Consider the following 1,095,534-nt stretch of genomic DNA (forward strand, 5'->3'; position numbering starts at 1 on the left):
GGTTAATTCCATTGTGGTCAGAAAATATATGTCTTGTATGATTTCAATGCCCCTTAAGTTTAATGAGACTTGTAAGAAGCAGGTGTACCTTTTCCTTGCTCACTTTCCTCTTCTGCTGGTTGGATACAGATAGCAAGGCCCTGGGTGATGATATAGCCACAAGATGGAAAAAGTCTTAGACTTGAATCACTACATGGAAGAAAGAAGCCACTTACCTGGAACACTCAACTTGGTCTATACATGAGCACGAAATAACCTATTTTTTGAACCATTACAGGTTTGGTTCTGTTTGTTATATCAGTTTAGCTTACCCTGATTAAAATGCTGCCTATTTTTTGAAGGCTGCCCTCTACCTCCCACTTCCCTGAGTTTTTCACAAAACACATAATCTATATTTCAGTTCATACTATCTAAAGCATACCCATCACATCTACTCAATATTTTCATGTCTTCCATTAACAAACAAAACCTTCACATAAATAAAAATAAATATATAGGAAGTTTACTGCACCAGCCAACTTTCTTTTTTTTAAATAAATTTTTATTGAAGTATAGCATGTACACAGAACTGTGTGCCAAGAAATATACTACCTATATATACATTATATATAATTCATATACCTGCAGAAATTTATAAAGCTGTCTACAACTGGGGCATTTTCTTCCATTCTAATATCCTCTTTCTTACTTGCTATTTTTGGAGCCCTAGTAATCAAAAAAGTCAAGAAAAACAAGTGAAAAAAAAGGTGGCCAGAGTGTATCACAGAGAGGCTCTTCCAAGAAGTCTGAACTCAAGGCTAGAAAGCCAAAGTTGGTCCTTTACAATCACCTATATGCTCCTCAGTTCCTCTGCCACACTCCTACAGTGCTACCTTTTCCCATTTTTTTTAATGGAAAGAGGATATAATATAGGTAGGGAAGAATGTAAAGAGAGAAGCTACATCATCTCCTTTCCTAGAATAAATACCAGGCTCCAGTGCTGCTGCTGGCCCATGTGGCATCCTTGATAAATTAAAAAAAAAAAAAACTCTCTAAAAAGGACTCCTTTCTCAAGTCACCTTACTTCCCACCTGACAGATATTTGTTGTAATATAACTATATTAATTTTATTCGTAAGAACACCTTCCTGCCACTTGCTAGGAAGTTGTATAGAAGAGCACCCAATGTCTGTGATGTGAATAGCATCTTCTGGACGTGGCACTGTTCTTTTCTGTCCAGTCCACATGCTACACTTGGCCTCAGGCTGTAGGCCAAGTTTGTAGATTTGATTTTTTTTTTTTAAGTGCATCAGGGTTATTTTTTTAAATACTTTTTAAATTGAAGAATCATATACATAAGAATTAAAAGAGAGGTGTACCTAAAAGAAGTAAAACAACAAAACAAAAACAAGAACCACAAGTTTACACAGGAAGAAATGTAACAAGTTCAGAATCTCAAAAACTCATAAATGATACAAGAAACACCGTAAAAATAAACACCTAAATTTGCATGGGCCTACAGGAATAGGGTCAAAATGAAAATTCCAAATAAGTTGAATTACACACAAGTGATAGGGCCAATAAGAACTCGATTTCCTATTTTATGCTAATGGAAAACAAGGAAACGATACTGAAAATCTGGGAATATTTCTGGGTGGCCCACTGTAGTTATACAGAAGTGTGGAGTGGGTGTTGGCCACAATATCAGAAAGGGTAAATGCCGTTCCAAGTTTTGGAAGAGGTAAAAAATGGGGACAACTTCTAGGGCCAGGAAAGGCCCTAGAATAGATCCTTATTTATAATGATAATGTTTTTTAAGCCTTTTGGAAGAGAACATTGTTCACTACGTACCAACAGGTTTGACTTAACTTCATGAACTTTTGGGGGCAGTTACTTGACTAACATTTGGGAAATGCAGGACTTCAGCAAGGAATGTAAGATCCCATGATATTCTTATAGACAAACTTGGAGAGAAACGGGCTGATAGATGAATCAGTAAATTGCTGAAATTCTTACCTAATGGGTGCTGATTAATAGACTGGGCAATTTGTATCACATCAAAGAGAAGTTTCTCAGGCCACTGTCCTCAGATTTGTTTCATTCAATATTGAGTGTTTACCTATCAAACTTTGGAGTGACCAAAAAGAATAAGATAGCATATATATCTTAGATGAATTCAAAAATATTTCAAAAGGTTAATAAATCTAACACAAGAAAACTTAGAATAAATGAAGGTCCTGCAAAGCAGGTTAAACAAAACACCAACTGCACAAGTGTAGGATGGGGAAAGACTATTAACATCAGTAAAAATAATTAACCTCAGAGACTGAAACAGTTTCATGTGGGTGTCAGAAAAGCTAGTTCAGTATTTGAATGTTAAATAGAAGAACAGAAGAGCATTAATTAGAACAAAAGATAACAGTTCTACTACCTATAAATGTTCAGTTCTGGGTTGTATACTTTAAGATACAGAAAACTAGAGCCTTTGCAGAATTGGGGTTTGAATGGTAAAGGCAATTGAAGCCGCAATGTATCAGTGAAGTAACTGGTGACAGAAAAGAGAAGATACTGGGAGTCATCATAACAGCCATGGTTAAATGCTTGGCCCCAAGGGGTTCATAAGACAAATGATAGGAAGAAACAGAACCAACCAGGACAGGCAGAGTTGCCCCCAAAATGGAGGTAGATTCTGGTCCCCGGAGAATTGGATCAGCGGCCCATTTGGTACTCAGGGATTTTCCAACTTTGAGATTTCATAAATATGTATTTAAAGATCTGTCCAGTTATAAAATTACTCTCTTTGAAGAATACACAAATGACAATTCTTCAGAACTACTATGTTAAAACTTTTGAGGATGTAAAACTACAAAACATTCAGAGTTTGTTTTATGGGCCACAATTTCTCTCTCAAATTGACAAACATTTGTGAGTGTGTTGCTTTCTGATAGTGAAATTTTCCCAAGTGTTAAAGCAGCCAGCATTGACGTGTAAACTTTTGATTGTGAAAGACATTTGACTAGCGTACTGTATACGCTGTTATACTATAATAGGGAACACTGTCTTAACTGCCAGATTCATGTGTGTCCCACCCTGAAAAAGCCAAGAGCCCTAAAAAATATTATATAAATATATACAAACATGGGTTCTTAGAAGGGAACTGCTTCCTTTTCAAAGATAATTTTACATAGCCAATCTTCCAGCTGTATTTAACTTATGGCTTTATCTATATAATTTAGATTACCCATAACTATTTGAAAATATGTGGCATGAACCTAATTCTAACTGATTTCAACTTGTCTTCGTTAAAGGTATGTCTTGGTACACTACACAAAAGCTCTAGGCATAATTACTGCATAGCTGAGATTCCCTTAAGACCATTTCAACATTCATTCTCAGAGATCACACAAAACATGAATAAATCCATGTAATACATGAAAGAAATTTGCTGTTCCACATAACTATATCCTAGAATCATCAGGGATTTAAAAAGGAAACTTTTTCATGATTTACCCTAAAAGAAATTATTTACTGTCTGTCAACATTTTTTCTATATTACCTCCTAGAATATTTACATCAATTTTCTTTGGAAAAGCAAGAATTAACCTTGGCATATCATTCTGCATAAGGACCGAACCTGTTCTTTTTGTTCTTATACTTTTTCGTACCTTTCAATCTCAGAGTGGAAATAAAATCTCTCAGAAAGGGAATGTATATAGTTACTGTTCAGTCAGTCAATTACTACTCCCTGATTATACCAAGAAGGTATGAATTAAAAATATATTGGAAGAAAAACAGTTCATTCATAACACAATAAGAAATATAAAATAAGTAAATTAGCAAATGGAATTGTAATAAAAGGTACAAAAGGGGAGCTTACCTAGATGATGTATTGTTGTCCAAAAGGACTCTCTTTTGGCCACTGGAAAAAGCATCTATGAGAAAATACTTGAGCCAATTCCTTGCCTGATCAAGAAATTCACTACCTTCTATATTCCTAAAGGCAGGTCTTTGAAGTCATCAAAGTTAAGCTAAAAAGTGTCTAATTTAGGGAGGTTATTAAGATTTGTATTCATGTAGAATAAGCCACTTACAAACCTATTTCCCTTTACATTAACTATAAACACTGTACCTCATATTTCAGATGAGATCTGGGCGCCATAAAATCAGTCACAAGATGCTCTTACATAAACATTTAGAAATCCAGTAACTTCTGATTTAAATGGTGCTTTTAGAAGGGAAACAATAATGACTTTTATTAAAGCCTGCCCTTAACCATGAAAGTCCCTGGAATAAAAGCAAAAGTACTGCCAAGAAGCCACAGGTAATTAACACGTGGACAGAGCAAGATATGATTTTGAAGGGTGCAGCGATGTTCTTCTCTGCCTCCATTAATGAATGGGCTGTAAGATTAAAGGTTAACAGCAGTATAAATACTATAATTACATAATGTTGGGTTCGTTTGTCTTTCATGTTTACAAAAAACCTTTTTGTTCCTGTAATTTTAAGGCCTTGTAAGGTCTGCCAGCCACTGCCTTTCTTGTCACCAAAGTTCTCAACAGGTTTACAAGTGGATGTGCCCAAGACTGCCATCTGGTGGAAATGATAGAAATTGAAATGGTTTTTGTAAGTGATTAAGTCAGCTGTCTACTAAGAAGGTATGAATTAAAAATATATTCTAAGAACCTTTTAAACATTTTTTTAGATTCCATATATATCTGTCAGCATACGGTATTTGTTTCTCTCTTTCTGACTTACTTCACTCTGTATGACAGTGGCATGGACATATATACACTACCAAATGTAAAATAGCTAGCTAGTGGGAAGCAGCCGCATAGCACAGGGAGATCAGCTTGGTTCTGTGTGTCCACCTAAAGGGGTGGGACAGGGAGGGTGGGAGGGAGACGCAAGAGGGAGGAGATATGGGGATATATGTATATGTATAGCTGATTCACTTTGTTATACAGCAGAAACTAACACACCATTGTAAAGGAATTATACTCCAATAAAGATGTTAAAAAAAAAAAAAAAAGAAGTCATGAGGATGTAATGTACAGGAGGGTGATTATAGTTAATAATACTGTATTGTCTATTTGAAAGTTGCAAAGAGTAAATTTTAAAAGTCCTTATCGTTAGAAAAAATTGTAATTATATATGCAGACAGATGTTAACTAGAGTTATTTTGGTGATCATTTTGCAATATATACAAATATTGAATCATTATGTTGTACACCTGAAACTAATATAATGTTATATGTCAATCATACCTCAATAAAAAAACTGTAAAAACTAAAAAAAAAAAAGAGACAATCGGAAAACAAACAAAAAAGACTGGGTTATGTATTAGCTACTGAGGGAATAATGGAAAATATTACATTAGGTTTTTGCACTATAGTAATACTCCAAGTAAGTTCTATTTGTATTATATATTTACAATAAAAAGGTCAAAATCGTAAAAGAAAATATATGTAAATACTTACTCAGAAGGTGAAAAGGCTGTCTAAGTATACAACTGAAGGTTCAAACTGTTAAAGAAAATGATACAATTCTAACACTATTCAATGTAAAAATCAAGAGACACTTCTCAAAACTCATCAAATTGAACATCTTTGCAGTTTACTTCATGTAAATTTTCCTTCAATTTTTTTTAAAAGGTAAAACAAAAAATACACCCCACTCTATTCTTAAAACAGCATATGGAGAATAAAAGATAATTATTTTTGACCAAGGAGAACTATCCAGTACTCTTCAGATGACAGCATCTTAGCTCTCTCTAGTGACTCTCCAATCATAGTGATTAGAAAGCCTTTATTCTGCCTACAGGAAAAGCTGGCATAGGAACAAAAAGTTATTGTGTAAGAAAAAGCACAGACACAGAGTAGCATGATATAAGATTTTCTGGGGAAAAATCCTGTCATTGAGCTTGTAGCTTTTCAGGAATTAGGAGGTTTCAGTATCAGTTAGATGTGTTTTGTTTGGTCCCATCCATGCCTTGACATCCTTATTTAAACAAACAAACACACAAACAAACAAACAGTACTGAAAGGCAACTGGTGAACTCAGGAAAATAATTTGTGACATATGTAACAATAATGGCTAATTTCCTAAATACATAAAGAGCTCTCACAAATCAATAAAAAATGATCAATGTGTTAATAGAAAATAAGCAACTTATGTGAACAAGCTTTGATAAAAGACATACAATTACCAAAAAAATGAGAAAAAAATTCAATCTCACTAGTAATCAAATAATTGAGAATTAAATCAAGAAAATCACAAATAATAATATTTTACCCACAAGATTGGCAATGTGCAATACTGGCAAGAAAGCATAAAACATGAGCATCATTGTTGTATACTGTTGGGATTATAAATTGGTGCCTGCTTCCTGGAAGGCAACCCAGAACAACTGAATTCATTTAGTTTCTGTATTTTACTTTTTAATTCAAAATTTTATTAAAAATTCAAACATACAGAAAATTACATAAAAGAATGTAAGAGACCCTTACTTACTACTCAGATTTAACAGATGTTAACATTTTTATAACTTTATTTTTGAGGGAGGAGAAAATAAAACTCTCACACTTCCCAATGCTTCTGAAGTAACTACTGTCCTGAATTAATGTGTATTTTTCCCATGCATGTTTTATACATATTATGTGTCTATAAATTATGTACCATACTTCATCAACTTTATGATTTCATTATTTTACACACCATTCCTTTATGTAAAACTAAGAAAAAATGTTGCCAATTAAACCATGAAACAATGCTTTAATAACACTTAGGATTATTTTATACTTATTGTAACAGAGGTTTTTAAGACTTAGACTTTGACAAAACCTAATTATGAAATTAAAATATGAAGTTATGACAAGTTGGTGCAACTATGCCATGAGAGCTCCCTAGCCAATGGCAATTGTAAGATGCCATTGACTTAAGACACTTCTCAATTTCAAAGATACTAAAATATTAAAAAAAAAAGTTCACTTAGAAATATATTTTGGAGATTTAAGCTTTTCCATAAATGACATCCTTTTGGAACTTGCTATTTCCCTCAGCATTACGTTTTCAAACTATAAGAAGATGGCTCACCGCCTAAGGAAGCAAAGTCAGTAGCAACTAGCCACTTCTAGAGCACAGGATTCTATTCTTATACCAGCCTTTCCCTCATTTCTCTAAGTGCCGCAAAAAAAAAAAATTGATCTATGCTAAAGAGGACTAGTAGGGAGAGTTATTCCTCTGTGGTAATGTCTGCCTTTAAACAGGAAAACTGTCTAGAGACAGTCACTTCAAAGGCCCAAGAATTAACATGTTTATCAGTTGGGGCTAAGGTGATACAAGTGAGGCACTTGCCTTGAAGACAAAATATAAGAGGTGCCTAAATTCGGTAATCAAGATAAATATTTTAATGCCAACAGTTACAAGAATCAAAATGAATGCAAAAACCATGACACACGAAATATCAAAAAATTTAAAGTGACAATTATTACTTAATTTTCCTTTTGCCTTAAGCTCCAACAGAGCATGCCAGGGCACTTTTACTGGTCCAACCTTATTGGACGAAGGAAGGAGGTCAGAGTGATGCATGTGATACCAGTCTACAGTTTAAAATGTAAATATGCGGGACTTCCCTGGTGGTGCAGTGGTTAAGAATCCACCTGCCAATGCAGGGGACATGGGTTCGATCCATGGTCTGGGAAGATCCCGCATGCCGTGGAGCAACTAAGCCCGTGTGCCACTACTACTGAGCCTGCGCTCTAGAGCCTACAAGCCACAACTACTGAGCCTGCGTGCCTAGAGCCCGTGCTCCACAACAAGAGAAGCCACTGCAATGAGAAGCCTGCGCACCACAACGAAGAGTAGCTCCCGCTTGCTGCAACTAGAGAAAGCCCGTGCGTAGCAACGAAGACCCGACACAGCCAATAATTAATTAATTAATTTTAAAAAAGAAAATAAGGGAGAGAAGATACCATTGCCAGGAAAGCCAGCAAGAAGCGAGAATCAGTAGTGATGCGGCCTGAAAAGCAACTTACTCTGTATTAGTAGCTACACTGTTTTACTTCCAATTACAATGTAACATCCATAAGTCACCAAAACACTGGGCAAAAATAAACGCTTATCATTTTCATTAAGGTTTACAGAATAATCCCCAAAGTTGAATAGAAAAAAAAAAATCTTACACAGCAATTGAGCATAAAAAAATGACAATGCATAGGAATTCCCTGGCAGTCCAGTGGTTAGGACTTGGTGCTTTCACTGCTATGGGCCCAGGTTCAATCCCTGGTCAGGGAACTGAGATCTTGTAAACCACATGGTGTGGCCATAAAAAACAAAAACAAAAAGACAATGCAAATTGTTATAATGTGAACCTAATAATTTATTTGCAAAAGCAAGTAACTCTCAGGATTGCTTTGAAATAACTTAAATTCTAGTCTTAATGATTATACTAGCTTTTGACTATCTTACAGATTTTACGCACATTGTGCATTGTTTTTTTGTTTGTTTTCTTTTGCGGTACGCGGGCCTCTCACTGCTGTGGCCTCTCCCGTTGCAGAGCACAGCCTCCGATGCCCAGTCTCAGCGGCCATGGCTCACGGGCCCACATATGGGACCCTCCCGGACCAGGGCACGAACCCGTGTCCTCTGCATCGGCAGGCGGACTCTCCACCACTGCGCTACCAGGGAAGCCCTGTGCATTGTTTTAATATGTGAAAATCACATGGTATTTTTTCAATAATACTATTTAGCTACCCAAAACAGAATGTGTCCTAAAATCTTTATCAAATGCTTTCCCTTATCAAACCAGACTAATTTCAAAATACAAATAAAGGCAATTTGGAAGAAGAAATATAAATACGAGATGTCATTTAAAAATGCAATCTAAATTCTGGAGAAGGATAAGATTTGGCTAGCAAAAGAAATACAGTGGACATCTTCAGGTTAACTTCAATGACTGAAGTTGAATAAAAACTCAGTTTAACTCAAGCAACATAAATTGCTTGACAGACCATGAAAAGACAAGACCCGACTGAATCCTACACATCTGAGAATAAACCTGGCTTAGGGAGAAAAGAGAGTTGCAGTCATTCTTCGCTATCCAAACACACTTAAAACCAAAAAGTCAAGTAATAAGTATCTTAAGTAAATATTATAATTACCATGCCTCATAACTGGGCAAGAAATGTGTAACAGAAATTGAGTGCTTTTTCTTTTTTGTCCGCCCTAACCAGGGATCAAACCCATGCCCCCTGAAGTGGAAGTGCAGAGTCTTAACCACTGGACCCCCAGGAAATTCCCAAGAGTGCTTTTAAAAAAAAACACTTCCATGGTTAACTTTCCCCAACCTTGTTGAATGTTCAGAAAATTTTTAAATCTAACAACAAAAAAAATTCAGCATAAAACCCTGACCCACTTAATCACCATTAAAAAAGAAAAGTCCTGTCTTTATCTGGCCCACCTGAAATGACATCTCAGTCATGGTGAAATGATTTTATTTAAAATATGAATTTAAAAATTCAATATTGAAGTGAGACCTTCTCAAAGAAATAACATAAATCTACAATAATTGAAGACCTTTTAAAAGATTTAAATAATTCAAATATAAGCCATACAAAAACCAAACTCTACTGTTAAACAATCTTAAGTCATAAATTTTCCAAGTTGAAACCCATCATAGGAATTTTCTGGGAGAAAAAAAAACAACATAATATTAAAGCCTCCACCTTGTTTATCTTGCTAAGTATCAGTGTAACAGTAAACATATAAACACCACCTCTCTCCCCCAAGTAAATTTTATGTCAGATCTGTATGTCTTAAGATTCACTTACTATGACACTAATATTTGGAATAAATGACATTGTCAAGTTGTCCAAAAGGATGAGGCAGCAACTCTGAAGGTCTGGGGGTCCCAGAGAACCTTTCAAGGAGGTCCAAGAAATCAAAACTATTTTAATAATACTAATACTTATTCTTTTTCAAAGTACTGATATTTGCACTGACTGTGCAAAAAAAAACTATAGGCACCCCAGCATGAACCAAAAAAGTAGCATCAAACTAGTCAATTCCAGTTAACAATGTTCTTTAGCAGTAAAAATTTCATTACACCTCTACCCTTGAGTACACATCTTTTTAATATCCTATATGATGAAATGAGAAGTACTGGCTATATAGCATGCTGAAGTGTGATGGCTGTCTCTTATGTGATTATTTGAGATGTGTGCTGAACTAGTAGCCACTTTTCATGAAAACTGTTTTTACTTAAAAGAATGACTCACAGACTATGGTTGTTCAGCAGACATTTTCTCTGAAATGAATGAAGAAAGCCCTGTCACTTAAGGAAAACAACTGACAATATTTGTTGCCAATGATAAAATTTCCCCTTTCAAATGAAAGTTAGAATTTTGAAAAATCTGTATCCATCACTGTGAGCTTGACAGCTTTCTAATACTTAAAAGATTTTTCTGATGAGATCAGTTATATTAACATTATAAACACAGCATAATAAGATGTCAATGTTCTAAAGAACTGCATAATTCAATGAACCAGTATTTTCCAAATGACCAATGCATGATATTATAAAATCACGCAAAAGTCAAAGATCTACTATTCACACTGCAAGACAGATCAAATGGATTTTAATGTAACAGAGAACAAAACTGATTGATAAAGTTTCAGATTTCACACTGCAACTAACCTTCAAGAAACTACCCATTCCGAAGTTTTGATAATGTATCAAAGAGGAATATCCACAATTATCTGAAGCTATTAAAATACTCTCTTTCAATACATATTTGTGTGAGGCCAGATTTCTTCATATACTTCGAACACAGTGCCACACTGCAACAAATTGAATGCAGAAGCAGATAGGAGAATCCAGTACAACATTAAAGGATTTACAAAAATGAAAACCAGTGCTACTTTTCACACTGTTTACAAAATAATTATTTTCATAAAACAATGCTATTTATGTTAACAGGTAATGTAAAATTTCTTGGTTTTAACTTCTAATACGATAAATATCAACAGATATAACCCACAAAAGCAAAAGTTCTTTGGGATCTTGAATTTTTAGAAATATAAATGGGTCCTGATACCAAAATGGTTGAGAACAGCTAGACTAGGGAATTCAGATTAATAAGTATTGAATATGGGCTTTTCTTTTGCTAACTCACACATTATTTATATTTCCAGGGCCACCAAACCCCCTAAGAAAGATTTTTTAAAGTAGTATAAAAAATGTTTTTGGAGTGGATAAGGGGTTACTTAGTATTGTCCTTTAGAGTTTGGTTAATTCTTACTTAGAATTATAATTCACCTACATGGTTCTGTATGAAATTTTTCACAATAAATATTCTAACTATATAAAATGTTTAAAATAACATTCAAAACTGGACTTTTATTTTTAAGTATCATATGAAATAGTAATATGTCACACTGTTTTTATCAATTCTTTATTTAGGTAACAAGTTGGTTATGTTCACTGCATTGTATGAAACATCACAATATCATACTGGAAAGGTACTATCAGTACAGGGTTGGATCAGAGTGGACAGTTTGAACAACAAACCATTTTGCATTCTTCATTCCCTAGCTTTTAACAACCCCCCAAACCCAGTCAAGGGACAAACAGCTTTTAACATTATCATGTAAAGCACTTCAACTTACAAGGCTAAAATCTAAAGAATAAATAAAATATGTTGTGGCAATAATTCCTTTTTAGACCAAAAATCAGGTGCACAATAAATCAAATGATCAAGAAAGCTGTATTCAAATGTGTGGCTCTCCAGAAACAGCTTCAGGAAAATGTTACAGAAAATACCATGAATTCCATTTCACACAGGACCAGATGATGACTCATTTTAACTACACACAAGGGCAATTACATCCTGCTGAAACACAATTTAAACAGATAGAAAATGTTTACAAAGCATCCACAACATGTAAACCATGTACAAATGGATACATTCATTGCTTCTCCTACCCCAATAGCTTCTTTTAGATAAATATTTCACTCTTCATGTTCAGCATTAACTGGCTACATGCAAAACTCAAAAGAATTCAAGGATTCAAGGTTATTGTAAAAATAGAATTAAACTAATAATCTTCAAGTACCTTATGTGACAGCCACTCCGTACCGTGCCCAATGTTATAAAATGAAAGGTTACTGAACCCATGAAAATATCTCTGTAATATTTCCTTAGATCTAAAATAGATAATTTTAAATGTATTTATAGTCATTTCAGTGATATTCTGAGCTTTTAAAATAACGTAAACAATTAAAAATTATACCAAATTACACAAAACTTGTTGTATCTTAAAAGCTGAAAAATTAAAACTATAGAAACCCACATGTAAAACAAAAATCACAATTTACATTATAAAGGCAAATCTCATTTAAAAAAATTTGCAGCAGTGAGATGTCAAAGCAAATTATAAATAGCCATAAATTAATCCATTTGGTTTCAAGAGGTTTTTCTAGTGAGAGTTGAAGGATGTGGTAGGTACATGCATAAAATTTGTAAAGGTTTATAATATTATTGCCAAATACACTTTATCTTGAAGCAGGCAACATTACAATTTGGACATTATTGGAGAACCCAGTTTGGTAATACAGGTAAAATTGGAAAAAAATTAAATAACAATTAATAATAAATATAAATCCTATAGTAAATTGCTCAAATGAAATTTTAAGTCACAGAGCTGCAAAAGGCTTCCAACTTGGTGAACTGAAAAAAGGAACATCTCATACAATTCTTTACTCTTACATGCTTATATGTTGTGTGTCTTGTTTAAAAAAAAAAAAAAAAACACATAATGTATCTTCAGAGTACAGCTAACTATATTCCCATGCACCTCAGGCATATTCGTTATTTGTGGTGAAATAACTCCATTGGTTTCTAGGGTCAAAAGTTCAATATAGATGTAACCAGTATGCCTGAGGTTGGCAAAAAATACTGTAGTACAGGCAATGCTACAAGTGGCAATTACCAGAAAACACAAATATGAACAAATGATGGGAAATGCTAATGATTTTCTGCTCATATCACAAAACGCTGGGAATCCACAAGAATATTTTTTCCCTTGTACTGAAGAAAATTGTGATTAAAAGTTTTTTTCCCCCAATTTTCAGAATCAAAAGCATTTTAGAAGGCTTATAAGGCTACCATGGGTCTTCTAGATCTCCAGCACCCTACAGGAAGAGAAAAGGAAGAATATTATTATTATTTACCTACACCACTTCCAGGTTGGATTGAACTTCAAAAGAAAACAAAATTAGATGAACAAGTTACCTTCCTTTCTTTGTTTGAAAAGGTAATTTTTACATAGAGGTGTGTGTACTGTTTATTGTGTGTATACACACATGGATCTACCTAACATAGATAGATAACTGGTTGGGTTTTTTTCTCCCCTTTCCACCAAATGCCTTCCTCTTTCTCAAACCACTTAAAAATATTCTGGCATTGGAAAAATAGATCAAAAAAACAACAGCTACATCCGAAGATTCCAAAGTTTCAACTGTACCTTAAGCAACTTTAGACACATGATAAATATAAAACATGAAAAAGATAAGTTAAAATGTTCTACATACACAAAATAATTGTTTTTAAAAATACTTTCCCATGTGACTGAGTCATCTGTATTTTAAAAATTCATTTTAGCAAAAGTGAAACTCATATGTGCCACTATTTAAAATATCTTATAATTCTTGCATTTATATCTGATGAATACTTATAGCAAAACTCACAGTCTTACAATCTTTAAAAAGCTCATCACGGCAATTTTCTGACATGTCTACATGTGTCCATACTGTCCAAAGATTAATATTTTGTATCACAAAAAGGGGATAAAAAACAGAATAGATTTACTTTGAGTAAGCAAGACTTCTCAAAAATTTTTTCCTTTTAATTAATGAAAACCACACCTAGCCAAAGTTTTCTAAATTTTATATACATACAAATGAAATTCGAATGAGTATTTTTCCAATATACCAAACCTGGTTGTTTTCAAAAAATTAATTTAAAAATAAGTACAACATGCATAGGTTATTCCACATCACATGCTTTATTTGGACTTAAACACTTATAATTTCATTCTAAACACTTGGTTGACATACATTTTGATGTATGTAGTTAGGCTATACAGAATATACAAACCAAAGCTGTATGAATAATACATAGGTTTTTCAAAAATTATGTCTCATAAAGAATACAGAGAAAGGAAAAATAACCACACATCCAGTACCTCAGAACTACTAAAAAATAAAACTACAGAGATGTAAAATATAAACAAGTCAAAGAACACACAAATTATCATCCTTGAAAAAAGAAATTACAGGCCAGCATCTGCCATTCTTTGAAGAACTAAAATTACTAAAGAAAACATAAATTTATTACAAAGCTAACTATGAGTGTACTAATACGTGAAGCAGTATAATTCTACATTAACAAGTTCTTCCACAACGTAAAGTAATCTTGCTAATTGGTAATCTCTAATCCTATCAAGTATGAATTTAACTACTGACTTTAATAACTGGTAGCCTCATTTCTGGCATACAATATGAAATGACATATAATTTTATTAAATTCAAAGTACTCTAAATAGCCAATTTTAAACTATCTGATAAAGATGTATGCAAAGGCCTTCTTAAAAAACAAGGCTATATGACTATAATAAAACTAGTTTACCAAGATTCAAATAACAAAATGGTTATATAAATGCATACATTATACTTCCTAAGTAAAAACCATCAAATCAAAGATCACAAAAATATTACCACAAAGTAAAGTCATAGATTTTCACCACTCATCTTTGTCCCTGCATCTTCAGTACAGCTGTCTAATTCAGCAAGATCACTTTTTGATTCGGTATGGCTTTCCTGCATTGTCACTGGGTTTCCAGCATCACTGTTCGAAGAAGTAGCTGTAGCAGCTTGTTCAGCAGGGTTTTCTTCTCCCTCTACTTTAGCTAGCCTGTAACTAGTCAGCATCTCCTCCAGAAGTTGTCGGTAGTTTCCCCTATGATTAATTCTCATTTGCCTGAGAGCTTCCACCAATTTCCCCTGTGATCCACTTTCCTCTGCTTCATCGGAGGCCTTTTTTTAAGATTCAAGACCCCAGTGTCAGTAGACAAACTAGGATATCACATGTATTTCATAACATATCACAGCAAAACACTCATTTCTCTACCATGAGTAATATAGTCTAAGAACGAGAACATTTCGTTAAATAAGTATCAAGTGTTACTTGTGTCAATTAACAAAATTTCCAATTGAAATATCTCAAGTAATTTTTAGCAAATGATCACGAACTAGTTTATGTTTTATTTCACATCGATATTTGAAGCTTAATCTGAAATTTACTTGGCTATTAAAATTCAACACCAACACAAGCATCTCCTAAAACTGACTTACTTAATTAAAAAAACAATAATTGGATATAATTATTTAGTACAAAAGGAAATTAGTGTTTAAAGCAATAGGAAAGGACAGAAAAGCAAGCCATTAGATTCTTCATTTCTGCTAAATGACAGGAAGGAGAGGAGATACAAAATGTAAAATTATATAAATTTAAACTAGATTTTGCGGGAATTGTAAAGCTTCTGTGGATAAAATTTCTATTTACTTTTTGTCTTTAAATATTTTACTAAAAACATCTCTAGATTAAAACAGACAGTCATTTTAATCATTATAATAAGATATGAATAGTAAACTACTCAATTCTTTTATATTTTATTGAATTTTGTAAAACCTACAGGTTTCTACAATAGTAGCTACTTAATCTTGTTTACAGAACAAGCTCTAATATCCAAGCTGATCATACTGATATGCTGACAGACTAAAAGCAAGTCAACCTTGTAATATGTGACTCCTGATGTGATGCGTTAGGGAGTACAAAGTTATGTCCTGTGTTCTTGCCGAAAATGTTTAATATGACTCTAATAAAGCTAAGTCCCAATTTACAGGAAAACAGGGAATAAAGAATCACGTGAAAGGGCACCACAAGGAAACAATCATATGATCCAGAATGTAGGACATCCTATAAAAAGCTGGCTTAGACTCTTCATGTTCAGTGTTAATGGTAAAAAAAATTGGGAGCTTCATTAAAGGCTTGCTTAATGTGCTTGATTGGTAACAACTGGACTAGACCATGTAACAATTATAACAGTCATTCTATGGGCAACTGGGAAAATTTGGACTCAATATTAGATAATATTAAATTTAATATCAATTTTCTTAGGTATAATAATAATGTTATGGTTATGTATACAGAAAAATGTCCTCATTCTCAAGAGCTGCATGCCAAAATATTTACAGCTAAAATATTATATCTGCAATTTGCTGTCAAAGGTTCAGTCCCAAAAAAAAAAAGTCATCTACGTATACATAGAGAGAGAGAAAGCAAATACGGTAAAATGTTAAAACATGAGTCTAGGTAGAAGGTGTACAGGTGTTCACTTTATTATTTCAATTTTTCTATATGTTTGGAAGTTTTCATCATAAAGTGTTGGGAAAATAAAATACAAAAAGGTTACTGATACAGATGATCTGTTACAAACTCTTAACCATCTTTGGAGGCTGTTACTCTATAATTCTACAACAAAGATAATACTACTATAACCACATAATAAATGGCAATGTTTATTAGAAAAATCAGAGCACTGGAATTTTTTTTTTAAATCGCCCCTGTGGCAAAAAGCAAGAGGTGATACTGTGTATAACATATGTTTTATGTGTAGGTATATGTGTGTTCTGTCCATATTTTTTAGGATATTATTATGTAAAATGTCTGGGAAGAAAGGAAATACAGCAATATAAAAATGATAATAATGGGTAGTGAAGTTTCAGAAGCTTTATTTTTCTTTGAATTCTCCAATTTTCTACATCAAGCATATTAACTATCAAAATAACTTTTTTTAATTTGCAAAATTTATTGTGTGGAGAGAACATAATAAAGTGTGCTCTCTGTTAAGATTTTTCTCTTTTTTCCCCCCTTACCTTTCCTTCTGTACTAAATAAATGTTATTTCCCTAAATAAAGTTTCTCATTTGAATCTACTCAGGAAAGGTTAAGATGGAACAATGAGATAAATGCTTGCTAGTCGTAAACCTTATCAGTCTTTAATCAGGTCTACCAAAAGGAAATTTTCTATTTGAGAGTATATCACAAAGAACTTTTAATGAAGGGCATAAGACTCCTCTCTGCTCTCCAAATAAAAACCCCTCAAACCAACAACTCCCTTTGACAACTCCCTAGGACACAAAAAAAATCTGCTTCAAGTGGACAGTTACACATAGAGAGCTCAACCTTGGTTTTACATCAGAATCACCTGTAGAATTTTCAAAATTATACAGATGCCAAAGCTCCATCCCATGATATTCATATTCAGTGGGTTGGGGTGATTTTCTTAAAGCCTGATAGGTGATTCTGATACACGGCAAAGGTTGAGAACCACTGATAAACTGTCTTACTTCTTTGAGCTTATTGATACGGTTGGATCAAAGGTTGTTGTATTTGGATGTATCTCACTCTCCATCTGACACATTTATTATTACAGTAATCATCTGTTTCTGTGAATTGCTGTAATAGTGGTAGTTGGGGAGAGAAAAGTAGTTGCTTTATAAAAAACACATTAAAACCCAAACTGTAAATTAAGTAGGGATGGATTTACAATGGCCAATTGAAAAGAATTTGAGTTAATGACCACATTTAAGTCATTTTATATTATAGCAAATTACAGTTTCTTATTGTGCTAGATAGACAATGGATGGGTGAAACCTCTTCCCCAGCCATTTCATTTGATTCCTCAAAATAATGTTATACAACTCTCTCATGGATTCTCATTAATATCAGAAAAGGAATCTATTGTTTAGCTGCACCTTCTTTACCTGAATTCACACACAAAGCACATCACGTTTATAGATTTACCACAGCAATTAATTCCACCTTGCAACTGTTCACAAGTCTCTCCAAATCTCTGTAAAATCTCTGAGATAAAGATAATTTCGATTCCTTTCTGTATCCTCCCTACCACCTAGAAAAGGAAAATTAATGCCTGTGGCTAAGAACTTTATATACATAATCTCATTTAATCCTTACAGGTACCCTACGTAATAGATACTGCAACTCTAGTTTTTATAAGTGAAGAAACTAAGGCTCAGAAAGATTTAAGTTATTTGTCAGGGTAACAATGCTAGTAAGTGACAGAACTCAGATTTCTGTACAGGTGTAATTAACATCAATGTCCCTCTGAATGTTCTTTTGAATACACTATGGTAACAGTTGTTGCATACTAAGTGCCTCATATAAATAGACACTTACTAAATAAATATTGGTTAAAATTATTGTAGAACTGGACCACAAATTATTTCATATTGAAGTCTATAATGCATTTCCTTGTCACAGAAAAATTAATAAAATTATAGGACAAAAAAATCATATTAGATGGGATGGTTTAAATTATTCTCCAAAATAAATTTAAGGCAATTACAGAAATGGGAATTTAGGACTTTTCCCTCAGATTTTGTTTTTAAGGTTTTACTGTCATCTAGACTTACACAGCTTGAGAATCAAATTTCTCATTATGAAAACACTGCCTTACACCAAAGAAGACACAGGAATATGGATACATCAAGCAGAGGGCAAAGAGAAGGGGGGAAAAATTTTTTTAAATGGAATTTAACTAGCTAATATTTATTTGCAGCAATTTTTAAAAAATAGTTGTCATTAGTGAAATTCTTCAAATGATTAGCTAAAACAGTGGAGAGAAAGTGAAGAATGCTAGTATATTTACTATGTTTTTTGGAGTCCCATGCCCTGCTTATCAGGTTAAAAATAATTTTTAGAAGATTCTCAAATATGACTTCATGAGATACAATTAACAGTGACTAATAAAGAATCTAATAAATTATGTTATCTTCAAGGATCATGTAAACTTCAATCAATCTGAAATAATTTTAAAAAGTCACTTAAATGGTCAAGACCACATAGCTACAAGAAGTGGTATGTCAAATGACACCTTAAAAAATAGTGACTAGGGCTTCCCTGGTGGCGCAGTGGTTGAGAGTCCGCCTGCCGATGCAGGGGACACAGGTTCGTGCCCCGGTCCGGGAAGATCCCACATGCCACGGAGCGGCTGGGCCCGTGAGCCATGGCTGCTGAGCCTGCGCCTCCGGAGCCTGTGCTCCGCAACGGGAGAGGCCACAACAGTGAGAGGCCCGCGTACCGCAAAAAAAAAAAAAAAAAAAAAAAAAAAGAATAAAAAAAAAATAGTGACTAAAATTAGTGCATTTTCAAACAGTGTAGGTAGGTCTTCTCCATAAAAATGCTTTGACAAGTGAAAAAGTAAACAAGAAACAATTTACAAAAAACCTAGTATTCACAAAATCCTAAAACTGTGATATAAAAATATAATTGATCTATTTGAAATAAAATTTAAAAGAAAACTGTATATAAAACTTAATAATGTGAAAACAGAACAGGGAGATTTTGGGGGGCTTTTGTCCTGTCTTCCCTCCCCTTCTCAAAATCCAAATGCCTTAAAATGTTTTTTTAGTTAGAATAAAAATGAGTATTTAAATGAAAAATAACTAATAAGACACTGGGCTTCACTACTTAGTCTCAACAAGTTTATAAAATATTCCTCATCAAAAAACAGAGTATTTTAAGACTATTAAACATGAGATTCACTAAAGAATGGGAAATGATTTTTCTTGCACAACAGAGGTGGGGGTACAGACACATATGTAATCTCTAAATATCTTAGAAAGGCTGCATGGAAAGGTGTAAAGGGAATAGTTTTTGGAGTCATTCTGAGTTAGATTCAAATTCTGGCTACTCGATTTATCTAGCTTTGCAACCTGGGCAAGCTACTCTGCACCAATTCTTAGTCTTCTCTGTAAGAGAAGGGTGTTGAGGAGATTACCTATAACTAATATTTAGATATAGATATATAGATATGACTTAGCACAAGTAGGAGTTGGGTAAATACAAGTTCCCCCTTTATCATTGGAAAATCATCAACTTACATAGCTACCTGATCAGTGGTATACTGATTCAAAAGCATCTTAAGTCTCCATTGAGGGAAGAAGTGAACCTTTTGGCATGGAAAATATAAAGCTCAAAAAATAAACTTTCCTTCTAATTAGTAACCTCATATTATTTTTTAAAATACATGACTTAAAGATAGTCTTAGCCATATATACACTACCAAATGTAAAATAGATAGCTAGTGGGAAGCAGTTGCATAGCACAGGGACATCAGCTAGGTGCTTTGTGACCACCTAGAGGGGTGGAATAGGGAGAGTGGGAGGGAGGCTCAAGAAGGAGGGGATACAGGGATATATGGGTACATACAGGTGATTCACTTTGTTATACAGAGGAAGCTACCACAATACTGTAAAGTAATTACATTCCAATAAAGATGTAAAAAAAAAAAAAAGATAGTCTTGCAAACTACTAGAAAGAAAGAAACAGAAATATTTCTAACTTAACCAGTATTTATTGAGCTCTCAGTGTATGCCAGGTGAGAGAGCTCAGCACTGCTGTAGGTGCTGTGATATAGCCATAAACAAATCAGATGAAGTCCCAGATCCCAAAGAATTTAAATTCTAGTAATAAAACCAGACTAGCATTTTTTTAGATAAACAAGGACTTACTGTATAGCATAGGGAACTATATTCAATATCTTATAATACCCTATAACGGAAAAGAATCTGAAAAAGAATATATATATGTAAATACATAAACAAAACAGAAAACTGTGTATCACTTTGCTGTACACCTAAAACTAACCCAACACTGTAAATCAACTATTCTTCAATTAAAAACAAGCTAACTAGCATTTTAAAAGAAGGGCAGTCGGGGGAGGGGGGATTCCAGAGCCCTACCTTATATAACAACTTAAAGCAAAATGCAGTTTTACTTTTTCTGATCCTCTGGGTGATTATTCTTTTGGGAGTCACAGACTCCTCTGAGGAACTAATGAAAACCACAGACTTACTCTAAATCATTAAATAATGTGTATGCACACACATAAATACATTTGCAAAAACTTTTGGGGGATTCACGAACCCCTTTATTAAGAATTCATGCTTAACTCTTTTCTACAGATTTTGATTTTAAAGCTGGGAAAATATCAGTATTGCTTATATTAAGAAGACTGAACATATTCCAGAAAGTTGAACTAAAAAACAAAAATTTAGTAAAGCAACTTAAGAAGAGTCCCCTAAATAATGAACTTTCTGAATATATTTTAAATGATTTACTTTGACTTATATCCAACTGAGCTTTTAAAAATACTTTTATTAATCAAAAGATTTTTTTAATATAAGAAAAATGAATAAATCCCTATTTCTAATGGTACTACTTATAGGCATTCACAGCAGAACAATTCTATCTTGGAATAGATTATCTAAATAATCTCTGATTTACTCTGATGAGCATTCAGTTTTTTAAAAATATCTGAATAAAAAATTATTTTTGTTATTTAAAAAAATAACACCTCCCAACTCTCTCCTCCTCTGTATTTCTACCATACCTCTGTCTTTCCCATTCTGCAAGTTAACTACATCAGCCCCTGCCACTGTGTACTTCCTGGCAGCATCTTCCGCATGGCACGGATCTAACCAAGCTGAGAAGCATTTATGGAGCACTTCTGTGTCTAACTCACTGCTATCGTAGGTAAAGTTAAGAGCTAAGAATTTAATCAAACCTCTATAAGTTCTTCAGTTTTCTGTTTCTTTTGTACTTTTTAGTACATTTCTTCTACTTGTGATTATGGTTCAACATTTTTCTAAGATTGTGATTATTCTGAAAGGGTAAAGTAATGTTTCCCAAAATAGGATTCTGGGCTGCAAAAGTGAGTTTTTACAGTAAACAAGGAAGTTTCTCTAATCCACACATCTATCTACTAATGATGAGTTTATACTTATCATCTCTGTGATCATTTCACAACTACTTGACTTCCAGCATCTCTTTAATCTAATATTGCATATGTTTCTAACAGATTAAAATACCAGATACTCCTTTGAGTCTGTCATTCTTATGCTGCAAACACAGGGTGGCTCTACACTCTAAAATACAAAGTTCAAAAGGTGTGTCCAGTCTCTTCACAAATACTTCTGGCATCCTGAATTCTTATTTTTCACCATAGCAATTCTCTGCTCTAGCCAAAACGATGTCCTCTCTTTCAAAGATAGCTTAAACTTTGTTCTTGCCTTGACCATCCATGTGAACTATCATCATCCTCCTTTACTTTCTGCCATTCAAACCATTCTTCAAAACCAATCTTTTCTCTGAAAATCTGACTTCCCAAGCAATCACTGTACAATTCACATGGCAATTAATCACATTCTATATTTTGTCATTTCTTTTTATCCTTTAGTAAATGATGTGAAACCCTTTTATTAATTAATTTGTATGTTTATATCTACACTGCCAGGTGCATTGAGAGTAGGGATGGGGGACCATGCCTTGTTTCATAGTCTCCTCCCATATCAATTCATTACACGGTGGATTGTCAGTGTTTAGTCTTAGAAAGCTTATATATAAAGGTGATTAACTACACATCCCCTTAATTTATAGTCATATAATAATGGTCTTTAAGGCCAGTTTTATATCCTGAGCATCTCTTCTGAGTTTCATGGTTCTGTTGCCTATTTATTCACTGTTTATATAGCTACTATGTACAATAAGTATTTTCTATTTTTTAAAAAAGTTTAAAATTCATCCTTGGTAGATGTTAAACAGAAATTCTGGGTTACAAACTTTTTTTTTTGGAGTAAAAGCTGCCAACGTTCTTGAGAGACCAAGAAATCCAGCAAGTATATTATGAAATAATTTTTTCAGATTACACACTGGGGTTGCATTTTCAAACACATGAGGGAACAGGAGTACTTACATGGCTAATAATGAATCAATAACTATTTGAGGTCTCATTTCCTCCAAACCTGGTGATGGGTGCTGTGTGGAACCTATAATCTAGCTGAAGAGGTAAGACTCTCTTTACTCTACCTCCCAATTACTACCATCTTTTTAGTTGTATCAACATCTTATCCTCACTTGTTTGGTTTAGGGTTCTTCAAATGCATCACATGACATATCTTTATTTTTAATTTCCACATCTTTGTATACAATTCTTAATACTTTAAGGGACGTGCCACAAAAGAGTCTCAGAATCACTGCTCCAGGCCAAGGTATAAATTCTGTTATTAGCAATATATAGTATCATTTATTCAACTAACTAAAATGCATTAATTATAAAAATTACCCTTTTTATCAGTATAACTTTTATTGTTAAGAAAAAAGAAATTATATGATATTGCTGTACAATAATGAACCCTGGAAAACAATGCAATTGAGATGATACATAATTTCTACCAGTGGCTGATGTCTCTCTCAAGACCTCCCAAGAGGAGCTAGAGACTTGGAGGGTGAGTCTATTTCTTCTCAACAAGTTTCATTACTATGTTTGGCTCCCTTAAATCTCTGAAGCATACATGTTAAAATTAAGTTGTTCATTTTTAGATGCCCAAAAACTTGAAAACTCATAATCTGTCTCTGATTGAAAACTCATAACTTGTCTATGAGAAGACAGTTAGTTGAATTACTGACTTTGAAATTTAGGGCAGTTTTTTTAAAAAGGACACTGTTTTGCCTGCTTGTACTAGTATTAAAATAAAACAAAAAACTTACACAGGAGCAGCTGATCAGTATTTCTAAGGAAGGTAAAGGGACAAAGAGTTTTGCTCTGATGAAGCACAGCAGGATACAACAAAATGGTTATCCCAGTTCAACAGATATACCCACAGCACAACAAGAATGTTAAAAATGAATTATCCTCAGGTGTTCAACTGGGCACAAAGGGGCACTGAAAGGTAAAGGTCTACTCTTTAAAATAATAACATCACTATTGCTAACTTCCAGTGATGCTAACAGCCTGCTGGAGGAGAAATTGACATATTTAAAAGCACATTCTTTGTTTGCCTCAAAATTAATATTTAAGGGAGAAAGAGAAGGAAAGGCAGACATACAGGGAAGAAGTAAGTACAGCCCACACAAAAAGGTATTTGATGCCCATTAAATGAAAACAAACCTATCTACAAAACAGAACTTTATCTCTACCTTCCACTTCAATATATTTCCTTTAATTTTAACTGACTCCTTAAAACGAAAAGCAGTCATAATTTCCAGTATTTGTATTATAAAATTATTTAAAATACTTAAGAAATAAAATAAAGCTTACCCCATCACTTTCTCTATGTGGATTCAGCCTACTATAAACAGCTTCAATAACATTGCGCCTAAAAAGAAATATGCTTTAGTTTTATTAAATTACATACAGTTGTTAAGCTTCTGAGTATTTTAAATACTACTTCGTATCTTAACTACACTCAAAAATTAATTGCTTCATTAAATACCTGCCAAGAACATAATATCTGCATTTCACTCAGAACTTGATCCTGCACAATCCATTTGTTCTCATTTACCAAGGAAAGAAGGACCTTCATCCTCAAACAGTATAATAAATAATGCCTTGAAAAGAAAATCTCTTCTCGATGAAATTTTAGAGTTCTTCTCTAGTATAAGAACTATCAACCCATTTCATCTTTAGATAATTGATGTACTTCTTACCAAAAATTATTTAATTACTAACTATAAATGAAGTCAAAATTTGTTCTTTTTCTTCTACTTACTTGCCGGCAAGACCTCCCCCAGGAGGCAAATTCGGGATATTTTCTGCAGACAAGATGCGCATGACATGGGCAAGATCAGGCATTCCTTCCTCACCAGACTTCTCCATAATTTCTGTAGGTTTTTAAAAAGAGTTCCTAAATTAATGTGATAACTCAGAATTCACACAGTGAAACAAGAGGTACTATTTGGTAGTACCTATTTTAAAATATAAAATGCAAATATTACCTTACTATCACAACACAAGGAACAAAAAAAGTAAGATAAAAAGTTATTTGCATATATATACTCATTTTAGCATTATTCATAAAAGCAGAAACTGGAACAAATTAAATGTCCAATAAAAGGACAGTTAAGAAAATTTTGGTATAGCCACTGAGTGAAAAGGTTTATAATCAGTAAAAATGATCCCTATGAGCACAGCACAGCCACATGGAAAAACACTTTTGATCTATTATTTTATGTAAAAATGTAAAAGTTATTAATGCTATAATTACAGGAAAACAAAAGCAATGGAAAGATAAGGACTATAAGAAGGGAAAAATTAAAAACTGTTTTATAGGTTTTTTGATACTTAGTTGTGTTCCACAATTTATTTAAAACAGAAAAGGAAAATAAATCTCAGAACTTGCTAATACTTAGAACAAAATAAAACATTTCCATGTTTCACTTATATTTACAATTTATGGAAAACAGATTTTTAAAGCATGATCATTTGGCCAGTATTAAGACATAAAATCCTCAAAAATCAGACAACAGCAAACTTACTTTTAAGACAACAAAAAAGCAGAGTCCTAAGCAGCCCTCAAGATGCAAACTCCAAACTTTTTCCCATGTGTCCCTCACAGGGACTTCACTGTGACCTTGATTTTCACTGCTCCCATTCAACTCTGCTCCGACTCCTACCTGTATCTCCAAAGGTGCTATTCAAAGAAACCTTCTAGATTTTCACATATACTTCCTCCCTTGGTTTGCAACACTTTTTACATCAATCCAACCAGCCTCTTTGTATGGTTAAAGTGTATTTATACTTCAGGTTTCAACTTTATGTGTCACTTTCTCAAATTCTTCTCTGACCCACACCTGGCATAGGTGTATTGCTAGATACTCCAACTGTACATGATATTTACTAGATCACGGACCGCAAGCTTCATGAAGGCAGGACTGTAATTTTTCTATGTTACACTTGTATCTCTACAGTGCAGCGTTTCTCAGCCTCAGCACTACTGATGTTTTTGACAATTTTTTGTGAAGGCTGTCCTATGCATTGCAGAATGTTAAGCAATATCCTGGCCTCACTCACTGGACGCTAGTGGTACCCTCTCAGTCTGAGACCAAAAGTGTCTCCAGACATTGCCACATGTCTCATGAGGGACAAAATCCATCCTCCTCCCCACACCGGCCACTGAGAACCACTGCAGTCTAGCACTTCACCAGCCAATTTTCACAACCCACTGGTGCCCCTGCAGTCCAGTCCTCCACCATCATCTGCCACCTGCTTTAATGCATGATTCCTAATTGGTCTCTTGGCTTCCTCTCTTGTCCACTCTTTACAATCTCTTCTTCACATGGCAACTGAGAGAGATCCTTCTAAAAGTCAGATCAAGGGACTTCCCTGGTGGCACCGTGGTTAAGAATCAGCCTGCCAATGCAGGGGACACGGGTTCGACCCCTGGTCTGGGAAGATCCCACATGCTGGGAAGCACCTATGCCCATGCGCCACAACTACTGAGCCTGCGCTCTAGAGCCCGCGAGCCACAACTACTGAGCCCGCATGCCACAACTACTGAAGCCTGCGCACCTAGAGCCCGTGCTCTGCCCCAAGAGAAGCCACTGCAATGAGAAGCACATGCACTGCAAAGAAGAACAGACCCCGCATTCCACTAGAGAAAGCCTGCACACAGCAACGAAGACCCAATGCAGCCAAAAATAAATAAATAAATAAAATAAATTTATATAAAAAAAAGGTCAGATCACGTCACTCTCACACTCTTCCAGTGACTTCCCAGCACCATTTGAATGAAGTCCAAAGACCTCATTTTAGTCTGCAGAGCCCTACATGATCTGCTTCTTAGCAATCTCTCTTCATCTTCCACTTTTCCACCAGCTCATTCTCATCTAGCCACACACTCTAAGCATATTCCCTCCTCAGTCCTTGTTGCTCCCTTTGCTGGAATGTTCCTCCCCAGATAGCCACTCTCTTCCATATATAGGTATCTGCTCAAATGTTTTTCCTCAGAGAACTGCCTAACCAATATTCCTTGTTACTGTCTGCTTACTGTTATTTTTCTTCTATTAAAAAAAAAAAGGTCTCTACTACGTTATAAACTCCATGAGATCAAGAATGTATTTGTTTTGTTTTCTGCTGCATTCCCAGTAACACACATGCTCAGGGACAGCTGAAGAAATGAATACATGTAGAAGGTATTCACCAAATATCTAATCAATTTAGGTTAAAGGCTATTCCCTGTTTAACATTATACCTCCCCTCTGCATTCCCAATAAAAACACATACAAAGACTTGCCAATACACAGAATGATTTCACCTCAAAATTTTAATGTCAGATTACATGATCTAAAACCCTAATAGAAATATAATGCTCTTGAACAACACTACCTTATAAAAAAGAAGTTAGGTACCAAGGCATATTGATTTGTAGTGGCTGCTTTTTCAATGATTTTTAAGTGTTTTTTGATTGAATGATTAATAATCAAGTATCTACCATAGCCCCCAAGACCATATCATATTATTACATATCTGTCATCTTTGCCATATAACATATATTTTGGAAACTTTAGAACTATACAGAAGAAAATTAATATTAAATGTTAACCCACATTGAGCTGAACTGACCACACATTTAAGAAATTAAAATTTAGGGGGCTTCCCTGGTGACACATTGGTTAAGAATCCACCTGCCAATGCAGGGGACATGGGTTCGAGCCCTGGTCCGGAAAGATCCCACATGCCGCGGAGCAAGTGAGCCCGTGCGCCACAACTACTGAGCTGCGCTCTAGAGCCCGCATGCCACAACTATTGAAGCCTGCGCACCTAGAGCCCATGCTCTGCAACAAGAGAAACCACTGCAATGAGAAGCTTGCGTGCTGCAACAAAGACCCAATGCATCCATAAATGAATGAATGAATGAATAAACAAACAAATAAACAGAAGAAATTAAAATTTAGCTGTTATAGAAGAGTTTATAAAACCTACAGTTTGCTGAGGACTTAGGCACCGTACCAGGTACTTAAAGTTATCTCATTTATTATTAAAACAAACTGTATGGTTGGTGTTTTTACCTTTAGTTCACAATAAAGAAACTGGAGCCTTAAGAGATTAGGCAAGTTGGTTGAGTCATATAACTAGTAATTGACCAAATTTTAGAGTTCTTCCCCAAATGAAAACTATTTAGTTTCTTCTTTGTGAATGAAGAAATAGGACAATAAGAAAATTCAATAGATAGCTAGTGGGAAGCAGCTGCATAGCACAGGGAGATCAGCTAGGTGCTTTGTGACCACCTAGAGGGGTGGGATAGGGAGGGTGGGAGGGAGGGAGATGCAAGAGGGAAGAAATATGTGAACATATGTATATGTATAACTGATTCACTTTGTTATAAAGCAGAAACTAACACACCATTGTAAAACACTTATACTCCAATAAAGATGTTTAAAAAAAAAAAAAGAAAGAAAATTCTTCTTGCTTTCTGGTAAAGTTGAGCCAGCAATCCCCCACCCAAATACACTAGACCTTTTAGAAAACGTGTATTATTAAAAACTCCTATAAACAGCTCCTCTTAATAATTATGATATTATCAACAGGAATAAGAGTGCCTCTGACATTGTCTTCAAAGTGTTCCCACATTTCTTATCTTTCCATTACCCTGAAAACAGAACTCACTGACAATTCAGAGCTGAAGAAATTGCAGACCAACAAAAACAAAACCTTTATGCACCTTTGTTTATGGTGTGTGGCTAGATAGCTGTAAAGCTAGAAAAGATACATCTGTCCCCGCTCTCTAAATCTGCAAGAGAAGGTAGTTTTCCTTTGGTAATTACACATTTGAAATTGCAAATTTTTGCATTTCAAAACTATTACCAATTACTATAGCTACTGTTCATCTAAAACATGACTCGTAATAGGACAAATCTGACAAGCTGACTACAACATAATCATTAATTATATCATTCAAGTGTACTATTAAAAAATAATAATAATCAAGCCATAACGGTGTTAGGAAAAAATATAGGTCAATATGTAACACTGAACTCTGCTCAATATTATGTAACAACCTAAATGGGAAAAGAATTTGAAAAAGAATAGATACATGCACATGTGTAACTGAATCACTTTGCTGTAAACCTGAAACTATCACAACATTGTTAATCAACTATACTCCAATATAAAATAAAAAGTTAAAAATATATAAAACAAAATTTTACATTTTGTTCCAAAAAAAAAATTTAACCCTGAATTGAGGAAAGAACTTTGTTAAGAATGATATCAAGGCAAAATAAATAAATAAAACTGACATAATATAACTTCATAAAAAGTAATTTTATATCTAAAAAGCAGCACATATAAAATCAAAATGAAGTATTAAGTTGGAGATCCTGTCACAGACTCTAACATGTATTCTCTATCAGGGTAACCACTAAATGAATATTTAAAAGGATGTATAACTGATAAGCAAATGCAGGGATGAAATGGAATGGAAAATACTGATTAACCCAAAAGGGACGGAAGGAGAAAAAGGGAAAAAGAACAGATGGAACATATGTAAACAAGTAAGATAACAGATTTAAACCCAAACAAATTAGCAAATTATGTTGAAGATAAAGAGACTAGGTTTTCCTCTCCCTCATTCCTGAATAATAATTTATTTTTAGTCCAAAAGCTGCAGGAAATTTTAAAAGAACTATTTGATAAACAAGGAATAATAATCTTCCTTTCCTTCTAAATAATAAAAAAAAAAAAGCATCTGTCTTACCTTCCACCCGTGATTCCAAGTACTTATCCAACTCTGAGTCTTTTCTCATTGCTTCATCTGAGACCTTGGGGGCATTTGAAAAGCAAACTAGTACAATACTCATGTTATCTCGACTTCCCTGTATATTAAAAAAAAGAAAAAGAAAAATTATACTTCAATAGTCTACCAACTTTCTATTATTTACTTCAAAACAGATTTAATTACAATAAGCAATTACTTATTTAATCATCTAGAATGTACACCTTCAACACATTCATTTTCATTCCAAAGAACTATTTGAAGCACACCCTGAAGAAACAAGGACTCCAGGTATGCATAGATCATAATTATTTTATGACTTTTGATTCCGTGTACCTTTTCTTATCCACCACCATTCCACAACCTGAGAAATGAAGATATCTTCACATATATTAAATCTTCTAAAAACTTTGTTTCCCACTCAAGATTGCATATTCCCAAAGTGACTTAAGCCCCAAATGCATCCTCCCAAAGAAATATACATTATTTTCCTAGCTAATTAACCTGCATCAGAGCAGTGCTACTGAAACTCTATTGAACTGACTTGGCTGAAAATTGTTGATCATTAGGATACCCAAGACACTAAAATGAACAAGCAGAGAAGAAAAGTTAAACTGGAAACTCTTCTGAGGGTACACTATCAAACAATCAAACTGAGATACACTGTAGTCAGATGTAATAACTTTTGAAGAAATGACATCAGACTGTTACACAGAATTACAGTGTAAGGATTTGTAGAGAGTAGCTAAAACTGCTAATTTAAGGACAAATTTTACTGCTGCCTTTTTAATCACACCATCACAAAAGGAAAAGGAAACAATATATAGTACTCTATTACCGTGAGACTATAAGCAGTAAATTTAAAACATTTTCTCACTAGTTTTCTTATAGGTATATTACTTTTATTGAGTTTTTTTTTTAGAACAAAATGAAACTGTTCTTGGAATAGTGATTTTTTTAACTCCTTTTTTTTTTTTGCGGTACGTGGGCCTCTCACTGCTGGGGCCTCTCCCGTTGTGGAGCACAGGCTCCGGACGCAGGCTCAGCGGCCATGACTCATGGGCCCAGCCGCTCTGTGGCATGTGGGATCTTCCTGGACTGGGGCACGAACCCGTGTCCCCTGCATCGGCAGGCAGACTCTCAACCACTGTGCCACCAGGGAAGCCCATTAACTCCCTTTTTAAAATTTTATTCACCACTCTAAGAAACTAAGTCAATGGCGGTGGGATTTGCCAACCCAAGTGAAAAGAGCCAAGGTCACACCCATGCTAGTCTAGTCTTTTCAGTCATCATGGCCAGAATCTAGGCAGGCATTGTTTGGTTAAGACTTGCCACCTTTTTGGGACCCACATGACATAGCCAAAGATAGGCAGGTCTTGAAAAACTTCTGCCACAATCTCCTAAAACTCAGTGGAGCAAAGTTTGAAGGCACTAAAGGCTGGGTCTTAAGAAGGCTTCAAAAAGAATAACCCTCTGCACAGAATTCTGATGCTTTAGTAGAAAGAATCATGATGAGTATATAACCCAGTTCTCAATATCTGGAAAAAGAATTAGGATTTCCAAATTGGCCCAAAAGAATTTTACTCCTTAATGAAACCCACCAAAACTTGCATAATGACTTAATATTAGAAGTACTACACTGGCTATATGAAAAAAAAAAAAAATATATATATATATATATATGAAGATATACACACACATATCCCACATATAAACCCTATGGTTTCAAACAGCAATACATTCCACAGGAATCAGGATTTACCATATAAATTCAGGTCAGGCAAAATCTTTATACCACAGATATTCAAGAATCAAGCATCACTTGAATACCAATGATTATTTTTTAAAGCAATTTCATGAATAAACAGAATTCACACCTTACATTTTTAGAAATCCAGTTTCTTCTAACCATTCTCTATTTTGTTAACAACAGCATGATTGTTTAGCCATTCCTAATCAATCTATCTATCTATATAGTTTCCATTAGATTTTTATAAGTTATAAAACATACATCTTATCATTTGGAAAATTAACTAAAAGATAGTTTCAAGAAGTTTAAAAGATATTTAAAGGAAATAATTTAGTACCCAAAGTATATTTGAAGTACCCAAAGATATTTAAAGGAAATAATTTAGATGTTAGGTGTTAACCTTGGCACGTGTGATTTCAATGATGGTGTTTCTATTTCTACATAAAGAGGATTTTCCCCTAAACACAAAGTATGAGTGTGTTTCAGTAATTTTTATACAGCAATTGAAAAAGATACTTCCCTTTATGCCTCTTCAGTTTTCTAGAGATAAATCATCCTTGCATATTCAGTATAAATTTTCTGCAAATTCCAGAATTGAAATGTGATTCAAAAAAAAAAATCAAGTTGAACAACTAAGGCAATTAGCCAGATGTTTAAAACTAATTATTTCAGCCCCTTTCCATTTTTTAATTTTGACAATAGCACAGCAGTAGTACTCTAAGGAATGAGAGCTTTAATAGACAGTTATAGATCAAAGTAGCCAGTGCCCCTGCTATAAGTAAGGGTATCTAAAATTAATCATTAAATAATTTGATGCTGTTAGCTTTAAAGATGAATGCTGCATGGTCACAAAGAAGTGTTCTGGATCAAGTCTTTACACAGCATATGAAATAGGTTGTGAACAGAATCTCTAACACTACCGAAGTTAGTAAGTGAGTATCTGATAAGTGAACCATAAATATTCCTCATTTTTTAAATCAAATTTTTTAACCTGCAGCTCACTGCAGTTATCTCATTTACACAGAGCTCAAAAACCAGCCAAACTTAAGGAATAGCCCAAATTTTCAGCCATCCATGAAAGATGCATCCTATCATCACTTCCTTTCAAGAATACTCAATTCTCCCACCATTTCTTTATTGCTTGAACCTCTATTTCCCTTCATACAAATCTACCTCCGTTTCATAACCATCATCAATAGAACTAAAATTTATTGAGGACTGTAAACCAGATACTGTTCATGCACTTGCCAAAAGCTTTACTCTCAGCAACTCCATGAAGAAGATATTATTACCTCTATTTTATAAGATGAACAAACCCAGGCTTTGCACTAAGTGGCAGAGCATAATTCAAATCCCAGCTGTCTGGTTCTAATACCAAACCCGTGGTTCTAAACAGTGTGCCAAGAAGCCCCGGGATGCCACAGTGCACTCAGAGATATTTTAAATGCAGGGGGGGGAAGGGGACGACACAGTGATACTCAACATCTGTGGACACCTCACAAACTAGCTCAAGGTAGTTCACACTTTTAACATTAGACAGCACTATATTCCTCTCAATGACATCCTATTTTTCCAAAGCTGGGGTTCTGGGAGTTACTGTGATTAAAAAGCAAGTCCTCATAAAAGTCAATGTGATACAGGAAACAAGTGTGACAGTGCCTAATGATTCCAAGGTTTGAGAAGTTGTGCATTGTCCAACAGGTGCACACATGTCATCAGTATGTAACTGTAGTTTTTAAAAGAATGAAATAAAACATTTTTTCAATGTATGAGTATTATTTGTTAATTATTTTGTATACTCATTAAGTTTGGCTCTAACTACTTAATACTCATAACTATTAGGTATTAATACGGCTAAGTAGCACTGTAAAAAAACTTACTGAGATACTCAAGACACCATCAACAAAGAAAGTTGGGGGATTTCTACACTACATATACTGTATTTTTACATCCTTCTCTTCCATACTTCAAAAAACCCAGCCACACCCCACTCTAATATTATCTATGTCTACTTTTAAAGTAGCATTATTTATGATCATATTTTCTGAAAACTATAATGGAAAAACTCCTGAGTTCAGGGCTAAACAATTATTTTGGGGGTATACAATTTAAGTACATTTTCCATGTTTTATCAATAATTTGGATTGATATTGCCTTCGGAAAATGTTATTAATTTCCCCTAACTTAATCCAACTATCAGGTATTATATCTCATGTTTCAAAATAAATAAGCTTCTAATAGGTGATATATAAATTGAATTAAGGGAAATCAAATTGTTATTTTTAAAAAATAACTTAAAGGAATATTGACTTTTATGATTTAAGAAAAACAAAGCAGGTGGCAAAGTAACATGCATAACATGATCCATTTCTGTAAAAAGCAAAAAACAAAAAAGGAAAGAAGAGGCCCTGAACCAAGATGGCGGAGTAGAAGGACGTGCTCTCACTCCTTCTTGCGAGAACACCAGAATCACAACTAGCTGCTGGACAATCATCAACAGGAAGATACTGGAACTCACCAAAAAAGATACCCCACATCCAAAGACAAAGGAAAAGCCACAGTGAGATGGTAGGAAGGGCGCAACACAGTAAAATCAAATCCCACAACCGCTGGGTGGGTGACTCACAGACTGGAGAACACTTATACCACAGAAGTCCACCCACTGGAGTGAAGGTTCTGAGCCCCACGTCAGGCTTTCCAACCTGGGGGTCTGGCAACAGGAAGAGGAATTCCTAGAGAATCAGACTTCGAAGGCTAGTGGGATTTGATTGCAGGACATCAACAGGACCGGGGGAAACAGAGACTCCACTCTTGGAGGGCACACACAAAGTAGTTTGTGCATCGAGACCCAGTGGAAGGAGCAGTGACCCCAGGGGAGACTGAACCAGACCTACCTGCTAGTGTTGGTGGGTCTCCTGCAGAGGCGGGGGTGGCTGTGGCTCACTGTGGGGACAAGGACACTGCCAGCAGAAGTTCTGGGAAGTACTCCTGGATGTGAGCCCTCCCAGAGTCAGTCATTAGCCCCACCAAAGAGCCCAGGTAGGCTCCAGTGTTGGGTTGCCTCCGGCCAAACAACCAACATGGAGGCAACCCAGCTCCACCCAACAGCAGTCAAACAGATGAAAGTTTTACTGAGCTCTGCCCACCAGAGCAACAGTCAGCTCTACCCACCACCAGTCCCTCCCATCAGGAAACATGTACAAGCCTCTTAGATAGCCTCATCCACCAGAGGGCAGACAGCAGAAGCAAGAAGAACTACAATCCTGCAGCGTGTGGAACAAAAACCACATTCACAGAAAGATAGACAAGATGAAAAGACAGAGGGCTAAGTACCAGATGAAGGAACAAGATAAAACCCCAGAAAAACAACTAAATGAAGTGGAGATAGGCAACCTTCCAGAAAAAGAATTCAGAAAAATGATAGTGAAGATGATCCAGGACCTCAGAAAAAGAATGCAGGCAAAGATTGAGAAGATGCAAGAAATGTTTAACAAAGACCTAGAAGAATTAAAGAACAAACAAACAGAGATGAAGAATACCATAACTGAAATGAAAACTACACTAGAAGGAATCAATAGCCGAATAACTGAGGCAGAAGAACGGATAAGTGACCTGGAAGACAGAATGGTGGAATTCACTGCTGCAGAACAGAATAAAAGAAAAAAGAATGAAAAGAAATGAAGACAGCCTAAGAGACCACTGGAACAACATTAAACGCAACAACATTTGCATTATAGGGGTCCCAGAAGGAGAAGAGAGAGAGAGAAAGGACCAGAGAAAATATTTGAAGGGATTATAATCGAAAACTTCCCTAACATGGGAAAGGAAATAGCCACGCAAGTCCACGAAACGCAGAGAGTCCCATACAGGATAAATCCAAGGAGAAACATGCCGACATAGTAATCAAACTGGCAAAAATTAAAGGCAAAGAAAAATTATTGAAAGCAGCAAGGGAAAAAGGACAAATAACATACAAGGGAACTCCCATAAGGTTAACAGCTGATTTCTCAGCAGAAACTCTACAAGCCAGAAGGAAGTGGCATGGTATACCTAGATGAAAGGGAAGAACCTATAACCAAGATTACTCTACTTGGCAAGGATCTCATTCAGATTTGATGGAGAAATCAAAAGCTTTACAGACAAAAGCTAAGAGAATTCAGCACCACCAAACCAGCTCTACAGCAAATGTAAAGGAACTTCTCTAACTGGGAAACACAAGAGAAGAAAAGGACCTACAAAAACAAACCCAAAACAATTAAGAAAATGGTCATAGGAACATACGTATCGATAATTACCTTAAACGTGAATGGATTAAATGCTCCAACCAAAAGACACAGGCTTGCTGAATGGATACAAATACAAGACCCATATATATGCTGTCTACAAGAGACCCACTTCAGACTGAGGGGATGGAAAAAGATATTCCATGCAAATGGAAATCAAAAGAAAGCTGGAGTAGCAATACTCATATCAGATAAAATAGACTTTAAAATAAAGAATGTTACAAGAGACAAGGAAGGATACTACATAATGATCAAGGGATCAATCCAAGAAGAAGATATAACAATTATATATGCACCCAGCACAGGAGCAAGTCAATACATAAGGCAACTGCTAACAGCTATAAAACAGGAAATCGTCAGTAACACAATAATAGCGGGGGACTTTAACACCTCACTTACACCAATGGACAGATCATCCAAAATGAAAATAAATAAGGAAACAGAAGCTTTAAATGACACAATAGACCTGATAGATTTAATTGATATTTATAGGACATTCCATCCAAAAACAGCAGATTACACTTTCTTCTCAAGTGCGCACAGAACATCCTCCAGGATAGATCACATCTTGGGTCACAAATCAAGCCTCAGTAAATTTAAGAAAACTGAAATCATATCAAGCATCTTTTCCGACCACAACGCTATGATATTAGAAATGAATTACAGGGAAAAAAATGTAAAAAACACAAACACATGGAGGCTAAACAATACATTACTAAGTAACCAAGAGATCACGGAAGAAATCAAAGAGGAAATCAAAAAATACCTAGAGACAAATGAAAATGAAAACAAGACGATCCAAAACCTATGGGAAGCAGCAAAAGCAGTTCTAAGAGGGAAGTTTATAGCTATACAAGCTTACATCAAGAAACAAGACAAATCTCAAACAATCTAACCTTACACCTAAAGGAACTAGAGAAAGAACAAACAAAACCCAAAGTTAGCAGAAGGAAAGAAATCATAAAGATCAGAGCAGAAATAAATGAAATAGAAACAAAGAAAACAATAGCAAAGATCAATAGAACTAAAAGCTGGTTCTTGGAAAAGATAAACAAAATTGATAAACCATTAGCCAGACTCATCAAGAAAAAGAGGGAGAGGACTCAAATCAATAAAATTAGAAATAAAAAAGGAGAAGTTACAACAGACACCACAGAAATACAAAGTATCCTAAAAGACTACTACAAGCAACTCTATGCCAGTAAAATGGACAACCTGGAAAAAATGGACAAATTATTACAAACGTATAACCTTCCAAGACTGAAACAGGAAGAAATAGAAAATATGAACAGACCAATCACAAGTAATGAAATTGAAACTGTGATTAAAAATCTTTCAACAAACAGCCCAGGACCAGATGGTTTCACAGGTGAATTCTATCAAACATTTAGAGAAGTGCTAACACCCACCCTTCTCAAACTCTTCCAAAAAATTGCAGAGGAAGGAACACTCCCAAACTCATTCTATGAGGCCACCATCACCCTGATACCAAAACCAGACAAAGATACTACAAAAAAAGAAAATTACAGACCAACATCACTGATGAATATAGATGCAAAAAGCAAACAGAATCCAACAACACATTAAAAGGATCATACACCATGATCAAGTGGGATTTTTCCCAGGGATGCAAGGATTCTTCAATATAAGCAAATCAATCAATGTGATACACCATATTAATAAACTGAAGAAGAAAAATCATATGATGATCTCAATAGATGGAGAAAAAGCTTTTGACAAAATTCAACACCCACTTATGATAAAAACTCCCCAGAAAGTGGGCACAGAAGGAACCTACCTCAACAAAATAGACGCCATATATGAAAAACCCACAGCAAACATCATTCTCAATGGTGAAAAACTGAAAGCATTTCCTCTAAGATCAGGAACAAAACAAGGATGTCCACTCTCACCACTATTATTCAACATAGTTTTGGAAGTCCTGGCCACAGCAATCAGAGAAGAAAAAGAAATAAAAGGAATACAAATTGGAAAAGAAGTAAAATGGTCACTGTTTGCAGATGACATGACACTATATATAGAGAATCCTAAAGATGCCACCAAAAAACTACTAATCAATGAATTTGGTAACGTTGCAGGATACAAAATTAATGCACAGAAATCTCTTGCATTCCTATACACTAATGATGAAAAATCTGAAAGAGAAATTAAGGAAACACTCCCACTTACCATTGCAATAAAAAGAATAAAATACCTAGGAATAAACCTACCTAGGGAGACAAAAGACCTGTATGCAGAAAACTATAAGACACTGATGAAAGAAATTAAAGATGATACCAACAGATGGAGAGATATACCATGTTCTTGGATTGGAAGAATCAATATTGTGAAAATGACTATACTACCCAAAGCAATCTACAGATTCAATGCAATCCCTATCAAATTACCAACAGCACTTTTTTTTTTTTTTTGGTACGCGGGCCTCTCACTGTTGTGGCCTCTCCCGTTGCGGAGCACAGGCTCCGGACACACAGGCTCAGCGGCCACGGCTCACGGGCCCAGCCACTCCGTGGTATATGGGATCTTCCCAGACCGGAAGCTGCATTGGCAGGCGGCTGCATTGGCAGGCAGCCTCTCAACCACTGCGCCACCAGGGAAGCCCCAATGGCATTTTCTATGGAACTAGAACAAAAAATCTTAAAATTTGTATGGAGACACAAAAGACTCTGAATAGCCAAAGCAGTCTGAGGGAAAAAAACGGAGCTGGAGGAATCAGACTCCCTGACTTCAGACTATACTACAAAGCTACAGTAATCAGACAATATGGTACTGGCACAAAAACAGAAACACAGATCAATGGAACAAGATAGAAAGCCCAGAGATAAACCCACACACCTATGGTCAACTAATCTATGACAAAGGAGGCAAGGTTATACAATGGAGAAAAGACAGTCTCTTCAATAAGTGGTGCTGGGAAAACTGGACAGCCACATGTAAAGAAATGAAATTAGAACACTCCCTAACACCATACACAAAAATAAACTTAAAATGGATTAAAGACCTAAATGTAAGACCGGACACTATAAAACTCTGAGAGGAAAACATAGGAAGAACACTCTTTGACATAAATCACAGCAAGATCTCTTTTGATCCACCTCCTGGAGTAATGGAAATAAAAACAAAAATAAACAAATGGGACCTAATGAAACTTCAAAGCTTTCTCACAGCAAAGGAAACCATAAACGAGATGAAAAGACAACCCTCAGAATGGAACAAAGTATTTGCAAACGAATCAATGGACAAAGGATTAACCTCCAAAATATATAAATAGGTCATGCAACTCAATATTAAAAAAAACAAACAACCCAATCCTAAAGTGGGCAGAAGACCTAAATAGACATTTTTCCAAAGAAGACATACAGGTGGCCAAGAAGCATATGAAAAGCTGCTCAACGTCACTAATTATTAGAGAAATGCAAATCAAAACTACAGTGAGGTATCACCTCACACTAGGTACAATGGGCATCATCAGAAAATCTACAAACAACAAATGCTGGAGAGGGTGTGGAGAAAAGGGAACCCTCTTGCACTGTTGGTGGGAATGTAAATTGATACAGCCACTATGGAGAACAGTATGGAGTTTCCTTAAAAAAACTAAAAAAAGAATTACCATATGACCCAGCAATCCCACTACTGGGCCTATACCCAGAGAAAACCATAATTCAGGTGTCTACAGGCACCCCAGTGTTCACTGCAGCTCTATTTACAATAGCCAGGTCATGGAAGCAACCTAAATGCCCATCGACAGATGAATGGATAAAGCAGATGTGGTACATATATACAATGGAATATTACTGAGCCATAAAAAGGAACGAAATTGGGTCATTTGTTGAGATGTGGATGGATGTAGAGACTGTCATACAGAGTGAAGTAAGTAAGAAAGAGAAAAACAAATATCGTATATTAACGCATATATGTGGAACCTAGAAAAATGGTACAGATGAACCGGTTTGCAGGGCAGAAATTGAGACACAGATGCAGAGAACAAACGTATGGACACCAAGGGGGGAAAGCGGCGGGGGAGTGGGGGGTCGTGGTGTGATGAATTGGGCGATTGGGATTGACATGTATACACTGATGTGTATAAAACTGATGACTAATAAGGACCTGCTGAATAAAAAAATAAATAAAATATAAAAAAATTTTTTTAAAAAGGAAAGAAAACCTTGTTTTTATACTTCTATTTGTATGAATAAACACAGAGAATTATTTGGAAGGATATATAGCAAACTGTAAACAGTGGTTACCTAAGGGGAATGAGACTGACAAGGAGGGACATAAAGATTAATAACTTTACTTCAAACATCACTGCATTTGTTTAAAAATTCTTTAATCTTGTAATTATTGAAAAAAGAAAAGGAAAGTCTTAATGTTTCCCTTAGGAAAAAATTTTTCATCAAATCCTCTGGGAAAGTTTGGCGACATATATACAAAACTTAAGTCAGAAAACTTGGATTCTAGACTCTGCTTCAAAACTCACCAAATATCTGACTTACAGCTTTTCTTTCTTCCTTTTCTTTATTTTTCTTAAAGTCTTTTAATGACAAACCTCCATTTCCTTACTTGCAAATTGGAAATTAAAATTTTAATTTTTTTCACCTGAGAAGGTTACTATGAGGATAAATGAGTGTGATCTATAAGTTATGAAAGGCTATGCAAACAGCTGTCACATATTCTATGTGACCTGATATTAGTTAGCATAAACACCACAAATGCTAGCAGCAGTGGCAGTAAAATGGGGAAGCTGCTTTCTTGGGGACCATTCTTCCCTAGAGTTAATCATCTAAATAGGGTAATACCTGACCAGAGTCATCCAACACTTGTAGCTTCATATTGTTAAATAGCAACTCTGAAAAATGACTATCTTTAACAATAATAATGCTAACTACCTTTTATGGTTGTTGTGAAAAATAAATTAAAGTATGTGTAAAGTGCTTAGAGTATACTGCATTTGGCTCATAAAAAGCAATTTTTTTATACTATTGTGATTTTGATGGTTATCATAATCTCCCAAGAGTTCATGAGTTAACATATAAAAGTCCCTGTAAACTATTAGGGAATGACAAACGTTAGAAGTGCTAGAAAAATTTTAACACTTAATTCATTTATTTATTTTTTATTTTACTTTATTTATTTATTTCTTGGTTGCGCCATGCAGCTTGCGTGATCTTAGTTCCCTGACTAGGGATCGAACTGGGGCCTGGCAGTTAAAGTGCCAAGTCATAACCACTGGACCGCCAGGGAATTCCCAACACTTAATTTAAATCTATTATCAGGAAAATATCTTTAAAAAACCTACTTAAAAACCGGATCTACTCTATCTTTTCTCTTAAAGCAGCTAACACCTGGACCTAGAGATTGTCATACTAAGTGAAGTGAGTCAGACAGAGAAAGACAGATATCATATGATAGCACTTATATGTGGTATCTTAATAAATGGTACAAATGAACCTATTTACAAAACAGAAATTGAGTCCCAGATGTAGAAAACAAACTTACGGTTACCAAGGGAGAAAGGTGGAGTGGAGGGATAAATTGGGAGATTGGGACTGACATATATACACTATTATATATAAAATAGATAACTAATAAGGACCTACTGTATAGCACAGGGAACTCTTCTTAATACTCTATAATGATCTATAGGGGAAAAGAATCTAAAAAAGAGTGGATATATATAACTGATTCACTTTGCTGTACATCAGAAACTAACAACACTGTAAATCAACTATACTCCAATAAAAAAATTAAAATTTTTTTTTAAAAATAAATTTATTCCACCATTAAAAAAAAAAGGCAGCTAACACCTACTGAGCAATTGCTAACGGCTAGCACTGGCCTACCTGCTTTCCATGGATTTTAAAATTTAAATTCAATCTTTCAGACTAAATTCAAAGCAATCATATGTTCTATTTTAATCCTATTGTTTTATAATATTGCTAACCCTTGGTTTTACAATACAAACAAGTGGAATGACAAGATTATGGAGTCAGAAAAACAGGAATGGATAAGAAGCTTATCTAATTCCATAAGTAGCATGTGGCAGTTCAAAAAATTCGTATGTCTGCTGTGTTTCAACACAAAACAGCTAACTAAGCTTCTCAAAACTGATTTCAATTTAAATGCAACTTCATTCAAAGGGAACTACGATGGCCAACTTCATTCAACTAAGTTAAATGAAGAGGCTGGTGTTCCAACCCCTTGTCCCTCTATGACTATCATTTATCATTTCTGAGATTCTGGGATTCTGCCTAGAATCTTTTAACACCATCAACAAAAAAAAATAATCAATTTAAACTGATGAAACCTATCAAATGAAGATATACCACCAGAATCATTCAAACCCCATTCAGAAGGGTTGGGTCAAAATTCCTGAAAACTAACATCCTTTCAATGGAAGGCAGAGTGCAGTTTATCCACAATATAAACTTCTTTCTTTACTCCAAATTACAGATCTAATAGATTTCTGGCTATTCCCTCAAAACTACATGACACTCCACTATGCAACCATGAAATATGATTTTGATAGATACATACAGACATGGAGATCTTTCTACAATATATTGTTGAATGAAAAAGCAGACTACAGAATAACAAATATAATGATCTCATTTTTATAAAAATATACACATTCAGAGGCAGGCAAAAAACTGAAAAAATAAATACTGCAATTATGAAGACAGCCCACTTAGGTGGGTGGCAAAATTTTTGAGTGTTTCTTTACATATTCTGTATTATATAAATTTTAAAAACATATATATTCTGTATTATCTGGCTTGCTTTTCAATAACTTTTTTTTTTTTTAATAATCGGGAAAAATGTTGTTTTCACTTCCTAGTTAGGCAAAAACATATGCTTGCTTTTGTCTCAAAAAGCTGCAGGTCAGACGCTCTCCATATAGAGTGCAAGGAGATAGACATCTTTAGAACCACGTACTATTCCAGCACTGACAACCATCAATATTTCTGTGTTTAATTCATCTAGAGAAGCAAAAAGGATACAATACAAAAACAAATAAACAAAAAACAGAAGAGCTAGAGATACCATCATTAAAATCCTTTCAGAAAAAAGCTGGAAACACCAGCCCTTACATTTTCTCTTTTTGAAGTTGTCTCTTCCCATTCTATGGAAAAGAAGTAGATACTTCAACAAAACCTGGGCATTTCCATAGACTCAGAGATCCTTTGAAAAACTTTTTGGCTATGCCTGTATCTTCCCCAGCATTTTACATGGTGAGGAAATAGAGTGGCTCTAATCTAGACAGAATAAGTAAGGCAAAACCTTTGTATCACATAACCAAAGGTTGGTTTTGTCTTGATAGCCTTTCAGAGTCACAGAATACTTATATATTTTAGGCACTGGCCAGATAACTAAAATTTTAATTGACTGCTATGTAGACGCTGTCAAAAACCCAGTTGAAACTACTGAACATTTTAAAAACATCCAAGGAAACTGCTAATTATCTGTATTTTCTTCCCTATTATTGTATCAAGTTAAGATTCATAAAATATTGCAAATGTAAATTAAACTTTTGTGTTCCAAAGGAATTCTTAACAAGATTGCACTTTATATTAGTCTTTGGTTTTTTAATCAGTAATGATAAAAACATCTGTATGAAAAGAATTCTGATTATCTCCTCTAAAAATATTATCTACCATGTCATATATTATTTATATACAGTCACATGTAAATTCCTTTTAGATTTTATGCTAGGAAAAAGCTTCTTTTACTACAGAATAAGAAATATACAACTCTTACTTCAGTTTTTGTCTTAGCTGCTAGTGAGCTCAGAACTAAATTACAAAACTTTACTTAGTCTAGGCTTCTGGTGTATCTTCCAATACTATGTGGCTCTTGATCTTTTGTATATCTAATATAGAATCATACCCTCTCTACATGTTTTTTTATGAAACTGCTGCATAGACAGCTATTGCCAGGAGTTCCCTGGTGGCCTAGTGGTTAGGATTCTGGGCTTTCACTACTGGGGCCTGGGTTCAATTCTTGGTCGGGGAACTGAGATCCCACAAGCCACACAGTGCGGCCCCCCGCTGCAAAAAAAAAAAAAACAAGACGGCTACTACCAATGTTGAGAATTTTAATCAAAAGTCACAAATGTGTATAGATGCCTCTGCCACAACAAAAAGCCATAAATTATTTAAATGACAACAAATGCCACAAATTTATTAAACTTAATTTGCAAATTAGAAGATTAAGACAAATGAGGACGACAACCAAAAAAAAAGGTTTCATTTCTGGTGAAGAAAATAATTTTTAAATATATAGGTCTTCCCTAATGAAAATATTAAAAGCCTTAAAACTAAGTTTGCTTAATTTTACTTACCGTGTCTTTTCAAAATTAATAGGGCATTTTAATTATAACAAAAAAGACTTACATACCTTATGCAAACAAGTGTCCACTACCCAATTGCACACATTTTCCAGGTCATCAGATACCTCAAGCCTAGATTTAACAAATTCACAGAGCTCCTCATTACTCATAACATCCCAGATCCCATCACAAGCCAAGATGATAAATTCATCCTCTTCTGCTCTTAAAATTTCATAAACCTCAGGCTCTGGAGAAACAAGTTGTTCTGTTGGGCCCTTGCCATCAACACACTTGTAATCATAGTCCCCCAGAGCACGAGACACTGCTAATGAACCATTAACACGCTGTATCATTACGCTGCCTCCTGCATTTTGGATTCGCTCTTTCTCCCTTGGGTTGCAAGGTTTGTGATCTTGGGTAGAAAAGCAGACTTGTCCATTCCTATACAGAACAGCCCGTGAATCACCACAGTTGATGAAGTAAATATGCTTAGGTGAAATCATAACTCCCACTGCAGTTGAACCGCTCCTGTCCATGCCATTTCTGAGATCTGAAAAGTTACGCATGTATTCATCAATTTTCAAAAAGCCAGTTCTGATACCATTCTTGACGTTTTCCACTGAAGGCTCAAGAGCAGATCCTGATTTTCCAGCTGCCCTAAAGTCTTCATTATTAGTGATGTGTTCTAATAAGTGTGTTGAGCAGTAATTTGCTACTCTGGATCCAGCGTGACCATCATAAACTGCAAAAAACGACCAGTCTTCCAAGCCGTGAGGAATACCTACGACAGCTGTGTGTGCATCTTCCATCTCCACTCTCCATCCTTGCATGCTACTCAGGCCATAACGTAAACCATTCCCAGCACCATGAGCATTATGTTTCTCAGTTTTGGGTTTATCCAAAAATGCACCCATGTTTAGTAATGAATCTGAAAGGAAAAAAAAATTGTAGGTGTTACATGTTTAAATTTGATAGAGCATTTATATACAATATTTTATCTATTTTCTAGTAACTCCTGATCAAGTATATTTTTCAGTATTATCAAAATTTACTGGAACAACAACAAAAAAGAAACCAAGAAAATGTCCCCGTATACCCTTCTTTTAGAATAGTAGTTTCTCAATCCTAGCACATTAGAGTCTCTGGGGATGGGACCCAGATATCAATATCTTTTTAAAAATGCCTCCCTGGTGATTTGTCCATAGAGCAAGTTGAGAACCACCATTCTAGGAGAAAGAAACAAAACCTGGTTAAGTTTTTTTTTTTTTAATTCAATTTATAACTCTAGGGTTCAATATATAAGCCGCAGGAGTGAGAATATTCAGAACGATGCAACATCTTGTTCAATCTACTAAGGTAGAAAAGCATGCTAATATATTTTAGAAAGACTTCCAAAAGCAAGTGTTGTAATCAAGTATTTTCCCCCCAGTAATCCTGAAGACAACCCCCCAAATTAATTAAAACATAAAATCTCAGTTTTACAAACATGTGATTTTACTTAGGTTTTACCGCACATCAAATAAAAAACTTTACTTGGATTGACTGAAGCCCATTAACCCATAAAAACAAATATAACTTTAATGATGTGCTGAAGAACATACTACTTAATATTGCGTGTTTCACAATCCATGAAGTAACATTAGGACAGCTTTTACTCAGTGCTGGCTGACAAAGACTTAAAGCCCACAGAGAGAACTGTAAAGTACCACTATGCATCACCCTCCCTCTCAGCTTTACTATTACTTTAGAATAAAGCTTTTCCAATTTCAAATGACTTGGACTGGAACAGTGGGGATGAGAATGCCTGGTACGTTTTCCACATACAATCCTGGCCCTAACACTTGCTAGCTGTGTGATCTTGAGTTTCCTAGTCACTGGTACCTCAAATTCCTTCTCTGTCAAATGGGAATAATAACAATAGTACCTACACCTGACAGGGTTGCAGTGAAGAATGAGTTAACATATAGTGCTTAGAACAGTTCCTGAGACACAGTAAACACCATAAAATGTTTGCTGTTATTATTTGCTCAAAATGCAAATTCCATGGCCCTATCCCCACACCCTCAATTTTTTTTTTTTCCAGTAGATCTCGGATGGGATCTTCAAAAAAGCCTGCTGGTGACTAAAGAATCACATTTTGAGACACACTAGTCTAGATCAACTGACTTTCATTTGGATCTAGGTATCTTTGTGAGATATCTTTTTCAGCTGTAACCATTACCTAGCTTTACAATAAAACTAAATATTCCTATTCCTAAAAACCCAATGAACCACCATATATAATATTTATAAATTACAGCAATTTTATAAATTTTCATGAGTTATATATAATACTGTACTAATAAATTACAAACACAGATATTTATAAAAAGGAATTTTGGAAGGACAAGATTTTACTCAGACCTAAAAATTAATTTCATTCAAGTATGATAAAAAAATTGTATTTTGTATTGAGAACAATGTAATAGAATATGCTTATTTGTTAGCACATTGGTTTGATATTTTGATAAAATGATTTGAAAGCCTAGTTCTAAGCACATTTTAATTTAGTTTGTTTTTAATGCTTATTTCACCGGAAAAAAAAAAACACCCTTATAAAGATAGCTAAACGCAAATGAAACTGAATTGTTGACTGTATTTATCACCCACTCTTCAATCCCAACTACCAATTATAAAAAAAAAATTTGTTATCATTTCCCTTATCTTGATGTTCTTCGAATTAAGGTTCTGCTGTTTCACATTTCAAGAAATGGGCTCAAAATTCACAAGAGTTCCTCATTTAGAAGAGTTTTTAAAATAGTTTGGAAATTTCTATTTCCAAATTTGTTTTTAATTTAGGGATAAAGAGAGAAGGAAGGAGGGGTCTTCAATAGAAAGCTATTGGAGACCCTAAGAATCAAAGGGAGCCTGGAACGCCAGCTTGGAAAACCATCAGGAAACAAAGGAGCCCTGAGGCTGGGCAGCCAAACACTGTGAAAGTTACGCCAAGAACAGCCTTGCCTGCTGCTGCAGTGATCTTCTACGTTCCGTCTAATTTCTTTCTGAAAGTCACTTTCTCAAGATTCAAAGTTTGGGAAACAGGTATCTAAGTATCTAATTGACTGAGCTTCGGTCACCAGCACACCTGTTGGCTGTAACTGCGACTGCATTCTTTCACAAATCAGTAAAATTTTTTTTACGTTCAATATTGATCTCATTTTAAAGTTACGGTTGTCCCATAATGATTTAATTCTTTAAACATCATGAAATATCATACATATTTTATATAATGTACACACACAGCTAAAGAGTACTAAAACTACCATACAGTTTAAGAAATAGAACATTATCAAGACCACTGAAGCCTCCTATTATCCTGAATTTTATAATTAGTATTTATTCTAGTTTAACCATATTCATGTGTGGTTGTTTAGTTTTATATGTTTGACACCTTACACTGATGTAAAATACAGTATGTTTTACTCTAGTACTTTTTTTTTCCAGCTCAACACTGTATTTCATTTACATTGATGTATAGAGCTGTAGTTCATTCACTATATGCCACTGTATGTTTGTACCACAATTTTTATCCATTCCACTATCAATATGAGTTATTTCTCATTTTTTTAAAGTATAAAACAGAGCTGTTTTGAACAATCGTGGTGCACATATGTATTTTCCTAGAACATATACCTAAATTCCCAAGTGCTTAAAGTTTATATAGATCTTTTTTCCCCCAACAAAAATCACAAAACAAACCATCTCCAAACATTTGTTTCTCAACCGTTCTTTCACTAACACTACTTTCTTTAAGACAATTACTTTCTTAGTAAGTAAGCTTCATCTTGAATGGCATGATTAAGAGTGTATTTTCTTTTATCCAAAAATATCTGCATAGGAATTAGCAATTACTATTTTAAGTTCTCTAACTCTTCAAAAGCAAAAAACTTTGCTATGAGATAATCATCAAAACTCTATGTGGCAGACTGTACCTTCTTGGTCATTTCTCATTTCATTCACAGTAAGCCCTCAGTATCAGCTGGTTCCACACCCTCAGATTCAACCAACCACAAGCTGAAAATACTCAGGGAAAAAAAATTCCAGAAAGTTCCAAAAAGCAAAACTTGACTTTGCCTTGCACCAGCAACTTGTACATGGGATTTATATTGTATTAGGTAATCTAGAGATAATTTAAAGTACATGGGGAGGTTGTGCATAGGTTGTATACAAATACCACACCATTTTATATAGGGGGCTTGAGCGTCTGCATATTTTGGCATCACCACTGTAAATAGCTCACTGAATCTTAAAGTTAAAGGTCTTGTTTTTATAAAATTAACTACACTGATGACACCCTAATAGCTCTGAACTCCTGGTTCAATTTCTTTGCTGCAGTAATTTTCCTATGAATGTTGCAGTGAACAATTTTCACCTTAAGTGACTATGATTTTTCTTCCAAAAAAGGTTATCTTTATTAAAGAAGCATTTACTGTTGAGAATATACATCTATCTAGCATCTCTTTGCTTTTACTCTTCACTCCCCCCAAAAAAACAGACTTTATTACTGAAACAAAATTTAGCAAATACTAAGAGGAACGTATGTTACAAACACCTATATTTTAGTCAATCTTAAATCTCCCATGTGTAATAGTTCTCACACTGGTTTCTTCAACTTGGCAATGATTACTACATGTTTCAAAGGCATGTGATGACAAAGGAATGTATTTTAATTTGGGGCCACATATTCTACGTATTATTTCAGTCATTTTGACCAAGGCAGGAAAAACTAGTGTTTCCCCAGTGGTATGCTTTGTCTTTTACTACTCAGCAAGAAACCTCAAAGGGCCTTGTAAACATTTATAATTAAATTTAGTGAAACTTTGTAGTTACTGTATTGAATATTATATGGCTCTATCAAACACCTCTGGGGGGGGAAAACTCATAAAGGTTAGTTTTTACCCTCCGAATGCAATTTTTAAAATGTCTTGCTAATTTGCTATGATTTTATACTATGATTTAGCCATACGTCAAGCACACTATACACTTAGGCAAGCTATGGTTTCAACAACAGTAAATAGAGATCCACATTTCAAATAATCTTTGACAATCTCAAATTTTGAGAGGTTGATATTTGAGATCTGATTATATTATAGGTTTTACCCCATAATAAGAGCCCATACTGGGATTAGGAGTTCTAACATTTTTTACACTGTGTGCTTGTATGTGCTCTATTATAATTAAAATCAATGTAATGTTTTGATAGGAATCTTTTACAGTCACTTGCTCATTTTTTGAAGACTGTTTAGTTAAAACTAGATCACACGGAGGGACTTTCCTGGTGGCTCAGTGGTTGGGAGTCCACCTGCCAACGCAGGGGACACAGGTTCGAGCCCTGGTCCGGGAAGATCCCACATGCTGCGGAGCAGCTAAGCCCGTGTGCCACAACTACTGAGCCTGCACTCTAGAGCCCACGAGCCACAACTACTGAGCCTGCGCTCTAGAACACGTGAGCCACAACTACTGAGCCCGGATGCTGCAACTACTGAAGCCTGCGCCCCTGGAACCTGTGCTCCACAACAAGAGAAGCCACCACAATGAGAAGCCCGCACACCGCAACAAAGAGTAGCTCCATCGCAACTAGAGTAGCTCGCCGCAACTAGAGAAAGCCTGTGCGCAGCAACAAAGACCCAATGCAGCCAAAGACAAATTAAAAAAACAAAACCAAAACAAGAACAACAATAACAAAAAACTAGATCACATGGAAAATCAATGTAATCACATGTAAACTTTAATGTGATACAGCAATGAATACAAGTGAGGAAGTAAAAATTCTACCGTTCCTTAGGATCTCTCACCAGCCCATTTGACATACTAACAGTGTGGGGAAGCCAGTGTCAATCACTATATTAAATGTAATTTGCCTTTTTCAAGATGAAAGACAATTGATGGATGGTCCTGCATACTCCCTGTAGAGACCACTTGGTCTATACAATTCTGCGGGCCTAAGAGGTTTTACAAGACTGAGAGAGAATATATGCATAGCAAGCACTGTCTAAAGACTGAATGAGCAATATTCTCTGCACATGTCTTTTTCCATTGCCTTCTTTGAGATAATTACATTACTGAACTCACAGCAGCATAATGTTATTATTTACTTGCTTAATCAATGGAACACAGTAATTGTACTATAAAGTAAGCACCTGAGAAATGGTATTTTAAAAGGAGTTATACACGGAAGACTGGGGACTACTGGCTGTCTTTTTTATTTAAGTAGTTTGCTATAATCACCTTAAGTAATCACATTTTTAATAATCACTTAAAAGGTTTCACATGTGTGTATATAGTATATAGCATTCAATTCTGGGCTGATTCTAAAATTTTTCATTCAGAATCAGTACGTAAAATACAGCAATAAATCATACCTACTTGTATTTGCCACAGGAATACCTTAAACGTACTTTAACAACAGTACATTAGACACTCACTCAAGCATTTTCTGACTGCCTACTACCTGCCAGGCACTGTATTAAGTACTAGGAATAAGATGCCCCCCATCCCTAAAGGAATGTATAGTCTGGTGGAAGACAAAGACCAGTGCACAGGTTTTGAAGGCACACTGTGATACAGGGGCTATAATGGGATAAATACAGGTATGCCAAGAAGAGGTATCAAAAAAGTCTTATGTAGTTATAATTTTTCCAAAGGAAGAAGCCTAAGCTGAGACCTAAAAGGTGCAAGTGGGAGAAGGAAATAGCCAGCATATACAAAGACCAGAAGAAGAGTAAGAGCACAATTAATTTGGTATGGTTGTGTGTGTGTGTGTGTGTGTGTGTGTACATGAGCATTTCAAGGAGCAAAGCAGAAGCACTGAAATTCTAAGAATAACATTATTTCCTACTGAGATGTCCACTGTCTACTTATCTTAGAATCACAGATTTGGGAACTCAAAGATGTGTCATGCCCTTCTTGCCTAAGCAAGTAGCAAACCAAACTGATAATAACTGCTTTTCATTGAGAAGAACAAATCTGGGAAAAAAATTCTAGAGGCCCTAAAATTTAGATAGGTAGATTTGGAGTTGACATTTTTTTTCTGGAATAAGCCTCCACATTAAAAGACTCTGATACCTTTGAGCTTGCTTACAAACCAACTCTGAAAGGGGTGAGGGAAGAGGGTGGGCAATCTTTACACATAACAAGCCAAAATTAGGTTAAACGAAACTTAAAGGGCTGTTTAAATACTCAAATTGAAATATTACTATAATGTTCAAAATAAGGTCAAATACATGCAAAAGCACATACTAAGATACTAACACTACTCATCACCAGATGAAACACTTTCAAAACTGAGTATTAGGTTCCCGTTTTCTAAACCCCTCTTTAGCTCACTCAAAGTCATCTCTACTCCTTAAGTCAAATGATCCATATAACAGAGGCTTTTTTCTCCCTTTCCCCCTAAACATATCTAGGGAATAGAACTTCATCTAAAGAAGTGGATTCATAGTTGCTGGAGAAGAACAAAAGCTAATCTCGACTTACAAAACACCCGATTCCCTGGATAAAACTCTCTACTATTCCTAAAAACAATAAACATAGTGCACTTGGCTAATCATTTATTTTGATGATAAACTCTGACAAAGAACAAGAAAAATTATCTGAAGCATTGTGTTTTAAAAATTCTTTTGAATTTAAAGTTCTAGTTCCCTTGCCTTTGCTGGCAGACTGGCTGATTTGTTCTCATCAATCAAGTAAGAGGGACCAACTTACTTCAAAGCTGTCCTCAGCTTACAATCTAGCCCACCTATATTACATATTTATAAACAAAATTGACAGCACAGTAGGAAACAATAGGTCCTCAAAGAATATAGCTTCATTTTTTCAAATAACAAGTAACTTAGAAATATAAAGGTGAAGGAAAAAACACTTATCGTACTGAACATTTGTACTAACTGATTCTAATATAGTCTAAAATCAAAAGCAGGACTGTTGGGACTTCCCTGGTGGTCCAGTGGCTAAGACTCTGTGCTCCCAATGCAGGGCGCTCGGGTTCGATCCCTGGCCAGGGAACTAGATCCCGCATGCCTCGACTAAAAGATCCCGCACACGGCAATGAAGATCCCGCGTGCCGCAGCTAAGACCCAGCACAGCCAAATAAATAAATAAATACTAAAAAAAAAAAAAAAAAGCAGGAGTATTTCGTCTACCATAATTTAGACAATGAATTATTTTTAAAATTGTGCCCTCCCCTTCCTTAACTTCCTCCCATCCTTGCACAGTTACATCCTTCCTGAAATGTCAGATTTGGGTCCTATCTTTCCCAGAAATCCTTTCCCCCAAGGTGCTCTACTAAACTTCATTAACAGTTCTTTACCATCCACTTAGCACTTAGCACATGCTACTCTGCATAATTAACGGTCCTTCTGTGTATACCTATTTCCCAAAATAGTAATTTGTTTCTTTATCTTCCTGCCAAAACAAATACTAAATAATTGTTGGAAGATTTTTTTTAATTAGTTTGACAGAAGTGGTTTAACAAAGCAACATTTCCATCCCTAATAAATGTGATAAATTTCTTATGTGGCCTTTACCCTTAGTCCATACACCCCCTAGAACTGGAGTAGATTCCATAAAGAAAATAGACATTTCTTACATACCGAAAAGAGAAAGGACTCAAGCCAAAAAAAAAAAAAAAAAAAAAATCCCTGAACTCATCACTCCTGTGTTATAGAAGACCCTCATTCTCTCAAAGGAAGACTTCCAGGGAGGACAGCATCCAGGAGTGGAATCTGGAATAATGGATGCTTAAATGGTGTCCACTACATGAAGGCAATCCAAGAATTATACCATATGAATGAAGCTGTACACAGGCTAGGCACAGACTAGATTATGTATTTGGCTATTGTGCTCTACGTTTATTTCCCCTTGGAGTTCCTCTACCTTTAATAAAGTTTAAAAGTTCTTATCTCAATTAACTCATGTCAAATTAAGTAGGAAAAGTCTCATGTCCATGTTCTAGAGAGGGCACTGAAGGTAAATTGAATGCTCTCTGCCTCAGTCAATACTGAGGGGCAATAGTAAAAAGGGACAGAGTCTCCCAAAGGAGAGAAAAATTTTGGCTTAAGAAAAAGAGCTGGGAATGAGAGGACTGACCTCTACCTGCTTGGACCTGGATTTTTTTTTTTTTTTTAAGAAGTAACAGTTTACTCTCACATACTCATAAAGTCATTTTAACAGTTATGACATTTAACAGTTTCCCTTCATAGAATCACCTATAAGGTTTGGCCATGAAAACTTCCTCATATGAATTACAAAAGTATCTATTAGAAGAGATTATTAGGACCAAGTGCCATATTTTACTGAAATGATCTGGGAAACCTTCATGCAACAGAAATCCTAGAAAACTATGCATTTGAGTACCCACATCTATCTAGACTTCAAAAGAACCAAGAAACCCATAGCGCCTAAAAAATTAAATATTTTCTGATAATAAATAAGAGTACCAACTTGTACCCCAAATACATACACATACAATAAACATATAATCTCAAGACAGTGAACTGTAGGAAACAAGAAAAAGAATGCCTAAACATTGGGTTTGATTCCTTGCTCTACCAAGTATCTGTTTTCTTAGAAAAAAAGCTATACACAACAATACTGAACATCTACTGTTCTGAAATTCTATGTTTTGGGAGTCTGATTAGTAAGTGAATTACCAGCTACCAACAGGTAAAAGATTATATATGACACTGTAAGACCAAAATACAACCCATAATAGATAGAACAGTACCACTGGCCAAGTTCATATCTCATATGCAATACCTGATTAATGTAAAAAAAGAATAAAAAAGGATTTAGGAACTTGAACCAGATTTCTCAATTTCTAAATGAAAGTTAAAAGTTATGTGGGCTTGTTCCCCAAAGCTTCCAAAATGATAGCAACCATATCCTCTACTCCAACTTAAAAAAAAATAAAACAAAACCTCCAAGTCAAGCACATCCTCTTATATGAAATTTTATAAAACACTCCAATCAGAAGTATTTATCATCCTTCTGAACTCTTGGAAGTAGCGTCTCTCACACACAAGGCAATTAACTATATACTGTTTTATGATAAGCCTTATATTAAATATTAACATTTACACCACTCTAAATGTGCTCATGTCATGTGGAACCAAGTTTCAATGTCAACATTTTATTCAAACCAAAAGCAGTCTTCTTGCTGAAATTTACCTTTTCACAGAATTATACTTGCTTGTTATTATATTTTTCTTATTTACCCAATTTGGATTTGCTTTTTCTTTTTTTTTAAAGGAGTCACTGGTTTGGCACGGCTATCTTTGGTGGAATCTTAGTTTTACCTTCTACATAAAGGAAGTCAATCCTTCTCCATGTTGCTGAGCACTGTTTGACAAAAGGGACTAACATTTCAGTAGAGAATACCCCTAACTGATAGAATGTAAATTCTAAAAAATAAAATGTATACAAAATACTGTGTATTTATTTTAATTATTTTTTCTCAGAGGAAGTTCGAAACATTCATCAGATTCTCAAAGAACTTTCTGATAGCACAAACAGATGAAAAACAACAGCCACAAAAAAGCTGAGACATTTAGCTTTACCTGATCCAAGCTTATCTCTGAATGAGCTAAAATATTTAATGACTCACGTAAAGGACTTCCAGTTAAAGATGAAGGACTGAACATAAACATTTGTTTCTCTTCTAAAATTCTGCTACACTTCATAAGGGACCTTTTATATCCATAAAGATAAAGTTAATGGGAGTGGAGACAGCAACAAGTACACGTGAAGCCTGGGAAGCAGAAGAACCAAGACCCTTAGTGGAATGCTAAGTTACAAACTAAGCCAGCTGCGAGGAAAGAAAAAAGCAAACTAGCTTAAACTCCTCTGGAAGTGGAAGTGAAGCTTGGGCTACAAACTGGAGCACTGACTGAAAGTGTACTGAAGAAGTAGTTGGACTCCCCAGAATTCTCCTCTCCCGTTCAGTGTAGCAGAATGAATGAATACAACGCTCACTCCCCAAAGAGAAGGCTTATTTCTGAAGAACGTAAAACAGGACTTTGGGAACTGAAGAATACCAGGCAGAGATGAGGGCTGGAAGCTACACTTAAAAAACATAAGTGAAAGTTTGTACTTATTATTTGACATACTAACCTTTTTCAGACACTCGATTTTTCAAAATGATGGCAATCAAATGTATACCCTTGTTTTTCTACTCTTCAGAATCTCACTAGCCCAAAAGGGAGATCAAAAGGTGCTAACATTGGAGGTTACTCAAATATTTCAGCCAAATCACCCTACAGTGAAACCCACAGCCAACAAATCCCACGGACAAGCACAGAGCTTCCAATCAGCTACTTTAAAATATAAGCAGACAGTCCATGGACAAACATAGAAGAAGTTCCCTAGAAGAAGAGAGGGGGGCCAAAACAAGCAGAAAAGGGCAATTTGGAAGAGAAAGGGATGAGGTTAGGAAAAGAAAATTTGAGGAAAGAAGGGAGGAAAGAAGCAAGTGAGCAAACTCCTTTCAGAAAGATAAGATTTTGAATTCATGAAATAACAGGATGTTATTAAAAGGAAAAACAGAACATTCAGAGGAACAAAAGAGCTCCTGTAAAGTAAAAACATAATCATAGAAGAGAAAGCTGGGAAGATAAAAATTGAAGGAAACTCCCAGAAATTAGAGCACAAGGCAGACATGGTAAAACAGTAGAGGATCAGTCCAGGAGGTTCAAGAGCCAAATAACAGGAGTAAGAGACACAGAAAATTGAAGAGAAGAAGTAATTTTTTTTTTCATGTTAACATCTTTATTGGAGTATAATTGCTTTACAATGGTATGTTAGTTTCAGCTTCACAACAAAATGAATCAGTTGTATATATATATATATATATATGTTCCCATATCTCTTCCCGCTTGCGTCTCCCTCCCTCCCACCCTCCCTATCCCACCCCTCCAGGCGGTCACAAAGCACCCAGCTGATCTCCCTGTGCTATGCGGCTGCTTCCCACTAGCTATCTACCTTACGTTTGGTAGTGTATATATGTCCATGCCTCTCTCTCGCTTTGTCAGAGAGAAGTAATTTTTTTAAATAATCTAAAAACATTTCCAAACTGAAGGGCATCAATTTCAAGACTGAGAGGGCCCACTCTGTGCCAAGCACAATGGATGAAAACAGATACTTACAAAGGCACATTATCAAAAATTTCAGAACACTGGAGGTAGGCAGAGCCTATATGCTTTCAGAGAGAAAGAAAAAAGTTTCATACAAAAGCTCAAGAATCAGAATGGCACTGATCTCAACTGGGGAAAAACTGGGGGTTAAATTAATGATTAGCACACCAAACAAAACTTATTAACTCCAAGGAAAACAAGAAATTGTGCAGGAAATAAAAAGTAATCCTATCTGGAAAACATGAGGAAGAACGGGGGGGGGTCGGGGGGGGGGCGAGAAGGGTATGTGGAGTATATGTGTGTGTGTGTGTGTTTGGGGTAATGGAGTGATTAAATCTCACCTTCCATAATGGGATAGATAATTCCTAGAACTAAAAAAAAATCAAGAAGCACAGTTGTTTAGAAATCTGAAGATAAATTCCAAAGGAATCAGCGGCAAGAGTTCGAAATGGTTCTGGGGAATCTTCTCCAAGAAGAGGAGCTTATAGAACTATTTGGTTCTTTAAACTGTGTAAATGTTTATTTTAATTAAAAAAGAAAACACACTAAATTAAGGAAGCATAAAGTAAAACAAAAGCACACTACGTGAATAAGAAATAAAGAACCGTATTGCATATCATGAGCTCATTTCCCTAATATAAAAAAGGTCCCATAAATTAGTAAGAAAATGACCAACATGATAGAAAAATGGACCAAAAAAACCCACAAATGGATCTTAAACTGCACCCAACACTCAAAAAAGAAATGAAAATTAAGACTACACTAAGGTAACATTTTTCATGTGTCAGATTATCAAAGGTTTGGTAATCATTCTCTTGACGAGATGATGCAGAAACATACACTGCTGGCACCAACAGACTGGTACAATCTCAGTGGAAATCAATTTAATAAAGTCTACCAGAAATTACAGCTGCACATAATCTTCAGCCAAATTCTAAAAATTTACTTACAGGTTCACTCCTACGTGTACAAAATGATAATGTAGGCAGAAGTAAAACACACAAAAAAATCTTAGTATCACTCATTTGGGAACTGATAATTTTATTTAATAGGGATGAATTATGATACATACTAAATGATAAATCATAACACCCTACAGTTTTTTAAAAAAGAATATATACACGTGTGTGCACATGTATAGCTGTATATATTCATGCATCAATGTATGTATTCATTTTCTGGAAGCATACAAAGAACTGATACCTTTGGGAAAGAAAAATCAAGAGGCTGGAAGACAGTAATGAAAGATGTACTCTCCATTATACACTATGTTGTACCTTTTCCATTTTAAACCATGTAAATGTAATAAAAATTAAATAACAAATTTAATGACATTTAATGAATGTTATTTCAACTAGGAAAATTCCTTTATAGTGAATCCTTCTTTAGCAATCAAAAGCTATAATCTATAAAAATGTAAACCATTAAAAATATCAATATATTGATACCCAAAGGTTATTTTTTCCCTGCAAACAAATCAAAGAAACAATCACTCATACTGACATGGTGAGTGAGCCATTAACACCTAGCATATACATCCTGTTCATTTTAATATACTGTCATTTCCCTGAAGTAGTAAACCCACTGGTTAATCCTGCTATTAAAAAGCATGAATTCTACACTCAATGCAAGATAAAAACTGAGATGTAACTAATGGTCTCTATAAGTTAGCATCAAACTAGGGCAAAGCATATCATAAATTCATACAGAGATGTATATACCACTAACAGACAGAAAAGCCCCTTTCTGAAAAGAATTTAGAACAAGACTAAATATTTAGTACTGCTATGATATAAATAAAAGTATCAAATTCTACTTAAATGAACTGCACTTCTGTAAGAGACAAGGTGAAAACAAAATTCTCATGGTGTACTTTATAATTTTACAGAAATAGGATTAACAGATACTTCTCTAAACAGGAATATAAAATCTGTATTACGAGGCATGTTAGCAAAAACCCAATATTTCTGGTACCTCTTGCAAGACATTTCTTCAGTGTAAGATACTGTAGTATAAGCACACTCTGAAAGAGACTTGGTACAAATGCAGTATTAAGCAGATTTTAGCTAGCAACACAGAGCTACAGGAAAACAAAAAATAATTTTTTCATATTTTCACAATGGCAGTAAACAAAAAATTACAGATGTCCCTGAGGAAAGACAAAAAATACGAAGTTCCAATTAAACAGAACTGTATCTTACATAGGGATCGGTGTATAAAGTCAGCATATGGCTAACATTATGTCGACTCAAATTTACCCTTGCAAAATCCTTTAAAATAATAAAAGTTAACATTTACATAGGCTCTTTAATATTAGCAGCCACTGAAGCCTAATACACCTATATCAATCAACTCATTTAATCTTTGCAACAACCTTATAAGGTAGATATTATTATTGTCCTCATTTTATAGATGAGGGCGCTGAGCCAAAGAATGGCTGAGTAACTTGTCCAAGGTAGGCAGAAGAGCTATTGTAACCAAGCTAACCAAGCTGTCTGGCTCCAGAGTCCATTCTCTTAACCATCAACAACACACACCATAGTAAATATTTAAAATATGCCAGTGGGGCTTCCCTGGTGGCGCAGTGGTTGAGAGTCCGCCTGCCAATGCAGGGGACATGGGTTCGTGCCCCGGTCCGGGAGGATCCCACATGCCGCGGAGCAGCTGGGCCCGTGAGCCATGGCCGCTGAGCCTGCGCGTCCGGAGCCTGTGCTCCACAACAGGAGAGGCCACAACAGTGAGAGGCCCGCGTACCGCAAAAAAAAATAATAATAATAAATAAAATAAAATATGCCAGGTTTCTTCCTCCAGAGTTGAAACAAATCTGTTTCCTCACATGAACAAAAATATCTGTATGTCAGAACATTGACTCTGCATTCTCTCAAACACACCATTTATTTCATTAGCAAATCCTATCAGTTATATCTGCAAATATATCCAGAATCAGAATCAGTCCACATCTCTCATCTGTAGCTGCACCATCCCAAAGTGATCATCGTCTCTTGCCTAGAATACTACTGTAACTAGTGGTTCTGCTTCCACTTCTGCATCTCTGTAATTCATTCACCAGAGTGATCTTTCTTCAAAATGTAATGAAATCATGTCACTCTTGACTTCCCATTGAATTTAAAAGAAAACCCAAACTTACTACAGCCCTCTATGATCTGACCCCTGTTTAGGTCTTCAACCTTACACTCTCTAGCCACTGTGGACTTTTCTATTCACTCAACATGTCAAGCTTGTTCCCTTATCTCTGGACTCCTGTTTTTACTGTTTTCTCTTCTTGGAATCGCCCTTACCTCTCCACCCCCATACCTGCATGGCTGGCTCCTTCTTGACATTTAGATCTCAGCCCAGCTGTCAACTCGAAGAGACCTTTCCTGACTACCCAATCTAAAGTATTCCCCTAATAACATCACAGCTCATTTTCCAGTTTTCTTTTACTCATAGCTTCCTGAAACAGTTTCTCATTAAATTCTTTACTTTTCTGATACCAACCAGAATGTGAGCTCCAAGAGAAGAGAAACATCTGTCTTGCTCACTGACAATATGATTAAAACTACGCATGACACATGGTAAGCACTCCATAAATATTTATGGAATGATTGAATGAGCAAGTGAGCACCAAATGAAGTAGCTGGCTTACTAGAAATAATCTGCATTTGACAATGCTCACATTATGGGAGGCTGAACCATGGTTCCCAAGTCAAGCTCATTAAAGCTATAAGGTTCAGTACTCTGACTTACCAAAGATATAAAACAACACATTCTGTTCTGAAGCACCACATTTTAAGAGGAACATTGACAAAATTAAAATATATCCCAAGCAGAAGAATGAGAACAGCAGGCAGCTCAAAAAACACATCATATAACAAACATCTGAAGAACCTGGGACTGCTTAGACTAGAGAGGAGGTAATAAGTCCCCGTGTCCTTGTAAAAGAAGAAATGGCATATTCATTTATTCCAGAGGGCAGATCTAGCAGGTGTCTGGTTAACATTAAGACATTTCTTAAAAGATTGCTATTTATTAGGGATGCTGAAAGGATGCTATTAAGTTAAAAACTGGAGTACAGTTGTCCTTCAATCATTTAACTTTTAAAAATTTACACGCACTCCTCACCTACTCCCACCAAAGATTAAAGAGAAAAAGACACCTCTACATTAGAAGATGTCTATTGTTTATAAATACATAGAAACCAATATGCATCATCTTGGCATCTACTGCAACATAAAAATATGAGTGCCCTTTCTAAGCTAAAGTCAAAATAGAATATGGAAAGAGGAGCTAATAAAAGAAGGGGGAGTTCGGGGGCATAAAATAAAAATTGTGATCCCCACTAAAATGATTATTGCTAATACTACTTAGAAAGAAACATAATACAAAAATTGTACTCATGTAATAATGTAAAATTTGTACATATAAAGGAAAATATACAAAAAATGAATATGATTGCTGTTAGACTGATGATGTTATGAGAGTTCACAGCAATTTAAAAATACTATCTTTAATTGGCTCTATGTTAATAACTGTTGAAGTAGGGTGATAGGTACATGGGGGCTCAATTTACATTGTTATTTCAACATTTAGGTACGCCTGAAATTTTCCATAACCAAAATGTTTCAAAACTAATTTAATGCTGTCTCTCTAGGTTCTACCAAAATTAAGACCACTTATTCCTGAGCAACCACACTTAGATACTTTTAATTGTAATGATATTTAAATTGCAAGTCATGTAGAGAAAAAAAAAATGCCTGAAGCACTTCATTCTGCCTTTATTCCCTCATAATTACAAATGCCAGATAGTTCTCACACTTTTATCAGGCTCTTGGCCAAAGGTAAGAATCTTTTGCTGTCTCAACAGCATGAGGGGGCGGACTGCAGAGAGTTTTGGTCAGAAACCAAACCCTTTCAAGGACAACCAGGTGACTAATCTGAGAGGGTTAATGGTCCTCTCACCTCTTATTTCAGTTAATTTTTGCTCCAGAGGCTCATTATAACAAGTAATCATAATATGCTTTTATTTTATTTGAGGCACTGAAGAATAAGTAAATACTTCCACAACACTCATTCTGTGGCAGGCACTGTTTTAAATGCTTCACAAACATTAACTCATTTAAATTCTACCCTTTAAAAAAACAAATATCAAAAAAGCAAAGAATTCTCAAAGAAACCTTTAACCAAAAATCTTTAAACAAAGCAAATCATAAAATTTCAACAAAGGACATTCAGATACTGCAAAATTCCCCCTCTCCTTTCTACATTTGGCACACTATTTCTTAGAGGGGGCACATGGACATTGGCAAGCCCTGCACAAGAATAACACAATCTGTCAATCCCATCTGCTTCCTATCAAACAGAAGAGGTAGTGTCAGGGATGCCTCAGGCCCGTGGACAAGATTTTCCCCAAGGGTTTCTAAAGATTAGTATGTTGTTCTTTTGACTAAAAAACTAATATAAACAGCAATAATAAAAATGCTTAGTCTTTTTGTTAGCTCTTCACGCCAGGCTTTACATTAAGAGACTGATGTGCACTATATCATTTAAATCGAATAACAACTTAGTAAAGTTAGCACTATTAATATTATTATTTTACAACTGAGAAAAGTGAGATACCCAGTGTATCCAGACAATACAACTTAGGTGGCATGTCAGGATTCAGACCAAAGCAGACTAGCCTAGAATTCATCTTCTTAAACTCAAGGCTTAAGTATTTGATGCATTACAAACTTTTCCTTCTTTTTTAAAAATCAAAGATAGTTATACCAATGTATGGGGACCTAAAAGGCAAGGGTACTAAATATAATGTGGTACCCAGATTGAATCCTGGCCCAGAAAAAGGGAATTACCAGAAAAACTGGTGAAATCCAGATAAAGTCTGGAGTCCAGTTAATAGAATAGTACTAATGTTGGTTTTTTAGTTTAGACAAATACACCACAGTAATGTAAGAAGTTGACACTGACCAAAGTGGTTAAAGGATATGCAGGAACTCTCTCTACTATCTTTGTAACTTTTCTGTAAATCTAAAATTATTTCAAAATTTAAAGTGTGGATAAAACAAGGATTATAAATTGGCTATGGAAAAATCTTTCTACCTGTGACTTTGCCCATCATGCTAGGGTGGCTTAGAAATGCATCCTAAAAATACCAAGATTATAAAATTGGAAACTCTGACTCAGTGGTTCCGTTTCTCAGAAGTTACCTAAAGAAACAACCCCAATTGTACATAAATATTGTTATTATTTTAAAATATTAAAAATACTAGCAAATAGAATCTATCAGCATGTGAAAAAATCCTCTATAATAGGAATAGAAAAATAGTTGTATATTTGGAAATTAATGTAATTCACCATTAATAACAGATCAAAAGAGAAAAATCTTTGTGTATAATGATGTTCATTACAGTGTTATTTATACTGAATATAAAAATAACTTGCATTTCTAACAACAGAGGAATGGAATATATCTATAGCAGTGGTTCTCAACCAGGAGAGATTCTGGCCCCCAGAATACATCTGGCAATGTCTACAGACATTTTTGATTGTCACAACTGATGTGGGGAGGGAATATCAGTAGCATCTAGTTAATAAGAGTCCAGGAAGGCTGTAAAACATCCTACCCTGCAAAGGACAGGCCTGCAGCAAAGAACAGTTCAAATGTCAACAGTGCTGAGGCTAATAAACCCTCATCTACAGGATGAAATATCATACAGCCACGTCTACAAAGGATGTGGGGGAAACATATTTACAATTTAAGGAAAAACTAGCCGCTATATTTAAGCTATTTGATTTTAAAGGCAATTAAAGAATGCCATGAGAATTCAATTCCTCACTCTCCCACACCCTTCTAAATAAAGCCACTTAAAGCAGGAGAGGAAAAGATAAATCAGGCTAGTTTTCAGTCTTCCAAAGTGCTATGCACAGGGAAGTGGCACAGTGTCAGACTTCAAGGAAGCAAAGCATGACAGAGTGTTTTATCTCTAACTCAACTGTTGTTCTTTCAAACATGTGAAGGGATGCAAATTATCTCCCAGTGGCATAAAAATTATTTCAAGACATCTGAAAATCAATAGATGCAGAAAGAGGCTTTATCTAAACCCCACTCCCCTTATCTACCTAAAAAGCAGAGTCTTCCAAAAGAATTTAACTAGACAAAAATGCCACTTTCAAGGGAGGTTTCCAATAATAGAGGACATTGACTCCTATCACCTGAGATGAGAAATCAAACACTGTCAAAGACTATCGTAACTCCCATCTACTTTCCTAAAGACCTATTTGTCTTTCCTAAAAGTCTTCTGTTTTTCCATAAGTGGAATAACACTACACCAAAATACATAAGTAAAAACTACCAGTAACACAAGGGTAAAGAACCAGAAATAACAGAACAGAATTAATTCACCACTCCTGGCCTATGGTAGATCAAACAAAAAAAAATTTTTTTTGTACAAAGCTAGAATAATCTGAGCAACAAAATAAAGTAGTATTGGATTATAACCCAAAGTATAAATATCAATGAGTCCATACTGATAAAAATAAATGGTTGAATAAATGAATAAATAAGAGAACACACAAATCTCCAGTGTGGACAAATGCCAGGTAATCTATGTAGATACTCCACACTCAAACAGATGGACTATTTAACGTCCCACCCTTTAAGTGTAGATTGGGCTTGGGGACTTCCTTTTCAAAGAGCACAAAAGGAAAAGGGGGGCAAAAAGAGTAATTACAGTGGAGAAATCTGACACACTATTTCAGCCAGGTGATCAAGGTCAACATCAACAGTCATAATCATGTTCACTGTATGTTCTCTTGATACAATGCGATGAAGATAGCACTTAATCTCTGTGGTCTTCTTCCCCAAACCCCATTACTCCAGTCTAATCATGAGAAAGCATTAGACAAATCTCAGTAGAGACATTCTACAAAATACCTGACCAGTACTCCTCAAAATTGTCAAGGTCAAAAAAAACAAGAAAAGTCTGAGCAACTCACATAGCCAAGAGGGACCTAAGGAGATATGACGATTAAATGTAATGTGGTATATCTTAAATGGGACCCTGAATAAGTATGAGCTTTAGTTATTCTTATAACCAATACTGGCTCATTAATTGTAAGGGCTCAATTGAGCAGTTCTCACTTGGGGTTTCTCATATTATTGCACACAGATAATGGCTGGGGAGACACAGGCAGTCCCCCATGTCCACAGGTTCTGGATCTGTGGATTCAACCAACTGCAGATTGAAAATAATTGGGGGAAAAAATTCCAGAAGGTTCCAAAAAGCAAAACTTCAATTTGCCATGCTCTGGCAGCTATTTACATTGTAGTGGGTATTTTAAGTAATCTAGAGATGATTTAAAATATACGGGAGGATGTGCATAGGTTATATGCCAATACTTCACCATTTTTTGGTTAACTGTCAGCAGTCCTGGAAACAATTCCGACACCCACCCCCCAATACCAAGGGATGACGGTAGTCACCTGAAATCTCATTTAATGATTAGCAGCTGCTAGAAGCTCTTGGCTAGGAATTCAGGTAGGACTCGTCCCCAGGAGTGCTTGTAAGTGGTCTCTCCAGTTTGACTAGGTTAGGGTAGTCAGACTTCTTACATGGCACCTGGCTTTCCCCAGAGGGAATGTCCCAAGAGAACCAAGCAGAAGCTGCATGGCCTCTTCTGAGTGTCACCAGAGCTACGTGCTGTAGGTTACAAGCAAGTTACTAAGGCCAGTGCAGAGGGACACGGACACACCTCTTACATAGGAGGATTAAAAAACAATTTGCAGACATGTATTAAGACTACTACACATGGGGGACTTCCCTGGTGGTCCAGTGGCTAAGACTCCATGCTCCCAATGCAGGGAACCAGGTTCGATCCCTGGTCAGGGAACTAGACCCTGCATACTGCAACTAAAGATAGCACACGCCACAACTAAGAGCTGGCACGGCCAAATAAATATTAAAAAAAAAAAAAAAACTACTACACACAGGAAAAGACTGGAGGTTTACTTTGAAAAGGCTGAACTACAAAGGCTCTGGATTCAGAGACAGATTGAGTTGAGAGTCAGAGTAAAAAAGTCTTAGTGAAACCCTCAGCCTTCTTTCTCAACTCGACTTCCAGAAATGTTATAAACCTCAGGCAGGCAACAGCTCTACTGCTCTCTGAGGAAAATTCAGTAAAATCCCTTACAGATTACTTACAGGAGCACTCTACAAAATCGTCAGGTCACCCTACAGGGAGGCCTGCCAGATGACAGTCTCCATCCATTCACATAAGGCTTCCAAATTCAAATATGAATAGGCATCCAAAGATTACCAGACATAGAAGGAAAACATACAACACGAAAAACAGAATCAAAGAAACAAAAAGGAATCAGAGAGAAAAGAGAGTAGAAAAATAAAATCATCAGGAGAAATAAGAGTATTGTACTCATGAAACAAGAATGAGATGTTATAAAAAAATTTTTTCAGAGAAAAATAAAGTACTCTTAGGAACTAAAATGAGGACAGACGTTTCTCAATAAAAGGTCACAAAATCAAGTTGGAAAAACAACCCCAAAAAGATTCTCTGCACCTTACCCCCACACCCAGCCAAAAACAACAACAGAGAGACTTAAAATAGGAGAGAATGAAACTAAGAAAATTTTCAGATCAGTCCAACTAAAAGAAAGAACAAGAAAAACAAAGAGAAGAACTTTATCAAAGAAATGATTCAGAAAAGTTTCCCAGCACTAAAAAGTATAAATGTCAAGACTGAAAGTGCCTAGTAACTGATGAAAGTACAACCACAAGAACAACAAAAAAGGTAACCGAAATTTCAAAACACTGGTGACATAAAAACCCTGAAAATTCCCAGAGGGAAAAGAACAGGTCACACATAGAGAATCAGGAACCAGACAGCATCAGAAATCTCAGAGTAATATCTGGTAGAGTTCAGATGCACATAACTTCCCATGGAATTGTTGGTTTACAGACTATTCACCCTAGAGAAATTCTCATCTCTATGCAAGGAGAAGCAGCCAGTGATGCTGATGCAATGTAACATATACAGAAGTTAAAAGTATGGGTTTCATGCACATGTATCACCATGAATAAATCTCAAAAACAAAGCTAGCTGGAAAAAAAATGCATACAGTGTGACGCTATTTATGTAAAATTATAAAACTTACAAACCAATAAATAGATTAGATGTGCGAATAAACAGCAAAGGTATTAAAAACATGCTTAAGCAGTATAAAAACTAAAACTACTATCAAGACCCACTTGATAATAGTTAACTTCTAGGAAAGAGGAGATGGGGTGAGATAATACTCAGATAAAGCTGGTAACATTTTCATTCTTTATGAGAGCAGTCTGATGCAAACAGTAAAATTTAATGTCCATTAAATCTTGATGATGGGCACATAAATCCTTATGTCAAGAATCAATTTAAATTTGCACGCTGCAAGAAAATTTTCATGCTGTTCAAAAAGCTGCACACCCCTATAAAATTTCAACAGAATAATTCTGCAACAATTTCTCTTATTATTGAATGGTCATCTATACCCATTTCCTTGACAAATGTTACAGTAAAATTCAGTCAACCCACTTGCTCTGTTCAATTTATGGAGTGTGAAAATGCTATGTAAACACATATGTAGAACAGAAACTGTTTAGCCAAAATAAATGTCACTTCTGTTTTAACAGACGCCTGGTCTAACACTTATAAATAAGAGATTAACTCATTTAACTTCATCAGCCTACTAAATTTTGAGAGTTCTTTAAAATTATTTTCAAAAGAAAAGAAAAAATCTTTCAAAAAATGGGAACAAGTAAATGGGAGAAAAGCTTCAAAAGTGCTATAGGAAAGAAGACATGAGACTTAAAAGTTTCAGTATTTTCTCAAAATCCAGTATTTTTAAATTTCTCTATACTCCTATTTTCAAATAATGATCTGTGCACAAACAAATGCCCTATGGTAGCTTAATCTTTAGTGAAATATTTTTGTAACGAAAATAATGATTCATACTGATATATTAACCCAAGTGATAAACGATTTTCTAGTTCAAGACATGGAATGCAGCCATTTTCTCCAATCCCTCCCAATACACCATTCAAAATGATAGTAAAAGAATTTTTTAAAGTAGAAAAAACAATGACAACTTAGGAGGCAGGAGAGGGAAGTAAGAGGTGCACCATCCATGGGAAGAGATATTAAAAAGCTTTGCAAGGTATAAAGCAGATGGAAGCATGGTGATTAACAAAACAGAATGGAAGGACTGGCAGTTAGAATATGCCAGTAACAAATTAGAAGTGGGGAGAGACTCCTGGACAGAACTCAGACACAGCCTGCACGGGGACACAGTAAAATGGGAGACTGTACATGAATGAAAATAGGGGGAGCTAGTGAAAGTTATAGAGAACCATTAACCTCACCCTCTGTTCACACCTAGTCCATATGCAGAAAAGCTTCTGTCAGACTTTTACCCCCAAACAAAAATCAGAAACTTAAGATGAATTTTCTGCTCATATTTAAGAGTAAGAATGAACAGACAGCCAAGGATAATTAGACATATAAGGAAACCTAGCAGCATGAAATGCAAAGACCATGATAAACAGTAGGGGAGGGGACAAAGACACCACTGTAAAGGGAATTTCAACAACAAAAGGGGATTTTTAAAAAATCAAAAGTCAGAATCCTTAGAAACTGAATAAGATATTGGTTCTTGTTTCCATAAAACAAGAACAGGATGCTATGAAAATGGAACACAGGATGAGAAATAGATCTTCAGATTTAAATATATGATTACCTCTACCACTCCCACCCCCACAACAAAAAAACCCTCGCTGGAGAGTGTTTGGGAGTTTAAATAAGTCAAAGCAACCTCCCAGATTGTATGACAAATACAAAAAAAAAAAAAAAGTGCACATCATAGTGGTTCAATCTAGGAAGTACAACAACAGATGAAATAAGTATTCCAGAAACAGAACAAGAGAACTAATTAACAAAGAAGGAATACAAGAAAAACAATTTCTCAAAGCTGAGGGAAGACACAAATACTCAAAGATTATTGCTTAGAGAAGTCACAGAGGTGGGAGTCTGCGCAGGCAGAACCCAGGGCACGCAGATCCAATACTGCCTGGTTCTGGTTCTTCTCCCTAAGAATGGCGGCTTCCACAGTGTCCTCCTGGGTTTTACCAGACTCATCTCGAGAAGACTTCCGCACATCCTAGAAAAGGGCACGGCCGCAGCACTGGTTTTGCATTTTCAAGAGACGTTGGGCGCCCTCACACTTCTCCTCAGCCAATTGGTGAAAAAAGTGGTCTACACTGTCCAGAGTCACGTTGTTGCTGTCAAAATAGAAGCCCAGAGAGAGCCGTGTGGCTGACAGGGTCTTGGTGCTGCGGCCAGGTGTCAGGCCTGTGCCTCTGAGGTGGAAGAGTAGAGTTCAGGACACTGGTCCATCAGAGACCTCCCAGCTCCATGTAATATCAAACAGCAAAAGCTCTCCCAGAGATCTCCATCTCAACGCTAAGACCCAGCTCCACTCAACGACCAGCAAGCTACAGTGCTGGACACCCTATGCCAAACAACTAGCAAGACAGGAACACAACCCCACCCATTTAGCTGACTAAAATCATAATAAGGTCACAGACACCACAAAACACACCACTGAACGTGGTCCTGCCCACCAGAAAGACAAGATCCAGCCTCATCCACCAGAACACAGGCGCTAGTCCCCTCCACCAGGAAGCCTCCACAACCCACTGAACCAACCTTAGCCACTGCAGGCAGACACCAAAAACAATGGGAACTACGAACCTGCAGCCTGCGAAAAGGAGACCCCAAAACACAGTAAGTTAAGCAAAATGAGAAGACAGAGAAACACACAGAAGAAGGAGCAAGGTAAAAACCCACCAAACCAAACAAATGAAGAGGAAATAGGCAGTCTACCTGAAAAAGAATTCAGAGTAATGATAGTAAAGATGATCCAAAGTCTTGGAAATAGAACGGAGAATATACAAGAAACATTTAACAAGGACCTAGAAGAACTAAAGAGCAAACAAACAATGATGAACACAATAAATGAAATTAAAAATTCTCTAGTAGGAATCAATAGCAGAATAACAGGCAAAAGAATGGAAAAGTGACCTGAAAGATAAAATAGTGCAAATAACTACTGCGGAGCAGAAAAAAGAATGAAAAGAATTAAGGACAGTCTCAGAGACTTCTGGGACAGCATTAAACGCACCAACATTCAACTTACAGGGGTCCCAGAAGAAGAAGAGAAAAAGAGAGGGACTGAGAAAATATTTGAAGAAATTATAGTTGTAAACTTCCCTAATATGGGAAAAGAAATAGTTAATCAAGTTGAAGAAGCGCTGAGAGTCCCATACAGGATAAATCCAAGAAGAAACACACCAAGACACATATTAATCAAACTATCAAAAATTAAATAAAGAAAAAATATTAAAAGCAGCGAGGGAAAAACAACAAATAACATACAAGGGAATCCCCACAAGGTTAACAGCTGATCTTTCAACAGAAACTCTGCAAGCCAGAAGGGAGTGGCAGGACATATTTAAAGTGATGAAAGGGGAAAACCTACAACCAAGATTACTCTACCAAGAAAGGATCTCATTCAGATTCGACAGACAAATTAAAACCTTCAGAGACAAGTAAAAGCTAAGAGAATTCAGCACCACCAAACTAGCTTTGGAACAAATGCTAAAGGAACTTCTCTAGGCAGGAAACACAAGAGAAGGAAAAGACCTACAATAACAAACCCAAAACAATTCAGAAAATGGTAATAGGAACATACATATCGATAATTACCTTAAATATAAATGGATTAAATGCTCCCACCGAAAGACACAGACTGGCTGAATGGATACAAAAACAAGACCCGTATATATGCTGTCTACAAGACAGCCACTTCAGACCTAGGGACACATACACACTGAAAGTGAGGGGATGGAAAAAGATATTCCACGCAAATGGAAATCAAAAGAAAGCTGGAGTAGCAATTCTCAGATCAGACAAAATAGACTTTAAAATAAAGACTATTAAAAAATAAATAAATAAATAAAGACTATTACAAGAGACAAAGAAGGATACTACATAATGATAAAGGGATCAATCCAAGAAGATATAACAATTGTAAATATTTATGCACCCAACAAAGGAGCACCTCAATACATAAGGCAAATGCTAACAGCCATAAAAGGGGAAATCCACAGTAATACAATCATAGTAGGGGACTTTAACACCGCACTTTCACTAATGGACAGATCATCCAAAATGAAACAAGGAAACACATGCTTTAAATGACACATTAAACAAGATGGACTTAATTGATATTTAAGGTACTTAAATTGATACTTAATTGATACTTAATTGATATTAAGATGGACTTAATTGATAGGACATTCCATCCAAAAACAACACAATACACCTTCTTCTCAAGTGCACATTAAACATTCTCCAGGACAGACCATATCTTGGGCCACAAATCAAACTCTGGTAAATTTAAGAAAACTGAAATCATATCAAGTATCCTTTCTGACCACAATGCTGTAAGACTAGATATCAATTAAAGGAAAAACATCTGTAAAAAAAAAACAACAAACAAACACGCGGAAGCTAAACAATACACTACTTAATAACCAAGAGATCACTGAAGAAATCAAAGAGGAAATCAAAAAATACCTAGAAACAAATGACAATGAAAACACGACCACCCAAAACCTACGAGATGCAGCAAAAGTAGTTCTAAGAGGGAAGTTTATAGCAATACTGTCCTACCTCAAGAAACAAGAAACATCTCAAGAAAACAACCTAAACTTACACCTAAAGCAATTAGAGAAAGAAAAAACACTCCCAAAGTTAGCAGAAGGAAAGAAATCATAAAGATCAGATCAGAAATAAATGAAAAAGAAATGAAGGAAACGACAGCAAAGATCAATAAAAGTAAAAGCTGGTTCTTTAAGAAGATAAACAAAATTGATAAACCATTAGCCCAACTCATCAAGGAAAAAAGGGAGAAGACTCAAATCAGTAATTAGAAATGAAAAAGAAGAAGTAACAACTGACACTGCAGAAATACAAAGGATCATGAGAGATTATTACAAGCAACTCTATGCCAATAAAATGGACAACCTGGAAGAAATGGACAAATTCTTAGAAAAGCACAACCTTCCGAGACTGAACCAGGAAGAAATAGAAAATATAAACAGACCAATCACAAGCACTGAAATTGAAACTGTGATTAAAAATCTTTCAACAGGGCTTCCCTGGTGGCGCAGTGGTTGAGAGTCCGCCTGCCGATGCAGGGAACACGGGTTCGTGCCCCGGTCCGGGATGATCCCACATGCCGTGGAGCGGCTGGGCCCGTGAGCCATGGCCACTGAGCCTGCGCGTCCGGAGCCTGGGCTCCACAACGGGAGAGGCCACAGCAGTGAGAGGCCCGTGTAGTGCAAAAAAAAAAAAAAAAAAAATCTTTCAACAAACAAAAGCCCAGGACCAGATGGGTTCACAGGCAGATTCTATCAAACATTTAGAGAAGAGCTAACACTTACCCTTCTCAACCTCTTCCAAAATATAGCAGAAGGAGGAATACTCCCAAACTCATTCTACAATGCCACCATCACCCTGATACCAAAACCAGACAAATATGTCACAAAGAAAGAAAACTACAGGCTAATATCACTGATGAACACAGATGCAAAAACCCTCAACAAAATACTAGCAAACAAAATCCAACAACACATTAAAAGGATCATACACCATGAACAAGTGGGATTTATCCCAGGGATGCAAGGATTCTTCAATATACGCAAATCAATCAATGTGATACACCATATTAACAAACTGAAGAAGAAAAACCATATGATCATCTCAATAGATGGAGAAAAAGCTTTTAACAAAATTCAACACCCATTTATGATAAAAACCCTCCAGAAGGCAGGCATAGAGGGAACTTACCTCAACATAATAAAGGCCATATATGACAAACCCACAGCCAACATCCTTCTCAATGGTGAACAACTGAAACGATTTCACTAAGATCAGGAACAAGACAAGGTTGTCTCCTCTCACCACTATTATTCAACATAGTTTTGGAAGTTTTAGCCACGGCAATCAGAGAAGAAAAAGAAATAAAAGGAATCCAAATCAGAAAAGAAGAAGTAAAGCTGTCACTGTTTGCAGATGACATGATACTATACATAGAGAATCCTAAAGATGCTACCAGAAAACTACTAGAGCTAATCAACAAATCTGGTAAAGTAGCTGGATACAAAATTAACGCACAGAAATCTCTGACATTCTTATACACTAATGATGAAAAATCTGAAAGTGAAATTAAGAAAACACTGCCATTTACCACTGCAACAAAAAGAATAAAATACCTAACAATAAACCTACCTAAGGAGAGAAAAGACCTGTATGCAGAAAACTATAAGACACTGATGAAAGAAATTAAAGATGATACAAACAGATGGAGAGATATACCATGTTCTTGGATTGCAAGAATCAACACTGTGAAAATGACTCTACTACCCAAAGCAATCTACAGATTCAATACAATCCTTATCAAACTACCGATGGCGTTATTCACAGAACTAGAAAAATGGCACAATTTGTATTGAATTTGTATTGAATTGTATATTCAATTTGTATTGAAACACAAAAGACCCCGAATAGCCAAAGCAATCTTGAGAAAGAAAAACGGAGCAGATGCTCAACATCAATAATTATTAGAGAAATGCAAATCAAAACTACAATGAGGTATCACCTCACACCAGTCAGAATGGACATCATCAAAAAATCTACAAACAATAAATGCTGGAGAGAGTGTGGAGAAAAGGGAACTCTCTTGTACTGCTGGTGGGAGTGTAAATTGATACAGCCACTATGGAGAACAGTATGGAGGTTCCTTAAAAAACTAAAAATAGAACTACCATATGACCCAGCAACCCCATACCGGGCATATACCCTGAGAAAACAGTAACTCAAAAAGAGTCATGTACCGCAATGTTCACTGCAGCTCTATTTACAATAGCCAGGACATGGAAGCAACCTAAGTGTCCATCGACAGATGAATGGATAAAGAAGATGTGGCACATATATACAATGGAATATTACTCAGCCATGAAAAGAAATGAAATTGAGTTATTTGTAGTGAGGTGGATGGACTTAGAGTCTGTCATACAGAGTGAAGTATGTCAGAAAGAGAAAAACAAATGCCGTATGCTAACACACAAATATCGAATCTAAAAAAAAAAAAGGTTATGAAGAACCTAGGGGCAGGACAGGAATAAAGATGCAGATGTAGAAAATGGACTTGAGGAGATGGGGAGGGGGAAGGGTAAGCTGGGATGAAGTGAGAGAGTGGCATGGACTTATATATACTACCAAATGTAAAATAGATAGCTAGTGGGAAGCAGCCGCATAGCACAGGGAGATCAGCTCGGTGTTTTGTGACCACCTAGAGGGGTGGAATAGGGAGGCTGGGAGGGAGACACAAGAGGGAGGGGATATGGGGATATATCTGTATAGCTATAGATAGATAGACAGATAGATAGATAGATATGTATAGCTGATTCACTTTGTTATAAAGCAGAAACTAACACACCATTGTAACGCAATTATACTTCAATAAAGATGTTAAAAAAATAAAAATAAAAAACCCCCACAAAGCTTATTGCTTGGGACTTGTGAGTCACACAGTATTAATACCAATCCAGAGCCTTAAAGAACATATTCTTTCACAAATATCTGCATCAAATCCTAAACACTAGTCTCTGAATAAGAAGCAAAGGAAGAATACTTTTCCCTCTCACTAAACACAACATTTGGCCCTCATCCTTCCTTCCAATTCTTAATGCTTTCAGAATTAAATCAAAAGTTCTCTCTGCCTCCAAATCAACTCTGGTGAATTCTTATATGAGTGGCATTTGTTTAAGATTTTTGAAATAATAGTAGATATGGAAAGTTCAAAAGGGTCTGAATAATTGTTAAATTGATAGTTTTAACAGTTTTCATTATAGTTGGGTAACTAGGCATTGACTACACCCAGCTCCAGTAATAAAGAGATGTTACTGATGAAAATATGCTGCGTAGTGTTAAGAATCTCCCCAAATTTGGAAACTATAGCTCTAGATTAGATTATGAAAACAACTCAGTAAGTCAGATTTTGTGAAATGAATTTATAAGTGAAGTTCACCACATACGAGAATAACTTAGATTTCTTGTTCTAACTCAAAAGCATAGCTAAAAATTTCAAATTTGGGGTAACAGTACCAGTTCTTAATCCCTCCCATAGTCCTTCAGTAAGGAAAAAGTAGGTCATAAAATGGAAACAGCTTTGTTGACAGTGGCATTTCGTTTTAGCTGCCAATTTAATGAGAAAACAAAAACATATCACTGCTTGGATATGTACAGTGTACTCTAAAAATTAGACTACATGCATATCTGAACTGTGAAGAATATGAATTCAGGCTTTGTCAGATTTTCATCAAACTGACAGCAATGCTCTATGCCAGAAAACAATGATACTTTAAGATATGCAAAGAAAGAAATGTTTCTCATAGATTTTACATACAGCAAAACTGATTTTCAAGTACAAGAGCATAAACAAACTCTTATGAACATGAAAGAACTCAGGAAATATTGTTCCCATGAGGCCTTCCAGGGGAACCTGATTTGAGACAATGACATAAGCACGTGAGGATGAGGAAGCGAAAGAGGAGAAAGGGTCTCCTGAAGGCACAGAGCCAGAATGTTGCGTGAAAGACCTTAGGAATGACAGAAACCTCATTCCCAACGGCCATCATGACCAGATCCATGAAGCACTGCCTGTCATCATGAGGTATCAAAAGCTAGGAATGTCAGATTCTTTGGTACCAAAGGTACACTTATTATGAGTCACAGGATCTGCAGAAACCCCAAGTCATGCCCTCTCTTTTAAATTACCACTCCCCCCCCCAAGACTTCTTTTTTACATTAAAAAAAATAAAAACAAAAAGGTATGGGCGTTAAAACGAAGTAAACTTGAATTCAAATGCCAGCTCAACCACTTACTGTGTCACCCTGACCTAATTATTTAATTTCCTCAAAGCCATGATGTATTCATCTAAGAGATAGGAGTAATAAAAGCATCTATATCACAGAGCAGTTGTAGTAACTGAAAAAGACAGTGCAGGCTAACTGCATAGGTCAGTGTCCAGCATAAAGTGCTTTACAAGTATTACCTATTATTATCATTATAATCCACAAATCATACCTTAGTCTATCATAAGCAACATAATACATAAAAATCAGATATGTTCAAATAGCAAAAAAAAGTACACTTTATGTCCCAGATCAACTATTCATATATAAACTGACATTAGAAAATATCTGATGTTTAAGAGAATGACTGTCCTATGGATAATGTATTGAACTCTGAAGTTTTTCCAACTAGGCAAAACTATACTATTTAAATATTCTTTAAAAGCTTTTTTCATTTCTGAAATCCTTTCAATGACTTCTGAAACCAGCAAACCAAAAAAAAGTTTTAAATAAACTAGATATTATCAGACCATTTTAGTTGATTTTATATATATACATGTTTACTTATATTCCCAATATAGTAAAACCACTGCATTTGTCTGAATTACCTTCTCATATGTATAACTCCCTATTAGGACACATGAAGAGGTAACACCAGTGTTAGATAGCTTTACTGTCAAAAAACAGGTCACTTCACTACGAAAACCTCGGATTAGAGTCCAATCCATAAAGTTCCATTCTGCTGCCCAACTTGTCCTTGTTGCTGAAGACCCCGGCTGCTGTTGTTTTACGTATGATAAAACGTACCCATTTTACATATACAATTTGACGAGCTATGACAAACATATACACTTGTGTAACCACCACCACCACAATATACAGAACATTTCTATCACTCCAAAAAGTTCCTCTGTGCCCCTTTGAGGATAATCTCCCCATCACCTCTAGACTTAGGCAAACGCTCATCTGCTGTCAGAGTAGTTTTGCCTTTTCTAAAATTTCATGTACACAGAATCATACAGTATGTACTCCTTTGTGTCTGGCTTTTTTCACTTAGCATAATGTTTCAGAGATCCATCCATGTTGTGTTTATCATTAGCTTGTTCCTTTTTGTTGCTTCCATGGCTCTTGAAAATTTTGGGCCCTCAGATTTGGAAGAAGGCTGAGGAAAGCCCAAAGAAAGTAGTTTAGGCTGGTATAAAGAACACATCACCAGCTACCTGCATGTGTCCATTAAAAGCTTGATATTATAAGGTTAAAGCATTTTCCCCCTTGACCCTAACACTGTCTTTTTCAGCTCAAGCTGCTGAAATCAGAGGGAGTTCATGTCCTACCTGTATGTGACTACCTGGATGATGAAACAAGGGCTAAAGGTAGCTTGGACTTTGTCATGATTTTATGCTTGTTCATTTTACTACAAGACTGACTTCATACATATTGACAGAAATGACCTTTCTTAACTTCAGCAAAGCAGCTCACGAATAAAATAACTGCTCTTCCTAATCCCAATAGTTTTTCAATTAGCAATGACAAAAAATAAGTTCAGGGCTACATGATTTTACTTCTGGTTGTTCTTTGTCCTCTTCTCCATCCTAAATAAATGACTCCAGATTACAAAAAGTAAAAATAAATAAATAAATAAAAATCAGAGAGCAAAGGTTTCATGAAGCTTTTGGAGAAAATTTTATTTGCAGGTTTGATTATCTAATCATTTTAGTGCTATGTTTATAAGAAATTAGTGAAGTAGAACAGAACATGACTCTAAAGTACAATCATAATCCTAATATTCACCAAAGTGAATTTACTTTCCCCAGGAACATGGTCATAGTATGAACAACTTATCTAGAATGTTTCATACAGAGAATATTTTCTCAAGATATATAACCATTATCAGGGCTTCCCTGGTGACGCAGTGGTTAAGAATCCTCCTGCCAATGCAGGGGACACGGGTTCGAGCTCTGGTCCAGGAAGATCCCACATGCCGCAGACCAACTAAGCCCACGTGCCACAGCTACTGAGCCTGAGCTCTAAAGCCCACATGCCACAACTACTGAGCCCGCGTGCCTTAGAGCCCATGCTCCGCAACAAGAGAAGCCACTGCAACAAACAGTAGCCTCCGCTCGCCGCAACTAGAGAAAGTCCACACGCAGCAACAAAGACCCAACGCAGACAAAAATAATAAAGTAAATAAATTTATAAGAAAAAGATACGATATATAACCATATCAGTACAAAAGTCCCCAATATTCCTGGCAAAACAACTCAAACACTGATGCTTTGCTTGGTAGAATAGGCTCCTGCTCAAAAAAATTAGCTCATATATCAGTCTGGTCCTAAAAAGGAGGCTTCTCAAGACAAGGTACTTTGTGGCACTTCACACTACTGATAATTCCTCCCTTCCTGAAACTCTTGACACTTCTGCTGACTTTCAAAACACTCGAATTCAAAACACAATCATTCATGTTCATAATTTTTCCTTCAGCCTCCTAAATTCAAGAGGGAAGTGGGCCCCCCAAAACAGTAATTAGCCTTCAACCCAAAACATAGTATCTGCCCTCTGATCCAATCTCATTGCTTCAACCATCACTTCTAGATTGACTTCTCAGATGAATTTTAGTCTGGATTTTAATGATTAAGCTTGGTTGCTGTACACAGCTCTTTAAACGTAACATAACCAAAATCTTCATCTCTGCCCCCAAACCACCTTCATATCCCAATCTAACTACTATTTGTATTAACTACCTGTTAATCTACCTATTCGTAATCTCTCTTTTATTAACTTGGGCTACAAACCATAAATCTTTTATATAAATCCAGTCACTACACACCATGTCCCAACACATCTTCCATTTAAGTATCTCACTTGTCCTCCATCATAATCTTGAGCCTTATGACCTATTCTCTGGATTATCTAACAGCCTCCTAATTGGTCTCCCTGACTTCAATCTCCCCTTCCTTCAATCCACCTTACAGATTACCACCAACTTGATTTCCCTAAAACATACCTTACCTGTTCCCAAAAGATAAAGTTGCTTCCCACTCCCCAACTAAAATTGAGTACAAAATATCCAGTCTGGAACCTTCTCTAACCTGCCCAGCCAAGGACTTACACAGGCCACGTACATCATGCTTATTCCCACCTCACAATTTGCCCTATCTCTTTAAGCTAACCAAATCATTCAACACGCCCATGAAATAACATCTCCTCCTTGATGCCTTCTTCAACCTTTCACCCCACCCTCTCACCATTCCTATAAAATCATTCATATTCCTTTTAACATTTTCACCTTCCTTATCCCCTCACATCCTAATCTGTGACCTTGGCACCTAGCAAGTATTGAGTAAAATACACAGTAAGGTAAAAAATACTTCTTCAAGAAAAGATATCCTGTCAGCCATTCCAACATTCACAAAAATATTATATTGGAAGACTGATTAACCCCTATCATCCACTGTAACATTTATTAAGTACAGGCAGTTCTGGATTTCCAGGAATTTTACTTTTTGCGTTTCACACTTAAAGCACCCAGACAACTACATCCACTTAACTGCAGACATAGGACACACTAATGAATTTGTCACCTGGTTTGTTTCCAGATGCAGCATAAAGCATCCCCAACTCCCTACCTCAGTGGAGCCCTACAGCCCTTTTTGAAAGCATCTTTGGCTCTAGGCCAGAATCCACTCCGCCTACCTCTTCCTACGGGTCCTTGAGATTAGAGTCAAGGAAAGAAGCAGCAAGACTAAGCCCCGAGCAAAGGGAAGGAAAACAAATATACACAAAGGATTGTTAAGTATAAAGCAATCACTGTGTCCCCCTTCTCTCCCTCATATAACCATTCAAGCATTATTCTTCCAAGGATTCACTTCAATCCAAATACTTTTCGAGTCATTTTAAAACTGGCTTTAGGTTAAAATGTTTAATGTGTCATTTTATAGAGATACTGTCTAATTAATCCGTAAAAACTCTTAAACACGATTAACAAAAACACCAGCATTCTAATGGCAAAGTAAATCCATATCTATGCCTGTAAGATTTTGTCATTAAGAAAAAAACAGGGACTTCCCTGGTGGTCCAGTGGTAAAGAATCCGCCTTACAATGCAGGGGACACCGGTTCTATCGCTGGTCAGCAAACTAAGATCCCACATGCCGCGGGGCAACTAAGCCCACGCGGTGCCTCAACTCCACAGCCCACACGCCCTGGAGGCTGCGCACCACCACTAGAGAAGAGAAAACCCGCCGGCAACAAACAATCCCGCCTGCTTCAACGAAGAACCCGAGTGCCCTGACACAGCCAAAAATAAACAAATAAAATTTTTAAAAAAGAAAAAAACAAACAAGAAAATAGAAAATAGGGGAAATGATAATAGCAAATACACAAAAGGGGAAATTTAAATGGCCAATAAACATATGAGAATGTTCATCCTCACAGTAATAGGAAAATGCAAAATTAAGGTCACAATGAAACATAATTTCTCTCTCATTACATTGAGGGGGAGAAAGATTCTCAGTACCAAATGGAGACAAGGATATAGAGCTGTGCTGTCTGATACAGTAGCTACTAGCCACTTGTGACTAGTAAGAATCTGAAATGTGGCTAATGCAAATTGAGACTTGCTGTTAAACATAAAATACATGATGTAACTACAAGAAAATTTTAAGTTACATGTATGACCAACATTATATTTATATAGGACAGCACTGATATTGACATAGAGCAACAGGCACTTTTATATACCACTGGCCAGAGTATAAACTGGTACAGCCATTTTGGAGAGAATTTCAAAATATTTAGGTGGGTTGTAGGATAAGAATAACCTAAGTTCAGCAGTTATACTCCTAACTTTGTGCTCTAGAGAAACTCTCACACATATATACAAAAAGATGTAAATTATGTTTCAGCACAATTGTATATAAATACAAAAATAATCCAAATGTTCATCCAGAAACTCTAGACAAAATGTGTTATGATCACACAATGGGATACTATGCAATACTATTTAAAAAGAGGAATAGATCAACAAGGAAAAACTTTGCAGAAATGTTAAGTAAAAAAAGCTAATTTTATTTAAAAAATTCCATATACAATCATGCTCAGCAACTATAAACTATCTTAAAACAGTCTTATACGCTATTTTCACATAGATACACATGGAGATTGTATATGTGAGGGCAGGCACAAAATTCAAGACAGTGGGAAAGAAACGATGGTATCCAGGAAGATTACAGAAGGGCTTCAACTATACCGATAGTGTTCCATACCCTAAAATAAGCTGGGTAGTGGGTACTTTATGTTCTTTATTCTTTTTATGCCTGAAATATTTGTTTTAATATATGATTTTGTATACCATGTATAGCACTATAACTGGGTATACTTTATGGTTTGGGGGACATAAGCAAAAACTTCACAATTTTACAACCTTTATACCTTGAATAACATCAGGATGCAGGAGAGGCAACACTTAAACACCAATTATATAAAACACCAATTTTATACCACTACCAGCAACATAATGAGAAAAACAGAAGAATACAAATCAGGGGTCAGCAAACTTATTCTTTAAAGAACCAAATAGTAAATATTCGGGGCTTTGCAGAGCCATATGGTTTCTGTCACAGCTACTCAACCCTGCCATAGTAGTGGGAAAGCAGCCAGACAGTATGCAAACAAATGAGCATGGCTGTGTTCCAATAAAACTTTATTTACAAAAACAGGCAGCATACCAAATTTGGCCAGTGAGCTACGGTTTGATAACCCCTGTCAAGATCCATCTTTAAAAAAGAAATCAAGGGCTTCCCTGGTGGCGCAGTGGTTAAGGATCCGCCTGCCAATGCAGGGGACACAGGTTCAAGCCCTGGTCCGGGAAAATCCCACATGCCGCAGAGCAACTAAGCCTGTGCACCACAACTACTGAGCCTGCGTGCCTGGAGCCTGTGCTCCACAACAAGAGAAGCCACCGCAATGAAGAGTAGCCCCCACTCGCCACAACTAGAGAAAGCCCACACGCAGCAAGAAGACCCAACACAGACAAAAAATAAAATAAAATAAAAATAAAATAAAATAAATATAATTTTTTTAAAAAATCAATAAATCCATTAAGTCAAAGTCTGAAGGAGAAATGGATTTCTATAGTAACAAAGTATGCCATGAATTACCCGGTAATCATAAAAGAGAAAATGTTTCTTGTCCATGGAGACATCTAGCAATCACCACCTTAACCCAGCAATCAAACTTAGTACCACAAATAGTGCGACGCAATCATTTTGTACCTCCTGATGTGATGTAATACGAAGCAGCATCACCTATGAAGTATCCCAGCCAAATGTTTAACCTGAATTCAACGCAGTCTTTAGTTAAGTTTTAAACAAGTTTAAAAAAAACAGACAAATTCTGAATACAGGACGTTTTACAAAATAATTGGTCTCTTGAGAAAGTCATTTTTTAAAACTGGTGTTTAAATTTAAAAGTGAATTGAGACACAACAGCAAATGCAATGTAATACAAGATCCTCACTGGACCTTGGTATGGAGGGGAAAAAACTATATACATCTGGATTGGGGATTACATGACTTCTGGGGATTAGATAATTGTGTTACGTACAATAAAAATATTTTAAGTATTGAGGAAAATGTCATTTTTTGGAGATTCATACTTAAGTATTTAGGGGTGAAGTACATGATGTCTATAGTTTATTTTTAAATGGTTCGGCAAGATTATGGATGAAGCAAATAGGGCAAAAATATAAAATACCATCGAATTTAGGTGGTGGCATATATGAACTCAATGTACTGTTACAATATTCCATAGGATTAAAAATTTTCATAATAAAAACACCAGAATGCAATGAGATTATATACTTATTAAATTTTTTTCATCAATCTCCTCCACAAATATTAGTCTTAAGTTTCCCTAAAAGCTCTCAAGGTCCTAAACTTTCCTAAAGTTCACAACCCTGATGTTTTTCCTTTTAAGCATCTGATTTCTAAAAGTGAGAACAAGGCAATTACAAGGTAAGACAATCTAATTATACTGCCATTTGACTTTTATACATTTTATAAAGATTCTTAATATATAAAACATACTGATAATTCCTTTATAGCATTTTTACTTTTCACTTTGTATAATAATTCATATACACGTTTACTCCTTTCCTCATACCACACATGGCAGACTCAGATAATCTTTGTCCCCCAAAGTATCTAACACTAGCAGACAATATTTACTTACTAAATAAAAATTGAATAGCAGGAAATTTGTGTTCATACCTTTAACACGTTAAGCATCAAATCTTTGAGAAGGAATGCAAACCTCCCTCCCCTCTTCTTACTCTCTATTCTCCTCCCCCTGAAAGATACTGTTTTTATGGGAAAATCTATTCAGCAACTATTTATAGAATATAATATAGATACATGGATAAATCTGCACACAAAACTAACACAGTTGTTGTCCCTGTGTTGCTTACACTTTGGTAGAAAATGACAATCTTAAAACAGAACTCTTTTTTTTTTTTTTTTCGCGGTACGCGGGCCTCTCACTGTTGTGGTCTCTCCCGCTGCGGAGCACAGGCTCCGGACGCGCAGGCTCAGCGGCCATGGCTCACGGGCCCAACCACTCCGAGGCATGTGGGATCTTCCCGGACCGGGGCACGAACCCGTGTCCCCTGCATCGGCAGGCGGACTCTCAACCACTGCGCCACCAGGGAAGCCCAGAACTCTTAATTTAAGAGTCAAAAGAACCTCAAGACATCAGATGGTCCAACCCTCTGCCTTAACGCAAAAATATTACATTACAGATTAAAGCCACTAAATTGGAGAAAGAATAAGTAACTCACAAAGTCACAGGATCATTAAAAGGTTCAGTGGGAACCTCAAACAGGGTCTTCTGCCTCCTGGTTTACCATATATCATTTAGTATAGCAATAAGAGAAAGCACTCAAATGTTCCAAGGCTCTATGGTAATGACTACCTGGAATACCCCAACCCAACAATTTTATGAAATATTCTCACTTAACAAACAAGAACACTGAGGCTTAGAAACATTAAGTAACTTGCTTTAAATTACCCATCTACAGAGTGGTGGAAGAGGGATTCAAATCCAGGTGGTCTGACTTTAGAGTCTATGCTTCCAATCACCTTCCTCCTTTTGGAACTTTTTCCAAAAACATAGCCCACTCCTAGTACAAAGCTTTCTTACACTTAATATACACATACAAACATATGCAACAAAACGGTGCCAAGCATCCTACAGCATTACCTAAAAGCATAGAGTAGCAAAGATTCAGAAATATGTATCTAAATCTTTGGAAAAGACGCCTCATGCGCATTTGTGAAACAGTTAATTCTCACCTAGGTCTGTGGATGTAGACCAGTTTTCATTCTTAGATGACTAAGAAGATAACAGATTTAAGGCCTAAAAACATACTCTTTTAATGTCATCACTGTTTGGCCAGCACCTCTGACCATCGTTCAAGTATAATCCTGAAGCTACTGCCATCTAGCATCTCCCAAACTTTGTTAGACAAAATATCACACAACCAGTTAACCATCACACTTATTTTTACCTTGTTAGATCGTTTTCAGTCCTCTTAAAACCCAGGGTCAGTGTTATTCCAGACAGCTCTCTATAATTAACTATGCATTTCTACTCCTTTATATTCAAAATATACCTTATACCTGACTCCGTAACTTGGCCATGTAATATATATCCGAACCAAAACAAAAGACCCACCTACATGAATTCTACTTTGTAGGATGGTCATAAAGTCTGAAAACATAAATATTATTTTAACATATTCTATAACATCAATAAACCATTTATTGTGTATGCATCTGTGTTTCCAGACCTGGTAGCCACCCTGTACTTAAATAAAAATCAAGTAAGCAAAGACAGAGGCAGAAAAAGCAACACAAATCAAAAGTACAACAGCAAATAACCTGAACTAAAATACAAACCTATCTCTGAGAAAAAGACTCAAGATGTAAGATAAGAGCAATAACATTCTAAATCATCACTTAATCCTTATAAGCCTCTACTTCCCTTATGAACTAGAGTTAGATTTTATAAAACAAAAACAAAATGAAAGTATAACTTAACTCTATTATGTACTGAGCTAAAAGTTACCATTTCACTTTCACATTTTGATTCAAAACACTCCAGAAGAGCTGAACATAAAGAAGTTAAACTCAGTTTCCTTACATTTAGGACCTAGAACCACCAAAGCTTTAATTAAATTCTGAATCATATAAACAAACCCAATTATAAGAGATAATTTAAGAAATCAAGTAAGGTTGTTTTTGTCTTGTTTTTCCATCTAAAATACAGGCACTCAAAGATGTCCAAATGTTGAACAGCTTCATGAACCTGGTCTGAATTACAGTACTAAATTTAATATATTCAAAAGTACAAGTTCTTTTGCACATCAATTTTGATAAAAGTGATAAACACATTAAAAGTGAAACTAGAAATTTGAAGGCTTATTTGAGTGCTATAAAGGAGGTATCTTAGGTCATGAATGGAACTAGTGTTCATTTTTACATTGGGGCACTGAAATAAACACAAGTTGATTTGCTTTAAAATAAAAAAATCGATCTCAATTCACTGCAGCAAGCAAGATCACATGAAACTCTAACTCAATGACTCACTAATGAAAGCAAAAGACCATTATGCATTAAAACAAAAACAAACATCAAAGATCTCTCATGCTTATAAGTGTGCAATGTTTGCGTAAACTCAAGAAGAGCCATCTTTACCAAACTGGATCATCACTAGTAAAGTTAAAGAACAGAAGTAGAAAACTAAGCACCTACTTCATCATAAGTGCAAGAGGACATCCTCATCCAGAAACTTACAATGCAGGAAGACAAAGACACAACTTCAAGTAATATACCACAACTACGGAATTAAGGGACGCAGTGGCTATATACAGATCAATATGAGCACAATAAACCTAAGAGACAGATTGACTCCATCAGCTATCTTCAAGAGAACGGTCTTATAACTAGAGACAGAACAGCAGTCACAAATCAGTGACAGTATTTCAGACACTACTGGCCAACCATTAATCTTTCAGCTATATTCGCAAAAGAAGAGAAACAACAGGGTCTTTTCTAAACACAAATAATAACATATATTTTATAGGTACATCCCAAGTTATTTAAACCAGACTTGTTAAAAGACCTGTTTACCCTCCTCCCATTTTCCCATCTTTTCTCCCATTCTCCTGTCCAAGAACCCCTCTATCCAAAGTTGGACAGTACATGGTGTTTCCCCCAGCTTCCCTCATGCCTAATGTAGGGATTTCTTTTTTTATCTTTGGCTCACATTTTAATCTTAGGTACAACAATATTTCCCCCTTCCTACTTCCTCTTTTCATATTCCAGTTTTTGTCCAGTTACAGAAAAACTCTTCTTCCCTCTCTCTTGTCAAAAATAGTAAAGCTCTAATCATAGCTTCTCAGCAAAGTGTAGAAAACACCATACATGCCAAATCCCACTCATAATTAAATCATCCACAAAGGAAGCAGAGTTGTAATGTAAATTAAGGAAGAGTTTGTTATCGGAACAGAAGATCTCCGAGGGCAGGGATTGTGTCTATTTTGTTGGGCCTCCTGCCTGGAATGGAACCTTGCATATTAGAAGGCACTCTGAATGCAAGAATAATTGGGGCGTAAGAGGAGGGTAGCCCACAGACTAAATACTATTAAGCTCTACTGAATTTTTTTACTTCTCAATGGGTTGGTAGCCTAGAGAAGTAAAAGTAACAAGAAGCCTCTCATATCTAAACTTGATCTCCCACACATTCTATCATTTAGAGTTGCTTTGAGTTTAATTATTTGCTCTTTGTAAGAGACTAGGAAGGGCCACCTGTGTTCAATAGATAGCACCAGTTCCTTAACTCAGAGTTGATTGCTTTAATCAGAAAAGGGAAAAAGAAAAACTCTTTGCCAAAATAGCTTAAGCACCCATGAGTAATATGGACACTCCTAGATTCTCCTATTCATAAGAACATCTATTAACCATCCCTTTTCAAGGTTAGGAGCGCACTTATACATACCTACACCAAGAAAATGCAATTATACTTAAGAATCAGTGACGTTACCCTCAAGCTTTTAAAAGTTCTTTGAAATCCCTCAGAACTTCACAAATTTATCAAACCTACTTCTCAGGTATGTACTACCTATCAAACAAACTCTATACACTTGGCTTTTTTCTTATATAACAAACTTGATTATACCTAATAACATAACCACATTTGACAACAGTTTTCCCTGAAAGAAAAGGTTTTTCATATTTCTTTCATACAAATGCACTTTTCATTCACAGCCTATTTTGAAATGGAGATCATTCTACATAGACAAAAAGCACCAGCAATACCAGACACAGGTCTTACCCTCCCTATATCACTACCAGTAATTGGTCCCATCTCTAAAAGTAAAACAAGTTCCTTAATATTAAATACAAGTCTTGCAATGTTTCTCTCTCATCTAAACTTCAGACCATGTTTTAGTAGATCTTCTTTTATTCAAAAGGATGCAAAACAAGTTTTCCAACTAGCATTATGTTTCTTAACTTTAAGATCTTTAATTTTCAAGAAATAAATCAATTTAAAGCCAATAAATATAATCTTGATATTTTAACATACTCCAAAAGAAAACTATGAATCCATTTTTAGCAAGTTACTATTAAACTACTTATTAAGTCATAAAAGCATGAAATTGGCAAACTATGCTTTAAATGTTACAAATCATGTTAAATGTCTAAATATATGAACAAGCTAAAACTACAATTGATTGTTAAACTACTGGGTTCTTCAGTAAGTTATTACGAAGGGTATCATGTTAAGATATTGCAGATGTGGTCAGAAGTTAGCTGTAGTAAAAGAAAAAAAAATTTACTTGAGAAATTCTGTGTCATGGCTTACCATAATTCAGAGCAAAATGTTTATGTCTGTCATTAACATTAAACTTAAGAGGAGAAATAAAACACTTGAAAACTTAAAAAAAAAAGGTATGAGCTACCACATGGTATTTGTTTCCTAGGTTGCTAGATGATACTAAAAACTAAATCTCAAAATCTTCATAACACCTGAGAAATGAAACTACAGTAGACAGACTACACTTGTGGAAAGCTTTATACCTTTATCAAGAATTCAGTGAAGACTTATTTTTATAACACTGATTCAACTATCTAATCAAATCACTCTAGTCTAAATGGTGGTGGTCTGGTCTGGGGACAAACCAGAGAGACAGAATGCTGAAAAGTGTAACTCAAGTCAAATCTAAACAAGGAGGTTAAATCACCTTAGAAATGTTTCATTTGAAAAGAAGATTCAAAAATGGCTAATCAGAGATATAAGCATACTTAAATTAGTTGGAAAGATCAAAAGTTATTTTATTTTAAATCAATGTTTTGATGTAAAGAAGTATCACCAACAAAGACAAGAATAAAAAACAGATTATGAACCCCATGTATCTTTTTTTTTTTTTTTTTTGCGGTACGCGGGCCTCCCACTACCGTGGCCTCTCCCGTTGCAGAGCACAGGCTGCGGAGGCGCAGGCTCAGCGGCCATGGCTCACGGGCCCAGCCGCTCCACGGCATGTGGGATCTTCCCGGACCGGGACACGAACCTGTGTTCCCTGCATCGGCAGGCGGACTCTCAACGACTGCGCAACCAGGGAAGCCCCCATGTATCTTTTTCTTCACCTGTACTTGTTAGATCAGCTGCTAGAAGCTGATGACAAGCTCTGTTACTTTATAAATTTTATGACAGTCAAGCAAAAACTATAAAAATCAATACTCCCCAAATCGACACTATTTTACCTTCACCGTTCAGTTTGAGTACAGGATAGTGAGACGGGTAGTAATCCAGATTACACTTTTGTAGTTTTCTCAATTTCTAGGAATCTTATTCATATCCCCAATTACTCAATCCTCCTAATCCACACAGTGTGAAAAATCATCAAAAATCCATATTCCCCAAAATTCTCTTACCACTCATTGTAATTTTAACCTAAGTATTACTTAAATAAATTTTCCTATTAGAATTTTGGAACTTAAAAAAATTTTAACTCTTAGAACTCTGATACTTCAGTTGTTTCCCTACTAATTTTTCCTTAAATCAGTGAACTGTGAAAGGCATATTTCACAAAAAAGTAAAATGCCATGTATATTTTAATAAGTGAATTTTATTCACCTTATTAATATCTTATGAAGGACTACTGTAGAGTTCTATTTTATTTACCTTCTATGCTAGATAATGTCAAAAAATACTTTTAAATAATTACGTATAATATACAAATATTCATATAATGTAGATAATACATGTAACTACCACCACTGAGTATGGGGGGGAACATTCACTCCCAGTATCACGTGCAATAAATGTTTACCAATCCATCTACAAGGACATGTTTGCAATCTTTCCACTACTGGCTCAGCCAGTTTTCAATGAAACTCCACAATCGCTAAACAATACTATGGCAAATTCTACTCTTCCACGAATGCCAAGAGATAGTGTATCAGCGTCACATTTTAATTCAAAAAACTCCATTAAAAAAATGTACGTTATAAGAAAATAAACTTTCAACGACAGCCACTTTTTCTGACCTCGTCAACTTGTGAATGAGGCGTTCTTAGAAGCACAGATATTTTAGACACTATATTATTCCTTCAAATGCTGTAATCTTAAGGGATTTGGTAATTACATGTGAATTACTAACATAAGCTAATATTTACTGACCTATCAGACAAACTGAAAAGGCTTTCACCTGTTCCTGGAGTCTTTATAGAAATCACCCAGTATAAGAAAACAGGTGTTGAAAGCTCTGATGGTCACATCACAGAGAATAATCACAACATGAACAAATCCAAAGGGTAATGTCCAAGAAACTGGGGAAATCTTAACTAACGGGTATGAAAGATCAAATAAAAATACTATTCCATGCTGACAGTGCAACATAAACACTGCAGAAACTGTAGTAAGACTTTTTATGAGAGCAAAAATAAATGAAGAGGAAAAAAGACAAACAACCATTTAAAAAAAAAAAGATAAAGAAGACACTGAGAGAAGGTAAGAAGCACAGTAAAAATCAGGATTATCCCTGAAAGAAAATCTGTTGACTAACAAAATCTGTTCTAAATACTAAATAAAAGTTCTATTGAAACAACCCCTTGTCCATTCAAGAAGCCTACAATATTATTCCTTTAAGAAATTACCATTTCAGGGCTTCCCTAGTGGCAGAGTGGTTAAGAATCCACCTGCCAATGCAGGGGACATGGGTTCGAGCCCTGGTCTGGGAGGATCCCACATGCCGCGGAGCAACTAAGCCCATGTGCCACAACTACTGAGCCTGAGCTCTAGAGCCCGCGAGCCACAACTACTGAGCCCATGAGCCACAACTACTAAAGCCCACATGCCTAGAGCCCCTGCTCGCAACGAGAAGTCCCGCACCGCAACGAAGAGTAGCCCCCACTCGCCACAACTAGAGAAAGCCCGTGGGCAGCAACAAAGACCCAATGCAGCCAAAAATAAATAAATTAAATAAATAAATTTTTTTAAAAAAGAAATTACCATTTTAATAGTAAAACTGCAACTGTATCTTTTTAAAAGGCTATACACTTGGAAAAGACTACTATAATAATTAGAACAACTTGCCTCACCATTTATTTAGAAATGCTCTATTTAAAAGCAGGCCAACAATAGGAACTTTGCTATTGCACAACAGAGAAAGTAAATGAAATAATGTCTATTAACATTCAGTGTTGATAACATGTTTCTGCATCTCCTAGAACATACTGATCTACGCTAATCTGAACAATTTACCACTTCCACATCCATGCAGTAGCTCAAATAAAATGAGTTCCTGTGTTAATCCCACAGTAAACCTCGGTAATTCTCACATCACAGGAGTTGTAAACGTTTGTTAACAGAAAAAGAATGTTTTTCCCAAAATAGCTACATAACTCTTAAGACTACTCAAATTCCTAAATAATCCTTTTTACAAGACTCCCACCAACTTTATTTTGATACATTAAACATGTGGAGCCTATTTTAAAAGGTATTTAACAGTGACTTCATCAAAACAGCTTCCTAGCTGTTCTCATGTCTTTTTTCTAAAGTTTTCAAATTGTTTTTAAGCCAACTTGAATAGTGATGAATGTGAGCCGCTATCAAAACGCTTAAGAAGCATTCTGCCAAACAAGATGGGCAAAAATGTTCTAGATCTGCTCAATCTGACATTAGAGGTCATGCAACTTGAAAAATGAAATAACTATTTCCAACACTCATTGAGCCCTTCATTTTAAACATAACTTCAGGGCTATTTCCACACTCTACATTTAATAATACAATTTTTTAAAAAGGATGTTAGGCTCGGTGAAATCAGAAACTGATCTGCCACTTAAAGCTGGTGAGTCTATTCTTAATGGGCCTCTGGTAGATTTGGGATACTGACGATAGCAGTTTCATTTAAGAACTTCACTAGTAAAAAGAATGACACCCGAAAAGGATTGCTGGGGAAGACAGGGAAGAGAAGACCGGAGTCTCCTGAGAAGAAAAAGAGAAACGATTTAAATAAAGTCGCTAAGGAGGAAGGAGGTGGTGAGACGCGCAGACAGAAGAGCGAGAAAGAAAATTTAACGAGGAAGTGAAATGGAGAGCAGAGGAAGGCAGAAGCTAATGAGGAAACAAATGGGAAAAGGTAGTGTTTTCAAACAGGCATGCACCAGGAAGGGACGAGTTACGGCCTGGAGTAGCCCCAGTGCTTTCAGGTGAAAGAGATGCTCGCAGAGAACAGGGACAAGCAGTTTACTTCCAGGCTTTTGAGCAAACTAAAATTCCCTGCCCCGAACCTCTCCCAGCCTCGGCCGAGCGCGGAGGCGGCGGCTGGGGAAGGGGCCTAGCCAGGAGCCAGGCCCGGCGTTCCGCTCCTCTGGGCTCCGCGGCCGAGGGCAAGAGGCGAGGATTAAGCGGGGAGAGGTCCCGGCCGCAGCTCGGCGGCACCCCGAAAACGGTCCGGGGCCTCGGCGGTGCCCGCGAGCCGTTCCCCCTGCGGCGGGGCGCCCAGCGGCCTTACCTGGGGCGAGGGAGGGAGGCGAGGTCTAGGGCGTCCGCTCGCGCCCGCCGCAGAACCCCTCTGCTGCACTCAGCCCAGGCTTCCAACGGAGGCGCGACCCTGGCTCAGCCGCCGCTTCCCCCTCGGGGTCTTGGCCACCGCCTCCGCCGCCTCCGGGGCTGTTTACACCGTTGGGCCCCGCACGCCGCCGCCGCCGCCGCCGCTGCCGCCTTCTCTCCACCCTAGCGCCGTTGCCGATTCGGCCGCCGCCACCTCCTCCGCCGCAGCCTCGTCTCTCTGGAGCATCTTCCAGCCACCGAACCCTGAGAAACAGAGACTCCAGCCGCGCCGGCAGGAAACTCCCCCGCAACTGCTAGGGGGACGAAGCGGTCAGAACACCGGCGGCTTTTCCGCCATTGAGCAGCAGCCGCTCGGCTCCTTCTGCAACCCCCCTCCCCGCACCCTCTCCTTCCCCGCCCCTCGGAGAGCCCCACCCCCAGCTCCCACCCATTGGCACGCCGCGCGGTATCTCGCTGTACCCGGTTTGCTGGACGGCCCGTCAATCACCGCCCTCCCTCCCAGTCCCGCAGCCCCTGTGCCGCCGTCCTTAGTTTTCCCCGCCCACAATGCCCCTCCTCTGTGTTCCTAATTTCCCATTGGGCATCAGTGACCACCTTCAATTGGCAAGGTCAACTATCCATCAAACACCGCCCACTGAGTGAGACCCAACCCTTCATTACCCTTTACTTCATTCAGCCCCGCCTCTGCTATACCTCCGGACGTCAGGGACCAACCCACCCTAACAGCCATACGTAGAGACCGTCGTCAATCAAATAACGCCCACCTGCGCTCCGCCTCTCAAAGCCCGAGTCCTAGCGATAGTCTTTTCTTATTGGTATAAAGGGTGGCCCGAACTCTAAATCATTGGCTTTCTCTACATGTCCGTCACGGAACCAATTTCCAAGTCCGTCACACCGGCTTTTTTTAAATGAACGCGCAAAAGGCGGGGAAGTATTCGAAAAGCGATTGGCTAGTCTTCGGAAACGGTCAAACCCAGAGTCTTTGCGGAGGCTTCTCGTTCTGTGAGGACCATGTCCCTTTATTTTTGACCTCCAAGCCTCGCGTAAAACAAACGCCATAAAGGAGCCAGCGGGCTGTCCAATTATAGGTGTGGAGGCCTAGTCCCACCCGGAATTGCAGGGGGTTGGCTGCTGATTGGCAAACAAAGTCCTACTAGGCCCCCATTGGAGGATATAAACGCCTCTCTTAGACGTCGAGACGGGAAGGGAAGGCGCAGGCGAGGACAAGAAGCGATCTAGGGAGAGGCGGTTGTTTTGCTTTAGCCAGCGGGTGGGGCGCACGCGGGAGAGGGAACCTCGGGAGGCAGGGCTCTGGAGGGGGTGTTGCGGGGAGGGGAAAGGCCCGGATGCTCCCTAACAATGAAATCATCGCCGACCAATCAGAGCAGCTGAACTGGGATACCTGCCTAACCTGTCCCCAGAAGCGAAGAAAATGAGTTAGAGAGCGGGAAATTGGGGTGTCAGGAGAGGACAAAAAGCGACGTGAGAAAATGAGACAGGCGATCCCTTCAGGAGGATTCTGTGCTGTTAGGGGTTATTTTTATTCCTTCTCGGCCCGCACTGCCTGGCATTCAGCCCTTGACATTTCCGTGTTTTGTTTCTTAGTCAACGTTGATTTTAGAAACTCTTGGCCTAGTCTTTGACATTCGTTCGCTCCACAGTTATTGAACGCCTGCTATTTGCCAGGCACTGTTCGGAGAGCTGAAGTACAAAAATTAGGTATAAGATGATGGGTGCTATAACTGAAACGTGGTGACGGTGAAGTAAAGGATCTCCTGTGAGTAAGTTTACGGAGGAAGGCTTCACAAAGATACAGGATTAGTCTAGAATGAATGACTCAATAGGAGGGTGAGGGAAGTGGACTTAATTCTTCCAGCAACTGAATTAGACTAAAAGGTACTGCCAGGTTAATCTGCCCCTCCTCCACCCCCAACAAAAGAATGATAACTAGAGTGTAATGAAGGCATTCTAGTACCTTAAGACACTTTTTTTTTTTTAATGAAAATTCCCTGAAAAAGAATTTAAACCTTATTCATACTTCGGTGTAAATTGGTTTGGGTAGACAATTTAAGGTAAGATCCAACAGAGTGCTGTTCAGCTTAAGGGCTGTCAGTGTTTGCGGGAGAAGGGCAAATTTAAGAATAGGGCAGTTGTCCTAGCCATGGTGAGGATGGCAGAAATAAAGACTTGATTGCAATTCAGATGTCTTGATCTACTCAAGTTTGTGTAAGGATAGTGTTTCTTACAGCATGGTGGCTAGACCACCAGCATCAGAATCACCTGGGGTGCAGATTCCTGGGTCCACTCACATCTATAATATCAGGGACTCTGGGGACAAGACTTAGTTGAATTTTTAAACGATTCCCCAAGGTGGTTTTTATGAACACCAAAAATTAAGACCTTCTAGCATAGGTAATGAAGACACCATAAACTAAAATTCAGTTTCCCTACTTCTGCACCTTGGGAAGACAAATAATAAGAAAAAGAAGTAGACCCATTTAGATTTTGCCTCTCCCTTGTCCCCTTTATTATCAGTATGGGATCATACAGTCCTCAGGAAATATTTCTTCAATGACTTATAAAATCTGTTTCTTTAAATCATACTCCTTTGCCTGACACACCTTATATAGGGGTAAGGGAATCTAGGATCCCAGCTTCCAAAACAGGAATCATGCTAAAGATCATAAAAATGGAGACATCTAGGGACCCTTGTCTTGAGAATCCAAGCAACCGCAAAGGGCATCAGAGAATTTTCTTGGTCTGCTTGATGTCCTTCTCACTTTCCCTTGGTTGACCTCAAAATTAATACAAAGCACAATCATTTAGGTGGGCTCATCATGCATTCTTTCAATCACTAAAAATAAGGATGTTTTGAATACTGTTCTAGGTGCTGAGAATATAACAGGGATCAAAAAGATTTTAGGTTAACTTTGTTATATACTTTATCTAATTAAAACACTGAACCAATAGAGAAGGTCCAAGAAGATTCACAAAATTGATGTGTACCATTATAACATATATAATGTGTCAGAAACATTGAATACCATCATAGTGGGCTCTTCTACAAACTAGCTATGTGGCTTCAGCTAGTAACTAAGCTATCTTCAGCTAGTCAACAAGCCTTGGTTTGCCCTTCTGTAAAATAGCAATCATAACATCTTCCAAAGTCAGATGAAGAGCTTTAGACACTCTCAGTAATAATACAAAGCACTCCCCAATACATAATTTAAAATGGAAATAATACTAAACGTAATGTAGAAAAGGTTCTAATTTTTCCAATGTTGACTATAGTATTCTCAAGTTCTTTTTTAAATAAGACATCAGATATCAATTTTTTCCAAATTTGGGTGCCCCAGTTTTGCTGGGGCACTAAGCCCACACTTGGTAATCCAGTGCTGCCTACTTCACGTGACTATTTTAAAGATTAAATGAGATATGGTATATAATAGCACCAAATACAGTGCCTGTCACAGTTGAATCAGAATATATGTCATAGAGAAGAAATTTCATTTATTCATTCAGCATATTTACGTGCCTGTTATATGCAGATGTTATATGCAGTCTGTTATATGCAGACTATATTCTCTATATTCTCTGACAAGGAGCTTCAGAATCAAACTTCAAGTAGTCTGATTTGAGCAGAATGATCCTCTCCCTTCTTAACCACTGGAAATGTTCCACTAATAAACCTGTTTTCTTAAAAAAATTTCACCAGCTCCACTCTACAAATATGTATTAAGCGTTCACTGTGAATCAGGTACTATGGTAGGTGATAGGCATTGCTGCCTGTGGAATTAATTAACTGATATTGTGGTATAATAAGAAATATATATTTGGTCTTCATCCAAACATAGTTTTGCAGCCATGTTTCTGTTTTATGTATGCACGCACAGATGAAAGTAAAATCAAGCAGAGGCAAAACCAAGAAATCTTTGCAGATACCAGTAGGTCCTCAACGCACCTAGCTCTTTCATTCCCAAGCCATTAAAGACCTTAGGCTCTGAGACACCAGGGCTTCACAGCTTTCTAACTTCCATAAGGTTAAGTGGATCTGGCGCCATGGATGATACTTTAACTGAAGTTTATCCCTAAGGTCATGTAACTCTCAAAGCTTGCATGAATCAGAGTTGGGCAAGAAACAGTTGGTGCAACCAAATTAGGAATTTTGAGGAGAGTGTAATAAAGGGACTATTTTCAAAGATGCAGGCAGGGTAGAGATAAATCATAAAGTCTAATCCCCTCAGGCTAGTAATAGGGAAGCATGGTATCACCTCTGTTCCTGAAGGGATGAGAGTAGGAAGGGCTTCCAGAAACCTGTACCTGGAGAGCGTTGTATGCAGAGGGTTCCGTGACAAGAACTCTGACCTGTGGTGAAGGACAAAGTAAGCCCTCTTCAAGTAGGGGATAAATACCCCAGCCTCACTCTCCTCCCTCCCTTTGATCTCCCACAGGTGCTACCCATTGGCCAAACCCAACTGGAGCCTGTTGATGCTATCCATATAGGTCACAGAACAAGATGGAGAAATGGAGGGACACCCGGATGTCTAGAGGGACACCAAGAGATATCCAACACACATATATTTGAAGACAACAAGCACACACATATCATGTATTTCTAGTTATAGAATTCGTCTTTTTCCGTAGTTGAAGAAAATTCAAGTCATAAAACAAAGAAGAAAAATGTTCGAAGAAATCCCTAAATCAAAGATCTCAAAGTCTGAGGACCCCTGAGGGTCTACAAGGTCAAAACTATTTTCACAATGATATTAAGACATTATTTGCCTGTTTCACTCCTGTTCTTTCACAAGAATACAGTGGAGCTTTCCAGGGGCTATGTAACAGTATGTTGCTTTTGCAACATGCTGAATGCAAAAGCAAATACAGATTCCAACTGTCTTTTTTTGGTTTTTTAACTAGGATTTTTTTTTTTTTTTTTTGGCTGTGTTGGGTCTTTGTTGCTGCATGTGGGCTTTCTCTAGTTGCAGCGAGTGCGGGCTACTCTTTGTTGTGGTGCATGAGCTTCTCGTTGCAGTGGCTTCTCTTGTTGCGGAGCATGGGCTCTAGGCAGGCGGACTTCAGTAGTTGTGGCTCACGGGCTCTAGAGTGCAGGCTCAGTAGTTGTGGCGCATGGGCTTAGTAGCTCCGCAGCATGTGGGATCTTCCCGGACCAGGGATCGAACCTGTGTCCCCTGCATTGGCAGGCCGATTCTTATCCACGGTGCCACCAGGGAAGCCCCTCCAACTGTCTTTTATTAAGCCAGAGTTTAAAGAGATTTGCAAAAATATAAGACAATGTCTCTTTCCTCACTAATATTTTTGTTATTACAGAAAATAGTGATGTGTCACCAAAAAATGCTATTTATGTAACATATACTATAAATTGATAAATATTTTTAAATTTCTCAATTTTAATTTATAGTATAATAAATATTTATAGATATAACCCACACAGACAAAAGCTCTTTGGATACTCAATAATTTATAAGAGTGCAAAGGGATACTGACATCAGACTGTTTGAGAACTGCTCTAAATCATACTCCACCTAGGGCCAGCTCCAAAAGTAAGCCAGTGGTAGTTTAATGAGCTGAGGAGTAGGAGGATGGGAAGAAAAGGATGACCCAGAAGCTAATATACCTGCCTCCCTTCTCTCCACTCTCTTTTCTTCCCCTTTACCTATTTTTAAGCCTTTTCAGATTTCCTCTCCCTATTGAATCCCTGTAGCACTTTGCTGCTGCAATCCTACCGCACTTACCCTATTCTACCTCATATTTTAATTATTTAGGTAATTTATAATTCCAACATGCTACCCCGTCTGAAGGACACGTGTATGAGCACATGTGCACACACACACACACACACCCCCAATGAGAAGTTCTTAACCTGAGGTCCACAGAGTCCAAGGGGATTGAATTCACAAGTTTATGAATTTGGAGGGGAAAAAAGTTACACATTTATTTTTATTAACCTCTAACTGAAATTTAGCCTTTCTTTCTTATGAATGTAGACAACATACCACAGTAGCAGTAACTGTACTGTGACTTTATCATCATCATAGATTACTGATCTCTTTATATCACATTAGAGTTGTTACAGAGCTCTCGAAATATTTACAATCAACACTATTTTGAAATTACAGGAATTATTAGACTCACCATTAGATCTTTTTATTCATGAAGAAACATATATACCACTGTATCACAAATTTGCTTCTTTAATAAGTTTGATGACTATTTCAATATAATTGGTTTCCTTTGAAATCTTATGAACTTTATTTTATGTATTTTAAAACATTATCCTGGGAAGGGATCCACAGGATTCACCAAAGGACCCCTTTGCAAAAAAGAAAAAAAGAAAAGAAAAGGTAAACTCTGAGGAGTAATAATCCTGGTGAGACAGTAATCTCCAGTTCAGCAAAGACGTTATTTCTTTTGTTGTACATCGTACACAGTGGCTGCTCAATAATCACTTATTGAATTGAATTCGGGGGATCTCGAGTGGTTCACTGGATGATTTCCCCTTCCTCAACACCACTCTGCCAAGGCTGGGCAGGCCCTGCCCTGCTTCCTCTGAAGACAGGAAGTTGATCAAGCTCTCGCCATCCTGCATGCAATCCCCACAGCCTTGGAGGCCAAAGCTGGCTGCCTCAGAGCTAGATGCGCCTCTGTGTTTTAAGGTGAGTGTCATGCATAAGAGATCATTGAGATTATGGTTACAACACGGGGGTGTTATCAGAAACACTTTTTACTTGGAGCCCAGCGATATAAATTCTGCAAAACTACAAAATGTTTAAACATGCTTGGCTGTATAAAACTACCATCAGGCATTTATGTTGAGCATTTATGCCCAAACTCATTTACATTATTCATTTGCTTTGTTATATTTTGTTTTCTTTTTACAGTAAACTACATTTCTGCCAACTTTTCGTCTTTTGCTTCTTGGTAGCACTTCCATTTGCTTATGCAATCTGGTAGTTTGCTCATGTTTCAGAAACCTAAAGGAAAACATTGGGCTACTTTTCCCTTATTTTTCTTCCACACCTGCAAGTACTCCTTTCCTGTTTACCTTGTCTGAAAGCTCTTTACCTCCTGCTATTAAAGCTGGATACGAGTGCTGATCTTGAGAATCTAAGCAGACTGTCAGGATGAAGCAGTCATCACGGTGATGAGCACAGGAGTAAAGTCACAGGTTGGTTATATTAGCGACAAGTATGGAGGGATATAGTTGTAAGAAAACTCTCAAATGAAAAATTCATGATGAAAGGGACATGCCGGACTTGAATGCTATTAGTTTAAAATGTTTCATAATAAGGCCCACATTTAATGTCCTTTAGATAAAGGCCTTATGTTTCTGGAAAATAGCAGAGACCCCAGCAGTTAGATAACTAGTCCAGAGAAAGGTATCTTATCAGGACCTGGCCACAGAAAGATTGAAGATCAGGGTTGAGAAATTCAGGCTCTGAGGCCAAGTAGAAATGGCGACAGGAGAGGAAGCCAGAGAATCCGAGAACAGCCAGGGGAGATCAGCAGCAGAAATGAATGGAAACCGAACCAGTGAGAGGCCAAACTAGGGTTTCTTATGTTTTCCCTGCCTGGGACCAGAACTTGTCTCAAAGTCCCAGAGTGGGTTCAAACCTTAGACAAGGGTTACGGAAGGTACAAGGCCGCAGAGGGGTTGGGGAAGCAAGGACAGGAAGTCCCTTCCAAGTGAGAGTTTCCAGAGTCTCCAACTTGATAGGCCAGATACTGTTCTAAACACTTTACATATATTAATTCCTTTGTTCCTTACAACAACAACGCCATGAATTGTTTCTGTCATTCTATTTTACAGATAAGAAAATTGAGGTGTGGAAGTTATGTAACTTGTTCAGAGTTACCTAAATAGTGAGTGGCATCACTGAGATACAACTGCAGGCAGTCTGGCTCCAACAAAAGAGCATACCTTTTTCATGTTCCCTTATAAGGGTAAGGACAACTCTTTAGAACCTCCCATTTCCTGCCTCTTGCCCCTCAAGTGTCACTAGCTAGCCTGATTTGCATCACATGCACATTCCTAAACCAAATCACCCTAAGGGGAATGAAATTATCATAGATAGTTTAGACTAACCAAGAGTAATCTCTGGGGCTGGAGGGTAACTAAACCTCCCCCTATACATCAACTAAGTGAGGTTCTTCAAAGGAAGGGGCTTGTGCTCCACATTTGAGGCTCAGATTCACTGAGGCAGTACCGGGAGTCACAAGAATGGGACAAATTTCTGAGGAAGATGGTATAGAAATCAGAGGACTAAAAACTGAAACTTAAAGACATTCAGGGGAAGGATGGTTGAAGCAATATAGTCCAAATGTTGAGAACTGTTTAAGCTATGTGGTAGGTACATGGGGTTCGTTATGTAATATCACTGTCTATTTTTGTGTGTGTCTGAAAATTTCCCTAATGAAAATTTTTGATCCCTGGTGGCACAGTGGTTAAGAATCTGCCTGCCGGGCTTCCCTGGTGGCGCAGTGCTTGAGAGTCTGCCTGCCAATGCAGAGGACACGGGTTCGTGCCCCGGTCCGGGAAGATCCCACATGCGGCGGAGCGCCTGGGCCCGTGAGCCATGGCCGCTGAGCCTGCGCATCCGGAGCCTGTGCTCTGCAACGGGAGAGGCCGCAACAGTGAGAGGCCCGTGTACCGCAAAAAAAAAAAAAAAAAAAAAAAGAATCTGCCTGCCAATGCAGGAGACATGGGTTCGAGCCCTGGTCCAGGATGATCCCACATGCCGTGGAGTAACTAAGCCTGTGCACCACAACTCCTGAGCCTGCGCTCTAGAGCCCGCGAGCCACAACTACTGAAGCCTGTGTGCCTAGAGCCCATGCTCCACAACAAGAGAAGCCAACACAATGAGAAGCCCGCACACAGCAACGAAAGAGGAGCCCCCACTCACCGCAATTAGAGAAAGCCAGCGTGCAGCAACAAAGACCCAATGCAGCCAAATAAATAAATACATAAATAAATAAAAGTATGAAGTAAATTTTAGCTATTATTATTATTTTATAAGGATGTGATGCTTGGAGCTGTGGCAGCCATTTGTGACTATGGAGGGGCAAGCTTGAGGAGAAAGACCAGCTCACTGCGCATGAGAGGAAATGTAGAAAGGACCTTAATCACTGATGTCAAGTTACTGAATTAAACAACCTTGGAATCATTCTATCCCTGAATTTCTCAGTAAGGGAGAGAATAATTTTCCTTATTATATGTGTCTCTTTGGTTGAATTTTCTATTATTCATAGCCCAAAACATCCTAATTGATACATATGCCCCAAATAAGATTTCTTTTCCCCAAAGCTTGCTCAAGTTTATTGCCTCTTTCAAGGCACTGCGATTTCCCCATTCAGTCTTCTATATAATTCCCCATAACAAGCCAGTTTTGTCAATGTTTTTATAGTGTTTTTTTGTTTTTTTATAAATTTATTTATTTATTTTTGGCTGTGTTGGGTCTTTGGTGCTGTGCACAGGCTTTCTCTAGTTGTGGCGAGCGGGGGCTACTCTTTGTTGTGGTGTGGGGGCTTCTCATGGCAGTGGCTTCTCTTGTTGCAGAGCCCAGGCTCTAGGTGCGCAGGCTTCAGTAGTTGTGGCACGCGGGCTCAGTAGTTGTGGCTTGCGGGCTCTAGAGCACAGGCTCAGTAGTTGTGGCGCACAGGCTTAGCTGCTCTGCGGCATGTGGGATCTTCCCAGGCCAGGGCTTGAACCCGTGTCCCTTGCATTGGCAGGCAGATTCTTAACCACTGCACCACCAGGGAAGCCCTTGTCAATGTTTCTTTCCAACTTTTTCTTACTCTCCATTAACAAAGTTACTCTTACTGGCAAAACAAAAAATAGTGCAGTTAATGCCTTCATGAGAAGTGAGGGGCTCATATAATGTAAAAATATTGGTCATGGCCATCTCTGTCTTCTTCACAGAGTCTAGCACATAGTGGGTATTCAATATCTATTTGTTGAATGAATGAATGGAGGGATGGATGAGGCATTTTCCAAGTGAAGATTTTTCAGTGAATAATTTTTCAGAGAAAGAAATCTTCCTCTGCCAAATAAGTTTGTTTATTTGATTAACCATTAAATAAAGTTGCTCCAGGACTTCTCAGAGCCTTCTCTACGCTTCTATGCATTAAGAATCAAGAGGAGACACTACTGTTCAGTGCTTCCCTAAATTAATTGACTAGAGAGGCATTTGTTTTCCAGTCACCATTTTCTGGAGTTCCACAGAACATAACTGGAAAAATGTTTAAGGCAGTGTATTTTTAATGAACACGGTAACATTAGCTAACAAATGAAATTATACTTGAATAGAAATCAACTGCAGTTGGATTTTCCTTAAAAATACAGGGGCAGCATTCTGAAATTGGGACCCGCCTCCCACTTTTATATGGGACTGAGCCTACATGATAATACAGTAGGTGAAATTCCATAAATATCCCAAGGTCTCTGTAAGTTAACTCAGATATCCTATACTCAAATGCCTACAGAGGCCAAGCAGTAACTGAGTGAAGCACGTGAGTATAAGAAAACATACAGCACTAGCATGATATTAAATGGCAGTTGGTCCTCAGTATCCGTGTCAGGGAATAACAAGTATCCAGCTAATGGGCCAGCTAATTCACCACTCTGGCTAAGTAGTGAATAAAGGCCCAGTGGCAAAAGCATTCCTCTTCTTTATTTTTTTCCCAAGAGAAACCTCACATCTGGACTTTTATGTAAATTTCCCAGTTTTTCAATATTAAGAATTAATTCAATTCCTTTTTAAAAATTGCCTGGGCCAAACACACCTCTGTCAGTTTTAGACCAGTCAGCCTATCAACGGCATCTTTTATGGTCCATCCTCATAACTGAAAGACACCCGTAAACTCAGATTACACAGAACAGTGAGCAATCACTCATGCTAAATTTCTGTGGCTTAATCTTTAACAGAGCAAAGAATTTTCTGGAGTTTAGGTATCCTAAAGTGCATGATGAAAGAAAAAAAAAGAGACATTTTACCATTCTATCTATTATAAGCTTAATAGTTAATATTCATATACATTTTATATATTCATGTAACATATGTACAGATATAAAATTTCAATTTAACACTTTGAAACAGTAGTTTCTCAGACAAATTAAGCCATCATTTATATCCTAAGTAGATCATGCTGTCACTTCTAACTACTACTACAGCAAATAATTCTTACATCACTTCATTGGGTTGATTTTTAACGGTTGACCATTAAAACAATCCTTTTAGAAAAGTTCTGTTGTCTGAATGCCATCAGTGTCTTGCTTCTCAGATTAGCAATTTTATACTCTAGAGAAGAAATGTAAACAGATGGATATTTTAATATTAATAGATCATAGTATTTGTCAAATTTACCCTGTATAATTTAGATTGCTGTTTTGTTCATAAAAAGAGAAAGCCCTGGCATTTATTAATAGCAGGTAATAGGAACAGAACTGTTGGTCTCAAACAGTTTTTGCCAATGACAGCTTTAGGCAGTAGAGAAAACTCTAGAAAAATCTACACCCTATACTTGCTTTCCTATATACTCATTCTCATTTCCCAATGGAAAAAGAGTTGCAGATAACAATGAAGTACCACTCAATGGGAAAGTTGGGGGAGATTATGTATGCATCTATTTCTGCAATTCTAGTATGACTTATTTATTATTTAAACAATGTGTACATATTCTGAAGTCTAAATATTGTAAAATTCCATGCTAAAACACTATTGATGCAAACATATAGTACTGCATGTTGTTAGTTAATCAAAACCCCTATTGAAGCTTAATTGAGCATGGAATGGAAGAACAGCAACTTTGGAAAACCATAACCAACCTAAAAGAATACTGATGAAGCAATGATAACAAAAGTGTCCTTCCTGAAAATTGTGGGAATTTCCGCCAACCATTTATGTGCATATGCTATAGCTTTGCATGCACCCTATCTTCCTAGAAAAACACTGCATTAGTCCTCACTAAATTCTAACAAATCACTAATTTTAGCTTATGAATATCAGAACCTCATAACCCTCGATAACTCAGCAGGTTTCAAGTAGGCCTTAGTTTTATGTGAAAAAGAACGTCATTAAAATTGGCTAAGATAATGCTTATAAGAACCAGGGACGGGCTTCCCTGGTGTCGCAGTGGTTGAGAGCCCGCCTGCCGATGCAGGGGACGCGGGTTTGTGCCCCGGTCCGGGAGGATCCCACATGCCGCGGAGCGGCTGGGCCCGTGAGCCATGGCCGCTGAGCCTGCGCGTCCGGAGCCTGTGCTCTGCAACGGGAAAGGCCACAGCAGTGAGAGGCCCGCGTACCACAAAAAAAAAAAAAAAAAAAAAAAGAACCAGGGACCATACTTCTGAGAACGACTTCATGGCCTGCCTAACTCCGTACAATGTGCAGAGAGATCATCTGTTCATCTCCCTTATATGTTGGAGGCCCTCGTGGAGGGGCCCAGATTAGCTTTTACATGAGGCCTATTTTACCAGCTGCCACTAGTTACTGGCTACCGTATTAGCCCAGACCAACATCTCCTCACACCTAAAGAACCTAATAGCTACTGGCAATGAAAGTTACCAGCCCCTGCATTAGTAGCTAGCACCTCTAATGGTGTGCAAAATTAATCAAAGGAACCTAAGAGCTCACAGTTCAGGCATACAAAAAAGCATTGGGCAGCCATTCAGGATCTAGTCTTAGACACATCTCTGCACCATCTCTGAGGCCTTGAACTTTCTTTGAATTGTACCAGACTCAAGGACACCACCTGCCATATTCAGAATAGCACCTGCCAACCGCAACCTTATGGGTCTCAGAGTTTCCCCTTGTAACTCTGCAACCATTTTGGACCCCAACTAATCTTTATGTAACAAGCACCTGTACTTCTTGCCAGCTCCAATTATAATTCTTGATAAACAATTCATGTAATTAATGTACCGTTGCTGTTTTCGCCTTTAAAAGCCTCCTCCGCTCTGTATAATAGTTCAAGTGCTTTTTGAATCTGTGTCTCCTGGGCTGCAGTCCTAACAAACCCCAAATACAAAGTGGGGGGGCTTATAAAGGCCCCAAATAAGCACCTTTTCATTTCAATTAAGTCTCCATTTCTGAAATTTTGGTTAACATAGCTATTTTCAAATTTCAAAAAACCTAAAGGAAATCATGCATTTACTTGTAATATTGTGGCATTGACCACATTTCTTACTTTTAGTCTGGAATTATGCCAACTCAGTGAAGAAGTACCAGTATTCTCCAAGAGATCTGAAGTTTAGAATGACAGTTTTATATCTTTGATTTATGAAACATGTAAACTCCTCCTCACTTCCATGTCTTTGCTCATTTTGATTCACTCAACTGTAATCTTTTAATTCTTCCTTTTCAAATCCTCCCCATTTTTAAAGGATAGGCTCAAGATCCCACTAGTGCAGTCCTCAGAGATCTCCCATTACTCTTAAACTCTCCAACTCTCGTTATTATCCTAATTTCTTAACATGTGCTAATCCTAATCCCAAACGCTGTATTCTTGTCTTCTCCATCACTTTTGAATCAGCATTGCATGAATGCAATGTTATCAACTGAGTAGATACTCAACAAATGAATAAAACTCACTTTTTGAATGAAACTGATTTGAATTTGTAGGACAGTTGACTGAAGTTCACCTATTTAATTTACATAATTTGTGGTGTCCTTAAAAAAAAAACTGAGGTTAAGCAGAAGTTTACACACTTGATTTTTATCTCTCTAACCTTTTTATTATGAACTTATTCATACATGGAGACAAATTTAAGAAAATTACAATGAATATCTGTATACTCTCCACCCAGATCAAACAATTTTTATGATTTTACCATATTTATTTCATCACTCACCAATGAACTATCTATACATATTTTATACTGTCGCTGAATCATTTAAAAATAAATTGCAGGTATCATAACACTTACCTCTTAAATATTGGGTTGGCCAAAAAATTCATTCGGGTTTTTCCGTAAGATGTTACCCAATGTAAATTAATAATTAATTCACTTATGTCATTCAATATCCAGTTCTTATTCAATTTTCCCCCATTGTCCCAAGAATATCTCTTCTATTTGTTTTTTTCCTAAACGGGATCCAATAAAGTTGTATGCATTGCATTTGTTTGTTATATCTTGTAGAGGAGGAAATGGTTTTCCATGTTTTGGGGTAGTGTGCCCTGGGTCCCGTCAATCTCTTTACATGCTTTTATTTATTTATTTATGTATTTTGCGGTACATGGGCCTCTCACTGTTGTGGCCTCTCCAGTTGCGGAGCACAGGCTCTGGACGCGCAGGCTCAGCGGTCATGGCTCACGGGCCCAGCCACTCCGTGGCATGTGGGGTCTTCCCGGACTGGGGCACAAACCCGCATCCCCTGCATCAGCAGGTGGACGCTCAACCACTGCGCCACCAGGGAAGCCCTCTTTATATGCTTTTAATCTAAAAGAGTCCTCCCTCTTTCTTTCTTTTTTTTTAACATCTTTATTGGAGTATAATTGCTTTACAATGTTGTGTTAGTCTCTGCTGTATAACAAAGTGAATCAGCTATACGCCGTACGTATATCCCCATATCCCCACACTCTTGAGTCTCCCTCCTACACTCCTTATCCCACCCCTCTAGGTGGTCGCAAAGCATCAAGCAGATTTCCCTGTGCTATGCAGCTGCTTCCCACTAACTACCTATTTTACATTTGGTAGTGTATATACGTCAGTGTTACTCTCTCACTTCGTGCCAGCTTACCCTTCCCCCTCCCCATGTCCTCAAGTCCATTCCCTACGTCTGTGTCTTTACTCCTGTCCTGCCACTAGGTTCATCAGAACCTTTTTTCTTTTTTTTTAGATTCCATATATATGTGTTAGCACACAGTATTTTCTTTGTCTTTCTGACTTACTTCACTGTGTATGACAGTCTCTAGGTCCATCCACCTGACTACAAAAAACTAAATTTCGTTTCTTTTTATGGCTGAGTAATATTCCATTGTATATATGTGCCACATCTTCTTTATCCATTCATCTGTTGATGGACACTTAGGTTACTTCCATGCCCTGGCTATTGTAAACAGAGCTGCAATGAATATTGTGCTATATGGGTATATGCCCAATGGTGGGATTGCTGGGTCGTATGGTAGTTCTATTTTTAGTTTTTTGAGGAACCTCTGTACTGTTCTCCATAGTGGCTGTATCAATTTACATTCCCACCAACAGTGCAAGAGGGTTCCCTTTTCTTCACTCCCTCTCCAGCATTTATTGTTTGTAGATTTTTTTGATGATGGCCATTCTGACTGGTGTGAGGTGATACCTCATTGTAGTTTGATTTGCATTTCTCTAATGATTAGTGATGTTGAGCATCCTTTCATGTGTTTGTGGGCAATCTGTATATCTTATTTGGAGAAATGTCTATTTAGGTCTTCTGCCAGTCTTCTGCCTATGTTGTCCTCTAAGAGTTTTATAGTATCTGGCCTTACATGTAGGTGTTTAATCCATTCTGAATTTATTTTTGTATGTGGTGTTAGGGAGTGATCTAATCTCATACTTTTACATATAGCTGTCCAGTTTTCCCAGCACCACTTATTGAAGAGGCTGTCTTTTCTCCATTGTATATCCTTGCCTCCTTTGTCATAGATTAGTTGACCATATGTGCGTGGGTTTATCTCTGGGCTTTCTATCCTGTTCCATTGATCCATATTTCTGCTTTTGTGCCAGTACCATACTGTCTTGATTACTGTAGCTTTGTAGTAGAGTCTGAAGTCCAGGAGCCTGATTCCTCCAGCTCCGTGTTTCTTTCTCAAGATTGCTTTGGCTATTCAGGGTCTTTTCTGTTTCCATACAAATTGTGCAATTTTTTGTTCTAGTTCTGTGAAAAATGCCATTGGTAGTTTGATAGGGATTGCATTGAATCTGTAGATTGCTTTGGGTAGTACAGTCATTTTTACAATATTGATTCTTCCAATCCAAGAACATGGTATATCTCTCCATTTGTGTGTATCATCTTTAATTTCTTTCATCAGTGTCTTATAGTTTTCTGCATACAGGTCTTTTCTCTCCTTAGGTAGGTTTTTTATTCTTTTTGTTGCAAGGGTAAATGGGAGTGTTCCCTTAATTTCGCTTTCAGATTTTTCATCATTAGTGTATAGGAATGCAAGAGATTTCTGTGCATTAACTTTGTATCCTGTTACTTTACCAGATTCATTGATTAGCTCTAGTAGTTTTCTAGTGGCATCTTTAGGATTCTCTACATATAGTATCATGTCATCTGCAAACAGTGACAGTTTTACTTCTTCTTTTCCAATTTGTATTCCTTTTATTTCTTTTTCTTCTCTGATTGTCGTGGCTAGGACTTCGAAAACTACGTTAAATAATAGCGGTAGGAGTGGACATACTTATCTTGTTCCTGATCTTACAGGAAATGCTTTCAGTTTTTCACCATTGAGAATGATGTTTGCTGTGGGTTTGTTATATATGGCCTTTATTATGTTGAGGTAGGTTCCCTCTGCCCACTTTCTGGAGAGTTTTTTATCATAAATGGGTGTTGAATTTTGTCAAAAGCTTTTACTGCATCTATCTAAATGATCATATGGTTTTTATTCTTCAATTTGTTAATATGGTGTATCACATTGATTGATTTGCATATTAAAGAATCCTTGCATCCCTGGGATAAATCCCACTTGTTCATGGTGTATGATCCTTTTAATGTGTTGTTTGATGGTTTGTTAGTATTTTGTTGAGGACTTTTGCATCTATGTTCATCAGTGATATTGGTCTGTAATTTTCTTTTTTGTAGTATCTTTGCCTGGTTTTGGTATCAGGGTGATTGTGGCCTCGTAGAATGAGTTTGGGAGTGTCCCTTCCTCTGCAATTTTTTGGAAGAGTTTGAGAAGCATGGGTGTTAGCTCTTCTCTAAATGTTTGACAGAATTCACCTGTGCAGCCATCTGGTCCTGGACTTTTGTTCGTTGCAAGATTTTTAATCACAGTTTCAATTTCATTACTTGTGATTGGTCTGTTCATACTTTCTATTTCTTCCTGGTTCAGTCTCGGAAGGTTATACCTTTCTAAGAATTTGTCCATTTCTTTCAGGTTGTCCATTTTATTGGCATACAGTTGCTTGTAGTAGTCTCTTAGGATGAGTTTTTTTGTGTGTGTTGTCTGTTGTAACTTTTCATTTCTAATTTTATTGATTTGAGTTGTCTCCGTCTTTTTCTTTTTTTTTTTTCTTTTTTTTATTTTTGCGGTACGCGGGCCTCTCACTGTTGTGGCCTCTTCCGTTGCGGAGCACAGGCTCCGGATGTGCAGGCCCAGTGGCCATGGCTCACAGGTCCAGCTGCTCCGCGGCATGTGGATCTTCCCAGACCAGGGCACGAACCCGTGTCCCCTGCATCAACAGGCAGACTCTCAACAACTGCGCCACCAGGGAAGCCCTCCCTCTTTTTCTTGATGAGTCTGGCTAATGGTTTATCAATTTTGTTCTCAAAGAAACAGCTTTTAGTTTTATTGATCTTTGCTATTGTTTTCTTTGTTTCTATTTCATTTATTTCTGCTCTGGTCTTTATAATTTCTTTCCTTCTGCTAACTTTGGGTTTTGTTTGTTCTTCTTTCTCTAGTTCCTTTAGCTGTAAGGTTAGATTGTTATTTGAGATTTTTTCTTGTTTCTTGAGGTAGGCTTGTATAGCTATGAACTTCCCTCTTAGAACTGCTTTTGCTGCATACCATAGGTTTTGGGTTGTTGTGTTTTCATTGTCATTTGACTCTAGGTATTTTTTGATTTCCTCTTTGATTTGTTCAGTGATCTCTTGGCTATTTAGTAGCATATTGTTTAGCCTCCATGTGTTTGTATTTTTTACAGTTTTTTTCCTATAATTGATACCGAGTCTCATAGTATTGTGGTCAGAAAAGATACTTGATATGATTTTAATTTTCTTAAATTCACCGAGGCTTGATTTGTGACCCAAGATATGATCAATCCTGGAGAATGTTCCATGTTCACTTGAGAAGAAAGTGTATTCTGTTGTTTCTGGATGGAATGCCCTATAAATATCAATTAAGTCCATCTTGTTTAATGTGTCATTTAAAGCTTCTGTTTCCTTATTTATTTTCATTTTGGATGATCTGTCCATTGGTGAAAGTGGGGTGTTGAAGTCCCCTACTATGATTGTGTTATTGTCGATTTCCCCTTTTATGGCTGTTAGCATTTGCCTTATGTATTGAGGTGCTCCTATGTTGGGTGCATAAATATTTACAATCGTTATATCTTCTTCTTGGATTTATCCCTTGATCATTATGTAGTGTCCTTCTTTGTCTCTTGTAACAGTCTTTATTTTAAAGTCTACTTTGTCTGATATGAGGATTGCTACTCCAGCTTTCTTTTGATTTTCATTTGCATGGTGTATCTTTTTCCATCCCCTCACTTTCAGTCTGTATGTGTCCATAGGTGTGAAGTGGGTCTCTTGTAGACAGCATATGTACGGGTCTTGTTTTTGTATCCATTCAACCAGTCTATGTCTTTTGGTGGGAGCATTTAATCCATTTACATTTAAGGTAATTATCGATATGTATGTTCCTATGACCATTTTCTTAATTGTTTTGGGTTTGTTATTGTAGGTCTTTTCCTTCTCTTGTGTTTCCTGCCTAGAAGAGTTCCTTTAGCATTTGTTGTAAAGCTGGTTTGGTGGTGCTTTAACTTTTGCTTACCTGTAAAGGTTTTAATTTCTCCATTGAATCTGAATGAGATCCTTGCTGGGTAGAGTAATCTTGGTTGTAGGTTTTTCTCTTTCATCACTTGAAATATGTCCTGCCACTCCTTTCTGGCTTGCAGAGTTTCTGCTGAAAAATCAGCTGTTAACCTTACGGGGATTCCCTTGTATGTTATTTGTTGCTTTTCCCTTGCTGCTTTTAATATTTTTTCTTTTTATTTAATTTTCGATAGTTGGAATAATATGTGTCTTGGCGTGTTTCTCTTTGGGTTTTTCCAGTATGGTACTTTCTGTGCTTCCTGGACTTGACTGACTATTTCCTTTCCCATGTTAGGGAAGTTTTCAACTATAATCTCTTCAAATATTTTCCCAGACGCTTTTTCTCTTCTTCTTCTGGGACCCTTATAATTTGAATGTTGGTGTGTTTAATGCTGTCCCAGAGGTCTCTGAGACTGTCCTCAATTCTTGTCATTCTTTTTTCTTTATTCTGCTCCCTGGCAGCTATTTCCACCATTTTATCTTCCGGCTCACTTATCCATTCTTCTGTCTCAGTTATTCTGCTATTCATTCCTTCTAGAGTATTTTTAGTTTCAGTAATGGTGTTGTTCGTCACTGGTTGTTTACTCCTTAGTTCTTCTAGATCCTTGTTAAATGTTTCTTGTATTTTCTCCATACTGTGTTCAAGATTTTGGATCATCTTTACTATCATTACTCTGAATTCTTTTTCAGGTAGGTTGCCTATTGCATCTTCATTTATTTGGTCTTGTAGGTTTTTACCTTGCTCCTTCATCTGTAACATATTTTTTTGTCATTTCTTTTTTTTTTTTTCTTTTTTTTGATGGGTGGTACTGTATTCCTGTCTTACTGGTTGTTTGGCTTAAGACGTCTAGCCCTGGAGTTTGCAGGCAGTTGGACAGAGCTGAGTCTTGGTGCTGAGATGAGGACCTCCAGGATGCCTCAGTCCAATTAATATTCCCTGGGGTCTGAAGTTCTCTGTTAGTCCAGCGCTTTGGACTCAGAGCTCCCACCACAGGAGCTCAGGCCCAGCCTCCACCCTGGGAACCAAGAACTCACAAGCTTTGTGGCGCAGTAAAAAAGAAAGAAAGAAAGAAAAAAGGAACAGTAAAATATCAAAGAATAAAAAAGGAAATAAAATTAGAAAGATAAAGAATATATTAGTAAGAGTAAAACTATAATGGAAACAACCAGTTGCTGGGGGTTCTTCCCGTCCCCTTAGGTGTTTGTGGTCCCCCACAGTGCCTGGTAGGTGCCTTAGTTGTGAGGAGATGCGAATTCTGCGTCCTCCTAGTATGCCATCTTGACTCCCTCCCTCTTTCTTTATTTCATCGACTTTTAAAAGAGATAGGGAGTTGTAGAAACAGTTTTAACAATGTTAAATAGTTCTGTAAGAGAGACATTTTTCAGTTTCATATGATTACAGAAAAAGAAATTCCTGTTCTGAGATTCTGAGATTTTGAAATTTAACCTGATCATTGGTTGACACAGTTTCAAATAAAATAGCTACTGAAGGGAAAAGAGAAAACTGTGAATTTACAAGATAATAATTGGGTTCCAGCAATCACCAGTCAGGACTCCTTGAGGAAGTTATTTAGCTGCTATGAGGTTCATTTTCTACTACATAAGAAGGAGATCGTATCTACTTTGTAAAGTAAGGATTACTATGAGATAATTATGCAAATGCCTAGCATAGCATAGAAGCTTAATAAATGCCGGTTCCTTTCCCCTAAGTCCCTATTTTTTGTCTAAGAATGGGGTATTTCAAGATTGGTAAACTTCTTATGTATGATTCTTTCTTTGAATATTTTGTTGCCAAGTGAATTGCAAAAGAAAGTCCAGACTGGAGTTTTACACTACATTTTACCTTGCTTTGCTTCTGAGTTATATTTTGAAAGTAATATCTGTGAACCCTCGTTTTGAGTTTCTTATGTAAAATGATTTCTAAAAAGTACTTCTAAAAACAATTTAAGACAAAAGCGTTACTATTCTAAATTAACATTTTAATCTAAATATGTTTTAAATTTTGTTTAGATAGTATTTATGCCTGAATTATAAATTTAAAATATGACATTTAAAAAATAACAAATTATGGGACTTCCTTGGCTGCACAGTGGTTAAGAATCCGCCTGCTGGGCTTCCCTGGTGGAGCAGTGGTTGAGAGCCCACCTGCCGATGCAGGGGACACGGGTTCGTGCCCCGGTCCGGGAAGATCCCACATGCCGCGGAGCGGCTGGGCCCGTGAGCCATGGCCGCTGAGCCTGCGTGTCCGGAGCCTGTGCTCCGCAACGGGAGAGGCCACCACGGTGAGAGGCCCACGTACCGCAAAAAATATATATATATATGTACATTCTTTTATGACATTATTATGAAACTATTATTAGAATTCCAGAATTGACCTGTAAAATTAATGAACAATGACCTTTATTTGGTGTTAACCTTGCCAGCGGCCATGGCTCACAGGCCCAGCCTCTCCGCGGCATGTGGGATCCTCCCAGATGTACTTACTGTAGGGTGATTATTTTATAAAGCAAAACACTTTGTGAATTTTAATTGCTACATGAATATTCACATGTTTGTTCATATTTAGATGACTGTATTTGGTTTATTTGTGATTAATCATCATCATACAGGACAACATACAATAAAGAAAGTGAGATTTTTAGACACAATTGTTAATGTATTTTACAAAATACTTCATTGAGTAGGACAAACAGCTGATTGGCCTCAGGAAATTTAATCTCCTTATATTAAGCTGAAGTGAGTGAAAGCAGACCGAGCATTGAAAATGCTATGAGATTACAGAGAAGAACAACATCAATTAAAGCAATGTGCTTTCATAATTTCCCAACATTACAAGAGAACTCTCCACCAACTAGAAGCTAGTAATCAGAAATAAGAGAACTATTCTTAAGCAAATTTCCTACCAATTAGCCATGGGAACCCTCTTCTCCAGTCCTGCTGGTTTGCTCACTGTGGAACCCTTCCCCCTCCTCTCTCAGCTCTGCCCATTCAAGCCACAAGGATCTTGATCTGTCTCTTGTATGATAGTAATGTTTCTGTGTCCTGAAATTTAACACTTAATTATATACTGGTTTTTTCTAGTCTCTAATTGTTTTAGGTGTGTTTTGTATTCTCTTCTCAACTAGATTGTAGCCCCTGAGGCTACAACCACGTGTCTTATTTCTTTGTTAATGCTTTTTATGCTAAACATGGTAGGCATGAAATAATGTCTTGCTGGAAAATCTAAAAAGAGCCATTGATTTTGTACAACTGTGGCCAGAGCTCAAAGCAAAAAAACTTCATGTCTGTGTGGGGTAGAAAGGACACTCGCTGGGCCCTGATGTTTTCAAATTCATTCAGATTGCCCTGGTTACAGTAAACATAAATCTACTCAAGTTGACTGAGCTAGTTTGGTATCTGCAATAAACAGACAAGATGATTTCATGGAACCCAACTGCACACTGGTGATTAAGACTGCACGAGACTGAACCTGGGAATTGGAAGGTCAGAAACCAGTCAGTGTCTTTTTCTTAAAACCAGCATGGTCTTTCTTCCATTTCTCCAGTCAGCTGCTTCTATCTCACTGTGTATCTGTAGGTCAGTTTCCCTTGCCTGAATGTGCCTTAGCATGGCTACTCCAATATCAACCTTCCATGGTTTTACAAGTCCAGGACCCATGAGTAACTGACCCAGCCTTCACATCCCATTTCCAAATTTCAGACAGAAAAACTATGATTGGCCTGTAATGTGTCAGATATTAAACCCTGGCCCAGTCAGCTGTCACCTGGATAGCAAGAGTCAAGTGGTTTGATATCCATTCTCAGCAGGGTTGTGGGAACAACTCTCAAAGAAGAGGAAAGGTAGAAAGCAGGCAACTACTACAGTTAAAATCTGTAGGAAATTGCAACAAAAGCTTTTATGGATGTCTTCCCAGCTCATAACTCCCTTTTACTGAAAACTTACGTCTTGCCCACTGGAGTAGTCCCCTAGTGGACTATTTGCACTGAACACATTTGTACTAAATGACCCTGTACTTCTGGCCAGTTGACCAACCCAGAGTGATCATTCTTCCCAAGCCAGGCTAAACTGATTTTCTCCCAGGAAATTTTCTTTGAGGCCAAGAAATTGCCCATCAGGCTAGGCTGGTCTTTTGAGAGGAAAGGCTGTCAGCTCAGAACTGTTTTAGGACCATCCTTCCCCATTCTGTGCACAGGGAAGGAAAGAGAACCAGTCTGTTGTGAGGGAAGAATGAAGCAGACAACCTTAAAGAGGCGCGGCTGAGACAGGAGAGCAAGTTCTGCCACGTTCTTCAAGGCTGAATAGTTTCTGATTCCAGAAGCCCAACTGCTTTACTACCCTTGAGTTCTTTGAGACACCTCCACATTCTTTTTTGCTTAAGTTAGCTTGAGTTGGTTTCTGTTATTTGCAACCAAATAGTTGAGATATCGAGATTAAGAGTCTTTCCTACACTTGTCCACCGAGACAAGTCAGTTGTGTTAAGATGCCAATATTTTGTTACCGTGAAAAGCTTCTAAATTTATCTTGTAGACTCACATATCTATGTGGCCATATAGTACATCTGTTTGTGACTCATGAGGATTAAATAGTATGGGAGGGCTCCGTTACCTGATTCTCAGTTGGGTGTTATATGATTTTTTGAAAGAGAACAATTTGTGAAGAAAAATTGGCCTTGAAATTTTTATCATTTATATATATCTGCTATTGTAACTGATGCTTGTTACAGTTTTCAAAGCACATTTATATATATCCTGTCGTTTGACATTTACAACAATCCTCTGGGGAAGGATTAATTACATCATTCCTATTTCATAAATGAAGAAACTGAGCCTCACAGAGATCAGTTCGTTGTCATTAATCTAGGAAGGAAACAACACAGACTCAAAATCAGTGTTTATTAATATTTCTGACCCACATTTGATCTTTGTCTTCTTATAGAATGTTCTTCCCCCCTTAAAAAACTTGCTTTTCTATTGAAGTATAAAATGGGTACAGAAAAGTGCACAAATCATACGGGTACAGTTCAATGAGAAATCACAAAGCAAACACACCATGTAATACCAATAGGGCATGAAATTGGATATGACATTTCTGTCCTCTCCCAATCACTATTCCCTCCTTCTTCCCAAAAGGAAATCACACTTCTGACTTTCAATACCATACATTTGCCTGTTTTCAAACTTTATATAAATGAAATTGTGCAGTATGAATACTTTTGTGTTCTACTTCCTTTACATAAATGAGATTCATCTATTTTACTGTAACAGTAGTTCATTCATTTCTATTCCTGTATGGTATTCCATTGTATGAATATACCACAATTTATGTATCCATTCTATTATCTATAGATACTTGAATTGTTTTCAGTTTGGTGCTGTCATGAATGATGCTGATAGAAGCATTCATGAGAACATCTTTTAGAGCACAACATGCATGCTCTATTGAGTAAATACCCAAGGAATAAAACTGCTGGGTCAAAAGTTCAGATTTAATAGCTACTGCTAGGCATTTTTGCAGTGTGGGTGTATTAATTTACACCCTCACCCCACTGGTGTAGGAAAAATTTAGCTGCTCCTTATTCTCATCAATACTTGGTATTTTCCGTTTTTTATTTTAACTCTTCTGGTGAGTGCATGATGGTGTGTGTGTGTGTGTGTGTGTGTGTGTGTCTCATTGTTTTAAATTTGCTTTTCCTTGATAACTCCTGAGCTTGAGCACATTTTTCTGTTCACTTGGATATCCTCTTTTTTGAAGGGCCTGTTCAAGTTTTCGTCCATTTTTCTATCTCTTTGTAAGAATTCTTTATGTAGTCTGAATAATATGCATTAACTTTTGTAATATGCATTGCAAATATCTTCTGCCCTTATGTGGTTTGCATTTTCAGTCTTGAATTTTATTTTTTATAAATTTATTTATTTTATTTTATTATTTATTTTTGGCTGCGGTGGGTCTTCGTTGCTGCATGCAGGCTTTCCCTAGCTGTGGCGAGCGGGGTCTACTCTTCGTTGTGGTGCACGGCCTTAGCTGCTCCGCAGCATGTGGAATCTTCCCGGACCAGCGCTCGAACCCACGTCCCCTGCATTGGCAGGCGGATTCTCAACCACTGCGCCACCAGGGAAGCCCTCAGTCTTGAATTTTTGACATCAAAGAAATTATAGCATCTTATTTGCATTTTTTTGCTTCAGTAAAAAAATGTAATTATTTTAATTATTTGGGATAAAATCCAATGAAACAAGATATTCAAATGGCACTTCTCTCTTCATTTTTGGCCAGGCTCCCAAAGCTGAAATCAACACAATGGGTAACCAGTACTCCCAAGTCACTCTGGACCTGCTAAGTGTGTAAATACTCTGTCTTTCATGAACTCACCATTGACCTTGACAGTATAAGGAGATTGAGGTAGAGAAGATGGGAAGGTGAGCATTTCTTTGGAAAGGGCTTTCTCTTCCCCCCACCTTCACACGGGGTCAGGGAGAAGTGTGCTCCCGCCTCACTTCAAGCCAAATGAGAAGTACCTCAAGGAGACCTCCCAGAACTTGTCTCCAGGAGTCTCAGGAAGAAGGACTTGGGTCTGATCCTTGCCAATGTGAAGGCTGCAGACACAGCTGAAGCTTCACTTGTTTGCAGGGCCATACTGGGTGTAAAATGGCCTTTCACATACAGGAGGCAAAGGGTAGTATGTTTCAGGGAATAAAGTGGAATCCACAAAAAGCACTGGCCTGTGATCATCTGAAAAGGAATCTTGTCTTCTTGCTCCCCAATTGGGAAAGAAACCACCAGAAGTCCAGATCTGAGGGAGTTATCAAAAGCTGACAGCCAGAGAAGTGCTGTCTGCAACAAGGAGCTATAGTCAGAATATGTGGAAGCAGACGGTGTACTTCTGGGAAAAAATTTGGAGAGAAAGTGTCATCTTTGGAGAAAAAGTGTCGTCTTTGGATAGTCTTCATACCCAGAGGGCACTGACACCAGATGACACAGTACCAGGCATACAAAACTGTTTCCCTTTCCCCCTAATCACTTTTTCCCCTGGCGCAGGGTGGCAGAGGTCAGAAACAGCCCACAGAAGTGGGGGAGGTATTTTCGGAGGAAAGAAGCAGCTGACAAGGCCATCTCCCCGACCTCAGGCTCTGAGGCCTGAAGCAGGCCTGCGCTAGAGAAGCAAAGAAGATTCAGCTTTGAACAAATCTGGAATTTTGAAATTGCCCTCAACGGAACTGAAGTTACAAGATTAAAAGCTTGAACTGGACTCTTCTACAAATTCTCTTCTCAGCTGTTTCTACTCTGAAGCTTAATTCGTCTACTGAGTTTTCAACTTATTTTTTTTTATTTTTTATTTTTTTTTCCGGTACGCGGGCCTCTCACTGTTGTGGCCTCTCCCGTTGTGGAGCACAGGCTCCGGACGCGCAGGCTCAGCGGCCATGGCTCACGGGCCCAGCCGCTCTGCAGCATATGGGATCCTCCCGGACCGAGGCACGAACCCGTGTCCCCTGCATCGGCAGGCAGACTCTCAACCACTGCACCACCAGAGAAGCCCTATTTTTTAAAATTTTTATTCAATTTATTTAAACTAAAAAAAAAGTTCACCCATTTCTTCCACTCCCTACCCTTCACCTCTTGCAACCACCAATCTGTTCTCAGTAGTTATGAGCCTGCCTTGTTTTTTGATTCCACATATAAGAGAGATTATGCAGTATTTGTCTTTCTCTGTCTGACATATTTCACTTAGCATAATGCCCTTGAGATCCATCCATGTTATCAAAAATGGCATTCTTTTTATGGCTGAGTAATATTCCATTGCATATGTGTACCCAATTTCTTGACCCATTCATCCACCAATGGACACTTAGGTTGTTTCCATATCTTGGCTATTGTATATAATGCTGCAATGAAAATGGATGTGTATATATCTTTTTGAATTAGTGTTTTTGTTTTTCTCAGACAAATATATAGAAATGGAATTGTTGGATAATATGGTAGTTCTAGTTTTAATTTTTTGAGGAACTTCCATACTGTTTTCCACAGTGGTTGCACCAATTTACATTCCTATCAATGGTGCATGAGGTTTCCCTTTGCGCCACATCTGTGCCAACATTTGTTATTTCTTGTCTTTTTGATAATAGCCATTCTAACAGGTGTGATATCTCATTGTGGTTTTTAACTGCATTTCCCTGATGATTAATGTTGTTGAACATTTTTTCATGTACCTGTTGGCCATCTGTAGGTCTTCTTTGGAAAAATGTCTATTCAGATGTTCTGCCCATTTTTAAAGTAGATTGTTTGGTTTTTTGCTATTGATTTGTATGAGTTCTTTGTGTATTTTTGATATTAGCCCCTTATCATATATATGATTTACAAATATTTTCTCCCATTTAGTAGGTTGCCTTTTCATTTTTCTGTTGGTTTATTTGCTGTGCAAAAGCTTTTTGGTTTAATGTAGTCCCAACTTGTTTATTTTTGCTTTTATTGCTTTTGCTTTGGGTGTTAGATTTTAAAAATCATTGCCAAGACCTATGTCAAGGAGTTTGCTACCTATGTTTTCTCCTAGGAGTTTTATGGCTTCAGGCTCTTACTTTCAAATTTTTAATCTATTTTCATTTAGTTTTGGGGTATAGTGTAAGATAGTGGTTCAGTTTCATTCTTTTGCATTTGGCTGTCCAATTTTCCCCATACCATTTGTTGAAGACACTATCCTTTCACTATTGTATATTCTTGGCTCATTTGTTGTAAATTAATTGACCACAAATGTGTGGGTTTAATTCTGGGGTCTCCATTCTGTTCCACTGATCTGTGTGTCTGTTTTTATGCCGATGCCATACTGCTTTAATGCCTATAGTTTTGTAATATAGTTTGAAATCAGGGTCCATGATGCCTCCAGCTTTGTCATTCTTTCTCAAGATTGCTTTGGCTATTCAGGGTCTTTTGCAGTTCTGTACAAATTTTAGGATTGTTCTATCTCTGTGAAAAATGCCACTGGAATTCTGTTAGAGGTTGTCTTGAATCTGCATATTGCTTTGAGTAGTAATGGACATTTTAACAATATTAATTCTTCTAATCCATGAGCATGGAATATCTTTCTGTTTGTGTCTTCTTCAATTCCTTTCATTAATGTCTTGCAGTTTTAAAATACACATTTTTCACCTCCTTGGGTAAACTTATTCCAAGGTATTGTATTATTTTGATGCAATTGTAAATGAGATTGTTTTCTTAATTCCTTCTGATAGTTTGTTATTAGTGTAAAGAAACACAACAGATTTTTGTGTATCAATTTTGTATCCTGGGACTTCCCTGGTGGCACAGTGGTTAAGAACCCGCCTGCCAACACAGGGGACATGGGTTCGGTCCCTGGTCCGTGAATATCCCACATGCTGTGGAGCAAATAAACCCATGTGCCACAATTACTGAGCCCACGTGCCACAACTACTGAAGCCCGCATACTCTAGGGCCCATGTGCCGCAGCTACTGAGCCTGCATGCTGCAACTACTGAAGTCTGCACAACTAGAGCCTGTGCTCCACAACAAGGGAAGCCACCACAATGAGAAGCCCGCACACCACAACGAAGAGTAGCCTCCACTTGCTGCAACTAGAGAAAGCCCACGTGCCGCAAGGAAGACCCAACGCAGCCAAAAAAAAAATCTGTATCCTGTAACTTTACCTAAGTTATTAGTTATAACAGTTTTTCGATGGAGTCTAGGTCTATATAGTCTTTCTATATATAACATCATGTCATCTGCAAATAGTGAAAGTTTTACTTCTTCCTTTCCAATTTGGATGCTTTTTATTTCTTTTTCTCACCTAATTGCTCTGGCTAGGGCTTACTATGTTGAATAAAATCATAGAGAGTGGATATCCTTGTCTTGTTCCTGATCTTAGAGGAAATGCTTTCAGCCTTTCACCATTGAGTATAATGTCAACTGTCAACTCTCTGATCTTGGACTTTTGTTTGCTGGAAGGTTTTTGATTATTGATTCAAGCTCCTTGCTAGTAATTGATCTGTTCAGATTTTATATTTCATAATGATTCCTTCTTGGTAGATTGTATATTTCTAGAAATTTATACATTTCTTCTAGGTTGTTATATATGGCCATTATTTTGTTGCAGTAAATTCCCTCTATATGCACTTTGTTGAGAGTTTTTTGGGGGGGGGGAGTTTTTAATCATAAATGGATGTTAAATTTTGTCAACTGCTTCTTCTGCATCTATTGAGATGATGACATGATTTTTATTTTTCATTGTGCTAATGAGGTATATCACATGGACTGATTGCGGATGTTGAACCATCCTAGCAATCCCTGGAATAAATCCCACTGGATCATGGTGTATTACCCTTTTAATGTATTGTTTAATTTGGTTTGCTAATATTTTGTTGAGGATTTTTACATCTGTGTTCACCAGAGATATTGGCCTGTAATTTTCTTTTTTAATAGTATCCTTGTCTGGCTTTGGTATCAGGGGAATGCTGGCCTCATAAAATGTGTTTGGAGGATTTTCCCCCTCTTCTAGTTTTTGGAGGAGTTTGAGAAGAATTTGTATTAATCCTTCTTTGAATCTTTGGTAGAATTCACCAGTGAAGCTCTCTGGTCATGGACTTTTGTTTGCTGGAAGGCTTTTGATTACTGATTCAAGCTCCTTGCTAGTAATTGATCTGTTCAGATTTTATATTTCATAATGATTCCTTCTTGGTAGACTGTATGTTTCTAGAAATTTACACATTTCTTCTAGGTTGTCCAATTTGTTGGCATGTACTTTTTAATAGTATTTTATTATGATCCTTTATATTTCTGTGTTATCTGTTGTAATATCTCTTCTTTCATTTCTGATTTTATTTATTTGAATCCTCTCTCTTTTTTTTTTCTTGGTGAGTCAACCTGAAGGTTTAGCAATTTTGTTTATCATTTCAAAGAACCAGCTCGTAGTTTCATTGATCTCTTTGTCTTTTTAGTTTCTGCTTCATTTATTTCTGCTCTAATCTTTATGTCTCTCCTTCTACTAACTTTTGGCTTCATTTGTTCTTGTTTTTCTAGTTCCTTGAGGTGTGAAGTTATGTTGTTTACTTGAGGCTTTTCTTATTTCTTGAGGTATGCACTTATCACTAAGAACTTCTCTCTTAAAAGTGCTTTTGCTGCATTCCATACATTTTGGTATGTTACATTTCCATTTTCAGTTGTCTCAAGGTATTTTTAAAATGTTTCTCTTCTTTGACCAATTAGCAATTCAGTAGCATGTTGTTTAACCTACACACATTTGTGAATTTTCCAGTTTTCTTTGTGTAATTAATTTCTAGTTTCATACCATTGTTGGAAAAGATTCTTGATATCATTTCAATTCTCTTATAAAGCCTTGTTTTGTGACCTAATACATGGTCTATCTTGGAAAATATTCCATATTGCACTTGAGAATAACGTGTATTCTGTTGCTTTTGGATGGAATGTTTTGTAAATATTTGTTGTCACTCTGTTCTACCATGTTTCTTAAGGTCGATGCTTCCTTATTGACTTTCTGTCTAGGTGATCTGTCCATTGATGTAAGTGGTATATTAAAGTCCCCTACTATTATTGTATTGCTGTCTATTTCTCCATTTAGGCCTGTTAATATTTACTTTAATATTTAGGTACGCCTATGTTGGGTGCATAAACATTTACAAATGTTATATCCTCTTGATGGATTAACCCCTTTATTATTATGTCATTATGTAATACCCTTTTCTTGGTCTCTTATTACAGTTTTTGTTTTAAAGTCTACTTTGCCTGATACATGGGTAGCTACTCCAGCTTTCTTCTGGTTTTCATTTGCATGGAATATCTTTTTTCATGCCTTCACTTTCAGTCTGTATGTGTCCTTACATCTAAAGTGTGTCTCTTGTAGGCAGAATACAGATGGATCTTGTTTTTTTTTAATCCATTCAGCCACTTTGTCTTTTGATTGGAGAATTTAGTCCACTTAAATTTAAAGTAACTATTGATAGCTATGTGCTTATTGCCATACTGTTATTATTTTCTAGCTCTCTTTGTAGTTCCTCTCTGTTCCTTTCTTCTTCTTTTGTTCTCTTCCTTTGTGGTTTGATGACTTTCTTTGGCGGTATGCTTATATTCTTTTCTTTTTATCTTTGTGTACTTACTACAGGTTTTTGCTTTGTGGTTACCATCAGGGTTACATATAACAGCTTATGTCTATAACAGTCTATTTTAAGTTGATAACAACTTAAGGTTGATCCCATTCTATAGCTCAACACTTTTATTCTTTCCCCACCCATGTTTTATGTTTTTGATGTCACATTTTACATCTTTTTATCTTGTATATCCCTTAACTGTTGTTATGGTTGTTTTTACTACTTTTGTCTTTTAACCTTTATATTAGCTTTTTAAGTAATTAACACACTACCTTGATTATATATTTACTTTTCCAATGAGATTTCCTCTTTCATATGTGTTCTTATTTCTAATTAGCACCCTTTCTTTTCATCTTAAAGAAGACCCTTTAACATTTCTTGTTAGACCAGTTTAGTGGTGATAAACTCCTTTAGCTCTTGCTTATCTGGAGAACTCTTTATCTCTCCTTCAGTTCTGATGATAACTTTGCTGGGTAGTGTATTCTGATGCTTAATTTGTCCACTGAGTTTTCAACTTTAATTATTAAAATTTTCATCTCCAGAAATTCTGTTTGGCTCTTTATCATATCTGCTTAACCTTTTTTATAGTCTTTTGTTCCTTGCTTGTATTTTCAAGCCACTCTTATTTCTTTAAACACATTAAACACAGTACTTTTATGTTGGGCCTGACAATTGCAATTTCTGAAGTCTTTGCAGATCTGATTCTTCTGTTTTGTTTCTGCTAGTTCTAGCTTTGAGTGCCTTATTTCCTCGCATTGTTAAATTTTTTTTTTTTTTTTTTTACTGAGAGCTGAATCATTGGCCTTGGCATTTCATCTGTGGAATTTCTTTGAGGTCCAGGTTGAAATTGCAGTCCTCCTGCCTGTTGCCTGGGGGAACTACCAACCTGAGACCACTTCAAGTTCAATGATCATTTGAGGTTTTCAAACCTCACAGGGGGCAGGCTTTTGGAATGAAAATCCACTTGGAGATCAGCTTGTGTTATAAATGCTCAGGGGAAATTTTTCTGTCTCATTTTTCTATCTCATTGTCTTCAACTAGGATCAAGTTCAAGATGCAAGTTTCTTGCTGTCTACTCCTGAGTGATAAGTTCATTTTTCCTTGGGATTTTTGGGGTCCTGGTTTTATGCAGATCTCCTAGTAGACGCTCTACCTGAATAGGCCCTAACCTTTATCTCCTGTCCCCCAAACTTTGTGCAGCCATCAGAGTGGAATCTCAAGGTCACCAGAGTTCTTCAGAAACTTTAGGGCTAATCCAACTTTGGTGCTCACTTTACCTCTTTGAATTCCTGCTTTAACTTCATTTTAGGCCTTAATAGTTCTCCTTGCACCATGCCCGTCAGCAACACATTTTCAATATTTTTTTCAATAACTTATTCCAGGTAAAACCACAAGTGAGGGTTTACCAAACCTCTTACAGACTTTTGGCTGCTCACCAAAACTGTGTCACTTTTCTCCTGGACATACATACTTCTGGAAATCTGGACAAGACCCCCTCATGTTTGAAAGAGATGAAAGGACTTGTTATCTGGGGAGTAACTGGATATAAGTCTGAGTTTTCACCCGGGCAGGGACGTTTAACTAAAACGGGTGGTGATGAATAGGGTCACTTTCATACTTGTACACTGCTGAGCTCAGCTTCTATCTAAAACTTATCATACACTCTTTACAATTAGGTGACTAGCTAGAGATGCCTTTAACATTTCTAAAGAAACATTAAGAAAGTAGTGGGAGTGCTTCTCAGCTATTGAAGTAATCCTGCAGAGGAGTAAGTTTGAGACCTCAGTGAAATGTAGCACTCATTGACATATATTTAATACAAGTAAAAGTTTGCAGCAGTGAGGCCAAACCAGCCAAAAACAACAGAGACCATCAGGCTTGGAGTGTTTGGTGACTGCAACTTCTCTAGCATTCACAGTCCCTCTCAGCTTCACAGGTAACCACGAGGTGGAGGTTTGCCAAAACTCCTACAGCCTCTGTGGGAGAGAATGACTGGCTCTTTTCAAAGCTGTTATCACTTTGCTCCTAGACCCTGTTTCCTAGCCTCCTTTACAGATGGGTGTGGTCTGAGTTTTGGCTGACAGAATGTCAATGTGGGCAGAAGTGATATGCAGCACTTTCAGCCTGGCCCATGAAACCCTCCTGCATAGTTGCCGGTGAGCAATAGCTTTTGGCCGGGTGTATTTGCCCCTGCTTTTCCCCAGTGGAAGTAGCCTGTGTCGGTGCTTTCCATATGCTGAAACTCTTTGCTCGACCACTTGTGAACACTGCATAACATAGAATTCCAGTGATCCGTCCACCCTACTGGTACCTTATTTTAACTCTGGTTATTTATCTCATTTTCTTTCTTGTTCTATGTTTAAAATTGATTGTATAAACCATGTACTTCTAAAACCAAAATCAAAAACCTACGTGACCCTTCTCTTCTGCCACTGGAAGCAAAGGACCAGAAGATGGCAGATCATGAGATGGAAGATATCAAAGAGTCTGAGTTCTTATGTGGAAGATCATTCACCAAACACCAATTGGACATTGACTGAGAGAGGAATTAAGTTTCTATTGAATTGTCATTGAGATTTTAGTTTTCCTATTACTACGACTATTATATTAACAAATACAACCCATGTCACCCTGAAATCCCAGCAAAATTACCTAATATGGTTGTAAAATCTGCCTTTAGCAAGCCAGGTCATCTGTATCTAGCAACTGGGATTTGGATATAATGTCTGTCACTAGTTTCATCATGCTACATTGTCCACAGAGTTATGACAATGACTAAGCATCACAAACAGCACAGTCTCATTGCAGCTAGGTAACAATGATCAGTCCATGGGCTTGTGTATCATTTATCTGAGGCATAGGAGGGCTCACCAGTTACACATCCTGATAGAAAATGTTTTTCTACATGTATCCTGAAAAATCTGGAGGTCCTGTAGGCATGGGCCTTTGTGTGGTATCACAGTCATATTTGAAACCCTGAAGATAATGTTGATCTTTACCCCAGTGAGGTAGGAATTTTATACAATGTTTTCTCATATTGTAGGAATCGGTATTTGGTGGAAAATAACAGAAGCCAATTCTAGCTAACTCAAGCAAAAAATAAAACAAAACAAATTATATAGGATACTTCACATACTTAAAAAAAAAAGGGATACTATACATACTAAAAAAAAAAAAAGTTTTCTGGTGAACCATACTTAATAAACTGGCAAAAACTACTAAGAAGGTTAGGCCAGATGAGAACTCCAAGACCACAATATAGGCTAGTTACATGTCTTAAAATATCACCCTATGGATTACTTATTAACTAAAATAGGGAAAAGCCACTTTTACAAAGGAGGGATCTGAAAGACTTAATTTAGTGACCTAACTTAATATTGCTAATAATGGGACAAACTGATATGACGTGTCTCCTGAAGTGATACAATGAGAGGATACATTATATCCTCTGTGTAGTATACTGTGTAGTATACTTATAAAAATATTTAACCCAAAACTAATCAGGGGGAAACAATCAGACAATTCCAGATTGTGGGATTACTTGCTTGTAATCTTCAAAATGATTAGTGTCACAAAAGACCAAAGAATGTAGACGACTTTTCTAAATTAAAGCAGACTAGAAAAACATGAACCTTGACCAAATCCTACCTTGAAAAAAAAAAAAAAAAAACTGTTTCACAGGGCATTTGGGGAACAATTTTAAAATCTGTATATATATTGGATAGTACACTGTATCAATGTTAAATTTCTAGAGTGAGATAATAATATTGTGGTTTTATAGCTGAATGTCCATGTTCTTAGGATATGTATACTAAGTATTTAGGGATACAGTTTCATGATATCTATAACTTACTTTCAAGTCATTTAGCAAAAAATAAATATAAGTAGGTAGATAGATAGACAAAGACAGAGAGAACAACCAAATGTCACAAAAGTTAATGATAGATGAATCTAGGCGAAGGGTATATGGCTGCTCATTGCACTATTTTTTCAACCTTTTGTAGGTTTGCTATTTTTCAAAATAAAAACTTTGGAAAGTTTTAAAAAATCTGTAATGCCTCTGAATTGTGCCTAGGAATTTACAGTAAAGGTTTGGGTAATATTATACTGGGATGGGTCTGTGGGCAACTACCACATTAAATGTTTATGTTAGTCTCTGACAAAACTCATGTACCTTTTTGTAGATATAATTAAATTTTCTAAATGAGAGAGAGAAAGAATATTACCAAAGATCACATAGCTCACTCATGGCAAAGCTGGGATATAAACTCATGCTCACACTCTTTTCCTCTATGGACAGCAAATAAGCCAGAGGCTTGTTATGGTCTGAAATCAAATAACATACTTCTCAATTTTGCAGAAGGCCAGTCTTGAAAATAATTTCTAAATAATTCTTAAATGCTAAAGATAGTCACAGAATAAAAGGAAAAGAACGCTTTAAAAATGCTGTTCTACTGAGCCAAGCTTGAGAATATGTTTGGGATTTATAAGAGGATTTGAGGAATTTAATAAAACTATTATTTAAAAACAAGAGAACAAGAGGTTCTTTGATATGGATTTAAGAAGAGTTTAGGAACAGTTAGGAATGACCCACTTCCAGGTAGTCTAATTAATATGTTGGATTTGTGGGAGGAAATTAATTGCTAAAGTAGAGCAATATTCTGAAAAATAAGATGATTTTATAAACATCACTGTCTTATAGTAATATGACCTTTGTGTTTTCTCCCAAGCTTTCAAAATTCTGTTCTCAGACCACATCTCCTCTTTGCCCCTTTTCAGTACTCTTACCTGCTCACCTTCCTTTAACCAATAACTCACTGCAAGTGTCTCCTAAAATCTATATCTTTGGTCTTAGCCTCTTTCTAGGCTCCACAAGTACATTTTTAGCTGCCTCTGGAATTATGCTAAGGTATCCAGTTAAATCGCAAACTCAAAACAAATTCATCATTCCCCCTTAAAATCTGGCCCTCCTTCTGACTTCTCTATTCCTGTTCCTGACATCATCTTCCCAGATACCTGCTTTAAACCTTGGAATGTTTTATGTTGTTGTTGTTTGTTTGCTTCTAATTCTGCCTTCTCCTCTGCTCTATAGACACAGTCGTTTTCAAAAGTCTATGTATTCCCCTTCCACAGTGCCACTCATGTCTGCCGCATCTGTTCTCTTCTTGTTATGCATTCTAATTATCTCTAACCCAGAGTTTCTCAAGTGGGATACTACTGACATTCTGGACAGGATAACTCTTTGCTGTGCAGGATAACACTTTGCTGATGTTAAGCAGCATCCCTGGCCTTCAACCACTAGATGCCAATAGCACCCCCTCACTTATGAGTACCAAATATGTCTCCAGACGTTTCCAAATGTCCCCTGAGAGGCAAAATCACTCCCAATTGAGAACCACTGCTCTAACCTGAATGATTGCCTTCTGTTTGAAACATCTTCTATTAGAAACATCTTCCCATCTACTAGGAGTCCTACCACCCATTCATTCTAGATGTTGCTACTGGTTTACTCTTCTTAAGCTTTAGCTCTGATCGTATTATTTCCCTGCCCATAAACTTTTAGTGGTTCCCTACCGCCTACATAGTGCATGAATACCTCAGCTTAGCATTTAAGCCTCCCTACTATATGGTCTTAACCTACATTTTAATTGTATTTCCCACTGTTACTCTCTGTAGTCCTTGTTTCAGCTTTGTGACCCCTAAAACTTTGCTTATGGGAGTTACTCATTCATTGTTTATTCATTAAAATAACAACTATTAAGTATTAGGTATTACATTGGGCACTGAAGCTATAAAGTGAGACACAGCCCCATCCCTCACAGAGTTAGCACGGAGAGGCAGATTAACAGTGGTCTGCACAGCGGTTGCTGTGGGCTGCCTAGCCTTCCCTTCTACTTCTGCCAGCCACAGAGCCTCTCTTTGTTGTGGGGGGATGCTCTCCATGAGGTTCAGGCAGGGCTGATTTGTCATTCACAACTTTAGAGATGAGGAAACTGAGGCTTTAAAAAGTTGATGAGGAAATTTAGACTTGGGGGAAGTTCGATGTGATTTCCAATTGACTGGTACAAGGTCACACTGCTGGTGAGTCACTGAGCCAGGATTTGAAGGCAAGTGTTTTAACTCCAGAGTTCACATCCTTGACCACCACGCTACACTGATTCTCCATTACTTAAAGAAAACAGAATTAATGTCATGATTGAAATCTACCAAACATCAATATCTCAGCTGCCAGAAAGCTCAGCCCATGTTTGTGTTAGGGAAATATAATCAAAACAAATCTTTCTTCAATTCAAAAGCTCTCCACAAGGGTAGAAAAAAAAAAGGGAAAATTTTTTTTTTGAATAAGATTAAACCAGAACGTGATATGCCACACAGGTAACCTGCTAAAGGGATTACAAAGACAGAAGGGAATCTCCCTCTTTTATACAGCTAAGTGGACACAAATCATTCAATACTTAGGTAGCTTTTACAATTTACAGTCAGGTGACAAATTAGACCCATGTTTTCCCAAAAAACCCATCTTCCAGGAGATTGGAATTATTTTCCTTGATGATTACACTTCAAAGAGATGGCTCCCAGGTCCTTGAGGAAACATCCCTGAGTTGTGAGACTAGCCAGAGGCTTATGTAGCCATTACAAAGATTCACATACATTTGACAAGGACAGAGAAAGAAATTCAGAAAGTAAATGGAGAAAGGGAAAATCTCTCTGCTTATTTTCAGAGGGGGAGAAAATCTGTATTTGCCCTTATACTTATTCCAGCACTTAAGATCAGTCAGTATTCTCAGAGATTAACTCTATACACTATATTTTCACTCCATTTATTTATATTCAATTTTATATTGCCTTGTACATTTTTTGAAGTCATTTTCTTAGACCGATATATAAACTCACAGTTAAATATTATATATTCTCTTTATATAAACTCACAATTCCTCTGCCAAGAAGAAGATTCAGTAAATCTTGTGAAATGATTGACAGCTTTCAGCTTCAAGCACCTGGGAGCAACTGTGAAGCTGCTGCAGTTCAATCCACTGATCCCCAGACCAGTGTCAGGCAGGAGCCATGTGCTGGGGACCAAAGACAATAGATGAGTCTCTGCCCTCTTGGAGGTTATGAACAATCATGTTCCAAGAAATATGTGAGTAGAGGATATATTCAAGTCTGCCTTATTACTGGCTCCCAAGCAAGATCGATGAACCTTGAAATAATGCTTAGAAAATTATCAATCCACCTATCTATTCATCTCTCTCTCTCTCTCTCTCTCTCTCTCTCTATCTATCTATTTTTACAGTCAGGTCTACTCTTAAAGGAAGTATAAATATTTTTTACTGCTCTCATTGGGATTCATATTTGACAACAAAAATAGCATTCACTCTGAACAAATGAATGGAAAGCCATTTACAAGGGTAACTAACACAATGAAAATAAGTAAAACTATGAGGTCGAGGACAGAGACTTGAGATACCGAGTAAGATTAATCTTTGTTAAAAAATAAACTGAGGCATATTGAACATTTTAAGAGCTTATTTGAGCAAAAGTCTATTCCAATTGGGCAGCCCCAAACCAGAAGTTGTTAGAAGCATCCCACCCACAGGAGCTGGTCGGGGGGTGGGGGGTGAGGGTGAGCCTTTTATAGAGAAAAGGTGGAAGCAAAGTAAGGAAATTACTGATTGGCTATAGCTAAAGCCTAGATGGCAGTTTGTGATTGGTTGTCCTAACTTTTCAGCATTTGCATGCTTAGATTTTGGTTTGCTTCTGTAGGCGGCCAGTACATCAGAGCCACCTCAGTCTAATGGCCTCCCTGCTGAATTAATGTAATACCTTTTAAGTTAACCTTATAGGATGGCATTAGATTGGAGTTTAGTGGTCTGGTTTGAACAGTCTTAAGAGCTTCCCAGACTCCTGTGTAAAAAAGCAAACATTACTAGCAGGGATCTCACTTGAAGCCTTTATCAATGAAGTCTTCCTTAACTTTTTGCTCTCAGTCAGTAGCTTTAGAACAGGTCTCCACATGGGAGTGTGGGGAGGGGGAGGTAACTCTGGTGATCCTGGAGGAAAAACAGCCACCCAAACGGAAAACACACTGCCTGCCAACCAAACTGAAGCTACCTCTGTTTTGCTGAGGGCCTGACCTAGGAGAGGAATGGGCTGCACTAGGCAGTGTTTCCAAGGTGAGCCTTAATGATGACCTAGATGGGTGGGATGGAAGCGGGGGAGAGGGAGGCCCAAGAGGGAGGGGATATATGTATATGTTTAGCTGATTCACTTTGTTGTACAGCAGAAACTAACACACCATGGTAAAGCAATTATACTCCAATAAAAAAATGAATTAATGAGAATGAAACTTGTTTTCTGCACTTCTCAGAGCCTCTACATTGATTTTTCCTTCCCTTCAAAGCCCCTACAAGCCTTCACGCCATTCCTTCTCCCTGGCCTGCTACCTTGGCTGACTCTCCAGTACAGGGCCCTGCAAGATCTGACTCTCCCACCTTCCTGCTTTTCTTTTTCCTCACATTGTAACTTACCTATCTATTTACTCAGGGGTCTAATAAATCAGGAGTTAAAAGGAGCCCTTAGAGGGTCAAGATCTGGTTTTATTCATCTACGTTACTCTGGCACCTAATATCTGGAGGCTGTAAAAGGATGATTATCAAGTAGTTGCTGGATATATTAATATATGTTAATGGAAGATACTAGCTTAAAGTGTTTCCCTATGGATAGCCAATAATTTGGAGGGAGATATTTTTGAGGAAGGTAGGCCTTCTATTCCTGTCTCCTTTCAGGAGAAATACCAACTCCATTTGTTAGACCATCCCTGAATATTCTGGGACTGGAGGTGACTTGGCCACTGCCTGAATGCGAGTAAGAAAAAAGGAAAACATTAAAGGCCCCCCTGAGGTTTCCCATATGGCAGGGGGAGGGGAAATCAGTTAGGAAGCCTCATGGAACAATGAAACAGGCACTGCTCTAAAATCCAAGCACAATCAAGTGCTCTCTGTAACCTGATTCCACAGTTCACTTTCAATTTAGCCACATTATTATAAATTTCTTAAAAGGAACTTAAATCTTTGAATATATGCTTACTTATACTTAACCAGAATTTGACCCATAATACTCTCAGTGCTGTTGTATCTCACAGAATGTCCTAGATATACTGTGATCTTATTTCTAATAGCTGAATAAGCTAATCCCCATAAAGCCACATGAGTACTTCACTGTGATGTAGTACAAGGAAGAATTAGGATGTTCTTAGTAGGCAACTGCAATAAGCTACCTGCTGAGTCATTGAGCTGATCTATTTTTTTTTTTTTTTTTTGAGCTGATCTATTTTTAATCCAATGAGCAAAACTCCTATTTGATGTGACCTTATCTGAATGCTATCCTCTGTGGAGCTTGTAAAAACTATACCACTCCAAAAAAATGGAGGAAATATTCATTTTCATTATTCCCTGACAAGATAATCATTCTGTTAATTCGGTTGGACAAAAATCTTTTATTTTAACTAGAAATCAAATAAGTATTACCTTAATGAAGACAGACAGGCAGCCAAGTTGTAAAAACAAAACAAAATGAAAAAAGTTCAGTACAACTAAATGTCTGTTTTGCTTTGAGAATTTACCTTAGTAATAATTACTGGAAATGCATTAGTCATGGTGAAAATTATATTCTTATTTACATATACTTCTCTACTGGCACAGAAAAATGAAACTGGCTACAGTCACCACATGATACTGCTTTTGATAGTCCCAAATTAGACGAGTCCCTGGTTTTGTTATTGGCAGAAAATGTCCCATCATGATTGTGAAACTCCTGCTGAAAAAAAGAACCAATAGTGTTTGTAAAACCACTGCAAAACAGAAATACTAAATAGAAAAAAAAATCTTACAATTTGGTACCATTTGTTAATGATTTTCTCTTCAATTTCCACAAGAAAAGAAATAATTTGATGCTAATTGTTTGAAAAGGTTGAGTCCAGTGTTAGTTAATTGTCTCTTGGTAAGAAAATCACTTTAGATAAGGGAGAAAACCTCATTGTAAAATTGTGTTGGATGAGAGGACAATTGTTCTATCAGGTTTAAGAGGTTTTGGCCTACGGAGATAGGATTCACTATTGCTATTTTAGATGAATTTCTTTTAATAGACTTCAGTAAGTTAACATAATCAATATGCATCTTATAGCAAGAGACACACTTTCCTTGCTATAGTCTTTGGGGCATGGCTCTAGGGACCCCATTTCCATTTTTGAGTCAAACTACCAGCAGTCTCTTTAGCTTTCACCACTAATTTGCTAGAGTTAAGGCTATCCTTAAATCTATGGGTGATAATTTCTCAGGAAGGTAGAGGACCCTAAGACTAGTTAAGACTAACAATGGGAAATTCTACTTTTTGAGTTTCTTTCACCTTTCAAATTCACCATGCATATTTGTGTGGTCAAAATAAAATTCAAAATAGTCACTGAAAATTACTTTTACCTTTCATTGTAGATATCGCATGTTGCCTATCCTATGTCTACACTTCTCTCCTTCATTCCTAGTGAAAATCAAATTTTTTCAGAGTGGCAGAGTACCCAATTAAAAATATTCACTTCCCTGGTCATCTTTGCGGCTAGCAGTGGCCAGGCAACCCAGTTCTGGCGGATAAAATATAAGTAAAGTCTACAAGATGGAGTTTCCAGAGAAGCTACTGTTTTCCTGTTTCAAAGGATCAGACTCAGTTGGTTTAGGACTACTGTATTCTCCATTTTTGTTTCCCCCAATCTTCCTGCCTAGAACATGGAGTTGATGCCTGGAGGTACAGTATCCAATCTTACAACCATGAGGACAAAAGCCACAAAGAAAGGATAGTAGAGTAGGATGCTAGAAGGAACTTGCTGACATCCTTGAGCAGCTGCACCAGCCCTAAACAGCTTGCATCTATGAATGCCAAATAAAATGCATGTGGCCCAGTTACATTTGTCCCATGGGACACTTATACTAAAAAATTGTTTATCTGAAATTCAAATGTAACTAGATGCCCTGTATGTTTATTTGTTAAAGCTGGCAACACTACCTGCTTCTAGACTTCCTGCTATTTGAAAATTAAATTCCTATTTGGTTAAGCTACTACTGTAGTCAAGTTTCTCTTCTATACATCTGAAGTCAACCCCTGATTTTTTTAAAATAATTAATTGTTATAAATTATTTTAGACTTTTCCTTAAAGCCCTAATTTTTAGATTAACTATTTGGAATTATGAGCTACATAATATTTTCTTTCTTAGAAAATGCAATCCAGATATAGCAATTGTTAAATTAATTAAAAAGGAGGTCATTAAACTGAGATGGTTCTAATGTGTTAGTGGCATTACATAAGCAAACCAAACCCAATCCTGTAAATTTCTCAAGGTTAAGAAATTAAAATCTAAGGACAACCGATCACAAACAGCCAGTAAGGTTTTCCCAAGTAAACTGAATGCTTAAGCTATAGCCCATCAAATAATCTCCTTGCTTTGCTTCCTTCTTCTCTGTAAAATCTTTCCCCTAGCTCCTGTTGGTGGAGCACTTTCCAGTTTGGTGATTTGATTTAACTTTGGTGATTTGATTTAAACTGAGTTTTGCTCAGATAAACTCTTAAAATTAATATGCCTCAATTTATCTTTTAACAGTTCAAATGATTGGGTATTTGTTCTACCAGAAGTTAGCACTTGAAACTTAATAGCATTAATAAACAGAATTCAAATTTGTTTTCCATATGATTCAGCAAAAGAAGCAAAAAGATTTAAGGCAATAATCCCAACATCAAAACACAACATAGGGACTTCCCTGGTGGCACACTGGTTAAGAATCCGCCTGCCAACGCAGGGGACACGGGTTGGGTCCCTGGTCTGGGAAGATCCCACGTGCTGCAGAGCAACTAAGCCCGTGCGCCACAACTACTGACCCCGCGTGCCACAGCTACTGAAGCCTGCGCGCCTAGAGCCCGTGCTCTGCAACCAGAAGCCACCACAATGAGAAGCCCACGAAATGCAACGAAGAGTAGCCCCCACTTGCTGCAACTAGAGAAAGCCCGCGCGCAGCAATGAACACCCAACACAGAAAATAAAAAAACCCAAAAACATACATAGGTCACTTCAAAAAGGGCTTGTGGGACCAAAACCAGGAGCTCTTAAATGCTGCAACCAAAGACTGAAGTTCTCCAAAGGTTGTGATCACTCAATTGTGCTGTGTTTTCCTGAGGAGATAGAAGCCTTAGCCACTCATATCCATGATTGGTGATGTGGGGAAGTAAATAAAGTCTCCCAAGTTTAACCAAAACTAACAATCAAACAAACAAAAAATTATATACATGAAATGTAAGTAACTTAGTAAATTCAAAGGGAACTATTATTCATGGAATAACTGATATATTTGTAGATTTACTTACATTCTTTACTGTACCTATAATACCAAACGACTCAAATTATTGAAGATAAACTAATTCAATTGAATTATTGACTACTGTACTTATCACTATGCATAAGAAAGTGTAGAGCATAAAGAAGTAGAAAATAACATGGTTTTTATCCTCAAAAAGTTACCATATTTTGAAGAAGATAAAACTTAACAGGGGTCAAATACTTAAAGATGAAACATGGAAGAATAATATAAAAAGATAAATTATAGTTAAAATGGAGGGGAAACGGGAGGAAATGCATCCAAAGGCTATGGTGGTTATCTCTAAGGGATGAAGATTATGGATGTTAATTATTATTTACTTTATGATTTTATGTATTCCTAATTGTCTGAAATGAACATGTATCAATTGTAAGATTAGAAAGAAAACAATGTGTCTTTAAAAATGAAAAAATAAATAAAATGAAATGAAATATAAAGAAATGCCAAAATATACAATGCATATAATGGACTGCTAGGACAGAATATTGGGGCAGATTTCTTGGAGGAGGTGGAATTTGTGATGGACCTTGAGATTTGCCTGACTCATGTCTGTGATATCTACATAGCATGTCTAATTTAGGAATCTGATTTAATTCCACGGGACACCTACCACTAATGTCTAATGCTATGGGGATGGTGTCACCTCCATATGAATGGTGTCCCCTAAAGCTGTGCAAGGAGGCAGCACTGTCAATCATTCTACAGCATATCAGGGCTTGCAAGTTCAGGGTCTGGTCAGTTTAAAAGTAGTTTATGGAAGTCATAAATATAAAGCACCAATAAATTTGTCATTTCCACGAGTATCCCTGCTGTACACTGTTCCCTTGTTCTCCAGTTTTAAATAGTTCCCAAATTTTCATGTATCAGCTACAAGTTTAAGTTCTCTCTTGCAGCTATTTATATCATACCGCTTGTGTAAAATAAGACTCCTCATTCATAAAATGAGGATGATAACAAAACCTTGTCCTACTTACCTAAAAATAGTTTCCTATCTGCAAAATGGTGCTAATAATACCTACCCTATTGATTTCACAGGGCTGTTGCAAGCATCAGAAGGGATACTATGTAAAAGCAGGTTGAAACTCAAAGTGTTACACATATCAGAGGCATCCCTATAGCTCTGCCTAGCACTGGAACAAAATCATTTGTGAGACAAGCACCAAGCTGTCCACTACAATGTGTTCGACCATGAAGGGGTATGATATTTACTAGTCTGTGGACCTACAAAAACGTTTGTGCTACATTTTGTGTTTACTGTTTTTATGAATAGCTATTTTTAAAGGAGTTGGCAAAAGCCTGTGCAACTAGTGTGACTACTTACAAGCCTGCCCATAAATGGCCTAGTGTTTAAAGCAAGAAGGTGAATTCTATTTCTCCTCTCTTATTCTGCTCATTTTCCCATTTCTTTCCACAAAGGGTGACCTTTTTCAGAGCAGAATTGTAGATAGAGTACTTTTCTAGTAGATACTTTCTTTTTACCTCTTAGGCTAACTCCAGTTTGAATGCATTTGGTATGATCATTGGAATTTTCTTCCCAGAAGTGAAAGGGGTATTGTAATACTATTCTGGGGGATGAAATGCATTCTATTACAGGAACAAGAAACCTGGGTTCTAGTCCCAGCTTTTGAGTGAGTTTAGGTCAATCACCCCTCTCTCTGGGGCTTTAGTCTCCCCTCTATAAAATTATCTAAAAATTTTTCATACAGTTAATTTTTTTCTATAATGTAGTTGATTTGGGGGGGCAGAGAACAGCTTTATTGACATATAATTTACATACCGTACAATTCACCCATTTAAAGTGTATAGTTCAATGGTTTTTAGGATATTCACAGATATGTGTAGTCATCACCACAGTCAATTTTAGAACATTTTCATCTCAAGGAGAAACCCCTATCACTCATCTACCCCTGCAAACTCCTCACCCCTACACCCCAAGTAACCACTAATCAACTTTCCATCTCCACAGATTTCCTATTCTGAACTTTCATATAAGTGGAATCATATAATATGTAGTCTTTTGTGATTGGTTTCTTTCAGGTAGCATAATATTTTCAAGATTCATCCATATTGTTGAATATATCAGTGCTTCATTCCTTTTTTATGGCCAAATAATATTCCACTGTGTGGATATATCACATTTGTTTATTCATTTGTCTCTTGATGGACATTTGGGTTGTTTTCACTTTTTGGCTATTATAAATAATGCTGCTATGAACTTATATACAAATTTCTGTGTAGGCATGTTTTTGTTTCTCTTGGTGAAATTCTACGTTTAATTGTTTGAGGAACTCCCAGACTGTTTTCCAAAGTAGATGGACCATTTTACATTCTCATAAGCAGTATATGAGGGTTCCACTTTCTCATCATCCTCACCAATACTTGTTAGTATCTGGCTTTTTTATTTCTAGCCATCTTAGTGTGTGTGAAGTGGTATCTCATTGTGATTTTGATCTGTATATCCTTGATAACTAATGATGTTGAGTATCTTTTCATATTCTTATTGGCTATTTGTGTATCTTCTTTGGAGAAATGCCTTTTCAGATACTTTCCCATTAATGTAATTATTTTTTAGAGAATAAGTAACAGGAGAGAGAAAACTATCTCATTGACAGATCTTTTAATGCTTGAAAACAAAAATATAATTAGCTAAGCTAACTTTAAAGTCTTTAAACTTTTGACCCGAAGTTTGTTTTTAAGCATATTAGAAAATCTAAATTAGTCCTAAATCATATTGTTTTCCCATTATGTGATTTTTATAGTAGTTGCCCCATTAAAAAGGCATATATCATAATCAGTGTTCTACTCCAGCATTCTGTTTCAGATGTCAAAGGTTCTTTGTGAGGAAATATGGTTATTTTCTGTGATGGTGGTTCTCAAACTGTGGTCTGCCTACCCCTTGGGGTCACCAAAACCGTTTCATGAGGTCCACAAGGTCAAAACTATTTTCCTAATAACATCAACTATTATTTGCCTTTTTCATTATGTTGACATTTGCACTGATGCTACAAAAGCAATGGTGGGTAAAACTCCTGGTGCCTTAACATAAGTGAAAGCATTTGTACCAAACTGTAATAATAGCCATTATATTGTTCTCTGCCAAGCACTAGCAGTAAACAAACAAAAAAATAAATTAAATTTCAGATGCCATTTTCACTTAAGAATGTTCTTGATGAAACAATTACACATCTCAATTTTATTCAGTCTTTATCCCTGAGTACATGTCTTTTTAACATCTGTGATGAAATGGGAAGTACACATAAAGCCCTTGTGCGGCATACTGAAATAGGGGGCTATGAGGAAAAGCACTTGTTCCCTGAGTTACAAGCTGAAATAACTGCTTTTTTCATGGAACACCATTTTGACTTAAAAGAATGACTGGTAAACAAATTATAGCTATTTAAACTTGGGTATTTGGTAGACATTTTCTCAAAAATGAATGAAGTAGGTCTGTCACTTCAAGGAAGACAATTGACGGTATTTGTAGCCAGTGATAAATTTGAGCTTTCAAGCTTTAGGAACCTTGTATCTGACACTGTGAACTTGACAGCTTCCCAGTGTTTAAAGACCTTGCCAATGAGGTCAGTGGTAATATTAAAGAATGTGATTTTTGTTTGTTTGTATAATATGTGTCAACATTTGGAAGATCTGCATAACTTCACAGAAGTTATCATTCAATGTCTTCTGAATGATAATGCATGATGTTATAAAATCATGCATAGGTAAAATGTCCAAAGTGTGAGACAGATAAATTGATTTTAATATAACAGCATATGAAAAGGTCAGCTTTTAGATTCCAACTAACCTTTAAGAAACTACAACTTGTCAAGTTTTGGTGTAATATCAAAGACTGTCCATAATCATCTGAAAAGACTGTTAAAAATTCTCCTCCTTTCCCGACTACCTGTGTGAGGTTAGATTTTTTTCCGTGTGTTTCAACCCAAACAACATATGTCAACAAACTGAATGCAAATATGAGAAGCAAATACGAGAATCTGGTTTTTATTAAGCATGACATTATGGAACTCAGCCAAACAAAAAAACAAATCAAATGTCACTTTTCTCACTGGATTTTTTGTTTTTGGAAATAATTGTTTTTCATAAAATATATTTTGTTAACATATAATGGGTTTATTACATTTTAAATGAATGAATAAATATTTTTAAATTCTCCATTTTAATTTCTTAGGTCTCCTTAGTAGCTCAGTGGACATCTAAACGACCATGGCCCTTAACTTTTTCTTCAGTAACACATTTGAGGAAAATACCATAAACCCCTCTGTAACGGTGACTATTATGCAAGGAACAGTGTCATCTCAGTCTTTACTGTGTTCCATGCACACAGCACAAAGCCTAGCACATGGCAGTTACTCAACAAATACTTTGCTGAATTGAATTGATTGGAATTATGGCATTGATCTTCAGCTTACACTGTGCTTACTCATGTCTTGGAGTACATCGTTTTTCAGAGCAAGGATTTAATTTTGTTATAAAGCAAAATAACCACACTTCAAAGGCATCAAAGAGGTAAACTTGACTCAATCACTGCCTGTTAGACATAAGGGGAGAAAAAAGGAAATTCCAAAATTCAACTATGAAATTCATTCACTAATTTTTTTTTTTTTTGCTTGAAATTGTCAACGGCTATAAGTGCTGCGCCAGAAAGACTAGAGACAGGCTGCCTAGGTTCAAATTCTGGCTCTACTTTTTACCATCTTTGTAAATGGGCAAGTCTTTAACCCACCTGTGCCTCAGTCTCCTCATCTGTAAAATGGGATATCAATAGTTTTGTAAAGTTATTTTGTAGGGTTATTTTGAGAATATAATGAGTCAATATATATAACTCATTTAGAGTTTTATGTATTAGAATAGTGAATTTAGAACAGTGCTTGGCACTTAGGTTATCAATAAATTTTCTCTATATTCCATAAAATAGGGGACATTCATAAAATATTTATGTTGACATGGTATATAATTATTCATAGTGTGTAAAAGTACTTTGGAATTTTTAAAAAACCATTATGTACATAGAAGATAATATTTGTATGATACACTCGGTGTACAGAGGGGGCTGCTCATGACCTAAGTTGAGTAGTCTAGAGATTCCCACCTCCCAGGACCTACCTACCTATCTCAAGGATGAATGAATGATATCTTGGTATCACATAACTCATTCACAGGTTATAACGTTCTGCACAGCACATATACACATACCCACACCTACGCCAACACACATCCTCATATATAAACATAAATTTGTATGTTCAAAACAAACACATCTTCATTCCTGTTCCCAGGAAAACTGTTTTGATCACAATAAGCTATTCCATGCTGTGATGACAAAGTAAATCCCAAAACTGCAGTGACTGTTAGAGGCTGAATTGTGTCCTCCTCCTAAATTCATATTTGAAGTTCCAACCTACAGTATTTGGAGATAAGTATTTAAAGATAAGTAATTAAGTTAATATGGGGCTTTTAGGATGGGCCCTAATCCAATATGACTAGTGTCCTTAGAAGAAGAAGGGACAGCAGGGATGTGCCCACACAGACACAAGGTCATGTGAGAACTCAGCAAGAAGATGGCCATCTGCAAGCTAGGGAGAGAGGACTCAGAAGCCACCAAACCTGCCAGGTACCTTAGCTTAGACTTCTATGCTCCAGAACTATGAAAAAATAAATTTCTATAGTATAAACCACCCAGTCTGTGGTGTTTTGTTATGGCAGCCCTGAATTAGAAGGTATATGCACTCTCTATTTTTTGCATTCCTCTTCCCTCCCCAATATCTAATAAAATACTTGACATACAATAGAAACTCAGAAACAATCTAGGTTTTTTTCTTACTATAAAGACAATAATAATTTTTTTCACTACCTAGCATGTCTTACACACTTTATTTCATTTTATCCCATTTTCCCTCTATGAGAACATGTATTATTCCCTCTGGGCATACATAGAAAGTCTTCTCTGACGTACATAATAAGGAAGGAGACTCAGAGAAAAACAATTTGCCTGAAGTTATACAGCTAGTATTTGGCAGGACTGTCCAACTCCCAGATTCATCTACGCTTTCTATAGCACAGTGCATCCAAACTCAGAACATCATCAGGAAGAAATAAACAGTTCAGGGCTTCCCTGGTGGCGCAGTGGTTGAGAGTCCGCCTGCCGATGCAGGGGACACGGGTTCGTGCCCCGGTTCGGGAAGATCCCACATGCCGCGGAGCGGCTGGGCCCGTGAGCCATGGCTGCTGAGCCTGCGCGTCCGGAGCCTGTGTTCCGCAACGGGAGAGGCCACAACAGTGAGAGGCCCGCGTACCACAAAAAAAAAATAAAATAAAAAAAGAAATAAACAGTTCAGAGAAGCAGGAATTTTTATCTCTAACAGGGCAATCTATCAGTGATAGCTATTGGAATCACTGATGCTATGAGTCACAACCAATGACCATCTAAAAGAGAAAAGCAAAATTCCTTGAGTTTGAAAAGCTCTTTTAATTTTTTCCTCTATATCAGATTATGTTTTCTTTCTTTGTCTTTTTTTAATCAATTTTCTCAGACATGATCGTCTGGATTAATCATACTCCCAGGTTTTTAAAATTTTTATCTTTTTTATGGTAATTATGTTTTCTTAATAAGATCTTAAAATTGTGCATTTATTTATTCACACATTCACAAATACTTATTAGGGACCACTAACTACATTCTCAGGACTCTGACTCTGGGGACACAGGTGAAAGAAACAGCACTTATTTGTAAACAGCTCACCTGGCAGTGAAATAGATGCGTAACCAGCAGCAACAATAACAAATTGCACTTGTATGCCTTAAGGGCAATACAGAGGTTAACTCTTCAGCCAGCCTAGGGGAGTCAAGGAAGGTTTGCCATAGGTGACTCTTAAGGAAGATTTAGAACTAATTTAGAAGCAGAGTCCAAACTCAGCCAGGCAAAAAAAACCGTGTGTGTGTGTGTGTGTGTGTGTGTGTGTGCGCGCGCGCGTGTGTGCGTGTGTGTGTGTCACACAGCACAAGGTAAAGGCATGTAGAGGAGAGAATGTGGGACATTGAACAAGTAGTTGGCAAATGCTCCTGGCAGTTACCGAATTCTTCATGTTGCCTGAGAATCAACCCAGAGTTTAACAATGCGTATTTCTGGCCCCGTACCTCACAGTTTCTGATTCTATAGACCTCAGACAGGACTCAGGATTTTTTTTGGTCGCACCATGCAGCTTGCAGGATCTTAGTTCCCCTAGCAAGGATGGAACCCTCGCCCTCAGCAGTGAAAGTGCGGAGTCCTATCCACTGGACCACCAGGGAATTCCCAATAAGTGGTGATTTTCTTGGGGATGGTGCAAGGACAGCATTTTGAGAAACACTGAAGAAGTAAAGGATGTGGGTGATGGGAGGAGGTAAGGCTAGTAAAGCAGGCAAAGATACAACCCGTCTGGCTCAGGAGTTTGAAGTATACTCTGGCGGCGGGACAGAACATTTTAGGCAAAACAGTGAATGACGTGACTAGATTGTTGTTTTAGAAAAATAATTCCAGGTCTAGTTTTCAGGAAAGACCGTCTGGGAGACTGGGGACCTTAACCAATGCAGTGAGGATAAAGATGGAGAAATGAGAATGTTTTTGAAAGATATTTTGGAGGTAGAACATCATGGATTTGAACTTGAATGTGGTGGGGGGGAAGGGTGACTGAGTAGGCGGAGTTTAGGATACTTTCTGAATTACTGCAAAACTGGAAAATGAGTAGACAGATCAGTCTAAAAATAAAAAGACAATTACAGCATGAGGCTGAGAAAGTCCAGTAAAAATATTGGTAGTAAATTTAAAAATCTTTTTTATCTGAAAAAAAATTTAAATCTGTGTTTGATTTAGTTTCTGAAACTTAACAAATAAAATCACCATTGAATGTCATGACAGTTTCCTAAAACCAGGCATTATAACCTCAGGTTAAACACTAGTCCCAAGCAAAACTCTTCGATTTCAGGCATTGTCCGATCACTCCTTCTGGCACTATAGAGCACCTCAAAAGAGGATCATTCTTCCTTTGCTACCTATGGGGGGATGAAGGAGAAATTAATTCCCTGTCCTGGAGCAGACATTTTCTTCCTGAACTATGTAAGAACGCTGCTAACTCGTTACAGAATCAGTCTACAGGTGTATAAAATGTGCTGGGTGCTTTTAAAATTTGTTATTTACACTAGTGGGTCACACATAGAGGTATTGATAAAAGGATAAAATCCACTCATATTAGGATTACATATGCATGAGAGAGTTTCTCAGAAATAAAGGATATTGCTGGGCTTCCCTGGTGGCTCAGTGGTTAAGAATCCGCCTGCCAGTGCAGGGGACACAGGTTCGAGCCCTGGTCTGGGAAGATCCCACATGCCACGGAGCAGTTAAGCCCGTGCACCACAACTAATGAACCTGTGCTCTAGAGCCCACGTGCCACAACTACTGAAGCCCACGTGTCCAGAGCCCATGCTCTGCAGCAAGAGAAGACACGGCAATGAGAAGCCTGCACACCACAACGAAGAGTAGCACCCCCTCGCCGCAACTAGAGAAAGCCCGCGTGCAGCAATGAAGACCCAACACAGCCAAAAATAAATAAAGTTATAGGGAAAAAAAAAAAGGATATTGCTCCTGGAAGCTGGTAAGACTGTCTTCATGTGATTACCTAAGAAAAGAATGTTGTATCAATAATTTTCAAGTCAGGGCTTACCACCCTGCCATGGTCACAGCCTCAGCAGCTGACAGGGACTGGATGAAGCAATGTTTATGGAGTAATAACTGGCACTAAGAATAAAACAGACTCATAACTAGAAGGGTCTCAATTATACCTTTATGAGTCAGACTAGTCATTCTGGTTTGCCCATTATGTAGCGATAGGACCTGGTCAGGCTGGCAGTTACAGGAGATCCGTAACCTTGATCCTAGCAGCTGAATGTTGTCTCAGCTTCTTACTTATTGAGAGAAAACGATAGCTACTTGCTCTGTCTCAAGAACATTTCATTTGCTTTTGTTCGTAGAAAATTCTTGAAAATCAGACTTGCCTACCACCTCCTCCTATGCTCCAATACTCTTAGAAGCAGAACCATAAAGACTGGATTCCTTGCCATCAAGGAGCTTACCATCTGGGGACATAAAAAGGTCATGTACACAAAGTACCAGGCAATACTGTGATATCTAACTCCGAAATGATAAAAACAAAGTCTTTTAGGACTAAAGAGGAGAAAAGGATCACTCTGGGGTGATCAGGAAAGTTTTCACAGAGGATTGGAGCTGAGTCTTGAAGTGTACAACCTCTGCTTAACTGAATTCAGGTATCTGTTTATATTAGTTTTCTATTGTTATGTAACAAATAGCTGTAAATTTAGCAGCTCAAAACAATATTTATTTACTAGCTCTTAGTTCTGTAGGACAAAAGACTGGGCAGGCTCAACTGGGCTCTCAGCTTAGAGTATCACAAGGTCAAAATCAAAGTGTTGGCCAGGTGGGGCTCTTTTCTGGAGGCTTTTGGAAACAATCTGCTTCCAACTTCATTTGGCTTGTTGGTAGAATCTAGTGTCTGGCAGCTGGTTGTCATCCAGGGGCCACTGTCTGCTCTTAGAGACTACCCACCTTCCTTCTCACATGGCCTCCTCCAACTTCAAAGTCAGCCATGGTACACTGAGTCCTTACACTTCCAATCTCTGCTGCTTCTGCTACCGACCAGAGAAAAAGCTCTGCTTTTAAAGGGCTCTCTGTGTCTTAAGGGCAACTAATTTGGGACCATAATTATAGCTGCTTCACACCACTACTTATATTAGTTTTGACTGAATAATCAGGGACAGGAATCTTGAGGGATACCTTTAGAATTCTGCCTATCCCATGTTATTCTGTAAACCTACCTTAAGGTGTCTATCAATTCAATAATCAACTGGCCACTTATTAAGCACACTGTACCAGTTACAGTTATACTAAGTGGAATCTTAATTTTTGTTTGAAAGATTTTTCAGGTGCTTCAAAACTTGAAGTCTACTCCAGGTTTAAACAAAAGCAAAATATTTTCAATAAACGAATATAACATATTTAAATAGTATTTCAAAATGTTTCAGTGAAGATGTATAAGAGCATTACTTAGGGAGCTGTTAAAGCAACACACACAACTTTCTGCCTCATTTCTGTTCCATAGGGAGAAGACTGCTTCCTATTTTGCCCATCCTCACCCCATTCATAGAGAATCACCACCATAATGACTCAACGTCATCCATTTCTTTATCCACAATCTTCTCTCTGTTCTCTTTTATTTCTGGAACTTTCACATACATAATGCCTTCCTATCCATTACACCTGTGAACATTTCACATACACTTCGAGACTTTGCCCAAATCCTGCTTTCTCCATGCTTCTGACCATACCTACATTTTTCTTCTGTACAATCCATTTGGCAATCAGTAGTGTCATTGGGCTATACCACTTCTATTTCAATCTTCATTTATACATACATATACACACACATATATTTTTTAAATTTTCAAATGACAACGCCTTTTTTTATATTACTCTAAAGTGTTCAGTGCAGGAAAGGCATTGGAAAATATTTGTAGTATTACTAAATTGCTCTGACTGGAAAAATCTGACAGTTGCTCATGATTTACTGCTGTTGATATTATCTACCTAGTTGTTAGATTCCTTAATTATTTTTAAACTAATCAGCGTTTTAACCAACAAGCCATCACCTGGTTGTGGCTGCGGCCCTGTGTTTTCCATTTATGAAGAGGCTTTTTTTCTGACACTTGTAAGAAAGCAGGCAGGTGTCACCGGCAAAGCCCATTAACAATACTCAGGAAATAAAAATATAATCTGGGTAATAAAGTCTAACCTTTTTTTTTCCTTTCCTTTGTGCTTAGTCTGGTTTCACTTGCTCACGGGGTGTTGTGTGCAGAGGCCCTGCCCCCGGCACCTCAGACCAGAGATCCCGGTGCAACGTGGCTGCACCCGACACTTCAGCTTCGAGACCGTGCGCAGAAGCTGCAAACTACACCCAATTCAAGATGGCGGTGGCAGGCCGTGTGCAGAGATGCTGCACCGGCACCGCGCCCGGCTCCGCCAACCGCTCCGCCCACTCCCTGCGGGAACTCCACTCCCTTCCGTTCCCCTACTGCCAAGTTCCCTATGAAGCAGCCCCGCCCACGCCCACGGCCTGTCCTGAGAGCCTGTGCTCTAGCGCGCAAGGCTGCACCTCTCCATTCTTTGATTAAAGGATAGAACTTTGCTTTGAACCAAACTTGGTCTCGTTCGATTGGCTCCAATGACACTGGGCAGGAGGACCCTTGTTGGGGATCCACTTGAAAGGGTTGATAAATCCTTTGATATTACCAAGCGAATGACTATAAAATGCTCTGGAGCTAAGAAGCATGCTTTTCTTCTTTCCCAGCTCTATTGAGGTATAATTGACATATAACCTTGAGTAACTTTAAGGTGTACCACTTGCTGATTTGTGAGAGCCATTCTTTTTTTTTTTTTTAAAGGTCTTACCAGGGCAGGGAGCCTCATCTTCATTCAGGGCTCTGCAGTGGCTCCACACCCTTTTATTTAAAAAAATTATTTATTTATTTGGCTGCGCCGGGTCTTAGTTGCGGCATGCGGGATCTTCGTTGCTGCGTGTGGTATCTTCGCTGCCGTGTGTAGGATCTTCTAATTGCAGCATGCGGGATCTTTTAGTTGTGGCATGTGGGACCTTGTGCCCTGGCCAGGGATTGAACCCGGGCCCCCTGCATTGGGAGCGTGAAGTCTTAACCTCTGGACCACCAGGGAAGTCCCTGTGAGAGCCATTTTTATTAATAACTTTCTAGCTTAGATTTTCTGTGATTATCCATTTTCTTTCTCTCAGTTTATACGATGAAAGCAGTAGCTGCCCATCAAAATCTTCTTCTTCCTTATCAGCGGCTGTGCTTGAAATCAGCTGCTCAGTCTGGAAACACATTTCCTAGCAGATCCTGCAACCGCATGTGGCCATGTGACTAATTTTTGCCAATAAAATACAAGAAAAAATGATATGTGCTGTCATGGGTGTAGCCCTCTCAGAAAGTGTTTACTCATTATTTCCCCATCCTCTAACTGAACATAGACATCAAGGCCCCAGGGAAGCAGAATCTCAGATGGAGGAGCTTGGGGCTACAATTCTCCGTGTGGAAGAGAGCTGCTGCTGACTTGGAATACTCTCCAATTTATTAGTGATAAACTTTTGCTGGATTTCAGCCACTGTATTTTAGGGTCCATTTGTTTCAACAATTTAGCCTTCCCTAACTAGTACACTTCAGTTTTGTATTTCCTCAAGTACCCAATAGATACGTAGCGCGGCTCCCACAGCATACGCTTATTTAGAAATCATCCAAAGGAGATGAGACCCAGGTGATCACTGAGGAAAGTGATTCTGAAGAATAGCTGTTTTCATCTTTGTAAAAAGAAACTATTTATAGTAATTGAAAGCAGAACTTCTAGTTAGCAATATCCCTGAGGCAATGTGGTTAGGGTTTTGATCAGTTTGTGGCTTATGGTCAAGGAGGCTTGCTGGATAGCTCATCTCTGCCTCACCAGAAAAAGGTAGAAAAAAACCTAAATTCTCTTCTATTTAAGGCCAGAACAATGTCCTCCCATGACAGTTTCCCCTAATTGAAATTCTTCTCAGGTGTTACATCTTCTGGGAAGGGTTTCCTGACCACCATCCTCTCCCCACTAATACCAGGATGAGATGTCTCTTCTCAAAGTATCCCCAGGACTCTTTGTAAATCTCTATCATTGCTCTCACCACACTAATGCCTATGCCTCCTCACCTCCCACTCCAGTTAGTCAGCCCCTTGAGTGCAGGGACATTCATCTTTGTGGTCCTTCTGCCTAGTACAGTGCCTGACAAACAGTAGATGTTTCATAAATGATGGTTGAATGAACAAATGAATTTAAGGGCCTCACTGGATGGTATTTATCTGCTTATTCCCATAGGAGACAACAACATAATAGTTATCACTGACATCATTTCCAAGCCCCCTTTGAAATCTTCTCTTCTCATTTTTGTTACCATGCCTAATTACTTTCTTTTTTTTTTTTTTTTTTTGCAGTACGCGGGCCTCTCACTGTTGTGGCCTCTCCCATTGCGGACCACAGGCTCTGGACGCGCAGGCTCAGCGGCCATGGCTCACGGGCCCAGCTGCTCCGCAGCATGTGGGATCTTCCCAGACCGGGGCACGAACCCGTGTCCCCTGCATCGGCAGGCGGACTCTCAACCACTGCGCCACCAGGGAAGCCCCTAATTACTTTCTACTTGTTGAGTCCTTCACTGCCTTTGCTTAGATCAGCCAGATGTATGTGTGTTCTTAAGAAATTCCCTTGAAAAAGCCTCTCTTTTTTTTTTTGAAAAAGCCTCTCTTGATTATAATTTTTCATATTCTCAATTCTTTACCATATTGGACACATCGTGTCAAGAGTTAGCCCTGAGGAGTAAAGAGAGACCTGCACAGAAGTCAGGAAATCTTGAGTCTCTTTATCTCTTAATGCCCCACCAAAAGGCCACTGTAAAATAACAGTGAGTGAATTAGAAAAGAGTAAGTCTTAGACAAAATCCTACTTAGAAATCATAATAAATTTTAAAACAGATAAAAGCATAGCTCAGTACGGGACCTCTGAGAAGCTGAGTTTGAACAACACAGCCTAGATCATCTCAAAGTTCCCTTTCACCTGTAAAAGCCTGAAATTCTACGTAAATTAATTGTTCTGCACTTTTTGTATGCAAATGATGTGGTCCTTGGTACCTTCAAATCTGTCAAATAATAAATGGTTCCGTGTATTAGCTGTATCTAATAAAATTATCTTCTGTTGACAAAGCATTTTACAGGGATATTTATAGAGGCAGTGGTGCACTGTGGTTACCAGCATAGACTTTAGAGTAAGACAGAACTAAATTCAAATCCTAACACCTAAAGGAACTAGCACTGTGACTTGGGCAGGCTACTTAATCTCTCTAAACCTCAGTTTCCTCACCTGTAAAAGGGGGATGAGAACGCCTGCATGACTGGCTGTTGGAAGGATGAAATGGGATGTTGTACACAGAACATTTAGCAGCACAGCACCTGTCATAAGCTACAATCTCTATAAAAATTAGCTGTGGTTAATTCACATTCATTATTTAATTTAATCCTCACAACGTTAGTGTTATTACTATTCTTATTTACAGAAAAAGTTGAGACTCCAAGAAGTGAAATGACTCACCAAAATTCACCCAGGGAGGGCTCTTTCAACTACCCCACTCAGGAAAGAACTAAAACAAAAAAAAGGGAAGAGTTCTGGCTGGGGGCCACAAAAGCAATACCTGTCAACCACACAGCAATGACCCCAGACAAGGTAGGGGTAGAGAGGAGGATTCCAGAGACAAATTTTACCAACTTATGATAGTGTGTGAGACTGAGACATTGTCTAAGCAGGGCCCAAGCCAGGATGTCACAGTGAGCTCTCCACCCAGGCAACTCCACATTCCATGATGGGGGTGGGGTTTCTCCTCCGCCCCGCTCAGGCTTCTGCACATAGCAGGTGCTCATTGAACATTTGCTAAGTGGCCTGGGTAATAAGACTTCTTTTTTATCTCTCCCCCACCCCCATAATTTGGAAGAATTTCCTTGCCCTTAAAATCATGAGGTAAAAGGACTTTGCCTCTTCCTCAATAAAAAAGAGTTGCGGGGGGGCGTGGAGAATCTTCCCTGACAATTCAATTTTGTATAAAGTACCTGATGGATCCTGGCAATTATTCCATTAACTGTACTTTAAACAGCAGCTCTGGCCTCCCTTCCTTTCTCCTCCTCCTTCTTCCTACACTGAGGTCATGGTTCCTAATTTAGTCCATCATAATTTCTACCCACAGCAAGCTGATATCATCGCAAGCAAACACAGCCCCAGACTTACTCTAAGGCAGAGAGACAGAGACCCAAGAAAGAAAATGAAGGCTTATATTCATTCCTCCCTCCCTCCCCTGCCCAGTCACTTACTTCTTGTCCTAATGTGTCCTGGAGCCTGCTCTTTTATAAAAAAATCAGAAGGACATTGCAGAGACACAGACTGAAATTCCCTTATTTTGACAGTATATTTTAATATATATATTTAAAATACAAGAGGAAGTGCAGATATTTCTGTCTTGTTCGCTCTAAGAGATTCATATATTTGAGTTGTTTTCATTTTAAAGAAAATATGAAAAACAAAAGACCGGAAAGGTTAAGTAATCATAGAACGGCCTGTCCCCATTAGTTGTGTGAAATCCCCACTGCATCACAGGGACAGCATGTTAAATCAATAGACTTGAGCTGTTAATTTCCAGAAAGGAAGAGATGCTTGAACTAAAATAGTCTATGTCGAGTCTCATGTCGAGTCTCTGCCCATAGGGAACGGAAGCCCCTTTAATTTCAGGTCTTTCTACAATGAGGTAAGTTCCAGGAAGGTAATGAACCGCTTTACAAAATTTCATGCTCTTTTGTGGGGGAAGGAGGGAATACTTTGTTGACACAAAAGCTTTAGTTTTGTACAGCACTGAAATTACAATAAGGTGATAAGAGGTATAGGTGTACATACAGGTGTATATAGGTGAAGGGTGATGAGGGTGGGGTGGGACTAGGGAGATGGGAGCACATCAAGGTCAGGAACAGGTAAACTTCTTGCCCTTTGTTACTTTTTATTCCATCTGCTCTCCTTCCCTGGGCTATGCCGCTGCACTCAATGTCAAGGAGAAGAGATGCCACTTTTACTTCTAACTGATCCATGGCCATCTTTTTTTTTCATTCCCTTCCAGGAAGAAGCTGAGAAAGAGACTGCTTACATTGCATAGACTCACGATCAATAACTTGAAAAAAAAGTTTTATTGAAATATTGTTGATTTACAATGTTGTGTTAGTTTCAGATGTACAGCAAAATGATTCAGTTATACACACATATATATTCTTTATATATATATGAATATATATATATATTCTTTCTTCATGATCAATAACTTTTGATCGGGTTTGCATGATGAAATATTTGCAGGGTCTAGTGAGGACCAGGGTGATAAAATAAAGGGCAGCTTTTACTAGAAGTCACTTCATGATACCACTTCTTGGTGGGTCTATTCCTTGTGAACTGTAATAGGTGTCATCATCCTGATTACCTTTTACACATACAGATTGTGGCAATCCACAGAGTGGAGAACTAGGCAGTTTCCAAACAAATGTCAGCAGATCTAATTTTTCATGAGTTCCTCCCTTCCTTTTTTCTCATCCTTGTTTATGACCTCTTCAAGCTAAGAGGGTTCTGCAGCTGGCTGGGGACTTACTTCTTATCTAAAAAAAAATTCCTTACATTCTTAGAATGACCATGAGTTCTAAGCTTCCATCACTGAGTTTTTCCCCCCCCCCCGGAGAAGCGAACAGCAGCTCCCCGCTGGTTTCCCCTGTGCCATCAGAGTGGATATGAAGGAAGAGAAGGTGTTCCTCCAACCCGTCACTTCCCAAAGGACCTCCCTCTCCCAAAGAGCAACTGGTCTCCTCTGGGGAGGGGCTGGAGAGGCAGGCTGGGATTTTGAGGTCAGAAAGACTATGTCCATCAGCCTCATTTTTTTCTACCCTTGTGTCTCCCTGCTCCCTGCCACTTGGTCTGTGGATGGGCCCACTCTGGTACTGAGCCAGTCCTCACCAGGGCAGGCAAGGGAGCAGCAGCCACCTCCCACCTCCCACCCCCTCAGTGATGCTCAGCGGAACAGTCTGGGGCTATAGGAGCAAACTCGGTCCTTATCTGGCCTATGAGGTATAGCACCTCCTCTGTTCTACAGTGTGATTCTCAGCCTTCCCTGCCTTAGAATTCTCTGAAGAGTTTTTAAAATGCTCAGCCCTGGGTCTACTTTAGAGCACTTGAAACCAGATCTCTGGAGGTGGGGACCAGGCAAGTGTGTTTTTAAAGCTCCCGAGTCAGAGAGGAGGATGTGCTTCCTACTGTCCAATGCCAGCTTCAGGCACTTGTCAAGCTTGCCCCTTGGAGCTGGGCCTGGAGTGACGGCCCTGTCATAGCCAAGTGATGCAGGCAATCTCACCGAGACCTCCCACGTTCACTTCTAGTCTTCCTTGTCTTGCTCTCCACCGGCCCTGGATGTCACCTTCCTCCTGCTCAGTTAGCACCTCCTCTAGAGACAGAGTCTGGCCTTAACTCCACTCAGCTCTGCCTCATCTCTGCCAGGATGGCCAAGGCCATGGTGACCCACAAAGGCTCTCTCACAGCTCACCACAAGCTCTGTTTGGAGCTTCTCTTCCTGCACTTTCTTCATCCAACATTTACTGAGCAACCATGATGTGTCAGACTCAGTGCCAGCTGCTTTGTATTATTACCACATTGAATCCTTATGACAGCTTATGAGGAAGTACTGTTTTTGCAGCTAATGAGACAGAGATCCTGAGATGATAAAAATCTTGCCCAGGGTGTCTTACTCCAGGTTTGGCTTTCAAATACAAGTCTGGCTGACTCCAAAGCCCGTGGTCTCACACTGCTGTGCTGCTCCTCATTGACAGAGACCTGGTTTCTGCCTGGAAGTGTTCACAGTCTAGTCTGGAAGACACACAGTGGCGACAAGCATGAGGGAAGGAGGAGATTTGGGCTGTGGGAGGTGCACCTACCCAGAGAAGGAGTCCTCAAGAAGATAATACCTCGAACTGAACCCTAAAAGATGAGTCAGATTTACTCAGATGAAGAGAGTGAGAACCCCTCATACACAGCTGAGGACGCCGGAGAAATCAAGGCTTCCTCAGGGACCTGCAAGAAATTCAATACGGTGGGAGGATGATGTGGAGGAAAGGGGAAGAGATGAAGATGGACAGGCAGGCAGGGCAGGTCATGAGCCTTTAAGTCATGCTAGTAAATTTTGCACTTTATTCTCAGGACAATGGGTACCAATGAAGGATTTTAAGCAAAAGAGAGATAAAAATCAAAGCTGTATTTAGGGGGAAGGATTGGCATAGGACATGCATGACTAGAGGCAGGGAGAACAGTTAAGAGATTATAGTGCAGATTCTCGTGAGAGGTGATGGTGACCGGAACTAAGACATTAACAGTGAAATGGCAAGGAGTGAAGAAAATTAGGAGCTATTTAGAAGGCAGGTGCAACTGGGCTGATGAAAGACTAAATATGGTGGATGAGAAGAAGGAAGAGTCAAGAACGAGCCCCTTCCTTGAGATAAAGAACATAGGAAGAGGAGTAGGTTGGGAAAAGCTGGTGAGGTTTTTTTGAACATGTAAGTGGAGGGGTCCAATGGGCAGCTGAATATGAAGGTCTGGAGTCCAGGTAAGGTGTCTAGACTGGAGATCTAAAAGTCAGCAAGGTGGTCACTGACTCCAAAGATATAATTAGGTGTCCAGAGACAGTGGGTGGGGTGAGGAGGGCTGCATCAGCAATGACCACTAGAAGAGACCCCACCTTCCATCTAGAACTTGAGCCTTATTATTTTCGTGTGTGTGTGTGGTACGCAGGTCTCTCACTGTTGTGGCCTCTCCCGTTGTGGAGCACGGGCTCCGGACACGCAGGCTCAGCGGCCATGGCTCAGGGGCCCAGCCGCTCCACGGCATGTGGGATCTTCCCGGACCAGGGCACGAACCCGTGTCCCCTGCATCGGCAGGCAGACTCTCAACCACTGCGCCACCAGGAAAGCCCTTGAGCCTTATTTTGATCCCTAGACTGCTTATTCAAGGCCCCGATACCCTGCCTTCTGGCCAATTTCTTTCCCTGAAGGAAAACACACTCCTCTTGGTGGCCACATCCATTTGCTGATACCCTCCGTGAACATTCAGCTCCTCCAGAACTACATCTCTGCTGGATCTAATTCCTGCATGATTGCTGCTGCCTGGAATCTCTCCATGTTACATACCATCCAAATAGGACACTACAGTACCACTATTTGCCCAAGCTTTCTTTTCCCTTTGGCCACTGTGTCTTGAATAGACCAAGCACTCTTGTGGGGCCAGCCTCTGGAATCAGGTTAGTTCCTTCCAGCCCAAATCCCATACCCGAAGTGGGGTTTACTCTCCTTCCCTTTTGGCCCAGGGCTGTGGCCTGATCCAGCATGCCTAACTTCACAGCCCATGGAACAGGAATGCAGGCTCCTGAAGATTCTAAGACTGAGGCTGAAGCTGATGGAAGAAGCCTGGGGTGGGGGTGGGGCTCCTCAGTCTATCCAGCTGCATGGAGCATGGGAAGAGGAAACACAGCAGAGGTGAACAGAATGGAAAAGTGGCACACCACTCTGCTCCCAAAGGAAACTTGCTGTCGAATACCTTAAATTAGAAGTCTCAGAAAAACGTGTTAGGGATCCCTGTTGCCCTGGCTGGCTTTGGGTGCGGTTCTTTCCAATAGAGGATGATTGGTGGAGGTTTTCAAGCCCTATAATTCTCCTTGTGATAAGGTAGAATTAAAGCTGAAATGTGAGTTCATAAATTGCCTAGTTGGTGAATAATAGAGTCTAAATCTCCTCCAAAAAAGTTAAATACGAAATTATATTAAAATTCATAGCCATCTGCCAACAATGATCTAATTTGAAAATTGAATACATTAATTTTTAATCTTAGGTCAACTTTCCCACTGCCACCTGTCCCTCTCCTCACCACTTCCCCCATCAGACAGTCAATGTGTGCTTGGAGAACTCGAGACCGTTTTAAATATTAACTGGACCCACACATACCTAGGAAGATGAATCCATACACACGCCTTCTCTTCTTCCACCTATTATTACTAGTATAGTTGGTCATGTATTTCTAAATGTAGTTCTGTTAAAAATAAATACAGAAGTAGAAAGCCAAGGCTGCATTTGAGGAAAAGATACAGTGCCACTGTTTCAGCATCTGTGAGAGCATCTTTCTGTTAAAAGTAGTGGTCACTCATATATACACTACCAAACGTAAGGTAGATAGCTAGTGGGAAGCAGCCGCATAGCACAGGGAGATCAGCTCGGTGCTTTGTGACCGCCTGGAGGGGTGGGATAGGGAGGGTGGGAGGGAGGGAGACACAAGAGGGAAGAGATATGGGAACGTATGTATATGTATAACTGATTCACTTTGTTATAAAGCAGAAACTAACACACCATTGTAAAGAATTATACGCCAATAAAGATGTTAAAAAAAAAAAATTAGTGGTCACTGAGTTTGGGGAGAGATCCAGATGCTTCAAGGTTTTGTAGTATGTACTGTTTGACTTCCCTCCACACTGCTCAGTTTGGGATGTAAAGAAAGTCTATAAGACAGGGTATAGGAATAGACACAGGCATGATAGACTCAGCCCAGTTATCGCCAGGAAGCTGACGTGATCAAGCATCCTCCAAGAGCAGGCAGACCAGGGCTGAATCAGCTAAGTCAGGAAGCTGCTATCAGCATTTTGAGAGGCCAGCATACTTCAGGAAAGGAGCTCTTCTGATGGAGACCCTCTGCTGAATGAGCTCTTTTCTGGATGAATTGAACCATGAATATGTTTTAGTGAGGTTTGCTCTCCTCAACATTGGTGTTCTCATCTTCTACGGCAAACCCACTCATGCTTGGGGACAGGTATACCAGGGTTCCATGTACTGGCAACAGCATAGACCCTTATAGAGAGGACTAGGGACAGGGCAATGGATCCTGGCGATATGATAGACCATGTTCAGTGAAAGCAGAAGCCAAAAGATAGTTGCTACTTGTTCCACGCCATTCTAAATAGACACCTGGATGGTTCACAGTCCAGGCATCCTAAAGGTCCTGGATCCAAAGGGCAGCTAGCAATAGCATAAAGCCAAGAAGGAGAAAACAGGTCCTAGAGGCCACCATCTGTAAATGCTGCCCACCAGTAGTTTTAAAAGCTACTGAATTTGTGTTCACCTGTGTTGGAACCAGTAATGCCCCTGGGACCTTCTGAAGAAACCAGTGTTGGCTGTTTAATAAGGTGTGATATGTGACTCAGGAAACCATAGTGATGACGGTTCAAATATTTACTTTTACGTGGCTCCTAGCAAGAAGCCATAAAAAATGAGTTGGAGCTAGGTTCTTAAATGGAGATAAAAACCTCTGATGGAAGAATGACCTGTTTTGGAAGAATAAAGCTGGTGGTGGGAAACGGGCTATGCCTGTAGGCTGGAGTCTCCTTCTAGTAAGTCATGAGGTCGAGGGCATTCCAGGGCTGAAAACTCAGAATGTCAGCTAAATTTGGCCCCTGCAAAGAGAAATTAGGTCATAAGTGCGACACTTTGGACCAAAGGCACTGTAAAAGAGGAAATTTAAAGTAGTCACTAGTAAAAAAATAAAAAAATTTTAAAAACCATTATTAACATCAGGAAAAACAAAAAGTAATAATGAAAAATAATAGTATACTACAATGCTCTGCTCTCCTTGCATGTGTACGATGTAGAAGCCAAATACTAATTTAACCAAAAATTATAATATATAATATGTAGGGAGAACTAGGGAGGTAAAACAGAGGGGATAGCTGGAAAGAGTGCTAAATCCTTATTTACCAAAACAGGAAGTTAATACATTTAAATTTGTTGAACCAGGGACTTCCCTGGTGGTCCAGTGGCTAAGAATCAGTGCTCCCAATGCATGGGGCCTGGGTTCGATCTCTGGTCAGGGAGCTAGATCCCACAGGCCGCAACCAGAGATCCCACACGTGACAACAAAGATCCTGCGTGCCACAACTAAGACCCTGCACAGCCAAATAGATAAATAAATAAAATAAAATAAAATTGTTGAACCAAAAGAGAATAGCACATGCATATTATTTTAAATACAGTAATGTGTGAATGCCAGAAGAAATAAGACTAGGAGGGGTGGAAAGGAATGAGGAAAGAAACTGCTGAATTTCATTAGTCATTTAAGGGTATTTGATTTTTTAAATTATGTGGATGTGCTCTTTAAAACAATTTTTAAGTGGTCTTTCTCCAAAGGACAAGACGGAACAGAACATCTTTGCAGTCAAAAGTATGTTGAAAAGCAAATTACTTCAAGCTCCAAATGCAGTTGATAAAACAGGAAAGAGTTAGTAAGTGAGAGTAAGGCCTATGGCACTCTTCACAGTTTGATAACAGTTAAGTTTAATAATAAGAGGACTTAATTTGTACCTAGATCTTACATGATTTTAAACCTTGTTATTGCTTATCTATTATAATATTTATGATAGAATTTTTTTTCTTTTTTTGGCTGCTTTGGGTCTTCGGTGCTGCACATGGGCTTCCTCTAGTTGTGGTGAGTGGGAGCTAATCTTCCTTGTGGTGCACGGGCTTCTCATTGTGGTGGCTTCTCTTGTTGCAGAGCATGGGCTCTAGGCACGCAGGCTTCAGTAGTTGCAGCACACAGGCTCAGTAGTTGCGGCACACAGGCTCAATAGTTGTTACTTGCAGGCTCTAGAGTGCAGACTCAGTAGTTGTGGCACACGAGCTTAGTTGCTCTGCGGCATGTGGGATCTTCCCGGACCAGGGATCGAACCTGTGTCCCCGGCGTTGGCAGGTGGATTCTTAACAACTGTGCCACCACGGAAGTCCTATGATAGAATTAATTAAAACTTCCTTTAAAAAGAGGTAGTTTGGGGACAGGAACATACTGAGTGGATCATGTTCTGTATACCTACTTCTTTATCCACACAGGAAGAACTCCTAACTAGTGGGTCTGCACATCCATAAACATCATTGTTATTCATCAAGTACCAGCTACCTGAAGAGCAAGCATATTGACTAGGAGGAATTAATCACCTTCTGCAAGACTTGAGACTATGACTGTCATGGATTTAAGCTGTTTCTTTATTCCTAGCACTATTTCAGAAATGCTAACTGTAAAGGAATCTGCCCAAATATATCTTGGTGGCAGGTAACACCACTGAAGTAAAAATGCTGTCGAATGGATAACCAGTGTTGAGTGAACCTTCACCCTTTAACACAGGGTGTCAACCTCAGTACTATTAACATTTTGGGTCAGATAGTTCTTTGTCGTAGGGGTCTAAACTGTGCACTGCAGGATGTTTAGCAGCATCCCTGGCCTCACACACTAGATGCCAGCAGCATCCCTCCTCCCCAGTTGTGACAACCAAAAAGCGTCTCCTGTAGCTCATCAAAGATTTAGGCTTAGTCTATATTATTAACTCTGCAGCAAAGAACATCTAAACAGTGATTAAAATTTATTATACCACTCTGCATCTGATAACTGAGACATGTGAAGTGAGAAGAGGTTCTCCCTAAAGTATAATTAGGTTATGTAAATTACCTAGGTATTTTTAAATCTGGAATAAAACTGAAAATGAAAAGAATCCCATCATGACATCCTGACACACTGGTTAGATCTTTCTCCAGGGAGGGGAATCTTTCTCCCAACATCTTCATAATCTCTGTTTCAATTGAGTTTGCTTCAGCTTTCAAAAAACCTGGGGCAGAACCCATCAGGGTTTTCAGTGAGCAAAAGGCACTCCAGTGAGGATTCCCTGGCCAGAATGAGGAGGACTGGATCTGGGACATAAATAGCTGCTTCATCATCAAAGCCTCCTGCCCAAGAGAAGGCTTTCATGAGAACTCGGGCTCATTGTGTGAAAATTCAGATGACTGAACTATAATTAGCTTGATTAGTCAACATTTTAATTCATAGGTTTCTGGCTTTGATGTGCTCCTTTCTCACAGAATTAAAGCTAATAATTCTGCAATCGTAATTGGGAGCTGAGTGCCAGCTTGAAGCTTGGGGAGCTCCCTTGCTTCCTTGGCAAGCCCTGCTTCCAAGACTGCTGCTTCTTGGCCATGAATGAACCTGACCCAGGCACCTCTGCCTTGCTTCAGAGGACATTCCCTGAACACCTCTTCTCTGTGTGTGAAGATCTCTAGCATTTAGGTTCTACATTTGCAGTGGTTGACATTAAACCGTCATGTCAGTGCCTCCAAAGCCTCCACACATAATAGGAAGATGACTTTTTTGGGATGTTGCTAAACAAACAATGGAGCAGAGGACTGGCTGGTTGTCTAGACAATAACCATCCTTCCTGCTTCAGGAATAAAATCTGACTGAAACAACCAACTGTGGTGATTGTCTTCTTCTTGGTCAAACATAAGCACATAAGATCATTCTGGTCAATGAGATATGATGATAAGTCTGCTGAGGGAATTCTCAGAAAGATTTCCTTGCATAAAAAGGCATATGAAGAGACAGTCCTCTTCTGCTATTGGATGCTGTTGTGTTTCCATGTGACACCTAGAACTGTGCCCACCATCTTAAAATCATGAGGAAGACTGTTTGCCGACAAGGCAGACAGGCTGGGGCTTCAGAACAGAGAAATGGAAGAATGTGTGGCCTCTCTGACATTGTTGAGCTATGGACCAGCCATCCCTGAAGCTACCTCTGGATTTCTTAAGTAGATGATAAATCTTCCTTATTGGTGCTAATCTCTTGGGACTAAGCTCTGGTCCCACGTCCAATCCAGTTTGCTCAAGAGAGGACTGATTCTGGTAAAGGTTTGGAAAGTGTTGTAGACTGGATTTAATTTTCTGGAGACACTGCAGGACATGGATGGGGAAGGGTGGGGGTTTCTTCTGCCCAGGATCCTATCCGGGCACTGCCTCTCCTTATATGTCCATGTCCAAGAAGATGAATAGGGCTTCCCTGGTGGCGCAGTGGTTGAGAGTCCGCCTGCCAATGCAGGGAACACGGGTTCGTGCCCCGGTTCGGGAAGATCCCACATGCCACAGAGCGGCTGGGCCCGTGAGCCATGGCCGCTGAGCCTCCGCGCCTGGAGCCTGTGCTCCACAACGGGAGAGGCCACAACAGTGAGAGGCCCGCGTACCGCAAAAAAAAAAAAACATGAATAAATCCCATTCCTTCCTTCCCTTGTAAAACAGGAATAAGAAGGGCCAGTGGACCATACAAATGCAGAGACGAATGTCAGCATCTGACTGCTGGGAGCTCCCAGGGCTGCGAGGTCAGACAGACTAGAGGTCATTCTTGCACTGACTCCAGTGTTTCCCCTTGGCTCCCCATCTTTTCTCCAACTCCCATCAGCCTCGTGCATCTAATGGTTACTGAAGACGGAAGTTTCTTCACATTTCCTGAGGCACTGTGAAGAACCGATAAATGAGCTAATCTCTGCACACCATACACCCCGAGAGCTCTTGGGTAGCAAGCTTGCTGCCACTGCACGCTGACAAACTTGGAGTGGAAGGCGGAGATCCAGGAGAGACCCACGGAAGCCGAGGCAGGAAGATATGTCGGCATGAAGAGCGTCATCCCACGGGGCCAAATGCGGCTGAGAGCCAAGGACGATGGTAAGCTGACCATTAGCTGAAGCAATGTGGAGCTTACTGGATGACCATGGGAAGAGAGGTTTGGGGGAGCGGTAGGGAGTGCAATGCCAATGGATTGTGCCGAAGAGAGAATAGGAGGGGAAGAAGTATCTACAGACAGCTCTTTGAACTTTTGCTGTGAATGGAATCAGAGAAATGGAATCGGATATGAAATCAGAGGAGAGTTTCAGATAGGAGATATTAGAGCATCTATATACCTATGGGAACAGTCCTTTAGAGACAGAGAAATTGACAGTGCAGGAGAGCGAAGTGATATTTACAGAAGGGAAGCTTTTGGGAAGGGGAGAAGAAGAAGGTTCTTCATTCTCTTAGTGTGAGATCTTTCTAGTAACTTTATTTGCTCTGGTCTTCTGATGGACATCTGCTCTGTGTGCTCTTAAGTAGCAGTCTTATCCAGGACAGAGCCAAGAGGTACTGATTGGAAGGGTTCCATGCTCTGAGTCTCCTTTGGGATTCCATACTTCTCCCAGGATCCCAGCTATGGCAATCTGCTTCACACAGTTCGCTTCCTGATTTCCCACTGCATCATTCCCAAGGGCTGGGGAAGATGAATCTGACCTGAATTTCTCAAAGGTCGAAAAATTCATTCCTGAGCTCCCTCAACAATATAACCTTTAATGTGGGCCAGACATTACATTTATCGAGTAATTTACCGTTACGAACACACCTTATAGATGGGGAAACTGAGGCATGGAAATGTTAAATGACCTGCCAGAGGTCATACACGTGGTAAGGGGAGGAGCTGGGACTTGAACCCAGGCAGTACAGCAATGGGAGCCCCTCTCCTTATCTTCCCCACACATTCTGCTTCCTCCCTTTAGCTCTTCTGCCAGAAGGCCTAGTATTCCTTAAACCAACAGAACTGCTTATGGTCTGTCTTGACTCAGGAAGCCCATAGTTTTGGGGGTAATCTCCCTCTGCAGGGCCACACACACACACACACACACACACACACAAACATTCTGAAGCCTTTCAAATGACAGGTCTTGATTCACCTGCAACTGTCCTATACCCATGAGGAATGCTGCCCACAAAGGGACAGGGGCCTCTGAGCTGCTGCTTTCCTGACTTCCTATTTATATCAGGCCAGACCTGGGCAGGAAACAGATGGCAACTCAAATTGGGTAATTTGAGGAGAGTGTTGAATAAAGGGGCTATTTACAAAGGTGTGGGCAGGATGTAGGGAAACCACAGAGGTAGCACAATAAGTAACAGCTACTTGACCACCCCTAGGCCTGAAGTGGGGAGCGGAGATGCGGTCACCAGAACCTGGAGAGAGTGCCCTGTGTGCTTAGAGCCACCTGATAAGAGCTCTGGCCATGCGTCAAGGGACACAGCCCTCCTACAGGTGCTTCCCCCTCCCTCTGCCCTCCTGCCTGAGATACCCACTGGTAAACCCAACTAGAAGCCTAAGGGTAAGGGAGCCCATTGATATGGTTTGCAGCACAGAGCAGGGTGGAGAATGGTGGAGAGTGACCTAAGAGGGCAAACAGAAGTTTCTAGCATACTATGTAGAGAGATGGTAAAGAGAATGGCTCTGGAGCCAGGCTGCGTGGGTTCAAGTGCCAGCTGCCTGTTACTTACCGTGTGACCGTGAGCAAGTTACTTCACCTCTCCAGGCATCAGTATCCTCAACCGTAAAGGGGGGATAACACCAGCCTCACAGACTTGTAGTGAGGGTTAACGCTTAGTTCATCTCTTTTAGAGGTAACATAGGTAAAGCACTTAGCATACAGTAGGCACTCACTAAATGCTGGTTTCTTTCTTCTCTCACCTCCTTCAGGTAAATGTGTGGGGATGCGATCCTATACTTGGTATGTGGCATTATTATATACACTCCATAAATATTGCTTGATTGATGATGGAAGGGCCCTTTTCTTCCTTGGAGGTCTCAGAACATCCTGCAAGTGACACGTCCACTTGTTCCTTGGAAGCTGCAGCAGTTACCGTAGCTTACAAAGTTCTTGCTTCCTATATGGGAAAGGAATCTGAAAAAGAATGGATATATGTATATTTATAACTGAATCATTTTGCTGTATACCTGAAACTAACACAACATTGTAAATCCACTATACTCCAATGTAAAATACACATTAAAATAAATTAATTAAAATGCATACAAAATCTTAAAAACAAAAGTTCTTCCTGACATGATTCTGTCTCCATTCCTGAATTGTTAGAAGGTTACTAGGGCATTTGCCCTATAATGTATTAAGTTGTACGTTTGTTTTATGCTGTTGTCTGTATTTGTTTTATACACAAAAAGTTTTTAAAAATCTTTTAACATTTTTATATAACTGTAAAAAATTTAAAATTTTCATTGTTTGCTTCCTCTTCATTTGCTCCTCCCTGTGATTAAGATGGATCTGAATTATCACCAAATTCTTAACAAAAGGCATTTAAAAAGGTGATTTTACTTGTGATAAGTGGACCTGGGGCCACTTATGTCTTCCCAGTCACAGATTTCTTCCTATCCACAAGTGTGAGAAACTGAAGCTGGATCTAAATGCTTGCCCTGGATGTATACCGGGAGGTTTACGTGATTCTTGTTGACTGGCTCCAAATCCCTGACCTTAGATGCCCTGTTTGACCCTGAGCAAGCAGCTTCCCGCTTCTCCCTCTCTCGGCCTCCTTAGAACCTCCAAGTGGCTGGAGTGGGGGGCTCCCGTTCTCCACCGAGCATCTCTGCCTTTGTTGCCAGGCCCTGTCCCCAGCACCACCCGCAAGCAGACGCCAAAGCGGAGGAATGTTTTTCCAAGCCATTTACCTGGCATTCTCCCTTTCTATTGTTCTGTCTCTTTCAACTCTTCTTTCATTATGCGCTTTCAAACCGGAACAAAAAACTCCCTATGACTATAAACTCTACTAGACTTGAAGTTCCACAGTGGCAGGAACCATGTTTTTTCATGTCTTTATAACCTATATAGCCTGTCTGAGTAGTTGACACAGATTAGGAGCTCAAGAAATGGTTGTTGAATGGAACCGAATTGAATTTTCCTTCCCTTCCTGGCTGCATGAAAACTATCTATTTCTCCAGGCCAGCGTGATTACTCTGCTGGATTGCACACTGCTTGAGGGAGAGGGACTTTGCCCTCTCTGGTAGTTGGTTTTCATGCGGCAGCAGCAGCAGCAGGAGTGTGTAAAAGGATGAGTGAGATAGGAGGTGGTTGGGGAAAACAGGTACTTAAGAAACTTGGAGGCCCGTTTATTTTTTACATTACTCTATAGATTTTCTTTCTTTCCCTTAGCATAAGATGCATCTACTCTCTTCTTGTAAGAGATTAAGGAATTCTATTCATTTATTTTACCTCTTGTACAGTCACAGACAAACTCCCAGCTCCTTCCGTCCCCTACCCACCAAAGCTGGTACGGAAAGAGCAGAGATCCCAGGGCTTCTGAAGGTCTTACTTTTGCAAAACATACACAGAACTTGGACATGAGCTAGGCCATTCAGCTCCTCTGTGCCTCACCATTCCTCACCAGTAGCTGGGTAGCGTAGAAGTAATAAATAAGGAGTAATAAGTGATGCTTCTTGTTGTTAGGATGAAAAGCTCCAGCCCATGAAACTTGTGATTTATAACAATGAGATATTCAGATCCAATTTCTGGGTGAAGGCAACTGAAATAGGAGCCTCCCAGTCCCTGAGCTTCAAGGCGTCTCCCCACAATGTATCAGGACACAAATTGACCAAATCAGCCGTTTTCCTTATTTCTCCAAGTTCCAAAGTCCAAATGCTTTCCTGCTGAGTAGTTATTTTACAAGGAGGAAGGGGAAGTAAAAAGGCAGACTCTGCCTGAGGGCTCTCAGCTGGCTTTGGCGATGACTCCCCTCTGTCCCTAGTTAACGCCACCCTGGTTCGGCTCCAAAACTACAGTGACCCCAAAACAAGTCCATACCACAGACCAACGTGCTGCTTTCCCATCTCCTAAGGATGAAATTCCAAATTTTTGCAAATAAATACTCCCCGCAGCAAAATCTCACTGTCAAGAAGGACATCATCCTTGTCCCGACGCCCACAAGAAGGGCCTTTTGCCAAAATGAATGGGAAATCATTGGCCCAATTAACATCCTGTGATCTTAGATCTAAAAATGACCCGGAGCCGGGTAAACAAGGTGACGTAAGCGGCTGGGCAGGGAGTAGCTCTCTACTGCCACCTGGAGGACAGCGTCCTCAATGGCGCGGAGGCTCCGTGCTGCGGGAAAGTGGTCCTCAGCCGGTGGAAGGAACCGGTGAAAACGGGAGCGAGCTGTAGAGACGCGGGCAGGGGAAGGAAAACACAGAGGGGCCTAAAAAGATAGGAAAGAAGCTGCACCGTGACCTCAGCTAGAGGAAAACGAGGTCTGTGTAATCCAGGCCATAAGACATTGTGGCGTTGACCCTGCTGGCTTCCTCTTGGGAACATTCCTTTTATAAAAGGACTCGGGCATCATGAACTCTCGCTAGAAAAAATTATGGTTAGAACTACGTGGGGATGGGATCTCCAACGCCGGAGACCCTTGATAAAAGCAATCCCCAGTTTCTGAAAGGAGAAACAGTGGCGTGGATATTCTAAAAACAAAGGGTCACTGGATTTTCTGTTTTATTTTGAGCGTCACCGTGACTTGAGTGGGGGAGGGAGTGAGGAGTGTAACAGTCCTAATTTACTTTCTCGTCAGGCTAATGTGAGAATGAGGCTGCGGAGCTTTCGCATTATGCAACCGGCATGCTGGGAGATGCCCTAGAAATGTGCTGGGGGCTAGGAAAAGGTCAGCCGCGTCCTTATTACTTTCTTCCTGTAGTTGATCCACAAAAGGAAAACAAAGAGTTGATTTTTAATTTGATGAAAACAAAAACCGCCTTACTTTTGGACTAGTTGGTTTTTGCTGCGTTGTAAAACCACCTCAAAATCTCAGTAGCTGAGGACAACGTACATTTATTTTTCTTGTGAATAGGTCTGCAAGGCAGCCTTCGTCTGATCCCAACTGGGCTCACCTGGGCTGGCTGAGCTAGGCTAGACTCCAGGCTTATGGTCTGACACAGGTCTGCTCCTCTTATTTCCATTTCCAGACCCAGGATGGAAGGCGAATGGCTATCTGAGGCATGCTCTTCTCCTGGCATAGGGTGGTCAGTTCAAGAGGCCAAGTCAGAATAGACAAACACGTTTGAGCCTCTGTTTGTGTCCTGTCAGCTAATATTCCATTGGGTAAGGCAAGTCCAACATCACCTGTGGGAGGAGGGGAGGGGGATAAACTCTACTCTCCTAAACTGATCCACACCAGAATTTAACCAGTGAGTCATTGTCTGCTCACTGGAGACACCTGCTTCTTGTGAGAGAACTGCAAAGTGAGGATGGCCAAGATAATCCTTATGCAGTATTGGTGGTTTCCAACATGAATTCAATATTGCCTAATAGACACTTCAATTCCTTTTTATTCACTTCTATCCCTATCTCCTTTTATGCCTTACACTATGACATTCAGTGTTCATAATGCACAAGGGACACAGTACCCTTGTGCGTGTCTTGTCTACTTGTGACATTATGTTGTTCTGCCTCATGACAGGCTTTCCTTAAAACTCCCTGTGCCAGAACGGCAAGGACTTACCCATGCAAGTATCACCTGTGGAATGAAAACAACAAGGAGAGGTTCTTGGAGGAGGAAGCATAATAGGTCGAGAAGAACCTGGGTTTCTAGTCCTGATTTTGCCAGTATTGTGATTTGGAAGGTCAGCAGGAGCCACCAACCAGGTGCCTTTAAATTAGCCTTACTGAGTAGCTTGGACTTTTAATCCTGCACGCTGGCACAACAGGGTTAGATCAGAGTTTTTGAAAAACCTTTTTGGCAGCAGTGTGGAGGGTGGATTGAAGGAGAAAAATTGGATTGGAGGGAAGGAGATAAGTTAGGATATAGTCCAGGTGAAAGGTGATGAGGACATTGACCAGGAATAACGCACTGAAGATGGGAAAAGGGGATGAAGAAAGAGCCTTTAGAAGCAGAACTGACAGGAAGGACTTCAAGGCAATTAAACATAAAGAGAAAGGGAAAGAGAAAGGAAATGGGAGTCTAAGATGAATCTAGGGTCCAGAGTCTATCGCACAAATAGAGTTAAATATCATGTCTCAAAATCTTTGTTACAGCTGCATAAATGGATGTATGTATAGGTTGGCAGTCTTTGTAAAATGTATTTCTTTCCAGGGCTGGTAAAAAAAAATTATTAAAAATGGAGTATATCAGTGTTTCTCAAACTTAAGTCATTTACATATCACATTCAGAATTTCTGCCATATTCAAATAATACCTGCACCATTAATTGCTTACTATTGTTCTGAAGTCACTTTTTTACACAAATATTTACTGCAGGCTCATCCTTAAAAAACATAAAATGAAATCATGATTGTGATTTTCCAGTTATGTTTTTTATACATACATTTGTTTCAATAACAAATACAAGGCCATTAGAAAAGTTTAATCTATCGGTATACTACCTATTTCCCTTATAATACTTATTTCCCATGCCTTCAGTTGTGGGCAGGCTAGACTGAGGGAACCCTTGGCCTGGGTGAGAACGGAAGCCACTAGGCTTGTACATAGTTTGCTTTCTTTGCCCTCCTCTTGGTTCCCATTCAGATTGTATCATCGTCCACTCCTGGATGGCAGGTCTGATCTTTGCATCCATTGTTGGCAAGGCCTGGCCCTGCAGGCAGTGACCTTTAACGGATCTGGGCTGGAGGTTGTCATCCAAACAAATGGGGGCTGACCTGGAATGTCTTTTTAACTCAGTGCCTCACTTCCCAAGCTTCTGAAGGCTGCTGTAAGAGCAGCCAAACTAGGTGAGCTGGGTCCCTGGAATTCTGCAGCCAAGAGTGCAAATGGAGCCTTGGGATGTCCCTTTGCTTCTCCAGTGCTCTCGGTGATGATTTCCCAGGGGCCACACATGCAGGTCTGAATGGGGAGGGCCGCAATTTGATCTTCTTTTGTTTACATTTGATGTATAAAGACCTCTATAGATGGTTGTCAAGGTAAAGTGGAATTAATTCTGTACTAACGGGTTGGATGACATGAGGCATGTCACTGAACCTCTCTGAGCCTGTTCCCTCCTGTGTAAAATGGGGCATTGGGCTGGTGACCTCGAAAGTGTCTTCGTCTAGCATCTTACTGTGCTCAACAGTTCGGGGACAGTTGTGTTCAAGTCCTTGCCCATTTTTTTTTAAATAGGACTATTTGTTCTAATACATAAAACATTACAGTCACTGTACGTAAATGCTGTATGTGTATTTCATCTTATTGTTTCATCCTTGTTTCTGTGGAATAAAGAGACTTTTTCTCCCCTGTGGGGATATTTTGACTTAAAAAAAGCCCCAACTGACAATCTTTTCCTGAGGGTTTCTATTTAAAAAGATCTTCCTTACTCCAAGATTATAAAAATACACACTCAGTTTATCTTTTGGAATTTTAATGGATTCCTTTATTTTATTTCTAATTGTAGATCTTTTAAAATGTATTTTATATAAGAGGTGAGATGGAGATTCACCTTTATTTTCTTTTCAAATAGGTACCTCATTTATTGAATAATCTATCCTTTTCACACAGATTTGAAATACATCATCTTTATGAAATTTTTTTTAAATTTCAAGTATATATACTATATACTTATAGTAGTAAAAGCTATTGCCAATTCTTCTATGGCATATTTTAACTCTTGTAACTAATGGAATTATTATTTTTATTTATTTATATTTTAAAACTATAGTAACAATATTTACTCCCAACCTCACTGCAGCCATTTTAAAGCATTTAAAAACTTAACCAGAAATGGTCACTCTAATGAGTGTCAATATATAAAAGCTCTCAAAGGAGCAGACTTCCCTTTTCTGTCATGGTAATTAGTAGTGGTAATCATAGCAATTAGTAGAAATAAAATAGGAATCGTAATTGTAAGGAACTAAGTTTGTATGATTTTGGAGAAAGTAGGACTAGGACCTAGGGAGGTTATTCCAGAGACCAGGGTTTCTGTGCAAAACTAGAAAGTTAGAGACATTTTCCCCCCAGGGTGCCCCCTCCCCACTCCAAGTACCCACTGTTCTCTGCTCCTCTCTACCTCACTTCATCTCTTAGAATCTCCTCTCAGATCTTCATTCACACTGAGGTGTTGATGACTGGTTCCTAGCCAACACAGCTATTCCCACTAGAGTGTGAGGTATGTGGAAATTAACTTGTGACCAATAATAGAATGCTGAAGTTTGAGGCACTTTACTAATAATTCTAAGTTGGCTCAATGTTCCCACGGAAATGAGTGCACCTGATCTTATTTGCATACTTCTTTTGTGAGAGAGAAGAAGTTGTGTTGGTAATTGTCTGGACCTCTTTGTCACAGTCCGTGGGGATATGATGATGTACCATTAATAGCTGAGGCCACTTCAAGTTGCTGTATGAGGTGAGTTCAGCTTATACGGCTGCTTTCATTTTCTTTTTAATGTCATCCAGGGATAAACTTTTAATAAGTTCACCAAATCTCTATTGCAAGGGAGGAAGTACGATACTGGAAACATACTTGTTACTAAAGTTACAAAAATTATCATTACTTAATGAAAGACATAAAGCAATGACACAAATGAAATGCATGCTACTATTATTCACACTGGTTCTCAGTAAATACTGTTGAATGAATGAATATTTTAAACCTACTAAAATCTGTGTTTATTTGGCTAATAAATGAAATAGGGCTTGTTGATCCTTTTCTGAAATATTTACTCACTTTTAATCAAATCTGTGGTATAAAAACGGTACTTTCAGAAAATGTTTTTCGAAATAGAGTTTAAGATTATTTTAAGTTATTTTAATATATTTTTCGTCATAAAAATATCGATTTTTAGGAGCAGAACAAAAGTCCTGATTGATGAAATGAGACACAGAGAACAAGAGCATGGTAACGTTCTAGGGCATAAAGAAGTGGCAACAGTCTTCTAAATATTGTATAGGATCCCTGGCCTCAGGAATATCTTACCTTACTATGTAAAATACTGCTATGAATGCCTTATCTACTTGAGACAGATTTTCAGTAGTGTTGGCCTTATTTCTTTGCCTACTCCCCGGAAGTTATTTTGTTTGTTAAATAAAACAAAACTGGGTTCTCTGATAGAAGTAAGTTTTTGTCATCCAAAGTGAGGAAAATGTGTGAGAAACAAAAATTTGAGAATTGGGATTCTTAAGCTAATGTTCCCACTGATACACACACACACACACACACACACACACACACACACACACACACACACACACGCACACAAGATTCAGAGCCTTAAACTAGAGGAAGGAGGCCCCAAGAGTAAAACTGAGGCAATAGCCAACAGGCTGAACCTCTGAAACCACACCCTGTAGGCAGCAACCCCCCCTCGTCCACTTGCAGTCAGCCCTGCTGCTCTGTGTTTTATGTTCCACGTGTCATTCCTGATGGCTGGAAGGAAAGTGGAGTTGGGACCATTATTGGGAGCCAGTGACCAGACGGGCTGCTTTTGCCAATTGAATAGAATATAGACAACACCCCCTCCTCAGCCTGCCATCAAAGAGGAGGATAATTGAGGTCTCCCTGGCCCATGGGAGACATCTAGTATTCACCTCAGCGTCCCTTCCAGGGGGTTCATTGACTTGGGATTTCAGTTCCTACCCCCCAAACAGTTTTCCAGGCAACAAAAGGTTTTTCAGTCCTTTTAAATTCATCTCAGGATGCAAACTATGCAGAGCAGTCAGGATAGAAACCACGTGAGCAACAAATAACAAAGCACTGATTGCATCTAGTGGGCATAGGGTTTCAGTGACTTCATGTTGGCTGACTATAGGCAAACACTTGGTGTGCTGTGTGTGCCAGGGAGAACCATGATGCAATCACCCCTCCCCTTGATGTAAGGGGGAGGACCAGGGTCAGAAGGGGTGTGTGTGGGTGTGTGTGTGTTTACTAAGAGATCAGACTACAGAAATTTCAGTCAATGGTAAAGCCGAAGGGTCTAGTTTTGCACTCCTAACTCAGGCAGAGCTTTTGTTGGTCAGTGATTAACTGTGGCATTTTCCCCAATGTGAGTGGACTTTCTTTTTTCCCTTTCTGCAGATGAATTTTGAGATGTTCTTCTCTCCTAGGCCTGACAGCAGTTGCTGCATGACAAGGAAGTCTGATTTCAGGAACGATCTATTTCTCCTCCACCCTCATTCAACTTGTCTTGCTGCCCTAAAGGAAGAAAGCTTCACAGCCCACCAGGGGAAGCACAGTGTAGGCCCAGAATGAGAAGAGTCTTTAGGGGCAACTTGAAGCCGTGGCTCCTTGCTCCTTGCTCTCCCAAAGCTGGGAACACATTTTACCTATGAGGGCAGAAAACAATCATAATTCTCTGTAGAGGGACAGCAACACACACTCTCCAATCAACAAGGAATCTATGAGCATCTGAATTTTCTTTGAGTCTGATGAAATGAGTTTGATGGGGTTCAGGACACACTACCCCAAAACATGGTAAGGGGCATTTTTATATCCAAAGACAGAGGGACACAGAGAAAAATCTAAATGAACAGGACTTGCTAAGTTTCCCATAGTTTACTACTCTTAGCTCACACCCTTTTGTCCCATCACATTTTTCCACAACTTTCCACTTTTCATCAGACCTAGCCTAAAAATGCTCAGGTTTCACCATTCTTTGGGTCTTTTTTTCCTTATGAAAACTCTTATGTCATGTAAATTTATATTAAATAAATGTCTATGCTTTTATCTTGTTAAAATGTCTTTTGTTTCAGAGCCCCAGCCAAGAACCTAGAAGGGTAGGATGAAAAAAAATTTTTTTCATCCCTTACAAGTTGTTAGAGCAATAAGCACTGCTGATTTTATATAGATACTTGAGTGACAAACTACTGTGATTTCCAAGGTATATTCCCAGCAAAATTACCAAAAATAAGATAAACATAAACCTCTAGACAATGAGAAAAGCCTTAGATGATGGCTTGGCATTACTGGGTGGAGGAATACAAAAATATCCAGCAGGCAACAAGGTAAAATTCACAATGTCTAGGACCCAATCAAAGATTTCCAGGCACACAGAGAAGCCAAAAAACATGACTCATAAAAAGGAAAATAATCAATCAAAACTGATCCAGACTGACGCAGATATTAGAGTTAGCAGTGAAGGACCTTGAAACAGTTACTGTAATTGTATTCCACATATTCAAAAAATTAAGGGAAGAAACAGAAGATATTTTTAAAAATCCAAATCAAACTTCTAGCTGTGCCATCTGTTATGAAAAATAAACTGGATGGGAATAACAGCAGATTATTAGACATTACAGAAGAAATATTACTGAACTTGAAGATATAGTCAAAAAATGAAAAATATATATAGAAATATATAGAGAAAAAAATAAAAATAAATACATAAAAAGAGCATCAGTGAACCTTGGGACAACTTTGAGCAGCCTAATATATGTATAATTGCAGTCCCTGAAAGGGGGGAGGACGAAAAACCTACTTGAAGGAATGATGGCTGAAAATTTTCCAATTTGATAAAAACTACAAGCCCACCAGTCCAAGAAACCCAGTAAATCCCAAATACAAGAAAAATGAAAACTACACTCAGAACCTTTAAGGATTGAGTGAATATACATTTATTTACTCTATATATGTAAAACGGGACATGAATTTAAAATAAAATAAAATGAAATAATCTGTCCTCTACTAGCAGAGAAATCCTTAGAGGCCCCTGACTATCTTCATGGGTATTGTGGAGGAGTCAAGAAAGTGCAAAACTGTTCCTGTCCTCAAGTTGGTTTTAAGCTACCTGGGCATACTAATGTAGGATACACTACACAATATCCATCCTCCCTTCTTCCATTGCTGGCAGAACCCCAGTTGTGTCCAAATATCCACCTCTTTTCCGTATGAGTCCAGAAGGAAAGACTCTATCCTTGATCCAGGAATAAATCTTGATTGATTTAACTCAGTCATGAGGTTCTCATTCCCCTTGACAGTAATTGACATGAGGGTAACTATCTGACCCAGTTCTGACCAAGAGATATGGGGGTAAATGTGCTGGAGGATTTCAGAGAAAGATTCTTTGCTTCCAAAAGAGACAAAAAGAAGAGACAAACTCTTCTTCCTTTGGACATTGATGTGCCTGATGCCTGGAACTTCTGTACTCAATTTTTGACTACGCAAGGACCAGCCTGATGTCAGAGCCAATACCCTGAGGATGACAGGACAGTGAAAAGAATTTGGATCTTTGATGATATTGTTGAGCTGCTGAATTAACCAGTCCTGAAGCTCCCATACCAGTGAATTTTTTCTTGTATGAAGTAATACATTTCCTTATTGTTTAAACTAATTTGAATTCAGTTTTTTGTTCTTTGCAGCCCAAAATATTCTACCAGCAATAATTAAATATGTACCTAACTAATTCTATCACCATGGGCAGATAACTGTTCTCTAGACCTCACTTTTCTCCCATGGAAAGTAAAGAATATGGACAAAACAAATTCTACAGTCCCTTTTAGCCCTAACCAATTTACCTTATATGTAACCGATTATTCCAGGCAGTCAGTAATAATCATGTGTGTGATTCGGAAAAGAAGCTCTATGATTCAGCAATTTATCTTCTAGGGATATAACCAAGAGAAATTAGTGTATATGTCCACCAAAAGACATATATAAGAATATGCATATATATTATGAATACATAATCTCCAAAATCTGGAAACAACCCTGTATTAGCCAGAGTTCTCCAGAGAAACAACCAATAGGACATATACATACATATATTAAGAAATTTATTTCAAGAAATTGGATAATGCAACTGTGGAGGCTGACATGTCCGAAATCTGTAGGGCAGGTCAGCAGGTTGGAAACTCAGGCAGGAGTCAACACTGCAGTCTTTTTTTTTGGCTGAGGCACGCACCAGGGAATTCCCAACACTGCAGTCTTTAGGCAGAACTTTTTTTCTGGGAAACTTCAGTTTTTGCTCTTTAGGGCTTCAGCTGATTGGGTAAGGCCTTTCCCACATTATCAAGGGCAATCTCCTTTACTTAAATCAACTGATTGTAGATGTTACGACATGCGCACATTACCTTTACAGTAACACCTAGATTAGTGTTTGATTAAATAACTGCGTACTATAGCCTAGCCAAGTTCACACATAAAACTAACCATCGCAAACCCAACATTCATCCACAGGAAAATGGATAAATAAATTGTGGTACGTTCATACAAAGGAATACTACATTGCAATAAAAATAATAAAATGCTGTTAAATGACAACATAGATGAGTATCATAGACAAATATCACAGGGCGAAGAAGCCAGATACAAAACTACATACTGTATTATCCATTTATATAAATTTTAAGAACAGACAAATTAACAGATGGTAATAGAAGTCTAATGAGGATTGTGGACTGGTAAAAGGCACAAGGGAATCTTCTGAGTGTCAGAAACCTTTGATATCTTGATCTGATGGCCATACAGGTAATACACAAAAATTTATTGAACTGTACAGTAAAATTTATTATAGTTTAACACTTAAAATATAATCTATCAAAGAAACTAAAGAAAGAGTGCCACAGGAATCTAGAGGTGGGAGGGACCATTCTGATCTAAAATGACAATGGGAAGGCGTCACGGAGACTGTGGGCTTGAGCTGGCCTTTGAGGGGTGAGTGGAATCTGAGAGACAAAGAGGAGAATCAAACAAAGTTATGGCAGAGGAAATGTATAAGGCATGGCCAAGGGATGATTTCTTTTTCCCATTTAGGATGTCACGTTTACCCAGGAAACATAATGAAATAAATACAGTACATCAGAAGCAATGTAGAGTAGCAGTTATGAGCATAGCCTTTGGGGTCAGAGATTTGTGGATTTGAATCCTGGCTCTGATGCTTTCTGGTTTGAATGAGTGTCTTGGACTGGCTTTCTCACCTGTGAAGTACGTACTTGTGGAGAGATTTAAACACAAAAATATGTGTGATGTGCTTAGCACAGTGCTTGCACACAGAGTAAGCCCTCAATAAATAGAAGTCATTACTACTACTAGTACTTCTATAACTGCCAGTCTGGGCCATCTGGTCACCTTCACTTGAGAGTGGTACTGTCCAAGGGAAGAGGAATGGCCAAATGATCTCTTTGGGTCCTTTCAAGCCCTCAAATCTATAGAAACTAACAAAACCCAAATGACCAAATCAGAGCAGACAAATGACTGAGGTTGTATTCTTTCAAGCCATATTGATATCATTTCCCCTTCATAGTCTAGTCCTTGGTCATTGCTAACTATACTCCTTGACCATGCCAGCATACACCTCTGTCCTGGATAGGAAGACGTAGGATAGCCTAGGCTCTAAATGATCTTACATGTTGGTGGTCACACACACATTCACACAGAATCCTGAAGAATGTATAAAAGTCCTTTACTTTGGGTGTTCACCATACATCATCTCTTTCGAGACCACAAGGAAAGTTAGCGATGTAGGAGCATTCACCTGTTTTTCTCAGTAATAACCTTCAACCTTCCCACGCTCTGCCACCTAATTGGTTTTTTTTTTTAAGTTGAGGCAAAATTTACATGACATAAAATTAGTCATTTTAAAGTGCAAAATTGGGCTTCCCTGGTGGCACAGTGGTTAAGAATCTGCCTGCCAATACAGGGGACATGGGTTCGAACCCTGGTCCGGGGAAGATGCCACATGCTGCAGAGCAACTAAGCCTGGGTGCCACAACTACTGAGCCTGCGCTATAGAGCCCGTGAGCCATGACTACTGAGCCTGTGAGACACAACTACTGGAACCTGCGCACCTAGAGCCCATGCTCTGCAGCAAGAGAAGACACTGCAATGAGAAGCCCACGCACCGCAATGAAGAGTAGCCCCCGCTCGCCGCAACTAGAGAAAGCCCGCGCACAGCAATGAAGACCCAATGCAGCCAAAAAATAAATAAATTCTGAAAAAATAAAATAAAAATAGTAAAGTGCAAAATTCAGTGGTACCCAGTACTACATGCTGCTGTGCCACCGCCACCTCTGTCTTGTTCCAAAGCATTTCATGGCCCTAAGGAAAACTCTGTACCCATTAAGCAGTCACTCCCTATTCCCTCCTCCTTCCAGCCTCTGACAACCACTAATTTACTTTTTGACTCTATGAATTTACCAATTCTGAACATTTCATATAAACGAAATCATACATACGTGACCTGCCACTTAGTTTTTTTGCACTGGTTTTCTTAGTGCTGTTTAAAAGTCTGCTCCCTCGTGATTGGCAGAGGAAACTTTTTCACGCTTGAACTGCTTACATCTTCTTCCTCCTCAACAGCCCATGAGTCTTTTTACCTCTTTGCTCTCATGTCCGGGGTCTTAGTTCTTGTTAGGCTATCTACCCTTCAATCCATACAGATTCACGCTAGAGCTGTGCTGTCCAATGCTAGCCACACACCACATGGGACTATTTAGATTATTAATTAAAATTAAATAATATTAAAAATTCAGTTCCTCAGTCACACTAGCAACATTTCAAACGTTCGTTAGGCACATATGGTTAGTGACCTCTGTATGGGCCAACGCAGATAAAGAACAGCATCAGAAAGTTCTATTGAATAGATCCACTCTAGAGGGTACTGGATCCTGGACCCCGGCAAGTAGAGAAAGAGGGCTTCATAGTGGTCTGTCAGGGAATGGAATCTCTAAAATTATTTGACCTTCTGCACTGCCCGGGACTCCTCCTGTAGGGTCACCCACTGTCTATGTGAATGGCTCTCCCTCAAATTGGGCCGTGAGCAGCCTGTACCCAATCGTGCTAGAAAAGGGTCTCTCATCCTCTGTCAGCCCACCCTGCTAGGCACCCAAATCCAAGAACAAAAGGAAAGGAGAAAAAAATGCCTTCCCATCACATCTGTTTGCTATCTTAGTTTTTAAACTCTCCAGTTAGACTATAAACCCCTTGAAGACCGTCCATACGAGGATCTCTTTACCCAAGTTCCTGACACAAAAACGTCAAGCATGCAGTTGTGCACACAGAAGACACACAGCCAAGATTTGCAGATAAAGCAACTGATGGAGGGAATTCCCTCGTGGTCCAGTGGTTAGGACACGGCGCTCTCACTGCTATGGGCCTGGTCGGGGAACTAAGATCCCGTAAACTGTGCGGTGTGGCCAAAAAAAACAAAACCAAAAAACAACAGCAAAAAAGCAATTGATGGAAACATGTAGCCCAGGCTTTGTCACCGAGCTTGAGGGTACTAGTACTCCCAGGTCCCCCTGGAGTGGGTATTCTCTCCATATTGACCCCTGCTCTGCTCTCCAGTGAGGGGCTCAGGACAGAGAGAGGCAGTGGGCGTTGCCACTGCACTTTGAAATGTTTATTACATCCTCTCCTCTAAGCAACTATGGCACCTGCTCATTCCCTTACGAAAACAATTATCACCTGCATTAAATGTTACCTGTATGTGTCTGCCTTTCCCAGCAGAGTGTGAAAACTTGATGCAACACTTAGCACATTAAAAGGCACTCAACAATTTAGGGTAAAAAACAAACATAAACAAATATGTTAATGAAAGAGATCCTTTTTAAGTAGGAGGTAGAAACGGCAGCTAGGGAAATAAAGACAGCCAGAATGGGTATGCTTCAAAGCAGTGCAGGGCAGAAGGAGGCAGAGGCTGGGGCCGGGGCCCTGGTTTCCCTGTGTTCCATTTCCCATGGGACGGACCCTCTCTAATCTAGCTAGACCTGATCCAACTCCAGGTAGGGAAAAGAATATGTTTCTGCTTGCAAATTAACTTGCCTCAGGAGGCAAAACAAAATGATAGCCAAACCTACACAGCAGTGAGCTGTCTGTGTTGGAAAACATTAAACCCTTTCGTTCTTTAGATTTTGATCCACAATAAAACTTTCCAATAGAAACCAGCATTGACTTCTCACCACCTACAGGTCAATAGAACTTAATGAATCTTGATGTCACCTCCTCTTTCCCCACTCTTTTCACTCAACACTGCCCACCATACCCATGCATCTGCAGTCACATTCAGCCCTTTGTAGCTGATTGGTTAGACTACTCTCTTCCTGTCCTTTGAAACACAGATGGTAGCACTCAGCTGTCTTATGGGTAGCACCCATGCTGTTCATATGATAATGGTAATGTCTGGTTTGGCAGCTCTAGGGGCGCTCAGCAGTTCCAGGTAGATCGTATGCTTTGCTTAAGGCAGCTTCCAGCCACTGGGTAATGGGGATGGGAGGAAGCCTCTAGGCTTGGACCCTCCAGCCTGGAAGAAGTTGCAATGCACTGCTTTCACGCTCCCCTCCTCCTGGAGATGGATTTCTCTCACATTATTACCTAGTAATTAGCACTCAATCATGCTGGAGATGCCAAGCACTGCATCCTTTACCTGCATTACCTCATTCATTCATCTTGACATCTACTACAACAATCCCCATGACCAACAAGAAAGTAAGCCTTGGAGAGGGTAATTAATTTACCCAAATCCATATAAATAGTAGCTTGCTGAGTGTGAGCTGAAACCAGTTCTCTCTGACCCCTAAATCCTTGCTCTTAACCTCGGTAGCGTAGGGCTTATGCCATGTTGCTCCTCACGTTAGTTGAGTTCTTATTAGTGTTAAAGATGAGGAAAACTGAGACTCACAAAATGTAAGTAATTTATCCAGCTTCACCCAGTTTATAAGAGGTGACGCTAGGGTTCAAACTCCGGTCCAGCTGACTGCAGAACCTAGCTGTGGTTGGCTGGGATTGCCTTTTCTGCCCATGCCTTTGCTGATCCTGGTCCCGCTCTCAGCTCTTAGCAAAACCCATGCCACCTTCCCATCCTTGACTCCCATCTTCTCTGCCTGGGTAATACTCTCTGGCCCTCCTCAAGTCCTATCTCCTCCAGGAAACTGTCCAGAAGAGAGCTCCAAAGCTCTAATTGTCTCAGCCACCCACTGGTCAGGCCTCAGTACCACTGTGCGCCGCCACGTGCACTTACACTGCGTGCGGTGAGCACCGACAGTGGAGACGTCTGAGTTGCTGGGCTGGACCACGTGCTCGTTGCCCCCTCACTGTACTCTGTGCCTGGCACTCAGGCAGGGTGAACATCTGAGGATGCTTAGTGGAAATGGTGTCAGCAAGTTAAGCAGTTATTTATTTAATGTCCACTATGTGCTGTTTGCTGTTTGAGGCCCTGTCACAGAGGTCACCTCACTAAGTCTATTTAAACTGCTCCTGTGTGCTCACTGGCTTCTCTCCTCACACTGTGCACAGGATTAAGGCTTATGTGTCCTCATGGGGCAAAAATTGGTCCACCTGATTCTTATGAAAAACAGAAACAAAAGAACTTGTTCCCTGAGTTTAGAAGCAAGCAGTTACTTACAAGTTGCAGCTTGAAGAGGATTTAGGCAGGGTTCCTCACTTCCAAGCTGTCCATCCCACTGGCTGTCATTCTTTCAGACAAAATTTTTTATTCCTCCTCTGAGGTCTCTTCTAAAATGCAGCCCCTTTCTCCACCTTTCCCATGGGTATCAGGCCTTATCAGCAAACATCATACCTGGGAATCAGGAGGAATGGGACATGGGATAAGTGCTTGGGGGCAGGAAACACAGTCCAGCTCCTTAACAAGACTCAGAATACCAGTCAGGATCTGGCCCCTACCTGCCTCCCCAGCTTTATCTCTCTTCACTCTTGCCTTTGTAAGGCTATAATCCTGTGGCACCCAACTTCATACCCTTCATCATGCCCTGCTCTCTTTTGCTTTCTGGCCTTAAGACATACTGTGTTCACTTCTTTGGCTGTCTTAACTCCTATTCACCCTTCAAATTTCAGTTCAGACATTGGTTCCTTAAGGAAGCCTTCCCTACTCATCTCAGGGTGGGTTTGATGCCCCTGCCATGCATCCCCATAGCTCCTCGTGCTTCCCGAATCGTAGCACATAATGCACTGTATAATATGATCATTTATCACCCGTATCCCCAGCTGACTGTGAGCGCCAAGGGCACAGGTTCTATGTTGGATTTGGCACCATCCCAGCACCAGACACTGCCTGGTACATAGTAGTCATTCAAAGAATATTCGTTGAATGAATCAAAAATTCATCGATTGGACAGATGAGTGTACTGGGGACAGACTTCACCTCCTTCACATCAAGGAATTGCCTTGCTTGAGCCCCACGTAGTTTTCCTAACTCCAGACAAGCCTCTGCTAAAAAGTGTACTGTAGACCAATCACAAAGGACTGAGAATGTGCATAATTCCATGCAACCCATTCCCAAGCCTAGATGGACAACCTGGAGCACACGTCATTTTCTTTTTTTTTTTTTTGCAGTACGCGGGCCTCTCACGGTTGTGGCCTCTCCCGTTGCGGAGCACAGCCTCCGGACGCGCAGGCTCAGTGGCCATGGCTCACGGGCCTAGCCGCTCCGCGGCATGTGGGATCTTCCTGGACCGGGGCATGAACCCGTGTCCCCTGTATCCGCAGGCAGACTCTCAACCACTGCGCCACCAGGGAAGCCCCGTCATTTTCTTTTGATGGGAGACAATGTGCCACTGTGCCTGGGAGTTTATGTGCCCACCTCAGAAGTTTAGACATCGCTGCAGACCACCAACACCCTATTAGCATGAGTGGGGCTTCCAAGATCCTGGGAAAAGTTATAAAGGCCACCTTGGAGCCAATGGTCAGATTTCCATTGTATTGATACAAAGGTGGGAGGACAGAGACCTTCCTTTAATCCCTGAGACATGTGCTTGAGAGAGGCCAAGAACTTTGTCTGATGCAGGAGAGTAATGCAGGGCATTACTATGCTTAATAGCTATGCTTAATAGCTTCCAGGAGGCACAGTCCAGGTCTCTGGGGAGAGGAACCTGAAAGAGCAGAGCTACTTTGAAAGAATCAAAAGAGTTAATCACAAGAAGCCAAGCCTTGCAAGGTTAGCTGAAACATGAATCATGGTAATGGTCACAGCTGGCCGTTATTGAGAGCTTACAATGTGTCCACCCCTGCTCTCAGTGCTTTACAAGTATTAACCATATAATCCTCACCACGCATGGTGACGAGGTAGGTCCTATTCTTACCCTCATTTCATAGATGAGGACACTGAGGCACGGATCTGTCAGGTGACTAGCCCAGGATCACACCGTAAGTATAAAAAATGAATTTGAGGGCTTCCCTGGTGGCGCAGTGGTTGAGAGTCCGCCTGCCGATGCAGGGGACACGGGTTCGTGCCCCGGTCCGGGAGGATCCCACGTGCCGCGGAGCGGCTGGGCCCGTGGGCCATGGCTGCTGGGCCTGCGTGTCCGGGGCCTGTGCTCCGCGACGGGAGAGACCACAGCAGTGAGAGGCCTGCGTACCGCAAAAAAAAAAAAAAAGAATTTGAACCCACACACTCTGGCTTCAGAGCCTCCAAGCTTAGCTGAGATCCTTCGCAGGAGTGGAGGGGACTGGTCATCAGTGCAAATGACTGGAATGATGATCCAGTGGGGCTAAGGCTGGTTGTTGGTGGTGACCACACTGCATTCTCCTATGTAATACTCACTAAGCATTTTCTCTGCTGCGTATCCAGCAATGGTCAGGCACTGGGCACAGACGGGTAGGTAGAATCCAGCCCCTGGCCTTGAGAGGCTCTCAGTCTCAACTGTGGACCATCCTGTGGTCAGGGCTGTGGTGGCTGAGATGTGGGAGTCACGATGGGGGAGCCCTGCCCCCTGCCTGGGGAGGGTTTACGGAGTAGGGAGGCATTCACCTGAGTCTGGAAAATGAGAGCTGTGATTCAGGCTTTATCTCTTTGCTTCCTGCTTCTGTTCAGGAAATATCTGAAGGCCAAGGACTGTGTTTTACTTATCTTTGTCTCCCCAAGTGCCCGCACAATGGAATGGCACATAATAGGTGTTCAATAAATGTATATGGACTAAATGAATGAGTAAACTGATTAAACAGAATTGATTGTAAGGAACTCCTTTTTGGGAGCAGAAGCAGACAAAACAAACTTTTAGGAGATCCAGGTAGAAATAAAAACCAGAGTGAGTGATGCAGAATAGGAAAAAACCCTTTGCTGAGATTGAGCAGGTCTGCTGGAAGTCTCTGCTCCCTGTTCTGGCCTTCTCTGCTGTCTGGAAGGACTGAGGGCAGAGAGTGGTTGTTCCCTGTAGGGGCCCCAGCGATGCTGCCATTGTGTCTGGAACTTGGACAGAAAGGCAGCTTCCCAGAGAAAGTTAGCAGTGCCTGCAGTCAGATAATACACACACATCACTCCAGAAAGCTCTCCAAACACTAGATTTCATAACGACCAGCAGCTTCCTGCAACTCCAGCTTCCAGTCCCCAGAGTGGGACCTGCATGATTTTATCACCCACCCCAGGTCACCTTTGGGCCTCCTCAGATTATTCTCAAGGTGGGGAGGGAGTGATGAAACCCTAGGGTCAAGCTCTCTACTTTTAATATCACCCTTGCTACCAGCACCACCAAAGGGACAATGAAAGACTTTACAAAAAAAACAACTCATTGGACACCATGATCTCAAAATTTAAAATCTGGACTAAAAAGAAAAAGAAAAACCTAAATATCTAAAAAACAAAGATTGGTTAAATAAATTATGGTATGCCCATGCAATGAGATGTTTAGCAGCCATTTAAAAAGATGGTGTAGGGACTTCCCTGGTGGTACAGTGGTTAAGAATCTGCCTGCCAATGAAGGGGACATGGGTTCAAGCCCTGGTCTGGGAAGATCCCACATGCTGCAGAGCAACTAAGCCCATGTGCCACAACTACTGAGCCTGCAAGTCGTAACTGCTGAACCCACATGCCACAACTACTGAAGCCTGCACACCTAGAGCCTGTGTTCTGCAACGAGAAGCCACCGCAATGAGAAGCCCACACACCACAATGAAAAGTAGCCCCCGCTCACCGCAATTAGAGAAAGCCCGCTTGCAGCAACGAAGACGCAACGCTGCCAAAAATAAAAATAAATAAATAAATTTACAAAAAGATGGTGTAGATTTTCATTGACATGAAATGATATTTGACATATTAATAAGTGAAAAAATAAGTTATAAAACAGCTCGTAGATATATATAGATATAGCGACATACAGAAGGGAAAAAAAGCCTGGGAAGATACACATCAAATGTTAAATGTTGGTTATTTCCAGGTTGTATCCTCATGGATAATTTTTATTTTGTTTTTTATCTCTATTCTTAACTTGCATACCATGAGCAATCAATGAGTAATCATAAAAGGTCTGTCTGAGTGAGACTCTTGGATGATTTTAAAAGCATACAACCTGACCCTGGGGTTTCATCAACCCCTCCCTACCTTGAGAATAATCTGAGTGGCTCAGAGGTGGCCTGGAATGGGTGATAAGATCACTCTGGGTCACACGTTGCTGATTGGAAGTTGGAGTGGCAGGAAACTGCCAACTGCAGTAAAATCTTCTGTGTTGAGGAGGTCTTTTTGGATAACAATATATAGTTCTGATTGCAGGCATTGCTAATCTCCTTTCTACCCTAGTTTCCAGAGTCAATGGCGGCACCATCAGGTGATTGTACCTAGGGCTGGGAGCAGAGAGCCCTTCCAGGCAGCAGAGATGGTCCAAATCAGCTCTGATGAGCTTCCCCCACCTGCCAGTTTTGTTTCCTCTCCTCCAGTTTAGCCTCAACTCAATCAGGGGTGAGCCTGGGCTGGGAGCAGATCACTTTACTCACCATTATTTTATTGTCTGCATTTACCTCCTGCCCAAGAGGCCAGCTCACTTTTCCAAGGTAAATTATTTATATACAAAAACTCAGAAAAAAGATCCTCGATCTTCTCCCAATTTCTCCAGGGTCTTGCCTCCAGCATTTTAACCCTCTCCCTCTGTTGTCTTCCTGGACATCTTCCCTAGCTCTGAGTCTGTCTTTCAACCACATTCAGGGCTCGAGTTTGGGGGAATTGGGGAACTGAGTCGAGGGTATCAGTTCCTGAAGGACCAGACCCTTAGGCTATTTAGCAAAATAAGGCTCCTCTTCCTGGCCAGGATTGGAGTGGTTTCCATGGTCGTGCCAAGCCGCTCCGTCAAAACGAAGGATGGGGCGCTCTTCCGCACCCAGCCCTTTTCTCATACAGGCCAACAATGCCCCATACACAGACTGTACACAGACAAATATACCGTGCCATGCGTGCAGTCGTGCATACATGCAAGCTCCAGCTATGCGCCCTCAGACATATATAGACAGATACCAGCATGCGTTCTCTTGGGCATCCAGACCTATAAGCACATACACATAGATAACACACAGGCACTCCCACAGGTGTTGGAAAGCACACAACAACATGCAGACACCCACAGACAACTGTGCATTCTCACACCCGCATATGTGGATACTTGCACACACACTTAATCCCACAGACGCTAGCACACATAAATCTACTACAGGTGAAGAAGGTGGCTGATGGGTTACCTATCCCTAGACAGGGACCATTACCTCCACCCTGACACTGGGCTTGCTTTGTTTCATAGGAAGTTTTTGTAGAAGGTTGGCCGCCCTTTGACAGTGGGGTCAGCCCTCCTCTGCCTCCCGCTCCACTGCCAGCTTTCTCCTCCCTGTTCCCTTGTAGCCCCGTTTTTACATCTGGAGGTATGCCTGGTCGAGGGAATGCTAATCACCATGACAGAACTGTTTCCACCTGTTTACATCCCTGCTCACCTCCCCTAATGCCATTTCAGAGCTTGCCAAGCAGCGGGAGGAGGCCTGCTGTGCTGCTGTGGTGAGAGGGGGAAGGAATGAGCGAGAGGACAGTTGGAGTGTGAAAAGGACCCTGGCTAAGTGACTTCCCATTCCAGCAGACACACACAAGATGCACGTAATTGCTTTTAGCACAGTGGGATGGATAGAGATACAAAAGGTCAAATCAAGGATTTGTCCCATAATATCTTTGCTAAGCAGTGTCAGACATTGGAAAAGCATATTCATGAATTGAGTTGTCAGAGTGTGGGGCAGGCTTTTTCAGAGGCAGCTGTGTGTTCCCTCTTTGAGGTGCGGTGATTGGATTCATACGGAGCAAGTGACTTCTCAATGCTCAACAAAGCTCTGCCTGTGAATTGGACTAAATAGTCTACTTGGCAGGCAGCTAGATAACTATGCTAAGTGAATTTCATAGTCGCTCTCACTCACCATCTGCCCAAGCCTACTGGAAAAATGCAGGATAAGGACCAAACTCCTGAGTGCGGCATTCAAGGCCCTCTACCAGCTGACGCAGATTAACCTTTCCAGGCACTCCCTAACATGAATGTTGGATGTCTACCCCCCTGGGCCCTTCTCCAATCTCTGAATGCATCAGGAGACTGGCTGCTTTAAGGACATTGCCTGTGGCATTCCCCAGAGTGCACTGTCCCCCCTTACCCATTCAAATCCTCCTTGTTACTCAGGCTCGACTCAGGTCCTAATTCCCCCAATCCTTTCCTTGTCCCCCTATCTAGAAGTGACCATGCCCTTCTTGGAAGGAGGAGGACAGCAGGATAATAGAGAAAGAACCCAAGTCTGGATCCTGGGATCTGATTTAATGTTAACAAGCTCACAGGGGCTAGTGTGTTGAGAGCAGTCGCTGAGTTGGGGGAGGGGAGCAGAAGCAGCAAGTGGTTTGGAGGTTGTTGAAATCACCCAGGGGAGGGAGGCAGATGATTTGAACTGGGGTGCGGGGGGACAGCAGTGGAGGTGGTGAGCAAAGGTTATATTCTGTTATATTTTGAAGGTAGATTGGGAAGGAATTGCCCAGGGACTGGTTGTGGGATATTAAAAAGAGTTAAAGATGATTACAAGATTTTTGGCCTAAGCGTTAACTGATACGCATGAGGAAAGAACAAATTTCAGTGGTAGGTATTAAGAGTCTAGTTTTGGACATATTTAAGGTGAAAAACCAGGAGAGGGTGGTTTCCTGGAAGAAATTATTTTAAGGAGAAAAGCATGATCCGTCATGTTGAAAACAGCCAATAGGCCCAGTGAGAGGAGGGCTAGGAGCTGACCATTGTGTTGAGTTATGGGGAGGCCTTTGGTGACAAGTGGCAAGTGTGGTTTTATTAAGTAGTGGAGGCAAAAGCCCGAAGTGTAGTGGTTTCAAGAGGGACTAGTGAACTTTTAAGAAGTTTTGCAATAAAGGGAAGCAGATCAATCAGGTGGAGTAGAGGGATCAAAAAAGAATGTTTTCACAGGAAAAAAAAATGTCTTCAAAACACACTTGAGACTTCCCTGGTGGCGCAGTGGTTAAGAATCCGCCTGCCAATGCAGTGGACACGGGTTCGAGCCCTGGTCCAGGAAGATCCCACGTGCCGTGGAGCAACTAAGCCTGTGTGCCACAACTACTGAGCCTGCACTCTAGAGCCCACGAGCCACAACTACTGAAGTCCGCGCACCTAGAGCCTGTGCCCCACAGCAAGAGAAGCCACTGCAATGAGAAGCCCGTGCACCACAACAAAGAGTAGCCCCTGCTCGCCGCAACTAGAGAAAGCCCGTGCACAGCAATGAAGACCCGACGCAGCCAAAAATAAATAAATAAAATAAATTTATTAAAAACACTTGCCCTCACCCTCTACTCCCTTCTATTCCTCCCACCCAGAGATGGAGAAAGTTTCCAGATTGACCAAAATAATGTCCACAGTTCAGCTCTCAGTGATTGCAGGAATCCCCATCCCAAGTTTCTCTGGAAACCAGGATAACTCTTTCTTATTTTAAACCCAGTCCTGTGACTCTGGCCACATCAACCTTTCTCCTCCCCAACATCATGACCAATTTATCATTCTTCTTCCCAAATTTCTCTTCTAAAACAAAGAAGGAAGGGGGATTTTTTTCAGGAGAGTCATATGTTCTCTAGGAAGTTGTACTGCCAAATCAGAGAGGTTTTCCTGGCAACTTAAAAAGATATAACAAATAATTTTAAAATGTAATGTTCTTCTCTATAGGAAAAAAAAATCTCTGGCATATCAACTGCAGAGATGTTAAGTGCATTTTCAGTTTTCAGAAAATACACTGTGTGTCAGGTACGTAATTTCATTAGCCTGTTGTGTGGAGCAAGCTATTGTGAGGTGGTCTGTCATGTCTCCATTATTCCCAACCCCCCCTGGAGTTTAATCACATTCAGGGCTATTTGCAACTATGGTTTCCCATTTCAAATCACATTAGGCTAAAATTAAGCCTATAACTTATACTTTGGGATGTAAACATGCAACATTTTCCATCAGCATATTCCACTGGTAAGTTGCTTCTGTGCGATGTCAAAGAAAAAGAACAGAAAGATATCCAACTTGGTGTGAAAACTTGAGAACCCCTGACTTTGTAATTTTCCCGAAGGTCATCTCCCATAGGGAGATAACCGGGGGCCGCTCATCTTTCACTGGCTGTGTGGTTGGAATCCTGTCAATCTCATACCGATGTTTGTGAAAAGGTCAGCTGCCCCTCTCAAGGTGACAGGTCTTTTTGAAATGGCAATTTGGGCATGGCTCCTGGGTTCCTTGTGGTCTCGGACTTCACAGAGAGCTGCCAGTCAGAGTTGCACAGGTTGTGAATGACGCCTTCAGCAGTTGTAGTGTACCTACACAACTATACGCTGCAGCTCTGCTGCAGAGAGCTTACATGGGTGGAAGAAGAGAACGACAGAGTGCAAATACTTGGAGTCTCTTATACAACAATGGTCCTGCCTTTACTGCCACTGCGTCCCTCTCTGCTCCATTCCAGTGGAGAGGACTGAGGGCCCTCAATGTGCCACTGTCATCATGCTGTTCAAAAATATCCCACGTGTGATGTCGACTGTGGGTTTGCAATCATCATGTACAAAGGAAACCACAACACAACTGTGGGCTTGCTCCACTCCCGTGTGCTCAGAAAAATGGCTCCCAGGTCCCCACACAGGAAGCACCAGAACCTCGTGATAGCCAGAGAGCCCCGTGTCCTGCCTACCCCCAGCCAAGGCCGAATTGCCAGATACCATTGCTTGAGAAGTACCACAACACCCAGCATTCAGGAGCCCCTTCTCTCTCCTCTCTTCTCCTCCCCCACGGCCTCCTTGGATTTTTCCTATAGTTTTGCCTTCTCTGCAGAATGCTGGCTGCATCATGGAGAGTACTCAGTTCCTTGAGGTCCCTGAGGAGGTTTTTGTCTCTCAGAGGGAAACGGCTACAAGGTAATAGCCCTTCTCTTGTTAATATCAATTATGTCTGACCAAAGACCCTTGTCATGGACTGAATGTGCGTGTGTGTCTCTCCCAAATTCATACGTTGAAACCCTAATCCCCAATATGATGGTATTTGGAAGTGGGGCCTTTGGGAGGTAATTATGGTTAGATGAGGTCATGAGGGTGGGATCTTGATGGGATTAATGCCCTTACAAAAAGAGGAAGAGACACGAGATCCATCTCTCTCTCCCTGCCACGTGAGGATACAGGGAGAAGGCAGCTGTCTATAAACCAGGAAGTAGGCTTTTACCAAGAACCTGACCATGCTGGCACCCTGACCTCAGACTTCCAGCCTCCAGAACTCTGAGAAATAAATGTTTGTTGTTTAAGCCACCTAGCCTATGGTATTTTGTTATAGGAGCCCAAGCTAAGACAACGCTTTCCCAAGAGGACTGAGGAGAAAGAAATATCCCATTCTAGCCTGGAAAGTTCTTTCTTCTCTTGACCTAAATCTGACTTCTAGCAGGATTAGGTCCTAATTTTGCCCTAAGGAACAATACATATGTGACTTCTGCCCTTCCCACCTTCATCCTTCATGATTGAAGCTCACTGTCATGGTTCTCTTTAGTATTTTCTTCTGCAGGTTGAGTTTCCCTAGTTCCCCCTCTGAATGGCCTGGTTCTCAGATGTTTCACCACCAGAGTCAGCCTGTCCCTCATCTACCATGTTGATGTGTCTTACAGAACCCAGGACCCAGAAGTGACCACTCTCCCAGATGTGGTTTCACGGGAGCAGTCTCCATCTGTTTTCATGTGCATCTATTTTCATGTTAGAATTTTATTTGACATAAAGTGGTTGGGGGGATAATATAGTGCTTCAAGGACTGACTTTTTAAAAATAGACTGGATTGGTACATAGGCAGAAAAAAAGACTGGAATTGAGCTATTACTCTATGGGATGTGTTTTTTAATGACTCACATGGCTTTGGCATATGTCTCTGGTAACGTCTATTAGAAGATTTGATCAGCCCTATGTGACCTTCAGCAGATCCTTTCCCCATTTTTCGTCTCAACAACCTCATCAGAAAAATGGGGGTGTTTATCTGATGATACCATCATCTATTTGATGATGATATCTTCATGATTGGTTCTTTCTTCAGGGCCCAGTGTTACCCAATACTGAAGTGCACCCACCCAGCTCTGTGACCCACCGACACATAGTTGGAGCTGCAGGACCAGCTACCTGGAGGGAGGAATGTGGTGAGACAGAGGGGTGGGCAGAGGGAAGAGGGAGGCTAATCCTTGGAGTCCAGGACCAAGAGGCCAAGGGCACTAACAGAGGAAGGACCAAGGTCCAGTCTTAGTTCCCATATCGGAGCCAGGCTAAGTTGGAAATTAGGGACAGAGGAAAAAGGTCGTTTCCCCACTTCCCTTCTTGCATGTCTGTGCCAAGGCAGGAGAAACCCTTTACGGATGATGATCTTCCTTCTATGTGTGCTCCTGCTGGTGTGTCTCTCTCCTCTCCAGTGGTATCTACTCACAGTGGCATTTCTGAGAGGAGAGAGAGGGTCTCCATCAGCATAAGGAAGGTGGGTTGACACGCCCCAGAGACGTCCTAGTGGCCACGCCCCAGAAGAGCTGAGTCTCAGTTTTAGCTTCCTCCATCCATCCTGGCCCCTCCCCCTTAGCTTGACCCAGAGCTTCCACTTTAGAGAGAGTAAGTTACCCTCAGTCACTTTTCTCAAGACCAAATCCTACCACTTAAACGTGACTCTGGAAGGAGACAGCACTGCCTTGTTTTTCACAGCTTCACTGCAGTGATCTCTGACCCTGGGCTGTTCCCTGTTCACTGAGCTGATTCTTGCTTCAGAGTCTCTGCTGCGTCCTCAGCCAGCCCTGTGCCCTCCCTCCTGCCCTCCCAAGTCCTCCATCCTCAAGATGTGGAGCCGTTATGAAATCTTCTCTGATCTAATCTAATCTCCAACAAGCAGCCTCTTTTGTTGCTTTTTCTCTCTGACAAACCTGATTTATCTTGATGTGTCGAACTTTGGGCCACTGAGGCCACGCTGACCTCTTTGGGGAGCTCGGCTTTTGTGATGCTTGGGAAGCCCCTCTCCTGAGGACTGTATCAGCCTATTCTGCATCACATTTGAGCCCATTTTTTCTAAAAAGGACCTGGGAAGGCAGCCCATGCTGTGAACATCTCTCCTTTTTTAGGGTGTCTTTCAGCCCTCCTGCCTGCCAGGTAAGAGCCAGGGGCCAGAGGTAGGGTGAAAACCTCACCTACCTGATGTTATATCGAACAGCAGTTAGATGAGTCATTTAGACACTGGACATGCTGACAAAAGGGGCAAAACATGATGTATCATGTGTTTTGTTACATTATAACCATATATCACATATCATATCATATCATATCATATCACTTTATATTAGTTTGCTAGGGCTGCCATAACAAAATACCCTAGACTGGGTGACTTACACAACAGATATTTATTTGCTCACCATTTTGAAGGCAGGAAGTCCAAGATCAAGGTGTCAGCATGTTAGGTTTCCTCTGAGGCCTCTCTGCTCGGTGTGCACACAACCAGCTGCCCTTTTGCTGCCTCTTCCTGCAGCCTTTACTCTGTGCATGCACCCCTGGTGTCTCTGTGTGTGTCCAGATCTCCTCCTCTTGTAAGGACACCAGTCAGATTGGATTAGGGCCCATCCTAACAATTTCATTTTACTGTAATCACCTTTTTAAAGGCCTTATCTCCAAATACAGCCACATTCTGAGGTTCTGGGGGCTAGACCTTCAACATATGAATTCTGGGGGGGACAGAATTCAGCCCATAAAAATATTACTCCCCAATCCCATAATCAACTTGCACTGAGGTCACAGCAAAAAGAACTGTCTCAAGTTGCAGCGTGAGAGATTTCAGCTAGATGTAAGAAAGGTTCAGGCATATCCCAAGTTCAGATCCTGGGGTGGAATCTCAATAGGCAATCTAGAAAATATAATACATTTCCATTCATTTGGGACCCTTTTCAGAATTAGGAGGTTAAACTAAATGATTATTCAGTTTCAACATTAATTCATTTGATCAACCATTCATTTAAAAAACATTCACTGAGCCCTCACCTTGTGCCAGACACAAGGAATCCAGAAGTAAACCAGTGAAGGTTCTTGTCCTCAAGCAGGACTTATAATGATGTCTAAACCCTGGGTTTAGGGTTAGGTTGGATGGGAGGAAAGCAGGAGCAACCAAAAGAAGGCGTGTTAAGAATGCTATGAGGCAACTGAAGGAGATTAAGAGGCACAAACTTCCAGTTATAAAATAAATATATAAACTAATGGTACCTAATTAAACTCACAAGCTTTTGCACAGCAAAAGAAACCAAAAGCAAAATGAAAAGACAAACTACGGACTGGGAGAAAACATTTGCGGTGCAACCAACAAGGGACTGATTTCCAAAATACACAAACAGCTCATACAGCTCAATAACAAAAAACCACACAATCCAATCAAAAACTGGGCAGAAGACCTAAACAGACATTTCTCCAGAGAAGACATACAGGTGGCCAACAGGCAACGAAAAGATGATCAACATTGCTAATTATTAGAGAAATACAAATCAAAACTACAATGAGGTATCACCTCACACAGGTCAGAATGGCCATCATCAAGAAGTCTACAAATAGGGCTTCCCTGGTGGCGCAGTGGTTGAGAGTCCGCCTGCCGATGCAGGGGACACGGGTTCGTGCCCCGGTCTGGGAAGATCCCACATGCCGCGGAGCGGCTGGGCCCGTGAGCCATGGCTGCTGAGCCTGCGCATCCGGAGCCTGTGCTCCGCAACGGCAGAGGCCACAACAGTGAGAGGCCTACGTACTGCAAAAAGACAAACAACAAAAAAAAAAAAAGAAAGAAAAAAGTCTACAAATAATAAATGCTGGAGAGGGTGTGGAGAAAAGGGAACCCTCCTACACAGTTGGGGGGAATGTAAATTGGTGCAGCCACTATGGAGAACAGTATGGAGGTTCCTTAAAAAACTAAAAATAGAACTACCATATGATCCAGCAATCCCACTCCTGGGCATATATCCAGAAAAGATAAAAACTCTAATTCAAAAAGATACATGCACCCCAATGTTCATAGTGGCATTATTTACAATAGCCAACACATGGAAGCAACCTAAGTGTCCATCAACAGAGGAATGGATAAAGAAGATGTGGCATGTATATACAATGGAATATTACTCAACCATAAAAAAGAATGAAATAATGTCATTTGCAGCAACATGGATGGACCTAGATTATCATACTAAGTGAAGTAAGTCAGACAGAGAAAGACAAATATTATATGATATCACTTATATGTGGAATCTAAAAAATAGTACAAATAAACTTACTTACAAAACAGAAACAGACTCACGGACATAGAAAACAAACTTATGGTTACCAAAGGGGAAGGCGGGTGGAATAAATTGGGAGTAGAGGATTAACAGATGCACACTACCATATACAAAATAAATAAATAACAAGGATTTACTGTACAGCACAGAGAACTATATTCAATATCTTATAATCGACTATAGTGGAAAAGAATTGAAAAAATATATATATATACATATATGTGTGTATATATATGTATAACCAAATCACTTTGCTATACACCTGAAACTAACACAATATTGTAAATCAACTATACTTCAATAAAAATAAATAAGTAAATAAGTAAGTCACAGGGATGTAATGTACGCATAGGAACTATAGTTAATAATACTGTAATAACTTTGTATGGTGACAGATGGTAACTAAACTTATCTAGAAAATTAAAAGTAATAACAAAAAAAGAATGCCATGAGTCTTGAATGTTAGTGAAACCACAGACCTCGCCCAGGGTCAGCACAGGCTTGTACATTTCCTTCCTGGCCCTCAGCAGTCCTTACACTCAGCAGGGGCTTCTGTTTGATAAAAGCCTGCATAAAGTATAACCTCCCAGGTTTGGGACATCTGAAAGACCTTGCACCTTCAGCCAAACCGAGGGAAGCTGGAGACATTTCTAAGTCCCACACCTGGGACAAACAGGTGTGAGGAGGGCCCGGTTGGCACCCCAGGGGTGTCACAATGGCCACAAACCATGAGTTTTGGGATCCTGTGGGCCCCGACATTGATTCCATTGCAACTGCAGACAGGCAGGCAAGAGTTCCCAAATCAGACACCTCTTCCCCTCACCTCACACCAAGGCTTGGTCACACCTTCCCTGGGGAGCCCACTAAATGCCTGTGGGATCTGTCCCAAGGGTGCGGCTGCCAGAAGCAGAGGCAGGGCTGCCAGGGCCATTTACTTCCATCTAGAAGGTAAGCCTGCCATCTAGTGTCCAAGTATGGGTAGCTCAGGGGCAAACGCTTTCCTCGCTCTGGGGGCTGCATTCAGCCTGCAGCATATTCTTTGGCCGCCCTCCATGAAGGCAAACCACTGTGCTTTCAGAGTGGATTTGATTTTTTAGAAACAGCTTAAAGTCACGCAAAGCCAAATGGTTATTGGTGGGAATTTGAAGAATAACACAGGTTTTCCTCTGTGGTTTGTAACCATTTAAAGGCAGGTGACTATTTTGAAGAATATACATATATATTTTTTAAAGTTAGCGTCTTGAGGGGACTAAAAGTCTCATTTCTTAAAACCCAACAATGTGTACCGTGAACTCTTACTATGGTACATTTTTATACAGAATTTAAAATACATCTCCCCCAGAAATGAATGTTGGTGCCATTTTTCCCATAGAGGCTCACCTTCTAAGGAAAGAATGGTCTGTATGATTTACTCACCTGCTGAGTAGGGAGCTGTCTATACAACCTGATGGATCCCAGTCTCCCCTCACATCCTGGTCCCTAAGAGCTGAGTATTAATCCCAGAATTGGCTTCTGCCTGCAGGACCATTCATCCTGGGGCTTTCTTCAAGAGACTTCTGATGGGGGAAAGGGCTAATGGAGGTACACGAGGCAGGAGATCAGCTCTGTTTCTATTTCTCAAAGAAGGTGTGGAGCCCAGTGTCCAAACCAGGGGAGAAAAGGGCCCAGAGTCCATCTGAGGACACAGAGGAAGCACCAGAAAATTAAAGCACCAGAGACTCAGACATTTGGTCCCTAGGGCCAGTGGTTGAATGGCTGCTGCTTCCTTGAAAAGCAGGAGAGCCAGGGCCCCCAGACTGAGCCTGACTCGGGTGGGAGAGGCTAAAGAGAGCCCTCTCCAAACCAGCAAAGCCAGTCTCTGGTGGTCAGGCCTCAGGTTCTGAGAGGCCTTCAGCTCCTGGTGTCTTAGGAAGAGGCCCCCCTGCAACTCCTAGAGCCCCCTTTTCCTGGAGCACAAGGTGGACCCATCTCTAGGATACTTGCTGACTTCAACATTATCTGAACACAAAGGGTCACTTCAGTTGAAATGAGCCTGGAATTCAGGCCTGACCACCAGTGTAGTTAGGAGAGTTAACTGATCTTTTTAACTATGGAACAAGGCCAGGAAAACAGGACACTCACTTGACCCTGAGCCCCTGGCACTTACATTATTGCCTTTATCAGCAATATTCTGGAACTAGAAGAGTGCCAGCTAATAAGTGCAGAAGGAATAAAAGAATTTTTAGGGACTTCCCTGGTGATCCAGTGGTTGAGACTTCACCTTCCAATGCAGGGGGTGTGGGTTCAATCCCTGGTCGGGGAGCTAAGATCTCACATGGCTTGTGGCCAAAAAACCAAAACATAAAACAGAAGCAATATTGTAACAAAATCAATAAAGACTTTAAATGGTCCACATCAAAAAAAGTCTTAAAAAAGAGGCATTTTAATAAAAAAGAATTTAAAAAAATCACTAATACTCCAAATGAAATAATGGGTCTAGGTAAAAATCATCAATAGATGCTAAGATCATCAGGTGAAAGGTTAGTGGGAACTTTGTGGGCTGACACTACTTAAACCCAGTGATCAATCTTGGCATCATTAAAAGTGAAACAACCAGATACTATATGCCTCATAGTAATAGCACCACACTACGAAGTACGGGTGCCAAAATATTGATCTTGAATCTAATCAAGACCCTGGAGATAACTACCAGTTTATAGGAAATATGGAGGATAGAGGAACATATTACTTGATATCACTTGGTATTACATTGATATTACATACTTGATTCCACAGGAACGCAATCAGATGAATACAGAACACAAGATATTATACAGAACAAATTACCTGGTTCCTCCTCAAATCAATGGTGAGGGTGGACTGCTTTAAAATAAAAGAGACCAAAAAGACATGACTATATGCAATACATGGATTTTGAAAAAAACCAACTCTAAAAAGATGTCTGAGATAATCAAGAAATTTGAACACAGATTGGGTTTAGATGAGATTGAGAACTGTTGTTAATTTTGTTAGGTAATAATGACACTGTGGAATGGAAAAAGTCGTATCAATTGGAGATACAAACTGAATGAAATGTACAAACTGAAATGTTTCAGCTATCTAATATTTGCTTTAAAGCACACTAGCAGGAAAAAAGGGAGGGATAGATGAAACAAGATTGTCAAAATGTTGATAATAATTGAAGCTGGGTCATGGGTACATGGAGGTTCTTTTTATTCTAATTTTGAGTATGTTTAGAAATTTCCAAAATACACACACACACACACACACACACACACACACACTGTGGTGTCCTTAACCCCTGTGCAGATCTCAGTTCATATGATATTATGTAAAACTCAGCATCAGTTTGGGGTTTGAGAAGAATAGGTAGACTTACACAGAAGCGGCAAGGAATAACCATGGAGAATTTTGTGAGACTCTTCCTTCAAACATTTTGGATTTGAAAAGACAATTTAAAACAATGAGAGAGTAGTACATACCTATTAGAATGGCCAAAACCCAAGGCACTGACATCATCAAATGCTGGTGAGGATGTGGAGCAACAGAAACACTCATTCCTTGCTTGTGGGAATGCAAAATGGTTCAGCCATACTGTATGATACTATAATGATGGATACAAGTTATTATGCATTTGCCCAAACCCACAGAATGTACAATACCAAGACTGAACCTTAATGTAAACTATGGACTTGGGGTGATAATGATGTGCCAATGTAGATTAATCAATTGCAACAAATATAACACTCTGGTGGGGGATGTTGATAACGGGGGACCTTATGCATGTGTGAGAGCAGGGGATACATGGGAGATGACTGTACTTTCCATTCAATTTTGCTATGAACCTAAAACTGCTCTAAAAGATAAAGTCTATTTTTTTAAAAAGGCAATTGAAATGATCTTTTAAAAAAATATTCTACAGTCTCCAAAATGGACAAAAGACTTCCATGTGAGAAGAATCTAAAACGCTATATCTTGGCAGTGCTGGGGACTGGCTACTAACTTAGCCAATATAACCAGCACCTCCCACAGACAACAAGCAAAGATGTCTTTAGGGCATATCAACAAGCGAGAACACAGAGGAACACATGACCACGTGTGCTGACACATCCAAGGCACAAACTACACACATGTATACTGACCCTACCACAGACACTAGCACAGCCACCAGGACGTGTGTTAAGTGTCCAAATACTCACAGAACATGATAACTTACCCCTTCCCAGACAGTGCTGAAATATAAATCCAAATACAAACAAATTCAGTAGTACTGAATATTAATGCATGGCTAGATAGAGTGGAAAAGCTTTGGAAATGAAAACAAAATTCTCAAACATCCATGCTAGTAATCCTGGAAGATCTCTATTAACTTGAGGGTAAATTTAAAGTCGTGTCTCCAAAAAACAACACGTCAAAAGAAAAAAGATAGCATTTGACTTTCTTGTGCTTAGTTCTTCTCACACCACACTTTTCCTCTAGGAAATCTAACCCAAAGCCTCATTCAGTGCCTGTGTACTAATCACTCCCAATTCTCCCTCCCTAGCGCACACCTCTCTCTAAGCTGCAGGCCTGTATTTCCAGCTGCTCATTGAACATTTCCTCTTGGTAATTAAGGTGGAGGCTACGTTTATTTCTCTCTCATATGGTAGATGGCCCAGGGCAAGTTAGATGGCTCTGCCATCCTCAACATATGCTTTTCATCTCGGAGTCCAAGGTGGCTATTTCAGTTTTGGTTATCTTTCAGCCAGAGGAAAGGAGAAGAGTCCAGAGAATTCATGCCCAATCCTTCTGAGACACGCATCACTTCTTGGACTTCCCTGGTGGCGCAGTGGTTAAGAATCTGCCTGCCAATGCAGGGGACATGGGTTTGAGCCCTGGTCCGGGAAGATCCCACATGCTGTGGAGCAACTAAGCTTAGGCGCCACAGCTACTGAGCCTGTGCTCCAGAGCCCGTGAGCCACAACTACTGAGCCCACGTGCCACAACTACTGAAGCCCACGCACCTAGAGTCCTTGCTCTGCAACAAAGAGAAGCTACCACAATAAGAAGCCCACTCACTGCAATGAAGAATAGGCCCCACTCGCTGCAACTAGAGAAAGCCCGCATGCAGCAACGAAGAGCCAACACAGCCAAAAATAAATAAATAAATTTATTTAAAAAATAAAATAAAAAAGAATGGATATATGTATAACTGATTCACTTTGCTGTACAGCAGAAACTAACACGACATTGTAAATCAACTATACTCCAATAAAAATTAATTTTAAAAATAAAATAAAATTACAAATTATATGCATTATCTTAAAAAAAAGGCACACATCACTTCTTCTCACATCCTATTGGCCAGAGTGTGGTCACATGGACGATTTCTGCAAGGGAAGATGGGAAGTAAAGTCTTTAGCTGAGTGGCCATGTGCCAGCTAACACTATCCTTGCAGAAGAAGGGCAGAAAGGTATTGGGGGTTAATCAGAAGTCAGATATATCCCTTGGATATCTGAAACTCAATATAAATAGAAGTAAACTCCTCACCTTCTTGGCCCCCTCTCCCATGTCTATGTCTCCTCCTCTAATCCCCAGCTTGATAAATGACCCAACATTTATCCAGTCACCTAAGTAGGTTTGCCAGATTAAAGAAAGGATTCCCAGTTAAATTTACATTTCAGTTAAACAAGGAATCATTTGGGAATTCCGTGGTGGTCCAGTGGTTAGGACTCCAAGCTTTCACTGCTGAGGGTGCAGGTTCAATCCCTGGTTGGAGAACTAAGATCCCACAAGCCTTGTGGTACAGCCAAAAAAAAAAAAAATAAACAAGGAGTTATTTTTTTGGTATCAATATGTCCCAATATTGCATGCATTTTTATTTGATGAATCTAGCAACCCTAAACCCAAGCCAGAAGCCTTGAAGCCATCCTGAATACCTCTCTCTTTTCCCATTTTGAATTGTCTTCCAAATACTGCTGATTCTTTTCTACAGTATTTCTCAATCTGTCCCCTCCCCCTCCACTGCGCTTTCCCTGGTGTGGGCCATCACCCCCTCTCTCAGATACTTCTGTATGGCTTCCTTCATGGCCTTCCTATTTCCAGCCTTACCCCTTCTAATACGTGCTGTGCACAACAGGTAAACTAGTCTTTCTAAAAGGTAAACCTGACCACACCACTCCCCTGCTTAAAATTCTTTCATTCCATTGCTCCCCATGGCTTTCAGGATAAACTTATTAGCCAGGCTGACAAAAGTCCTTGATCTTTCGGCTTCTCTCTCCCCCTCTCTAGTCCCATCTCTCTCAGCATCTACTCTGTTAGTCCTGAGAGATGATCCAGGCACATCGAGCCTCTGGGAGCCCTATAAGACTATCACTCTGATCCTTTTGATCATGTGTCTCCTCCATACAGCAAGAGCTTCTCACTCCTACTGCCATCCCCACACACCCTATTCTCCTTTGCCTGGCAAAACCTTACTTATTCTGAAAAACCCAGCTTAAATGTCACCTTCTCCTTACTTATTGTTTCAGGCACATATTTTTGCTCTCATAGCCCTTGACACACGCTGTATTGTAATAGTTGACTTATCTGCATGTCTCCCCAACTACATTTTAAGTTCCTCCAGAGCAAGGACTATGTCTTATTTATTTATTTATTTATTTATTTATTTATTTATTTATTTTTGTCAGAGTTTGGAGCAGAGAAAGGTTTATTGCAGGGCCAAGCAAGAAGAACAGGGTGGCTCGTGCTCAAAAACCCGTGAACTCCATGTCTTATTTCTTTTGATATATTCAGCAACTGATACAGTAATTAGCACTAGTAAACAAACATTTATTGGCTGAATGATAGTCTTTTGGCTTAAAATGTTTCTGCTCCCATCCCTGACTGGTCCAGCCGCTCTCAGTTGGACAGTTTCCTCCATTTTCAGATGTGAAATTTTCTGCATCAGTCCTAAGCCTGTTGTATCTCTATCCTCACTGAAACTCTGGGCTTTGTTTTCCATGGCTCATCCGTGATGAAAAAGCTTCTTGTCCACTCCATTACGCTCCTACCTAACGGATGTTGGAATAAAGAAATGACACCTTACCGAATGAGGCCCTGGCCAGTTCCCCTCCCAAGCTGAGTTTCAGATCATGATTCCAGCTGACATCAGGCAGCTGTTAGATGAGAGATTTTCTCTTGCCCTCCCAACCCCCATGATTTGCCCCCAGCCCTCCCTCATCCCTGGGGAAATCACTTCTCTTTTTTTTGTTTTGGGCCACATCAGCATTTCGCAGGAGCAGGCAGCCATGCCTTGTTTGAGTTGTGATCTAACACCAGCTGACAGGTGGGTTTCAGGGGTGTCTCTGGGGCCGTGGCCTGCTTAGTGGATTTACCACTCTAAACTCAATTACAGGAGACTTTCAGGCTCCACAGGCAATTCCAGTCCCTTTTTGATAAAAACTCTGGTGAGTAAATAAGTCATGATGATGATAGGGTCCTGTCATTTAATATTCATTGAAGTACACAAGTTTGGAAATTGGAAGCAGAGTTTAATCCATTTTCATATTTATATCAACATGCAGCTTTAAAAAGGATCCCTCCTTTTCTCCAGCAATCTTGTCGATTTCTCTTTTGGAACGATAAAGATAAACTGGCCACAAATTTTGTTGTTCTAAAAAATTAGAAATATCTGAAGTTATAATTATGAAAGTGTGAGCTTCGAATCTGTTCATCTTCAACTCAGAACTAATTCCTGCTTTTCATTTGAACTCCTGGGAGAGGTAGGTAACAGATAAATCTAAGTTGTTGCCGTTTCCGGCAGCTAGATTTTTGGATTTAACTTTGCTATTGGAGCTCAGGGATTATAGCCAGCCTAAGTAATGCAAAAACACCCCCACTTTATGTAAAGGTAACAGTCACAAAATCACACTGTTCATGCTCACCAATAAAAGTTACAGGACTGTTCAAAGAGGGAGACTTGAAACCTGGGGAGAAAGAGTTAACAGTGAAGAGTGTGGGGAATTGTGGTGCTGCCTGCCTCATTCCTGCTTCTTTTTTTTTTTTTTTTTTAATGTGGATGAATGTTTAAGTATGGTGCTGTAGTTGAAGGCATCTCTTTTAATAATGCAACACACAGCTTCCTGAGGGGACAGCAGTTGATTTGGAAACTGAATATGGTGCACTCTAAATTCTCCTCCCCGAGGAAAGTTGACTAACTGATAAGTGCCATGAGCTAGCATGGGGACTCATTCTGTCAAATCAACTTGCTGGAAAGGCACTATGCAGAATCTTCTCCAGTCTCCGGGAGCTAATGTGAGCAGACACTTGTGACATTAGACAGTGCAGCAGGCCTGGCATAAAGGAAAAGTTCACCATCCGCCAACAAGGTGGTCTTTAGATGACAAGGATAAATAAATCAGTGCAAATTTGTTAATGTAACAACTTGGAAAAGTGTGCTTCAAAAAAAAAAAAAAAGCCACCCTATGGGGAGAGAGGATCAAAAGAAAAAGAAGGCAAGAACAGTACTTGGAAGCTTTCTTCGGGCTTTCTGCACCTTTAGGGCCATTGCCTTTTCTCCTCGGCCTTCTTCTAGGCTGGGGTAACTTCAGTTAAGTGAGTGAGTCCAAAACTTTGTCATTCCATAAGCCATTGCTCCACCTGAAACCAAATAAAGTAAAAGAGAAGTAAGGAAAGGAAAAGCAAAGAAGAGAAAAGAGAATTCTTGTGCCTTTGCCATTCTGGAGTAAATAACAGCTTTCCTATTTGAGATGGGTGATCACCTCACTTTCTCTAACTGAGAATTCTTTTTTTTTTAAAGGCGATCATATATTTAATTTAGTTATTCATTTATTTTTGGCTGTGTTGGGTCTTCGTTGCTGCGCGTGGGCTTTCTCTAGTTGTGGCTCGCGGGCTCTAGAGGGCAGGCTCAGTAGTTGTGGCGCCCGGGGTTAGTTGCTCCGCGGTATGTGGGATCTTCCCGGACCAGGGCTCGAACCCATGTCCACTGCATTGGCAGGCAGATTCTTAACCACTGTGCCACCAGGGAAGTCCCTAAGTGAGAATTCTTACTTGTCTGATCTTGGCATACTAGTCCTGGAGGAAACCTGAAGTGATTATTACCTGGCAAGAGATATGGTGATAAGAGGATGTTACCTCTGTGTCTGTCACAAAATATAAGCAGATGCCCAAAACTGGATCAAGTATTTTAAGAATGAAACAGCACTATAGGGGAAAAAATGTAGTTATCAATAACATATAGACAAATTTGATTGTGTTGAGTGTCTGATTCACAGAGGTGGTTTTGCCAGGTTTTTCCTCCTTGGTTGAGTCAATTTAATCAAAATGGAAATTTGATATAGCATACTTATTCCATATTTAAATTAGAAAAACATGACATGCTTTTGAGTATGACCTGCTACATCAGCTCTTCCATGGCAGCTGTGAGAGCACAGGTTCTAGAGAAAAACACCCTGAGTTCAGATCCTGCCTCTGCCACTTAATAGTTTGTGATCTTGGGAAAATTGTTTAAGAAAAACATTTACCTCATAAGGTTATTCTGAAAACACCTGCTTCATAAGAGCATTATAGGGCTTCCCTGGTGGCACAGTGGTTGAGAGTCCGCCTGCTGATGCAGGGGACATGGGTTCGTGCCCCGGTCTGGGAAGATCCCACATGCCGCGGAGCGGCTGGGCCCGTGAGCCATGGCCGCTGAGCCTGTGCGTCCGGAGCCTGTGCTCCGCAACGGGAGAGGCCACAACAGTGAGAGGCCTGCGTAACGCAAAAAAAAAAAAAGAGTATTATAACATCAGTGAATACATGGGACTTCCCTGTTGGTCCAGTGGTTAAGACTCCACGCTCCCAATGCAGGGGGCCTGGGTTCGATCCCTGGTCAGGGAACTAGATCCTGCATGCTGCAACTAAGAGCCCACATGCCGCAACGAAGATCCCATGTGCCACAACTAAGACCCAGCGCAGCCAAATAAATAAATATTTAAAAAAAGATAACATCAGTGAAAACATGTGAAGTTCTGAGATCAGTGTCTGGGTACTCTATACTAAGTATACAAAGTACTCTATAAGTATACTAAGTACTCTATAAATTTTGCCCATGATTATTATGTAAATGAATATAAATGGGTTCCCATAAGTTCTCAATGATTATAACTAAAAAGAAGAGTTCTATGGTCAGATAAGCTTATGAATCAGGTTTAACACAATTAAACAATTTTTTTAAAACCATAGTATTTCTCAGAGCCTTCCCCATGCAAATGTGTATTATAAATATCCAAGGAAGAATTTACTTCCTAATTTTTTTCACAGCCAGTGCCATTCCCCAAGTGAAGGAACAACAGTATTCACAACCTCTGGTTCAGAAGTTAAGAAAATTGTTGAGTCGTGGTTGCCTGAACCACTAGGATGGAAATTTAAAGCATACTGATTAATTACCATATAGACCAGGTAGGTCTTACTTAAAACTTTCCCTTTTTAAAACGGCATCTTATAAAGTGGGATTGGCAGGAGGCAGAATTGTATATGGTTAAAACACAGACACTAGAGTTGGACAGACCTGGGTTTAAATCTGTCAAACAAGTTATTTAATATCTCTAAGCTTCAGTGTCTTCACCTGTAAAATGGGGGCAATAATGATATTTACCTGCTAGCCTTGCTATATGAATTAAATGAGGTAATTCCTGGCTCTATTAGCTATTATTGATGCATATATCCCACAGAGGGGCTAATATTTGTCAACAAATAATGAGTTAGTTATTCTGTTCTCAACTACTCTACTCATTCAGAGACCTTGATGCCTCCAAGGTGGCAGTAGGAAAAGCACTGCAATGGGACTCAGCATCTGTGGGCTTTAGGGCAACCTTTTTGCTTGATTGAGTAGTTAGTTGATGGACATATATCATGTGTTTACTGACATCATCATGCCTCCCTATGCCGTTTCCTCTTCTGTGAAAAACAACAACAGTAGCACACCTTTCCTACCTGTCTCTGGGTTATTGTGAGATCAGATCCCTGATTCTCATCTTTATATGGTTTTCTTAAAGTATAAAGGCTTATAGCTTTTTCAAAAATAATTTAATGAATGCTTACTATATTCTAGGTGGTGTGCTGGGTCTTACATGTAATACCTCATTTTAATCCTCACTATCAGGTGGGTATTATCATACCTACTTTAGAGATGAGGAAACTGAAGGCTGGGAGGCCAGATACTGCTCATTTTCCCCAAGGTCTCATAGCTAATAAGTGATAGAGCCAAGAATCAACTCCAAAGGTCTTAGAACCACTGTGCTTTAAACAATAATACCATTAAAATACATTGTAAGTTTGAGATCAGTATTGGCCACATACAATTCATCTCTCTACCAGGTTCTACAGACATCTTTCTAATGTTGTAAAATCCTTAACTTGGAAAGCACACAGCAGTTAAATGAATGAAGATGAAGCGTTGGGTAGAAAATAGAATGATCAACACAGGATCCACTCCCTTAACTGGATGATTATTTATGGACACTGGCTAGTTAATTAACATTCCCTGTGACCGATGTATATTTGCTATGATTATTACTACGATTAACGTATGTTTGAGGACACCAACTGGAGAAAATCCAGTCACCTGTGTTAATTGATCTCTACCTCCTGGTAGTTCCTGAATGGCAAACTGACATGCACAGCAAGCAGCTTCATGGACTGAAGTTGAGCAAGGTCTGTCAGAGAGGGAAAATCCATATTAATGATATGCTATAAAACACTTTTTGTTAGTTACATATATTCCTTTACTTTCATTTCCCAAGAATAGCTCAGCTGTCAAAGCATTTCCAAGATTTCCATAGATTCGGCAAATACTGTGCGATTGAATTATTGCTCTGAGAGAAGCTGCAATTAAAACACATTAATCATTGTAACAAAGGATCCTTATTGAGGCTGACAAAGGTGGTGAAATCTGATGAGTAATTAGTCTGGTTAATCTTTTAAAAGTGAATTAAACCGCTAACAAGTTAAATCACTGTGATTTTCAAAATAAGCCTCCAGGGTGAGCAGAGAATGGGAATATTATCATCATTTTTAAAAGATATTTTCTTCCTCTTTCTCATCTCTGGGCTTGCATTGGAGGCCCTGGGTTAGAATAGTAGGACCCAGAGGAGCAGCTAGGGAGAATGAGGCTGGTCAAGCTTTTTCCCACAATGATTTCTCAATATATCTAAGAAAGTCTTATAGTGGATGGAGGAGGAACCATGCATCGTGACCTTTAAATCTGATTCAGAACTAATATGGTACCTGCTTACCAGCCATTCTCAATGACCTCTGGCGGATATATCATGCCATTCTGATTTCTTTCCCACCAACCATGACAACAGGGTCACTCTTGTATAACTTTGCTTTTTGCCCTTCCCTCTAGTCAGATGGCTTATTCTTCCAGACAACACCTCTCCTCTTTGCATGTCAATTACTGTGAAAAATCTGCTATACCCTGAAATGAACTGAGATGGGCAAATGTGAACTAATAAATCATGGGAACTGGAACAACAGGATAATCCTTTGAGCTAAAGTCTTCACTTTGGCTGAGCCTCCACAACTTTTGGGAGGTTTAGTGGATGTTGTGATGCATGGTCCAGATGCCCTTCAGGTAGGAAGGACTTATTTTTCCAGCTGCTGGGAGTGCTGCTGGCATTTGGCCCTCAGCTGTTAGCCTTGAGTGAAGGAAACTGCCCCTCCAAGGTCATGCTTCCTTCCAGGGGCAGCTGGCACCCACTTACTGATCAATGTGGCGGTATAAAGACTGGCCTGACTTGGAACAACTCCAAGGGGGTCATTCTGATTCTGGAGTTCCCTGGGGGGTTGGCTAAGGCCTTTGCTGGGAGAGTATCGCAGCCTAATTTCTCCCTTATCCAAGCTTAATTTCTTCTCCTCCCTATAGGTATTAATCACAAGAGGACTCCCTAACAAATAAACTGACTGCTAAACTCCTTCTCGGAATCTGTTTACGGGGACTTCCCTGGTGGCACAGTGGTTAAGAATCCGCCTGCCACTGCAGGGGACACGGGTTCAAGCCTTGGTCCTGGAAGATCCCACATGCCGTGGAGCAACTAAGCCCGTGCGCCACAGCTACTGACCCTGCGCTCTAGAGCCCGTGCTCCACAACAAGAGAAGCCACCATGATGAGAAGCCCACACACCACAACGGAGAGTAGCCCCTGCTCACCGCAACTAGAGAAAGCCTGCGCACAGCAACGAAGACCCAATGTAGCCAAAAGTAAAATAAAATTTTAAAAAATGATGGTGAGAAAGAACAACCATTAAAAAAAAAAAAATCTGCTTCCTGGAGGCCCCAACCTATAACAGAAGATGTCTCACTTGTGAAATGGAGGTCTCTAATGACTATTGATCCAATAACAGCAGATGGGAAAAATGAATCGGCCAAGCTCCCAACTCAGCTACCTCCCAGCTCTACATTACTCCTACAGCAAGAGTATTCCTACCAACAGATGCTCTAGGAGATGTCAAGGATCATTCCAAAAGAGAGATCATTGCTATCACAGATGAGAGGCTTATAGCTTTGAAAAGCAGGTGGATCTCAAATTATTTAAGCCTAGTTACTTAAATTTCTGTTTTTTTTCATCTGCACAGTGAGCAGGTACAATCAGCCTCACAAGTTTATTGGTTAAGTGAGATGATATATGGCAGTTGCCCGATCCCAAATCCTACCAAGGGTTTATTTCTCTTTTATACATCCTCCATCCCCCTCACCCTGCTTTCCAGATTCCAGGAAAATCACTGCTTTTCTTTTTTTCTGACTGAGTTCATCTAATCCACGGGTATCTTGGAGATTCCATTTCAGGTGTTCATTCACCCATCTTCAGACCATGAAGTCTCTCTTGAGACAGCTGGTCTCATCAATTAGATGTCCATACCTGTTAGTTCTAATGCGGGTGAGGGCACCTCATTGTAATTCCCTGGGAACTGACAACACTTTGCATTCGGAAAATACAGGGGACAGCTCAACATTGTTGAAGAGTGATTATTTTCAGTTTAAATCTGGGCTCTGTTCCTGGTTTCGTGTATGGCAGCCACTTCTCCCCACTAAACTGTAAGTTCTATGAGGGCAAGTAGCATATCATCTCTTGTCACCCACCAGATCTAGCCTGGAGGGAGTGTTCTTTGCCAAATTACTTGGGGATGTTGACAAAGAAACTGATAAGAGAATAAGCAATACCCGTAAAAATTACATGTCCTGGGATCTCCCCAATCACTCTGTGGCAATTTCCAAGCCTCTTTAAATATTCTTTAATCTCCTGGTAATGCTGCTGTCATAGGTAATTGTGAATGAAAGCCAAATTTACAATGTTTTTGTCATGAATCAGACTCCTGTCTCTATTGCAGCAAATCTAAAAAAAACTGTAAAAGTATCAAGGGAAAGTTTGGGAATCTGGCTAAAATTGGACCTCAGAGAAAAGTGAAATAGAATTGAGATTTTTGGCACAGGATAAGGGAAGTTCTACTAACTCCCTTCCCATGAAAAAGTCTATTGTGAGGAAACTGTTCAAGTCTTCCTTGACTTCCCATAGGAACAAACAAGATTGAAGCAGAAAGGACTTTGGCTAGGATTACTGAAGAATACTGAAATCTTTAGAGATTAAATCAGACTACCGTGTGTGTGTGTGTGTGTGTGTGTGTGTGTGTGTGTGTGTGTGTGTTTTACTTTCAGGATTGCTTTTTAAATATTTTGTTTTATAGCTATGTAACATACTAACATGGTTTCAAAGTCAAATCTACAAAACAATGTATGTTCAAAGAATTCTAACTATCCCTGATCCTCCTATTCTATTCTCTCCCTCTCCCCTAAGAAACATGTTTATGTTTTTAGTTTGTTTTCGCCTATATCCCTTTTAAAATCTCTTTTTTCCTTTTTACTCTCTATTACCCTTCAGTCACTCATTTATCTATTGAGCTTATTATTCTCTTTTGTGTTTTCCTAATTTAGTCTTCATTTCTGAAATAAAATTTTCCCTTTATTTCGAATTCTTTCCTGGGTTTATCACTTCATTTCCAAAATTTTCAGCTTCCACATTGTCATTCTTTTATATCTTCTATCAGTTTAAAAAGTTTCTTTTAGCTTGTCTGAAATATTAGGACCTTCTTTTCATCCGTTTCATGAACACCTTTTTCTAAGTGGCTTTTAGTGTGGGGGTGAAAATATTTCCTTGATGCTCCAGCCTCAGTGCCCTTCATCTTCACTCCTCTCTACACACCTCCACCCAGGACCCTTCCCAGGAACTGACTCAGAGATTCTACCCTCCCCACTCCTCCAGGGTCTTGATACCCCCAATTTCTGTCACTTCTCTTTATCTGTACTTTTAACCCCTCCCTCTCTACTGGAACTTTTCCTTCAGCATATAAACACGTTTGTATCTATCCTATCTTTAAAAATTAATACAAACTGCCCCCTTTCCCATCTTATATCCCCCTTTAGCCATCTCCTTCTCTTATTCTTCTCTCAGCCAACCTTTTGCAAGGTCTGTCTGCATTACTTCATTTTCCACTCCCTTGTCAACCCGTGTCAGTTAGCCGATGCCTACACCCCTCTGCTGAAACTCTTGCTGAGGTCGCAAGTGACTTCCTGGTTGTTAAATCCAATGACCTTTTTTCAGTTTTTATCTTATGTGACCTGTTTCTACTCTCAGACACCACTGACTACCTCCTCTTTCCTGAAATGCTCTCCTTTGCTAGCTCTCTTTCTTTGATTTCTCCTTCCTCAGCCAACCACATAAATTTGCTATTCTGGGGGTTTCATCCTTGGCCCTGGTCTCTCCTCTTATCGTCTGCCCTCCCTGGGTGATCTCATTCACTGCCTCAATTTCCACTACCACTCCAATGTTAATCATTTCCTATTTACTACTTATTTATTTATACCCCTCCTTATTAAAAAATTAACTTAAGACCTTTTAGTAAGATATACAGTGAAAAAATTAACGGAGAAAATCTAGGCAAAGGGTGGTGGTGGGGGTCTACAAATAAGGTAGAACACAAAAATGTGGTTCTAAGATTTCTTGTAGCCAGTGCAAAAAGGAAAACAGAATAACGCATACATTTCACTATTTGCTCAATAGAAGTACAGAATTCACGGTTTTGAGACACAAGCTTTTGGTCCCATAAAGTCCGCATAAAGGGGACATTGCACTGTGTTATGGTGTGTTCTCAAAATATATTAGTATAGTAAATACAATGATGTTTTTCTACAAGCTGTTTTTTTTTTTAATAATGCCTCCCAATATTGATGAATTTGATTTTTTTTAAAGTAAATATATGGAGGGCCAAAACAATGTAGTCCAGGTACTCTGGTCTTTGACAACCAAGCCCGTATTTTCAAACATTTTAACAGCAGACTTCTTTGTTAAAAAGGAAATCTCATGCGGAGTACTAACACTTAAAACCAATTCAGTTGGAACAGTTCTGATTGAAAGGGAAAGCAGAGCCCTTGTCCTTCCATCTCCTGTCCATCCCCACCTGCCCGAGAACCTCTGAGGTTCAGCAGAACAACTTCTGGAAGCCACCATCCCGACTTAGATTCAAGGGTAAATTCAGAGAATCACATCTTGAATGAAATGCTTTAGACAATTCTCCGTAATTATACCCCGAAGCTGAACTTTGGATCAGTATTGACTAAGGACATGGGGCAACAATTATTCAGCAACACACTAAGCAAATTAGCACAACTATTTTGGAAGACAATTTGGCAATAACTTTAAAAAGTAGCAATAAGTGGTAGTGAGTTCAAGGACATATTTCCAAATACGTGTAAGTATTCTAAGTTGCCATGTAAGTACAGATCCACATGATGAAATGACTGGCCAAGTTGCAGATAGGATCAGGACTCTCACAGGCAATGGTTCTCAAACTTAAGCTAGCATCAGAGTCACCTGGAGACTTGTTAAAACATAGATTGGTACACTGCACCTGCAGAATTTCTGATTCAGTAGGTCTGAGAAGGAGCCTGAAAATTTGCATATCTCACAAATTCCTGGGTGATGCTGATGCTGCTAGTCTGGGGACAACACTTTGAGAACCACTGTTCTTAAAGAAACTTAGGGAAACATAAGGTGGCTACCTCACCTACCCAGAGTATCCAATTGCAGGTATGTAATATTCCTCAAAATATAATTTTGAATACAATCTAACTCAGATGTACAGAGCAATCAAGGCATTAAATTGCTATGATTTAAAATGGCAACAATAAATGTTAAAACAAGAAAAATCTTAAAACATTGTTGTCATCTTGGTCTTTAAAAATATACTATTAGTAAAGATGCCTAAATGTTTGATTGAGTGATACAACTTTCTGGTGGGCAAAAAACAAAAACAAAAAAATAAAACAGAACCCCAAACCCTAGTTAACTTCTTTAATTCAGAGTGAGATTTCACATTTTTATTTCTTTTTCTGTGAACTATCTTTTGACGCTATCCTTTCACCATTCTAACAGAACTGTTTATCTTTTTCTTAACAACTTAACACAACTTGGGTCTGCCATTGGGTTGCAAGTATTTTCCAAGTTTGTCTTAACCTTGTGGTTATTTTTTAATATACATATTTTGAAATTTGTCACATTCAAGCATACATGTCAGTCTTTTCCTTAATATCTTATGGTTTTGTATTTTGAAATTTAGAAAGTTCAAAATCTCTACTGAAGATTATATTTTAAAAATTCACCTATACTTTCCCTATCAATTTTTATGGACTTACACTCTTTTTAAAAATTAATTAACTAATTAATTAATTAATTTTTAGCTGCGTTGGGTCTTTGTTGCTGCATGCAAGTTTTCTCTAGTTGCGGCAAGTGGGGGCTACTCTTCAATGCGGTGCGCGGGCTTCTCATTGTGGTGGCTTCTCTTGTTGCGGAGCATGGGCTCTAGGTGCATGGGCTTCAGTAGTTGTGGCACACTGGCTCAGTAGTTATGGCTCGCAGACTCTAGAGCGCAGGCTCAGTAGTTGTGGCACACGGGCTTTGTTGCTCCGCGGCACGTGGGATCTTCCTGGACCAGAGCTCAAACCCGTGTCGCCTGCATTGGCAGGCAGATTCTTTTTTTTTTTTTTTTTTTGGCAGGCAGATTCTTAACTACTGCACCACCAGGGAAGTCCTGGACTTATGTTTTTATGTTTAAATCATAGACTCATCCAAATTTTATCTTGATGTATCAGCTGTATTCCTTCCTCCAAACACTAGCCAGGTACTCTTAAGCTTTATTAAATTATCTAATATAAAGCTTCCCTTTTAAGGAAAAGGAAGACATCAATATTTATTTCCCAGAATTCCCTGGTGGCAAGAATCCCCTAAGGCACATATTAAAATATAAGTTCCCAGGCCCCTACCCAGGAGACTGATTAATGTGGCAGGGGTGTGTGCAGGAATTTATATATTTTAATAAGTACCCCCAGGTGATTCTTATCCAGGAAGTTTGGCAAACACTGGAGCAGACTCTGCTCTGGATCTAAATAGACAGGACCATGCCATCAGAGACTGGATCTTGACATTTCTTGAGAGGTCTGGGAATTTGTATTTCTTAGACCTGCTTCCTTAGACGTTCCACCAAATTACCCAACCACAGCTCAAATCCAAACAAAATAGGTTCTTTCTAGCACCCTCTTACTGAGACATCCCATGGTTCCCCAGGGTGTGCGCTCCCTCACTGCAACAATAAACCCAATTTGTTCAACTACATTATGGGTGTGTCCCTGGTTGTGTTTGGCTGAAGGGCATTGATAAAATACAAAAGCCTCTTTGGTAGTTCTAACATCTAAACAATTGCTGTAGTATCTGTTGATTTTTAATAAAACATACACTACCTTCAAATTAGGCCATTTTTATTACTTTTAATAAACACTGTATTCTTTGTGAAAGTTAATTTGGGACACTCAGTTATACAGTTGTGTCCCATGCATATGAATTCAGCTATGTGCATTTATCTCAAGAGTAAGTTTCTAACGGTTTGGTATGGTTCTTGCTCTTACGTCTCCAGCCCCTATGATACTACATATTCCTGTGGATGTGTATTCTACTGCATATTCTAGTGGAAGGAGAGATCATCCAAGTCCACAAAGCACAAACATCACTTAACAGTAGATTAAAAATAACAATAACAGTATACAAAACAGTGATTGTAAAGAAACACAATTTTAAACACAAATACAAGCTCCAAATGGAAATATCTAAAAGTCTCTAGAGTCAGTCCTGAAGAAACAAAGACAAGAATACTGCAGTCTCATATATACACTAATGTGTATAAAATAGATAACTAGTAAGAACCTGCTGTATAAAAATAAAATTAAATTAAAAAAAAGAATATTGCAGTCTCTGGAATTTATTGTGAAATGGAATTTTTATGAATCTCTACCAAACTTTTCCTAATTATTTGCATATTTGTTGCCTCATGTGAAAGAAACTTATCAAAATTACAATTAAATAAAAATGTTTTTGATCAACTATGAGTGAAGACATGTTGACAAATCTGGCTATACTGACTACTGAATGGGAATGTGCAAAGAAAAGCAGTTTTGATATAGTCAATGACAAAGATGCAGAAGCTATATTTCAAAACCAGAAACTATAATGTTAGTATTTGTTCAGCTACAGACCAATAAGTAGGTATAAGTTTTTTCCCCTTTTTCAAAAAAAAAAAATTATTAAATTTAATGTGTCATTTTATTACCTTTTTCTTTTTTGTATAATAATATCTTTTTGTTTTATTTGAAGTTTTACAGGCATGATTATACACATGATATTCAGCAAAAGATTTTTCACTATCTGCATTTTTCACTGGCCATTATTCTTGTGTGTGTGCTTATTGAGGTATAATTAACATTATAACTAATGTTAATTATAAACTAATTAACATTAGTTTCATGAGTACATGATTCCATATTCATATATATTGCTAAGCAATCACCACAATAACTCTAGTTAACATCTGTCCCCATACACAGTCACAAAAAATTTTTTTCTCGTGATGACTTTCATTATTCCTTTGTTTCATCTATGATTATTACTGAATAATTGTGTTGAATAGCGAGGGAGTATTTAACAAGAATCTGCTCTGAGTATCCAACATATGAGGTGCATCACTGCAGACCAGGCTCTCTCTGCCTTGGGACCTCAGCCTGGAATGCACTTTCTCTTTCTCCTGCCAGGTCATCTTTACTCATGCTCAGGCCTTAGTTAAAGTGATACTTCTGGGAAACCACCTTTAAACCTTCTGCAGTCCAGAGCTCCTGTATATTTCCCTCCGGACCTATATTTCCTTTTTTCATATTGTCCATGCTTGTTTAACTGTTTATTACTTCAGCTAGCTTGTGAGCAGCATAAGGAAAGGGCTTGTATTTCTCCTGCTTGCTCAATAAGTGTTTGCTGAGTGCATTGAATAATGAATCCCCACCCCAGACACTTAAGGTAACAGATCAAATAAGTAATTGGCCTGAGCTACAGAGCAAGTCTTTTGGTAGAATTCTCAAAGCAGGAAATTTCTAAATAGAAAGTTTTCTAGGAGGTATTCCCACAACAAACTTGTGAGAATCAAAAGAACCAACTTCAATTTTACTTTCCCTCTATTCTTCCAGTCCCTGCCTCTCTCTGCGCTTTAATATCACAGAAGTGCCCCAGGAAAATTCAATGTAAAGATAAAGAAGGTAAAAAACCACTAGAGATGTCTAAAAACAAATAGAATATCAAGAGGAATAGGACTTGAGGAAAAAGAGAAGAGCAGGAATGTCCTCCACCCAGAATAGAACTGTGAGGGGCAAGCACTTCCCCCCTTAACCCCTGACCTTGACAGGTACAAAGTTCTCAGAATTAGGAGGAGTGAAGGGGCAACAAACTTGGGTCTCCAAGGCTGAGGCAAACCCAGAGGAAAGAAAACAAGACTGGTTCCTGGGGAGGGGATCAGAGAGCCTCCTGTTTTCCTGAGGATCCATTGCTAGTCCAGGTCAGCAGATAACAGGAGGCCAGGCATCCTGGATGAGCAATGCCTTGAGTTCTCCCTTGTCTTTAGCATTTTAACATGAGGATTCAGGGTGATAAACACTCACAAGTGACTCATGTTCCCAAGAGCCCTTGTATCACTTGTGTTCAGGGTTGACACCCAATCCACAGGATGGCTCGCAGGGAACCCTGAGCAGTGCCGCAGCCTTGACCATCAGAGTTGCCCCAGATATGATATGAATATCCAGTGCTGATATGAATGTCCAGTGTGGGTAATTGAGTCTGCTTGCGCAGCAGAGAAACCCAGTATTCCACATACAGAACTGCTGTACTGATTAAAATGTATGTTTTGAGGCAGAAAAAGATTCCCTACATTATAGTGGGACTGAGAAACTTGCATGTCAGGGTGAAGCCTGATAGAAATTAAACAAATGGGTAACAAACCCTTCTGGAGAGGAGCTTATAATGGAAACACTGACGGGATATAATTATGATCTGGATTTTGATCACTACGTTCTATTGAAGACACCTCCGGTATACAGTAGTTATGTAAAATCCTGTACACTGTTGTCAAGTGGCATTTTAAAAAAGCATTAAAGTTAATTTTTAAGAGCCTCAAAAACCACAGTAATGATTAAATGAGGAAGCCAACACTGCATTCTCTTTGCTACAAAGGAATTCAAGAGAGGCAAGAAGAGGAGGTGACTGGTGGCAATCCACTTAAGTCCTGTCTGTTTTTCCTTCACTTCTAAGAGATTCTCAGCCTTCATAGTCTATTTTGAAGGTCTAATTGAAGGACTGGTACACAAATGTAGCCAGATAGCATTTTTCCAAATAATTAAATTCAACCAATACTTATGGATTGCTTGTGGTACACATAACATAAATCACAATTATTGCTCTCAAGGAATTTACAATCTAGTGGAAGAGAGATAATCCAAAGGCACAAACTACCAATATGCAAAGCTATGCATTATAGATACCATGGGGCCTTAAGGCTCCTTATTTAGTTGGGAGACAAGGAAAAGCCTCTGAATATTCAGGGCTTAAACAATAGGCAAAATCTTCAGGAATAGACAAAGGTGAGGAGTGTTTAGGGCATGGCAGGCAGAGCGAACAGTAAGAACTATGGTGTGGAGGCCCTTAAGGTCTGAATTGGGCAAAGCACTAGACAAGAGAAGTAGAACTTTCCAATGGGTGATAGTCATTAGTTTGAGGTCAGCCTGGAGTGAAAGAGTGGAAGAAGACCCCATGAATGGCATGCTGACGACTTAGAACAATAAGAATGCTTTATGCACTGAAGATTTGTTATCAGGAAGAAGTCCCATCAGAGTCATGTTAACATCTCTAAGCAAGAACAAACCTGATAATGCCCCTTAGTGACAGAATTGTCCCTTAAAAAAAAAAAATAGATGTGCTTCAGATGCTTTTAATAGGTTCTAAATCCTTTTACACTTATCTTTCCTTCCTTTTTTTTTCTCTCTTAATCAAAGAATACTAGGTTGGCTCCAGCCCTCAGATGTCAAACCTCAAGCTAAGCCTGATTGAGAAGTTTGCAGATGAGAATTAAGAAACCAGAAAAAAAAAAAAAAAGACAACCTCAGATTATACTCTTAGAATTAGACCACCCAGCTTCTGCAGCTTTCTTGTCCTTTTCTATCCTGGGCCTCAGCAGGAAGCAAGCTGGGGGCCTCAGACTAGGGAGGATTGGCTGGTCTTAGGATGCTATTATAGACAACAGAGTTCCATGTCTTGGTAGTAAGGGAAAGTTGAGTTCAGAAGGGTAAAAATGCCACTACTCATTTTCTTCTTCCAGGGTCCTTAATCTTTGTAAAAACAATTAGTTTTAATTTTCTGAAAGCTTTGAGTTTTCTGTACATCTGTACATGAAGTCTCTAAAGAGAGCACATCTGGGGCTCTCCTCCCCCTGGTGGGAGTCCAAAGAAAGGGAAGCTTGGTAGAAAGATTCATCTTTGAAATTCCTGAAAGATTCCATTCCACTGGTTTGGTACTATCAGATCTACTTCACCAAGTCTAAATTCCTCTGCCTGGAGTTGCAGCGTGCCGCCACAGCATCGCTGTCCATGGTGCTGACAACCACTGTTCCGCTAAGCAGACATGGTTGTTTCTCTTATTTCTGAGACACTGTTGATGGTGAATTGAAGGTCCTTGTGTGCACTATGTCAAAATGGTCATAGTTGTATGTATTTTATCTTCTATCTGAAGAGTAACTTTATTTTTTACTATATTGCATAACAAAATTATGGTTTACATTTTCCAGTGTAGGTAGAGGATTCACATACACTGAGAGTTCTACCATGTTTCCGTTGATGATAAAATATCTCCCTCTGGAAGGCACATGGGCTATCCACTCTTCCCCATATCTCTCTACTTATAACTCTACCTGGCTTTGAAAGTACTCTCCAATCTGAGCATAATACCTGTATATCCCTATCTCCTGCTTTCAGCACACATTCTCAGCAGCAGAGAGCAATTGCCTTTTCACCCCTCACATGCTACTATCAATCCCCTCTATTTCTTGACTCATTCTGGCTCCCAGACTGTAATTCCCCTCTATGACTTTCCTTCTTTCTCATAAAAACTCTACCCAGATTTCAATGTTCAGCTCCTACCCTGCCTCCTCCATGTAACCTTCTTTGATAATCCAATTACTTCATTCTTCCTCTTCTCCAAATTCTTTCAGAATTTGTTATTTGGAAAATCTGGCATTGCATCTGGGATCATAGCACATTTGGAAGGGAACCTCAACTTTAGTTCCATGCCTGTGCCAAAACAGTGCAGTGGAAAGTGCATATGTTTTAGTATCAGACAATTTTGGTTTTTTTTTTTTTTAGTATCAGACAATTCTTAATTTCAGTTCTAACTCCTCCATTCCCTAGCTTGAGTTGAGGTACTTAACCTTTTAAAGCCTCCTTTCTTCTCTAATCATGAAGAAAAATGTTTAACCTATATATCATCAAATTATATATGCATTATAAATTATTTGGCATACAATAGGCCCTCAGTAAATGAGTTTTTGCTCTCTTCTTCCTCCCCACTGTAGCCTTCATACTACCTAGCACAATGTTGAACATATGGTAAATGTGACTTTACTGAAATGCACAGAAAATTCAGTTTGACTACTCAGCTTTTCTGTGAAATCCACCTGCAAGGAACTGGCCGTCTCTCATCAAGCACATTTTGGGCAGAGAAGTGTCCACAAGGCCTGAGAGAGCAAACTTAAGAGAGACCATTAGAGTAGATGTTAAACTACTTGGCTCTTGAAATGGTTATAGTGATGGTTAATTTTATGTGTCAACTTGACTGGGCTAAAGGAATGCCCAGAGAGTTGGTTAGACATAATTTCTGGGTGTGTCTGTGAGTATTTCTGGATGAGATTAGCATTTGAATGGGTAGACTCAGTAAAGAAAGTGACCTCATCAATGTAGGTGGGAATGATCCAATCCACTGAGGGCCTGAATAGAACAAAAAAGTGGAGGAAGGGCAAATTTGCTCTCTACCTGAGCTGGGACATCTACCTTCTCCAGTCCTTGGACATCAGCACTCCTCGTTCTCAAGCCTTCAGAGTTAGACTGAATTATACCACCAGTTTTCCCAGTTCTCCACCTTGTGGATGGCAGATTTGGGGAATTCTTGCCTTCCATAATCCTGTGAGCCAATTCCTATAATATTAACTCCTTTTATATATCTCTCTATATATCCTATTGGTTCTTTCTTTGGAGAGCCCTAACACAGTCATGTTCTCAGTCAAGGTCCGATGACCAAGTACAAAACTCATGGATGTGGGGACTGGCGAAGGATACACGTAGCTGTGAAAATCTGACTCCTGCACAACCTGTGCCCAAAACTCTTTAAAATTCAAAGTGCAGTGTTGGAGGAAATTTTTACTCTCTACACTTGCCAAATTTTGACATTTCCCCCCTGACATTTTTATTTTCTATTATCAGAATTTCTTCTGAAAAAGAGAAGAAAAAGAAGATACATAGAATATTGGTTTTAAGTGTTATTTTTGTTCTTGAAAAGGTTTCTCATAGACTTTAAAAGAAAGCTTTTTTCCTTCAGAGATTTATTTTGATAGAATTATCTGAGCCTTGTCAGGAAGAACAAAATTTTTGTGAGCCTACCGTACCAGTAAAATGCCAAATTATATGCTGTAAGTTTTTTGTTTTATCTCTGGGTCCAGTCAAAGAGAGAAAAGATTTTGAATCCAGAACTATTAGCATTTGGAGACAAAAAAGAGCCTTCACTGCAGCTGATACCCTGGGGCTTGTTCCCCAGCCCTACAGGCTCCATCACTCAGGTGGGAAGATGCTATATCCCTCACACACACACACACACACACACACACACACACACACACACACACTTCTGGAAATCTAAGGAGTTTACAAACAAGATCAATTTCCTCAGTAACCTCTTTAAAAAGCATTAAGTCAACTTTATAATGAGCACCAGGAGATGAGTGCACGCACACATGCACACACACACACACCACACCCCCACCAAAAAAGTAACATTTTACTGAGGGCATTAAGTCTGCACTGGTATATCCTGATCACAAAGAAGTAACAGAGTGCAGTGGGAAGAGTTTAGACTTTAAAACCAGACACATCTGGATGTGAATCCCAGTTCTACCACTGTCTGGCTCTGCTACTTTGGGCAAATTACCTAACCTCTCTGAGTCTCAGTTTCTTCATTTGTAAAGAGGAGATAATAGTAATATCTGTGTTGAGGAGCCATGGTTAGAATTAAAAATTATATAGGTAAAAATGCCTTATGTATTGGCTTGCCTGCAGTAGGAGCTCCCTAAATGGTATACTGTTACTATAAATGAAACCTGGGACTATGACACCTGAGAGATAAACTTCACGTGTTGGAGATGCCACAGGCAGGCTAGTGTGAGTGGAAAGAGGCACCAACAAGTCAGTGAGGCTGCAGAAATGAGCAGGGGCCACATCAGGTAGGAACTCATGCAACCACAGTAAGGACTTTGGAATTTTGTTCTCCGTGTGATGGGAAAGCCATAAAGAGTTTTGATTAGGGGAATAAAATTTTTCGATTATGTTTTGAAAATATTTCTTCGGTTGCTATGCAGGAAACAGACTGTGGTTGAGTGATTAGGAGGTTATTTTTGGAGTCCAGGTGAGAACTGATAATGGTGGGAGATGATGATGCAAATGGCAAGAAGTGTTTTGAAGTGCAGTATGACTTGATGGTAGAGTTGACAGAACTTGCTGATAGACTGGGTGCATCGTATGAGAGAGAGGGGAGGAAAAATATGATTTTTAGGGTTTTGCACTGAGGAATTAGGAGAATGGAATAGCCATGAAACAGGGAAGACTGTGGGAGAAGCAGTTTGGGTCAGAGAGAGCAGGGAATGAAGAGTTCTGCTTTGGGCATGGGAGGTCTGCAATACCTATTAAACACCCAAGTAGGAACTGGAGACTGGACCTCAGAGGAGAAGTGAGATAGGAATTTGGATGTCATCATCCTAAAGATGGTATATGGAGCCACGAGAAGAGGAGATTGCCAAGGTAGAGACAGAAGGAATCTGAGGCCCAGGGCACTGCAACATTTAGAGGCTGGCAAAGGAGGAAGTCCAGTAAAATAGACTTAGGAGGACTATTCACCCCTGGATTTAGCTACACAAACATGTTGGTAAGTGGAAGAGTGGGGACAAAAGCCTGATGTGAATAAGTTCCAGAATGAATGGAAACTGATGGAGGAAAAAAAAAAAACCAGTATAGGCAACTCTTTTCAGGGATTTTATTGTAAGGGGAAAAAAAGAGAGAATAGCTGGAAGGAGAAGTAGAGTCTTGAGAGTTTTTTTTAAAGATTGAAAACATATTAGAATGCATGCTGATGAGAATGATTTAATAGAGAGGGGAAATTAATGGTGCAGGAAAAAGAAGTGAAAATATCAGGAGTGAAGTCCTTGAGTAGGCCAGAGGAGGTGAGATCTGAAGAAAGTGGGAGGGTTGGTCTTACACACAGTGAATTGTAAGAGGAAAGAAAACCAAGTTTATGAGCAGAGATTCAGGAGGCTGGTAGAATAATTGCCTCACATATTCTAGAACAAGGCCTAGGCCAAAGCACATTACTGGAGAGTACCCTGTATTGGAGATGGGGGCATTCTACAGTATGATATTTCACCACACAACATAGGGAAAGGTAATTTTGTTTTTCTCCTGGTTCCCTGCCATCGACCCCTCCTGCAGCCTCTGCGGCTTTTCTCTCCAGACTCCAGCATGGACACTGCATGCTAATGAGACAACACTTGGTCCAATCCCAGACACTTGTTTCTGAATAATCTGGCATTTTATCAGCACCTACAGCCTTGGTTTTCCTGATGAAATAAAAGGCCAACGCTCTTAACAACCGTCAACTAGCTCTTTGGTGTGGTTTGGCTCCATGTCATATTAACCCACTGGGAAGTCTGGAACAATTTGATGAAAGGGGCACACCCTCCCCCTTCTGGGTCCTCCCCCAAACCATAGCTCAGACAGCAGGGGTTCAGCTTAGTCTTTCTGGGAAGATGGAGGAGGATAGGATGTCCTGACAATTTCAACTCCACACACCCATTTTGAACATCACCAGGGCCCTCTGGCTTTCCTGAGTCCCTTCCAACCATTCAAAGGCCTTGTTTTTGTTTGCTCTCTGGCAATTCTCATGTCTCCCTCCTCTCCGTCTGCTAGTCTTCTATTTCTCCTGAATGTGATCAAAGTCAGCTTAAGTATGACTCAAGCCCTAAATTCAAAATAAAGGAAAGTCTCCTTCCTATTGAGAATTAAAAAAAAAAAAAAAACCCAAACAAGAACAGGTTTCTCTCAGTTCAAATTTGAAAATGCCAGGCAGAAGCTACACCTTTTAAATAAGCTTTGAGATTTCTTTGAAGATGGCAGAAAGATGGAAGAGAAAGAGGATCGGGTAGCAACTGGCTTCTGTGAAGTCCAGCTGGCACTGTAGAGCTTCCTGAATTCACAAGGGTCATCAGAGGCACTGAGATAGCAGAGATCGTTGTGGCAGAAGCAACTGGAAAATGTCCTGGGACTGAAACACAGACAGATTAACATCACCCCGGTGGACACTAATGACTTGCACTTTGAAATGCCAGAGGCTCATACTGCCAGTTAAGACAAGGGAAAAACACATTTCTAGTCTCCAAAGACTTAGATCTTTCCAAACTCTGCAGGCGAACGCAGCCGTCATGAATTTCTGCAGCGGGGCAGCCCCTTCGCGCCAGTAGGGGAATCACTGCCAGAGTTGCTATGGGCAGCGTAGTCAGCAAAGCTGAATAAAACAATCCCTGAAAACCTCTCAGATGTTAGTAATGATTCAATTTATAATTCAACACAATCAAGCCTACAGCATCTCCAAATACCAAGCTTATTTTAGTGATACCACGTAAAACATTTTTTCCTCTGAAGGTTCACAGGCTAGACAAAAGGGTTTCCAAAAAAGTTTTATGATTTACCATCAACAGATAATTAGAATGTCTTTTCAATCACTGGCATCTGGATAAAGTAATTTTGCCCCAGCACGGGCATTTCTAGGAAGCAAACAAAAGTCAAAGAGTAGGGCGGAGTCAGATGGCGTACTAGGGGGACGCAGAATTCACGTCTCCTCACAACTAGGGCACCTACCAGGCACCGGTGGGGTACCGCAGACACCTCAGGCGACGGGAGGAACCCCCAGCGACCAGGCAGGATGTGGGGCATTGGGGGAGTGAAGGGGGAGGAGAAGTGGAGGCGGGACGGGACTGGCTCCCCTGAGGGGCATTTGGGGGAGGGGAAGGGATCCCACCCCGTAAGGGGTAAATTGGGGGACCACTGGGAGGGCAGAGGATCAAAAGGGAGTGTGACCAGGTTTCCCCTAACCACTTGGGCCCCCAGGAGCCTGCTGAGATCCCGGGCCTCATCCTCTGCCCCCCGAGGCCCCCTCCAGCCACGCAGGTCCTGAGGGAGTGGGAGGGAGGGAAGGGGGAGTAAAAGTAAAGGCCGGACCTCCAGGACAGGCACCCCTGAGGGGTGGCTGGGGGAGGGGAGTTCCTACAGCCAGCGGGACCCACCCGCGGTTAGGGGTCCAGCGGTGACGGGGGACACCCTGGGGGAGATGGTGGGGGAAGGGCACGAAGGAATGGAAGGGAATGCGGCCAGTGCCTTCCCTGTCCACTTAGGCACCAGGGAGCCTGTTGGGCTCAGGCCTAATCCTCTGCCCTTGGAGGCTCCCCCCTGCCTCTCAGAACCCCAGCCCCGCCCTTACACCCCCGCCCAGGGCCCTACCTCTACACTCGGAGACCCCCTCTGAGACCCCCTCCAACGAGCTGGGCCTAAACCCCACCCACACACCCTCACCCAGGGCCCTACCTCCAAACTCGGGAACTCCACACTCCAGAGACCCTCCCTTCCACATGCTGCCTCTCCCCACCTGCACAGGTCCTAAGCATAAGCCCTGCCCGACGCTTTAAGGTCTCCCCGCACCCTCCTAGGTCCTGCCCCACCCTAAACCCCGCCCCTACCTAAGTTCCACCACACCCCCCACACCCCCGCCTAAACTCCGCCCCCATAGCCAAGGCTTTTTTTTTTCTTCTTTTAGATTGGGGTTCTGTTTTACCTTGTTGATTCATTGCTGTTGACACTTGTAAATTTTTATTTTTCCTAATAAATCTTTTATTTTTCTAATTTTATTTTATTCTTTATACTTTGTTATTGTTCTCTCCTTTTGGCTTGTCCCCCCCCCCCCCCCCCGCCACACACAACCTTCCTTTTTCCTTTTTTCTGTTGTGGTCTTATTTTACCTTGTTGTAGTTGTTTCAATTACAGTTTTATTTTTCCTAATATATTTTTTATCTTTCTAATTTTATTTTGTTTTTTATTCTTTGATATTGTACTGCTCCTTTTTTTTTTCTTTCTTTCTTTTCATTTTTTTAACCATGCCACGAGGCTTGCGAGTTCTTGGTTCCCAGGCCAGAGGTCAGGCCCAAGCTCCTGAGGTGGGAGCTCCGAGTCCAAACCACTGGACTAACAGAGAACCTCAGACCCCAGGGAATATTAATCAGAGTGAGGCCTCCCGGAGGTCCTTATCTCAGCACCAAGACCAGGCTCTATCCAACTGCCTGCAAACTCCAGTGCTGGACGTCTCAGGCCAAACAACCAGTAAGACAGGAATACAGTACCACCCATCAAAAAGAGAGAAAAAAAAAGAAACGACAAAAAAATATGTTACAGATGAAGGAGCAAGGTAAAAACTTACAAGACCAAATAAATGAAGATGAAATAGGCAAACTACCTGCAAGAGAATTCAGAGTAATGACAGTAAAGATGATCCAAAATCTCGGAAACAGAATGGAGAAAATACAAGAAACATTTAACAAGGACCTAGAAGAACTAAAGGTCAAACAAACAGTGATGAACAACACAATTACTGAAATTAAAAGTACTCTAGAAGGAATGAATAGCAGAATGACTGAGGCAGAAAAACAGATAAGTGAGCTGGAAGATTAAATGGTGGAAATAACTGCCAAGGAGCAGAATAAAACAAAAATAATGAAAAGAATTGAGGACAGTCTCAGAGACCTCTGGGACAACATTAAATGCACCAACATTCGAATTATAGGGGTCCCAGAAGAAGAGAAAAAGAAAAGGTCTGAGAAAATATTTGAAGAGATTATAGTCGAAAACTTCCCTAACATGGGAAAGGAAATAGTCAAGTCCAGGAAGCACAGAGAGCACCATACAGGATAAACCCAAAGAGAAACACACTGAGACACATACTAATGCAACTATCAAAAATTAAATACAAAGAAAAATATTAAAAGCAGCAAGGGAAAAGCAACAAATTACAAGGGAATCCCCATAAGGTTAACAGCTGACTTCTCAGCAGAAACACTGCAAGCCAGAAGGGAGTGGCAGGACATACTTCAAGTGATGAAAGGGAAAAACCTACAACCAAGCAAGGATCTCATTCAAATTCGATGGAGAAATTATAACCTTTACAGATAAGCAAAAGTTAAGAGAATTCAGCACCACCAAACCAGCTTTACAGCAAATGCTAAAGGAACTTCTCTAGGCAGGAAACACAAGAGAAGGAAAAGACCTACAAAAACAAACCCAAAACAATTAAGAAAATGGTAATAGGAACATATCAATAATTACCTTAAATGAAAATGGATTAAATGCTCCAACCAAAAGACATAGACTGGCTGAATGGATACAAAAACAAGACCCATACATATGCTGTCTACAAGAGATCCACTTCAGACCTATGGACACATACAGACTGAAAGTGAGGGGATGGAAAAAGATATTCCATGCAATTGGAAATCAAAAGAAAGCTGGGGTAGCAATCCCCATATCAGACAAAATAGACTTTAAACAAAGACTATTACAAGAGACAAAGAAGGACACTACAGGGCTTCCATGGTGGCGCAGTGGTTGAGAGTCCGCCTGCCAATGCAGGGGACATGGGTTCGTGCCCCGGTCTGGGAAGATCCCACGTGCCGCGGAGCGGCCGGGCCCGTGGGCCATGGCCGCTGAGCCTGCGCGTCCGGAGCCTGTGCTCTGCAACGGGAGAGGCCACAACAGTGAGAGGCCCACATACCACAAAAAAAAAAAAAAAAAAAAGAAGGACACTACATAATGATCAAGGGATCAATCCAAGAAGAAGATATAACAATTGTAAATATTTTTACACCCAACATAGGAGCACCTCAATACATAAGGCAAATGCTAACAGCCATAAAAGGAGAAACCAACAGTAACACAATCAGAGTAGGGGACTTTAACACCCCACTTTCACTGATGGACAGATTATGCAAAATGAAAATAAATAAGGAAACACAAGCTTTAAATGACACATTAAACAAGATGGACTTAATTGATATTTATAGGACATTCCATCCAAAAACAACAGAATACACTTTCTTCTCAGGTGCACATGGAATATTCTCCAGGACAGATCATATCTTGCGTCACAAATCAAGCCTTGGTAAATTTAAGAAAATTGAAATCGTATCAAGTATCTTTTCTGACCAAAACGCTATGAGACTAGATATCAATGACAGGAAAAAAAACTGTAAAAAATACAAACACATGGAGGCTAAACAGTGGGCTACTAAATAGCCAAGAGATCACTGAAGAAATCAAAGAGGAAATCAGAAAATACCTAGAAACAAATGACAATGAAAACACGACGACCCAAAACCTATGGGATGCAGCAAAAGCAGTTCAAAAGGGAAGCTGATAGCAATACAATCCTACCTCAAGAAACAAGAAACTCTCAAATAAACAACCTAACCTTACAACTAAAGCAATTAGAGAAAGAAGAACAAAAAAAACCCCAAAGTTACCAGAAGGAAAGAAATCATAAAGATCAGATCAGAAATAAATGAAAAAGAAATGAAGGAAACAATAGCAAAGATCAATAAAACTAAAAGCTGGTTCTTTGAGAAGATAAACAAAATTGATAAACCATTAGCCAGACTCATCAAGAAAAAAAGGGAGAAGACTCAGATGAACAGAATTAGAAATGAAAAAGGAGAAGTAACAACTGACACTGCAGAATACAAAGGATCATGTGAGATTACTACAAGCAACTCTATGCCAATAAAATGGACGACCTGGAAGAAATGGACAAATTCTTAGAAAAGCACAACCTTCTGAGACTGAACCAGGAAGAAATAGAAAATATGAACAGACCGATCACAAGCACTGAAATTGAAACTGTGATTTAAAATCTTCCAACAAACAAAAGCCCAGGACCAGATGCCTTCACAGGCGAATTCTATCAAACATTTAGAGAGGGGCTAACACCTATCCTTCTCAAACTCTTCCAAAATATAGCAGAGGGAGGAACACTCCCAAACTCATTCTACGAGGCCACCGTCACCTGATACCAAAACCAGATAAGGATGTCCCATGAATGAAAACTACAGTCCAATATCACTGATGAACATAGATGCAAAAATCCTCAACAAAATACTAGCAAACAGAATCCAACAGCACATTAAAAGGATCATACACCATGATCAAGTGGGGTTTATCCCAGGAATGCAAGGATTCTTCAATATACACAAATCAATCAATGTGATACACCATATTAACAAAATGAAGGATAAAAACCATATGATCATCTCAATAGATGCAGAAAAAGCTTTTGACAGAATTCAACACCCATTTATGATGAAAACCCTCCAGAAAGTAGGCATAGAGGGAACCTACCTCAACATAATAGAGGCCATATATGACAAACTCACAGCCAACATCATTCTCAATGGTGAAAAACTGAAACCATTTCCTCTAAGATCAGGAACAAGACAAGGTTGCCCACTCTCACCACTGTTATTCAACATAGTTTTGGAAGTTATAGCCACACCAATCAGAGAAGAAAAAGAAATAAAAGGAATCCAAATCAGAAAAGAAGTAAAACTGTCACTGTTTACAGATGACATGATACTATACATAGATAATCCTAAAGATGCTACTAGAAAACTACTAGAGCAAATCAATGAATTTGGTAGAGTAGCAGGATACAAAATTAATGCGTAGAAATCTCTTGTATTCCTATACACTAATGATGATAAATCTGAAAGAAAAATTAAGGAAACACTCCCATTTACCATTGCAACAAAAAGAATAAAATACCTAGGAACAAACCTACCTAAGGAGACAAAAGACCTATATGCAGAAAACTGTAAGACAGTGATGAAAGAAATTAAAGATGACACAAACAGATGGAGAGATATACCATGTTCTTTGGTTGGAAGACTCAACATTGTGAAAATGACTATACTACCCAAAGCAATCTACCAATTCGATACAATCCGTATCAAACTACGAATGGCATTTTTCACAGAACTAGAACAAAAAATTTCACAATTTGTATGGAAACACAAAAGATCCCGAATGGCCAAAGCAATCTTGAGAAAGAAAAACGGAGCTGGAGGAATCAGGCTCCCCGACTTCAGAATATACTACAATGCTACAGTAATCAAGACAGTATGGTACTGGAACAAAAACAGAAATACAGATCAATGGAATAGGATAGAAAGCCCAGAGATAAACCCATGCATATATGGTCACCTTATCTTTGATAAAGGAGGCAAGGGTATACAATGGATGAAAGACTGCCTCTTCAATAAGTGGTTCTGGGAAAACGGGACAGTTCCATGTAAAAGAATGAAATTAGAACACTCCCTAACACCATACACAAAAATAAACTCAAAATGGATTAAAGACCTAAATGTAAGGGCAGACACTATTAAACTCCTAGAGGAAAACATAGGCAGAACACTCTATGACATAAATCACAGCAAGATCCTTTATGACCTACCTCCTAGAGAAATGGAAATAAAAATAAACAAATGGGACCTAATGAAACTTAAAAGCTTTTGCACAGCAAAGGAAAACATAAACAAGATGAAAAGACAACCCTCAGAATGGGAGAAAATATTTACAAACGAAACAACTGACAAAGATTAATCTCCAAAATATACAACAGCTCATGCAGCTCAATATCAAAAAAACAAACAACCCAATCCAAAATAGGCAGAAGACCTAAATAGACATTTCTCCAAAGAAGATATACAGATTGCCAACAAACACATGAAAAGATGCTCAACATCACTGATCATCAGAGAAATACAAATCAAAACTACAATGAGGTATCACCTCACACCAGTCAGAATGTCCATCATCAAAAAAATCTACAAACAATAAATGCTGGAGAGGGTGTGGAGAAAAGGGAACCCTCTTGCACTGTTGGTGGGAATGTAAATTGATACAGCCACTATGGAGAACAGTATGGAGGTTCCTTAACAAACTAAAAATAGAACTACCATATGACCCAGCAACCCCACTACTGGGCATATACCCTGAGAAAACCATAATTCAAACACAGTCATGTACCACAGTGTTCATTGCAGCACTATTTACAATAGCCAGGACACGAAAGCAACCTAAGTGTCCACTGACATATGAATGGATAAAGAAGATGTGGCACATATACACAATGGAATATTACTCAGCCATAAAAAGAAACGAAATTGAATTATTTGTAGTCAGGTGGATGGACCTAGAGTCTGTCATACAGAGTGAAGTAAGTCAGAAAGAGAAAAACAAATACCGTATGCTAACACATATATATGGAATCTAAAAATAAAAAAAATGGTTCTGGTGAACCTAGGGGCAGGACGGGAATAAACACACAGACGTAGAGAATGGACTTGAGGACACGGGGAGGGGGAAGGGGAAGCTCGGATGAAGTGAGAGAGTAATACTGACATATATACACTACCAAATGTAAAATAGATAGCTAGTGGGAAGCAGCTGCATAGCACAGGGAGATCAGCTCAGTGCTGTGACCACCTAGAGGGGTGGGATAAGGAGGGTGGGAGGGGGACACAAGAGGGAGGGAACATTATGGGGCTATACATATGCATATAGCCAATTCACTTTGTTATACAGCAGAAACTAACACAACATTGTAAAGCAATTATACTCCAATAAAGATGTTAAAGGAAAAAAGAAAAAAAAAGTCAAAGAGGAAAGAGCTTGCTGGAAACTTTCTCCAAAGGAAAATCTTTCACGAACCACTCTCAGCTGCAGGAAGGGAACGTTCCCATACCAATTTGATCAGCAAAATAAATGGGGGCTTTGAGCAGTGCGGATCAACAAAAGAATATCTGGTGTGACTGAAGGAAGGAAATCTCTGGTTAAATATCTAAAACTGCAAATGGGTAGGAACTGATTAAATGTAATGTCAATCTCATGAAATCAGTTCTAAATGAATCTAAAATTCACACGTCACAGGTTTCTAAAGTCAATTTAGCGCTTACAAATCTGGTCGACAAATAACTTTCTGATGCCCTGCACCAGGTGCTACAAGCAAGGGGAGAAGTAAAACTGGACCTGAGTTCTCAATTTCTCATCCAGTTGAGAAGGCCAAACTAACAGAATGAAAGGGGCATAATTAAATGCCAAATTGTGCAATACTGATTTTAAGTTGAATATAAATTCAGAAATGAGAGAAATCAGTGTTGGTTGGGGTGGAAGAGTTCCTGGGAGGCAGAGTAGCAAAAGACCCCCAATGAACGAAGACATATTCCTCTACAGGCCTGCCTGCAATTGTCACCATCACTGCTGTGCCTTTGCATTGTGGTTATTATTTGAAAACAGTGTAGGATAGTGGTTAGATACACACTGGCTTTGGAACCCGCCTGCCTGGGTTTCAAACCTGGCTCAATCACTTATTAGCTGTGTGATTTGGAGCAAATTAGCCTTTCTGTGCCTCAGTTTTCTCATTTATAAAATGTAGTTACTAACAGATCCCACCTTATAGAACCGTTCGGAACATTAAATTAGTTAACGTATGTAATTCACTCAATGAGTTTATAATTTGGTGTGCATCAGAATCACCTGGGGAGTTATGTAAAATATGGGGTCTGTAGAAGTTAAAGAAACTAAGCTCCCTAGTGCAGCTAATTACATTTGGGGAGATGGTGGTAGAATATAGTGTGGAGACTTTTTTCTCTTTTTTTTTTTGCGGTAACACGGGCCTCTCACTGTTGTGGCCTCTCCCATTGCGGACCACAGGCTCCGGACGCGCAGGCTCAGCGGCCATGGCTCACGGGCCCAGCCGCTCCGTGGAATGTGGGATCTTCCCGGACCGGGGCACGAACCCGCGTCCCCTGCATCGGCAGGCGGACTCCCAACCACTGCACCACCAGGGAAGCCCCAAGACTTTTTTCTTTGAGTGTCTTATTTCCAAGCCACTTGGTCAGCAGACCATTTCACCTTTGTTCTAGGGTGTTTCTCCTCAACCTCCTTGCACAATTTTGCTTTGGAATATTTTTGGTGTGTTAGTTTCAATTTGGAGTATATCTGATTTTTTAAAAAATTCATTTATTCTTGACTTGTTCCCTTTTGTTGAAACTTTGGAGTATAGCTTGTTTATATTTTAATCTTTCAACATTTCAGTGTGTTATCTTTTTTTAATGTAATGAAGTTATAATCAACAAAATGATAAAGCAGTGAGAACACAGAGAATGAATTAAAACACTAAAAATAATTTAAAAATCAACTTACTGATGTTTAGAGGAAGCATGCTGTTAAAGAATTAAACCTAAAACTATGGAGAATAATGGTACTACCCAAAGTCAGTATGTATTAAGTTGGGCCTTTTTCTAGTGCAACAGCAAAAGCTCTCTGAAACCAGCTTAAGTACAAAGGTGATTTATTGGCTCATGTACCTGGTAATTAAGTCCAGGGGTAAATCTGTCTTCAAGCACAACTGGATACGGAAACACCAATAAAGTCATAAGCCTTCTCTCCAGACCTTGGCTCTGCTTCTCTGTGTTGTTCTCATTCTCTCCTACTACATACAGGTGTCTTGGTGGGGCAGGGAGAATGCCACCAGCAATTACTGATTCACGTTTTCATAGCTGATAACTCTACAATAAGGTGTCTTTCCTACCAGCTGCAGTTAAAAATTCTATGAATTATGCCATTTGCTTTATTTTGGGTCCCTATTACTCTAGCCAAAAGGATGGGATTCTCTCATAGGCTAGGCCTGGCTCATGTGCTGATCCCTTGACCACTAGTGGGGTGTAATATTGGAAATTAGAAGAAGCATGAATGTAGGGGAAACATTGTGGAACAATGACAAAAAAATGCTGACAGTCTCCTTCTAACATGCAGTGATAAACACGTATCTTTCTTGCCATATATAATTCAAAAAAGTGCTTTAATCTAATATAATTCAACTGTCCCACACTCAACGAAAACACACCACTCACTTTCCAGTGGGAGACAACCCCAAGACACACATTGGTTCTACATCCTGCTTGCTGTGCCACACTTGCAGGTGATTTGCATTCCTCCCAGTCGGGCCTGGAAAGCAAGATGGGCAGCCAAGAACAATAGCCATATCAATGTCTTTGCAACTTAATGCAATGAAAAATCCATATATTCTTTACTAAGCACAAGTAAAGTCTATTAGTTTCCCTCTCCAGCTTAAACTGAAATTATCAGAAGGTAAATTGCATAAAAGTATCCAACTTGTAAAAGAAATTACTTTCCAACCCTTGGAGAGACACAAGCTAAAACAAAATTTCGTATTACCTATTGCTCTTAGAAAATTAAATATATTTTCTAGTTCCTTAAAAACAACAACAACAACAAAAACTTCAGTTAAACAGGAAATTTAAGAGACCCATGTCACATTTTAGGAATTAACAATGACTGTTAATAAAGACTTCCTAAAGTTTATGTTCAGCTATTACAAGGATGATAACTGTTTTCTGTCTTGAAGGGATTTAGTTGTATAGTACATTGAAATGCCAATTACGTTTGACTACTATTCTATATTGATTTATCCGGACACTATCCGCCCTGTGGGAAACACATAAACTTTCAGCCTTCACACATGGTAACACTGGGAAAATATCAGCAATAACCCCTTGTTGCCAATGCTGGTTACTTTCTTACAGTAAATGACCCTGCACCTGTCTTCCTGGTTTGTGCACTTACGAAAGAATTATTGTTTGATGGAAGTGTTGCTGAAGGGTGTAACAATGACAAATTGGACCTCCACTTATAATGAGAATCTCGGGGCTGTCTGCAAATAAAGGTCTGAGCAGAATATTTTTTGAATAATTGGGAATTACATACATGTAAAAATTTGGATATGAAAAATGTAGTCACAGATGGAAGAAGCCCTTGATTCATCAGACAAGTTGCCTTAAGGAAAAATACAATCATAACTAAACATTAAATCTGCTGCTTAAAATATGTTAAGGCTTTTAAGCAAACCAGGCTTTTAAACTCAAGGCAATCACTTGGTTCTTTGCTCACAGTAGTTTGGATGTATTTGTGTGAAAATCGGAGGAGACTCCAAAAAGGCCAACAAACAATTATGAATGATCAGCTCTAGTTTTTGATTCTTTGCGATTCCTCATAAATTATATGAGGCCAAGAAAAGGTTAATTTGACCTAAGTGAGATTAATGTCCACGGCCTTGTAAATTTCCCATTCAGGGCGTTGAGTACCATACTTTCAGCTAAGAATTTTGAAGTTAAATCTTTTTTTTTTTTAAACTTTGGTCTTAAATGAAAATCTTTCTCTTAGATTGTATTAGCTACAATCTCAGATATTTCATGTTTTATGTAAAATGACTTAGCAACAACAGCAAGTTTTAACGTGTGAGCAACTATTTGCTGGAGAAGTCAATCAACAATGTTGTTCCCATGAACACGTCTCCAGTTCGAAGAGGTACAGTCTGATACATTTATCTGCCTGTTTCTGTTTACCCTGCACTTATATTGACATGACTGAGTACAGTGTTTTTCAAACTCCAAGTCATGCTGTATTAATGAATAGTGAAATCAAAATACAACCAGCATTTAAGATCTTTTTCTTTATGAACACTTAAAACCATATATAAAGTAGAGAGAATAGTAAAATGAACTCCTATACACCCACCCAGATTTTAAATATAGCAGGGTATTCACACTTGCTTCTTATGTCCTTTTGTTCTAACTTTTATTCCTTGGGGAGGTTTCTTCAAGAAAATTCCACACAGCATGTTAATTTACTTCTACATATGCCAGCATGTATCTCTAAAAATATACAAGTATTTTCTTACACAGCAACAGAGCCCATTATTACACTAAAAAAGCAATAATTCTTGTATTGTGCATTATACTCGTGTCTAAAAAAGTCTTCTTATAGCTGGTTTGTTTGAATTAGGATCAATCAGCATTTTAAAAAATGAAATAGAAAATAGATAAGTAAATATCTAATGGCATCACGTGTAGCAAGGCTCATTACTGTTTTATAAAAGTTTTTGGTATGTGTGTATTTGTGTCACTTATAAAACGTATTTTCTTACCATTGGTCATAGCCACGGAAGCGTGAACACCACTGGTTTAGAGATCCTCTCCTTTACTCGATAGGCTCTGGGCAAACTTCTGTGTCCAAAAACACTTTCTGCAGTTTAAGATGTATATACAGAAAGGAGAGCTCTGTATCTTTACTTTTACTGTTCCCTCTGACTAGAAGTCCTCTCGCCATGATGTCTACTACTTAACATCTTCCCCAGCCTATGAGGGCTGAAATATCATTCCCACTATGAAACCTTCTTCTGTTCTCCTGCCTGGCTATCATTTGGCTTGTCTCTTCTTCATTCTACTCATCACACTGCCTAATGTAATGGTTATCTATATACAATATGTGTTTTATCCTGTCGTATAAATTAAGCTCATCAAATGTAGTATGAATAATTTCTTTGCCCTGAGATGTAACTTGTCCCGTGCTTTGCTTACATTAAGCATTTAACAACTGAAAAACTAAGTTAGGAATTTGGGACACTGGCCATAGATTAATAGGCAGAAAAGATGTTGGGGTCAAAAACTGGACCCCAGGGAGAGACTGGAGAAGAACCCAAATTCATGAGGTTTAGACTCGATTATGAAAAGCAACAACAATATTGATGGTAGTAACATTATTTTTCACAGTTTCCTATGCGCCTGTAAGTACGTCACTAATATTCCCAAATAATCCTGGGAGGAAAGGGTAGATATCACCAGTTTTACACATCAAAAAAAAAAAAGCAGTTAAGTACTTCTGCAAAGTCTGGCTTCTAAACTGTTAAAATTCTGTTCAGAGGCTATTCTATTTACTGGGATGGGGACCCCTAATTTTCTAACCAACAGTTGAACGCATTTCATAGTTCAGAATAACTTGAGGGAGAAACCAAGGATGCTCAACCTGGGCTCCTCTTCCACTTTGTCACATCTTCTGGAGACTAAAGAAATCTGAGAACAACTTGGTTACGTCTGGACTGAAAAACAGGCAAAACCACTCTTTCTCTCTTACACACACACAGCACATACCTTGCATGTGTTAACAGCTAGTCATCCTTCAGACCTCAACTTAAAGATCCCTTCCCTGGAAACGTTTTTTGATTCCCAGGTGAGGCATACTCGCTCAAGGAAACATGTCTCTTTCCTTCAGAACCCCTGTTTCAGTGTTTAATTCATTTAGTGTGATTATTTGATTAATATCTGCCTTGTCCCTTAGAAGGTAACTTCCGTAACAGTAAGGACCATGCCTGCTTTTGCCCATCATATTTTTTTCTACACTTAACTTGCTGCCTGGCAGAACTTAGGGGTTTAATAGTGAATACATTCATGATTGAATAAATGAATGCCTAGACAAATTTCATCAGTATTGCCTCATACTTCAAGAGGAAGCCTGGTACAAGAACAGAGAGAATCTTGGTTGTGGATTAAGGGTTTCAGAGCTAGAAGCAAGTAGAAAAGAATATGCATTCATTCTCACTACTGCCTCTACCAGCCTCATTGATTCTGCAACCACATGCCTTGTCCTTCCTTCCATGACATTGGTTGGACTGTCTGGATTCTTACCTAGTCAATCCCTTCACTTTTGTACTGGATCCCATCCCGTCTTGCATATTCAATGTACTCTTTCTCCGTCTTATGCTGCATTATCAATTTTTCACCCCTTACTGCAGCACTGTCCAGTAGAATTTTCTATGATGATGAAAATGTTCTCTGTGCTGTCCAATACAGTAGCTACTAGCTATATGTGGTTGAATGTGGTTAATTACTAAGGAACTGAATTTTAAAATTTATTTAAATTTAAATCTCCACTTCCCCTTCTTTCATGTACTCTTAAACTTGCTTCGCTCAATCATTTAGCTCAGCATGTCACCAAAATGGCTCTTCTAAGCATCACCAGGGACCTCTGAGTTGAGAAATCCTATGGTCAATGTTGAGTGCTCATTTTACCAGAACAGCAGCATTTTACATGGTTGATAATTCCCATGGTTGAAAGGTTTCTCTCCGTTATTTGTGAACTCACTACTCTCTCTTGGTTCTCCCCCTACCTCTCTGGCTATTCTTTCTCAGTTTCTTGTGCTGGATTTTCATCTTCGCATCCTCTAAATACTGAAGTGTCATAAATCTCAGTCCTTCGACCTCATCTTTTGTCTATCCATATTTTCCTCCTAGGTGCTTTCGTCCATTTCTCATTCATTTCTATGGCTTCAAATAATAGATACAGACTATAAACTCCCAAGTGTATCTTTAGCTCTGAACTCCAGACTTGTATATCATACAGCCAACCCCCTACTCAAACTTGACATTTGGATGTCTAACAGGCACTTCAAGTTTAATATTGCAGATTACTTTTGATTTCACCTTTTAAATCTGCTTTTCCCTCAGTCTTTCCCTTCTTAATCAGTGCCATCTCTATCTTTCTAATTGCTCAGGTCAAAAATTTTGGAGTCATTTTTGACTTACATCCCATAGCCAATCCATCAGTAAATCCTCTTGGTTCTATTTAAGTAGAGTGAGGATCTGACCCTTTTTCATTCTCTCACCTGCCACCCCCCTTCTCCAAGCCACTACCATCTGTATGTACTCTGGATTATTGCAAAAGCCTCCTCACTGGTCTCCCTACTTTTATTTATCCTATTCCCTTAAAATCACCTTTTCAAACAGCAGCCAGTGTAATCCTTTAAAAATGCAAATGGATTCATATCACAACATACTAAACTTTCCAGTGGTTTCCCATCTCATTCTGAATAAAAATCAAAGTCCTTACTACAACACTCTGCATGATGAGGCCCAACGCCCACGGTCCCCGCCACCCCCTTTGCTCTTTCTTCTCATCCACACCGTCCTCATTGTTCTCCGAGGGGGTTAAGCATACCACCCTCAATTCCTTTCCCCTTATTTATTTTACATCACAGTTCTCATCTGTCTTCCCAAACTAAACTTTGGAGCCAATCGAATCAAAATCCAGACTTGGTCTCTTTTGTTCTCTGCTGTATCCGCATCTCAAATAGTGCCTGGCACTATTTGAGAACACTATTTATATGTGTTCAATAAATCAGTGTTGAATGAGTGAATAAATTATATCCTAGTGCCTAGTAGTATTACCCAGAGTAAATCATTTAACCTTTTTTTGGATCTCATTTTTCTCATCTCTCAAAGGAGAAATGAGCTGGATAACCTCCAAACACATTTATTCAGTAATTATTTAATGCAACCTACCGTGTGCTTGGCACTGGGTAGGTGCTTCCGCTACAGGAAAAGGTCGCACGGTTCCTGCTTTCAAGGAGCTCCTTGTCGGGCTTCCGGAAAAAACTTCTGAGCTTTCACCTGGGAATGCTTAGAATACAGCTAGGTGAAGAGGGCGCTGGAGAGTTGTCTGTACTTTTGAAGCCTGTTCTCGGCTTCCCACATAACTCCGATTGCCCCAACAGATACTGAACCGGCAAAACTTTGCTGAGAAAGCTGCTCTGAATTGTGTTTGAAAATACATACATAACTTGACTGTCAATTAGTGTTTTTACAAACTGAGATGGCATATTACAGTACTGTTTTAAAAGTTATGTTTATGAATCGAAACCTTTGGGTAACTTGGGAACTTGTAACCCAAATTTACATATATAATATGCAAAAAATCTTTTAAGTTGATTTACATGCACAGGGTACCCTTCCAGGTCGTAAGGCTGGGGGCCTCCTATTTTATCCCCAGATTTGGCTCAGGACTTTTTTTTTTCAGGACTCTTAATTATACTGTTATCTTGCTGGTGCATTTACTGAAGGAATGGGTGGGGTGGGAGTTGGGGAATATAATGCGTTCACCGCCAGCTTTAAAACTATACGACCTTCGTTATAATCCATCCATTTCGTAAAGCAAGGCACTGCTCATGGACTTAAAAGTTGTACCTCCGTATACCTTTACACTGTCCCCTCGCCCCAAGCACACAAATCACATCACATTTAACCTTGGAGGCCCCTAGCACAGTGCAAAGGTCCTTAACGTTCTTCCTGTCCCACACTTCTGACTATAGTACGTTCCTCTCAGTAGGCGCGGCATCTTCGGCTTGGAGCGGGAACCGCGTAACGTTGGCTACAACTCCCGCACTCTGCAGAGAAAAGTCCCACACTCCGGGTTCTTCAGAGTCGGCTCTTCTCGAGAGTTCCCGGGTGTTCTCGCTAGTTGGCCCCCCGCAAGCCCTTGCGCGAACCTGGGAGGAGTCGACCTCTTCCGACTCTACCAACTGAAAAGTGAAGGGGTGGAGAGACTGAACATGCTGACGTGAAGGAAAGAGAACGGAAAGAGACGCTCCCTGGAATGATATATCAAGCTACCTTGTAATGCACATATCTCGTGGGGATCATATGTCCTGGGAGAAACAGGTTTTTCAATCTTCCAAGTTATAACAACACGTGTCTCCCCCTACGTCTGGCGCGCCCGGCCTTTGGTCTCTCCCGCGCCGGACGACCCCGCGGTCACGTGCTCCCCCATCCTTGCCCAGCGTGCAGCCTACGGTGGGGACGGCGGAGCAATGGCGGCCTTGCTGAGACCGGCCCGCTGGCTCCTCCGCGCTGGGGCGGCCCCGCACCTCCCGCTCTCCCTGCGCCTTCTAGCGGGCGGCCCGAGGCGGCCGCACGCCGCCTTCTGTCCTCACGCCGCTCGCGCCGGGCGCGTTGCCGGGTGAGTGTCCGGCCGCTTTGTCAGCCCGCCTGCAGCGCGGCAGTTCCTCGGGGTCGTGGACGTGGGCGAGGGCCGGGTCCCACTTGTGCTCTTTCCACACCCTCCTCGCTGCTCCAGGGCCAGGCGTCCCCGGGCCTCGTATCACGCTCCTCACCGGGGGGTTTAGGGTGACAGGGTTGGTCGCCTTCGAAGGTTACGGCCACGGACGTGGCTTGCTTCCGTCATGGATCCTGCCATCGCCGCCTCGGACTCGGTCACCCTGCCCTCGGGTTATCGACGTCCTAAGAAGCTGAGAGGGGCTTTGAAGGCTGCTGCAGGGGGTCAAGTGTTACTCTTCTATGATTGACCGGCTCGGGTGTTGTCCCACGTGCAAGCGTTATTGGTGCTTAGTAACCAACTACGATTTAAGTTTCGAGAGCTTTCTTTTTGGAGGGAGGATAGGTTGGGAATTTTGGGTGAGCAAAGGGTAATTTAAAGGTGGAAGTTTAATTATCATCAGTGTGGGCTTTTGCCTCCGTTTTCTTCAGTGGAGTTTACCTCAGTATTTACGAAGATGTGCAGTGGGTTGGGAGTCGGGACAGTAGACTCTGTAAATGTCAGTGAATGTGTAAGTGGACACATTCTAGGCACTCTGTGAGAACTGGGGGTGCAAAGGCAAATTAAGTTCTCAGTGGGTGTCAAATATGTGAATAAATGCTCTCATGGATTGAGGTTTATCAGGGGGTAAGTTTGGTATAGACTTTGCCAAGGAGAGGATAAGGAAGCTTGATGAAGGTGTTAATTTGAGTAGTATTTTTTTTTTTTACATCTTTATTGGAGTATAATTGCTCTACAATGGTGTGTCAGTTTCTGCTTTGTAACAAAGTGAATCAGCCATACACACACACTTTCCCATATCTCTTCCCTCTTGCGTCTCCCTCCCACCCTCCCTATCCCACCCCTCTAGGTGGGCACAAAGCACCGAGCTGATCTCCCTGTGCTATGCGGCTGCTTCCCACTAGCTATCTGTTTTACGTTTGAGTAGTATTCTGATCGCCTGAGAAGGGTAGATGGGCACTGAGGTTTTAGAGTTGAAGAAAAACTGATTTTGAAAGACGAGTGTTTATAAATAGAGGTACTTTGGGAGACAGCATAAGGACTAAGAGCTGAGGATCTGGAATAGACCAGGGCTGGACTGTGGGCTTCTCTATTTGCATTATGCCACTGGACAAGTTACGTAACGTTGACAGGCCTCAGTTTCTTTAGTTATAAGATGGGAGTAGTAATAGTGTTGGTGACATTGCATGAGGTTATCTATATAAAGCTCTTAACATAGGGCCTGGTTCCTCGTAAATGCTGTATTAGTTACTATAATAGTAACAGTAATAGCTGTGATTGCGTGGATTTTTTGTGGTCCTGCTTGGAAACCTACTTTATGTGTAGAATTACATGGAGGAAATGTTTTATGACTTCTTAGCAACTTAGTTATACATTTTTGGAATGTAGTCTGCTTATGACTTGGAGCCTACCTGAATTTTCTCATTAGGCCTGAACAGTTAACCTTTAGAAGTTGTGCCTCTGCTTTCACAGATCTACACTTCTTGGCTTTCAGAGAGGTTCTTTTGAGAAAGTTGTGCCAATGATTTATATTTTTCTAGTCCTTAACATCCCTGTGAGGCCAGGGGAGGGTCGATGTTACAGTTCATCTTCGCTGTTGCATTTGAGGAAAACAGTAGGGGGAACACAATCTAGTAGAGAGGGTGTTGGTCTGCTCATCAGACCTGGGTTCCATTTACTTGCTGCATAACCTTACCTAGCCTTTTTGATCCTCAGTTCGTTGTCTGTGAAGTAGAGGTAACAAGGCCTTTCCCTCTTCTTTTAAAGCTCATTTCTTGTCATTCAGGACTCAACTTAAATGCTATCTCTTCAGAGAGGCCTAACCTCAACACTCAGTGCAAACCCTATTTTAGTTGTATCACAGCATGGCTCACTTGTCTGATATTATTTATCTGCCCGCTGCTTGTTTCCTTAGAACTTAGTCTTGTTCACCATTGTGTGCTCAGCTCATAGCAGGCAGTAAAGAAGTGTTTGTTTTCTTGTTCTCCTGGACTCTGAACATTTTCTATACAGTTTCCTACCCACAGCCTGTAAGCATGCTCACATCTTTCCCACCTGAAAAACAAAACCTTTCCTGAAACTGGACTTAACTCCACATGCTCCCCAGTCTCTTCTTCCTGTCTGTACTCCTGTCTCCTTCATTTCTTCACTTCGAATTTGCTCTTTGACCCACTGCAGTCACACCACTGGGAATAGCCATCATTGTTTTATTTATTAGCTTTTTATTATGTATTTTTAAATTTTAGAACTTATGTGCCTTCAGGAACAATTGCAAAATATTGGGGGGGAAAGCAATAAACTAAAAATCACTCTTAATTCTATCACCCACAGAGAGCCATTGAGATGTGTGTATATATATATACAGAGAGAGAGAGAGGGTGCTTTTAAAATTAGGCATGTGTGAGATGTAAGTTTATTTCATTTAATTTTTTAAGGGACTTCTTAACCAGATCCACTCTTGGTTTTTTTTATATAAATTTTTTTATTTTTGGCTGCGTTGGGTCATTGTTGCTGTGCGCAGGCTTTCTCTGGTTGCGGCGAGTGGGGGCTATTCTTCGTCACAGTGTGCGGGCTTCTCATTGCAGTGGCTTCTCTTGTTGCGGAGCACAGGCTCTAGGTGCGCGGGCTTCAGTAGTTGTGGCACGCGGACTCAGTAGCTGTGGCTCGTGAGCTCTAGAGGGCAGGCTCAGTAGTTGTGGCACATGGACTTAGTTGCTCCGCGGCATGTGGGATCTTCCCGGACCAGGGCTCCAACCCGTGCCCCCTGCATTGGCAGGCAGATTCTTAATCACTGCGCCACCAGGGAAGCCCCCAGATCCACTCTTTAGGCCTTGACCTCTGACATTACTGTCTCCCATTTCCCCCTTAATGAAACCCTTTTATTGGCATTGAAGATGACACCACTCTTTCTTGATTTTATTCTCTTTAGAATTTTTCTCATTTTGTTGCATCCTTTTTCCTCTGTTCATCTCCTAAATGCTGATATCTTTGGGGGGTGGCGGTGGTTGTCCTTAGTCCTTTTGTTTTCTCATTTTTTTTCATTCCCTTTGGGTGACCTCTTCCATTTTTAGGGCATCAGCTGATACCTGCCTATCTGATGATGGCAATATTTTCCCTCCTGGAGGTGCCTGCCTGCTACTAGGCACCTCCACTTGTTGACCTATAGGTACTTCAAACCCATACTTCTCAAACTGGATTCATCACTTTGCTGTACACCAGAAACTAACACAACATTGTAAGTCAACTATACTTCAATTTTTTTTTTTTTTTTTTTTTTGTGGTACGCGGGCTTCTCACTGTTGTGGCCTCTCCCGTTGCGGAGCACAGGCTCCGGACGCGCAGGCCCAGTGGCCATGGCTCACGGGCCCAGCCACTCCGCGGCATGTGGGATCTTCCCGGACCGGGGCGCGAACCCGTGTCCCCTGCATTGGCAGGCGGACTCTCAACCACTGCGCCACCAGGAAGCCCTATACTTCAATTTTAAAAATAAAAAAAAAAAGAAAATATCAAACTGGATTCATCTTTCCTCCCAAGTCTGTTCCTCGTGCGTCCCCTGTTTTAGTGAATGTTGCTATTTCTGTCAGCTTTATAGAAATTTTTCATTCATATTTCTTTGACACTTCCCTGTTCCCATCCTCCCTCCTATGTATTGATTGCACAAATGATTAAGTTCTGTTAGAGCTACTTCATCTGGAATGATTTCCCTCTTCTTCCAACCCCTACTTTATTCTGTAGTTACCCTGGTAATTTGATCTTGTCATTTTCCTACTTAAGAATTAGACACTGTGGTGGCTCCATTTGTTCCAGGATAAGGTGCTTCATGATCTGGAGATGCCTCTGGAGCCTCACTTCTTGTGAGTTCATTCCCATGGTGTCCTCTGTGCTAGCCATCTCAAACTACTTCAGAGTCCTCCACAGCAGGGCTTCTGAAACCGTAATGAGCATAAGAATTCCCTGGGGATCCTCTGAAAATGAGGATTCTGACTTTGTAGGTATAGGTAGGGGACTGAGATTCTGCATTTTTAACAAGCCCTCAGATGATAAAGGTGCTGCTGGTCTGTGAACCAGCAAGGCTTTGATGGAGCACGTTGCACATCTCTTTACCTTTGACTGTGATGTTCATTGTTGGGATGTGTCTCCTCTTCTCTGTTTAATCTCTGTTGCTGGCTTCTCCCTTTGACCACTCCCTTCTTGTGCTTTCTCTCAGATCCGGAATCACTAAAGCACCCATTAACACTATTGCATGTGTACCCACCAGCACTCCAGACCTGGTTGAAGGTTCCTTGAAGGCAGGGACTTTGTCTTACTCTTTTTGCCTCCCCTGGTGTCTGACTTTGTGGCACATAGTAGATGTCAAATGTTTGTTGAGTAAATCAATGAAAATCTTAGATATTGAGGGAGGAGTATTTGTGGGATGCAAAGGAGTTTGAAGGGGTACTTAACCCATTCATGTAGTGCAGTGGATCTCCACAAATTCACCCTGATCTTGATTTCCAGGAATGTCTGAGAAGGACAGATGAGTATTATTGAGTGAAATTATTAGAATTTATTAATACTTAGGTGCTTCAGAGGAAAGGTAAGCTTTGAGTTAAATCAGTTTGGAAGCGGATCTGGATTGATGATTATCTTAAAGGTGAAGAGCACATATTGCCCTATGACAGAATGATGTGACTTCTAAAATTGAAAGGAGAGAAAACTTTACCTTGTTTACCTCTCATTAAAAAAACGTTCTCAGCACATCTTAAAAGTCTGTCTGGGTCCTTTGGAGTTGCGATTCAGCCTCTGCTCCCTGTGGGTTTAAGTTTATCAATTACAGAGGACTATGATAGGCACATGTACAACATGTTATATTTGTGCTATCCATAGAGAGGAATATAATACTGTGGCATTTCAGAGAGAAGAAGGAAAGAAACATTTGTTTTGTGGTAGGGGATTGCTCAAGTTTAAGAGGCCATGTGGTAATGAGCAGTCAGAATGTTCCAGGGGAAGAAAGAGGTGGAAGAAACTTGGAGGCCATACTTTTATCCTGTGTGTCTACGTGGGGTGGGATGTAGTGGAAGTTGATACTGCAAAAGTCAATCAATTTCTTTTTTTAAAAAAATAATTTATTTTTGGCTGCGTTGGGTCTTTGTTGCTGCACGTGGGCTTTCTCTAGTTGCAGCGAGCAGTGGCTACTCTTGGTTGCGGGTACGCAGGCTTCTCATTGCGGTGGCTTCTCTTGTTGTGGAGCACAGGCTGTAGGCACGCGGGCTTCAGGAGTTGTGGCACACAGGCTTAGTTGCTCCATGGCATGTGGGATCTTCCCGGACCAGGGCTCGACCCTGTGTCCCCTGCATTGGTAGGCGGATTCTTAACCACTACACCACCAGGGAAGTCCCCAATCAGTTTCTTAAAGCTACCAGCGTTGATTAGAAAGTTGGTCGGAAGCCGTTGGAGGCTTTTGAGAAGTACAGTTCTTGACAAAGTTTACAAAGACCCTAGGAGAAATAGGGACTGGGGATAGATAGACCAGTGAGGAACAACATTGATACATACTGCAGATTAGGCTTAATAGGGCCACAACTAGGTGGTGCAGAACTGAAGAAAAGATACTTCCTTTTCTGAAGGAAAGAGAACAGGAGCTTGGAGAGAATGTTAGAATTAGGAAGAATTGATTTGGAGATTAGGATAAATAATAGTACCTTTGGGGTAGATCTTTACCATTGTCGAACTGTGTTTGTATGAATTTATCACACACACGTTTCATCTTCTGTGGGTTGATATTACAAGTTAGGAAACTGAGGTTTAGAAGGGTGAAGTAATTTATCCGGAATCTCCAGTTGGGATTCAACTGCAGATGCTGTGATTCTCAGTTCCCAAGTGCTTTGAATATGTTGTGTTTTAGGTGCTAAAGGGATTACTTATGGACATAAAAACATTTTTTAAAAAAGGCAATACATAATACAGTATAAATTGAGGAATTAGAGACTATCACAAGTAAGTAAGCACATGATAAGATCTCAGAATGTAAACTCTGGAGGGCATCTCTAGAATAATCTAGTCTATCCCACTCTTGCTTTATATTGATAGATTCTACAGAATATCTTGCTCCACGTGACATCTAAGGTCCCAGCCTGGGTAACTGACTCTTGTTAGTTCCTGTCATGGCTGAGACAAAGGAGACATCCCTTTGGACTGGAGGAGCCTGAGATGGAGGGGACATCTGGATAGGTGGAAAGGAATGGCATTGGTGTTTCAAGTCAGAAGACTGTTACCAAGTGTAGAAGGGTTGCAAGTGACTTTTTTACTCTGAAGTTCTGTGACTTACCGTAGAGCATAAAGCAGTGTTTGGGGGACAGCTTAGCTGGGCAAGAGTTTTCGGAGAACTGAGGTCTTGGAAAATTCAGGGAGAATTTTTCAGGGAGAAAGTTCATTGTGACAGCTTTACAAAAGATTTTTTAAAAGATCAAACAGCAGATATTTATTGAGTACCTTCTATAATAAGAACTATTTATTGAGCACTCTTTTGTTAGGAATCTTATTTTTTATGTGATCTTTACAAGGTAGGTACTTTTTCTCACTTGAGGGAACTGATGCTTAAACCAAATACCTTTCCCAGAGTCACGTACCTGTTAAACAGCATAGCTTGGATTTCAGTAGGCCTTTTAAAATAAGTCTTGTACTTTCTGCTAATACATTTTTAAAAGAAGAAATGATGTAGTTAATATTTATTATGCTTAATTTGCTGGGTCCTTTATGTATACTTTTCTCAGTGTTGCCCAGACCTTGGGCATTTGTGTACTGCCTTCACTTTTTTTTGCCAAATCTAGTACTACCTAAACTATTATTTATGTTTAGCATTTTTCTTTTCATTGGGTTTAGGTTTAAACTGACATTTTATAACTTAATTTTGTTTTAAGCAAGAATTCTAGGAAGATAAAGAGCTAGATGCAATAGTTATTTTAAACTATTTATTGAAGTAAATAAAACTACAGAAATAGAAAGTCTTTTTTCTACATGCTATCTAAAACCATTTTCCTGGCAGAAGTGCAATATTTTGGGAAACACTGCATTATCTCAGTCTTTGTGATATTCCTGTGCGGTGAATACTATTATCTCTGAGATTTTACAGGCTTAGAGAGAGTTGTGGTAACTTGCCCAAAGTTACATATCTTAGAAATGGCAGAGCCTGAAATCAGGACAGTCTGTTTGTTTTTTTTTTCCCCTTCCAATGAGAATGTCTTGAATGGCCTAAATTTTGCATAATGGCTAACCGTTTATCCTTTTTTTTTTTCATATAATTAGAGACTTTTGGCTTACAATTAGTGATAGTTCCCAGGAAACATGGCAACAGATATAAAAAGAATATGTTAGACATTTCTTATTGGAATCTAGGTTTCTATTGAGTCTGGTGTCAGCAAATTTGGAATACTAGACTTCTCAGTACAAGCTCTTCTGTTCTTAAGCTTCTTTCTTTTCTCCTTATAATATAGACTTTACAGTTAGGGGCCATGTTGGAAATTCTTAATTTTTTTAAACACATAAAATATTCCTGTTAAATTTGACTCTAAACAAGAATTTTAAGGACAAAAATTAGGAGTAATTGCCAAAATTTCCCCTCCTTATCCCAATAACCATTTTACATTTTTACATTCAAGCCCACACTCTGAAAGCTGGTGTGTTTCCACTATGCCATGGAGCCTTCTGTTTTTGTCTCTAAGATTGTGCTTATCAAGTGTTATGAAAATGATACATAATACGTTAAGATGTATACAGAGGATTAATCGAGACTCTGTAGGGCTCTTTTACATGAATTTTTCTCTATTACATGGAAGTGAGAATTAACAAATTGTACTGGCAAGACTTGTTGCCTGGAATTTGCAGTTAAATCAGGTGGGAGCCTTGGTGATTCTCATCTCCGCGCCCACCCTCTAAGCTTCAGTCTCTCACTTGGACTGCTGCAACAGCTTCCTAAATGGTATCTCTATTAAATTCTTGCTGCTGTCTAATTTTTGGTCCACCCTGCAGCTAGACTGATCTTTTCTAAACAGAAATATATCATACCACAACCCCTGCTTACAAAACCTTCAGTAGGGTTATATACAGTTTTGTACTTGGAATGAAATCTGTATCCAGAATAAAATCCAGACTCCTTACCTTCGCAATCCTCCATGATCTAGCCCAGCCGTCCTCTCCAATCTCATACCATCTGTTGCTCACGCACTTGGTCTACTGACTGTTCTACTTGGCCTAGAATACTCATCCTCTGATATCTGTATGGCTGCTGCCTTTCATCCTTAGTTAAAAATTTTGAGTGTCATCATCTTTGTACATTTAATACAAAGTAGAACCCTACTGTTGTTTCATTGGAGTCATAGAACTTAATACAACTCGTGGGTTTTGTTGTTTTGTTTAAGTTTAACTAATTGATTATCAGGTTTACTTACTAGATAAGTAGAAAGGCTGATCCTAGCACAGTGCTTTATACATAGAAGGTGCTTGATAAATCTTCTTTGAATCAATAAATGAAAGAATTTAGGTGTTGTGATAAAAGTAAAAAAAACAGTTATAGGATCCTAAAGAGGCAGTGGCATGAGACGGTTTTGGGGGAGATTGATCTGGCAGTTGTATGAAGAAAAGCTGAAGCCTGAGAAACTAATATGAGTTTTGTTGCAAAAATCCATGTGTTCTGGATTGAACAAGGAACTCAGAAATAAAGAGGTATCTGAGGGCTCAACAGATGCGCTGTGGAGGATGAGGGGGATTGAGCAATTATCCTAAGATTTTGAGCTTGAGGGAAAAATGTAAAGGTGGTGTAGTCAGTAGCAGTGAAGAAATTTGAAAGGAATACCAACCACTTTTAGGAGGAGTCATTGTTTTTTGAATTTTTAACATGTTAAAACTTAATTGGAATCAGTATATACATAAAATGTATAAAATAATTATATACTGCAACCAAGTTGGGTTTATTCCAGGTGTGCAAGCCTGGTTCAAGGTTTGAATAGTCAATTGATGTAATCAACCATACCAACAGACTAAATAAAGAAAACTCAAGTAGAATAGTTAAAATAAGGGATTGGTGAGAACATAAGAGAAATTTGGATACCTATTGCCTACAGAATAGTTCAGCAAAATATGCTTCTGTGAGAGCAGCATTGTGAAAATCAGTCTTGTATTTTATAAGCATGTCATAAAATCCAAATCCTGTCGTTATCAGCCATTGTAGACTTCCCCTTATCTCGTCTCACATTCCCTGCCTAGGTTTAATTTTTACCACTTTCCAGTGTGAACTGCCTGTTGCAGCCAGATTAGTTTCCTTGATGCCCTTCCGCCATGTTGAGCTCATTTCAGAATGAAATTACCCATGTACAGGTACAGGTCCTGTCATTTAACTAGCTTTTACTGTGACTTTGGGCAAGTTACTTTACTTTTCTTATCTGTAAAGTCAAGATTATAGTCCTAATTTTCTATTACCTTGCATGTCTTAAATGCGTAATAAACATTAGCTACTGACTATACCTATTCTATCGCTGTATCTTTAAACTCTGATAGCTCTAGAGTGATGCCCAATTGGCTCATAATAGCAGTGAAAAAGGAAGAAGAGAATAGGGAAGGGAGAGTTTTAAAAATGTATGTGATTAGTTTGATGTATATTCAGAGTTTAAAAGGAATGAATAACAGTTCAATAAAAAGTTTACTTGAAAGAAATAAACACTGAGACTATCCAAAACATACAAAGAACTCTTAAAACTCAACAATGAGAAAACTTAATGACCTAGTTGAGAAATTAGCACATCTGAACAGTTCACCAAAGAAATACTGAAGGCAAATAAGCATATGAAAAGATGCTCATATCATATGTCATTAGGGAATTGCAAATTAAAACAACAGTTAGATACCACTACATGCATGTTAGAATGGCTAAAACACCTATGGCATCTGTGGTGAGATGTGGGGCAATAGGAACTCTCATTTATTGCTAGTGGGGATGCAAAATGGTACAGGCATTTTGGAAGATAGTTTGACGGTTTCTTACAAAGATAAATAAACATAAGCTTACCATATGATCCAGCAGTCACACTCCTAGATATTTACCCAAATGAGTTGAAGATTTCTGTCCACACAAAAACCTGCACATACATGTTTACAGTAGCTTTATTCATAATTGCCCAAAATTGGAAGCGACTAGTATGTCCTTCAGTAGGTGAACTGATAAGCAAATTGTGGTACATCCAATACAGTGGAATGTTACTCAGCACTAAAAAAAATGAACTATCAAGCCATGAAAAGCCACAGGGGAACCTTAAATGTGTATTGCTAGGTGAAAGAAGCCAATCTGAAAAAGATTACGTCCTGTATGATTCAACTATATGACATTCTGGAAAAGGCAACACAAGACAAGTAAAAAGTGGTTGCTAGGGGTTCAGGAGGAGGGGGAAGGGATGAGTTAGGTGGAACATAGGGCATTTTGAGGGCAGTGAAATATTCTGTGGTTCTGTAGTGCATGTCATGTATTTGTCAAAGCCCATAGATATGTACACACAGAGCGTGAACATTTTTGTATACTATAGACCTTAGCTAATAAAAATGTATCAATATTGGTCATCATTTGTAACGAATGTACCACACTAATACAGAATGTTAATAGAGGAAATTAGGTGGACGGGGAAGAGGGTCTAATACATGGGAACTCCGTACTTTCTGGACAGTTTTTCTGTAAACTTAAAAATGCCTTGAAAAAGTAAGGCATTGATTTTTAAAAGTGACAGGCTTAATAGGGGAGCCTGTTAATTAGGGAACCCATGGAAGCCTGTTTATAATAATCTAGTCCTTGTACCTTTTTGAAATATGGACGCTCAACTATAAAATCATTATTTTTTTCACTAAAGAGTCAAAAAACACTAGCACCCATTATAAAAAAACAACAAAACCTGAGAAAAATAACTTTTTAAATGCCAGATTTTGCCAGAGAAAATTCATGGGTAACCTGGAAGTTGGTTGTGAGTGCTGGAGTCTCAGGAGGGAACCTGAGAAATTTAACTCAAAAATATAAAGGAGCCATTTATGACACTTGGGTGAAATGATAAAATAATTTTCCCTTATGTGTTTACATCACTTGGTCATCAGGTTTTGGAGGCAGTGCATTCCAGCTTGTTCAGGCCTGATGGTTAGGTTCCTACCTTGCATGGACCCACCTTAACCCCTGCACTTGTTCTTTCCTTTCTTTTCTATCACAACATACCTATCGTTCTAGGCTGTGAACACACCCTTTTTCCTTCAGGGTGTGTTCAAGTGAATTTAAAAATAAATTCTGTGTCAAATAAGAAATGTAGAAAGCGCTGCCATGTGAGGAAGCACTGGAGAATCTTTTTTTTTTTTTTTTTGTGGTACGCGGGCCTCTCACTGTTGTGGCCTCCCCCATTGCGGAGCACAGGCTCCAGACGCGCAGGCTCAGCGGCCACGGCTCACGGGCCCAGCCGCTCCGTGGCATGTGGGATCTTCCCGGACCGGGGTACGAACCTGTGTCCCTGCATCGGCAGGCGGACTCTCAACCACTGCGCCACCAGGGAAGCCCTGGAGAATCCTTTTGAAGAGTGAAGAATCCTTTGACTTAAATATGTAACTCTTCCCCTCCCCAGTTTATTTTATAGTAGATTCGTGTTTTGACTTAACTAATTAAAGCCAAACACACGTGAAGGAGACTTAGCAGCATTAAAGATTTATTTTGTGAGAAAAATTAGCTTTAGAATGTTCAGCATGCAGTGCTGGTTTGTTAACGTCTCTGTTTTCTGCCTGGATTTTATTTGTGTTTGTTTGAACTTACATTTTATTTTATTTTTTAATATTTATTTATTTATTTTGGCTGCACAGGGTCTTGGTTGTGGCATGTGGACTCTTAGTTGCGGCATGCATGCGGGATCTAGTTCCCTGACCAGGGATCGAACTCGGGCCCCCTGCATTGGGAGCGCAGAGTTTTACCCACTGGACTACCAGGGAAGTCCCTGATCTTACATTTTAAAACTGCATTTTAAACAGAGGTTTTATTTTTATGCCCCTTCACAGTTTATCAGATTTGGGTTGTGTAAAAAACATTGACAAATACACTTCACTACAATTTTGAAATCTCTTATGTTATTAGCTTTCATTGTTGAACAATATTATTGCACACTCTCCTGAACCTGACACATTGTTCTGGGTGATTTAAAATAATATTTTGTGTTTGCCTGACTAACAAGGGCATAGGTTAGTAACAGCCAGACAAACAGCCAGAGAAAACTTTTGAAAATAAGGGATAAGTATATGTAGGCATGTATCTTCTGTGGTTTATAGGTAAAAATCTAGCATTTAATTAATTCAGTTCATTTCACTAACTTTAATCAATTAGCCATCTGCAAGTGCTGATCATTAGGCTTCTTAACTAAACAAGATAAGACATTGTCTTGTTTAGTTACTATTTTGATTTTTTCCATTGTTTTCCAGTCTACTGATTTACATAGGTGGAATCATTGATGGCCAGAGTGATTTGTCCCAGGTCACAGTGGTAGAATTTCTAGTGGAGTATCAGTTACTGCCTCTGTGTTTTACATAACCTTGTTGTGAAACTACTGGTGTAGCTTTCTTTAATGTAACATCAGGTACTTAATCATTCAGTTTTGTGACTGGTTTTCCAGGTTAATAACATAGGATAGGAAGTCAACAATTTTATTTTTAAACTCACTAGTATGTAAATATTTATTTTGGTAATTGTGGTAAAAAATGTGCACATGCTAGAAAAATGTGATTGTCATCCTAAACGCATTCTCAAATTAGTAAGTAGAGTGTTTTTACATTATACTTAGTTACTATATACTTAGTATTATTTAGTTATACTTACTGGCTACTTCTGAAAAGTCTAAGATATTTGGAGGTAAAGATGTAAATCTCTGAGAATTAGATAATTTTGTGTGAGATTTGAATGCACAGAAAGAGTTTAAATTCAATTCAAAGATTTATGACAGGGTTTCCTTCACACATAAGGATTATTTCTAAGTTTGATGTTTGTAAATCAGGTAGAGCCTATTTCTACAGCGTAGAATACCTCTGATTTCACGTTTTGGAGCGTTTGGTCTGCATGCTAGACCTCTTTTATTAAAATGTTGAATGGTTTAAAGGTTGTTTGCTTTTTATACATATGTACTAGTCTGACCTTAATTTTTTTTCCTTTTGACTTTCCCCAAATTAATGATGTTTAACAGCAGAAATCTAGTTTTATATTTGTTGGTTACAGTTGTTAAAATGATTAGAAAAGTATACAGTTAGCATTTTGACATATGAATTGAGAGTTGAAACATCACTGTAAAATGTTTCAGATTTATTTAGAAAGATGGGAAATTCTTTCGTTGTTAATGATCCTTTAAAATGTATAATTTTAACTTGGAAATTGGTCTTCTTAATAATTCATAATAAGCAACACCTGGAAAGCATTTGAAGACTGCTTTAGAATTTTTCAGAATTTAGATATATTTTATATCTCTTGTCTCATTTGCAGAGGTGAGAAGAGCTTTGTAGCATAATCTTCATTTTCCTTCACTGACTTGGTTTTGGTTAAGGGAGATTTAAAAACACTTAAAACATACTGTATTATTGTCTTAGTTTGAGTTGATTCCATGTGAAAAGTTATCCAGATATTGTCAAACAGTTATTCAAGAGGTTAATTTGCATGCAATTTATGTGCATGTGACTTCATTTAAAGCAAAGGTCAAAACTTTCTTCCCTACCAATTTATACTTCCCTGTGCATTTTTGCTATTGTGCTATGAATTTAGGTATTTAGTAACTAATAAGAAAGCTTTGTATAAATTTTACTCACAAAGATGACCTATGTGGTTAGTAGTTGACATAGTTTATTTCTAATTGTCTTTCATTTTGTAGAGAGCTACTGAGCCAAGCCAGGCTGTATGCCATTGCTGCTGGAAAAAAGAATTATCTTCAAGAAGAGGCCACTTCTTCTCATAGAAGGAATACCAGTCAGTTTGATTGGGCTCTAATGAGGCTAGATAATTCTGTCCGAAGAACTGGCCGCATCCCTAAGACTCTTCTACAAAAAGTCTTTGATAACACCTGCCACTCAGGTATTTCAAGATTTTCTGTTAAAAAAGTTGAACTTAAGTAGTGGTTTGGTGGTAAGCTCATTATAGAGCACATTACTTGATACTTCAAAGTTTGTTATTTCTATTCATGATTTTATGTTATGATTGTGATCTGTTTTTCCAACTCATCAGAGCAAAGTTTTGAGTAAAACATTTTGTTTTGCATGTTTATTTCAAAATTAGCAAATAAAAATGGTCTTCTCCCACAGTTTATGAAGGAATCACTTTGAGTGGTAAATTTTCTTGGAAGATATTAGTTTTTCTTCTGTTGTATAGTGTCTGCTTTCCCTAAGATAATCACATATGACAAATTCCCAGAAAGACTGATAATCACTCTTTCCCTTTCATTTTCACTTAGCTATTAAAATTTATTTGAGTCACTTATGCAACTTTGATAATCTGATAGAAACTTGCCCTCAACACCCCCCCCAAAAAAAAAACCCTAACCACACATGCTCACACAAAAGCCCACGTGCAAGCCACACACATAATTTTGTATATAGTTTGAGAGCATTCACCAGCTTCCCAAAGCCCATCCATGATTTCAGTCACATTAAGCTGTAGAATCTAATGATGAGGGATACTAAAGAAGTATCAGTAATAACTTGCATTTAAAGACAGTTTTTATCATTTTCTCTCTTTGATTCATTGAGTTGTACGGCTATCACCGCAGTCAATTTTAGAACATTTTTATCACCCCCAAAAGAAACCTCCATACTCCTAAACATCAGTCCCCAGACCTCCATCCCTTCCAGCCCTAGGCAACCACTAGTGTACTTCCTTGTAGATTTGCTTATCCTGGATACTTTATATAAATGGAATCATGCAATAAGTGGTTTATTTTTGTTTTTGTTTTAAAGTCAGCTTTCAGAGACATGTGGATAAAGGGAGAAGGAAGTTAATATTTTGTAGAGGATTATAAACCTAAGTTGGATATTCTTGGGTTTTAATTGTACTGCTTTGTACTATTTTCATAAGATACTGAGAAGTTCAGCCTTTCTATTGCAGTAAGCACTAGGTTCTTTGTAGTTTTGCAGATTGTATAGATTTATAACCTTAGCTTCCGTAAGAAAACAGATCAGTTTTAAAAACTTGTAGTAACATTGTAAATGATACTTGTTGATTGGGATAGGATTTTTCTGATTTATGAGTATTCTTTTAATATTATCTTTAGTGAGGCAGGAGATTTTAAAATATTTACAGATTTCAGCTTAAGTTTTGATATTTATCTGCATGGTATTGTTACTATGTTAAATATTATACGTTAACCTGTTTTCATAGGTAGCCGAGGTGGTAATCAAGCCTTGCTTCTGCTGCGCAGCTGTGGTTCTCTCTTGCCTGAACTAAAGCTCTCAGAGAGAACAGAATTTGCTCATAGGATATGGGACAAACTTCAGAAATTGGGTATGATTGTATGAATATATGATGTGTATGAAGGGTGTAGATACTTTCTCTTTTAGTAAAAAAGAATTTCTTTTCATAAATGCTGTAGTTCAGTTTTATGGAAGGGTTTTACTTGATTCATATTTTTTTGTGATATGACTTATTTGGTGAGTTATAGTGACATCTAGGGGCATTAAGAATAAAATAATTTTTCATAACAAGTATTACTTTTAGGGTAAGTTAAAAAGAACGAAGTAGAAAGACATTTAGTCTGTCAAAGTTATAAGTGCACATACTATTTGACCAAGCATTTCTATTTGTTAGAATTTATTAACATATCAAGCATTTCAGTGTTTTAATATGTTTATACTTAAAAAAATTCCTTTTGACGTACAGTTGATTTACAATATTATATTAACTTGAGGTGTACAACATAGTCTGTTTGTTAGAGTTTAGATAGATATACTCACATGTGCAAAAGGATATTCTTCATTGTAGCTTGTTTGCAAAAGTAAAAATTGGAACCAACTCTAATGTCCCTCACTAGAGGTTTGGTTAAATAAATTATGGAGTGTCTGTAAAATGGAATACGGTGCAACCATTAAAAGAATGGAGTTCTTCATATACTAATGTGGGGTTTTCTCCAAAATATAATTAAAAATTAAGATGCAGAACAGAGTGTATAGTTTGATACCATTCTGAAGAAAAATGTTTATATGTGTATGTGCATATGATATTAAAATATTTCTGGAAGGATGATAAACACTAGATACAATTTTTACTGTATACTTTTTAAAAAAATTATAGTTGATTACCCTATACTCTTTTATACTTTTTCATTTTGGGGCTATGAATAGTACCTATTCAAAAAATAAAATAGTTTAAAAGATCATTTGATAAAATTCAGTGTTCATTCCTGATTTAAGAAGATCTTAACAAAGCAAACTAGAAATATCTATATGTCAGTAAGTCACATAATTTAAAAACACATGTTGAACTGGGAGAAATATTTGTGAGAATGGTTATATTCTAAAATAGAAAAGAGCCCTTACATAGTAGTCATAACATTAATACCTCAATAGAAAGATAGACACGCATTACTTTCTATTATAATTGTTCACAAACATGTCTTTTCTCTATACTGTATATCCTTTGTGAGAGTAGAATTCATAACATCTTTGTTTTTCTCTTTGCCGGTAGAATAATGCTTTGAACTTACTACACTTGTTAACTAGTTGTTGAATTAATATTGTTAGAAACCTGGTAGATGGCCACCGTGACTCTTGTTCACAGACTTTTTTTAAGCTGCAAGAGATTTTTTTAGCTTAGGTAATATGTCCAAAGTTACAGAATGAGCTGTGACAGATCCGAGACTGGAACTGAGTTTTCCAGACTAAAGGGGATTCTTTAGTCCCCTTTAGTCTGGAAATGATAGGCTCTCATTTCAATGTTGCCATATGCTAAATTTTTTTTTTTTTTTTTTGCGATACGTGGGCCTCTCACTGTTGTGGCCTCTCCTGTTGCAGAGCACAGGCTCTGGACACGCAGGCTCAGCGGCCATGGCTCATGGGCCTGGCCGCTCCGCGGCATGTGGGATCTTCCCGGACCGGGGCACGATCCCGTGTCCCCTGCATCGGCAGGCGGACTCTAAACCATTGTGCCACCAGGGAAGCCCTAAATTTTTAAAAATAGAATTACTTCTGGTGTACTTCTTGGCCACATCATGATAATATATGTCTCCTTAAGTTTTGTTATTCAGGTTATTTATCTTTTCTGGAGTGTTCTTTTGTTTCTTACTCTTTAAGTCAATCCATTTTTCAAGCTATAATTTAAATCCCTCCTTTCTAGAGTTTTACCTCCAGTCCCAATTAGTGTCTCATCAGTTTCCTGCATTAGAATTGTGAGTTTGTCTTTTTTTTCTTTGGCTGCATTGGGTCTTCATTGCTGCACGCGGGCTTTCTCTAGTTGCAGTGAGTGGCAGCTACTCTGTATTGTGGTGTGTGGACTTCTCATTGTGGTGGGTTTTCTTGTTGCGGAGCACGGGCTCTAGGCATGTGGGTTTCAGTAGTTAGGGCACGCGGTCTCAGCAGTTGTGGCACACGAGCTTAGTTGCTCCGCGGCATGTGGGATCTTCCTGGACCAGGGATTGAACCTGTGTCCCCTGTACTGGCAAGTGGACTCTTAACCACTGCGCCACCAGGGAAGTCCCTGAATTTGTCTTTTTAATAGATATTCTTCTCTTGGAGGCTGACGATCTTATCTTATTCATATTTAGATCTTTGTCATGAACCTTCCAGTGTTTTGCACATCTTGGGTACTAAAGTAGTAATAGTTGAAATTGTAGAAAATGTTCAAGCAAATTTAACTTCACTTCAAAAAAATTCAAATTCTACTTCATTAAATAGTAAATCTGTTAATATTAACATGGTTCAAATGCAAAAGGTTCAATAAAGTTTATAGTGAAAGGCTTTGACCTATGTTCCCCAGACACCCAGTTCCACTCTTGGGGCCAGTCAGTCAAATCTAACTTAAAAAAAATTCTCTAAGAAAATAATCACATTTTGGAAAAAGATAGATGTAATTTTTTTAGAAAACTATTTCTTACAAAGGCTGTTAATCTATTTGGGATTGCAAAAAACCTTGATCATTAGAACTCTGGTTTAGAGACAGGTGGGGGGGATAAAAACTACTCTGAACAAAAAAGTGCAAACATGTTTTTAAGTATTGGTATTAAGGACAGGTCCACATTTAATATATTTATATAATCTTAATGAAGGGGACTATATAATGACATCTTAAAGTTTTCAGATGACACATATTTTTCTTGAACAGTAAAATGCCAAGCTAATTAACATAACTACACATAAAAAGCCCTGTGAGATGACACAAAAGTGACAGGTAACTTTTACTGTGGGCAAGCACAAGGTAATACATGGAAGAGAGAATAATTATCCGAAATACACCAATGGATGAGCACTAATCTAGCAAGAAACCTGGCTTTTATCTAAAATAGTAATATTTTAGGATATTCTTTCAGGTTTGAACAAAATAAGTATAAGATAAATGTAAGTGGATGACAATTTACAAAATTATTACATAACGAGATTGAACAAGAACATAATATTAAAACATTAAAAGTAATGGATAGCAGAGCCAGAGCCATGAGATAGTGTTAGAGGTATAAGGGTATATGGTAAGGTACATAAGGAAATGCTATTATATAGCTTTTGATTATTAAAGTAAGATATTTTAGGATTATGTCCCTAAACTTTGAGTTTTTAATTTAAATTTTAAAGATTTTAATTTACTCTATGAAAGATACACTATGTATTTTTAAAAAATTATTCTTCAAGAAATGACCCATGAAATTAACTAGACATAATAGTAAATAGGGGGATAAAATTTTTACTGAAGTTCACAGAAACGTTTTTGTCATCTGTAGAACCATGTCAATGTGGCAGAAATAAAGAAATGAAACCCAGTTATGTTAACATTGATCTTGACTAAAATCTGTATGAAAATCCAGAGTAGATGTTACTTATCTGGATTTTCAGCAGTTTCCTCAGCTTTTCCAGCACACTAGAGTAAATACCTTTATAAAATTATAGAATATAACTTCCTCAGCCTTAGAGCTGTAGCCAACCATTGTTAAGAGTTCAGCTTGAGTTGATGGTTTTTTGAAAGTTCTCAGACACTACATGGTAACCCTGTTGCATAATTATATTACAGATGTGGACTTGCATATGGTTTCCTATAAGGCCCTGTATAAAGTATTACAATGGTTAAGAGATTGGGCTCTCAAGGCAGACTACCTACATTCAAATTTATGGTCACATACTAGCCTTGTGGCCTTGGGTAAATGGAAGAGTCAGTTTTCCTAATCTGTAAGATGGGGATGATAACAGTACCTTCCTGAAAGCTGTTGTGAAGAGTAATTCAACCTTTGTATGCAGAGCACTTAGTACAGTGCCTGAAACATAGTAAATACACTACATGTCTAAGGTTAAACACAAGTTTTAATTTAATAGAACAGGACTCTACTGCTTTGAATGTCAAACTGACACCACAGGCCTGTGTAGCCACAGGCAGTTGAATAAAGATATAAAATTTAATTCCTGACAATTTAGTAAAACATGTTAGCACTGTATTGATATGGTAACCCTGATGTCATGTTGTGCGTTGGTATGGTAAGGCTGAGTGGTAACCTTAATTGATATGGCCTTAGGCAAGATAAACATAGAAAGAGGGCTTCCCTGGTGGCGCAGTGGTTGAGAGTCCGCCTGCCGATGCGGGGGACACGGGTTCGTGCCCCGGTCCGGGGGGATCCCACATGCCACGGAGTGGCTGGGCCCGTGAGCCATGGCCGCTGAGCCTGCGCGTCCGGAGCCTGTGCTCCGCGACGGGAGAGGCCACAGCAGTGAGAGGCCTGCATACAGCAAAGAAAAACAAAAACAAAAAACATAGAAAGAAAACAAAGGGCATTGGAATACAGGTAATTAACAATAGCAGACTAGAAATGGTGTTCAGCAACTAGAAATGGAGTGGAAATGGAGCCTTCAAACACTGAGTAGCCTGGTTAGTAAATAAGCAAAATTGTTAGCACAGTCCTACCTGTATATAACAACTGCAGTCACAATTCATCCATCTCAGGGTATCTGTAATGTGGCAAGGACTGCTTTATAAGGAAAAATCTTTCAGCCACTTTAAATGTAGGGGTCTTACTATTATAAAACTCTTAGAGGAAAACATAGGCAGAACACTCTGACATAAATCACAGCAAGATCCATTTTGACCCACCTCCTAGAGAAATGGAAATCAAAACAAAAATAAACAAATGGGACCTAATGAAACTTCAAAGCTTTTGCACAGCAAAGGAAACCATAAACAAGACCAAAAGACAACCCTCAGAATGGGAGAAAATATTTGCAAATGAAGCAACTGACAAAGGATTAATCTCCAAAATTTATAAGCAGCTCATGCAGCTCAATATCAAAAAAACAAACAACCCAATCCAAAAATGGGCAAAAGACCTAACTAGACATTTCTCCAAAGAAGATATACAAATTGCCAACAAACTCATGAAAAGATGCTCAACATCACTAATCATTAGAGAAATGCAAATCAAAAATACATTGAGGTATCACCCCACACCAGAATGGCCATCATCAAAAAATCTACAAACAGTAAATGCTGGAGAGGGTGTGGAGAAAAGGGAACCCTCTTGCACTGTTGGTGGGAATGTAAACTGATATAGCCACTATGGAGAACAGTATGGAGGTTCCTTAAACAACTAAAAATAGAATTAATTACCATATGACCCAGCAATCCCACTACTGAGCATGTACCCTGAGAAAACCATAATTCAAAAAGAGTCATGTACCACAGTGTTCATTGCAGCACTATTTACAATAGCCAGGACATGGAAGCAACCTAAGTGTCCATTGACAGATGAATGGATAAAGATGTGGCACATATGTACAATGGAATATTAGCCATAAAAAGAAATGAAATTGAGTTATTTGTAGTGAGGTGGATGGACCTAGAGACTGTCATACACAGTGAAGTAAGTCAGAAAGAGAAAAAGAAATACCGTATGCTAACACATATATATGGAATCTAAAAAAATAAAATAAAAAATGGTTCTGAAGAACCTAGGGGCAGGACAGGAATAAAGACACAGATGTAGAGAATGGACTTGAGGACACGGGGAGGGGGAAGGGTAAGCTGGGAAGAAGTGAGAGATTGGCATGGACTTATATATACTACCAAATGTAAAATAGATAGTGGGAAGCAGCCGCATAGCACAGTGAGATGAGCTTGATGCTTTGTGACCACCTAGAGGGGTGGGATAGGGAGGGTGGGAGGGAGACTCAAGAGGGAGGAGATATGGGGATATATGTATATGTATAGCTGATTCACTTTGTTATAAAGCAGAAACTAACACAGCATTGTAAAGCAATTATACTCCAATAAATATGTTAAAAAAAATACAGGGGTCTTGTCAGCATTTTCTAACAGGAAGGGAATACTGTGCTTCATAAGTAAGAGAACTTTTAATCCTTGAATAGGCAGTTACTTGTAACTGTCCATTAATTCAGTAATTATTCTCTTGTATACTTAGTTTCCTTTGTTCTGGCAGAATTTCTATATAGGTGGGTCTAAATATGGGGTATAATGCTGAAGTGATCATTTTACCCTCCTTGTTTGTTACATTTAAGTGCACATATTTCAGTTGTGTTAAAGGGTATGACTTTAAGTGCTCTTCCAAAAATTTGATTTAAATTTCATTTGTAGGTACTGTGTATGATGTAAGTCACTATAATGCTTTGCTTAAAGTCTACCTTCAAAATGAGTATAAATTTTCACCAACTGACTTCTTGGAAAAAATGGAGAAAGCAAACATTCAACCAAATCGAGTAAGTAGTTGTTATTATAAATGTTTATTGGTCATATCCACTTTTATTTTTACCCAGAAAAAAAAATTTTTTAGGCAGTATTAACTGGCCCATTTCATTGACAGGTGACATACCAAAGGTTGATTGCTGCTTATTGTAATATGGGAGATATTGAAGGTGCCAGGTATGTAGTTCTATGAATGTATGTTTAAGCCAACAACTTTGTAAGTCTTGTAAACCTAGAATATTTTCATTCTTTTTTTTTTTTTAAGTTTCTACTTAGTAAGAAAATTATTTCAGAAGTATTTTAACCTAGCAAATTTGGTCATATGACTTAGATAAAATAGAAAATTTTGTAAAAGGGGAAATGTAATTGAAAATTGCTATTTTAATTAAAAATTTCATTTACTGGAGCAGAAGTTTAAAATTGTTGAGGTACATAGCTGACTTTACTTTTTTTTTAATTGCTGTTTCCAAAAGTAAATGTTCTTAACCATTTGCACTGTATTCATTTATAAAACTGATAATATTCTCTTTTTTCAGTGATTTGTATAAAATTAGTTATGACATTTCTCTGCTCATGTAAAATTTATTAATACTTTTGGATGGAGGGTTTAGGAAATAAGAAATAAATTGAAATGTACAATCTCATTTTTAATGAAATGAATCACTAAACTTTATGCTTTTTAAAGGTTAATTAGTACAGAAGAAACAATCAGATTTTTAAAACTTACCTAGTGTTTTTAACAAGAGTACTTCAAGACTATTGATAGAACTTCAAGGAGTGGAATTTTGTGTGCACATGTTGTAAAAGGTGTTTTTCATGTGTATTTCCAAGAAGTATTTTTATTTCTCTTTTGTTGCAGCAAGATTCTTGGATTTATGAAAACTAAGGATCTTCCAGTCACAGAGGCAGTATTCAGTGCTCTTGTTACAGGGCATGCAAGAGCTGGGTAATGTTCCACCTAAGGTTTTATTCTCAAGTGAGATTTAAATTACAGAAAATTATTGTGGAAAATTCTTAAACTATGTTTATCTACCTCTCAAAAAAAATCTTGAGTGTGTGTGGTAGAACATGCACATCTTAAAATAAATTATTCTTAAATTTATCTGTTTCATCAAACTTTTATTTGAAGATTTCAGTTTTAAAAATTGGACTTGATCCAAAGTAACTGACTTTGTAAAGTTTATTAACTACTCTGCTAGTGACCTGGAAAATATTTTTATTTTTGAAGAATAATTTACTAAATGTTATTCTTTCCTAAAAAGGTAAATTTAAGTCACAACATACCAAGTGAAAGAGGGCACGTTATTTAATATCTATGTAATTATTATTTAATTTGGTTTCTCTTTTGGAAAAGTTACCTATAAAAATTTGAGATGTTTATGATCTTTATTATTTCAGAAATCTGTTACCAGTTTAATATGTATTTATTCTTTTCTGATGTTAACGATTCTAAATGGTACTTAAGAATTTTAATTTTAATAAGCGTAAGTAATACTTTCTAGATTAAATGATATGACATTTGGCAGTATTATGGTAATCTATTTTATTTTCTTTGAATTAACTTACAGAGATATGGAGAATGCAGAAAATATTCTCACAGTGATGAAAGAGGCTGGAATTGAGCCTGGTCCAGACACATACCTAGCACTGTTGAATGCATATGCCGAGAAGGGTGACATTGACCATGTTAAACAGGTGTGACTTATATAAATAAACATACTTTAAAATCATTTGTATAAACTGTGCTACATTTTGCAGGATGCAGAAAAGTGTAGTTTATATGTTTTTAAAGATATCTCTTGTAGACAGTCTTGAAGGAGAATTCTTACTATAGTTCAGTACTTTGGTGTTGATGTAACAGTTATTGTTGGAATAGAATGTTTTTCTGTTTCATAAAAGAAGTCTTAAACCTTTAGATGGTATGTGTTTCTAATTTTTTAAAATCTTGGTATTTTAATTTATTTAGCTTTAATAAAAAAAACAAACTTGTGCCTAACTTGTTCTTCTAATTTCTGGAACTGTCTATAGACCCTGGAGAAAGTGGAGAAGTCTGATCTTTACCTTATGGATCGTGATATATTGCAAATTATCTTTAGCTTCAGTAAAGCTGGATATCCTCAATATGTCTCAGAAATTTTGGAAAAAATTACATATGAAAGAAGATATATTCCAGGTAGTTTTACAGTTTTTACTTTCATGATTTTTCTAAAAATAAGAATTACTATTTCTATATGATGGAAAGGGCATTCTTTAACAATAGGGTATTGTGGTAGATGAACATAGGATTCTTTTAAAGTCAGCTTAATAAACTGAAAAACTTGAGTGAATGAATACGTGGGAATGTTTTGATTTGGAAGTGTTTCACTATTATGTAGGCAGATAAATCCTTTTCGTATTTGTAGTTCATAAGTTTGTCTTTCATATTGGTAGCAGTGTAGAAATATTGTTCAAATCGGTAACAAAAGATGTCTTTGTTTTCTTTCCAGATACAATGAACCTCATTTTGCTTTTAGTCACAGAAAAATTGGAAGATACAGCATTGCAGATTTTATTAGCATGTCCTATATCAAGGGAAGACAGTCTGAGTGACTTTGGCAGTTTCTTTTTACGACACTGTGTGACTATGAATACGGTATTTACATAGTCCATTTTTTCTTTGTAGACAATGTAATTGGCAGTGAAATAATATTCTTTAAAATAAGAGAACGTATTATGAGATTAGACCAACTATAAATATTAAGAGAAGTTTGTTTTTGTGTTGGAAGATTATTGGATAGAAAGAGGGTGAGAAGTTCAAATTTTTTATCTCAAAAGTGGTAGAATATTTGCAGAAGGTCAAATGGTAGGATATTTGCAGATTCAGCTGATGTGGTGCCTTTCTTTTCTAGCCTGCAGAGAAGCTTAAAGACTACTGTAAGAAGTTAAAGGAAGCCCAGATGCACACATCTCCTTTCCAGTTCACACTCCACTGTGCTTTACTAGCCAAAAAAATGGGTACTATATTCTCGTAATTGAAACCCACATAAGTAAGTTTTGCTGAGGTAGCTTTGTAATATTTTATGGTGTCTCTTTCAGATTTGGCAAAAGCTCTAATGAAGGCTCTGAAGGAAGAAGGTTTTCCTATCAGAACTCATTATTTCTGGCCATTACTAGTTGGACATAAGAAGGAGAAAAATGTTCAAGGTTAGGTTTTACCTTTTACAGATTTAATAGTGGTTTAGATATCCAGTATAACAGTTTCTACACACATTTAATTATTTGGGAAAACATGCTTGTTAGATCTTATGAGAAAATAGAATTAAGTCGTAGTAAAGTATTAGGTAAACGTTTAAAAAACAAACATAATGGATTTCTTTCATCTTAATTTCATTTTTTTTTTTTTTTTTTTTGCGGTACACGGGCCTCTCACTGTTGTGGCCTCTCCCGTTGCAGAGCATAGGCTCCGGATGCGCAGGCTCAGTGGCCATAGCTCACAGGCCCAGCCGCTCCGCGGCCTGTGGGATCTTCCTGGACCAGGGCACGAACCCGTGTCCCCTGTGTCGACAGGCGGACTCCCAACCACTGCGCCACCAGGGAAGCCCTTAATTTCATTTCTTAATTCATCTCTGATCTTGATATTCAGACTTGTGATTGTGGTTTTAAATAGTTCATTGTTTTTAAGTTTTTCAAAAAACTGTTTAGTTCTTGATTTTACATACATACAGTGTTTGAAATTAGTTTAGCCTTATTAAAGATAAAATATATACAATCAGACCATTTTCTTTGTGGACCAGTCTATTTCTTCTTAACTGAGCTGAGTTAAAATAATAGGAAAGGCAGGAAAACTTTTATTGCAAAATGAATGCTCATGACCTGACAGCCAACTGATTGAAGGACAGAAATGTTCAATCTTTCAGGTTCTTAAGTACGTTTAAGCATTTAGCATACTTTTACCTGTACACATGGGATGTCTATAGGATATGAATAAGAATTGAACAAATATTAAATTTTAGAGTACAGTATCTAATTCTTTGGTTTGCATTATTGGTAATTCAGAAAGAGTAGTCTCATAAAAAGATGCTTTTAACAGAAGTACTTCCCCCTTGGGGAAACAAAAAATGGTCTTTTTCATTTTATCTCGCCGTATAATGTGCTTTAGAATGAGATGCAGAGTTGTTAGTATGACATTGGGTGACAAACAAAATGCACAAACAACAAAAAAAAGTGCTTTTAGCAGACTTTCATATTGCAATTTTATTTAAATATATAGCCGTCTTCTGGTTTAAAGGAAATAGTGAAACAAGTATTCCCTAATTGTTTCTGGCTGTAAAAGTCTCTAAATCCTTTTTAGAAAAATTTTTGTGAAAACAACATGCTAGTTGATTAACTCTTTGCATATCCTCCAGTTCTGAAAACTCTAAGAGTTAACCTTTAACCCTAGTATTTTTGAACCACAGAAAGTTTACATCATTCCATGAAAATCTTTGGCCATGTTAGTATTGTCCACAATACACAGATATGAAAATACTTTTGGTACTCCTGTTGAAATGTTTGTTTATTCATCAGGTAAATTTCCTTTTCTCAGCCTATCATGGTATCTAGACTTGAACTGGTTACTACATTTTTACTACTTAGTAAACATGAAAGAATTCAGGTAATTCTTTCCATAGTTGTAGCTCAAACTAGTAGAAAAGTGGACTTTATCTTGAAGCCATTTTTTTCTTAGAATCATAGAATCAAAGGTGCCTTGTTGAAAGCTCACATTATATTAATGAAGGAACTGAGAGCCCAGAGAGATTCAGTGGCTGATCTTAGGTTCCACATCTAGTTGTCAGAAGTGCTGGGATTAGAACTAGGATTTCTGTCCTCCTGTTGTAAATACTTATTTTTAATACCGTAACACCTCCATATTAGACACTTGTAAATATGCCGTACTTGTTTTATAAAAATTCTTAGCTATTGGTTAAAAATTAGGTATCGATTTTGGCATTAAGGACATATTTTAAAAGTGGTACCAAGTTTTTTAATCAGTGAAGGTTTTAACTGGAAAAATAGGAAAGCTGGAAAGTTAACTTGAGAGTACAAGAGATTGTCAGCTGTTTTACAGTTTTTAAAAAGTACTTTCTCCTTTGCAGGAAGTCCTGAAATAGAGTAAAGTATGTATTCTATAGTCTTTTCTTCATGTAACAGGGAAATGGCTGTATATATTCTATATAGTTTCTTTAGTGTAAGATAAGAAAGTAAGATTCTTTTTAGTGCAGTGAATTTGTTTTTTGTCTGGGGAAAGTCATTATAAACTGGTAGAAATAAATAATTAACAGAAGAAAATAATGGCTACAGAGATGGAGGATGTAGAGGAGTGTTTCATAAGGAATAAATAAAACCCTTCAGGAAATCAAAGAAAGGTATGTAGAGGTCAGATCAGACTGAACCAAGTGTTCAACAATAGGATGATCAAACTTTCATTGAATTCTAGAATTTTCCTGGCTGCAAATTTGGCTAACCCTTAAAAAAGATTCTTATAATGACTTCCTCATGGCTTATCTTGCTAGTATTTTTCTCTGTTGTGCAAATGGAAAAGTCCTCTCTTAGAATTTTAGCAAATTGGCCCAAGTGAGAGGAAATAATGCAGAGTGATTGAGGGATTATCTACATCCCTTGGTATATTTAGGAAACATGAAAATAAGAATATAAAACAGGTAAAATATAAAAGGAAGGGCTGGTATGAAAACCTAAATGCCAGTTGAGTGAATGGTTGAGTAGATGATACTTTTTAAAAAGTAAGAAATTGCCTCCTCGTAAAGTGAGCGCTCTGGGCAGAGTCTAAAATTATGTGGAGTAAAGAGTCCTAGTTGGTGGAATTTGTTCAGGAAAACCATATATCTTTCCCAATAGTTTGAACTACTTTAATTCTTATAAAACTTTTTGAATGGAGACTTTCCTTTAGATTCATAAACTTTCTTGTGCCTACATTTGATATATTTTTACTAGATTGTTTAGATTTTCTAAGTTCACAGAGGTTTGGGATCCTCGTTTATCTAAGTTAATATATGATTATTTTAATCTTTTATTTTAAAAAGAAATATGAATTGTATTTTTGAGGATATTTGTAGGTATGTCAGATCAATCACCTTTCTTTCTCCTTATTGAGAAGTGTTTCCCTCTTCCTGTCCAACTATAGTTACTGAAGGGAATATCCTTGTGTGCTTCCTCAGAGTGCTTGAGGGAGTGATTGAACTTGGCTGAGCAATGGTGTGAACCCAGGTTTTCTTAAACCTGCTTTAGTTTCAGTTGGAAAGATACATGAGTTACAAATGCTACCAACCCAGGTCATCTAAATGAGCAGAATGCACTCCCCTCCCTGAAAAACATTATTGGAAAAATAAATTAAGAGAATAAAATATATTTGAGGCATAGATGATGAGGGGAAGTGTTTGTATAGGAATAGGAATCTTCTATCTGCAATCAATTTGTTGGCCTGTTTTCAAACATTAGAAAATGAAATAGAGTTACCTTATGCTAAATTTTAGAAATTATTAGAGTATTTTAAGACAGCTAAAAAAATTAAATCACTGTTACTGTTAACATTTGTTTAGTATTTTTAGGGTTTCACACTTTTTTTTTTTTTTTTTTAGTTTTAATGACCATCCTGAGAAGTAAATAGGCAGCTGTATTATCATTCCTGTATGCAAAATGACTTGATCCCACATCCTTCTGATTGGAGGGAAAAGTGTAGGTTTTTGCAGTTTTGTAGTGTTACAAGCACCTGCCAGCAATTAGGAGACAAGGTTTCTTTTTCAAGACACGTCTCTGATCTTGAAGAAATCGCTTACTTTAACACTTTTGTTAAAATACAGATTATTGGACTTCTAAAGGCATTTCCGGCTTTATTTAAATAGAGAAGTATACACCCCCCTTCTCCCTGCCCACCCAGTAGGCTGAAATGAAAGCCTTGTTAGTATGAACCTGATATATTGATCTAAACTTAGTTGTAATACTGCGGTTCTTTTTGTTCAGTATGTTCTGTTTTTTCTATTGTCTTCCATCTTCCTGTAGGCCTAGACCACAGAATTTCTTCCATACCTGTGGGTAATATTTACAATTTTTGAATCTTATAGGTCAGAAAATTGTTCTATTTATTGAGTGCCTTGACTCGTATTGCCTTGCTTAATCCATGGATGGTGGGTAGAAGGATCAAGCCAAAAGGTACATGTTAAAGTGTCTAGAAGGCACGGTTCTGGCATATTGCCATTTCTAGTGTGTAAGCTAAGAAAATGGCTCAGAAAAGTGGAGTTACTTGCTCAGATTTACACTGCCATTAAGTGGAAGAACCCGGGTTGAAAGGTAGGTCTCTTTAAATTGCAAAACCTGTTTTTGTTTTGTCACTTCTCTGTAGTGTCTTATCAGACAAAGCAGTCAATACTGGCCAGAAGGGACATTGAGGACATTAGATTAGCACAAGACTATTACAAGTAATTGAAAAGCAGCTAAAAAGAAAAGAAAAGCAGCTATGTCCTCCTGTCAGGTGCTCAGTAATCTTTGCATATGAAGAAGAGCACAGGGCTTCCCTGGTGGCACAGTGGTTGAGAGTCCGCCTGCCGATGCAGGGGACACGGGTTCGTGTCCCGGTCTGGGAGGATCCCACATGCCGTGGAGCGGCTGGGCCCGTGAGCCATGGCCGCTGAGCCTGCGCATCCGGAGCCTGTGCTCTGCAGCAGGAGAGGCCACAACAGTGAGATGCCCGCGTACTGCAAAAAAAAAAAACAACACTTTTGTCTTGGAAAGATTTCCTCTCACCCCATTCCTCTAATCTCTTCTCTCTGCAGTATTTAGTCATGTCAAGTTTTATTTTGTAGATCCATATTGCTCTGTGATAGCAGTGGTGTTTTATGATCTCTGTTCAATTGGGATACTGGAAATTACTAAGCATCTTGCTTGTTTTCATTTTTCTTTTAATTTCTAGGGTATTTCCTTAGCACTTTCTCCTGAATTAATAGGGAGAGATGAAGGAAGGAGCAATAAAATTTTTTCATTTATCATCTTATTATCCAGTTCTGTTGTTCTTTCTCTTTCAGATAAACAAAATGCTGAGTACTTTTCCTACATTATAATTCAGAAAGTAAATGAACTGAACTTTTTGATTTTTTTGTTAATTTATTCCAAGTTCCTCATCTTTGTGCTTCTAAATTTGATTTTACAGGTATAGTTGAAGTCCTCAAAGAAATGCATGAAATAGGAGTAACTCCTGATCAGGAGACATACATAAATTACGTGTTTCCATGCTTTGATAGTGTAAAGTCAGTTCGTGCTATTTTGCAGGTGAGTGCAAGTGTGGTTTTAATTTCATAATTGAAGAACATTTTTCCTCCCTAATGTTTTGTGGTAATCAAAGAAAAAAAAAAGTCACTGAGCTGAGACTAAAATGGTTATGTTGGTATATAATTTTCTGAAGCTTTGTAAAAATATTGGTTAGTGTAACAGCTGTAGTTTTTTTTTTTTAATATTTATTTATTTATTTTGGCTGCACCAGGTCTTAGTTGTGGCATGTGGGATCTTTAGTTGTGACATTCAGGCTTCTTAGTTGTGGCATGTGAACTCTTAGTTGCAGCATGCGTACGGGATCTAGTTCTCCTACCAGGGATCGAACCTGGGCCCCCTGCATTGGGAGTATGGAATCTTACCCACGGGACCACCAGGGAAGTCTAGCATCTGTAGCTACTAAACTTAAAAGTCTTATAAAGGTGAAGTAGTATTTTTCTTGTGTGTTGAAAAGACAGTATGTCAATATCAGACAAAATTTAAATGAAATAGTTTCACTCTTTAATCCCACTCTACAGTGCAACTGCACCTTTCATTTTTGAATATTACTTTTCACCTCTATATGAATTTTCATAATAAACTCTTAGTATATTTACTATTCTGTTTTTTTTTTTTTTTTGTAAGTAATCTTTTGTTTGACCCCAGAGCATTGTTTTCCTGCCAGATAATTCCTCTGCCCACCAGAATAAGTAAGGCATTTATAAAGGGGCATATGAAAAATTGACCCAGTGCACTGGGGCAGCAATGGTTACACTTTCCATTTTCAGAATAAAGTGCTATGCAATTAGGAACAAAATGGCGGAGTATCACACATTTTAGTAAGAAATATTTTGTTCAGAAGACCTGTTTCCTAGGTGGTTATTCACATAACGCCTTTATTTTTCTAATATTGTGTTAGAGTGTTCTTTTCTTTCCTTGAAATGATTTCATAATTCCAGTCCTCTTCAAGGGAGAGTTTATGTCTTGAGTGTCTTTACCTTTCTTCCCTGAGTATTTAACAGTGTATTTTGACACTGTACTATACATATTTTACTGTTAAAAAAGTAATTTTCCCACATGTTCTTTTTCCCCAAAGCCTACTTTTTTCACGGCACCTTTACATTATAGTGTGTAATTCCACAAATAATTGTTTATGTTTGTATGATGTTTTGTTGTGTGGATATACTGTAATTTATCTTTATTCATTTCTTATTATTGATTAGTTAATTTTCAATATTGTGCTATTATTATAAAGTGGTTCAGTAAACATGTTTGGCTAAATTTCAGCCCATATACTTAAATTATTAAATACGATGTTGAGATAAGTCATTAGCCATTTGAAGTTAAATAAAAATAAATTTGATCTTTACCTCATTATATGTCTTAAAATATCATTTTAGATCAGTGCATTCAATTTTCATTTTGTTGTTAATTAGAGAATTGTTCTAATGTCTTCAATAGTAAACTCTTCCTAGAAGGAAGACACTCTAAGGGTAACAGATTATATGAATTTGAAGATAAGCATTTAATTTGGGATGTTGGAACTGTATCTCATAGCTTTTGCTGAAGTTTGGTTATTCAGTTTATTTGCATTATTTTAGAAAACGGTCTTTTTTAAATGAAGGATTATCAGAATACGGTCATATAAAGAAATGGGAAAACAGGAAGTTTGAATGACATATCAAAATATTTTTAGCTGAGGTGTATTATCATTGAAATATGCTTTATCCCTAGGAAAATGGATGTCTACATGAAGATAGTATATTTTCTCAAGCTGAATTGAGAATTGAAGCAGTAAATGGAAACTTAGACTATATTTTATCATTTTGTAAGTATGCAGCATTAGAAGAAAGCTTGACAGGTGTTAATTTCAGTTACTTTTGAGGGCATACAGGGTGGTTCATGCCCTCACTGCCTGCCTCAGGTAGTTGAAAGTATTTTCCTCAAAAGCAAGGAAGTTTTTATATGTTTTATTTAAGTTAGTCTTATAAGATAGTTTATGAGTTTAACTTGTAGATAATTTGGAAGTAACTTTAAAGTTAATAGGACCTTGGAGATAACATGGTGTTAGGTTGGACTGGGGACCCAGAGGACTTGGGTCCATGTTTATAATTTAGCTGCTGATTATAGTACCTGAAACAAATACCCGTATTGTTCTTTCAGTTTTATGAAATGGGATAGTATTGCCTATCTGTCTACCTTGTGGGAGTTGTGAGAACCATATGAGATCTTGCTTTTGAAAGTGTTTTCTAAACTAATGCTTATTATGGCCCTAAGTGACACGAAGCCATCTCCCAGTCCTCATTATTAAAAACACAGTAAATGTTTCCAAACACTTATAAATGATAGGGTGCTTTACAACGTTCATCACATGTTAATAAACTTCCTCCATTGATAGATGAAGAAAGGCAGAGAGATGTTAAATGATTTGCCCAAAGTTAGTGATTGAGTCAGAACCAAGATCATCTAATCTTATGAACTTATTTTTCCACTATACTATGTTTTAATTTAATAAATTAGACATTTTTTAATTTTAATTTTTAACATATCTATGGCATTATCTTGACAGTGTTTCATATCTTGTGAAAGAGATATCATTTAAAAATAAATATACAAACATCAATTTCTAGCACACTGAAATGTTAAAAGTTAAGATTTTATTAACGTATATTCAAATTGTGTAAGTGGAAGCTTTGTTAAAACCAGATTACTGGTATATATTATCTGTGTTTGAGATATTTAAAATAGTTTATTGTATTATTATAAAGGGGAAGGCGAAGTGTTCAGTATGAAAGCGTTGACTGTTAGAGGTGTAGTTATTTGAGTGTAAGGTTGAGTATTAATGCTGGCTGCTATCCGAGAGTATTGATTTTGCCTTCTACTCTGTATAATATATAGATTTTCCATACTGACAAGATGAAAACAGAAGCATTAGCTGAGGAATCTAGGTGCATAAGGTGGATACATGAGAGCTGCCTTTTCCCTTTATCATACCATCCATTCCACTTCATTGTCAATCTCTTGAAATTTTTCACACTTGTTTGTTGCTAAGGAAACTAGATGCTTTTTGTCAGCAGCCTTCCAGCTTGCTGAGATGTTTCTGGTCACCTTTTTTTTTTTTTTTTTTGGTCACCTTTTTAATGAATAAAAACTTGATAATATTCTGTAAAATACTAATTTGAATAGTTTAGAAATAAGTTTCCAAGAGGTTGTTTATTAAATGTGAAGAAGAAAAATGCCATGAACTTAAAGACTAAAGAAGATTTCAGCTTCCTCACCCTTTGAATTACAGATCTTTGAAGAGCAGTTAGTTCTATAATTGCTGGTATTCCCTGTAGGCTGCTTATAGATAGGCACTTTTGGTTACTACAAGGAATGGCAGGTAGTAGAGAAAAGTAAATGGCTTGTCTTTTTTTTTTTTTTTTTTTTTGCGGTGGGGTGGTTACGCCGGCCTCTCACTGTTGTGGCCTCTCCCGTTGCGGAGCACAGGCTCCGGACGCGCAGGCCCAGCGGCCATGGCCCACGGGCCTAGCCGCTCCGCGGCATGTGGGATCTTCCCGTACCGGGGCACAAACCCGCGTCCCCTGCATCGGCAGGCGGACTCTCAACCACTGCGCCACCAGGGAAGCCCTTGTCTTTTTTTTTTAAATTGAGGTATAATTGATATACAATATTATATTAGTTTCAGGTGTACAACATAATGATTCAATATTTGTGTATATTGCAAAGTGGTCACGACAGTAAGTCTGGTTAACATTCGTCCACATACGTGGTTACAAAAATTTTTTTTTCTTGTGATGAGGATTTCAAAGATCTACTCTCTCAACAACTTTCACATATGAAATATAGCATTATTAACTGTAGTCACCATGCTGTACATTCCATCCCCCTGACTTATTAAATGGCTTATTTTGATCAAGTTTGTGGAGTAGTAAGAAACATTTTCCCACTTGATTTTATAGGCATGGAAATTAATTTGATCAAGCAAAATTAAAGGTTACCGAAAAGCATGTGGTGTATCCACTTTAAAATTCCTGAGTGACTAAATACAGCTCATTTCAGAGACGATTTTTAGAGTTTTAAATGCCACATGAAACCACTGAGAAACTTATGCTTCCTGTTCAAGGGATCTAACAGTCAGTCTAAAGTATTTCTCCTTGTGTGTGCGGGTTAAATTTTTATTCATATTTAGGGAGATGAGCAAATATTAAAACCTACTGTGATTTTTCCCATGAGTTTTTTTTTAAGTTAACCAGCTATCTTAATCTTTACCTAAACTGTATTTATTAATTCTGTCTTCAGAATTTGCCTCCACTATGAGTTCCTATCTAATTCCATCCCTCTTGAATCATTCAGCAGCTGCTTTGCATATATACTGAAAAGATTAAAACAATTACTTATAACATGGCACTATTTTAATATAGTGACAGGGAAAAATAAATTCAGGATATGCCTACTGTGATTCTGTCCCAAGATAATTATGGCAAGGGTTATGTGGAGAACCAGGTCTTATGCATTAAGGCCTGATTCTTATACTAAGGCAAATCAGGCTTAGAATGTCAGCATTGAAACATACAAGGCTGTATAAATACCAAAATGAATAGTAGAGCAAACAAATCATCAGAAAAGTGAAAGATCAGTATAAATCAGTTACATAACAGAGGTAAAGAGGTTATTATGACTTTAGGTTGTCACTCTTGCATGAATGCAGGTCATAGATCATGTGGAAAATAGAATGAGGAAGTGTGAGTGGTTCAACAGAATCCAACAACACTCTCAGAAAAGAACTTTCCCCCTCATCTTCTGTCTTTAAAGGGTAGTTAAAGTCTCTCCCTTCATAGTGCCATGTTGTCCAGTAACATACAGTCTTGGTATGTGTACCAGACTGACTTTGAGTATGCTGGTAGATTAGTTAATTGCCATTTATAGAAAAGAATATTTATAAATTCATTAGTTGTATAGATTTATGTAAATGAAGTAAAGTGTTTTAAAAGGATAGCTTATATTGCCAGTATATATTTCTGCAATTTCTAATTAACTTTGTATGCAAACTTTAACATTTTAAAAATAATATTTCCCAGATGAAAATTGAAAGGTGTTGGTATAAATGTGCTTTCAAATAAATTGATAATTTAAGTTTTTGGTTTTGGTCTGGGGTTTTATGATGATTATTTTCTTTTGCAGTGGAATCAAATACATTGCCTCTCTCATTTGCTTCATTGAGAGGCAGCCTAATTCTAGGCTTTAGGAGGTAAGATGATCACCTTATATAATCTTTGCCTGAATATAGACTGATTTCTCCTTTTTGACGTACTGTGTGAGGAAAGAAACAGATATTCTTATCTTCCAGTATACTAGTTACCTGAAATAACCTTATCTATTTTATTCTTCCTACTAAGTAGTTGTGAGTTTAGGCTGCCTTTTTTTATCATCTATTCCAAGAAATTCATACTGATTTGGTAGAGGTCTTGTTTCAAAAAAAGAAAGCACTCTTTGAATATGGCAGGTTGGAGTTATAGACAGATTTGCATGTATATTTGATTTATACTTTGAGCATTTAATTACAAGAGGAATTTTATTCAGTGTAATACTACTCTCCTCCTCGGTGTGCTCAGGGAATGTTAATGACCTTTTTTCCCAATTTTGTTGTTTTGAAAATATTCAAACATAAAGACAAGTTGAGTGGTAAAGGAAATACTCACATACCCTTTATGTAGATCACCAATTGTTGATATTTTGCCATATTGACTTGCTTTCTCTCTCATACACTTTTTCTATAATATATACATATGGACATATACATATATACACTTTTTCTCCTTTTTTGCTGAACTCCTTGAAGTTGTAGACATCATGATACTGGATCCTTCAATATATCTCTCTTAAGAATAAGGTCATCATCTATGTAATCACAATACCAGTATCACTCCTAAAAATTAACAATACTATAATATCAGCTAATATACATTGTGTTAAGATTGTCCCAGCTGTTCTAAAATTCTTTTACAGCTGTTTTACTTTTTGAGGATTCAGTTAAGTTCATGCATGGTATTTGATTGCTATCTCTTTATTCTCTTAAAAACAATTCCCTACTTTTTTGGTGGTGGTGGGGAAAGAGTCAAGGCTTCTTTCTCTATAGAATGTCCCTCTCATATTTTGTGTTTACCTAATTTTTCCCTCACGATCAGACTCAGATTGAACATTTTTAGCAAGTATATTTCATAGGTGATTGGCAGTTCTTAAGGAATATAATGTCAGGTGTCTAACTTTGGTGCCATCAGCTAATTTTGATCATTTGCTTACATTGGTGGCCCCCACTTCTCTTCCTTGCAAAGGAATCTCATCTCCTTTGTAATTAGTAAGGCGTCTGTGGGGTGATACTTTGAGATAGTGCGTCTACCCTGTTTCCTAGCACCTTTCACTCAGTGGTGATAGTAGCCATTGGTAGTCCTTGTTGAATCAGGTGTTAGCAGAGGTGGTTGCAAAAGGGTAAGTTTCTAATATTGTCATTCTTTCTTTGTTTGTAATGTTAATGACTTCTGATATTGATCCCAGTAATTTTTAGACTGTTTGTTGATGGAAGCACTAGGTTTTCTGTTGACATCTCCGGAACCTCCATTGCAGGCAAGAAGAGATAGAACAAGTAGGAGGGATTCTTGTTGCCATTCTTTATTTAGCCAGTGCAGTTCCACTCCTCTCGTACACCTACATACATTTAAATAATTGCCGTTTTCCTGAAGTTAAGAAAAAAAAAAAACCAAGGTCTGTGCCTATAAAGTTTGAAAATACAGAACACATAATCAAGTAGATAAAAATGCTAGTAGAGCCAGATTTTAAAACAAGAACCCATAATGCATTATGAAGTGAAATATAGTGACTTTTCATATAATTGTCCTTGACAAAAGACTTGAAAAAAAGTTTTTCATATAAACTTCCAGATGATGGGTATTTCCTTCTTTACCTTTATTATTTTTCGTAGTCAGTTTGAAAGGCAGTTGTTATATTTCACAAATCCGACACTTCTTTTTTTTTTTTTTTTGCGGTACGCGGACCTCTCACTGCCGCGGCCTCTCCCGCTGTGGAGCACAGGCTCCGGACGCGGAAGCCCAGTGGCCATGGCACACGGGCCCAGCCGCTCCGCGGCATGTGGGATCTTCCCAGACTGGGGCACGAACCTGCGTCCCCTGCATCGGCAGGCAGGCTTCCAACCACTTCGCCACCAGGGAAGTCCTAGAGCAGCTTTTAGTCTAGGATTATTCCCACTAAAGTAGTCAAGCCCTACTATTAAGGTAGTATCCTCCTGATACTGATAATTCTATCTGCTAGCCCATGTATTTTGAGATTATTAGGAATGTGAACTATTCCAATTCCATGTGTGGGTTCTGGGCATTGTCTTTTTTTGAGCTTCTGGAAAGTTCTCAGGTAGTTTCCTGGACTTCAGATTGTTTCTTCACTCGAACATGCTTATCAGTACTTAGCTGAAGCCTGAGGACAACCCTCTGCAGTTCTCCAGGGCTCTGTATTTGTCAAGGTCTCTCTGCTCTGATAGTCTGCCCTATAAAAACAAGTTTTAATTAGTCCCTTCCAGAGAAATATTTTAAATCTGTAGGTTCTAAAACTATATTATGTTGATGAATTTCTTATTGTAGATACCGAAAAGTTTCAGGTTGTGGTAATTTGGCATTAATCATAAGAATGTGCAAAATTTGAAGTATTTGACCAGAGGTAATTTCTTTCTTTTCCTCCCACCCCCAAAACTATTAAAAATTCAAAACATAGTCATTACAGTCCATTATCTTGGCATTAATGTAGCCTTCTATTCTTTCATTTGATGCTGAGCCAAATAGTATATGTATTTTCAAATCCCTTTGTCAGTACATTCAGTACAGCTTTTGAAACAGTCACCTATCACATGCTTCTCAGGGTCCTGTTGTACTCTTCTGGCAACTTTAGAATTGGCTGAGTGACTGAAAGCTGTTCTGAAAACCAAACTGATTGGTATTGCCAGTAGACTCCTGCAGCTCCTATAAGGATTAGCCCGTAAGAGATTCACTTAAAGTTACCAGAAAAAATTATTCATAGTTATCAGAAATAAGTTATAAAACATTAAATGAGATAGCATAGTCACTTCAGCTAATTCTAAGGGAAACTTGGATGTGCATTTCGGTATTGGAATGCAATTTTTGTAAGAGTTATCTGCCTTTAGTATTACCTGCCTAATAGTGGTAGATCCATGGTCCAAGAGGCAGTAGTTCCTCCCATGTGTTCTGTAACCTATTTGGGCCCAGATTAATTTTTTATGCTATCCCACAATATTTTTGAAAGACCAACACTATTTTCTTCATATATTTTGAGAGTGGTGTTTAAGTGGCAAGCTAGTATTTCTGTAAATTGATAAGCTCAGGAGATGGTCATTGAATACCAATTAAGTGTCATGCCTTCCCGAAGTTTCCCAGTGTATAAACCAAACTGGTAGCCTAAAGAGGCGAAGTCACCTATATAAAATATTTAAAATTCAGTATTGCTATTAGTTAGGATGAGATTATTCAAGGTTATTAGGGAATTTTTACTTTAAAATTTTTTTAAAAAAATAAAGCTATTTTAAAGTATTTGAAAGGGCATTTACTCTGGTAAAGTTAGTGAATTCTTCTGTCAAATCCAGGGCAAGAATATGTTTAGTATGAATAAGACTTTCTTTCCTCTTAACAATAGTTCCAGCTGAAAAATGTTCAAATGAGAAGGAAGGCAGTGTACATTTTGTATATTAGTGAAAACTCCACCCCAGAAATATTGTCACTTCTAAGAGACAAAATGTCGCTGAAGATAGTTCAAAAATTTGGTTGGCAAATACCAAAAAGAGAAATGTTTGAGAATTGGCTTGGAGGCACTTAAGTCTTCGTAGTCCATAGATAAAGAGTTCTGTGTGATATAAGGAGAGATTTTTCTGACCCAATGGCAAGAGTTTGAACTTGACAAGTGGGAATCTGTACCATTGGAGCAGAGCTGCCTTTCACATGTTGAAAAAAATCAAGTTTCTGACACTCGCCCTGTCACAGTCAACCAAGTTAAGTGCCAGGTGTTAAGTTCCTCTTTTCAGTCAGCCAGTGAGGCTCCCACTCATGACATTTTTACAAGGAGAAGGGAAGTACTTCATGAAGTACAGTTTGTGAGTACTCAGGAAATATTAGCTCTTAGCGTGTGTTAAGGGCTGGGACTGTGAGGTAGTAGGTAATTCAGGAATGAAAAGGAATCTTCTTGCCCCCAACTTGTTAACTAGGTACCAGAAAATAGGAAAGCAACTGCAAACTTATCTTGGTAATTATGAATATATAGAGGAGAAGATACTATCTGAATGGATAAAGAAGATGTGGTGTGTACACATGCACACACACACACACACACACACACACACACAATGGAATACTATTCAGCCCTAAAAAGAATGAAACAATGCCATTTGCTGCAACATGGAGAGACCTAGAGATTATCATGCTAAGTGAAGTAAGTCAGAAAGACAAATGTCATATATCACTTTTATGTGGAATCTAAAATATGATACGAGTGAACTTATTTACAAAACAGAAACACTCACAGCCACAGAACACAAACTTACGGTTACCAAAGGTGAAATGGGTGGAGGAATAAATTAGGAGTTTAGGATTAGCAGATGCAAACTACTATATATAAAAGAGATAAACAACAGGTCCTACTGTATAGCACAGGGAACTATATTCAATATCCTGTAATAAACCATAATGAAAAAGAATATATATATATATGTATATATAACTGAATCACTGTCTCTTTCTGCCAAGGTTAGGGGAGGAATGGGTCAGGGCAAGATGTGTAGAGAAGGTGCTGAAGGATGAATAAGCATTTGCCCAGGGGAAGGAAGGGCATTCCAGGCAAAGGCATTGAAGCTGAGGGAACAGTGCATTTGGGAACCTGATGATAGATTGACATAATGGTTGCCCATGAAATAATGGCAAGAAATAAAGCCAAAGTGGTAGCCTGGGGCTCTTCACAATTGCTCTCATTCTAAGTTATGAAGTTTAGACCTTGAGTCATGGCTTTCAGCCGCTGAAAGATTGACATAATGAAGGTTAAGACTAACAGTGGATATTTGAAGCGGGGAGAAAAGGGTACTGGTAAGGGTAGGTGGGGGAATAGGACAACAGCAAGAGATAATCAACAATTCGTGGGATCCTTTTAGGTGCCTGTGGAACTTCCGGTGAAGATAATTCTAAACTTAGCCTTTCTGAGTCTGTTTCTTCTTCTGTGAAACAGGGAATTTAAATGCCTGCTTGCAGGATTGTCTTAAAAATTAAAAAATAAAATGCACTTGGAACCTAGTACAGAGGATTGTTTTTAAGGAGCACCTAGGGAAGGAGAATTTCTGAAACAGATTGAGTAGCATCACTGGAAGACTGGCAGGGAATGATCAACAACACAAATCTCAAAACTTAGTCAAAGGGGACCAGAAGTTGTTAGTTGAATTTTGAATTGAGATGAGTGGTAATAGTAAGAGTACTTTCAGTGGAGGCTTGGGGCCAGAAGCCAGATTGCACGGATTGAGTGTGTGATGAAGAAGTGTTAACTATCCTTCACACAGCTTAGTTGAAAAGATTCTGTGTGGGGTTTTTTAGTTTGTTTTTTCTGGACCTGTGCCATCTGTCATGAAGCTTCACATTCAAGGTAGTGCTTTTAGTCATTTTCAGTTACTTTAGATGTATGTACAATTTTGAAAGTTTGCCTCTGTGCCTTCCCTAGGTACTTCATGCCAGGTTTGATGGCAATTTACTATCTTAGGGATACTTTTTGTTCTACATTAAGTTGATGTTTGATGAAAGATATGATTAAAGTAGCTTTTCTTAAAAAGAAAGCCCAGTTTATTAATGCTGAGAGTTAGAATAGAGATGTAAAATTTAGACCAGAGATGGTATGTGTTTATTTTTCATTATGGAGCTTTCAATCATTCACGAAAGTAGAACTCCAAAGTAGCCACTGCCCAGCTTCAACAGTTAAGATTTGGGCAGTCTTGTTTCATTTATTCCTTCCCCACCCCCACCCCCTTTTTTCCCCTAGACTGTTTAAAATTATGGACCTCTTGTCATTCTGTCTCTTATATACCTCAGAACTTACTTTAAATAAAACAACCACTGTAATGTTATCACACCTGACAAAACTAACAGTAATTGAGAAAACGAATTCACCGAAGTCCCAAAGGGGTCCATGGTACAGGACAGATGACAAACCACTGCAAATCTTGCCACTTAATATTGTGCAATTTTTGGCATTGGCTTCTCAAGTCCTTGCAAGCTGATTTCCCTACTCCCCTTATTCCCACCTTCCTCCCCAGCACCACCACCCCCGACCCCAGTTCCTTAGGTGTGGTAAGCATCTATCTACAGGTTCAGATTTCTTGGAATTAAAGCAGATTCTAGCCTAACCAAAAAAGATGACTGATTTTTTTATCAATATAGATTTTTAGTGTATCTTATTCTTCACTGCACAGCATTTTATCTTCTTTTTTTTTAACTAATTAATTTATTTTGGCTGCGCCAGGCCTTAGTTGCAGCACGCAGGATCTTCTTTGAGGCATGAGGGATCTTTAGTTGCGGCGTGCAGACTTCTTAGTTGCGGCATGCGGGCTTCTTAGTAGTGGCATGTGGGCTTCTTAGTAGTGGCATGCATGTGGTATCTAGTTCCCTGACCAGGGATCGAACCCGGGCCCCCTGCACTGGGAGCGTGGAGTCTTACCTGCTGGACTGCCAGGGAAGTCCATATCTTCATATTTTGAGTGCTCACTCTTTTTCACTTACTATTTGGCCCCAAAAAAAAAAATTTTTTTTTTAACATATGGAAGTGTCAGGTAGTCAGAGGAGGCTGCTCTGTAATCAGTGGATGGATGAGATGAAAAACTTTCTTGTAACAGTTGAGAGATTGTCTTCCAGTTCAGCCTAGAGATACAATTTTTAGGTCAGTTTATCATGTCTTCTGCTAACTGATTACTCAAAGAGTTTTTTCCAAAACTGGAAGAAACACTATTAAATGCAGGGCTTCGTAAACATTTTTTTCCCCCACTTACGAATAAGATTTAATCTTTTTCAAAACTTTTTCTTAATGTGCTTTAGTAGGAGGGATGGTTTTTATCATAAGGCAGAGGATTCTAGAGGGGCATGGAACATGTTTTTATTTTTTGTTTTGAAGTACTTATGGAGTCATGGAAGTTGCAAAGATAGGACACAAAGGGCCTGTATACTCTCCATCCATTTTCCCCCAATGGTTACATCTCATTTTATCACACGTATGGATTTGCGTAACCATTACTGCAGTGAAGATACAGAACTATGCCATCACTACAAATTACCCCCTGCCCCCAGTACCTCTTTATCTCCCATCCACCATCCCTAACCTATGGCAGCCACTAATTTGTTCTCAATTTTTATAATTTTAGTTTGCAAAGGTTATATAACTGGACTCATAGAGTATATCATATTTTGAGATTGGCCTTTTTTCACTCAGCGTAATGTCCCTGAAATCCATCCAAGTAGTCATGTGTGTCAGTAGTTCATTCTGAATGTTTTTAAAGTTGAAATAAGTGCCTTATTAACTCACTATACCAAAACAGTCCACCCTAAACTACCCAACCTCAAGTTTAAAGAGGGCTATGAATTTTTAAAAAGGCCTGTAAGTTTTGTGGGTATTTTACAATGTTAAGTATAATATACATAATTATAATAAATATATAAATCATATTCGCATTGTAAAATTATCATTAAAATGTAACTAGTCTCTTTAAAGTAGATTCTGTGTTTGACTTAAATATACAAAGCTTATAGACATTAAGTTTACAAAGCTTAAATAGTATAAGACTAGGATTCATTGGTTACCCAGTTTTGTAAATGATTTTTCATTTAAACAGTAAGAATTTGGGTGAGCCGTTCTTTTTGCTTTCCTGAAATAATTTCACATTTATAGAAAATTACAAGAGTAGTACAGAGAACTTTTATATATCCCATTTATTTAACTTTTAGCATTTTTGACATTATCATTATACATTCTTTCCATCTATTTATACATGCATGTATATATAAATTTTAATTTTTTGGAACTATTTGGGCTTAGGTTGCATATGTCATGACCCTTTATCCTTAAATATGTCAGTATATAATTCTACAGAACAAGGATGTTCCCTTAACACAACTCCATCACAGTTGACAAATTCAGGAAATTTAACGTTGATGGAATATTTTTATCTAATATAGCTCATATACCAGTTTTATCAATTATTTTCTCTTTCTCGCTCTTCTTTTTTTTTTCCTCCAGAACAGAACAGAATCCAGTTCAGGGATGGATGTTAGTTGTCTTTTCTCTTTAATTTTCTCTGATCTGGAACAGTTCTTCAGGCTTTGTCGTTTATGACATTAGTAGTTTTGGAGAATACAGGCTGGTTATTTTCTAGAATGTTCCTCATGGTTCCCCATAATTAGTTTCATGTTACATCCCTGATTGGAATACCGCAGGAGTGATGTTCTGTCCTTCTCAGGGAATTAAATCTAAAATGTGTCCATCAGGGCTTCCCTGGTGGTGCAGTGGTTGAGAGTCTGCCTGCCGATGCAGGGGACACGGGTTCGTGCCCCGGTCCGGGAAGATCCCACATGCCGCGGAGCGGCTGGGCCCGTGAGCCATGGCCGCTAAGCCTGCGCGTCCGGAGCGTGTGCTCCGCAACGGGAGAGGCCACAACAGTGAGAGGCCCACGTACCGCAAAAAAAAAAAACAAAATTAAAAATAAAATGTGTCCATCAGCATTTCATTAGTGGTATTAATTTTGCTCACTCAGTGAAGATATTGGTTCGATTTCTCCATTATGTGGTTACTGTCTTTACCATTACAAGTAATAAGCAGTCTTGGGTAGACACTTTGAGACCATGCAAATATCCTGCTCCATCAAACTGGGACCCCAAGATTTATTGATTCTTGTTCTTGAATCAGAGCAAGAGCAAGAATCAGTAAATCTTATTTTGAGGGTTCGAAGTAAATGAGAGTCAATCTTTCTAAATTACCTTGGCTTGAAAATTCACCTTGATTTTGGAAACACTTATTTACTTACATTTTTTAGGACTTTGATCTGTATGCATTGCATATAATAATTGCTAGTGTCTTTTAACTTAAAAATGTTTCTTAAACTTTTGGGTTTATTTTTAATCCTTTGCTGCCCCCTGCAGGTCTATGAATATAAATCTTTGGAGCAAGGTAAGTATTCCTAATATTGCAAATCATAACATGGTATATAAAAAGCAAAAGTTATAATAGCTTCATATATTTGTCATGTATCATTATAAATTAAGTGAATTTAGAATCTTCAAGTTGGTCATTTTAGTTTTAAAACTAATTTCCTGGAGCATGAAATTTATTATTGAGGTGATCCTTTACTTTGTCCTAAATTCTTCATAAGGTTTTCAACTTTTCCAAAAAACAACTGTTAACGTTATTGCAGTAACCATACAGATTTAATAATTATTTTTAAAAATATATGCATGTGTGTATATGTTTGTGTATCTACATGTATATCTATATATGAATGATATACAAATAAATTTTAAACTGTTATCTTTTTAAGAAGTTAACTGCTTTTATGCAGGAAGTACAATGATCCTTATGCTGAATTACAAGAATATTTGTAGCTTAATAAAATCAGAATGCACATTATTGATTGGAATTCCCAATTTAAATAATTTTTAAAATCTTATTTTCATTCAGTTCTGTTTTTAGTATTACTTAAACTGCCATTCAAACTATATAGTCAGTTATAATATATGGTTGAGATATTTATATTTAGAACTAATTTTTTGACTAGGAAGATTTTTCATTGGTTTATTAAATGTGTCTTTGTTCAAAATGTGTTAAATTTGGCTGTCATGTCTGATGTATGGCTACAGCTTCTGGTAGAATTTATTGTCTACCTTCTACGCATGTCTGTGTTGGTTAAAAAACAGTTTGTAGGTAAGGATTGTTTTGCTTTGCTTTTGAACAGTTTCTACCTTAACCTTTGAATTGCTATTAACTGTAGCATGATTTTATGGTGGAGTGAAGTGGGGTATGGTCAGTTTTGCCTTATTTTCCATATTAGAAAATAAATAGTTGAAGAAGCTGCTGTAGTTTGAGTTGTTAATACTTATGGTATGTGCTGGGCACTATTTAAAGAACAAATAAGTTCAATCGTAGTATACACATGAGGTAATTCAGAATTCCTAACTCATATCACTTCAGAAAACTATGTTCCTTTCTTATTATCTTCTGCCCGTGGATATATAGTCAAGTACTGTGATCAAAAGTTAGATGTCAGTACTGTATGTAGGTTTTGTAATCGTTTTCATCATAAAATATATATTTGAATTTTTTAAATTGAAATTTTGTGGGCAGAATTAATGTTGATGAGTAAGTCTTTAGTTTTTGTGTATTCGGTTGATAAGAATCAATGAGAACAAACATGTTAGAACTTTCAACCCCCTTTTGTTTTAATGCCATTAAAATGACTTAAAAAAAAAGTTATTTAGTGGTTCAGGGAATTTTACTTTCTTATTTCTGTAAAACTACACTTAAAAGGAGGAAACTGGACCAATTTCAACAAGACCAAAAACAATACAATGACAAATAACATTGGTTGATAATTTCTATAAGATATTTCCTGTTATAACAGTTTATTTAAAACAGTATATAAAAGATCAGTTTAGAGGCTTTCTTAGTGACATTTCATGAAACATTGCAGTTTTTCTTCAACATGGATTTGTTTTGTTTTTGTTTTTAAAAGACAAGCCTATTATTTAAAAATGAAACAATCTCCTTGGCAGGTGGGGATGGTGTTGAATTACTATGATACAGAATAACACCTTACTGGGGAGAGGCTTTATTATTTCAAGAATTCAATTTCAGATTGTATTTGTTCTTGTTTGCTTCTCTTGCTGCAATGCACGCATTTCCTGTCTTACCAGATAACAGAACTGTTGTACAAGGATGGACGTTATTGCCAGGAGCCTCCAGGACCAACGGGTAGCGTTTCAATTTCGATGATTGTAACTTATCCACAAATCCATTCTTCTGTGTAATGATGGACTAGAAGGATTACAGCAGTAAACATTTTCTTTTTGAAAGTGAAATTTGAAAACATTTGGTTATAAATCTTTATATTGATAACCACAACATTTTGAGATCTGTGAGGTGTTTGGTTTTATCATAATTGTTTTTTTAAAGGGAGGGTTGGGAGGGCTTTTTTTTTTAGATATTGAGGAAATGCTTCTTATAGAATCAATCAAAATAGGCTTAAAAATTAGTAATCCTTAGTGTTTATGTGATTTTAATGTTTTGCCAGTATAATCAAACATATAAAATAGTAAAGCGGTCTTGTAGATTTTTCCACTTAAATATAATTTATTACCTAAAATATATTATTTGACATTTAATGATTTTTGTTTTCACATAATAAAGCCTAGAATATATGGGTTTCTGTAAGAAGGTACCCTTCTTGAAAGTTCGTATTTTTCTATCCTAGGTATTAACACATGGCCCTATACATTTTATGCTTGAATGCATAGGAAAATTACTGTTGTTACAAAGCATCTTTGATAATCTCGGTTTTTCATTGGCAAATAGGCAGCTCTTCACAGGATTACTGTATCTGCTTATTAAAATTATTTAACTTTCTATACTCAACATTTAACAGTCCTCTCTAATTTTATGTTTCCCTACTAAGTATTGCCCACCAAAAAATTAGTATAGAAATGTGTACAAGGCATTTATTTATTCTCACTATTTGTGATTTGGACAGGAAAGGGGTAAGGCCTTGGGCAGGACAACTTCTGTCACAGAGTGGTGGAAAAAAATAGATTGAAGTAAGATTCAGTACTGAAAAGCTGTCACTCGGTCTGAAAATAATTAATATTCCTTTCACTCACCAGTTAGATATGTGCTCCCAAACCACATAATCTCTATGCCTCAGTGATCATTGTTGCCATTTCAGAGCCTCTCATCAGGGTGACATCTCACACCAAAATGATTTCTTATAAATTAATCTTGATAACATGACAGTCTCAGTAATTTTAGTGGAATGCTTTCTCTTGTTTTTTTTCCGCAGAAGCTGTTGGCTATTTTCTTTATAACTTGATTGACAGCATGAGTGACTCAGAGGTACAGGCCAAGGAGGAGCATTTGAGACAATACTTCCATCAGCTGATGGAGATGGTACCATTTCATTTTTTGCTATAGAATGCCTGTCCTGCCTGACATGTATCTATTAGATTTGAAATTGCTGCTTTTAAGTACAACCAGACCACTTCTCAATGACATAGACGAGTTGGAGACTTAAATTATGTCTGAGATAATTTCTGTTAGACAAATCTCAGTTTGGTTGTCTAAAACTCAGTTGTTTTTTCTCCTCCCTTCCCTTTGCACAGAATGTAAAAATTCCTGAAAATATCTACAGAGGCATTCGTAATCTGCTGGATAGCTACCATGTTCCTGAATTGATTAAGGTGTGTGTGAAACAGTAATCAACTTTTTAAAATGCTTAATTTATATATAAAAGCATGTTAAAATTTTATTTAAATATGTTGCTTTTGGCCAAAAGTTTATTTAAATGACAACCTTTAAAACAAGGCTTTTCATTGATTGTTAGTAAATGCTGTTTATATATTGGAGAACGTGTTTAAAGTATTTATTACAGTGGTTATAAAGCATGAACAGAATTTCTGCAAAATTTTGGAAGATGGAAAAATAACAGTGAAATGAAATGAAATTTCCAAAATTTGCTTTTGACATTTGCTAATCTATTTTACACATGTTTTCTGATTCTAATTTAAATCCCAATTTTAGGATGTTAATATGTTGGTTGAAAGAGAGAAGACAGACTCTCGAAAAGTAAGTAGGCTTTTTGAGTAGATTCTACATGCTATAGTAACCACATTTAATGAGAGTTCTAGACTGTGTCCTTATAAAACCAGTGGTTCCTAACATTTTTGTCATCAGTGTACCTCTAAGAAGTTGGTAAAAGCTATTTCAGAAAAATCAGCATATCTCAAAAAAATCGGCATATCTGAGAAATTTGCATATAATCTCAGGAGCTTTATAAACCCCTGGAGTCCATCCCCAGATCCCCAGATTAATATCCATGATAGCATTTATGACATTTAGGAAAGGTCAGTTTAAAGGGAAGAGTGACAAAGGGTGCATTTTCTTTGTAGGAAATTTCTTTCCTTCTTTTTTCTTTCCATTTCTGTAGACTACGCAGCCTACATCATCTGATTTGGAGTCTAAACTTGAAAAACTAAAAGCTGAAAATCAACCTATAGGAGATGTCCTGAAGCAACTCATATTAATGCTGTGTTCAGAAGAGGTAACTTATAACTATTTCAAATACGCTATTAAGGTAAAAAATTCTTTATAGATAAAAGTAAGCAAAGCCAAATATAATATTTATGATTTTTACAATTAATTATTATACATCATGTCTGTGAAGAATGCAATTAAATGAAAGGTTAGCTAATTTCAGCTACACCTTGAATGGCATGTTTTCCGGTTACTGTAGTTTGTTTACAATAACCTGCAAAGTGAATGATAGTAACAGCCATGATAGGTTTATCATACATGCCAAATGTCCTTTCAAGCCATGGCTCCGGTCTCTTATATCTAGATTGTCAAGCAACTGATACATGCAGTCGTCATTTGCAAGTCAAATATTACTGGGTTGTTAATGCAGGGATTGAAATTCCATTTTCCTGCTGGAAAAAAGTCTTTCTGAGATAAAGGGTCTCTTGCCTTTTTTCAGCAGGCGTCCAGCTGTACTTTGTGTTCATTTTAGTGTGCGTCTGCAATTTGTGGTATATCACTAGACTTTTTCGGTTTTTAGTTCAGTATCATTTGGTCTTATGCCTGTGTTTCTAGGGGAACAGAAATAACAGCTGACTTTAAGGTTATAACATGGTACTATTAAATTCTAAAATATTTCCTTACATTACTTGGATATTGACTAGACTGTGAGGAACGTTGCAGTGATAGACATTTCTGTGCTTGGAAATTGGACGGTGAGTAAGGGCTCACTTGGTACATATTTAATCTGGAAGTCTTTTTTTTATAATACAGTACCCAAACCTTAAAACATCAAATTTGGCATAGTGGCCTGTTTTGCAGTGTAGATAACAAATCTTTTAAACCCCACATATATATATCTTTTCCTGCTTTTTAAAAGGCAAATAAAAATACCAGGGAGCAAGGTGAAGTTAATACCATGAATCCATTTCTTTTCAGGGAGCAAGGTGAAGTTAATAACATGAATCCATTTATTTTAAAAGTACTATTAACTTTTTTTACACTCTGAACATTGAAACTAGAAATTTTATTTTATTTTTATATTAATTTCTTATTTCTTTTTCACTTCCATCCTTTATTTTAGAACATGCATAAAGCTCTTGAATTGAAAGCAAAATATGAATCAGATATGGTTATCGGTGGCTATGCCTCTTTAATAAATTTGTGCTGTCGACATGATAATGCAGAAGAGGCATTGAACCTGAAACGAGAATTGTGAGTACCCTGGCACTGAAACAAATCATCAGCATGTATGCTGATATACAGTCCTTGATGGATCATGTAGATTGACTACTACTCTCATACAATGTGAATTTAAAAAATTCTCTTTTGTGTTTTTGAAATTTCATACTATAAGACTCTTTGATTAATTATGGCTTGTTTTCAGCAAGGAGTCTTTGTTTAAGTATGATAAGACGTTCTATTCCTTAAAGCCAAAGTTTTTTTCCTCTTGATTATACAACTGCATATGACGACAGTGGTGATGGTAACTATTTTATAAAGCTTGTTAAATATTCCACTTTCTGTACTGTAGGGTAAACAAAATTCTGTCCATTTCTAAGGTATCTTTGGTTTCCCATCCTGATACATTTGCCAAATAAAAATATGTCTTTCAGGGGTATTTCAGTATTCATGACAAAGTTAGAATCACCTTAAGTGCCATGAAGCAAAAGAGTTCCTTATTAGTGTCATTTGCAGATGGAAAGATGCAATATATATGTAGTGTTAGATTTTTACTTCGTCACTTTGAATATAATTACATGTGGATTTGTATATGACTTCAAAAATAAACCTTAACTAAATTGTAGAGGCCAATGTTAATAACAGTTCAGATTCTGATGAGTTTTTGAAAAGTGATCAAGTAGATATTGCAGTCCTTTTAACAGTTAAACAACTTCTAACATAATATAAATATGGTTTTAATTTTTAGTGACCGTTTAGATTCTTCTGCTGTCCTTGATACCAGCAAGTATGTAAGACTTGTAAAAGTATTGGGAAAACATGGCAAGCTCCAAGGTAAGCGTCAGCACATAAAGGAAACATGTGATGCAAGTATCTTGCCACTGGAATAACATGTGAATTGATATTAATGGTATATCATGTCTTGCAAAGTGCTTGAACACTTTGCAGAATTTGCATGTGAATCCAGCCAGAGCTGCATGGACAGTGTAGGCCATTAGTTTTAATGGATTGGCAAGCTTGTCATTTACATTTGCACAGCTCAGTGCTTTTTGCATTTCTGCAGCTAGTTTTTATTAGCATTGCTGTTTGGATTGAGTTTGAAGATCATGACTTATGGCACAATTTGCCTATATGCCTGCACTAATGGCTTTGTTTTCGCTTAAGAACATTAGAAGGCTGAACATAAAACCTATAAATATAACCTTTATTCAAGAATATGAATTTTGCAGGAGTCTTTGTCTTCACTTTTAATAACATTAACAAAATGTGTACTTTAATAAGGTTTTACATAGAAGTTTGTGGGGAGAGCCTAGCCGATTATATTGTTGATGTATATACTCTAATTTTCTCGTAGTTGAGATAATGCTAAACGTAATATAATTACACTTGATAATTTATTCTTACTGTTTGCTTGTTTCTTTCTCATTGGGCTTTATTTTGAAACTCTTTTTTTAACCTCCCTCTCTTTTATTCCTAGAGAAGATTTTTTTAAAAATCTTTATAGTCAAAAATGTGGAGAAAATATTTGATTTGAACATTGACTTTTTTCCTAGGAAGCCTTTCTAACACAAAATTCTTTATGAAGATTAGACTGCTTTTTAAAAATCATTTTCTGTAAAGCGGTCAAAACATTTTTTCTGTGCAATAATTAAGAACAACATTATAAAAATGAACTTATTCCATATCCTAAAATGTTTGTTTCTGCCTTCCTAATGAAGCTTAATGAATCTAATGTATTAACATGCAGTCTTTTGGAAAGCTTTCATTGGCTCTGCTTGGCTAATTAGTATCGACATAGCAAACAGGCCCTATCGGTATCAGACCATTAGTCTGGCTGTATATACAGTGTAAACACATCTTTATTATCTGGCCTCCTGACAAGCCATCTGCTGAAGAAACAATGGTGTGATTTAGCAGATGTTAGCTCTGAACGATAAAAGCATCCATTTAGGAGGATCTTACAGCTATAGGGCAGACAGTACAGGGTTATGTGGTGCAGAGTGGGCACACAGTCCCTATCTATAATTTGTAGTCAAAGTTGCAGGGAAATGATAAAACCATGCTATTGTGGATTTATAATTGTAGTCTCGTTTAGAAATGCAAGTAGTAATTAACTTGAAATCGGCATTATACACTAGAATTTACATTCCTGCTGGGCTTGAAATGCTGTTTTAATAGCAGTTTGTTTTCCCTACATGAAATTACCTAAGGGTCTTTTGTGCTACTTCATTGTAGATGCTATTAACATTCTAAAGGAGATGAAAGAGAAGGATGTTCTTATCAAAGATGCAACAGTCTTGTCCTTTTTCCACATCCTAAATGGTGCAGCTTTAAGAGGTGAAACTGAAACAGTAAAACAGTTGCATGAAGCCATCGTGACTCTAGGGTTAGCGAAACCATCTACTACCTTAAGTTCCCCATTGGTCACCCTATATCTGGAAAAGTAAGTTAATTGAATTTTCAATTTTAAATGTTGGCATTGAAAGAATGAATCTAATCATTTGGGGATTATACTTCGTAAATTCTCTGTAGTGCTGTGGAAGCCTTGGAGGTTATTCACCACAGAATAAGAGGACTTCTGTGGAGTAGGTGACCTATAAAATCACCAGCCGCCCTGTGGTCCTGTGGATTACTTCTCAATGGAATGATCTATGGTGATTTTTTTTTGTATGGGGCATGTGATGATGTTACATGAAGCCAAATCTAGTTTTTCCCAGTTTTGAGCCTTATAAGTGTTAATTATTAATAAATATAAGAAAGAAGGATTCTCTGGGGCTTTTGATTATGCTTCATGACTGTTATTCAGGTAATGATGTGGCAGCGTCTCTTCATTGGTCCTTTCCTCCATGTAGTATTTTAATTGCATGTACCAATACAGTAGTTACTCTGGCTTCGATAAATACTGTAGAAGATGTCTCTGTGTCTTGTGGGAAGAAGATGAATTTTGTTACTAGGGTGAGATTTACTGAATTTGAAAATTTTTACATTTGGAATGTTTATGTTGGTGCCCAATTTAAGGTATTTTTTCCAGTGCAAATCATAAAGTCAACCTACTCTCTTGTAATGAGTGAAACATTTTAGTAAGATGATAAAGTATCCTTTATTCTTTTCCTTTTGTGTTTGTTTTTCTTTTCCATTTTAAAAAATTTCTCAGATCTTACCTCTTTGTCATCTCTTCCATGGCTTAATGCAATTTTTAATCTGCTTATTTTGTGATTGTGATTTTCTAATTTTAGTTTGGATGTTGCCATATCAGTGTCAGGAGAAAAGTAAAAGATAAATCTTAACGGTTCTCATATTCTTCCCACATTTCTGGTAGTTTTTCTTTATTTATTAGGGGGTATAATTAATTGAATATAATGAATGATTTAGTATTGAATTTAAAATGTGGAATAAAAACATCTCTTTTAACTAACTCTTTTTAGGAAATATGTGTACACACACATATATATATGCACACACATACATGCACATAAATGTTTTATGAAATAATTTCTTTGCCATCAATCAAAAAATAGTTTATCAGCTTAATATGATTTGGCTAAATCTTAACCTCCACAATCTCAGCATTACATCTTTTTAAAGAAATAGTGATTCAAACAATTATTGTGTTATTGAGTTCTCATGTTCACAGCCTACTTTATATAGAAATCCTATAATTAATATGCTTCCTCCTAGAATTTTTTTGATTGTTTAAAAGACCCGTCTCTGCAAATTGCATGTGGAGCTCTGCATAGGGATTTGAAAGAAATGGGCCCAGTGCCCAGAAGAATTAGGCCCTCCTCCACCACTGGGCAAAAATAAAATAATTAACGATGAAAATGAGGCCATGGTAGAAAAAGTATCTTACAAATAGAAATACTTTGAAGACAGAGGAGATACAAAAGTTTTCCAGAAGAAGTCTGCAGATGGGGCTCATGAACCAAGGAGAACTTCCCCCAAGGGAAAATGGAAATAGCATGGGATTCAGATGTTAATGTGGAGCATACTCTGTGCTTCAGATTCTACTGTACAGTCAGAGATTTGTGTGTCTCAGTAAAATCTGACTGTCCCTGTTAATTGGGCTAGAGAAATCTAAATTAGTTTCTTTTATGATTTTTTTTTTTTTTTTTACTACTTTCAGATACAAAGAGAAATTACCTTCTATTTTTATTTGCCTGAATTTGTTTTTGTTTTTTGCTATCTTTGCTTTGCAGAGGCAGTTTCCATGACAAGATCTTCAGTTTCATCTGTCATGATAAAAAGGTTTTGTTGACTCTTTTAGAGTCAGGAGAATAATTAAAAGGAGATAAAGGAAATTTCATGTTTAGCAGAAAACAGTAGTAGCACTCCTGGTGGGGGCTAAGTTGGAGGAAAACGTTGACTTTGCAACTTATTTTCAATTGTGTTTTCCCAACTGATGGAAGATAGCTAATTAATTCAGAATCATGACAAGTGCAGTACTAGGATTAACTATGCTAGCCTGCCCAAAAGTCTACATGTATTTGATTTGATTAAATATGTTTAATCTTCAATAATATCAGGTAATTGGCCTCAGCAGGTATGAACTCATCTGGAGAATGAGGCTTTTATTCAAACTTGAGGTCGAATTATGAGAAACATTTCAGAACACTTTACAAAATCTTCATCCTTTCAAAGGCAAGCATCTTTTTGGAAAGTCATTGCAAAGACTCTGAAGAAGGCTGTCACTTACAAATTGTAATTCTAGAACAAATTTGCGAGGTTGAGTTCCTTAGAAAGATGATCTTTAAGATTCAATAGATATTAATTTTGGACTGACTTTTCCAGCATTGGATAAAACACAGGAGAAATTTAATATTGTATCAGTTTGTTACTTGGATATTGTTTTAAAAGTTTTACAGTTATGAAAAATAATACATTTTGTTTTTATTCATTTGCCAAAGGAAATCCAAAATAACAGGTTTGCAAAATTTTGAAGAACTTGTTAAACTAATCTGATTTGTATTATCAAAATAATACTTGCACTGAAAAGAAGTTTGCTGATTTGAACAAAATTTTCATGTGTTTCATTTACACTGGGACTGTTCTGTAAGACACATGTCTACATGTAGTCCACATGAATGTTAAACATTTTCCTTTGTAACTACTTAAAAATTTTTTTTTAATTGAAATCATGCCTGATCCAGAAAGATGACCTGGATCCTCCATATTAAGGAAGAAAGAAATGCTTTAAAATAGGTTAAAAGAGCTTTTGATTAGTCTTTATGCTATGATAAAGGAAATAAAATTAATGAAATTTGGGCCATTAGTTTTTAAAGCATAAAAATTTGTATGATGCAGTTTCAGATTCACTTGTATAGCTGATCCATTTTGGTTTCATTTCATATGAAAAATATCTGAAGCTGTTTAACTGGATTATTTAGTGCAAATGATCAAAGAATCTTTAATTTCTGCTTTCCATTTAGGATTTTTCTGTGCTGATTTGTGCTATAATCTGTATATACCCACATGCATTTCATTTAAGTGAATCATGGACTTTGTCCATATAATCCTCCCAGAACTCTTGCTAAATTAATCTGGAGTTCTTCATAAAGGTCACAATTTCTGTAAGATGAACCTATACCAATACGTTTTAAAACTTACTGTAACACTTCAATATGTTGCAGAAGTGGGAAATACACTTTTTATAATGCTGGTTATTCTGTCATATATACTCCCCTTTAATTTTGGCATCTTCATTTGTACTGGATACTTTTATTATTTGTGGGAATGCTCGCCTTCTAGAGTAAAACTCTTTATGTGCTGAAAGGAAATTAAGGAGGTTTGGCTCTTTTACTCCATTATTGCAATTAAGAATTTAGCATCATCAGTGCCAAAGGACAAAAGTGGTTCATTTGCCCTAGGGGGACAGGACAGTGATAAGATGATTTTTCGTCAAGGATCATTGGGTCGTAATTAAGTTACATTCATGGCTATTGCTTTTTGAAGGATGATTGGTAAATGACAGGCTTCATGTGCTTAGTACGGACAGTGTTCAGTAGGGTTTTTTCTCCCTCTGTCAGAAAATCCTGTTGAGCCTGATAATGTAAATGTGGCATTTTATTCTGAACAAAAGAGCAGGGAAATGAGCTATCTTGTCTAATCATTCAGTTGTTTAACACTGACTTCCAGTTTAGACTCAATTGGCTGGAAAGCACTTGACATGTGAAGTTAGTGCTGTTCCGAAAGCATGTTTGAGTAAATTTGAAAGTAAGTGACAGCTAAATTGTACCTAGGGAAATTACAAAGCCTTCAACACAGTTAATTTTTTTGGGAGGATTAGTTGTAATTGCAACACTAGTCTCCTTGAAGATTCCGCATTTATAGATGATGAACAGAAAAAGAAACATTTAGCTCTTTCAAGGGCTGGTTCTCTTCACAGAATAATTTTTGTGAAGTCGATGGTTTCTCCTGAATTGATTTCTTTCCACACTGAACATCTGCTTAAGATTTATAGAATAGTCAGTTTTTAGAGTGTTAAGGTGTTTTTTGTTTCCCCCTCCCTTGTTTTGAACTTTTTTCTCCCCTAAAGCCCCTCTTTTCTCCAGTGATTTCAGATTTTGAGAGCTTTTCAGTCAGTAAACTCTTTAGGTAAATCGCCACTTCACTAACACTTTATGCATAATGTTGAAGCACTTTATTCCAATTAAAAAATTAATATTTGTCATTTAAAATTTTGATTAAATTGGAAGTTATTTGCTATAGGTAAGGAGACTAAGTTTAAAGCTACCAGTAGGTAGATAGTTGTCACTGGTTGTTCTTGTTCAAGATTGTATGAAACACATTTGTGATTTTTACAGTTATATATAAAGGAATTTGAGTTAGGAGGACTTTGTTTTCTGGTACCTTTAAGTAGATAGTTTTATGATCAGCCTCATATAAATGTTATGTCCAGGGTTTGTTTTTCTGTCAATGACATAAAGCATACTTTCATTTCATAATAAGGACTAACACAAGAGGTAACATCAGATTTGCCATGTTCTTATTGGACTCAGTCTATTATATATATGTGTGTTCTTAAAATTTAGAATTATAGAATCTTCCTTTCCACTGTTCTGTTTTTATTTCATAGGCTCCCAGAATTTTGATAAAGGCTATGTTGAGTTAATTTACATCAATCAAAAATATTTTAAAATGATTGATTACTTTTTATTAGCATGTATAGTTTTATTTATGAAAATCACTTTATGTATATCATTGAAATACTTTGGGAGGGTGTCTAGTTGTTGAAAATATCACAGTGGATTTTTCTTAGAGATAATAGTATGTTATAGAGTTGATTTTCACTTAGTATTATTTGAGGTTTGTGAAAGCAGTGGCTAAATTTTTATCAGGATTGGACTTTTAAAAATTTGTTACCCGTTTGTATATAAAGCTTTAGGAATTATGCGTGTGTGTATACTGAAATAAGCATGGAGTAAGTTTTGAATCCAGAATTAATGTTTTCAACAAGATTTCTTCAAAAGATTATTATTTTAGAGTAGAGTTTTAAATCAGTTCTAGTGTTTTAAAGTGTACAAAGGAAATCACAGAATCATTTTAGGTCACAGAAACTAGAATTACACTGATTGATAAAGTCTTCCCCCACATTTTGGGTATAAGGCAGTTTCCACCTTTTCCCATTTGATATTTTACTGCACTTACTGATTTCATCCAGCCTAATAAAAGTGGTATTTTCATGTGATGATTTTTTCTGCTGGTGTGAAACATTTGAGATGATGAACCTAACAAGTTCAAGTTCATAGAACCTCGCGTTAGAGTATTAGAACTGGGAGGGAACCCAAAGGTCCTTGAGTTCAACTCTTGTGATAATCTGCTTTCATCACCACTTCTAGAAATGTGTCACACTGCTGTAGCCAAGCTGCATGTAGTACTTATCAATTGGGATTGAAATTCAAAAGTCCTATGCGTATACAACTATTTTCACAGTAATGTGAATTTTATATACTTTCTCATATTTTTCATTTCCCTCACCCAAAGTTTTCAAGCTTTAATAGGAAAGATTAATGATGACATCAAATCATACGAGGCGTGGACATTTTTATCTCTTTAAAGTGACGTGATCCAACCAAACACAAGTCAGAATGTAGATAATAAGGACTGAAAAGAAAGGACTAGACCTTAGTTCATTTCTATCATCAGTAAGCACACTTTGTACAAAATGTTTCACTATAGATTTCTAATTCATTTTGTTGGCAACCTGGGGTCAGTGACATTGTTACTTAAAATTACTAACAAATATATATGAATTATTTCCATTTTGCTATACTTGTCTTTTCTGTTGTTGTTCTGAGCATGTATAATCTTCAGAAGCATATATTTGGAGACCAAAGACTATTAACATGTCTCTTTGATTGACAGAACAATTATTCACTCATTTATTGATAGCTTTGACCTAGTGTAGGGAAAATACAATTGAGACAATATTATCCTAGTTTGGAAATTGATCTGAAAAAGCAAATTATACTGCTTTTTAAAAATCAGTGTGTGTTAGTTTTTCTCTTAAATATTTTGGTAGTTTTCCATTAAATGGAATTGTAAAAAGGTAATAACTTGTATCTGAAGCAAGGGAAAATACTGATTATATAAAGCTTTATATCATATGTGGTAGCATTTCTCTTGTATGACAGTAATCTAGCCTGCAACATCTACTTGCAGTTTTGAAATTAACCTGTAATTTAGTCTTCACCCCAAATGACAAAAATTCAAATGACTCTGTGGGGTGCCGGAAGATGCACTGTAAACAGGGCTTAGTAAGGGGATAAGGTAGAGTTCCGTCAGGATAGGCTCATTTTCACTGTGTCAGTATTGTAGTAAAATTAATGCTTCTTCATGATATTTTACTTTTTAGTACAGTTTAAAACCTTAATCTAGATAAAATGGTAATTCAGTCTAGGGCAACATAACATTTGTATAATGAACCAAAATGTTAGGGCTTCAATGGAAAATTTTAAAAGGCTTTCTTCCTTTTGAAAACTGTTGCACATGTGAGAGAAATGTGTTTTCTCCACAAAGATTGTCACTGTTATCGCTACTTGTACTTTGGTCCATGTCTCTAACCATGCTTCTTTTTTTAATACATTTCATACTTTCTTTTCAAAAATCTTTAATTTCTTATTCCATATTACACCACCTTATTAGGTTAAACAAACAACATTGCTTTTAATAGAGCATAATGTATAATTAGATGTACTCAACTGAAACGGGGGAGAGTCCAGGGACCTGATGACAGTGCCTTTCTCTGTTTACCTGGTGGCCTTAGGCTAATCAGTCAATCTCTAGATGCCTTAATTTCCTCATCTATTTAAAAATAAAGGAAGGTGGCAAGTAGAATTGGATCACATAATCTCTACAGCTTTTTCAAGGTCTTAATAATTTCTCATACTGTCATTTTCCAAGGGAAATAGTAGGTTTTGAGGACACAAAAGAATGTGTTTCCACACTCTTATTTAATAAACTGACTTAATGAAAATATCTTTTTATTTTAATTAATTAACCACATAAGAGAAGCTTCGATTTTATAATTGGAAATAATTTTTAAAAGTTTACCCTCTGATGAAAAGCTTTTAAAGAGTTCTAGAATTCACCAACCCTAAGAATATCCTAGGTTTAGCAACAGTAAGTTTCTATATGTATGAATCCTAAAGTTACTTCTTCCTGGGATTTCCTTGTGGCACATGGTTAGGAATCCGCCTGCTAATGCAGGGGACATGGGTTTGAGCCCTGGTCCGGGAAGCTCCCACATACCGCGGAGCACCTAAGCCCGTGCGCCACAACTACTGAAGCCCGAGTGCCTAGAGCCTGTGCTCCGCAACAAGAGAAGCCACAGCAATGAGAAGCCCACGCACTGCAACGAAGAGTAGCCCCTGCTCACCACAACTAGAGAAAGCCCACGTGCAACGACAAAGACCCAACGCAGCCAAAAGTAAATTAAAAAAAAAAAAGTTAGTTCCTCCTTATCTGGAGAGGCAGCAGTATGAAACATATGAGAAAGGTGAAAGTGCTTGAAAAGTTCTTGATGACTGTTGATGGACATTTAATAAAGTTTCCCAAATCTGGAATTATTGAGGACCATAAACACAAAGTAGTTGGAAAAAATATTTGACAGTAGTCCTTGTTTTTAGAATAATGCATTCTTATAGCAATTTATATATAATCTGAGAGAATGCCTTCATCTTTTGGACTTTTTAATAAGTACCATTTAGCAAGCAAAATAATAAAAGTTGAAGCAGGGAAAACAGGGAACCACTAATGATGTCTGTACTCTGAACATTGATTTTTATATAAGGATTGTTTCTTGTATTTTTTTTTTCCAATTTGGCTTCGTGGTATTCTACCTTAAATAAAACTCACTCGTGTACCTTTTGACTGGTCATTGTATAGCTCTCAAATTAATTAGATATATTTTATTCATTGTTAATATTTTGATGTTTCCAAGGGATGACTTACCTACTGCTCTTGAAGTCACGATTGACTGCTATAAAAAGTATAAAATACTACCAAGGATTCATGATGTCCTATGTAAACTGATAGAGAAAGGCGAGACTGATCTAATTCAGAAAGGTTAGTCACCTTCTAATTCGTTAGTGTTGTTAGTTTTCTTTTTTCCCCCTCTTGCTTATTTAATCTTAATGTGTTGCTGTGAAGAGAGAATTTAACAGGAAGGCAAGCACATCCAGAGAAACTTTGTTACACTTTTGAGTTGAAAAATATCAGGTATATTTTTAACATTATAAATGTACTTGATTTTAGTAACTTCATTTTGAAAAGTCACCCCTCTTGTTTTTTGTGTGTGTGTGTGTCTGGTACACGGGCCTCTCACTGTTGTGGCCTCTCCCGTTGCGGAGCACAGGCTCCGGACACGCAGGCTCAGTGGCCATGGCTCACGGGCCTAGCCGCTCCGTGGCATGTGGGATCTTCCCGGACTGGGGCATGAACCCATGTCCCCTGCACCGGCAGGTGGACTCTCAACCACTGCGCCACCAGGGAAGCCCCTCTCTGTTATTTTTTGGTCCGCTTCTTGATGATCTGCCTTTGTGAGATTTTCAGCCTTATCCTCACCAGTTCTCTTTGAAGCTAGTCACAGGTACTTAATGTCATAAATGTATGCTGTTACATAAGGAATGTGACAGAAAATTGGTTGATTTAGCTATAACCTTTAAGTTATTCTAAATATTTGTTTTAAAGTTTTCTTGTATTTGTTCAGAACTCTTCAAGTGATATAGTGTTAGTCTATATTTTGTCTTCTAATATATTTTCTTCTTTCCTCTCTAGCAATGGACTTTGTGAGCCAAGAACAAGGTGAAATGACTATGCTGTATGATCTCTTCTTTGCCTTCCTACAAACAGGAAATTACAAAGAGGCCAAGAAGATCATTGAGGTATGATTTTAACTCCAGTATTCTAATTGTACAGCTATTTAGACTCTTAATTAGAATATGTTTACAAATTTTAACCTTTAATTACACATGTTCTGATTCATGTTAATATAATTCAGTCTCAATAATGTGGGGTGAGAGGGAGAGACTCGGCCAGCTTCTTTATTGTATATAATTACAGTTCAGAAAAGGCAGCCTGGTTGTATATTGAATTTGTTTCTTCACTTTGTTAAATTCACTGTTATATATCAAAATGATATTTGCATATTAAATCTTGGATTGTGGAACAATTAAATTAAACTGGCATTCCTGTGTGTAAAGTTGCTAATCCTCTTTGCCAAGGAATTCTTTGTTCTTAAAAGCAGTGGAATTTAATTTGCTGCAGACCATGCTCAGATTTATTTGTAATGCTTGTCTATAAGTTAATCAGCCAAACAAGTGCTGTCTGCAGGTGTTTGGCATTTAATTCAAAATTTCTTCTTTTTTTTCACTATGGTAAGCAGCTTACGGGAAATGGTAGGTGACAAACCTGGGCTATTTAGGATTAGTATATTTTATCTAGGCTTGATTGAAATTTTGCTTACTGAAATTGATAAGTCAAAGGGCAACGATAAAATCTGTCCAAATTGTGATTAATTTCACTATTAAACAATTCTGTATCTCCTAAAAAAATCATTTCAGAGAAGATGGACCCATCGCCTTAAGAAATATTACTTTTAGTATGAGTAAAATAAACTTGTGAATACATCAGTAATCATTTTTCTCTCAGATATACTTTACTGTTACTCCATGTCTTTTCCCAAAAGTGCCGATGGTGGACGAGACATAAAGGTGGTGTTTGGCCTCCTTGTTTTTATGTTGATGACTGCTTATAATGGATTTGAAAATAGAGGCACACATCCCAGAAAATTATTAGTTTCTCTTGACATTTTTCAAAGAAAAGTCTAGTATGAAAAAGGACTGTGAAATTAATTCAGAACTTTCTTATATTTCTATCTGTCTTTAACTCAATCTGTCCTCCTGTCGGAGGGAAGTGTGGAGTATGCTGTCTTGGACAGGTGCTTCTATAGCTCGAGTAGTTCATTTGTATTTTCTAGAAAATGTTATAAATTCTCTCATCGAAGGTGCACAGTGTATGTATCTGAAAATGAGAGAAGCTGTCTGCCTGTTGAGTTCTGTACTCTGTATGCATGTTATCAGTATTAGTAAGGCACTGATCAGAGCAGAAATAAAGCTCAGGTATTCAGATAATAGTGATTAGAGGTTCTACAGCAGGAAATCATGCGGCTCTCTTTGTGTAATAAGCAAGACATAATAGGAAGCACAAAAGGCATGAGTGGGTTCTCCTTCTGTCATCTACTTGCTAGTGTGATAATAAATAAGTTACTAAACCTTTCTAAGCTTCCTCATCTCTAAAAGGGAATATAGTATCTTTCTTTAAGATTCAATCACATAATGTATGTAAAGCAGCTTGCATGTTTCCTGGATTATGGTAGTAATCAATATTATTAATTCTCTTTGCCCCTTAAAGGTAGAGATTGTGTTTTCTTCATTCCACATAACTCACAGTATGATGCTTAGCATAAGGTGCATGTTTGTCACATGAATAGGCGAGAGGAGGCTGCATCTTAATTACTTTAAAGCTTTGCCAATGTACAACATCATTGAGTGTAATCATTTAGGAATGGCTGTCTACTGATGACACAGTTTTTATAGTGAATGTGTACAGAATTGCTTAAAGGATACAGAATAGCTTTACAGAATCCCTCTGCAGTACCCTAGGGTAGGACAGCAGGGTGTGCAATATATGGAAATATACTGAAGCACGTTTTTAGGGGGTTTTGTTTTTTTTAATGGTTAGTTGGAATTGAATTAAAGTGGGAACTTGATTTTTTTACTATTAAAATTCAAGACCTGGAGTTCTCTCTTGTGGTTTTCTGAGGATTATTGGAAATATTAAAAGTAATGAAAATTAATAAACTAGGACTGTATCACCATATGAAAGAATATTATAAATACTGAGGAACATTTTTATTATTCCCCCAAACACAATAGTGTCTTATCAATGGGTAGATTCACTAGAGTTGAATTTCCAAAGCAAAATATACAATAAAGCTTCTTTGTATTTGAAACACTGTGGGAGATAAGATAAACCAAGTCATACAAATGGTCTCATTAAGTAAAGAAAGAGACAAGATTCAGTGTATAATATGACCTGTGCTTTTAAAATGAGTTGGTATACATACATATATATAATACGTTTTAACATAGTTTTATATTTTAATTCTACCCATGGATTATTGCAGGAGGGTGGAATTATAGCTGGCATTTTGCTATATACTTTTTTGTATTTTCTGAGTTTTCAGTAATGAGCATATGTATTCTTATTGTATATATACTCAGAAAGAGTGTTATTTTCTAGTAAAAGAGAGAGAAAAGTAAATAAGACTTACATCCACCCTCAAGGAGCTAATGTGAGATTAATATGTGAAGACAATGTCTATATAAGACTGAGAAGTGTTGACTGCTGTAAGAAAAATACAAATAGTTCTGAGAGTTCAAGAGAGAAAGTTATTCCCAGTGTAGGAAATTAGGTAAGACTTTATTGAGAAAATGGGATTTAGGGTGTGGCTTGATGGATGTGGTAAGTCCTGTTCACGTTTGGGAGTTTGATAGGGTTGGGCAATGTATTAAAGGTATTAGAGGGAGAACAAAGAAGTAGAAAAGGGAAGTCTCTAAGTAGTTCCTGTTTTTTCTCCAGCTTCATTGAGATACAAGTGATATTTAACATTGTATAAGTTTAAGGTGTACAACCTGTTGGTTTGATATACTTATATATTGCAAAATGATTACCACTGTAGTGTTAGTTAACACCTCCATTACCTCATGTAATTACCATTTCTTTTTTGTGGTGAGAACATTTAAGATCTACTCTTAGCATCTTTCAAGTATATGAGTGTGTGTGTGTGTGTGTGTGTGTGTGTGTGTACGTGCACGCTGTATTGTTAAGTATAACTGCCATGTTGTACGTTAGATCCCCAGTACCTGTTCGTCTTAGAAGTGGAAGTTTGTACCATTTGACCAACATCTCCCGTTTCTCCCCACCCCAAGACGCTGGCAACCACCATTCTATGCACTGTTTTTAGGAGTTCAGCTTTTTTAGATTTCACATGTAAGGGATATCATACAGTCTTTCCATGTCTCTGTCTGACTTATTTTCCTTAGCATAATGCTTTCATGGTATATCTTCATTGTTGCAAATGGCAGAATTTCTTTCTTTCTCATGGCTGAATAGTGTGTGTGGTGTGTGTGTGCGCGTGTGTGTATGACTTGCAAATATTTTCTCTCATTTCTTGGGTTGCCTTTTAATTTTGTTGATTGTTTCTCTTGCTGTACAGAAGCTTTTTAGTTTGATGTAGTCCCACTTACTTATTTTTGCTTTTTTCACTTATGCTTTTGTGTCTTATCCAAAAAATTGTTGCCAAGACCAGTATCAGGGAGCTTTTCCCCTGTGTTTTGTTCTGGGAGATTTATGATTTCAGGCTTTATGTTAAAGTCTTTAATCCATTGCAAGTTAATTTTTGTAAGTGGTGAAAGATAGGGGTTTAATTTTCTTCTACTGCATGTGATTATCTAGTTTTCCCAATACCATTTATTAAAGAGACTATCCTTTTCCTGTTGAGTATTCTTGGCTCCCTTGTCAAATATTAGTTGACTATATATGTGAAGGTTTATTTCTGATTCTGTTCCATTGGTCTTTGCTTCTGTTTTTATTCCAGTACCATTCTGTTTGATTATTATAGCTTTGTAGTGTAGTTTTAGGAAGTGTGATGCCTCCAGCTTTGTTCTTTTTCAGGGCTGCTTTGGCTATTTGTGATCTTTTGTGGTTCCATACAAATTTTAGGATTGTTTTTTCTATTTCTGTGAAAAATGCCATTCAGAATTTTGATAGGGATTTCACTGACTCTATAGATAGCTTTGGATAGTATAGACATTTTAACAATATTAATTCTTCTGATCCATGAACACGGGGTATTTTTTCATTTATTTATGTCTTCAGTTTCTTTCATCAAAGTCTTACAGTTTTCAGTGTACAGATCTTTCACAACCTTGGTTAAATTTATTCCTAGGTTGTTTTTTTTTTTAATCATTTTGCTCATCTTGTGAATGGTATTTTATTTTTTTCAGATATTCTGCTAGTGGATAGAAATGAAACTGACTTCTATATGTTGATTTTGTATCCTGCAGCTTTACTGAATCCGTTGATTAGTTCTAATAGTTTTTTGGTGGAGTCTTTAGGATTTTCTGCATATAATATCTTGTCATCTGCAAACAGAGTTTTATTTCTTTCTGATTTCTTAAATAGTTCTTTCATCCTGGGGTATAGGATTTATAGGAAGTATTTTGTAAGGGTAGATTGTTCCCAGAGACCCTTCAATATCAGAATAAGCAGGCTTGAGTTCATGCAGAAGACAGTGAACTCTCAGCAGTGTTAGAAAGAAATTTATACTAGCAGAAGAATGTGTGATAGATGAAAGGGGGTTGGGGACAGTGAGATTAATAGTATCTGAATTAGGATAGTGGTTGTAGGGGTTTTGTTGTTGTTTGCGGTACGCGGCCCTCTCACTGTTGTGGCCTCTCCTGTTGCGGAGCACAGGCTCCAGACGCGCAGGCTCAGCGGCCATGGCTCACGGGCCTAGCCGCTCTGCGGCATGTGGGATCTTCCCGGACCAGGGCACGAGCCTGCGTCCCCTGCATCGGCAGGCGGACTCTCAACCACTGCGCCACCAGGGAAGCCCTGTTGTAGGGATTTTTAAGATACTTTACTCAGTCATCTCAAATGATATCTAATAATTGAAGGATAGTGACCTTAGCAGAAGGTATGGTGAATTAACAGAGGCATAATATCATCTAAGCTCTGACTTGAGAGAAACTAAGCTCTAACTTAGATCTGATACAGCGTCTCCCATCATGAACCCTTATAAGTTGGCATTGGCAGATTTCGTCACCTAAAACTTCCTGGATGAAGTCCTTTAACTAAGGTGGTTGATAATATTTGAGTGGCTTCCCAGTTTGACCAATTTCCCCTCCTTCCATCCCTCCCTCCTGCCCTTCAATAAATAATTATGGCTCACATCTTACAGTCTTGTTCTAAAGATAGACCTTAAAAAGATGAATCCATAAAATGCAATAATTGCTGTAACGGAAAGTGCTGTAGAAAGCATCTGTTTCAGACTAGATCTTTCTGAGGAAGTGATGTTTGGGATGAGAACTAAAGGATGAACTGGGAGCCAGCCACATAAAGAGTGGGAGCAAAAGCATTTCACTTAGAGGGCACTGTCTGTGCAAAGGCCTGAGAAATTTTGTTATGTTTTTATAGATGGTACCTCTTTTATGGTTCATAGTAGCAAAGATTTGGACTAAAACTCAGGCCTCCTGAGTTCTAGTCCCATGCTTTTTTGCTAGAAATTATGATAAAATAGAGTGGTATTTCTTTGTTTTAAAAAAAAAATGACTTCATTCTTTCGGCCAAGTGTCTTTTAAGGTACTTCATTCACCTCCCAGGAAGGAGGTGTTGCAGGTCATTTAAATAAATTAACAGTTTAGATCATTCATTTTGTGTATTAAGACTGGAGATTAAGTCCAGGGAGAGATGATAAAAACAAGTACAAAAAGTTAAATAATGACATGAAATGTTAAGTAACCCTATTAAAGGTTTCTATAAAGCATTATATTATTTAATTTTATTCTTAATCCTTTGAGCAGTTCAGTAATCACTTACTGATTGCCTGCCATGTGCCAGGCACTAAGTTCTCAGGATACAAACACAAAGATGAGTAAGAGTCTGCTTTAAACTTATTTAGCATTTCTTTTTCTAACCTCATCCCTTGAGGTTCAAACCTAGGTTACAAGTTAACCAATATTGGTAACATTTTTATACTTCTCAAATGATTTTCATGTACATCTTCACGTGAGCCTCACATAACAACTAATTAGGGCAATGAAACTTCATTCAGTTCAGGGTGTGAGTGTGGAGCTTATTTAGTTAGTAGTAGTCATGGAATTTGAAATCACGTCCTGATTTCACATTTTCTGTTGGTTCCCTTACACCATTTCTACCTCCATGATCTCTCTCTTTTAAAAATTGAGATAGGATATAACATTTCATAAGTTTAAGGTGTAGGACGTGTTTATTTGATATATTTATGTATTTCAATACAACCTCCATGATCTCTCGACCCTTAATATCTGAACCACCAAAACAACTTATCGTTTCTCCAAACTTACTCTTTCTTGACTTTTCCCTCTCGTCTTGTCTGCTATTACCCTTCCATCACACTTCAGCCAGAGTAAATTTTCTGTCTTCTCAGGGGGCAAACCTCTTCTTTTTATGTCTTTGCCTTTAGGACCAAAAGTTTGGATTACAGCAATCTCCCAACCTTTGTTCCTCTTCCCTTTGTTCTTTAATAGATCAGATTCAGGGTTTTATCCTAATTTGCCTTCCTTAATAAGCCAGAATGGATCTTATATATAAAGAAGGGATTTTAGAGGTAGTTTCCCCCTCCAGCCCTAGAATTTCAAGAGATGTCAGTTCTCATGCAAATTCATACCCCCTCCCATGAGTTAGTTTACTTAGTATTTTCTGTAACACCTGGATCATATTTAGTTAATGATAGTTAAACTGTTAGTTTGACTTGCTCAGACATATTTTCCTCCTTACTAGACCATGGTCCTTAAGTCTGTCTCTGGAGATTTGACAGAAGAGGACAATTATTGAAAGGTTTAATAATTCCATGATACCCCTTTTTCTCCTTGCTCTCCTGGCTGTGGGGATAAGTAGTTGCGTTCTTGCTGTTTTTGTTTGTCCCATACACCTCGTGCGCTTGATTTTCCTCCTACTACTCCAGCTAAAGGACATGAAGCCAGAGTAGTTGTTTGTTTTCTATTTTCCATTTCTAGCAGTAATGGTAAGAAAACTCAGAGCAGGTAAAAATCACTATTTTAGTTAAATTTAAAATGATTGCCTTTGAGATAGAGTTTGAAGTAGAAGAATCTTCATCTGTTTTCACTTTAAAGGTAATAATTACTTGATACCTATTTTCACTAGTGTACATTGAAGCCTATTATGATAACAACAAATTTACATCAAGGTAATGTAATGAAATTAATGAAAATTATTTTTTTATTTTGGATTACTTTTTTTCTTATACAAGTGAACCTAGTACTGAATTGGAACTGCACAAAGAGTGTTTTGAAGCGCAGTAACCCAGGTGGAAACAAACATGCTGTATTTTGGTTTTGGTGTTTTTTTCATTTGTTTGTTTGTTTGTATTTTTGCCTGCATTGGGTCTTCGTTGCTGCGTGTGGGCTTTCTCTAGCTGTGGCAAGTGGTGGCTACTCTTCATTGCAGTGCGCGCAGGCTTCTCATTGCGGTGGCTTCTCTTGTTGCAGAGCACGGGCTCTAGGCGCATGGGCTCAGGAGTTGCGGCGCACGGGCTCTAGGGCACACGGGCTTCAGTAGTTGTGGCGCATGGGCTTAGTTGCTCCGTGGCATGTGGCATCTTCCCGGATCAGGCATCAAACCCATGTCCCCTCCATTGGCAGGTGGATTCTTAACCACTGCGCCATCAGGGAAGTCCCTTTTTTTTTTTTTTTTATTACAGTAATTACTTTATCGTCACTGTCTGTCAAATAGATTGTATGTAACAAAAACAGGAAAAATTAAGAGTTGAGTTCATTGTTTTAATTAAGCAGTAACTGGTTTTGGATAAGTTACATTTAGCATCCCAATTAAAATTCTATTCTTCTCCATGTTTTATTACATTTTTCATTTTTACTTTAAATTTGCAATGTTTAAAATTCAATAAGATGTTAAGAGATAAGCCAGAAATGTAGACTATTACAGAAGCCTAGGAGATTTAGTTAATCTGACCTAGATGTTGTTTTGATGATTGAGATTTATTTTTGAAAATAGTTCTCAATTTCAGAATGAAGCACACAGCTGCCGTATAAGTCAGTTGTCCTGCCAGTGACAGGCAGATTAATCAGCCACAAAAAGGAAGAGTTTGCCATAAAAGTTGTGCTAGTCAGATCATTGGCATTTGGATGAGACATAATATTGAAAGTTATAAGTGAATGTAGCTCTTGCATTTTGCCATGTTCTAAAGAGGATTATCTAGTATTTTTTCAAGGGCTTTTTGTATACATTTGATGTTGGCTTCATTTTCAATGTAATGCATGTGAAACAAAACAGATAATGTGAGAAAATCCTTGAGTAGAAATTGGGTACAAATGTAAATATTAATGATGTTTGAGAATATATATCAACAATTAATTTATTCAGCATTTATTTCGTGTATCGCAAAATGTGGGTACTTGCACAGTTAGAATGAGAACACTTATACAACTTCTTCTGTACCAATTTTTCTGTCATTCTACCAAAGCTCTGAGATGTTAGTTCTTGTGTCAGTTTTTAATTTAACATTGTACAATACTATTTTTTAAAATTTATTTATTTAATTTATTTTTGACTGCATTGGGTCTTCGTTGCTGTGCACAAGCTTTCTCTAGTTGCAGCGAGTGGGGGCTATTCTTCGTTGTGGTGCGCGGGCTTCTCATTGCGGTGGCTTCTCTTGTTGCGGAGCACGGGCTCTAGGTGCATAGGCTTCAGTAGTTATAGCACGCGGGCTCAGTAGTTGTGGTGTGCGGGCTCTAGAGCGCAGCCTCAGTAGTTGTGGTGCACGGGCCTAGTTGCTCCGCGGCATGTGGGATCTTCCCGGACCAGGGCTCAAACCCATGTCCCGTGCATTAGCAGGCGGATTCTTAACCACTGCACCACCAGGGAAGTCCCTACAATACTATTTTTAAGAAATAAAAAGTAATGAGGGGGCTTCCCTGGTGGCACAGTGGTTGAGAGTCCGCCTGCCGATGCAGGGGACACGGGTTCGTGCTCCAGTCCGGGAAGATCCCACATGCCGCGGAGCGGCTGGGCCTGCGAGCCATGGCCGCTGAGCCTGCGCGTCCGGAGCCCGTGCTCCGCAACGGGAGAGGCCACAACAGTGAGAGGCCCGCGTACCACCAAAAAAAAAAAAAAGTAATGAGGTAATGAGGACTTATAAATAAGAGATCAGATGTGAGGGTTGCCTGGTGTCGTCCACAAAACTGAGTGGAGAAAGCAGTAAATGTACGTCCTCTGGACTGGAGCAGCCAGGGTAATGAGTATGTTGTTTTCTTATCATAATGCTGGGAAATGTAGTATTTAATAGGGAAGCCCTATTACAGATGATGAAAATACTGGAAGTAGAGTGACAGATCCTTGGAATTATATGTGAAGTGTTTGTCTTTTATTTCAGTATCCAAAATTGTAAAGTAATTGTTTTGAAGCCAGAGTTATTGACTAAACCTTAGTAATTCCTAATTGAGGCTATAACACACATCTCAATTACTGAAATAAACTAAGACTATGAACTAATTTTAAGTACTTAGCTTGTTTTTAGTACTTAGCTCTTTAAACGTTTAGTTTTAGATACTAGGCAAATGTGTGGTAATCAGAATACTTTTATCACTGATTTTTACAAAGCATGTTTCTTTAAAAGCCATTGGTTTTATCATTGTGACAATTGTTAATAAGTCAACATAACATATTAATAGTTTTTGCTTCCTGAATCTATTGGGATCTCTGAAGTTGTGTGTGTGTGTTTAATTTGACATATTTTGGAGTTTTTTAGTCCATCATTTCAAGGTTTCTTTTTGAGCTACAGAAAGCTTAGCCATTTTTAATAATTAAAGATTTATGGAATGAAAATTGACCTACAAAGTAACGTTTTGAAATAACCCGAATCTTCTAGACACTGGTTAAGTATAGGTTGTTCTAATCCTAAAGGTCTTTGATAACTGTGGGATTAAGTTATAGGTTTCTTTTAGTATATACATTTGGCAGGGAGGAAGCAGGGTCATTAGAAGGAAAACTATTTGTCTTTGAGGGAAAATTAACATTTAGCTAAAGCCTTACCTGTGTGCTGTATGATTATTTTATTTTACAGACTCCAGGCATTAGAGCTCGGCCCACAAGACTTCAGTGGTTTTGTGATAGATGTATTGCAAGTAATCAGGTTTGTGTTTAATTTCTGGTCTCACTCACCTAAAACTGTGAGTAGAAAGCAAGTGTCCTACATGTCCTGTGAGCGTTTGGGGAGTTCAGGTGATGCAGCATTGCTTATCTTGGTTGTTTTCCAAATAAGCAATAGCTTAATTCTGGTTTCTGAGGTCCAGTGGAATCCCTAAAAATTTTAACTTTGGCTCTGAAGATTTTAGCTTGCTTCATTCTACTTGTTGGTTTGAGCAAGCTAATGTTGTTTCTTTGGCAATTTAAATCTGCTTCAGTCGTTAGTGACCAGAGGAGTCACTTGATGGGAGCCCATTGGAGTTTCTACTTTACCTCTACTCCAGCACAGATATCTGTTCACATCCTGCCAAGAAAAAGCCACAGGGAAAGAGGAGTTTAAAGCTTGCGTGGAGGAATATTCCTATGAACAAATACAGATATACTCACTGAGTCCTCCACCCTAAATATCTTTGAATTCTACAGAATACTCCTTTGTGGAGGTTCCCTCAACTAGATAATTATTCATGTGTGTTATTGACTCCAAAGTGTCCTTTAGCTCTTTAACTTAACATTTAAAAAAAATTATGATAAAATACATATAACATCAAGTTTATCATTTTAGCTATTTTTAAGTGTACAGTTTAGTGGCATTAAGTACATTTACGAAGTTGTGCTTAGTCCTTTAACTTTTGAAGTGAAGTTAATCTGCCCTTTGGGTAAAGTTAATTTGAAGGATTATTCAACTGTGATTTGTCAACTATAAAATGTCCTTTACACAATCTAGATCCATCTGTTAATCTTATTTTTAAGGTTGAAACTCTAGAGAAATTAGTGGAGCTGACACAGAAGCTATTTGAGTGTGATAGAGACCAGCTATACTACAGTCTACTAAAACTATACAGTAAGTAAGCTGACTATTCCTCGTGTTTTCATTTTGAGACATTTATTCTATGGAAGGCAGTGGCCAGAAAGGAATATCAGGCTGTGAGGAAGCTCTAGGGGTTGTCAAATGTGGAGTCTTAAACAGAGGCTCACGTAGAGGCCAGATTGAATTTTCTCACAAAATGTTATATTGTATCACTAGACACCCTACAATCTTCATAATTTCTGACGTTCTTGCTGCAATAATGAGAAGGTGAGAAAAATCTTCATCAGAGACACAGAATTTAATAGGAGCTTTTGAGGAGAGACTATTCTTTGTTTTCTTTTAATTTAATTTCTTTAGTAGATTTATTAGTCACTTCTATGAATAAGTAATCATTGACATGTTCACGTATATAGATCTTTTTCCAGAAAAATGCATATTGATGTACAAACTCATTGCTGAACAATTACTTTTTAAAATGTGATTGTATTATAATATAGTTTTGACTCAGTTCTATATTAAAAATGTTTTTCTACATTTTTTCACCTACAAATGGCTACATTGAAGAGATATACTAGAATTTACTTAGCCAGTCTCCTACTGCTAGACAAGTGAATAGATTTCAGTTTTCCATATTATAAAATAACACTGCATTAGTCATCTTTGCATCTAATCTTCGTTAACACCCTTAATTGTTTCCCTAGGCTGAATTTGTGTTTTTATTAAGGGTTAAAAGTGATGAACTTTTCTGAAACGTTTGACCTCTATTGTCAAACAGTACCTACTCTAGGACTGTGCAGTCTCTTAGGGTATTTGGGTAGAGAGGAACAATACTTAGAATAGTCAGTGACCTTTCTTCCTTCCTTTCCTTCCTTCTTTTTCTTCATAGATATTTGATCTAGATTTCTTCTTCTCTTTTTCTTTTGGGAAGTTTTCCTTCACCAAACACAGACAGCAATGAATAAGGTGATTTTATTTGTCTTTTTGAACTTGGGTTTATTGTCATTGGAAGCTTTGTCTTACATCTTGATGGTGTATGTAAAATAAGACTTGCTGTAAAATTTACATTTCATTTGTTGGTTGCATTGACATACCACAACGTAATTCTTAAAACTTTGGCTTGAATATGATCAGATTCTGGCCCACAATGCTCAGGCTGTTGTTGAATGTATAGAATTTAAAAACTTAGGTTTTAGGTATTTAGTCCTTAATTAGTGGATTATAACCTGTATTTGAGTGCTGATTCTCCCTCCTTCCCCTGCTTTTTCTTACTTTTGAAGAACTGTTTCTTGCTTAAATTCTAATTTTATGCAAACTAAAAAAAAATACTAAACTTATATGTCCAGATGAATCTCAGCCTTTAAAATCATCCCCATAAGAAGACTATATAAACTTTCGTTCAGAAATACTCTGAAGCCCTTACTGTGCTAGCCGTTGAGGTAGGCACTGCAGATAGAAAGGTAGTGCTCTTCAGAAGAGTTAGACCTGAACCAACACTGAGAATACCTTGGGGTGAAAGAACAGCTGTAAGGATGCATGAGGTACAGCGGTAGTCCAGGGAAGGATGAGAGGCAGCCAGCCTTACGGACTTCCTTCTCCTCTGCAGATGACCTTTTGCTGTTGCTTTTTTAAAAAGAAAGAAAAGAAAAAACAACTTTGAAGTTCATCTTAAAATTTCCTTTAGGGATAAGCAGGAACTCTTATAAATAAACTCTGAGGTTTATTACCCTTTTCTTTTCTTTAATCCCCTCTATCTGTTCTGATGGACACCCTGCTTCCAGCTCTGTATTTGAGCCAATAGTCTGAGGCGCTCTCCTCTCCTTAGCTGAGGAGCCTCTGAGGCTGAGGTAACATGAGGGTGGCCTCTCATGGAACTGGAAGCTGGAGGAATCATTATAGGGAAGTATACTTTTTAACCCAGTTTGTTTACTTCCCAACTTCTATACGGCTATAAATCAATAATGTGGTTGTGATAACCCTGATCCTTCCCTTTCTGAAGAAAAAGCAAGGTTTCTCCTCCTGAGACCTGGCCCCCTCTGTGTTGCCCTCTGACTTGGACCACTACTTAAATATGTTAAATAAAGCACTGTGGACTCAATTTATTTGAAAAGGAACATACAGTATGGAATGACATATGAAATGTGGCCCTGTAACACATGAAAAAAATCCATGTTTTAGATTGTGGATTTCTGAGAAAATGATTTGTTTCACCTATTGGAATTTTTTATGAGCTCATTCTTTTTCATGATGTAATTTTCACCCTTGAAAGGAGTTCATTTAATTATTTGGGTTTATTTGTTAAAGAGCAGTTTTGCTTGTTTATTTTAAAACAGTACCTTTCGCACAGGTATACACACTTATTTTGTTGTGAGTTACAACATACTACAGAAACATGCACAAGACAAAGATACATTGCTCCATGGTTTATGACAGCAGCATCCATATGACTATAATCTAGATTAAGGAATAGTAAATGTAACTCTTTTCATCCCTTTAAATACTAGCTGACCTAAACCTGTTTTCATTTTCTACTTGTTCCATATAATATGATGTTCATAGGTGGTCTGTTACAAGAATCAGCCGTAATTCAAACTTCAGTTCTATCCTTTCTAATACATTTTGACCTTTCATTGTGATAGTCTTGTAAAATTAGTTCCTAAACATTACATGAATGAAACAACTCCCTCACCTGCATATGTACTATTATTTCTAAATGACAATACTATAAGGAATATTTTATTTCTAAATGACAGTATTTTCACCTTCTTAACCATTTTCTTATATTTGAAACACTTCAGTTTCTTTACATATACAAAGTAAAGATAGTTTATTCTTTGTATACATACAGTACTCTAGCCAAAACTAAAGCTGTCTTACATTCATAATTTTGTAATAAAAATTCTTTGAATCTGTTTTTAAAACCCCAACGTTTAAAACCTGAGCATTTATCCTAAGAAGTTATTTATGTGCTATTTTCTTCAGGTACTTATGACCACTGACATTTCTTTTTACACTGTGTGGTCTTTTCCCCCCCTCCAGTATTATACAAATACAACATGAATATATTCTAAATTACTGAAGATTCAAGCAGTACAGTAGTGTACAGAGCAAAATTTGGAAATGTCATTGTGCGTCCACACCTTAGAGTTCACTTGTCAGTGTCCATCCTTCCAATTAATTCTCTCTACATTTCTATCCATGTATTTTTTTTACATATACACCTATTATTTTGATTGTTTAATGCTCTACATGTTTCATGCTCTGTGGCTTTTTAAAAATTATTATGAAATAAATTCACAGGAAAAGATATATACTTGCTTTTTCTCCTCTTTTTTCTTTTAATTAATTTATTTATTGATGACTGTGTTGGGTCTTTGCTGTGCGCGGGCTTTTCTCTAGTTGTGGCGAGCGGGGGCTACTCTTCGTTGCAGTGTGTGGGCTTCTCATTGCGGTGGCTCCTCTTGTTGTGGAGCACGGACTCTAGGCGCACGGGCTCTCTAGAGTGCAGGCTCAGTAGTTGTGGCGCACGGGCTTAGTTGCTCGGTGGCACGTGGGATCTTCCTGGACCAGGTCTCGAACCCGTGTCACCTGCATTGGCAGGCGGATTCTCAACCACTGCGCTACTGAGAAGCCCTGCCTTTTCTCCCTTTAATTACCAGCTTCAAGTGCTGGTGTCCCTGGAACCTCCTAAGTTGATCATTAAAATTTTTTTTAATGAGTTTATTAATTTTTTTTTGTATATTTGTTTTTCAGTTTGTCGCAGCCATTATTCTTTTGGGTGCTCAAATTGTCCCATCTTTGGCCACTGGGAACCCCGTCGCATCAGCTCCTGTGTCATTTGACACACCTCATTAGTTTGTTGTGTTTTTTTTCCTGAAATACCTTTTTTTTTTTTTTTTGCGGTAGGCGGGCCTCTCACTGTTGTGGCCTCTCCCGTTGCGGAGCACAGGCTCCTGACACACAGGCTCAGCGGCCATGGCTCACGGGCCCAGCCGCTCCGCGGCATGTGGGATCTTCCTGGACCAGGGCACGAACCTGTGTCCCCTGCATCAGCAGGCGGACTCTCAACCACTGCGCCACCAGGGAAGCCCGAAATACCTTTTTTAAAAAAAAAATTTTTTTTTAACATCTTTATTGGAGTATAATTGCTTTACTTTGTTGTGTTAGCTGTATAACAAAGTGAATCAGCTATACGTATACATATATCCCCATATCCCCTCCCTCTTGCGTCTCCCTCCCACCCTCCCTATCCCAACCCTTCTAGGTGGTCACAAAGCACAGAGCTGATCTCCCTGTGCTATGCAGCTGCTTCCCACTAGCTATCTATTTTACATCTGGTAGTGTATATATGTCACTGCCACTCTCTCATTTTGTCCCAGCTTACCCTTCCCCCTCCCCATCTCCTCAAGTCCATTCTCTACGTCTGCGTCTTTATTCCTGTCCTGCCCCTAGGTTCTTCAGAACCTTTTTTTTTTAATTTTTTTTTTTAGATTCCATATATATCTGTTAGCATGCAGTATTTGTTTTTCTCTTTCTGATTTACTTCACTCTGTATGACCGACTCTAGGTCCATCCACCTCACTATAAATAACTCCATTTCGTTTCTTTTTATGGCTGAGTAATATTCCATTGTATATATGTGCCCCATCTTCTTTATCCATTCATCTGTCGATGGACACTTAAGTTCCTTCCATATCCTGGCTATTGTAAATAGTGCTTCAATGAACATTGTGGTGCATGACTCTTTTTGAATTATGGTTTTCTCAGGGTATATGCCGAGTAGTGGGATTGCTGGGTCATAACCCCATTAGTCTTTGAGAGGTCCTTATTTTCAGGCCAAACAAGACCATCCAGGCTTACGTGGCATAATTCCTGTCCCAAACCTGGAGTCCTTATTTTAGAGGGGAATGATATTTAGAGACCGTTATCAGGTGATTGACACATGGGGAATTTAGAAATTGCCCCATCCTATCAGTAATATGTAAAAATTTATCAGCTTTGTAATTAAAATCCTGATCTCTAGAAATCTTCATCTCTTAGTTTAAATACCATAGAAACCCCATGTGAAGTGCCAGCTGTTGTTACACACTGGTCAGATAGCCATAAATGAAGCCCCATAACTGTGTGTGTTCCTGTAAAATTCACTGATAGTGTCAAAAATCTTTGGTTTTATAGCTTAAGAGTTCTCAAATCATTTAGTAGTCAGCGCTCTTGTTCTTTAAAGAGGACACGGTGAGTTCCAGGAAAGTGATGGAATTATTGAGGGAGTGTCCATTCCCTGGTCACAGCCCAGGTTTGTGGCTGTTTGATTCTTCAAATAACAAGTATGATTGTTGTTGTCTTGGTTGAAGGAATTTTAAGCCCCAGAGGGATACTGTGAAAGAAAGGCATGGCCCTTCTGTGCCTTCGTGAGAGCACGGCTGCAGATTTTGGCACTGACTAGTTCGATTGCCTCAAATTTTTGTTATGTATTCTGTGATCCAGGTACATTTCCAAGATTTTTTTTTCAAAAAAAAAAAAAGTGTCTATATCTCAGTTGTTTTATGCTGCATGCACTGTCTAGTTCTCACCTGTATTTTGAAAAAATTTTCTTGTTACAAGCTGCTAGTCCATTTGAATAGGTGCATCTCTGTTATATCTTGTCCTCCCAAAGTAGAAGCTTTTCATATAGTTTGTGCTTTTTTAAAAAGAATTACCTTCCCAGAGTTCTTTCAGTCTGAAGGCAGAGTTGTACCTCATCCACCTCTTCACATAACATAATAGTTATGTTAGCTTAAAAATTAATCTCTTTAAAAAACACCTTAGCAGGGCTGTTCCGAGCGCTTGGAAATCTTCCCTGTGTCCCCCACAGTCCATAGTACTCTTTGGCACAGAACAAAAGTGGTTCCCCTTTCCCCTTCTACAGAATTACAGATTTGGGGGCTTGGGTTTTTGTTTTTAATTTATTTAATCAAATAAACTAAAGTGTATTTGATAACCTTTATGTATAAAGTTTTATACATTAACGTACTTGAAAAATTACTCTTGAATTTTACATTACATGAGAACATTTTAATGAAGGAAAAGCATAATTATCTTATGAGAGTCTTGCTTTGAAAATTGATTGTAAATTTAATAAGGGTTTTATATTAGGCTGATTTTTATTGTCAGAGTATGTATAAAATCACTCTGAACTTTAGGTTAATTTCTACTGTTTGGGCCACCTTTCAGCATATTCCTTATGAAAGTTTGGGCTGCAATCTTTGTATGACCCCTGGGAAATACTCTGCTTGTTATCTTTTTCTTTATTGCAGGTTTCTGATGGAGTGTGAATGTGTTTTGTTTTTGTTCTTTGAGTTTTTTACTGCCAGGAGTCAGTTATCAAAAAGCTTAGCTTTTCAGTTTTAGGGTGGGAGGGAAATCTAGGAAAATTCCATGTGTTTTAGTATTTTGGTATTTTTGAGAAACAAATCTACTCATGTTTTCTGGAACATTTGTGTCCTGAAACACACCCTCTTCCTGGAGCTGACCATACACCATTAAGATATTCCTTATTCATATTAGCAAATTTTTTTAAAAAGGCCACATTTAAAACAGTACTTCTTTGTGCCTAATAGGTATATTGAATTTATTGTCATAAGACATTTTTCGTATTTTGCTCTAGTTTTTCACAAGCAGAAATGGCTTGATCTTTTCTTTTTTCAAAACCCGTTAGAATGTTTAAAAATAAGTTCTTGATTCTTAAGTCTTTGCTATTTGTGAAGACTAGGTTACCACATAGAAGGAACTAGATATTTCATTATGAAGGAAGCTGCCTATTTCTTTCCAGTAAACTTCCTGTGATCTTACTTAGTCTGAGGGCATTATCAGAAATCTATTACACACTGACATAGAAATTCTTCAAGTTGACAGAAGAGACAGAATTCTCCCTACTTAACTAAGGGAAAAAGGTTTGTTGATTTGTCACTTTTGACAAAAATCATACATTTGCACACTTTCAATCATTTTAGACCTTCAGCTGTGTACTGTACTGTATATGTGTATCCCATCGTCTTTCCAAAGTCTACTGGTCATAGTTGAATTGTTACCTGTTTCTGATTTTGATTTTAACAGTGGGCAATTTCTCAGTTACTTTAAAAAGGTAAACTTTGTGTCAACATGACTTTCAAAGTTCTTAATAAAGTGTGGATTTTTTTTCTATTTTTTAATAGGTAAGTAATTTCTATGGTTTAAAATTCAAAAGATACAAAAAGGTATACAGAAAGAAGTCTTCTTACCTTTGGTCCACAATCACCCTGGTCCTTTCCCTGGAGGCAATGTTTGGAATACTTCCTTCAGCATCAAATAAAAATAGTTCTAAATATTGTCATGAATTCTATTGAGTACGTTCATTAATTTCTGCTTATTTTTACAGAAGTGAATGGTGACTGGCAAAGAGCTGATGCTGTCTGGAATAAAATGCAAGAAGAAAATATTATTCCTCGTGGAAGGACATTAAGGTTATTAGCGGAAATCCTTAGGAACAGTAACCAAGAGGTTCCATTTGACGTACCTGAGGTAATTTGTTTTTAACTGTAAGCATAACAGATTTTGTTGTTTGTCTATAACTTTAGGTTATAGATTAGCCCAGCTTTACAATGAAAAGGTCACTGTTGTGTTTACCACTTTTTGTTTAATTGAATAATTTTATTTTTAAGTTGTGGTATGAGGATGAAAAACATTCCCTGACTTCATCACCCTCACCTGTAGAAGTTAGTCTCCAGAAAGAGCTATTGAATGCCTGCCACAGGAAGAAAGACAAAGGTAAACGTGTACACTGGGGTCTTCTTTCTGATAGCAACATGGGATCTAAGCCCAGCAAATCATTAGTGATCTCGGGTAGAGATGGAACTTAAATTGTATATATTAATTATTTTCTTTCATTTTTTAAGTTAACAAAGACATTTTGGGACAATTGGGAAAATTTAAATATCGACTGAGTAGTGGGTCATTAAGGAATCACTCATTTTATTAGATACGATAACAGCATTATGATTTATAGGAAAATGTCCTTAAATTTTGAGATCTATAATGAAGTATTGAGAAATGGGGAAAAAAATCAAGATTTCTGTAATTTATTTTAAAGTACTTAAGCCATAAAAAAATGGTTAAACAAATCTGGCAAAATGTTAATTATTAGGTGTAGGTGATGGGTACGTGGAGGGGGTTATTATACTATTCTTTATATTTTTCTGTACATTTGAAATTTTTCATAATAAAAACTAAAATAGTGCATTTTTCAAAAATTACACTTTGAAAATAGCATTATCATTAATTTTTTGGCAAGTGTATTTGTTACATATTTTTACGTGAAAGCAAAAAATGATTAGGGCATTAACCATCATACTAGTGTGTGTTAAGCTGTATCTTGAGGTTGAAGGCAGGTCATGAGCCCTGTTTCTTGCGTTTCTTCCCTTTCTTCAGCAGTAAACTTACCTGAAGGTATGCCTACCTCTATTGTGACTACTTTAAAATTTCTTTGACCATCTTGAGCCCTCTGATACAAGCTTGCCTATCACATTCTAGATGTTTTCATTTAGACTTCGTTGTACTCTCCCCAGATCATATATTACTTTTGTTTCCTTCATTTTTGTTAATTTTTCTTCATAGAATGCTACTGTTACCTTTAACTCCTCCAGTTTTTGTGTACATTTTCAAGTATGCTTTATGATAATTTAACCATTATGCAGCAGATTTTCTTTTCATTTTAGTATTGACAGTTTTGAGCTCCCTTCAGTAGGAAGTCATCAATTTAGAAATTTATAGAACCTTTTAATTTCTTTTTTTTAATATTGTACTTTTAATTTAATTTTATTTATTTATTTTTGGCTGCGCTGGGTCTTCTCTGGTGCGCACTGGCTTTTCTCTAGTTGCGGCAAGCGGGGGCTACTCTTTGTTGTGGCACGCGGGCTTCTCGTTGCGGTGGCTTCTCTTGTTGCAGAGCACGGGCTCTAGGTGTGTGAGCTTCAGTAGTTGTGGCACGTGGGCTCAGTAGTTGTGGCTCGCCAGCTCTAGAGCGCAGGCTCAGTAGTTGTGGCACACGGGCTTAGTTGCTCTGTGGCATATGGGATTTTCCTGGACCAGGGATCGAACCCGTGTCCCCTGCATTGGCAGGCAGATTCTTAACCACTGCGCCACCAGGGAAGTCCGAACCCTTTAATTTCTTAACTAGAAATTTTGTGACACTGACATAAAGTGTCTGAAGGAGGAATTAAGTTAAGCTCTTAAGCTTGCTTAATACTGCAGAGTAACTTTATTCTTTCTGAGTCATTTTCCTTTGTTGCATATTCAGTCTATATATCCTTGAGTCTTTCACCATGTATCTCTTAAACCTAAATATAAAGTTCATTATTATCAATGCTATTTAAATATTCTAATGGAATTTTGATTTGATTGAAATGAATGTAAGGTTAGTGTATACTTCCTGTTTAAAGATTCCAAAGCTCCATATATTGCCTTTTTTTAATTGTTGTTTTTATTTAAGTAAAAACATTTTAACCAGCTAACTAAATGTAATGCAGTGTATATTATAAATGTAAAGATATACCCCTATTCTAGTTTTTTTTTAATTTTTAAAAAAAATAAATTTATTTAATTTATTTTTTTGGCTGTGTTGGGTCTTCATTGCTGCACGCTGGTTTTATTTGCGGCGAGCGGGGACTACTCTTTGTCGCGGTGCACAGGCTTCTCATTGCAGTGGCTTCTCTTCTTGCAAGAGCATGGGCTCTAGGCACACGGGCTTCAGTAGTTGTGGCTCGTGGGCTCTAGAGCTCAGGCTCAGTAGTGGTGCACAGGCTTAGTTGCTCTGTGGCATGTGGGATCTTCCTGGAACAGGGCTCGAACCCATGTCCCCTGCCTTGGCAGGCGGATTGTTAACCACTGTGCCACCAGGGAAGTCCCCTCTTCTAGTTTCAATATACAATTTACATTTATCTAGTTGGTTTCATTCTGTTAATTCTGCAGAGGTTTGAGTTACTTTTGTGTATATCTCAGAATTGAATGCTTGGCAAAATATGAATATTTTGAAAATTGAATTCAAGACTACAGTTTTAGAAAACCACTAGTAAGCTTTTCTAGATTATTTTGTTACCTTAAATATTCAAATTGTACTTACTGTGTATTTTCATTCAGCAAAGTAGTGAACTATTATATACGCTTGTTGGGATGTAGCCAATAGTTGCAGTACATCATAACGTCTAAGCTCTATTAAAAGGAAAATATATGCATTATGTACTGAATGATAGATTCTGTCTTTTCTTAGTTAACATACAAATATTAAGATCATAACCTTTTTCTCTTGTTTCTCTGAATTTAGCTTGAAAGTTAACTAAGTTTTTGATATTGTCACTTCAGTTTAATTGAAGGGCTAATTCAAACTCCCCTAACTTGTAATGTAAACACAAGCATAATTTCTGCTTGTTTAGAAACCTCCAAAGTAGCTCAGAATGTTCTTCTGAGCGTTAATATCATGTTCATTCCTATTTGTGTGTTCTGTATTTCTTTACATGGAGCTTTATATCCATAAAAGTTCTTATGTGATAGTTCAGTTATGCCCCTTCTTTATTGTGATGTGTTTGTACACACCAGAGTGTGGATTGTAGTTTCAGTTGGATGTTTATAGCCAGGCAATTTTATTTCAGAAAAGTAAGTGACTGAAAAGTGTAGTTACTTCTCTTTTGGTAACATCTTTTCATTCACTGACAGTTATTGTGAACAAGTGAAATAAAACTGTTAATCAGTCAAACAAATGTTGCTTAGTTTACTTGTTAGATATCTGTATATTTGAAAATTGTATGTTTTTGTGTAAGTCCTGTCGTAGCCAAATAATTTGATCTCCTAATTTTAGCATTACAGGCTATACTCACTGTAATGCTGTTGTGTTGGAATCTTAACCGCAGGAACCACCCACTTACAGATTCAAGATCGCTTTAAAGTGAATCTTTTGCTCCCCTCAATCTAAATTATACCCCTGGTTTATTTGGACTTTAACACACATTTTGCAATTTATTTTGAAACTGGAAACTGGGATCATCTTTTGATAAACAAATTCAGAAGAGCTCTTTTTCGTTTTTATTGGCATGAAATAATTTATTGACTTTAGAGAGCTAGTATGAAAAATAATTTTAAAACGAAGCCCTTTCTGGTACCATCCATTTGGATTAAGTAGTAGTTTTCATAACTGTCACTTTGTTTTTTAAAGATTAGAAGAGTGATAACATCTGCTTGCTTGGTCAGTGTGTGTGTCTCTGTAGAGTGGTATAGTGAGTGAGTATTAAAAGAAGCAGAAATATGGGGGTTTCGGGCTTTGTTTTAGGGCTTTTCTCCCTCCTTTTTTGCCATTTCAGAATAATGTCATCTCATTTTTTGTTGTTTTTTTCCTTCATAGATGCATTTAATATTTTCCTGAAAGCAAAAAAGCAAAACGTTGTGTTCAATAGTGAGACTTATGCCAGTCTTATAAACTTACTGTTGATGAAGGATAATCCTACACAAGCAGTGCAAGTGAAAGATTTGTAAGTATTAGTTCATCTATTAAACCTCACACTTAAAAACAAATATCAACTATCATTAGGATTTTTCTGATATATTGTAGTAGCAGTTGCTTAATTGTCTTCAACTAGTCACAAAAATTATATGAAATGTTTTTCTAATTTTATGGGGGTTTTTAACCTACAAAAAATATAACTTTTATTAGCCCTGCACACTGCAGTATATTTTATTTTACCTTATGTAACGTCACAACTCATGTATTCTATTCATATATAGAAAAGTAGTTTTTTAAATCATATTCTGTTTCTTGTTCAGCAACTCGATCTGTGTACCTTTTATGGTGGAAGCAGCCTGATACATGAAGACATCAAGGGCTTTGAACTTAGGCAAGGGTTTGAATCTTACTTGAAAGCTCGTGGGAAAATTTCCTCCTATCTCTGAGCCTCAGTTTTTCTTCTGTATAATGAGTAGATGATAATAAGTCTTACATTAATGATTTCTTCTAGCTATTGAAGGAGATAGAGTGAAGTAGAGAAAATATGTGGTACTCAACACATTTTAAATACCTTTTCTCTTTCCCCTTCTTGTTTTGTAATCTGTTTAGTGGTATTGGTGTTAGTGGCGGTAGTGGTTTTGTCTCTGGCTAGTTCCCTAGAGTAAAATACTTTGTTAATCAGAACGAGAATACAGTTTTCTTCCCTGGTGTTGTGTCAGTTAACTGACTCTGTTGTCTTATCCCCAAGGAGTTACCTTCAAAGTTAAGTAATTAATCAGAAAGGGCCTAGAAAGGAGAAGATCAAGGTCACCTGCTCTGGAAGGTACACCTGTCCTGTTGATGAGTCAATAGCTTTATTTTCAATGGCAAAGGTCAACCTTTTCCTAGTATATCGTAAGTTTTGAAATAATCTCTCCTGGCTAACTTTTGGCCTTCAAAATTTTTAAGTCGCAGCACTTTTGGAATATTAGAATCCTGAATAGAAAATGGATGTTTGCCATTCTTGGAATTCACTGGAAAACCTGGCGTTAATATTAGTGTTATGTTAAAGTTATGCACCATAGGGCCGTGTTTACTGTTTATGTTTCAGTACATTTTGAAAAATACGTTGTGTATGACTGTACTTGTCTGTGGAAATATATCTGTATCTGTTGACATATACACACACACAGAGTATATATAATTCATATATATACATATAAGTACTATATATGTATGGATACACACATATACCATATATATCTATGATCTTGAATCACTTCTATGTCTTGATATAGGATGGTCACACTGAGACTTTTAAGTTCAGGTTTTTAATGCATTGTGTCTCATTTGTGTTTTTACTCAGTTGCTAATTAAATTATCTCTCTCTGGAATACTCAGTACATCCTCAATTAGTGACTTGGAAAATGTGACATTGAACAGCATCCTGTCATCTATAACCATTGAAGTCATCCAAGAGGTGCAGGTTTTTTCCTGCAGTTACTTTTCTTGGAAAATTATTATCTAAACACTGTCCACAATTATCAAAGGTGTTTTGAAACAACACTGATTTGGGAGGAAAGGGTGGCAGAAAAAAGAGAGGAACATTTTGTGTTGAGAATTGGGTATGATTAACTGAGGAGATGGAAGCAAAGAAGGAAATCTTTTTCAAGTCTTTTAGTCCTGAGGTTGGTCACAGAGACCTCTGAAATACTTCCCAAAAGTACAAATTATAATTCTTTCATTTTAATTGGGCTTGTTTTAGAATGGTGAGCCTCACATTCTGGTAGCATAAACAGATAACCCACCACCCACCCCAAAGGTTCTGACTCACCTGATCTGGTGTGGGGCCCAGGAATCTGCATTTTACTAAACACCCCAGGTGAGTCAAGGATCACGTCTTAAACATTTTGATCACATTACGATTATCAGTGAGCTGTACTACTGTAAGTATATGATATGTAAGTATATTATAGAGCATACTCCAAAAATAGCAGTTTTTTGGAGAATAAGATTTAAAAATAGAAACTTAAACATTTTCTTGTCTCACCCTAGAGCATTCACACAGTGTGCATACCTCTTGCTGGAGACCCCTGATCTAGAGTAGTTTTTCAAATTGCATTTATAACCTGTTAGTGGATCATGGACTCTCTTTAGTGGGGCAGAATCAACATCTTTTTTAGTTAAATAGAATAGAAAATATCAAAGCATTCCATGTAGTAGAGATATTTTGTGAACATTTGCTTTCAGTTATATGTGCATCTGTATATCAGTGCACTGGTATGTACCATAAAACATCGTTTCTTACTATGTCTGACTGAGAATCTTGATCAAACAAGTGTGAAAGCTGTTGACCTAGAAGATGGTTATAAGCACAGCCCTTCTATTTACACTTATGTCCACAACCTGTAAAATGTAGGTTTATCTTCTTTTCTTCCCTCCCTCTCTAGATGTTCATGAAACCTTTCTGTACTCCTGAGGTTACTTTTATCTTCCCCTGTGTTATCTTCCAGGAGTATTTTGTAGCTGCCTTCCCCATGTAGTTGTGTGGGCCCAAAGAGATTCCTAGATTCCAAGCTTTAGAATGCCCAGAGGCACTTAATCTGGGGATCTGTGCACATCCTTTTCTTTGAACCAATAAAACGTTATATCTGACTATGAAGAATCGTATCTTGGGTTAGATCTACATTGGGTACTTTTGAAAATAACTCTGGACTGGGAATTCAGAAGCGGAAGTTAGAGTTCCAATTCTCTGTTACTGGAGGAATGTCGTATAACTTCTCTGGATTTGTTTCCTGGTTCCAGCGTTGCCAGTGTTCCACTAGGTCATCTCTTCCCCTTCTGGCTCTGCATCAGTGATCAGAATGAAAAATAATTGTTGCTTTTTTTTTTTAGAGGCATCTTTATTGTAATATGGTGTGACCAAATGAGCTACTGTAGCAAGTGGTGGTACCCCCAGTATTATTCTGGCACTACTACTCTATTATTACGCTATAAATATACTCTATAAATAGCAGTCTGTTACAGTTACCTACATGATGCCACCTGTTCAATCTTAAGAGCAGTTGTTTTCTCTGTGAACTAATGCAGTCTTTGCTTTTGCTGTACCTTTGCTGTCTCTAATGTATTGCGGATTCACATGACTACTAGTGAGATTTCTGCAGTTTAAGATTACTTAACCTTCCCAACAAGTAATGGAACCTCAAAAGTAACACATGCCTTTAAAATTTTTGAAAGAAAAAAAGAATGACTTTCTTTCATTTTTAGTTAGAATTCAACATTTCCTTGTGTTTCAAAATAAAAATTTAGGTATAGTGAATTCTTTCAATGGAGGGGAACTGCTTATTCATAGAGCAGTAATGGTTACGAATTGTTATTTTAAATCTCTGTTAACACTGAACTCTATTCTTAGGAAATTTGAGAATCATGTGGTGATTAGCTCTGCTTTATCTTTCAAGAATAGCACTTCATTTTCTCTTGTTCCTACTAGCTTCTTATTTTATTCTGTCTAAAAATAATGCTAAATTAATAACTGATGGTTTTTACTGGATTGGCCAGTTTTTGTTTTCCAAAGTAAGATAAATTCTAATCACTGCCTAATGTCCTATGTGCGTGTTATATAAGTACAATCCATAGACCAGTCATAGCTCTGAAATCTCTAATATGAACCTTTCCATGTGATACTATCTTCTTTGGTTAAGACAGAGTAATTTTTGCAGTTGATTGTAAGTTAAAAGATTGATACCCCTTCACTCTGCAATTTTTTTTTCCTTTATTTTAGCAGTTCTAAAAAAGAAAAGAAAATGTCTGGAATTCTGTGCTGTCCAGTCCAGTAGCCACTAGCCATAAGTGCCCACTTAAATTTAAATTATTAAAATTAAATATAATTAAGGTTTCCATTCCTCCATCACAGTAGCCAGGTAGCCACATGTAGCTGGTGGCTACCCTATTGGACAACATGGGTAAAGAATATTCTCATTATCACAAGGAAGTTTGATTTGGCATCTCTGTACTAGATTTTTTTCCAAAAGGAAAGATCAAAATTATGATTCAGAAGTAAACTGCTCTTATTTTATTGTATGAATGAGTACACTGCAGAATCACCAGTACCTTCTGTAGTTTTTCTCCCTTTACCAGTTTGGAATATATTTTGGTTGTGATTGGTCAGTTTCTACATGTGTAATATATGTTCAGCATGTAATAGAACTGGGGAGAGTTTTCTTCCTATTTATCCTCACTTTCAAATATATATTGAATACACACCTTGAGATAGCAAGAGATTATTAAAAGAAAAATGTTCTGTGTTTTGAGATTTTCAAAAGGTTTGACAATCAAGTGTGATGTCAGAAGTTTTGTTACCTTATGGTTTTAATGAATTTTAGGTAATATTTTCAAGTAAATATGGTATAATACATGTAATAATGTTGGCATAAGAAATGAGCTTAATTTTAATAGTGTCTGCTTGTTTATTTAATCATGCTAAAGATTGAGAAAGTAAATCCTTTATTTTCTGCAGTTTATAGTCTCATGTATGAGTTTTTGACTTAAGAGCTTTGACAGATGGGATAAAGGAAAAAAGTCAAACTGAGCAGTGGGTGCTTTGGTGGGATTAAGAGGATCGTTGGGGGGATAAAAAAATCCTTCCCCCAGGAACAGTAGGGGGGAACCTCAGAGGCTGAAAGTGACTGAGAGGATGGGCACATCATGGTGTCTTTGGAGGATTTTCTTGGGATTGACGAGAGTAATTTAGCAGTGACCCTGCTTTTCTCGCAATCTGCTCAGCTTAGATGTTCATGTCGGTAGGCCGAGGTTGTTGGCAGCAAGATCATCACTGAGCTTGATAAGGCAAATGGCAGCAATTGCTTTTGCTCCTTTTGACCTGTGGAGATTTCCTAATTGGGAGATAAAGCCTAGGGGCATTAAGGATGCTGAAATTTCATCACAGGAGATATGCAAACAATGTAGCAAACAAATCATCTCTGGCTAGGGTTCTTCTTCTTCTTTCTTTCTTTCTTTTTTTTTTTTTTTTAAATTATGTAGGTTTTAGTCGTAAGAAAAGCGAGTTTTTGCTCTTGAGTTTTAAAAAATTGGGGGGGGGTTGGGCTTCCCTGGTAGCGCAGTGGTTGAGAGTCTGCCTGCCGATGCAGGGGACACGGGTTTGTGCCCGGTCCGGGAAGATCCCACATGCCGTAGAGCAGCTGGGCCCGTGAGCCATGGCCGCTGAGCCTGCGCGTCCGGAGCCTGTGGTCCGCTACGGGAGAGGCCACAACAGTGAGAGGCCCACGTACCGGGGAAAAAAAAAAAAGTTGGGTTTCAAATTTAAGGCTGGGACAAGATTGTGTGAAATTTTACATTTTAATGTAGTAGTGGTTTTAGTTCTGCAGTATGTTCACCTTTAAAAATTGTATGTATCTAGATGACAGAAATTTGAAAATTAATCAGCCAAATGATATGGTGTTAGTAATATGCTTTAGTTTATATTTAAAATATAAAGTGCTGAAAATAAATGCTCATTTTTGTTGCCGAAAGAATAGTTTTACATTTTATAATTATGGTGAGTGTAGAAAAAAGAGGAAAAAGTATCCAGCTTAGGATACAGCAGAACAATGCAGGGCATGCAGTTATTTTAGTCATCTAATATGTCAGCATTCAAGAATCTGAACCGATTGTTTAAAAAAAATCTTGTACTTTGTTTCTTTTGTTGCTCATTTCCAACTTTGTCATCTGTCAGAATGCAAAAAAAAATTATCCTTCTATAACCATTGACAGGATAACACAAAAGCTGTCTCCAGGTCGATATTTTGCAGCAATATTTTTAACATATGAACAGTAGTTTTTATAATTTCACCTTGGTGCTCAACCATTTATTATCGTATCAGAAGCATGTCAGTAATTCCTTTCTAAATGTCTGCTTCTTTTAGCGCTGAGACCCACATCAAGGGCTTCACACTGAACGATGCTGCCAACAGCCGCCTCATCATAACGCAAGTTAGGCGGGATTATTTGAAAGGTATGTCACAATGCTTGACCTTTACGTCACATTAATGCCTCTGCAGATTTTTCTTGTAACGCCCTTCGAATACTTGGATAAAGGAGTCCATTTAGCAAATTACCTGCTTATCAAGAGCCTTTTGTGGTAGCTGAGAGACGTAAATTACTGTACATGCATTTATAATACAGCTTGAATATGAATGTACTTGTCATTTGACCACTTAGTCCAGTTTCCATTCCATTTAACACAAGATGGGTTTTCTTAAGATGAATCACAGCTCTTCAGACATGCAAAATTTGTGTTGCAGAAGGAGAGAAAGTACAGGCTTTCAAGTGCGTTAAAATTCACAGCACAAGTCATTTTGCTCTGGAAATTAACATACTTTAGAGCATCTGAAACAATTCCCAGCAGTTGTTTCTTGCATATTGTGTTGGTTGTATGTGAGTTAGCAAATGAGTTAAATTGAGTGTTAAATGTGTGGGATTGTGCACCAAGTGATTATAATATTGATTTTTAAAACTTAATCTAATACTTCTTTAATAGTTCGTAATGCCAACAGCAGTAAGATACAGTGTTTGTTTGGAGTTTCGAGTTTCGAGCTTTTGAATTAAGAGGATAACATCAGAAAAATGTGGAGATGACTTTGGGGAGGGTTGGGATGAGGCCATTTGTTTGGTAGAGGCTGTTTATGGGTTTGCAGAGGAATGGATTTGGATCGGATAGTCTTATGAATGAGCTCCCAAGGGGAAAAATGATGAATCTCTTAAATTTAGATAAGCATCTTTTCACATTTAATTTTACATTTGAATTTTAGTTGATACAGTAACACCATGGTTTTGCCGATACAACAAAAGACACTTAGGAACTCTTTAAGGAAGGTTGAAACAGCTCTTTAACCGTTAAATGTGTTGCCTAGTTTTTTCCTCACTCTGTATATACTCCTCACTTGCATGCTTATAAAATAATATCACATCTCTGAAAGTTGCTGTCTAATTGTGCAGCTTTAATGTTGCCTGTAATGCCTAGAGGTATTGGTCTTTGGATGTCTTCCTAACTGGTTAGGACTGAGTATGTAAGTGATCATTTCTGCCTATGCAGAATTGCTGCCTCAGTATTCTACAGGCAGGACCAGCCTGTTAGAGACAGCTTCAGTCATAATTGAGTGTTGTAGGGCTTGCTATTAAAACTTTAAAAGCTTTCATTTTCTTTGCAATAGAAGAGGCTTTTTGGCAAGTAGATATTTAAAAACAATTTTTTTCTACTTTTTGAAATTTTATTTTTTGGCCACGACACGCAGCATGTGGGATCTTAGTTCCCTGACCAGGGATCGAACCTGCGCCCCCTGCAGTGGAAGTGCAGAGTCTTAACCATTGGACCTCCAAGGAAGTCCCTGATAAACAATTTTAAAACATTGAAAAATTAAACTTGCTCCCATATAAATAAGTTCATTTTTATAAATGACATTTTGTAGACATGGAGATCAGAATAAAACACTTTTTTAATTTCAAGGAGTTAATTTTTGAGCTGAATCTAATCAGTGTTTAACTTGACTGCTATCCCACTTGTATGTTAGGTACCCTGTGAAGACAACAAGAAACTATGATATAATTTCACATCTGTTTTCAGCTGTTCACCTGGAGGTTGGTTGAGAGTAGAAGCTATGAACCCACCTCCCAGTGCCTCGCCACGGACTAACCTACTGTGGTCATTGTCAAGGACGGGAATGCTGTTGGCACTATCCACATCTCCTTATTTTGTTCCATGGCTGACTAGAGCTCCCAATTAAAAAATTCAGCTTGCTTTTTCTCAATTCCATCTAAAGCAGGAAGAAAAATAAAGCCAGTTCAAATGCTGTTCTGGAATATTAATAGCTGATACATCACACTGTTGCAGTATAATCAATATTACTAGTAAATTAGGTGACAGTGTGATAAGGACTCGGGGAGGGGTGTGGATGGATACTGCTTTTGGTGTCCCAAAGCAGTAAATCATGAACTGTCCAGAAGTCCAGCCCTGTATGGGAATATGATTTCGGTTCCAAGGTCCCATGCTCCCTTTGGATAGACATAAAATGATCTCTTCTCCTCTATCCTCCACTCTTTCACACACACATGCACCCATAGATGAAGGCTCTGGGGTGGTTAGATTCTTGGGTTGGTGTCTTAACAGTATGACCTTGGGGAAATTATTTAAATTATCTGTGCCTCAGTTTCCCACATATAAATTTGTTACTTACCTCAGAGGGTAGTTGTGAGTGTGACTGCTTAATACTGTGTCTGGCATGTAGTAAGTGCTCAACAAATGTAGTAAAAGCTCAGTAAATGCGCGTTACTATCATCACCATTGTTATCTTATTTTTGTTGCTATTTGATCCACTGGTGTGGGAAGATCCTCCTGGCTGACAATATTCTTGGCTAATAAAAATATTCCATATTATCTGTGTATGACCACCAGTTAAGATTTTATCAAGTTTATTTTCTATAGATAATATTATTAAAGTAGTATAAATAACATTTTTTGTTTCCTGTATGTTCGTGTGTATTTATAAAATTTTATTGAATATGCCTTCTAAACTGCCTATTTTCCCTTTTCCCCATTTGAGAATCACTGGTTTAGAATGTAGATTTGGAGTAATAATAAATTGTTTATTCAGTAATAAATACTTAAATTCATGATGTCTTTTACTGTATCACTTTTAATAGAGTGTTTATTACCCTTTCCCCATTCTTCTGTTAAAGATAGACTGTTATTTGGAAAGCTGCTTTGAGGGTCTTAGTTTTGTGTAGGTTACACTGCTTTAATTTCTATAGAGCCATGAAGTTTTCTTTGGTAGCAGTGATTGTTGTGCTAAGTATTGCAATTTCCCTGCAGTCCATCATTTTATTTAATATAATGATTTTGCTACCCTGGCACTTAAATCAGTAAATCAGAAGGATATTCCATATTTATCCATAATCACATACTTGTAAGTATGATACTTCAAAAAAAAAAAAAAGAAAGAAACTCCTGAGGGGTTTCTCCCTAGGAATCTGGTGAGCTTTATTTTCTCCGAAAAATCAGTGTAAGAAAATATCTGCAAGATATGTAATCGTGTAAAATAAATTTGTTAGTGTGTAAGTTGAGTGTTCCAGTTTGGCTGCTCTTCTTGTATGATCAGTCCTTTTTGGATTAGAAAGCGACATTGTTTTCAAGAAAGAATCTTTGCGGTATTAGAAGATTTTGATAATCATGAATCTTTTGAGTGTAGTAAAATCTGGGAAAGTATGAATGTGGGTAGAGGTTACATATTTTTGGAAGGCCTTTAATTTTTAAAATTTTTCCTTATTTATATTTCTCTGAACTTGTCAACTTCTTTGAAATTAGTCACTAAATGTTATCCCTGAATGGAATCCACATTCTGTCAGTAACATCTGCATTTTCTCTGTAACTTAAAGAAGAAATTTCTCTGGTCTCTGATATCTTACAGTCAAATAAATCTTTATTTTTTTTTTAGGTTTCTCATAAAGTATTAATATTTTCTGTAATATAGAATAAATTATTCATAGCTTTTTGTGTATAGTCATTTTGTGCTCATATTTAAAAGCTAGTTTTCAAAACACATTAAAGTCAGTACGGTTCATATAAAAAAAGCTCTGTCACCTGCTCTTCTATTGTAGACGCTCTAACAACACTAAAAACAGCCTTGGATCTGGAGCAGATTCCTTCTAGGATAGCAGTGACCCGCCTTATTCAGGCATGTGCCTTGAAGGGTGATACAGAAAGCATACAAGACATTCAGAAGTTGGTAAATGGACTCGAAGATTCAATTGGACTTTCCCGTATGGTTTTCATCAATAACATTGCTTTGGCACAAATAAAGAAGTGAGTATTTTCGAGCCTTCTTTTTCTCCATTGGATACTGGAAGGAATGTTATCTCAAATCCCACCTTTTGTAAAACTAGGGTATTAGAAGCCGTATCAACTACAGAGGAAGTATCGATGCCAGTTGCTGATTATTCTGTAGCTATCAGGGAATAATTATATGTTAACAAAATATGTTTTAGCTTTAAATTAAATCTTAAATCAACATTTATCAAAATTTTCAAATTCATAAAACTTGCTTCACGGTTGGTAACTTTTCTCATTCATACATTCCAGGCCCTTATTGAAACACTTGGTTGCAAAAGTGAAAAATAAGTTCATTTGAATGTTAGCAACACTTGAAGGTGACACTCTACCAGTACATAGTGAAATGGAAGGCCTAGCAAGCTTGTTAAAAATACACATTTCCATCTTCTACCCATCCACCTGTGTCAACACACATCCACACAAAGGGAGGTATTTAGAGATGATTCTCATACCACCATTTCTAGATTCCTTGTTGAGGATCACTACTGTAGAAGTAAATAAGAACTTGATTTTTATTAACCTCACTAGCAAAGTTAAAGATTCATGGGGGTAATAATGGAATTGACATTTTTCATGCTTTTAGGAAAAAATGTTCTTTAGCAGTTAATCCTACATACATTTAATGGGTTGTGATACGAAAATGTCATGTTGGTTTTTACAGGGCTTTTTGTTCCTCTTTCTTTGGGCAGAGAAGAGGTTTTGTTTTGTTTTTCACCCTTTTAAAACTATTTCCCCAAATAGAACTTTAAACTTTTCCTTTAATAAGAAAATGTGATTATTTTAAGTTAGAAGATCCAAAAAATTATCCAAGTCTTTGTTGCTGCACACGGGCTTTCTCTAGTGTGGCAAGCAGGGGCTACTTAGTTGCGGTGCGCAGGCTTCTCATTGCGGTGGCTTCTCTTGTTGCAGAGCATGGGCTCTAGGCGCACGGGCTTCAGTAGTTGTGGCACGTGGGCTTCAGTAGTTGTGGCTCACAGGCTGTAGAGCACAGGCTTAGTAGTTGTGGCGAACGGGCTTAGTTGCTCGGCGGCATGTGGGATCTTCCCGGCCCAGGGCTCGAACCCATGTCCCCTGCATTGGCAGGCAGATTCTTAACCACTGCGCCACCAGGAAGCCCCTGGATGAAATTTTAAATGTTACCATATAAACAGAGTTTTATATGAGGCCGAGAATATGTTTTTATTCACTATTAAATAATTCTCTAACTAAAACCCATAAGAAAACTTTATTGTAATGGTGTACTCATTTTTAGAGAATTCTTGTTTCAGGTAATAATTCCAACATAAAATTGATTATTTGGATTTCGAGTGCCATATCATAACTGTAAAGTATCAATTAAAGAGCATCTTAACCAAAAAGATAGTCATAAAGATAATTTTTTATCATAACTTGCTACATAAGGCCATGTAATTAATTTTTTAAAATAAAAAGTGTGAAGATACTTTTTTCTGAGAATTTTAGTATAAATTGAATATTTTTCAAATGTTATGTATTACCTGACAAAAACAAATTGTAGTGACTGTGGGTTGAGAGACATGAAAAGACATCATCAGCATTTTTAAGAATCCTAAGATGTAATACATTATCTTTACTTCATGCACTAGTGACCAGTTGCAGATTATAATGCCAGAGTTATATAGCATTTAAACAAGTTTTCATTTTACATTCCAAACAGCTGCAGAATCAAGTCTTTGAGATACAATAATTTTTTAAGTTATTGTCTTTAATTCTTCTCTATATAGTTGTTTGATCTTGTCTCTAGAGCAGTTTTTTAAAATAAGCAGCTACTTCAGTTACTGTAGCATAAAGCACCGAGTGATTGCTTGTGCCACCTAAATGTGATTGGGTTCAACTTGCATAGTGTTTTTTATCTGGTTAATTGTAAATATATTTCCTTTTTTTCCTAAAGTGCTTGCATGTGTGAATCCCAAAGTACTCATACTGAAACTGCCTGCAATATTAATACTAAAAGCAAATATTTCCTTATAATTTATTTTACTTTCTTTTACAGTAGTAACATAGATGGTGCAATAGAAAACATTGAAAATATGCTTACTTCAGGGAGCCAAACCATGGAACTTCAGTACTTTGGCTTGGCATACTTATTCCGAAAAGTCATAGAGGAACGGTTGGAACCAGCACTTGAAAAGAGTAAGTTAGCTGTTCTAGCCAAAGAACACAGAAGCACTTTTTCTCTCTAGTGAGTCTGGACTGACTTTCTTTGGTGGATGAGTTAGTTATACCACTGTTTAAATGAAAGATTTTTCTTACCTGTCATTTTTTTCAGTAAGCATCATGGCGGAGAGATTGGCCAATCAGTTTGCAATTTACAAACCTGTCACCGATCTTTTCCTTCAGCTTGTGGATGCAGGCAAGGTGGATGATGCCAGAGCTCTCCTACAGGTAATGACCCACCACACATGGAGCAGTGGGGCTTGTGGCTTGTGAGAAGTCAGTTAAGAAATTACTAGACTTAGGTGTGTGGTAGAATACCGGAAATGAAGTGTGGTGCTGCCTGCACATTTAAATTTGAACGTGAATCAAGGTTACATGACAGGGACTGTATTGTAAGTTACAGGTTGCTGGTTTTAAAGATGCCAAATCAGACTAGAAATGTCTTTAGATTTAAGTGGGGGTGGGGGAAGACATGTTTTGCCAAAATGATTTAAAGACAAATGTTTCTGTGCAGATAGGTAATGCAAAACAATTCCTTTGATTTCCTAGTTTAATTTCTCTAACGCTGCTCTATAAATACTGTGCATCACCATGGCAACACAGTTTGCAAACAAAAAGTAGGAAATGTTTGCTTTTCAAGTACAGCTTCTCTTGAATACTCAAACATTCTCAGTGCCTTATTCAAGATTTATTAAGAATTTGCTTTCTATTCACTTGTGTGTCACAGACACATTAAATGACAAATGCAGGTCTCTGTGGCCTGCACTCTCTGTTAAATTAGCAATCTTCAGGGAAGGAGACAACTGCATTCATGCCATTTTAACAGCACTAAATATAAAGTAGCGCGCCACCAGTGGGTGATCGTAGCTGCCACTGTTAATGTACACAAACAGGCACCGCCGGGGAGCCCCTTCCCAGCAGGTGGCAGTCAAACAGTCACCGTGATCCCGCCAACGGCTGTGTTTGTATAGACTCCCTGTGTCAAATTGAGGCCTGGGACCAATTTCTGGTAGTAAATAGTATTATATTCACTTAACGTTTTTGCAAGCTGCAGCACCTCTTAAGTAGTAGATAGGGAAGGTAAAACTGTACTCATTTGCTGGAACTCTGCTTTTGATCCTTAAAGTTCATCTAGTTTGACAGTAGAATCCAAGTCATTTTTAAAAGGAATTCCTGAAAAATTTCTCTGCGTTAACATTTTTGTAAAACGTGTAAATTGGCACTGCCTCTAAGGCTTTTTTACTTTTGTTCCTGGAGAGAGAGAAATGCTAGTTAGTTGAGAATTTTCTTGATTGGTTTGGTATGTTTACCTTTTTTTTTCCTTAAAAAAAATTTTTGTTTTAAACAGAAAAGGCAATTTATGGTAGGGATTTCAGGAATCTTTTCATTGTTTTGTTGCCTTTAGTATTACAAGTTTTATCTTGAAAAGAATAAATTCTAATGCTTTATGTTTGTGTGTACATACCTAAGTGTACCCACTCAGGGTATATGCATGTCTAGCTGGACATGTGATAGTATTCATTCAGCTTTAACACATCATTGTGATAGCTCCTTAGGAAGTCACACTTGATATTTCATTTACCAGCTTGTTGATCAAGGCTCTTCCTAGCGAGCAGTCCAGAGTGGGAGACAGTGGGGATGTGGCAGCCGCCTTCAGAGCTGCATGTACCCACAGTGGCCTGTCTAGGGCTCTTGGCAACAGCCGAGCGTTGCTGCAACAGCTGTCTTTTCATTTTTATCCCTTCAGTAGACTGAGGTTTCAGATGATAAACCCTTTACCCATTCTTTACCTGCTTGTCAAACAGTAAAAGATTATTCTTGCTGTAGTGAAGAATACTTTATTCACAGATGTCGAAAGCATCAGTTTATAGTGTAAATGTTCTGTGTGTCCCCAAAAGTTCTTTTTATACTAGTCATTTTAGTATTGACAGTGTTTTAAAGCTTTGAAAGAGCAATGTGCTTTTAGAAACTTAAGAGAATGACATCTGTGATGAGTGTAAACTAAAATAATGTCTTGCCATATTTGATTTTACTATAGCATCTAAGATGGGATAGACACTTGATTTATCTGGTCTGTCATATAAACTTTTTTTTTTTTTTTGAGTTTAACTTTTGTCTCTTTCTCAAGCACTGGCTGTCTATCGCAATGAAAGCCTTTTATAAAATAGAGAGATTGAAATCAGTCCTTTTGTATGCGTAAGTGTAGGTAATTATACTTTAAAGAGAACTTGCTTTGTACATTTTAATTTTTATAAAGAAACGAGCAGTTATCTCCCTGACACCTTATTAAATGTATAATTAACCTTATGATCCCTAGCTCACTTGTGAATGCTTGGCAGTATAATTGGAGGGGAATAGTGTTTCTTTTTTCCCTCTTTCTTTGCAGTCCTAAACCTCATTCTGTGGTTGTGGAAGCGTTGGTTGAATTTTTCCCTTTGCTTTTTAAACAGACCTTATACTTGCAGCGCCAAGGACAACATGCATGAAAGCCTGGCCTAGCTTGCACTTGGTTTTCTTTTTTCTTGCCTTAAAAAACATTGGTCGACTGTTAGACCTTCCTGTTGGTAATGATACATTACTGTATTATTGTGAACTTTCTTAACTGGAAATATTCACCTTGGTCTGCTTGTTTATCAAAAACCTTCACTTACCAAATAATGTTTCAATTTTTAGAGATGTGGTGCAATTGCTGAACAAACCCCAATTTTCTTGGTGTACTGTATTAGGAATTCTCGGAGATCGGGAAAGGTACGGTGCTGTTGTACTTGCTGACAAATCAATAATGCTATGAGCTAGTCTTGTTCAGAGGTATTGAATATCATGTAAGAGCTTGTCAGTTCAGGATGTTTTCTAAAAATACTATAGAGATTGAACACTTGCTGGCCTGTACTTGTTTACTTCTTTAGATGTTGATGCAGAGTCAGTTCTGGCTCCTTGGTTGTATTGGAAATGCAGAACAAGTTCATACAGTGAATTCTCTATCCTTGTAGTTATGCATTGAGCCCCAAGAAAGGGCCCTTAGAAATGTAAGAAACAAATCCCGTTGCTTGGGTCACTGGGTAAGTTTCACAGTGCAGAAGCACTGCTGAGGGAGACACCTACTGCAGAGTGTCTCCTGTCAGGTGGCTCAGGTAGAAACCATGAGGTAGATGAACCCGTTAGCTTTAAAACTGGTATGTGCCACGGATTCATGTTCTCAGTTTGTACAGTTACCTTATTTACACTAAAAGGTATGTGTGTATGTGTGAAACAGAACCAAGTCTTATTTTTGATGTTTAAAAAAAAAAGAATAAAAGCATATTTCAAAATTTTTTTTTTTTTAGATTTGATTTTTCATGGTGAGTGGGCACCAGAAACGCTGTTCTTAGTTTATTTGGGCATATTATGAAGTTTTAAACTGAGCACCAATTGTAATGTTTGTTTTATGTGAAACATTTAGGTTGTTTACAACTCTGGGAGGTCTAGTTTTCCTTAATTTTCACATACTTCCCCCATACATACACACACTTTAAAAAATAATTTACCTAATTGCACTTTTTATCTCTGACTCATGTATTTATTTACAACAAACATCATTTAGAAAATATTTAGTTGTCCTTTTTTTTCCTTTCAAAGAGACTGTATAAAATGGTGTAGTATTTGCAGATAACCTACCACACATCACCTGTATACTGTAAATAATCTCTAGATTACTTATAATACCCAATACAATGTGAATGCTATTTAAGTATTTGCTGGTACACAGCAAATTCAATGTTTACTTTTTTGGGCTTTCTGGATTTTTTTTTTTTTTTGGTCCGTGGTTGGTTGAATCTACAGATTCAGAACCCACTGGATACAGGGGGCCGAGTGTACTAAGATATACAAAAGGGAAAATAGTCCATTAAATTGAATAGGCAGTTCTGTTGCTGTTGTCAGGTTTTTTTGGTATAATGTCCATATATCAGTGTTTTATTTCACTGTTCTTTTGAGTCATGGTAATGTTACCTATATTTAATTTTCTAGGCACCAACTGTGAAGTCTTTGTTAGAATTGATTCCTGAATTAACTGAAAAGGAAGAAGCATACACTTCCATCATGAAAAGCTATGGTAATAAGTTTAATCTGACTTCATTATTTAAGTGATTTAAATATTTGTAGTATAGTCAACTAAGTCTTCAGCTCAAAGGCAGTAATCCTAAATATCAGATAATTGCTTATGGTACAAAATTTATTTAGCCTTAGGATATGTTTTAAAATTGTATTTAAGAAAAATATGAAATTATTCATGTAGTGTTAACGTAAAGTATCTCTGAGCATCTTTTGAGGGGCCCTGATTTGTTGAGTAAGATCCCAGGTTCCTGGAAGGACTTAGAAGTCCACTTGGCTGTACACATTGGGAACCAATCCAGTCTCTCTAAGATGTTACGGAAAAACCTGAATGAACTTTTTGGCCAACCTAATACAATGTAAAATGGGTACATATTTGAGACTGCCACTTGACTTGCCTGTTTACTCCTTCAGTGGTCTACCTACTCCTTTGAAATAACAATCACCTTAATTGAAAAGTGAGCCCCAAGGTTTTACCTGCAGTCACAACTGAAATTCTAGTCTTTTAAGCAGTTTCCTCCCTGATCGCCAGGCAATCACACATGAAAGGGAACCAGTCTAAAGTTTCCTCAATAATCAAGATAAATGTTAGCATTTGTAAATTATGATCACCTGTCCATCTGACACCCACTGATTTGCTCACTTTTTAATGGGTAAGTAAAGAGTTGCTTTGTCGATTTTATTGTTGGCAGGACACCAGACTGAGCAATCAGAATTCTCCATTTTTCTACCCTTATGAGTGGAACATGATATATTTCAAAATAGTGCTATAATCATAAAGTTTCGTTTGAGGAATTGGCAGACATTGAGTAATAACTAAGATGAAGTAGTGTAAAACAGCATAAAATTACTATTAAATTGTGTAATCCCACTTGGGAATTGGGAGGGAGAAGAGCAGGGAGATCAGGAAGTTTTAGTAAAAGGGAAGATATTAAAATTTTTGCAAATCAGCCACAAGTAGAAAGCCAGCTGAAGTTAGCTCCTAGGCTACTTCATCATCCAGTTAAGTGAAGTATTAGTGTAACTTGTATAGATGTATGTAGATTTTTTAATGTATATTAATAATGTATATAAAATTTTTTTTGGTCATTGCAGCTAACTGTATTCCTCATTTGCTTATTTTAGGATAGGAGAGTATATTGAAAGTCTTTTTTTTTTAACATCTTTATTGGAGTATAACTGCTTTACAACGGTGTGTTACTTTCTGCTTTATAACAAAGTGAATCAGTTATACATATACATATGTTCCCATATCTCTTCCCTCTTGCGTGTCCCTCCCTCCCACCCTCCCTTATTGAAAGTCTTTTGGTGGTGTTTAGCTGCTGATCTTGATGTTGATGTAGATACAGACTTCCACATAATTTATTTTACACACTCCTCACCACAGAAGTCCCTGGATTAGCTTAATTTCAAAGTGTGGTTTTAAGCAGAAGATTGAATGGTGTATGCTTACTTTATGATTGAAGACTTCAGTTTGTGGTCACTTTAACTAGCATGGGTCTTTAAAATAGCTATTTGTCATTTTCCTTCTCTTTCATAGCGGGTGATGCTGAATGAGAGGTGTGGGGAAGGAAGGGCGGAGCTTGTAGATTATGAATGCTGAAGGTAGTTAAGTATTCCTTTGCTTTGGGATAAAGGGATCCAGGAGTCCCTGAATGGCTAAGTGTTTTGGGAAAAGAAGAAGATAAATTGGCTTTATCTGTGATTAATATCTTTTTCTCTAGTCTTGGACAGTGATGTTGCATCTGCTAAAGCACTATATGAAAATTTGACTGCGAAGGATGTAAAATTGAATGATCTGTTTCTAAAGCGTTATGCAGTTTTGCTGAAGAATGCTGGAGAGTCTGTCCCTTTCACTGAACCCCCTGTGAGTATTTCTTAATTAAGAGGGGAAAAAAATACCTCTAAAGATTTGTGTGTGCTTCATAATAATGCGTAAAGAATAAGTTGAATACTTAATTACATGAGGATTAGATCTCTGTGAAGGATCCTCCAGAGAGGGCTTTGGGAACTGAACAGTCATGCCATGGGTTTGGCTGCAGGAGAACATAGCCCTCTGGGGCTGAGGTTTAAAATACAAGGTCAGTCTGAGACCTTCAACTGTAGGTATGAATTTATCAAATGTCCTTGGGGCAGTTCCCTCTTCATTTCAACTTGAAATAGGGTTTAATGGCCTGTATTTCAATAGCTAAGCATATTATGTCACTGTTAATTACTTGTTCATTTCCATTTTAAGTAAGTTGGGTTTTCTCTCTTTATCTAGGATTTTTTTAAATTGAAATATAATTGACAACATTATATTAGTTACAGCTATACAACATAATAACTCAATATTTGTATATATAGCAGAATGATCACCACAATAAGCCCAGTTAACATCTGCCACCATACATAGTCACAAAAGAAAAATTTTTTTCTTGTGATGAAAACTTTCAAGATCTGCTCTCCCAGCTGTTTTCAAATATGCAATCCAGTATTAACCATAGTCACTGTGCTGTACATTGTATCCCCTTGAGTTACCCATTGTATAACTGGAAATTTGTGCTGTTTGAACCTCTTTACCCATCTTCCTCCTCCTCAAACCTGCCTCCACCAGCCTCAGGCAACCACTGATCTGTTCTCTGTATCCATGAGCTCGGTTCTGTTTGTGTTTTTCAGATTCCAGATATAAGTGAAATCATACAGTGTTTATCTTTTTCTGTCTGACATATTTCACTTAGCATAATACCATCAAGGTCCATCCATGTTGCACATGACAAGATTTCATTCTTTTTACGGCTGGATAATATTCGTGTGTGTGTGTGTGTGTGTGTGTGTGTGTGTCATTTTCTTTATCCTTCATCCATTGATGGACACTTAGATTGTTTCCATGTCTTGGCTATTGTAAATGCTGCAGTGAACCTGAGGGAGCATATATCTTTTTTGAATTAGTGTTTGCATTTTCTTTGGATGAATACCCAAAAGTGGAATTGCTAGATCATATGTTAGTTTTATTTTTAATTTTTCGAGGAACCTCCATACTGTTCTCTGTAGTGGCTGCACCATTTACATTCCCACCAACAGTGCACAAGGGCTCCTTTTTCTCCAAATCTTCGCTAACATTTATTATTCCTAGTCTTTTTGATAATAGGTATTCTAACAGGTGTGAAGTGATATCTCACTGTGTTTTTTAATTGTATTTCCCTGATTATCAGTGATGTTGAGCAACTTTTCGTGTACCAGTTGGCCATCTGTAGTTCTTCTTTGGCCACATGTCTGTTCAGTTCCCCTGTTGCTATTGAGTTATATAAATTCTTTGTATATTTTGACTATTAACCCCATATCAGCTATATATGTTTACAAATATTTTCTCCCATTCAGTAGGTTGCCTAGGAAATTTTGTTTTATTTACTTTGCTTTGTTTAATAAGAGAAATCATGAGTGCAAAATTCCTTTTTATTGTTTCATTGAACTGAAAGTCACCTAAAACATGTTTATTTCAAACCCCTCAACCTTCCATACCCAGGTGTAAATACCTGCATGCACTTGCCCATGCACACACACAGCAGAGGCTCCTGGTGCCTTAATTCTCAGTTGGGGGCCCTGAACTGGTGATTTCATGAAATAGAGAAGAGTGCTGAAGCTTGAGGAGACTGCAGCCGCTGTGGGCCCAGCAGTCTTTGCTACCAGTTTGCAGTACTTTATGTTTTTAAGTTTTGTACCATCACCTCTTGCTGGTAACTTTTTTTTTTTTTTTTTTTTGCGGTACGCGGGCCTCTCATTGCTGTGGCCTCTCCCGTAGCAGAGCACAGGCTCCGGACACGCAGGCCATGGCCCACGGGCCCAGCCGCTCTGCGGCATGTGGGATCCTCCCGGACTGGGGCACAAACCCGTGTCCCCTGCATCGGCAGGCGGACTCTCAACCACTGCACCACCAGGGGAGCCCCGCTGGTAACTTTTATCTGTAACTTTCCTCCCTTTTTTTTTCCTCTACAGGAAAGCTTTGAATTTTATGCAAAGCAGCTAAAAGAGTCAAAGGAAAACCCTTTGTGAAGCAAGCCGGCACTACTTTGTTTTGTGTGTATTTGTGATTCTGTGTCTAAAATGTTACTTTTTAAATGTATTTGAGAGGACAAAATAAACAAATGAAAAGTTACTTTGTTTATGTACTTTTATTTATTCGTAATCTATGATAATATTTAACATCTTATTGACAATAACTGTGTATACTAAGGTACTAGACTTCTTTGGGTTTTGCCTACAATGTAAATCAATGGCATTTTCCTTGAGGCTCCTGGTGTAAGAAGCCATAGTTTTTCAGGGTTCTTCTCCCATTTGACTTTTCAGATTCCCGGCTCTATTTCATTTATTATTTTCATAAAAAGATTGTTCCTTTAGTTAAGACTTGCTTGTCAATATTGTTTATCTGAAAAATTTTGGAGCTAGACAAAATGATGCTTAGTGGGCTTTCTAATGCTTAATATTCTATGAAGTAACAATTCTTTATTAGTGTAAAGCCCTGCGTACTTTTCCAGTTTTGTAAAATGTTGGCGCCAGAAGGCATCTCAGGAGTCATCAAATCCAGCACTCTTCATTTCCCAGTGAGAAGCTAAGACCCAAAGAGACTTGTTTGGTCAGGGTGCTCCCTCCATGCCTTCCCTTCTACCACGGAGGCTCCCACAAACCTCTGTTCACTGAAGTCTCCAAAACTGCATCTGAGTGTGAGTTTGATCATGAAGTAAGAGCAATGCATTTCCTTCATCTTGGTTTCAGGTCTTCATCAGCACAAGCTACACCCTACACTGGACTTGTTACTTCATACCTATCAATGAATATGTGAGTAAGTATATGAAGGAGTGAAACATCTGTTTGTATTCAGTTTTATCAAAGTTATCCTCAAATTGGCCTTCATGCCTGTTAATATCTATACTGTAAATAGTTACTATAAAAGAATTTAAGATAGGTAGTCAAGACAGTTTACCATCTTAATATAATGTTAATCTATTTGGGGATTATATTATTTAAAAAGTTGAAAATGCTTTGTGTGAGAGTTATCCCCACTTTGGTGTATCCCTTGTTCATTTGAAATCGGTGATTAGCTACTGTTTTGGTTTCAGTGAGGTTACTTGGTTCCCACCATTTACGTGAAGGGAGACCTTGCCTTGGGGAGTAAGCCAGCCTCACACTGTTCATGCTGCTAACCTGTGTCTTGTGGGATCAACCATTCTGCATCTACAGCCTGCAGATGGCGTGAGAGGGAGGGTAGATGGAGGGAAGCCAAAAAATAAATGTCATCGTGGCATCAACCATGCTTCATCTCTTGTTTTGTAGAGTTAGACCTAAGGAATCGGGCTCGGCCAGTGCCGAGTCCCAGCCTAGAGGACTTAGTAAAGCTTTCCTCTGTGTACTCCTCAGGTGCAGGACCTGTACGTGTTGTTTTGACACTACTGATTTGCCATGAGCCTCACTCTATTAGGGATTCCACTGAAGCAGGTTTATATTTTGTAGTTATGCCAACCATAAGATAGTTGAGCTAAATTTTATTGATAGTCATTGAATTAGGTCTCTAAGATGAGGAACGACCTTGGGGCATAATCTGGACCTCCCAGTTATCTTTAGGGAAGCTCAGAGTACAATCTCATTTGCATGAAGTGACTCCAAGCCAGCCTTGTATATGGACTCTGGTAAAATGTGGGTCTAGTGCAGAGGAAATAGTTATAAATCCCTCGATGAGCTTTCTACTGCTTAATAACATTTCTAGCATTCTGAACAGCAGGCTGGACCATTCAATATATTACATACATTAAAGAACTATCAAGTCATGCATCTGTAGCACTGTATTGGCTTCCTGTTTTGAATGTAAATATTTAACATGTAATCATTGTATATTCTAGGTGAGCTTATGAATGCTTTCTAAATATCTAATAGCAAAATTGAAATAAATAGAAATATAAACACAATTATAGCAGCACTCAATGGTACCTTTTAGATTCAAATTATAAGCAAACAGCTAATTCTAAAAAGTAAATGTCATAAACTTTGGGAAAGTATAGTGTTTTATGTGTAATTGTATGTTCGTGTATTTAAACCTAATATAATTTTAATGTGAAATGCTTTGAATAAATTGTATTCCAGCAACCTGTGGGCTTCTTCATTTTTATCTTATTATGTTTTTATATAACCACTTTAAGCCATTTCAAGGACTTGAGTCTTAAAATTTTTAATTAAAAATTGTGTGGTGGCCTCTGTTGTGGCCGGAATTTCCTTGTTTTAAATGGTGTACAGGTTGTGAGTGGGGAACCAGGGAAGTCACTGCTTATCTGCTTTAAGGACAAACAGGTAATTCAGTCTGAGATCTCTGAGGTACAAAGTTGGCGAGAATTAGAGTTGGGTGTGTGGTGAATGACACTTACAACAGAGGGGCTTTATCTTGCTCTAAGTGTCAGACAGAGGGAGCATTTTACAGCTGCACGGATGACTGGGCTCCACTCCACCAGGGCTGTCTTCAGCACACTCCCCTCTTCCTCCTGTTCCTCACTTGTGAATGCCCACTGAGGCTGCTTCAGTGTCCCCTCTCCCACCAGGAATATTAATTCTCTCTCCAGGGCCCCCTGAAGCCACTTGAAAACGCAGCAGGTACCGACCACACAGGTTGTAAACTCACTGAGGATCAGTTCTTTGTCTCCTGTCTGTGTGTCCCCAGCTTAGCACATTCATGAGTTATCAGTGGTCAGTTCTGTGGGTTCTACCGTGTGTCAGGTGCCCCTCTTGCCTGATGTTCACAGTGAGGAAACTTAGGGAAGTTAATTTGCACAGAATCACAGCGATAATATCACATGGCCAGGACTTTGAGAGTCATGTACTTACTCTGAGGTTACAAAAAACCCGATGGAATCCAGCCTAAACTCAGTTAAAAATCCAGTTAATCAAATTGGAATCTCTAAACTATAGGAATATTTTTTAAAAACCTTTCACATTAATACAAGTGTTTGCAGTCTCTGGACAGCTAGCACTGTATTTTCTACCAGTTAATCAAAATACCCAGTGCCTGGCATAATCACTGAGTTTTCAAGTTCCAATAAATTATTAAGCGAGCTTTATATTGCAAATTGTGCTTCCCGGTACAATTTATTTCTCCAGTCTGTCTGCAGTGTGTGTGCTGTGCACATTTTTCCTCATGTCTTCGAGCAAACAATATTCATTTAGTATTTGCCTTTTTGAAAAACCAATATTTGTAGAGTTTCTGTAAGTGAAAGCAACATTCCTGAAGTATGGTCGAAATAGTAGCTGTAGGGGGTACAAAATCATGGTAACTTATCGCTTTGCTGTTGGACCTCATGAGCTTGAGTTTCCAACAGAAACGTATCCTTTCAGGCTTGTGGACTCTACAAAGCCCACGTTATGCAGCCTTGGTACAAATAAGATAGCTGCATTAGCAAATTCAAAATAGGCACTTTTTTTTTTTTTTTTGCATGAAATAAACATCATCAGGTCCAGGTAGAGCAAAAAACACTTAACCAACTTAAGATCTGCCACCTCTGCACATTCATTTGGACAACGGTTGGCTCTTGGGATCCATGTTTCAAGAGTTCACTAGAGAATAGATCTCACCAACCCTGCCCCCTGTGTGCACTTGCTGAGATTCTCTTAATTATTTACTTCTTTTTGTAGTTTCCTCCCCCAAGAACTTGAGCTCTCCCAGTGCTCTGCAGCCCCACCAGTTAGAACAGCCTGGCACTGGTAGGTGCCCAATAAGCATCACTGATTGAATCAGTGGGCACATCACCTGTCCCCCTTTCCAAGGCATGTTGTTTCTGAGACGTATGGTTTGTGTGCATTGGGGGGTTTCTTCCTCACACAAATTATAGGAGATAGAGGTGCCACTTTTTACCTCAGATCTAGGATACTGGGGTTGAGAGTTGAGAAGTCTTTCAAACCCTGTGTGCCCACATGTTAGCATTTCTGGATTTGCTGCCAGGAGGAAGAGGGCTCTCAAATGTGGGATGAAATCAGACAACTCAAGCTGAGTACAAGTACAGTGCAAGAGTGGAATCAACAAAAACAAAGCTTTGTTTTTAACATGGGGCCATAGAGCTTTTTAGAGTTTGGGGGAAAAAGGAACACCTCCAATTTCACGAAAAGACAAGACCACCGCACGAACGGTAACTGTGAGGACTATTACATGAAAAGCTGCGAAGTGTTATCCATCCTTTGAATTGGTGTATTAAAATCTTAACCCACCGCTTAAAACATCATTGTTTTAACTGTTAAGCTGCTAACACCACATGCATGGCTGTTCCCGGGCCGCCACCAGAAAATGGGCTGTGCTCCATCTGCCTACCTCCACCCAGGCTGTCTCAGGCAGACCATGGAATAAAGACAGGATATTGCTCTATCGCCTGGCCACTTTAGAAGAACCAATCATTTTATCAAAAACAAATGACAGATGAGATTTGAATTACCTAGTTTAGACTATTTGCAAATAAGGATGCCTTCTTTCAGGCACGAGCATGGGATGTATTTTCCAAATAAGCACAGATCCACCAGTAAGATGCTTCCTCACTCCTGCATCCTAGCATCCCATTCCCTCGCTCTCTTCCTCGGAGTCTGCTCGGTGCTCCAGATCCATGACTGGACCCAAAGGAGAGTGGCTCAGGGCAGCTGTGCTAAACTCTGCCAAGTGACTAATGTGCATCTCAGTAGAAACCCCTATAGCCCAGGTCTGTAGTTAACACTTGGATTGGTGTAGCTTTAAATAGCACTGCTGCTAGCTGTTTCATCTGGGATCAAAACAAGAGAGTGGAAGAAAAGAAGAAAACAAATGCAAGATCTACTTCTGTGAGCCTGACCAGGGAGATCAGCTTGACCAAGGGCATGATTGTGTCTTAAATAATCTTTATAGGAACGGAAGCCGTTTAAAAAAATCACCTCAGGAAATATTTGAGTTAATATAGGTAATTATTTTCTGCTTAATTAAAATTTCCCCGTCAGCACAACTTGCAATTGGAGGGCTTAAAATGCCAATTTCAAAACCTTTACCTGTTGACCAAGGGCCTGCAAACTACAGCCTCGGGCCAAGTCCAGCATGCTCCCTGTTTTCATAAATAATGTTTCACTGGGACACAGCCACCCCACCCATACTTCAGAGTTGTGTGTGGCGCCTTCACACTACGACAGGCAACTTGGGTATTTGCGACAGACTATATGGCCTGCAAAGGAAATATTTACTGTCTCACCCTTAATGGGAAAAACTTGCAACTCCTGCTTTTTTTTTTAAATTGAAATATAGTTGATTTACAATATTGTGTTAGTTTTTGGTGTACAGCAAAGTGATTCATTTATATATTTTAAGGTTATTTTCCGTCATAGGTTATTACAAGATATTGCATATAGTTTTCTGTGCTATATTAGTAAATCCTTGTTGCTTATCTATTTTATGTGTAGTAGTTTGTATCTGCTAATCCCGTACTCCTCATTTATACCCCCTCCCCCTCCCCTTTGGTAACCGTAAGTTTTTCTATGTCTATGAGTCTTTCTGTTTTGTATATAGGTTCATTTGTATTATTTTTTAGATTCCACCTGTAAGTGATATCATGTAATGTTTGTCTGTCTGACTTACTTGGCTCAGTATGATATTCTCTAGGTCCATCTGGGCTGCTGCAAATGTTACCAGAGTGGGACCCCCTGCTGAGGCCCGAGAGTGTGCTCTCGTATAACACTAGGAAGTGAATTGTCAGAGGAGACACACGGACTGACAAAGCAAAAGACTTTATTGAGAAGGGCCGCCTGGGTGAAGAACAGCAGGGTAAGGAAACCCAGGAGAACTGCTCTGCCATGTGACTTGCAGTCTCAGGTTTTATGGTAATGGGGTTAGTTTCTGGGTTGTTTCTAGCCAATCATCTTCCTCGTGCCCATATGTGGTCTGGCTCAAGGTCCTTCCTGGTGGCATGTGCATCTCTCAGCCAAGATGGATTCCATTGTGAGGGTTTCTAGGAATTTGGCAGGACATATTATGGACTGGCATCTCCTCCCTCCTATTGGCCCCTCCTGAATTCTCCTGGTTAGTTTTTGGTGGCAGCACCGAGTTCTTTATCAGGACCTCCTGTTGTGAGACAACTCATAGAGCAGTTATTTTTGTGCCTGGCCAAGGTGGGTGGTTTCAGTCAACAGTTTCCTAACACAAATGGCAATATTTCATTCTTTTTTATGGCTGAGTAGTATTCTGTTGTGTATACATATACACCACATATTCTTAAACCAATCGTCTGTTGATGGGCACTTGGGTTATTTCCATGTCTTGACTATTGTAAATAGTGCTGCTATGAATGTTGGAGTGGATGTATCTTTTCAAATTAGAGTTTTTATCTTTTCTGGGTATATGCCCAGGAGTGGGATTGCTGGATCAAAATAAGCTCTATTTTTAGTTTTTTGAGAAACCTCCATACTGTTTTCCATAGTGGCTGCACTGACTTACATCCCCACCAACAGTGCAGGAGGGTTCCCTTTTCTGCACATCCACTTCAGCATTTATTATTTGTAGACTTTTTGATAATAGCCATTCTGACTGGTGTGAGGTGCTGCCTCATTGTAGTTTTGCTATGAATTTTTCTAAAAATTAGCGACGTTGAGCATATTTTCATGTGCCTGTTGACCAAGGGTCTGAAAACTACAGCCTCAGGCCAAATCCAGCATGCTCCCTGTTTTCGTAAATAATGTCCATTATTTACGAAATAAATAACTATTCTGCCCATTTTTTTGATTGGGTTTCTTGTTGTCGTTGAGTTGTATGAGCTGATTGTATATTTTGGATATTAACACATTGTCAGTTGCATCATTTGCAAATATTCTCTCCCATTCTGTAGGTTGTCTTTTCATTCTATTGATGGTTTCCTTTGTTGTGCAAAAGATTGGGTCCCATTGGTTTATTTTTCTTTTTATTTCTTTTGCCTTGAGAGACTGATCTAAGAAAATACTGCTATGATTTATGTCCAAGGATGTTTTTCCTATGTTCTCTTCACAACCCCTGTTTGTGGTAATTACACAGAAGCAGATCTCTACCCTTCTAATGCAGGGAGGGCTCACTGAACTGTGTGCACGCCTCTAGAACAGTGGTTCTTCTCCTTGGCCTCACATGCCCTGAGGAGCATTTTTTTTTAAAACAGACCAGTGGAACCAATCTCTGGGGGTGGGTCCATATTGGCATCTGTTAAAGCTCCAAGGTAGAGAACCACTGCTCTAGGGAAAAAAGAGAGGGAGGGAGGGAGAGAGGGAGAGACAAAGAAAGAAAGGAAGAAAAGACTGAATGGTTCTAACACTCATGACGTCACATGATGTACCTCAGTGGCTGTCAACCCTCACTTCACTCTGAAATCACTGGAGAGTTAAAGAAAAAACCCAGTCTTCTTCCTCCTTCTCCATTCTCCATTCAGGCCTAAAGCCACTAGCTGACCACACTGTGGTTGGGAGTGGCTGTGGGGTGTGAGTTGGGGTGGGAGAACTGTGGTGGGCCAGAGTAGGGTGAGAAGGACACCTCTGCAGACTTAGGGACAACTTGATTTGGGAGTTAGGGCCTTAGCAAGGTGTCCACACAGGGGAAGACATGCAGTGGAGTTGGGAGATTGGTTATGTATTGGAGGTTAATTAAATGAGTGAAAATATTAAGGCTAGTGGAAGCCAGGTTTCTTACAATTGGAGGAGGGAGTTATAATTGCAAAAAGGGACAAAAACTAGACTCAGCTCTGTGGTGGTAGATTGGAATTGGATGTATCAATGTGGGGAAAAAATATATATATAAAAATTTGGACAGATGTGTCTGTGTGTATGTCTGTACACACATACATACACATGTATACACATAAACATATATATGCATACATATAGTCCCTAGCTTTGTCCACTGAGAGGGCCTGGGAACAGTAATGCCCCAGTACCAATGAGCATACTTATCACTCAGATCTTGGCTTCTAAATACCATTTTCCACTGAAAAGAACCAAGATTCTTTAGAGAAATGTCTGCTTCCATGACTAGGGGTTGGGAAAGTACATGATGAGCCTGAAACACTTTGTTGTGAAAGTGTTCAGAGAATGATGGGGACCTGTCAAAGGAGGCAGAAGCCAGCTTGAATGGGCTCCCATTGCCACATCAGGGACAATCTGAACATCCAAGTTAATAATGATGGTAAAAGATTACAACCACTGAATAAACCAGGAAACCACAAGTTGATATTGATATAAATTTAAAAATGAATTAATGGAAAGTGATGAAGAATAGGCCATTTACACAGTTTCTAAATACCTGCCTACAAATGCTTATTAATTACAAAAGGAGGGGAAAGGGTTGACTGTGGTGAAGCCTGGCAACTACTCCTTTGATCAAGTGATCAAAGTGAACAACATCAGTTTGGGACAAATCGAAATCATGCGCCACTGATAGGATGTAATGAGAAAAGCACATCTCTTCTGTGATATTCCTGCCAAAGGTGCGTGACCTGAATTTAATCATGAAAATATATCAGACAAACCAAATCTAGATATATTCTACAAAATCTTCATGTGACAAGGTCATGGGAGTTAAGGAAAGCTGATGATTATTCTGAACTAAAAGAGACCAAAGAGAATTGAGGACTAGATCCAATGCTTGATCCTGATCTGGATCCTTTTGCTATGAAGGACATTGTCAGAACAGTGAGTCTTTTTTTTTTTTTAATACATCTTGATTGGAGTATAATTGCTTCACAATACTGTGTTAGTTTCTGTTGTACAACAAAGTGAATCAGCCGTATGCATACATATATCCCCATATCCCCTCCCCCTTGAGCCTCCCTCTCACCCTCCCTCTCCCACCCCTCTAGGTCATTGCAAAGCACTGAGCTGATGTCCCTGTGCTGTTGCTGCTTCCCACTAGCCATTTTACATTTGGTAGTGTATATATGTCGATGCTATTCTCACTTTGCTCCAGCTTCCCCCTCCCCACCATGTCCTCAACTCTGTTCTCTATGTCTGTGTCTTTATTCCTGCCCTGCCACTAGGCTCATCAGTACCTTTTTAATTTTTTTTAGATTCCATATATATGTGTTAGCATACAGTTATTTGTTTTCCTCTTTCTGACTTACTTCACTCTGTATGACAGACTCTAGGTCCATCCACCTCACTACAAATAACTCCATTTCGTTTCTTTTTATGGCTAATAGTCCATTGTATATATGTGCCACATCTTCTTTATCCATTCATCTGTTGGTGGACACTTAGGTTGCTTCCATGTCCTGGCTATTATAAACAGTGTTGCAATGAACATTGTGGTACATGTCTCTTTTTGAATTATGGTTTTCTTAGGGTATACGCCCAGTAGTGGGATTGCTGGATCATATGGTAGTTCTATTTTTAGTTTTTTAAGGAACTTCCATACTGTTCTCCATAGTGGCTCTATCAATTTACATTCCCACCAACAGTGCAAAAGGGTTCCCTTTTCTCCACACCCTCTCCAGGTGTGTGTTTGTAGATTTTTTGATGGTGGCCATTCTGACTGGTGTGAGGTAATACCTCACTGTAATTTTTTTTTTTTTTTTTTGTGGTACGCGGGCCTCTCACCGTCGCGGCATCTCCCGCTGCGGAACACAGGCTCCGGACGCGCAGGCTCAGCGGCCATGGCTCACGGGCCCAACCGCTCCGCGGCACGCGGGATCCTCCCGGACCGGGGCACAAACCCGCGTCCCCTGCATTGGCAGGCGGACTCTCAACCACTGCGCCACCAGGGAAGCCCCCCTCACTGTAGTTTTGATTTGCATTTCTCTAAGAATTCATGATGTTGAGCATCTTTCGATGTGCTTCTTGGCCATCTGTATGTCTTCTTTGGTGAGATGTCTATTTAGGTCTTCAGCCCATTTTTTAACTGGGTTGTTTATTTTTTTGATATTGAGCTCCATGAGCTGTTTGTATATTTTGGAGATTAATCCTTTGTCTGTTGTTTCATTTGCAAATATTTTCTCCCATTCTGAGGGTTGTCTTTTTGTCTCATTTATGGTTTCCTTTGCTGTGCAAAAGCTTTTACGTTTCATTAGGTCCCATTTGTTTATTTTTGTTTTTATTTTCATTACTCTAGGAGGTGGGTCAAAAAAGATCTTGCTGTGGTTTATGTCAAGGAGTGTTTTTCCTATGTTTTCCTCTAAGAGTTTTACAGTGTCTGATCTTACATTTAGGTCTTTCATCCATTTGGAGTTTATTTTTGTGTATGCTGTTAGGGAGTGTTCTAATTTCATTCTTTTACATGTAGCTGTCCAGTTTTCCCAGCACCACTTACTGAAGAGGCTGTCTTTTTTCCATTGTATGTTCTTGCCCTCCTTTGTCATAAATTAGGTGACTATATATGTGTGCGTTTATCTCTGGGCTTTCTATCCTGAACCATTGATCTATATTTCTGTTTTTGTGCCAGTACTATACTGTCTTGATTACTGTAGCTTTGTAGTATAGTTTGAAGTCAGGGAGCCTGATTCCTCCAGCTCTGTTTTTCTTTTTCAAGATTGCTTTGGCACTGTAACACGGCACATGTGTCACTTTTACATCACCACCATCCAAAGGGCAGACATCATTCAAGACTCACAATAGCCAAAATAGCCAAAGTAAGTGAGTCTTGAATGATGTCTGCCCTTTGGATGGTGGCGATATAAAAGTGACACATGTGCAGTGTTACAGTTTCACCACATGAATATCCCAAGTTTGATGGTTGTATTGTATAAGGGAAGTGTGCTAGCACTGCTCTTCAAGTCTGAATGTATATTCAAATCTCCTGGGGATCTTTTTAAAATGCAGATTCTGATTCAGTGGGTCTCAGTGGGGCCTGAGATTCTGTCAGTCTAACTAGCTCCCAGGCGACACCCATGCTGCTGGCCCAGCGACCGCACTCAAAGTAGCAAGGGCCTAGGAAACCCATGGAGAACATTCACTCTTTGCCTCTTAAACATCCACCTTCCCCCTTCTTTTGGTTCCAGACTCTGGTTTTCCTTTGGGGATCATTCCCTGCCTGCTTTCTGTGCACCTGTTTTGGGTCAGCCTGTCCTCAAGGCTCAGGCATGAAGCATGTGACCTGGGCCTGCTCCATCCCATACTGAGCCACTGTGGAAGGTTCCAGGTTGGTTCTGAGACTCAGCCAGGGCCGGTGAGATGCAACTGTAAGAGTCCTGGCTGAGCTGGCACAGTGTCTATAAACCTCTTCATCTTCTGGAGCCTTCCTTGGCTTCCAAGCCTCACAGTGGCTCAGACCTGCCTTCTGCCCACTAACTCCTAAAGGCCTCGAAGGCCTTTCTGACCCCACATGACTCCACCACATAGTAGCCCTGTGACCTTACTTAGCAGACAATTACTCTGTGCCTCTCTTTCTTCATCTATAAAACAGGATACTGTCCACCACAAAGGGTTGTTTTAACAGAGAAATTAATGACGTGATCCAAATAAATAAAGTGTTTTGCCCTGAACCTGGTGTGGAGCAATTGCTCAGTAAATATTTAATTGTTCAGTTTGGCTTTTGGAGCCCATTACCTCACCCAGAAAGAAGGGATGGTACCTCGCTGGTATGTTTTAGGTCCTTTTCTGTACTGAGAATGGCTCAACAGAGTTTGAGGACCCTGGAAGATGAAGCCAAATATTCCACTAACTATTATGTTGTTGTTTCCACATAGCCTAACTACTCGATTCATACCTAATTTGCTCCTGTCTTGTATTAGTTGCCTATGCAAATACATATCAAAAGGAAATAAATTAACGACACTGTAGGTGTCCCCAAGTATGGTTTTCACATTCCCAGTAAATCGCAAGCTCTGGCCGGGGATCAGAAATATCTTTCGACTGTCTTTATTCTACTGCCATCCTGTGGCCAGCCTGTGCCACTGCAGCACTGTGGACAGGATGTAGCTGAGCTTTGTGTTCTCACGGTCCTCTTTGTGCCTGGGAAGGGTCTCATTGGGAGGAAGTGCAGTGGAAGGGCCTTCTCGAGTCCCCCACCGGCGGGCAGGAGTCTGGGCGTGAATCACCAGTCCTGACTTGACTTCTGTTTGATGAACTTTAAGGACATATAGTACAGGACCATGAAGCCACCACTGATGCCTATGATGAAGAGGTAGATGGCGTAGAGAGGGTATGAGCCCAGGCCCATGGCGTTGAGGATCTGGGGACAGAGACATCAGTGAGCTCATTAAGAACATGCTCAGACGGCTGCCATCTCTTTAGCGTCCAAAGCCTTGGCTCCTTACCATGTCTCCCGGGATAGGGATGGTGATGTTGCCAGCTGCCAGGTGATACGTGTGCCCACCAAACTGGATCTGCATCAGCCCTTCAAAACACCATCGGAGGAAGGACATCTTGGAAATCCACGCGGGCACTGGAGGCGGTGAGAGTCACATTACTCACACAGTCTAATCATCTGCTCCCTGGGAAGTAAGCCTGGAGAGTGGCCATGGTGGCTCTGACCCAAGGACAGCAAGTCCCCTGAGGGAGCAAGGAGGGGTGGGGGTGAGAACAAAAGGGTGAACGGGCAGAGGGGAAGCTCGGGACACCGACTGGGGCAGAGGGACCTAGTGGCTGCAGGATCACCGCACGTTTGACCCATAATAACCCCAGAGAGTAATTTCATCAGGTGTCCAGCGTGTGCTCAGCTTCACATCGCTTACGGACTGGGGAGACTCAGCAGCCCCAAGCCAGAGATTACTGAGTCTGTACCCTGACCCTGCGGAGGCATCACGGTTCAGGGAGGAGGAGGAAGGAACGAACCCTGATCGCACAGGACAGGAAAGGCCTGTGGATGGTGGCGGGTGGCGTTCCTATAGAGAAGGGATGCACAGACTCCATCGTGAGAGCATGGAGTGTCCTGGGGGCTTCAGAAGAGCTGGGTGAGGCAGCAGGGAATGAGCAGCCCCAGGAACACTCGGGGAAAGCAGTGGCTGGATCTGCACCTTAGGAAGCTCGCGCTGCATGGATGAGGGTTGAGAGGGGACATGGAGGAACCAGGGTCACAGATACCGGCCTATCACAGTGGCCCACGATGGGCTGATGGGGGCCAGGGTGGGGGGGTAAGGCAAGAGGACACTTCAGAAAGACACAGGAGGCAGAACTGACTTGGCTCACTGGTGACGTGGAGGGTGAGGGAAGAGTCAAGGGTGGGCCCTGGGTGTCAGCCGGGCTGTATGAGAAGGTGTCATCTGCATCCACGCCCCACTCCCCCTGTGTAGAGCCACTCCCTTGGCACCTGCTCCCAGAAGTCGGACCTAAGGGTTGAGCTCTCATCTCCAGGGGAAAGCAGGCCAATCCAGCCACAGAAGGCCTCAAAACCTTGACCAGGTGAGGGGAGCAGGCCTCACCTGTCCACAGGTTGTCCAAGCTTATCATGAAGCCCCCAGTGAGGTAGAAGGAGTTGTAGAGAGCGTTGCCGAAGAAGGAGGACATGTGGAAGGTGGGGAACAGGGCGGCGGTGGCCATGGCCATGGTTCTGCAGCAGAAGACCACCAGCCACACCAGCAGGAAGTGCAGCAGGAAGGGCTCGGGGCCCGGGCGCAGGTTGGCCAGCCAGTAGGTAGGCATCCCATAGATGATGGTATAGATACAGTGCTCGGGAAGCTCCCCTAGGATCTGCGAAGGACAGACCTTGCAAGGATGTGGAGCCAATGCCTTCATCTGCTACTGTTCTTTAAATGTTCAAAAGCAGCAGCCCCCAGTGACACCAACCTTCCCTCCTGGTGGTTTGATCGGGGTTGCAGCACGGAGGGCTGGTGGGCGTGGGTGTGTGGGACTCTCAAGCATGAGCTCACTGCTGGCTTCCCCCTGCAGATGTCATGTGCTCCCTCTGGGGCAGTTCAGAGCTCCTAAGACCTGGTTTCAAGTCCCCATCCTGCCTGCCCAGACCTGGTAGCTGTGTGGCCTTGAGACAGCCACATAACCTCTCTGAGCCTCCGCTTCCTTGAAATGAGGACAGTCACACCTGCTTGACCCACTTCCCAGGGACATGGTGAGACTGGAGAGGTGAAGTATGCTAGGTGTTTCCCACCTCTTCTTTGTTAGGTTTCTGAGGACCAGAAAAACGTCATTCCTGGTCCATAGTCCTGGCCTTGTGGTAAATGTTTAAACAATATCAAGTCTCTGAAACTCCCCAGAGCAACGTGGCATTTGTAACCACAGACGATGCATGGCCCCACAGTTCAGCAAAACGCTTCCCTGTAACTTCTGTACAACGTGGAGCAGCTTTTTCTGCTCCTCCTCCTACCCGGGGTGGTCACTCACTCTCAGGCCTGACCAGTCACCTTGGCAAAGAAATACGGCTCCGCAGTGTACAGCCCATCTTCTAGTTCATAGTAAAGCAGCGCCCTCTCTGAGTGACCTAGAAAGGGGAGAAAAGGAGAATGAAAAAGTGAAATTAATTTACAGTGTCTCTGTTTGAGTCTCTCTTAGTACAATTAAAAATAGTTTTATTGCCTCAATGTCATGTATTTTTTTTAAAAAACAGGCAATTTTAGATCCTAATTTAGATGTTTGTAATTCTGTGAGTTCTGCATTGCTGTCAGTATAACTCCTGCTAGGACAGGAATGCCTCAGACTCCTTGGTAATTTGTTCTCATTTGCATACTAATACTAATGTTCGAACTTGAAAAACAACCATCATCTTTTATTTCGCAGTCACAGTGAAATTATTCAGTAAACCCGTCTTCTCCAGGAGCTCAGAGGAACTCAGGCCGGCCCTGGACCAGCTCATGGCATGGCCGACGCTGCTCCACATGTGGGTCATGGAGAGCAGGCCACACTCACATTTGGCAATGACATCCAGGATCACGTTGAAAGGGACGAGAGCTCCGATCATGAACAAGACGGCCACCGTGTCCATGAAGGAGAGCTTGACGGCTCCATGGCCATAGTAGAGGAACCCGATGATCAGGGACATCAAGCAGGCCTCTGCCCCGTGGATGAGGAGGGCTGGCAGGTCTCGGAAGTCATTGGAAATCTGACGACTTAAAAAACAGAATAAAGATGTGCCAAGGGACAATAGGCACCAGCACTGTGACCTTGGCAATGTCCTTGAATCTCCGTAAGGCTCATTTTTCTCCTCTGTACAGTGGGGAGGGCAGTGCCCACCTCACAGTTACTGTGAGGGATCAAACGAGAAAATCGATGAACGCATCTGTCTCACAGTAGGTACTCAGTCAATGATTGTGACTTTTATCACCACTGTATCACCTTGCTATTTTATTTAAAGAGTTATCCCGAGGAAATAACCAATCAAGAGCGTAAAGGTGTATGTACAAGGATGTTTGTCATAGAGTTACTTGTAATAGCAAATGACTGAAGGTAATCTGACCATCAATATGGACTTAATGGGTAAATGAATTATGGCTAGATTTGGAAACCCTGAGGAAGACCTAACCAGATGAGAGGCAGAGGCGCTATTCTAAGGCGGGGGGGGAAAAAGGTTACGGAACAACACGTGTGATCCCATTTATGTATTAAAATGGTTATGTGCATGGAAACATCTTAGACTCACACCAAACACTCAGGTCTGGTTTTCTCTGAGGGCCGGTGGATCAAGGAACCTTCCCTTTCTACTTGAGGGTCTCCTGTGTCAACTGAATTTTTCATAGTCATTCTGGGTGATTTCTACGAGCATCTGGCTATCAAGGAAATTTTGATTTTGTTTAAATAATCAAAGTAAGAGGAATGCTCTGTAGCACATGGAGGGCTGGTGCTGGTTTTTTTTCAAATGATTCTGCCTCTTCAAATTCAAATTCCTCTTTCAAATTCACTTTAGATCCAAAGGGCTTAATTTGATACAACAAAGACTTTTGGGGAGTGTGTGTGTGTGTGTGTGTGTGATGAAATGGCAATTACCGGATCAGCGTGTCAAACTGCTGTAGGGGGCCAGGCAGCTTAGTGGGAGGCTGTAAGGGGTTGGTGTCCCTCGGGGAAGCTGGGCTGTCAGGAGACAGAGAGTGTCATGGGGGCTTGGGGGCGGCCACCTTTTGCAGGGCGCTCTTCACGCAGGGCCACCTGGCTGCCTTACCTCTGCACGTAAGTGCCCACACCCTGCTCCCTTGACTCCACTGTCCACAGAAAGTCATCGAAGCCACGTATTCTTTCTTGAAACAAGGCTGCAAGGGACTGAGCCTTCTCCCTGGTGGCCACTTCCTGCTCTTGGCTTCGCCTGTCGATGCTGGTCAAGTCCACTGTAAGCAGAGGGCGACCCGGGCCCCGCAGGTGCTCACAGCCCATGACACTGGTCAGCCCCCGGGGCCCCCGGGACATGATCCCCACCTTCTGAGAGTGGACCATGAAGTGACGGTCAGAGCAGAGAGAGGCAGAGAGCTGCCCAGGACTGTCCCCGATGTCTACAGAGAGCCTTCCTCGGGAGAAGGGCCAGTGAACACTGGCACTGGTCCCACCAAGCAGGCTTATTATGGGGACATCCCCAGGACAGAGAAGGAGGCTTTGGGCTTTTGGAGCCCAAGGCCACAGCACAGTTATGCCCTGGCTCTAACTCTAGCCGTCCAAGAAGCTTGTGATGAGGACTCAGCCTCCCGGGCGTGCCCACCATGGGGAGAAGGCGGGCTGGCCACGGGGAGGCTGAGCAGTCTGGCTCCCAGCAGCTCTAGTTCTCAATGCAAATTAGTCATTTTGGCTTCCCAAGCAGCCTGCCCAAAAGGGAAGAATGTTTTGGCTGGAGGGTGCCAGGGTCTGGCCAAATATTAAGTGTAATTCTCAGTGCCCCGGGAGGAGGGAGCCAGCACGACCAGCTGGAGAACAGACTGGGCCGCACGCACCTCCATGTCACCCCCGCTGGTAGCACCTGGTAGCCCCAGACCACAGCCCTCCTCTCCCGGGGCCCCTGAAATGCCAGAAGGGCACACCCGCCAGTCACAGCCAGGGCCTTCCTAGGCCTCTCCTCCCTCCATCCCTCCCTTGGTCAGGGGATCCCTCTTAACCTCTCTGCCCCTTCCCTCCTCCCATTTTCATGACACATCTCAAGGCGGGATAACGTCTCGGAGAGGCCTTGTAAACCATGAAAGGTCCCTTCAGTGTGTGGGGCCCTAGCTTCAAACGCCAGATTCTCTGCCAGACCGTGGGGCCCGGATCCGTGAGGGCCATCTGCCCCAGGGTTTGTGGGCAAGAGCTACCCCCGCCACCCAAAAATGATAATAATATAAAATTAAGAAAAAGAAAATTTGTTTTTTCAGATCTGGGCACCTGACTTCTGGTAACTTCTCTCTAGGGCTACAGCATATTGTTCCCAAAGGCCAGGCTGGCAGGTGCCCTCTACCCCCTTATCTGGGGGTGACCGGCCAGAGGATGACACACTGGCAGGAAGCCAAACTGGCACGTGGGCACAGGGAGGGAGGGTGACCTCTAGGTGAGTTCACACAGTGGCAGTGAGTGCAGAGGGCGAGGGCTGGTGGGCCAGAGAGAGTGGCCTGTCCTCCTAGGGGAGAGTTGGAGGGTAGATGCCGGGAGGAAGGTGTGGGCAGCAGGGCCTGGAGTCTGGGAGGGGCTGGGCTGGGAGGTGGGAGGCCCAGTTCTGCCGCCTGATTATAAGGACTCCAGTTTTCTCATCTATAAGGACGAAGATGACCGTGGCCTGGCAGGGCTGTGAGGGTCAAAGGGACACCCTCTGGTGCTTGGCACCTGTGGGCACAGTGTCTGCCCTCAAGGAGCTGGTCCTTGTCATCATGTTTACTGGGGAGGCCCTTGCTACACCAGGCCATCCTGGGAGGAAGGCTGGGCTCCAGGTGACCTATGTTTGGGACAAGCCCCAGCTGCTGCTTCCCCATCCCTGGTACAACCACGCAGCCTGTCCGGCAGCCACAGCATTCCTCAGCACTCAGGATCCAGGCACCTGCTTTCAGGGTGGGCACCTGGAAAGGCAACTGTCCCCACAAGAATTGAGGGCCATATGCTGAGGCCTCAGGACCCCAAGCAGAAAGGCATCTCTGGTGCTGACCGCAATTTTCATACCTAGAGATTCATTGGCCAAGACCACCAAAAAGCCCTGAGCTGGCCTGGGCCCTGGGTCCCCCTCCACCACCCAGAGCCTCTGGGCTCCCTGCCTTTGTGGGGGAACCAGGGCACGGCTTTAAGATTTCCTGGTGGTTTCCGACCTCTAATATCCTGTTTCCCTACAGAATCTGAATGAAGACCACAGTTCCAGAAATGGATCCAAACTCTCTTGGATTATATCTCCTCCGGTTTGGAGCTCTCCGAAGGTTCTTATCTGTCATGCACACAAGGGTGGCTATGTCAGAAGCTGCTTTCTTCAGGCCCCCATTCCTAGCATTTGATGCTTGGCAAACTGAAGCCTGTAATACAGCCCATCTGCCCCCCTGTCTCCATGCTCGGTCCTGTTCTCCTGAAGCTTCTGAGAGTTTCTCTCCTGGCGGGGTTCGGGGTGTAGGGGAGCCCTGTTCCTTGCCTCTGGCCTGGCTGGCTCACCATAGTAGTCGGCAGGGTTGCTGTAGCGGGGACAGGGGTGGCCGGCTGCCGTGAAATACTGGACCATGTGCTGGGCTGCCCCCAAGTAGATGGTGGTCCCGGACGTCATCAGGAGGACCAAATCAAACAGCCTGAAGATATCGGAGCGAGGCTGGTGGATGGAGAGGAGCACCAGCCTGTTGCCTTTGGCCAGCCTGGACAGGGTTTTCACCAGGTTGTGGGCTGTGAAGCTGTCGAGGCCAGAGGTGGGTTCATCCAGGATGAGGATTCCTTCCCAACAAAGAGAAGCCTGGTTAAGGGGCAGGGCTCCGGCTGGACCGGATTAAGCCAGGCGGGCGGTGCAGGCCCCTCCTGCCTCACCTGGGTTCCACAGCAGCTGCACTGCGATACTGACTCTGCGCCGCTCGCCCCCGGACACGCCCCGCACGTAGGAGTTACCCATGAGCGTGTTGGCGCATTGGCGCAGCCGCAGCTCCGCGATCACGTCGTCCACCTGGGAGGCAGGGGCCTGCGGGTTTAGGAGGGCTGCGCCGGCCTGCTCGCGGCCTGGCCTGTGGCGACCCACAGTGGAAAGACGCCTGGGTTTACGGCGCCAGCCTTCATTTCCCCGATTCAACGTTTGTTCCCTGATTCTTTCCACACATCCAGAGCAGCTCCCACGTGCCGAGCACAGCACCACTTACTGGGAACGTGGCCATGCCCCGGCTTTCTGCCCGCACGGAGAACCGGAAAACAAGTGAGCAAATATTCATCACACATTTGGGGCTGAGATGGGACTTTCAAGGAAAACGGGGGATGGAGGGGCAGGGCTGAGCGCACGGTGGACGTTTCGGACGGACAGATGGTGAGCTGGGTCGCTCAAACTTGACCTGTGGCCGGACCCTGAGGCAGGAAGTGAGGGACGGGGAGGGGAAGGGTGTTTTGGCTCCTTGGGGGTCACTGGGGTCTGTTAGTTACCCTTTTGTCACGCTGGGCCTGGGAGAAGTCTCTGGGCAGGCGCAGCTGGGCAACAAAAGCCAGGGTCTCGCGGACGGTCAAGTTGGGGAGCAGCTGATCGTGCTGTCGCACGTGGGCCACGCACTTCCTGACCAGCTGGGGCGTGCTGCGCTGCCCGTTGATCCAGATTTGGCCTGACTTAATCTTGCCGCCGTGGCCTCGCCCGGTGATCACATCCAGCAAAGAGGCTCTCCCACAGCCTGAGAAGCCACCAGAAGTATCCCTGAGAGCGGAGCTTCTGCGGGGGCCAGCCTGGAAGCCACTGCCGCCTGTGCGCTCTCCAGACTGCTCTGTCCTTGCAGATGTAACCAGCCCTCAGGGAAGGTGGCACAGCTCTCAGACCTAACTAGGGCAGCCAACTTGAACATTCTGGGGGGTGCGGGGTGTTCAGGCCACGTCGGCCTGTGGCCGCGTGACAGAAGGCTAGAGTCCTAGTTGCCGCATGACTGCCTATGCCTGGAGCGATGCCCCCCCCCCCCCCAAGCAAGGCTGGTGTTAATTGCACTGTGAAGCTTAACTATTTTTGCCTGGCAAACATGCCGGCAACATTTCATCATTCAAACATCATTTGGCTCAGAAGCTGGCACTGTGGGAAGAACTAATTTTGGAGAATTAATAGGGTGTCTTTTAAAAATGCAAAATTGGAACGTATTTTCAGAAAGGGAGAAAAACAGAGAAGTAATAAATGTGGAAATGATTTTAAAACGACAGTACAGTGTGCCTATGGCTTCTGAATTTCTCTACACCCTCTGCACTCATTTTTCTCAGTAGTACCTTCCACTCTTAAAAAAAAAGGATCCATGACACGCAAATTAACACCATCCACTTCTGAATGACATAGTGATTGCTATCAATTTGGAGAAGTAAGTGTCAGATTGGATCAGTTTCCATGAGATTCCACGAGACTCTTTCTCTGGCAGCCATTTGAACTGTAAATGCAGATAGGGTTCAGGCTCTGAGAAGGCCTTCTTGCAAAGGTGCTGGGAATAGCGCAGTCCAATTCCCCCAGGTGGGGTTTTGGTTTCCTTATTGCAAACTCCTTTTGGAGGGCGAATTTTTCAAGTAGTTTTAAACAGGGAAAACTCCAATACACAGTGTAACAGCGCTTCCTTACCACAAGTCCAGGCCTTCCGCAGGCAGCCCCCTGCCCCCAGTGCAACAAACAAAGTTCCAGAGGCCTTCCCGGTGATCCGGCTGCTTACCTACTGGAGGTTCTCAGGGTGGAAGGGGACCTGTACGCTGCCTCCTGGGTGTACCTCATTCAAGGTCCCTGAGAACTTAGGTGGCACAAAATAGCCAGGAGAGAAACCAGAGGGGAGGGCTCTGGCCCTGCTCCTGGCTCAGCCTCGGACATCATAGGGTCCAGGCTCTGGGAGCGCAGGGGACTTTGCTAACATTTACAGGGACCTTAGGATTCCCAGTCAGGGAGCAGGGTGACTACATTTCCTAAACAAAACCGTGGGAGGTGTGGGCAGTCTTTCCAGGGGAGGTTGCCAAGTATATTTGGGGAGATCCTCCGTGAACCAGGAGAAAACACCCACAGGCATTCAAGACCCTTATAAAATGGCTGGAATCTCCAAATCAGTAAATTAATTCGCCTTTGGCACTACTGCTGATTCTATAGAAGAAGCTAAAATGCCTGGGGGGCTGTTTTAATTAATTTCACTTTACTGTTATAATTTTGGTGCGCGGAGTATCGATCACAGGTGGTATAATTGGTAAACCTTTCTAAGAAATCATTTAAATAATTTCAGCCAAGTAAACCTGCAGCTAAACCACACTGAGCCTAGAGTCGAAAGTTCTGGAGATGCTCAGTGTGATTCCTGCTTGGCCTCTCCCCACTGCCCTTTTCTTCAGCTGCAAATCAGGGTTGCTAACAGCTGCAGGACTGTGTGTGGCCAGGATTAACAATCATGACTCTCAGCTTTGTGGAAGTGCCTAGTAAGGCCCGTATGCCCCCTCGACTCTCAGTTCATGAGAAAAAGCAGGTATAACCAGAAAAGCCACCAGGTGTTACAGACAAAACCAAAATTGGCCTGTGAAGTTTCCACATTTTTCTCGTTTAGATCCGAATTGCAGGGGCAGGACCAGAAGTTGGCGGGACTTGATCTGTGGGAGTTGTTTCGGTTACAAAGTGCATTTGCACACATCGTCGCATTTGATCTTCGGTTAGACAATAAACAGAACTTTTCCGCATCAGAAGACTAAAGACTAAAATGGTCAAAAAGTTGGGTAATCTCTACTTCTGGAAATGATTAATTGAAAGGTATAAAGTGCTCCCTCTAACACTGTGTAAGGGAGAAATGCCTTGATCTGTGTTTAAAAAGAAAGAAAGAAAGAAACAGCAAACCCCAAATGGAGTCACCTGTCCTAAGCCCCACACCACCGGACTGAGACTTAATACCTAACTTAATTACAGTTTCAATCTCTCCCGGGAGTGGAATCTTAAACCAGCCCATCTGACATTACCTGGTAAGCACTGATGGACCCCTACTGTCCCCCAAAGGAAGGTGACCTTGCCTAAAACAATCAGCCCTTTGCTAGAATAACTTCCTTGTCCTCCCTCCTTCTGCCTATAAAAGTCTTTCATTTTGTACAGCTTTCCAGTGCTACTTTCTGTCTGCCAGTTGGATTGCTGCCCAATTCATGACTCGTTGAATAAAGTCAGTAAGATCTTTAAAATTTAATCAGTTGAATTTGTTTCATCATCTGAGAACCAGGAAACCAGAGTTCTAGTTCTTGCTCTGCATTAAATGTATGTCCTTAGACATCATTCCTCTTTTCTAAACTTTGGTCTTCTCATCTGTCAGATGAAGGGGGAGTGGTATGGGGCAGGAAGATACTCTAGCAATATTGAGAACTAGGTAGTTTGAAAACCCTCCTCTAAAGATGCTTCCAGGCTGGTCAGGAGAAAGAAAGGTAGAATACAGTGCAAGGGAAAGAACTCTGTTCTCCAAGCCCCCTTCCAGTTCTGGCATTCTACGCTTTTAAGTTTGGCCTGCAGAAGTGACTTTTTTTTTTTTTTTTTTTGCGGTACGCAGGCCTCTCACTGTTGTGGCCTCTCCCGTTGCGGAGCACAGGCTCCGGATGCGCAGGCTCAGCGGCCATGGCTCATGGGCCTAGCTGCTCCGCGGCATGTGGGATCTTCCCGGACCGGGGCACGAACCCGTGTCCCCTGCATCGGCAGGCAGACTCTCAACCACTGCGCCACCAGGGAAGCCCAGAAGTGACTTTTTGAAGCACTCCAAAAATCTGGATCTTTGCAGATGGTTGAAGGTTGAGCTAAGACTTGGGGTATCTGAGAAGTGAATTGTGGCAGAGGCTGTGCCTACCCACTGTTTGACCAAAACAGGAATCTGATTCAGGGGGAGCAATCAATGAGTGCTTCCTGTGGTGGAGGAGTACCCTGGAAAGAATATTCAATTCCAAAGCTGCATGATGCTTTTGGAAAGGCCTTACCTTGATATTAATGAAGGACCAAAACTCTGACTGTAGCTGTAAGAGGCCCACTCATGATTCATAAGGGCAGTGACTGCCTGAGAGCAAGTAAATGGAGGAGCTGAGATTTGAACCCAGCTGTCAGACCCAGAACTTGTGCTCTTATCACTCTGCTATATTATTCTACTGGTCAGCAAAGCGTTCTGTAAAGAGCATCTGTTTGTTTGAGGGACCACTCTGCATCCCAGGAGAGAGAGAACCCATTGCCCAGCTATTTGCCCTTATTGGTACCTGAGCTCCCTATGACGGCCAGCATCTGTCCACTCCTCACTTTGAAGCTCAGATTCTGAATGCCTAGCTCACAAGAGTCCTTGTGAGATGTCCAGGGCATCCTGAAGTGAGACAGCTGCTTAAACCAAGGCACCTGGGAGGCTATGTCCACCTGTGGGGAGACATGAAAAGGTTCCTCAGAGAGCTTCACTTCTGTTCAGCTCCCTCCAGGAGACATCCTCCTGCTGATACACAACAGGACTGAGGGGTCCCCCACTCATGTTCTACCAAACATGGAGGTGGACCCCACCATGCTGAGAACCTGAAGCTGTCATTTCCAAGTCTGAAGAGAAGACTTGGGAAGCATGTGTAATAGCAGAACAGAAATAAATACAAACATGGAGGGACTTCCTTGGTGGCCCAGTGGTTAAGAATCCTCCTGCCAATGCAGGGGACATGGGTTCGATCCCTGGTCTGGGAAGATCCCACATGCCGCCCAGAGCAGCAAAGCCCGTGAGCCACAACTACTGAGCCTGCATTCTAGAGCCTGCAAGCCACAACTACGGAAGCCCGCACACCTAGAGCCCATGCGCTGCAACAAGAAAAGCCACCGCAGTGAGAAGCCCGCGCACCACAACAAAGAGTAGCCCCTGCTCGCCGCAACTAGAGAAAGCCTGCGTGCAGCAACAAAGACCCAATGCAGCCTAAAAAAAAAATACACAACATAAAAAAGTTTAAAAAAAAACACAACGTGGAGCAAAACAATGTTTTTATTTAATAGTAATTTACTAATAACTTACCGGGCATTTACTGTGTGCAAGGCATTGTATTCATCTGCTTATTATATCCATTATCATTCAGTCCTCATTGCAAACCTACTATAACGTATGTACTGTTATAATCCCTGTTTACAGATGAGGCTCAGAGCAGTGAAGTAGCTTGCTCAAGGTCACACAGCTAGTAAGTGGCAGAGCAGAGAAAGGTTATGGTGGGGCTTGTCAGCTTGTTCTAACTCACTTTCCCAGAAGCCAGGCTTGGGCCTCCGAGGTTTACCATCCCAGGTCTCAGCATGTTCTGCCTGGGCCACCTCATATCTGGCCCTGGGGAGGCGTGGGAAATAGGGGTCCTAGAATCTGACCAGGAGATTCCTGACAGCCTCTGAAAGGGCAGCAGTCCTTGCACTCTGATATTTTATTAGCTCCAGGGAAGTACATTTTACAAAAAGAAAAAATATATACACACACACACATATGTGTATATATGTATGTAAAACTGATGAGATCTGAGTAAAGTCTGTAGTTTGGTTAATCGTATTATATCATGGTTAATTTCTTAGTTTTGATCACTGTGCTATGGGTAAGCAAGATGTTAAAATTAGGGGAGGGTGGGCAAAGTGTATATGGGAACTCTGCACTATTTTTGCAACTTTTTCAAAAGTCTAAAATTATTTCAAAATATAAAGTTAAAAATGAGTTTTAGAGATTTTCCCCCACGGGCTCACATGGTTGGCTTTATGTTTTAACAAAGGTCTCATTGTCTTTTTCATGTCTGTCAACCCCCAGCTCCAATATGTGTACTTGACGGACGTCTCCGTGGTGCTTGCAGCCAAAACGTGAGGTATCACTGTGGCCTGGACTCCGTCCTTAGGGCAGAGGGCCCCCAGCTGGGTTCACCCTTCCCTTCCACTTGGGGAATTGTTTGGCCCTCCCTGCCTGCTCCTCCCACCTGCACTCAGGTGTGCCTCTACCTGGTAGCTGAGATCTCGGACCTCCAAGGTATTGGACTGGCCACTGTAGGTGAAGTACAGGCTGTTGTCACTTTCAGAGGAGAACACGCTGTCCTGGAGGCCCTGCCGGGAGACATGACAGGTGAGGGGCTCCTTCAGAAGGAGGAGGACATAGGAGAAAACAGAGAGAGGAGACCCAGAGAGGTGAGAGCAGGAGCTAGCGTGGGTGAGATCCCGAGTGGACAAGAGATGGATTTGCAGGAGGAACCCAAGGGCTCTGAGAAAACAGGAGCATCCATGAGGGCAGGGCTCCGCCTCCCTGCAGAGAGAGCTTTGGGGCTTCCCTCCAGCACAGCCTCTGGCCCCAGAGAAGCTCAACCGCAGGCTGCTGGAAGCTGAACGCAGATCTCTCTTGGAAGAGACCCAGACCCTGGACTGGAGAGAGCTTCGTGAGCCTCTGTGCTCAGAGAAGACCTGGGCTGGGGGCTGGCCTTTAACTCTCTCTTCCCTGCATCTGGCTTAGTATCTCCTGATGCCAAACAGACTTTCCATACCCAGCATGTGAGAGGAAGACCGCTGTCAACAAGCTAGTGCTCGGTACTTGTGAAGACACTACCATTAGAGGAGTTGCATCTTATCTTGGTAACGATTTTTCACAACAAAGCTCTTCAAAATGCTGTTGGGAGATTTTAGAGGAAGTCCCTGTCATCACCATCGTTGTCCTCCTCCTCCTCATCACCATCTTGTTGCTGTTTTTGGAGTGCTGCTTTATTTGAATGTACATCAAACAAATCAATGCTTCATGGTATCAGCTGATAACTTCGAATGATATTAACCATCTGCAGATCTGAGTTCCTTCTGTTTTATCAATTCAATCATTTAAATCACTGAGGCCCAAGCAAGGAAGAACCTGCCTCATAAGATTTCTGTTATTTTTTTTTTAACATATTCAATTTTTCTTTCATTGCAGCAGTGCAGGGGAAAGTACACATTCATTAATAAGTTCCTGTTGATAACAAGTTCCTGTTGATTCCGATCTCCCCTCAGAGCTGCCATTCCCCCACTGATGTGTTCCTTCAATCAATCAATCAAGCATCCAACAAATACTTATGGGGGCCCACATCATGCTTTAGTCTTGAGTTTGGGGTGTGACTGTGAAAAGAACAGTCTTTGAGAAGCTTAGATTTCAGTGGATGAGACAGGTGATGAGGATGGAGCAAGACAGGCAGACGTAGAGGCAGGCTGACCTTGAGCACCCAATCAGGCTATATTTTCACTGTCTCCACAGCGTCCGTGTGCTTTATGTGGCAACAACATGGCTTGTGACTTCTGTGAAAATAACATCCAGCAGTCTTTGTCAAAGCATCCCTGCAATGTTGGAGGTCCTTAAAAGGGACATTGAGACCAATGGAAGTGGAGGGAAGTAAATCCGGGGGACAGTCTGCTGCAGGCTCACTGTGAGTACCCCCAGAGTTCTGGGAGAGTGTGGAAACAGCAGACCATAGCTACTTACCTTGTTTAATGTTTAAACTAGTACAGTATAGATCCTATATTATATAGAAAAACATAGGAAAGATCAACAGCTAAGTCAGCAGAAGGACTGTCTTTGGGGTATAGGAAGGGTTACAGGAGGGAAGGGTCCATGGTGGGTAGGGGGAGTGGATGGGCTTCAAAGCTATTGGTAATTTGTGATGGGTATGGGAGTTCACCATTCTTGTTTTTGTTTTTGTTTTTTGGCGGTACATGGGCCTCTCACTGTTGTGGCCTCTCCCGTTGCGGAGCACAGGCTCCGGACGCGCAGGCTCAGCGGCCATGGCTCATGGGTCCAGCCGCTCCGCGGCATGGGATCTTCTCAGACCGGGGCACGAGCCCGCGTCCCCTGCATCGGCAGGCGGACTCTCAACCACTGCGCCACCAGGGAAGCCCTAGTTCACCATTCTTTAAACTGCTTTGTCTGAAATATTTCAAAATATGTTGTCAAGTTGAGAGAGTGTGTCCTTGAGGAGAAGTCCAGAGTTCCGCTCTCACCTCGACCCCCAGCTGCAGGAGGCGAGAGGGTCACGCCCTCAGAGATGGAGAATGAAGCTGGTGGGGAGGTCATGGGTAGCTCTGGATTCCGGCGGGTCGGCCCTGCAGCCCTGCCCCTCAGTCACCACCTGCACAACGGGCATTCCCACTGCCTAGTTTTCCTATTGTATTTGGTTAAACCATCAGAAAGTCTGTCCATTGCTCAGAGACTCATTTGGGCTAACATGCATCCTGCTTGTTTGTTCTTAAAAGGTAAATATCTGCAGGAGGAACATTAGTCAATTGTAGAAGGTATGAATTAGCTCAGAATTTGCTTCTGCAACAAACAGCTGGGCCAGAATCTCCCCAGGTTAGATTTGGAGGTAGAGGTGCTGCTGAGAAAGGAGGGCTGGACACTTTGGAGTCTGGAGCAGTGTGTGGTGGTGACCTTAAGCCTAGAGGCTTCCACTCTCCAGGTAGGAGCTTGGAGGAGGTGGAGGGTGCTGGGGCCCTGGGGAAAGAGGTGTCAGATGGGAAGACAGATGAAAGAAAGGAGAGAGGTGCATGCTCCCTGCTCCTGGGCTAAGTTGGCAGGCGCAGGCCAGCCAGGGGCCCCGGCCACCAGCAAGGGCCTGTGCTATCCAGAGCTGCGTAGAACGCTCAACTTTCAGAAGAAGAGAATTCGTGGCTAGGCTGGGGACCACCTCTGTTCCATTTTGAAATATTTTCCTTGGCTCCCAGGAAGGATTTGTTAGAGGCTTCCTGAGGTTTTGACAAACTCTCTGTATTTTTCAAATGCTTAAATATCTGTTCAGCTGACATCTTAATCAGTATGACTGTCAGAACATCACTTGAATTTCTGACAGGTGACACCCAAAAAAGCAAAAGCAGGTTTATTTGTAGGTAACCAGCTCGGCTGCTGCTGGGCTACATTGTAATTTCTCCTTGTATTAACTTCTGATCAGATTCCTGAGTCAGGAGCATAGAGAAGGAAACTCGGGGAGCGCAGAACCCAAGTTCCTTGCTCTGAGATGAGGAACCCGTGCCCTGGAAAAGTAGTGTCATGCTGAGGACTCCACACACAGGCCTCAGTCCCTCTTGTCCTCTTCTGGCCGGGCTTTTGCCCACAGACCGAAGAGCCTATGGGCCGAGGGCGCCTGCCATTCTACGTACCTGCGACCCCAGAATTCCCTGTGCAGGTGGCCACAAGCCCACTCCCAGGGCTGCATGAACTTCGTCTCAGGCCTATCCTCCTGGGCACCCCAGGCCAGAGGGGCATTTGTTTGTGGAGGGTATGGGTGGAATGTGGGTGGGCAGGATGGGGTGACCACATAGGGGTGTGTGTGGTCATGTGTGGCGTTGGGTGTGGGCAGATAAGGGAGACAGGCTGTGGCTTGGACTGGAAGCCACAAATCCTAGAATTTTTCAATTTACACCTGGCCTTGCACATTGTGAAGAAGGTATGTCAAGCTAAGGGGATAAAAACTATTTTATTTAATAGCTTTTAACTTGACTGGTAACTTTTAAATATCTAGACATAGGGTACATAGCCCTCAGCCTCTTATTCCAGGCTCCATAAATGTTAGGGGCAAACTGTCGCTTGGCACCTTGAATAACGGGAGTGGAGAAAAGGCAATTGGAAATGGCAGGGCCCGCACACATTCCTGGATGTCAGATTCGGGCAGTTCTTTGCATCCCAAGCGGTGGTGGCTGAATTGTCAGACCTTCTAGAAAGTGTCCCCAAAGCCACGGGGGACTTTGTCTCCTGTTCAGGCTGAGAGCAAGCACTGCAGCCACGGCCCTTAGGAATCCTTTCCCGGCAGGGTCGGCCCCGGGGGGTGTTCCCAGAGCACAGCTGGTCACCTGCTGTGTCTGCAGAGCTGACTGGGAGTGGTGGGTTCCCGAGCCCTGGCTGAAGTCAGGTCCTAGCCACTCAAGGCCAGTCCAGGTGGCCTGTGGCCCTTCATGTCTTTCTGTCCCCACCCCTCAGCCCACCCACAGCCAGAGAAGACAGATGGGACAGTGGCATGAGGTGGGCGTGGAAGGTGGGCATCTGCTTCCTTTCTGTCTTCTGATTTCACTTCTTGCTTCAAACCCCACCCACATCCTGATTTCAGTCAAAGGCCATTTTTCAGGCAAACATTTCTCATGTAAAATGACGGCGGAGACCCTGTACCTCTTGGCCCCCTCGCGTCGTGTATTCCTTCCAGCTCTCTCCGGGATCTTACGACCGCCTGCTGTATTTGGAGCATAAATTCTGATGTTCCCACAGAGTCCTCTGCCATCCTGTCTCATCAGTTTGCTGCCACTGAGGCTCTGAACTTGACAGCCACACGGACAGAGGAGACACGGCAACATCCCCGCGAGGTGCGAGCGCATTTCCGTGATGGAGTCTCATTTGGAAAGAAGCCAGATCGGCTCAGGTCGCAAACAAGAACATCATTTCCCTGTAGGAGCACGTCTTAGGACAGGAAGGGACCTCAGAGGCCCCCCACCAACCCCTGGCCCCTGAGTCCGCTCCCCTCAGCCCTCTGATGCCCAGGAAGTGGAGTCCTGCTGTCACGTCCTCGCTCTGCTTGTGGTCCTGCTGGTGACTTAGGCCCGAAAGTTCCTGAGGGAGAGAAAGGTCCAATGTGCCCCCTCCCACCAGGACTGTGGTGACTCCCCATCACTCACCGAGTCATCCTGGGGAGCAGCCCTGTCCCCCAGCCCTGTCTCCTGTGGGGCCTCCTCAGCCATGGGGCCCAGTGGTGTCTGCGCCTGTCTCTGCAGCTTCCTTTGGACTTAACCACTGCCGGCCAGGGCCAATGTTCTCTGTCTCCCAGAGCTAGGCAACCTCTGGTCTGGCTCCCAGCATTCCTCTCTGCCCAGCCCTGCCACAAACACGGGCTGTGTGCTCTGCCCGCTGCCGAGATAACACGCAGACACACTCTGGCTAAAGGTACATCAGATAATGGCATCCACGGCCAAACCCCAGGCCCGCCACGGGGAAGGCCTGAGGAGGGGCTCCAGGGCCAGGTGAGGGGCAGGCGGGACTGTCTGCCTCTGGCTCCTCGGCTGAAGCCGCCCCAGGGAGGGTCAGGCGAGAGAATTCCCCTGTCTCTGCGGCCCGTTAGCCATGAGTGAACTCCACTTTTTGACCCCTGCGGGGTCCTCGGAACTCCAGGTAAACAGAAGCTCTCAGTGCTCCCTAGAGGAGGTTCCTGCAGCTGCTTCTAAGCCTCGACACAGCCTGGGCATTCTCCATGCCTCCTACAGTGTCAGGTAAGTCCAGTGCCTCTTTCATCTGCTGGGAGCTTTGAGCTGTGGTCAGGGACAGGCATGGCCTGAGGTGAGTGGGCCTCCCTGCCCTCTGCTGGCTTTCCTCACTAAGGGGGGGCATGCATGGAGGCTTGGGCTCCTTCTCTAGTGGGTGGAGGTAGAGAGAGGAGAGGGGAAGGGCTGCCAGAGGGAAGTGAGGGGCCATGGTGAACAGCCCCTCTGTCCACAGCAGGACTGGAAGCTATGACAAACGACAGATGCAGCAGCTGTGCTCTGCCCCCCTCCCCTGCTTTATGCCCCTTCCCCCCGTGTCTCCCTTGTTGATGGCCTTCCCTACTTGGATGGCGAGCGCTTGGGGAACGGGGGTGCTGGGAGCATGAGGTGTAATGAAACCGGGTGAAGGAACGCAGCGTCAACCGAAGGAATTAACAGTGTCCTGTTTGCCATCTGCCAGCCAGCCAGAGAGAGCTGGTGTTCAGAGCAGCTGCTAGACAGGTGCTTTATAGAGATGATCTTCTGTCACTACCTGCCAGGGTCTACAGAGGAGGACACTGAGGCTAAAACACACTTAGGAGCCTGTCCAGAGACAACTTGGGCTGGGCAGAGCTGGGATCGGTGCTGGGGGACAAGGGGCTGGACCCTTCCAGAACCCCATGCTGCCTTTCCCTCACGGGGTTTCCCTTAAAGCCAGCGCGTGGGGCCCTGGTGGGACATCGCGTCTCGTCGACAGAAGTGGACCAGGCAGATCCTCAAGGATGTCTCCTTGTACGTCGAGAGTGGGCAGATCATGTGCATCTTGGGGAGCTCAGGTAAGCTGGGGGGTCCCCTAAATCCTCCACGAGGACTCGAAAGAGTCTGTGGCTTGATTTGAACACCACATTGAGGAAACAGTTTCACGTTGTACCAAGGAGGCCACAGGTCTGATATTAGAATGAAAGCTGATGACCTGTGTGACTGTGAATAGAACCTGGTGCTAACGTGTAATCTTTAGGAAGATCCTTGAAAAAAACGAAGTCCTGCCGAACATGTAAGTTAATTCATATTTCAGTTTGGAAAGCACCTAACACAGTGCCTGGCATATAGGGGTGCTCAGTAAACACAATTTTCCTGCCTGGAGATGGGAAAAGGAATTAAATAAGCACAAAGATGCCCATTTATCCCCCATATTCATTGGTCTTTTAAAAAGTATGATGTGTTTCAAACACACAGGCAAGATAGAGAGTAAATAAAGAATGCTCGTGTCTTAACCTCTGCTTTATCAAATCTTAACATTATACTGTATTTACTTAAGATCCTTTTTTTGTTTTTTTAAAGGAGTTAAATATCACAGATTCCACTGAGGCTATCTATGTGCCCGTTCCCCACCTCATTCTTCCCCTCCTGTTTCCCTGCATCAGCAAGTCATTGTTGGGGAGGGTGGAGCCTCCGGGGAGGCAGCCCCTTGAGGCTGGGGCAATGCCCTGTGAAGGTCACAGCTGAGGATGCACAGCTATGGGGGGATGGGTGCATTGGCCCTGAAGAGGGAATGAATCTGTGTGGCACATCACAGGGTCCACTACACTAGGCTATCCTGCACGTTTTAAGGTTGAAAGATTCGGACAAATTGGCTTCCCAGGAGCCTCTTGATGGAGTTCTTGCTTGCAAATTGTTGACACTTCCTGCCAGTCTTCACTTGCATTGCTCTTTAATAGAGGTGTGCAATATAAGTCTGTGATAAAAGGTAAGCATGGTTAGCCTCTTTCGACCTGGGGAGTTAAATCCACAGCCACTCCCCTGCTGCAGTGGGGGGACAGCTGGATGGTAACAGTAGTGTTGTTAAGATGAAATGAAAAGGAATTCACTGGCGAGAATGGTTACACTTCCCTGAGATTTCCTTTTTTTTTTTTTTTTTTTTCCTATTTTGGCTACGCCACGCGGCTTGCGGGATCTTAGTTCCTTGATCAGGGATTGAACCTGGGCCCTTGGCAGTCCTAACCACTGGACCGCCAGGGAAGTCCCTCCTTTTATTTTCTTTTTACAATTTTTAACCATTTCTAATTGTATGCATGTACCATAACATCCAGGGTCATCCTAATTTTCCTTTTGATAATTATACTTCTTTAAAAAGAAAAGCTGAGTTATTCCTATAATAATGTGTCACTTGTTTCCTTCCTTGTGTAGGATAAAAAAGGGTGGCATGCAGCACAACAAGGAATTGAACCCACTTTTCAGAAGTGTGTCTCACAGGCCAATGTACATCTTCATGCACATCTCAGCAGAACAGTGGGTGGAGCCCCCTGTTCTAGGGCCTCATGGGCTGGTGTCTGATGATACCTTATCATGCTTTTATGACTGTCCATCCTTTTATACTGAACATGAATTCAAGGTAGACTGCAAGTTCCCTGAGGGTGGGAGCTTGGTCTTTTTTTTTTTTTTCCTGCTGTATCCTCAACAGTTAGGAGAGGGCTGGCCACATCGTTGGTGCTTAATAAGTATTTGCTGAATAAATGATTAAGCAAATGAATTAATTCTATGAATTACTCTTAGTTTTTCAGAAAATAACATGATTTCATTGATGTCTCATCTAAAGCAGTATTGTTTATCAAATCTTTACTAGTGAGGCAAAAGATGACTTAGGTGTTCAAAGTCTCACTAGAGAATGGTCTGCATAATGTAAGCCTGCCTACAGTCAACCAACACTCCAGGGGAAGGTAATTTTATTTGACTCATTATTTTTGATCATTTAGGACCTAGACTCTAGGCTGCATGCTCCCTTGCAGAAGACTATTTAGTTACAGGTGATTTCTGTCCATTTAGAGAGGATAAACCCAAAGGTCAGTTTTATGGCCCTGTAGGGCGTTAACCCTTTTTTCCTTTTTTTTTTAATTGAGGTAAAATATACATAATGTAAAATTTGCCATCTTAACTATTTAATTTATTTTTTATTGAAGTATAGTTTATTTATAACGTGTTTCAAGTGTACAGCAAAGTGATTCAGTTATATATATGTTCTTTTTCAGATTCTTTTTCATTATAGGTTATTATAAGATATTGAATATAGTTCCCTGTGCTATACAGTAGGTCCTTGTTGTTTATTTTATCTACTTTATTATTTTTTTTGGCCACGCCATGAGGCATGCAGAGTCTTAGTTAGCCGATCAGGGTTCGACCCTGTACCCCCTGCAGTGGAAGCGTGGAGTCTTAACCACTGGACTGCCAGGGAAGTCCCCTTGTTGTTTATTTTATATATAGTGGTGTGTATCTGTTAATCCCAAGCTCCTAATTTATCCCTCCCCCTTTCCCCTTTCCCCTTTCCCCATTCCCCTTTCCCCTTTCCCCTTTCCCCTTTGGAAACCATAAGTTTGTTTCTATGTCTGTGAGTCTGTTTCTGTTTTGTAAATAAGTCCATTTGTGTCATCTTTTAGATTCCACATATGTGATATCATATGATTTTTGTCTTTCTCTGTCCTACTTAGTATGATAGTCTCGAGGTCTGTCCATGTTGCTGCAAATGGCATTATTTCACTCTTTTTTATGGCTGAGTAATATTCCATTATGTCGTGTGTGTGTGTGTGTGTGTGTGTGTGTGTATGAGTATTTTTATATTTATATTTTATATATATATCTATCTCACATCTTTATCCATTCATCTGTTGATGGACACTTAGGTTGTCTATTTTTAGTTTTTTTAAGGAACCGCCATACTGTTTTCCATAGTGGTTACACCAATTTACATTCCCATCAACAGTGTCGGAGGGTTTCCTTTCTCCACACCCTCTGCAGCATTTGTTATTTGTAGGCTTTTTGATGATGGCCATTCTGACTGGCGTGAGGCGATACCTCATTGTAGTTCTGATTTGCATTTCTCTAAAAATTAGCCGTGTTGAGCATCTTTTCATGTACCTGTTGGCCATCTGTATGTCTTCTTTGGAGAAATATCTGTTTAGGTCTTCTGCCCATTTTTTGATTGTTGTTTGTTTTTTTGATATTGAGCTGTATGAGCTGTTTGTATATATTGGAAATTAAGCTCTTGTTGGTTGAATCGTTTGCAAATATTCTCTCCCAGTCTGTAGGTTGTCTTTTTGTTTTGTTGATGGTTTCCTTTGCTGTGCAAAAGCTTGTAAGTTTGATTAGGTTCCATTTGTTTACTTCTGCTTTTACTTCTTTTGCCTTGGGAGACTGGCCTAAGAAAACATTGCTTCGATTTATGTCAGAGAACGTTTTACCTGTGTTCTCTTCTAGGAGTTTTATGGTGTCTTGTCTTGTATTTAAGGCTTTAGGCTATTTTGAGTATATTTTTGTGTACCTTCTTAACCATTTTAAACTGTACAGTTCAGTGGTATTAAATACATTCACACAGTTGTGCAACCATCACCACCATCCATCCCCACAGCCTTTCATCTTGTAAAACTAAAAGCATTCTTTTTTTGGCTGCCTTGGATATTTGTTGCTGCGCGTGGGCTTTCTCTAGTTGTGGTGAGCGGGGGCTACTCTTTGTTGCGGCACGTGGGCTTCTCATTGCAGTGGCTTCTCTTGTTGTGGAGCACGGGCTGTAGGCGCGTGGGCTTCAGTAGTTGCAGCATGTGGGCCCTAGAGTGCACGGGCTTCAGTAGTTGTGGTGTATGGGCTCAGTAGTTGTGGCTTGTGGGCTCTAGAGCGCAGGCTCAGTAGTTGTGGTGCACGGGCTCAGTTGGCCTGCGGCATGTGGGATCTTCCCGGGCCAGGGATCCAACCCGTGTCCCCTGCACTGGTAGGCAGATTCTTAACCACTGTGCTGCCAAGGAAGTCCTGAAACTATTCTTATTAAATAATTACTGCCCTTCTGTCATTTTCTCGGCCCCTGGCAACCACCATTACACTTTGTGCTTTTATGATTTTGACTACTCAAAGTACCTCATATACATGGAATCATACAGTATTTATCTTTTTTAACTGGCTTATTTCACTTATAATGTCTTCATTGTTCACCCATGTTGCAGCATATTGCAAAATTTCCTTCATTTTTAAGGCTGAGTAATATTCCATTGTATGTAGAGACATAGTTTGCTTATCCATTCATCCATTAATGGACACTTTCACTGCTTCCACATTTTAGTTATTGTGAATAATGCTGCTATGAACAAGGGTGTACAAATATCTTCAAGACCTTGTTTTCAGTTCTTTGGAGTATATATCCAGACGTGGAATTGCTGGATCATATGGTAATTCTATTTTTAATTTATTTAGAACCTCTATACTCTTTTCCACAGTGGCTATACTATTTTATATTCCCAGCAATAGTGCACAAAGGTTCCAGTTTTTCCGCATCCTAACCAACACTTGTTATTTTCTATTTTTTTAATTGTAGCTGTTGGGTATGAGGTAGTATCTCATTGTAGTTTTCATTTATATTTCCCTAATGATTAGTAATGTTGAACATTTTTTCATGTGCTCATTGGCCATCTGTGTATCTTCTTTGGAGAAATGTCTATTCAAGTCCTTTAACCAATCTTGAACTGGCTTGTTTGTTTTCTGTTGTTGTTGTCATTGTTGAGTTTTAGGAGTTCTCTCTATATATTCTGGATATTAATCCTTTATCAGATATAAGGTTTGCAAATATTTTCCTCTCATTCTGTGGGCTGCCTTTTTATACTGTGGATAGTGTCTTTGGTTGAAAAACATAAGTTTAAAATTTTCATGAAGTCCAGTTTCTCTACTTTGTCTTTTGTTACCCGTCCCTTTGGTGTCACATCCTAGGGCATTAACCATTTTTGCATCTAACTTTGCCACTTATTCCAATCTTCTTTTCTCCACTACTTGTACATACTAGTTCCTTATATCCTTTTTTTTTTCTGGCTGCATTGGATCTTTGTTGCTGCACATGGGCTTTCTCTACTTGCGGCAAGCGGGGGCTACTCTTTGCTGTGGTGAGCGGGCTACTCATTGCAGTGGCTTCTCTTGTTGTGGAGCACAGGCTCTAGGCATGCAGGCTCAGTAGTTGCGGCATGCAGGCCCTAGAGCGTGTGGGCTTCAGTAGTTGCAGTGTGTGGGCTCAGTTGTTGTGGCACACGGGCTTAGTTGCTCCGCGGCATGTGGGATCTTCCTGGATCAGGGATTGAACCCATGTCCCCTGCATTGGCAGGTGGATTCTTAACCACTGCGCCACTAGGGAAGTCCCTTATATCCTTTTTTGAATGAGGATATGAATCCTTTTTGGTCATCCTGCTGGTACCCTCATTAATGAGTTAATAGGTATTTGACACATGTTCAAAAAAGGATAATATTAGTTACCTTTTTCTATGTTTAAAAAAGGATCCCCAAACTAAGTGACTTCATAAAAATCATTAATTATCTCTCAGAGTTTCTACAAGTCAGAAATTTGGAAGTGCCTTGGTTGGATGCTTCTGTGTGGGGTCCCTCATGAGGTGGTAGTCAGATGTCAGCTGGGGCTGCAGTCATCTGAAGGCTTGAATGGGACTGGAGAAGCTACTTCCAAAGTGGCTCCCTCACATGCTGTCTAGCAAGTTGGTGCTCACTGTTGCACAGTGAGGATGTGTGACATGAGAGGAACCCTGAGGGTCACCCACAAGAGGCTGAGAAGGAGCAGCCAGACCAGCAGGATTGAACCAAGAGGATGAGGTGGCCTCAAGGCCAAGGGAGAGAGATTGACAGAGAAGGGCAAGCAACAGTACCAGCTGCTGCTGGGAAGTCAGACAACATACAGAGAAGCATCTACTGGATTTGGCAACAAAGAAGGAGGCTAGTTTTGAGATAGTGGTGGAACTGGAATCCAGGTGACAGGCTCTTTGGAAGGTCTGTCAGAGTTGAGATTGGATCCCAGAAATGTGAGGCTAGGGAGGCTACGTTAGAAGTTAGAAGAACCACAGACAAGGCTTAATATCGTGACTGGGACACTGCAGAGCACATTTTGAAAGACAACCCCAGTGAAGTCACATTTTGTTTCTTTACAAAAACTCTGCCCCCTTCCCCACGCTGACCTCTACCTGAACATAGTGGGGCTGACTCTGAGCTGTGTCAGTCGTGGGTTAGATAAGAAAACCACTGCTCCAGGAGCTTGGCTTATACATCTTTGCACCCCTCAGAGCAACCAGCGGTTTCTTTAAAATATTTGAACAAAAGGTCTTTTCTTTGGTTTTGCGCAAGTCATCACATCCTCAGTAGAATTCTATTGCCATCTTCTCAGACAGCCCAGAACCTCCTGCCTGTTTCCTGTTACTCATTCTAACTGCTTAAAAGCCTTGGTCAGGAAAGGCCTGGTGACTCCTCTGCCTGTCTCCATTAACTCTCTGGGCCCATGCAAGCTTGTGTATGGGAAGGGCCAGCTGGTGTCCTACCCTGAAGGATCACTGTAACCCTAGAAAAAGCAAACCAGGAGAAACCTCACCCTCCAGTCACCTCAGCACAGGGTAGTTAGTTCATCCCACCTCCTCTGTGGGCAAGTCCTTAGCGACAGCCAGCTGGGTTATTATGCCCAAGGCTCTCAGTGTAGGCTGAGGCCAACTTGGTTTTAACCAAAGGACTCGCTAAGCTAGTGCTTCTCAAACTCTAACATGCATGAGAACTACCCAGGGATCTTGTAAAAAGCAGAATCCGGGTTAGGAGTTGGGGCCTGAGATTCTGCATTTCTAGCAAAAGCTCTCAGGTGGAGCTGAGGCTGTTCGGCCTCAGACCACACTTGATTAAGTCAGCGAGGCTCTGGGCGGTGTCGCCTACATTCAGGAACCACCAGAGGATCCCAGGGGGTCACAGAAACAAATTCAGATGTCCTAGGATCCAAACGTTTCCAAGAACCCTGGTTTTCCTTTTATTCTGATCCTGTATTTTCTTTTTCAGCCTCAAGCAGCTTTAAAAACAAACAAACAGGAGGACAAAGCTCCTCCAGTCCTGACGTGGAGGAGAGAAACAGCTTGTCCCCTCTCATTGAAGAGACAAGCTGGAAGGACTCATTCCAGTCATGAGCTTGTCCCATGAGGCCAAAGAGAGAACAAGTCAGGGCTGGACCGCGGGTTCACCGAGGGTCTCGGGAAGTTCCCGCGAGGCCTCGTGCAGGGCCTCCTCCAGGACCTTCTCTTGTCTCCTCCCAGGCTCGGGGAAAACCACCTTGCTGGACGCCATGTCCGGGAGGCTGCGGCACACGGGGACCCTGCTCGGAGACGTGTTCGTGAACGGCCGGGCGCTGCGCAGGGAGCAGTTCCAGGACTGCTTCTCCTACGTCCTGCAGGTGCGCGCGTCCCCGGCCCCTGCCCGGCTGCCCGCTGGCCCCGCAGCCGGCGAGGGGGCTGCTGACACATCCCTCCCCTGCAGAGCGACACTCTGCTGAGCAGCCTCACGGTCCGCGAGACGCTGTGCTACACGGCGCTGCTGGCCATCCGCGGCGGCTCCCAGGGCTTCTTCCAGAAGAAGGTGGGTACTGCCCCAGGGCCACCCAAGGGATCACCCCGCTGTGGCTTTGCACCCCCTCGTCCCTCCGCTTGCCCCTTCCTCCCCTTCGCTCTCCACCCTTTAAGAGTCAAGGGCTGCGCTGGCAGCCGCCAGTCCCAGGTGGCTTTGGGGCACTTGAAACTGACTAGACCTACTTGAGATGTGCTGTGAGTGTAAAATACACACCAGATTTCAGGAACTTAGTCTGGAACCACAGAATGTGAAACGTCTCATTAACAATTTTTAAGATATTGCTTATTGGTCAAAATGGGAATATTTTGGTTGTATTGGGTTAAAGAAATTATACCACTAAAATTCATTTCATCTGTTTCTTTCCACTCTCTAAAATGTGGCCACTGAAATATTTAGATTCTAAATGTGGCTTGCGTGATGTTTCTGTTGGGTGGCGCTGTCCTGAGAGCTCTGTGTTTGAACAGATATGGCTATTTTCCTCACTGTGCGTTGCCCTGCAGCCCTGTTGAGATTTTTCTCAACTTTCTTTGAGGCGTCTTGAATGTGCCTCATCCAAACTGGATTCAATTGGTGAAGGAGGAACTATTGAATTGTCAACTCTAAGTTCCAATCTGTTTCTTTAAGTGGACCTGATCTGGAAGAGGCTGCGAGTAAACTCACAGGGGCCTTACCTGGAAACAGTGCCTCGTTTCTGTCTGGGCTGGAAACATACGACCAAGGACAGGTCAACGTAACACCTGCGAAGCAGGCACAGTTCTCTGGGAAACTGGCTCTCAGAGGTGCCGGAGATCACTGGTGACATCTGCCTCAGAGGCTTCACCACTCTGAGGCCTCAGTGAAGGTTCCTCCTGGGCACACAAATTACATCTGCACTTCAGGCTCCAAAGCTAGCCTTCCTTCAATGCCATTGAGGATCCAAGGGAATCCTCCATCTCAGCTGAAGGGGCAGTAGGTTACTCCCTTTTTATCAGGCACCTCTGAGCCTGTCACCAGGGAGTTACTCCTCTTTGTCCCTGGTGCTGGACTCTCAGACAGGGCTTGGCCAGTGCAGCCAGGTCTGAACTGCGTCCAGAGTACCAGCAGGCTTGTTTGTTGTCATGCCAAGTCAGGAAAGGGCATTCTTCTGTTTCAGAGTCCTGGACGTGCTGGAGCATAGCTTTCACTCCAGAGGAACCTTCAAGAAAGACCATTAGCCCCACAGAGCCCTGTTCCTACCTGGAGGTTACCTTAGAGTGCTCAGAAGGCATTGCGAGGTTCTTGCTATTCTACCAGCTTATTCTCTGGGCTCTCGTATGTGGCTGACATCCATCAGGCCTTGTTCACACACATCTCATTTCATTCTGGCATCAGCTCTATGAGGGAGGCGTTATCTCCAACTTTCAGATCAAGAAACTGACCCCCAAGGATATTAAGATCCCACACCTCGGACTGGCAGAGCTGGGACATGGACCCAGGTCCTCTGGCTCCATCATGCCTCCCTGGGCCTCACTGTGGTCTGAGAAGACAGAGGTCGGAATTTGGCCCACGGGGGGGCACAGGCATCTTCACATGACTTAGCTGCCCTGACAGTGAGTGACAGGTGAGCCCCTATGTAGGCTTCCTGTCTGCCTGTTTTAGTATTTTTGTGTCTAAAATGGGTAGGAGAGGATCTCATTGGTATTTGAGTTGGAGAAATGAAGTCATAAGCAGATTCTTTTGAGAGAGTGATCCATTTACATCCCATACCCCAGGGAGAGAATCCGAGAAAGCCACCGAACCTTTCCCCTGAAAATGCACATATTTGCATAAATATTTAGAAAATTCAAGGTACCTGAAGTTGGTTGATGGCAAATTTGCCCCCGGTGAATGGTCCCTCTCCCTGGCACTGGCAGCCCCGAAGTGTCCTGCAAAGTTTCCTATCATAAAGTTCTCCCTGCTTGAGAGTACTTTCTGAGCAAATCCAGTCCACAGGATGTAAAATCCCGACAAAGTAGTTTAGGGAGAAGGAAGTGCCTGTGATAACAGAGCAGAGTGTGCAGCAGATCTGCTTTTGTCCTCTGCGAACCTGAACATAAAGCCATGATTGATGTGGCAGGCTTTGTCCACCCTTGTGCTTCTTGGACCCCTTGAGAACCCACACAGTTTACTCTCAGTCCCAGCTCTGCCATTTGCTAGTGGTGTGACCTTGGGTAATCTATGAACCTGTCTGAGGATCTGTTTTCTGTTCTATAATAGAGAGAGTAATAATGCATCTCTCCTGGAGCTGATGTGAGGAATGAATCAGTTTATGTGAAATCACATAGCATGGAGAGGATTGATGATCCCAGTGGTCCCTTCCAAGACTCTGTGAATTCTATTCCCAGCAGTGTTTGCAAAACATGGGAGAGGCTTCTAGCCAGAGACATCTGAAACAGATGAAGTAAATGTCTCCCCTGTCCATTGCTTCTGAGCCAGGAGGGGCAAGCTTTACTCCTTTCTTGCCGTTGCAGAGAAGATGAAAGGGACACTCAGGAATCTACCCTGACTGGTGAACACATAAACCTTGCCATGTCAAGTGAAGCTCAGTTCCAGAATCCTTCCACTCTGATGGCAAGAAGAGACAATCATACTGGTTTACATATGCATTTCTAACCTCCTCCTTATTCCTTTGTATCTATTTCAGGTGTATCCCTTTCTTTTGGTCAAAGCATCATCTATTGATCGCACTCCCTGTCTCCTCTGGAACTTTGTTCCATAAATCATCCCCTCCTTTACTCCAGTTTAGTTTGCTGTTGTTATTTTTTAATAGGGTATTTTTAAAAAATTAATTAATTAATTATTTTTGGCTGCACTGGGTCTTCGTTGCTGCACGTGGGCTTTCTCTAGTTGTGGTGAGCGGGGGCTACTCTTTGTTGCGGTGCGCGGGCTTCTCATTGTGGTGGCTTCTCTTGTGGAGCACGGGCTCTAGGTGCATGGGCTTCAGTAGTTGTGGCTCGCAGGCTCAGTAGTTGTGGCTTGCGGGCTCTAGAGCACAGGCTCAGCAGTTGTAGCGCACGGGCTTAGTTGCTCTGCGGCATGTGGGATCTTCCCGGACCAGGGCTTGAACCCTTGTCCCCTGCATTGGCAGGCGGATTCTTAACCACTGCACCACCAGGGAAGTCCTCTTTTTTTCATTATAAAAGAAACACAATCTCATTAGAGATGTATGGGAACAAAACTCATTATCATATATATAAGTATTCCCAGTCTCTTTCTCTCTGCTTTCCCCAGGGCCTAATGCAGATAGGGGTACTCAGTCAGGGGAGGACCAGAAATAGAGATTTTTGAAAGGGTCTCTGGTGGGGAGATAAGCTAAGGAAGGAAAGAGGGAGAGGGAGGGAAAAGGCCAACCTTCTTGATTAGAGAGTCAGTAAAGAATTTTTTTTTTAGTGATGATGGTTTTGGGGAGTTGAGTAGTAAGCAGAGGATTTCAGGGAGCTGAAGGGTATAAGATAAGCAGAGTGAGGAGAATTAGGGAAAAGGAAATTTTTAAAAGTGTGTCTGTAAGTTATAAACTGGGTTCCTTTTAAAGTCCTTAAAGAGATTCCAATAAAGATTGGCTTTATTTTTAATTACTTTTGATAGCTGGATTATATTTGATGCAAAACCACAGTGAGATTGGGCCACATGGGACTCCAGGACTTATTTGGTTTACATAGGGGAAGCCAGGTTTAGTTCAAACCAAATTGATTTTTTTTTACATGTAAAACATTTATTATAATAAAGTTTCAAAAACCAAAGACTAAAAAAATAAGCTATATTGTAACTATGCCTTGGGGGGGGGGTTTCTCTATGGGCTGGACTGACTGTAGCATCTGAAAACAGGAGTCCATCAAAATCTGCATAGTTTACTGCTGACTTTCCCTGAAGCAAGTTGAAACAGTTTTTTGTTGCTGTAAGGACTTCTGAAAAAAAATTATGTCAATATTATTTATTTTAATCTGATACATATATTGTGATTTAAACCAAATTGGATTCTCTTGTAATAGGCGTGCTTTCCCTAGGATGTGGTGAGTCTGGAAGTGGCCCAAGCACTCAAGGGAAGCACTTTCCCCTGCCACCCTCAGCCCATGAATCGGGACGCAGCCCAGCAGTGACCAGCCTTCCTGGACGTTGTGTCTCTTACAGGTGGAGGCAGTCATGGCAGAGCTGAGTCTGAGCCACGTGGCAGATCGACTGATTGGCAACTACAACTTTGGGGGAATCTCCCATGGTGAGAGGCGCCGGGTCTCCATTGCAGCCCAGCTCCTCCAGGATCCCAGTAAGTGGGACCCAGAACTGCTACTGGCTGCTGCCTGTCATCTTCCATGTGTCTGCAGACATTTTCAGCCCTTTCTTCACAGTCTCCATTTGGAAAGGGCTTGGTTGGTTGGGAACTGAAGTCACTGAGGTTTCTCAAACTGGGGACCTAGTTTCTTTGGAAATCTAAGTAGTTCCTGATGCGATTCCATCACCCAGGTACAAAAAAGCTGTTGGACTCGGAAGCACTGCGTTTGTGTTCATGTTCAGTTAGGGTCTTCCATGAATGTCCTGTCCCTCCTTACTTCTTACTAGAGCAGCACCACCGTGTCTACTCTGGAAAGCCAGTGAGTTTTGCTGTGACTAGAAGTATTTATGAAACGGCAGGAATTAAAATAGGATTTTAAGTGATACATGAGAAAGTATATATATTGGAAGGAGGGGCTATCAAGATGGGGTAGCCAGTCACCTGCCTCTCCTGCCTGGCTTCATTCTCCCCACTGTCTGGGGAAACCTTGCCACTTACATACACTTGGAAGAGGACATGATACATTTGGATACTTTCCTCACATTGGGGTGGACCAAGACTGCCTGCTCTTCAGAACAAATAAGAGGGATGTTCTTAAGAACAGGGTACAAAAAGTACCCTGTACCTTTTGGGTAGAAATAAGCTACAGTTAAACCCGCTAAAGAATCCAAGTGCCTGTCCCATCTCGGACTTTGTTTCACAGGTCAGAGTTTTCTGCAGTGCAAAGATGCAGTTGGTGTTGGAAAGTGCTAGACATGAGGTGACATTATGTCTTTAAAAAATTTATTCAAGTATAGTTGATTTACAATGTTGTGTTAATTTCTGCTATACAGCAAAGTGATTCAGTTATACACACACACACACACACACACACACACACACACACATATATACACATTGTTTTTCATATTCTCTTCCATTATGGTTTATCACAGGATACTGAATATAGTTCCCTGTGCTATACAGTAGGACCTTGTTGTTTATCCATCCTATGTATAATAGTTTGCATCTGCTAATCCCAAATTCCCGATCCACCCTCCCCTACTCCCCCTCTCCCTTGACAACCACGAGTCTGTTCTCTATGTCTGTGAGTCTGTTTCGTAGATAAGTTCATTTATGTCATATTTTAGATTCCACATATAAGTGATATCATATTTGTCTTTCTCTGTTGGACTTACTTCTCTTACTGTGATAACCTCTAGGTCTATCCATGTGTGAGATTTTGCCTTTTTAACCAGCCTCCTCTCAGCCTTTTAGAAACACCTGGGTGCCAGCCTGCCAGCCCTCGTTCCCTGTTAGGGTCCCCTGGATGGAGCCCAAACAGTCTATAGTGCCACACGAGAGGCCTGACGTGGTTGCTGCCTTGTCCCTTCAAGGATTCAGGCTGGGATGTGCTCTGGAGCTGGGAGTTGGGCCCTTCCAGGTCAGGTGCTTTCTCCTGGGCTCAGGCTAAAGTACTGCTCACTGCACACTGTTTGGATGGGATAAGACAGCTCAACAAGGAACTGTTCAAATTCCTGAGGCTAGAGCACAGAGCCCAGGCTCGGCAGTGACTCAGATGTCTGACCTTCCTTTGCCGCAGAGGTCATGCTTTTTGATGAGCCAACCACAGGCCTGGACTGCGTGACTGCAAATCAGATCGTTGTCCTCATAGCAGAGCTGGCTCGCAGGGGCCGCATCGTGATCCTTACCATCCACCAGCCCCGCTCCGAGCTCTTCCAGGTGAGGGGGATGTCTGTTGTTCCAGCTCAGCTCATCCAGGGTGGGTATAGGTGTGCCAGGCTGGGGATCTCGGAGTAGAGATTAGTACTTAAACCAGAGCAATCCTGATGGGAAGGGCCAAGGATGGAAACTCAGTTCTTTTAGCACCTATCATGTACCAAATACCTTCTATACGCTAGCTCTTTTAATCCACACAACAACCCTATGAGGTGGGTACCAGCATTTTCACTTTACAGAGGGGAAGAGTGAGACTTAGAAATGATCCAACATTGAGCCAATATCACAGTTAATAAAAAGCTGGAATTGGCATTCATATTCCAGTTGGCTTTCAAGTCTGTGCTTTTCCACTAAATCATATAGAGTTCCTTCCCAAAAATCTCACCTTGATCTCCTAGGATCCTTTTAGGGAGCTATTATTTGCCTTTTATAGATGAGGATCTGAGATTTAAAAAAATTTTTTCGGTCCAAAGTCACTCATTCCGGGGCACGGCGGGGCCTCAAACCTATAGGTCCTCTGACCAGTTCCATGAGCTGTCCTCTATCCTAGACATGATGCTGGGTGCAGGCTGGGAGGCAGCAGGACCCACAGGGGCAACCCAGGCTGGAAGGAAGAGGGATGCATTTTGAGAGGTTCTGATGGCCGCAGTGAGAGTACTGATGTATGGCTGAGAGAGTCAAAGGACTGACTACTTGAGGCTTCTTTTCCATAAGGATGTGGTGACCTGATTACACACTAACACTGTCTGTCGTTCAATCAGCTCTTTGATAAAATTGCCATTCTGAGCTGCGGAGAGCTGGTTTTCTGCGGGACACCGGTGGAGATGCTTCATTTCTTCAGTGGCTGCGGCTACCCTTGTCCCGAACATTCAAACCCTTTTGATTTTTATGGTAAGTTTTTCTTTCACAGTCCCCATCATATATGTTTTCTAAACTTTATCTTCTCAGATTTCTGCCTAGATGACACCAGCACACGTGGGTTTTATTTCTCCTTTTGTTTTGGTGTTTTTACTCTTCAAAAAATTAATTTGGCCGAGCCAATTAACTTGCCATAGATGACCTATCAGAATGAGGTGGGCGATCTCTTTTTTTTTAAAACATTTTACCACTACTCTTCACTTTAAAAAAAATAAATAAATTTATTTATTTTATTTATTTATTTTTGGCTGCGTTGGGTCTTAGTTGCTGTGCGCGGGCTTTCCCTAGTTGCGGTGCGCGGGCTTCTCATTGCGGTGGCTTCTCTTGTTGTGGAGCACAGGCTCTAGGCACATGGGCTTCAGTAGTTGTGGCACACGGGCTCAGTAGTTGTGGTGCACGGGCTTAGTTGCTCTGCGGCATGTGGGATCTTCCTGGACTAGGCCTTGAACCCGTGTCCCCTGCACTGGCAGGTGGATTCATAACCATTGTGCCACAAGGAAAGTCCCGGGGATCTCTCTTGAAATGGTGCACTTCTACTTTGTCAGAGAAAAATTAGCTGAACTTCTGAATTCTCCCAGACAGGCCTATCAGGATCTTCATGGCCCTGCTGTGGTAGCTTTAAAATATTCTGATTTTATAGGTGGGGATTAACAACAGGTATTATTTTGATGAGATGAGGTATTATGGTTAGCACTCCTAAATCAATGATGGAACATATATTATTAGTCACTGTGTATATATGTGCATTTAAAAACACATGGGTCATTTTTTTGTGGGAAAAAAAATTTCAGTGGACCTGACATCAGTGGATACCCAAAACAAAGAACGGGAAATAGAAACCTACAAGAGAGTCCAGATGATTGAATCTGCCTACAAAGAATCAGCAATGTATCGTAAAACCTTGGAGGATATTGAAAGAACAAAACACCTGAAAACATTACCAGTGATTCCTTTCAAAACCAAAGATTCTCCTGGAGCCCTTTCTAAACTGTGTGTTCTCTTGAGGTAAGAGCCTCACCCCATTTTAGATAGGTAGACGTCCACCCATTAAAAAAAAGCAATGAAAACGGGGTTGTTTGGCTTTCAGGAGAGTGACGAGAAACTTAATGAGAAATAAGCTGGCCGTGACTATGCGTCTCACTCAGAATCTGATCGTGGGTTTGTTCATCGTTTTCTTCCTTCTACGGGTCCAGAACGACGTGCTAAAGGGTGCCATCCAGGACCGTGTGGGTCTCCTGTACCAGTTTGTGGGCGCCGTCCCGTACACGGGCATGCTCAACGCTGTGAACTTGTGTGAGTGCCCTGCCCCGGAGGTGGGCCCCCGGGGTCGCGGGAGCTTCTCTCTCCCTGAATATCTCCTTTCTCCAGCTGACGCCTTGCAAGACTCCACCATTATAGGGGTATTTCTCTGAGCTCAACCTGGCCCCCTCCGGGTTCTCTCTCTGGGACAAGGTAACTCGTGAATTAGTAACACCTAAGTGGGAATTAGCTCTCCAAGTGGATCTCCCTGAGGGTCTCTGAGGATCCAGGGAAGCATGAAGTTATGAGGAGATGATGCAGCAGAGTTTGGGCAGGGTTTTTTAGAAGCTCAGTCCTGGTATCTTCTCTTATCCATTAGGAGGCACAGCCCATGGGGGCCCGGATGCCTGGCCAACTTTGCACTGTTAACGTTCTTTTTGGAGCCTATTTTAGGACAGCCAACACCTGGTTTTCAAACTCAGTGGGAGTCCAGAAGCAATACCTAGTTGCCTGATGTTCTGTGCCAACACCCTGCAAGAAAAGAGGACAGAGTGCCTCACGTCACTCATTTGTGTCCCTTTTGCATGTGTGTTCTTGAATTGGTGACACCCCTCCCCCCCCCCACTTTAGAGAGACGGAAATAAATTGTGACGGCTTTTGTAATCCTATTGTAATTCAGGTAGAGTGGATTTCTGGGGTGGGGGTATTTATAGTTCTATGGATGTCAGGTTCCTTTTCTCCATGACTAGGGGGCCCCAGCTGGTTCTCACCATCCAGTGCTGATAGATCTCAAGTTCAGCCTGGGCTAGCACCCCTCCTCCTCCAGCTGTGTGGTGACCGGCTGTTCTGCAACCTGCCTCCCATGCCCAGTTCCTGTGTTGCGAGCCGTCAGCGATCAGGAGAGCGAGGATGGCCTGTACCAGAAGTGGCAGATGCTGCTAGCCTACGTGCTGCATGTGCTCCCCTTCAGTGTCATTGCCACCATGATCTTCTGCAGCGTGTGCTACTGGTAAGGAAGAGGGTGTCCAGAGGCCTTCAGTTTTCCCGGGCCATGCTTCCCAGATGGTGGGGTCCCAGATGGCCAGTGGGACCTGTGGAGGGAGAGCCCCAGGGTAAACAGGACAAAGAGAGGAACCCCCCACTGTGGGCCACACGGGACCTGAGAGCAGACCAGCAAGACTACACGCACCAGGGAATAACCTGTCCCGCATTCACTGCGGGGCCTGGCCTGAGGGGAGGGCTCTGGAGTAGCTGGGACCAGGTGCAGAGGCAGCGAGGCTGTCCACCCAGCTCAGCGTGGCTCCCAGGCTGCTGTGAGCTGGAGCGGCAACGCTGCCTGAGGTTTCATTTGACCGACCTGGGGCATCGTGGTTGGGCTGGGGTGACGGGGGGTGGAGGAATCAAGAGTGACTATGGGAAGAGGGCTTTGGAGAACCATGAAGCATCCCTGATGCTGGGTTTTGATTGATGGTTTGTAGACAGTGCTTTTTATTTCATAGAACATTTTACAGATGCAAATCTGAAAGTGTGTAGAGTTATTTGTTGATTTGTTGTCATAGGGAGATGTATCTTCCCTAATCCCTCTGGCTTTCCCTTAAGAAAAGATGGGGGGAATCATCCGGCATTCTGTGATTCCAGTAGTGAAAGGTGCCCAGCTTGTCCTTCCAATAGAGGACTTTAGGCGGTTCTGGAGACACTGTCTTTCTTCAGGGCACTGGATTCACGTGCAGGTGCTTCTACCCATAACGAGTATAAAGACCCCATGGTATGCGATGTGAATAATTATTATGAATCAAGGGAAATACAAGTAGAAGATAAGTGAGGGCCTGGTTTGAGCTCCAAGATGAAGAGTTAGGAGGTCTTATTGTGCAGACTCTTAGACGTTGTTGTCACCCTGGGGAGTGACAGAGGCAAAGCTGCTCGCTCTGGTTAGCAAGAGGGCGGGCGCTCGCAACCCAGGGCGATGGCAGGGACCACATGGCCCTCCTTGCTGGCCTTGATGAAGCCTCTTATCCTCTGACACTCAGGAACATGCTGAATCTCTGATCTGTGATGTAAGTAAACCACAGGCCCGTCTAGTTTAGGCTAAATGATCCAGGAGCAGATTTTTTTTAAGTGACCGTTTTTGAGTAAGCCAAGGTTGGTTGGAAATTGAGAACCTTGTTAATTTAGAACCCTGCTCCTCAATGTGGCCCACGAAGCCCGGTGTCAGTGTTACCTTGGGGCTTGTTTAACCTGCAAAATCTCATGCCCAGCCCTGCTGAACTGGATTCCACATTTTACATGATCCCCCAGGTGATTTATATGCACTTTAGAATTCGCAAAGCACTGATTTTGAAGACCATATGATATTTGTAAAACTGCCCATGAGAAAGAGTTCTGTACGATTTTAGAAAACAGGGCGGTTTTAAACTAGGTTCAGTATTGTCATGACTCTTTTTGACAAAAGCATAATCATTTCTAGTGGTGGCAGCACAGCTGTTAGCAATGTAGCAAATACTTTGATTCAATGATACAAAAGTTTGTTGAATGCCTACTAGGTGCCAGGCACAGTGCCAGGCGCAGCTACGGATTTAAAGGGGAGTAAACTGAAGGGGCTGCCCTCAAGCTTGCAGTTCTGAACTGAGACGGCCCTGAAAGCCGGAGTGTTTTCTGACTCTTAGCAGCACATCAGACTTGAACTCACTCAGTAGCAAAATCCGATCTGAACCAAGGTGAGGTTCATTGTACTTTTCCCACAGCAACATTCCTGTTTAGTAGATATGTTACAGGTGGAGTCCCAGACCCCACTGCAGCAAGTATCGTCTACACAGTGTGAATGAAGTCTTTCCCAAATCTGTAAATTGCCACATTCCAAAACACATCTGGCCCTAAAGTATTTCAGATGATGGATTGTGGACATAAATCTCCAGATGACTTTAATTCAAGAAAGTGTAAGATTAATATTATAAAGAAGCACAAACACGGTGCGGAGGAATATGATAACAAAGACGGCTGACACACGTGAGCACTTGCCTTTATGTCAGGCACTAAAAGGTTTAAGTATATCAATTCATGTAATCCTTGGCACCATTCTATAAAGGCGGCATTATTAATTATCCTTGTTTGAAGACGAGGAAGCTGAGGCACCGATGGGGAATGTCTCTTCCCCATCTCACATTCATTATCACAGTGAATTACAAAGGAGACCAAGGGTCCATTTGGCTGGATGGGGAGAGGGACTCTTGGAGGCTTTATAAAGGAGAACTTGAGAGATGAGCAACATTTGAATAGATGGAAAAGGAGCAAGGGCGTTTCAGGGGAAGAAAGAGAAGGAGCATAGGTTCAGAAGCAAAAACACACAAGACCTTTCCAGAGAAAAAGTTCAGTTGTGCTGTGGGGAAAGGAGGATTGGAAGGAATAATGGAAAATATGACTGACAGCCTTGGAGCCTGGTAGGTGAGGTGCTGAATGCCAGGCTAAGGGGCTGAAGTGGATTAGATACCGGTACATAGTAGAGGATTTTGATCCCCAGGGAGTGACCCATCTGTGTTGGACTCTGGGGGGTGAGGCTGGCATCACTTTCGTCTCAGACTGGAGAGTTAGGGCAGAGAGGCTGAACAGCCCAGTGAGGAGCCTTGGTAACAGTCTGGGAAAGGCAGAGGCTCTGGTGAAGAGAGCAGCAGTGGCAACAGAAAGGGGGTTTCGCTTTGAGATGCTGGGAAAGTAGAATCGAACGGACTTAGAAATGGAATGGATTTGCTGGGGGGTAAAGAGAGTCATGGATGATGCCTGAGTTTTCAGCCTGGGAGGGTGGGAAGGGGACAGTATCCTTATCAAGTTTGCGAGGAAAGAGAATGGATTTGGTTTTGAATATGTTGCATCTGGGATGCTACAGGACACCCAACAGGAGATGTCAATCAGAGGCACAATAGGTTGGTGTAGAAAGAAAAGGCAAGAGGAGTGAGAGGAGAGGCCTGGGAATGGATTCTATAGGCGAGAATGTCAGGGAGGAAGCGGTCTGAGGGTGATATCTTAAGAGGCACATTCAGAGGGTGGGAAGAGGGAAGCAATCCGGCGAGAGAGGCAGAGAGGTGGTTAGAGTGGTGGAAAGAGAAGCAGGATCGGGCAGTGTCAGAGAAGGCAAGAGAGGAGGGAGTTTCACGACGGTGTAGTGAACCCGTTCAGTACTGCAGAGGTTCAAGGAGGTGAGGCATAGGTTTAGGAGGTCACTGGTGCTCTTCCATAAAAGAGGTTCAGTAGAGTGGTGGGGGTGCCAGTCAGGTTTACCAGGGAACAAGGAGTGAGATGGGAGAAGCAGGTGCTGTTTGAGAAGCTTGGTGGTACAGGAGAGGCTAAAGAGGGGGCAGTTGCTTAAAAGGGTACCAGACTCAAGGAGTGGTTATTTTACAACAGGGTAAGTAAGACCATTAGGGAAAACCATTAGATTGAGAGTAGATGAAACTACAGAAAAATTGGGTAATTCGCAGATCAAGTTTCCAGATTAGACCAAGGCAGAAATAGGAAAATCAGATTAACATAGTACCAAGGATGCAAGTAGACAGGATAAAGCTTGGCAAAGATGGGGTAAGAGATAGAGACAGGGAGAAAGAGAGGAGATGCAAAGCAGGGAAGATAAAGATAGAAATTCACAAAATGGGAGGTAAATCCATCTGCTGAGCACTGGGGAGAGAGTTTGAAATTCCCTGGGAAGAGAGCGTAGTTTAAAGTAGAAGTTTTTATTAGCCATGATAGGACATGACATTGGAACCCAATAAGCAATGAGGAAGAATTAGGGGTCCAGGAATCAGCTGAGGCAAAGTGGCAGAATGGATCCAATTAGCACAGCTTAATTGAGAGAGCAAGGTCCCCAGGTGGGGAATTGGTAAGGCAAAGAATAGCAGAAGGGATGAGGATCTGAGGCATTGAGGGCTTTGGGGAAATGGGAGACAGGAGGAGGCCATGATCAGAAGGGGCATTTTCAGAATGTGAAATCTTGGTCATGCAACAGTTTTGAGTAACAAGTAACATTTAAATCCAAGACATAGTGAGTGATCAAGATTAGGTGGGTGGAGCCACTGGAACTGATCAGGTGACCTAATTAGGAGGCACTGGTGTTGATGGATTATGAAGGTTAAAAACCTTGAGGATAATGATGGTGGACGGGAGTGCAAAACTGACCCTGGTCTAAAAGCTACAAAATCATCAAAGGTGAGAAAATGTCTTAAAAGTCACAGAGGACTGCCTTGAGGCAGAGAATTAGTAGTATAAGCCAACTTCCTGATTTGTATAGGAGGAAAGGCAGATGGCCTTGAAGAGTGGTAGGGAGGGGTGAGGGTAAGACATGCCAACTTCTCTTACTTGCTCTACAAATGGAAGAAAGAGTAGCCATGTCTAAGAGCTGTTGAGGACGTGCTATCACCAGGGAAATGTTATGTGGTGAAAGGAATGTAAGAGGTTAAGGGGCATGGATATAGAGTAGCTTGTTTACAAGAACATGAAGGTCCAATCAGTGGAAGGGGTTGGTAGAATGAAAGACAAGAATGGAATGGAACAGGCCTGGGGAGGGCTAATCCACTGGAGGATGAAAGCAGTGAAGGGTTTTCACGCTGGCAGTAACCCCAGGTAACAAGGATGAGGTTCAGGGAAGGAGGGGCTGAGAAGCAGGTTGGGTGAGTCCTTAGCATTAGGGTAGTAGGCTAGCTAGGGTGGGAGCAGTGCCAGCCAGGCAGAATGTGGTTGCTTATGGAGAAGCCTGGACAGTTCAGCCCTGCTTACTGCAGTTGGTTGTGACCATCCTCTGAGTATTAGTATTTTTCTGTGAGAGCTGAGGGGCTGTAAAAAGGAAAAGGTGGCTCCATTGACTTGGGGCCAACAGAAACAATTTGAGGGACTAAATGGCCTCAAATGCTGGCCCTGGGAGTTTGGCCTGCCCTGCAGACTCTCCCCACCCACCTAACCACCATGGATTTATCCTCAGAAGTCAAGTGTGGGATTTTTCTTAAATGATAACCCGTGGAGAGGAACTAAAGACCTTATGTTTTTCTAGGACTCTGGCCTTATACCCTGAGGCTGCAAGATTTGGATATTTCTCTGCTGCTATCTTGGCCCCCCACTTAATTGGTGAATTTCTAACTCTTGTGCTACTTGGTGTGGTCCAAAACCCAAATGTGGTCAACAGCATGGTGGCCCTGCTCTGCATTGCTGGGGTGCTTGTGGGCTCTGGATTCCTGAGGTAAGATCTGATAATTCAAATGATTTAGACTGGTATGATTTGATGTTAATGATCACCTCATAATGATTATTATAAGGCGTTACAGAGAAGCCCTGTGTGATACTGTGATACTCTATCCCCTTACAGTCCAGAGTATTTATAGTGCTTCCTAGTCAGTATTGCTTAGACTTTGAACTGTTCATTATTTGTTAAATAAAACGTCTTCAGAATGAGAATCAGGAAGTGATGATTGAAGCATGTTATCACATGTCATAAGCCATTATATCAAGAGGAGGAAAACCAAGCTGTCCTCCAGAAATACTCACAGCCTATTACAGGCTAAGTAGCATGCATTTGGTTCATTTCTTCCCTGGCACTGTTGAGTTTCTATTCCAGCTCTCAATTCTCAGTTACTTTAAGAAAGTAAGAATAGTCAGATAAGAAAAGAGGCTGCAGGATAAAAGACTGCTCAAGAAAGCATCAGGACTAGAAGGACACACACCAAATGTAAACAGTAGTTATCTCTGGGTGATACTTATTTTAATTTTCTTGATATTTTCCTATATTTTGTGAATTTTCTATAATGGACAAGCATTACTTTATAACCAAGAAAAAATATATGTACACATACATACATATTGTATATTTTTCTAAGTAGCAGGAAGGGCAGAAAATTTTAGAAGGGTGAAAGTGGGTGATGTGAGTGGGATCCAGTAAGTAAACTATGGGTCCCTGAGAAAATGTGAAGACAGCTCTGTTTCTTTGACTTAAAAATCAAAGAAAAGGGCCCGGAGACCTTCAAGATGGCAGAGGAGTAAGACGTGGAGATCACCCTCCTCCCCACAGATACATCAGAAATACATCTACATGTGGAACAACTCCTACAGAACACCTACTGAATGCTGGCAGGAGACCTCAGACTTCCCAAAAGGCAAGGAACTTCCCATGTACCTGGCCATGTGGCTGACAGGGTCTTGGTGCTCTGGCCAGGTGTCAGGCCTGTGCCTCTGAGGTGGGAGAGCCGAGTTCACGACACTGGTCCACCAGAGACCTCCCGGCTCCATGTAATGTCAAACGGTGAAGACTCTCAGAGATCTCCATCTCAGTGCTAAGACCCAGCTCCACTCAACAACCAGCAAGCTACAGTTTTGGACACCCTATGCCAAACAACTAGCAAGACAGGAATACAGCCCCACCCTTTAGCGGAGAGGCTGCCTAAAATCATGATAATGTCACAGACACCCCAAAACACACCACTGGACACGTTCCTGCCCACCAGAAAGACGATCCTCATCCACCAGAACACAGGCATCAGTCCCCTCCACCAGGAAGCCTCCACAACCCACTGACCAACCTTAGTCGCTGGGGACAGACACCAAAAACCACGGGAACTACAAAGCTGCATCCTGCAGCCTGTGAAAAGGAGACCCCAAACACAGTAAGTTAAGCAAAATGAGAAACACACAGCAGATGAAGGAGCAAGGTAAAAACCCACCAGACCGAACAAATGAAGAGGAAATAGGCAGTCTACCTGAAAAAGAATTCAGAGTAATGATAGTAAAGATGATCCAAAGTCTTGGAAATAGAATGGAGAAAATATAAGAAACGTTTAACAAGGACCTAGAAGAACTAAAGAGCAAACAAACAATGGTGAACAACACAATAAATGAAATTAAAAATTCTCAAGAAGGAATCAATAGCAGAATAACTGAGGCAGAAGAACGGATAAGTGACCTGGAAGATAAAATAGTGGAAATAACTACCGCAGAGCAGAATAAAGAAAAAACAATGAAAAGAACTGAGGACAGTCTCAGGGACCTCTGGGACAACATTAAACACACCAACATTCGAATTATATGGGTCCCAGAAGAAGAGAAAAAGAAAGGGTCTGAGAAAATATTTGAAGAGATTATAGTTGAAAACTTCCCTAATATGGGAAAGGAAATAGTCAAGTCCAGGAAGTGCAGAGAGTCCCATACAGGATAAATCCATGGAGAAGCACACCAAGAAAAATATTAATCAAACTATCAAAAATTAAATACAAAGAAAGAATATTAAAAGCAGCAAGGGAGAAGCAACAAATAACATACAAGGGAATCCCCATAAGGTTAACAGCTGATCTTTCAGCAGAAACTCTGAAAGCCAGAAGGGAGCGGCAGGACATATATAAAGTGATGAAAGGGAAAAACCTACAACCCAGAATACTCTACCCAGCAAGGATCTCACTCAGATTCAATGGAGAGATTAAAACCTTCACAGACAAGCAAAAGCTAAAAGAATTCAGCACCACCAAACCAGCTCTACAACAAATGCTAAAGGAACTTCTCTATGCAGGAAACACAAGAGAAGGAAAAGACTTACAATAACAAACCCAAAACAATTAAGAAAATGGTAAAAGGAACATACATATAAATAACTACCTTAAATGTAACTGGATTAAATGCTCCCACCAAAAGACACAGACTGGCTGAATGGATACAAAAACAAGACCCGTATATATGCTGTCTACAAGAGGCGCACTTCAGACCTAGGGACACATACAGACTGAAAGTGAGGGGATGGAAAAAGATATTCCATACAAATGGAAATCAGAAGAAAGCTGGAGTAGCAATTCTCATATCAGACAAAATAGACTTTAAAATAAAGACTATTAGAAGAGACAAAGAAGGACACTACATAATGATCAAGGGATCAATCCAAGAAGAAGATATAACAATTGTAAATATTTACGCACCCAACATAGGAGCACCTCAGTAAATAAGGCAAATGCTAACAGCCATAAAAGGGGAAATTGACAGTAACACAATCATAGTAGGGGACTTTAACACCCCACTTTCACCAATGGACAGATCATCCAAAATGAAAATAAATAAGGAAACACAAGCTTTAAATGATACATTAAACAAGATGGACTTAACTGATATTTATAGGACATTCCATCCAAAAACAACAGAATACACGTTCTTCTCAAGTGCTCATGGAACATTCTCCAGGATATATCATATCTTGGGTCACAAATCAAGCCTTGGTAAATTTAAGAAATTTGAAATCGTATCAGGTATCTTTACCGGCCACAACGCTATGAGACTAGATATCAATTACAGGAAAAAAACTGTAAAAAATACAAACATATGGAGGCTAAACAATACGCTACTAAATAGCCAAGAGATCACTGAAGAAATCAAAGAGGAAATCAAAAAATACCTAGAAACAAATGACAATGAAAACACGACAACCCAAAACCTTCGGGAATGCAGCAAAAGCAGTTCTAAGAGGGAAGTTGATAGCAATACAATCCTACCTCAAGAAATAAGAAACTCTCAAATAAACAACTTAACCTTACAACTAAAGCAATTAGAGAAAGAAGAACAAGAAAACCCCAAGGTTAGCAGAAGGAAAGAAATCATAAAGATCAGATCAGAAATAAATGAAAAAGAAATGAAGGAAGCAATAGCAAAGATCAATAAAACTAAAAGCTGGTTCTTTGAGAAGAGAAACAAAATTGATAAACCATTAGCCAGACTCATCAAGAAAAAAAGAGAGAAGACTGAAATCAACAGAATTAGAAATGAAAAAGGAGAAGTAACACCTGACACTGCAGAAATACAAAGGATCATGAGAGATTACTACAAGCAACTCTATGCCAATAAAATGGACAACCTGGAAGAAATGGACAAATTCTTAGAAAAGCACAACCTCCCGAGACTGAACCAGGAAGAAATAGAAAATATAAACAGACCAATCACAAGCACTGAAATCGAAACTGTGATTAAAAATCTTCCAACAAACAAAAGCCCAGGACCAGATGGCTTCACAGGCGAATTCTATCAAACATTTAGAGAAGAGCTAACACCTATCCTTCTCAAACCCTTCCAAAATGTGGCAGAAGGAGGAACACTCCCAAACTCATTCTATGAGGCCACCATCACCCCGATACCAAAACCAGACAAAGGTGTCACAAAGAAAGAAAACTACAGGCCAATATCACATAGATGAACATAGATGCAAAAATCCTCAACAAAATACTAGCAAACAGACTCCAACAGCACATTAAAAGGATCATGCACCATGATCAAGTGGGGTTTATCACAGGAATGCAAGGAATCTTCAATATACGCAAATAAATCAATGTGATAAACCATATTGACAAACTGAAGGAGAAAAACCCATCATCTCAATAGATGCAGAAAAAGCTTTTGACAAAATTCAACACCCATTTATGATAAAAAAACCTCCAGAAAGTAGGCATAGAGGGAACTTACCTCAACATAATAAAGGCCATATTTGATAAACCCACAGCCAACATAGTTCTCAATGGTGAAAAACTGAAACCATTTCCTCTAAGATCAGGAACAAGACAAGGTTGTCCACTCTCACCACTATTATTCAACATAGTTTTGGAAGTTTTAGCTACAGTAATCAGAGAAGAAAAAGAAATAAAAGGAATCCAAATAGGAAAAGAAGAAGTAAAGCAGTCACTGTTTGCAGATGACATGATACTATACATAGAGAATCCTAAAGATGCTACCAGAAAACTACTAGAGCTAATCAATGAATTTGGTAAAGTAGCAGGATACAAAATTAATGCACAGAAATCTCTTGCATTCCTATACACTAATGATGAAATATCTGAAAGAGAATTTAAGGAAACAGTCCCATTTACTGCTGCAACGGAAAGAATAAAATACCTAGGAATAAAACTACCTAAGGAGACAAAAGACCTGTATGCAGAAAAGTATAAGACACTGATGAAAGAAATCAAAGATGATACCAACAGAGGGAGAGATATACCATGTTTTTGGATTGAAAGAATCAATATTGTGAAAATGACTATACTACCCAAAGCAATCTACAGATTCAATGAAATCCCTATCAAATTGCCAGTGGCATTTTTCACAGAACTAGAATAAAAAATTTCATAATTTGTATGGAAACAGAAAAGACCCTGAATAGCCAAAGTAGTCTTGAGGGAAAAAAACGGAGCTGGAGGAATCAGGATCCTGGACTTCAGACTATAGTACAAAGCTACAGTAATCAAGACAGTATGGTACTGGTGGAAAAAAAAAAAATATATATATATATATCTCAATGGAACAGGATAGAAACACAAAAAGACCCCGAATAGCCAAAGCAATCTTGAGAACGAAAAATGGAGCTGGAGGAATCAGGCTCCCTGACTTCAGACTATACTACAAAGCTACAGTAATCAAGACAGTATGGTACTGGCACAAAAGCAGAAAGATAGATCAATGGAACAGGATAGAAAGCCCAGAGATAAACCCACGCACATATGGTCACCTTATTTTTGATAAAGGAGGCAAGAATATACAATGCAGAAAAGACAGCCTCTTCAATAAGTGCTGCTGGGAAACTGGACAGCTCCATGTAAAAGAATGAAATTAGAACACTCCCTAACACCATACACAAAAATAAACTCAAAGTGGATTAAAGACCTAAATGTAAGGCCAGACACTATCAAACTCTTAGAGGAAAACATAGGCAGAACACTCTATGACATAAATCCCAGCAAGATCTTTTTTTTTTTTTTTTTTTTTTGCGGTACACGGGCCTCTCACTGTTGTGGCCTCTCCCGTTGCGGAGCACAGACTCCGGACGAGCAGGCTCAGCGGCCATGGCTCACGGGCCCAGCTGCTCCGTAGCATGTGGGATCCTCCCGGACCGGGGCATGAACCCTTGTCCCCTGCATTGGCAGGCGGACTCTCAACCACTGCGCCACCAGGGAAGCCCTCAGCAAGATCCTTTTTGACCCACCTCCTAGAGAATGGAAATAAAAACAAAAATAAACAAATGGGACCTAAAGAAACTTAAAAGCCTTTGCACAGCAAAGGAAACCATAAACAAGACGAAAAGACAACCCTCAGAATGAGAGAAAATATTTGCAAATGAATCAACGGACAAAGGATTAATCTCCAAATTTTACAAGCAGCTCATGCAGCTCAATATCAAAAAAACAAACAAACCAATCCAAAAATGGGCAAAAGACCTAGACATTTCTCCAAAGATATACAGATTGCCAACACACACATGAAAGGGTGCTCAACATCACTAATCATTAGAGAAATGCAAATCAAAACTACAATGAGGTATCACCTCACACCAGTCAGAATGGCCACCATCAAAAAATCTACAAACAATAAATGCAGGAGAGGGTGTGGAGAAAAGGGAACCCTCTTGCACTGTTGGTGAGAATATAAATTTATACAATCACTATGGAGAACAGTATGGAGGTTCCTTAAAAAAATAAAAATAGAATTACCATAGGACCCAGCAATCCCACTACTGGCCATATACCCTGAGAAAACCATAATTCAAAAAGAGTCATGTACCACAATGTTCATTGTAGCTCTATTACAATAGCCAGGACATGGAAGCAACCTAAGTGTCCATCGACAGATGAATGGATAAAGATGTGGCACATATATACAATGGAATATTACTCAGCCATAAAAAGAAACGAAAATGAGTTATTTGTAGTGAGGTGGATGGACCTAGAGTCTTGTCATACAGAGTGAAGTAATTCAGAAAGAGAAAAACAAATACCGTATGCTAACACATATATACGGAATCTAAAAAAAAAGGTTCTGAAGAACCTAAGGGCAGGACAGGAATAAAGACGCATAGAGAATGGACTTGAGGACATGGGGAGGGGGAAGGGTAAGCTGGGACGAAGTGAGAGTGGCATGGACATATATACACAACCAAATGTAAAACAGATAGCTAGTGGGAAGCAGCTGCATAGCACAGGGTGATCAGCTCGGTCCTTTGTGACCACCTAGAGGGGTGGGATAGGGAGGGTGAGAGGGAGACACAAGAGCAAGGAGATATGGGGTTTTATGTACATGTATAGCTGATTCACTTTGTTATACAGCAGAAACTAACCCACCATTGTAAAGCAATTATACTCCAATAAAGATGTTTTAAAAAATCAAAGAAAAAGCTATTGAGCAGCTACTGCATGTAATCATATTTGTTTAATTAACTCTCAGAGCAATCCACGTTCAGTTAAGAAAACTAAGCTCAGACTTGACTTTGTTCTGATCACACGCTGTGAAGACTCTCCGGGGAGGCATGTGGCTCCCTGGAGACAGCACCGACCCTGGAGTCAGAGTCTTTCTCCTACCACTTAATTGCCAAGTTGACCATTGGCAAGTTACTTTTCTACCTAAATTAGTTTCCTCATATATAAAATGGAGATAATGATCTCAGCCCCACCTGCCTCAAGGGATCATGAGACTGGAATGAGATCAGCAACGTGGAAACACTTCATGAACTGTAGTGAGTTATTATAAAGCCAAGTGAGTTCGTTTTGAACAGTCAGGGAGGATATTTTTTTACAGTGACACCATTACATTGTATTTGTCTATGTTGCTTAATTGGCTTGTTAGCATCTATGAAAAATGCACAGATAAGATCACCCCAATGGCATGGGATCAAGCCAGCAAATGACAGACCCAATCTTCAGCAGCATCTCCTCTTTCATATTTGAAACATTATGTGCTCCAATCAGTCTGGCACTATTTCACGTATTTGGTTTATAGGAAAGGGGATTCATTATTCTTGAGAGGGGGGCAGTGGCCAACATTATCAAAATGCTGTTGGGTTCTTTGCAAGATCTCAACATCCCAAGGCTTCACCTGGGTTCTGCTCCATCACTGGGGTGAAACTGCGCTCCTGAAGGCCCCACATCAACCTCCTAGTCATTGAGTTTATGTATTTTCCCTCAAGTCATCATCTTTCCTGACTGAGTGCCTGCAACATGTGCACTTTTGGCTGTCTCTTCCTTTAAACACAAGTGGAAATAGCTTTGTTGTTCTTTCTGCTTACAAAATAATGCAAGTTCTTAGGGGGAGAAATGCACACAATACAGAAATGTATAAGGAAGTTAAGTAAAAGTTACCTGAAGTATCACAACCCAGAGTTAAATTTTGTTGTGTATTTTGCTAGACTTTTATATAATCTTTAATTAAAATGAGCTCATACTATTGTGAAGGAGTAAGGTATGCATGCTTTTCCCCCCTTTTAACAATATAATGTAGATGGTCCCACATCAGTAAATTTAGATCTGTGGTTCCTCCCTCTTGGATGTACTGCAAGGATTGCTGTGACACAGCCTAGCTCTCCTCCTGTGTCTTTCACAGATCCATTTGTCCCCCCTCTGCCGCCTGCACAAAGCCTGGCTGTTGTTCCCTTGGCAGGGCGAGCTCTCTCTGAAAGCCCCCTTTGTTGGGTCTCACAGCCCATCACATGCTGCTCAGTTGCAGTCAGCCTCTTGAGGGCAGCAGCTGTGTCTCATTCATAGTTATAGCTCTTCTCAGTGGCTGGCCCAAGGCCTTTAACCAATTAGGTTTGCCAAAAATATTTGGATTGAGTGAATAAATGAATGACTACTCTCTCTTCTTGGACTGCCTACACACTGGATCAGTCACCAAATCACGGTTTTCTTCTCTGATGTCAAATCACAGATGCACGTGGAGCTTTTGAGTTTGCCTTGTGTGGTATGGTACAAGATGAAGACACATGGTTCCCACCTCACACTCTAGCCATCTGGGCAGCCATCTTCTCATGGCCATCATCCTCTTACAAGCCTTTGTCATCTCATCCTTGACCTTCTGCTGTAGGCTGCTTTGTTTTTTGCTGTTCCTACTCTACTCTTATTCTGGTCCATCCTACTTGCTGGTGCCACTTTAATTTTCTTAAATCACTGATTGCAACGTGACTTTTATCACGGTCCTTCAATGTCAACTGCCTGCAAGGCCTTGAAGTAACCGGCTCATGGCTACCATTCCAAACTCACCTCCCACCGCTCCCACTTCGGATCCTCTGCCTTTCTAGTCCATCCAGTCCCACATGCCTGTGCTCATACCATTCTGCCTTCCTAGAGTGTCCTTCCTCTGCCCCTACATCCTCCCCAGACTCCGATCTGTCCTTTCCAGTTAGCAGCCTCTCAATGTGGCTAATTCAATTTTGTGCCTCAGAAAATTGCCAATAACTGAAAGTCATGGAGTTTGGGGATCACTTGGTGAAACCATAAATACTAAATACAAGAATGTCACGGACATGTAGTACTGGTTTTCTGTACTTTCTAAGCACAAATTGTTCACTACTGTATTTTTATAGCCTTGAGAATGTATAGTTTATGTCTCCCAACTACATTATGAGTCTTTAGGGGTAGGATACTTCTTTCGAATTCCGTAAGCACCTAGAACTAGTGCCTCACAAATAGAATGTAATACATATTTGTTGGTTGATAAAAGCTATTGAGTGAACTAAGAAGGCCACAGGGTCAGCGTGAAGTTTCTCCTGAAACAGGTTTCACAACGAATGTCTGCTTTTCTCACCATCCTTTTCCCCTTGTATTATAGTTTAGTTCTCACTTCATACATTAGCACCTCAAATCTGTTTAATCACAAACGTCCTCCTCTAATGTGGTGTGTTATTTGTTTTCTTTTATATCAATGGTGCTTACCAATAAAATTAGACACCAATCCATCATTAGGGGTGTGTTAAATTAAGGTTCCTACTATAATGGATCACCAAGTTGTGATTAAAAATGATGGTGTGTTATGCTTACTGACTTGAAAGGATGTCTGAGGCATACGTTTGTTTGAAAAAGCAGGTTAGGAAAGAGGATGAGGAGTTTAATTCCATTTATGTAAAATGTTATAAATACACATTACATATATCACCAAAATGTTAACAATAGTTATTTCTGGGCAGTGGTATTTCTTTATACTTCTCAGTGTAGTTTGAAGTTTTTCTAATGAACATATTTTTATAATGAGAGATGAAAAACTATGTATATTCCTGTTGGGAAACATAAGGGTTGCCTTTCTTTTCATTTGGTAGGACTGCTACCAGAGCCTATTGAAGTTCATCTTTCTTTCTTTTTGCTTTTTCTTAAGAAACACAGAAGAAATGCCCCTTCCTTTTAAAATCTTCAGTTATTTTACATTCCAAAAATATTGCTGTGAGATTCTTGTAGTCAATGAGTTCTATGGCCAGAATTTCACTTGTGGTAAGTACTCAATTTTGGAATTTATTTTTACATATTAGTTTGAAAAAAACAATTCCTTGAGGGAAATGTATTTTTTTTTAAGTAAATGCTATATTGTAAAAGAGATTTAAAACTTTGTTTTGAAGAGTCTAACATTTTCTCTGATTTTGAAAATAATAAGCAGTAGTCAAGTTAGTCAGTTGTCAAAGGTCAGTAGCTTAAGGGCACTCCGATGTTTTTAGAAAATGATAGACTTAATGTATACTGAGGTAAACTCTAGTATATTCTGGATGGATCAGTTCCTATACCTACTGAACAGGTTGAAGCAGGCTGCAGTGGCTTCTTCTTCCCCCAAATGTACAGAGTATGTAGCTGAGTGAAGCCATTTTTGGCAAAAATCTGTTCCCTAATCCCACAAGAGGGCAGTGGGAGCACAGCAAGGCCCTCCTGGCCACTGGAAATCCCAGGCCACTCTGTGAAGACACCTAAAGAACAGGGCAGAATTTAGTAGTCGTTTTATCTATCTTTAGGTGATAACATTAGTAACCTTGGGATATTCAGTGCTAAGTGATCATAATTTTTATTAGTACTATGGTACTGAATATACACCCAAAATGTAAACAAGCCCATTTCCATCTTCAAGGCCCCCAACACTCACTACTGCTTCATCTAATAATGAATTCTGGACTCTCTAAAATTTCCTGTATCTTCATGAAGAAGAGTACTTAGCAGACTGCTGAGCATTTAGTGGGCATCTGATAAATACGTGTTGATTAAATTACCTTGCAAGTACCATATTTGACATTGTCAATCTTTTCCCTGGCAGGCAACTCAAATGGTTCTATGTCAACTAATCCAATGTGTGCCTTCAGTCAAGGAATTCAGTTCATTGAGAGAACCTGCCCAGGTGCAACGTCCAGATTCACAGCCAACTTTCTGATTTTGTATTCATTTATCCCAGTTCTTGTCATCCTAGGAATAATTGTTTTTAAAATCAGGGATTATCTCATTAGCAGATAGTAAAGAACATTGCTGCGAAATGGAACTTAAGCTCCTAGATGTACATGACTGCTTTGAATTTCTGAAATAAGAATGTTACGTGATTCTTAGTAGTACCTCGTAAGACTTTTAACCATTAAGACTCCCTGTGCCCCTTGGATCCATGCAGGCCTTGAATGCTATTCCAGGAGGGACATGTGGTATTTGGAAATTGTGACTGAGCTGGTCCAAAGATGTTCATAATAATTCATAAAGTTATGGGAGACTAATGTGACTATTTGTTTTCTTTGTTCTAGACACAGAAAAATAGGTCAGTTAAAGCTTATGCTTACATTTGATAAAGGCTTTGGTAAAAAAGAAAACATTTGAATGATTGTAAGTAACAGAAAAAGTTGTGGTTTGATTGAAGCAAAGCATCACGCAGAATTAGGTAAGAATGCTTTCATTTTCATTTAAAAACCCTATTTACGTGCACATGTCTACATGAGTTAACTGATCACATGGAGAGGATGTTGGACAGACGTTGGATAAAGACCCCTGACACAGAGCAGCCACTCATTTTACTGATGGTTAAAATGAAAAATGGCAGAAGTGGGCTGAACTGAGAACAGCACACTAGACAAAAAGATTAGTTTGCTAGTTTTCACTTTCTGCTTAGTTTACTTATAAAATTAAAAGTAAATGTTACTAAAGTATATGCACTGAGAAATGACATTTTTAAGGTTGGAGAGCAGCTGTTATTTAAAGTCCACATAGAAAAGATGCTCAATTGACACAACATTTACACTAAGAACAGAATCACACACTAGGAATTCATGTTCTTGAATTGTAAAGAGAAAGAATGCTGATAAATGTATATTTTTAGGGATTAAATTATGTATATAGATTATTAAAAGTGGGTTCTGGACTAAATGATCTTTCTGATCTCCAAGTAATTCATGTACAAGTCTGAAGTGAAACTGTCTTCATGTTACCATGGTAACTTTGAGTGAGAATATCTTAGATAATACATGAACTTGTTCAGTTACTGTGACCTAACGTGTAATGAATGATAAATTATAGTATTTGAAAGATCTCACATTATAGTGGGAAAGATCATTTCATTAAGGAAACCACAGTAAAATCCTATTTCTTAGAACAGTATTTAAGGATCTGCAGACATTGGTAAAGTACCAGAATAGTATTGTCAATTTTTATAAAAGGTCTTTGACACTGATGATTATGGTATAATAGTTACATAATGTCTTACAGATTATATATGTCACATCAGTTATAGACAGTTCTGGAGATGATAATCTATTAAAGTAGTTCAAAGAGAGTCCCACAGGAACCTCTTTTGAAATCACTGATTTCAACTTACTAAAGATATGGGTGTACAATGTAAGTGGAAACACTTTCTACTATTCATATGCAGATGAATTTCATTCTAGCTCAGAAACACTTGGAAAATTGACATAGCACGTGACTTCAAGCTATTAAATGTTAGTGATACCGTAATCTTAGAAAAACACAATGACTTTCAACATGTGACAGTTTGTCTCAGTCAAAAATGGACAGTGGGGCTTCCCTGGTGGCGCAGTGGTTGAGAGTCCACCTGCCGATGCAGGGGATACGGGTTCGTGCCCCGGTCCGGGAAGATCCCACATGCCGCGGAGCGGCTGGGCCCGTGAGCCATGGCCACTGAGCCTGCGTGTTCGGAGCCCGTGCTCCGCAACGGGAGAGGCCACAACAGTGAGAGGCCCGCGTACCACAAAAAAAAAAAAAAAAAAAAAAAGGACAGTGATGTATAAGAAAATCAAAATATATAATAAAAATTCCTATTCCCACCAAGTCAGTGAAACTTCTGAGATCAAAACGTTCCCTGTTGATTTAAAGGGAGTTCTTTCTCCACAGCACTCAAGCAGGGTGCCTGTCTGCTCCTAAGACTGCAGTTCCTTGTAGACATGGTGAAATTGTTTTCCAGAGTGCTGGAACCACATGCATTGTAACTAGTTTAGGAAGTCGTATTTCACTACAATAACCAGGTAGTTTGCTATCCACTTGGATACCACTCATCAATCTTGGTGTTCTTGAGGTTAGTAAGTGTGCTTATTTGAAGCTGGGTGCATGGCATATTAGAGTCAACATATTTTATAGTGGAAATGGAAGAACAGAGAATAAATTCCTTTCCTGTTTAATGACAGCAATTATGCTTACTCCAACTGAACTTGGCTAGCAGATACACAAGTCTCCAGGAGTCTGAAGGCTTCTTAAAAGCTATTCCACCTTGGAAATGATCTTAGTTATTACTAACTCATGCAGTCTTGGCCTGCTTGTTGATAGACTATTTCCTTAAATTTGCCTATTCTTCAAAAAGTTATACTCAAAGTAAGTATGTCAGAATCACCAGAGGTGCTGATGAAAAATGCAGATTACTGAGCCCCATTCCAGACCCACTGATTCAGGATCTCTGGGTGTGGGGACTCAGGAATGTGCATTTTCTTTTTTTTCTTTTTATAAAAATTGAAATATAGTTGATTTACAGTGTTGTGTTAACTTCTGCTGTACAGCAAAGTGATTCAGTTATACATATATATACATTCTTTTTTATATTCTTTTCCATTATGGTTTATCACAGATACTGAATATAGTTCTCTGTGCTATACAGTAGAACCTTGTTGTTTATCCATTCTGTATATAAAAGCTTACATCTGCTAACCCCAACTTCCCACTCCATCCCTCCCCAACCCCTACCCCTTGGCAACCACCAGTGCCCTCTGTTTGTGATTCTCTTTCTATTTCATAGATAGGTTCATTTGTGTCATATTTTAGATTCTACATATATATGATATCATATATTTGTCTTTCTCTTTCTGACTTCACTTAGTATGATAATCTCTGCAAATGGTATTATTTCATTCTTTTTTATGGCTGAGTAGTATTCCATTGTATATATGTACCACATCTTTATCAATTCATCTGTTGATGGACATTTAGGTTGTTTCCATGTCTTGGCTATTGTGAACAGTGCTGCTATGAACATATGGGTGCATGTATCTTTTTGAATTATAGTTTTGTCTGGATATATGCCCAGGAGTGGGATTGCTGGATCATATGGTAATTCTATTTTCAGTTTTCTGAGGGACCTCCATACTGTTTTCCACAGTGGCTGCACCAACTTACATTCTCACCAACAGTGTAGGAGGGTTCTCTTTTTTCCACCCCCACTCCAGCATTTGTTATTTGTAGACTTTTAAACGATGGCCATTCTGACCAGTGTGAGGTGGTATTTCATTGTAGTTTTTTTGATTTGCATATCTTTAAAAATTAGCGATGTTGAGCATCTTTTCATGTGCCTATTGATCATCTGTATTTCTTCTTTGGAGAAATGTCTATTTAGGTCTTCTGCCCATTTTTCAATTGGGTTGTTTGGTTTTTTTGGTTGGTCAGTTGTATGAGTTGTTTGTATATTTTGGAAATTTAGCCCTTGTTGGTTGTGTTGTTTGCAAATTTTTCTCCCATTCTGTAGGTTGTCTTTTTGTTTTGTTTATGGTTTCCTTTGCTGTGCAAAAGCTTGTAAGTTTGATTAGGTCCCATTTGTTTATTTTTGTTTTTACTGCCTTGGGAGACTGACCTAAGAAAACATTGGTACAATTTATATCAGAGAATGTTTTGCCTATGATCTCTTCTAGGTTTTATGGCGTCATGTCTTAAGTCATTTTGAGTTTATTTTTGTGTATGGTGAGAGGGTGTGTTCTAACTTCATTGATTTACATGTGGCTGTCCAACTTTACCAGCACCACTTGCTGAAGAGACTGTCTTTTACCCACTGTGTGTTCTTGCCTCCTTTGTTGAAGATTAATTGACCATAGGTGTGTGGGTTTGTTTCTGGGCTCTCTATTCTGTTCCATTGATCCATATGTCTGTTTCTGTGCCAGTACCATGCTGTTTCAATTACTGTAGCTTTGTAATATTGTCTGAAGGCTGGGAGGGTTATGTTTCCTGCTTTGTCCTTTTTCATCAGGATTGCTTTGGCAATTCTGGGTCTTTTATGGTTCCATATGAATTTTAGGATTATTCTAGTTCTGTGAAAAATGTCATGGGTAATTTGATAGGGATAACATTAAATCTGTAGATTGCTTTGGGTAGTATGGCCATTTTAACAATATTAATTATTTCAATCCAAGAGCATGGGATATCTTTACCTTTCTTTGAATCATCTTCAGGCTTCTTTATTAATGCTTTATAGTTCTCAGCATATAAGTCTTTTACCTCTTTGGTCAGGTTTATTCCTAAGCATTTTATTTTGGGGGGGGGTGCAATTTTAAAAGCTATTTTTTTTTTTGCATTCCCTTTCTGATATTTCATTGTTGGTGTAAAGAAATGCAACCAATTTATGTATGTCAATCTTGTATCCTGCTACATGCTGAATTTGTTTATTAGTTCTAGTAGTTTTTGTGTGGAGTCTTTAGGGTTTTCTATATATAGCATCATATCATCTGCATAAAATGACAATTTTACATTTTCCCTTCCAATTTGGATACCTTTTATTTCTTTTTCTTGTCTGATTGCTGTGGGTAGGACTTCCAGTACTATACTGAATAGAAGAGGTGAGAGTGGGCATCCTTGTCTTGTTCCAGATTTTAGTGGGAAGGCTTTCAGCTTTTCACCATTGAGTGTTATATTGGCTGTGTGTTTATCATAAATGGTTTTTATTATGTTGAGATTATGTTCCCTCTATACCCACTTTGGTAACAGTTTTTATCATGAATGGATGTTGAATTTTGTCAAATGTTTTTTCTGCGTCTACTGAGATAAGCATGTAGTTTTTGTCTTTTCTTTCATTTATGTGGTGTATCACACTGATTGATTTGCATATGTTGAGCCATCCTTGTGAACTTGGGATGAATCCCACTTGGTTGTGGTATATGATCTTTTTTAATGTGTTGTAGGATTTGGTTTGCTAATATTTGTTGAGATTTTTTTCATCTATATTGGCCTTAATTTTCTCTTTTGGTGGTGTCTTTGGTTTTGGTATCAGGGTGATGGTGGCTTCATAGAATGTATTTTGGAGTGTTCCTCTTCAATTTTTTGGAAGAGTTTGAGAAGGATCGGTACAAGTTCTTATTGTATGTTTGGTAGAATTGGCCTGTGAAGCCATTTGGTCCTGGACTTCTGTTTGTAGGGAGCTTTTATTTTTATTTTAAATTATATTTATTTATTTGGCTGCATCAGGTCTTAGTTGTGGCATGCAGGATCTTTCTTTGCAGCACTTGGGTTCTTTGTTGCGGTACATGGGCTTCTCTAGTTGTGGCGCACGGGCACTAGAGTGCATGGGCTCAGTCACTGTGGCATGCAGGGTTTTCTAGCTGTGCATGGGCTCCAGAGCACACAGGCTCAGTAGTTGTGGCATGTGGGCTCTCTAGGTGTGGCTCACGGGCTCTAGAGTGCACAAGCTTAGTTGCCCCACGGCATATGGGATCATAGTTCCCTGACCAGGGATCGAACCCACATCCCCTGAATTGGAAGGTAGATTCTTGACCACTGGACCACCAAGGAAGTCCCTGTAGGGAGTTTTAAAATTACAGATTCTATTTCACTTCTTGTGATCAGTGGTTCACATTATCTATTTCTTCTTGATTTAATTTTGGTGGGCTGTATGTTTCTAGAAACTTGTCCATTTCTTCTAGGTTGTTGAATTTGTTGGCATATAATTGTTCATAGTATTACCTTATGGTTTTTTGTATTTTTGCAGTATCAGTTGTTATGTATCCTTTTTCATATCTTGTTTATTTGGGTTCTTTCTCTTTTCTTCTTGGTGAGCCTGGCCAGAAGTTTGTCAATCTTGTTTATTCTTCCAAAGAACCAGCTCTTGGTTTTATTCATTTTTTTCTATTTTTTAAAATCTCTTTTATTTCCTCTCTGATCTTTATTATTTCTTTCCTTCTGCTGACTTTAGGTTTTGTTTGTTCTCTTTTTTCTGATTTTTTTTAAGTGGTAGGTGGGGTTGTTTGAGATTTTTCTTGTTTTTTTGAGGAAGGCCTGTATTGCTCTGAACGTCCCTCTAAGAATTGCTTTTGCTGCATCCCATAGATTTTGTATGGTTGTGTTTTCATTGTCATTTGTCTCAAGGTTGTTTTTTTTTTTTTTTTTTTTTGCGGTACGCGGGCCTCTCACTGCCATGGCCTTTCCTGCTGCGGAGCACAGGCTCCGGACTCCGCGGCATGTGGGATCCTCCCAGACTGGGGCACGAACCCGCGTCCCCTGCATCAGCAGGTGGACTCTCAACCACTGCGCCACCAGGGAAGCCCTGTCTCAAGGTATTTTTAAAATTTCCTCTTAGATTTCATCGATGACCCATCTGTTTTTTAGAAGCATGTTGTTTAATCTCCATGTAATCATTTTTTCCCACTTTTTCTGTGGATACTTTCTAGGTTTATGCTGTTGTGGTCAGAAAAGATGCTTGAAATAATTTCTATACTCTTAAATTTGTTGAGGCTTGTCTTGTGCCCTAGTATGTGGTTAATCCTAGAGAATGTTCCATGTGCACTTGAAAAGAAGGTGTATTCTAGGTTTTTTGGATGTAATGTCCTGAAAACATCAATTAAGTCTAACTGTTCTATTGTATCATTTAGGATCTCTGTTGCCTTAATCTCTGTCTTAGAAGATCTGTCCATTGATGTGAATGCGTGTTAAAATCTCCTATTATTACTGTATTCCTGTCTATTTCTCCCTTTACGTCAGTATTTGTTTTATGTATTTGGGTGCTCCTATATTAGGTGCATATATGTTGATGAGTGTAAAATCCTCCTCTTGTATTGAACCTTTTATCATTGTATAGTATCCCTCTTTATCTTTCTTTATGGCCTTTGTTTTAAAGCCTATTTTGTCTGAGCATTGCGACCCCTGCTCTCGTCATTTCCGTTTGCATGAAATATCTTTTTCCGTCCCCTCACGTTCAGTCTTTGTGTGTCCTTTGCCCTAAAGTGGGTGTCTTGTAGGCAGCATATCGTAGGCTTGTGTTTTTTATCCAATCTGCCACTCTGTCTTTGGACTGGAGTATTTACTCCATTGACATTTAAGGTAATTATTGATAGATATGTATTTATTGCCATTTAAAAACTCATTTTCTCATTAATTTTATATTTCTTCTTTGTCCTTTTCTTTTTTTTTTTCCTTCTGTGGTTTGATGCCTTTCTTTTGTATTATACTTATGTTCTCTTCTTTTTGGTTTTTGTGAGTCTGTTGTATGTTTTTGATTTGTGGTTACCCTGTTTTTCAAGTATGTTAACCCCTTCCTATATCTATTTGCCTTAGACTGGTAGTCATACAGGCTCAAACACATTCTAGGGGAAAGAAAAAAAACCCTACATTTTCTTACTCTCCTTCTCCACATTTTATGATTTTGATGTCCTCTTACATCTCTATCCTTTTGCTGTTCATTGTGGTTATCATCACTTTCACAGAAATTTTTTGATGTTTTTTTAAATCTGTGTACTGGCTTACTTAAGTGATTTACTTTTCAATTGTAATTTTCTCTTTCCTATAGATTCTTTTTTTCTACTTAGAGAAGACCTTTCAATATTTCCTTTAGGATATATTGTTTAGTATCGCTGTATTCTTTGAGTTTTTGCTTGTCTGAGAAATTCTTTATTTCTCCTTCTATTCTAAATAATAATCTTGCTGGGTAGAGTATCCTAGGTTGCAGAGTTTTTCCTTTCAGGACTTTGAATGTATCTTGCCACTCCCTTCTGGCCTGCAAACGTTTCTGTAGAGGCCAGATGGTAACAGCCTTATGGGGGTTCCCTTGTAATTAACTCTTTAGTTTTTCTCTTGCTGCCCTTAGAATCCTCTCTTTAACTTTTGCCATTTTTATTATAATATGTCTTGGTGTAGGTCTGTTTGGGTTTATCTTGTTTGGGACCCTCTGTGCTTCCTGTACCTGGATATCTGTTTCCTTCTTTATGTTTGGGAAATTTTCAGCCATAATTTCTTCAAATACATTTTCGATCCCCTTTTCTCTGTCTTCCCGTTCTGGAATCCCTATTATGCATTGATTGGCATGCTTTATATTATCCTATAGGCTCTCATATTGCTTTTTTTTTTTTTCATTTGGCTTTGTCTGCTGCCCTGATTGGGTGATTTCCATTATTCTATCTATTATCTTCCAGATCACTTATTCATTCTTCTGCATTATTCATTTTGCTATTCATTGCCTTTAGCTCAGCTTTCATCTCTGCAAATGAGTTTTCTAATTTTTCTGGGTTCCTTTTTATAGTTTCTAGTTCCTTTTTACAGTACTCTGCATTTCTGTTGATAGCCTTTCTTAATTCCTTCAGTATTTATTTTCATTATCTCCTTTTTGAAATTGATGTCTATTAGACTAAAGAGGTCTGTTTCATTATTTGTTCTTTCAGGGGAATTCTCTTGGTCTTTTAACTGGGAGTGGTTCCTCTGCTTCTTCATTTTACTTATATTTCTCTTACTCTGTGAGTTTAGGAGAAACAATTATCTACTGTGATCTTGGAGAGCTATTTATATGTGGGGATGTCCTGTGTAGCTTGTGTGAGTTTAATATATTGGGTGCAAGGCCTGTTTTTATTATGGATGCCTGTTGACTCTTTCCTCAGTGTGTGCTGGTTGTTATCCCCTTTATTGATAGGGGTGTGCAGATGCGGCGGCTGGTGCCTGGTCTTGGGGTTCTTGGCAGCAGTGGTGGCTCTGGTGTGCCCCCAGAGCATGTGACAGGAGCAGAGGTGGCTGGAGACTGCTCCTAGAGTCTGTGAGGGAGGCGGTGGCTTGCCTCCCTCCAGGCGGCTCCTGGAGCCCGTGCATGTGGTGTCCTGCCCTCTGTGAGTGCACACAGAGAAAAAGGCTACAATGGCGGTCCCACCCCTTCCCTCGTGCACCCCCAAACAATGGCGCCTGGCCTCTAAGGCAGCCCAGGCTTCCTCCCCATACACCATCAGTTGCAGTCGCACTAGATTCCAGCTGCCCCAGGCTGTTTCTGCACAGCCAACCCCAGTCCTCTCCCTGGGTCTGATCTCCAAAGCCCGAGTTCCAGCACCCAGTCCCCACCCGCACCGGTGGACCTGCATCTCAGGCTGGTGAGTGCAGGGCGGCAGCACTGAACAGACCATCTGTGCAGTTTTCCCTCTGCTCTGGCTGCCACAAACCGGCTGCTGCATTCTCCTCTGAGTCTCTGAAGCTCCCCTTCTGTCCCAGCAGATCTCCCCACCAGTGAAGGGGCTTTCCCGGGTGCAGGAACCTTTCCTCTTTCATAGCTCCCTCCCAGGGGTGCAGGTCCCATCTCGATTCCTTTCTCATTTTATTTTTTCCTACCTGGAAGTTACCTGGAGATTTTCTTGCCCTTTCAACAGTCTGAGGTCTTCTGCCAGTGTTCAGTAGATATTCTGTGAGAATCGTTCCACATGTAGATGTGTTTTTGATGTATTTGTGGGAGAAGGTGAGCTTCACTTCCTACTATTCCACCATCTTGATTGCTGCTCAGAAATGTGCATTTTAAAAAAGTACTTCCGATGCTTCTTGTGCCTTACCATTAATTAGAGTAAAATGATGACACCTGTGAAAGTGACCCCAATTCTACTTTTCTTACCAGACACAGCTGAGAACTCCTTAGAGAAGGAATGTGTCTAATATAAATGCTTAACCTTATACTCACAACTGTTACTAAATGCTCTTGCTTTCATATTCCTGAAAACATAAACAGAAACTTACAGACGCTGAACCAAGTATACACTACTTAAACATGTTAAAGGTAGGTCCTGCAAGATTTTTTATTTTAAAAAAAATATTGCATGTAATTATACAAATTTTTCCCTTTTAAGAGAGTTAAAAGTATGCAGGAAGTTGCACTAATACAAGAAATTCCACTTTTCCTTTAACAAATTACACATGTAGACTTTCCTCACTTATTAATATAATATTAAGTAATAAAATAATCTTACTTGTATTTGGAAAAGAAGAAATAAATACCCTCTAGTTGCATTAGGTTCAGGAACCAAGCTCAATTTGTTTCCAAGACTTGGAAGAACTTCTTTTGTACTGTTCCAGTTCCTAAAACAAAAATATGTGTTACTTGCAAAAAAACTTAAATTTTAAAACTAGGCACCTTAAAACTGCCTTAGCATTTTTTTGGGTTAACAGTGTATCCTTTATAACATCATCATTCTCCAAATTTCTTGCCAACTGTTTTATAAATAATTATACTTAGGATTTATTTTCTAGAAATGCAGTCTTCAGAGTTTCCGTGTCACCAAAGCAGCACTTGGAGATGAATTTATTAAAGTTTCAGACAAAATATACACTATATAGTATATACAAGTTGTTTTTCAACTAACAAAATTAAGCATTTGGCATACTTTAAGTATATAAAAGTGATCTTATTTTTAAATGTTTGCTGTTCAACTCTTGTCAAATTGTGGTTGAAGTCAGCAAGGTGTCAATGTTTAAAATGTACATATCGTTTGACCCGTGATTGTACCTTTAGAATTTTATCAATAAGTATAATAGAGAAGAGCAGAAGAATAGCAATAGAAGGATATTCACTGAGCTGTGTATAGTGGCACACAATTGGAAATGGCTTAGACATCTCCCAGTAAGGACTGATTAAATACATCAGTGCTCATTCACACTTGACTTCATAGGCAGCCAGCAAAAACAACAGTGGTCTTATGTACCACATGAAAAGGCAAATAGGTGGAGAGAGGGCAGGACACTTCCATTTTCTGTTATACACTTCCATGTCTTGACTTTTTTCACAATGAGTATATGATGTTCCTTTCACAATTCATAAAACAGAGATAACTTTTAGTGGGGGTGAATATCCTGCATGAGATGACTGACCTGCAAAAGGGATCATCTAAGGGGATTGCCTCCTGGCCTCTTACATGTTGTTCAATGTCTAAGTGTACAAAGTATATTATTATTTCAGATAAGCAAAAAGTGGTTACTCTGCAAGATAAGGCAATCACTGCCCTTTGGCTAACATAACAAGTTCATTTTCGCTAGGAAAAGAAAATTAGATTCTCATTTTCAGAAAAAAATTGCAGATTGTCTCTTTCATACCTATACTCTAAGTTATTAAAATTTAAATGTTGAAAGTTTCAAAACTGTATAAAGACTTCAGAAGGATTTTTTATAGTATTAACTCTGAAGCAGTCTTTATAGCTTCGTTTATTTCTTCTAATGAAGTTAGCTCAGTTCACCAGTTATCTTACCAGCAACTTATGGTTTCAAAGATTGTTTGCTCATAAAGAATAAACAGTAATCAGTTATCACAGACTTTCTTTAATTGAATTATTTTTACCAATGCTAATGGTGAGGGCATTGCTTTGAGATTCTGTGCTAGTGGTTTCTCTCTTCTACAGACAGCAAACAGAGAAGATATAAATTTAAAGTTTTGGATATTAGAATGTCAAAATTTGGAAATGGACATCAATAAAATAATTGAGCATCAACTGGTAATCATTAGCATGACTTTTAAAGCAGAAGCATAAAATTATGTTAAGGTACTACACGTGCAAACGAAAATCAATTCATCTACTAAGATACCATGAATAAAATACTATGAAAGAGGCAAAATTAGGATATTATAACTTTTCAGGTGAGTTTAAAAAAAAAAAAATCTCTCAGTCAAGAGAATGTAGAATTAGTGAGGTACAAGGGTTGAGTAAAGAAAGATATTGTGGGGCTGCTTTCCAGTTCCACTCAAAATTCATATGGTTTTAGGTCAGTTAGGGAAGATGTATTTGAATGTGAAAACTCATGATGCTCAGAAATACTCTAGGGCTTTAACAATATGTGTCTCTGTGTGTGTGTGTGTGTGTGTGTGTGTGTGTGTGTGTGTGTGTGTGTGTGTGTGTGTGTGTGTGTGTGTGTGTGTGTGTGTGTGTGTAAAAAAAAGGGCTCACTATCTAATATAAACAGATACTCTTATCAACAATGGCAGTTAGTCATTAACTCCTAGATAAATATTAATTCAGAGATGACTTCCAACTAATCTCTATAGCCAACCTGCACACATAATAAGGGTTACATGAGGTCATTTTAGTGTCCCTACAACATGCCTCTTACTTTGCTACAGCTAAAACACCCTCTAAATATTCATGACATATTTTTCAAAAGTCTTCTGTACTTAAACGTTTTGCTTACTTATTCTAGAGCCCCTGAAGGTGAAAGGCTAGTGCTGAGAAAAAGACGCTGGTCCCCGCTTGCAGTGGGTGGTTGCTTTCAGGTTATCCTTGCAACAATGTGACTGCCCAAGTTACACAGCTCTGTAAATCCCACCTGAGAGGTGGTCAGGGCATTCAATTTACTGTGCTTATAGTAAGGGCATGTCCTGTACAGTGACTCATTTTATCAAACTAAAAGGAGATCTGGGAAAATCTAAATATTGGACCATGATGAGTTTACCAACTTTTGCATTCTTACATTAGACTGTGTATCACAAATGGTGCTATCTGGCATATATGGAAAGCAGTCTCCACTTTTAATCACTTTCCTGAGAGACTCTGGGTTTTGTCAACTGCGTTTGTGTGCTTTCAGTCCTTAATTTTTCTGATACAAGAAAAGTATAGATCCATCTAAATGTCCTAATAAAAAAACAAAACCTTTTAAATAATCCCACAAACAAAAGAATATTATGGAAGTGTCTCCCCAACAGTGAGGTAAGAATCACTACCCATCTTCAACATAAAGTAAACTGGAAAGTCCAAAAAGGATATGTGAACACCAAGTCATCTCTGGGTGGTAGAATGATAGGTGATTTTTAGTTCCTTCTTGATGCATATCAAAATTTTTTAATATATAGTGAAGATGTACTATTTAAATAATTTTAAAAGTAAAAAATTAAATTGAGAAAAATTTATGGAATTCTAAGGATATTTCTGTGATAAAACTTAAGATGAAATAAAATAAATGTTTAGGATAATACCTGATCCTTCTGAATTCTCATTTCATCAACTTCGCTTTCAGCATACTGAGGGTCTCTTGCAGGGTCCTTGACATCTTTTAATGTGTTGACACTCTGAAATCACAATTCTTCAAATCATTTCATGCCCATAGTCCAAAACCTTCAATGCAGGGTTATCAACTACCCTGCAAGCCAAGTTCTCGTTCCTCAGCTGGCCCTCGCTGCTGAGCGTCAGTTCAAATTCCCCCAGGTCCTCTCTCCCTCGTCTTTCAGATGTTGCCTCTCCCTTCTCTAACAACCAGCGAGAGCTCTGTTTGGAAGCAGAGTGAGAACTGTGTCTTACGCATCTTTTAAACCCCACAGTGCCTCATATACAGTAGATTTTTAGCAAATGTTTAATTGATTTTTGAGCATGTGAGTAGAAAACAAAGTTACTATAATAGGCCTGCTGAAACATTTCCCAATAACTGTTGAATAGTGCTGAAAATTCTTGCTTTAAAAGAATTAGAAATATATACCTTTGGTGGAAAGAGCTTTTCATACACTTTTTTCCACAATTCCATTGGTGAATGGGCATGAAACTTTCCAATGTCATTGTCAGGAACGGGAGGAGATCCTAAAATTGGAAGTTTTACTCCAAATGACTGCATTGACTAAAACATTACAAACTCTATCAATAAAACAGATGATACTTATAAAAATATAAATCTTAGATCACTCATTTCTCCTTTCCTGTAGTCACTATTAAAGTTTACCCCAACCCAGTGTAGCAAGGCCACTGGGGCAGATTCTAGTACCAGAGGAAGAGGAGATAGAGTAATGAGTAAACTATAATTCTCTTTCCCCACATTTAAATTGCTGCTTGGCAAAAATATAAAGTTTGATATTCTCATGTGTTCATGAATGTGTAAGGAAACAGTTATTCTTATGTGCTAATGAGTAGAATGCAAATTGGGACAGCTAAATCAGAGAGTAATAAGGCACTAGTGAATACTATGAAAATACTAAAAAAGGTCACACTCTATTAACCAGCAATTCCAGTTTTGGGTGTTTACCCTAGAAACACCTACATACATGTATTAAGGATTTCACATGGCTGCATCACTTGTATTAGTGAAAAATTGGCCACAACCGAAATGTCCATCAATAGAGGTATAGTGAACTAAATTACTATGCACAGCCATGCTCTATAACACTACCCAGCAGTCAAAGTACCAAACAGACTTACATGTAGCATTAATATGGAAAAAGGAAAACTTCAAAATGATATAGAATGATACAATTATATTAAAACAAATAGTTGTTTCTAATGGTACTGATGAACCTATTTGCAGGGCAGGAAAAGAGATGCAGACGTAGAGAATGGACTTGTGGACGCAGTGGGGAAAGGGGAGTGTGGGATGAATTGAGAGAGTAGCACTGATATATACACACTACCATGTGTAAAATAGACAGCTAGTGGGAAGCTGCTGTATAGCACAGGGAGCTCAGCTCGGCACTCTGTGATGACCTAGAGCATGGGGTCATCACATGGGATGGGGGCGGGTGGGAGGGAGGCTCAAGAGGGAGGGGATATATGTATACATATAGCTGATTCACTTTGTTCTACAGCAGAAACTAACACAACATGGTAAAGCAATTATATTCCAATAAAAAAAAAGATACGGTACATATATACAATGGAATATTACTCAGCCATAAAAAAGAGTGAAATAATGCCATTTGCAGCAATGTGGATGGACCTAGAGATTATCATACTAAGTGAAGTAAGTCAGTCAGAGAAAGACAAATATATGATATCATATGTGGAATCTAAAAAAATGAGGCAAATGAACTTATTTACAACACAGAAATAGACTCACAGACTTCAAAAACAAACTTAGGATTACCAAAGGGGTAAGGTGGGGGAGGGATAAATTTGGAATTTGGGATTAACATATACACACTACTATATATAAAATAGACAATCAACAAGGACCTACTGTATAGCACAGGGAAATCTACTCAATATTCTGTAATAACCTATATGGGAAAAGACTCTGAAAAAAGAATGGATATATGTATAACTGAATCACTTTGCTGTATACCTGAAACTAACACAACATTGTAAATCAACTATACTCCAATGTAAAATAAAAATTACATTAAAAAACAAAAAAAGTTTTTTCTATACCACATTCACATATATAGAAAATGGTCTGGAATATTAAACTTGATCCTAATATATACTATTTCAAGATTTTATATGGAGAATGTCTTTAGGTATCGCTTGTATAAGTTAATTTAAAATTAAGTTAGGGCTTCCCTGGTGGCGCAGTGGTTGAGAATCCGCCTGCCGATGCAGGGGACACAAGTTTGAGCCCTGGTCTGGGAAGATCCCACATGCCGTGGAGCAACTAGGCCCGTGAGCCACAACTACTGAGCCTGCACGTCTGGAGCCTGTGCTCCACAACAAGAGAGGCTGCGATAGTGAGAGGCCCACACACCGCGATGAAGAGTGGCCCCTGCTTGCCACAACTAGAGAAAGCCCTCGCACAGAAACAAAGACCCAACACAGCCAAAAATAAATATACATAAATTTTTAAAAAGTCCCTCTTAAAAAACTGCCAAAATATACACCCTAATGAATACTGCCTTTCAAAATGAACCTGAAAAATAAAACAATTACAGTGTTTAAAAAAAAATTAAGTTAATATGAAAAATTTGAAAATATGCTGCCACTTCTTGGCAATATTCAACCCACAGTCTGAGATTTGTCATTCTTTCTATTCTAGCATCTACATTGTTCACTAAGACTGTTTCACTCTTGATCTTTCAGGGCCTCCTTACCACTTTGGTGAGTAAGACACTGATATAACCCACCGATCTTACTTAGATTTCCCAAATCTCTTCCTTGTCCTCATTTGTGTGTGTGTGTGTGTGTGTGTGTGTGTGTGTGTATTGTACAGAATTTTATCACCTTTGTAGGTTCATATATTCACTACCACAGTCAAGATACTGAACAGTTCCATTCTCAGAAGGATCCCTTGTGTTGCCCTTTTATAACCACACCTACCTCCTCGATTCCTCCCCCTACCTCCCTACCTACAGTTCTGTCCCTAACCTCTGACAACTATTAATCTTTCCTCCATTTCTAAAATTTTTTCATTCCAAAATTTTATATAAATAGAATTATATTGTACGTAATCTTTTCTCATTGGCTTTTAAAATTTAGTATAATTCCCTGGAGATTCACCCAAGTTGCTGTATGTATCAATAGTTTGTTCTTTTTTATTGCTGAGTAGTGTTCCATGGTAGGGATATACCACAGTTTATCCACTTACCTGTTGAATGATATCTGGGTTGTTTCCACTTTTGGGCTATTACAAATAAAGCTGTCATGAACATTTGTGTACAGATTTTTATGTGAACATAAGTTTTCATTTCTCCCACATAAATGCCCAACACTGCAATTTCTAGGTCATTTGGTAGCTGCAAGTTTAGTTTTATAAGAAACCATCAAACTGTTTTTAAGAGTGGCTGTACCATTTTACATCCCCACCAGCAATGTATGAGTGATCCAGTTTCCTCACATCCCCTCACAAGCATCTGGTGTTATCACTATATTTTATTTTACCTATTCTATTAAGTGTGTGGCGATATCTCATTTGCATTTCCTTAATGATTAATGATATTAAACATCTTTTCATGTGCTTATTTGCCATTTGTATATCCTTTTTAGTGAAATATCTGGGCATGTCTTTTGCATATTTTCTTTCTATCTATCTATCTATCTATCTAGGCTGCACCAAGTCTTAATTGTGGCACATGGGATCTTTAGTTGCGGCAGGCAGACTTCTTAGTTGCACCATGTGGACTTTTTTTTTTTTGGCTGCATTGGGTCTTCATTGCTGTGCATGGGCTTTCTCTAGTTGCAGCGAGCGGGGGCTACTCTTGGTTGTGGTGCATGGGCTTCTCATTGTGGTGGCTTCTCTTGTTGCAGAGCATGGGCTCTAGGTACATGGGCTCAGTACTTGTGGCTCACGGGCTCTAGAGTGCAGGCTCAGTAGTTGTGGCGCATGGCCTTAGTTGCTCCGCAGCATGTGGAATCTTCCCGGATCAGGGCTCAAACGCATGTTCCGGGCACTGGCAGGAGGATTCTTAACCACTGCCCCACCAGGGAAGCCCCATGTGGACTTGTTACTTGCGGCATGTGAACTCTTAGTTGATGCATGCACGCGGGATCTAGTTCCCTGACCAGGGATTGAACCTGGGCCCCCTGCATTGGGAGCGTGGAGTCTTCCCCCTGGGGAAGTCCTCTTTTGCATATTTTCTAATTGGATTTTTTTTTACTGTTATTTATATATTCTAGATACTAGTCCTTTGTAAAATATGTAGTTTGAAAATATTTTCTCCCAGATTGTAGCATGTCTTTTTATCCTTTTCACATGGGCTTTTTTTTTTTTTTTTTGCGGTACACAGGCCTGTCACTGTTGTGGCCTCTCCCATTGCGGAGCACAGGCTCTGGACGCGCAGGCTCAGCGGCCATGGCTGACGGGCCTAGCCGCTCCGCGGCATCACATGGGCTTTTAAGAGCAAAAGTTTTTAATTTTGATGGGGTCCGAGCTCCATGATTTTTAAAAAATTTATTGTATTTATTTGATAGCACTGGGTCTTAGTTGCAGCAGGCGGGCTCCTTAGTTCTGGTATGTGAACTCTTAGTTGCTGCATGCATGTGGGATCTAGTTCCCTGACCAGGGATCAAACCCTGGCCCCCTGCATCGGGAGCGTGGAGTCTTAACCACTGTGCCACCAGGGAAGTCCCTCCATGATTTTTTAAATTCAGTATTTTTCAACCCTTTTCTGACCTCCAACTACTTACATGGGCAAAAGATTTCCATCAGCATTATCTATCATTACAGTGATTCTCACTGCTAATGAAATTAAGTTGGTAATAATAAGTATTATAAAAATCAGTATTTATAATCACTCATTAATACCTCTATTCTTTTCATTCCAATTCAATCTACAATCTCATGACAAATATCTCTACATTCGAAGTCAAGTCAACTTTAGCTTGTAAGAGTAACGGGGGATGGGAAATAAAAAAGAAAATTATTGTCTGTTAGAGTGTTAAAACCCAACTATGCCAACCCCAGCATATAGAGTTGCTAGGCCTGAGAATCTCCACAATGAAAATAGCTTCTGTGAGAAGATAAGGAGCTTGCCTACATAAACGCTTGAAATTTCTTTTGCTTCATGAGTCTAGGACATCTGTAAGTTTAGGAAACACATCCCATTGGATGAGAGGCAATTTTTCATAATGAAAAATTAAGGCATACCTAGTTAGTACAACTGTGTTCTTTTTGATTTATTCCAACACTTGAATCTCAGATTTTTCATCATTGCCCATAATATATAGCTTTGAATTTCCTGACCACTCTATGCTTCTGGTTTTCTTCTAAACGCAAGGAGCTAAAATTTAAAAGTATCTGGAAATCAGTGAGGGAAAGAAAATACATGCAAAATTTTTAGTGGAATATAGATTAGAAATCTATATATAGATTTCTATATATAGATCTATATAGATATAGTGGAATATAGATTAGAAATCAGTCTCTTATGTGACAACATCCCTTCTATCACAAATATGTCAATGTGATGCATTTTGCATCAATACTGTGTATACAAAGAATAACAGCAACAATGATGAAACCGGAAATGATGGTTAGAGTTAGGAGATGTTGGAGATGAAGTGAACAGGGAGTAGGACAAAATCAATAAGCAATTAAAAAACCATTGAACAATCTTAATAAGTTCACCAACCTATTTGACTTAAAGAATCCAATCCTGCTGTGACAAACAGTGGTTTATTCTGATCCACACATGTTGATTTGCTACATGGATGAGAAGAAAAAAGAATCCAATTAAGTTTAGCAATCAAATATCCTGCCACTCTCTATGGTAAATACAAGAGCCAAGTTTTATATCTAGCCACTGGTGACAGCATTGCTCAAAATGAATGAATGAATATTAATATGATTCCAAAAATTAAAGTAGAGCACTAATAAATGTATTATAGGAGAAAAAAAATGACAGACCCAAATTACCTCAAATCAAAACCAAGGAAAGTAGCAAGGTTAAGAAAAATACACACTAAAATGATTGATTCCACTTCTAATCAATATAAAAAAGTGATAATAGCGGGAAGGCTACTGAAATGAGGGAAAAGAAGTAAAAGAAATCAGGGAAACAAGTATAATAGTATCATTGTTTTGTCTAGTCTCAAACTAAGTATTATATAACATTTTAGTTGTAAAATTTGATAAATATTTAAACAATACAAGAAGCAGGAGACAATATGAAATTATCTCTAAGAACAGTCATCTGAGGCACTTTCCTGGTCAAGAAGCAAAAGACTTGTGAGAACAATAATCAGATGAGACAATAACAACAGCAAAAAAAAAAGATAAAAAGATATTTAAAAAATATTTTAACAGTACCTTTTGTCAATGCCAAATGCCAACTGGTTAATAACTCCACGTATTTTTAGTAATAGAGCTTCTGATTTACTGGTAAACTAGAAAGAAAATAAATCAGGAGAATAAATTACATGCTCTGCTTTCAAATCACAGAAACAGGTAAAATAAATATGGCTTTGAACAAGTACAGATTGCAGAGAGGAATACTATCTATTTGTCCAACAATACTTGTGTTTCAGTAAGCAAAACAAAACCTTTGAATAAAGGGAAAGAAAAATCTCAGTAAATTTGTTTTAACTTACTCTTCAAACTTCATGAGTGCATGATATTGAATAGACTTGTTTTTATGCACTGATCATTTCCACTACTCCCACAAATGGATCGTAATCATTGCCAAAATGCAATCTGGTTGGTTAAAAAAGTAGGAGGTATGCATCATAAATAACTTTTTCATCTAAGGGCATATGACTGTCTTCAAAGCAGTTAATGTGGGAGTTGCAGATTAGTCCAACAGATACTGATACTAACACCTTTTTTTAACTTCTCTTCTGAATTGCCTTTGGAACCTGCAAAATAAGCTACTGAATATTCTCAGTGGTGGTCTATAACTAGAATGATCATAACCAGAACATTTTAGAGAACGAAACGGGGTGGCTACTATTAATCATTAATCTGAGAAATCAGGTGAAACTAGGACATATGGTTACCCTACAAATCTTTTAAGACTAATTTGATTTTTGGAAATACCAAAGTCACCCAGCCAAATAAGAATGACCAAGATGTATGAAAGTGGGAAAAACAATCTTGAACCAAAATGAGATGTAATTATAATGTACAGAGTTCAATTTTCAGGATAATATTCATTCTGGATTAAGAACAGGCTCCAGGGAAAACATTCAAAGGAGAACACTCATGTGAATATGTAAGATTTTATTTATTTATTTATGCATGCATGCATGTGGTACGTGGGCCTCTCACTGTTGTGGCCTCTCCCGTTGCGGAGCACAGGCTCCGGACGCGCAGGCTCAGCGGCCATGGCTCACGGGCCCAGCCGCTCCACGGCATGTGGGATCTTCCCGGACCGGGGCACAAACCCGCGTTCCCTGCATCGGCAGGCGGACTCTCAACCACTGCGCCACCAGGGAAGCCCCTGATACATTTATTTTTAAAAATTGAAAAATTTTAGGCTTCCACTGAGACAATTTTCTAATATGAAAACTTTAGTTGAATTTTAAAAACACAAGTTTTCATCATCATCATTATTATATTATCTATTATGTTCCCTATATGGTGAGGAAAAAAACCTCGTCACAAATGTCTTTCATAGGATGTGGGAAGTTTTCTAACTCAACCCCACCCCCATCTACTGCATCAACTGCCTTGAAAACATCCTCCAGAAATAGCTGTAGAGCTTTTACTTATGAACTCAATGCCTGGGAACTCATAATCTCCAAAAGCAACTCATTCTATTTTCAGATAATGGTAGCATTAGAAATTTCTTTCTTAATTTGAACTAAGCTCTATTGATTCCTTGTTATTGACTCTAAGAAAACAAAGAATATATTTAATCCCTTTTCCGTGGATCAGTCCTTCGAATGTTTAAAGAGTGTTATCACAATCCTGATGCCAGAATATAATTTTATACTGTTCCTCATACATCATAATACTAAGTCCCCTAACATCCTGTTGGCTCTCCACTGAATCTGGTTCTACTTACCAATGTTTTTGTTTGTTTGTTTGTTTTTGTTAACTTGATTAGATTGCTCATATTATCAAACCAGTATTCTTGACTGAATTATAAAGGATAAACTATAGTGTTAAAAAAAAAAAAGACTGCTGAGTATCATTGAACCTTGTAAAGCAGTACCCAAGTCTGGGCTGTAGGGTAAGAGTGGAAGTGAAACTGAAAGGTGGGGCTTTGATAACTCTGGCTGCTTTCTTCTTGGTGTGGGAAGCTAGAAAAGCTGGTGGTCCAGAGTGCTCTTATAACCCCAACCTCTGAACCCTCTGGCTTACTGAAAGCTGAGATGAAGGAGTCTCAAATCCTTTCCCTAGTCCCTGACCTTCTAGGGTCTTTTGAACCATGGTTAACTGCAGGCCTGCTGTGGCCTGGGTTGACCTGACTTCACCTAAATTTGTATCCGTAAGACCAGACCGGCCCTGATGGATCATCAAATGTGATCTGTTCCTAAAGAAAGACAGGGATTTCCCTCAGCGAGCTAACCAGAAGTAAGTATGGGGCCTTATCTAGTGGTGAAAGTAAGAAACTACAAGATTCATGGTCTTTGCTTCTGTACTCTGAATGAGTAATTTACTTTAAATTCGTCATATCTTTTTCAAAACAATAAAGAATATTTTTGTGGTTGCCAAGGGGGGGTTGGTGAGGGAAGGTTGGATTGGGAGTTCGGGATTAGCAGAGGCAAACTATAATATACAGAATGGATAAACAACAAAGTCCTACTGTACAGCACAGGGAACTATATTCAATATCCCATAATAAACCATAATGGAAAAGAATATGAAAAAGAATTTAAAAAAAAGAATATTTCCAAAGTACTCTGTCAACCTAATATGTAAGCAGATACAGTACAAACATAAAAGATAATGATTTTTAAGAAAATACATAATAAAATATATTTGGAGCATTCTGAAAAGTATAAAAATTTTAAATACAGATCATATTTATTACTTTTCATCTTAATATACTAGCCACGAAGGCTGGGGACTAGGCCATGTTTTCTACAGGTTTCTCTGAGCACTCTGATTTAGAGGGAAAAAGAGACCATTCAAATGGGAAGAAAGTTTTTCCTTTTTTTTTTTAATAAAAAATGCGTTTATGTTTTATTGTGTTAGAGGATATCCAGCAACATTTGGTCCTGCTGTGGAAGATGATGTAACAGTAATTATAAGAACCAGCCTTGGGCTTCCCTGGTGGCGCAGTGGTTGAGAGTCTGTCTGCCAATGCAGGGGATGCGGGTTCGTGCCCCAGTCCGGGAGGATCCCGCATGCTGCGGAGTGGCTGGGCGCATGGGCCGTGCCCGCTGGGCCTGTGCGTCCGGAGCCTGTGCTCCGCGGCGGGAGAGGCCACAGCAGTGAGAGGCCCGTGTACCGCAAAAACAAAAACAAAGAACCAGCCTTTACTGAACTTTGTGTCAGACCCTGTGCTAAGCATTTCGCAGTACTTGGGCTACTAATCCTCACAACAACCCTATGAAGAAGGTATTGTTTTGTCCATTTTACCAGGAGACTGAGGCTTCAGTGAGATTAAGTGACTTGTCTGAGACAAGTAAATGGTTGCCCAGGCAGCATGACTCCCAAGTTCATATTTTTAACCTCTACAACAAACAGCATTTAAGTTTTAAAAAAATTGTTAGTCTTTTTCTCTTTTAAGAGAACATAGATTCTAATTTTTAAGGGGAAACTAAAACATAAATAAATAAACAACCAATTTATCTCTTTAATATTGATGGGGGTTTATGGCTATTAGAAATTTAGAACTTTTGCTTCAAAGAAATGGTAGGCCATCTAGCAGAGTGTGTTCTAGAAATACATTATAAACACTCTGTAACAAGAGGGTTTTGAGGCAATGGGAAAGGAGAGAATGACATGCATTAGTAAAAGCATTAGCATTTATAACTGTGCACCAAGCTGTTAATCTTTCCAAATTTGTTACTGTCCGTTCAAACCCAAAGGATAGGAAACGTACAAACCATTAATGATGCTCCGTAATAATGTGCAACAAATCGAAGTGTCTTGCATATTACCTTCCTCTTCTCAGAGTCAAAATCCTGAAGAAATATGTTATTAAAAAGAAAAAAGTTGAGACAACTAGTGTCTGTAGCAGAAAGGTGCAAATTATTCAATACAGAAACAGATTTTCTTATTTATTTTTTGGAACATACCTTGAGTAGGATTCCATTACCTTGGCATTTGTTTCTATAGAGAGCTGAACAGTAGCTGCAGCCTTCTAGAGCTGCAGCTACCAGATCTTTCCTTGTTTAAACACTTAGCTCAACAGAATTTAGATATAAGCACACATTTTCTAGTGCGGAATACCCCACGGATTCTCTGACAAGCAAAGATAAGAAGAAACCAATTTTCTACTTTCTTAGCTTTAAAAGTTGGGACATAGGCCCTGTCCCTTGGTGACTGGACTGGATTCAGTTTCTAAATCTTCTGCCATATCCCCATTCCACTGTATTTACTGTTCCTTACCTATTTTCTCTTTCCCAACTATATCCTCTTTTCCAAAATCTTTAAGATGTGTGACCCCTTGACCTCTCCCTCCCAGAGTCATTTTTCTCATTTCATTATTACTTTTGTTCCTCTCCTATAAAGCCTAGGCATGCAAGTACAACAAGCTCAACTAGAAGTGGAAGAGCTTACCTGAAAAATATCGTATTTACTTCCAATTATGACCAGAGGAATTGGAAATGGGTCAATTAATTCACGATCCTGTTAACAAACATATTTCATTGATTCATTATAATTGTTTATTACTATGTATTCATCAATTTCCACTTATATCATTTTAAATCTTCCCATAATGTTGACATTGTTTGCTTGACATAAAGGTTGTTTCAATATTGAATTTCTTAAACTATCAATACATTTCTCAAGCATAAAACTAGAAATGACAATTCCCTAAACTATATTTATTCTTCATGTTGTATCCTTTTATTTTCTTAAATATGTCACCTTCCTGTTTTTTTTTTTATTATTTCGTATTAACTGTTTGTTACAATAACATTTATACATGGGAACCATAAACTATCAGTTTTGTTCTGATATTACCTTTGTAAAACGCACTCACATAAACTCTGGGCAATATAAAATACTGCTCTTGGTTTTCTAGAAGATGACATTCATGATTGTATATAAAGGACTTACTTGTGTTATCATATTGCAAGTTTATAGTTTAATTAATTATCAGATGATAAAAAGATATTGATTATGTGACAGACACTAAATGAATGTAAAGTATAGTGACGGTAAAGGCTGTTAAAATTCTATTCCTTGCTTAAAATTGTAGTCTTATCTAGCCTTTGCCAGGTGACATTTGTACAACCTGGTTTTTTATCTTCATTTTACAGAGATTATAAAATCAGTATCAAACTACTGCTTTAAAACTCTATTCCTTTTGATTGGTGTAATATGCCATAACAATCACAGTAGATGTGTAACAAGAAGACATATGAAATCTTTTTCCTTGTTTTGCCCTTACTGAGGTTTTATTAAATTGCTATAATTTTCCAGTGAACAGGTTCATCTACATGAAATGAATTTCAACTCATGCATAAAAATCTAAAGAAGCTGTTTGTGATGTTATCTTTAACTGTTTATGGGGCTAAGAATTCTAGGGATAATCCCAACAGTAACTCACTGGATGGTCCTTCTGCATATTGCTCCATATCTTCTGTCTCATTTCAGAAACTGCTTTAGCATTTTTCTTCCCCAGTTTCATCATCACTTTATCTACATGAAGTTTTGTGGCTTGCAACAGATTTTCCATGGTGGGCCAAAGGTCATTAGGTTTGGAAAGGTCCAAAACAAGAACAATAGAAAATGTCCTAAAGAAATAAAAACATGTTTCAAAAAAAAAAAAGAGTCAAAATAATTACTATTTGAAGCCATACTATACCGAAATTTATTTTCTAAAAATAACACTATAGTTTAAGAAAAAAACCCCAGCAATGTCCTAAGAAAAAAATGCCAAAATTATAGCCTTATTTATTCTAGTGCTTTTCCCTAGTGATATTTAAGTGTCACAACTGAAGTCTTTGTTTGAACTAGTAATAATCCAGTTCAAATAATCGGCAAGTAATTGGGTCCAACAATGCCATATTTAGATCCACTTTTGCTGTGTGCTCCAAAGAAGGGAAGCAAAAATAATAATCACAGCAGCAGCAACAATGCAACAACCTGGTGAAGGAGAAGAAAACAGATTTACTGATGGTCCTTGCTAGGAGGACTACCTACCTTATTTACTCTTAACAACACCACTTCCTTGAAGATGTTATGACGGCCATTTTATGGATTAGAAATCTGAGGCACAGATTCATATAACTAGTAAATTGTAGAGCTGGTATTTACATCCAGAGCCACGTGCCTTTCTGCTGTACCTTGCTGCCTCTCTGAAAGCACACCCCTGGCCACCACACACACCACCACTGTGACCACATGCATGTGTGCTCATGTTCATGTAAATCTAACCTCAGCAATAACAACCCAATTTAAAAAGGGCAAAGAACTCAAATACACATTTCTCTATTTAAAGGTATACATATGGCCAATAAACATATGAAAAGAGGCCCAATATCACTAATCATTAGAGAAACCCAAATCAAAACCACAATGAGATACCACTTCACATCCATTAGGATAGCTATGACAAATAAAAGTAAAAATAAACAAAACCCCCCAGAAAATAACGAGCGTTGGTAAGGATATAGAGAAATTGGAACCCTGATGCATTGCCAGTGGGAATATAAAATAGTACAGCAGACACTGTGGAAAGCAGTACAGTGGTTCCTCAAAAAATCAGAGGATCCTGCAATTCCACTTCTGGGTGTTTTGAAATCAGGGACTCAAATAGATATTTGTATACCAATGTCCATAGCAGCATTACTAACAATTGCCAAAGGGGGGAAATGACCCAGATGCCCATCAGTGGGTTAAGAGATGAACAAAACATGGTATATACATACAATGAACTATTATTCAGCCTTAAAAAGGAAGGGAATTCTGATACATGCTACAACATGGATGCATCTTAAAGACATTATGCTAAGTGAAATAAGCTAGACTCAAAAGGACAAGTATTATATGATTTCATTTACATAAGGTACCTAGAGTAGTCAAATCATAGAGACAGAAACTAGAATGGTGGTTGCCAGGGGTTGGAGAAGGGAGAAGTAGGGAGTTATTATTTATTGGGTACAGTTTCAGTTTGGGCAGATGAAATGTTCTGGAGATGGATGGTGGTGGTGGCTGCACAACAACGTGAATATACTTAATGCTACTAAACTGTACATTTAAAAATGGCTAAAACTGAATTTTATGTTATGATATTTTACAATAAAAAACGAACAAACAAATATAGGAGTATTTCAGAAAATGGTCATAATAAGTATGTAGAACCATAATCATGGGCCAATACGTTTTTGATCAACAGGGCAAACATTCTGCTAGTAGATATAGCAAGGAATTATAATACATGCTAGTTATAATACAGTCAAGTTATTTTGCTTAGTTTGAGCAAATCAGCTGTGTTGTGTAATTAAAGCAGAACAGTGGCTAAGTTCTATACTATAGGTCTAAATCCAGAAAGTAGTCTTTTTAGACATTAATTAGCAAGATTTTCTATAAAATTATTGAGCCATTAAATTCTCTAGCCAACTACATCTATGTCATTTTAATAAGCTCAGAACCAGTTTTGCTTAATTGTAACAGAATATACATAAGTGAGGATACTATATTTTCAGAGTTTTAGTATGGTTAATGTTTAAAAAAGAGAGGACTATGGTTGAACTTTTTTTAACTGTGGTAAAATATATATAACATAAAATTTATCATTTTTTCCAAATGAAAATAACTTTGTTTTAAGCAAAGGAGAAATGGATTATTCAACTTTTTTCTAAGATTAAGATTTATGTTTCCAGTGCACTGGAAATATCTGTGTTACTTTTACCTTCATAGCAAATGACAGCTAAAAACATTTTTTTTTAAACACGACCTTTTAAAACAGGGAAGTGGACCACAGGAAATGCTCTGTTACAAATTATCTAAGGTCTGTGGAAATGTTCAGTGCATCTATAATTATTCTATGAACAGGCATCTTAAAGATAAACAGTATCTAAGAGCACTGGTACGGCTGCTGAGGTCGCTGGGCTTCGTCCAACATAAGGAAATTATATGTCAAATTAATTCCAGCCACAAAACACTCTGAGATTTGCAGCTACATGAGGAGTGAAATGCTTTCCATGAATTCTTCCATCACTCAGCAAGCTACTCTGGACCCAGGCCTATGGCGCCCCTGCCCTCTGTTCATCATAACCCTGACCCCTCTTCTCTCCTAAAGCAGGCTCAAGCTGCCCTGGGGTTCCAGGCAAAGAAGACCAAGGACTCACAAAGTGAGGCATTAAAGAAACTGGAGAGGTTTGGCTTCCTGCAGAAACCAGAATTTCTACAAGCCCGTGAGGTCTAGAGAAGGGAAGTGAGGTAATATGGCAAGGTGAAGTGCAAGTCAGGGCCAGGTAAGAGCTGCTCCCGGCCTTTGCAGTCCTGCCAGCCTCAGGCCAGGCTGGCTGGCAGCTCTGGGTCCTTCAGCTCCTCCCCGTCCGCGCCATCTCTTCACAACCACACCACCGTGAGCCGCCCGAATTCCCAGGCAGCTTCGATTATTTGTCTCTGTTAAAGGAGGACAAATGAAAACTATACAGCTGTAAAATCCCATGATTCTGAAAAGTAATGTCCGGGGAAAACGGTGGTTATAAAAAGCAAGATCTAAATCTACATACATACAATATCCCATACCTGTACAAAGTATATTTATGAACACTGAAAACACTGAAAGAAATACCTCAATATGTTGATAGTTCTTTTTCATGTGATTGAGGATGCTTTTACTTTCTATGTACCTTTCAGTATTTTTCCAGGTTTTCCATATGAGCATATATTACGTTTGTAATAAGTAAAAGACAGTAAATCATATTTCTTTAAAAGAAAAAAAATCACTGGACAAATAAAGCCAACATTACCGGCTAGTTATAGAAAAACAATTATCCTGTTAACAAGAAATAATTCCATACTCTAAAGATCTTAATTGCTGAAATTTAACAAATAATTGTCAAGCCCTTTGTATTTGGTCCAGGCAGCAGCAACCGTTTGTGTTAAACTCTGACAGGAGTAAGATATTTCAGATTTAAAAATTTTGTTTTCCTTGGCTAAGATGACAGTTTTCCACATCTGATGTGGCCACGTGTGGGAGTCATTGTTAGGAAAACACCACCAAAGAGTGAGGTTTTCCCTCAGGTTCTGTTTCTTTTAGGTCAGCAAATAGAGACTTTCTTCCTCCTCTGACTCATAGACTTCCCCTGGATGAAGCTTCAATGGTATTAATTAGCATTAAATTCAAAGTAGACATAATGTCCAGCTGCAGGAAAAACTCAGGGCTGAATTAGCTCACGCTTGGATGGGTGTTAGAAATAATTGTTTTCAAATTTATTTTTGCCAAGTGAATTCATTGCCCAAGTGTTATTTGACGTATTTTGTTTGTTTGCAGGCTTGCAAAATATGTTACTAGTTGGAATGCCAACTATTTCACTTCAGCACAGGCCAGAACCTTGGTTCTTTTAAAATCTCTGACAGCATTACAGTTTAAGCACATAGAAAGGAAGTGAACTGTAGGCAACATAAAACCGTCCCTGCAAATTCTGGTTCACAAAAGCCTACTCATATTCATCCTGTGGTCTCCACTGGATACTTACTAACAACTGTTCCTGGAGCTGGCCACACTTACCGTAAGGTGTCACTTGTGATTGGTATGCTGATTAAATCCAGTAAAGAGGTTCCTCCACCTAGTTCCCAAAAATGAGCAATATCTTTTGGCTGAAAAAACAGGGTTTTTTCAAATTAATGTTCTTTGATGTTTTTACATTTTAAATAGTTCTTATATTTCATTAGTACCAGCCAGTAATAATTATGGATACAAGATATTATAGTCCTCAAGACCATTTCTTGGCAATTTTTTGAAAGTTAAGGAAAGGAAATTTTTTCCTTTCTCTATTCCATCCCTCAAAATGCACCAAAACCTCTATTCCAAAGAACAAAAATGAAACATTAAGAATGTACATGTGTACTAAATGCCCTAATTCTACCCTAACCTAATAGAAGACATTAAACTGTGCCCCAATTCTGTAAATATCACATGTAGCGGACACTCACTCAAATTAGAAATAAAATTAACAAATTGAACACATTTGGAATTATCTTTTTGAAAACAATTATAATTTTAGATAGAAATAAAACAGTTGAACAGGAAAACATCCTAATTGAGGGAGGCAGAAGCTCACAAAATAAATCAGACACACAGACAAGACATGAGGAAACGGGAAGAACAGGTGGCAGTCCGGGCTGCAGACTGGGATTTCCTGGGCAATAGTATATAAGCAGCTGGTCTGTGCCTGACTTCCCTGGGGAATGTAACCGGTTGGCACTGGCCATACAAGCGGTAGGTGGGGGAACAAGGAGAGACTCAACAACTGTTTCCCTTTTTAGAGGACTCCAACACTAGGGGATTGAAAGGGCTGGGCAGCCAAAGGGCTGGGTAGCTTGGAAATAAGACCATCTATTCCATGACAGCTCTCCTACACCACCAGCTAGCTGATGGCATCTCTGCCTCTGGCCAGATACTAAGGAAACTTCAGGACACCAAGATTGTGTGAGGAGCTGATAAAGCTCTTCCACTTAGAAGTTTTAGGAGACATTAAATCTGAGAAAGATGTGAAGCCCATCTTTGAATGAATATGGAAAAGCCCAACTTGATAGCACAAAGTTTAACAGAAACAAATAGGTGAAAAAGAATCACATGAGTTTTTATGTGTCTAATACCATGAACTTGGAAGAGGCAGGTGGTCATTAAAGCAGTTTTAGATGAATATATATATTTTGCATTTTTGACAAGTTATCTCAACCATTAAAATTGTTTTGCAGTTGCTATTTGAATCATTAACGTTTGTGGGGGAAATAAGTTTGCATTGGAAAATCTCCCTTGATTCACAACTGGATGAAGAAAAGTTTTTAGAGCTCTTAAAAGTTAAGCTTATGAAAGTTGTCTCAGAGTTTCCCATGAAAAGGATAATTCCATTTCTAGGCTTATCACTCATGCAAAATTCATGTGAGTCACAAAAATAAAGTCCTCCCCCATCTCAATATATTACTTTTTTTCTTTCCTCTTTTTAATTTCACAGTTTTAATAACCAGCTTGGCATTGGTGAATCCAGGAAGCAGCAACAGCCCATTTTAACTGTTTATATACACTGTCTAATAATCAAACACTTGGACTGGATCAATCTATAAAAATTTGCCTCTGTTATGGGAGATATGGGACCTTCTACTGTAATCTAGATTGTTCTTCCGTACATCTAATTTTATTTTTAAAAGACCTCTTTTTCATATGAGAACTCCAAAACAGAATTCCATTTAGGAATTTTTATTCCTCTAACATACACTATAAGTTCTCCCTGTACCCTGAACAATGTCTAATTTTCCTCTGTAGATACACTAACACAGTGAAAACAGGATTATAGCCAATTAGGGCCTGTGGTCTCAAATAGCATTACCAACTTCAAGATGTATTTGTAAAAATGCTAATAATCTGGATTTTGACCAGTATTTTTTCATAAATATTCTACAGGTCAAATTCATATTTTTAGCAGATTTTTTGGAGACAGAAGATAACTCACGATGTTATTCTCATTTGAAAGAAGAAAATATGCCAAAAAACTGTACAATAAAGTTACAAAGGAATCCAATTCAAGCATTTTAAGACATAACAAATGAGAAGGCCAAAATATTTCCCCACAGTTAGGTTGGCTTCATATGTGCTGAGTTGCATTTGAGTTAAAAAGTACATAGCTATGAAGTGTACAGCTGGATATGTGCAATGATTGTAGGTAAGATGGAAAATATAAAATACAACGTCAGTATCCTCACTTCTCCATGTATGTGTAGCGCAGCATCACCAAAAAGACACTCACTATGTTATGTCCTTTTGCTCTCCTTCCATATGTATATTCCAAGGCTAAGGTTGGTTTTGGTGGCTCATCCCTGCACAATAAAAGACAGGTAGTATTACCATCATGGGTGGAATTATTTTCTTACGCTATCATCTTACCTGATTTATTTTTGCTTCCTCTTAAAAACTTTGATTAGTAGAGAAGTTACACCTTGTATAACACATTGAGATAAAAATGATTAAGAATTTATACAAAAATTAAATAAGCCTTCAAAATACCATCTTTAGTAGCAACTGCAGAGCATAATGGCACCTGCATGTAGTGGCAGCACCTAGCAACACTGTTGGGGGAGTAGAGAAGGTGCTGGCAGTGTTGGTGGCCATGTTAGGGCACAAGCTCTCTGCATGCAGGCCACGTGGGAAGCACTGACAGCAGGTTTGTGCTCAGCCTTGATGTGGGGAGCTGGGAACCTAATGACTATCAATTTAACGGCAACATCAATGAAAGACTTTTATACAGTTCTCAATCTGAAATCACGGTTCAAACGTAGGCATCATTTAGCTAATGAGAGCTACAAACAAACAAGACTTTCCTTATCAACTTCCTGCAACACCTACCAATCATGATCCTAAATCTTAATCTGGTGGCATGCTTCTATGGTATAGAAGATTAGGAAGTATATAAAACAAATGGTAACATGCACAGTTTAAAGACCAATAATGTGCTTCAAAAGTAAACCCATGAGAGGGCTTCCCTGGTGGCACAGTGGTTAAGAATCCGTCTGCCAATGCAAGGGACACGGGTTCAAGCCCTGGTCTGGGAAGATCAGCAACTAAGCCCGTGCGCCACAACTACCGAGCCTGCGCTGTAGAGCCCGAGAGCCACACAACTACTGAAGCCCACATGCCTAGAGGCCGTGCTCCACAACAAGAGAAGCCACTGCAATGAGAAGCCCACACACCGCAAAGAAGAGCAGCCCTCGCTCGCAACTAGAGAAAGCCCACGCGCAGCAACGAAGACCCAATGCAGCCAAAAATAAAAATAAATAAATTAAAAAAAAAGTATACCCATGAGCAATTCGAAGATTGTAATTAATGTTCAAACAGTCATGAACTAGATAGAACTAAAAAGTTTAAATATCAGAGTAGCAGAGCCAAAATAAGCAAGTACTATGGTAGACTGAGTAATTATGTTAATTTCTCCCCCCAAATAAGGAAATCCAATATTAATCCTGTACAATTTCTTTTTGCTTGTTGTTGGTTTTATCTTTAAAGGAGATTGTAAAAGCCATAATAAGGATTCACTAAGAATTAAAATATTTTGTTTCGGCCTCAAAATTATTCTCTTTCCGTATGTCTTTTAGATTCTAACTTGCCCTACGCAACAAGAAAAAGCAAATGTAGTCTAGAGGTTAACCTAACACTTACCTGTCAAGACACCTTAGAATAATAGTAGTCTTTCCCTGGAAATTCAAAAAGAAAGAAATACTGTGTTAATGTCATCCACATGTAAAATTTTATTATTGTTCATAATTGTGGCCCAAAATAGCTTTTAATCACTTGAATGATAAATTACCTGGAAACTAGAAACTAGAAACTTTCAGAATTATTCCTAAGTTTGATGAGTAGAAAAAGTTAACTGTCAACTTTCCATCAGAGTGCAACTACACTGCTATTATTATAATTATAAAGTCCCGCAGATGACAAATACTAGCAAATCAAACCTCATTTTAGTGGTCAACTTGGCAGCTGCCTTAAATTTTCTCTCTACTCATCAATGCTAATTACTGGTTAAGCTGATGATTAGTGTCTTCTAACATGTTTTAATTCCAATTTGTTGAAGTGGAAATAAAAAAAGATAACATACAAATAAAGGACATGTTGAAAATATGTTCCAAGTAAGCAATCTAGATACCAGGTTAGAGTACTTTTTTGGGTTTGTTTTATTCTAAATTTCTTTTTAGGAGTAAGGATATATAGGATGGCATATAGGATATCCCATCTCTGCCACTAATCATGAAACTTAACTTCACATCTTAACCAGGGACTGGCTCAGTGGTTTAAATCATTGTGTTTGTTTTCTTAAAACTATTTTTTTTAAACAAACAATCTCTTACAAGAAAATAGACAAAAGAGAAGCAGAGGGGAAAGCTCTACCGAAGGAAACCTTCAGGATCCAAAGAAAGCAGTTTGGAAAACTGTGGACTCTACCAAAAACACAGATTATTTTATTATACATGTGTTTTTTTAAGCCAAGAAAGCTATAATATTTACCAAAAAAAAAGAGATAATCATAAATAAATGACTCCAGATTATATCTGGGCTATGATCAAATTGAATGACTTTTTTTGGTAATGAGATATATAAATAATTGGAATAGTACTAAAAATATATATTATTGAAGGATATTTATTGGTAGGTGTTATATCAGAGTGAAAAACTAGAAACAATCTAAATGTCCCAAATGGGGAACTGATTGGCTATATTAATAACGGCAATCCGTATAATGGAATAACATGCAGCTAACAGGAATGATGACATAGGAATATACATACTGACATGGTAAGACATGCATAATAGATTATGCATGACCCTGTTTTCAGTTAAAAAGCTTCTTTTCCTACTTCTTTGAGATGCACATACATATATAATATGCATAGATACAGAGAGAGAGAAAAAAATACAAAAATGAATCCAGAGAGACATCACATGTTAACAGTGAATGTTTCCAGGTGGTAACTTTGTAGGTGATTAATTTTTTTTAAGAAAATAAAGATCTTCTAATTATCCCTTACCGAATGTGTACATGTAGAATATTTTTAAAGTTTTAAATAAATGAGGACTGTAATACCTAAAAATTAATGTATTCTATGTACAAGAAAGTATACAGAATTACTGTATTTTAGAATTGGAAGGAATCTTAGATAATATCTAGCCAATTTTCTCAAGTTCTCATGATCCCATAGTGTTGATTTAAATTATTTTTACTATAATTTCATTTAAATGTATAAGACTACTTGGTGGAATTCCAAATAAACTCAACTCTGGGCACTGAAGTCAACTTTTAGGTTACCATTAAAATAATGATCCAAATTTTAAAAATTCACTAGTAAACTGTTGCGCTCTGAGAATGCATCCACAGACCCCCGGGTTTCCTAGTCCAAGAAGCACTGACACAGTACAAGTTCATTTAGAGACTATCAAAATGAATCCCATCTTCCCTTCTATTACTTCAATCACAGCAGTAGAGTAAACAATTACTCTACTTCTCTTCTCTGGCAAGAATCTTAGAGGCTTGTATCAGTCTACCCTCATGGGTGCCATCTCTTCTGGCTTACAGTCTCCCTCTCCCTCTCAGCTACAGTCATTAGTCTTGTTAACTTCACACCCACATGGGCATGGGCAACCCACCTAAGACCCCGACCTCTCAGTCCCCTTTGCCTCCTCAAGAGACTTTTTCCTTCACTCTACTTCTGCTACATGTCACTTTCAAGGTTCTATCTTGAACCATTTCACTACTGGAAATTGTACCACTTCCAAAATCACACAAACAACACATTCTCTAACCACTTTTTTTAGGAATCCCCACAGGAGTAACTCTTTAGCTTTAGTGAGAGGCCTCCAAAGTCCATCCATCCTTCTGGGACACAGCTGGAAACAGAGGGGTGCTCAGGCTACCTGAGCACTGACGCTGCCCGGTAAAGATGTAGCTTCACTGATGCAGAAGTTAGTTCCTGAAAGCCTCATGTCTGTTAACAGGTAGAAGCATGAAGCACAGAAATAAAGTAGTATTATATACACTATATATATATAAAATATCATAAAATAGACAGTCCCCAACTTAGGACAGTTCCACTTATGATTTTTTGACTTTATGATGATGTGAAATTGATAGAGACTCAGTAGAAACTACACTTTGAATTTTAAATTTTGACCTTTTCCCGGGCTAATGATATGCACTAATATACTCTCTCATGATGGTGGGCTGCAGCTCCCAGTCAGCCCCTCGATCACGAGGGTAAACAACCAATACACTTACAACCATTCCGTATGCACACAGCCATTCTGTTTTTCACTTTCAATACAGTATTCAATAAGTTACATGAGATATTCAACACCTTATTATAAAATAGCTTTGTGTTAGATAACTTTGCTCAACTGTAAGCTAATATAAGTGTTTTGAGCACATTTAAGGTAGGTTAGGCTAAGCTATGATGTAGGTTAGGTTAGATGTATTAAATGCATTTTCGACTGACGGTATTTTCAACTTATGATAGGCTTACTGGGATGTAACCCCATTGTAAGTCGAGGAAGATCTGTAATATAAACCCCAAATAAGATGAATTTCAGCATCTGCAAGCCTCAACCTTTTTTAGACAGTGTCACCAGCAGTTCTACGTCTCTGGCAGAAACTCTGTGGGCCAAACAAAGCTGCATGAAGATAGGATGCATCTGTTCCTGCTCTGTACGGCCACTTCCAAAACCTTTTTTATCCTTGGCTAAACAAGGGAAACTTACAGTCAGTGGGGAGGGGTCTCTTGCTACTAAAGTGTTACAAAGGATATGCTGTCCTTTTCACAACAATAAACAGCCCTTTGACAAACATCATTGTAACAATTCAATTATTCCTTAAATGAGATTCCTAAAAGTGAACTAACTGAATATAAAATATGAATATTATTTAAGATACTGACTTATTGACTTAGATGCTGACTTAGATATTTAAATGGATCCTGGCTTTTATACTCAACTGAGGTAGAAGACCTTAATAGTTTCAAATTATGAAATAAAAGTTAAAATATTTAAAATTATATTTATTATTATAATTTTTCCTAGATCAATATAAGTACTTTTTAACTCACACTAAATATGGTATTAGCTAAGTATAAAATTAGTTCATTAACTTCAAGCTCAATGGTTCCATGACCATGAATTTGCACAAAATGTCTAAATATTGTTTTCAAAATGTAATTATTCTAATATTAGGTGATAAAAAATAAAATAATTCATTTCATATGTAAAATTCTTTCATCTGGGTATTTTTCAATCATGTCTTAGTGAGAATGTTAATACTGTCATCAACATTGTTTCTTAATTAACTGCCCCCTTAAATGATTATTCTGTGTGAAATTAGCTCTCTGTTGATCTAAAGGGTATGCTATACCTGTGCACCTATCAACCCATGGATTTTGGGTGACTTCTGCTAATCTGTGTGGAGATAAATGACATTACTAGGGTCAGAAATGACAAACAGATTGTTGTATCTCAACCGCCAGCACTTTCCTAGAATGCTGTGGATCAGATGTCATCTTCAGGCTCAGCAGAAAAAGGCATCACGATTGATAAGATGTGTGTGGAAGATGTGTGCCTAGTGTTTGCTATCCTTTAAGGGACCCTGGAAAGCACCTTCTGACAACCAGATCTTAGACTATGGGAAACTGGAAAAGTAAAAATGTAGAGGTCTAGATAGCTTCCTTCCCACTTTTCTACCACCTAGAGATTCAGGTTTAGGGTGAGAAAGTGAGCTCTGGGAAGTGAAAGACTAGTCAGTGACAAAGTTTTCTGGGCCACACTCTAGGAATACTAGAATGATTAACCCTTTAAAAAAATTTTTTTCTGCAAGCTTTATTTTTTACCTTTTCCATTATGGTTTATTACAGGATATTGAATATAGTTCCTCAGCTATACCGTAAAACCTTGTTGTTTATCCATTCTGTACTTAATAGTTTACACAGAATGATTATCCCTTGAAAGAGAGGAAACATATGTCAAGAGGATCAGAAGACCATGCCTAGAAACTTGACAATCAAATGAGAGCACAGAAAACAAGAGAGAAAGGTCTGGATAAATTGAGATGTCATTAGGTATGATATTAAGAAAAAATTTTAAAGAGAATAATGGAAGAGGGTCCATGTAATTCATAGGACAAAACTGCTGAGACAATGCCTTAGAATAATATATTAAAGCCACAGACGCAAAACTACAAGTAATAAGTTCAGTATTATCACAGGAAAACAAAATGACCTTATATATATTACCAAAACCTGTGGCATGAGTGAGTGCAATATCAATGTGAAGAATAAAAAGAGACAGAAGAGGAGGAAAAATGCAGCACACTTTGTGTATCTGTATGGAAACTTACAAACATGCAGGTGGTGGCAGCACAAACAAATGCATTTGCATGAAAATAAATAAACAGGGACTTCCCTGGTGGCACAGTGGTTGAGAGTCTGCCTGCCAATACAGGGGACACAAGTTTAAGCCCTGGTCCGTGAGGATCCCACATGCCGCGGAGCAACTAAGCCCGTGCGCCACAACTACTGAGCCTGCGCTCTAGAGCCCGCGAGCCACAACTACTGAGCCTGCGTGCCACAACTACTGAAGCCCGCACACCTAGAGCCTGTGGTCTGCAACAAGCCACCGCAATAAGAAGCCCACGCACCACAACAAAGAGTAGCCCCCACCTGCCACAACTAGAGAAAACCTGTGTGCAGCAACGAAGACCCAACACAGCCAAAAATAAATTTAAAAAAAAAAAAGCTTAAAAAAAGAAAAAAAATGAACAGGGACTTCCCTGGTGGCACAGTGGTTGAGAGTCTGCCTGCCAATGCAGGGGACACAGGTTTAAGCCCTGGTCAGGGTGGATCCCACATGCCATGGAGCAACTAAGCCCGTGCGCCACAACTACTGAGCCTGCGCTCTAGAGCCTGCAAGCCACAACTACTAAGCCCATGTGCCACAACTACTGAAGCCTGTGTGCCTAGAGCCCATGCTCTGCAATAAGGGAGTCCGCTGTGATGAGAGGTCCGCACACTGTGGCAGGGAGTAGCCCCCGCTTGCTACAGCTGGATGAAGCCTACGCACAGCAACGAAGACCCAACACAGCCAAAAATAATTAAATAAATTAATTTTAAAAAAAGAAAATAAATGAACAGAATGCATGTAACCTCATGGACGTATACTAGAGACTGTAGCCTGACCATGTGACATGAATAATACAAAGGGTATCTCATGACACACATCACAAGAGGAATATGGACAAAGTATAATAGTGTAGGGGATAACAACTATTCAAGACAGTGTCTAAGTCAGTTTGAATTGAGTTTTCTGTCACTCCCAAAGGAAATAATCCAGACTCACACAGAAACTAGGGTCAAAGAGAGGTTAAGTGACTTGTTCCAACCTAGAATTCCATACCTAGATAAACTTTCAATCCAGAGTGAGGGTAAAATAAAGACATTTTAGATATGCAAGGTCTCAAAAAGTTTACTACCCATGTATACTTTCCCAGGAAACTACAAAAGAATGTGCTCCACAAAGATAAGTGAGTAAATTAAGAAAACGGAAGACACAGGATCCAGGAAACTGAAGCTCCAACACAAGAAAGATGCAAAGGTAGTCCCCAAGATGTTGGGGAGGGACAGTAGCTATGCAGCTGCCCCCAGGAATAACCAGTACAGACTACACAGAAGGTTCAAAGATGGGAGGACTCTGGCTGGAGAGGGGTACTTTCAGATGATTTGATACAACTGACCACATGAAGATTTGCATTGACCATCTGCTGGGGATTGTGGAAAAAATTAGCAATAGGTACATGGGGAGCCAGCTTCAAGGATGGTTCCCCAACTGGAAAACCAATTAAATTTCAAGTCCCACCAGTGGAACGCTGCACCAGGACACTGAGATATACTGATAGTTCCCTCTTCCCCTGAGGCCTCACCCTGGAAGTGACTTTTTATCTTCTTTTGGTCCAACAGTGAGAGGCAGAGACAAGATGGCAGAGAAGAAGGACTTGAGCTCACCTCCTCCCATGAAAACATCAAAATCACAACTAACTGCTGAACAACCATCAACAAAAAAAGACTCAAACCTACCAAAAAAGATATTCTACATACAAAGACAAAGAAGAAGATGGTAGGAGGGGCACTTTCACAATATAATCAAATCCCACACCTGCTGGGTGGGTGACCCACAAACTGGAAAATAATTATATCTCAGAGGTTCTCCCACAGGAATGAGAGTTCTGAGCCCCATGTCAGGCTCCCCAGCCTGGGGGTGTCTGGCTTCAGGAGGAGGAGCCCCAAGAGCATTTGGCTCTGAAGGCCAGTGGGGCTTGAGTGCAGGAGCTCCACAGGACGGGGGGAAAGAGAGACTCCACTCTTGGAGGGCGCACACAAGGTTTCACGTACACTGGGATCCAGGGCAAAGCAGTGACTCCATAGGAGCCTGGGCCAGACGTACTGGAAGGTCCTGGAGGATTTCCTGGGGAGGCGGAGGTCAGCTGTGGCTCACTGTGGGGGCAACAACACTGGTGGCAGAGGCCCCAGCGAATATTCATTGGCGTGAGCTCTCCTGGAGGTCACCACTTTGGCACTGAGACCTGGCCCCACCCAACAGCCTGCAGGCTCCAGTGCTGGGACACCTTAGGCCAAACAACCAACAGGATGGGAACCCAGCACCACCCATCAGCAGACAGGCTATCTAAAGTCATCCTGATCTCACAGCCATCCCTAAACACACCCTTTAACATGGCCCTACCCACCAGAGGGACAAGACCCAGCTCCAACCACCAGTGGGCAGGCACCAGTCCCTCCCACCAGGAAGCCTGCATAAGCCCCTGGACCAACCTCACCCACTTGGGGGCAGACACCAGAAGCAAGAGAAGCTACAATCCTGCAGCCTGAGGAACAGAGGCCATAAACACAGAAAGCTAGACAAAATGAGACAGTAGAGAAATATGTTCCAGATGAATGAACAAGATTAAACTCCAGGAGAACAACAAGTGAATTGGAGATAGGCAATCTTCCTGAAAAAAATTCAGAGTAACCATAGTAAAGATGATCCGAGATCTTGGAAAAAGAATGGAGGCACAGACCAAGAAGATACATGAAATGTTTAACAAAGAGCTAGAAGATTTAAAGAACAGAGATGAACAATACAATAACTGGAATGAAAAATACACTATAAGGAATCAATAGCAGAATAAATGAGGCAGAAGAACGAATAAGTGAGCTGGAAGACAGATGGGTGGAAATCACTGCTGCAGAACAGAAAAAAGAAAAAAGCATGAAAAGAAAAGAGGACAGTCTAAGAAACCTCTGGACAACATTAAATGCACCAACATTCACATTACAGGGGTCCTAGAAAGAGAAGAGAGAAAGGGCCTGAAAAGATATTTGAAGAGATAATAGCAGAAAACTTCCCTAACATGGGAAAGGAAATAGCCACCCAAGTCCAGGAAGCACAGAGAGTCCCATACAGGATAAACCCAAGGAGGAACATGCCAAGACACATATTAATCAAACTGACAAAAATTAAGACAAAGAAAAATTAATGAAAGCAGCAAGGGAAAAACGACAAATAACACACAAGGGAACTCCCATAAGGTTAACAGCTTATTTCTCAGCAGACACTCTACAAGCCAGAAGGGAGTGGCATGATATACTTAAAGTGATGAAAGGGAAGAACCTACACCCAAGATTACTCTACCCAGAAAGCATCTCATTCATTGGACGGAGAAATCAGAAGCTTTACAGACAAGCAAAAGCTAAGAGAATTCAGCACCACCAAACCAGCTATACAACAAATGCTAAAGGAACTTTTCTAAGTGGGAAACACAAGAGAAGAAAAGGACCTACAAAAACAAACCCAAAACAATTAAGAAAATGGTCATAGGAACACACATATCGATAATTACCTTAAACGTGAATGGATTAAATGCTTCAGCCAAAAGACACAGGCTTGCTGAATGGATAAAACAAGACCCATCTATATGCTGTCTACAAGAGACCCACTTCAGACCTAGGGACACATACAGACTGAAAGTGAGGGGATGGAAAAAGATATTCCATGCAAATGGAAATCAAAAGAAAGCTGGAGTAGCAATACTCATATCAGATAAAATAGACTTTAAAATAAAGAATGTTACAAGAGACAAGAAAGGATACTACATAATGATCAAGGAATCAATCCAAAAAAGAAGATATAACAATTATAAATATATATGCACCCAACACAGGAGCACCTCAATACATAAGGCAACTGCTAACAGCTGCAAAACAGGAAAATGACAGTAACACAATAATAGTGGGGAACTTTAAAACCTCACTTACACCAATGGACAGATCATCCAAAATGAAAATAAATAAGGAAACAGAAGCTTTAAATGACACAACAGACCAAATAGATTTAATTGATATTTATAGGACATTCCATCCAAAAACAGCAGATTACACTATCTTCTCAAGTGTGCACGGAATATTCTCCAGGATAGATCACATCCTGGGTCACAAATCGAGCCTCAGTAAATTTAAGACAGTAAAAATCATATCAAGCATCTTTTCTGACTACAATGCTATGAGATTAGAAATCAATTAAAGGGAAAAAAACGTAAAAAACACAAACACATGAAGGCTAAACAATACGTTACTAAATAACCAAGAGATCACTGAAGAAATCAAAGAGGAAATCAAAACATACCTAGAGACAAATGACAATGAAAACACGACAATTCAAAACCTATGAGATGCAGCAAAAGCAGTTCTAAAAGGGAAGTTTACAGCCATACAAGCCTACCTCAAGAAACAAGAAAAATCTCAAATAAACAATCTAATGTTACACCTAAAGGAACTAGAGAAAGAAGAAAAAACAAAACCCAAAGTTAGCAGAAGGAAAGAAATCATCAAGATCAGAGCAGAAATAAATGAAATAGAAACAAAGAAAACAACAGCAAAGGTCAATAAAACTAAAAGCTGGTTCTTTGAGAAGATAAACAAAATGGATAAACAATTAGCCAGACTCACCAAGAAAAAGAGGGAGAGGACTCAAATCAATAAAATTAGAAATGAAAAAGAAGTTACAACAGACACCACAGAAATACAAAGCATCCTAAGAGACTACTACAAGCAACTCTATGCTAATAAAATGGACAACCTGGAAGAGATGGACAAATTCTTAGAAAGGTATAACCTTCCAAGACTGAACGAGGAAGAAATAGAAAATATGAACAGACCAATCACAAGTAATGAAATTGAAACTGTGATTAAAATGCTTCCAACAAGGGCTTCCCTGGTGGTGCAGTGGTTAAGAATCCACCTGCCAATGCAGGGGACCGGGTTCGAGCCCTGGTGTGGGAAGTTCCCACATGCCACGGAGCAACGAAGCCCAGGCGCCACAACTACTGAGCCTGCGCTCTAGAGCCCGCGAGCCAGAACTACTGAAGCTCGCGTGACTAGAGCCCATGCTCCATAACAAGAGAATCCACCGCAATGAGAAGCCCGCGCATGGCAATGAAGAGTAGCCCCCACTCGCCGCAACTAGAGAAAGCACGCACGCAGTAAGGAAGACCCAACGCAGCCAAAAATAAATAAATTAAATTAATTTAAAAAATCATATTAAAAACCTATAGAAAAAAAATCTTCCAACAAACAAAATGCAGGACCAGATGCCTTCACAGGTGAATTCTATCAAACATTTAGAGAAGAGCTAACATCCATCCTTCTCAAACTCTTCCAAAAAATTGCAGAAGAAGGAAAACCCCCGAACTCATTCTACGAGGCCACTATCACCCTGATACCAAAACCAGACAAAGATACTACAAAAAAAGAAAATTATATACCAATATAACTGATGAATATAGATGTAAAAATCCTCAACAAAATACTAGCAAACAGAATCCAACAACACATTAAAAAGATCATACACCATGATCAAGTGGGATTTATCCCAGGGATGCAAGGATTCTTCAATATACACAAATCAATGTGATACACCATATTAACAAACTGAATAAAAACCATATGATTATCTCAATAGATGCAGAAAAAGCTTTTGACAAAATTCCACACCCATTTATGATAAAAACTCTCCAGAAAGTGGGCATAGAAGGAACCTACCTCAACATAATAAAGGCCATATATGACAAACCCACAGCAAACTTCATTCTCAATGGTGAAAAACTGAAAGCATTTCCCCTAAGATCAGGAACAAGACAAGGATGTCCATTCTCACCACTATTATTCAACATAGTTATGGAAGTTCTAGCCATGGCAATCAGAGAAGAAAAAGAAATAAAAGGAATCCAAACTGGAAAAGAAGAAGTAAAACTGTCACTGTTTGCAGATGACATGATACTATAAATAGAGAATCCTAAAGATGCCACCAGAAAACTACTGGAGCTAATCAATGAATCTGGTAAAGTTGCAGGATACAAAATTAACGCACAGAAATCTCTTGTATCTCTTGCAAATTTCTATACACTAATGATGAAAAATCTGAAAGAGAAATTAAGGAAACACTCCCATTTACCATTGCAACAAAAAGAATAAAATACCTAGGAATAAACCTACCTAGGGAGAAAAAAGACCTGTATGCAGAAAACTATAAGACACTGATGAAAGAAATTAAAGATGATACAAACAGATGGAGAGATATACCATGTTCTTGGATTGGAAGAATCAATACTGTGAAAAATGACTATACTACCCAAAGCAATCTACAGATTCAATGCAATCCCTAACAAATTACCAATGGTATTTTTTACAGAACTAGAACAAAAAATCTCAAAATTTGTATGGAGACACAAAGGACCCCGAATAGCCAAAGCAGTCTTGAGGGGAAAAAACAGAGCCGGAGGAATCAGACTCCCTGACTTCAGACTATACTACAAAGCTACAGTAATCAAGACAGTATGCTACTGGCACAAAAACAGAAACATAGATCAGTGGAACAGGATAGAAAGCCCAGAGATAAACCCACGCACCTATGGTCAATTAATCTATGACAAAGGAGGCAAGGATATACAATGGAGAAAAGACAGTCTCTTAAACAAGTGGTGCTGGGAAAACTGGACAGTTCCGTGTAAAAGAATGAAATTAGAACACTCCCTAACACCATACACAAAAATAAACTCAACATGGATTAGAGACCTAAATGTAAGACCAGGCACTATAGAACTCTTAGAGGAAAGCATAGGAAGAACACTCTTTGACATAAATCACAGCAAGATCTTTTTTGATACACCTCCTAGAGTAATGGAAATAAAACCAAAAATAAACAAATGGGACCTAATGAAACTTCAAAGCTTTTGCACAGCAAAGGAAACCATAAACAAGATGAAAAGACAACCCTCAGAACGGGAGAAAATATTTGCAAACAAATCAATGGACAAAGGATTAATCTCCAAAACATATAAACAGCTCATGCAGCTCAATATTAAAAAAACAAACAACCCAATCCAAAAATGGGCAGAAGACCTAAATATACATTTCTCCAAAGAAGACATACAGGGCTTCCCTGGTGGCGCAGTGGTTGAGAGTCCGCCTGCCGATGCAGGAGAAACGGGTTCGTACCCTGGTCCTGGAAGATCCCACATGCCACGGAGCGGCTGGGCCTGTGAGCCATGGCCACTGGGCCTGCGCATCCTGAGCCTGTGCTCCGCAGCGGGAGAGGCCACAACAGTGAGAGGCCCGCGTACAGCAAAAAAAAAAAAAAGAAGACATACAGATGGCCAAGAGGCACAAGAAAAGCTGCTCAACATCACTAATTGTTAGAGAAATGCAAATCAAAACTAAATTGAGGTATCACCTCACATCAGTTAGAATGGGTATCATCAGAAAATCTACAAACAACAAATGCTGGAGAGGGTGTGGAGAAAAGGGAACCCTCCTGCACTGTTGGTAGGAATGTAAATTGATATAGCCACTATGGAGAACAGTATGGAGGTTCCTTAAAAAACTAAAAATAGAATTACCATATGATCCAGCAATCCCACTACTGGGCATATAACCAGAGAAAACCATAATTCAAAAAGACACATGCACCCCAATGTTCACTGCAGCACTATTTACAATAGCCAGGTCATGGAAGCAACCTAAATGCCCATCGACAGATGAATGGATAAAGATATGGTACATATATACAATGGAATATTACTCAGCCATAAAAAGGAACGAAACTGGGTCATTTGTAGAGATGTGGATGCATCTAGAGACTATCATACAGAGTGAAGCAAGTCAGAAGGAGAAAAACAAATATCGTATATTAACACATATATGTGGAACCTAGAAAATGGTACAGATGAACTGGTTTGCAGAGCAGAAATTGAGACACAGAAGTAGAGAACAAACGTATGGACACGAAGGGGGGAAAGCGGCAGGTGGTGGTGGTGGTGGTGTGATGAATTGGGCGATTGGGATTGACATGTATAAACTGTTGTGTATAAAACTGATGACTTATAATGACCTGCTGTGTAAAAAATTAATAAAATTAAAACAAAGAAACAAACAAAAACCAAAATCTATGGGATGCAGCAAAAGCAGTTCTAAGAGGGAAGTTTATAGCAATACAATCTTACCTCAGGAACAAGAAAACTCTCAAACAACCTAACCTTATACCTAAAGCAACTAAAGAAAGAAGAACAAACAAAACCCATAGTCAGTAGAAGGAAAGAAATCATAAAGGTCAGAGCAGAAATAAATGAAATAGAGATGAAAACAATAAAAAAGATCAATAAAACTAAAAGCTGGTTCTTTGAAAAGATAAACAAATTGATAAACCTTTAGCCAGACTTATCAAGAAAAAAAGGGAGAGGGCTCAAATCAAGAAAATAAGAAATGAAAAAGGAGAAGTTACAACTGACACCACAAAGGATCATAAGAAACTACCACAAGCAACTATATGCCAATAAAATGGACAACCTAGAAGAAATGGACAAGTTCTTAGAAAGGTACAATCTTCCAAGACTGAACCAGGAAGAAATAGAAAATAGGAACAGACCAATCACAAGTACTGAAATTGACACTGTGATTTAAAAAACTACCAACAAACAGAAGTCCAGGACCAGATGGCTTCACAGGCAAATTCTATCAAACATTTACAGGAGAGTTAACAACTATCCTTCTGAAACTCTTCCAAAAATTGCAGAGGAAGGAAAACTCCCAAACTCATTCTACAAGGCCACCATCACCCTGATACCAAAACCAGACCACACAAAAAAGAAAATTACAGGCCAATATCACTGATGAACATAGATGCAAAAATCTGCAACAAAATACTTGCAAACCAAATCCAACAATACATTAAAAGAATCATATACCATGATCACGAAAGTAGGATTTAACCCAGGGATGCAATGATTTTTCAACACCCACAAATTGGTCAGTGTGATACACCAAATTAACAAATTGAAGAATAAAAACCATATGATCATCTTAATAGATGCAGAAAAAGCTTTTGATAAAAATCAACACCCATTTATGATAAAAACTCTCCAGAAAGTGGGCATAGAGGGAAACTACCTCAACATAATAAAGGTCATACATGACAAACCCACAGCTAACATCGTACTCAACTGTGAAAAGCTGAAAAGCATTTCCTCTAAGATCAGGAACTAGACTAGGATGTCCACTCTCACCACTGTTATTCAACATAGTTCTGGAAGTCCTAGCCATGACAATCAGAGAAGAAAAAGAAATAAAAGGGGCTTCCCTGGTGGCACAGTGGTTGAGAGTCCGCCTGCCGATGCAGGGGACACGGGTTCGTGTCCCAGTCCGGGAAGATCCCACATGCCGTGGAGCAGCTGGGCCCATGAGCCATGGCCGCTAGGCCTGTGCATCCGGAGCCTGTGCTCCGCAACGGGAGAGGTCACATCAGTGAGAGGCTCACATACCGCAAAAAAAAAAAAAAAAAAAAAAAAAGAAATAAAAGGAATGCAAACTGGAAAAGAAGAAGTAAAACTGTCACTGTTTGCAGATGACATGATACTACATGTAGAAAATCCTAAAGATGCTACCAGAAAACTACTAGAGCTCATCAATGAATTCAGTAAAGTTGCAGAATACAAAATTAATACACAGAAATCTGTTGCATTTCTATACACTAACAACGAAATATCAGAAAGAGAAATTAAAGAAACAATCCCATTTACCATCACATCAAGAAGAATAAAATACTTAGGAATAAACCTACCTAAGAAGGCAAAAGGCCTGTACTCTGAAAAGTGTAAGATGCTGATGAAAGAAATTGAAGATGACACAAACAGATGGAGAGATTATACCATGTTCTTGGACTAGAAGAATCAATACTGTCAAAATGACTTTACTACCCAGGGCAATCTACAGACTCAATATAATCCCTATCAAATTACCAATGGCATTTTACCAATGGCAGAACTAGAACAAAAAAAATTAAAATTTGTATGGAAACAAAAAAGACCCCGAATAGCCAAAGCAATCCTGATAAAGAAAAAAAGAGCTGGAGGAATAAGGCTCCTATAGAAATATAGATCAATGGAACAGGATAGAAAGTCCAGAAACAAATGCACGCACCTATGGTCAGTTAATCTACAACAAAGGAGGCAAGAACATACAATGAAGAAAAGACAGTCTCTTCAGTAAGTGGTGCTGGGAAAACTGGACAGCTATATATAAAAGAAGGAAATTAAAACATTCTCTAACACCACACCAAAAATAAACTAAAAATGGATTAAAGACCTAAATGTAAGGCCAGATACTATAAAACTCTTAGAGGGAAACATAGGCAAAACACTTCTAGATCCACCTCCTAGAGTAATGAAAATAACAAATGGAAACTAAGTAAACTTAAAAGCTTTTGCACAGCAAAGTAAACTTTAAAGAAAATACAAAGGCAACTCTCAGAATGGGAGAAAATATTTGCAAATGATGTGACTGACAAGGAATAAATCTCCAAAATATACAAATAGCTCAATATCAAAAAAACCCAAACAAACCCAATCAAAAAATGGGCAGAAGACCTAAATAGATATTTCACCAAAGAAGACATACAGATTGCCAAAAGCACATAAAAAGATGCTCAACATCAGTAATTATTAGAGAAATGCAAACCAAAACTACAATGAGGTATCACCTCACTCTGGTCAGAATGGCCATCATCAAAAAGTCTACAAACAATAAGTGCTGGAGAGGGTGTGGAGAAAAGGGAACCATCCTACCCCTTGGTGGGAATATAAACTGGTACAACCACTATGGAGAACAGTATGGAGGTTCCTTAACAAACTAAAATAGAGCTACCATACAGTCTAGCAATCCCACTCCTGGGCATATATCTGGAGAAAACCATAATTTGGAAAGATACATGCAACCTGATGTTCATGCAACACTATTTATGATGTTCATGCCAAGACATGGAAGCAACCTAAATGTCCATCAACAGAGGAATGGATAAAGAAGATGTGGTGTATATATATATATATATATATATATATATATACACAATGGACTATTACTCAGCCATAAAAAAAGAATGAAATAATGCCATTTGCAGCAACATGGATGGACCTGGAGATTATTCAACTAGTGAAGTAAGTCAGACAAAGACAAATATCATATGCTATCGTTTATATGTGGAATCTAAAAAAACGATACAAATGAACTTATTTACAAAACAGAAACAGATTCACAGTTTTCAAAAACAAACTTATTGTTACCAAAGGGGAAAGGTGACAGGAGGGATAAATTAGGAGTTTGGGATTAACATAAACACACTACTATATTTAAAATAGATAATCAACAAGGACCTACTGTATAGCACAGGTACCTGTACTCAATATTCTGTAATAACCTATGTGGGAAAAGAATCTGAAAAAGAATGGATGTATGTATATGTACAACTGAATCACTTCGCTGTACACCTGAAACTAACACAACATTGTAAATCAACTATACTCCAATATAAAATAAAAATTTTTAAAAAGGGATGGTCCCAAATGAGCCCCACCTCCTGGTATTCACACCCATCTGTAGTCCCTCACACACTGCACTGCTCTTTTTGACCAACAGCATATGGCAGAAGTGATGGCATGTCGCTTCCAAAATTAGGTTATAAAAGACTGTAGCCTCTGTCTCAGGTAACCTCTCACTTTTGATGTCTCACTCTGGAGGAAGCAAGCTGCCATGCTGTATGCAGCCTTGTTGAGAGGTCCACATGGCAAAGAACTAAAGCCTCTGGCCAACAGCCAGCAAGAAACTGATGCCTCTTGCCAGCAATCATGTTGAGGAGCCTGGAAACTGATTCTCCGGTTCAGTGGAGGCGAGAAATAACTTTAGTCCCAGATGACATCTTGACTACAACTTTATGAAAATTCTTAAGCAGAACCACCCAACTCAGGTGCTCTCAGAGTCCAGACCCTCAGAAACTGGGTGAGATAATGACTGTTGTTTTAAAAGCTGATAAGTTTTGAGGTAATTTATTATGTAGCAATAGATAACTAATGCATGTAAAAACTAAGGTACATATAAAAACTAGGCAAATAAAAAACAAAGAGTTTTAAACTTCAGGAAAAAGTTACTTGAGAAAGGAAATATAATCACAGTTTCGCACTTGGCACACCAGCAAAAATGATTTAGACACTTATAATAAAATAAACTAACACTGAATATTGATTCAGCCCAACATGATAATAGCATTCAGCCCAACATGATAATAGCAATGATATTACTAGAAGTGGGAGTTTGAGAGAGATGGGGAAGTAAATACTTTTCTACTATTATCAGAAATTCAACAGATACTGTATAATATTCAAAGTCTGGAAACAGCCCATAAGCACATTATTCAGAAATACAGAAGTAAATTACAGAAGAAATGTAAAAGATATGAAAATTGTGGCTTTGAGGAGAGATTCTGAATGATGTGGAGAGATTTGTTATTTTACTTTATGTACCTTTGGTAATCTTTTTTTTTTAAGGTAGGTGTATTTTATTTTCATCTTATACATGAGGAAACAGACACAGAGAGATTAAGCAACTTGATCAACATACACAAAGATGTTCATCATAGCATAAATTATAATTGTTGAATAAACACAGAGGAGGGAGTCCAAATATCCAAAAGTAGGCAAACTGTGTTAAATCAATTATGGTACATCATTTGATGGAGGTACTTTAATAATAGTCTATATCAGATTAAGAAGTTTCTTTTCTATTCCTAGTTTGCTAAAAGTAAGTTAGTTGCCCCAGGTGTTGAATTTTATTGAATGCTTTTCTAATCTACTGAGATGACCAAATGATTTTTTTTGATTCTGACAAATTAATGCAGTATTAAAATATCAAGGAAAAAAGAAAATCATGTCTTTTTTCCAGATTCTTTTCCATTATAGGTTATTATAAGATATTGAGCATAGTTCCCTGTGCTATGCAACAGGTCCTTGGTTATCTATTTTATATATAGTAGCACGTGTATGTTAATCCTAAACTCCTAATTTATCCCCCCTCCTTCCGCTATCCACTTTAGTAACCATAAGTTTTTCTTTTCTTTTTATTTATTTTTTTTTGCGGTACGCGGGCCTCTCACTGTTGTGGCCTCTCCCGTTGTGGAGCACGGGCTCCGGATGCGCAGGCTCAGCGGCCATGGCTCACGGGTCCAGCCGCTCCGCGGCATGTGGGATCTTCCCGGACCGGGTCACGAACCCATGTCCCCTGCATCGGCAGGCGGACTCTCAACCACTGTGCCACCAGGGAAGCCCTGTTTTCGTTTTTCTTTAAAGATTTTTTTGATGTGGACCATTTTTAAGGTCTTTATTGAATTTGTTACAATATTGCTTCTGTTTTATGTTTTGGTTTTTTGGCCGCGAGGCATGTGGGATCTTAGCTCCGGATTAGGGATCGAACCGGCACCCCCTGCCCTGGAAGGAGAAGTCTTAAACACTGGACAGCCAGGGAAGTCTGCACAAGTTTGTTTTCTATGTCTGTGAGTCTGTTTCTGTTTTGTAAATAAGTTCATTTATCTTTTGATAGTCTTTAAGTTCTTAAACCACATACATGAATTACTTTAATAAAAGTAATTTAAGATAACAATAAAAACAGACTGTAACAAAAGATCCAGTCTAATAAAATTAAGGACAAAACAACATCATAAATGAAAAAGGCTTGCAGACCCCAAGCTCAAACTTAGTGAGCAGTGTTATGTGATTACTAATATTTTTCTGTACAGTAACAGGAACATGGCATCTGGCAACAGAGAAGCTGGCAGACCTGCTCTAGTTGACAGTAGGTAAGCAAAACCTGAAAAATTCTGTTTTATCCTGAGAATTTCACATTAGAATAATTCCAGTTGAGTTACTAGGATTATGACAGATAGATAATCCATGACGTGTAGAGTCCATGACACGGACAGTGTCTAAACCTTCTACAGTTGTTAAGGAAAACCTCAAAAATTCTGTTCCATCCTGAGAAATACACATTAGAATCACCGCAGATAAGACAATCCATGACTGACTGATATAGAGTCCCTGACACAGAGGCATGGCTGAAAGAAACGTTAAAGCCGAAACAGAAAGACTCAGGGAGACAAGGTGGTTGCCAGAACTATTAGAAGGGTAATTTTTAAATATCTGAAGGTTTAACAAGTAGAAGAGTAAAATTAGACTTACTCTCATACTTTTACAGGTCAGAATTCAAACCAAGGGGTGGATGTTACAATAAAACAGACTGCAATTTTCCAGCAACTAGGCTTTGTAACTAGGATTTTCTAGAAACAAAAACGGAAACAGCCTGCCTTGTAAAAGAGAACACCCCCATTGTTGGAAATATTCAAACCTAGACCATACAACCACTGTTTACAGTGACTAGAACCCTGGGGGAATCTAATTTCTCATAAAAAAAAAAGCACCAGTGCACAATCACACACAATTCTGCATACATTTCTAGGGAGTTCACAGACCCCAAGAAGTACCTCCATGGATCCCAGAGTAAGAATCCCTATTGCAGAAGAGTAGACTAGGGCTTCCCTGGTGGCACAGTGGTTAAGAATCCCCCTGCCAATGCAGGGGACATGGGTTTGAGCCCTGGTCTGGGAAGATCCCACATGCCGCGGAGCAGTTAAGCCCGTGTGCCACAACTACTGAGCCTGTGCTCTAGAGCCCGCGAGCAACAACTACTGAGCCCGTACGCCACAACTACTGAGCCTGTGCTCTATAGCTCCATGATCCACAACAAGAGAATCCACTGCAGTGGGAAGCCCATGCACTACAACGAGAAGCCCGTGCACCACAACGAAGAGTAGTCCCCACTCACCGCAACCAAAGAAAGCTCGCACACAGCAACAAAGACCCAACACAGCCAAAAATAAAATAAATAAATTTATTTTAAAAAAAACAGTATATCGCCTTAAAAAAAAAAAGAAGAGTAGGGCTTCCCTGGTGGCACAGTGGTTGAGAGTCTGCCTGCCGATGCAGGGGACACGGGTTCATGCCCCAGTCCGGGAAGATCCCACATGCTGCGGAGTGGCTGGGCCCATGAGCCATGGCCGCTGAGCCTGCGCATCCGGAGCCTATGCTCCGCAACGGGAGAGGCCACAACGGTAAGAGGCCCGCGTACCACCAAAAAAAAAAAAAAAAAAAAAAAAAGAAGAGTAGATATCTTCAAGGTTCCTTCTATTTCTGTGACACTAGTTTAAGACAGTGAAAGTTAAACATATTATACTCTACATGGTTCATGTTTTTATTATCTATATGCTTGTTTCAGCTGTACAAGTTACCTATAAATATGACCATCGGAATAGTATCAATATTTATGGTGACTGTGAAAACTGGGAAAAGATAACTCCTCTGGGCTGTCTAGTCAGAAACACATGCCCCTTCCTCTGGGCTGCTGTGGCCCAGGTCAGGACACACCGCTTGACAAGAAGAGAAAGGCTGGGTGTTAGTCCCTACCCACCTGTGAGCAGGGCCCAACCAGATCCAATGTAACCAGCAGGCCGGAGACTGGTCATCTGGTTAAAGGGTTGAAGTACCTAAATTTTTATCAAAGTATTACAATAAATTTTACCACTGGTTGTTAAATCATTATAATACTTGGGAAAAAAAAAAGTAGGAAAAAATGCATTACCCCGTTTTTACTGCCAATGAAGAAAACAGACTTTTCTCCAGTTTCAACTCCATTGCCTTCACTTCCATTACTTCCCCGTTTTTCCACTTCAGCTCTTGCGATTTCCCAGAGAGTTTCACTATATGAGGCAGAAAACCAAAATTCAGAGAAACAAAAAAGAATCCTTTCAAAAATTTCTTTCCAGCCCAAAGAAAATTTATTTCAGTCAGATTTATAAAACAAATCAACATCATTTGGGGGGGGACAATTTACTGGTAAAACTTCGGAGGATTAGTCATTCTCTTTGTACTAGATTGAAGCAGAAAATGATAAGCAGAGTATTTATTGCCAGGATTTGAGGTTGTCTGATTTGGGGGCTTCCGGGCAAGGCTGAAAGCTGTGTGTGTTAGCGTCTCAGACACACATGAATGTACAATGACTTTTGGAAACGCACAACTTGAAAACCACCAACATCTAGGAAAAGGGGGAATGTGTAAAGCCAGTGTACCACATCATCTTTGCCCCCTGAAAGTTTTTGGCATTGTTTTTTAAATTATATATTTTTTGGCTCAAGATTCCTTTTTTAAAATATAAAAAAGGGGGAAAATCACCTAAAATCACTTTTGAAAATCATCTTTTCATTTACCTCTCTACACACTCATATAATTTTATACAAATAAGATTATATCGTTTTTTTTTAAAGTAAAGCCTAAATGAATTATGGAGTATTGAACTAAAAATACATGAGAAAGATTTGATGTGTTACAAGCTCGAATCTACTACTTTCTTCATAGAGTATGCCAACTTGAGCAAATTACCTAACCTCTCTGGATCCTTCATTGCTTTATTAAGTCAACAAGTATTTCTTGAGCGCCTAATATATGAAAGCTGCTGTGCTAGTCCCCAGGCTTACCTGTTTCTTCACCTCTAAAATGCTGATAAAAAAGAATACCAACATCATAGGATTGCCATGACTGTTCAAATGTGATAATTCATTTAGGTTAGGGCCTGGCCTATACATAATCACCTAAAATCAGTGAGTGTTTATAATCATTATTATTCAAGAACCAGGAATGAAAAAAAGGGGTTAGAAAAGAGCAAAACAGGTGTCCCTAAATGTCTGCACTAAAATTCACACATTTATTTCACAGGTGAGCCCCTAAGAACTCAGTCCGGGCCTGTTTGCTCTTCAATTACACACTATTTCTTCATTATTGTGATTATCTTCTTTCCAAGTTCCCAGCAGAAAAGAGAGGAGGTGTTGTAACCAATTAAACCGTGATGGGAAGCTTAAGGTTCATAAACTCAACAGAGGTCACACCGCCCATCCACCATGTGAGAAAAACAGACTTTCCTGCTCTGTGATGGACTCCAGGACTCATCTCTCCCGATGTCCTTATAAGTCGTTTAGAGAAGGTTTAGGTATGACCTTGACAACAAGCAACTAAAATAGACATCATAGAACTGAAGAGCTAAAATGTATTTGATAGGTGATTAAAATCCCACCCGCACCCCTGCTGCCCGTTTATATATGACCTTACATTCTTCACAGTGCCTTCACAAGTTAGGCTCATTTATTGTTGTCGTGAACTCCTGCACCCGGAGCCGAGGTCCCTGAGGAAGTGGCTTGTGGTCTGGTTCACCGCCTGAAACTGTTCCTAGAACATTCCCTAACCCTCGAGAAACTCTTATTGAAAAAGTGAATAATTGGAGTTGAATGATCTTTCAAAATCTCTTAACTTTTCCACCTGGGGAACTTTTCTACTTGCTTTCGGCAGAATCCACACTCTCAAGGATAGTGCCTACGGATCCTTGACCAACAAGACAGGAATTGCAAAGAGGACGAACTCACAATTTTCTTCCACCAACGGGTCCCGCGAGGATCTCCTCTCCCCAAATATACCCGCAGCGGCCTCTCCCTCCACCCCTCCCCCATCTCCACCCCTTCCTGGCTGGGCTGGGAAAGAAGGGAGGCTCTCGAGGGGAGCATAAGCCAGGCGCAAGCAGGGTTGCAGGGATACCTGGGCATCGTGGCTCGGCCGCCCCACTGTCGTGATCTCCGCGTAGGGTCCAGCCTAGAATCAGCGGGACCGCGAGCTCTGCGCGAGGCCGGCTTAGTGCTGGCTCGTGGGTTGCTATGGTAGCGACGTCACCAGTAAAGGTTGCGTATAGAAGAGGGGCATCATGGGAAATGTAGTTTTCGGCGTTCTTTGCGAGCGTCTCAGCTTCATCCGTTAGGGTGGGAGAGAGAGGCGACAAGTGGTAATAAATCTGGGACCTAAAAACTCTGGGCTGGAAGGGTTCTTTTATTTTAAAAGTATTCTACTGAGTACCGACTATTTATATGCCAGGGGTCTCTCTCTCTTCAATTACTTTTCTCTCCCCAATAGCAGTGAATTGAGAATGGAGAACGAAACAATCTCCTGAGCTGTTTTCTAGTGATTTACTAGAGGCAAAGAATATTTACGATTTTAGTATTTTCCAACTCTCTGCTTGTTTGGTTGTTTCAGGTTTTATGCAATAGCACATCATTTATTAATAAGTTAATAAAGCAAATGCATCTCCATAATACTTCATTTACTTTATCTCCAAATCAATAAAAAACATTATTACTATATGACATATACAACTAATTATAATAACCCAAAGGAAGCCAGAGATATAAGCTATTGCAGAGAGGTACAAACAATTTATATTAGAACAAGTGACTAATTATGCCTCAAGGAGTTGGTGAAACATTCATGGCAGTGACAGTATTTGATCTGTTTTGATTGACTGAAGGAGAAACTGTTCCTCTACTGTTCTGCCATTTGGCTTAGTCTCTATGTTGTAATGTTCAAGAATGTGGGCTTTGGAATAAGACAAACTTAGATCGAAGTCGGGACTCAGTCAAACTAGCTAAGTTGCCACATTGCCACAATGGAAAATAAGTCAATTTCTCTGAGCCTTAGTGTCCGATCCTGTAAAGCAGGGGAAAATTATGAGTTTTAAATGAGATAAATACATGTAAAACATAACTTACGTGTGTCTGAAACATTATAAGTGCTTAATACTTGTTATTATGGTGACGTAAGCTGCTGATCAGCAACTTTGAAGAAAGAAACACAAGGAAATGAAGCAGATGGTTCATAGGAAATAAAAGGCATTCACTTCAGATAAAATCTTTGGGGACAAAATTCTCCCAACACGTAGGTGCATTTTGGAGACATAGGAGACTACAGTTGCACATAGGAAGGGAAGTAATGGACTTCAATGGAGAAAGGATGGTAGCAAGTGAGGCTGATACATCCATCATTGAATCAGCATTGCCTATAAACTCACAAACTGATGTGGGACAAATTGTAATGAATTGCAATGATTTGGGTTCTGGAACTTTAGAATCCCTTTGCATGTTAGTTGGGAAGCCATATTGATATGGACAATAATGGCAGCTAACATTTTGCCAGGTGTTTTCTGTGGACTAGGCACAGTACTAGCATTTTAAAGTATAATGATTTGGGTAACTGGGATATGTGGTTGAAGGAGGGAGCCTGGTAACCAGGAAGGTGAAGGTTATCTGCCTGGGCCCTAATCACCAGCACTAATTCAGGAGTGATTCAGTTGATTCACCTTGATCTGATTAAGCAGGTGAGTTCTCTTTTCTACCCTTATGCCTCCTGAGGCTTCAAACTTGGACGAAGAAAGTGACTTTCCTGGGTAGATGAAAATTGTTCTCAAGGTAAAATATACAAAGATTTGAGCTCATCTTCTGAATCAGCCCAAGAAGTCTCACAGATTTCAATGGTGGTGATGGAGGAGGAGACAGTTTTATGCTGCTTCCTGGATGAAACGAACAACAGTGCAAAAGGATAAAGGTGTGTGCAGAGTATATTTGGGGATCTGTGAATAGTTTGGGGTGGAAGCATATAAAGTGCCTGGTGGGGCTAAGGTGGGAGAGCAAACTGGACAGGTAGATTGAGCTACAGTGAAGGATCTTGCAGTCTGGATTTAACTGTGTTGGCGATGAGAAACCAAATAAGATTTCAAATAGGGGTGTGCCATGACTAGACCTAAGTTTCAATGAGATAATTTTCTGCAGCTATGTGAGGGATGCTTTGGAGTCTAGAAGTCCATACGGAGGCTATTAACAATAGCCCAGAAAGTGAGAGTTTTTATATTTTTTCCTTGTTTTCAAAGTTACATGAGCTTATTGTAGAAAAAAATAGTATACAGAAAAAACTAAGAGGGTATAATAAGCAAATACCAGGAGTAACAACTATTAAACATTTTGATGTATTTTATTCCAATCTTTTTTCTCACAGAATTGAGATTTTACTGTAAAGTTTGTTAACATTCTGATTTTAACATGTATTTTCCCATATCAATTTTTTAAAAACCCATAATAAACATAGCTTTGATGGCTACATAAGGTTCCACTATATAGATTTTTAATAATTTACTGAAGCATTCTCCTAATATGAGTGTTTGAGGTTAAACACCTAACATGAGTTGGGCCAGTCAGAGTCCTTTTCTGGAAATTTTCAAACAAGAATTAGGAGAATCAAGTCATTCCTTCTCTGGAGGAAACTGGCATATTTCCTGCTAAATGAAGTACTCTTGTGGCAATAAAATCCCTTTTTTCCTTTAGGAAAAAGAGAATAGGGGGAAATGTGAGAGGAGATGCGGTCCCTGCATGAACCAGTTAGCAGAAAAGCTTCTCCACCTTATTAGTCCTGCTACTCACTTTTGCTTCCTCACTCTCCATATTCCCAAAGCCTTTGCTCCCCTGGAATCAGCCCAGAGACTCTGCAGTGACGTCCAAATTCCATGACAGCTAGGAGGTGGGTGGATGGGTGAAATGTGTTCTCGGCATCTCAGGACTACTTAAAGCCTTTTTTTAGAGAAATATGGTTATCCATGGTGGTTAATTCTTCAGGATTATACTTCAGTACAATTATGGGTTACAAGTGTTGTTACAGGAACCTGACTACCATGTATTTTTTTCCTATGGAAAAAATGTCCAAACAACCACTGATAAACACATTTTTCAAGCAAATACTTTATAAGTTGTGACTAACTTTTCTTGTAAATTGAGAGTTAAATTCATTTCTAAGCTATGGCAGTATTTGACTTTAAGGACACACACAGAAATCTAGAGCATTCAAAATAAAATTTTAGACACAGTCCAATCAACTTACCTATAAGGAGCTTATTATGAAATCATGGGAGAACCCCATGACTTATACATATTGTATATGTGTCAATATGCGTACATACATATGAAACTTACAATTTGCCAAAACAGCTTCCTTTTATAAGGATAAAACAAAGCAACACAGAAGACAAAGCATGAGTGCAAGAGAAGGAGGTAATAACTACCATTTTCACTAGTAGTACACCTCAGCTTTGACAATGAAAACATTAGGTATTTCTTGAAGATTATTCAAAAGATAATGCTTGAAATGGGTTTTGTAAATCATTTATTATGATTGAAAGGGAAGAAAATGATAGGAGACAAATATTACAATTAAACATGTAACATTATTCTCTTGTAACCAATCATAATAACATACTTTGAATTTTTTAAATGGCTATATAAAAGTAATTTCCCAGAAAATAAAATTTTCACATCATCAGTTACAGAAAATTGATTTCTTTCCATCAAAATATTTTATCTCTGCTCTATCAAAAATAAATGCCAAGTCTAGGGTACTACCATTTAAGCTAAGTCTTCACTACTTGTTTAAATTAGATTTTCGGGGGGCTTACCAGATGGTGAACTAACTATTGCCTGAGAATAAAGTCCTCACACATATGTAACAGCTCTGCCAAGCCTGTGGTTCACCGACTAATGATTATTAAATGGTTTTCTGGGAACTCAGAAACTACTGTATCCCCGCCAAAAGGCTCCTGAGAGTCATCTCAAACTGGTAACCCATTTATTCTCAGAAATTAATTTGCTTACCCAGTGAGTGGTTGTGGTTCAAAAGATTTAGGAGAAATAGTAAATGGCAATCTATTTCTATGGTTTTTTTTTTTTTACCTTTGTCATTACCAATAAAGCAAAATCTTACTTGATCAGTATGCTTCTTGGCTCTGTCCTTTCGAAGGACGCTAACATGGGATGGAGCATTTTTAAAAGGCTTATAGTGAGAACAGTACATTGCCATAGGGAGAAAGCAGCAAAAAAGAAAACATGAAGGCTCTGCCAACAAATTAATTCAGCAGCTAACTTTTTTTTTCCAATTGGTTAAAAAAAATACCATACACAGAGTGATAAATACACGTCCAAAATATAAAATATTCTACACATAAATAAAATTAAGTATACTCATGATTACTATTTCAATTAAACACTTTTGCAATATAATTTTCATGTCTTATCACAGTTTCATTTTTATCATGAATAATAAGTATTTTGACACAAACCGGAATGTACTGATCACTTACGTAACCTAGTAAAGTAATACGTTTCTAGACTCTTTCACCTAAAAATTTACCTCCTTTGACAGAAGAGTTACTTTCTCTTTCCTTTTAAAAAATATTTTTGGGAATTTATTTTTAAACTATAATTAAAAAGGACTGTATGAGGAAAAGCTTTAAGAATGGTCTTTGTTTTCATAGATATTATTATTTAACAAAGCAAGGTCAAGAGGACCCAGCACTAATGCAATGAAATGTGGGCAATATTCCAGTGAACTTGGGTTATGTTGACAGCCAAAGAATGTCAGAAATCACTGTCTCATTTTAAGTTTCACACTCCAGTGATCTGAAAAAGTGACAGGGTACACTTTCTAAAACCACATAGGAGGTTCTGGTTACCTAGCTCCTGTTTTCTCACACAATGATTCATAGGGCCAGAAGACTTACTGCACTTGCTCTAAAATTTACCCTTCAACACCACCCTGCAGCTGTTTCTTAAACTGTATACTCTACTTCTTTCTAAACACCATATCATTAATTAAAAGCACATTTAATTACAGTACTTAATTTTTTGGCAATGAGCATTGCCAAATAATCAACTGGTTTGCCAAATGAGAGTTTGGAAAAACTCCCTTGAATCTCACTTTCTGAAGATTGTTAGAATATTTTTTTTAAAAAGAGAAAAAAGCCTTGATGTGTCTGATGGCAAAGGAGAAGGTGATGGAAAAAAATGACAAATTCTAACCCAGTTAAGCTAAGAGAAAATCAGCACGTGGGAAAATCTGTGTTTAGGTCTTATTACTAGCATTCATTTGCATATTTATGAATCAAATGAAAGAGAGTAACCCTCATTATTTTTAAAGAATGGACCACTACTGTGTGTGTGCCATGCTGCCAGGATGTAAATGAACTTATTTGGAGCCGAGGCAGCCATTGGTTAGAGAACAGGGAGTGAATGTTCAGGTCCCTGAGCTTTCAGAGTAAAGTGGGGCCTTTGGTTGGTCTGCTTGACAGAAGGGGCTGGCTTCCCATCACCCTGGCTTGAGGACCCTGGGTCCGAGCTGAGAGCAGCGCTGGAGCAGAGAGGTGGTGAACCACCTTCTGCTGATAGAAGTTGTTCATGTAGCTGGCGATCAAAAGAGTGATTTCAAGAATCTAAAACAAGAAAAATGGAATTGTTATTCTCCTGAGAAGTTCTCATCACTTCCAAAAGAGAGTGAAGGGTTGGCCATGGGTGGTCTCCATCTGCAAGTACCCAGGCTACCAGATTTCCCTTTTAACCAGATCGAGCAATGCAGTACAGTTGATCCTTGAACAACACAGGGGTTAGGGGCCCCAACACTCTAAGCAGTCAAAAATCCATGCATAACTTTACAGTGCCCCTCTGTAGCCACGGTTCCTCTGTATGCGCAGTTCTACATCCATGGATTCAACCAACCATGGATCGTGTAGTAATGTAGTATTTACTACTGAAAAAAAATCCATGTGTAAGTGGACCCGTGCAGTTCATACCCATGTTGTTCAAGAGTCAACTGTACTTACATGTTCAGCACCATCAAGGCACTGACCTATTTTCCCATTACTTAAACCAGCAGAAAGTGATACTTCAAAAAAAAAAATCAAATTTAGTGGCAACATTAGAAAATGTGACAGTAGTACAATTCTACCAGTTATCCTAAAGCCACATTTGTGAATACATGAATAAGAAATTCAGTTTATTATATCAACTCTTTAAACTAAAGCACTGAGTGTACCATGATCTTCTACACTTACAGACTTCACTTAAGTATAGATTTAATTAAGAAACATATATGTCATTTTTTAAAGTTTCAAATTCTAAAACAGTAGTCTCTTTTAGTTGAGAATTTTAAGACAAAGTCTTCGAAAAATTAAATTCTCATTCTTTTTCCTAAAATCAGAGTTACATGTTAGAATGCAGCCCTTTTATTTACTGCTTTTATTTAGAGACATTAAAACTACATAGTTTGCTAAAAATAGTAAAGAAACAAGTATGCCTTAATTTTAAAACCTCACTCTTCTCAATAATGAGTCTATAAAGTGAATTACTACAAGTACGTAAGGTAATGTACTACAAGTACATAAAGTACCTGACAATAACAACTTATGCCAGGACCACTTATTTTGAACTTTCTGTATACCAGGCACTGGGCTATAAATACTTTACAATTCCTTCATTTTATTCTTAATCCAGGAAAAAAAAAGATAGCATCATAGCATCATACCATTTTTTAGATGAAGAAACCAAGGTTTAGAAAGATAAGGTAAGCCAGAATTTGGACCTATGGTTGTTTGATTGTAAGTAGAGTCTGTTTTCCCATGAGGAACTTATTCTTTGTACAATATATGTTTTCGTATGAAAAAAACTAGCATAAAAAAGTTAGCATAAAGCCTTCTACTCACCTTGGGTTTTGCCATGGCAAAAAGTAATTTCTCTGTTGGTTTGTCCTTTGAATGTGCATTGTTAATGACTATCATAAAATCATCTTGATAACCTCCAAAGGTCATTAGACTCTTGTACACATAGCTGATTATTAACCTCTTCAAAGAGAAATAAAAGTAAGTATGTTATACAATCTTTATTTTCAAAGAAAGATGAGAGATGATTAATAACATGTATCTCCATTAAAATGATGATGTGGTCAACCACTGCAGATGGAAAATATGTTTTAAAAATTCCATAAAGTTCCAAAAAGCAAAACTTGAACTTGCTGTGCACCAGCAACTATTTACATAGCATTTACACTGTATTTGTCCTTAAGATTTCTATCTGTCTATCTATCTATCTATCTATCTATCTATCTGGTTGAACCATATGAAACTGATTCTTTTTAAGGTTAAAAAAAGGTCAAATATTGGCAAATCCACATAGTTCACCCTGATATATAAACTTCGATATGTGTAAACATAAACAGTATCACGCATACTACTTTTTTTTTAACATTCTGCTTCTTTTAACTTAACATGTTATGAACATCCTTCCATGACAACAAATGTACTTGTATAACATTTTAAATGATTTTATAGACATTTATTTGGATTTTATAGACACATAGACATTATTTAACTAATCTCCTATTGAAGAATATTTAAGTTTTTTTATTTGTTACTATCTTAAACAATATTCCAATGAATATTTTGGGACATATTTCATAATACACATAGCCTAATTATTTCTTTGGTTATAAACCTCAACAGCTAAAATTACTATCTCAAAAAAGTAAATCTTTCCAAACTCAAAAAGGTTATACCCATTTACATTCCCAGCATTACAGTCTTGCTAACACAGGATATCATTATTCTTTTGAAGCTCTGCCAATCTGATTGGTGAAAAGTAGAATCTCACTGTATTAAACTGAATTTATTTGCTTGATGGTGAGATTAACATTTAAAAATACATTTATTGAACATTAGTATTTCTTCTGTGAATTGCCTCAGCCCATTTGTCTATTGGTGTGTTCATCATTTCCTTACTGTTTGAAAAAACATCCACATTCATAAAGGATACCAACCCTTCATCATACATGCAGCAAATATTTTTTCCCAATGTGTTACTAAAACAATTTAAATAATATAAGTCAAAGATGTACAGCCTAAAAGGAAAGGAATCTGCGTATCTAATGATCAGCTTGCAAGATTCTGAGCAGACCATCCCAGCAGTGAACACCTCTAGTGCTGCAGGCTGGCAATGTCTACTTCCTGACCTGTATGTCCATCTCCCGGGACCTAGGAACTGGTTTACTTAGCTAAGGTAACTCAATACTTGTGTACTACTTCTGTTGACTTTAAGTCACTGACTTTATAATCTATCTTCAGATTATCTATTCAAGAACTAAAAGGCATTCAGGAAACATAAATGCCTTCAAAAAAGTTTTTCAGCAATTATAAGGAGAAACAGTTAACTATAACACTAAAGGATAACCTCGTTTACGAGAAATTCTCAGTGATCCTGACTATAGCCACAAGTAGGAGAGCCCACTACACCTACCAGGTGAATTTAGCAATCCTTGCCTACCAGGTTAAAAAAAAAAAAAAAAAAAAAGAACAAAAATTTTAAAAGTACTCTGATACATATAAAATATGATAGAAAATAAAGTAAATTTCAGATAAATAAATGAGTAAATAGAAATCACAGTCTGATTTTATATTTAATCATGTAAAAAGCTCTAAGATACTGTCTACGTACAAATGAACTGGTAATTGATATTATGGGATAGTATAGAAATTGTTATAGAAGGCTTCGTGAAACTGAACTTAAAACTTTGGTAACTGAAGTTTCTACCTAAATGTTATCTTCAACAGTTGCATTTTACACAGGAAGCAATCTTCCAAACACAATAAATGAACAGTCATTTTACAAATACAACCATGATTGCAATTTAGTCATGGTATCTTAATATTTTTCTCATATACAATATATAACCTGTCTAATCTTGATTTAAAAGATTAAATTGTAACCATAGTTATATTTGTAAAATGACTATTCATTATATAGTATTAGGCAGACTGTTTTCTGTGTATGAGAAAAGTCAGATAAAGATATCATTACCTTCTGTTTACAGTACACTGAGCAATGGAAATAGTTGACTCAATGCAGAACTTAAGGATTTAATCTTACCATGGAGTTGTATTCTAAGATGCTTAAACCATCCTCATGTATAGCCAGCCACATGAAAGTACTTCCAAGTGATGATGGGGTTATGGGCTAAAGAGGTGAAAATACACTACATAATAAATGCTAAGCAAAATTACAGAAATAATTTTCAGTGTAAATGCAATGCAGCATTTGCAATAACACAACAACATCTTGTTATTAAAAATCTCACCTGGGGAGCAGGCAGTGTGGTATAATGGAAAGAGGAGTGAATTAGCAGACCTGGGTTTGAGACTCAGATCTGCCATTTATTAACGTGTGCATTTGGACAGGCCTCTTAAGCTAACCCCCAGCAGGTTTCATCTCTCCTTCTTCAGTGTTCCTCCATCACTCTGTTCATGTCACCCTTAACCATATTCTCCACACAGTAGTTGTTTCCAGGCCTATTGCAATACTGGTTGTGAGTTCCTGGAAGTGTGAGTACAACCTATCTGAAACCATGCGCTGATGTATCCCTAGAGCTTAGCTCAATGTTTGGCAAACAGAATTCATAAATACTAAATGAATGAGCAAATGAGTGAGAGAGTAAATGAGTGAATGGATGAATGAATAAAAAGAAGAAAGCAGAGCTCAGCTGTTGTCTTCAGTCTAATGATTAAGCCTACTGAGTGTAAGAAATGATTTACGGTATGGGGAAGTGGAACGGAAGGGAAAAGACAGAGACGCTAATGGCTTTCCTTCCCTTTCCTTAGTGTCCCTTCATGGTTTTCTTTAAATTGTTAGAAATTTCCTTATTTTCTTTTAAAAAGCCAAATGTACTAAACCTGGGGTTACTCAGGTTATCACTTTATATTTTACTGAACTGAATAACCCCCCATTCTTTCTTACTTTTGCAAGAAACAATTTGGCACCAAAGAATGGCCACTTCCTGGCTACTGTCAGATAGATTCGCACACAATCAGCAGCACTGTGTCCCCGGAGGGCCATCCATCTGGTTGACAGTCGCTGGCAAAGCTGCCTAAAAAAAGAAAAGAACAAACACAAAAGAAAAACACATAAATAGTGTATGATCCTCCCAAGATAAAGCTCTCCTTGAGCCGATCCTAAGCACCCCCGGGAGACATACTCACAACCTAGGTGAAACTGTTGTTTTGTGAGTCCCATCTCACCACTGTCTACCCCTTGTCCTTTTTGTAGCATTCCTTCCACCAAATTCTCCTACGGTTAGTGCTCTCAGTATGTATGACCTAAGTTCCCCGCTCCCCACCCCCTTTAGGTAAAATTTTAAAATCTGATAAGCTAACATCAAACCGCATAAATTAGTTTAAAGGGGAATAACTTTCATTTTTAAAGAAAAGTACAAGAAGTCAAGACTGAAGAATGAATCCCCAACAGTGGAATTTTAGGTGCTACCACTCCTGGTTTGGAGACATGCTAGCTGCAGGGGAAACCTCTTAAACAAAAGTACAAAGGCAGACACTTATTCTACACAGACAACAGACTGATCTCAAATGTTTCTGTTTTGGAAAAATTCATGGTGAATTGGATTTGCCTCTATTTTTGAATCTACAGCTTTTCTTTATATGGTCTCAAAAATCAAAACTTCAAATTAGTTCAGTTTAATTAAAATTTTATATTATAATAAAACATCTTGTGTAAAAAGATAGTTTATTTTTATTCCAATTTGTTTATAATGGAATACCCTAAGAGATAAAAATTTTTTGGTAAACACTTAATATAATTAAACATCTTATTAGCCAATTTTTTCCTTTTCTTTATTAGCACGATTAATTTGGACAAGAATGAATAAGGTCAAATGAAAAGTAGATCTTCTAAATTAAGGTAGATTTTTTTCTCATTAAAAAAAGTTTAAATCTAGATACTACAGTTTCTAGGCACATCTTAAATAAAAAGAACTATAACCTCCTGGTATTCAACAGTACTTAAAAAATCCTGAGAAAATTGTTATGTACAATTTTTTTCATCTTTAAAATTTGAACAGAAAAATGTCACTGAAAAACTAGTGTGCATCTGCCTTTTCATGAGTTACAAATAGTTCTTTACCTTAACTGTTCTTCAGAAGAGTCATCTCTATACCTTTTAGGATAAAATTTCTCTATGAGTTGTTTTATAGTTTGATTTGCTTTGCACTGACTAGTAACATGCCCTGCTGGAGTAGAAAAAGGTCTTTCAAAATCTCCAATCTCCACCTAAGTGGAAACCCAAAAAAGAGAAAATACAGGATATTAAAAAAGAATTTTAAGATAGAAAATTAGTTTCTTTTTTCTAAACATTCTTTATAACATACAATATATAAATCTATTTGTCATGATTGTGTGATTATGGAATTTATAATCATATATAAATACTATTATTCAAATTTAAATTTCATTTGAAGTCTAATTATGAAAATAATCTATAATTTAAACATTCCAGTTTCATTTCTACATTAATCACTCTAGGTTAATATCTGGTAGTATTTGCTAAAGGTCACTTACTCTACCATTCCTGTTAACAGCACCAGATAATTTTTCATTTTTAAGGTACCATTTTGGTTGATAATAGTAAGGCAAAATAGAACTTAGAAGTGAAAAATTAAAAACTTATAAAGCTATGAAAAATCTTTAAATAGTATTACTTGGACTTTTTCAGGATCTCTACCGAACATCCTGGGAGCAAGTACTATTTTCTCATTACTTTCTTCCTAGATTTTCTCCATAAATGTTACTGTATTCATCCCCTCAATCTATTATTCTGTCATTTCTGGAAATAAAGCCCTTCATTCCCCCTTTTGCCTGAATGAAACAATGTTCAATCCTTACTTCCATTAACAGGCTACACAGATGCCATCCTCTACCAACCCATCCAACCACTCACCCATCCATCTCTCCATCTACTCTCCCACTCATTCATTCACCCAAACCTATACTGAGTCCCTGTTATATGCCAGGCACTGTGCTAATTTATATGAGAAAGAAAAAAGCTGAACATAGTTCCTATCCTCAAAGAGTTTACTGTCTAGTAGGGGAGACTGAAGAATAAATAAATACTTGTGAAAATCTGTGTTAAATGCTTTGTATAGGGTACCAAAGAGGGCTCAACAAGTGAGATGGGGTGGGGGACATACTGAACATCCACATCCTTACCTAGAGTACTCCCCGGCAAGCAGATGGAGGGTTCCATCAAGACTGGGATGGTCTTACAGAAAGCCCTGGGTCTCCATCTCAAAAGGGCCCTCTGCCTTCAAGTAAGCTGTTAGCACCACCAGCCTCTGAGATTCTGACCCCTGTGACCTCCCTTATCTAGTTCTTAATCTGACCAGCTACTGTCTAAATTCCTCAGCTGAGCTTTGCCCTTAGCGTCTATTCTTATGACTTTCTAGTTTCCTTGACCTGGTCCCTTACTTGATGGTTTCTTGGCTTGGCTTTGCTGTTCAGTTTTTTCACCCTCATCTCCTATCTAGTCAGGTATCATCTTAATTTCCTCACACCAAATAAAAGTTGTCCACCTGCTCTTCTCCTTCCCCCAGAGCAAGCTTTTCATTGTCCCCACCTATCACCAGGCAGTACTCAGCACATCTAGCTGTGAACCCTTAGACCAGGATTTAACCTCTAAGGATATGGCAGTTGGACAAACAATAGTTACAAACATAGAGGCCACTTAAGGCAAGCTTGGCTGTTAGGGAACCCTGTAGTGGGATATTCAAACTCAGGGTGTCCCTCTCTGGCTCCTGGCATACTGTGTGGCACAGAATGAGCACAATTAATGTTTGGAGAATCAACTCCAAATGTTTGGAGAATCAACTCAGATAATCCCCAATATGCCTCACATCAACATGACCCCTTACCAGACACCATGTACAGCAATCAGAACATCAGCTCCAAGAATTTCCTGATTAAGACAGAGAATATCAACAAGGCCCTATAGATATGCAAATCTACAACAGAAATAACTATTTTCTTCTACAGACCTCAGATTTCCTTAGCATATTTCATTTATCTTCACAAAAACTGCTCTGAGGAAGAGACCAGAGGTATTATTTAATTTTCCTTTTGTAGATGGAGAAATTATACTTTTTAGTTAGTAATATGCTCAGAATTTTCTAGGTATATGGTTTTACCTTTCTACCCCTTCTGAAAATTCATCTAAAAAATATTAGAAGTGTGTATCTCCAAAGGATATGATAATTTTTCTTGGAGAAGCTTTCCCCAGAAAATTAAAAAGTAAGAAGATGAACTTATTAAATTTTAGCAAAAATAAGAGTGATTTTAACAGAGCATCTGTGCCTTTAGAGAACCAAAGCCTAGAATGGCATGTGATAGGAAATCATTCCTAATTCTATCACCAAGAAAAAATGTGACCTAGTTCTCATTTCTTCAGCTTTTTATCACTTGCAAAAAGGGAACACTCAGTGTAGCACTGAACGCTTTAAAGTCTGGATGACCATAAAATTGTTATGAAAGTAAACTAAATTATTAACTAGTCATTCATCCAAGAACATTTATGGAGAATGGACCGTGTATAAGGCACTGTGCTAGATACAAACATGAACAGAGAGAGCCCTTGCTCTCAGGAAGGCCGCAGTCAGTGGTGCAAAGCAGAAACAAATAACTAATAATAAACCACTGGGGTCAGGACAGTAATAGATACATGCAGGGCATTACAGAAACCCCAAGAGGAACATTTAACCCAACCAGGCAGAATTCAAGAAGGTTTTCCTGGAATGAGTGACCCCTAAGATGAAAATTAAAGGATAAGCTGAAGTTCACAGGTAGAGGCATGGGAGTAGACGTGTTCCAAGCAGAGGAGACAAGTAAAGTTTAAGAGGTGAGAATAAGTGAATCATATACAACTCAGGACCATAAAGTTCAAGGTAGAGAGTATTAAAAGATAAGGCTGGAGAGGCAGGCAGAGTTTAGATCATGACAGTCCCTCCATGTAAGGAGAATGACACAGCTAGATCCACATTTTTGCTGTATCTCCATTCCAGTTACTGTATATTACTGCTGCCTGACAAACCACCACGGCAGTTTCTAGGCCCAGACCTTAGAAAATGGCAGCTTCCACATCTTGTCTCTTCCGGGACAGCTCTTGCCACCCCACCACCATTCTGTGAGGAAGCACAAGCAACCACTTTAAGAGGCCACGAGTAGGTCTTCTGGCTGACATTCCCCAGCAGAAGATCCAAGTAAGAGCTGGCATCAGCCCCAAGACGTGTGAGTGAATGAGCCTGCAGATGATGCCAGCCCTCAGCTGTAGAGTCACAACCAGTCTACAAGCTATGCCAGCTGATGCCATATGAAGCAGAGACAAGCTGCCCTTATACATCCCTGCCCAAACTGTCCTTTTGAGCCGAGTCTTGGAGTCATTTGCCATGCAGCAATAGGTAATTGGAACAATCTCTCTAGATTCTGCATGGAGAATAGAAGTGTGTGTGGGACCAGACCAGAGAAAAACACATTACTTAGAAGCCTGATGCAGGAGAGCAGGCAGGATGTGATGATGGTCTGAACCATAGCAATGGTGGTCAGCATGGAGAGGAGGGAACAGAGTTAAAATGGGCAGGGCACATTTTAACTGGGGGAAAGGGAGAGAGGGAGGGCAGAGTCAATGATGATTCCTGGATTTGAAGCTTGCTTGGCGGACTGAATGGAGGCAGTGAATAAGCAAAATGTGAAGGAAAAGAAGGGAAGATGATTAGTTCCCGATATGTTGGATTTAAGGAGCCCATGAAAGAAATATGAGCTGGAGAGAAAAGATTTGGGAATCATCAGCACAGGTGGTAGATAAAATTAAGAGAATGAGTAAGATGTCCTGGGATGGTACGTAGAGTGAGTGAGTGAGAAGACTGAAAACCCGGGGGAATCTAAGCCAACGACACATCATTTTCCCTTAAGTAACCTGTGCAAAGACCCAGATGGGGTAGAGACTGTGGGTTGTCTCTTATGACCATTCTCTCCTTCTTTCTGAATAATAAAAACCTTGAATTTAGCTGGGCTCACTGCTGCCCAGCTAAGACCACATTCTCCAGTCTCTCTTGTAGGTTGGCAAGGTTGTGTGACTTAAGTTTTGACAGAGAAACATAAATAGAAGCATTCTGTGTAACTGCTGGGAAGTTTCTCAAAAGCAGGAGGGCATGCCCTTCTTCAGTCCTTCCTCCATTATGATGCCTGGAACATTGATGTAATGGCTGGAGCTCTGGCAGACCTCCAGGACCGTGAAGATGACAGCAGAATGGAGGGCAGGATAAAGCCTATGCCCCTAATGCCTGTAGAGGTGCCAGCATGCCTATCTCTCGCTGGGGAGGGGCAGATTTCCCCTTCCACATCCCTCTAGAGTTCTCTTAGCTGGTCTAATAATGAAACTGACACAAGACAGATTAACAGGAGAAAAAAAACCAATTGAACGCACAGAGGTCTCATAGAAATGGGACCCCTGAAATGACCAAAGCAGGCTGTTTATACATCATTTTTAGACAAAGAAACAATTATTTATGAAGATTTAACAAAACAAAGGGGTTTGTGCTTGGGATAGCAGATTAGTGAAGAAGCAACAAAGTTTGTTTATACAGCTTTCTTAGCCTTGAATTCCCTAACTCTGTTGACAAGGATGCTTTTTATCCTCCTGGTAGAGGGAGGATACATTCACATGGGAAGATTTATTTCCTGCTTTTAAGGGAAAAGAGGGAGGTCAGAGTGTTTTTAAAATATATATCATTTTTTTTCACCAGCTGTTTCTCAAGTAACTTTAATTAAAAATAATCAATATGCCACTGAGGCATATTTGGGGGCACACTGCCCTGGGCCCCAACACTCTCCATATGAGAGACAAATAACACTTCCATTTTAACTGTCATTATTAATTTGCATGCGTGTGTAGTTTACAGCCAACCGAACTTAATTGATACAATAGGTAAATAAAAGAAAGTGCTTTAGCTTTTTAGAAGACTGATCCTATTTGACTACTGAATGATTTTAGCATGGCAACCGCAACCCCACAGTTCAACACTCAAACTCCTTTATTAAATGCAAAGCCTAGTGGGATATTTTCAAGAGATTAAGAAACTAGGTTCCCTTTATGGAATATTGTCTCATTCTACATCACCGCAATTGTCAGCAATGGGAGTCAGGCTGCAATTATAATGCCTGTAATTTTTAAGGTGTTAATCACAGCAAATTGAATTTAAAGAATTACGAAAGGTATATTGTTTTACTACATTTAATTCAGTGGAGAAATTAGTATTTTATCATTACAAAACATCGCTCTATATAACACGGAAGTTACCTGAGCTAAAAGAGCTGCCATTTCTAACGCCAGGTCTCTGTTCAGAGGAAAAAGTCCATTTACTATTTGATCATTTGTCTGATACATTAACAGCAGCTTTTCTCTATCAGTCTCTCCACGAGCTTGCATTGAGAAATACAGTCTGTAAAAAAAGAGGAAATTTTTCATTAAATGATCTACTTACAAAGGAAAAAAGTAAAGAGAAATCCAGAGGACTGATATGGGGCTGCTCTAACAATAGTTCTCTCAATGATACAAACTTAGACCATTACTATCGGTTAATGACCTCTATTTCTATTCTTTATAACGTTTATCAGCAAACTGAGGAAAAACTGCTTTGAAGTTGAGGCTGATGGATGCTTCTATGCTACCTTTATGCCCTGAAATACCTTAATACCTTAGATGTTACTGAGGAAGGACCTCAGACACCAGTGGGCTGTATAAACCCAGTTTTCAAAACACCCATGATCTTTCCTAAACACCTTGGACACACCAGGAAATAGAAAATGAAGGTTTCAATTCAAAATCAACATCGAATGGTCAAGTGGGGCAGTTTTCTCTGGGAATCTAAAAGATAATATTTGCACATTTAAATGTTTTGACTTTTTTATGCCACATTCTGATAAACAGCCTTAGGATCTCAAAAATAGTTTACATGTTATCATTATTATTTGTTGAAACATGACATGACTTTTGTTCGCCTAGGTTTTCCTCAATTCAGTGACCCTCTATGTTTAATCACTGTGCTGTTTCTTGGTATGTGAGGCTTCTGGGGCTCTGATTCCAGGCTGCAGGGCAGGCACAGAGCACTGTAAACACTGTAAATGCCGTGACAGTGGTGTGGGTAAGCAGCCCCGTGACATACCTTAATATTGTCATGACAACACAGTGGCAGGAAAACAGAGATTTAGATCTGGCATTTGTTAAGTGTGTGCTCAATTAGCTATAACCGGATTTCCAGCCTTTTTTCCCCTATCCACTTGATGATAGGGAGAGGACACCCTATCATCAGTTACGGAATCTTTCGTGGTAATTACCTCAAATAGCAAGGAATGAGAGGGCAGCAGGTCAGAATCTTGGGGGAAGCACGGGGGATGTACTTTGAAAAGCTATTCCTCCCCATGGTTCTGATTATTCTTTCCGTTCACGCCAGCTTAAGAATCACTGGCCTGGGCCATCATTCAGAGTGGTTTCTTTTTCTTTTTTTTTTTTTTTTTGTGGTACGCAGGCCTCTCACTGCTGTGGCCTCTCCCGCTGTGGAGCACAGGCTCCGGACGCACAGGCTCAGCGGCCATGGCTCACGGGCCCAGCCGCTCCGCGGCATGTGGGATCTTCCCGGACCAGGGCACGAACCCGCATCCCCTGCATTGGCAGGCGGACTCTCAACCACTGCGTCACCAGGGAAGCCCCAGAGTGGTTTCTTGATAAAATAATTATCTGTGACTGCATGATGGCAAATTGTTAACTGGTAGGAGAATATGGCTGGGCAACAGAAATAGTTTCTAAATTCAAAATGGTGTTAGCAAAGGGATATAAAATAAAGAGAATAAAGTTTAAGATGAAAGCCCTCCCTTTCTGGCATGTGAATGTTTTTGTACTTAGCTTATTTTCTCCACTTGAAGTTAAGAACTATGTCTTATTCATCACTATAATGCACTAGGGTTTTTTTAGCTAAGTGTTAACCATTGGAAGGTTCTTAGTAAAAGTTTGAATTGGTAATACAGCTAGGAGGGAAAAAAGAACCTGTAGTTCAAATGGCTACAGGCAAGAAGAGCTAAAGTGCATTTTCTATCATTTCTGGCATGCCAATAAGACTGCACCTGGGAAGGGAAAATGAAGCACTATAGGCACAAAGGAGAAAAACAATTCCAGACACACATATAGGAACACAACCTGTAGGAATCATAGGCTCAAGCCCCTAATGGAACAGTTTGGGCTCCAACAGCTATACAGGGATTTGGAGAGAATGTGAAGAGGAACTAAAGAGTCACAAAAATGATCCGGAAGTCAGAAAATCAAATCCATGGATCTTGAATAGGAAAGGTGCCGGGGTTACATGATCTGAGTCTCTCCCAATATGACCAGCTTCCAGCTGCTCTCCAATCCTAAAGGGGCCTGAAACAGAGAAAGGGGCTTCTGTCACAGCAGGGAGGGCACACGTTGGAAGGCTGGGGCATTCCCAAATGCCCACCTCCTCACTTGACATCCAGGAAGCTGAACACTGTGGGATGGAAATCATGTCACTATGTGGACCAGTATCAGCAAACACACTGCTCCAAGTTCAGCAGAGCTCTCGGCACTGCTGGGTAATCCTTTTGCTCGCCTCCAACCGGCTCCATATTTCAGTCCTCAGAGCATTTATTTCCTACTGTTGCCTTTCTCATCATCATGTAAACTTACTGAGGAAGCAGCCTGCCTTCACTCTCCATTTACCTTCCTTCCTTCCTCTGTCCACCATGGTCTGCTAATAACACTACGAAATCTGCAATTGTGACGCCCCTTCCCTGTTCTCCTCCGGCCTCTATGGCTACCACAAGTCCTGTGGTCAGAAGTCACCACTGTGAGAAGCCTCTCTGTTCACACAACAGACATGCTATATTCACAACAAGAGGGGTATCTACTATGTGTTAGGCTCTGATCCAAGTGCTTTACATTTGCCAACATTTAGTCCCTCAGGCAACCCTAAAGGTAGGTACTGTTTTCATCTCCACTTCACGTAGAGGGGACTTGAGGCACAGAGATGGTGAGTGACTTGTTCAAGGTCACAGAGTGAGTGGGGGAGCCAGGATTCTAACCCGGCAGTTTCTCTCCAGAGCCCATGTCCTTCACTACTCTGCTATACTGTCACTGTTACAGCATTAATCACATTGCTAAGAATTCATGTCTGTCTCTCCCTATAAACTGTAAGATTTCTAGAGGGTAGGAAAATTCTATTCACCTTTGAATCTCTAGGGCTTCAACAAGGCCTGGCACTGGCAGACACTGGATAGATGTTTACGGCATGAATGGATAAATGAATGGTGGTGAGAATTGTTACACATGGAAACTATTTGCCAAAAAACCCCTGAAAAATCCCTTCTGTAGCCTTGGGTAAATGAGTTAACTCTCTAAAGCTTCAGTTTCCTCATCTATAAGATGGAGATTAATGATAACACCTACCTAGAGGTGTTGTTAGGATTAAATGAGATGACGCATATAAACAGCTCAGCATAGGGCCTGGCATGTGGTAAGTGCTCAATAAATATTGGTGGCAGTTATTATTATTACTATTATGATGATGATGAGCCTTCTCTAGAGGTCTTTAGAATCATAAGAGTCTCTTCATACTAGAATTTTTTTTTTTTTTTTGGTGTGAACACAGCTGGAAGAAATGGCATACACTAGGTGACCTATGAAGAGGCTTCTTGGCTTAGGATCCAATGGATATCGGCGCTCTTACAGTCAGCTAAAGGTGGCAGAGATGGGAATGTTAAACTATGTTCCAGAAAACAATAACAAAGAATTATTGAAAATAATCTTTCGTTTCAAAGAGGGGAGAAGGAAGAGTTGTTCTCTGTAGAGAAAGACCCTTGCCAGTTTTGTTTTGTTAAAAACATGCTTTGATTTTGCAATTTCAAATAGACAGTAAGAAACCAAATTAAATAAGTGGCTTAAATATGAATAGAATTTATTTTATTTTATTTTATTTTTTTTTAAACATCTTTATTGGAGCATAATTGCTTTACAATGGTATGTTAGTTTCAGCTTCACAACAAAATGAATCAGTTATATATATACATATGTTCCCATATCTCTTCCCGCTTGCGTCACCCTCCCTCCCACCCTCCCTATCCCACCCCTCCAGGCGGTCACACAGCACCGAGCTGATCTCCCTGTGCTATGCGGCTGCTTCCCACTAGCTATCTACCTTACGTTTGGTAGTGTATACATGTCCATGCCTCTTTATTGCTTTGTCACCGTTTACCCTACCCCCTCCCCATAGCCTCAAGTCCATTCTCTAGTAAGTCTGTGTCTTTATTCCTGTTTCACCCCTAGGTTTTTCATGACATTTTTTTTTTCTTAAATTCCATATATATGTGTTAGCATACGGTATTTGTCTCTCTCTTTCTGACTAACTTCACTCTGTATGACAGACTCTAGGTCTATCCACCTCATTACAAATAGCTCAATTTCGTCTCTTTTTATGGCTGAGTAATACTCCATTGTATATATGTGCCACATCTTCTTTATCCATTCATCCGATGATGGACACTTAGGTTGTTTCCATCTCTGGGCTATTGTAAATAGAGCTGCAATGAACATTTTGGTACATGACTCTTTTTGAATTATGGTTTTCTCAGGGTATATGCCCAGTAGTGGGATTGCTGGGTCATATGGTAGTTCTATTTGTAGCTTTTTAAGGAACCTCCATACTGTTCTCCACAGTGGCTGTATCAATTTACATTCCCACCAACAGTGTAAGAGGGTTCCCTTTTCTCCACACCCTCTCCAGCATTTATTGTTTCTAGATTTTTTGATGATGGCCATTCTGACTGGTGTGAGATGATATCTCATTGTAGTTTTGATTTGCATTTCTCTAATGATTAGTGATGTTGAGCATTCTTTCATGTGTTTGTTGGCACTCTGTATATCTTCTTTGGAGAAATGTCTATTTAGGTCTTCTGCCCATTTTTGGATTGGGTTGTTTATTCTTTTGTTATTAAGCTGCATGAGCTGCTTATAAATTTTGGAGATTAATCCTTTGTCAGTTGCTTCATTTGCAAATATTTTCTCCCATTCTGAGGGTTGTCTTTTGGTCTTCTTTATGGTTTCCTTTGCTGCGCAAAAGCTTTGAAGTTTCATTAGGTCCCATTTGTTTAATTTTGTTTTTATTTCCATTTCTCTAGGAGGTGGGTCAAAAAGGATCTTGCTGTGATTTATGTCATAGAGTGTTCTGCCTATGTTTTCCTCTAAGAGTTTGATAGTTTCTGGCCTTACATTTAGGTCTTTAATCCATTTTGAGCTTATTTTTGTGTATGGTGTTAGGGAGTGATCTAATCTCATACTTTTACATGTAGCTGTCCAGTTTTCCCAGCACCACTTATTGAATAGGCTGTCCTTTCTCCACTGTACATTTCTGCCTCCTTTGTCAAAGATAAGGTGACCATATGTGCGTGGGTTTATCTCTGGGCTTTCTATCCTGTTCCATTGATCTATATTTCTGTTTTTGTGCCAGTACCATACTGTCTTGATTACTGTAGCTTTGTAGTATAGTCTGAAGTCAGGAAGCCTGATTCCTCCAGCTCCATTTTTCGTTCTCAAAATTGCTTTGGCTATTCGGGGTCTTTTGTGTTTCCATACAAATTGTGAGATTTTTTGTTCTAGTTCTGTGAAAAATGCCAGTGGTAGTTTCATAGGGATTGCATTGAATCTGTAGATTGCTTTGGGTAGTAGAGTCATTTTCACAATGTTGATTCTTCCAATCCAAGAACATGGTATATCTCTCCATCTATTTGTATTATTTTTAATTTCTTTCATCAGTGTCTTATAATTTTCTGCATACAGGTCTTTTGTCTCCTTAGGTAGGTTTATTCCTAGGTATTTTATTCTTTTTGTTGCAATGGTAAATGGGAGTGTTTTCTTGATTTCACTTTCAGATTTTTCATCCTTAGTGTATAGGAATGCCAGAGATTTCTGTGCATTAATTTTGTATCCTGCTACTGTACCAAATTCATTGATTAGCTCTAGTAGTTTTCTGGTAGCATCTTTAGGGTTCTGTATGTATAGTATCATGTCATCTGCAAACAGTGACAGCTTTACTTCTTCTTTTCCGATTTGGATTCCTTTTATTTCCTTTTCTTCTCTGATTGCTGTGGCTAAAACTTCCAAAACTATGTTGAATAAGAGTGGTGAGAGTGGGCAACCCTGTCTTGTTCCTGATCTTAGTGGAAATGCTTTCAGTTTTTCACCATTGAGGACGATGTTGGCTGTGGGTTTGTCATATATGGCCTTTATTATGTTGAGGAAAGTTCCCTCTATGCCTACTTTCTGCAGGGTTTTTATCATAAATGGGTGTTGAATTTTGTCAAAAGCTTTCTCTGCATCTATTGAGATGATCATATGGTTTTTCTCCTTCAATTTGTTAATATGGTGTATCACGTTGATTGATTTGCGTATATTGAAGAATCCTTGCATTCCTGGAATGAACCCCACTTGATCATGGTGTATGATCCGTTTAATGTGCTGTTGGATTCTGTTTGCTAGTATTTTGTTGAGGATCTTTGCATCTATGTTCATCAGTGATATTGGCCTGTAGTTTTCTTTCTTTGTGACATCCTTGTCTGGTTTTGGTATCAGGGTGATGGTGGCCTCGTAGAATGAGTTGGGGAGTGTTCCTCCCTCTGCTATATTTTGGAAGAGTCTGAGAAGGATAGGTGATAGCTCTTCTCTAAATGTTTGATAGAATTCGCCTGTGAAGCCATCTGGTCCTGGGCTTTTGTTTGTTGGAAGATTTTTAATCACAGTTTCAATTTCAGTGCTTGTGATTGGTCTGTTCATATTTTCTATTTCTTCCTGATTCAGTCTTGGCAGGTTGTGCCTTTCTAAGAATTTGTCCATTTCTTCCAGGTTGTCCATTTTATTGGCATAGAGTTGCTTGTAGTAATCTCTCATGATCTTTTGTATTTCTGCAGTGTCAGTCGTTACTTCTCCTTTTTCATTTCTAATTCTATTGATTTGAGTCTTCTCCCTTTTTTTCTTGATGAGTCTGGCTAATGGTTTATCAATTTTGTTTATCCTTTCAAAGAACCAGCTTTTAGTTTTATTGATCTTTGCTATCGTTTCCTTCATTTCTTTTTCATTTATTTCTGATCTGATTTTTATGATTTCTTTCCTCCTGCTAACTATGAATAGAATTTAAACGTTAGTTACCAAATGGTTTTCTATGAGAACAAGTTCAAAACCTATTAATTAGATCATTAACCCCTAAATCTAATTAATTAAAATTCCATAACTTACTAAATATAAGCAAAAATTCCATGATAAAGAGAGCTGGTGCTTTAGTTTTGCTTATTACAGTGCTGCCTGACAGATGAAGAATCAAGTCCGCAGCTGCATGGTAGGTCACAGCCAGCTCCCCTCCTAACTGTGTCCCTGGAAATTAGGGCTCATTGTCTAAGCCATTTTACACATGTGCAAATCACAACCGCATTTAGAAACAGTACTTTCTCATAGATGTGGCTATCCAGCCATTTCAGATTTCTGTTAAAAATTAAACGTTATGATCGAGTTGCTTTTTCTCTGATGTCAAAGATACTGTCATAAAGCTTTGTTGTTGTTAACAAGGCATTGTGTTATTCATGACTGTCTTTGTCCTCCCTGGTGGTGTTTGCTAGACTTGGCACAGTAATTCTTACGTCTTTCAGACCACTTTTCTCCATTTCATCCATTTAATTTTGGTTCCAACTGTGGCCATCACAGTCAAAATCAGTATGTATTCAGCATTCATAAGCTATGCAGTGTTAGGAATAGTCTTAGACATGGACGTAATTCCACTTAGTGCCAACAAAACCAAATGAAAATTCCTGAACCTCTTCTACATAAAGATATATGGCAGGTCAGGTCCAGGAGCTGGCTTCCTTCCACAAAAGACACAGGCAGCAACACGGACCTCTGGATCAGTGCTTCTCAAAACTTAGCATGAGTAAGAATCACCTGGAGAGTTGTTAAAACAGACTCCTGGCCCTTATCCCCGGACATTCTGACTTAGTAGGCCTGACATGGGGCCAAATAATTTGCATTTCAACGTGTTTCCATGTGATACTGAAGCTGCAGATCCAGGACCCACACTTTGAGAACCACTGCTCCAGCGATCACAAAACTAAAACAATCATCTGGAAGGTCCACGTCTTCCAGCTGCTGTTCTTGCCAGTCACCAAAGGGCCACAGATGAAGACTGCCATCAGTGGAGACAGGTTCCTCTGGGAGTACAGCCTATTAGATTTCTAGTATCTAAATAATCCTGCTTATCTCTACGAATAGGAGATTTTAAAACCTTAGATACCAAAGCTTGACAGTTACCTTCTCGTTACCCAGAACTCCTGCGAATCACCTCAGCTCATGAACCCCTGAACAGAGAAGCTCTCGTGGCTCAAAACCACCATTCAGATCAAAGGAGTCTGTTCAAACAGTGGTGACCCTTCAATGTCTGAGTGTGTAAGAGGAATCCACAATATGAATGCACAATATTTATTTAACTGTTCCCCTATTGATAAACTTAAGTGCCCCCTACAACACTTATTTTTCACTGTTATAAAGCATACTGGAATATTCTTGCCCACTTGTGCGGGTATTTCTGTGGAATAAAGTGTCAGAAAAAGAGATCCTGAACTGGATCAAAGGCTGTTACATTCTTTATGTTACATAGTACCCTTACTTCTCATATCCCAATTTCAGATCTATGAACATATTCCAAAAGTAGCCTTCTGAAAGAAGTCAACACTTCACCAACAATTCTACCAGGCTCTTGGTCTGATATTTTAGATTTCTTACTTTATGGGATATGAGTCAAATAAAACAAGAAAATACTTTTTTTTAGTTTTTTTGCTGTTGTTGTACAGTTAATATGACCTGGTCAGTGAACACTCTTTATTAAATACCACCTTCTACTAATACATGGAAGAAAAGAAGATATTAAAAAAGAAAGAAAGAAAGAAAGAAAACCTGATTGCTGATCATTTGCCAAAGTCTTTTAAAATTGTATCAGTTGAGAAAGTGAGTGCTCCAGCCCTACCAGCTTTTTCCCAGTTCCTGAAACACTGCACAGCCTCCTTATACAGGCTTTGAACATCCTTTTCCATCCATTTCCACTCTCAGCGCCCTTCTGACGTGGGCATAAGCATCATTTCCTTAAAGAAGCCTCCCAAAGTCTCCAGGCTAGGTCAGGATTTTTGCCATGTGCTCTCACAGAGCCATGCTCTTTTCTTTCAGAGAACTTAATATGTTATTATATACTCATTAGAGTCATTGTAAAATTAGCAACCGTCTTCCTCACTAGCCTGTAAATTCCAAAAGATGTGTCTGTTTTTATTATCATTTTATCCAGAGCATCTAGCTAAGTGCCAGGCTTATAGTTGAAGCTCAATAAATACAGAGGAAGAGAGAATATGAAAGAATAAGAATGAATGGATATGAATCTATCACTTCTGAAAGACTTGGGTAAACAAATACTTCTTACTACAGATCTACAGTAGGGTATTTGAGTATTCAGTCTTATGAAAAAATGTAAAATAGTGTTAAAGGAAATTTTGAAAGTGAAAAATTATATCAACTACCCTAAGAGAGCAGCTATATTTTCCTATAGTTTTTTTCTAATCTTTGTCCAAGTGCATATTTTTATAAAATATAATTATTCATGACATTAACAAACTAGAATTAGAGAAAAAAATTTATATGACAGTTTCTTCTTCCTATAGAAAGAGTTACCATTTATAAGAAAACATATAAATGAATATAACTTTTAAGGCTATTCAATAGGAAACTAAATTGTAGGTGCATGATTTGAACATAGACGCATACTCCCACTTTGGCACTTGGCAACGGCATTACACACCTGTTTTTATAAGTGAGACGAACGGTTCTCGTACCTTCCCATTTCCCGGGCTGCTGTTCTTTGGAAGCCTGTTCCCATTTAGAGATAATGTCACAAATCTAGAAGGGAAGTGGAAAATGGAGATTCATAATATTTTTCACATTGGGTATTTTTTGAAGACAAGCATGTCTATAGACTGAAATTTTTCAATTAATGTGATCAAACCAAATGGACTGGTGCTTTCTGTTCTAAGCTTCTGCAGCTCTGAGTTTAGAATTTAATTATAAATCACTCTTTGGTCCTCTTATCCTTTTGGACACACATTAACTTTGGACTATGGCCATGAATTTTTTACTCAAAAAGGAATCTTAATGAAGGACTGCATGAGACTGGAAACAAGAAGATTCCAGGAATTTTTTCATGATTTAGTCACTGAAGAAGAAACTTCCCACCTTCTGAGTTTATAAAGATGGGAATAACTGATGTTATACCAAAGAAATCTGAAATATAATGTTAAGATTTTTGATTTGGAAAGAACAAAAATTCTTCAGGAACCAAATAAATGTTTGTTTGTTTGTTTTAGACTGGTCATTTGAGAATTATAAATAACAGTTTTCAGAATTATGGGGTAAGCAGTTATTCACCAAAGCCCCTGATATTTACTCAGTTCAAGCCAACCAAAAATACTAGCTTATCTTATTGACTAATTATTAACAGTGCTCAAGGAATGTCTGTCTCAAAAATTTACATTTGGAATTGTTGATCTAAACAGGATATACTTGGAGCTGAGAAGAAAAAGACATTCATTTATCTAGATGTCGCAAAATGCAGCTGAAGAAATAAGGCAGCGGTGGGGTGGAGTGAGGTGGAAATCCTATATTCTGACCAGTACTCCTTAAGGAACTAAGTATGAGCTTTAACATAGTCTGCGGAACCCCATGGACACCCAACAGATCGTTCTGCAAGTGGAGCTGGGCTTCTGGCAGTTAGATGAAAGTACTGATATTTCACATGTTCTAAACTCATGGGTGTGTCCCTTGCTTTGCCCCAATTCTTTAATCTCCAAATCATAGAAATACCTTTACTCCGTAACAAGGTACTTATTCCCAAGAGCAATCAAGGGCCACATCAAGTAAGAGGGTCCAGACCTGGTTCTAGCTGTTTGATTTGCCATAAATCATTTTTCACTCTGGGCTTCAGTTTCCTCATTTGCAAAATAAGTGGGTTATTTCTCTAAGGTTCCTTATGGTTCTATATTCTATATTTTTAATTGTTGCCATTGCTAGATGGAAACTTTATTACAGTTATTTTACTATGACCTAGAAAACATTTTTAAAGAATCTTCCAATTCTCTGTCTTTGCTCATGATTTTCCTTATATCTGGAATCTCTTCTTTATTTCCACAGGTCCATATTCTACCAATCCCTCAAAGACCAGTTGAGCTCTTCCCTAATTTCCAATCTGAACTTAATCTCTCCCTTTGTAGAATGTTCACCTCGCTCTTTATATATTTATCACTTTCAGATTGAAGGTTATCAGTGTATAAGGCTACTCTTTCCTAAGCAAATTAGAAGTTCACTGTGTGCAGGGACAATTTCTCGACCTTCTTTATACTACCCACAGGGTCTGGACCAGCTCCTGGGACACAATAAACAGTTCCATGAATATTGCTGAGTGAATGAATAAAATGGAAAGCCATTTTATTAGACCTTCCACACCTCCACTCTTTTTACCCTAATATTTAGGGTATTATTACTATTATTAATCCTCTTCTTCTCTTTAACATGGAGTATGTGTGTGTGCAGATTGTATTAAGAATTCTACGGCTTCAACAAAGTCCTGCAATATTATTTTTATTATGAAAATTAGATTGCTTAAATTTTTGGAAAATTCTTGAGCTAAACTTTTTGCAAATAGCAGAGTAGCTTCTTTGCTGTTTTCTGGGTCTGCCTCCTTAAAAGGAGTAGGTTTTACCTTGATGTTTCCTTGAAGACAATGCTCTAAATCCCTGCCAGAAGGATCATCTGTGAACAATGCAAATCCAGACTGTGCTGGCCTCCTCATCCCTGTATCCTGGTTCAAAGTATTCAAAAATTCTTCCACTGTGGTGGATGCATCAAATCCAACTACCTAAACAGAAATAACAAAGTCGTTCTCTTAATAAAAAGGTACAAACATTTCAAACTTAGATTTCAGGGGGGAAACAGGGCATTCTTGATGCATGATTAATGATAGCATATTTATCTAGGTGTTTTAACTTTTTTTCCAAAGCTCCGCTGGAGAAATTTAATGTCATCTTAGTCATTAGCTTGATGTAAGAATTCAGAAATCTTGGCTTCAGCCAACAGACATGAATTCAAAATAGAAAGATCATTTGACAGCTGCAAACATCTTGCAGAGATATTATGCCTGCCCATTAGAAGCAAACCAAGAACTACAGTACAATATGTAATCTTTAAGCAAAGGAAAAAAAATAAGCACATTTAATTTTTGTTTCTTTAATATGCAGTTAAGTATCTGAATTCCATGATAAAAGGCTTAGAGCTACAAAGACTAATTGTTAGCTTTGGAACATGTTTGCTTGAGTTAATAAGCAAGCAGTTAGATCTGAGTTGGGAGGGCTTGGACAGTTTTCCCAGATAATTCCTGAGATCTGGAGATTTTAAAGAGACTAAACCTGTACACATCCCACACGTTAGTAATTATTTTCTCACCTAGCCGGTACCCAGGTGGGGAAAGGCCTCAACCTTTTTGTTTTTCTCCATCAGAATTATAATGGTAGTGAAACTCCTCCCTTATTTGGTTCAATTATGGATTTTTTTAGTGTGAATCCTTTTTAGCAAAACTATTTCACAACTCAGCTGTCCTGACAGAAGGTCTAATACATTTGCATATTTATCACTGCCAGGAGCTGACAGAAATAGGGAGACAGTCTCACTTCCCAGTTCCACAGAGTGCACTTAGAATTCTAGACTAAGCATGTTTTCACTGGGTAGAAAGTCTAATCTACCTGATATATCCCATTCATGAAGTGTACGGGGATACTGAAGGGCAAAGAATGATGATATGGGTTTCGAAGAAGGGTGGAAAGAATTTCCATTCTTGAGGGTCTTGCTTCTCGATCTCCATTCTGTTGCGTTCTTTCTACACATCGTTGGCAGTAAATGGCATATTTTCCAAATTCTGTCCTATAATACAAAACTTAAGATAAAGCCTAAGAACAAATTTAATTAAGACAACCTTTTACGTATATGAAACCATTAAGAAAGCTTTCCTTGGTATACAAATATTACAATGTATTATGCTAATGTTGACAGTAATTTTTCTTTTCTTTTTTTTTTTTTTTTTTTTTGCTGTACGCGGGCCTCTCACTGTTGTGGCCTCTCCCGCTGTGGAGCACAGGTCCGGACGCACAGGCTCAGCGGCCATGGCTCACGGGCCCAGCCGCTCCGCGGCATGTGGGATCTTCCCCGACCGGGGCACGAACCCGCGTCCCCTGCATCAGCAGGCGGACTCTCAACCACTGCGCCACCAGGGAAGCCCAATTTTTCTTTTTGAGTGATATTAACTGCTGTTACTTTTCTCAAATTCTAGTGTCTTTACTTTTGCTACTGACTAAACCAGACTTCCCCACAAAACAATCTTTATTGTTATTGTATTATTACAGTCACAAAATAAATTTAAAATTACCAGACATTTTATGGTCAATATATAATGATTATATTAACAAATATAAAGAAAATAACTGTATAAAGACTAGTACAGGATAACTTAAGAAGTGCATGATGAGGAGAGTTCTCTTTTGAAGAACATAGAAGTTAATGCCATTCCTTCTAAGCAAGGTAAGAAAATATCTTCAAACAAAAATAAAAATATATTTTCCTTTTTTGCAAAACATGCACTTCTTTAAAAATGTTAAATGTTAAACAAAACCAGTGGAGTAAATAAATCCAGTAAAAGCTGGATAGAGATCTTATTTGCCCTCATTTGTTATATGTAATTTTTATTCTGTTTATAAAAGCAGGTTGATAATATCTCTAAATATATTTTTATTCCAGTGCCTTCTAGGTAGACTTTAAAATGTCACCTTTGTCTGGAGGGGTAGGGGGTCCTCAGTGACTGCTATTGGAATCACATGACCTTGATGACAGAGTCTCCAAAATATATTATGAGCTGGAGTATATTTTCCTACTGCTTTCAAGTTGTTTTTTGATTCATCATTTGTTTGTTTGTTTGAATCCCAGAGTCTGTTTAAACAACCTAATATGAACCTCTTGGACAAAATGATCCTGATAACCCTTGGCTGGGTGCCCTGGGTCTCACTGTAAGAAAGCCCCTCTGACAGCTGAATTTTATGAGTCTTTTTCAAAGGAGTAAAAATTCTGAAGTAATTCAAATACATACAATTATAAAAGGTGGGAAGACCATCAGAGAAGTCTTCTACATAAAAGAATTCAATGTGAAGAAAATAGTAATAGGAAAAATAAGGAAACAAAATAGTTGCTTTTATTGAATGAACACCCACTAATGATAACACATTCATACTTGAAATGTACATAGACTTTTCACTTAAAATATTCTTTGTCAGTTTTTCAAGCTTTTACTGTAATCTTCCATAAGAGATTTAACATAACAAAGGAAATATTTTCCCAGCTCCGCATAAATGATAACCAAAGGCTTCCTGTACCAACATTTGTTTCACACATTCTTCCACAAATGTACCTGGCAGGTTACCGAATACCTTTGACTTATTGTAGACACTCAGAGGCCACATAAATGGTTTAGCTGGCTAGAATTCTGCGTACCTGGAATCTGCATTCCTCTTTAGGTGGAGTCTGAGGAGCCACAGGAAAGGATGATGGGGAAGGAAGAGCCCAACACAGAGCGCTAAGAGCTGCCAGCCCTGGGCAAAGAGAAGCATCACAGGTCAGACACCATGTGGTCATCAGAGATCCAAGTCAGGGCAAGTATGACTGACAGAGGCTGTGAGAGCAAGGGGATGATGACAGTCTTACTTGACCCCACATGTTTTTGCTTTTTCCATATATGCATTATCTGCTTAGAGCGTTTATAATACATAAAAACATAAAAGCTTCCTATTGGGTCAGAACCATAATCCATCTAGTTGTATATATTGTTGTCTACAACTGAGGTACCAGAAGACATGATATGGTAGTCCTTTCTGATATCACACCCAAAGATCAGGGAAATTGTTGCTTTTTGTTCATTTATGTATTAACTCATTCATTGAAATATACGTAATGGCACTGAGAAAGGGCAGATTGAAAAATAGTAAAAAAAATTATTTATACAAAAAGCAAAACCTATCTACCCATATATAGATACATACCTAAATAAGGGGCAAGAACAAAAATATTAACAGAGGTATGTCTAGGTAATAGAATTGTATGTGATTTTTATTCTTCTCTTGCTCTGGACTATATTCTATTTTCTATCTTAATTTTTTTAATTAAGCAAGTATAACTTCAATAATTTTTTAAATGTCATATAAAAAAGGAGAAGGGGGAAAGGCCCTGCCCTTGAAGAACCTACAGTCCAGGAGAAGACATTATATATTGAAACAGTAATTTATAATATAATATCGTTAATACATTGTAATAATATTTTTTAAGTATAACCAATGGAGGGAATGACTTACTGTTGCGGAAGTCAGGAAGGAATATATGGGAGAGATGTTGCTTGGGCTGGACGGTGAAGTCACAGGTAGGAAGAAAGCAGAGGGATCCAGGTAACAGGAATAATGCCAGGTGCAAGGTGAAGGATAATGCAAAGGCAGGGTATGTTTGAAGAATGGGGAGAGTTTATTCATTCACTGTACACTGGAGGCAGGAAGTATAAAATGAAGTGGAGAAAGAGGAGGCCACTGGAGCCAGACTATGAAGGGCCCTTGATTCACATAAAGATTAAGCTTCAGAACCCCTCTATGCACAGGTCCCCTCCAAGTCCCTGAGACAGGCCCGACGAGCTGTCCTAGTCATATGACATGGTCATACGTTCTTTTAAAATGTGTAAAAGTAATGTATTTTGTACTCTTTTTCTTGGAGAGTATTCGCTGCATAAGCTTCAAGTCCCACAAAACCTGGATCCACCCCTGAGAGTCTTACAGGCTAGGGTAAGAAATTTCTATTTTATCCTGTAGTTGACAGGGAGTCAGTAAGCAAAGATTAAAAGAGGTATTCACTGAAGAGTAAACACAAGTGACCAAAAACCCCCTGAAAATAAATTCAACTGCACTAATAATTAAGGAAATGCATCCAAAATCAATAGTGAAATACTACTTTTTACCTGGAAAGGAATTAAAAGAAGAATTACACTGAACATTGTTGAAGATATAGGAAAATTCTAGAAGTGGACTCAATGAAATTCACTGGACTTGCACACAAAATTTAGGTTCAAAGATGTCTAATGTAGTGGTATTTATTATAGGAAAAATAACTGGAAAAACCTAAATGTATAGTAATTGATATTAATGCAACTAGTATTAATGTTTTGTAGACTATTGAAGGCTATAGGGGAAATGATTATGTTCTATAGTTTTTAAAAAGTAGTATGTACACTGTAGCTCTAGTAATGTGAAAAACTGTGAGTGCATAAGATATACACATATACATTTATATATAAATATAGAAACTGAAAAGATATACATAAAAATATTAATAGCTGTTTTTCCATTTCATACTTTTTGTAATTTTCCAAATGTCTGTATTGAATATGTATTTTTCTTACAATCAGGAACACAACATCATTTAAAATTGCATGTATATGTATCAACAGATACCTGCAGTGGTCCTGGTTGATTCTGTGGCTGTCTCCGTCTTGTCTGTTTAATGAGCTGACAGCAAATTTCATTCTGTAGCTCAGGATGTGTCAAACAGATTTGCAAAGCACTCTGGGCTAGAGATATGTGGTAATCAATTGCAGGAGAGTCAACTGCTGCATTTATAAAAAGTTGGCAGGTCTGAATTAAATGAAAAAATAGATATACTCAGGGTGAGAAATGATCAGATTTATTCTGCATGAAATATTGATCCTCTTCTTAGCAATAGCTTTTGTTTAAAAGGATGGAAAAGGATATATTGTGATAACACTAATCAAAAGAAATCCAGAGTGGCTGCATTAATATCAGACAGAGTAGATTTCAGGGCAAGGAATTCTGCCAGAGATAAAGAGGGTCATTTTATAATGATAAAGGGGTCAGTTCATCTAGAGGACATAACAATCCTAAATGTTTTAATAACATAGCTTCAAAATACATGGTGCAACAACCTATAGGACTATAAGGAGAAACAGACAAAGTTCACAATTAAAGTTAGAGATTTCAATATCCCCTGTCAATATTTGAGAGAACAAGTAGGCAGAAAAATCAGTATGGATTTAGAAAATCTGAATAACACTATCAACCAACTTGAACTCATTTGTAGAATACTCCACCTCAGAGCAGAATATGCATTCATTTTAAGGGCATATGGAACAGTAATAGTCCCTGGTCTACCAGACTATAAACTTCATAAAGACAAGGACTCTTTCTTATTTATCTTTGTATTCTCTACACAGCACAGAATTTCTAAACTTATTTGACTACAATCCCTTCCCATCTTTATTTTTTTCTAGTAATACCAATTGGCATCTTTAAAAACTAGTTTACTGAGGAAAATATTTTGGGAAATAGTAGAATAAATAACTTAAAATGAATGCAAATAAATACTTTTTTCCCCCAAAGAGATTAAATTTTGGAGTAGGTTACTAGTAAAAGGTTATAGCATAATCTTTCCTAGACATTTTCCAAAGTAGGATATTAATACTTATCATTCTTCATTTTAACAGTTCATTGTAATAAAACTGTGAAAATTTGTTTTGTTCCTGACTAGAGGAGTAGGTACACTTGCCTGAGAAAGTTTAGGATGGATTGCCTAAAGGCAGGGGAAGCAACTTCAATACTCATAAAGTGTTCTATCTATGAATTCTTAAAAATACTTGCATGCTAATTGAACCCCAAATTATTGTAATAATGTATTAAATAAATTTGTAGTTATAGTGTAATATATATTTGTTTCAATGAATTAAATATATTGGGCTTATTAATGACATTGATATTTGGGAGTAAAATGAAGTTCTGAGAGTGAAATCAGTTTCTTTTGAGCAGGCTATTTTAAAATGTCAGTCTTTTTTTCTTACAACAAATGTCAGAAAACAAAAGAAGTACTGCTTGTGACAGCATATAGTTGGATCGTGTTTTTTTATACAATCTGACAATCTCAACCTTGTAATTGGAGTGTTTAGACCATTTAAATTTAATGTAATTATTAGTATGATCAGGAATAAATCTTCTATCTTGCTATTTGTTTTATATTTGTCTCATATGTTCTTTTTGGTTTTCCTCTTTTTCGGCCTTTTAAAAAATTACTAGAGTATATTTTATGATTCTGTTTTATGTCCTTTATTGGCTTATCAGCTAAACCTCTTTGACTTTTGTTAAGTGGTTGCTTTAGGGTTTTAGCATATATTTTAATCTTATCACAGTCTACCTTTAAGGAATATTATACCACTTCTTGTAGTATAGGAACCTTACAACAGTATACTTACATTTCCCCTCTCTCAGTCTTTGTGCTATTATTGTCATATATTTTATTTCTACATATAATTTTAAACTCCACAATACAATGTTATTATCTTTCCTTTAAACAGTCAATTATCTTTTAGAGAGATTGAAATAATAAGGAAAAATTCTTATATATTTACCCACATATTTGCCATTTCTAGTGCTCTTCATTCCTCTGCATAAATCCAGATTTCCATCTGGCATCATTTTCTGACTGCCTAAAGGACATCACTAAACATTTCTTGTAGTATTGGTCTTCTGGGGAGTAATTCTTTCAGGTTTTATATATCTGAAAAAGCCTTTATGTCACCTTTGTTTTTGAAAAATATTTTCACTGGATATTGAATTCTAGGTTGATAGATTTTTTTTCCTTGCAGTACTTTAAAGATGTTACTCTACTATCTTATGACTTGTATAGTTTTCAATAAGAAGTCTGCTGTCATTCTTATCTATGTTCTCTATGTGTTAGGTTATTCCTCCCAAACCACCACCCTCTTTATAACTTGTCTAAAGCAACTGATTATGATGTATATTAGAGTAGTTTTTGTCACATTTCTTCTGTTTGAGATTCACTGAGCTTCTTAAATTTGAGAGTTTTATAGTTTTCATTAAATTTGGGAAAAGAAAATTTAAGCCATTATTTCCTTGAATATTTTTCTGTTGCCTTTCTTCCTTTTGTGGAACTCCAATTCCATATATATTAGGCTGATTGAAAATATACCATTGCTCACTGTACTGTATTCAATTTTTTTCAGTTTTTTTTAAACTCTGTGTTTCATTTTGGATAATTTTTCTTGCTATGTCTTTAAGTTCACTAGTCTTGCCTACTGCATTACCTTACCTGTTGTTAATCTCATCCAGGGTATTTTTTTCATTTTAGCCACTACATTTTTCATCTCTGAAAGTTCAATTTGGATCTTTTAAATATCTTCCATTACTCTTCTTAAAATGCTTATGCTGTCCTCTACTTTCTTGAATATATGAAGTATGGCTGCTAGTCTCCAAGATGGCCCCCAATGATCTCCATCTCTTGATATTCAGACAATATCTGAGGCAATCCCCTTCCATATTGTACTAGAGTTAGTCTGTGTGACCAGTAGAATATGGCAGAAATGATGATATGCCATTTCTGAGGTTAGGTTATTAAAAATCAATGTGACTTCTATCTTGAGTACTCTACTTGATGCTTAGTGCATTAGGAGGTCTTTCCATTCTGGATGATAGGAATACAAACTATTTTCAGCTATGTGTAAGCTCCAGGAATTTTTTTTTTTTTTTTTGTCTATTCTTTTCTGGTAATTCTTTCCCTAGCCTCAGGTAGTTTCCTCACACACATATGATTATCAGTTCTCAGCTAAAAACTCAAAAGGAACCCTCTATGAATCTGTGGAGCACTTTCCCACTCTCTTTTGCTCACTCCTCTCAGTTTTGTGAATTCTAACCATCTTGGCCTCCTCAAATTCTAAACTCTGTCTTGGTAACTCAGGAAGACTGCCAAGCACCATCTGGGTGTCCCTCCATGCACTGTGGTCATGAAACTCTCTCCAAGATATTAAGCTGCAACGATTGTAAAGCTTACTTCATTTGTTTTCCTGAGGATCACTGTCCTGCACAGCCTGTTATTCAAGTCTGAAAACCATTGGTAGGGTAAATCCAGTTCCTGTTGCTCCATCACAGCCAAAAAGCAGAAGTTCTTCCTTTTATCTTCTAACTGGTTGTTGTTTGTACGTGTAAAAAGTTTTGATTTCTGCTTATTAATTTTGTACCTCACTATCTGATTGAATTATCTTTTTTTTTTTTGAATTATCTTTTTTGTTTGTAGTAGTTTTTTAAGTTTTTTTCCCCAGGTATACAATTACATAATCTGTAAATATTTGCATTTCCAATTTGTTCCCTTCTAATTTGTTTTCACTGCCTAATTGCAACTGGTTAGTACCACTAACAGAATGCTAAATAATAATAATATTAATAATAATGGGGATACACTCTATACAGATTATGCTTTAATAAGAAGTTTTTAAAATATTAATGGGAGTGAGTATCATTGTCTTGTTCTTCACTTTAATGAAAATGTTTAAAGCATTTCCCCATAAAGCATGACATTTGTTTTTACTAAGCAGGAATATTTTATTATGTTAAGGAAATATCTATCAGTATTTTATGAATGCCTTTTCACCATCTATAGAGATGACTGTCAACTTAATAATAAATAATATTAATAGACATCCTAATATTTAGCCATCCTTGATTTCCTGGAACAAATCCCTCTTAGTCATGATTAGTATTCTTTTAGTATGATGTTGGATTCTGTTTACTAATACTTTATTAGTTTTTGTATGAAATGCTCTGTTTTCTACAATATTTTCTGGGGTTTGGTAACAAAGGAATACTCACTTCACAAAAAGAATCTGGTGACATGATGACTGAGAATTGCTTCAAAATAATCCAATCTTGGGGAGCAGTGGGGTTGGGGAGAATAAAACAAAATTGGTCATACGTTGACAACTGTGGAGCTGGATGATGAGTATCTTATACTTCATAATATTCTCTCTACTCTTATATATGTTTGAGATTTACCCCCAAAAAAGTAAAAGAAAAAAATTTTGCAAAAGTTCCTTCTTTCCTATGCTTTGGGACAGTTTAAACAGCATTGAAATTAACCACACTTACAAAGTTTAGTAAATTTCCCTGTTTAAATTTTCATTCACCTGTGTAACTGGTTTTCACCATTTATATTTTGTTATAAAGTTGATCACTTCATCCAGATATTCAAATATATTTGTATAAAGTCTTTCTTGCTTTGGATATTTGTGTATTCTACAGGTGGATTTTTAAAAACGTTAAAATTATGGTAATTTTAAAACATGAACAAAAGTAGAGAGAACAGTATAATGTACCCATCATCTGGTGTCAACAATTGTCAACAAGCATTTTGCCACACTTGTTTCGTTCAACCCCTGCATCCACTTTTTTTCTGTAGTATTCTAATGTATATCATGTTATTTTACCAATACTTCAGTAGGGCTCTCCAACTGATAAAGATTTTTTTCCCATAACCATCATGTCATCATTATCCCCTTCCCAAATTAACAACAATTCCTTAGTATTATCTAGTAAATATATAATTTTTTGAGATGGGTGAAATGTAGGCAAGAAAAAGCCAAAAGAGAGACAAAAATTGAGACTTTAAGAGACTACGGGAAAATGAAGTACCAAGGTCCCAGTGCAGAGTCAAGACATGAATCCATAGAAGGTACATTATATTCTGAGACTGGAGTAATGGAGGAAAAAATAGATGAAAGAATGTCTGTTGAGAAGGGAGATTCGAGGTGATCAATGCCATCTAATTTTCCCAATGAACTAGAAGGTAACTTTGTTGTGAGGAGCATTACTAAGTAGGGAATTTGAGGGGATGTGACCAAAGACAAGCAAAAGGAGAGACAGTTGACCCTAAGGAATGAAGACCACAGATTTACATTGGCTCCAGTCCATACGGCTGTTTGATGCTCTCTAGCAGTATGTATGCGATTAATAGGGAAGCAGGCAAGACAGCAGCATTGATCTCGGTTGGGGTTCAGCTGAAGATTGCATGGAACTACAGGTCCCAAGGAACTATGAGTATTAATGAAAGTCATCCAGACTAGATAAAGAAGGAAGAAAAGCCAAGAGGCAGTTATTGTGCTCTCTCTTGATCTCAAAGAAAATAAATGGCTCAAAAAAATGTCTTAGTGAGGATGAGAAATGGAAGAAAGAAAATTAGAGAGCTCATGGGCTAAGAGATTATGGTTAATGAAAGACACATTAGAATTTAAGCTTTTAGAAGTGGTGTACTTATGAGGAATGTTGAGGTCAGGGTGTGGACATGGAGAATTGGAAGGTGAAGCAGGGTAGAGAGGAAGCTTACTGACATTGAGAAGGTCAGGAATCTTAAGGCCGTGGCATTGGTGAGTGAAGTGATAGCAAAGTAATTCAGGTAATGGCAAGATTTGAGGCAGAGAGAAAGATGTGAGTTGGGAGCCAAAATCCTTAATGAAATTTGAGGAGTTACCAGAAGGTGACTGATGACAGAGATGATGGGGGTGGAGGATTAAGAGTGATATAGTTGAATAGTAAGCTTCAAGTCACCACGGATTTCTAATAGAGGTTGAGTAATAAGAATGTGAGAGTAGCACTGGAGAAGAAGAAGGATATTGATCCCTCTCCCAACACTGAGGTACAAGTGATGTCAGGAGTCTCTCCATTTGAGAGGTTGAAGAGGAAATGATTCTTCTGATATTAAGTGTTTCACATGGCCCAAACCATAGATAGTTTACTGCAGTAAATCTCAAATCCTCACTCAGAAAGCATATTAAATTCACCTAATTTTATTTCAGTAGATTTTCTTAATCATCATCACATTTTGAATTTTCTTGAAAAGAGTGAAACTTTATAATCTGAAGTTTTATTTTTTCCTATTAAATTTTTTAACAATATATAACTCCATATAAAATCTTACCTTAAATAATTTAATTGCTTCTGTCTGTAGAGCTTCCGAAGGTAGTGTTGTCAAAGGAGAAATGAGTCCTTCTTTGCTGTGACACAAAGTAGGGTGTCTCCATATCTGAGAGGCTAAACACAGAATGAAATATGAACAGGAAATAGAAAGAATCACTTATTTTGGCCTCACATTAAATCAGTCCTTTAGAAATTACCTCATTCTGGCTTGGCTCACAATTTAAGTCATAAAAGTCATGAAAAACCTCTGATAACATTATTTTATTTCAGTTTCCAGGCCATTGGGATTCTCCTATTTCTGTTTTGGATAAATTAAAGCTAGAAGAGTTTGGTAGAAATATTCTAGGCCAAAACAAGTCTACCAGGGCGTTGTCATGTTGCTTAAATGTGCTAAAGATTGGTGACCTAGGTGGGGAGATGACTGTACATGAGAGGGAGCTGGGGGAAGATACAGAGAGGAGAAGCCAGAGCAGCAGGAGACAGAAAGATAAAGAGGAACTTGAAGTCATTCCTAAAATCAACATTTATTAAATTCCTATGCTAGACACTGCAAATAAAATGTGATCTCTATTATTAAGTAAAGCAGAGCTTAGAATCTAGGCTCTCAATGGGGAAACCTTAGCCATAAAACAAACTTCAGTGCAAAGCAACAAATGCTATAAAAGTTTTAAATGGTAAAGTGCATTGGGATATAATTTTAATATTTATTAGGCACCTTTTATGACCCAGATGCTGAGTTGGGATGGGTTGGCTGGGGGAGCTCCTAAGGTAGGTAGGATTTCATCAAGTTGGTGGGGAATGTGAAGGAAGAAGGGTGTTCCAGGCAGAGGGAGTAATGTGAGCAAAGGCAGAGAGGTGTGACAGGATATGGACATGTCAAGGAATGACTGTGTCCTTAGAGCCGAAGAACCACAATGAGAATCCTGGCCCATGACAAGCAAAGCCTGTGAGAAGATGGGTACATCTCAGGGAAACAGGAACCCGCAAAGTGAAAACTCTATTAGGCTAAGGGAGTTAGGGGCCCATTTCATAAACCATAAAGCCTTGTACGTTATAAACTTACAAGGTTCCCCTTCTATATTTAGCAATTTGCAAACGAGTTGTTCAAATTCAGATCCAACATTTACATTGTTACTTCCAGCTGCAACAGTCAGGTGATAAAGCCAAGTGTCCTTAAAAATCAAAACATATTAATAGAAATGTTAACCAAGAGACAGTTTTTGATGACTTAAGGAAAAACACAACTTGCATAAACAGTAGAAAACTTTGACAATGGAAAAAAAACACTCTTAATTTTTAAATAATAACTAAAAGCCACTTAAAGAGTTCTGAAGCCAGCTTATTTGAATTGTGCTCATAGTACCTTTTCCCCATTGTTCACATTTAGAAAAGCATAAGAAAATTAAGAAAGTAACGTGACATTAAGAGACTAGAATAAATACAACCAATTAATATTCTTTTATGAAATACAACAAATTCTATCAAATTTAAAATCTGACTCCTAGTACATACAAATAGAACATATAAAATACCTAGGAAATCCAGAAAATTTAAAGAAGGAAATAATACCCAGAAGGAACATACCTCAACACAATAAAGGCCTTATAAGAAAAGCCCACAGCTAATATCATACTCAATGGTGAAAAAGTGAAAGCTTGTCCTGTAAGATCTGGAACAAGGCAAGGATGCCCACTCTTGCCACTTCTATTCACCATACCACTGGAAGTCCTAGCCACAGCAACAGAGTAAGAAAAAGAAATAAAAGGCATCCAAATCGGAAAGGTAGAAGTAAAATTATCTCTGTTTGCAGATGACATTATCTTATTTGTTGAAAACCCTAAAGGTTCCATAAAAACACTGTTAGAACTAATACATTTAATAAAGTTGCAGGATACAAAATCAACATACAAAAATCAGTTGTGGGGACTTCCCTGGTGGTGCAGTGGTTAAGAATCTGCCTGCCAATGCAGGGGACATGGGTTCGAGCCCTGGTCCAGGAAGATCCCATATGCCACGGAGCAACTAAGCCTGTGCGCCACAACTACTGAGCCTGTGCTCGAAAGTCTGTGAGCCACAACTACTGAGCCCACATGCCACAACTACTAAAGCCCATGCACCTAGAGCCTGTGCTCCGCAACAACAGAAGCCACCGCAAGGAGAAGCCTGCATACTGCAAGGAAGAGTAGCCCCCACTCACCACAACTAGAGAAAGCCCACACACAGCAATGAAGACCCAACACAGCCAAAAAATAAGTAAAATAAATGAACTAATTAATTTTTAAAAATCGGTTGTGTTTGTACACACTAACAATGAATTATCCGAAAAGGAAATTAAGAAAACAATCCCAAAACAATAGCAAAAAAAAAAAAAAAAAAAGAATAAAGTACTTAGGAATAAACTTAACCAAGGAGGTGAAAGATTTGTACACCAAAAACAATAAAGCACTAATGAAAGAAACTAAAGCAGACACAAATAAGTGGAAAGACATCCAGTCATAGATTGGAAGAATTAATATTATTAAAATGTCCATACTACCCAAAGCAACCCATAGAGATTCAAAGTAATCCCTATCAAAATCCCAATTTTTTTTTTTTAACAGGAATAGAAAAAACAATCCTAAAATTCACATGGAACAACAACAGACCCCAAATAACCAAAGTAATTTTGAGCTAGAAGAACAAAGCTGGAGGGATCATACTTCCTAATTCAAAATATATTACAAAGCTACAGTAATCAAAATAGTATGGTACTGGCATAAAAACAGACATTAGGTCCATCAATGGGCCTAATGATTGCTTCATTAGGCCAATGGGACAGAATAGAGAGTCCAGAAATAAAACCATGCATATATGGTCAACTGATTTTTGACAAGGTTGCTAAGAATACAGTGGGCAAAGGATTGTCTCTTCAATTAATGGTGTTGAGAGAACTGGATATCCATAGGCAAAACAATGAAGTTGGAGGGCTTCTCTGGTGGTGCAGTGGTTTAGAATCCGCCTGCCAATGCAGGGAACACCGGTTTGAGTCCTGGTCCCGGAAGATCCCACATGTTGCAGAGCAACTAAGCTTGCATGCCACAACTACTGAGCCTGCACTCTAGAGTCTGTGAGCCACAACTACTGAGCCCGCGTGCTGCAATTACTGAAGCCCATGCACCCTAGAGCCTGTGCTCCGCAACAAGAGAAGCCACCGCAATGAGAAGGCCATGCACTGCAACAAAGAGTAGCCCCTGCTTGCCACAACTAGAGAAAGCCCATGCACAGCAACGAAGACCCAACACAGCCAAAAATAAGTAAATAAAATATATATTAAAAAAATGAAATTGGACCCTGATATCACACAGTACACAAAGTCATTTCAAAATGGAATAAAGACTTAAACATCAGACCTGAAACCATAAAACTCCTAGAAGAAAACATTGAGAAAAAGCTTCTGGACACTGGCCTTGGCAATGATTTCTTGGGTATGACACCAAAAGCACAGGCAACAGAAGCAAAAATAGACATGTGGAATTACATCAAACTAAAAAGCTTCTGCACAGCAAAGGAAACCATCAACAAAATGAAAAGATAACCTACTGAGTGGGAGAAAATATTTCAAATCATATTTCTGATAAGGGGTTAATATTTAAAATACATATAAAACTCATGCAACTCAATAGCAAAAAGACAAACAATCCAATTAAAAAATGGGCAAAGGATCTGAAAAACATTTTTCCCAAGAAGACATACAGATGGCTAACAGGTACACAAAAAGGAGCTCACATCACTAATCGTCAGGGAAATGCAACTGAAAACCACAATGAGTTATCACCTTACACCTTTTAGAATGGCAACTATCAAAAACAGAACAAAACCCCAATAAGACAAGAAATAACAAGGTGAGGATGTAGAGAAAAGGGAGCCCTGTACACTGTTGGTGGGAATGTAAATTGGTGCAGCACTATGGAAAACAGTATGGAGTTTCCTCAAAAAATTAAAAATAGAACTACTATATGATCCAGCAATTCTACTTCTGGGTATTTATCTGAAGGAAGTTTTATAATATAAATTTATATAAAATAGTAACTCAAAAAGATATATGCACCCCCATGTTCATCACACCACTATTTACAATAGCAAAGACATGGAAGAAACCTAAATGTCCATCGATGGATGAATGGGTAAAGAAAATATGGTATATACATACAATATTATTCAGCCTTAAAAAGGAGGAAATCCTGCCATTTGTGACAACATAGATGAATCTGGAGGACATTTCTCTGTCTGGTTTCTTAGCAATCAGGTTTGTTGCCTGCTAACAAACCAGACACAGAAAGACAAATACCTTATAATACCACTTATATGATGGATCTAAAATAGTCAAACTCATAGAAGCAGAGAGGGAATGGTGGTTGCCAGAGGCTAGGGGGAAGGGGAAACAGGGTGGTATTAGTCAAAGGGTACAAAGTTTTGGTTATACAAGATGAATAAGTCCTGGGGAAAAAAAAAAGATGAATAAGTCCTAGAGATCTATCATACAGCATGGTGCCTATAGTTAACAATGTTGTATTACATACTTTAAAATTTACTAAGAGGGAAGATCTTATGTTATGTAGTTCTTATCACACACACACAAAAATAATAATTAAAAAAGAGGTTGAGAGGAAACTTTTGGATGTGATGGATAGGTTTATGCCATAGACTGCAGTGATGTTTTCATGCGCACATAATTATTTCCAAAGCATCAAGTTGTATACATTGATTATGTATATAAGGAAGAAAGAAAGAAAAGAATCCATTTTTCTGCTCCCCAAATATACTGGACTTTTTTCTTTCTATTAAAATATATATGTACATCATATTTTCACATAGTTGAGATTATATTTAGGACGTGCTTATACTATGTTAGTAAAATTCAGAAATTATAATTATCTATTTTTAATATAAAAAAGATATAAGGCTGCAGGATATTTTATCATATGGACATTATTTAATCAATTTCCTATTGTTGAACACTTAGATGGTTATTAATTTCATGCCGATAAAAAAATACCATGAAATCTAACATCTGTTAAGTAAAAAAGGGTGTCTGTTATATTTTTTGTGTTTGAAATATATCAGAAATAAAATTATTTTAAAAATACTATGTCCAACAAATCTATACGTAAATCTTTGATTGTACTTAACGGTCATTTGAAAATTATTACCAATACTTAATCATATTAGTCTAAATCATTCTAAATCAACCAATTAGACCTTACATACCTTTTCATGCTTGGATCCAATCAGGAGGTAAGTCGGACCTTGGTCTTTGGGGTGGATCACAATAGTGTAATGTGTGGATAAAAGACTTCGCCCACTGGCTTCATAATCTTCATCTGAATCACAGGATCTGTCAACCTCTTCAACTTTAGCCTCCCAGAGTCTGATCTGACCTAAAGGAAACTAAAGTAAATATTAGTAATTGTAAGGAAGGAACTTTCTAAATATTTTCCTGCTAAAATTTTTCATAGTGTTTTTCATTCTTACCTTTATAAAGCATACCTTTTTTTAAATGAATGCCTAAAGCTAATTGGATTATCCACATTGTTACAAAAGTAGTAGCCACAACCAACATGCCAACTGTGATACTGAAGAACAATTTGAATACTAGACATTTAACTTTTGTGGAAAAAGCAAGAAGCCACTTCCATACAGTGGTTTGGATTATTCATTTGGACCAAAATGACACATTACTTAGTCAAGCAATTCAGTCAAAATATTCATTTGACTTTTTTCCCCACAGAATTAATTTAAGTTATTGGATCAAAAGGACAAGGGTAGACATAGTCTCAATACTATTCATAGAAAAAGTAACAAAGTGAAACAGCTGGTGTGAAGAAGTGTGATTAACTATCACTCTAAACCCCAATAAATGAGGAGTGTTTGAGGCTATATACACATATATGATTTATTACACATGTAATATATCACAAAAAATGCCATGATTTCTTTCATCTTAATTTAAGTGTAAGAAAAACATCCTAAAAATGATTTATATTAAATTTTACCTACTCTTTTACTGATGAAAACCATTATTTGCTGTGTAGAATATTTAGCATATTTGTTTTAAAACTTTTCTTTAATTAAGTCCATTTATTCCAGCAACACACACAGTCTGCTTCAGATGTACAACTTCTAAAATATTCGGTCAGGTTTGGAATTGCAGCCTGAGAAAGTTCCTTGTAACTCCAAGGACATTTACCATCTTACATTTCCATGCTCGGGCTCAGTGCTTGGACTCTCTTTTCCCATCTACACTCACTCCCCTGGGTGATGTCATCCAAGCTCATAGCTTTTGCATCAGCATGTATTAGCTACTTCCAAATTTATAACTCCTGACTCACACTAGCTCTACTTAGATGTCTAATAGCATTTCAACGTCACTTGGTAAGTCCTCCCCCACCACCTGCTCTCCTGAGTCTCTCCCATCCCAGTTGTTCGCAACTTGATCCTTCCAGCTGTTCAGGCCAAAAAGATTGGCATTGTCACTGCCCCTTTTCTTGCTCTCATATTCCATACCCTTTTAGTCAACAAATCCTATCAGCAAATCTTTCAAAATATACCCAGAATCTGGTCTCTTCTCACACCTCCACACTAAACCACAATCAGCTCTCACCTGAATTACTGTAAGAGTCTCCTAACCAGTCTCCTCCTAATTCCCTTCAGACAGTAGCTGGAGTGTTCCTGTTAGACACAGGTCAGATCATGTCACTGCTCGGCTCAAAATCCTCAAATGGCTTCTCATCTTACTTGGAGCAAAAGCTAAAGTCCTTACTATGATAAGGCCCCCTGCGATTTGGTCCCCATTACTTCCCTGAACTCATCTCCTATTATCCTCTCCCTAACGGAGTCCAGTCCAGTCACACTGACCTTCTCACTATTCCTCAAACACACCTGGCATGCTCCTGCCAAGGCCTCTGCACTTGCTGTTCCTTTGGCTTGGAATACTCTTGCCTCTTTTACTTCCTTCAAAACCTAATTAAAATGTTGGCTTCTCAGTGAGGTCTTACCTAGATATCTTATCTGCCTAATAGCTGATTAATAGTAAAAAATTAATTCATTTGATTAAATGTGTTGTCTTTTACGAGAAACACTGCTTTTTCCCATTAAATTAATTACAGTTATTTTCTGAGTAGTTACTATGTGCAAAGCACCATTCTGGAGACTGAGTGAATAAAATTTACTTCTGAAGGAAAAATGTGAAATTAACTTATCTATACTTTCAGAAAAAGGCAGTAAAACAAAAGCAAAATAATAGGGCAGAAAATTCACATTAATAAATAAAAAGCAAGCTTTAAAAAATAGGATAAAGAAAACTAATTCTACTATGATAATACATGACAATACTATCCTAATTGTGTGCTTTAGGCATACCTAATCATATGACAATCAAGGTTCCATCCACCCCAATATTTAAAGATGATTATTCCTTTTACCAGAGGATTTACCATGGTTCTATAAACAGTGAATAGACCGGGTGCTTTTAAATATTTTGACTGAATTTTTTAAAAGACACTGATTGAGATAAAGACAAATTGTTTCTGAAACATCTATAGCACAAAATGAAGTAAGCCTAATACCGATTCACAAGCATTCTCAACACTTCTCCAGTAATTATAATGGATTTCTGTTCAGCTATCTACATTCCTCTGACTTGTTCCTTCTGTGATCAATGTTATCCATTTTTAATAAAAAACAAAATTATTATTAGTAGTAATAGTAGGAACATTTAAATTCTACTCTCAGCAAATTTTAAATTATTTTTCTATTTATAAAACACGAATATAGAAACTTGGTAAAAACAGAAAGTTATTAAAAAAAAAGGAAGAAAAAAATCATCCATAATTCTACTCCCACTCAACATTTTGGCATAGTTCTTTCTGACTTTTCTGCTATGTGTATCTTTACATAGATGTGCTGGACTGAGAATTATAAACTCAGAATCCCAAACTTGCTGTGGAAGGTAAGCGTGAAAGAAGAGTCATGATTCTCCTGAGACAGCTGCAGTCAGATGCCTGGGCTGATGTATCACAGAGGCTTCTCAGTAAACTGCTGAGTACCAGCTGCCTCTGTGCTTTGTGTTCAGACCATTGGTGCTGGCTTCTCAGATCTTCAGTGGCAGCTGCTTCCCCGACCTCTACTCCCCCGACTTTTCTAAAGTTATGTATGTCCCTAATTCTGCATTAAAATTGTTAAAAACTGGAATACACAGAGTGGCTTCTGTTTTCCTGACTGATAATTGAGTTAGGGTTATACTGAATATGCAGTTTTGCACTGTGCTTATTCTTGTATTATTTTTATGAGCATATTCCCACATTACTTCAGAGATATCACTCTCAATGGCTGCACTGTGTTAAGTACCAACCCGTGAGCGATACTGACGATAATGGCATGCATTTTAAATATGGCTAGTCAGAACTGAGAGTGCAGACTATGAAAATAGAGCAGAGAAATACTAACTGACCTACATGGTCAGTGGACCAAGAAGTTTAGTCTCATTAACACAGTAATCAGTCACAGGCTGCTGTTCTGTGGAGCTGGCATCATTGTTTTATGCAAATACTCTTGGTCCATGTTAGTTCAATTTTTATAGTTTCAGTAATCCAAAGATGACATGGGGTATGCACAATGATAATTAGGTATACATTTCATGTTTGGAAGATACCCATCTTTTTACTTTGAAAATGCAATAACTCAAGTTTTGGCGGGGAGGAGATTAGTTAAAAATGAACGAATGGGATATAGATATGCAGATGGATGGATAGATAAGTGGTATCTAGGGATTCGAGGGCCTGGGACAGGACTGGATTCTTTTCCCTTCCCAGCTCTTTTTTCCTAGCTTGCTGTTCCCTTCAATCAACCTTATCTAGTCTGTCAGACCTGAAAAATATGAGAAATTGATGGTTGAAAGTGGGATAGAGGAAGACTTTTCTAGGTCTTAGAAGAAGAATTAATTAAAAGTTACTAAGGCTTATAATTAAGAATGAAAACCCCTGTAGGGGGCTTCCCTGGTGGCGCAGTGGTTGAGAGTCCGCCTGCCAATGCAGGGGACACGGGTTCGTGTCCCGGTCCGGGAAGATCCCACATGCCACGGAGCGGCTGGGCCCGTGAGCCATGGCCACTGAGCTGGTGCTCCGCAACGGGAGAGGCCACAACAGTGAGAGGCCCGTGTACCACAAAAAAAAAAAAAAAAAAAAGACCCTGTAGGTCTATGATTACCTTAGTAATAAATTTTATGCAAAATTTCAACCTTATCAAAAATTCTGAAGTTTGAGCTAGCAACAGAACAGTGAAAGGGAAAACTTGAAGCCATAACAAACAAAAAATTCCTCTAATTAGCATATTAAAAATAAATACATACCTTATCTTCTTGACTACGAAAATAATATAATGTTTTTCCTATAAGTGTACACCAGACTCTCTTGGAGTAGCCATGTTTTACCTGAAATCATATTTCAAAGAATTACAAATGTAGCTCAGAACTCTGACACCTTAAAGTATAGTTTATATACTTTATTTGAAGTTGTTCGGCTGTCCAGTTTGCTTGAGATATAAGTGATATTCCAACTAGACTATCCAAATGCTATTTAAAACTTACCCATTATAGTAATAGCATGGTATGTTTTGCTTTGGTGTTCACCATTCAACATTTAACGAATGTTTACTATATGTCAAGTACTATGCCTAGGACTAAGGATTCAAAGATGCAGTTTCACAAGTAAGTATATTTCATAGTTTTTATATTACATAGATTTCCAATAACTCTGTGGGGCTCTCTGGGTTAACACTCTAATGTTAGAAACAAGATTGAAACCTAAGAATTCTAGTGATTTCCAAAATGTAAGAGATTCAATCATTCAAAACATTTGATGCCTTTTCCAGAGTAATAATACACTGAACACATTTGATACCTTCTCCAGAAGGATACACACAAAATTGTAAAATAATAATACTAAAAGCTATTATTACATATTGAGTACTTCCTACATGTCAGGAACTATGTCAAGTGATTGGGATGGAACCTGAATCTGATTCCTGACTCTGAATAGTCAGAGGCTAGTCTAGATACTGGGGGGACGGATATGAATGAGACACAGTCTCCTTCCTCAAGGAGCTCACTGCCTCGTGAGGAAGACAGACAACTAACCCAGCAGCGTGCTACATATCTTCATCAAGAACACAAGGAGTTTAAAAGCCTAGATTCTGGGGGGGGGGTTTTTGGAGGAAGACATTCTACCAAAATTTGTACTGAATACCACAGGTTTTTCATCGTTTGGTAGCTTTATGAAGATCCTCACTGTGAGTTCCTCTCTGCCCCAGTTCTGCCCAGGTACAGGCATTGAAGATCTTTGCCAGACAGTCCCAGCTACACCCTCAAGCCTAGAAAAACACCAAGAACCCCATTCCCATCAGTGGGTAAGATTGATAATAGGCTCTGTTGCCCCAGACCTAGAATGTGGTGAGCCTGGTTGAGTTTGCCCTATAATCCCACTACCCTGGCAGCCCTGCCAACTTCTGCCTTGAGGCTTGACCCTCTCCTGCAATAGATAGAGTGGGCTTCAATTTGGAGTGGCCCACCACCTGGAAACCAAGACACTGGCCGGTAAAACGAAAGCCCAACATTCCATTGTCATGCTTGCCCATGGTGATAAATACGAAGGAGAAAACTACAGCAGGAAAGGAGAAGGAAGTGCCTGGAGAAGGAGGGACGTGTTTTACAATTTAAAATAAGGTGGTCAGGAAGGCATCACCAACACTGATTCAAGCCTTGGAGGAGGCAGATGAGCTATGCAGTCACCTGAGAAAAGAACACTCCGGGCAAGGAAGCAGCAAGCTTCCTTGGTCCTGAGACGGTGTGTGCCCATGTGTCTGAGACTAAGCGAGGAAGGGGAGAGGTCACTGGGGAAGGGGCAGCATATAGGGGTGGAGAGCACACATATTTTGCAGGGCCCTTGTAATGACATAACATTTAAACGGACTGCTCTGACAGTTGTACAATGAGAAGAATATAAATTATTGCCACAACGGATTTTACAGTCAGCAAGTCACGACAGTAGAAAAGGCCTGGATTCTGAGGTCACATGGACCAAGGCTTAAATTCCAGTTTACCACATACTGGATGGATGATGTCCTCAGGCAACTGACTTGACCTCCCAAGTTCTGTCGTTAACATGGGATTACTGTACACCTCATTCATTGGGCTGTTGTGATGACCAAAGGAGAAAATGTAAATAAAGGATACTAGTAGTTACTCAATAAATGCTTCCTTCCTCACTATGCATAAGGAGAAGTAAAACACATGTTTCGTTTAAACCCACAAATGCAGCCAGCCTTTGGGCTTTCAAAACTATGGTTTAAGCAAACAAATAACTCCACCATCTAACAGTTTGATGGATTTAAATGTTGCTTGAGGAAAAACAAAACAAAATGTCGCATTTGGCAAGACATGTTTCGGTTTAATTAAATTTAGAAACATATATTTACAGATGAATATCCTGGAAGTTTTAAATAGCTTGTGTTATGCAGCTTTTTTTTTCTCCTTTTAAACAAACTCCAGAAAGGAGTCTTAGCAAAACTGAAGAATAATGCATCTGGCTATAGAGAGTATACTTTTGAAATGATTTATCTTTAAAGAGAACAATGTGTGCCTTTGAGGAACTACAAATTAATGAAGACTTCTGCCAACTTACAGTAAAAGCTGTGTTTTAAAACATAGTCTATCTTTTTATGTACATCTGATTATGTTAAGATTTCTTCCAATTCTGACTTATTCTGAAAAAATCATAATGAAACAAATTACACTAGAAGAATCCTCACAAAGATTTAAAGACAATCTCAAACCTCCAGGCTTTGGTGAACTAAGTAGTTGAAAGAATAAATTTTTTTACCTTGCATCCATGACAAAGTTACTTATATCAGTTCTCTCTGAAACTTTGATGACAAATAGTATATCATATTCTGATTGGCCTTTGTCATCACACAAAACATAAGCTCCCATGGTCTTCTCCCCTCTCCTATATTTTCACGCCTGTAGCCTTCTCCACCACAAATCCTGCCACCTGTCTTGCTGACTTCAGCATCTAGGTAAAACTCTTGTGATAATAATAGCTAGCACTTTTGGCATGTTTATGATGTGCCGGGCACTGTTCTAAAGCACTTGACATGCTTAAATAATTTATTTAATCTTCCCAGCACCTGTGAGGTTGGCACTATTATTATTCCCACTTTACAGAAAAGGACACTAAGGCACAGAGCCTCTAAGTAATCTATTCAAGGTCACACAAGTGGCAACTGTCAGAGGCAGGACATGCACCCATGCAGTCTGGCCCCTGAACTCTTGCCCTAGCCTCTTTGCTGTACTGCCTCCCTACAATCTTAACTCACAGTTCCTTGCTCTCTTCATTTCTAAAAACCTTTGCTATCCTTCCATTTTTGCCATTCATCCGCTTGGCCACACCCTGGTCCTTTTTCCTTCATTGGGAACTGCTCCACTTCTGAAATTTACATTCTACTCTCTGATCCCAACCTCCCCCCAGCTCCCACCCTCCTACTCACACCACTCCTATTCTTTGACCTCATTCAAAACTTTTAAGTCCTCCAACCCTTCCATTTTATTCCAGTTTATCAGTTCCCTCCTGGCTTCTCTTCCTTCTCCACCAACCTTGAATTTGATATTTGATCACAAAACAACTCTTGCTCTAAAACCTGTGATTATGTTGCATTCCCATGCTTCTAACAAATCCACACAATAAAATTTTACCTCCATTTGTTTTTAAGTAATCCAGTGGAGCGTGTAGGAAGAGAAAGAAGGTTACGGGAGGTTTTAAGAAATGACATTAGCCATAGTTAATAATTGTTGAAACTCGGTAATGAATATATGAAGGTCCTTTCTATTATTCCTTCTACTTTCACATGTGTTTGAAAGTGCCCATAATAAAAGAATGATTTAAAAATCATCATCTTGATATGCATAAAGCAAGTAAAATGTTCATTGTGGAATTTAGGTGGTGGGAATATGAGTGTTCACTGTAAAATACTCTTCCAACTTTTCTGCGTATTTGAAAATTCACATAATAAAATGTTAGAAAAAAATGACTATCCTCACATCACTACAATGTAAAGTCTCTGCTCTTATTTCTGAGCATCTTAGAGAAGAATAACCAATATGAACTCAAATCACTGAAGTCAGGTGGGCCCTCGGTAAATCAATCCTTCTATCTGTCCTTGGGTATATCTTACTTCCCTTATTCTCAATCCTTTCCTTCACTCTCATGGAACTGTTCACTGGAGTAATCTTCATCAAAGAAAACTGAGGACATCAGACATGATTTCACTCACTGCCCCACAAACTTGTATTTTCATCCTTCCTCACCTTTCTGCAAGTCCAGCCCCTCCACAGTGCCCTCCCGCCATGCCCGATCACCCATTTCTTCTGGACTTTGTTCTTAACCTCCCACTTCTCTCTCCCAGCTTCCTCCCTTCAATTTGGAAACTCAAGGTATGCCTTTCCCATCTGAAAAAGTGCCTCTCCTGACACCATGTTCCCTCCCAGCTTGATTCTTTCTCATGTGCCGGAAAGTATGGACAGTCCTCCACACTCAATACTGCACTTACCCATCACCCGGTTACTGTTCAACATAACACAAGGCACTTTCTGCCCTAGCACTTGACCGCATCTGACACTACAGATAACTCCCTCCCTGTCAACCACTCCACCCCTGGCCTCCAGGACGTACTCTCCAGGGTCTCTTCATACATCACCTTTATGTGCCCTCAAATTTTGGGAACCCGAGTGTCCCATCAACAGTCCCCTGCTCTTCCCACCCTACACAGTTTCCTGGGTGATTTCTCTCACTGTCGTGGATTCAACTATCATATCCATGATGATAATTCCCCATATTGTTCTCTCCAACCTAGCCCTCTCCTCTTTTTTTTTTTTTTTTTTGCTGTACACGGGCCTCTCACCGCTGTGGCCTCTCCCGCTGCGGAGCAACAGGCTCCGGACGCGCAGGCTCAGTGGCCATGGCTCACGGGCACAGCTGCTCCGTGGCACGTGGGATCCTCCCAGACCGGGGCACGAACCCGCATCCCCTGCATCGGCAGGCAGACTCTCAACCACTGCGCCACCAGGGAAGCCCTAGCCCTCTCCTCTGATGGAGACTGGTGTTGCCACTGCCTGCTGGACTTCTTAACTCAGGTGTCTTCACAAGCTCTAAACGTTGACAGTTCCCCAAATAACCTTTTAGTCATCCTAAACTGCTCCTGTTTTCTGAGCTCTCTATTATCTGGCATGGTCTTTCACCCAGCCATCCTTAACTCTCCCACTTCCTAGTCGCTGAATTCAGTCTAACGGAAGATTTTACCTCCTAGCATTATTCAGATTCACCCTCTGGTCTCTTTCCCCATGACCAGTTCAGAGTCCCATCCTCTTGAGGAAAACCACTTCCACTTACTGTTCTTAGAACCTCCAGTTTGCTTCCCACAAATTCATCTTCCTCTCAGCAGAGTAATCTGTTAACAGCATGAATATAGCCATGTTCCTGTTACAAACCCTGAAGGGTTCCACAACACCTTCAGGATGAAGAACAAAGTCCTTAACAAGACAAAAAAGCCCTCCATGATCAGGACCCTCCAACTTTTTCTCCAAAGGACTTGCTCTTCACATAGGTGGCACTGCTTTGAGATACTGTGTCTTTCGTTCGTGCTGTTTTCTAGCCCAGGATACCTTTCCTTGTCCGTTTCCAAAATTAATTCATACTCCTCCTTGGAGACTTGGCACAGGCAAATCTTCTCTGAGAAGTTGTTCCTGATCCCACAGTCTAAATTAGGTTTCTCTGTGACCTTATGATGCATGTCAACAATAGTATTTTATATATATCATTATAAATATGTGGACGTCCTTTTCTTTCCCAATAGATATGAGGCTCTCTGAGGGATGGGGCAGTGGCCTATTCATCTTAATACCCTGCAGCTCATTGCCTGACATGTGGTAACTGCTCAATACATATTTTAAAAATAAATGAATTTTTATATAGGAAATGTTCTTCCAAAGCATTAAAAGTTGCAAGAGTGACTGTCCAGAATCAAATTAGTCAAGTTCTTAATATCTACCTACATATTTCTGTACTTAATAATAACAGTGTGACAACTTGGAAAAGCCTCCTCCCCTCCAAAGTATTCAAATGCTGCTCTGCCATATCTGGGATTGTAGCCTGAACGTGAGCTCAGAACAAGTCACTCAGAATGAGTTTTTCTCTTATAAGGCTTTGCAGGTGAAAATATGGGGGTGGACAAGCCTTCACAAATGGTAGGAAGGAAACCTAATAAGCATCCTGTCTATAAATTCTAATGGTTTAGTCATCTGATAATCACATCAACTTATACTCATTTAAAATGCAATTGTGAAATGGGAAGCAGGGAACAGCACAAATGTAACAGGAGTGGAAACTGACAAGCCATGCCAACAATTAAAAATAAGCAAAAAAACAAAAAACACTAATTGTGAAAGAAGTAACAAACCCTTAGCCATGAGATCATATTAAAGCTTAAGGGTTTCATAAACATAGCCCTTGAAACAGGAGGACACCTAGTTACTATGAATTAGAATAAGAATGTGATTTAAAGTGGCACTGTGTTCGTTGGAAAACATATATCAGCACAATACCAAGGAGTTCTCAAGCCCATCAGTAACTGAAAAAACATTTTCATGGTAATGTAATGTTTTGGAAAAAAACATAGTGCATCTCTTTGTTGAATGTATTGGTAATTTTTTTCTCCAATTTTTTTCTCCAGTCTTTGTAAATATTACTGAAGAGCACCCACCTACATTCCCACATTAATAATAAGTATAAATTACATGGTGGCATAGCTCATCTACAGCTAAATTTTTCACCTCTTACATAAATAAAGCACATGAGTGATGAGTGATGACGTAGAGGTTATTTTTGTGGGTAATATTTTGCATATAAATATCTTATTGTTTTGTTCTAAAAGTGACCAATTGAACTCTTAAAAATTTATAAATAATATTTATCTTAGCGTAAATCAATACTTCCTCATTCTAAAAATGTTAGGAAGCAGAACTAAGCAAAAATGAAGTAAAAACCACCCAGAGATATCTAATATACCTTAGTATATTTCTTAGTCAGACATTTTTCTACAAACATGTTTACCCAAAATGGCATAACAACCATTTTTATGTATTTATGGTAATATGCTATTTTATCACCTAACAATACATCCATAACCTATTTCTAAAACATTAAGCATTCTTTTACAACATTTAAAATGACTGCATAGTAAAGCATTACCTGATTACATAAATATTTATTTAAAACTATGCTCTACTCTACATCTAAGTTGATCCCAGTTTTTCTTTATTATAAACCATGATGTGCAAGTAACCTTTCTGCAGTAATGGAAATGTTCTGTATCTTGAGAGAGTGACAGTAAATATCTGTCAAAACTCATCAAATTCTGCACTTAAGATCTGCATTTCAATGTATGTTAATTATATCTCATTTGTTTTAAATAGGAAAGGAAAAACCATGCTGTGATGGACATCCTCATACTTAAATCTTATGCAAATTAAGATAATTTCCTAAGCATAAATTTCTTGGACTGAGATTGCTGGATCAAAGGGTACGTATATATGTTCATAAAACATTTAATATTCATTCATTCATTTGTTCACTCAAAAATATTTATTGAGTAAACACTTTAGTCAAGATATTGCCAAATTGCCTTCTAAAGTAATAAACTCACTAGCAAATTTCTTAACTTGTGTCGATACTGCATTTCATACTTTTAAAAGAGGTCCTCCCTTGATCAGATTTTTTAAAAATATCCATTATTTCTTGCTTTTTAAGAAAATTATTATTGATAGTAGAACGTTTCCCCATATGTTTATTGATCATTTGTATATCTTCTCCCTACTATCTCTACTTTTCTCTCATTGTGTCCTTTGTTCCTTCCCCTCACTGGTATTTATCCTTTACTTACTGATTAGAAAAAGCTTGTTTTTCATGTTCAAATACCTTTCCAAAGCTTCTCATCCGTCTTTTAAAAATTCTGCTTAGAGAAATTCTGATGGTAAGAACATTTACTTTTTTTTTTTTTTGGTTGTGCCACACAACTTGTGGGATCTTAGTTCCCCGACCAGGGATTGAACCTGGGCCCTCGGCAGAGGTTCCGAAAAGCAGAGTCCTAACCACTGGAATGCCAGGGAACTCCCAAGAACATTTACATTTTTTATGTAGAGTAGTCAAATTTACCATTTTTCATCTTCATGGTTTTTGTCTTTGGTATCATACCTAAAACACTCTTCCCCATCCCAAGATAACATAAATACTCAATATTTATATTCTCTGATGCCCACTTTTTTATGATCGGGGGCTAATTCCATCGCTGCCTGGGATACCGCTATGTATAAGAGTTCCCACCTTGGTGAGCAATCCCTTCACCGTTGGTTTGCCCTCAGGTTGGAGGAAAAGGGGGTTGGCAGCTTGTACCCGAAGAACGTTCTGTAACACTTTAATCCATTCCTCCAATATATTGGGAGAATCTGCAGTCAGATAGTATGTGTGTTTTTCAGTGGTCAACTAGAATGGGATAAGAAAGAGATAGGAAACTCTGAAGATTTTAGGATATTAGCACTTCCTTGTCCATTCTTCAAACATCACTATCTAACATGGAAACAAACATGCTAAACCTTGAATCCTAGGCTCTAAATAAATGATTCCATAAATCACGTAGCATATTTTAACCACTTTGTGAGAATGACAATTAACTTTTTCTGAAATAATTTTTTTCACTTCTGTTTACTTTAAAACTCTTCATAGTATTAAGCTTTGGGGTCATGATTTTTTATCTTGTTTACTCATTACATTTTCCTTTTCTCCCTTAAATGTGCTACAGGTTCCTGGTTGTTGAAATGAGGAGCAGAATGATTTCAGACTGTAATAAAATAACACACTTTAAGCAAATAAAGGGAAGTTATTTGTTATGGAAATGAAGAAATGAATTATAAATAAAATAAGAAAACCTATACAGCAGAAGAGGAATTCTTAAACATGTAATCAGATATTATGAATTCACAATTTCTCAAGTTCAAATTAGCCATATTTTAAAAATTCCAAATATTTCAGAAGCCTACAAATGATTCTTATCTGCCATGCTCCAAGACAAAGTTTTCCCTGATTCTCCTTTCTGCATTTTTGGGCAGTCCTCAGGTATTATCTACTGGAAACACTGATAATGTACCTTTCTAATAAAATATTGTATTCTACCCTCCAAAGGAGCAAGATAAGAAAATAATGATTATTGAAGGCATTTCAGAAATAAAGCATCTGAATTTTAAATCACACATACCAAACTGTCTCGATAGCTTGTTTTTTGTTTGTTTGTTTGTTTTTGTTGTTTTTGTTTTTTCGTGGTACGCGGGCCTCTCACTGTTGTGGCCTCTCCCGTTGCGGAGCCCAGGCTCTGGACGCGCAGGCTCAGCAGCCATGGCTCACGGGCGCAGCCGCTCCGCGGCATGTGGGATCTTCCCAGACCGGGGCATGAACCCGTGTCCCCTGCATCGGCAGGCGGACTCTCAACCACTGCGCCACCAGGGAAGCCCGATAGCTTGTTTTTTTTGTTTGCTTGTTTTAACTTAACAAAGGTTTCTAGCAAGACTGGCATTATGTGTGGGTGAAATGGTCAGCAGCTACCTCTGCCATGTGACTCAGTGGGAGCCAGGACAGCCCCTCTGCTCACCAATATCCTTCCCACTTTGGTGTTACAGCCTCTGAAGTTCATACAACTGCCATTTTCCGGTTCTCTATTTAATTGCAAACATTTCTGAATTTAATAGTACATTAAATTATGAATATCTTGTTGGGAATTCATTTATCAAATAACCCTCCCCTAAAATAGCTTGACAGTTTGAGAACAGAAAATGGCTGGGACGGTTAGTGTGGGGAAAGAACCGTGTAAAGGATCAAGGGCAAAGAAAGTGTAGAGGAGAGTTACTAACATATACTCAGGTTATATTATAGTTTTAACTAAGAAGTCCTAGGGTTTCACACATTTTTGGGGCATCAAACTGACCCCCAAAGGGAATAAACAAACAATTGAACACCCAATTTCCACTCTATTAGCTTACATAATTGAGAACTGAGTTTTGCATGACACAAAAAAAGAAAAAAAAGTACCTGAACTGTTTGTTTGTTATCTCCTCTTAAAATGCTGCAGGATGCACTAAGTTCAATATGGCCCTGGGGTTTTCTGATTACATCACTCTGTATGAAAGGAAGAAAACCAATGCAAAGTGATTACCTATAATAGTCATAATAAGAAATGCTTTGTCTAATTAATTGCATTACATGGAAGAAAATCAATCAGGAGTCTGATTTATAGTTTGAGGAATTCAGTTCTAAATAACAAGCAATTTCCACTCACCGGAGATTTGTAGTAAAGTAATTCACCACCTTTAAGAACAAACCATCTCCGCTTCCAAGTCTTGACTTTACCACTCATTTTTAATAAGTAGCCAGATTTTTCCAGTGGTTCCTAATTAAAGAGATTTTAAAAAAATATTTAAGTTTCCCTTTGGAGGCTCAAACTAACAGATACATTAATGTTAAAAAAAAAACTGATTCAGTGTTTACATTTTTCCCATTATCACTGGAAGACGAGCAAGTTTTCAGGAGCTTCTGCTCTGGCTGTGAGCACTCTACATCTGTGGAGTAAGCATCTGGGGGAATAGCATAATCACTTTCAGAAGCTACAGAAGAGAGAGACACACCTAGATGAAAAAAGAAATAAATCAAGTCAGTATTTAATAATTGGGTGGTCCAAATGCTGACTGTCAGGTTTCTTAAGAAATACATCTAATCCCAAATCATGAACCTTCCTAGACTAGATGTAGTCCATGAAGTACCTTTAAAGCAGAAAACAGAACTTAAGCATAAGGACTATCATGCAAATCTCCAAGGAAGTTAAAGGAACATAAATAATATTTCGGTATGATTATAAGCACAGCTATTTTTACATATATAAAATGTATGCAGTAGCCTAACAATATCTTTTATTAAGGATTAAAAATATGTGTATTTACATATTGGCATGTAGGCAAACAAATGTTGAACCTTAATTTATCAAGATTTGTACAATCACACTTTACTGCACTTAATTTTTGTAATCATTTTTTTAACATCTTTATTGGAGTATAATTGCTTTACATGTAATCATTTTTAAAGTAACATCACATTAAAAAAGACACACAAGTCCAATACTACTAGTTTACAGATTTTGAAAATCTTTCATAAAAGAGACACAATAAGACTTAAAGATATAAAATGACTATTTCATTTGCCAGCAGCTCTAATGTAAAATTCAAGGGATCATTTTTCACAATAATTCACTTGTCATTTTAGAAAACAAGTTGCAAGCCACATTTGGAGAGTCACTACAATTGGAGATTTTGAAAATATTAAATAAAATCAAGGACTTAAGTCATTATTCATTACAGTATGTGGCAATTTTTTAAGTGTTTATTAACATTTAAGGGAAACATTAGGACAATGTCACTATATTATTCCTCTTATTTATTTGACTAAGACAAGTAATGGCTGTGATAATAGTAATATCTTTATTTTTCAAAGAGTAACAGAAATTTAGATCTACAAAGGACCTCAGAGATCATCCTGGTTCATGCCCTCATTCTCTAAGGAGACTAAGGTCCACAGATTAAAGGATTTGTCCAAAGTCAAACAGCTAGGCAGAGGCAATGTTGGAGTGCAAATCTCAGGCTCCTAGCCCCAGGGTGCTCGGGACAGAGCAGAGAACAAAACGAAGAAATTTCTGCCCTCATGGAACACAGATTCTAGTCGGGGGAGACAGACAAAAAACAGGGAGTAAATGCCATGGAAAAATAAAATGTAGAGTGGACTAAAGGGAATAAAAAGAGCTAGCAGTTAGAGAAGGGCAAAGGACTACATTTGAATGGTGTGCTCTGGGTAGATCTCCTTGAGAAGGCAGTGTCTCAACTGGAGGAGGCAAAGGAACATCTGGGGCAAGAATACCAGGTAGAGCAAACGATCAGTGCAAGGTCCTGAACTAAAGGAATGAATGGCATGTGCCGGGAACAGCTAAAGGGTCTGGATGGCCAGAGCTGAGTAAGAGAGAAGAAAGGAGGAACTGAGGTCCAAGACATCAAAGAATCACATAACATGTTATAGTCTTTATAAGAGCAAAAGTGTGATATAACCTGATTCTGGCTGTCAAGGGGGCAAGGTCATATAGCAAAGGGACTGATGGAAGCCCAAAATATTAAACCTATGAGAGCTAAACAGCTCCTGTTGAAGCTGAGGGGTTTGGGAGTACCTAGGGGTTCCATGGAACACAGTTTGAAAACCAACATACTGTGCTGCATTAAAGGCTTTTGTAAAATACAGATGCCATTTAATGTGACTGGCTCTCTCTGTAACCTGTATGCCAAAAATTTCTTCAAAATCTACAAAAATCATGGACATGCCCAAAGTAAGTTTTTGTTGGTTTCCATCTTAATATCAGATTAACCACCACATTTTTAGGTATATTCTTCTGCCATTTAGCAGTGCAACAAATTTAGCTGAAATAAGTCCATCCTATAAATTATCCAAAATCACACAGTAACTGTAAAAGAAGAACCTAATTTAAGCCAAGTATCTCACTTTATTCCTATAACGAAGTGATCTCTCTTTTACAGATAAGGTAAAAAACAAAAAACAAAACAAAACAAAAAAAACCACTGTCTTGTCTGGAATCACAAAGAGAATTTAAAAGAGAATTAGGACTAAAATATAAGCACCTTAGTCCTAGGTGAATACTCTTTTCACTATGAGTTGAAGGCAGCTCAGATTTTTTTTTTTAAGTCCTATTATAGAGATAAAATTCCCATTAAATATTCTGAATTTTTGGGAGTTGTCTTGTATGCCTGAGACTCTCCCTTACCTCGTTTCATTGCTCTGGGACTGCCTGGCCCACTCCGACTGCGAGAGTCTGACTCTGAAGTCCGGGAGCTGGATCTGGAACTATCTTCTTCCTCTGACCCAGAGGAGTCATCCAGGAATGGGTTGCTGCTTATCTGGGTCGCCTTCTGAAGAAAAGCAAAACAGCCTCCCTGTGTCCATCCTTAAAGTCACCACTCTCTTTAGGTATAGAATGTTTTACCAGAAGTTATGGAATAAGTTTTTTTAAGGAATACAAGAAAATATTTTGCCATTATCAAAGTCACGTTGTTAAATCCCAAATTCCAATTAGCAAGGCATTTGTCAATTATAAAAGATTCCTAAGAACATAAGCCTGTTAATACCTGATGCTACTTTTTTTTCTGATATTTATTTTAATTAGGTACTTCACACAAAGGAGGGGAACCCTGGCAGTGATACAAAGATCTTTCTATATTAGGAGTTTTCATTACATCATTAATACTATTTCCTTTAAACAATTAACAGCTATGGAGGGGGTGGAGACTCACATGTAGCATAACAAAAACGGAGCATATCAGACCTCTAATACTCCAATAAAAATAAATATCTTCTCTAGATCTTTCCATTTCTTCTCTTTTAATAATATGCTAGTGTGAACTTCTAAAACTCCCTTTAAAGGGACAGTCCGTGTAAAATGTCAAGAATGGAATCTGGAGCTTGACTAAACAGTTTCCTTGATTCATCATGAAGAGCCCCACATCTTTAACAGTAACAATAATGAGTTACCCCTTTTAAAGTTGTGTACACTGGGGTTGTCATATTCTTGTATATCAGTGATGTATAAAGTCCTGATGTGGTATAGGAAAGCACTGCAACAGAATCTGAAACAGAAAACAAAATGATTAAGAAAACAAACCTTCTAACTAGTGCTTATGTCTATTTCTTATGAATGTGAATTAGCAAAACTTCCAATTAAAGAGAAACTGGATGAACATACAATATTCACTACACAGTCTACCTGAAGAATTATGGCATTTATGGCAGTTTTAATTATACACTCTCTTACATGGTTCATTATGTCCTCAGGTGTGCTAGTTCCCCAACTAGACTGTAAGCTCTTTGAGAGCAAGGATCTTAGCTTTATTTCTTTGGCATCTCCATCCAGCTCACAATGGGCAGAAATGAGTACAAACACCTGCTGACTGATTCAGTGAGCAGTACCCTATGAAGATATTCTCTGACTATTCAGAGACCTATTACTGACACGTGTTAAAACATCGTCACTTTTAAACCTTTATCAGGTGAACCTCAGATTGAAAGGTTAGAATATATTTCCTGAGTGGCAAGAACAGAGGATAGCTGAAAAGGAATAGAACAACAATAGTCACCTCTAAGATACAGATCAGAGGTAGGATAGGGAGGGGGCCAGTAGAACGAACCACAGAAAAATTTTTCTTTTTATTCCAGACAGTTCTCTGTTGTTTGGTTTTATTTTTCATAATGAACATGCATTGTTTCTATAATAATATTTTGAAAAAAGAAAGAAAGGAGGAATGTGTTTTAAACTCTGGAAAAAGAAGACATAGAGATCAATAGTTTTACAATTTTAAACAGCTGAAACTCCACAGTTTCTTAGCTTTAGCCTCTTTCGGGTAAAAACATGAGGTATTTGCTACATAAGAGTTGAACATCTATGTGCCCCTATACTGAGTAACATGAATTTCAATTTTAAAATATAAATCAGCAACCTCAGAAAGCATTTTCTGGAAGTTGGCAAAGTTGTATTTTTTCCAATGACTTTAGACAGTTAGGAAGTTCTTGGCTAATGAAATGGCAATACAAAATCACTTATTTTTTAAAACATTTTTTATTGTAGTAAAAAACACATAAGAGAAAATTACCACCTTAACCATTTTTAAGTGCATAGTTCAGTTAGTGTTAAGTATATTTACATTGTTGTGAATCAGATCTCCAAAGCTTTTTTATCTTGAAAATCTGAAACCCTATAGCCATTAAGCAACTGCTCCCCTTCCCCTACTCCCCCTAACCCCTAGTAACCACAACTCTACTTTCTGTTTCTATCAGTTTGACTATGTCAGATATCTCATATAAGTGGACTCATACAGTATTTGTCCTTTGTGACTGCTTATTTCACTTAGCATAAAGTCCTCAAGGTTCACCTGCATTGCAGCATGCAAAATCACTTACTTTTATTAACATTCTCCATATTGAAGGCCTCAGACATTCGAATGCCTGATTTGGCTACAGCATAAATTCTGCTTTCCTAATGTAAAAGAGAGATTTAAGCTGGATATTTAAAGCAAAGAAACAATTACTTTCAATACACATGTTTTTCATTTGTGCTTCATTTAATTGTCACCAGAGTACAGAATTATTATAAAACTGTCACCAGTGCCAACTAAAATATGCCACTGTGAACAGCACTGCAGAATTTTCTTCCATCCATTAGTCACTCCATTATTTATCTTTGTTCCCAAATTTTTGCTTGGTATTTTAAATTCTTTTGAACAGACAGGAAAAAAGTAAGAGAAAGCTTATTCACGATCACTGACTATTCATAAATACCACCATTAATATTCCACCATTTCACAACGTGGTCAAAAAAAAAAAAAAAGGAAAACTCTGAATAGCTGTAACATGAAGCCACAAACCATTTATTATCATTGACTAGACACAAATATTATCTTTAATATTCTACCATTCTAGAATATGGTTAAAGAAAAAGAGAAAGCCAAAACTTGAAGTCAGAAAGCACACACAAAGTAACATTTAGTGCTATCACCTTCATATCTCAATGTACATTTCAATGAAGTAGAAGAAATACCTGAGGTCAAATAATAAGTGAATTTGAGAACTGCAATGGAATTTATAGGATCTTGTTCCAAAAGCAGGTTGTTATTTTGCTTTCTCTTCTCTGAGAGAGATTTCTGAAATGGGTACTGGAAGGCTATTGGCCCTGCCCCCTCTGAGAAAAGGGACTCTAGGTTGTCCCTAATGCATAGATCACCATGTCCTGAACTTTGTAACACACCTAACCTGGACAGTTATCTGGATCGGGGCACAGGGGGCAACTAAGGCAGTCCTCTTTGGGACTGCGCTAGACAGGGGCCTGTGTGAGGCAATGGGCAGGAGATCTCTAACCATCTGAGACACTTAAGATTGAAGAGTGGCTGAATGAATCACTCTCACAGCTTCTTTGAGAGTGTGATGGTGAGATACACAGAGAGAGACAAACAACAGAGTGGACAGAACAAAAAGACATATAAAAATAAGGCAGTAAGTGAGGCACTTACAAGCCATGAGAGAGCGAAGGAGAGTAGTTAGCAGTCATGAGAGAAGCAGACAGTCACTGTAGACAGGAGAGGACAAGCTGAGCCATGGGACCAGGGACAGTGGGTATCACCTGTTTTTCTAAGGAGTTGAGCATCAGAGGTGCTCCTGAATCATTACATGCTGTCCTGCTAGAGTGACTACTGTATTTTGGAATGATATTCCAGTTCAATAAGAATGGGCTATGCCTTAAAGTAAACTCTTAAAAATCCTTAAACTCTCATAAATTGAGGTGACTAGAATGTATCCCTTTAACTTGAAACTTGAAAATACCCAACAAGCAGAAATAAAACCTCAAACTTGGCCAGTTTGCTAGAAGGCTTTTGCAAAGCAGTACTACTTTTTCAGGACTGGATAGTTTCAGAAGGCAAGAAGAGAAAAAGGCAAAAAAGTAGTAAAAATGGTTTGCCAAATAAAATGAAAGTGAATGTCTAACCTAAATCTCTGCCAATCTCAACATAATGAAAGAAGCAAAATTTCAACTCCTAACTGCCTAAAGGGTAACATAGTTGGAATTCCAGAGATTCACATGCCAATAATGTCCATTTTTTATGCTATCCAGAGTTTAGTAATAAACTGCAGGCGGTTTCACGTGGACTTTGCAATGAAATGTTCTTTTAAAAGTAAATAAGAGCAGATACATCTCAAGGTCTGAATTTATACTAGGAAAACATAGTTGCCTTCATTTGCTTAAAGTTGCATTGGTCACTAAATAAAAAATAATAACAGAAGATGACTCCAAAAACCAAAAAATCCTACAACCCAGATGATTCTCTGGAGGCCAAAGGTTAAATTATGTCAATATGTGAAGGAAAACTTCAATCTACAAAACAGGTAATTTCACTTTGTTTCAAATATAGGAAGAATTTTTTTTTAATCTAGAGATTCCTAAGAAGAATCACACAATTAATGGGTTAATTATCATATTAATGGTCAGTGTTTCAATGGAAGAAATTTCAATCTATTCTAGATATACAGGAAGATGCTTTTGGTTAAAGCAATAGATTTATAAGTTCATGAAGAGTAAAATTAAATTTCTCTTAAAGCCAATCAAGTAAATACTTAAGTTCAGAACTTGATGACCAGTAAGTGCCCTCATCCAGAATTTACCCACAAGTATTATACAGTTAGAGAGAGCCCTTCTTCCCCACCCCAATGTTTCCTTCCATGTGGAGGGAGCTCCAAAAATTGAACATTCCTGATCTCTAGCCAGTGATTCCTAGAAGGAGAAACCGGACATGCAAAGCCCGGCACCTTCCCCTCTCCTTTCTATTGAGAAGTAGCTGTGTGCAGGAAATAACCATTTGTTCTTTCTCTAGACTGTAAGCTTTAGAGGAGCTGGGCCTCAATGAATGAGCCTGTGGTGGCTGGTCAAGCGCTACCTGGGCCTGGGTGAATAAATCTAGCTTTTTCCCAGGTGCAGTACTTGCTCCTTTGCCCACCAATTCTCTAAAATCCATTTTATCAGTAATAAAGGTAACATTTTGATCTTGCTTTGTCTTACCCTTCTCTTATTTCTCGACTGGTTCAGGGGAAAGAGAAGGGGAAATTGAATTCTAAAAACTGGGAATTGTCAGAACAAAGCCGGACTGGAAAAGAAAGAAGAAGAAGTGGAGTAAAACCTGAAAATGAGCGTTGAGCAAAAATGAGTGTGTGTGCGTTGCACACAACACATAATTTACCCAAGAGGGAAACCGGTGCAGGGGAGGAGTTGGAGGTTTCCCACAGGCCGCCTTCTTTGCTGAGTTGCAGGTTTCCTGGTCGTCTGAACACGGGGACTCCAGGGAGCCGTAGGAAAATAATCCATCATCACAGCTAGTGTCCATAGTCTCTAAAATTTCTGTACTGTCGCCATCAACTAGATCAAGGTCTGTTTCCTGAGGTCTCAGTGGCCGGATCATGCTTATAGCATTTCTGTTTGTACCAAACATCCTGTCGGAACTTAACTGTGGCTGGCTTAGGTGTCTTTTGGCTAGAGCTACACTTAAGCTGAAAACATTAGGAACCCTTAATTTGGGAAGTGGCAGGCTTGAGGGGGGCACTAGTTCTGTGCCTTTTCCAGTGAGTGAGTTAGGATGCTTTGGACTCAAAGCTGGGGTCAGAATAGGGCTTGGGGTGTTGGTTTCACTCGATGAAGATGAATAATCCAGTCTCTGAGACTGAAATTTTTTATTCAGTTCGTCTGAGGAACTATCGTGCTCCTTTTTACTTGATTCAGAATTTCCCTTTCCGAGAGGACTCCACTGTGCCTCCTGTTGCCAAGAATACAGCTTCTTGTGTTCTGGTCTCTTTATGCCAAAAGTCTCTTCTTCAAATATAGAACTGCTGTCATCAGAGGCTGTCAGATACGTCTCACTGCCCATTCTGCTACACTGGACCCCCTCCTCTGATGTGTGGCTGGAAAGGGTGGACGTATACCTGGACTTGGATCTTCCTTTGCCCCCGTCGTCCTCATCGGAACTCCAGTCACTCCCAGGAGCCCCAGAATTCTGGGATATGCCACCATCCGTCACAAAGCTTGTCCTTGTTTTCTGATTCTGCTCTGAGACACACGGCACTTGATGCAATGTTCTCTGACCTCGGTTGTTTTCTTGAATTTGGTTATCGACAGACTTTTCTGGTATTTCCATTTCTAGAAAAGCATACATTATATTGGCATGCTGCCTTTAATCATACAATCTTTTTGTATGTTTAGCTTTATATAACTACATTGTACAAACTGGAATTTCCACGAGTCAAATTAATTTACATTATCCTTTTTTAGTCATATGCCTTTTTTAAACCCAAGTTTGAAAACTACAAGCTTTCTATAAAACACTGAGCCCTTACACTTCAATAGAATAATATCAAAATGAAACTGCTTTTTACAAAGAAACATGAAGGAAAAATAAAACTGACAATAGTCTAGGGTGAGATAATACGAGAAGCAAAATGAAAAATAAGGCAACATTGACTATCAAAGAAAGCAGCCACTAAAAAAATGAACATCATCATTTATATTTTAGAGGCAAAGACAATGACACCCTCTTTCTACTAAACTTCAAAATTATCATAAATAAATTAAAACATAATAAATATAAAGCTATAGTTTAAAAAAAAAACTTTGTTCCCAAGCTTCACTACATGAAATATGCAAAACCGTAAGGAAAACATACACAAAGAAAAGCTTTATTCACTCTACTTTTGGTTTAATCATAAATATAAAATATGTCTTTACAATAAAAAATAACAGTCTTTAAAAATATCTTTAGATATGGCTTATTATTGTTTATAACATAATTAATAGAACGAACCATTATAAACAGTGAACTAAAAATTTAGATTGAAGAATACAAAAGAAACTTTGAAAACATGAAAATATAGATAGGAGCTTCATAATTAAGGATACAGAGGCTGAACAAATAAACTCCACAATTTGGTATCAGGCAGTTTGTTAAATTTGCAAATGAGCAAGAACCGCAGTACAGGCAATCTCAGCTGAACCGAGCTGTACTCAACTATTAGAAAGTGGGAAAAAAACTAAAATGACGTCTCAAAAAAGAAAAGAAAATCCATGTAATGGCATGAAAACAAGTACCAAAGGAGCCTTCTGAATGGAAAAACATTATATAGTTTTCAGAGTTTCAAAACCAAGCATAGAGACAGTTCTTAGGGCTATAATTTTTCTCCTTTGGAGGAAGGAAGCAGGAACTGAAAATAGAGAAGATACAAGTTCAAGTCTTTCAAAAATATTTGGGAAAAGTCATACTAGTGGTGGCAAAGCAGCAACCGCAAAATTAAGCAAAATTTAGAGGGGCTTTAAGACTAAAAGAAGGGTAGAAATTTGCACACAGGTCCAAAGTTTAAACATCTGGCAAATATTTTCCTCTTTGAGGCAATAAAGGGAAAATCAAAGCAGTTACTAAATTGTCACCTGGTGTTCTTTTTCTTTATAAGTTTGCTGTGTCACATTTAATTTCATATTGAATATTAGATAATCTTTTTATATTTTAAGTAAATAATGAATAGAAAGTTCATACTTCTAAAACTCAGTTAAAGCAAGTAGGTATGACTGTACATTTTAAAATTTTAACTATTACTGCTACCTATTGCAGGAAAAAGTATCAAGAAGGGAAAACCAGTTTTTCCTATAAATCATTGGCAGAGAGTCTCAAAAAACACACAAGATAACTAGATACACAGAGTTAAATGCTGTTTTGCTCTTTAGAAATAGTCTCATAAAACATCAAGTTGTCAGGAAAAAAATAAGGAAAATTAAGCTATCTTTGCATTAATCTTAGCAAATGATTTTTCCTTTTTTAAAAAAATGTCAAAGTAAATTCCTCTAGTCCATAAATACCTTCTATGTCTTTTCCTTCAGTGAACTCAGGTTCTTTAGATGATATCTTGCTCGTTTCCTCAGATTTTACAACTTGAGGAGGACTCCTTGCTCGGGATAAAAAGCACCCAAAAGTCAGACTGCTCAGACGCTGGCCTTCTGTGAGCTTCGGTGTGGAGACAGTGGACAACTTCTTTCCTTGAACTTCTGCAAGATCATTAATCAAAATGAAGATCTGAATTTTTTATAACAATTTGTTAAACAGAGAACCAAAGCATATAAAAACGTGGACAAATCACTCCTTGAACCAGAAAAAAGCCTGAAGTTCAGCTTTATTTATGTATAGGAACAATGACCCCTCAATGTCTAGCATCACACGCCAGTGTTTAAAATCTGTTTATATATTCTGAATGCACAAACTATTTTTTAACTGCAAAGAGAAACATTTCTAATCCCTTTAAAAGTAGTTAGTTCTCAAACAAACAAACCAAAATCCAGATATAAACAACTAGGAAGTTATAGCTTCTTGCAATGTCAACTACTGGTAAATACCAATCAAGTACTGGTAAAATTTGATTGTTTGGTATTGCTACCAATAGTGAGAAAAAAGGGACTGAGGTCTTGGTTGCCAAGACAACCCAGGAAAATTTAGATGATCACTGGGGCAAATATCACATGATCACTGGAATAACTTTTACTTATCTTAGTTTTTATTTATTTATTTATTTTTTGTGATACGCGGGCCTCTCACTGTTGTGGCCTCTCCTGTTAGCGGCCATGGCTCACGGGCCTAGCCGCTCCGCGGCATGTGGGATCTTCCCGGACCGGGGCACGAACCTGTGTCCCCTGCATCGGCAAGCGGACTCTCAACCACTGTGCCACCAGGGAAGCCCTTATCTTAGTTTTTAGTGTGCTTCTCATAAGAAAGCAGATGAAGGGACTTGGTCTATGGTGACCACAGCATGGAGAGCCTTAATCACTTCCTTAAGGAACAAAAAGGGGAGGGGGCAGTCTCTAGATTGAGAATTTAGACAGCTAGGTGAGTGATTAATCGAGCACCTAATCGAGCACCTAATCATGGGTTTAATTCATCTTCTAGGAATTGTAACATTGCTGCTTGTAAGATCAAAAGCATGGAGATCCCAGTGATAGTAAGAAAAGTTTCCAAAGAAATTAAATTCTCAACTCTAGGAGAGCACCAAAGGGTTAAGTTAAATAGCAACTGATAATTGAGTATAGAAAAATACCTTTATATAGTGTATTCCTTCAGATGTATCTTTTAATATTTTCATGTTGCCATTGCTCACAGAACTAATTCATGATATTTTAGTAATCACATATATACATATACATTTTTAAAGTACTATATTATATCTACATATGTTGTATCTGTTCTTCTCCAGTAAAGCCGAGGTTCCAAGGATCAATAATCCTTAGTCTCCAAGACTTAAAGGCTGCCAGTGAAGACTAGAATTGTAAGTTAAGAATATCAGGGAAACAGTATTTGGTGAAGGGGCTTAATACATCCAGTCTATTTCAAAGAGGGTGAACACCACAAGGACCTAAAACTTTAATTATAAACATGGAATTCCAGATCAACTATAGGAACACCTATTTTTTTCATCATATAGGTAGAGGAAATGTGTGATGTGTGATATAAGAAATAGATTTTGGTCTTCATCCATGGCTCCTGGCACACAGCTCCTAAAACCCTTGGAATGTCCTAAGAGCGATAAAAGTGTCTTTTGTTTTCATAACAAGCCCTTTTAAACACATCTGAGTATGTATTAATGAGGTGATTTCTGGAAAGCCCCTAGATGGCCTCAGGATGGGGCCTGGTTGCCAGGGGAACCAACCAAATCATAAGAGAGTTGGAAATTTCAGCCTTACCCTCCACCTCCTACCTCTGACTTCAGGTGAGGAAGAAAGGGGCTGGAGGTTGAATTAATCACCAAGGGCCAATTATTTCATCAATCATGCATGCTTACATAGTGAAACCTCCAGAAAAACTCAAAAGGATGGGGTTCAGGATGCTCCAAGTTGGTGAACATGTGGAGGTGCTGGGAAGGCGGTATACTTAGTGAGAGCCTGGAAGCTCTGTGCCCCTTCTCCCGTATCTTGCCCCATACATCTCTTCCATCTGGCTGTTCCTGAGTTACATCCTTTGTAATAAACCAGTAATCTAGGAAGTGAACTGTCTGACTGAGTTCTGTGAGCCTCTCTAGCAAATTATTGAACCCAAGGAAGGGATCTTGGGAACCTTGGATTTACAGTCTGTTGGATAGAAGCAGGGATGCCACCCTGTACTTGTGACTCTGTCCAAAGTGTGTGTTTGTGTGTGTGTTCAGTGCCTGCTCGGAGGTGCTGGTGGGTAGTTTTGTGGGGGTGAGGGATCTGGTGCTATCCAAGTAGATAAGTCAGAATTGAGTTAAATTTATAGGACATCCAGTCGGTGTCTGTTGAGAATTGGAGAATTGCTTGGTGTGGGAAAAACGTCCACACATCTCATGTCAGAAATATTAAGAGAGAGAAAACAGGATTTTTTGCCTTAACAAAAGGACAGCAATAGGTACTAACATGCAGTAGACAAAGTGCTTTCACATATCCTATAATCAACAACCCCCCATGAAACCAGTAAGACACTATTACAGTCACCATTTTACTGATGTAAAAAAAAAAAAATTGGAGATATAAACACAGCTATTAAATTGTAGGGCATTAAAGTTGACTTCAAAGTCCAGGTTCTTTCTACCATGCCAGTATTTTTCCAATGCATTCTAGGAAACCCCACGGCTTTATGGAAATGTTGCAGAGGATGCAAGAAATGAAAGAAGAGTCATGGGTGAGAACAAGTCTGCAGAACTCTGGACCCATCACCCAGTACAGGTTTTTTACCTATTTTATCCCTTGAGATTCTATAGGAAAAAAAAATTGTTTAAAAAGGGTTCTGCTGCTAAATAAAAGTTTAAAAAGCACTATTAGGCCATGGGTCTAATAAGCACAGGCTATCCATACACCCTGCTGACTTAACCTCCTCTTCAGCTAAATGTGCACTTGAGTGGCTATCATACGAATAGCGTATTAAGTGAATCTCTATCATTAACTCTACCACCCATCCTTTGGCTTTAAAGTTAAAAAGAAAGGAAATAGCCCTAAGCATTAGAAAATGCAAAGAGTTTATTCACATTATAAAATTCTGCTCAAAATATTCAGGTTGTAAGAATTTCAATCACCATTGAGCACAATGCCACAAAATGAAAATAGAAAATAACAAGACTGATTTTTTAAGAAGTAAACATACCTGAAATTAAACATCCAAATTACCCCCTTTGGTTTATTCACTACTGTCTAGCTGTGCTAATATGGACATGTGGCTATTTAAATTTAAATGAATTCAAATTAGATAAAATTCAGTTCCTTAGTTGTACAAGTCATATTTCAAGCGCTCAATAGTAAAATTCTAGCAAATAAATCCAACTAGGCTATCTTAGCCCAAGTGCACATACCTTGTAATTTTGACTGTATTGTTCTTATCTCTTCGGTTTGGTTTTGGTTGATCAAACGAAGATTCTGATTCTCCAATTCCAGCTAAAAGAACATAATGGTTTTCTTTTATACAGGGATAACATTTCTAAAATGTACTAGTAAATTAAACATTTAGAAAATGTTAATATCTCATTAAACACAAGCAAAATACAAAAGAAATAAGTAAATATCAGATGAATTTATCAGCACAGATTGTCAGCCTAGATAATTATGGCTTTAATATTTGTTTCCAGAGCTAAAAGTTTTAAATGTTTTTCACCCCTATGCCTTTTCCACTGTAAAGTTATTTTAAACCAAATTATTTTGGCATTTAATCTGCCATATAAACTAAATAATGTGTACTTCTCAGATACTGAATATATTAATTTTATGAGCTATGCACATATATTCTCTAATTATTTAAAGTTAACTAATTAGAACTAGTCAACTAATTAGAATGAGGCTACTTAACACTGATTACCATGGGTCTATCAATATTTTTAATTTTAAAATTACATTAGTCATTAAAGTGAAAGCTACCTATCTCATGTTTGCCAAAAGCCAGCAGCACCACCAACTGATCAGAATTTTGTTTCATTCAGATATTCTGATGACTTATCTATTCAAAAGAAGTAAAAGGTAAAGAAAAGACAAATATGGCAATAAATACCTCATTCAACTTAACTGTTACCCATTCTTTGATCTTAGCTGCTTTCTCTTCTATTATTTTAGCTTCTTGAATCCTTATTTGTTTCTGAAATAACATTAGCAGTTTGTTTAGTTCAAACAGAAGCTCACTGGTCTGGAAACGTTACAGTCATAGATATAAAAGGCAAGTCCATTTAAAACCTGTTTCCAAGTTAAGACGTCTGCCTTTAAATTACCAAACATAGGAAAAAATAAGAATGGCTGTCCAGCAGAACAATAATAAAAGCATACATAAATATTTCTAGCTTTAACATCTGCTATTCCCTTTCTCTGAAAGATCATATACCAAAATCAATCCACTGAATTTATCAACAAAATAAACCATTTCTGGAAATAGTCTAGATTTAGAACAGTGGAATAGAGTTCAACCAGGTTGGGGAGAGGAGAATCAGAATCTCCTCTGGAGAATGGCTTATTTTCCCCTCAAGTGCTAGTTTTAGAAGGTCCAGAAAAAATAGAGATTGAGAAACTCTAGCTCACATCCACCAAACTTTAAATCTGGTTATGGTCACAAAACTACTGAGAGTGTGACTGTCATATAAATCCTAGTGGGTGGAGGCTGAAAGCCACTGACCTAAAGGAACACTGATGCCAGAGAAATGAAAAAAATGATTAAACATTGAACAGTTCTATAGTGGTCATGTTTAAATGACACTAAATGACCTTTTAAGTAAATAACCCTAGTGCAATTTTTTTCCTAAAAACTAAAAAAAAATAAACTAAATACTATACTTGATCTCAATGAAGTGGTTTAAAAACAGTATACACATTTCTAAGCAGAAGGATTAGAGTCAAATCAAACACATGTTTAAAATTTAACCTTCCATAAACATTTCCAACACTCTAACAATCTAAAGCAAAAATTTATTGGAAACATTTTACAGACATAAATACCTGCTGATAACCAAGTGTTTCCAACTTAAGGAGTATTGTCACATCCAAAAAGTGGTAGATACTGCCTTGGAATCACCCCGGATTTAAAGTGAATGTATTTAACTTGCACCTTTCACCAGTAATGTGATGTAGTCCTAGGGGGTCACCAAGTAAGATTTCTGATCAAAATTTAGAAATTTTGACTCTCTTTTTAATCTTTGCGATTATGTATAAATGAATGCACATATTTAGGACTCTTTGATGATCAAATTCTTCCTAACCTGCTCCTCAAGTTGCAGTTCCAAGTTTTGAATGATGTCATCTTTTTCCTGTATTAGGGTTTCCAGATCTTGACACTTTTTATACAACCTCGTCTCTGATTCACTGGTTTGAATATTAGCTGCTTTTAATTTTTCTTCCATAACTTGTACCTAAATTCAGAGGATAAAATATTAAAACTATGCACGTACTTAATTTATCATAGTATTAAATTCAGAATTTTACTTTAACATTAAATTCCTAAAAGGTATCGTCATAAAAGGAAAACATTGAACAGCAAGTTTTAATGTATTTAACAATTATAAAGTCTGAAGACTATTTTGCTAAGTGATGCTACCCCTGAGGTGCATGAGGGTACATGAAAGATTCTCATAATATTGCTATCATGTAAAGAAATGCACATGTTAACTAGATCGATGATAATATGCAAAGTATTTCATGTGAGCATAGAATTAGAAAGCTTCCAGCTCTCATTTTTTCATACTTTATAAAAAAGTAAGAATATCAAGTACAGACATTGAGTGGTAAGATAAGACTCAGACTGGATGACCTAGTATAATAACACATCTTGGGAAAAAAAACTGAACTTAGCTGAAAAAGGTACACATATACAACAGAAAGCAAAAGTAAAACAAAAGAACCTTAAAGGGACTTCCCTGGTGGTGCAGTGGTTAAGAATCTGCCTTCCAATGCAGGGGATGCTGGTTCAATCCCTGGTCGGGGAACTAAGATCCCACATGCCGTGGGGCAACTGAGGCTGCGCACTGCAACTACTGAGCCCGCACGCTCTGGAGCCCATGGGCCACAAATAGAGAGGCCACGCACTGCAACTACTGAGCCCACGTGCTCTGGAGCCCACACGCCACAACTAGAGAGAAGCCCGCTCTCCACAATGAAGAACCCAAGCGCTGCAGGGAAGATCCCGCGTGCCACAACTAAGACCCGCAGCCAAATAAATAAATAAATATTAAAAACAAACCAAAAAAGCTTAAAACCCCAATGATGAAATCATAGAGAGTAAAAAAGTATGACAGTCAAGATATAGGTAGGAGAGTACATTCCATGAGGGTTTATTGATTCAATACTTTAACAAATATTCAATGAACACCTGCCAAGTGCCAGGTCTATACCAGGTCCTGGGAAGACATCAGTGAATAAAGCAGACCCCCAAATCTCTACCTGCATAGAAATTACATTCTAGTGGGTAAGAGAGAGCACAAATATTGTAATGACTAAAAATCACACAGTTTGTTACAGATGGCAATAAGGGTAATGGGAAAAATAAAGCAAGATAAAATAGATCGCTGTACGGCTAGGGGTTGTGGTGCCTCAATTTTAATATCTAAGATATACTGGCTCTGCTTGGATCTTCTTCAAAACACATTTGGGCATATGAAATGTTTGAAGAGATATGTGTGATGTTAATGTTAGTAAGAAAGAAAATAAAGTACTGGGCACTGTATACAATATTAAAACTTTTATTCTATATACTCCAAATAGGTAAGAATGTAATCTTAGTAATGTTTTAGATTATAGGGGGCAAAGAAGAAAAATATGTAAAGGCATTTGAGAAATTAAAGATGATAGTTAAGATGAAAAGTCTTATAAAACATCTCTGAAAAATCAAAATGAACTTACTTAAAGCTCAAAAATACTTGATTAATGAGGGTTCCTAGAAGGAGAGTGTTAAGGTTAGTTTGGTTTTGTTTTTTTAACTATGAATACAAAGTTTCATCTGTGAGTTCACTGTATAAATGTAAATTCAACTCAAATGCCAAAACTGTCCTATTTAAATACCACCCACATGGCTGGAAGCTATGAAAATAAAAGCAGATCCAAAAAAATAGGAGAAAAAATATATTCTACTATCCAAATGATAATTTTAAGTTATTTTAAGATTTAGATTTTTAAACATAATATAGCAGGCTTTCTGCAGGAACTTCAGACCAAGAGGTCAAGGACAAAGGCCTATATCAGAGATGCTGTCATGAAAAAAGCCAGAGCAGGACAGAGAGCTGGACAGTAAATACCAAAGGTCAGTCTTAAAATGGTACAGCCAGTTCCATGCAGGGTATTCTGTAGCTGTGGAAGCAGGGAAAGAAGAGCAGAGACCAAGTGCAAAATGGTAGTCCTCCATCAAGGAGGGAGTAATAGATCATAATACTCCAGAAAGACAAAATTAATAAAAATAAATATTACCGGACCGACATCTACAGTCTCCTTTTATTAAATTGGAGCAAGCCACCCTATGGACATTGGGCTACCATATAAAATTGTCCTATTATTGCTTAGAAAAGGCCTATGGTCCTGGAAAACTATTTTTCCAGGACCTTCTTCCTCCCTGAAAAACACATTCAACTTGAAAGTTCATTACGAATGAATGCTAGAGTCAGAGCTCCTTGGCTGCACCTTTGCCTTGTGCAACTGTTTCATTTGACTATTACTTCTAGATAAACAACTTTCCTGGGCAAGAAAAACATTGACAAAGGTGGCAACATCTCTGCAGGAGAGAGATCACAAAGCAGTTACAGGCAACCTTCTTCCAGCTGGCCCTGTTAGGACCAAGTTCCACAGGATTCACCAGCCTTCCTTGGCAATTAGTATGAATAAGAAATCTGCAGACAAGTTAAGAGGCCTACAGAAAAACTAAGCAGCCTTTAAAAATATCTTACCACAAGTACACAGAACATAGGTCAGATCTTTTACCATTTATTTAACTTGAATTATACAATTTAACGACTCAGAGACTGGCCAGTAACACACACCTATGAATTCAAATTAGTTGTTGAATAAACTCTTGCAGTTACCAATATGTGGATATCCACTAGTGAGGAATGTTTTGTACTTTCACGCTACCTTTCTCCTTTACTTCCAGGAGAGCCTCTGGTTGCATCTACCTACCCCCTCAGCACACTCCTCAGCTATTTCCCGAAAGTCTTGTTGATTCTGAGCTTTTGTGCAATGAAGGGTTAATTCAGCAGACTTGGGGTGCTCGAACCCTGTACATTCCAAAGAAAGAACTAGCCTTTGACTGTCTGCTGGGAAATAACCTCTGAGCCCCTGGAATATTCTGCCTGATAAGACTGTCTTTATATAGCTGATATACTGGGCCACACCAGATAGTTTATGCTAACAGTGTGACTTATACTGAATACCTTTTTTGTTTACTTACCTGGGTCATGGGCCACACTGTATCAAGTTTGACCTCTGGAGGGGCTGGAAGTTGAGTAGCTAAGGTGGGTTATGCATGCATTTCGTGCTTATAAGACTGACCCCTCCCCACCCTGCCCACCAATAAAAATCCTGGACACCTAGGCTCGGATGAACAACCTTGGTTGGCAATACTTCATATGTGTTGTCCCACATCACTGATGGGAGAACCAAGTGCATTCCTGTGCAATTCCACTGTGGGAGGACAAGTGGAAGCTCGTACATGGTGTCTCCTGGACTCTGCCCTATGTGCGTTTTTCCTTTGCTGATGTTAATCTGTATGCTTTCACTGTAATAAACCATAACCATGAGTATAACAGCTTTTCAGGATTTCATGAGTTTTTCTGGTGAATCATCAAACCTGAGGGTAGTCTTGGGGACCCTGACACAACTTCCAATGCTATTTTCCATTTTCTTGTCTATCCTGGAGAAAGCAGAAACTGCCAATATTTTCCGCATTGTAACTATCCATATCAATATTTCCTTCTTCTCATTTCTAACTTCATCCCTCCCTCCCCCACTACAGGTAATCAAGATGTGACTATATTTTTGAGTGGGGGGTGTAAGTTTCTATTCCTGTATAAGTATCGCAGTGACATGACAAAGATACTTAATCATTCCAAAATACAATGATGAAACTGTTAAGAGTATTTTGAATCCCAGACCATTTTCCAGTTAATTAAAATTTATCGCAAATTAATTAATCATTTTAATCATATTTTAAACATAGTTATTTCAGCATAGTGCTCCAAAATTTATGCAGTAAGGCCAGGCCCATTCTCACTGAAGGTGAAAGGGAACATCACTGGATAAAGTAGGTTTCCATGTAATGAAGCAAATCATTACACGGTCTTGGACGTTAGGATGACTGAGTAGTTATCATTTACTAAGAACCAAAAATAACTTGGATACTAAGAACCAACTTTATAAAAGGCAGATGAGCCCACGTATTAGAATGGTCAGAAGGAAATTTAAATCCAACTCCTACCAAGCCTGAATCAAGTACACACAAGCGACTGAGTCCAGAAAGACAGAATTGAAAAGACAAACTCCTACAGGGGAAATTATCTAGCCCTCTTTGGTTAGCATAAATTAGTGTATTAGATTGTATTATATACCTAACTAATCAGATACTTGAGAAGGAATCCTGTTTATCAGTGTCTCCCAAATGTGCTTTTTGCTGCTTTTCTGCCTCACAAGAGTTCTCATAAGTAGTATTGGGTTGATCTGCACATACTGCTTTCAAAATTTGTGAACAATAACAATAAAGATGTACTACAGCATCAAGTAAAAAGACTGCCAAGATTTCTCTGGAAGAATGTTTAATTCTTTTTTCTATCAGCAACTTATTTAGTGATTATGCAAGTGATGCCCACACATTAATAAACAAGGAGAAAAATGTACAAAGCTAAAGTGTAGAGCTGAGCTGTTTCAGCTGACTATTGCTTTTAGTGGTGAAACATTCTTTCTAGGTTAGTATAAATACAGTTTAAGTCTTAGGATATGGCTCAATGACAAAGGATAAATTATGAATTTAAGCAACATGAACAGCAGATAGGCCATAGTCCCATAGAAACTGTTAAAGACAGTGAAGGATTCAGTTACTCTAAGTTAATAATATTTACTTAGTCTTGCAAAGGCAAAAAAAAAAAGTAATATAGTCAGTACATTAGAATTCATCTGCTGTTTATATTTCCTGTTAACTTTTAGATTCATTATGAAATATTTAAGAAAAAATTCTTCTGAAACATAACAAAAATAGGTACTGTATAAATTTAAAGTGTATGACAAAAAGAAATATCTACAGATTATAAAGAAACTCTGGGAGATCTTCAATTCTCACTCTTTTGGGGGGGTGTTGATTTAAGGCAGTATATCTAAAATAACCAATCATTGTATAATTTTGCTTAAAAATGTGGCACATAGAATTAAATAACTTTACATTTGATATCCTCAAAGGACAATTTCAAATAAGATATTCTTCCTGTTAACTTATTGAGATCAGTGGTTGGGCCCTGATGGCTACAAACTGCCACGGTTTGCTTCCCTTGAGTTGAGAATGGGGATTCCTTTTTTCTTTCAAGATCCAGTGAACCAAAGGGGTAAAAAAAATGAAAATCACAAATTAAAAAATTCTTCATTTAGTTTAATTTTTAGAGCTAAATAAATTTGCTGCATATATAAATTTAGACTTTTAACTTAAGGCAAAACAAAACCATCTTCAATTTCCTTCTTTTTTTTTTTCCTATAATACGAGCAGTTAAAGGAGAAAAAGGGAAGGGAAGGGAAGGGAAAAGAAAGCTAGGAAAGAATAGACAGAGAAATGTATAGAGACAGCCATGGGTACAGAAATAAAGAGAGATGTCACCAGGAAAGGCCAAAGTCAGAAAGGGAAAGAAAGGGAAGGAGACAGGAAAGAGAGGTCAACAAAATGACAAACGTATGCTGCAAAAGGCTGAAGGCTGAATAGGGACGCACATATATGGCCCACCACAGAAAAAGACATTTGGTATAGAGTGACAGAGAGTGATATAAACACAAGAGTCTTTCTTTTAGAATGTAAGTGACCTTTAATGACTTTACTGTTAATTATTGGCTTTTTATAGATATATGTAGAGTAATTACTATTTGGTCCCATCAACTAAAGAATATAAAATACAAAAAAACCAAGCAGGGCTTCCCTGGTGGCGCAGTGGTTGAGAGTCCTCCTGCTGATGCAGGGGACACGGGTTTGTGCCCCGGTCCGGGAAGATCCCACATGCCGCGGAGCGGCTGGGCCCGTGAGCCATGGCCGCTGAGCCTGCGCGTCCGGAGCCTGTGCTCCGCAACGGGAGAGGCCACAACAGTGAGAGGCCCGCGTACCGCCAAAAAAACCAAAAAACAAAAAACAAGCAAATCATACATCCTTACCATTACTACTAGTACTTGTATCAAAATCTACATTTGAGGTTTTAAAAAATTATTGGTAATTTTTCGGTGGGGTGATGGTACTGTAGCTATGATTTTTAAGTCTTTGTTTGTAGATGAGTTGCTGAAATACTGTTGGGTGGAATGATATAATATCTGGGACTTGTTTCAAAATAACCTAGTGTGAGGGTAGGGAAGAAGTGGGTGGAGGTATATACTAGCTGTGCATCAACTAACTGCTGAAGGTGATGACAGGGCTTCATTATACTATGTTCTCTGCTCCTGTAGTGGTTGAAATTTTGCATAATAAAGTTTTAAGATTTTATCTTCAAGTATAATTAATTTAAGAAAATTAAGGATTAGGTTAAATTGGGTTAACTTAGTCAAGCCACTAAAACAATCTACGGAGTAAAATTAAATCTTTTAGGTGAAAACAAGATTTGGTAATACTCAAACTGAAGGAAGAAACATGACAAACTTAGAGCAAGTATAAGAAATTGAAGATACACTCCTTGGAAGAAATAATTTTGTATTTAAGACTTCTGAAATTCTTGACTTGACTGAATCTGACAGAGATCTTTTCATAAAATGTGAAATTATCAATTTAGGCTCCTTAGACAAACTTTAAGGCTGGTGGGCTCATCCAAACCGCTCATTTTACTGTTGTCAAGGCCCAGAAAGGGTTAAGTGATTTATCAAAAGATTATTTTTTTAAAGTAAAAGTATTACCAAAATCAAAAACTAGAAAGTATGAATATACAGAATAAAAAAACCAATCACCCATAATTCCACAAACACAAATTTTTGTTGTTGTTGTTGTTAAATTAAAAAAAAATAAATAAAAATAAAAATGTTAAATATAACATCATGTTAAATATAAAAATCTGTAAATATTATTCCTAATATAACTAAGCATTTTTCCATATTTGCATATATTCTTTGTAATAGTTTTTTGTTTTTTTGCTGTACGCGGGCCTCTCACTGTTGTGGCCTCTCCCATTGTGGAGCACAGGCTCTGGAGGCGCAGGCTCAGTGGCCATGGCTCACGGGCCCAGCCACTCCGCAGCATGTGGGATCTTCTCAGACCAGGGCACGAACCTGTGTCCCCTGCATCGGCAGGCGGACTCTCGACCACTGCGCCATCAGGGAAGCCCGTAATAGTTATTTTTAATTGTTGTTTAATATTTCATGGAATAGATACAGTTCTCTAATTCATTCTCCTACAAAATGGCATTCATATTATCTCCAACTCTTTATTACTATAAATAAAGCTGCCATGAACATATTTATACATAAACTGTCATTATGGTTAGGCATAACCATAAAAGTCATATTTGATTTTTTTCATAAGATAAAACTTCCAAATAGAAGCATTTATGTCCTTTTGAAAATTTATTAAGGGGCAAAACAAAGTTAGATTCTCCATTTTCTCTACGGAACCAGCTCATGAACAGGAAAAATGATAAAATGAGGAGGACAGCTGAAGACTATTTTCAGGATTGTTTTGGGCAAAACAATGTTTATACTGGTAGAGGCAGAAAACAATTTTTTAACTAAAACTATACCCTACCTGTTGAAAAGCTTTTTCTGCTTGACGTTCAGCATCAATAACTTGTCTCTCCAGCTGCTGCATCTGAAAAGTGAGAAAAGATATAAAAAATAGAAAAATTCATATTTCCCTTTTGGAATTCTTTAAGAACATTTAAAGTACTTCAGTGAATATGATTTCATACAATTTAGCACATTAAAAGCTCTTTCAGGGCATATTTAAAAATGGATCAAACAAAATACCAAAGGTTTGATATTTTTAATACAATGTAATATATACTACATGAGTATTCATCAATAGAATTTTCTTCATTGGACTATACGTTAGAAATCACTGGTTAACACATATTGAGAACAATAAATTAAATCTAAGAGAATAGTAAAACCTCAAATGTCATATTTGATTTGTTGATCAAAAATAGACATTTCTCCAAAGAAGATATACAGATTGCCAACAAACACATGAAAGAATGCTCAACATCATTAATCATTAGAGAAGCGCACATCAGAACTACAATGAGGTATCACCTCACACCTGTCAGAACGGCCATCATCAAAAAATCTACAAACAATAAATGCTGGAGAGGGTGTGGAAAAAATGGAACCCTCTTGCACTCTTGCTGGGAATATAAATTGATACAGCCACTATGGAGAACAGTACGGAAGTTCCTTAAAAAACTAAAAATAGGGCTTCCCTGGTGGCACAGTGGTTGAAAGTCCGCCTGCCGATGCAGGGAACACGGGTTCGTGCCCCGGTCTGGGAAGATCCCACATGCCATGGAGCGGCTGGGCCCGTGAGCCATGGCCGCTGAGCCTGCGCATCCGGAGCCTGTGCTCCGCAACGGGAGAGGCCACAACAGTGAGAGGCCCGCGTACCGCAAAGAAAAAAACTAACTAAAAACACAACTACCATACGACCCAACAATCCCACTACTGGGCATATACCCTGAGAAAACCATAATTCAAAACGAGTCATGTACCACAATGTTCATTGCAGCTCTATTTACAATAGCCAGGACATGGAAGCAAACTAAGTGCCCATCGACAGACAAATGGATAAAGATGTGGCACATATATACAATGGAATATTACTCAGCCATAAAAAGAAACGAAATTGAGTTATCTGTAGTGAAGTGGATAGACCTAGAGTCTGTCATAACAGAGTAAAGTAAGTCAGAAAGAGAAAAACAAATACCGTACGTTAACACATATATATGGAATCTAAAAAAAGGTCATGAAGAACCTAGGCGCAGGATGGGAATAAAGATGCAGACCTACTAGAGAATGGACTTGAGGACATGGGGAGGGGGAAGGGTAAGCTGGGACAAAGTGAGAGAGTGGCATGGACATATATACACTACCAAATGTAAAACCGATAGCTAGTGGGAAGCAGCCGCATAGCACAGGGAGATCAGCTCGGTGCTTTGTGACCACCTAGAGGGGTGGGATAGGGAGGGTGGGAGGGAGGGAGATGCAAGAGGTAAGAGATATGGGGATATATGTATATGTATAGGTGATTCACTTTGTTATAAAGCAGAAACTAACACACCATTGTAAAGCAATTATACTCCAATAAAGATGCTAAAAAAAAAATTCCCAATGAGCATGGGAGGGATAAATTAGGAATTTGGGAGTAACATATAAACATTCCTATATATAAAATAAACAACAAGGACCTACTGTATAGCACAGGGAACTACACTCGATATTTTGTAATAACCTATATGGGAAAAGAATCTGAAAAAGAATATATATATGGAATCACTTTGCTGTACACCTGAAACTAACACAACATTGTAAATCAACTATACTTCAATAAAAAATAAATAATAAAAAATTTTAAAACGAAGAAAAGGGCTTCCCTGGTGGCACAGTGGTTGAGAGTCCGCCTGCCAATGCAGGGGACATGGGTTCGTGCCATGGTCCGGGAAGATCCCACATGGTGCGGAGCTGCTGGGCCTGAGAGCCATGGCCGCTGAGCCTGCGTGTCCGGAGGCTGTGCTCCACAGCGGGAGAGGTCACAACAGTGAGAGCCCCGCGTACCGCAAAAAAAAAAAAAAGATACATTGACACAGGCTTAATATAGAAAGAAAAAAGTCCCAATGATATCAGAAAGTGTTGTATTCTCATAAGCTCCATAGGTGGTATGTTTATGTCACAACTGAGGAGTTTTAATTCTTACAGATCATGATGGAAAGAGTATAGAAGATACTCTGATTAAACACACACGTCCACAAAAGCATACAGCACAGAGAATGGAAAAATATCTGGGTATTTTTTTAAAGTTCTGTGGAGAAGAGAAAGTTTGGAGATTTTAGAGAGTGGGGAATTAAAAAAAGTTTGGAGAGTTAAATAGTAAAATGAATATTATAAGTAAAATAAACGAAAGTATTAAATAGGACCCAGTGCAGTTAACATCATACACAACAAGGATGTAAAACTAAACTTTTTGCTGAGTATTGAAGTCTGGTCAACACTAGAGCCGTCTGTGGCTCAGTCTGTGGCTCAGACTCTATCAATTTTATTGTTGGCTGATATTCCCAGATGCCCTGAACTTCCAGAACATCTCAAACTCACAGCACCCTGGGTACCACCCCCATAGCCGACACTCCAGACCTGTCCCCTTCTTGAAAACCACAGAGAAGCGGCCTCCTGCAGCTACAATGGCCCAGCAGGGAGCTGCCCTCTCTGGACTGCCTGGGTGACAGGGACCCCAACTGAGGTGTGCTCTGTTCTCAATGCCTGAAAGATGGTTTCTGTTATGAGTGTACTGTATCATTTTTTAAGGGTACACTGGTTGGGAGAATTTGCTGTGTTTTGATAACTATGTTTGGGCCAATTACCATTCGACACAGATAAAACTCAAGACCATGAGCATCATCACCTTCACCCACCTAACACAAAAGATTTCTTAAACATTTCAGAAGTGGAACGCATGGAGCTCAGTAAAAGTATCTGTATTTACTCTACCATCCTTGTAGAACCCAATGATGAGTATTATTGGGCTGTACTGAAAGAGACTTAGGCCAAACACTGTGACAAAACAGAGCGCTACAGTACTAAAAATGATGGTTTAAGATAAAAAATGACATGTGGACACAGATAAGGAAAAGGTACAAATATGTCTTTGGGAAGCACGGCAACAATGACAACTGGTTCTTTCCTCCACATCCCACTACACTTACTGTCATTGAAAATAAAGTATCTTCTGTTTACTAGGGATGCATCACAACCTTTCTATCTGAGCCACACTATAACATCTGGTGACCTTGAATATGTGACTATGGGAGAAGAAATTGTTTTAAGTATAGAGCTATGAAAAGACTTAACAGACTTCTGAATAAGTCTGAAAAGTGTGCAGATCAAAGTGTGATTTGGAAGTTATCTGAAGATAAGCAACTGACAGTCTGCCTGAAATATGCAGGAGTTCTTGCAGAAAATGCAGAGGATTCCGAAGGAAGAACTCTATTTATAAATACAAAACTACTGCATGTCTTATTCAAGAGACAATGTCTAGTAACCCTCAGCAAGTAGCAGAAGCCTGCTGTTCAGATATGGCTATTACTTTTAATGGACTGACTCCCAAGAAGATGATAGTAATGATGGATGGTGTGTGCCAGCTCAGGGCATTTGGACATTATTTCAATGACACACTGATTTTCTTGCCTTCAAATGGTTCAGAAAATGACAGAGGGCTGGGAAATAATAGGACTGTGTTGTCCAGGAGTGCTTGAAATGTGGCTAGTCCAAATTGATATGTAGCATAAGTATAAAATACACACTCCATTCAATAATATTATTTGAAAACCTAGTATAAAAAGTATAAAAATCTCAGTAATTGTTCATACTGACTCAACAATGAAATGATAATATTTTGGATATGTTGCATTAAATAAAATACAACATTAAAATTAATGTCAACTGTTTCTTTTACAGTTTATTCATGTTATTAGAAATTTTTAGCATTCTTTTATTTATTTATTTATTTTGGCTGTGCCATGTGGCTTGTGGGATCTTAGTTCCTTGACCAGGGATTGAACCCGGACCCGGCAGTGAAAGTGCCAAGTCCTAAACATTGGACCGCCAGGGAATTCCCTATGGAAGATTTTTTTTTAATCTTTCTTTTATTTAATGGAGATTTCTTTTTAGCTTTATTTTATTTATTTAGGAAATTTGTTAATTACATGTGTCTTACTTTATATTTCTATTGGATAATAAAAATGTAAAACATTCCATTATCACCATATATGTCAATTTAACTTCCTGTCCACATGGCAGCATTTTTTAAAAGGAAGTTTACTGTAGGGATCTAGATCCTGGAAGAGGTTTCAAATATTTGGATATGTAAATAGATACTTCCCAAGTGCATTCTCTGGACATCATGTCACCTTTAATTTTTGTGAAGCTATTTCAAATGTTTAATAAGCAAGTATTGCTGTCTAAAAGCATTTTATTGAGTCATTGTTACAGACTGCAGCATTATGTCAAGCAGTTGGACAAGCATGGTGTCTCCTGTCTAGGATATTCCTTATCCAAAAAACTAACTGGCATGTACATGCCAACACCACATTCTTTCACTACTGACAATATGCTAATAATCATCACCTCTGCAAAGCAACTACATTGTGTTTTCAGGGGAACTTTTGCACTTGTGCAGCCTTAGCCTCAATTTTGAATATTTTTGAGATTGCCAGGAAAAACAGGCAAATTCACAAACAGATTGCTGCTCTGTAAAATTTTGCTAGTAAAAAAAAAAAGACTGACATACCTATTAGAATGGCCAAAATCCAGAACATTGACAACACCAAATTGTAGCAAGAATGTGGAGCAACAGGAACTCTCATTCATTGCTCATGGGAATGCAAAATGATATAGCCACTTTGGAAGACATTTTTATGGTTTCTTATAAAATTAAACATACTCTTACCATACTATCCAGCAAGTGTGCTCCTTGGTATTTACCCAAAGGAGTTGAAAACTTATGTTCACATAAAAACTTGCACACAGGGACATCCCTGGTGGTGCATTGGTTAAGAATCCGCCTGCCAATGCAGGGGGCACGGGTTCGACCCCTGGTCCAGTAATATCCCACATGCCACAGAGCAACTAAGCCCATGTGCCACAACTACGGAGCCTGTGCTCTAGAGCCCACGAGCCACAACTACTGAGCCCACGTGCCACATCTACTGAAGCCCATGCACCTAGAGCCCATGCTCCACAACAAGAGAAGCCACTGCAATGAGAAGCCCGCGCACCCCAATGAAGAGTAGCCCCCACTTGCCTCAACTAGAGAAAGCCCAGGTGCAATGGAGACCCAATACAGCCAAAAATAAATAATTAATTAATTTAAAAAATATCTTTAAAAAAAAACTTGCACACAGATATTTATAGCAGTTTTATTCATAACTGCCAAAACTTGGAAGCCACCAAGATGGGCTTCCTTCAGTAGATGACTGGATAAACTTGTACATCCAGACAATGAAATATTATTTAGGGCTAAAAGCAAATAAGCTATTAAGCTATGAAAAGGCATGGAGGAAACTTAAGTACATATTATTAAGTGAAAGAAACTAATCTGAAAAGGCTACATAAAGTATGATTCCAACTATATAACATTCTGGAAAACTATGGAGACAATAAAGAGATCAGTGGTTGCCACGGATTGGGGTGGGGGAGGGATGAATAAAAAGAGCACAGAAGCTTTTTAGGGCTGTGGAAATGCTCTGTATGATACCATAATGATGGATACATGTCATTATACATTGTCCAAGCCCATGCAATGTACAACAGCAAGAGTGAAACTATGAACTTGGGGAGACAATGATGTGTCTATGTAGGGTCAACAATTTGTAGCATGTACCATTCTGGTGGGGGATGTTAATAATAGGGAAGGCTATACATGTGTGGGGGCAGGGATTATATAAGAAATTTGTATCTTCCGCCCAATTTTTCTGTGAACCCTAAGCTGCTCTAAAAAGACAAAGTTTTAATAATAATAATTTTTAGAAAGATTTAATAGTTTCTCAAGAGGACCACTGTGATCTGAATGTTTGTGTCCCCCCAAAATTCACATGTTGGAATCGGAGTGCCCAATGTAATGGTGATTAAATCCTGAGGGTGGACCACTCATGAATGGGCTTTTATAACAGAGATCGCACAGAGCTCCTAGCCCCTTCTGCCAGGTGAAAATACAGGAAGTCTGCAACTCAGAAGAGGGACCTAACCTGATCTTGCTGGAATCCTGGTATCAGACTTCCAGCCTCCAGAACTGGGCGAAATAGATTTCTATTGTTTGCAAACTACAGAGTCTGTTGTATTTTGTTATAGCAACCCGAACAGACTAAGACAGAAAATTGGTACTGAGAGTGCAGTGCCTCTGTAACAAATATCTAAAAATGCGGAAGCAACTTTGGAACTGGGTAACAGATAGAGACTGGGAGAATTCTAAGGTGCATAGTAGAAAATATCTACATTGCCATGATCGAACCATTAAAAGCTATTCTGGTGAGAGCTCAGAAAGAGAACAGGAAAGCTATAGAGAAAGCCTCAATCTTCTTGGAGAGTGTACCTAAGGATTGTGAACAGAATGTTGGTAGAAATGATGGATGGTAAAGGCTCTTCTGTTAAAGTCTCAGACGGACATGAGGAACATGTTATTGGAAACTGGAGGAAAAGTGATCCTTGTTATAAAGTGGTAAAGAGCTTTGCTGAACTGTGTTCATGTCCTAGTGTTTTGTGGAAAGGAGAACTTATGAGTGATGAAATTGGATATATAGCTGAGGAAATTTCTAAGCCAAGTGTTTAAGGAGTGGCCTGTTTCTTTTTGAATGCTTATAGTAAAATGTGAAAAGAGAGAATGACTTAGAGGTGGAATTGTTAACCAAAGAGGATGCAGAAATGGACAATTTTTGGCCTATCCATATTGAAAGAAATGAGAAAGCTTGTTCCAGAGAGAACAGGGTGTGGCCAAGCCACCTTGTGATTAAGAGATTAGTATGGGTTTGAACCACAGACTGAATCAGCCACCCCAGCAGGAAAACAGTCCGTTTGAACTGAAGAAGAAGGAATGAGGAAGGCTGTTGGACTTAGATTTTACAGGACAGGACTATATGGCTGTGAACATGGGCTATTCTTCAAGACAAGGAAAGAAGGACCATAAATGTAATTCAGAGATCATCAGGGCTCCACAGCTAACCAACATCGTTCTCAATGGTGAAAAGCTGAAAGCATTCCCTCTAAGATCAGGAACAAGGCAAGGATGTCCATTGTCACCACTTTTATTCAACATAGCTTTGGAAGTCCTAGTCATGACAATCAGAAAAGAAAAACAAATAAAAGGAATCCAAATTGGAAAAGAAGAAGTAAAACTTTCACTGTTTGCAGATGACACGATACTGCACATAAAAAATCCTAAAGATGCTACCAGAAAACTACTAGAGCTCATCAATGAATTCGGTAAAGTTGCAGGATATAAAATTAATACACAGAAATCTCTTGCATTTGTAAACACTAACAATGAATGATCAGAAAGAGAAATCAAGGAAAATCACATCAAAAAGAATAAAATACGTAGGAATAAACCTACCTAAGGAGACAAAAGACCTCTACTCTGAAAACTATAAGATGCTGATGAAAGAAATCAGAGATGACACAAACAGATGGAAGGATATACCATGTTCTTGGATTAGAAGAATCAATATTGTCAAAATAACCATACTACCCAAAGCAATCTACAGATTCAATGTAATCCCTATCAAATTACCAATGGCATTTTTCACAGAACTAGGACAAAAATTCTAAACTTTATATAGAAACACAAAAAACCCTGAATAGCCAAAGCAACCCTGAGAAAGAAAAACAGAGCTGAAGGAATCACACTCCCTGACTTCAGACTACACTACAAGGCTACAGTAATCAAAACAGTATGTTACTGGCACAAAAACAGACACATAGATCAATGATACAGGACAGAAAGCCCAGAAATGAACTCACACACCTATGGTCAATTAATCTCTGACAAAGGAAGCAAGAGTGTACAATGGAGAAAAAAACAGTCTCTTCGATAAGTGGTGCTGGGAAAACTGGACAGCTACATGTAAAAAATGAAATTAGAACACTCTCTAACACCATACACAAAAGTAAACTCAATGAGCCACAATTACTGACCCTGCACTCTAGAGCCCGCGAGCCTGCGTTCTAGAGCCTGCGAGCCACAACTACTGAGCCCGCATGCTACAACTACTGAAGCCCACATGCCTAGAGCCCATGCTCTACAACAAGAGAAGCCACTGCAATGAGAAGCCCACACACCGTAACAAAGAGTAGCCCTCTCTCTCCGCAACTAGAGAAAGCCCGAGTGCAGCAATGAAGACCCAATGCAGCCAAAAATAAATAAATTAATTAATTATTTAAAAAGAAAAAGTAAACTCGAAATGGATCAAAGACCTAAATGTAAGGCCAGACACTATAAAACTCTTAGAGGAAAACACAGGCAGAATACTCTTTGACATTAATCACAGCAATATCTTTTTTGATCCACCTCCTACAGTAATGAAAATTATAACAAAAATAGGGGCTTCTCTGGTGGCTCAGTGGTTAAGAACCCACCTGCCAATGCAGGGGACACAGTTTGTTTTTTTTTTGCCGTATGCAGGCCTCTCACTGTTGTGGTCTCCCCTGTTGCGGAGCACAGGCTCTGGATGCGCAGGCTCAGCGGCCATGGCTCATGGGCCTAGCCGCTCCGTGGCATGTAGGATCTTCCTGGATCGGGGCACGAACCCGTGTCCCCTGCATCGGCAGGCGGACTCTCAATCACTGTGCCACCAGGGAAGCCCGGGGGACACAGTTTTGAGCCCTGGTCCAGGAAGATCCCACATGCCGCTGAGCAACTAAGCCTGTGTGCCACAACTACTGAGCCTGTGCTCTAGAGCCTGTGAGTCACAACTACTGAGCCTGTGCTCTAGAGCCCGCGAGCCACGACTACTGAGCCTGCGCGCCACAACTACTGAATCCTGCACACCTAGAGCCCGTGCTCCACGACAAGAGAAGCCACCGCAGTGAGAAGCCCGCACACCGCAACGAAGAGTAGCCCCCCTCGCTGCAACTAGAGAAAGCTCGCATGCAGCAACGAAGACCCAACACAGTCAAAAATAAATAAAATAAATTTAAAGAATAAAATAAACAAATGGGACCTAAGTAAACTTAAAATCTTCTGCACAGCAAAGGAAACAATAAACAAAATGAAAAGACAACCCACAGAATGGGAAAAAAAATTTGCAAAGGGAGCAACTGACAAGGAATTAATCTCCAAAATATACAAATAGCTTGTGCAGCTCTATGTCAAAAAAACGAACAACACAATCAAAAAATGGGCAGAAGATCTAAATAGACATTTCTCCAAAGAAGACATACAGATGGCCAAAAAGCACATTAAAAGATGCTCAACATCACTCATCAGAGAAATGCTAATCAAAACTACGATGAGGTATCACCTCACACAGGTCAGAACAGCCACCATCATAAAGTCTACAAACAATAAATGCTGGAGAGGGTGTGGAGAAAAGGGAACCCTCTTGCACTGTTGGTAGGAATGTAAATTGATATAACCACTATGGAGAACAGTATGGAGGTTCCTTAAAAAACTAAAAATAGAACTACCACATGATCCAGCAATCCCACTATTGGGCATACATCTGGAGAAAACCATAATCCAAAAGGATACACGCACCCCGATGTTCATTGTAGCACTGTTTACAATAGCCAAGAAAGACATGGAAGCAACCTAAGTGTCCATCAACAGAGGAATGGGTAAAGAAGATGTGGTACATACAATGGAATATTACCCAGCCATAAAAAGAATGAAATAATGCCATTTGCAGCAACATGGATGGACCTAGAGATTATCATACTAAGTGAAGCAAGTCAGAGAAAGACAAATATCATATGATATCGCTTATATGTAGAATCTAAAAAAAGGTACAAATGAACTAATTTACAAAGTATAAAGAGTCACAGAGGTAGAAAACAAACTTATGGTTACCAGGGAGCAAAGGGGAGAGGGATAAACTGGGAGATTGGGATTGACATATACACACTACTATATATAAAATACATAACTAATAAGGACCTATTGTATAGCACAGGGAACTCTACTCAATACTCTGTAATGACCTATATGGGAAAAGAATCTTAAAAAGAGTGGATATATGTATATGTATAACTGATTCACTTTGCTGTACAGCAGAAACTAACACAGCATTAGAAATCAACTATACTCCAATAAAAATTAAAAAAAAAAAAGGAGAGAGAGATCATTAGGGCTGCCTCCTCAGTTTCAAAACGTGGTAGATGGATGGGGTTATTGCCTGGGTTTCAACAGGCCAGATGACTGACCTCTGCCTAAATCAAAGTGGTACTGCCCAAAGCTATGGGGGCTCTATCCTGCCCAGCAGAGCCATGGGGGCACGGCTACCTTCACCTAGATTTAGAAAGATGAAGCAACCTGGAGCCATGGGCCCACAACCCAAGCAGAGGGTCACTTGAGGGCAAGGTCGCTGAAGGGAGCCACTACCAGGGAAGTGCCAGTGAAGCCATCAGGCCACCCTTGGGGCCCCAGACTGGTAGAACCACCAGCATGCAATTGCAACCCATGAGAGCTGCTGTGTGGCTACACCCAATAAAACCATGGGAGGCGAGCATATCCCAGTATGTCCAGAGGGTGAGATCACCCCCACACCATGCCTTAGGTGGGTCTGGAAGGTAAGACCTTTGTCCCACAGAGCAGAACATCTAATTAAAGAAGATTGTTCTCAAGCTTTAAGATTTAATGTTGCTTGTCTTCTGGGGTTTTGGATTTGCTTGGAATCTGTTACCCCTTCTTTCTCCCTTTTGGAATGAAATGTCTGTTCTATACCTGTACCATCATTGTATTTTGGAAGCACATAATTTGTTTGATTTCACAGGATCACAGCTGGGGGGAATTTTCTTAGAATGAATCATACCTTGAGTCTCATCCATATCTGATTAAGATGGTATTTAGAATTAGGAGTTTGAGATGCACACTACTATATATAAAACAGATAAAAAAACAAGGACCCACTGGATAGCACAGGGAACTATATTCAATATCTTGTAATAACCTATAGTGGAAAAGAATCTGAAAAAGAATATATATATGTGTGTGTGTGTGTGTGTGTGTGTGTGTGTTGTGTATGTGTGTGTATGTGTATATAGATATATATATATATCTATCTGAATCACTTTGCTGTAACACCTGAAATTAACACAACATTGTAAATCAACTATACTTCAATTTTTTAAAAAATGGTATTTATATGAAATTTTATTCTTTAGACTTTTTTTGTTTGTGTTCCCCCCCAAAAATGGTATTTATATGAAATTTTATTCTTTAGACTTTTTTTGTTTGTGTCCCCATTGTTTCACATGTTGGAATTCTAACACCCAAAATGATGGTGTTAGAAGGTGGGACCTTTGGAAGGTCACTGGGTCATGAGAGCGGGGCCCTCACAAATGAGGTTAGTGCCCTAGATCCCACAGAGCTCTCTGAGTCCTTCTACCGAGTGAGGATATAATGATAAGTCTGCAACCCAGGAAAGTACCCTCACCCAATGTTGCTGGTGCCCTGATCTCAGATTTCCAGCCTCCAGAACTGTGAGAAATAAATTTCTGTTGTTTATGAGCACACAGTTTGTGACACTTTGTTATAGCAGCCTGAATGGACTAAGACAAGGACTATACAAATATCTTGTCAGATTTCTCTTTCTGAAGTGTTTGCTTTTTAGCAATAACAGTGAGGGCAGAAGCCTTGTCTGTCTGCCTCACTGTTACATACCCTAATACAGCTCTTTATACATAATAGGTATTCAATGTATTATAAATTATTGAATGAAATGACATCTGTAAAGCACTATGCCTGTATGAAGGATAGCAGCATTATTTTTACCACTGTCAAATAACTTTTTTTTCTGTTCCTATGGCATTTACTTTCTACCTTGTACTATTTTCAAAACTATACTGTAAGTTGCTTGAAGACATATTTCATGTGTGAGTACCCTTTATATCCTCTGTAACACCATATCTTTGCACATACCAGTCACTCAGTAAAATTCTAAAAGCTTGCCAGCAAGAAATAACCTTACAAAAAATGATTTTTTCCATTATAAAAAGCATTGCACACACACAGCATTTCATAGGACTTGGTATATAAGGTTACAAATAAACTGAATTTGCTGGACGTGAAAATTATATGGATATGTGAATACAGTGAGTTAATTAAAAGCATATGTCTAAAAAGTATTTTTGCTTTTTTAATTTAAAAGGGGTAGTCCTTGAAATATTAATATAGGGAAAAGTGGAAAGAGCACTGAACTTGGAGGCAGGAAGGCCTAAATCAGAATCCAGATTTCACTACTTCTAAGCTGTGTAATGATGGGTAAGACATTACCTTCCTGAGTCTGCATTCCTTACCTGTAAAGTGAGATAACACTTATCTCATACTATTTATGTGACGATTAAACAGGAAAGTGTCCAGCATAGTATCTAATACTTAATGGGTGTTCAATGAATATTTATACAGAAAAATTTAAAGCTGTGTATTTCTACCACATGTATTACTTTTATGAATAACTTTAAGTTAGCAAGGTTTAGTTGAAAATGAACTAACTATAGATTTAAGACACTGGGTTCTAGTTCTAATTCTACTATTTACCAACAATTTGGCATTGGGCTTTAAAATTCTTCTTAATTCCCTATTAAAATAGGGATAATGTAACCTATTCTACCTACCTAACAGGAAGTTATGAGGATAAAAAACAAAAAAAATGTAAAAGTGATGTGAAAGAGCTGTTGGTGTTTCATTAATTAGAAATACATGGTAGCAGTTGTGGTGTTATAATTTGAATGATAAAAATAAAAGCCATGAATGTCCCAAAACAGCGGATTGTCTAAATATTTAAAGAGATACCATATATTCATTAAAAATATACACAGATGGATTAAATAATATATTGAGGCTTTGCTTCAACATAACGTAGGAGAGGAGAAGTAGGTCAGGGTATAGGTGAAACAGGATTGGTCCTGAGTTAATAACCATTAAAGCTGGGTGATGTGTACCTGGGGTCCATTATAATATTCTGCTCACTTTTGTATGTTTGAAAACTTCTTTAATAAAAAGTTTTTAAAAATATGTAAATGACATACTGAAAGACACATGTAAATGAAATGTAGTATGATTGAATAATATATGTAAATATATGCTAGTTAAGAGGTCATTAGTGACTTTCGTGAGTTCAGCTGTAATGTGAGGAAGCAAGGACACAAGTTGGAATGCAAGAGTCTGAGTGAATTAAAGTGACTGATTAGGGTTAGACAGCCACCCAAAATGGCCACCATCAATTCCTTTCCTCCCTGTAAGTACATGTCACTTCTCTCACTGAGAGATGAGGTCTCCTGTCCCTTTTCTTGACTCTGTGATGGCTTTGTGACCTGCCTTAACACACAGAATGCAGTGGAAGTGACATCGTGCCATTTTGGGTCTAGCCTTTAAAACATATTTATACTTATATTTTTTCTTTTTATGAAAACACATTTATATATATTACAAATTAAAAGTCTGCTACTGTTGCAAAGCCATGGGAGACTAAGGAGTTGCTGAGGGCTAAATTATTCTCCAAGGTGAAAGATTTCCTTCAGTTGTATTAATATTTCTACCCAAAATGTGATTCCATCACACCCTATCCCAACGTATCCCCACACCACTTCAGGCTTTCAAAGTAGGCAGTTTCATGATTATGTTGGAAAAACCACTAGTTCTCTTTAGGAAAGATGGGGCAATTGAAGTCTTTCTGGTTGCCTGACATTCTCCCATTTTATGGCTTATACTGGACTTACACATTTAACATCTTCTAGCATCTTCAATGCTAAATAATTACCTAAATTCCAAGAGCTTGACTGAAAGCTTAAATTGAAGGTGCTGTTTTTTAAGTTCTAGAAAATGCTCATTCTCTAAAGAGTGCTCTCTAAAGAAAAATCAGTGCTGGCCATCCTAACAGTTTCAGCAGTTCCTGTTTTGATGCTCAGCTCTCCATTGCTATTTGTTTCCATCCTTTCCTTCACCAACTCCCTACCACAATGCCACCTTATATAGAGTTTTTTTTTTTTTGTAATTATCACCACCTCCCTAATGTTTCCTTGATACATTCTGTTTCAAGTTTTATTGTTACAATATAAAGTATTTTTGCTGGCCTTTTTTTTAAAAAAGGGTTAAGGACAATCACTTAAAAGAACAGAAATTCAGTCCATAGCTTCCAAAGCATCAGAGAGGAAAAAAAGCATGGGAACAGGGAGATAATGAAAACTTCATCAATATGATATATAGAAATAATACATTTATTGTGATTTCAGATACATTTAAAGAAGCCATACGTTAGGTGATAAAATCAGTCTTAATAAATTTAAAAGGGTTGAAATCCCATCAAGCATCTCTTCTGACCACAATAATATGAAAACAGAAATTGATTACATGAAAACTGAAAAAATTCACAAATATGTGGAGATTAAACAACATGCTACTGAAAACCAAATGGGCCAAAGAAAAAAATTAAAAGAGAAATAAAAAAATACCTGGAGTAAATGAAAATGGACATGTAACATACCAAAATCCATGGGATGCCACAAAAGCAATTCTACGAGGGTTGTTCACAGCAATAAATGTCTACTTCAATAAACAAGAAAAGTCTCAAATAAACAACCTACACCTCAAGGAACTAGAAAAAGAGGAACAAACAAAGTCCAAAGTTAATAAAAGGAAAGAAAACACTGCTAATTATTAGAGAAATGCAAATCAAAACCATAATGAGTTATCACCAGTCAGAATGGCTATCATCAAAAACCCTACAAATAAATGCTGGAGAGGGTGTAGAGAAGAGGGAACCCTCCTACACTGTTCATGGGAATGTAAATTGGTACAACCACTATGGAAAACAGTATGGAGATTCCTTAAAAAACTAAAAATAGAGCTACCATATGATCCAGCAATCCCACTCCTGGACATATATCTGGAAAAGATGAAAACTCTAATCTGAAAAGATACATGTATCCCAATGTTCACTGAAGCACTATTTACAATAGCCAAGATATGGAAGCAACCTAAGTGTTCATCAACAGATGAATGGATAAAGAAGACGTGGGCTGTGTGTGTGTGTGTGTGTGTGTGTATGTATGTATGTATACACACATACACACACACACACACACACATATATATATAGGAACATTACTCAGCTATAAAAAAAGAATGAAATATTGCCATTTGCAGCAATATGGATGGACCTAGAGATTATCATACTAAGTGAAGTCAGAGAAAGACAAATATTATGATAGCACTTATATGTGGAATCTAAAAACTAATACAAATGAATCTATTTACAAAACAGAAACAGACACACAGACAGAGAAAACAAACTTATGGTTACCAAAGGGGAAAGGGAATGGGGGGGAGATAAATCAGGACTATGGGATTAACAGATAGACACTACTATATATAAAATAGATAAGCAACAAGGATTTACTGTATGACACAGCGAACAATATTCAATATTTGTAATAACCTATAATGGAAAAGAATCTGAAAAAGAATATATATATATATATATATTCTGTATATACATACACAGACACACACATATATATATAACAGAAGCACTTTGCTGCACACCTGAAACTAACACAATATTGTAAATCAACTATACTTCAAAACAAAACAAAAAAAACCCAAAGTATATAACCCAGAAGGTTTGATTCTTTTTGATATACTCTGAAAACACAAAATAAATTATTTTGTTTAGAAAGTGATTTCCATGGAAACATCCTATTAAGAAGACCTCCTTCCAAAAGACTGAATAAGTCCATCTATTTCACAATTTGATTTTTGTTCTTTTTATGTTGATCAAAGCCATAAATACACATTGTGTCAACCAGTTTCATAAGATTTTTTAATAAAATAATTGTACTCTTTTGGTCAATGCTCTTATTATTTCCTTAAGTGTTCTAAATAACATGCTTCTATTTCTGTTGACTTCTTCAGTTTAGTGATTTCCTACTTACTTCCTGCATGGAGAATGAAGATTTAGCTCTTTGATCTCCTTGCCATCAACACAGGTACACTCCCGTTCTTCCAATACGTTTATATCTTACCCTTGGTTAAATTGCTGTTCTTCATTAGTATTATTGTGACTATGTATGATAGTCAAAGAGGAACCATGTAGTACACTATGGTTACTTTTTCCTTTGCTACATAACTTTTTTCCCTAGTGTCTTGTTCTTTTATTTACTTAGCTTTCTATGAACTTAATAGTTCAACTCCAAATTCACACCACTGTCTAAATCATCTCTCAGGATGCTCATTCACATCTAATTTTCCACCAATTTCATCTTCCTGAAGCAGCTCCTAAAGCCTCTGACCTGTGTCAATACAGACTGGCTCCTCTTTCTGCCTGGGCACTGCTGTCTTCTTGGGAAGGCCCTTCAACTTCCTCCCACATTGAATCTCCTATTTACTATATCTTATGCCTTCCTCTTTTTTGGTTTACTTCTTCCTTTTAATGGAGCATATCCTTCTGGAGATTCCTCAGAAAGGTTACCAGACCCTGCATGTCTTAAAAATCTCTTTATTCTACCTTCAGATAAAATTCATAACTGGCCTCAGTACAGAATTCTGAGTTTGATGTCACTTTCCTTCAGAATTTTGAATGCATTTTTTCATTATCTCCTAACTTCTAGCGTTGCTTTTGAAAAGTCCAAGCCATTCTAATTCCTGATCCTTTGTATGTGACATGTTTTTTCTCTTGGAAGGCTTGCAGAATCTTTTCTTTGGTCTATATATTCTGAACTTTCATGATGATGTGCCTTGGGGTGGAACTATTTTTATCTGTTGCGCAAGGCACTTGGTAGACCCTCTCAATCTGGAATCTTGCATCCTTCAATCCTGGGAAACCTCTGTTCATCATTTCACTGATATTCTCCCCTCTAGATTTCCTTTATCCAGAGCTTGGACATAGTGGACTGGTCCTCTAAATTTCTCTTTTCTCTCCTGTGTTCCATCTCTTCAACATCTTTCTCTACTTCCCAGGAACTTACCTTAAGTTTATATCCCAAACTCTTTATTAAATTGACTATTTCTTCTATCATGATTTTAATTTTTTGAGGGTTCTTTTTATTTCCTGAATATTCCTTGTTTCATGAATGCAATACCTTTTCTCTCTGGGAATATTAAATGATAGGATTTTATTTGTTTTGTTTCTTTTTTCCCTGCATAGGCGATATTGGTTTTTTCTGATTGGTTGTTCTCTATCTTCCATGTTAGAGGCCTTCATCAGATGTCTGGTCATTCATGAGATGCCCACTGATGTTTAAAGGTAAGGAACTAAAAAGCTGACTAGAAGCTTTTACACATATATGGGGCTTGCTGATCATGAACTTTAGTATTAGGTGATCTGGCTAGACTTTCTGTTGAAGAACCACTGATGTCAGCATTATTACCTCTTTCCACCTGGGCTGATAAGATTGCCCAAAGACTTTCAATCTCCTCCTGTAGAATTGGCTGTCAGCATTTTAGGAACCATGTAGGAGAAGAAGGCTGGGAGGGGGAGGACAAGTTCACCATTAAATATACATATTTCACTTAATTCTCTTGTTTTTGGTGAAGCAGAGTGACAGAAACCACAGCCTAGAATAAGGATTGGAGGGTCCTGAACTTCTCCCCTGGGAGCTGAATGCCCTGCACAACCCTGTAAAGACCTACAAGGGGAAGTGAGTGTGGGGCTGGGAATAGTGGGTATTAATGGAAAACACGTGGCCCTTAGAGTCAACTAACTCCCTGAAACCTTCTCACTTATCCCCGTGTGCCGAATGTGCAGCAGCTAAGCATTTACTTCCTGTTAAAAAACTGAAATGTTCTTCTCTTATAATGCTGAATAAATTACTTGGAGGGCTCTAGTCCAACAACTGTGGCATTTATGGGCTCATGGTGTAATAAGCAGTCTCCCACCCACTCATTCTAAAGCAAACATTGACAGTTGACCAGCACTGACTATTTATACACAATTGTTGGTCAGCTTTCCAGATATCTCATTCTTAAATATAAATGGACCACCAAAGATCATCAGACATTTGAGAAAAGCTTGCAACCTGAAAACAAACAAACAAACAAACATAAAAGTGGAAAATAATCTCAGAGGAAAGAAAAATAATTCAGGGAAGAGAACTTTTAAAAAATTAGAATGTGTTCAGGAACCAGGAATTTTCAAATACATTATTTCACAGTCACGTCATAAGACAGAAATCATTATTCCCATTATAAAGACTGGGAAATTGGTGTTTCGAATGAGTTTGCCTTGTGTAAGCTAATGCTCCCAGCCAGTGACATGGCTGGGATGTGAGTCTTTACGTTCAGATTCCCTACTGCTCTTTTAGTTGAACCACAGCAGCTTTGGTATTTATAAACTCCACACACAGCGTATAGCTCTACAGAACCATATGAAGATCAGTCCCAAATACGTGAAACCACAAAATGTTTGGCTGGAAAGCATTTGTCTTTATTTTTGTCCCTTGTATGCTATTCTTTTGGCCTAGGAATCTTTTATTGGTAACTTAAAATCATTAACATTCATAATAGGAACAACTTTAAGTTGCATGTTCTCAAGAAACCTATTGCAGAAGGAAACACAGGAACACAGGTATGACCAAGAGAGGCTAAATTTAGAATTTGAGATTCTAACCAAATTCTACCTAAGTAGTCTCTCCCCAGATTTGGGGTTTATTATTTACTTACGTAACATTTGTTGTGGCAGGGATCACAAATACCCCATAACAGAAACTCAATAAATGTGTGTTGAACAAATAAAAGAAAGGAAAAAATAATGAATGAATGGATGAAGGTTTCCACTCTTTCCAAATAATTATTTAAAAGCAAAGATACATTTTGATAAAACAAAATCACTAAATTTTCACAATCTATGTTAAACATCATAAATACCAAACATTTCACACTGCATAAATGTAAATACACATTAAGTATATCCAATAAAGTTTAGAACACTTTAAAATCAGTTTAGGGACTTCCCTGGTGGCACAGTGGTTAAGAATCCGCCTGCCAATGCAGGGGCCACAGGTTCAATCCCTGGTCCAGGAAGATTCCACATGCCGCAGAGCAACTAAGCCCATGTGCCACAACTACTAAGCCTGCACTCTAGAGCCTGCGAGCCACAACTACTGAGCCCACGTGCCTAGAGCCTGTGCTCTGCAACAAGAGAAGTCACCTCAATGAGAAGCCCACACACCGCAACAAAAGAGTAGCCCCCGCTCACCACAACGAGAAAGTCCGTGCACAGCAACAAAAACCCAATGCGGCCAAAAATAAATTAATTTAAAAAAATCAGTTTAAATATAAGCATAGGATGAAAAGCAATACTTTGTTTTTCGAGTGATTGTTTTTATAATCATTCAAACTGGGCAATAACTTTGCAAAATACTAAAAGTGAAAAAAAAGCAATGCGGGAAATACCCATTAAGTTTTTACTTTCACAATGTAGACTGTAATGTAAAGCTTGGGTCAATTCCACAGCCAATCCATACTAAGTCAGTAAAAGAAACCTGAAATGATCCATATCAGGCTTTGGACAAAAATAAGTCTTTTATGAACAGGCCACTAATACAATAATAAAATGAAGAAGCAAATTCTAAGCCTGGTGCTTTGATCTACCAGAGTGAAAGTGCCCTCTGTAGCCAGTGTGAACACAGCAGCAAGTGGCAGAGGGAAATCTGCCACTGGTCCAGATTTTACACACACACACACACACACACACACACACAGAAACACATACATACATAACACCACCATACATAACACTCAGTGATCTCATTGTTCCATGCATTGTATACAGATAAACTTATTTAATGAATTGGTTACTACAGGCAGAATACTTTAGAACCTTCAAACTCATTGATGTGGACAGAAATTCCTCATTAAGTATCTCTCTTCTTGACTTTTCCCCATAGAACCCATGAAAGACGTTATAACCATTTAAAAATTTTGTTATTAAAAATAATATCCTCAGTCAATAGCCCAAAAATGAAATTTAAATTAGCCTGAAAAATCTCATTATTAGTATATGTATAATTTTCACTGGGCACTGTGAAATATTAGGTGGGGCAAAAGAGTAACAGGGCATGTGTGGTTTAAATAGGGCAATCACAGTGGTGACTGGACTGTTACATGAAAGCAAATACAATGCTATCCAGATACTCCTTATTCTTAGACGAGAATCCTAGACCACCTCAGGGGAATCATATTCACAAGAGGAAGGTCAAGTGGCAGGAACTGCCAGACAGAAATGCTGTATCAGGTAAAGGCAGCATTAGGTTATGTGGTCCATGCTGATGCCCAAAGGGAAAATTCATATTTTTCACCTTTTCCTTTTCACTGAAAATCTAACCTGTAGGAAATAACATTCACTTCAACTGAAAAAGAAACTTTCCCTTTCCCTCCCTGACTCCAAAAATGAACTAGTAATACGGTAAAGTAGGAAAATTACTTAAATCTCAGCTTCTCTAAAGCGTTTATGTTTGGCATACTAGAGATATTTCCAACACCATTCCTTAAATTCCTCTAAAGACCTCTCCCACTTACAGCAGGACCTGCCCAAGACTTCAATAAGGCCTTTTTCTTCACAAGCTTCAATATTTGAAGTTACTTGGAAATTGTAATGGAAAAAACAAATAGGTGAAAAAAATAGTTTTAAAAAAATCCCATGTATTCTCCTAATCCATCTCCAAAACTATACAATGTATATATGATTGAAATCCATCTTGAATTATAAAAACACTCTGAGATCCTCTCATACATTTTTCCTAAAAAAATTCAGAAAGATGTCTCCCATCAATCTATGATTACATTAGTTTAAGTCATCTCCTTGTACACTTAACCAGTGTGTCCAATCAGAAGGATACAGGAAAATAATAATGAGTTACTTCTATGTGCCATGCACTCTTTTAGCTGCATCACAAAAAAAGCATGAAAGATCTAAGGTTTCATGCCAACTCTGCTATTTGCTAGCTGTGTAATATTGGGCCTACTACTCAAATGCTCTCAGTCTTAATGTCAGCATCTGTAGATTGTGGGTAATAATAGTTATGTCATAGAGTTACTGTAGGGTTGAAACTAGCTAATGGTTGTAGTCAAGGCTTAGGAACCATAGTTAAGCACCTAGTGTTAGATGCCTCAAATCAGTGCCAAGAAAACAGAACTAAGAACAAGAACTGTAGCAGAAAGGAAAAGTTGGACAGAATTTCTGGCAAAGAGCTGAGGAATCAAATTAATATTCCCTCAAGAATCTTCAGACTTAGGCCTGCAACCATCTGGAGGGAAGGTATGGAGAAATATTAGGAAGAAGCCTCAGGGCAGACTGGTTCTCACACAAAACTAAAGGTTACAGATGGGACCAGACTATCCTCTAGAACGCAACAGGTGACTCAAGTCGTGTTGGCACGCAGAAGCAATGCAAGAGGGTTTGCTTTGAAAAATACGTAATATTATGTAAACTGTTATTACTACATCCATAAATGCATCCTAACTTATGCAGACGTGTGCTGCCAAGCAGAGATGGAGTTACATGCTGTGTGGCTGAACAGAGAAGACAGAATAGGTGAGTAGGTAAGAATATCAGAGAAAGCAAAGAATGTGGTAACAAAACTGTATTAGAGATGCCATATAGGGTGACAGCTAAGCATTCAAGCTCTAAAAACAAAATGCCTATTTTCAAATCTTGGCTCCACCACTTACATTTCAGCATGAACTCAGGCAAGGTAAATAAATAACTTTTATGTGCCTTAGTTTCCTCCTGTGTAAATATGAATAATATTAATAGCTACCTCATAGGGCTGTTATAAGGATTAAAAAGTTAATATATGGGCTTCCCTGGTGGCGCAGTGGTTAAGAATCCGCCTGCCAATGCAGGGGACACGGGTTCGAGCCCTGGTCCGGGAAGATCCCACATGCCGCGGACCAACTAAGCCCGCATGCCACACCTACTGAGCCTGCACTCTAGAGCCCAAGCCACAAATACTGAGCCCACATGCCACAACTACTGAAGCCCACGTGCCTAGAGCCTGTGCTCCGCAATGAGAGAAGCCACCACAATGAGAAGCCCGCACACTGCAATGAAGAGGCAACTAGAGAAAACCTGCGGACAGCACCGAAGACCCAACACAGCCAAAAATAATTAAAAAAAAAAAGTTGATATACATAAAGCACTTAGAACATTGCCTGGCACACAGTAAGCATCATTTTCCTAATCTGTAAAATGGGAACAATAAAACTTATTAATTCATAGATTGTTATAAGAGCTAAATAAATCATATCTGTAAAGTGCTTAGTACATAATAAATCAATATTTGGTATTTTTATTAAAACATGGGTGGGTACCAAAAATAATTTTTAATCCAGAGAAAAATATTTCGTAGTGGAAAATAACAGAAAATATCATGAAAAGTGTTATTCCCATTTTGGTGTTGACTTTATTTACTGGGAAACCATGAGTAAATTTGGCATGCTTATCCTCTTTCCACTGTATGAAACACATCTGAATCATTCCATCTCTGAGATCTGTCAAAGGATTTAAGACAGATACAAATTATGGAAGACAAAAAAGAAGAAGAAGAAGGAGGAGAAGGAGAAGGAGAATAAGAAACCACAAATAAAACAGCAATTCTGAAATAATATTCCTCTGTGAATTCCTCTATAATTCCTCTGTGAATATTCATTCACTGACAAAAAAGAAAATTTAATAACATAAATTAATCACCAAAAAACTATTTACAATTTTACTTACAGAGAAAACGACACTTTTAAAATTTACAAAATGGGCACTCAAAGAAATTTGTTACGATAAGCCTTCTGAAGAACAAAACAAATGTTGGCATTAAATTAAGAATTTAAAGGTCAATTAATTGGAACCCAAATAGGCATAACTTCTTACAATGTCCATAATGAAATCAAGAGAGTAAGTAGTCAACGGAACCAAGAAAATTTTGAGGAGGCTGTGGTCAACAGCGGGCCAACTGTTGAGAGGCTAAGGCACCTGGGATACCTAGGAAGTGTCCAGTGAGGTTTAGAGGCAAGGTTATAATTGGTGATATTGACAAAATCATTGCATACGGGATTGGGATTGTGGAAAATACCAGATAAATCACAGTACAACCCAGGAAATGATTTTTTTCTCTTCTTTTTTTTTTTTAAAATCATGAAACAGCTTTATTGAGAGGTAGGCATCATGTAACCTAAGGATTTGTGCCTATCTATCTATATATATATTTTTAACATCTTTATTGGAGTATAATTGCTTTACAATGGTGTTTTAGTTTCTGCTTTATAACAGAGTGAATCCCCTATACGTATACATATATCCCCATATCTCCTCCCTCTTGTATCTCCCTCCCACCCTCCCTATCCCACCCCTCTAGGTGGTCACAAAGCACCGAGCTGATCTCCCTGTGCTATGCGGCTGCTTCCCACTAGCTATCTATTTTACATTTGGTAGTGTATATGTGTCCATGCCACTCTCTCACTTCATCCCAACTTACCCTTCCCCCTCCCCATGTCCTCAAGTCCATACTCTACATCTGTGTCTTAATTCCTGTCCTGCCACTAGGTTCATCAGAACCTTTTTTTTTTTAGATTCCATATATATGTGTCAGCATATGGTATTTGTTTTTCTCTTTCTGACTTACTTCACTCTGTATGACAGTCTCTAGGTCCATCCACCTCACTACAAATAACAATTTTGTTTCTTTTTATGGCTGAGTAATATTCCATCGTATATATGTGCCACATCTTTTTTATCCATTCGTCTGTCGATGGACACTTAAGTTGCTTCCATGTCCTGGCTATTGTAAATAGTGCTGCAATGAACATTGTGGTACATGACTCTTTTTGAATTATTGTTCATTGCAGCACTATTTACAATAGTGTTCATTGCAGCACTATTTACAATAATGTTCATTGCAGCACTATTTACAATAGCCAGGACATGGAAGCAACTTAAGTGTCCATCAATAGATGAATGGATAAAGAAGATGTGACACATATATACGATGGAATATTACTCAGCCATAAAAAGAAACGAAATTGAGTTATTTGTAGTGAGGTGGATGGACCTAGAGTCTGTCATACAGAGTGAAGTAAGTCAGAAAGAGAAAAACAAATACCATATGCTAACATATATATATGGAATCCTAAAAAAAAAAAAAAAGGTACTGATGAACCTAGTTGCAGGGCAGCAATAAAGATGCAGACATAGAGAATGGGCTTGAGGACACGGGGTGGGAGGCGGAAGCTGGGGCCAAGTGAGAGTTGCATCAACATATATACACTACCAAATGTAAAATAGATAGCTAGTGGGAAGCAGCAGCATAGCACAGGGAGATCAGCTTGGTGCTCTGTGATGACCTAGAGGGGTGGCATAGGGAGGATGGGAGGGAGGCTCAAGAGGGAGGGGATATGGGTCATATGTATGTACATGGCTGATTCACTTTGGTGTACAACAGAAACTAACAGTATTGTGAAGCAATTATACTTCAATAAAGATCTAAAAAAATAAAATAAAACTGGCAAAAGAATATGTCAAATATAGCTTCAGATTCCTGACAAAACGTTAAATTATATTCATTATTTTTAAAATGCTTTCCCTAGCCTAAAGTACTGAGATTATTTAATATAAATGAAATGGGCCCCAAATAGCTGACGTTTACTAACAAAGGTGAGGGAGAAAAGCTTACCTTCTCTGCTAAGAGCTCTCGTATCTTGCTCGCTTGAACTCTAAATTTCATGAGCTGGGACTCCAGGGCTACACATCGTTCTTTCCAATCTACTGGTCCTTCTGTCTCAGAAAGCTCTGCCATATTTATTCTAGGAAGGAAAGAAAGCATTCAAATGGCATAATATCAGTTAGCATTCAGGATAATTCATTAAATCATTGAACACACATATTCTAGTCACCATCTAACGATATCTAGACGTAAGTTTTGAATTCTAAGATAAATTCCAGAACTGGTGATAGCTCATGGAAAGAACTTAGGGGAGACAAGAGGCCAGGGTTGGAGGCCCAACTGGGTTACGTAAACTTTCTGTTTAACTTAATTAAACTTTCCGTGTCTCAGCTTATCCAATCTAGAAAAAAGGGGGAATGTGGCAATAACAAACCATTCGTCTCATGGGTAGGTTTTAAGGAACAAATTAAATACTGCTGTTCTTAACAATACCTTGGACAATATAACAGCACCACACAAACAGAGTACTGTCATTATTTTAGCTCTGCCCAACAGCTGAGGTAAGATTTTTTACATCTGTCGGTTCATAATTTTACCATGTTCTTAAACTTATAGAATTATTACAGTTTTGATTCAATTGGTAGCATCATAGAATAACCTAAAGAAACTTCATATCAGTGCTACAATTACGGCTTAGACTTATAATTATTACTTACCACCACCCTATATTTGTCCAGGTCCAGGCTGTCTTTCTTTTTTTTTTTTTTTCATCTTTATTGGAGTACAATTGCTTTACAGTGGTGTGTTAGTTTCTGCTTTATAACAAAGTGAATCAGTTATACATATACATATGTCCCCATATCTCTTCCCTAAGGCTGTCTTTCAAACCAAAAATCCTTTGGCATATTTAACTGGGCAAAGTATTATGACCCTAGACGAGTTTAGATAATTTTTATTTGGTGTAAGAAGAGAAAACATATAAACATGAAATTTAGAATCACCTACATTAAGTAAATCTGGATCAGTGTTTTCCAAGATGCTAACCTTCCTTTTGGAGGAGATTAATCCTAAGGAGAAGCACGGTTAAGGGGAAGCCAAGAGGCAGGGGAACTGGTTTTGAAATTCTAAAGTGCAAAAAACTATTGCTTGACTTTGGAAGCACAATTATTTTTAGCTCTGGGATTCATAAAAGTAGTTTTAAATGTCTGTTAATGTTTCATCAGACCATTTTCATAAATGGCTTGATAATGTATTTCTGAATTGCCCTTGCTATGAACTGACAAAATCTGCATTAGAAATGGCTCTTCAGGAGAAGCCAAGTCCTAATCATAGCATATATGTGACAGCAAACTCTCAGAACCCCAGGATAGAACTGCAGTAGAAGCGTATTATTCTGTTCTTCTGTTTTACAAAAACATGTCTCCCTCACAAATTAAGCAAGTTTATTTTCCCAATATTTAGTGTAATATAACCCCTTCTTAAATCTATACCAGTTTTTTAAATCTGCAAAAGATTATTTTCCTAGCATAAATATTGATTTGTGCTTAGATCAGCTTTCACATTAATACTTACATTATCACTCAATAATTTAGAAATAAATATAAGCAAAGTTATTCTACAAAGGCTACAACTTTATTAAGAGTTCCCCAACCATCTCAAAGCCTCCAGATGCTCCTAAATTCTAGCCATAATTTAAGGGAAACTTATTGTAGAGCTAAAAATTGTTCTCTTCATTTCTTCGTTTTCACAGAAGCCCCACCCCACTGTTTTATGAGTTTTTCCTAAGGATATTAGCCTTGTTAATGACCTTTTTTTCATTACCTCACATCAGCATTTTCTATTAATGATTTAGAAGTAAATAAGGTAGTTTGTCAGTCACAAACTTTTTCTCAATTCTACTGCTATTTCATTTCTTTCCTCATTAGCTTTAAAGTGGACAAGGAATAAAATACAGATGAAATATTAAAAATAAAAAGCAGTCCTGAAATGGACATCCTTAAGTCTTGAACCATTCATATCACTGCACAGAAATATAGGGACACTCCTCTATCTTAAGCAACAAGAAGAGTCTATTTCATGTTGGTTAATTTTTGCACTACATTTAAAATAACCTGTTTATGTTCTACTGTAAAATTTCTACAGTTTTAAAAATAACAAACATGTTTTTCAACAAATGAAAATCAATGTAATGAACCATATGAACAGAATAAAAAACAAAAACCATATGATCATTTCAACAGACGCAGAAAAAAACATTCAACAAAATCTAACATCCTTTTATGATAAAAACATTCAACAAACTAGCAATAGGAATGAACTTCCTCAGCCTGATAAAGAGCATCCATGAAAGCCCACAGTTTATATCACACTTAATGGTAAATGACTGATCCGCCTAAGATCAGAAACAACATAAGGATGTCTGCTCTCGCCACTTCTATTCAATGTCATACTGGAGGGTCTGGCCAGTGCCAGAAAATAAAATAGAAAGCGCACAGATTGGAAAGGAAAAACTAAAACTATTTCTATTTTAAGATGTCATGGTCTTATTCATAGGAAATTCTAAGGAATCCATTAAAAAAAAACTATTAGAACTATTTGAGTTCAGCAAAGTTTCAGGAAACCAGATCAATATACAAAAATCAATTGTTTTACTTTATACTTGCAAGGAAACTCCAGAAATGAAATCAAGAATATATTCCATTTACAATAGCATCAAAAAGAATTAAATACTTAGGAGTAAATTTAACAAAAGAAGTATAAGATTTGTACTCTGAAAACTACAAAACATCATTGATCAAGATGAAAAAAAATAATTACAAAACATCATTGAAAGAAATTAAAGAAGACCTAAATAAATGGAAGACATCGCACATTCATGGATTAAAAGACTTAATACTGTGAGGATGGCAACACTTGCAAATGGATATACACATTTAATACAATCCCTATCAAAATTCCAACTGCATTTTTTTGCAGAAACAGACAAGCTGATCCAATAATTCATATGGAAATTCAGGGAACCCAGCATAGCCAAAACAATCTTAAAAAGTTTTATGACTCACACACTCAATTTCAAAAATTACTACGAAGGTACAGTAATCAAGACTGTGTGGTACTGGCATAAAGATAGACATATATATAGATCAGTGGAATAAAATTATGAGTACAGAAATAAGGAAATAAGAAATAAGGATGGGGGGCAAAATAGGTGAAGGGGATCCAGTGGTACAAACCTCTTATATAATAAATAAGTCACAGGGATGTAATATACAGTATAAGGAATATGGTCAATGTACTAATTTTGTACGGGGACAGATGGTCACTAGACTTATCGTGGTGATCATTTCATAATGTATGCAAACATTAAATCATTATGTAGTATACCTGAAATTAACATAACATTGTACATCAACTATATTTCACTTAAAAATATCTGTAACAACCCTACTTCCAAATAAGATCATATTTTGAGATACTAGGGGTTAGGACTGCAATACATCCTTTTTGGTGGCGGGCGGGGGAGCTATTCAATCCATTAAAAAAAGTACATAAATAAAACCTCACATTTAGAGAGAACTGATTTTTGACAAGGTGAAATGAATAGTTTTTTTAAAATAAATGGTGCTAGACAACTAGATATCCACACGCAAAAGAATGAATTTGGACCCTGGCTGCATACCATACACAAAAATTAACCCCAAATGGATCAAAGACCTAGACGTAAGAGCCTAAGCTCTAAACTCATAGTAGATTAAATCGGCATAAGTCTTTGTGACCTTGAATAGACAATAGTTTCTTAGATATGACATCTAAAGCATAAGTAATCAAAGAAAAAATAGGTAAATTTAACCTAAAAAGAAAAACTTTTGTGCTTCAAAGGACACAATCAAGAAAGTGAAAAGATAACACACAGAATGGGAAGAAATATTAACCAGTCACATTATCTGATAAGGGACATGTATCCAGATTACATAAAGGACTCTTACAACTCATCAATAAAAAATCCAGTTAAAAAGTAGGCAAAGGAGGGCTTCCTTGGTGGTGCAGTGGTTGGGAGTCCGCCTGCCGATGCAGGGGACGCGGGTTCGTGCCCCGGTCCGGGAAGATCCCACATGCCGCGGAGCGGCTAGGCCCGTGAGCCATGGCCGCTGGGCCTGCGCGACCGGAGCCTGTGCTCCGCAACGGGAGAGGCCACAACAGTGAGAGGCCCGCGTACCGCAAAAAAAAAAAAAGTAGGCAAAGGATCTAAAGAGATATTTCTTTAAAGAAGATATACAAAGGGACAATAAGCACAATAAAAAATGCTCAACATCATTAGCTATAAGGGAAAATGAAAATCAAAACCACAATGACTTCCCACTGCATACTAAATAGGATGGTTATAATAAAAAAGACATGTAATAACAAGCGTTGGTGAGGATGCAGAGAAATCTGAACTCTTATGCAGTGCTGTTGAGAATGTAAAAATAGTACAGCTGCTTTGGAAAGTAGTTTAACAGCCCCTCAAAAGTTTTAACATAAAGTTACCATATGACCCAGCAACTCCAATGTTAAGTATATACCCAAGAGAACAGCATACCTAAGTCCACACCAAAACTTGTACACAAATGTTAACAGCATTATTATTCAAACAGCCAAAAAGTGGAAACAAACCAAGTGTCCATCATCAGATGAATGGATAAACAAAATGTGGTATATCCACACAATGGAATCTTATTCAGCCACAAAAAAAGGAATAAAGCACTAATACATGCTACAACAATGGATGAACCTTGAAAACATTACCCTAAGTGCCTAGTGAAAGAAGCCAGACACAAAAGGCAACATACTGTATGATTCCATTTATATAAAACAGGCAAATCCCAAGAGACAGAAAGTAGCTTAGTGGTTGCCAACAACTGTGAAGAGAGGGCAATGGTGATCAACTACTAATGGGTTTGGGGTTTCTTTCTTAAGTGATGAAAATATTCTAGAATTAGTGCTGTTGGTTGCACAATCTTGTGAATATATCAAAACCCACTACACTGTACACTTTAAAAAGGTAACTTTCATTTGTGAATTATACCTTAATTATAAAGAGCATATATTTACAAATGAGTGAAGAAAAAGTAACAGTTTAAGTGGATGTATATTAATAATCTATTGTTTGTGGTTATCCCTGCTGAGAATTCCACCATTAACTCGAACAATTTAGAGTTAATTGTTAATCTCAAATATGACAAGTATCAGACATATATTTTACCAAGAGTACTGTGCTATGAAAATGACACATCAAATAAATTCTGTTAAACACACCTATTCATTTCTATAGTTATACTAATTACATATTTTTACAGTGAAGTAGCAAAACCTTAAGAACATTATTGGCATTTAATGTCTGCATTCCCAGTTACTAGAGTCATAATTTTAAAAATTCAAAACTACAGATTGGTTAGCTAATGGTCTATCCTGAGGTCTAGACACCTGATTTCCTCATTTCATTCTGTAATTTCAGTTAATATAAAGTAACTGCTGTGTTAATGCATCATCTTGAGTAAAGCTTCTAATTTTGAACAATATCCACCATCCTTTTCCATTACCACTGATTTTATAGAGCCTAATGATATAGCTTTGGGAGCTATACCACTTGCTAAATAAACAGCATTTCTACATTTTGAATTTGAAAGTAATCTAATTTTACTGCAGCCGACAGGAAAAAGTCTTGGTTTCCCAAATACCCCAATGACTTTGGGAAACATTTACTGACACGATTGTGGAATGAATACTCTTTTCTCTGAATCTTTGACTTCCTGTTTCTCTTCCAAATCCCTAAAGGGAAAGAAAAAGAATAGAAAGAGTTCATCTACTTAGGCTTCCCCTGATGAAGCCCAAGGTAGCCACTCATACTCTTTAATTCTCTCCTCTTAAGGGACAGCTTAACTTGGCCCGGTGAGAGAGAGAGAGAGACAGAGACAGAGACAGAGAGACAGAGAGACAGACAGAGAGAGAGAGAGGTGTGTGTTTCTAAAGCAGAGAAGATGTCTTTCTTGACCACACTGAGGCTTGCCTTGCTTAAGCAACCTCCCGACCACCACCCAGCACCACTTGGGCAAAGCCTGCCCTTCAGTAGCACTGCTCAGAACCCGTGCTCCTCACTCCAGAGCTCCTCAGGAACACACACAGCTGTGTGGTCGAGGCTTGCGACTGGCATTTTCACAAAGAAAGCAGTGACCTGCAGGTAGCACAGCACTAGGACTTTTCCAGCGTTATTGTTTCAACCTCTCTTTCCACTGCGTTTCGCACGTCAAAAATTTTGGCTGAAATGTTCCATCTTTTAAAAAGTGGCCGAATAACTTGAGGGACAGCGCAGTTTCATGGTAGGTCACCTAAGGGCACTTTGACATTCTGGCAACTCAAGGTGTAGAAAATGGTTCTTTAAAGTTTTGAGAAGTTTCGCCCCCGAGATCACAGTGGGGCTCCCAAGAAGCGGAGGCCGAGCCGCAGCATCCCTAACTGCGTGGGCCACTCAGCACGGGGACGCGCAGCAGCCTCGTGTGCCCCCCTGACTGCCCGCGCCGCGCCACAAACCCGGGCCCCGACTTTTCAAACAAAATGTCACGGGAGACCAGTGGGCTAGGAGCCGCCGGCCACCGCTCCCAGACGAGACCCCAGTCCTGCTAGCAGCAAGGGGAGCGACGTGGAGTGCGGAGGCTGCGGCGGGAGGCGCGGAGTTGAGTCCGGTGCCAGCCCGCTCCATCCCCGGGTCCCGGCCCTCCGGATCAGCCCGCCGCCCCCATCCTCCGCGCGACGCGCCCACCCGGGACGGCGCGCTCTAGAGGGGGCGGGGATCCCCCGGCACCGGAGTCTCTGGGGTCGCCCTTCGGCTCCCGGCCAGTCTCATCTGCCTACCTCTGCGCTGGCACCCGGGGGCAGCGCCCGTTGTCCTGGGTGCGTCTGGTGCGGGTTTCCTGGGGCTCTCAGCCTGCGCCCGCTTCACACCAAGCCCGGAGCGGGCGGGGGACAAGGTACCGCCTCCTCCCCGGACTGGCGGCCGTTGTAGCCAATCAGAGACCTCAGTCGATCTCCTGACGTCACCTGGGGGTGTGGGTGTTGACTACTCCTAGTCCCTATCCCAGGAGGGAGTTCTGTCCAGGAGTCTCTATCCCTGGCCTTTGGCACACTTAGAGCTCAGAGCCTGTTGTAGCGCTCACCTCCTTTCCATTCCCTCTGCCTCGACTCGGCATCCTCCTGTTTGGTCTCCCAGCCTGAAGTGTCTCCTCTTACCAGTCTATCCTTCAACCTCTCTCCAGGTTAACTGTCCTTAAGTGCGGTTTTGATGTACACCCTGACAAAGACCTTCATTGGCTTCCTTTTGCTTAAGTTACCAAGAACAGATCCCTTAGTGTAGCATTCATAGCTTCCAACCTACTTTTGTCAGGTTTATTATTTACAGCTGCCCTTCACACACCTGAGACTGTTGCTGTGCACTTCCCCACCCCAGGGAAGTCCATTTGGAACATTTACCTACTATTTCCTATGTCCACCTTTAAAAGTTCTAACTATCCTCTAAGACACAGCTCAAATCATCTTCTGCTTGTAACCATGCTTGTCGCCCCACCTAGCAGTAATCCCTTCTCTTGTTTCTGCTCCCTGAGCATTTACGTTTTTTTCTCCTCTTGGCACTTAGCTCATTCTGCCTTGTGTACCATTCCTTATCTCCCCATTAGACTGTGAGCTCTTTGAAACCAGGGATTTGTTTTCTTTCTTTTCGTATCCTCCTCAGCACCTAGCACAGCGCATTGCATGAGTAAGTAAGTGATAATTTTAACATAATTGGATTTTACATCCCAAGATGGGGTCTGGAGAGGCCAATCCCAGGGTTAAAAAAAAGAGAGAGAGAGAGAATTCTGAATGTTATGGGTAATCCTTCCCCAGGTCACAAAGCTAGGTCAGACAAATTACTCCCATTGGTTCACAGTTGGCCAATAGAAAGTGCAGTAGGCTTTTTTCAGTACAATCTTTTTTTTTTTTCCCTTAAGCTTATCTCACCTTATATAGAAAAAGCACAAAGCAGATAAAGATTTACGAAGTTCCACAGAGGGAAGGCAATAAACGAATAAGACTAAAAGGCCAGCAAGTGAGTATCAGGCTTCCATGTTTCTTCCAGATGAGCACTAGTTTTGGACTGGATCCCAGACTACCCCCACACATCAAATTCCTTTTGCCTTCTGTGGGAGCTGATGATGCATAGCATATGAAAATCTGTCTCCAAACAGCTTTGGCAAACAAGCAGGCTGGACTGGGCTTATTTTATAGAGCACACAGGAGTTAAATAAACAAAGTTTAAATAACTTGCAAAATTTAACACAGCAAGTCAGTAGAGACCAAAGAGCTTAGTTCAGGAGAAAGAGAAAGAATGCCAAAATAGAATCACTTCCGTTTGTGAGTCAGAATACTAAATAGACTAAGAGAGCTGAGTGAATAAAGTCACTCATGGAAAGAAGCTTTCTAAACACGGCTGCCACTCTTGTAAGGCTCTGCCAACATTTGCTTACTGTCACCTTTTTCTAGAAACATGACAAACTGAATTTGGCTCTGGAGAACACAGTGGAACGGTATCCTGTTTCTGGTTGTGCTAAGAAAAATACATGAACAGTGGAATATTATTTAGCAATAAAAAGAAAAGTACCTTTAAATGCTACAACATGGATAAACCTTGAAAACATTATGCCAAGTGAAAGAAACCAGTCACAAAAGACCACGTTTTGTGGAATCCCATTTACATGAAATGTGCAGAATAGGCAAATTTATAGAGACAGAAAGTAGATTAGTGGTTATGAGGGGCTGGGGAGGATAGGAGTGATGGCCAAGGAGAGAGGGGTTTCTTTGGGGGAAATGAAAACATTCTAAAATTTGTGGTGATGATTGTGCAACTCTGTGAATATACTAGAGACTATCGACGGGTACAGTTTAAATGAGTGAATTGTATGTTATGTGAATTATATCTCAATAGAGCTGCTCTTTAAAAAATACATGCTGAATTTTATGTTTTCATATTAAGTAGGGGCAGTTGGAAAATATCTCTGACCAGCCCTCATGAATGTTCATGGCACTATATACCTTTGTCGCATAGTATTTACCTTAGTTGTATTTACCTTAAGGTAGTATTTATCTTAGTTGACAGTTGAGCTCAGGTGTGAAGCCAGGCAAGAGCAAAGAGATAATGAGAAGAGCATCCCAAGTCATGGGAGCCACAGGTGCCAGGCCCTGCAATGAGGAGGAGCCTGAGACATTGAAAAGACTGAATGAAGGCCAGTGAGGCAGGGGCACAGTGAGGCATACGGAGCAAGGGGACGAGTAGAGCAGGACGAGGCTGCAGAAGAAAGAGGGTCAGACCGTGTGGGCCCTTGAAGAAACAGGGCTTCTCAAACTTCAGTGGGGATCTTTTTAAAACGCATGTTCAGACTCAATAAGCCTGGGCTGGGGACCAAGAGTCTGCATTTCTCATAAGTCCCAGGGACGTGCTTTGAGTAGCAAGGCTGTGACGACATTATTCCAAGAGCCCTAAGAATCCACTCAAGTTTTTTAAACAGGGAAGTGATAAGATCAGATGTGGCAAGTTACGGAGAGTGAATTAGAAAAGAGCAAGAGTGGATTCAATGTATTTCAGTTAGCCCGGTGAGAAGTGGTGGCAGCTGGGGAGTGGTGGTGATGGAAAAAAGCAATGGGGGACCAAAGCTGTGCTTTAGGAAGCTCTATCTAGTGTGCTGGAGAGAATACCTAGAAGGAGGAACAATTAGGAGGCTAAGAGAACAGTTCAATGAACATCTGAAGTAGGGTGCTCATGGTGAGATTGAAATGCAGGCCATGGTGGGAATTAGATTCTGGGTAGAACAGATAAAAATAGTAAACAAATATGTGGCACTTACAATGCATAGGGAGCTGTTCCAAGTGCTTTAGCATATATAATCTAAGGAGAGTCCTATGATATAGGTACAATTGTTATTCCCATCTGACAGATGGGGCAATCGAGGTACACAGTTAAAATAACTGTCACAAGGTTGTACAGACATTAAGTAGCAGGACTGGGAATTCTGGCTTCACAGTCATCTCTACTGCACCTCAATTTCTTTCAAGAAATTGAATCTTCAAGTTCTGAAATCTGATTAGAGCATAGGGACGTGAGGCTCTGGGAGGCTCTGAGTAACTGGGAAATGATGGTCCCACTAACCAAAGTAGAGAAGCAAGGAAAAGAAGGAATTAGTTTAGGGGAAGAAGAATGAGATCTGGCTTGGATGAGCTGAGTGCAACCTGAAGTGCCTTTGAAATATCCAGGAGGAGAGAGCCAGCAGGAAATTAGTCAGACTGAGTTGAGGACAAAGGCTTGGGTTTGAGTATACATTTCAAGGTAATCTGCACAGAGGGGAGATTTTTGTAAATTGCAGAATGATTGCTGACCATATAGCCACTTGGCATACTGGGAACAGGAGCAGAGAGGTTGAAGGAAGCAGGGATAAGGGAGCTGGGTAAATACTAGGAAAGAAGAGTCTGGCTCTTTAATCCAAATGCACATAAAATCCAAAAAGAAACAAGGGGAAAGGAGACACTGGCCCCACTAGAATGAGCATATGGCTTCTGGAACAGAGATATTGGAAACCCCAGTTCAGAAAGTACATGTCCCAGCACTTGGGGAAATATAACAAAGACAAGGAGAAGAAGATTGCGAAAAAGAAATAGGGCTTGTAGGATCAAGCTCTTACTGGCTGACTAGAGTACAAAGTGGGGTATAGGCCCAGGCACCCCAAGCTGTTTACCTGCAACTCAGGAGACCAGCAAACTCTGGACACCAAAGTGTCCCTAGAACCAGGGAGACAGACAAACAACCTGGCCCTCCTAGAGGGGTGGACAGGAAGATGACCTGTCTGGTGTGTCCCCAGTGCCCAGGGCATAACAGCCTGTTCAGTCCTTTGGGGCTGAATGAAGGCAGCCTCACCAGGTGAGCTGGGCCCCCTCTATCACAGACTGGTGTGGGCAGCAGGTTGTAGGTGAGGCCAGGCCAAGGCCAAGACTGGTGGAGGTGAGAGTTTAATGGGCACTGGTAAGGCCACAGAGACAACAAGCATGCACAGAGGAAAAAGAAAAGAGCTAGGGCAGAGCTTTGCGGATCACTTATTTTAAGGCAAGTGAAAGGAGAAGCAGACCATTGAAACAGATTGAGGGGGATAGTCAGCAATGACTTGGTCAGGACCCATGAAGTTTAAAAAAAAAAAAGAAAAAGATACCACACATGAGAGTCACACAGGAAAACAGTGACCCAAACCATATAAAAAAACATTAAATGTGAACAGAGGATTTACTGTATTTGGGCTCATTACCTACCAGGTAGAGGCAGCTATTCTGGTCCAGATCCTCACTACAGCTAATAACTAAAACTTTTCCCTCTCTTTTTACAGTGCATAAAGGGACAGCTTAAGCCAGAAGTAAAGGAACAGAAAACACAGCAAAACTGACCACAACATCCCCTGACAATGACAATTAAAGACACATTATAAGGACATTATTATGTGCCTTGGGATAACTGTAAAATCATTGCCTATGGAATATAGTATGGATGTTTCAGAAAACCTGGCAGGGTGACTGAACAGGTATTTGATTGCCACTGAATGAAGTACAAGCCTAATGTGTGTGATGGGTATTGGAAGCTTGCATGGAGCATTTATTTGAAGGATAGCAGATACATAGCAGGAAAATCCTAAGAGTTGAGGTGAGAAGGAGTGGGCAGATGGAGCAAGGGAAATGTAAAAATGAGAGAGGGCTATATGTAGAAACAGAAGAGAGGCAGTGTCTCACTGAATTCAAGAGGTGGGTTTGCTTTGAGCCTAGCTGAAATAATGTGAGATGGCTTGGCAACAGCATTTTGAACCAACAATTGAATCAAAGTAATTACCTGCATTCTTGTTTTCAATAAGTCTTTTCCTTTACTTAACCGAATTCATATGGTGGACCGGGACTTTGATCTTTAGTGTTGTGTTACCCTGTTACTTATGCAAATCAATACAGAAACTTTTTTTAAAAAGTTCCCCATAGTCACTTTTGTCTTATACTGTTTCCTGATTATAAAAGCAACATAAATTAATTTTCTTTGGAAAATATAAAAAGATATAAAAAAGAAAACTAAAATTACCCACCATCCATCATCAGTCTTTTTCTTTTTTTCTCTCATCATCAAACTTTTCCTGTAATGATAGTCCCTTATAAGATTATGCTGAATTTATACTTTTTAATCTTTTACACTTAAGATTTTGTGAGTATTTTATCTTTTTTAAAATTCTTATTTTATATTGGAGTATAGTTGATTTTAAATGTTGTGTTAGTTTCAGGTATACAGCAAAGTGATTCAGTTGTACATATACATATATCTATTCTTTTGTGAGCATTTTCTTTGTCATTATGTATTATTTGAAAACATTTTTAAGTACTGGTTAATGCTCTACCATAAGATTTTACCCCAATTTATTTAACCATTCTCTTATTATTATACAATTAGCTTAGTTCCAATTTTTCACTAGTATAAAAAACAACATAACTGTTTCAATATTTTCCCTAACATAATAACCTTTTGGAAGACTTTATTTATTTTTTATTTTTTATTTATTTATTTATTTATTTTTCTTTTTGGCGGTACGCGGGGCTCTCACTGTCGTGGCCTCTCCCATTGCAGAGCACAGGCTCCGGAGGCGCAGGCTCAGCGGCCATGGCTCACGGGCCCAGCCGCTCCGCGGCACGTGGGATCCTCCCGGACCAGGGCACGAACCCGTGGCCTCTGCATCGGCAGGCGGACTCTCAACCACTGCGCCACCAGGGAAGCCCTATTTTTTAAATTTTTATTTATTTAATTTATTTTTGGCTGCATCAGGTCTTAGTTGTGGCAAAAGGGATCTTCATTGAGACATGCAAGATCTTTCATTGTGGTGCGTGGGCTTCTCTCTAGTTGTGGCGTGTGGGTTTCTCTTCTCTAGTTGTGGCGAGCAGGCTCCAGGGCATGTGGGCTCTGTAGTTGTGGCGTGAGGGTTCCAGAGTGTGTGGGCTCTGTAGTTTGCAGCACGTGCATTCTCTAGTTGAGGCGCGAGCTCAGTAGTTGTGGCACGTGGACTTAGTTGCCCTGCGGCATGTGGGATCTTAGTTACCTGACCAGGGATGGAACCCATGTCCCCTGCATTATAAGGCAGACTCTTTACCACTGGACCACCAGGGAAGTCCCTGGAAGACTTTTTAATAACAGTTTTATTGAGATACAATTCACATACTGTACAATTTACCTATTGAAAGTGTACAATTCAGTGGTTTCAGGTATATTCACAGATTTGTGTAACCACCACCATAATCAATTCTAGAACATTTTCATCAATCCAAAAAGAGCCTCAATATACTTTAGCCATCACCTTCCAATCCCTCCTCCACACCAGACCTAGGCAACTACTAATCCACTCTCTGCTCCTATAGATTTGCCTATTCTGGGCATTTCATATAAATGGAACAATACAATATGTTATCTTTTGTGACTGGCCTTTTTCACTTACCATAATGTTTTTAAGATTTACCTATGTTATAGAATGTATCAGCAATTCATTCCTTTTTATGGATAAATACTATTCCATTGAGTTGGATATATTACCTTTTGTTTATCCATTCACCTGGTGATGGACACTTGGGTTGTTTCTACTTTTTGGCTATTAGGAATAATGCTGCTATGAACATTTCTGTACAAGTTTTAGTGTGGACTTAGGTATTCAATTCTATTGGAAGAATTGCAGCAACTCTTGGCATTGGGAGTTGCTGGGTCATATGGTAACTTTGTTTAACCTTTTAAGGAACTGCCAGACTGTTTTGCAAAGTGACTGCACAATTTTACATTCCCACCAGCAGTGACTGAGGGTCCCACTCTCTCTATATCATCACCAACACTTGTTATTATTTATCTTTTTGATTATAGCCATCCTAATGGCTAAAGTAGTATCTCATTGCCTTTTTGATTTGCATTTCTCTAATGACTAATGATGTTGAACATCTTCTCATGTGCTTTTTGGTCATTTGTATATCTCCTTTGGAGAAATATCTATTCAGGTCTTTTGCCCATTTTTCAATTGAGTTATTTGTCTTTTTATTATTGAATCATAAGGTTTATATTCTAGATACAAGTCCCTTACCAGATATAGGATTTGCAAATATTTTCTCCAATTCTGTGGGTTGTCATCTCACTTTCTGGAAGATGTCCTTTGAAGAAAAAAAAAACTTAATTTAGACAAAGTCCAGTTTATCAGTTTTTTCTTTTGTTGTTTGCACTTAGGCATATGGGTAGGGCATGGACAGTCTCTGCCCTATGACCTACACGTATGGTAGCACTGAAAATTAAAATATATATTTGCTATTCACATTCATAAATTTCATATCAAGAGCACCACAACATCAGACTTTGGTGATATCATAATATTTATAATTTGTATCATTAACACAGTATCTATTTTTTCTAGTTTCCTTCAGGCCAACTTATCCATGAGGCAAAATAGACACAGTGCTCAGTGTCCACAATACCTTTAATGGCCCATGAAAATATTTATTTATTATTTTTGTGTGTGTGTGTGGTACGCGGGCCTCTCACTGTTGTGGCCTCTCCCGTTGTGGAGCACAGGCTCCGGACGCGCAGGCTCAGCGGCCATGGCTCACGGGCCCAGCCGCTCCGCGGCACGTGGGATCTTCCCGGACCGGGGCACGAACCCATGTCCCCTGCATCGGCAGGCGGACTCCCAACCACTGCGCCACCAGGGAAGCCCCATGAAAATATTTTAACTTTAAAATCCAAAGAAAAAATGAACTGTGTGGTCAAAGAAATGTTTTAACACACAGTATTAATACATTCATTTTCATACCAACACAGTGGTAAAATATCACTTTCAATGTGTTTTTCCTGAGGAAGGAGCCTACAAAGGCAAAAGTGTCAGGTCTAGGAAAGTAGTAATATGAAAATGAGAGGAACTTGGTTTTGCTCCTGAGAGAGAAAAGAAAAGAGAGGGACGAAGAAGGCAGATGGCACAATGGCAGAGAGCTGGCACAGCATAGGGTAAAAGGGCAATGAGAAATCCCAGGGGATGGTGTGGCCAAAGGCTTTTTAAGAACAGGAAGTCTACTGTGTCATTTTAGGTTATTTGCTCTATTATGCATGATGTGGCTTCTCTCAGGAGACTCAAATCTTTTGCAATGCCTGCAAGGCTCATAAATGCTTTGCATAAGTAAGAGGATGGGACCAAATTTCACATCTGACACGTAGGGCAGAAACACAACAGAAAAACAGGAGCCCAGAGGCAAAGTGACCATAAGGATATCAGCCTCCAGAGAAATCACAAAAATCTTCAGTGTGCCTTAATTCTTCCCCAGCTATGGAATTGGGTGACGTGGGGGATTGGGCTGCAAGGAGAGGAGACTGGGTCAAATCGATACAGACTGAGAGGGCCTAGCTGACATCTAGTTAAATTTAGCTTTCAGTATATATGTATACACACACGTGATTGAAGCCTAAGTAGATTTATTATTTTCTTTAAGATTTTACTTTAGAAATAATTCCAGACATAAAGAAGAGTTGCAGGAATAAAAACTGTACAGAGAAAACTCATATGGACTTTACCTATTATCACTTTACTTATATATTTTGCCTCATTTGTTTTATACCCACTTACTTTTACCTCTTTACACCCACTTGCTGAAACATCATGGTTCCCCATAGTATGTGTCCATCTTAGCTGCAATAAACCCAACTTGTTTAACTACAAGTATGTTCCTGGTGGTCTCTGGCTGTAGGGAGTTGACTTAAGTAGATGTTCCACCAAGGAAGCCCTCAGCACCACGCAAAGGACCCTCAACCCAGTAATCCTGAGTGTATCTGAGAGCCCTGTGTCTCTACCTGCACATACTAAATTGAGCTTCAGTATTTCACTGAAGCCCTTCAGTGTTGGGTTTATTTTGTTTTCATAGGAATAAGATCCCTTAAGATTTTTTTTAAAAACCTAACCAGTTTTGTGTTGCTCTTTGGCAAAATTATTTTCTAGCCAACACCTTCTTCTGCTTGACAAGCATTTTGAATGTTGTTTGTAAAAGGAAAACTCTACAGGGAGAGGATCTAAACTTTCTTCCCTCGCAGAGAGAACAGAATTAGCTTTTTAAAAGAACAGTTTCATATTTGTAGGGAGAAGAAATCTATAAGTTCATCCTGAGCAAGCCTCGAGGGCTAAGGAGTTCAAAGTTTTCCACAGACCAGCTTAAAAAGTTTAAATGAACTTTTCCATGGGTCACCTTTACAGACCTTATCAGGACTTCTTCCTCAGTCTTGTCTTTGTTTCCCTGAGAACTGCTGTGTTTAATTTCACCTGCAGTGAATCAGGAGACTCTGTTCAGCTCTGGATTAGCTACAGTTGGCCTTTGGCCAAGCTCCGGGGACAGTTAGCGAAGCACCGTCCTTACGGAGCATTCCATTCTCGGGGCTTTTCTCGGTATAAAACTGCACCTCTTCCAGACTAAACACCTGCTGCCTTCCTGTTTTCTCTTTATATACAAACTTGTACACTTGACTTTCTAACTGGCACAGTTTCACGAGGGACAGTTTGGAATGTGGTGGCCAATCAAGGGAACTTTTGACGTGAACAAGGTTGTTCATTTGAGAAGTACCTCAGAACAAAAAAAAAAGAAGAAACTTTCTTAAGAAGATTGTCTTGTTTGTCTAAAAGAGAAAAGTTTGTCTAGCTTAAGAAATATCCCCCCCTTTTTTTTGTAACTTACAGATTAATGATATCTGATGTTCTCATTTATAGCTGGATAGAAATTTTCAAGGAATCAAGTTCTGTCAAAACCAACTGCACATCACTGTCTTGTATGTGTATATACATCACATTTATTTTTCTGTATCTAACCTTTCTTCCCCTCCTTACTGAGGGAACATAATTAGCTTTTTTAAAAAATGTTTTTTGTATTTATCTGATGACAGCTCCCTCACATTTTTTCTGTTTCTTTTCCTCTCTTTTTCCTTCTCTTGGGAAACTTTAAAGATGAATTAATTTAAAAGACGCATCAGTTGTTATGTGCTCACTCTAGGAGTATAGTCCAGGTAAGCGGTCAAAAAGATCTAAAAGAAAAAAAAAGTTATTAAACCATGTTTCTTTTTATTGACACTAAAGAGTATATTTACATATTAGCCTGCATAACATCTATACTATAGGAAGAAAAGCCTTCAACTTTAAGTTAAAAGAAGAATTTTTGTTGTGATTGAGTCTTTAAAAATTAGTTTACCCTATAAAAATAAAGTCAGTTAAGACCATTTAATCACATTTCTTGTGATTCAAACATCTTAAATTTCCCACGTTGGTTTTATGAATTAAATAAATTGCCACTGTTTCCATAACTTGTTTTAAGTAAAAAATTATACATGTAAAATCGTATTCAGCTAATTGGAATGATGATCAATGTCTGTTCAAAGGGTTTAGTTTTATGAAGTTTGTACAGTGTTACAAATCATAAGGATTTAATGTGTTAGCTAAATTATGATTTCCAGATCTTTAACTTTAAAACCTTAGACAAATGACTAAGTTAATTAATAAAAAATCTTTGGATGCAGAGACAGTTCCTAAAAAAAGAAACACAAAAATTGGTCACTAAACAAAATTTTAAGTTACCTTATTACTTAAATTGACAACAGATAAACAAAATTTGCAAATACATTTAAATGATATTACTCACACACCCACAACTTAGTTATTTTTGCCTCCTCAGATTTGTTAGAATTATATGAAATAAATGCTAAAGGATAAAAACAGATTTTGTTTTTCAATTTTCTAGTTTTCTTTTGTGTCTGAGGAAAGTAAAGTTGGTTACCTTGGTTAAATATGGCAATTAATATAATTGTTTAATTACACTACATACAAAAATATTTTTAAATACAAATATATATACAATGATAATACATATGATTTTTTGTTTTTTATTAAGAAAGTTATAGTTTGTTCAGATGGCAAATTTACTATGCTATATAAATTGTTTTATCTACTCTACTACTAAGTTATATTTTAAAACTATAAAGACTTCAAATTAAGATCTATTTTAATATTTATATATCTGTTTAAGTATGTGGGATTGAGTACATATTAATGCATCTCAATAAGTCCTTTAGGTACTTCCCTGGTGGTCCAGTGGTTAAGACTTCACCTTCCAATGCAGGAGGTGCAGGTTCAATCCCTGGTTGGGGAGCTAAGATCCCACATGCCTTGGGACCAAAATAAAAACCAAAACATAAAAAAGCAGAAGCAATATTGTAACAAATTCAATAAAGACTTTAACAATGGTCCACATTAAAAAAAAATCTTAAAAAGAAAAAATAAGTCCTTTACTGCAAATTGTTACATGAATAATACACATAGGGAGTAAAAATAGAATTTGGATCTTTTTTCTATAAAATTAATGTTATTTTATGAACAGATCAGTGGAGATCAGAAAATTATTTTGCTAACTTTTGGTACTTCTTGACACAGTTTTAAATCATTTTTCAAGAGTCTTTACTTTTGAAAAAAAGTTGAATTCCTATCAACCATTGTTGTTTATTGCTATGTTTTTAGAACTTCGCTGCAAGTTGTTTTGTCTTTAGATATTTATGAATCTGCCTCTTTAATCACTCTCGATGTTGCCTTTCCTAAATTCAGGCCTCAAATTCAGAATAATAGAACTGTTAAAATGCCTTTTACGCCTGAACTATCTTTCAGTTCCCTAAAATGACTCGTAGGTAGCACAAAGATTTGCTCTATCCCTCAGTAAAAGAAAGGAAAATAGGAATGATTAGGTTTGTCTAAAATTGTCCAAATTTTAGTTAATTAAAAACCTGGGGACTTCCGTGGTGGCGCAGTGGTTAAGAATCCACCTGCCAATGCAGGGGACACGGGTTCGAGCCCTGGTCCGGGAAGATCATGGTCTGGGAAGATCATGTGGCCTGCAATCCACAGCTATTGAGCCTGCATGCCACAACTACTACAGCCCGTGTGCCTAGAGCCTGTGCTCCGTAACAAAGAGAAGCCACCACAATAAGCCCGCGCACCGCAACAAAGAGTAGCCCCCGCTCACGGCTACTAGAGAAAGCCCGTGCACAGCAACAAAGACCCAACGCAGCCATAAATAATTACTTAATTAAAAAAAAAACAACCTGTATGAGTTCTTTTGTTTAACAAACTTAGAATTTAAAAAAAACTGACAATAAAAAGAGAGTTTATCTTCTAATGCAAGTTATACTTAAGTAAAATATATTTCTTAAATAAAAATACTTTCTATGATTGGATACTTTTCAAGTTTAAGGAAAAAAATGACATGCTCACGTACAAGCACAAAGACTGGTACAATAACTGCCTATCAAAATGTGTCTTCCAGGGCTTCCCTGGTGGCGCAGTGGTTGAGAGTCCGCCTGCCGATGCAAGGGATATGGGTTCGTGCCCCGGTCCGGGAAGATCCCACATGCTGCGGAGCGGCTAGGCCCATGAGCCATGGCCGCTGAGCTTGCGCGCCTGGAGACGGTGCTCCGCAACGGGAGAGGCCACAACAGTGAGAGGCCCGCGTACCGCAAAAATGTGTCTTCCAGGATTCTAGATCCACAATTCCTATTTCCATTTTTGTTCATACAGAATCTGAATAAATACTAGTGGTATTAATGCAAATACATGGTAATCTTCAGAGGCCTATTGCTCATTTCAGCATTTCACTGAGTAGCCAAAACACAGCTACCTTGTCCGAAAGTATGACAGCAATAGTAAAATGTGTGAAAACTTTAACTGATTTTGTTTTAAGGTTTTCACTAACCTTGATGGTTCCTGTGCTATATAGACTCTGCTATTGATAGAAAGTGCTCATCCCTTTTCAGCTGGTCACCTAATCTTTATAAAATATTGTTGTATTTCTCCTCCCATATCACTACAACACAAACACAGTCACTTCCTTCCTTTACCTGAAAAAAGGAGAACCCTGTGATTACTTAACCCCTATCAGGGAACTCTCCACATCCCTTATGGACCTTACAGAGACTCTCTTGAGTACCCCTGATTTAATTGTGGTGGCTCATCCTTAAAAAGAAAAACTAAAAATTGCCAAGCAGGCTAGTTTAGCACAGTCTTGAATTTTCCCTTGAAATTTAAGCTTCTCACAGAAATTAAATCAGTTCCAATGGCCATATTAATTGCTCTTGCCCAGTGCCAGGTAACAAAAGATAAAACATTTGTACTAATAGTGGGTATTGTTTGGGTTAGTCTATGATTTTAAAAGGCTTTAGAAACAAAGAAGTTTCCTGACCATTACAGGAATCCTTGCAAAATGCACTGTGAAATAAAGAACCTTGAGATGTTTTGCTAGTACCTAAAGAGATAGCCACAATAAAAGTCAGAATTTAACAAAAATCCTTCATGACATTATCCAAAATAGCTGAGAGAAATTAGCCATGATGTAGAACCAACATTCATGGGGTAATTTTAAGAAGTATTGCTGATGACGTTTCCAATGCATATCTTATTTGCCAAATATTTATAGTTCATTCCCTCATTTCCTTGGGACTTTTCTCAAATATAACCTTAAGAACGAGGTCTTCCCTGACCACCCTATATGAAATAACAAACTTCTCCTTCCCCATCCTGCTTTATATTTACAGCAGTTTGTCTACTGTCTGTCTTCCCCCACTAGAATGTAAGCTCCATGAGGTTCTTTGTTCTTTTCATTCTTGTTATTTTCAGTGCCTAGAGATGTAGGCACTTGATGGGCACAAATAAGTGTTTATTCAATAAAGAAAGTACGCCTTCCTAAGTCCATTGCACTTAGCTTCTCTCATTTATTCATCAAACAAACAATACCTTTTATCTTTCAGGCAGTATGTTGAGATCTGGTGATGAACAATGACTAGACTTCGAGGTGACTAACCTCGAGTGATAGCCTTCAAGGAGGTTATGGTCCACTCAGAGGCAAACTGACAAGTAAATTGACAATTAGAGCACGGTGTAATAAATGCTGCAATAGTGGAAGTACTAGACACTGAACTGTACAGCAGACTCATCTAGCCAACTTTAAGGGAATCAAGGAAGAATTCCTGGTGGAAGTAATATCCTAACAAAGACGTGAAGGACAAGGAGTTACTCCAAGTGAAATATTAGTAGAGTCAAGAGTGTTTCACGCAGAGATTGGTCTCCAGAAAGGTTGAACAGTGAGAGAGGCTATTGTCAGATTAAAGATTTACCCTCCCCAGAGGCACCGATTTGTGTCATGTCTTACATCATGTTGTTCCCTGTGCTGGGAAAGGCTGGAATGCCACCCTGTTTATAGCTTAATCACCTTTACATCCTGAAAAACCTTTTACTATGTGGCTTCTCCTGCCTCACAAAAGCTGATGCAGTCACTTGCTTCTTTGTCCCATCCCTATAAGCAGTGTTTCCTCGGTTCTAGCCCTTACCAATATTTTTCTTCAATACTAGATGGAATTCCCTAGAGAACAGAAAATATGTCTTATATACTTTGTATCCTTAGGCACTAGGAACTCCAAGAGGCTGGCAGAGAGTAGGCACTCACTAAATGTTTGTTGAATGAATAATTAGTACTGATTCTGTATGTAATTTCTTGATTCTAGTAGTACTTGGAGAAGACAATGACTAGAAAATCCCAGGACTTTCCTACATCAAGAAAATAATGACTGCAAAGTAAAAACTAATATAAATATAGACATAGATTTTATCTATTTTATCTATCTATCTATCTTATAGCTCTTGCTTGAGTAATAAAGGAGGTGAAGAACCACAAATGTGTCTTATTCCATAAGTTTATTAATATTTGTCTCCAATTAGTTTTATGAAAGCAGAAGCTGAGACGGGCCTTGATGTGCACGATATTTATTAGGGACCAACTTCTGGCTGGAAGGGGAGGATGTAGGATTGGAGCAAGAACTGCAATGTAGGCTCCCCTAAGGCTCAGGAAACGCCATGGAGAGCTTGACAGCACACACGACCCCAGTCAGAGTTGTTCCACAGTGACCACAAGTATATTAAGAACACCATCAGTTGATCAATACTCAGATGGAAGGGTGTGAGCTTGGATATGGCAAACGGTTTAGGGAAACCCTGATGGGAGTGACAGCTGGAAGCTGTCTGGTCACTGAATTCCGAGCAGCCTGGGTAGCAAGTCCTACCTTGAAGCAGGACCTCTGTATTCACCACAGTCTTATTCCATGAACGTACAGTCATGATTTCAAATGAGGTAGGTTATATTCAAATTTCCCTAACAAAAATATGTGTATCTAAAAACGTGTGGAAAACACCAAAGGTGTATGATGGAAATCAGTATATTGGAATTATACTACAAATACATTTTTCTCAGAGGTATTACTGGATTTGAAGCACTGCCATGTGGCTTCCTTTCTTTAAGTTTGATGGCAATACCTTTAAGTCAGAATTTTAGTTTACTTTGTCCCAAAAGACATCTAACATTTTCCATGGCGGATTGCAGAGCACTCTTTCCTTTGCGGTGCTGTGAATTTCATTTTCCCATCCTTTTTCCATGACCTCAGGAGCCAACTATCCAAACAAACTTCACTTAAACTGATTCATATGGTAGCTCTGTACTTTGAAGTTTGGTGTTGATCATAAAAGAACCATAAAATGATTCTTCAAACTTATTTTAAAGCAATGAAGCCAAATGATTTCTTGAAATATTTTCAATGTAATAGATATTATTGAAGAATTTTAACATTATAAAAATTACCTTTTAGTGAAAAAAAAATACTTTTCCTTTGAATCTAAGAATTTTTTCTCTTGTGCTCTTTTTTTCCTATCCACGTTATCCTAGATCATTCTATTCTGTTGCTCTTTCTTTCTGACTGCATTTCTTACTGGTTCTAACCAATGCTTCAAGTTTTTCTTCCCTAGCTGTTGTCTTTCATAGCTTATACGGATATTACTATCAGTAGGATCTAAAGGTCACCAGTTACACATTAAGGGTTAATATTCCATTAAAGAAGCATTTGACTCTTATAGACATTTGGAAAACTGTCTGCCAGACTCTTAAACCTCAAGACTCTTGAGACTCAGCTGCGCTCCCCTTGTGTACTTAAATCTCTAGCTGTCACATGAGGTCATAGTCTTTTTCTTTGTTTTACTCTGCTATAATAGAATGGCATTTGGGTGAGTCCAGCTCAGTTCTTTAGATGCTGTTGGAGCACTTGTTTGCAACAGACTATAGCAGGGACTATAGTCTGTATAGAGGAATAAAGATAATCCCAGTCCTCCAGGATTCTGCTCTCTGATGTGGTAGACTTTTGTACCAAGTTCAATGCTAATAGAGAGCTATACTCAGTGTTCAATGAGAAGACAAAGAAAAGACACCTAACTCAATATAGAGGCCTAAAAAAGGTTTCTAAAGATGATGACTGCTGATTTGAGTGTTAAGGGATGTTTAATAAGAGTTATCCAGTCCCATGTTACTAGAGCATCATGCGGGGGGCACAATAGGGGGTCCATAGGAGTAATATATGCCATGCCAAGTAGCATCTATTGTATTCTATAGGACATGGGGACCACTTTTTAAGCAGAGAAGTGCCTTGTATTTTTGAAATATCATTCTCACTGGCATGACATGGAGGATGGCTCTAAAGCAGTGGTTCTCAGTGTGCCCTGGACTAGCAGCTTCAGCATTACCTGAGGACTAAGAAATGCAAATTCTCAGGCCCTACTCCAGACCTACTGAATCAGAAACTCTGGGATTGGGGCCCACCAGTCTGTTTCAACAAGTCCTCCAGGTGATTTTGATCCAGGCCAAAGTTTGAGAATCACTGCTCTAAATCAGCAGGAACATTTGACAAAGTCTGGAGCAGGGCTCAGATTAAGAAGGAATTCACCTCGGGTGCAAAATTTAAGAGGGTGCCAAAATCCTCAGTAACCAAGATAATATGTTAATGTAACATTTTGAAAAAATTAAAATGAATGCCAAAAATTCACAATGTTGTGTTTTAGGGCCCTGTGTTATTGTGCAATGGGAACAGTTGTTTCCAATCTGCTTGGGGTTCCCAGGGCCCACATAACTGTCACATTTCCCAGCAGGTGAATTGGGTAATGTGGTGTTCAGGCCTGGCTTCAAGGGTGTGAGACTTGTGCAGTTGAACACAGCCCCACATGCAGAAGGACCCCACACTTAGAGGGGCCGCCCAATTGGTTTACTGCTCTGCTGTCACTGTCTTGAAATTCTTTATAATTTTTAAAGAAGGGGCCCTGTAGTTTTAGTTTGTACTGGGTCCTGCAAAGTTTCTCTGGAATGGTTTCTGGATGTCTTTTTGTTTTCCTTCAAATTTTACATTAGCATAGAAGAAATTCAGTCTTCTTGCTGTTGTAGGACTTTCATTAACTTGTTCCACGTGGTTCCAAATATGATAGGACATTTTGATAACTGTATATAGGGCACAGATTTTTCCTTTTGCCTCAGGCTCCAACATGGCCCAACACAGTACTAGTCCGGAGACATTTTTCTCACGACAAAGGTGTGCTACTGACATCTAGTGGGTAGTGACCAGGGATGCTTCTAAACATCCTACAATGCACAGGACAGCTTCACAAGAAATTATTTGGTCCAAAATGTCAATGGTGCCAGGGTAAGGAGGTTGTTAGCAGTGTCTTGAATTGGGACAATGATAGCAAATATGGAACTATCTAGAACTTGGTGATTAGTCAGCTGGGAGGGAGTGGAGTTCAAGGGAAAGAAAGATTCTCAGAGTTTTCGCTTGTTTAGGGCACAAGTTATATGGAGAATTCGGGGGAAGGAGCTAGTTAGTTAGAAGTAAAGCAAAAACAGATAGGAGTTTGAGGCAGGGCATCCAAATAGAGATGTTCATTTGAAGGCCAGCATCTGAAGCTCTGAATAGAGAGAGTTTAGAATGGTCAACAGGTACCTCTATTATGGTCCTCTGCCCTACCCAAACCTCTAGGACAATTCCACCCCTCCTGCTACAGGGAATGGACACCACAGCTCAACCAGAGGAAAAAGAAGGCAATTTTTGGCTTTTTAAGTCCCACGTGATTTTTCTGAAACCCATGGCAGAGAAATAGTTTTGTGTATTTCAAATTTTTAAGCCCTAAAGAGCACAAGGTATAGAGTTCATTGTCATGCTATAAGTAACAGGCTGGGATAACAGGCAAGTCCAAGTGCTTTTCTCTGAGATGAAATAAAAATTCCTCAAGTGGGAGAAAGGGAGGGACAAAGGGGACGTAGGGGAGAGGATGGCTGGGACAATGGGATTGGGTCAGGGGCACCAAGTGGACAGAGCAGAATCAGTATCAGTAGCCAGCACATCCCCACTTGCAAAGGCAGCCCTCTTTTCCAATAGCTAAGACCACTTGAAGGCCCCAGGATAGAAATAAAGCCCCATCGCCTATTCTTGGGTAGAGCTGAAGGGATCCACAGTCCATTACAGACAAACGCCAAAGTAATCTCCAGCTTCTTCAGTTACATTTACTAGGCAAGTTTCTCTAGAACTGTTCCTGGGTGACTTTTTTTTCTTCTTCAATTTTTATATCAGCAGAGAGTGAATTCACTTTTCACCCTAAATATTTTCAAACTTTTTATTGCCATCAATAAAAGGCAAGGATTTTTCTTTGTTAAGTTTATGGGATACATTTTCTAGTTACAAGATAATTTTCTACAACATTTGTTTGTTTATTCTTTAACTATACACCTGTGGGTACCTCTGAAGGCAGAGATGTTGTCTTGTTCAATATCATACCACTAGACCATGGCACAGTGCACACAACATAGTAGGGGGGTCTGTAGTGGATGCTGCGACGTGCTGCCCAGATCTCCACTTTACCACCAAGGCATTCATTCCCTCAGATGTGGCTAGTCTCAGCTGTGATGGCTCATTACCTGATCCAATACCTGGTTCATGCAGGACAGAGGCTCTGTCCCTTGCCAAGCCAACGCCAGAGCTCTCAGTAGGATTGGCTAAGGCCTCTGTAGCAAATTCATCCCCTTTCAACCCTTTCTGACCAGTTCTGTTTCCCTCAAGTCCTTACAAAAGTTGTTTTCAAGAGTACTCCCCAGTAACCCTCCTTTATGCAAATCTCTGCCTAGAATCTCTTTCCTTAGGAACTGACTTAAGATAATGTTTAATAAATATTCGTTGACTAAATGGATGAAGGGGTTCTTCCATTGTAAACTATGAGGTTCCTCACCCTGATCAGAAATAATTGTGGAAAATTCTGACCTTTATTTGTAGACTTAACATTTTATTTTTATCATCTCAGGCCCTAAAAGTCAGAGCTCACACTCAAATCATTCACTCAGCTTCTGGGTCATGCGTGACTTTTCTATGATGACAGTATCAATACACAGTTGTTTTAGTTATATTGTCATTTGGTCACCAGATGGCAGAGGTGACACGCAGAAAGCCACTCTTTCTGGCCCTGGGTCACCCACTCCAGGATTTAACATTAAACCCAAATTACCCATTTAGTACCATTAATTCCCCAAGACCTTGTTATTACGGCATTGTTTCATTTTGTAGGAAAGTGTCACCGACACACTTGGCCTCATTTGCATATAAAAAGGAGGGTTTCAAATATAATGGAAGGAGCCCTGGACTAAGCATCTGAACCACTGCACATTGGCCATTTGTTCCATTTGAATATGTTTCTCTATCAGTAAAATGAGAATCCCAGCCCTGCCTGCTTTAAAGGTCTGTGGTTAAGGAACAAATGAAAATGACTGGGGTTGAAGGGACCATATGTGTTCCTCCCTAGTCCAGGAGAGCTCTGAGTATGGGGGGCCAGGATGGCATCCTGTAGGAGGTGGAGGGACTTTGTCTGGCTTCTAGGGTGAGGGGCTAGTCTAAGCCAGACTCCTGGGCTGGGGAGTTACTCCTCCTCTTGTAGCGTCCTCTGAGGTATGCTCCCTTCCTAGAACAGCACAAATGTTTCCTGCATGCAGCGGTGCATGGTTTATTTCTTCCAGGAATCCTCAACTCCTGCCCTTCTTGCTTGTGTGGGCTACCAGACCAGGAAGAAGTAGCTGGGTTTGCACAAATTTTTCACAATGCTATGGGATGGACCCTCACTGCCCAAATTTACCCATTTCCACACCAAAGTCCAGGCATAGGCAGAGGCTAGCGCCAGCCAAGCCAGGAGAGCTTGGTTCAGGCTTACATGTGCCCGCTAGGTCTCCCGTAGGAGACCGCAGCTGTCTGCCAGACCTGGCCCTATAGGAACCACCTGCGACCGTAAGGCCGTGATGAAAAATGCAGCGGTGCCGAGGAGATGCCGCAGGACTCCGTGGAGTGCGGTACTGGGGCCCGGAGAAGTACGACCTAGAGGAGGGCACTGCGGCCCCAAACCGCAAGGAGTCTGCTAAGAAGTACACCCCCACCTGGCGCTGCGTGGAGGGGGAGGAACTTCGGTACTCACGTGACACAGGATACCCAACACCGCATCCACTTCTACCTCTGGGCCAAGTGGCCATTCTTCTGTTCAAATCCGACTGAAAACGTGGATTGTGCCGGGCACCCAGGGATCTACCCACAAATAGGGACTGCAACCTAAATTCCAAAGACCAGAGACTGAATCTTTCAGCCTTGCTAAGAGAACACCTTGATCTTTTAAACTTTACTGCGATCTTTTGTACTGGTGCTGTCGGTACTAGTTTGTTGTGGTTAAAAAGCAACTAGCGGGGCTTCCCTGGTGGCGCAGTGGTTGAGAGTCCGCCTGCCGATGCAGGGGACACGGGTTCGTGCCCCGGTCCGGGAGGATCCCACATGCCGCGGAGCGGCTGGGCCCGTGAGCCATGGCCGCTGAGCCTGCGCGTCCGGAGCCTGTGCTCCGCAACGGGAGAGGCCACAACAGTGAGAGGCCCGCGTACCGCAAAAAAAAAAAAAAAAAAAAAAGCAACTAGCAAAACAGCTTGCATTTGTATTCGTTTTCTATTCCATACTTCTCTGCCCCATGTTTTTTCTCTCCTCAAAATCTACTCTTTAGGGCTTCCCTGGTGGCGCAGTGGTTGAGAGTCCGCCTGCCGATGCAGGGGACACGGGTTCGTGCCCCGGTCCGGGAAGATCCCACATGCCGCGGAGTGGCTGCGCCCGTGAGCCATGGCCGCTGAGCCTGTGCGTCTGGAGCCTGTGCTTCGCAACGGGAGAGGCCACAACAGAGAGAGGCCCACGTAATGAAAAAAAAATAATTAATTTCTATTCTTTAAATTAAAAAAAAAATAGAAAAAAAGCACCACACAAAAATCCCAGCTACACAGGGTTTAGTTTCACCAGCGCTAAGGCTGTCTGAGCTAAGGGGCTGAGGGCAGCCTGCCAGGTGAATACCCTGGAGCTGGTCTGGCTTTGACACTGAGGTCAATGGAGGTGTGCAGCTTGGTGTCCACACTCTTCTTTTTCAGTTAGGGAGTGTAGTTTCTTATTGTTGTTGTAACAAACACTACACACTTGGTAGCTTAAAACAACACACACTTAAAAATTTTTTTATAGTTCTGGACGTCAGAAGCCTGAAATGGGTCTTATGGAGTTAAAAATCAAGGTGTCAGCAGGGCTGTGTTCCTGTCTTTTCCAGTTTCTAGAGGCTGCCTGCACTCCTTGGCTCGTGGCTCTTTCCTCCATCTTCAGAACAGATCATGCTAAACCCTGCTTCTGTTATCATATCTTTTTCTGACTTCAATCCTCCTCCCTCTCATGAAGACCCTTGTGACTGGGCTCACCTGGATAATACAGGATAATCTCATCTCAAAATGTGTTTAATCACATCTGCAAAGTCCCTTTTACCATGTAAGACAACACATTCACAGGTCCGAGGATTACCACATGGGCATATTTGGGGAGCCTTTATTCAGCCTATCATAGGAAGTACTGAAAATTAAGTGAGGGGCAGTGAGCCCAAGAAGGCTTGTGGTTGAGAGTCAAGTATGAATGGGAAAAATAATAGACCATTTATTGTGCATGTATTCTGTTCCAGAAACCCTGATAGGCACTTACCATGTGTTATCTCATTTAATTCTCACAAAAATGTAGCAAAGTAGCTATTATTACAGCCATTTTTAAAAGATGAGAAAACTGAGGCTGAAAGAGCTTAGTTTACTAGTCAGTGGTAAAGCTTCACACTTGGGTCTCTGACTCAAATCCTTTCTCTTAACCTCTAGAAAAATCAGTTTTCTCATTTGCAAAATGGAGACAGTAATTAGCTCATACATTTGTGTGAGGATTAAGTGAGCTGACCTCTGTGAAGGGCTGAGAAGAGGTGTGACTCGTGGTGAGTGCCCCATTAACATTGGCCTTTATTGTTACCATCTGCCAGAGCTAACCTTCCCTGGTCCCTCCTGGCTCAAGTCCCTCCTCTCTCAGGCAGGCAGAGCCTCACCCAGTTCTAAGCCAATTCTGCCCAAAGTAGGCAGAAGCTCTGACAAAGTAACCCCAGGAAAAGTAGGCTGTAAGCTCTGAAATTAGTGTGCTGCTGGAGAGATGGTACCATGAGACACTAGGGTGGAGCATTCAGTTGAAAGAAGATACTATTTTTGTGTGATATTTAAAATAAAGTTGAATGGCCCTTTTTGTAGTCTTTCTAACAAAAGTGCCTACGGAAGTGAATTGGGTTTTTCCTGAAAGGGGCAAGAGTGTTAACTATGTTTACTCACACCCCAAAATGCTCCAAGCAGCTACTCTGCTGGATCTCGACTCAGTCCTGCCAGAGGCCTAGGACCACTAGGAGTGTCTTCACTCCAAACAAAATCCTAGAAATCATCCCCGATTCCTGTCTTTCACTTATTACTATACTCAATTAGTCACTGGGTTCTGTCCATTGGGCCTCCTAGTCATCTTTTAAATCCATTTAAGTACCTTTCATGACTATGCCATTTAAGTACCTTTCATGACAAGTAGAGCAGTTGAAAAAGAGTATTTGGGGGTACTGAAATACTGCGCGTCCGGAGCCTGTGCTCCGCAATGGGAGAGGCCACAACAGTGAGAGGCCCGCACACCGCAAAAAAAAAAAAAAAAAAAAAGTGTGCAAATAATAAACTGGTGCAGCCGCTATGGAGGTTCCTTAAAAACCTAAAGATAGAGCTACAATATGATCCAGAATTCCCACTCGTGGGCATATATCCCTCAATGTTTGTAGCAGCACTATTTACAATAGCCAAGACATGAAAGCAACCTAAGTGTCTATCGACAGATGAATGGATAAAGAAGACATGGTGTATGTGTGTGTACGGGGAATAGAATATTACTCAGGATACACACATAATGGAACATATTACTCAGCCATGAAAAATGAAATATTGCCATTTGCAGCAACATGGATGGACCTAGAGAATATCAAACTAAACGAAGTAAGTCAGACTAAGACAAATATTATATGATATCACTTATATGTGGAATCTAAAAAATAATACAGATGAACTTATTTACAAAACAGAAACAGACTCACAGACAAAAAAAACAAACTTATGGTTACCAAAGGGGAAGGGGGGGAGGGATAAATTAGGAGTGTGGGATTAACAGATGCACACCACTATATATAAAATAAACAACAAGGACTTACTGTATAGCACAGGGAACTATATTCAATATCTTGTAATAACCTATAATGGAAAAGAATATATATAACTGAATCAATCACTTTGCTTTACTTTTGAAACTAACACAATATTGTAAATCAACTATACTTAAAAAAGGAAAACAAACTTAACACAATCTTTACCTTTTCCAAGAGATTCTATATTTTACAAACTTTGTTTTCTTCCCTTGCAGGACCCAGCAGAGTCCTACTCTCTAAAATTTATATTAAACTTTCCATCTCTTCCTGTGCTAGAGATTTCTTCTCCAGATGTCCCAAAGAAACAGTGGTAGGTATCTACAAGTCCCCTCCTCTGGAGAGGACTGAGAATTGGGATTGCCATATGGACTGGGTGATGCAAATCTTCCTCATTGGTCTTTCTCAGATATAGTCCATACATGGGCTCCCAAATGATAGATGTTTTGGGGTGGCAGAATAATGTGGGGGAAATAAGACTGCTTTTTGCAAAAAGAATTAAAAAAATATATTTTCTTTTCAAAAGCATTTTAATCAAAGATGATGCTATGTATTTAAAATTTTTGTGTTTTCCCATCTGTGCCCAACACAATTGCTGCCTTTCTTCAAAATGACAATAATAAAATTCAGCTGGTAAAAAATATTAACTTTTCAGTAATTTGAGGGTGTTCCAATTAGCAACTCTACAACCTACAAAAACAAGCCTTAAAAGAAAACTCTATTAAACTAGTGTTACACTAAAGTTTAAGAAGAAAAAAAGTTCACTCATAATGTTACCAGCCTGATTAACTGCTTTTCAAAACACGTTATTTTCCAACTCTTATTCACAGTATCCACATTTTTTTTATCAAGTTGTAAACATAATGTATATATGATTTGTTTTTCTAATATTTCTGGGTCATATTATTTTATAACTATTTTCCTTATGACTTAATTTTTAAGTTACTCACTGAAATTTTCTTTTAAAGTTTAAATATTTGATTATTTTGTAAAAAGTATAAGCAGCACTATGAATTTTAAAAACATAATATTGAGCAATTTTCATAAACAAAGTAATTTTCTATTTGAATGTTATGCTTCATAATAAATATAGCATTTAAACTGAGCCGACAAGCTATTCTAACTCACTTTGGGTAGAAGTCAATAAGCTAAAATCTATTTGTAAATATTTGTTTTATGTATTTTTCTGGATGAATTCTATATTCCACATGAAAAAATATGCTATCATTCAAATGGTGCAGAAATAAACAACATGGAAAGTGAGGGTCTCCTGTAATTCTACTCCCAGGAAAATTGTCTGGTGAACATTCATCCTGGCTGAACTCCTTATTGAAAGGTGGAAGTAATTCTGTAGTTTGCTGCCACATAGTGGTAAGGTAAGCATCATTGCACATTAACACTGGAAAAGAACTTGATGGTCTATTATCCTAACCCAACAAGTATATTTGCTGAGTTACTCACGCTAGGCACTGTACTAGTCAATAAGGACCTAAAGATGGCTCCTGTCTTGGAAAAGTTCAGAAGTTAATAGGAAGACTGACAAGCATACAAATAACTAGCATGTCCCAACAAAGTGACAATGCTGAGACAAAGTGACAATGCTGAGACAAAACTACTGGCAGTAAAAACAAGAATTTCTTGTCAGGTTTCACTGAGGAGGTGACATGTGAGATGTATCTTCAAGTGTGAGGAAGTTTTGCGGGTGGGAATAAGAAAGACCTTCTGAGGGACTTCCCTGGCGGTCCAGTGGTTAAGACTTTGCCTTCCAGTGCAGGGGGTGCGGGTTCTATCCCTCCCTGGTCAGGGAGCTAAGATCCCACATGCCTCCCAGCCAAAAAACCAAAACATAAAACAGAAGCAATATCGTAACAAATTCAATAAAGACTTTAAAAAATGGTCCACATCCAAAAAAAAAAATCTTAAAGAGAAAAATAAAAAGCAAGAAAAACCTTCCAAGCAGAGAGCACAGTGCATGAAAGATCAGTGCTTTCAGGGAATACTGAGAAGGTCCCACAAGTTGGAGGCTGGTGTTTGGTGAAGGAAAGAAAGAATACATAAAAGAGCGCCATCATGTGCTTTTAAGTAGGGAAGGGATAAGATCAGAGTTCTTTAGAAAGGAAAAGTTTGGGACTTCCCTGGTGGCCCAGTGGTTAAGAATCCGCCTGTCAATGCAGGGGACACAGGTTTGATCCCTGGTCCTGAAAGATCCCACAGGCCACGGAGCAACTAAGCCCGCAAGCCACAACTACTGAAGCTCGCACGCCTAGAGCCCATGCTCTACAACAAGAGAAGCCATCTCAATGAGAAGCCTGTGCACCGCAACAAAGAGTAGCCCCCTGCTCTCTGCAACTAGAGAAAGCCCGCACGCAGCAACTAAGACCCAACGCAGCCAAAAATAAAAATTTTTTAAATCAAAATAAAATAAAAAAAGAAAGTTTGAAGAACATCTAAAATGTGCCTCATTCATAACAAACCTAACAAACCTTTTTTTTAATTTTTGTTTTTTTAGGGAATCTGCTTAATTATTAAAATAAATATTTACATTGAGAATACAGTTAACTTAGTAGCTTTCTTCACATTTTTGAGAGTCACAGAAGTTTCATTCATGTTTTAAGCAGTTAAGATGGTAAAGGTTCTACTTCATAGGAAATGAATTACATTCAATGACTTCTCACAACAGTCAACTGGAAGATTATTCCATTGCTTTTGAAGCAATGGTTGGGCTGGCATCTGTGATAGTAGCCAAATAAATGAAATTTCTGTGTAACACATGCTGGTACTGGGTGCACTCATTTGCCTGGCCTTTGTTCTGATACTCCATGATACAGCAGATCAGCTGGTCATTCTCCTCTAGGACCCACTGGATCATTTTGATTGACTTCTGCCCTGCCTCTCAGCCAGTCTGGTATGAAGGCTACCAACATCCTGGGAAGCCAGGTTGAAACCCAGTCTCAGGCCCCACGGATCCTCGTGCATCTAGTAAACCTAGTTTTATGTTTAAATTCTGTGGCTGTCTTCTATGAAAATGTATGTCATTAAAGGCAAATAAGTTTGTAAGAACACATGAGCATTAGTGTTTCCTTAAGATATACTGTGGAAATTATAATCAAACAACTCGTAAACAAATCATTCCTTAGTTGTGATCTATTAGTCAGTACATTTTAAGTATCAAGAGAAATTTGTAGATGTGTTATAGACTGTGGTAGCTAGCCTCCAAAGTGGCCCCCCAACTATACTGGCCTCCTGGCATTTATGGGTTGGTGTAGTCCCCTCTCACAATGAATAGGACTGAACTTTGTAATCAATGCGATATTGTTGACATGGTGTGGGACTTCTGTGGCTAGGCCATAAAAGCCATTGAAGCTTCTACCTTGCTCTTTCTGGGGAAGGCCAGCTACCGTGTTGTGAGAAAGCTCAAGCAGCCTGGGGGAGAGGCCCACCTGGGGAGGAACTAAGGCCTTTTGTAAACAACAAGCACCACTGAGTTAAGTCATCTTGGAAATGGATCCTCCACCCTTAGTTAAGCCTTTGGATGACTGCAACCTCATGAGAGACTCCTGGCCAGAAAATATCATCTTATATTAACAAACAATAAAATATTCATATTCATACTCTAGTATATGCTTTTGGATTTCATTTTAGACATGAAGCTATTAAATAGGGCTTATTAGGAGGGATTCCTTAATTATGTAAATCACCATACACTACTGGCAGATTATTCTCATAAAGTGTGTTTTTTAAAATGTAAGGGTGACTCTGAGGCTGACAGACTCCATTGAGATTTTCAGTTATGGAAAACAATACCTATTATAGTAGATACCTGTGATTGGAGTGAAGTTTATGAACAAGTATTAAATGAGTAGGCAATTAAATCCCTTTTTTGTGGTTTTAAAAGGTGAAATTTTAATTATTCAAACATCCTTTCAAATGTAAAAGAACTTAAAAAAATCATTATGTGTGAAAATGTGTTATTAAATAACTATAAAAAAATTCCCTTCCCTACTTGAAGGGAAAATGCTGCTTTAACAGGTACATATTTAAAGTAAAACTACACTTAACAAAACACAGATATACTGATTACTTTTCATGATTTTATGTAGTCCACTTTTACCATAAGATGCCATTTAAGTGTTTTCTTTTATACTTTTATATATCAAGGATTACTGATTCTTTAAAAATTCCCTTGGACTACATTTTTACAAATAAAATATATAGCTACTTAAAAAAAGGTTCATGGCCCAAATTCATGCTGTGTTCTGAAAAGACCCAAGCAGAGAATTTAAAGTGGTCTCAATTTGGTGGTGCAAGTTGACTCCAAAAAAAAAAGCTCTTTTCCAAACACGTTACTCTTTCAGTCTTTAAAACCTGAACTTTCTCTTGCCTCTATTTCCCCTAGGAGTTACCATTCCATTTATTTGCCACTGTGTACTATACCGCCATTGTCGCTGCTTGATCTTGTCACTGTCAATTCCTTTCCTCCCAGTCTCTTTTAAACTCATTCAAATCCACTCCAAGCAAACTTTTGCCCTGATCACTCTATGAATGGCAACTTCATCCTTCCAGTTGCTCAGGTCAGAAATCTTGGAATCATCTTTGACTCTTTTCCTCATACTCCATATCCCATCCTTCAGAAAATCCTGTTGGCTTACTTCCAAATCATATCCTGACTTTGTCCACTCTTCACACTTTCCACTGCTACCTTCCTGGTCTGAGCCACCAGCATCTTGCCTGCTTAGTTTATAGCAATAGCCTCTTCACTCATTGAAGTGGGAAGTCTTCCCACTTCCACTAAAGTCTTAGTCTCAACAAAGTAGCTCCAGGGACTCTTTTGAAATGCAGATTAATCCTATCACTCTTCTGCTCAAAATGACTCCCCATTTCACTTACAGTAAAAGTCCTTGTAAGGCTTTACATAATTGAAACTCCCTTGTTTCATTCCCTATAACCTATGCCTTTGCTGGCTTGGCTCTAGCCACATTGGCCTCCTTGCTGTTCTTCCTCACCAAGCTCCTGCCCTGACACAACTCTGCAGTGGCTGTTCCCTCCACATGGAATGCTCTTCCTCAGGGTATCCACATCTCTCGCAAATCCTTACTCCAGGAGGCGTACCCTGACCACTCTATTTAAAATGGCAACAGATCTCCCCCTCTCTCTCTTCTATTCCCCGTTTTTTCTATGGCAGTTACCACCTTTGCACATACATGTTAATTGTGTTTGTTTGCCTCCTAGCTCATGCTCTAATTTTGTGGGGGGAAGACTCACAACGTCTTACTCTCAAATGCCCCTTACTTTCAAATGGTTGGGCCAAAATTTAAAAAGGGTTGTAATCCATTGATCGTTACGAAGTTACTTCAGTGAGACTGAAAGGAAAAAGGAAAAACACTTAATAATGTATATTTAAAAAAGGAAAACACTTAATAATGGTGTTAAAAAACAAAATTCAACCAAGTAAATGTGAAGATCTAATTGGCTTTATTCAATGATTTATGAACCAGGCAGCATCCCATCTAGTAAATAGGAAGGCATCCTTCAGTGGTACAAAATGGAAAGCTTTTATAGAAATGGGGTGAGACAAAGAAGTTATGAGTAAAGGAAAAGAAAGGATTGTTTCAGGTAAGATTACCTCTCTAGTGCTGATAAGCAATTCCAGAAATTCTGTTCTTGAGACAGGCTGAAACTGCCATTAAGTCTTGGTTTGCTGTCCTGGGGGCTAGTGGCTCCACCTTGAGCCTGTTGTTTCTTTCTTCTCCTTTTTTTAAAAAAACGATGGTTAAGATGGTAAATTTTGTTATGTGTATTTTACCATAACTTAAAAAAAAAAGAAAATATCAGAGCACATAGCTCTTGTAGAATAACAAATATTTCAAGAAAGTTTTGTTTCAGTTATATATGTGTGAGTACTTAGGTGTACTTGGTTTAAGGTACAATGTATTTCTTACTATCAGTCCCAGTCAAAATTAGGAAAAAATTGCTGTAGAGGAAGTTCTACACACACTCATCAGCTGACATGTAAAAGACACTTCACAGCAGTATTGTTAGTGCAAAAGCTGGAAACAATCCAAATCTCCAGAGGACTAGAATGGATAAATGTGGTATATTAAACAATGGAATACTATACAACAGTGAATGAAAGAACTACACAGACCTGCTTTTCTGTGGATGCCAAAAGCAATGCTGAGAAGCAAAGTCCTGGAGAAAACAAACGATTCCACATACAAAGCTCAAAATCAAACAAAATAAGATCTGTTTAGTGATACATACACAGGTGATAAAACTACAAAGAAAAACAAACGAAGGTGAGATAAAATTCAGAAAAGTAATGATTAAAAACTTAAAATCATCAATCTGACTAAAGGTTTGGGGAACTGGAATGTTTCTCTGTATTTCCCAAATTAATTGCACTTGAACATAACCTCCGTGTCTATTTCTTGATCTTACCTCCGTCCCAGCTCCTAGTGTAGAGGTTGGCACCTACTTATTTTATGCATTTTTAAAGGGCCGAGCCATCTGATAATTTGGTTTTCTGCATAATATATATACCCTAAATAGGATAACTTTCAAGGATAGCGCCTGGTAACAGCTCCGACAATAGCATTCATTAACTGTTTGCTGAATGAATACCTGTACTGTGGCATACGTTAGTTCATTTCCGTACTTCGCATCTTAGTCAAAATTCTTACTGTGGCTTCAGTTGACTGCCCGTTCCATCCCCTACCCCCTCTCACAGGCTCTAAAGTCATCAGGCTCCTGATTCTAAAGGCCCGGAGGCAGTTTTCTCCCTGTCTCTGCGCTGAGAAAGCTGAGAGGGAGAAGGTGGAACGTCTGGGTTAAGGCAAAAGTGCTTCCCAGGGACTCAGGGGTGTGGAGGCCACTGTCAAAGCTTACCTAACGGTAAGGAGGCGGGCAGGGTTCGCCCTAGCGGTTCAAGTGAGGTACCGCACGCACCCTTTAAAGTAGGGTCTGACCAAACTCACTAACACCGGTTCTCCGGTGACATCACCACCCCTCTGGACTCCTGATTGGAGGAGTTCATTGGCTCAATTCTCGCGATGATTCTCCCTCCAGGTCCTCTTCCTTCCCTCCCGTCGCCTCGACCCGGTAGTCGACTACAGACCACGCTGTGAGCCACGGAGACACCGTAGAACTAGACCAGCTTCCGGGACTCGTCCTGAGGGCTGCGACTCTTCTCGGACTCTCACGGGAACGAGGTTTGGCTCCCAGGCGTCCTGCTTGTCCCATCCGCGGTAGCGTTCGACTCTCCACCACTCAGCTCGGCCACTTTGCTAGGGCCGCCAGGCGATATTCACCAATTCCCGTCCTTCAGTTACGCGAGAATTTGACGGTCTTGAAACTGATTTCCGGTCGCTTAGGTCTCCATGGAGATAGCACTTTAACCACTTTTGTTTTACCTGTCATTCCCCGGTCTCCACGTGGTTGGGAAATTGCCCAGATAATGTTTGTGGGAGTCAGCCAGAAAGTTGTAGATGGGAGTGAAGCAGCAATCAGAAGGGAAGCAGCCAGTGGGACCCAGGAGGAGTATAATTTACTGAGCATCTTCTGGCCACTTAAGTAGTACCTTAAGGTGGGCACGGGATTTTCCGCTATTGGGAGGCCCAGTTCTTCAGGACAAACGTTTAGGCATCCATTGAGCACGCATAAGCACCAGACCTCTTTGTGCAGTCTTGAGGGTTCCAGGATCAAATCCCGGGGCAGATTTGCTCACCATTCACCAGAGAATAGCCTCCCCAGTTGTCTATCTCTATTCCTTCTAAGCTTTGTATATTGGTGACTTACCTAGGAAGTGATCCCCAGTGATATTCCCCTTGATCTAATCATTTCACTTTTCAGATTCTTAACCTTGTCAATGCTTTTCTAACTGTGTCCATTTTTATTACCATTTTCTGTTAAGTGGATTTTCACATTTCATTGCTGTATTGACCTCTTACTTAGCAAAGGGACCAAAGGTTTTTCAGTGTCAGGACTAGCTTGTCATTTGGATATAGAATTTACTTAAGATGACAGGTAGTCCACTTGCTGCTGTTAAAAGTATACATACCTTTTAGAACATCACTGACAAATGTTTTTTAAATAACTCATTTGTTTATTCATCAAATATTTATTAAGCACCTGATATGTGCCAGGTACTGTTTTGGGAATTGAGAATTAAAACAGTGGACAAAACAGATTAAAGTTGCTGCCTTCATGGAATTTATTACTAGGGGAGACAGATAATATGCAAATAAACAAGTTCTTGTAACTTCAGGTCGTAGTAAGTACTATGAAGAAAATAAAGCAATAGAAATGGTCTGTATATGCGTAGGAGTGGTGGCATTTTAGATAGAGTGGTCATGGAAGGCTTCTGGGAGGAGGTAATATTTGAGAAGAGACCTGAATGATGAAGAGTTGGCCTTGCAAAGATTTGGTGGAATAAGCCTAACAGACAGAGATATCAGGAAGTGCAAAGTCCCCTAGATGGTGAAGAGAAGACTAATTTGAGATGAACTGTAGGGGAAAGCATGGCCAGATTATTTAGGGCCTTGAAGGCCAAAGTCTCAAATTTGGATTTTATTCTAAGTGAAAATGAAAGCCCTTGGAAAGTTTTAAGAAAGAGAGTAATTAGATTTGAAAAAAATTGCTTTGATGACTGTGAAGAAAATGGACTCTTCAGAAGCAGAATGGAAGTTTGGAGACCAGTTGGGAGGTTATTGCAGGAGTACAGGTGGAAAGGGTTCATTCAATTTCTGTTTGGGTATTCCCAGCATTGGGAAATTCTTTTTTGAAAGGCAGCACATTTTATAGTTGAACCATAGCGTTCTTCCTTTGTATTGAGCTGGAACTGGCCTCCCTGAAGCTTGCACTGACATTTCCTAATTCTATAGACATCTACAAATTCTATAGCCATCTCAGATAGAAGACATCTGGGACTTCCTTGGTGGTCCAGTAGTTAGGACTTGGTGCTTTCACTCCGTGGCCCCGGGTTCAATCCCTGGTCAGAGAAAAGATCCTGCAAGCCGTGCAGTACAGCCAAAAAAAAAAAAAAAAAGACAGAAGACATCTATTCCTCTTTCTCCAAAGCAGTCCTCCAACAACAGCAGCTCTTTTAAGGCACTCGTCCAGTCCTCTTTTCTCCAGACCAAACACCTTTGGTTAACTGAACTGTTTTCTGAAAGGAGGTGCTCTCTTGGCCCTTCAGAAATCTGGCTGTTCCTTGGAAGCTCCATCATTTACTATGGCTCCTTAAGATATGGCCACCAGCATAGCATCTAATGCTCCACATGTCACCTGACCTGTGAAGATGACCAAGGGATCAGGCATTCCCTTGGTCTAGCTGACTTCTAATGTGGTTTTTAGCAGTCATGTTGTGCTATTGGCTCACATAATATTCAAACCACATATTGAGCTGTTTCAAATCACATATTTTCTCCCCCACCTCCCCATCCTGTATTTCTAGATTATATTTTTCTAATCCAAATGCAGCATTTTACATTTATTTCTGTTTCATCTTGGTAAATTTATTCCAGTTTATTGGTTTTTTTTTTAATCCTAATTCCATCATCCAACATATGCTCCCACCTTTGTGTCTTTTATAAATTAACTATGTTATGTCCTCTAATGTCTACATTATAAACACTGCTAAAAATGCTAACTGCACCAAGAAAAGAGCCCTGTGTGGCATTTCCCTAGCGGCTTGTCTTCAGACCGCATGGTACTATTAGTGTGTATCCTCTAAGTACATTTGTTCAGCCCATTGTGAACCCTGTTAGCTGAAACAAACTCTGTTCGTTAACTAAAAGCAAACTCACGAGGATAGTATGTGAAAGTTTCCTTTGTTAAATATTTTGCAGAAATAAAGATATAGCATCTCATGATACCTCCTGATCTGTCAGTCTAAGAAGTCACGGAGGTTAGGTATGCGTAGTTTATTTTTGAAAAACCATACTGGTTTCTTTGTTATTACTAAAATGAAGGTTTGCTGTATTTTAAAATATAAAGACTGGGTAGGTAAAAGTAACTTCAGACATTAATAAACTCTTCTTGAGTCTAAACAAGTTTTTCAAAGCAGAAATCCCTAGATCAGTAGTTCTCAGTCTGTGGCAACTTTGCTCCCCAGGGGACATTTGGCAATGACTAGAGACATTTTTTGGTTGTCACAACTTAGAGGAAAGAGGATGCTACTGACATCTAGTGGGTAGAGGCCAAGGATGTGTTAAATATCCTACAGTGTCCAGGACAACACTCTATAGCAAAGAATTATCCGGCCCAAAATGTCAGTGGTACTGAGGGCTTTAGTGCATTAGTGTCTTAAAACTCTTCTTTCTTGTAGTGACTACTGTTAATTCTATTTAAAATGGGTGTAAAGAAGAAGAAAGAAACTCAAGTTACTTCATTGACCGTTTGTCATCAGGACCTTGAAACTTTGAGATGTAAGTGATTTCTGACTTCATTTGTTGATCTCTTTTTTAGGTTGCAAACAGTATATTTATCTCTGGGACTCCATATCACATAATGTTCAAACTCTTGGTATTTAATTATTCCACATTCTTTACATTCAGTTTTGGTTGTAAAATGGTTTTCTTAAACTTCTATCTTCAGACTAAGTTCTGCCAGGTTTTTTTTTGTTTGTTTATAAATATTTAAATTTTATAGAACACATGACAAAGGCAAACTCATATCCATATATTGTTAAATCACTGAAGAAATTTTTGTGTGTGTGTTATGTAGCTTTGGCTGATGTAGAAGGGAAGAATCTAGCTTCTTTGCTGTTACATTGTGTACAACTCACTGATGGAGTGTCACAGATCCATTATGTTAAACAGGTAAGGCTGATTTGATATTCATGAGTGCATCTTGAAGGTTATCATGCTATTATGGACTTTTAAAATTAACTGATAATTTTTGGCTCCCAATTATTTAATATAAATGTATCATTAAAGAATAAGGGATTGTTTTGTTTTTTCTATTCATTGTATGATATCTTTTTATTCAGAGTGGCAAAAGAAGCCATACTTAGGCTTCCACCACTATTGGAGCTGTATATAGGTAGGATAATGAAATAATTGTGCATACCTTTTTGTTTGTTTTTTGAATTTTATTTATTTTTTTATACAGCAGGTCCTTATTAGTCATCCATTTTATACACATCAGTGTATACATGTCAATCCCAATCTCCCAATTCATCACACCACACCATCACCCCCCGCCACTTTCCCATGTTGGTGTCCATACGTTTGTTCTCTACATCTGTGTCTCAATTTCTGTCCTGCAAACTGGTTCATCTGTACCATTTTTCTATGTTCCACATATACGCATTAACATACGATATTTGTTTTTCTCTTTTTGACTTACTTCACTCTGTATGACAGTCTCTAGATTCATCCATGTCTCTACAAATGACCCAATTTCGTTCCTTTTTATGGCTGAGTAATATTCCATTGTATATATGTACCACATCTTCTTTACCCATTCGTCTGTCAATGGGCATTTAGGTTGCTTCGATGACCTGGCTATTGTAAATAGTGCTGCAATGAACACTGGGTTGCATGTGTGTTTTTGAATTATGGTTTTCTCTGGGTATATGCCCAGTGGTGGGGTTGCTGGGTCATATGGTAATTCTATTTTTCATTTTTTAAGGAACCTCCGTACTGTTCTCCATAGTAGCTGTATCAGTTTACATTCCCACCAACAGTGCAAGAGGGTTCCCTTTTCTCCACACCCTATCTAGCATTTGTTGTTTGTAGATTTTCTGATGATGCCCATTCTAACTGGTGTGAGGTGATACCTCATTGTAGTTTTGATTTGCATTTCTCTAATAATTAGTGATGTTGAGCAGCTTTTCATGTGCTTCTTGGCCATCTGTATGTCTTCTATGGAGAAATGTCTATTTAGGTCTTCTGCCCATTTTTGGATTGGGTTGTTTGTTTCTTTAATATTGGGCTGCATGAGCTGTTTATATATTTTGGAGATTAATCCTTTGTTGATTCGTTTGCAAATATTTTCTCCCATTTTGAGGGTTGTCTTTTAGTCTTTTTTTTTTTTTTTTTTTTTTGCGGTGCACGGGCCTCTCACTGTTGTGCCCTCTCCCATTGTGGAGCACAGGCTCCAGATGCGCAGGCTTAGCGGCCATGGCTCACGGGCCCAGCCGCTCTGCGGCATGTGGGATCTTCCCGGACCAGGGCACGAACCTGTGTCCCCTGCATCGGCAGGCGGACTCTCAACCACTGCGCCACCAGGGAAGCCCTGTCTTTTAGTCTTATTTATGGTTTCCTTTGCTGTGCAAAAGCTTTGAAGTTTCTTTAGGTCCCATTTGTTTATTTTTGGTTTTATTTCCATTACTCTAGGAGGTGTATCAAAAAAGATCTTGCTGTGATTTATGTCAAAGAGTGTTCTGCTGATGTTTTCCTCTGAGAGTTTTATAGTGTCTGGTCTTACGTTTAGGTCTGTAATCCATTTTGAGTTTATTTTTGTGTATGGTGTTAGGGAGTATCCTGATTTCATTCTTTCACATGTAGCTGTCCAGTTTTCCCAGCACCGCTTATTGAAGAGACTCTCTTTTCTCCATTGTATATCCTTGCCTCCTTTGTCATAGATTAGTTGACCATAGGTTTGTGGGTTTATCTCTGGGCTTTCTATCTTGTTCCATTGATCTATGTTTCTGTTTTTGTGCCAGTACCATACTGTCTTGATTACTGTAGCTTTGTAGTATAGTCTGAAGTCAGGGCGTCTGATTCCCCCAGCTCCGTTTTTTTTCCCTTAATACCGCTTTGGCTATTCAGGGTCTTTTGTGTCTCCATACAAATTTTGAGATTTTTTTGTTCTAGTTCTGTAAAAAATGCCATTGGTAATTTGATAGGGATTGCATTGAATCTGTAGATTGCTTTGGGTAGTATAGTCATTTTCACAATATTGATTCTTCCAATCCAAGAACATGGTATATCTCTCCATCTGTTGGTATCATCTTTAATTTCTTTCATCAGTGTCATAGTTTTCTGCATACAGGTCTTTTGTCTCCCTAGGTTTGTCCTAAACCTAGGAATGTCCTATAAATATCAATTAAATCTATCTGGTCTATTGTGTCATTTAAAACTTGTGTTTCCTTATTAATTTTCTGTTTGGATGATCTGTCCATTGGTGTAAGTGAGGTGTTAAAGTCCCCCACTATTATTGTGTCACTGTCGATTTCCTCTTTTATAGCTGTTAGCAGTTGCCTTATGTATTGAGGTGCTCCTGTGTTGGGTGCATATATATTTATAATTGTGATACCTTCTTCTTGGATTGATCCCTTGATCATTATGTAGTGCCCTTCCTTGTCTCTTGTAGCATTCTTTATTTTAAAGTCTATTTTATCTGATATGAGTATTGCTACTCCAGCTTTCTTTTGATTTCCATTTGCATGGACTATCTTTTTCCATCCCCTCACTTTCAGTCTGTATGTGTCCCTAGGTCTGAAGTGCATCTCTTGTAGACAGCATATATATGGGTCTTGTTTTTGTATCCATTCAGCAAGCCTGTGTCTTTTGGTTGGAGCATTTAATCCATTCACATTTAAGGTAATTATAGATATGTATGTTCCTATGATCATTTTCTTAATTGTTTTGAGTTTGTTTTTTTTTTAATTAATTAATTTATTTATGGCTGTGTTGGGTCTTCGTTTCTGTGTGAGGGCTTTCTCTAGTTGTGGCGAGCGGGGGCCACTCTTCATTGTGGTGTGTGGGCCTCTCACTATCACGGCCTCTCTTGTTGCGGAGCACAGGCTCCAGACATGCAGGCTCAGTAATTGTGGCTCATGGGCCCAGTTGCTCCGCGGCATGTGGGATCCTCCCAGACCAGGGCTTGAACCCGCGTCCCCTGCATCGGCAGGCAGATTCTCAACCACTGCGCCACCAGGGAAGCCCTGGGTTTGTTTTTGTAGGTCCTTTTCTTCTCTTGTGTTTCCCACCTAGAGAAGTTCCTTTAGCCTTTGTTGTAGAGCTGGTTTGGTGGTGCTGAATTCTCTTAGCTTTTGCTTTTCTGTAAAGCTTTTGATTTCTCCATCAAACCTGAATTAGATCTTTGCGGGATAGAGTAATCTTGGTTGCACGTTCTTCCCTTTCATCACTTTAAGTATATCATGCCACTTCCTTCTGGCTTGTAGAGTTTCTGCTGAGAAATCAGCTGTTAACCTTATGGGAGTTCCCTTGTATGTTATTTGTCGTTTTTCGCTTGCTGCTTTCAATTTTTCTTTGTCTTTAATTTTTGCCAATTTGATTACTATGTGTCTTGGTGTGTTTCTCCTTGGGTTTATCCTGTATTGGACTCTGCACTTCCTGGACTTGGGTGGCTATTTCCTTTCCCATGTTAGGGACGTTTTCGACTATAATCTCTTCACATATTTTCTCTGGTCCTTTCTCTCTCTCTTCTCCTTCTGGGACCCCTGTAATGTGAATGTTGTTGCGTTTAGCGTTATCCCAGAGGTCTCTTAGGCTGTCTTCATTTCTTTTCATTCTTTTTTCTTTATTCTGTTGTGCAGCAGTGAATTCCACCATTCTGTCTTCCAGGTCACTTATCCGTTCTTCTGCCTCAGTTATTCTGCTATTGATTCCTTCTAGTGTATTCTTCATTTTATTTATTGTATTGTTCATCTCTGTTTGTTTGTTCTTTAAGTCTTTTAGGTCTTTGTTAAACATTTCTTGTATCTTCTTGATCTTTGCCTCCATTCTTTTTCCGAGGTCCTGGATCATCTTCACTGTCATTATTCTGAGTTCCTTTTCTGGAAGGTTGCCTATCTCCACTTCATTTAGTTGTTTTTCTGGGATTTTATCTTGTTCTTTCATCTGGTACATAGCCCTCTGCCTTTTCATCTTGTCTATCTTTCTATGAATGTGGTTTTTGTTCCACAGACTGCAGGATTGTAGTTCTTGCTTCTGCTGTCTGCCCTCTCTGTACATACCTTTTTTGTGGAGATAAGTTTAAAAAAAAATTTCTATTAATCTTAATCTTCAAAAATTTTAGCAGGCACGTTAAAAAGTTAACTTAAAATGTAAAGACTGTCCTTACGAGCATTTCATTATTAGGATTTATCATTTGAAGTTGCATAATATTTTGGGGGGAAGCAATTAAATGTATTATTGGTTTTCAGTAGTGCTACAGAATTCCTGTACCTTAAGCCATTAACAAGTCTACTACTCATTGAAGGTGGGTCTGGAGGGTAAAGTGGGAGTTGGGGGCATGGTTTAAATATTTAATAAATACTGAAATAGTTTTAAATTAAATTAAATAGTGTTTAAATTAGTACCCTTAACAGTGTAGAGTGGAAAATATTACACATTAAAGGTGAGACTTAAAAAAGTATTTGAATCTATGTTACTTTACTATTCTTGATATTAGAAAAACATTACTATGGCTTTGAATTCTTTGGATTATAGATTGTACCCTTACTGGAGAAGGCAAATAAAAATGGCAAGTGTGATCCCACTATTCGAAGTTGTTTGGATATTTTAGCAGGCATTTATCTTTCTTTGAATCTAAAGAATCCCTTGAAGAAAGTCTTGGCAAGGTAAGGAAAAAAAGAAAAGTTAGACGTTGTAAATGTTTAATTTGACCAAAAGTAACCAGTGTTTAAGGTTCCCTCTATGGTTTGGTAAAACTGAACTGAAATGTATCACTTAGCAATTTCATTCATACAATTTCTTCTTTGTTTTGTTTATTTACTTATTTATTTATCATAACTCTTTAAAAATGTAAAAAAGCTTCTTAGGTCACAGACGTTAAAAAAATAGGCTGTAGGCTGTATTTTACAGACTCCTGGTTCAGCCCATTTGCATGTAATGCAATTATTGGTTAAGTTTAAATCTGTCATCCTGCTGTTTTTTCTGTGTCCCATCTCTTCTTGGTCTAAACAGATGTTTAAAGCATATATTCCTAAGCATACATTAGGAATATATTACCATATTACCTATATTACACAGGTAATACAGGAATATATGCTTAGTGTAGAAAGTTTAAGCAATATAGAAGTACACAAAATAAAAAGTGAGCCTTCCTTTTCACTATTTCTGGCTTATCTTTTCTTAGTAAAGGTTATCACTTGACATTTTGGTGTTTCTAGACCTTTTCCTTTGGGTTTAGTGTGTGTGTGTGTTATACTTTAGTTTTTATTTTTTATGTAAATGGGGTTATACTCTACATATTTCTCTGTAGGTTGTTTTTCACTAAGGAATGTCTTAGAGATATTTTCAGGTCAGTATAGTCCTTTTTTTTTTAATTGTGTTTAAAAAAACCCCACATAACGTAAAATTTACCATCTTAACCATTTTCGAGTGTACAGTTCAGTAGTGTTAAGTGTATTCACATTGTTGTGCTGTGGATCTCTAGAACTTCTCCATCTTACAAAACTGAAACTCTATACCCATTAAACAACTACTTCCTATTTCCTCCTCCCCCTAGCCCTTGGCAACCACCATTCTGCTTTCTTTTTCTATGATTTTGATTACTTTAGATACCTTGTATAAGTAAAACATTTGTATTTATCTTTCTGTGACTGACTTATGTCCTCAAGGTTCATCCATGTTGTAGCATGTGATAGGATTTCCTTCCTTTTTAAGGCTGATTAATACTCTATTGTATGTATATAGCACATTGTGTTCATCCATTAGTCTGTTGATAGACATTTGGGTTGCTTCCTCTTTTTGACTATTGTGAATAATGGACATGGTTGTGCAAATATCTCTTTGAGATCCTGCTTTCAGTTCTTTAGGGTATATAGCAATCCCCCGCAAGTGGGATTGCTGGATCATATGGTAATTTTATTTGTAATTTTCTGAGGAACTTCCGAACAATTTTCCATATGGCTGCACCGTTTTACATTTCCACCAAAAGCCTCATTCTTTCTAACAGCTAGATATTCCATAATATGTATGTACCGAAATTTATATGTGCCATATTACATATTATTTAATCACTTCTCCATTGATAGTTTGTTTTCAAGTTTTCATTATTCCAGCAATGCTACAGTGATATTCTTAATTATGTATATAATTTTATATGTGTATTTCTCTGAAATGAATTCCTAGAAGAGGAATTTCTTGACCAAACTTAAGCCTATCAAAATTTTTGATAGATATTGCTAAATCGTAATCCTCAACACGATACCATGTTATACTCCTTCTAACAAGTGAATAAGAGTGCCTTTTTCTTCATATCTTTCCAACACTGAATAAAATCAATCTTTAAATCTTTTAAAATTTGGTAGGTGAAAAATGGTGTTATGTTATAACTTGCATTTGCCAGGTTACGAGTGTGAGTGAATATTTTTTATTTGTTTTAAATTTATTTATTTATTTATTTTTGGCTGCATTGGGTCTTCGTTGCTGCCCGCGGGCTTTCTCTAGTTGTGGCAAGTGAGAGCTACTCTTCGTTGCAGTGTGTGGGCTTCTCATTGTGGTGGCTTCTCTTGTGGAGCATGGACTCTAGGCATGCAGGCTTCAGAAGTTGTGGTATGCAGGCTCAGTAGTTGTGGCTCGCAGGCTCTAGAGCGCAGGCTCAGTAGTTGTGGCACATGGGCTTAGTTGCTCTGTGGCATGTGGGATCTTCCCAGACCAGGGCTTGAACCCATGTCCCCTGCATTGGCAGGTGGATTCTTAACCACTGAGCCACCAGGGAAGTCCCCAAGAGTCAATATTTTTTAACATGTGGATTTTGACTATTTTACTTTTTTTTGGTGATTACATATCTTAGTATGTTTTCTTGTTAGAATATCTTTTTTTTTTCTTTAAGCAAGTGTATTTATTGTGTCATAAGGCAAATGATCAAATACTGGCCAGTTATAGGGTTTCGGTGAAGTAGTCAACAAATGTCATTGAATATCCTGATGTTTTCCATCTTTTTCTCATTGTTTGGCCCTATCTTCCCTCAGAGTTACAAGGGGCTAAAGCAGTTACAAGCACCTTATATAGACTTTACTGCAATTGGCAAAAAGAAAAAAAAAGGAAATTTCCTCCTCCGCATTTCTTTTTATTGGAGAGAAAAAACATTTTGTGGAAGGTCCCAGTAGACTTTTCATTGAAGGTCCTGTCGATATTCATTGTCAAGATTGGGTCATATACTTTCTCTCTCCCTCGTTGTAAAAAATGAGTTTCAGCTTGTATATGCTTTCTCTAATACAAGATTATATAAAATTACTTGTCTTATCTGAAAATACTCTTTTTGTTTGTTTAACTTTTAAATCTATCTGGTATTAAGTTTTGAGTGTAGTGTGAGATAGAGATCCAACTTAGTTTTCTTTTCTGTATGGGGAGCCACTTATCCCCAAACTGTTGAATAGTCCATTATTCACCACATATTTGAAATGCCATACTATTATGTTCTATGGTCTTGTATAAGCAAAGGTTTGATTTTAGACTTGGGTCTATTTGTTTACCCGCCAACATCACACTTTTATTCACTATAGTTTGATACTATGGTTTAATTATATACTAGAACAAGTCATCTCTGTAGTGACTCTTGTTTTTCAGAATATTCTATTTTCAAATTTTTTTTTCCTTCCAGAAAAGCTTTAGAACTGTTGAGTCAAATTTTTTTTTAAAATGTTAATTTAGATTAACTGTGGTAAATTGGCATTAAATTTAATTTATCCATTCAGTAAATTTTTATTGATTATCTACCATGTGTCAAGTATTCTTCTAGGCATTGGGGAAACAGTGAATAGAACAGTCCAGAACAGAGGTTACTTCTAAGAGGAAGACAGAAGATAGATAAATAAGCAAAATATATAGGAATTAGAGGGCCTGAGTGCTATGGAGAAAAAGAAATAAAGCAGAGAAGTGGGAAAGGGAGTACCAAGGATGGGGTGAGTGTTACAGTTTAAAATATAGTAGTGACTTCATACATCTTTGCTTAGTGTCATTGATAGGGTGATGTTTGAGATTGACCTGAAAGGGGTGAGGAAATGATTATTGGGTATATTTGAGGGAAGAGAGTTCCAGGTAGAGGAAATAACAAGTACAAAGACTTTGGCATGTTGTTGGAATGGAGGAAGGCTGTGTAGCTAGAGTGAAGTGAACAAGGATCAAGATGAGGCAGAGAGATAATGGTGGGCCCAGATCGTGTAGGGTCTCATAAGTCAATGTAATCTCTTTGGCTACTGCTTTGACTGAGAAGAACATTGTTGGATGGTTTTACGCAGAGGAGTAACATGTTATTTTAGTAATATCACTCTGGCTGCTCTGTTGAGAATAGTCTGCAGAATGGGAGGGAAGTAATATGGAAGCAGGGAGACCAGATGAGAGGGAGTTCCTCATCTGTCTTCTAGTGGTGTGATGTTATAATTTCCTGGCTGTATTTTGAAGGTGTCATTCAATATTTCTTCATTTATAATATTCCCCTCCCTCCCTACATATCCTTGTACATACTCTAAGGTTGTCAGATTTTTAATATTTGGTTCTTTTTCTAGCTCACTAAATGACCTACCTGAATTTTTTCTAACTGAGGCTACACGGAGTTTTACTTCTCGTCTTCAGGAAGAATTGAATACTACTACTGATCTATACTCTTATAGGAAAGTTATTGACAACATATCTTCCTGTATGGAGAACTTTGACTTGGGTAAGCCAGCTCTTTTCTAGTACTTTTTCTGGCTAACACCTGTCGTTACATCAGTGTTTTAAATGATGTTAATTTTGGTTCTGAAACTGCTTACCAGTGTTAATTTTTCCCCAACAGGTAGATCAGGTGTTAATAATCTTCTTGAAAATGGTAAGTCCTATTATTTTATTTTATTCTGAGAGGTGACTGCTTGTGTAAGTCATTTTGGAACTGGTTCTTTTAAGTTTCTTGGCAACGGGTGGAGTACTGCAGATGACTAACGTACGTGGTGTGCCTTCCTTTTAAATTTCTACTTCTGTGATATCATTTTGGGTAGCAGTGATTTAAAATATTTTCTTGTGCTGAAGTCAAAGTTCACAGTTTTAAATTTCTGATTTTTCATTATATTCTTTTCGTTTCAGTGCTTCATTATCTACAGAAGAGTTTAATTGAAATCTCAGAAGAAAACAGGCAAGTGTTAACATGTTTCCATGCTTGTTTATGTGTGTGTGTACATTTGCAGTTGTGCATTGTGTTTGTACAAAGGAAATTGTATTGTATTGCTTGCTTTCTTTTATTTGGCTGCGCCATGCACCTTGCGGGATCTTAGTTCCCCAACCAGGGATTGAACCCATGCCCCCTGCAGTGGAAGCACAGTCTTAACCACTGGACTGCCAGGGAAGTCCCCACAAAGGAAATTTTTAAGAAGGGTCCAGAATGTGCTCCTTTCCATCCCTCTCCATTAATATTAGATGTAATTATTTAAATTTATTTTCTTGAGGTTTAATATTTAATTTTAAAAGATCCAATAAATTATTATGAGAATAAATGAGAAAGGGAAGAGCTTTTTCCTCTACTGGAGTGTTCCTTTTTCATAGCATCCTGTTTTTATTTTGTGGATGAAATATGCTCTGTTATCTCTCTGAGGATATTAATAATAAGGTTTTTTTTTTAAGTTTTCTTATCTTTACATGGGTCTCTATTTCTTCCAACCTGCTTTTTTTCTGTTTGCTGGTTTTGGTCACTGTATTTGTTGCTAGAAGCTTTCCTTGGAAGTGTGGTGATCCTTGGCTGAGCACTTATTTAAGATTGGGGCCCTGAGAGTTGATTTGGATCTCTGTACGTATGGTTGGGGTTGATTGCAGGCTTTATTGTAGGCTAGTCTAGCTGGGCTGTTTCTTTGGGGGAACGCTTGATGCCAGTATCTTTAGGCCTTTTTGCATGGGTAGTGGATTTGCTATGGAAGAATCTTTCAAACCATTGGCTTAATATTCTGGTTGCTGAGTGAGGGAAGAAAGCTGAGATCTTGGCATTTAGCATTTATTGTGCATATATTTTCCTAATTCTCCTGTTTGCAATATGGCATCACTGCTTTAGGTGTGTGTGTTGTCTTCCTGTCCAGACACTTACTGTTTTACCTTCTCTGGACGTAAAACAGTTGTTTACTAGCTTGGAGGTATGATCCACAGTTGTCATTCTCAGAGCGTAGCCACTCTTCCTGTTTTCATACCGACATTTAGCTCCACATCAAGGAGCAACTGGTGCCAACAATTTCTTAGTCTTTGGGGGCTGCAAATCGGGTTGCTCTGGGCTTGTTCTCTGACTTAGGATTCACCTTTCTTGATTCTGCTAAGTCAGTTATCACTCATCCATCTGCTCCTAAAATTTTAGTATTATTGTCTTTTGTTGCCCTAGTGTATTTATGTCTTTTTACGTTTTAAATCCCTTGGTTGTTGGTTTAGGGAGGTTCTGGGGGAAAGTAGAAGTAATATCTTTGTGCCATCTTTAGCCCAAGTCTCCTTTTACCTTACCAGGAGCTCCTTCTCTGTTTCCTTCTAGGCTCTTCTTCTTCTGCTCATCTCTTAAATATGAGTTCTGTCCTTTTCATTCTGTTTGTTCTGACTGCTTAATATCATCCACTTCTTTGGTGTCAGCTACCATCTCTATACTTAGGATTCCCAGGCATCACTCCAAGTTAGATCTTTTCCTTGAGTGGTAGACTCATGTAGCAGTTGTCTCCTGGTTGTTTTACAGGGTGCCTCAAATTCAATGCATCCAAAAGAAAATTCACTGTCCTTTTATATATTGTTGTTTTACCCACAACCCCTGGTAACCTCTATGCTACTTTATGTCTCTTTGAATTTGCATATTCTAGATAAACTCGAATAAGCGGAATACAATGTTTGTCCTTTTGTGTCTGGCTTATTTTACTTATAATGTTTTTTTTTTTTTTTTAAATTGTGAACATTCTTTTATTTATTTATTTATTTTTGCCTGTGTTGGGTCTTCGTTTTTTTTTGTGCGAGGCTTTTCTCCAGTTGCGATGAGCGGGGCCACTCTTCATCGCGGTGCGCGGGCCTCTCACTGTCGCGGCCTCTCTTGTTGCGGAGGACAGGCTCCAGACGCGCAGGCTCAGTAGTTGTGGCTCACGGGCCCAGTTGCTCTGCGGCATGTGGGATCTTCCCAGACCAGGGCTCGAACCCGTGTCCCCTGCATCAGCAGGCAGATGCTTAACCACTGCGCCACCAGGGAAGCCCCTACTTATAATGTTTTAAGGGTTAATCTATGTTGTAGCATGTGTCAATTTCACTCCTTTTAATGGCAGAATATTCCATTTTATATATAGGCCACATTCTGTTTATCCATTCATCTGTTGATGGACATTTGGGTTGTTTCTGCCTTTTGGCTAATGTGAATAATGCTGCTATAAACATTGGTATACCAGTATCTGCTTGAGTCTCTACTGTCAGTTCCTTTGGGTATATACTTAGGAGTAGAATTGCTGGATCATATAGTAATTCTATGTTTAACTTTTTGAGGAGCGAGTCCCCAAACTGTCTTCCCTGACTTTTGTTTTAATATTATCATTGCTCTTGTGTTCTGCTATGTTGAGAATAGACTGAGAAGAGCAAGGATAGAAGCTGGGAGACCAGTTAGGAGGCTATTGCAGTAATAGTAATGCAAGGGAGAGATGAGAGTGGCTCAGGCCAGGAGTAGCAGTGGAGGTGGTCTGATTCTAGATACATTTTGAAGGTAGAACCAACAGGATTTTCTTACAGATGGGACGAGTGAGAGAGGAGTCAAGGATGACTGCCAAGTTTTTGTAGAATAGAGATCCTAGCAGGTGGAGCTGGTGTGGAGTTGTGGATAAGTTCACGTAGTTTGAGATGTCTGTCAGACATCCAGGTGAAGATGTTGAGTAGGAAGTTGCACACACAAGCCTGGAATTGGAAAAAGAAGTCTGGGCTGGAGATGAAAATTGGGGAGTTGTCAGCATATAGACTATAATTTTAAGCTTATGAGCTAGATGAGCTCAGCATCAAGGGAATGAATTAGGTGGACAGAAGAAGTAAAGACTGGGTTGCGGTGAGCTCACATAAAGACATAAGGGAGAAGAAGATGAACTAGCCAAGGTGTCTGAGAAGGCTCAACAATAGTGAAGTAGGAGAAAAACCTAAGGGCGCCTGGCATCTTGGAAGCCGGATCAAGGAAGTTACAAGGTTAGGGAGTGTTCAGATTTAGAAATTATGTCATTTATTCTTTTTTTTTTAATTGAAGTATAGTTGATTTACAACGTTGTGTTAATTACTGCTGCACAGCAAGGTGACTCAGTTATACATATATATATATATATATATATATATATATATACACACACATTCTTTTCTATTATGGTTTATCATAGGATATCGAATATAGTTCCCTGTGCTATACAGTAGGACCTGTTGTTTATCCCTTCTATATATACCAGTTTGTATCTGCTAATGCCAAACTCCCAATCCATCCCTCCTCCACTCCCCGTCCCCGCTTGGCAACCACCAATCTTTTCTCTATGTCCGTGATTCTGTTTCTGTTTCATGGATACGTTCATTTGTGTCATATTTTAGATTCTACATGTAAGTGATAGCATATGTATTTGTCTTTCTCTTTCTGACTTCCTTCACTTAGTATGATAATCTCTAGTTGCATCCATGTTGCTGCAAATGGCATTTTGTTCTTTTTTTATGGCTGAATAGTAGTCCGTTATATATATATGTACCACATGTTCTTTATCCATTCATCTGTCGGTGGACATTTAGGATGTTTTCATGTCTTGGCTATTGTGAGTAGTGCTGCTATGAACATATGGGTGCATGTATCTTTTTGAATTATAGTTTTGTCTGGATAACTGCCCAGGAGTGGGATTGCTGGATCATATGGTAATTCTATTTTTAGTTTGCTTGGGAAACTCCATACTGTTTTCCACAGTGACTGTACCATTTATTCCTGATTCATTATTTTTACTCTAAAAAGAAGAAGTGAAGTTAGTCATTAGCTGAGAAAATGGGAGAATTTTGAGGTAAGTTAAGAGTGTTGGAAGTTTGCAATAAATGTCTGCATAACTGGAATATTTATGGGAATGGAAGAGAGGCATAAATGTTGATTATAATCTAAAATTGATTTTGGCCCTTTGATTGAGGGATTATTTTGGAGAGAGATAGAAAAGGTGACATTTTAATTTGACTTTTCTTTTGTAATAATTTCTTTTCTTTGTTGTAGAAAATTGGCTGGAAATCATATTGTTCAAACTCAGTTGATGAATGACTTGTTGGTAGGCATTAGAGTTTCAGTGATGTTAGTACAGAAAGTACAAGGTTTCCAGAGACTTCATTTGAAGAGTTCTCCTACATGGCAAAGTATGTGTGGATTGCTGAGTATCTTTACCAAGTTTTTAAGCGATGGTAAGTATAAGACATACAAATGATGATTACAATTGAGTGTCAATCACTTTGCTACTAATGGTATGAAATATTTGATACTTAACTGAAATATAGAACTTCCTCTCCCCCAGCCCCTCAAAGTGGCGAAAGGTTCTGGATTACAGTTCAACAAGGGATAACATTGAAGGACTTTTCTAAATGTGTGTATGTGTGTGTGCATGTGTGTATTGTATACAAAGAAGAAAACCCAACAATCTTAGAGTTGAAAAGCCACAGATTTTAAAAAGCAAAAGAAAGTTCTTGAGAAATTTCCAAATTTGGAGGTACGATCTGGAAAGATTAGTGTAACCCATGCATTTCTCCTTAGCAGCAGGTGTTACCTTCAGAAAATGACAGTGGTCATTGTCGGGCTGGTCATTATTCCTCCTTATATCTCATGTTGCTTCTATCCATATGAACTGTACCACCACGAAACCAAGTAGGTAATGAGAGGAAGTGCCTTTTTTTTTTTTTTTGTCTATTTAGTAAAAATATTTAATGCTGCCAAAAAGTGTAAAAATACAGTAGGAGTGGCAGTACAGCACCAAGTAGTCTCTCCTAATTTATTTCTTTTATATCTTTCTACATTTTCATACATGCATTGAAAAACTTCACAATGCGCAAAATTAGAGGGTTCTGCAAAGTCTTCTGCTGGTCGTGGTTGCTCTTTGTTCCCCTGGATGTAAGGTTTACTTTGTAAACAGACAAATGTGAGGCAATCTACTGGCTTATCAAGGAGAGGAAGTGTCTTTTTATAAAAGTGTTTCAACTAAGGAGTTAAAATGAAATGCTAGAATTAGAATATCACCATTTTGTTACCCCCAGTGACTTGAGGTAGGCATTAGGCATCAACAGCTGCTAACATTACAGAAACAGACAACCAGACAACACGTGCCTCTTACTTTTGAGTCTTGCTTTTACCACTTGTAGTTCCCAGAGGAACTGAACTTGAGACTGACCCCGTCTCTAGGTCACCTGCCATTTTGCAGGAATTACAGAGGACAGAAGAAAGTGTTGAACCACACTAGGAGTAAACATCCAGATCATGGGAAACTCTGCAGGTTAAAAGGACAGAGTTCTTCAACAGAAATTATAATAAAAAGGACGGAAGGGGCACCTGTAGATTAAAGGACATATCAAAAAAATTTTAAATGGGCGAGACTATAGTGTCTAGGGATGCACATTTGATTAATGAAACTATTTAAAAATAATAAGGCAGTCATTACTGTGAAAGTCAGGATAATGCTTAGTCAGGGTGAGAGAGAGGAGCTTGTGATCGGGGTGAGGCATGTGGATGAGCCCTCTGGGCTGGGTGGCCAGGCCTTGGATGGTGGGTACAAGGGTGTTAACCTTCTAATAATTCATTAAGCTTTACATTTGCTTTGGATGTTTTCTGTATCTGTGTGTTATATTACAATAAGATTAGCAAAAATGTTATACTAAACATATAAGTATCTACATAAAAAGCTGTATTACCTTTTCATCCTTTACCTCCTATTCTATATGGTAATATATGTATGAATATTAACTTAATTAAAAAAACATTAATAGGATCTGTTCAGAGCTCTTGCTTGTAAAAAAACAGTAACTGACTCTGATTTTGCTAGGCTGTTGGGAAAAAAATAGTATCTCATTGTTTATATGTTCTTAACCCTGGTAACGAGTGAGAGTCCTAACTATATTGTCTCGTTACTATTTCTTTTCTTTCCTCTCCTTTCCTTCCTTCCTTCCTTCCTTCCTGCCTTCTTTCCTTTCTCTCTCTCTCTGTCTCCCCCTCTCTTCATTCCTTCCTTCCTGCCTTCCTTCCTTTGCCTAGGATCTCAGATAAGTATTAAAAGGAAAATAAAGTTCCTTTTATTAAGGCATAATTTACAGACATGTTTGCAGAAGATATTTACATTTTAAAAGAGGAATTTATAAATCTAAAAAAAAAAGACTTCAGTGAAATACAGAGAAGACATGAATTTAATGTGAGGCAACCTCATTTCTGAAAAGTTGATGGCCCCTAATCAATGCTGTTCTTCCCTAGGATTTTAAAGCTTCATGTATCAGTAAAGTGCTTAGCTGTAAGTAACAGAAAGCTGAACTTCAGGGATTTAATTAAATGTGCCTCCCCACATAAGGATAAATTCAGAGGCAGGTGATCCAGAACTACTGTAGGCAGTCTGGGACCCAAACATTTCTGCTTTTCTGCTGTGCCGTCTTCAGCATGTTGGCTTTCATCCATATGTTTGTTGTTTCGTGGTTACTATATGACTGCTTTGTCTCCAGACCCCCTGGCTGTGTTCAGGGCAGGAAGGAAGACCAGTTGCATCTTTACCTTTAATCTGGAAGAACAAAAATAGCCAAAAGATTTCTGCTTACATCCCATCGGCCTGAATCCTCATATGGTACCTTTAGTTACAAGGAAGATTGAGGAAACAGATATCGTGTCTTTGGCTGGGCACGTGGATCTCCCAGAGTCATAGTTCGTTAACAGGGATAAAGGGCAGAACAGATTTTTGGAAGATAGCTTATAGTAGGTATTCATAATTCTTACCCCAAAGTGAATAATTCACTGTATTATTTTGTTTACTTTCTCACAAACCAGAGGCTAATAGAAAACAAAAAGAAGATAGTAAGCCAGGATTGTTTGGTTACATTGGGTACAGTGCCAGTGAGAGCCAAGTTTGTAATTAGTACTGATGTGGACTCTTTACACAAGCCCTGAAATCACTTTAAGAAAAAGTAATGTATCATGGGGATTGGGATGCAGAGGCATCAGTGGAAGGGAGGGAATAGGAGGTATTGCTGCTAGATGTGCTGGGAGGGAGTAGATGGAGAGGAAGAGAGAGTGGATGTTAGAGGAGAAAGGAAGGAATCACATTGATTATTTGTGTGCTGGGCATAAAAGCCTTTATGTTCATTTATTTCAACCTTACAACAACTGTGTCAGGTAGGAGTTATATTTTTCCCATTTTACAGAAGAGAAAGCTGAATCCCTGGGAAGTTAAATAACTTAATCAAGGCCTATCCACCTAGGAAGTGGTCAGGCTAGAAATTGCACCCAGGACTGTCTGACACCACGGCATCTGCTCTTTCTACTGTACCACAGTATCCATCATCATTTAATACATGCTTTCTACTTTTTTGCCAAATAGATGACCTCTTACAGACGATTCAGAGTACATCTGGATTAGCTGTTATTCTTTTTATTAAGGCTATGTTTCATCCACCTGAAAAGATTCCTGATTTGGTAAGTCCATCTCCTTTTTAGAATTGTACTTTATTGATAGTTAGACACGTTTTTCTTTCTTTTTTTTTTTTTTTTTTTTTCACGGTACGCAGGCCTCTCACTATTGTGGCCTCTCCCATTGCGGAGCACAGGCTCCAGACGCGCAGGCTCAGCAGCCATGGCTCACAGGCCCAGCCGCTCCGCGGCACATGGGATCTTCCCGGACCGGGGCACGAACCCGCGTCCCCTGCATCGGCAGGCAGACTCTCAACCACTGCGCCACCAGGGAAGCCCAGACACATTTTTCTTTTTAAGAGTTTTTAGATGTGGACCATTTTTTAAAGTCTTTATTGAATTTGCCACAATACTGCTTCTGTTCTATGTTTTTTTGGTCTTTTGGCCTCGAGACATGCAGATCCCAGCTCCCAACCAGGGATCAAACCCACACTCCCTGCATTGGAAGGCAACGTCTCAACCACTGGACTACCAGGGAAGTCCCAACACATGTTTTAAAAAATATTTTTAGGGACGTCCTGGTGGTGCAGTGGTTAAGAATCCGCCTGCCAATGCAGGGGGCACGGGTTCGATCCCTGGTTCGGGAAGATCCCACATGCTGTGGAGCAACTAAGCCGTGCGCCAGAGCCTGCAAGCCACAATTACTGAGCCCTCATGCCACAACTACTGAAGCCCATGCGCCTAGAGCCCATTCTGTGCAACTAGAAGCCACTGTAATGAGAAGACTGCGTACCACAGCGAACAGTAGCCCCTGCTCGTCGCAACTAGAGAAAGCCTGCACGCAGCAATGAAGACCCAACGCAACCAAAAATAATTAATTAGAAAAAGTTTTTTTAAAGAAGTGAATTTAAAAAAGTTTTTTGCATAGTCAGAATATTTCTGGTAACTTTTTTCCCTTATAATAAGTGACTTCCAAAAATTTGGATAAAGCAGAAAGAAGACAATAATAGTCACCTGTAAATCTGTCTCACAAAGATAATCATTATCAACATTTTGGGGTGTATATCCTTGTTTTTTTCTAGTGTTGTTTGTTCAGTTCCATCTCTCAGTATTGTAAAAGATATTTGTGTTATTAAAATTAGAGATTAATGTATAGATATATACAGTAATAACTTTTTGATAAATGTTATCTTTATTAAGAATAACCCAAATATTGTACTAGAATCAATTGTTCAGGGAATTTGATTGTATGGAAGGTGTAAGTTGATAATACAGTTCTTGTATTTAGTACTAGCAGTTTTTTTGTTCCTTACTGTTTTATCTAGGAACTTATTTTAGTTCTTTACTAAGAGCAAAATGGCTTTATACAAAATAGATGTATACTGTTTTATGAGCTCACACAAAGTAATTATCATTGGATAAAGTTAAAAATTTTAATTTCTCAAATCACCTCTAAAAAAGCATTAGTTAATAATCTCATCCACCTGCAGGTGGCAATGTGTTGTGCTCTCCCAGTACATTCAAACCAGCAAAATGGTTCATGTATTTAGATTCAATTTTTTTCCTCTTGATATAATAATTTTAACACTTGTGGGTTTTTCACCTTTAGATTCAGTGTTTTTCCTAGGACATTTCAGGGAAAAGAGAATTTTGGATTTATGTTTTGGGATATCTGGAAAGTTTTAGAAGCTTTATGTGTATCAGCTCTGTCATATTTTTCCAGATTAGTAGTTTGCTTCTCCGTTCAGTGGACCACACCAGCATCCCCGAGTGGCTTTCGAACTGCTGCAGGAGCCTTTGTGGTGCTGATGTCTCCCAGTCAGCTCTCTTATTCCTGTGTCAGGGGACACTCACCATGTTGGATTGGCAGGATGGGAGGATGGGCCCCAGTGGGGAGGCACTGCTCTTGGATACTGTGCATGTTCTGTTCACCTTGAGTTCACAGTGAGTTTTGTCTCATATTTTGCTTTGCTTGTCAGACATTTAAAAGATGGCAGCTGAGCTGGCTTACTTAGTAATTCAATGAAAAGTGGTCAGGATAGGGCTTCCCCGGTGGTGCAGTGGTTGGGAGTCTGCCTGCCGATGCAGGGGACACGGGTTCGTGCCCCGGTCCGGGAGGATCCCACGTGCCATGGAGCGGCTGGGCTCGTGAGCCATGGCTGCTGAGCCTGTGCGTGCGGAGCCTGTGCTCTGCAACAAGAGAGGCCACAACAGTGAGATGCCCGCGTACCACAAAAAAAAAAAAAAAAAAAAAGTGGTTAGGATAACCTTAAATTAAAAGGGAGATATGTGTAGGGACTGAAGTGGGTATGAAAGTAGAACAGGAGAAGATGGGATGATGGGAGAGAGAGAGAGAAATTATTGGTGCAGGTTAACCTGTAGCGAACACTTGTAAAATTAATTTTAACCTTCAGTCTTGCATTAGATAATGCAAGCATTTAAAAAAAATTATAAGCACTTCTATACATATAATGCTTTAGAGTTTACGAATAACTTCAGCATAGGTAGTTCAGTGTGATCCTCACATGTCTGATAGATAGGATAGGAAATCTAATCTGTTGAATGGGTAAAGTGAAGCTTAAAAAAGTAAATGCTTACCTAATAGCATATTGCTTTTAAGCACCTAAGCCAGAAATGTAATGAGGTCTTCTGACTTCACTGGATTGTATTTTGTGTTTTTTTGATATAAGTTGTGCATATTTTAAAGTAATTAAAAAATTATTCTTCATTGTTTATTTTATAACGGTTTATTGAGATATAATTTACATACCATATAATTCACCTATTTAAAGCATGTAGTTCAATTTTTTTTAGTATGTATATTTACAGCGTTGTGCAGCTATCACCACAGTCAACTTTAGAATATTTTCATTACCCCAGAAAGAAGCCCCATTCCCACTAATATTCCCTAGCCCCTCAGTATATTTTAAAACACCTGTGAAAGATGCATCTCAGTCAAAATAATGAACATTTCCATCACCTGCAAAAGTTTCCCTGTGTCCTTTTATGGATTAGTTTTTACGAAATGGAAAGATTCATATGCAAATTTGAGATCTGTTTTGGCTTTGTAATTTTTTGTTGTAAATTTAATAATGATTCAATTTTCTGATCATTCTTTATATTTTGTATTGATATTTTTAAAGTCTGAGTGATTATAAAATGAAATTCCTTTTACTAGTCAGTATAAAATAATATGACTTATTTTTCTTCAGGATCAAGGAGTCAACTCTGGAAATGTTTCTGTCTAGAATTTTGGCATCTTGGACTAATTCAGCTATACAAGTCCTTGAATCAAGTTCCCCAAGCCTAAAGGACCGTCTGAATGGGAATTCAGATGTGGTTAGGAGACTTTTGGAATATGTCTATACCCACTGGGAACATCCATTGGATGCTTTGAGACACCAAACCAAAACCATATTCAGAAATATTCTCCAAATGCACCAGCTTGCCCTGCAAGAGTCAGGTTCAGATTTGGCTGCTGATGGTTTCATTTTTCAACTGACTGAGAGTCTTCTGCGATTGGAATGGCATAGTAAAGGAAAGTACACATGCCTTGGTTGTTTAGTAGATTACATAGGAATTGAACATATTTTGGCATTAGCTAAAACTATTCCATCGCAAATCTTAGAGGTGATGGGGGACCAGTCCTTGGTGCCTTATGCAAGTGACCTCTTGGAAACCATGTTTAAAAGTCATAAGAGTTGTTTGAAATCCCAGGCTGTTGACAGCACTTGGATTGACAAGTGGCATGAGACTTGGGTTTCTCCTCTCCTGTTTATACTGTGTGAAGGAAATCTGGATCAAAAATCTTACGTGATTGATTATTACTTGCCAAAATTATTGAATTGCAACCCTGAAAGCTTAAGCTACATGGTAAAGATTCTTCAGACTTCTGCTGATGCTAAAACTGGTAAGAAAATGATTTTTTTTTGTTTTAGTAATTTCTAGTTAGGATGCTTAACTTTAGGTACCTAGGCAAATTTAAATATTATCATTTCTGTTAATAGTAAAGGAGGATATTAAATATAGAAATTTTGGGTTGAAACGAATGTTCCTCTACCTAGCTGAATAGAGTTTTTTGGCTGAAGTCATTTCTACAGGCTAAGTTATGATTATGAGGTTTCCTTTATTACTAGGTTTTAATTCATTTTACCAAGTTTTTATTATTTGGTTGTCAGACTGGAGTAAACGTTTGTGTGTTTTATATAATTTGCTTATTCAAGTGATTGAAATAGTAATTAAAAGTTGTTTTAGGCAAGGTTAAAGACAGGTAAATTGGCAGTAGCAAGTATTTGTCTCTGGGAAAGAGATAAAAAATTTAGAAGCATGACCCCAGGAAACAGCTCTCTCTGGTCATTTAGAATAAGCATAAACATCCCACTGAAACTCAGTAACCTTGAAAGAATCACTGCATTGAAGCATAATTTAGTAATTAAGATATAAAACGATGATCCTGACTCCTCATGTAAATCTTAAAATTATCATATTCTGTTTAACAAAGCAGGAATATGGTACCCTCCACCACATTTTAAGAGTATTTCTAACTAAAATTTAAGTTAAAATCTTTCAATCCTTCAAAGAATAACCATGAGATAGCTGGAAAATTTGATTCCTGTGCACAAAAATGAGCCTTACTTATAATTTTTAACAATAATCATCCTTGCATTTTTGAGAAGCCGTCTAAAGCTGAGGATCCATGAATCTGTTCTGAAGCTAGGCAGTCTTTATTTTAAATCAAGATGTCCTGTGAGCCAGAGCTCCCTGTCCCCTTAGTAACGGCTGATGTCCTGGACTCTGAAAGCATCAGGTTCTTTGTGATCCCCCTTTTATCTCCTTTGCTAAGAAGAAACAGTAACTCCAAAATATACAGATAGGTTCAGTGTTTGTTTTTAGAGAAATAATGGTCTTTAGCCACTGAAGTGTTTTTCCTATTTTCGGCTGAAAGTCATTTTAGTTATTTTTATTGTTTTAAATATTGCTTCATGGGCTTCCCTGGTGGCGCAGTGGTTGAGAGTCTGCCTGCCGATGCAGGGGACACGGGTTCATACCCCGGTCCAGGAAGATCCCACGTGCCGCGGAGCGACTGGGTCCGTGAGCCATGGCCGCTGAGCCTGCGCGTCCGGAGCCTGTGCTCCGCAACGGGAGAGGCCACAACAGTGAGAGGCCCGCGTACCACAAAAAAAAAAAAAAAAAAAAGATAAATATTTCTTCACTTGATTTTTTTCCTGATTGACGTGATGGTCTATTTTCTGTCAAGGGAAAGGTAAAAATATTAGCCAAAAATTATGATTTTTTTAAGTTAACAATAAGTGGATTATGCTTACTGAAATTATTGATTTAAGAACTATTAAATCCTTTTCAATAATGATTTTATAATAGAAACACTAATTCATGTTAGAATTTAGCTTAAAATATGATTTTTGTTTCTTGAAATGTTAACTGGAAACATGTGAATTTTGTAGTTTTTAAATAGCACAGTGGTGGTCTTTGTTACTGTGTTTTGAACCAAGAGTAATCTTTTCCATCCTTAGGGTCTTATGACAGCAGAGGGGCTCTGGGAGCTTTGATGGCTTGTCTACGAACAGCTAGAGCTCATGGACATCTTCAGTCTGCAACTGATGCCTGGAGGGACCTTGTGTCCAGTGCAAGAATAAAGCAAGGCTTAATTCATCAGCACTGCCAAGTAAGTAAACAGAATAACTGGGAATTCATACATGCGGTAGATCCCTGATTCATTTAACAGTGCGATATAGAAGCCCCTACATTATGCCCAGCACTGTTTTAAGGGCTCCATAAGAAGGATGAATAGAAAGGGAAGAGTATAGACATTGCACTCAGGCTGCTTAAAGTTTAGTTGAGAGAATAAGGAAACCTGCCTAAGACAACTGGAAACTCTTAAAAGACAATGCAGGTACAAGTGTACCTTTATGCATAAAGACTGGGGAAGTTAGAAGAGATTGATCTGAGTATAGATGGTGGTTGAGTAGGAAAGTGATAAATGTGATCTGAGGAGGGGAAGCACTGGCGCCTACTCAAAATGGAAGGACACAGTAAACAAGGGCTGAAGGGTGACTAAAGACATCGTTTGGCAGGAGTGGAGTATTTTGTCCATTTTATAGAAGCCTCCAGTGCTTGGTTGAAGACTTCAGATTTTATCCAGTTGGTAACTGGGAAGCAGAGCCACTCTGCCTTCAGCCAGGAAGTGGCATAAATGGAAACAGATATGAGTTTCCAGAGTGGGAGCAAAAAGAAACCAGTGAGATGTTCAAGACAGTAATTGGAGAGTGAGATGATGTGGTCCTGGGGCAGAGTGGTCACTGAGAAAAAAGAATGAAGTTGAGCATTACTGTGGAATAAGAATCTCTAAGATTTTTGACTTTAATAAAATACCCAATTTACACATTTAATAAAATAATTTTATAGGAAATAACCACAGGAACTTTGGGATTATGGAACCTTTCTGAAGTACACATGGGTAAACTGAGATTTACCTTCCCTCCCCCCCCCACCTTTGGTAGCCTGTGTAAATAATTAAACCCGTCAAGTGGTTTAGGCTTTGCTTATTTCATTGAAAAATTAACATTTCATTGCTTGGTGTATTTTAGGTACGGATCGATACGTTAGGCTTGCTTTGTGAAAGTAATCGAAGCACAGAAATTGTTTCCACAGAAGAAATGGAGTGCATTCAGTTCTTTATCACATACAATCTTAACAGTCAGTCTCCAGGAGTGCGGCAACAGATTTGTTCTCTTCTTAAAAAGGTAAAATTTCTCCTCAGAAAGTGTAGGAAAGTGGTGAACTTTCCTCTGGAATTATTTTTAAAAAGAGCCCAGATCCGAGGAGAGTGTGGGAATAAGGGTCATGGGATTGGAGTACCACAGCTCTTCATGGCCCTTCTGTGAACGCTTTGTTCTGTGATTCCATAAAGTTCATATTTGGGGTTAAAATCCAGAGTGAAAAGTCCTTTCACTTTGGTGTAATAAGTCAGCCTTGAACTCTTTTTTTGAAAGGAAAAAAAAAATCTAGCACTGGAGTTTTCAGGGTATAAGGTATTTTAAGAAAACTTTAGTAAGAGGAGGAAGGATGTCTTTGTATTTTTATTGTTCCTGTAAGTGCCTCAAGAAATAGTCATTATTGAATAATTCAGCTTGAATTAATCACCTGATACACTTCTAGGGTGAAGAGTGAGTAGAGAGTAGAAGTGAGTATATCATCTTTAGGTTCATGCTGACCTAAAGGAAATAGAACTGTGGCTTTATGACTGTGGATTCTGATTTGCAGTAATATTTGGTTTTTGGTTTTTAAAATGTAAAGGTTAATTTTCTGTTGAGTTTAAAAACCAGTATTCCCCTTGCCTGACGTTTTAGTCTAAAGAATTTAGAAAGTTCTTCCTTTGCCTTTTAAGCTGATGTTTAAGGTTAATGTGGCTTATGTATGCTTCATTTTTCTTCTTCTCAAAGTTGTTTTGTAGGATACAGGAAAGTTCTCAGGTACTTTATAAACTGGAACAAAGTAAATCCAAACATGAACCAGAGAATGAGTTAACCAGACAGCACCCTTCTGTATCTTTACAGCAATATAAGGTAGGTGATAAATTTCTAGATATACAGATTTTTAAGAAACCTAAAACAATTTTGAATAAACATTAAAGAGAAGTAAATACTCTTGGTGAATAGTATTTCTGTGCTTTTTTCCTTCAAGCTGGGTTGTACATATTCCTTCTAGTGCTTTGGAACTTCTCTTAAGGTAGCCTGAGTTGCGGAACCAGTGCTGGACTTGAAATCTGTTATAGAATAACATTCTGGGAAAACTGGACAGCTACATGTAAAAGAATGAAATTAGAACACTCCCTAACACCATACACAAAAATAAACTCAAAATGGATTAAAGACCTAAATGTAAGGCCAGACACTGTAAAACTCCTAGGGGAAAACATAGGCAGAACACTCTGACATAAATCACAGCAAGATCCTTTTTGACCTACCTCCTAGAGAAATGGAAATAAAACCAAAAATAAACAAATGGGACCTAATGAAACTCAAAAGCTTTTGCACAGCAAAGGAAACCATAAACAAGACGAAAAGACAACCCTCAGAATGGGAGAAAATATTTGCAAATGAAGCAACTGACAAAGGATTAATCTCCAAAATTTACAAGCAGCTCATACAGCTCAATATCAAAAGAACAAACAACCCAATCCAAAAACGGGCAGACAACCTAAATAGACATTTCTCCAAAGAAGATGTACAGACTGCCAACAAACACATGAAAGGATGCTCACCATCACTAATCATTAGAGAAGTGCAAATCAAAACTACAATGAGGTATCACCTCACACCAGTCAGAATGGCCATCATCAGAAAATCTACAAACAATAAATGCTGGAGAAGATGTGGAGAAAAGAGAACCCTTTTGCACTGTTGGTGGGAATGTAAATTGATACAGCCACTATGGAGAACAGTATGGAGATTCCTTTAACAAACTAAAAATAGAACTACCATATGACCCAGCAATCCCACTACTGGGCATATACCCTGAGAAAACCCTAATTCGAAAAGAGTCATGTACCACAATGTTCATTGCAGCTCTATTTACAATAGCCAGGACATGGAAGCAACCTAAGTGTCCATCAACATATGAATGGGTGAAGAAGATGTGGCACATATATACAATGGAATATTACTCCGCCATAAAAAGAAACGAAATTGAGTTATTTGTAATGAGGTATCGGATGGACCTAGAGACTGTCATACAGAATGAAGTAAGTCAGAAAGAGACAAAACAAATACCATATGCTAACACACACATATATATGGAATCTACAAAAATTAAAAATTGTTCTAAAGAACCTAGGGACTGGACAGGAATAAAGACTCGGACGTAGAGAATGGGCTAGAGGACACGGGGAAGGGGAAGGGTAAGCTGGGACAAAGTGAGAGAGTGGCATGGACATATATACACTATCAATTGTAAAATAGATAGCTAGTGGGAAGCATAGCATAGGGAGATCAGCTCGGTGCTTTGTGACCACCTAGAGGGGTGGGATAGGGAGGGTGGGAGGGAGACACAAGAGCAAGGAGATATGGGGACATATGTATATGTATAGCTGATTCACTTTGTTATACAGCAGAAACTAACACTATTGTAAAGCAATTATATTCCAATAAAGATGTTAAAAAAATAGAATAACATTCATGAGCTAACCTCGATGTTTTACAGCTTATGTGAGCCAGATGAATTTAGTACTTTAAAAAAAGGTAATTGGCAGCCCTGATTCCTCCACCCCTCCCCGTGGTAGATGACTGCTGCATCTGAGTGTGTTTCCCCTTTCATCTAACATGATTTAACAGTAGCTTGATGTTTGTGACTCCTGGCCCATGGTCCAGTTACAGAGCTTCCTCTCTATCCTGTTTTTTGGAGTGAACTTGAAGAATAGGACTGGATTTCAGGCCACCAGGTTAATGTCATGGATGGATCCCCAGTTATAGCAGCTCCAGTCTGGGCCAGGGCTCAGCTTGACCACCTTCAATTTCTGTCCCATCGGAACAGAATGAGCTTTCACTGGTTTCTTACTCCAAATCTTTCAGAAGCAGATGCTTATTTTCTCCTAAGACCCAGATAGAGGACAGAGCTCATCTATTTTATTTCATTTAGGGAAACAAGTATAATAAGTGATATATTGGAACCATACTATACTTACTACCTACTAAAGGTTAAAAATCATCTAAAGAAGAACATTCCTATACAAAGCTGAAATCAGCTTCATCTTCGTAAAGTCTCAACAACAAAAGATGAGAAAGTCACAACCTAAACTTGAAGGACGTGATCAGTAACAATTCTGCCACTGACTACTTGGCTTACTTTCATGAGTCTACTTAGCTATAAGTGGGATGAGTAACCTCTGTTAAATGGTTAGTTTTGAGGATTAAACAAGAAATGTTCTTTGCAAACTCTAGATCACTCTAAAAAGCCTTCCTGGGCATCATTAAAAGTAACTAGAGTACAGAGCATTTACTGTGTGTGTGTAACAGTTATGTTTTAGCCCTTTTTAGATCATTGCTAGATGATCTCAGAAACACCTTGCTTCTTTTTGCAGGGGATAAAATGACATTTGTGAAATCTCAATTAGGTACTTAGAAACACAAAACTGATTTTGTGGTGTGACATTCTGAATTTTCATGTATGCGTGGTTTCTTCGTTTTGCTTATGAATATATATTTTTTGAAAACTAGTCCTTTAGAGTCTTGATCTGAGTCAGTCTCATAGTTCTGATATTTTCTCCCACCTGTAGGCTCTTGTGGCTTTTGGAGGTTGCAACTTCGGAACTGTTGTATCATCGTCATTAGAATAGTGGGTGTCGTGTGCGGTGTGTGGTGGACTCAGTGCCAGTCAACAGACTAAGTGCTGGGAGAAGAGAAGGCTATGAGTGGGAAAAGGTGTCTTCTAGTCTAGTGAAGGAGGTTATTTCATACTCTAGTATAATAGAGTACTTAAAAATGTTAGCTAGAGTACTTTCAAGTATAAAATGCTTTAGATCTGTGTTCTCCTTTAATCTTTAATAATGAAACTGTGAGATGGGCATTATTATCCTCACTTAACAAGTCAGATAAGTGAAGCTTGGAAAAGTTGAATGAGCAAACTATCCAAGGGTCCTCAGCCAGGAAGTGGTAGAGCCTGACTACAATCTATATCTGCTCTGGACAACCAAATCGGAATAGTTTCTTCCCTAGTACCAGCTTGAGGGAAGGCTTGGAGGTAAGACAGTACAGGGAAAATTTGGAGAATGGTGAATTCACTAGTATGAATGACATATAAGATACCTGAGGGACAGAGGATTTTTTTTTTTGGCCACGCCCCACAGTATGTGGGATCTTAGTCCCCCAACCAGGGATCAAACCCATGCCCCTTGCATTGGAAGCACAGAGTCCTTTTTTTTTTTTAACTCTTTGTTTTTTAAAAAAATATTTATTTATTTATTTGGCTGTGTCGGGTCTTAGTTGCAGCATGCAGGATCTTTCGTTGCAGTGCGCAGGCTCTTGTGGCGTGCAGGCTTCTCTCTCATTGTGGTATGTGGGCTCTAGAGTACACGATCTCTCTAGTTGTGGCACGTGGGCTCTAGAGCACTCGGGCTCAGTTGTTGCAGCATGCGAGTTCCACGGCATGTGGGATCTTAGTTCCCCAGTGAGGGATCGAACTCGTGTCCCCTGCATTGGAAGACAAATTCTTAACCACTGTACCACCAGGGAAGTCCCCGGACAGAGGAATTGAATAATGGGAAATGAGTTAGAAAATCAATTTGGGGATGGGTAGCAGAGAGTTTTGAATGCTAGGCCATGGTATCTGGAATCCTCACCAAGGACATTAAAAGGGACTAGAGCATATATTGAGCCCTTACTATGTGTGTAGTACAGTGTGTTCAGGACATAAATGTCTAAATTGTGGTTCCTGCCTCCATTGTGGTTACAGTCTGGTTGAGGGAAAGAACAACTATATCTGAAAATACAATTGACAGTGCAGTTAGGATAAGATAAATCCTAAAGGATGAACTTGTTGCCATTTAATGTGAATACTATACTACTCATTTATAATTAACACTAGTTTAACTGGGATATTTTCAATAACTACCCTATTCCTTTGAAACCCAATAGAATTAATAAACTAGTAAACTCTTACTTAGGGCTTATAAGGGCCTACAGGATAAATCCCCAAGATTGTATGTCCTTAACCAAGGAAATGAATGCAGGAATCCTATCTAAAGATGGTTGGGACTAGGGCTGCTTATATGCTGCTTAGTTACAAATATATGTTGTCAGGGCATAGCAGTGTATGAGAGGCTTGAGAATCGCTTTTCCTTATATGTTTTTCCTTTGGTCTTATGGAGAAATTATTATTATTTTTAATTAGAGGAAGAAGACTTTATCCTGGATAAACTATTTCCCACATTGCTTTTTTTTATTGCATTTTACTAAAAGTTTTCATTTCTAATCATTTGTATAAACAGAAAGGTAGAATAGGAGTCTCAGAGAGGCAGATAGAAGACAGTGGAATAGCTAGATCTTTGTCATGAAATATGTCATTATAGCCAGATACCAAGTATTTATCAAATGTATCAAGTAGTATATATTGGATACGTCTTTGGTCATTTTAAAACTTTAAAAAAAAGTATATATACCTTTGATGCCTGAATACTTCTAGTGAAGAAAATCAATATTCATACAACTTTAACACAAGTCAGGGCAGAATGGATCATGTTTTCACCAGAAAAATGTTTTTTCTGGTCTGGACTACATTTAGAATTGTACTTTTTGTTGTTGTTGTTTTTTTAACTTAAATCAGGTATAATTGACATAATAGTTTCAGGTGTACAACACAGTGGTTAGACATTTGTATATATTGGGACATGATTACCACATTAAGTCTAGTTAACATTTGTCACCATACAAAGTTAGAAAAAGTTTTTTTTCTTAGCAACTTTCAAATATACAATGTAGTAGTATTAACTATAGTCCCTCTACTATACATTACAGCCCATGGCCTATTTATTTTATTTTATATCTGGAAGTTTGTATCTTTTGACTCTATTCACCCATTTTTCCAAGTCCTCCCCCACCCGAGCCCTGGCAGCCACCAGTCTGTTCTCTGTATTTATGAGGTTGGTTTTTGTTTTTAATTTTTTAATTCTATATAAAAGAGAGATCATTAAGTCTTTGTCTTTTTCTGTCTGATTTATTTATCTGTTTATCCATCCTTGGACACTTATGTTGTTTCTATATCTTGACTGTTGTAAATAATGCTGCAGTGAACATGGGGGCACACATATCTCTTTAAATTAGTGTTTTCGTTTTCTTCTGTACTTCTTGTTGACTCTACAAAGATAGGGTTCACTGAAGTCATGAGCTCATGGTCAAGGGTGCCAATCTGAATTGTCAAGCAAAGTGAACAACTAATATTGTTTTAAAAAATCTTTTCTCTCTAAATTAGAAAAAATATCACTCTTCAGAGTAATAGTAGTGATACTTTCAAGATAACCTATTGTGAGTTAGCTCAATTATATTTACTGTAATTTTTCTTTTTTAGAATTTCATGTCATCCATTTGCAACAGTCTTTTTGAAGCATTATTTCCTGGCTCTTCCTACCCAACTAGATTTTCAGCTTTAACCATTTTAGGCTCAATAGCTGAAGTTTTTCCTGTGCCAGAAGGTAAGTTTTCAATCATGTTTGGGGAAAGTATTTGTTTTCTTGCAAAACATACTTTTTCAATATTTTGTTTTACTTGAAGTTTCAGGTTTGTTGTCTTTTGTTTAGATTCTTATCGAAGGTGTAAGTCTCATTATATAATTCTTATTTGGACATAATTCAATTTGCCAGTAAGGGGCATAAGGGAGAGAAACTTTACAGTGATTGTTATTTGCTGACCCGAAACTAGAGTTTTCATGGATTATGCTTATTATGAGATGAGCTGCTGCCCTCATTCCTTTAATTTGTATGTTGCTATTTTAGGATAGTGCCCAATCTGTTCTCTAAGTTTAAAAAATTAAAATAATAATAGTTTCTCTTATGTATAACATTCCTCAGTGAGTCTCTGTGGTTAAAATGTGGTTTCCCTTATATGCTGTCTGTTTCATAAGTCTGAATCTGGTTTTGGAAAGACAATATAAGGATGTCATTTCCAGGCATTCTGGTTTAATCATACCCTTTGTATCTCCTCTGTGGGGTACTCAACAGGATGAATATTTAACTTCTTTCTTTGCGTTGTTTTATTTTCCTTTTTTTAAAAATATTTATTTATTTATTTTTGGCTGTGTTGTGTCTTCATTAATGCACGCAGGCTTTCCCTAGTTGCTGCGAGCGGGGGCTACTCTTCACTGCACTGCATGGGCCCCTCATTGCAGTGGCCTCTCCCGCTGCGGAGCACAGGCTCCAGATGCACGGGCTTCAGCAATTGTGGCTCGCGGGCTCTAGAGCACAGGCTCAGTAGTTGTGTCGCACAGGGCTCAGCTGCTCCGCAGCATGTGGGTTCTTCCCGGACCAGGGCTCGAACCCGTGTCCCCTGCATTGGCAGGCGGATTCCCAACCACTGCACCACCAGGGAAGCCCTTATTTTCCTTTTTGACAAGAAATGATTCTTTTTATCTCCATACATGAATGTATGTGTATTTTAATGATGATTTCTTGTTTGTGCTCAGTCTTGCTTGACGGTGGACGAACAGGAAAATGTACTGCTCTTTTGGAGGGAATGGCCAAAGGACCAGGGAACTTTATAGTTGGACTGTTTTTTTTAGTTTAAATTTTTAGGCAAAGTATAATTTTTTGGCAGTTATTTGCTGTTAATACAGACTTGCTTCATTTGAAGAAAACCAGTTTTTTCAAGTTTTTGTTTTGAAAAAGTTGAAACTAACAGCAAAGTTTCAAGAATAGTTCAGTGAACAAACAAAGTTTCAAGAATAGTTCAGCCATGAACCCTCTACTTAGATTCATAAGTTATTTTGCAATATTTGCTTTACCTCACTGTTTCTCTCTCATTAATTTTCTTTCTTTAAAAAATTTGTTTTATTTTTGGCTGCGTTGGGTCTTCATTGCTGTGTGCAGGCTTTTCTCTAGTTGCGGAGAGAGGGGGCTACTCTTGGTTGCGGTGTGTGGGCTTCTCATTGCGGTGGCTTCTCTTGTTTTGGAGCATGGGCTCTAGGCGCATGGGCTTCAGTAGTTGTGGCACTCGGGTTCAGTAGTTGTGGCTCGTGGGCCCTAGAGCGCAGACTCAGTAGTTGTGGCGCACGGGCTTAGTTGCTCCGCGGCATGTGGGATCTTCCTGAACCAGGGCTCGAACCCGTGTCCCCTGCATTGGCAGGCGGATTCTTAGCCACTGTGCCACCAGGGAAGCCCTCTCATTAATTTTCTAACCATAACACAATGATCAAATTCAGGAATTAATGTTGATACAATGCTGTTATCTAATATACAATCCATATTCAAATTGTACCAGTTGTCCTAATAAGTGGCTTTTTGTAGAAAAAAATTTTTTCCCCACAATCCAGGAACCAGTCTAAGGTCACACATTGCATTTAATTGTTATGCATCTTGAACTTCTTTCAATTTGGAAATTTTCTTATTTCATGACATTAACATTTTGGAAGAATGTATCTCAGTTTGGGTTTGTCTGATTGTTTTCTTATGACTTGTTTCATGTTATGCATTTTTGGCAGGAATACTGCATAGGTGATATAGTTTCTTTCTCAGGGCATGGTAACAGGAGATACATGATGTTAGTTTGTCCCATTATTCTTGATAAATTGGATCACCTGATTAAGTAAGTGTAGTAGGACAAAAAATGACCTCCAAAAGAAACCCGTACCAAATCCTTAGAACTTGTGAGAGTGAACCTTACTTATTTAAACCTTACTTATTGGGCTTCCCTGGTGGTGCAGTGGTTGAGAGTCCGCCTGCCGATGCGGGGGACACAGGTTCATGCCCTGGTCCGGGAAGATCCCACATGCTGCGGAGTGGCTGGGCCTGTGAGCCATGGCCGCTGAGCCTGCGCATCTGGAGCCTGTGCTCCGCAATGGAAGAGGCCACAACAGTGAGAGGCCCGCGTACCACACACACACACAAAAATAAATAAATAAATAACACCTTACTTATTTAGGGGTTTTTTAAGATATGATTAAGTTAAAGATCTTAAAATGAGATAATCTTGGATTATCTGGATGGGCCTTAATGCCACTGCAAGTGGCATTGTAAGAGGGAGGCAGAGGGAAATGTGACAAAAAGAAAAGGAGGAGTCATTGTGACAGTGGTGATAGAGATTGGCATGCTGTGGCTATAAGCCAGGGAATGCTGGCAGCCACCAGAAGCTGAAAGAGACGAGGAATGAATTCTCCCTTAGAGACTTGAGAGAGAGCATGGCCCTACAGACACCTTGATTTCAGACTTCTGGCTTCCAGAACTGTGAGAAAATAAATTTATGTGGTTTTAAGCCACCAAGGTCATGGTAATATGTTACAGCATCCACAGAAAATGAATACAGGAATACCCATCAGTTTAGGGAATTTCAGTGGTACTACAACTGAATTTAGAAAATAAGGTTTTACCTGAGAGTGATTGATTATCCATTTAACAAAAAGTTTTCTGTGCATTCCTATATTTATAGTTAACACCTAGCTGTATGGGAAATATCTAGGCTGAATTATACTGGTAATTTTTCAATTGAGAGAATAGTTTAATATATTTAAATATACTTTAAAAGTGAAAAACCTGTGTCATCTTTCTAATGAATGAGTCATGTATAATTGGGCATTGACTGATGGCACAGTAATGATGTTAATTAAACAACTGGGAAGTAATGTAAATAGAGCAAACCATACTGTACCCATTAACTGTAAAGGAGGCTAAAGAAGCATGACTGAAAAATACAGGATAGGAAATGTAAACTCATTCTTCATCTTTATCTCAAGAATACTAATGTAGGTTTTTATATTATTTTATAGAAAGACTGTGATTTGGGATTAGTTAAAATGGCTTTTGCCTTTCCTCAAGTATGTCCTAGTTCAAGAAGAATAAGCCACATACATTTTTCTCATTTGGAATAAAATGTCACAATATTCATGGTGAAAAATTGGATTCCACAATTAGATTAAAAGGGCTTGTTCAGGGCTTCCCTGGTGGCGCAGTGGTTGAGAGTCCGCCTGCCGATGCAGGGGACGTGGGTTCGTGCCCCGGTCCGGGAAGATCCCACGTGTCGCGGAGCGGCTGGGCCCGTGAGCCATGGCCGCTGAGCCTGCGCGTCCGGAGCCTGTGCTCTGCAACGGGAGAGGCCACAACAGTGAGAGGCCCGCGTACCGCAAAAAACAAAACAAAACAAAAAAAAATGGGCTTGTTCAACAAATTATTTAGTGCCAAGGATACACAGTATACAAAACAGAGTGCTTCCCATTTTAGAGCTTAGACTTTAGTGAAGATAGACAGACTAAGTAAGTCAACAAGTGATACGTAGAATTTCAGATGGAGATAAGTAGTATGAAAAAATATTTCAAGAAGAAAAGTGCAGGGAAGTATAGAGTGCCTGGGAGTTTGGGAGTAATAGCTCTTTCATACAATCGTGTCAGAGAAGGCTTCCAATTTGAGCAGAGCTCTTAACTAACCAATGGGTCAAAGGGGAAATTAGAAAATACTTTGAGAGGAAAGAAAACAAAAACACAACTTACCAAAACTTATAGGATGAAGCAAAAGCACTGCTAATAGAGAGATTTATATAACTGTAAATGCCTACATTATGTAAGACAAAAAGATCTCAAATGAATAACCTAACTTTACACCTCATGGAATTAGAAAAAGAAGAGCATACTTACCCCACAGTTACAGAAAGAAGGAAGTAATAAAGATTAGAATGGGGAGAATGGAGATAAATGAAATAGAGAATAGAAAAACAATACAGAGAATCAGCAAAACCAGAAGTTGTTGTTTTTTTTTAAGATCAACAAAGTTGACAAAGTTTTAGCTATACTAAGAATAAAAAAAAGATGTAAATCACTAAAATCAGAAATAAAATTAGAGACATTTCTGCTGACTTTACAGAAATAAAAAAGGTTATAAGACAGTACTGTGAACAATTATATTGTATTTCTGATAAATTAGGTAACCTACATGAAATGGACAAATTCCTAGTAATATACAAATTGCCGACTCAAGAAGTAGAAAATTTGAACAGACCTATAACAAATAAAGAGATGGAGTCAAAAGCCTCTCAAAAGAAAAGCTCTCAGCAAAGAAAAGTCCAAGGGGAGTGGCTTCATTGGTATATTCTGCCAAACATTTAAAGAAGAATTAATGCCGTTCCTTCTCAAACTTCAAAAAAATTGGAGGAAGGAACATTTCCTAACTCATTCTATGAAGCCAGCATCACTCTGATACCACAAGAAAACTACAGCTGTATCTTATATAAATATAGGTGCAGAAATTCTCAAGAAAATGCTAGAAAACCAAATCCAACAGCATATTAAAAGTATTATATACCATGACTAAGTAAGTGGAATTTATCCCAGGAACACAAGGGTGTTTCAGCATAAGAAAATATAGTAAATGTAATGCACTACATTAGAACAAAAGAAAAAAAAAACATGATAATCTCAATGGAGAAAAAGTATTGACAAAATTCCACACCCTTTTAGACAAATAAACACTTAGCAAACTAGGAATAGAAGAGAACTTCCTCATTATGATAAAGGACACTCATGAAAAGCCCATAGACAACACCATATTCAATGGTGAAAGACCGAAAGTTCCTCCCCTATGATCAGGAGCAAGACACAGATGCTTACTTTCACTGCTGCTATTCACCGTTGTACCAGAAGTTTTAGCCAGAGGAATTAGGTAAGAAAAAGAAATGAAAGGTGTCCGAATTGGAAAAGAAGAGGCAGATTTGAGCAGAGGTGTGATTGAAGTGACAAAAACTTCATTTGCTTGCCCTATGAATTTCACAGGGTTGGACTAACTTGCGAGTTAAGATTAAATGAATTCACATGCTGATTTATATTGAGCAACATTCCTCTAATTAAGCATAGAAATGTTTTCAGGTATTACGAGGGGTTAATTCATTAAATGTTAAAGGTTCTTCACATCCTGCTATGAAATCCTTATTCCCATAGGTTTACTCTTAGCCTTAAGAATTAAATAGATTTGGTGACTGTCATCATTCTTTAGTGATAGTTTTTCTGTTAATTTCTTTGTTGGTTGAAAGTCATCTTTTTTTGAGAAGAGCTTTTGGGAAAATGTAGTTCTTAATTTCTTGCACATTCAAAAATGTTTATATTGCTGTTATACTTGATACTGGAATGGGATTTTGATATGTAGATTTTCATCACCCCTTTTCTCCCTAAGGATTTGGTAAGCATTGCTCCACTCTCTTCTAGCACTACATACTGCTGTGGCAAAGAGTGAAGCCAGCCTGATTTTTTCCACGTTGTAGATGAATTGAACTTTTTGCCTGAATGGCAAAAAGATTCCTTCTTTACTGTTGATGCCCAGGAATGGTATTAGGATATGTCTTTTTTTTTTTTCAATAAATATAATCGTTTATTTCAATGGTTAATAATGTAAATGTTACTTTAAAAAATCAACCTGTTCACACATTTGTATATTAAACACTGAAATGATTATTCCATATTGATAGTAATTTTAACCTTTTTTTTTTTTTTTGTAACAGTCAATCTTTATTAAAAAAAAAACTGGGGCTTCCCTGGTGGCGCAGTGGTTGAGAGTCCACCTGCCAATGCAGGGGACACGGGTTCATGCCCCGGTCTGGGAAGATCCCACATGCCACGGAGCGGCTGGGCCTGTGAGCCATGGCCGCTGAGCCTGAGCGTCCGGAGCCTGTGCTCCGCAACGGGAGAGGCCAGAACAGTGAGAGGCCCGCGTACCACAAAAAAAAAAACAAACAACAACAACAAAAAAAACAAAGAAACAAAAAAAAATTGGGGGTAATATTTTTATAATAGACTATGGGCAATGCAGATACCTCAACTTATCCATCAATTATGTTTATCTGTGTTATAATAGGAAATTCACAGAGTAATCAACCTACTCGGGTATTTATTTGAGGGAGACCTAACATTCTGGGGTTTTTTTTGTTTTTTTTTTTTTGCGGTACACGGGCCCCTCTCCTGCCGCGGAGCACAGGCTCTGGACGCGCAGGCCCAGCGGCCATGGCTCACGGGCCCAGCCGCTCCACGGCACGTGGGATTCTCCCGGACCGGGGCACGAACCCACGTCCCCTGCATTGGCAGGCGGACCCTCAACCACTGCACCACCAGGGAGGCCCACATTCTGTTTTGTTTACATCACTGCCTCCTCTTCCATCCTCCACTCTGATTCTTTCAGTCAACCAAACCTAAGTGCAAGTAATACATGTAGTTGAATGGATGCCTAGGGAAAACTATGTATTTGAATAAGATTCAAATCAAACAGGCAGATTTTTAAATTATTTAAAGGATATGTCATTGTATTGATTATTCTATGTCAGTTCACCTAAGACATGGTAGGCCTTTGGATTCTAGGATAAGAAAGTTTATGAAGGTTTTTTTAAAAGATGTATTCCTGAATTTATTTGTTTGTACTTGTTTATTTGAAAAATAACTTAGGTATCTTGTATAATAATATATAACTTTTTGAAAGAGAATGAAATAGTTTTAAACAAATCTTTAAAAACTACTTATTTCCTTTCGTTTGTCTCTAGGTATTTTTTGATTTCTTCAGTGATCCATTGGTTGTTTAGTAGCATATTGTTTAGCCTCTATGTGTTTGAATTTTGCAGTGTTTTTCTTGTAGTTGATTTCTAGCCTTATAACGTTGTGGTCAGAAAAGATGCTTGATATGATTTCAGTTTTCTTAAATTTACCAAGGCTTGCTTTGTGGCCTAGCATGTAATTTATCCTGGAGAATGTTCCATGTACTCTTGAAAAGAATGTGGACTCTGCTTCTTTCGGATGGAATGCTCTTTAAATATCAATGAAGTCCATGTGGTCTAATGTGTCATTTAAGTCCTGTGTTTCCTTATTGATTTTCTTTCTGGATAATCTGTCCATTGATGTAAGTGAGGTGTTAAAGTCCCCCACTATTATTGTGTTACTGCCAATTTCTCCTTTTATGTCTGTTAACATTTGCCTTATATATTGAGGTGCTCCAATATTGGGTGCATATATATTTACCGTTGTTATATCTCCTTCTTGGATTGATCCTTTGATCATTATGTAGTGTCCTTCTTTGTCTCTTGTGACAGTCTTTATTTTAAAGTCTATTTTATCTGATGCTAGTATTGCTACTCTGGCTTTCTTTTGATTTCCATTCATGTGGAATACGTTTTTCTATCCCCTCACTTTCAGTCTGTATGTGTCTCTAGATCTGTATGAGTTTCTCATAGGCAGCATATATATGGGTCCTGTTTTTGTATCCATTCAGCCAGTCTGTGTCTTTTGGTTCGAGCATTTAGTCCATTTACATTTAAGGTAATTATTGATATGTTCTTATTGCCATTTTATTAATTGTTTTGGATTTGTTTTTGTAGGTCTTATTTTCCCCCCTTTTGTTTTTATGGTAAAACTTTTATGATAAAAACTCTTCAGAAAGTAGGCATAGAGAGAACATACCTCAACATAATAAAGGCCATATATGATGGACCCACAGCTAACATCATACTCAATGGTGAAACGCAAAAAGCATTTCCTCTAAGATCAGGAGCAAGACAAGGATGCCCACTCTCGCCACTTTTATTCAACATAGTTTTGGAAGTCCTAGCCACAGCAGTCAGAAAAAGAAAAAGAAATAAAAGGAATCCAAATTGGAAAAGAAGTAAGACTGTTACTGTTTGCAGATGACATGTTGCTATACATAGAAAATCCTAAAGATGCTACCTGAAAACTGCTAGAGCTCATCAATGAATTTGGTAAAGTTGCAGGATACAAAATTAATATACAGAAATCTGTTGTATTTCTATACACAAACAGTGAAATATCAGAAAGAGAAATTAAGGAAACAATCCCATTTATCATTGTATCAAAAAGGGTAAAATACCTAGGAATAAACCTACCTAAGTAGGCAAAAGACCTATACCCCCCAAAACTGTAAGACACTGATGAAAGAAATTGAAGATGACACAAACTGATGGAAAGATACACCATGTTCTTGGATTGGAAGAATGAATAATGTTGAAATGACCATAATACCCAAGGCAGTCTACAGATTCAGTACAATCCCTACCAAATTACCAATGGCATTTTTCACAGTACTAGAATAAAAAATTTTTAAGTTTGTATGAAAACATGAAAGACCCCCGAACAGCCAAAACAATCTTGAGAAAGAAGAATAGAGCTGGAGGAATCACTTTTCCTGACTTCAGACTATACTACAAAGCTACAGTCATCAAAAAAGTATGGTACTGGCACAAAAACAGACACATAGATCAATGGAACAGGATAAAAAGCCCAGAAATAAACTGATTCACTTATGGTCAGTTAATCTGCAACAAAGGAGGCAAGAATATACAGTGGAGAAAAGACATTCTCTTCAATAAGTGGTGCTGGGAAAACTGGACAGCTACACGTAAAAGAAAGAAATTAGAACATTCTCTAACACCATATACAAAAATAAACTCAAAATGGATTAAAAACCTAAATATAAGACTGGATACTATAAAACTCTTAGAGGAAAGCATTAGCAGAACACTCTTTGACATAAATTGCAGCGATATTTTATGGGTCCATCTCCTAGAGTAATGGAAATAAAAACAAATAAACAAATGGAACCTATTTAAACTTAAAAGCTTTTGCACAACAAAGGAAACCACAAACAAAATGAAAGGACAACTTACAGACTGGGAGAAAATATTTGCAAACGATGCTACAGCCAAGGGATTAATTTCCAAAATATACAAACAGCTCATATAGCTTAATGTCAAAAAAACAAACAACTCAATCAAAAAATGGGCAGAAGACCTAAATAGACATTTCTTCAAAGAAGACATACAGATGGCCAACTGACACATGAAAAGATTCTCAGTGTCACTAATTATTAGAGGAATGCAAATCAAAACTACAATGAGGGCTTCCCTGGTGGCGCAGGGGTTGAGAGTCTGCCTGCCGATGTAGGGGACACGGGTTCGTGCCCCGGTCCAGGAAGATCCCACATGCCGCGGAGTGGCTGGGCCTGTGAGTCATGGCCGCTGAGCCTGCACGTCCGGAGCCTGTGCTCCGCAACAGGAGAGACCACAACAGTGAGAGGCCTGCGTACCGCAAACAGCAACAACAGCAACAACAACAACAACAAAAACTACAATGAGCAGGAATTCCCTGGCAGTCCAGTGGTTAAGACTCTGCGCCTCCACTGCAGGGGGCCTGGGTTCGATCCCGCCTCAGGGAACTAAGATCCTGCAAGCCCAGGATTTTTTTTGGTGTGGCAAAAAAAACTACTACAATGAGGTATCACCTAACACCAGTTAGAATGGCCATCATTAAAAGGTCTACAGATAATGAATGCTGGAGAGAGTGTGGAGAAAAAGGAACCCTCCTATACTGTTGGTGGGAATATAAATTGGTGCAGCCACTATGGAGAACAGTATGGAGATTCCTTAAAAAACTAAAAATAGACCTACCATATGATCCTGCAATCCCACTCCTGGGTATATATCGGGAAGTGACAAAAACTCTAATTCAAAAAGATACATACACCTCAGTGTTCACAGCAGTACTGTTTACAATAACAAGACTTGGAAACAACCTAAATGCCCATTAACGAATGAATAAAGAAGATGTGGTGTGTGTGTACATAGACATACACACACACACACACACACACACACACACACACACACAATGGAATACTACTCAGCCATAAAAAGGAAAGAAATAATGCCATTTGCAGCAACATGGGTGAACCTAGATATTATCGTATTAAGTGAAGTCAGAGAAGGACAAATATGATGTCAATTATATGTGGAATCTTAAAAAATGATACAAATGAACTTATTTACAAAGCAGAAAGAGACACAGACAAAAAAAACAAACTTATGGTTAGCAAAGGGGCTAGTGGGGTGCAGGGGGGGCGATTACGATTAATGTATACATACTACTACTACATATCAAATGGATAAATAACAGGGACCTACAGTATAACACAGGGAACTATATTCAATATCTTGTAATAACCTATAATGGAAAAGAATCTGAAAAGGAGTGTGTGTGTGTGTGTGTGTGTGTGTGTGTGTGTGTAAATATATATATCTGAATCACTTTGGTGTACACCTGAAACTAACATTGTATAGGAACTATTCTTCAATTTTTAAAAGTGGTTATTGAAAAATATTTCCTATTTGTAGAATTGTAATACTTATTATTTTATCATTTTAGTAAATAAATTATTGGAAATTTTTTTACGCTGTTGTGGGTAAAATATAAGGTGTGAGTTCTTACACTAATTTTCTATAAATTTGGACACATAATTTCAAAATGTTGATTTCCTTTTCCTGCTGTTCACTTCAAAAAAATTTTTTTTTTTAAATTTTTAGGTAGAGTCCAAACAGTATATCAGCTGAGTCATGATATTGATGTTGGTCGTTTCCAAACGCTAATGGAATGTTTAACTGGCACTTTTGAAGAAGTGAAAATTTTAGCATTTGATCTTCTAATGAAGTTACCAAAAACATTTGTACAATTTCAGGTATTTGGACTTTTCTTCTGTTAGTGTAAATGTGGTGTATGCATGAAAACTTTCTATCTTAGCAGCAGTTAAAGCAGTCTGTGGATTGTCCAGGCTCTTTGCATCTGCCTTCTTACTAAATCTTCTGTTTCAGTTATCATTAATACCTCTCCTGTTGCACGTAGTGGAATGGAGAAGGTAGGGATGGGTAGTGGGGAAGGAGGAAATATTGTAAGAGAAACAAAATCCAAATCAGTGATCTTTGCTTTTTTAAAAAAAATTGTTTTGATAAAAAGGGAGGTGTAGGAGGCAGTAGGTTTTATTGTTTACAAGATTATTGGTAGATTTCAGTTAACTGTGGTCTCCCCAGTTCCCTTGGACATGTTAATATTCGATCAAAACACATCACTTACAGTAACTTGATTTTTTTTTTAGATAATCACCCTGCATGGTAGACTGGGAAGCTTAGTGTAAATGAGGTAGAGAACATGTTTCTGATCTTCCAACAAGTAATAGCTAAACTGAGACTGAAACTCAGAGTACTTGAGGTTAACAGCATTTTTCTCCCTGGGTGTTGTACCCCATCCCCAGCCCCCATGCTCTTCCTGATGCCTTGCACTTCCCACCATGGGGTGAGAATCAAAGATGGTCTCAGGGGTGAAGGCAAAGCTTGGGGATGGGTCTTCAGGAGACCCTGGTACTTGGCTCTACCCTTGAAGCTTATTCTGGGGCACTGAGGTCACCAGCAGCTGTCAGGTCACTGGCTCTAGAGCTTTGCTGTGGCTCCCTGTTGGAGCTGTATACAGGCCACGGGAGCCTTTAGGGGTGGGAGCTGAGCCATGGTCTGGGCTCTAGCTATTTGGCTCTGTTTAGGTATGGCAGTTTGTAGATGCAGTGGGATTCTGTCGGAGCACATGTCAGAGAGCCTAAGGTGTCTGTTACCACTGCTTCTGGACGGCATTGCAAAATCTCAAACATTTCTGACTTGGGTTCACATTGAAAGTTGCTCCCTGGTGTCCACCTATCCTGGTGGTCTTTCAGGTGCCCTGATGTGCAGAAACTTCTTTGGTACTTAGGCTGCTAACTTTTGTACTTTATAAGCATTTTTAAAGAAGATGCTTTCTCTTTCTCTGTTTCCCCTTCCACCAACCCTCGCCTCTTACCATTCATCTCACTGTAGCTTCGTATCGTATGTATAACTATGCCTCATTCCTGGCTAGTATTTTGAGAGTATCTGGAGTGGGGAAAGGTATATATTATGGCACCTATATGAAAGACCTGGTCCTTACATGGACTATGAAGGCCCCTCAGGGGGGCTCTGTGTATCTAATTTGATAAACACATGCTTGGTATATAGACACAACTTAAAGAATTCAGGAAACTTAGTAGCACATATAGCTTGCGATAGGATTCTGGTAGTTATATATCTGGTCTGGCTTGTGTATTAGTAAATGGTCCCAGATTGAAGATTTTAAATTCAAGATTTTAAAATATTAGTTATGTATTATATTTTCAAAGTCTTTCTTTGGGTATACCCTATGTAATATGTAATTAACTTTTTTAATATAGCTAACTTGAAAACATTTTTTGAATGCTAGCCTAATCTCTCTAAGGATCTGTATATTCATATTTTGATGGCATATCTTTCTAATATATGACTTTACTACTCACCTAGTCTCTTGCCCTTCTTTCTTGTGGAGCTACATATCCAAGGTCTTTATATTTTGATTGACCTGAGATGATAGAACAAAGATGCTCTTTTAGATTCCAAAGGCTATTTATTTTGTTTCTTACTAACTGGTTGGTTAGTTTAGGGACTTAACTGTCAGTTACAAAAAATCGTTGAGATGCTTAATTGATTCTTTCTAATATTTATTTAGATTTGAGTTTTAGCCACTGTCTTTCAGTTTTTTAGGTCATAGGAAATTAAACAGCAAATAGCAAAGAATTTAAATAGCAATAGGCTGATATTTGAGTCTATTATTTGATATTAGAAGACATTATTAAATATTGGTATACCTAGATAATGATTTTTTCCCTTATATTAGACAGTTATGAGATAATCCTAGTAGAATCAATATTGTTGAGCAACGAAACCCTAGGTTCCAGTGTGGTGAACATGCAACTTGTCAACTGTGGAGTTGGGACTAGGATCCATGTCTCCTGTCCTCAGCCCTGTACCTTTCCATGTGTATTACAGTGAACTGCCCTTTGTTCTGTCTTCTTGAGGACAGGCTGTGTGAGTGCATGTTTAGATGAGATATAGGTGTGGGAGCTCTAATGCAGAATTTCTGAGGTTGATGTTATCACTTTATTTTTCACACATATACATGGAGCTTTGCTAGGAACAGCCTGGTGAATTTGTATTTTCATATGTATGTGTATTTTTCTCCATTGAACTAGCTGTATGGGAAGGGGGTGGGGAGAAAGGCAGGAGCATGACTCCCAGTAAAACAAATCTTGACATACAGAAGAACTCTGGGCTATATAGAAATAACGAAGATGATCTGGTTATAGTATAGCAGAATTTCTACAGGAAAAAGTATACTTTTGCTGAAGAAAGAGGTACTTAAAAAAAAAAGCTTTATCCGGACTTCCCTGGCAGTCCAGTGGTTAAGACTCTGAACTTCCAATGCAGGGGAACTAAGATCCCGCGTGCCACTTGGCGCAGCCTAAAAAAAAAACAAACTCCAGCCTATATTCAGAGAATTAATGTTCGTATCGGTTGTCAGTTGTGTGGCATAAATATGTGTTATTCCTTCAAATTAAAGAAATGTTTAAGTGATAATGACTGAGTCTCTGCTTTATCCTAGGATTCAGAGAAACTACAAGGCTTATTCCAGGCAGCACTGGAGCTCAGCACAAGCACCAAACCATATGACTGTGTAACAGCTTCCTACCTACTGAACTTCTTAATCTGGCAGAACGCTCTGCCGTCATCTCTGTCTGCTTACTTAAAAACTCAGCGGGTTGCATGTGGAGATGGGGATAAGTCTGCTGCTCTGGTGGAAAGTAACACATTAATAGGTTCGTATTGAGTAAATGACCTTTTGCTCTTATTTATCAAAACCAATATCTTACTTTCTTCACTGTTAATATGGTTGGACTATCTAATGGTTAAGCACTTTGTGGTTTTTTTTTTTATTTAAGAGTTTACCAGCTTTGTAGTTTACCAGCATATAAGTATATCATGAATTTCTCCTTTTCAAATAAATAGTTTACTCAACTATATTGCGTCTAAATAGAGGATTCACGTTAAATAAGTACATATGCAAATGTACATTAATAGAGCTTTTATTTAAATAAGACCTCTTTCTCTACCAAAAATGTACTTTTTTTCTACAGAAATTTTACTATGACTATAGCCAAATCATCTTTGTTAATTCTATATAGAGCAGAGTTCCTTTGTCTGTTGGGGTTTATGTTTTAACTGGCTGTCATACCCTTGCCTTTTACTCTTCCCATATAGCCAGTTCCAAAACCTAGGGTCTGAGTTGGTTTAGATCTAATGATTTTAAACAAATATTTGTTGGGGGTTCATGTAGTTAATTTTATCCTAGTAAATCTTCATTTTGGAATTGTGCTATAAATAAGGATAGGTAGAGATTTTTATTAAACAAAACAGAGGTCAGATGTTGAAAGAGAGTTGACAATTATTCTCTCCAAGATAGTAGAAAAAGCCATGAAAAAGAGAACTAATAATGGGAGAAAATTAGGAGGCCATGGATAGTTCTGGTGGAAATGTGGCCATAGAGCTGGGGATAGAGAGATGACAGTGCCATGGAACATGACATGTGCCGAACTCTAATTGCTTCAGGGCTGGATTCCAGAGGAGACCCCGATAAGATGATAAGAAGAGGTCTGCAATTGGGGTGAACTGGGGAGTTCATACTTCATGTAAAGCCTTTCAAATTTAAGACATTTTTAAACTTTTTGAAATATTTCAAACATACAAAGAATATTTAAATATATAGGATTTAAATAGTAATAATATAAAAATTTCACAAGTTCTGTCCCCAAGCTAGGTAATAACACTCAGCTTAAGAAGTATTGATACAACAGCACCCATAACTTTGAAGCCTCTTCTTTATCCTAGCTCCCTCCTCCTACCATGTAATTACTGCCCTATGTTTTCCTTCCTTCCTTCTTCCCTCCCTCCCTCGCTTTCTCCCTCTCTCCGTTCTGCTGTGCCAGGTCTTAGTTGTGGCATGCAGTCTTCTTAGTTGTGGCATGTGAACTCTTAGTTGCATGCCATATGCTGCATGCATGTGAGATCTAGTTCCCCGACTAGGGATCGAACCTGGGCCCCCTGCATTGGGAGTGCAGATTCTTACCCACTGGACCACTAGGGAAGTCCCTCCTATACACTGTTGATGGGAATGTAGAATGGTCTGGCCCCTTTGGAAAACAATCTGGTAGTTTCTTGAAAGGTTAAACATATAATTACCATATGACTCCACAGTTCCTCTCTTGGGCATTGTCTTAATCAGCTCAGGCTGCTATAACAAGATACCGTAAAGTGGGTGGCTTAAACAATAGGCATTTATTTCTCACACTTCTGGACGCTGGGAAGGTTAAGATTAAGGTGCCAACAGATTTGGTTCCTGGTGAGAACCCTTTTCCTAGTTTGTAACAGCAGCCGTCTCAGTCTGTGCTCACATGGAGGAGAGAGTAAGCTCTGGTCTGTCTTCCTCTTCTTATAAGGACACTAATCCCATCCTGGGGGTCCCACCCTCATGACTCAGCTAAACTTGATTACTTCCTAAAGATTCCACCTTTAAATTTCTTTGCATTGAGGGTGAGGGTTTCAGCATGAATTTGCGGGGGGGGGGCAAGCAGGGACACACAAACATTCAGTCCATAATGGTCATATACTTAAGAAAAATGAAAACTATGTCCAGACAAAAACTTGTGCATGAATGTTCATAGCAGCATGATTCTTAATAGCCAAAAAGTGGAAACAACTCACATGTCCATCATCTGATAAATGGATAAATAAAAGGTGGTATATCCATACAATGGACTGTTACTGAGCTGTTAAAAGTAATGAAATATTAATATATGCTACAACATGGATGAACTTTGAAAGAAGCCACATATTGTATGATTCCATTTATATGGTATGTCCAGAATAGGCAGAAAATGCTTAAGTGGTTGCCTAGGACTGGGGAAGGTGAGAGGTGCAGGGAGGGGAGTGACTGATAATGGGTGAGACTTTTTTGAGGGGGGGAGGATGAGAATGTTCTAAAATTGACTGTGGTGGTGGTTGCACATAGCTGTGAATATCCTAAAAATCCTTGACTTGTACACTTTAAGTGTATAAATTGTATGGTATATGAGTAATAGATCAGTAAAGCCATTGTTTTTTAAAATCTGTCCAAATAGCACATGGCACATAGGCCTGGGGTCTGTTAACCCAGGTAGAGGATGTCTAGGAGAAATGATCCAGAATGAATGCTGTAAATGGATCCAGGAAGTTAGGGCAAAGACACAGTACTACCTTAACTGGAAATGGAGAACAGGCTGGATAACCTTGAAAGATCTCTTTTTTCATTCAAAAACCTCTAGTATAAAGTTCAACTGAGTTGGGTGCTTTCGTGGAAACTGTTCTGCTGTGTACAAATTTGTAAATGTGTTTTTAAACTGGCGTTATTTTGGTGGGTTTTGGTGGGTTTTTTTGCTTTTTCTAGTTATCAAATGCTTGTTGGAAAATCTTGAGGAAGAAGTATCTCGGGCTGAAAATTCTCTGCTTCAGGCAGCAGCATCGTTTCCAATGTACGGGCGGGTCCACTGTATAACAGGAGCTTTGCGGAAGCTAGCTCTAAAGTAAGTATATCCCCCCCGCTCTTTCCTCAGTACTCACTTCTGAGCTTTAAACACTTATTGGAATGTGTCCTGGGAAAGGAACATATTGCCTTAAAGGTAATTAAAAATTAGATTTTAAAATGTACATATAGGGCTTCCCTGGTGGTGCAGTGGTTAAGAATCTGCCTGCCAATGCAGGGGATACAGGTTTGAGCCCTGGTCCGGGAAGATCCCACATGCTGCGGAGCAACTGAGCCCGTGTGCCACAACTACTGAGCCTGTGCTCTAGAGCCCGTGAGCCACAACTACTGAAGCCCACGAGCCACAACTACTGAAGCCTGTGCGCCTAGAGCCCGTGCTCTGAAACAAGAGAAGCCACTGCAATGAGAAGCCCACGCACTGCAACGAAGAGTAGCCGCCGCTCACCGCAACTAGAGAAAGCCCGTGTACAGCAGCAAAGACCCAACACAGCCAAAGATAAATAAATAAATAACTTTATTTAAAAAAATACATATATACACATATTTTTATGTCTTAAATATTTTATAGATTGCACGATTTTGAAACCCAAATTCTTTTGACCCCTTTTGTCTATTAATTTCATCTTGAAAATGTGATTTTTGCTCTTAGTGTAAACTACCCTAATGTCTTTGTTGCAGCAGCCTGCAGTTGGTGAATGAGTGGAGACCCGTGGTGGAGAAGCTCCTTGTGACGTCCTACAGGCTTTCCGCCGTGGTGTCTCCAGTTATTCAGAGCTCCTCCCCAGAAGGCCTCATCCCCATGGACACTGATGCAGGTCAGTAAATGAAGAAAGCTAGAATTACTATGTTTTTTCCCCTAATCATTTCTTCAGAGAGATACAGAGGCTAAATAGGGGGAAAAGAAATTATTATTATGACTAGTGATATTTCTGCCTTTTTAGTAATATTTTTAACTATGAAAAAATAACCAAAATAAATAAATAGCCAGGTGATCAGCAAGGTACTTCCTCTTCTGGGATGAATTGGGTTTTATAATATATCATTTCAGAATACAACCTACCAGGGTTGTATTCTGGCAGGCAGTATAAAAATTAGAGAGAAGTTGATGGGGTTCAGTCAGAGAAGGCAACTTGTTAGAAATCTGAATAGGCAAAGACCATTGGACATACAAAGACCATTTAATTTAAAAAAAAAAAAAAATTGGAGGAGATAGTCAAAATGCCCAAAACCGAACTCATGAACTTTCATCTGTCTTTTCCTTCCCAACTCTTGTATTTTTGCAAATGGCCCTACCAGAGACCTGTTTATGCAAGTCAGGAGCCTAGGGCTGCTTGACATCTCCCCTTTGCTCCTTATATCTAGCCTGTCTCCACGTTCTTTCAGTGGTGCCCCTTAAATAGCTTTCAAATCTCTTTTTCTTTTATCTGCATCTTCTTACCTTACTGTAGGCTTTTATCCTCTCTTGTTTCCCCACATCTCCTTTTATCTCCTTCCATTTCCTTTTTACCACATCCAAAGTAATCTTTTCTAGTCATATAATCTATCATGTTACACATAATCTTTACTTAACCCTGTGCTCTGCCCACCCCCTCTTCCTTTTTATTTAAAATACGTTAGTGACCAGGTCCTGTAATAGTTTTGCTCCTGCTACCTTGCCAGTCTTGTCTCTTAGCATTCTCCCTTTCTCATAGATTTCTCCTTCATGGAGTTGTTGCAGTTTAACAGGAATCTTGTCTGTTTTCCTCCCTTGTGCTTAGCACAGTGCCTGGCAGAAGGAGGTACACTATCAATAGTTGTTAGAATGAATGAACAATTCCTGAAAGTATAGGAACTAAATTCAGTGCCTGGGACGCCCTTGGTGGTATGTGTATACAGCAGTTCCCTCTTAATCTGAGGGCTATATGATCCAGGACCCCCAGTGGATGCCTGACAGTGCAGATAGTACCAAACCCTATACAGACTGTGTTTTTTCCTATACATACATACTTATGTTAAAATTTAATTTATAGATTAGGCACAGTAAGAGATTAACAATGATAACCAATAATAACAGAATAATTATAACAGTATACTGTAATAAAAGTTATGTGAATGTGGTCTCTCTCTGTTTCTCTCAAAAAATCTTACCACATTGTGCTCACCCTTTTTCTTGTGTTGATGTGAGATGATAAAATGCCTGTGTGATGAGGTGAAGTGAGGTGAATGACGTAGGCATTATGACTTAGTGTTAGGCTACTGTTGACCTCCTGGCGATACATCAGAAGGAGGAGCCCTGACGATGTTGGTGGTTGGATGTCAGCTGCAGACGATGTTGATGGTTGCGGATCCCAGGTGGGATGGAGAGGGACAGTGTGAGGGGATTACTGGATCTGTACTACAACAGGCCAGAAGGGATTGGCCGTTAAAGGTATATACTAACATGAACGTTCCTTTGAACACCTAGAAAATCATGAAGTAAATTTATATTTTGGTGTTGAAGTAAAGTTGGTGAATGCATTTTGGAGTGCAAATGAGAGGCTTCTATTAAAAACATACTGAGTAAATCATAAACACACACTGCATCATACAATACAATACTTTGGGCCGATAATTAAACTAATCTAGAGTTGTGTGGTTGCATAGAAAATGTTACGTTTTGTTCTCCACTAAAAATGAGTTGGAAGGTTGGTGGTGGTTCATGATACTAAGATACAGTTATAGATTTATTTTGACTGATAGTCTAAATACTAAAATTTGTTGGTTTAGTTTTCCTACTTAAACAGTGCATAGGAATAAAGAACATCCAGTCTGATCGCTAATATTTGGATCAGGCCATACCAATATATTTTGGGTGAGAAATCTTGAATGTTTGTCACCAGTTGTGGGTAGGGCCTTCAGAGTATGCTAAAATTTTGTTTGTTATTAAAGTTTTAAAATATCTGTCAGTCTCAAAAACTGTCTATGGTCCACTAACTTTTCCTTAATTTTGCCTTTTTTCCTCTGGTTGTCTCCATTTTTCTTATGTCTTTCCCATGTTATCTGCCATGCATTCTGAATTCTTTGAAAAAAGTCTCCCCTGAAAGCCACAAAAATGGTTCTTAAAATTTTATTCTGGTTACCCCTCTCTTTTTTCTTAATCTTTCTATGGTTTCTTTTTGGGCCAGTGTTACTTTCTCGTGGCTATCAAAATTTGTTTTTGGCAAAATTTCATGGAAGCCACAAGTGAACATAAGATGTTGGCTGAACCATTATGATACCAGTTTGGGTCTTTGTATTTCCCATAATACCTAAAATATAAGTGTGTATAATAGGTATACAGTAAGTAACCCATTCTTTGATTTGTTAATTGGTTTTAGATGATTACCTGTTGTTATTTTCTTTCAAAATCTGAGCCTGCCTAGCTCTTTATTACCTAGTCATCCATAAATTCCTTCAGCCCATGTTACTGAACCTCTGCCATGACCCAGTTTCTGTTCTAGGTACTAGCAGTTGAGCAGTGAACAAAGTCTTGCATTCGTGAAGTTTACATTTCCTAATCCAGCGAGTGCTTACTAAGAAATAAAAATGAATTTTAATATAATACTAGGACTGGAAATCTAACTTAGAAAGCAGTATATTACTTATTCATTTCAAAGCCAAATATGGAGTTTTCATGGTATTCCTGGGCCATAAAAGATTATTTTTGTTGGTAGTGGGGTTTCTTACCTCTTAAAACAAAATTCATTGAAATTTATTGCTCTTCCTTCATCTATTTGAGCACTGTATTTGAGATTCTTAGACAACACTGAGAAAAGCAATGTAAGGGAGATGGCAGCCTTTGTCTATGGACAGTTTCTGTTGTGCTTTTTTGTCCAATCTTCATCCTATTTAAAATATTCACCATATTTTGAAAGTACACTCAAGTGTCATGAAGACCTTATATAAATAATTTTCACATTATCCATCCTGTGAGTCCCTTCTTATAGTGCTAATTATCAAGTACTGAAAATTAGAAAATTTTTCTTTGGCTGTACGCGGGCCTCTCACCGTTGCGGAGCACAGGCTCCGGACGCGCAGGCCCAGCGGCCATGGCTCACGGGGCCAGCCGCTCCGCGGCATGTGGGATCCTCCCAGACCAGGGCACGAACCTGTGTCCCCTGCATCAGCAGGCGGACTCTCAACCACTGCGCCACCAGGGAAGCCCTGAAAATTACAAAATTTTTGAGGGCAAATACCCGCGAGGGACGTCTTCATGTGATGTGGAACTGGGGTTTTACATAATCTCATCTCTCTCCCTCAGAGTCAGCAAGCCGCTTGCAGACGATTTTGAATGAGATTCAGCCCCGAGATACTAATGATTATTTCAATCGAGCTAAAATTTTGAAAGAATGTGATAGCTTTGATTTGGAGGACTTGAGTGCCAGTGTACCGAATATTGATACTTCTGCAGAAATCAAAGGTATATATAAAATCAGCATTGTAGTCAGTATTTAAGCGACAAATAAAATGTGCAAAATGCTCTTTTTCTATAGTAAATCAGAGGCTGCAAATGTGTGTAGTACACTTCTAGAAAATAAAGTCTTTTTTGAGCTTATAAATGATTTATTTTGGGGAATGAGTTTATAAGACTTTACCAGAAAATGGTGTTCACCAGTGCAGTGTATAAGGTGCTTCAGCAAAAAGCCTTTGAGTACTGAAACCTGTCTTGACAGCCAGGTGATGTAGGAACAGTGATGCACAGTGAACTTGGGTTTGGGGAGCAGTCTGCTTCTCCCAGCACTATGGTTTGATGTTGTGAGAGTCCTCGTAGTCAGTCAAACAGCCTTTTAAGGAAACAAATTTATGACTCAGAGAAATGTGAGCTGCTCTGTTGTACCAGGCCTCCAGAATTCAAATTCTTACTGTTTGTTTTCTCATTAGTTCTTTTATAATTTTCTATAATGCTGTAAAAAGTCATCAGAAGCAGTAATATCTTATTTATTTATAACATATTCTACATTCTCCACTAGATGGGGATATTGTCTTGTAAAAATTTCTCTTTATGATTTTTTTTTTTAATTACACAAAATAACACAAATGTATGCTTGTAATAGTTTCAAATAATACAGAGATAAATATGAATTAAAAACAAATTAATTTTGTTTTCTTTCATTTTCTTATTTCCTCCTCAATCCTACTTCATCCCTCTTTAGTATACATCATTTCAGACCAATTTTATGTATTTAAGTGTATGTACATTTATCCTTTGAGTTTAGTGGCCTTTTAAAAGACAAATGGGATTACGTTAAAAAGTTTATTTTGTTAACTTACATTTTAAATTTAATAGCTTCTTTTGGATTTTTTTTTTAATGTCAGTACTAAAATATTTCTAAAGCTAGAAGAAGAGAGTAAGGATTCTTATAGCTAATTGACCGTGGAATTTAAATATATTTTGAAAGAGAATTTGTATTTTCCTTTGAAAGAAAAGTCGTATCCTATTCTTTTACTGACATAGCAGCCACCCTCACCAAAACAAATAATAAAATACATTTATTATAGTCATATTTTATGGATAACTGAGAGGCAGGAAGAGTTTGTTTCATTAACTTCCAAAGGTTAGACTTCGGTTTTAGAATAATATTGTGTTTTATTTTTAAATTTATTTTGAATATAGTATATTAAATAAAATACTGTGATTCCTACCCATAACACATTCCCAACAAATGTTAGTTATTTTCTCCTGAATAAATATAGCATATGCCAAATTGGTTTGTTCAAGCAGATTATTCTTGGGGAAATTATGAATAAGCTTGTTCTAAGAAACCTGGGATGTGAGTAATCAAGTGCCTAGTGTTGCAATAGTTTTTTTTTTTTTTTTTTTAAGGTAAAGAAGGAAAAACATGTGACGTAACTGCTCAGATGGTGCTGGTATGTTGTTGGAGAAGCATGAAGGAAGTCGCTTTACTGTTAGGCTCACTGTGCCAGCTTCTACCCATGCGGTCTGTGCCAGAATCTCCTGATGGATTATTGACAGTGGAACAGGTAGGGTAGCTGTTTATTCCACCTGGTATAATTTCTGGTCAAAGCATAAATCACAAACTTTTATTTAAAAGTTAAATAACTTAAAAAAATTTTTTTTAATAACTTAAAAAACAATTTTAACATTTTTCTTGAATAAAATCTTACAGATGTCAACTGAAGAAAGTTCATTAAAGTATAGGAATTGGATCTTGCAATCCGTTTCCAAACTTTGGCATTTTTAGAAATGTTTTTATTTTTCTAAGTTATATAAATAATGATAGCTTTTACCTCACTTTTAACTTCAGTATTAACATTTGAATTTTTATTTCTCCATTGAACACACACAAACTTAAAATTCAAATGTAAATGAAATTGTCTATTTAGTAAAATTCCACAAACCTCTTAAATTTTGCAAAGAAAAAATATATATATATTTTTTCTTTATATACTGGTTGATTATGGATCTCATGTTTCCCTCTACATTGATGATAAAGTTGTAGTTACTTTGGTTTTTTTGGCTGACTTTTAAGACCACAAAGTCAGTTCCATCTGGGACTATTCAAGTGACTTGAGTGCAGTGTTTATAAGAAATTAGCTTACCACAAGCATTTCATTTGGAAATATTTTAGATTTATTAGATTTCTGTTTTTAATTGATTCCCTCTTCCTTTCCATATGGTTTCAACAAATCCATTTCCCACCATTTTCCAGCAAAGATACATAACATGTACTTTCATTTTTAACCTTTTTCAAATAAAGATAATTTCTCCCGTAGGGTGTTATGACATTTAAGAACAAAACAAATATTGTAGTATGCTAATGCTGATTATTTCTGTAATAACCATGTGACCAGTTCCATGGAAATAATGCTAATATTTTTATTCTCACACTCTCTGTGGCTGATATGTTTGCATCTGGTTAACAGCTGGGCTTGTGATGTTGCAAGGCTCTGAGACAGAGAACGGCAGAGGGGAACAGAACACTGCCAGCTTCATTATGTTCCTTATTCTCTTCCAAATCAAACAGGCATTAGTGTCCTAGAGTTACTTGCAGTCCTTACTGGTGACTGGCTGGAGTGCCAGTGCCAGCGTCTTTGCTGGGGAATCCAGCTATGATTAATGGTTACTTCACTGATGTTCACCATCTCACTAAGAAGTAAATATGGGCTAGAGCCCCTTGACTTCTCAACTTTTCAAGGACAAGTTAAAACATCTAGTGTTTTAGGTTTGTTGGCCAGTGTTTAAAAACAAAATTAAGGGAAACATATTTTACTTTTACTATAACTGAGAAAGACCTGAAAGCTTCCTGTGAAAATCATTTTGCCCTGACACCTTTTACAGAGCACCCAAATCTTATGAAGTTATATGGGATATCCAGGTTAAATTGGGAATTAATTTTTTAAAATTGGGAACTAATATAAAATAGAAGAGATGTTTGTAAAACAACAACAATAACAAAGAGAGGCTCTTATAAACCAAAGAACTCTTCTGATGACTGTTTTCTTGAATAAGAAATAGAATCCTGTTTTTCTGTAAAATATCCATTTCCATTCTAATAAGGTCCAGTCATTTCTCCATGTCGCCATTCATGTGGTGACCCCACATATGTATGTTTGAGAAGAAATTAATGACTGAGTGAGTGAACAAGAGTGTATGTGATGGCACTGTTCTGACATTGAAACCCTGCCCTCTGTGGAAAACTTTAGTCTTGATCATGCTAAATTTTACTAAAAAAATTAAAATGCTCTTAAAAAAATTATTAATTTTTTTACATTTAAAAAAATGCAGGGACATTTAGTCAATGAAATCTAAAGTTATCAAGAAATTAGTATTACTTATATTACTAGAGGATTCCTGCTTTTAAACATATAGTTTTGTTCCGTGAAATTCCTTTAAACTAAACATATTCCTATGTATTTAGTACTTTTAAGAGTTAAAAATATAAATGACAGAGAAGAATGCAGTCTGCATTGGAGTGCTGGTGCCACACCTAGGGTCTACCTTCCTTCCAAGGGCATAGCCGCCCTGGCATCACTAGTTCTTCTGTGCACCTAGTGGCAAAGCTACAAATGTACGCGTCAACAGTGTAGGTGAATGTGACCACAAGAGACCTGCAGAGGCAGGGAAGTGACTTACGGGCAGAATGCTCCGCGTTGTTGGGGAGAATTGGGAACTTGGATTTCTCATTAACAAGAATCATAAAAACCATAATCTCCTTTTCTCTCAGTGGATGAAGGAAGTTGTTCTATAGAACCTGAAATACTGGTGTTCAGCCTGTTGCTTCTCTTGCTCTCCACTCACCCTTCACTACTGAAAAAGGAATAGGATTCTACTGCCATTTTATATTTGAGGTCTCACATTTTGACGACGGAGAGGATTTCTCATGGAACTCAGCTCCTTTAAGCCCATCCTGATTTTACAGCCCTTTGTTAAAGGGGTGACAACTTCCATCCCCCATACATGAGTATAGTTTATACTAGGCCAGCAGGTGGTGAGACTCCAATTTGGGGATTTTTGCTGCTGTACGAGGAGAGGAGCTGGTGCTCGCTTATAATTCTGAGTATTCAGTGCTGTATTCACATACTGTTGGAGCTGGAAGGCTCACAGAGATGATATTTTCCAGCTCTCTTGCACAAGGGGAGACTGAAGCCCTTGGATGTTACCTGGTTTGCCCAAGATCACAAAGCTGGTTTGTGGCAGCTCTGGGACAGGAACCTGATTCTTCTGCTTCCCAGCCTGTATTCCGACATGACACAGTGCTGCCTTTGTTCTGAATGGCTCATTTAATTTTTCTTTAAATTTAATTTTCCCAGCTTCCCATAGCCAACCAGATTTTTGCAAGCAACAGGACAGTAAGGCAACTTGCTACTGAACTTTATAGCAAATGATCCATTCCCTTAGATGATTGCTTGTGAAGGAGTGTGTCCTCTGCGACTTCATCAGGAAGAAAATGTGTTCATTCAGAGGCATGTCTGACCCTTCTCCTGCGCTGTAATCACATTATGAAAGGTTCTTTCATAATGTCCCTGTCCGAGAGGCAGAGATAAAACCAGCTTTAAGGGATGTAAGTCGAGACCCTTAAATTGTGAGCAGTGCATGCAACCTTATCTCACAAACTTCCTGACTGGTGTGTGTCTGGGTTTCAAGCTGGGTGCTTTGCTGATGCAGAGCTTTTGCTTGATACATTGTTGGTCCTCTTTCCATGGGATATTGGATACCCAGTACCTACTGATTTTTTTAAACTTCCTCTACCTGGACTATCAGTTCATATGTTTATATATTTCCCCTAATATTCCTAAAAAGAAGCTTTTGGGTAGATTTTTTTTTTAATGTATCTGCTTTCTGCTTCCTAGGAATTATTGCCACAGAAATCACGTGATTAAGAATAATTACCAACTATTAGAAATGAGCAATTTTAAAAACTCCTACTTTAGATTCTATTGTAATTTTCATGATGTACATGGCTAACTGGGTTTATATGGTCCCTCAGTACCTTTTGTTACTGTTTTAGGTTTTTGTTAATGAACTGTAAGTGGGATGTATGTTTATTAGCATTTGTCAGTCTTAAAGAAATTACCTTTTGTATTTTCTTTTACCAAAGTTTATTTTTTAGAAATTATGAGTAAGTATTCATTGAACTGTGCTGAATGCAGGTTACCATTTTTAAGCTGTGAAGTGAAGTTGAGCATGTAATTACATCATTTAGTCAACTATTTATTGACTGCCTTACTACAAGGGTGTTGTGGGAATATTAAGAAATAGAATATGTGGTTCTCTGAGCTCAAAGGGCTTGGAAATGTAATAGGGGATACAAGACAAATTCATTTCAAAAAGTCAGACTAAAAGGCAACTGTTAAAATGGCACATGGTTAAGGATTTGCCAGAAAACAAAGAATAAACGTTCTGGTGGGAAGATGTCTGAATACCAGGAAACCATCATCTTTGTTATTATGTAGGACAATGTTTGGGCTTTCACGAAATCCCAAGTGTTAGTAGGAAATCACTATAGTAGAGAATGTCCAGTTTAAGATGTTAATTATCTTACTGTAGTATAAACTTTTATAAACTATTCCATTTAACCAAAGTGGAATTAGAAACTCCTGTTGACATTCCTAAGGTTGTGGCTGTGTCTTTTTTTTTTTTTTTAGTGGTACGCAGGCCTCTCACTGTTGTGGCCTCTCCCGTTGCGGAGCACAGGCTCCGGACACGCAGACTCAGTGGCCATGGCTCACGGGCCCAGCCGCTCCGCGGCATGTGGGATCCTCCCAGACCGGGGCACGAACCCGTGTCCCCTGCATCGGCAGGCAGACTCAACCACTGCGCCACCAGGGAAGCCCGTGGCTGTGTCTTAAAGTAAAATTTAAATTAAGGTTTAGGGGTTAAGTCTCACTACTTGATGACACAAAATGAAAACAAAAATTGACATTTAGCGATATTGATTGCTATGCTCTACCAGGTACTCTGCTAAATGCTTATTTGCATAATCTCATTTATTTCTCAGAATAATCCTGTGAAGTAGGTTCTAGTTTTATCCCCATTTCACAGATGAGAGAACTCTGTTACTTATGTAATTAGCTTGTATTGGTAAGGAGGCTGAGTAGGGTTCCTGAACTCAGCCCTCTTGGCTCCAGAATCCCAGATCTTAACCACTGCACATGCTCTTTGTAGAAATGTCCCACCTGTATACTTGAATCTTTATGGACTTACTAACTCATAATGAGGGGAATTAGCTTTGATTTTTCTACTGTATTTCTCTCTACTATCTAGATAAAGGACAAACAAAAAATGTATTTACATTTGCCCTTTGTGGGTTTTATGCTCTAGGTGAGCATTTAGCTCCCCTGTTTGGTCTGTTGGTGAATTATAGGTGCCTAGAGACATGGCACGTAGCTAGTCTGTTGGTGAATTATAGGTGCCTAGAGACATAGCATGTAGCTCTCCTCCCCTGTGGAAATTTATACCCTGTAAATCCATAAAGCATGTTAATTTGCCTATAGAAGTAGGTTTTATGGAAGGTTAGAACCAGGATACACTAAACTTAAAAAGATAGTGATTAGAATTTCATTTTAAGAATAGAAATCAGTGCCCTTTTTTTCCCATATTTAATTGTCTTTCAGAAATTCTGAGATATATATTATTTATTAAGAAAATATTTTGTAAAGACATCATCCATGTTAAAAGAAAAGTTTTTATGAACTTTAAATAGGAGCTATGTATCTAATAGATTGAAAGGCAATCGAGTTGAATTTTCAGAGGAGTTATTCATTTTTTAAATAAAATTTTGAAATTCTTTTTCTGATTCTACTGTTGTCATAAGTTTCTACAGGGTTAAATATGTTCCCTATAGTCTGATCATCCAAGGGGAGAGTGTCAGCATGGCCCCTGTTCCCTGTCCAGCTACTCATGGACCACATTGCCCTGTTGACTCCTCCCACCCACTGTGATAGGGTACATCCCTACCTTGCAACCCTGTCTTCTTCCACTATTTTCTAGCATGAAATCTTGAGGCCATTCAGCCAGGTCTGCTATCACTCTCCTGTATAGTCTGGGTTCATTCATGTAAAAAGACCCAGTGAAGTGTCTGACAGGTAGCGGATACTTAATAAATGTTTGTTCATTTATTCTAGTATGCCAGCTTCTTATGTTAATTATCCTTTTCTGTATTGGTTCACTCATGTATATCCTGTTTAAGGTCTGGCCATGAAGCTTTTTCTAATTATTCATTTCAATGCAAAAAGAGCTGTCATTTCTTAGTGCTGTTAAGCTTTGCTGTTAAGCTTCTGATGGGTACCATCCAGAATATTGGTTTTCTCTGAAAGCCTTCGGAGGACAAACACCTTGTTTTGTTCTTTGTCTACCCAGCACTAAGCTGCTAAGCATTTGACAGGGTGCTAAAAAAGTACTTACTGTCTGATTAATAGGAATATACTCTCTTCAAAGGGAAAAATTCATATTAAGCCTGGGTGTTACCTAGGTGGGTTTGTTGGGAAATTAAGTGCAAAATGGAATGAGAAAAAATGGTCTACCTCTCACTTGTGTCTTTAGAATCTCATTCTGTTTTCTGAGGCCAGGATTACCTAGGGTTGAGGTCTACCCTTCAGAAGAGAGACCATCCACTGGTCTCATTCACCTCTGAGGTCTTTGATATTATTATATGCCTTTTGGTTTAAGCCCCTTTGAAGGGAGTTAAGGTAAAGGAAGCAATGAAAATCTGATCTTTGTTTAAGAACTAGATTGTAAGTCCACAGAGAAGCACTTTACCAGTAACATTTCTGTTTTCCTGAAGTATGTTTTAATATCTGTAACATTAAAAAAAGATTAAGGATGTTAGAGAGACCCCAGCTCTATGACTTCCTGTTTTTATTTTTTGTGCCTTAGTACACCTTTTTATAAATCTTCTTTTGTTTCTCTAATAATAGAAATGATGGTCATAACAAGTTAGTTAACTGATGTTTCTTCTGGTCCTGTTTTGTAGGGTTATTGAGCTTCAGGTGTGTCTTGGGGGTTAAATTCAGATTTTGTGCTTGATAATTCTGTTCAAAATATACTCTGAAATTACGTATTGAAGGTAAAATGATAAGGCTTACCCTGACTCCTGATTTTTGACGACTAGTAGTATGTAGCTTGTAAAAAATATTAAAAATTAGGGATATCATCAGCTCTTCACCTGAAAACTTTAGCTGAAGAACATGACATGGCACTCTTTGGGGATATTAAATTGTTAGAATTTAAAAACTTCTGTTATATCCTGCTTTTCTGGTTCTTTCTTGATCTCATATCTGATTCTTATTTCTCTAAATGTATCACCCGTCTTTCTATAATCATATATATTTTGAGTTTAGAGTATGTCGTTAGCTTTCTTCTATTTGGAAATCCAGACAGAGGTCCCGTTGAACTGAATTGGTTTATAAGTTAAGGGCCTGTGCTGAGCTTTTAGATTTATTAACTCATTTTAATACACAATCTGTGAGGCAAGTGCTATTATTATTCCCAGTTTATAGATGAGACTGAGGCAGTTGCCCATGGTTACACGTTTAACTACTCTTTCTACTGTTTATCGTCTCTAATGTGTGCAGAATACCAGTCACTGTGCTGAGGTAGAAGTTGTTTCTAGATAAGCCTATGTGAGCTATCTTGGGTTAGCTTGCTTTTTCACCATTCTGTGACCTGCTGGGGAGACCTGGATCAAGAGAGTGCCAGTTGTAGCTTTGGTCCTGAGTTTTATACAAAATCTGGATTCTCTAAAGCTTATCAGCTACCAAATCTTATGGTATAAATGTAGAATCAACCCAACCACTTTAATAGTTAATGCTGTACAAAACTTCATCAGCAACTAATTGTCAGTCATGTCTTCTTTAAAGTAGATTGTCATATTTGTTATTTGTTTAAACTTGCATGGAGAAAAGCAGCATGTATGAAAGTGATTGGGTAGCATTCTGGAAAACTCCATGGTTCTGACTCAAAGTGAAGCCTGTCAATTTTCAGGAGGCCCTTTGCACACTAAATCTTGCGTGGCCATTAATATTTGTCTATCTCTAAAAGGTAATTATTGGGAAGTATTGTTTAATGGGTTGGAGTTTCAGTTTGGGAAGATGAAAAATATTCTGTAGATAGATGGTGGTTGCACAGGAAAGTGAATATACTGAATGCCACTGAACTGTACACTTAAAAACGGTTAAAATGGTAAATTTTATGTTATGTATATTTTAACCATAATAGAAAAAAATTTTTTTTGAAGAGGGGAGTAAAAGGTAATTACTTCACCTAGGCCTAGGTTTGTGAGGTTGTCACCTTGTGTGATTTGCTGTTGGTGTTGAATGATATGAGCTAACAAAGAGAACACAGCAAGATTTGTGAAGCTGGCATAGGGAGGCAGTTCTAGCCTAGCAGTTAAAGATGGCCAACTCTGGAGCCAGATTGCCTGGATTTATGTACTGGTTCTACCATCTGCTTGCTGTATGACCTTGAATAAGTTACTTGCCCTTTCTGGGCCTCATTTTTCCCAGTTGTAGAGTGGAGATAATAATAGTGTTTTTTTCATGGAATTGTTGTGAGAATTAATTGTGATAGTATAAAACGCTTAAAATATTACCTGTTGCATAATAGGTGCTAAGTGGATGGGCATTGAGACCTGAGTTCTAAATAATCTTACTAAAAATAAATAAATAAATAAGTAAGTAAATAAATGGCGTTACTGACATAAATACATCTGTCAGTGTAAACATAAATGGCATATTTATTTTTGATTTTGTTTTGAAGGTAAAAGAAATAGGAGATTACTTTAAACAGCACCTTTTACAGTCCAGGCACAGAGGAGCATTTGAACTGGCTTACACTGGCTTTGTGAAACTCACCGAAATCCTAAACAGGTAAAACAAAGCAAATATCCCTTTAATTTTAAAAAGATTAAATGCACAAACCATGTGCTCAAAGTAGAATTTAGTTGTGTCTTTTGATGTTTAAAAGAACAGGACTTAGTTGGCTTCAAAACTCTTGGAAGAAATTGTTTTCTTAGGTTTCATTGTATGATTTACTGCAGATGATGGAGTGAAATGTCCAAACCCAGTCACTCTCTTATTGAAACGTGATTTGACACAAACTCAAAGATTTTGCTAAAAATAGATTTGAAGTTACCATTTATTTTCATTGAATGAAATGACTGTTTTGTCTGTTTGAAAATTACTTGGCTTGTGGAATAAAATAAGCCCTCCAGTTTTTTGGATTTGTGTATATTACAGACAGAGAAACACTTAAGGATTTTGTGTTTTTCTTCGTAATTTTATCTTATAGAAAAATTTAAAAGAACAGTAAATAGACCAAAAATTATAAAGGACTTTTCCCCCTTACTTGGAAAAATACTTAAGTAGATTTCATACATTTAGCCAAATGTTTTTTTTTTTTTTGACATTATAGGTGCTGATAATTTCATTCATTCATATAATAGATTTCCTCCAAAGAGCTTGTGAGGAAACCTTAAATTACTTAATGACTAAGTGTTCATGGCAAGTGTTCTCTAAATAAAAGGTAGTATTTTCCAGGAAAACATTTCCATTGCCTGGAAACTTTTTGAAATGAAGCAGAGTTCTGCCAGCCGTGTAGCCTTAGCAAACATTTTATTTTGGGCCGTTAAGACATCTACTCCTTGAATATTTTTGAAGCATTTTTTTCACACTCCTGGTACAACATTTATAAAACATTTTGGCAGTTATGGGCTGCACAGAATATCTTTAAATGATACATTAAAAAATGTCCTTGACATTAAACTGCTGATCTTGAAAATATTTTGTTGTCTTTGCAGCTCTTTCTTTCCAGTGTAGACATGACTTAAGAATATTTTTTTCTCACAAAACAACACACTTCCCTCCCTTCAAATCAATTAACAAATATATATATTGAACACTAGCTGTGTGCTTAGTACTGTGCTTGGCTTGGAGGATATAATACTTCTTTATGAGACAAGTTTCCTGTTCTCAAAGAGCATATGGTTTAGTTGGGGAAATAAGCAGGGATGAAATTCAAAATATTTAACAAATGGTACGTCATGGGCACTGACTGGTCAGAACAGACACTGGCTGTAAGCACCCAAGATTGCTGTCTGCATGGATGTGTGTTAGCTGAACACCAGCCTGGAAAGTGAAACCAAGACACTTGAACAAGATGAGCCAATGTAATTGTCAAAATTTGGGTGAAATTTACAAATTCTGTAGGCATAGCAGAGAGAAAGCAGCAAAGAAAGGCTGGGAGGGCTTACTGGAGGAGGTGGAATTTGTGCTAATGCATGAGTAAGGTTTAAGTAGATAGGAGGAGAAAGGAGGAGACTTTATGAGTAAATGTTCAGAGGCTAGAACCAGCATGGCATATTGTTAGGTGAGTAAATGAGCCAGGCTGATTTGTGGTGGTGGTGCTGGTGGTAGAGTTACTAGGCAATATCATACATTTGGATAGATGGAGGTCAAATTATGGATACCTAGAAAACAGATTTGCTGTACTAGGGATGGAGAGAGGGATTGAACATTTTCGACCTGAAATAGATCATAGGAGGCATGTAGAATGGAGAAATAGCAATAATCTATGACACGAGGTCTTAGTTCTACTTACATCCATTCTGTTTATTGGCAATGAGATTGTACAAGTTACTCTCCTCAGCCTCTGATTTCTTCATCTATAAAGTAAGGAAAAGAATATTTGCCCTGTTGACAGATCTCTCTGGCCTTTGTTATATGGATCAAGTAAGATACCTATGTATGAAGACCCTTTTGCATTATTAAACTTTCTACAAATGTAAAACATTATGAGATTGATGTTGGTTATGGTGTTGGTGCATCAATGTAGTGTTTCCTTTGGAAGTGTTAGGTTAGATAGATTGTAGTGACAGATAGTAGTGAGAAGAGACTGGCATCGGCTCTAACAATCTAGAGCTGAGGTGATGAGAGCTTCCTCTGAGTCAATGGCTCTGGGAATGGAGGGAAAGAAGTGGCATCTCAATTAATATTTATCCCCACATAGTAACAACTCTACACATGACGTTTTGAATGCTTAGAAGAGAAGCTGTGGACATCTCTTATTTAATGGTTTGATGTGTCAAGAATTAGGGCAGTGCCTAGCTGGGTGATTCTTCTCCTTGGGGTATTTATCGAACTCAATTGGTGGTGTTCAACTGACAGATGAACTGGTCAGGAGGGTCCAAGACAGCTTTATTCACATTATGGCACCTTGGTGGGATGGCTAGAAGATAGGGCCTAGTTGGGACTGCATGTGGCCTCTCAGCATGGCAGTCTTGGGGTAGCTGAAATTCTTATATGGCAGCTGGCTTCCTTCAGAGAGGCTGTTCCAAGAGAACTGGGCAGGCTTCATGGTCTTTTCTGACCTAGCCTTGGAAGTCTCGTGGCATTGCTTCAGTCACATTGTTTTGGTTCTAAATGAGTCTTAAGGCCAGTCGGATTCAAGGGGAGAGGAATTAAACTTCACCATTTGATGGTAAAGTGGCAAGATTGTATTGTAGAAATATGTGTGGGATGGGAGATATAGTGGTGGCCATCTTTGAAGAATGCAATCTGCCACGTGAAGTAAACTGAATGTGTGTGATAGAGGTCCCCAGGGAGTCCACGACTGTTCCTGTGGTTTAATTTTTGGTGACCAGAAAAGTGGAATTGATGTTACCAAAGGCAAGGAAACTGAAAGAGGAGATTACTTTGATAATGATGAACACATTTGTTTTGTATGTGTTGAGTGTGACATGATGGTGGCATATCCTGGTGGAAATATTTAAGTCAGAACTGGGAGATAGGGGATTAGTTTGGGTGCTCTTGCAGAAACAGAGATGTAGATTTATGCCGTCTTCATAAATATCATAGCTAGTAGGATTGCAATCTTCAGGGAAGAGCTTAAAAGGAGAAAAGAACAGAGGACCAAGGACAGAGGCTTTTGAACAACTGTACTTTGTAGTTGAAAGTACAGTTGAAGGCATTCCAAATAAATGGAGTGGGGAGATGAGGCAAGGCCCAGTGCCTGGTATCTCAGCCACTCCTAATCTGCTGTAAAGATCTCCTCATGGCTGTCACTATTGGCTTTTAACCAACCTGTTATGAGTTCCCAACTGTTGCTTCCAAACCAAGTGGTTCTTGATCCCTTTGGAGACATTTCAGATCTGCTGAACAGAATGTTTTACGGAGAACGTCTTTGCAGTATGTGTGGCTTCCTTTTGTTTGGTTTTTATTTTTAAAAGCAAATGTATTTCTTTTGGATCCTTCTGAAAGCTTTTAAGTTATGAAAAATTTATTTAGGCATACAGTGTTTTAAAGTTTGCAGAAAGAAATCTGGGCTTTCAGGAAAATCCACTGAAATGGAGGCCAACTGCTGGCCACCTCTTGAACTACAGCTGTGTTAAGGAAGCAAACACTTAAAGAGATTAATGGGTAAATAACCGAAGAGTTAAACAAGAGCCACATTGTTTGAATTGGTGTTCAACAGGATTATTCAGAATGTCTTCAAATGTAAATTGACTTCACTATTAAACAATCATCTAAGAATAAATAGGAATGGAAGACACTGTTCTTTCTTCTGGGAATTTTTTGAAAGCAACACTTGCGCGCGCACACGCACACACACAATATGTTGAGTTAATTTTCTAGAATCTGATTTCTTATATGGTCCTTTCTATTTAGAATTTGATGAAATATTCATGCACTCTTTAAAAAACATAATCACCTGCCTATGCTTAATTACCTGCTTAAGCACTTGATTAGAGTGGTTAAATGCATTAAAGTTATCACTGTAAATTCAGGTTTCTGATGAAATTCATACTTGCTTATTTATGCTCTATAGTCTTAGTATTTTAAGTTATTCTTTCAGTGAAAATAAACAGAATTCTAAACTAGGGTGCCAAGCAGGGAATCTAGTTTTCATTTGTTCAGCCATAAATTAAAAGCTTAACTCTAAGCGGATTAAGTTGTTGTTTACAGTTCTAAATCTAGAAGGGAGGTTCATGAGTACCTGATATTGTCTTACTCTTCATTTTTTTGAATTGCTCTGCTTATTGAAATGTAGCTTAAACTGTGAATATTTGCTGCACTAATTACAATCATTCTCACATTGTTGGCCCGAAAAATGAACTGCTGACATTTAGCAATTTTTGTCATAAAATGCTACTACTGACTCATGGATGTCAACAATTATGGTGGACAGAAGTAATTTAAATATGTATTTCAACTTTCATCAGTTAATTATAGCTACTACAATTCAAATTCAACAGAAGACTTCTTATGAACCTTTGAAATGTATTAATGAAAAAATAATTTCACTCTACTGGAGAATGAAAGACCAAGTCTCTAAAGAATATGCAGTTGAGCAAGAAATAAATGTAGAATGTAATATATGAGGTTTGGGGAAAAAGTCATTCAACTCTAAATAAAAAATATATAATCTTGTTTAAGCCTTTATTTTCATCTCCTTTGGCAGATGTGTCTAGGACACTTTTTATTTCTGAGTATCCTATGATTTTTATTTGAAATATTAATAATTAAATAAAGAATAAGTGATCATCCACTCTGGGAAACCATATTAATACTTTACATAGAAAAAAAAATCCTTTAATTTTCCCACTTCTATAGTGGATTAAAAGGATTTGGGGATAAATAAATTAAATAAACAAATTAAAGAAAAATATTAGGTCTTAACTCCAATTCTCCCCACCCCTTCCAACTTACATGTTATTTGGTCCAGTTGTTCAGATCTATCTTGCTTTTTTAAAAAAAAAAAAAAAAAAAAAAAAAGGATTTGGGGAAAAGTAGAATGTCTTAATGATATTTTTTCTTTTTAATTTATTTTTTAGAATGTCTTAATGTTTAAAATCTAAAACTTTGTGTCTTTGGTTTGTGACCCTTGGATTTTTATTTTTAAGCCCACTCCGTAGTTGAGTAAGATATTACCTTCTTTCTGGAACTTTGAATAATCATTTTTAAAGTTCTCATAATAATACTCAGTCTTTTTAGACTCAGTAATGAAGGAATCTTGTTCTTAGTGAGTAACTTCTATCTCAGCTTTGTTAGTAAAGTTCCAGAGTTTTTAATATTAATTTTTTCCTCCTTGATCTCAGGCAATGGTTGTATTAAATATTAAGAGAACCAACAATTTGTTACATCCTTCTAACCACTTCTTTTAATCCACTATATCTTGCCCTTCCCCACATGGCTTTCTGATTGGTAATTCAATTTATATTTGGTCATCGTTACTATTGCCTGTGCCTGCAGCTGAGCCTTCAAAATAGCCCCCTGATGTTTTAGCCTGCAGTAAACTTCAGCAATATTTGATGGTGGTGAGGGAGGTTAAGATGACTTCTGTTGATATGTAGCTTTCTCACTGGATCTCATTTGGGCAAATCGTTTTTCAGGCTTAAAATTTCTCCATGCTTCAGGGCTATGTTCCCTGTTTTTAAAATGTGCATGTACATGCACACAACCTTCCTGCACATCTGTCACTGTTTAGTTTAATTGAAATAATAAACACGAACCTTGAAATAATAAACACAATACTTGACCAAAGAATGAATGGAGTGGGGAATTTAGCTTATGAAATAATAGGAGCTTGGAAAAAAATCTCTAAGTTAGGAAAAGTAACAATACTGAAAGAGTCTGAGGAAATGAAGGTAACATTTCTCAATTAACAATCGTAATATAACTAATCAGAACTCAACAAAAAATAGCTCTGTGTTACCATCCTTAGGTGGATGGATGAAGCCATTGGAGAGCCACTCTGTAGTCAGGGAACCTGATTTATTGGCACAAAATAGTCTAATGACCAATTAGTTGGGTATACAGCATATGTAATTTGATTTCAGTCTGGGTTTTATGCTTATCTTAGAATACTTACCCACTACCAGTGAGATAGCTTTGTGGATAGAAATTGGACTAATCTGTTTATAGAACAATAATTTGCTTCAGTGATCTTCTCAAGACAACACAAAGACTCACCAGCCATGGACTGGCCTGTTCATTTCTGTTACTTTTGGTAGGGACTCAAGCTATAGCACTTAGCATAGAAAAACCAAACCAAACAAACAAATACAAAAAAAACAACACCTCCCGCCTCTTTCCTATCAGCCCCCCCTTTTTTTAATGTCTACTATTTCTTTCCTTCGTTGTTTTTTTTCTTTTAATAAATTTTATTTATTTATTTATTTTTGGCTGTGTTGGGTCTTCATTGCTGCACGCGGGCTTTCTCTAATTGTGGCGAGCGGGGGCTGCTCTTTTTTGCGGTGCGTGGGCTTCTCATTGCGGTGGCTTCTCTTGTTGTGGAGCACAGGCTCTAAGCACACGGGCTTCAGTAGTTGTGGCTCACGGGCTCTGGAGCGCAGGCTCAGTAGTTGTGGCGCACGGGCTTAGTTGGTCCGCAGCATGTGGGATCTTCCCGGACCAGGGCTCAAACCCGTGTCCCCTGCATTGGCAGGTGGATTCTTAACCACTGGGCCACCAGGGAAGCCCCTAATGCCTACTGTTTCTTGACTGTGAAGAGCAGGAACATCAGAGTGGTCTGATCCTCCCACACCCCCATCCTTAACCACTGCCTCCCTCCGAGTGTAGAGGAAAGAATATTGAGGTACCAGTTAAAACTGAGTGCTACCTACCAGCTCTGTTGATACTAGGAAAACCATGTAAATCTTTCTGGGCTGCTGTGTCCTCTTTGATAAAATAAGAGAATACAGCTTTCTAAGGCCTTTTTAAATTCTGAGCATTCTACTCATGGTACAATACTGCTTTCTAGTTTCTGATTGGGAAAGTCTGGGGATTTCGGGTATGAAAGATGGAGGGAACTTGGATACATTTTTAGTAAACTTCCTTTAGAACTGGTAAACTGATCTCTCGGGAGACTTTTGTGGGTTAATAACATTTAGTGAGGCTTGCTTATGAAGAACCTTGAATCCCTTGAGTTCCAATTTTTATGATGTACTCAGAGACTAAAGACACTGTATATTTTGTATTAATTTGACATGGGAGTGAAATAAAACAAAAGAGCCTTCGGACAAAGAGGATGTCTGCTCTTCTAGTGGAGAGGCACTCGCTAACCCAAGCAGGCTTGGAATTCCCCACGGCTGGGGCTGTTGAGTGCATGGAGCTGGCACAGCCAATCATGGACTGTTTCACTCAGGGACCTTGCCCTTTTCCTTGCTGCCCCCTGGATTGTGTGATGAGGAACCAAAACAAACAGCTAGAGTTCGTTGCATTGTTCTTGGGAGCCATGCATGGTTCCATTTTTATCTTTCAATTCCTTCATTATCATAAACACCAGCAACTCTGGAGTTTTGAAATCACTTCCTTGTGAAGTAATCTTTCCTTGCTGGGGAGTAGACAGAAGGTTCATTGAACAGTCAGAACTCTAGGTTAGGCTATTATTGTGTTTTTCTAGGCACAGTGACTTCACCATTGAGGAGCCTTACAGATTTTAGCCCTTCTTTTCTACACCTGGTTTTTCAATCATGTGCCTAACAGAAGGACAGCTAATATGCAGCAGCTGGCGTCAACACTAGTGGGTCCTTATTTATTTATTCAACAAGCGATTTCTTGAACATCTTCTATGTGCCTGTGTTAGAAACACTCTGACCATTGAGAGTACAATGTGGTAAGCCAGATTTGCTGTGAACCTAGAGACATATGTTAGGATCTAAATTTGAAACATTTAACTCCGTAGAACTAAGAGAGGCATGTGAAGACCTGAACAAGGGACTGCAGCTTGTGTGAGGCCATGATGAGGTGTTTTGGGGACAGTCACATCAGGAGCTTTGGGTACTTATATCATTTAGGGTCATTGCTTTCTCTCTTTGAAATAGTAACCCAGGTAATAATATCTCATTGAATTTCAAAGCATTTTTACAATGATTTTATTTTCATTCTTGGGCATTGAGAAATCAAGTGATTTGTCCATAGCCACTCAACTAGTTGGTGACAGAGCCAGCACTAGAATCCAAATGGTTTTTTTGAACTTCATTCTGCTTCAGAGTTAGCAGTTCAACACAAGCGTATCGATCACCTGCTTTATGTAAGAAATTGTGATAGGTAGGCATTATAGAGGGTAAAATATTGGTAAAACGTGGTTCTTCTTCTTAGAGGAATTTCTAGCCTAGCCTTTTAATCTTTGGTATTAGAGAAATCAATTAGATTACTTACAGGGCAGAAATGGAAGACCAAGAAAAAAGGCCGCTTACTGAGCTGTCTGTCCCGGTTTATGGGAAGAATGATTAATGCATTAACAAAGTAAGCAAGGCAGGAAGAAGGGCCTGATCGGAGGCAGGATAATACTTTAGACATGTCAGGTTTGCGGTGGTGTTGGGAGGCTGCCTAAAGGGATAGCAGACAGTTGGAAATACAGGTCAAGAGATGGGGAGAGGGGTCAGAGTTGGAGATAGGGTGATCTGGGACTCCTCCAATTTTTTAGCACTGGAAGTCCAGCATTCTGGGAAACACTTCTGTCCCAGGCTGGCAGGGACACTGGTCACTCTTACTAGAGGTGTATATTTGAGAGTCACCCATACAGAGGAAATAGTTGAAGGCACAGGCCTGGTCTCCTAAAGAGCCTTAAGAGAGAAGGGAAATGATTATAGTCTGGGATTAAATGTTGTATTTGTTAGAATTCAGAAACATTGGTTCTTTGAAACATCTTTCTACCCCATGTTCACAACCATACAAACCTTGGTTAAACCATATATAAACTGGAACCCTCTACTGGGTTTTGAACCCTATCCTTGGTTTTTTTTCTCGAATATTGGGAAAAAATGATCTCTTGGGATAGTATTTAGGCTAACAGTTGATTTTGATTGGGGATTTCAGTAGAAAATATCTTCATATCAGTGCTATGACCTTGGTATGTGGAGATTCTGAATGTGTTCATACCTGTTTGAGGAAGCTAAGGAGTTGAGTCATCTGCTGGCTCTAATGGCGGCACCTATTGTCATTAGAAAGCACTTCTGTTTATACTTTCTTTTCCAGTTACTATATCCTCTTGGTTTGTCAGCCTGGTTTTTTAGAATGGTACACTTAATGGAGCTGGTAAGTCATAAGTTGTTCATTTATTCAGCAGATATTTATTGAGCTCCCTATTGGGATGCCAGGCCCCGTTCTGGGTGCTGGGAAATAAAGAAGTGGACAGGACAGAGTGTGTCTCTGATACCATGGATTTATATTTTATAGGCTATCTACAAAATAATAAACTGTCAGATAACGATATGTATTTTGATGTGATAAAGTTTGGTAGTAAGGAAAAGTCTTTCTTTCCTCCTGCACTAAAGTAAGCCAAGGCTTGGATGCCAAGAAGCAGCAGCTTTCTAAGGGAAGAGCTTTACAAGCAATGGGAACAGTTAATGCAAAAAAGCCTTTGGTGTATTTAAACAACAGAATGATATAAGATAGTTGAATGAGGTTGTTCAAATACGCCGGGCTTTGTGAGCCAGGATCTTGCGCTTCCTGGAAATTTTTTTTTTTTTTTTTTTTTTTCCCTGAGAGCCTCCAACCAAATGGATAGAAAAATAAAAGGTATCTTGGGAATTGAACAGACATTAATATGTGTGGACCCTAATAAGTAGGTTTATGATGATCAACAAATAAAGTGTATATGTGTGTGTTATGAAGTTGCATAGAAGAGGGGAGAAGGGCTGGATGGGACAAACAAGAAGCGACATGAATATAAAACAAATAAAGTTTCTGTTCCCAGAAAGTGTGCTCTATCTCTCCAAGCTGCCTTTATCCTCCTCCTGACTCTTTTTCCACTTGTACCTGGAACCTTAGATCAGCTTGTTCAGTATCATCAGCGGATGGTTTCAGATTAGTGCCTGGAATATTTAAAGCATGTAACTTGTGAAAGCAAACACCTTTTTTTTACATTGTGGATAATTTTCTCTTTTAAATCTAAAAGATATGACTGCTCCAAGTATACGGGTATAGCCCCCCTCCCAACTCCAGTTTAAAATCAATAGTATGACCTGCTTTTTATGTTATAGGCAGCTAAAGCTTTGCTTTGCAAAACTTTGGACTTGGGTGAGTGAGAAAACTCGAATTCCTCATAACAGCACTAATATGGTAGAGGTTTAGAAGTGATATCTGAAATGATCAGATTATCTTTCTTCTACTTTCCCTGAAACCTCACTTTTTTTTTTTTTAATGTAGAAAGGTACATGTTTTTCAGTTTCCTGTTTTCATCCATATGAAGGAAGGAATACTCTTAGGTCTTTGTACTGTATATCAGACCAGTACTAATCATTCCCCCCTTGGTTGCCTGTGTATCATCCACTCTGATATGTGATATGCAGTGTTTTAGGTATCTAAGTGTGTTGTTCTGAATAGCCGGGCTAAGTGTTTGTTATTTTTGAAATTATTGTTTATAGCTGTTTTCATTCAGATGATGATGGTGATGACTGATGATGTTGAGCCTGAGTAAATACACATCATTTACTCTGTATCAAGGTTAGGGACAAATCCTGGTTTTGTTCCAAAAACACTCATTTTTTCCTTCGCATTATTCAGAATTATTTAAATAATTAGCAAATGAAAAATAAGGGACCATGGTAAGGTAAAAGTTTATTAACTGTCAGTAAATAAGTAGCTTTGTTTTTATTGACATTTACTTTTCTGTACCCGATAACTTATTTATTTGAATGAATTTTCATTTGGACTTGCTTTTAAACCTAACAAAGTAAAAGTGTGTTTAGGGGAAAGGGAAAGAATTTACTTCCTTCTTGTGCTAAAACAAACAAACAAAAAACCCTTAGTGATAACAGCTTGGTAAGTAAATTATTACTTGGGAAATGAAGATATTGGTAGAGGCTTAACCTTTACTCAGTTGAGGTTGCACATAATTAATTTCCTGGCAATTGAGTTTTGATAATTTTCTGGGAATTTTGCTTCATATATCGGCTTTAAATGTATTTCACATTTAAAATGTGAAATTAGTTGCTTTGTGTTTGAAGGTGACGTAATTTCTTTAGGCCAGCGATGAGTCATTCAGTTAATGTAAGAAAACAGTTTATTAACAGTAATAAATGTCCCCCGTCATCTAAGGGAGTTGAGTGTGACACAGTTTACCTCAAGTCAGTCACAAGTAGGTTGTCTGCTGAGTGGATTTTCTGTAGGATACTTTGATTCTCCAGCTAGCTTTCTATCCATATCACAGTTTGTTTCAAAACTATTTTAACCCCTACTCTGATGGTGGATATTCAGGGACTGAAATCAATTTGAACGGTAACCTGACTAAAACGTGATTAGGAAGGCAGTCCTTAAAAACAATATACTCTGGTAATGCATTCTAGATCCATAGGAACCTCCTTCCTGAATTGTGTGTAATTTGGAATTTTTATTCTACTGCTTCTTTCCTAGGCCACAGCATAGTGCCAAGCAACTACTAGGTACTTAATAGATCTTTTTTCCAAATGACTGAATGAAACCTGCTGAAGCAAATAGTAAGAGAGTTGATAATACCTCTATCATGAACCAGATCAAACCAAATGTATATCTGAGCATTTAGGACAGGCACCTTGAAATAATGCCTTTAATTTATTAATAGCAAGAGCTTTGGTGTCAATCTACATTTTTATTCTCTCTCTGTCACTTGTTAGTTGTATATAACCTTGGGTAAATTATTTAATTTCTCTCCCCGCCATCTCTTTTTGCTAGATTAAAAATAGTGTGAAAGTTATTCCTTCATTTAGCTTTTGAGTATCTAAGCAGTTATTTTAATGTTTTTGTCAGACTGCTCCATAAAATTAAGCTTCATGTAGAGTGAATTTATGTTCTAATTACTGATTTTTTTAGATGTCTTTTTTAATAAAAACCTTATTTCTGTTTTGAATTTTGGTTTGTTGGCTATGATTGGGAGGCTTTTTAGTTAGTTTGTTTTATTTATTTCTCTCTCTCTAGGCTCATTCCTTTCTAGCAGAGGAACTAGATTAAATAGTGGCATTTTGGATCTTCCATCCACAGTGATACTGGGGATATCACAGATCTGGTCACCTAGTTAGTAATCAGCCTGGTTGATAGAGTCTCCCTTGGACCCATGGCTTTTCCTACTGCTTTAGCCCCAAGCAGCTCTGGCAGTAGCCTTTACAACCTTTCATGGGAGAGGGAGCCACTGAAATTCCCTGTTTCCTAGGAGGTAGGCAAGTTACCCCACAGGAACTGACTTCCTGGCCATTACTTCTGCTTCTAGAGCTAGAACCCAGCAGATCTCCGGTATCAGCTGTTGACTTAAACCAAATAGACTGCCAGTTATTTCTCCAGCAAAAATGGGTTTATTCCAGATCAACAAAGAACTGCAATTTGCAAAGTGAACAACCTTACTAGAACAGAAGGTCTGCATAGGAATTTGGAAGAATTTTTAAGGTTAGATTCAAGTAGGAGGGCTGGAGCCAGGACATAGGGGACCTTTCCAACTGGAAGATTTGATAAAGATGGAAAATGAGTTAGCTCAAGATTTCTTAATAGTCAAGAGCCATTGTAAGTTCAGGCAAGGAAGGGTGATGCCTGGCGAGGTGGCCCACTCTGATCCCAAACCTGCCTGCCTTCTCAGATTGGCTGATTTTGCTAGAACCTCTGTGTGCCAGCTCAGGGAGGCCCGGGAACGGCGTTGAGGAGGAGGAGCATTACTGAACTAGTATTTGTTGTCCTAGTATTTCATTGAGTATCCCCATCTCCTGCAGTTCCTTTTCCCCTTTCGTTTTTCTTACATAGTGAATTCCTACAGGAATACTTAACCTTCATCTGAAGCATTATCTGTAAGCCAGTCCTTCACTGCCAGTGGTCCTGTGGTGGGGAAGAAAATATAAGTAAATGAAATCCACAGATAACGTTAGATCAAGTAGTCTTCTTGTTTCACCTCTGTGACTCCAGCTTTTTCTTGCATGGTTAGATCACAGAAAGGTGACTTTGCTTTAATTCTCTTTTTTTTTTTTCTCTGCTCACCCATTGTGGTGTAAATTAACCCAAATGTACTTAAAAGACCATGAAAAATGAGCAAAAAAAGCAGTAATCCATAACTGTATCATTAGCACTTAAATAACAGCTCCTAGGGATTTAGATTTCAGCTTTTGACTGGGCAACTGTGTGAGGATTATACCACATTCGCAATATTAGTAGTAAACTAGAGAAATTATTCTATGAAACAGATGCATTTATCATAATTTTTAAAAGATACAAACCCAGTGATTGGGAAATAACTTCAGTAATGTAAGTAACGTAAGTGTGGGAGGATTATTTTTATTATAAAAAATTCAAACATAGAAATGGATTTTTTATTATTAAAATTTTCAAACATAAATTACAAACATATAAAGCGTATTAAAATTTCAAACATATATACACACACACACGTATATGTGTATGTGTGTGTGGTATATATATGTGTATGTGTATGTGCGTATATATATATATAGAGAGAGAGAGAGAGAGAGAGAGAGAGAGACTAATGTAATGAACCACCTTGCCAACTGCTTGGCAAGGCAAGCAGTTGCCTTGCCACACTTGCTTCATCTATCCCTTTCATTGTCCTTTGCTGAAGTGTTACAAAGTACATCCCTGAAATGTTATTTTTACTCCTATGCACCTCAGTGTGCCTGTCTAAAAAATACTTTCTTCCATGTCCCCAATGCCATTGGCACATCCTATAAATAATTCCTTGGTGTCATATAATATCTAATATATACATAACTATCTGTATTATTTCAAAGTATCTTTTTTTACATTTGTTTTTTTCAAGTTGGAATCTAAACAAGGTTCACACTTTGCATTTGGTTGTTCTGCCTTTGAATCTCTTAATTTTGTGGTTCAGTCTGTAGATGGCTGGTTTTTATGGCTGAGGGAGCTGAGGGGGAAGAAGCAGGAACAAGGTGATAGACTTTAAGCCAGGCTAAAAGAAAACCTTTAAAATCACAGGGCCTGCTGGGAGTAGGGAGATTTGGTTGTAACATTTGTGGCTGAAATAATGTTTTTTAGGCCCATGTCAAACTTTAAAAAATGCCTCCTTCAAAGTAGTATTATTTATGTATATTTTGTTCTATATAAGACATAAACAACTAAATTTGAGTTGCTATTTGGAATATTAGTCAGAAACTGAAGTTGTCTATCTTAACACCAAACTAAAATAAAGAAAAAAAAGTCCCCACCAGAAACTAACACAACATTGTAAATCAATGATACTTCAATTAAAAAAAAACAAAAAACCCACATGTTTTTAAGAGCTCTAATTCTCTCTACAAATTAGAAATCAGTTATCTTGCTGAAGACTGTCTTCTTCAATTTAAAAAAGAGAGTATTTTTCCTTTGGACTTTACCTCTTTATTTTCGTATTAATTTTAGTTAAATCCAATTATGATCCTTCTAAAATAATTGTGCCTGTCTAACATTAAATATGCTATTTCTTAGGATAATGTTATATAACTGTATATTAGGGCATAAGATGAAAAATTTTTTAAAAGTCACATGTTTTTAAGCACTCTAGAATAACAGTTAACATAGTACAGCAGAATCTTACTAACAGTAAAGTCCAAATAACTTTAAAATGTTCAAGGTTCTTTCCAAATAACTTGCTTTATGAATTCTCCATAGGATGTGGATGAAAATTTTATTTGTGATAAGCCACACTCGAGAAAGCTAAAATGATTACTAAAATACACTTTCAAAAATGTGTATATGAATATGTATAATCTCTGTAACTGTAGAATATAAACTACAGTAAACTATAAGGTTGTGTTCTGCTTGTTGGAAATCTTGAATTTTGCAATATAGAACATTGGTGAGAGTTTGATTAACCTTCAGAACATTTTGGGCGTGGGTGCAGGCCTAGGTATTAAAGCTCATTTGCACACAAGACACATGCTCTTCATGCTTTTGTAAGAAATGGAATCTATAATAGCTACAAATGCTAAGACCCATCATAAAGAAGAAAGTAGGTGAAAAGTGGAAAGTGAGACATTTTTTAGTTTCCCTCCCTCTGAATGTAAGGATGTTTATTCTTTCCTAACAGTGTTAATGTATATCGACAGTTTATGCTTTTACTTTTTGGTACCTGATAATGCCAAATGTTTGCTTTATATATGCCTTTTAGGTGCCCTGATTTGAGTCTGCAGAAGCTACCGGAAGAGTGGTTATGGAATGTTTTAGAGGAAATCAGATGCAGTGATCCTTCATCTAAACTCTGTGCTACAAGACGCAGCGCTGGAATTCCTTTCTACATACAGGTAGATACTTATCTACAGGATCATAGCTGGGGGCTTTGTTTGTTTGTTTTTGGTCTTTTGATAATAGTGTATTCTAACCCCCCTGACATATAAGTGAGCATATTGCATAAGGGACATTTCTGTCTTCTCTATAGTACATTTCACAAGTACTATAGCATTTGTGATTTTGTTTTAATGTGTGGACAGTGTGTTCCTGTGACAGATCTCTTCTTGGAACAAACCCTCTAAGAGGTCAGTCTTGTAATATGAACAGAGGGTGGTAGAGATTTCCGCCTGTGTGTGAAGTAGGAAGACATCGCTGTGGTGCATTCATTGCTCACTTCCAGGAAGTGCGCATGCTGCCCTTTATTTTTTTTCTCAATTAGAAAAAATATTCTTCCTTTCATGTCAAAGACCCTTAAGACTGTAGGCAACCAGCGTTAACAATTTCTTTTGAATCCTTCTATAAAATATCCATGCATAAAATAATCCTAATCCTAATAGTAGCTAACTTTTATAAGTGGTTATTTCACATATGTTATCTCATTTAATCCAATGAGGTAGGTCCTATGATCATCCGTATATTGTGGATGAAGAAACTGGGCCTTAGAAAAGTTAGGTAAATGATTTGCTAATGGCCACAAGGATAGTAAGAGCAGCACTAAGAATTGAGCCCAGGCACCCTGCTGTGTGTGTGTGTGTGTGTGTGTGTGTGCGCGTTTTCTTTATTAACACAGATGAAAGCATACTCCACACAAGAGACTGTTTTGTCTCTTGCTTTTTTTCACTTAATGTTATACCTTAAAGATTGCTTCATATCAGCATACTCAGATATTGCTACTCGATAAGAAAATATTTTATTTCCACAGTGTTGAAATTAAGAGGCTGTCACCATTATGAATCCAAAGAATAAAAACCAAGTCTTCACGATACTAAATCAGACCCGACCTGAATGATCTTTGTTTAATATTCAGGAAGATAAAATCTAGGAATGGGGTGATATAAAAAAAGCAATGAAAATAAGTGAAATGAAGTCTGTTTTTTAGTGGCCCAACATGTTTTCTTTCCCTTTCTTATGCCTCCCTCAAATTCGCAGAGTCATGATTTTTATGACAACGGGCACCAGTCGTGGAGGTTGATTTGGCATAGAGATCACCGAGGTGGTTCTGCTGGGTAGATTTTGGTGACCTTCAGAAATCGACTCCTCTCTGATCTGACCCGTTCTGGACCAGTGTGGGTCATTCTCCTGCCTCTGATTCATTCTGACCTAGTGTGTTTTTGCCTCATATGTCTGTCTGAGGACATGTGTTAATGCAACAGCAAGGTTTGGTTGCATCTTTGTGCTGTGTGCCTCCATCTCTGGTTCCCAACTGGTACTACATATTGGTTATAGTGATAGAGGGGTCAGAACTGCACCTTCTTAGCCCAGCCTTGGGAAGAATGTCATAACTATGCACAGCTCTTGGGGAAAAAGAACTATCGTTCCTAGGAGACACATTAGTAATCATATATAGATTTCTTATTTATTTTAGTTGAATAAAATCTAAATTATCGGAAAAATCTGCTCAGAGAGGCCCCATTTTTCCTAGCATAACTTACCAATAAAGTAATGTTCTTGTTCTGGTGGAAACTTCTGCTTGGTGTTAGCTATGGAGAAAAACTCCCCATTACTCCCAGTCCTACACAGCTGCTAATCTATTTTCTGTCTCTGTATAAATGGAATCATATAATATGTTGTCTTTGTGTCCTCTTTCACTTAGCATCATGTTTCAAGGCTCATCCGTATTGTAACATGTATCACTACTTCATTCCTTTCTATTGCTTCAAGTGGTTTGATATTCCTATTTTTATGTTTATTGAATATTGGCAAAATGTTAGACACAAAATAAATAAGCACCTCTTGAATATTCAAATATAGGACCCACTTTGAAGTTTGTAGTATTTCCTTTTGTCCCATGGAGTTTCCAGTGCTACAGTTTGATAGTCCTCCAGGTAGATTCTTGTGAAGAATTAAATAACTGATCAATCTCCAGGGAGTTTCCAAATCCTTACAAGAAATTTAATCCAGAGGTTTTTTGTTTTTCAAGTGAAGAGAAGTTTCTTGTTGGATAAATTTGTTATTAAAACTGACGTGCTTATTGTGTCTGAGACCTGCTACCCAGTTATGGTCTTAGAAGAGATGTCAACAAGAGCCATTTTCAACCTCTTAGAATTACATAATTAATAAGCAAACTGGAGGTGACCTTAGAGATGCTGTGATATCACCACCTAATTTTACAGATGAAGAATCTGAGGGATGGAGAGGTTAAGCTGCTTGCCCGAGGCCACGTGGCTTCATTAACTTGCTTAACACCACATGTTTTTATAAAGGGGATTTTGCATTGGGGAATCAATTCTGGGAAGTAGCAAACAGGTGTATATAAAATAATAGTCCTGATAATTTCTGTCTTGTTTTTCCATAGGCATTGTTGGCATCTGAACCTAAGAAAGGCAAAATGGATTTGTTGAAAATAACTATGAAAGAGTTAATCTCTTTGGCTGGACCTACAGATGACTCACAGAGCACAGTCCCTAAGGTAATAATGGAAATATACAAACCCTGCTAGGAAGGCGGTGGTTTTAAATGTTTGCTGTACTTAAAAAGAAAAAAAAAAAATCTGCTGAAGGTACAGAACTCTTGAGGATAAGACAGACATTTGAAGCTTATTCAGAGGGGTTTTGTTTTGGTTTGGTTTTTCCAGTTCACAAAATAAACCATTGTTTTAGTTGTTATAGATTGACCAAGATGATCTGTTTTTAAACTGTGGTGAAAACATTCAATTTAGACAAGATATTTTGTAATATTACAACTGTATCTAAAAATTTAAAAATGAATGTGCTATCACCTTCAAATTTCATGTGTGCTTCTTTGAGTTGATGTATATTTTATGATTGGGCAGTTGGATCTTTCCCTAAAATGTAGTGTCTGGCTTTGGGTATATTCATATTTTAATTTTAGCTAATACTCCTTTTTATGTCACTGCTAACGTTGAGTTAAGTATGTACTTATGTGTGTGTATGAATTTGGGTTAAGTGTTCCTCACAGCTTCACTCCACTCCACTCCATGGTAGTGCATACCTGTCAGATACTTCTTGTCTAGGCTTTCTCAGCAAATGCTTCATAGTAGGATGTTCCTACCCACCTGTGGGAGGCCCATGCTAGGTCAGAGAACAGACTGAGAGCTGAAGTTTACAGTCAAGTACATATGGTTTTATGTCAGAGCCTGTGGGAGGTATTAAAGGGAAGCCCATGGGCCAGAATGTGGACCGGTGGGAAAGGATAGGGTTTATTAACACATGTCACATAGTGGCCTGTGACTATACGATGTGAAATTTCTTTAAAAATTTTAAATAAAAAGTTACTGATCACCTTTCAGAAATAATCATTTTATTTTCCCCCAAAAAGTGTGAAAAATATAATTGGCTCCATTTTCTTAGACTATCACTTTAAAAAATAACATTGTTTAATAAGAACACTCGAAAATAGTGAAATTTGGTTTTAAAGAGTACTTTAAATTATTACCTTACTCTGCTTCAAGGTCATTAATTACCACTAATGACCATTTTTATTAAATTGGTGAAAGTTTAATATTTTATCTCTGACCAGTTCTTCTAGGTGTTGGATGATGACTTGCTTTCCTTCTCCCCTCCCATGGTTTACTTCTGTATTATTTTTTTATTATCTGTGAAATATTTCAGCACGTAAAAATGTACAGTGAATAATCAACATCCATGAAATCAGTTCCAAGTTTAAGAAGTAAAACGTGGGCTTCCCTGGTGGTGCAGTGGTTGAGAGTCCACCTGTCGATGCAGGGGACACGGGTTCGTGCCCCGGTCCCGGAAGATCCCACATGCCATGGAGCGGCTGGGCCCGTGAGCCGTGGCCATTGAGCCTGCGCGTCTGGAGCCTGTGCTCCGCAAAGGAGAGGCCACAGCAGTGAGAGGCCCGCATACTGCAAAAAAAAAAGAAGTAAAACGTTAAAGATACAGTTGCATACACTGTGGATTCCTCCATATTCTGTTTACCTTTGGTCCTCCTTATCCTCATCTGTAATCATTAAACCAAATCATTTCGTGCATTTTTTTCATTCTTTTAAGAGCTTTTTTTTTTTTTTACATGAATTGTGTTATCTACACATTGTTTTATAATTTGGCTTTTTTTCAGTCAACATTTTTTAAAATTAGTGAGCTCCAAGTTCATTTTAATTTCTAAGCAGAGTTTCATTGTATACAAATGTTTTCCTTTCTGCCTGGTGTGAAATTTGTGTTTCCCAGTTTTATTTTGCATTTCTCTGATAACTGGCTAGCTTTAACATCTTTCCATGTATTTATTAGGCTTTAGTATAACTTCTGTGAATTGCCTATTTAAAGACTTTGGCTTTAATTTGGTTATTTGTCTTTGTTTTGCAGGAGTTGGGTTTTTTGTTGTTTTAAAATTATTTTCCTGATTTTTTTTTCCTTTTTGGTTCTTTGAATTACACATATCTTCTCCTAGTCTATCACTTCTTTTCACTTTGCTTATTATTCTGTTATTGCCTGGAAGTTTTAAATTTTAATAAAATGGAATATGTCAGCCTTTTCTTTTATGGTTTGTGCATTTGGATCTCATTTAAGAAAGCCTTCCATACCCCAGGGTCAGAAAGATACTTTATATTTTCTTTATATAATACATCCTTTCCTCTTGTGCTGTCGTACTAACGCCACTTCTCATGTACTGCTTCTGTCGATACGCATGTCTGTTTCTGTGCTCTATTCTATTAGTCTGTCCCTGGGCCCAAATCACTATTTTAATTACTGTATTTTTTTAAATAAGTTTTGATACTGGTAGGGTGAGTCTCCTTTTTTTTCCCTTCAGAATTACCTTGGCAATATTTGTCCCATTGCTCTTCCATATAAGTTTTAGAATCAGCTTGTTAAGTTCAACCAGAAAGCCCTTTTTAAATTTTGGTTGGAATTTAAATTCATTGATTTATTTGGGGAAAATGACTTCTTTTTTTGATACTGAATCTTTCAGTCCATGTACATGGCTTTATTTTTCCACTTATTCAGATCTTCCTTAATGTTTTTCATTACATTTAAAAATAATTTTCCTTAAAAGTCTTACACATCTTTTGTGAAATGTTCAGCAACCTACCCAAATTGCTGTAATTCAACTGATGACTTGTCTGTAAATTCTTTGAATTTTCTTTATAGGTAATCATATCCTTAGTAATGCTAAATTTGCTTTACTCTTCTAATTTTTTTTTTTTTTTTTTTTTTTTTTGCGGTACGTGGGCCTCTCACTGTTGTGGCCTCTCCCATTCTGGAGCACAGGCTCCAGACGCGCAGGCTCAGTGGCCATGGCTCACGGGCCCAGCCGTTCCGCGGCATGTGGTATCTTCCTGGACTGGGACACGAACCTGCGTCCCCTGCATCGGCAGGCGGACTCTCAACCACTGTGCCACCAGGGAAGCCCTCTTCTAATTCTTTAAAAAAATTTTCTTGTTCTTCTGGCTGGCACTTGTAGTACAGTTTTGTATAGAAATAGAGATAGCAGACATCCTTATGTTGTATCTGATATTTGCTGTAGGTTTTAACGTGTCTCTTATCAAGAAAACCAAATTTTATTGAATGCTTTCAAGCATTTTTGAGATAAATGTTTTGTTCTAGAATTTGCAAACATCATGAATTATATTGACTTTTTAATGTAATAGGATCTTTGCCTACAGAGAATGAACTCCCAACTTTGAAATGATAGATTTTTTTACACATTGCTAGATTCACCTAAAAATTTGAAAAAAAAATTTTTTTCACATATTTTCACTGGATTCATAAGTGAGATTAACCTGTGGTTTTCCTTTTTCATGCTGTACCTGTCCTCATTTTTAAAATTTTTTTATTGAATTATAACAAACATACAAAGATGTGTACAAATAATATGTTTGCCTCCACAAAGTGAGCACATTTCTATAACCAGCAAGAAACAGAACATTTTAGCACCTGAAAGCCCATTCATACTCCTTTCTAATCAGTACCTTTTCCCCAAATGTAACCACTAGCTTAGTTTTAACACCATAGCTTTACCTGTTTTTTTTTTAAATTTCATATGAATGTAACCATACATTATATACTCTTTTGATATGATTTCTTTCGATGAACATTAAGTTTACGATATCCATCCATGTTGTGAATTATTCATTTTCATTGCTATGTAATAGTATACAATTTATTTATCCATTCTTCTGTCAATGAAAATTTGGGTGGTTTTAAATTTGGGGTTATTTATTAAGAACAGTACTTTTAAGAACATTCTTTGACACGTCTAATGGTGAACAAATATGTACATTTCTTTTGAGTAGATACTTAGGAGTTGTTATTGAGTATGTGTATGTTGAGCTTTAATAGATACTACCATTTCTCAAAGTAGTTGTCCCTACCTTATTTTGATAGCCAGGTGGTACTGGACTGATAAAATAAACTTGGGCATCTTCTCTTAACAGTTTAAATAAGATTGGGATTATATATTCTTCGAATATTTGGTAGAATTCGTCCATAAAATCATGTGGGTCTTTGTGTGTGTGTATGTGTTTGTGTGTGTGTGCGTGTGTGTGTGTGTGTGTATGTGTGTGTGTGTTATTTTGGTGGGTTTGGTGTCTTGCTTTCTTTTTGGTCTATGAGTAGGATTTTTAACTATTGATTTTCTTTATATAACGATAATATCTATATAGCTTTTCCATTTCTCCTTGAATTTGTTTTGATTAGTTCTGTTTTCTAGGAAATTGTTCATTTTGCCTTAATTTTTCTAATTGACTAGGGTAGAAATATTTTTGTTTTATTCTCTGATGTACCTTTAGTCATGTCCTCTTTGGTATTCATGATATTGCTTATTTTCTTCTCTTCTTGGTTAGTCTCATCAGAGGTTTGTTTCTATTTCAAAGAATCACCTTTCGGTTTTGTTAATGCTCATAGTTATGTCATTGACGTTTTAAAATTTTCTACTCTTTTAAATTTTCTTTCTCTCTTTTGAGTTTATTATTCTTTTTCTGTCATCTTAATTGGACGTTTTTTCCAATTCATTTTTTTATTAAAGTATAGTTGATTTACAGTGTTGTGTTAATTTCTGCTCTATAGCAGTGATTCAGTTATACATATATATGCATTCTTTTTTATCTTCTTTTCTATTATGGTTTATCACAGAATATTGAATATAGTCCCCTGTGCTATACAGTAGGACCTTGTTTTTATCCATTCTGTATATAATGGTTTGCCTTTTTTTTAAATAGATGCCACTTAAGGTGTACATTTCTTTTATGTTCCACTTAAATGCATCGCACAAGTGTCAGTGTGTAGCATGTTCGTTATTGTTCAGCTCTAAATATTAAAAATTTTTTTCTTTGACCAGTGTTTTAAAATGTGTCAGTTTTAAAAGTATGTAAAGAAACTGATTCCTAACTTAACTCCACTGTGATCAGAGCATAATCTGTAAGAAATTAATTTTTTGGTGTTTGTTGAGGCTTTGTGGCTAGATTTGAGGTCATTTTAAAAAATAAATGTTTCATGTGTGCTTGAAAAGAATGTATTGTCTCTATTTGCTAGGTGCGGGATTCTACATAGGTCCATTGGATCAAACTTTTGTATTGCATTGTTCAAATCTTGCTAACTTAAGAAAATTGATTTATCAATCATTAGGCATGTTTTATTAAAATCTATTTTATTTGTGAATTATCCATTTCTTCTTGTAATTTGGTAATTTTTTTGTTTGGAGGCTATGCTACTGGATATGTAGAGATTTGGAATTACCACAGTCTTCAACCTACAACTGATTTTGAACTTTTTATTCTAGGTTCATGCTTTAAATATCCTTAGAGCCTTGTTCAGAGATACACGTCTGGGAGAAATTATTACCCCTTACATTGCTGATGGAGCTAAGGCTGCAATTCTGGGCTTTACATCACCAGTCTGGGCAGTAAGTGCATTTGCTATTTATTTTCATTGACTTAATTATACCTCTGAGTAGGTTTTAATAAACTAACCTTTCACTGGATGATACAAAATATGTACTGCATTTTATTAAGGAGTTACTCCAAGGGATAAATCCTTGGATCCAGCTACATTTTGACCCTTGGTATTTTATGGTTACATTCTGTCTCCTTTGTTGGCTTATTAGCCATAACTCTTTGTTTTCTTATTTTAGTATTTGCTTTAGAGTTTATAGTATATATCTTTAACATCACAGTCTGCCCTCAAGTAATATTTTACCATCTTAAAGTATAAGAACCTAGCAATATGTACTCCCATTTCTCTCCTCCCAACCTTTGTGCTTTTATTATACGTTTTACTTTTTTGTATATTGTAAACCCACACTACATTGTTATTATTTTTGTTTAAACTGTCAATTATCTTTATTTAAAAACTGACCATTTAAACTATTTTTAAGTATACAATTCAGTGGCATTAAAAACATTCACAGTGTTGTGCAATCATCACCACTCTCCATTTTCAGAACTTCTTCATCTTCCCAAACAGAAACTGTACCCATTAAATAGTAACTCCCCACATCCCACTTCCCCCAGTCCCTGGTAACCTCTCTTCTTTTTGTCTCTATGAATTTGCCTGTTCTAGGTACCTCATGTAAGTGGAATCATATATTTGTCCTTTCATGTCTGGATTGTTTCATTTAGCATAGTGTTTTCAGGGTTCATCCATGTTGTAGCATGTATCATAATTTCATTCCTTTTTAAGGCTGAATGAAATTCCATCATATGGGTATATGACATTTTGTTTATTCTTTCATTTGTTGATGGACACTTAAGCTGTTTCTTTTTGTTTAGGGTGAATAATGCTGCAGTGAACATTGGTGTACAAGTATCTGTTTGAGTTCCTGCTTTCAATTCATTTGTGTATATCATATAGTAATTCTGTATTTAATTTTTTGAGGAACTGTCAAACTGTATTCCACAGTGGCAGCACCATTTTATACTCCCATTAGAGTTCCATTTTCTTCACATCCTCACCGGCACTTGTTATTTTCTATTTTTTTGGTAACAGCCATCTTAACAGGTGTGAAGTGGTATCTCATTTGATGTTTTGATTGCACTTGATGTTGAGCTGGAAGCAGAATGACTCTGAGTATCTGAATGTGTCTGTTGTGGGCTCTGGGTATCAGTGTGTTGAGGGAATGCTGGAAATATACATATGAAAAGGTGAAAAAAAAGATGCAAAACATGAAAGTGGGGGAGGTTAAATGCTGAGGCACTTTTTTTGTTTTCTTTTGTTTTTTGCAATATGATTACTGTCCAGAAACTTCTTGATTCAGAACTCCAAGATTGTGGGCAATACCCAGTACAGTTTTCAGATTAAAGAAAGTAAACTTTCACTTTTTTTTAATAATTCCTGGGAGAAACACCATGATTTTATTGTTTTTTCTACATCATTGTGCCTTCTAGAATAAAGGAGACTAACCTATGGTTTGTAGGCACTTGACTGTAGCGTTAAAAAAAAGAAAGACTGGCAAAGGGAGAGGAGAAAAGAAGCTAGACCTTAATATATTACCTGCAGAATGGAGAATTTACTAGAAAGGCAGGCTTTCCAATTAGTGAGCTGCACAAACCAATTCATAACTCTCTGATGAGCCTCTAATTGACAGTCAGTATATTGCAGTGGAGCCCAAGGCACAGACTCCCAACGTAAAGAGGAATCCTCAAGATTGCCAACTGTTGCCTGGAAAATCGTACATCTTCCTGTAAGAAAGATAAATGTCTGAAATTCTGTCTAGGAGCATTGCCTAACTACTCCTGAGGACACGGTGTTTACCTTTTACATTTACAGGAAAACGGAGCAATACCTGTATACCGTCAGGAGAGGTAGGTAGGAATGTGGCTTCACCATCAGGAAGAGTAGAGATCATAAAGCTGATTGCCAGAAATGTCAGTATTGTTTTCTTTAAGCCACTCATTCCAGATGAACAGAGAAATGTTCTCTATGAAAGGGCTTTCGGAGAGTGAAACCTGGTGACTTTTCCAACTTTAGGAAAACAAAGTATCAGAAATGAATGGATCTTTTTTTTTTGAAGTCTTTTTTGGAGACCTTTTAAACAGTAACACATGGACACTGCAGAAAGTCTGAAAATACAAGCATAAAAGGAAAAGTCACCGGTTTAACTACCATACAGATATAATAATCTTTAGCATTCGCATGTGTTTTCTTTCTCTTTTTTGTATGTGGCTTTTATGTGTGTGTAGTACTCATATGCACACATAATCTATAAAAGCCTGCACAAATATATATAAGTGCTTATGTATAGTTTTATTTGGGGGGAATCTTCCCTTTTAACACGTGTTTTAAAGGAATCTTTTTTGTTTCTATTCAGTTTGTTTGCTTTACCAGAGAAAATAAACATCACAGCTATAATGATCCATACTCTGACTTAAATATATCAATTGTTCTGTTTCCTTCCTTATAAAAACCTAATCTGAGTTATGCCAGAACCATGTCAACATACTCAATGAATATGAAGAAGTCTTCATTTTACAAAACAATTAACCATAGCATTCTGTGTGAAGTTGTTTAAAGAGTGGTTTTTCCTGACTGTGTGTGAAATATGGTTTGATTTACAGAAATCTGATTTGTACACATCTTCTCAGGAATATATCTTGTACCTAAAGGTGACTCCATCTGTACTTTTGGCTTAATTGTTTTTCCTGGTAAGTTAGAGAAAAAAAAAGTAAAATAAGCTTAATTTTCATTTTGCAGTAAAGGAACATTTTCCAGGAAGCATTCATGTGTATATTTAATAGTTTGTACAGAGTCCTCAATCTTTGTATTGAGACCACACAAATCTCTCAGTCTTTGCCACCTATTAGGCATTTTTAAAAGCCAGGGGAAATGTATTGTTGTAAATATATATAAAACATTAGGCATACCTCCTGGTTACAGACAATATTAAACACTAGAAATACAAAGATAAGTAAGACAATCATAATAGTGACTGTCTTATTGACTATTTTCCATGTGCTTGGTATCATTTACATTGATTAGCTCAGTTCATGCTCAGAGCAATCCTGCTAGGTAGATTCTGTTATTAGAATCCCCATTTTACAGATAAAGAGAGGAGAGAGGAGAAATAACTTTGTCCAAGGACATACAACTATTATTTGTGTGATTCTAGAATCTGTGCTATTATCGGGGAAAGTTTGGGGTATTATAGGAATACGGCGAAGGTGTATCTTACTTACCTTGTAGGGTTTTGACCCTGTCCTTAGAAAACAGAGCTGGAGGTATAGCCTGGGCACCCAGGCTATAAGGTTTTATTGAATGGTACAAACCTACAGTAGCAGGAATGAAGGAAAAAGGGAGGTGAGGCAAGAAAAGAGAAGAGACATTATCAAGCAGGTATTGTAGTTTAACTTGCAGGAAAACTGAGCTGCTTGTCTGGTCATGTGGTGTATCTTCTAGCCAGGCCATGTGAAACTACCGGCCCTGGGAACAGTCCTACCTTCTCTCTCTTATTGGTCAAAGTTCACCCCTTGGGGCATTAACACAACTTGTGCAGGTGTTGACACAACCCTTGGGCAGCTGCTAGAGAAGCCAGATCCCATGCCCTGTGATGTAGTATCTCATCTGAATCTGGAAATGGCTGGATGAGCCACAGTCACCATTGGTGTCTGGGGTTTGACACTTGGCTTCCACTGCTGTTGAAAAACCCTACATGAGAGAGTTTCACCGTAGGGGGATGATGGGCTTTGACTGATGTAGTGAAAAGTGAAGGCTCGATTGTGAGATGGCAGGAGGGAAGGCGGAAGACCAATCAGGAAGCTATTGTAATAGTTCTGCCAAGTGATGATAGTGGCTCAGAATAGAGAAATATTAATAAAGGTGGTGACAAGTGATAATTGGGCTTCCCTGGTGGTGCGGTGGTTGGGAGTCTGCCTGCCGATGCAGGGGACGCGGGTTCGTGCCCTGGTCCGGGAGGATCCCACATGCCGCGGAGCGGCTGGGCCCGTGGGCCATGGCCGCTGGGCCTGCGTGTCTGGAGCCTGTGCTCCACAGCGGGAGAGGCCACAACAGTGAGAGGCCCGCATACCGCAAAAAAAAAAAAAAAAAAAAAGATGCTTAACATCATTCATTATCAGGAAAACACAAATCAAAACCACAATGAGATAACCATTTCATATCCAGTGGGATAGCTATAATTTAAGAGGTGGACCACAACAATTATTGGGGAGGATTTGGAGAACTGGTGAAAATGGAACTCTCGTACAGTGCTGATAAGGATGTAAATGGTACTGCCACTTTGGCAGTTTCTCTAAAGGTTAACATAGAGTTACTATGTGACCCAGCAGATTCACTTCTTGGTATATACCCAAGAAAAGTGAAAACATGTTCACACAAAAACTTGTATGTGAGTGTTCATAGCACCATTATCCATAATAGCCAAAAAGTAGAAACAACCCAGTGTTCATCAAATGATGAGTAGATTTTTTTAATGTGGTATATCCATTCAGTGGAATATTATTCAGCCATAAAAAGGAATGGCATACTGATACATGCTACAACATGGGTGAACCTTGAGAATGAAAGCCAAATGAAAGAAGCCAGACGTAAAAGGCTGCATGTCACGTGATCTCATGAATATGAAACATCCAGAATAGGCAAATCCCTAGAGACAGAAAGTAGATTAGTACTTGCCTAGTGAGGGAGAATAGGAAATGACTGTTAATGTGTATAGGGTTTCATTTTGGAGTCATGAAAATATTCTGGAATTAGGTAGTGGTGATAGTTTCCTACTTTGTGAACATAGTAAAAACCACTGAATAGTACCATTAAGATGGTGAATTTTATGGTATGTGAATTATATCTCAATAACAGGAAAATTAATTTTTTAAAATGTCTTAAAAGTTTATCATTTGGTCACCTTTGGAGGTTACTATGACATGAACTCATTCTGCACACTGGTAAATTTATGGAAATAATTCTGTACTAACTGATAACAGAATGACCAAATAGCTCATGAAGGAAAGCTTTTTTTTTTTAATGGTAGTTTTTCTGAAAATTGTAACTAATTAATGGTAGAATATCACTAATTTGCTATACCTACTGGAATAAGTAATGATAATCACTGGCTACTAATGAGGGAACTCGATGAATGGATCAAGCTGGTAGTCTGTTTGATCCATCTTAACATTACTAAAAGACATTATGTGTCTCCTGCCTTTGGTCTATCAAATCAAACAAGGGAGTTTTCTTTCTTGGTTGGGGTGGCAGATGGGTGCCCATTCACTTTGTAGAACAGTCCTCTACAGTTTTGATAAGGTATGCCTCAGCAGGCATCCTCTTTCATTTCCAGACACTCCTGTTTTAAGTTTACTGCTTCTGGCAGTCTTTGCCAGAAAGTTTGGTTTAGGGCAAGATGGAGTTTGTGTTTTGATTTTTCTTTTCTTCTTATATTTTTTGTATGATTCTTGAGAGACGATAGGGTCCTGGATGATGTTACCAAGTCATCTTGAACCTAAGGAGTCTTTGGGAACCAAGTCAATGGCCTAGGTGAGAGATAATCAAGACCTGAGCTAGGCCAGAGGCGATGTTGATAGAGTAACAGGACAGTGATGGGTTTGGGGATATTAGGCAAGGCACACAGTAGGGACTTCATTAATGTTTGTTAACTGTTGAATGGACGTAAGTGAGTTTGTCCAATTTTAGCGTTTTATTACAATTATGGTATGAATTGTGCCAGTGTATCTGTGGTCCATTTCAAGAGTTACCACACATAAATTGAGTCAGTCATGTGCTTCTAGAGGAGAGGTTGCAAACTGGTGGCTGATAGGTCAAATCTGGCCCACAACTGTGTTTTATTTGGCTTCCACAATAGTTTTTTTTTTCCTTTAATTTGTTGCCAACTTTTCAAAATAGATTTCACATAAAAGTTGGGGTTTCTGGCTTCTCTTGAAAAAGCAGAAGATCTGGCAACACTGGGCTTACATTCCCCTCAAGGCAGCAACTTCAGCTGAAGCTGAATAGTGACTGCATTATACCCAATCCTCTGCTGCCTCTGTCACTCACTGTCCTTATGGGCATTTGAGTTGTGATCCTTACTGCAGTAGTTTCAGGAAGCTATCTTCTAAATCCTACATTGTTACTTTTAACTACCTTTTTTCTTATATTGCTATTTAACACACCATATGACTCCTATCTAATTAGAATATAAGCTCTGTGTTAGCAGTAAGTGTGTGTGTTCTATTTCTGGACATTCTCCATGGGGTTGGTATAGGGCCTTACACACTATAGGGAAGTCAGTATATATTTATACATCTCTACTCTGATTTGGCAAGGTAATTGAGGAAGCCCAATATCCCATGGCTTTCAAGACATTTTTATGATGTAGGAAAGCGTCTTGACACATTGGTTTGGAAATAGATCTGCTTTATTATAACCATTTGAAGAAATGATTCATGTTTATAGTTTTTTCTTCTTATTTCTGTGAACCAGTTGCCTCAGATAATCTTAGGGTTAAAATTACTTAGGTTACTGCAGTTGTGTGGTTAATAACATTTTGTATATGATATTAAATATTTTCTTGGCCATATTAATACTGTGGATCCTTTGAGTTAGGTCTGATAAGTATTTTCTCATAGGTAAATGATTACAGAAAATAAAAGGAAAGAGCTGAGCTCTTTCTTGGGATATTCATCATCAGAAATGATGTGGGAAAATGAATTTATTGTTTCTTTTGAAGTGTTATTTAATGATACAAGTACAAAGGGATAATGAAAACAGTTGGTGGTAATATTAGAAGTATAGGAAAAAGCTGTGTTGTGTGCATGTGGTTGGACGGTAGAGCTCAGTTTAAGAGGAAATCATTGAGGTAATTACTATAAAGTTATTGAAAATTGTCTACTTTTATGGACATAAACCACATCTTCTTTAGCCCCACACTAGGCAATCGGGTAATGATTTTGAATGTCTAGTTTGAACATTGTAAATGTTGGTTTCATGCCATGAATATTTCTTAACCTTTATTGTGTATTTATTTTTACATTAGGTGAGAAATTCATCCACACTTCTCTTCAGTACGTTGATCACAAGAATATTTGGAGTTAAAAGGGGAAAGGATGAACTTTCCAAAAAAAATAGGTAAGCTTCATCTAATGCTAACTTTACTTTTTTACAAAATATTGTCCTGGGGCTTCCCTGGTGGCACAGTGGTTGAGAGTCCGCCTGCCGATGGAGGGGACACGGGTTCGTGCCCCGGTCCGGGAAGATCCCACATGCCGCGGAGCGGCTGGGCCCGTGAGCCATGGCCACAGGGCCTGCGCATCGGAGCTCCACGATGGGAGAGGCCACACAGTGAGAGGCCCGTGTACGGCAAAGAAAAAAAAAAAATTGTCCTGGCCAAAAATAATTTTTGGAATTTTGCTTGCTTTTATAGATTCATCTAGAGCATAAAACTATAAAAATACTATGGTAAATTAACCTATGCTGCCAAGTTCTAATCCCTTGGGCAAAAATATCTACTGTTTAATAAGTGGACCTTTCAAAGCAGCAAAAATATATATATCAGAGTAGCAAGGGCTGAAATGTAGAGCTTGTTTCTCAATGCAACAGCTAAAGTTCGTTTTTTTGTTTTGTTTTGTTTTTGATTTACATCTTCATGTATTCCTGAAATGTCCTATATTGCTTTTTCTTGATGTGTCATCAGGTACTAGCTTGTGCAATATCTTTGCTTTTATAGTAACTGGAAGTTTAAATGTTTATAGTACACTCATCGGGACATGTCCCAGATTACTTTTACATTAACCTCTAACCAAGGGGAGCAGTTACGGATGTTGGTCACACAGAATAAACAATGCTTTTTACTTTTAGGTCTTCGGTGTTATGTTTAGTCTCTAAGACATTTTCCTCTTAAGGTTTTTTTTAACGTCTGAGAAAAAAACTTACTGAAATATTTTGATTATGAGTAATTTTTAGATACAATGCACAAGTTCTGTTTGTTGGTTTTTAAAGAAGAGAAGCTTTGAATAGCTGTTTCTTTAGCACTTAGGAGGGTTTAGTGTTAGTCTAGTAGCTTGCAGTTGTTAACACTAGATGTCACTGTCGCTGCAGGCTTAATCATTTCTTAACTTCATTTACTATATCTGATTTGGCCCAGTGGTCTTGCTCTTGATGCTCTAGAGATAAATCAGGCCCTATTCCTCTCCTGCCTAAAAAAGTTGATGATCACACTTTTAAGTCAGGTTTTAAGCTCTTGTTTATTAAAATATATTTTCTTGTGATGGAACTAAGTCTTAGGAATGAGAAAATATCATGAAATAATTTTATGATGCACCGTTGGTAAATCTAATGAAATCTACTGGTAGTTCTGAATTGTTATTTAAATTGCTATTTATCACCCTATAAAATTCAATAAATATTTAAATGGAAAGCAGTTGGCTGTAAGTGTGAATTCCTTGAGTATACTAAGGAAATACTAGAGAGTTGTTTTTTTTTTAGCTGAGTTGTATTTCTAATAATGATAACATTATTCCTTTGAAAGGTTGATTGTAATTTTTACTATTTAGCTGGTTCCTAAATAAATTCTTCTTGTCACTAGTTTGAAATCACTAATACTTGTTTCTTTTTAGCTTTGCTTATTTTGTTAATAATTCAATAAAGTGCTAAGGTTTAAAACAGTTTGGTCGTATTATAAGGCCATGATAAATAGTGTATAAATAAAATATGATATGAGGTTATCAAACAAGTGAAATTAATGTTTAAAACTGAACTCGAAAATGAAGAAATGCTTTTTTTCCCTTTTACTTTTTATGAAGTGAGTGATTCTTGGATGTGTATACAAATTTTACTTTATACAGGAGAAAATGATCAGATTCATTTTATGTAGGTTGCATCTGAAGGAGGGTGGAAGAATAGCACAATGAAACCACACCGTTGTAATCTCTTTGCCACAGCTTGCTGATGTGAACGTCCATTATAAATTCATTCCTCTTAAATAGGAAAGGTTACAAAATATATAACTTTCTTAGAAAGAGGGAAATAGAATATTCATATAATTGTTTTGAATAAAGCTGAAAAGTGAAATGAAGGTATTAAAAAGTTAATTATTTTTAATGTGATAAGTATTTTTGGTAAGAGTTTTTATTTCAATAACCTGAAGGTTGGTATATGTCATTATATATACAAGGCTTCTGTTCTTTGTTTAACCCTTAAAGAGTATATTTCTCGGCAGGACCCACTAGATATGCTCTGCAAAACCTTTAGTGTCTTAAACTTGCCATTATTTGTAATGATTTTTCTAGCTGTAGTTTGTTTAATTATGTCACTTTTGGATGAAATGTTTATTTACCTGTCCACTACAATATTAACTCCCTGTGGGCAGAACCTTTTGCTTCTATTCTGTGTATGTATCATGGGCACTGTAAGAATGCTAGTAATAATGATGTCTTGTTGGTTGGTTACTCAACCACTGAATAACTAAACTCAGCCAATGAGACCTCATAGGCCAGTGAAGTCTACTTTCACAGCCACGGATTGTTCTGCACACAGTCTTACAAATGTGTGGTCTTGATCAGAAGGGAACTGGACAGAAAAAGAACATCTGCCTTTCCCATCGAGTGGAAAGAAAGTCTATCCTGGAGTAAACAGACTTGGTTTCTAAGCATTTTGCTACCACTGGAGATGACCTTAATAGACTCCCTTACCCGCTTTGCACTTCAGTTTCTCCATCTATAGACCAGGAATAATAAGATCTGTGTTCTGTACTCATAGGGCTATAGGGAGAATAAAACAAACTAGTAACAGTTCATTTTCTTTTAAAATATTGGAAGTCCTATGCAATTAGAGATGTAGTTTGCTTTTTCTCTGTTACCACTTCTATTATCGTACTCATCTCATTGTCTTACAGTTCCCCTGTGCTTTTGAGTACCGGGTCAGTATCTTATCCTTATTTTTGTATACCTGGTGCCTAGCATAGTGTCTGGCATGTAATGGCCAGAAATACTTGCTTACTGAATAAGCAAATTTTGTTACTAGATGAGAGATGAGAAATCTGGTTTCTCCTCCTGGCTTTGTTGCCATAGACCTGCCATAACCAACTGAAACAAATTAGTTAACCTGTCTGGGCCTTGGTTTTCTCCTGTAAGGTAAGAGATTTGGACTATCCTTGAAGCCTCTTTATTTCTATCAAATACTAAGCTAATTAAAATATATATATATATATATATATATATATATATACACACACACACTAAGCTAGGCTTTATGTAATTGTTACTAGAATTATGAGTTTGGTGAACTGCTATGTTCCCGGTGCCTAGAACACAACAGTACCTGCTTGGTAGTAGGGACAAGAAGTTCCCGTTTCATGTATAAAGAAAAGAGCAGAGGTTCTGCATCCCCATTTATAAGTATATAGAGTATGCTTGAAATGATTGAACTCTAGAGCTCACTAGCCTTGTTCTAGATGTGTCTTTTGGATTATGAAGAATGAGAAAACATGTTTCACTTGTTTGTTTTAAATAATGGTATTACATTAAAATTTTCTAAAGCTCCTTTCCTTTCTATTTATTACCCCCGGACTGACTTGGCCTGACAGAATGAGTAATTGATCCTTTGTATTGATAGAATCAGAAGCTACTCAGCTCTGTGATGTGGGGAGTGTGCCGGGCATTCCAAAATAGCCTCCATCTGCACTGTGAGTGGGCTCACCTTGGTAGTTCCTCATTCCTTACAGGGCAGGAGCTAAACCAGTGTGATCTTTAACTGTAGGTCTTTCCTTTTAGCCCCTTTGTGTATTAACCTTCAACTGTTCTATTCCCAGGTAAAGGACAAATATCAATATACATGTAGTAGTCTGAAAAGCTTTACTTTAGACTTTGCCAAAGCTTCATACAGGTGCTCAGTGTACAGAGTGTTCTATAGCTCTTGCTCTCTCTTCATTTTAAATCAGTCAGCCAATAAGAATTCGTAAGCATTTGTCATGAACTCAGTATTGACACAGTAGAGGAGTCCATGAGAAATATAAAAGGTGGACCTTGTTCAAGGAGCTTACGTTTCAGCTCGGGAAACGAGAATTGTCATCTGTTGTGAAGCAGATACAAATAGAAGACAACATACAGTAATCAGCTACACAATGTGGTCTGAATAATGGCTGCGTTAGAAATTCACTAGTGGGAGAGTTGAGTGGAGCACTTGGGGGGACTGTGTTTCTTGTAAAGCTTTGGGGATGAGTAGATTTGGGGTACATGGAAACAGGTAGGTTGAAAAAGAGGAACAAAAGAATAATCTTGTTTTCAGTGTTAAGTACAATCTCAATTCTGTCTTGTTAGAGAGAGCTCATATTCAAATTAATAGCCTAGGATGATTTAATACAGCTTAAGAGGAAAATGTTTGTAAAAGGATCACCAGGTCTAAGTAAAATTATTTATAATGACTATGTTAGGAGATGTTAAATTGTATTTGTTTTATTTTCCTGGGTATAAATAACAGAGAATTGCTTTAGTTATTTCCCTTAACATCTTAGTGGTGTAGGTCTGGAAGGATCCTCTGAGGGACATCTAGTCTAGTCTAGCCCCTTGCTTAGAGACAGATTTTGAAGCAGTTTCCAGACAGATTGGCTTCTCTCCTGTTCTTCATGTTTTCTAGGAAAAGAGATTCCACAAGTTTTTGTGGTTACCCACTCCATTGTTTAGGAAAGAATTGGATTCTCAAAACTAAAATTGGGAGCTGTAGGGCAACTAGGTTTTTAAATTTTAGAGAATGTAATTATTAGAATTCAGAATAGCTTATTTGCTTTGAACTGCATAGTAGTTTGTAGCAAGTGCCTATTTGGCCAAACTGAAGATCAGAATTTTCTTTTGACTGTGGCCAGGATAACCTTAACATCCTCAGACCCAGTGGGTTCTCGTCTTCTCCATTTAGCAAGCATTTATATTGCATTTTCACTCTGGGCCCTCTGCTGGGCACTGGGATCCAAAGATGAATCAGACATACTCTTGGCCCTAGGGAAACTGACAGTCTAATGAAGAATATGGCAGTTACCTGTGGCGCTAGAGTCTCTATTCCACTTGTGTAAAAGGAATGGAGAAGTGAAGGGAGATGGCATATCCTTAGCGCCTATTTTCTTGCTTGGCATGTGCCAAATTCTTTTATAAGTGTCTATTTCAGCCTTCATCACAGCCCTGCAGAGTGGATAGAGTCATTCTAATTTCACACAGGAATAAACTAGGGTTGGTGAGATTGAGCTATTTGCCCGAGGTCATACAGCCAGAAAGTGGTAGAACTAGAACCCAAATCCAGCTACATCTGCAGAGCACATGCGGATTTATCCACCGGCACACACAGCCCCTTATGAGCAGTGAGTCATTTTTGAGAGTGTGGCTTTAGATTTTACATCCTGAGACTGTGGGAAATGAAGCACTTCACCAAAGTCTCAGTGTGGAGCCGGGACTCTCACATCTCCCATGTGGCAAGTTGATTTTAAGACCTTTTCATTACCCCCAGTAGGATATCAGTGTGGCCAGTAAGCCATTTATTTACCTCTATAAAACTCTGGTATTTGATGATAGTTTGGTGCTGTGCTATGGGGAGAGGATTTGGGGGTTTTGTGATAATCTTTATCTATTGTATGATGTCTTTTAGGCTTAACCTAATGTTTTTCCAAATCTCTGCTTATATTTTTCATTCATATATTTAATAATTATTATAATAATAACCATTATTATATTAGTTTTTATATTTGAGAGGACATAAGCCATCCAGTCCCATTCTCATTTTGCAGATGTGAATATTGAGGTGCTCAAGGTCACACAGCTCGTGCTGGGAATAAAGTTAATGGTTACTTTTAGCTCACAGTAAGCTCAACTACAACATTTAAAAATTTAAGCTGATTATTTATAAATGGAGTTTCTATTAGCAACAATAATACTAGTTTGGATTCAAATAATTTGAAATTAAGCTAAGAGCCCCAGTGTTTTGATACGGTCTGGAGGTATCATTCATGCATTTTCCACAGTTGTTTACAGAACATTCAATCTGGTTCTTTAGGCAGAGTAGGTAAATGTGTATTCTTGGAGACTGAGAAGTTAAGTACAAGTCTTGTGTAACCCTTGTTGAGAAGTTCTTAAAATCAGAATTAAGTCTATTCTGACACTTTGGCCTACTGGAGAGTTTCATGTTTCAAGTTTTTGTTCATTCTTAGGTTCATGGATCACAGGTAGGAAAACCACAAATAAAAATTTTAACCAAAAAGAAGCTCTTAAAAAGAAATATGTTCATGAACTTGAAGTGGGAATTAGTCATTGTGTTCTTAAATATTGACTCTTGCGGGGACGAAGTAATCTTTGTTCCTAAGTACTGCTTCAGGCCATTGCCTTCTTTAATAACTAAGGCATTGTTGCTTTAGTTTGAGCATGTTCTATGGAATTTTGGCAATGCGTGCATCCTCTTTCTGCATCTCAGTAAAAGCATGAGTAAATATTTTTTCTTAGCTTTGGTATTTTTGTAGCTTACATTTTATATGAACCAGACTAATATAATGTAATACCAGGATTACATAATTTAGGACGTCAGGATTTCTTCCAGGACTATGAGATAAAGTCTTCATTTATCAGGGGTTTTACAAGCAGTATTTGTTGCTCATTCAATACCTGCAGAGAAATACCACAGAGCTCTTTTCCAAATGAGAAAATGGAGTCAAAGAGGTTAAAACCAGAGGGCAGTTTCTTTAGAACTTGGATAATATTTCTTCTCTATTCAGAACTTGGTCCTTATAACTATTGATTTTAGTAATGGATAGTTTAGAAATTCCAGGAATTTTGAACTATTCTTGTTACACACCAAACTTTTAATAAAATACAATCAGTAAAATTTTTTCATTGAATATTTACTATGTGCCTTGCCACTCTAATATGTACAAAAGTAGTTTATGACATGGTCTTGGATTTCAAGGATTTTATCATTTACTGAGAGAGAAGACCAACATGTGAGCTAGCTTAGGAAAAATGAGTATCAAACTCTGATAATGTCAGGGGATGAGGGGGTCAGAGGAGGATGAGGTCGGGCTTCGTGCAGGAGTCAGGCTTAATCTGGATTTGAAAAAATGGATAGGATTTGAATAGGTAAAGAGGAGGATGTTGCATATAAGTTTATATAGACATGAACAAAGATATCGAGGTTGGAACACATGTTGTATATGTCTGAGAAAGTTAGAAGATAAACCAGACCAGGACTGAAAGCACATGATGGAAATATTCATCCGTTCATCCATTTAGTCATTTATTCCTAGAGCCAAGGATTCACTGACCATCTATTCTGTGTAAGCACTGAACTATGTTCTGGGGCTATATCAATGAGTAAAACAAATAAGCCAAGGAGCCTGGTTTGAATTTTACACAACATTATGAATCATTTATAAGTTTTAGTATTGGAGTATTCCATGATAAAGGCATTGTTTTAGGAATCAGTTGAGAAGTGATTGCATTCTGTGTCCCCCGCTGGTAGTATTGGAGAATATGATGCAAGATCCTGGAAGAAAGTTACTTAGGAATAACTGATACTCTCTGTAGATTATTAAAGCTTGGTTCCAGCTTGGTGTGGTTTTTTTTCAGCATTTATTCTTTTTGTTACTTCTAAATTGAGTAGTGGCTATATTAGAGGGGAATATGCCTTATGTTTTAAGGATTACTAGCTTCCTCAAGATATTAAAAAGATATTTATTGAAAAGTAAATTATAAAGTCAAGTAAGTTTTGGAAATGCTGGATTAAATAAAAATTTCTTTATGACAGGACTTCTCAGAACATTTAATATGCTACAGTGGTTTTTGTGACTCTTCAAGAGTGGGAGGTAACCTGCAGTATTTCCCCAAGTTAAAGAACTTATATCTGGGGAATTTATATCTGGGGAAGTCCACCAGATATAAATTTAAAATGGTATCCTGGCATATAGTAGGTGGTAAATAAATATGAATCAATGAAAATTTCATAATTTTAGACCTTTTAAAATCTTATATTTAAAGTGCCTCTTTGGGGACTTACCTGGTGGCGCAGTGGTTGAGAATCTGCCTGCCAATGCAGGGGACACACGTTTGAGCCCTGGTCCGGGAAGATCCCACATGCTGCGGAGCAACTAAGCCCATGCACCACAACTACTGAGCCTGCGCTCTAGAGCCCGCGAGCCACAACTACTGAAGCCCACGCGCCTAGAGCCCATGCTCCACAACAAGAGAAGCCACCTCAATGAAAAGCCTGCGCACCACAACAAAGAGTAGCCCCCGCTCGCCACAACTAGAGAAAGCCCATGTGCAGCAGCAAAGACCCAATGCAGACATAAATAATAAATTTATTTTAAAAATTAAAAGTACATAAATAAAGTGCCTTTTTGGGAGAATGAACTTTATATCCTAAATCAGTTTCTTCTACCATTTTGTCAGAAGAAGATAACGTCCGTTTTCCCAAAGCCTTGATCATTGATAATGGGGGAAATAGGGCCTACACCCTGGTGGATGAACTGATCAGCAAGGTCAGTACCAAGCCCATCAGGGTGTGATGTATATATCTGTGTGTGTGTGTGTGTGTGTGTGTGTGTGTGTGTGTGTGTGTTGGAAAGGCAGGTAGGGAGAGGGGAACAGAACAGTAACCAGCTTTGAAATATAATAAGTAAGGCCTTAGGATCTACTAGGGTGGCTGAGTTCTATAGCTTTGGTCTGTATGTCTTGCTAGCAGCATACCCTGTTGTTGTCCTTCATCTCCCAAATAACAGCTCCATTTGTTAATACTTAAACAGAGGCTTGCAATAATTCAGACTTGAAGCAGTTAGAATGCTTTTGGCTGCAAGTAGCAGAAAACCCAAATCAAAATTTAAACAATAAGGAAAAGTTATTATCTCACACATAACCACAAGTTTTAAGGGGGATTGATTCGTTTCAGGTTGATAATGTCATCAGAGACCCAGGTTCTTTCAGTTTTTTGCTGTGCCATCCTGGATGTGAAGGCATTGGCCCCAGGCAAGTGTCCTTCATGGTTTCAAGATGGCCACAGTTCCAGCCATCACATCTAGATGCAGTAGATGCAATATTCAGTGGCCTTGTGGCATCCCTATTTCTTTTTAAGAATGACAGCACCACCTCTGGTATGTGTTCCCATGCTGTCAACTCGACACTACAGACTTTCCTTAACATCTTTTTGGCAGAGTTAACATCTTAGTATGCCCCAGCTTATCCCTGACGAGGGAAATGGATCCACCATGATTAGCTTAGACTAATTAGGATTCTCCAGTTGGATCTGGGGTTGGTGTCAGCTCTCCCTGAAGCATATGACTACTCAGAGAAGGGTGAATACCCAACCAAAGTCAAATACTGTTAAAGGAAGGATGGGATGAGGGAATGGATTTCTATTAAGTGACTAATGATGTCTGCTGCTACATTCTTCTAGGGTATCTCAAAAGCTGTGAAAATGTTTCCATTTCATTAGGAAGATAAATAATAATACATGTAGTATTTTAGCCTAATAGGAAAGTGTATTTTTTTCCTTTATTTGTGCAATTCCTCCATATAATTTTTAAAATATATGAAGTAGTAAAAGTGTCTGGATATGTGGTTCTGTATAATTCACTTCTGAAGGCAAGCCTTCATTATAAAATTTTCGCTCAGGAACAAAGTTTTGTCTTCACACATGAAAAAAGTTTTGTAGAGCTTTAAAATAGAGATGCTAAATAAAATACAATGACTTTTCTAAGTCAGAAAATGCTACTCTGCAATATCTCCCTGATTCATAGCTAATCTCTAACAAGCTAACAGAATGTTAACATTGTTTTTTATTATGAACTCTAATTCACTTTGGAGTTTGACCTGTATATTACAACATTGATTTTGTTATTGTAGGGCCAAATGGTGTGAAGTCAAATGATCTTTCTAAATTTATTGGAATTGGTACTTAATTATTTTAATTTATTAACCAGAAATCCCTATTCTATTTAAATTGGACATAGTATTTTAATGTTGGGGCCTCTGAATTCAAATTAGGCCAACTGTCTTGAACAATCTCTCTTTCTCTATCTGCCAGGTCTTTTTCTTTTCTGTCTTTCCAGACTGTTAGCGTTTTGTTCTCTACAAACTGCCTTTATAGAAGTGGAACAAGAGGCTGTCTAGGTCAGGGCAGACCAGCCCGGCTCAGCAGAAGATGGGGTCAGACTGGCTACCTTTGACAAGGATCAGCAAGTCTGATCCAGGTGCTAAATCTTGGAGGTCTAGAATTTTCTACTCTATAAACACATTCGTAGAGCCATCCATTGCTCCTAATACATCTTTGTCTTCTGTTTATCTCTATGATGACTCTTGTGAACAACTGATTTAGATACATATAAATAGTCAGTTACACACTTCCTCCCTTTAATTCACTTGATCCCCATTTTCACCCCCTACAATCCAAGCCCTCCTTTTAGGCCACTGGTTTCATTTTTATAGTTGGTGGTCTGTTTAGATGGTCCAACATTTTTTTTTCTTCATCATTTATTCAAGAAACATGCTTACTACGTTCAAGACTGAGCACTGAGGGGAGTATAGACATTTATAAAATATGGTCTATGTATTTGAAGAATAGTGGAAGAAGTGAGCTAAGACTTGAACTCAACTGTAGTTCAAGGTGGAAAGCCATGAGTACTCTGTTAGCTCCTTTCCTCTCTCTTGGGGGAAGAGCCTGCATGTGCCACTCCTCCCATTTCCTCTCTTCCCTGCCACTGCGTAAGTGCGCCTCTGCAGAGCTCACATTCTTCACACACTCATCCTTTCTAGACCCTTCCTCCTTCCCATCCCAGTTCTTCTACCATTTAGGCGGGAAAGACTCATGCGACCATTTCTTTATCTTGCCTTTGTTCTATCTGTGGGACAAGCAATGATTCAGATCATGACCAGTAAACAAGAGGGCAGTATTAGTGATATGCCTCCCCTATCTGTATTTAGAAATGAAATTCTCTGTACTAATAAAACAGTGTCACTGGCCTCTGACGGTGGTGAACGCCCCCATTTTCCCAGAAACACACCATAAGTCATCATCTCTTTCTCCTTTCTGCTTTTAATTAAGCCAACTTAATTTTCCTTAAGCTTCAACATTTTAGGGAAGTGAAAGAGAACTTCTCTTTCAATGGTGTTCTCTTGCTTCGATTAGTTACTAATACTGCAATAACATAGGCTTTAACATTTTATCATTGTAAAAGTATAGTGTTTCAAAGGGAAGTAAATATATTTTCTGTGGGTTATCTGCAGTGCCACTATTTATAATATTTATGTCTTTGGAAAACGTATTTCAATTGCCAGATGATCATTTATAAGTTGTAGCCCTTTCTACAGATGGACATATCATTCTCAAATACTTGCTTGTTCTTTTCCTTCATGTTTTCAACCCTGACTGCCTTCAACATTGTGCTGCCATGCACTGCCAAACTGGTTGGTTCACCCATGAAAATTGAATTCCAGGGGATTCATGGCATTTTCTACGGAGGTTTCTTTCTCTAGAAATCTCTTCTTGCCCCCACCCCCAATTAAATTGAAATGTAATGATTTTTCTTGGTTTTGTGTATAATACCACTCTTTCTAGCATTTTTTTAAAAATTATTTATTTTTATTTTTTGGCTGTGTTGGGTCTTCCTTGCTGTGCGTGGACTTTCTGTAGTTGCAGCGAGCGGGGGCTTCTCTTCGTTGCGGTGCGCTTCTCATTTCAGTGGCTTCTCTTATTGCATAGCACAGGCTCTAGGTGCACGGGCTTCCGTAGTTGCGGCGCACAGGCTCAGTAGCTGTGGCGCACGGGCTTAGTTGCTCTGCGGCATGTGAGATCTTCCCAGACCAGGGCTCGAACCCGTGTCTCCTGTATTGGAAGGTGGATTCTTAACCACTGCGCCACCAGCGAAGTCCCTCTAGCATTTTTAAGTAGCATTCCTTACGATGGACAAATCATGGTTAAGTTAATAATTCTCTTACTATTAAATATTTAGTTTTCCTTAGTTTTTAAAATATTTTTAATAATGGTGTGGTGAGTATCTTTATTTTAGGAAGTATTTTAACATGTAGGGTTATTTCTTATGGATAGATTCTCCTTGGTGTGATTTCTTGGCAACAAAGTAATATAACTGGTCTTCAGATTCTTTTTATATATTGTCAGATTTCTTGATAAATTAATCTTGAAAAACAGTTTCCCCTTGTCACCTTCTTACTCAGGAATTTTCATTAGTTCTCTGTTGCCCATGGTCTAAGATCTCTGCCCCTTTGATTATTAGCCTTTGTGCTTTTTGTTAAACCTTTTTTTGTTTTGTTTTAACCAGCTCTCTACCATTGATCATTTACAGTCCATCTTATTTTTCCACACTATGCAAAGTGGTACAGGGAATAACCTCATACATTTTAGCTTCTCCCATTTTTTTGGATTATTTCTTTAGGATAAATGATCAGAAATGGAAGTACAGAGTTAAGGAATATAAACATTCCACGAAACTGATAGCCAGACTTCTTTTAAGTAAGATATCAATTTACAAATTTGCCAGCACATATAATCTTTCTAGTAGTGGGTATTATTCTTTTTTTAATGCAAATTTAAAAGAATGTAAGTGGGGGGGAATTACCATGTTGTTTCAATTTATATTGCTTTTCTTACTAATAAGGTTGAACATTTGCCCACATTATTTGTTGGTTAATTGTATTTTCTTCAGCTTAGCTTTCAGGGCCCTATATAATTTGAACCTGCCCTTTTCACCTTATCTCCTGTTAGTCAAACCCACAAATATTTATTAAACTTCTACCAACAAATACATATACTCTAATCAAGCTAATCTGCCTACTATTCCTTTGAGATTTTCCTTTTTGTTGCTTTTATTCATGCTTTTTCTGCTCCTAAAATGCTTGTCCCTTCTCATCTACTTATCGTATGCTGATTTTTCCCATCCTTTGAGATTCAACCTGAATCTTTTTTTCCTCCAGGAAGTTTTCCCTGACCTGACTATGGCTTCCTTGAGAGCAGGGCCTGTGTCTGATGCCCCTTTTGGCCCCAGTGCCTCGTAAAGGGTCTGCCTTACATAGGAGGCAAAGAAATGATCTATTGATGTTGCTAAGAAAATGCATGTTGAGTTAGGCAGCTCTAGATTTAACTTCTGGCTCTGACTTTGGGCAAGTTTAGTCCCTTGAGCCTCACTTTCTTTATCTCAGCATCATCGTATACTGGGGATGATACTAGGATCTGCCTCCCAAGTTGCTGTGAGGAGTAAGCACGGTAATGCTCATAAGGGGCCTGGTGTAGTGATGCTTGGTGTATGGAGGCTCTCTTTCAGTGGGAATTGTTTTTAAATTAACTGAACGAATAAACTGGTCATCCCAGCACTCACTGGTCTCCCTTTCCGTAGGCCTCTTCCTGGTGTACCCCAAATGATGTGTGCCGTCTCTTTCTTGTGTTGGTACTGCTTCTTATGAATTAGTTAGGTACTCTCAAATCAATTCCAGGTTCTTAAGGGGAGGGATTGTGTTTTAAGTTTGATGTATATCCTAAAGCACTGTGTAAATACAGATTGGTTAGGTATAGCTGAGTAGCTTTGGTAGCAGTGAAAACGAGGGCAAGGCAGTGATGAAGACCTCATTTTCTGTTTTTTTACTGAAACCTTTACTGGACCTTTGCTAGAAGAAATTATTTCTCCTAGGGCCTTTAAGAAATGTTTACTTTTGTTGCTTGTTCAGCCAAATGGAGTTAGTTATTCAGTAGAAAATGGTAAAAATATCCAAATAACACCACTGGATTTCACTTTTCCATATAGTGTTTCAAAGTGTTGTATTCATTAATATTTGTGAGAAACCTATGGTTAATACCACAAGAAGTCATAAACTAAACCAGATTTCCCCCTTTTTTAACTTTCACATGGCTTGGATTAACAACAGTGTCACTCCCTAATTTACACCTGGGATTTAAAAACCCTTCTCAAAATGCTGAAACAATGATTCATATTTAGTCACCATGTGACTGGGTTATTTTCATTTATTGAAAATATAAACACCAAAAAACATCCTGGATAAAGAGCTCCATGTATTTTAACTAGTGACAGATGCTATGATCAGAATTTCTACTTAAGTCAGGCATTTTTGACATACACCTCAAGCCTCGCAATTAAGCTTTATGCCTTTCCAAACATAACAGTTAACCAATAAACCAAAATATCAGCCTGGTCTGGCTTAGCTCAGCGGTCTTTTGATTTCTTCCAGTCTGTTTGATGTGGAGGCTTATTGAGATTTATCTATTGAGCTGTTCATAGTTTGTAGGGCTGAGAGCACTGGTTATATTATATAAGATTCCATTAGTGACAGTAGAGTGTAGACAGTCTCTACAGTGTAGATAATTTAGTCAGTTGTGCTGGTCATGGTTTTGTTGAAATTTTTAAGACTTTCGTCAAGATTTTTTTTAATTAATTCTCAGTGATTTTTGTTATTTCCCAGTTTATACTGTGAGCCTCAAAACAGATGTAGTTTGATTGGTTCAATTTAGTAGAAAGTTTTTTAACTTTCAGTAGAAATCTCTATGTAGATTGAAAACTTTTCCACTTATTTGGACCAGTTTATCCACAAGGGAAATAAAAATTTAAAATATACAGTAATCAATTATAAATACTTGGTATATGGGGAGTCAGATATCATTCCATTGTATTGTTTGTGAAGGTAATAGCATCAGTATACCCAACTTTATAACCTAAAAGCTGCAGAGGAGTTTCATATACTTATGTCATGTAATCCTTGTTGGAATACTCAATAAGTATTATTGTCCTCATTCTAAATAACACACTTGGAATTTATATTATTAATTTGCTACATGTCTCATATCTAGTATGAAGCAGAGCTGGTGGTCAAATTCAGATATGACTCCTAATCCAGTTATTTTTCCATTACATTAAAGCTTTTTGTTCTGTAATATACAATATGTCTAAAAGTAACAACGTCCTGCCAAACAGCTTTCCACTGGTTTTATCACATCCTCTTTCCTAAGTAGATTAAAATTACTCATATTTACCCTGCTGGAGATAAGAAAGTAAGATCATATTGGAGAAATAATAAAACTTATTCATTCTTTCTGCCTCAGTTGCCACATGTATCGAATGGGGGAAACAACTAGCACTCACCTCACAGGGCTTTGGGGTGGAGTAAGTGAATTAATACATGCAAGGAGATTGAGTGCCTGGCATAGAGTAAAAAATGATAATACATTTTGCTATTATTGCCATTCATTTACTCAGCAGTGTTTATTCACCCATTGCTACATGCCAGGTAATGTGCTAGATGCTGAAAGATAAATAAGTCAAAGTCTTTTCCTTTAAGGGTCTCACAGTCAAGGGAAGGAGACATAGAGGAAAGTACACACCATTGGCATGAATGTTCTGTATAGAGGCATGCAAGGAGAGATTTGGAAGCGCAGAGTAGGGATGAGTACCTGCTGTCAGAGGAGGCTTCCTATAAGAATCAGGGCCTGAGCTTGAAGGATAAGTAGAAGTTAGCCAAGAAAACAGTAGAGGAAGAAAAGGGAGCCAGGAGGACAGATGACAGTGGTAAAAGGTTGGTGTGAACACGTTTGTTCAATCCAGGATTTCTGGAAGACTCTAATATGCTGATAGGTACTGTGACTTTCCAGTCACAGTATAGTTACTCTCTTAAAATGTTGAATTATGGAATCCTTTTTATGGAGTAGTTTATGAAGAACTATGTTTTAAGGAACACACTTTGGGAAACTCTGGATAAACTGGGTGGTGAGAGGTGAGTGCAGGTCAGAAAGAGGGTAGGCAAGGACAGTGGAGAAGGGCATGTTGATTAGAGATATTAAGACAGCCAGTTTAACAGTATTTAATGAAAAATGAGGAGACCACAGAAGAGGAAAGATAATGAGATGATGGCAGATTTGGGGCTTGGGACAGTGTCTGGGGCTGTTGGTGCCATTTACAGAGGTGAAGATTTAGGAGGAAAAACAGATTGGTGATGGATGGGGGACATACTGAGTTCAGTTACTGTATCTGTTTTGAGATGCCTGAGGGACATCCAGTGGAACATATTCATCAAGCAGTTCAATATCCTGGGTCTGGAGCATATGAATGAGCTCTGGGCTGGACAAAGGAGTCGTCCGTGAGAGATGGTATTTTATGCCAGAAAGTGAATGAGAGAACCCAGACGGGTGAGGATAGACTCCTGGGGGCATCACTGTTTAAATGATGTGTGGAGAAAGAGGATCTCTCAGCAGAGATTATTTCGACAGTCTGATATTCTTTGGGACATGTTTGTCAGTTCCCCTGTGCCCTCCCTTTCAAGGTCCATGAGTATTTTATTTTGTTTTGGTTTTTTTGGAAAGTGTCTGACTCCACCCATGCAGGAAATCTACTCTGTGGGCCACTCCTCCCAAGAATCTGGGTAGTTGTAGAAAGAGGCACTTCACCCACACCCTAAGCTCTCTGCTGTGAGTGTGAGATATTCCGCCCAACCCTTCTGAGTCCAGAGGGGGAAGGTGGAGCCATGTTGCACTGTTAAGTTTTTGAGTGTGAGGTCCTTCATTGTAACTGGAAGAATCATGAAAGAGAAGTATTCCACTGGATTAAACAAGTTCAATGGATTTTAATTTTCCTGATAAACTATTATTAAGAAATTGTTTTGGAGATTTACTCTCTGAGTAGGATTAGCTAACCTACATTTTTCATTTGGATAAGTGATTCTTTAATTAGAAACCGAGATTTAGGGAATAGTTTCCCATTGCTTTATATAGTGTAGAGAAGGTATGTGAAAATGCCAAATGAAGGTTTTCTTCCTGATAGCGAGAAGCAGGGAAAACAAGAGGAAATTATGATATGTTAAGGGAAAGGATTCTGTTCATCCAGCATGCCTGCTTTTATCTTCAATTCTGCAAGTCTCTGCCGGCAGTTTTTTGTTTTTTGTTTTGTTTTGTTTTAATTCCCTCTTCTTGTTGTGCGAAAAGTTGCATATTTCTGGCAAAATGTTCATTACTGGCTAGGGGCGCAACAAGCAATCCTTTGCCAGAGAATTAAGCAAGCAGAAGTCTGTCAAAACAAATATTCTAGTTTGAAAATATAGTCCTGCTGGGGGAAATGGGGAGGGGTGGATAGTGGAGGAGGCCAGGGTATGTTCTAAGGCTGAGTATTTATTTCATAAGAATTCTGTGTTCTGAAAGATTGTTGCTGGTAGGAGTGCTGAAGAAAACAGGATTTTGGTACATTAAACGTACTGATGAGCAAGGATGGACTTTCTGGGGATTTTTGGTTTGCTCTTGTGTTTGGTATTTAGCTCTCATAATGACAGCCTTTGCTAAGAGTGAAACATTTTGATAACAAATAGCCTTTACATTTAATTAAAGAGGCATTTAACAAAACTTATGTTTACATGGAAGAACTCTCAGTCCTGAGGATATTAAAAATGTATAAACAAACATGCACATAAACACACAGTCCACTTCATAAGCATTTATTTGGCTGGGAAATGCCAACTTTTTATAATTTCAGTCTTAAAAGTACTGGCCGATTGATTCAAAAAAGCAAAATTTGTTTTTTATTTTTCTCTCCAACTTTTCCTTGTATTTCTTCCTTGTTACTTTAAAAGAAAATCATTTCACAGAAGAATGATTATATATATTGGATAGATGCAACGTTTTGAATTTCTTTGCCATAGAGTTGCCTAAATCTGTTATAAAGTTGCTCTTCAAGTTGGAGAAACATAGGCTGACATTTGTGTTACTTTCCACTGGGATAGGGGTGGGATTAACTTTATTAAGCCTCAAGGATGAAAGTCCTTGCACACAGAAGTGGATTTTGAAGATTTCCTGACCATATATCTGCATATAACTGATGTTATTTTTTGAAAGAATTTAAAAAATAAAAGGTACTGCATTGTAATATTGAAGTAAATGATCGAACAGAATGTATTCATAATAAAGAGAAGCCCTCAAAATATTATTAATGAAATACAGACCGGTTTATTCTTATCTCCTTTTGGCAAATTTTAGACGTGCTACCATAGGCAATTCAGGAAACACATACATGCCTTCTTCTAGAGCAGTGGGAGGAAACCCTGCTCTTTGATTCTGGGATTTGATATACTTCAGTTACTGGAAGAAACATTAATTAATGTACTTTAAAAAAAATTTTAGTAATTCAAAAGAATAAATTTTTTTCGAGGGGTTGAAAAGATCATGGTGCACCATTGGAATTTGCCTTCAGTAAATGTAACATTTGTTTTCTAAAGAATTATAACAACATACTTAAATTCCAGAACAGTAAGCAAAATAGCTTAAGTTCACTGACTTGAAAAAACATTCTTTTATACTGCACGGTTCTAAAATAAATACTTAAAAGAAACAGAGAGCAAGCCATTCTATCTTGGATTTCATTTTCCTTCAGATAGAACAGCTAGAACAAACATTCTTGCTAGTTAACATTGCCTGTGTTTTTATGAAGTTAATAACTGACCTGTCAATCACGTCCTATATAAATACGGTAGTTGAATGCTTTCTGCTTTAGAAGCACTTTTATTTACAAGAGCTGCCAGCCAAGATTTCCAAAGGACTCCACGGGCTGTTTGCTTTGATCTGTTTTGAGGGCTGGTCTCTTTATACCTGTTGGTTTGCTATTTATGATACCTTTGTGTAATCAGGTATGGGGAGAGCAGATGTGCAGAATAAACACGCCTTAAGGAAACCAAGGCTCAAGAGAAATCGTGTAATTATGCACCAACAGCTTTAAAGAGAGAGAGAGAGAATATTTTCTTAAATCAACTTAGCTGCTGTTATGACGAGAGAGCAGATGTTGTGGTATTCACCCCAGAGAAGGAAAAGATTCTCTCTTAAATCTCAGTTTATAATGAATGGAGGTGGTGTGTTTATCTCCACCCTTCAAACTGTTGCTCTCCTTTAAATTTGTAAATTGCTGAGATGTTGCAGCTCTTCTCAGTTGACTTTGACCTTTGACCTTTTTCCATTGCTCCTTCCCTAGGAAATGTTTACCACATGTCTCTATCCAAATAATCAGCTCTCTGTGGGAAGAGTTACCTTAGCATTTTGAACTGAAAATGGCTTTTAACATTTAAGGCAGGTTTCAGAAAGGGATGGCTTTCTGTTGTGTGTTTTATGATTTTGATTTGGGGTCCCCCCCTCCCTGTACTGAGGGGACCTGAAAGCCAAAATCATCTTCGTATTCTCCCACAATGCCAAGCATAGTGCCTCTAATAGCGTAAGGGCTCAGTAATGAAAGAATGGCAGAAATTAAGAGAAACCCAAGTCCTTCAGTCTTGTTTCCAAAATGATCTGTTGATCATTTGGTTTCTTTCATCTTTCAATTAAATGTTGCCCTAATAATTCCTCTGCGTTATATTTACATATTGCTTTTCTCTAGGAATCTGAATGTTTTAATACATTGAAGAGATTAACTTCTATTTTACTTTTTTATTTAACTTTACTTTAAATTGGAAAGCTTCCCCTAGTTTAAAAGCTTTTTAAACTAGAAAATTTCCCCTCACCCTACAGTGCTTTTGGAGGGACTGATTTAGAGATTTCCAGGCAGTTGTTGTTCCCCCCTACTACTTTGGGAAATTCTCTTTATACTTTTTCATTCATATTGACAGTTTTTGGTCGGCAGCTTTTCCTGTTGTGACACTGGCAGGAATCTTAGGCTTTCTATGGAAGAGTGCCTGAACATGTCCTAAGATTTAGAAAGCAGGTCTTTTATTAACCAGGGTTTTCTCCTTGCTTTCATTGTTGCTTAGAAAACTTTCAAAATCCAGTGTCTTTAACTGATATGATTGCTATTTATTTCATTCCTTGTTTATAGTTTTTATTTTTACCTTTTTATGTTTTGCTTTTTCTTCCAGTTTTATTGAGATATAATTGGCATATAGCACTGTATAAGTTTAAGGTGTACAGCACAGTGATTTGACTTACATACATCAGGAAATGCTTACCACAGTAAGTTCAGTAAATCCATCATCGCATATAGATACAAAATTAAAGAAATAGAAAAAATTTTTTTTTCCATGTGTTGAGAACTCTTAGGATTTCCTCTCTTAACAACTTTCATGTTTAACATAGAGCAGTGTTCATTGTATTTATCATGTTGTACATTACATCCCTAGTATTTATTTATCTTATAACTAGAAGTTTGTACCTTTTGACCACCTTCCTCCAATTCTAACTACCCCCACCTCTGGTAACCACAAATCTGATCTCTTTTTCTATGAGTTTTTCTGTTTGCTTGTTTTGAAGTATAATTGACCTACAGCACTATGTTAGTTCCTGCTACACAGCATAGTGATTCAGTATTTCTAAACATTTCAAAGTGATCACCATGATAAGTCTAGTTGTGCTGTCACCATACAGGTTTTAAGTGCTAGCATCTATATGATAATCAAAGTATAAAATGCAGCCTCGAACACTGCATTTTCAGCATATTCAGCAGCCTTCCCCAGATGATCACTTGTCAGAGTAAAATCATTTTGTAAACTTGAGGGTAGATTAAAGCTTGGCTTTAAACTCTGGGCTCCGTCTACACAGCTTATGGGGTCAAAGGTGGGAAAGTCCTGGGGTCGCCTGGAGCCAGTGAGAATGAGCGAGTGCAGTCGTGTTGCCTTTGTTGAGGCACAAGCCTCTAAAAGGTATGAAACGGCCCAAATTACATTTGAGCATCCTCAGGCCTTTGATTGCAGAACCTCTGTTGGAAGTTGAGCGGCACAGGGCAGCCCAAGATCAGGCCAGGGAAGCAATCAGGAGTAAACTGGGGTCAGCCATGCCCCAGACACCAGGGAGGAGACCGCCTCTCCAAATGATGTGCACAGGGACAGTTTTGAAAGTCCATGGTACTGCTTAGTTGGCAGATTAGCAGAAGGAAAGTCCCCTCCAATATTTTCATTTTGCATTCGTCCAAGGCTCAAACCTATAATTAAATTTTCTGAACAAAGACTTCATTAATACACACCATCCAGATTGATGACTAACAGCTCTTCCTTCCAGGTCCATAAGAAAATCTGTAACACTTAATACAAAAATAAAGACCCTAGTCAGGTTTGGGGGGAGGGTGAAGTAAGGTGTAGTTAGGACTGGGTTTGTCTTTGAAAGGTCATTTTCAGTGCTGTTGAAAATGAACCTTTCAATGGTTGCTGCATTTACTCAAGTATATGTGATTTACTGAGTGATCTAAAACTTAGTCACAGTGATATGATTTTATTTAGATATCTATGAAAATATGCTGGTCTTTAAACTTTTGGAACATTGTTGAGAAAAATTCTCTCTTTTAATTCTATTGTGTGGGCAGTGTAGACTTATGTAAAAATGTTTAGGACAGACTTAAACACAATTCGTGTTACTTGTTGGCCAAAACTTAAAGTAGCTTTCCAGTAGTTGAGAAATCTGGTTGAAATTCATTAGCTTGGCATTCAGGGCCTTCCAACCTGCTCTCTACTGGAGGAGCTTTTTGCTGTAGCCTTTTCCTTTGTCCTCAGGCAGGCCTTACACATCTCTACCTCCATGGTGTCCTCGTGCAGCCCCATCTCCTGCACATACTTGCTCCTCCTTCAACCTCCCCACGCCCCTGGGAAAGGGGACTCCTAGCTGTCCTTCAAGGCCAGGAGTCACCTAGACTAGTTTAGGACCTCTCTTCCTCTGCATTTCCAAATCTGTCAGCCTCCTGGTTGCCTTCCCTCCTGTGAAACTAGCCTTCCCTGAGCATCCCTTTGGAGGCTCTCCCCTCTGCTTTGGTCTCCAGAGCCCGGTTATGCCACTCTGTTGGCTCTTACCACACCAGTCCTTCAATCATGCTTTGTTTTAATTTCTGTCTAATTTTTTAAACTTGATTTTAAGTCCTTGAGGCTTAGAATTGTATCTTCTATGTGCTCGTGTCCTCCAGAGCACTTAGCTTACTTTTAAGCACATGTTTGTCCCTTGGTTGATTGATCGGTGCATGTCTAGGCCCAGGGCTTGATCATTAGCAGTCAGTAAAGACAGCGAGCTATTTTCAAAACCACTGGGTACCTTTGTACCAGGTTTATTTTTTTGGCTTGTCAGCTTGGTAGTGGAGATGTCAGGCCCAGTTCTGTCCAGAAAATCTGTTTTCCAAATCTTTGCATGAACAGAATGGTGTTACAGTCACACCCTGGAGCAGTTTCACCTGGGTACTGCCAACTCTTTCTTATGCTGACTAGCTGACCCATGTGGAGTGTTCCTCAGATCTCATTTCAGCTTTCTGGGATACTTTTATTCTTAATTAAAGGAAAGCTTATTTCTAAGACCTTTCTTGAACCAAAGGCAACTGATTATTCATTAAATGTTTACTTTCTTGACTTTAATTCACTTCAGCGGGTTATAACTCAGGTGGGGATTATGCCTTGACAGTGATCTGACAAGGTCCTCTTGTTCATGGTAGTTATTGACTTTTCCAGTATGAACCATTTCAATGTAGCAGGAAGCCAGCATCCTGGTGTCTGAACCATATAAGGAACTGGCTTTTTTAAAATTTTGTGTTTTGAGTTTGAGGAAGAGGCAAGCTGTGCCAAGTTGGGACTTTCGAGACTTCAATGCTTAACTCATTTGATCTAAAAATTACTGGCAAAATTATTACTTTTGCGAAGCATAAAACCAACTCTCAGAATAGCGAATGCCCTGATGTGACTGACACAGCATGCTTTAAGGCTTCTGAAAGCTTGGGCCACACTCTAAGAAGAGACTTTAATAGACCAGTCTGAACCCAGTGCACACAGTAGTCAGTCCTTCACATTTGCATACTGCTTTTGACACTCCTGTGTTTATTCATTCAACAAATAATTTCTGAGCACCAGCTAGGAGCCAGGCATTGTTCCAGGTTCATGGGATACAATTATGAGCAATCACCAAATATTTCACTTCTCTGTTATTTTGAATTTTGATTTCTAATCTGTTTCCTCTAACTAGAGTGTTAGCTCCTTGGAGGTGGATCTTTGTCTCATTCACTGCTCTATCTCCAGCACCTAGAGCAGTGCCTGACACATAGCAGAAGCCCAGTAAATATTTATCAGTTTACAAGTCAAGTTCTACAGTGAGGAAAGGAAGGGTTGCTGCTGTAATGGCACATGGGAGATACATGTCATCTGGGCTTGGAGGAATCCAGAAAGACACCCTAGAGCAAGAAAGATAATGGCTGAACAAAAGGATATGCAATATTTACTTGGGAAAGGGCAGGTGAGGTAGAGGGTGACCGCTCCTGTGCAGAAGTCTGGGGGTGACAGTGAGTCATCACAACACACGATTGCTGTGCTGTGTGCAAGGGAGGCGTGGCATGAGATGAGGTGATGACCTTGTCTGCCAACTTGAGGACACAGGAGCAAGGAGAGTATTTTAAGCACAGGTGTAATAGGATTAAATTTGTTTTAGTTTGATCATTTTGGCCACAGTGTAGAGAACACACTGAAGCTGGATTAGGAGTAAACGTTGAAGATTGGGAGATCAGTTTGTTTGAATAGCTTTGCTTGTTAGGATAATATAGACTAATGGTACCCAGACATTTGGACTTCATGAACCAACCAAAAAAAAAGGACATTAAAAAACATCCCACTTGAATTAGGAGATTGGGATTGACATATATACACCAGTATGTATAAAATAAATAACTAATAAGAACCTGCTGTATTAAAAAAAAATACAATAAAATTTAAAAACAAAACATCCCACTTCTCAGACTCATTTCATAAAATAAAGAACGTTTTGGGACTTCCCTGGTGGGGCAGTGGTTAAGAATCTGCCTGCCAATGCAGAGGACACGGGTTCAAGCCCTGGTCCGGGAAGATCCCACATGCCACGGAGCAACTAAGCCCGTGCACCACAACTACTGAGCCTGCGCTCTAGAGCCCGTGAGCCACAACTACTGAGCCTGCGTGCTGCAACTACTGAGGCCCGCGTACCTAGAGCCCATGCTCCGCAACAAGAGAAGCCACCGCAGTGAGAAGCTCGCGCACCGCAACAAAGAGTAGCCCCGGCTCACCGCAACCAGAGAAAGCCTGTGTGCAGTAACGAAGACCCAACGCAGCCATAAATAAATAAACAAATAAATAAATTTATTTATTTATTTTAAAAAAATAATAAAGAAAGAACGTTTTAACATACATGCCCACAAATACACATACACTACACTCACAGGAGAATCTCAAATAAATGTTAGATATTTAAATGTAATACGTTTAGCTCTATGTATATTGCCCTGGTTTTTCTCATTTTCCTCATGAATGGGCACCTATGTGGTCTGATATTTGTAAAGGTGATCCAGCCTAAGGAAGAAATATTGGTGATCTGAATTAGAATAGTGACAATGGAAATTGAAAGAAGTGAACAGAATTAAGAAATAGGAGGCAGAATCAGCAGAAATTGATGATTTCAAAGTACTTTCAGATCTCTTACCTCATTTGATGCTAACCAGGTAACATAGGTACGTTAGGCATAATTATCCCCATTTAACAGGTGAGGAAACTGAGACTTGGAAGTTAGGTGACTTACCTGAGTCACATATCTGAGTAATAGCAGAATTGAATCACCATTAAAATGGTGTGGAACTCTGGATATGTGGCTCCCTCACCCCACCCCTTTTTGGTTTTTTTCAAATTTCAGGGAAGAAAGGAAAAGGAATTGTGGGCTCCCTGTGAGTCATGTCTTTTAGGGCGAAACATATGATATTGTCCAACCTTAGAATAAAACAATATTTTAGTGATGACTGATTCATCCTTATTTTGCAACATCATCCATTACCAATCCATGAACTTGAGTAACCCTATTTAAATTAGGCCAGAGGAGACTAAGAGGCTTCTTTGGCTATATTTTCATTTTTATCCTGTGTTACCCTTTGTCCTTTCTATAAATAAGCCTTGGCCACCCTATTTATGCGTTTCTGTTGGGGGAGTGAGGCTTTGTGTGTAAGAATATTTATTGCCTACCACCTGGTTTGTTGTTTTTTCCCCTTTTCTTCCTTAGTGTGCTTGCAGATTAGAGTTATTTGGTGCTATATGAATTTTTAAAAGAATGGTGTAGACTTTATAATGGACTACCCCTTGTTGAAGGGCAAAGAAAGGAAGTGGAAGTAAATACAAAGAACAAAATTGGACTCAAAGGAGGAAAAAATGAAGCAATAACAATTTGAATCGGACAAAAGTAAAAAATGTATTAGAAAATATTTGTGGGCAGTTCCCTGTAAATGGCTTTGTAAACAACATTTTTGGTCTGTAGTCATAAAATCCTCTGACCTACGAAACACCAATTTAATGGAATTAATTAAAAATAAGGTGGAATGCCAAAATTTACATATGAAAACAATTAGTGACTGTTCCTTCAATTAGTTATTTTTATTTAGTCTTCATATCAACCATTTTTGTAAGCTCCTTGTTTTCTGGCACATTTGGAGACTTTTTGGAAAACTATTGGCGTGACTTTAAATTATTTCTGTACAGACTCAATGGCTAGCTAGCTGGTCTATTGTAATCACAAATAATTATGAGAAATATGGTTTTCCTTTTCCAAGGATGAAATATACTTTTTTTTTTTTTTGCGGTATGCGGGCCTCTCACTGTTGTGGCCTCTCCCGTTGGGGAGCACAGGCTCCGGACGCGCAGGCTCAGCGGCCATGGCTCACGGGCCCAGCCACTCCGCGGCACGTGAGATCTTCTAGGACCTGGGCACGAACCCGTGTCCCCTGCATCGGCAGGTGGACTCTCAACCACTGCACCACCAGGGAAGCCCTGAAATACACTTTTATTGAAGCATCTGCACCTATTTGTGTGTATATTCAGTTATGGAAGTGTCTGTTTTTACTAGTAAAATGGGCACATCAAAAGCAAATACTGGGACTTCCCTCGTGGTGCTGTGGTTAAGAATCTGCCTGCCAATGCAGGGGACATGGGTTTGAGCCCTGGTCCAGGAAGATCCCACATGTCACAGAGCAACTAAGCCCGTGTACCACAACTATCACTCTAGAGCCTGTGCTCTAGAGCCTGCGAGCCACAACTACTGAGCCCGCGTGCCACAGCTACTGAAGCCCATGTGCCTAGAGCCTGTGCTCTGCTACAAGGGAAGCCACCGCAATGAGAAGCCTGCACACCACAACAGAGTAGTCCCCCCTTGCCGCAACTAGAGAAAGCCCACGCACAGCAACGAAGACCCAACGCAGCCAAAAATAAATAAATAAATTTATTTTTAAAAAAGAAAGAAAGAAAGAAAGCTCTATGAAAGCCTTAAAAAACAACAACAAATACTGTTTTTTTAGAATATGTGAGTGGAAGAATGTGAGAGAAGCATTGTATACCATCATTTTTATTGTCTCATATCCATTGCATGTGTGTGTGTGTGTGTGTGTGTTGTTTGTGTTTAGATGCCCTAACCATGTTTTTTTCTACCAATATGGATCCATCCATCCCATTTTATAGATGTCTTCCTGGCCTTTGACTCTTACATATATAGTTTGGTGTATGATTACTGCAAAGTATAGGTGTTAATATATTCAGAATACTAAGTAAAATTTTTTGTGCCAAACCCACATTTTACTCATGTTTTCAATGCGGCACTTCATGTATTTTTAAAAGCTATTTGTGTGGCAAGAGTGAAAGTGACTTGTGTTCTCTGGTACTCTTAGATCTTAGAATCTCAGAGTGTGTTGACCTTAATGGTAATTTGTACCAATCTCCTCTCTATTCCTTTCATCTCATCTTTTATTAAAGTGGGGAGGGGAACAAAGAGGGGTGGGTAGCAGGAGCCAAGGCCAAAGAACAATGCATGTGTAATTGGATGAGAAGGTACAGTGTTAGATTTGTCCATGTATTATCTCATTTCTCACAGTAAATCCACAGAGTAGGCACTATTATTCCCATTTCATAGAAAACAAAGTGGAAAGGTACTCAGCAAGGTTGGATAAATCACCCAAGGTTAGTTACACTGCCAATAAGTAATCCTCCTCTGGTCTGGCTGATTCCAAACCTTTGCTCTTCCTTTACATTGTGATTCCTCATTTCCACTCCACCACAGAATAAATAATCTATGGAACACAGTTTCAAATTTTAATCCATGATGTAGTAGAAGTCTTTTCTAAAATAAAATGTGCATATTATGTAAAAATATTTTGCCTTTGAAAATAGGCTTTATATAGGCAGATAAGTAATATTTCAACTGCCTTAGCTTATGTGTCATATTTTTACCTTTGTCTGAACTCATGGCATTATTTTACTTTCAATGTGATTATATAATTAAGATGGGTATTTGGCTTAACATTTGTGAGTTTTACGCATTTTTAAGACTTGACTTGGAGGTATTTATATACTTCAAATATTTACTGGGAAGTATCTTTGCAAGGTTAGGGGAAACATTTTACCAAGCTCCCATTTTCAATAAGTCTCTGTTGGGAAAGGTTAAATAGTACTGTAGAGTAGTCTTTTGGCATTCAAGCAGTTCCTCTGCTCAAATAACGATGACTGTAATTGGCGGTCTTAGTAATAAGGTCATAAAGTCAAAAAGAGTTACCACAGTGTGGTCACCATTTTGACCATAAGGAACAGTATGTAAAAGTTGGTTAACTGGAAGGATTTCCTGCCTCCTTAGTAACTATTGTGTCTCTGTTTCTTTAGAGTCATAGCCAAATTGGAAAGAAGGGGAAAATGTTTTATGTAGAACATTTTGCATTTAGAATGGTGTTCTTTAGATTCACATGATGAAAAGCTTCTACAGAGAAAAGAAAACCAGAAACCATCCTTTGAATAAAATGCCTTTCTGCTATATTGCTTGTTCAGGGTGGTCTTCATTGTGCCGCCTTTTTGTTGGCCTGTTTTCTAAACCCTGTTTGACACATTATGGAACTTCGTGTTTTTAACAGACAGAATTATTCTTTGCATTGGAATGTGTGTGTTTGTGCAACAGGGAGGCAAGTACCACAGTCATTCCAAGAAACAGCTGCCACCTAAAATTTATAATCAATATTAGAAGAAGAATAGAAATTAAAAAACAAACCAAAAAGGAATTGAATAGAAGCAGATATAGGGACCAGAAGAAAGCTTAAAATGAAAAAAAGGTAAATTAACACTCTCAGGGAAATGGGATAAAATTAATTACATGAAATAAGAACAGGATGGTATTTTTAAAAGAGCCATCTGAATAAGAAAGCACTTGTAAGGGGCCTTCCCCGGCAGTCCAGTGGTTAGAACTTCACGCTTCCACCGCAGGGGGCATGAGTTTGATCCCTTGTCGGGGAAGTTCCCTGACTAAGATGCAGCATGCTGTGTGGCGCAGCCAAAAAAAGGAAGGAAGGAAGAAGGGTAGAAAGAAAAGGGAAGGAAAGAAGGGAGAGAGGGAGGGAGCTGTAGGAAATTAAGAAAATATGATAGCCCCAATAAAAATTTCAAAACATAGGATGGAAGACGGAGTAAAAGAACCCTTTCAGGGGCAAAAACTAAAGAGATCAAGAGAGATGGAATGTGGGAAAGAAAAAAAATGTGAAAATTAGAAGTTTATTTCAGGCGGTTCAATATCCATCTTAAAGGAGTTCAACGGGGAGAGCAGAGCAAAGTGAGGGCAGGAAATTGTCAAAGAAATAGCACAGGAAAATTTCCTAGAACTAAAGGGTACAAATTCTAGTACAATGAATGAAAAATGATCCACACCAAGACACATCATCATGGAATTTCTAAAATTTTGTAGAGTTTAAAAAAAAAAAAACAGTTCACATGTGGAGAATTAAGGATCAAAATGGCAAAACACTTAGAAGATATGAGAGATACCTTCAACATTCTGATGGAGTATGATTTCCTTTTATTTTGTAGTCAGCTAGATTATCGATCAAATACAGAGATAAAATAATAAGAATATACTTTTATTCAAAACATTTTTTAAAGTTAAGGACAAGGAAAACTTGATTTTTCTCTACTTACGGAACATAAATGAGTAAAGCACCTAAATACTTTTTAAAAAGCGAGTTGCTGAACAGTATTTAACACACACACCTATGTTTGCCACTCCTCCAAAACAACTGTGTGTATCATATGTTTAATTTCAATGTTTTTATACATGTATAGAAAAGGTCTAGAATGGGCCACTGTGAAATTTCTTTTACTACTTACTCATCTGTATATTGTCTAGGGTTTTTTTAAATGAGTGTATATTAATTATATTGATAATTAATAGAATATAACTAAAAAGAGGGGAAGAAAAGAGACATGATTTATTCCTTAATTTATTTTTGAAAATGTAAGCAGTGCATGCTATGTCTGTCTCTTCTCCTAGGTGCTGTAGGAGATACAGTTGAAGTAGCAAACACAGCCTCAGCCTTTGAAGGATTTGGGGTCTGGCTGTTAAGGGGAAACACGCATGGAAGGGAATGGCTCCCAGCCGTGTTGAAAGTCTGCCTCTGTGTGATCTCAATGTACAGGCTGCTCTCAGGGCCAAGCAGATGGCTTTCCAGGGTCTGTGAAGAGATGGCAGCCTACTTACTTGAGAGTACTTTAAAAAAACAGCATTCGTGAGAATACCAAACAAGAACCCTGATCCTGGAATGTCTAATTTAATAAATTTCATTTGCATTTCTACAGAAACCAACATGCTTCCAGCTGCCAAACCCAGAAGCCAGAGGTTAGGGTTTTAAATAATAATAACAATAATGAGTTATACTTATTCCAGATTAGTTTTCTGGCTCTCCAAAAAATAAATGGCGAAGATGTCCAAAATGTTCTTTTTCACAACTCTGCCAAACGCTGGCTTTTCCTCTTCGTCTGGAGATCCAGCCAATCTGTTGAAAATTATCCCATTTTTTTGATTACTTCCAGGCAGTTGTTCAGAGAGAAGACTAAATCCTGCAGTCTAAGATGGACATCCACTAAGTGGAGACTCTTTTCCATACAGCAGAAGAAATCACACTTTGATTTCTGAGTCTTATTTCTTCTAGCTGTGAATTTGGGGAAATGTACATCAGACATCACATCATACCTCATTACGGACAGTGTTGTGTATTTATTGGGAATGTAACATTTGCCTGGTGACTCCTTGGTTTTTCTGTTTTTGTTTTTTTTCCTTGTAAATAAGCCTTGGCCTGAGTATAAACTTACAAAAAAACATGGATTCACTAGGGAGAAGGAAGCCTTGAGCCTGAATAAGAACAAGCATATACACTCTCTTTTCTGGTTTGATTTGCATGAGATTTAGAGGGTTTTTTTCCTTTGTATTTTTGTTTTTAGTTTTTTTTTGGGGGGGGCGGTTGTGGTGGGGAGAGTGGTTAAGAGTTGTAGTGTATTAGTAAGATTTTCTTAATTTGAATATAGAAGAGACTTGAGACTATTAGATCAAATGGAATGTCTGTGGTCCATTGATCTCTGAAAATGCTTTGTAAGAGCAGATGGATAGATTTTTGAAGTTTAGTTGAGCTGGCGGGTTGCCTGCTCATCTATTCCCTTTAAAGTCAGTGGGTGGGCCAGGCTCAGTGTATGGAAGTGGAAGCTCAGGTAGGGAATCTTAATCTAAGTTGACCAGGGCTGATTGACAGCAGTGGAGAGATCGCTATCTGATCCAATAATGAGGACATGAACTCCTTTGAAAACTGGCCTATCTGGGCCATAGTGTCCTCTGCTCGTTAAGCAGATGCCTGGCACAGGATGGTTGGATTACCTGTGTAATAGAAACCCTGAAAAGTCTAGTGGCTAGATTGGGAAACAAGGCAATTGGGTTCTAGTTGTGCACTTTCCCCCCAGCTTGTATTTTGATCTTGGGAGACTCACGTAATTCTTCTGGGCACTGGTTTCCTCATCTGGAAAATTAAGCGATTAGAGTAGTAGACCTCTCTGAGGGTCCTTCTCATTCTAATATTTTCCTTGAAGTCTGGAACTCTTGTTGGCACCTTCCCCTCGCTTTCATAATAAGAATTGGCAAATTGATATTAGCCTTAATGAAAATGTCTATAAGGTTTAGAGTAGGATCTTGAAAAAATTAATTGAATGAAAGTATTACAGGGATAGAAACCAAAAAGCTTTTATTCTGAAATATTGGACCTTTTGCTAAATTAGTCTATTAACTGTTAATGAGTAAAAAAGAAATTTCTAGGTGATTTCTTGCTGGAATTTTGGATGAGAATGAGGCCAGTTCAGCACTGTTTGAACTGTTTGCATGTTTAGTGCATTTGCTTGACTAGGGTTTTAATACCTGTATGATACTCTTTAGAATTACCAAATAAGAGTTTTTTAATCCTGTACATATTTTTAGAGTCAGACTGTTGGGGAATGGACCCCTATGGTTGAAAAGAAGACAGCCCATCCTTTTCTGGGGCAAGATTTGTGGAGGGAGTTCTAAGAAAACAGTAAGAAGCCAGCAGATATTTACTGAGTGTCCCATGTACTAGCACCATTCTAGGTGTTGAAGTTAGAGATGAAATAACAATTTTTAGTCTCAAGGATCTAACCTCCTAGTAAGAGGAGACAGACTTGGAACATGTTTTAATGAACAGCAGTAACTATTAATGTTATGAAAAAGATGAAATCATTATTGTAGGGACAGATGGAGTATGCTTTTTGAACTAGAGAGGTTTGAAAAGATGGGAATAAAAGGAAGTAAAGAGGTAGGGCGTGTGGACAGCTGTCTGAGTTTCACTTTGTCTTCCGAAGCCTTCACTCTCTAAACTGTGGCTCTTGAGCTCACATAGGTGTATCAGAGCCTGTGGTTGCAAAGGATAAGATGGAGGCCAAACTGATGATCCCTCACCTCAACCCTGCTTCAACCAGAACAGTTCTAGTTTGTTGTTGGTTTTTTGTGTTTTTTTTTAAGTTTTAAATATTGAGATTATAGTTGAAAAAAGTGGTCCATAGCTTTAAAGATTGGAAAACAGCTGGCTTGGAATAAACCAGTTATGTTCATTCTTGCCCTTAGTGACTTAACTCTTATGTTTTCACAGTTGTGCTAGGCAGATAATGCCACCACCCCCCCCCCTCCCCCCCGCAGAACCTGTAAATGTTACCTTGTAAGCAAAGGGGGTCTTTGGAGATGTGATTAAATTAAGGATCTTTTGATGGGGAGATTATCTTGGATTATTTGGTTGGGATAATGTAATCACTGATAAGAGGGAGGCAGGGGAGAGTTGAGAGACAGAAGAGAAAGCAGTGTGACCACAGAGGCAGAGATTGGAGTAATGGAGCTACAGGCAAAGAATGCCAGCAGCCACCCAAAACTAGAAGAGGTAAGGATTGTATTCTCCCCTAGAGTCTCTGGAGGTGCCCCACTGACTCTTTGATTTTGGACTGTTGATACTGATTTCAGATTTCTGGCCTCCAGAGCTGTGAGAGTTAAATTATGGGTTCCTTGTTATCAGGGTCCCTTTTATTTAGCATATTACCTTTTCCACAGAGTATAACTCAGTGCCTTGAATGTTATAACTGTGCTTCAGTTACCTATTGCTGCATAACAGACATCCCCAAATTTAGTGGCTTAAAATAACAACAGGGTTTTTTTTGGGTTTTTTTGTTTTTTTGTGTGGTACACGGGCCTCTCACTGTTGTGACCTCTCCCGTTGCGGAGCACAGGCTCCGGACGCGCAGGCTCAGTGGCCATGGCTCACGGGCCCAGCCACTCTGCGGCATGTGGGATCTTTCCAGACCGGGGCACAAACCCGTGTCCCCTGCATTGGCAGGCAGACTCTCAACCACTGCACCACCAGGGAAGCCCAACAACAGTTTTTTATTTCTCACAATTCTGTGGGTTGGCTGGGTTCAGCTGGGTGGTTCTTTACTGTGTGGTGTCATCTGGGATCACTCAAGTGGAAGCATTCATCTGAGATGTCAACTGGGGGCGGGGGGCTAGAGGGCCCTCTCTAGCAGAGTAGTCACATCCTCAAGACAGTGAATACAGAAGCTGCCTTGCTTTGTGGAGCCTAAGGCACTTCCACTACCTCCTTTTGATCAGAGAAGGCACAGGGCTAGACTAGAGTCCAGGGGAAAGGAGATAGACCCTACCTCCTGAAGGGAAGGAGGCCTGCACATATAGGGCAGTAGGAACTGTTGTCGGCCATCTTTGGAAACAGTCTACCACAAACTGTTTCGAAAATGATTATTGAATTAACCCAGATAGACTGATTCTGAGATTTTATACGTAAGGAGATTCAGTAAGAAACATTTTCTAAGAAAAAAATTTCTGTTATAAAAAAAATCCAATATAAGCTGCCAGGATGGGACCTTGCCCACATGAAGAATTCAAGAGATGCATGCTTACTGACCAGCTGGCTGGGTAAGGAGTGGAACTGTTATTTCCCAGCTCACTCCTGGCTAGTGATTTCACATGGGGAAGGGCAGGGCACTTCCAGAACCAAGACCTTTAACTTCCCTCCCTGGGTAGAGTATAGTGATGGCTGGTTTTGTGATTTGGAAGATTCTCCACCTGAAAAGCAGTTCCTGAAGGGAAGGATTAGAAAAACATGCGATGTGGCCAAGAATTTCATGGCTATCTACAGAGGTTAAGAAGGGAGATGAGACTGGCAGGAGACCTGGTCAGAGTCAGTACCCTTAGAACGGAGGCCCTGAAAAAGATGGCTTTCCTTTAACTTCCTATACCATTTGCCTGAAATTTAGTAACAGGACTTCCTGGTGGATCCATCACAGTGATTACAAGTGCTTCTTGGGTATAAGATTCTGACCCTGGGACCCCTGACATCCCTTTTATCCAGTCACTTATTCTTGCTTAATTATTAGTACTCTAGGGAGAAATTCTGGTGTCAGCTCCAGTCAGAGGTAGAGAGAGGATTCTAGAAATGGAGTCAGACATGGTTCTCCTGGTGGGAGTCCAAATCCAGATTTCTTTCTTATTAGTTGTTTCTATTTTATGAGTTTGCATTTGATCATCCTTTGAAATGTGTTTGTGTGTGCTTTGTCTTCTTTGTAGGTTTGTTTGCATTTGGGGGCACTGTTTTTCTTAAGATGAGCTTGCTGTTTTTATCAGCAATCACCGTGGCAAGGGGACATAGGCCCTTAGCTGATTTCTCCCCTCTGGGGTGGATTTATAGGCCAGAATCTGGGGAGTAGCTAGGTTTTAATAGTTTATTGGGTTCCCATTTCAAATACAGACTGAAAACCTCCAGGCTTGTGCCTTCATCATTTGTTTCCATCTAATGACCAGTTTTATGGTGTTTTCTCCATGGCCTGTGAATTAAGTCCTGTTTTTTTTAAAACCAGGCACAAACTCTGCCTTTGCTGCTATTTACTATGTACTTCCTTACTCCTGCATGTTTTTGCTTGCCCTTGTTAGCTTTCTCTTTTTATACCTTTGTACATTATTACACTGTTGATCCCTGTTCCTGAGATGATTGAGAATGATAGGGGGTATGTATGTAGGAATTGGGGGTGGATATGCCTTATTTTTACTTTTAACACGTTTCCCCAAGTGCTTCATTTCTTTGCTTGATAGTTTTCATCCTGATACTTTTGTGAAACTCAGAAGCACGTGCTTCTGGCATTTCAACTTTTCATATGTGTGGCCGATCTTAGGATACAGCTCTCTAAGAGAAATAGAAGCTTGATTCAGTTGAAGGTTCCTCTAGGCTTTTAGATGGCAGGGTGGATTCACAGACTACCAAAATGACCAAAGCTCAGATGCCCTCAAAAACTAGACTCTCTTGGCATTACCAAGATTAGATGTGGAATGTGCAGACAAAAGGGCAGCACTGAATGTGGCTGGATTAGGACTGCTCTCCCCACACAGCTTAGCCAAGACGGGATGAGTTGTTCTGGATGGTGTCTGGATTAGTGCCCCAAACCTATGTTCAAGCATAGGAGAGGCACAGAGAGCGTACCACACAGAGGCTACTACCTTAAAATGGGTTCAGATTGATAATGGAACAGTGTCCTTGATATATTGTGAAGTGTAAGAAACAGATTATTGAGCAGTATGTAAGGAGGAGAAAGGTATAGACAGACCTCAAAACAGACTGGTAGCTATCTTTGGGTAGTGTGTTTGTGGTGAATTTTAGGTTTTTCTTTGCAGTGTTCTTTATTATCTAATTTTTTCTCGATAAATAAGAAGTGCTGGAATACGTTTAAAATCGCTTTTTGAAATAAAACAAAATGGTGCCAGGCAAGCATTTTCTTTCATTCAGTAAACCTCTCTTGCTAGCCTACTCTGTTCTCGGCCCCAGCTGGGCTCTGGGGGAGTCCAGCACTGAACATGGTAGACCGAGGAGCGCCTTGGTGGAGATCACAGCCACTCTGTGCTCCTGACACCTTATTCTTGGTGCAAGGCAAGTAGATTTCTTCAGGCAGCTTCTGTGTTTCCCCCAAGAGCCTCTCATCGGTTGTGTCTGCCTAATTCTTACCTGGTGGGATAGGGAATAACTCACCTTTTGTGTAGTCTGACAGTTCCAAGGTTGAAGCTGCTTATTCTCACTCTCTATCCTGGCTTGTTTGTTTTCTCCTGTGTCTGTCTGTTTTATCCCATTCAGAGTTTTTGCTGGTCTCCTTTGTCTTCCTAGGAGCTTGAACTTACAGAGGTTCAGTTTTTCCTTTTTATCATTTCTCTTGTTTCCTGTAAAGTTGCTGGGCTAGTTTTTGGCCACGTAGATAAACAGGTTTGAAATGCCTGTCACTGGTGAATTTACCCCCAGGGCTTGCTATATCTGGGGAGGTAACATATCAGCCTGTTGGCTTATTTGGGGGAGCTAGAATCAAACAGTTTGCAAACCAGGGAGATGAGCTTTGTATATTTGTGTTTAAGAACATTTCGAGCCCTGGCAAGGTACTCAGTTTATTAATTCAGATGATGATTCTGAATGTCCTTAGATATAGCTAAGGATGCACTTTAAGAAATTATTAATTTGTTACCATCTTAGTCATAATTCCTTTTCTCCTTGACTTTGTCAAGGACTCTTTCGTCTAGCTTCATTCACTCAGCAACTGTTTATTAAGCACCAGCTGTGAACTGAGCGTCATACTTAGTACCTGAGATAATATGGAGAAATAAGATAGATATAGTTAGTCTCTGCCTGTGTGGAACGTGTAATCAGTGGGAGAAATAAGTAAATTGGAAGTTCTATGTATGAACTGCTATATATGGGGAGGTTGTAGATTATAGTGTAAGACCAATGTCAGGCACCTAACCCACATTTGCGCCATCAGGGAAGGTGTCCTGGAAGAAGCTGGCCTAAGCCTCAAATTGAAGGATTATTTGGAGTTAGTCTGGGGTGGGGGAGGGCAGACGTGTTCCTAGCAGAAAGTATATTTGCCAACATCTGGAGACTAGAAAGAGCATGTAATGTTGATAGAACCAAAAGAAACTCTGTATGGCTGGGTTTGAAGGTGGAGAGGCAAGAGATAGCTGGACAAGTGAGTCAGATTAAGCAGAACTTTGAAAATCAGGCTAAAGAGTTTAGACTGTCCAAAAAGCAGTAGGGAGCCATTAATCTCCTAATGTCGCATGATTAGCTTTGTATTTTAAAGAGAGAATTCTTATCACAACAGAGAGTTACAGAGGGGGAAGATGTGAGGCAAAGAGATCAAGTGAGAGGCTGACATAGCATCTAGGCAAGAAATAATGGTGGTCAGACCTGTAAGCAGTGGGGATGGTGGGAAATAGACTCAACAGATACCCTGGAGGTAGAAGTAGCAAGATTTGCCTGTTGACTGGGTGTACTGGGAGTTTCAGGCTTGGCAGGTTGGGTGAGTAGTTAAGTGTCAGTTGGGTGGGTACCAGTCACTGAGAGAAGAAAAAAGGCATAAGGCATAGGTTTGAGGTCAACTATATTAGAATTTTTTTTTCCTCTGTGGCTAATATTACTTATTCATTCATTGCCAAAATATTTACCAGTCAACCAGCATGTACATAGTATTGTGCTGTGTATCAAGAGAGATGCAGGGAAGTATAGATGCCTGTAGATATTAATGCTGTAGTTGAGGTGAAAAGGTACACATTTAGTGAATGTCCATGGGGTCACCACATTTCTACTCTCTCTAGTCTGTCTGCTCTTGTCACCTCTCTCTCCTATTCAGATACTTTCAGTGCCTGTAAGACAGGTGAATCTATCTAGTCTGGCATTCAGATTTCTAAAAAATCGTATGTCATCCTATATTTTCTACTTTCTTGTCATGAAGTCCTGGGTTCAATCCCTGGTTGGGGAGCTAAGATCCTGCAAGCTGCACGGTGCAGCCAAAAAAGAAAAAAAAAGTTTTAATTTTAGAATAGTAGCTCCTCAGCCCTTTTCTCTGGCATTATCATGGTCAGCAGAGCCAGTTATTTATCAAGGCAATTTCTAGATGATGGTGATAGCAACCATATGGTCTACTTAAGTGAGAATGCCTGTCTTTCTTATTCCACCAAGAGATATCAGGCCATTAAGGAATGACTTACTCCCCTGGAAATTAGTGACTGATTCCTTGAGAAGAGATATCCACCAGGCTTTGTTGTGTAGATGGAGATGTTCTGTATGAGCAAATGTACTCAGGGATCCCAGTACTGAACTCTTACAGTTTTATTTTTAAGTGACTCTACTAAAAATGGAAGCTGATATTCTTGACCAGTTTTGCTTGGAGGTGGTAAGGAATGTAACATAGCCTGTAGTGGAATTGTTTTGTCTTCCCCCTCAATAAAACATTGACCTTGCAAAGCCCAGGTTTGCGATTTATTAACGATGAAATTTATACATGTTATCCTTTGTAACAGCAAGAGACTGGTAACAACCCAAAGCCCTAACCATTAGGGATTAAATCAGTTACAGTCAACCATAATGTGGTTTACTCTGCAGCCATTAAATGGAAAGAAATAGTTCAGGATGCCTGATATTGAATGACTTGGTAGATGTAGTTTAGATGAAAAAAAACCAAGGTGCACAGCAGTATATGTAATATGCATATTTGTTGGGGGAAAAAAATCAAACGAAAAGTAAGTACTTAATGCACTGAATTTTTTATAAGAGAAAGCTAAGATACTTTTGCATAGTTTTCTATGAGGAGAGGCACTGGGCAGTCTAGTGTGTTTCTTATAATATTTATTAATTTTTTCCATAAAAATATCTAATAAGTACAAAAAGGATATGAGCTTATTTAACATAAAATGTCCAATAAATGTTCAATAAATCTGTAACTTATTTATTGAGGATAAAGTAACGATAGAATAAGGGATAAAGTAAGGGATAGAGTAAGGACTTTTTAAAAAATTTGATCTTACTGAATATGAAATAGGTATAAAAGAAAATTTATAACATGTGGTAAGGTTTAAAAAGTATGCAACAAACAAAAGTAATCACTTCTCTCCAAAATAATGGGGAAATACCACTACATACCCACAAGGATGGCTAAAATGGAAAAAAGACAACAGCAAATGTTGGAAGGGATATAGAGCCACTAGAAGGCTTATTTGTTGTTGGGAGTGTAAAATGCTATAACTATTTTGGAAAACAGTCAGTTTTCTAAGAAGAATTAAAACATATGTCCACAAAAAACCTTGTGTAAGAATGTTCATAGCAGCTTTATTCATGAAAGCCAACAAATGGAAACAGTCCCTGTCTGTCAAGAGAAGAATGGATAAACAACCTTGTATATTCAAAAAGAATCAAACTATTGATATGTTGAATAACATAAATGAATCTCATAAGCTTTATGCTGAGTGAAAAAAGCCAGACACAAAAAGTTATGTAATGCATTATTACATTTATATGAAATTCTGGAATAGACAAAACCAAATTGTGGTGATAGAAATCAAATCATGGTTGCTTTGAGGATTCAGAATTGACTGGGAAAGGGGCACAAGGGAACTTTCTGGGATGATGGAAAATTACTGAGGCTTCATAGGGTTGGATTACATGAGTGTATGCATTTGTGAAAATTGATCGAATGGTACACTTAAGGTTTGAGCATTTCACTGTGTGTGAAATACACCCCAATTTTTTTAACCCCAATTTTTAAACAATGATATTTGGGATCTTCATTAATAGGAGCATGCATCTAGAGTTGCTAAGAAGGGCAAGTTGGGGAATATTTATGTTACCCCTTCAGAGTAATTCTTTAATAGTTTTGGAGACAGTACTTAACACCAAACGCTATGTTTAGCTTGAGCTTTTTTGTCGGTTGTACAGTTGGAGGACCTATTTTCAGAATCTTGTCAGAGTTCAGGGGGCAGTATTTATAAAGAGGGAAAAGGTAGCCCTCTCAGACTGGCGCTCCAGAGCTTCACATGCCATGTCTTCTGATAACCGTGCTCCAGACCAGTGGGTCTCAGCTAGGAACCTTTTTTTCCCTCTCAGGGTACGTTTGGCAATGTCCAGAGATATTTTTGGTTGTCAGCTGGTGGGAGGAGGAGGTGTTGAGCTACTGGCATCTAGTGGGTAGAAGCTGTGGAGGCTGCTAAACCCTCTACAATGCACAGGACAGCCTCCACAACAAAGAGGAGCTCATCCAAGCTGCCATTGGTGCCGACTTCGAGAAACCTCGTTTTACATTTGCCCTTACTACTGAAGCTGAGTCAGTCTCAGTCCACCAGGTGCTGACTATACTCAGAGTCCAAATCAATTGTGGAAACTTGGCATTTTCACAAATTGCATATTTCTTCTCTGTCAGAAGTTAATATTAAATACTTGTAAGCGTATGTAATTTTAAATTTTGAGATAAAATTCCATGCGTTAAGAGCATTTCCAAAATCCAAATTAAATCTCTTGTTTCTATTGATTGTTAAATTCTTCAGATGTGAGTTTTGTTCTTAACTTTATTTCATTAAATCTTCAAACAAATGATCTTTGTTGTCATTCTTTAAAAAATAAATTAAAAGGCTTTATTATCAAATCAGAAGGAATAAATGATAGTAATTTATCTCTTTTTCTCTCTCCACAGGATGACAGGGAGTGAATTTTTCTCTCGTTTCCCCGAACTCTATCCCTTTCTTCTCAAACAGTTGGAAACTGTAGCCAATACCGTGGACAGGTAAGAAGAGAATAGGGTGGGGCAAAGTGAAATCAAGGATGTGAATTACTTCAAGATTTTTCCCTTCAGGCAGCAATTTTTAATCAGCTCCTTCCTTGTAAACATAGATGGATTTTTTTTAAGTGCGTCTTTATTAAATACATCATGTTGCCTGACACTCTGTAGTAGATATGTACCTGAAAGGTTGTATAAAATCCGGGTTTTATATTATATTTTACATTTTAAAAATCCTATTTTTAAAGTTTTTAGTGTTTTATAGGAGTTAGCTTTTTAGAAGCACATGGTGATGTCTTCTAAGAATCATTTTCTTCCTCTTATATTCAAAATCTGTGTGTTTACATATTGAGTTTGCTTTAACACACACCTGTCATTTTTTTTATCACTGGCCTGTTGCAGCTGACTAATCTGGTCACTTGTGATCAGAAATGGTACTATTCTACTTGAGTGAAGATGGCCAGTGACCCTGGAAACACAAAATAATGCTATTAAGAGGGCTTCCAGTCTGATCAGAGCAGATAAAAAAGTTCACCATTGTCTTTTCAATCACATTCTGTGGCTGGTAGTATAATTTTTAGAATGGACATCTTAGAGCATGGACCATTTTATTCTTTTAGCAGTTTTTGCACTTGGCATGAATTTATACCAATTGTCTGTAATGAGAAAATAAAATCGCATCAGTGAATTTTACTTCTGTTTATGATCCATTTCCTCACATTAGTAATTTGTGCAGACAGGCTTTTCTGGCCCTAGTAAGTGACTGTCCACGCTTTCTTAAGTACATTTGGATGTTAAAAGTTTCACATTTCATACTCTGGAATAAACACCTCTCTAATGTCTGAACAGCTGAAATCAAAACAGCAGACTCGAATTATCAAATCATATGCTTTGAGAAGAGAATCCTGTGCAAAAGCCCAATCCACGGCTTTGCCAGTTTCTTCCTCATTTACACACTAAGAAAATATGAAGTGAATGGAGGAAAAAAACGCAAAAAGGAAAATTATTGCTGATCATAGTCTCACTTTATATGTCATACATAATTATTTAATGAGAAAAACGTTTGAAGATAGTGCCTTGCCTATCTTTTATGTACAATAATTTTTTTCTTTTTTCAGTGATACAGGAGAACTAAACCATCATCCCAGCATGTTTCTCTTACTTTTGGTGTTGGGGAGGCTCTACCCTTCCCCGATGGATGGCGCCTGTTCTGCTCTCAGCATGGCACCTTTTATTCCCTTCATTATGAGGTAGTGTATGCCTCATGGAAATAATGGGAGTGGGCATGGGGGCTTTATGGAGCTATTTAATCCTGTTTCTATTTCAGAAATTATAGATTTTTTTTTTTTTTTTTACTCTGAGAGGATTCTTGTGAAGGCAGGGGCCTGGGATTATTGCCATTGCCCCCAACTGGTCTCCAGTGTTTCAGATGGTGGGTTTAGGAGCTCATGTCTACTGTTTAAGCAGTGTTTTCTGGGAGTCCTGCCTGCTAATGGGTGTGTGGTGTTGATAGGAGATACCCCCTTTTGATAAACATAGCCTGGGTGTTTGCATTATCCCTGTGTTGAGCCTGGCCAGCATGGGGCAGGCTCAGTTCTGGCATATATCCCCTGTCCAGGGGTTCAAGAGGACACCTGGTCCTTCACTCTGGAGGAGTTTGCTGGTGGTTGCAAGGGGCAACATCTAGATGGCAGTGCTGTGTAGCCCGAGTTCACTTCCCACTCATCTTCCCTTTCAAGCTTGGAGTACCTGAGAAAAAGCCATGCATAAAGATTACACATGGAATCAAATGATAACAGGCTTTTCTGCTTCCACAGCCTATTACTTCCTCTTGTTACATTTTTTTGAGGCATTCGCCAGCTTCTGATCACCTTTTTCATTTTGGATCAAAGGCCTCAATAAACAGGCCTCCAAAAAGTATTGAAATTTTCTTATGAAATATTTCAGAAAACCTGTGATATTAGTTAGCTTTTACCTTTCTGCTTACCTCTTGACAAAACAGTACCTTCATTTTTATGTATCTACCAAAAATTGAAATACAGCAGAAGGATAAAATATAACCAACTCAAGAGAGTGTACTTGTTATTTATGTGGTGTCCTGGGTTCCACTTCCTGGTTTCACAGAGCTGACTGATGCATTTTAATGTGAGAAACCATTAAACACAAGATTCTGGTGTGTGATTGCTGTAGCCATTTGTTTGCGCCAAGCCCTGGCTGTGGCTGTGTTATCTGTGATCACAGAGATGACTCACTCAGATTGGTTTTTGTTTCCTGATACACAGAGTTACCAGCCTCCCGTATCCAGCATTTGGTGATTCATTTTAGGAATTTGGGTCATAAATTTAACTTTCAGGAGCATTTAAAAATTGTACTTTCACATATAACTGGAAAGAACTAAAAAATAATTCAGAAAGTTGATGGTTGGGGGAGGCACATGTACAGAATCACAGTGTACATTAGAAACAAAGACACGCTTTAGAACTTTATCGTCCTGTGTTGAGAACATCCAATTTGTGGAAGCTTATTTCTTTTTCTTTTTTTTTTTTTTTTTTTTGCGGTACGCGGGCCTCTCACTGTTGTGGCCTCTCCCGTTGCAGAGCACAGGCTCCGGGCGCGCAGGCTCAGCGGCCATGGCTCACGGGCCCAGCCGCTCCGCGGCATGTGGGATCTTCCCAGACCGGGGCACGAACCCGCGTCCCCTGCATCGGCAGGCGGGCTCTCAACCACTGTGCCACCAGGGAAGCCCTGTGGAAGCTTATTTCTAATCAATCTGATAGGTGTTACATCCTAGAAACCAGAAGTTACTACGTTGAAAGTATCCTTCCTGTTATTTATTGGTTTACATATAATCAGAAAGCTCATATTACTAATTATACTCAGAGCACTTATTACATATACAAAGATCACGTGAACATAGGAGATTTAAATATTGCCTTAAGGCTAATGTACTTAGCGCATCTTCTTTTTCTTAACTCAGAAACACAAAGAAAGAAATGTACAGTTCTCCTGTCCTTCCAGTGAAAATGCCTTAATCAGTGGTTGCTTTCTACTTGAATAAAGATTCATAGAGCACCACCAGCAGCGAAAGTGCCATAGCGGATTCCTTAGAGTGTCCGTAGGCTCTGTTTTATTGAATGTCCAAGTATGTTATAGGCAGTGTTTCTCAAACTTTAAGATGTAAACATATCACTTGGGGATCTCATAAATTCTGATTCAGTAGGTCTGGGGTGGGGCCTGAGATTCTGCATTTCACACAGACTTCTAGGTAATGCTGAGGCTGCTGGTCTGCAGATCACACATTGAGTAGCAAGATTGAATTTGAGATATCAAACATTATCAGAACCACACACATAGAGATGATTTTAATAAACTATACTTGGAACTTGGTTAGGCTATTCGGGAGGTTTATCAGAAGTAGCTTTTGACCCAGGAATTCAGAGAACAAGCAAGAAAATATTCTGAGCAGAGAATTCAGTAGGAAGTAGACCAACCTTGTTGAGTCTCCACTGTTTGCCAGGCACTGAACTGGGCGTTTTGCTTAACAATGACTCTGAGAGGAGGTGTTACACCTCTCTTTACCTGTTGAGGAAACTGAGGTTCAGAAAGCGACTCAGTTATAGAGTTGGAATATGAACCCAAGACTGTAGGGCTTGTCAAGAGTGTTGGGTATCCTCTTTCTATTACACCAAAATATCCAACTCCCTTTTGTGTAGTTAAGAGTTTTGGCTACACTGAGTAGCCCCAAGGGCCCTGAAATTTATGCAACTAGGAGCGATTAGGAGCCTGTATCTAGGCAGTGGATCCAAGTGCAGGCTATTTTCACGATGTAGAAGTCATGCCCCACTTGCAGTGGGGTCTGCTCCTGACCTTGCTTTTCCAGTGGTGGCAGTGGCTTGATTGGGTGCAGGCTTTCTCTCAGGCTTACATCTGTGGGATCATTGCTTGGGGTAATTGGGGCCAGTCTGTGGCCTGGGATAGAAGAAGCCTGGCTTTTCTTTCCTGAAAAGAAAGTAGAAAGATCCTAGATTTACAGTTAGAAAACCCAGTTTTGGGTTTCATCAACCTACTGCCAGGACAACCATGTGCTACCCTAAAATGTTCACAGTCACACCAGAGAGATGAACTATATAAAAAGATTTTTTTAATAGCGAATTTGGTAAAACTATACACATTAGATTTAAAATACTTCTGAGAAAATTATTCATGAAGAAAGTGAAAGATTGATCATAAAAACCTGCCAATCCAGGCAGTGTTTGTGGTTCTAATCATGGTAAAGATTAGGCTGTGTTGACTTGGGATAATGGCTGAAAAGACGGATATATGCACAAGTGGATGGGCAGTGTTTTATTTTTGTGGCATTGCTAGTATTAATTTACGTACTTGGAAGAGCTCTAATCAGGCTCTTGGATACTCTGAGTTCAGCTAAAGCAAAATTTTTCAGCTAGTGGGAGTAGCACAGAGGTTGCTCTGACTGTGCTAAAGTGAATCAGTTGTACAATGAGAAGATTAAAAGCCCTGATGAGGGCTTCCCTGGTGGCGCAGTGGTTGAGAGTCCGCTTGCCAATGCAAGGGACACAGGTTCGTGCCCCGGTTCGGGAAGATCCCACATGCCGCGGAGCGGCTGGGCCCGTGAGCCATGGCCGCTGAACCTGTGCTCCGCAATGGGAGAGGCCACAACAGTGAGCGGCCTGCGTACCGCAAAAAAATTAAAAAAAAAATAAAAGCCCTGATGACAGCTTTTTATTTCCCTTTGCTTTACATATACTTACCTGCCATTTCCTTCCTCTCTGTGAGGTGTTAGGAAGTATTATTTGTACCTTTGTCCCTTATTCCACATTTGGGAATCCAAGCTTATATCTCTGTTGCCTTTCTTTGTTAACTTAAATCTTAGAAGCTTCTGATGTGGATCTTCCACAGTTATGTGTGTGCACAGCTATGATTTGTTGCATCATCTTGGAACAGAAATGATCATGTTAATCCCAGTGTTCTGTTTACAAGGTTTTTTCAAATCGAGTGTATTTTATGTGCCTAATGCTGTGCTGGATCCAGATACACAGCCCTCTTCCATGCAGAGATGATGCCTTCAATTTAAGGCCATTCACCCCCTTCAGTCCAGACACCACAGAGTAGAGTGACGCATGCTTTAAAAGGGACCCTGACTAGCTCCCTGATTACAGTTCACTAGTGCCCACGTGTCCGGGGCTTTCTAGAGACCAGAATATCTCTGGACACACACCTTGGAATTCCCTTTCACAAGCAAGCTTCAAGTTTGAATTGACGAGCTGTAGGAAACCAAAAATGCCTCAAACCTTGGCAGTCCTGAACAGAACAAAGGCCCTGGACTCAAGAGACTTGGTTCTTTCTAAGCTCTGCCACTTATTCACTAGCTGTGATGCTTGAGCAAGGTTCTGTACCCTCCTTGGACCAGTGTGGTACCTGTGTGTGTGAGGCAAAAAGTGCCTTCTATTGCAGATAACTGAGGTCTCCGCATCGGATTAAATCCCTCTACTGCCTTTTGTTCACTCTGGTATGCTTTTAAAAGGATCTCCCCACCCTCCCCCCTTTTTGACTTATTTTCATTGCAAATGACTTTTGGTATGTTTTTCTCCAAATCATTTCAATCATTGTTCACTTTAGGTAAATTTTCAGTGAAATCTGCCTTTCTGTTTTGTGAAAAATTTTGAGGTACAAATAACCATACAATCTTAATTAAACACGTGGCAGTGGAAATCACCCATAGCGACCTATGTATGCAATGGAAACTGTTTTAGTTGTGATATTGAAACATGTAGTCAACAATCAAAACAAAAATTGGAAAATATGCATTTTATGTATTTTTTAAATATTTCATGGAACCTTTTGATTGTACCAGTCGTAAGAAGAAGGGAGGGGTAGGGAGTACAAAAACTAAGACTTAGGCCTTTTAAGCCTATGATATTGGAAAATAATATTGACTCTTGTTTTCTTTTCCTTGAAAGTTGCATAATGCAAGAATTATCACCTTACTCCTTACCCAGGTTATGAAGTTGAAAGATCTTCCTTGCCATCGTGTAGAGTTGGGGTTTTGCAGTAGACAGTAGTCGGCTTCCACCTTCATTTGTGATTGTAATACCAGGAACTTTCCTCCAAGGTTGCACATTTCTATCTGTTCTGTCTTCCCAGAATCCTTGTGATAAGTAGAAGGCAGGATTTGCTTTATAGAGAAAGAAATCAGGCAGAGGGCTGTTGAGACACTGCTGGGAAAGAAGGCATACCCACCTCCCTTTCTCTCCACCCCAGCTCTTAATCCTCTCTCCCTCTGAATAGCTATAGCATTAATTTAAATCTCTTATCTTACTAGTCATCATTACTGAATCATATTGTAATTTATATGCTCAATACTTATTCCCTCCAAATAAATCCTAATCTCTTTCCGTGGAGAAGCAGCTATGGATTTTTTCGGTTTTTCATTTTTGGTACCTTTCTCTGCGTAGCCCAGGTTTGGGCACAGAGGCTGAACTATTAACCTAAAAACGAAACTAACTGTGAAATGAGACACTGTGTCTTAGCAGATCTGTGTATCTATGAAGTACTTAAGGGACTCCTAGTCTTACAGTATTGGAGCCATATTTCATATCCCACTGGTTACTGATTATGTAGAAAGGAGGCTCAGCTGGGTTTTCTGTTTTACCTGCCCTTTGAGGAATCTTATGCTCTAATGTGAGCTCTGACATTTGCTTTTATTTTGACTTCACCTCTCTGAAGGTCACACCCTCGGTTTCCTTTTCTATCAAATTAAGGTATTGGACATTACCCAGGGTCCTCTCTGGCCTTATGAGCCTATGACCTGAGACCTTCCTGGACTCTGACCTCCTCTCCCCTGACTGCTATCCAGTCAAGGGATCTGGAGGTCCACCTTGCAGCTACCGTGCTGCAGGCTTTAGAGCCAAATGAGAGGAGCCTGAATTGATAAGAGGAGGAGGGAGGTCATAGAATTATAAACAAGCTAAAATACGTGGGGGAAAGCCTCCTGATTAATGTGGCACGAAAAAGTGGGCCCCTTAGTGCTTCAGGCTGTCAGTCTGTATAATGGGGATAATCCTGACTACAAAATAGCAGATAAAAGCCCCTTAGTTTGTTGGTTAAGAAAAATTCTAGAGAGAGGAAGGGGTTGATGGTATAAGGTGATAGAGGGCAGACTTTTTTTAACTCCTGCTTCAGCTTTGTCTTTGCCAGTAAACTGGAAGGAAGGCCCTGAAACCAGATGTAGGTGAGGTGATAGAAAAAGAACACTGTCTCTTGTGGATAAAGGCAAATCCTTGGACCCAGATAACTTACAGCCTCAGGTACAAGTTAGCCTAGAGCCAAGTCAGTAATTTGGGGGGTGTGTGGCATGGGAATGTTATCCTCGGAGCTTGCAGAAAGATTTCAAAAGAGAGAGGAAAAGGCATATTTTTATCAGTGACCAAACAATTGTGTTGATATTGTTTTAGACTGGATCATTCAATGTATTACTTGCAAGTGCTTCATACTTTATTTGCTGAGAGCTAGTAAGGATTCCCTAAGAATTAGTCATGCCTGAGTCACCTCATTGTTTTGATGGGATTAGGAGTCTGATAGATGAGGCCAATGCTGCTTTATTCAGCGTTTGAATTACTTACTTAAAATGAAGACAGACTAGATTGCGTGCTTATTAGGTTTGCATATAAGAGAAATATAACTGGTGATGGACTCCCATTCAAAATAGTCTTTAAGCATGGGAGTGACAGACACAAATTCAGGCTAGTAGCCATTACCTTTATGAAGCAGGGAAGGAGGGGATAAAATTAAGGAAGCATATATTAGGAGCTTGTTTTATTTGTGATGTGTTCTTAAGCTGGGTTTGGGGCAAATGGCTGTTATATTATTCTCTCTACTCTTTTTTATTTGATATGTCTAATATAGTCCATAATTGAAAAATATGATTTCAAAGTAGCCTTGGAAGACTGGATTGATGGGCTGAGACTATCAAGATAACATTTAATAGAGATATATATCATGTTCTGATTTTGTAAAAAGAAGTCAAAATTACATACATATAGAATGAGAGCTGTCGGCTTCATAGCGGATTTTATGAAAAAATCTTGGGGAATGGGATTTCCTGGTGAGCCCTGAGGAAGCAGTATGACACAGTTGCTGCTTCTAGGTAGTGAAGGCTATAATCCCCCTGAACTCTGCTGGTCAGACTAAACGCATATCATTCTGCTATTATGTTACTGTGCTGTGGGCTTCCCATTTTAGGAGGGTCACTGATAAACTAATATTTATCCAGAGAAGGTGACCAAGATGAGGAGGAAGCTAAACATCTGGAAATAGTTAGACTGGAAAAGACTAGTTAGAGGCAACATGGTAATGGTCTTTACATATTTGAGAGGCAGCCGTATGACAGAAGGCACATCATTTCTCTCTTGTGCTCCCAATGGGAAAGTAAGAGATAGATTTCAGATTTTAATATAAGGAAGAATTTTGTGAGAGTTAACATTCTGCATCAAGAGAACGAACAGATTTCCATAATACTGAGCTGCTGGTCATTGAATGTCATCAAGGAAAACTGATCATATGTTGTGTATATTTTTTAGATTTCTGCAGTGCATCTGAGGTGGGGCCGGATGACCATCAAGGCATCTTTTTGAGGTGTCTTATTTTAGAATAGCTGAACAACCTGGCTGTAGATTCTAAATGTGCAGTGAAATGATAAACCTGCCTCTAAACCTGTAACACATATTTGGACATTTTTACTCAGGTACCCCTTAGGGGTACCTGAGGTTCAGTGTGTGGAATGAAATCATGTTTTCTGCATCGTGTGGCTTTTTTTGCGAAGAGTTCTGGCATAAAAAGATACTCTGTCATTCATGGGTTCCTCCACCTACCAGTGGGGGTGCCATACTTCTCGTGGCCCACAGGTCACAGTGGTCTGCCCCTGCATGGTCCCCTTCAGCAGTTAATCCACTTAAATTTAGCTTCTAAGTAACTTCTATAACTTTGTTCTCTGTAGTTCTGAAAACATTTTTTTGGCCTATGGGATGTTATGTCTGAAAAGCATTCCTTATTAATTTAATTATCGTTTTTTGGTGGTTGCTATATTTTTCTCCATTTCAGATGTTGGCTGAAGCCACATTTGTTTTCTGACAAGTACAAGGAACATCTGAGTCTTTGAGAAAAGTCAGAGATGCTTTTCTGAAGAATGGTTAAAATAGATAACTCTTTGTTGTCCAAACTTCAAACAGAGATGCCTGTAGAAAGAATAAAGGAGTTGCCAGTCCTAGCCCATTACAAGTAAAAATACTTGAGAATAGGGCTTTCCTGGTGCTGTTACCACAGCACTTCCTCCTGCCTGGCCATCCTAGAGGTTCAGAACTCCACCTGTCCTGTGGTTACTGGTAAATTCCATGAGCCTTAGAGAATGGGATTAAAGGTTAGGAGTCTCCCTATACCATTCTGATCTGCTAACAATGGTTGGGTGAAAAAAAGGGACCTGCCATTCCATTAACGTGTAGAAACCCTGACCTCTGGTTTTAGTGATATGACTTTGATACCAGGCCAGGCCTTGAGCAAGATTGTCAAGGTGCAGATGTTCAGTTCCACTCAGGGCTTTTTTGAGTGCTCAGTTCTCCCCTTTGCCTATAAGCCAAACCTGTGCCTACTCCTTCCTTTCATACAGACATGTAAATGACCCTAGTCATTACCTTCCTTGGGGCTGTTTGTTGTGTTACACAGATGCACATTTTGAAATAAAGTGAGGAATCTAGGTGATGGAATTTTAGGCCTTACATAAGAGAGTACCTAAAAGCAGAGATCGGAAGGTGTTTCCCAATGCTGGTGAAATCACAGTTTGGGCAGCTATCTACTTGGTCTCCTTTTTACCATGGCCCTGCCTAGCTAGTGCTTTATTTGGAGGGCTTTTTTGCTTATGGCCTTCTGAATTTCCAGATTCTACCCAGGGGTACCTGAGGTTCAGTGTGTGGAATGAAATCATGTTTTCTGCATCGTGTGGCTTTTTTGCGAAGAGTTCTGGCATAAAAAGATACCTCTGACATCTGTCACTGATTTTTATCTCTCAGTTCCTAGAGGGGGGCCTGGCCAACTTAATCTCTGGTGCCAGATCTCTTTAAGACCATTTTCTAAATATGTTTTTGAGCAAAAGGAATGAGGAGTTCACCTCTTAATGGAATGCATTGACAAAGCAAGCTAGAAAAACAAAACTTGTAAGGACCAGCTTTTCTGCAGTGTTATCTGTTACTTCAGTAGGCCAGTTCAGGTCATGTTAGAATAAGTGATCTGTAGACAGCCTCGTTCTTAGGTGAAATTTCTGACAACGATGATAATCCATGGCCTATTGCTGCCATTCACTCTCAAACTTAAAATCCAATCAGTTAATAGATTAACTAAGTAGTTGTTAAACATCCATTGTATACCTAGCTAGCATGAGGTCTTGGATAAGATGCAAAGTAAAGGAAAAAGGTTTTTCATCCTTGAAGAACTTATGATCTAGCTAGTGAGATAAAACCCATGCTTGTGAACCTGACATACTGTATATGGACCACTTAATTATATGGCAGATACACTAAGGACCAAGGTCCTGTAAACAAGGGGAGGAGCAGTGGTGGGTTGGAGAAATTCAGGAGGTTTTCCTAGTAGCAAGGCAGGAAAAGAACATGGGAATTCAGTTTACCATCCTGAAGACTTGAAGAAATCTCCCATGTTGGTTAGCAACTCTTAAGAGAGGAAAGTCATACTGTTCATTCTGCAGACAGTGGGCTCTAACAAGCAGAAGATTGTGACAGAGTTTTATGATTCATAACTTGAAAGTTATCCTAAAGAACTTTGTTTCCACTTGAATCAAGGATGAACCAGGAAATTCACAAAATAAATGGTTTGCTACTTAACAGAAGAAACGGTCCATGGTGAATCTTTGGTAAACTTTAATTAAGAACAGTATTTACTCCAAGTATTGCATTTCCAAGTCTTATGGAAATAATGAAGAGTAATGGGAAAATTATTATAAATGTAATAATATTTAAATTTTAAAATATTTTAATAATATTTTTCCTTAAGGAGCCTTTATTTCCTTAAACTTAATTATTTTCTCAAAAATGTAGCCAAGATGCTCAGCAGGCATTTTTAATGCTGAATTGAAGATTTGAGAGTACCAAGCCCCAAATGCCAGCTAATATGAAGTCATCTTCTCCTACCTGGTAGGGGACATTTTAGAATCAAAACTGTATGTTTTTCTCTTTAGGCAGAAAAATCTGAATTAGGGAAGAGAGTATGAAGGTAAAGAAGAATTACAGTAGGCTTAAAATGAGACAAGAAAAATTCACGACATACCATGTTTTGATTATCTTTCTCTGATCGACGCAGTGTTTTTCCTCCCTCTCCTCTGGGCCTTGACCCTTACCAGTCTATTTATCATCTTGTTAAAACAACCTGCATTAGTCACATCAGCTGCACCAGATCATTCACCCTCATACCCTTTGACTTTTTCCCTTTGGGCCTTATTTTCCTCACTCACCTTGAACATTGAGACTCTTGACTGCCTGTCTTGCCTCCCCTCCACACAGCGACAGCTACTCTCTTCTTCACCATTTATTCTTGTCTTTCACTTTATTTTGTGAGCGCTCTTCGTCACTAGGTCATCCATCCATTAAATGTATTTGCTGAGGGCCTACTTTGTGTCATTGCCATAACCCAAGGCCCTACTCTCATCACCTCTTAATTGCAAGAGAAAATAGAAGCCATCAGGCATGGACTGTCTCCGTGGAGACACCCACTCTACCTACTACCATAGCTCTCTCCTTTGTTTTATAGCCAGACTCTTGGAAAAGGTTGTCTGTGTTTACAGTCTCCATTTCCTCCCCTCTTATTCCTTCCTTAAACCACTGCAGCCTGGATGCTTCTTCCACCACTTCACTGAAGCTTCACTGACAAACGTGAAATAGTAGTGACCTCTTCATTACCAAAGCCACTGGATGCTTTTCAGTCTTTATCTTTCTGAATCTTCCTCTGGTATTTGACACTCTTGCACACTGGCTTCTCCAGGATGCTCTTCCTCTGTGGCCTTGTTTGGCCATTGCTTCTTCCTCCTCTTTCAGGGCCCCTTCTTCATGCTGCCTCCTAAATGTTGGTGCACCTCTTTGTCCTGCCCCCCACTCTTTTCTTTTTTCACCTTATATGTACAGTCCTCACCTGGCTGGCAACTCACATACATTGATGAGTCAGCCCTAGATCTAGAACTTGTACAGAATCATAGATTCAACTTTCTGTTGGACAACTCCTTCTGCATGTCCCATACACATCTAAAAGTCGGCAGTTTCCCCCAGGTAGTGCCTCTGCACACTGAGGTCTGAACAGCCATCTCTTAGGGCCTAGCACAACGTCTGCACATTCCCCCTGGCCAACTGGAGTCAGAGGACTTCTTTGAAAGGAAACAGGACTCAGGGTATTACAGAGGATCCTTTCAGTATTATTGACTGTGTTCATAGGTACTCAATAACAAAAGAACATTGGGGTTTTTGTTTCCGGGGTTTTTGAAATAAATTTATTTATTTTTGGCTGTGTTGGGTCTTCATTGCTGTGCACGGGCTTTCTCTAGTTGTGGCGAGTGGGGGCTACTCTTCGTTGCAGTGCGCGGGCTTCTCATTGCAGTGGCTTCTCTTGTTGCGGAGCATGGGCTCTGGAGCGCTAGGCACGCGGGCTTCAGTAGTTGTGGCTCGCGGGCTCTAGAACACAGGCTCAGTAGTTGTGGTGCATGGGCTTCGTTGCTCCGCGGCATGTGGGATCTTCTCGGACCAGGGCTCGAACCTGTGTCCCCTGCATTGGCAGGCAGATTCTTAACCATTGTGCCATCAGGGAAGCCCAGGAACATTGGTTTTAAAAGTCATTGACTTTTGATATCCCTTCAGTAAGTTTGAAATGATTTGCTTTTTCCCTTATACCGATGATCATCACTTTGAGGTAGCAAGTGGCAGGTGTTGGTAACTTTCTTTGGAGATGGAGAAGTCAGGGTCCAGAAGGAGTAAGCAGAATGTGTCCGCAGTCAAAAAGTGATTCGTTAAGGAGTCAGGGGTTGATTCGTTTATTCATTTACTCAATAGATAATTACTGTAAGCGTGATTGTGTGTCCGGCACGATAGAAATACAGTGGAGCATCAGACAGATAAGATTTTTGGCATAATGGGATATCCGTTGTGCTGTGTTGCTTCTTGGTGCCTATCATCTTTGCTCTGATTTTTTTCCATATAATTAGTGATGAGTGATAATAATTAGCAGATATTTACTACGGGCCAGACACTGTTTTAGGACTTAATGCATACTAATACATTTAATCATCATGACAACACTATGAGGTCCCTAACATCATTCCCATCCTCCATCCTCCAGAGAGGGAAAGCTGGGCAGTGGGAAGTTTAGAAATGTGCCCTAGGTCATACTGCTAGGAAGTGATGAGGCCAGGATTTGAACCAGGCAATCTGGCCCCAGAGCCCGTGCTCCTCGCCACTCCCTTAGCTACGCTAGCTAGCGCTTAATACTACAATTCGCCCTTTTGCTCATGTTTACGATCCTCCATCTGTGGGGTATGACAAGCTAGTTCTCAATATGCCAAAATTAACCTGAAGTTTTAGATAACAAACACTTGGACTTACTTTGCTTTCTTGAGATATCTCTCCCCTGCCCCCCTTGGGCATTGCTCTAGCAGTGGTCTCTTCTTCTAATCTGAAATCAGTAGAAAAGAAAGAAAAACTTGCAGTTAAGCCCAAGTGGTTGTGACGGGTTGCTAAATAAGACTGGTTCAACTGAATTTCTGAGATTCCTGAGAAACACTGAGGATTTCTTACAAAAGAAATTTTCCTTGTAATAGGAAATCGTGGGTCATTGCACAGTTACAAGTGTCTCAGCAAAGAAAAAATGTGTCTTGAGGCTTAAGAAGCATAAAATCTTAATGAGATTATTTGTGGGCTGCTACTTAGGCATAATTTTTAAACTATTAGAACATATATTTTCCATCTGACTTTACCATCTTAGGTTTTTACTGTTGAAACTTAACATAATTTTGAAAAGCTTCAGGGTTGTTGAAAGAAAAAGAAAAAAAGTAACAAGCATTTATATAAACAAGTTGAAGTTTACAATGTACTTTCATAAACAGTAGCTTACTTGATCATCCTCTTTTTACTGTCTTAGAAAACAGAATCATAAGGATATCACTATATGTTGAAATTTTGAAAAATTGCCAACATTTTCTTATGTGGTAATCCTACACTTTAAAAGGATATCTTAAAAAGGCAAGTCTGAATCAGTGAAGTGTTCAAATTACTGGATATTATGAAATGAAAGTTTTATTACTCCAAATTATATGTAATATATCTAGGGAACTGCTTTTTAATGGGTGGGTAACAGTAGCATCTGGTTAACGTATTAGTTGTTAAGCCACACCTCGAGGCCTCTGAGATGGGTTGAAATCCCCCTTTGTTCCTCAGTTTTATATTTTTTCATGTGCAGAGTCCCGCCTCCCTCCTTCACCAACCAAAGGTTACTAGCCAAACCTGCTGGAGAGCACACTGAGAGTGAGATGTGTGAGATGTGCCCCCTGGGTTGTCTTGTTCTGTTTTGTTTCGTTTTCCATCAGGGAAAATTCCTGGTCTGGGATATTTGTGTCCTGGCCACCAGTTCCCAAGAGATGGCCACATTTCTCCCAATTTTAAATGAAACTCTCAGTCCCAAAGGTAAACATTAGCTCGGCCTCAGTCTGAATAATTGCAAAATCAAAATTAGGCAGGCCCACGTGAATGAGATTTTCTGTTTTGTCTCTACAGTGTCCAGAGCATTAACAAAATGTCTATTTGTATTGAGGGTGCCTCTGTGTAAATAAGCCTGCTCCTTTTTGATTATTGCAATCGTACAGGAAAAGGCCATCTGTTTTGGTAGTAACTATGGAAATATATCTAGGTAGCCAAGGAAAAGCTGGATTGTTACTAAAGGATGTGTCACACCAACAAGAAAATAATTTACAAAGCAGTGGGTAGAAAATATTTTCAAACGCTGAAAAGTGAGTCACTTAAGCTATCTTTTTGGGTGATGGGTGAGTAGTGCTGGTTTGTTTTTTGCTTGACTGTTTATTCATTTTTTTTTCTTTTTTTCCAGAAGAATCTCTCTTTCCTGTAAAGCCAGAATTTAAGGCTCAGCTTCTTTTCAGCTTGGATAAAATGAAAAGTAAAATTCTTTTAATACTAATTATAACCTGCAGAAGTCTAGTGAAGAGAAACTTAAGAAATGTAATTCTTGTTTTCTAGCTGAGCTTCAATGCCATATAATTAATATAATTCAATCTCTTCTTACCCCTTTTTTTTCTGCATGATTTAAGATATCAGAATTTAATTCATAGCCAGAATGAAAACAGGACTTAGGAAAAACTTGAAAAGACTAGAGAGGGATTTGCATTCTGCTGCATGGTTGAACACGTCCCTAAAGTAGCAGCTTTAGAATGCCATGTCCTGATAGAATTCCCCATGGAAAACTGGCCAGTAGAGCGGTTTCCTAGTGCCCTCCCCCTAGTCTGCACCACTGTGAAGTGTCATGAGGGCCTGGGATCTGAACCTAGGGAGCTTCACAGGATTGCTCCACAGCCTGACAGAGGGCACTGGTCTCACTGGGCAATCTGTTCTCTTGTTCATAAGCCCCAGGCTGTGGGTTTTGGAACTGGCCAGCCACCCTGGCTCAACCTTGGATAAATATTCCTGGGTTCTAAGTAGGAGGGGGAATTCAAAGCCCTGTTTTTCCCAAGTCCTTCCATAACCAGTCCATGGCATGTTATGAGGTCTGAGTGGTGTGGCCGTGTTTGGAGGGGGTTAGGGAACATGTTCTACTCCTAATTAATGTGTACACCGGTAATAACTCAGAGGGCCAGATTCTAACCCAGCTTCACCCCCAGGGTAGTTGAAATCTGTATGGAATGATTTGAGATGTCTTAAGCAGTGCCTTTTACCCACCCAGTTTTCTCAAATGCCTCTTCCCTTTTGAACTGAATCTTGAAGTTTCACAGTTGGACTTTCATTCTTTAAGTATACGGTTTTGATCCTTCCTAAAATGGAAATCCCACGGTGAGATATAGTATTTTAAGGTATTATTGGTCATTTAAACCACAGTTTAAGTTTCTTTGATTTTGACAGGAAGAGACATTGGTTGGGTGTGGTATTAGAGATGGAATGAGGCTGACAGCGGTGGGCATAGGATGTAGAATTTGGGACAGAGACAGATTGCACATTGCCTGGATGGGAACCGCAGTGGCTTCTTCCCCACCAGAATTTCCTCCCGTGCATTTAGTGAAACGGGGCATCCTATTTTCCATTTACCTCTCCCTGCTGGCAGGGAAAGACTTGGAGGCCTTTTTACAGCTTTGACTCTTCCTCCTTCTAGATGTGGTTCCATTTCCGTTCCAAGATGAAAGCTTGTCTTTGTCCCCTCCCAGAATAGTTCCAGGCAGCAGAATACAGTGAATCCTTCCAGATAAAAGACCTGCTGATAAAATACCAGATTGTTATCAGAGAAGCAGAGTGAGGGGAGTCCAGTCCCTACAATTAATTACCTAGTTACAGCTTTGTTTATATCCTGTTCATTTGGGGGCATGTTTTCCCTGGACAGTTTCTTGTCTGTGTTCTGGACGGCAGGCTGATGTTTGTAAAAATCCCAAAGGTCAGGGAATAGTGGATTCCTTATTTTCTGAAAGGCTTAATGGCAAGGAAGAGAATATCAGAGTTTCTGCCTTCCACCTGGAAGGAAATGGCCAAATGCTTGGTTTGGGTGGTTCTTGCCTCACCTCCAGCATACAAACCCTAGTGTATTGAATGAACTCTGATTTTGTATACTTATCTGAAAGGTTACCTGAAAATAGAATGACATTTATCTCTGTGAAGCCATGAGTATTAACCAGTGAATACCTGGATATCAAGACACTGAGACCAGAGTCTAAAATGCTCTAACACTGCTTGGTGAATGAGCTAAATGCCACTTCAGAATGTGTAAGTTTTGAACCACCCCCTATTTTGGGGCCTCTCACCTTCTGAGCTGGCGCACACTCTGGAGTGTGTTTCTCCCAAGGCCGTTCTCACCTTTTGAGACGGACCACATTCTGTCCAAAGAATGTGTATCTCTAAATAAATCCACTCCTTACCTTAAACAAAAGAAAAAAAGTATAAGTTTTATGTTATGTATATTTTACCACAATATAAATGACTGAATGAATGAATGATACTTGCTTTCTGGCAGCTCCAAGTACTTTGGACACAGTTGGAAATACCATAGGGTTGGGCTACATCATCTGCCTTATATTGAACTTGATCACTGTTGCGTGTGAGGTATCATGCTTCCTTTTAAGAACTGTGAGACTGAAAGCACAGAGAACCTTAATGAACACAAGACAAAGAGACAAATTTTGCCGCCTTCATAGGGACATATTGGCAAGTCTGGGATTGGAAAAGAGCCGTGTCTTGAAAATGATTGATTCTAAACCACTAGAGCCACTCTCCTTCCACAAATGTAACAGAAGAGGGGAATGGGGTCTCTTGGTGGCTGGAATAGTAGTAACATCTATTGCTCTGATTCTCAAGTAGCGGCATTGAAAAGCTCCATGACTAGTAGTAGTCATGGAAGTTAACTTCATCTGTATATATGCAGCCCTTGAGTGGCCAAGCACATGTTTCTTCACCAAATCAGACTCAAGTCTGACCTTATGTTTTCCTGTTAGGTTCTGTTCTCAGCCCAACCGATTTTTGCTATAAGACTGACTCTTGACCAGTGATTCAGCCAGCTTTTTCAGCCTCACTGGTCATGGGGGTTCTTTTTGAGGACTAGACTGTTGCTTTTTTTTTTTTTTTCTGCTAAGCCAAGAAACTTCTCCTACCTTGCAAACATGCTACCTGGTGATACAGCTGCTATGTGATGTCAGTGTAGAAAAAGAAAGTATGAAAATAGGTCTACTGCAAATCAGGAAACTTTTTTTCTTGTTAACCCCAAAAGCCCTAAACTCAGAACTCTGATTAAAAGGTACTTATTTTTTCGTGTGTGTGTGTGTGTGTGTGTGTGTGTGTGTGAGAGAGAGAGAGAGAGAGAGAGAGAGAGAGAGAGAGAGCATGAGCGTGCATATTCCTACCATCATTTCAAGGTAGTTGTGAAACATTCACCATGGTTTCGGCAATACCTTTCTCAATTTTAAATTTAGTATTTTCCTTAGAAAAGGTGAGAGGCTATAGGAATTTAGTAAGAAGAAGCTAAGGTAAATTTAAAATATAAACACTCACTTTGAGTGATATCAGTAAAAACATGCCCTGACCTTCTAATACATAAGAAAAATTTTAATTAAAAAAAGATAAAAGTTTTCTTTTAGGAAATAAAGATTTTGCCAGAATAGCATGAGTAGATAAAGCAGTCTGTTGTGAAAACTGCATCTTTAAAATTTCCACTTTAAAAAATAAGATTTCTTTGCTTTCTTCTTGACTAATGGTTTTGTCAGAACAATCATTTGAATAATAAATGAAATACTTTGAAGTATGTGAGGGAGTGGAGAACTTTTCTGTGCCTTGTACGAACTGGTGATACAGATTATAAACTAAATGATTCCACATTCCAATTTATCAAGGATCCAAGCCAAAGCCATAGAAATCTACCAATGAAATCATAAAAATGAATGGAAGTGATCCAGATTGTTTCATTTTCCTTTGAAATGTTGTTTGTATTAGATGTTAGCACCCAGAAGTTAAACAGTATTGAATTTCACACATAGCACTTCAGAAAAAAAAAAAATTATTTATTTGGCTGTGCGGGGTCTTAATTGTGGCATGTGGGATCTAGTTCCCTGACCAGGGATCGAACCTGGGCCCCCTGCATTGGGAGCATGGAGTCTTAACCACTGGACCACCAGGGAAGTCCCATAGCACTTTCTTTTTAATCTTAGGTTAAAGGTTATGTCCTTGGCATGATTGAAGAATGACTCATACAATTTGCACTGACTTTTTTTATTGATGGGCAAGGAAGGAAGTTGGGGAGTAATGTGATACTGAATTGATGCTAAATTTATTAATTGAATTTAAATGGGAATAAAGAATGTCACTTAATGATTTTATTTATTTTTATATTCATGTATATGCCCTCTGTGAAGATTCTCTTGAATGTTACTTATGCTTAAAATGCAATATAAAATATCTCTTGGCCACTACCTGTAGCAGTGGGAATTAGCAGTGATTTTCCTCCCAGTAAATGTATCAAATTGTATCACAGCCAAAACCTTCAGTCACATGGACATATTGGAGGATGTGACCAGAATTCTTTATTGACATGCTCCCTATCTTAAAATACAGTTACCATTAATGTATTAATGTGTTAAGCCTTAGTCACAACCCAAGGAAAGACTTAAAGGTAATGTGATTCTCCTTATAATTAGTAACCTAATTAAATGCTGGAAGGCTTCAACCATACAGTAATGTACCTTGCTTCGGAACAAAGATAATACCACAGCTGAAATTGTACACTTGTAACACTAGAATTTTTTTAATTAGTGGTAGGATGTGTGGGTATGTGTGAGTGTAATCTGTTTTGTTTCATCTTCAAACTTTGCACAGCAGTCTCCATTGTGCATTTACTGGGACTCTGTTAAATAATAGTGCACTAATTGGTTTCTGTTTGTTCAGAATTCAGCATGATTCAAACTGGGATGAGTTGATTGAAAATTACCTGTTCACTATGGAATAAGCAAATTATGAAAATAAGCAAAAATAAAAGATATTAGGAAGCAGGTTCAATCTACTCGAGATGATGGATAAATCTGTTTTACCTTAATAACCACTTGAAAAATTCTACCGCTAAATGCAGAGTTTATTAAAGCGGGCCCAACAGATTTGGCATTGCTTGGTTGAATGGTGTGAGTTGTCAAGTATAGGTAAGAGTTATAAAATTGAATTTCTTTTAGTATTTGTTATTGTCGTTCCACCCTGTGGTGGTAAAAATGTCTTATAGTTGGGGCATGCTAGGTTTTGCAGCTACCACGGGCTCTGGAGTCAGACAGACCTGACTTTGAATCCCAGCTTATCCATTCACTTCTTTTGTGAGCTTGGTCACGTCACTTACTGTCTTTGAGCCTGTCCTAGAAGAGCATGTGGAAGATTTGGAACATTGTCCTGAAAAAGTTTCTGTTTTTCAATTCTTATGCGACTGTTAGGATTTTAGTGTTTATTGATTTGATTCTTTAAGAAAGCACAAGGAAAGGTTCATTCTGGTCATAAAAGTTCAAAGGAAATTGCTGGGCTTGTTTAATATGAGGAAAGAAGATTTGGGATGTTTTGGAGATGCGATTGGAGGTTGAGAAGGGAGAACAAGACAGGATGTATAACTTAACTTTTCTAATGTATGTGAAATGTTATTCTTAAAAAACAGCATTATTGCGGTGTAATTGATGTAAACTGCACATGTTTAAGGTGTACCATTTGCTAAGTTTATACACCCATAAAACCACCCCCAGTGTCAAGATAGTAAACATATCTATCACCCACAAAAGTTTCCTTGTGCCTGTTTGTAACCACCTCCAACAGCCCCGCCCCCGTCACCTGGCAACAGCTGTTCTAGCACTATAGATTAATTTGCATTTTCTAGAATTCATATAAATGGAATCATACATTATGTATTTTATTTTGCCTGACTTTTTCACTCAGCGTAATAATCTTGAGATTAATCCATGTGATTACACATATCGGTAGTTCCTTTCTGTTGCAGAATAGTATCCCACTGTACAGATATACCACTATTTACTTACACTCTCACCTGTTGATGGACATTTGTGCTGTGTCTAGTTTTGACTATTACAAATAAAGGTGCCAGAAATATTCATGTACAAGTTTTTGTATGGACATATGCTTTCGTTTCTCTAGGATAAATGTCTAGGAGTGGAATGGGTGGGTTGTAGAAAAGGGTGTACATTTAACTATTTAAGAAACTGACAAATTTTATTTTCCAAAGTGATTGTACCGTTTTACATTTCCACTAGCAGAGGATGAGAGTCCCAGTGGTTCCGTATGCTAGTCAACACTTGGTGTGCTTGGTCTTTTTAATTGTAGTCTTCCTAGTGGGTATGTAGCAGTATATCACCGTGGTTTCAATTTGAACGTCCCTAATGACTAAGGAGATTGAGCATCTTTACATGTGTTTCTTTGCCATCCATATATCTTCTTTGCTGAAGTCTTGGTTCAAAGTTTGACCCAATTTTTTTTGGGTTATTTGTTTTCTTCTTATTCAGAATATATTCTGGACACAAGTCAAAAGACTGTTCTTTTAGGCATAAGTTCATTTATTTCCCTGGCATGTAGAACCACAAAAACAAAATTAAGTTGCAGTAAGAAAAGCGTAATTATACTTAAGGAAGTACTTTTTGACTGTGACACGAATGTGGGCACTGGGGCAACCAAAGGAGGATGTAAAACTTTCCCTGAAGGCAGTGGTCTGTTTGGATGCTGTAGGGATGCTGATGTATGGCTTAATCTACCTAATTGCAGTCTTCATTTGAGATAAGAATCTTCCCTGGGGTGGGTCTGTTACTAATATCTCAGTATTCTTTGCTCTTTTGTGCTATTTGTTCAGGCCAAAAAAGTGCAATTTCTTGGAATTTTTCAAAACTTTCCGTGTACTTCATGGGTTTAAAAAATTTATTCTTTCTGATTTTAGCTTGAAGTGTTGCTGTGAAACCTGAGGAGGGTCATTCAGGAGTATTAATTAACTTTAGCAAAAATAAATTGCAATGTTTGGAGAGTAATCAAATTAAAAGAAATGCTCAAATTTCTCTCATCTAGCAGTAGCACAAATCACTGTTTTAGCTGATGGTACTGGGAAGATTCATTCAACTCTCTGTAGAGGCAAAATAATTAACTGGATTCTAGAGAAGAGGTTCTACCTGATTAAAGGAGTTGGGGCTGTTTTAGCCCACGGAAGGGAAGAGTAAGGGGTGATTTAATGACAAGATTCCATTATAGTCAGTGAAGGGTTTTCCTGTGTATAGAAAACACTGGTCATTTGTTCTCCAACTCTGGAGAGGCTCAAACTAGAGAAAATTGGCTCCCGACTATAGAAAGATTGAGTGTGGTTTGTATTAAACGTAAAAGTTCTATTATCAGCATCAGTATTGTTATGAGATTAAACAATGGAGCAAGTCAAAAGAGGTCATAAAGATATTTTAAAATAAAAATATAGCTATCTGCCTGAAATGTTTAAATGTCCATTGAATTATAGGATTTTGTTTTTGAAGAGGACTTTCAAGATCATTTATTATAATCTCCTTTTACAGATGAGGATGTGAAAGGATATTATGTAATTTGCCTATGGCCACATTTAGATACTAATATTTTAATTTGAGGATGTTTTAAAAGTAGTCTGGCTAAAGAGGCATCAAAGGGACCGTGTAGGAGTTTCTGCTTAGCAGTAGGTTTCCCTCCACCAAAATACTCACTTAAAGCTGATAACGATGTGTATTATTTTTTCCTAAGCCCATGAAGATCCTGCCAGTGTGCTGACCTGTGTCTGTTGTCTTTAAAAATGTTAAAGATTCTTATTCTTGGACATTTTGAACTTGTCTCTAGATAAATACTATACTTCAAAAGACTGTAGATGATTTGACCCGAGGTGGTCAATATTGTTAGAGGACAGCAGAGGACACTGCCACAGCCCTTGGCGAGCCTGTCCCAGTCTAATACAGGGTTCCTCAGAAACCTTTGGCTGCTGGCTGAGCTACAAAGACTACAATTTCGTGGACGACTATTTCTTGGTGACTAATTTGCCTTCCTTAAAGATAGTGCATTATAAAGCTTTTGGTTTTATTTTATTAAGCACTAGTTGGAGCAGTAGGAAGTACATTTAGGCCACCAGTTCATTGTGTATGGGATCTGCAAAAATGAATTCTAACCATTGGGATTAATGGGATAAATTGTACCTCCATTACCACAACAGAAAGAAATAGGCACAGTGCACTTTATTTGATTGTGGGTACATTTTATTTGGTAACTCATCATTCTATACATGTTCCCACTAGACCATCTAGAGCAAAAACTGACATATGTGTATATAGTTTTATATACTTATTTCAGAGGGTTTATGTGAGTACTGAAAGTGAGATAAAATATCTGAAAGTACCTAGCACATTGCCCGACATCTGGCAGACACTCAGTAAATGTTCCCACCTTCCTTTCCCTTTCCCCTCCTTGAGTTTTAGCATGAGTATTGGAATCTCTCAGAAATGTAAGATTCTTGTCAAAAGGGAAGTTCCTAAAATTGTTCACATTTGAAAGTGTTTATTTAAAAATGTTAAGCACTCACTTGACTCACAGGATGCTTAGATTTTGCAAGATTTTAATATCTTTTCAGAAAGAGTCACCTGAAAAGTCAAGTTCTGTTATTCCAGGAAAGATGTACTTAGCACCTATGCTTTGTCCACCCAGTATTGGGCTAGGTTTAGGGTGCTTTGAATGCCAGAATGAGAAATTTGCATTTAATGTGGTGATAAAGAGTTGTCGCAGGTTCTGGAACATTTGAAAGCTAAAGAACAAACAGAAGAAAAAAAAAAACTCTTAAAAACGGGACCAAAGTTATTCCTTTTCAAACCTTCCCCCTAAATATACATAGCTTAAAAAGAAGAGAGTAAATTTTCTCCATACCTTTGTGTAGTTTCTTAAATTGACCACCCAGTCCTGGGTTTATGAACTGAAACCCACTCACTGTGAATATGGAACCGCATGCCCTAAAGGTTAATGGGGTGCGTTTCAACTGTATGAAGTCACTTAGAGAACTTGGCCTTTGAGCAGTGACCTTCACCACAAGGAGACTCAGCACGCTCAGGACCGTTTTCTCCAACCCACCCACTACCTGCAAGGAAAGGAGAAGACATGCGGAGGCCAAGGTGTTACGATCAACCCCCTTAAAGACTCAGTGGCTGTCTGTGTGTGTTCGTCTCTTGGTCTTTAGTGGAGCAGGGGCAGAAACAACGGGAGGGTTTTGCTATTGAGAGGAATGTGCAGCTCTTTCCCTCGGTCTGCACAAGTTGCAGCCCTCAGCTCCTGCCCTGCACACAGCTTATCCCAGCTTGAGAGCCCTGAGGGCAGATCCAGAACGCTTTTCCAGCTGTCTGTGTGGAGGCCAGTAGTATGTGGCTTGTTGATCCAAGGTCAGAGAGGAAAACCCACAGATGGACCGGGAGGGAAGATCATGCCAAAATTTCAAACTAAGTCTAGTGGTTATTTTCATTATGTGGGAGAGTTTTATACCGTTTATGTTAGATTTTTTTTTCCACTTTATATTACTCCATTTTATTTTGGGTAAAGACTGAAAGTAATGATTCCCTTTTAATCTCTAGGGCCTCCAACATCTTTGTATTTATGTTGCTGTAAAGTCTTTTCCATGTTTTTCCGAGTCAGGGAAGAATCATTGTTAAGGTATAACTTCATTTCAGTGCTCCAGAGGAAAAAAACCTTCTTTCCAGCTGTCTGGACAATTTGGTTGGAATCTGAAAAATTCAGTTTCAAATTGTATCTGTTATTGTCTAGTCACAAAATAATGAAAGCATGAAATGAAATTTCAGATGAAATATAATTTTCATACTCTTATGTTTTTTCAAAACTCTATGATTTGATATCAGCAAGTAACCAGGGATTAGCATTCAGAAAGCATCCTTTCATTTATTTAAAACACATTTGTAATTCTAAATAATTAAAGAGCATTATTCAAAGTAAGCACCACACTGGATACCTTCCCCCCGTCCCTGTAGGAAAATTCCCTAGCTTTATTTCCTAACACCTAAAGGAATGGTATGAATGCAACTAGCCATTGCCGTTGCATCCAAGACCCTGTGTCCTTGCCACATATGTGGCTGAGTGCTGTGCCCAGTTCTTAGAGGGACAAGTGGAGGGATGTCAAAGTGATGGAGGCCAATTCCCAACTCCTGGCAGCTGCCATTTTCACCCTTTTGGGATTAACAGCCTGTGGCTAGTCGACCTGGGGAAAACCTTGGTAACTTGGAGGCAGAATGGAGGTGACCTTAAAAGGATGCACCTTCTACAGCTTAGACTTTGGTTGGGATGTCCCAGGGGGTTACACATTGCTGTTCTCAGATATTCTGTTTTGGCTTATTAATTATTTTCAGCATTTCTTCATAAAAATATTTTTAAAGGTCTTAACATATTGATTAGAGTTAATTTGTAAAGAGCAATTACAGCTTTGAGCTGCCAGTAGATATTTAAACTAAACACGCTACCTGCAGATACATATGTATATTTTTGCCGTGAAGGCTGGAAATGTGCGATTTTTAGCTTAGCTCCTGTCTACTGCTCTTATTTCTTCTTCACTATCCAAACCAAGGATTCTTTTTTAAATCAAACTTCAAAAGTCCTGAACCCATTACCCTTCCAAGAAATATATTTGAATAAAGAAATCCATGAGCTGTGCAGAGGGCAAGATTACAGTAAATGCAACTTCTAAGTGCTAGCGGTTTGAGTTGCAGGAAAAGGAACAAGTAGTTCAGGTGGTGGTAGGTCCTTTGATGAACTGAAAATCGGTAGAGGAAGGACAAGTAGAGAATCTGGCAACCGTGGCCTCACTGAACTCACCTGAGAATGTGTAAGAACGGCTTAAGGAATAACACTCATAACAAAAACATACTTCATAGTGACAGGACACGCTGAACTGTTTTTTCAAATTCACTGGTACAGCCTTATTTTTTTAGTGGTTTCTTTCTTTTATGCATAAACATGTACCACACGTGTACATGTTTCTGAAGGCAAGATTGAAACCAGGAACCACACACGATAAAAAGGAAAAAGAAACCTTTGGTGACACGGCATTAGAAACAGCATTAGAATTGACAGAAAGTAAAATCTGGGCCCTGGACCTGAGGAATAAAGTCAGCGGGCCTCACATAAACAAGTCAGTTGGCCCCAAACTCAATCTTCCTTCTCTCCTTTCCAGCTCCTTTGGTGGGGAGGGGGAGGGGCAGGCCTTTGTGAGCACTGAAGCCTGTTGGATACAGCAAGGCTCTGTGTCCTCAACCAGTTGTTGAGATGGAGAACCCTAGAGAGTTTGTACGTGTAGATCATGCTTTTCAGTTTGAAAGTTATTCCATCTACTAGGTTCAATAATAGCTACCATTTATTGGTCATTAACTTATAGGCATTGTGTTTTATATGCATTACCTCATTTAAGCTTCACAACAGCCTATGAGGTAGTTGCTTTTCCCTGTTTTACAGATGATAAAAACTTAGAAGGTTCACTGACCTGTCCAAGGTCACCCACTAGTAAGCTTTAGGACTTGGACTTAAACTTAGGTTTGCTGGATTCCAGAACAGGTTCTTAACTCCTGTCTTTTGTGCTATATTATTCAGAACTATAAAGACCCTGTTTCTGTTCTCAAGATCATTTTGGTCTAATAGAAAACAAACTTATGGTTACCAAAGGGGAAAGGGGGTCGCAGAGGGATAAATTAGGAGTTTGGAATTAGCAGATACAAACTACTATATATAAAATAGATAAACAACAAGGTCCTACTGTATAGCACAGGGAACTATATTCAATATCCTGTAATAAACATAATGGAAAAGAATATGAAAAAGAGGGGATATATGTATATGTGTAGCTGATTCATTTTGCTGTACAGTAGAAACTAACACAACATTGTAAATCAACTATACTTCAGTAAAAAAAAAATATTTTTTTAAAAGATTGTTTTGATCTGGCCAACATGATACCTGAGGGCTCCTGTGGGGAATGCAAATGGGATGTGACCCGCAACCCTGACAGCTGTAAGCATGCCATTGCGGTGACAGGGCACGGGAGAGAAAAGGATTGACTCTGACCAGAGGAAATGCAGTAAGATTTTTTAAAAGAAGTGATACCTGAGCAGAATTCAGAGGATGAAGAAGAGTTCCCCAAGTGTACAAGGGTGAAAAGGCCATTCATTCCAACAGGTGTGAACTGCAGTGTGCAAAGGCACTAAGGATGAAGCAATAGTTGGCTTGACAAAACATATATAGAAAGTTTTTTATATATGTATATATAGTATAACCTGTAGCCTCAGCCTACTCCTTCCTACCTAGCCTTCAGAGATGTCCTGCAAGGTAGGGTTGTCTCAGCTTTTAAGATTGTCAGTAGATGACTATTCCCCAAGAGCAGCTGGCCAGTGCTGCATGAGAAACAGACCATAATGGCAGGCATTCTTGAGTAAATTGAGTGAGGGACTTGGAGGTAGGTGAGACATAGCTTCTTCAAACTCAGCTCAGCTCCTAAGATGCCTGGGGGAACATTCATCATGTCAATGAAGGAGAGTGGAAGGGGACATTGGCTGGGTCCTGAAATCATTCTGAGACTTTGCTGAAGACTCTCACTCTGGTTCTCATAGAATGGGGGCCTCACTCCAGGCCACCGGGCTCTACAGATTCCCCTCGGTTCAAAACTACCTCTCCCGCGTTGCCTAATAATGTTCTCTCAGCCATTCTGCCTCGTTGTGAGGATTAAATGACGTAATACGTGCAAAGCTTTTAACACTAGGTCTGGCCCTCTGTAGATGCTTAGTAAATGGTAGTTACTATCAGCATCATCTTTATTGTTCTGCTTCATGTTTTACCAATTAGGGACTGGTTGGTTCCATAAATCATTCATACCTCAATGTGATGATTAGGTTGAACAGGTTACTTTAGAAATATTTGGCGTTTTCAAGGCTGAGGATTTTGAGGCAACTGCATTGTAAAGTCTTAGACTAAATTTTGCAGGTGGACAAACCCTAATCAGAATACAGGATCTGCCACTTGCTAATTTTATGACCTAAAGTATATTGGGAAACCTCACTTTCCTCATCTTAAAATAGGGATGCTGGAGACCTTATAATGAGGATTTAGTGAAGTAAATAAAATAGTGTGTCTGAAGTACATAGCCAGCCCTGGGACACAGTAGTCATTTAATAAACCTCAATTCCCTTGCTTTTGACTGCATGCCCTGGGGGGGCACTGTGGGTTCATGGACGGAAAGACACAGGGGAGGGCACCTCTTTCTTGCCAAACTCAAATTTTCCTTCTGCCTGACCCCACTTAGTCACAACTGGACCATGATCTCCCAGACCACCCACCCTCTTCTCTGGGTGTCCCACCTCAGTTTTTCTACAACAGCCTACATTTACTTCTCATGTTCCTGAAAAGCATTGGCTGATTGGCCTGTGTTTCCCACTAGACTCTAGATTCCCTGTGGCCTGGGCAGTGACATTTCTCTCAGGTTCCTAACTCAGTGTATGCTTTTGCTAGGCACTCAGTGGGTGTCTCCGTGCCTAACCTACAGGTATGAGTGATGTCCAGCCACTTACCTGTGAAATCTTTCACTGGAACAGATTCTGAGGGTAAATATGAGAGAGAACCACCTGGAAAAAAAGCTTAGCCACCACGCTGTGAAAGATGATCTCAGAAGAGGGGTCTTTCCCTGCTCAGAATACTATATTCTAAAATTTCCAGGGTCTGTCAGGATTCCTGAAGTCCAAAGGTGTATATCACCGTCACTTGAAGGTCCTTTATCTCCTCCAGAAAGTGATTCCAACTCTCCCTCCTGTTCCCTTTTCTGTGCCCTGCACACCCTTGTATGTCTCCATGGGTACTATGGCTTTGTGATCATGAGGTTGTCTGGCTGGCTGCCACTCTAAACTGATGGTTCCCTGTGACAGCATCCTGCTCTGCATTGCCACACCTCTAAAGCAGAGTGCTTACCTGCCCGTCACACTGTGTGCAAAGGAGCAACTGGAGATTCTTGACTGGGTCTGGAAACACAGCCCCAGGGGGTTTGAATGTGCATCATGAGCCTCCTAAAACTGCGTGGGAAATTATATGTGCATGTTCATAAATCTGCTGCTCTTGTGAGAGAGTCCGTGGTTTATGTTAGATTCTGAAATGTTTTCACGATCCTACAAATGTTAAAAAAAAAAAAACCCACTAATTTAGAGATTTTTCCACATACTTGTAAATTCAAGCTTATGTTTTCATTAGCTGGGAGATATTTTTATGCTCCCCTGATATCCAGGTGTGAGCTACAGCTTGGAATAGCTCGTGAGCTCCGCGCGGAGCCATGGATGGTAGTTCTGGCCTGGACACTGCTGCTTACACATCGTGGAGGGTCCACTTAGCCTTTCTGAACTGCATTTTACTTTTCATCTGTTCACTGACGTTTATAATGCCCTCACGTCCTACAGGAATGCTGTATAGTCAAGAGATAACAGATGTGCAGGCATTTTAGAAACTGCCAAGGGCTGTACAATGTAGGATGCAAGTATTAACTGTTACACATGTGTCATTTTTCATGTTACACAGTGCCAAGAACACAGTAGGCAGTTGATAAATATATGATTAAAACTACGTGGAAAGGGTTTATTGGAGTGAGAGGGCTACAGGTTTAAGGACACCAATGTCTGTATGTCTTGCAGATCCTGTGAACGATCTAGTATTTAGGCCTAGAGCACAGCTAGGGATACAGAGGAAATGCTTTTCAAACTATGGTAAAAGAAGAAATGACCTTTGAGATTCCAAATCCGTTTGCTTTATTTTCCAGAGGAAATTGACACTTAAAAGAGTAGAAGCTGCCCCCACTTCTTTCAGGAGGGCCCCAGCGTCCTCCTCATCACTTTATAATGGAGGCCAAAAAAACCCCAATCCTCCTTGCCATCATATTATCAATTTATTGTCTTTTCTTTTTTAAATGGTACAGCATTCAAACCATAGTCTTAATTCTCTCATTGGGGCCACAGAGAGGCCTGCCATTCCTAGACTATGCTGATCCTGTACTAACACAGGCATAATGCATTATGAAAACTTTGTATTTCCAAAGTACCTTCCTTCTTGGAATGTTCTTATAGACACCACCTCACTGGGGATAGATTATTGCCATCACTGTGACCTCGACAGATCCACAGAGGTTACTGCAACTTGTCCAAGTCACAAACCTTGGTGTCCAAAGCAGGATGAAAATCTAGGCGCTCTGATTATCTGTCCTTTTAATCACCAGATCTGTGTCCCTGAAGAACATCTCTGCTTGATTTTGGTGACTTTGCAGAATTAAACTAGAAGACTCTATCTTTGGGAAAGAGAGATTTTAGCTTCAAATATATTACACTTAGGGCTGAAAAGACTGTTTATATCCCCTCACACTACACACCACATACACCTGGAGAAAAGGTAAATCTCATGAGACCCTCTCCCTGTCCCCAAAGACTGACAAAACAGTAACCTGCAAATGGTTTTTTTTTTTTTGCTTGATAGGTGTGTGTGTGTGTGTGTGTGTGTGTTGACTAGACTCTATCCTTCCATTTAAACAATTTGCAATAAGAGAGGAGTTTGAAATTACATTTAGTCATTGCTTTAGAATGAATGGTACTTAATTAAATATTACTTTAAAAATAGGCTTCTTCTCTTTTTCTGTAATTGCATTACTTTTTTGAGGGGAGGTTTTGTTTTGCTTTTTAAACTGATTGTGTGCATTTGGAAAGTACCCTAGTACAGGGTATCTGAACGCAGAAAATTCTGGCACTTTTCCCACTTTCCATTCTTTCTCCGGTATAGATGCCAGATTCCTTTGGGAGATCATCATTTGCAAAAGGTCAGGAGCAAAAGGAGGGGTATTCTTTAGTATACAGTTGCTGCTAATTAGAAACTGAACATCTGTAACCATGTCAGAATTATTTGTATTTGAAAAGAAACATTTATACACAAAAACCTTTTCGGTAACATAAAACACACTATAACACAAAGTATGTATGTCGAAGGGGTGGGGGACAGACAGCTCAGGAAGCTTCCGACAAATGACTGTGCTGAGTGAGGTCATTTGCTAATTAAATCTCAAAGCTTTTTCAGAGTATTTTCTTTTCTCCATCAAGTGAATGTTTCTCACTCCCCAGCCCCCCCAGCCCCCATGGGCCAAAGCAAACGTTTGACTGCATTTGCCAGCTACAGATCAAACATTTAATCATTTTAAAGGAAAGATAAGTGAGAAAATGGGTGAGTTGGCAAAACCCAGTCAAAAACCACTGGGAAATCTCTAGCTACCTACTGTAGCCATAGCCTTCAGTGTCTTCTCATAACATGTTGTAAGGAGAGTTCTTCTCCATCCTGAAAATGTGTGCTGATTGCCCCACCTCAGACCTACTGTCTTAGGGTAAAAAAACGACACAATGTTTTGACTTACCCTGTACCTCTTTCTTCTATCTCCCTATTTCCTCCTACCTGCCCTTCTCCCCGTGGTGAAATTCTGCTTGCATCGTTACATTTGTACAGAAATTATATCTGTACTTTATTGTTATATTAATATAAATGTCAGTGATAACTCTGAGGTGTTAGAAACATTTCAGTCATAGGGCTTTGCCTCTACATGCTAAGCCTAAATGGCCACATGGGCCTAACGGCCCAGATCTTACCATAATTTTTTCTTGGACTATTGATTAATTTTGGGAAAAAACAAGAGGCCATCTCTTTCCCCTGCAGAGTCTGCTATCTTCTCATCTTCCCCATTCTTGTCTTGTCATCTAAGACATTTATATACTTTTTTTTTTTTTTTTTTTTTTTTTTGTGGTACGCGGGCCTCTCACTGCTGTGGCCTCTCCCGCTGCGGAGCACAGGCTCCAGATGCACAGGCTCAGTGGCCATGGCTCACGGGCCCAGCCGCTCTGCGGCATGTGGGATCCTCCCGGACCAGGGCACAAACCCATGTCCCCTGCATCGGCAGGCAGACTCTCAACCACTGCGCCACCAGGGAAGCCCAGTTGAGTTATTTTTTTAATAGGATGCAAGATCATCAAGTCTTGAGAGTTCTAGTCAAGAACTTAGTTAAGCTAGGACTTAACCATATTGGGCTCTCCTTTCAAATAAGACTATATCTGTGAAGGCTTTCAAGCGTACAGTTTCAACAAAATGGTTGTGGACTCTCAGGTTCTAAGTGTTTACAAAAAAGTCAAGAGGCCCTTAGATGACATGCCTTTCCAATGACCTTTGTAGAATCACAAAATACCAATTGTCCATGACTTTCACTTAAGAACTGGCTTCTATCCAAGCTCTATGGGTGTGAGTCAGCCCAAGAGGCAAGGATTTGGTGACTCGAGGGTCCATCTCTTGTTCTCATGACAGTTAAGTTCAGAGGGTGTACTCGGCCATTTATGGCACTCCCCAGTCTGGCCTGACTCACTTCTCAGCCTTCAGTTCCACAGCTATTCATGAACCTCTGTTTCAACCAGACACAATTAATTATACCTCGAGCATTTCTACCCTTGCTTTATACAACTGCCTGGTTTCTTTCGGCATACTTGAATCACGCTTGCTTTCCTGACTTCCGTCCTTCTCAATACTACAACCCACAGCCCACAACCCACAGTTTCATCCTCCTATAGCCATCATGTCAAGATCATTTGCCTATCATTTTTCCAGTACCACTTTCAGTTATCTTTTCAGATGTACTCCTTGTCTTGCCAACCAGCATATAGGCTCCTCAGAGACAACAGTGACTGTCTTATTTCTTATGGCACTCATCATGGTGCTTTTGTTCGTTCTGAGTGCCCAGTAAATAGTTGTTTGTTGAGGAGCAACTACCTGTTTATTGTCTTACTCCCAATTCCTATCTGCATTTATTCCTGTGATGGAATCATAGATGTTAATGATGTTTATGAGAAAAGCAAAGTTGCCTGTATAATTAATGACAAAAAACCCAATCATTTGGAATAGGAAGCAACTCCTACCACCACCCCAGCCCTTGGATGTCCCAGCCAGAGCTAGATGGAACATCAGCATATACAAAGACATGGGTGTGGAAATGAGTATTGAATGGTCTTGTGTTTTTATCTTTTCCCAGATGTGGTTGCTCACCTGTCTACCGCTCCCGTGAAATGGCAGCTCGTGCCTTGGTCCCATTTGTTATGATGGACGAAATCCCTGATACCATCCGAACTCTGTTGGCCAAACTCCCCGACTGCACTGACCAGTGTTTCCGGCAAAATCATATTCATGGGACACTTCTCCAGGTAAGTATAGTCACTCTTTCTGACTTCTGTCAAACACAGACATTGTTAGCAGGTGAAGATTTGTTATACAAGCTTTTCACTTTATCCGTAGAACTTTTTTCTACTGCTGAAAGAACAAGTATTTCCTAGGTGTGCTTTTTGCATCATAAACATGAATGTGGTGTCACACTGTGATTCAGTCAGGTCATCTTTTGCATTAAAACCTAGGTTTTCTGTAGCATGCTTTTCCATTTAGCCTTCTTCTCTGAACCAGGTGGAGTTGTGTCTTTTCCATCAAGTATGCCTGCAGAACATTCTAGGCCACTCCCTGTTCAGGGTGAAGTTGTGAGCATTCCTTGATACACATCAGGGAGCTTAACACCACAGTACATGAAATATCAAGCCCTACTTTCCTATTTTCTCTGTGCTATCAGTACGGAAGAGACTTTTCTTTTGAATCAATATACAAATTGATTTATTGCTTTTAACTTTTCTTCTAGAAAAGACTCAAGTATAACAAATGATTAAGAAATACACTTCTTATTGAAACTGTCCTTTTTGACCCCAGCTATAAACTTGGTGCTGGTGAGAAGGTCTGCTGTTCATGTGGCTGCTCTAGTCACTCACAGTGGGGCAGGGCTGGGGTGGGATTTAAATATCAGGTCATGTTTCTCATTTATGAGCAGATTAGAGAGATGGCCTTGAGATCCAAATATATGTTCTAAGCTTGAAGTCCACACTGCTGACATCAAAGGCAGTGTGTAGAGTGGTTAAGGCCTGTGATTCTGGATCCAGACTAGTCTAGGTGTCAGTTTCAGATTCATCACTCACTACCTGTGCATCTGTGTCTTCAGTTTTGAACCAAGGATAATAGTAGTGTATACCTCTTAGGGATTTTGTGAAGACTAAATGAATTAATGCATACGAAGTGCTTAGAATAGTACTTGGTACATAGCAAGATATATAGATAGTTATTATTGTTATTATTAGTTTTCATAAGTCTGTGCTATAATGAAAACTGATATTTTTGTAACTAATTCCATCTAGGGGAGAATGTAAGATAGACCTATTTTTTGCCTTCCTTCCTTGGTTGTTTTATATATTTAACAAGTATTTGTTGAATGGTTCCTATATACTACTGTGTCACAATCAAAATAGTGACCAAGTCAGTTCTTGCGTTGAAGGAGTCGAGGACAAAAAAAAAGGCCAGAAAATGGGCAATTACAATGTAGTATGCCAAGTGCTAGGGGAGCATAGCAGGGTCACCTGACTGGTCCTGGAGCAGTCAGGGAGAGCTTCCCAGAGAAAGTGACACCTAAGAAGAGAGCAGAAGTTAACCAAGGGAAGGGAGAGAAAGAGTTCCACCTGCAGAGGGAACAGCATATAGAAAGGCTCAGACTGGGTGTAAGTCAGCCCATCTGGAAACTGCAGGGTTGGGTGGGACTAAAGTTCTAGGGTGGCAGGTCTCAAACTGGTCTCAGGACCTCTTTACCCTCTTAAAGGTTTTTGAGGATCCCAAGTGGCTTTTGTCTATCAATATTTAATTAGAAACTAAAACAGAAAATGAAACACAAGAACTCACAAGCACACATTCCATTAGTCATTAGAGAGGTGACATCATCACACACCTTGTAGCCTCTGGCAAACTCCACTGTATACTTGTGAGAGACCGGGAATAAAAGAGGAAAGTAATGTCTAGTGTCATTTTGAAAATAGTTTAATCTTGCAGATCTCCTGAAAAGATTGTGCAACTCCCAAGGGTCCCAGACCAGATGCTCTGGTCTCCGTTACATGCATTATGGATCATTGGTGGTTTCTTTAATACAAACTCTTAAGCACTCATCTCCCTTGGTTCTCACTATATCCCTGTGATGAAGAGAGGGGCTGGGGTTGTTATCTTAGTTATAAAGATGGGACCCTGAGGCCCATACAATTGTGTCAGACTCCACTGTTTCTTTGAAGGGAAAGGGCCTGCAGTAATGAGTAATGCAGAACAGGCTTTTCAGAGATTCATAGGGGATGCAGCTGAGTTAGAAGGAAGGCTCGGATTGTCGGGCGGCATCAGCCATCAGATTTTCTTTATTGAAGATCCACTCTTGGCCAAACTTAGAAGTAGTGAGGTTGGAATTGTTTCTTTGGCTCTTTCACCAATTGTACAAATGGGCCTCCCAGACTCATTCCCCGTACGCACCACTAAAAGGTCTGGCTTGTGTTTCACCAGTCTGCCCAGCAACAAAATACGGTCTTTTGCTCCCAGGGCTGCCTTTGATATTCTCAAAGTTACTTCTTCTGCTACATAATATGTGAAACACTGTGGGAAGGTAAAAACCCTCTAACTCTGGGGTGGTTGTGACTATTCCTCTTGTTCCTGAGTGTTGGGGAGATGAAGGGCTTGTTGGAAAAAACAACAACCATATGGGTGTTGGGTGCTGGGTATTGTGTTTGTGTTTGTCAAACAGATTCCTGTCTTTACCAAGATTGGCTTATACCCTGGTTGAAAAAAGGAAGTCAAAGGCCTGTGGAAATCTTTTTGTCATGTCTATTCGGGTGTCTCATCTGTGTTGTAATAGTTCTGTTTCACCCTGTTGTTCTTTGTGGGGAAAGCTTAAGGGGTTAAGACAGGGAGGGCTCTTTTTCTCTTTTCCTTCTGTAGCTTATAGATTCCTTTTCCGCATAAAGCTACCTTTGAAATGAGTAAAAGACCTGCACCTGGAAGAGAGATGTTAGGGGTTGAAAGGAATAGTAATCTCCATGGGACTTTCAGAGCCAGCTAAGTAAATAGAAAGTTGTTATTTTTTTCAGAAGCAGGAAATCATTTTGTAATCAGAAAACAAATTCTTTCACAGAACATTTTCTTGAATTATACATTTTGACTTCTTTGAAAAATGTTTACATAAATATATCAAACCTTGGAGTATTTCTGTAGTACTATACATACTATACCTTGAAAACGAGAAATGTGCTGATCTCTGAATTTTCGGGGACTATGGAAGAAAGACTCAAATTATAGGGCATGCAAAAAAGGAAAGAACATGTGGGATTTGTTTCTTAATCATTTTAAAAACCAGAGGCTCATAATTGCCATGTTGAAATGGATGGAAGTAATGCACATCAGAAAAGGTGAGATTATCCTGCAGGTTCACGAGAGCCAGCGGTAAATGACATTAAATCTCAGTAAAGGCTAGATAAGAGACATGGACGGTACCTCATTTGGGAGCAGTACTGGCAGGGCTTCCCTGTCTTTTAAGTAGAATTAAACGTCTGTTTTTGTTGCCAAAATTCTTCATGTTGGGGACTTGATGTTATTACAAGGTTACTTATCACTCCCAAGAAATCGAGTTAGAGTTCAAAAATCTTGTACTGAGGAAGAGTTTGGCCAACAATCATGAGGAAAGATTTATTTTGATTCTTGGGTACTTAACTCATCTTTTGGTGTTTCCTAAGAAAATATATACCATTTGAAGTGAAAGTTTGAATTCTGAGTTTTTTCATTTCCTGCCCAATTTGGTTATTTTTCCTATTGTACAGACGTATAAAAGCTGATCCCTGCTCTTTCTTTAATTAAGCCCTTTTATTTGGGTAAGATGAAGTGGGCAGTTGAGGAAAGTTAGCTGCTATTAAAGCAGAAAAAGCACTTTTTCATTTATCTGTACATTCTAGACAAAAGTATTCTTTTTTTCTTCAGTTAATCCAAATAATCACCACAGTTCTACACATCCCTTTCCTGGTATTAAATTTTCTCCATTTTTTACCCACAGAATCTGTTGAACACTTTGTTTAATTCTTTTATTCCGGCCCCCCAAATTTGGAGCCTTGATTTCTGCACTTTGAGAATTCTGGGTTAAAAAGATTCCACTTTAAGAAAAAAAGATTCCACTTTTCTGGCTGTGGAGTGGAGTAGCATTGCTGCATCCGTCCTTGGGTTGACGTGAAATATTAGCCAGGGATGGGCTTCAGATAGCCTAGGCCCACACACTTAGAAAGTTTGCCATGAGATAAGTAAAATGAACATTTTGAGCACCTTTTGTATTCCACATGAATTGCACATGCGATTTCATTAATCCTCCCAGCAACCCAGCAAGATAGGCATTATTCTCTCTCTCTCTCTCTCTCTCTTTCTCTCTCACACACACACACACACACACACACACACACACACACACACACACACACACACACACACACACACACCACATTCTCTCTGTGTTTCTGATGAGGAAATTGAGGTGAGCCTGGCAGAGTGACTTGAGTAAAGTCACAGAGGTAGTCAGGGGTAGAGAGAAGATATTAAAGCCTGCACTCCTTTCCTCTTTAGAACGTGCTGCCTCCCTAATAGTTTATGTGAATAACAACTTTTTATGCCTAGGGAAACCAAATCAAGAATCCATCTTTGTTTTTATTTTTATTTATTTATTTATTTTTTGCGGTACGTGGGCCTCTCACTGTTGTGGCCTCTCCCATTGCAGAGCACAGGCTCCGGACGCGCAGGCCCAGTGGCCATGGCTCACGGGCCCAGCCACTCCGTGGCATGTGGGATCTTCCCGGCCCGGGGCACGAACACGCGTCCCCTGCATAGGCAGGCGGACTCTCAACCACTGTGCCACCAGGGAAGGCCCATCTTTGTTTTTAATCCCTTGTCACTCAGTCTCCTTAAATCTAATTTGATATGATACTACAACATTGGAAGCAAAGAAGTTCATCCATATTATAAAGAGGGACAGAGGAAGCCGGTGAAACCCTGCAAAGCTACAACTGGTAAAAGACCTTTAAAAGTACTTATTGTAGGGCTTCCCTGGTGGCGCTAGTGGTTGAGAGTCCGCCTGCCGATGCAGGGGACACGGGTTCGTACCCCGGTCTGGGAGGATCCCATATGCCGTGGAGCGGCTGGGCCCATGAGCCATGGCCGCTGAGCCTGTGCATCCGGAGCCTGTGCTCCGCAACGGGAGAGGCCAAAGCAGTGAGAGGCCCACGTACCGCAAAAAAAAAAGTACTAATTGTACCTTCCCTCCCTCTGCTTGTCTCTTTCTCATCTTTTCTCTTTGGTCTCCCATTTAATACTCCTAACCTGGAAATATGGAATCCTCTCTGGGGAGCTAGGTCATAACCAAGTTCACAGTTGCCACACCTTCTGTCATCCTTAAGGGTGTGACAAAACCTATCAAACATGGGCAACCGTAAGAATCTTAGGTCCTAGGCCTGGGAGCTCCTGGGACCGTGAAAAAGTGGTCAAGATTGAATTCAGTTCACACTGTGGAATACCTACCCTGTTCTAGGCTCAGTGAAAACATGAGTTTGCCTTTAAGGCTTTTACCTCCTAGTATGGGGGAGCTGTGGGTTAGAAGCCAAGTGAGCTGCTTAAACCCTTGGGGACCAGGGAGCATATGAATAACAGAAAGGAAGACAAGGCAAAAGATGAACGCATCAGTCATAAACGGAGACTGAAGCTAAGGCCCTTTCTGCTTTAGTCTGTAACATCCTGATATGCTCTGTGTTAGGGCTTGAGTTAGGGTCTTTATGAGGATGGGTATAGGGGTGCTGGGCTGGGAGGGACAGCATGAGGACAAACATAGAGGTAGATCTTGGTATTAACTTTGTGGAAAAGAAAAGCAGAACACCAGGAAAGAAATAAAGATAGGCCAGTTTGGCCAGCTAGTTGTCTGAAGGAATCACTGTTCAGGAAACAGGACTAAGACCAACCACCCTTTACTGTCTGCTATAGAGAGAAGCAGTGGAAACAAATAGAAAATGAGTGAAGGAGGGAGCCTTAAGTATAAATTCTATTGGAGTTTTCTAAATAAGGAAAAGAATGTTTTCAGAAAAAAATATTTTTTACTAATATTGTTGCACCAAAACCTGTAAGTATAATTTAAAAGAATGATCAATTCCATCTTTTTAAACTGTGACCATATAAAACAGCACCTTATGCTTGAAGAATTTTAGTATCTTTTTCATATTTCTTAAAAGTATAGAATTGTGAAACAAAGTAAAAATTTGCTCAAGCTGTCCAGAAATGGAACATTCCTTGACAGATATCATTTGGCGACCTAAGCTTGGCCTATCTCTGTTGTTTATTTTCTGTACAGAAAATACAATTTCAGAATGGAAAATAAAAAACAAAAGCATGAAATTATGCTGATGTTGTAAATTGTAAATGGATGGCTGGTCAGTGTGCTTTTTTTCTGGAATGAGTCATAAAGGAAGGCTCACTCTTGTCACTAGTGGCCAGATTTACTGGTTCTTTCTGAGGACTGTGTTCCTGTTAAAGGAGAAAAATCTAAATTGTTAGGAGGGTCCCCAGTCCAAGAAGGGCTAAGGCAGAGTTTCTCCAATGGCATGGCTGTAGATGTGTCAAGTATTTATTGAATCCTTCAGCTCTCAGGGAGTCTGAGTGGGGCCTTAAGGGGCTGGAGGCTCCAGGCAATCACCTGCAGCATCTCTTTATCCCAGAGTGCCAAAGGAGGATTATATTCTGTGTGTTCCTTGACATGAAAAGGATTGGGAAGCACTGGGCCCTTAAATAAAAAAATAAAGAGAAAAGTAGACCTTGTTAAATCTTACCTTTTGGCAATATATTTCTATCTGGCAATATATTTCTATCTGGATATAAGCCCAGAAAAGTCATTTTTAATTAAAGTGCTTCTCTTGAAGATGAATTAATCCCTTCCTTATAAATATCGAAAGGCTTTTATTTGGTGTGTGTTACTTAGGGAGCTTGTGCTGGGTGTGGGAGACAGCTTTTAGCTGCCAGGTTCAGAGCATTGACTGTAGTGCACTTTCACCATCACCCACCAGTGTCCTACTGCTGTTTTGTGAGGCTCTGAACTCATAATATTGGCCAGGGGTGTGTAGAGTTCAGAGATTTGTCAGTGGATGTATCCCCAGGCTTTTGTTACTATTTGGAATTAGAGTAGGGGAAGTAATGGTATAAAAGAATATATGTATAGGGATTTCCCTGATGGCATAGTGGCGGGGAGCCCGCCTGCCAATGCAGGGGACACGGGTTCGATCCCTGGCCCGGGAAGATCCCACATGGCGCTGAGCACCTAAGCCCACACACCACAACTACTGAGCCTGCGCTCTAGAGCCTGCAAGCCACGACTACTGAAGCCCGCACACCCTAGAGCCTGAGCTCCACCACAAGAGAAGCCACCACAATGAGAAGCCCGCGCACTGCAGCAAAGAGTAGCCCCCGCTCGCCGCAACTAGAGAAAGCCCGTGAGCAGCAACAAAGACCCAACACAGCTGAAAATAAAATAAATAAATTATGACTCTGGCATATAGTAAGTGTTCAGTGCACGTTAGTTGCTGTTGTTACTGCTTGGTGTTGCTGCTGCTGCCACCATCACCACCACCCTCATAGGGGTTTATGATCCAAAAACGTGAGGACCACTGATGCAGATGGTGAGTGAAGGATTTTGAGCTACAGAAAGCTGTGCTTTAGAAAAATTAATGTTGTGTGTTGAAATAGTAATGTAAGAATCTCTCCTGATACGTGAGTGTATGTGTAAGAGAGAAATAAGTTGATTTTCGGCAGTTTTTACTTTATGTGTTAGCATGCTGCACAAAGACGTTCCTCTGATCAGTCAGTGTTCTCTACCTTCCAGTAGGTCATATTGAAGATTATAAGAACTGAGATTAGTTCTGATTTTTAAGGGTTGAGTTCCTGCCTATCAGGTTGTTATTCCTTGCACCTGTTTTGTTTTGAATTACACCCCCTCCCCCATACCCCATCAGAAACCCGATGAATCAGGAAAGAAACACTGTCACACTGTCCCAAACAAAGGAGTCCTTTACCATTCGAAGGGGAAAATTTGAAGTTCATAAAGTGAAAGGGAAATACAGGATCCTCCTACATAGATTAATCTAGCACTTTTCCGAGTTCACTTTTCATCTTGGAAAACACTTTCCATCCCCTCCCAGCCTTATTGTTTGAGACTTTTTATGACAGAAGATAATTCTGAATGTTCTTAAAAATACAACAAAACAAAACATTGTGCTGTGGGCACACTAGCAAGCTTCTGTCGTTTCCCAGAATTCCTATAAAATATCTGATGGTGTGTGGTCCCATCATGTGATGCCATTCGTTTGATGGGCCTCCATCCCATGAAAACAGTATTATTTGTCGTTTGTTTTTGGCTCTGCCAATCTAATAGGCAAAAGGAACACCTCATTGTTTCCTTGAGGGAAGCATTTTTGAGCTAGCAGAGCACATGTACTTGTTGCATAGCCCTGGGTTTCATTTAGAGCACCATGTGTATTTCAGTTACTAAAGACTCAGTTGGCTGTTCAAAAGCACTGTGGTTGCGAATAGCCAGACAATATGACAGCCACCTTAGAGGCCTGAAGGAAAATCAGTCCCGGGCCTAAAGGAAATAAATAAAAGCCTTTCTATTTTAAACCATGTTATTGTTCATGACATTCTTATATTTCTCTGTACAGTTGACTCTTGAACAACTGCAGGGTTGGGGTGCCGACAGCTGTGCAGTGGGAAATCCACACATAACTTTTTTTTTTTTTTTTTCACACATAACTTTTGACTTGCCACCACTTAACTACTTAATAGCCTGCTGTTGACTGGAAGCCTTAATGATAACATGGACAGTCAAGTAGCACGTATTTTATAGATGTATTATATACTTTATTCTTGAGTAATCTAGAAAAAAGAAAACATTATTAAGAAATCATAAGGAAGAGAAAATGCATTTACAATTACTCTACTGTATTTATCGACACCATTAAGTTTAATCTGTTTACAAATGAATCTTCTGTCAGTACCTACATCAATATTGTCTTCTATGATACGAAACACTGTAGATGTTATATATATTACTAACACTAGACATTAAAAATGAAAAGACAGTGTGAAAAAGAAATATTTATTTACAGGTATAATGATTCATGCATTGATAACAAAGAAGCAGCAATATGATTGCTTTATGGTAGCCTAGCCTATACACTATGAATGAATTGTTATAAAAACTTTATGACCTACAGTATTAAAGACATATTCATAATACAGTATCAGAAACATTGTTACATTTTTAAAAACTACTTACCTGTGATAATAGGCTGATACTCAGTTTCTCCAATTACTGGAGAGAAAGGTATACCGTAGTATGATAATGTAATTCTTTGAAAGCAAAGTTATAAAACGGTAAGAAAACTAACACACTATTAATTTAATATTAAATGTCACTCACCTTATGCCTATGTAAGGATAGGCTATCCACTTCAGTACAAGTCTTACACACCATGTTCTACATGTATGTTGTTGTATATTTATTGAAAAGAATCTGCATACAAGTGGGCCCACACAGTTCCAACCCATGTTGTTCAAGGGTCAACTGTACTGTGTATCTGCATCCCCTCCACCCTGTCCTTCCATGGCAGGGTTTCTCAACCTCAACACTGTTGACCTCTGGGGCCTGGTAATTCTTTGTTGTGGGGTCTGTACTTTGCATTGTAATATATTTGGTAACATCTCCCCAACAGATACCTGTAGTACCCACCCTCCCTTTTGTGACAACAAAAAATGTCTCCAGACATTTCCACATGTCCCTCAAGGGGCACAGTCGTCCGTGGTTGAGAACGTTTGTTCCATGGTACCTGTGGATTCTCTCCATGATCCTGTGTGGGCAGGGGGTGATGCAGCTCTTTTAAAATACCGACGGCCATGACAGAAACCTTTCCTGACTCATGAACAAATTGTGGCTCAACAAACTACAGTGAGCTGTGCATGGGAATAAAGGATTAGGAGGGGGATATAAAACTCAGGCCAGAAATCTCAAAGGAAGCACTTTTCTTCCCTTTCTCTCCTTCTCTCTTTCTCTCTGCTGGGAAGATGCTATGAACATTTAAGCCAGCTTGCTTTCAAAATCCCAGCTCTTTATAGTTTGCTTCATGTCCCTGTCTCGACGTGCCTCTGATCCACTTGCACAGTGTGTGGTTGAAACTCATTCCTGCCCTCCCCAGACTCAGGGAGCACAATAAAATTCTAGGGGTGCTTTGGAAAATAACACAAAATTAGAATTTTCTCACTTTTACTTTAAGTGCTTTGCTGTCTATTTCATTGAGTCTCTCTTGGGCAGGGGGCAAGAGGCTGTGTGGAAAAGCCTTCCTTAGGGAACAGAGGTTCTCTAAAAACTTAACCCAGGACATCAAAATTTTAATTTTGAGTTAAACATAAAGCTTTATCCAGATCCTCAAATTCAGACCTCAAAAAAGGAAACTGGAAGATAAATCTAGATGAGGGTGGGACTTCCCTGGTGGTGCAGTGGTTAAGAACCCGCCTGCCAATGCCAATGGAGGGGACACAGGTTCAAGCCCTGGTTTGGGAAGATCCCACATGCCGTGAAGCAACTAAGCCCCAGCGCCACAACTACTGAGCCCACGTGCCACAACTACTGAAGCCCACATGCCTAGAGCCCATGCTCCCCAACAAGAGAAGCCACCACAGTGAGAAGCCCACGCATCGCAAGGTAGAGTAGCCCCCGCTCACCACAACTAGAGAAACCCCACGTGCAGCAAAGAAGACCCAATGCAGCCAAAAATTAAAAAAGTAAAATAAAATAAAAATTAATTAATTTTAAAAATCTAGATGAGCTTGCTAAAAATATATGGTGAAGATAGTAATTATATTAATTTTTTTGTTAAAAGGCTTTCAGATGCTGTGTATGCCTCAGATACGTAAATGTCTAGAAGGCCAGTAGTAAATTTGTGACTTGACTCTCAAAAATGTTTCAGTATATAAAAAAATTAGAGTTTTTAAAGCACATCCTTAACACCTCTTTTAGACAGTGTCATATAATTCTTATGTGTGCTTTTCTTAGTCTGATTAGAAGGATAACTACAGATATTAAAATGGAGTCTTTCTGGTTTTGTTAAAGGCATATATTTGAAAAAATAAGCAAATTAAATCTTAATTGATTTTCTGTTGTAACTGTCAATAACAAGCATTTTCTATATCTTCTCTTCACACTAGGAGATTTGGAGGGTTGATAATTAAGGTAAAAATTTGCACTTGTGAATATTTTGATAAATTTTTTCATCTTCTGACTTTTGCATAGTTAATTTATCAGTCACCCTAATTATCAGTAATTAAATTACTTATAGATTTTGACATTAAAATATAAAGAATTAGTAAGAATACATAACCAAGCTCATGTTGTCCTTAGAATAAACGTATGGGCAGTGGTAGTCTCTTCTCTGTTTTCATTAAGAAACCCATTCAGATAGACCACTGTTTAATTCCTGTTGCTATTGAAATGCACATTCATTGACATCCATTTCCCCAAGTGTCTTATGATTTTGCAGAACTACTTTGGATAATGAATTCCACCAAGGTCATCTGCAGCGTTTTCCCTGCCTGAATTGGTAAGAAGGAAAAGATAGTCCATTTGCCTTTCTTTATTTTTTTCAGCTTTATTAAGATATAATTGACATATAACATTGTGTAAGTTTAAGATATACAGTGTGATGATTTGATATATGCATATATTGCAAAATGATTACCACATTACGGTTAGTTAACATATCCATAACCTGACATAGTTACAGTTTTGTGTATGTTTGATGAGAACTTTTTAGGTCTACTCTCTTAGCAACTTTCAAACATATAATACTGTATTGTTAACTATAGTCACCATGTTCTGCAGTACATTTCCAGACCTCATTTATGTTATAACTGGAAGTTTCTATCCTTTTTTTAAAATAAATTTATTTATTTATTTTTGGCTGCATTGCATGTTCGTTGCTGCACGCAGGCTTTCTCTAGTTGCGGCGAGCAGGGGCTACTCTTCATTGAGGTGTGTGGGCTTCTCATCGTGGTGGCTTCTCTTGTTGCGGAGCTCGAGCTCTAGGCACAAGGGCTTCAGTAGTTGTGGCAGGTGGATTCTTAACCACTGCGCCACCAGGGAAGTCCCGGAAGTTTGTATCCTTTGATCACCTTCACTCATGCCTACCCCTGCCACTACAACACCAATCTGCTGTTTCTACAAGTTCGGTTTTTTTTAGATTCCAGGTATAAAGGAGATCATACAATATTGTCTTTCTCTAACTTGTCTGATTTAGAACAATGCCCTCAAGGTCCATACATGTGGACCTTGCCAATGGTAGCATTTCCTTCCTTTTTTATGGTTGAAAAGCATTACATTGTGTGTGTGTGTGTGTGTGTGTGTGTGTGTGTGTGTGTGAATCTCAAATTTTCTTTATCCATTTGTCCGTTGATAGACACTTCAGTTGTTTCCAGGTCATGGCTATTGTATCATAAAGCTACAGTGAACGTGGGGATGCAGATATCTCCTTGAGATAGTGATTTCATTTCCTTCACATATATACCCAAAAGTAAAATTGCTGTAGTTGTGCTTTTAATTTCTTGAGGAACCTCCATATTGTTTTCCATGGTGGCTACACCAATTTACATTCCCATCAACAGTGCACAAGTGTTCCTTTTTCTCTAAATCCTCGCCAGCATTTGTTATCTCATCTTTTTGATAATAAACATTCCCTGATGTTGAACTCCTTTTCATGTACCTGTTGGCCATTTGAATATCTTCTTTGGAAAAAATGTCTATTCAGATCCTTTGCTCATTTTTAAATCGGATTATTTGTTTTTTTGCTACTGAATTGTGAATTTCTTACATAGTTTGGAATTAACTCCTTATCAGATATGCAGTTTGCAAATATTTTCTCCCATTCCTTAGACTGCCTTTTCATTTTGTTGATTGTTTCTTCTGCTGTGCAGAAGCTTTTTTATTATTATTATTGTTATTTTTCTGACTGCATCAGGTCTTAGTTGCGGCACACGGGATCTTCGCTGAGGCATGCAGGGTCTTTTCATTATGGTGTACGGTCTCTTCGTTGCAGCGCTCAGGCTTCTCTCTAGTTGAGGCGTGTGGGTTTTCTCTCTCTAGTTGTGGTACGTGAGCTCCAGAGCGCATGGGCTCTGTTGTTTGCAGCACGCAACCTCTCTCATTGAGGCATGCAAGCTCAATAGTTGTGGCGTGAGGGCTTAGTTGCCCCGTGGCATGTGGGATCTTAGTTCCCTGACCAGGGATCAAACTCGCGTCCCTTGCATTGGAAGGAGGATTCTTTACCACTGGACAACCAGGGAAGTCCCGAAGCTTTTTAATTTGACGAAGTTCCACTTGTTTATTTTTGCTGCCATTGCTTGTGCTTTTGGTGTCATATCCCTAAGATCATTGCTATGACCACTGTCAAGGAACTTTTTCCCTATGTTTTCTTCTAGAAGTTTTATGGTCTTAGGTTTAAGTCTTTAATACATTTTGAGCTAATTTTTGTGAGTGGTGTAAGATTAGGGGTTCAGTTTCATTCTTTTGCATGTGAATATCTAGTTTTCCTACCACCATTTGTTGAATAGACTACCTTTTCTCCATTGAGTGTTCTTGGTTCCCTTGTCAAATACTAGCTGACCATATATGCAAAGGTTTATATCTGGGCTCTGGATTTTGTTTCATTGGTCGATGTGTCTGTTTTTATGCCAGTACCATACTGTTTTGATTACTTTGGCTCTGTAATATAGTTTGAAATTGGGAATTGTGATGCCTCCAGATTCCCCACCCACCCAGGATTACTTTGACTATTCAGGGTCTTTTATGGTTCCATATGAATTTTATTTTTTTGTTTTTTTTCTATTTCTGCAACAACAACAAAATACGCCATTGAAATCTTGATAGGGATTGCATTGAATCTGTAGATGGCTTTGGGTAGTATGGACATTTTAACAATATTAATTCTTCCAATCCATGAACACGGGATATCTTTCCATTTATTTGTGTCTTCTTTAATTTTTTTTTCACCAATGTCTTAGAGTTTTCAGTGAGATCTTTCATTTCCTTGGTTAAATTTATTCCTGTGTATTTTGTTTTCAATGCTATTGTAAATGGGATTGTTTCTTTATTTCTTTTTCAGATAATTCATTGTTAGCAGATAAGCACAACCAATTTTCGTGTGTTGATTTTGTATCTTGCAACTTTACTGAGTTTAATTGGTTCTAACAGGTTTTCTTTTTCTATATATAAGATCATGTCATCTGCAAACAGATAATTTTACTTCTTTTCCAATTCAGATGCCTTTTATTTCCTTTTCTTGCCTGATTGCTCTGGCTAGGGCTACTAGTACAAGATATAGATCATTAGGTTTCATCTTTGCTCTAGTGCATCCTATGTTGAATAGGAGTGGTGAGAGTAGGCACCCTTGTCTTGGCCCTGATCTTAGAGGAAAAGCTTTCAACCTTTCATTATTGAGAATGAGGTTACCTGTGGGCTTGTTGTAGATGGCCTTTATTGTATTGAGGTACATTCCTTCTATACCCACTTCGTTGAGAGTTTTTATTGTGAATGGATGTTGAATTTTGTCAAAGCATTTTCTATATTTATTAAGATGATCATATGATTTTATCTTCTATTTTGTTAATATGATATATCACACTTATTATATTATATAAGTTGAGCCATCCTTGCATCTCAGAGATGAATTCCACTTGATTATGGTGTATGATTTTTTTAAATATTTATTTATTTATTTGGCTGTGCTGGGCCTTAGTTGCAGCATGTGGGATCTTTTAGTTGCGACACATGGGATCTTTAGATGTGGCGTGCAGGATCTTTTAGTTGTGGCATGCAAACTCTTAGTTGCAGCATGTGGGATCTAGTTCCCTGACCAGGGATCAAACCCAAGCCCCTTGCATTGGGAGCGTGGAGTCTTAGCCACTGGACAACCAGGGAAGTCCCTATGGTGTATGATTTTTTAATGTGCTGTAGAATTTGGTTTAATAGTATTTTGTTGAGTATTTTTGCATCTGTATTGATCAGGGATATTGGCCTGTAGTTTTGTTTTTGTTTTAGTTTTTCTTGTAGTATTCTTATCTGGCTTTGGTATCAGGGTAAGCTGGTCTTGTAAAATGAGTTTGGGAGTGTTCCCTCCTCTTCAGTTTTTTGGGAAGAGTTTGAGAAGGATTGATTTAAGTAGAATTCACCAGTGAATCCATCTGTCCTATGATTTTCTTTGTTGGGAGGTTTTTTTATTACTTATTCAGTCTCCTTATTAATTAGTGGTCTGTTCAGATTTTCTGTTTCTTTCTCATTCAGCCTTGGTAGGTTCTTATGCCTATTTCTAGGAATTTATCCATTTCTTCTGAGTTGGCCAATTTGGTGGTGTACAGTTGTTCATACAAATGCCCTTCTTCTTTGCCTTGTTTATTACTGTGTTTCATTAGACCCTTAGATAATAATGCATTTATTCAACAAAATTATGTATGCATCTAGCTCCTAGAGCAGTGCTGACCATTCTGACTTTCTGGCTACCCGGGGAACCCCCCTCCCACCCCATATCTCATACTTTAACCTCTTAGATCATTAGATTTCATCTTTGCCCTTGTGCATCATCTGTGATGATTCTCCCAATTAATAGTTCTGTCTTAATGTAATAGTAGTTGAGAGCGGAACGAAGGCTCTGGAGCAAGACCGTCTGGGTTCAAATGCCAGCTCCACTGCCCACTTAGATTTCTTAGCCTTCATTCCTTCCTCTGTCAAAAGAGAAACAAATAATTTTCTGGGGATAGCTGTGAAAATTAGGAAAAACAGAGCCCTCTAATGGTTACTGATCTTCTGTCTCCATAAGAGGGCAGGGGGGTGGGGTGGATGTTCTTTAGAGCAGGAAGGGGCTCTTCTGAAACTATTCTAAAGCCTCACTGGTTGTGACCTCCTCTGTGTGCAGATGAGTTTCATGATCACTCTTGAGTGTGGCGTGCTGTCAGGGATTCCTAGCAAGGCTAAATCTCCAGATTCCAGATGTTCACTTTTTTTGCCAAATGAAGGTAGACTGTTGCCTTCCTGCTTCATCCTCCACTTTCTTTTCTTATTAATAAAGGGAATGTGTGTTATATACTTGAATTAATGGCACTCTGGAGCATTTGTTAGGTATGTACAGGTGTCGGATGTTTTATTCGTATTGCATAGGTAGACCTCTCTTTTCACTAGGATCTTGGTCATTCTCCTGCTTGGGGATGCCTTTCTAAACTCAGCAAAGTGAACTTTCTGGTGAGGGGGACGTTTTTCATTAACTTCCTAAGAATCGTATTTCCGAAAAGGGGACTGAAATTGTTTGGAGTTATTTTTTTATATCAAATGGATTTAATATTTTTTTTTGTTTGGTTTTTTTTTTTTTGCAGTACACGGGCCTCTCACTGTTGTGGCCTCTCCCGTTGCGGAGCACAGGCTCCGGACACACAGGCTCAGCGGCCATGGCTCATGGGCCCAGCCGCTCCGCGGCATGTGGGATCTTCCCGAACCGGGGCACGAACCTGCGTCCCCTGCATCGGCAGGCGGACTCTCAACCACTGCATCACCAGGGGAGCCCTTAATATTTTTTTTAATTGTGACTTTGAAGAGTTTATAAGTGCCAGAAAATTCCATCACCTTTGTTAAACTTCAAAGAGATCAGTATAATTAACATCTTAAATGTGCTGTTTGACATTTTTCCCCCTTATTCATTATTTAAGCCTTTAAAAATTATCTTTTACATGTAGATGGTAAGACAGGTTTTACTTGTAAGTTTAAGTCAGTTTATAGCACATAGACATTATGCCTTTCCTTCTTGGATTACAGGATATATAGTAATTTTTATATCTAACATGTTTCTAAAATGCAATTTTAGTTTCAGTTTCCTGTTTTATAATTGATTTTTTCAAGTATGTGAGGCATTTACTAGTCCAATTAAACTGTTCTTTTTATATTGGAAGCAGTATTCATTGATCAGTCTGAGAGAAAATTTAGTCATTAGGTTTGATTTTTCAAGTGTTTAAGCACAGAGTTATAGGGCAGTAGTTTACATTAAAATTTATGATTGAACATACACTTACGTGTGTGTATATATGCATTTAGAATTAAGGTGTTGGAAATTTGAGTCCATATTCTCATAGTGAGTTAGAGATGCAGTACAATCCATGCCCACCAAATCAAAACGAGGTGGTAGATTTCTGAAGAAGACCAATTACCAGTGCCCTTCAGCCTGTAATCTCTAAGCAGTGGTGAGGCTTCTGCTCGTGCAGCCTACTCTTCCGCAGGACCTTCACAGCCTCATTAAAGAAGGAGAACCATATTGTTTTGCAAGTGTGTCTTCAAGATCATGATTTCACCTATTCTGGATAAATGTATGATTTACTTTGTTAATCTTCCTTTGTCCTAGCTTTTCCTTCTTTGTTGTTTCTCTAATTTTTACTTTCTCTCCCTCCAGAAGGAAAGCACAGAGTAAGTAGAGGTACCCAATTTCCATCTGTCTCTCCATTCCAGAAGTTAAATCTTCGATATCACCACCTCAATCACGAGTTTAGTCATTTCTAAATTCATACGGAGAAGGTAGAGGTAGGCTGTGTCTGTGTTACAGGTTGGGCTGGGCGTGGTGGTGGTGGCCTAAAAACGTCTACCATGTAGTTTAAAACAAATCAGAAACAAAAGCCACATGAGAAAGTCTGCCTCGGAGTTTGTATTCAAGTGAGTAGATCTGAGGATTGAAAACATTTCCTTTTTTCTTCCCTGCTTGGCTTTTCAGAGCTGGGATGGGTTGCTTTGGAGCGGAGTGAACACTCATGCCCAAAAGAGGCCAGGCACAGTCTCGAGAGCCTTGTTACTCAGAGTGTAGAGCCAGGCCAGCAGCATCAGCATTGCCTCGGCCTGGTCTGAAATGCACACTCCTGGGCCACCCTAGACCTGCTGAATCAGAATCTGCATTTTCCCAAGATCCCAGTTAAACTCATATGCTCATTAAAGTTAAGAAGTACTAGTCCAAATAAGCCTTTTCCAGAATGTTGCAGTGGGCTTGTAACCCACTACATATCCATACTGATGTAAATAAACAAATGATTGAACAAATAAATAAATGGGGGAGAAGAGACACAGAAGAATTCCAAATCTGTGTAGTTACCCGCCCCCCTCCCCCAGTGCCTCCTTCAGAAAGTGAAGCTCACCTTCCCTCCCCTCATTCCTGGAGTGTGGGCTGCATTCAGTGACTTGCTTCTACAGGGTATGGAAAGAGACAGGAGAGGAGAGTAACTCTGTGGTGGAGAAATCTGGCAAACACTACATCTCAGTTATGTGATCCAGCCTAATATCAACAATGATAAGACATGTTGATAGTGTGTGATAGCATGTACCCTTGTTGTGATATGATGAAAATGGCATGTCACCTGTCCTCCCCAAAACTCATAATCCTAGTCTAACAAACAAAAAATTCAGACAAACCCAAATCGAGGGACTTTTTACAAAATATCTGACCAGTACTCCTCAAAACTGTTAAGGTCACCAAAAACAAGGAAGAAGTGTGAGAAACAGTCACAAACCAGAGGAGCCTAAGGAGAAAGGAGACATGCCAACTAATATAATATGGTACCTGGATGGGATCCTGAAACAGAAAGAAGACATTAGGTAAAAACTAGTGAAATCTGAATAAAGTATGTGGAGTTTAGTTGACGTAATGTACCAATACTTTCTTAGCTGTGACAGATGAACCATAGTGATAGAAGGTGGTAGCAAGGAGGGAACTGAGTGAGGGATATACAGAAACTTTGTGTACCATTTTTGCAACTTTTGGGTACATCTAAAACTTACTCTAGTACATCCTGCTTCTCGTCCTCTCACTTAGAACAGATTTTCTTTCTCATAGAGTAGTGATTGGTAGAGGTAAGCATGATGTGTGTATTCAGATTGCCAGAGCCTCTGAAAGGCTCTTCTGAATGTCAATAATTACTGACACCTGACTTCATCCGAGTGCGGTATTTGGGCCTCGGACAGGAAAGTAGCAACAGGGTCCTCACTGTTGACTCCAAGCAGGTGTTGGTTGTTTTGCTTCTAAGTGGGATAGAACTAGGCTTCTTCCATTTAACAAGTGTCCTTCAGTAACTGAGACTGCCAGTTTAGAATATGGCTCTTTATCTTTGTCTGGGGGCATCCTAGTAAATCCCTAACACCAAATTCATGTGGGGAGAGGGACATTCATTCTGTCTGTTTTCAGCCTTAGAATCAAAGAGAACTTTGAAAATGAATTGAGCCAAATGGAGGCCATTGTTGAAGAAGAGGTGATTTTCATTAAAAGTAAATGTTGGCTCAATTGTCTCAGCTGCTGGTAGAAAAAAAATCATCATCAGAAGGGTCTTTAAAAAAAGAAGGGTCTATCTTCAGGAGTATAGCAACAGTGTCTTTGTACCCGACAATCTAAACAGAAAAAGGCCTGCACTTTCTGAACCATATCTTTATATACACCAAATAAAGTGGAAGAGAGTACTGCTGGTTATGCGTAGAATCCTTGGAAGGGCAGACACAGAGAAGGGCTATTCTGTTTTCTACAAGTACAACGTTAACCATGCTGTAAATATTGGCTCTGGGAGTTTCTCAATGTTGATCTGGCTTCGGGAGCCCCCTTTAGTCCGATGGCTTGCAGTTGGATGGTGTTTTTTGTGTTGGGTTGTGAACACTGACACCAGTTTCACAAAATTCTCTTGCAAAATGCTTTTGCTTGCTTGTGCTTTGTTTTATTCCTGTTCTTGGAGACTGTGCTGGTACAGGCCCTGTGCTGATTTTCCTTTGCTGTCTTACCACTGTCACCAGTTCTGTAACAGAATTAAAGGGATACCTCAATTTCCAAAAATAGAAGTTCAAGAGGTTTACTGCCCAGCAGAGGGAAGTCAAAATAACCAGCGTTTTATTTTATTCTGGCATACAGATTTTCAGTTTCCCACATTGGGACCTTGTATGTAGAAAATGAAAACAGTTACAAAATATTCCTCTGTGTCAAGTTATGTTGAAGCTCACTCTAGCTTCACTTTAACTCTCTTCTTTATTGGAAATAATTTGGTGTAAGGTAGATTCACCTTGGATATCATTCATTGACTGAAATGCCAGGCTCCCATGATAGAGTGGAAATAAGACCACAGTGCATTTACCATTTTAAAGTTAAAAAAGCATAAAGAGAAGATACCAGTTTTATTGTAGTTACTTCATTCCTACTTGCTATGCAGTTTATAATCTTGCTTTTTTTTTTTCTTTTTTTTATTGAAGCATAGTTGATTTATAATATTGTGTTAGTTTCAAGTGTACAGCAGAGTGATTCAGTTATACAGATACATATATATATGTATACATTTTTTCCTATTCTTTTCCATTATAGTTTATTACAAGATGTTGAATAATCTCACACTGTTTTAATTGCTTCATTCTTAGTTTTTTTGACAACCTGCATTATTTTGTGGATGGTGGATGCTGTATGGAAAGAGGTTTGAAATCTAGGATTGACGTACTCTTTCCCCACTTTGTAGGTATTTGACCTGGGGCACATCACTTAAATTCTAAAATGAAGCTTAGCCATCTGTAAAATAATGATAACACATAATTTGAAAAGTGGATATAAGGAGTAGCGATGTTATATGTACAAATTCCCGGTATAGTAGCTGTCACGGTATATAGTTTCTTTTTTTTTTTTTTAATAGATTTTGGTGCTATGTGACAATGCATTATTTTGAATGAGCAAGGGATTTAGCTAATGGTGCTAATTTTTTAATTTTTATTTATTTGTTTGTTTATTTATTTATTTGGCTGTGTTGGGTCTTCGTTTCTGTGTGAGGGCTTTCTCTAGTTGTGGCAAGCGGGGGCCACTCTTCATCACGGTGCGTGGGCCTCTCACTATCGTGGCCTTTCTTGTTGCGGAGCACAGGCTCCAGACATGCAGGCTCAGTAGTTGTGGCTCACAGGCCTAGTTGCTCCGCGGCATGTGGGATCTTCCCAGGCCAGGGCTCGAACCCGTGTCCCCTGCATTGGCAGGCAGACTCTCAACCACTGCGCCACCAGGGAAACCCGGTATAGTTTCTTAATACATGCTATCTATGATTTATATTTTTTATTATTAAAAATACTATTTTAGTTTAAAATACTAGTTTAGTTTAAAAATACTATTATGAAAATTATTTAACATTATCAAGAGGAATTAAAAAATAAATTAATGGAGAGCTATTGCATGATTTTTTTTGGTCCCAAATTCATTTATTGAAAAGTACAGCTTATCACTCCCAACAGAACCACTAAGTTTGTCATACACTAAATTTCAGTATTCAGATGCTGTTTTCTAGGTTTTTAGTCTGTTCCATTGAGCAATTTGTCTGTTTATGCACCAGTTGCTCACAATAGCTTTATAATATGTTCTACAATTGGGTGGAGACTAATTCCCCTTCATTACTTTTCTTTTTCAGTACCTGTGAACTTTAAATCAACTTGTTTAGTTCCCCCATCCTCCATTCTATTGATATTTTTATTGGGATCACATTAAATTATTAACCATACATAATATCTTTATTATACTGTTGTCCTACTCAAGAACATGGTATGCCTTTCCATTCACTTGTCTTTTATATTCCTCAATTCATGTAGATTATATGTTTCTTTTTATATTTCTTATTACTGTTGTCATGAATACTTTTCTTATGTTTTATCATTTGACTTATGCTGTTTTTTCCTCTTAAAATTGATTGATTTCTATATATATTCACTTTGTAACTATACTATTAGTCATCACATGTTACACTTACTCTGTGTCAAACACCATTTTATGCACTTAAATATATTCATTCATTAAATCCTCGTTACAGTCCTAGAAAGTGAGTACTGTTTTATACTAAGGAAACTAAAACTCGGAGAGAGTAAGTAACTTGCCCAAGGTCACACTGCTAGAAAGTGGCAGATCCAGGGTTTCAGGACCTATACTCCTAAGTTATATACTGTACCGTGCTCAGTCACCTAACTCTCATTTGTAATGATATCATCTGTAAAGATCCTTTGCAATATGTTTTCCATTGATTCTCTTGGGTTTTCCCCAAGGATATTGCATATTTTTGATAGGACTGTCAGTTTTCTCCAGATGTGAACATGAGTTTAATAGATTTACAATAAAAATTTTACTTTTTTAAAAAGGCTTTCACATGACAATACAATTAAATTCATATGAAAGAATAAATAGTAAGATAATAGACAAAATCTTTTTTAAAAAATTTATTTATTTAATTAATTTATTTACTTTTGGCTGCATTGGGTCTTCGTTGCTGTGCACAGGCTTTCTCTAGTTGTGGCAAGCGGGGGCTACTCTTCGTTGCAGTGCGCGGGCTTCGCATTGCGGTGGCTTCTCGTGGAGCACGGGCTCGTGGCACGTGGGCTCAGTGGTTGTGGCGCACAGGCTCAGTGGTTGTGGCACACGGGCTTAGTTGCTCCATGGCATGTGAGATCTTGTTTTACTTGTTGCACGTTGGAGGGTGACCCTTCTGCCACTTTGTTATATAGTTTGGATGGCCATGGCCCATTTCCTTTTAGTGACATGAAACAGGAATGCTGCATAGCAGAACAAGAAAACTCATGTTGTAGAAAACGCCCCTTCATTGATTTGGTGGCGATTTGAGGACCTTCACACCCTGCAATACAAAGTTCTCAGTGTGGTTAGAAACTTCTGACCTTAGAACACCAGGTTTAATGGCCACTTCAACTTTAACTTTGTTCATTAAAAAGAGTGAGGTTTTTCTAGATTAAGAGGAAATCTCATTACTTTGAATTTTACTATTTTAGAATTTTGTTTTGTTTTTGTAACTCTAAGACTGCACACAAATTTACCTTCCTCCATGAATGTTCATTGCAAATGAAGCTTCTGAATTTTTTCAGGATCAACTTAACAGAAATGCTACTTGACAGTCATTTGTTTTAATGTAGTTCATGTTACTGACCATATTTTAAAAATAGACCAGCAGCTCTTTAAAAATTATTTCTGTTTAAAAAAATTCCTTGTACGTTCAGATTGGTCTTTTCCCAATTATTTTGTATCTAGGAACTGTTGCTGTTTCTTAGATATTTGCCACTGATATGTTTAGCTGAGCACATCATCATCGTAGCCGACCAAGGAAGAAGTTTATATTATAAGGACGTGACAACAGGCAGTTAAAAGATGGGAGAATGTGTTTGGATGAGTGGTGACAAAAACCCAACACCTACCAACAAGTTATCTCAACCATCAGAAGTCCAGGATGAATTGTATATCCTCGGCCTGGGTCTTATAATCCATCACTGGCTTGGGTGGTAGATATTTAAACAATGGGAAAAGTTAGCACATAAACATAGCTGCTAAAATGACAAGTGATTTCTTAACGAATCAGAAAAGGGAAATGATAGTGGACCTTCTTAGCAAATAAGTTGCCAAATTATTTATAGAGGTTTGGGAAACAGATTGAAGCGATTTGGTCCATAGACAGTAAAACAGTTTTAGTTGGAGAAACCGTAAAGGTTTAATTCATTTTGTTTACTGAGGAGTTGATATGTTCAGGGGTGAGCTAACAAAAGAACCATGGAGTTTGAAAATCAGAGTCAATGATCTTTTCCCTTGTAGCAAAAGATGCACATTTTGGCTTTCTTCTTTTGTCTTCATTTTTATAAAAGCATTTTCTTACTGAATATTTTTTAATATGAAAGGCAAATTATTTACTCCTGAAGTTTCATCCCTCCCCCCACAAAAAGTGAGGGCTATTTGTTATATTATGAACACTCGGTATCTACTGTTAACATTTAAGTCAGTGTTGGAGGTGAGAATTCTACCATTTAACCACCAGTGCAAAAGAATGTTATAAATAATAAGAATTTATTTATAAGAATTTATAAATATAAAGATAAATATAAATTTTTATAAAGAATCTTATAAATAATCTTATAATGGAATCATTTGTTGAGTTACAGTATTATAAGTTATTATAAAAACTATGTAATTAGGCATATATAAAACCTCATCAAGCTGTACACTTCAGATTTGGCACTTTAAGTTGTATTTCAATTTTTAAAAAAACTTTAATTGGGATTGGCGGTCAGAGTTTAGGAAATATGTTTGATGGTTTGGGGGGTTATACACTTTATAACGCTATGAAGAGGATGTTCTTTATCTTAAAAAGTTCTCCAAGGAATGAAACTTGTGGTTAATTAAAAACAGGGAGAATATTTTTAAACTCTACCTTCAAATCGAGTATTTGGTACAATTGAAGTCCAATGGCTGAAAAAGAGTATGTTATGGACATGATTTTCAGCATTCACTTCAAAGCAGAAATGTAGTATTCATTAATCTTGTTCTTTGATTGTGATGTTAGCTCTTTTGTTACTGTTGAGTTTACCTTGGCCCCAGTGCTGGTAATTAAATGACACAGTGAAGATTACTGGGAAACATTAACTTGTTATTGCTAGTTGACATTGTGCTAAGGTTGATGGGAATTAGGGTTTATAAATAGCCTGGTCTGTGCATTGATTTAGAAATCTGCTCAGAGATGAATCTCATCATATGGACCATTCATTGTTTACATTTGAAGCTTTTTTTTTTTAACAGAGAGTGGATTCATCCTTTTGAAACATGTAATATTGAGCATAGCTGTGGTATACCCCCATTGAAACGTCTGTTTTCAATATTAACGTCTTGAATAAATTGGCTTCCTTTTTTTTTTTTGGCTAGGTTGGGTCTTCATTGCTGCACACGGGTTTTTCTCTAGTTGAGGCGAGCAGGGGCTACTCTTCGTTGTGGTGCATGGGCTTCTCATTGCAGTGGCTTCTCTTGTGGAGCACGGGCTCTAGGTGCGCGGGCTTCAGTAGTTGTGGCATGCAGGCTCAGTAGTTGTGGCTCGCGGGCTCTAGAGTGCAGGCTCAGTAGTTGTGGCGCATGGGCTTAGTTGCCCCGCAGCATGTGGGATATTCATGGACCAGGGATTGAACCCATGTCGCCTCCATTGGCAGGCGGATTCTTAACCACTGTGCCACGAGGGAAGTCTCTGGCTTCCTATTTTTTGCTCAGCTTTATTTTTCTGGATGTTATGTAAGTGATAATCTTTCACTTTTTAGAAAGGGTCTTACATTCTTTTCTATTTAATATAATTCACTTATATTTTAATCTAGAATAGTCTTTGTGCTTTGAAACTATGTTTTAAAGTAAGCATCCTTGAACATTTACAGTATTCAACATGAAACTTCTCTGTATCTAAGTGTTCCTGTGTGTGCTTGCCTGAAAGCAGGCCTGCTACTTGAATTTTTATCATGCACTATCAGATGCAAATCATTAACTCTGAGCTCTCCCCAGCATGACGGTGGAAAGAACACAGGGTCAAAGCAGTAATCCTTGAGGGATGAAAGGAAGTTGACTCTATTATGAGAAATCTAGGCAGTCAGACAAGGCCTAACAATAGTTTGTAGAAATCTGGCCAAATCACTGAATAATTGATTTCAGGCCAAGAGACAAACCCTAAATTTTCATTTTCTCATTCTCATTAACCTGATGGTTGGTGAGGGAAGGATATAGTGCTACTCAGGTAGGCTTTGAGACATGGAATTTTAGTGTGTTTGTTGTTTTGATTTTTTTTTTTTTTTGAGTTGGGTGGTGCTGATCGTTCAGTAAGGTTTAAATTGAGTTTCAATTGAATGCTCAATATTGTGCTAATTAAGCACTGGGTGGATATAAAGCAGTATAAATTCATCACCAGAATCTTGCAGTATGACTGCAACAGAAAAACTAGAGTGCAGAATCACACAGTATTAATTTTAAATTAAATTGTCAGCATGGTTGGAGTAGGTAGAATCTTCATGACTAAAGCCTAAGTAATTCAGGACATCTGGCTATATGTCTTCAGATCTCTGGTTGTTAGGACACTGACAAAAACAGGAAGATTTAATAGGCTGTCATATGTTTCCCAAACTTACTTGGCACAAGAGTTACCTGTGAGCACTGTTTAAAATGCAGTTTCCCAAATTCCTGTCCTGAAGATTTTGATTGTGTAGTTCTGGAGTAGGACTCCAGAATCTACCTCTTTCATGTGCAACATAGGTGATTCTTATAATCAGACAAGTTTGGAAAACAGTGGGTTAAGAGTAGAAGAGAGGGATTCAATATACAAAATCGAGTTAATGTACGAGACAAGTGATTCTTGTGTCGTGTCCAGGAGATAACAGAGATTTATGCCCCAAGTGATGGATATCGTATATCACTAGGTAATTTGCCATTGAGGTTAAAGGACCATGAAAGCAATAAGAAAATCTTGACATTTCTAAGCGCAACTATTTAATGGGCAAAAGGTGTTCTGGATTTCATTTCATCACTTATTTTCTCCCCAAACTTGTTCCACTCTAGGAAAGGTGCTCCTGGTTGTTCATGTGGAGAGCAGTCAGGCAGACATGAGAAAGGAGGAAACATTTGAAATAGCAGCTTGGCAGATGCAAGAGGAGACTCTTCCAAGTTTAAAGGGCAGCTGGCAAGACTGCCCAAAGCCAGGAGTGGAGGAAGCGGGAGACTGAGTGAGCTGTTTAGTAACACAATGTTTTGTGGTCAAGATCAAGGGGCATGAAGTAAGAGTTGTGGGAAACCAGGGCAGAGATAACAATAGTAATTGCACATGACACATCTTATAAGGATCAAGGAGGTCAGCAGTGCACATAAACCCTTGGTCCTCATCCAGAGCGATAGAGGGGAGGTTGGTTATATCATTTCTGTTTTACAGCTGGAGACCAGGAGGTAATGGGAGAGGTGTTTTGCTATAGATAGTGAACTTGAGAAGGAAGTAAGAACACCAATAAGTTTTCTGACCTATGGTGTTGGGTTGGATAAGTGTTGGGATGATGGAAAAGAAAAGGACTATCTTGATGTTGAGATGGTGAGCTGGTGAAATTTTGAACAGATTTCAGCATAGGTAAAAAAAAAAAGAGTTATCAACAGGTTAAAAAGGTGGTGTGGAATGGGGATAATGAAAGTGTGAAAATGTTGAGAGGTTTTAGCTGTGAGCAAAGAGAAGGTAGATATTGTATGGGAAGTAGAGTTGATGATTGGGCACAAGTTTATGATACAAAGCAAACTTTTGTACCTCCTTAAGATGGCTTTTAGATGACATATAGATCATAATAATAGTCTCAACCACGTCTTCTCTGGTGAGCATCATACTTTTTAAAGTAGTCTACAGTGGAGAAAATTTTCAAAAATTAAACTTTGTCAGGACTTCCCTGGTGGTGCAGTAGTTAAGAATCACCTGCCAATGCAGGGGACACAGGTTTGATCCCTGAATCGGGAAGATCCCACATGCCGCGGAGCAGCTAAGCCCGTGCACCACAACTGCTGAGCCTGTGTACTAGAGCCTGTGAGCCACAACTACTGAGCCCACATGCCACAACTACTGAGCCGACATGCCGCAACTACTGAGCCCACGTTCCTAGAGCCCATGCTCCACAACAAGAGAAGCCGCCGCAATGAGAAGCCCGCGCACCGCATCGAAGAGTAGCCCCCACTCGCCACAACTAGAGAAAGCCTGCGTGCAGCAACGAAGACCCAACGCAGCAATAAATAAATAAATAAAAAATTTTTAAAAATTAAACTTTGTCTAAGAATTCATCCTACAGTGGATTTATATCTACTATCCATCATAGTAGAGAGACTGGAAAAGCAGTGGACACTAGGAAAGCAATAAAACAGGTCTTCACAGTGAACTATATTCAGTGTCTTGTAATAACTTATAGTGGATAAGAATATATATGTATGTATATGTATTGGACTTCCCTGGTGGCCATTGGTTAAGAATCAGCCTGCCAATGCAGGGGACACGGTTTCGATACCTGGTCAGGGAAGATCCCACATGCTGCAGAGCAACTAAGCCCATGAGCCACAACTACTGAGCCTGCGCTCTGGAGCCTATGAGCCACAACTACTGAGATCACGCACTGCAGCTACTGAAGCCCGTGTGCTCTAGAGCCCGCATGCCGCAACTACTGAGCCCACGTGCTGCAACTACTGAAGCCCACATGCCTAGAGCACGGGCTCTGCAACAAGAGAAGCTACCACAATGAGAAATCTGATCGTGGCAACTAGAGAAAGCCCTCATGCAGCAACAAAGACCCAAAGCAGCCAGAATTAAAATAAAAGAATATATGTGTGTGTGTGTGTGTGTGTGTATGTGTGTGTGTGTGTGTGTATAACTGAATCACTTTGCTGTACACCTGAAACATTGTAAATCAACTATACTTCAATAAAACAAACCAAAAAAACCCCCAAAAAGTCTTTACTGTCTGCTCATATGTTCCAGTGTCTCAATGTCACTTGAGAATTTTTCCTTTCCTACAGTTGGTACCATCTTATAGCTTGCCTCTAATGATAGACTTGGCTATTTTTAATTAGCACCTGATGCTAATTTTTTTTAAGGATTAAAAGAAATCAAAATGAGGTTCTAAGAGCATCTAATTAATGCAGGCTCACAATACCAGTTGGTGCACTAAAGTAAATGTGTGGTTCACCCACAAGGCTTTTTAATCGATGAGGGACTCTGTAATGCAAGATTTTAAAACACGTCCCAGAAATGATACTGAATACAATATTACAGTATTGAATATTGGTGACTTGAATATAGGGAATCTTTAAAAAAAGTTTTAAGTTTTTTTTTTTTTTTTTTGCGGTACACGGGCCTCTCACTGTTGTGGCCTCTCCCGTTGCGGAGCACAGGCTCTGGACGCACAGGCTCAGCGGCCATGGCTCACGGGCCCAGCCGCTCCACGGCATGTGGGATCTCCCCGGACCAGGGCACGAACCCGCGTCCCCTGCATCGGCAGGCGGACTCTCAACCACTGCGCCACCAGGGAAGCCCCTAAACTTTTAATTATTATAAAGTGCATGTAAAAGTTCCATCTTAACCGGTACGCGGGCCTCTCACTGTGGCCTCTCCCGTCGTGGAGCACAGGCTCCGGACGTACAGGCTAAGCGGCCATGGCCCACGGGCCCAGCCGCTCTGCAGCATGTGGGATCTTCCCAGACCGGGGCATGCACCCGTGTCCCCTGCATTGGCAGGTGGATTCTCAACCACTGCAACCACCAGGGAAGCCCCATCTTAACCATTTTTAAGTGTGCAGTTCAATAGTGTTAAGTATATTCACATGTTGTTGACCAACCTTCAGAACTCTTTCATTTTGCAAGAATGAAACTTTATACCCATTAAACGACTCCCTATTTTTCCCTTCCCTCCCAACCCCTGGAGACTACCATTCTGCTTTCTGGTTTTGACTACTCTTGATACCTCATGTAAGTGAAGTCATACAATATTTGTCTTTTTGTGACTGGCTTATTTCTCTTTGCATAATCTCCCCAAGGTTCACCTATGTGTTAGAATGTCCGGGTTTTTTGTTTGTGTGTTTGTTTTGTTTTGCGGTATGCGGGCCTCTCACTGTTGTGGCCCCTCCCGTTGCGGAGCACAGGCTCCGGACGCAGGCTCAGCGGCCATGGCTCACGGGCCCAGCCGCTCCGTGGCGTGTGGGATCCTCCCAGACCGGGTCACGAACCCGTGTCCCCTGCATCGGCAGGCGGACTCTCAACCACTGCGCCACCAGGGAAGCCCAGAATGTCCGTTTTTAATGGCTAAGTAATATTCCATTGTATGTGTCTGCCACATTTGTTTATCCATTCATCTGTCATTGGACACTGGGTTGCTTCTACCTTTTGGCTATTGTGAATAATGTTGCTATGAAATGGGTGTACTAAATATCTCTTTGTGACCCTCCTTTCAGTTCTTTTAAATATATACTCAGAAGTGGAATTGCTGCATCTTATGTTATTTCTATTTTTAATTTTTTGAGGAAATGCAGTACATTTTTTTTTCATAGAAATGTAGGGAATCTTAATTTCTTGTTTTAGCTACACAGTAACTTTAGTGGGAACCTTAATGGTTTGTTTCTTGGCCTCATTCTCCTCCAGTATGAAGAAGTATTGTGCATAAACTTACGTTTTCTCATTTGTAGTCCTCCACTATGTTGTGGATACCTCCACTCTCTACATACTATCACACCCCACTCCTATTGAAACAGTTAAACCTCCTAGTTTTTCATTGTTTATAGAGATCTGAGAAATAAGAAGACCCAGTTGGTCATGGGGAGTAACTACCAATTGTATGTATGCAATTCCAAATCCACCCTGGTCTTTTTACTTGTGACTTTTTCCTAATTAAAACTCCACATTCTTCAGAAAGTGAGCCTTTCCTTTATCCCACTTTAGTTAGATCTTTCATTAACTGAATCTCTATGTATTTGTATATAGTTTGCTAGATAATAAATCTCATTTGTTGGTATTTCACTTTTTAAGTGAAAATTGATTTTATTTTATATTAGTAGAATTACATAGACTTGCTGTGTAATTACATTAACTTGCTAAATCTGTGCGAAGTTAAGGAATAAAAGATAGAGAAAAACTATTTACAAATTGCCTGTTGAATAGTATTGCCTTTTCTGTCAGTGAACATGTGCGCCGGAGTGAACAGTGAGCTGTGAGATGGAAACGTACTGTCTCTTTAGTGTCTGTCGCTGTGCTGAATGTGATTCAAGGTCATTTTCTCTGTATACAGCGTTCACCCTAGTCTTGGCTTTAGACCCTACTCCCACAGAGGATGTGACTGTATTGTACTTGTATGCTGTCTCTTGAAATAAATCATAAGCTCCTAGGAAGTAGAGATTATCTTTCCTTCTCACCCTGCATTGGATCAGGAGATGATGCCTTCCCATCTGAGCAAATATAAACTCTTTATTCCACAACCTGGCTGAGCCACAAACATGGCCCTCCACTGAGCTTCACATTCTCAGTAAATGGCACTATCATTCACCCAGTTTCTCAAGAAACCTGGGGATCAAATTTTCTTTAGCTTGGTTTCCAATCCATCAGTATATCTACTTCTCTACTCTCAATCTCTACACCACTATCCTTGTCCAAGCCACCCTCATCTTTTGCTTGGACAACTACAGTCACCTCTCCACTTGTATTCTTGCCCCCTTCATTCTATTCTCTGTATCAGGCAGAAGGACCTTTTTGAGACACAGATGAGATTGACTTAATTTCCTGCTTAAAGCTGTTTAGTCATTCTCAGTCTTAAAATAAATCCAAACTTCTTATAAGCACCAGAATGATCTGACCAGCCTGCCTCTCCAACCTCATCTCATACTGCTTTCCTCCTTTCATTCGACTCTTACCCCTGGAACCTCCCACTGATACCCAGGCCTTGTCCTGCACCAGGGCCTTGATATGTGCTGTTCACTCTGCCTAGAAGAGACATATCAACAATATAATATTTGCTGAATGAATGAATGAGTCAGGATCTTCTTTAGGACATAGACAATACTACGTATCAACTTCCCCAAAGTAGGTATAATACATGGTATCAGTGTATAGGTTTGGATGCCTAGTGCAGTTGTTCTCAACTGGAGGACAGTTTTCCCCAGAGGGGTCACTTGGCAGTGTCTGAAGATATTTTTGGTTGTTGTAACTGGTGGTGTGCCATCAGCATCCAGTGGGTAGAGGCCAGGAAAGCTGATAAACGTCCTGTAATGCACAGGACAGGATCCACAACAAAGAACTATCTGGCCCCAAATGTCAGTAGTGCTGAGGTTGAAAAACCTTGCTTTAAACTAATACATTTGTGTTAGGAGAAGTCAGTTTTAGTAGCTCTACTGGGCCTTTCAGTCTATCACATTACATAAAAAGCCTATTTAAATAATACTAGGAAAGTGAATCCCCTTGATTAAAGACTACTCTCCTGGGCTTCCCTGGTGCCACAGTGGTTAAGAATCCGCCTGCCAATGCAGGGAACACGGGTTCAAGCCCTAGTCCGGGAAGATCCCACATGCCACAGAGCAACTAAGCCTGTGCGCCACAACTACTGAGCCTGCACTCTAGAGCTCGTGAGTCACAATTACTGAGCCCCAGTGCTGCAACTACTGAAGCCCGCATGCCTAGAGCCCATGCTGCACAACAAGAGAAGCCACCAGAATGAGGAGCCCGTGCACCGCAACGAAGAGTAGCCCCCGCTCACTGCAACTAGAGAAAGTCCACGTGCAGCAACGAAGACCCAACGCAGCCAAAAGTAAAAATAAATCAAATAAATTAAAAAAAAAAAAAAAACTACTCTCCTATCCTCAGGGATTGTGTGTTATTTCCGTAAGAGTAAATGCCCCTAGTCCACAAGCTTACGAACCAAGATTCCCCTGTTGGTGAGTATCTTACTCACTTCCTCACAATGCTAAGATGAGCTGCCTTTCCATTTGTTTTTCCAATGGTAAAATGATCATTAATCTCCAAAGTCGAAGGCATCTCTCTGGACTTGGTGAGACCCTCTTCCTCATCCACCACTTCAAAGGTTTCTGAGTAAACTCCTTTTTCGTTATAGCTAAGATTCTACCAGTTATGGCGACATGATTCATTCTATTCAATCAATGGTGAAGTTCACCACTGATTTCAAGAAGATTGGAACTAACTACAATATTACCTGTTTTTAAAAATCAAGAATCTATGGAATTTTAAATACATGCACACGTTAACACACATTTCATACAAGACTACAACATAAGACTGTAAGCCTTCGCTATATAAAATATGCAGATATTATCCATTTTTTGAGACTAATATACGCATGAAAAGATGCTTTGCTTCCTTTAAATATAAAACGAAAGCAAAATTGTCAGATTCACCCAGGAAATGACCTGAGTGGAAGCTAAAGTATTTGTTAAACTGTTACCTGGTTTGGGTCATTTAGGAAATACTTAGGAAAATAAGAATGTGCTTACTTAGCTTATTTTTAAAGCATTTGCCTCTCTGAGGCAGGAAAATGGAGCTGGAAAGTTGTACCTCTGGATATGCAAGTTTATGGAGCATGGTCTGTTAGAAAGAGTATCAAGGATGAAACTCTTGAGGGTCATAACTAATAGAGCTAATATCTTCAAAGGTCACCAAATTATTCTTTTGACAACACTGAATGGCACAACTTACCCTTAGATGTAAATCACAGATGCTGACAAAGAAGGGCAAACTTGATAACAAGTACTGTGCTTATACTCCTCAAAGCACCTGAGGGATAATCATTAATTTTTCCTTGCCATACAGTTGGTCATTGTTACGAGCTGTAATAAGATGATTAGTCAGAAAGCACAGTTTCTGGGAAAATTATGAGGGACCACTAAGAAAAGCATTGCTAAGGAACAGTACTGCAGAAGGCAGAAGTCCAGTGGCCAAGCAAAAACAACTGCCAAGAAAAGAGCATAAGCAGGTACCACAGAGGGGTAAAGAAAGCAACTGAATAGTGCAGAATCAGGAGAACATAGATACCCCAGATGAATGAAGAGGGGTATCTATGTTACGGAAATAAAACAGAATCCCTGAGGATGGGAGAGTAGTCTTTAATCACAGGGATTCACTTTCCTAGAGTTATGTATTTAGTCTCCTTTCTACACCAATACTGAGATATGCTTCAAATGCATAGCAAAATTAAAGTCACATATAGGTATGCATCCATTAATAAGGATGACTAATTTTTTTAAGAGTAATTACGAAGTTATTTTCACATCTATTATCTTTTAGAGTTCACAATACCCTCATGAGATGAGTTATATTATTAGCTCCATTTGATCGATGAGGAAATTAATTAAGGCTCAGAGAGGTTAAATAATTTTCCCAAGGTCCCCAGCTAGGTCTTGACTGCAGAGCCCATGCTGTTAACAGTAGGCCAGGGTTTCTCCAACTCAGCGCTCTTGACATTCTAGGCTGGATAATTCTTTGTCGAGAGGGGTTGTCCTGTGCATGGTAGGATGTTTAGCAGCATCTCTGGCCTCTACCTACTGGATGCTGTGTAGCTCTTCCTTTCACTTGTTACAACCAAAAATGTTTTTAGACATTGCCAAATGTCTCCTGGAGGTAAAATCACCCTGGTTTTAGAACCACTGGTCCAAAGACTGAAGTTTCCAGTATAAATTTATTGGGTAGTGAGAGGAGTATCCTGTTGTCCTGCTGCCGTCAGTCCCAATATTTGACTGGGAGGGCTTGTTTATGGGGAAAATTTTGTAACAACTTTTCTTAGAACTTTCCTAAACCTGCTCCTCATAGCCTTCCAGCAGTATAGTGAAAGGGGACAGGCCAAAATGGATTATGGGTGGTTACCCAGAGAGTCACTGTTGCATTCAGCCACTTATTCAACAAAGAAACGTAACAGTTCCAGGGAGAGTGGTTTCATAGAGGCGCCAGTGTTTGAGCTGAAGTAGGTTTAGAGGGTAGATTATGAGTTTCCTCAAGATGAGCTTGGGGGATGATGAATTCATGTAGATAACATGACATGTTAGTGGGCTCGGAATAGCAGGCTGATGGCCCAGGCCGTAAACATGTACCAGTCTCAAGGACTTGCATTCATTGGTCATCTTACTTTGTAAGCCAACCCATTCGCAAGCAGTCTTGGTGTTTACTTTCACTACTGAGTTAACTATTGCCTTGGAAGTACTGTTTATCTCAGCCCACTTGGTAATTGCCTTAAATTTAAAATCAAATCAACAAACTTTTGCATTCCGGTAAGGCTCTGTAGGAGATAAAAAGACATGGTTTACATAAAAAGATAAATAGCAATCAAGGCAACATATCTTAGGTGCCAGATGAGTGGTTCAAATAATAAATACTGTAGGATGAGAGGATGGAAAGATGGCCGCAACCTAAAATTGTCAGGAAGAGCTTCACAGAGGGAGTTGATGAGCTGAGCCTTAATGGATTAAGTAGAAATAATATGAAATCTTTATAACAAGGGATCACACCTTGATTAATGCGAACAGCATCCCATGTAAAACAATGTACACCTTTTAGATTGTAGTACCATCTAGTCTCATTATTTTGGAATATGTCTAATAACATATAAAATCCAGTTAGATGCTCATCCATGATGATTGTGCAGCAATCATTGTCAGCTCAGCCAAGAAAACTCATAAGCAAAAAGGGTTTTTTGGTCTCTCTCAGGGGTCAGCAGAGGAGGTTCATAAAGATTGGTTTCACGGTCCCTTGGCTTCAGTTAGACCTCCTGGAATCACCCTTCTCTGAACAAAGTTGCTCAGAGGAAACCAGGCTCGAGAATGGGAGAGACCTTACTGCAGCCGGTCTATGTGACTCTGGGCATTGCACCTTCTCAGCAGGGTGGTGGAAGGCACAGTTAGCAAGAAGTGCTACAGAGGGTTTTGCTTAAGACACTGCCTGGTTTATTTCACAAATCCCAGCCATCCAGTAGACTTTTATAATTCCACATAAAATGGATATAACAGATGTTCCTGGACTTCGCTGCTGGAGGTGTTGAATAGTAGATGAACAAACAAACTGGGGGAAGGGGGAAGCACCCAAATCTCCATTCCTGGGGACTTAGAGGAATCATTTTTTTCCTTCCTCCATGTGAAAATATAAACAGTTGCTTTATAAACAGTTGTCACTTTTTGACTTATAAAGATTCACTGTTTTTTCCTTTTGTTTACTTTGATGACCTTTGAAATTAGCTGCAACCCAAAGAGTCAAAAAAACTTTTTTTCCATATCCATTTTTCAGAAAGAGGAGTCTCTGTTAGCATAGTGTGCTGGAAGCCAGAAGACTCCCGAGGCTGGCTCCGGCCCGGTCCTACGTTTGCGGGGCCTTTTGCCCCAACCCCCTCACTGGGCAGCAGGGAGTCACGTGCATTACCAGCCTGAAGGCTAGATGCTGAAAGCCAGACACTTTTCTGTGGGTCAGACTCTTTGTAAGGCACATTTTACAGCTGCTCTAACGTCTGGGAAATGCAAGTTATTACAATAACTCTGCATTTCCTTCGGCTTTGTTTGCTGAAGACAACCCTGGAAATAATTCCTGCAGCTCTCTCTCCAGCTCGCCCTTCCCTACCTCCCTGGTGGCCAGCCTTCTCCACCCTCAGTGGGTCTCTCCTCCAATCAGCTCTTCCACCCACGTTGGGCACAGATCTGAACAGTCAAAGGAGGAGACCAAAGGAGCCTTGGAAAAGTCAACATCTTCTCTGTGATGTGTTGAAAAGTTCCTTTTCCTTGATTTCTGTCTCTTGGTGAAAAATGCCACATAGCCACCTGTCCTAATAATTAGTATGTGAATTTTCATAGTGAGTTTAAAGTTAGGGAATACATGATAAAAAGGATATTATTTTGTTTTTACTGTTTCTGATTCCAAAAATAATGCTGTCTTCCTTTGCGGTAATAAGAAAGTTTATATCTCGATTGCGGTGGTGGTTACACAAATCCATGCATGGGCTAAAACGGCCCCCTCTACCCCAACACACACACCAGTGAATACACATAAAATATGGCGACAACTGAATAAGGTATATAATCTAATTAACAGTAACGTGACTGTCAGTTTTCTGCTCTGGTTATAGTACTACAGTTATATAAGATGTCACAGTTGGGGGAGCTGAGTGAAAGGTACAACAACTCTATTTTTGCAACTCGTTATGAGTCTATGCAGTTGACACTTAACAACTCGGGGGTTAATCAATGTATAATTGTAGTCAGCCCTCTGTAGCCAAGATTCCTCTGCATCCTTGGATTCAACCAACCCACAGACTGTGTAGTACTGTAGTATTTACTGCTGAAACAGGCTTCAGTAGTTGTGGCTCACGGGCTCTAGAGCGCAGGCTCAGTAGTTGTGGCGCACGGGCTTAGTTGCTCCACGGCATGTGGGGTCTTCCCAGACCAGGGATCGAACCCGTGTCCCCTGTATTGGCAGGCGGATTCTTAACCACTGCGTCACCAGGGAAGTCCTTACAACGTTATGTTTAATGAGTGTACAGCTTGGCTAGATGTGATGGGATACTTAGTAAGAATGTCCTGTAATTTTTTCAACTGGTCCTGTATTGATTGTTTCTAAATTTTCCTGTTATCATAAGTGTTGCTTGAGATTATCCTTGGGCACCTGCTTCTTTGCCCATACCTGTAAATGCTTCTGTGAGATCAATTCCTAGAAGTGGGTATTGCAAGATTGAAGAAAGTACATGTTTTCCATTTTGATAGCAACTGCTACGCTTCCAAATTGCTGCTTTGTCTAACAACAAGGGAGACCATTTGTATAGAATACATTGTATGTGCAACAACATGGCCCTGCTGGTTACCCCCCAGAAAGGTTGTAACAATTTCTCCTCCCACCAGTGATGAATGAGAATGTCTGTTTCTTTACCCACATATTAAGGCGTCCTGCCCTTAAAAAAAATTCTCTGTGAATTAATATTTTTCCTTTAAAAATTCATTGTTTGAATTGCCCTTCCTTAAACATTAATGAAATTAAACATGTCTTCATATGTTTATTGGCTATTTGTATTTCATCTGTGAATTGCTTGTTTATATTCTTTGCTAAACATTTGCAGTTCCCAAAGTGTGAGCCAAAGCGCTGTGGGATATTTTAAATTTGGGGGAGAAGGACAATGACACTTGCCATCTGTGAGATATTATGTGAACTACTAGCTTAAAGCCATTTACAGTTATCAACATTAGCTCACACTGCATTCATTTTGATGATTCTGTATGTCTTTGCAAAGTTGAGTATTTGATAGTTGCTGGAATAAAGAGCTAGTACCATGAGAGGGACTTCCCTGGTAGCGCAGTGGTTAAGAGTCCACCTGCCAGTGCAGGGGACACAGATTCGATCCCTGGTCTGGGAAGATCCCACATGCCACGTAGCAGGTAAGCCTGTGTGTCACAGTTGCTGAGCCTGCGCTTTAGAGCCCGCGAGCCACAACTACTGAAGCCCGTGAACCTAGAGCCCATGCTCCGCAACAAGCGAGGCCACCGCAATGAGAAGCCGGCGCACTGCAACGAAGAGTAGCCCCTGCTCTGCGCAACTAGAGAAAGCCTGCGTGCAGCAAAGAAGACCAACGCAGCCATAAATAAATAAATGTATACACTACCAAATGTAAAATCGATAGCTAGTGGGAAGCAGTCTCATAGCACAGGGAGATCAGCTCGGTGCTTTGTGACCACGTAGAGGAGTGGGATAGGGAGGGTGGGAGGGAGACACAAGAGGGAGAAGATATGGGGATATATGTATATGTATAGCTGATTCACGTTGTTATATAGCAGAAACTAACACACCATTGTAAAGCAATTATGCTCCAATAAAGATGTTTAAAAAAATTAAAATGAATGAATGAATGAATGAAAAACACAGAAGCTTAAAAAAAAAAGAGCCAGTACCATGAGAAAAGCCATGCGGAATAGGAATGAGGGTGGTAGAGTCCAGCAATTCCAAGGCTTGGGAAGTTATAAAGTATCCAACAGGCATACACATCCCATTAGTAAGTAATTGTGGTTATTCAAGAATGAAATAAAGATATTTTTTCTTTCAACTTACGTGTATTATTTTTTCAAAAAGTTGTTAGGGCATAAATACTTATTAGGTTGTTTGGACCTAACTACTTAATAAATGGAACTGTTAGGTATTTCTTTTGGCCTAGGGGCACCATGAAAAGATTATTGAGGTGCTAAGGGTGCTATGAATGAGGAACTTTGTAACTCCCTGGCGTATTTCATTCAGTTACTTTCATTTTTGTTAGTAATTTGCAACAGCTTTGTTCCTTAGGGGCATTGGCAAATATTTTACCCCTGGTTTACCTGTACTTTGGAATATTCCTAGTAGTTTTTGCTGTACAAAAGATTTCAGTTTTTATGTTCAGTTTATGTTATAAATACATCTTTCTTTACTTTTTATTTTTTTACATTCATGGCTTTGTGTTCATTCTTAGCCTGTTTTTACCTAAAGACTGTAAAACATTTTCCTGTTCTACCATTTTTATAGTTTCTTTTTTCTTAGCATTTGATTATTTTCTCCATCTTGAATTTATTTCAGTGCAAGGATTTGGGTACAGATCCAAAGAACTAGTTGGTTGTCTTAATACCATTTATTGAATAAATCAATCTTTTCACTACTGCTTAAATGTCACTTTTATCATCTTCTGAACTTCCAGGGAGTTATTTCTGGACCTTCTATTCTCTATCCCTCCTACAGCGCTTACTGTTTTCTACCTTTAATTTTAGTTACTTATGTATATATCTTATTTCATGCACTAGATCATAAGCTCTTTTTATATTGATTTCATCTCTATGTCCTATAGCTGTTTTCTTTTCTCTTTGACTTCTCTCCCTCTCTAAATCTTTTTATTAAACTTCTGTTATAAAATTTTAAATATACACAAATGTAGACAGAATAATATAATAAATCCCATATACCCATCACTCAGCTTCGACAATTATTGATTCATGACTAATTTTGTTTCATTTATACCACTGCTAACTCTCCTCTTTCGGTATTGCGTTAACTGTCTTGACTGAACAAATTACCAGTTTTATTTTTCATTAATGAGTTTTGCTACATCAGAGAGTTCCTTATTGATCTCAGTATTGTCTTTAAGGAAACTCAGTAGTTTGAGGATCCAGATATTAGAAAAGATAAATTATCAAGCATAATCAGGCTTCTCCTAAAAAATTTAAACTGGGATTAATTTTACAAATGAATAATTCATAATTTGAAAAATGTTATACATAGCTCTTCAGAAATGTGTCTGTATTCTAAAGCTAGAAACTCTTTAGTTAGAACAGATTTTTTTTTAAACTTTAATACATTTATAAATTTATTTATTTATTTATTTTTGGCTATGTTGGGTCTTCGTTTCTGTGCGAGGGCTTTCTCTAGTTGCGGTGAGTGGGGGCCACTCTTCATCGCGGTGCGCGGGCCTCCCACTGTCGCGACCTCTCCTGTTGCGGAGCACGGGCTCCAGATGCACAGGCTCAGCAGTTGTGGCTCATGGGTCCAGCCGCTCCGCGGCATGTGGGATCCTCCCAGACCAGGGCTCGAACCCGTGTCCCCTGCATTGGCAGGCAGATTCTCAACCACTGCGCCACCAGGGAAGCCCTAGAACAGATATTATATCACTGTTTTGGAAATTGTTAATTCTTTATAAGCAAGCCTTTGTTTGTATGTTGGGTTAAGACTGACTACCTCTAAACCTCACCCTTACCCAACAACTCGGGACCCTTGACACTTCTTCTGGGTGATGGAACTGCTCACTGCACTGTCAGATTTGGAGCACAAGGCCAGAAATGATCCAAGACAAATGTATACTCACTCTCTTATTAATACTGTGTATTTCCCCCCAATCCCATTGTGTGGGGAGAGTTTAGAGAGATGGCTCTTAGCACCCCAGCTGCAGCTGCAAATACAGGTTCTGCTCCTGCCACCCTGGCAAGGGGGCAGGGTGGAATTCCACATCAATACGTGCTCTGTTTATTGAGTCTCTCTTTCTGCCAGACAAAGCTGTATATCCCTGGAGTCCAGGAGCTCTGAAGAACAGACATAGCCCTTTCCTTCAATGAGCTATGCTCCAGGAAAGGGAAATTGTGGATCGATAACCATGACGACAGGATTTAAAAAGTTAAAAAAAAGAAATGAAATGAGCTGTTGGGCCCTGAGGAGGAAAATCTTAGGGTGGGGATAGGAGGTGGTTGATGAAAGCTGAGGAAGGCTTTATGGAGGAGGTGGTATTTAAGCTGGGCCTTACAGTATGAATGGAATTTCAATAGGCAGAGCTGGAAGAGGTGTGGGGAGAAATGGAAGGAACATCCTGGACAGAAAAGCATTGTCAGGAATGGGAAATCATCCCTCGTGGCCACATAATAGGTCCATGAAGTGGAAGAAGTAGGAGGTAACACTAGAAAGGTAGGTTGAGCCTTCCGTGGCCAGCAGATTATTTTAGGACACTGGAGATCATTGAAGGATTTTGAATTTGGGAGTGATACGATCAGGGCTTGGCTTTAAGAAGAGTTGCCTGCAGCCATGTGTAAAATAAGTTTTGGAGGCAGAGACCTGTCCTTTCAGTTGTTTTCATCATCTAAGTGTAAGGTCTTTTGGTTCCTGAACTAGAACAGTGGGAGTGTTACTAGAAAGGAGGGGATGTGTTTGAGACACAAAGTGAATTTCCAGACCCCTGCAGACTTTGTGTTTTTGTACATTTTAGTCTTTAAAGATATTCATGGCCTGTTTCCCAAGCCAGAGTCAGCCAGGAAGTAATGACACTTTGTAATTAGCATCTTTTTCCTGGCAGCAGCAACACAAGGCAGCTAAGTGTCACCTTTTGGGAATTCTCCCAGACCTTTCTAAGGATCTGTCCTCATCTGATAAACGGGTTGAGGTTTGGGGAGAGTAACCACTTGAAATGCTTCCTGACCTGCCCTCCGGCCTAAGGTTAGATGGGTAAGTAGCCGTGGGTGGCACATGCCCACTAAGCCCATTCTTGTAGGGATGACCAGTATCCAAGGGTCACGCCTCCAGTCCACCCTGTGACCCTCCAAGGCTGGTAACAAAGAGGAGTGTGTGGAGCTCTCTGTACAGCTGACACAGGCAGGCACATGCGCCCGGCAAGCACTGTGCTCTGCGCCACGGGACCCAGAAGCCCGTGGTCTAGTTGAGGATAAGATGAGTGCGCCTAAAGCAGGAAGTCAAATCCTCAGCCACGTTGTAATGATTAGAAGTGGCATATAAGTTAGAGAGCTCTTCTCTCTCTTACTTTCCCAGCTTCACCCTCACCCCAATACACATACATAGAAACACAATCTGCCTTTTAAATAATTTTTGATATATCCGTTTCCTGGCAGTCATAACGATTAGGCATGTTTCTGTGAATTAGAAAGTTTAGATTCCTCCTTCAGCCATCTCCCTTCTCACCCCACCTCCTTTCAGTCTGACTTAAAGCCATAAAATACTTCTGCCTGCCTCCCTGCCTTTAGTTCTGTTTGTATGAATTAAGTCGACAGGATAAATATTCGCATTCCCAGCCACAGGCTGAAACAATGTTTGCCTGTTCTGCCCAGTGAGTTGAGAAGAAAAGGGGGCCTGACATCACCCTATACTGTACATTCCCGGCATAGATCATTTATTTAAGTCCCTGAAAAAATACAGATGTTTTACCAGCCGAAATAAAATCCTGTGTAAACACTGGGCTTGGAAAAATGTGGCTCTGACTTAGCTTTGGGGGTTGGAGCAGCCCGGGGAGAAGGCCAGGAGGCAGAAGAGCAGATACAGAAATTTTATACTCGGCTGAATGTGATAGGGGCAGAAGTGTTCGCCCCCAGTCTGCATGCTGCACTGGAAGACCAGACTTTGTTTTTAAGGAAGTACAGCTGCAAAAGGGGATAAATTTGTTGATCTTTGGAGTTCGGGATTATTCCTGATTATGATACCTTCACCTCATTTATATCTGACCTCTGAAATGAGCATCCCTTTTCTTATTGGGGCTGTCCTTTCGCATGGCCTGTCTAACCTGGTCCTGTTATTGCTGGATCCTGCTGGTTTTTGGAGCTCAGCTGCTGTTGATTTTATAAAGGGGAAAATTGCCTGGAAGCCATGCTTAGTGAAGAGGAAAACCCATCTCAGCGTTGCATTCCCAAACAGCCATATATCATCTTGATCTTGTCTAACACAAGTCACTATTTTAGTCCAGCAGCATAAACCAGACATATTTTACTGGTGCAGCACAAGTTTTTTCAGGGATCTGCCTCATGACTCTTTTTGGGCCTGTGGCATTTATTCAAAGAGCATTACATTTGCTCTGTGGAGTCACTTTTAAGATTCAAAGCTGCCAGCATGGACCCCATGCTTTACACAGATGCTTGGGGCTCCCCTCAGTCTCTCTGTGTTTAGAGTGGGGATGGGGGTGGGCAGAGGCTAACTGTTCTCCAGACTTTTCTTAGATCCTCCCGGAGCTTCATTAAGGCTTTTGCATCTCAGGGGCAAGAAGTCTTACTCCGCTCTAGCTGCTTCCTGACCACCCCCTCCTCGGGGCAGGTGTGACCAGCTCATCTCTGGGCAGTCCCAGGCCTCCTGTGATAGTCATGGGTGATGATGTTGCTTTGCACTTGGTTGTTTTCTGTGTGCTTTTTGTCTCTTTCTGACCGGGTCACAGCTGTTTTAAGTCAATAAAGCTTTCTCCTGTTGTCTTTTTTTTTTTTTTTTTTTTTTGCTGGAGACACCCCTAAGTCCACTCTAACCTTTCTCCAAGGGGCCTGCTATAGCTGGAGGTCACCAACAGTCTTGGTCTGTCCCAGTGTGATTATTAATAGAGCTCTTTTTCACTCTCAAAAGAATTCCTGATTTGGAAGATAAATTACGCTAACAAGCCTCACATGGATATTCCTGACCAAACTCATTAAATCCCCCTCCCTCATTCCCAATCCTGCCGCATATTCTCGTGATCCCTGTCTTGAAGCATGGCCCTCGATCCCCAGCTGCCTGAGGGAAGGTCTCTTTCCTGACCCTCAACTCCAGGTCTAGAGCAGCTGCCAAGTCCTGCTTCTTCAGCCTCCAAAACATCTCTCAAATGTACCCTTTCCTCTGCATTCCACTGCTGCCATCGTTTAGATTGGGGAGGAGTGAGGGGGGGTGTCACAAAATCAAATTGTCAGATCTTCTCATTTTTCAAAAGAGTTTAGACATCAGGGTGATTCTGATGCGAAACCTCCCAATTCATAAATGATGATTTCAAAATACTGTGTAGGCCGAATGAAACATCTGCAGCCACTTTTGGTCCACGAGCTCTTCTTGGTTTCCAGGCTCCAGTTTCAAACGTCACCTTTTGTCTAGACTGGCAGTAGTCTCACTCACCCTGCCCCTTCTGGTCCAGCCGCCTCACTGCCCCTGGCCTTTTCTTTCCGCATTACAGATCTGATCACATAAGAGCTCTGTCTGAGGAGGTCTTTGCTGTCTCCAGAACAGAATGCACATCCCTCGATGCTGCCTTTGAGATCCTTCTTTGTCTGACTTGACCCATCTCCAGCTGTGTCTCCTGCTACCCTACGCACACCCTGGCTGTGATATTGTTACACGCAACTATTTGCTGTCCCCTGAGCAGTCCCAATATTTTTTTTTACTTAACGGGTTTTTTTAGAACAATTTTGGATTTATAGAAAAAGTGAGTACAAAGAGTTTCCATGTTATTCCTCTCTTCCCCAGCCCCTCTCCCCAGTTGGCTTATTAATAGCATGCATTAGAGTGGTATGTTTGTTACAATTAATGAACCCATATTGACACATTATTATTAACTAAAGTCCATAGTTTACCTTAAGGTTCATTTTTTTGTTGTTGGCAATACCAATGTTTTAATACTCTTTAACAGTTTTTAATAATTCACTTTCCTCTGCTTGCATATTCTTTCCCCAATTCTGGCAAGATTCTTTTCAAGGCCAAATGTGAATCTCATATTTGCAAATATGATATTCCTGCAAAGCCATCTCTGTTTATTTTTGGAATGGGGGCTGGAAGGGAGGGAGGAGACAGAAAGAGAACTAGCATTTGGATCAGGTGCCGAGCATGTGCCAAGTACTCTACATATATATTCTTTAAAATCTCTCTACAGTCCTGTCAGATAGGTAGACATTATTATACTCTTTACTGCGAGGAAACCGAGGTGAACAAGTGGCCCAAAGCCCCACAGCTAGGAACTGGGTTTCCACCCAAGTCCTCCTGGCTCCGAAGGCTGTGCTCCTTGCCCCGCCCACAGGGCTACATTCTTACTACTGGTCCAGCCTCCCTGCCTTCCCCACTGGATTAGGAATCTACTAGGGTTAGAAATCCACTGAAGTGAGGAGTGCGTATTATTCAGCTCTGTGTTTCCGCTCCTAACATGGGGTTGGCACCAACAGCAACTCACCAGACCTATGGGCACGTGTCTTAAAGGCAGAGTTAATACAGGAAGGGGCATCCAATATCGACATCAGTTCAGCAAATGCTTGTTGAATTCCTGCTCTGCACTGGATGTGGTGAAGGGTGAGGCCACGCATAAGAGCAAAGTGATGGCGATGCTATCGTGCAGGTTATAAATCCCAACCAGGCAGCATCTGGGAAATGATTGGTTTTCTGTTTATTTGCAACTAGAATGTAAGCTGCAGGAAAGCAGGGATTCTATGTGTTCTCTGCTGCAGCCCCTAGGACAGTGCCTGGTAATAATAGTTGTTTAATAAATATTTGTGGACTGAATGTTGGAATCCTGTTGCAAATTTGAGACACCTAAAGTGACACTAAACTTCTCAGAGTTCTCCTGTTCTCAGTCATCATCCTCCGGTCTGGCAGCTGCAGTTTCTCTGTGTTTGGTTTGATACAGTCCTGTATTATAGGCTGTTTCCAAGTTATCCCAGGCCTGGGCTTGACCACACTCTTTGCCCAGAAGTTCTTCTGGACCAGAACTTTAGGAAAGGACGGGAGGAGGATGAGCTGCCTCACCCCTGCTGTCCTTTCAGAGCTGATGGACAAATGATCCTTCCTGGGAGCTGCCTGGAGCTCCCGGATCTGACCTTGGACCAGAGTTCCAGGGGCCTGGCCTCACTTTTGGACTGAATGCAAAGGATGGCCTCATTTTTCTTGAGAGAATTAAACCCAGCACTCTTTTTTTTTTTTTTTTTGGCCACCCCATGGGGCTTGTGGGATCTTAGTTCCCCGACCAGGGATTGAACCTGTGCCCCCTGCAGTGGAAGCACAGAGTCTCATCCACTGGACTGCCAGGGAAGTCCCAAACCCAGCACTCTTAATGCCATATGAGGGTAATCATATTTTCAAATATTTTCATTAATTATCTTGAAGGAAAAAGTTATCTCAAACATAGTAACCTGGGGCTTCCCTGGTGGCGCAGTGGTTAAGAATCCGCCTGCCAACGCAGGGGACACAGGTTTGAGCCCTGGTTCGGGAGGATCCCACATGCCGCGGAGCAACTGGGCCCGTGTGCCACAACTACTGAGCCTGCGCTCTAGAGCCCACGAGCCACAACTACTGAGCCCGCGTGCCTAGAGCCCATGTTCTACAACAAGAGAAGCCACCGCAGTAAGAAGCCTGTGCACTGCGGCGAAGGGTGGCCCCCGCTCGCCACAACTAGAGAAAGCCCACTCGCAGCAACGAAGACCCAATTCAGCCAAAAATAAAATAAATAAAATAAATTTATAAAAAAAACAAAAAACATAGGAACCTGTTTCATACATTTGCTCATAAGCCTTTTTTCTCCTCTCCCCTCCCTCTGGCTTCTCTGCTCCTTCTCCTCCCCTGCCCCCTGTTTTGCTTGTCTTCTCTGACCCTGTCTTTCACTCGTATTACTCTGTCTCTCCTACGTGCTTATTTCCACCGAGGTTCTTCTAAGCGTACCTCCCCCTCCATTTGTTCCATGTAAATAGATCGCTCTCCGTTCCTGGTGAATAACCAGGATCACAATTGTTGTCTGGTTTGTGCCCAAGGTGACAGAATTGATGGACTTGTAGGCCGATTTTCATAAACCAGAGCTACCAAGCGTTTCAAAAACAGCCTTGTTTTTGCCAAGTAAGGTGAGCAAATATAGGACTAAGTTTAAACATCCATCAGGAGTTATTTTTGAAGTGATTGCTTCTAAATGAGAGCCGTTTGAAAATCTCACGGCTTTCTTCACAAGTAAATTCCAAAGTCATGTATTTTGCTGGTGTCTGCTGATTAATTATAATCCTGTGACACCATGAAAAGCCCTGGTGGTTGGTTTTGTGCAGCTGTGGAGAGAAGTAAAGCTAGGCCCAGTGGCTTTGCCAGCTCTTTCAGGATGCTGGGGATTCGGGCAGAGGGAGGTAGTCTTTTCACTCTGGCAGTCATCGCATAAGAACAGAAGCCCCGGCCAGACTCATTGCTCCAGACTTCACGACGGGCAGTGTGAGTCCCTGTGGGGAGTGCGGTGAAGTAGTGATGGTTGATCGGTTGCTTCTGAAATAACAGATCAATTATTAGAGAAAGCATTTGCAGTCTCCACATGGGGACTTGTGTGCCTTCTCCTGTACAATTACTTCCATTTAGGAAGAAAAAAATTTTTAATAGCAGTTACATAAAATAAGTAATCAAAATTTCCTTTGACTCTCTAAACCACAGGTGCTCAGCATATAGCAGATCTCTGACCCGGGAAAACCTGCCAGCTCATACCCATTTAGAGTCTGATGACTCTGGATCTCTTATCTTGGCCTCTTGGTTTTCCTCATTGCTTCCTTCTGTATTTAACTCTCAAGTCCCTCACTGACAGGAAAGAGAGAAGAAAAAGTTGAATCTTGTTACTTAGGTAGAATCATGTGCCGCTCTGGTAAAGGATACAATAGGGAAAGAAAACAAACTGATGATTAAAATAGACTTTCCAAGTTCTTGATGTGTTTATCTGTGCTTGCTTTGCTCCACCCTCCTCCTCCCCTTGATAAGGGCACTGAAGGATTTCTCTGACATGTCTTTTCCCTTGACACTGGCTAAGGTCAGTGGATCCCATTTACACCCTTGTCCACTTTTGTTCTCTGCTGCAGGTTTGTACTTCTCACAAAGGCCTTGTTGATGTCATCACTGAGTGAACCCAAGATACACTTACGTGCACGTGCCAATGCGCGCGCACGCACGCGCGCGCGCACACACACACACACACACACACACACACACACACACACACACGGCCTATGGCACGTGCTTGCTGGAATTGTGGCCTTCATTCTAAATATAGGCTGCTGGAGAGATACAACAGGATTTGTCTTTCTCTGCTTAATTCTGATATGTAATGTCATGCAAGAATAAGAAAGTGGGGTGTGTCTGCAGTGCTCCCTCGGCTCCTGACATCTCAGGGAAGATCTAAAAAACCTAAATAGTTTACAGACATCACTGTCCACTGTTTGCGAAGGCAAGCATCATTGCGGCCTGCTTCTTTAGCCAAGCATGTTGTGATAAACCCCAAACCAGATTAGACTCACAGACATTTGATTTTTCCTGTGTAGTAAGATTTTGACTTTAAAAAGTACTTTTTTTTTTCCATATGAGACTGCTAAGATAGAGAAAGATGTTTGCATTTCTTTGCTAAAATTAATTTATAGGTTGTTTGTAACTAATAAGCTCTTGGCATCTAATGACTGGTCACAGAGTAATCTTCATTTTTTGGACTTGTGCGAGGAACCCAGAGCACAGGTACAGATGAAAGACGTTGGTTTTTCGCCACCTGCTGTGTCCTCCAAGACCAACATGATTTTTCTGCAAAGAGACCAGAACCACATTTTGCAGGTGTCTGTTTTCTTTGAGGGGAATGTTTTAAGGAAACCTAAAAGGGAGGAACTGGACATTTAGGAAAAATATATTTTCACAGCAGGATATTGCTTTTTCTCTTTTTTTGGTTTAGGTTTTTCATTTGTTACAAGCCTTCTCAGACTCCAAATACAGAATGAATACATACTTTCAGCAGGAGCTGGCTGACGTCGCTGTTTGTACTAAAGCCAAAATCTGGCTGGCCAAGAGGTATGTTAAAGCCCCACGTGAGCATGGAGTTATCAGGGGTTAGGAATACATTGGAGAAATGCTGTTTCTAGTTGTGGGAGTTTTTTGTTTTTGTTTTTTTTTTGCGGTATGTGGGCCTCTCACTGTTGTGGCCTCTCCCGTTGTGGAGCGCAGGCTCCGGACACACAGGCTCAGCGGCCATGGCTCACGTGTCCAGCAGCTCCATGGCATGTGGGATCCTCCCGGACCGGGGCACGAGCCCGTGTCCCCTGCATCGGCAGGCGGACTCTCAACCACTGTGCCACCAGGGAAACCCCTCGTTGTGGGAGTTTTAAAAGTCACTGGCATGAGTTTTCTAAACTTATTGGAGTATTTATCTCTTTTTTTTTTTTTTTTGCGGTACACGGGCCTCTCACTGTTGCGGCCTCTCCCGTTGCGGAGCACAGGCTCCGGATGCACAGGCTCAGCGGCCATGGCTCACGGGCCCAGCCGCTCCGCGGCATGTGGGATCTTCCTGGACCGGGGCACAAACCCGTGTCCCCTGCATCAGCAGGCGGACTCTCAACCACTGAGCCACCAGGGAAGCCCAGGAGTATTTATCTTTTTTGAACTTTGGGTTGTGGTAAAGAAAGAAAAATATTTTCTTGACAATTTTTCTAAAACTGCTGTGTGGCTGGGGGGCATGTAATATGGCTTTTTATCTGTCCACCAATCAGCTTGTTTTTATGAATACCTGCTATGTGCCCAGGCCTGTGTTAGATATCCTAACAATGAAAGGCAGTAATTGACTAAATCATGTGGTACAAACTATCAGGTACCATTGCAGCTCAGAGATGAGAGATTAATGTTAGACTTGAGCAGCTGCAGAGGGGCCCAGAGCAGGTGAATAAGAAAACGACATGCAAATTGCCTTTTTGGGTAGGTAGTAGAGAAGATTGAATAAGCAAGGCAAAGGAGAGTGGATACGTTTTTTTTTCTTTTATTCATCCTTGCCATCGTTAGTTTTTTCTGAAACTTAGAACATTTACCATGTGAAAGATGGAGCAAAAAGAATTTCTCAATTTCTCTCGAATACACAAGGAGTCCTCTCTGTAACACTCTGTTCAAAATCTGTGTTACTGCAAGGGCCTCCCACCCACTGCTACATCCTCTGTGATTCTCGGAGAAGGGGGGTCCAGCAGAGGCCCATAGGCTACCACATTACATGCTGTGGTATATTGCCTTTGATTAATAATTAGTAGGTTGGTTGTCTAACATAACAGCCTCTTTTTTATTTTTCAAAAAATGTGCTTTTGTTCACTTTTGTTGGTCTCCCATCTTATATGGCAAGACAAGCAATGGTTAATGTGAGACCCACAAATCAGTGTAATTCAACAAAGTCTTGTGAGCGAGCATAGACTACACGATAGCCGCTGTGTTAAGAGATGTAGGGATGCAAAGGTGTAGAAAGAATTAGTCCTGGCTTCAAGGAGCTCCCATCCAGGAGGTGAGAAGATGTGTAAATAAATAATTTTCATCGAATATGGTGAGTATGATAACAAATGTATGTAGTAGGTACAGGAGTAGCCCGGCATTTGGAGGGTGGATGCCTTCAAGAGTTGGGAATTTTGCCAAGTGGCCAAGGTAGGGCGGGGTGTTCCAGGCTCAGGGAATGTCATAGGCAAAAACATAGCAATATGAAATGACATGGTGAGTGTGGAGAACTAGAAAGAAGTTAGCTCTTCTGAAACCTAAAGTATAAGGTATGTGTAGCAGAGAATGGGGCTGAGGAGATATGTGGAGGCCGCTTGGTGAAAGGAAAGCAACCCAGTGAAGAATTCCTCAGTGGGTAGAGATGTGAGTCTCCATGTTTGTCTAAGCACCTGTATCTTTGGCCAGAGATAGTGATGGGGAAATTCTCTAGTATCTGAAATGCCAGTAAAGTGATGGTTAATGGTTAGCCTCTCATTTTTAGTACGATTTTTGTTTTCTCTCTTTTATTTAGAGAACAGGAGTTCATTGACCATAAACTGCTCCCCTGAGCCTAGTATCATTTGGCTTCTGTGTGGCTTTTAGAGAACTTCCCAAGATGGCTTTTTTGAGAGAACAAAGAATTGTGATCATATTTGTACTCTCATCTGTTTACCAATTAGTGGGCCTGGTCCTCGTAGCTATTATTTCTGGGGATCAGGAAGTCAGGGAAACGATCCTATTGAAACCCCTGCTTCCAGCCAGGACTGCCCCAAGACAAAATCTGAATCTCCTGTTCTTAAAGTTCTATAAGGAAGGAATTTCTGCCCCCTTAGTTTGCTACCCCTTGATGGGTCTTATAGAAATTCATCATCTGTTGGCTTCCTGAGTCAATTCCTGCTTGTTGGCTGGGAAGGAGGAGATAGAGTAATAGGCCAGCCATCTGAATGGGTCTTCATGTTGTGCAGTTCCCTGTGATGGATGACAAAGCTGCCATCAGCCCCCTCTTCAGCTGGAGAAGTCCTCCTGGTCTTCTAATTGCACTAAGAAAATTGCAGTTTTCTAATCAGTCTTTTCATTATTGTCTGCATCCACCCTTCCCCCCCATTCTCTGATTTTCCTCCATGATTTTCCAGCCCTAGAAAACAAAGGCATGAATCACTGAAATTCACTGGGTTTCCACCTTCTTTGCCCAGAGTCCAGGAAAGCCACTTTTATGTTTCCAGTACAGTCAACTCTTTATTATCCAAGTGTGAACTTTACACTCCGTGGGTGGTCTGTTAACACCAGGCTTCCTCTTGCTCCCCAGTTCACTTTTACCATATTAAGCAGGATGTGTTCAGAGCCTGGAATAGAGTTTGAAAGGAAAACACATGGCCAGAACACAATGTATCCCAAAGCCACGTGTCAGTTTTTCTGGATTATCCACGTCACTGGCAGGATAACTTTGAGTTTCCTGAATAGGAAGGTATAGAATCAGATATAAGTGATGAAGCCTCAGCCTGTTGCACGCCTGCCCTGCCCTTGAGGTCCTCAGAGAGTGTTGTCCCAGAAGGTGTTTGTCTGCACCGGGAGCCCCATGCTCAGATGAGCCACTTATGGGTCCTAGTGGGCCCTTCTCAAAGCCAACCCCTGACTTACATTCTCACATTCTTTTCCCCTGAAAACCATTACAATGCAGAGCATTCCAAATTTGGCTGCTGAAGACGCTCCCTTATGTCCATAGAAATTTACGAAAGAAAGAGGAATAAATGTTCTTTTGTGCCTACTAAGGATTTTCTGTATCTTCTTAGTATAGCTTGAAATGTCAGTGTTATTGCAAAAAAAAAAAAAGTTGGTTTAAATTTTAGCACTAACACCTTTTTCCTTCTTCAATTTATGTTGATCATTAGCTTGAGTTTATTCAGTCCAGTGTGTACAAAAACATTAGTGAGGATGTAATTTATTTATTCCCCAAAAAGGGGTTTAAAAAAAAAGTACATTGGAGCCATTGGATGACCAGTTCCGTTTTTAAAATTTTAACCCCGAAATTGAGGGCATATAAAATAAAGACTTTTGTCATATATTTGTGTTTTGACTTTGCAAGATTAATAGGGATTTATATGAGGTGATTAAGCAATAGCCATGGATTTGTTGGGGAATTTTTGGTGATTAATGGCCAGCTGGCAACATGGCCCGAGTAGGGGACTGGGCTTCTGCTCTTACAGGCTGCTTTTCATTCCAAGATGTCAAAGCCTTTATGGAAATCAGCTGGTTAATCCTTCAAGTCCCTTCCTTCCCCTTTTTCCTCCATCCCTCTCTCCTCAATCCAGTTTACTGTCTCTCTCCTGGTGCAAAGGCAGTTTACCAACTACTGAAGGAGAACTAAGCTGACCCAGGCCAGAAACTGAGTGAAACTAGGGGTCAGCTTGTGGCCTGGCGAGGCTGACTGTGGGAGAGGAGGTCAGTGCAGCCCCGCTCGAGGCCCTGTCTGCTGCCCTTGCTATGTACAGATTCCAGCTCTTCTGTCCCAGCTGGATCACAGGTCCCACCTGAATAGGAAGGACTTTTAAAAAGCCCTGTCAAGTAAGAGAAAGAAGAGAAAAGATTTATTTACTTTGATTGAGAGTTGGAATTACTGTTATTTTGGGCTTAAAATTTTTCAGAAATCAATTCAGTTATCTAGCGTCTCCTTTGGTTATAAAAAGAAAAACCTCTGTGTGTGTGTGTGTGTGTGTGTGTGTGTGTATGTGTGTGTCCTTTTAGTAAATGTGGTAAACTTAATGGACTGTCAGATTCCACGCAATGGATGATGTGATGACCAAGAAGAAAAATGTGTCCTACTGAAATTTTTTCACATTTTTTTCTTGACTGTCAGTGTAGTTTGTGCTCATCATAGAAAATTAGGGAAAAGAAGAGAATATAAGTCTACTCTTACCAACATCTAGTGGAACCCACTGTTATTGGTTAACAGTTTCATGTTATTTACTTCATCTTTCTTCATATGCTTTTTTAATGTAGTTGAGATTATGCTGTATATGTGTAAGCTGTAGCTTACTTTTTCCATTTAACAGTATCGTGAAAGCATTTGCTCTTATTGAAAACTCTTTATGGTGTAGCTGCTATGGAAAATAGTATGGTGTTTCCTCAAAAAAATTAAAAATAGAATTACCATATGATCTAGCAATTCCACTTCTGGGTATAGACCCAAATTAATTGAAAGCAGAATCTTGAAGAGATATTTGTACATGTTCTAGTTGCATTATTCACAATAGCCAAGAAGTAGAAGTAACCCAAGTGTCCATTGATGGATGAATGGATAAACAAATGTGGTATATATGGACAATAGAATATTATTAAGCCTTAAAAATGAGGGAAATTCTAACACACAGTACCACATGGATGAACCTTGAGCACATTATGCAAAGTGAAATAAGCCAATGACGGAAAGACAGATGCTACATGATTACACTTATGTGAGGTTCCTGGGGTAGTCAGATTCAAAGACTCAGAAAGTAGAATGGTGGTTACCAGGGGCTGGGGAAAGGGAAATAGTTAGTGTTCAACTAATAGAGTTTTAGTTTTACAGTATGAAAAGAGTTCTGGAAATTGGTGGTACACCCATGTGAATGTGCTTAACACTCCTAAACTGCACACTTAAAATGGTTAAGATGGTAAATTTTATATTATGCATATTTTATCACAATTTAAAAATTTTTTTAATAACAAACATTAAAAAAACTCTTTGTACTCTATCATTCCTCTAAGGTTATCGTCCTGACTTCTTATAATAATTTTTTCTTTTTTGCTTTGCTTTCTACTTTTACTGTCTACGCGTTGCCAAAAGTAAATTGCTTTTTGCCTGGTTTTGTAATAAGAAAAATATCTTTGAAAACATCACTTGTTAAAGGTAGCATATTTTTGTCACCTGAATAATCAGGCATTAAGTTTACCTTACCATTGTTCCATTACTGGCCACTCAAGTTTATTTCCCATTCATTCAACAAATATTTATTAAGCCCTGCTGTATGCCAGGCTATATTAAATACAGCAACTGCTTATTAAAACCCCTACTTTAGTGTAGAGAGGGCGACAAAACAGTCTCGTCAAATAGAATCATAGATCTAGAACTTTAGAACTGGAAAGAATCATAAAGTTTGTTGTAGTCCACTCCCATCCCCATGCATATGGGAAAGTTCAGCCCAGAGAGGTTGGGGGATTTGCCCATTTTCACACAGCTGACCAGGGTGTAACAACTACCTGACAACAGCTAACGTTTGTGGAGAGCTTAACTCCCTGCTCCTCATTGGGTTCTTTCCGCTGGACCACATTGCTTCCATCTATCCAGTGTTTTTACGTCAGGGCTTTGAATGGTGATAACTGAAGCATTTTCTAGAACAGTGCTTCTCAGATCTGCTCATGAATCACCTGGGGGCCCCTTAAAGTGAAGACTTTCCTTCAGTAGGTCTGGGGTGGAGGCTGAGATCCTGCTTTTCTGACAGGCTTCAAGGTGATTCCGATGCTGCTGGTTCTGAGACAGTATTTGAGGGCCAAGGGTCAGAGAGTCAGCCCCTGTGAGCACCCAGCTCCACCCCGCCCGTTGAACTACTCCCATCTTCACACCCTCATTCTCAGGGCTTGTGTCTGGAGCTTGGAGCCGTGGGAGAGGGTGAGGCTCCTGAAGGGGTCAGCCCAGAATCCTTCCTCCATCCACCTGGGATGACCTGCACCGAGGGGGACCGCATGGCCCCAGTGCTCTCTACGGGAAGTCCACACTCCCTTGTCCGGGCAGCCATCCCAGTGGACTCAGTGCCTGGGGTAGGACCCAGGCTTTGTTGGCATGCAGTGAATATTTATCATTTTGAAAAATAACAGTCTGATATTCTGGTGAGAAAAACAGCCTCTCAAGAATACAAGAACAGGTCCCAAGGTTACTAGGAAATCAACCTTGGGAAATAAATTTTTGAATAAAACAGTGCTGATGGAGGGAAGAGATGATGGAGGGAGCTTATGTTTGTTGAAGACCTCCTCTTTGTGCTGGATCTAATGATTTGTTACCCCAAGTTAATTCTTATTTGCAAAAAGTGTTAGCTGTATGATCCGTGCACTTCCTATCCAGCTTCCCCATCAGTGCTCCTGGCGCCCCCTTGTCACTCCTCCGTGTGCTTCTGCATCTCCCTAGTACTGCCTTCCCTGTCCACCCCGGTAGCCATACTCTCATGTGCTGTCCCCATTTTCTCTACTTCTTACTGGCCCCCCCACTAAGCTGAGCTGGTGTGAACCTGGAAGGCCTGGGATTTAAATACGTAAGGAAAATATGCTTATGGAGACAAGGCTAGGGCTGGCTTTTGTGTGGCAATCCCAGTTCTGCCACAGCGGGTTCTGTGGCTAGCTGCAGAAGTCCTGGTTTAGGGTTCTGTTTTGCTTTACAGCTGAAGACAGCAGTTATTTTCTAACCACCAGATTTATTCACACGAGAGACTCCACTTCCCAGGCAGGAATCCTGGGACTTAGGTCTGATTCCATTTTCCCACTGTCCCTTAGCCCTTCCCAAATCCCTCGTGCCTTCTAGACCAGTCCTCTCCCCAGGCAAGAGGTCCTTCTTTCACAACTGCTCCGAGGGGCCCCAGCCCTTTGCCACAGCTGCAGGTTGCGTTTCATTCCCATGCTGCTGAAATGAATCCAGTCGGGGTGGGTTGTTAAAATATTCAGATGATCATGTGGCATTTTAAGGCTATCATTTGTGGTCCCTGCCAAAACTTTAAGGGAAGCAAGCCTTAACAGGGATGGTTACTTACATAGCAAGTTTCCAGGCATTGCTGGGGGTTGGGTTTTCTTTGGGTTTGTTTCTTCTACGCTCTTTTTCTTTTTTTCAAAATAAAAGTTTCCCCAGTACTCCCCTGCCCCCTTTTTAATTGCTTTTCTTTCAACCCCCAGATTTTATTGGGGAGGGAGATTCTCATCAGGACCCCTCTTTAATCCCCCAGCTCAGCCTATTCAAAGTCTCTTTGAGCCTCACACATATTTGAATGATGAGAGAAATGAAGTTGGTGTATTTTAGACCCAAGCTTGTTGACATTTGTTCACTTCCCTTTCAGACTTCTCAGGAATGTTCAAGGTCATGATATCTCGGGATGAGATCCTGTTTGTATTTTTAAAAACAGAGAGAGACATTAAGTTAGCACATTTCAACCCAAAGCAATGGACAAGGTGCAAAACATTTTCTTCATTGGATATTCCGTTTAAAAATATGTTACGTCTTAAAAGAATAAGCTGTTTAAGAAGTGAAGCTTGAGAATATAGGATATACTTCTTGTTGACAGACCAAGCTTATGGAAACTAGTCAGGTAAAAGCAGTCAGAAATGATCAGTATATTAAACTGTGCCTTTGAATAAGTTGCCCAAGATCAAAGCTTCTTCATATTGCGGTGAGAAATAAAGATAGTTTGTTTATGCAACTGCACATCAAGAATTCAACCCCCAACTTTCTACTTTTAAATATAGAAATCTGCAGACCTAACCTAGAGGTAGTAATTAGTTTGATAAAGGGCTCAGAAATATCTGTCTTGCTCCACTTGTAGCTGTTGGCTTCCTGGGGTATTGTTGTTGGAAGATTTGGGCAGTGTTGTCATTGCCCGGCTTGCAAGGGATGCAAGCTTTAAATGGCCTCAACACATTTTCACAGTATTATGTAAAACTCTAATATAGTGGGTTTTTTTTTTTTTTTTCTTAGCATGTGACATGCTTCATCTTTTGGGTAAATCAGCACCTTGGTTACCTTCACTGAGCCATTCCCAATGAATCCAAGCCAATTCAGATTCACAGACAGTACAAAGCAGTGTCATAGGCACAGTGGGGAATATAGAGATGAATGATATTGTCCCTATTTCAAAAACCAAGTGAATAAGACAGGTGTGGATTTAAGTAACTGTAAAGAAGTAAGAATTTAGTAAGTGCTGGACTGAGGTCAGACTGTATCACAGGAGCCAGCTAGTGGGGGTTGGAATGTCAAGGATGTCTTGGAGAAGGGAGAAGTCTTTAAAGACTAGGTGAGATTTAATTGTTAGATAAGGTTAATTTTCATAGATTGGAGAATAAGTGAAGTTATAGTGGTATAGAGCCTATGTTGCTAAGTAAGTTGTGCAGGTCTCATTGCCCAAGTACAAAGGAAGGAATCTTAGTACAGTGCTCGCATCATGGGGACCACCTAGGCATATATAATTAAGTCTGTATTATTGTCAAAGTTTAGCTATGATCCAGTCTAGTTGAAAAGAGCTTATCGATGTGAAACAACCAACAATGACATTCATGTAGAATTCTAACTCTGTAGTACATATAATAAGTATACGAATTCAAAAAAGAATGTGGACTGGGATAGCCAGGGAAGGCTTTCTAGGGGAGTTAGGTATTTGAGCAGGGTCTTAGAGCATGGGTGTGATTTGGAAATGCCAAAAGTGGTGAGAAAAGAGCATGTCAAGATGGTGGACAGTATGTACAGTGGCACACTGTTGGAGAAGGCATTTGCATGTGGGCCAGTGGGGGATTAGAGCTGGAGAAGACGTGGTGTGTTTGGAGAGCAGTGCAAGATTTGATAAGAGACCAGTTGTGGCAGGCCTTAAATGTCAGCCAGAGGAATTTGGATCTGATCCAAGAGTTAAGAGGAAGTCAGTAAGCTCAGGCTTACACTGGTAAATAGGCTGCTGTCTCCATGCTCATGAGATACACTGAGGGGTGTGTTAAATCTCTCCAGCCTCTCTCAGTGATGGACAAAATCTCCAGCCCCTCGGGGAGGCTAACAAAGGCTCCCTAGTAGCAGTCCACCAGCTCCGTCTGGCACTTGGAGGCCCCTGTGGCCTGCCTGGGCAGCTAGAGTTGGGAATAGAGGTGCTGCTTGTGTGCACTTTAGACTTCATGGCTATTGTCTGTTCAGCGTTGCTAAGAAGACCGTAGAACCACAGCGTTTATAGCAGGAAAGGGAATTTAGAGATCGTCTAATCCAGTGGAATCCTTTCTTCAAACAGAAGCTTAAGTGGAAGTTCAAGATGTTCAAGATAATAGAGATGGCAAATACGTTGCAAGTTGAGATGGGGGCCTGGAGGCCCACCCACATAGCTTCTCAGCCATTGGGAGCCCCAAAAGGGACTCCAGAGAGCACCCTGACTCCCTATTTCAAAACAGGGATCTAATCCAAACCACTATCTGTAGACAGGAAAATAGACACAAGGGGGCAAGTGACTTCTTCCTACTTGACAGATGTGTCTGGCTCCGAAGATAGCCCAAATTAGGGATGTATTCAAGAAATAGCAGATTTGTTTCCTGCCTCTTGATTCTCTCGCTTCCTCTGCTGCAGCCTGATCATCCTCACAGAAAATACCACAACCCCAGGCCCTTGAGCTGCCCTCCTTGGATAGGGCACCATGCACTAGACCTTATTGCCATCAAAACTTTGCTATTCTAGATTCCCCTTTCCTCAGAAATCCACTCTCAGCTGGCTGACTGCCACTTGGTATGACCAACAAATCATGCTCACATGTTACCAAGTGCTAATGTGTAAATAAGTTAATTTTTCTGGGTAGTACAACTGTTTTTCAGTAGTGATCTTCTGGAGGCAATGCCTTTAACTCAAGTCAGTAACTTGGGGGCAGGCTTTCAGGCAGCACACAGACCTGGCAGGAGCACTTGTTGAAGCCTCACTTGACTTCCTGCTTCTCTGTCCTCATACTGAGCTGACTTAGCCTTGGTGCGTTTGTCCTTTGTGGCCAGCTTCGGGCTGACCCTAGGAAGGCTTTTGGGGCACGTGGGCAGGTCTCACATGAATGGGCCAAGGGAGCGGACTTGAGAGAGACCCTCCGAAGCCTCATTGTCGTCCTTCCCCTCAGCTGCCAGTGATGCCCAGGTTTCCTCAGCGACTGGACTGTCCTGCAGGCCTCTGGAAATAGCTTCCCACGCACGTTCGGGAGCTTATTCCCCCTTGAGCCGGAAGGGACCCTCACCAGCCCAAAGGCCCTGTGTTCCTGGGTGACCACAGGGAGGGTCACTTGGAGAGGCACTGGGTGAGTGGAAAAGCCTCTAGCTGTGAACGCACCTCCCTGAGGTTGAGGGAGGCAGGGTGCACTCGCGGGTAGTAGGTCTGGGTTCTGGCACCTGCTCAACTACTAACCAGTGATGTGTGGCCTCGAACTTCTTTGGGCTTCAGTTTTTGTCTGTAAAGTTGGAAGCTCCAAAATGTGCAATAGGTGAGGGTGGGGAAGGACATGGTGAGTAATGGGTATGCAGGTACAAAAGAGCTAAGCAAATATAGGGAATATTTATTGTCAGATAGCTAAGTCTTTGTCTGCATCATCAGCCATGTTGAAGCAGCTGTGCTCAGAGCCTTGCTCTTCACCACACTGGTGACCAGGACATAGCCCCAGAGTGCGTGGCTGCAAACCGAAATACCCTAATTGTTTGGCACAGGGTCTCACTTTTCATCTGATTGTGTTTGGGACACACGGATACAATTTGTCTAGAAAACCTTGGTTCTATTCTTGGTTTTTGCCCCGATCTTGGATAGGTCACTTGAGCTATATGAGCTACCTTGTTGATTTATAAAAATGAGAATAATAATGCCTACTTTTCTTCTCTCTTAAGAATCTTTTAAAGATAAAATATTTTTTGAAGATAAAACTTTTTTTTTTCTTTCTTTTTTTGCGGTAGGCGGGCCTCTCACTGTTGTGGCACGCGGGCCTCTCACTGTTGTGGCCTCTCCCGTTGCGGAGCACAGGCTCCGGACACGCAGGCTCAGCGGCCATGGCTCACGGGCCCAGCCGCTCTGTGGCATGTGGGATCCTCCTGGACCGGGGCACGAACCCGTGTCCCCTGCATCGGCAGGCGGACTCTCAACCACTGCGCCACCAGGGAAGCCCGAAGATAAAACTTTTAATAAAATGCCGTTGATATTATTATTATTGCCAAGGCTAATTTCCAAGTGTGTGCTTTGCCAGGTTCACATTAGCAGAGTTCTGACTGTACTGTTAGAAATTCTTACCTGTGATCTACATGCAGACTTCTCATGCAGCTTCTAGAAGTGTTCATTCACCTCACTTAATATATCCTTTTTTAATAATTCTAGGGAGAAAGTAAGGTTGAAAAGAAAGGGGACTTCTGTTAGCATTTTATATAATAACCGAAGCTATATATCCTCCAAGCCCCAAACTGTACAATAAAAGTTTTCTTGGATAATACTTTTCTCCCATAATTCCTAGCACATTGCTTATTAAGTTATTAACCAGCAATTCCTCTGGCAGCATATTAAACTCTACTTTTAAACAAGTCACAGAAGGGGGGAAACATGCATCTCTCATAAAAGGAATAAAAAACATACACCCTCTAAAATGGTTTCTTCAGGCTTTGAACAAATCCCAAGCCCCACACAAGGTCCCTTTTTCCTCATTCTGTACACATAACTTGAGTGTTAGTACATTAATGAGAAAAAGATGCCTAATAGAAAGATGGAAAAACATGAGGGCCTCTGGGGGTGTGGGAGGCTCCCTGGGAGTCCTCTGAAAAGGCAGGTGAGCTTTCATGGAGGGAAAGGCAAAGCCTTGGCATTGAGCTTGTGGGGTTCCTCTTGAGCAGCGGCACTCCCAGGGAAGCAGAGGCGGCTGTGGCTTCGACCTTGACCTAAGAAGTGCCCCAGGGTCTTGTGCAGACTGCCTGGGCCTTTGCGGAGTGCCGACCCAGAACCTTGGTAAAGTGATTATGGCCCCCTGTTTTCAGATTCCGTCCCCCAGGGACAAAATCAGCCTTTCCAGAGGCGGCCCCATGTGCTCTGTAGCACATGGCTGGACATTTGGTCCCTTTCTGGACAGACTCACAGCTCATGGTCTCTTGCTCTGTGCATGACGACTTGGTAAGAATTCCTTACGAACTGGTCAACCACCAGAGCAGGGCACGAAGATGGCTTCACTTTAAAAGGAAAATCCAAATAGGAGGGCTCTGGGGCAGCTTATACATGTGGGTGTGAGTATAAACACTTGCAAAACTCCAGACCAAGAATGGCTGGATGGAAGTTGGAACATAACCATAAAAAAGCAGCTCTGCCGTCACCCGCCTCCCCTCCCCCAGGGGAGGGCAAGGTAAACGAGCAGTCCCGGGTAGCCAGTCGGGGCCTGCGTGCTGCTGCCAGCTGGCCCCTCATGCAGATCTGAATTCTGGATGTTACAGCGGGGGAAAATAACTTGTTTAAAAATATATATTCTGCAATTCATGACCGTTTGGCATCTTGGTTTAAACAAATCCCTTATTGTTTCTCCAGGAATGCCGTATGATGTTTGCTTGGCTGGGAGCTGTGGTGAAAATGGAAGTCAGAAGGGAGAGAGGGGTTCTTTTTATTTAATTTACACTTCCACATTTATATGACTTAATGTAGCCTGCCTCAGAGAAGTACCTCCTGCCTCCTAACCACAGCAGCTCTTCCTTTTAAAACCAAACGTAGGGAGAGGCGGCGTCTGGTCTGCAGACGGCTGCCCTGTCGCAGAGTCTCAAACTGCCGAGGACTACAAAGATGGCCAGCGGGATCTCTGGGAGACCAAAGGAAGGTCAAAAAAATAGCCCGTCAGGTCAGCCATTCAGACTGTCCTCAGAGGCTGTTCTCTAATGGTTAGTCAGGGAAGGTTTCCTAGAGGACAGGCTTTGAAGTGAGTTTTAAATACAGGACACGGCGTGGCTAGACATGTGTCCAGTGGGGGGCCGTGGCAGGGCGTGGGAACACGTTGTAGACTATTTCCCTCCTCCCTCTTCTACTTTTCCGCTCTCTTTACCTTCTCTTCTCCCCCAACCCCCGGCCCGGCTTCTCACCTGCCTTCTCACCTACTTTCCCTCTCTTTTTTCGGGTTTTCTTCTTTGCAGCCTATTTCAGGCCCGGTGGTGGTCCCCGGGATATTGCTTCATTAACTCCACTGCTGGCTCCACAGTGAGAGGCTGCTCGTGCTTTGTACTCATTGCGGTGGAGACCAGAAGTGACCTGTGTAGGAGTGAGCCCACGTAGGAGCCCAGATTAGAGGAAGAGCCCACAATGGGCTGTGATGGGGCCCTGCCAGGACTCACGACCCAGAGTCATTCTAAGCCATCAAGCTGGCCAGCTGCACCTATTTCATTTTCTGGTCTTCATTCTTCCCGGCATGTGGCAAGCATGTTCCCACCTTTGTATCTTTGCTCCAGTGAACTCTCCTGCCTGGAATTCCTTCTTTCCATTCACTAGCCAAATCCTTCCATGTCTCCAGACCCCTCCTCCATGACATTCTCTAAAACTGTTTTTTGTGTGTTTTGTTTTTCTCCACATACCCCACACACACGCACACGCGCGCACACACGCGCAGCCATAAGCTCTTCAAGGCCAGAACCTTATCCCCTCCCTCCATTTCTGTTCCAAGTAGGATGTCCCCCATGGTGCTTAGTAAAGGTTTCTAGATTCATAAAGTTAAGCCATGAGTCTAATCAGGATTCTGCGGGAGTAATTCCCTGGAGACTGGAGTGACCTTAGACCCTGACTCTGTTGAAGTCCAGATATGGTCTCCGGACTTAGAGACCTTAACAAACGCTAGTGCCTAAAGCCAGAACAGCTGTTTTCAGCCCACTGAGTATGGCAGTGAATTCTTCTGGAAGAGTTTTGTATGTCCAAAGTGAACTGTTTCTTCCAGGGAACCCACCAAGGCTTCATGCTAATGAGCAGGGATCCCAGCCTTCCAGCATGACTTGGATCGATGGGGTGCCACTAGCGCTTCAACCCTTTGGAGCTTTTGGAGCTCTTAAAGGTCACTCCTCAGCACTCCCATTTGGGGCATGTCACCCATCCGCTGTCGTTTCCTGCTGTCCCTCCCCTTCCACATCCTCTTTGCACTTCTTGTTATTCTTCAAACATGTCACATGCTGTCATCTTTGGACATGGTGCTTCCTCTGCTGGGGTCATTCTGTCCATGGTCTGTCTCCCAGACTCCCCCTCATCCTCCAGCTTTGCCAAGGCACTTCTGGGCTCACCTAGGCATTTCCCCCTTCCCCATCCTTAATTTTTACTCTGTCAACCCTTCCTTTGGGCACCCATCATACCATATGATTGGTTGTGTGTTTCTGTCACTAAACTAGTGGCTTTCAAGGTTTTCTGACAGCCACTCACAACAAGAAATACATTTTACAGATGACTTTGTACTCTGTGTGTGTGTGTATATATGTGTGTATATATACACATATATATACATATATCCACACATACACACACCTATGAAATCTTGTATAGTTTGATATTTTACTGTCTATGTAACATATGAACAGTCTGCAAAAAAAAAAATGCAACAGACAGAGAATTTACTCAAGATTTATTCGAGTATTCAATTTTGGGAATGTTAGCATTCGACATATCTACCATCATTTTGGATATCAAGCATACCCCACTGATACCATTCAGTATAATAGAGGGTGACTTATAACCTGGAAAAGAAAAAGAAAGGAGTTAGACTAAATCAATCAATATTTTTACTTAAAATTATTACATTTTATAAATTATATCATATCAAAGATAATTTATTAAAAATTCTTTCTGGGGCTTCCCTGGTGGCGCAGTGGTTGAGAGTCCACCTGCCAATGCAGGGGACACGGGTTCATGCCCCGGTCTGAGAAGATCCCACATGCAGCGGAGCGGCTGGGCCCGTGAGCTATGGCCACTAAGCCTGTGCATCCGGAGCCTGTGCTCCGCAACGGGAGAGGCCACAACAGTGAGAGTCCTGTGTATCGGAAAAAAAAAAAAAAAATCTTTCTGGGCAAGGATTTTATAGAAATCCTGTGTATAACAAACAATTTAAGGGAATGATGCTTACCCTGACTACTTTAATGTACTGGGATTATATTTTCTTCATCTCTCCCTCCTTCCCTTCCCTAGCTAGCTCTCTCCTTCCTCCTCCATCCCCCTCTTCTTCTTCCTTCCTTTCTTTCTCTTATGCTGGTCACCACCTACTAGTTTATTTCATAACTAACAAAATGGGTCATAACCTACAGTTTGAAAAACACTATTCAGGACTCTAAGTTCCTTGAGGGCAGTGACTGTGTCACTGAAGCATTTCATCTTCATATTTCCATACCCTGGCACTATTCCTGGCTCTCAGTTTCCTCTTAGTAAATGTTTTCTGAATGAATGGGCTGCAGTTAAAAAGCTCTGCAGCCACTGGAATTCCGGAAGGGACAGGAGAAGTGAATAATTTATCACAGACTTCCCAAGAGCTCCTGCTGTCCTCTAGACACTAGGGCCATTGTGGATGAGTCTGGGAAGCCTTCCTGTCTCACCCCTGCCTTCTGCCTCTCCCAACTTCCAGGAGAGAGGGCAGGAGGTTTAATGAAGTTCAGAGATCAGGTTCTCAGGTGGGTGTTTGTCAAGGGACAAATGATAAAAAGAGTGGAAGAAAGAATTTTAACAAGCCCTTCATTTCATTTTTTATATGTAAACTTAGTCCTCGTAGTACCTGATTCCTGCTACTCCTTCTAAAACCACTATTATGCTGTTTTTCAGCCCATCTGTTAGACCCTGACCACTCCTGACTTTTTTCGAACACTCTAAATCTTTATTATACCATGCCCCATGCCAGGATTTTTCCATTTGGGGGAAGAAAAAAATCCCCAAACCCACCAAAACCCTGTGGCTTGGTTTCGTGTCCAGCTGGCTTGCTCTTTCCCAGGATTTTATTCCCATCATCAAAGTGGCTTGACAGACCGAGAACAAACCTCTGGCTCACCCTGAACTCACAGCGTACCATTTCCAAGTCAGAACAAACATCAAGTAATAGGGAGAGAAAAAGAAAGAGAAAAAAAAATTATTTTCCTGACTTAGAAGCCAGTTCAGAGTGAAGCCCAACTCTGATTCCAGACGGCGATGTTCTGAGGCTGAGGCTGTGGCTGTCCTCGAGGGTGGAGCCTCGAACAGTGGACTCCAGGCCAGAATTTCTCTCCGAGTCAGTCTCAAAGGAGAAGCCATGGATGGACTCCTTTGTAGCCCCAGATCCTCTCTGTTTCCTGGAATCAAGAGCAGCAGCCTTTGAGGGAGCCTCCCATGATCTCGTTAGACTACGTTAGACTTGGCCTAGAGCCTCACAGTTGTGGGAGCAGTCAGAGTGGTCCCTGCGGTGTCCCAGGAGGCCTGCAAGGTCGGCAGCCTGTGCCAGGTCAAGAGAAGATGCAGGGCTTCCCTGGTGGCGCAGTGGTTGAGAGTCCGCCTGCCGGTGCAGGGGACACAGGTTCATGCCCCGGTCCGGGAAGATCCCACATGCCGCGAAGCGGCTGGGCCCGTGAGCCATGGCTGCTGAGCCTGCGCGTCCGGAGCCTGTGCTCCGCAACGGGAGAGGCCACAACAGTGAGCGGCCCGCGTACCACAAAAAAAAAAAAAAAAAAGAGAAGATGCAGAACACTTCAGCCTGGCAGGGGGCTTTAAAGATTTCCAGCCTTTCCTCCCTATTCATTTAGAAATTAAAAATATATATATTAACCTAGCTAAAAATCTCATGGAAAGTAGGCTTGAAACCCTGTAGGGTCAGGGGTAGGAGGGGAGGCCCCTGAGTTCCTCCAGACTTGAAAGTCAAACCAGTTTCCCAAAAACTTCCCTTGATGGTTCCGTATGGCTTCACCAGCAGAAAAACATCTAGGGTGAGAAGCTATGACTCTATGAGGCCAAATGGAGCAAGGAGCACACCGAGGAGCACCAGTTAGCACGGAGTATCCCATCTCCTGAAAGCCTGGCTTGCCTCACTCTTGTTTCCACCTTCTCAATACATTCTCTGTCTTCCCAGACTGGTCTCTCCAGGTCCCTGGACAAGCCAAACTCATTTCTTCCTACATCTATTGCCCCCTCTCAAAATCCCCTTCCTTGTCAACTTTGTCTATCTAAATTCTTCCCATCGTTCACAGTCCAGTTGGAATTACATCTTCATAAACCCATTTCCATGTCTCCAGTCCACCCTAATATGTTCTTTCCCTTAACTCCTTACATCCTGTCCTGAAGTTTGTCTTTGTTTCTGTCTCCATAATGAGACAAAACTCTCCGAGGTCAGAAATCATTTCATGTGCATCTCTTCCCAGCACCTAGCTCAAAGCTGAATGCTCAGGAGGCCTTCCACCTGCTATCTGCAGACCATTTATTATTCAGCCCTGTGCTTTATGTCTGATAATTCATTAACCCCTGGCATTAGGTTTTCTTGCTTTCTTTCTTGAGTGACCATTTCTCTGCGGGGAGGGGAGGATATTCCACCTGTTAAACAGTGGAAATGCCAGAACTGGAAATATCATTAAAGAAGTTTTCATAGACTGTGGGCTTTTCAACTTCACAGGTCAAGTTATGGACTGACCTGGGGAAAATTGGATAGAGACAAAAGATAGGGGTAACATTTGGGAAGGGGGAATTCCAAATAGATCAAAATGTTAACAAGAACAAAAAAAGGAACTGTAAAGTACTAGAAGAAAATATGGGAAAATTTAAAAATGTATATCTATATTTATCTTGGAGAAGGGTTAGAGTGTTAGCATGACATAAAATCCAGAAGGCATAGATAAAAATATTAATATATTTGACTGCATAAAACTAAACATTTTTGAATTGCAAAAAAATATAAATAAAGTTAAAAGACATGATAAACTGCAAAAACATATTTGCAACACATGTGACAAAGGGCAGATTTCCTTAATATACAAAGAGCTCCTACAAATCAATAAGGAAAAGACCAATAACATAATGGACAGGAGATTTGATTACAGTTCACAGAAAAGGAAATTCATATGAGTAGCATATGAAGGGATGGTTAACCTCACTTATAATAAAATAATTGTGACTTAAAACAATGAGATACTATTTTTCACTTAGCTTGGCAAAGGTCTAAAAGTTTAATTACTGTGTTGGTCAGGTTGTTGGTGGGTGGGATTCTTACACATTGTTGGTGAAAGTATAAATAGGTACAGTCTCTTTGGTGAGCATCTTATCAAAATAAAGCAAAATTTTAAATGTGCAAATATCTTGATCCAGCAATTCAGCTTTTAGGGATTTCTCTTTTGAGTACTCATTCATATGCATAAAACTCAGTTACATATATCTTTATTGCAGCGTTGTTTTCAGCAAAGTATCTTTAACAATCTGAATTATTTCAGTAGGGGACAGGTACATCCATGAAATGGAGCAGTTCACAACCATTTAACAAATAAGGCAAGGGCTTCCCTGGTGGCACAGTGGATGAGAGTCCGCCTGCCGATGCAGAGGACACGGGTTTGTGCCCCGGTCCGGGAAGATCCCACATGCCGCAGAGTGGCTGGGCCCGTGAGCCATGGCCGCTGAGCCTGCGTGTCCAGAGCCTGTGCTCCGCAACGGGAGAGGCCACAACAGTGACAGGCCCGCGTACCGCAAAAAAAAAAAAGAGTTAAACAATCTCTGTTTTTAATAGAATGATATATCTAAAATATATTAGCAGGAAAAAAAGTAATACTCAGAACTTAGTATGTAGTAAACCACTACTTATATAAAAATAAACAAGTGGGTAGCTATAGATAGATGCTTGTAAATGAATAGAATGTGTCTGGCAGGATATACTGTAGAAAGTAGTAATAGCGGTTGCCTCAGGGGAATAGAACATGTGGGTAGATGGTGGGGGCATGGAAAAGGAACTTTATTTTTACTGCATACCCTTTTGTACTGTTTGAATTATTTTTATACCATGTGCATGTGTTACCTGTTTTTTAAAACTAATTTTTTAAAATAGCCAGGCGTAGGTATGAAATTAGGCCAAATGTGAGGTATACACATAAACTAGTAGTTATGTCAGGGAGCAAGCAGATACTGTAGGTGAAGCAAGTCAGTGGGACAGAAGTGAGGCAGGTCAACAATGGGGAGACCTTGAAACAAGACAGTTTTAACTTAAAAGTATCTGATTTCCTTTTCATGCAAATTATGTGTATCCCTAGGATATGGGCAGTTCAGGACAGAGTGTGAATAAACTTTAGGGAAATGGTAAAACTGTTAATTTACAGGGAGTGAGAAGGATGGATTGAGGGATCAGGCCAGATGGAAATATACTAACCAGACTTGTACCCTTCCCTCATCGTAGGTCGGAGGCAGGGGAGCAGGGCAGGGAATGTACCACATCTATGCTCACAGTGATTCACCGTGAGGTGAGGTGATTAGGGTGTCAGTTGTACACGTTCAGGAATCTGGTTCAGGTCACAGAGATACTAAGTGGCAAAGCCAGCATTCAAACCCAGATCTGTCCCTACTGTTTCTACTGCTTGCCCTGAGTTCTTAGTGCACCAAGGAGGTTTGGGCCCTTTTCATGGTCAATATGAACTGAGGCTCAGAGCCGGGGACTTTCGGTGCTGTACTCAAAAGAAGGTCTTCATTCTTTTTTATCTAGACCCCCTAAATCGGAGCCCACTTACTTTTTCCAGCGTGTGGTTCAAAGCGTAAAAAAGAGCTGCTCCATTTATTGAAAAAAGAAAAAAATCTCATTTATCGGGAAAGGAATGTCTGTTGCAGCGTTTGTTAATGCTTTTCGCGTGTTTGTTTTTTCAGCTGGTTATTTTAAGTCCGTAAATATGGTTTATCATATGTGAGTGCAATTCTCCTCCGAAATGCTAAATCAGTGATATTCATAACCAATGATTTTCCCCCTAAATTTGTCCAGTTCAGAGGAAGATAACAGAAAATGGTGTCGTATTCCCCCCACCCCCTTGTTTCCAAATAACTGGGATCAGATATTGGTTGTCGTCTGTTTTCAGTTAATTTTCTTTGGAGCCAGAGCATAGAGTTTTCTCTGTTTCGTACACTCACAGCCCCAACCTCCACCATATGCACTAGGACTTCATTTTCTCCTTGACTTGCTCGTGTGTTCTCACCATTGGTGACTGTCCATCATTTTTAGCATTCATTACAACTCTGAGCCTCATGACGTGCCTGGTAGAAAATACCCATTTTCTCTTTTCTGTGACTCAGGCTTCAGAGAGAGAAAATATCAATTTATTTTCTGTTCTTTACTTTTCTAGGCAAAATCCATGTTTGGTGACCAGAGCTGTGTATATTGATATTCTCTTCCTGTTGACTTGCTGTCTTGACAAACCCTCAAAAGACAACCGGCCAGGTATGAGTCATATTTATATCATATTTTGGAATGATTACAGGTCTTTGAAATGTAGGTAGGGTACTGAGCGGCTCTACTACGCACTCCCCCACCTTCTACTTTTGCAGGACTAACCACATATCAAAATTAAACATAGTATCATACGGTTTCCTCATAGAAGCTTCCCAAGGAAACTTGTCCTTGTTTAGTTGCAAGTTTGTTTTCTATTTGGTCATTCAGGGAAGAGTCTGGACTCTACTCAGATACCTCTGTATTTCTGAGACCTTGGCTCTTTCCTATTTCATGCATTTTCTTTGAAAGGTCATCATTTTCAAGAACTCAGAGTTCATTCTGTTCCATTTTGTAGAGATAGCCTAGTGGACTCATTTGATGCTGGAGCCTGGATATTTGAGACTCAATCTCAAATCCACCCCTCGCTACCTTGAGCTCTGACTTTATACGTGTTCCTTGGTGTCATGTATATTTCCTGGTATGGGCCCCAGATCCACATGCAATTGTTCTATTTTCATCATGATTCACAAAGTGGTTTTCTTAAAAGGGAGAGGGGCAGCTCCAAATAAAAAAATGTTTTGATGTGTTTATATAAGAGGCCTCAGGAAGTGCTGTACATGAGTTCCAGGCCACAGACTGAAACTGATTTTCATCAACACAAACTGGAATGCAGGGTAATGAGCCTGCAACTGGTTAAAATCAGCCTCTTCTAATTGATTAGGCCTGTCTAAAGGAGGCTACAATTACAAAGTCAGATTTTGAGTACAAGCAGGCCAGGCCTTTCCTCTGTTACATTTAGTCTGTCAATGATTTGTTGTCTTCAGTAAATATATTCAGGCTGTCAGAGTCCAGCTCTGTCCATATGGAACCCTGTTCCCAAATTCAAGCCAATTTAAAATGCTTTGGGGGGGAGGTGCGAAGCTGCCTCACTCGTATCAATGCATATTAGCCCACAAGGCCCCTGTGGCCATGCAGAGGTAATAAGAACACACCTGGACTTTGATCAGCTCCACGTCCCTGCATAGGGGTAGCTGTTGCATCCTTTTGGTAGAAGAGGATCATATAGTTTTATGGCTGTGAAACACTTCTAGTTTATACCTCTTACCCCAGCATAATTATTAATAGTGCCCCTTTTACTCTTGAAAGTGTCCAGGTTTGCACAATAAATCACAGGTCACCCTAGCCATAAGGGACCTCAGGGTTGCGTCCACTTTATTTTACACTTGAGTTAACTGGGGTCCAGAGATTTTATATAAAGAGATTATGAATCAGGTGTTACCAAGTAAATCATGTGGGGTTTCTACCATTTTTGTATTTCAGTTCCAAATTTCATGTAGCTTAGTAATACTTCTCTGCTTAATGTCTAAAGAGCCTTGTCTGTGAAAGAGTGGCTCACTACTTACAAATCCATTCACTGGGTTCCTATCATAGTTGTGTGGTTGACTATAATCATTAGGTTTTTCTGAACTAAGTGTTTCTTGGTGTATTCGTACCATTATTCCTCGTCTGGAAGGGTTTAACCCTTGAACGTTGTAAAATACCCTTCTTTCTTCTCCAATTGCCTGTCCTTTACTGATGAGCTAGGTTCCTCCATGAAGATGACTTCGGCCTTTTGGAATCATCCTTTCCACAAACTCTTGCATTATTTAGTGTTTGTGCCCCAATTAAATGTGATCACAAGCTGTTGTTTATTACTCAACAGTATTTCACTTGCATCAATGTATTATACCTCTTAGAGTCATTACTTTTCAGAGTAAGATATGCAAGGGGTGGGGCACTTTTACTCTTTTTCTAACACGACAGCTATAGCTCTAAATATTTAATCCTGCACTCTACCGTATGGCAGTCACTAACCACATGCGGCTCTTGAACAACTGAGATGTGGCTGATCGAAGTTGAGGTGTTCTATAAGAATAAAATACACACCAAATTTCGAAGACTTAGTATGAAAAAAAGGTTAAATTTCTCAATAATTTTTACATTGATTACACATTGGAATGATAATATTTTTGATATATTTGTTTAAATTAAAAGTATCATTAGGGTTTCCCTGGTGGCGCAGGGGTTGAGAGACCGCCTGCCGATGCAGGGGACACAGGTTCGTGCCCCGGTCCGGGAGGATCCCACATGCCGTGGAGCGGCTGGACCCGTGAGCCATGGCCGCTGAGCCTGTGCCTCCGGAGCCTGTGCTCCGCAACAGGAGAGGCCACAGCAGTGAGAGGCCCGCATACTGCAAAAAAAAAAAAAAAAGTATTATTAAAGTTAATTTCATCTGTTTCTTTTTAAAATGTGGCTATCAGAAAATCAAAAATTACATATATGGCTCATATATTCCTATTGGACAAGCACTGATTTTTTCCAGTCCTTTGGGAATTGCCCTCGTAAACCACAGGATATATATGTATGTGTCTTCTATATGACTGTATGTATTCATATACTACATCCACACAAATAGTGGTAGCAAATTCTCCTCCTTTGAGGATGAATTAGATATTTAGAACTAACCAAATGTCAAATAAAATGGCAGTTAAGGTAGATAGCACTGTTTAGGATAAAAGTAAACTGTGAGCTTAAAATAGTTAAATCGATTCTTGTGTGTTTCATAAATTATTTCCAAAGGCAGTTTGAGCAATAGCTAAGTGTATCACCAAACAAGGTGATCACTTACCTGGATGTGTAGATTTCAGTATGATTTCTAAGTATTGTCCTGACAGTTTTACCTTGTAAATGCCTTGAAAGAATGGATCGTGGTTAGGTCCTGTGTCCCCCAACTAAGCAAGTAGTAGGCCTGCGTTAAATGGATTTGTTATTAACTGATTGATTGAAATGCAGAATTTTCCTCAGTTTTTAGAATAGTAACAGGTGTCATCAAGATACAAATCTTATTTAAACTCATGCATCAATCACACGTAAATTCATTTTCCAAATTCAAATCAAATGTATGTATTGTGTGTATATGTTTGTAAATACGCATCTGTCTACCTCTAAAGCTCGCAGAGCTCAGAGTAGGGAGTACACTACATAGGCTTTAAAGCTAGATCCCTAGGTTTGAATCCCAGGTCTGCCATTTACTAGCTTTCGTGACCTTAGGCAAGTCATTTAACCTCTTTGAGACACTTCTCCTCAATTGTAACTGGGGATATAATAGGATCTATACCTTAGAGTGGTTGTCAACTAACACATGTAAAGTCCTATGTAAAGAATGTACTTTGTATGGCACAGAATAAGTGCTCAATAAATTTTAGCTACCATTAATATTATTATCATCGTTATAATTATCACTGGCTGGAAACTATGCATCTAATCCAGTTTCCTGCAGCCTGGCAGAGTTATGGTCAATCCCTCACACTTACAACTCTCCTCATGTTCTTCAACATTTTCAAGAAAGAAGAAATGCCTGCTTTCCTAGGAAAACACTGAAGCATACCTGGCATGGAATGTCAAGAATCCACTTTGGAATCCACTTGATTAGGGATGCTCCTGCCCCTCTGACTGATCCAGAAAAGGATCATCTTGTGGTTATTGTTCATTATGTTTTTGTTGTTCATCAGACATGACATGCTAACGTCAGACAAGTTAAGCACCTACATCTGGAGAGACACATGATATGTTTGGGGCTTATAAGTAGGTCCAAAAAGGGATTACAGATCCTATAAAGGAAGTGTGTATGGGATACATTGGAGGCACTAAAGAATGAAAGGTCGTTTCTACTTGGGAGGACAAGGAAGCCTTCATAGAGGAGGAGGTAGTTGAGCAGAGTTTTGAAGATGAGTAAAAATTCACCAGATGGGCAAAGGACAGGTGGGTATTATAGACAGAGGAGGGAGCATGTCTGCAACCACAGACGCTCACGTCAGCACAGCTTTCAAAGAACTGGGACAGTGCGATTGCAGTGTTGGGTTCAAGGACAGGAGGTGTGACTAGAAGTGAGGCTGGGAGGCGGGAACTCAGTCAAGGAGAGCGGCATGGTCCAAAGTCTAAGGAGCTCGAACTTGACCCTGTAGGCAAAAGAGATTATCGGAGGATATAAGACAGAGGGTAGGGTCACGTGGTTTTTAAGACAGAGTGACATTTTCTGTGCCCCCATCCTTAAAGGAGTCTTAGGATCCTTAATGGAGCCAGGTTCCTTTGCCACGGAAAAAGAATGTAACTGTAAATGCATTCATGGAATGTCAGGGCATTGTCATAACCATCATTGAGGGTTTGGGAGATGGGGGGTCCAAACTGGAGGACTAGAGTTAAAGGCAGTACAATGCTGAAAATAGTTGTTTTAGCATGGTGTGATTTTAGGGGGATTTCTTCCTCTTATTTTCCATTTTACCAATTTTACATAACATAATTCTGTTTTATTCATGTGTGTGTATATACATGTATTTCAACAGTAACTGTATCTAAGTATGAATCTTAAAGGAGATTAATTGTTCTAAAAGAAAAGAAGTAATGTCAATTTCTGGGAAACTTTTTTGGACAGAGGAGGATCTGCCTGTCTCCTCTCAAACACTATTCTGTAAGTGACCTTGGAAGGCTATTTCTACCTCTAAAATGTCTTAGAACATTGAAGGGCTGGGGGCATAAACAATGAGAAAACCAGTGAAGGGGAAAGGCAGAGAAGATGATTAGAATAGCTTAAGATAATGATGTGTTTTGTGTAATTCAGACTTTTATCTTAGTACTTCCCAATCATTTGAGGTTTCCTTAGCCATTAACTAGGTTTTAAAAATTCCAAATCTGGGGGTTTTGTTTTGAGTTTTAAAGTGATTTAAACCCACAAGGACTCTCTGTCCCCTGTATTCTTTTTCCTCTTCTGAATCCAGCTGTCATCATTAGTATGTATCAGTTTCCTGCTAGAAAGAAAATTATAGTCTCCAATTGGAGTTGGGGGGATGAGGAAGAAAGAGCCTAACTGCTCCAAGGACTCAGAGGCTGGGTTACAGGTCTGGGCAGGGACAGGGAAATGGAGAGCTTTCATTCTCATTTTAAACCCATCTTAAATTATTTGCTCTCAGGTTGGAAATTTTCCATTGAAATATCTGTTTACTGAAATACTATCTGAGACTTGACTAAATATTTACTCCCTTTTTTCTGAGAGGTGGACTTTCTATTTCTCTCTTATGCCCACACCCCTTAAATTTGTGTTTTTCACAGCTACTGAATTGAACATTTTCTTTTACCAAGTGTTTAAACAAATATCTTACCTATTTGCACTGTCTGACTTTCAGTTTAAGTTCTCTTGGTGGGTTTATGAGTGGATTTTTCCTTTCCTAGTCTCCATTTTACTAATTTTATGTAACCCTGTTCTTTCTTTTGTAATTATGTGTTACATATTAAAATATGAATCTTGAAGAGGATTAGTTATTCCCAAAGAAATAAAGAAAGGACATAATGACAGTTTCCAAAAAGTGTTTTAGGTGGAGAAGGATTTGTCCATCCTACCCACATCGTGTAAGTGATCTCAAAAGGCTGTTTCCCTACCCCTGAAATGTATATGGGAGGCCCATTATATTCTAATTTTTAGGAAACATTATTTTCAGTACCATCTCCCTTGTAGGGATCATAATAATTATGGCCAATGTGTACTGAGCACTTAACTCCATGCCGAGCACTGTGCCAAGCATTTTGCACGCATTAGTGAAGGAGGTACTAGTGGTTCTTCATTTTAGACGTGAGGGAACTGAGGAACAGAGAGAACTGCCAGACGTCACTTGTACAGTAAGAGAGCAGAGTCCGCGCTCTCCAGCCACCTCCAACGTGGTCCCGCAGCACACTCAGGCCTGAGTCAGGAAAACCACTTCTTGTCTCGGGGATGGTGCCTTAGACCCCTATGTTGATTCAGCTTCCCGGGCTTCTGCCCCTGCTGCAGAATCCCCAGGCCTCAAAGAGGGATCCCCCTTCCCAGTAGCTTCGCAATCACATGCTTTTATGGGGACTTTCTTGCCTGCACTGCTATCTCCCGTCTCCGGAGTGTGTGGAATAATATGAGAGCGTACCCAGGGCTAGTTACTAGAAAGAGAAAGCTTAACGCTCCCGGGCAGCTACCTGCCCTTTTTCCCTTTGAAAGTGGACCTACAGCCACTGCATGAAAGACTTCCTAATACCAGGCTGCTGGTAACCGCATTTTGTGGTTTCTTTGTTAGTTGGCATTTATAGTTCGGATCTCATCATTCTGCCAAGTGCAATAAACATTTTGTTTTAACTAGAATGTAACTTTTATTATTGTTATTATTTTTCTTCTAAATGCCTTAAAAGTGACCAGCTTGTGAGCATGAAGTCAGGATCCCTAAATAGTCTGAATGCCAAGTCAGTGTGCCTTGTAGATCAGTACAAGATTAGAAGACAGGCTCTCATTTTTTACTGCTTGTGTTTATATCATGGAAGTTTTCGGTAACATAAGCCCTCCCAAAGGCCAGCTTAGATGTTGATGGTGGTTAAGTGGTAAAAATCTGTGAGAAGTATTCAGTGATGCCTTGTATTTGTACTGCCTTGAACATGAATAATATATGTGTGACAAGAATAAATATAAGGTCAGTGATTTTTTTTGACATATTATAACTTCCTTTACCTAAGTTCCTGGGAAATATAGCCAAACAATTACAGAGAATAAAAACATTGGCAACTTACAAACACCTGCTTTGATTATTTGGTCTAATTAGGTTAAATTTAACCAATCCCATCTGAACAAATTGAAAACAATTCTTATCTGTTCCCGCGGTCATGCACTTTTATCGGTGTTGGACGCAGATGTGTTTAATATGACACAGTTGATGCTATTCTCTCAGCTCTGGGTGGGAGATAAAAGGGAATTGAGAACATATTTTTAGAGTCTTCTAGGGACTTTGTATTTATGGGTCTGCAGCTATGAAATTTCAAAAAAAAAAAATAGGCTTTGTTATCAATAAGTTAGTTGCCTTTCTCCAAAACACTGGGACTGTCATTTGAACTGTTGCTTTTGCCAAAAGTCTCTTTCCCAGGGAACAGTGAGCTCCTAAAATGAGCAGATGATTCCTAGCTACCATTCAGAAAGAATAATACAGGATGTGTTATTAGATTGCTAGGTTCATGTGGTATTGACCCCTTGTTAATTCCAAGCCCTGTGCTGAGTACAGTGGCCCACAATTCTTAGAATTTTAGAGTTTAGAGATCATTTCATCAGTAAGTAGAGCGGAAACTGTAACAATTAAGTGACTTGCCCAAGGTCACACAGCTGGTTAGTGAAAAAGTCAAGCTTTCCTGGCTCCTGGTCCACTGCCCATTTCCGTGACCAGAGTTAATAGTGTTGAGAGTTGGGCCAAGTGTCTGGATCTGTAACAGAACCATGTCATGAAACCTTCGTACTCACATTTCCACCCTAGGAGTCAAATACTGTTCCAGTGGGCAGCTGGGGTCTCAGAACATCCGTGATTTCAGTCTTCTATGTGTTCCTGTCTTGCCCCACTCTAACCCCAGTCCTCACAGATAATCTGAAACTAGTTGCCCATGTCAGTTAAATTAGTTAAGCAAGATGTTTCTGAAAGCTTATTCTAAACATTTCATGTAAATGGAATCATACAACATATAGCCTTTTGTGTCTGGATTCTCTCACTTAAAGTTTTCAAGGTTCATCCATTTTGTAGCATGAGTCTTTTCTTTTTTTATGACTGAATGATATTCCATTGTTAGATATGCCATGTTTTGTTTCATCAGTTGATGGACGTTTGGATTGTTTACACTTTTTGGCTGTTACGAATAATAATGCTATGAAGATCCATGGACAGGTTTTTGTGGGGATATATGCTTTCAGTTCTCCTGGGTATTTACCTAGGAGTAGAACTGCTGGGCCATGTGCCAACTCTAAGTTTAAGTTTTTGAGGAATTGCCAAACTTTTCCCAAAGAGACTGCACCATTTTACATTCCCACTGGCAATGTATGAGGTTTCCAATTTCTCCACATCCTTGACAATACTTGTTATTGTCCATCTATTGATTATAGCCGTCCTAGTGGGTATAAAGTAGTATTTCATTGTGCTTTTGATTTGCATTTCCCTAATAGCTAATGATGTTGGGCATCTTTTCTAATGCTAATGAGCCATTTGGTACACCTTCTTTAGAGAAATGTCTGTTCTGATCCTCTGTGTTGTCTTTTCATTCTTGAGTTGTAAGAATTCTTCATATATTCTGGATATTAATTCCTTATCAGATATATGATTTGCAAATTTTTTCTCCCATTCTGTGCACTGACTTTTGACTTTTGTGATAATGTCCTTTAATGTACAAAAATTTTTAGTTTTGATGAAGTGCAACCTGCTTTTTCTTTTGTCCCTTATACTTTTAATGTCATATCTAAGAAACTGTTGCCTAATCCGAGGTCACAAAAACTTGTATACATTTTCTTCTTAAGAATTTAATAGTTTTATGTCTTAACTTTTCGGTTTCTGAGCCATTTTGAGTTAATTTTTGTACTTGGTGTGAGGTACAGGTCCAGCCTCATCCTTTTGCATGTGACTATCCATTTGTCCCAGCACTCTTTGTTTAAAGGACTTCACCTTTCCCCATTGAATTGTCTTGGCACCTTGGTCAGTCAGAAAATCAAGTGACCATAAATACATGGATTTTCTGGACTCTCAGTTCTATTTCATTGATCTGTATGTCTGTCTTTATACCAGGACCACACTGTCTTGATTATCGTTGCTTTATGATAACTTGAAATCAGGATGTGTGAGTCCTCCAACTTTGTTCTTTGTTTTCAAGATCATTTTGGCTGAGTCCTTACATTTTCATTCAGATTTTAGGGTCAGCTTGCCAACTTCTGGAGAAAGAAAAGCCAATTAGGATTTTGATAGGTATTATGTTAAATCTGTAGTTCAATTTGAGGAGTATTGTCACTATAATAATATTATATCTTCAGATATTCGGATCAGAACACAGGGTGTCCTTCCATTTATTTAGGTCTTCAATTTTTTTCAGTGATGTTTTGTAATTTTCAGTGTACACCTCATGAACATCTTTTGTTAAATAATTTATTCCTGTTTTATTATTTTTGATGCTGTTGTAAATGAGATTATTTTCTTAATTTCAATTTTGGTTTGTCCGTTGCTACTACACAGAACTGTAGTTGATATTTGTATATTGATCTTTTATCCCATGACCTTATTGAACTTACTTTTGTTTGTTTGTCTGTTTTTGTGGACTTAGAACTTTCTGTATATGAAATCATGTCCTGTGCAATAGAGATAGGTTTTACTTCTTCCTCTCCAATCTGGATGCCTTTTATTTATTTTTCTTGCCTAATCACCCTGGCTAGAACTTCCAGTACAATGTTGAATGGAAGTGCCTTGTTCCTGATCTTAGGAGGAGAGCTTTTAGACTTTCACCATTAAATATGGTGTTAGCTGTGGGTTTTTCATAGATGCCCTTTATCAGGTTGAAGAAGTCCCTTCTGTTTCTTGCTTGTTGAGTGTTTTTATCATAAAAGAGTGTTGGATTTTGTCAAATTCTTTTTCTGCATCTAATGAGATGATCGTATAATTTTTGTCCTTTATTAATGTGATGTGTCATGACTTTTTCTTGCTGAGTAGTATTCCATTATATGCATGTGTTGTTTATATTAATTCACCAGTTGAAATACATTTTGGCACTTCCACTTTTTGGAAATTGTGGATAATGCAGCTCTGGTAGCATTATTTCACTTTTTGGAAATTGTGAATAATGCAGCTCTGAGCATAGAAGTATTTGTGTGGCCATATGTTTTTATCCTTCATAAGTAAAACCTAGGCAAGGAATTACTAGGTCATATGATAAGGATTCTTTAGGTAATAAGAAACTGCCAAACTGCTTTCCAAAGGGCCTTACCACTTTGCATTCCCAGCAACAATGTGTGAGAGGTCCAGTTATTCTGCATCCTCATCTAGATGTGGTATTGCCCCTCTTGTTAATTTTAGCCATTCTGGTACATGTGTAGTGGTGTCTCACTGTGATTTTAATTTGCATTTCCCTAATGACCAGTTATGCTGAGCACCTTTTCGTGTACCGTATTTGCCATACATATATCTTTCTTGGTAAAGTGTCTATTCAAATCTCTCGCACATTTCTTTTTTAAATTGCATTTTTCTTATTACTGAGTAGTGAAAGTTCTGTGTTCTGGATATAAGTATTTTATGCAAACATTTGTTAAAGATTTTCTACCTATCTGTTGCTTGTCTTTTTTCTTAACAATGTCTTTTTTTTTTTTTTTCGCGGTACGCGGGCCTCTCACTGTTGTGGCCTCTCCCGTTGCGGAGCACAGGCTCCGGATGCACAGGCTCAGCGGCCATGGCTCACGGGCCCAGCCGCTCAGTGGCATGTGGGATCTTCCCGGACCGGGGCACGAACCCGTGTCCCCTGCATCGGCAGGCGGACTCTCAACCACTGCGCCACCAAGGAAACCCTTAACAATGTCTTTTGAAGAGCAACTGTTTTTAATTTTGATGAAGTCTGATTAATCCATTTTTTCTCTGTGTCTTACGCTTTTTGTGCCCTAGTAAAGAAGTCTTTGCCTATCCTAAGGTCACAATGATGTTCTCTCAGGTTTTCTTCTAAAGTTTGCTTTGTTTTTTTTTTTTCCTTTTTTTTTGGCCATGCCGCGCCGCATGTGGGATCTTAGTTCCCCGACCAGGGATTGAAACCCCAACCCCTTGCATTGGAAGCGTGGCATCTTAACCACTGGACCACCAGAGAAGTCCCAGGTTTTCTTCTAAAGTTTGCTATTTAAGGTTTTACGTTTAGATCCATGGTCCACTTTAAGCTAATTTTCATGTATGTCATGAGATAAGGTCAAAGTTCTCTTTGTTTGTTTTTTTTCATATGAATATCCAGTTGTTCTGGCTCAGCAAGATCTCTGGGCTCTGGGTTCCCCCTCTCTGTGCTGGAGCATGGAAGTTGCCTCTAGGTAGTAGTCCAGGGCAACTATAAGGCCTACCTTGTTTGTTTCCTTCTCTCAGGGAAACATACTACTCATGTCTGATGTTTAAAAACGATAATTTCATACATTTGTCTAGTTTTCTAGTTTGTTTATGGCAAAGGGCAATTTCTGTAGCAGTTAAACTTTCATGGGTTAAAGCAGAAATCTCTTCCATCACTTTGTTTTGAAACCTCTTAGTTCCTCAATTGCAAAGTGGGGATAATACCTTCAGAGGATTGAGGTGAAGGTCACATGAAAAAAATTGTAAAAACTCCATGAAAAGTAACACAAAAGGAAAACTCCAACACTGTAAGAAAAGCAGCTATTAGGAAGTAATATTGATAGCAAGAACAAAGAAATGAATGGTCATCTCATCCAGAGGAGGAGACAGAGCTTCTGCTGGTCCCATGGCCAGGTATGCTTACTCCCAGACTCACCTCCATTGCCCATCTGGCAGAATTTACTTAATTCCTCCCTGGCTGGGGCCAGACTTCACATTAAGTAGCATTTGCAGTCCAGCCAGACTCTCTTGGGTTTGCCAGCTGTAAACTATACCTTGTAGCATCATTCCCAGAGACATTGATGTAGTCCAGTGGTGCCAGGAACCTCTTCAGTCTTAGAGTCTGTGTCTCCCAGAACTGTAAACTGTAGTGCTGGCAAGGGATTGAAATCAGTGGTCCTAGTCTCTCATTACAGGTGAGACAACAGAGGTAAGCCCCAGTTATTTAAAGGAGTCTTCCCAGCCGGCTACCAAGACTCTCAAGTTGATTTCACACTGTATCTCATTGCCTAAGGGTGGAAGAGAAGCCTGAGGTCCTTTGTGGGGAAGAGGTTAAATTAAACAGGGATGTCTAAGGTGTGATGATAAGGAAGTTTCTGATTTCCCAATCTTGTCCTTAGGAGCAATTCGCTGACAGAGAATCCAAAGCAGTGTATTACTTAGAAGTAATTTTATGTTTGTGTCTTTGGGTTGTCATGTGTTTATCCACAAGTATTTCCTGACTTCCTCCCAGTGTTGGGCAGAAGCAGGGATGGGATGATGGGTGGAGGCGAGAAGTAAAAACTGCTGGTCCCACCCAGTGCCTGATGAGCTCATTTTTAGCCTACCCAAATCCTTTCAGAGCTCTTCTGACTCCGTGTTGTCCAAGCCACTGGGACTGTGCCTATTTTACGGGTTGACTAGAGAGTCCTTCAAATAGTATTCTCAGAAACTCTTCCTTCCTCAACAGCAGATAAGGAATTCTGTGCTTAAAAAAATACTTTGAGAATAGGCTGGGACAAGGGAAAGGGGGAATGTTTTCAAAGGGGTGTGTGTCAGGCACCATACCTATGAAAGCCGGGCATGAGACCTAGAGACCTAGGAGTCCAGAGACCTAGAAACAAAAGTAGGCAAGAAATAAACAACTAGTACCAGTTCAGGGCACTTCTCTAGACAAAGTTAGTCTCCAAACCCTTCCACTAGGTCATTCTACATGTTTGTAACTGGAAGGGCCCCTCGGGTCTGGATTACAGTTTACTGGGAGGGGCAGAGGATTAAATAGAAGAATGGAATTTCCCTTCGATAAGGAGAAGCCAAGATTTATTAAATCAGTTGATTTGTTGTTGTTGTTGTTATAGTTCCTATGGTTTCCTTTTCTCTACAAATACAGTTTTTTTTTAACTGAGAAATAGCATAACAGGACATTAACATTCACGGAGTGTACAAATTATCGTCTGTGATTACTTTTAGAACCAGCTTATCAGCTGTTCCAGATAAGAACTTTTGTTGGATCTGATTACAGATCTCTCTAACCAGAGCTACAGATCTTTGAAACAGAAAAAGTTGGCCCTTTCATTATGCCTTAAAAGTAAAATCTGCTTCGTATTTCCTCACTCTCTACTTCTTTAAGGAGGGTAGAGATTCTGAGGGGGGGAAGGATAGGGGAAATTTCTACAAAATTTTCTTGACCAAATGGTATCAGAGAATTCAGAACCATTACAATATATGAAAGAGAAATTCATTTGTTCATTTATTCATTCAAGCCAGAGGGAACAGCATGTGCAAGGTCAGGCAGAAAGCAGAACATTCTTCCGAGGCTCAGTCAGTGGCAAGTGACTACCATAGCGGCACAATCAATATCATTGCCATTTACATGGTATCCACAGTAAGTGACTTACTCCATAGCAGTGAAACTATTTTTTTTTCTGTTTTGTTGGTCCTTTCAGTCCTGAGGAGGATCCTTCCCCCTTTATGGATTCTGATTGCTGCTTACAAGTAGAACACGTTTGCTGTGATTACTGGGGTTTTAGCTTCTCCCATAACCATCTCTACTGGGGCCAAGAAAACTCTGTCAGTTTGGGCCTGTACACTTACTCCCTCTGGCCCCTTTTATTTTGGCCAGCTCAGCACAAAGCAATCAGGCTATCTTGGTTTGTGACATTAACAGCGAAGGCCAGGAACTATGTAATATTCAGGAGCTCTTTGGTTGAGCACTAGATGAAGGGGTTGACATATGATTAGGGGCCATGGTGTATAAAAACAAATACCATTAAACACTAGAATTATACACGTTCGGCATGGCAAGATGTTTACACTATGAGAAGCACGGATGATCTCAGATGGTCTGAAGTAGTGGTTCTTAAAGTGTGGTCCCTGCATCAGCAGCAGCATCGCCCAGGATTTGTTATAAGTGTGATTTGGGGGGCCCCGTCCCAGACCTACTGAATCAGGAACTCTGGAGGTGAGTACGCCGAAGTTTGAGAGCCAGTCGTCTAAGGTAACAGCACAGCCACCATCCTGGGGATATGCTCAGTGATTGGAATGTCAGGTGAAACTGCCCTCTCGCTTTTAATTGTTATTTTTCTTTTTTCTTTTTTTTTTTTTTTTGCGGTACACGGGCCTCTCACTGTTGTGGCCTCTCCCATTGTGGAGCACAGGCTCCGGACGCGCAGGCTCAGCAGCCATGGCTCACGGGCCCAGCCGCTCCGCGGCATGTGGGATCTTCCCAGACCGGGGCACGAACCCGTGTCCCCTGCATCGGCAGGCGGACTCTCAACCACTGGGCCACCAGGGAAGCCCTTAATTGTTATTTTTCAATCTCTTTCTCTCTGTTTGCCGAGTACTTAGAGTTAAATTCACCTAAATTAAATGCTCTTATGGTGAAACTCCACTATATCCATAATTATGTGGTAATGATATCATCCACATTGTTTTCCAGAATGCTCTCATCAAAGCTATTTAGATTAACATGAATCTTTTAAAATTACGTTGATTTTTTTTTTTTTTTTTTAACAAACCTGTAGCTCAGAAAATCAAAGATAAATGCCCCATGGGCCTGCCCTTTGGGGCTGTGTTCCTCCTTTGGGGAGGAGACTGACTTCACTAAATAATAGAACAGGATTTGGGAACTAGGAGCTGACCATGCTCTAGGTAGTGCTGCTTTTTAAATCCTCTTTCAGCAGCCTGGGTTGATGTTAGCGCCCTACCTTGGTTGGTTAGAGAATGGCAGCTTTGAAATCCAGTTAATTTAGCAATCACTGTTCAGGTTGCAGACATAACACTGAAATCTGCAACTTGCCAAAGAACTAAAACTGCTAAAATAACACATCTGAGATTCCCAGAGGGAATTGTGTGAATGGACCACTTTGCTCCTTCTCACAGACACTCTACTCGCTGTCCTGAGGGACTCGGCAAAGTCCCTTCATTCCTCTCTAGGACACCTCTGTTCAGGCTGGGCATGTTCTCCAAACACATCAACCTCAGGAAACTTGATCAACTTCTCCAAAGCTGCAGTTCCCTAATGCTACTCCCTGGTGATATTTTCACAATAAAACTATAGCAAAATGACAACTATAGCAAATTTTTCTTTAAACCACATTTTTTTTAAAGAATTGTCCTTTATGATGACACTAGGAATCTATGACTTTTTTGGTGTTCAGATAGCTTTTCTTTCACGAAATAATAGATGGTAGGTTTTTAACATCCTTTCTTTACAAAATAAAATGTTGGCAACTTATACCAGCCTGTCACATTGTTTTTGATATTTGATTGATTCTTGAATTCCAAACTTGAGAATTATTTCTCTATTGAACCGGGACATAGCACAGCAGGAGGTATTGTCTTTCCAAGTGAATCCAGCCAATAAGCCATTCCTTTGAAGGCTAGAAATATGCTTGCTCTAAAGAAGAAAAAAAGAAGTTAATTTCAAAAGTGAAATCAAATTGGATGTTTAGAATCAGTCACACATACTTGGGTGACTAAAATGACTACACTGTTGGGAAACTCCAAAGATATTCCAAACAAGGAGGGCTGGGAAAAAACGGCAATTAACAAGAGTTTATAAAAATCATCTAAGTAATGAAAAATAAGATGGGGCGATTAAAGGGGAGGGACTTGATTCTTTAATTGGAACACTTGACTTTCCAGGAAAGATAGAAAGGAGGCAACCCAAAGCCAGCAAAATTGAAATTGCAAGTAGAAAAGTTATCTTCTAGAGAAGAGGGTTGCCAGACCTCAGACTGAAGAAGAACTAAGTGCCATCAAAGAACTAACTTGAGGTTTTTTGTATCTTTTGTTTGTTTGTTTGTTTGTTTGTTTTGTATCTTGTGGACAGCAGGCCCTCACAAAAATGGAAACAAGTACTTGGTGTTAATCTCAACTTTGAAATGCGTTTGGTAGGGCAGGACACAAAACTGTGCTTCACTAGGAAGAAATCCTGGTTGTGAGATCCATTTGGTGAGCTCTACGTGCTGTGGGGTGCAGAGCCCATAAAACAGTAGCTGTGACCTCAGCTGAACAATAGAATCACCTGGGTCACCTTGAAAGCAGGCTCGCCCCAGAGATGCAGTCAAGTGTCCCCTGACATAAGTGTTTTTCTAAAACTCTCCAGATAAATTTAATGTACCTCCCGGGCTGAGAAACTGCTGTGCTAGAGAGGAAAGCAATACGTCCTTTTTAGTCACTGCTGCTGCTCATGTTTCTAATCCCAACCTCCTGTTCTGCCCAGAGACCCCCTCACTCTGGCAGAGGGGCAGAGGGTGTTCTGTGGTCCACATCTAAATGGGAACTCCATGAGAGCAGAGCCTGGTCTTTCTAATTCACTGCTACACCCTAGCCCTAGAACAGAACCTGTATATAATGAGCCAGTATCAAAGGCCTGCCTGCAAGGGGCCTTTATAGAGTTTATTCATTCTTTTGAATTCTTGGAGGTTTCCCCTCCTTTGATGTTTTTATTGGTAAGAGAAAACGGGCGGCAGTGAACTTTCTAGTTCTTCACTGTGGTGAAGTACTGGGCTGGAATCAGCTGTGCTCTTTGGAACTGCAGCCCCTACTGCCCATCCCGAAAACCCTGTGAGCCCCTATGAAAGTTGTAGCCGAGGAGTGTGGTTCTCAGCCGGGGCATAGAGCAGAATTACCTGTTCTTAAGACTCCAGATGTCAGGACTTCCCTGGTGGCGCAGTGGTTGAGAATCCGCCTTCCAATGCAGGGGACACGGCTTCAGTCCCTGGTCGGGGAACTAAGATCCCATATGCTGCAGGGCAACTAAGCCCACGCGCGCTCTAGAACCCATGCACCAAAACTAGAGAGAAGCCTGCGCGCTGCAAGGAGAGATCCCTCATGCCTGCAGCTAAGACCGGACACACCCAAATAAGTAAATAACTATTAAAAAAAAAAAAAGACTCCAGATGTCTGTGACCAACTCCAAACCAACCGAATCAGAATCTACAAGGGTGGGATTGAGGCATGGTTGGTTTTATTAAAACCATCACCTGGGACTTCCCTGGTGTCGCAGTGGTTAAGAATCCACCTCCAATGTAGGGGACATGGGTTCGAGCCCTGGTCCGGGAAGATCCCACATGCCGCGGAGCAGCTAAGCCCATGCACCACAACTACTGAGCCTGCGCTCTAGAGCCCATGAGCCACAACTACTGAAGCCCGGCCGCCTAGAGCCTGTGCTCCACAACAAGAGAAGCCACCGCAATGAGAAGAAGCCCATGCACCGCAATGAAGAGTAGCCACCACTCGCCGCAACTAGAGAAAGCCCGCGCACAGCAACGAAGACACAACGCAGCCAAAAATAAATTAATTAAAAAATTTTTTTAATTAATTAAAAGAAAAAAACCATCCCCTGAGGGCAGTGGTTTTGAAGTACGTGGCCCAGCAGCAGCATCACCTGGGAGCTTGTTAGAAATGCAGATTCTCAGCCCCCACCCCCGCCCTCCTGAATCAGAAACTTTGGGGGTGAGGCCCAGGCAGCAGTCTGTGATTTAACAAGCCCTCCAGGTGGTTCTGATGCTCACTCAAGTTTGAGAAACTCTGCTTTAGGACACCTCATTGGGTCTTGCTGCAGAACCAAGAACATTTTTTCTAAGCAGCAGTTTGGAGAAAGTGCCTACATGAATGTCATCTGATAGTTTCCTAGCTTGTGGCTCCGACCTACCCTCCCCTGCTGCTCCTCTATTGACACATTAATTCAGTGAACCTGTTCGCAGGTCTCTCCTGTCTACTCTCTCCCAACTCCCCTGAGCACCTGCCCTGACCTTTCCTCTCCCAGGCAGGCACCTCTGGGCAGCCTCAGTGCCCATCATAAATAAATAGATAGATAGATAGATAGATAGATAAAGGCTGCGCGCGTCTTAGTTGTTGTGCGCGGGCTTTCTCTAGTTGCGGCGAGCGGGAACTACTCTTCGTTGAGGTGCGAAGGCTTCTCGTTGCGGTGGCTTCTCTTGTTGCGGAGCATGGGCTCTAGGCACACGGGCTCAGTAGTTGTGGCTCGCAGGCTCTAGAGCACAGGCTCAGTAGTTGTGGCACATGGGCTTAGTTGCTCCGCGGCATGTGGGATCTTCCCGGACCAGGGCTCCAACCCGTGTCTCCTGCATTGGCAGGTGGATTCTTAACCACTGTGCCACCAGGGAAGTCCCTGCCCATCTTAAATTTTGTTCCCTTCTGAAAGACCCACCCCCTTTTTTTTTTTTACTTACGATAGAAAATAAGTGCACATTGCTTTCATTTTGGTCATTCTTATGGCTTTCGTATTCCCTTTACCTACAATTCCCTGTGTGACCTTGGGCAAGTAACTTAACCTCTTTCCTCATCTGTAAAATACCAGGGAATCATAACAGCGCCTACTTCATTAAATGATTTAGTACTTGTTGAAGTGCTTAGACTAATACTCAACAAGTGTCAATTCTAAAAGTAATTATTATTCATAGCATTAAATAATGGATATATAATATTCTATAGTGCCTGGCACGTTAATACTCAGTAGTTGTCAGCTCTTCTCACTAATGATTTTAGGGTACTAAGCATTTTGCAATTTTAGTGGTTGTCTTTATCCTCCCATCAGTTTTAAATCTCTTTGACAGCAGGTAATTTTTCTTTCTCAGCTCTGAATCTCTGTATCTCCGAAGTACCTACTATATGCTTAATGCATGCTTATGGGATTATACTGAAGTCCACAGGCAGTGGAGGCCAAGAAGTCCCAAAGAAGCCCTTCCTGAGCAGGTGCCCCATGTCCCCTATCTTTGGGGTTGTGCCTTCAGTCCTGGGCTGCTTGATCATGTCATCCTTCCTCAAGGTCTTAAAGGAAGCAAGTGTGTCTGGGTGCCTAGCTCTTGAGTCCAGTGGACTATACACTCCGCCTGGAATACCTATAGCAGGTTCATCTGAAAATTATCCAGAATGACCAAGACAGTTCTTCCTGTTTTTAATTATGTTTTAAAGAGCATGTCTCTGAGCCATGTTTCTGACTCCTAGCCTAACAAGTGAAAACCCTTTTTGATACAGTGTTGTCCTCAGGTAGCAGTGGGTGGGAAGGTTAGGAAAGTGACACCTGGAGATCACTGGAGTGTGGTCTTCTCATTTCTAAATTATACTGGGATTAGGTTTTTAGGCATTGAAAATAGAGATGATGACACAAAAGTTGAGGATCCTGACACCTGGGGTTTTCCCTGCTGCTTTGCAAAGAAGGCTGCCCTCCTGCTGGAACTTAGACCTCAGCAGAGTCTGGGTTAAGAGCAGCGGTGTGTCTGCAAGCACAGCTAGCAGGTGGGGGGTGGTGGCCTCTAGGGGCACCATCATATAGGAGCCCAAGCCCCTCTTCTGCCTTTCTGCAGAAACTTCTTTTTTTTTTTTTAATTAATTAATTTATTATTTATTTTTGGCTGCATTGGGTCTTTGTTGCGGTGCACGGGCTTCTCATTGTGGTGGCTTCTCTTTGTTGTGGAGCACGGGCTCTAGGCGCACAGACTTCAGTACTTGTGACTTGCAGGCTTAGTTGCTCCTGCAGCACGTGGGATCTTCCCGGATCAGGGCTCGAACCCATGTCCCCTGCATTGGCAGGCGAGTTCTCAACCACTGCGCCACCAGGGAAGCCCCTGGAGAAACTTCTTTTTGAAACAGTTTGATGTGTAACAGGAATAGTCTATATTTTTATTATTTATTATTCAATAATTCCTGGATTATTGCAAGCCTATGTAATATTTCAATTCCAAGTGAGTTTTTTCCAACTGTTACTTTAATCTTTTACATTTTTATTCTGTTTGTGATCGTTTTCTAGGAGTCAGTAGTGTTCACTGAGTTATGAGATATCTAAATTTTAGCAAGGCATTTGATGAAGTCTCTCCTGATGTTCTTGTAGATAACATGTGAGCAGAATGGTAGAGTTAGGAGGATTCATAACTGGGGAATACCTAGACCCTAAGGGAGCTGGTTAATGAATTGATGAGAGCTTGAAGTGGGGTGGGGGGTGGGGCAGGCAGGGAGCCAACTATAATACTCACCAAAGCCCTCTGTCCTCCACGCTGGTCCAGTCCACATCTTTAGTGATAACTTACAGCCTGCCTGTCAAAATGAGGTTTACCCAGCTTCTATTGGATGATGAATGTGCTGTATGAAGAATCTGGGTTCTGGGAGGTACCCAAGACTCCTTCCCCAGCCAGTCCCCCAGTGCTGCCAGTTTTATTCCTTCGATGCTTCTCAAACGCATCTTCTTCCTGTCTGTTCCTTACTTTACACCCTCATCATTTCTCTCTTCCACTACTGCAGTAGTTGTTCAGCTGGTCTCCCTGCCTCTAATATTGGCCTCTCAGCAATAAGAACACTTCAGTGGACATGTTCACCTGACCTTGTTGCTTAAAATAACCCCTCAGTGGCATCCCCTTGCCTGCAGAAAAATGTCCAAGCTCCTTCGCGTGGCCGAGGAGGTTCCCCATGTCCTGAACATGCTGCTGCTCTAGCCTCATCTCCCGCTGTTCCCCACCTCGAATTCTGTGCTGAGGTCAGACTCCCTATAGTTCCTCACGTGGTCCATTCTGTTTTATGCCTTTGAACCTTTGAACCTTTGCTTTGAACCTTTGCTTGGTGGTTCCAACGCATTCACCTCTCTCTGCCTCTTTAAGACTCAGGTGATCACTTCCACCACTATATTAGAATCACCTAGTCATTCATTTCTCTTTCTCAAATTAGAATATAAACCTCCCTAAAGGCATTATTCTTATTTCACTTAGCACCCAGCACATAGTAAGCAGGCAATAAATATTTGTGATCAGAACTGACAATACAAAAAGATCTCGGCAATCTAAAAGGCAGACCATAAAATTTAACAGGGATCTGCTTCAGTTTCAAACAAACAAAGAAAACAAGTCTTGATCTAAGTCCTGAGTACAAGGTGGGAGATGGATGACTCACCACTGTCAGTGGACCATGTGGAAAAAAAAAAAGGCCTGCGGTTCAGTTGACTTTATGCTCCACATGAGTCAACGGTGTGATACAACTCCAGGAACCTCATGTGAGAACAGGGCAAGCAACAGTCCTGCTGCTCAGACCACGAGGGAGAGTCGTGTGCCCTTGTGTGGCGCCATGCCTGAAGAGGGGTGAGGCACATCCAAAGGAAGGTGGCTTAGAACAGTGAGGGAGGGTGGACCCCATCCTCTGGGGGCTAGTTGAAGGAAGAAGGAGTGTTTCGCCTGGAGAAGACAGAGGGGATATAATAACTGTATTCAAATGCCTAAAGGGCTCAAAATGCAGAATTGGGCCACTGAGTGGAAACTCCAAAAAGAACTTTGTGGCAAATAGATCTATTAACAGTGGAACAGTCTGTCTTGTGAGCTCCAAATCACTGTAGGGTTCTACCAAGAGCCTCTGAGAAAAGGTGCTGTAGAGGGGATCTGAGCCCCTGAGGGAAGCGTGGACTAGATGTTCCTTTATCCTGCTCAGCTATGAGGCTTGAGGATTCAGGAGGTCACTGAGTTTATATTTATTGACTATTAGGGAGGGATGCCAGGAGCACATCTTCTGATAGGAATGCCTTCTGTCACTCTAGGGGGAAAATCATGAATTACCTAAATAGAAAGTGCTTCTGGGCCAGAAGTCTGAAGCTTAGTGGCCTAGGCACTTATTACATGCTTAGTGTGAAATCTACTCAGGAATGATGTCTGCTTGTCCCACCCAGGGTGTGCAGAGTCTTGTGTGTTCACCTATGTCCTTTTGTGGAAGTTTGAATAAAGTGATTGCCTCTTTTCCTTTGCTTTTTTGTTTTTTAGTTCTGGAGCATCTTGGCTTCTGGGAGGAAGTCAGAAGGATCATCTTGGCATCAGAGTTGATAACCGGATTCCCCTATACCTTCACGGTGCCAGGCCTGCCCCAGTACCTCCAGAGCCTCACCAAACTGGCCATCGCTGCAGTGTGGGCAGTAGCGGCCCAGGCTGGAGAGCAGGCAAGGGACGTTCCCATCTCCTTCTCTCAGCTGTTAGAGTCTTCCTTCCCTGAAGTGCGCCTGCTGACGCTGGAAGCCCTGTTGGAAAGGTTCTCAGCAGCAGCCTCGGGACTAGGAGAGAAGGGACTGCCGCCCTTGCTATGGAATACGGGAGGGACATTCTTGATGTTGGCTATGAAGGAAAGTCACCCAGAATGCCTCTGCAAGGTGAAGTCTCTGGTGTACTGACCACCCCTTTCCATTCCCCACAGTCTTTGGTGAGCCCACTGGAGTGATAAGGTCAGGAGGCAGGATCGGTTTTGGCATCTCCAGGATTGGAAGGAGATTCAGCATCCAAAGGGCAAGGACTCTCGCACGGTGCTTGGCATGGCTTCATGCATAAAAGAGCTCTGAGAAAAGTGTTTGATGATAATGGTATTGATGACAGAGATTAACCAAAGATAGCGATTGAGAGAGTAAGCAGTCTTTGCTGACATGGCTCTTTGGGGGCAGATGGTCACCTGGAAAGCATGATCAAAAGGAAAGGGCACTGACCTAGGAATATGGCATCTACCCTCTGATCCCAGTATGCCACTGCTCTAGACTATCTTGGTCTTGCAAAGCTATTAAGGGGGAAAAAAGAAGTCAGTGGGCGCTTTTTGAAAGATAGAGTCCCTTGTTGGTACAAATGATTATTATTTAGATTCTGCAGACTTTTCTGAGGTGTGTGTGTGTGTTTGTTTGTTTGTTTGTTTTCCATGGATCTGGCTCACACAGATACTGAAAATTCTCCATTGCATGGACCCCAGTGAGTGGCTTCCTCAGACAGAGCGCTGTGTCCATCTAACCCCAAAGGAGTTCTTGATCTGGACAATGGATATTGCTTCCAATGAAAGGTTTGCCTCCAGTGCTCCCTGTGCAAACTTGGTACAACACATGGTCCCATCAGTCAGTTATGTAATGAACTTGAGCATAGCCCAGCCTGTGTTCTAAGCCCAAGCAATAGAATGATGTCAGAGTTCCCCATTAGTTACCAAAAGGTAGTTGCTTCCGGAGGCATTTGTATAGCCACAAGGTAGAGATTTCTAGTAGTATTCACAGCCACATGGATTACAGACTACCTTTAAAAAGCATACGTATATAAAATGTTCGATTTTATTTATTTATGTATTTTCATATTTATTTATTGAAGTATAATTGACTTACAATATTATATTAGTTTCAGGGCGATTATATGTTTTGTGTGATTTCTGGCTGACTTTCCTAGGTCTGAAATACAAAGTGAAGCTCTGAGACTCGCCTCCAAAGTGATTGCCCACCACATGCAGACGTGTGAGGAGGTGAGGCTGATTTCCCCTGTTTTGGGGTCTAGATTTCTGTCCTCTGATTTCCCTGGAAGGTGTCAGTAAAAGTGAACTGTCCCACAGGCAGAATCTCTGTGGCATATGTGTGTAGCTTCTACAAAAATATCATTCGTGTTGGTTTTTCACTTTAGGTATAACTTGGGGAGAATTTTCTGAGCACCATGTTTGGCATTTCTTTTCTCTTGTTCTGGGCACATTTGATTTGAGTCCATGAGGGTAACACAACCTCCTTCCTCCAGGACATACGTGCATTTATGCCCAAACTCCTTGTTTTTTCCTGTTTTTCTCGCTAGACTCTTCATCTAATGAGGGAATGAGCAAGTCAGTTCCAAGGATTGCAAGTCACTAGGATTGCATCCTAGTCAACTATGTATGAAAATATATCGCTAAGGCTTAAATATCCCCCCCAAACGTGGTCCAGCTGGCTTTGCGTGGAGGCCCAGATGTGTCCCACCTGTCTTAGAACATGTCTTTGGGGGTGGGGTGGACCTAAAGTAATCAAGACAGCTTCCTGGGGAAGAAAAGGGAACCCTTCTACGCCGTTGGTGGGAATGTAAATTAGTGTAGCCACTGTGGAAAACAGTATGGAGGTTCCTTTAAAAACTGAAAATAGAGCTACCATATGATCCAGAAATCCCACTCCTGGGCATATATCCAGAAAAGATGAAAACTCTGATTTGAAAAGATACATGCACCCCAGTGTTCATAGCAACACTATTTACAATAGCCAAGACATGAAAACAACCCAAGTGCCTATCAACAGACAGTTGGCTTAAGGAGATGGGATATACACATACAATGGAATATTACTCAGCCATAAAAAAGAATGAAATAATGCCATTTGCAGCAACATGGATGAACCTAGAGAATATCATGCTAAGTGAAGTTAAGTCAGACAGAGAAAGACAAATATCATATGATATCCCTTATATGTAGAATCTAAAAAATAATACAAATGAATCTATATACAAAACAGAAACAGACTCACAGACATAGAAAACAAACTTATGGCTACCAAAGGGGAAAAGGAGGGTGGGAAAGGGATAAATTAGGAGTATGGGATTAACAGATACAAACTACTACATATAAAATAGATAAGCAACAAGGATTTACTATATAGCACAAGGAACTATATTCAGTATCTTGTAAAAACCTATAATGGAAAATAATCTGAAAAAATATATATATAACTGAATCACTTTGCTGTACACCTGAAACCACTGTAAGTATAGTTGAAGTAAATCAACCATACTTCAATTTAAAAAAAAAAAAAAACAGCTTCCTGGAACGATGCCTTAGGACAAATACTTGCATACTTAGGGGCATATGAGAAAGATGCCACCATCAGAGAATTATTATAAACAGAAGGCAGTCAATACCACAGTAAAATTACCTGAAGATCTTGGTTTCACATCACCACATTGTGATCGTGGCACCATAACATTGTGGATTCCTATTCCTATGCTCCAGCAGCCCTGAGAGAGGTACTGGGGGTACAAGGATGAAGACTGGAGGACAGTCTAACGAGAGAAAAGGAGCATTAGATCATGATATTAAATGATACTCTAGTAGGAAGGAGGCTGAGGGAAAGCAGAGGCCGGAGGGAGTGTTGGCAGAGCTGAGGAAGACGTCACATAGGAGATTGTTAAATTCAGAGAGCCTGGGGCTGGACAGAGAGAAGACCAGAGGGTGAGTACTAAGCAGATACACAGTTTCTCTGGGTCTGTCATTCGGAGGCAGGCCAAGGGGCCAGAGCCAGGTGGTCACTAGGAGATGCAAAAAGCTAAAAATAAAGTCATGTGTGTGTCTTGGGGAGGATAGGAGGAGAGTTTGTAGGAAGGGAGAGGATTTGCTTAAAAAAACTACAGCCTGGGGCGGGGGGTGGGGGGTGGGGAACAAGTTCTGAGAAAGTAGTCACAGGGCAGCCTAACAAGTCTGTCAAAAGACAGCGTTCTCATCTAAAGCCATATTTAACCAGTTGTCATGTGCATCTCCGAGGCACTGCTTGGTACTTGAATGAAGCGATATTTGAAGAATATTGGAAATTTTTCAGGGAGAGAAAAGTTAACAAGTCAGCAGCTTCCTCATGATCTAAGACACTGATCAGTTCAGTTCCGTAGATGCTCATAGATGATCAGAGGAGCCAGTAATCTCATTTTGAACATTTCAAGAGGCTTAGCTGATAGGGGAAGTAAAATTTATTTGCGACAATAATCCCCTTTCTAGAAAAAGAAAAGAACCAGAGTTTAAAAGATGGAAACAACCCAAATGTCCATCAACTGATTGATGAATGGGTAAATAAAATATGGTATATCTATATAATGGAATATTTTTCAGCCATAAAAAGTAATGAAGTACTGATACATACATCCTACAGCATGGATGAGCCCTGAAAACATGCTGAGTGAAAGAAGTCAGTCCCAAAAGACCACATATTGTATGATTCAATTTTTTAACCATTTTTTATTAAAGTATAGTTAATTTTGATTCAGTTTTTTATATATATATATACTTTTTCAGATTCTTTTCCATTATAAGTTACTACAAGATACTGAATATAGTTCCCTGTGCTATACAGTAAGTCCTTGTTGTTTATCTATTTTATATACAGTAGTGTGTATATGTTAATCCCAGACTCCTAATTTATCTCTCCCCTTGCCCATCCACCATCCCCTTTGGTTACTGTAAGTTTGATTTCTATGTCTGTGAGTCTATTTCTACTTTGTAGATAAGTTCATTTATACTATTTTTTTAGATTCCACATACAAGAGATATCATATGATATTTGTCTTTGTCTAACTTACTTCACTTAGTATGATAATCTCTAGGTCCATCCATGTTGCTGCAAATGGCATTATTTCATTCTTTTTTATGGCTGAGTAATAGTCCATTGTGTATATATGTCACGTCTTCTTTATCCATGGATAAAGTCGATGGATACTTAGGTTGCTTCCATGTCTTGGCTATTGTAAATAGTGCCACTGTGCACATTGGTGTAGCATGTGTCTTTTCCAATTAGAGTTTTCTCCGGATATATGCCCAGGAGTGGGATTGCAGGATCATATGGTAGTTCTAGTTTTAGTTTTTTAAGGAACCTCCAAAGTGTTCTCCATAGTGGCTGCACTAATTTAAATTCCCACCAACAGTGTAGGGGAGGGTTCCCTTTTCTCCACACCTGCTCCAGCATTTATTATTTGTAGACTTTTTAATGATGGCCATTCTTACTGGTATGAAATGATACCTCATTGTAGTTTTGGTTTGCATTTCTCTAATAATTAGTGGTTTTGAGCATCTTTTCATGTGCCTGTTGGCCATCTGTATGATTCAGTTTATATGAAATGTGCAGAACGGACAAATCCATAAAGACAGAAAGTAGATTAATGGTTTAGGGCTGGGCGAGGGGGAGCTGACAGGATGGGGATGATAACTAAAATATACAGGGCTGGGGCTTCCCTGGTGGTGCAGTGGTTGAGAGTCCGCCTGCTGATGCAGGGGACACGGGTTCGTGCCCCAGTCCAGGAAAATCCCACATGCCGTGGAGTGGCTGGGCCCATAAGCCATGGCCGCTGAGCCTGCGCGTCCGGAGCCTGTGCGCCTGTGCTCTGCAGTGGGAGAGGCCACAACAGTGAGAGGCCCGCGTACCGCCAAAAAAATAAAATAAAATAAAAAAGTATACAGGGCTTCTCTTTTTGGTGATGAAAATGTTCTAAAATTGACTGTGGTGATGGTTGTACACACATATCTGTGAATATACTAAAAATCATTGAATTATGTATTTAAATGGGTAAATTATATGGTATGTGAACTGTATCTCAATAAAGCTGTTACTGTAAAGAAACAACAATAGGACTTTGTTTAAACAATAATGTTAGTTAGGATGCTGCTTTAAATGTAACAGAAACTCAAAAATACAGTGGCTTAAACCAGAGAGAAGCAGTCCAAAGCAGATAGTGACATGACATTATTGGGCTCCCCGGCCCTTCTACCTTGTTGTTCCGCTGTCCTTAATAAGTGGCTTCCGTCTTCTGGTCCCAGATAGTTGCTCCAGCTCCCATCATCTTGTCCTTGTTCAACTAGCAGGACAGAGAAACCCAAGAAGTGAAGGTCACATATATTTCCTTACATATTACCTGAAATTGCACAGATACCACTTTTAATGGCATCCCATTAGTCAGAACTTAATCACGTTACTCCCCGATGCAAGGGAGCCTGGGAAACGCATATGTAGCTCATCCCTAATTCCACGTCTGCCCATGTCGCATCTTCTGAACTGCTGTATGTATACTTTGTACTTTTAGACCAGGGACTTGGTGGCCCCCAACCTGAAGCAGTGGGTTCAGTTGGTCCTCTCTTCTTGTGAAGATCATCTTCCCACCGAGTCCAGGCTGGCCGCTGCTGAAGTTCTCACCAGCACTGCACCATTTTTCCTCACCAACCCCCATCCCATTCTTGGTAAGTGCGCTGAGCCGCTGTTGGCTGGGGGGGCGGGGAGGTGTCCATCGTACCAAATGCACTAAAAGTGTGAATAGATGCTCTAGGTTAAAAAAAGAAGGGAAGATGAAAGATGACAGCGTACACCATACCTTTACATCTTTCAAAGATCTTCCCACCCTCTCACTCTCTTACTCTAATCACTTTTCACCAACAGCCTCTTTTTTTTTTTAATATAAATTTATTTATTTATTTTTATTTTTGGCTGCCTTGGGTCTTTGTTGCTGCACGCAGGCTTTTCTCTAGTTGCGGTGCGCGGGCTTCTCATTGGGTGGCTTCTCTTGTTGCAGAGCATGGGCTCTAGGCGCGCGGGGTTCAGTAGTTGTGGCACGCGGGCTCAGTAGTTGTGGCTTTCGGGCTCTAGAGCACAGGCTCAGTAGTTGTGGCACACGGGCTTAGTTGCTCTGCGGCATGTGAGATCTCCCCGGACCAGGGCTCGAACCCATGTCCCTTGCATTGGCAGGCGGATTCTTAACCACTGTGCCACCAGGGAAGCCCCACCAACAGCCACTTAATTGGCCTCTTTTCTTTCTCTCTTGTCCCCCAAGCCATTCTCCTTATGCTTCCAAAAGCCTCTGGGGTCTTTCTGAAATACAGATCTGAGCATTTTCTTCCACTGCTTAAAGCCTTTGAGTGGGTGCCCATTGCCTTCAGGATAAAACCTAAATGCTCTTTAGCCTGGCTCAGAAGGCCCTTCCTCTTCTGTGCCCTGCCTGCTTCTCCCTCCTCACTGGCCACCACTCCCCATGCATCATCAGCGGAGAACAGTTCTCTAAACAAACTGCTGCTCGACTGACTCCTGTTGGTCTTTCAAGACTCAGCCTAACCATCACCTCTTCCAGGAAGCCTATTGCAGTGACCTTGGTGAGAAATAAATGGGACAGAGTGAAGTGTGGCCTTGAGGAAGAAGAAAGGCCAGGCTCTAAGGCATTTAGGAAGTAGAATCAACAGGGCTTGGTGTTGAGGTTAATATAAAGGGAACATTCAAGGATGACTTCCAGGCTTCTGGCTTAAGTGACTAGGAAGACTGCTGGTTCCTTTCACTGAAAGTAGTTTTAAGTTAAGGCATCTTTGGACTTCCCTGGTGGTCCAGTGGTTAAGACTCTGAGCTTGCACTGCAGGGGGCACAGGTTCAATCCCTGGTTGGGGAAGATCCTGCATGCCGCGCAGCGTGGCCAAAAAATAAAATAAAAAAAGTTTAAGGCATCTTTGGGAAGTAAAGGTAGAGATATTTTGAAATCAAATAGATGTACAGCTCCAACCATATTCTCTACCTTCATGTCTCTTTCCTCACTGCCACCCCCTGTCCTTCAAGAGTTATAATTAGGAAAGAGCATCATATCAATGGTGGTTGAGAAAACCGAGCTTTAGGAAACCCAAAGGAATTGAAAAACCATAGGGGTTTTTGTTTTAACTTAAAAAAATTTTTTTTAATTGTAGTGTTTTGTTTTAAGCATAGGGTTTACTGAAAGGAAAACTCAGGACCCAAAGCCATGTCTGAGTCCTGGCCCTGCCCCCTCCTGCCATCTTACCCCCATATTAACCATGCTGAGATTCTCTTCCATCCATTATGGGAATTCTGTTTTTGTTCTCCTCTTCCATGCCCAGCCCTGGAGAATAAATCATGGTCCCTGCATCCGGGGAGCTTTCAGTGTAGTTGTGGAGAAAAGATTTACAGAATAAAGAAAAGAACTGCTTTTTCAGATGGTGGGATTCAAATTCTGAGTGTTATCGGAGTTCAGACCAATCAGGTGTCTCATGTCTCTGGATCTCTCAGATAAAGAGTTGTCTTTGGTATCTTCATACATCTTTCTTCTAAGTCAGCGGTCCCCAGCCTTTTTGGCACCAGGGACTGGTTCCGTGGAAGACAGTTTTTCCACGGACGGGGACGGGGTGGGGAGAGGGTTCAGGCGGTCATGCGAGCGGTGAGGCGGGGATGGGGAGCGGCTGATGCAGCTTCGCTTGCTCCCTTCCTGCTGTGCAGCCCGATTCCTAACAGGCCCCAGACCCGGGGGTGGGGACCCCTGTTCTAAGTGACTTTTAGGCATCTTTTCTATACCCAAAGGGGGACTGAAAGGGGACCTGCTACAATTTTGCTTTAATCATTGGACCCAGAGGAATAAGAGCAAAGGTTTATAAACTTTGGTGACACTTCTCAGGGAAGGTAATATCATTTTGCAGCACATCTTCTGGGTGACTTTGGCTGCTCTGACCCTGGTTCATAGCAGGAAAATGTGTGTGGAATAATGTAGAATTTCTGAGTAAAACTGAGTCCTGGGCAAAAGCCATTGGTTCATCATGAATTGCTGGAGCTGCTTAGGGCATCACAGGCAATGAGGAAGAAGGTCGGCAGTGGCTGGCGGCCTGCAAGAACATGAAAGACAGGCACAGAACTGAGAGGCAAAGGACATAAAGTGCATGGGGACAAGTCAAGGGCAGACCGAAGTCATTTAAGGAGAAAGAAAAATTGAAATGGACTAAAGAGGGAAGATTGATGAGGACCTTAGCGGTATAAGAAAATGTTAAGAAAGGGAAATTTGAAACCCTAGAGAACAATTAGAATGGATAGATTCTGAAAGACTGAGTAAAATTTAAAACCAGATTTATAACAGACAGGAGAGCACAAACCCCAGAGGGAGCCATTGCTGCTCTCAGTATGACTAGAGCATTGGTGGCTCTGATATTGGGCTCTCTGTGGACAGATGAGGGAGAGGGTGAGCTAAGGAGAGCTCTCAGGGCAGGGTTGGTTCCCCACTGAACATCAAGGGATGATGAGTGGTGGTCTTCCGTGGCAACCCACCCCACCTGGACAGTATGTGTCCCTCCTTTGAGGCCCTGCCCCCTCTCCCCTCACACAGTCCATCTCCCATTACGCCAGTCTCCTGGGACCTTTCCCTGTGGTGAGTCACAGCCACGTGTTTCCAGCCCTGCCTTCTCCTTACCTTGTGTTCTCCACTTGATGTCCCTTTCGGTTGCTCAGGGGCAGACACTGTCTGTTCCTGGTCTCTGGTCCCCAGCAGCACAATGCACAGGGACTTGATAGGGTCCCTGCCCAGGGGCAATGGCAGTCAGGTCGTGGGCCCTGCGTAGACGTGGCACAGGCTGGTGCCTTTATCATGGTTCTTTGCTTTTTTCAATTCTTGCCCCCCAAAGCATAATCTTGATTGAAACTTTGCTTTCAGAATTTATAAGCTGAAACAGTCACTCAAATTAACACTGGGCTAGTTTCCCCAAAGCACTCTTGATGCATAAAGTTTCATTCTGAGAAGCATGAGTCATTGACTAAGGCCCGTTGACAGCTGGGCCTTAGTCAGCCAAGGCCATACCTTCTAGGGGGCCTTGCCTGGGGCTGGTTGCCTCCAGAAGTGTTTCCTATTCAAAAGGACACTTTCAGACCTGTCCCCTTAGGGTCCTCTCTCTTCTGGCATTTATCTGACTCTCAAGTCTCCCTTCCTTGCAGTACCCACAAAAAAGAAGTAACTGTTGCTCATTCAATACTAGATGTGAAGCAGTATTTGTACCTGCTTGTAAGTTGCATCCTAGGTAATTTGATTTCTTTTTGACCGCCTTAGGACTGCAAGATACGCTTGCTCTCTGGAAACGTGTCCTCACCCTCCTGCAGAGTGAGGAGCAAGTAATCCGAGATGCAGCCACAGAAACCGTGATGACTGCCATGTCACAGGAAAACACTTGCCAGTCAACAGGTACCTCATTCTTATCTTTCTTCGATGCCTGATTGCTCTTGGCCAGGGGTTGGCACACTTTCTATAAAGGGCCAGAGAGTGAATATTTTAGGCTTTGTTGGCCATTCAGTCTCTGTCTCAACTCTGCCATTTTAGTGGGAAAGTAGCCATAAACAATAGGAAAACAAGTGTACGTGACTGTGTTCCGATAAAGCTTTATTTATAAAAACAGGTGGCTTCCCAGATTTGATTTGCTAACCACAGTTTGCTGACCCCTGCTCTAGGACGTCATAGAGAAAAATTGCTTTCAGAGGTAGAAGTGTAGTAAACAGTGCCTTTTGTTAGTTACATTGACATCCTTTTTAAATAAGGCCAAGTCTGGATTTTCTGTGTGGTTACATAATCCAGAGATCTAGATCCATCATTTTGCTCCTCTGTGCATTTCTACACATAAAAGAAACAGATGAGTGTCAGTCAAGTTGCTCCTCTTTGTGCCTTGGCTCCTCATTGGGTGGTGATGTTAACCCAGGGGGCAGGAGGGGAGTGGAAAGAGGAGCAGCCTAGGTGGGTAGTTCTGAGCTCATAGCCACTCAGTTCATAATATGAGCTGTTAGGGCCCTGGGCCCTAGTTATCTGTATGCAATGGCAAATGCTGTGGAAGCAAAAGGGAACTCCAGGCTGCAGGTGGAAAATGAGCTGCTGGGTGGAAGGGATGGGGCTAGGTGGAGTAGAAGCAAGGTCACACCTCTGGGCAAATGGCCGTGCGGGAGGGTGACCACTCTGGTGGACTTGGATTCCATGCACTTGGGGCTAGGTGTCAGGAAAGATCTCTGCGTCAGCCATCCCAAAGAGAAGTAAGAACACCATTTTGAGACAGGTGGTCACAGGCTGAGCAAAGACGTTTACCTTAATGGACAGCAGAATGGGAGGGGAAATAGCCATACAGTGTTGGTAACTGATTCGGGCCCCTCATTCCCATGGGTAGGGTTGTGGTCCCTGGAAGCTCCTCTTAGAATGTGCGAACATCCCCATACCTGAGTCCTCCGTTGTAATGGTCTGGGCACCTTTCTCTACATGTATGCAAGGAGCTGGTGTCTTAATAATCTCCCAGTAATACTACTCCAGGGCACATTTAGCCAGGATCAGCTTGGCCTCTCAGTGGGAAAACATTCAGATCGGTGCTGCGAGTGCTGTACTGGCAGCCTTCTCCCCATCCCTGTCCACATACCTAAAATTCTGCCATTAATGATTCACTCCTTTTTCCAATTGTGCATTTTCCTTAGAAGGACACACGGAGCACCGAGCAAGTGCTCAGTAAGCATTTGGTGGAACGTAACACTCACTAGACTTCTATAGGACCCTCTCACCAAAGATGGGAAAGATCACTTCATGGTGGAATTCATAAGTGGACTTCTTCCCTCCTAGTCTTGAGGGCTTTTGCCCTGCTACTTTTATTTCTTTCAGAATTTTTCCCAGTTCATTTATAGTAAAACTATATTACCATGTTCTCCCTCCTTCTGGTTTGAATTTTTTTCTCAAGAAATAGAAATCAGTAATTATATTTGGAGTGCCCTTTGCGTGTGAAATTCCATGTGTGAAAGCCTCTGAGGGAGTAAGTAATGTAAAAGCCTACTTGTCTATCTTTGTATTCCCTATCTTGGTCCATAAAAGAGAATCTGAGGTGTGAAAAGACAAGAATTCTGTAACAGCTAAACATAGTATGTTACCCTGGACCAGATCCTGTACCGGAGGGGTGAAAAGCCATACAGGAAATTATTAGAATAGCTGACAATATTGAAATATTGTCTATAGATTAAAATCAATATTAAATTTCATGAATTTGATAACCATACTATGGTTTTGTAAGAGAATATTTTTATTCTTAGGAAATACACAACTGAAATATTAAGGTGGAAAAGGGCACAACGCCTGCAACTTACTCTCAGATGGTTCAGAAAAAAATAAAACTGTGCGTATAAATAGTAAACACAGATAGGTAGTTGCTGTACTTGCATCTTTTCCATATGTTTAAAATTATTTGAAAATAAAATGTTTTTTAAAAAACCCAAGTCTACAACTAGAAAAGGCTAACACAGTATATATTGGTACACCATCTGGCTGGTTTATCAACTATTCCACCCCCCCAGTGTGACTCCTTTCTGCCTGCCCCCCACCTTTTTTTTTTTTTTAACTCATTTTGAGTGAATTTTTGCATCCGAAAAATCAAACCCAAGCCAGATACCTCCCATTCAGAGATCTCAGCAGCATGACGTCGCTGTGTGGGGATACTCATTCAGCGTGTCCCCGCGTGTTCTCTGTTCTGCCTGATAGCAGTGCTTAAACAGAATCTCTGTAATGCAGCGTGATTTTCTTAAGCAAAAAATGCACATCTTTCTGCTTTAGACTGAAAAGTAACTGACGATTGAGTATCACCACCTGATTTTTCACTTTAGTCAGAAGTTTAGCCAGCTGATTCATTAGAACAATATTGTCTTGTTTTGACATCTCTCAAGGATACCAAGCAGCTGATGGTAACTTTTCACATTCCTTCAGCGCACAGGGGTTTTGTAGCATACCCTGCTAATGGTTTGCTCTTTGGTGTTCCAAAGTCCATTATTACTACTGAGTCTTGAATACCTTGAAAATATGTGTCATTTCATTAATTTTGTCCTCAAATCAGTGGTTTAAAAAGTGCCACAGTAAAATAATAATATTAAATTATGTTAATATTTAATGTCTTCTTTGAGAAGACTAATTACTTCTCCTCCTAAGAAAGAAAGAAATCATGAGGACTCCTTGCCTCTGAGACCTCATCCTGTAAATGAGGGCTAGATGGGGAAGAAAGAGCTTTGTGCTCATACTGACAGCCTGCTGGGGACGTGGAGAAGATGGAGGTGCATTTTGATTGCGGGGTCTAGGGAGGTTCCTGAGAGTGGCGCTGGCCCAAAGGAAGGGATAAGTGGCACACAGATGAGAGCAGTTCAACACGGAAGGAAAAGCCGGAGCCAAACCTGGAGTTGGGGACAACTTGGGAGCTGATTGGGGAGCAGCAAGTGGACTTGTGTGGCCAGAACATAGGTTGAGGCTGGGGGGCGGAGCAGGAGGCAAAGCTAGAAAGGCGGGAGTGGCCACACTTGGGAGGGCTTTGAATGCCAAGCCAAGGACCTCCTCTCATAGGTGAAGGGAAGCTGGAGAGCTTTCAGACAGAGGAGTAGTGTTGCCAGGAACGTGGGTGTGAGGGGCTCTTTCTGGCAGCCGTGCGTGAGATGGATCGGGGTTGGGGGTGAGTCAGGAGATCAACTGGGAACTGGTAGCAAGAGTCCTTATGAGCCACCATCAGTGGTGATGGGCGGAGAGAGCATGGGGTAGACTCGAGAGGATTTGGGGGCTGTGCTTGTGGGCGGTGGGAGAGAAGGGAAAGCAGAGATGACCTCAAGGTTTCAAACCTGGGAGGTATCTAGGGGAAACACCTCGACACGCCTCTGGCACTGACAAAGCAGTTGAGCTATCGCGTTCCAGGAAGTGAAACTTCCTGGAATTGGGAAAGGCACTTAGAGACCACAAGTCACTGTGATCTGGGACAGAGTATTCCTTAGGCCTTGGAGAGATCGGCAGTGGAAACTGAGAGGGCAAAGGGGGACCTTTATCTGCTGGAGGAACAGAGTGCGCTGTCCGGCTCTGTCCTGCCCTCTCCAGCACACGGCGCAGTGCTCCTGGGAGCCCCCGGCAAGCCGTCACAGGGCAGCTGCTGGTGCTGGTAGCTCTGGCTAGAAACCATGGAAGAGGCAAGCATGAAACCAGTCGCTGTGCACACGGCTAGCTTTAGGTGGAGATTTGTGGTGTGAATTAGTTAATGATTCTGGAAGGTCCAGGGGAAATAACTCAGTGTTTAGATAACCCTTGTGAGGATGGATTTGTTGTTCACCTTCTTGCGTGCCGAGCTCTTCTGCTGTCCTCCTGCATGTGCGCCACTCAACATGGTCACCTGGAAGGTGGAACTCATGGGCTATTAACAGCCCTCTGAGCACCCCTGAGGCCGCTTCAGCTTTAGATGGGAGGAAGCCCCAGCAGCGGGACCCTCCCTGCCCCTCCCCTCCCCTCTATGCCAGTCACAGCATGCCAAGAGGGACAGAAGAAATGGCACATCTGGGGCTCAAGAGGAGGGCATTGAAGTTCACAGCCAGGAAGAGACAGTGTATGGGCAGGACTCCAGGTGGGGCTCCACCTCTCTCCTGCCCCTGCTCTGACTTGACTTCAAGCCTCGAAATGCTCTGGAAAGAGCTCTCGTTTCAAGAGCAGGAGACACTCAAGGCCGTAGCTCGGCCGCTGCCACTTCCCTGGGCTCTCCCACTTCTGCCTGAGCAGCTCGCTCACATCTGTCTTATAGACTCACATATCAGGATTTCACATCAGAACTCTTTTGAACAAGGGCTTCCGTGTGAGGGAAGAAACCAGCCTGGACACTATTTAAATTTAAATCACTAGCTTTGTGTGATTCTCAAGTGAGGCAGACAGAGTTCTGGGTGGAAGCAACAGGAGAGGCCCCTGTGAAGGTATGAATTTTAACAGCCTGTTTAGGAGGAGGAGAGGATTAAAAAGCACCTTTAAAAAAAGCAACCCACCCAAAGGTCTAGAAGATGGCCAGAATTCAGCAATTCGGGGTTATTCTCTAGCCTTTTTTTTTTTAATTGTAATTGAAGTATAGTTGATTTATAATGTTGTGTTAATTACTGCTGCACAGCAAAATGATTATCGAGTTATAATACATATATTCTTTTCCATTATGGTTTATCACAGGATACTGAATATCGTTCCCTGTGCTGTACAGTAGGACCTTGTTGTTTATCCATCCTATATGTAACAGTTGGCATCTGCATAGCCTCTCTTTTATGTAGAACCCTTTGTCTCTGTTACAGGGTCTCTCTTGGGTCTAACTCGATAGGCTAGTGTCAGACTTGAGGACTCCAGAGTAAGAGGATGGAAGGCTCTGACCTGAGGGGTCCCGCAGAGATGGCTCAATCTGGAGGCCCTCGGGCGGAACCCTGGTGCTCACCTTGCAGAGCTGGGGGCTCTCTGGGCAGGAGATGGGTGGGAGCTGTTAGCCTTCTGAAGCCCCTTCCTCCGGCACCGCACCCTCTCCAGCTCAGGATCTCCCTCCCTCCCTCCTCTTCCAGCTTCATCCAGCATTTGCCGCCTGATTCAGGAGGCCTCCTCCCTTTCCCCGTTTCCGTTTATGAGATTCAAAGAAAGTTTCTGATACCCAACAGTCGCTTTAGTTGTTGCAGGATAAGAAAGAGAAGCCAGTTAACAAGGAATTTTAAGGGGGGCCCAGACCTCAAATCACTGTCAGTGTTTAGGTTCAAGAAGGATGACTTCTTGGTAGAAACTTTTTTATTTAGCTATAATTGACATAAAAGGTAGAAACTTTCTAATGAAGAGAATGTAAAAGACTTTTAAGAAAGAAAGAGAGACAGATACAGCAGGGGAGAGAGAAGCGAGCGCACATGTCCTCACATGTGTGAGCGATGGGTGGTTCTTTTCCTTGGAGTACTGGCTCCAGGGAGTTCCGATCCCTCCCTCCCACCACACCCCCACACACAAAAAAATCATAAAACTTCTGCTCATTCTGCCAGATACAAATGTTTAGTGGTGACACATTAAATCCCACCTTCTCTACAATGGCCCTACCCTCCAGGCTCTCTCGTTTTCCTGAACCCCTGCAGCATTTGGTTATAAATAGCCCTTGATTTTCTACTCTTTTATTATTTTCTCCATCATATACTTTATTTAGTTTATCTTCCCAACTATCCTGTGAGCTTAGAGACTGTCTTCTATTAGGTACACAGTAGGTGCTCAATGGGCATTGATGGGCTGATCTTCCACCACAGTAGGCCACCTAACAGTCAGTAATAGTCTGTCAGTCCCGAGTTCCCCAAGGAGATTAGAGAGCCCCTTAAACACCAAAGCTCCGTAACAGGCAGACTGACCCTCCCGGCTAGAGCTGGCCCAAGGGGCCGTGGTGTTCATTGATTCGGACAAAGTGAGCGACTCACTGTATGGGGCTTGTGGGATAAGAGCCGGTAGCTCTCCCTTACTATTTGGTCCTTCCTCACTCATACCACTCGGGTCTGAGTCTCAGACTGCAGGGCCAGAGAGCCAGCCCGGGGCTGTGGGCCGCGGCCCTGGGGTAACCAGGAGACACTGCAGGAGCCTCCATGCTCTGCACCAGGACCCACAGAGACTCTGGAATAGTGAGGGAGCTTAGCAGGAAGGCGGAAGAGGGGAAGCAGGAGCAAAATGTAGCAAAATTGAGACTAGAGGTTAGAGAACAGGGCAGGAGGCAGGTGGCATTGTGGGGCTAAGTGGAAACAGTCATATAGCGGGGCAAGATGAAGAAGAAGAGAGCAGACACCTGGTCAGTTTCCCCCCAGGTGTATTCCTCCCTCTGCCACACACACCCCACCTCTCACACAGACACACACCCCGTCATCACCACACAGAGCCCAAGGGACAGCATGAGAGTGTGAACACAGCTCCCACGCTCCAGCCCTTGACCAAGCAGGGAGGGAGGTCGGGTCACTGTGGCATTACACAGCGGCCCCGTCAGCAAAGCCCCAGGCCTGTGGGCTTCATGCTGAGTTGCAGATGGTTGCATCACCGGAACCTCCAGAGCTGCCCACCAAGTCCTCCTGCTGCACCAGCCACGTGCCCAGCGGAAGGCCCTGCGCTTTTCCCAGTTCCTGCAAGTTCGCAGGGTCAGGTCCTCCAGGTCTGGCCTCAGTCCTCCCTCTGCCTTCCGATAGCTTCTTTCCTAATCTGCTCAGATACACTGTCTCCAAGGTGTCTTTTCTGTTCAGAGGTACCAGAGCCTGGCCCCAGCCTCCATTTTAGACGGCCTTTAAGCTCCGTGAGTATAATCTCATGGGCATGTACCAAGTACCTTTTTCTGGAGAAGAGTGACCACCACACTAGAATTCCCCTCATAACTGCCTCCAAGCCTGACCTAAATGCCCCTGGGGACAAGCTAAACCTACTTGCCTCTCATTTCTTTGTGCCTATTTTTAAATTCTAAATTGTTTTCTCACTCCTCTTACTCTTACCTAGATAAACCACAGGTTTTTCTTTTACTACTTAAGTATGAGGCAAAAAGTGGTGACATCACGCATATTCATTCATTCATTCATTCAACAAGTATTTACAAAGTGTCTGTCCACAAGGCTTGTTTAATGTGCTAGTTCAAGCCACAGCATCTCTCACCTGGACTTCTGCGAAAACCTCCAGCCTGCTTTTCCTGCCTCTGCTCCAGTCTGCCTGCAGTCCAGTCCCTGTAGCTGTTGAAGGGCCTTTCTTAGGGAATAGATCTGACGATGTTGCTCTCCTCCTCAGACCTCTCCCTTGGCTTCCCTTCTTTCTCAGAGTAAAACTCAACTCCTGAAGTAACAGATAAAGCCCTCCCGACCTTTCCCCGGCCTCTCTCTCCAGCCTCATCCCCTGCTACGCCCTCTCCCTCTCTCTCGGCTCCAGCACTCCAGCCTTTTTTGGGGTTCTCCAGCTCACCAAGCCTCAGGGGCTTTGCACTAGCTGGGCCTGCTGCTTGGAATGGTCTCCCCTGGTCCCACCCAGCTGCCTCCTTGTCATTTCAAATCTCAGCTTCAGTGTCATGTCCATAGAAACGACTTGACCACCCAGTTTACAGTAGCTGCTCATTTACTATTACTTTACCCTGCTGGTTTCATTCTCTGCATAATCCTTTGACAACTTATTATTTTACTGTTTATTTAATTCGTTATTTGTCTCCCTCCACCAGAATAAAAATTCCAGGAATGTAGGACTTTTGTCTGCTTTGCTCATTACTGTTTTCCCAGAACCTGGTACATAATGCTCAACAGAAATCACTATTGGATGATCAACAGAATGAAGGAATGGGGGCATGTATCAATCGCAGTAGTTAAACCCAACAGAGATTAGTGTTTTTAGAAACGACCGAAGGCAGAAGAGGTGGAGCTGTGTGGATTCTTTGCTGTGAAATTGCCCAGAGGTGGTGGATCCTTGTTAGGGCGGGTTAAATCAGCTCCCTTAGGCCCACCTCCTCCCAGAGACCCTAATTCAGCCAGGAGCTGACTGAGCATCTACTCAGGCAAGGCCACAGTGGTGGGTCCTAGACTAACTCCCCCTCTCCCTTCCATTCCTTCCTGTCCCTGCTGGATGGAATTTCTTGAGCAAGGGTTTCATCCACGGGGGCCCCTGGGTCTAGCATGGGGCTGGCCCTGGGAAGTGCCCAGCCGAGGAAAACCTTTCAGTTGTTCATCATGCCCTGGTCAGGGGGCTGGGACCAGTGCCGAATGAGTCCATCTGGAAGGCAAAGGTTGGTGGCTGCAACTCTGAGAATGGGGGCCCCTTCCTCCTGGGGCCCTTGCCTCACTGTCTCTTCCCCACTCTGTGTAGGCCGGGGCAGGGTAGGGGGAAGGAGAACATTTCCCTCTGGAGGCTCCTGCTTCATTTTACCTCTTTTGATCCTCACAGCCACTCTATGAGATATTTTACTATCTTCTCCATTTTAAATATGGATAACCTGGAATTCAGAGAATTGTTGTTGTTTTTGTTTGGTGGTTTGGTTTGGTTTGGTTTGGTTTTAGGCTGCACTGTGTGGTATGTGGGATCTTAGTTCCCCGACCAGGGATAGAACCCGTGCCCCCTGCATTGGGAATGCAGAGTCCTCACTACTAGACCACCAGGGAAGGCCTCTGAAATTCAAAGAGTTGAAGTAGCAGACCCCAGGTCTTGTGGGAGATGAGTGTCAAGCTGGACTTGGAGCTCAGGTTCCTGTGGTGACAAAGGCTTTGCACTTTCAATGCCACCCAGCCTCTACGTTTGCAACCCAGGAGTTAATAGAAAGGGGACATTGAGGGTCTTCTAAACTATGCTGTGTTTAAAAAGGAGACACTGAAATCATAACCCAAGAAAATGGATTGGAGACCCAAGAGTTCAGATACACAGAACTTGTCCTGAAGAAGGGAATAGAAGTTGCCGCGGCTGGGACAGTTGCAGCCGGAAGTGACAGGAGGTCCTGTGTGAAGGCTGAGTGTGTCCCCATTTTCCAGTCCTTCCTAGAGAAAGAGAATCACACGACCTGGGGGTTTTAGAGCCTCTACTTTATAGATGGGGAAACTGAAGTCCAGGAAAGGTAATTGATTTCCCCAGTGTAACATAATTAGTGGGGAAATGAGGCCTAAAACACAGGCCCCCTGAGACACAGAACAGTACTTCTCTCTACTGCTCCCCAAGCCTCGACTTACAGAAAGGAAGTGACAGAAATGTCGGGTGCCCACTGAGAATAATCCAGACTCCTGGGTTGGAAAGAGCCCATCGGGGGTGAGATCGGTGCTGTGGGGTAAGGCAGATTCCCTGGAAGAGACGGCTTGGAGGAACTCCATCATCACAGGGGTGGGAAGAACAGAGTGTTCTATGAAACCAGGCATCTCCCAGCAATAAAACCACACCCTGCAGTCAGCCCTGAAATTCCACGGCCTTGCTCCCTTCCGGGCCTTCTCCCAGGGCCATCTGAATGTCCATCTGTATCGTTAGTAGGGTTCCAGGGGAGGAAGCACAAGAAGTTAGGAATTGTGATTCTAACTCCCAAGCAGACCCCTGGCATTGCCTGGGCAGAGAGCACGGGAAAATGGCTGTTGAAGGAAAGTAGCCAAGTAGGAATTAGTTCTCTATTTTCTCATTTATTCCTTCAAAACTAGGTTGCTTGATCAAGGCAGGAGCCCCCCACCCCAGCTTCAGTGGACTAACCTAGCGGAGCCCCAGTTACCATGTACCCAGCGCCCTTCCCATCAGTTGCTGTCCCAGGAAGCCTGGGCCCATAACGTTCACCTGCATCTCAGCGAGTGTGTCACTGGCAGCCGGCCCACCTGATGTGCAGAAGTGGATGCAAACTAATGCTCCTGTTAAATCTGGGAGCAGGTTGCCGCCTCCACGGAGTTCCCCTGCCTGGGCCTGGTCGCTAGGGTGATGGGATTGTTTACATGGCCTCCCAGTGACTAAGCCTCAGAGAGACAACAACAGGCTCCTCTCAAGGAAATGAGGGTCATCTCTGCATCATTTTGCCTCCCCTGTTGCTGCTCGTGTTCCCTGGGTCCAAGGTGATGGCCCCACTGGTGACGGTGAGCCCACAGCCTGGGGCTAAGGCCATCTGGCGCTGGCGTGGCTGCAGGGTTTCATCTTCCCACTTCATCAGGACGAGCCCAGTGCCCAGTGATCCTCATTCCCCTGCTCGTGGCCTCAACTCTCCTCTCCTGTGCTTTCCTTTCTGACCTCAGGAGCTGCCACTTTCCCCCGAGAGGCTGTGTCAGGATGTGCACTAGTGTGAGCAGTCTTCCCTTTTGAACATAAGCCAGTTTCAAGAGTTGGGGTCACTTCTCTGTCAGGGATGAGCAGAGATGGGCCCCCATCCCCATTTACCCCTGGGCTGGTTAGGATGACTGAGGCCAGCAGCTGGTCAGCAGCACCCCCAGGCCCCCAGCTTCGGGCCTGACTCCCACTCCCTCCATCCACACCTGTCATTGGCACTGACCCATGCCCTTCCCCGCTGAGTCCACTCACCTACAGACCTGCCAGAGGACTGATCACCTTCGTCCAGCCCCAGCAACCAAAGCATCGTCAAACCCGGACTCTTACAACATAGCTACTGCCTGAGAAATCACATCTGGCCACCACACTAGCCCCTCATTCTTCAGCATCCTGTCAGAGACCTGTAAGGCCCTCATCTTGCCCACGAAACCCTCCAACCCTGTTCTCAAGTCTCTCAGAGTGATAGCCTGGGCTTCCTCGTTCCTACTGCTCTTTTTTGACTACAGGAATCCACACAGCAGGAGCTAAAATAGACAGAACAGAAGGGGAGGTGCTCTGACGGTGACAGCATCGCAGGGAGTTTTTTTATCCGTGTGCATGTGGTGTGTGTGTGTGTACATTTAGATAATGTGTAGGTTTGTGTGCTATAAATCCATATGCCTTCCAGGGTGGAGAATACACAGAAACACTTTGGATGTGAGTGTACAGAGGGGTGTTCTGAGGAGAGTAGGATTTTAGGAGAATACGCTCCGGCCAGTTTACTGATGTGCCAGGATTAAGGAAGGTAAGAAATGTTCCCCACAACATCGAAATGAGGAACTCCGCACTGTAGTTCAGTAATTCAGCTTTTTCAAAGTGGTTTCTTGTGAGGCTCGTCCATAGGAGCAAAGGCAGAGAGCATCAGGTGAGAACAGAGACAAAGGTTGGCCTTGCCAGCGGCTCACCTCCTCTGTCTCTTCCCCTCTCTCTCTCTCTCTCTCTCTCTCTCTCTCTCTCACATGCTATTTCCCTCTTCACCCTCCCCCCACCTCCAGCTGAAGTACTCAAGTTACAGGAGTACAATTAAGGATCTTACTTTGGGGCCTATCTTGAAATGGACTTTCTGAAGTATTTTCTTGGGGTTTCAGACATGAGACAGCTGGTGTTTTAGCCTGGGTATAGATTTGGCACCTGTAACAGACCCAAGTGAAAAGTGGCCTAAATGAGTTAGTGGCTTGTCTCTCCGTCCTCACACAAAGGCATAGTGGACAGCTGTGATGCTCTACAATCACCAGGGACCCCCAGCTCCTTTCTTGGTGTGCTGCCGTTTTCGTATCCACAAGCCTGTGAGCGGGAGGGACGGAGGGGAGTGACATGTGCCACTTCCACTGGTGCCTCATCAGCCAGCACTTAGTCGTGTGCCACACAGCTCGGCATAGGAGGCTCGGAAAGATGGTGTGTGCAGCTAGAAGGTCTATTTCTATGTAAGGAGGGAGAAATTGATTTGGGGAGATTCATGTCTTGCCATTTCCCATCTTCTTTTTTTCACACAGGTACTAATTACTGAGTTCCTGGCAAGTTCTGGTTGCTTGCTAATAGCTAGGGACTCAGACATAACTAAGATAGAGCCTCTGGCCTTAAGCTGTTGGGAGTTTACCCTCTCAGGTGTTATTTTACCTAAACTCAAGAGGTTTCCCTTCATTTGCATCCAAATTATTTCTTTTAGCAACTCATATGGCCAATTTTGAAAGAAAAGGAGGTAATCAATAATCAACACTAAGAATTTTAATCTAAAATTTCTCACTGACTTGATAAGTTTAGTTGCTTATGTCTATTACATTTCTTGGGAACACACATCATCCAAACTGCAAATAAACTTTAGTAGGAAACAAGATTGCAAGCCTTGCAATGGTATTACCCATAGCCAGAGTTTACTAGAAAGATATCTCTTTAATGGGGAGACCACACTTAGAAGAGACCCAAGAATGGGGGAACGTAGAGAGTCCCAAGGTCATCTCTTTACATACACCTTGCCTGTTCCCTCTGTGCTTTTGACCATATTGGTCTTGTGCCTGGTATGTCCTTATCTACTGACATTAACAGTACTGATTCTACAAGGCCCAGCCCCAGGCCTTCCTTTCCCACAAAGCCTTCCAGGCCTTTTTGTTCTCTTTCCTTTTGTCAGACCCACACTGTTAAGGTCATATATTGCTTCTTTCTTTCTTTCTTTCTTTCTTTTTTTGCGGCACAGGGGCCTCTCACTGTTGTGGCCTCTCCCGTTGCGGAGCACAGGCTCCGGACGCTCAGGCTCAGTGGCCATGGCTCACGGGCCCAGCCGCTCCGCGGCATGTGGGATCTTCCCCGACCGGGGCACGAACCCGTGTCCTCTGCATCGGCAGGCGGACTCTCAACCACTGCGCCACCAGGGAAGCCTGGCAGGCGGATTCTTAACCACTGAGCCACCAGGGAAGCCCATATATTGTTTCTTGGTTACGATCCCACCCACACCATAAACTTGTTAAGGGCAGGCGTCTCCATCAGAGCAAAGCTGGGCATGTAAAATTCTCAAGTGGCTCATGTCGGGCTGACGTACTGTCCTGAAGCATGTTTTATTTGAGAGGTAAATGTAGACACAAGGTTTGAGGCGGGCTGCTCTCCCTAGGTCAGAGTCCCCTGCCCAGCTTCACGGCAAGTCCAAGAGTCCCCAAAGATCCAAAGCTGGGCCTTTAGATTGGGATGGATTGGCAGGGGCTCCTCAAGCAATCTTGTCTGGTTATACTAGAAAATGAAATTTTCTTCATCTTTTAAAAGCCTGTCATAGAACATAGTGGTTGTGCTTCAGAGTCACCAGTGTGTTAATTTTTTTTCAAAAGCAAAAGAAAAGTCAGCTTCTTACCCTCTCCTCCTCCTTAATCCGTTCCAAATGAGAGCTTCGAGGAGGAAAACTCCCAGGACCTGCTCTGTTAAGCAAATTGGTTTCTGCTGTGGAGTGGGGCTGGGCTGGGGAATGGAGTTAGGAAAATATATGGAACCTGACATAAAAGATTTGGTTTGTGTTTGGAAAAGGATTCAGGTTGTTTTCAGGTTTTGAGTTACAGCTCGGGTGCGTTTGAAGAAGCAGAATTGAGCGGCACCTTGACCCACAGCCTTTGCGGGCTTTTCATGCAGCTCCTCCTGCCTCGGCCAGTCCCCGTTCAAGATGCCTGGCTTGGCAGGCTGGCTGGGAAACCTTCCTTCATAAGTAACTCCCCAGGGGGGGACAGGAGTAATAACAGACTTTAAGTGGGAGCTGAACTTCCTTAAGCACTTAGGAAAGGCCATGCCTAAGTCTGGCCCTGGAACTCGCCTTACCAAGGCACACACGTGCTCTTCAAGTTTTCAGTTTGGTTCCTCTAACTTTATTATTTCTCTAACCTCTCTAACCAGCAGGCTCTGATTGTGAGCCTGTTTTTATTTTTCACACTCTCTTTTTATACTTTGAAACTGTGGTTATAAAATATACATCAGAAATGTTGGCTCTGCACCCACAAGACCCAGGAGGCTGTCCAGATGCACAGTGACAGAGCCACCCCGACCCCTGGCCTTTCAGGGAGGGGCGGGGGCTTGGTGGGGGGACAGCGGTGGCTGGTAACAGACTAGTCCAACCAGGAGCAGAATTCTGGCCAAGTATTCTAGATGTGACTCTGAGAAATTGGCAGGAATATTTTTCTGGGGGCTCCCCAAACACACAATGAGGGGCAGAACCCTCGGAAGCAGAAGTCCCAGTTTCAGGCAAAAGGTTCATTCGTTTCCATGTGGACAGTTCTCCTGGCCCCCATCTTCCTCACCATCCACACAGGAGGTGTGAGCCGCAAGGCACTTAGGTAAAAACAGTACCAAAAAGCAGCCTTGTTTCATTCACCACCGTTTGCCGGAAATGGTTGTCACGTTCTTGTCACTATAGAACTCAGAGGCTGGGCCCAAGAAATCTTCCCAAGTGCTGGCCTTCCCATGTTCTACTCGACCCAGTTCCAACCCCTCCTTTCATCCTCTTGCCATCTCTTTTTTCCCCAAGTTCCTCCCTGCCTTGCCCTTCCTCCAACCAGAAAATATGTAGGACTCTCCTGACATTGTTTCTACCTTCACTCCAAACAGCACTGGGTCTTTTGAACAGAGTTGTCCATAAATCTTAGATTGCTTTTCATCTTTGAAAAAGCCGCTTCTATCAGCAAGTCATTATTCACATGTCAGGGGCAGGGAAAAGTTCACCAAATTTCAAACTTCTATTTCTTTTCACTCCAGTTGACATCTACTCCCCAGAAACCACAGAAATTTTTAAAAAATCAGTCCCAATAGGCAAGGTGCCCCATGACATAGCCTGCTAGAACCAGGGCCAGGCACCTGGGTATGAAGGAGGGCCGGGGACGGGAGAGTGAGCGTGGGTTTGCCTGGATGGGAGTTGACTGGCTCTCACCCATGGGGGAAGATTACTTCAGATTCTCGGAGAATTAAAAACCCACTGGCCTCACTTTAGAGTGGTGGATTTGGGGAGACAGGTGATATTTATAATGAAAGGCTCAACTTAGCCATGACTGTAAATTACAAATAGGGAATCTAGTATAATACAGCTAATGGGCTAGAATATACTTCACTTCCATGTTATACCAGCTAAAGGAGAGGTGAAGGGAGAGTTGGAGCAGATGGGAAGAGAAAGGAGGAAGGGGGCATGGGGGCAGAGAAGCCAACTCCACTCTAGGACGTGGCTCTTTCGGTCTTTCTGCTTTGCATTCTTCAGCACATTGACTTGACCTCGGTGCTTGTTCACATGGTTACAAGATGGTGTTTGCACGTCCAGAGAGCACCTCAACATTCTAGGTAGGAAGGAAGGGGCAAGAACATACAGTTTTCTTATCACAGAGGTTCTTTTTATTCAGGAAGAAAAAATGTCCCCAGCTCCCCCCGACCCCAGCAGCTATCTCTTGTCTCCTTTACTAGCTCTGGGTACATGGCCATCTCAGCTACCAAGGTAGGCTGAGAGAGGAAGAGTCATGCAAAGGAAAATGAGATGGGGCTAGACGCATCACCTGGAGCTGATGCATCACCTCCCACAACAGAATGGGACTTCTGTTAGCAAAGAAGTGGGGGGGCTGATGGGTGGGCTCTAGGTGAGGGCTCAGTGTGCTCCCAGGAAGCACCATGACATATTAGGGAACTATAAGCAGTGCAGCATGAGCGTGTGAGTGGGATGGCAGAAGAACAAGAACCGAAACTGGAGAGGTGAGGGCCGGATCTTCAAAGGCCTAGAATGCCCTGCTGACGGCTTGGCTCTCTATGGGAGCCTTCCCAGGTTCTAAGTAGGAAATTGAGATGGTTATGAACATTACCCAGAAGAGGGGAGGGGGCGCCAGTGCCCTCTAAAGCAGTGGTTTTCGCACTTCACTGTGTACACAGATGACCTGAGGATCTTGTGAAAATCAGCTTCTGATTCAGTAGGTCTAGGGAGGGCATGAGATTCCCCATTTCTCACAGACTCCCAGGGGATGTTGATGCGGCTCAAGAGACCATACTCAGAGCCGCAAGACCCGAAAGGATTACTCTTGAAAAGAAATGTCCAGATGTGTTTGTTAAGCATTTTTAACATAACTGCTAATGTAACTGAAAAAAAGGAATTGACTGAAATCATTAAGGGAAAAAAGACAATTACTCTTTCTTTTTTTTTTTTTTTTAAATTTTCTTTCTTTTTTTTTTGGCTGCATTGGGTCTTAGTTGCGGGATCTTTGTTGAGCATGTGGGATCTTTCATTGTGGCGTGGGCTCTTCATTGTGGTGTGCGGGCTTCCCTCTAGTTGTGGCGTGTGGATTTTCTCTCTCTAGTTGTAGCGCTCAGGCTCCAGGGCGCGTGGGCTCTGTAGTTGTGGCGTAAGGGCTTAGTTGCTCCGTGGCATGTGGGATCTTAGTTCCCCAACCAGGAATCGAACCCACATCCCCTGCATTGGAAGGCAGATCCTTTACCACTGTACCACCAAGGAAGTACCAAGACAATTACTCTTATTTTTTTTTTAATATTTGTAGTTTTACGTAGGATGCACCTTGACATTTTCTACTGTATTTCAATTAAGACAGTTAATCTTGGATTGAGTTTTCCCCTACCAGAAAGGCAACATCTGATGTAATTTTTAGAAATCCGATGTCTAAATGTAACAGAAAAACCAAACCAACCATGATTTGAACACAGTGGAAGTTCCTCTCTTTCTTGGGTTAAAGTGATCCCTGAGGAGTTGTCGAGGCTGATTGGCAGCTCTCAGTCATGAGGGACCCAGGCCCCAGGCTGCCTCTTTCTTTCTGCTTCCCTCTCCTAGCATGTGGCTTCCATCCTCAAGGTCACCTCTTGGTCCCAGATGGCTGCTGGAAGCCTCAGCTGTCCCATCCTCATTGCAGATGAGAAGAAAGGAAAGAAAGAAGAGCAGTAAGAGCTCATTGGCCACAAATTGATAACATGGCCATATTTAGCTGCAAGGTGGGCAGAGAAACGTGTTCTTTTGGCCTGGGCGTATTACCTAGTGTTCTTTTACCAAGGGAGAAGGGAGTACCTCTAGCTGTGTCACTTTGATGCAGGAGATACATCAAAAATGACATGGAATGGTTGAAAATAAAGGGATGAACAAAACTATTCAGGCAGACGTCAACCAAAAGAAAGCAAGGGTGGCAATAGTAATACTAGGCAAACTAAAATTTCGACAAAAAGTAGGAAGATGGACAGAAAGGGACACATTGGATAATAAAACGTGTAGTCTACCAAGAAGATATAGCAGGCATAAACCTTTATATATCAGGCAAAATAGAATCACAGTATACATTCCCCCCAAAAAAGACACACTATCAGAAATATTAGGGGGAAAAATTGTTAAAATTACAACCAAAGTAGGATACTTTAACCTTCCTTCCTCAGAATTTATAAGGTCAAGCAGATTAAGCATAAATAAGGTTATAAAGGATTTGAATGCCATATTTAAAAGCTTGGATATGTTTAACCTGGTATTCTGCAGACAGAAAATAAGCATCCATTTCAGATATCTACATAACATTTATAAAAATTGATATTTTGAGTCATCAAGAAAATTTCAATTCCATAAAGTAGGAAACTTTCTAGGCCACATTCTGACCAAATTGCAAGCAAACTAGAAATTTTAAATAAAAATATTAACAATAAAATGCCACTTGGATATTTACACACCATCTTGTAAATAAGTTATGCCAATGACAGAATAAAAATTAAAAACTCCTTTGGGGCCCAAACAGATGAAAACACCATCAAGATTTAAGAAGATGAACCTCTCCTCAGGGGAGGTACTTGGCATTACTTTAGACAATTAAATTTTTATCCATAGCATACAAAGACTTCTTTAAAAATCAATAAATGAAGATAATAGAAAAAGAGGCAAAAGATTAAAACCAAGCACTTTGTGGAAGAAAAAAATAGCCATGAACAGTACACATATGGAAAAAATGCTCATCCTGACTAATAATAAAGAAATGCCAGCTAGAACAACAATGCCTGGGCATTTTCCCCATATCTTGCTGGCAAAGGATAAAAAGATGGTTCTTGGGCTTCCCTGGTGGTGCAGTGGTTAAGAATCTGCCTGCCAGTGCAGGGGACATGGGTTCGAACCCTGGTCCGGGAAGATCCCACATGCCACGGAGCAACTAAGCCCGTGCGCCACAACTACTGAGCCTGCACTCTAGAGCCTGCGAGCCACAACTACTGAGCTCATACACCACAACTACCAAAGCCCACATGCCACAACTACCGAAGCCCACGCGCCTAGAGTCTGTGCTCTGCAACAAGAGAAGCCACCACAATGAGAAGCCTGTGCACCACAACAAAGAGCAGCCCCTGCTCGCCACAACTAGAGAAAGCCTGTGGACAGCAACGAAGACCCAACGCAGCCAAAAATAATAAACAAATAAAATAAATTTTAAAAATGATGACCCTTACTCAGGATGTGTAAGGCTGTGGAGGAACAGGCGCGATCATAGCTGGTGAGACTGTAAATTGGTACATTTTTAGAGGGAGTTTAATGTTATCTATAGAAATTTTAATCTATGTATATACCAATTGATCCAGTAATTCTACTTCTAGGAATTTACCCTATAGAAATATGTGCACAAGTGCAAAGATACACGTACAGGGTTATTCCTTTCAATCTTGTTTACAGCAGGAAAAGAAGGAGCAACCTAAATGTCCATCAAAGGACATTAAATAAAGTTGGATATATCCCCATACCACAGGGCAGTTAAAAATAATGTAGTAAATCTCTATGAACTGATATGCATGATATATCGTTACCTGAAAAAAGCAAATAGAACAGAATTTGTAGAATGATCCCACTTATAAATAATAATAGTTTTATGTAAATACATAATTTTTTAAAGTCTAGAAGGCCATATATTTTGAATTACAGTCTCTGGTACCTACAGGGACCTAGCAAGGAGCTCAAATGCATGAACTGTCTGGGTGTGCAATCAGAGTAAATAGGAACAGCGGTGAACAGAACACGTGCTGCCTCGATTGTAGTCAAATGTTGGGCAATTTGTAGCATTGCCAGTTTCCCCCGGAGCCCCATGGATCAGAACTCGGGAGAGGCAGCTCTTTCTCTTTCAGCCCCAAGATGGTCTCTTGGCCCCTTAGCAAGGGCAGTAGCGATGGCTCCTGTGTCCTCTTCAACAAGTGCTCAGTGAACCTGGAGCTTCCGGTTGAGGGCAGCTTCAATGCCCCCTCCCCTGAGCACAGTAGCCTGGGCTCAGTCACATCACTAGGAAAGTGACAGTGACTAAAACTGAGGTTAATATTTCTTTTAGCACCCTAGATTATCGACTGTGTTTTGTTTTGGCTTTACTCGTTCCTTAGTGTTCTGCAAGGTCACTCTCCACCTCAGAACCTCCAGAATCTTTCAGAATCTTCAGAAAGCCCCACACAGGCCAAGTTATCCACAATCTCAATGTAACTCTGTGTACGGTTACGCCTTTTAGTCTCCGTGACCCTTGGCTGGGAGAGGGGCTGCCGACAGCTGTACTAGCGGAGAATAGCAGGAAGTAGACAGCTCAGGAGGAGAAAACTTGAGGATTGGTATCCCTCAATTGCTGACTACCATCCTGCCTAGCAAATCTCTGTGCTGCTTCATTCATTTCCAAAAGTGGCCTTCCACTTGATTTTCCCCGCAACCCTCAGTATAATATTGGCCTGGTCTTTGAGTTCTGGTCCAAAGAATGGTTTGGCCTCCAGTACAGGGTTGCCAAATTTAGCAAATAAAACTACAGGACACACAGTTAATTTTGTTTTTCTTTTATTTATTTGGCTGCGTCGGGGTCTTAGTTGCAGCACGCAGGATCTTCATTGCGGCATGTGGGATCTTTCGTTGCAGTGCGTGGGCTCTTCGTTGAGGCGCGTGGGCTTCTCTCTAGTTGTGGCGTGCGAGGTCCAGAGTGCATGGGCTCAGTTGCGGCGCACAGCTTAGTTGACGGGTGGCATGTGGGATCTTACTTCCCTGACCAGGGATCGAACCCAGGTCCCCTGCATTGGAAGGCGGATTTTTAACCACTGGACCACCAGGGAAGTCCCAGGACACCCAGTTGAATTTAAATTTCAGATAAATCATGAAAAACTTTTTTGTGTAAGTATGCCCTATGCAGTATTTGGGACATAACGTATGCTGAAAAGGTATTCATCGGACTTCCCTGGTGGCGCAGTGATTGAGAGTCCGCCTGCCGATGCAGGGGACGCGGGTTCGTGCCCCGGTCCAGGAAGATCCCACATGCCGCGGAGTGGCTGGGCCCGTGAGCCATGGCTGCTGAGCCTGCGCATCTGGAGCCTGTGCTCCGCAACGGGAGAGGTCACGACAGTGAGAGGCCCACATACCACAAACAAACAAACAAAAAAAAGGTATTCATCGTTTACCTAAAATTCTAATTCAGCTGGGGGTCCTCTGTTTAATTCAACGGTTTTTCTCCAGTGGACTCTTGTGGCTCCCCCATTCCAAGGGGGGGCACCTGAAAGTTTAAGGATGAAGATCAGTAGGAGCTGTAGGTAAGAGTTGCCCACTAGTAAGCGTTGCCCAGAGCACCGCAAGTCACCTCCCTCTCCACTTTTTTGTGCCTCCTCCCGCTTCTTGCTTGCTTCCCCACTTCTGAGCTGGGGCCTCACCTCCTACCCCTGGGCTTTCTCTCCTTTAGTTTGTGGCTTTCCCCTACCCTCACCTTTCCTCCTCCTTTTCTCCTCATTTTACTCTCACTGGTCCAGAACGTGTAATTAAAGTTTACATATTTGAGTGTTGGTTATACTTACTAAATAAGGTTTTATGTTCCTTGCTGTAATTTAAATAGCAGGGGGATTGAATTTTTTGTGTGTTTCTTTTCCTTTTATTGATAGGTGGCCTTAAGTTTATTTTTAGCTACATGAATCATTGACCTTCACCGTGAGTGGGAAGAAAGGTCTCCCATTTCCGGAATGAGCTCATCTGCATCTTCCTAAGACAGATGCCAATGGGAAGGAGGGGAGTGGAATAGATTGAAGTCAGGGGACAAAAGGGGGTCCTGCTAAGGCGACCCACTCAGGGCAGGAGGCTCAGAAGCCTCATGTACTGCCCCACAAACAACTGGGCCCAGCTGCCCAGGGAGGGGTGCTCCTCGCTCCTCTTTGTTATTGATCACCTGACTCCTTCCCAGAGAGCAGCAGCTTCTAACAGACAGTGAAGAGCATGGTTGGGGCCCATTACTAGGCCCCCCTGGTGTTCTGCTTCTATCCTCTGCCTCTCCCAATGGGAGCTGACTCTAGAAGGAAACTCTATTCTGGCTCCTCTCCCCGCCCCGCCAACACAGGCGAGGTCTGGGCAGTTATCTGAGCTTCCTCTGCATTAGAACCTCTGGTTTCTAGTTGCTGCCCTGAGCGACCCTGATTTCTGTCTTCTCCCTCATTCTCTCCTTGCCTGTGTTTCTCCATCCCCATTCTCCACCCACCAACAGAGGACCCGTAACTGAGGAGGTGCTTTCCCATCTGGGAAGGAGACCTTTGAAGGGCAGTGCCGACTTGAGAGAGAATAGTGACCTGGGAATCAGAGAGTCTCCACTATCCTGAACTAGTTGGCTCTACTCTCTTGGCCTCGGTTTTGTCATCTATAAAATGGGAGTGATCACATATCTCACAGTATTAAAGTAGGAAGAAAAACAGATGTCAAAAAGTGAACAAGGTTCTGTCCTCAATCCAAATGCTAAATGATATTTCTTTAATGGTAGGAAACTAGAAGCTTTCTGTTCGTTACAGAATCCTTTTCATTCTCCCAATTAGAGAAACTTACCACTTTATTTTAGAGGCATCTTTTAATTCCTTCTATCGTAGCTTCATGAACATCTGGGTGTTCTTTCCCATCTCTCTTTTCAGGCAGGGGAGAATTTAAAGGAGGCTGAAGGCATGGGTATGTTCCCCTTGACATTCCATCCTGTGTTTCAGTAGAAAGGAGTTTGGCTCTGTCAAAAGTTTGACCTAACGGTTTGTGACCGAGTTGAGGTATCTTCACCTTGTCTAGAAGACAGCTGCCTGAGTTTGAGGTCAACACTCTCCAGATAGCTGGAGGTACCCAAAGACTTTTGGACCAGATCTCTCAACTTTGATGGGAATAAAATAACAAAGCTTCCCCCAGCTGGAAGCCCGATCCTGAGGGAGGCCCACAACCTGGGCTTCCCAGAGCGTGTGGGAAATGGAAGATTCGAGGTCACCGCATTCCGAGTCCAGTACTTGGACAGAGCTTGTCCGTTCCCTTGGTTACAGCTGTGTGGGGCTCCAGTGGGCTCAGGGCTTCAGCCAGAGCATAGTCTCAGCAGTTACCTGCTCACCTTGCAATGCTGTTCAGTCCTCACCTTTGAAGCTGCCCCACTGCTGGGGACAAACAATGAAAGTCAGCCACACCGTGGAAATTTATGTTGGGGAGAGAAGACAGGGGCAGATCAAAGCCTCTGTAACCCAAGAATTCCTCAGCAGCTCAGAGTCCCTTAATAATTATGGTTTGGAGATTTGCCAGAAAGCAAAACCACTTAGCATGCAGTGTTTAACAATGAACCGTTTTCTGTGTTCATAATAGTCTCTGTGCAGAGCAAATAGGCACCTTGAACAAAGGGTAGGATATTTATATGTGTATATAAAATAATCTGCACCGCCTTCAACCAAAGCTTGTCTGCAGGGAAGAATGTGGCGCTTCCCTCTGTACTGGTACTGTTTTATGAGTAAATTGGAGAAAGGCTACACATCCTGCCCCCAACCCACCTCCATGTGTTAAAAACAAAAAATCTTTGTTTAACCCAGAATTTTCCAGACATATTTAATAGCCAGATCTTTTTTTTCTTTCTTTCTTTCTTTTTCTTTTTCCTTGGGTTGATTTTAGAGTTCGGAGTTTTCTGTTTTAAGTGTCTACTAACATTCTAAAAAGCCAGCATCCCAAGGGAAATTTCCTGGGAAATGATGACCAAAGAGTGTAGGAAGCGGGGATTTAGACCAGTAGGAAGATGGGAAAAGAAAGTTCTAAGCCCTGAGGGGTGACGAACAGGATTTCTGGAACTCAGGTCTGTACAGCAGTTTGGCGAGCCCCCTCCTTGGACCCTGTTTCTCTATGTCGTTGTTCGTTCAGTTAGTCATTTATTCGACAAATATTTGTTATTGGGGGAAATTGGAGAATGGCTTCTTGGAGGAAAGTCTATTAGAACTGAAGCTTAAAGATTAGATATAATTTGAGTGAGAGAAGATTGAAAAGATGGGGAGCATTCCAGAGAGACAGAGATGACCAAGTGTGAGGAAAGGAATAAATTAGTATACAAGCCTTCATATGCGAGGAGGGTGTGGTGAGATGAAGCTGGGATGCTTGGAAGACCTTTGGATCAAGCAAGACTCTTTCACATGCAAAAGACAGAAAGTCCGATCCAACCCGCTCCAGCCCAGGGGGTGCATATTGGGTCGTGTAACTGAGAGTTCTGGGGTGGGGGCTGGCTTCAGTCATGGCATGATTAAAGGGCTCAGACAGTGTCCCAAGGACCTGGTTTCTCGCCATTTTTCTTCTCTGCTGTTAGGTTCTGTTTTCAGATAAGCTCTCACTTCCCTTGGTGTTCTAAGATGGCTGCAGCAGCTCTAGCCTTTGCATCTTCACTTATTCAAGGCCTGTGTCAGTAAAGTCTCTTTATTTTATCTTTTCTTTAAATAAATTATTTATTTATTTTTGGCGGCATTGGGTCTTGTTGCTGCGCGCGGGCTTTCTCTAGTTGTGGTGAGCAGGGGCTACTCTTCACTGAGGTGCGCGGGCTTCTCATTGCGGTGGTTTCTCTTGTTGCGGAGCATAGGCTCTAGCCGCGCGGGCTTCAGTAGTTGTGGCTCGCGGGCTCTAGAGCGCAGGCTCAGTAGTTGTGGCGCATGGGCTTAGTTGCTCCACGGCATGTGGGATCTTCCCGGATCAGGTTTCGAACCCGTGTCCCCTGCGTTGGCAGGCGGATTCTTAACCACTGCACCATCAGGGAAGTCCCTCTTTATTTTTAAATGCTTTTTTTTTTTTTTGCACACACCATGTGGCATGCGGGATCTTAGTTGCCCACCAGGGATCGAACCCACGCCCCTTGCAGTGGAAGTGCGGAGTCTTAACCACTGGACCACCAGGGAAGTTCCTAAATGCTTTTTTAATGGTGTAGTTGGGTTCCTGGCCCATCCTGGAACTAATCTCTGAGGCAAGGAACATGATGCCCTGAGTGGCTTAGACCTGGGGCAGGTGCCCATGCCTGGAGTGGGGGGAAGGGGGCAGCTAGCCACACCCAAACCATGTGGACTAAAGGTGTGCAGGGGCTGGCGCTCCAGGGGAAGATTGGGGTACAGCTCTCCAGAGAAGGTGAATGGCAGCTAGGTCACAAAAACAACAGATGTCCACTAAAACCCGGAGTGCCAGGGCAAAGAATCTGGATATCATTTGCACCAGAGAACCAGTAAAAATTTTTGAACAAATAAGTAACATGATCAGAGCTATACATTAAGATTACTTCAACTGCAGTTTAATAGCTCCCATGTGCTTGGCACATGGTAGGGGCTCAAAAAATATATATTGAAAGAGAGATAAATGGATGGATTGGGGGTGGGGGGAGAGAGAAATGAAAGGTAGGGAGCATTTGTAGGAGACCATTGTAATGGTTTGGGAGGAGAGTTAGCAAAGGAAATAATGAAAACCCGTCAAGAAAACCAAGAGGTTCCATCATCAGGAACCCACATAAGGAAAAACTATCAAGAGGACAGGGTTGGTCAGCCATGCCAATCACCATCAAAAGGTCAGGTCAAGGAGCATAAGGACTGAGGAAATGTCATTAAGTGAGAGTTGAGAGAGAGGGTCCTGTAGTGGGAAGGTCAGAAGCCAGCTTCAAGGAGTTTAAATGTAAGTACACTGTACAGCATCATCGCTCTTCTTATCCAGCCCCCTTCAAACTCAGCAAAAAAAAATGCTCCTTCACCTCCACACGTTCTTCACGCAGCACCTTATGCTCAACCCCATGACCTTTCTTCAGCCACAGTGCCCTTTTCTCCCATGTGTCTTTAGGCTTCCCTTCTCCCTCTCTAGGCTGTCTCTCATATAAATATTGACATTACTCCCTTGTCCTAAAACCACATTTCCTAGACCCTGCTCTGCCTTCAAGCTAATGTTTCAAAAGAATCAGTAGAAACATTTTGAAGTTGGGGAGGACAGAAGTTTGAGCTTATGTTGAATGTCTTTTGTAGAAGACAAGATTATCTGTAAGGATGAGTGGTTAGGGCCTAGGATATAGGGACAGGGAGATGATTGGAAGAGTTTATACAGAGGTTCACTTAGGAGTCACCAAAAATGAATGAACGGATAGCCAGGGGGCAGCAAGAGGCCAGTTGAGAGGAAAGAGCATGAATGTACAGGGAGCCCAGTGAGCATCCTGCCTCCCTTCAGTGGAAATCAGTGGCTCAGTAGATGGGTTTGGGGATAGGTGGTTATGGAGCACTGTTGAGCCTGGAATGAGATCAAGTTGACAAGGGAAATGGGGGCAAGGAAGAGCCTCCCAGACCCAGGGAGCCCAGGATATACAGAGAGAGGCAAGTGATGGCCTGAGAGAAGGGCAGGGTCAAGGGTGGTCAGGATTAGGGTGAGGGGGTAGTTCCAGTGGAAGAAGGAGAAGGTTAAACAGTTGTTCTAGGGATATCAGAGAGGCCATATGGTATAGAGGCCATAGTGGATAGACCATAGGGTTTAAATCTCATACCCTCACGTGTCTCTGCTTACCGTATTTATAAAATGCGGCTCACAAAACCTTCAAAAGGTCATTGTAATGAATACATATGTAATTAATTTACACGGAGTACTTATGATAGTGCTTACACATAATGAGTGCTCCATAAATGTTAGCGATGATGATATTCATTTAAAAGTGATGAAAAAGCTTAGAATTTGAGATCTTGAAGTCGACACAATTCTACGTAATGACAAGGTCTCAGATGCTATCGTGGTTATTGGGAGTAAAGTGAAATTGGAGATGGAGAGTACTGGAATTAAAGAGGTTGAAGAATGTCAAAACCACATACTGGGAGGGATATCTTTATGGATGTTGAAGTCACCAGTTGGGTGGCAATGACTCTGCGTCATTGAGAAAGGCCAGGTCTCTAGTTAAAGGATTAACAAGAACAGGGAGGTGGTTAGTTTGGACTTCAAAAGAAGAGAGTGATTGTTGAGTGTGAAGGGAGCGAGGGTTGCCTACAACTGGCAGAAGGCGTAGGCTGACCTGTCTGAGTCAGAGACTGAGGGAAAGAAGGAACAGCCTCTCCTGGAAAGTTAGGAATATGGAGCCTTCTGGCAGGAGGAGAAAGAAACAGGGACAGGATGAAAAATGAGGAGAATTTGCTCACAATAGAACAGATTTTGATTGAGAAGAGCTGTTTTTCATAAGAGCTTTTAAGAAAAACCATTCCCCGAGCCCTGGAGGCAAGTCTGAATCAGGCAAGGGGATAGAAAGGAAGTGGAAAGGAGGTTCTCGAGAGGATTCCTGAGAAAGCCTATAGAAGGAAGCTCTGTTCCTCATCTTGACTGTAAGATGTGTGACCTTAGACAAGGCGGTTCAGGACCGTACGCTGGTCCCCAGAGCTGGACACCACTCCCTGATGGCCCGCCCACATCCCTGGGGGGTCCCCAGTTCTGCATGCATTTCCCAGCTCAGTGCCACTGGGCACTCTGACAGATAGAGGAACCGGAAGAGCTGGGATTGGGGGCTTCTGTTTTTAGAGAGCAGACAAAATGGCTTTTAAAAGGGAAGGAAACAGGACACCAGCAAGCTTTGTGGCTGAGTTCTCTTCCAAGAGCGCTGCTCTGTAACATAATTGTATTCAGACATTTTTTTTGCATGACATCAGGGAATAGCCTCCCTAAAAAGCTTTCATGAAAAAGCACAACTATAAAACAGACTCAGGCAATGAAATGGAAACCAGACGAGTGGGTCTGTGTGATTCGGGTAAAAAGATTTCTCCTTACAGCTTTGTGATCTGATCTCTGCTCTGTGCATAAAACTCTATTTCACGGGCTCCACTTACATGTGAGTCTTACCTGGCAGGTGCTTCTAGGCGTAAGATGTCTTGCTTTATTACCGAATGTGATGAGGTGTAGGAAAACAAGGCTTCCCTCCTCCGTGGCCATTCAGACCACCCTCCTAGGCTTGCAACCTTTCTAGTCCCCTGAGCCTTAAACCTCTGTCCCTGTGTGAGGCAACACCTGCAGCAGGAGGGAGGGCTGGCCCCTCTTCCCTCTTTGCCCTTTTTACCCCTATGTACACCTTCATCTTTCCACCCCTCACACACCTGCTCAGGGCTGGTCTTTGGGAACTATGTCCTGGGGAGCAGTACTCATTGAAGAGCCCCTTTCTTACCCACCCCTTTTATTTAAAGCCACAAGCGTACGGAATTGAATTACCCGGCATCCTCTGTTCTTGGCACACCCTCTGGCTCCATCCCCAAAGAGGTGTTTTCTTTTTTGTCTTTTTTTTTTTTTATTAAAGTGAAATACACGTAACCTACAATTAACCATTATAAAGTATACTCTTCAGTGGCATTGAGTAATTCATAATATTGTGCAACCATCACCACCCTCTAGTTTCAGAACTAGAAACTAGAAGGTGGTGATGGTTGTCACCATCACCCCCCAAAAATCCCACGTCCATTAAGCAGTCACTCCCTATCCTAACCTCCCCTTCCAGCTCCTTGCAACCACCAGTCTGCTTTCTGTGTCCATCAATTTTCCTATGCTGGGTATTTCATATAAATGGAATCATATAATGTATGACCTTTTCTGCCTGCCCTTTTTCACTAGGCATAATGTTTACCAGCTTCATCCATGTTGTAGCATGTATCAGTACTTCATTTATTTTATGCCCAAGTAATATTCTGTTGTATGGATATACCATATTTTGTTTATCTGTTCATCCAATGATGGACATTTGGATTGTTTCCACCTTTTGACTATTGTGAATAATGCTGCTGTGAACATTCATGTACAAGTTGTTGTCCGAGTACTTGTTTTCAGTTCTTTTGGATGTATCCCTAGGAGTGAAATTGCTGAATTATATGGGAATTCTGTGTTTAACTTTTTGAGGAACTGGAGGTCCTTTCTTGATGGATTCTCCTAGGTCTGCTCTGACAAGGAATAGCAGGTGTGTACTGCCCCATACTCACCCTCTAAGACACATTGACCTCATTCTGCTAGATCTGGAAAGAAACTGAAGGAATAAGGCTGAGGAACCAGGAGTCTCTCTTGAAATGAAGAGGTCACCAAAGAGATGCTGAAAAGGTTGGACTAAGGCAAGGGAAGAACTTAGTGAGAGAGGGACTCAACAGTCCAGAATGAAGGAAGATGTGGATCTAAAGCCTGGTATGGCCAATCTACTAGTGATGGAGGTGTGATACAAGAGAGCCATGGACGTACTTAGTCCTGTAACTATGGGGGCAGGGGAGCCAGGCAGAAAGAACCTTTCATGCTAAGGAGTTAGGACACTTGGGCTTTGAGGAGCCACTGGAGACTTTTAAAGGAAGTGCTAGAAAGGTCACCCAGACCTTAGGGTAGAGGATGGCTTAGAGACAAGAAAGATAAGACTGGAAGCAAGGAGGCTGGGAAGGTTGCCATGATTCCAGAAGGAAGACTGGTGAGGGTGCACCTCAGAGTGGCAGTGGGGATGGAGAGATAAAATTTTCAGGACAGGTAACTGTGGATACAGAGGTGAGGGCCAGGGATGAGCTGCCCCTGAGAAGAAAGGGCAGGAAGTAGCTGAGGAGAGAGTGCCAAAGCACTGCTCACACTGCCAGAGACTGGATTCAGATGAGAGGTGGGAGGCTATGAGTTTAGGGACAGAAAGGCTCTGGGAGCAGACCAGAGTACTCCTTGAGCAAGGACGAAATTCAGAGACTTGCTTCCTTTCTGTCCCTTCAAGCCAACCGAAATTTCAAAATGAGTTCAGTGTGTTTTGACCTCACCATTTTGAGTTGGAAAACATGGCAACTCCATGTAAGTACAAATTTTTAATCTGAATTATACCAACATTAATAAATTTTCATCAAGAAATTATTTTCCAGTGTAACTCCATCAAGCCAATTTAATTCCTTGATCAATTTTCTTTATAGAGCAGTTAAAATTTTCTAATGTTCTCCCTTATTTTCCTAAGTATCAACTATTTTATCTATAAATTTGGCAGTGAAGGTTTGCTTTTTAAGTCAAAAATTTTAGTAAGAGTTTTACCATACCTGGTTTTAGACTTCGTCAAGTTTTTTTTTTGTTTGTGTTTGTATGTTCGTTTCCACCAAGTCACATTTTCCCCCCTAGTTATTATTATCATCATTTGCAGTTTTCAGGGTCACAAAGAGAATGACTTCTTTGGTCGATTATTATGAATTTTATCTTGTGCTATTTAGCCACTGTCAGTTTAGTTTTATGTTGATTGTTTTTACCAGTAACATTCATGGCAAAATCAAAACATCCTCAAGGTCAAAAACAACCGGCTTCTTCCCAGAGTTCCTCCTCCTCCTAATGCCTCCTCCCACCCTCCCCACCGAAGGGCTGATGCTGAAAGCAAAGGAGCTGTTGTGGGCAGTGAACTCCAGGGCCTCAAAACCCTTAAGACCCAGATGCTCTTCCTAGCAGCTCATTTACATCCATCCTGCCACAGTTTGACCTTTTCTCCTTTTTAGTTGCTAAAAACCCAGAGCCTCACTGCTCTGTATTCTCTGAATGGTCATGGCTTCCTTGGCTTGTTCTTAAAAAAAGAGATTTTCTGTGGCCTCTCCCTTCCTTTCGCTTCCCTCCCTTCAGGCTTCTCCAGCCTCAGCCTCACCTCCCCCAGCCCCAGGTCATGGCAGCAGGTGGTTCCGATGCCTTTGGGAGGCCAACCGCAGTTCCAGGGAGGCTGCTGGGGAATGTTGGCCACAGATAGGGAAGACCTTGGGTAACCTGGGAGTGAGCTCAATCTCAAGGTACAAACTCCCCAGAAACTTTGAAATCACAGGCACTTACATTTTGAGCACTGTTTATATATCTTAAAATCACTTTGTGAGGGACTTCCCTCGTGGCGCAGTGGTTAAGAATCCACCTGCCAATGAAGGTTCAAGCCCTAGTCCAGGAAGATCCCACATGCTGCGGAGCAGCTAAGCCTGTGCGCCACAACTACTGAGCCTGCGCTCTAGAGCCCTCAAGCCACAGCTACTGAGCCCGCGTGCCACAACTACTGAAGCCCACGCACCTAGAGCCCATACTCCACAACAAGAGAAGCCACTGCAATGAGAAGCCTGAGCACCGCAACGAAGAGCAGCCCCCTCTCGCCACAACTAGAGAAAAGCCCGCGCGCAGCAACGAAGACCCAATGCTGCCAAAAATAAAAATAAATTAATAAATAAATAAATTTTAAAAAAAATCACTTTGTGAGTTTAGGAGTTGTGTATACCTTGATTCGCTCATTATATTACCATGGACTGTCTTGGTTCCGTTTAGAGCAGTAAAAGCCTGGGAATGAGGAGAGGATACTATAAGGGAGCTTTCTGGATTCTGGATAAAGGCTGGGAGGTGATAGTGGGAAGGTTCTCAGGAGAGAAAAATTGCCATCCTGGATGTTTCTGATTTCAAATTTCTAGTCTTCAGATACACTTCCGGACCATCCTCATCCACTACCTTCCATATCCCACCAGTGTGTTTGGGGGAGCTGGGCAGCCCCCCATCTGGAGCTGTGTGCTGTGTCCCGGGCCTGGACTGGACACATCTTCCGGGGAGCTCTGGCTCTTGGCACAGCGCCTTGTGCTCACAACAGCTGTGCTGAAATGAATCAGTCATTTGGTTTCTTCCTCTCTCCCACCTCAAGCCCTGAATAAGCTGAAAGGGTTGAGGATGGGAGTGGGAAACCAGGGAGGAGTATGAGGGAGTGCGCTGAGGGCCAGAGAAGCCTCAGGAAGAACTCAGAAGGAGCTGGTCAGTCCTAAGAGCTCAGGCTGAGAAGAAATTCCCTGTAAGAGAAAGAAATTCTAATAGTGAAATCAACTAAAGAAATCTAGAGTGACTTCAAGGAAAGGGAAAAGAGAAATTGCAAGATCCAAGCCGGTGAATAAGGAATGTGGAATGTGCCTGCAGAGCTGCTGAACTCTGCCCAGGCAGAGGAAGAGGCTGATGGAGGAAGCAATCTCAGGTTGCCCAGCTTCCCCCCGCCCCCAAGAGGGCTCCCCAATCTATAGGCATCCTCATTGTACCCCATCTCCATCAAAGGCTCTCCTGCCTGCCCTCACTGGCTCACTGGGCAGGGGCAGGGAGAGAGGGGTCAGATTGCCCCTTCCAGGAGGAGCACTTTGGGGTGAGTGACCATGTAGAGAGGAATAAAGTGCACAAGGCGCTCAGTTTCCACGAAGGGGTGGAGGTGATCGCCCGCTTTGGGAAGCTCAACAGAGTGAAATCACCAAGGAGCAGGCCAAGTGCAAGGGAAGTGCTAGAGAGGGCCCAGCTCATCTGGGGACAAGAGGCTGCCTTAGCACCCCACGCAGGAAGGGAGTGCTGGCGTGATCTATCCTCACTGAACAGAGGAATGCCAAGTGTGGGCCCAACGCTGTCATTCAGAGCATCTCTGGTCTGGATCCAGCTCATCCGTCACCCTGTGGCCTCTTCACACACCAGGGCCCCAGGGGCACGCCTTGGTTATCCTGCTCTGGAACAGCCACGGACAAAGTCCACGTGTGCCTTACTCTTCCCCGCTGACCTTGGGAGGTCACCACAAGAAATGGGACAGAGTGTTGCACACAAAACTGCAGTCCCTTGGAAAGGTGGAGAGCTGGTGGGTGCCACTCCCTCCTCCTCAGATTGCAAGCCTCTAGGAGAACCAGGTCTTTTCCACAGTGTTGTTGCCTGAGGGTGATATTTGTTTGAATTCATTTCTTATTCTTTGGTGTGGTTAGAAGTGAACAAAGGCAAGTATTTTTATAAGCTTTGAGCCAAGTGAACTATTAACCAGCTGTAATTTAATTTATCAACCCCTTTTTGGTGAAGTATGGCCCTACTGAATAAGAAGTGCACACTTTTTAACTCTTAGGAAATGCTGACTTGTTTTCATTCATGTAGGCTGTATCCATTTTTAAAACCGGGAGGGAGGGGAAATATACGTATATATATTTACCCAGTGATTTGAGGTGTGCCCACATTTTTTAAATTATAGTTTTTTTAACCTTAAAAATAAAGGTGTTTTTTTTTAAATATATCTTTTCTTTAGAATGAAAACAAAGGATTTGCTGCAGTATCTCTGGTTTCATGATAGGTCACCGGGAAAAATGTTTGCATCAGGCACGTGACTATACCTGTGGGGATCTCAGTCTTTGGGAGCTGGGTCTACAGGAACTTTTGGGAACCCAGATCATTTGTTCCGTATGAAAATAGCTAGAAAATTAAGAAAAAGCAAATTACTAATCTTTGAAAGATTTTTTTTTTCCCCAAGTATTTTTAGAATTTCAAATGATGGTCTTTTTATCCTTTCCCTCCAGAACTGGAAAATTTTTCCACTGCCGAACAGAAAGGGCTCTGTAGCAGGCTGTTCATCTCACGTGGCTGCTTTCCACCTGTTGTCACCTCTCTGCCCAGAGAGCTGGTGGGGGTAAAGCTAGGGATTGCCTTCCAGAAAAGGGGGGTGCCTCCTCCTCTGCCCCAGGTGGAGACCCAGGCCTCTGGTTCCTGATGAACACTGAAGAGCTCCATCCCTCCCTCCATGTGTTTACTTCAAGAGACTTCACTGAAGGGACTCTTTGCAGTTGTGCAAGGTTGTGGGTAGGGTTAAAGCAGGGTTTCTCAGCCTCTGCACTGTCAACATTTTGGAGAAGGGATTGTCCTGGGCATTGTAGGATGGTTAGCAGCCTCCCCGGCCTCTACCCACCAATGCCAGTAGCACCACCTCCTCTGAATTGTGACAACCAAAAATGTCTCCAGATATTGGCAGATGTCCCCTGGGGGTAACATGTCGAGGTTGAGAACTGCCAGGTGAAGGGAGGCACTTAGAGACCAGCAGCGGTAGGAAACTACCACTGCCCCTAGCACCCTGCAGCTGAGAGCAGAGGGACTGAGGTTACAGAACCCAGTGGGAGCTGAGTTAGGGGTTACAGCCACTGCCAGAACCTTGGCAACTTGCAGGGAAGGATACAGGAAAGAAACACCCAACTTCTCTCTCTTCCTGCCTTCCAAAATCTCAGTGTTCCCTCCCTATTAGAAGAATCTAGGTAGAAGCCAGGTGGCAAGGAAACTTGGGTTGATCCATGGAGATCAAATTCCTGGGGCACTGAGCGGGATAGAGAAGGACAAAGAATGGGTCCGGGGGTGGGAGGTGGGGGGTGGCAAACAGGAAATAATCAGTTTATTCATCCATCCATCTTTTCATTCAACATTTATAGGTAGCTTAGCAGAATGGTCCCGAATACAGGCTCTGGAGTCAGACAAGCCTGTATCTGGGTTTGTGTCTGGCCCTACCGCTTACAACCTGCGTGATCTTGAAAGAGTAAGTTCTCTAAACCTCAGCAGCCTTAAATGTAAAGTGACAACAATAATCCTGTCTCCACGTGTGACCGGACTCTTGGCGATCTTGAGGTTTTCCCATTGGGGAAACTCAACAAAGCCCTAAGTCACTTGCTTTAGTACAAGACTCTAGTCAAGTGCCAAGTGAATGGTATCTGCTGTGTGCCCACTGCTATCTCATGGGTGATCCCAGGAAAAGGAGAGACATGGGGCTCAGCCATGGAATGCATTTCCTCACCATCTGTGAACACATTGGATACAGGTACGAGCAGAGACAGGTCACAGTGGGACCACAGGACTTGAGTTGGGTGCTGAGGGATGAGTAGGCCTGGCTAAGTCAAGATGAGGAAGAAGATCCATCGCCCAGAAGGAATGATGAGGAAATCAAAGCCGTGAGAGGTGGAGGGAGAGGGAAGGCCCAGCAAGCAGTGGGGGGATGTGAGGAGAGAGCTTTGTTCGAGGGTCTCAGTGTTCTCGTCTGTACAGGTAAGGGGCTGGCTGGAGGCCAGCTGCCCTCCTGGGTACCCTAGTGTAGGCGCCACAAGCCTGCATGCCTGCAGGGGTGAGGTGGGAGGCAGTAGGGCCAGACAGGGCACACACATGCCTCCTACAGGGCGTGGCCACTGCTCTGCTCCAAGCAGCTGTTAAGTCGCAGTAAAACACAGGCATAGAGACATCAGGTTCTAATTTTCTGAATTTTCCAAAGATGCTAGGCATTTGGATTTTTATGAGAAATCTGATTTTTAGAAAACCATGTGAGCTGTACCAAACTTGTGTGAGGACCCAGCCGTCCATTTGCACTGCTGCCTGGTACTTCCGCTGGGTCCCGTAGGGCCTGGGAACCCTGGAGCCCCGGTGTGTGTTTGGTTGCCTCTATGTGTACGGTCTTTTTGGTTTTTGTTAATAAGTTTATTTATTTATTTATTTTTGCCTGTGTTGGATCTTCGTTGCTGTGTGCGGGCTTTCTCTAGTTGTGGCGAGCAGGGGCTACTCTTCATTGCGGTGCATGAGATTCTCATTGAGGTGGCTTCTCTTTGTTGTGAAGCACGGGCTCCAGGTGTGTGGGCTTCAGTAGTTGTGGCACGTGGGTTCAGTAGTTGTGGCTCACGGGGCTCTAAAGCGCAGGCTCGGTAGTTGTGGTGCACGGGGCTTAGTTGCTCCACACCATGTGGGATCTTCCCGGACCAGAGCTTGAACCCGTGTCCACTGCACTGGCAGGCAGATTCTTAACCACTGCGCCACCAGGGAAGTCCTACGTGTACGGTCTTTTATACAGTGGTTTTCAGGGCTTAAAAAACAAAAAGAAGAAACAGAAGTAGGAGGAGGAAGAGGGGTCCACCTGGGCCAGCTGAAGTCTGAGTTCCCAGCCAGACTTAGTACCATGGCCAAGAGGGAGTGAGGGGAGGGGCTGACTCATCCAGGGCACGACGTAGATCCGTGAGTGCGTGGGCAGTGGTCTCAGTGCCTGCTGGGCTGCCCTTGGGAGCATCGACTGGCACATTCGCATCTTCTTTGATGAAATTTTCAAAACATTCAGCTAAAGAACAGAGACTAATACTGCGAATACCCATGTTCCCCGACCCAGACTTCCTGCTGGGCTCATCAGAGCTGCTGGAGGGGCCACCTCTCTCCATTCCTTAGGACAGACCTTCCTCTGGGTCATCTGTCTCAGGTCAGGGTCATCTGGGAGCTCTGTTTCATGGTAAAGTAAGTCTGAGATGATGACCTTTGATGGGTTAGGAAATCCTCTCACTGACCGCAATGCCTGGAGATCCCACCTCTGAGCCCTGGCTCCGAGGGCCCTGGGGAGTGGAGAGCCTCGGCTCTAGGGGCAGAGGGTCAGCAGGGGTAGAGGGTCAGAGGGTCAGGCAGTGAGGTTCCTGGAGACCCTGCAAGAGTTGAATGGCAGAGTCAGCAGCTGAACCAGCTTCGGTTCCACACTTGTTTCTCATGACTAGTTAAAATACAGGCTCTTGCCCTGCTGAGGGGGATGTGCAGGAATCTGTGGAGAAGACTGGAAGTGATGAAGTTGTCTGGAAACAGCTTAGTGAAACCTTAAAATATTTTCACTCACAAAAAAAGAAGCACAGTTGTACTCACTCAACTCTGCCCCCGCAAGCCTGCTCTAGGCCGTCTGCCCCTCCATCTTCACCTCCAGCTCCCCCAAACCCCCCTCTTCAACAGGCAGGTCTAATCTCCCTGCACCTCCTTTTCATCCCAGCTATGCTTGGCCCCTGCCTGCCCGAGTTTCCTCTCCGTGAAGCTCTCCCTCCTCCCACTCCCCACTTTTTTTTTCTCCTTTCATTACTGCTAGTAATGGTATAATTAGTCCCTGTCATGCACCATCTTGGACTATTTCCTAACACTTTATAGGTGTCAGCTTGCCTCTGACTAAACTATCTGCTCTCTGAGAGAAGGGCCTGGAATTTTCCTCATGTTTCTCACAGTCCCCCCTCCCTCCCAGCCCCCTATCTGGTGATCGATAAATACTTGTGGGGAGATAAAAGCTTGAATTGATGGGTAAATGGGTGGGGGGAGCAGAGAGTTGGTTGGGTGGCAGGGTTGAGGGATTTCCCACAAATGCCTGAAACAGGATTCTCCAGAGCTGGTGGCAGGGAGAATCCAACCCATCACCATTTGCTCAGCATTTCCTGGGCTGACTTGACCTCTCTTGGGAAGGACTGGGAAGGAGGCTTGACCAATGGCCTTGGTCTAGAAGGCATCTCCCCCATGATACTTTAGAATCAGACGGTAGGTTTCTAATCCATGGTCTGAATTGGTTTCTAAGGTTGGCAACATAGAAAAAATCTATGTCGGCACTTTTCGTTTTAATCAGTACAGTTGAAAATGACCTCAAAGCCTGTGACTTGCTTGTCTACCTGCCTAGAAATGATCCCTTCTCTTAGTCAGGGGACACAGGCTGGGACTTTGAGTGGATCCAGCACACTGCGTGAAGCCTGCACTTCAGCTCCCAGCCCCAAGGTGGGCCTCTTCATGGAGGTGGGGAAGAAGACCGCAGGGGAGCAAGTAGGAGTTTCTGGTCCCCAGGGTCCGCCTTGGCAAGAGAGCCCTGATGTGGCTGGAGCAGTAGCAAGAGGAAGTCTACGCGGCAGCAGCCCTGCATCCTCTTGTCTGCTGCCCTCCACTGCAATCCAAGCGAGTTATTCATTCTCAAGGAGGAAAGCACAGGATTAACCAGTTCTAAACGCTCATCTGCTGGGTTTCCAACTCGCTTCCAAGTGACGGAGTGTTGATCCAGTCTGCCTTGCACTGGCCCCCACAGACATGAGTGTGTGCCAGCACCCCTTTCCCGCTTGAAGCGCTCCCAGAGGGGGCTTGCCTTAGCTACGTAGCCAGTGGGGGAGAGTCTAGGAGACGATTTTTCCCCCCGCACTGACGTCTCCCCTCCCCTGACTCCTGCAGCTCTTGGGATCCAGACCACTCCATGGAGCACCTGATTCCTTACTGTTGCCTGAGTGTTAGCCTGACCTTCCGATCTAGACCACCAGCTTCCTGAGGACAGCACATGTCAGCCACTTGCTTTGCTTTCCCACAGTACTTAGCACAGCACCGGCCCCAGAGCAGACCATCAGCACCTGTTTCCTGACTATATGGTAAAGGGCCAGGCAGAGTCCCAGCTCCTCCCAGAAGTCTTCTCGAGCCTCCTCTCCACCTTCTGACCCAACCATTCACCTCTGCAGAGTCCTCCAGCACCTGAGGCCTGGACCCCACAAGCAAGCTTGAGGGCTCTAGACATTTGGCTCCTTTCCAGGCAGGCCCTGTGGCCAGGCTTCCTCCCAGCAACTGGAACTAACTTGGGCACATAGCAGAGTTTCTTTTTTAACATAATAGTTTTACTGAGATATACCATACACATACCATACAAGTCACCCATTTAAAGAGTATGATTCAGTGTTTTTTATCATACTCATAGACTTATGCAACCGTCAGCACGAACAATTTTAGAATATTTTCATCACTCCAAAAAGAAATCCCACAACCTACCCTTGGTTCCTCCGTATTCGTTTCCTGTGGCTGCTGTAACAAATGACCACAAACTTGGTGGTTTAAAACACCACCAATTTATCGTCTCAGTTCTAGAGGCCAGAAGTCTGAAATTAAGGTGTCAGCAGGGCCACACTCCCTCTGCAGGCTCTAGGGAAGAATCCGGCCCTTGCCTCTTCCAGCTTCCGGAGGCTGTCACCATTTCTGTGCTTGCATCACTCCAGCCTCTGCCTCTGTCCTCACGTCACCTTCTCCTCTGTGTGTCTTCCTATGTACATCTAGTGTCAAACCTCCCCCTGCCCCTCTCTTATTAGGACAACTGTGATGGCATCTAGGGACCACCCAGATCATCCAAGATTATCTCCTCATCTCAGTATCGGGCTCAACTTAGTCACAGCTCCAAAGACCCTTTATCCAAGTAAAGTAACATTCACAGGGTCCGGGGACTTGACATAGATATCTTTTGGGAGGCCACTTTTCAGCCTTCCACACTCTCCATGCCCCCCAGCCCAGATGTAATGCATATAGCATAAAATACATCAAGTTAAAGTGTGCATATGTACAAATTTCAGTATATCCATAAGGTTGTACAACCATCACCACTATCTGATTCGAGAACATTTTCATCAACTCAAAAAGAAACAATGTATCTATCAGCAGTCATTCCTTATTCTCCAACCCCTGGCAACCACTAGTCTACTTTCTGTCTCTATGATTTGCCTGTTCTGGACATTTTGTATGGGTGGAATCATACAATATGTGGTCTTCTGTGTCTGGCTTCTTTCACTTAGCATGTTTTCAGGGTTCGTCTGTGTTGTAGCATGTATCAATGCTTCATTCCTTTTTATAGCTGAATAATATTCCATTGCATGGATGTACCACATTTCATTTATGCATTCATTGGTTCATGAACGTTTTGGTTGTTTCCACTTACTGGCTTTTATGAATAATGCTCTTATTAACATTCATGTACACATTTCTGTGTGGACATACGTTCTTTTTACTTCTCTTAGTTATATGCCTAAGAGCAGGAGAGACTTTGAGACTGTTTTCCAAAGTGGCTGCACCATTGTACATTCCTACCAGCAATATGTGAGAGTTTTAATTTCTTTACATCGTCACCAAAACTTAGTATTTATCTTTTTTATTAAAGTTATACTAGTAGGTATGAAGTGGTTTCTCATTGTGGTTTTGATTTGTCTTTCCCTGATGGTTAATGATGCTAAGTATCTTTTCATGTACTTATTGGTCAGATAAACAAGACGAAAAGACAACCCACAGAATGGGAGAAAATATTTGCAAATGAAGCAATGAACAAAGGATTAATCTCCAAAATATACAAACAGCTCATGCAGCTCAGTATCAAAAAAAAAAAAAAACCAATCAAAAAATGGGCAGACAACCTAAATAGACATTTCACCAAAGAAGACGTACAGATGGCCAAGAGGCACATGAAAAGATGCTTAGCATCACTAATTATTCAAGAAATGCAAATCAAAACTACAATGAGGTATCACCTCACACTGGTCAGGATGGCCATCAACAAAAAATCTACAAACAGTAAATGCTGGAGAGGATGCGGAGAAAAGGGAACCCTCTTGCACTGTTGATGGGAATGTAAATTGATACAGCCACTGTGGAGAACAGTATGGAGGTTCCTTAAAAAACTAAAAACAGAACTACCATACTACACAGCAATCCCACTACTGGGCATATACCCTGAGAAAACCATAATTCAAAGAGAGTCATGTACCACAATGTTCACTGCAGCACTATTTACAAGAGCCAGGACATGGAAACAACCTAAATGTCCATCGACAGATGAATGGATAAAGAAGATGTGGTACATATATATAGTGGAACATTAGCCATAAAAAGAAATGAAATTGGGTCATTTGTAGAGATGTGGATGGATCTAGAGTCTGTCATACAGAGCGAAGTAAGTCAGAAAGAGAAAAACAAATATCATATATTAACGCATATATGTGGAATCTAGAAAAATGGCACAGATGAACCTATTTGCAGGGCAGGAATAGAAACACAGACGTAGAGAATGGACATGTGGACACGGAGGGGAAGGGGAGGGTGGGATGAACTGGGAGATTACGTTTGACATAAATACACTACCATGTGTAAAGTAGATAGCTCGTGGGAAGCTGCTGGATAGCACAGGGAGCTCAACTCGGTGCTCTGTGATGACCTAGATGGGTGGGATGGGGGAGGGAGGGAGGTCCAAGGGGGAGGGGACATATGTACACATATAGCTGATCCACTTCACTGTACAGCAGAAACTAACACAACATTGTAAAGCAATTATACTCCAATAATAAAAAAGAAACTTAGTATCTATCTTGTTAAAGTTATGCTAGTAGGTATGAAATAGTTTCTCATTGTGGTTTTGATTTGTATTTCCCTGATGGTTAATGATGCTAAGTATCTTTTCATGTGCTTATTGGTCATTTGTATATCTTTTCTGGAGAAATGTCTATTCAGACCCTTTGCATAGGTTTTAACTGGGTTATTTGTCTTTTTATTATTGGGTTTTAAGAGTTTTTATGTATTTTAGATACAAATCCCTTGTATGTTCTCCAATTCTGTGAGTTTTTTTGCATTCTTAATGATGTCCTTTGAAGTACAAAAGTTTTCAATTTTGATGAAGTCTAATTTTTTTGCTTGTGCTTTTTTTTTTTTTTTTGTGGTACGTGGGCCTCTCACCGCTGTGGCCTCTCCTGCTGCAGAGCACAGGCTCCGGACGCACAGGCTCAGCGGTCATGTCCCACGGGCCCAGCCGCTCCGCAGCATGTGGGATCCTCCCGGACCGGGGCACGAACCCGTGTCCCCTGCATCGGCAGGTGGACTCCCAACCACTGTGCCACCAGGGAAGCCCCCAGCCAGTTGTTTAACACCCTTGTCGAAAATCAATTGACTGTAATTGTGAGAGTTTATTTCTGGACACTCAGTTCTATTCCATTGATCTATATTATGTCTATCCTTATGCCAGTTTTGAAATTGGGAAGTATGAGTCCTCCAGTTTTGTTGTATTTTTCCAGATTGTTTTGGCTGTTCTGGACACACAACAGATTCTTCCGACACACTTGTTGCTTGGTCACTTGCTTTCTTGCTTCCTCGATGGACCTGCAGGCCTGTGAGAGCTTGGCTGGCCTGCGTGGTTAAGTGAAAAATTCCTCCCCCTACTCTTCAGCCTCCCCTTCAGAAGGCATTTGGCCAGTAGAGATCTGGGCTGTTCTGGCTGAGCTGTCTTCATCCAGGGCAAGGTAGAAAAAGAGGGAACTTGGTGAGGTGCATCTGGCCCCTCAAGCAGGTCTAAATCCAACTAATCCTGCCCTCACCCCCAACCCAGTGTCCCTTCCCCATCTCTCCTCACCTTGCAGGGTCAGTGTTTGGATGGTTATAATTCTAGTAGATTTCACTTCCAGCCAACTCACCAGCTCTCCTCTTGTGCTTCTGTCATTCCTGTCACTCTCCTGCCACTTCCTAAGCATGATGCACAGCAAAATGGTGCAGGGTGGAGAATGTGTGTCGTGTCAGGTGGGGCAGGTGCATCCGTCTGGCCTTCCTGGTGGCATCTCTGGTCACCTCCAAGTGTTCTTCATGGACCCAGCAGGAATGTTGCCTGAGCTGCAGGCACTGGTTTTGCTGGTGGATGAAACTGTTTTCTTCCCTATGGGGCTTTCAGTCCTTGCCTTAAGGAGACAAAAAGAAGGGGTGGGGGGAAAACGGGTGAATCAGAGGGCAGGTTTTTCTGGAAGATTTCAAGATAAGCTGACCTGCTGCTGGTGCCACAATACTGAGGACTTACAGCTTTGACCCTTTTTTTCAAAATATGGCCCCTTAGCTGGGAGCTCTTTTTCATGAATAAAAGTGATAAAACTGAGTCTGACTTATTCATCTCCATGGGTTACTGGGAGTGTTTCTCCATGGCTTCCCTGCAGGGGGGGTTGGCCTATGACTGAGGGAGACCTAGCTCAGTGCCACCACTGCTAACTGTGCAAACTTGGACCTGTTACCCAACCTCTGTGAGCACAACTTCCTTGTTTGTTAAATAAGGGTACCTCCCTCCTGGTGGTAGGAGCAATAAGAGTTCAAATAGAAGGAAAGTGTAAAAAAAAAAAAGTGTAAAAAAAAAATTAAAAAATAAAAAAAATAAGGAAAGTGTTCGTTATTATCAACGTATTGCTTGCTTTCTTTGTGGCAGTCCCTGTGTTAGTATTCAAACCAAATCAAGTGGGGTAAAGGAAGAGATTTCATGATCTCTAGAGCCATAAACTGGAATGTTTTGAGCATCTGCTATGTGTTTAATTGTATGCTGATCTTCATGTGTATTTTCAGTTCTTTGAGGTTTGAAAGATGCCGATTAATGGTATCTCTTCCCCATACAGACTCTAAACCAGTTGAGAACTACACAGGGGAGTCAGTAGAGATAAAAGTAGAGATTGTATTATAGGTGAAGGCTGGACCAACACATGGCTCACACCGACAGCTAAAATGTACCTTCACGCCTCCCCCCAACTTTTTCTGTTTCCCAGTTTGAAGCCTGATTCTAGGCTGCAGAGCCTAAGGGGCAGGTGTCCTGAGGGACTGATTTGGGGCTCTGAGGATAGTAACGTTGATCCTTTGGCTGCTTCCGTGAGTCACGGGCTCTATGTAGTGCTGGCCCTGCTGGAGGTTCACCAACTCTGTTTATCTCACCAGGAAGACCTACATCTCTGGAATGTTGGTGCTAATCCTCCAAATCTGCGCTCTGCATGCACCATGAAACTTGTTGTCAATTCCGGTTTCTTTATAGCCACTTAAAGCTCTCTGACTGTACGCAAGTGAGTTAACGTATCTGTGCCTGGATTCCTCATCTGTGAAGTAGGGATGGTAATACCCAACCCAAAGGATGCTGAAGGACTGGAGAGAAAGGACTTGCTTAGGGAATGGCACCTAATAGGTCCACTAAGCCTGGTTCAACGCCCTGGGGAACTCAGCTTTCCATTCCAGACTCTGAGGCTTCTCCCTGTGTGCTGAGCAAGTCTCTTTGGGGGCCAAATGGTCACGGACAGGTCTGTGGGCTGGAGTGGAGATGTGGATTTGAGAAAGATGAGGTCTCAGTAGAAGTGTGTCATTGAAAGACAAGCATTGGTGTATGGATGCGTCCATAGAGATTTATTGTCTGTGCGGTGGGATTTCAGTCCTACGTTTCAGGCCTCCTCCGGGTTGGGGGTGGGAGACACGGGGTTGTTAGCAGAAATGTCAACACCCTGAGCCTCCCTTCAAACCCGTATTTAGGACTGTCTAAGGCAAAATGGTGAAGTAAGCAATGGTTTCCCCAAGGCACCCACTTCCTCTTTCTGCACCCCATTCGACTCTTTTAGCGCCCTTCCTCCAGCCAGCTAAGAAAATGAGTCTCTGAAAAACGATTTCACGCTAACAGAGGGCCACAGAATGTGAGCTAATCCCAGCCCCCCCCCCCCCGTCACCGGCCTGTGAACTACCAACAGCTTTTACATTTTTAAATGGTTGGAAAAAATCAAAAGAGGAATATTATTTTGTGAAACAAAAATTACATGAAAGTCAAATTTTATTGTAACATAAATAAAGTTTTATTGGAACCTAGCCACAACCATTTGCTTACATATTGTCTATGGCTGCTTTCAGTCAGAGACCGTAAGACTCCCAAAGTCTAAAATATTTACCTTCTGGCCCTTTAAGAAAAAGTTTGGTGATGCCCTGCTCTAAGATGTTAGAGAGTTAATGTGTTATGTGCTCAGTAGGATTTGGTTCAGAGGAAGGGACAAAGCAATGGAGTTCAGGCGTTGTCAGCAGGCCTGCACAGGAGACGCTGGGTGGGAAGCTTTTGTGATATCCTTCCAGTTAGAAGGGCTGAGGGGAGATAGATGTCTAGTCTTGTAGGTGGGGCTGTGCTTCTGTCCACACTGGGATAGGGGGCATGGAAATGGTGGGATTCAGGCCTATGACTCATTCTAGCTGCACAGACAGAAGGATTCAGGAGTGGATTAATAACTCTTAGTGAGCGTATCCCACTATTCCACCAGCTTCCCTGCCAGGCTAGTGGCAGTGATTTTCCTTTTTTTTTTTGGCTGTGTTGGGTCTTCGTTGCTGCGCACAGGCTTTCTCTAGTTGTGGCGAGCGGTGGCTACTCTTCGTTGCGGTGCGCAGGCTTCTCATTGCGGTGGCTTCTCTTCTTGCGGAGCACGGGCTCTAGGTGGGCGGGCTTCAGTAGCTGCAGCACGCGGGCTCAAAAGTTGTGGCACACAGGCCCTAGAGTGCACGGGCTTCAGTAGTTGTGGCGCGTGGGCACAGTAGTTGCAGCGTGCAGGCTCTAGGGCATGCAGGCATCAGTAGTTGTGGCGCACAGGCTCAGTAGTTGTGGCTCCCGGGCTCTAGAGCACAGGCTCAGTAGTTGTGGTGCACAAGCTTAGTTGCTCCATGGCATGTGGGACCTTTCCGGACCAGGGATCAAGCCCGTATCCCCTGCATTGGTAAGGCAGATTCTTTGGGGTTTTTTTTTTAGTTAATTAATTAATTTTCATTTATTTATTTATTTATTTATTTATTTATTTATTTATTAATGGCTGTGGTGGCTTCTCTTTGTTGCTCAGCACGGGCTCTAGGTGCATGGGCTTCAGCAGTTGTAGCACGCAGGCTCAGTAGTTGTGGCTCGCAGGCTCTAGAGCACAGGCTCAGTAGTTGTCACGCACGGGCTTAGTTGCTCCGTGGCATGTGGGATCTTTCTGGACCAGGGCTCGAACCCGTGCCCGCTGCATTGGCAGGCAGATCCTTAACCACTGTGCCACCAGGGAAGTCCCTGGCAGTGATCTTACCTGAAGCCTTTAACGTTCCTGGAGTCCTGCACAGCCTCCCCAGTTGGCCCTGAGCAGCACATTCATGGTTCACCTCTCTCATTTCCACAGAATTTGCCTTCTGCCGGGTGGACGCCTCCATCGCACTGGATCTGGCCCTGGCTGTGCTGTGTGACCTGCTCCAGCAGTGGGACCAGCTGGCCCCTGGACTCCCAGTCCTGCTAGGATGGCTGTTGGGGGAGGGTGATGACCTCACAGTCTGTGTGGAGAGCATGCATCAGGTAATCCTGGGGTGTCCGGGCAGTGGAGGTGGGTGGGAGTGATCCTACACCCACCAGGTGCAGCACTTCCAGGCTTACATGGGCCTGATGTGCCTGCTGAAAGCATGCTTCTGGGTGCTCAGATTACAGAGCGGCAAGCAATTAGGGAGTCTCCAAATGGCCCCAGCAGCCCGCGGGTGCTGCTGGGGCAGCTCTCGTGCTGGCCTGTGGAGTTCCAACGGTAAGCCCCTTGGAAGAGGCCCCTTGGAAGTTGAGAGTTTAACTATGGAGGATGCTTATTGGTCAACATTGGAGTGACCAGGTGCTCCCCATGGTTAGGTTTGAAGGTGAAACACTTCCAGAGAATCAGGTTCCTTCCAGGGTCTCTGCTGCTTGAAGAAAACTATGAGCCCCTCCAGGTGGGGGTCAGTCAACAGATAGGGAAACTGAGGACCCAGATAAGCAGGAAAAGCGTCTTGGGAACTGAAATTCCTCTCTGCCAGTGTCTGACTCAGCTGGCCTTCTTGGCATCCCCGGCAGGCCAAGAGTTCAAAAAGCAGCCTGTTTATGGGAAATTAGGAGACAAGATAAAGTGTCTGTGATAAAATGACCTTGAAAATCCCCAGCATTATAGAAATTTGGTTTCATACTGAGAGACTAGTGTCTCGTGTTTGTCAGTTCTTTGCTCTTTGCTGCTCAGATCTCCCTTCCTCCCTCCTCTCTGATTTCTAGATGCACCTTCAGGTCTAGGGCCCCCTCCTGTGTTGAGGTCCCCTTTTCAGCACCAAGCCCCCAAAATATCTTGGCTGAGAACCACAAACACATCTTTATCAAAGGTCATGTTAAGTCTGGGGGAAAAAAATTTCTCTCCAGTGGAGAAGTACGAGTGAAGATAGAAGGTGACCTTCAAGGCTGCAAGTGCTGTGTGTACAGGGGTGTTGACAGGCGAGAGTGAGCCCTCTGTCAGGTGGGGAGGGGACACACTGCTTCTGCATCTGCCAGGACTCTGTTCTGGACTGGGGCCAGTCAGCATCCCTGTAAGGTTGACTTTTGGCTTTTTCATCGGACTTAGGTGGAAGACTACCTGTTTGAAAAAACAGAAGTCAACTTTTGGGCTGAGACCCTGATCTTCATGAAATACCTCTACAAGCACCTCTTCCGCCTCCTCTCCAAGTCCAGCTGGCGTCCCCTCAGCCCCGAGAGGCTCTGTCATCTTCAGAGGACAGCGTCAGAGCAATGCCACCTCCTTTCCCAGCTCTTCAGAGAGCTGCCACCAGCTGCTGAGTTTTTGAAGACGGCGGAGTTCACAAGACTGCGCATTCGGGAGGAAAGGGCTTTGGCTTGCCTGAGGTTACTGGCGTTTCTGGAAGGAAAGGAAGGGGAAGACACCCCAGTTCTCAGGGCTTTGGACTCTCCTGCAGCAGGGAATCAGTTAACTCTTCCAAGAACAGAAACGGCTTGTTGAAGAAAGATGACTTGTGGGGTTGGGGGTAGGGTGGATTGTTCCCCCAGTCAATCTGCAGGAAAATGTTGAACAGAAACTTAAGCGTCTTCTCCCCTTCACAACTCCCCCACTTCTGTGAGTCTAGTCTTCTGTCCTACAGAGGACTTTTTCTTCAGTTCAGTCATTCAAGGCAGCCTCGTTTATTGCAGCTACTGTAGGACGTGAGGCTACCACGTTGAATATTGACTCTGTTCCCAGGTGCAGGCCACCTGCAGGCCTGAATTAGCCTTTTTCATCCCCCAGGACCTCCAGTGTCCAACCAGAGCCGGCCTACATTTTTCTCTGAATTGACTACACAGAGTTGGGTTTTAACACATGATTTTCCCCCCCTTTTCTGGCTAGTTGTGGGAGCTGGATTAGTTGGCAAACAGCCCACTTGGTCAGAATTCCAAATTTTATTCGATTTTAGCAAAGGCAGAAATATATTCCAAATGTTGGATCCTGGGAGAATTAAGGATCGACTTCATACAAATAATTTTGTTTTTACTGTCTGCATGTTTAAGCCTTCAGTGACCTACACATGCCATCCTAATTATTAAAAGAGCCATTAAGAGCTCCTACCCCCCTCTCCCCACCATAAAAAGTATCTGTGCTATTGTTAGGAAAACAGATTCACCACCCAGTGAAATCATAGACTCTTGGCTGTTAGAAGGAACCTGGGGAAAGGAGAGTCAGAATAAATGACTTATTTGATGCCTACACTGTTTACTGTCATTTTCTTGGTGGCAGTAACAAGAAGATTCTTATTTAAGCTGCCAGAAAACTTCTATCCATTTCAGTGATTTAACCTGGAAACCTTAAAGGTTTTCTGCTTTTCTAAGTCCAGCCCTCCCCTCTTTCTCAGACACCCAGCAGGTGTCGCTCTTGCATACGTTTTGCTGCTAGTTTTGTTTTCCACTGGCTTACCGGTTTTAATTTATAATTTCAGAGTGAAGTGTTACCCAAAGACAGTTATCTTGAAATTCATAGCTTGGATGGGTCATAGCCTCATCCACATTCATTTTTCATCCTAGTTATCTGAAAGAACCATTTCAGTAATCCTATGTACACTTGGCCCAGCTTTTTAGGGTCTGTAAATACATTTAAATACTTCTCAGGTGAGCAATCAGAATTATTTTATTGATGTTTGAGGGTCTGGAGGGGCAGTTTAGAGGGGAGAGGGTTTGATATGATCATTTCCTACTACAGAAAGACTTATATTTCAAATATAATTTGTTTCTCTTTGAAAGAAAACCACCTAACACTAAAAAATAGAGCCTACTAGAAGAATAGAGAAAGGTCTGTGTAGGAAGAAGTAAGGAAAGAAGTTAACTTAGTGTCCAAAGTTTTGCCCTAAAGAGACAGGAAATTCCCTGGTGGTTTTGCACTATTCAGCTCAAAATGTGTTTTCTGTGATCCTGAATTAATAACCTGGTTAGGCATCTGTGTAGCCCACACTTGATGGAAAGTTGCCAACTGAACATTTCTTTTTGTTCTGAGAAGACGTGGCTGGTGAGAAGTCAGGGAATTGGCACAATGTGGTGATAACCATGGTAGAATAATTATGAAACCGGCTCCAGCAAAGCCCAGCTCACTGGAAAAGGCCAGCATTCCTTTTTTCTCCATTTAAAATGAAATAAAAGCAGTTACATAATAATAAAAATATTTTCTACCAGCAGGTACTCTGTACCAAAGCATGTACCATACCATGTTTACATGTTAGCTCCAAAGTCCTTCTACCAAGCCTGCAAAGTGGGTGTTCTCATAGCTGTTGAGAATTACCCCAGATTTTGATCTTGGCTGGTTGTAGCCAGCCTGAGAGCACAGGAGAGACAGATGTTTCCACTGGTTTTTGTATCTGAAATCTTGTCACTGACCTCCAATAGCACTGGTGAGGGAAATTGCTGTTTCACACTTTCCTGATGCATTCCCACGGGAAACTCAGAATACCCCACTGTCAGGGCCATCCTCAGACTCTTGTGCTGTGGTTCATTTCAACAAAGAACAAAACAGCATCAGGGTTCTTGGGTATTCTAGGCTGTAAGTGTCAGCCATGGTTGCCCAGCCTTGTCTAGGGGCCAGTATAGGCCGGGTGGCAAAAGTGAAGCAGTCACATCTTCTGAGGTCACTGCCCTTGGCTCCAAGCTCGAGGGTCCAAGATTTGGTGACCCCTCAGCTCTGCATTCACGATTCTGTAGACCTCCACCCATCTGGCCATACTCCAGAGGCCTGGCTTTCTCCATTTTTATGCTTTGTCAATTTGTTTTAATAAATAAGATGGAGTATACTTATCTTTTAAAAACCTTAACAGATAACTCATTTGCACCTTGACAAAGGTGAGAGATGAGTAAAGCAGGAATTATCTTAGTTTTACAAAGAAACCCAGGGGCCAAAGTGATTTTGTGATTTGCCTTAAATCACATGGCTTATAAGGGACAGGGCCTGAACTCCAGCCCTGTGTTTCCGATCCTGAAGTCCTTGCAGCCCTATGCTGACTCTAGCTCTCTGGATGGGTGAGGAGTGCAGCAATGGGCTCTGCGTGCAAGCTGAACTCTAAAGAGGTTTCCTGAGTGACAGGCCTGGCTCATTCCCTCCCAGGGTAGCTGAGAGAGGTAATGAGCGCCGCCGAATGGAAGTAAGCACAAGGAAACAGCCAGAAACAAGATCAACTGGGCAAGGGGGCGTGGGTCTCGGGAGCTTCTTTCCCTGGCGGGTACTGGACCTTCCAACTTAGGCCCAATTACAACCTAGGCTGCCAGGTGTGCGAAATCATGGGCCCCGCTCCAGCTTTTTTGGCAGCATATCCGTAGACGCGGAGTGAGAAGTGTCCTGGACCGGACTCCAGATCTGCCCCAGTGGGGCTGACAGTGGCCTTAGCTGCACTGGGCGCTAGGCGGGGGTGTCTGCCCCGTACCCGGAGGGCGCCCTTGGCAAAGAGCATTTCCCAACGCGGGCTTTTGGGGTGTGGGGCTGGCAAGAGAAGGAAACCGGGGCGAGCCCACCAGGCGCATCCTCGGTGCCTAGCCCAGCCTGGCTGCGGGTCGGCCTCAGCCGGAGCCCCCAGCCCACAACGAGTTAAGGCGGGGCGCGGCGCCCTCAACGGCCCGGGAGTTAAGGGGCTAGGAGGGCGCGCCAGGCCAAGGCTGCGGCGGGAGGGCGGGAGCCTCGGCTGGCAGCTGTACCACAACCCCCAGGAGGGCAGGGGAAAGCCGGACAGACCAGCAGACGGACGAGGCGTTGGGAAGTGCCTCCATGCCTGCGCGGCTCTCCTGGCCTTTCCTCCCGTCCTCCCAGCCGGCTCCCCCGCCCGGGACGCCCCGCGCCACTCCGCGCCTTTGGCCCTGGCTCAAGGTCTTGTGATGTGATTAGCAAAGCCAGCGCCTTGTCCTCAGACACTCAGCCCTGCCCGGCAGGGCTCGGCGCTCAAGCCCTGTTTACTGCAGGCTGGGCGGGAAGAGGGGCGGAGGAACCGGCCCAGGCTCCTCCGGGCGAGACTGCCTGCCCTGGCAGCCTCCCGCGTGGCCGCTCCGGCCCCACCCCCACCGCGTCTCCACGTGCAGTCGGGATGGAGCCACTACCGGTCAGACTCGGGCCCAGAGTCCCCGCCCCCCGGCCGGAGCTCCCTTAGCAAAAACAGCCGGGCCGCGCGGACGGTTGCAATATTCTTGCATTTTGCAATTCCCGCGCCCAGTATAAAACCGAGGGTGGGAGAGAAAAGCTCCGCAATTTCGCCTAGCAGGACCGGGCGGGGAAAGACACGTCCAGGGCTGCAGAAACCCGGCCACGTTAAATGTGCTGGGGATTTCCAACAGTACAGCCCCAAAGGAGTGGAGCCGTACCTTCCCGCCGCCACCCAGCAGCACCCATCTGGGCCGAGCTCTCCACGCCGCCCCGGGCGCCCCAGCGGCCAGCCCCGCCCCGAGGCATCTCCGCCCCCTCCCCCAGAGGAAAAAAATTGGCGGCGGCCAATGGGAGGCCAGGAAGGCGCCTGACGTCCGCAGGCCGGCGGGCGGCGTTGCCTGGAGACCCCGGCGGGGTCAGCCTTCTGTCCCCTCCCCGCGGCAGGCCCGCCCCGCCGCTGCCGCGCTCCGGGGCTCTATATAGGGCGCGCGCTCTCGGGCGGCTGAGTTCCAACAGTCCGCGAGCTGCAGTCGGCTCCGCGCGGGGGGGGGCGGGCCGGGCACCCCGGGGCGCGGAGGAGCGCTCTAGCTTCACTCTCCTCTCCCCCCACTCTGCACTCCCGGGCACCCTCAAACCAGTTCAAGCTGCTGCCCCCGCTCCCTCTTTTCTGGCCCCCCGCAAACTTTCGGTCCCTCCCCCGCCCCTCGCCCGTTATTCGTCGTGGCTCAAGCCCGGCCGCGCCGCCCCGAGGGCTCCTCCGGACCTCCCAGCCTGCAGCTCCGACCATTACAGGATCCAGAAACATGTCGACCACACTTCTGTCCGCCTTCTACGATATCGACTTCTTGTGCAAGGTACGCGGAGGAGAAGGGAGGGAAGAGGACGGGCAAGGAGGAAGCCCTTGGAGTTTTCAGGCTTGGCCTTCTGTCCTCGGCTTTGGGGGTCCTCTTCCCTCCTTGACTTTTTGGGCTTGGGAAAAATGCCGGAGTTTGCAATGTGTGCTCGAACCTTGTGGACGGGGAGAAGGAGCGGGGAGGAAGGGCAGGAGGGAGTCGCTGTAGCTGTTTAGTTTCTCCGCAGCCGACCACAGCCACGCTTGCCCGGGGCTTCCCGGACGGGGTTTGCGCCGCCCAGGCCGGCGGCCCACGACTGAGGATCACATGTCGCAACCCAGCGCGGCCTAGGGTGGAGAGTCCGGCTCCTCCCAACGCAAACTTGATTCTTGTGCGCGTGTAAGGGTGGAGGTTGGGGGCCGAGTCGAGATCCGAAAAAAAAAAAGAATTGGAGGGCTGGAAGTGGTTCTTCTGCAGTTCACCCCAACGCATCCCTCTCCTCTTCCCACTTTTCATCCCTTCCCCGCTACCCTCCTTTTTGGCAGACGGAGAAGTCCCTGGCCAACCTCAATCTGAACAACATGCTGGACAAGAAGGCGGTGGGGACACCCGTGGCCGCCGCCCCCAGCTCGGGCTTCACGCCGGGCTTCCTCCGTCGGCACTCAGCCAGCAACCTGCACGCGCTCGCCCACCCCGCGCCTAGCCCCGGCAGCTGCTCGCCCAAGTTCCCGGGCGCAGCTAACGGCAGCAGCTGCGGCAGCGCGGCGGCGGGCGGGCCGGCCTCCTACGGCACCCTTAAGGAGCCGTCGGGGGGCGGCGGCACGGCCCTGCTGAACAAGGAGAACAAATTCCGGGACCGCTCGTTCAGCGACAACGGCGAGCGCAGCCAGCACCTCCTCCACCTGCAGCAGCAGCAGCAGAAGGGGGGAGGCGGCTCCCAGATCAACTCAACGCGCTACAAAACTGAGCTGTGCCGGCCTTTCGAGGAGAGCGGCACGTGCAAGTACGGCGAAAAGTGCCAGTTCGCGCATGGCTTCCACGAGCTGCGCAGTCTGACGCGGCACCCCAAATACAAGACGGAGCTGTGCCGCACCTTCCACACCATCGGCTTCTGCCCCTATGGGCCGCGCTGCCACTTCATCCACAACGCCGATGAGCGGCGGCCCGCGCCGTCGGGGGGTGCCTCTGGGGACCTGCGCACCTTCAGCGCCCGCGACGCGCTGCACCTGGGCTTCCCGCGGGAGCCGCGGCCCAAGCTGCACCACAGCCTCAGCTTCTCGGGCTTCCCGTCGGGCCACCACCAGCCCCCGGGGGGCCTGGAGTCGCCCCTGCTGCTCGACAGCCCCACGTCGCGCACGCCGCCGCCACCCTCCTGCTCCTCGGCTTCGTCTTGCTCCTCGTCCGCTTCGTCTTGCTCCTCGGCCTCGGCTGCCTCCACGCCCTCGGGCGCCCCGACGTGCTGTGCCTCTGCGGCGGCAGCGGCCGCGGCCGCGCTGCTGTACGGCACCGGGGGCGCCGAGGACTTGCTCGCGCCGGGCGCGCCCTGCGCCACCTGCTCGTCGGCCTCGTGCGCCAACAACGCCTTCGCCTTCGGCCCGGAGCTGAGCAGCCTCATCACACCTCTCGCCATCCAGACCCACAACTTCGCCGCCGTGGCCGCCGCCGCCTACTATCGCAGCCAGCAGCAGCAGCAGCAGGGCCTAGTGCCCCCCGCGCAGCCCCCGGCGCCGCCCAGCGCGCCCCTCCCTGCCAGCGCCGCCGCGCCGCCCTCGCCGCCCTTCAGCTTCCAGCTGCCACGCCGCCTGTCCGAGTCGCCCGTGTTCGACGCGCCTCCTAGTCCCCCGGACTCACTGTCTGACCGCGACAGCTACTTGAGCGGCTCTCTGAGCTCGGGCAGCCTCAGCGGCTCTGAGTCCCCCAGCCTCGACCCCGGCCGCCGCCTGCCCATCTTCAGCCGCCTCTCCATCTCCGACGACTGAGGCAAGAGGGCGCTAGTGAGGAGGAGGAAGGGAAGGTCGTTCTGGGGGTGTTGGAGGGCGCCCCTGCAGTCGCGCCCCTGCTAGGGGCAGGGAGACTCGGGAGTGTGGGGGGCTGACCTCGGCCACAAGCAGACTGCAGGCCGCACCGAGCACTTGGACTCGAACTTGTGTGCCGGGAGGGGCCCCCACCCCTCCCCTTTCGGTTTCCTCTTGTTTTGTTTTGTTTTTTATTATTATTTTTATTATTATTACGAAGTTTCATTCTTGTTGAGCGAAAAAAAGCCTACGAACTTTTTGTATTGAACAAAATATTCACAACAGAGCAGTTGTGATGCGAATAGAACAAAAACCAAACACAAACTTTTTTAGGTCTCCGATGAGTTTGGGACTTTAGGAAAAATCAACCCGGCACCAGCAGCTACCAACCACCATTCCATATCTTCACTTGCAAAGCATTAGTTACAGTCCAGATGTGGGGACTCTTATTTTGAGAGAGGTTCCTAATTGTCTCAGACCAGTGTAAACAAACAAGCCAGCCAACACCTTGCTAAACCTATAAGCTTTTAGAATCCAATATTCTGCCAAGAATATGCCTTGATAGTAGACCTCAGCTCCATGGGTGTTTTTTAACAAAGTTATATATGTCTGGAAGAAAAAAAACCTTGCATTCCAAAGTTTCATACTGGTTCCTGGTTTCATTGCCACCACTTAGTGGATGTTTAAGTTAGAACCGTTTTGTCTGCTCTTTCTGGAAGCCTTGGGCAGAGCTTAGTTTGTAATTGTTGGGGAATAACTGCTGAATTTTTAGCTGTTTTGAGTTGATTCGCACCACTGCACCACAACTCAATATGAAAAAACTATTTAACTTATTTATTATCTTGTGAAAAGTATACATTGAAAATTTTGTTCATACTGTATTTATCAAGTATGATGAAAAGCAATAGATATATATTCTTTTATTATGTTAAATTATGATTGCCATTATTAATCGGCAAAATGTGGAGTGTATGTTCTTTTCACAGTAATATATGCCTTTTGTAACTTCACTTGGTTATTTTATTGTAAATGAGTAAAAAAAATTCTTAATTTAAGAGATTGTATGTAATATTTATTTCATTAATTTCTTTCCTTGTTTACGTAAATTTTGAAAGATTGCATGGTTTCTTTACGGAAATCTTATCTTGATGCTGTGGAAGTAGTTTGAGGAATATCTTATGAGTTTTTCTTAGAATGTATCATGGTTGTAGCCCATCCAACTTTAAAAGAAAAAAAGTGACCACATACTTTGCAATCAGGCTTACATGTGGCATGCTTTTCTCATTCCATCTTTATAAATCAGCAGAAAATGGTTTTTGTTTGCTTATTCCACCAGTTCTACTGTGACATACTCTGCATATAAAGACATGTAGCAATAATGGGGGGGGAGGGTAATCTCACAGTGCCTTTGGAAGGGCCAGAACTTGCCTTAAATCTTTCTCAACCAAATAAGTATTTTGTCTATTAGTGCTTGAGAGAATTTGAATGTAGGATGGGTTCAACTGCACAAAAGGAAAAGATTTTTACCACTTTTTTTTTATATAGCTATAAAGTGAAGAGGCCACCTCTTAGTGCTAAAATGATATGTAGTACATGAATATGCCTTGTTTAATTACAGAAAATTCCAAAACTTGTACTTTTTTTTTTTTTTTCCGTGTGGAAAGGCAGGAATGCTTTCCTGGACAGCGGATGAATGAGCAGTAGATGTAGTTTGTTTGTACGTAGGTACAGTTGGAGCACTATGTATGTATGTATTCTGGACTACTTTGACAGAAGTAGGTATTTGAATGTAACAAGGTTAAGTCAACTTGAGTTGTAATATATTTGGGGAATCAGTTCACTACAAATTGTGACTGTAAACATTGTACTGTAAATGTTTTGTAGTTTTCCCCCAATAAAACTTTTGGGAAAAAAAGGTATTGATGTGTAAGATAGCTTCCTTTTTTAAATGGGAGTATCTAGGTTTGTACCTTCTCACCGCTGTCAGGCATTACCCAGGTCTTAGAGGGATTGGGGGGGGCTAGGGTTCAGAGAGCTGGCAGAGCCAGAGTTCAGAAGAGCCTGTCCCCCTATATATTTTATATACAAGTTCTTTTAGCTGAAAGAAAGTAATTTGGACCGTCAAGGGCATTAGTTAGCTGTTCTCTTTGGTAATAAGATGCATCCCCGTGTTGGCTGACTGGTGGCTGGGCCTGGTTGGGAGGCCTGAGGCGTGGGGCCTGCCTGTGAGTCACCAAGCAGATCACGTGTCTGCAGTGGCAGCTGAAGGTCTGATTTTTTTTTTTTCCACTGGGACGCACAGGGAACCAAACTGCTTGGGTGAGGAGGGTCTTGCCAGCCGGTGGCTGAATTGGGGATGGGGGCTTAGGCCCAGCCTTTCCTGGGCCGGAGAACCAGGGTTTTGGCCTGGACTTTGGAAATCCTGGTTGTGTCCTTGTCCACAGAGGACAGAAAGAGAAGGAAGATGAAACAGGTTAAACTTATATCAGGGTAATGTTTATGTGGACGGCTTCCTCTGGGAGTGAGCACACACGTTATTTATGCAAAAGGATTAGTGTCTGTGCTTGAGACAACTGTAAGCGGCCAGAAAGCAAATCCAACCCAGGTCTGGGAAAAAAAAAAAAGCATCAGTCTGTCTGCTGATTCTCACGCAATTGAACAAAACCTTAGTATGGTTCTTTCCTGCAATCACTTTAGAAGTTAAAAAGGTGGTTCATAGGGCTTCCCTGGTGGCGCAGTGGTTGAGAGTCCGCCTGCCGATGCAGGGGATGCGGGTTCGTGTCCTGGTCCAGGAGGATCCCACATGCCACAGAGCGGCTGCGTTTGTGAGCCATGGCCGCTGAGCCTGCGCGTCCGGAGCCTGTGCTCCGCAACGGGAGAGGCCACAAACAGTGAGAGGCCTGCGTACCGCAAAAAAAAAAAAAAAGGTGGTTCATAAATCAATTCCTGTTTTTCCTTCTCTATCCCGCCCCCGCCAACACACACAGAGTTCAGACTTTTTTTTTCAAAGTAAGTAAGAGATTTAGCAAAAGTTTTGTTTCCTCATCTACAACATATGGGCTCTATCACCCATACTTGCATCCCCTCGACCCTGTGTTTGCCTGTGTTCGCCGGGGTCTCCCGGGTCTCACAGCTGAGCCTGATGGGGAGGGCGCCGTCGGTGAAGCGCGCCAGGCCCCGGGCAGCTGTTTCACGTTAACGATGATTGCGCTGGTGTTAACCGGAGCGTTTTTGTGCTGGGCGAGCGCTGCCAAAGGGGATGGGAAACAGTTTCAAAGTTCTCCCAGATGCCGGCCCCTGGCTGGGGAGGGGCGGGTGGGCGGCCTCAGCAGCGGGGGAGGGGAAGCCTGAGGCCAAGGAGGGCTCGACGAGTGAAGACCCTGCAGGCTCGTAGGCCTCTTCACCATAAAGAATGTACAATGGCGAGGAAAAGTCTAAAATGTGGTGCTATATAGGCCAAACTGCATTTCAAAGGCCTTGTTTCCACTTCATTCCAAGACATTTTTCTAAACAAGTGCTTTTGATCAACTGGAATGTTAGACTTCTTTCTGGGGTAAGCCACATTCATTTTTAAAAATTGGTTTGTCTGAAAGCCCAACTGCTAAGAGCTGATGTTTTTGTATTTTAGACCCAGTGGAGCGTGGAAAGCTGGGGGGAATCATTCAGAAATTTTCTCTTGCTGCAGATCAATGGAGGGTATGTGGGTCATTGTCTTTCTGCAGCGGCTGGAATTAACAGCAAACAAAACGCTCTACAATTGCTTGATCACCCTTAGAAAAGTTTTCTTGTAAATTAAGGGAACTAGAAGTAAAAACTGCAAGTAAGAACAAGCCAGGATTCCTATCACGGGCTGGGGAGCGGAACTAAAACTGACTCCTGAATTATACTCAAGATAAAATTCTTTTGGAGTTAGTTGTGCAAATGAGCCCAGAATGTGATGGTGTTTAGAATGTCTTAATAGTGGCATTTCCACTAGCTGTTTGAAAACTAAGGTATTTTTTAAGCAACCAATTAGTGTGCACCACCTTCTAAATTATTTCAGAGAAGGGATGCGTGCATGTAGATATTTTCCACCCCTCACTCTGTCTGAATCTACTGCTGAGTGTATGGGGTTGCGGAGGGGGTGTGGACACAAAAAAACTATTGAGAAGGCCGATGCTCTGCACCCGCCCTTGGGAATAGATGGAGGATTGGGAGCCCTGCAGCGGCTCAGGAACCCCCATGATAGGACCAGGCCAGGAGGGCCCAATGCGGGAAAGACAAACAGGCATAGCTCTCGGCAGCAGGTCTGGCCCAGCACTGGGATGCTCAGTGGTGAAGTCTGCCTGGGAGGGTCTCAGAAACCCCCAGGCTAGATGTTTGCAGAGAGGAGGCCCACAGGAGAGCATCTGAACCTGGAGGGGAACCAACTCAAGGCATTTGCTCTCCTTCAGTTGTGCTCGTGGTGACAAGAGTGAGGGCAGATGTGACTCTGGCCACACCTTGAAAGCGGAAGTTGGGTCTCAGCACCTTCCCTAGCCTTTGAGTTAATGGGAGATGCCACGGCCCCTGGTAAGCAGCCAGGCTTACCTTCTCCCATCAGGGCCCATAACCACTCTCCATTGTTGTTTCCTCATTTAACCCTGTTTATTTTTTCTTGTTCACTCTCTGGGGGATGTGCAGACTTGCGGCCATCCAGGGCACTTCCAGTTTGTGCTGCTAGCAAGGCCAAGGAGGGAGGGAGGGAGGGAGGGAGGGAAGGAGGGAGGGTCAGGGAGGAGCCAGGGCCTGGCGGCTGGACAGGCCTGCCAGGCGAGCCCTGTGGGAAGGGGGTGCCCTGGGGAACAGGAAGCCACAGCACCTCCAGGCCCACCCCTGCCTAGGTGGGTTCTCCCAACCTCTCCTGACAGTTTTTGCTAGACCTGGAAAGTGTATGAGTGTGGGTGTGTGTCTAAGGGTGTATATGTATGGGGGGATGTCTGTGTGCGGGGGCGGTATCCACATGGAGGGTGGATATCTGGGTCCTTGTCTATCTGGGTGGGTGTGCACAAGTGCGTGGTATTGCTCCGTGGCGGGGGTCTGTGTGTGTGGGGCGGTTGCTGTAGGGGAATACTGGTGTGTGTGGCTGCATCTGTGGGGTGTTGATATGTGAGGGGTGTACATGTCTGTAGGGTATGAGAGTCGGTGAGTGAGTATGGAAATCTGTTAGTGTGGGTTTGGGTGTGTGTGTGTATGAGTGTGGTTATGGGTTTCGGTGTGTCTGTTGCTGTGTATGTATGTGTGAGTGTGGGTTTGAAGGCATCTTTCAGTCTGTGTGTGTGTATAGGTGTGTGAGGGTGTGTATCTGGGTGCGGGTGGGTTTGGGTGTGTCTGTTACTCTGTGTGGTTATAGGTATGTGTGTATATGGATGTGTGTGTGTGTGTGTGTGTGTGTGTGAGTGTGGGTACGGGTTTGGGTGTGTCTGTTGCTGTGTGTGTGTAGGTGTGGTTGTGGGTTTGGGTGTGTCTGTTGCTCTGTGTGTGGTTATAGGTATGTGTGTATATGGATCTGTGTATGTGTGTGTGTGTCAGTGTGGGTACGGGTTTGAGTGTGTCTGTTGCCCTGTGTGCGTGTGTTTCCGAGTGTGAGTGTGGGTGTGGGTTGGGGGGGTGCCTGTTGCTCTGTGGGTAGGTGTGTGCGTCGGTGGGATGGGAGGAAGGATCTGTGGGTGTGGCTGTATGTTTGGGTCTGGATGTGATGGGGGTGCGTCTCTGTCGGGGTGGAGTGTTAACACCACCTTCGGAGGAAAAGCGGTCCTTTTTAGCAGGCCTCTTTCAGGTTAAAAACTGTTTTCAAAACCCGGAAATGGAGGCCAGGCTGTCAGCCGCTTCCTGCAGGGCAGTGGGCAGAACAGGGCTGAGGGGGGTGGGCGGGTGGTGGCAGACAGGCCTTCAGCCTGCAGGGACCCCAGACCCACTTTATTGCCGGTCACACCTGCCAAGGACAGGCCTCCTGGGCCTGAGTGCAGAGACATATTTAGAAACAATTAATTCTCTGGTTGAAGGGGGAGGGGCCCTTTTATTTTCATCTGTTGCAGAAATAGCTCTTGTCAGATAGCAGTTCTTATGCCCTCTGGGGTGAGAGGCAGCTCTGAAATAGAAGGAAAGATATTAAGGATTTTAGACAGACAAGAAAAGTCCTGAGCCGCTGAAACCGAGTTTAAAATATTTCTCTAAAAATAAGCTTTGTTTTCCTTGTAGATTCCTCCGGCAATTGGGCCCTGGTGTCAGGGTGTTTAGCCGGCCTGGGAAGCCAGGCGGAATTTTTAAAAAAGTGAGTGTTTCCCAGCTGTGGCCTTGGAAAGTTCTCTGTTTTCCATTTATTAAACTCCTGGTTTCCGGCTAATTAAAATTATTTTCAAGTACAACTCCGTGGTCCTGCAATATTTGATGAGACACAGAATTCTCAGTGACCCCTCTGTAGGAGGCCGGGCCAGGCTGTGGGGTGGCCTATGACCCTTCCGCTGGGCCTGGTGCCGATTTTATGCAGAGGGGAGACCCTTTGAAATGCACGCCCGAGGCCTTGTTTTCCCAAGTTCCACCACCCCTGCCCCACCCCGGGAGTGGCTGGAATGAGAGGCCACTTGCAGGACAGTCTCTGCGCCCTGCACCGCTGGAGAAGGGGCTGTGAGTCCTTGGCGACCTGCTGTTTGTTCCCCTGCATCACTGAGTGGAGAAGGGGTGCACTTCAGGGGAGGGGAACTTGACTGAGCTGCGTGGCAGGTGATCGTGGTTGTCTCTCCCTGGCCTGGCTACTGTTGAAGCTTCAGGGCCGGACTCTCTCGAGCACCTACAGGAGGTCCAGCCTCCCGAGGTGATTCGTTGTGAAGATGGAAATCCGAGGTGCCGCAGGGCAGGAGGCAAACATTGCTGAGGGCCGGGGCTGGTGTGACTCAGATGTGCTGGCAGGCTCCCTTCCACTGCCCTGTGATTGTCCAGACATCCAAGGGGTGGGATGCTGGGATGCTGCCTGGCACCTTTCATTGATCCCACAGATAGTTCTTGATTGTCCAGTACATGCCAGCAGTGCAGGAACAGAGGTGAGCTGACGGATGTCATCCCTGCCTTCACGGACTGTACAATTTTCAAGGTTCATTCATGTTGTAGCGTGAATCAGCCTTCGTTCTTTTGCATGACAGGCTAGAATTCCATTGTACGGATGTACCGCATTTTGTTTTCATTCATCAGTTGTTAGACGGTGGAGTTGTTTCCACCTTTCATCTATTGTTGAATCATGCTGCTGTGAACATCGATATACAAGTTTTTGTGTGAACATATGTTTTCAATTCTTTTGCTTTTATACCTGGAAGTAGAATTGCCAGGTCATATGGTAACCCCCATTTCACTTTTTGAGGAACTGCTATACTATTTTCCAAAGTGATACATTGGTTTTTGTAACTGTTTTATTAAAATCTGTTTCCCCTACATAATGACACATGCTCCACGGGATGGCCACATAAAAACACTTGTACACTTGTTCACAATAGCCAAGACCGGAACACTGTTACTATCCCCATTTCAAAGATGAGGAGACTAAGCTCAGAGAAGTTGTCATAGGCCTGAGGCCAAGCAGCTAGGAAAAGGCTGAAGCAGAATTCGGAGGAAGCTAAGCACTGGCTCCTTTGAATCACCCTAGGCTGCCTCCCAGACTCCTGCTTTACTCCCCACACTGTCTAGAGATGGAGGTTTCCAAGAAGTCTTCCGGGATTTCTTTCCAGGGTAGACCCTGTCTTGCCACCCCTGTGCTTTTTTTTAATTATTATCATTTTTTTTATTTAATTTATTTTATTTTTGGCTGCGTTGTGTCTTCGTTGCTGCACGCAGGCTTTCTCTAGATGCAGCAAGCGGGGGCTACTGTTCATTGAGGTGTGCGGGCTTCTCATTGTGGAGGCTTCTCTTGTTGAGGAGCTTGGGCTCTAGGTGCACGGGCTCAGTAGTTGTGGCGCACGGGCTTAGTTGCTCCACGGCATGTGGGATCTTCCTGGACCAGGGCTCGAACCCATGTCGCCTGCATTGGCAGGCGGATTCTTAACCACTGCGCCACCAGGGAAGCCCCTCTAACCTGTGCTTTTAAAACACAATGTGTTCAAGTCACCCTTCAGCTCAAAATCCTCACTCAGAATAAAATCTAAAATCTTAACCAAGGTGTACAAGGTCCTACATTGTCTGTCCCTCCCCACCCACCAACTACCCCTTTCCCCTCTGACCTTGACTCTCCCTTCCCTCATCCTGCTCCTATACAACTCAGGCCTCCTTGTTGGTTCGTAATCATGCTGGACCTACTCTCTGTCTCAGGACCTTTGCACTTGCTATTCCATCTGTCATGCTCTTCCACATTTCCTTCAGTTTCCTGCTGTCACCTTTTCAGGGGGCCATCCAGACCACCCTGTCAAGACAACAGCCCCATCTGACATCTCTCGTCTTGCTTTATTTTTTCCGTAGCATTTGTCATCCTCTGACATATTTTAAATGCCTTTGTTTATGTATATATCGCCCTTCCTTCTTAGACGCTTAGCTTCATGAGGGCAGGCATTGTCTCCAGAGCAGGGGGGAGCCATTGAAGGATTTTAAGCTGGAGAATAGGACAGACACGTTCACGTGTTAAAGTGATTTCGGCTGTGTGGAGAGTAGACTGGAAAAAAAATGATTCCTTATAAAACCAATTTTAATGCCAAAAAAGGTTTAAAAAACCATGACCTAATGTTGCCCTTTTATTCCACAGATGAGAAGACTAAGGCTCAGAGAGGGTGGGCGGAGCCTTCTGGAGACTTCCCCCAATCTCTGGGTTTCTACATGAGCCCTGGGAAGAGACCACCCAGGACACTGTCCTCCCTAGGTGTGAGCTGTCCAGGTAGGGCTGTTGGTAAAAATGCTGAATATTGACTTTCGCTAAATCCCTATGGGCTGAGAGGCTCAGAGCAGCAGGTCTCTGGATGTTCTCTGTTCACCTGGCTTCTCAGGGAGGCCCTGGAAGGTCTGTAGGGTGGACACGCCAGGAGCTTACAAAGCACAGCCCTGGGAGCCAAGAGCTGCTGCAGGGCCTGGGGCGTGAGAGGGCTCCGGGGCAGGTGTCACCACCACTCTGTGAGGGGCCCGGTCTGCAGGGGTTACAGGCCAGGGCTCCCACAGACCTGGGTTCAAATCTCACTTCACAGCCACTCCCTCCCTGTGTGATCCTGAGCAAATCTCTGAGCCTCACTTTCCTCATCTCTGAAATGCGGACGATCAGGCAGGAGGGTCAAAATATGATGTCACGGGTGAAGTGTCTAGGAGAGGGCCCAGCTCAGGGTCCCACAGAGGACACTGTGTGCAGGCTAGCAGAGTGGGTAGCAGCCTAAGCCATCAGGTTCAAAGCCTAGCCTTGCTACCGCCAGCTGTGAGACCATGAGCCAGTGGCTTGCCGTCTCCATCTATAAATGTCGGACCTATCTCCAAAGGCTACCATGAAACTCAAGTGAATCCGGTCAACCCATGTCATAAGGATAGAGCCCAGCATATAGGAAGTATGCTGTGACAGTTTGTTACTGCTCTCTTGGTGTTTTTTTTTTCCACACCCAATCAATAGACACCCAGTCCCAAGGGGTTCAGGGAGTCTCCTTCATCTGCCCCCACCAAACCCACCCAACCACTTGGGCCTTAAGATGAGAATAACAACTGCTTTCCTTTAGAAATTCTAGATAGATCTGCGCTGTCCATTATGGTAGGCACCAGCCACATGTGCCTATGTACACTTAACATTTAAAACTTACTTCCACGTGGCGGGTACTCAGCTGTAGGTGGGGGCTGTTGCACTGAATGTTTCCATCATTGCAGAAAGTTCTGTTGGACAGCACTGCTATTCTGGAAATGCAAACAACTGTAAGGAAGGAAGCTTCCATCATTCCAACCCTTGAAGGGTTGTCCTTTGACAAAGCAAGTCCTAGGACAAGCCAAGAGAGTCCAAAATATTCCTAAACTGCCCCTTCGTCCCATAGACTGTAAATGCCGGTGAGGAGAGATGAAGGGACTGCCCACCCCTGGTAGCACCTCACAGCCCTGCCCAGCGGCCTGGGACCGCCTCCTCTTGGACAGCCCAGAGACATGGACCCTCACTCCCACCCCTCCCGGTGTCCCTGTCTCCGCAGCTGTGACACCACATCCACCCAGTCACCCACGCCAGAACCTGGGGTCCTCCTGGAGTCTTCCTCTCGCCTCCTTCTATCCCTTCCCTCAGGCTGCCTGAACCGAAGGACTCTGCTTTCTAACCAGGCCTGGACACTCCCTCCCGCTTCTCTGTCTTTCAGCCTCAGCAGCCCAGGCTCCTCCTCACCTAGACAGCGGGGGATCCAGCCCCCATCTCCTCCCCCCAGCCACCATCCCCAGAGCCTGCCGCTAAGCACGTAGGCCATCATGCCCCTCCTGCCCTGTGGCCCTACCGGTGCGCTCACCCGCAGCTCAAATCCAAGCTTCCAGATGTGCTCTTTGGGGCTGTGCCTCAACCCTCACAGCTCCTCACCTGCCCTGGAACACCAGTGGCCTTCACCAATGTGAAGATGCTACGGCTCTTCACAGCCCTGGGCCTCTGCTCCGCCCGCGCCCCTGCCTGGGACACCCCAGCCCCCTGCCACGTCCCCCTGCTTCCTCTGCCTCAGCTGAAAATCAACCTCAGATCTATAGCCCCTCCACTTACCCCGCCCCCAGCCCGCCAGGGCCCCGTGCCGGCCTTTGTAGGAGCACAGAGCACGTTGTCCTACACCAGCTGCTTACATCTCTGTCTTCCTCACTGGCCTGGAAGTTCCTTCAGAGCAAGAATGGCATAACATGCATCCTCCTTGCATGCCCCAGCCTGGCCCCTCGAAGGGCCTCAGTAACTGTTTGTACAACCAAATCAGCTCCCCCGCCCACCACCTCACAATGAGCGTGGTACTGTCCGCTCCCATTTGACACATGCAGAAGATGCAGCTCAGAGAAATGAAGACACATGCCCAAGGTCTCCCAGCTCAGGAGTGGTGGGGCCATTGTGCCCTCCCCACCTGCGAGACCGTTCAGAACAGGGGAGAAATGCACTGCTCCTTGGTAGACGTGACCTCCCCTTGAGTTTTGCCTCTTATTCCAAACTCATGCATGCTTGTTCTGAATACCCAACCAGCAGGCAGTGTGTTCCAACGTGTGCAGATGGAAGCACTCCTCCTGAGACCCACTCTGCAGAGCTGACCACACAGTAACCGCGCTGGGTGAGGAGTTCCAGGGATTTGACTGTGCAGCTATGTCTGTACAAATTCACACACACTTGCAGTTCACAGAGAGTGAGTGCTGTCCTGTCCATGGGTCCTCACTCAGCGTGCCAGCACCTTCTTTCATGGCAGCGTGGTACCCACAGCAGGAGGGAGGGCCTGCTGGTAGCCACGCAGGCTCTGCACCGTTTCACTTTTACGAGCGATGCAGCGCGAACATGCTTATTCACAGGCCCCTGGGTGAGTATTTGCCTCAGATGAGCCCGCGGAGGAAGTGTCGCTGAGTTGCAAGGCAGCCCACGTGTTTCTGTAGAGGGTAATGTGCATTTAAAATCTTGAAACCGGCCATCGTAGAAACCCCCCCAAAATGTTGCACTGAATACCTCCCACCTCCATCCCATCCCATCTCTGGGCCTCCGAGGCCATTTCCACCCCTGTTCGCTCCCTGTGTGCCTGTGCTGAGTTTCTGGGGTCCCGGTAACAGGGGCTGCCCCCTGGGGTCTGGTCTTTCTGTCTCCCTTTCCTGTTCTCAGTTCCTCCCGTGCTGAGCCCCAACTCCCCACACCCCCAGGCTCTGGGAGGGCAGCTCACTGCTGTCCACTCCCCTGCCCCCCCGCCACTCCCCACCCCCCAGATGGAGCCAAAGACTGAGGCTGTCACCTGACAGCCCCGGGCAGGCCTGGGTCAGTCCCACTGGCTCAGAGCACCTGGGGCTTGAGGGCAAGGAGGGGGGAAGACTCTTCCCCTGAAACCAGGAGGGAGGCCCCCATCCGTGTGACTGGGGGCCAGGACAGCAGAAACCCTCCCGAGACAATAGTGTTGCCCGTTGAAGATGTGAGACCGTGTAGGTTCGTCTCAGCGAGAGCACATGGGTGAGTGTGTACGTGTGCACAGGGGTGTGAGTCTGCGCATGTGCGTGTGCCAGTGAGTGTGTGTGTCTCAGGAGCCGTTGTGTCAGGGGTTATGTAAGGAAGGCACTCCCCGGGGCCAACAAACCGCAGTGGTGTAACTGCCGGCTGGCAGGGCCACCAGAAGGAAAGGAGGGAAAATATAAACACCGCGCTGGGCCCGTCTCTCACCCGCCACAGGCAGGCCCTGGACAGCGTGGCCCTTCCGGTCCTCCATTCCTGCTGCCTCAGGCCCTATGGGCTGGCCTGGGAGGGGGTGATAGTGGAAGCCAAGGAGGCCAAGGCCCGGGGGTCACAAGAACTCTACAGGGAATGGGCATCCCCAGCTCTCCATCTGGGCCCAAAGGACGGGACGGAGAGGAGAACCCAGCAGGGTGTACCTGGGCTCCTCCTGGGCCCGCCATAGGCCATGCATCCCCCACACACACAAACAAGGTATGCCACCTTCTTCATCCCCAGAGCTGCTCTCTCTTTAAAGCCTTTGGGGACTGGTGTCCCTGTGTCCCAGAGGCCTCTACCTGGCATGGAGCCCATCGCCCTGCACTGAGCCAGTATGGACTCACCGCTCACCTGCTTACATCCTTGGGGTGGCCTCAGGGCCAGCTGTCTCTGCCCCTTTCTCACATACACACAAAGGTGCACCTCCTCCCTGCCCCCCGACACCTCATCCCCAGCCCAGACGCCTGCCTTCCAGTAAGCTCCCAGCCGCTCAGCCCTTCAGCACTGCACCTGAGGCCCTCTCTTCCAGGAAGCCTCCCAGACTGCTCCGGGCTAGAGTCCTTTCTCCCTGCTCTGAGCTCCTGAGGTGCTTCTGGACACGCAACCTGACATCTGGCCACGCACAGCTGTCCCTTCTTGCCCGGCTGTTCACTTTAATAATAATGGCCACCATCTACGCAGCATATTCTCCACCAAACCCAGTCCCTTGAAGCTGTTATCGCCTGTCAGCCTCACACTAGCCCTAGAAGGTGGCTTTCTTACTGCCATTATGTGGCAGGGGAGCACACGATTGAAGCCGGAGGTGTCACAGAACGTGGGTGGGCTGCTCCGCTCCAGGAAAGCTAGGCTCTGACCCAGAGACCCTGCAGCCGAGGCTCGGCCTGGGAGCTTCCAGTGGGCTGGGAGGGTCAGGGTCCCCTTAACCTTGAGGTCCTTCCCTGAGAGTCCTTTGGAGTTCTCACTGAGCTGGCTGTGTGTCCTTGTGAGTGTACAGGAGGGAGGGAGAGAGAGAATTCTCACCAAGGTGGCAACTCAAACTCGGGAGACAAGTGAGTAAAACCCAGAAAGCTAGAAAGCAAAGATGACTCAGGAGACATCTGTCAGCCTGGCCAAAGTCAGAGACAGGGCAGGGCAGCAGGAAGGAAGGGGGAGCCCGGGGAAAGGGAGAAGTGGCCTAGGGCTGGCTCTCTGGTTCTCCATCCCCCTCCAGAGGAAGCATCCTGCTGGCTCACCCTGGCCTGTGAGGTCCTGAGGGCCCTGGAGCACGTCATCTTCCTCCCTCTGTTCCCCTGCCACACTGGGCCCATGGCAGTCACCCACCCTCAGGGAGCAGGGGCTGGTCCATGAACTGGAATGGCTAGCCTCGCCCAGCAGCAAAATTGTCTGCTGTGCCAGGGTTAAATGACATAAAATGCACCACACCTGGCACACAAATGACACTAGATAGCGTTAAGGAGCCACTCTCTTCCCCACTCAGCACCATCGCTGCCAACCTTCCTCTGGTCACCTGTAGTAAAGTTGGAAGTCCACAGAGGGCCGCCCTGGCCCTGGGCTCCAGGGAGGAGGAGGGATGCAGAGGTGCTGGGAACCCTCCTCGCCCTCCCCTGGGTGAGCGGTGGGTGAGCTCGCACACCTCGTCCAGTTTAGAAGGTACCTCTGCCCTCCCTTAGCCCCTATTCACCTCCTGCCCCTTCTCCGCCCGGCTTCCTCCAGCCCTGGACACTCCGGCACACCATGCCTTCCCGCAGCCATCGCCGTCCATCTGGTTTTCCAGAATACGGACTCTGGAGCCAGCCTGACTGGTTCCATCCCAGTTTTCCCACTTATCAGCTGTGTGACCTTGGGCAAGTTCCTCAATCTCTCTGTGCCTCTGTTTCCTCATCTGTGAGTCCCCTGTTCCCTGGAGGCCCAAGGGGAAGTTTTATTCCATCAAATGGCCTTCAAGTTCCAGAAGGGTAAAGGAAGCCCATTAATTAGACCACACTGTCTTTTAAAAATCTCTACCTCCACTTTCAGAGATGATGACCCCATATTACTGAGGCAGAGACTGAGGTTCAGGGAAAGTTCATGACTTGCCCAAGGCCACCAGGCTAACCTGCCCCCAGGAGCTCTGACTGCCTGCATTGGTTTAATTGCAACTCTGATTCCTGGGCTCTGAGATGGGCCCAAGAGATTCTAGCCCAAGGGTGACCGGTGCAGGGGGGTGGTGATTAGCAAAGAGGTGAACGAGCATTTAAAATGCTCTAACAAGAGACTGGACATCACATAGAGGCCTGTTTGCAGGGGCCCAGCCCCGCAACAGCATGTCTGTGAAATGGTAGATTCCACATGGCCCAAGAATGGGCTGGGTCTGCATGTGCTGATCAGAGGGATGTGTAAGCTGTGAGGTTACAAGAGCAAGGGAAGATCTGTGTGTTACAATACAACTTCTTTTCCTGTACGTTCTGTTTAACAGATACACATGCGTGCAGTATATGCTAGTGTTGGCCTAACATTTTTTTTGGGCAGGCTGCACAAGAAACTGTTACCTGGTTACCCTCAGACAGAGGTTGGGAAAGATTGAAGGCCAGGCAGGGGAGAGTTTTATTTTAAACCTTTCTCTCTGGACTTTCCTACCATGTACATATATTATTACAGGCATACCTCAGAGATATTGTGGATTCGGTTCCAGACCACTGCAATAAAGTAAATATCTCAATAAAGCGAGTCACACACTTTTTTTTTTTTTTGGTTTCCCAACACATAGAAAAGTTATGTTTACACTATGCTGTGTTCAGTGTGTAGTAGCATATATCTAAAACAGCAATGTACATACCTTGACTTAAAAATACTTTATTTGCCAAAAAAGATGTTGTCATATGACAATGCAGGGTTGACACAAACCCTCAAATTTGTTAAAAAAACACGCAATATCGGTGAAGCACAATAAAGCAAAACACAATAAAACAAGGTATGCCTTCATTTTCCATTTTATTTTATTTTTTAATATTTTTAATATTTATTTATTTATATTTGGCTTTGTCGGGTCTTAGTTGTGATACGTGGGATCTTCATTGCAGCATGCGGAATTTTTCGTTGCAGTGCGCGGGCTTCTCTCTAGTTGTGGTGCGCGGGCTCCAGAGTGCACGGGCTCAGTAGTTGTGGCACGTGGTAGTTGCCCCGTGGCATGTGGGATCTTAGTTCCCCGACCAGGGATCGAACCCGCGTCCCCTGCATTGGAAGGCAGATTCTTTACCCTGGACCACCAGGGAAGTCCCTGCCTTCATTTTTTAAATGCCAACAGATGCTATCTGAGCACTTGGGATTAAAAGCCATTCTGCTCTTTTTCTGAAGTATAAAAAAAAAAAAAAAAAAAGATGAAATGACAGTTTGTGGGAGGTGGGTATGGTTTTGTTGGGTCTTGCTGAGAGCAAGGCCTGGCTGGGAACAAGAGGCTAAAGGGCCCATGGACCTCAGGAAGGGCATGGGCGAGGGGGGTCCTGCCTGCTGATTCTTCCTCCCCCGCAACTGGCTCAGGAGGACTTTGAGGGGCCCGGGCCAGCCCTCAAGGCTTTGGGGGCCCTCTCTCCCACTTGAGCTAAACCTTCCAGAGCACAGGCTCCTTTGAATGAAGACAAGAACCAGGAGGACCTCTGTGTGTCTGCCTGCGGTTTGCCTGCAATTCGCGTGACCCACCACTGGCTGTCCTGCTTTCGGAGCCTCTGGCCCCAGGCTTCCCTCCGTGGCCAGATGCTCTCTGCCGAGTCCTGCCTTCCTGTCCTCTCTCAGGAGCCTCCTACATCACTGGGGCAGATTCGTGGACAGGTGCCACGCCTTGCTGGCCAGTCCTGGAGGGCCTGGGGATCTGCGGGGGGGTTCAGTTTCAGGGAGGTGACCCCCTGACTCTCTCCTCAGTCCTGGCCTGTGGGGCTCTCAAGTTTGCAGTCACTGCTGGCCCAGCACCACGTGAGGCAGCCTGTGGTCCCTGGCTTCACTCACCGCTGACCACCATGCAGAGCCATGACCATAACCTAGTGAACAGAGGCACCCCTCCCCCCAGAGGGGAAGAGTGCTGTGAGCTCCATTTTATAGGCTAAGAAACTGAGGTCCAGGTTGGTAAGTGACTTGCCAAGGCCAATGGTGAGCCAGTGACAGAACAATGCCTGAAATTCAGGCAGGTCTCCATCCTGGGTACTTGACCCTCAAGGGTGGCCTGATAAGAAATGAAGTTAATATGATCTCAGGATTATCTGAAGAAAAACCTGCCTTAAAATTGACCCAGCTCAACAGCATATGCCATTATGGAATTATGAATTAAAACAACAACAAAATGCCACTACATACCTGTTAGAATAGTCAAATTCTGGGGCTTCCCTGGTGGCGCAGTGGTTGAGAGTCCGCCTGCCGATGCAGGGGACACGGGTTCGTGCCCCAGTCCGGGAAGATCCCACGTGCCGCGGAGCGGCTGGGCCCGTGAGCCATGGCCGCTGAACCTGCGCGTCCGGAGCCTGTGCTCCGCAACGGGAGAGGCCGCAACGTGAGAGGCCCGCTTACCGCAAAAGAATAGCCAAAATCTGGAACACTGACAACACCAAATGCTGGCGAAGATGTGGAACATCAAGAACTACCATTATTGGCTGGTGAGAATGCAAAATGGTGCAGCACTTGGAAAGGCAGTTTGGCAATTTTTTTTACAGAACTAAATATGCTATTTATGATCTAGCAATCACGCTCCTTGATACTTACCCAAATGAGCTGAAAACTTATGTCCACACAAAAATCTGCACACAGATACATATAGCAGCTTTGTTCATAATTGCCACAACTTGGAAGCAACCAAGGTGCCCTTCAGTAGGTGAATGGATAAATAATCTCCGGTACACCCAGACAACGGAATCTTACTCAGTACTAAAGGGAATGAATAATAAGCCATAAAAGACGCGGAGGAAACTTAAATGCATATTTCTAAGGGAAAGAAGCCAATCTGAAAAGGCTACGTACCGTGTGATTCCAACTAGATGACATTCTGGAAGAGGCAAAACTATGGAGACAGTGAAAAGATCAGTGGTTGCCGGGGGTTAAAGAGGAGAGAAGGATGACTAAGCAGAGCACGGAGGACTTCAGCGGGTGGTAAAGCTACTCTACGGGATACTAGAGTAGTGGACACATGGCATTTCACATTTGGCCAAACCCAAAGAATATACAACATCACAACATCGAGAGTGAACCCTAATGTAAACTGTGGGCCTTGAGTGATAATGAGGTGTCATGCAGGTTCATCAGCTGTCACAAACATGCCACTCTGGCGGAGGATGTTGCTAATGGGGGAGTCTGTGCACTGCACGGGTCGGGGCAGGGGTGGGTATGGGAACTCTCTGCACTTTCTGTGCAATTTTGCTGTGAATCTAAAACTGTCCTAAAATATAAAATCTACGAAAAGACGAAGAAAAGTCACCCAGGAGCGAGGGTTCTAAAAGACTCTCTCCCGTAAGAGGACACTGTTTCCCCAGCGCCATCCTGAGCCCCTGCCCGCAGGGAGGTGGGTTGGAGGTGTTCGGTGCCTGTGGTGGGCTCCCAGCGTGGGAGCTGCGGGGTGAGCAGGCCCAACTCTGCCCCTGACACCTCCCCACGTGTTTCCTGGAGGAGCCTCAGAGATCCCCAGCCGTTGGCCCCCTTCTCCCCAGCTTCCTGTTTGGGCTCCAGAGAGACGTTGAGCCGTTTCTGCAGCTGAACTGGGAGCCAGTTGGGCTGGTGGGAGGGAGGGAGGACACTTGCCTTGCTGGAGACCGGGTCAGGGGGCTGCAAATCGGTTGGAGCCTCAGCTTGTGGTCACCTGGAGGCCCTTGAGGGGTCAGCAAGTTCAGCCCCTGCCTCAGGGCAGGACATATCTGGGTCAGGCAGCTGAGGTCTCGGACATCACTTAGCTCATGCAGGCAGACCTTCTTCCTGGCCAGGGTGACTTGAGCAGGTCACTTTATCCAGATGAGCCCCAGCTTCATCCCCTGTGACCACCTACTCTGTAGGAACATAGGTTCATACGTAGCAGCTCTTATTCTTACGGCAGATGGGACCCACACTTCCCGCGTATCTGAAGGAAGAAACCGCAACTTGTCCCCACTCCCACCTGCCCCAGTCACACCCGAGAGCTTTATCCCAGCTGCAGACCTGCCAGCGGTCATGGAGAGCAGATGCCCCAGTTGATCAGGACAGAGGCGAGTACTTTCTGAGGGAGCAACATGGGAAAGGCCAGGGAGACACTAAAGCGACCCTGAGGTTCAGGGAAGGCTTCCTGGGGAAAGAGATTCTCAAGGCAGATGTTCAGTGATGAGCGGATTAGCCTGGTAGAGACAGGGTCCATTAGCAGCAGAGGCCCAGAGGCAGGCAGCAGGTACCTGATGCGGCAAACGCTGTGGTTAAAGAAGGTGCTGGGAGGGGAAGCCAGAGGGAGTTGGGGTGGTCCAGCCAGCTCATCCCACTTCCCCTCCCCCAGTCCCGGGGTGGGGTCTAGGACTGGCCCATCACTGGGGGCCCTGAGGTCATTGCCCTGGGGTCTCAGCAGGATTGCAGCCCCTGTAGCCCCACCCCTGCATACATGACAATCAGGCTCCACCAGGTGAACAGAAGCTCATGCCACTGCCCTGCACCCTTTGTGGCTCCAGAGTGGGTGAGGGGCCCTGGGGAGGCCAGACCGCATACCCTTAGGGCCAGGGAGTGAGGAGAAGGGAGGATGACTGATCCAGGCTTCCGAAGGAAAGGGAGCCGCAGGGGCTACAGCCAGAGGGACCCGGCCACTGCTCTCAGTGAGGCTGTTTGCTGGCAGGAAAGGCCTTGCCTTGGGGCCTTGGTGTGTTGGTAGACAGGCTTCATTTGGAGATGTTCCAAGAGATGCTTTTGGAGTGAGAGCTCTGCAGGGTGAGGATCCGGGGTGGGTGGCATCCCCAGCTTCTGCTTCTCCAGCCCCAGAAGCAGCCCGCATCTCCTCTCACTGTTCCCAGCAAGGGTCGCAGGGAGGAGGAAAGGGGTATTCACTTTCAACCAGCCCCACTGTGCCCTCATGAGATGAGGACCTTCCTGGGTCAGGTGCTTGGCCTCCCCATCAGACTAGAGGCTTCTGGAACAGAAGTCAGCTTTCCTTCTAAGACAGACTCAGTGTTTCTGCCTCGTTCTGTTCTCCACATCCCCTGGCACTTCCTGAGCCATCCTCCCCAGGTGACATAAGGCCTGGGCCTCTATGATGTGCAGAGGATCTCTGCTTCTGCCCGGTGGGTGGGTAGCTCTGGCCATCCCAGTGCAGATCTTCTCCTGGGTCGGTGAGGGCTCCACAGGGAGGTGGGACTGAGGAGGGCCTGATGGGAGGAGAGGAAGGCAGGACTGGGGTATAATTTGGGGAGCCCAGGACAAAATGAAAATTGGGGGCCCCTTGTTCAAACTTTTTAAATTCCGGGATGGCATCAACAGAGTATTAAACCGAGCATGGGGTCCTTCTAAGTGCAGGGACTTGTATAGCTGCACGGATCACACATCCATAAAGCCAGGCCTGCTGGAGGGAACAGGTGTTCCAGAAATGGGGACTCTTTGTGGAGAGACGAAAGGAGGCTGGAGCAAGGACCAAGGGGCAGGGAGGAGCTGGGTCTCCTGGACTGTTGAAAACAGGGAAAGATGAGGCTGATTAGGTTGGATGGTACCAGATCCAGAAGAATCCTGAACACTCAAATTTGAACTTGATCTGGAGGTAAGCACTACAGTTTCCTGAGCCCCCAGGGAACCAGGAGAGGCTTGGCCAGGGTGGAACAGGAGTGGGCCCATGGAAATCAATTGCTCCCTAGATGATTTACTGAAGAGGAAAGTAAGGCCCAGAGAGAGACAGAGACTTGCCCAAGGTCATCCAGTCAGGGGTACAGAGCCAGGCCGGAGCTCTAGCTGCCTGGAATCTCGTCTCAGGTTCTGTGGGGAATAAATTGAGAACTGATGTGCAGCATGGGAGGGCAGGTAGTGTTGGGCCTCTGATGTTTGGCCCACCTAAAGGGCAGGACCCACCTCCCCCAGAACCTTCAGTCTCGGGGCATCCTCTCCTGGGTGTCCTTTTCCTCTAGCCCTGTCTCTGTGTCTCTTGTGTTCCCCCTTTGCCCATCCTCATGCTTCTCCACTACCTTCCCTACTTGGCCCCCCAGAGCTGTGCCTTGCCACGGACCTGAACTTTTGCAAACTCAACCCCCTACCCCTACCCCTACCCACCCCCAGGCCGGCAATGGCCTGCAAGTGAACAGGTACCCAGAGCAGAAGCCTCTGCCACAGGAAGGCAGCCAAGGCCCCTGAGGTTCCTCCAGGCCCCGCCCAGAATCTGCTGCTTCCCCCTCCCCTACCTTGCCCCTCCCCCCCATTCGACTTGGTGCTCTGCCCCGTCCCTACTCCCTCCTGCACTCCAAAACCCGGATCCTGAGACCCACTCAAGGCGTTTGGAAACCTCACTGACGCCTCAGTGCCCCCTGGGGCCTCCACATCCGTTACTTCCCTGTGTTCTTTGGGAAAATGGAGAGCTTGCAAAGCTACCATGCAAATATGTGCAAAAGAGATGCAAATAAAAAATTGAGAGTCGTCCCTTTAAAACCAGTCTCGGCCCCGGGTGGTGGCTTCGCTCCTTCCTGCTCTGCTGGATTCACATGAATTTGTGAGTGCTTGTCAGTGACTGTGTAAGTGAGAAAGTCAGAAGCAGAAATGCAGAGCCCAAGGACAGGGCGGTGATCAAGCCTCCGAGCCAGAGTGAAGGGGCGGGGCCTGGGCGGCACTTGCCTCCCCACCGGGAGGCCCGCGTCAGAGGCTGTATGAGGGGGCGGGTGGAGATGAGAACACTGTATATGGCTAAGAAGTTTCCTGGGCTTCCTCAGGGTCACTGTCAAGGGTGGGGGAAGGCAGAGGCTGGGGGGCAGTGGCCTAGGGAGGGGGGCTGGGGCAGAGGGGAGAGGAGGAGGCTGCCAGGGTGAGCTGGGGGGAGGGGCTCTGCTCTGAGTCTCAGACAGGGGCTGTAACCCCTAAAGGAAAACTTCCCAGGCTTGGAAGCCCCCACTGGTGCCAAGCCGAGGCCATCCCACACTCCGTGCCCCTGCTGCCCTGAGGAACTCATGTGGGAGCCCCCCAGCCAGCGAGGTACTTGACCTCTAGGGGCCTTGCTTTCCTCATTTGTAAACACAAGCGACGGTGTGAGGAAACCACTGTGCAATGCTGATTCTAAGCGGTCTGGGTCTGGTAAGATGATTTACAACCTGCAGAAAGAAGGGAGGTGGTATGTCCTTCTAGAAGTCTCTTGCGAGAACCTTAGCAAGACGTCTTCAAGTGATGAGCTCTATTTTAGGAGGGACTTGGAAATCCCAGTTCAGAGTTCCTGAGACTCCTTGTGGAGTCTCCTTGGGTTACATCCTCAGATCATAGGAAACAAGGAGCACGTTTGCTGGGAAGCGTCCCACTTGGGGAGGCCCTACGGGATTAAGAGTACAAGTATCAATATAGGTGAGGGAAAGTTAAAAGGAAGGAGGAATGACACGGTAACTGGCTTGAAGAGCTGAATTTGAGGTTTGGTGCTAGGTCCTTTTAAATTTTGTATGGCTTTTGGGTCAGGCAAGCCAGCCTCTGCCACTTTCTAGCTGTTTAACCTCACCCAGCCTCAATTTTCCCATTGGTAAAATGGGGATGATAATGGCTGTCCCCAGGCTTGCAGTGGGAATGCAGTTCTGCAGGATATATATCGGGAGGGTAGTACAAGGCCATGTGGGTGTTCAGCAGGCAAACTCGGGGCTTCCCCCTGAGCAGAAACAGAGCTTTTCAGTACAGTTATTACTTGAGTAGAGAATTCAGTTTTGCTAGAAAAGGACTGAGTGAGCTCTGTGTCATACTGTCTGTGGTTCCCGCAGTGGGGAGGCTGACCACGGGCTTGGGTGCGATAGAGCTGTCCCTCTCCCGCCTCCACCTCTGGAGGACCACATGGGCTGCACGATGGAACTTGAAAGGATGGTTCTAACAGAAGCAGACAGTTTCCTGCAGCTATGCAACAGCCCACGCCAGCTTGAATCACCCACGGCTGAGGGAAGCTGGGGGAGCAAGGTCCACAAGTGCCTAGGGCTAGGTTAGTCTCAGAGACTTCCCGGAGGCAGCCGGCGCCCAGATCCTCACTGGAAAAGAAGAGCTTGACTGGGGAGGGTGCTGCTCTTTTGTGATTTCTTTAGTGAAATAAATCCTTGTAGCCCAGGGTGTTGGGGCCTGGTATGTGTATATTCAGAGAGGTCTCTAGGTGGAGATAAGAACACCGATAAACTAGATCGCACATAGGAATGCAACCTACTGACCCTCCAGTCTCCAGGAACACACAGCAGTTAGCTCCAGGCAAGTCCTCCTCCTTCAGAAAGCCCACCAGGAGTGCGTCCAGCAGTGTGGCTTGCAGCTGCCAAGCTACGGGGAAGCTTCTTGGATCTGTGCTGTGGATATGGGAGAGGCTGATGGGGTGGGCATGGGGAGAAGAAGGTGGGTTAGGGCCAGGGCCAGGGCCAGGGCCAGGGTGGCTGCATGGGGAGGTGATGGCCAGAGCAAGGGGCTTATAGGCCCCGTGTGAGACCGGTCCACAGCAGGTGGGAGGTATTTTTAGGTAGGCTCAGGTGCAGACAGAGACATTACGCCATGACCCGACAGGTGGTTAATATTTAATCCCTTCCTTAATCATTAACTCCCCGGCTGGCTGGAGAGGAAAGGGATTGTTGTCAAATCAGTAACCACAGGCTAGGAACAATGTCCACCAAGCTCGTTGCCCCTCCTGCAGCTGGGAGTGCTGGCTGGGTGGGGTTGTCCGCGGCCCTGGGGGCCCTGGTTCATCTCCTTCCCATAGTGACCTCAGGACATGGAGAAGGTACGGGAGGTCAGGAAGAACCCCCTCCAAGCCAGGGATTGCCCTCTAACCCCAGGCACTTACTGGTGGGGAGGGACTGTGGGGCGCAGTGTCCATTCAGGCGTGAGGATTCCAGGCCCTGCTTCCAGGCCGAGTGACCTTGGGCGAGTCACCACGTGGCCTCCCTGAGCCTCAGTTTCCTCATCTGCTCAATGAGGATAAGTATTCTTATCTTAAAGAATGGTCATGAGATTTGAGTCAGATATGGGTGTACAAGGAAGTAGTCTGTAAGCTGAAGATTGAGACAGCAAGTAAGTCAGAGAAAGGACAGGCGGAAAGATACAGAGAGTAAGAGTTCAAAGCTGAGAGAGGAAAGCTACCGTGCTCTGGTTTCTAGTCACTTAAATGCAGCTCCATTCAATGCAGCTGGCTTTAATTCAGATCATGAGTATGTACTGGGCAAGGCTGTGTCCCCAGTCCTAAGCTGGGCTTTGGGGTAATTTGAAAGGAGTCAGCCTCACCCTCAGGGAGCAAGGGTGACCAAGCTCCAAGCCTGAACCAGAACAAGATGAACAGTGTTTGTGATGTAGGCCAGCAGGTCAGGGCTGCAGGGTCAACAGGGAAGGGCAGGGGGAGAACAGTGTGAGCTGGAGGATCAGAACAGGCTTCAGGGGTGAGGCAGGGTGGGGGAGCACCCTGAGGGATGAGTAGGCGTTGGGTATGTAGGGGAGGGAGGACTCCTGAGTATATGCTCGCACGTACCCGGGGCATTCAAGTACATAAGCACACTGTGCAAGGGTGTACACGAATCTCACTTACACACTCACAAATTGATTCACACAGTCACCCGTGAGTGTGTGTGTGCCCCCCCACACACACACACAGCCACACCCTCTTGGGCATGCATGGGCCTCCTCTCCCAGCCCCAGCCCTGAGACCCTCTGGGTAATTCAGCACATCTGAGCCTGGCTGACACCCGCCAGAGTACTGAAGCCTTCAGGGTACATACAAAAGCCGTGGAGTAAACCACCCCAAAGCAGAGTTACTTTTCCTCTGTTCCCTCCTTCAGCTGAATTTTTAAGGCTGAAGTTCATCATTTATCTAAAGAGAAAATATGTAAAATAACCGGTCTTGTTAAGAGTGCAATATTATATTTTTATATAAAAATAAAAATTAAATTGGGATTATTTATTCAGCATGAAACTTAATATGTATACGCATATTGCAACAAATATTTCTGTAAATTGTCAGAAGCTCTGTTATCTTTGTATCCACTGCCACTTCAAATTGGGAATCAATTTCATTAAAAAAAATTTTTTTTCTTTTTTTGGCTGTATCGAGCGGCTTGTGGGATCTTAGTTCCCCAATCAAACCCAGGCCCTCTGCAGTGGAAGCCCGGAGTCCTAACCACTGGCCCGCCAGGAAATTCCCATAAAGTTTTTTTTTAAAGAGGAGGGGCAGCTAGAGCCTCATGTGGGTGTGAGGGAGCTGCAAGCAGAAAGCTTAGAGTCGGCATGGACATCCGGACACACCTTCCAGCTGGGACAGGAGACAGGCAGGAAGGGGATTAAGGGACTAGACAGAGGCAGGTCTGGGGGCAGCAGGCACAGCTTCTTAGAGGAGGAAGGTATGGAGTGACCTTTAGGAAAGAGGGATTGGAGGGGCACAGGGAGAGCTCCCTGGAGGGCTAGTGGGGCCCCCGGGAGCCATGCTCTCAGCCCACCTCTGGCTGCGCCATCCATATCCCATTCTCAGACTGGGACCAGACGCCCATAGCCAAAAAGAAGCCAGGCAGAGACTCCTCAGAAACTGGCCTGAAGGGTGATAGAAATAGAATTCTGTCTTTCCCTCTAGGGCTGTATAGGAGCCTGGGGTAAAGGTCCTTCTCTGAGCTCTCTAAGCAAATACTAAGACTCCTGTAGGAAGCCAGTCTTGCTCCGTGTTCCCTGCCCTGAGGAGCTTCTGTAGTGCCGGGTAGCCAGGGAGGGGCCCCTAACAGAGGTACAAACACTGCTAGGGTCAGGCCATCGGTGGTTTGGAGCTCAGGCTCTGGATCCAGATGGCCAGAGCCTAAATCCTGCCTCCGTCCATTTCCAGCTGTGTGACCTTGGGCCTGTTACCTGCCCTTTCTGTGTTTCAGTTTCTTGTCTATAACACGGGGATAACGTAAAGTACTTGATGCTTGTGGTGGTTGTGAGGGTTAAATGAGACACAGGGTCCAGCCTAGTGCCTGACACGTGGCAAGTGCTAAAGCCATTTAAAAAAGGAGAATGAGTTTCTGACTCACATATTCAGGGAAGCTTCCTGGAGGAGGAGATATGTGAGCAGGCCCTTGAGGGACCAGCGGGGTTGCCACAGATCCAGGTGAAGGAAAGATGTCCCTTCACTGAGGAGGGGCCAGTGTAAGCAGAAGCAAGAAAGGACATGGCATGTTTGGGGACCACGAGGAATTTCGTGTGGCCACACCCACTGCCTGGAGGCTAGAAGTGGGGCCTGGCTGGGGTCCGCAGAGGTCAGGGAGGGTTTGGAATGTCCAGCTATCCTGGAGCAATGGGAACTCAGGGAGGCTTGTGAGTGGGACCCTGACAACACTAAGGCTGAGTTCTGGCAACAAGGATCAGCTGTTGCTGCTGGGGAGAAACCCAGGCAGAAGGTCGTCGAGGGGCCAGGAGCCTTGCAGGGGGCGGGTCTCAAGGCTCTGGGCTTGGGTGATTTGGGAGGTTGGCCTGAGACCAGTGGGGAGGTAGAGGTGCTGACTTCGTCTGTGGCTCTTTCACCCTGGTTAGACCCAAAATATACGCTCCGTGAAGCTCCATCGCAGGAGCCTTTGGCCATGCTCTCTGAGGTCCTTCCAGCCCCTGCATTCTATGGGCCTGGCCCCACCACCTTGGGCAGGTCACATCATTTGTCCTGCTTCCATTTTCCCATCTGTCAAGTGAATACAGGAATTCCTGTCTACTCTGGGATGTGGAAGCCTCGAGCAGATGCTCTGCTGCTTTTCTGTCCAAGGTCAGGCCAAGGGTCAGGTAGGGAGGTTCACGGCAGGGAAGGACCCAGGCCACAGCTTCACCTCTGTCTTGCTGGGGTGGCCCCTCAGCTTATCTGAGTCAGGGCAGGGCTGGGATGCGCGAGGAGGAGATACTCCTTCAGGCAGCCAGATAGTGTGAGGGGGTGATAAAGGGCACAGGCCCAGAAACCGACTTAGAGAGGGTGGGACGGCAAGGCTGTCACTTCCCTGGCCCCTTGGCCGACCCCCAGGCACCCTCCCGGCCAGCTGGGTACAGCCCCAGCCTTCCATCCTCCCACCCTCCCACCGTGGGACAGGAGGAGAGAAAAGAGGCCACAGGAACTGGCCTTTGAAAGTTGTTGGTGGGCTTTGGACACTGTCTCAGGGGGCTGATGGGGGCAGAGGCCAGACTGTGAGGGAAAGGGAGGGTGACCAACTCATCCTTCCCAGTTTTTGTTTGTTTGTTTTAATTTATTTATTTGGCTGCACTGGGTCTTAGTTGTGGAGTGCGGGATCTTTTAGTTGCAGCGTACGGAATCTTTAGTTGTGGCATGTGGGATCTATTTTCCTGCCCAGGGATCGAACCCGGGCCCCTGCATTGGGAACACGAAGTCTTAACCACTGGGCCACCAGGGAAGTCCCTCCTTGCCAGTTTTAACACTGAAAGCCTGTCCTCAGAAACCTCTCAGTCCTGAGCAAATCAAGATGGTTTGCCTGGGACTGTCCAGGTTTTAAAACTGAAAGTCCCTTATCCCGGAAACCCCCTCAGTCCCAGGGAAACCAAGACAGTTGGTCACCCTAGGAGTAAAAGAGTAGGTCTGGCGGGGGCGGGGTGACTAGGATGGGGGAGCAGACAGCTCTTTTCGGAGTTTCCATAGCCCTGATTCTTTGTTTTTAATTTATTTTTTATTGAGGTAACATGGGTTAATAACATTATATTTCATATACTTCTGTATATGTTACAGTGAGCTCACCACCAGAAATTTAGTTTCCATCTGTCACCATAGAGTTGATCCCCTTTACCCATTTTGCCCTCCTTCCTCCCCCCTCCCCCCACTCTTTCCCCTCTGGTAACCACTACTCTGTTCTCTGTGTGTTTATTTCTCTTTGGTTTGTTCATTTATTTTATTTTATTTTTTATTTTTGCGGTACGCGGGCCTCTCACTGTTGTGGCCTCTCCCGTTGCGGAGCACAGGCTCCGGACGCGCAGGCTCAGCGGCCATGGCTCACGGGCCCAGCCGCTCCGCGGCACGTGGGATCTTCCCGGACCGGGGCATGAACCCGTGTCCCCTGCATCGGCAGGCGGACTCTCAACCACTGCGACATCAGGGAAGCCCCATTTATTTTATTTTGTTTGTTGTCTTTTATCTTCTACATATGACTGGAATCATATGGTATTTGTCTTTCTCTGTATGACTTATTTCACTTAGCATAATACACTCAAGGTCCATCCGTGTTGTCACAAATGGCAAGATTTCATCCTTTTTATAGCTGAGTAAGTATTCCATTCCATACATACACCACATCTTCTTTATCCATTCATCTGTCAGTAGGCACTTAGGTTGTTTCTGTATCTTGGCTATTGTAAATAATGCTGCAATGAACACAAGGGTGCATATGTCTTTTTGAATGAGTGTTTTCTTATTCTTTGGTTATATACCCAGAAGTGGGATAGCTGGATCATATGATAATTCTATTCTTAATTTTCTGAGGAATCTCCTTAATGTTTTCCATAGTGGCTGCACCAATTTACATTCCCACCAACAGTGTGTGAGTGTATTTACAGACTCCCCGTCTTCACCAACACTTGTTATTTTTTTCCATAGCCTCCATTCTTAACCACGCCTACTTGTGTTCAGCGCAGGCCCTGTGCGAGGGGACGGCTCAGGTTTTGTCTCTCGTGGGCGAATCTGGGAGTCTGGAGCTGCTTCAGTAGAGGGCTTCTTTGCCAGGCTGAGGCTGGGAGGGGTGGACAGTTCATGGGAGAATTTTTGATGTCAGCTGCTCTGTCCTCCAGGAGCCTTCAGAGATAGAGAGGGGACTTGGGATGGGTTGCGTGCCTCACAGCTTGCCGCTCTGGTTAGTGGGATGATATAGTACCACAGATGTAACCAGCAGCCAGATCTCTGGGATCAGGAATTGCTGAAAATCAAAGTTAGGGTGCCTGCCTGGCTTTGGGGGTCCAGTCACAATGCTCTGCTCAGACACCCTGCTCCCCTCCCCGCCCCGGGCCCTGCTCACTTGGCCCCGTCCCACGTGGGCTTCTGGGACTGGAGCGGGTTCTGGGGACAGGACAGGAAAGCTGTCAGCTGTGTGGGAGGGTGGTCAGGGGCTCCTCCCTAGAGAGGACTCAGATGAGTCGGGGGAGTCAGAAGGAAGGCTTTCTGCCACCTGCAGTTCAGGCCTAGGCCTCCCTGCCTCCCAGCCTCGGGGCTTGGTTTTATCCCATACTCACCCTGGAAAAAGGGTAGACTTTCCTGACCTGGGACATGGAAATCTAAGAGACCCTTGGCCCCAGACTTTCCTGACCTGGGACATGGAAATCTAAGAGACACCTCCGTCCTCAGAGCGGCGCTGGCCAGTCAACGTGAGGCGAAAACCTGATGGGGTTGATGGGAGCAGGGCCCGGGAGACAGAACAGAGCACCCTGAAGAGACAGGCCTTGGACCGTCTATTGCGGGACGGGCCTAAAGGGATGGGAGAGGAAAATGGTGCCCAAAGATACCCCTAAGACAGCTCCCTGTAGCTTGGCTCAGCAAAGAAGATTCTGAGAGACTGCATGGTCTCTGGGGAAGTGTCTGAACCAGATACCCACAGAATAACTATTTCTAGACTTAATGGAAAATCTACACCACGTCTCCCTCCGAGGATTCCCGAGTTGGTTGGGTGGGTGAAGCCAGCTGTTAGTGAAGCCAGCTGTGGTCTTGCTTTTGACATCAGGGTTGGCAAATGGGCCTAACTCTAGACTCCCTTGCTTCCAGAAAGTCATCTTCCCTGCCCCTCTGCTCCCCCAGCCCCACCAGAGGTGGGGGCCTGCTTAGAGCTCACCTCAGTTTACCTGTATCAGGCCCTATTGCTTTGGCCTATTCACTTATCCAGCACCTCCCCAAGTCGTGGTCCCTGTCTGGTCACCTCTGAGCCCCCACGCTTCCCAGGTAGTGTCTCTGCAGATGTCTGGAAGATTGCTGTGTGGTAGGCTGTGGGACCCCCCCCCCCGCAACGGTGACCATGAAGTTCCAGACAGGCGAGGGCCAGGGGAGAGGGGCTCGAGGAGGGGCGCAGAGACCAGGCTAGGTGTCTTGGGGGAGAGACAGAGAGTGTTCTGGGTGGGCCAGTTCTGGGGCCGTTTGTGTCTCAAACTCAGCCTTCCCCGCCCTCCAACGCTGACTCAGCCACGAGACCAAACTGTGTGAACAAATGGTACCGATGGTCCAGGGGCTGGGACGGAATCCCCCCAGACAGGCTGGCCAAAGGGTTCCCGGCAATGAGTCGATGACTTCCTCGGTCTGCAGGGAGCCACAGGGAAGGGGGCCGAGGGGGCAGAGGGGAGAGGCTGGGGGCAGGGCTACCCTGGGGGGCGGGGCCGAGGGGGGAGGTGCTGAGGGCAGAGGAGCCAGGCCTGGCTGGCCTTCCTGGGGTGGACACTTTAATCGCCCCCAATTAAACCATTGCCGGAAGCTTTTAACAGCCCCATACGGCCTTTCAAGGACTGCCCTTTTGTCAGACAGCCAAGCTGTTATGCAAAAAGAGAGCAGGCTGGGGGCCTCTGAACACTCATCCCAGGCCCCAAGGCCAGCCAGCCCCCAAACTCAGGCCAGCCTCCAAAGAGTTTGCTTCTTTGCGAATCAAAGGCTGGGGAACCTGCTTTGATCTGGGGGAAACCCAGCCCTTCCCAGTCTCCCCAGCTTCAGTCCCCTCACTGAGGGTGTGGAGCCTTCAAGGAGGCCTTCAAGCCCCCCCAGTTTCCAGGTCTGGGTCTGGCCAGGCTGATCCCTGGGGTCTTAGGAGGCTGCCCCTTACTTCAAGAAGCAGGTCCACTGGGATGGTGGAAACTTTCACTGCTCCCACTGCCCTCCTCAGACAAGGAAACCCTGGCTCTACCTCCTCCGGCTGCTCTAGGGCCTTCTAGCCCTTGTGACAGAGGGTAGTCCTCAGGTGGGTGTCATCTGGGACCCTGTTGGAAATGCAGACTCTCAGGCCCTACTCCAGACCTACTAGATCAGAATCTGCTTTTTAACAACCCCCCAGGTGAAGTTTGAGAAATACTGCTCTAGTATTTCTAGTATTTCTTCCCCTCTCTGCATTTCTTCTCCCACCCACATGCCACCCCAGCAAAAAAAAAAAAAAAAAAAAAAAGCAAGATTAAGTGTGGAAATGATATTAACCATGATAAATTATGGACAATATAGTCCTCTGCTTTCCAAACTCTCTACAACATATAATTTCTAAAATGTCAACGACAAAGCCCTTTCTGTAAGTAGCAGCTTCTGGAGGACCCCAAATGGCAGGCTTCCATTTGGTCATTTGGTTAACATCAAACCCCTCCACCCTGATTTCCACACCTGCTCCTTTATTTCATTCTCAGAACTGCCCGAGGGAGAGATGACAAGCATCCCCATTATACAGAACAGGGAACTGAAGCCCCGGAAGGTTTGTGGACTGGCTTGAGGTAGTGGCCAAGTTGCAGGGGGACTCAGGAAACCCCACTCAGGGTCTCCCTGCTCACAGGTCCAGTAGGGCTGCCGTCGACAGCTGTGAGCTGCGTGCACTGCACAAATGTGCCTGACCCTGAAGGTGGGAGTTGAGGTTGAAGTCCAGTTCCCACTCCACTCCCCAAGAGTGTCCTGGTGTGGGCAGGGCCCCCTGTGCGGGAGAAAGGGGAGACTTTTTCTGTTATGCAAAAGCCCCATACAGACGAGCAAAAGCCTGGAGCTTCCAGAATTCCCGTTTCCTTCCTCCTCCTCAGAAGAGCTGCAGGTCTTCAAGCATCTATGACATGCCAGTCTTCAGGCTTAGTGCTTTCTTTCAGGATCCCACTTAGTCACCAGGACAACCCTCTGCCTCATTCTCCTGGCTAAGAACCAGTTCTTCTGCTTCTTTCCTTGAAGCTGGTTCCTTGAAAGCCAAACAAGCCCAGAGCACACTCCAGATGAGTCAGATCCTGTCGGGACAAAGGTCTCCCACTGCCCACCCTGGATGAACCGCCTGGCTCAGCCTGGGGGACACCAGGAGGGTTTACAAGAATTTTTTCGACATTCTCAGATGTTGAAACTTCAGTCCCATCTGGGGCAAGTCTTGAGTACCTGGGGATACAAAGAGGGCTAAAATCCACCTTGCTTTCCCTCTAAGATTCTATAGCAGGCTCAGCACTCAGAGGAAGACAGCAATCTGTACAGGCAGGCGGTGTGTTTAGAGCTCCATGAGGCTGGGGGTCATCAATAGGAGGTAGGCTAGTGGTGCCTTTTATAAATTTATTTTTATTTATTTATTTTTGGCTGCGTTGGGTCTTCGTTGCTGTGCGTGGTCTTCTCTAGTTGCGGCGAGCTGGGGCTACTCTTCGTTGCGGTATGCAGGCTTCTCATTATGGTGGCTTCGCTTGTTGCGGAGCATGGGCTCTAGGCACGCGGGCTTCAGTAGTTGTGGCATGTGGGCTCAGTAGTTGTGGCTCACGGGCTCTAGAGTGCAGATTCAGTAGTTGTGGCGCATGGGCTTAGTTGCTCCACAGCATGGGGGATCTTCCCAGACCAGGGCTCGAACCCGTGTCCCCTGCATTCGCTGGTGGATTCTTAACCACTGCACCACCAGGGAAGCCCCTAGTGGTGCCTTTTAGAGCAGGGGTAGGCAGACTTCTAATGCGAAGGGCCAAATAGTAAAAATTTTAGGTTGCTCTCTGTCACAACTACTCAGCTCTGCCATTGAAATGTGAAAATAGCCATTGACAATATCTAAACAAATGGGTGTTCCTGTGTTCCAATAAAACTTTATTAATGGACACTGAAATGTTAATTTCATGTGACTTTTCACATGTGCCAAAATGTTATGCTTCTTTTGATTATTTTTCCCAATCATGTAAAAATCACTCAGCTCTTAAACTGCACAAAAGCAGACAGTGGGCAGCATTTGGCCTTCAGAGCCAATAGTTTGCTGGCTCCTGGTTTAAAGCAAAGATTTTGAGCTCAGTTGTCAGTCTTGGATTCAAGTCTTGGTTATTTCACTAACCAATGGTGTAATTTGGGAAAAGTTACTGAACCTCGCTGAGCCTGCTTCTGCCCTGTCAAACGGGGATGGTGGTCGGTGTCTGTCTTTCAGGAAGTAGGCAAAATGAAGCATGTAAGGGCGTCTACTAGCCTCAGTGAGGGACACGCGGCAGGCACACCCTCCATGTGAGCAGTGAACACTGCAGCAGGCCGGTTGGAGGTCAGTGGGAGGGGGCTATGAGGCTGGAGAGGTCAGGGAGGGAGGAGGTCTGGGGTAAGCTGGGCCTCGAGTGACTTGAGAGGTGCAGTGACAGAGGAGCGGAAAGGTTGAGAGGTCAGGCCAAAGACATTGGCCTCAACATCATTAAAAATTCTACAAATAGCAAATGCTGGAGAGGGTGTGGAGAAAAGGGAACCTTCCTACACTGTTGGTAGAATGTAAATTGGTACAGCCACCATGGAGAACAGTATGGAGATTCCTTAAAAAACTCAACTCATAGAGTTGCCATATGGTCCAGAAATCCCACTCCTGGACATATATCCAGAGAAAAGTATAATTTGAGAAGATACATGCACCCCAATGTTCATAGCAGCACTATTCATAATAGCCAAGACAGGGAAACAACCTAAAGTCCATGGACAGATGAATGGATAAAGTAGCTGTGGTACCTATACACCATGGAATACTACGCAGCCATAAAAAAGAATGAAATAATGCCATTTGCAGCAACATAGATGGACCTAGAGATTATACTAAGTGAATTAATCAGAAAGAGAAAGGCAAATACCATGTGCTATCACTTATATGTGGAATCTAAAATATGACACAAACTTATTTATAAAACAGAAACAGAAACAGACTCACAGACATAGAAAACAAACTTATGGTTACCAAAGGGGAAAGAGAGTGGGGGAAGGATAAATTAGCAGTTAGGGCTTAGCAGATACAAACTACTATATAATCAGTAAACAACAAGGTCCTTATATATAGCACAGGGAACTATATTCAATATCCTGTAGTAAACCATAAGGGAAAAGAATATGTAAAAAAGAAAAAAAAGGAACTGTCATCAATCCTAGGGTCTGGGAAGGCCATTGAAGGCTCTGAAAAGGGAATCCTTCAAAATGGGGTCAAGGGGAGGCCCATCTGCCATGGGGTTGGGCTGGGGAGGGGAAGGAAGAAGCCTGTGGAGGAAACACCAGGAGCATGTGATGAGGTTATTGCTGAGTCCAGGTGATTGGGGGCTGGGAGCTGGGGAGTAGGGGGTTATCTAGAGAGTGTCAGGATCAATAGATGGTAACATCGCCCAGTGTTGTGTTTCTTTTTTAATCACCTGCAGGTACTAATTAGCCCCTTTTCTTGACTGCAAGCACATTTCCAGGTTAATAACGGGAGGGGGCCTTCTATTGTTTTTGCTGACCTAGCAGCCGTCCTTCCCCTCCCCGCACCCCAATAGGGCAATGCCATTTTATTGTAGATGCCAGTCCCTTTGTTCCCACATACGGAGTGGGGCAGGGGGAGGTTCCCAAACAAAGTGGAACCATGGAGAGTCCTTCCCTGAGATTTTGCTAACTTGGGACCAGAGAGGATATGAATAAGACCCTCTCTGGCAGAGGGAACATCAAGACATGAAATGCAGACCCGGCCAGCAGCTGTGCACCCCGTCACAGAGCAGAAGTCAGAGAATCAGGGAAAGAAGCTGATCCCAACAGAAGCAGAGCGGAGAGGCGAGTCCCTCCGAGGACCTTGGTCCTGCCCTTTGTGCTGTGGCTTAGTGATTCAGTTCTTCCCCTGATTGTAGGAGATATCCTGAATCCTTTGAAAAAACTCTTTTCCTAGAACTAGTTTGAGTTTCTATCACTTGCAAATGAAGAGAATTACCAACCAAATGCATCCTGGCAGCTTTCCTACCCGTCGTTTGTTGTGCTTTGGCTGTGTGCTAGGCGCCGGGTAAAGTGCATTACATCTGTTACTTCATATAATCCTCAGTTAGCTATGGGTACTATTATCTCCACTTTAGAGATGACAAAACTGGGGCTCCATTTCACTTAAATGGGGTGCCCCTCAGGCCTTGGGCCTGGTCCTCTTTGACTAGCATAGATTATTCTCTCCCAGGCAATCTTGTTCATTCCCGTGTTAATTCCATTTCTACAATTTCCAATTCTCAATCTAGACCTCTCTTTTAGACTCAAGTCTGGTATATCCAGCTGCCTAGTTGATACAGGTATTTCAAACATAGATCTCTAAAACTAGACATCTGCTATCCCCTCTCCCATCAAATCTGCCCCTCCCCTGGGGCTTCTCTCTCAGCAACTAGCCCTACCCTTCACCCAGTTTCCCAGGTCAGAACCTGAGAGTTATATTTGACACCATCTCCTTTGACCTCCATACCTACCCTATTACCAGTTCCTATTGTACCCACTCCCAAGCATGTCATGGCTCTGCCCACTTCTTTGCAGCTCTGCTCTCCCTAGTCCAACCACAATCCCTTCTCCCTCAAAAGACAGCCTGTTCCTTGGTCTCCCTGCATCCATTCCAAGCCATTATCCATTGAGCTGCTGGATATGTTTTTGAAAGTGCTCTAACCATATCCCTCATTCCTTAAAACTACTCAGTGGTTCTAGTCCAAAGTCTTTCCCAAGGTCTATGTGGTCCCACCAGATCTAGACCTTTCTATTCTTCAACCTCATCTTGAGTCTCTATTTTGTTCACTCACTATAGGCTCTCTTCAGTATGAGTATCAAACTCTTCTGATCTCAGGGCCTTTGCACATGTTATTTCCGCTGTCTGTACAGTATTCTTTCCCTCTTCCTCCCCAGCTCTTACTATTTATTCTTCGATATACTTCAGGTCCTGGCTTAACCCTCAGAAATACCATCTCTTGAGCCCTCCATGAAATATCATCCTACAGCACCCTTCACTCTCTATAGCACTCAATAATTATGTTACTGGATATACATTTAATGTTTGTCTCCCTTGCTAGACTACGACTGAGGGCAGTCATTCATTGTACCTGCTTCATTGTACCTGCAGCACCGCTTACAGTGTCAGGCACAGAGCGGGTGCTCAGAAATATTTGCTGAATGAATGACTGAGTGACAAAGGCTTGTGACCCAGGACTCACTGCTGGTGTTGGAGGAGACTGGACCTCAACCCCAAGCTCCTGGGCTCTGAAGTGCACTCTGTTCACTTCTGTGCAATATTGGCACCACTGGGGAAACCAGGAGGATAGAGGCTGAGAGGCTGGCCTCAGGCCCTTGGACTCATCAGAAAGGATGCAGGAAGCAGCGGGGGAGGGGTACCAGTCTACTGCCAAATGGAGTCAGGCCAGAGGTAAGGAGATTCCCAGGTCTCGGGTGAGGACAGGGGATGGGGGTGGGGGCTAGAGGACACCCATTGTTGGAGCTCTGGTCCTGCCCCTGGCGGCCCTACTGTAAGAGCTTTGTCTGTATCGCCTCATTTAATCCCCTGCCAGCCCTGCAAGGCGAGGGATTATTAACAGACAAGGAAATGGAGCCTTAGAGAGAGAGTTAGTAACTTGCCCAGTGTCTCCCAGCTTGTAAGGTCAGAATCAAGATTGGAATCTGGTACTTGAGCCTAAGAAATCAGCTATTTGGGAAAATCGTCCAGAAAAGAAAATGGCAGGACAGGTCCCCCTGTTGGACTTCAGGGAGAGCTTGACACGTCTTCTTCCATCACTTCACCCCTGCGGGCTGTCCATTTCTGGGGATATGTTTTGAAATTCCAAAGGCTCTTGCAGGAAACCTAGGAGCTTCTCCATGCAGCCCCTCAGGCGGCCGGACCCTCCCAGGCTGGCGCCTACCTCCCTCGAGGATTTCCCCTGCACAACTTCCATTTGAAAAGGACCTTGGGGCCCCGGTGCCTACCTGCTGGGACCCATCAATGCCCTCAGCTCAGGGATGCAAAGTGAAGAAAGCCTGGCCCACTGAGGGGAGTGAGGGCTGGTGGGGGATGGGGGACTGGGAAATCCCCTCAGAGCCTGGATTTGGGTTTATTTTTTAACGTTATTGTAAACCTTTCCCACACCGCCATTTAACACCACTTATATAGAGAGAGCTCTTTAAAAAATTTGCGTCAGATACAGCCCATTATAAATATGAATTCATCAATGCTCAGAACAACTCTGAGGTAGGTACTATTATCCCGACATTTTGTAGACTGCGGGGGTCGAAGCAGACAGGGTCGGTGACTTGCCCCTGGCCACCCGCAGTAAGTGGCGGAGCTGGGATTTGAAGCCAGGCACCAGTCTCTGGATGCTATGCTCTGAAATCCCTCCTCTCTGCAGGGGAACCTGTTGGGGGAGAGGGATCTCTCTGGTCTCGGGAGATAACGGGTCCCTTTTTTTCTTACGCCCCCAGAGTTTGTTTACCTCGGTGAGCAAGGGGTCGCCCCAAACAAAGGGGATGCAGGCGGAGATAAGCCAATCATTCCAGGCCTGCCTGGGCTGTTGGAAGGGCAGGGATTGAACCCAGCCTGCTTTGGGGCTGGACTTCGAGAAACTGCCAGGGCCTGGCCGCCTGCTGTTTGTTGCAAAACAATGAGTCAGCCAGGCTGGGAAGGGAGTGGGAAGGTGGGGGGATGGGGGTAGAGGGGCCCCCAGCCCTGCCTCTGGCCTTTTCCAGGGTGGGTTCTGCCCACTCCCACCCTCCCAGCTCTTAGAAGTTTCACCAATTTCCTTTTTTCTTGTTTGGCTGAGTTAGGAAAAGTATTGAAAAATAAAAAGTGCCCTAGACAGGAAAACACTCTGAAAGCTGAAACCCGCCTGCTCAGGCCAACACCCCAGTGGGAGGTGGTCAGCAAGCCAGGAGTCCATCCCTGGCCTCCTTCCCAGACACCGGCCCACGGTGGCACCTTAAGCCCTGGGCAGGAGAGAAGAGAACTTGGAAGTCCAGGGATGAGTGGTGACCATTTCAAGGTCACAGCTGTGCTGATGTCCAGGAGGGTGGGGCAGATCCTGTGGGAAGGACTTGGGGGCCAGGTGACTGGAAGGGAAGAGCCCGGAAACAGAGACCTCCTTTTTTTCAGTTGGCCTTGTCAAGGGGCCCTGCCCTTCCATCCTCATGTGGGGAGAGCCAATCACCAGGGGCGTATCAGGGGGCAATTCTCTACTCCGGCCCTCACTGGATGAGCCAACGTGGTTGCCTCTGAGGGATCCCATGTGGCCACAAGCCACTCCATTCCTCTCCAGGCCCTGCCCCTCTGCCTCTGGGCCCCTCCCTCCCACTTATCCAAGAAAGACAGTGCTTTCCCCTTGTTAGAACGGGACAGAGGGAATTGGCTCAAGGTCACAGAACAAATTCATTAATTTATTCATCAAAACCTTGGGCTGCAGCTGAGCCAGACTTAGCAGAGGAATGAGGCAGGGCACAGTCTCTTGGGAACCAGCTGCCTGAACCAAGAACTGCTCTGTAATAGTGCATTGATCAAGACTTATCTGCCATGCTTGCAGCAGGGACATGCAGGTGGCTAACCCAACCTGAGAACCAGGGAAGACTTCCTGGAGGAGGCATAGAGCAGGGTCTTAAAGACTGAGTAGGAGTGTGCCAGGGCCAGGAATGGCAGAGGAGGGTGTTCTGGGCCAGGGAGAAATCAAATCCACCAGTTCCAGGCCCACTTTCTAAGCTCTACTCCGTGGTCTACAAGCATTACTGAGTTCCCACAATGGCACAACACAGCTGGGACCTGGGAGAGGAGGATACAGGGCAACTATCACATGGTGCTTGCCTTCAAGAAGCTTCCTGGGCCAGTGGGAAGACACACAGTCCTCCTGGTAATGCTGAGGAATGCCAACAAGTGTTGAGGGCTCCACTGCATATCTCTATGTGGGATACATCTCATTTAACCCTTGCCAAACTTCTACAAGTGGATAGTCTTTTTTTTTTAAATTAATTTATTTATTATTTACCTTTGGCTGCATTGGGTCTTTGTTGCTGCGCACAGCTTTCTCTAGTTGCATCGAGCAGGAGCTATTCTTCGTTGCAGTGCACGGGCTTCTCGTTGCGGTGGCTTCTCTTGTTGAGGAGCTCGGGCTCTAGGCACGTGAGCTTCAGTAGTCGTGGCTCGTGGGCTCCAGAGCGCAGGCTCAGTAGTTGTGGCGCACGGGCTTAGTTGCTCCGCGGCACGTGGGATCTTCCCGGACCAGGGCTCGAACCCGTGTCCCCTGCATTGGCAGGCGGATTCTTGACCACTGTGCCACCAGGGAAGCCCAACAAGTGGATAGTCTTAGCATCCCCATTTTACAGAGAGGAAACAGAGGCTTGGGAAGTATCGGTAACTTGTCCTGGGTTGCCAGCTGGTAAGGGGTGGAGCCAGACTCTAAACTCAGGGGCCTGACTGTGGAGCCTGAGCCCCAACCATTGTGCTCACTCCAGTTGGAGGGAGAGAGGCAGCTGTCATAAACTTTATTTGGTGGACAATGGGGAGCTGGCAAAGGCTTTGGAGGCGGGGAGGGCATGACATAATCTGACCTGTGTTTTGGCACAATAGCTCCAGAGGCCACTTGGATGATGTATTTAAGGCACAAAGCAAAGGAGGATATTGCCTTAATGTTGAAGTGAGAAAGGATGAAGGCTGAGGGGTACTGGGGGCACTGAGGAAAAGGGATCGCTTACAGAGGTGGAAGGTGTGGCCTCAGCCCTGCCCCGGCCTCATCCTCAGGACAGTAGTCTTTGTTTGACCTCCTCGGACCCTCTGCTGCAAGTGAAGCCCAGACAGTGGCTGTTTGTCCAACAGACACAAACTGAAGGCCTGCTAAATGCAGGCCTTGTCAGCCCTGGGAAACAAGAGGGAGCCCAGAATCCTGTGGTACAGTGATCCTCAGTTAGCAGCATCACCTGTGCTCTTTTGCCCTCTAACCTCCCACGTCTCCAAGAGAAGCCGACTTTCCATTGAGACACTTCTCTAATTGTTTAAGCACAATCCTTTCCCTTCCACCATCTCTCCCAGTTCCCCAGGAGATTCTGCGACTCTTACATTTGTCTTCTTACATTTCCCACAGGACCAAGTACAGTACTGAGTACAAAACTAAGTACTCATTTAGTACCTGCTGAGACTAATTAGTCTCAATGAGGAAAAACTATTCTCCAGCTAGAGTCTGACCTTAAACTCAGATCACAAATTCCTTAATCTATCCAAGCAGTTATCAAAAGGTGCTTTTGGCCCCCAAGTCTCTGTCAAAGATTGAAGCTGACCGACGGGCCAGTTCTGTGAGACCAAGTCCCTTGGTGAGGATGACACTGCTGAGCCTTTAAGGCCGCCACCCTGTATGCAGGGGGCAGATCTCTGAAGCTGTCAGTCATCCCAAATGAGCTTATCAGCACAAGACATCTGGAACTGCAAGCTGAACCAGGGAATGAATGGGAGGGCTCTGGCCAGGGTAAGGATGGGTGGGTGTCCTGCAGTACCGTGAACCGAAGCCTACTGCAGACTTTGACAGTTGTGGCCGCTAAGGTATAGGCAAGCCTGACTCTAGAAAGAAAGGAACCCTGTGAGGTATCACTGCCCTCTAGAGACGTCAGTGCAGGTAGCTCAGAAGAGAGAAACGGGGCAGGGCCTGGGAGCCCTGAGTGGGACCTGACCATGGGATGTGTCCAGTGTTGGTTTGCGTTTTGCGGGGTGTGTATGTGTTTATTTCCTTTTTGTCTTTCCTTAGGACTTACTAAAGCCCTCTGGGAAGTTTCAGCTGCCTCAGCTGTGTGTGTGTGTCTGTGTGTGTGTGTGTGTGTGTGTGTGTGTGTGTGTGTGTGTGTGTGGTGAGGTGACAGGTGGGGGAAGGGTTGGATCAGGACCACGAGGTGAGGGATGCTGGAGCTTGGGTTTTCAAGAGGGGTGCTCTCTCTTCCCCTCCCACACCCTGTCCGGGTAGCCGGCCTAGGGCTGGACTGGAACTATTTCTTCCTTTTATTTCTGGCAAAAGCTACAGGAGGGAGTTCCCCTTCTCTGTTTGTTTTGATTCTGTTGTTTTCTTAAAGAGAGGAAGGAAAACCATCATCACTTTTTCGGTTTTGTGAACAAAGGCAGGCAGAGAGGATGTTCGCTGGGGCGGGGGATGTGGGCCTCACTTTCCCCCTCCCCCCCCCCCCCCAGCAGCTCCGGCCTGCATCCCCACCCTGCAGAACACAGATCAGGCACCATGGTGTGGGATCAAGTTTAGGTGCTGGCTCTGCCTTTTAAAAGCTTTTCACCTCTCTGAGGTGCATCTGTAACAGTGGGAGTTGGCAGGTCTGCTTTACAGGATGGTTGAGGTTAAAAACAAAAGAAAATGCTAACCTGTAAAAACACGATGACTGCTCCAGAAATGTCTTTCCTTTGCTTCCTTCCTTTGGGGAAGAGAGCGTGGTCTATCCCTTGGCCCAGGTGTGTGGAGTAGGGGGAAATTCCCCACTGAAAGCCCCCTCCCATCTTCCTGCTAGTCCGTACGAAGCTGGCTTTTGCCGCAGCAGGACCTGCAATGCCAGCCTTAGGAAGAGGCTCCGAGAAGAAACGACAGGTAAGGCTGGGGCTCTTTCTTGCTGCCTGGAATTGTCCCCGCTCTCTGGGAGAGAGGTGAAGCCCCTGAATTTCTCCCAGCCCCTTCATCCCTCAAGCTCCGTGCCCCACTGGATTGTATGCCCCAGGGTCCACCCCTGCAGCCCTGGGCAGGCTCCCTTCTTTGATGAGATGTTTGGGGCTGCCCTGACCAGACAGAAAGGGAGCCCCACCCTGCTTCTAGTACCCTTCCTGGGCCCCAGCTTGCTCTGAAACTTGGCCAGGGCATGCTACCTCTCAGGGCATCCGTGTCTTAGTCTGTAAAGTGGTTTCTGAACTTTTTTTAAATACAAACACTCTTTTATAGAATTGAAACATTTTGCACACCAGCTCCCTGCTTCACGTGATAGCAGTCATGCTTTAAAAATCCTATGGTTGAGAAAAAAATACAAATGACCATAAGCAAATATGCATTCAGTAACACTTTTAAATGACTGTGGGTTTTATTCAACAGCTTCTACATAAATTTGAAAATGTGTCCCCTTATGGGGAGATGTCAGCTTCTAGATGGTGATGATACCTAAGGGAGTTTGAGGCTCCCATGGTGCCCTAGTCTCTGAGGGCACAGGTAGCCCGGGGATTGAACGGTTCTTCCTTGGCCCTCCTGCGGCTGACCCAGGGACTCAGGAACACCTTAACGGTCAGTCTCAGGCTCAGATACAGATACAGAAGCCCAACAGTGACAAGAATGCAAATAGTGTGGCGGCTTTTCTTCAACACGTGGATGCTGCCTGGGCTGGAATCCTCGCTCTGCCACTGACCAGCTCTGTGGCCTGGGCACATGGTACTTAACCTCTCTGGGCCCCAATTTTGTCATCTGTAAAAACGGGAGTGATGGTACTGGTGAGTTTCGTGAGGATTAAATGAGATCCTGAATTCATGGACTTCCTTGACACAAGGCACACACAGTCGGTGCTTAATAAATGTTCCATTTTAAAACACAAATAAAAACAAACCCACAAGTACCCCCTGCTTGCCTTCTTGCAGTTGCTTGTTGCCACCACGTGGGCTGATGCTGACCCCTTCGGGAATGGGGGCCTGGACCTCCCCTCACCTGTCCTCCTCCGGGACAGAACTCGGAGAGCGCCCCTCGTGCGCTGTTCCCTGGCCGGCCCTTATCTCCCTGACGCCGGATTCCAGTCTCCCCTCCCCGTTGCTTGGCCAGGCCAGGCCCCCATGCCTCCTCCACCCCAGGCCCGGCCTCTGCTCTTGGGGACCAGCGCGTTGGTTCCCAACCACATGAAGGGAAGGCACGCGGGAAAGCCACAAACTCAAAGGCTGAGTGAGAGGGATGTTTGTCAAAGCAGGACAGATCTGCGGCCAGGGACGCGGAGGGAGTGTGCCGGGACTTGAGCGGAAGCGGGCATTTCGGGGGAGAGGGGATGAGCACCGGGGAGCTGGCATGGGCAGGGCAGGAAGGAGGCCCATTAACACTTGGGCCCGAACGCGCTTCCTCCGGCACCTCGGCCAGGGCGCACACAGGCGCGTTTGTCCCGCTTTCACTGTGGCGCTGTGTTCGCAGCAGCCCCTGCCCCCAGCCCCAGGTGGGCGGTGTTGCCCGGGCACAAATGCCCTTTATGGATGGGCAGTGCCGGAGGAAGGCAGCACCTCCGTGGACAGTCACCACCCCCCAGAATTCAGAAGCGGCCCTGGAGCCTTCTCCCTCCTGGCAGTTGCGAGCACCCAGGGAGCCTGGTCACATGGGGCGGAGGGGCGTGGCTTTACCCCCACCGGCGTGGGGGGCCGTTCATGGGGGTAAATCCCAGGAGAAGCAGCCAGATTTGGAAAACCAGAGTCCCCCAGGTGACCCTTCCTTCCAGGGCCTGTGCTGGGGGATGGTCCCCTCACCCTGACTGCTGCCTTCTCCTGGGGCTGAGGTGGGGGACTTTCCTCTCTCTGAGGGGTTCTAGGGGGAGGGCATTGCCCTGGTGAGACCTGAGGCGGAGAGGGAAAGCAGGCAGAGCCCAGTTATCCCGCATCACCCTCTCCCCCACATCCCATGAAGAGTGGGGCTTCATCAAGCATCCAGGGACAACCTGACCATCCCCTCCACGGAGTGCAGTCCTTGTGAGCCTGGGACTGAGTTCTGAGGGGCCCCCGCTGCTCTTGCGACGGCCAGTGGGCGACAGAAGTCACACATCTCACAGACAAGCCCTCCCGTCAGGCCCCACTGAACTTCCGTCCCCCATTCACACAGATCCTCAAGCCCCTCTCCCCCTCCCCCAGGCCTTTGGCCCATTATTCCATTGACAGGTGCAGGCCCGGTGCTGCCTGCCTGTCGGTGCCCCCTAGGGTTGGCCCAAGGACCTGCACCCCCGCCCCCAAAGGTAGGGTCCGATTGAACCGGTTCTCTGGAGGCCGGGAGGAGGGGAGGAAGGGCGCATGATTGCTGAGCTCTGCTCCCTGTGCCCATGACTCCAGGCTCAGCCAGGGTGCAGGTAACCCCTTTCTGTAGAAATCGTCGGCCTCCTTTTATATACGGAGAGACTGAGGAGAAGAGGCCCAGCCTTCTGGGGTTTGCAGTCTAGCTGGGAGCAGGGTCAGGTGGGGGGCTCAAAGTGGGGGACAGACCCACGTGCTGGTGGAGGGGCGACCTCCCTGCGGTGCCTGAACTGAGCCCTGCCTGGCCGTGGTGCCCTGTGTTCCTGGCACCCCTTCTCTCTGCTGGGCTCTGCATGGTGGGTGGCCCCCTGGGGAGGGAGGGAGGGAGCAAGGCCCTGTCTTCACTCCTTTCCCTACCCCCTGAAGACCCCCTGTGAATGTGACACCTCTCAGACCACGGCCACCATCGCTGACTCGGGTTTGCCTCCTACCCTCTGTCCAGGCTGAGGGAAATGTAAATGGAGGGAACATCACGGGCCTTAGTCACAAACCCAGGTTATTTCACATCCTGCAGAGGCATGGGCACAGCTGGGTGCCCAGGTACAGACACCCCCAACGCCCGCACAGACACAGACAGCACTTCCTGCACCCCGACACCCACATCCTCCACGACTCGGATATCCTTGCTGACACTCCTCGGGCACCGATGCCCTGCCCCTCTGGTACAGACACACAAGACATACACCCGTGCCGGTCCCCGCAGCGATGAACGCACAGAGCCCCCGCCCACGGAAACTTTGCTCCACCCACGACCTCAGAGACCCGTATGTGCCACAGCTCCCTTCACAGACAGCCCCTCCTGATCTCAGCCACACAGATGAGCTCACAAATTCAGAGACTCAGCTCCTCAGAGGCTCTAGAACGCCCATGTGCACTTGCATAGAGACCCACACTCCCAGGTGCACACATGCCCCAGAACCCTGAGCCACGCCCCTCCCCTCCCTGCCAGAGGCTGGATGGAGGTCCCTTACTTCTAGTTCATGGATTCTGAAAGGTGCGTGCGTGTGTGCGTGTGCGTGTGTGTGAGAAACAGAGAATCCGCAAGGTGTCGGGCAAGCAGAGTGGAGAGGAAGAGAAGGAAGGAAAAGCTCTGTGAGTCACTTCCAGCTGAACAATGCCACATCTTAGCCCCTGTGGCCAGGGGAAGGGCACGTTTGTCAACACAGCCAGAGCCTGGCTGCGGGATGGTCAAGGCGGTGGGGATCCCATCCAGAGAGACTTGCCCTTCCCCTGTCTGCACCTGGGGGCTGTGAACTCAGCATCCCGCATTCCCCAACACCTGTGTTGTCTGCGAGGCACCTGTCTCTAGGTGCTTCGGCTGTACTCCTCATCCTGACCAAACAAAACTCCAGAGCCCTCTGTTTATCCTCACCATAATTCCTGAGGTCGGACAGCCCCACCGCTCACAGCCCAGCCTACTGCTCCTATCTCCGGGGTCCCTCATTTGCCACCTGACTGCTCCCCGTGAACCCCTCCAGGCCTTTCTTCCGGCTGTGCCTGCTGCGCACACGTCCCTCGCGCCTCCACACTCTTCCTCTCCATCCTTCAGGCTCCAGCTCCTTCCTGACCCAAACCATGGTTTCTATTCCTTGTTTTCTGGCTAGTCAGAAAACTCTGCAGGGGGTAGTGGCTACTCCCTCCCCCCTCCCAGTTAGACTCTTTGCTCTAAAGGGCAGGCTCTAGAATTTCTTCTTCTGCCTCCAGACCCCTCTCCCCCACTTCCGCCCAGCAGGGCCCTGGAAACCAGCTAGTGGCCAGCAGCGTTTTGAGAGATGAACAGTAAGGGATGAGAAGGAGAGCAAAGGCAAGGGGAGCTCTTCTTGGGCCTCTGCTCACTAGGTAACTGGTTTCCCTCTGGACCTGATTCTCCCCATCCTGCAGCTCACACAGGTTGGGGCAGCGAGGGAGGGAGGATTTCTCACCAGGCCCCACCCACACCACGGCCGGAGAGCGGGAGCACGTTAGGGCCTTGTCTACTGCGCACCACCTGGGACCCAGGCCCGTGCTGGCTTCGCGCGTGAGCTCACTTACCCGAAATAGCCTCATGACGGGGGTTGCTCGTTGGCCTCAGTTTCCAGTGGAGGAAGCTGAGGCTTCGAGAGGCTGGATAGTTGCCCAGGTCACCCAGCTGGTAAGTGGCACAGCCCCAGAGCCTGTGTACCCCCCGTGCTACCATCCTGCCCCTCAGCAGCATCGCCTCTTGTCCCCCGTTTGCCCGCCGACTCTCACCGGTGTCCGACTTTGAACTTTTGCTCTGCTTCGTCTGCCTGAAACTCTGCTTGTTTCTGCCCCTAACCTCACCCCTGTGCCTGACTGTGGCCCGTGGAGCAGAATGAAGTCCGCCTGTGGTTGAGGGCAATTCTAGTTGCTACTTCTCATAGGGAGCCAGGCTTAGCACACATTTGGGTGTGGAAGGCTTTTTAAAAATCTGGGTCGGAAGCCAGATGGAGACCTGTCCTTCCTTCTCCTCGGCACCAACAGGGCTGTGCTCACTAGCCCTACAGCCTTCTTTCTGGCTCGCTGTTTCACACACTTACACAATTACACACACATGTGCCATGGCAGACTTGCGTTCAGAGCCTGCACAAGCCCCGTTGCAAGTGATGATGGAAAAAACAGGTCATGGGCTCTGGGAAATGCATAGGGCAGACTCTCCTTGTGGTACAAACTCAAGTGTGTGATCCCAGCCCGCAGAGAGCATGTAATTATTTGGTCATAAATCACACTCCAACCCCAATGGTTGGAATCGCATTCCTTCCCGTGCTCCCTGCAGGACCCACAGTGTCTCGGTGTTGGATATGAAATATGGTTGTGATTTTCATGTCTAACCAAAGTCAAGGCTGATTCCTCAAAGAGTGCAGTTTCACTGGAAGATAAAGACTGACCCAGATTCTTGTGTGTTGATGCTGTGGAGGAGAAGGAGTCTCCGGGAGAGGAGAGAGATGGGCACCCTTTGGATGGGGGAGAGGTGGATTCTTTGCCAAGGGGGCTTTGGGTGGCCCAGCTGCGAGTGGCTGTTAGCACAGCTGGGGATGGCCCTCACCCACCTTGTGTGGCCTTCATGACGCAGAGTTAGGAACACGAGCCTGGCAGGATGACGCTTCACAATACCACCTTGAAGTGAGTGTGGCCAAGTGACCCGCTTTGGCCAATGAAATGTGATTGATATGTGCCGCTTCCGGGTAGCAACAATGAGCGCTAAGGTGTGAACCCTCAAATCCCCTTCTGGCTGCCATGGTGATTGTGAACAATGATGTTGATAGAAGCTTCCTTCAGCCTGGGTCCCTGGGTGAGGACAGCGTAGCTCAGAACCCTCCAGGTGATCTATAGTGTTCACGTGGTGTGAGAGAGAAATGCATCTTTTCTGTTTTAAACCACTGAAATGTTGGGATGTTTGTTACTGCAGCATAAACTAGCCCATCCTGTCTGATACGCCTATCTTAAGGGTGGACACGAGGAGTCATAATATAATGCACGTGAAGAACTTAGCTAAGTGCCCCTAAATATGCTGCTTCCTCTTCTTCCTTCTCTTCCTCCTCTTCTTCTGATGTTATTTCCCTTTTTATGCAACCTTGAGCCAAGTCACAAAAATTGACCCAGGTCCACTAAATGTCTGGGATAGGAACACAAAGTTGGGGGGAGGGAGGGCAGATAGATAATGTGAGAAACTGACACATGGTACACTGATGTTACATTACCAGTATGAGTCCAGAGCTAGGTGAGCCCAGCGGAGGGAGGGATAAGTCTATCGGGGTCCTCAAAAGTGAAATCTCACCTAGATTTTTGAGAGGCTGGTTTGATTTCTTCGGACGGAACAAAGGGAATGGTGTGGTCTGATTGTGAGGGCAGCTGCCTTTCACTATCTGCTACATGCCAGACACTGAATCAGGCACTCCAGCCAATTCTCCCCAATTGTCAGAGCAATGACAACATCCATGCTGTGTGCTATCGTTATGCCTATTTTATAGATGAGAAAACTGAGGCCCGCGAGGGCAGCTGGTAAATGGCAGGCAGCGTGTGTGCACAGATACAGAGGTGCGGCAACTCCTGAGCAGCCTTCAGTCTTGAGCCTTCCAGAGGGCCGCGTTACGACTCCAGGGAGATCGATCTAAGAATGTGATCCACACTCCACTCTGTGGCCTGGGAGACGTTTCCAAAACACGGCTCTGGGAAAGTCACACCGCTGCTCACCAGCTCACTGCGGCTCCCCACTGCGTTCTCCATGAGGTCCGGCGGTCTGGCGGGCTCCTTTGAGCCCCACCCGAAACTTTCCAGCATTGTCTGCGGGTACAGCCATTCACGTTCCCAGGCTTCTCGTCTGTGCCTGAACATTTCCTGCCATTTTCTGCCTCCTGGGTTTTGCTCAAGCATTTGTTTGGAATGCCCTTTCCCTATACGTTCACCTGCCTGAGGCCTACCTTTCCAGCAGAGTTCAGTCCAATCTCTGCCTTCTCTCTCTGGTCTAGGCGTCCCTCCCTGCTGGAATTGAGCCTCGGGGAGTGTCGGTGGGGTTGATTTGATCTGGTTTGAATGATAGGGTGAGAAAAGGTGGTTCCATTGGGGTGTACATATTTGCTAATATTTAATATTCAGATTTTCAGTAGTGCATGTGTAGGATTTATGGATATATATATAAATATATTAAAGGTGTGTGCTGAGAGTTGTTTTTTACTGATAGCAGCACTTAAGCAAGTCTGGAGACCACTGCCACATAGACTACCACCTGCGGTAGAGGTTTGCCGTTTACTGGCTGTGTGACGTAGGAAAGTTACTCGACCTCTCTGAACCCAAGTTTTCCTGTCTGTAAAATGGGGAATATCTCAGTTCCTACCTTATGGGTTAGTGCAGGCTCCATGAAATAAAACTATAAAGGAAATGAGGCCTCCAAGATGTGTCCTGAGACTCAGCCTGAGGACGTTCAGGCTGCCGGTGGGTCCTGGTGGGCGACACGGAGGAAGGAGGGGCGGAGGTAGCCCCTGTTGATGGGGACTCTGTGGCTTGGGCAGGCTGGGCTGAGACAATCCCAGTGGTGTTTGATGAAAGGTAGGGGCTCTTCTCTGTCAAATAAATATTATAAGAAAAGGCTGTCTCCAGGGAACGGCTCCCTCCCGTTCCCCCCTTGAGGGCCAAAGTCCCCAGGGGCCAGTCTGGAGTCTCCTTTTATGTGACTGTAAAGTAATCCAGGGCCTGGCAGGGTCGAGGCTGGGCGGGCACTGACTCGCAGGGCAGCATTGATGCGGTCAATGATTACCTTTTATGCCTAGCCATAAAGGCAACGGCCCAGCTCTCTGGACAATGCCCCCTCCAGACAATGCCCCAGGAGGGTGGGTGCGTGAGTGTGCGTGCACACACACACACACACACACACAGCTGCTGGGCAGGGACCTGTCCCCGCCTCAGATCTCTGAGGACATCCTCAAAAGGCATCTCTGTCTCCCCTGAGTGGTCCCTGGAGACTTGGCCCAGGAGCTAAGGGAGTTTGGGTGGCGGTAAGTGGGACCTAGTGAGGTTCAAGACACAAAAGCGCTACATCCAGGGCCCCGGGGCCTGCTCCGGGTGGTTCTATGCAGGGGGGCAGCGTTTTCACCCAGACTCAGGTACCACGTCTCAATGGGAAGACGGGTTTTCTAGGACCAATCAAAGTCCATTCCCAGTTTACAAGTGATGCAGTTGAGATCTGGGTGCACAGCGGGGCCCAGGGGCCCGAGGAAGAAGACAGTGGCCGAGCTGGGAGTAGGACCCTGGTCCTCTCTGACATCACCAGACCGAGGGGGTCCAGGTGGGAGTGTCAGGTGTCAGGAAAGGTTTGGGTCACTTCTCAGAGAAGATGTCTCGCCTGGGGCTCAGAGGGGAGCTGGGAAGGACCTGAGGGCCTGGCCTTGAGGCTAATGTTGGGAAGAGATGAAGAATGACCCCCTCGAGTGCCCGTGGGCCACATGCAGGGCCAGCTGTGCTCACATAAACCCCTTTCATGGCTTTCTCACCCTGTCCCGATGGGTATGCACCCCGCCCACCTGCAGTGGGGAGGCCGGCTATAAGGGGGCAGGGCTGGGGCATAGATGGCCAGATTAATATTCCACCTCTTGGGCTGATAAGGTCCAGGAGCCTTTGTCCTGGCAAGAGAGGCTGGAGGAGCCCAGACAGCAGCCCCTGGTAGGGGGTTCTGGCAGTTCAGGTGCCTGAGGCATCACCGCAGCGTGCCTGAGGCTGCAGGTCAGAAGGCCTGGCATCGCTTTCCTCCCCTGGCTGAGGGGAGAGCGCTGCATTATCGTATTGGTGGGCACGGTGGGGATGAAACACTACATGGGGCATCTCTCGGACGAGTCACCCAAGTCCGGCTGCTATCTTGAGGAAAGAGGGCTGTTATTCACAGCAGTTATAAAATGCTTCGTGGAATCGGAGTGAAGTTGCTTTGAGCCTCAGCCAGAGTGCTCCAATCAACCTTTGGCTCTGATAAAGATAAGCGCACCCAAGGTGATAACACACAAACCAGAAACTGTCAACAGGTGCTAATTAGGGCACTGGGTGCTGAGCCACACCCACCACGCCTGACGTGGGGAGAAATCTCAGGTGGGGAGCCAGGGCTTGATCTGGGTGGGGGAAGATATGGGCTCATTGCTGTATCCAGCCTCATTGCCTTCTTGTCACCCTCTCCTTCCAAGGACTTCTCCACCCCCATCCCAACACCCACCCCTGCCTACCTGGCATTACATAACTTAAGACGAAAGAACAAAATATATTCGAACATCGTGTAATAAACCACGATGACCATGATGTAACACGGTGGAAAGAGTCCGAAATGGGAGCCGAGAGACCCAGCTCTCTGTCTTGCTCTGCGTAACCTTGAGCCAGTCATTCCTCTTGGAACTCAAGTTCCCTCCGCCACCCCTGCCGCTACCCACCTGCCCGCACAACGGGGGGTGAAAATGGGGTCCCGGTCAGGTCTAAAGTTCACGCTCTTCTGCCGCAAAACACTGCAATCTGTGAAGCGCACAAAACATGTCGCTGGTGCCACCCAGCAACGCTGGGGTGTGCGTGACACTTGACAGAGTCACAAATCCATCTGCAGGAGAGGGAGCCCTGTGGAGGGCTCCGAGGCGTGGACAGTTCTCAGGGCTCCTGGAATCCCTCTCTCTATCTGAGCCAGAGGTCAGCGTGCCTGCTGCCCGCTCTCGGGGCACTTGGGGGCTATTTTTAACTGGTGCCCCTTAAATAAACATGGCATTGGGCTGATGGTTCATTTCCCTCCCTCCCCTGCACTCCCCAACCCCTCCCCCCATCGTGCGCGCGCGCGCGCACACGCACACACACTCTGAAGCGGCCGCACAGAGGTGACTCAGGGTGCTGAGCCGGGGCTCCCAGGCTCCAGGTCCACGCTGAGCTCGCTTGAGCTGGGGGACTTGCTTGGGGGACCAGCACCACCCCTGTCCCAGGTTCAGCCCAGCCCAGATTCTACTTCTCAGCAGCAAGGGCCAACCTGAGAGCAGGGCAGGAACTTGCCACTTTCCCTGGGGAGCTGGTGTGAAAGGTGTGGTCAGGGTTTGGGCAGGGATAGATATGGAGAGGACGAGAGGAGGAGGGAACCGGCCAGGGAATGGGATGAGGGCCCTGGCCATCCTTCCTCTGGCCAACTTCTCCAGGCAGCAAAGAGTTACCTGCACTGCCAGCTTGCCAGGCTCAGCGCTGGGCAGGGGGGCAGGGCGGTGACTCAGACCCAGGCCCGCCCACAGCTCTCACAGGGCCCGTGACACAGGAGAAGGGCAAACATCAATGCCTCGGGGCTGAAGCCACAGCCTCCACAGAAATCACTCCAGGGGGCAGTGGCTCTAGGCTGGGGGCAGTGGGAGGAGAAGGGAGAGTCCCAGGAAGGTGGTGCCCAAAGTGAATCTTGAAAGATGGGTAGAAATGCATCACTCCTTAACATCTCTCAGCTGCAGTTTCCTCATCTGAACAATGGGTATAATTAATGGTACTTTCTTCCTCGGCTTCTTGTGAGGATCAAATGAATGAAAATATGTAAAACTCTTAGTACGGGGCCCAGCTAATAGTCAGTGCTCAAGTGCTCACAGCTGACTCTACGTCAGGAAGGTAAGTAGGCAGGGCGTTTCAGGCAGAGCCAATGGCATGTACATGGAGGTGAAAACAAAGGAAAATGGAATGCCCCAACCCAACCCAGAGCAGTCCGGCAGGTCCTGGGAAGCAGTGTGGAGCGACAGCCCATGGATCTGTGTGCTGGGGCGGGAGCCGGCTCCGTGACGGTGTCGGGCTGGCCAAGCAGCCGTCGCTAAGTCCAGGCCAGGGAAGGGGGCGCCCAGCAAGGCAGAGCCGGGTGGGGAAATCTCCCACGGCTGGATCGCTGTGGCCTGATCTCAACTTCCAAGGGTTGAGTTAGGGGCCAAGGTTTTGTAGGACTTGGATACTCTTTCCAAGAGTCTATAGTAGTGCGGAGGAGACCTTGAGGAGTTGCAGAGGAAACTAGGGGTGTGTGTGTGTGTGTGTGTGAGTGAGAGAGAGAGAGGGAAGAGAGAGAAGACTGTAGGGTTGGGGCATGTGCAAGGGAGCAGGCCCCCTAGGCAGCCAGGATTTGAATCTATTCTAGGGAGGGAACCAGCGGCACAGGCCCCTTTCCCAGGCCCCCGGCTCTCCAGTACCAGGAGGTGCCGGGGCCTCCGCAGGAGAGGCCAGGAGGCCGCACCCCACACAGGTTGTTCTGGTTCAGCCCAGCACCTGCCCTGTTTCATCTCTGGTCAGAGCGTGGCTGGGTGTGAATGGGTGTGTGTGTACACATGTGTGGCATTTCTAGATCAAAGAATGCTCAGAAGGTCTTGCTAAAGGTCAGGCCAGGGAGGAGTGAGGGCCTGGCCCACCTCCTCAGGCCCTGCCACAGGGACAGCGCCTTCCCACCTAAATCTGCTGGGCCTTGGGCCCAGCGGGAGCTGACGGGCCTCTGAGTCAGGCTGAGTGAGCCAGGAGGAGGGGCTGGAAGTGCCAGGCCGAGGAGGAGCTGGTTAGTCATCCGCTGAGTAGCAGGCAGCACACTGAGCTTCGGGTGGGGGGCAGTGTCGCCGGGACTTTCCTGCCACTGAAACGACAGCCAGGGCGGGGGGCCAGGGGTCAGGGGTCAATGAGTCAGGATCGGATGTGCTCTCCTGAGCAGCTGGAGGAGGTCCTGGAGGTGAATCCAAGGCTGGTGCCTGAGCACAGGGCCAGGAAGGTCTTTGGGGATTTGCTGCAGGCCCATGTCGCTGACAGCTCATGGGAGGGCTGCACGTCCATCCATGCGACACAACGAGCTATCAGAGGCAGGTTCACAGCCCCCGGCACACGGCTGGGCACACGGCTGGGCACACAGGAACACACTCGCTGGTCATGGGGTGGGACTGAGCAAAGCTGGTGAAAAAAAAGGTGCTGGAGGCCTGAACTCCGCTGAGAGGCCAGAGGCAGCCCCAGTAGACACGCCAGGATGGGGAGGAGCGCTCTGCGGGTCTCACATCTGCCGAGGCCTCTGCCACGGAGAAGGGCACAGCCCTGAGGCCCCAGGGCCACGCCAAGCTTTCTGGCCCCAACATGCAGCTTCCATGGGACTTCTCAGCTTATCCCAATTCTGGCTGCAAGAGGCCCCGTGGAAAAATCTCCCCTGAAAGAAGCTGCCTTTGAGCTTTGCAGGAATGCTGGCCTGGGGCAGAACCAGGGTGGCAGTGGAGGGGAGAGTCATAGGGTGTTACGTTCCAGAGTAGACTTGAACCCAAACGGGGCCTGATGCCTGGCTGTGGAGGAACCAGGAGGTCACAGATGTGCCTGGCAGCACCAGAATGAGGCACTCTGTGTGCGTGTGTGTGTGTGTTTGCGTGTGTGAGACACAGGGCTAGGAATGACCTGGAATGTCATGTGTCCATGGCCCTAGTGCCGAAGGCAGCCTGGACCAAGTAATCTCAAGTTGACTTAAAAAAAAAAAAAAGTTTATAGTGGGCTTCCCTGGTGGCGCAGTGGTTAAGAATCGCCAATGCAGGGGGCACAGGTTTGAGCCCTGCTCCGGGAAGATCCCACATGCCACGAAGCAACTCAGTCTGTGCGCCACAACTACTGAGCCTGCGCTCTAGAGCCTACGAGCCACAACTACTGAAGCCCGTGCGCCTAGAGCCCGCGCTCCGCAACAAGAGAAGCCACAACACTGAGAAGCCCGCACACCGCAAGGAAGAGTAGCCCCCGCTCACCGCAACTAGAGGAAGCCTGTGTGCAGCAACAAAGACCCAATGCAGCCAAAAATAAAAATAAATAATATAAATAAATAATAATAATTTTAAAAAAGAGACACAGTATAGTATAGTGGTTAAAAGTTTGGGCTCTGGAGCCAGACAGTCTGGGTTTGCATCTGAACTCCTCTACACACTCCCAGCTGCTATGACTTCAGCTAAGTTGGGTCATGCATCTCTGTCTCAGGTTCCACAACTGTAAAGTGAGTATCAGAATAGTATCTACCTTATAGAGTCACTGCAAGCATGATAAATAAAGTGCTTCGAAATGGGCCTGACTCAGAGTGAACACTATTGCAGGTGTGATTTGTCCTTGCTGAAGGAGTGAAACTCCACGTCAATCAATCAATCAACACCAGGCCCAGGCCCAGGCCAGCCTGAGCTCTGACCAACTGAGCCCAAATGGGGCACGGAAGTGCTGCCAGCATCAGCACATCCAAAGTCCCTCGACCTTCTGAGTTGGCAGAGGGCCTGCCTTGGCGTTCTCCAGCCCTGAATAAGGCCTTAGAAAAGTGCCTGGGCTTCCCAAGGTGTCAGCAGGTGGAGGGAACAGGGGATTGGGAGACACTCGCCTTAGCTTGAAGTCTCCTTCTGTGGCCTGCTAACCTCCTCTGCTCTTGTTGTAGAGCTCCTGGCTGACCGGTCAGTTGTGCATCTTTTCTATGGCAAGTGGAAGGTCAAGGATGTAGGGCTCACTCCATGGGGACTGTAGTGACAAGTGTGCTTCTAGAGGTTCAGAGTCCCCAGCCTATGGATGCTCGCCTACCCTGACTAGAATTGCGTAGCAGCTAGACCACACCAGCCTATTCGGCACTAATTCTTAGCTGACTTATATTTCTAATGATTTCATCTAGCTGGTCAGTTTGTCAGTCAATCAACAAACACTTATTGAGGCCCTATTGTGTGTCACACTATTAAGCTTTAGGTATACAGAGATCTATGTCTTGAATGATAGGACAAGTATGTGGGGTCCAGGAGTGAGATGGGAAAGGGGTTCCTGGTTGCAGAAATAATGTGGATCAAAGCATGGGGGAAGGAGAGAACCCACCCAAGGTGTGAGATGTTGCTGCAGGGAGGGCAAATGTGAGGAGGTGAGGCAGGAGGCAGGGTTGGAGGGTGAATCAAGAAGGGCCCTGTGCGCAGTGGTTAAGAATCTGCCTGCCAGTGCAGGGGACACGGGTTAGAGCCCTGGTCTGGGAAGATCCCACGTGCCTCGGAGCCACTAAGCCCGTGCATCACGACTACTGAGGCTGAGTGCCACAACTACTGAAGCCCGCGCTCCTAGAGCCTGTGCTCTGCAACAAGAGAGGCCACCGCCATAAGAAGCCCGCGCACCGCAACAAAGACTAGTCCCCGCTCGCCACAAGTAGAGAAAGCCCGCGCGCAGCAACAAATACCCAACACAGCCAAAAATAAATAACTAAATAAAAAAGGACCCTCTGGGTCCAGCTTCTTCTGGAAGGAGCCACTGAAGGCAAGACTTCAAATACCCGGAGGGTGAGGAGGTGCTCTGGACATCCCACAAGTTTGGGTCTAGAAGCTGTTCAATGAACTTTTGCAGGTTAATGACAGTGTAGTGTTGGGGTGTATCTGAGGGTCCAGGTGGCCCCATACATTGTAGACCACACGATTGGCTCATTCTGTTGCTGTGCAGTTTTGTGGCTGTGGCATTTGGGGGCCTGGTGTTCCGGTGTCAGTGAATGGGTCCCCACCTGTGCATGTGTCAGCCAGCGTCTTTGGAGCTGATTCAGCCAGTGGCTCTGCATGTGTGTGTGTGTGTGTGTGTGTGTGTGTGTGTGTGTGTGTGTGTGTATGCGTATGCCATGATTGGGGTACTCCCCAGCCTCTCGGGAGCTATTTTTAGAGGTATTAGCCCACAGATATAGCCCCTACCCCTACCCCATCCTATGCACACCTGCTCGGGTGAGAACACCTGGAGGTGAATCCACATCTGGGCTTGTACTTGGCTGGAAATGCATCTCTGGGCATCAGGCCAAGCAGGTGTTGGCCTCCCTGGGAGCCTAGGCTGGGGAGGAGACAGGGAATGGGGCTTGGGAGGGGGTCTGGGGTGGGAGTTGCTGGCTCTTCAGCCCTGTGGGGCTCCAGAGACTGGTTAAGCAGATGTCCAGTGGCCATCCGCCTATTTCTGTCCTTCCATTTGTCCGTCCATCGTCCTGTGTCTTCCAGTCTATCTTCTAGTCTATTCGTCTGTCCATCCATTGGCCCCCTGTCTGTCCTTGGTCTTCCCCTCCACCAGCTTGCCCCTGCTCAGGCACCTTTTTCTCTAGTCCTCTGATGCAGGCTGTAAATACAAGCCTCCCCTTAACCCTCAGTAGCTACTGGGGCGACAGCACACCCTCCTCATCCCTGATGCTCAGTCTGCCCAATCGGCCTCCACTTTGCCCTACGGGTATCAAGAGGTCCCAGCACGGACGTGGCACTCCCTCGTCACTACTGGAGTCAAAGATGCTCAAATGCCCCTTCCAGCCATCTTCCCAGAAGGCCCTCCTGTCTCTCACTGTACAAGGCTCCTCTCCTCCAGGGAGTACTCCCTGACCACCCTGCTCTGCTTCCGTGTCCCCAGGCCTTACGCTGTCGCAGCTGTGTGCAGCCTGAGGGAAGCACGGCCCAAGCCCTGTGGGAGCAGAGTCGAGGGCTCCTAGGTGGGGAGGTGTCACCTAAAACAGGGAGCTCCCTCAGATGAGGGGACTGGGGAGGGCCATGGAGCTGGTCACACGTTCCCCCTCCCCCAGGGGATTTCCTGGGATGTGGCCCAGCCAGACCTCCCCAACCCAGAACTCCGGCATAGTGCTGTGGCTTCCCCAGGGAGGTTTTTCCTGTAGGAAACAGGGATTCTCACATATTGCCAAACAGGGGCTCGAAGCCGCTGCTTCCCTGGGATGCCCTCCCCAAGCCCCACCCAAGCCCTCATCCTGGCTTAGACTCTGTGGGGATTGGCCAGGCCAGTGAAGGACAAGCCTCCTGGTGTTGCCCTCTCCAGGGCCTAGTAGAACCAGAACCCAGGGTGGGATGGGGGTAATTAGTTACGGAGTGTGTGTGTATGTGAGTGTATGTGTGCATGCGTTCACTTATAGTGCGAATGTTTCCTGAGCACCTGGTGTGTGCCGGGCACTGTAACAGGCATTGAAGAGACAACAGTGGACAGGTCCAACAGGGATGCTGCCCTCGGGAGGCTGGTGTTCTAGCAGGGGAGGCCCTGGAGCTGCTGGATCTGTGTCAGCGTGTGTTGGGGAGTATGAGTGTGGTGAGGGTGTGTGTGGACGAGGGGCCTAGCGTATAAACAGGATCAGGTCTAAGCAAGGATATGTGTGTGCAGACTTGAGTGTGTGTCTTTGGGGGTATCCGTGGGTTCCTGGGGTCTGTGCACAGCAGTTGATGTTATGTCTGTGCAGACCCAGAACTGGCAGGCACGTGCATATCAGCCAGTTTTGGAGGCTGTGTGGCAGACACACCTGGCTGACTCCCAGGCTGCGGGGCTCTATTTTTAGAAGTGACAGCCTGTAGATCCCCCCCGCACCTGCTCAGGTGCCCAGCCACTGGGGAGGGCCCAACTGGCCTGCGGGTAGGAGTGAACCTGTCTCAGCCAGCGCCACTGGCTCTCTGCCACACAGACCCACACTTCAAATGGAGCAGCCTCTGGCCTCTGTTAAGCCAGGTGGGCCGTACCTGGGGATGGATGATCGATGGGGAATCCCAGCTCCCATGCCCCACACTTGCAGCTCTACCTCTTATCACCTGCGAACGCCTTGCCTCACCCCCCTTTGCAGGAGGCCCAGCTCTGGAATCCTCCAGGATGCTGCTGGTCCACCATGCCCAGCCTCGTCACCCTGAGAGGTGGACCAGGCTGGGCTGGAAGTGGGAGGAGAGGAGGGATGACCTCCTCTCTTACCAAATAGCCTCGCCCCTCCGTCACCCACTCCTTCCAAGGGGTTTCCTTCCTGGCTGCACGTGGATCGTCCAGAGAGACAGAAGCACACCCTTCCCTGCGTCTGATCCCTCCTCATTCTCTCCCCTTTTGTGTCCCGTCTCTCCCCTTCCCTGTCCCTTGTCATCTTTCTGAGTTAATGACACCGTGCACTGAACTCCAGCTGTACGACAGTCATAGGGCCGAGTGATTTACACATAGTATCTCATTTAACCATCCCAAGGACCCCGTGAGGTCACTGCTGTCATCCCACTTTGCAGGGAGAAGGCTGAGGCTTGGAGGGACCCAAATCACTTGGTGAGGAGGCTCAGAGTCGGGGTTCAAGCCCGGCTCAGGCACCTCCTTAGTTATGCTTTGTCCTTGGGCTCACTCTTTTTTTTTTTTTTTTTTAATTTATTTATTTTTGGCTGTGCTGGGTCTTCTTTGCTGTGCGTGGGCTTTCTCTAGCTGTGGTGAGTGAGGGCTACGCTTCGTTGTGGTGCGGTGGCTTCTCTTGTTGCGGAGCACGGGCTCTAGGCACACGGGCTTCAGTAGTTGTGGTTCACGGGCTCTGGAGTGCAGGCTCAGTAGCTGTGGAGCACGGGCTTAGTTGCTCTGCGGCATGTGGGATCTTCCCGGACCAGGGCTCGAACCCGTGTCCCCTGCATTGGCAGGCGGATTCTTAACCACTGCACCACCAGGGAGGATTGGTCTCACTCTTGTTGTTTTTCTCCCAGACATGGTCTCGGCAGGGAGCTGAGCTGTGGCCCAGGAGCCCCTCCCTGGGCTGTGGGAGGGAGTGCACAGAAGGAAGAGAGAGTGACAGATGTATTTGGGGTCCAGGTCAGGGCTGTGGATCCCAGCCACCTCCCAGGTTCTGGCCCCTCCCTTGCTGCAGAACTTTCCATGGCTCCCTACAGGCATTTATGGGGCAAGGTCAAAGTCCTCTCCTTTCCTGCTCTACTACCATGTCTTCTTCCCTGACAACACACTCTCAACCAGGCAAACGCTTGCTTTCCCTCCAGTGCAGCTAAAGGGTAAGCATAAAAAAAGCCCCACCGGAGCTCAATGCCTCGCTGATTTCATTTCATTTCATCTGCATGATGTCCCTACAAACTAAGTTTTCTGGTGCCCTTTGTGCAAATGAGGAAAATGAGCTCAGGGGTGGGCAGCACCTCTGGCAGAGGGTCACACAGCTGGCAGACAGCAAGAGTGGGATTCAAAAGCACTCATCTGACTCCGCTGTGTCATTCAATTCAATTGGATTTGATAGACAGGCCTTTATGGAGTGTAACAGTGCCAAATCCCATCCCAGCGCCTGGGGATAGAGACAGTATTAGGGGAACCGGCACACGATGCACTCATGTACGCAAGACACACACACAAGTTTCCAGGGCCACTTGGAGCAGGTCCTCTCTGCCCTTTTCCCTCCAGGTTTCAGAGGGGGGAGGCAGACAGGGAGGAGGGGGAGGTGCTGAATTGCTCACATCCCAGTCTTAAAACCTTCACACTTGTGACTTAGACCCCCAGATGGTCCCTTTCAAGGACTGAGCTCTATCTCCCTTTAAAAGAGGGACAGAGTAGGGAAGAGAAAAACACATTTTGTTCTGATGCCTCAAGATGTCATTTGGGGACAATTTGTCGCTTTTCCTCCCTATCTCTGTCCCCCCACTCCCCACCCCCACCCCAGGCTGGTCCTGAGACCACAGATAGCATCACCTCCACCCCATCCTTCCCCACATGGCTCCATTACCCCACTGAGCTTTCCAAAATCTTGATGTCCAGTGCTGAGTCACTAGGCTGGGGTGGGTGTGACACAGGAGACAGTTTTTTTTCTCTGTGACAGTCAGGGGGTTGGGAGAGAAGCCAGGGGTCCTTTGCAAGACCAGGACTCAGATGTGATCTACTTCACTGCCTCCTACTTTTGCTGAGAAGGTCAGCTTGTTCTTGGATCAGAAACTCCATGAGACTGAGACCTTGTCTGTCTGGTTCAGAGGTTTACAGGCTTTTGAAATGAAACCGCCATTGGCCCTTGACACGCTTACTTTTGGAAGCCCCACCCAAATCACATGAAACATATTAAAATGCACTCTGATTCCACACTGAATGTCATTTTATGGTAATTTTTTTTTTCTTTTTTTTTTTGCGGTACGCGGGCCTCTCACTGTTGTGGCCCCTCCCGTTGTGGAGCACAGGCTCCGGACGCACAGGCTCAGCGGCCATGGCTCATGGGCCCAGCCGCTCCGTGGCATGTGGGATCCTCCCGGACCGGGGCACGAACCCGTGTCCCCTGCATCGGCAGGCGGACTCTCAACCACTGCGCCACCAGGGAAGCCCTATGGTAAATTTTTAAAAAGGGTTTTCAATTAATTATGATTGTGAAATTATTCAACTACAGTTAATGTGTTTAAATTAAAATGGACTCTCATTTCTTGAAAAGCACTCTGCATACTTGGGAATTCTTTGAAATGAGAACATCTAAACCAACAAATTGCTTTCAAATGTAGTGAAGTGTTCATGAGTTCCAGTTTTCCAGTTAATGAACTTGCTGTAAGATTACATTTGGTCAACATTAAATTACATCATTTTAGGTTCAATTTTCTGGTCTTTAAAAAATATTTTCAAGCCAATACATTCCCCACCCCACCAGGTCTCAAACCCTTTCTGTAGGACCTTGAAAATTCCCCAGGTCCCAGACACTCTGCCTATGTGGCTGTAAAAATGAACAGCCTGGTGTACAGTGGCTTCTTAAACACTGTTGAAGAGAGGTAAGGGAAAGAGAAATTCAACAATTTGGAAACAGGAGAAAAAACAAAAAGCTGACATCCTTCATAAGTAAAAGTGTAAATTAAAATGAGGTAATATTTTTCAGACTGGCAAAACCCAAAAAGTGTCTTTTGGTATCATCTGGTATAACTTTTTAGAGGACTTTTGGATATCTATCCAAATGCAAAGTACATAACCCCTTTGCCCCAGAAATTACTCTTCAAGGAATCTAGGCTTCTATAAATGTACAAAGATCCATGGAGAAAGACTTTCATGGCCATGGACAACTGGGAACAGACTAGATGTCGACCAGTTAGGACTGATCTAAATGGTGGGACATCCCCACACTGGAATAGTACACGGTTGTGAGAGAGTGTGTTGATATGGACCAAATACCTCACTACAGTGTTAAGTGAAGAAAAAAAAAAAGATCGAGGTGCAGCACAATGTGTAATGCATTATTGCTTTTGTGAAAAGGGAAAACAATACACATGCACACACATGTATTTATATTTATACACTAGGAACTGCCTGGAAAGAATTGGAAGGAGACTTAGAAACTGGGAAGAATGGTTGTCTCTGAGAGGGAGACTGGGGGGTAGAGGAGAATCACTTCTTGCTTTTGCTACTGTTTTAAACCATCAGTACACCTCTCTTTTTTCATGAAAAAAAAAAATCTAGTTAACAAACAGCAAATGCCTGTGGAATAAAAGAAGTAAAATGAATGAATGAATGAGTCCTAAGTACCACATGGAGGAAGGAATTGCTGCAAGGGGCTCCCACCACCCCATGGAGGAGACCCACAGAAAATGCAGAAAGCTCAACAGCCCATTTGACTGTGGGAGGAGGGGAGAGGAGGATTCTGGAGGCTTCTTCCAGGAGGGCCTGAAGGATGCAGAAGGCTGGGCAGCGGGGAAGGAGTGGTGGGGGAAGGTTGGTGGGGTCTTGTGGGGAGACTACTTCTCCATCCTTGTCCCTAGAGTGTACATTCTATTTCAAGCCTGGAAAGTCCCAGCTCCTAGCAGGATGCCTGGCATATAATCTGTGGCAATAAATAGTGGTTGACTGAATGGATGGAATCAGTCACTGGTTAATCCGGGCTACAGTGTTAGTCACTCCTGTCCCCTCTCTAAACACCTCCCCACCGCCGAACAGCAACAACAAATGACTTTCTCAGCGCTGCTGTGTACAGCTGTGCAGTGAGTCCACTGCACAACTCCAGGAGGTGCCATTTTCATAGACTGGCATGTAAGTGACGCCTCCTGAAGTTGTGGGACATGGGGCACCTGTGAAGCAGTTTCTTCTTTCAAGCTTAGGGCAACCAAAGCCACATTGAGAGTGAGAGGGGTCAGGGAAGGGACTCTCCCAATCCAGACACTGCAGGCCTGCCCCTCCCTGTTCCTTTCTAATTCCTAAGGCCTCTTCCTTTGATCCTCTCTAACTTGGATTTGAGGTGACTTAGCCAAATCTGACCAATTACTCTGTTCCTGGACTACATACTTGCAGTATGATTTTGGGCAAGCCCCAGAACTTCTTTGGGTCTCAGTTTCCCCATCTAAGAAATGAATAAATGTGTAGGGAGCAATTCTTTTTCTTTTTTTAAGATTATTGAAGTATAGTTGATTTACAGTATTGTGTTAGTTTCAGGTGTACAGCAAAGTGATTCAGTTTTATATATATATATATATATATATATACTTTTTTCAGATTATTTTCCATTATATGTTATTATAAGATATAGAATGTAGTTCCCTGTACTATACAGTAAATCCCTGTTGTTTATCTATTTTATGTATACTAGGGGAACAATTCTTGATGGGACCTTACAGGGATAAAAGGTTGAAGGAATGCATCCTTACAGGATGTGGCATTCTCGGAGGGGACAAATCCCCCCATCCTGCCCAGTTCTGACTGGCCCCTCATGCCCTCGGACCCTCAGCTGAGTTCAGGGGGCAGCATCCTGGAATGGAAGGAACCTGTGTGGGGAAAAGGAGATCTGGTCTGATAGTAACCTGACTCTGATTATAACCGCTGTGGTATGCTACTGAGCCAGCCATAGCTCTGCCTGGGCCTCAGTTCAGGTCTCTGTAGAATTTATTACGTCTCTGTAAATTTAGATACTTAGGCTACTTAGGCCAGATCAGTGAGTGGCAAATGCTAGACTGAGCCTTTTCTTTTTCTCTTTAACTTCTATAATTTATTTTTAATAAATTTATTTATTTATTATTTATTTATTTTGGGCTGCATTGGGTCTTCATTGCTGCACACGGGCTTTCTCTAGTTGCGGCGAGCGGGGGCTACTCTTTGTTGCAGTGCACGGGCTTCTCATTGCGGTGGCTTCTCTTGTTGTGGAGCATGGGCTCTAGGCATGTGGGCTTCAGTAGTTGTGGCACGTGGGCTTGGTAGTTGTGGCTCGAGGGCTCTAGAGCGCAGGCTCAGTAGTTGTGGTGCACGGGCTTAGTTGCTCTGCGACATGTGGGATCTTCCCAGAGCAGGGATCGAACCTGTGTCCCCTGCATTGGCAGGCGGATTCTTAACCACTGTGCCACCAGGGAAGTCCTAACTTCTATAATTTTTGTTTTACTCTTTCTGATTACAAACATCACATATGTTCATGAAAGTTCGGACAGTACCAAAAAAGTCATGTACCAAGTGAAATCCAACGCTTATTGAGAATCATTGCTAACTCACTGCTAACATTTTGGGGGTGGGGTGGGGCATAACTTTTAATTCTGATATCATTTCAAATTTACAGAAAAAGTGGCAAGAATAGTATGAAGACTCTGGTATAGTTTTTACTCAGATTTATCAATTATATACATATTGTCCCTTTTGCTTTATTTCTCTTTCTCTGTATACACGTGTATGTGTGTGACTGTGTATACGTGTATAATTTCTTCCCAAACTGTTTGAGCATAAGTTGAGACAGGTGCCCTTTTACCTCTAAATGCTTCAGGGTATATTTCCTAAGAACAAGAACGTTCTCTTACCATGTAAGACTTACAAAACCCCTGCAGTTAACAAAATCAGGAAACATCATTGATACAGTACCATTACATAGTCTACAGTCTATGTTCAAAGTCAGTTGTGTCATGACCTTTACATAGACTTCCTGTGAAAGCAGAAAAGTCCGGATGATATACTGAGGTTTCCTTAAAGCTAACATATATTTAATTTTAAGGATTGTGCTTACTGTATTCTCAAATTGCCCTCTCCCCTCTCCTGCTTTTTGTTTGTGTGTTTGTCTTTTTGGTGTTTAAGATGTCCCCGCTTTTCTAAAATGATGGTGAGAGTAGAACGTGGTTTATTTATTTGCTTTTGAAATTCTTGGCAAAACAAAAAGTGGGTGAACCTATGTTAGTCTTCAAACTTCTTTTGCAGGGATTCCCAGGGTATGGTTCCCCAGTGCCAGTGCTCTCTGATTCCAGGTGAGTCAGACCACCATAGACTTTCCTGAAGCCTATTTGAGAGCATTTTCCTAGTACTGGGAGTGGAGGACGGGACAGGCAAATGGTATCTCACCCAGCAGAGTGCACCTTTATCCTTTCCATGGCTCTCCAGCATCTGTTTGGAGCATCCCCTACCTTGTGAGTCTTCCAGGGAGGCAGAGCCCTCCTCCTGCTCTCCTAGAAACCAGACCTCACTTTCCCAGCCTCCTTTGCAGTTGCAGTGCAGGCATGTGACCTGGCTCAGCGAATCAGATGCAACCACCTAGGAACTCTGACTCTTAAGCAGGTGATACAAAGGAGTAGAGATGGGATGTATCTGACAGAATTGGCGACAGCAGCAGGAAGAGTTTCCAGAGGCAGTGGAGCCTCAGGGCCAGTTGCACTGCTGTCTTCCCTGGTCTCACCCTGAGATGTGATTTGGGCTGGGGTTCTGGCTGTGATCTGGTGCTCCTTGGTTCCTGAGCCAGCCCGAGGAGCCTGTCAGTGTTCTGTTGCTTGCAACCAAGAACCCTGACCGATAAATACAGAGAAGTGAGTATTACGGGAATGGAGAGGGGCTGGGGCCTGAAGCATGGACATGTCAGGACTTGGTGAGTAGTGATTCCATGGGGTGGGCAGCCACAGAGAAATCTAGTTTCCTCATTTGGAATGTGGATGGGACATCTTGTCTAGGTGCTTTGTGGGGTAGCCCGGACAGGAAGTGCTGTGGGTGAGGGGTAGGAGGGATATGAGAGGAGAGATCCTGGAGCCTGAGGATGAGGCTGGGAGGAGGGAGATGAGCTCAAGGAAGAGTGGGGGGGTGGGCTTTGTAGGAGGAGACAGCCAATCTGGGTCACATGGCTCCTTCTGCCCCAAATAGTTTTTGACCCTCTTCTATGCACCAGGCAGTATATTGGTCAATAAAGCAGTTTGGGGATGGGTATTTTTTCCTCATCTTACACATAAAAGGTGATACAGAGAGATGAAACAGCTTGTACAAGATCAGAAAAGCAGAAAGGGACTGAGTCAAAATTGAAGTCTGGGTCTAACTCTTACACTGATGCCTTTTTTTTATTTTTTAAATTTGGCCACACCACACGGCTTGTGGGATCTTAGTTCCTGGACCAGGGATCGAACCCGGGCCCCCTGCAGTGGAAGCATGGAGTCCTAACCACTGGACCACCAGGGAATTCCCTACACTGATGCTCTTAAGAACCTAAACAGGGGAAAAAGGAAAAAAAAAAGCAAACCCTAAACAGATGCTCAGATGAGGGAACAAAGTCTCTGCCTCAGTCCCTGAGTTTTTATATACTTCCAGTGAGTACTTTAAGTAAAATGCAGTATACTCGCTTAAGTACTTTATGAGGCAATATAATTGAGTAACAGAATCTAGGGACCCAGCTCACTTTGTGAATACCAGTTCTTTCCTCCTCTTCCCCTACTTGTATAAAAGCTGGGTCCCATTGAATGAGCTCCAGCACACACAGTTGGTTGCCTACCCAATGGGCCTTCTCTCTCCCACTCCCCTCCCCTCCCCACCCGCTGAGCCTATGTTGGTTTTCGGTGTTCGTGCTTCTCCTTCCGGGCTCAGAGTTAGTACTGTGGCATTAATAGTGGCATTATGCCCCTTGCTTGTGATAGATTCAGGCATGGGATGTGACTCAACTCTGGCCAATGCACGGTGAAGAGCAGTCTTCTGGGGGCTTCTGAAAAAACTTTTCCTTGATCTTAAAATGGGACACAAGAATGAGATGTTTCCTGGGGTTTTGTTTTTGTTTTTTTGATGCTGTGGACATTGTGTGACAATGTGATGTCTGGGTGGGAGCAATCATCTTGTGACTGTCAGGTGAGCTAGCCAAGGACAAGGCAACACGCTGAGAATGGCAGAGGGGAAGGAAAAGAGGAAATAATCTGGGTCATTGATGATGGTGTTGAGCTGCAGGATTAACCTCTCCTGAAGTTACCACTCCTCTGGACTTCTTTTTTTTTTGTGGTACGCGGGCCTCTCACTGTTGTGGCCTCTCCCGTTGCGGAGCACAGGCTCTGGACGCGCAGGCTTAGCGTCCATGGCTCACGGGCCCAGCCGCTCCGCGGTATGTGGGATCTTCCCGGACCAGGGCACGAACCGGCGTCCGCTGCATCGGCAGGCAGACTCTCAACCACTGTACCACCAGGGAAGCCCCGGACTTCTTGTTCTATGAGATAACACACTTTCCTTAACTGTCTAAGCTAACTGAATAGAAGTTCTCTGTTTCTGGCCACTGAAAACATCTCTACTGATGTATGAGCCATGGGATCAAAAGAATAAACACCCAACATACTAATTTGATATGCTAATAGCTGACAGCTATGACAACAGCATGGGCTAAATGAGGAAAACCTGTTTCCTTGACCAGGCGAGGCCCGGAGAAGTCCTTTCTCTGCTCCTTCAGAGGGGAGAGAGTGTGGCAGCCTGAGGCCCTGCACTCTGCATCTTGTCCAGGCATGTAGGAGGCCTCCTATCAGAGGAGAGGTCCACTCCTGGCCAGCCGGACTTCTGACTCCCATTTCCTGTAGGGTCAGCAGAGGAAAGCAGCTTTATTTACTGAGGCAGGATGGAAAACAGATGTCTAAGCACCCCGCTGGGCCCAGGCTCACCCTGGACAGAGGCCCGGACTGTTCTCAGCCCTGACCCACCCACCAACCCCTTGTTCCCCACATCGAGTCCAGATGTGGCTTCTTCCAAGCTCTATAATAATTTTGGTTTGTTGCACCTAAGTAACCTACGCCCCCTCTAGCTCAACCCTCAATTCTCCAAAGAGAATAGGAGTAACACTATGAAACATTTGTAAGGAAGGCGGGGTGGGGCTGAGAGGAATGTTGACTTGAGAAGCAGGGCAACGTGAGTTCAACCACAGCCTGGTCTCATGTTAACTGTGTGATTTCAACCATTGTATCAGTCATCAATTGCTGTGTAACAAGCCACCACAAAACTCAGTGGCTCAAAAACAGCAACTGTTTATTTACTCATGGATCTAAAGTTTGGGCAGGGCTTGGTGGGACAGACAGCTCATGTATTCTCCATGTTGTGTCGTGTTAGGTGAGTGAAGTCCGATGGGACCATGGGGCACGTGTGTAAGACATCAGCGTGATTTGTGTGACCACCCTGCTCCTTGCTTCCCTGTCCCCACGTAGATAGTTCCTTTTCCTCTCAGTCCTTCCTTCCTCATCAGCAAGCTGAAGGCAGAGAGCATTGGCAGAATGTGTGCATATCAAGAAGAGAAGCTCTTCCCACAGGCGGCCTGAAGTCATCTCGGAAAATGGTTCACTATTCACTTGACCCAGAAAACCCCACAAAATCATGTAAATCAAGAGGTTCAAATCTTCTTGTTCATTTTAAGAACATCCGTGAAACTGCCCAGGCCATCAGGGATCTGAAGGATGTCACTCTTCAGAATCAGTACGTGCCACTCCGTCGTTACAGCGGTGGTGTTGGTAGGTCTGCCCCAGCCAAACAGCGGGGCTGGATGCAGGGTCAGTGGCCCAAAGAGAGTGCTGAATTTTTGCTGCACGTGCTTGAAAATGCAGAGAGCACTGCTCTGTTGAAGGGTTTAGATGTAGATTCTTGGGTCATTGAGCGCATCCCGGTGAACAAAAGCCCCAAGATGCCCCGGCTGAACTCGCAGAGCTTCTGGTTTGATGAACCCCACGTGAGCTCACCCGTGAGCTCACATCGAGATGATTGTTATTGAAAATGAGCACATTGTTCCTAAAACAGAAGAGGAGGTGGAAAAGAAGAAAAAGATATACCGGACGAAATTGAAGAAGCAAAACTTACGGCCTGGGAATAAGTTCAGCATAAAATAAATGCAAATAAAAGTAAAAGCAGAAAAAAAGAGAAATAAAAATTGAGTCAGTTTTGTGCAATATTTTGTGCAGTGTTTCCACTGTTCTGGTAAGAGTGAAATACATATGCATATTTGAGCTATGAAATAGGAATTGCATAATTTTGGTGATTTCACATGGGAGTTAAATGCTCTCATATTTGCATTTAAAAGTGGCATTGAGGGACTCCCCTGGTGGTCCAGTAGTTAAGAATCTGCCTTCCAATGCAGGGGACCTGGTTCAATTGGGGAACTAAGATCCCACGTGCTGCGAGGCAGCTAAGCCCACGCACTCTAGAGCCCGTACGCCGCAATGAAAGATCCCGCATGCCGCAACTAACACCCGATGCAACCAAATAAATAAATATTAAAAAAAAAAATAAAACTGGCATTGAATACAGTAAGTTCCCTACACACGAACGAGTTCCATTCCGAGAGCATGTTCGTAAGTACAATTTGTTAAGTCCAACAAAGTTAGCCTAGGTACCCAGCTAACACAATTGGCTTGAATATACCCACTATACGTGCTGTAAGGTAATAGGTTTATAATACTTTTCACACAAATAATACATAAAAAACAAGCACAAAAAATAAAAAAGAAAACATTTTTAATCTTACAGTACAGTACCTTGCAAAGTATAGTAATACATTACAACAGCAGGCATCCAGGGGCTGGCATCGAGTGAACAGGCAAGAAGAGTTACTGACTGGAGGAGGGAGAGGGGGTGGGAGATGGTAGAGCTGAAGGATCATGGGCAATAGGAGACGGAGGGCAAGCTGCAATTTCACTCACGCCTGACATTGATGGAACGCACGTTCGCATCTTTGAAAGTTCGCAACTTGAAGGTTCGTTCGTATGTAGGGGACTTACTGTAACATAAAGTTGAACAGTAAAATTCATGCTAATATTTAAATCTTTTCTTAGAACAACATTAAGCAGCAAAAAATGATGAGGGAAACTATGGAAGAAAAGAGAGCTTTATATTTTATTATTATTATTTTTTAATGGAAATGCATTTATTTTATTTTACTTTTGGCTGTGTTGGGTCTTCGTTTCTGTGCGAGGGCTTTCTCTAGTTGAGGCAAGCGGGGGGCCACTCTTCATCGCGGTGTGTGGGCCTCTCACTGTCGCGGACTCTCTTGTTGCGGAGCACAGGCTCCAGACGCGCAGGCTCAGTAGTTGTGGCTCATGGGCCCAGTTGCTCCGCGGCATGTGGGATCTTCCCAGACCAAACCTCGAACCCGTGTCCCCTGCATTAGCAGGCAGATTCTCAACCACTGCGCCACCAGGGAAGCCCAGCTTTATATTTTAGTACCAATAACAACATTTTGTCCTGCTTTTTGAACAAGGGGACCCACATTTTCATCTTCTTTGGACCCTGCAAATTATGTAGCTGGTCCAGGGGCCGGTTCTCTTAAGGCCTAGACCAAAACTGACACAGCAGAACTTTTGCCACATTCTGTTGGTCAAAGCAAGTCACAAGACCAGCCTGGAGTCAAGGGGGAAGGGAAACAGACTCCAAGTCTTGAAGAGAGGGGCAGCATTCGATAACAGAGATGGGAGGAATTATTGGTGACCATCTTTGAGGCCATAGGTGTTAACCTTTCTGATCCTCAGGCTTATTATCTGTAAAATGGGAACAATTCTATTAATATTTACTTCCCGGGGTTGTTTGAGAATAAAGGAATATTTATTGCGGTTATAGTTCCTGGAACATGGCGATGGCTCACTCAGGGTTGGTCCTTCCTGTTCTTTAATCTTGCTTTATAGATGCTTACCTATTTGCTATTTCATTCATTCATGCATTCATTCACTCACTCAGTATTTATTGAGTCCTATGATCCAGGTACTGCTCTAGGAGTAGGGGTCATAGCAGAGAATAAAACAGACAGAAGTCTCTGCCCCTTGGATTTTACATTTTGATATGAGAGACAGACAAAACGTATTATCAAATAAGTGGCATGTTCAGTGGGGAAAGATGCTAAGAAGAAGAAAAAGCAGGGGAGGGGGATAGAGAGTACTGAGCTGGGGGCTGCAGCATTAGCTGGTGTGGCCAGGAAGGCCTCGCTAAGAGGATGTCATTTGAGTAACTCCTGAAGGCAGGGTCCTGAGGACATGCCAGGCAGAGGGGAAAGGCCAGAGCAAAGGCTCTGAGAGGGGATGTCTGGGTGTCTGTCGAGCAGTGAGGGCCCAGGGAAGCTGGAGTTGAGAGCAAGAAGGGAGGTAAGGGAGGGGAGGGCAGTTCCCCACGGACCATTGTAAGGACTTTGCCTTTTACTGTGGATGAGATGAAAACATACTGGCAGGTTCGGAGGGGAGGATCAGTAGCTTCAGGTGGACGTCAGGAAGTAGGAGAGGAGGGAGGGAGGCCAGTGGGTGGTGGCCTGGCCAGGGTGGTCACCTGGAGGTGAGAGAAGTGGTCGGACTCTGAACAGTTTTTTGGAGGCTGAGCAGACAGGATTTACCTGTCGATTCACAGTCAAGCAATTTGGCATGGAAAGCAGGTGTTATCAGAAGAGAGAAATCAAACCTTGGAGAGGCTGAGTGACTTCACAATGTCACATGGTGGCTGAACAGTGCCTCTCGCAGGCAGGAAGGCTGACTAGGATGTGGGTGGCTGTGTGCCGCCTGCATGTGGCTGTGGCTATGACGCACCTTTCTCTGAGTCTCCGTATCTGTCACCCCATCTCCCTCTGTTCCCCCCACCACTTTCCATCTTCCTTTCTCCTTATGCTTTGCAGTCACATCTTCATCTTCTCCCAGGCCCGTTTCCAAGGGGCCTAGGTGCTTCTGATGCCCAGGGGAGCCAATCTCTGTCTCTGAGAGTGTGTAACTCTGTGTGTGCCTCCTGTCGTGCTGGCATGCCTTACCAAGTGTGAGTGTCCCTAGCGCATGTGTGTATGAGCGTAACTTAGGCTGTGTGTGAGGAGTACATGGATGTCCCTGGCTGTGAGAACCTATGCGTGTTGGGGGCCGGGTGCTTAAGGGACTGAGTATGTGTGTGACATGTGTGTGCCAGTGTGTGAATGCACAGAGATGTCCTCTCTCTTCTCTACCCATTCAGATTTGCTCTCATCCTAAAAGACCCAGGTCAAGGGACTTCCCTGGTGGCGCAGTGGTTAAGAAGCCGCCTGCCAATGCAGGGGACATGCGTTCGAGCCCTGGTCTGGGAAGATCCCACAGGCCGCGGAGCAACTAAGCCCGTGCACCACAACTACTGAGCCCGTGTGCCAAAACTACCGAAGCCCGTGGGCCTAGAGCCCCTGCTCTGCAACAAGAGAAGCCACCGCAATGAGAAGCCCACGCACCACAACGAAGAGTAGCCCCTGCTCGCCACAAATACAGAAAGCCTGCGCACAGCAGCAACGAAGACCCAACGCAGCCATAAATAAATAAATAAACTGTAAAAAAAAAAAAAAAAGAGTGAGAGCTAAAAGGCCCAGGTCAAGCCTCCTCCCTTTTTTCTAGTTCCTGACCTCCCACTGCTCCATCTGTCAGAGTCACACACTGGGCTGGCCCCCCTTCCTTTGCTGGTGGCCTGGGTGGTTTGCAGGGGATCTGTCTTCTAGAATGCCAGCTCCCACAGCTGCAGTGCAGGGTGGAGCTGCACGCACATCCCCATCCCCTGGTCAAACATCAGCCTCCATCTTCTGGGGTCAACTGCCCCTCCCTCCTCCTCCCTATGGGACGCTTGAATGGGGGGAGGGGCGCTGACCTTAGAAGGGTCTGGCAGCCCCAGCAGGCAGAGACAGGTGGGGTCAGGCTCCCTTCACCCTGTGGGTACTTTCAGGCGGCCAGCTGACCCCCAGCGAGCAGGGTGCAACTCCACACTGCACTCTCTCAGTGAGCTCCTAAAGGCAGGCTTGTTGGGGTCCTGGGACCCCTGGGACTTCTTCCTCCCTCCCCCACCCTCCCCCTAGAGACCCCCAGCCTAGGGCCTCCTCTCTGAGCTCAGGCCCCAGAGCGGCCATAGACTTCTTCTGGTCTAAACCCCTTTTCCCTCTCTGTCCCCTACTTCCCGTGACATTGGTTCCTTCGGGAGCCCTTTAGCCTTTCCCGTAGGTACCAGAAGGTCCTTTTTCTTTAACCCATTGGAAATCAGGCCCTCGCTTTGAGCGAGGTGAGAAGATGCCAGGAGGAGTGGGGCCGTGTCAGTCCACCCGCCCAGGTCAGTTTGTCCTTCCCTCAGTCCAGGCCAGGCACGCTTCTGCCCCAGGGCTTTTGTTCTAGCTATTTCCTCCATCTGGAATGTTTTCTCCCAGACCCTGCTTGGCTCCTTCCTCTCCAAGCTTTTGTTGAAATATCACCTTCTCAGTGGGACCTAGATGGACCACCCGTTTCATACTGTGACCTGTGTGCACATGGACACACCCCACCTCTTCACACACACAACCCCTCTTGCCCACCCAGCACCCTTCACCTCCCAGCCCTGCTCCATCTCCTTTTTTTTCCCATAGCACCCACCACCTACTTATATACCTTATTTTATTTATTTTATTTTATTTATTCCATTTTATTTATTTTATTTATTCCATCTACTATGTCTCCCCAACAAGAATGTTGGCACCATGAGGGCAGGGATCTTTTTTTTTTTTAAATAAATTTATTTATTTATTTATTTTTGGCTGTGTTGGGTCCTTGTTGCTGCGTGCCGGCTTTCTCTAGTTGCGGCGAGCAGGGGCTACTCTTTTGCTGCTGTGTGCGGGCTTCTCATTATGGTGGCTTCTCTTGTTGCAGAGCACGGGCTCTAAGTGCACGGGCTTCAGTACTTGTGGTACGCAGGCTCAGTAGTTGTGGCACACGGGCTTAGTTGCTCCGCGGCATGTGGGATCTTCGCGGACCAGGGCTCGAACCTGTGTCCCCTGCATTGGCAGGCGGATTCTTAACCACTGCGCCACCAGGGAAGTCCCCAGGGTAGGTATCTTTGTTTTGCTCATGGATGTTTCCCAAGTGCCTGGAACTGTGTCGGACCATTTTAGATGCTCCACAGACATTTGCACGGTTGCTGTTGGGACATTTGCCCAGAGGAGAGCACCTGGGAGACAAGGCTGGTCCTTGAAGGGGCTGGGGGAGGGGGCGGATGCTGGACCTCTGGACTCTGTGCCCTGCCTCCCAGAGGGGGCTCCAGCTCTCTTCCACCCCTCCTACCCACCTCCCTGGAACAACACCCCCATGCCAGCCCTGCACACACATGTTGGGGCACACCTGCATCTGTGGCCCCGCCTCCCCCCACCTAGCCCTGGTGCACGCACCACTGACGTAGTGGCTGTGGTTTCATGACCCCAGAGATGCAGACTGGAGTCAGGGCGTCCTGTTCTCTGCGGCTGCAGCAGCAGGTGGGGGTGGGGGACAGGTTCCCCTGCAAACAGTCACGCTCAGAGGCCCCTTCTCCCCCGCCTCTTATACACACATGCACACGCATATGCATACAGGCAGATGGACAGCCAGGTGGCCCCAGCAAGCTGGCTGCTCTTAGACCCCAGGCATGGGAACTGTGCACCCATCTGTAGCAGGGGCCCTGCGGGTGGGGAGAAGGGGCAGAGGAAGCAGCTGCGGGCTCCCTTTCTCATGCCTGAGCTCCCACCTTTACTGTTTCGTGCCCAGCACAGGGCCAGCCAACCTCCTCATCAGTTCTTTCCTTTGGGGAAGGCATTGCCCTGCTTTGTCCTGTCAAAAACACATCCCCGTGGGAGGGGCCCTGCATTCAGCCCTCAGTGGGCTTGAGCTTGTCTGCCCTTGTAGTCTGTTGTGTATGCACGGACTGGCCAGTCCTGGGAACACTCTGGCCCCTGGCTCAGAACCCTGCCGTGGCTCCCCAGTGCCTGCCAGGTCCAGCCCAAACCCCTGGCCCTGGGCCTTCCCTGCTCCAGGAATCTCCACTTTGAGGGGAGGTGAGTGTGGCCTCTGGAACCAGGCACGCTGGGTTGAATGCTGGCTCTGTATGACCTTAGGCAAGTCACTTAACTTCCCTGTGCCCCAATTTTCTCCCTTGCAGAGCAGTTGTGAGAATTATATAGGTTCATATACGCACAGTGCTTAGCGCAGCACCTGCTGTGCAGGAAAGTTGTCAATAAATGTTAACTGTCACTGTTATTGTTTCCTTCCAGGAGCCAGGAGGGACCTGAGATATGGCCTCCGTCCCATCAGGGCTTGCAGCTCAGCTCTGACCTTCCAGACTGAGCCAGCATCTTCAAGGCCACCTGGGAGCTTGTTGGAGGCTCAGAGCATCAGGCCCCCCTGGGGATCCTCAAGCAGCAGGTGGGTGAGGAGGGGCCTACAGCCCTCTGTGGGACAGGAGTCCGCCGAGCCCCCATCCCAGCCTTAGACTAGTCCACCACGTCCGCCCGCCCTCTTCCCCCTGCCTCTCCCAGTGCCCTCTGTCTTGCAAGGCTCCTCTCAGCAGTCTCCTGCAGGAAGAACGCCTGTCAGCCCTGTGGCCTGAGCGCCCACAGCTCCTACTTCTCGGAGCCTCAGTTTCCTCAAGTAAGAAAGGGGATAAAAACACCCACATCGTGGAACTCATGTCCAGGGAGGTCATGGATGAACAGTGCACGGCCGAGGCAGACAGTCAGGGCTGACTATCATTACTGCCTGCACCCCATGCCTGGCGGGTCCTGCCCTCTGTGCTGGGGTCCCCGTGGGGATGAGGGAAAGACCTGTTGACCGGGGGGCTGGGGTGAACCCTGGGAGCTGAGAGGCAGCACACGATGACTAGAGCTGGAGGGTGGCCAGGGCTCACCCAAAACAGCCTGATGAGGGAGGAAGGAAGGGAGGGCAAGCCGAGCACACCCTGGGCCCCAGAGGAAGTTGAAAGCCGGCTGCGGTGTGACAGTTCAGGGGCCCGCACCACGGCGCTGCACCCCACCCCTACCTGCTGACATCAGTGGGGAGTGCAGGACCCCAGCACGGCCCCCTCCCCCAGGCTCTGAGCCTGTGAGGCAGGATCCCAGCCTGGGGGCTCCCTCGGCTGTTCCCTGCACGCGCCCGAGCAGATGGCAAAGCCTTGTGTCTTTAGGTCAGCGTTGCCCTCTCCAGGTTCCTTTAATGAAAGGCAACCGTTTAACGGCACCTCCATCGCCTCACTTCTCCCAGGTGTGGCCCTAGAGTGTATTAAGCATCTACTATATACCAGGTGATGACACATCCACAAGCTCATTTAATCCTTCACAATACCCTTAGGAAGGCATTTAACAGATAAGGAAACCAGCTCAGAGAGGCTAAGTAACCTGCCTGAGGTCACACAGCTTGTAGGTGGCCAAGCTGGCCTTCCAATGCAGGCCCCATCCTGAAGTTCCTCCTGCCTATGGGTGGGTGGATTCACCCTGGAGGAGCCCTCAGAGAGCCAGTGCATCTAGGTCTCTTGTTTGTCAAGAAGGAAATGGACACCCAGTACCAGATGCCAGTGCCCCAGGCCATGCCACAGGCTTCTGAAAGAACCAGGCAGGATTAGAGAACTTTCTTTTGGCATTGGAGGCCTGGCAGGAGGGGCTCTGCTGGGAAAGCTCCTTCCTTTACTGACACCAGGTCTCCACTCAGAGGCTACCTCCTCAGAGAGAAGCCTTTCTGGACAGTCCCGGCAGAAGGAGAGCTCTATTACCCTCCATCTTCTAACCTGTCTTTATTTTTCTTCATGGCACGCACAGTCACTTGCAGTTTTATGTATCAAATTATTTATTATCTCCCCACCGCCACCCCAACTGGAATGTGAGCTCTGTGAGTCAGGGAGAGTCTGTCTTGTTCCCTTGCCTAGAATAGTACCTGGCACAAACTCAACAATTTTTTGTGGAATGAATGAATGAATGAATGAATGAAAGGAGTCAGGTGGTAAAGGAAGAAGTTTATGCTTACAGGGGAAAGTTTGCTCTGAAGATAGACTTATTAAGGGCAAGCTAAATAGACCAATCTAGGTGGAGGAGGGGAACAAGAAGTATTTTAGAAAAGGGAAGGGGCCATGTACAGCCGTGTGGTCTGGCACAGAGACTATAAAGTGAATGGTGCCCCTGCCACTTGTACAGTTCTCAACTTGTACAACAGTGCATGGCGCCCCCGGGGAGGGGGGAGAACCCAACAGTTTTGGCCCCCTCAGCAGCGATGAGTGGAGGCAGCTCTACAAGTACCAGCGGCTGGAGGAACGGGCTGTTCCCTCCACGAGGATGCCACGTGGTCGTGGTTAGCAGTGTGCCATCCGGTGACGGTGGCTCTGTCGCCACAGACGGTCGTCCAACCCCGGGGGGGCAACTGTTCTGCTGTTAGCGAACTCTGGTACCTGGAGTGCCCAGCGGGACGTGGGTGGGGAAATCACCCTGACACACCCCACTGACACACACCAAACCCAGCAGACAAAGATAATCACCGCAGCGGTGGCACCTGGGGGGCTAGGGGGGCTGTTTCCTGGGCCAGCTGTGAGCTCTGAAGGAAGAGGACGCTGTGTTCTGAGACGTCTCCGCGGGCTCAGCGAGGAGCCTGTCCCAGCCCCACTCCTCCTCCACGGCCCTGCAGGCCAGGCACAATAGCAACCGGCCCCAAGATGGTGAGGCCCGGCTTCCATGAGTCACCTGGCCCACAGCGAGCTTGCTGGGCGATGTTATCGGCTCCTCTGCTTACTTAATCCCTTGGTTGACATCACCACCACCTCCATCCTTTCCTTCTCGGCACTGCAGCCTGCAGCCTGGCGTATCCTGGAAGGGAAGGCGCTGGAGGGCTTTTGCCAGAAGCTACCAGGGCAGGTAAATTAGGACCCTCAGCTCTTTGGTCTTCAGCCTCAAGGCTCTTGGCCTAGTTCCTTGCTGCATATGGGCCTTGGTTTACCTCCCAGGAAATGCTGTCTGGAGTCAGGTCTGAGAGACACCTTCCCACCCCTGCCCCGTACTTACTCCCTCTCTCCTTGTTCAGATGTGGGCCAAGCTGCTCGCCCCTCAGTGTGTCCAGCTGGATCCTTGGGGCGCAGTCCCCCCGTCCAGCCCTCTGCTGCCTCAGCCATTTGCTCCTAAGTTTGGACTTGTGCAGGCCCAGCTACCCCCAGGCCTCTGTGTTGGGCCTCTGGGTTCCCAGGCTCAGGCTCTGCTGCCCCTCCGTCTAGTCACCCTGCCTGGGGACCTGGCTCCCTCAGAGGCCTCCCCCAACTCTTTCCCCTGCCTCTGCCCACCCCCTACCCCAAGCAGCCTCCTGGGAGCCTAAGCCAGTCCTTTTCATCGTAGCCCAGGATTCCCTCTCTCCTCCTCTCGCTTTGTCGCTGTTCCCCTGCTGACCCAATGTGGTCAGTGGCACATGGAGGGTGCCATGGGGTCAGTAGAGCAGTGACAGGGGCGACCAGAGACATGTGCTGTTTCATTTCAGCTTCCCCCGGTCTCCCCTCTGTGGCCAAGTGGGATGAGAAGCGAGGGGTTCAATCCTCTCCCCACACTGTCCTACTCTGTCTCCTCCCCGCCATTAGAGATGGACAGCAGGGGGTGAGGCTGAGAGGCCACCAAGTGAGGCTCAGGACCTAGTCCGTGACGGGAGGCTGCCCAAGCCTGGCCTGCCAGGGGGGCGGTGAGGGAAGGGGGTGGGGGCAGGAAGAAGAGCCAACCCTTTGAACTGCTGGACAGCATCCTCTGTGGCCCCTGGGAGACAGCTCCTCCAATGTCCCTGCCTGGGGCCAGGGAAGGGGGAGGGGGAGTTTTCTCAACACCAGTCACTTTTACTCCAGTTGTTTGACCAAAATGAATTGTTCTTAGCAGGAAAAAGAAAAAAAACACACAAAAAAACCAAAAGCCCCACCATTGAGGTCACTCCTATTACCCTAGCAGCTGATGAAAAGATCCTGAGAACAGATAACACACCTGGGCCGGGACTGCCGTCCTTCCCCTGCCCCCATTCTCCTGCCTGCCCACTCTGCACCCAAACACTGGCTGCTGCCCCAGCATCCTGGAACATTGCAGAATACTGTTCCAAATAAGGAGGGGGTGGGCCCGGAGAGAGGCCTGGAGGAGGAGGCCTGGTCTTAGTCCCACACACCCCAGTCTTGCTGGCTCTCTGTTCCCCGAACTGCCAAATGGGGGAAACCACTGAAGAACCAATGAAATAATTAATGTGAAAGTGCTTGGCAGTGATCACTAGCCAGCCAGCAGGCTGGGGTCCTGTAGAGAAGGGAAAAGGGAGTTAGGGAGGGTTTCAGAGAAGAGGTCACGTCACCCCTCAGTGATTTAAGAACATTAAATCAGTTGACTATATCTGCTATTGGAATCTTGCAGGTTCCCTTTAGGCCCTGGATTGAGTTCTTATTAATGCCCTCAGAGACATGCACACCTTGAGAATGATGGGCACCATTGCTGAGCTCAGCTTGTGGTCTACTCAGATCCCTGGATCCTCTTTCAAGTTTGAGAACACAGGGTCATCACTTTAGTCCGGTGGGTGTTCTGCTGTAGTACTTCCTTCCTTGGCTGCAGACTAAGCTCAAATTCTAGTCAACACTGGCTGCTTTCCTCGTTGGAGAGTGTAGCCTGATTTCAGCTGCAGTTAGAGCTTTTATCCCCTTTAACCCTGAGCCCAAAACTCACCTACACTCATAGCCCACACATACCTCAAACTCATTTATCCCAGACCAAACTTGTAATCTTTCTCTCACTAGCCCCTTCCTTCACTTGTGTTCTAGGAGCTTAGTTCATGGTAAGACTCCCCACCACCCAAGCCAGAGGCTGAGTCATCCTTGACCACAGCCTTCTGTCCACCACATCTGATTATCCATCTCATCTAGTGGATTCTAACACTGGTATCTTTTTTTTTTTTTAACGTCTTTATTGGAGTATAATTGCTTTACAATGGTGTGTTAGTTTCTGCTTTATAACAAAGTGAATCAGTTATACATATACATATGTTCCCATATCTCTTCCCTCTTGCGTCTCCCTCCCTCCCACCCTCCCTATCCCACCCCTCCAGGCGGTCACAAAGCACCGAGCTGATATCCCTGTGCTATGCGGCTGCTTCCCACTAGCTATCTACCTTACGTTTGGTAGTGTATATATGTCCATGCCTCTCTCTTGCTTTGTCACAGCTCACCCTTCCCCCTCCCCATATCCTCAAGTCCGTTCTCCAGTAGGTCTGTGTATTTATTCCTGTCTTACCCCTAGGTTCTTCATGACATTTTTTTTTCTTAAATTCCATATATATGTGTTAGCATACAGTATTTGTCTTTCTCTTTCTGACTTACTTCACTCTGTATGACAGACTCTAGGTCTATCCACCTCATTACAAACAGCTCAATTTCATTTCTTTTTATGGCTGAGTAATATTCCATTGTATATATGTGCCACATCTTCTTTATCCATTCATCTGATGATGGGCTCTTAGGTTGTTTCCATCTCCGGGCTATTGTAAATAGAGCTGCAATGAACATTGCGGTACATGACTCTTTTTGAATTTTGGTTTTCTCAGGGTATATGCCCAGTAGTGGGATTGCTGGGTCATATGGTAGTTCTATTTGTAGTTTTTTAAGGAACCTCCATACTGTTCTCCATAGTGGCTGAACCAATTCACATTCCCAGCAGCAGTGCAAGAGTGTTCCCTTTTCTCCACACCCTCTCCAGCATTTATTGTTTCTAGATTTTTTGATGATGGCCATTCTGACTTGTGTGAGATGATATCTCATTGTAGTTAACACTGGTATCTTGACTCTTCTTCCCCTCTTCCCCATTCCCCACACCCCCCAGTTTTTGTAATAGTATAAATCCTCATCTCTTTTCTTAAGAGTGGCTAGTGGAACCAATCAGACTTCCTGGGCCATCCTCCACCCAGCCGATGTGATGACACCTTCCCCTACTGGTGGCTCCTGCCTGCCTCTCTGCCCTCATGTCCCAGCACTGCAGGACACGCACAGCCCAGCCCATGCGCGTGCTGGAAACAGCCGGGCCAGACTCCTTCCTTATGTTTGCTCAGGCTGCTGGGAAAGCCTTTCCTTCCTTGTCACCTGCAGAGCATCCCCTCCTTCAGGAGGGCTCTCAACTGGATATATGTGTGGGTCACTCCTTCCTCAGTACCCCACTCTGCTCTGTCCATTCCGTGCGGAGTGGCTGAGGGTGCACTGCCCTCTGGTGCCTCCCCAGCCACAGAGGGACCTTCATCCTCTCTCTACCTAGACCCTGATCCCACCAAGAGCATGGTGGGTGCACGCCAGGCAAATCTGGGTGGGATCCAGTTTTGCCTGTTTCCCACTGGGGACCTCAGACAAGTTACTTATCTCTGAGCATACTTTTCCTCATCTGTCAGATGGGGTAATATCATTACCTGCTTCCCAGGATGGGTAACTGAGCCAGTCAAGTGCTTGGCACAGAGCCTGGCACATCATGAGAGGGCAGCAAATAGCTCTCATGGTTTCCACTCTTGTTATTAATCACTAGGACCTGGGAGAAAGTGCAGACAACTCAGGGCGGCTGACACCTCAGCCCTTCCCTCCCCTCCCCAGACTCTGCAGTACAGTCCCTTCAGCCCCTCTGCCCTTGTTCAGAGCCCCCTGTTCGCCCCCTTTCTGGTTGTCTGCTCTTGCCACCTAGACAGGGGCTTGGGCAAGGCCACCTCGTCCCCTTTTGCCAGTCCTTCCTCCCAGGACCCAGTGCTGTCCACATGGGGCTGTGACACCCAGCGTCAGAATTGTTCTCAGCCTGGGGGCAGTGTGGGCTGCCATGCTCATCTCCTTACTGCAACTGTGGTGGCTTGCTCAGTAAGACCCCAGAGTTTCCCCCAACCACACAGGGAGTGAGATGCTGAACTGGCATGCTGATATACCCTGGTCTTCTGGCCCCAAGGCCAAGACTCTGTCCATTCTGCCCTGCTGTTGTCCCTTCCAGTCTTTTTTGCATCTGTATGACTCAGTCTCCTCATCTGTACAATGGGCATAAAAATTCCTTCTCCTCCTTCTTTGTCCAGAGGAGGGGAGAAGAATACGGTTAGGATGGGAAGTTGGGAGGAAGTGGAGACCGAGCTGTGTACAAGGCAGGAGAGCCTGGCTGGGGTGAGGACTATAAGAAGATAAACAGGAGGTGAGGGAGGCCAGTCCAGTCTCCACCCTTCCAGCAGCCCAAGTCCGGTGCCTGAGTCCACAGCGCCCCCTGCTGGCAGGTCAGCCAGAAGCTCCCTGTGGGCAGCACCTGCCTCAAGCTTCACATTTCCCTCTGGTGACCACTGGGAAGGTGTCGCCCCTCCCCTCAGGGAGCCCAGTCTGAGGGTGGGAGCGGGTGTTTCTGTCTGAGAAGGGAACTTCCTAGGCCAAGGGGTTCAGCATTCTCCTCCCGAGAACCTGCTGAAATCTCTTCCAGAGAGAAAGGTCTGCAGGCTGGCAAGAAGGCCGGTGGTCTGCTCTAAGCCCAGCAGCTATGCTTTGATTAGGACTCCCTCCCCCTCCCCCTCCCCCTCCCCCCACCCCTATCCCATAAGGACCATGGGGGAGACAGGTGAGGGCAGATGCTGAGAAATCAGGGTGAGGGGCTGCTCAGGTTCTTTGCTTGCCCTCGGGCCAGGCCCCCCAATCAGCACCCTCGCCATCTAGAGATGGTCCTCCCAGCCCTCCAGAGCCCAGGCCCACGTTCCTCCTCGTCAGGACTTTTCTCCAAATTGACGGCAGTTTCATCATCTCTGCATTTCCTTAGCCTGATTCTGGGTTAGGTGTTGGGGATTCGGGGAACAGCAAGCCCCCTAACTAACCCCCCAGGAGCTCAGACATGCCACTATTCCCCCTCTGCTCTCCCTTCCCACTCATCCCCAGTATTTTTCCAGGGCTCCAGGACCTGCTCTGCAGGGCAGCCTCAACACACCCAACATTAAAATGCAGCCACGGTCTTCCCTGGTGGCGCAGTCGTTGGGAGTCTGCCTGCCGATGCAGGGGACATGGGTTCGTGCCCCGGTCCGGGAGGACCCCACATGCCGCGGAGCGGCTGGGCCCGTGAGCCATGGCCGCTGAGCCTGCACGTCCGGAGGCTGTGCTCTGCAACGGGAGAGGCCACAGCAGTGAGAGGCCCGCATACCGCAAAAAAAAAAAAAAAAATTCAGCCAGTTGTGGCCACCCTCCTGCCCCCTCCCTGGAAAGTCTCCATTTACCACTCCCAACCCTGGGCTCTGTTCACTGTCCTTGAGACTTTCCCCTCGAACTGCATCCTTCCTGGACTGTTTATATAAGGACCAGAGCCTCTTCTAGGAAGTCTTCCTGGGTGGATCCCAGCCTCAATGATTTTCCTGAATTCAGTCTTTTCCAGGATCTCCTGGCACAGACTGCTGTGCACTGGGTACGTTATTATCCTATTATCCTATCTGTCCCACAGAAGCTCTGGGCCTCAGGAGGGAATACCTCTGTCACCTCCTTCCCTGGTGAGACATGGGGCCGTCCATACACGATCCTTTAAGTCCACTTACATCAGTGGTTCTCAGCTGGACACAATTTTGCCCCCAGGGGATATTTGGCAATATCTGGAGACTTTTTTGGTTGTCACAATTGGGAGGTGGTGCTACTGGCATCTCGTGGGTAGAGACCAGAGATGCTGTTAACCATCCTACAATGCACAGAACAGCTCCCACAGCAAAGAAATATCTGGCCCCCAATGTCAATAGTGGCAAGGTTGAGAAACCCTGATTTAATTGAATCCACAGATTGAGGATTAAAATAGTGGCCAAAAAAGGGGCAATGGCTCAGGCGGGGGAAGGGCCAGAGCAGGCGTCTCATAACAGACACCGGCTTCCCCTCCACGTGGGCTTTATACTCCCATGTGCCTTCTACGCCCTTCTGTGGGCCTGTCGTGTCTTGTGTAAGTGGAGGCGACCTGACTCAGAGGAAGAGAAACCAGGTGCTGCCTAGACAGTTCCTGGGGAAGTGGGCTCTGTGTGGAGAATGCTTTGGGAGCCAGGGGTGATTTTTGCCTCAGTTTAGTCATCTCTAAAATGGGGATGGGCATTCCCTTCCAGTCCAAATGGTCAAAATGGTCCTAAACAGTATCTCTCTGATGGGCACAGTCATTTTCCCCTCTGCAGATGGGCAGGAGCCCTCCCACGGGGTGGAGGGTGGAGTACTAGCCACCAGCCCCTTAAACAGACGTGGGGGTTATTGTGGCTCTAATTGCCCTCCCAGGAAACAGCTGTCAGAACAAGACCCCTTTGATAGGCTTCATCAAAGCTGCCTCCATGACCCCTGGGGACTGACTGGGGGGAGGGGGCGGGTCCTGAGGCTAACTGGTGACTGGGAGTGGCCGAGAGGTGGGCCACTGTCTGGCGTCTCCCTGACCCCACTCCCTTCCCCGAATGGTCCCTTTCCAGGACCAGACCTTGGGCAGAGGTAGGAGTCTCAGCTGAGAATCTGGGCTTGGGCACAGCCTTAAACTGGACCTGGGTAGGGACTCTTCTAGGATCAGGCTGCTAAAGGGAGTAGGGTTCCCCCAGTAAACAACGAATCGTTTTTTTAGTATCAGTATATCCCAACTATCGCACGGGACGTGCTTATAGTCAAAATGATTCGCTCTTGGTCTGAAATTCAAATTTAACTGAGCATCCTGTATTTTCATTTGCTGACTCTGGCAAGTCTACTTCAGGGCCGGGGGCTGCAGGCTGGTGCAGAAGCAGGGAGGTTTCAGCCATGTTCCACCCCAGGACAGCTGCCTCAGGCCCACCCAAGTCAGGCTGTACCTGCTGAGTGTTTCCTGGGGCCAGCCTTGTGCTAGGAGCAGTGGGGGTGACATTCTCTGAGGCCCATGGCTCTGCCTGCAGATCCACCCACATACTGCAGCTCAGTGGACCTGGGTGTGGGAGCAGCGTTACTGCACGGTGTCTGGAGACCAGGCTGGTCAACGGGAGCTCTCCTGCAGATGTGGCCACTGTTTTCCAAAAGTCAAGAGATACCATTGTGATGAATAAAATGCACATTTGTTTAAAGGCAAGCATTACATAGTGGCTTTTGGCTCTTAAAGCTTTTTCTCGAGAAAATACCCAAAGTGTAATTACTAGGGGAGAAGGATACTCCTGGGGCTTTCATGCTGGAAAAAAATCTGAGGACGATTAGGTCTGAGGATTCTAGGACGTGACCTTTCATGGACCATGGACCCAGTGGGCATCTGGTGAAGCCTATGGACTTTTTCTTGGAATAATGTTTTCAAACGTATAAAATTAAATCCACAGGACTACAAAAGAAAACAGTGGTGCAAAAATACAGTGGTCAAAACACGAAGGAAACAGCTTTATAAAAGAGTAATACACACGCTTCTCTACTTACACTTTGGTGGTGATCATTTTAAAGCAGCGATGGGTAGCTATTTCAAAAGATTGGCAACAATTCCAATGTGATCCCCAAATCTCTGTGATTTCTGTTGGTGACAAAGTCACAGTTTCTGCAAATACTCCTGTAGGTTGTTCCCTGCATTTACAATAAAGGAAATGCTAAATTTCAGTTAGATGCTAGTGAAAATAAAGATGTATATTTTTTTCTCATCCAAAGTCATGGATCCCTGAATTCTATCCACAGACCTCCTGGCGTGGGGAAGGTGGTATCTGAGGTCCTTAGGTTAAGGGCACCTGCTCTGGAGGGAAAGCCCACAAGAGGGACTTAGAATAGAGCACAGGCAAGAGTCACGCATTCTCAGAGACAAGGAGAAATCAGATAGAAACGTAATGGGCAACCTGAGGGTGTGAGTCTGTGTGTAGGTGGACTGTGTCCGCTCACAGGACCCCTGGGAAGACCCCGAAGATGCTCCCACTTGCACTGCCTGAGCCAGACTTGTAGTCCCTGGGTTAAGCATTACCCTCTGTGTCCACAGCCACAAAAAAAGATCTGAACATTATCCACCTTCCAAACACTCAAAACATTGCGGTTCAGGAGGCAGCCCAAATATCCCCAGAACAGCGACCACAAGGAGAAACAAGCTTGACCTCCATGCCATCATCAATTTCCCCCTGACCACTGAGTCGGCCATGAAGAAGATAGAAGACAACAGCACACCTGTGTTCATTGTGGAGGTCAAGGCCAACGAGCACCAGACTGAACAGGATGTGAAGAAGCTCTGTGACTTTGACGTGGCCAAGGTCAACACCCTGATAAGGCCTGATGGAGAGAAGAAGGCATATGTTCGACTGGCTCCTGACTATGACGCTTTGGATGTTGCCAACAAAATTGGGATCATCTAAACTGAGTCCAGCTGACTAACCCTAAGTATAAGATTTTTCACTATTAAAAAAAAGGCATTGCCCTCTGACATCCTTCCCCGCCTAGTGTGGTGTGTGTGGTCCGACCCGAGGCACTGGGGGCTGGGGCCTGGGCCTTTTGGAGAGAAGGCCCTGAGGGGAAGGCCTCAGGCAGGGCTAGTAACCTGGTGAGGAGGCCCCCGTTTTTGTATTTTATTTTTAAATTTAAGTGGTGGAAGGACTCACAATACAAACACAAATGCGGACCTGAAAGTACCTAGGCAACTTGATAAGCGTTTTGTCACAGGAATCAGGACATTATCATGAGGACGTCTGGAATTTATAAATAATGCCCTCTTTCAAGATGTCAGCTCTAACCCCCAGTCTGACCGCTTGTTAAAGCATTAGGCTGAGTCAAGCTAGAATAACTGCTTTCCAAATATTTGACAACGGAATTAATCTTGAACTCACTGTGGATCAATGCCTTTTATTTTTTTATTTTTATTTTTTCCAGGCTTATTGAGATATAATTGACATATAACATTGTGTCAGTTTAAGGTGAGCAACAATGATTTGATATATGTGTAAGTTGTGAAATGATTATCACAATAAGTTTACCTACCATCTATCACCTCACATAACTACGATTGTTTTTCTTGCGACGAGAACTTTTGAGATCTACTCTCTTAGCGACTTTCAAATATGCAATCCAGTAATGTTAACTGTAGTCCCCCTGCTGTATATTACATCCCCAGGATGTATTAATGCTATAACTGAAGTTTTACCTTTTGACTACCTTGGCTAATTTTCCCCACCGCCCCACCTCTACCTCCGGTAACCACCAATCTGTTCTCCATTTATCTGAGCTCGGGTTTTTTTTAGATTCAGCATAAAAGTGAGATCATGCTCTGTCTGACTTCTTTCACTAGGTCCTGGTTCTGAGAGGACTGTGGGCACCTTTGGAGTGAGGGGGAGGGACGGTGTGTCCAGCCTGGGTTTTGTCTTGGTGAGGTGGGAGAGCACAAGATAAGATGCAGGCGGGGAGGAAACCATAAGGAAGTTTCTGGAAATCTGTGCATTTTGCCTCCTTTCTTAACTTCCCTTCCCCTCCCCTCACCCATCCTCCCACCCAGAACCAGGATCCAATTTCCTCTTTTTTCAAAATAGAACTCAACACAGATTTAATCTCTGGGGATAGCTCTGTGGAGGGAACTTGTAGAGGCAAGTTGTCTCTTATGTTGTAAGAGAAATGCATATATATTGAGTCTGAAAATAAGAAGTCTACTTGGCACGTGAAGCTTCTCACATCTCTGGCTGCTGGTCATCTGCGTCCTGCCTGCACTGGACATCACTGAGAGCCACACCTCAGGGTTGGTGTCCCTCTGCTACCCCCAACCCATGGGGACCTTTCAAAATAACCACATGGAAACCCTAAATTTGGGGAGGGACTAGCACCATGTGACCCATGGTGGAGGCTAGGAATGCAGACTCCTGGGCCCCCTTCCAGGCTAATGCATTGGAATCTCCTAGTTGCTACTGGGGATTCTGCTGCACAGGATCCACAAAGTCCACTCTGAGCAACCTTGGCCCGCTGGCCAGTGGTCCTGCGCACTCTGCTCAGAGCTGGGGCCTCTCTTTCTGCAGTGCTTCAAAGCCTGGGCTTTGGGATGGAACCTTCAAGCCCTTGAGAACCCCCTTCTGTTGTTCTCAGTCATTCTGAAGTGGGGTCAGATGCGGTGGGATGGGTGGTGTTCAGTGTGTGAACCATGTGCCAGGTGCAGAGAGGGCACAGGGTGACACAGAATGACGTGTTGGAATCACCTGCCACGTGTCGTCTCAGCCCTACTCCAGTGGTGTAAGAATGATGCCTCCTGACCTCCCATCACTCATGGAGACAGAACAGAGAGTGCCACAGACATCCTGGGCCTTCCAACCTGCTGGGATAAGCTGTCTCTGATCCACAGTGGGCCGCCCGTGGCTGTGGTCCTAAGAGTCAAAAAGCCTTTTCCACCAAACTTTATGTTCCTACTAGGAGTCACCAGGCCGGCATTTCCCAAACTGTCTACTGAGCACATCATGAAATGTTATAAAGTACAGTTGACCCCTGAACAACGTGGAGGTTAGGGGTACCAACCCCTGCACCGTCGAAAATCTGTGTATAGCTTATAGTCGGCCCTCTTTATAGGTGGTTCTGCATCCTCAATTCAGCCAACCGCTGATTATGTGGTATTGTAGCATTTACTGTGGAAAAACATCAGAGTATAAGTGGACCTGCGCAGTTCAAACCCATGTTGTTCAGGGGTCAACTATATTCTCCCATGAATGTGCAAAACTAGCAATATTTTCCTTTAAGATTTATTTTGAAAAAATATGTGTATGGAAAGTGACAAATATGTGCATACCCTTATCATCCTATGATCATCCGTCTTTACAAAATGAGATGCTCTATCTGAAGATGGCAAGAATTCATACTGGGACTTGTGCATTGCAGAAACAGTGTTGAGATGCTGTGGCCCAATACATTTGGAAATGCTATGCTGGACTGTGAGGTACTTGAGGACAAGAGTCAGGACGGGTATCCCCTCGTATGTTGGTGGACTGTTACACTGGGGACCCCTGAGGAGCCACACACGCTCTGGTCTTCATGCCCTTGTATAGCCCTCTCCCACAGGTGGACTCAAACATGTGACTGGCTCTGACCAATGTGCCATCAGAAGCATGATGCAAGCATTGATCTGACAAGTGCTTGCTTCTCCTCTTGGGGCTTGTCCTCTTGGAACACCCTTGGGGAAGCCAGCCACAAGCTATAAAGCAACATGGGTAGAGAACGATGCAACAGCACTTGGAGCTTGAGAGACCATGCGCGAGGAGGAGCTGAGGTTCCAGATATTTTACTGAGGTCTCCTTGGGCTTTCTAGCCTAGCCCAGCTGAATGAGTGGCACAGCTGATGTCGCCTGGAGCAGAAGAACCACCCAGCTGAGCCCTGCCCAAATTCCTGATCCACAAAATCATGCAGAAGAATAAACTGTTGCTGTTTTGAGGTACTAAGTTTTGGGATAGTTTGTTACGTAGCAACAGGTAGCTGAGATGCTTATAGTAGGTGAGTAATAAATGTGTGAGAAATGAGTGGATGGCAAACCAAGTTTTCAGCTCTGGGGTTAATCCCTTGCTCACACTGGCCCTGATATTCGTCAAGCCTTGATCACATATACTTTCTCCTGCGATTCCTGTGATGCTTAATTTTATGTGCCAACTTGACTAGGCCATGGAATGTCCAGATAATTGGTCAAACATTATCCTGGGTGTTTCTGTGAAGATATTTTTGAAGGAGAGTAACATTTAAATTGGTAGACCAATAAAGTAAATTGACCTCCATTATGTAAGTGGGCTTCATCCGATCAGCTGAAGGCTTGAATGGAACAAAGGCTGATCCTCTCCCGAGCAAGAGAGAATTCTCCTGCCTGACAGCTTTCAAACTGGGACGTTGACTTTCCCTGCTTCTACAGCAGCCTTCTAGCCTTCGGACTCAAAGTGGGACATCGGCTCTGCAGATTTTGGACTCACCAGCCTCCATAACTGCATAAGCCAATTCCTTATAATAAATTTCCTTATCTGTAGGTCTAGATCTATAGGTATATGCTATTCGTTTTGTTTCTTTGGAGAACCCTGAGTAATACAGATTAGGGTACCGGGAATAGAGTTGCTGCTATAACAAATACCTAAAAACGTGGAAGTGGCTTTTGAACTGGGTAATGGGTAGAGGCTTGGGGTGCTTGCTGGAAAAAGCCTAGATTGCCCTGAAGGGACTGTTGGTGGAACATTAAAGGTGATTCTGGTGAAGACTTAGAAAGTAAAGGAGAGAGCTATAGAGAAAGCTGTAGAGAATAGTATATCATCTTGAATAGAATGCTTCTGGAATATGAACAGTAATGCTGCTTCTGGTGAGACCTCAGGAGGAACACGGTATTGGAAGCTGAGGGCAAAGTGATCCTCGTTATACATGAGCAAGGAACTTGTCTCAGTTTCCAGTGTTCTGTGGAAGGTAGGACTTGTATGTGACAACCTTGGATATTTAGCAGAGGAGATTTCTAAGCAAAGTGTTGAAAATGTGGCCTGGCTTCTCCTTACTGCTAAGAGTAAAATGTGAGAGGAGAGAGATAAATTGAAGAAATTATGAAGCAAACAGGAACCAGAATTCGAAGATATGGAAAATTCTCAGCTTATCCATATTTCAAAAAATAAGAAAGCGGCATTCCAGAGAAAACACCAAGGGTGCAGCTGCATGATCATTCCATGAAGAGATTATCCACAGATCTAATCAGCCATCTCAGCTGAAGCCAGGAATAGAGATGGGATTATATTGGCAGAACATGCCAGCGGGGACTAAAGGGGAGAGAGAAAACGGAGTGGAGGAAGGCTGTCAGATTTCTGGGATCCACTGGACGGGACAGTAGAGTATCCAGATTCAGATTTTCAAGAAAAGGGAACAATGACCATGAAGATGATTCAGAGATCATCAGGGCTGCCACTCCCACCTCAGGCCGAGGGGACATGGTTGTTGCAAAGGGTGGGGCCACTTCCTCAGTTTCAGAGGGCCAGGATGCCATCAATCAGTGCCTCAGAGGCAAGGCTGCCCAGCAGAGCTGAGGGGGCAGGGTCACTGCCTAGGATCATGGGGTGATGCTACTGCGCCAGTGGGCATGGAGGGTAGGACATTGAGCTGAAGAGGATCATTCTGGAATCTTAAGATCAAATGGAATTTGCCTTGCTAGTTTTGGACTGGCTTGGGACCTGTTACCCCTTTCTTCTTTCCAATTTCTCCCTTTTGGAACGGGAACGTCTGTTCTGTGCCTGTCACACCATTGTGTTTCGGTTGTGTCTTGGAAGTACAGAACTTGTCTGGTTTCACCATTTCACAGCTGCAGAGGAGTTTTGCCTCAGAATGAATCATACCTCGAGTCTCATCCTTATCTGGTTTAGATGACATTTAGTGAGACTTTGGACTTGGAATTGATGCTGGAATGGGTTAAGACTTTGGGGGCTGGGATGCGGTGAATGTATTTTGCATGTGAGGTGAATTCGGGGGGGGCACTAGTTTGTAGACTGTTATAGGCTGAAGGTGTCTCTCAAATTTACATGTTGAAGCCCTAACCCCCAATGTGACTGTATTTGGAAATGGGGCCTTTAAAGAGGTAATTAAGTTCAATGAGGTCATAGGGGTGGGGCCCTAATCCAAGAGTACTGATGTCTTTACAAGAAGAAGAGACACCAGAGGTCTCTCTCTATCCTCGTGTACACAGATAAAAGGCCATGAAGCTGCATCTGCAAGCTGAGGAGAGAGGTCTCACCTTGATCCTGGGCTTGATCCTGGGCTTCCAGGAACCTTGATCCTGGGCTTCCAGTCTCCAGAACTGCGAGAAGATAAATTTCTATTGTTGGGACTTCCCTAGTGGTGCGGTGGTTAAGAATCCGCCTGCCAATGCAGGGGACACGGGTTCGATCCCTGGTCCAGGAAGATCCCACATGCTGTGGAGCAACTAAGCCCATGTGCCACAACTACTGAGCCTGTGCTCTAGAGCCTGCACACCACAACTGCTGAAGACCGCGTGCCTAGAGCCCATGATCCACAACAAGAGAAGCCACTGCAATGAGAAGCCCGCGCATCACAATGAAGAGTAGCCTGCACTCGCTGCAATGAAGATCCAACGCAGACAAAAATAAATACATAATAAATTTATTTTTTAAAAAAATTCTATTGTTTAAGCTACTCTGTCTGTGATATTTTATTATGGCAGCCTGAGCAGACTAATGCAATTCCCCACAACAACTGATGAGTGAGGGGTTCATGCAGACTTGGATTTCAATTCTAACATTCACTGATTCAATTACTTAGCCAATATTTAAGTCCCACTATGTGTCAGACGCTGTCAGACCCTGGGTTTCAATGGCAAGCAACATGGTCACAGTTCCTGTTCTTGTGGAGCTTAAAGTCATGTGAGGGAGGTGAACTTCATCAAATAATTACTCAAATAGACATAAGATAATAACAATGAGAAGTGCTATAGGGGGATGTCCCCTAGTCAAGAAGGTCAGGGAAAGTTCTTGGAGAGGTAACACCAGACCTGAGATACGAAGGGTGATTAGGAGTAAACCAGGTGAAGCAGGGAAGGATGGGTGTTCCACGCAGAAGGAACAGCATGTGCAAAGGGTACTCCCACCAAGGAGGGAGCCGGAGGGTGTTCAGGGGACCGGATGAAGGCCGCCCTGACTTTCCAGAGTGGAGAGAGGAGGGGCGGAGGAAGAGGTGGGTCTCTCATGCTGGGCAGACCACGGTAAGACTTTGTCTTATGAGCAGCAGGAAGCCACTGAGCTGTCCTAACCTGCGAGTTGGCATGGTCGGGTTGGCGCTGACTGGCCTGGGGCCGCTGTGTGGAAGAGGAGCTGCATGGAGGCCAACATGGAGGCTCTTGAGGGGTCCAGGAGAGATGTGTGGGGGCAGAAGGGGGGCGCTGGGCCAGAGTGGTGGCAGCGGTGGTGGAGAGAAGGGCTAGATTGGAGAGCTGTTTATTAAGGTAAGGCAACTGGGCTTTGGTGCTGACGTGTGTATGGGAGGTGAGGGTGAGGGAGGAGTCCCTGCGTTGAGCACCTGGGTGAGGGTTGGTACCATCCAGTGAGGGAGAGAAGATGGGGAGGACCAAGGCAGGGGTGGGGCAGCCACTTACTGATTGGGTGAACTCGGCAGGCGCTTTTAAACCTCTGTATGCCTCAGTTCCCTATCTAAGTGCTTTAAGTGAGATGATGTTTATAGAGTCGGGCTCAGAGCAGCTGCTCCTGCATATCAAGGCCCACCCGTCCCCCACCCCCCCCATCTTTTCCTCTGTGCGGTGGCATGGGCAGATGCTATTGTTCCCATTTTCACTTTTTTTTTTTGCGGTACGCGGGCCTCTCACTGTTGTGGCCTCTCCCGTTGCACAGCACAGGCTCCGGACGCGCAGGCTCAGCAGCCATGGCTCACAGGCCCAGCCGCTCCGTGGCATGTGGGATCTTCCCGGACCGGGGCATGAACCCGTGTCTCCTGCATCGGCAGGCGGACTCTCAACCACTGCGCCACCAGGGAAGCCCTATTGTTCCCATTTTAAGGATAAGGAAGCTGAGTCTCTGGAAGGTTGAGGTCTCACCCGAAGTCCCACACTGTTGGAACCAGGCTTATAGAGAGGTATTGGGAAGAGCCTTCCCTCTCTGCCAGGCTGCCTTTAATATCAGCTTGCAGATCCCAAGAGCGGCAATGATTCATTCAGCAGCTCCTCAGTCATCATCACAGGCCTGGTGTGGGGTGGCGAAGAGGGGACGAACTTCAGGTGGGAAATGCAGCTGGGGGAAGGGACAGAGGTGTGTTGCCATGAGGTCAGGCCCCGAGTCCTCAGAAAGGCAGGAAGTTAAATACCAAATAGCCAACTTCCAAAACAAAGGATCCTCACAGAGTCCAAGATGGATGCTCTGGTTGGCAGGCAGCCTTCCCCTAAGGAGAGGTTCAGGCACCCAGGCTCCTTCCATCTTGTGGGTCTGCCATCTCCTAAATCACGAGGTCATGGCAGAAGGGAAAATAGAGGTAGATGGGGCACACCTGCTTCTTAACATCCTCAGCCCAGAAGAGAGACAGAGTGCCTCTGTTCATGCTCTACCAGCTTGATGGCAAAGGAGACGGAAATGGAGTCCAGAGAGTACCCAGGAAGAGGAGAAGATGAATTTGGTAACCAGCTAACCAGTCCTGCTACAACAGGTCAGAGCTACAACTTGTTTAAGATGGTGGAGGGGAAGGTGCCCAGGATCTTCTGGAATTTCCCTAGGACAGGAGAGGACCAGCCCTGGGGTCAGCAGGTTGGAAGAGCCGGGCTTGGTCCCAGTACACTGGTCGATAGTTGGCAGGGAGGACACTTCTGGGTACATGCTCATGGGCCAAGGCCAATGGGAAATCTATCCCGAGGTCCTTAAGAAACTGTACTATGAGGAGTTAGTGAGAAATGCCCCTGTGTATTATACCTACTAAAGCATCTGTGGCCTGGCAGAGAGAGGGGTGTTGTTGTGACCTTTAGTTGGGTGGCTTCCATGCATTGAGAAGGGACATTTGAGCAAAGACATGAAGACACTGACCCATGAGGACGCTGGTGGAAGGGCAAAGGGAACAGCAAGTGCAAAGGCCCTGTGGTAGGAGTGGGCTTGCTGTGTTCAGGACCCCATTGTAATAATCTAGGCCAGGGATGAGGGTGGTAGCAGTGCGTGGGGACGAGGGGAGATGTGGTTAGATTTCTGGCTCAATTTGTAGGTATATCCCTCCTTTTCTCACTTCCTTCCTTTCTCAATTTTCTGGAAGGGCCTAATGAAAACACACCGAGGCGTGTCCACTTCTTAACTCTTTTCTTGCCCCATGAGGGCAAGAACTGGGCCTGACTCCTTTCCTCACCCTCACACCTGGCACAGGGAGGGCCCCTGGCCAGTGCCTGGTGAACACGTCTGTGGAGAGAAGTCACGTCCTCCTGAGTCATCAGTTTCCTGGGGCTGAGCCCAGGCCCTGCTTGTCAGCATGTTGCTCGCTGATCTGGAAAGCTTTCCTGTCGTCTAGACACTCCCATCCCCGTGCTGGAGAGACCTTCTAAAGGAGGTCAGTGTACGCTATCAAAGGAGATAGGGCATGAGTCACAGGGGAGTCACGGGGACACCTGCTGGGAGACAACTTCACAGGTGTTATACGTCTGGATGTGTCCCCCTGCTGGTTTCAGGAAGCCCAGGAGGGACCCCAGGCCCAGACCAGCCAGGCCCTGAGCTCCGGCTGGGAGTGTGGGGCTTGCACTGCTCCCTCACTGATGGCTGGAGGGATCCCCAGCAGCCTCTGAGGGGCCTCCTTTACCCACTGACTTGCAGCCCCTTCCCTGCAACACCCCTCTCCTCTGACTTTCACAGACGCTTGGGTACAGCTGCTGTTCACAGTCCAGCAGGCTCTGGATGTCTGAGAGGGCTTCGAGGAACTGAAGACCCCTGGGCCTTCAATTCCAAACGTTGCTGCAGGCTTCCGGCTTTCTCCCGGATTGCATTCTGCGAGTCATGTGTTTCCTGCGCTCTCATGCCCAAATTAACCGCCATTTCACTTTTCCCACAGGTTTTCTCTCTCATACTATGTGGCGGGGTAGGATGGTGCGGCGGCTACACATGTGTGAGTTCACACATGTGTGAACTCTGGAATCGGACAGATTTGAGTGCGCATCGTAGCTTCTACCCTTACGAACTGTTACAGGAGCAGAGCCCTCTGAGCTTCAGTTTATCCATCTGTAAAATGACAATCCGAGGATCGACCTAAGAGCTTGGTTGTGAAGATTAAACTGAGGTAGTGATAACATGCGTAGACACACAGGGAATGCGGGTTATTATTACTCTTAATAACAGCCCAAAGGAGAGGTGGGGCTCTTAGGACACTGCCGGCTCTGAGCCCTGCTTCCTATTTCCTCCAGCTTCTCGGGCAAGTTCCACTTTAGCCCAGAGCAAAATGAGAAAGCGCTGCATGTTCTGGGCCTTTGGGGAGACTGAGAACAGCTGAATCCATGAATGGTGCCTCGGCAGGTGCCAGGGATGCCCAGCCCCACCCTCACGCGGTGCCAGAGCGCTGCCTGCCAGACCCTTGTCAGCGGTTACAACCTCCAACTGCCTCCTGCTGCCCCAATTTTATCAAAAACTCAGTTGAGAGAAATAAAGTTCATGGGGGTTATCTAAAGGCCATGCATTCCATCCATTCTTCCAGATGAGACTTATCCCTGAACCAAGTCGGGCTCTCATGAAGCCGAGTGCCTCTTGGACCACGTTATTTAGCCACCACAAAATCTTTACTATGTCCCTCCCTTATGGTGGGGCTTTCTGGAAAATGGCCGGAGGAGTCCCGCTGTTGCATTTATTTGGGGATGCTGCTGTCGCTGGCAGTCACTGCCTCAGCCAGCACTGGCTATAACACCTGGGAGCCGAATATATTTCAGGCTCCAGTTCCTGGAGAAGCTCTGCATCCTCAGAGGGTTTCTGATTATGGGCAATACGACTCATGAAACTGGCCCCAATTCTCATTTCACTTGGGCTACCAGGAAGCTCAGAGCCAAATTTGGGGCTCAGCTTGAAGAATCCTAGAGGGTCTCTTGGTCCGTCATGTAAGGAAGATGATTTCTTCCCAGATGCTGAGAGATAAGATGATGATAATGACGATGATTTTGTATGTATGTTTAAAAATAATATCTATTTAATTTATTTTCCTTTTTTTTTTTTGGCTGCATCAAGTCTTAGTTGCGGCACATGGGATCTTTGTTGAGGCACGTGGGATCTTTTTGTTACAGCGCAGGGTCTGCTTGGGTTTCTCTCTGGTTGTGGCGTGCAGGCTTCTCTTTAGTTGTGGTGTGTGGGTTTTCTCTTCTCTAGTTGAGGCACGTGGGCTCAGTAGTTGTGGCGCTTGGGCTTAGCTGCCTTGCGGCATGTGGGATCTTAGTTCCCCAACCAGGGATCGAACCCACATCCCCTGCATTGGAAGGTGGATTCTTTACCACTGGACCACCAGGGAAGTCCCTGGTATGTATCTTGTCAATTACTTTAGGGCTGTAGTGGGACCAGAGTGGAAGTTTCCATCCTGAAAAACAAGGGATGGAGAACTGGCCAGGGTGAGTGGAGAAGGAGGAGGTGAGCGGGAGGAAATGGTGCAAGAAATGGTGGCTCTGGGATGGGCCCCTTTCTAGGCCACCGTGGAGGGGGTAAAGGGTCTAGTTTAACTGAACCAGAGGGCATGAAAAGAGGATTTTCCATGAATTTGTGAAGAGAACCACAGCCATTGCTCAACTTGAACTTCTCCCTGTGGCCCCCCCTCCGCCCCCCAGCTTTCTGGGTATTTTTGAGATGCTGTGAAACTCCGAAGCTCGCAGCGTCTCCTTTCTCTTCCTCTTTGCTCCCCAGCCCAGACACTCCCACCCACCTTTCCCTTTGTCCTCTTTGACCTCCTCCAACTCCCGCTTCCCTCCATCCCTCCACCCCAGGGCACAGGGGCGAGGGCTGGGCTGCCCACTCTGACTGCTCAGCCATCTCTGGGCGACACACGAATCCCTCTGGTCTGAAGCCCACAGGTTTGCTGCTGGAGCAAACAGAAGAGGGCTGAGGAGTCCACACCCCTCAAGGAAAGAGTAACAGTAGAGCAGTGAACGTTAATTGAACCTGCTACTGTCTGCCAAACATTTAGGAACCATTACCATCGCTCCTTTTAATCGGATTTATTTTAATGAGTCGTATGCCTCAGCGGCTCACTGTTCCAGCCAGGCCCCTTCATCCATCTGTTTACCTGTCTGTCTAGTCCCGGGGTTCTCGATTTCAACACCACTAACATTTGGGGCCAGATACTTTGTTGTGGAGGCTGTTCTGGGCACTAGAGGATGCTCAGCAGTTTCCCTGGCCTCTACCCACTAGATGCCAATACCAACCCCCACCCCGTGACAACCAGAACGTCTCCAGACATTGCCAAATATCCCCTGGTGGTTGCAGGGGACAAAATCACCCCCAGGTTGGGAACCACCATCCCTTTTGTCCCAGCCCTCACTTGTATCTCCCCCTCTGATGGAACCTCTCTGACACATTAACAGGTATCCCATTTGCGTATGTTCTTGCAGCTCTGTTGACTGCCTGCCACATCCTTTGCCCAGTTTTCTATCCCGGTTGCCATCTTCTTTTGATTTGCAAAGGGTAGTCCTTGTGTATTCTAGATATTGGTCCCATGCTGGTCTGGACCTGTGTTGTCTTCTCTTTTTCTGCCATCCATCTATTAACTCTCACCTTACAGGTGAGGACACAAGGGCACGGGGCTCACAACACTAGTAAGTGGTGGAGCCAGGACACGAGCCCGGGTCTCTGTCCTCAGAGCCCAGGCCCATGCCCCCTGGGGCACAGTGACATCCCTTCCTTCCAAATATGCCTCCACGGAAAAGCAGACAAGATCAGGCACTGAAACCCGGGGAGGGGACCCAGGTGGTTTGCTCAAGGTCACACAGCTAGTCAACAGCATCACCTGGTTCTCCCTGATACGATGACAAGCGTCTTGGGAGTTGGATCTCACCTTTACTTTGCTCTAGGAATGGCCAAGTTTGATGGCCAGTGTCTGATGAGAGACACGGGCTCTGGGGAGCAGAGGAGGTGGGGATCTGAGAGTGCCGGGCAGGGAGGGCTCTTTGCTAGCTTGGCTCAGAGGGTGGAGGGACCAGGCTCACAGACTCAGAATCTGCAGGTTTCTGGATTCGGACTTTCTGTATGGCTGGCAATGCTCTCCGTGCCCTGGGCCCTGGCAGAAGAGTGCTTCTTACCAGGCTCAGGGATGATTGGTGAAGGGGGAGCAGGGGGCACAGCGGTGGGGGCTTTGTTCCCTAAATGCCACTCACATGACTCTCTGACCTCGGAGTCCTTCCCCTTTCTCTTGTCTTTTTCTCCTCCACTGCCTTTGGCCCTGCTTCAGTTTCCCTTCTCTATTTTCCTTTTCTCAATCTACACAAAACCCTCAGAGGCCTGGAGTTGCCCTGGGGCCTCCTGCCTCTTGTGAGGTTGGTTTCCAGTTCCTGGACTGCAGACCTGGGGCTGTCAGCCCTGGAGGGGCCCGGGAAGGCCTCGGGGGGCCTGCTTGGGAGCAGGCAGGCCAATGAGCCAGCACCCCAAGGCTGGCCCTGCACCCGGCATCCGCGGTGGGGGCGGGGGGGTGGCGAGCCTCAGTATCTGATGGCGCTCCTGGTGCAGGCCACCGCCCCTCCCCACCCATCCATGACAGACAGGCCTTACTCATCGCACAGCCCATCCCACTGGCCTCAAGTCCTTCTCAGCGAAGAAGGCGGCACCCAGATGTGGCACTCTGGCTTAGAGCTTCATCTTTAGTTTCTAGAAGCTTTTCCCACAATGCTTCTGAACACTGTCTGCTCATTCAGAATCACCTGGGTAACTTCCCAAACAGAATGGCGAGCAGGCCCCAAGCTGAGGCTCTGGTTTCTTTGGTCTGAAGCATAGGCTGGGGTGGAGAGGGGGGAGTCTCCCCAGGTGATTCCCATCAGGCATCAGGAGTGAGAGCCTCTCTTTGACTGAGGGCCGAGTGTCACAGAGAGAACACGGAATGCAGTTTAGGAAGACTGTGCTTTAGTCAGACCACCCTCAGCGAGACATGTGTCCCCGGGCACAGCTGTCTGTCTGCCGTCACTGGCACCCTAAGGAGAAATTGACCAATTTGTGGAATTTCAGACTTGGAAGGGGCCCTGAAGGTCAACCAATCCATGCATCCCTTGTTCTCCAAACGAGAGGACTGTGCCCGGAGGGAGTAAGTGGAGTGCCCAGGGTCCCAGGGGGCTTGAGCAGGGTCAGGAAACCAGCCCAGCTTGGGGCAGTCTCCTCCCCCTGGCTACTCTCAGCTGGGCCCCTCTCGGGGAGTTCTCTCTAGATGAGATTGCTGGGGAGATTGTGTCTCTGGGAGCAGTTCTGGAGGGGGTCTGGTCTCCCCACTGTTTCCTGGAGGGGGTCTGGTCTCCCCACTGTTTCCTGGAGGAGGAGACGGGCCTTCCGAGCCTGGGGGAGGGGGAGGGGAAAGCACTGGCTAGAACCAGCGGGTGTTGCTCTCAGCCAAACTTTGCAAGAGAACTTGCAGAGACGCTGACTTTTTGCAGCTGTTTTATGAGGTCTGTGGACTGAAAAGGGAAGTTTGGCTGCATTTAGAAAGTTGTCCACAAAGAGGAATGGCGGGGGCAGGGGTGGGGAGGGTGGCGGGTTGCGCGGAGCTGGAGGAAGAAGCTGGGCGATCTGGGAGAGATGCCAGCAGGGGCCTGAGGACAAGGGTTTGATTTGGGCCCACACGTTGTCACTTTGGAAGCTCTTGGGGTTGGGAGGTGGGGCTGGGGGAAAGTGCAGCGGAGAGGAAAGGAAAAGAAAGGGAGAAGGGGGAGGGCAGGAGTTCCCAGCCTGGGAGCCTAGCTTTTTCTTGGATTGGAAGCAAACATGGAGGGTGCTAGGAGCATGGCCAGTTCTGCCCCAAAGCCCCAGCCAGTGGTTTCCTCTAGAGGGGCCCAGGGACATGGTGGGAGGTGCTGAGAGAGGAAGAAGCTTTGTCAGGACGGCGCAGCCCACAGGAGGGGCATGTTAAAGGAGGAACTTCCCCTTCCCTCAAGGTGCTCAGAGGTTTCTCTGGGCAGCCTGAAATGTCCCATCCTTCAAGGCCAGAAAGGCATCCAACTTCTGCCTGGACCGACCTGGGGCCCAGGCTCCAAGGTGGCAGCAGGAAGGATAATGCCCTAGGCTCCGGAGGCCTGGATGGTTTCCGAGGGCCTGATTGAAGATCCCCACGCCTCACTTTCCTGTCCCCGCTGGCACCCGGGAGGAGCCGTCCCACTGCCCTGTAACTAGTGCCCCGGCCCCAAGCACCAGGAAAGACAATGGCACTCCTGATGGCTATGTGGTCACACTCCCCCTGCCCCTCCCAGAGTCTCTGGCACCGGTAGGGTGCTGCAGTCTGCTGCCCCCAAGCCCAGCCTTGTCCATGTCTGTGTATGTGGGAGCAGGGTGAGGGGCTGGAGGTGGGGGGACCGTAACCTTGACCCGGAGCTCTCTCGCAGAAGATCCTGCCCTCACCAGACATGTGCCTAGCAGAGCTTCTCTTCCCAAGGCCGCCCCGCTCCAGAGGACCACGACAAGAGACTCTGAGAGGCAGAGCCCCTCTCTCCTGACACTGACCACGCCACCCTGGCCGCAGAGGCGGTGCTGCTGTCTTTCTCAGGGGCGTGGTAGAATGGGCATCCAGAGGGATCCACTCTGAGGATGGGCAGAGAGGGAAGGCCTGCACTGGTTCTGCCTCAGTGGCTGAGCACCTGAGGCCAGAAGAACACCTCTCAGAAGAGACTGCTTAGTGTGTCCTGGCAAAGAAAGCAACTTGACTCAACTCAACTCAACAAGACTTCCATTCATTCTGTTATTCAGTGAGTCTTTACCGAGTTCCTACTATGTGCCAAGTGCTGTGTTAAGTGCTGGGGATGTAGAAGGCAACACACCACACTTAGTCCCTGGTGGAGGCGCTTGAGGGCTCTGTGCGTCTGTGTCTCCACTATATCCGTGAGGGTGGCCATGGTGCCGGGGCGGGGGGAGGCAAAGCCCTTACTCCTGTGGTCTCACTGGGGAGACAAGATGCACGTACATGAAACACTCGGAGGACGAGATGAAGTTTAAATAAATACATTATCCCCTCTGGTAACCACACGTTGAAGTGAACATGACCAGGTTCAGGCTATGCTGGTCTATAAGTGCTGTGGGTGGACCTGATGGGGCAGCCCCACTGGGTCTGGGTTACTCTCCAAGCTTCTTGGAAGGATCCGATTAGGTGGGCCTGACTATCAACCTTGAAAAAAGTCATCGGTTCTGCCATGAGTGTATTGGACTGGAAAAATCTATATAGATCCTACCATCTTTCTTGGTTCCTTCTTCCCATTTCCCCCCCTCTCCTTCTCCTTCCTCCATCTCACTCAGAGCCAGAAAACTTCCATGGCCAATGACTGGATGGCAGGTTTGGTCGAACGCCTTCTGTTTACAAAGCAGTGTTAGCTGCAGTAGGTTTATAGAGATAAACAACATGGACCTTATCCTTAAGGACCTTCAAACCAGCTTGGGGTCACAAGTTGCTATAATAGGAGATAGTGAAAGATGTATGTGGGGACTGCAAACAACAGGAAAATTGAGTCTCATCCCTGGCATAGGATTTGGAATATCGATTCTGTGTTATTTGTGTGTGTGTGTGGGGGGGGGTATGCTGTCTACTGTTTGTTGTTTGTTTTTATCTCAAACTTCAGAAAAATTATAAGAACATTAATGGGTAATTTCTGTAAGCCCTTTCCCAAGATTCACCAGTTGTTTACATTTGATGGAATCATTTGAGAACAAGTTAGAGACATTTTGCTCTTTTACCACTAAACACTTCAGTGTGTATTTCAAGGACATTGTTTTTTACGTCGTCTGGTTTCCTCATAGCTGAGCCTTCTTCCTCTCATTTTCAGACAGTATTGGATCACTCTGTCCCCTACATAAAGCTTATTTAATGGGAGACAACTAGCTTGATCTTCTGCTTGACACCATGCTGGTGGCTGGGCCATTGGGGGCTGTTGGGTCCTAGGGTTTCCCGGGGAATCTCTGCTGGCCTCAGCGGCTGTGCCTGAGTCGGTTTGCTACCAGGCAGCCAAGCTGCCCCCTTAGAGGCCTGGCCAGGCCTTGGCCGAACTCTCTGCTCTCTTTCCCTCCACTTCGTTCTTGACTTTGCTGCACATTCTCCCGCCCACAGATACGAACGTCGCATGATGTTGACTTTCCAGTGTCCAGCACGGCCTGGTGGAAGCGGAGTGAGCTTGTTTGGACACTTTCTCTGGGCCTTGGAGGCCAGCCCGGGCTCCTCTGCAAACCCAGGAGGCTTCCTTTCCCTGACTCGCAAGAGGAGTGAGGTGCTGCGGCACAGTCTGGCTCCAAGGCCTGTGGTCCCGCTCAGGACCGGCAGTCTTAGGCCGAGGGAACATCTTCCAGAGTATGGCTGAGGGACAGAATGTCTCCACGAGATGGGCTGGGATGGGCAGGGTTGTGGAAAGGCCCCTGCTTGTTCTGGGAGGTGTTCAGGACGCTGAGGTTTTGGAAATCCACGGTGGCTGTTCACGACTGCTCCCAGCTTTGGGAGGAGGAACGAATGGGTGCCCGTTTCCTTGGGTTCAGTGGCCAAGGTGAAGCCCAGGACTGACTGCTGATCCCTCGGCTGGGCCTGGGGAGGGTGCTGGGCTTTGAAGGGGAACACAGCCTAGAGGACTGGACCTTGGAGTCATGAGTTGCTGTCCACATACAGTGAGCCTTGCCTGGAGGTCTTTCAGCACTGGCCAGGACACAAACCCAAAGTGATCTCCGGGCTGTACTCAGGGGTGCCTCTGATGGAGCAGGTACGAGAAACCCCAGGGAACCCATGAGACAGAACATACTGGAGGAATTTAACTAGGCAGATCAATCTCGTGCAAAGAAAGGCCAAGGGAAGGGAGAGCAGAGAGCAGGCCTGAGCCGTCAAGAAACGCTCTGGGGAGGAAGGGAAGCCTCCTTTCGGCAGCCTCTCCCTCTCTTTTGCTCTTGCTCACAACCACGCAGGGTCCTGTCCCAGCTCCGTTCGGTCACCTTGGGCAGGTCGATTTACGTTCTTGGGCCTGTTTCCTCCTCTGTGAAATAGGAAGTGGGCCACCTGAGTCATCTCCCTGGGGCACTGAGTACTGAGAGGTAATCCAGCGGAGTCGGTGGGTTGCAGGGGAGGTTGGAGAGCTTATGAAAATACAGATGCCTGGGCCCCAGCCCAGACTCTGGGAGCCGATTCTCTGGGGGTGAGGCCCAGGTCTAGATAGGTTTCCTTTTGAACGAGCTCCCCAGGTGGTCCTTGGATCAGAAGCCCGGTGACTGTGGGGTCTTTGCATCCTCAGCCCCGGATTAAACCGCAGGTCAACCGGATCCAGACTCAGGCCTTTATTCCTTGATGTATTTTCCCTGGTGTCGGGCAGAGCGGGGTACAGGTGGGGGCACCCTGGCCTTCCCACCTGGCAGTCCATCGGACCCTCCCATCTGGGAGCTGAGCCGAGGTCCTGGCGGCCTGAATGCATCCCCTCTCTCCTTCCCTAAGAACGACCTCAATGCCTCCCATTACCATCTCCATGGCACTGGCCTCCAGGGCCCCATGGAAATCACGAGGCTTTCTGAGGAGTCTTGCAGACTTCAGAAAAGACCCCGGGCCCCCTGCCCACCCCGGGCTCCCTGGCCCTCTAAATCCCGCTCGGAGCGCGGACACAGAGCTCCCTCTCTCCTCGGCGGCCTGGCCGCTCATTCTCCCACAGAGCTGACGTTTCTCTGCGGCCCAGCTGGCTGCAGTTTTTAGAAATAACAATATCCCCGGGGGGGAGGAGCGGCGGGGTGAATGGGCGCCTTTGTCCGGGGCCCTGTGAAGCCCGATTAATTATGCGCTGCGGAGCGCGGGGAGCTCGGCGGCCCGGCCCCCCGGCGGCTGAAAGGCCCTGGCTTGGGAGCGCGGCCGCCGGCTCTGCGCCGCCGCACAAAGGGCCGCGAATTAGAAAACCGCCAATTACCCCGCATTTTGTATTTGCCCTTGTTTCGCTGACACTGTGGACGGCCCCTCCCCGGGCGGCTGCACTTTGAGGGTTTTCCAGCCCTTTCTCGGTTACCAGGGGCGACTGGGCAGAGGGCTGGGGGGGCTCGGGGAGAGCGGAGGCGCCAAGCGCCGGGTGGGATCGTGTGCGGTGGGGACTTCGGGCGGGAGACAAGCGTGTGGGTATCGCCCCCGGGGACGTGGGTCTCAAATCTCACGCTCTTGCCAAAGCCTGAGCCTGTTCATAATGCAGATCCCCGGGCCCCGTTGACTCAGGAGGACGGGATTGCTCAGGAAGCTGTATTTTAACAGGCAGTCAGGATGATTATATTTTTTAAAAATTAAAGTATAACAGTGACATGCAGATTATTTTTTGACAATATAATTGCTTTTTTTTTTAAACCTAAAGTCTTTTTTTTTAATTAATTAATTTATTTTTGGCTGCGTTGGGTCTTCATTGCTGCGCACGGGCTTTCTCTCGTTGCAGTCAGGGGGAGATACTCTGTTGCAGTGCGCAGGCTTCTCATTGCTGTGGTTTCTCTTGTTGCGGAGCACGGGCTCTAGGCGTGCAGGCTTCAGTAGCTGTGGCACACGGGCTCAGTAGTTGTGGCTCACAGGCTCTAGAGTGCAGGCTCAGTAGTTGTGGCGCACTGGCTTAGTTGCTCCGCGGCATGTGAGATCTTCCTTGACGAGGGTTCGAACCCGTGTCCCCTGCATTGGCAGGCGGATTCTTAACCACTGTGCTACCAGGGACATCCAATATAATTTATTCTATAAAATTGTAGTATGATAGTGTTGCACATGCATAGATATTAAGTATACAGTTCCATGAACGTTGACAAATATATACATCTGTGTTACCTACATTCCATCAAGATTTAGAACAATTCTGTCGCTCCAAAAACTCCCGTGGATCTTCTTTCCAGTCTCCCCACCCCACCCTCCAGCCCCTAGGCAGCCCTGTTCATCATCTGTTCCATTTCATCTGTTTTTGGACTTCCTTATAAATGGAGTCATACAGCATCCACTTTTTTGTTTCTGATTTCTCTCATTCAGCATAATGTGTTTGAGATCCACCCATGTAACAGTAGTTCGTTTCTTTTTATTAAACACTGTTTATCTGTTCACCTGTTGATGGATGCCTGGACTGTTTCCAATTTTTGATTGTTATACATAAAGCTGCTATGATCATTTTGCACAAGTCTTTTTTGCAGACATATGTTTCAATATCTTTTAAGAGTGGAATTGCTGGCTCATAAGGAAGGTATTAAGTTTAGCAGACACTGCCAAACTTTTCTAAAGTGCGTATACGATCTTGCATCCCCACCAGCGACACATGAGAGTTCCGGTTGCTCTTCTTCTTTGTCAGCACTTAATATTGTCAATCTTTTTGATTTCAGACATGCTAGTGGGTGTCAGGTGATTTTAATAGCTGAGCTCCAATGACGATACTTGAAGAAAACACCTGTCTAGTGTAATTCTTGCATTTGCCTGCAAAGTCCAGCAGGGTAAATGGTCTCCCCAAGGGTGACAGATGGTTGGGCAGAGATGGGATGAGAACACAGGACTCCTGACTATCAGACAAGTGCTGTCTCCTTGTTATCTTTGAGGTGATACTGCTACAACTCGTGTGTGTGTGTGTGTGTCTGTGTCCCTCTGTGTGTGTGTGTGTGTGTGTGAAGTGTGGGTTTTGCTCTGCCCAGGACCATTCAGAGTGGACCTGGAAGGGCACTTCTGAAGAGTCCCTGCCTGCCACCCGAGCAGCAGCATCCATATCTCTCTGGGGTCAAGAGATTGGACTTGACCAGGTAGGTGTGGACACACGCACACACAGGGACAAGGGTAGGGGCTGGTGGCTGGCTACCTTGACTCTTACTCAGAGGGCACAGACCAATTCTGAGAGTCCCTCTGCTCAGCTAGCCATAGAGGGAGGGTCTTAGATATTTTCTCATCAAGCACAGAGGAGGTGCTGGGTGATGGGAATGAGGGAGCGGGAGTCCCAGGGCTTCCAAAGTCCTCCTTTGCCTATAAGCATTCTCCTAAATAGGCTTTTAAGGCTCTCCAGAACCTGCCGTGACCTATCCTTATAGTCTTGTATCTGTCTGCCTCTGTCTGCGTATTGTACTCCAGCAGTAATGGACGCCTGTCCATCCACTGTTGTCTCTCTACCTTACCTAACAATGTAGGTAGGATTGGGGACGGTATTGTCCAAGGATAGCCTCACTAAAATAAATATCCCCCCCACCATCCTGTTCTTGCAATGTAACTGACACTCCTCCCACTGAGAGGTGGGGTCTACATTTCCTCCCACTGAATCTGGGCAGGGGCTTGTGACTGCTCTGGCCCATAGAGTTTAGCAGAAGTGATGATTTTGGGTACTAAGTCATATAAAGGACAAAACTTCCACCCTGCTCTCTCTCTTTTTTTGGGATTCTTCCCCTAGTAACCCAGCCTAGGGAGGGACTGGGGTGGTGCACAAGGATCAGAGGAATAAACGAATAAAACAAGAGAGGGCCTTGCATGGAAGGAACAGTGATGGGAATGCCATGGAGAATAATTGACTCAACTGCACCTGAGGGCCAAACAAAAATCAAAAGCGAAATCAAAATCACTCTTGGAAAAAAAAAAAATCACTCTTGGCAATGATGCTACTGACTTTTTTTCCCTATCAATAATTATTTTAACTTTTTTATATTTATTTTTTCCAGAAGTATATGACATTTGTTTTTGTCTACTTGCAAAACAGCATATTCATATTCATATTCAACTGATATGAAGAGTTCAACAGAAACGTTTGATGGAAGGGAACCCATGTCTGTGACAGACCATCTCTGAGGACAGATGTCCTGAGTTTAGATATATTCCTCCATTTCTTTCTTTTTATTTTCTTCCAATTTTATAGAGCTATAATTGATGTATGCTACTGTATAAGTTTGCATAAAGCTTACATGTAAGTACAGCACAGTGATTTGACTTCCATACATCATGAAATGATTAGCGCGATAAGTTTAGTGAATGTACGTCATCTCATATAGATACAAAATTAAAGCTACTACAGACTTTAGGATGACACCCATATCTGTAGGCAGAGGGGAGAAAGGATAGGAGGCAGGGATGTAGCTGTTAAATGTTTTATTTCTTTAAAAAGATAAGGAAATCTGAAGCAATATGGCAAACCGTTGACATCTGTTGAAACTGGGGAGCGGCTACATGGGGTTCTGTTAGATTATTTTTTAATGTATAATAATTAAAAAAAATATTTTGAGAGGTTGCCCATCAGGACACTGCAAACTAGTTTTGTGACTTTTGCCAGAACTCATTTCTGGTTGTAGATTGGCCTCTGAGTAGTTTATGGAGCCACGTGACTCAAGTCTGTCAGGGACACAAGTCCCAACAAGGAGCAGAATATAAAGAGTCAACTTTCCATTGACGCTAAAAGCACTCATAAATAAGACCTTTGGTAAATGGAGAATGTTGTTGCCTGCTGCATATAGAGTGAAATCAAATGGCTGAACAGCCACAAGAATCTTTTTTTTTTTTTTTGCGGTGCGGGCCTCTCACTGTTGTGGCCTCTCCCGTTGTGGAGCACAGGCTCCGGACGTGCAGGCTCAGCAGCCATGGCTCACGGGCCCAGCCGCTCCACGGCATGTGGGATCTTCCCGGACCGGGGCACGAACCTGTGTCCCCTGCATCGGCAGGCGGACTCTCAACCACTGCGCCACCAGGGAAGCCCAAGAATCTTTTTTTTTTTTGACTGGTGGATCAGGTCAGCCTCTCAGGACTTCATGGGAAGATCATTGATTAGCTATCGGCCTTCCTGGGGATGACCAATACTAGACAATTGTACGGAACTGCTGTAGGGAACTCTTGGAGGGCTGCACAGCTCACACTTAGGGCCTGGGCTCTGGGCACCACTCTGATACTCATGGTGAGGGGCTCAGCAGTTGAATCTATGGTATAAGTTCTATACTAGGTGACTCTTCTCCACCCTGTTCCCCCACAATAGCTGATGGGTATGGAGGGATTAGCTGAATCAAGCTGGGCCAGTCAGATTCTTTCAGTCTCAAGATTGAAAGATTCTTTTTCTCAAGATTCTGGATTTTGGGGAAGCTGTTGGAATGGGGCTGCTTTAATGGAAGTGTTCCAGGGAGGAGGTTCATTGACTCCAGCTGCTTAAGTCCTTGGAATAGCCCTGGCTCTGGCCTTTCTCAGGGCTCATTTGTTCATCCCTTTCTTGAAATTTAATAAGTTTATTATTGTTATTTGCCAGCACTGATTTCTGTTACTTGTCCTAAGGAGTAAATGAATGTAATGTTTTATTATATCTTCCAGCCTTCCCCTAGTGCTGCCGCCGGTATATGTGGTATTTTTGTTGAGTTAGAAAAAGGTGCCTCTTTGGGTGGACAAATTAGAAAAAGCTCTTTTTCCCTCCAGGCAGACACAGTCCCTCACCCGGGTGGACGGTTTGGCCAGTGGAATGTGGGGTTGGGTTTCAGGCCCCATTCCACTCATTTCCTTGGCCAGACCCCTTTGTGCAGTGCACAGACCACATAACCGTTCATGGCAGCCCTGCCTGACCAACATTTGTTTCCTGGCTGATTTGTCCTCTGCGTCAAGGTGTCATTCAGAATATGAAACATTATTCCAGACAAGATTTACTAGAAATGTTGGTCTATTGTGCAAACCCTATTCAGGACTGTAATGCTCATGGCAAAAATGTCATTTGTAGTCTTTGAAATCTGTTCAAAGTCAAGCCTTAAAGGAAATTTAGGAAAACACAGCCTGGTAAAAAAAAGCCTCATCTTCTGATGCATAATCTGCAGGCTTTAGAGGAAGTTTTCCATCAAACGGTCTGGCAGACATTCTTGAAATGTCAAAGGACACGACTCTTTCCCCCACGTCAACACACTAGTGAGAAGGTGAAAGCAAGTGCATAGGAGGGAGTTGACAAGGTGTCTCAGGCCATGGTGAAAGTGACATGGAAACCACAACCAAGGCACTGATGGCCAAGGGGATGGAAATGATCTCAGGGAGGAGAAAATGCCTCGAGAGGCGGCTGCTCCAATTCTGATTCTCTAATTCAGTTTCCTGCAGGTAATGTAAGTCCCACCACCTTTCTGAGAGAAAGCTGAGTGTAGAAAATCAAGTCAGGAGCTTTCCCAAGACAGGGGACCCACCTACCCTTACATCATGTACCATCTACCCCTGTGTCCATAAATAGAGGAGGCAGTGAGGACTAGCAAGCAGTTAAGGTTGTGAGTCTAGAACCAGGATGCCTGGGTTCAAATCTCAACTCTGTCACTTTCCAGATGTGTGACCTTGGACGTGTTACTTAACTTCTTGTGATGGCTTGAAAACATGCCCACCATCCTTTAACTCTCCTCCCATACGAATTGGAGGCTTTTGTCCCTTCCCCTCAAACGTGGATGTGAATTTAAGAGTGCCCAGACACATAGAATGCAGCAGAAGTAACACTGTATAATTTCCAAGGCTAGGTTAGAAAAGACCATGCAAGTGTCTGGTGGTTCCTTTTGGGACACTCATGCTGGGATCCTTCAGTCACTGTGAAAGAAATCTAGCCACCCTAGGCTACCTTGTAGAGAGATCACGTTCAAAGAAAGAGATGCCTGAGGAGCCCCAGACATCTAGCCCCAAGCCATTTGAGTCTTCCTAGCCTATGTCCCAAGCATGCAAATGAAGAAGCATTGGAGGTGACCCCAGCCCCAGCCATCCAATTGACTAGAAACTCATGAGAGAGATTCTGAAGAACTGTCTGGCTTATTCCCAGACAACCCCCAAATTTGTGAGCTAAATAAATAATTGTTATTGTTTTAAGACCATTGTTCTGGGATGTTTTGTTATAATGCTACAGGTAGACTTTTTGTTACCTAGACCTGGAGAGCCGCCTAATCTGCCTCATCTGTGGCTTAGGACTGGGGGTGTGGGCAGAAATGGTAAGGGTTTTGAAGATATTGTTAGTGGAAGCCTGATGGCCCTCAAGGAGGCTGCTGGTGAAGGTTAAAGGAAAGTGAGGAAAACGTTGTTAGAGTGACAGGAAAGGGGATCTTTATTATGTAGTAGAGGCAAATTTAGCAACCTTGTCACTTGAAGTGATGTGGGCAGTAGAAAATGTACCTAACGAGCCAACGATTTGGGCTAAGAAGATTTTTAAGCAGAATGTTGAAAGTGCCAATTGGGTTATCTTAGCTGCATATGATAAAGATGGAAAAAGATGAGTTAAAAAGGAAACTCTAATTTTTAAACAAAATTTATAGGAAATATAAAAAAGCCAGGAATTTGTTGGGTTTGCAAGTAAATCTTGTTTCTCATTCTCAGACTTCCAGATAGCAAAAAATTTTCCAAGGATGAAAGGGCTTTAAGACAAAGATAAAATCCAGAGTGGGACTCTAAGAAACCTCAGAAAGATCCAATCCTTCATAAAATATTTCCAATAGACAAAGTCCCTCTAAATATTTCAAGGGTGTGCCTCACAGATTCTATTCATTAAACAATAAGGTTTCTAAGAACCTTAAGGGGATTATCCTTCTTGACAGCTTCACAAAATTTCTAGGTAGAGAAGAGCTGATCTCGATGATATTTGTGTGTAGCTTTTGACTAATGGAGTGAACCTCAACAGGAGCCATAGGAAACCCACAAAGTTTTAAACAGAATTATATTGGCAGAAGAACAATCAGCTTGGACTAAAAGGGACAGAGTAGAACAAAATGACCCCCATCCAATTTTTTTGGACTTTGGGCTCCCAAATTCTGAGGAAAGAAAGAAAGTTGAGAAAACTGCTCAGCTGTCAAAAAAAAAAAAAAAAAAAAAAAAAAGCCATTGTTTTAATAGGAAAGAAAGGAAGATTAAGAAAGTGGGACCAAGAACCCAGAGGATAGATCCAAGAGCCACAGAGAAATATCCCCAGGCAGTAGAACTGAGCTCTAATCAAGAAATTGGCCATATGTTCCTGGCTGAATTTCAAAATTGCTATGGACTAGTGACCCCTATGTGCCTCCTTCTCTGCACATTTTTTTTACCAAGATTTATTTATTTATTTGTTTGTTTGTTTATTTGGCTGTACGAGGAATGTGGGACCTTTTTTTTTTTTTTATTAGTTGCAGCATGGGGGATCTAGTTCCCCGACCAGGGATTGAACCCGGGCCCCCTGTGTTGGGAGCGTGGGGTCTTAACCACCAGACCGCCAGGGAAGTGCCTGCCCATTTTGAATGGGAGCATTTATAGTGGTTCTCCTATGCCTTTTCCATTATTGTGTGTTGGGTGAGATAACTTGTCTCTTTAGCTCACAAGTCTTTAGGTAAAGAGGAATAGTAGTCAAGGAGCTGTGCCTGAAGAATTGCCTCTGAGGACCCTCCTCCATAGCTGGGTGATTTAGATGACAAGAATCTAGACCTGTAGCCTAAACCTGAGGCCATAGTAGTTGAGACTTCGGGGGGATCACTCGAAGCAAGTGAGCGTATTTTGCATGTGGGAGGAATGAAATTAATTGATGTGCAGAGGATAGATTATGGTGGTTTTAAACATGGCTCAAATTTGTTGACACATTTCCTACCAAGAAATGGAATTGACGTCCCCTCCCCTATGTTGGGGTAAGTCTTTGTCTTAACAAGTAGAATATGGCAGAAATGACATTGCATGGCTTCCAAGGCTAGGTTAGGAAAGGTGTCACAGCCTCCGTCTTGCTCTCTCAGGACACATGTGTTTGGATTTCTGAGTTGCCATGGAAGAAGTCCAGCTATTCTGAAGCTGCCATGTTGGAGAGCTCATGTGGAAAGGTCATAGAGAGTTAGAGATGCCCCAGGATCCCCACTGTTCCAGCCCCCACTCGTTTGCATCCTCGCAGCCCAGGTGCCAGATATATTGGTGAAGAAGCCCGTAAGCCTACCCTAGCCTCAGTCACAGGCTGATTACAATCTCATGAGACCCCAAGCCAGAACTTCCCAGCTGAGTTACTTGTTTCCTGAGCCACAGAATCTGGGAATGGTAATAAACCTTTTTTTTTTTTTAGAGCCACTAAGTTTTAGGGTGGTTTGTAACTCAACAATAGATAACCTTTTTAAGTAACCTTTCGCTATCTATAAATAGGGCTAACGATAATGCCTACTTCAAAGGAGGGTAAATGAGTAAGAAGTAAATAGTTAACATTTGTGAAGCACTAAGCTGGGGTATGGTGTGAACCTAACACTCCATGAATGTTACTTACCCTTTACAGAGCTTCTCAGGGCTGTTATCCTGAGTGATCAAACAAAAGCGAACCAAACAAAAGTGATATTTAGTTTAAGTTTCCTCCATTCAATAAGGAAATGTTTGCCTGACTGTTTGCCTGACAATGTACATTTGTTAAATAAGTGAAAAAGAAGAAAAAAAAAAAGGAACTTTTCTGGGTGGTAACTGGTTACCCAAGATGACGCTTCCTTATGTTCATTGCCTTGTAGAGTTCCCGCCCACGCTGAATCTGGTCTGGGACTGCGACTCACCTTAACCATAGAATACGGCCAAAGTGGCGCTGCGTCAGTGTGGTCCTAAGCTTTAGTGAGGTGTAGGGGCTCCCACTTTTGCACTTTGGGGAGCGCTGTGCTGTCATGTAAGAAGTCTAGCACCCTGCTGGAGAATTCCATGTGGAGAGGAAACCTGGAAACACCACATGGAGAGGGAGAGACACTGAGAGGAGATGGAGACAGAGGGAATCCCAGCAATCCTAGAGTCCCAGCTGAGCCCAGCCTTCCAGGGTCCTGGCCAGGGTGTCAGACACGAGAGTCGGCCATCTTGACTCAGTCAGTCCAGTCAAGTGCCCAGATGACTGCCGTCCCAGGTACCATCTGGCTGTAGCAGCACGAGAGACCCCCAGTGAGATCAATAGAAGAACTAACCAGGCAACTTATAAAATCTTGAGAGATGATAAGTGTTTGTTGTTCAGTTAAAGCCACTACATTTTAATTAATTAATTTATTTATTTATGGCTGTGTTGGTTCTTCGTTTCTGTGCGAGGGCTTTCTCTAGTTGCGGCAAGTGGGGGCCACTCCTCATCGCGCTGCGTGGGCCTCTCACTATCGCAGCCTCTCTTGTTGCGGAGCACAGGCTCCAGACGCGCAGGCTCAGTAATTGTGGCTCACGGGGCTAGTTGCTCCGCGGCATGCGGGATCTTCCCAGACCAGGGCTCAAACCCGTGTCCCCTGCATTGGCAGGCAGATTCTCAACCACTGCGCCACCAGGGAAGCCCCAAACCACTACATTTTAGAGTGGTTTGCTACATTGCAGTAGATAACCTAAAAGGAAGTGCCCAGGACGGTGCCTGGCATAGAGTAGGTACTCAATAAATATTGCTGCCTAAATGAATGAACCTCTTCATTCTTTTCCTCGGGCCTGGTGCTCTGAGATGCCTCCCAGCCCACTGCTCGGCCCTCTGCCTCTGCCTTATCTTATCGCCTAGGGACTAGTGGGGCTGAAGTAAAACGGGGACTCCTGTTGGGCTCTTGGGTGCACAAAAGCCTGAAATGAAAGTTTCCTTTGTGAGAAAATCCCAGCCTGTAGATCTCGAAGGCAATGTTTCCCCACTTCTTGGTATAACGGGAGCAGGTCTTCTATATTTGCAAAGAGGAAAGAAGAGAGAAACAGCTCTGGAGTCCATCTACCCTGGGTTTGATTTCCTGCTTCTCCATAGCCTGACTATGTGGCAGTGAACTGCTGATTTAACCGACTTCCTTATCTGCAAAATGGGCTCAAGATCAAGGCTTCAGTGCAAAGAGTCAACGTGCCATTCTCTGTACAGTGCCTGGAGCACAGTAGGCACCTTAGAGCTGTGAGTGTGTCTAAACGAGACCTGATGGGGGAGTCCTGCTTCAAGATCGCTGGGGAAGCGGCTGTGGGGTCCTAGATGCCCTTGGGTGCTCCTGAGTGGGAAGGGGGACTTACCACCCCCCAACGAAGAGCTGGGGGCTTTGAGGGGGCTGCAGAGTGTTTGGAATAAGTGAGCAACGGGAGCACGTCCTTGGCACGGTGGGCCCGGCTCCTGGAAGGAAAGCCTGGAGGGGTGGGCGCCGAGGGCGTCCAGACTGGGCAGAAATAAAGAGCTTGTTCTGCTCACAAGCCTGCTATTTGAGGACTGGAGCCATGACGTCCCTCAGAGTTTCCATTCTCTGTGCTGCAGCTGTTGGTTACGTGTTTCATTCAAAATGCTTTGCAGGAAGCAGCAGGCTCCACATTCCAGGGCTTTTAGTCATTTTTTCTCTCAGAGCTCTGGGGCTGGGATTAGAACGTTCTTCAAACCACACTGTCCTCGGCTGGACTCCCAAGAGGAAGTGGGTGGGTCCCTGGGGAATGAGAACGTGGGTCCCACTTCAGGGATGGAATGAAAAAAAGATTAAGGCCAGCACAAGTAAACTCCTAGAGAGATGGCTGACCTGGGGCCCACGTAGGATAAGGGGTAGAAGCCTGAGGGTGGCGACTCTTGCCTCCCCAGCCACGGGCCACAAGGAACTTGGAGTCTCTGGCCCACATATGTGTGTGTGTGTGTGTGTGTGGCATGTAGTGTGAGACAGAACTGAGTTGGTGGAGCATTTCATCCTGAGGGACGCACACACTCAGCCCCTTGCTTTGGTTTCTGCCCTCAGGCCAAGGAGAACGTGACATGGGGCTTCACTTGCTTCAGGGGTGGGTGGTGACATATGTTTGGATTGGGGGCAGAGAGAGAAGCACTTTAGCAAATGGACCCCACAGATACACGAACCCAGAGAAACCACAACAAATGCTTGCTAAGTGGCTGCTATGTTCCTGGCACTGGGCCGGGTGTTGGCAATACAAGGGGGTACAAGATGGAATCCATCCCTGCCCTCGCAGTAAGGCCTGGGAAGTATGGCCTGGAAGGCGTCCACTGGGATAAGGGGGAGACAGCAGATTAAAGGAGTGGGGACTGGTAGAGCCCAGATTCTGGCGGGCGGAGAGGAGGCGAGTGTAGATGGCCACCAGAGATCATGTAGATGGTGCGGTGCAGAGAGTCTGAAGAGCAGGGAAGAGCCCAGCAGAGACCTGGGTGGAATGGGGTGGTCGAGCTCTGGAAGCCGGAAGGAGCCCCAGCGGTCCTGAAGCAGGACTCCCCACTCAGTCTTGAAAAGCCCCAGAGCCTGTCCCAAGAGGAGGAGGAAAGAAGGGCCAGGGGTTCCCAGGCAGCCACCCTGCCAGGTGCCACCATTTCCTCTGGGGCAGAGGGAAGGAAGTCCTGCGATAAGAGCTTAGTCCAGCAATTAGACGAAAATGCCAAAGTGCTTTTGCTCCCTGGCTGTAAGCAGATTCAAAATATTCCCGCCTGAGATTTCTCATCCTAATCCATGCATATGAGGAGATATCAAGCCCCCAATTCTGTAACATTGTATGGAAAATGATTTTAAAAACCCAATTAAGGGGCTTCCCTGGTGGCGCAGTGGTTGAGAGTCCGCCTGCCGATGCAGGGGACACGGGTTGGTGCCCCGGTCTGGGAAGATCCCACATGCCGCGGAGCGGCTGGGTCCGTGAGCCATGGCCGCTGAGCCTGCACATCGGGAGCCTGTGGCCACAACAGTGAGAGGCCCGCGTACCGCAAAAAAACCCAAAAACAAACAAACAAACAAAAAAACCCAATTAAGATTTTGAATCAGTCAGCTTTGAGTTAATCAAAAGGGAGATTATCTGGTAGATGTGCCTAATCTGATCACTTGGGCCCTTTAAAAGCAGAGAGCTTTCTCTGGCTGGTGGCAGGAAAGGAAGTCACAGATTTGAAGCATGGGGAGGGTGGTTCCATGTACCTTTGATGACTTGAAGATGGAGGGGACCACATGGAAGAGGCCTAAGAGAGAGCATCTTCTAGGAGCTGAGAGGGACCCCTGGTTGACAACCAGCAAGAAAAGAGCGCCTCAGTTGTACAACCACAGGAGCTGAGTTCTGTTACAATTAAAATGAACTTGGGAGCAGATTCTTTCCCAGAAATTCTAGACACCAGCCCAACCAGCTCACACCTTGATTTTGGCCTTGCATGACCTGAGCTGAGAACTTCTGACCTACAGAACTGAGATAATTAACGGGTACTGTATTAAGCTGCTAACGCTGTGGTAATTTGTTCTGCAGCAACAGAGAACGAATACACTTCCACTTTTTTGTTTCATCCCGAGAAGGTCCTGAGGAGGGTCTGACAACTCCTCCTTTGCAGACAGGGCAGGCTGGACGCATGTGTCCAGGCTGCGGTGTAGGCCTGGGCCCAGCTGAACGGCCACACGTGAACAGCAGGCACACGGCCTTGGCCAAGGAGGTCTTGTCTTCCCACTGAGGAGGGAGGGGGAGGGCTGCATCTTACACTCCCCTTTATAAGAACCACCCAGCGGCTCCTTCCGTGCCACAGACTGCAGGCTGCAAAGCTGCCCCAGCCCTGCATTCCCTGCAGAAAAGCAGAGCTCTGGGCGGAAACCAGAGAAGGGCAGTGACCTCGCCCTCCCCCTTCTCAGATGACAAGTCTGGGCTCTGTCAAGGCAAGAGACAGGAGCTGGGATGCAAGGAGCAATAAAGTTCAGCTGCACCCTTCCCCACCCCCATAAAAAGCCTTCTCTGACTGCTTGGGATTGGGATTTTTTAATTTTATACTTGCTTCCTTAATAATTTGTTGGACACAGAGGCAGGTACCCCTGGGAGTCCAGAAATGTTTGCAAGGAGGAAGGTTATATTTCTGCTTTATTGATGAAAAAGCCCTATTGAAGGATTTCTCGTTCCCACATGAGGCCTTTTCTCAAAACCTTCTCTGATTCTTCCCAGATGGTGTCCAGCTCTCTCCCCACAGCCCCTGGCAGGGTGGGGCTTCAGAAAGTAGGAGGGTTTTGTGTGTGACAGACCTGGGATCTCAGCTCCATCACTTAACCCTCTGAGGGGAGGGTGCAGGGTGGGCACGGTCCTGAGCCTCAGTTTCTTCCCATAGGACGTGAGACAAGAGATACACACAAGGTGCCTGGTGGGCAAGAAGGAAGGAATAAATATTGGCTTCCTTATTGTCTCCTTTCCCCCAACACAACTGCTATCTTAGAAACAAACATTTTTTTTGACAACCAGAAGCTTAATTCTGGTGGGTGATAGGCGGGCCTGGTCGGCTAGCAGCAAAAGTCCTCAGTCAGCAGAGTTTGCCTTTGTGCCCCACCTTCTCAAAGCCACTTCCTCTCTCTCTATCCCGTTTCCTCGTTTCAGGCCCTGCCTGGCCAGATCCCAGGGCCCTGGGGGTGGACACGCTGGGAAGCCTTTGAAAGCCTCTCACAGTCGGGTGTTGGTGAGGGTGGCAGAGCCTCGCTCTGGGGACTGACTGGCGGAATCCCAGGCTCAGGGCAGGCAGGCCGGTGGCGAGGGTATTTTGGGGCGAGGGGGGGGGGTGCGAGGTCCCTCCAGGGTCTGTCTGGTGGGCACCGTGAGACGTGGCTGTGCGAGTCTCCCTCCTGCTTGGTTTCTCTCAACTGCAGGTTTGGAGGTTTGATCTAAAGCCTCCTAGATGGAGGGTTTGCTGTCAAGGAAGCTCTGGTGGAAAATCAGCTCACTTTCACCTTTTCAAAATTTCCACGGTGAGGACTGAGCTGAGGGGGTCCTGAGGACAGAGGATGGGGCTGTCCCGTGTTTTTCGGGGGGGCGGCGGTGGGAGGCGAAAGGAGCTTCAGGGTCTGGGTCCTGGGACATGGGCCCCACAGCAAGGAGGAAGGTGAAGGAAGGAGGAGGTGGGGTGACTGTTTGATCTTCCCTGCCGAGGAGGTGGAGGCCTCGGGGCGTTGTGGGAGGGAGGACATTTCAGGGCCCCTGCAAGTCCCTGGGTGTTGGGAGCTAAGCTGGTTCCTCGCAGGGTTGCCTCCTGGGGCAGAGGCTGAAGGCGGTGCCAGCTGGGCATCGGGGGAACGGGATCCGCTGCCCCGGCTGGGATGTCGAGGCTGGGGCCAGGCACTGCCCTCAGCCGCCGCCCCCCTCCTCCCCAGGCTGTGGGCTCAAAGCTGAGCTGAGCATGAGACAGACGGCCTCTCTCCGCCTCTCTGTTCCCACCCCCATCCTGACGGGGTCTGGTTTTCATCACCCATTAATCACCGAAGCTTCCTACGGCCTGTGTCTGTCTGTCCACACTCACCAGCCCCCTCGGCCCTGGGGGGATGGATAGACAGACAGGCGGACGGTCTCCGACGTGGGGAAATTTAGGGTCACGCCGGGGGCTGCTCCCTGCTCCGAGGCAGGGGAGAGGCGTGCTTCCTGAGCGTGTTAGGTCACCCGCACCCCTGGCCCGGCCACCTCACCCCAGCAGCGGGCGGCAGGGGCCATTAGCTGTCCTGTTCACCAGGAAGGCAATGGGCTGGAGGGCTGAGGAATTCTAACGAAGCTTCCCCAGCTGGCAGCCCGGCTGGCGGGTGAGAGCTGGTACCTCCAACCCCACTAGAGTTGGTGCTAGCCCTGTTCGGCCTGGCCCGCTGGAGGCCCACCTGCCGCTGCGGGAACCCCAGCTTTGGGCTGCCTTGCAAGCCCCCTGAAAATTCCCAGATGCCCAGCTCTCTTCACACCACATCTCTGGCCCTATCCTCACTCCCTTCTCCTTCGACCCCCTTGCCGTGACTACCCGAAGGAGATGGAGCCTCTGGGACTGGGCTGCCAATGGGGCCCCACGTGTGCAGGCTGTCATCGAGCTCCCCCCAACTCTGGAGACCTGGGTTCTGCTCTGGTTCCTCCCTGACCCACTGTGTGGGCTGGGGCCACTCACCTCTCTGAGCCTCAGTTTCCTTGACTGTGACAGTACCAGTCCCAGTCATTAGCCTAAGAGGGTGCTGGTCAGTGTGGGGAAGCCCCTAGCTCCTCCAGTTACCATGGCCTGCCCACCCACTGGGGGTCCAGGCTGGTGGGCAGCACCAGGTAGGGCTGGGATTGGTCGTGGTGGGTGGTGGTCACAGCAGAGAGCTGGGACAGAGTCTGAAAACCTGACAGTGACACCAGGGGTGAACTGTTCCTTCCTGGTCCAGTGTTCTGTGCTCGCCCAGAGCCGTGTGCCCAGAACCCAGCCGTCCACAGCTCTGGCTCCACCTCCAGCCCTTCTCCAGGGCAGACCTCTGATTTATACACCTCTTGTAGGCCAGGCTGCCTGTGGGTGGGTGTAGCCCCAGCGGTGCTGGAGAGCCGTGCAGAGCGTTGCTGCACAAGACCTCAGGCAGACATGGAACCCCCTGGAGGGCAGAACCCATGGGACCAGGATTCTGGAGTCAGGGCCCTCCTTCCCATCAATCCCGGCTGCACATCTGCATACCACTGCACGGTGATTTGCATTCATTTGCATCCATTTGCATCCAAGTCCACATCCACCCCACACTGCACTGTTCTCTTTTCCACCTCTAGTAAGACTAAATATTTAACCAGCAACTCCAAAGTTGTGGTATCTAAGCCTCCAACCCAATCCCATACATTTCAAGTGGGTTTTGACGACCTGGTGTCTGCATGGGCCTGTATCTGGGCTGTCAGGGAGATGCAGGAAGGGGAAAATCAAGCCCTTGCTCTTGGGGCTTCACAGCCTAGAGGGGAACCAAATTCATGGGTGGGATCCTGGGGAAAGTGTTAGATGGGGTACACTCAAGTGTGCAATGCTGGGGTGCGGTGGGAGCTCAGAGAGGGCTGGAGGAGCACGGGCGGTGAGCTCCCGGGTCCCTGGCAAAGGGCTCTGTACACGCAGGCCACCGTGTTGGAGAGGGGCCTGTGACATCCAGACGGCTGGGTTTTCTTGCTCAGCCCTGGGGCCCATGGCCCTCTTTGGAGCAGGCCCTACAAACAATTGCCTTGTGTTGTACCGCTGATCTTCTCCCGGCCTGGACAGAATGGCCCAAGTGTGTGGCCAGAGCCAGAGACAGCATCCAGAGAGGTGGCTGGACGTGAGTGCTCTGAGAGGGCAGGAGCAACTGTCCCACTCAATCCGATCCTCATCTGATGACAGGGGTGGGGCGGGGGAGGTCCAGAGGGGTAAGTCACGTGTTCCAGGGGCCACCCAGGAAGAGGAGGAGCCGGGACGTGAACCAGGCAGCCTAGCTCCTGGGCCTGCACCCTCGACCACCACCCTTACAGCCTCCTGTGAAGGGATGAGCTGGGCTGGGCTCTGGAGTCTGACTACCGGGGTTCAGATCCTGCTTCCAATGACTATCAGCTGTGTGGCTTCAGGGACAACACTCCATTTCTCAGCTAGGTTTCCCCACCTGTGGAGTGAGCGTAATAACAGTACCTGCCTTGTGGGTACCTGACTCACTCTGCACAGTGCTCGCCGGGCTCTGTAGGAAATGTGCGCTGCATGTCTGCCGGTGGGTGGGGACTGAGGGAGGAGGATAGGGACGGCCCACTGTGGGCTGCGGGCTGTGTGAGGGGACCAAGCTGACTTGGGCAGGAACTGCCCAGGGAAGGAGAAGGGGACAAGGCCGGGTGGGGGAAGGGATCCATCATTCCAGAGGCAGATGTGACAGATGTGTCCAGAGCTGCCCTAGGCTTGGCAACCTCTCTTCACTGAACCCACTTGGTCACTCATATGATGCTGGGGCTCCAGGAACACGGGGGTGCTCTGCCTTTGGGTCCCAGATCTTCAAAATGCCACCATCTCCCCATGAGTAGCCTTCAAGTTCTGTAGTGGGGTGGGATTTTGAGTTGCCTGTCATGGCACTCGAAAGCAATGCCTTAAGGTTAAGTTTTGGGTTCCTTCTCTGGGTTCCTTAAACAATGTCCCAGAAGGATGAGGACTTAGTCTCTCCATGTCATTGAGAAAAGCTAATCCCATTGTCAGGACAGGAAAACTGGGTATCTGCAGAGGAGGGGCAGGGCTGCTAAACAGGGGCGAGAGAGCAGAATGGCGGGAGGCTAGGGTATATGAAGATAAAACCAGAGGACCCCATTATAAGGAAACACAATACACAGGGGCAGAAACACACTAAGACATACATTCCTGCCCACTCACAGGCCCACAGACCATCATCAAGAGGCCCAGAGGGTGGCAGGCCAGCATGCAGGTTTCTGGAATGCTCTTTCTTATGAGAGAGTCCATCCAGGGGTTTAGGATAAAACAAGGCAGACGAATTAGCTCTCTACTTTATACCTTTTATTTAAGCACATTGGAGCAGATTGAGTTTATCTATTAACTGGGGTTAAAAGAGAGGTTTGGGGCTCAGCCCCTTCTTTGCCCCAAAACCATGGGCAGGGAAGGAAGGAAAGAGACAGATGGTCGGAGACTGGCTTCCATGCTGGGTCCCAACCCCAATGCCCAGTGCTGTGCAGAACACCCACTGAAGGGTAGCCTGATCTGGCACATTTGGGGTCACCGGGAGGGTCAGTTCCCTAACCCCTCCTCACGGCAACCCCTCCTGGGCCATGCCACTCAGCCTCTCCGAGAAGAAAGCTCTGGGCCTTCTGTCTTCCACTATTGGCTGCACTCTTTTTCTTCCACCCTAAAATCCTGTGAGTACTCTTTAGAACTCCTCTCTTCTGCATGGCTTGGACCCTCTGTGACTTGGGTCCCTCCCCCAGTAAAACTCACATACAATAGCGTTAACACAGCTGAAGTGCACAGCCGGATGGATTCACACATGTGTCTGTGCCCATGTGACCACCAGATGAAGAGATGGAATATTTCAGCGCCCCAGAAGGTCTCCTGTGCCCCTTTCCAGTCAACACCACCCCTAGAGGTGACCGGTGGTCTACCTTCTATCACCATCCATTCATTTTGAATGTTTTTGACCTTCTACACATAGTATCTGTCTTATTTTACTCAATATCATGCCTGGGAGATTCATCCACGCTGTTTTGTGTGTAGCAGAAACGCTTGTGTTTTATTGCTGTGTATATATGAATCCATTATATGGATATACCCCAATGTGTTTAACCATTCTCCTATTAATGGGTATTTGGGTTGTTTTAGTTTGACGTACTGTGAATAAAGCATTCGTGAGCATACTTGTTCATAGACGTGCATTTGATTCAGCTGGGTATATAACTAGGAGTGGAATTGCTGGCGGACTTGCAGTTTTAAGAGATCACAGTCCTTCCTTCTCAGCCAGGCTTTGGGACAAGGCAACGTTAGCAAAGCAAGTTGTCCCTTCCTCTCCATGTCCTCCCGCCTCCTGCGTGCAACATCTTGGGAAGGTCAGGCAGCTCTTACACACTGCTTGGTGTGAGGAACTGCACGGCCCACCCTGGAGGGCTCTGCACTTTGAAAGAGTCACTTGAAGAGGCCCAAGCGGCTACAGAGGGAGTAGTGGGCTCTCCTTCAGGGGCTGGAAGGGAGGGCAGGAGAGGGTGAAGCCCAGGGCAGCGAGGCATGAAGGATGTGATTGCCCAAGATGCTGGTGGACATTGAGCTCCAGGGCTGATGACGGGCCCAAAGTCAAACGGGCAGTATGGGGCCAGCTGGGTTGTCAGCTCAGATGAGCCTCACTCCAGCCCAGAGCTCTTTTGATTATAGCAGACTGCTCTCTCCATGGGGGAGGCCTTTAAGGACAGTTAGGGGTCAGGGTCATGGTCCTGCTCATCGCTCCACCCTGAGATCAGACTCCAGGCCACCCTTTCTTGGCTTCTCCACCTCTGCCGGCCCACCAGCCTTGCCTCTGGCCAGGTCTCCTCTCCAGGAGACATTCACAGGCCTTGGAAAGCCTGAGTCATAGCCATGGGCTGGAGGAGAGAGAGAGACAGAGCCAGAGCCTGGGGGCTGGCATTGCCCAAGACCCTGTGCGGGGGCCTGCCACTGAGCCAGTGTGGGTGAGTGGGGACAGCCCCCAGAGAACATTCCTGGAAAAGAGCTTGCCCTGCATAACCACCTCAGGCTCTCCTGGCCAGACCATCACAATAGGTTCCTGACCGGCAAGGCTGATGGGATGGCTTTAAGCATCTGGTGAGGCTGTAGCAGTTCAGGGGAGGAGCTGCCTTGGCCTCCTGGAAATTGGTGATGGACATCTCCACTGGAAGGTTCTGGATAATGTGTTCTCAGCTAATACAAGGTGTGCTTCACAGTGTGAAGACTTTAGGCTGCGGAAGTAGGGATTCTCTGACTTTGCTGTTCTCCAGGAAGGGAGAGAGGATGGGCAGGTGTGCATGCATGAAGGGGTGTGTGTGTGTGTGTGTGTGTGTGTGAGTGTGTGTGTGTGTGTGTGTGTGTGTGTGAGAGTGTGTGTGCGCACATCTACTCCTCAGCCATTCATTCTGCGAATATTTACTGATTGCCCGTTACGTACCACTAGGGATTCTGCAGTGAATAAAAGAGACAAAGTCCCTGCCCTCAAAGGAGCTTATTAGACACAGAACATGTGTCTCCATGTGATTGTGTGTGTACCTGAAGGTATGTATCTGCTGGAACACATGGCCGCCTCTGTGTGTATATGTGTGATGTACGTGTGTATGTGTGCGTGTCTGAAGCGGGGGGGGGTTCGGAATATCTGAGTATGTGTGTGTGTGTGTGTGTGTGTGTGTGTGCCTGAACATATGTGTCTGAGTGTGTGTGTGTGTGTGTAAAGGGGAGAGGATTACTCATCCACTCAGAAGGCTATTCAAGAAAGACCTCTCCCAGAGCAGCTACATTTTCATAAATAAAAATAATCAGATAATGAGTTCATTTCCGATCTCAAGTTTGATGCCAACATTCCAGTGAAACAAGACCCGCTGGCGGGCTGGCTGCTCTCTGTGTGGCTTGGATTAGCTGGGGAAAGTGCAGGGGTGAGACCTGCCACTTGCAGGCTGCAGGGGGGTGGCGGGGGAAGAAAGGGTGACCTACAACCAAGGGAGCAGTTGCACATGCCTGGGGCTGAGAAACCTCTCACCCTTACACGGGCATCAGCAGACCCCCCAACAGCCTGCACAAGGCCTGAACGTCCTCCACTCATTCCTTTGGGAGCAGGAATGGGCAGAGGCGGTGCAGCTTTGTTCATGCAGATGGCCCCAGAAGCGGTGGCCCACCAGGCTTGCACGGGTCCACAGAGGCACGCAGGCCAGATGTGTGCTGGGGGAGCCGGTAGCGGGGTACAGAAAGAGATTTGAGGGGAGGGGGGCCACACTGGAACCACAGCCCCTGTTTCTGCCTGGACTCACAGCGGGGGAGCCAAGTGTATGCCTCAGCCTTGCACGGTGCCTGCCCCAGCCGATCCTACAACCTGTTCTCTTTGTCCGCCTCCCCCAACCTGTTCTCCTGCCAGACTGAACAATCCCCTACTCCACCCTCTCTGTTCCCTCTCTCCGGAATGCTCTTCCCCCAGCTCTGAATGTTCCAACTTATCCATCCTTTAAGATCCAGATGTCACCCGCTTCAAGACGTCTTCTCTGATGCTGCCGGCTGGGAGCGCTTTCTCACGCTCAGCAGATACCACCTTCCAACTGTCTCCTAGTTTTTCCTCCTTGAGTCCAAGTTCCAAGAGGGCAGGATTTGTGCTGATTCTCCTCTGCAAGCCCCAGCCAGCCTGAAGATGGGCTATTTCTAGGAGCTGGCCAGAAAGGTGACCTGAGTTAGAGTCAGAAACATGCTCCTGGCCTATATCAGGGGAGTCTCTGAAAGGCTGTGCCCTAAGATTTGCCCCTGTGCTGAATTTGAGACCCAATGCCAGACAGGAATGCCTTGGCAGTTGGACAGAAGCTGGGAGAAGGGCATCTGGGGGGAGAAGGGTGGGGAAGGGAGAGGGACTTTTCCCAGGAGGCACAACTTGGACCCCAAATCAAGACATCTGTGAGATGTCAGGGAATGACACTGGGGTGGGGAAGCTATGGCTAATCAATTCAGAGGCAGAGGCTGATTGCCTGCAAGTAAAAAAGAAGAATTCACAGAGGTCATCTGTCCATCCGTTCATCCCTCCATCCCTCCATCCATCCACTAGTTACCCATTCACGCATTCAACAAGCAACACTGAGCACCTACTGTGTGGAAGTCTCAGGGGGCTTTACCTGAGACTCCTCACATAACTCCTCACATACGTTATTCATCGACTCCTGAGAACAGCTGGGTAAAGAATGTGTCAAGATCTCAGAGAGGAAATCTGAGCCTCAGAGAAGCTGAGGTCAATGTTCAGGATCCCACAGCTGCTGAGGGCCTGATCGGGATTTACACTCAGGTCAGGCTGCTTCTCCAAAGCCTGAGCGCTTCCCACACCAGCGAGGAACAAATGGCTTATTTCTCAGTCTCTCCACGGCTTCAGGCTGAGCTGGATCGAGGCCCTCTGGCAGTATGATTAAGCCTTACTTACTCTTTGTCTGGGAAGTTCAGCCTGTGTCCCTACCCAGTGCCTCCACCACAATTTTGCTATAAGCCAGCTGTCTTTATCTTTAAAAATCTTCGCTGACAAGGCCATTTGTAGGGGCAGTGTCCTAACCCAAAGGAGCAAAGCTCCACTAGTGGAATTTCTAGCACAGAGGGAAGCTTTACCGGGCAGGGGGTCCTCTTATTTTGCTTAGAGGTAGAACAGTCCTGGCAAGAGGGCCCAGCATGGGCTAAAGGGGTAGGCAGAGCTGAAAATGTTCTCAAAAATCACTCGGGGGCTTCCCTGGTGGCGCAGTGGTTGAGAATCCGCCTGCCAATGCAGGGGACACGGGTTCGACGAGCCCTGGTCTGGGAAGATCCTACATGCCGTGGAGCAACTAAGCCCGTGAGCCACAACTACTGAGCCTGCGCGTCTGGAGCCTGTGCTCTGCAACAGAAGAGCCAGTGACAGTGAGAGGCCCGCGTACCACGATGAAGAGTGGCCCCCGCTCGCCGCAACTGGAGAAAGCCCTCGCACAGAAACGAAGACCCAACACAGCCAAAAAAAAAAATCATTCGTGAGGTGGTTGAAAATCATATTCTGGGGCCGCATCCTTATAGTGCCTGAGTGAGCCATCTGGGTGGGCCCAGAAATCTGAATTTTTAACAAGCCCCAAAGGGTTTGATATGAGTGGACAGTGACCCCACAAGAGATCCCTTAATGGGATTTACGGGACAAAGAAATCCCGCAAAACGAGAATTTCCTCAATGCACTTGAAGTTCACGTCATTGTTTCGTTCAGCTGCGTCACACAGCTAATTGGCACTGTGATGAATACCCCAATCCTTCAGTGTTTTACATGCGCCAAGGCAGTTGATTTCTTGGACCTCATAAGCAGAGCCTGACATTGAACTCTCTTCAGACTCATCTCTGAAATGGGACCTATTCACCCAGCATGACCAAACCTGTTGGATTTTATTACTCAATGTATTTCCTGCTCTTCTCAGATGTGATGGTCTGCAAATTTGAGGATTCTACCACCCACAGCTTCATGCCAGTCCCTGACAAACATGTTGAAGGGTCCAAGGCTGTATAGGAAGCTCTCTCCCTGCAGCCACAGGCCTCGAGGCTCAGCCTCTGAGGACGCACAAGCTTTGGACATAACCGGCTCCACCCTCCAGGTCTCCATCATGAAGGATGCTATGAAAGGCTGGCTGGAATCCAGCTACAAAGGCCGTGCATCTGGGTTTCTTCCCTCATCCCATCAGCAGGACACAAAGGCTGCCTGGATCAGGCCCTGAGCTCACTGCGTACTGCATTTTAGATGCACAAACCCATCTCTCCACGACGCATGTCCAGAACCGTGATGTCAAGTTCATCGATGGGTAGAGCAGGTTTCTCTCTGCACCCGCTCCTGAGCCCCAGGCCTGCCTTGGCATCCACACTGCAGTTGGCCATCTCAAGTGCTCCAGGCTGGAGACCTATGTCCATGTTTATGACCCAGAAGAGGAGCTGGGCAGGGGTGCAGAGCTGGACAGAAGGGAGACACTTGTGGGAATTTGGTTTTCCTCCAGGATGGAGGTTTGAGGAAGTGGGCAATGTAATTAGCATGAAGCCTTGGAATGAAATTTCTCCTTTCCCCCTGGTGAAAGGGGCTGGGCTGCACCTTGTTCTTCCTGAGCTGGAACTTGAGACCTTGTGCTTGTTACGTGCAAACTGGGGAAAGAGGCGAAGAGAGGGACTCTGAGACTTAAATGTTCTGGCCCGGCTGGGAACACAAGACTCGGAAATTTGATCGGGGACTGTAACAGCTCCAGACGTTTCCCACATTTCTAGGAGGGCTTTCTCGCCAGAACTTGGGTTTCTTTGGAGTAATCCTTCCCCTTAAGCATGTCTCCCCCTCTAACAGGGTTGGGTGGGGACAGGAAGCAAGCATTTACTGTGCTTTAGAGATTCTGCCTGGTTGTTTCTGAAATCACCACCAGCTGCCAGAAGGGAAAAGTGGGCAAGTGTTGGAGGAGAGTGGGGAGCGCCCCCCAGGACCCCCAGAGCACTCCACTGAGCCAGCGAGGTCCAGTGATGGGTATTCCTGGGAAAGGACAAAGTTCTTCCTGCTTCTCAGGTTCTGAAGCTCCTTCACTGGGTTCCAGCTGTCCTTCGCCCCATGGAACTGTCCCATGCGCCCTGAGGGTTCCATGGATATCCACCCCTGTGGGCGTCAGGCGCCCTGATTTGTGCTCTTTCAGGGGCTGGGAGCGGAGGAGAGTGGCCTGACCCCTTGCTCCCACCACTGCCGCTTAGCTGCCCCCAACGCCAAGCAAGGGGCATAAGGCCTTCCTTGCACCTCAGTCCATGTCGGGGGCTGGGTGCACATTGCCACACAGCCCTGCCCCTCTCAGGAGCTAGAGGCGGCAGCTGCTGTAGCAGAGCTTTATCTGTAAAAGAGACAGGACATGGAGGTGGCCGAGAGAGGAGGAAAGAGGAGATTGCGTCCTGCCTTTGTGGAGGTCGGGACTCAGCTCTGACCGCCCCAGCGAGGCGCCAGGCCCCTCCCCCCAGCTTTCCATGAGGCTGAAATGGGGAACCGAGGAGAGACCTGAACAGCAACAAACCTCCTTTCTGCCTATCACGCCCCCTGAGACAGTCGGGACCCTGGGTTCAGGTCTACTTTGTCACGAGCTGACTTTGGGGGTCTGAGCCCTCAATCCAGGCTTCTCTCTCTTGTGTCTGTGGACTGTTGTGGCTTCACAGTGAAGTGCCAGGGGTTTGAGACGCCACAGGATAAACGTGGCTCATCCTCCCAAGGTCAGGTTTACCAGATGATTATCTCTATAGCGAAATATCCATGTCTATGTTATGAAGTAGGAAGCAAAATTCACATCAGTTGTTAAGAAAACGTTTCAAACAAATTTCATCCTTGGGGCCACTTCAAGCTATGCCCCTAGATGCTCACTTTCTACTCCCTTCAGACAAATACTCCAGCCCTCTGGGCCTCAGTTTCTTCATCTGAGAAGTGGGATTACAGCAATCTTCCACTTGACGAGAAGTTTGTGAGGGTGATGGAGGTGGGGCGTGAGGAAGAACTGGCCAGAAGCCGCCATTTCCTTCTCATGTGCCAGCGGCTTTCACACTCTAGTGCTGGAGAAAACTCTCATTTACTGGTTCCCTGGGCTTCCCCTGGCCGAACTGGATGTGACAACCTCTGGCTTCTGGTCAGGCACCTGGTCACTGAGATTTCAGTGGCCTGGAGGTTCCCTGCCTGAGCCCTCTGCATCCTGGGGACAGCCTGATGCAGGGCACAGGGACCTGGGCAGGGGCTGGGCATCCCAACCCCCATCCCTAACCCCTTCCTCACTCACTGACCCTAGAGAAGATGGAGGGAGAGGGGCTTGGGGGAAGGGATGGCGTGTTTCTTCTTCCTGAAGCTGAGTGCCAGGAATACTTCCAACACTACACCTAGGAAAGGGGGTTGTGAACTGCAGATCTGTGGGCTGCATCTGGACCCTACCTGTGTTAGTGTAGCCCGCAGCATCTTTTAAAATTGGGAAATCCCACCTGAAAGGCTGAATTTCTCTCTCTCTCTTGAAAAGCTCAGGCCTGGCTACTTTGGCCCATAAGGCGCTAATGGGCCAGGGAGAGCAGTCACTGCCACGTCCACTGCAGACTTTGCCACGGCAGCCCCTCCCTCAAAGCCTCACAGCAGGCTCCCCTGCCCACCTCTCCCACTCCCATCACCGGCTGCTACTGTTGGCAGGAGAGTGTGCTCTCCGACTAGACCACCTGTGAGGAGGGTGACACCCACAGCCCAGAGAATGCTCTTCACTTAAAACTGGAGTGTTCTGGACCCTCTGGAGTGGCTAGTGAGAGCCGGGTGGCAGGAGAGAGTCCCAGGTCCTCCTCTTCCCACCCCCGTGGGTCACCATCAGTTCCCCATGCTGCCCTGTGCTTTGGAGAGGCCCCAGGGGCTGCAGGCATAGATCCTCAAGGGAGGTGCAGTTCTGCCGCGGCTGCTGGAAAGAAAACCAAATGGTCGCATTTCCTACCCCTAGAACCCCTGACCCTAGTGACCCGAGTTCCCCTGCACTGCCCTGGGTGGGAGGAGGTGTTAGTACCGACACACTCCTGCGTGGATCTCCCAGAACAGCTTCCTGTGGACCAGCGTGTCAGGCTGAGAGCCTCCACTTCCTAAACCTCCCAGGTCACGCACAGATCACAGAGCCAGGTCAGGGCCAACCCTGTCATTCATTCATTCTGCATGGAATTGGTGAGTGTCTACTCAGGGCCAGCAAATGTGTGAGACAGCATCTCCTACTGCAAGGCCTTGGGCAAGTCACGATCTCTGCACCCACCTCCCTTATCTGTAAAATCAGGGCATTACACGATCCACCTGGGAAGTTTGTCATGTGGCTTAAACGAGACGATGCATGTCTTGGCGTGGAGCCGGTACACCGTAAGCGCTCAATAAATGGTATCCATGTTGCCAATACTATTACTAATATCAGCTCAGATTCCAGTTCAGATCCCGGGGCTGGGAGGTGTCTGCCGCCTCGGGCTTCTCTCCTCCCGCACCCCCAAGTCTGGACCCCAAAGCCGGCCCCCGCCCCAGGTGCACAGAGGCCCCATTCTCCGGCCGAGCTTCCCCTCTCCCGCTCCTGGGGGACCCTGCCTGGTGACCTCGCGACCCCGCCGTTTGCGCGGGCGAAGAGGGGCCTTTTGTTCCCGGCCGGCCCGCGCGGCTCCCGCCCTAATCCGGCTAATTACCGTCCACATGGCGGCTGGGCGCGCACTCGCCCACCACTTTCCCACGGCCGCGAAGAAAGCCCCTCAGTGCGGCGTGGAGAACAGAGCGGCGATTCAGCAGCGCCTGCCCGCCCGCCCCGCAAGCCCCTCGGCCGCCCCTTTCCGCGTCGTCTTCTGCTTTCTTGTCCTCTGTCTCTCTCTGCCTGCCGGTCTCCGAGGCTGCCTCCCCGACTGTTTCTCTCTCCCTCTGATTCCTTTTCTCTCTGCCTTGTGTGTCTCTCCCTGTCTTCTGTCTCCTTCCCTCTGTCTGTCCACTCCGAGGCTTGCTTTCTCTGTCTCTCTGTTCCCTGCATCTCTCCCATGGTCAGGGTTCAACTTGCCTGCTCACCTATGGGTCCATCTGGGGGCTCAGCGAGCCTCAGGCCCTTCCTTCTCTCTTTCCTGGGGACCAGCCGTGTCTTTTGCCCGTTTGGGGGGAAGCTCTGGGTTCTCTCTCGTGAGGGTCAGCTCTGAGATAGTGCTGGCCCAGGGAACGTGTGGTGGGCCTCCTACAGCAGTGTGTGAGCACAGGGCCTGAGTGGACCCAGGACACTTGCCTAATGGCCTCCTTGGCCGGGCCAGAAAGGAGAGCAACTCTGAGGCAGTCCCAGCCTTGGGGGCAAACACCAGCCCCAACAGGTTGGCCAAGGAGAGGACCTGGGTCTGGGTTATCCTTGGTGTGGGTCTGGACCAGCCCCCAGCAAGTCTGGATGACTGCTGTTCTAGAATTCATCGGGAGTACATATCTGAAGGATTCTGGGCAGGCCATGGAACGGGTCCTTTTGGCCACTTACAGGCCCAAGAAATTCATTCATTCATTCGTTATTCATTCAACAAATATTTATGAAGTGTTTACTGTGTGCTGGTAACTGTCCTAGGCCACAGGGGAGAAAGCTATGAACAAAGCAAAGATCCTGTGTTACATTCTAGTGGGAGAGGCTTTGGGAAAATAAGGAAAGCAGCTGTCAGATGGTAGGAAGGGCTATGGAAAAACGCAAAACCAGGAAGGGGGTCTGGGAGCTGGGGGGGTGAGGGGAGTGGCAGTCACAGGAGACCTCTCTGAGTTGGTGACACCTGAGCAGACACCTGAAGTGAGGTCAAGTGCTTTCTCTCCAGGGGTGTGGGTCCTGGACTTGCTGGAAAGTTCCCACCAGGAGGCTTTTCCTAGTGCCCTCAAACCCCAGTCACTGGGAGGTGCTGAGACCCACTGTGGCCTGGTGGAGGCACTAGGCTCGCCAAAGAACAGAGGCCAGGAAGGGGCTGGCCAGGAGACCTGTGCTGCGGGAAAATTCTTCCTGGCCCTCAATTTTCTTGCTTTTTCCTCACCACTGTCAGAGATTTCCCACGATGGTGACCTTTGAATGAACAGATCACAAATAAGCCACACAGCCCTGGGGGAGGGGTCCTGGCTAGGGCCTTGTGGTCCGCGTCTGGGGGAGAAGTAGGGCCCTCATGTCTGCAGAGAAACCAAGGGCTTCTTTACATCGAGGGAATTGAAGAAAAAGTATTCGTGAGTTCTGTGAACTCATAAATCAGAAGACAACACAGTGTTGCTGTGGGTATTCAGATCAGGAGAGACAAGAAAGAAGAAAAGGGGCAAAACATACTCCCAGTTGCCTCATGTTGGTCTCAGGCAAAGCAGGAGAGCCTGGGGAACAGAGGCTGGACAGACGGATGCCTGTAACACCCACAGTTACTCCCGGCTGGGATTTGGGGCCCTGAGGGAGTCTGGAGCCCCAGTCAGAGCATGCTTTTACGAGTGTGTTTGCTAAGTGTGGTGTGTGTGGCATCTGGGTGGAGGGAGGAGGCCCACGTGGCCTTTCCCAGCCTCTCGCACCAGCTCACTCCCCCCACCCTAACTGCCCACCCTGGCGGAGCCTGGTCCTGGCTGAACTCCCACTGAGTCTGCTTCTGGGGAGGGCAATGGTGGATGGATGGCAAACGAGCCTTCCTCCTGCCAAGCTGAAGTGGGGACTGGCCAGGTTCAGGGGTCCAGACAGCCTCCAACTTGGACCTGCTTCCCATGGGCTGTGCTGCCTGGGACTTTGTGAAGCAGACAAGTACCACAATTCTGTTTGGGGTCAAATGCAGGAAAGCCCAGCTGGGTCTGGGAGCCGTAAGAGTTCTTCATAACCCGCCCCTCCCTAACTAGGAGACCTTGAGTGCCCCATTGGACCACTCTGAGCTTGTTTCCTCACTGGTAAATAAGGATGATAAAAAGAATCCCTCCTCGCGGGGTTATAGGAAGGATAAAATGAGATAAGGACGCAGAATGTGTTCTGTCAGCCAGCAACTTCAGGCTTTTCTGACCAAGACATTTTACCTTTCGCCCCATTACCTGCACATATAATCAGAACAAAAGTTTACACTTTTCCTTGTTATGTTGAATGCATTGATCGATCTTACTCTGTTTCATTCTATTTTTTAAAAATCGCAAGTCATGACCCATTGGGCCATAAACCATGGAATGGGATACAAAAGCATATGTGGTTTCACTGCCTGGAGAGCTTGCTGCGGGGAGAGCAGGGTGGGAGCTGCCACCCTGGGCACACTCCCCTGACCCCAGCGTGGCCCACCACTGCTTCTCCATGGTTGACTGGAGCTCTACTTCTCAGCCATCTCTTTTGACTGCCCCCAAACCTCCCTGCTGACTGCACTTGGCCCCATGCTGAGGCCAGACATAGCTTGCTAGATTCGAATGGGACCCAGGGGTCACCACATCCCTCACTACTTTACAGAAGAGGAATTTCTGTAAACTTCCAAGCCAAGTTGAAAGTAATTTAGTCAAGACCACCCAGTAAATTGGCAGAACCAGGACTAGAGCTCAGGTGTCCCTGTCAACCCACAGCTGGTTTTCACTTATGGCCCAATCTCCTGCCTGTCTGACATCTAGCCCCTCCTGTCTCCACCTCTGGGGTCTGGTAACCACCCCTGACCTGAGTAGAGTAGGAATAAAGCAGCAGGATCAGTCTCGGGCCACACACTAGCCATGTGGCCAAAGGCAATCCTATTAATGCTTCTGATCCTTGGTCTCCTCTCCGTAAAGTGGGAATGATGTTTCTGCTCTTTTCAATCCGTTCTGCAGGTTAAATAAGTAATGTGCATAAAGGGAACTTTGAAAAAACATTTAAATATGCTTTAAAATTGAAGGCTTCTTGAGGGTGGGGGGAAAGGTTGAATAGGTGAAGCCCAGGGTTTGTTTTTTTAGAGAGTGAAATTGTTCTGTATGATCTTTTAGTGATAGATACATGACACTGTGTTGGTTGAAACCTATAAAAGTTTACAGCACAAAGTGAATCTTGGGACTTACCTGGTGGCACGGTGGTTAAGAACCCACCTGCCAGTGGGTTCGAGCCCTGGTCCGGGAAGATCCCACATGCCGCGGAGCAACTAAGCCCGTGCACCACAACTACTGAGCCTGCGTGCCTAGAGCCCGCGAGCCACCACTACTGAAGCCTGCGCGCCTAGAGCCCGTGCTCCGCAACAAGAGAAGCCACTGCAGTGAGAAGCCCGCGCACCTCAAGAAAGAGTAGCCCCCGCTCGCTGCAACTACAGAAAGCCCGCGTGCAGCAACGAGGACCCAACACAGCCCAAAATAAAAATAAATAAATAAATTTATAAAATAAAATTTTAAAAAAGTGAATCTTTAATATATGCACATTAAACAAAATCATTTAGGAGGGCAGGAGATCCCAGGATGGAATGCAGACTATGACAAACCTATCTGTATTAGAAATGTATGAAACAACCTCACTGAAGTGGGTGGGGGGAAAGGTTTCAATTTAAATAACTTTGGAAATGAGTAGAGTCCATAAGACGAAAGGCAAAAGGAACTGCGTAACCACTGTACACTAGTTGATGAAGCACTTTCCTGTAGGGAATGGGTTAACGATTCTGAAACCCCTATACATGTATATTGGAACTGAACCACTAAGTAAGTGGATGGTGGATGGTGGGATCTGGGTTTCTCACTGTGGGAGTGGGAGGTGGAAGGTTACAGACAAGCAAAGGGAGAAGGCTAGTATGACCCTTAGTGATAATGGATTAAAGTTGTCGATGTCAGTATGAACTCAGGTTTACTTTAATATAGATACAGACGGCTACATATATACATATATTTATAGAATATATGTATATTTTCTATGTATGTATATAGAAAATATACATATATTTATAGATTTGTGTCTCTTTGGTTAGTTTGATAGACAGGTTAGTATACACACATATATATCTTTGTTCTATCAGTTGAGAGGGTCTAGAAGCAGTGATGCCCTAGTAGCAAGGAGCACACTTAGTGCCCAGATCTTGGTTTCTAATACCATTCTCCAGTAAAAAGAACCAGAGCTCCTTGGAGAAATGGCTGCTTCTAGGACAGGAGGCAGGAAATACATAAGATGAAGCTAGAGCGTCTTGTAGTGCCAGAAAGCGAAGAAGTGCTAAAAAAAAATAGATGGGAGTATGTCAAAGGGACACAGGAGCCAACTGAAAGAGCTCCAGTGACCAAAGCTGGAAAAATGTGAGCAAGAAAATAAATACAGTTGTATTGAATTATTACCCAAATTATAAAATAAATATTCATGAGGCTATACTTACACAAACAAATGATTTAACAATTAAATAATTAAGTTATTAAATAAAACAAATAAATGGGGGAGGAGAGACAGAACTCTAGGACAGAAGAATTCCCAGTGATTTATGCAGACACTTTGCCCTCAAGGAGAAGCCTAGCTCCCCACTCCTTAAATGTGGGCTTCACATAGTGACTTCCTTCCAAACAGTGCAGGTGGAAAGAGGACAAAAGAGTAACTCGATAGTGGAGAAACTTCAGCCAGGTGGTCAAAGTCAGCATCAACAGTGATAAGTCACGTTGGTAGCATGTACCCCGGCTGTGATGTGATGAGAATGGCACTTTTCCTCTGTGGTCTTCCTCCCCCAACCCATAATTCCAGTCTAACCACAAGAAAAAGCATCAGAATAGTCTACACAATTCCTCACCAGTACTCCTCAAAACTGTCAAGACAATCAAAACCAAGGAAAGTCTGAAAAACTGTCACAGCCAAGAGGAAACCGGAAAAGAAAAAGGACATTAAGTAAGAACTAAGGAAACCTGAAGAAAATATGGGCTTACACTTTAATAATAATGCTAATCATATCATAAAGCTAATAATAATATATTGACATTGGTTTATTCATTGTGACAAATGAACCACACTAATATAAGATGATAATAATAGGGAAAATTGGGTATGGAGAATACGGGAGCTCTCTGCAACATCTTCACAATTTTTCCGTGAATCTAAAACTATTCTAAAAATAAAAACTTTAGGGAGTTCCTCGGCAGTCCAGCGGTTAGGACTCAGCGCTTTCACTACCGTGGGCCGGGGTTCAATCCCTGGTCGGGGAACTAAGATCCCACAAGCCACGTGGCACAGCCAAAATAAATAAATTAAAACAAAACTTTATTTAAGGAATGGAAAGTCTTATGCTGGTAATTATTCACAGCTTATGGTTGAGACAAGTGGAGTTGGGGGAATGCCTCTGGGAAGGTTTCAAGGAAGTATGGAGAGAATTTCGGGAACTGCTCAGGGCTGAGAAACACAACTTGGGAGGCAGGGCTAAGGAGGAAGGTCTGTACATGCCCCAGCCTGAAAGGAGGCGCAATAGGGAAAGGATGCCTTGGGACAGCGTGTTGGGAGTCCTTCCCTGATATGGGAGGGCTCCTGGAGTGGTTAGGGAGTGATAGCCTGACTCCATGCCCTCCTACCTCTTCCCAAACAACCTCATCTGGGGCCAGCCCTGATCCTAATCTGTGGGCAGCTCACCAGAGGAGTTCAGGGTTCAGCTCTGGAATCAGGAGAGCTCTGCCACTTACCAGCTGTGCAACCTCGCATAAGGCTAACGCCCTCTCTGAGCCTCAGAGTGCTCATCTATAAAAAGTGGTGAGAAAACTTGCATCCAATTGAGGAGATAATGCCTGTGAGGCCAGGACCTGGCACACACTGGAGACTTACTTCCCTCTGCTCAGCTCTAAGCAAGAGCCAACAGTCAGATGCTTTTCCCTCATTCAGGAGATCCAGTTCTTTTCCTGCATCCCAGCCCCAATGTGGCAGTTTTAAAACATGGTCCCCAAATTCTAATACTCCTTCCATCTGGAGGTGAGATTTAGATCCCTTTTCCTTGAACTTGGAATACTTGACTGCTTCTACCAATAGAATATGGTAAAAGTGATGCCATGCCAGTTTCTGGGTCTGAGCTTTAAGGTACTGCCAGTTTCCATTTCCTTTCTCTTGGGATTCTCACTCTTGGAACCCAGCCACCATGCTGTGAGGAAGACTGAGCAGAGCGTGGAGAGGCCATGTGGAGAGGAACACGGTCCCTGGCTCTCTATCTGGGCTGAGCTCCCAGCCAGCAGCCGGTTCTTACTTGCTAACCATGAGAGTGAGTCATCTGGCCCGTGGGTCCTCCTGTCCTCAGATGAGCTGCCCCAGCTACCATCTTGTAGAGCAGAACCTAACCTTTCCCACCATGTTGCACCCAGACTGTAGATTCATGAGCTAAATAGATGAGTGATGATATTTTAAGCTACTAAGTTTTGGGGTTGCAGAGCCATAGGAACCTGAACACCCGGTAACGGGATCCTCTCCCCTGTGTGTGAGCTGTGGTGTAGTGGTTTAGTGCATAGACTCTGAAGCCAGACTGCCGGGGTTCAAATCCTGACCCTACAACATACTGATTGTACGACTCTAGGCAAGCTAACTACTCTCCCTGTGCCTCAGGTACTTCATCTGTAAAATGGGATGTTGCAGAATCGTTGGGAAGATTAAATAAAGCACATAGAGAAACACTTGGGTGTGCATGATTACTCCGCTAAAACAGGTCATGCTGCCAGCCCCCCTGGGTGCTGGGGTGCTAGCCAGCTGGGCCCACCTTGGAGGACCTGTCACCTAAGACTACCCTCGCTTAGCCACTTGGGTTCCCAGGGGCCACCAGCCTGCCTCTCTGGACGACGAGCTATCGCTCTGCCTGTGCTTTGCTCACTGTCACGGCACTTGGCCGTCTGGTCTCTCCTACACTGCTCTGATTCTGACTGCCTGTCTTACTTGCTTTTGGCCGGGTTGTTTAGGGAATAAGAAAGAGTTGTTAGGTGGATGTAGAGTCCCCCACTGTGGAGAGTGGTGCGCGGATGGGATGGATCTGTAGTTCATAAAATTCACTGGGAAACAGAAGCTTACCATCCACACATCTCGCGGGAAGACATTGATTTGTTGTTGAAATAAGAGTCCAGAGAGAACGGAGTACGTTTTGAGTGAGTCTTGCCACAGGAAAGCCAGAGAATTTTCACAGTCCTTCTCAGGACCTGCCTGACGGATGCAGCAGACTCCCAAGGAAGCTAAGGTTTCGTCTTAATTAGATTTAGCCAGAGAAAAATGAACACGCTCCAAGAGAGTTTCCCACCTACGTCTTCGTGCCGGTTGAGAACTCAGACGTGCTTCTGGTCCAGGCTGCACCCCAGGACTCAGGTTTCACCAGCTCGAGGAGCTCCCTTTTGCTGAAGGAACACGGTGACCTGGAGCCCAGGGGAATTTCTTTAAAATTCCTTTGGAAGGGGGAACCCCTGCTCCAGCCTGAGGAGCAGGGAGCGGGGACCTGGCGGGTGTCAGGAGACCAGCCCTGCGTTTTGGAGCTTGCGGGGGCCTAAAGCCCTACTTAAAGATGATCACCTAACCTCCAGCAACTCTCTCCGGAGCCTTCCCCAGTGCCTTACACTCCACCGTCGTGCCTGGAAGGATGACCCACTTCTTGGTGCTGGGAAAGCCATGTTGATGATGTGGACCTGCAGGAATAGAATTTGGAAACCATCTGACTTCCTCCCCACCCTCGGGGGGACGGAGAGCTGGGAGGATTGAGAGCCTGCAACAAACCGGACCCAGAGGATCTGGGCACGTGGAAGGCACTAGCACCCCCAGCAGGGAGGATGGGCACGGGCTCTGCCACATCTGCCTTGTGAGGAGCTGGACAGGAAGCAGACTGGGGCCTGACTGCCGGGAGAGACAGAAGTCCAGTGGGGAGAGGGGCTGGGAGAGCATTTTGTCACAGCCCCCCTGGGGCTCCCTGACTCCCAGGAGGAGTCGTTGAGAGTCCCATTTCTGGAGGTGTTTAGGGGGTGTTGAGAGGGGACAATATACAAAGTGGAGGGAGCCCTGTGTTTGAACCAGCACTCTGCCACTGGCCGTGAGGACCACCTCGGACATATTCCTTAACCTCTTGGAGTCCCGTTTATAAAACAGGGACAGTTTTGCACATGCACACACACACACACACCCCACTACCACCACCAAGAAGAACAACAGCAAGTTTCCAGAGCAAAGACTTTTTTGCTTGGGAAGTTTTTTGAAATGTCAATGTGTCCTGTAGGCATTTCCCAAACCTAATTGGTCTCAGAGTCCTTTCTGGAAATAGGAGCCTTTCTTGGAGTGAATGATCAATTCACTAGTTCTCTGCTCTGGCTGGCTGCACAGTAGAATAACCCCAGAGTCTAAAAATAAATGAACAAATGAAGCATGACCTTACTCCAGAATTATGGAATCCTGGTGGGGCCCAGGGGCTGTACTGCTTTAAGGTGATTCTCACGAGCAGGCGGGATCAAGGGGTTGAGGTCCAGGGAATGGAACTCGATGGAGGACCCCTCCCTGGACACCTCTCCGGGTCCCCACAAGCAGGCTGCTGTTAGAGAGACGGCACAAGATGCCTGCTCCCTCAGACGCATCTAGATGCCACCAGCTCCTGGCAGGGCTCAGTGGAGGTCACCGCATTGAAGGGAGCCTCAGGCCCGCTGCCTCCCAGGACCCTCGTGTCTCACAGCCTCTGCTGCCTTTGGGGCGCCTCCATGGTCATGGTGACTGGGCGGCCACCGTGCGCTCCCCGGCCCTGACCAGCAGCCCCGCCAGCTGGCACGGCCGGGGTCCCTTCACGGGTCCGGTGTGCAGCTGGCTCGAGGCCAAGAATCTGTCGGCAGGTTCATTGAGATGCTGGCCCAGCTCTGCCCTAGTTCAGATTGCAGAGCCCTAGGCACCTACCCCGGGCTTTCCCTGCTCCCTCTCTCACCCTGGACACAGGTCTCAGTTTCTGGGGGCCCAGTGAGGGTGGTGAGCTTTTCCCCTAGAGCTGACTGGTTGAGGTAGGAGAGATGGTGCAGAGCCGTGCAGCCATGGGGAGGGCCCAGGCCGGCCCGCCCTGAAGAAGGGGCCCTTTCTGAAGTTCACTGACCTCGAGGGGGTGCTCTCTGTAGTTTGTCTCTCCCCATGAAGGTGCCTTTTCTAATCTGCATGGAGGTGTTGTAAGGGTAGATGGTGGCCTGGTTTGGGTACTGCTTTCTGGCAGCTTGTAGGGCTCAGCTCTAGAACTCCGGCCCAGCCCCACCCACGATGAAGAGGGGACGCACCTTCTCCTCCAGACTCCAGGCCAGTCGGGCCGCCCTACCCATACCAGGAGGAGAGGGCAGAGTGCACGGCTGTGTGCGCCCAGGGCCCCTGTAATACCCACCTGGTCAGTGACGTGTCTGTGGGAACAAGCAGGTGAGGACCAACCATCCCATTTAGTTTCCTTGCTTTTGAGACTCCATGGCGCTTGTGGATTTCCTCTCCCCAAACACCCACTCACACACGTATGGGAGCCAGCATGAGATTCCAGGGGCAGGCGCAAGTCTGTGACCTGCCCCAGCTAGAAGCCCCGCTCCAGAAGTACGGGCACTTGGCCAAGGGTCTGGCCCTGGCTCTGCTAATCTTCCGTCACCTGTTCCTCAGGCTCCCTCGTGCTCCTCTGGAAACAGGGCCCTTGCGCTTCCCAGGCAGACTGCGGAGAATTGGCCGAGGCGAGCCTGTGGGCTGGCACCTTGCTGGCTAACTGGGGGCTCCCCACCTGGAGTGGGGTCCGTGGGGCGACTGCTGTGAGACTTGGCTGCTAAGGCTCACTGCACCCACTTCTCCGGAGAATTATCCTGGTTGGCACCTCCTAGGCACCGACGCCCCGCCTGCAGCCAGTGACTGACCCAGGGCATCACAGGCGGGCCAAGGCCGTGTCTCCACGAGTTCCACGGGATCGGGCTGGAGCCGGAGGCCACATCCTTGCTTCGGTTCTCCCCTGTCACCCCCACCCTGCCGCTTCCCTCACTGCCCCGCCCCCGGGAGCACTCCCCCAATTAACCATCTCTCAGGGATGGCCGTGTCAGGCTCTGCTTCTAGGACCCTAACCTGAGGCTCAGGCCTGCCCTACGAGAACTCTGAGGGCCCCTGTCTCCAGACGCGTGTGGCTATGGGGCAAGGATGAAGCTGATCAGGGCCCGAGCTGCCCTGGGGTGCAGGGATCAGAGCGGACAGAAGGGGCGAGGGCGCCTGGGAGCCTGAGCTGGGGACTCCGGTCTGGGCAGAGGAGGAAGGCCAGGGTAGGGACTGCTCAGCCAGTCTCCTGCCCTCCCTCAGTCCCCACCCTGAGCCTGGCCTCTGAGAGACACAGAGTCCTGTCTTCTCCATGTGGCAACTGAGAACACATAGTTCTTTTCTAGGCCTCTGTGTCCCAGGGAACCGAGAGCCCCCGCCAGACTCTAGCTCCCGGTCTCCTGCAGACACCCAGTCCCCGCCCGGCGGGGGTGGGCATTGGTGGAAGCCAGAACCTCGGTAGGAAAGAACCTGGGGGAGATTGAGCACAGGGTCTTCCCGTGGCGTGGAGAAAGGGCTTTGACTGGGTTGGAATGGTTGGAACAGCTGGCCTGACCCACACAGCTGGCGGCTGAATTGTGAATTTGGGGAAGCAGCCTTCCTGCAACCTTCCTTCCCCTTTCCCTCTAGGAGGAAGGGGTCTGTCTCATAATTTCCCTCCATCCTGCTGACTCTGCTGCTACCTGGGTGGATCGGCAGGTGGGGCAGCTCCGAACACAAAGGCAGGAGGACAGTGCGGGCGTTTCAGGCACTGTCTTGTCATTGGCCAAGTTGGGGACTTCTCGGGGCTCTTCACATCACATCAGTAGACCTGGCCCTGATCTCAAAGAAGAGGAAAGGCCTCTAACACTCGGGCCGTTCTGACCTCCTCCTCCACGCCCCTGTACACACGGCTGCCCGCCTGAACATCAGGACACCCTCCGGGCACTTGGAGAGGGGAAATCTGGAAGAGGTTCAGAGAGAGACTAGTGCCCAGATGAAGGGCTGAGGAGGAAGTGCTGGGTGTGTTGCTCACCCACTGATGCTCCCATGTTGGAGAGGCCTGCGTCAGCACTCCTGGGCCAGTGCAGCTGGTCCCTTATGTGCTGCAGCCGTCACTTCCCGTGCTCAGCCTGTGGGAGGCCACCAGCACCAGCGACACTCTGGCCGCAGCAGGTGGAAGGAAGGTGGTGGCCCTGTGGCCCCAGAGCCTGGCCCTGAGGGCTGTGGCCATTGTGCTTCTAGCATGTTTACCCTAAACCTTCCTTCCTTTCACCGCCAGGAGCCAAGAAAGCCTCAGCTCTGTGAGCTCCAGGGAGGGGGCTGGGCACGTTTAAACAGGGAGTGACTGTGGGGCTTGTGAAAGCCTCACAGCCACGGGCACGCGTGATCAATGCGAGGGGGGAAGTGATGCCGCCTCTCTGGGGACAGCTTAGCCGTGTGAGTCTCCAGCCCTAAAGATGTACGTACCTTCTGACTCAGCAATCCATTTCTGGGAGTCCATCCTAAGGAAACAGTTGTAAGTTCATACAAGGTGTGTGTATAAGGACGCTTGTCTCAGCCTGGTTTAGAACTGATATTGGGCAATGGGAGACTGGTACATGTACACTACGGAGAACTCGGCTGCCATTTACAGTGATGGAATTATCAATAAAGCTGCCATGAACATTCTGGTACATGTCTTTTGGCAGGCATAAGCACGCCCTTCTCTTGGGTATGTACCCAAGATGGAATTTCTGGGTCAGAGGATAGATGTATGTGAAACTTGATGCTGCTAAACAGTGACTGTTCCAACCAACCCTCCCCCACCACTTGGTGGCGCTCCACTTGGCCCCCATCTTTACCAACACTCAGTATCACCAGCCTGTTTCATGGTGGCTTTTCTAGGAAATGTGTAAGGGTGTTGCCTTGCGGTTTCCATCTGCGTTTCTAAACATATGTCAACAGAAAAATGGATAAACATATTGTGGCATATTTATAAGCTGAGAATTTACACAGCGATGAAAAAGAATGAACTACTTATTCATGTAACTACACGGATGAACCCCAAAAAACAGAGCATTGAGTGAAAGAAGCCAAACACAGAAGAGTGTATATATATTGTGTGAATCTATTTAGATTCCCAAACAGGCAAAACTATCTAAAATGTTAGAGGTCAGAATAGTTGCCTATGGGGCTGGGGAGGTATCGACTAGGAAAGAGTTGAGGGAACCTTCTGGAGTGTTAGGAATGCTCTACACCTTGATCGGTGTCATGGTTAAATGAGTGATACATATGTAAAATCTTGTCAAACCGAGTAACTTTGCATTTCACTGTAGCGAACGTATACTTATATTGAAATTTTAAAAAATATTTTACCAAAAAAGAAAGAAAATAATGCAAATCTGTGTTGATTAATCTGGAATTATGTTTAAAATATATTAAATATAAAAAGCAGGTTGCAAAATTCTGTGGACCTTTGGGGCTTCACTCATAAACTCTTCCTTGGTGAAAGTCTAGTGGATCTCATTTTAAGCGAACATAAAACGTGGGGGTTATACTGAATAATAGTTTTTGAAAAGGATGCAAAGTGCATAGGAAGCATTGTATAGGCATAAGAAATAACTCAATTATTTTGGTTTTTGGCCGCACCTTGTGGCATGTGGAACTTCCCCAACCAGATCAGGGATTGTACCCGCGGTCCCTGCAGTGGAAGCGCAGAGTCTTAACCACTGGACCATCAGGGAAGCCCAACTCAATTTTACATTGATGAGGAAACCAAATTTTATAGCTCTCAGTACCACATTTTGAAGGACTGAAAATATATCCTGTGTCTAGTGGGCCATGATAAAGCAGGAATATCTGTAAATTATATAAAATGGAAACAGATAAAGAAATTTGGAGTATTTTTTTCCTTCTCTTTCTTCCTCTTTCTCTTACTTCCTCCTCCTTCTCTTCCTCATCCTCCTCCTGCCAGTTCTAGCAGGGAAACCTGGCTGCGCGCGGGCTTTCTCTAGTTGCGGCGAGCGGGGGCTACTCTTCGTTGCAGTGCTCGGGCTTCTCATTGCAGTGGCTTCTCTTGTTGCAGAGCACAGGCTCTAGGCACACGGGCTTCAGTAGTTGCAGCATGCAGGCTCAGTTGTTTCGGTACGTGGGCCCTAGAGCACGTGGGCTTCAGTAATTGCAGCACGTGGGCTCAGTAGTTGCAGCTCACAGGCTCTACGGCGCGCGGGCTTCAGTTGTGGCTCACGAGCTCTAGAGCGCAGGCTCAGTAGTTGTGGCACACGGGCTTAGTTGCTCTGCGGCATGTGGGATCTTCCCAGACCAGGACTCGAACCCGTGTCCCCTGCATTGGCAGGGAGATTCTTAATCACGGCGCCACCAGGGAAGTCCCCAGCAGGGAAACCTCTTGTTCTCTCTTCTGTGGATGAGAATCTTGGCAGCATGAAGAAGTGTGTGACTTAAACTCAGGCTAGGGTCCTGGTCCTGATGCTGCCACTTCCTGGAAGGGTGACCTTGGGATGATCACTTGTCCTCTCTGAGTCTCAGTTTCATCACCTGTAAAATGGGGATAATAATGCACACCATGCTGGGTGGCTGGCAGGATCAAGGGAGCAAACGATTGAAGACATGTTAATAAATTGCCGAAGAATCCCGACACCTCTGAAGTAGGATTGTCGTTGCCGGGGTGGAGCGGGCATAGAACAGACTCTCATGTCAGGTGGTCCTGGCTTCATGTCCCAAGTACATCACTTACTGTGTGGCCTCAGGCATGGGGTTTAAACTTTATGAGCCTTGGTGAGTTGGTCTTTAAAACACTGAGGAAGACAGTGTCTCTAACACAGAGTTGTTCTGATGATACAGGAGATCATGTTTGTAAAATAAGTAGTATAGGGAGAGCATGGATAGAGGAAATACTCAGAAAACAAAGCAACAGCAAACAGATGTTCACAAGCTGCTCCTGGATCATCGTTATCCTGTTATCATTTCCCGCACTACAGCATCGAGTCCCTCAGGGTAGAAACATGGAGCCAACGGGACCCTCCCTGAGGGTGGGAGCGCATCTCTCCCCTCTGGTGTGGGAATGGTGGCCACCCTTGCCACTCTGCTGCCTCCACACTGGTCCTGGCTCTGCAATGATTCCACCTGTGTAGCCGAGCCTCATCCAGATGTGGCTGGGTCCTGACAGAGAGGACAGTGCCCATCAAGTAATTCACTGAGGTCGAGGCCCCTGTAGGGCCAAGCATACCAGAAGGGTCTCTGGAACCTAAGCACGAGCCTGAACCACAGTCAGGGCCCCAGAGAGACTGGTCCAGGAGAGGGGGCCTGGAGTGGTCCCACCATCTCTGACCTGCTCATGGGAAGACTGGTCTAGGAGAAGGGGGATCTGCAGTGGTCCCACCATCCCTGACTTGTCCACAAGGAATGCAACAGGGAGTGGTGAGTGGTGAGAAGGGGGCACCCCAGATAAGAAGCCATGCACAGAAGGGGCTTGCAAAGGAAGAGGCCCAGCAGCTTGGAAGCCTCCCTCAGGACCCCTCCCCCAAAGCACGTCTCCAGGCCAGCCCCCAACAGGAAGTTCAGTCTACTACCTACTGTGTGCCCAGCACTGCGGCATTTAGGGTAGAGCAGTGGACAAAACAGCTGCTGTCCTCACCTCAGGAAATAGCCCTGGATGGGACAGACAAGTCCCTGGAGATACAAGAGAGCCGTTCACTAATAGGTATAAGGAATCACCCATGAGGATGCCAACGTTACTGTGCCGGGTGCACACCTAAGCCCTTTCCCGTATTATCTCACCGAATCATTGTCACAGAGTCTGGTTCTCAGACGGGGGCATGCCTGCTTAGGGCACTGATGGGTCGGCTCACCCAGGATGGGCTTGTGAGCGTGGAGGTGGAGAAGGCTTGCCATAGGATGTGGCCTCTTAACCCAGTGGAGGGAGGGCCTGCTCTCTCCTTTCTCTAAGAAGATTTCTAGAGGCAACCTAGGATGTGCTCCATATTCCCAGACTTGACAGAGGGTTTCCCTTTCTAAGTTCTCACCCCGCACTGCCCCCTCGTCTCCCACTCCCCTTCCCCCTTTTACAAAATTTCCAAGCTGAAAGGATATCGGAGCTGCCCTTTGCACAGAGACCAGGAAGCTGAGAAGTCAAGGGACTGATCTGAGGTCGCCCAGCTGGTCCTGGCTGAGCCTGGAGACCCAGACCTCCTGGGTCCCAATCCCACATTTTTCCACCATGTACTTCATGGGGCTGCTGGTGAGGCTGACTGGTCTGAGCTCCAGGCTTTGGGCTCTGGGGTACAGAGACGATAAAGACTGTCCTTAAAGTCCCAGGTTTGAGCTGGGCTGGAAGCAATAGGATCTGAGGATTTTCCCACTGGTAGAGGCAGAGTTTTTCCTCTTCTGTCTTTCGTTGCTCTGTTTTCTTCCTTCATCGTCTGAAACCATTTTAGCCTCTCTCAGTGTTGGTTTTGCCCAGACTCCTGGGGGAGGTGCTGTGCCCTGTGCGGTTTGTAACTGGGTGAGGGTATCTGCGTGGGTGTGTGATGAGCACGTGTGATGCCACATCTGCCTCTGTCAGCATCTGACCGTCTGACTGTGATGTGACTCAAATGCTGAGGCTCACACTCTCACCCTGCCACGCTCGAAGCAGCTGTATCCTGCCCCCAGGGAAAGAATGTCCCTGGCAGCCGCAAGGCCCACCCCAGGCTGGAATGGCAGCACAGGTGGGGCACCGTGTCCAGCTGGCCCTGTGACAGGGCCGCCCAGGAGGAGAAGCTGCCCCTCCAGTGTCCCGCATTAGTGCTTCCTGATGCAGCTGTTGCCCAGAGGGACCGACTGCCCCGAAAGGAAGTGCCTGGAGGCCAGGCAACCAGTCCACAGGAGCCCTCCTGTGTCCAGCCTGGAGGAGTCCAGGGGAGTGCGGTTGGCCAGGAACCCCTGGAGGGCAGGGCCCTGTAACGTATGCATCCCATGGTGCCGCATCAGCAGATATGTCCCAGCACCTGCAATGTGCCAGGAGCGGGGGCCTGGCCAGGGAGCTTTCGGTGAGGACAAGTAGAAGTTCCCACACTAGTCCTGAGGTGCCTGGCCGCTGTCTCTGGAGGGAGGGGATTGCCCCTTGGAGAGGAGTACTGTAGTTACTGCAAGTCCAAAATCACTGCATCGACGGGACGCAACCCAGACACCACTCATTCACTCTCGTGACAATAGCAGGCAACCTGATCAGGGTTGTAAGAAAAGCCCAGAAACACAGTTTTGGTGATTTTGAGCGAGGCCCGTATGCGCTTTGGGGAAGGCAGGGTGACATCTGTGATGGGTGTTAAAGGGTGGGTGGGAAGCAGGGGGAGGTGGAAAGGGCAGAGGCACAGCAGTGGCAAAGCTGTGGCACTTCCGGCTTAGCAGAGGGACCAAACTTGGTGCTAAGAGGCCAATAGTTGCCAGTGTATGGACAAACTTCTCTTTGTGAGGGGCGGCAATTCTGGGGAGAGACACTTGGTGAGAACTGGTGGGGTCGGAAAGGCTTCGGGGAAGAGGGAAGAGCACTGCAGGGGGGTGACCTCCACGAACCCTGAAAGGCTCCCTACTCCCTGCCTTGATCTTAAAGGTCAGAGGCCCAGGGATGGAGGGCCAGGGGCACTGTGTCCAAGAGCAGGGACCCTCAGCTTGTCCCAGTGAGGGGTGGGCAGGGCTTAGAGCAGGGAAACAGGGGCTCAGTGTGTCTAAGGAGACCCAGCCTGGCCTCACCTCCCTCCGGCCCCTCTCCTTCAGTCCCCAGCAAGGTCCCTGCCCCGCACCAGCCACATCTGTGGAGCGCAGAGCTGAGCAGATTGAATGGTGCTGTGTGACCTCACACAAGACCCTCTGCCTCTTTGGGCCTCAGTTTCCTCACCCCTAAACCCAGGGCGCTGGGCTCTGTGGGATCTCAAATAGTTCCCATGTCACCTGCCAGCCCTGACTAACTGATAAGGCTAGGTGGAGGATTGTGATGCCAGGTCCAGGCTGGGAGGGACAGATGCTGTGATCCATTAGTGATGTCTGCTGTGGCCTCCTGAGAGGGGGGGTGGTACACATGCCTTCTTCCTCCGGTCTTCATAACGCCCTACGTTCTAACAGTGGGCAGAGGGGCAGGGGGTGGACCAACCTTCTATGAAGAGAGGTTCTCCCAATCCTTGTGACAAATCTTCTGTGTATTCCCCAGGGCCAAACATCTAGATGGAAAGCAGGTGTCTCCAAGCACCCACCACTTAGCCTTGTCTAAACAAAGGCATAGGCACAGTTTCACGCAGAAGAAAACGGAGGGTGAACACTCCCACATCTGAGTTCTTGGTCTATTTGTTTTCCTGGCATTTTGAAAAATGTATGCCCAGCTGCATTTATTTATAGCTAATAAGAAGGAAAATTTTGTTGTTGTTGTTGCTTTGTTTGTTTTTTGCTGAAACAGAAAAAAATCCATAAAAATTGTCAAGAAAGAAAAGGACAGGCCAAAGGAAGTTGATGAGTCATATAATTGGGTTTAAATGGAAACTAAAATCTTGAGAACTTTAATCAGAAAATAGGATGTGTTTGGGAAATGCATGTGTATCTGTGTGTGTTTGGGAATGTTGTGTATGTTTGTGAATATGTTGTATGTATATAATACATGTTAATGCACGAGGCATATTCGTGTGGTGTAGGTGTGGCATGAACGTGTGTGTGTGTATTCAGTGTGTTCTGTGCAGCAGCTGTGTCTGTAGAGCATAGTTTGTGTTCTGTGTCAGTGGTGTGCGGGGTGTGTGAAGCGTGCCTGTTGTATATAGTGGACATCAGAATAAGTAGGTGTGGTGAGTGTGCAGGACATGTGTGCGTCACATATTTGCGTGACCCACGACGAGTTCATTGTGGGTAGATCCATGGCGTCCTTGCCCTGTGACTCACTGGCCTTGAGCAGGGCCTGGTGATGACGTGAAGTATCATCAGAGCTTGAGAACAAAAAGCCCTGAGTCTTTTACGGGGCTTGCTCTTCCAAGAAGAAATCAGGAATTTCTGGGGTCTGCTTTCCATACCCTGTGAAGTTCAGGCAAGCAGAAAGAGACTGGATCCAGTGGAAACCCAGCTGCTAGCTCGTGAAGGCTGATTAAAAAGCTTGCAGCTTGGCGTTTCCAAGAAAAATTGCTCATCAAACTTTTCAGAACTTTTCCCCACTTTGGCAAAGGTGGAAAAGGTTCCCGATGGCTTTCTGCTGGAAAGTCGAGCAATTTCCATGATGGATTTGGGGCACATGTTTTTAAAAAGTGACCACGTGGTAGGGAAGAAGGTTGCCAGACAGCTGGAGCTCCCAGCACAAGTGTTCACAGTAAGAATTGTTCCCCCCAGCACAGAGGAGGCCACAAAATGTGGTAAATCAATCTCTGTTAGCTGTCCAGAGGATTTCATCCTCCCAGGCCAGGGGGCAGAAGGTGGAGTGAAGGCTGCTCTGTTGTGCACACCTGCAGAACTCATGGCACCTTCTTGGGCCTCTGATTTGTCAAAAAGCCTTGTCCATCGGAGCCCTTCCTGCTACTCAGGACTGTGATGTGAGCCCAGAAGCCACAGTTGTGAATATTTTTGCCAAGTTGAAGGGACAGTCCCGAGGGGCAAAGTTGTTCCTGGCACGGGGCCTGCCACTTAGTAGGTGTCCAGTAAATAGCCATTGAATGAATGAATAGCCCAGGAAGGACCATCCAAGAGAAACAGCCTGGTTTCCACCCACCGCCAAGCAGAGCTTCCAGGGCAAGCCTGGGGCGGACGTGTCTGCCTGTCCAGCTGTTGGCTTTCCCCTCCCCTCTTCCTGTCCCTCTCCCCATAACCTCGGCTGGTTCCCACGCCCTCGCTCAGGGACTTCTGCTGTCATTGTTCCACTGTTATCAGGACCCAGGCCTCTGCCAGTCTAGACCCTTCACTGGACCAGGAAAAGGAGAGGGAGAAAGATTATGGGGAATTATCAGGGACTGATGAAGAAAGGAATCAAGTGTCAAATGCAGCTGATTAGCTCAGCCTCAGGTGAGGAAACCAAGGTTTAGCGAGGAATAGGGAAACATTCCCAAGGTTAGGTGGAAAGGTGGTAGACTAATGATGATCATTGTAATTATGGCAATAGTAGTATCTACCACATAGGATGGGATATATGGCGAGACAATATTTTTAAAAATATTAGCCAGTCTTTTCCCCCAATATTTTCTTGCACTGCCTAGCTTCGCCCACTTCCTGTAGCTAGTTTGAGGTACGCATAGAGAATGTGAGTGCTCGCATAGCCCCTGGGATAACTGGAGAGGACCTAGGGAGGCTGCTGGGGGCTGGAAGCATCAGTCCCAGGATGCTAGGTGGGAAGCGGGAGCTTGACCACTCCAGCATTTGTTGGCTCAGAGAATAGGCTAGAATTCTTGGATTTTGAGTTTGAAAAGCCAGACTGTAGAACTTCCAAAATAAAAAGAATAATCATTGAAATTTCAAACTCGGTGGGAGAAACAGAGCTAGAAAAGGAGATCTGAGAATTCACCCAAAATACAGCACAAAGAAATAAATAAGTGGAAAATAGGGAAGAGTGAGAGGTGTGAAGAACAGAATGAGACGGTCCAACCTATGTCACGCAGAATTTCAGAAAGAGAGGTTGGAAAGAACGAGAGGCAATCTTCAGAGAGACAATGGCTAAGAAATCTCTAGAATTGAAGACACGTAAGTTTTCACGTAGCAGAATCATGCCAGGTTCTGGGCCATCATGGTGCAATTCCAGACCTCAAAGAGAAAGTTTCTGGATCCCCTTGCTCCTAAAATCTCTCTTCTGACCACCTCAGCCCTAACCACAGGACCTTGGTTTGTGCCCTGGACTTTAGACTGCTTCCATTCGCCATTCTTTGGTGAGCAAATTTTGCCTCCTTCGTGAAACTGGGAGCTTCCTGAGGGTAGGAGCCCTTCTCCCAGCCCCTGGTACTGGGGAAGGATGACAAGATACCTGGTCAGAGATCTGGTTAGAGTGCTGGGCAGGTAGCTCGATGCCTCATGTCCCAGTTTCTCCACTTCTAAAATGGAATTAGAAATACCTGGTCAGGGCACTCTGAGGTTATACACTAGACACCCTGTTCCAGTTCTGTTTAATCCATTGCTTTTTAAATTTCACTGACTATTTTTATTTCTAGATTCCCTCCCCTCTCCCCCGGACCAATTTGGCCTATTTCTTTCTCTTTCTTCATATATTCATGAAGAACCGTAAAACAGATTTCGAACTTATTTTTAGCAGCAGAGCCCATTCATCAGATAAAAGTGTATTGTTGGAAAATCAATTCAAGCAGAATACAGGACATGCCGGTTGAATTGGGTTGGGATGGAGACCCAGAGTCCAGCTGGCTCATTTCCCCCTTTTGCCTTAGATCACCCTTGGGGCACCTTGGCTGGAACAAAGTTAGAAAACCATCCCCATCAGAAGCTTTAATGGAGTTTTCCCCAGAATGTGCTTCTGGGAACTCTACTTCATGGTGTTTCATGAAAAAAAGTGTTCCATGGTCAAATAAGCTGGAGAAACACTGAATTAACCAAAGTTACTTGGATCTCTTCAGGATTTTTTTGAGACTTCAGTATTCACATTGTGCAGTAGGAGTCTTTGAGAGGGTAGCTGATGTGCCGAGTTCTATACACCTACCTGCTTTATCAAGGATTACTCCTATAAGCAGAACACACTAGGGAAATGCTATGCTGGAGAATAAGAACAACAACAATAATAATTTTTCCTTTGTCTCCCCATCAAGATCTAGTATAGGGCTAGACACTGAAATGGGAGGGGAGGCAATAAGTACTCTGGATCGAATATAAGCTTTGATCTCCCCCAATCCCAGAATCTAAAAAGGCCTGTGGGAAGCCCAGTGATTTCCAGGCTTTCTTTTTTCCTGCCTCTGTTCTGCAGGCACAAACACAGCCCAGCAGGCATGCACATGGAGAGCTGGGGTTCCATTGGTCAGTTCTTCTGACACCTCTGGCTGGGGCCCAGTCTCTGTCTCAGGGCTGAAACGGCCCTTTGGCCCAGGCAAGAGGCCTCAGTGCTCCAGCCTGGCCCGTGAGAGCTCTGGGAACCCTGGTTCCCACTTGCTCATCTGTTTCCCGGCAGCCCGAGAGGCTATCCCGGCTTCTCTTTCCTCTTTTAACTGGAGGAAAGAATTTCTGGAAATGCGGCTGGGCCAGTGACAATGAGGCAGGATGCCCCCGCTTCCTGCCCTGACCAGGCCAACCCCGCCAGCAGAACCCAGTGCCTCTCGGGGGCTGGGGCCCACAGAGGTAACCCTCTGCAGCCTGTCAGTGCCTCTGCAGAGGCAGGGGAGGGCCAGCTGAGCCCAACCCCTCCCTGGCTGCCCTTCCCCAACTCAGGCTCCGAGAACAGGACAGGCCCTTGCAGCAAGGCCGGAAAAGAGAGGCAGGTGCTCTGGAGCCTCTCCCGAGAGGCCACACCCCATAGTGGGTCTGCAGGGTCTCCTACCCACAGTCTTTCCCTCTTTCCTTCATACCTTGAACAGACACTGGCGGGGAGTGGCTGCCCCTACCCCAGGTGCTGAGATGCAACCGTGAACAAGGCTGGGGGTCCAGAGTAGAGAGGGGTGGTCCAACAGGCAACTCGAGAATGTTAATAGAATGTTTTAGAGCTTTGACAGACATGCGCACGGCAGAAGCATTTAGTCCAGGCTGGATGAAGAATGTCTTCCGGGGCTGGTGGGGCTTTCGGGGGGCACAGTTTATTAAGCAGCTTCCCTGGCTTCATGGCTAAGGATACACGAACTGAGTGAGACCCAGTCCTTGCTTTCAAGGAATTTCCTCTCTGGGTCACTCTGCCTCTCCCTGTCTTTCCCTCATTTTTCTGGTTCCCCTGGCTGGCTCTGTCCCGTCTTTCTCTCTGTCTTTAACCCCACATCCTCCTGACTCCCCGCCATGCCCTAGGACTTGTATTCCCAGGAAAGGTAAATAAATACTAGAAAATCAGCAGCCCCCCTTCCCACAGCTCCCTGGCTTGGTGTCCCACCCCCGGGGTCTGGAAAATCTTCCCCATTGATACACCCCTTGGGTCCCCTAGCTTACTTTGTTTCTCTCCTCGGTGACTCTGTTACTATGGCTACAGCCACATCAGCCAGCCATCCTTCCTGTGGGGAGAAGCTGGGCAGGAACTTTTGTGCTTTAAAAAGTTGTTATTGGGGCTTCCCTGGCGGAGCAGGGGTTAAGAATCTGCCTGCCAATGCAGTGGACACGTTTTCGAGCCCTGGTCCAGGAAGATCCCACATGCCGCGGAGCAACTAAGCCCATGCGCCACAGCTACTGAGCCTGTGCTCTAGAGCCCGTGAGTCACAACTACTGAAGCCCGTGCACCTAGAGCCCGTGCTTTGCAACAAGAGAGGCCACTGCAATGAGAAGCCCACGCGCCACAACGAGGAGTAGCCCCCGGTCTCCCCAACTAGAGAAAGCCCGCGCGCAGCAATGAAGACCCAACGCAGACAAAAAAAAAAAAAAAGTTGTTATTGTCTGAGGGGAAGTAACAAAAAAAAAAGGTTTTTTTTTTTTGTTTGTTTTTTATAAACTTATTTATTTATTTATTTATTTTTGGCTGTGTTGGGTCTTCATTGCTGCGCGCGGGCTTTCTCTAGTTGCAGCCCGTGGAGGCTACTCTTTGTTGCGGTGCACGGGCTTCTCATTGCGGTGGTTTCTCTTGTTGCAGAGCATGGGCTCTAGGCACGCGGGCTTCAGTAGCTTATGGCACAGGCTCCCCTGCTCAGCGACCCCTTCAGCCTGCTTGCTCTCCAGCCCCCTCCCCATCCCATGTACAGACTGGGCTGCTTCCCACCTCCGTGCCTTGGCTCAGGCCATTCCCTGGGCCTGGAGCTCCCTTCCCATCTCTTCACTTCTCCGTTTCACCATGCTTCCTGGCCTGGGACTGGTCCCACCTCCCAGCAGCCTGCCCAGAGTGCCCCACCCCACGCTGGCCTCTCCTCCCCGCCTCTGCGCTCCCTCCACAGCCAGGTGCCTGTCACTTTATGGAGACCAGCCCCACACAAACACACAAGCTGGGGAGGGGGGGGAGGAGGGCTGGGGCCACGGGATGATGGATGGGGCTGCAGCGGCTCCCTTCCCTGCTGCGGCTGTGGTCAGATCTCCCCTCGAAGAAGCCTGATATTTTCCAGGAATTTCCTGAGGGGAGGAGACCAAGCATTCTGGAATGAGAGCCAGCTGTGGGGTTGAGGCCTGGGGATGGAGAGGAGGGCGCTCCGGGCTTCCTGGCTGAGTCAGCGACCATCCCCAGGTAATTTATGGGCTGAGTCAGGGCCGGGGTGGAGGTGGGGAGGGTCGGGGTGGGGGGTGCCTTCTAGGAAGTCTGTCAAGGGGAGAGCAGCCAGAGCGGCTGGAAGTGAGGCTGGCTGAGTCCAGCACAGACCCTCCTCTCCCCTCCAGCACTTGCTCTCCTGCCTGGAGACTAGAGAGGCCACGGCCAAGAGAGGGAGGGAACTGCAGGGGGATGGACGCAAGGCAGCAGAAACAGGAAGCCTCTGGCAGGCCCTGGGGGTTCATGAAGACAGAGGGGGCACGGCTGGCAGGGAGCGGGCCTGAGCAGGCCTCAGGGCTAAGTTGGAGGTGAGGAGAGCTCCAGCACCGTGAGGTTCGGGCACCCCAGCCTGAGAGCTGCCCATTCTTCCTTCCTTCCTTGCCCGACCCCTTTCCCAGCAGGCCTGGCTTGTGCTGAAAAGCGGTTCTGGCTTCTGATCCTTCTACCGTGGACCTGCTAGGCCACGCGGGCTCGGGGGCCTCCTTCTCTCTGAGCCGCAAGTCCTCACTTGGGCAAGATGGCCGGGCTCCTCCAAGCCCTGATATGGGGCTACTCAGCTACAGCCAGGGAGAGTCCAGTCCAGTGGCTGTGGCTTGGAAAACAAGGCTAAGCAAAAGCAAGCCTGGGAGAGCTGCCCTCTGAGGCCCGCTGCAGGGCTCGGCCTTGAAGAGCGGTGGGGGTGGGGGTAGGAAGGCCAGTGGGGAGAGGCTGAGCCTGGTCACTGTCACCTCCAGATTGGAGGAGCTGCAGGGGATGCAGGGCAGGGTGTGTCATCACACACAGGTACACACCCACGCCCCCCAGCGTCCCAGGAAAAACCCGTTTCTGCCCTCATCACCCAACATGGAGGCTTGGGTCCCACAGAAAGATGAGTCCTGATTTAAGCTCCTAGGAGGAGCTCCCTCCTGCTGACAGTGTGGTGGAATCATCCCTTAGGGCCAAGGGGCCCAGCTTTCCCATGTCATTCATGCACAGCTGTTGCATCGTCACATCGGTTGCAGAATCATCCCACAGCAGATTCCAAGCAGGGCCCTGCAGTCTTGGGGCTCCACGGCCCTGGTCTCAGCATCTCGGAGAGGCCCCTGGATTGCTGAGTTTCCTGCTTTGGCTCATGGCTCAGAGTCCTCAAGCCGGAGAGGAGTTCCTGTGAGGATGGTAGGTTTCATAAACCCTGAATCAGGATGTCAGATCTGAAGAAGCATTTGGGGCATTGTGATATCTTGTAAAGATGTAAAAGGAATCTCATTTGTCCATGACTAATGAACTGTTTTTCTTGGTAAGACCAGCCGAGATGCAATCATATCTGGGCAGGAGGGTCCTGAACACACATGGGGGTCAGTGGCAGAGCCCCCATCACCACCCAGCTTTGTTCCCTGGTTGCTCTGTGGAGCAGGCCTACCACGTAGAAGGGTGTTGAAATTATCTGGGCAAGAAATGCCAGAACAGAAATGGTGAGAGGTGGCTGGGGTCTGGAATATGTTGGAATCCAGCTGACAGGATTCTTGATGGACTGAACATGGAGTCTAAGAGAAAAGATTCAAGGGCAATTCCAAGGTTTTGGCCCGAGCAGCTGAAAGGCATGGAGTTGCCATGAACTCAAATAGAGAATGAGTTTTGTTGAACATTTAATAAATTTCTTTAATTGTCAAAAATCCAGAAATCAGGAATGGCTGGAACCAAGCAGGCCATCTGTGGGGTCCCCACTGCCCGCAGGGACCTCTGGCTCATCACACCACCCACCGCAGCCCTAGGGGCTCCCAAGGGACCCTGGTAGAGAAAGAAGGAGGCTCACCTTCCTGCCTCGGGGCGGGGGAGGGGCAGCAGCCTGAAGGGGCTTGGCCTCCCTGAGTCCCCTGGGCTGACACGGGAGACCCGGTGCCCAGGCAGGGGGTGGTATTAGAACAGGAAAGGAGGTGTGTGGGCCTCTGTCTGCAGAGACCCACCTCTGGCTCACAGAGGCCCTTTCTCCTCAAACCCGGTGTGCTGTTTCCAGAGCCTTCTGGAGGAGGTGTCCACAGGAGCTGAGGATGGCTGCTATAATTCTCCCGGCCACAAACCCCTGCAGGGCCGGCTGACAGAGGCGTGCCTGTGCATCCGGGGCAAGCAAGTGCCTGGGGACTCACGGCCAGAGAGGCTGTGAGGATGGCTTTGTCTGGCTCTCAGGTTGCCCGTGGCCAAGTCCCCCAGCCAGCAGAAGCCCTTTTGGCTGCCAAAGCTCCTGAACTTAGGTTACCCGAGGAAGCAGACTTGTAACCCATCTGTTTGTCATTGCTTCCCCTGCCTTGGGCCTGCTTGACCTGGGGGCCAAATTCCCTGTCCCCCCGTATCTGCCGAGATGAGGGACAGGAAGCCAGTTCTGTGCAAAGAGCCGGGAGGACCACACTTTGTGAAGATGCGGGTTCCAGGGCACCTCTCCAGACCTGCAAGGTCTGTGTCTCTGGGGGAGAGGCCTTGAACCCTGCGTACTTACAGAGTTCCCCTGGTGATCTGACAGGGGTCGGGAGCTGTATGCTCCCCATGCTACATGGAGACACACCGAACTCAGAGAGTCAGAGCTGTGACCTTCAGGACAGGTGGCAGGTGGCATGAGGAGGTTGTCTGAGCACAAAAGAACCCTGGATCTTTGAGGGGTCTCAAGGGGGAACTGGCAGAGTTTGAGCCTAAAACAAGGATAAAGCCCCAGAGAGGGGATCGCCGTATGGGCTCAGACAAACCAGAGACCTGAGCAGTTCTCCAGAAGCCAATGCCAGCGAGGCCTCGCAGTGGCATCCAGCGCCCGGAATAGGGGTCAGGGAGACCCTGCTTCTCACGGCACGAGAGACTGAGGCACATCGCTCGGAACCCAGCTCCTTCTCTGAAGAGCGGAATCCTTGTTGCCAGCTCAGCTATATGAATGGCTTTTGATGTTTCCTGTGCCCCAGGTTGGGAGCGAGGATTTGGGAGGCTGGAACTGGGGCTAGGGTCGGCCTGGGACAGGGGGAAGTGGGACCCCCTCTGGCCTTCATGGGATGAGCTGGCTGCCACGACCTGCTGCTCCTCCCCGTAAACTCTTTTTTTTTTTTTTTTTTTTTTTGCTATACGTGGGCCTCTCACTGCTGTGCCCCCTCCCGCTGCGGAGCACAGGCTCCGGACGCGCAGGCTCAGCGGCCACGGCTCACGGGCCCAGCCACTCCACGGCATGTGGGATCTTCCGGGACCGGGGCACGAACCCGTGTCCCCTGCATCGGCAGGCGGACTCTCAACCACTGCGCCACCAGGGAAGCCCTCCCCGTAAACTCTTAACCCCGATCTGGAGAAAGGCGATCTCCAAGGGCGGGGGCTTGCCCACCCAGAAATACATTAAATAAAGACATGTGCTCTGCCCAGGTTTCCTTCAGTGAGGGTTCAGGCTCCCTCCAGAGGCACCCGGGTCCTGCCCATCCTCTGTGAAGATCCATGAGGGGACAGGCTGCACACCCAGTCCTCTGTCTCATAATAATCTTTAGCATCTTCTTCCCAGGTTCACTTTCCACTTTGAAAAACCCATTCTTCCTCAGGTACTGGCTCTTGAGAATGACCTCCCTTCTCAGGAGGGACCCAGCATGATATATTGGGAGAGGGCACTAGACTTCAGTCCAGCCTCCTGATAAAAATATCGCAGGGCACCACTAAACCATGGCACTCATTGCAGAGGACATACACCTTACAAGCATCAAAAGACTCTTGGGACTCAAGAAACTTCCAGACCCAAAGGGTAAATGCATGCTTGATATCCCCAAGCCTTTGTTAACACCACTCCATCCACATTCTGCCCCAGTGAAGCTGTGATAGGTAATCAGTGAATTATTTTTCTCCATCAAAAAAGCTAATAGCATTTAGCTGGAGAGGGTGTGGAGAAAAGGGAACCCACCTACACTGTTAGTGGGAATGTAAGTTGGTTCAGCCAACTTCAGTATGGAGGTTCCTCAGAAAACTAAAAATAAAATTAACATATGAACCAGCAATACAACTCCTGGGCATGTACTCAGACGAAATTATAATTAAAAAAGATACATGCACCCCTATGTTCATAGCAGCACTATTCACAGTAGCAAAGACAGGGAAACAACCAAAATGTCCATCAACAGAGGAATGGATAAAGAAGATATGGTACATATATACAATGGAATATTACTCAGCCATAAAAAAGAACGAAATAATGCCATTTGCAGCAACATGGATGCAACTAGAGATTATCAAACTAAGTGAAGTAAGTCAGAAAGAGAAAGACAGATACCATATGATATCACTTATGTGTGGAATCTAAAATATGGCACAAATGAACATATCTACAAAACAGAAATAAGCTCACAGACATAGAGATCAGACTTGTGGTTGCCAAGGGGGAGGAGGGAGGGAGCGAGATGGACTGGGAGTTTGGGGCTGGTAGATGCAAACTATTACATTTAGAATGGATAAACAACAAGGTCCTACTGTATAGCACAGGGGACTATGTTCAATATCCTGTGATAAACCATAAAGGCAAAGAATATTTAAAAAAGAATGTGTATATGTGTATAACTGAGTTACTTTGTTGTACAGCAGAGATTGGCAAAGCATTGTAAATCAACTATACTTCAATAAAAAAAAATGTGGCCAAAAAAACTAATAGGGACTTCCCTGGTGACACAGTGGTTAAGAATCCGCCTGCCAATGCAGGGGACACAGGTTTGATCCCTGGTCTGGGAAGATCCCACATGCTGCAGAGCAACTAAGCCCGTGTGCTTCAACTACTGAGCTTGCGAGCCACAACTACTGAGCCCACGAGCCACAACTACTGAGCCCACGAGCCACAGCTACTGAGCCCACGTGCCACAACTACTGAAGCCTGCACTCCTAAAGCCCGCGCTCTGCAACAGGAGCAGCCACTGCAATGAGAAGCCGGCGCACCGCAATGAAGGGCAGCCCCCGCTCACCACAATTAGAGAAAAGCCCATGCGCAGCAACGAAGACCCAACACAGCCAAAAACAAACAAACAAACAAAAAAACCAATAGCATTTAAAAATTGTGATATGAATATAGGTTCATCATAAAAAATACTTTAAAATTTAGAAAAGTGTAAAGAGTAAAATAAAAATACCCTATAATCATTACACTATATGGAGATAAGGATTATTGTCATATTTACACACACATACACTTTTAAATAAAATCGAGATGATGTGTGTAGGTGTGTGTTTATGTACAAACACACACACACAAAATCATGATTTTATAAATGGATATAAAATTCTTCACACACACATATATAAAATTCTGATTTTTTCCATATAAATTACATCATAAGAATTTTCATGGGTCATTAAAATAGTCTTTAAAAATGTAATTTTAAATGGCTTTGTAATATCCCATTGTATAGCACACTAATTATTAAACCAATCTCCTATTATCAGACATTTAAGCAATTCCCATATTGGTTGTGATCATAAATAATAATTTAACAAACATCCTATACACACACCTTTGCATACATCTCTGGTTATTTCTTTAGGATAAATTCCTAGAAATAGAATTACCACATCAAAGGATGTGAACGCCTGCAAAATTTTTGGTGTCTCCCATCAATGCATACTCATCAAATTGTATAAATGAGAACAAAAGTAAGAGGGAACCCCAGAGCAATGCTTTACCACATTTGCTGCACATTCTGAGACCCAGAGAAAGTTCCAGGGGTTCGGGTGCCCCCCCTCCACCCACCCTATGTGACTGCCTTTTGGAGCCTGGCTGGAGGCTGAAGCCAGCAGCTCCCGATGCTCCCGGGCTGGGCCTGGCCCTTCCTGCCACCACACAGTTGCCCCCCTCAACTTCTCAGAAATGCCCCAGAGTCCAGGGGGAGCTGTGGCCAGCCGAGCAGAGGGAGGTCGGGAGGGGCAGTTGCTGTGCTGGGCTTGGTGGTCAGTGCACAACTTGTTCAGGTCCCACTGGGGCTCCCAGCTCCCGGTGTGGGGCACCAAGCCCTCTCGGAAACTCCTCTATGGAGGATTTCCTTCCAGCCCATCCTTGTGACCTTCCGGGGAGGATACAGGGCAGGGACCACGCTCTTCTTCTTCACACGGGGCATCCAAGGCTCAGAGGGGTAAAGAGGGCTGCCTGAGGCCGGCAAGGTGTGAAAGATGGTACAGGACCTGGGACTCCAAGACACTACTCTAGTTCTCTCTCCACCACCCAGCATTGCCAAAGCACAGAGGGGTGCGTCCCATGGGAAAGTGACCCGGTACAACCCGAGGTAGAAGTCCTGTGAGGAGCATGGGCTCACGCCTGTCATTTTCCACAAAGAGTTACTTGGCACCTACTACGGGCCAATCACTGAGGAAAGAGGGGTGATCCAAAGACGCAGGGCTCCTGCCCTCAAGAAACAACATTCTAGTGAGGGAACCAGGTAACAAACCCCAAAACGTGGCCAGTGGTGTTCAGAGCTGTGAAGAAAACAAAACAGGGTAAAGTGGATGGGAAGTGATATGGAGAGGTGGGTAACTTACAGATAGGGTAATCCAGGAAGGCCTCTCTAGGTTGATATCTGAGCAAAGACCTGAAGGAAGGGAAGGAGCAAGTCCTGTGGGTATCTGGAGGAAGACCACTGATGCAAAGGGAATAGCAAGTGCAAAGGTCCTGAGGCAGGAGCGAGACTGGCATGCTTGAGTAGAAGTCAGGAAGTCAGTACGGCTGGAATGGAGTGACAAGTGGAGAATATAGGGAATGACATCACAGAGCTAGCAGCATCCCCATCAGAGGAGAGAGGGCACTATTTGTGAGCTTCCTCTGGGTCTCAGGTACCATACAGGACACTTGACATTGGTTGTTATGAACCTTTGAGGGTAGGGGATCTTGCTGCGGCAGCCTGCTCTGGGGCAGAAGACAAGAGAATGGCAGAGGGGCTGGGGTAGGGTTCTACCTCCTGGTCAGGTGTTGATACTAAGGCTGTGGGGAGGGAGAGTGTTCTAGAGCTCCAGCCATCCCGCTGTGCTGGGTGCTGAGTGTCCACGGTTGATCAGGCCATAACTCTGCTTCTAAGGGTCTCACAGTCCCTTGGAGACAACAGATGGGCACAGTCAACAAGTATATGGCAAGGAAATCCTGTCATTTGGGACAACATGGATGAACCTGGTGGACATTATGCTGAGTGAAATCAGCCAGACCGAGAAAGACAAATACTGCATGATCTCACTTACATGTGGAAGTTTAAAAAGTCCAGCTCACGGAACCAGAGAGTAGAATGGTGGTTACCAGGGGCTGGGAGGTGGTAGAAATGGGGAGCTGTTGATCAAAGGGTTCAAAGTTTCAGATACGCAGTATGAATAAATTCTGGAGATCCAATGTATAGCACTAGACTATAGTTAATATATTATATACTTGAAATTTGCTAAAGCATAGCTCTTAATTGTTTCCACAAAGGAAAAAAAGGTAATATGTGAAGTAACAGATTGTAAATTAGCTTGGTTGTGGTAATCATTTCAGTGTATATGTACATAAAAATGTCATGTCGTACACCTTAAATATATGCAATTTTTACTTGTCAATTATACCTCAAAAAACCTGGATGAGGGCTTTCCTGGTGGCGCAGTGGTTGAGAGTCCGCCTGCCGATGCAGGGGACGTGGGTTTGTGCCCCGGTCCGGGAAGATCCCACATGCCGCGGAGCGGCTGGGCCCGTGAGCCATGGCCTCTGAGCCTGTGCTCCGCAACGGGAGAGGCCACAGCAGTGAGAGGCCCGCGTACCGGGAAAAAAAAAAAAAAAAAAAACCTGGATGAAAGAAAGAAGGAAAAAAAGAGAGGGAGAGAAAGGAAGGGAGGGAGGGTGAGAGAGAGAGAGAGGGAAAGAAAGAAAGAAAGAAAGAAAGAAAGAAAGAAAGAAAGAAAGAAAGAAAGAAAGAAAGAAAGAAAGAAAGAAAGAAAGAAAGAAAGAAAGAAAGAAAGGAAGGAAGAAAGAAAAGAAGGAAGGAAGAAAGAAAGAAAGAAAGAAAGGGAAAATGCATCTCTACCACATAGATTTGTTAAGTGAAACAAATAAGTTAATGTCAATAAAAGCTGGTCACACAATAGCCTATGAGAAATAAGTCCTCCTCGGGAACTTTCTGTATTTTCTGTTCAATTTTTCTGTGACCCTAAAACTGCTCTAAAAAATAAAGTGGGTTTTTTTTGTGGGGGGGCGAGCCGCACTGCACGGCGTGTAGGATCTTAGTTCCCCGACCAGGGATCGAACTCAAGCCCCCTGCAGTGGAAGCACAGTGCCCTAACCACTGCACCGCCAGGGAAGTCCCAATTATAAAGTTTATAAATGAAAAAAAAATTAAAAAAAAAAAAAAACAAGCCTAGGGCATGACAGGGAAGACTTCCCGGAGAAAGTGACGTTTGAGCTGGACCTTGAGGAATGAACAGGTGAACCAGATTTCAAACAGGTGGGGAAGGTGGAAAATGCACTTCTGATACTTGTTTACTGAGGAGGGAACAGGAGGACCGTTCAGCAGTTGGCTATTAGGGTGTGGAGCACAGGGCCTTGATTTAGGGTCATCACTGGGATGTGGCACCCCTAGAAAGTAGAGAGTAAGAAGACAAGTGCATTGAGAAGAGAACCCTGGGCTACATGGCCATGTTGGAAGTGGGGTAGGACGGGGCTGAGGAAGAGGACCCAAGAGGCAGGAGGACCACCAGGGCAGTGGGCTGACATAAGATTTAAGAAAGAGCAATGCGGGGCTTCCCTGGTGGCGCAGTGGTTGAGAGTCTGCCTGCCGATGCAGGGCACACGGGTTCGTGCCCCGGTCCGGGAAGATCCCACATGCCGCAGAGCGGCTGGGCCCGTGAGCCATGGCCGCTGAGCCTGCGCGTACGGAGCCTGTGCTCCGCAACAGGAGAGGCCACAACAGTGAGAGGCCCGTGTACCGCAAAAAAAAAAAAAAAAGAGCAATGTGGAAAATGTCAGACATTGCCAAGAGCAAGAGAGAGAAGTGCTGAGAAGGGCTCAAGGGTTGGCAAGAGTTTGGTCCCTGGAGACCTCGGTGAGGGCTCAGTGGTGGGGTGGACAGAGCAGAGTTCAGGAGGTGTACGACTTTCTTATTGCTGTGTAACAAATCATCACAAACTGAGTGACTTAAATAGTACAACTTCATTCTCTTCCAGTTCTAGCGGTCCAAGATCCAAAATCAGTCTCACTGGGCTAAAGTCAAGGTGCCAGAGGGCTGGTTCCTCACGTAGGCTCCAGGGGAGAACCCATCTCCTCGCCTCTTCAGCCTCTCGTGGCCGCCTCTGTTCCTTGGCTTGTGGCCCCTTCCTCCATCTTCAAAGGGCATCACTCTAATCTCTGCTTCTGTCATCCCCATCGTCTTCTACTCTTTGATCTCCTGCCTCCCTCTTAAAGGATCCTTGCGATTACATTAGACCAACCCAAATAACCCAAGATAATCTCCCCATCTCAAGATCCTTCATTTAATCACACAGGCAAAGTCCTACAAAAGGTGACATGGGCAGATTCCAGGGTTCGGGACATGGACATTTTGCAGCAGGAGGCATTATTCAGCCTTCCACTATTCAGGTGGCAGGGGCTGATGGTGGAAGGGAAGAGGAGGGAATGGAGAAGGTGAGTGGAGACAATTCACTGGAAAACGCGTGAGAAAGGAAGGAGGGATGGGACAGAGTCCTCCAGACGAAGACCCAGCCTGGTTGGAGGGAAGTGGCTTGTAGGATTTTTTTTTTCCCCATCCTGTTGTGTCTCCTTCTCTCCCTCCTTCCCGAAGCCTAATGGGAAAATTAGAAACATAACCCATGAGGAATCAACTGCTTCCCCTCACTCAGGATACCCACCCACCCAGGGGTCTTCCAAGCTCCATGAGCTGAAACCTGCATCTTGAAAAGATTGGTTCTCATTTTATTTCCAACGGCAGGTTCTCCTTAATAAAAAAAAAAAAAGCTGATTATGCTATTAATTTTTCAAGTTCAGATATTGACGTCCAGCTTAGAAATGTGATGATTTAATTCACGTTCCTCAACTTCCACGTCCACCCAATACCTTCTGAAAAATTTTTCTCATTGTGCAACTGGTTTTCATTCTCCAACTGATTTTATATGTAGCTTAATTTCTTCCCCAGCTCTAGTGAGATATAAGTGACAAGGGATCTACATTTTTAAACCACAAGGAAAAGAAACCCAGAGCTACCAATATTTTATTGACTTGGAACGGGTCTTGGAAGCTGTATTTTTAAACCAACTAGGTGATTTTGATGATCAGACAGTTTGAGGTGGTTCCCCCCACCCACCCCTTTCCTCTTTCTCTTCCCTTCAGTAAACTGTTTTTCAGCTTTGTTTTTCAGTGAAAACCATTTCCTCCTCGCCGTGGACTTGATCCAGAGGTTGCGCCCATCTCTCCCACGTCAACAGTCCTGTGTCCTTGGCTCTCATTCTGGGCCTTTCCCTCTTCCGCAGCCAAACCGCTGCTTCTGCACCTCTGTGCAGCTAATAAAGAGGCTGAGTTCCCTGCTGCAGGGAAAGCTCCCACCCGCTGCCATTCTCAGGGATGAGGGGAATGTGCAGTTTCTTTGCATTTTCCCAGAGCAGCTAGCTCTGTCCCAGGCCTCAGGCGTCCCCGGGTTGAGGTAGCCTCTAGCCACAACCGATTTCCAGAGCCATGCAGTCCGGAGTGAACCTGCAGAAATGCAAGAGCTGGGTGCTTCCTGAGTAAAGTTTTCCCGTGCGAGGGCATGAATTGATTTGGGACAAAAAGCGCTTGATGGCCCAGGAGCATAGGTCTTGGGGGAGCCCTGTGCTGAGTGGAGGTGGGTGGGTATATTTCCTTGGGCCGCAGAGCCTCTCGTCAGGTGGGATCAGCCACTCCAGCCAGTCGCCACCTGGCCCAGCTTTGGAAGATGCGGAGAATGAATTTCACAGTGGTTTCCATGGGGCCATGGCACAGAAACAGCTGCAGGAGGGGACACAGCTGGTGCGGTCCCCACCCCTTCCTACAGAGCTGCCCTGGAGGAATGCCACCCTCCCCATGGGGCGTGAGAGGGTCCTCCTTGCTGTGGTTCCAGGGGCCATGGGAAGATACCTCGCAGCTAAACCCCCATTTTTGAGGGCACAAGTTGGCCTTTATTAAAATAAAACCCCATCGTCACTTATTCCAGTAGCTCCCCAATCTAGATAAACGTCAGGATCACCCAGGATGTTTATTAAAAAATAAAGATTAATAAAAATAGTGAGTTTGGGAACCCATCCCAGACCTAATGAATGAGAATCTCTTTGAGGGGGGCTGAGGCTGGAATCGGTGTGATTCGGTTTTATCAGACGGCTTTCCTGGTTCCAGAAGTTTGAGCCCCTAGAATGAGAGCATGAAGAGGGAATGGTGGGGTCCCGGGTGAGAGAAAATATTTAGTCACCGTTCAGAGGCATATCTATGTGCCAGAGAATTGCAGACTTCAGTTAAATAGGACATTATCTTATTTAGTCATCAAAACAAAGGTACGGCCCATGATTACCTCCATTTTGCTGATGAGGACATGGGAGCTCAGAAGAGGCAGAGCTGGCACTCAGACCCAGATCTTTCTCTTAGCATCTCTGCCATGGAAAGGATAGTGTGAACCCTGGGCACCACCCTGGGAGGTAGGGCGGCACATGACCAAACCGTGGCATCAACACAAGTGAGGCTGATTTTGGACTTCTGACTTAGACTGTAAGAGAATAAACCTGCATTGTTTTCAGTCACTCGGCCTGTGGTGATTCGTTCCAGCGGCAACAAGAAACTCATCCACTAGCCTAGAGATAGAGAACTAGCAAGTAGTCGAGCTTCCTCTGGACCCTCAGGCCCAGCTCTATGGAATCCCTGTTCCACACAGCTTGGGGTTGGGCTCGAAGTGCAGGTGAGGCCCTGAAGGGGCCCAGGCAACACGGTTGGTGAGATACGGGCCTGTGGGAGGTGTGTGCACGTGCCTGTGTGTCAGAGCGAAGGGAAGAGCACACCTTCGTGCATCGGGAATTTCTGGGTAGACGATCTACCAAAGCCACATCAATACTTTTTTCTCCAGGAAAAAATTACTCAATCCCTATCAAAAAAGTCACAGTTTCACACACACATACCTGGACGGACTTGTGGGTCCTAGGGAGAAGCAAAACATCCCTCCCGCTCCAGGCGGCTTTAATTTTCACGGGGCAGGGAGCACAGCTGAGGGAGGCTGGGGGAGCTATCAGCCAAGGACTGTGGACACACTGTGACATCTGGATTTCCCCAAGGCTCTGGGGTCCCGTGGAGTGAGCGTTCCACCCCCACCCCCATCCCCACAGGGCTTCCCATTTCCACAAAATCTCTGGGAAAATTTGACACATTTTTTTTTAGCAGCAGAGAGCCATTGGAATTTCCAGCTTAATTCCAGATGTGGTGCTGACTGTGCTGGGGAGTTTGGCCTTATAAAGCATCCGGAGGCCCACCATCCCATCGGACACCCCCAGCGCTGGCCTGTACAATTGTGCGCGTCCCCCTTCTTCAACTCCGGGTCTTGCAGTTGGACTTTTCTCTGGAGAGCTGGAGAGAGCCCATGCATGCGGCTTTCACACGTGTGGAGAGGGCTGGGTGTTGGCTGGGCCTGAGCCGGCAGGCTGGAGCCCAGAGTGCCTCTGGGGCAGGTAGTGGGGGCCACGACAGAGAAGGAACCAAGTTGTGAGGAGGGCTCTGGGGACGTGGACGAGGCCAGATACTGGATCTGGAGCAGGCTGTGGAGGGGGCGGGGGGCGGCGCTCAGGGAACCAAGGGGCCAGTCTGCACTGAGGTCATAGCTGGTGCCTGGCCAGGGGCTGCTGAGAGGGCAGGCAGAATGGAAAGGCCCTTAACCCAGCCAGCGTACCCTAGTTCCTGGGGCTCAGTCCCCCAGACAAGACGTCAGGACCAGATGGCTCCTCGGCAGGAGTGAGGGTCCCCCTCGATGCTTCAGTGAAACCACGAGAGGATTAAGAATGTCACTCCCCCCCACAAAAAAATGTCACCCCCCTTTTCACCTAAATGGGAAGGAAATCCAAAAAAGAGGGGAAATATGTATACATATAGCTGAATCACTTTGCTGAGCAGCGGAAACTAACACAACATGTAAAACAGCTATACTCCGATAAAAATGAATTGAAAACAAAATGTCACCCCCTTTCGGCAGCCTATCTATGATTGCCCTAGTTAGCAGACAGAATAATGCACCACATCCTAATTCCCAGAACCTAGGAATATGTTACCTCACAGGCAAAGGACTTGGCTGATGTGATCATGTTAAGGGTCTTGAGATGAGGAGATTGTCCTGGAGTGTCTGGGAGGGTCCAATGTAATCACAAAGCTTCCTCCTAAGAGGGAGGCAAGAAGGTCAAAGTAATGGAACGACGATGCGACAGCATGATGGAGGAAGGGGCCACAGGGCAAGGAATGCAGGCGGCTTCTAGAATCTGGAAAAGGCAAGGAGATGGAGTTTCCCCTACAGCCTCCAGAAAGAACACAGCCTTGCTGGTACTTTGACTTTAGCCTGGTGAGGTCTATTTTGGACTTCTGACCTCCAGTAATGTAAAACAAATTTGTGTATTTTAAACACTAAGTTTGTGGTGATCTGTTACAGCAGCGATAGGAAACGAATACACCCTCCCATCGTGTGGTGGCTGTCATGCTCTCTGCCCCATTCCCTTCGACAAGTGTCTCTTCAACATGACACAGGGTGAGGGGAGTATCCCACCTGTCCTCCCCCAACGGCCCTGGCTGAACACAAGCACAGACCACCACGAGGAGGCTGGGAGAGGCTGCTTCTCGCCAGCCAGGGCCTCCAGCTGGTAGCAGAGCTGGGCCCTATCCAGGACCCCAGACTCCTGGGCCAAGACCTTCCCCCTCAGCCACTGCCTTCCTTCACCCTGTGGATGAGACAGCCACGCGCCTGCCGTTTTCTCCAGCCCTCTACCTTCCCCCCATTCTCTGGGGCTCTGCTCCCCACTGCCAACAAGGAGAACAACATTTTCAAGGTGCAAAAGAAGGAACCAGAACACACACACACACACACACACACACACACACACACACACACACACACACACACACCTCTGGAAGTACTTGCTTCCTGGGAACTAGACGTCAGCTACACCTGCTGTAAACAGGGTTCTAACAAACCCAGGGGCTGTGTTGAGCCAGGGCAGGAGGTGGTCCGGCAGGGTCAGTGTGTGTGGACGTGGGACAGTACAGAGGGTCAGAGGACCCCGCATCCCTGCCCCCGAGAATGTTGAGATTCCACAGCACCCCCTGTCACTTATTTCTCTCCCCTCTCCTTACAAGGCCAAGCATAGACACCTATGCACGAGTCACACAGGCACCCACATGCACACAAACATACACAGGGACACAAGCGGCGCTGGCGTGTGCAAAGAGAAAATGGGCGTGTGCACAGACACCACCCAAGACACTTAAAAACAGGCAGTTGTGCCTCAGCAGGGCAGACATCGACACGCCCACATACACAGATACCGTACATACTTGCACACACCCACAGGGGTGCACACACATACAGACACACCCATGCACGAGTGAAGAGCACCTGTGCAGATGGACACCTGGACACCTGTGAGCAGAGAGGACTGTCCAGTGCTTCCCACACCTCCCTGCAGGGAGGGAGGTGGAGAGTCCCTCCCCGACCCACCCTCCTGAGCTCTGCTCTGGAGCCCTCTGCTGGGGAGGCCAGGAACAGGCTGTCAGGCGCTCCTTGGCCCTGGAGCTGAGCTGGCCTGGACTGGGGGTTTGGAGGGAAGGGGCAAGAGGAGAGAAAGGGAACCAACCAGAGCCAGCCCCTGGGCCCTTGGCATCCTGCCCCCACGTGGTGCAAATGACTTTCTGCAGCCTCCAATCTAGCACTGAAGGAGAGATTTCCCTCGCAAAGATTCCTCTTGGACCCCAGCCTCTTTTTGCCAGACTCCAGACCTACCGTGCCCTTTCAGTGGGCGCTGCTGGTATGGCTGCGTGCAGAGGAAGGGGCCCTGGCCTGGCGGCATCACACACCCCTCTCTCCAGGACGAGGCGGCTTTACCCTCCCACACTCCAGGAGCCCAAGCTGACTCCACCCTACTCCCCTCACACCACCCAGGCCATCTTGCAGTGGCACTGCTGGACACCCAGCCCCCTTGCCACCCACAGGGTCTCTGACTCCGCTTGTTACAGCTGCCTGTTCAAACCTCCACCTCCTGTACTTCTTCACAGAAACCACCCTCCCGCTCTCAACAGCTTTTTCTTTCCATTTTCTCCTGGGGGAGAGGGAGGAAGTGAAGAAGATCTGGGCTTTGGAATAAGATGGATGAACCTGAATTCAGATCTCAGCCCAGAGGTGGGATTTACTCACCAGCTATGGGCCTCTTGGGCAGCTAACCTAACTGCTCTCAGCCTCAGCTTCACCAGGTAGAATGGAGATTGTGTTACTTAGGTGGCAGAGTGAGAACATTTTCAGTGCCCAGGACCAGAGATGGTATAAGGGGTGAGCCAGCCGGGTAGCTGGCTAGGGTGCCGTCTTTATGAGGTACTCAGTCATCACTGGACATATGAGGAGATGAGAAAACCACGTCTGGAACTCTTTTAAGGGTCAATTGGACATTCTGCTTTAATAAGCTACTTGCAGTGGGGTGGTGGGGGGACCCCAAAAGAAGAGGCCAGAATAACGATCGTTGTTCTCTAAGCTGTTCTGTAAGGAGGGCGGGGCAACGTCTCTAGAGAGTTTTTTTGTGTATCTAATTGCAGCATGCAAGTTCAGCGTCAGAGCTGAACTGCTCAGAGGAGATCCAGGGGTCCCCTGCTCTGCCCACTCCCCTCTTTTTCCAAGCAGAGATCAGTTCCACTATACTAAAGTTGAACTGATAGTAAAGGAATACCAGTTTGATGGGACATAAAATGATTAGCCTGTTGGGGGACCCACATGCTTCCCCATCGGGCCCTTCCTGACACGTGGAAGGTGCGTAATAAATGTTAGTCGGGTCTGTCTCTCCAGTGCTTGGCCCGCAGACTTCTCTGCAGCCCCCTCCACTCAGCCTAGCCCTTCTCGAATCCTCTCTGCCTGGTCCTCGGGGCTACAGCATCACTTAGCTCTTCACCACACCCTTTCCCCCCAACCTTAGCCTACTGGCCCAGCCCATCCTGCAAGCCTCAAGGCTTCTAGCAGGCGTCAAGATTTCCATTTCTTGGGAAGTCAGATAGCTCTTATACATTATCCTGTTTAAAACAACAAAAGGCAGCTGCTATCTTGTCCCAGAGGAAAGTATCTCCTTATCTTAAATGTCTACCATCAGGCAGTCCCGGCTGGCCAGTGAGTAACGTTTCAAAAGTTGGTTTCTGGGAAGTGGACTGGGGTTCCAGCAACGAGCAAGAGAAAATCGAGGACTCAGCGTTATGAACGGGGCTCAGTTTTCCAGGTTGAGCCATAAATGCTCATTTAACGCATCACAAGGCTAGGCTGCCACACACCCACACAGGGGAAAAAAGAAAAACCCTACTGTTTCAAGACCTATAGGTAGAAATGGAAAATAACAATGTGGGTGTAGAAAATTATTTATTTTTTCTTAAAAGCTGGTGCTTGAGGGAAAGCAGGTTTCTTAACAGGAGTATGCAGCGATGGGGGGGACATTCTGAAGGAAACTTTGAGGTGTTTCTAAAGGCTTTAGAGGCTGAAAGCTTCTGTTCTTCAACATTCTGATGAATCTTTCTGGCGTTCAGTCTGCCTTCTTTTGACACGGGGCAGTCCTGGCTCTATCCTGACATGTAGTCAGCCAGGATTGTTTGGGTGGAAAGAATAAACTGGGGAAAGGAACTCATGAGGTAACTGGGGTCGGGTTGTTAGAAAGGAGATGAAGGAAGTGGATTCAAGGGTGTGTAATTTGGGTTTTAAAGATGCCCTGAGGGGAATTCCCTGGCAGTCCAGTGGTTAGGATTCCACGCTCTCACTGCTGAGGACATGGGTTCAATCCCTGGTCTTGGAACTAAGATCCCACAAGCTAAAAAAAAAAATAAAGGCCTGAGGAAGAATGAGCTGAACTGAACTGATTGTGGTACAAAACAAAGAACAAAAACAGAAAGAAAAGGGAAATTATGGTACATATGTGACCCCATCTTTCCAATCTCAAAAGAAACAAAAGGAGGTGGAAGCTGGACTGTTCCAAGGCTGACCACCAGGTGACACCACAGGCCCAGGACAGCTTGGTTGCAGTCATGGCAGGTAGAGGGGACTCGGGAGGTCCCAGGGGACCGGGGGAGTCACAGGTTTGGAAGCACAGGACATTCTCAGATTCCATCCTCCTTCTGACTGAGTTGGAGAGAGAACACTCATGCACATTCCCTTCCTTCTCCAGCTCTCATTCCATCTCCCCTGAGGGTTTTATGCTGCTATACTAGGTGGCATGGGGATGGATGGTGCCCAGAGGGATGGGGGCCCAGGACGGGTGGTGAGTGAAGAGACGAGGAAGATGGGGCTCAGGAAGGTCTTGGACAGGACCTTGATAGCGTGAGCGGGCAGAAGACCATGAACCTTTATTGAAAGTCCGCCTCCACTCACAGGTCCTGACACAAGGAAGCCCAGGGGGGAATCAAGCCACCTACAGGGCTGCCCACGGATGCAGGTGATTCAGAGTTTAGGTTTGGCTGATAACAGCCCCAGAAAAGCTGAGAATGAGCCCTTTGTGAGGGTGGCTCCTCCGCAGGCCCCCTCCTCACAGCTGGGCCGGCTACAACAGGCCTGTGAGGAGAGCTGCCTTGCAGGAAACAGGACTGACTGGAAAAATGCAAAGAAACTGAACGTCCTCTACAGTAAGATGCTATGTGAGAACTTTAAGATGCCTCAGGGCAAATGTGCAGGAGAAAGATGCACCTTGGCTGGAGCCCACTTTATTTTCATCCAGGTTTTCAATCTCATCTGTGTCCCCTCCCTCCCACCCCCAAGTACCCCAGAGAAAACATCACTTTCAGTACTGTGTAAGTCAGAACTCTGGGTTGCAAATGGCCAAAACTCAGCTTGAGTCAACTTGGTGAAAAGAGGGCATTGACTAACTAGTTCATTCAGGGCATGAATGGAGTTCACCCTGCTGGAACTCCCTTCTCTCTGCATCTCTCAGAGGCTGGTGTCATCCTATCTTCTGCAGACAGGCTTTACCCTGCCTTGGCAGGAAAAACGACCATGGTCAGTTCAGGGTTTATGACCAGAAAGGAAATTATACCATCTGCTACTTGGTTAGGGAAAAGTCCTGAGGAAGAACTCTGATTGGCTCGCCTTGAGTCACGTGCTCAGTTCCGGACCAATTGCTGTGGCCAGAGGCATGCATTGCTGTGGTTCTCCCAGACTGAGTCACTTGCCCAACCCTGTGGGAATGAGGTACTGAACAGACACATACAATACAATAACCTCCTTGCTGTGTACTTGGGGTCTCTTGAGGCAGAACTGCTAGTTGTTCCCCTAATAACAATTTCTCCTTTTCTCTAACAGAACAAAAGGTGCTTACTGGGATACATGGCTGCCTGGAATAAAAACTATATTTCCCAGGTTCCCTCGCAGCTAAGGATGATCAGGCTGCTAAGAGTTCTGGACAAGGGGATGTGAGCAAAGCCAGGTGTGAAACTTCCAGATGGCAGCATGCTCTTGGCCCTCTTTCCCCCACTTTGTGCCGTCTGGAAGCCTATGTGATGGTGAGCCACTTTGGATCCTATGGGTGAGAACAAGACCACAGAGACGGCAGAGTAACAAGTCAGTTAGAAGAAGTCTGAGTCCCTGATACCATTGTGGTCCCAAACTGTTTATGCCTGGACTGTTACACAGACACGTCTCTTGTTTAAGCCACTCTTATTTTGGGTCTCTGTTACATCAGCCAAGGGTATATCCTAAGTAATACATCTTGGACCTTCTCCTGGTACCCACTGCTGAAGGCTGAAAATGCCATCTCTTGTATCCAGGACAGAATTTGTTCTCTGACCATGTATGTATACCTCCATCCAAATCCAGAAAAGTCCTCCTAGTAACCAACCTACCGTTTGCTGGGAGTGTGACCAGACACACCACAGAGGCAGATCTGTTCTCTCTAACCTGAGAAGTTATTTTCATTTCTCCCTACACCCTGACTCCATCTCACTGGGTATGTTCCAAAGTGTTTTGTACGTGGGTTAGACCAGACTCTGCGTCAGCCCGGGGCTCCTATAGAGTGGAGGCCATGCTCCCTCATCAGACCGGGACTTCTGAGCGCTGGAGCCGTGGAGAAGTATAAAGCCCAGGCCCTGCCCCCGGGATGCTCGCTGTGCCGCTCTCTTTAGGGTAACAGCAGCACACAGATGGCCCATCTGCCTCTGAGGCAGGAAACTTGGGGCACAGAGTTACTGAGAGCCGAGCAGTGGGGGACTCAGGAGAAACTGCTGATTCCTCCCTCTTCTGCTGCCACCTGGGAGTGTTCCGACCTCGGGCTTCTACTCAGATCTTTGAGGCCCGTGGTCCTGAGGGAGGGAAGAGAAAGCACCAGCGGGGTACGGGCTGGGTTTCTGGGATGGGGGAGAGGCAGTGGCTAGGTCATATCTGAGGTCAGTGTAGGAGACGAGGCACAGAAAATAATCCAGGGACTTTGAGTCTAACGATCCCAGACCCTCATTCCAAGCTTTCATGGTTTAAGAAGGATAACTGAGTTAATCCTAGGTGGGAAATCCAGAAGGAAAGCTTGCCTCAGAAACACAGGCTGGGCTGGGCTGGGCTCTTCCTTTCTTTCTGTACTGATTGTGTTGAAGAACAATGGTGGGCAGGCCCGCGCCTTTCTTAGAGCCGTCCTTGGCTCCCAAGTGGCTGGCTTCACCTCTTCTTCTTTCCCTCTGAATATCCTCCCTCAGAGGGGCCTCCCTAAGAGGCAAGATGGTGTCTCTACCCTCAGACTGGGGTCTGAGGACTTCTCATAGGTCAAGCTGGACTAGCCCAGGGCTAACCTGAACCAACAGGAAGGTGACGTCAGGTGTCCAGGCTGCATCCCTGGATTTCCTTAGAGATGGAGGCAAGACCTCCAGCCCCACCTCTCTAACCAAGGCAGTTCTCTGCACTGGTTTCCCCTGACCCCAGCACTGGATCTAAGGGAAGAGTACTAACTTCCCGGCTCCCCTTCCCATGAGGTACATCAACCCTGAGAGACAAACAGGGCTGATGACACAACGGCATGGAAGCAGGATGCTGAGTGATGACACTTCCACGCACGTGCCACGGCACGCCGCGCTCCTAGCTGGTGAGAGAGAGCCAATCTGGCCTCCCCCCCACCCCAACCACAGCA

The 1,095,534-nt window shown here is 41.7% G+C and overlaps 9 protein-coding genes, 3 long non-coding RNA genes, 2 other non-coding genes and 2 pseudogenes across 28 annotated transcripts; 8 read left to right on the forward strand and 8 right to left on the reverse strand.

Moving 5' to 3' along the window:
• Positions 1 to 11,412: 11,412 nt before the first annotated feature.
• Positions 11,413 to 91,466, reverse strand: PPM1B (protein phosphatase, Mg2+/Mn2+ dependent 1B). Of its 3 annotated transcripts, none has more exons than XM_067703108.1 (6): positions 91,326 to 91,466; positions 44,124 to 44,983; positions 29,655 to 29,772; positions 24,669 to 24,780; positions 24,218 to 24,275; positions 11,413 to 13,167 (listed from the first exon to the last, which is right to left on the reverse strand). In XM_067703108.1, the coding sequence occupies exons 2-6, from the start codon at positions 44,967 to 44,969 to the stop codon at positions 13,138 to 13,140; spliced, it is 1,164 nt and encodes a 387-aa protein (XP_067559209.1). In that variant the 5' UTR covers positions 44,970 to 44,983; positions 91,326 to 91,466; the 3' UTR covers positions 11,413 to 13,137. The 3 variants fall into 3 exon arrangements, with proteins under 3 accessions (XP_067559209.1, XP_067559210.1, XP_067559208.1); XM_067703109.1 differs by lacking the exon at positions 11,413 to 13,167 and adding an exon at positions 14,017 to 15,069 and having other exon boundaries at positions 44,841 to 44,983; XM_067703107.1 differs by lacking the exon at positions 11,413 to 13,167 and adding an exon at positions 14,017 to 15,069.
• A 42,867-nt stretch (positions 91,467 to 134,333) lies between these two features.
• LOC137206243 (small nucleolar RNA SNORA25) lies at positions 134,334 to 134,458 on the forward strand. Its single transcript, XR_010934560.1, has one exon. It is a non-coding gene; the product is annotated as a small nucleolar RNA SNORA25 (small nucleolar RNA).
• Positions 134,459 to 197,499: 63,041 nt separating this feature from the next.
• On the reverse strand, positions 197,500 to 235,520 carry LOC137205672 (uncharacterized). Its single transcript, XR_010934248.1, has 3 exons — positions 234,483 to 235,520; positions 203,036 to 203,126; positions 197,500 to 200,070 (listed from the first exon to the last, which is right to left on the reverse strand). It is a non-coding gene; the product is annotated as an uncharacterized lncRNA (long non-coding RNA).
• Positions 235,521 to 235,752: 232 nt separating this feature from the next.
• On the forward strand, positions 235,753 to 339,854 carry LRPPRC (leucine rich pentatricopeptide repeat containing). The gene is made up of 38 exons (XM_067703110.1): positions 235,753 to 235,935; positions 249,921 to 250,120; positions 251,420 to 251,542; positions 257,816 to 257,937; positions 258,042 to 258,100; positions 258,783 to 258,869; positions 259,492 to 259,618; positions 259,952 to 260,096; positions 260,410 to 260,555; positions 260,812 to 260,917; positions 260,999 to 261,106; positions 266,103 to 266,221; positions 267,935 to 268,028; positions 271,385 to 271,451; positions 280,429 to 280,456; positions 282,196 to 282,253; positions 283,335 to 283,441; positions 283,654 to 283,731; positions 284,072 to 284,116; positions 284,478 to 284,591; positions 285,648 to 285,778; positions 286,494 to 286,579; positions 287,981 to 288,188; positions 296,184 to 296,308; positions 297,020 to 297,126; positions 307,167 to 307,235; positions 308,039 to 308,129; positions 315,487 to 315,629; positions 315,770 to 315,875; positions 319,498 to 319,624; positions 325,497 to 325,585; positions 329,224 to 329,428; positions 331,467 to 331,606; positions 331,743 to 331,858; positions 334,304 to 334,378; positions 335,636 to 335,720; positions 337,444 to 337,586; positions 339,695 to 339,854. Exons 1-38 carry the CDS (start codon positions 235,787 to 235,789, stop codon positions 339,749 to 339,751), a joined length of 4,185 nt encoding a protein of 1,394 aa, XP_067559211.1. The 5' UTR covers positions 235,753 to 235,786; the 3' UTR covers positions 339,752 to 339,854.
• An 11,626-nt stretch (positions 339,855 to 351,480) lies between these two features.
• ABCG8 (ATP binding cassette subfamily G member 8) lies at positions 351,481 to 369,493 on the reverse strand. The gene is made up of 13 exons (XM_067703116.1): positions 369,261 to 369,493; positions 364,599 to 364,700; positions 362,873 to 363,023; positions 359,105 to 359,343; positions 358,508 to 358,640; positions 358,148 to 358,417; positions 355,728 to 355,890; positions 355,556 to 355,639; positions 354,482 to 354,681; positions 353,980 to 354,056; positions 353,044 to 353,311; positions 351,940 to 352,067; positions 351,481 to 351,854 (listed from the first exon to the last, which is right to left on the reverse strand). The coding sequence occupies exons 1-13, from the start codon at positions 369,321 to 369,323 to the stop codon at positions 351,717 to 351,719; spliced, it is 2,016 nt and encodes a 671-aa protein (XP_067559217.1). The 5' UTR covers positions 369,324 to 369,493; the 3' UTR covers positions 351,481 to 351,716.
• ABCG5 (ATP binding cassette subfamily G member 5) lies at positions 365,875 to 404,665 on the forward strand. The gene is made up of 14 exons (XM_067703111.1): positions 365,875 to 366,034; positions 368,857 to 369,848; positions 370,533 to 370,654; positions 377,909 to 378,045; positions 378,129 to 378,227; positions 382,344 to 382,476; positions 384,065 to 384,204; positions 384,963 to 385,092; positions 385,911 to 386,124; positions 386,207 to 386,412; positions 387,229 to 387,367; positions 392,387 to 392,572; positions 402,475 to 402,587; positions 403,393 to 404,665. Exons 2-14 carry the CDS (start codon positions 369,703 to 369,705, stop codon positions 403,584 to 403,586), a joined length of 1,959 nt encoding a protein of 652 aa, XP_067559212.1. The 5' UTR covers positions 365,875 to 366,034; positions 368,857 to 369,702; the 3' UTR covers positions 403,587 to 404,665.
• An 8,651-nt stretch (positions 404,666 to 413,316) lies between these two features.
• DYNC2LI1 (dynein cytoplasmic 2 light intermediate chain 1) lies at positions 413,317 to 458,691 on the reverse strand. Of its 3 annotated transcripts, XM_067703112.1 has the most exons (14): positions 458,537 to 458,691; positions 456,537 to 456,654; positions 436,105 to 436,139; positions 434,699 to 434,768; positions 432,460 to 432,548; positions 428,323 to 428,509; positions 427,326 to 427,394; positions 426,650 to 426,727; positions 422,961 to 423,037; positions 422,284 to 422,354; positions 419,802 to 419,837; positions 416,997 to 417,094; positions 416,500 to 416,592; positions 413,317 to 413,621 (listed from the first exon to the last, which is right to left on the reverse strand). In XM_067703112.1, the coding sequence occupies exons 1-14, from the start codon at positions 458,542 to 458,544 to the stop codon at positions 413,559 to 413,561; spliced, it is 1,092 nt and encodes a 363-aa protein (XP_067559213.1). In that variant the 5' UTR covers positions 458,545 to 458,691; the 3' UTR covers positions 413,317 to 413,558. The 3 variants fall into 3 exon arrangements, with proteins under 3 accessions (XP_067559213.1, XP_067559214.1, XP_067559216.1); XM_067703113.1 differs by lacking the exon at positions 419,802 to 419,837; XM_067703115.1 differs by lacking the exons at positions 416,997 to 417,094; positions 419,802 to 419,837.
• A 3,266-nt stretch (positions 458,692 to 461,957) lies between these two features.
• Positions 461,958 to 572,058, reverse strand: PLEKHH2 (pleckstrin homology, MyTH4 and FERM domain containing H2). 8 transcript variants are annotated; one of them, XM_067703117.1, is made up of 30 exons: positions 571,923 to 572,058; positions 565,044 to 565,173; positions 540,217 to 540,279; positions 532,532 to 532,681; positions 531,340 to 531,423; positions 530,651 to 530,732; positions 527,166 to 527,351; positions 524,509 to 525,458; positions 521,684 to 521,759; positions 520,262 to 520,356; positions 519,498 to 519,642; positions 517,172 to 517,308; positions 516,963 to 517,073; positions 516,716 to 516,802; positions 514,961 to 515,119; positions 506,881 to 506,961; positions 502,743 to 502,922; positions 498,559 to 498,667; positions 497,497 to 497,609; positions 491,181 to 491,360; positions 489,187 to 489,284; positions 487,392 to 487,569; positions 486,356 to 486,511; positions 484,403 to 484,500; positions 474,814 to 474,955; positions 469,594 to 469,739; positions 468,418 to 468,547; positions 467,554 to 467,640; positions 465,339 to 465,476; positions 461,958 to 464,072 (listed from the first exon to the last, which is right to left on the reverse strand). In XM_067703117.1, the coding sequence occupies exons 2-30, from the start codon at positions 565,164 to 565,166 to the stop codon at positions 463,893 to 463,895; spliced, it is 4,464 nt and encodes a 1,487-aa protein (XP_067559218.1). In that variant the 5' UTR covers positions 565,167 to 565,173; positions 571,923 to 572,058; the 3' UTR covers positions 461,958 to 463,892. The 8 variants fall into 8 exon arrangements, 4 of the variants coding, with proteins under 4 accessions (XP_067559218.1, XP_067559220.1, XP_067559219.1 ...); XM_067703119.1 differs by lacking the exon at positions 514,961 to 515,119; XM_067703118.1 differs by lacking the exon at positions 467,554 to 467,640.
• C1GALT1C1L (C1GALT1 specific chaperone 1 like) lies at positions 540,478 to 543,928 on the forward strand. The gene is given in 7 exon segments (XM_067703941.1): positions 540,478 to 540,481; positions 542,944 to 543,046; positions 543,048 to 543,271; positions 543,274 to 543,391; positions 543,393 to 543,505; positions 543,508 to 543,675; positions 543,678 to 543,928. Coding segments are annotated over 7 exon segments (981 nt in total).
• A 17,626-nt stretch (positions 572,059 to 589,684) lies between the features above and the next one.
• LOC137205544 (dynein light chain 1, cytoplasmic-like) lies at positions 589,685 to 592,581 on the forward strand (annotated as a pseudogene).
• A 5,621-nt stretch (positions 592,582 to 598,202) lies between these two features.
• On the reverse strand, positions 598,203 to 598,709 carry LOC137205673 (SS18-like protein 2 pseudogene; annotated as a pseudogene).
• Positions 598,710 to 602,672: 3,963 nt separating this feature from the next.
• Positions 602,673 to 917,145, forward strand: THADA (THADA armadillo repeat containing). 4 transcript variants are annotated; one of them, XM_067703121.1, is made up of 38 exons: positions 602,673 to 602,832; positions 605,949 to 606,048; positions 606,347 to 606,441; positions 611,026 to 611,156; positions 615,051 to 615,202; positions 615,320 to 615,352; positions 615,604 to 615,652; positions 619,721 to 619,902; positions 623,061 to 623,155; positions 624,813 to 625,033; positions 626,302 to 626,999; positions 628,621 to 628,772; positions 629,695 to 629,850; positions 630,550 to 630,672; positions 636,167 to 636,290; positions 647,137 to 647,288; positions 650,081 to 650,294; positions 652,958 to 653,093; positions 653,732 to 653,868; positions 657,312 to 657,470; positions 658,875 to 659,032; positions 667,269 to 667,378; positions 682,587 to 682,719; positions 685,161 to 685,274; positions 690,560 to 690,682; positions 697,754 to 697,845; positions 737,523 to 737,612; positions 738,725 to 738,856; positions 770,496 to 770,664; positions 818,681 to 818,796; positions 839,239 to 839,333; positions 860,758 to 861,137; positions 861,687 to 861,805; positions 862,177 to 862,249; positions 866,572 to 866,725; positions 870,337 to 870,468; positions 914,794 to 914,963; positions 916,015 to 917,145. In XM_067703121.1, exons 2-38 carry the CDS (start codon positions 605,973 to 605,975, stop codon positions 916,405 to 916,407), a joined length of 5,838 nt encoding a protein of 1,945 aa, XP_067559222.1. In that variant the 5' UTR covers positions 602,673 to 602,832; positions 605,949 to 605,972; the 3' UTR covers positions 916,408 to 917,145. The 4 variants fall into 4 exon arrangements, with proteins under 4 accessions (XP_067559222.1, XP_067559224.1, XP_067559226.1 ...); XM_067703123.1 differs by having other exon boundaries at positions 653,735 to 653,868; XM_067703125.1 differs by lacking the exons at positions 606,347 to 606,441; positions 611,026 to 611,156 and having other exon boundaries at positions 602,680 to 602,832.
• On the reverse strand, positions 756,465 to 756,537 carry TRNAW-CCA (transfer RNA tryptophan (anticodon CCA)). The gene has a single exon. It is a non-coding gene; the product is annotated as a tRNA-Trp (tRNA).
• LOC137205238 (uncharacterized) lies at positions 910,366 to 922,872 on the reverse strand. Its single transcript, XR_010934064.1, has 3 exons — positions 922,731 to 922,872; positions 911,241 to 911,559; positions 910,366 to 911,114 (listed from the first exon to the last, which is right to left on the reverse strand). It is a non-coding gene; the product is annotated as an uncharacterized lncRNA (long non-coding RNA).
• Positions 920,533 to 924,813, forward strand: ZFP36L2 (ZFP36 ring finger protein like 2). Its single transcript, XM_067703126.1, has 2 exons — positions 920,533 to 920,900; positions 921,425 to 924,813. The coding sequence occupies exons 1-2, from the start codon at positions 920,850 to 920,852 to the stop codon at positions 922,856 to 922,858; spliced, it is 1,485 nt and encodes a 494-aa protein (XP_067559227.1). The 5' UTR covers positions 920,533 to 920,849; the 3' UTR covers positions 922,859 to 924,813.
• A 59,474-nt stretch (positions 924,814 to 984,287) lies between these two features.
• On the forward strand, positions 984,288 to 993,910 carry LOC137205674 (uncharacterized). The gene is made up of 2 exons (XR_010934249.1): positions 984,288 to 984,427; positions 993,536 to 993,910. It is a non-coding gene; the product is annotated as an uncharacterized lncRNA (long non-coding RNA).
• The last annotated feature ends 101,624 nt before the right edge of the window (positions 993,911 to 1,095,534 follow it).

This window comes from Pseudorca crassidens, chromosome 14, assembly GCF_039906515.1.
Source record: "Pseudorca crassidens isolate mPseCra1 chromosome 14, mPseCra1.hap1, whole genome shotgun sequence".
In the NCBI taxonomy this organism is placed as follows: Eukaryota; Metazoa; Chordata; class Mammalia; order Artiodactyla; family Delphinidae; genus Pseudorca; species Pseudorca crassidens.

Bases quoted from the DNA above. Each gene is read 5' to 3' on its own strand.
- PPM1B (XM_067703107.1), bottom strand. From the start codon at position 44,969: ATGGGTGCATTTTTGGATAAACCCAAAACTGAGAAACATAATGCTCAT. The intron at 29,773-44,123 runs GTATGTAAGTCT...TTTAATATACAG, and splicing joins TGGACACTTGTTTGCATAAG to GGAAGTCGAGATAACATGAG. The intron at 24,781-29,654 runs GTAAGACAGATG...AAAAACCTACAG, and splicing joins CTTGGAATCACGGGTGGAAG to AAATTATGGAGAAGTCTGGT.
- LRPPRC (XM_067703110.1), top strand. From the start codon at position 235,787: ATGGCGGCCTTGCTGAGACCGGCCCGCTGGCTCCTCCGCGCTGGGGCG. The intron at 235,936-249,920 runs GTGAGTGTCCGG...TTCATTTTGTAG, and splicing joins CGCGCCGGGCGCGTTGCCGG to AGAGCTACTGAGCCAAGCCA. The intron at 329,429-331,466 runs GTGAGTATTTTC...TTTCTTTTACAG, and splicing joins GCTTTGGCACAAATAAAGAA to TAGTAACATAGATGGTGCAA.
- ABCG8 (XM_067703116.1), bottom strand. From the start codon at position 369,323: ATGGCTGAGGAGGCCCCACAGGAGACAGGGCTGGGGGACAGGGCTGCT. The intron at 358,641-359,104 runs GTAACTAACAGA...CCTGCCTCCCAG, and splicing joins AGGCCCAGCGTGACAAAAGG to GTGGACGACGTGATCGCGGA. The intron at 354,682-355,555 runs GTAATTGCCATT...CTGTTTTTTAAG, and splicing joins CAGTTTGACACGCTGATCCG to TCGTCAGATTTCCAATGACT.
- ABCG5 (XM_067703111.1), top strand. From the start codon at position 369,703: ATGAGTGAACTCCACTTTTTGACCCCTGCGGGGTCCTCGGAACTCCAG. The intron at 370,655-377,908 runs GTAAGCTGGGGG...GTCTCCTCCCAG, and splicing joins GTGCATCTTGGGGAGCTCAG to GCTCGGGGAAAACCACCTTG. The intron at 387,368-392,386 runs GTAAGGAAGAGG...ATGTTTTTCTAG, and splicing joins TTCTGCAGCGTGTGCTACTG to GACTCTGGCCTTATACCCTG.
- DYNC2LI1 (XM_067703112.1), bottom strand. The intron at 427,395-428,322 runs GTGAGTTACTGT...GTTTGTTAACAG, and splicing joins ATATGCAGAAGGACCATCCA to GATCGTGAATTAATTGACCC. The intron at 416,593-416,996 runs GTATATATTTCT...TTGTGATTTCAG, and splicing joins AAAAGCTCTTTCCACCAAAG to AGTGTCAACACATTAAAAGA.
- PLEKHH2 (XM_067703117.1), bottom strand. From the start codon at position 565,166: ATGGCAGAGCTTTCTGAGACAGAAGGACCAGTAGATTGGAAAGAACGA. The intron at 517,074-517,171 runs GTAAACACTGAA...CTCTTTAATTAG, and splicing joins CCAGTGATAATGGGAAAAAT to GAACCACTGGAAAAATCTGG. The intron at 484,501-486,355 runs GTAAAACCTACT...CTTCCCTTCTAG, and splicing joins GTCTTCAAGGAAACATCAAG to ATTTGTGACATTATCTCTAA.
- THADA (XM_067703121.1), top strand. From the start codon at position 605,973: ATGGGTGTAAAGAAGAAGAAAGAAACTCAAGTTACTTCATTGACCGTT. The intron at 615,653-619,720 runs GCAAGTGTTAAC...TCTTTGTTGTAG, and splicing joins GAAATCTCAGAAGAAAACAG to AAAATTGGCTGGAAATCATA. The intron at 737,613-738,724 runs GTAAGAAGAGAA...TTCTTTTTTCAG, and splicing joins GTAGCCAATACCGTGGACAG to TGATACAGGAGAACTAAACC.
- ZFP36L2 (XM_067703126.1), top strand. From the start codon at position 920,850: ATGTCGACCACACTTCTGTCCGCCTTCTACGATATCGACTTCTTGTGC. The intron at 920,901-921,424 runs GTACGCGGAGGA...CCTTTTTGGCAG, and splicing joins ATATCGACTTCTTGTGCAAG to ACGGAGAAGTCCCTGGCCAA.